Source organism: Pleurodeles waltl, chromosome 2_1, assembly GCF_031143425.1.
Source record: "Pleurodeles waltl isolate 20211129_DDA chromosome 2_1, aPleWal1.hap1.20221129, whole genome shotgun sequence".
In the NCBI taxonomy this organism is placed as follows: Eukaryota; Metazoa; Chordata; class Amphibia; order Caudata; family Salamandridae; genus Pleurodeles; species Pleurodeles waltl.
The window spans coordinates 448,793,390-449,946,822 of NC_090438.1; positions in this window are offsets into that span (position 1 = coordinate 448,793,390).

Consider the following 1,153,433-nt stretch of genomic DNA (forward strand, 5'->3'; position numbering starts at 1 on the left):
TTCACTGAGATCCAGGCACAGCAGGAGGAACGCTACATGGGTTTCAGGGAGGAGCTGAGAATCATCGGGACCGCAATGGGGACCATCGTCCTGGCCCTCCACAGGATAGAGGACGCGTTGCGGGACCATGGTGCACCACACAGGGCCCCTGTCACTAGCCCGGACCAGGAACAGCCTACCACCTCCGCCGGCGCTAGTGGACAGGAGGTCCCAACACCTCGACAGCCCCCCAGAACCCCACCTCCTGCTGAAGAACAACCACCCCGTAAGAGGAGCCTGAGACCAAAGAAAAAGACAGAGTAGGATGTCAAGACCCCCGCCTGCAGGACATACCCCCTCAAGTCTTCCCACTGTCCCACATTGCCACCCTGTCCAACCATGAACTGCCTATGCTCCATCCTTCCACAGGCAAAAGGACAATGCACCTGTGAGATTGAGAACTGGACTCTGCCATGGATATTCCTCCACCCCCACCCATCACCCTAAGAATCACATGTACCGATATCTAGCACTGTAAATAAATCACATTTTGCACACAAATCTGTTTTGAGTCATGCTGTATTATTGACAAATGTATTATATATTACTGTTCGATTTCTGTTCTGTCAATTAGTCATGACAACATACCAATGTCAAAACGCTGTATTTCATGGGCGAACCAAGCAGAAGTCAGGTACTGAGTCAGACAGCACTGAGAAGGGAAGGGAAAGGAAAGGCAAAAATCAATGAAAAACATCTGTGGGGAACTACAGAAAGTACAGATGCAGGAGGCTATAAGCAATTGTGAAATGGCGTGGGTGATTCTTACCTGGGTGTTACTGGAAATACTGTTGTATCACTCTGTCCCTATTGTCTGTGTCGTCCTCTGAGTCTTCCTCCTCTTCACTCTCCACAGGCTCCACGGCTTCTACAACACCACCATCTGGACCATCCTCCTGCAGGAAAGGCACCTGGCGTCGCAAAGCCAGGTTGTGAAGCATACAGCACGCCACGATGATATGGCACACCTTCTTTGGTGAGTACATTAGGGATCCACCTGTCATATGCTGGCACCTAAACCTTGCCTTCAGGAGGCCAAAGGTTCGCTCAATCACCCTCCTAGTACGCCCATGGGCCTCATTGTAGCGTTCCTCTGCCCTTGTCCGGGGATTCCTTACTGGGGTCAGTAGCCACGGCAGGTTGGGGTAACCAGAGTCACCTATTAGCCACACACGTTGTCTCTGTAGCTGCTCCATCACATAGGGGATGCTGCTATTTCGCATCACATACGCGTCATGCACTGACCCTGGGAACTTGGCATTTACATGGGAGATGTACTGGTCAGCCAAACAGACCACCTGGACATTCATCGAATGATAATTTTTTCTGTTTCGGTACACCTGCTCATCGTCTTTTGGGGGTACCAAAGCCACATGGGTCCCATCAATGGCACCAATGATGTTGGGGATATGTCCAAGGGCATAGAAATCACCCTTCACTGTAGGCAAGTCACCCTCCTCGGGGAAAATGATGTAGCTCCGCATGAGTTTCATCAGGGCAGACAACACTCTGCTCAAAATCTTAGAAAACATAGGCTGAGACATTCCAGATGACATGGCCACTGTGGTCTGGAATGACCCACTGGCCAAAAAATGGAGGACTGACAAAACCTGCACCAGAGGGGGAATCCCTGTGGGTTGGCGGATGGGGGACATCAGGGCTGGCTCCAGCTGGGCACAAAGTTCATGGATAGTGGCACGGTCAAGTCTGTATCGAAGTATTATATGGCGTTCTTCCATTGTCGACAGGTCCACCAGCGGTCGGTACACGCGAGGATTCCTCCTTCTCATCGCAAGTCCCAGCGGACGGTGCCTAGGAAGGACAACATGGAGCACAGAGTCAGGCAAACCACAGGTACGTACAGACAGCTTGCACAGTTAAAGAATGGCAATGGGTTGAAAGGCGTGTATGTGTGGCAATGCAAGGCCTAGGCCTGTGTGTCGCAGTCAAAATTAAGCCATGTGGGCCCTTGAAATGGCGGCTGCCTGACCTGTGAAGTGGGACAATGGGATGTGAGGTCAATGCGCTGGCGGGTCACACCGTGGCGGTAGGCGGTCGAAGACCGCGGCGCAAAGCCGCATTGGTTAACATTGAAGCCTATGGGTTTCAGGAGCCAATGACGAAGTGCGCCGGCGGTCGCGGTACGCACCGCCGCGGTACGCACCGCCGCGGGCGTGACCACCATTTTCTATCAGCTTAATCACTCGAGACCTGATCATCCACAGGAGAGGACCTATACTGCAAGTGCTGCTGTGACCTCGGTCTGGAAGATACAATGGCTGCTGCGACTGGGGAAAGGGCCCCTGCCTTCACTTCAGAAGAGTTGGAGAAGCTCGTGGATGGGGTCCTCCCCCAGTATGCGCTACTCTACGGTCCTCCAGACCAACAAGTGAGTACACCGGGTGCTAATGGAATGGGCTATGCCTGTGTGGATTGGGGTGGATGTAAGTTGGTGGGGTGGGGGGCGAATGAGGAGTGCAACGCCCGACAGATGAGAGCATGTGCCATATGGCAAAGTGGGTGGGTGGGGGCCAATTACATCTAACATGCAGGTCATTGATGATTTCCTCCTTTCCACCCTGTACATGTCTAATAGGTCAGCGCCCATCAGAAGATCGAGATTTGGCGTGCCATCGCCAAGGAAGTCCGGACCTTGGGGGTCCACAACAGACGGGGCACCCACTGCCGCAAGAGGTGGGAGGACATCCGCCGCGGAACAAGGAAGACCGCAGAAACACTGCTGGGGATGGCCTCCCAACCTAGGAGGGGTGCCAGTCGCACCATGACCCCCCTGATGTCCCGGATCCTGGCGGTGGCCTACCCTGAATTGGATGGGCGCTTTAAGACATCACAGCAGACACAAGGGGGTGAGTATCAGCACATTCTCCTATCTTTCTGCGCAGTGGAGGCGTCTGGGTGGGGGAGGAGGGCTGTGGGTGACATTAGGCCAGGGCGTTTTCTGTAGTGTAGTCCTCTCCCTTTGGCATGGCCCTGTGCCCCCGGCCCCCACCTCTGTAGGGTGACAAGTACAGCCATTGAAGGTCCAGCATCTCCCATGTGCGCGTTTGACGTCTCTTGGCCTGTTGTCTTAGTCAGTAGTACTGAGTAGTGTACCCCGAATGCGCGGCTTAGTGCATTAGGCACCTGTGTCTGTCCTCTCCGCCAACGGTGTTGACATTGCATGCACTCAACCTGGTCTTCTTTTTTCTCCCCCCACCCTTTCTCTTCATCTTCTTGTGCATGTGTGCATTAGCATCATCAGGCGGAGGAGATATGGCATCGGAGCACGAGGGAGCTGCAGGACACAAGGCCCCGGTGGGCCCAGGAACAGACACCGAGGGCACCAGTGAACCTTGAGGGCGAGGGGAGCACCACGACGGGGACCGCTGGTGAGAGCAGCGAAAGCGACACGTCCTCGGATGGGAGCTCCCTAGGGGTGGCGGCAACATCCGTGCCCTCCGCCTCTACAGGTACAGCCGCCACCCAGCGCACCAGCCCCGCCCTCCCAGCAGCCCCTCAGTCTTCGCTCCGTGCCGGTTCGCCCAGGAAGGCGCGCGTCTCCTTCGCCCCAGGCACCTCAGCCTCTGCCCCTGTTGCCCCTGCTGCCCTCAGTGCGGAGCTCATTGACCTGGTAAGGACGCTCATTGTTGGGCAGACGACCCTTTTGAATGCCATCCAGGGTGTGCAAAGGGAGGTGCAACAGAGCAATGCGTACCTGGAGGGCATTCATTCGGGTCAGGCTGCCCATCAACGAGCGTTCACTGCTCTGGCCTCAGCGCTGACGGCAGCCATTGTCCCTGTTTCCAGCCTCCCTCTTCTGACTGCCTCCAGCCTGTCTCTGTCTCCTGTTCCTCAGCCTATCCCATCCACACCATCAGACCAGCCTGCACACACCTCAACACCCAAGAGCAGCTCATCCAAACACAAGCACCACAGATCCCGCAAACACTCACCCGAGCAACACCCAGATGCAGACATGCCAACAGCCACTGCCACCCCTGTGTCCCCCTCCTCCTCGTCTCCCTCCTCCCTCCCTGTGACGTCTACACTCACACCTGCATGCACCCCAACATCAGCCAGTGCTTCCATCACCACCTCACCCTCCAGTACAGTCCACACTCGTGCAGTCACCACCCCCACTGCCATGTACACGTCCCCTGTGTCCTCTCCCACTGTGTCTGTCACCCCCTCTTCCAAGACACACAAACGCAGGCAGCCACCCACCCAACAGCCATCCACCTCACGACAGCCTACAGCACCAGCACCTTCACCCAATGACAGCACACCTGACTCTCCTACAACCACCTCCTCTACCTCCACTTCCATCTCCACTTCTCCTACCCTTTACCTTGGCCCTAAAAAACTTTTCCTGGCTAACCTTAACCTCTTTCCCCCCGATGACCTCCCCCATCCATCTTCAAAGAGTCCCAAGAGCACCGCAGCCACCACCAGCCCAGCTTCGGGTGTCACTGTTGTGCCTGGGTTCTGGAGCCCACCCTTTGCCAGCAGTGACACATCGATCAGCAGCAAGGACACGTCCAGCCCCCCCCCCCGGCAAGAGGACACGCAAAAACAAGGACCGCCGTGCGAGGACCGACAGGGCTGCCCCCAAGGAGCAATGTGCGGCCACTTCACCACCCACACCATCTAGGGGAGGCAAGGGCCCGAGAGCCCCATCAAAGGAGCGGAAGGGCAGCAGGAGCGCGGAGAAGGTGGACCCCACATGCCACATCCCAGCTGGGAAGGAGGACACTAAGGAGGCCAGGAGTCCGTCCCCGAAGGGTCCAGAAACGTCACGGTCCGAGGGCGACTGAGCAGGGAGTCGAGGCCAGGTCTGGCTCCCTTGATCTGCTGGATGAGCACCGCTGAACAGGGCCCGCGGTGCAGAAGAGCACCGCTGAACAGGGCCCCGCCGTGGAGAAGAGCACCGCTGAACAGGGCCCTGCCGTGGAGAAGAGCACCGCTGAACAGGGCCCGCGGTGCAGAAGAGCACCGCTGAACAGGGCCCCGCCGTGGAGAAGAGCACCGCTGAACAGGGCCCGCGGTGCAGAAGAGCACCGCTGAACAGGGCCCGCGGTGCAGAAGAGCACCGCTGAACAGGGCCCCGCCGTGGAGATAGGCACCGCTGAACAGGGCCCGCGGTGCAGAAGAGCACCGCTGAACAGGGCCCCGCCGTGGAGATAGGCACCGCTGAACAGGGCCCGCGGTGCAGAAGAGCACCGCTGAACAGGGCCCCGCCGTGGAGATAGGCACCGCTGAACCGGGCCCCGCCATGGAGAAGAGCACCGCTGAACAGGGACCCGCCGTGGAGAAGAGCACCGCTGAACAGGGCCCCGCCGTGGAGATAGGCACCGCTGAACAGGGCAAACGGTGCAGAAGAGCACCGCTGAACAGGGCCCGCGGTGCAGAAGAGCACCGCTGAACAGGGCCCGCGGTGCAGAAGAGCACCGCTGAACAGGGCCCGCGGTGCAGAAGAGCACCGCTGAACAGGGCCCCGCCGTGGAGATAGGCACCGCTGAACAGGGCCCGCGGTGCAGAAGAGCACTGCTGAACAGGGCCCGCGGTGCAGAAGAGCACCGCTGAACAGGGCCCCGCCGTGGAGATAGGCACCGCTGAACAGGGCCCGCGGTGCAGAAGAGCAACGCTGAACAGGGCCCCGCCGTGGAGATAGGCACCGCTGAACCGGGCCCCGCCGTGGAGAAGAGCACCGCTGAACAGGGCCCGCCGTCTCAAGCACCGCTCCGCTGGGCCCTTCCTCTGAGGCACCGCTCCGCTGGGCCCTTCCTCTCAAGCACCGCTTTGCTGGGCCCTTCCTCTCAAGCACCGCTCCGCTGGGCCCTTCCTCTCAAGCACCGCCCCGCTGGGCCCCGCCGTCTCAAGCACCGCTCCGCTGGGCACCGCCGTCTCAAGCACCGGTCTGCTGGGCCCTTCCTCTCAAGCACCGCTCCGCTGGGCCCTTCCTCTGAGGCACCGCTCCGCTGGGCCCTTCCTCTGAGGCACCGCTCCGCTGGGCCCTTCCTCTCAAGCACAGCTCCGCTGGGCACCGCCGTCTCAAGCACCGCTCCGCTGGGCCCTTCCTCTCAAGCACCGCTCCGCTGAGCCCTTCCTCTCAAGCACCGCTCCGCTGGGCCCCGCCGTCTCAAGCACCGCTCCGCTGGGCCCTTCCTCTCAAGCACCGCTCCGCTGGGCCCTTCCTCTGAGGCACCGCTCCGCTGGGCCCTTCCTCTGAGGCACCGCTCCGCTGGGCCCTTCCTCTCAAGCACCGCTCCGCTGGGCACCGCCGTCTCAAGCACCGCTCCGCTGGGCCCTTCCTCTCAAGCACCGCTCCGCTGGGCCCTTCCTCTCAAGCACCGCTCCGCTGTGCCCCGCCGTCTCAAGCACCGCTCCGCTGGGCCCTTCCTCTCAAGCACCGCTCCGCTGGGCCCTTCCTCTGAGGCACCGCTCCGCTGGGCCCTTCCTCTGAGGCACCGCTCCGCTGGGCCCTTCCTCTCAAGCACCGCTCCGCTGGGCACCGCCGTCTCAAGCACCTCTCCGCTGGGCACCGCCGTCTCAAGCACCGTTTATGGTTCACTGTGCCCACCATGCCTCCTCCTTGACCAGTGGAGACTGTCATCCACCTGATGGACTGTGGCTTTGCACTCCCCAGGATGGTCCAGTGGGCAGCCCACCCACTGTAGAGACTTGAGAGACTGTGGCTTCGCACTCCCCAGGATGGTCCAGTGGGCAGCCCACCCACTGTAGAGACTTGAGAGACTGTGGCTTTGCACTCCCCAGGATGGTCCAGTGGGCAGCCCACCCACTGTAGAGACTTGAGAGACTGTGGCTTTGCACTCCCTAGGATGGTCCAGTGGGCAGCCCACCCACTGTAGAGACTTTAGAGACTGTGGCTTTGCACTCCCCAGGATGGTCCAGTGGGCAGCCCACCCACTGTAGAGACATTGAGAGACTGTGGCTTTGCACTCCCCAGGATGGTCCAGTGGGCATGGTGGCTCCTCGTGGATCTGGCGTCGTGGACTCATGTGGCTGTGGTGCCCCCCCTTCCCTTCCCCCTGAGGTGCCTGTAGTTTTTACATCTGATGCCCCTGCAGTGTTCTCTCCAAAGGACTCAGGTCTCCTGTGTGGGCTTTGCCCTTGTTTCTCAAGGCTTTGGCCCACGGACATGCTGAATTCGTAGGATGTGCAGGACTTGTTACTTCAGTTATACACTGATGTGTATGTCATTAGTTTTGTTGTGGATATCTTTCATGGTTGTACGCAAATTTTCTGGAGCTTTTTGGTACATAAATATTTATTCCAAATATGATTACGTCCTGGCATTTTTCAGGGGTGTTTGGGTGGTGTCACTGTGACTTGGTGCTCTGCATTGGTGAGTACATAGTTGGGGGGGGGGGTCGCATATGTGTGTGCCCGTGACCTTTCGTCCTCCCCCTCCCGTGTGTCGTAGGTGCAGTACTCACCGTTGTCGTCTGCGCCGGACTTCGTACTCGTGGTAGATGAGAAGGTAGACGAGAGCAGGTAGGATGTTTAATTCGGGTTCCATGCTGTCCTCCTTCCTCCTGGAGTGCGTAGTGGTGAGCGTTTTCCCGTCCGTAGTCTGTTTCCGCCGTGTTTTTATCGGCGGTGCTCCCGCCCCGGAAAAGGTGGCGTATTGGTGAGTTGGAATAGTGTGGGCGGTACATTGTCTCCCGCCTGTCTGTTGGCAGGGACCGCCGCGCTGTTTGTTTGTACCGCCGTGGCGGGCGGAGTGTTAAGGTGGCTGTCTGTGTTGGCGGTTCCCGCCAGGCTCAGAATCCCATTTTTTTTACCGCCAGCCTGTTGGCGGGTTGGCCGCCGCTTTAACACCGACCGCCAGGGTTAGAATCACCCCCATAATCTCTCTCATACAACCCTATATATATAGTCATATATAGTCATACACATAAACCCACACGCGCACACCTCCATACACATCCATTCACACACAGACACACACACCAATACACTGATACACATCCCCCACACTCAGTCACAGATAGTCAAAATACAGGCAAATATACAGACATTCTTGCACATATATGAACATGTAGAGACACTTTGGTAGTTGTATTTTTGAGTGAGAATTTGGGATACAATTTAAATTGTTTTTAAAAAAGTTTGATTGGATCTGTGGATCCACTGCATTACCTTAAATAGCCAGAAACATGTTTATTGGTGGATCTGCTTAATACATTAAAAAAAGAATTTTGAAACAAGAAAATGCTGTTGTTTGTTGATTTGATGGCTTTGAAAACAACTGTTGTGTTAATAATGTGTTGTACACACTTATAGGTGGAACATTCATTGATAATATTAAGGAAAATTCATTTTAATTCTCCTGTGAAATAGACTTCATAATTCTGGCACAATGGGCTAAATGGAGCGCATTTTATGGTCACAGAGAAACGCTCACATTGCTTTGTTGCCATGTCTCCTAGATTTCTTAGTCTTTGGAAAAAAACTAAATGATCACAGAATTTAATTAAATAGAGGTCATGTCCAACAGAGAGATGACTTCACTTTAAAACTTTCACGGACATTCACCTGAGATAAACCTTCATCCAGCAACACCAGGGCTCCCCTGAGCACTCTGGATGCGTCTTTTCTCTGCTCTGTCACTTTGGGGGGTAGGGATAACTTCTACCTGTTCAGAGGCATTGAAGCTGATCATTGAGAAGCACCAGGCTTCTGCCGGGGTACCTTGCAAAGAGGAATGCCTGAGCTCTGAGCCAGGCGGGTTTGCCCCAACTGTGGTGGAGCTGGGGGTCCCATACACCATTAGGGCTCCTGGAGACCATCACAATGGGGTGGGGGCCCCCAACTAAATGGAGATCAGCAGCTCTGCGGTGGCTGAATGTGCTTGCAGACATGAAGCAGGAGCCTACTGATATATTTGAAGGAAACAATAAGATTGGCAACGAGCCCAGTTTGAGCAGAACTAAGCAGAAGACAGGTTGGCCACTGGGGGGGCCTAACCAGGGTCTGACGATTATCATCTTGTGGACACCATCACAACCTGAGGACGCTGGGGGCATGCAATGCATTTTTCACTGGGAGGGATCAGGAACTGCTCCAGCTGGATCATCACTCCAATTGGGCCCTTTTCGAAAAGATTTTGTCACTGTATCCTTCTCCACAGAGAACTCTAAAAGGGCCTGCAGCACTCAGTCTGTGTCTTGTGGAGGGAGCTCATGGCATACCTGTTCCAACTCCTTATAGCACTTCACCGGCACCCACAGCAGTGATCATCCACCCTCAGGGTATTTTGGGCCATTGTCCCACCTGGGAAGTGCCCCTCCTCTACCTGGGCTTTCACTTGATTTAGACCTGACTACAAACATCTTAAAACACTGACTGGAGGAGGGTGGCAACTGGTGGAGGCCCCACTTGTGCCATTGATTTCTGTTGGGGTGCAGGGGCACCAGAGACTGAGCCGTGGCTCCATCATTGTGCTCCCCGGGAGATCACTGGCTATGGGCTTGACTCATTTAACAGGGGGGGGGCAGTGCTCACCGCTCTAGGATGGATATCAACCCCCTACATGATGAGGAACTTGACCCCTGGACAGGGAGGGATAGGTAAGAGAGTGTGCAATCAATGCTGCTCAAATCCAAATTGGACCAATTCCTGGAGGTGATTATCTCCAATAAGGACACCCTGAAGACCAAGCTAGATGAGGTCTCAATAGACTCTAGATTCCTCCATGATGATAGCAATAAATGGCCAGATAAGGTCAAGAAACATTAAATTACCCCGGTAGAAACGTGCCTGGTACTGCACTTCTTCCAGCACCTGATGGAGACACAGATGCACAGGGTGGCCAACTCAGATAGCTGGGCTGAAAAGGCAGAAGGCCACAACAGAAAAAAGAACAATAGGGTAGTGGGCCTTCCTGAGGGGATGGAGAGGGCTGACATGGTGGCTTACCTTTAGAAATGGCTATCCACTGACATTGCTTCCCAAGGGCTTTCCCAATTCTTTGTGGGTCAGTACGCTTCTCTGGGGGCCCGTCCCGACCAGTGGTGGCCTAACTGCTCCATTATCAGGACCCTGACCTGGTCCTGCAGCAAGCTCACAATCCGTACTTACAAATGGACAACTCCCACACAGGAATTTTACCAGACTACACCTTGGAGGTGCAACACACATGAATGTTCTTCCTGGCAGTAAAAAGATAGCTCTGGAACAGGGGGGGTGAAATATATGCTGCTGTTTTCAGCCTGGCTGAAAAGAAAGACAGATGGTGGCTGTCTCTTCTTTGATAGCCCAGAGGCCACAAAGGACTGGTTATAGCAACAAAAGGTGGCCGCAGACATTGTGACTGGGACACAGCCACCACCTCCCAAGATGGAAGTGGCGCACCACAAAAAACACCAGGAAACAGCAGACTGAAAAAGAGAGAGCAGCAGCAATGGAGAAAGTGAACACCTTCTGCTCACTGGCATCCCAGCACCAGAGCACACACTCCTCTGAGGTCTCAAGGAGTGACTTGGATTCAGACACCCTTTTGGAGCAGGGCCAAGGGGCATGGAGCTGACTCCAAGGGCTGTGGACGACCTGTGAAGTGGGTCCCTTTGGATGGCACACCAGGTTTCCCTGATGCCTGTGTTTATGGTAGGCAAATTTCCTTAGGGCATGTACCATGAACTGGGGCAGGGTGAAGCCCTGGAGTAACTCATAGGTATTCAGATCAAGGCTTTGCCACCCCATTTCTCCCATGTTTATATGTGTGATGGTGTAGGAGGCAGGCCTGGCTTATAGTGGGTACCTAGTGGTACTTACACCTTGTGCCAGGTCCAGTTATCCCTTCTTATTAGTAGATTAGAAGTGTTCTAGCAGCTTAGGCTCATAGATGTAGCTGTAGCAGAGCAGCTTAGGCTGAACGAGGAGACATGCAAAGCTCCTACTATACCACTTATATCACTTAGCACTATATCATAAGAAACACAATACTCAAAGTTACTAAAAATGAAGGTACTTTATTTTAATGAAATATGCCAAAAGTAGCTCAGAGGATATACTCCCTTAGGAGGTAAGTAATATACACAAAGTATACACACAAACCAAAATCAGGTAAGTAAAGCACTTAGAAAAGTAGTGCAGACACTGTAGAACACAATAGAATGCAATAGGAGAAAATAGGCCTAGGGGCAACACAAACCATGCAATCAAAAAGTGGAATGCGAACTACGAATGGACCCCAGGCCTAGTGTAGTGTGTAGAGGGTCACTGGAAGTGTAAGAAAACACTAAGGATGTCCAAGATACCCCACCCCAAGACCCTAAAAAGTAGGAGTAAAGTTACCCTACTACCCCAGAAGGACAGTAAAGTCTAGATATGGAATTCTGCAAAGACAACAACTGACTGCAAAGCACTGAAGATGGATTCCTGGACCAGAGGACCTGTAAAGGAAAGGGGTTCAAGTCCGAGAGTCATGCAAGTGTCCGGGGGGGCAGGAGCCTACTAAACCCCGGATGAAGGTGCTAAAGGGCTGCATCCGGGTGGAAGAAGCCAAAGATTCTGCAACAACGGAAGGTGCCAGGAACTTCTCCTGTGGTCAGAAGATGTCCCACGGCGTGCTGGAGGAGGCAGAGTTGTTTCCATGCAGAAAGACCGCAAACAAGCCTTGCTAGCTGCATAAGTCGCGGTTGAGGATTTTGGGTGCTGCCAGGGCCCAGGAAGGACCAGGAGGTTGCCCCTTGGAGGAGGAGACAGAGGGGGTGCTCAGCAACACAGAGACCTCACGCAAAGGCAGGCAGCACCCGCAGAAGTACCTGAACATGCGTTCAGAAGATCTGAGCACAGCGGTAGTCTCAGCACAACAAAAGAGGATCCCATGAAGTCAGAGTCCAACTCAGCGAGTTGGGCAATGTAGGACAGAGTGCTGGAGATCTGGGCTAGGCTGTGCAAAAAGGAAGTCTTGCAAAAGTGCACAGAAGCCCTAGCAGCTGCAGTTCACGCAGTACACGGGATTACTGTCTGGCGTGGGGAGGCAAGGACTTACCTCCACCAAATTTGGACAGAAGGGCCACTGGACTGTCGGGGACACTTGGACCCAGCTCCTGTGTTCCAGGGACCACGCTCTGGAACACAGAGGGGATGAGAGGGGACCAAGAGGACTGGTCATGCAGAAGTTTGGTGCCTGCGTTGGCAGGGGGAAGATTCCGTCGACCCACAGAGATTTCTTCTTGGCTTCCAGTGCAGGGTGAAGGCAGACAGCCCTCAGAGCATGCACCACCAGGAAACAGTCGAGAAAGGTGGCAGGATGAGGTGCTACAATGTAGCTGGTAGCAGAAGTCAAAGAGAGAAGTGCAGAGGAACTCTGGTGAGCTCTTGCATTTGCTATCTGGTGAGATACCCACAGGAGAGACCCTAAATAGCCCTCAGAGGAGGATTGGCTACAGATAAAGGTAAGCACCTATCAGGAGGGGTCTCTGACGTCACCTGCTGGCACTGGCCACTCAGAGGTCTCCATTGTGCCCTCACACCACTGCATTCAAGATGTCAGAGGGCTGGGACACACTGGAGGAGCTCTGGGCACCTCCCCTTGGGAGGTTCTCGTCAGGGGAGTGGTCACTCCCCTTTCCTTAACCCAGCTTCATGCCAGAGCAGGCCTGGGGGGGATCCATGAACTGGTTTAGACTGGCTTATGCAAGGAGGACACAATCTGTGCCCTTCAAAGCATTTCCAGAGGCCAGGAGAGGTTTCTCCTCTCATGCCCTTCACACCTATTTCCAAAGGGAGGGTGTGTAACACCCCTTCTCAGAGGAAATCCTTTGTTCTGCCTTCCTGGGACTGGGCTACCCAGGCCCCAGGGGGGCATAAACCTGTCTGAGGGTTGGCAGCTGCGGTAGCTGCAGAAAAAACCCTAGGAAGTTAGTTTGCCAGTACCCGGGCTCTCTGCTGGAGCCCCGGGGATGCATGGAATTGTCCCGCCAATACCAGAATGGTATTGGGTGACAATTCCATGATCCTAGACATGTTACATGGCCATGTTCAGAGTTACCATTGTGACGCTACATATAGGTATTGACCTATATGTAGTGCACACGTGTAATAGTGTCCCCGCACTCACAAAGACAGGGAAATTAGCCCTGAACAATGTGGGGTCACCTTGGCTAGTGCCAGGGTTCCCTCACACTTAGTAACTTTGCACCTAACCTTCACTAAGTGAGGGTTAGACATATAGGTGACTTATAAATTACTTAAGTGCAGTGAAAATGGCTTTGAAATAACGTGGACGTTATTTCACTCAGGTTGCAGTGGCAGTCCCGTGTAAGAATTGTTTGAGCTCCCTATGGGTGGCAAAAGAAATGCTGCAGCTCATAGGGATCTCCTGGAACCCCAATACCCTGGGTTCCTAGGTACCATATACTAGGGAGTTATATGGGTGTTCCAGTGTGCCAATCAGAATTGGTAAAAATAGTCACTAGTCTGCAGTGACAATTTTAAAAGCAGAGAGAGCATAAACACTGAGGTTCTGATTAGCAGAACCTCAGTGTTACAGTTAGGCACCACACAGAAAACACATACAGGGCACACTTTATGAGCACAGGGGTCCTGGGTAGCAGGATCCCAGTGACACAGGCAAAAACAAACATACATACAGTAAAAATGGGGGTAACATGCCAGGCAAGATGGTACTTCCCTACAGATGGGAGATCAGATAACACATTACACATTAGTTGTTGTTGTTGGATGGATGGCCACTATCTGGTAAGGGTTTTATTGTTTGATTTCTGCCAGCTCCATTCTAGCACTTCCAGAATTATCCACAGTCTGACTGACACACAACCTTAAAGACTGAACAACACACTGGGTGTTGGAGGATGCCTGGAGGACACACAAAGGGGATCAAAGGGACTACTCCTTTTACTACCCTGTCCATGACTTCCACGTGTGTCTGGGTAAAATACTGTGCTCTTGTTGTCACAATAATGAGATCCTGAGCACAGAATACCTTTGCTCACTCTATTGGACCATGACCCGCTACTCCTCAACCTGCGCTGAGGCCGATGAATGGCTTCTATTACAATCTGGAAATTGCCAGTACTCCTCCTGTATTACCTGACATTAAGGACCCATCGGCTGATGTCATCCGCTGCTACTTTAATCACAACAATCTCACCACAGGCTTACGGAGCACTGAATTGGAGGCTCTCAAGGTGTGGATCTGTGGCCACTGCATTAGCCAAACTGTTAGGGGTGAGGAAATCACTGAAAGTAGAACTATTTGCATGCTATAGTGAGGGTGGCATCTCAGCAGCCTGCAGCAGTTGGCCTCTGGGCTGAGAGACAGTAACATGTAACAGTTCAGGAGCACCCTTGTGTTTATTCCTTTTGAGATTGCACAGCGATGACTGATGAGGAGCATGTCAGGGTGGGGGATATTAGCCTGGCTCATATGCGAAGAGGAAAAACACTGCTATTATCAGCATTAGAAATTCAACAGGACTCTCAGCACAGTTCAAATTCAAAATGCTTGAGGAGTTTGTCCACCACTGTGCTTAATTTTACTATATATGTTCCGACTTCGGAACACATCCTTCTTTCCTTTTTGAACAGGTCAGCTTTGCTTACCTGATAGGGCCAGACAGAGAGTGGTCCCATTAGTGAGCACAAAATTAACTGGGCACAGATGGGATACTAACTGAATTTTAACAGCTGAACACTTCCAGTACCAGTAAGCATATAAAAGGGGCACCTTACTTCTGACCACTGTTGTGGTGCTGATAGTCTCCATACTGAAACAGGAGAGAGACACGATAAACACTTTTTCCTACAGACCCCTATTTATAGGAAACTTGGACTATAAAATACTTAGTAGGGTTTTTGCTGACCATCTAGCCCCTACTTGCAAATGCTAGTCCACCCCAATCAAAACAGGTTCATCCCCACACAGAATTATGGATGAGGTGGACCCAGAATGCTGCCCTAAGTCAATGGTACTATTGATAGACTTGCACAATGCATTCAACGCACTGCACTGGGATCATTAATTTGCCTTAATGAAGTGTACAGCCCTCGGGTCGGAATGGATGAAATGGATATCACTCCTATACCCAGAAGCCCAAGCTAGAGGTCAGATGAATGACTGTATCCCTCTCACCCCCGCTTCTCCAGCACACCCCACCAGATGTCCCCCGTATGTGGCTCAAATGGGACCGAGTCGCAGTCAAATACCTTGGCATGTATATATATCATAAAGAGGCAGACGTCTGTGAAGAAAACCTGGGGGACATGCTGAGGGCCCTCATTGGCAATGTGGACTACAGCTCCCAATCATGGTACGGATCAAGCTGCCCAAAATGATAATGCTCCTGCACTTGCTTTATGACTTTGCAAATCTCCCAGTCTGGATTCTCTCTACCTGGATCAGGTCTGCAAACACTGCTGAGAGATCTGATTTAGGACAAAGGCAGACACAAGTTGTTGCTAGCCACCTAACAGTGACCTAATGAAAAGGATGGTCTAGGAGTCCTTGACTTTAAATTAAATTACCTCACTCTCCAACTACAATGGCTGGCCTGATGGCAATATGAGCAGGCCCCAGCAGATCTGGGTCCCTTGTGTAACAAATGCTGGGAGGATGCATTGGTTTCTATGGTGATGTGATCCCAACCCTCCCACCTTGGTGAACATAGCCCTCCTCTGCTGGAAGAGGGCACAATGACCAATGTCCCTATTCCCACAATATACTGTCCATTCCATTGGTGGGCTTTGCCACAAAGAAAGGGAGCGATCTGATGGTCCAATGCATGGGGGAGTGGATGACTGCTGGACTGGCCACTGTGGGGGACTGCTACATGGAGAACATCTTGAGAGACATGCGCTCCCTGATTGATGAGGCTGGCCTTGCAGAGTTGCAATTCTTGGTGTATGGGGCACTGGTAAGTGAACTGGAGACATTCAGGGAGGACTCTCAAGCACAACCAAAGACCCATGCCACCCTAAAGACATTATTCACGTTTAGAACCAGCCACAGACCTGACTTTACAAATCACTCTAGATGACAGCAGCCACATCACTAATGAAACACAGATCCCATTGGGAGGGTACTATGTGCTGTGAGCCACAGGGCAAGGAGAGGAGCTGAGTACTGGTTTACCATAGTGGGGTATCCAGGAACACCAGGCTTTGGATTTAGGAACACCAGGTGTTGCATCAAGGGCATCAGGTGCCCTTGATGTAACACCATGGGCTCAAACATCCTACAAATGACATGGACATGTGTCTCACTAAACGGCTTTAGACAGGAGATTGTGACAGGCCTGGAGAGGTTTGTGGGAGGAATGTATAAACACTGACCATGGAGACTTGTTTGCTGTGCATATACCCCCATCCACAGCTGTGGAAGGTGCAGAATAGGCTTGCGGATCTAGCATGAGTAATGGCCCATCATGCCACAGCGGTGTACTGGAGATCCACGCAGGGACCACCTCATTGTCGATGGAGAGCAGAGGTGATCAAATGGGCTCAGGCCAAAGGTAATGCCCTCCAAATTGAGGAAAGGCAAGGACTCTGCAAACAGACTATAGTGGATCTTTGGATTGACATAGCAGACTCTTTAGAGGGAATTCCTACATATCCTCAGACTGCAACACTGACATAGATATGAAGAAGTTATCACACATTACATTGTTTATACACTGCTGCATGATCAGAGACCTCGAAAATGAGAAATACAATTAGCAATCATCAATGGGGTAACACCTCCGGCCAACTGCAACAAGGCATCTAATGTTGTTTGGGTAGGGACGAGTTGTTGTTCTTGTTTGCTGGTTTTGTTTGCACTTAAACATCAGATATGTAATTACTGCTGCTGCCACTGTATGGACCCCAGTACCTCTGCAACCACCACTACTGAACCTAGCGAACAGCAGGATGCACCCATCCGGCTTTACCTTTGCACTAAATGAGTGTCATGCTCATTATGCTATATGCAACTATTGATAATATACGCATATGTACAAAAGCAAGAAAAATAATTGATAAAACAAGTTTGAGACAATTTCTATCTGATATACTATGTAGGTCTGTCTGTTAAGCTGCAGATTTATGCTTAAAAATACTTAGGCCCTCATTTTGACCCTGGCGGTTAAGGTTAATGTGGAGGTATCACCGGCAACAGGTTGGCGGTGTATACTACCACATTATGAGTGTGGCGGGTGTATACTGCCACATTATGAGTGTGGTGGGTTGGCCGCTGCCAACACACCACATCTCCACTCATACCACCATGGCGGTGTGAACTGCTGAGCCTAGAGATGTGCATCTCCGACCCGGCAGTCTACAGAAGACTGCCGACAATATAATGAGCTGGCCTATTGCCATGGTTTCCACAGCAGGAGCACCGCCACGAAAACCATAGTGGTGGGCTAACGGTGACAGGCAAATCCTTCCCTATCACTGGTAGATGGTTCCCCCAATCTCCCAGCAATCACCTGACCCCCTCACTCCCTGCCTAACACCCATCACCCCACCCACCACATACCTGAACACACACACCCACATGCATCACGCATACACCCATTAATCTCCACTTCCATATACGCATCCACTCACACTCATCCTTACACGCATTCACTCACACGTACTCACACGCATTCAGGCACGCAGCCACACTAACATGCTCACACACATACACACTGACATTTAGACATGCACTCACTGTAACATTCATACACACATTCACTCACATGCATACACCACAATACTCACACACAACACCCGCATCCTCCCAATCCCCTCCCCTGTCGGACTCTCAATGTACCTTGTCCGGTGAGGAGGTAGTCCGGCAGGGAAGGTGTGCTGCTACCGCTGGCAGCGCCCTGCCACCAGGACACCACCAGTTCGTATTACTGGGCTTAATACGGCTTGTGGCATCCTTCTGGTGGGCGGTGCAGGTGGTATCACCGCCCAGGCACCTCCGACTGGCAGCATGGCTACTGCCAGATATTCCCACAAAGTGTGGCAGGAATCCAGCAGTATCAATAATATGGTGGGCAGGAGACCACCAGCACTGGAGATCTTCTGGCACCCGTGGCTTTGGCGATCTCGCATTGAGATCGCCAAAGTCATAATGAGGGCCTTCGTATTTAGTAGGTAATAATGTGTGCTAAGTATAAATGTAGAATTTGAAAACAAATTAGAGTAAATTAATTGTCTGCACTATTCAGATATAAAAGAAAGTGCTACCAGGTTTCAAAATAATAGGTTCTAATGATAAAAATTTGGCAAAGAAATTACACCAGGGCTAAAACGTAATGTACAAAAGGGTTGGACATTTTTTTATGTGATTTGCTTGGAGAGGGAATTAGCCGTTCTGCAAAGAGTTTAATCTGTTCATGGGGAAAACTATATATAGAAGAGGTTTGGAAAACTATATGTGATGTGTGTGGTGGGGAAGAGGCATCTCCATGGTGAGCTCTCATCAAGTAGAAAGCTGCAGGTAAAAGAGGCTTAGCTAAATAGTAGTTGGTGTGTGTACTGGGGGACTAGCGTTTGCATGATGACCTCTGTTTAGAGTGAAAACATTACGTAAAATAAGCTTTCCCAACTAATAGCAGATGTATGTGATGAGGGACTTGCGTCTGAGTGAAGAGGTCTGTTCAGGTTAAAAGCACTTTTTTTAAGAGTCTTGGCTAAGGTGATTTTGAGAGACCTCGGAGGAGCGGTTTGCTTATTACCCTCAACATACCTTTTAATGGACACATAAGTTCTGCAAAAGGGGAGAAGAGTTTATCCAGCTTGGATTTTGGAAATGAGGTTCACTATGAGATGTTTTGCAGTAGGGAAAACAAGATCTGCTATAAAAGTGGGTAAGGTTGCCCCTGGGAACTTTTACCCCATTCGATAGCGAAGGTATAGAGGTTACTCCCAACCCACTAGCTGGTACCAAGCATAAATGTGGCACCCCAAGACACCCTTCTTGGATCTGTGGAAGAACATAAGAGGACTAACCCCTGCTTGCTGTTACCTGAGAGGCGCTCTGAAGGGCTGGACCTACATCCCACTTTTCCCAGGACTAAGAAGTGGATCTCAAGGATCAGTGGGCTGACCTCATGTGTGGCTACAGGGATGAAAGAAGCTGAAAAAGCTCCTTTTCCTGGAAGACCTGTTACCCAGTTCTAACTGAAACTGTCCTGAACCCTGCAAAATGCTGGCAGGATCAGGCCCTAAAAGTCCTAAGCGCGTCCCCTGATGTCTGGGATACTTAGGTGAACTGCTGTGGGAAAAAGAGAATCACCCTTTTAAAAGAAGGGTTTAGAAAATGTTTGGAATTTTAGACCTCCTGAGCACCAGAGCCAACAATGTGGTGGAGACACTACCTCCCTGGGCTGAATAAACAGGTTTGTCCCACTTGAAACGTACCCCTTGTAGTCAGTCGGCTTCAGTGGGACCTCTGCACGAAGGTGACCATGGTATGAAGTTATCTGGTATCAGAGAAACATGCCACCTTGCATTATTTGAGGAACCCAAACTCCGAAAAATAAAACAAGTCCTGATTTAGAAATTAGAACTGGGAAAAGGCCAAATATATCCAGCTGACAAGACTAATTCTATGGGTGTGAAATTAGGACTTTTTCCTCTCAGAGCTTTTCCCAATACAAACAACGACTTCAGCAGGACCTCGCTCACGACATCCAACTTTGGTGACACCTTCTCGATAGAGTCTCTGTCTTGCTAAATCCATAGAATTTGACTTTCACTTTGAAGACTAAGCCAGAAAATAAAATCTTTGACTGGGCCGACCCACTCAGTGTATCCAACCTCAGAGTTCTTGTCAATTGGTCTCAATGTACTTCTACGTCCCGATTTACTGTGACCATAGACTTTATTTTCACTTAAAGGTTTTTGGTGTCATTTTGTTTTTTCATATTTACTCTATTTTTCTACTTCAGTTTGGGAATTTTATTGTTTGGTGTTTTGACTCCATCACGATTTTGGTACTGTATTTGATACTTTACACAGTCCCCTCAGTTAAGCCTGTCTGCTCTGCACATCTCTACCAGTGGATTGAGCTCAGGTTAATTTAGTGACTTTAGAATTCACCCTGACAGGACATGCTATTATTCCTTGAGGTTGATGACTGCCCATTCCAAATAACAACACACTTTTTTACATTAAACAACTGAAAATGTAACAAAACTTGCCTTAATTTGGGAGACATATATTGCTGCTTGTTACTAAGAAGATAAGTGGAGCGAAAGTGCAAATAAAGTATGGTGTGTTTGAATTGGTGTTAGTTGAGAATCTTCTGGATACTGCCTTGATACAAGCTTGTGTGTTGTTAAGAGGATGTAGCCTCATACACACCAAGACAACATTTCTAAATTGTTTACTCACAACTACTCAAATTAATCACAATGATTCCTGATCTCCAAGTTGAGGGGATGAACTCCTGAGTAGTGACCTTCATCTTCAGGACTCAACCCAAGGAGTAACAAGTACAAGGAGAAGGGGCATATTTATTGTGTCACATTTGCACCACACAACATGGTACATGCACAACGCAAACCCCAATTGTGATTTTTGAAGCTATACATTTCCACTTTGGGCTGCCATGAGTGACTTCATATATCTGGAGTTAAGCAAATCACTGGGTTGCCTCACTATGCCCTGTGAAGGTGTTCCATGGGTGCTGCATTGGTGTTCCAATGAAACTTCCATGGATTATGATATATTCTCATATTTCCCAGAACTTGTAAACCTGGGAATGCACCAAAATGCTATGCATTCCCAGGGGAGGTGTAACGAGGAGAAATATGTTTATTTCTCATCGTTACTTCCTTTTTGAATGCGTGATGCATTGTGCAGCATAGATTTGCCCCAGTGGATTGTTAGTGCAGGAAGTTTCCCGTTCCTGCTTAAAAACAATCCTGCGTGCAATGAAGGCACTCTTTCACCATGGTGCAAGGGTGCCTACATTGGTGCTTGGCAGCCAAAAGCGTGCCAGCTCAGGGGAAAAGGCAGGAATGAGCCGTATTGACGTAAATGCAGCACATTCCTAACCTTTCCCTGTCACACAGTGCAGCACACAGTGAGGACACAGTGAGGACACAGTTGCCATTTAACTTTAATTAGGAATCCAAGGGAGGGCTCTCTGATGTGGTTATGGATCCAGAGATGCTCACCCATGTGCCCAGAAGCATTGGCACAATTCTAATGGAGGAGGTTGGAAAACATCTGTCTTGTAGGACTTCAGGGCTAAATGTGCTGTGTCTGTCACAGCATATTCTGATCTGAAAAAATGTTGAAAGAGAAATATCAGTATAAATATAACAAGAGTACTTTGTTGGACTGCCTAGATAATGTAAAACAAAGGAAAACAGTCATGGACCTTGCAGTACAAAGTTAAATATGACATTGTACTCCTGAAATGTGAAAACCTACCACCAGCCATCAGTCGCCTCATAGCTTAGTGATAGAAGAGCAGTAATCCTACACTATAGGCAGGGGTGTTATGGTTCATTTACTAACATAGTAACACAAATCTATCAATCAGTCACTGAGGATTTACACAGCTTGGCTAATCACCTGGATATCGAGGCGCTTGGAGGTCCCAGAGGCTCATTCGAACAGCTAGGTCTTGAGGGTCATTCGGAATTCTAGAACTGAGGTGATGGTCCAGAGGTGAATTGGGGGAGGATGTTCCAGGTTTTTTGCTGTGATGTGAAAGAAGGAGCACCACACCTGAAGCATCCTGAAGTAGTATCAAACCCCAAGGTCACGATACCATAGGGTAGAATAAAGGAATTAAGGAATTATCAACAAGATTCAGCAGATTGTCCACTAGGAATATTCATTCCAATGATCTTAACATGCTTGAAACCCATAATATTTTCAAAGGTTATCTTCTAAACACGTGTAAACAAGTGTAAACAATCTTCCTTATCTTTGTCCAAAATAAAATATGTTTTTCCTGGCAAGATTATTACAACATGCAATTGAGGCTGCTAAACGGTTTGCCTAAAATTGAAAAATTGGTAATTTCACCATTATATAGAATACAATTAATGTTCTGTGAAAACTTACTATTATTAGCAATATAAGACCTTTCAAGTGAAAGGCCACTGGTACTCTTGGCTTACGGCTGGGAATTCAGTAGTGAGCCAAGAGTACTGAAATACTAAGTCAAACCTACTCATAGCAAAGTCTTTGTGACATGGGCTCTCACTTTAGGTTTTCTTCAACAATATATTATGTTGTAATATTATACAACTTACAAACATTTTGTGTTGTTTTCATCTAATTAAATGCAGTCTGAGCATAGAACAACACCTTCTACTTAACAAAAGAAGGACACAATATTCTGCTCTCCTATCTTTTGTCCATGGAATATATTAGTGTATTTGCATATGTAAAATTGGAGAACGACTCAGCAGGGACCATTTGACAAACTGTTCTAGGATTTTTTGCCTATTAGATTGGTGGCATAATCTGTTGGGATCTAGGCATGTGATCTTCATTACCTTCTAATGCTCGCAGTCAGATAGCAGCTTAAACCCCTTAATGTTTTCTCATTTGTGGACATGCCAGAAAGGATGCAATGTACAGCCAAATTGCTTGACAATTATCCAAATTTAATTTCATTTTATGCTGCAGAACTACCAAGGATAACAGGGTATGTTATTGCAATATCAGTTTCCCAAAAATATATTATTGAACTACAGCATCTATACACAGTAATGAATATTTCCTTCACGGATGCATTATGATCATCCTCATATAGCTCACATATTACAGATTATAATGATTAAAACCAAATAGATCACATTTTCTGCTTTTCAGCTGATCACGACTCAGTATTTAACAAATACCTTCACACTTTACGATGCTCTGTGCATTTTTCAAGGAAGCAGGCAGGGGCAAATATGCATTCAATACGTTTTAACAGCTCTATGTGTTATTTGAGTCCATATTGAAAGCAGCATGACTACATGTTATGTCCTTGGCAAGAATGATTCAAGAATGTAAGTGGCAATTATTAGTCTATTCACATGTAGGTTGGAGCCATCTCTTCACTCCTCCTGATGCCTCCAACTGCTTCCAGCAGAACACGGGATGAGTCAGAGATGGAACATTAAATAAGGTTCCATTCCGATTATTACATCACACATATCTCCATAACTTTCCCTCTAGAATAGAAAATTATGGGCCTCATTCCGACCCGGACGGGCGGCGGACGCCGCCCGCCGGGCGGAAACCGCCCAAACACCGCCCCGCGGTCAGAAGACCGCGGGGGCATTTCAACTTTCCCGCTGGGCCGGCGGGCGATCTGCAAAAGATCGCCCGCCGGCCCAGCGGGAAAGCGCCTTCCACGAGGATGCCGGCTCCGAATGGAGCCGGCGGAGCGGAAGGTGTGCGACGGGTGCTGTGGCACCCGTCGCGCTTTTCAGTGTCTGCTAAGCAGACACTGAAAAGCAATGTGGGGCCCTGTTAGGGGGCCCCTGCAGTGCCCATGCCATTGGCATGGGCACTGCAGGGGCCCCCAGGGGCCCCACGACACCCGTTCCCGCCAGCCAAGTTCTGGCGGTGTAAACCGCCAGAACCAGGCTGGCGGGAAGGGGGTCGGAATCCCCATGGCGGCGCAGCTTGCTGCGCCGCCATGGAGGATTCCCATGGGCAGCGGGAAACCGGCGGGAGACCGCTGGTTTCCCGTTTCTGACCGCGGCGGTCAGAATGCCCATGAATGCACCGCCAGCCTGTTGGCGGTGCATTCGCTGCCCTCGGCCCTGGCGGATTCAATCCGCCAGGGTCAGAATGAGGGCCTATATCTTCTTTTTAAAAAAGAAAAACCCATAAAACATGGAGATAGATATCAACTCACATAAAGACTAAAGAAAAAGTAGCACTAAACTCATACTGGAAAAATGTGAACAAATCATAGAACATCCTATGGCGCAAGATACCCATAAAACATGGAGATAGATATCAACTCACATAAAGACTAAAGAAAAAGTAGCACTAAACTCATACTGGAAAAATGTGAAGAAATCATAGAACATCCTATGGCGCAAGATATTAGAGCATGATCATGTCCATAATGTTTACACTATCACATACTACCATAAATCCAAGTGTCTTGTCTTAACTTCCAAGGTACATATCTTTCACAGGTAGATCTATTTAGGCATAACTCAATGGGATCCTTCAGTGATTCCTCTACAGGGCGACCCACAGACTCCACCTTACCTGCTACATGTGTGGAAATCTTCTCTTGGACCTTTGCGATCTTAGCAACATTTTACCAATTACCCCCTTCTACCATTACAGCATTGTCACACATCACACGTTTTCTTTACAAATGTACTATTTTTCACATGTACCTCATCTCTTGGTTGAATATCTAGTTGTTTGGTGGACTCTATTAATATCATATCTATTCTTTATTCTATTTTGTCCCTGCAAAACTCTTTCCAACATGGCTGTGCATCCTATATCCCTCGAGTACTCATTTCTTACAGACCTGGATAACCATGCTGGATAGGAAATGGATGTAGATTAGTGCTTCAAATGGCAGCATTTTAGTTAGCAAATGGGTCGTCGGACAGCAAAACCGAAACATGGATTTTAGTGCTTTTTCTGCACCTGGCCCACATTATGCAGTCCTCTACCACTCTATTCATCCTCTTCACTAAACCATTGCTTTGGGGATAGTAAAGTTTCATACCTGATTATTTCAAGAATCTTTCCATTTCATACTCGACAAATTGTACAGCATTATCAGAAATGATGGACTCTGGGAAACCCTCGCTCATGAAAATGTCTTTCAAAAACTTCACAGCATTGCCAGCAGTAGGTGTGAAAAAAAAAAAACTTCAGGCCATTTCCTATGGTAATAAATAAGTACAAAAGCATAGCATAAGTGGTGAGAAAGGAAGTTAAATAGGTCCACCATGTCAAACTCAACTGTCTCCCAAGGTTTCTCAGGAAGACTTCTTGGTTGTAAGGGGGTGTAGTAACTTTAAAACCCTTCTGTGCTTTTGTACACACAACACATTCTTTTAGCACTGCATCCACTTCCTTAGCCTCAGGAGGCCACCAATAATGTCCACTTAATCTCCTCATTGTCATAGTTGCACCTGGGTGTCCCTCTTGAGCATTGTTGATTAACACAGTACAAATGTCATAATGCGGAATACGTTTATCACACCTCATTACAACTTCATATTCTATTGAAATCTCCTCAGCAATTCTACAATATGGTTGTACTTTGGCATCCAGATTTCTCTCTTTTGGCCAGCAATTTACCACGCGCTCTTTCACCTTTGCAGGCACCACATCATCTTGTTCTGCTTCCTTCCACTCAGCCTCATTACCTGCTTTATTTTCTGATTTATCCATAAGTGCTACAAAACAGTCTTCCTTATCTTTGTCCAAATTTTTCTTGTCAGGTTCATGAATAGGTAATGTTGACAGGAAATCAGCTCTTATGTTACTTTTACCAGGAATATGTTTTATCTCCCTGTCGTACTGCAGCAACTTCCTAGTTAGTAGAGCTATGCCTGATGTGGTTTATCTGACCTTGTTCCCACTTAAAACGTACACATGTGGTTTGTGATTCATACATAACTTCTCAATTTTTAAAATGCCCAATTGCACGCTACTAATTTATTTTCATTGACAGAGTGATTCAACTTCTCCTCACGGAGCACCCTCGACGCATATCTAATGGTAACTTCTCCCTGTGGCGTATTCTGAGTTAAGACAGCTCCCAACCTGTACTTGCTAGCATCCACTGTGATAGTACAAGTCACCTGTGAATCATAGGCACTCAACGCTTTGGCATAAGTCGTTTCTGATTTAACTAAATCAAAAGTGTTTTGGCAACTATTGTCCCAAGCAAATGAACCTTTTTTTTAATATTTCGGTCAAATTTTTCATTTTGGTGGCATATACAGGAAAGAACCTAGCATAGAATTCACATAACCCTAAAAAGGATCATAATTCATCATTTTTGGGACTTGTACACTCTATCACTACCTTGACAAGCCGGTCTAGGATTAATACCATCACTGGATATTAAATGGCCCAAAAATTCAATGTTTAGCTTCCAAAACTTACATTTTTCTTTTTTTCCTTCTACTCCATTCTTCTCACAAATGTGCAGTAGTAAACTAAGTACTTTATTATGGTATTCTAGGTGTTTTGCTAAGATCAATACATCATCCTGGAATACTAGGACCCCTTGATCATTTTTTAATAGCTGATGCACTATACACTGGAAGAGCGAGGCTGCTGATACGAGCCCAAATGGCATTCTGCAAAACTTAAAACTGCCAAAAAGTGAGTTGAATGCGGAATAATGCCTTAATCCTTCATCAAGCATAACCTAATGGTGAGGTGATGCAAGATCAATCTTTGAAAACCATTCAGCACCTCTTAGCTCTTTTAAGAGTTTGCTAATCTTGGGCAGTGGAAACAAATCCACAAAAATCTCCTTATTTAGACTCTACAAGTCAATGCAAAAGCACACATTCCCATTATGCTTGTGTGCTACAATAATGGGCAAAAGTCATTAACTCAATTCAATAGGTTCAATCACTCCTTTCTTTTGTAACTTCTTCAGCTCTTGTTTAAGATCTTCCCTCAGGCTTAATGGTATCAACCTAAGTTTATGTTTAACAGGAATTGCCCTTTGTTTACCTTTTTTTTGTTGGAATCCCACAATGCATCCTAGATCACTCAAAAATACTTTAGGAAATTTGTTCTGTAGTAAGTCAGAGTCAGACATTGACAAATCTTTAACTACCATGACCTGTTTGTTCATTCCTGGTTTGAGCACCATCCCAAAAAGACCCAGATGGAAACATCCTAAAATATTGAGTCCTTTCACCTCCACATATGTTTTACCTTGAATTCTATGTCCTTTGAGTTCTGGTACATCCTTAGTAAATCTTTCCAGTTAAATTCTTCTATCTTCATATGACACCGGAGCCCTATCAGGTGGAAACATGTTCCTGTTGCCCCATGGTTTTCTGAATAATTTTGAAGTCACCATAGTTATATGTTCCCCAGAGTCAACCAGTAAATGTAATGTTTTACCACCTACTACAATATAAAAATAAAGGTCAACACAATCACTCGGCTTACCTTGACCACTGCTTCATCAGACACCACAACAATCATGTCTTGAAATTCTTTCACCATTTGCTGGCCTTTTTGCTCTGTCCATATCTGCGACACTATTGACCTTTGTGTTTCTGCTTTGCCCACTGTGACACACTTTCGCAAAGTGACAACTTTTACCACATTTATAGCAAGCCATCATCCTAGCTGGGCACCCTTTGGTATCACTTCTGTGAGGGACATTGCTGCATCTAAAACATATATTTGTGCATTTAAAAAATTGCTTATCCGTACTTTTGTAATCTTCACACACCAATCGAGTATTGGTTACCACATTAACATTATCGTTTACAGTTGGTTATATAGTGAGTTCCTTTAGGGAAACCTGTGCCAGTTCAATACTCTTTGCCACCCTAATGACTTCTTCAAGAGAGGGATCTCCCATAGTCAGTAATTTTTGTTAAATATGTTTGTCTAAACAACACCCAATGAACTGGTCTCTGACAAGTTGGTCATGAAATGCCCCAAATTTACATAGTAAACACAATTGTCTCAGAGCACTAATATAATGATACATTTTTCACTCTGTGTTGGTATTCTTTTAAAGACTTTATGTTGCAGTACTTCAAAAGTACATGTCTATCACATGAGAGCCTGTACGCCAGAACATTTGTTCATCTTACTGGACAGAAAAGGAACCACATGGGCTCCCCAGGTGGCTCCAGACCCCGTCACCAAATTATGTTATGTCCTCGTCAAGGATGACTCAAGAAGGTAAGTGACAAGTGTGAGTTTATTCACATGTACGTAGGAGCCACCACTTCACTCATACCAATGCCTCCAACTGTCTCCATCAGAACACGGGACAAGTCAGAGTTGGAACTTTAAAATTAAATAAGGTTCCATTCCGATTATTACATCACACGCATTGCCATAACTTTCCCTCTAGAATGCAACACTATTATTGTATGTTTTTTAATATTTTAGTAAGAAGCCTATTTAGCTTACAGAGATTTATTTTATTTTATTTTAATGAAATAAAAACATAATGATCAGAGCAGGAAAAGCAGTACAGTTCACCATGGACATGGCCCAGAAGATAAGAAACAGTACAGATTAGCGAACAAATTACTCATCACATGGTATAAATTGACAAGAAAATAATCCAGTTTTAAATTGGCAGCACTGTTCATATAAGGTATCGAGGGGGTGGGTACTTTATATTTAGAGAGTAAGGCAAAAGAGTACATGAATATTTCTAGTGAGCTCATGTTTGGGAGATGACACTATATCACATCTGAAAGCTGCTAGAAATGCAGAATTACGCAGTGTTAGCATGTAAATATGATTTCAGTGGTGCCCATATGTCCCTGGGTCTGGATGCATGTGGCAAATTGTTGGATCTGACAGCCTTACAATGGTTATTCCCCAACTTTTTGCCTTCCTCCCTCCATTTATCTGACCCTGTGTTTGCTAGTTTAAGTACTTTGCACACTTTACCACTGCTGCACAGTGCTAAAGTGCATATGATCTCTCCCCTAAACATGGTAGCATTGGCTCCTGACCAAGTCGCATATCTAATTTACATTTAAGTCCCTAGTAAAGTGCACTAGAAGTGCCCAGGGCCTGTCAATTAAATGCTACTAGTGTTTCTGCAGCATTGATTGTGCCACTCACATAAGTAGCCCCAAACCATGTCTTAGGCCTCCGATTGCAAGGCCTGTGTGTGCAGTTTCACAGCCACTTCTAATTGGCATTTAAAATGACTTGCCAAGCCTTAAACTCCCCTGTTTCTACCTACAAGTCACCCCTAAGGTAGGCCCTAGGTAAGCCATAGGACAGGATGCTATGTAAGTAAAAAGCAGGAAATGTAGTTATGCGTTTTACATGTCCCAGTAGTGAAAAACTCACAAATTTCACCGGTCCTCTCGTAAGCCAGCATTAGAACTTCCCTTATGTTTAAGTGGTAGATTTGATCTCAAAGGAGTAGCCCTGTCATGTTTAGCATGGCCAGAATGGTAATGGAAAATCCTACTTACGGGTGAAGTTAGATTTTACATTACTATTTCAGAAATACCGCTTTTAGAAAGTAGGCATTTCTCTGCACTTACTGCCACCTGTCCCTTACAGTTTGTCTCAAATACACATCTGGTCTGTGCTGGTTGACAACTCGCCTTGTGCATTCCGCCCAGGCAGCCATAAACACAGGATACTCAGCTGCATCTGCATACAGATGGGTTTCCATGAGCAGGAAGGGTGGAGGGCTCTCTTTTACACTTGAAATGCCAGTGGCCTGCCCTCACAAAAAGAACTGGTAACCCCCCACAGCACTCCTGGCAGACAGGGCTGCTTTGAAAGACGAGCCTGTGCACTTCAACACCACTCTTTTGAGTTTACCCCACTTCAAAGGAACTTTTGGGTATATGTGCTTGATCTCTGACCCCACCAAATAAGACAGTTCTGGATCTACAACTAGACTCTGTTAGAGGGACTGCCTGGCTGGCCAAAGGACTCATCTGGGCTGCTTTGCTGGAAATACTGCTGCCTTGCTAGTTGCCCTGCTGCCTGCTGGTCCTTGTCTCTGGTGTAAGGACTCTGCCTTCCCCACAAGTGCTCTCCAGGGGCTTAGATTGAGCTTCCCTCCTGTTTTGAAGTCTCAAGGCCACAAAGACTTCAACAAAGAGAAGAAAATCCCTGTGCCTCGGAAAATCAACGCAAGCCTAAAGAAATGAATGCATCGCCTAACTTGCAGATGAAAAATTGCCACATTGCCCACCAGATCGACGTAGCACCTGCTCAATCTTACCAATGCATCAAGGATTTTAGAGCATCATCCTTTGACATCAAAATATCCCTGCATCGCATTGAGGAACCAAGGCTGAGCTCTTGGGATCGACGCATCACCCTGCAGCATGGAAAGAAATGACACATCCTCTGTGCCGTGCCAGAAAATATGATACAACACCTTAATTTTCAATGCATCTCCTCCTCTGTGGCCCCTGTGCATCATTATTTTTTACGCATCCCAGATACTGGGTGTTACAAGGATACAACCACTGATTTTTAAGGGTTGAGATGCCTTTAAAGCTTTTAAAAAGTACTATTTTGACATGTGCATATTGGATCTTTGTGGTTTTAATCTTATTTTATCCAGATAAATATTATCTACTATCCTAAACTGGTGTGGAGAACTTTTTGTTGTGTTTTCACTGTCTTACTGTATGTTATATTGACAAAATATGTTATACATTGCCTTCTAAGTTAAGCCTGTCTTCTCTGTGTCAAGCTACCATAGGGTGAGCACACGATAATTGGTAATAACTTACCCTGACTAGAACTGTGGTCCCTACTTGGACAAGGGTGTATCCCTCTGCCAACCCAATTTCGAACACAAATGCTCCTCATAGAGATGGAATTGTGCATTGCGATATGTGAAGAATTTCAACCAGGTCTTAAATTTTGAACTGTGCCTCTTCCCCAATGGCAGTCTCTTGGACAGTAGCAGTTCTAACACAATACATTTTTGTCAGTTGCAAAAATCTCCCAAGACATGGAAGCAGCACAATCAACGGGTCCACTTAGACCACCAATCCAATCATATCGGAAATGGCAAAAATGACCTCAAATCAAGAGCTCTGCAAAGGACCATATGACCAGGCCAGGTGCAGGAAGCCCGTTGCTGGACCACCACATCTTGTGCAACTGATGAAGGGCGGCAGAGCATATGAACACTTGAAAAATATGGCATTAGATCTGTTACATTTCTGGAAGACAAGTTTCATATTTTAGGTTGCAATCAATTTAACTACGCAGTTCAAATTCTAACTCTTCAGCCAGAATGCAGGGCAAGTCCTCGTGGGTGCAGATATTCAGACATATATTCTGCTCTAGTAGCTAAGTGGGAACCACCTGTCACTATAGAGTCCTTGTTAGTCCTCCCCTGACTCACCTCCAACTCATGCTGTCAAAAAAGGTGGCAAACAAAGCACGACACAGACAGAAGCATTTTCCACATCACCAGAGATCCAGGCAAACACTTGAAAAATCTCATTTGTAAGATGAAAGTTTTTCAACTTTTTTTTGAAGATCTGCTGTTTGAAATGTAATTTGTTACATCCGGTGCAGGTGGTATTAACTGAACTAGAGGTAGGGCTCACTTAACTGTTAGTTAACTGATAAAACCATATTTTAATAGCTCTAGACTGGCAATGTATTTTACTACCTGCGATTAGTGAGAAGCCAATTTTTATTCTTACTTGCCTGCTGTCATTTAGACCATGATTGCAGCGTGCTGGTATTTAACATTCACTAAAGGTTAGTGGTCAAGATGATTGCAGTCTCTCTGTGAGTTAGCCATGATTTTTTAATCAATGTCAAAAAAACAAATATATCTACTGATATTTGCACACATCAATGTATAGTTATTTCCTCAAAAAATCTAGAGGCGCAACCAGTGCTTAAATACACTGACTAGAAATGGGCTACAGAAACGAACAAGATCTAAAAGAAGAACTGAAAATAAGATAATGGAATCTAAGGTCAGTAGATAGTAACAAAGTGGAGGCAGTGTGCTCCGAAGCAATTACTTTATCACCAGTCTTACTGGTGTTGTACTGTAAGTTCCCAACACATCAATTAATAAGAAAGTTATGGACACTGTTTTCTGTGAGTTCATTGGAAAATGCTATTATGTTCCAGCAAAAGGGTTTAGATGAAAGATAGAAATAAATGAAGTTTGCTAATTATAAGATGAGGCAAAAGAATAAGACAGGCACTGCCAAGAAAACAACATATTTTAAATGAATTTAATTAGCTTTTGATGTGGAGTTTAATAGCTAATGTTGACAAAGACTATTTGTGCTCATTGGATACTGAATTAGGAAAGAGGTTCCCTTGGTGAATCAAATGATTTTATATTAGCCATGGAGAAGCTAAGTCAAACATGAGATTATTAAAAAGTTGGAGAAAAAGATGTAAGTTCTTATTTATGAGAATCAACATTGTCTTCTAATTTGTGAGGACTTTTATAACAAGTAATTGCATATAAAAAACGATAAACATTGCCTGAAAATTCATGGATAAATAGGTCAGCCTAGGAAAAGGGGCAAACATTTACACTGGCACAGAGGAAGGTATGTTTTTAAATTGCTAGTTAGGTCTAGAGGTAGTTCAGGGAGTAGTAATATGGGCCTGGTACATACACAACATTATTATATAGTATAGGTGTTGATGGGGCAACCTTTGCTGTCTATCTCAATCCCTGCTCTTTTGTCAATGGCTTTACTTCGGGTTTTTATATTTGTCCTGCCCGGAAGCTTATCAATTTCACAGTGCCAACTAAGATCGTGTATCTTTTCACTGGTCACATTAGACCTTGCTTTGCAGTGTCTTGGTAGGATGATTTTCTTTCAAATTTTCACCCTCCTCCCCGAAACATAACTCGACGCACTTCTCCACACTCCTTGTCCTCTCGCCCTTTCCAGACCATTGTTTTTTATTGTTAAAATAATTTTTCTTTATTTTTTCCGCATGCATGTGTGGCAAGCAGTTAGGAGTAAATAAAAGGTGAGCGTGTCAAAGCTCTACACACTACCGTTGTGCGCAGTGTGTTACAGGGGCAGGTAGATGTGAGTGTTTCTGATTTACTGCAACAAGACCCATTCAATAATTGCAAATGTGGATGCGTGCTCACCTATGGAGGCCATTTTTGAATGGGACTGATTAAAAAATATGCCTTAAAAAGATGGCTACTGAGAAAGTAGGGACATAGGAACATCCAAAGAGGTCATCTTTTTTTTTTATTTTAAATGTGTTTTTATTATTTAATATCACACAACAAAGTTACACAAATGAAAACTGTCAATGAGGATAACATTTTGCAACAGGTGCATTCATCACGTCGCCCAAGGCGGCTATTGTACCGTGCCTGAGCTAAGCTGCACTCCACCCGCTCCAGCGCCACTGCCAGGGGGTCCGTGATACCATGAGCCGGGGCAGGGGGGCATGGTCCGGGCCAAGCATCATACTAAAGCATCCTGTTGCACTAAAAAAACAGCTGAGAGGGAAAAACAATGAAAAAATTAAATAAAAAATCTGTGTGGGGGGGATGAGGGCTGGGGGGGCCCGCGGGGCAGGGGAAGCGGGGGCAGAGGAGGATGGGAAGAAACGCGCGGGCGATTGGTCGTGAGCCCATTAGTGTGCTGGTGTTATTACTGGTTGGTAACCCTCTGTTAGGTTATACCAGCTTTGTGCAGTCGCCCCCTGCTCCTGTCCACATTTATATATTTTTTTTTCTTTTTTCTTATCGTTTTTGTTTATTTGTTTATACTTCTGCACCGTTTTGTCCCACTAGGTCTCCTGCCTGTTTAGTTTTTTGTTATTTATACTTGGGTTTGCTTTGTGGTTGGGTTCAGCTATGTTATATTTTGCTTCAAGCCTGATGAGGGGTGGTTGCGCGCTATCCTTGGGGGGATGCAGCTATTTGGGAGTGTACGGTGCAGCTGTAGCTTGGATTTTAGTGTTTGTTGGGGGAGTGTTCAGGGCGGGCTTTCGTCATCTTTTCTTTCTATTATTGCAACAAAAGAGTTCCAGGTGTCAAGACCTTTGACCAGAACGCCTTTTGTTGATAGGAGCTGCAGCGTGCCGGTCTCGGCCCTGGCCCAGCGCTGCAGCTCCGATCGCCATTGTTCGATGCCCGGCGCAACTGGGGCCTTCCAGTGCATGGCTATAAGGCGTCTGTACATCACCAGCGCCAGCGCTATGCATCTTAGAGTTTGTTTACGTTTTTTGAGGCTTGGACCTATACCCAGCAAACACAGCTCCGGGGTGAGGGACAGTACAACACCAAAGAGGTCATCTTAAGCAACATTTGTTTAAATTTTACAAATGCATTTAAACGTGGCTGGCGTGGATGGACATGTATCCACTGCTGCCATCTTTTAATGTATTTAGGTTTGTTTCAAAACACAATACAAAATGGCTGCCACAAATACATGCATAATCACTGTAGCTATCTATGCCAAATAAAGCATTTGAAAGCCAAAAATGTTGGCGTGCCGAAGCTTGTTTATTTGTTTATGCTTGATGGTATCATACCTGTTAGCTCTTAAGGATGTCAGTATTTTAAAAGATGAGAATGAAGGAAGGAAATTTTATAATGAAAATGTCTGCAGAAGCGACCAATACAGCTGATACACAAGTTTTATGTAATGATCTTTGATGCAGCTACCACGTTGTACATATACATGTCTTCAGAAACCATGGTCCTCATTTTTGTGTGACCTAGTAAAACGATGACAACACTGCAGATCGATTTTGACTGAAAGTGAAACTCTGAATTAAAGCAATCAATTACTGGAGAAGTCAGTCCCAGAAATACGGATTGGCCAATAATTCTTCAATTCTCAGATATGCCTCGGGCTCAAACTGGTATCACAGGAATTATGAGCCCTGGGAGAAAGTGGTGGCACCACTATCAAGAGTTTCAGGGATTCTGGAATGATGGAGCATTGGGCCCTATCTCTATTCCTGTGGTCCAACGACCCCTTCTCAGTTCTGAAGGGGTAGAGGGAGACAGTTACTAAATAATTTCAATCAATTTCTGTGCAACCCAAATGTCACAATAATATTCGGAGTCAAATCAGAGATTCATGGGGCTTTATTATAGACTCAAAGTCAACATTACATAAATGAATCTCAATACCATAGTATAGACATATACAAATACCAATGAAGAGTTAAAGCATCTTACAATATTAAATGTAGTCAGCATGTAGAAGAACAAAACTTTGATTGCCCCAATACAGAAAATTAGAAAAAGCATGTTGTTTTTCAACACCAGAACCAAGTTTTCCTGTCTAACCATATAAACTAAACCCTAAACTATTCTAATACTAAAAGAGTGTTTGAGCAAGGGTCTGCAAACAGAAATTCTGTAGAGTGGTGCGGTGGCATAAAGCCACGTAGAAAACATGAGAACTGTACCCCAGAAGGGTCCATTCAGCTCAAAGGGTGAAAAGACTCTGGCCCTCATTACAACCCTGGCTGACGGTGGTATTTGCTCAAGCCAAACTGCCAAAGTACCACTTCGTCCACCAGGGCGGTAACAGCCCCTGGTCTCGAGACTACAGTCTCCAGCCAGGCGGCCGTCACTGTCCCACCCACAGGATTATGACCCCACCTACCGCCATGGTTTTCGTGGCTTCCTTACTGCCACGAAAACCATGGCAGTAGGCACTATCAGTGACAGGGAATCCCTTCCCTATCACTGATAGGGGTATCCACCGCCCCCTCCCCCTCCCAAGAGTCCTTCCCCATCCTTCCCCTCCCACTTCAGACCCCCCAACATACACGCACATACACGCACCATCATACACACGCATACACACACTCATACCCACATTCACCCATGCATGCATACATCCATTCACACATCCATCCACACACACTGACATACATACATGCACTCACGCATTCACACAACACACAATACACGCACTCACACATCCATACATGCACACACATACCACATGCAATGCACACCCCCATTCACGCACACACAAACATACACACACACATGCCCACACACACACACAACACGCCCCCTCCCCTGTCGGAGCACCCGACTTACCTGATTGCAGGGAGTCCTCCAGCAGTAGACGTGACGGGACGCCGCTGCCAGCAGCAGCGTCCGCCAGAAGAACACCGCCAGGCCATATCACGGGTCATGATACGGTCTGCGGCGGTCTGTTGGTGTGGCGCTGCTGCTGACAGCAGCGCCACCTTATCGCCACCTGCTGCCCTGACCGTAGCCCGAATTCCGCCAGCCTTCTTGCAGAATTGCAGCTACAGTCATAATATGGTGGTCTGCTGGTAGCCACAGCGACTGTCTTTTAGCAGCCGTCGCCGTGGCTGTAGGCGGTTTTTACCACCACTGTCATAATGAGGGCCTCTGTCTTCTTTCACTAACTGAACCTTCTTTAAATCAAAGTTTCCCAAGACAATGACATCACAGTCGAAGCTTCTCATTTAAACCCCCAATTGTTTTTAATTAGACGTTACAACTTTCAGAGACCTCGTACTATCTTGATACTCTTTGGTCTCAGCGATTTCAAAAGAATTACGGCTGCCAACTTCTAGACTGATCTTCTTCGTCCTTGCATAGCTTGTCTCAGGCTTTTTTATCTCTCACTTGCAATAAGCTTCTTGTTAACCATGTGTCAGCTCCTAGCACCTACATCTCAAAGAGAAAACATGAAAGTTAGCTATGAAAAGACAATATATATATATATAGATGTAAGACTTCACTCCAGCCACATTAAAAAAACATGAATCTACTTTTCAGAATAAATGATTGTGCAAGATAACACTTTCACAGCATTTGTTTCAAATAGATATGCATGAAACGTTACTTAAATGTTATATGCAGTGGTGCACTCCATTTATATTCTTTGCAGTGCAGTAATTATATAAAAGTACTTCATTAGGTTATGCAAAAAATGACCACTAAATTGTGGCTGCAAAAAGTGACCACCCTTTCTCGTTCTTGTTTCAAAGACGTAGTGGTACAGTCAAACTCCGCTCTTTCAACCCTCCTTCTATTGACTTTCATAGCCATCCCAAATCCCTTTTCATTCTTGAATGAGGCTCTCTATAAAACATAGTTGTTTTGAACAGCTTTCGCCTGGATTCCCCAAAACGCTTCATATCATCGTAATATCTACACTGACTATCTTCCAATTCAACTACTGTTTTTTTTCTCTTTCTGCCTTGTTGAGTCTTTGTTTTCCAGAAAATTTGGTACCCTACAAACAAAACTATGGCCACAGTTAAAAAAATCAACAATGATTTTAATACAAACCCTAATATTCCACTTCCCAGGTTACCAAACCATCTGCCAATAGCAGGGAATTCATTCCCTATCACTTTCTATGCACCTGTCACTTCCAATTCCTTCAAATCTCTTGTCAATTCTGAAATATTTTGATTATACTTCTGCAAATCCTTGCTTTTATCTGGAATAAAAGTGCAGCATTGTTGAACTTTAAACATCCAACAGACTCCGCCCTCTTTTGCAAGTAACATGTCTAACGCACGACAATTTTGCAAAACCAGTGATCTGATCACTAAAATTTCAGTATTGACAAAAAAAGTATGCTCCATCTATACTGTGGCTAGTTTATCAACCATGGTACATAACCTTCTGATTTTCAGATCATTCGAAACTGCCCCCAAAGATGGAATCATAGCAGCAAAAATGACTCCCACTACTTCTCCTGCACTAACTCCTTGCTTAGGTCTAAACCCTTGTGTCCAAACTGGATTATCAAAGTACTCCACATGGCTGTTCCCACCTGATGAGACACAGAAAGCACCACATCAGCTACTTCTTTGCAATAGTCTTGGACCATTGGACCACTTCATCAGTTATATTCACAAGTGCATTTGCAACAGTCGCTGGCAGTCTCATAGCCCTCCAAATCAGGATTTCATAGGGGCACAACCCAATCTTTCGATCAGGCACACTCCAAAGACTCAACAACACAAGGGGCAGAGCATAAGGCAATTGCAGAGTTGTTGAATCACACACCTTTGCCAATCTCAATTTTAGATTGCCAGTCACTTGTTCAACAAGACCCGAAGCCTCAAGTCTAGAGCTGCAGTTCAATCTTTGATCCATCTGTAATGCTGTGCACAGTACCTTTAGGACCTCATTGTTGGAATGAGTTCCTCAATATGATTCCAAAGAGGTTAGGAAGCCAAACCTCGGGATAAGTTCCCTCAATAACAATTTAGCTATAGTGAGACTATCATTTTTCCTAGTTGGGTACACTTCACCCTAATAGGAAAAGATGCATACAATGACAAAAACATACCTCAAACCGTTGCACACAGTCATCTCAATGAAATCAGTCTGAATTCTGTTAAAATGTCCTCATGTTCTCCCTCTGTAGCTCAATGTAACTGCAGTCCTCTTCCCAACATTGTTCTGTTAACACACAACACACTTGTGACACAGCGCTTCAGCCATCACTCTGAATTTAAGATTGAACCAAGTTTATCTGAACAACCCAACCTTACATAGCATCCCTACTATGGAAATGTCGAGCCATAGTGGGAAACTAACTACTTAGCAACCAACACTGGTCTTCCATCCAATGAAGCCCAAATATCATCATCTCTTTTGAGACAACCTGCTCTGACTCAACCTTGCTGTTCCTCCTCAGGCAGCTCTTCTTGTAACCTTTTCACTGGATGGTGCATTCCATTCATATGCTTTGCAGTGCAGTAATTACATTAGGTTAAACAAAAAATGATCAGCAAATTGTGGCTGCCAACAGAGACCACCCTTTCAGTGCACTCCTAAAAGAGTTTCAAGTAATCACAAAATATAATAAGGCACCAGCCAAAATTTCAAACTGGTATTGACTGTTTTTAATAGCATGAGGCATATTTTTGCTTTCATTTTGATTTATTTGCATACATTTTCTTACACAAACAGAAGAGTATCATATTGCTGGGATAAGAATAATGTTTGCCTGGAAGAGCAGAGGGACTGGACAAAGAAAGAAATAACAAGTCCTACTGTCTGGTTGTCTCGTGAACAGTATAGCATGCCAGGGCTGCATCATGACACCATTTTGAACATGTTGGCAGGCACAGAAGGTGCCCATAAGCCCTGTAATGAAGAATATCAAGTGGTTTATACTGAATACACATACACAAAAAATCTACAAGCTACTGCATCAGCTGAAGACAGCACAGGTTTTGTTTCTGAGCTCTGAATCTGACCCAAAGTGTAAGACAATAGCTCAAAATGAATTTTGGAGGAACTTTAAAAGATCACCTGGACTACTCCCTGTAGAACTGTAGGACCACATTGACTATTGTACCTACCTTACAATTCTTCACCATCTTCCATGGTCAAAATCGACTCTCAATGAGGCCTTTAGCACAGAATGCAATGCTGATGAAGACATTTCAAATTGAAAAGAAATATAGAAAAGTTATCAGACCCAAATGTAATATTACATTGTGAGATTGAGCAAACTTTAGGTCCCAAATATGTCCTGCCTTCTGGCAGGGTTCATTTTACAACTGATAAAGATGCAGGGTGTGAATAAATATCAGCAGGTCACTGCTGGGATGTCAGGGGATCTATCCACAAGTTGTAAACTTTTTTGTTGATGACTTCTGAGATCACTGGAATTACTTGTCTGGTGTTAATACAAGGTGCTTCCACAATGACAGGGAACCTCCGGAAAATATGCAAAACGTAATAAATCAGATAGGGTCAGTGCTTTGATTCTATTGCAATAACAAAACACAATTTCACTTCTATTCTCCCAATGTCCGTAACTGTGATTGTGTAACGGCTACAATTGACATGATAGATAATCGTTGAAGATTACTATGAAAAGGTAGGACCACAAGCTAACTCAACTTTACAACATGTATAAGAGGCTCCTGTTAAAGTCTGTGTTTTTTTGTATTTTGAACATAAAATCTGAACGATCAATTGATTCAGTATGAATTGTCAGATAATGATAAACAGGGAAAATGTCACCGCTTTTATAATATTTGTATGTGCCCTATGCCGTATTTGGGCAAATGTAGCACACAATTTTGCATGTGTTCCTTGAGGAACACATCCTTTTCTGTTAATCAACAATGGACAAAGGATACTGTAGTGCACTATGCTGTTGTCGCACAAGAATCTTGACACAAAAATTGCCATGCTAGCAGTAAAGCATATGTGTTGAATCCATTGCTTAAGTGAAGTAACCAGCAAAATGTGCAATGTGGTTTCATTTGTTGAGTATCTGACAAAGGGGAATGTGTCACCATTTGAAAACATGAAGCTGAAATGTAAGTGTCAGTTTTAGCATATAGCTAAGATATTTTCCAATGTAGTTTCTCAACCGGTAAACCCCCTCATGTTTTAGGTGTAAACAGAGATACTTCAGTTAAATGTGATCAAGATGGAAAAATATACATAGAGGATTTTGGGTCAGGCCCCTCAGCAAATGCTGGCAACCATTTTATTGGTCAGAAGTGGTGGAACCATGCAATCAAGGAAGAGTGAAAATTACACTTATAAAATGTAATAATTCAACTCCAATCTTATCCTATGGGAGATAAAGTCCTTGCCGTAGTGAACAAATTAACTTCACTACCAGGAAATGTGAAACATGAAAGTATATGTCCTTCTTCTAAAATACATTGCACCCTGCCCTCTGGGTTGTCCAAGGTCAACCCTAGGAGTGACATATGTATGAAAAATGAAGGTTTAGATCTAACAAAAGGTTTATTTTGCTAGGTCAAAATAGCAGTGTAAACTGTACACACAGGCTGCAGAATGGCAAGCCATAGACATGTTTGAAGCCTAATTAAGTGTCTGGCACAATCGGTGCTGCAGACCCAATAGTTGCATTTAGTTTAGAGGTCCTGAGGACATGTAGTTCACTTTACTAGGGACTTATAAGTAAATTATATATGCCAATTGAGGATACACGAATATTACCATCTTTAGAGGAGAGGGCACAAGCACTTTAACACTGCTTAGTAGTGATAAAGTGCACAAAGTCCTAATGCCAGCAAAAAAGAAAAATGAAGGAGAAAGGCAACAAGTTGGGGGGGAAGACCACTCTAACGCTGACAGATCTAACAGTAAAACAGTGTAAACACCACACAAAGAGCATCCCACTCCAGGTTAGAATGATAAAGTACAATGTAATAAATAAAACAAGACATAAATGACAAAAACCCAATGAGTAGAACTGGAGTTCTGCATTTTAAATGAGTAAAATGTGAAATAGTACCTAAAAGCATAAAGCGTCAAGAGTGCTGAGCCTTACCCAGGATTCAGGACCTGTAAGGCTCTACTTTGGAGTCAGTTACTCACTGCAGCTGGGTCCATGAGCGGTTCAGGAACATTTTTATCACTGTGGTGTAAATCAGGAGGCCTGCAGAGTAGTGCTTTGAGTCACTCTAGGTTTCCTGGGTTCAGGATGAAGTTGCGGGTAGAATTCTTCTCCCCAAGGCAAGGCAGCAGCAGGTCAGAACAACAGGGCAGCAGCTTCTTTAGAGCAGCAGTGCAGCAAAGTGACATCCCTTGTAGCCCCACAAGTCATTCTTCTTGGATGAGAGTCCACAGGTCCAGAAGTATATTGAAGAGTTGGTGTCAGAGGTTCTGATTATATACCCTGGTGCCCTGGTTCTGGAAAGTAGGAGACGCTTCTAGACAGTGGCTTTGAAGTACATGGAATTCCCCGCCTCCTCTACTCTCACTCCAAGCTGGCTGAAGTGACAATGCAGGGTAGTTAGGCCTTTTATGTGAAGGCAGAGCACAGGCTATTGAGTTGTAAGCGGGGTTGTGCTAAGCTCAGCCCCCATCCTACCAGCATAAAGTCCATCTAGGCACACTTAAAACCTCTGTTGTGTGACTGTCTGGGAGACATTCACAAGGTCAGTTGCACCCAGTCATGTGGCCTAGACCAGGCTATAGACACCAAAAGGCTAAGAGAAGAAAAATACCAACTTTCTAAAAGTGGCATGTTTATAATTACAATCAAAACTCTATCTGTACTGCTAAATAGGCTCATCAGCACAGTTTAAAAAACACCAAACATGACATAGCTATCAGCTCCCAATAAAAATCTTATTAAATGTAATAAGTGTAACATTCTCCCCAACCTGAGTAACCACCAATGACTACACCACACACATAGCTGATTATTATACCAGTTGCCAGTCACTTGTTCAACAAGACCCGAAGCCTCAAGTCTAGAGCTGCAGTTCAATCTTTGATCCATCTGTAATGCTGTGCACAGTACCTTTAGGACCTCATTGTTGGAATGAGTTCCTCAATATGATTCCAAAGAGGTTAGGAAGCCAAACCTCGGGATAAGTTCCCTCAATAACAATTTAGCTATAGTGAGACTATCATTTTTCCTAGTTGGGTACACTTCACCCTAATAGGAAAAGATGCATACAATGACAAAAACATACCTCAAACCGTTGCACACAGTCATCTCAATGAAATCAGTCTGAATTCTGTTAAAATGTCCTCATGTTCTCCCTCTGTAGCTCAATGTAACTGCAGTCCTCTTCCCAACATTGTTCTGTTAACACACAACACACTTGTGACACAGCGCTTCAGCCATCACTCTGAATTTAAGATTGAACCAAGTTTATCTGAACAACCCAACCTTACATAGCATCCCTACTATGGAAATGTCGAGCCATAGTGGGAAACTAACTACTTAGCAACCAACACTGGTCTTCCATCCAATGAAGCCCAAATATCATCATCTCTCTTGAGACAACCTGCTCTGACTCAACCTTGCTGTTCCTCCTCAGGCACCTCTTCTTGTAACCTTTTCACTGGATGGTGCATTCCATTCATATGCTTTGCAGTGCAGTAATTACATTAGGTTAAACAAAAAATTATCAGCAAATTGTGGCTGCCAACAGAGACCACCCTTTCAGTGCACTCCTAAGAGTTTCAAGTAATCACAAAATATAATAAGGCACCAGCCAAAATTTCAAACTGGTATTGACTGTTTTTAATAGCATGAGGCATATTTTTGCTTTCATTTTGATTTATTTGCATACATTTTCTTACACAAACAGAAGAGTATCATATTGCTGGGATAAGAATAATGTTTGCCTGGAAGAGCAGAGGGACTGGACAAAGAAAGAAATAACAAGTCCTACTGTCTGGTTGTCTCGTGAACAGTATAGCATGCCAGGGCTGCATCATGACACCATTTTGAACATGTTGGCAGGCACAGAAGGTGCCCATAAGCCCTGTAATGAAGAATATCAAGTGGTTTATACTGAATACACATACACAAAAAATCTACAAGCTACTGCATCAGCTGAAGACAGCACAGGTTTTGTTTCTGAGCTCTGAATCTGACCCAAAGTGTAAGACAATAGCTCAAAATGAATTTTGGAGGAACTTTAAAAGATCACCTGGACTACTCCCTGTAGAACTGTAGGACCACATTGACTATTGTACCTACCTTACAATTCTTCACCATCTTCCATGGTCAAAATCGACTCTCAATGAGGCCTTTAGCACAGAATGCAATGCTGATGAAGACATTTCAAATTGAAAAGAAATATAGAAAAGTTATCAGACCCAAATGTAATATTACATTGTGAGATTGAGCAAACTTTAGGTCCCAAATATGTCCTGCCTTCTGGCAGGGTTCATTTTACAACTGATAAAGATGCAGGGTGTGAATAAATATCAGCAGGTCACTGCTGGGATGTCAGGGGATCTATCCACAAGTTGTAAACTTTTTTGTTGATGACTTCTGAGATCACTGGAATTACTTGTCTGGTGTTAATACAAGGTGCTTTCACAATGACAGGGAACCTCCGGAAAATATGCAAAACGTAATAAATCAGATAGGGTCAGTGCTTTGATTCTATTGCAATAACAAAACACAATTTCACTTCTATTCTCCCAATGTCCGTAACTGTGATTGTGTAACGGCTACAATTGACATGATAGATAATCGTTGAAGATTACTATGAAAAGGTAGGACCACAAGCTAATTCAACTTTACAACATGTATAAGAGGCTCCTGTTAAAGTCTGTGTTTTTTGTATTTTGAACATAAAATCTGAACAATCAATTGATTCAGTATGAATTGTCAGATAATGATAAACAGGGAAAATGTCACTGCTTTTATTATATTTGTATGTGCCCTATGCCGTATTTGGGCAAATGTAGCACACAATTTTGCATGTGTTCCTTGAGGAACACATCCTTTTCTGTTAATCAACAATGGACAAAGGATACTGTAGTGCACTATGCTGTTGTCGCACAAGAATCTTGACACAAAAATTGCCATGCTAGCAGTAAAGCATATGTGTTGAATCCATTGCTTAAGTGAAGTAACCAGCAAAATGTGCAATGTGGTTTCATTTGTTGAGTATCTGACAAAGGGGAATGTGTCACCATTTGAAAACATGAAGCTGAAATTTAAGTGTCAGTTTTAGCATATAGCTAAGATATTTTCCAATGTAGTTTCTCAACCGGTAAACCCCCTCATGTTTTAGGTGTAAACAGAGATACTTCAGTTAAATGTGATCAAGATGGAAAAATATACATAGAGGATTTTGGGTCAGGCCCCTCAGCAAATGCTGGCAACCATTTTATTGGTCAGAAGTGGTGGAACCATGCAATCAAGGAAGAGTGAAAATTACACTTATAAAATGTAATAATTCAACTCCAATCTTATCCTATGGGAGATAAAGTCCTTGCCGTAGTGAACAAATTAACTTCACTACCAGGAAATGTGAAACATGAAAGTATATGTCCTTCTTCTAAAATACATTGCACCCTGCCCTCTGGGTTGTCCAAGGTCAACCCTAGGAGTGACATATGTATGAAAAATGAAGGTTTAGATCTAACAAAAGGTTTATTTTGCTAGGTCAAAATAGCAGTGTAAACTGTACACACAGGCTGCAGAATGGCAAGCCATAGACATGTTTGAAGCCTAATTAAGTGTCTGGCACAATCGGTGCTGCAGACCCAATAGTTGCATTTAGTTTAGAGGTCCTGAGGACATGTAGTTCACTTTACTAGGGACTTATAAGTAAATTATATATGCCAATTGAGGATACACGAATATTACCATCTTTAGAGGAGAGGGCACAAGCACTTTAACACTGCTTAGTAGTGATAAAGTGCACAAAGTCCTAATGCCAGCAAAAAAGAAAAATGAAGGAGAAAGGCAACAAGTTGGGGGAAAGACCACTCTAACGCTGACAGATCTAACAGTAAAACAGTGTAAACACCACACAAAGAGCATCCCACTCCAGGTTAGAATGATAAAGTAAAATGTAATTAATAAAACAAGACATAAATGACAAAAACCCAATGAGTAGAACTGGAGTTCTGCATTTTAAATGAGTAAAATGTGAAATAGTACCTAAAAGCATAAAGCGTCAAGAGTGCTGAGCCTTACCCAGGATTCAGGACCTGTAAGGCTCTACTTTGGAGTCAGTTACTCACTGCAGCTGGGTCCATGAGCGGTTCAGGAACATTTTTATCACTGTGGTGTAAATCAGGAGGCCTGCAGAGTAGTGCTTTGAGTCACTCTAGGTTTCCTGGGTTCAGGATGAAGTTGCGGGTAGAATTCTTCTCCCCAAGGCAAGGCAGCAGCAGGTCAGAACAACAGGGCAGCAGCTTCTTTAGAGCAGCAGTGCAGCAAAGTGACATCCCTTGTAGCCCCACAAGTCATTCTTCTTGGAAGAGAGTCCACAGGTCCAGAAGTATATTGGAGAGTTGGTGTCAGAGGTTCTGATTATATACCCTGGTGCCCTGGTTCTGGAAAGTAGGAGACGCTTCTAGACAGTGGCTTTGAAGTACATGGAATTCCCCGCCTCCTCTACTCTCACTCCAAGCTGGCTGAAGTGACAATGCAGGGTAGTTAGGCCTTTTATGTGAAGGCAGAGCACAGGCTATTGAGTTGTAAGCGGGGTTGTGCTAAGCTCAGCCCCCATCCTACCAGCATAAAGTCCATCTAGGCACACTTAAAACCTCTGTTGTGTGACTGTCTGGGAGACATTCACAAGGTCAGTTGCACCCAGTCATGTGGCCTAGACCAGGCTATAGACACCAAAAGGCTAAGAGAAGAAAAATACCAACTTTCTAAAAGTGGCATGTTTATAATTACAATCAAAACTCTATCTGTACTGCTAAATAGGCTCATCAGCACAGTTTAAAAAACACCAAACATGACATAGCTATCAGCTCCCAATAAAAATCTTATTAAATGTAATAAGTGTAACATTCTCCCCAACCTGAGTAACCACCAATGACTACACCACACACATAGCTGATTATTATACATCTTAATTCTGTGTGTAACTGCAAACTCAACATTCTAAACCAAACTTTCATTGCAATCAGCTCTAACACCTACATCACACTTCTACTGAATCCGTTTGGAGCCAAAAGTGCTCCATCATAAAACTCACAAGACACTTAATTTCCCCCTCTGTTAAATATATATTTTTTTTATAATATCTGTATATAAGCATGCATAACTACATCTCTTCAATCAACAGCATTGGCACTTTGCTAAGTTGACCTGATCTGGTTACTGAAAGCTGGGAGCTATCATCTTCATTGTCAGAGATTCTTGAAGACGGTGAAGAGGTAACAGCAGTCACCGAGTTCTCAGGTTCAGTCTTTCCTTCACCATCTTGATCTAAAGACGGACGAATCAAAGGGCTAAAGTGAGAAGGGTCTCTGGTAATAGAGTTCCCAGGGCGTTGGGCAGTCACTATGTTCACTATGTTTCCTTTGGCAGGCACCTAATGGAAATGTTCAGTATCATATTGAGCATCAGATTTCATTTTTCGTACCTGTCCGGTCATCACTGAATCTCCTCTCTTAAAAAGGATATTCTTCACCTATAACCTCTTTCCATATAGGCTTTCCTTTTCTGCTTGCTAACCATGTTCCTTGTACAAATTGTGTTCTCACTTCTTTCTCTCTTGTTGGTCCATTAGGGTAACTTTATTGGCACTGCTCTCCCAAACATTAAAGTCACAGGACTTTGACTGGTGGTCAAGTGAGGTGTTGAACAATAAGCTCATAGGGTACCATTTAAAACAGTTTTCAAACACACCTTCTCACAAGTTGCCCACTGTACTACTATCTTTAACATACTCATAAAATGCTCAATGAGTCCATTGGCCTGCGGCCACAAAGGTGTACTCTGTTGATGCTTTACATACAGATGTTTCAGAAATTCTTTGAATTTGCAAATGTTAAAGGGTGGGACATTATCTGTTTAGCCATAAAATGGCTAGAATGCCCCATGTCACAAAGATGCCATCTAGTCTCTCCATGACTCGCTCATGAGTTTTGGACGAGAGATTTTTGACTAATAGAAAACAGGAGTCTCCATTCACAATCACCTTCAGGTGACAACGATTATTGAGTGGACCAAGTTATTTTTCAACCCTCTCATCTAAATATGGAAACCAAACTCTTGGACAGCTCTTTTTGTGGCAATGATACCACAATGTCCTTCATGAAACACTTCCATTAATTTATTTTACAGACTCTACGGAATCAGGACTCTTGACCCGCACAGTATAATTCCCTCCTAATTTATGGACAGTTCATCTTTGACATTTCTGTATCTATTCATCAGTATTGGTTTGAGGTTGAGTGTGTTCCATGACTGATGTGTAATTATTTCTTATAACTTCAGCATCATCTTTGACATTTCTCTATTTTTGATATTCATCATTATTGGTGTGAGGTTGAGTGTGTTCCATGACTGATGTGTAATTATTTCTTATAACTTCAGCATGTCACTATCATGTCTTATGGCAGTGATATTCTGGGCTAACACGATAGCAGCTGGCGTATGTGATTTTACAATGAAATTACCATAGGCATCAGCTGTACCTCGACCATGTATGGGCACTTTGGAAAAGTGGTGAGCAGTGTTTTGATCCTTTCCTAGATGATGATGCAATTGTACTCTTGCAATCATAGTCTCAATCGTACAAATGGAGGCGGCATCTTAGCTTTGGATGGCTAAAGATAATCAGTAAAGCTTGATGATCAGTTACCAGCATAAAAGGCTTTTCTTATAGAAATACATGGAAACATTAACGAGCCCACCACATGGCTAAGCATTCTTTCTCAGGTTGTGAGGAAGCATGTTCTGTTTGGGACAAATTTCTAGTAGCATATGCCACAATATTCCTTCAAGCATATGGGTGTCGACTGTGCGATGCACGGTTAGCGCCAAACCTGACTGGGCCATCGTTAACAACAACCTCTGTATGGAGCTTCAGGGTGAAGTATGCCATTTCAGCAGCATTTTCAATAGCTTTTGTGGTTCTCTTGAAACATTGCTTGCATTCTTTTGACTAGTGAAATGAAACATTTTTCTTTGTCAACTCTCAAAATGGAGCACTTACAGTGGAAAAGTCCTGTATGTATCTTGATCAGTAACTGCTCATATCAAGAAATGGATGGAAGCTCTTGTGGGAGACCATATAATTTTTGTTTTGCCTTATGGAACTCACACTTGTTTGTATTCAAAGTCAAACCTGCATCAGTAAGTAAACACCCCTCTCCCAAATGAAAAGCTTTGTTCTGCCTTCCGGGGCTTGTGCTGCTCAAGCAAACAGAGGGCAGAAACCTGTCTGTGAGGTGGCAGTAGTTGGGGCTGGCTAGATAACCTCAGAAGGCTGGTATGGCAGTACTGGAGATCCACTGTGGAGCCCCCAGAGTGCATGGAATTGTACAACCAATACTAGAATCAGTAGTGGGGTGCAATTCCATGTTGTTAAAAATCTTACATGGCCATACTTGGAGTTACCATTGTGCATCTGGACATAGGTATTGCCCTATGTCTAGTGCACTCATACAATGGCATTCCCACACTCACGGAGTCCAGGGTAATGGTCCTGAATGACGTGGGGGCACCTCTGCTAGTGAAGGGATGCCCTCACATACAGGTACTTTGCACCCAGCCTTTAGGGTTGGAAGGTCTGTGACTTCTAAGTGACTTTGTGCAGTCTAAATGACAGTGAAATGGCGCATGCACCATTTCACAAAGGCTGCAATGTCAGTCCTACAGAAGCCTTTGTATGGGCTCCCTATGGGTGGCAAATGTAATGCTGCAGCCCATAGGGTTCCCCTGGAACTCCAATGCCCTGGGTACCTACGTACCATATACTCAGGACTTATAAGGGGTGACCAGAATGCCAATGTGGGATGAAATACTGGATTAGCAGTATGTTGTGACTAAACTGAAGGAGAAAGAGCATAAGCACTGGGGTACTGGTTAGCAGGATCCCAGTGACACAGTCAAACACACTGACATGAGGCAGAAATGAGGGTAACAGCCTAAACAAGGGTACGTTCCTACACAACCCCCCTTCAAATGAGGGACAATAAGGCTAACCTTTCCCAGATGAGTCTTCAGTCTCTAAGTGGAAATATCTGGAGAGTCCAACTGCGTTGGAGTGGTTAATCCCAGGTCTATGTTCTACTGTAAAGTCCATTCCCTGTAGGGAAAGGGACGACCTCAACAATTTAGGGTTTTCTCCTTTCATCTGTTTTAACCATAAGAGAGGTTTGTGGTCTGTCTGAACTATGAAGTGAGTCCCAAATAAGTATCGTCTCGACATCTTCAGTGCCCAGACCACAGCAAGGGCCTCCCTCTCTATGGTTGACCAACGCTTTTCTCCAGGGGTCAAACTTCTACTAATAAAAGCAAGATCCTGGCCCTCTGAACTTAGTTGTGATAGCACAGCCCCAACCCCTACATATGGAGCATCAGTATGGACAATAAACTTCTTTGAACAGTTTGGGCTTTTTAGGACAGGTGCAGTACACATAGCCTGCTTAAGCTTCTCAAACGCTTTCTGGCAGCTAGCTGTCCACAATACCTTTTTAGGCATCTTTTGAGAAGTGAGGTCATTAGGAGGGGCAACAATGGAATCATAATTCTTAATAAGCCTCCTGTGGTTCTTAGTGAGACCAAGAAAGGCTTTGACCCGGGTCTGTGTAGTGGGTGGAGACCAGCCTAAAATAGTCTGAATCTTCCCCTGGAGTGGTTCAATCTGTTGGCCACCAACTAGGTGTCCCAGATAAACCACCTTCCCATGCCCTATCTGGCACTTTGAAGCCTTGACAATGAGGCTTGCCTTTTGAATGGCGTACAAAAGTTTCCATAGGTGGACCAGGTGGTCATCCCAGGTGGAGCTGAATAAAGCAATATCATCTAGCTATGCTGCACTGAAAGCTTCCAGATCTTGGAGGACTGGGCTCACCAGCCTCTGGAAAGTGGCAGGTGCATTATTTAAACCAAAGGGCATAACTCTAAATTGATATTGCCCTCCAATGGTAGAGAAAGCAGTTTTTGGTTTCTGCATCTTCTGATAGCTTGATCTGCCAATACCCTGCAGTCAAGTCAAAAGTGCTGAGATACTTGGCAGATGCCAGTGTATCTATAAGCTCACCTGCCCTGGGTGTAGGGTGAGCATCAGTCTTTGTGACTGTACTGAGCCCTCTATAATCAACACAAAACCTCATCTCCTTTTTACCATTCTGAGAATGATGCTTGGGTACTAGCACCACTGGGTTGGCCGAGGGGCCATCTGAGTGCTCAATCACACCTAAGTCCCTGACATGGTCAGGTTGTCTACAAATATTACCTTTGATAGGTAAACTGTGACCTCACCTTTTTTCTCTACTCTCCGATGTGGGCCACTCCATTTGTCATGGAGTGCTCTTGCTGCCACAGGCTCCAGTACCTACACCTTCTGTCCTGGGTGGTACTCAGTCAGGACAGCCTTCTGGTCATGCCATTGTTTTTGCAACTCTTGACTTGCCTGAAGGTTTTTGGTGGCCTTTTTCATGTGCTTGGCCATTCTAGATCTTAGGCCAAGTACATTATCTACTATATCCTGTGTGGTGGGCTTTAAGGGGTTCTCCCACCCCTCCTTCACAAGTACAAGTGGACCCCTAACAGGGTGACCAAAACGATGTTCAAATGGGCTGTAGCCCACTCCCTTCTGGGGTACCTCCCTGTAGGCAAAAAGGAGGCATGGCAATAGGACATCCCATCTCCTTGTGAACATTTCAGATAGTCCCACGATCACACCTTTGGGAGTTTTGATAAACCTCTCAACCAACCCATTTGTCTGGGGATGGTAAGGTGTGGTGAATGTATAGGTTGCACCACACTCTCTCCACATTGCTTTCAAGTATGCAGATACAAAGTTGATACCTCTGTCTGATACTACCTCTTTTGGAAATCCCACCCTGGAACATATTCCCAGGTGCGCCTTTGCCACTGCAGGTGCTGTAATGACCCTTAGAGGAATTGCTTCTAGATATCTAGTGGCATGGTCCACTATCACCAAGTTAAACCTATTGCCAGAAGCAATAGGACGGTCAAGAGGGCCAACTATGTCAACCCCTACCTTTTCAAAGGGCACCCCAAACACTGACAGGGGAATCAAGGGGGCCCTTGGGCTGCCACCAGTTTTACCACTGGTTTGACAAGTGACACAAGAGCGACAGAACTCTTTTGTGTCTTCTGACATATAAGGCCAGTGAACGTGAGGGACCAGTCTGTCCTAGGTCTTACTTTGCCCCAAATGTCCAGCAAGTTGAATGTCATGTACAATTGTTAGACGAAACTCCCTATACTGCAAGAGAATGACCAGTCTCCTGGTAGCACCAGATTTTGGGCCCCTTGCCTCTGTATAAAGGAGATTATTTTCCCAATACACTTTGTGAGAGCCACTAACATCCCCTGCTTCTTGTATGTCAGCTTGCTGTCTCAAACCCTCTAGTGTGGGACAGGTCTGCTGTGCCACACTCAACTCCTCTCTGGCAGGCCCCCCTACACCCAAAAGCTCAGCTGTGTCAGCTTGAAGCTCCTCTGGCGTAGGTTCTGCACAGGGAAGTGACTCCTCCTCACGAAAAGGGGAATCTTCAGTGAAGGGAGGGATCGTGGATAAGGGTTTACCCTTTAAACCCCTAGTTTTTGGTATCACTTGGTCCATTGTTCCAGGATCCAAGTTTCACTGTCCTCTTTGATTCTTGGCCTGAGCCCTTGTCAGAGCAAAGGTGTGCCCAGGAATGCCCAGAATTGCTGCACGAGCATCCAATTCCACTTCAGCACAAGCTGAAGTCTCCAAATCAGTGCCCAGTAGACACTCTACAGGTAGATCAGGGGTTACCACAACTTTCTTTGGACCAGTAACTCCCCCCCAGTTGAGATTCACAACAACCATGGGGTGGCGAACACTGTTATTCTGGGTGTCAGTCACATGATATTGATGGCAGATAGGTGTTGCTCAGGGGCTCCATCCCCATTGTGACACTGGCACCTGTGTCCCTGTAGGCCTCAACTTGAACACCATTTACTTCGGGTTGTTGCTTATACTTATCCATGTTAAGGGGATAAGCAACAAGGGTGGCAAGGTCAACAGCCTCAGTGGTTTCCCTAACTAAACCAACCCCCACTACATTACCCAAAGAGAGCCCTGCTACACCCTTGGACTAGTTATTTGTAGTATTTTTCCCACCACCACTTCTATTACTATGGACACTAGTGAAAGCAGTGGGGGTTGTGGTGGTGGGAGCTTTGGTGTTTTTCTTGGAACAAGTGGGATCACTTGCCCAGTGGCTTTTGTTCTTACACATGTAACACCAAGGCTTTTTATTCTGTTGGTTGAAAGAGGATTTAGGCCCAGCCCCACAGGATTTATGTGGGCCTGATGAAACTCTTGCTTTAAGTGTTTATCCCCACATTTGTCATGTTACTTACCATCCTTCTTCTTGTCCTTTTCACCCCCTGTATGAGCTTTTCTGCTCACCATTGTTCTGACCCATTTGTCTGCATTCTTTCCCAATTCTTGGGGAGAGGTCAGATCTGAGCCTACCAAGTACAGGTGCAACAAATCAAACACACAATTATTTAGAATATATTCTCTTAGAATCAGACTATGAAGACCCTCATAGTCAGACACTTAACTGCCATGTAACCAACCTTCTAAAGCCTTCAAAGAACAGTCCACAAAGTCTATCCAATCTTTTGCAGACTCTTTTCTAGTCTCTCTGAACTTTATTCTATATTGTTCAGTGGTTAAGCCAAATCCATCCAGGAGTGCTGTCTTCAAAACAATGACATTTTCTGAATCTTCCTCTCTGACAGTGAGGAGTCTATCCCTCCCCTTGCCAGAAAAGGACAACAAGAGAATAGCAGCCCACTGCATCTGAGGGCCCCTCTGTACTTTACAGGCCCTCTCAAGTGCAGCAAACCACTTGTAGATGTAATTCCCCTTGTTGTAAGGCGGAACAATTTAGTGCAAGTTTCTGGAATCAAAAGTATTCTCCCTGACACCATAGTTCCTGAAACCGCTGCTGCCACCATGGGGAACTAACCCCAAACCCTGCCTCTCTCTCTCTACAGCTAAGGCCTCCCTATCTAGGGCTAGCTGTTGCTGCTGCAGCCTCAGCCTGGCCTCCTCCAGCCTTAGGTTCCTGAGCTCCCTATCTATGAAGTCATCACCTGGAGTGGAAGTGTGAGACCCCTCAGAAACTGAGGTGACATGAGAGTGGGCAGAGATAGATCTTTCCCTAACCTTAGTAACCTTACTGACCTGACTAACCTGATTTCTAGGTTTGAAGGGAGCCCTACCAGAGTGACTACCTGTTATACCTGAAAGCCTTAGGGTGGTCACCCCAACGTTTTTGCCTGTCTCCCTCCACTTTTTGACACTCTTTTTGCTTGTTTTGGGTCTCTGCACATTTTACCATTGCTAACCAGTGCTAAAGTGTATATGCTCTCTCCCTTAAAACATGGTGACATTGGCTCATACCCAATTGGCTTATTGATGTTACTTGTAAGTCCCTAGTAAAGTCCACTACATGTGCCCAGGGCCTGTAGATTAAATGCTACTAGTGGGCCTGTAGCACTGATTGTGTCATCCACATAAGTAGCCCCTTAACCATGTCTCAGGCCTGCCATTGCAAGGCCTGTGTGTGCAGTTTCATTGCCAATTCGAATTGGCATTTAAAAGTACTTGCCAAGTCTTAAACTCCCCTTTTTCTACATATGTCACCCCTAAGGTAGGCCATGGGTAACCCACATGACAGGGTGCTATGTAAGTAAAAGGCAGGACATGGAAATGTGTGTTCTCTGTGTCCTGGTATTTTAAAACTCCTAAATTCATTTTACACTGCTGTGAGGCTTAACCCTTTCATAGGCTAGCATTAGGGCTACCCTCATATACTGTTTGAGTGGTAGATTCTGATCTGAAAGGAGTAACAAGGTCATACTTAGTATGGCCGGAATGGTAATACAAAATCCTGCTGACTGGTGAAGTTGGATTTGGTATTACTATTTTAGAAATACCACTTTTCGAAAGTGAGCATTTCTCTGCACTTAAATCCTTCTGTGCCTTACAATCCACGTCTGGCTGGGTTAGTTGACAGCTCCCTTGTGAATTTCACTCAGACAACCCCAAACACAGGATGCTTACTCACACCTACACATATGTGCCTACTGAATGGGTCTTCCTGGGCTAGGAGGGTGGAGGGCCTGACACTTACATGTCAAAGGACAGTGGCCTGCCCTCACACAATGGACTGCCAAACCCCCTACTGGGACCCTGGCAGACAGGATGGAACTGAAAAGGGACCTTGTAGAACTCTAAGCCACTCTTTGAATTCTCACCCACTTCAAAGGCACATTTGGGTATTTAAACCGGGTCCTGGACCCTACCAGGAAAGACACTTCTTGACAAGAAACTTCCTGGGAAAGAATACTCTGTACCAGAACCAGCAACCTGCCAAGAGGAGCTGCTTGGCTGCCAAAAGGACTCACCTGACTGCGTTGCTGTAAAGGACTGCTGCCTTGCTGCCCTCTGGCTCTGCTGAGAAGTTCTCTCCAAGGGCTTTCAATTGAGCTTGCCTCCTGTTTTCTGAAGTCTCAGGACCAAAAAGACTTAATCTGTGCAAAGAACTCCTTTCGACACAAAAATTGACGCACAACCTGCAATAATAGACACACAGCCTGCCCTGTGGTGAGAAAATCACCGCATTGCCGAACCAGAATGACGCAGCCTGGCTCCCCGAGTACAGATCAACTCAGTGCCACTGTTGCGACCGGAACTTCAATGCACAGCCCACTGAATCGTCGCATCATCAAGCCAGAATGACGCAGCCCGACTTCCTGTGAGAGGAATCAATGCAGCACCTGCAGTGGAACAGAAACATCCCCGCATCGGCCTCCGGATCGACGCAGCTTCTGTGACTTCATCCTGTACGCCCAGGATTTCTCCACATTGTGCCCCGGAAGTCCAAATACCCTGCATCCCGAAGAGGATCCAAGCCTGCAGGCCGGAAATTGATGCAAAGCCCTTGATGCATCATCTGTGTGAGCCGAAGAAACGGATGCACACCTCCCCATTTTCCATTCATTTCATCCTCTGCAGTCCTGTGTGGATAATTTAGAAGCAAACCAGTTATTTTGTGCTTGCAAAAGACACTTGTTGCTTTTTAAGAACTAAAGACTCTGTTTATCATTTTAACAGTGATACTTTAACATATACTTATCAAATTTTGATCGTGTTGACCTGCTTTTTTATCAGATAAATACCTTATATTTTCCTAAACCTGTGTGGTGTTTTTTTGTAGTGTTCCACTCTGTTTTTACATGATTTATTGCGCAAATACATTACACATTGCCTTCTAAGTTAAGCTTGATTGCTCTGTGCCAAGCTACCAGAGGGTGGGCACAGGATAATTTGGATTGTATGTGACTTACCCTGACTAGAGTGAGGGTCCTTGCTTGGACAGGGGGTAACCTGACTGCCAACTAAAGACCCCATTTCTAACACTACCCCACCCACTGCCAGCTATGCTAGGTGGGTTGCTAGGTGGAAGATGTTTTGAAAAGCCCTCCCCTGAATCTTCAGGCTGATCCCTTGATTATAAAGGGTTAGAATCTCCCTCCTTCTCCTCCTCCTGGTTACCAGACTGATCCTGTGTAGAAGGATTGCCCGGCTTATAGTGGGTACCTGATGGTACTTACTCCTTGTGCCAGGTCCAGTTATCCCTTATTAGTAGATTAGTATTGCTATAGCAGCTTAGGCTGATAGAGGTAGCTATAGCAGAGCAGCTTAGGCTAAACTAGGAGACATGCAAAGCTCCTACTATACCACTTATATCATATAGCACTATCTCATAAGAATCACAATACTCAGAGTTACTAAAAATAAAGGTACTGTATTTTAGTGACAATGTGCCAAAAATATCTCAGAGGATATACTCCCTTAGCAGGTAAGTAAAATACACAAAATATACACACAAACCAAAATCAGGTAAGTAAACAGTTAGAAAAGTAGTGCAAACACTGTAGGATACAATAAGATGCAGTAAGACTAGGGGCAACACAAACCATATACTCCAAAAGTGGAATGCGAACCACGAATGGACCCCAAGCCTACTGTAGTATGTAGATGGTCACTGGGAGTGTAAGAAAACACTAAGGCCCGTATTTATACTTTTTTAGTGCCGCATTTGCGTCGTTTTTTACGCAAAAACGGCGCAAACTTGCAAAATACCATTGTATTTTGTAGGTTTGCGCCGTTTTGCGTCAAAAAGCGGCGCAAATGCAGCGCTAAAAAAAATTATAAATACGGGCCTAAGGGTGTCCAAGATACCCCACCCCAAGACCCTGAAAAGTAGGAATAAAGTTACCCTACTACCACAGAAACACAGTAAAGTCATGAAAGGAGATTCTGCAAAGACAACAACTGACTGCAAAGCACTGAAAATGCATTTCTGGACCTGAGGACCTGTAAAGGAAGGGGACCAAGTCCAAGAGTCACACAAGTGTCCAGGGGGGCATGAGCCTACTAAACCCCGGATAAAGGTGCAAAAGGGCTGCCTCTGAATGGAAGAAGCTGAAGATTCTGCAACAATGGAAGATGAAAGGAACTTCTCCTTTGCACAGAAGATGTCCCACGGCGTGCTGGAGGATGTAGAGTTTCCGCGCAGAAATACCACAAACAAGCCTTGCTAGCTTCAAGAGTCACGGTTGAAGAAAATGGGTGCTACCCGGGCCCAGGAAGGACCAGGATGTCGTCCCTTGGAGGAGGACACAGAGGGGGCACTCAGGAGCACAGAGAGCCCACACAGAAGCAGGCAGCACCCGCAAAAGCACTTGAACAGGCATTCAAGAAATCCGAGTATGGCGGTCAGCTCAACACTACAAAAGAGGGTCCCACGAAGCCGGTGGTCAACTCAGCGAGTTGAGCAATGCAGGATGGAGTGCTGGGGACCTGGGCTATGCTGTGTATGAAGGATTCCTTGCAAAAATGCACAGCAGCCCTAGCAGCTGCAGTTCATGCAGTACACAGGATTACTGTCTGTTGTGGGAAGGCAAGGACTTACCTCCATCAAATTTGGACAAAAGGACCTCTGGACTGTCGGGGTCACTAGGGTCCAGCTCCTGTGTTACAGGGACCACACTCGTCAGGACGAGAGGGGACCCAGAGGATGGGTGATGCAGAAGTTTGGTGCCTGAATTAGCAGGGGGAAGATTACGTCGACCCACAAGAGATTTCTTCTTGGCTTCCAGTGCAGGGTGAAGGCAGACAGCCCTCAGAGCATGCACCACCAGGAAACAGTTGAGAAAGCCAGCAGGATTAGGCGCTACAATGTTGCTGGTAGTCATCTTGCTACTTTGCTGCGGTTTTGCAGGCGTCCTGGAGCGGTCAGCTGGCGATCCTTGGCAGAAGTTGAAGAGAGAGATGCAGAGGAACTCTGGTGAGCTCTTGCATTCCGTATCTGACAAGAGACCCACAGGAGAGACCCTAAATAGCCCTCAGGGGAGGATTGGCTACCTAACCAGGTAAGAAACTATCAGGAGGGGTCTCTGACATCACCTGCTGGCACTGGCCACTCAGAGGGCTCCATTGTGCCCTCACACCTCTGCATTCAAGATGGCAGAGGTCTGGGACACACTGGAGGAGCTCTGGGCACCACCCCTGGGGAGGTGATGGACAGGGGAGTGGTCACTCCCCTTTCCTTTGTCCACTTTTGCGCCAGAGCAGGGGCTTGGGGATCCCTGAACTGGGGTAGACTGGTTTATGCAAGGAGGGCACCATCTGTGTCCTTCAAAGCATTCCCATAGGCCAGGAGAGGCTACTCCTCTCAGGCCCTTAGCACCTATTTCCAAAGGGAGAGGGTGTAACACCCTCTCTCAGAATTAATCCTTTGTTCTAACTTCCTGAGACTGGGCTGCCCAGACCCCAGGAGGGCAGAAACCTGTCTGAGGGTTGGCAGCAGCGGTAGCTGCAGTGAAAACTCCAGAGAGTTAGTTTGGCAGTACCCGGGGTCCATGCTAGAGCCCCAGGGATGCATGGGATTGGCAACCCAGTACCAGATTTGGCATGAGGGAACATTTCTATGATCTTAGACATGTTACCTGTCCATATTCAGAGTTACCATTGTGAAGCTACATATAGGTATTGACCTATATGCAGTGCACACGTGTAATGGTGTCCCCGCACTCAAAAAGTCTGGGAGGGGAAATTGCCCTGAACAATGATGGGGCACCTTGGATAGTGCCAGGGTGTCCTCACACTTAGTAACTTTGAACCTAACCTTCACTAAGTGAGGGTTAGACATATAGGTGACGTATAAGTTACTTAAGTGCAGTGTAAAATGGCTGTGAAATAACGTGGACGTTATTTCACTCAGGCTGCAGTGGCAGTCCTGTGTAAGAATTGTCTGAGCTCCCTACGGGTGGCAAAAGAAATGCTGCAGCCCATAGGGATCTCCTGGAACCCCAGTACCCTGGGTACCTAGGTACCATATACTAGGGAATTGTTAGTGTGTTCCAGTGTGCCAATTAGAATTGGTGAAAATGGTTACTAGCCTGCATTGACAATTTAAAAGACAGAGAGAGCATAAGAACTGAGTTTCTGGTTAGCAGAGCCTCAGTGACACAGTTAGGCACCACACAGGGAACACATATAGGCCTCAAACTATGAGCACTGGGGTCCTAACAGGATCCCAGTGACACAGGCAAAAACAAACTAACAGACAAGTAAAAATGGGGGTAACATGTTAGGCAAGATGGCACTTTCATAAACAACTCCCCCCCCCCCCCAAACGAGGGACAATAAGGCTAACCTTGCCCAGATGAGTCTTCATTGTCTAAGTGGAAATATCTGGAGAGTCCATCTGCATTGGAGTGGGTAAACCCAGGTCTATGTTCCACTGTATAGTCATTCCCTGTAGGGAGATAGACCACCTCAACAATTTAGCGCTTTCACCTTTCATTTGGTTTAGCCATAATAGAGGTGTGTGGTTTATCTGAACAATAAAGTGAGTACCAAACAGGTATGGTCTCAACTTTTTCAGTGCCTAGACCACAGCAAAGGCCCCCCTCTCTATGGCAGACCAACGCTTTTCTCTAGGGGTCAACCTCCTGCTGATAAAAGCAACAGGTTGATCCTGGCCCTCAGTGTCAAGCTGTGATAGCACTGCCCCAACTCCTAATTCAGAAGCATCAGTCTGGACTATGAACTTCTTGGAGTAGCATTGGCCTTTTAGGACAGGTGTAGAGCACATGGCCTGTTTGAGCTCATCAAAAAGCTTTTGACAGCTAGCTGTTCACAATACCTTTTTAGGCATTTTCTTACTAGTGAGGTCATTAAGAGGAGCTACAATTGAGTCATAGTTCTTAATGAACCTCCTAAAGTACCTTGCGAGGCCTAGAAAGGCTCTCACCTGGTTTTGAGTTGTAGGGGGAGTCCATTCCATAATGGTCTGGATCTTCCCCTGCAGTGGTGCAATCTGTTCCCCGCATACCAGGTGGCCCACATAAACCACTTTCCCCTGCCCTACCTGGCACTTTGAAGCCTTGATAGTGAGGCCTGCCTTTTGCAGGGCGTCCAAAACTTTACACAGGTGGACCAGGTGCTCATCCCAGGTGGAGCTAAAGAGAGCTATATCATCTAGATATACTGCACTAGAAGCTTTCAAACATTGCAGGACTGTGTTCACCAACCTTTGAAAAGTGGCAGGTGCATTTTTCAAACCAAAGGACATCACAGTGAACTGATAGTGCCCTCCAATGGTGGAAAATGCTGTTTTAGGTTTTGCATCTTCTGATAACTTAATCTGCCAGTACCCTGCAGTAAATCAAAAGTGCTTAGATACTTGGCAGAGGCCAGTGTATCTATTAGCTCATGTGCCCTGGGTATAGGGTGAGCATCAGTCTTGGCTACTTGATTGTTAGTTGAAAAGTAGGAGTAAAGTTACACTTCTACCCCAGAAACACACTAAAGTCGTGACAGGAGATTCTGCAAAGGCAACAACTGACTGCAAAGCACTGACGACATATTCCTGGACCTGAGCACCTGTAAAGGAAGGGGACTAAGTCCAAGAGTCACGCAAGTGTCCAGGGGGGGGCAGGAGCCCACTAATCCCCGGATGAAGGTGCAAAATGGCTGCCTCCGGGTGGAAGAAGCTGACGATTCTGCAACAACAGAAGATGCCAGGAGCGTCTCCTTTGCACAAAAGATGTCCCACGGCGTGCTGGAGGATGCAGAGTTGTTTTCATGCAGAAATACCGCAAACAAGCCTTGCTAGCTGCAAGAGTTGCAGTTGAAGAAAATGGGTGCTGCCTAGGCGCAGGAAGGACCAGGAGGTCGCCCCTTGGAGGAGGCAATAGAGGGGGCACTCAGCAGCACAGTGAGCCCATGCAGAAGCAGGCAGTACCCGCAGAAGCACTTGAACAGGCATTCAAGAAATCTGAGCACGGCAGTCCTCTCAACACTACAAAAGAGGGTCCCACGAAGCCGGTGGTCAATTCAGCGAGTTGAGCAGTGCAGGATGGAATGCTGGGGACATGGGCTATCCTGTGCACAAAGAATTCCTTGCAAAAGTGCACAGCAGCCCTAGCAGCTGCAGTTCACACAGTACACAGGATTACTGTCTGGTGTGAGGAGACAAGGTCTTACCTCCACCAAATTTGGACAGAAGGACCTCTGGACTGTTGGGGTAACTTGGAGATATCTGATCCACTGAGATATTTTTGGCACATTGTCACTAAAATAAAATACCTTTATTTTTAGGAACTCTGAGTATTGTGTTTCTTATGATATAGTGCTGTATCATATAAGTGGTATAGTAGGAGCTTTGTATAGCTCCTAGTTCAGCCTAAGCTGCTCTGCTATAGCTACCTCTATCAGCCTAAGCTGCTACAACACTACTAATCTACTAATAAGGGATAACTGGACCTGGCATAAGGTGTAAGTACCATCCTTTTTAATGGTAGTTCTCGAGGAAGAAGCTTTCTGCTAAAATAAACTACTAAAATAAGTCATTAGTGTCATGTTGGGATAAAAGGGCTCTGAGGCCTCTGCCTAAGGCATCAGTCTTCAAGATGACTGGTTTCCTAAAATATGGACTCAAGAGGACAGGCTTCGTAAATAAGGCGTTCAGAAGAGTAAAACTCATCTGTTGTTCTCAAAACCATTGGGTCACATGTGAGGGTTGATTCTTTGTTAAGTAAACCAATGAGCGGAAATGCCAGTTCCAAAAAGTGGGGAATGAAATGCTGATATTAGCTCACTAACCCCAGGAAAGAACAAATGCGTTTCTTATTAGTAGGAGTAGGTATATCTCCAATCGTTTGCAATGTATCTTCTTCATGAAGGATTGTACCAACAGGTTGTTGGCTACCACCTCTCCCCTAGCTGACTTTCCTCCTGTGTACATGTGGCCATTTGGGTCAAAGCTTACCTGCTGTCTGTTGTGCTTCTCTACCTTCTACAGGGTCATATCAGTCAGAAGTCTGATCTTGCCTCGTCTCATAAGCCTGCAGAATTTACTTTGCGCTCCACTCCTTGCACGCCTCTGTCTGCTTACATGTCACACTTGTCTCCTCTCAAACCTCCTCCTTCTCCTGGACGCCACACCCCTGAAGTTTCAGTGGCTGTTGCTTTATTGGTGTAGATGACTGAGCAACTAGGATGCTGTATCCTTCAGCTAAACGGTCATCTGTGGTGGCCATATGTGATGTCTGAACCAACCTAGAATTACACCAACCTTTCTCAACATCTGCATGACCCCTCTAGCTGACATGATCCAGACATGTGAAATCAACCTATGAGAAGCAACGTAAGGTCAACACAGACCAGACTGAAGTGGGAATAGTCAGAAAGGAGAACTCACCATGGGACTCTGGGACTCTGGCTGGTGGCCAACAGATCTCTGACTTTCACCCATTCCCACCCCACAAGCAAGAAACCTCAGAATAATTCTGGACTATGAGCTAAATATGGACTCCAAAGTCAACGCCATCACCACATCCTGATTCCACACCATGAGGATGCTGCTTAAGATCTATAACTGGCTTCTGAATGTCACCAGAAAAACTGTCACTCAAGCCCTCATCGCCAGCAGTCTTCATCGCTAACAGCAACCCATTCGAAGCAGGATTCACTCAAACATTCCTGAACAGACTCAAAACCATGTAGAATGTAACAGTCAGACTGCTCCTAAACCTTCCACCTTGACCCACACACAAAAACAAAATACTTTACAACACAGGTTCAACCTACCTAAACAGTTGCATACATTTCTAGTTACCCTTCAGTCACCTCCGCTAAATTGGACTCACTGGCACAGGCCTCTCGCATACACAATAGCATATCAAGTGGTTGCACCTTCTCGCACATGCCTCCTAAAGTGGGGAACTCAACACATCAGAGCATCCTCATCTCTTCTTGAGTTCTGCCAAAAGCTGAAGAGCTGGCTTTTTGAATAAGGCACCCTGTGGTTCTAAAAATTCTGGACCCATGTAATCTGCTTTGCCACAGCAGTACGATTTTAGTATCAAAAGACCAATAATGACTAGTACACTAAGCATGAGCATTTTCGCTCAATTCCAGCAGCGTTTTCACCTCGAAATCGCCATTTTCGTCCTGCACTCGTGGCTCCCATTTTATACACGACAGCCATTTTAAAAGTTGCCCTCACATAGGCTTATAATACAGTCGGATTTGATTCCAAGGACACGTACACCTTGATTGACTTTTCTCTGACCTGGGCAAGCTGGAACCATTGCCTCAGGCCAAACCTGTTTGGTCAGTCTCTCTCCCAGTGGCCGAATCAGATAGCATCAAGGCACACCATGCCATAAAACCCTTATTATCGCTCACACACCCTGCCTAATCTTGCTCACACCTGCACCTGCTCTTTTCTACTTCTTACTTTACGAGGGGGAGGTGCCCATTTTTATTGGGGGTCCACACTTATCTGATGTGAAATTCTAGGCCTTGCCGGGTAATTTATTATGGGTTGGATGACATGAAATATGAGGTTTCATCATGACACTGTTTTTTCCTTTGTAGTGAAAACATGTGAATGACCAACCAAAATGTCAAGAATGTTTGCCTGAAGCTTAAAAAACTGTATATAAGGAAACCTGATTTTGCATTGACACACAGTCTCCTGAGAACATACAAGTCGTGCTGTTGTACTTCTAGGACGCTTGTCAATTGGTTGCAGCCAATAAATTCGATCTTTGACTTCACCTAGAAGACTCTGAGTTTCTGTAGTCTGAATCAGGAAAGTACCCGAGGTCTTTGGGTGTACCCTGGCACCGCTGGGTTACCGGATCAGTACCGGTTCTGAAAAACCCAGTACCTCAACCCGGAGCTCCCCTACTCACCTGCAAAGTGCCTGGATACTCTCAGAAGAGCTAAGAGTGCTATAAATGCACTCATATCATAACAAATTACATAACGACTTTAATAAAAAAATTATAACTACATAACGTTTTTGCCACTTTCACAATTCGCACTAAAAATCATTTTTGCAGAAGATGTTTTCCTTTTTCTACAAGTCAATGCTTGACTTTGACGAATTAGGCTAGATTTCAAAAAGTCTCTAAAAGTTCGTCATATTTGCCAAATTTTACAGTCCTAGAAAACCCACTTCCAAACATGAGACGCTAATACACTTTCCTATTTCTTAAATCCTTTAAGGACTGTACATATTGTTAGGTGCCATTGTACTGACAGCCGTATATCATAATGTTAAAAAGTAATATTAAAAAATAACAGTTTAAATTGTTTTAAATATCCATTTTGTCACCGTTAATCGCATTTCATATGGTTACTGGAACAAATTAAAATACATTTTCACATCTTCTATAAGTAACTTACTATTCAGTGCAAAGTATGAGATGATTAACATGAAAATCCTGCTCGGCGTTCATGACGTGTTTCCTCACACCTCTTTGCTTTATGAGTCTATGTTTAAGATTGCATCTCTGCGCAAAAAAATGCAAAGAACATTGGGGATATAAGACAGATGGTTGCTTGATAAACTAGTTTGCATTAGTTTCAGATAATTGCTTTGTCAAAATATTCTCACAATGTTCTGCTGTCAATCTTCACAGTTCGTTGAGCTGTTACAAATTATAGCAGGTATGCAGGTCTGGACATATTTATAAATTGAACTGTTTTGCAAGGAGAGGTATATTTTCACTTAGTTTCCGAACAGCCTCTGAAAGAGCCATGAATGATTATTTTAAATCTGACAAAGGACCAGAGGTTTAAACTGTGACACCCATAATAAAGATTAATAAACACAAAAACAAAACACAAACACAGTTCATATTAACCCCTTCGCTGCCAGGCCCTTTCCCCTTCAGGTGCCAAGCTTTTTTTTGGCTATTTGGGGCAGTTCGCGCTTAGGCCCTCATAACTTTTTGTCCACATAAGCTACCCACGCCAAATTTGCGTCCTTCTTTTCCAGCATCCTAGGGTTTCAATAGGTACCCAGAGTTTGTGGGTTCCCCTGGAGGAGACCAATAAATTAGCCAAATACAGCGAAAATGTAGTTTAAAAAAATAAATGGGAAAAGACAGCTGCAGAAGAAGGCTTGTGGGTTTTTCCCTGAAAATGGTATCAACCAAGGGGTTGTCGTGCTAAATTCACCAACTTTCCAGCTTTCATGAATAGGCAGACTTCAATCAGACAATCACATTTTTCAACACAATTTTGGCATTTTGCTGGGACATACCCCATTTTTACTATTTGTTGTGCTTTTAGCCTTCTTGCAGTTAGTGACATTAATGGGTATGAAACCAATGCTGGATCCTGGACAGCTAAACATTTCTGAAAAGTAGACAAAATTCTGAAGTCAGCAAGGGGTCATTTGTGTAGGTTCTAAAAGGTTTTTCTATAAAAAATAACAGCTGAACTGAAAAAATATCGAAATTGTGGTGAAAAAAGCCATTTATCTCCACATTTTACTCTGTAACTTTTTCCTGCGAGGTCAGATTTTTAAAAGTAGTATACTGTTACGTCTGCTGGACTTTTCTGGTTGCTTGTAGGTTCATCAAAAACCCTAGGTAACCAGAGCAATAAAGGAGCGCACGTTGCAATGGGTTTTAATTGTATATCGGGTATACAGCAATTCATTTGGTGAAATATAAAGAGAGAAAAATAGGTATCAAGGAAACCTTTGCATTTTCAAAATGGGCACAAGATAAGGTGTTGAGAAGCAGTGGTTACTTGCATATCTCTGAATTCCGGGGTGCCCATAGTGGCATGTGAATTGCAGGGCATTTCTCAAATAGATGTCTTTTTTATACACTGCCTTACATTTGGAAGGGCAAAATGTAGAGAAAGATAAGGGGCAATAATACTTGTTCTGCTATTCTCAGATCCCCCAAGTCTCCCAATACAAATAGTACCTCACCTGCATGATTAGGCCTAATGCCTGTGACGGGAAACGCAACATGGACACATCACATTTTTACATTGAAATATGATGTGTTTTTTGGAAAGTGCCTAGCTGTGGATTTTGGCCTCTAGCTCAGCCGCCACCTAGGGAATCCTACCAAACCTGTGCATTTTTTAAAACTAGACACCTAGAGGAATCCAGGATGGGGTGATTTGTTGGGCTCAAACCAGGTCCTGTTACCCAGAATTCTTTGCAAACCTCCAAATTTAGCAAAAAACAACACCTTTTCCTCACATTTCGGTGATAGAAAGTTCTGGAATCTGTGAGGAGCAACACGTTTCCTTCCACCCAGCATTCCCCTAAGTCTCCCGATAAAAAATGATACCTCACTTGTGTGGGTAGGCCTAGTGCCTGTAACAGGAAATGCCCCAAAACACAGCATGGACACATCACATTTTCCCCAAGAAAACAGACCTGTTTTTGCAAAGTGCCTACCTATGGATTTTGGCCTCTTGCTCAGCAGGCACTTAGGAAAACCTACCAAACCTGTGCATTTTTAAAAACTAGGCACATAGGGAAATCAAAGATGGGGTGACTTGCGGGGCTCTCACCCGGTTCTGTTACCCAGAATCATTTGCAAACCTCAAACTTTGGCTAAAAAAACCCTTTTCCTCATGTTTCGGTGATTGAAAGTTCTGGAATCTGAGAGGAGCCACAAATTTCCTTCCACACAGCACTCCCCCAAGTCTCCCGATAAAAAATGGTACCTCACTTGTGTGGGTAGGCCCTAGTGCCCACAAAACAAAATGCCCCAAAACACTATGTGGACACATCAAAATTATCAAATACAAAACTACCTGTTTTTGCAGAGGGCACCTACATTTTTGGTCTGGGGCTCAGCAGCCATATAGGGAACCTACCAAACGCATTTGTGAAAACTAGACACCCAAGGGAGTCCAGAGAGGTGTGACTTGCGTAGATCCCCCAGTGTTTTCTTAACCAGAATCCTCAGCAAACCTCAAATTTAGCTAAAGAAAATCACATTTTTCCCACATTTCTTTGTGGGATCACCGCACCAGCACACATTTCCTACCACCCAAAGTTCCCCTCAGTCTCCCAGTAATATGATACCTCACTTGTGTAAGTGAGCCAAGTGCCTGTGAAAGGGAAGAGCCAAAAACATGTTGAAAATGGGGGGAAACGAAAGTGGTTCCAAAAGGGCAGTTTGAAAAACAAAACGTTTTTATGCTGACAAGTGGGGCAGAATTTTTATCGGTGTAGATGCGACAATATTGGATGGTAGGAATTTAGTGGATTCCTTCAGATTCCGGAAGGTTCCATCACAAAAATGTGGGAAAAATGTGTGATTTCCAGCAAAGTTGGAGGTTTGCAGGGCATCATGGGTTAGGAAAATTGTGTGGGGAGCATATGAAGCACACCATCATGGACTCACTCAGATGTTTAGTTTTCAGATGTGTCTAGGTCTCGTAGATTTTTCTACATGGCCGCGTCCCAAAGTCCAAAAAGTGCAGCCCTCACCATTTCAAGTGGGTCGGTTTTGAGAGTTGGACAAGCTCTCATGGCCCAAATGTAAAACTAAAACCCAAAATGATCAAATGTCCTCTTGCTTGCCATGGGATAAGACATTTTAGTGTGCGGGGTGAGAGCTGAAAGCCTGTTACCCCCTTCATTTGGGGTGGGAGCATAACCATGCCCATACTAGTTGGTAGCCACTGCCCCACTATTTTTTTTTTATTTTTATTCCCTGAGTCTAGTAGGCTTTCTGCCCTCCCGGGAGTGGATCGGGAGTAATTGCCCCATCTGCCCACTGGTGGGCAGAACAACTTTGTCCCCATTTATTTGGGTGTGTGTATGGCCATACCCCCACCCTCTTTTTTTTTTTTTTAATCTTCCCTGGTGCCTGGGGGGCAGATGAGCCTTACAAAGATAGGCCGAAATGGCCTAAAATAATATTGACACCCAGGGGAGTGACCCTTGCCTAGTGGTTTCCGTCTCACTTGGGGCAGATGGGTCTAATTAAAATAGGCTAATCTGCTCCCAAAGGGGGCAGAAATGACATTAAATAAACTTGCCTCTCAGGGGAGCGACCCTTGCCTATGGGCCCGCACCTTTTTTAAAATTGTCACAAAACAAATTCCTGGTGTCTAGTGGCCTCCTTCCCCCCTCCCCCCCCTTCGGGGTCAGGTGACCTAATTACAATAGGCCAACCTGTCCCCAGGGGAGTCAGAAATGGCCATAAAATAATTTGGGGAGCGACCTGTGCCCAAGGGGTTGCTCCCCTCATGTCAATAACACACATTAACAAACATAAACAAAAAGTTCCTGGTGTCTAGTGGGAATGTCTGCAGCCCCATTGCATCACGATCAGGCTGCAGAAATGTTCAGAGAGACATCAAAGGAAAGGAAGGGCCTTACATTTCCTTTGATGCCTCTCCCATCCCCAGCACGTGATCGGAAGATAAATGCTTTTGCATTTCTCTTCCGATCACGTGCTGGAGTGAGAAAGTAGCGTCTTTCTAGCATGGTTACCCCCATTATTGGCCTGTTTATCAGTGTGTTTGACTGTATCACTGGGATCATGCTAACCAGGACCCCAGAGCTTATGCTCTCTCTCCTTCAGATTTGTTTGTTGGATACTGCTAACACTGTATTCCACTCATAATTGGCACACTTGGACTTATAAGTCCATAGTATATGGTACCTAGGTACCCAGGGCATTGGGGTTCCAGGGGATCCCTATAGGCTGCAGCATTTCTTTTGCCACCCATAGGGAGCCCATTCAATAGCTTCTACATGAGTGCCATTGCAGCTTGTGTAAAATGGTGCATGCACCCTTTCACTGTGATTTACACTGCACCAGGTCACTTATAAGTCACCCATATGTCAGTCCTTCCAGCCCTGAAGGCTAGGTTCAAAGTACCTGTGTGTGAGGGTGCCCATGCACAAGTAGAGATACCCCCACGTCATCCAGCACCATTTTCCAGGACTTTGTGAGTGCGGGGACGACATTTTACATATGCACTGGACGTAGATCAATACCTATGTCCAGCTACACAAGGGTAACTCCGAATATGGCCATGTAAGGTGTCTAACATCTTGGAAATATACCTCCAATGCTGATTCTAGCATTGGTTGTATAATTCCATGCACTCTGGGGGGCTCCACAGTGGACCCCCAGTACTGCTATATCAATCTTCTAAGGTTTTCCTGGCAGCCCCAACTGCTGTCACCTCACAGACAGGCTACTGCCCTTATGTTGCTCAAGCAGCTCAAGGCCAGGAAGGCAGAACAAAGTATTTCCTTTGGGAGAGGGGTGTTACACCCTCTCCCTTTGGAAATAGCTGTTTCAGGCATGTGAGGAGTAGCCTCCTAGAGCCTCTGGAAATGGTTTGAAGGGCACAGATGTTGCCCTTCTTGCATAAACTATTCTACACCAGTTCAGGCACACCCAGTCTCTGCTCAGCCATGAAACAGGACAAAGGAAAGGGGAGTGACCACTCCCTCTCCATCCCAACCCTACGGGTGGTGCTCAGAGCTCCTCCAGAGTGTCCCTGGGTTTTGCCATCTTGGATTCCAAGGTGGTGGGGCACTCTGGGAGCATCTAAGTGGCCAGTGCCAGCAGGTGCCGTCAGATCGCTCCCCTGATAGGTGCTTAGCTGTGTAGCTGTCCAATCATCCTTTCAGGGCTATGTAGGGTCTCTCCTCTGGGTATTTCCTCAGATTCGGATTGCTAGACTCCAGCAGGAATCCTCTGCATCTTTTATTTCACCTTCTACTGCCGAAACTGCATCTGGACCCACCAGGAAGTCTAAAAACTACAATAAAGAAGCAAAGACAAATTCTGCACCATTGTATCTTCAGCTCCTGCCAGCACCTGAAACTGTTTCCAGGTCATGCATCCTCTGAGGTCTGCCTGTATTCAGCCTGCACCAGAAGAACGAAGGAGTCTCCCTTGAAGTGAAGGAGTCACTTCCCTGCTTCAGCAGGCATCCCTCTGCAGTGATGACCGGTGGCTTGGATCCCCTCTCCTGGAGATGTGCGTGGATCCAGCAACACTGGTGGTAAACTAAAGTGGTCCTGATGTCCTACTGACCAAATTTGGTGGAGTTAAGAGGTTGCCTCCCCACCCAAGACACTACCCCCATGCACTGCTTGTTTTGCAGTTGCCAGGGCTTTTTGGCATCCTTCCACAAAGTTCTTCGTGCACCCTGCAGCTCCGGACCCCAGCACACTATCCTATGATGCACAGCTTCCTGAGTGGTTGTCCGGCGGCGTGTGATCCCTTTGTGTAGTGCTGCCTGGGCCTCCTTTTGCACCTTCTTTGTCCCCATGCTGTGGGACTCCTGTGCACGCTGCCTGGACTTTTGAGGGCTCTCTGAGTTGCTGAGATGCCCCTCTGTCTCCCCCTCCTGGGTAAAGGCCACCAGGTCCCTCCTGGTCCCAGGCAGCTCCATTTTCTGCTAACTGTGTTCTTCGACAGTGCCAAGGCTTGTTGGCAGAATCCAGTTATGCAAACCAGACTGCAATCATCCATCCAGCTTGGGACATCTCCACCAACTAGGAACCCGCATCCATTCTCTTGGGTCATTACTGACTGTTCTTTATCACATGTGGTCCTTCTTTTGCACCTTCATGTGGGTTAGCAGCGGCTCCTGTTCTCCCTTCAGTGCTTCTTGGACTTTCTCCCCTTCTTTCATAGGTTTTCAGGTCCAGGAATCCATCATTGGTGTCTTGCAGTCTCTTCTGGTACTTGCAAAATCTTCTATCATGTGTTCTTGTGTGAACTAGTAAAGATACTCTGCTTTCCTGGGCTCTGGGCTGATTTATATTACTTACCTTTGGTGTTTTCTTACACTCCCTGTGCCTCTCCACACACTACACTTGCCTGGAGGGGGAAACTGACTTTTGCATTCCACTCTTTTAGTATATGGTTTGTGTTCCCCCTAGGCCCATTTCTAACTATTGTGATTTTCACTATTTGTACTGTTTTCTAACTGTTTTTGCAGCTATTTCTGCATTCAAGTGTATATACTGTGTCTATTACTTACCTCCTAAGAGAGTATAGTCTCTAAGGTATTTTTGGCCTTTGTGTCACTGTGGGAAAGTACCACCTTCCTTGGCATGTTACCCCCATATTTACCTGGATGTTAGTATGTTTTTGCCTGTATCACTGGGATCCTGCTGGTCAGGACCCCAGCGCTCAGAATTTATGGCCTAATGTGTGTGCTGTGTAGTGCCTAACTGTGCCACTGAGGCTCTGCTAACCAGAACCTCAGTGCTCTCTCTGCTTTTAAATTTGTCACTGTAGGCCAGTGACTTCATTCACCAATTTAAATTAGCATACTGGACCCCCCTTATACGTCCCTAGTATTGGTACCTAGGCACCCAGGGCATTGGGATTCTAGGATATCCATATGGGCTACAGCTTTCCTTTTGCTACCCATAGGGAGCTCAGACAAACCCTTACACATGACTGCCATTGCAGCCCGTGTGAAATAGTGCACACACTATTTCACAGCCATTGCAAAGTTACTAAGTGTGAGGGCACCCTTTCACTAGCAAAGGTGCCCCCACATAGTTCAGGGCCATTTCCCCGGACTTTGTGAGTGCGGGGACACCATTACACGTGTGCACTACATATAGGTCAATACCTATATGTAGCTTCACAATGGTAACTCTGAATATGGCAATGTAACATGTTTAAGATCATGGAATTGTCCCACCATTCCAAATGTGGTATTGGGGAGCCAATTTCATGCATCCTGTGAGCTCCGCCAGAGATCCCCATAACTGCCAAACCAGCTCTCTGAGGCTTGCACTGCAGCTACAGCTGCTGCCACCTCACAGTCCGGGCTCTGCCCTCCTGGGGTCTGGGCAGCCCAGTCCCAGGAAGGCAGAACAAAGCATTTCCTCTGAGAGCAGGATGTTACACCATCTCCCTTTGCAAATAGGTGTTACAGGCAGGGGAGGGGTAGCCTCCCCCAGCCTCTGGAAATGCTTTGAAGGGCACATATGGTTCCCTCCCTGAATAAACCAGTCTACACCAGATCAGGGACCCCTTCTCCCCTGCTCTGGTGCGAAACTGGACAAGGAAAGGGGAGTAACTGCTCTCCTGTCCATCACCACCTCCAGTGTGTCCCAGACTTCAGTCATCTTGCTTTGCCAAGAGTGGGGGCACTCTGGAGGGCTATGAGTGGTCAGTGCCAGCAGGTGATGTCAGAGACCCCTCCTGATAAGTCCATACCTGATAAGGTAGCCAATCCCCCTCTCAGGGCTATGTAGGGTCTTTCCCGTGGGTTTTCTTCAGATTCTGCTTGCAAGTTTCCTTCAGGAATCATATGCAACAACTTCAGACTCTTCTGACCTCGGATCAACCACAGCCTGCTCCAGGAAACGCTGTAACTGCAACAAATGTCTCCAAGAGACACTTTTCTTCAGCAACCTCAGCTCCAAGTCAGAAACTGCAACAGTTTCCATGGTGTGCATGCTCTGGGGACTCCTTGTCTTCATCCTGCACCAGAAGGACTGAAGAAATCTCCTGTGGAGTGATGGAGTCACTCCTCTGCTCCAAGCAGGCACCTTCTAAGACAACGACCAGTACCTGGGGCTCCTCTCACAGCAAGGAGCGAGCACCTAAGGACACAGAGGTTGGACATCATCGACATAGACTGTCCTGAGGTCCTGCTGATGCAATTTGGAGGAGGTAAAACCTTGCCTTCCCGAGAGCATTGGTACCCCTGTGTACTGTGTCTTCTCCACCTCCTGAGGCCCCTGTGCACTCTTTGCAAAATTAATTTGTGCACATCCTAGCCCAGGACCCCAGCACTCCATCCTTCGACGCTCAACTCTCTCAGTTGTTCTCGGGGGCGTGGGACCTTCTTTTGTTGTGCTGCATCAACCATGTTTTTCACCTCCTTTGCCCCCAGATACTGTGACTCCCTTGGGTGCTGGCTGGCATCCTGAGGGCTCTCTGAAGTGCTGAGAGCCCGCTCTTCCTCCTCACACAGCGTTGAGGCCTCCAGGTCCCTCCTGAGTCCATCCAGTGCCATTTTGACACAAAACACACTTTTGTCATAGCCAAGGCTTGTTGGTGACTTCCAACAAGAAATTTCATCTGCAACGATCTTCACGCCATTGGACATCTTTTGCATCATGCAGGAACCCGCTGGCATCTTTCTAGGGTGCATTTCTGCAGTCTTCGACTAACCAGGGACTCTTCTTATGCACCCTCTTCTGGGTTGGCAGGAACTCCTGGCCTTCCTGGAACTTCTTTCAACTTCTGGGCTGGTCCCCTTCCTTTGCAGGTCTTCTGGTCCAGGAATCCAGCAGTTGTTCTTTGCAGACTTGGTGTTAGGGTTTGTACACAGCAAAGAGCATGTCCCCTCTCACTGCACTAGTGGGTTCTGTAATAGCTCCCTTTTAAACTTACTATTGAAAGCCTTTCTTGTTATCTCACCTTCCCCCCCCCCTAGGCTTCTGTGTATGTTGTTTAATGTGCTGTTTTGTTTACACATTGGACCTTGCTTTTACCAAGGCTTCTTTAAAACACTCCTCTCTAGGCCATGTGTTAATCCAACTCATTTGCATAATAACTGAAACTCTGCACACCTTTCAAGAACATGTGCAGCATGTGAGGACCACACCCAGCTCTTCAAACCACACCCAGCTCTGCACACCTTCCAAGAACATGTGCAGCATGTGAGGACCACACCCAGCCCTTCAAACCACACCCAGCTCTTCGAACCACACCCAGCCCTGTCTATAAAAGGCATCCCCCGAGCCTCACCCAGTGCTTGTGCTCGTCTACCTCCCGCTTACCTGAGAACAGATCCCTCGGCGCTGGCACTCCTGCTCTTTACAGACTTTCATTGCCTTCAATGGGCGCAGCTGCTGGCTCTTCCTTCTTCCGGTTTCCGGTTCCTCCTTGCTTCAGCCTCTCTCCTATGAGTAACCTGCAAAAGAGAAAGAAGACAAGGTTAGACTGATCAGTATCTCTTGCCAGCAACAAGTAAGTGCAAAACTTTGTATTACCTGAGGGAGCTTTGACGGCAATTTCTGGATTCGTGTATAGACAGTTTGAGGCGAAGTGCCTTCCACGAGCATTGTGATTCAGGCTCTTTGTTGCAGGAGTATTTTGCGGAACTTTGTGAAGTGGACATTGTTTTTTTTCATGGAACTTTTGGGAATCGAACAGTGGAAACCATTGACAGCAAGGCAAACAGTAAATCAAGGACTTGCACAAATTACATGCTGTATTTTGATGTAAAAGTACAGTATTTGTTTTATAAAAGATTCTGGAAATATGGGAAAATTGAGTCAGCTATTGGGAATTTAGGCTTTAGTTATATTATGTTGAATGTTTGATATTGGTAATTCTGATAACGGTATTTGTTTAATGTTTTAGAAGCTTTACAGTAATAGAAAACACATCCCAGAGCAGTAACACATTCCAAACCTGGAAACTAGAGACCAGGATCCAAGAGGTACTTTTAGAAGAGAATTTCTAATAAATAAAGGGATAGTCAGGAACCCATTTAGGAATAGGTTTCACTTATCTGTTCTTTGTTTATGTTTCATTAGGCACCAGTTTCTACAGAAGTCAGAAAGGGCCGCAGATTTGTGCAGCACTTCAACAGTGGAAACGCAAGAACGGTGTTGTCTCTCTTTTTTTTATTTTATCCACTTCCCCCCTTCCCTTGAGCTTCTGTTCTTAGTGCACTGTTTTAAAAACTAGTGTGCTGGAACAAGCAGTTTCAGGGTGGGGTCGGATTGTCTTCAACCTCCATCAGAACTGAACAAGAACTCAGGTAAGCTGGGCTTTGACAGAAGCACAAGCCTTAAAAAATGACAGTTCTGGTGGACGATGAATACCGGGGAAGAAATAGAGGGCATTGACGTCACGGATATGGCGCAGGCCCTAAATGAGGACTTGGCTCATAATGAATCAGTGTCTGGCATCTTGCAACATATGCAAGAGGAAATAGAGAGATTAAAGATGGAGAATACCTCTTTAAAACAGGATTTAAGCAGGTATAAATTTAGGGGATCTCAGTGGAACACAGCTTTTACGCCTTTGTTTAAAACCTCCTCAGAGACAGGGGCGCCGTCAAAACATACAACTTTGCCTCCCCCAGTTGAGGTTACTGTTAATGTTCCTAATGTTGTGCCCTTAGCAGCACCTGAACGTTTTCATGGAGATAGTAACAAATTCCATGTTTTTATCAATCAATGTCAATTACACTTCATTTGTAAGCCACAACAGTTCCCTACTGATGATACGAAAGTGGCATTCGTCTTGTCTTATTTGGGTGGCACAGCAGCCAATTGGTCAATTCCTTTCTTGGATAGAGATGATCCCATCCTCCATAATTGGAATCAATTTAAACGGACCATGACCAGCCTTTTTGCAAAACACACTTTCATGCAGGCAAGTGATAATGAGCTTTTAAATCTTAAACAAGGTAACAAGGATTTATTGACCTATCTCACTAGTTTTAATCGTTTACTCACCGAGACACAGTGGCCAGAAGAAAAGCGTGTCTCCCTTTTTTATAAAGGTTTGAGAGACGAGTTAAAAGACGCGCTGGCTTATATCGTTGATTTGCCAAAAGACTATTCGGACTTTGTAGATTTAGTTGTGAAATTAGAACATAGACTAGGAGAAAGAAAGGGAGATAAATACAAACTGGAATCACGGTTAACTTTTATTAGACACGAGAAGAAAGACACAGATAATAAACTCCCTGAACCTGAGCCTATGCAAATAGGGACACTCAGAGGTCCACTCACATCAGAGGAAAAAGAAAGAAGGAGAAAATTTCAATTATGTTTATATTGTGGCAGGGCAGGTCACTTTGCCAGAGAATGTCCAGTAAAGCCTAAAACTCCACGAAAGGGTGCTGTTTCCTCCACCTCCTCAACTGAATCGGGAAACGATTAAGCTCGACAAGGGGAGAGGTTACTTGTTCGAGAAAACATCTTAATCAAACCTCTAATGCTGCAGCCTTCAGGGTACCGCACATACCTAGACATTTCATAATTCAGGTCGTTTTAATTGTTACTACCCAAGTGAGGCATTCTCTCCCTGTCCTACTGGACTCAGGCGCGACAGGAAATTTTGTGGATAATAAGTTAGCTGAAATCTTAGGACTTCCTATGTGCCTAAAGCCTTGTCCAGAAGCAGTATGTGCAGTGGATGGGTCAGAATTGACCTCTGGATTAATCACAAAACAAACAAGTCCACTTGTTATGGTCTGTCAGAACGGGCACACAGAGGTAATTAGCTTTGATCTGATAGATACTCCTAATTTTGGTTTGATTCTCGGGGTACCCTGGTTAACAACTCATAACCCAAAAATTGATTGGGTGAATAGAACTGTTACTTTGGATTCCTCTTTCTGTAGAACCAATTGCTATCAAGAAGCAGGTACAGAACAGAGCACAGTATTACACTGTGCTAGTGTTACACAAGATGAACCAAGTCTCCTTCCTGAATATTCTGACTTTAAAGACGTCTTTGATCCAGTAAAGGCTAGTGTGCTGCCCCCACATCGGTCTTATGACTGCCGTATAGATCTTATCCCAGGGGCCCCTTTACCTAATAACAGAGTATATGCTTTGACTGACGAAGAAACCAAATACTTAAGAACCTACCTAGATGACCTACTACAGTCTGGGTTCATCCGTCATTCCACATCTCCGGTGTCATCTCCACTCTTTTTTATCCCGAAGCCGGATAAATCCCTGCGCGCGTGTATCGATTATAGAGGACTAAATAAGGCTACAATAAAGAATAAATATCCTCTTCCTCTAATACCTGTGTTGTTGGATCAATTAAGACATTCTACTGTATACACTAAACTAGATCTGCGGGGAGCTTACCACCTGGTCCGAGTAAAAGAGGGGGATGAGTGGAAGACAGCTTTCAAGACAAAGTTTGGTTTATTTGAGTACACAGTAATGCCCTTTGGGTTATGTAATGCCCCTGCGGCCTTTCAGTTCTTTATAAATGAGGTCCTACACGAATTCCTGGACGTTTGTGTCATAGTATACATAGACGACATCCTCATTTACTCTAAGAACTCAGAAGAACATACCCAACATGTTCGTGCAGTATTATCAAAGTTAAAAGAAAATCATCTTTTTGCTAAGTTAGAAAAGTGTACTTTTAATGTCAACAAGGTGGACTTTTTAGGATACTGCCTGTCACCTCAAGGAATAACTATGGATGTAAAGAAAATCAGTGCTATTGCTGATTGGCCAGAACCATCCTCTGTAAAAGATATTCAGAAATTTCTGGGTTTCGCCAATTTTTATAGGAGGTTTATTGCACATTTTGCAGATATTGCGGCCCCAATAACTACCTTGTTGCGGAAAGGGCAACGATTTCTTTGGACTGATGAGGCGGCACACGCCTTTCAACTCCTAAAACAAAAGTTCACTTCAGCCCCAATTCTGAAACATCCTGATCCTGACTTGCCCTTTTTTGTTGAAGCGGATGCTTCACAAGTAGCTTTAGGAGGAGTTCTCTCTCAACGAGATGCAGTAGATGGCCAGTTACATCCTATAGCCTTCTATTCCAAAAAGTTATTGCCAGCTGAACAAAATTACACTGTGGCTGAAAGGGAACTACTAGCTATCAAAGTAGCCTTTTCAGAATGGAGGCACCATTTAATGGGAGCCAAGTACCCAGTTACAATCTTTTCTGACCATAAGAACCTACAGTTATTTGGATCACTTAAAGCACTAACACCACGTCAGATGCGCTGGTTAATTGTTTTTAGCACATTTGACTTTGTTATAACCTATAGACCAGGTGCACAACAAATTCAATCTGATGTGTTATCTAGATACGGACATACCTCAGACATGAAACAAGATAAAATAGGAGAACCCATTATTCCTCCCCAAAAGTTGTTGGCACCAGTACAACAGAAGGATTTCATCACAGATCTATATAATGCACACATGCAAATAGCACCTCAGGATTGGTTAAAGGATTCCCATAACACAATACAACGAGGTTTATTGTATCACAACAACATGCTGTTAGTGCCCACCTCTGAATTACAAACACAGGTGATAATTTGGCATCACGCCTCACCGTTGGCAGGTCATCCTGGTTGGGTAAAAACCCTGGAAAATGTGCAAAAACACTTTTGGTGGGACACTATAAGAAAGGACATTAAGCAATTTGTCACTACCTGTCCAATTTGTGCAAGACATAAATCTTCTCATAAGGCTCCTGACGGCTTGTTAATACCAATGCCAACACCCAAACAACCTTGGCACACTGTGAGCGTAGACTTTATTGTAGGTTTACCACCTGTAAAATCCTTCACAACAGTGTTGGTTATAGTGGATTTTTTATCTAAAATGGCACATTTTGTACCATTACGGAAATTACCCACAGCAGCAGAATTTGCTGATATTTTTATAAGGGAAATTGTGCGTTTACATGGTTTGCCAAGCAAAGTGGTGTCAGACCGAGGGAGCCAGTTCAACTCCAGATTTTGGAAAAAATTATGTGAAAAACTAAAAATAGATGTGGCCCTATCCACTGCTTTCCACCCAGAGACAGATGGACAGACTGAACGACTGAACCAAACCTTACTTCAAACGCTACGTTGTTTATTGGCTGATTATTCTAGTGAATGGTTGGAAGCTCTTCCTGTAGCAGAGTTTGTTTATAATAATACTGAGCATTCAGCTCTACTTTGCTCACCATTCTATTTCTTGCAGGGGTATCATCCAAGAGCTATACCCATTTTGTTAGAAGATTCCCTGTTGCCTACAGTAACGGATAGACTAACGAGGTTAGGTGACATACAAGACAAAGCCAGGAAACATTTATTAAAGTACAAGGAAAGCATGAAAAGACAAGCAGACAAACACAGGTCTGAGGCCCCAATGTATAAAATTGGTGACAAGGTATGGCTCTCCACAAAGAACCTAAACATAGAGGGATCCCGAAAGCTGCAACCACGTTTCATTGGACCCTTTAGTATAACTGCCATAGTAAACCAGGTAACAGTAAAATTAGATTTACCAAAAGAATATCCAGTACATACTACATTCCATGTGTCCTTGCTTAAGCCGTACAACTCAAAAACCCGACCTGAACCACCACCTCCACCCATACCAATTAAGGGAAATCTGGAATATGAAGTGAAAAGCATAAAAGACTCAAAAAGAATTAGTGGACGTCTGTTTTATTTAGTAGAATGGAAAGGATATGATGAATCTGAGAATTCATGGGAACCAGCATCATATGTACATGCCCCACAGCTGATTAGACGGTTTTATTTAAAAAATCCAGGAAAACCCCGTCCTGTAGGAGGGCCTTTGAGGGGGGCAACTGTTAGGGTTTCTACACAGCAAAGAGCATGTCCCCTCTCACTGCACGAGTGGGTTCTGTAATAGCTCCCTTTTAAACTTACTATTGAAAGCCTTTCTTGTTATCTCACCTTCCCCCCCCCTAGGCTTCTGTGTATGTTGTTTAATGTGCTGTTTTGTTTACACATTGGGCCTTGCTTTTACCAAGGCTTCTTTAAAACACTCCTCTCTAGGCCATGTGTTAATCCAACTTATTTGCATAATAACTGAAACTCTGCACACCTTTCAAGGTGCAGCATGTGAGGACCACACCCAGCTCTTCAAACCACACCCAGCTCTGCACACCTTCCAAGAACATGTGCAGCATGTGAGGACCACACCCAGCCCTTCAAACCACACCCAGCTCTTCGAACCACACCCAGCCCTGTCTATAAAAGGCATCCCCCGAGCCTCACCCAGTGCTTGTGCTCGTCTACCTCCCGCTTACCTGAGAACAGATCCCTCGGCGCTGGCACTCCTGCTCTTTACAGACTTTCATTGCCTTCAATGGGCGCAGCTGCTGGCTCTTCCTTCTTCCGGTTTCCGGTTCCTCCTTGCTTCAGCCTCTCTCCTATGAGTAACCTGCAAAAGAGAAAGAAGACAAGGTTAGACTGATCAGTATCTCTTGCCAGCAACAAGTAAGTGCAAAACGTTTTATTACCTGAGGGAGCTTTGACGGCAATTTCTGGATTCGTGTATAGACAGTTTGAGGCGAAGTGCCTTCCACGAGCATTGTGATTCAGGCTCTTTGTTGCAGGAGTATTTTGCGGAACTTTGTGAAGTGGACATTGTTTTTTTTCATGGAACTTTTGGGAATCGAACAGTGGAAACCATTGACAGCAAGGCAAACAGTAAATCAAGGACTTGCACAAATTACATGCTGTATTTTGATGTAAAAGTACAGTATTTGTTTTATAAAAGTTTCTGGAAATATGGGAAAAGTGAGTCAGCTATTGGGAATTTAGGCTTTAGTTATATTATGTTGAATGTTTGATATTGGTAATTCTGATAACGGTATTTGTTTAATGTTTTAGAAGCTTTACAGTAATAGAAAACACATCCCAGAGCAGTAACACATTCCAAACCTGGAAACTAGAGACCAGGATCCAAGAGGTACTTTTAGAAGAGAATTTCTAATAAATAAAGGGATAGTCAGGAACCCATTTAGGAATAGGTTTCACTTATCTGTTCTTTGTTTATGTTTCATTAGGCACCAGTTTCTACAGAAGTCAGAAAGGGCCGCAGATTTGTGCAGCACTTCAACAGTGGAAACGCAAGAACGGTGTTGTCTCTCTTTTTTTTATTTTATCCACTTCCCCCCTTCCCTTGAGCTTCTGTTCTTAGTGCACTGTTTTAAAAACTAGTGTGCTGGAACAAGCAGTTTCAGGGTGGGGTCGGATTGTCTTCAACCTCCATCAGAACTGAACAAGAACTCAGGTGAGCTGGGCTTTGACACTTGGTTGTCTGCTGCAAAATGCCACTCATGAGGTGTAGTGTGTCCTAAGGAAACTGGCAGTACTTTACTCCTGCTTTTCTAGGCTCTGGGGTGGGGTAATTTACTTACCTTTACTGTATTCTTACTTTCTCAGTGATTCTGCACACACTACACTTGTCTAGGGGGGAATTCGTGATTCACATTCCACTTTCTTAGTACATGGTTTGTGTTGCCCCTAGACCTATTTTCTCCTACTGCATTCTGTAGGATTCCCTACTGTTTGCATTGTTCAATGACTATTTACTTGTCTAATTTTGGTATCTAGAGTATATATTGTGTATAATACTTACCTCCAGAAGGAGTATTGTCGCTAAGATTTTTTTGGTACTGCGTCACCAAAATAAATACCTTTATTTTTGGAAACACTGAGGGGGGTCATTCTGACCCTGGCGGTAATTACCGCCATGGCGGAGGTCGTCGGTAGCACCGCCAACAGGCTGGCGGTGCACCGCTGGGCATTCTGACCGCGGCGGTTCAGCCGCGGCCAGAAACGGAAAGTCGGCGGTGTACCGCCGACTTCCCGCTGCCCTTGAGAATCCTCCATGGCGGCGGAGCGCGCTCCGCCGCCATGGGGATTCTGACACCCCCTACCGCCATCCTGTTCCTGGTGGGTCTCCCGCCAGGAACAGGATGGCGGTAGGGGGTGCCGCGGGGCCCCTGGGGGCCCCACGAAGAATTTCAGTGTCTGCTTTGCAGACACTGAAATTCGCGACGGGTGCAACTGCACCCGTCGCACCTTCCCACTCCGCCGGCTCCATTCTGAGCCGGCGTCCTCGTGGGAAGGGTGTTTCCCGATGGGCTGGCGGGCGGACTTTCGGCGGTCGCCCGCCAGCCCAGTGCGAAACCCAGAATGACCGCCGCGCGGTCTTCTGGCGGTTCCCGCTTTGCGGGCGGCGGTCCCCCTGAGTATTGTCTTTATTTGTGTTTTAGTATTGTGTAACTATAAGTGGTATTGCATGAGCTTTGCATGTCACCTAGTTCAGCCCAAGCTGCTCTGCTATAGCTACTTCTATCAGCCTAAGCTGTTAGAAAACTACTACCTATCTAATAAGGGATAATGACCTGGTATAAGGTATAAGTACCCAAGGTACCCACTACAAACCAGGCCAGCCTGGTGGTACAGCAGTGGGATAAGTACTTGCAATTGCTTTACCACTTTCTCACCTGTGCGTTTCACAAGATAAGCTTGCTCCAATACTTAGAGCATATATAATATATACCTAGAAACAATTTTCTAACTTTCTTAAAAAATCTTTAAACTTTGCAAAAGTTTTTACAAAGTTCTGAAACATTTTCTTCTTTTCTCTAAAACGTTTGCTCTGTTATTCTACTAACTTTTTACTCACTTTCCTACACTTGTTTTCTTTCAATATGTTTTCTGTAGAAACTACCCCTAGATTTGCCACGACTACCTATGAGAATCTAAACTTTAAAAGTTTGAGGGGTCTCTGTATTGAAAGAAGTATTGGAAGGATTGGAAAGAACCCCAATAAGGATTTCCTCTTAAATCTTCTCCTCCAAGATGACCAGGGACTCAAGCACCGATCCACATCAGACAAGGGAAGAGTTAGAGGATAACTCCAACCAGGAAAGGTCAGAGGAGCAAGATAACAATCCTGGGAAGGGTGCTTCCACAGACCTATCTGTCAACAAGCCCCCTATTATAACTGGTAGTGGTAAGGGTTCACACATAAGTAGGGCTTCCTTCACCCCTAGTGGCCAGGTCACTAGAGTGGCCTCTGTTACAGATAGGTCTGCCTCTGCACGCTCTCATGCTACCTCTGTTTCAAAGGCTTCACATAATTCTAAACCTGAGGACCAGTCCCTAGATAGAGAACTCAGAAAGCTGAGGTTAGAGGAGGCCAGACTGAAGCTAATGCAGCAGCAGTTGGCCTTAGACAGGGAATCCCTGGCTGTGGAGAAAGAGAGGTAGGGTTTGGGGTTAGTTCCCCATGGTGGCAGCAGCAGTTTTAGAAATACAAATGTTAGGGAACCTTCATTTGATTCTACAAATCTGCACAAAGTTGTCCCTACTTACGGGGATGGTGATGACATTAACAAGTGGTTTGCTGCACTTGAGAGGGCCTGTAAAGTTCAGGGGGTCCCTCATGTACAGTGGGCTGCTATCCTTTGGTTTTCCTTCTCTGGCAAGGGGAGAGGCAGACTTCTTATTGTCAGAGAGGATGATGCAGATAATTACCAGGTTCTTAAAAATGCACTCTTGCATGGTCTGGGCTTAACCACTGAACAGCATAGACTTAAGTTCAGAGAGACCAGAAAGGAGTCATCACAGGACTGGACAGATTTTGTAGACTGTTCTGTGAAGGCCCTAGAAGAGAGAGAGAGCACAGCTTGAATAATTGTGTGTCTGACTTGTTACATCAATTTCTTGTGGACTCAGATCTGACCTCTCCCCAAGAATTGGGAAAGAAGGCAGACAAATGGGTCAGAACAAGGGTGAACAGAAAAGTTCATACAGGGGTAACAAGGATGGCAAGAAGAAGGATGGTAAGTCACATCAGGCCCACAAATATCCTCTGTTTTTTTTTGGTCCAAATCCTCTTCTCACAAAGATAAGAAACCTTGGTGTTATTTGTATAGAGTCAAAGTCCATTGGGCAACTGACAGTCATTGCCCAAAGAAAAAAACCTAGGGCCATATTTATACTTTTCGATGCACAACTGCACCAACACAGTTGTGCGTCAAAAAATCTAACGCCATTCTGAAGCGCCATGCGTGCGCCGTATTTATTCAATGACGTTAGCCAGCGTTAGCCGGCGGAGCTGCCTGGTGTGCGTAAAAAAAAATGACTTACACCAGGCAGCGCCGGCGTAGGGGAATATGGAGCTTGGGCGTCAAAAAATGGGGCAAGTCAGGCTGAAGCAAAATTTTCACCTCAACCCAATTTGCGCAATTTTTTTTTACTCCCAACCCCCATTGAAACGACTCCTGTCTTAGCAAAGACAGGAGTCATGCCCCCTTGCCCAATGGCCATGCCCAGGGGACTTATGTCCCCTGGGCATGGTCATTGGGCATAGTGGCATGTAGGGGGGCACAAATCAGGCCCCCCTATGCCACCAAAAAAAAAAAAAAAAAAATACTTACCTGAACTTACCTTAAGTTCCCTGGGATGGGTCCCTCCATCCTTGGGCGTCCTCCTGGGGTGGGCAAGGGTGGCAGGGGGTGTCTCTGGGGGCATGGGAGGGCACCTCTGGGCTCCTTCCGAGCCCACAGGTCCCTTAACGCCTGCCCTGACCAGGCGTTAAAAAACAACGCAAAAGCGGCTGGACGTCATTTGTTTTGACCCGCCCACTCCCGGGCGTCATTTTTGCCCGGGAGTGTAAATACGGCGCACATGCCTCGGAGTCATTTTTTAGAAGGGAACGCGTACCTTGCATATCATTAACGCAAAGTAGGTGTCCACGCTAAAAAATGACGCAAACTCCATGAACTTTGGCGCTAGATGCGTCTAACGCCAGAGTATAAATATGGAGTTCATTTTGCGTCGAATTTGCGTAAAAAAAAACGACGCAAATCCAGCGCAAACAGAGTATAAATATGGCCCCAAACCTCCCATCACCGCAACCCCAACTGCAACCACTAGTGCCCCTAGTAATAGCAGTTGCGGTGGGAAAAACACTACTAATAGCTAATATAAGGGTGTAGCTGGGCTCACCATTGGTAATGTAGTTGGGGTTGGACTACTTAGGGAGATCACAGAGGCTGTTTTAGTCTCTGATGGTGGCATTGACCTAGCCACTTTAGTTGCTTGTCTCCTTAATATGGATAAGTACAAGCAGCTACCCCTGATTAATGGTGTTCAGGTTGAGACCTACAGGGACACAGGTGCCAGTGTCACCATGGTGATGGACAAACTTGTTGTCCCTGAACAACACCTACTTGGTCATCAGAACCAAGTGACAGACACCCATAGCAACACTATAAACCACCCTATGGCTGTTGTGAATCTCAATGGGGGGGGAGGGTTACTGATCCAAAGACATTTGTGGAAGCCACTGATTTACCTGTAGAATGTCTGCTAGGCAATGATTTGGAGACTTCAGCTTGGGCTGAAGTGGAGTTGGAGGCCCAAGCAGCAATGCTGGGCATTCCAGGGCACATCTTTGCTCTTACCAGGGCTCAGGCCAAGAAGCAAAGAGGACAAGGAAACTTGGATCCTGGAACAATGGTCCAATTACTCCCAAAAACTAGGGGTAGGAAGGGCAAACCCTTGTCCACTATCCCTCCCTCCACATATGATTAGCCTTTTGAGGAAGATAAATTCTCTCCCTGTGCAGAACCTACACCAGAGGAGCTGGAAGCTGATACAGCTGAGCTTTTGGGTGCAGAGGGGCCTGCCAGGGAAGAGCTGAGTGTGGCACAGCAGACTTGTCCCACATTGGAGGGCCTCAGACAGCAAGCTGTCAAACAGCAAAAAGGTGAGGTCACTGACACACACAGAGTTTACTTGGAGAATAATTTCCTTTAAACTGAAGCAAGGGACCTTAAACCTGGCGCCACCAGGAGACTGATCACCCCCTTCAGTACAGGGAATTCCTCCTAACTCTGGTTCATGACACCCCTTTAGCTGGGCATTTAGGTCAGAGAAAACATGGACAGACTTGTTCTACATTTTCACTGGCCCCATATGTCAGAAGACACAAAGGAGTTTTGTCGCTCCTGTGTCACCTGCCAAGCCTGTGGCAAAACTGGTGGCACCCCAAAGGCCCCTTTAATTCCACTACCAGTGGTTGGGGTGCCCTTTGAAAGGGTAGGGGTTGATATTGTTGGCCCCCTTGACCCTCCAACAGCTTCTGGCAATAGGTTTATTCTTGTGGTAGTGGACCATGCCACAAGGTACCCAGAAGCTTTCCCCTTAAGGACCACTACAGCTCCTGCAGTGGCAAAGGCCCTCCTAGGAATCTTTTCCAGAGTGGGCTTCTCTAAGGAAGTGGTGTCAGACAGAGGTAGTAACTTCATGTCTGCATACCTAAAAGCAATGTGAAAGGAGTGTGGTGTTACCTACAAGTTCACCACCCCTTATCATCCACAGACTAATGGACTGGTTGAAAGTTTTAATAAAACTCTCAAAGGTATGATTATGGGACTCTCTGAAAAATTTAGAAGGAGATTGGATGTCCTATTACCGTGCCTCCTTTTCGCCTACAAGGTGGTACCCCAGGAAGGAGTGGGCTATAGCCCCTTTGAACTCCTCTTTGGTCACCCTGTTAGGGGTCCCCTTGCTCTTGTTAAGAAGGGTTGGGAACAACTTTAAAAGCTCTAAAACAATACATAGGCCCTCATTACAACACTGGCGGTCGGAGATAAAGCCAACAGACCGGCGGTAACAAAAATGGGATCACGACCACGGCAGAAACTGCCAACATAGACAGCCACTTTAACACCCTGACCGCCAGGGCGGTAGCAAAAAACACTGCAGCGGTCACCGCCAACAGACAGGCTGAAGAAAATGTACCACCCACCGTATTACAAGTTACCAATCCACCAGCTTTTCAGGGGCAGTACCAACGACATCAAAAGCTCAGCGGAAACACTACTCTGAAGGGGATCCACTCACCTTTTGACATTCAACGAAGAACCAGGACCCCATGGAGCCTGAACTGCAGGTCCTCCCCATGCTGGTGTATCTGCTAATACACCAGGAATTTCAAAGAAGGCGGCGGCGATGACCACGGTGAGTACTGCATCTAGGACACAGGGGAGTGGGGGGAAAGAGAGTGACACAAACACGCAACACGCAACACACCCACCCTCACCCACAACACCATACACACAAACACATGCAGCAACATTACAGTTACACCCGTAACACCCTGGAAGAACACCATGACAAAAGGAATTGAGTCAAAACTGTGATATGTGGAAAATGCATAGAAAGTTAACGATTGTAAAAACAGTTTATACAAATATTTACAATATGTACAGAGGGCTGTACACTGTTCATTGCAAATGTCCGTGGACCAGTGGCCCAAAAAATCATGGGCGAAGTGCACACTTGATTCCTGCCTCAAAACAGAGAGAACACTGCAGGGGCATCAGTTTGAAAAAACACAGGCACCTCAGGGGGAAGAGGAGAGGGAGCTCCTCAGCCGGAAGATGGTACTACGCCACTGCTCCTGGAGGGGGCAACATGCCCACAGAGATGCCCTGGGGAGTGCAAAGCCACAGTCTCTCAAGTCTCTCAAGTGGGTGGCTTACCCACTGCTTGGTTCTGGGGAGTGCAAATCCACAGTCTCTCAAGTCTCTCAAGTCTCTCAAGTGGGTGGTTTGCCCACTTCTTGGTTCTGGGGAGTGCAAAGCCACAGTCTCTCTAGTGGGTGACATGTTCCACTGGTTCTGGAGGGGGTATTGTGGCCAGTCTGCTTTATCCTGTCAAGGAAAGTGATAGTGGATGCATATCTCCACTGGTTCTGGAGGGGGCCTTGTGCCCAGTCTGCTTCATCCTGCCAAGGATAGGGGGTGTGGATGCATCTCCCCACTGGTTCTGGAGGGGGCTTTGTGCTCAGTCTGTTTTATCCTGCCAAGGATAGGGGGAGTGGATGCATCTCTCCACTGGTTCTGGAGGGGTTCTGTGCCCAGTCTGCTTTATCCTGCCAAGGTGCGGCTGAGTGGATGCATCTCTCCACTGGTTCTGGAGGGGGCTTTGTGGAGTGCCCAGTCTGCTTCATCCTGCTAAGGATAGGGGGAGTGGATGCATCTCTCTACTGGTTCTGGAGGGGGCCTTGTGCCCAGTCTGCTTTATCCTGCCAAGGATAGGGGGAGTGGATGCATCTCTCCACTGGTACTGAGGGGGCTTTGTGCCCAGTCTGCTTCATCCTGCCACGATGGGGCTAAGTGGATGCATCTCTCCACTGGTTCTGGAGGGAGCCTTGTGCCCAGTGAAGCTGCACCTGGGGTGTGGCAGTTCCCATTCCTTCATCTGGGTGTCTGAGGCACGAGATGTGCAGGGAACAGGTAGCATGACACTCCATGGAGGCAGAGCCAGACTCCATCCTTTAGTGACTTAGGCTGCAAACTGCTGGTACTGCCAGTCCTGGTGGTGGTGCTTCAGGTGGTGGGTGCAGGGTCGAGGCCATCTCCTGCAGCCTCGGATGGCTGTCCATTGGGGATGCTGCTGATGTCCGATGTAGTGGCACCGGCTGGGCATGTGGCGGGGCATGTGGCGGTACAGGTGACGGTGCCTGCGGCGGTGTCTATGGCGGAGATGCTGCCGATGCTGCCCATGATGCAAGTGCTGGTAGTAGTGGAGGGAGACACCAGGCCATCTCCAGCAGCCTCGGACGGCTGCTCACTGGGGATGATGCTTGTGACTGTCGATGTGGCGTCGGCGGTGCAGGGGGAGGTGCAGATGGTGGTGAATGTGGCAGTGCAGATGGCGGTGCAGGTGGCGGTGCTTGTGGCTGTCCTTACCGCAGTACAGGTTGCTGGCCTGTCAGGACTAATGGTGGTCACCAGTCCCTCACCTGGAGGCTCCGAGCCCTACAGTGCCTTGCCTTTGCTTTTTTTTTCCCTTCCCCACCTTGGTAGATGCTGTTGGGACCTTGGCACTGTCCTCTTGCTTTTTGGATGAGGCCTTGCTGGGTGGGTCATGCGTCTTGTCCGTGCTGCATGCTGGCCCCTTCTTAACCTTGGCAGGTGGCAGAATCGGCTGGTCCTTTGCATTGGTCGGTGGCACACTGCCACCCCTGACGGGTGCCCTCTTCGTTCCCCTCTGACTTGCAGGGACCACAGCGGACGCCAACTTCGTGGATGAGGTGCTGGCCTGGGATCTTGACATCCTGGCCCTAGGGCAAGGACGGGAGGGAGTCGGAGAAAAGAGGTCAATGTTAGCCAGGAAACGTTTTTTAGACACACTGGGATGGGAAGACGGAGGGGGTGTGGGAGTGGAGGAAGAGGTAGTGGTTGTAGGAGGTCTATGTCTGCTGAGTTTGGGTGAAGGTGCATGGGCTGGAGGCTGTTGAGTGTGTGCCTGCGTTTGTGTACTTTGGGAGGAGGGCTCACAGACACACTGGGAGAGGACACAGGGAATGTGTGCATGGTTGTGGAGGTGGTGATTGCTTGTGAGGGGTGTGTTGTGATGGGCGTGCTGGTGATGGAGGTAGTGGATGATGATGTAGTACATGCAGGTGTGAGTGTAGACATTACTGGGAGGGAGGTGGATGAAGAGGAGGAGGGGGCACAGTGGAGGAAGTGGATGTTGGTATGTTTGCATGGGTATTGTGCTTGTGTGAGTGCCTGTGTGATGATGTGTGGTGCTTATGTTTTCCTGAGCCACTTTTGTGTGTTGATGTGTGTGCATGCTGGTCTGAAGGTGTGCTACGGATAGGGTGAGGTAGAGGGGATTGGGTCGGGGTAGTGGAAGTTGGAGGGGCGAGGCTGGACACAGGGACAATGGCTGCCATCAGTGCTGAGGCCAGAGCCTGAAATGCTCTCTGTTGGGCTGCTACGCCAGAATGAATGCCCTCCAGGTATGCATTTGTTTGTTGCAAATGCCTCTTGACACCCTGGATGGCATTCAGAATGAGGGCAGCAGGACTGAAAGGGGCAGGGCCTGAGGTGCCTGGGGCGAAGGAAATGCCCACCCTCCTGGGTGAGCGGGCACTGGAAACATGCTGAGGGGCTGCTGGGAGGGCATTGCTGGTAGGGGGTGGCGGCTGTACCTGTTGTTGGGGTGGGCACAGAGGTGTCCGCCACCGCCAGGGAGCTTCCATTGGAGGAGGCAATGCTGTCACTAGTATCCCCTACTGCCCCCATCGTGGAGCTCTTCTCGCCCTCCGTCCCACTGGTGCCTTCACCCTCAGTGGATTCGCTTTCATAGGCCATGTGGGATGCCGCTCCCTTCGTCGCCGGTGCCTCTGCTCCTCTGCCAGATGATGCTAATGCACAAAAGGACAGGGTGACAAAACCAAAAGGGGGGGAGACAGAGGATACACTTGGTCAATGCCAGCAACACCACTATCGTTGGCGTACACAGCACACAGGGATCAGCCCTATGCACTAGTCCATGCCCAACCAGTCACTAAGGTAGTCAGCAGCCCATGGTGTACAATGCCTAACACCAGCATCTGCACACCTGACACCCACAGGACCCTGCCCAGTGATTGTTGGCTTCAGACTCTTCACACAACGGACCTACCCTACCATGATCACCCTGGCCTAGGGGCACCCACAGCCCACATCCCCCACCCAGCTAGCTCCTAAAGCATGCACAGGCATCTTTTGGAATTTGTACTCACCCCCTTGTGGCTGCTCTGATGCCCTCAAGTGCCCATCCAACTCCGGATAGACCACTGCCAGGATGTGGAACATTGGTGGGTCATGGTGCAACTGGCACCCTTTACACTTTGGGAGGCCAGCCCCAGCTGGGCCTCCACCGTCTTCTTGGTCCAGCGGCGCAGGTCCTCCCATCTTTTGCGGCAGTGGGTGTTCCGCCTGTGATAGACCCCCAGGGTCCGCACCTCCCTGGCGATGGCACGCCAAATACCCTTTTTCTGGTGGGAGCTGACCTAGAGGGAAAAGACAGGTGAAAATTTAATTACTCACCCGTCCAGACCGTCATATTCATTACCCACCAGTTCCCACCCATGCCCTGATGCACATACCCTGACCACCTTTCATGCAGTACTCAGGCCAGGACGGCTCTACATTCATGGCCCACGCATCATGCTCACAGTGTACTCACCTGTTTGTCTGGAGGACCATAGAGTAAAGTGTACTGGGGTAGGACCCCATCCACAAGTCTCTCCAACGTCTCCGCAGAGAAGGCAGGGGCCCTTTCCCCAGACACTGTAGCCATAGTTGCATCCAGACTCAGGTCACAGCAGCACTTGCAGTGTAGGTCCTTTCCTGTTGAAGGTCAGGTAGCAAGTGAGTGAATAGCTAGAAAATAGCGTGACGTCCTCGGCGGTGCGTACTGTCACCACCGGCGTAAATCGCCATTGGCTCCTGGGACCCATAGGGCCCAATGATAACCAATGTGAAGATGCGCGGCTGACATCATCCGCCTACCGCAAAGCTGCAGAATGCCAGCGCACTTACCTCATTTCCCCTTGTCCCTCCTCACTGGTCAGTCAGCTGCCATTTCATAGGGGCACATGGCATGGCACGTAACTGCATCACAGCACATATTGTCACATCTACTGACTCTCGACTTCACACACTGCTTCTGTGACATACATTAAAAAACAGTTGTGCCATCTATGCGGAACTATGTCCTTCTGCTCACCGTTCTCCTCCATAGGCTACAACTGCTGAGGCAGATGATGAGATGGCAGCATCCTCCTGTCTACAGACCCCTGGTGGACATGGCGACAATGGGAGGACAGACACATTATCATCACACACAGACTTGATCGTGCCACAATCCAAGAACTGTGTGCCCAATTGGAGCCAGACCTGATATCAGCTATCCGTCAGCCCACAGGAATCCCCCCTCTAGTGCAGGTACTGTAAGTTCTCCATTTCCTCGCAAGTGGTTCCTTTCAAACAACAGTGGCCATGGCATCAGGGATGAATCAGCCAATGTTCTCCAACGTGTTGACCAGAGTGTTGTCTGCCCTGCTGAAACACATGCGCAGCTACATTGTATTCCCCAAGGTGGAGGATTTGGCCACAGTGAAAGTTGACTTCTATGCCCTGGGACATATCCCCACCATCATTGGTTCCATTGATGGTACATATGTGGCATTTGCCCCTCCCCCGCAGAAATGAACAGGTCTACAGGAATAGAAAAAGCTATCTTTCGATGAATGTGCAAATGGTGTGTATGGCAGACCAGTACATCTCCCATGTGAATGCCAAATATCCTGGCTCAGTGCATGACACATATGTCTTGAGGCATAACAGCATCCCTTATGTGATTGGGCAACTCCAGAGGCACTAGGTGTGGCTATTAGGTGAGCCCAAGACCCCACAGTATAAGTTGGGGTCTGAGTATGGAGTGTTCCCTAAGGGTTAGTGTGTGTCTAACAGTTGTCCCTCGAAATTTACAGGTGACTCTGATTACCCCAACCTCTCATGGCTACTGACCCCAGTGAGGAATCCCAGGACAAGGGCAGAGGAACATTACAATGAGGCACATGGAGGATCATTGAGAGGACCTTCGGCTTCCTGAAGGCTAGGTTCCGGTGCCTCCATCTGACTGGTGGATCCCTGTACTACTCTCCCAAGAAGGTGTGCTAGATCATCGTGGCATGCTGTATGTTGCACAACCTGGCCTTGAGACGCCAGGTGCCTTTTCTGCAGGAGGATGAGCCTGGAGATGGTCTTGTGGTAGCGGTGGAGCCTGTGGACAGTGAGGAGGAGAAGGCAGATGAAGAAGATGTGGACAACAGAACAAACATTACACAGCAGTACTCCCAGTGACACACAGGTAAGAGACTGTAACTCAACTTCGCATTTCAGTATACTTTTGGACATTGTACATGGCAGCCTCTTGCCCTCTGTCTATGGACACTGACTGTTCCCTTTGGATTCTCTTTTTTCAGATCTGTGTAGCCCATTCTGGCTCCTGCTATATGTACTGCTGCACACCAACTGTTATCCTGTGGTACAATTCTCTGAACATAGACATTGCAATGCTTTGAGAATGTTGTAAGAATACATCTTTGCAACCATTATAATGACTCCAGTATGGTTTATATTCAAAGGGTGTTTAGTTTTTGTGCTAAATAGTATGGGCGTAAGTGCAAGGGGCTTGGGTGATGGTGGAGGAAGGTCCAGGGTAGAATCCAGTCTCTTGGTATCCCAGGTGCATTGTCCAATGGGGCATAGGAAGGGGATTAATTGCAGTTCAAGGTGGACAGGGTGACAGAGTGGGACAGAAGGGTGACAATCAGGAGAGTCTTATTTCCTGACGGGGGTCTTTGCAATGTTCTCTGTCTTCTGCCTGGATCGCAGGGACCGTTTGTGGGGTGGTTCTCCTTCTGCGGGGGTGGGGTGCTGGTGGCCTGTTGGTCCTGTGGCGAGGCCTCCTGTCCACTAGCGCTGGTGGAGGTGGAAGACTGTTCCTCGGTTTGGTAAGTGTCAGGGTCCCGTTGTTATGCCACTGCCTCCCTCATGGTCTTGCACATGTCAGCCAGCACCCCTGCAATGGTGACAAGGATGATGTAGATTTTTGTGACATCCTCCCTAATCCCCAGGTACTGTGCCTCTTGCAGCCACTGGGTCTCCTGTAACTTGTCCAGTAACGTGCCCATGGTCTCCTAGGAATGGTGGTATGCTTCCATGATGTTTGAGAGTGCTTTGTGGAGGGTCAGTATCCTGGGCCTGTCCTCCCCCTGTCACACAGCAGTCCTCCCAGCTTCCCTGTTGTCCTGTGCCTCTGTCCCCTGAACTGTGTGCCCACTGCCACTGACCCCAGGTCCCTGATCGTCCTGGGTTTGTGGGGTTGCCTGTGGTCCCTGTAGTGGTGGACACACTGCTGATTGATGTGTCCTGGGAACAGAGGTATGGGGCCGCTGGGTGGGTGCTGTGGTGGTGTTTCCTGAGGGGGGAGGCTCTGTGGTGGTTTGGGACTGTGTCAGGGGAACCGACTGTCCAGAGGTCCCTGATGAGCCATGTTGGTCATCGTGATCCAGGCGTGCAGAGCTGCTGTCATCACTGTGGGTCTCTTCTGGAGGGAGCTGGATGTAGCTGGCACCTCCTCTCTGGTGACGTTGGGTAGGGGTCCTGTTGGGATGCACATGCATTGTTACTGTATCTGTGTGTGCCATCTTGTGCAATGGGTGTGTTTCCCTGTATGATTGTGCTTTCCCTGTCGTCTTGACCTTGTGTGAGTGGTGCTTATGTGGGCTTGGTGAGTCTCTCTAGTGTGCATGCTGTGGTGATGGGTGTCCATGCACGTCTGTGATGGGTGTCCATGCATTGTTGATGCATGCAGGGCTTGGTATTGGGATGTGTGGGTTGTGGTAGTGGGGTATCTGTGAGGTGTTGGTGTGATGGGGTGAGGGTAGGGGTAGAGGTATGTGATGGCATGCAGGTAGGGTGTTGGATATAGTAGTAAAGATATGACTTACCAGAGTCCAGTCCTCCTACTACTCCTGCGAGGCCCTCAGGATGCATGATCACCAAGACTTGCTCCTCCCACGTTGTTAAGTGTGGGGTAGGAGGTAGAGGTCCACTGCCAGTCCTCTGTACGGCTACCTGGTGTCTGGATACCACGGAACGTACCATCCCCCGTAGGTTGTTCCACCTCTTCCTGATGTCATCCCGTGTTCTTGGATGCTTTTGACTTTTAACTATCAAATTAAAATAAAAAATGCTCCAAAATCTGGTTGGGAAATAGTATTTTTTAACTCTTAAGATTGCAACAGAGCTGCGGGTCAAAAGTCTCTTATCCTATTGCTGAACCGTAATGTAAACAATTAGATAACTAATTCAGTGGACCTGTCTCTTAGAGTAATAATCTGTTTTCCTGGCTAATGCTGCATTAACAAGTATAGCAGGGTCTATTTAAAACTCTCACAAAACTTTGGGGTTAACTTCAATGCCCCACTGCAAAATTCAGCATTGGCAGCGTTTCCATAAACCACGTAATCTATCAGAATTATATTTGGCATAACCAGATGCACCAGATGACAAGATTATTGACAGTGCTTCTGAAGGTCTAACTCTGGTAAAGGATATGACTTGTATTTAGAATTTTTGTTGCTAAATAACAACGATTTCTGTGTTTACAGAGGTAACCATTGTTATGTAGAAGTCATCTGGCTAATGGTTGCTCAGTGGACTGCTGCACCCACTCGAGGGATTAATTCCAAGGACCTGTGTTGGACCCCATGGTCACAAATGGAAGCAGGTCCACTTAGTCTTTCATTCTTATGAAGTCAATAAAATTAGTACAGCTGAGTGGTAAACAATAAATGCTTGTTCTCTGTCTATCATGCCTGTAGTGTCCTCCCCAGTTTGGTTCTCATTATTGACTATGCCACACACGGAGCTGTAAATTACACTTCTTTATTCTTCTGCATGCACCGGTTGTTGGTCCTGCCCCTTTTTTCAGGGTCATTCCCAAACCTTTTGCCTTCCTCTTCCTGTTTTACTGACCCTGTTTAGTTGACTTTAGGACTATCAGTGCTAAAGTGCATATGCTTTCCCCTCTAAACTTGGTATGATTGGTTTACACCTGTTTGACGCCTTTAATTTACCTATAAGTCACTTACACAGTGGTATCCCTTATACCCAGGGCCTGTAAATTAAATGCTACTAGTGGGCCTGCAGTGCAACTTGTACCAGCCACAGAATTAGCCTTTCAAACCTGTCTCAGGCCGGCTACTGCAAGGCCTGCATGTGCAGTTTACTGCCACATGGGCTTGGCATCCAAAATTACTTGCCAAGCCTAGAACTCCCCTGTTACTACATACATGCCACCCCTAAAGTAGGTCCTAGGTAGCACTATGAGCAGGGTGCTTTGTAGGTAAAAGGTAGGACATGTGCCTTCATTGTGTGGCATGTCCTGGAAGAGACAAACAGCCTATTTGTTTTTTCCCTGCTGTCAGTGCTGCCCCTTTCTTAGGTTGCCATTTAAAATTCCCTTATATATGTCTAAGTAGTAATTTCCAATCCATGAGGAGTAGCGTGGTCATGTGAGAAATCCTGCTTATTGGTGTAGGGGGATTTTTTATTGCTATTGTGGAAATGCCACTTTTAGAAAGTGGACATTTCACTGTAGTTATGACTCTTGTGCTTTACAGACTGACTCCAATCTACGTCTGGGGTTGAGTGACACCTGAACTTTGTGCATACTCGCCAGATAGCCATCACATAGGGAGGGTGGAGGTGTAACAGGATTCCATCTGCATAATGAGTGATCTTCCTGGGCTGAAAGAGTGGGAGGCAGGGTGTACTTACATTTATATAGGCTGTGCCTTGTCCTCATACAAAGGGCTTGTTGATCCCCTACTGATGTCTGGAGCCAGGGCTGGGGTTAAAAGGTGGTGTTGGTCACTTTTAAAGTTCCTTTGAAGTGTCCCCTGGATGAAAGGCATTTTGATAATGGGTACATGTTTTTACACACTGTGTAGACTTGCACCCAGATGCTGCTGAAAGGAACTATCATGCTAAGAGGAACCACCATTAGGAATGTCCTGCTGTTGTGCTGATCTGTGGCCTGCTAGGTCAGAAAAAGGACTGCCGCCTTACCCCAAGAACCCTTATGTGCTAGCCTGTTGCTGGTTCCTTACTTCTGTGGTCTGCAGTTGTTCTCCAGGGGCCAAGTGGTGGGTCCCCCTTCCTGCTGACCTACAAAGTGACCTTTCCAGCATGTGTTTTCCCCCTCCTATCCTAGCACATTGGGACTGCTTTGTTGAGCTGGGGTCTTTATCAAGCAGGTGTTAGAGGCATAGCGCTGAATATTCTGAAGTCTTTTCTAGAGGAAAGATCCACTACAGTAAGCTGCAGGGAGTTTAGAGCACCCGCTTATCAATTACCGTATGGGATCCCTCAAGGCTCTTTGCTTAGCCCCACTCTATTCAATCTATGTGTGGCACCACTGGCCAGACTTATTCGATCTTTTGGTTTTCCAGCCACTTCTTATGCGGATGATACCCAATTAATCATTCCTGTCCATAAGAATTGGGAGGAAGCTGCTGATCGATTTCACTGCTGCATTAGTGAGATTAATGGATGGATGGGTCTGAACTGGTTTAAGATGAATGATGACAAAACAGAGATTTTGCTCTTTGACTCTAGTAGTGGAGGTCAGGCTGGTGGCCATCAGCGTGTGGAGATCTACCTATCCCCATTAGGGGATTATTTTTGACATTGGCCCATCATTTAAGTCTCAAATTAATTCCATTACCAAAGCCTGCTTCTGGACTCAGAAAAGTTTGAAAAAAGTTTTTCCACATCCACAAAAGGAGCTCCTAATTACGGTACCCCTTGCTCTGGTGATTTCCAAAATAGACTATTGTACTGCTTTAAAGCTTAATATTGACAAAACCTTGCTGAGTAAACTTCAATTTATTCAGAGTACAGCAGCCTGTTTAATATTAGATCTTCCCTGTTCAGCTTTGGCCAGTGGAAGACTGAGGCAGTTACATTGGCTACCTGTCAAGAAGCGCATTATTTTTAAGACGATGTGTCTGACACATAAGTCCTTGTTTTTGCGAGGGATCTGAATACCTGTTATCTAAGTTACGCTGTTATTTCCCAAGTCGTCAGCTTAGATCAGCAGGATCCTATCTGGTCCATGTCCCTCGTACTTGTAAGGACTGATGGGGCAATAAAGCATTTATAGTGGCTGCTGCCAAACACTGGAATTTGCTCTCTATGACGATTAGGAAGGAACACAATTTTTTGGCCTTTAGGAAGCGGCTAAACACTTGGGGTTTTTGCTCAGTAATCTTATTCTTTTCTCTTTCTGTCTTTTTCCCTTGTCACTCTACCCACTGTTGCCTGGCGCTTCGATGCCACGGCCGGATTGCGCTTCCCAAATACAAAAATACAAATGCAAAGTTACAAAAACAAAGATCTGAATGGTTGCCAACACTTCAAAAAGGAAGTGTTGGCAGCAATGCTGGGACTCAGCTTCAGCTGAGTCCCAGAAAATTGTGTAAAAAAGCAAAAGGGGCTAAGGTAGAGTCACCCTGACCCTTTAGGTCTGGTGCTGGGGTCCCAGAAGAATCAGCTAAAAATCATTCTGTTAAAAAATGTTGCCGTAATTTGCAGCGGATCCGAGAAACATTTAAAAAAAATTAGACGCAGATTCCCTTGCTTTGTTATTCTCGAGCCCCCGGGACATTGTTAATTTTGATGCAGATGGACCATCCGCTCCCTTCAGCCCCAGGGACCACCACCTCCCTGGGGCTAAAAACATTATAGTCCTCATTATGACCCTGGCAGTCAGCAGCAATATGGTGGAAAGTACTGCCAACAGGCTGGCGGTAGTTTCCATCATATTATGACATTGATGGTTTGGATCAAGCGAAACCGCCAATGTACCACACCGACCGCCAAGGCGGTAACAGCAGCCGGGCTGGAGATATCCATCTCCAGCCCAGTGGCCATCACTGTATCGCCTGCGGGATAATGACCCCGCCTACCGCCATGGTTTTCGAGGCTTCCTTACCACCACGAAAACCATGGCAGTAGGCACTATTAGTGACAGAGAATCCCTTCCCTGTCACTGATAGAGGTCTTTCCCACATGCACCTCCCTCCCCAGATTTCCCCTCACCCCAGCATCCTCTCCAGACCCCCCCTTCATTCACACCCTTCCCTTCACACACACAGACACGCACACACTCATACACACACCCATTCCAACATTCATCCACGCATGCACACACCCATTCACACACACATCTGCACACACTCTCATACATACACACAGACGAGCATTCACAGAAGACAACATATGCACACTCACACATCCATACATGCACACACATTCGACACAGAACACACACCTGCATACATGCACGCACAAACTTTCACGCACACACCCACACATAGCACCCATTACCTCTATTCAGGGGGTCCTCCGGCAGGAGACAGGACAGGGCGCTGCTGCCAGCAGCAGTGTCCGCCAGCAGAACACCACCAGGCCGTATTATTTCCCATAATACAGCTGGCGGCGGTCTACAGGTGTGACGCTGCTGCTGGCAGCAGTGCCAACTTACCACCATCCACTGGCATGGTGGAAATCCGCCTGTGGTCATAATACGGCGGACGACTGGTAGCTGCGGCGATGGTCTTTTGGTGGCCATCACCGAGGCGGTAAGTGTTTTTTTTTACCGCCAATATCAGAATGAGGGCCTATGTGTCTGCTGAGCCATTCTTGTCCCCCGCTGTCCTGGCATCTGTCACCTCCCCAGGGCTATTATTAAATTCAATCCAGGGGGGTGCGTGACCCCCCCTGCAGCCCCTGTGTTATAAATGGGGTTTCTGGTTGGCTGGGGTATGCACCTAAGCGAGGCAGAACCCACCCACTCTAGTCAGAGCAAGGGAGTTACACGTCAAAGATAACCCCTGCTCACCTCTTGGTAGCTTGGCACGAGCAGTCAGGCGTAACCAAGAGGCAATGTGTAAAGCATTTGCACAACACACGCAACACACATGACACACTATCCCCACCACAAAGGAAATAAACACCAAGTTATATATTCAAATATACTGTATTGTACACAACGCAATTACTAGACCAAACATCACATCAGTAGTATCCTGCTACCTTAGCAGTTGTCCGAACGTTACACACTAGATACTCTGCAAACTAGCAGTAGTCACATATAACACACAGGTTACTCCATTTTCTGCAACATAAGCAGTAGTCAGGAAATACGTTATTACACCAAAGCACTTGTCATAAGAATATCATAAACACCCATAGTAGGAACATTAGAAAACGTGTGGCAAGTTATAAAAACATATTAGTATGGTAGGCCCATAAAAGGAACATTTGCATATGCATATGAAAACATAATAAAACAGGTAGGCAACACATAAGCCACTAAAGTCTCTAAGAAGAACTTAGGCCATATATATTGTTCCTTAGGAGTACCTGCTTGTCTGATGAGGCACCTCCAGTGCCAAGGAATGGATATGGGGCCCCAGTGCTCCTCTGCGCAATGTGGGAGCTCCCCTTTACACCCTGGGTAGAGGGAGGCGGCACACACCCCCTTTGTATCCCTCACCAGCCCCTCTGGGGGCCCATGATTGCTGGGGGCCCCCCCAGGCCTCCACCGGCTCTCACGAGAGGGGGCCAAGTTCAGCCAAAACTTCTGCGAAGGAGGGGGCGCCACGCACCTACTCCGCTTTCATGGCGGGCCCCTCCGGGGCCCGTGATCCCTGGGGGCCCCCCGGGTCTCCACCGGCCCTAACAAGAGGGGGCAAAATCAGGGAAATGCTTTGAGAATTGAGGAGCGATCACGCTCCTCACGCAGGGCACAGGGGAGAGGGATTCTCCCTCGCCCCCTTTACCCCACTACCAGAGCGGTCCTGGGATCCAAACGGAGACCTCCGATGAGGTCTTCCTTCCTCTTAGGGCTGCCGGAAGGCACTCGCCCACACCGGTTCTGGTGCACGAGTGTCAGCGGTGTTTGGGCCCAAGTAAGGGCCTCTTGGTGCCTCGGGCGCCCCTCAGAGCGATCCCTACCCCAGGGGCACCGCTAGGAGCACGCTTGCTCCAAGTTACTTCTCTTGCATTTTCCTTGTGCCCCGGGGGCACAACACAGCACGATTTACTCACGCTTGGAACAAAGAACCCGCCCAGGCTGCGGCGGTGAAATTCCTTCAGGGCAAGAGCGCATGGGGCAGTAGAGATAAAGCACTCCTCGATGCTCTAATCAATTAAAAGAAAAGGCGCTCACCAGGCGCTAGGCCAAAGAGGAAGAAGTGCTCCTCATGCGATTATTATTGTTGCTGGGGTCAGGGGCCACAGCCCCTGGGAGACAAAGCTCAGAGAAAAAGCCCACAGGGGAAAGGATCCAACAGCAGGCCAGCGCAAAGAGGATGCAAGCAAGTGGTAATCCTTTACAGTGACCAAGCAGGTCACAGGTCAGCACAGCAGCACCAGTCCATGGCGGCCCCTGGTGAGTCCTTCCAGCATTCTGTGTCCAGTTCCAAGATGATTCAAAGAGTCTCCCAATTGGGAGGAAAGATCCCCTGTAATTATATTTACAGTGTTTTACAATAAAGGGGAAGAGGAGGTTCCAACCAGTTACAACTGGTTCTGGGAATGCCCCCTCTCTCCTCCAGCATCGGCTCCAAACATCTGTGGGGGGTAAACGACCCTATTGTGTGAGGCCAGGGCATAGCCTATACAAATGTAGGTGTGCCCCGCCTCTCCCTTCTCTCAGCCCAAGAAGACTATTCAGTATGCAGATGCACCTTTGTGACACCCTGAGCCTCCCTGTGTACAGGCTGTCTGAAAAGTATGAACAAAGCACCAACTGTCACTCTGCCCAGACATGGATTGGAGCCAAGCTGCAAAACATCAGAGTCATAAGCATAGAGAAATGCACACTTTCTAGAATTGGCATTTCTGTAATAGCAATAAAAAATACACCTACACCAGTAAACAGCATTTATTAGCACCATCACAACCATACTAAACATGCCTACGCTACCCCTCATAAATTAGACAATACCCTTTGCACATACGGCAGGGCGTTTCTAATGCAATCCAATGAGAAGGCAGCACTCACAGCAGTGAGACACCAAGTTAAGCTAGTTGTCACTACCAGGACAGGCCATGCAACCTGGCACATGTCCTGCCTTCTACATACATGGCACCCTGCCCATAGGGCTAGCTAGGGCGTACCTTAGGGGTGACTTACATGTAGTAAAAGGGGAGTTCTGGGCCTGGCAAGTAAATTTAGATGCCAGGTCCCTGTGGCAGAAAATTGCGCACACAGGCTCTGCGCTAGCAGGCCTGAGACAGGTTTGAAAGTATACTTCAGTGGGTGGCACAAGCAGCACTGCAGGCCCACTGGTAGCATTTATTTACAGGCCCTGGGTGTAGAGATACCACTGTACAAGTGACTTATAAGTAAATTAAAAATGCCAATTAGGTATAAGCCAATCATATCAACTTTAGATGGGAGAGCAACTGCACTTTAGCACTGGTCAGCAGTGATAAAGTGCTCAGAGTCCTAGAGCCAACAGCGAGAGGTCAGAAAAAATAAGATGAACAAGGCATAAAGTCAGGGGTGAACCTGCCACAAGGGCCAGGTCCAACACCCAGGGATTACCACCTCCCCGGGGCTTCACAGAAATATGGTGCGGGGGCTGTGCAGCACCCCCGCAGCCTCGGTGACCACCACCCCCGGGGCATAACAGAAATAATATGTAGGGGTCATGTTGCCCCCCCAGAAGCCGCGGGGACCACCATCTTCCTAGGCCTTTGAAAAAAAATGAAGGGGTCCAACCACTACCTCACTGCGGCTGTGTAACATTGAAGGGTGGCTGCGTGGCCAACCTCGAGGAGTCAATATGCCGGCTCCTACTATGTTCCAGTGCGCCCACCCCAAAACACAGCTGTTTGCTTTTGCTTTTTGGAGAGCTGATTGTCCTAACTATAACTACCTATTGGCAGTCACTATATATATATATATATATATATATATATATATATATATATATATATATATATATATAATGTACATGGTTATATATAACCTACTGGTAGTTGCCAGCAGGTAGTCATAGTTTCTTGTCTTGCCTATATCTTTGGCGCCATTTCATCTATCTTCACAACATTTTCCCAAAAAAGTTTGCAGGAGGTTGGCTCTCTATATAGTGTATGGAGGTGCTGTGTACTGTGTAGAGCGTCTAAGAAAAGGAAGAAAAATGGCTCTAATCCACCTGCAGTAAATGCCGTAGCCAATCTCCAGATGGAATCACAGTTGTGACCTGACAATGTCAGTGAACCCACAGAAGCAACATTAATCACTGAGGGAGGGGTAGATCTATCCTGTGCTGCCTGATTCACTAACATGCAAAAATACAGGCAGCACCCTTTGATTAATGGGAAAAAAGCAGACGCCTCAAGGTACACAGGGGGCCACTTTCACCATGGTAACCAAGCATCTGGTCCACTGAAATCAGTACCTATTATGGAAAACCTATCCTGTCATCAATGGTGTCAATATCAGAAAGATCCATCCCATTAGCATAGAGAGGGGAGTAAGGCAGGGTTGTATACTATCTCCCTTTTTGTTTCACTTATCTATAAAAAGATTTGACAGTGTTCTGCAAAGCAGATATAGCGTCCTTCCACAATTTGGCCACCAACCAATCCCAAACCTCCTCTATGCAGATGATGCTCTGTTTATGGCTTGTACCCCTTTGGGTGTGCAACATCTACTTACTGAATTTGTTATGTTCATGCATGATTTGGGATTACAATTAATATAAGTAAAACTTTTACCATGAAGTCTGGGAAAAGATATATGGAGTATCATGATATTGTGATCAAGAGTACTAAGATCTGTTTTACTCCAACTTTTTCATCTTTGGGTATTCTATTTGACATGGAGGGGATATGGACACATTCAGTAAACTCCAGGCGGCCTCGGTTTGTTATGACCATTATGGCCCTGTCAATTTTGCCAAGAAGCTGGATAAGTAGCCCCCTAAAAAAAAATGTTGACTATTTATAAGAGTGTTGAACCACTACTGGGTGGAAGTGGGGGGCCATGAAAATTGTAATTTGCTACAAATTGATGTCCTAAATGCCTGTCCCACCTTTACCTGTCACTCAGAATTGGGGGTAACTTTTATTTGTAGATCTGATTAAGCCACTAGCTTTTTTTTTAAGTGGAATACAATCTGGGTATCTGAGTTTACTGGATTAAATCGGGAAGTTATTAGGGACTGTCTTTAATCCTGTTATGCTCTTAAAATTCCATGGCTTATGTATGTTAAAATATTTTTTAAAGATAGGGGATGTATAGAATGTTTTGATGAATCAGAATCTTTGACTTGTATTGCCAGGAAGTATTTAAACTCAGAGTGCTTGTCCCTGCCTGAGAATGTAATGTTATATGTGGGAATGCTGAAGCCCAGTGTGCTGAGGAATCAACTTATTCTGGTGACATATGATGTGCAACCCTATCTTAAAATAGTACAAAACACTCTTCACAGATTTGTATTAACATATTTTAGGATGAACATATTGTGAGAAAGGGCCTCTTTAGACATGGTATACCTCCACTTTTTTTGCCTGGAAAATTATGTGGTCTCAAACTGTAAATGGCCTGGGTCCCTGCTAAACTGGTTCCCAAGTCCAGATCTGTTTCCCCAAAACCATACTATGTTTGTCCTTTCAGCCACCATTGAAAGTCCTTAGTAAATGGTACCCCTGGTACCTAGGGCATGGGTACTGAAAAGTGCTCCCCCAGAGCTGCAGCACCGATTGTGTCACTGCGAGAGGACCCACACCAGCCTCATGCAGACTGCCATTGCAAGTGCATGACAAGGTGAACCTAAAGTTGCAAATTCAACATGGCACTTACCCAGAGTGCCATGCCCATTAACACTGCATGCATATAGGTATGTAATCCTTCTCGCAGGCCTTACAGTCCTAAGGCAGGGTGCACTATAATGCATGTGAGTGCATATATGTGCATGAGCAATATGCCCTTACTGTTTCTTTGCTAAACCTTAAGATGTGCTGGACACTGGTTATTAAGAGTTCCCCAGCTGCGTAATGACCTCTCTGAACCCTGGGATGTTAGGTATCAAACAACTCAGAATAATAAACCCACACTGATGTCAATGTTGAATTTAATATAAAGTGCACCTAGAGGGCATTTTAGAGGTGCCCCCTACAAAACCTAACAGCCCTGGCATAGTTGTTAACTAGTCTTAACCAGCCTGCCTCCACCAGACATGATTCTGAACTCCTGGAGTGAGAATCTGTTCTCTCAGAAGCCAGAACACAAAGCCTTTCCTGGGTGGAGGTGTTTCACCTGCTCACCCATGCAGGCATCTGCACCAGCAGTCAGCTTCAAAGGCTTTTCCGCCTTTAAAATCTGAACCCCTCCTCTGCATGTGGCCACCCAATGGTTCTGCCCCAATGTTGGGCAGGAAAACTGTTAGGAAAACTAGCAAGGATAGGAGGAGTGGCCATCCCCAGGCTGCACCTCCCCTCTGGTGGATGGCAGGAAATTACCCACTCAGGGTTAGGGATGTGACCCCTTCCCACAGGAAGTGGTCACTTAGTGGGTGTAGCCACCCTAATGTAGGTGGCCCTTGGCTGCTAACAGGTATTCCCCTTAACGACCCCTAAGAGCAGTATTTTGTGGGAATCCCTAGACCAATAGATCAGATTTAACAGACACAAGAAGACCAGGAACAAAGAAGACCCTAGGCATGAGAACAGAAGTCCTGCTGCACAAAGAAAAAGGTGTCAAACCCTGTCTGCTGCTCCAAGGACTCGACAGTCATCACTGAGGTGTCGCCTGCAAACCGGAAGGACACTACAAAACCCCAGAGCACCTTCAGCCTTCTGAAAATTGCCAAGAACATCCCTCAGAGTGAAGGCATTACTCTCCTGCACCCTGCAGGCAAGGAACTAGTGAAGTCCAGTTCACTGACCGGCCACTGACCAATGAACCAGACCCAGCAGCCCAACTAAAATCCACACAAGAGACCCCAAAGGACACAACCTTGCAATGTGCAAAGATTGCTGGCACTGGGATTTTCAGGGCCTGAGATGTACCATTAGCCTCGGTACTGGACTCCCATCTTTGGACACCAAGAAGCAAAGTTCACATTAGCCTCTCAAAATCCCAGAAACAAGCACCAGTCGAGGGACATCAGAACACCCATGAACCACCACCCCCAGAGTGGCCCTGCTGACCTGCAATCCACCCTCCAATTGACCTGCTCCTGTTTCCAAGGACTACAAAATGCAGGACTACTTGCTGATGTATCTGCCCTGCATTCAGCGTCCCTGGCCCGGAACCGACACTCCAGCCCAGCTGTGCTCTAGGGGTCCCTAACCTCTTGTGACCCCCACCCTCCAAGGGGGCCCACTGGACTTACCATTAAGTCTATCTATGCAGTGTGTTTCCAAGTGATCCCCGTCTTCATTGTGCACCAGCTCATAGACTTTCAGCCGCTGCCCCAACTTGAACCGTGAACCGCCTGAACTTCTTCGACTGGCCCACAGGAGAGCTTAACAACCTCAACCTAAAAAAAGGAGATGACACATGTGAGAGCATCGCTGGATTTTATATGCATTTTTTAAAGATTTTCCCATAGATTTCTATGGTGCATAATAAAGCACAGAAACAGAACATTTTCTAAACTTTGAAAAATCTGAATTATTTTTGTAAATTGGTCTTGACTTATTTTTCCGAGTGTGTGTCCACATTTATTTTATACTGTGAGTACAACATATGCGTAGCACATATCCAAGATAAGCCTAACTGCTCACTCACGCTACCACAAAAATAGAGCACTAGGTGGTTCTTTTTTTACCCCTAGATACCAAGGTTCAGTTCTTTGGACTCTCTTCACAGTGCACATCATTTCGTACACTATTTAGAGAACCATCCTCCTAAACATATTTTCATAGTTTTTCAAGAATAAATGATTGGTCACAAACTTTAATGAAATCCTTGTACTTGTGATAATGTATTGAGTCAAAGTACTATGCACACTGTTTTATTCTGTAAATATTATGTTGATCTGAGAAAATGTCTAATCTAGCCATGGCTAAAGTCTTTAAACTTCACACAATGTCGACCAGCCTTCTTGTTTTTGCAATCCCTCCCAAATTTCTATACCTTTGCTGCTATGTCTCACTACGTATGGGCTTTTATTACCCAAAGAAAGCTTTTACAGTCTACCTTATTGCATCTGTAAAGTATTCCTATTTTACACTGTATTCCTATTTTCACATGCTGTTATTGTTTTATGTACACATTCATACAAATTGCATATTTTTAAAACTAGCACAATGTTTTTAATTTTATGTTTTAACACTTTTATGATTTACTATGCAAAATCAAATAAAGCTTTTTTTTACTTGACTTGAGTAGGAATATTGACAAAAGAAGGAAAGCATTGCTTGCAAACTCAACTTATAAAGAATATATTTTCTTTAAAACAAAATCAGCAGCACAGCTAATGTTTGAATTTATCCAACAACAAAAATCCATTGTGTGTCTAAAGCCTACTCTTCAAGAATGTACTTCTTTCAAAGAACAACTGCTACAACTGGAGAAAGAACACAAATATTGGACCTGTCATCAATTGATAAAATGGAACACCAAGGAGTGACAATACTATTGACTGAAAAACTGCAATCAAAACTGAATTATTTGGAGTCTGTTTCCAAAACTGCAGAATTAGTGTTTACGTGTTTATAAGAACTGTAGGATATTTTGCTGTGTAACTCAAATGTTGAGGACATTTTAGTCACTTGAGCCATGTGTAAAATAATTGATTTCATTTTGTATCCAAAGGAAATGAGGTAGAATATCTAGCGATCAAATATGATGAACTTGAAGGTGTAAAGCAATTAAATTTGATTAACTTGAAGTGTAAAGCAGATAGCAAGATCTGTTGCACATTTCTTGCTTGGAAAAGACATATGTTCACAGAAAGTAGTTTTCAATATCTCTAGCATATGCTGTAACAAAACATAGGTCTGGAGGTTTAGGTGTAGATGCACCATTTATTAACATTGATAGCATTGCATTCAAAAAGATATCACATTTGTAGCATTTTCACAGGTTTGAACTTTGTCTGGTTTATATTTGATTGAGTTTGATGACAGTAAAGTAAATGCTGATTCTAGTTGTGTGAGAGCATAATCATTTGAGAAGCCTATATGCCCCTCATTTAGGTCAATACCCAGTTTATAAAAAGCCTAGAGTCTTACAGAAATAAATGATTTCAAAATATAATTGTGACGTTGCTGAGAAAAAGAGGGAAAAAGAGAAGAAAGAACTCTAGGTGATAAAAATATTTAAAATATTTGGTTACCAGTCCTCAAACCTCTCTGGAGTGAACTGCTAAACCAATGTACTTCTCAATGCACTATTCTCTTTACCTCCTCTGGTTTATTGAATTAAACAGAAATAGGATAAAAGATTGTGCTCTGCACTCTTTACTTTGTTACAACGCTTGTGCAGTGATAGAACAAAAACATATTTTGCATCTTGAATTAGAGATCTTGCAGATCTGTGCACTGGATTTGTACACTTCACTCAAAGCACTGAAGAAGATGCACAAGACTTTTTGATGATCCTACTTGGCATCTTAGAAGAAGAGATGGTACCTAATGATTAGCTATTTGGACTAAATTACTCATGACAGCATAATTGTGAAATGTGTTTCTTTTCTTCAAAAACGGAAATAGATTCAGAAAGATGTATCTACTTAACTCTACCAGACTGTAACATTTTCAGTTTTGAGAAATTGTTTAAGGATACATCACAATATACCTCAGATTTTCTATCAACTGTGAACATAAGTAGAAGTGGCAAGTATGCCACTGCGATGCAGGCAGATGGAACTAAACTGGAAACTCAAATTACACATTTTAAGGCTGCACAAATCTTTATTTCTGATAAAATATGTACCAATATAGCCATTATTTTTCTTGAAGGAGTAAATGTTACATCTGGACAGTACATCATCTACTTAAAAAATACAAATAAATGGACAGGGTGTAATGATAGCAACTTGACATTCAAGCTGTATCCTTCAAACTGCCACATTTTTACCTTCTCTTTCCTGAACCAAAATTCTAAGGAGAATTACTACTGAAAAATGTAGTAAGAAACTTCTGGGACTTCTGAAACAACATGTCAAGATATCTTACGGCCTGATAAGGGTGATGTCTTCATAATGTATTCTAAATCTTGAAATGCACTTACTCTTGCAAGAAAAGAGATACCCCTAAATTGCAATCACAGATCACAAACTAAAAGCCAGGACAAAGATCTACCAAAGAGAAACATTTTAAACTGCTAAACCTATGGTTGAAGAACATCTGGAAAAACATGAAAAGAATTACATCACTGATATTCTCTACTCCTGTTTCATGGATTACTAGATTTAATTACATCATGTGGTATACCATGGGTGATGTCTTTATATGCCTTATCGCCCTGCAAATATCATTCATACATATTAATTGTAAAACTATAATATACAATATATAATTTAACAAATATAGTTAAAAGAGTTAAGTAAATATTTGTAGTGAGCGTGATGCATATTAATGTTAATTTGAAATAATGTGCTATGTACTTATGGATTTTTTTATAGTCCATATAACTGTATTCCACGTCCCCCCACTGTTCAGTGATGAGTATCTATACACACTTTAGGCCCGATTCAGAATGTTAAACTTAGACCAAAAGTCTAAGTTCAGAACAAAAGTCTAAGTTTAGACGTAAAGCATAACTTTACATATAGTAAAGTTAGAAGTTTGGTTTAAGTTTAGACTTTTGGTCTGAACTTAGATCAAAAGTCAAACTTAGACCAAAAGTCAAACATTGCGACTAGTAAAGTTATACTTTAGGGCCCAACTCACAAAGGTAAACTTAAACCAAAAGTCTAAGTTTAGACCAAAAGTCTAAGTTTAGACCTGAAGTCCAACTTTACTTATTGTAAATTTAGACTTTTGGTCTAAGTTTAGACCAAAAGTCTAAACTTAGACTAAAAGTCTAACCTTACTCATAATAAAGCTCAACCTTTGTTGTAAGTTTAGACCAAAAGTCTAAACTTTGACCAAAAGTCTAACTTTACCATGAGTAAAGTTAGACTTTGGGGTCATTATGATAATGGCAGGCCACACCGTTACATAATGAACACTATGAGGGCCGCCATCATTTAACCAGGTTACCGACTCGCAAAATCGGAATGAGCATTGCGATGTGCGTTTTGCATGGCACAAACAGTGAAATTTGCTGTTTGCACCATGCAAAAAGCTTCGTACATCTGGCCCAATATGTATAATTAATATACAATGATGTAAATGTCTTGTGTTTTATGATTAGCAATGCTTTTTATATTACAGATTATGAAAGTAGAATAGACAAATCATTAATACAAGTATAATTATAAACTTGAACTTCTATTGATATGTCCTTTCTTTTTGACAGGGAAACAGGCCTATTTATTGCTGTATTATAAGTAACTAAGTACATCTTTTGCCATTCATAAACTATCCTTAAATATTCCCAACTAAACATTGATAAGTATACAGATACACTAATATACACCAATGAAAACACTTATATATCCACATGCATGCTTTTATATACACACCCAGGCACATACTTATGCACAGACTGACACGCCCACACACACTCAACCTTATATGCTAACACACCCCGACGTACATACCAATCTACACACTGACACACCCAGGCACACACTAATCCATACAGTAACTCACCCAGACACACATTAATGCACACGCTAGCAAACACTGATACAAAATGACACACCCAGACATTATTATATACACTGACATACCCAGACAAAAACTGATGCATACACTAACATACCAAGGAAAACGCTAATTCATACGCTGATATACCCAGACATATGCTAATGCATACACTTAGACAGTTAGGTAAGCTCTCATGGATATACTGCTACATCTAATTACACTGATGCATACACTAAAACTCCCAAGCACACACTTATGCATAGACTGACACACCCAGGCACACACTGATACATACACTAACACACAGACACACACTGACGAACACACCCAGGTACACACTGATGCATACACTAAAACACACAATCTCTGATACACATTAACACACCCAGACAGACACTGATGCATACACTCACACACACAGACACATGCTAATGCAAACACTGACACACCCCTTAGAGACTATAATGCACACACTGACATAGCCAGGCAAACACTGACACACACACTAACACACCAGTTACACTCTCATCCATACACTGCTACACCCAAGACTGAATCACACATACAATAACACACCCAAGCACACACTGGTGAATACACCGACACACCTGAACACACACTGATACATGCATTAACACAGATAGACACACACTAATACATATGCAATCACACACAGGGACACACTGATACATACGCTGAAACATCCAGACACACACTGATATATACACTGACACACACAAAAACAGACATGCATATACGGACACAACTTGGTGCACACTAATGTATATACTAACACACCCAGGCACACATTGATTCCTACACTGACATATCCAGACACACACTGATACATACACTGATAGACCCAACCACACACTTATGCCTACACTTACACCACCTGGCACACTCTAACACATCCAGGCACACACAGATGCATACACTGGCACACTCAGTTACACACTAGAGGATACACTAACACACACACGTACAAAGGAACACACCCAGAACCACTCATGCATGCAGTAACACACCTAAACACACAGTCATGCACACACTGACACGCCCAGGCACACACTTATACATACACTGTTACACCTAGATACACTCATCCATACACTAACACACCCAGGCACACTCTGATGCATAGACAAACACACCCAGAAACTCTCTGATACATACGCTGACACATCTGAGCACACATTCATGCATACACTGACACATCCTTGCACACACTGATACATACAATGACACACCAAGGCACACACTGATGCATGGACTAACTCACACAGGCACACACTGATGCATACACTGACACATTCAAGTACACACTGATGCATATGTTGCCACACCAAACACACATTCATGCATACACTGACACACCCAGTCACACATTCAACTGTACACTGACACATCCTTGTATACACTGATGCATACACTCAACCCCACAGGTACATTCTGATTTATAAGCTGACACACCCTGGCACACAGTCATGCATACACTAACACACCCACGGGAACACCGATACCTACACTGTCACACCCAGGTGTGCACTGATGCATGTGCTGACACACCCAGGGACACATTCATGCATACACGTATACACGCAGGCACACACTAAGATACACACTGATGCATACAGGAACGTGCCCAGGCACACACTCATACAAACACCAACACACCTAGACACACCTTGTGCATATACTAACACACCCAGGCACACACGCATTAATATGGTAAGACACACAGGTACACAATCATGCATACAATAGCACCCAGACACACAGTGATACATATGCTGAAAGACCCAGGCACAAACCAATGCACACACTGAGACACCCAAGCACACAGTGATATGTATACCCACACACCCAGGCATGCACTTATGCATACCCTAATACACACACACTGACACATACCCTCACACCCCTAAGCACACACTGATGTATACTCTGACTAATCCAGGCACACAGTCATGCATACACTAACACACTCAGCCACGCACCTATGCATTTAACAAACATATATCAACACACATACTCACAGGTGCATACAATGACATACAAACAAAAACCATCTTGGGTTTTCAGGAACTTCTTTTTTCCTTTTCTAACAGTTTTTAGGGTGCTTTTATTTTATAAAACAAAAACCTCTTTGAAAAAAACTATAAATACAACCTGCACAGAAATAATGCACTCATCGAAAACTAAAAATAATTACATTTATGGCAACACTTTGCTGCTAGGATAGCAGAACAAGATTGCTCCCCAACAGAAATAATTGTATTGCATTTCATGCAAAAAGTACCCATATCCTTCAAATCAGGTATAGCTGCAGGAAAAACTTTAGTTCCAGGGACCACAATAGTGTCCCTCCCCTAAAGCTCTACAGATTTTGGCTGAGAGGCCTCCCCATGCTCCTTCTTAGCTCAGAATGGCTGTCAAGGATGGATGACTTGGGGATGTCTCGACATTGACGTAATGCAGTGACTATATTTTTCATTGTGCCACTAGATAAAATGCTGCTGCACAGCTTGCACTTCACTTGGCATGCCATGCTCTTCTTTTCTGAAGCTGGTATAGGAAAGAATTTCCATGTGATGCTTTCTTTCTTCCTTGGCTGCTCATCTTCAGAATAGGGTGATGACTGTTGCTCTGGCTCTGGAGCCTGTGCAGAGATTGAGCCACCATTCTATAAAACAAAACCACTCAAAACATGTTTCAGAAGGTCTCAAACAGCCTCTCCACCCTAACAGCTAAATGCAAATGGAAAAAATAACTGGTGTGGACTTCCTTTTAACTCATGAAGAGTGTTATACCAAATCAGATCTCTTTATTTCTATGTCACATGATGTGCTCAAAGACATCAGGATCATGTCACAATGTAATTGTGAATATCAAAACAAGTATTAAAATGTGCTTTTAAAGTTAAATTGCTCATGAATATCTATCTAGAAACATTAAAGTATTAAACCTTCCATCTCAAAACGAATTTTAATAATGTGCATACAAAGTGAAATGGTGCATCCACATCCCAAAAATTTTCCAATATGCAAGATTTTATGTAAAAGCTTCAACCCCTTTATTTCATCATCCCAACACAAAGACAGTCTTGATGATGAAACAAAGAATACATTATAGTTAGGAAATAGAATTAAAAAAAACCTTACAAATTCACTAAAAAAACAGAGGTTATAGGAATTTTATAGATAGGAAGCAGAATTAAAGTAATATTATACTAAGGTATAGAATTTACTCACACAAAACCATATAAATTTAGCAGTTATAGTTACCAGGCCTAACTATAGCTTACAACCATGCACTGCACTGCTTATGACCTCACATATTACATCACCCATAACATAATTAGTAGCATCACTGATAACTTCACTGATGACATCTTAAATGATGTCACTGATGACATCATCCACCTTCATACGTTAACACCCCACTCACACACCCATTCAAACCTCTCAAACACCCACTCATATAAGAACTACTCACACACCCATACAAGTACACACGCACACTCATTGTAAAATGCACTCACACACCCATTCACTTTCTCATATAGTCAGTCACACAGCCACCTATTTGGAAATGCAGTTACTTGCATACTGAGTTACACACCCATAAAGCCACTCAGATTGCTACACAGCTAATATCATTTTCATTTATTCTTATATACAGTCACTGACTCAGCCACTTATACACCCATACCTGCACTTATTCACCAAATTACTCAGCGACATAGTGATTCAGACATCCAGTCATTCACATATGCAGCCTCTCAGACAATGAGTCCTTCACCCCTATACCTACTAGTACACCCACTCACTCACCTGTACAACAAATACCACAACCAATAATTCACCCACACGGTTATTCACACACTCACTCACTTAGTCATATAGATACAAACACATATCCTCACTCTCCTCTACAGTCACTGACACAAGGACACCATCACCCATACATTCACTGACATACTCATGTCACTGAAAGACCCATTAACTAGCCCATACAGGTACTGACACAGCCTTTAACTCACTCAAAGAGCCACTGACACAGTCACTCACTCAGCCATAGAGGCACTCAGACCTTCACTGCTGCAACTAGTGAAAAATACGCTCACTCACATTTTGAACTACTCACACATCCACTTGGATACCCATACAGCTACGCAGAAACCCACTCACCCAGTAAAACAGCTATTGTACAATTTGCCAGTCACCTAATTGTACAACCACTCACACAACCATGCTCCATTTCCCTGCCGTTGCTGCCCAGCCCCCAACCCTGTGAAGCGCTTTCCTGCCCTCCTGCCTTCCTGCTGACCAGACCCTCCTACCTCCCTCACCTTTTTAATGGCAGCTGCATCACCAAGAGATCATGGACCTTTCTCCTGCTTCTACTGCCACTTCACCCTATACCAAATGCTGGACCCTCCCACCACTGGACCATCAAACACCCACCCTAAGAGCCTCAACTGCATCCTCCTGAACATATGCTCCTTGCATAAGCACGCTGTAGAAATCTGGGGCCTGCTAGATTCCACCTGCCGAGACACCACCTTTCTCACCGAAATGTGGATGACCCCAGCATCAGCACCGGACATGTGGTCACGTCACCATCACACTCACTGGATACACACTCAACCCCATTTTCTCCACCAGCAACATCATCACCGTCGACAACCCCTCCACGCTCCACTGGACAGACCACCATTGCATTAATTTCTCCATCACACAACCGACCATCCACCCCCACAGACTCCACACCCCTGTAGGAAATGGAACCAGATCACCGAGGAACGACTCACCAAAACTCTCAGCAAGTCACCTCCTCCCCTTGCCACAGATGCAAACATTTCTGCACAGAACTTCCACCAATGGATCTCTGAATGCGCCAACATCTAGCACTGCTCCAAACAACCTCAGCTAAACACAACCTAAAGAATGCCAGCTGGTTCTCCCCTACCCTCCAGGACTCCAGGCGTAGTTGCAGAAATGCTAGAAAAAAGATGGAGAAACAGCGTGTCCCCGGATGACCTCACAGCCTTCAAATCTCCCATCTAACTCCTCCACCACCTCATCAGATCCACCAAGAAAGCTGCCCTGCAGGGCCATATCAGCACCACCGCACACAACACCAAAGAGCTCTTCGCCATGGTTAAAGAGTTCTCCAAACACCAATCGGAAGCGGCAAACATCACTCCATCTCAGGACCCATGGACAGACTAGCCACCTTCTTCCACTATAAAATCAAAGCCATCTACCATAGCTTTGGGCCTCAAACATTTCAGAGCCCACCAACAACCTTCCAACTCAGACCCTCTGAACCTTCACAGACCCTGCACTCCTGGACCACCCTCACCACAGACAAGACCCGCTCCTTCATGAGCAGCATCCACTCTGGAGCCCCCACTGATCCCTGTCCTCACCACATTTTTAAAAAGGCCAGCACCTCCTTCACACCCAAGCTCTGCCACACCCTCCACTGCTCCATGGAGATGGCTACCTTCCCCGAAGACTGGAAGCACGCCGAGATCCACCCACTCATGAAGAAACCCACGGCTGACCCCCTGGACTTCAAGTACTACCATCCCATTTCTCAGCTGTCTTTTCCAACCAAGGTCAATGAAAAGGCTATTAATGCTCAGCTTTGCAAACACATTGAGGATAACAACATCCTGGACATCTCTCAATCAGGTTTCCAAAGTAACCACAGAACAGAGACCACCATCCTCCCCATCACAGATGACATCCGTGTGCTCCTTGACCATGAGGCAAACAGCAACCCCTATCCTACTGGACGTATCGGCTACTTTCGAGATGGTCTCTCATCTCAGCTCCAGACTCCACGTAGCTGGCATCCATGGAAAAGCCCTACAGTGGTTACGCTACTTCCTGACCAGCAGAACACAGGGTCAGACTCCTGCCATACTTGTCAGAACCTATGGAGATCAGCTGTGGCATTCCACAGGGCTCCTCCCTGAGCCCCACACTCTTCAAAATGTACATGGACATGCTCGCATCCATCGTCCGGACGTCCGGAACCCTGGACAGAACATTGTCTGCTATTCAGACGACACCCAGCTGATCATCTCACTGACTGAAAACCCTACAACTGCCAAGAAGAATTTCCACAACGAGATGGAAGCCATCATGGCCTGGAAGAAGGAGAGCTGCCTCAAGCTCAACTCTGACAAGACTGAGATCCTCATCCTGGGACCCTACACATCAGCCTGAGATGACTCCTGTGGCCTGCTACCCTCGGCACCCGCCCACCTCAACAAATCATGCATGCGACCTTGGCTTCATCCTGGATTCATTGCTGACCATTATCCGCTAATCAACTCGGTCACAACATCCTGTTCTCACACACTCTGACTTCTCTGTAAGCTCTTCAAATGGATCCCAAATGACTGCTGCAAAACCATAACCCCTTCCCTGGTCACCAGCAGACTCAATGCCAATGCCCTCTAGGACTGCACTACCCAGAAGAACCTGAAGAAACTATAGCACACCCAAAACATCTCCGTCAGACTCATTTTGGACATCCCTCACCATAAACACATCACCCGACACCTTAGAGACCTCCATTGGCTTCCCGTCAAGAAAAGGATCTACTTCAGACTCCTCGTCCAAGCTTGCAGGGCTCTCCACTACCAAGGACCCACCTACCTGAAGCACGCCTCACCTTCCACTCCGCAGCCAGACCTCTCTGCTCCGCTCAACAGGCACTAGCCTCCAAACCCCACATACAGAAGACCTCATCTGGAGGAAGATCCTTCGTCTACTTTGCGACAAAAAGCTAGAACACCTTGTCTCTTCACCTCAGGAAAATCACCATTGTTACCTCAGCTCAGGAAGGAACTCAAGACCTGGCTCTTCAACTGAAGCACAGAGGACCAACCCTCCACAGCGCCTTGAGACCCTTACGGGTGAGTAGTTGGGCTTTATAAATTTGTGATTGATTGATTGACTACACAGTCACCATGTGTCCCTTAGTAGACACCACTTGGAAAGGTTCAGTCAGATTTTCTTTTTTGCTTCTGTCGGGCAATCACCAAATCAACTCTTTTAAACATGTTGTCCTTTGCATGCTGCCTCTTCTCTGCATAAGCTTTTATTTTCTGCTTGAAAAGCAGGTACCCGATTTACAAGGCGCTAGTGCCACCAGAGCATCACTTTTAGTGATGCTCCTATAGAGTTGTACTGTGCACCACATTTATAAGGTGACACTAAACCACTTTTTGTGGCTTAACGCCTCTTTTTAATTGTGGGCCCCTCCAATGCCGTTTTCTGAATCAGAGGGGTATGCAATGGGTTTTGCTGTGGGCGTTCCAATGCAATACCCATTGCTTTTGACACTTCTACAGATTTACTAGAAGGCGTAAATCTGAGCAGTACCAAAAACTACCGCCACCCCATGGGTGGGGTTAGCATGGCACAATGAAGAGGAATACTTTCATTGCTCCTCATTTTTTGCTTTTTCCATATGCACTGCATTCTGCAGTACATATAGAAAGAGCAAAGGGTCATGAATAGTTGTTTATGGGCAGGAAGGTGTACATTGCTGCACATAAACAGACATTCTGCAGCACACGTAGAAGTACCAAATCGACATAGTATATTGTTTATGTGTAGGAACACCTTCCTGCACATAAACAATCACTCCACTCAAAGCAGGCACCCTTGCACTATGGTGCAAGGATGCCTGGGTTGCTGCAGGCTACTTAATTTAGCACTGGCAGAGGGGGAAATGCAGGGGTGTGCCATATTCTTGTAAATACGGTACATCCCTGCGTTTCAAAACCGGTGCAGTGCAGCACTGCTATTTTTGGTGCAGCACCGTGCTGCACTACTTTCTTGTAGATCCAGCCCCAAGTATTTTGTATGAATCACACTGTGTCATTGCTCTCCTGAACATCAACATCATGGGGCTTTCACCTGTGGTTGAGTGGGGTGTTAAACGATAAGACCTTAGAGTAGAAGTTAGTATTGTACTTCTCGAGAGTTGCATGCTCTACTGATTTATTTAGTGTAGTCATAAAATGCTCAGCAAGTCCATTGGCCTGTGGCCTCAAAGGTGTATTCTTTTGATGCTTTATGTTCAGATGCACCAGGATTTCTTTGAATTCTTTACTTTCAAACAGTGGGTCTTTATCAGACTTCAAAGTGGCTGGAATGACCGTGGTCACAAAAATGCCATCTATTGTTTTTAATGACTCATTTGTGAGTTGTAGATGATAAATCTTCAGCCAGAGGAAAACGTGAGTATTCATCCAGAATCACCATCAAGTGATCTACCTTATCAAGAAAGCCAAAGATGTTGATGGCTATTCTCTCCCATCATGCTTAGGGAGTTCAGACACGGTCAGAGTATGCTGAGTAACATTAGTCGAAAGGCAGTTGCATATATGACAGGCCTTGAGTTCCTTTTTCACTCTTTCATCTAAGTACGGAAACCAAACTTGGTATCGAGGAGTTTTTTATGTGGCAATGATACCACAAGTCCTTTCTGAGCTACTTCAATTACTTTCTGTCACAGACTCTCTGGACTCAAGATTATCAAGCCTCACAGTATAACTTCTTATTGAGTTATGGATAATTTTTCTTTGACATTTCTGTATTTTTGATATTCACCCTCAATGGTAAGAGGTTGAGTGTGTTGATTCCATGACTGATGTGTAATTATGCCTCTCATTATGACATTAGAGGTACGTCCCGCTTACTACCATGCCAACTGCTGCCAAAATACAGCGACCGTGGCGGTATACCGTTACCCATATTATGACACACACATAGCAATCAGTCACTATACGGACACAAACACAAGTCCGCCAGCCCAAAGGTCAGTGATAAAATGGCAGTAGCAAAACCGACACCATTACGCCAACAGAACTATGCCCACAGCATTATGACCCACAAATCATTGCACGTACATTCAACCACGATAAACCATTGGCGGTACATGCCGCTTCGCTCAAAAGACACATACACATACAATACAACACCACATTGGACAATTCAAACTACACACACTGACACTCATACACACACCACACCCACACCACTATAAAACACACACCCACACCACCCACATCCCTTTATGACTCAAATAAATTGACAACTGAGAGAAAGACACACAAATAGCACCCACATAACCAGAGCCACAGAACACCATCACCCATACACCATCCACGCACCTCACAGCACACATCCTAACACATCACCTCACATACCCTCACACACACCACACACACTATACCCATGACACCACAAAGACACCCCAGGTTCTCAGAGGAGGAGCTAAGGGTCATGGTGGAGGAAATCATCTTGGTAGAACCACAGCTATTTGGATCACAGGTGCAGCAGACATCCCTTGCAAGGAAGATGGAGCTATGGTGGAGGATTGTGGACAGGGTCAACGCCGTGGGACAGCACCTAAGAATATGGGATGACATCAAGAAGAGGTAGAATGACCTACGGGGGAAGGTGCATTCTGTGGTTGCAGGACACCAGATAGCTGTACAGAGGACTGGCGGTGGACCCCCACCTTCTCCCCCACAACTAACAACATGGGAGGAGCAGGTCTTGCCAATACTGCATCCTGAGGGCCTGGCAGGAGTAGCAGGAGGGCTGCACTCTGATAACTCAAATCTTTATTACTTTCATCCCCCTCCCTGCATGCCATCACATACCCCCACCCTCACCCTCACTCCCATCGCGTCCCCATCTCCCACACACCCCACCATCACAACCCACGCACCCCAGTACCCAGCGCTGCATGCACCACCATGCATGGGCACCACTCACAGACCTGCTTGGACACCCATCACCACAGCATAAACACTATAGAGAATCACCTAGCCCACAAAATGACTACTAAAACAAGGCAAAGCTCACAGGGCCATCACAACCATACAGGGCAACACACCCATGCACAAGATGTCACACGCAGAAACAATAACACTGCATTTACATCCCCACAGGTCCTACACCCACCGTCACCGGAGAAGAGGTTCCAACAACATCCAGTCCCTCCACAGATGTGACCTGCAGTGATGACAGCAGCTCTGCAAGCCTGGATCTGGATGACCAACCTGGCCCATCAGGGACCTCCGTACAGTCAGTTACCCAGCCACAGTCCCATACCACCACAGAGCCTCCCCTCTCAGGAAACACCAGTACGGCACCCACGTCAATCAGCAGAGTGTCGACCACTACAGGGACCCCAGGACACCCTACAAACACAGGACGATCAGGGACCTGGGGTCAGTGGCAGTGGGCACACGGTTCAGGGGACAGAGGCACAGGACAACAGGGAAGCTGGTAGGACTGCTGTGCAACAAGGGAGGACAGGCCCAGGGAACCGACTCTCCAGGAGGCACTCACCAACATCCTGGGAGCATACCACCATTCCCAGGAGACTAGGGGCCAGATACTGGCCAAGCTGCAGGAGACCCAGCGGCTGCAGGAGGGAAAGTACTTGGGGATCAGAGAGGACCTGAGGGACATCCACACCACCCTGGTCACCATTACAGGGGTGCTGGCAGACATGGCCAATACCATGAGGGAGGCATTGGCACACCAAAGAGCCCCTGACACTAGCCACACCGATGAACGGCCCTCCACCTCCGCTGACGCTAGAGGACAGGAGGCCCGCCACAGGAAAAACAGGCCGCCAGCACCCCTCCCCCTGCAGAAGGGGAACCACCCCCCAAATGGTCCCCGAGGTCCAGGCAGAAGCCAGAGAACATTGCCAAGACCCCCACCAGGAAATAAGACTGTCCTGAATGTCACCGTTGTGTCCCACTCTGTCACCCATGGACAATGCACCTGTGATCCACAAAGTATGGACTCTATCCTGGACATTCCTCCACCATCACTCCAGCACATTGCACATCCCCATTATATTTTCAGCAAGTAAATAAACAGCACTTTGAAAAATGCAAGTATGTAGTATGACAAATGATTTAAGTATGTATTCCTTTTACAATCTGTAGACATTGCAAGTAGACCATGCAGTAATGTATACATAGGTATGACCTGTATTGTGCTGCAGTCAATACACCAGGAGCTAGAGTAGGGCACAAATATATGTCAATAGACATGTCAAAGGGTACAGTAAGTGGCCATAGTAGGGGGAACAGCAGCCTGCCAGTGATAATTTACAGCACAAAACTGCAATGGAAGATGAAGTTACAGTGTCTTACCTGTGTGTCACCGGAAGTACTGTTGAATGATATATGTTCTGTTGTCCATATCCTCATCCTCTGCCTCCTCTTCATCACTGTCCACAGGCTCCACCGCTGCCACACACCCAGCCCAGCCTCATCCTCCTTCAGAAAAGACACCTGGCGTCTCAAGGCAAGGTTGTGCAACATGCAACATGCCATGATGATCTGGCACACCTTCTTGGGTGAGTACACATGGATCCACCTGTTAGATGGAGGCACCCAATCCTGGCCTTCAAGAAGCCTTATAATTCGTCTTGTTCACCCACGTGCCTCATTGTAACGTTCCTCTGCCCTTTTTCTGGGATTCCTCACTGGGGTCAGTAGCCATGAGAGATTGGGGTAACCAGAGTCACCTGTAAATATTGAGGGATACCTGTTAGCCAGACACTCACCCTTAGGGCCAACCCCACACCTATGGACCAACATACACAGGGTGTGGACCACGGGCTCACCTATTAGCCACACCCGGTGCCTCTGGAGTTGAGCCATCACATATGGGATGCTGCTATTCCTCAGGATATAGGCATCATGCACAGACCCAGGATACTTTGCATTCACATGGGAGATGTACTGGTCCACCAGGCACACTATCTTCACATTCATAGAGTGAAAGCTCTTTCGATTTCTGAACACCTGTTCATTTCTCGGGGGGAAACAAAGGCAATATGTGTACCACCAATTGCCCCAATAATGTTGGGGATATGTCCCATTGCATAGAATTCAGCTTTCACTGTTGCCAAATCCTCCACCTGGGGTAAAACAATGTAGCTGTGCATGTGTTTCATCAGGGCGGACACCACTCTGGTCAGCACGTTTGAAAACATTGGCTGGGACATTCCTGCTGCCATGGCCACTGTCACTTGGAAAGAGCCACTGGCCAAGAATTGGAGCACAGATAGGACTTGCACAAGAGGGGTGGTCCCAGTGGGCTGGCGGATAGCTGAGATCAGGGCTGGGTCCAATTGGGCACACAGCTCTTGGATTGTGGCCCTATCAATTCTGTAGGTGAGGATAATGTGCCTGTCCTCCATTGTTGCCAAGTCCACTAGGGGCCTGTACACAGGGGGATGTCTCCATCTCCTATTCATCTTCTGCGGTTGTACTCTAAGGGGCAAAACGATGAGCCTCTGGTCAGTTCTTAACATTTCCTCAATGTACAATGCATTGCATGTTGTGACAGAAACAGTATCTTTATGTTTATTCCCAAAATGTGCTTATTTCAGCTCTGATGCAGTTAGATGTCATGGCCTGCCCCCCCCTGAAATGGCGGATGCCTGTCCTGTGTGGAGATGAGGTAATGCCGCTGACATTGTGCCCTGTTGCGGGAGGCAGTCGAGTACCGCCGTGCAACTCCTCATTGGTTATCATTGGGCCCTATGGGTAACAGTGGCCAATGGTGATGTGTGCCGGTGGTGACAGTATGCACCACCGCTGACGTGACTGCAATTTTGTATCTGTTCACTCACTTGCTACCTGACCTTCAACAGGAGATGACCTACACTGCAATTGCTGCTGTGACCTGTGTCTGGAGTCAACCATGGCTCGAGTCACTGGGGAAAGGGACCCTGCCTTCACCGCTGCGGTGTTGGAGAAACTGGTGGATGGGGTCCTACCCCAGTACTGATTGTTTTATGGGCCTCCAGACCAACAGGTGAGTACACTGTAGGCACGATGCATGGGGCATGAATGCATGGTGTGATGTGTGTGAAGGCCTTGTAAAAGGGGGTGTGGGAGTGGTCATGGGCAGCGTGCAGCATGTATGGTGGTAAATGTATGGCTGTAAGGGGATGGGAGGGATATGGTGGGCCATGGGTGTAACAAGCCAGACGGTATGACTGATCCCTTTTTCCATTTTCATTTTTCTGCAGGTTGGCGCCCATCAGAAAAAGGGTATATGGCGTTCCATCGCCAAGGATGTGCGGACCCTGGGGGTCTACAGAAGGTGGAGCACCCACTGTCAAAAACGGTGGGAGGACCTGAGACGCTGGGCAAGGAAGACGGCGGAGGCCCAGCTGGGGATGGCCTCCCAACGAGGAAGGGGTGCCCGTCGAACCCTGATGCCCCTGATGTTCTGCATACTGGCGTTGGCCTATCCGGAGCTGGATGTGCGCTTGTGGGCATCACAGCAGCCACAAGGGGGTGAGTACAGTTTCAAAATCTGTAAATTGCGCTTGGTGGGACGGTCTCTGGATCAGGGATGTGGGCCTGTGGGTGCCCCTAGGCCAGGCCGGACATTGCAGGGTAGGTTCCATGTTGGGCAGGAGCTGATGCACTCCACCCCCAAACATGCTAGTGGGCATCTACTACTGGGCAGGGATCTGTGGGTCTCAGGTATGCTGCTATTGGCGTTAGGTATTACTGTCCATGGCCTGGTGACTAGCATTGTGTGTGATAGTGCATCTCCTAGTCCATAGGGCTGCCCCCTGTGTGTTGTGTACGCCAACGGTGGTGTTGTTGCTGCTGGCACTGACCAAGTGTATCCTCTGACTCTTTCCCCCTTTTTGTTTTGTCACACTGTCCTTCTGTGCATTAGCATCCACTGGCAGAGGCACCGGTGATGGAGGGAGCTGCATCCCACATGGCCCTCGAGGCCGAATCTACCGACCGTGTGGGCACCAGTGGGACGGAGGGTGAGAGGAGCACCACAGCGGAAACAGGAGGGGTCAGTTCCGCCAGTGATACCTCCTCCTTTGGAAGCTCCCTGCTGGTGACAGACAGCTCTATGACCACCCCAAGTACAGGCACAGCCTCCACCCTCGTACCAGCACCGCCCTCCCAGCAGCCCCTCAGTTAGTGTCCCGTGCCCTGTCACCCAGGAGGGTGGGCATCACCTTCGCCCCAGGCACCTCAGGCCCTGCCCCCGTTAGTCCTGCTGCCCTGAGTGAGGAGGCTATTGACCTCCTGTGATCCATCTCTGTTGGGCAGTCAACCATAGTGAATGCCATCCAGGGACAGGCAGGGCATTTGCAACATACAAATGCATTCCTGGAGGGCATTCACTCTGGCGTGGCGGCCCAACATAGATCATTTTAGGCTCTGGCCTCCTCCATGATGGCAGCTATTGTCCCTGTCTCTAGCCTTCCCCCCTCCAACCTCCTCTACCCAGTCCCATTGCCCTAAACCCCAACCTATCACAAGCACGCAGTCAGACCAGCATGCATCCAAGACAACACACAGGAGTGGCTCAGGCAAACACAAGCATCACTCATCATCTCACAGACACTCACACAAACACCATCCAGATGCAGACACACCAACATCCACTGCATCCATTGTGTCCCCCTCCTCCTCCTCGTCCACCTCCCTCAAGTAGCGTCTCCACTCACACCTGCATGCACTACATCCTCATCCACTACCTCCATCACCAGCACGCCTATCACTACACACCCCTCACTGGCAGTCACCACCCCCACATCCATGCACATGGCCTCTTGTCCTCTCCCACTGTGTCTGTGCCCCCTCCTCCCAAAGTACACAAACGCAGGCACTCAGACACCCAACAGCCATCCACCTCACAACAGCATCCAGCCCATGCACCTTCACCCAAACACAGCAGACAGACACCTCCTACAATAACCCCCTCGTCCTCCACTCCCAAACCTTCACCTTCTTCCTCCTCCGGTGTCCCTAAGAAGCTTTTCCTCTCCACCCTTGACCTCTTCCCTACTCCTCCCCTCCGTCCTTCACTTCGGGCCAGGGTGGGCAGAAACCAGGCAAGCACCTCAGCCTCCCACTCCACAGCCACTGTAGTTTTGGCAGCTACTGCAGGTGTGAGCGGCTCCAAGGGGACACCCATCAGCACTAGAAATGTGCCTACACCAGCTGCCAAGGGCAAGAAGGGACCATCAGCTGCCGAGGCCAAGGATGCACCACCAGCTGCCAAGGGCAAGAAGGCACCAACAGGTGCCAAGGACAAGGAGGCACCACCAGGTGCCAAGGGCAAGGAAGCACCACCAACTGCCAAGGGCAAGGGCAAAGGGCCTGCCCCTGCAGGCAGGAGAGACAGAAGACCTGGTGCTGTGACAAGATCTGAGCCCCCACCACCAACCATGCCGCTTCAGCCATCCACGGCTGTTGGGGAAGGGCCAGAGCCTTCCCCCACCACTGGCAGCACCGCCACCAGCACCGCCACCAACCCCACTGGCAGCAGCAGCCCTAGTGGGCAGCCGTCTTAGGCCGCAGGGGAAGGGCTGGAGCCTCCCCCCACCACTGGCAGCACCGACACCAGCACCAACACTGCCACCACTGTACAGCCGTCACCGCCGGTGGATGGACTGTAGTCCTGCCTCAATGGAGTGTCATACATCCTGGCCACAGCAAATCTCCTGGATCTGACACCCAGGTGAGAGACTGTGAGCTTGCACTCCCCATGTGCTGCATCACAGGGCACAAAGCCCCCTCCAGAACCAGTGGAAAAGCCAGTGGAGAGACTGTGGCCTTGCACTCCCCAGGACCAAGCAGTGGGAATACCACCCACTAGAGAGACTGTGGCCTTGTGCTCCCCAGGACCAAGCTGTGGGCAAACCACCCACTAGAGAGACTGTGGCCTTGCACTCCCCAGGCCATTGCAGAGTGCATGTAGCCCCCTCCAGAAGCAGTGGCGTTGTACCATGTTCCGGCTGAGGTGCCCCACCTTCCCCTTCCCCATGAGGTGCCTGTGTATTTTCGACCTGATGCCCCAGCAGTGTTCTCTCCATATTGAGGCAGGAGTCAAGTGGGGCCTTGGCCTATGTGATATGGCCCTGTGGCCCACTGACATTATGGACTGGCAGCGTCTCCTCATTTGTATATCTGTAAATACTGTTTTGATTTTTGAGGACGTATTTCTAGTATTTTATATTATAACACTCACTTTCTTCCAATCATTTTGTCCTTGCATTATTCCTGAGGAGTGGGGGGTGAATATGTAATGTTATTGCATCTGTTTGTGTGTATGGTGTTGGGGTGGGGGTGGGGCTGGGGGTGTTGTGTGTTGCGTGTGTGTATCACTCTCTTTTTCCTACCCCATCCCCTGTGGGCTAGGCAGCAGTATTCACCATGGTCGTCGTCGCCCACGTTGGTATTCCTGGTGTAGGAGGAGGTAGATCAGCATGGAGAACACCTGCAGTTTGGGCTCCATGGCATCGTGGTTCTTCCTTGAGTCTCCAGAAGTGATTCCTGTGCCTTCTGTGTACTGTTTCCGCTGTGCTTTTGATGGCATTGGTACCACCCCGGAAAGGTGGCGGATTGGTGTGTCATAATACAGTGGGCAGTTACCACGGCGGTGCTTGTTGCTACCGCCGTGGCGGTCGGTGTGTTAAAGTGGCTGTCTGTGTTGGCGGTTACCACCATGGTCATAATTTTTAAAAAAATACCGCCGCTTTATCTCCGACCACCAGGGTTGTGTTGAGGGCCTATATTTTGGATCTAAAGCATGTCACTATCATGGCTCATGGTAGTGATAGTTTGGATTAACGAGATAGCAGCTGGTGTATTTGACTTGATGATTAAATTAATAATGTAGGCTTCAGCATCTTGGATGGAGTAGTGTGACCTTGTATTGGCACTCTCCAAAAGTAGTCAGCAGGATTCTGATTCTTTACTGGATTCTTTACCGGATGTACAATTGTATTCTTGCAATCAGAGTCATGTAATGTATACGCAGCTTTCTTTGAGTTTCAACTTATGATAGCCTTTATTTAATTCAAGGCAAGTAAAGACCTTTGCACCATTCAATTGTATTATCATCTCAGCCATGTACGGACCTAGATGTCATTCTCGTTTAGTTGCCCTGTGTGCCTGACGCAAGTCAAAGCAGATGTGCACAGCTTTTTCACTGTTCCTCCTGGGCACTACTACCATATGAGAAACCCATGGTGTTGGACCAGTGAAACACTCAATTATGTCATGCTTTAGTAACGATTCAAGTTCTTTTTTAACAACTTCTTGTAAATGAAAAACAATTTGTCTCTTTCTCTGAGCAACAGGATGGACATCATCATTAATATGCAGTTTGACTTTCCTAGATTTAAGCTTTCCTAAGCCATAAAACAATTAAAGGAATCGACATACTATCTTGTGATGAGCATTCATGTTGTAATTCACAGAAATCAGTCACATATCAGCAGCTGTGATAAAGCTGAGTAAAAATGCACTTGACACTGTAGATTGAAGCACATAGATCGGTGCCTATACCTTTGTTTTCTTGTGCTTCACTGTCACTACAAATGAACCATGACTCTTTATGTGTGTCAATGAAGCCCATGTATACACTTTGGTTTTCGATGACATAAGCCTTGGTAATGGAGATAGTTTTATTGTATTTCCAATCTGGCATTATGTTTATCAATGCACCACTGCAACTATTTATTCTTTGGACAATGTTTGTATGGCTTTGCTATTTTGGCTTGTCGACTTTGACTGACTAGTCGAAGATGCGCACATTTCTCTGAGGTAAACAGTGAATTGGCCCAATCACTTTCTTCACTTTCTCTTGATATTGAGATGGAAAAACTGTTTGATGATGATTTAGATAATGATCAACTTCCTTTGATATCAATTTGCATCATCTGATATTGCCACTTGGCCTTGTGGATGTTGCTTCTGGAACATTCTGGTGGCCATTTTGTCTTCGCGCCCTGATGTACTTCCTTTTTCCTTCACTTTACACACTGTCACAAAATGACAGGTTTACATATCTGCCCAATGGCAGGACATTTAGCTTTGTGTGGAAACAAAAATCCACATTTAAAACAGAACTTCTTTTTATGTATAGACATCACTTGGTGTCCTTTAGTCTTTTGTTCGACTTATATTTCTGGGCACCTACAGCTTCAATGTCAGCAGCTTGTCTTTCAGCATTCTCCTCAGCTCTGGCAGCCATCAACACTCAACACTCAGAGTTTCCCTCAGCATTCGTTGTCTGAATGAAACTGACAAGCATTCATCAATAACTTTAAGATGCATACCTTCTTCGTCTTTGTATTAGTTGAACTTACAGTGCTTGATAAGTGCACCGTGTCTTTCCAAAAACTCATCAATAGTTTCACCATATGTTTGATGTTCTTGATTGAAAATGTATCATTCACAATCAACATTTGGTAGTGAATTGAACTTGGGATTCAAAGTCTTTTAATATGACTGTACATGACTTCTTCAATTCTTGGCATTTTGTTCTAACTTCTTTCACACCTTAACCAGTCACATTTATGAAATTCTTGATATTCTTGCTGTTATCAGTCTCTTCAAGTGCATCAAAGGTGGTATCAAAAGGTGGTGGTGGTTTCAGGAAAGCAGCAGCATTGTAAGTGAGTTATTGGAGTGGCTGGCACTGAGGGTGGAGCTCTTTCGGATGCTGTCAGCTGTCCATTATAATCTGCCTCATCAGTGAGGCTCTCCAATGGATTGGCCTCCGGGTCACCCAGTGCAGGCTTTGGAGTTTTGAAATTTTTTCTGATCTGCATTGGAGCCCCGTCATTTGTGGGGACCCCTGGAATTGTTCTGAGCCACCACCTGGCAGCTTCTGTGGGGTGCTACTTCAGGTATTGAGTAGCTCAGTAAGCACAACCCCAGTACTTCTTCTTGGGTCTCTCCTCCCACTGCTGATGGTGTAACACTCCACTTATATCAACTCTGCTAAGTGTAACTACATTATGCTTCCCTTCTACTTATTCTATCAGCCAGCACTTCTGTCTGCAACTTTCTTTGGCAAGTTATAATTATATTTGACTGTATTTTGTAAACCTGTTTTACCTTCCTTCAGGGTTAATGCTCCATACAATGTATAACTTTATTTTGTTTGGTAACTTTTTGTTTGACCAATGATGTATACACTACTCAGTGAAGCTGTCTTTAGCTTCAAATGATTCATACTGGCTGGAGCTGCAATTTGACTCCACACACGCCAACCATTGACTCAGATGTTCAGTGAAGGCACACATGGCGTGCACATGCAGTGTGCTTGGACCTCTGCAAATTGTTTGAGAAAGCACTGTCGGGTTAATTATCCCCTAGCTCTTCTCCATTTGTAGTGTCCTCCACAGCCAGTGTATTTGCCATTGACTACACCACACAGGGAGCTGTAAATCACACATCTCTATTCTTTTGTGTATACCTGTGATCTCCAACATTCTAAACCAAGCTTCCATTACATTCTATTCTAACAATTACATCACATGGCTAAGTAGTCCGTTTGGAGACAAAGAGGATCCGCATAAAACTTGCAAGACACAAGAGTGTCAAGACTCTACTCCAGATGAATGTGCACTGTTCAAATATGAATGTTATGCATTTTTATAGCATCCATCATGACCAATAAGTTATTTCATGTGCAGACACATTGTTGCTTTCAACAGGGTCATTAAGAGAGAATTGGACTATCTGAAACATATGAAAACTAAAAGGTTTGTTAACGCGTCCCTTTATGTCAATTTTATACACATTAGGACTCGTTTTAGGCCGATGAATCTTTTGACCCAGTGGTGAGACACCGTAGAACGAGATAACTGATCAATATGTCAAGCAATATATCAATGACGTTATCAATATATATCACCACAATATACTTTACTTTGGATAAAGACATTTATTAAACTGTCGGCGCAACCATGACCTTTTAGCCATGAATAACCACACCTTTATTGGAGTTTTGTGAATTTTATTCCCTATTGATTACAATCTAATAATAAAAGTGTCAATCTCAAAACCAAGAAGCAAAAGAGCAAAGTCACAATATGACAGCTGTGATAAGACTTCAATAATGCAAAGATCACAAACATAAGAGTACCAACATAAGATATGCATAGATCAGAGTTTATAGAATATCATATACGTCTCAGTTCAGCATAGCACAATGTCAGTCACGTCTATTTGCATCAGTCAAAGTGATCACCTAGCCTAACCACTAATTAGCATCAGCATGTTGAACTTCATGCAAAATAATTTTGAACACAAATTTGGAAAACATCTGACTAAGGTCTCTATCCAAAAATACAGCAGTTGGTACGTAGAAAGGAAAAGCAAGCAGACAAGTTACAATAGTATTGTCATAATTACCCTTCTCGGAATAAGTCAGCATACAGGATCAGTCTTCGTCTTCAGGACATCGGTTAGATCGCCGTCAGTCTATTTCATCTAAGGGACAGGGGACACTTCACTCATAAGGAGGAGAAGTGTAAAGGGGCAGTCTATGGATGAGGATAGTTTTATTTAAGTCTCAAATCACCAAACTGAGTGACAGAGTTTCTGGATGCAATCGATATCATTCCCTACCTAATTCTAACAATCCTTCCGTGTCATGAGTTTTTATTCGTTTTTTCACAATACCTTCCCCCAAAATTCTATTGGATATTCACTATACCCCACTATCTTTAGCCTATCAAATTATACATTAGGTAATCCAAATTGTCACCCCACAATAATTTATAACGCATTGATTGGTCTTAATAATTGACGTCTTCGTAGGTGACACATCCGGAGGATGTCATCGCCTTGGCACGTTCTTCAGGTCAAAAGTTCTCTTTTCCATGGTCAAATGTCCTTGAATATTTCTACTTTTGTTTCAAAACATATAAAGTCCATGGTACAATCAGCTAATATGCAGATGGGAAGAAATCGTTATTGCTACACGAAACGAAGAAAAAGAACAAATGCTGGGTCATGGCCCTTTGCGAGTCAGCACACTAGAAAACAGAAAATATGCTTTAATATGAGAGTTACACGGCTAAAACTTCAACTCACGCTAACTTGAGGCCTATAGGATTTTCAATAAAATATTGCAAATTCTAACATAAGTTTGATTAATCATATCATAAACAAATGTACTCATTATTGTCATTAGTTCAGTTTATCATAGTCGTAATTCAAATGTATATTAAGCAAATAACTAAACCATAGTCGTTTTCTATGTGCAATATTGTTAAACATTTCATGCTAGCATATGTAATATTTAAGCTACGCTCTCTCAGGTTGTATTTTCTTGCCAGCATTTAAAAATACAGGCATGAGGGATAGTCCTATTTACAGAGACACATAACAGCAGATCGGTATCCTGTGTTGAGTGTTTCTCTCCCAGACCAGTAGAGCGCTATGGAACACCTTAACATGGAAATCGGACAAATCGCTGCCATAGTAACCATCCACCCAACAGTCCATAGTTCTGCGCCAATTGAATGTTGAGGCCATTTCATCTAATGCCACCACTGCTGTGGTGTTGGCAACTGCTCTCCCTGCTCAATTATAGAACTCAGACAGAAGTAACAGTGTGAATGATTTACAGTACTTCGCGGGGTGTCTTTGGCAGAGTAATTGCGCGTTAACACTATCGCCTTCAGAGGCTTTCTTGGCAAACATGCTAGGTGTGGCTCTCGCTAGCACATGCAAAGTTTTGGTTTCCAAGGCCAAAGAACACGGGAAATAGTTTGTTAACCCAATAAAGTGTTTATGAAATGTTCTCTTACCCTCATCATAATATATTGGATATCATAAAATATTACTATTAGAAAGAGCTAAATGTATGTTTTGCCAAATTATCTCACAAGCTGTATTAATTATTAAAATGGTAGAAAAGTAACATATTCATTCATAGAATTTTGCGTTCTGGTGAACAAAAAGATATGTGAAAAATGGAAACAGATAAGGAGACATATTCATTCTCATCCACTTGCACAATGTACCAAGTAACCTGCCCTACTATATAACTGTATATTTTGTTGTATATTTGTGGAAATAGTAAATATCTGAACGTTCCAAATAATAATATACAGGCTCATAAGAAACATGAACAAACTATCTGAAGGTGCTAATAAAATACACTTTGTTTCATGCAACAAGAAAAACTATCATGTCACTATGAAAATAGTAAAAGCAAGAATGTTTAAAAGAAAAAACCTTACAAAATACATGACATAAAAAGAATTCTAACACTGTGGCAGTTCAATAACGGTAAAGAGCAACCCAGAAACGAGTGTTATGAAATAAAAGTATTTAGCTCTCCGCTGATAAGATGAGATACAGCTTCTGACTGCGTCTTACTTAAGCTAAAGGTACCTGAGAAGCAGTGCTGAATTTGTAAAGGAATTAAACTTAGGGGTCAAAGAGTTGTTCTGAAGTCTGTGGCCAGAGCTGTTGAAGGAGGGGGTGACAAAGGGCTCCACCGCCTAATTTCACCTCATTGTTTTAGAATTAGGGATCCTGGTTTTATGATACTTATTGTTCTAACATTTCTGTAATTATTTATTCATATTTATGTTTTTTGGCCATCTTCTTGGTATTTATCCATATTTATTTTGTGTTTTGAAAATAAATGTATCATAAAATGGTATGTCCACATTTATTTAACCCCTTAGCTGCTGGGCCTTTCCCCCCCCAGTGCTGAGCCCTTTTTTGACTATTTGGGGTAGTTTGCGCTTAGGGCTTCATAAATTTTTGTCCACATAAGCTAACCACGCCAAATTTGCGTCCTTTTTTTCCAACATCCTAGGGATTCTAATGGTACCCAGAGTTGGTGGTTTCCCCTGGAGGAGACCAAGAAAATAGCCAAAATACAGTGAAAATTTTGTTTTTTCCAAAAAAATGGGAAATAAGGGCTGCCGAAGAAGGCTTGTGGTTTTTTCCCTGAAAATGCCATCAACCAAGGGTTTCTGGTGCTGAAATCACTATCTTCCCACCTTTCAGGAACGGGCAGACTTGAATCAGAAAACCGAATTTTTCAACACAAATTTGGCATTTTACTGGGACATACCCCATTTCTACTATATTTGGTGCTTTCAGCCTCCTTCCAGTTAGTGACAGGAATGGGTGTGAAACCAATGCTGGATCCCGGAATGCTAAACATTTCTGAAAACTAGACAAAATTCTGAATTCAGCAAGGGGTCATTTGTGTAGATCCTACAAGGTTTTCCTACAGAAAATAACAGCTGAAATAAAAAAATATTGAAATTGAGCTGAAAACAACAGCCATTTTTCTTTATGTTTTACTCTGTAACTTTTTCCTGCGATGTCAGATTTCTGAAAGCAATATACCGTTACGTCTGCTGGACTCTTCTGGTTGCGGGGATATAAAGGGCTTGTAGGTTCATCAAGAACCCTAGGTACCTAGAGCCAATAAATAAGCTGCACCCTGCAGTTGGTTTTCATTCTATACTGGGAATACAGCAATTCATTTGCTGAAATATGAAGAGTGAAAAAGAGGTATCAAGAAAACCTTTGCATTTCCAAAATGGGATCAAGATAAGGTTTTGAGGAGCAGTGGTTATTTGCACATCGCTGAATTCCGAGGTGCCCATACTAGCATGTGAATTGCAGGGCATTTCTCAAATAGACGTCTTTTTTACACACTCTCTTATATTTGGAAGGAAAAAATGTAGAGAAAGATAAGGGGCAATAACACTTGTTTTGCTATTCTGTGTTCCCCCAAGTCTCCCGATAAAAATGATACCTCACTTGTGTGGGTAGGCCTAGTGCCCGCGACAGGAAATGCCCCAAAACACAACATGGACACATCCTATTTTTTTTATAGAAAACACAGCTGTTTTTTCCAAAGTGCCTACCTGTAGATTTTGGCCTCTAACTCAGCCGGCACATAGGGAAACCTACCAAACCTGTGCATTTCTGAAAACTAGAGACCTAGGGGAATCCAAGGAGGGGTGACTTGCGGGGCTCGGACCAGGTTCTGTTACCCAGAATCCTTTGCAAACCTCAAAAAGTGGCTAAAAAAACAAGTTTTCCTCATATTTCGGTGACAGAAAGTTCTGGAATCTGAGAGGAGCCACAAATTTCCTTCCACCCGGCGTTCCCCCAAGTCTCCCGATAAAAATGATACCTCACTTGTGTGGGTAGGCCTAGCGCCCGCGACAGGAAACGCCCCAAAGCGCAACGTGGACACATCAAAATTTTTGGAAGAAAACAGAGGTGTTTTTTGAGAAGTGCCTACCTGTAGATTTTGGCCTCTAGCTCAGCCGGCACCTAGGGAAACCTACCAAACCTGTGCATTTCTGAAAACTAGAGACCTAGGGCAATACAAGGAGGAGTGACTCGCGGGGCTCGGACCAGGTTCTGTTACCCAGAATCCTTTGCAAACCTCAAAAAGTGGCTAAAAAAACAAGTTTTCCTCAGATTTCGGTGACAGAAAGTTCTGGAATCTGAGAGGAGCCACAAATTTCCTTCCACCCGGCGTTCCCCCAAGCCTCCCTATAAAAATGATACCTCACTTGTGTGGGTAGGCCTAGCGCCCGCGACAGGAAACGCCCCAAAGCGCAACGTGGACACATCCAAATTTTTGGAAGAAAACAGAGGTGTTTTTTGAGAAGTGCCTACCTGTAGATTTTGGCCTCTAGCTCAGCCGGCACATAGGGAAACCTACCAAACCTGTGCATTTCTGAAAACTAGAGACCTAGGGGAATCCAAGGAGGGGTGACTTGCGGGGCTCGGACCAGGTTCTGTTACCCAGAATCCTTTGCAAACCTCAAAAAGTGGCCAAAAAAACAAGTTTTCCTCACATTTCGGTGACAGAAAGTTCTGGAATCTGAGAGGAGCCACAAATTCCCTTCCACCCGGCGTTCCCCTAAGTCTCCCGATAAAAATGATACCTCACTTGTGTGGGTAGGCCTAGCGCCCGCGACAGGAAATGCCCCAAAACAGAACGTGGACACATCACATTTTTTCATAGAAAACAGTGCCTACCTGTGGATTTTGGCCTCTAGCTCAGCCGGCACCTGGGGAAACCTAGCAAACCAGCACATTTTTGTAAACTAGAAACCCAGGGGAATCCAAGATGAGGTGACTTGTGGGGCTCGGACCAGGTTCTGTTACCCAGAATCCTTTGCCAACCTCAAAATGTGGCTAAAATACCACGTTTTCCACACATTTCGGTGACAGAAAGTTCTGGAATCTGAGGGGAGCCACAAATTTCCTTCCACCCAGCGTTCCCCCAAGTCTCCCGATAAATATGATACCTCACTTGTGTGGTTAGGCCTGGTGCCTGCGACAGGAATAGATCACACAACGGTCAATGTTGGTCCTTACGTGAGGCAGCTGTTGACCCTGGGGTGATCCATTCCTGACACAGGCACTAGGTGTAGGCACTCAAGTGGGGTAGTGTTTTTATCAGGACAGGTGAGGAGTCACTGGGTGGTAGGAATGTTGTGGATCCCAGCATATTCCTGTAGTTTGTGTGACAGAAATGCGAGAAAAATAGAGTTTTTTCTCAACATTTCAGCTTTGCAGGGTATTCTGGGTAAGAAAACTTTGGGGAATCCACACAAGTCACACCTCTGTGGACTCCCCCGAATGTCTAGTTTCCAGAAATGTTTGGGTTTAGTGTGTTTCTCTATATGGCCGCCGAATCCAGGACCAAAAACACAGGTGCCTGCCTTACAAAACCAGTTTGTTTTGCCATAGACAATTTTGATGTCTCCACAATATGATTTGGGTGGTGGAATTTGGGGCTGAACTAAATTGGTGAGCTCCCAAGAGAGCACTCTCTCTCTGCTTGTCGCCGCATTCACCTGCTCTCTGGGTTGGCCTAACCCACTATTACCCAGTTGCACGAACAGCTTGCGAAGGGACAGCAGGACTGTCCTCATCACCTCCCTCATAATGTACTGGAAGAGGAGTTTTCGAATGGGACTCCTCTGACTGAAAAATCACTCCCAGAGTCTGCGCCATTGTCCTATCCCTCAGATGCTGTCTCAGTATCTGATGTCTCAGTCTCTGATCCTATGTCAGAGCGGTCCTCTATAACCCGAGTGCAGGCAGCAGTCATCCATCAAGATGCCATCTCTGCTATTGGCTAAACTGTTGCTCTAAAACACTAGCCTACGTAGACAGTCACAAAATCGATGGTGTGTGTGAGATACGTGCAACAGTAGAGGCCACCTTACCTGCGCTTCTTCCCTCAATCAGCACGTACTTTCAAGACACTCAAAAAACACCTTGTCACATACCATTCGTCACAGTCTTTAGCACCTCCTGCGCCCAGTCCAACAATCATTATTGGTGCTCCCACTCCCTCCTCCTCGGATTCCCTCATTACCACCCAGCAAAAGTGCCCTTCATCTCTCCATAGACTTTACTAATGTACTCAGCTATTTACATAAAATACAGATTTGCTCTTTGCAGTAGGCATATAAACCTTCTGCGCTTCTTTATGGCACTAAAACTGCCACTAGACAAGTCGGACCCTTTTCCCCCCCAGGGAAACCACACACATATTGACAAAAGTGATGTATATATGACAGCCAACCACCTGAAACTCAACTCAAGCAAAACCGAAATAATCCTCTTTGGCCCTCACCAAAAAAACCTGGGACCCCCCATGGTGGCCCACCACGCTAGGCCCTGCACCCACCCCCGCCAACTACGCACGCAACCTCAGCATCATCCTAGACTCCTCCCTCTCTATGACCCAACAAATCAACGCTCTTACCTCCTCATGCTTCAACAAACTCCGTATACTGAAAAACATTAAAATGGATCCCCACAGAGACCAGAAAAACTGTCACTCACGCACTCATCAGCAGCAGGCTTCATTACAGAAACGCCCTCTACGCCGGCACCACTCTAAAACTCAAGTGCAAACTACACGCATCCAGAACTCAGCAGCACGACTCATCCTCGACCTCCACCGACACGAACACATCTCTCCACACCTCAAATCCCTCCACTGGCTCCCCATTGACAAAAGGATCACCTTCAAGATCCTCATCCTCACACACAAATCACTCCACAACACAGGCCCTGCCTACCTCAACGAGAGTCACCTTCCACACCCCCACACGAAACGTCCGTTCAGCTGACCTCTCTCTCGCCTCTGACCCCCGCATCAAACACACCACCACCGGGGGCAGATCCTTCTCCTACATTGCACCCAAAACATGGAACGCACTCACAACCCACATTCGCAAGACCCAAAACCTACTTCTTTTCAGGAAGGGCCTCAAAACCTGGCTTTTTGAACAGTGAACCTCCTAGCCCCTTTCCCTCCCCCCCATCCCCCCCCCAGCGCCTTGAGACCCTCACAGGTGAGTAGCGCGCTTTATAAATCTCTTTGATACAGATCTATCTATATATATATATATATCTACATAGATATATCTATAGATATATCCATGTACCTAGATATATCTATCTACATAGATATATATATATAGATATATACATATATTTTTTTTTAGTTGTTGTATGGTTTCCTTGGGGGCCAAAATGGCCCCCAGGGAAACCCTACAACATCTAAAAAAACAATTGCCCCCACAGGGGGTCACCCTGCCCACGGGCGACCCCCTGTCATTTCATTTTTTTTTTTTTTTTTTTTTTTTTGAAGGAAAAAAAAAAAATCCCCTGGGGGGGGGCGCGATCGCGCCCCCCCCCCCTCCCCAGGGGGCACCTACCTTTTTATTTTTTTAGGAAAATTATCCGGGGGGGGGGGGCGGCCCGTTTTCCGGGGGGGGGCTGCCCCCCAAAAGTGAAATCCCTGGTGTCTAGTGGGGTTTCCTGGCCCCCGATCGCAGCTGTGCTGCGATCGGGGGCCAGGAAACCGTTTCAGAAGGCCTCATAAGAAAGGGGAGACTCTCCCCTTTCTTACGAGGCCTTCTGAAACTGTTTCTGGCCCCCGATCGCAGCACAGCTGCGATCGGGGGCCAGAAACAGTTTCAGAAGGCCTCGTAAGAAAGGTGAGAGTCTCCCCTTTCTTACGAGGCCTTTTCAAAATGTTTCCTGACCCCCCCAATCGCAGCTGTGCTGCGATCGGGGGAGCCAGGAAACCTGAAAGTGTTTCCTGGCCCCCGATCACAGCACAGCTGCGACCGGGGGCCAGGAAACACTTTCAGGAAGGCCTCGTAAGAAAGGGGAGTGTCTCCCCTTTCTTACGAGGCCTTCCCGAACGTGAAAAAGGCCGTTATCCCCATGAAAGCAGGAAGCGGCCGCAAGGCTGCTTCCTGCTTTCATGGGGAAAACACCTTTGCAACGTCAGCGCGCCTCGCGGCGCGCTGACGTCACAAAGGGGCGGGTGGGGGGCGGGGGGAGACACGGTAGCTTCTGTGTCTCCCGGGGGGGGGGGAAAAAATAAAAAATAAATCCTCGGGTGCGACGCACCCGAGGATTTATTAATGCCCTTCCTGGTGTCGGCCACTGGTCGTGACCCGCACCAGGGAGGGTGTGTGGGCGTCGGCCAGTGGCCTACGCCCGCATTTAAGAGGTTAACTGATAAATGTGCACTCATACTTTCCTGCCTGCGACATTTTAGCAAATTAAGCAGGCAAATATAGTGAAGCATTACATCCACAGGTAAATATCATCATTATAATTAGGGCTCCAGGTTTTGTAGTATTCATTTTTAACACTTTCTTCTGTATTTATCAACACGTATTTTGTGGCCATCTTGTTGGTACTTATTCATGTGTTTAGTATTTGGTAAATAAATGAAGCCATAACTTTTATTTTGATGCTGGTCGTGTTTAATAAACAGCCAAATATAATAAAACAGTCGGCCTAAGAAAGAATATTAGCATTACAGCACAGCCCTATGTTGAGATAGGAAGTAAGTTAAGCAAATCTCATCCTGTGTTTTTAACTCACTGTCTTGTCAATATGCACAGCTATTGGCCTGGAATTTGTGCATGACAGCATGGGCAGTCACTTAAAAGAAGCCAGAGTTTCTATATTGTTTTGCTTTAAAAAATAAACACAGACAAGAAACACATTGCTTTCTGTCTATATTTATCTAAAAATAGGTAAAAATGAGAAACTGAGAGCCTTAATTTCAATACAAATATATGTCAACATATGCTTGTATTTAGGGAAATCTCAACCTGTGTTTTTTAACTTCCCATGCAATTGGTTCAGGTGTTGTAGGGGTAAACCAGAGGTCGCAACACCCCCCCCCCCGATGGTTCGTTCGGGCCCCCATGTTTACCCTTACTGGAGGGGGGGCCCTCCACTCCTACTGATGTGCGTGTGGAGGCCCATTCATCATATCTTGCAGGAGGCTCACCTCACGTTTTGTTATGTCTCTAAGCTGTTTTTCTGGAAATCACAGACGACAGCATGGAAAGTAACTCTCAAGAAGCACAATTGTCTGTATAATTCCACTTTTAATTGCAACTACACAAAGAAACACATTGTTTTCTGTTTTTATGTATCCATAAATACCAGTAAAAATGAAAAACTGGGAGCCTTATCTATGAATTACCTCCAGACATGCTCTGCCTCTATATCTCACATTTAAAGATGCTTTTGCATCCTTGCTTTCTCCCTTTGTCACTGTTTTTTGATGTTCTATTATTATTATTCTTTACCTTGTTTTGTTTCTCTCTCTTTTTCTCAGGATTAAAAGTCTGATGAGGAAAATAATGCACCGGTCTCCCAAAAAGAGTGCTGATCATCTGCAACCACCTTCTCAAGTTAAGCACTGCGGAGAAATAACCTCTACCTGAGACCATAAATTTCACTCCATGGGCCAGTTCACAAAACATTTCTGACTGGCACTACTAAGGCACTCCTTGCTCAAATTTTGTTTACCTCCCTATTATGAGAACAGGATGATTGAGGTGGTAATGTGTGGGAAGAACATTTCTGTACTGTATGGCATTTTGTTGTGCAGATGTGCTCTGCTTTTTTGTGCTACTGGCTGTTTCTATTGCATTATTGCTGTGCAGCTTTGGTTTGTTGAATTTTTGTGCTGTGTTATCTGTTTTGTTGTGATGTACCATGTTATGTATTAAATGTGGTGTTATGTTGCTTTTTGTATGATATTGAGTTATGTTTAGTTTTTTACTTCAGATATGACAAGCGCTGCTATATTTCGAGCCACAATTATAAGTTCCTGTGACAAACATCTATTTACCACTTTCTAACGTGATAAAATAGCCCTGCTCCAGCTCTTTAACCACTTAAAGCATCAGTCAGACCAAAACTGAGCTCCACACCGATGAGTATGGTGTGAATTCTCCAAAACATCTTCTACAACACGAAATATGCGAAGGATCTTATTGGCTGATTTTTCATTAAAAATGCTTCAGTGCACCAAATGACAATGTTCTATTTCAGCAAAGGCCTCACTCTCTGGCTGTAATACCACATTGCGGAAGAATTCCTAAAGCAGTGGTGCAAAGAGGAGAGCATGCATCTGACATTTGTGCACCAAAGTAAGTGGCAGATGTACACTGTATAAAACAGCGTTAGGGTAACATAGCACAATATTGTCTTCAATGATAAAAGATCAAAATGATATTACTTTCGAATTTTGTCATGAAGGTATCAGTATAGTGAGTTAAACATAGATTTAATTCCTGCAAATGCAAAAAAATAAAATGATCGAAATAAAAGAAAACTAAATAAATAACAGTTGCAGGAACAGTAACAAAGTGTAGTAAAAGTAGCAAACTAGAACTTTTCATGTTCAGAAAACTGCAGAAATGCAAAAACGCTGCTTATAGTAATCTTCGAAAAAGCTCTCGCTGCAGGTTGCTGACAAGACTGGCAGATTGTGATGAGGAATCAATGTCAATCGCCATTGTGAATGTGTTCGCGCTCCAAGGTTATGCACACAGTAGCTCCTGGTGCATCGATATCACCTTATTTAATCTCACAGAGTGTAAATACAAACAGTTGGTAAATAGCAATGCCGTTTTCTCTAGATGGCTTTAATTAAAGGTTTGAAGCATTGCAGTGCTGACACTGAAAGCTGACCACTGAGGCAGTGAAAGACAGACTGTGCTGGAAAACTCCACTGGGGCCGTTACGTGTCTATTGTTTTGTCCTAAAATGAATCTTCAACATCTCAGTCAAAATCAGAGTATTAAACTACCAGATAAAAAAAGTTAAAACAATAAACACATTGTAAAACACACAGACGCTGCCGGGAAAAGCTGATTAAAATAATCATAAGTGACAAAACTGCAATCACTTTTCGCTATGTGTGGTTTTTTTTTATGGGACACTGCTGCGTACATCCAACATATGGTGCAATAATTAGATGCCCAAGGCGCATTCTCCTTTTTGAACTACTAGGTGTAGGTAAATGAACATGACGAGTCTAATTAGTATTCACTCACATATAAGAAAATATGCATTGGTACAATCAATAGGTCTAAGATTTTAATAGTGAAAGTGCAAGAAATGGGTGAGATTGTGTCTCGCTTTATGCACGGGGCAATTACTGGTTGAAAGAATTTGGTGAGTGGTTGAATATGGTTGATAGAGAATAAATGTTTTGGAAAGAGACTGTCAGTTAGAAGCAGTGGAGAATAGCTGTCTGCCACCAAGATGACTCTCACCATCCACACACTCGGGTATTATCTGTAAATAGATGCACATGTTCACTTTGAGACAACAAGGGTCCAGCCTTCTGCTCAAAGTGTGATGGCAACATAACTGTTCCACTGTAGTTTCCCTTCAGGGCTTCTTCTGGAAGGCACTTCCTGCTTTGATGCTACCTAAAGCCATATGTAACATGGCTAATCAAAGGGCTTGGCCTTCCTTCTGGCAAACAAGGACCATGGAGACCTGGAAGTCCGGATCCAGTAACAATCAGAGATTATCAGCTAGGCCTGCAGATGTGTCCTGAAGGACAATATTTATAACTGTACCAGCATTTGAAGTGGGGCAATCTTCTAGGCTACCCGCACATCTGGTTTTAGAAAGTTCATTCCTTGCTCTGCCAAGGCTCCAAGAGGTCTGAGGTGACAAAAGACTAGTTTAGGTGTGCTGAAGGCAAGCCCCTTTGATGTGGGGCAGGAACAGCACCACGCCTGTCTATCCTGTCAAAAAAGGCCAGTCCTGCCCACACCTAACCTCTTTTGTCATACTGCCTGGAAGAAATACTTAGCAGCACTGCTACTAGGCATTACCAGGTATCACATGTTAAGAACAAGGAAATGCCAAATTTAAAAAAGAGACATTTTTTCAGGAGTGTGACCTAAATTACAATTAAAGAGGATTTAAAATTACAGTTCATTTGAGTCCAAACAGTTCTACCTGTTACCAGTCAAAAGTTAGCGCATATTAAATATAGTAAGGTAACTTAATGTTATCCTATAGGAGAGGTAGGCCCCACAGTAGTAAAAATGATTTTAGGAGACTTTTACTAGGAAATGTAAAATTTACAAACACATGTAATACCTTTTAAAAACAGTGCCCTCTTCCTTATGGGCTGGTTAAGGTCTACCCTAGTGGTGATGTATATATATATTAAAAAGGAATGTTTATGCCCGACAAAAGGTTTATTTTGGTTAAAAGTGCTACTTTAATGAATGATACAAGGAGTGCTGCAGGTCAATTAGTAGCAGTTAATTTGCAGGTCCTGGGTACACCAAGTACCAGTTTACTAGGGACTTACAAGTACACTAAATGTACCTACAAGTATAAGCCAGTTTCACAATGTTTATAGGAAAGAACACAAGCGCTGTAGTACTGGTTAGCTGTGGTAAAGAGTCCTAATGCCTCCATTAATAAATTTCAGAAAACAGGAGGGGCGAAGGCAACAAGTGTGTGGGAAAGACCACAACAAGGATGTCAGATGCAACAATATCTTATTTCTGCATTGGTGTAAAGGCCTTCTACCTTTTACTGTCTGAAGGGGGGTACTTATATTCCTCTGATGACGAATGCAGGAAGCCAGAAGTAACTAGTGAGTGTACTTGGATTAAAGTTCAAGACCACTGCTAAACTTGGACAAATGCATCTTTCTAGCTGTCCAGCAGTCTCTGACTCAAAAGACAATTGTCCCCTGTCAGAATAGTTCAAGCAAGTTTGCAATAGTACATGGATTGTACTTAGTCACAGACAACATCTTTTGTTCTTGCCAAAGTAACTAACTATACCACTGGAAATGTAGAACTAAGGACAAAAGAATGGGTTGCAGACAGCAGGTATTATGAAGGTTCACTGTACAAGCTGGCTGACATGTCCAACATACACATTGCCAATCTCCCTACAAGAGCACCTTTCATTTGTTGCAGCATGCTTTCACCGAGTCAGCCATGAACTTCATATTCTTTGTGCATACACACATACAGACATACTCAAGCACACAAGTGCAACCACACACACACCCACACATACACATGCACACTTCTCCTTCACTTATATTCCACATATGAGATATACTTGCACCCACAGTTAAGGGAAAATGAAAACACTAGTATACTGACAATCATATGCTGGTGCCATTTCGTGACCACACATACTTGATTGATAGTTCCTCCTCACAGAGAACTTTCTAAAGTTTGCAAGGACGCAGGTTCATATTCCTATTGAAACCAGAAGCAAGGATAGTGCTAGGTAATGAGCTCATATAGTGGGCTCATTGTTTTCTGCCCCTTTATCTTTATAAAACAGCGAGTGGGTGCTTTGATGCCATTATGTGCGATGTCAGTCCATGACAAGTGATTGATCTTGGTCGTGATGTGGTTGAAGCATCGTCTAATAAAAAGAAAGTTTCCTCATCACCAATGTTCCTTTTAATTGTGTATGCTCATGTCCAGCAACAGACTGTCTGTGTTCATCCTTTATTAGCTAAGTGCAGAAGACCAACAGTGAAGTGAGTGAGCATATGTGAGGGACCATCAAAGAGTTTCATTACATTTTAAAAACAAGAGGTATGTATATAAGTTGCTTTTAAAAAGGAACTAATCTTACTATTTGAACAGGTATTTTGTGCTAAATGACCTGTCCATGAAAGATGTTATAACTGCTGCTTAGCAACACTCCACACAGATCGATCAATGTTATGATGACTATATTGGACGGTTTTTATATGGTGCCAACAACCATAATATTCCTCTATGGTGCAACTGTAAACTCGTGTTGACATTACCTAACTTAATGGTACTAATTTTATCAACTTTGGAGGATAGAGGAGTGAGCCTGCCTTACAGCATGCAAACGTGTCGATAGAAATTAACGAAAACACATTGTGCATGGCTTCCCTAAACAAAAATCCTGGCACATAACAAAAGTGAATTAGTTAATAAAAGTCAGCCAGCTGAGATGATCTGTAGAAACACGAAATGCCCGAGGCAAGATAGCTGCAAATTATCATCACAAGTAGTGAGAAAGACCTGTCCCTACTCTTAGATCTCTGAAAACTGACTAATAAAATGAGACCGGCAGTAGTGAAGGGGTCTTGGAAGGGAAATAGCAATAGATACGGGCTTGGAGATAAGAGGGACAGTGCCATGAACAGCCTTATAGCAAAGTCAAAGCAATATTTTAGTAACTGGGAGCTTGGTCATATTATTTGTGAATAACCAAAGAGGGATGACCAGTATCAAATGAGCATCAGGATTCTGTGCAAACTAAACTCACTGACTGAAATAACTTGACAAGCCCAGACAAAGGGTGTTACAATGGTCAATCCATGCCATGATGATCAAATGGAGGAATGTTTTGTGATAGAGGACAGATGAGGGCTCACTTTCCAAAGACTGTGACAATTATTAGAATAAGAGGCTGCCACCTTAGTTACATTGCTGGTAAAGGTTGAAGAGGTATCATAGATTTTTTCCACAATTACAGCCTGGCATAACAGTCAAGGGGAAGTTACCAAACCAGGAGGCCACCAGGCCAATGCCCAGATAGAGGAAAGACCTCCAAAAATCAGGAATTCAGCATTGTCATTATTCAATTTCAAGAAACCTAGAGCCTCATTTACAAGCCTTTTGCACCGCCACTGCTCTATATCTAGAAACCAATACATTGGGCCCAATGCTTCAGTTTGTGAAGCACTGCATTACATTTATAATGTATGCAGTTTAGACATTCACTCGGAAAAAGGCATGTAGAACTGACGCAGTGAAATTTAATAACTTTTCACTGCGCCATTCTACGACTTCACTGCATAAAAATGTTATCGTCTGCTCAGAGCAGGTGTAAAATTGACACAGGGCTTTTTCCTATAGGACTCTCCTCGCACTGCATTCCTGGAGTTACTTTGGTTTAACTACGCAACTTCAGCAATGCGTTAGTTTAGCGTCAATAAATGCATCTGAATTTCTGACACATCTGTGAAAACGTGCACCATGGAGCTCTGTATAGTAAATACAGCGCATCAATGGCATTGTTAGGACATCAGCGGCAGGGACAAGAAATCTGATGCATTGATGACAAAGCATCATATTCTTGCAAATGAGGCCCTTAGTTCTATCTACTTTGTAACCTTGGACATACATGCTTGCAATTTAACATATGTCTCAGTTAAATTATTAAAGAGTTTAACAAAGTTGTTATGTATCCAGCCCTGAAACCATACTGGGTCTATCTCAGTTTCCTAGAAAATTACAAAGGACATCAAATTTATAACCAATATTTAAATTCTATTAAAGGAGACATGGTTTAATATGGTGCATCAACATCACTTCAGTATGTTGATTTGCACTAGGCTGCAAAGAATGGTGTCCATAACAAGCAGAGGTAGCAGCACCTTAGGTCACTTTCTTTACTTTTTAACAAACAGCATATCCCATGAAGGAGAAAAGATTAAAATGACTGGGAGAGGCCTCTAGTATTGGTCTATGAAAGGCCTTCTGTGGTAATCTAGATGCTTGCAAATTATGGTGTCTTCAGTGATCTGAATAGAAAGCAGGATTTGTTGAGTGCGATCAGCCCAGACAAAATATAATGTTATTTGTACCATATAGACAACCCTGTTCTTGGGGATTGCACTGTGAGCTCTGCACCAACTCTTTGAACGTCCCCAAATTTAATCCCAGCTGAAAAGGCCTAATTTCCAAATATACACATTGCACTGTCACTTTTACTTCGGTTTAGGGAGAAACTGAAATACAGTGTAAGGGAATAGCCCTGATCTTGATCATAACATGAGGCAAAGAGTGGGTCGATTAAGTTGAACCTTGGCAAATCCAAAAGGTGACTCTTTATTGCACTCTGCCAAATAGAGAACGATAGACAATTATGCACTGCATTGTTTACATTGAATATTAAACAGATGTAATTACTAGTTCAGAAGAGATATCTCACTTCAAAGATACCACATGCCCTTTTTAATGTCATTAATAACATATGGGCAAAGCTAAACAAAACTGCTTTGAAATGAACAAAATGCAGGCAGGTTTTCACTGGCAGGGTTTTTTAAATGCCTGGAATAATTCAATTATGTTATTGGTTGCAACAATGTTATCACTGTTAGAAACTGGGTCTCTAGTTGGCAGAGGTATGCACCCTCTCTAAGTAGGGACTCAATGCCTAGTCAGGATAAATCACAACACAACCTAAATTATCCTGTGCTCACCCTCTGGTAGCTTGGTACAGAGTCGGGAGGCTTCACTTGAGTGATGGTTCCAATCTTGGCCTGCAGGGGCTGCACCTTTTCACTACCTATTAGGTGTCTCAAATACACCACAAAACCCTGCCCAATCTAGCACTTGCTGGCCTTGATTGTCAGGCCTGCCTGTTGCAGGGCCTAAAGCACGTCTTGGAGGTGAAGCAGGTGTTCCTCCCAGCTGGCATTGTAGACAGCAATGCTGTCTAAGTAGGCAGCACAGAAAGCCTCCTTGCCAGACAGGACCTGGTTAACCAAACATTCAAAGGTAGCAGGGACATTCTTCAAGCCATGGATTGCTAATGACCCCCAGGGGTTTAGAATGCTAAACTCTCTTTTGCTCCCTCAGTCAAGTTGATCTGCCTGTATCCTGATGTTAAATCAAAAGTACTGAGGATTTTGGCAGGTCCTAGCCTAACACTGAGCTCGTCAACTCTCGAAATAGGGTGTGCGTCAGTCTTGGTGACAGCATTGAGTCCTCTATATTTCATGCAGAACCAAAGTTCTGATTTGGTGCCCAGTGGGCCAGTTTTTGATACCAACACCATGGGGCTGGCCAGGGACTGGGAGAATTTTCAACCCTAAAGATAGCATCTTGGAAACCTCCTTCTGGATGCTGGCTCTCACCATGTCTGACAACCTATACATTTTGTTCTTTGCATGGGGACTGTTTCCCATGTCAATATCATGGACACACAGATGTGTGAGTCTATGGGTGAGTGAGAACAGTGAGGTAAACTGTCCCAGCAACCGGTAGCAGTCACCTTGCTGCTCTGGGGTCAGGGTAGCAGAGAGGTTGACACCCTCCCTTGACCAATTATTTTACTGTGCAGGGATGAGGTCAGGGAGAGGTTCACTCTCTTCCTCCACACCCTCATATGTCACAAGGAGCATGCTCACTTTGGACCTCTCAAAGTGATGCTTGAGTCTGTTGACATGGAGCAACCTTAGGGGTCCCTAGGTGTCTGGAGATCCACTAAGTAAGTAGCCTCCACTTATGCACCTTGAGCTCGTGTGGGCTAATCCAGTGGACCTGGAGAGTTATGGGCTCTGCTGACTCCATGACCCATACTTTTTTGGCCAGGCTGTAACTCTACTAGAGTGGCTTTCTTGTCATATCAGCGTTTCATTACTTCCTGGCTGACCTTGAGGTTGCTCTTGGTCTTTTTCGAAAAGCGGTGCATCTAGTTCTAGAAGGCCAACATGTAGCTGTCCATATCCTGGTGGGGTTTCCTGGGAGTTTTCTCCCACCCCTACTTGACACCTTGACCTCTGACAGGGTAGCCATAGAGGAGTTCAAAGGGACTGAACCCTACTCCTTTCTGTCGCACTTCCCTGAAGGCAAAGAAAAGGGATGGCAAGAGGACATCTCTCGTACGCCTCATGGCCTGAGGTAAGACTGCAATCATATCCTTCAAAGGCTTGTTGAACCTTTCAACTAGACATTGGATTGGGGATGATAGGGTGTGATGAACCTTTAAGTTATACACGTATCCTACCTGGACTTCATGTACGTGGATATGAAGTTAGTTCCATGGTCAGACACTATCTCTTTGAGGAACCCAACACAGGTAAAGATCCCATCAGAGTTGTGGTCACCACAGGTGAAGTCACCGTCCTCAGAGGGATTGCCTCTGGGTAGCATGTGGCATGGTCCACCAAGACCAGGATGAATCTGTTGGCTAGGGCTGTTGTGTGATCCAATGGACCAATGATGGTGATGCCAACCTTTTTAAAAGAGGTGCAAATGCTGGAAGTGGTTTCAGGGGAGCTTTCAGCTATTTCCGTGACTTCACACTGGCCTGGCAGGTGTTACAGGACCTGCAGAAGTTCTTTGAGGGTGTCTTCATTTTAGTCCAATAAAAGTGGGCGGTAAGCCTGGCGATGGTCTTGTCTTGCCCTAAATGTCCTGCCAGGGGTATGTCATGAGCCAAACCTAGTAGGAAGGCCCAGCAATACTGGGCGACCACCAGCACATGGGCTGGCCCAGCACCGGATCCTTAGACTTGCAGAAGAGGAGATCATTTTCCCAGTAGATTAGGTGATCCCCAGAGGCTTCATCTGCTGCATGGGCTGAGGCCTGTAACCTTAAGCCCTCAAGTGTGGCATGCTCTCTGCACTTTGCAGAATTCCTCCCAGGTGGGACCACCCTCACCTTGCTAACCAGCAGGCTCAGGTATATGACCTAGGGTAGCAATGTCCTCTCAGGTTGTCTCAGGTTTCCTTCTCCTCAGGAACCCTGTCAATCTCCACCATGGGAACTTCATGGACCAGTTGCCCAAGCCCCTGGCCCCTCTCCTTGGAACATGTCTGGGCCATTGTTGCAGGCTCCAGATGTCCTTGACTCCCTTCACAAGCAAACATGGACCATGTGGTCATTCAGACTCACTCAGGCAAACCCATCTTCTCCAAATGAGACCTGAACTGTACCTCCCTCTAGGTAGTGTGCTTCAGGTCATTACCTAACAATATACAAGTATAGCAGACCTCACAGCAACTTTGACAGTACTAAAGACCCCACCCCCATTTAAAAGGTAGCAGGTTCACCGGAAGATGGCTATCATGATTGTCACTAGCTATGACTTGGTGGGATGTGTTTGGTAGCACTTACTCTGCTGACACCAGCTGGCACTTGACAGTTGTCATAGGACCTACTCTGCTGACAACCAGCTGACCCTTGTCACTTGACATGCTGTCTTCTGTGTCATACACAGCTTTCACCTGTTTCCCATCAATGGTGACCCACTGCTTATACTTGGATGTATTGGCAGCCATGTAGGCTTGTGGCACCATACCTTTATCCCCCAGGGACACTCTGGAACCTCTGGACCCCCGGGACCTCTGTCTGTTCCGCAAAACAAGCTGGGACTACCTTCTCCATGTGCACTACACTGGTCAACCAAGGTGTCTGCTCACAAATGGGGCCCCTGTCTTATGGTAAAAGAACCCTTTCTTTTTAGGATCAAACTGGGACTGGTTACCATTACTCCCTTGGGAATTATTTTGGGGGCTTTTGGTGAACTCCTTATTTTTACATTTTTTTCCCCCGCTTTCTTCTGGTGGGAACCCTGACCACCTTTGTGGGTGTCCCCACCAGATACCTTTATGGACACTCTGGTGCTAGCCCAGAGGTCTGCATCCTTAGGAAGCCTCCTGGGATCAGTCAGTTTACTGCAAACCAAGTGCTGGCACAGCTCTGTGAAACAGATACTGAACATGTGTTCTCTTAAGGTTAAATTGTACAACCCAACAAAATCATTGACTTTGTTGCCCCACACCCAGCCACTCAGTGCCTTACTGAAAAAAACAATAATGTCTACACAGGACTGGTTGGAGAGCTTCTGGCTGTCTCTGAATTTTTGGCAATACTTCTCAGAGGTCAGTCCAAATTTGGCTGTCAAAATGGCTTTTACAGGAGTGTACTTGATCTGGTCCCCAATCTCTAATGTTAGAAGTGTGTCCCTCCCAAGTGTTGCCATGTGTTTCCACATACTGGCTCCCAGTGTTCTTTAGGAACCCCATGTACCCTAAGTGCAACTTAATAAGCAGCAAAAAATACTTAGCAATGTCAGCTCCCATAACTGGGCACCAAATCCTTGGGTATACGAACCATATATAACTATCAGGTAATATATGTATAATGCTACCATTATTGCTGGAATCTGCCTGCCTGGCCTTGAGTTCCAACTCTTTTAGACTCACTTCATGAGCCAGAAGTAGTTTCTTTTCTGATAAGGCTCTTTTAGCTTCCATTTCACCTCGTTTGCCTTCCCTCTTAGCTTCTATTTAAAATGTTGCCAACTGCAGATGGAATTATCTCTCCTTTCCTATACAATCAAGCCATGGCTAGAGACACTGCTTCCAGCCCTCACAGGTAGTAGAACCCCGGGGTGCCCCTCCTCAACTGCTGCAGGCAGCTCATTGAGAGAGCCATTCATGTGCTCCCCCAACTAATCATCCTCACATGGGTGGGACTCTGCCCAGGCCCTCAGAGCCATTTAAAACTCCACTTTCTTTGTGGCTCCTTGGGCAGAAATCCCCATCCCTTTGCTTTCTGCTTGAATTTTGTGTTTGTGGCAAGTTTTTAAATACCATTTAATACCTGTGTGGGAATCACTTCAGTGTGAGTGCGTGAAAGGCTAATTTTTACAGGTTTCTATGGGCACTTTGCACCTTTCTTTTGTTTCGGGTTCGGGAGAAGCACACTAAGGGCTGCCATTTTTTTGGTGTTGGGCGCCTTAGTACTTTTTCATTTCCTACATAATCCAGCCAATGGTTCAGATTTGACACCCATGTGATATAGGTGCACCAAAGGAAAGTCTGTCTGCACCCATCCACGACTGGTTTGCGACCAGTGCCTGCCACTCTGCTTCTCTGTCACCAGGTATTGTTATGTCTGCTGATTTTTTAAAAGTTTGTAACAAACTTATTTTAAAACGTGACCTACTATTTCACCCTTCACCATTAAAGGCCCCCTTGCAGTGAATGTAAAGCATTCTTTGGAGCCCTTCATTTCCCTAACCCCAAGGTGACGCCAGGCCAAAAACATAGGACAGTTCACAGTGGCCTCATCAATGCCTGCTTCCTAAGTAAGCATTCTCAAGAGGTCGATGAACTGGTATTAGACTCTCAGCTTGACCTTCTGTTTAATTATGGAAACATGGCTAAAAGAATAGAGCAGCCCTGATATTGCTTCGGCTATCCCTCCAGAATACTTAATAATTGCCAATAAAAATCAAGTAGATAGGCGGGGGAGGGCTGGCCATTATACTCAGGGTGAAGTTTCAATGTGTCACATTCTATCTTGCCTCTGTGATTGGAGCTGAATGTCTAGGGTTCCGTATTATGTTTGGCCATTCTCAGTCATTTACAGGCACATTAATTTATTTTTCTCCTGGATCTACTTTCTTGTCCCCTTTGGGAGAGGCACTGTCCCCACTGGTCTTCAGCTCCATTAACTTTACTATCTTAGGCAGTCTCAATTTTCACTCAGAACATTCTGATGATTTTTTTGACACATAACTTTCTTTATATGGTAAGCATTCGAGGACTACACCAGTTGGTCACTGATCCTACATACAATGCAGGTTACACTTTGGACTGTATCTGTTCTGATAACCCCAATATATTAGAAAGAGGCCCCTGTCTCACAAACTTGGTTGGATCATATGTTACTACCATATAAAATCAATATGGAGCAAGGTAACCTTTCGAATTACAGCACAGCTTCAAACACCCCTACTGCCCCTTTCATGGGGGAAGCTGATAAATGATTTGAGATTCCCAATTATCTTAGCAAAGTCCTCTTCTGCCCTGCAAGGACATAGTGCCAAGGATGTGGAATCTTTTAATAGGTAGATTACTGACTCAGCCAACGTATTGGTATTTCTTTAAAAAGAAAAGCAACTGAAGACCTGGATTTTTGGAATTCCCAATAAACTCTGCTATTCTTTGATACTATAAAACTTCTACTGCACATCGGTTAAGATTTTGGCATACTTACGCTACAGCACCAGGATACTCCTCAGAGAGTGACAGTTTGTGCTCTATAAATGCTCAACTCAATTCAGTTCAAAAGCTTAAGGGGCATATTTATATTTTTGGGTGCAAAACTGCACTAATGCAGTTTTGAATCAAAAGCTTTTGCACCAGTTTTCACCATTCTTGAGCGCCAGCTGGGCACCATGTTTATGGAATAGTGAAAGCCGGTGCAAAGGGTAGGCTAGCATAAAAAAGAATGACGTTAACCGGGTGGGGGTATGGGAGAAGGGGGTTTTGCACCAAAAAATGATGTTAGGCAGGTTAGAGTACAAAATAAATAACTCTAACCAGCCTAGGATCATTTTCTGATGCAAAACCATCCATACTACATGACTCCTGTCTTGGAAAAAACAGGAGTCATGCCCATCACCCCAACTGCCATGCCCTGTGCTGACCAGGGTCCCGTGTGCCTGGCCATTGCACCCAGTGCCATTTAGGGTGCCCATTTCAGGGCCCCCAATGTCACTTAAAAAAATCAACTTACCCGTACTTACCTATACTTACCTGGCATGGGGTCCCCCATCCTCCGCTGTACCTCTGATGTGGGTGGGGGTGTCGCTGGGGCAATGGGATGGCACCTGTGAAGTTATTCCATGGTGTTCCTCCATGGAAATAGGCCCACAGGTCCCCTAACGTCTGCCCTGACCCAGGCATTAAATAATGGTGCACAGCAAGCTTTGCACCATTATTTGACCTCTCCTCCTCCCCGTGCGTGAGTTTAGCACGGGGGATAAATGTGGCGCTCAGGCCACGGAGTCATTTTTTGCATGGAAACGCCTACCTTGCATTTCATTGACGCAAGGTAGGTTTCCACGCCCCAAAAAATGACTTTAATTCCATAACTTTGCTGCTAGATAGACCTCGCGCCAAAGTATAAATGTAGAGTTAATTTTGCACTGAGTTTGCGTTAAAAAAATGATGCAAATTCAGTGCATACAGGTATAAATATGCCCCTGAATGTTTACTCTTCCAGCTTAGCCAGCTGAAACGCCATAGCTCGTCTTCTAGAACGAGTCAGAGACATGATGTATAGGACAATTAAAAATGCAAAGCAGGGAGAATTGCAGAAAAGGAAAAAAATCGAATTGGTCTTTAAATGTGGGTAGGTAGTGTTTCCGTAGCTATTGTATGACACTGCACAAACACAAGTCCATTCCTCACTGCTGATCACTAATGTTAGAAATTGGGTCTCTAGATGGCAGAGGTATGTACCCTGTCCAAGTACAGATCACAGTCCTAGTCAGCATAGGTCACAACACAACCTCAATTATCCTGTGCCCACCCTCTGGTAGCTTGGCACAGAGCAGGCAGGCGTATTTTAGAATGCAATATGTAAAATATTTGTGCAATAACTCATACAGTAACACAGTGAAACCACTTCAAAAAGATAGATCATATTTATCGGAATGAAACAAGACCAAAATTAAAAAGAATCCAATATTCACAAGTGAATTTTTTTACTTTTTAGAGGTTTAAGTAAGTCTTAATCCATAGGAATCAGTGGATTTATCATTTTAGCAAAAAGTACCTGGTGTAAGTCAAAAATAACGCCGCAGAGGAGGTGATGCCTTAGAAATTAAAGCAATGCATCAATTTTTCTGGTGCATTGGAGATGATCCATCAATTGTTTCCTTGTGGACGAGGTGATGTGTCAATTTCTGCACATGCAACCTTGGTTCCTTACTGCAGTGCGGAGATATTTTGATGCCTAGGGATGATGTGTGGAAAATCCAAATGCAGTGCGATGATGATATAGGCGCTGCAGTGATTGCTGCATCGGTTTTGCAGGTGTTGCATCAATTTTGCAGGCGTTGCATACATTTTTCTAGCGCAGTGGATTTTCTTCCTCAGGGGAAGTCTTTGATGGCCCTGAGACTTCTTAACAGGAGGCAAGCTCAGTCCAAGCCTTTGGAGATCACTTGTGGGGGAAGGCAAAGTCCTGCCATCAGAGTCAGGAAGCAGAAGGCAGCATGGCAACAAGCAGGAGAGCAGTCATTTTGAAAAAGCATTCCAAATGAGTCCTTTGGGCAGCATGGCTGTCCTTCTGACAGAGCCAGTTGTAGGTACAGAAGTGTCTAATTTGAGGGGGTCACAGACCCAGTTTATATACCCAATTGTGCCTTTGAAGTGGAGGAGACTTCAAAGAGTGTTTTTTGGAGTGCACCATTTCCCCTTTCACCCTTGGCATGTCTGCCAGGAGATATGTGGGGGGTTATCAGTGTTTTGTGTGAGTTCAAGCCACTAGCCTTTGAAGTGTAACTGAGAGTCCCTCGACCTTTCCTGCCCAAGAAGACCCATCCTTATGCAGATGAATGCAGATGCAACTGAGTGTTCTGTGTTTTTCGCTGTCTGGGTGGAATGCACAAGGGGAGCTGTTAGCCAGCACAGACCAGAACTGGATTGGAGACATGCTGTAAGGAACAGAAAGCAGTAAGTGCAGAGAAATGCCTACTTTCCAAAAGTGCCATTTCTAAAATAGTAATGTTAAATCCAAATTCACCAGTCAGCAGGATTTCTCACTACAATTCCAACCATACCAAACATGACAATGTCACTTCTTTCAGATCAGAAATTATCACTTAAGAGTATATAAGGGAATTCCCAATGCTGGCATATGAGAGGAGCAGGCTTCACAATAGTGAAAAACAACTTTGGGAGTCTTTCAGTGCCAGGACACGTAAAATTTACAAGTAAATGTCCTACCTTTTGCTTACCTAGTGCTCTGCTGTATAAGCCACCTAGAGTCTACCTTAGGGGTGGGTGACTTATATGTAATAAAGTGGGAGTTTAAAGCTTGGCAAGTAGTTTTAAATGCCATATTGAGGTGGCAGTGAAACTGTACACATAGGCCTTGCAATGGCAGACCAGACTCATGTGGGTGGCACAATCAGTGCCACAGGCCCACAAGGAGCATTTAATTTACAGGCTCTGTAGTGCACTTTAATGGAGACTTATAGGTAAATTAAGGCCCATATTTATACTTTTTTAGCTCCGCATTTGCTTCATTTTTTTACGCAAAAGCAGAGCAAACTTGCACAAGGGTTTACAAGTTTGCGCCGTTTATGCGTCAAAAAGCGGCACAACTGCGGCGCTAAAAATGTATAAATATGGGCCTAAATATCTCAACTAGTTAGAAGCCAATATTACCATGTTTAGGGAAGAGAGTGGCTGCACTTTAGCACTGGTCAGTAGAGGTAGAGTGTACAGAGTCTTAAATCCGGCTATTGAAAAATGGAGGGGGCAGGCAAAAAGTGTGAGGGAAGACCAGCCTAAGGCTGTCAGGTTGAACAGTTATCATTTGTGAGCTTTAGGAGTTGTGTATTAACATACTGGGTAGGAAAGACTTTGGCCCATATTTATACTTTTTTAGCGCCACATTTCCATAATTTTTTTATACAAAAGCGGCGCAAACTTGCAAAATACAATTGTATTTTGTAAGTGTGCGTCGTTTTTGCATCAAAAAGTGGCGCAAATGCGGCGCTAAAAAAGTATAAATATGGGCCTTTGTTTTTCTGCAGTACAATTGCCCTTGTTATACTTTGGTGCGCTCCGATCTCCACTCACAGGGGAGAGGTTTTATACTGCACTGCTAAGTAGGGATGACTTTAGGTATCCCTTAATCAATGCACTTGCTGTGAATTATTTGTTTACACTGCATGCGCTTAGGCTTCATGCTCAGACCTTAAAGGATTATGGGGGTTATTACAACTTTGGAGGAGGTGTTAATCCGTCCCAAAAGTGACGGTAAAGTGACGGATATACCACCAGCCGTATTACTAGTCCATTATATCCTATGTAACTCGTAATACGGCTGGTGGTATATCCGTCACTTTACCGTCACTTTTGGGACGGATTAAAACCTCCTCCAAAGTTGTAATAACCCCCTATGTAGGCAAAGAGTAGCTCCAAGGCAGAGGAGAAGGCCACCAGGGCCTCACATCACTATTGTTGCACGCCTTTGGATTTTCTTTAGGGGATGAAACTAAACATTTCAGTTTGTCAGTTACGTTAGTACCATGAATGTCGAATGCTTATTCTAAAGGCTGCCATGTTGTCAGCAGGTCAAAGAAAAGGTTGCATGGATGAAAAACAGTGCATTGTTGCCATGTTCGCAAAAACTCACATAGCAAAAACTGGTGACAATCTTGTCCTATAGATGGCAGAAGGTTTTTGAGACAGGTTTGTGAAATAAGTTCACGCAGTTGATTTAGAAGTTCATCTTCTGAAGTTAATTTATGTGCCAAATATTTTGGGGCAATCGTCTAAACAATGGACAAATAATTTATAAATCTATGATTTAAACCCCACCTCCTGCTACGCCATCAGCCTCTCTGTTTCTAGAGTAGAAATAGAAAGAGAGAAGCACTCTCAAAACCCATATTCCCAGCCAGATGCAGGAAAAAAACAAGAAAGTGTTCAGCTCAAATGGATTCACATTGTGTAAATGTGCACACTTAGAGCCTGGAAGTGTGCGGCATAAAGAGGGAATTTGGGCAAACTTGCACATACACAGTTTAGACGGAACATTGCTCACCACACATTTTTTTTATGGAAACAGGGGAAATAGTTCTGCTTCATGTCCTGCTAGACACAGTCACACAGGAGGTATCTAGGTATTTGGAGGAAAGAGATGCAACTGTTCCGGTAGGTGTGACTTACTTGTTGTGTAGTGCCTTGAATGTGTGTGTGAGGAGCTTGAAATTAGCATTTTGTGTCTGGGAGACAGTGGAGGTTCCTAATGTGTGGTGTGATGTGTGGAAGGTTGGGGATGAGTCTGGCTGCGGAGGTCTGAGTGGTTTGTAGTCTTCCAGTGAGTTGATTGGTGTTCCTGTAGTCCAACTTCCTGGTAACTAGGGCAAGAGTGACAGTTTTTCTAATGCTGATTGAGAGCAATTTGGAGATCTTCCTCAGCATTTTTGGGGTATTGAAACACGATGCAGTACCGTTGTTGACTTGTTGAATTATGTCCAGTTTGCTGTCAATGATTAAACTAAGGTTCTTGGCATGGATCAGCTGTGGGTCCAAGCTGAGGGTGTAGGATCAAGTTCAGCTAATCACCAGTTGGAGTCAGGTGGTGAGGTATTCTTGATGATGATCAATACTTCTGGCTTATCAGTGCTGAGCTTCAGAGAGTTGGCTTTTACCTAGTTAGTGACATTAGTCATGCAGGTGGTGAACGTGTTTCTTGTGTTGAAGGTGTTATCTGAGATGAATGGCATGAGTTGCATGTTGACGGCATAGGGGAGGGTGATGTGATTGTTTGTGTGGGTAACATGGGACAGAGAGACATGCATGCTTTGAAGAGGGTGGAGCTGAGCAATGCATTTTGAGACATTCTGCAGATGAGTTGGAAGACTTCTGACGAATAGCATGCCACGTTGGCAGCTTGTGTTCAATACACTGAGAAAGAGGACATCCAGATGAAAGTGGATCCTTGGATGCTAATCTTGTGCAGTCACCTGTTGGAGAATGGGTATGGAACGTGCTAATGCTGCAGAGAGGTCCAAGAGAATAAAGGCTGCTATTTCTCCAGTCAAGGACCATGTGGATGTTGTCTGTGGCAGTGATGAGTGCTGCTTCGGTACTGTGGCCTGGCCTGAATCCGGACTGTATGGCCTTGATGATCAGAAGGTTGCTGAAGTCATTGGTGAGGCATTGGTTGATTAGTTTCTCTAAGAACTTTCCTGGGTATGGTAGGCAGGAAATGTATCTGTAGTTGGAAAGCGGATAGTTTTTTGAGCAGGGGCATGACAGTGGTGTTTCCAGGTGTCTGGGAAAGTTTCTGAGTCAACAAAGGTTTTGAGAATAGGCGGTGATTATGACCCTGGAGGTCACCAGACCGCCAGGGTCATGCTGGTGGTCAGACCACTGCAGTTGTGGTGGTCCGACCGCCAGGCTGCCACCAGTCTGCAGCCTGGCGGTCCTGGTAGTTGTAATCTGCCAGGGCAGCGCTGCCCTGGGAATTACGAGTCTCCATCCACCAGCCTGTCATGGTGGTTTACACAGCCATGGAAAGGCTGATGGAATGCAGCACTTGAGGGGGGTAAACCTGGGGGCCCCTGCACTGCCCATGCACTGGGCATGGGCAGAGCAGGGGCCCCCATGCGAAGCCCCATCACGAATTCCACTGCCCGAATTAGGGGCAGTGGAATATGCGATGGGAGCTACTGCACCTGCTGCGCCACCACATTGCAGCTGGCTCTACCAGGAGCCGGCTGCAATGTTAAGGCCCTGTTCTCCACTGGCCCAGCGGGGAACTTAAAATAGGGTCATCGGGTTTCAGGCCACCCCTGTGGTCTGATGGCAGAAAGACAGTGACAGGTGGCCTCCTCCGCCTGCCAAAGTCATAATGAGGGCCTAGGTATTTGTACTTTGCTCATCAGTAGGAGACCACTGAGTGGATGGTCTTCATGGTAGCAGCAATTCGGATGGTAGTGACAACGAGTGAGAAGGTCAACATATATCCTTTGGCCAAAATGTGAAGTTGAGTTTTGACAGTGATGGAGTCCGGTTGAGGTTCCAAGTTGCTGTACATGTACATGACTTTGTAACAGAAGAATTCCGAAAGCCTGTTACGAGTCTTGTGAGTGGTTGATATTGCTGGTGGCAGCAGTAGGCATGGTGAAGTCTTTGATGAAGGTGAATATTTCCTTGCTACAGTTAATGACAGTGTTGATGCGATGTGCAAGAGCTGTACACTTGTTTTTTTTCATATCTGCTAGGAGCATCATCTTAAGACTGAATTGTGGATGTCTTGATCTGTGGTGTCTTGACAAGCTCTTCATTTGCACTTCAGGTGTTTGTAGTGTCATTTCTTCAGCCTGAGTTCCTCTGTGCACCAACTGGCTGGTGGTTGGGTTTTTGTCATTGAGTTGTGCATGAAGGGAGCCAGGATGCCAGTGCATGCGGTGATCCAGCTGTTGAGGTACTTGATGGCTTTCAAAAAGTTGCTGGTGTGCTTAGGTAGGTGTAGGGAGAGTGGATGCCCACTCCTCTTCTAGCATTGAAGATGAGGGGTGCACAAAGTCCGTGAACTTGGAGTGGGGTTCTAGTGGTCTGTATTTGAGGGTTGTGCCTAGGGAGAAGTTGGCTGTGATGCGTATCTCAAACTTGAGGAGTTCCATGTATCTGGTTGGGGTGTCTGTGTAGGGTGCAGCGGATAGTATCTCTAAATATGAGGGAGACAACCAGTGGGCTTGTGCTGATGGTCTTGCCTCGCAATATTGTAGTCAATGTGGATGGACATAATGATGTCCAGTGCAGAGTTTGGGTTCAGTCAGGAAACCAGTGATATCACTTTCTGTGCAGATGGATGATGGAAAATTCAGTGATATTACTTCCTGTGCAGATGGGTGAGGGGCAATCAAATTCTCTTCTGTGAGAAAGTAGCCTCTTTCTATCATGGTTACCCCCATTTTTGGTCTGTTTGTCAGTGTGTCTTGACTGTGTCACTGGGATCCTGCTAGTAAGGATCCCAGTGCTTATGGTTTGTGGCCTACTTGTCAGTATGTTTCACTGTTTTTGTCAGTATGCTTGACTGTGTCACTGGGATCCTGCTAACCAAGACCCCTGTGTTTATGCTCTCTCAGTTCCCAAATTTGTCCTTACATACTGGTGACCCAATATTTCACTCCAAATTGGCATATACTGATTACCCAGTATTTCACTCCAAATTGGCATACTGGTCACCCCTTATACGTCCCTGGTGATATTGCTGGTGGCAGCAATAGGCATGGTGAAGTCTTTGATGAAGGTGAATAATTCCTTGCTACAGTTAGTGTGCGTTGATGCGATGTGCAAGAGCGGTACACTTGTTTTTTTTTCATATCTGCTAGGAGCATCATCTGAAGACTGAATTGTGGATGTCTTGATCTGTGGTGTCTTGACATGTTGACAGGGGTGGCCCACATCATCCAGGCCCATTTTCCCTGACTTCATGAGTGAGGGGATGCCATTTTAAGTGTGTACTGGACATAGGGCAATACCTATATACAGCTTCACAATGGTAACTCCAAATATGGTCAAGTAAGGTGTGTAACAAGTGGGAAGTGTACCCAAATACTGATTCCAGTATTGGTTTTGCAATCCCATCACTCTGGGGGCTCCACAATAGACCCCCAGTACTACTATATCAGCATTCTGAGGTTTTCCCAGCAGCCCCAGCTGCTGACACCTCAAAGACAAGTTTCTGTCCTTCTGTTGCTTGAGCAGCTCAAGCCCAGGAAGGCAGAACAAAGGATTTCCTTTGGGAGAGGGGTGATACACCCTCTCCCTTTGGGAATAGGTGTCACATGCTTGGGAGGGGTATCCTCCTAGAGCCTCTGGAAATGCTTTGAAGGGCACAGATTGCATAATCCAGTCTACACCAGTTCAGGGACCCCAAGTCCCTGCTCTGGCGTGAAACTGGGCAAAGGAATGGGGAGTGACCACTCCCCTGTCCATCCCCACCCCAGGGGGGATGTCCAGAGCTCCTCCAGAGTGTCCTTGGGTTTTGCCAACTGGGATTCCAAGGTGGTGGGGCACTCTGGGAGCATCTGAGTGGCCAGTGCCAGCTGGTGACGTCAGAGACCCCTCCTGATAGGTGCTTACCTGGTTAGCACCTATCGCTTCAGGGCTATTTAGGGTTGCTTCAGGGATATTTAGGGTCTCTCCTTTGGGTGTTTCATCAGGTTCAGATTACAAGACTCCAGCAGGAACCCTCTACATCCTTTACTTCATCTTCTACCAACGGATCAACTGCTGACTGCTCCAGGAACTCTACAAAACTGCAACAAAGAAGCTAAGACAAGCTCTGCAACATTGTCTCTTCAGCTACTGACAGCAACTACAACAGTTTCCAGGTTGTGCATCCTCCAAGGACTGCCTATCTTTAGTTTGCACCAGAAGAACCGAAGGAAGCTCCAGCATGCACCTCTCCACAGTGACAACCAGTGGCTTGGATCCCCTCTCCAGACGACAGACATGGATCCAGCAACACAGGTGGTGGACTAAAGTGACTCCAACAGTCCCAACGTCCAGCTGTCCAACTTTGATGGAGGTAAGAGCTTTCCTCCCCACGCAAGATAGTACCCCGTGCACCAAGTGACTTACAGTTGCCACCGCTTGTGGGCAACCTTCCAAGATGTTCTTCATGCACAGCACAGCTTAGGCCCCCAGCACTACATTCTGTGATTCACAGCTTCCTGAGTGGTTCTCGGGCAGTTTGGGAATCCTTTGTATTGTGCTGCATGGGCCTCTACCTTTTTTGTCTCTGTGCTGCGGGACTCCTATGCATGCTTCCTGGTCTTCAGAGGGCTCTCTAAGCTGCTGAGAGTCCCCGCTGTCTCTCTCTCTCCTGGGTAGAAGCCACCAGGTCCCTCCTGGTCCTGGGCAGCATCATTTTCCGCTAACTGCGAGCTTTGCATGTGCCAAGGCTTGTTTGTGGTATCCAGTGACACAAACCAGACTGTATTCATCAATCTGGTTTGGGACATCTTCTGAACCAACCAGGAACCTGCATCTGTCTTTGGTGCAATACTGACCTTGTCTTCTCACCGGTGGTTCTCCTTTTGCTCCTTCATCCAGGTTAGAAGGGGCTCCTGTTTTCCCTGCACTCAGTGCTTCTTGGACTTGGTCCCCTTCTTCCACAGGTCTTCAGGTCCAGGAATCTATCGTTGGTGTCTTGCAGTCTCTTCTAGTTCTTGCATTATCTTCTATCACAGCTTCTAGTATGTTTTAGGAAACTTGCTGTATTTTATTCCTGCTTTCCTGGGCTCCGGGGTGGGGTCTATTACTTACCTTTGGTGTTTTCTTGCACTCCCAGTGTCACGTAAGATCTAATTATTCTAATGAGACTATTGGATTTTTGGTGGCAGAATCACTTGCGCTGTGGGGGACTCAGTCTAAACCCACCCCAAGTGACACCTGTCGGCCTAATACGGGTTTTGCTCCGGCTAACTAGCAGTGCCTCGTCTCAACCTAAGAGCAGAGGTGATTGGTCAGCCGAGCGCATGACATAATTGACTCCTCAGGGAAATCGTGGTCACTCAGATCGCATCCGTTTCTCTCAGTTACATTTGTCTTACATATACAAAGACAATCAGAGGCAGTATATATTTCAGTAAGGTTTTAATGAAGCAACTGCAATAAATCATGTACTGCAATAAATAGGAAAATTAAGCATGACAAAATTAAAATTATGAAGAGGAAGGTAAAGCGTAAAAATAATATTGTCACTAGAATCATTGAAATAATTCCTACCTAGGCTACGTTAGAGCACAGCATGTTAAGCTCTAGTTCTGCCCTTCAGGTTCCCCTGGGAAGACATCATCCCTCATCTTGAGCAAGAGGCCTGTAGTCTATGTAAGCAGCTGTAGGAAAGCACTCAGCAATCAGCATACAGTTGTGGTCATCTAGCTGAAATCTCCCTCTAACGTACATGTGTTCAAGTAGTGTTTTTATAATTAAACAGCTGATGTTCCAAGAAAGGATTCCTACATAAGAGTGTGTATGTTTCTATGAACATTAGAGACAAAGCGTTACCATGTTTGCCAGGAACCTATCTTACCGCAGCCTTGAGAAAAGCACAGAGTGAAAATAAATTTCTTGTTTAAGAACACAGCGCTGGCCTAGGCAAAGAACAGCTAGATACAGAGAAATAAAACAATACCGCAAAATGTGGCCATTGTTAAAAATATATACAAAGCTGAATAATACTTGTCTAGGTGAAAGTGCACTGCAGTAGGCCTAGTTCGCAAAAATAACAGGCATGAAGCTATAACTAAAATGGCTACACAACACCCTCCCCTTGCCGGTTCAAAGGTGGTTCAAAGCCTAATTGTGGGTAAAAGCTACTAAAATTCAACCAAAGGCATAGATATAAGAATGTCAATAATGACAAGTTAAAAAGACACTTGAGCATGTGTCAAAAGGGGTAATTTAAAAATGTTAACTGTGGCATAACAAAAGGCTGAATTTCAAGAGTCAGAGTGATTTTGGAAGTTGCCAATTGAATCCAGGATAATTAAGGACAGGAAATCTTCCACTTCGGCAGGTGATAAGATACGAAGTTAATTGCCAAGGAAAATCAAGGAGCATTTGTGTTCCAAAGCCTGAGCTTGAGCTAAGGCAACAACATTCTGTGGTGTGCCCAACACTGAGTTTAGCGATGCATCCTCCACAAAGGGCAACTCAAAAGCAGCTTCCTGTAGCAAATGCACCCTCAATGCACATGTCTGGTAATGAGCCCTTAGCAAAAACATCAACAGATCAGCATCCAATGAAAGCAAGCGCTGCGTAGAAAGACAAACTTTCAGTGCATGTTCGAATGAGCACCAGAGGCACCGAAACACAAGCTGCACACAATGCAAAAATGGTCTGAATGACAGAGACCAGTCACACTCCAATTGCTCCAGGAGTGTTGCTGCAGAGTACTGCATCATGTATTCATGACACAGCTGCACTGGTGGAAGAACTTTCAATTCTCCTTGTTGCGGCGGGACAGCCGTTGCACAAAAAAAAGTAGCAATAGCAAGATGCCACCTATTATAGCCAACATTATCGGAAATCCCACAAAATACTGGAGATTATTGAGTGGATAGCTGATGGTATTAAACCGAATATAAAGGAGAAGATGTGAATGAAACCAGAACCAACAGCCTTAAGGACATTTGAGTAGTACTGGACGCATTAAATATTCGTCCCACCAGCTCACCAAAGTGTCTCAGAAAGTTTGTTCTTAATAGGTACTGTATCTCTGCTGATGACCTTGCAACCTGAAACACGTAGGTCTCACATGTAGATGTGAGTGCTACATGTTTTTGAAACAATAAAGCCTTGAGTCTGCTCAACTTGTCAAAATTCACATTTGAAGTAGCGATATGGTGCGAAATCTCAGCTACTTCCCTCTATGGTGTAGGAGGAAAAAGTAAGTTCCTGCAGCATCTAACAATCTTAGAGACCGAAACAACATAAACTATTCCGGCTCGCATCCCACAACAGTTTTCACTATTGAGGAGGACATAGCTGCCATTTGACAGCACCTGGAATGCAGGTCTAATCAAAGGGACTGGAACTCCCTTCAGATAACAAGCCAAGTTTGCAGCGAAGCGTTGCACGCCCCGTGGAAGAACATCCCAGTCATCAGAAACAACTCTGGATATCATTACATCGTTCATTGAAAGTTTAAACACATAAGGTATTTAAATGACCTCCGTGGGGCCGTTAATATCAAACATGACTTTATCCCAAACAATCCTATCAGGAATTGGTAAAACGGAAATGTTCACGAAAGATAAGTCTCCGTGGACCTTGTGAGAAGTTTTAGGAACTAATCCACCAGTTCAACTGTTGATCTTTCAGGAAGGTAATGACCATGTATCAATAGAAAGAATGTTATGACAAAGCAAATCCAAAGGAGGAAAGCTAATACTGTCAAGGAAAGACACAGGTAATTCCATGGGAGAATAAAGTAATTTGTTTTAAGCTAGTTTATCAGTTTACATGTTTTTGGCAGTTCAGATGTGGGAGAGGGAAATGAGTCAGAGAAAGTGTTGCTGATTTCTGCAAAGTATCCAGAAGCAGTTTGTGCAAAAGCTGGAGCCGTATTTGTAGGAGGAAAGTTGGTAGGTGTCTACTGTGGTGGTTCACAGTAAATGAAGCCTTCCGTCTGTGTTGAAGTTGTGTCAAATCGATCAGTAATTTCTATATCATTTGTTGTGAGAAATGTTAGTGGAACTAATGCAAGATCATTTTCCACCCTCCCCAAGCTCAGAGAGGTGTCAGCGTTGCTGCTCAAAACTTGTAGAGGGACATCTTGATCAGTAGTGAGAGTGATTCTGGAACTACTGGCTGCTCCTCTTGGTCTGATGTGCAAGATCGGCCACATGGTGTAACTTGACATTGTTCATAGATACAAAATGATTTTCTTTAGCACCAGCCAATGGTGGTAGAATGACAGTTCAAGTACTGTGTATTCCCAAGACTGGGACTGGTGCACGATAAGAAGGACCAAACTCCTTTTTCACAGCAACTTTTTCACATACTAGATCCCCAACTACTGGAATCCAGCCAGTGGATGTTATTAGTACAACCTTAATTCCTGCAGAGGCAGCACTGGCAGAAGCATGGTCATCACAGAATTGTTGTAATTCCTGAAAGACAGTGACATGTTCATGTATTTCAAAAGGTGTTTCTGCCACCTCCACGACAGGGCCCTCAAGATCTGGAACATACATTTGAGTTACAAACAGGCACTCGTATCAAGTACGACCCCCCAGGGATCTTCCAGGCAGATTATTAAGGGCTCTCTGGACTCCATACAGGTGATTAAGCCAACTATGACCCATACCTAAGACTCTGGTTGTTAAGGATTGCTTTAAATCATGGTTTCGTCATTCCACAACACTATTTACCTCGGGTTAAAATGGAGACAAGTAATGGAGTTGGACCCATAAAGAAGCCATGCCATCCCTGAATGCCCGTGAGACGAAAGCAGGGCCCTGGTCCGAGTGGAAAGCTGCAACTGCATATGTGCTGATAAAGACTTGCAAATCTTTGATAACAAAAAAAGTGTCGGCCAAGCGTTGTGGCCACATGCATAGAAATCTGGATCAAGAGTCAACAGCGACTAAGATGTATTTGTATGCACTGTCCGGTGTTAGGTGACCACAATGGTCCAAGTACACATATTGTAATGGTTTGTTTGAAATTAGGAGGGGCGTCTGAGGTGGCATTTGATGGTGAAGTCCTTAATTTGTTGGCAGATGTCACAACAAAGGACATAATGCTTGGTCTGTTTTTATAGACCTGGCCGCCAATAACGTGCTTACAATAATGATATTGTAGTCGACACCGTCATGGGCAGATGCAAGCCCCTTATGCACTGCTTTATTTAACTCTGGTCTCATGTCTTTGTTGGGAATTACTCGAACTCCCACACCTGGTATTTTTACTTGGGTGTCAAGGAAGCCTCCCATTCAGTAGGAATATTTTGCATGAAATGCTTTTGGATAGGGTGTGCCTTCAGCCGTAGCTTTCACGGCAGCCCATATGTCACCATCCGGTTTCGTTCCAGAATGAGTTACTGCAGCAACATCAACCGTAGCTACTGCTGATTTGGCTGCTTCATCAGCCAGTGTATTTCCAGCAACGTGTATTCCAATGTGCTGGTGTCCAAGTGTATGCACAACATTGATGTTTGGTAGCGTTTCCTTCAGATCCGCTACTTTTCCCAACAGAAGTCTGTGTTTGATAGTGTTGCCTTTAGAATCTCTGAACCCACTCTGGCGCCAGTAATGCAGGTATTCATTGAAGGACTAGACACAATAGTACGGATCACAGACAATCAGTGTTAGCTGTGCAGGGACCGTATGTTCCAGTCCCTTCACCAGAGCCTTTAGCTCTGCTGGCTGTGCAATCCACTAGGGTTTGAGTGTATGTATGCTGGGGGCAACATTTATTATCCTCCATTTAGCCACTTGCGACTGCGCAAGTGGCGGAGTATTAATGTTTTGTGCCTACTGCAGGTTGTGCTGAGCCATCGGTGTACCTGACTCTTTGATATTGATCAATAGGCAATGTATTTGCTGAAACTGGATATTCTAGTTCATATTGCAAAAATTCTTGAGTTTGTAACTTTGGGTCGAAAATGTAGTCAACATCAGTGGCTGTAAAAGATGTTGCCCATTGAATCCAACGTGGATGTAATGGTTTAGCATTTGGAACGCTGGCTTTGGTAACAGCCTCAATGGCTAGAATTTGAGATACGACAATAATGCGTTTCCCCTGGGCTAGTGGTCATTCTTTAATGACAGCCATATGAACAGCAGTGAGAATGTTCTCAGTGGGAGCAAATCATTGTTTTGCTGCTGAATACAAATGTGATTTGTATGCAATCTGGACTGTCTCACCCTCATTGAAAGTTACATAGGTGAAGCCAATGGCCCTAGAAATGACTCTGACAACCAGATGTTTTTTATGGCCCCTTGTATGTAGGTGTTGTGCTATGTTTGTTTGCAAAGCTCTGAGAATACATGTGTGTTCGACTGTCCAAAATTTACTGGAAAAGTCAGGACGTATTAAGTCGTATAAAGGTTTTACGCTTGATGCGTAATATGGAATGTATTTTCATATTAGAAAACCCAATAGGGATTGAAGTTTTTAAATTGTATTTGGAGGTTGTAATTGTGCGCATTTTTCCAAGATTTGGGCCGCTAGGCTCTTTCCTTCATGTGATAGCCCATATCCCAAAAACAGGACGCTAAGGAAGGCTATTTTTGTTTTTTATCAATTGAATTTGTAGCCGAACTCAGCAAACCCCACAACAATATGGGCAACTCATCTTAGATGTTGCAGTAATTCATCATACATGAGATAAATATCAACTACATAGGACAATGCTTTAGGGTCAATGTCGTGCAATATTGAAGTCACACGAGCTGTGAACAGTCCTGGACAGTTCTTGTACCCTTGGGGTAAACAACATAATTCTTTCTGGGAGCCTAGTGTGCTGAAACTTGTTAAGTCTCTACTCTCAGGAACTATGGCCATGCATACAACCCTGGTGGTCGGTGATAAAGTGGCGGTATTACCAGCCGACAGGCTTACAGTAATTACCACCAAATTGTGAACAGGTGCTACTCACCCAAGAAGGTCTGCCAGATAATCGTGGCATGCTGCATGTTGCACAGCCTTGCCTTGGGATGTCATGTGCCTTTTCTGCAGGAAGAGGAGGCTGGAGATGGCCATGTGACAGCAGTGGACTCTGTGGACAGTGAGGATGAGGAGGCAGGGGATGAGAATGAGGACAACAGAACAGCAGTGATACGACAATACTTTCAATGACACATAGGTAAGACAGTGTTACTTCACATTTCATTGTCAATATTTTGTATATCTTTGGCACTGTCATGCTGTTATTTCCCACTCCTATGCCCACTTACTATACCCTTTGGGAATTCATTTTACAGATGTTGGTGCCCCGCTATCCTCCTGGTGAGATCACTGCAGCCAAATACAGGTCTTTCCTATGTGCACAATTACTGCACAGTTGAATTGCAATGCTTGAACCTGGTTAAGCAAATACACACTTTAAAAATGTAACATACTCCATACTTGGTTTTTTTCTCCAAGGGTGTTTATTTAAGTGCTAAGATATTGAGGGGCAAGTGTAAGGGGATGGGGTAATGATGGTGGAAAGTCCAGGGTATAGTTCCAATATATTTGTAACACAGGTGCATTGTCCAAGGGGACATAGTAAAGGGAGCAATGGCAGTTCAAGGTGACAGGGTGACAGAGTGGGAGACTAGGGTAACACTAGGGAGAGTCTCATTTCCTGGCGGGGGTCTTGGCAATAGTCTCTGGCTTCTGTCTGGATCACAGGGAACGTTTGCAGGTGGGTTCTCCTTTTGCAGGGGGAGGGATGCTGGTGGCCTGTGAGTCCGATGGCGGAGCCTCCTGTCTACTAGCGGCAGTGGAGGTGGAAGTCAGTTCAGATGTCTGGTTAGTGGCAGGGACCCGCTGTTATGAGACTGCCTCCCTCATAATGTTGGCCATGTCTACCAGCATTCATGCAATGGTGACCAGCGTGGTGTTGATGGCCTGCAAGTCCTCCCTGATCCCCTGGTACTGTCCCTCCTGCAACCACCTGTGCTCCTGCACGTTGTCCAGGATCTGGACCATCGTGTCCTGGGAATGTTCATATTCTTCCAATGTCTCGGTGAGTGCTTCCTGGTGAGTTGGTTCCCTGGGCCTGTCCTCCCCCTGGCGCACAGCACTCCTCCCAGTTTCCCTGTTGTCCTGTGTCTCTGTCCCCTGAACCGTGTACCCACTGCCACTGACCCCAGGTCACTGATTGTCTTGGGTATGAGGTGTGCTCTGGGGTCCCTGAAGAGGTGGACACACTGCTGATTGACATGTCCTGGGGACAGAGGTGTGGGTATGCTGGGTGGGCGCTGTGGTTGTGTTTAAAGATGGGGGAGGCTTTGTGGTGGTGTGTGACTGGGCCTGCCTGGGTAACCGACTGTCCAGAGGTCCCTGATGGGCTAGGTTGGGCATGCAGATCCAGGCGACCAGAGTTGCTGTCATCACTGTGGGCCCTTTCAGCTGGGGGACCGGATAATGCTGGGACCTTTTCTCCAGTGACATTGGCTGGGATACCTGCGGGGATGTAAATGAAGTGTTATTGTTTCTGTGTGTGACATATTGTGCATCAGTGGGTTGCCCTATTTGGTTGTATTTGCCCTGGCAGCTTTCACTTGTGGTATTTAGCGGGCTAGCTGATTCTTTCTAGTGTGCATGCTTTGGTGATAGGTGTCCATGCAGGGCTGTGAGTGATGTCCTTGCATTGATAGTGCATGCAGGGCTGTGAGTGATGTCCTTGCATTGATAGTGCATGCAGTGCTTGGCATTGGAATGAGTGGGATGTGATGGTGGGGTGTGTGGGAGGTGGGGAAGTGAGGGGACTGAGGGTGGGGGTATGTGTTGGCACGCAGGTAGGGGGGTAGCAGTAGTATAGAGTTAACTTACCAGAATCCAGTCCTCCTCCTAGTCCCGCCAGGCCCTCAGGATGCATGATTGCCAAGATTTTCTCCTCCCATGTTGTTAGTTGTGGGGGAGGAGATGGGGGTCCACCACCAGTCCTCTGTACAGTGAGTTGGTGTCTTGCTGCAATGGAATGTACCTTCCCCCGTACATCATTCCACCTCTTCCTGATGTCCTCCCTAGTTCTTGGATGCTGTCCCACGGCGTTGACCCTGTCCATGATTCTCCTCCATAGCTCCATCTTCCTAGCTACCGATATCTGCTGTACCTGTGCTCCAAGTAGCTGCAGCTCTACCCTGATGATTTTCTCCATCATGACCCTTAGCTTCTCCTATGAGAATCGGGGGTGTCTTTATGGTGCCATGGTTGTTGTGTAAAGTGTGTAGGTGAGGGTGAGGGTGTGTAGGTCAATGTGTTGGGGTGTGTGTTGGGGTGTGTGATGTGGGGTGTGTGAATGGTGTATAGGTGTGAGTGGTATGTGGCTCTGGTTGTGTGAGTGTGTCTTGATGTCTCTCTTTGGTGGCAATTTAGTCGGAAAGGGTTGTGGGTATTGTGGTGTGTGTTTTATAGTGGTGTGGGTGTGGTGTGTGTATGCATGTCAGGTGTGTGTTATTTAAATTGACCAATGTAATGTTGTTTTGTACGTGTGTGTGTATTTTGACGCGGCTGTATGTACGGCCAATGGTTTACTGTGGTTGAATGTCCGCCATGGTGATTCGTGAGTCATAATGTGATGGGCGCTGTTCTGTTGGCGTAACGGTGTTGGTTTGGATACTGCCAGTTTTTCACTGACCTTTGGTGTGGCAGACTTGTGTCTGTGGCTGAATAGTGACGGATTGGTGTGTGTGTGTGTGTCATTATATGGTGAACGGATATCCTCTGCGGCGGCAATATGTTGGTGGCAGTCAGCATAGCGGTAAGCGGGATTTGCCGCCAATGTCATAATGAGGTCCTATATTTCAGCAGAAGAAACCATTGGAACTATCCACTGTTGTTTTGTATTTTTTGCACACTATGTTATTCATAAGTGCTGTGCTGTGTGAGTTTTGTATAGCATATGTGCGTGTATGACTGTTTAAGTGTCTGTAGTCTAGAACTATTCTATACGAATGGTTTCGGTTTAGCTACTGGCAATAAGGGATTATTCATTGGTGAGACACATGGTTCGATTACACCCTGGTACTCTAACTGTGTGATGGTTTCTCTCACGGGTGCTTTATCATCATGTTTTATTGGATATTGGGGTTGAGATTGGGGTTGCTTTTTTATTGAAATCATAAGATGGGGGAATCGTTATCCCACCCTACATGGTTGTGATATAACCCGGGCACCTGCGCCAATGCCCAATCAATGGCGTAGGACTCTGTGAGCTCATCGGGAACAAGAGGCAAGAAAGAAGGTTTGATAACATCTTCCCCATATAGGTAAATACGCACAAATTCAGATGGCCAATCTCTTTCAGCCAGTAGAATATCATATATGTTTACGACGCGGTCCCAAAAGATTGCGTAGATTGTGCGTTCAGTGTCTCCTTCTTACTGTAACGTTACTTTGTACACCCTATCAGGCGTGGAGACACGAATGTCCACAGTTTCAACTAGTAAGAACTCATCAATTTGCTTTCACCTCCAGGTGCTCTTGAAGATTCCGGGGAACTTTTGTGACCTTTGCCACGCTGTTTAATAGAGCTAATGCCCACTTTTTGTTATTCAATAGAGCCCTCTTCTTGAGTGGCATGACGAATCACAACTGCTGCCACTTTTTACTTTTTAAATTGGGGTTGTTGGGGAAGTTTCTCTTCTTTTTTTAACAGAAACATCTGTAGAGTGTTGTGATTCCTGTCTCGATTTCACGTACTCAGTTCTTCGCTCTGACCACCCACCTGTCTCACTGTGTTTTTCCGGTGAGTCCTGAAAGGAACGAAATTGGCGTTTATCAGTATATCTGTCAGATTATTATTTCTTATTCTGAGATTATATCTATTCTGTGGGGTCTCCATATGCGGAGATTCTCACCTTTCATTCTTAGATGTTTGTTGTTTTTTATCCCAGCGTTTCTTAGAACCCTCAGGAGCTTGCTTGGTAGAGTCTTTATTAGATTTAACCTGAAATTGTGGTTTTGTAGGACTGTCCCCCAGATTATCTCAACCAATACTAGAGTAGGTCTCTGCGATAATCTATGGCAGCTCACGTTCTTGATCCTGTGGAGAACATCCCAGAGCCATATGCACACTGCTAGTGCAACTGCTTCCCCTTTAAGGTTATTTATATAATTGAAGATACTGTGGCAAAATTGTCCATAAGTTACAACCCCAAATCCAGGGCCGGGACAGTCCCGTATTCATCTTGAATTTGTTTTAACACTTCCGGTAGTTTGGCAAATGTCGGTGTACCGTGTGTGGTAGTATAGAGCGTGGCAAATACCATGTCCCAAGTGTTGCAGTTGACAAGCACATAGTTAATATTCAATGTTTATCCTGAGGTCCCGCATGGGGGAAAAACTGCTTCCAGTGCATTTATTTTTTTAAATAACCAAAATGGAATTTCTTCTCGTTTGGCGGATACTTTACCCATGATCGAATTTACAGTCGCAGAATTAATGCCTGGCGTTACTGCATGTGCTGTGTTTGTGGTTAATGTTTGCATTAGAAACTGTACTAATCGTCTATATATTTCCGTCAGCTCAGCATATAAGCGGCAGACTTCAGCAACCGTCAAGCTTGCTGCATCAGGGTGCGGTGTATATGTGGCCAATAAAGGCCAGGTAGGACTGTCATTACTTAGAGGACCTAACCTAACATGAAAGAATTATATGGGGTAGGGCTCCATCAAGCCAAATATTATATTCTTGAAAAGATATAGGTATTTCTAGATATTCATTTGCTCTGTATTGTACAGGTATATGTGCATGTGTTTAGTGATGAAATGTATTTGTGTTCCCATCAGCTGCTGGAAATGTGACCCAAGAATAAAACATTTTTGTTCTATAGGCTGGATGATCCTCAAAAAGAAATGTAACTGGACACCCCTGGGCTGTTAGGCCATGTGCCAATAAATGTGCAGTAAGGGGTGGTCGCAAAATGACTGCAATTTCTACCCGTTGCGGGTTCACCATAAATATTGATACATTTTGTTCAGAGATAAACACACCAAATGGGGATTATCCTTTTAATTGTTCAACCTTGAACAACCTACAGCGTTAGTTAGGTACTTCCTACTTAGCTGAGGAGGAAAATCCTCAATACCACGGATGCCTCCGTATATAGTACTGAGGTGTCTTTGTATATAGTGAGACAGAGATACTCAGGGGGACCCGAAAATAAGAGCCTGACCAAACGTTGGTGGTACCATGTCACTTGCGTCATGGGGAGCTGAGTCTAAACCCATTACAAGTGACACCTATTGGCCTAATCCAGGTTTTGCTCCGGCTAACTAGCAGTGCCTCCTCTCTACCAAGAGCAGGGATATTTGTGCATCCGAGCGCATGACATATTTGACTCCTCAGAGAAATTGTGATCACTCAGATCGCATCTGCTTCTCTCAGTTACATTAGTCTCACATATAGAAAGACAGTCAGAGGCAGTATATATTTCAATAATGTTTTAATGAAGCAACTGTATTTTAGATAATAAAGCATGTACTGCAATAACTAGGACGATGAAGCATGACAAGATTAAAATTGTGACAAGGAGGGTTATGCATAAAATAACTCTACCATATTGTCACTAGAAGCATTAAAATAATTCCTACCTAGGCTACGTTAGAGCACAGCATGTTAAGCTCTAGTTCTGCCCTTCAGGTTCCCCTGGGAAGACATCATCCCTCATACCTGAGCAAGAAGCCTGTAGTCTATGTGAGCAGCTGTAGTGAAGCACTCAGCAATCAGTATACAGTGGTAGTCATCTGAGTGGAATCTCCTTCTAATGTACATGGGTCAAAGTAGTGCTTTTATAATAAAACAGCTGATGTTCCAAGAAAGGATCCCTACGTAAGAGTGTGTTTGTTTCTATGAACACTAGAGACAAAGCGTTGCCGCCTTTGTCGGCGCCCTATCATACTGCAGCCTTGAGAAAAGCACAGGGTGAAAAGAAATGTGTTGTTTAAGAACACAGTGCTGACCTGGGCAAAGAACAGCTAGATAGAGAGAAATAAAACAAGACTGCAAAATGTGGCTATTGTAAAAATAATAAACGAAGCTGAATAAATTATGTCTAGGTGAAAGTGCACAACAGTAGGCCTAGTTCGCTAAAATAACGTGTAAGAAACTATAACTAAAATGGCTACACAACACCAGTGCCCCTCTATACACTACACTTGCCTAGGTGGGAATCTGACTTTCGCATTCCACTACTTTAGAATATGGTTTGTGTTCCCCCAGGCCCATTTCAACGTATTGTGATATTCACTATTTGCACTGTTTTCTTACTGTGTGCTTACCTGTTTTTGGTTACTAGTGTATTTATTGTGTAATTTACTTACCTCCTAAGGGAGTATAGTCTCCAAAGTATGTGTGAGTACTGCGTGTGACTACAGTGGTATTGCAAGAGCTTTGCATGTCTCCTAGTTCAGCCTTGGCTGCTCTGCCTACAGCTACCTCCAGACAGCCTGGCTGCTAGACACAGACTACATTTTTTTAATGAGGGATAACTAGACCTCGTATAAGGTGTAAGTACGTTTGGTACCCACTACAAACCAGAACAGCATCCTACATCTTGCCTGGCTTCTTCATTTAAAAATGGTTTCAGCAGGAAACAAGTGATGTTACTTCCCATGCAGATGGGTGATAGACGATCCATTGTTATCACTTCCTGCACTGATGGGTGATGTGAAATTAAGTCCTCTTGCTTAGTTTGTTCTTAGTTTGTTTTGGTGGGAAACCAATAACACCTCCTGTGCAGATGTTTGATGGAAAATGCAGCAAAGTCAAATGGGCAATGGAATTTCTGTACTCTTGCTTGGATTCTTCTGACCAGACCAGTGCTGTTACTTACAGTGAAGGTGGATGATAAGAAATCCATTTATGACTCTTTCGGTGCAGATGGATGATTTGAGTTCAGTGATGTAATTTCCTATGCTGATGGTTGACAGGAAGTGAAGTCCTCTTGTTTGGCTTCTTTTTTTGAGGACAATTTTGGTGGGAAACCATTGATGCCACTTCCAGTACAGATGGATGATAGGCAATCCAGAAATGTCACTTCCTGTGCAGTTTGGTAATGTAATTTTAATAACATGTATTGTTACATTATTTTTTAATTAAAAATAGGTTAATAAAATATTTCTAATTGAACAATAATTTGGTACTGATTTTATATATTTCTGAACAATAATTCATATTTATTTATATGTTTAACTATTTAAATAATTATTTTAATTTTACGCAATTTCCTATGGTGTTTAATTTTAATTTAACTACCTCCACTATTTTCTATGTGAGGGTGTTGAAGTACCGGTGGTTAGCCATGTGTAGTGGTGACTTACTACAAAAGTGTAGACATTATTGAAGCATGATCTTAGTATAAAATTATCCTTGCCAAAGCCAAGCGTGATTGGGAGGAAAAGAATTGGCAGGATCTACTGAGGACTTTCAAAACAAACAGTGGCCCTGTTCCATTTATGGCTTTGTGGGTGCCACAAATCAGCTTGAATGTGAATGTTCTGGCCACCGATAACCAATGTAGGGCCCCAAGGTAGGAGGGATGTTTGCTTATGGCTTTACATGTAGAAGTAGTCTGGCAGTAGAGTTCTGAGCACACTGTGGTTTTTTCATAGTAGATAGAGATGATCCGTGGTAGAGGCAGTTGGCGTATTCCACCTTAGATACTATTAGAGAGATAGTAGGCTGCATCTTGTGTTGAAAACTGAGGTGGGAGGGAGATGCTTCACAGAGTTTCCATGGTGAAGAAGCTTGAGCTCACTAATATGTCCACTTAGGCATTCATTGTTAACTTGGAGTCCATAGTAATTTAAAAGTTTCTTACATCCTTAGTTACTTTCGTGGGTACACCCAGATCATCCTGCAATTATGCAGAGTGGATCATAATTTTTCCAGTCGCCACATGTGAGTATTTCCATTTTGGAAGCATTCAGTTTGAGATGTCTCAATGTCATCCACTAATCAACGTCTCTTAGGCAACTGAAGATTTGTGAGTTTCTTATGTCTTTGAGGCATTCAAGTTTAAGGAGTATTTGTGTGTCATCTGCAGAGTTGTAGCATTTGAACTGAAACTCATTGCTGGTAATGACATCATGTAGAAGCTGAAAAGCCTGAGTGAGATGATTGAGCGTTGAGGAACCCATGCTTTCGTGGGCAGGGTTTGGCCAAGAAAGGATGAGTATGGATGACAATAGTTGTGTATAGAAAGTAGAATGTGATCCAGTCAAGCGCAGTCTCTTCTATGCCAGTTTCATAGAATCTTTGTATTAGGGTGTCATGGTCAACTGTGTCAAGGCAGCTGAGAGGTCCAGGAGAGGTAGTGCTGCAACTCCACTGCAATTTATTGTGTTTTTAAGATCATCCAGATGGCAATGAGAGCAGATGCAGTGCCTCTTCCTGGATGAAATCCAGTTTGGTAGTCTGAAAGTATGGAGTTATCTTCAATGAATTGTGACATCTGGGCAAAAGCTGCTCTTTCTATCCGTTTGCCCAAGAAAGGTCCATTTGTAATTGGTCTACAGTTGTTAGGGTCGTGGGGGGTCCAGGTTTTTTTTCTTTAATAATGGGTGTTTGTATGATTTTTTAATGTCTTAAGGAAAGATTCTAGTACTTTAAGAAGTATTGATGAGTCTTCTTCCTGGTGTGGCAGCAGAGGTAGATAAAATATATAATGCAAAATGCCCTAAGGCTGCAAGGCATGCTGTAGGGGTGACCCAAAAACACCACAGGCAGTGCTTTACGGCACATGGCACACAGAGTGTGCACCACACCATAGCCCCACCTTTGGAAGCACCCTGTCAAGCAGCCTGTAATGACAGTCTGCATGAGTTTGATGCTGGGTCCCCTAAAGTGGCACAAGGGGCCTGGCCATTTTGGAATCAAGTAACCAGATGTCTTGTGTTGGAGAAAATGATCAATGGCACCGGGGACCTGGCCAGAAGGAACCCAGTCACCTCAGTCAGCTTCATAAAAAAAAAAACAGGCAAAAAGTGGGTGGATACTGCAACCAGACCCCAGCTCCCTATACCTCTGATATACCTAACCCATACCAGAACAAAGGAGTGCATTTGGGATGTCATTTGCACCTCTGTTATACCATTGGGGTTTGCCTGGACTCTTTGCAGTGTACCTTCTTTTTAGTCCACCATATAATATACTATTACTAGACTCAAGTCAGGAAAATCTCCCAGACCCCATCAAACACCGGAAGACATGCACAAGACATGCACTAATCTGAACCACAGATATTCTTGAGAAACTGCGAAACTGGATAGATAATGAACAGGTCCTGTCCCCTCTCCAAGTGGTCTTTCGAGCTAAAACAAGTACCTCTGACCAAGTCTTTAGCTTTGCACTCCTACATTAGGAATATGTATTGCTTAGCACCCAAAAACTATATGTGGCCTTCATAGACTTGTGGGCTGCATTTGATCTTGTTCCCCTTGAGAACTTCTGGAGTTTGCTCGTAGAAATGGAGACCCCTGGTAGCTTGATCAGTCTTATTGCTAGATTACGCAGAGTACTATGCTCAGGTTTGTTGAGGTAGCAGGGGTGAACTGACTAGCCACATTCCCATTCTTCGTTTGGTCCATCAGGGGTGCATCTTCACCCCTACCCTGTTTACCCTATATAACAATGATATGGTGAAGGCACTGATGACATGTAAGAATGATTGTCCATTTTGAATGGGGAAGATTCCTATGCTCCTTTTAGTAAAGAATTTGCTTCTCATCTTAAAAACCCCTATGTGTCTTCAAAAACTCAATTGATAAGTTTCTGGAGTTCTGCACAGCATGGGGTTGAGAACTAAATGTGACAAAAACAAACTATATGGTAAAGTCACAGCTAAAAGTAGCTCTGTAAAGGTTGCCAGCAAACCCCTTAAAAGGGTCTTCTGTTTGATTATTTGGGATTCAAACTGTCTTATAAGCTTAAATGAGGATCCCAAATTGACAAAAGTTTCCTTTTAAAAGTCCATGGTGCTAATGCCATATCCTGACTGCATAAGAGGACATATTCCCACTCAATTGCACCAGCCTTTGAGGCATATTGTGCCAAAAGCCCAAAGCGCAGCACTTTTGGAGCTGACCAGCACCGCTCTGATCCCACTTTCCCATGACTTTTGAAAAAACACATTTTGGATGTGGCACAGCTAAAACCATTAACATACTGAATTTGCTTTTGGTCAACCCCCAATCTTCTAAAGTATAGAGGCTCCCTAAGGGATCTGATGAAAATGGGCAGTCCGTGGCAATGGTTTGTTTTTAGCTGGTGTAAGAAACTTGGCCTACTCAAATTATGGGAGGATCCTGGAAATATTTTCAAGGCAGATATTTCTCTTTTGAAATCAACATACTGGGGCTATGTGTATGGCTCACAAGCTCAAAGAGGGATTATGGGCAGTTGACAGAACAGTTTCTTGACTTTTAACCAAGCCTGCATGTTGAGATATTCATGGGCACCAATACACCACCCCTCACAAAAACCTTATGCGTGCAGTTCCCTCTAGGTAGCTTGTCCTTGAGGACATTTTGAATCAAGTGGAATAAATACCAGGTCTCTGACCTGTATCCAGCCTACAATTTTGCCCCTGAAACAGAGGAACAGGTTCTGTTATTCTGTCTGGGGTATCGTGGCTCACAAAGAAAGTGGATACGCCCATGAGCTTGAACCTGGGGATTATCCGCTAATCGGCAACCCAGTGAATTAAAAAAAATGATACTTCTGGTCCAATTGTATTCTTGGTCAGCCGCTTCCCACTAAATATTTGGTTTCTACGAGTGAAGTTCTTGACTGAACTATACTTTGCACTGGTTGTTAGGATCCTTTTTATATGAAAAAAATTAGATTTTATTACATTTTGTAGATATTCTCTCTCTGTCAACTTTTACACTGTGCAGGCCATATCGTCTACTAAGTTTGGCCCCTGGGATCTGCTGATCTCTTGATATGTTCTCATTTTCGAATTTTGGTTTTACCATTATACACCTTTAAATTAACTCTTTAATCTGATTTTATATTTCCTGAGGATTATTCTGTATATATTCTGTACATGACCACTGGATGTAAGATTTTTCTGTACTGTGCTGATCTGCAACTGTTTTCTGCAAAGCCCTATGTAATAAAATGAGAATCCAAATTTTTAAGGCTATGGCCCTCATTACGACTGCCAACTTACCCCCACAGTGGCGAATATCAGTTCACTATATTATGCAGTTCACTATATTATGACAAACACACCAATCCAACAGAATTCAGCCACATACACAAATCCGCCAGACCAAAGGTCAGTGCAAAAGTGGCAGTCCCAAGACCCATACCATTACGCCAACAAAACAACGCACACCACATTATGACCCATGAATCACCACGGCGGACAGTCAACAGCGGTAAATCATTGGCAATACATACCGCCACGCTCAGAATGAACACCTACATACAAAACAACACCACATTGGCCAATACTAAAAACACACACCTACCACCCATACACACACCACACCCACGCCACTATAAAACACACACCGACGGTACCCACAACCCCTTACAAACAACAATTGCCACCAGGGAACTGAGAAGAAGAGCACAGAGACAACTAGACACACATACCACTTACACCCATACACCCCTCACGCATGCCACACCACACACCCGACCACATTACCCAACACACCTTCACCAACACCCATGGCACCACAAAGGCACTCCCGTTTCACTGAGGAGGAGTCAAGGGTCATGGTGGAGGAAATTGTCAGGGTAGAGCTACAGCTCTTTGGAGCACAGGTACAGCAAATATCCATTGCAAGGAAGATGGAGCTATGGCAGAGAATCGTGGACAGGGTCAATGCCGTGGGACAGCACCCAAGAACAAGGGACGACATCAGGAAGAGGTGGAACGACCCATGGAGGAAGGTATGTTCCATAGCAGCAAGACACCAGCTTGCCATAAAAAGGACTGGAGTGGACCCTTACCTCCTCCCCCACAGTTCACAGCATGGGAGGAGCAGGTACTGGCAATGCTGCGACTCGTTGGAGTAGCTGGAGGACTGGACACTGGTAAGTCAATATTTACTACCCATCACCCTCAATACCTGCATGCCATCTCACACCCACACTCTCACTCCCATCACTGCACTCGATCCCACACACTGCACCTACACATCCCACAGACCCCAATGCCAGGCCCTGCATTCCATACCAATGCATGGACACCCCTCCCAGCCCTGCATGGACACCCACCACTAAAGCATGCACAGCATAGAGAAACTAACAATCCCACAATACATCACCACACACAACCAAAAGCTGGCAAGGTAACACCAACCATAGTGAGGAAACTAGGGAAGTACAAATGTCATACACTTGAAGTATAATACGTCATTTACATCCCCACTGGTACCCCCGCCAATGTCAGTGGACAGGAGGTGCCACCATTATCCAGTCCCCCAACAGAAGAGGTCCCCAGTGATGACAGTAACTCGGGACTTTAGGATCTGGAGGACCTACCTGGCCCATCAGGGACCACTGGACAGTCGGTCACCCAAGCCCACTCACAGACCACCACATGGCTTCCCCCATCAGGAACCAACACCACAGAGCCCACCTAGCGTACCCACACCTCCAACCCCAGGACATATCAATCAGCAGTGTGCCGTCCTGTACAGGGACCCCAGGCCCCACCTCGCCCACAAGACAATCAGGGAGCTGGGGTCAGCGACAGTGGGCACACTGTTCAGGGGACAGAGGCACAGGCCAACAGGGACAATGGTAGGACTGCTGTGCACCAGGGGGAGGACAGGACCAGGGAACTGACTCTCCAGGAGGCACTCTCTGAGATCCTGGGAGCTTACCAACATTCTCAGTACACGATGGCCAGATCCTTGACAACATGCAGGAGAACAGGTGGCTGCAGGAGGGACAGAATCAGGGGATCAGGGAGGACTTGCAGGCCATTAACAACACCCTGATCCCCATAGCAGGGGTGCCGGCAGACATGGACAACATCATGATGGAGGCAACAGCACACCAGCGGGCCCCTACCACTAGCTAGTCAACTGAACAGCCCTCCACTTCCGCTGCCACAAGTGGCCAGGAGGCCCCACCACAGGACCCACAGGCCACCAGCAGAAGGTGAACCACCCCGCAAATGTTCCCTGCGACCCAGACAGAAGCCAGAGACACTTGCCAAGACCACTGCCAGGAAATGAGACTTTCCTGATTGCCCCACTTGTGTCCCACTCACCTTGTCCAACTTGAACTGCCATTGCTCCCCTTCCTATGTCCCCCTTGGACACTCTACTTGTGCTACAAACAGACTGGAACAATACCCTGGAATTTCCTCCATCATCACCCCATTCCATTGCACTTTCCCCTCAATATCTTAGTACTACACTAAACACCCTTGGACAAACTTCGACTACTAGTATTTCATGTATTGCAAATATTGAATTCATTGAAACAGATACACCCATTGCAAATGAACTGTACACAGTGAGAGCATAGAATGAATGATCTGTTGCTGGCTGTTGTGATCACACTGGGACATTGTAGTCATATCACTTACATCTGTGAAATGACAGTCCATAGTTGACAGTAAGTAGAGGAAACAAGTGGGTAATGCCAGCATCCTAATGCCACTCAGAATAAAACAGTAGTCATAGAAATGTGAAGTTGCAGTGTCTCACCTGTGTGTCATTGGAAGCACTTACGGATCACTAATGTTCTGTTGTCCACATCCTCATCCTCTGTCTCCTCATCCTCACTGTCCTCAGGGTCCACTGCTGCCACAGGAGCATCTCCAGTCTCCTCCTCCTGCAGAAAAGGTACATGGCGTCTGAGGGCCAGGTTGTGCAAGATGCAGCATACTACTACTATCTGGCAGACGTTCTCGGGTGAGTAGCTCAGGGATCCACCTGTCAGAATGAGGCACCTGAACCTGGCGTTGAGGAGGCCGAAGGTTCTCTCAATTATACTTCTGGTTCACCCATGTGCCTCATCATAATGTTCTTCATCCTTTGTCCTGGCATTCCTCACAGGGGTCAGCAGCCACAATAGGTTTGGGTAACCAGAGTCACCTGCAAATTTTGAGGGACAACATTTAGCCACACACTATCTGTTGGAAAATGGGTTATTGGTAAGGGCAGGTAGGTACCTACACTTAGCAATAGGCCACTAACCTTTATCTAGGTCCAGTTAGGTCACAGTAAATTAAACCCAGCTCAACCCTTGGTAGCTACAAACAGACTGGAACAATACCCTGGAATTTCCTCCATCATCACCCCATTCCATTGCACTTTCCCCTCAATATCTTAGTACTACACTAAACACCCTTGGACAAACTTCGACTACTAGTATTTCATGTATTGCAAATTTGAATTCCTTGAAACAGCTACATCCATTGCAAATGAACTGTACACAGTGAGAGCATAGAATGAATGATCTGTTGCTGGCTGTTGTGATCACACCAGGACATTGTAGTCATATCACTAACATCTGTAAAATGACAGTCCATAGTTGACAGTAAGTAGAGGAAACAAGTGGGAAATGCCAGCATCCTAATGCCACTCGGAATACAACAGTAGTCATAGAAATGTGAAGTTGCAGTGTCTCACCTGTGTGTCATTGGAAGCACTTACGGATCACTAATGTTCTGTTGTCCACATCCTCATCCTCTGCCTCCTCATCCTCACTGTCCTCAGGGTCCACTGCTGTCACAGGAGCATCTCCAGTCTCCTCCTCCTGCAGAAAAGGTACATGGCATCTGAGGGCCAGGTTGTGCAACATGCAGCATACCACTACTATCTGGCAGACGTTCTCGGGTGGGTAGCGCAGGGATCCACCTGTCAGATGGAGGCACCTGAACCTGGCGTTCAGGAGGCCGAAGGTTCTCTCAATTATACTTCTGGTTCACCCATGTGCCTCATTATAATGTTCTTCATCCCTTGTCCTGGCATTCCTCACAGGGGTCAGCAGCCACAATAGGTTTGGGTAACCAGAGTCACCTGCAAATATTGAGGGACAATTTAGCCACACACTATCTGTTGGAAAATGGGTTATTGGTAAGGGCAGGTAGGTACATACTCTTAGCAATAGGCCACATACCTCCATTTAGGTCCAGTTAGGTCTCAGTAAATTAAACCCAGCTCAACCCTTGGTAGCTTGGCAACGAGCATCAAGGCTTAACTTAGGAGACAGATTGTAAAGCAGTCAAATATCACAAAACAGTCATTAAATAAAACACAGAAAACTGTTTAAAAATCCAAAAACATTTTATGAAAATAGATTATATTTTTATCTTTAAAATGACACAAAAATAAATAAAATCGGATAAGGGGAACCGGAGATATGAATTTTTAAAGAATTATTGTTTTTTAGCGCCCAGAAACAAAAAACGCCAATCGGGTCATCTGGTTGCACCTCGACCGGGGCAAAGTCAAAGTTTCAGGCCGACCGCGATGGAGCCCGGCTCGGCTACCGGCCGCTGGAGGCCTCGGTCAAAAGTTTACCTTCACACTTAGTCGTTTTTCTGAAGATTTTCTTCAGCGGGATGAACCTGCCAGTCCAATCCGACCTCCTCTAGCCCTTCTCCGGATATGCGTCACGGGAATCCTCAGTGGAGATTTTTACCTTCGCACGTAGTCGTTTTTTCGAGGTGAAAATTCTTCGACCGGGTTAAACCTTGATCTTCATCCGACGTCCCTGGAGCCTTCCTCGGATACGCTGGCTGGGAGGTCCCGGTCAACTTTTTACCTTCAGACTTAGTCTCTTTTTTGGAGATTTTCTTTACTGGGACGAACCTGCAAATCAGGCCGTGTCGCAGTTGAGGCAAGCCGGCTAGAGTTGCTGCGGTGGGTCGGTCCCTCTATGGAGCTTTTTTTCAAAAGTTCTCAAAACTTCTCCAAACTTCTTGGGCTTCTCCCAGATGTCCTTTTAAGGTTCTTTTGGGGTCCACAGCTCACCCCAAGGGTCCAGAAGCCCTGAGATGATCCTTGGGGGTGCGGACTACAACTCCCAGAATGCACCTGGCGCAAACTTCTTTTTGGCCACTGGGCAGTGGCCAGCTGGTTGATTTCTTCAGGAGTTGGTACAGGGGATTTTGGTTAGCAATTGTTCACCTGTAGCAAACAGGGAGTCCCTCCTTGAACCAGTTGAAGCCAGGCAAAGTCCTTCTTGTGTTGAAGCCTAAGTGTCCAGCTGGTGCAGTCCTTCTGAGTGCAGGTTCCAGGTGCAGGCCAGTGGTCCAGCAAGGCAGCCCTTCTTCTCCTTTGGTTCTTCCTTGTTGGAATCTGATGGGGATTTGAGGTGTGGGTGCAGGTCTGCCAGTTTTATCCTTGCTCCTGGGTGAAAAGCAGGGGATCATGGTTCTCCAGTCAGGTGCAGGGTCCTTCCCCCTGTGATGACCACTTCCTGGGAAGTGTGGCAAAAATCAATCCCAGGAGGCAACATTCTTAAAAAATCCATCATGGCTGAATCAGAGTTTTGGAGGTTACATCTGGCTGAGCCCACCCACTGGTGTGGCTAAAAATCATAAACACACCCCTCTCCTGCCCTCTCCTAATCTAATCAAGGGGGCACCTAGTTGTATGGGGTTGCAGGATGTGGGGGTGTTGCTGGTTGCTCCAAATGTCCTTCTCTGCCTTTGAAGACCAGTTTGGCAGCCCTCCCCCTTCCTGGCTCACCATCTGCTGAGGGGAGATTCCCTCCCACAGGCACATTCCTTTGTGTGAAACCAGGCAACTTCACACCTCATCAAGCAGCCTGGCCAGGCTGCTAGAGGCTGGCCAATCAGAGCACAGCAGCAAAAACAATGCAGGACTGAAATTTGCAACTTTTCATGTAAAGTTTCAAACTCTTTACCTAAACAACTTATATTAAATCCAACAAATGGAAGTTGTGGGGTTTATTATAACAATTAATTTGATACCAAACTCTTGGTATCTATCATTTAACCCCTTCGCTGCCAGGCCTTTTCCCCCTCCTGTGCCAGGCCTTTTTTTTGCCTATTTGGAATAGTTCTCGCTTAGGCCCTCATACGTTTTTGTCCACATAAGCTACCCACGCCAAATTTGTGTCCTTTTTTTCCAACATACTAGGGATTCTAGAGGTACCCAGACTTTGTGGGTTCCCCTGAAGGAGGCCAAGAAATTACGCCAAAATACAGTGACAATTTAGTTTTTTTCAAAAAAATGGGAAAAAAGGGCTACAGAAGGCAGCTTGTGTTTTTTCCCCTGAAAATGGCATCAACAAAGGGTTTGCGGTGGCAAGATCACCACCTTCCCAGCTTTCAGGAACAGGCAGACTTGAATTGGAAAACCCAATTTTTCAATACAATTTGGACATTTTACTGGGGCATACCCTATTTTTGCTATTTTTTGTGCTTTCAGCCTCCTTCCAGTTAGTGATCAAAATGGGTGAGAAACCAATGCTGGATCCCAGAAAGCTAAACATTTCTGAAAAGTAGACACAATTCTGAATTCAGCAAGGGGTCATTTGTGTAGATCCTACAAGTGTTTTCTACAGAAAATAACAGCTGAAATAAATAAATATTGAAATTGAGGTGAAAAAAACATCCATTTTTCTCCACGTTTTACTCTGTAACTTTTTCCTGCGATGTCAGATTTTTTAAAGTTTTAAAGCAATATACCGCTGCATCAGCTGGACTCTTCTGGTTGCAGGGATATATAGGGCTTATAGGTTCATCAAGAACTCTAGGTACCCAGAGCCAATAAATGAGCTGCACCTTGCAATGGGTTTTTATTCTATACCGGGTATACAGCAATTCATTTGCTGAAATATAAAAAGTGAAAAATAGGTATCAAGAAAACCTTTGTATTTCCAAAATGGCCACAAGATAAGGTGTTGCTAAGCAGTGGTTATTTGCACATCTCTGAATTCCGGGGTGCCCATACTAGCATGTGAATTACAGGGCATTTCTTAAATAGACGTCTTTTTTAAATGTAGAGAAAGACAAGGGGCAATAACACTTGTTTTGCTATTCTGTGTTCCCCCAAGTATCTCAATAAAAATGGTACCTCATTGGGTAGGCCTAGCGCCCACGAAAGGAAACGGCTCAAAACACAACGTGGACACATCACATTTTTTCACAGAAAACAGAGGTGTTTTTTGCAAAGTGCCTACCTGCGGATTTTGTCCTCTAGCTCAGTCGGCACCTGGGGAAACCTAGCAAACTAGCACATTTTTTAAAACTAAACACCTAGGGGATTCCAAGATGGGGTAACTTGTGGGGATCTGACCAGGTTCTGTTAACCAGAATCCTTTGCAAACCTAAAAATTTGACCAAAAAAACACTTTTTCCTCTCAATTCGGTGACAGAAAGTTCTGGAATCTGGGAGGAGCCACACATTTCCTTCCACCCAGCGTTTCCCCAAGTCTCCTGATAAAAATGGTACCTCCTTGTATGGGTAGGCCTAGCGCCCACAAAAGAAAATGGCCCAAAACTCAACGTGGACACATCACATTTTTTCGCAGAAAACAGAGGTGTTTTTTACAAAGTGCCTACCTGTGGATTTTGGCATCTAGCTCAGGGAAAACCTAGCAAACCAGCGCATTTTTGAAAACTAGACACCTAGGGGAATCCGAGATGGGGTGACTTGTGGGGCTCTGACCAGGTTCTGTTACCCAGAATCCTTTGCAAACCTCAAAATTTGACCAAAAAAAACCCTTTTCCTCTCATTTCGGTGACAGAAAGTTCTGGAATCAGAGAGGAGCCACAAATTTCCTTCTACCCAGCGTTCCCCCACGTCTCCCGATAAAAATGGTACCTCACTTGTGTGGGCAGGCCTAGCGCCCACGAAAGGAAATGACCCAAAACACACCGTGGACACATCACATTTTTTCTCAGAAAACAGAGGTGTTTTTTTATAAAGTGCCTACCTGTGGATTTTGGTCTCTAGCTCAGCCGGCACCTGGGGAAACCTAGCAAACCAGTGCATTTTTGAGAACTAGACACCTAGGGGAATTCAAGATGGGGTGATTTGTGGGGCTCTGACCAGGTTCTGTTACCCAGAATCCTTTGCCAACCTCAAAATTTGACAAAAAAAACACCTTTTCCTCTCATTTCGGTGACAGAATGTTCTGGAATCTGAGAGGAGCCACAAAATTTCCTTATACCCAGCGTTCCCCCAAGTCTCCCGATATAAATGGTACCTCCCTTGTGTGGGTACGCCTAGCGCCCACGAAAGGAAATGGCTCAAAACACAACGTGGACACATCAAAATTATCAAATACAAAACTACCTGTTTTTGCAGGGGGGAGCCTGAGTTTTTGGTCCTGGGCTCAGCAGCCTTCTAGGGAAATCTACCAAACCCAGACATTTCTGAAAACTAGACACCCGAGGGAGACCAGTGAGGTGTGACTTGCATGCATCCCCCAATGTTTTCTTACCCAGAATCCTCAGCAAACCTCACATTTAGCTAAAAATTCAAATTGTTCCCACATATCTGTGTGGGATCACCGCACTGGGACACATTTCATACCACCCAATGTTCCCCTCCGTCTCCCGGTAAAAATGATACCTCATTTGTGTAGGTGGGCCAAGTGCTTGTGAAAGGGAAGAGCCAAAAACATGTCGATGTTGAGGGGGAACAAAGGGGTCTAAAAGGGCAGTTTGCAAAAAAAACATTTTTAGGCTGACAAGTGCAGCAGACTTTTTATCGGTATAGATGAGACAATGCTGGATGGTAGGAATTTTGTGGATTTCTGCAGATTCCGGTATGTTCCATCACAAAAAAGTGGGAAAAATGCGTGATTCCAGCAAAGTTGGAGGTTTGCAAGGGATTGTGGGTACAAAAATGGTGCGGGTGCATGTGAAACACACCAGTCTGGAATCACCCAGATGTTTAGTTTTCAGATGTGTCTAGGTCTTGTGGATTTTTCTACATGGCAGCATCCCAAAGTCCATAAAGTGCAGCCCTCACCATTCCAAGTGGGACGATTTTGAGAGTAAGCCAAGTTCTCATGGCCCAAATGTAAAACTAAAACCCAAAATAATCAAATGCCTTCTTGCTTGCTGTGGCATAAGATGTTTTAGAGTGCGGGGAAGAGCTGAAGGACTGTTAACGCTTTCAGTTGAGGTGGGGGCATAACCAGGCCCATACTGGTTGGAAGCCACAACCCCAATATATATATATATATATATATATATTTTTAATTCCCTGGCATCTAGTAGACTTTCTGCCCCCCTGGGGTGTGGATCAGGGGTAATTGCCCCATCTGCCCACTAGTGGCAGAACAACTTTGCCCCATTTATTTGGGGTGGGGGTATGGCCATACCCCCACCCTCTTATTTTTGGGAAAAAAACTTCACTGGCCTCTGGTGGGCTTTCTGCCCCCCCTTTGGGCAGATGGGCCTTCCAAAAATAGGCCCAATGGGGGGCAAATATGGCCAACAGTAATGTGCTCCCATGGGGAGCGACTTTTACACAAGGGGCTACCTCCCTAAAGAAAACACATGTCTACACACACCAATCCCTGGTGCCTAAGTGGTTTCTGCACCCATGGGGGTAGATTGGCCTAACAAAAATTGGCCGATCTGCCCCCAAGGGGGTCAGAAATGGTCTAAATACAATTTGCCCCCCAATGGATCGACCCTTGCCTAATGGGTCGCTCCCCATCTCTAAAAAAACAAACAAACCAAAAAAAAACACAAAAAACATTTGCTCTGACACCTAGAGGTTTCTGCCCCTGGGGGGGCAGAAACGGCCTAAAATAAATTTGCCCCCCCCCGGAGCGACCCTTGCCTACGGGGTTGCTCCCCTTGTGTGACATTGGCGCAAAAAAAAAATCCCCAGTGCCTAGTTGTTTCGGTCCCCCTTGGGGCAGATTGAACTAAAATCGCCCGATCTGCCCCCAAGGGGGGCAGAAATGGTCTAAATACAATTTGCCCCACAGGGGAGTGACCCTTGCCTAATGGGTCGCTCCCCATCTCTAAAAAAACAAACAAACAAAAAAAAAAACACACAAAAAAAAAAAAACTGGCGCCTACAGGTTTAGATCAGCCTAATAACAATAGGCAGATCTGCCCCCAGGGGGGGCAAAAATGGCCTAAAATAAATTTGCCCCCCACCCCAATTCACCCCACCGGGGAGCGACCCTTGCCTATGGGCAAAAAACACCCCAAAAAAATGTGCCCTGGTGCCTAGAAACGGCCTAAAATAAATTCCACCCCCCCTGGGGAGCGACCCTTGCCTACGTGGTCGCTCCCCTTGTGTGACATTGGCGCAAAAAAAAAGATTCCCGGTGCGTAGCGGTTTCTGCTCCCTTTGGGGCCAGATTCACCTAAAATCGGCCTATATGCCCCCAAAAGCGGCAGAAATGGCCTAAATACAATTTGCCCCTCCAGGGGAGCGACCCTTGCCTAAGGGGTCGCTCACCATCTGTTAAACAAGAAAAAAAAATCCCCAGTGCCTAGTAGTTTCTGCCCCCCTTGGGGGCAGATCGGCCTAATTAAAATAGGCTGATCTTCCCCCCCAGGGGGGCAGAAATGGCCTAAAATAAATTTCCCCCCCAGGGGAACAACCCTTGCCTAAGGGGGCGCTCCCCTTGTGTGAAATTCCCGAAGAAAAAAAAACCTCCCTGGTGTCTAGTGGTTTCTGTCCCCCTTGGGGGCAGATTGGCCTCATAAAAATAGCCCAATGTGCCCCCAAGGGGGGGCAGAAATGGCCTAAATATAATTTGCCCCCTAGGGGAGCGACCCTTGCCTAGGGGGTCGCTCCCCACCTCTAAAAAAAAAATAATAATAAAAAAAAAAATAACCCCTTGTGCCTAGAGGTTTCTGCCCCCCCTGGGGGCAGATCGGCCTGATAATAGGCCGATCTGCCGCCGGGGGGCAGAAAAGGCCTTAAAAAAAAAGGCCCCCCCTGGGATCGACCCTTGCCCAAGGGGTCGCTCCCTTATGCCAATTTCCAATGAGAAAATAAATCCCTGGTGTCTAGTGGGCATTTCAAAAGCCGGATTGCTTTACAATCCGGCTTTTGAAACGCCCAGAGAGACTTCAAAGGGATGGAAAGTCATTTCCTTCCCTTAGAAGCCTCTCCGGCCTCCTCCACGTGATCGGAAGAGAAATGCTTTGCATTTCTCTTCCGATCACGCTGGAAGCTCCGGAGGAGGCCTTGTGATTGTCAGCGCGCGATGCGCGCTGACGTCACGGGGGGTCGGGGGTGGAAGGGGAAGGGATTCCCCTTCCATCCACGACCGGGGTGTGTGGGTGGGGGGCTCATGGGGGAGCGCTACGCTCCCCCCCGGTTCCCGGGTGCAGGTCGAGGTGATGTCATCCAAGGCACCCGGGAACTGGTGCCTTGGACGAGATCACTTCGTCCAAGGCACCGTACCAGTTAAGGGGAATTTAAAAATTAAAATAAAGTCTCCCCATTCTTGCCTATGGAGGCCATTCACTACAATGAGGGAGAAACGAATTTGGTTGTTTTTACCTCATCAGGGCTCATAAAACTATTTTTATAAGGTCCCTGCTTATAGTTACATGGCACCCAGCCCTAGGGGCTCATAGGGCACACCTTAGGGTTGACTTATATGTAAAAATAAGGTAGTTTAAGACTTTGGAACTACTTTTCATTCCAAAGTCGAATTTGCATATAACTTTAATTTAAAAGCAGCCAGCAAGGCAGGCCTGCCTTTAAAATGACACTGGGTACCTCCGCAGTGCACCTATGGGTACACCACCTATGCTGTGGTCCCTAAACCTACATGCCCTACCATATACTAGGGACTTATAGGTAGGTTGACTTAGCCAATTATAATTAGCCTAATTTGCATATTGATTTTACACAGAACACATCCCCTGGGACTGGTTAGCAGTACCCAGGGCACCATCAGAGTCAGGAAAACACCAGCAAAAAGTGGAAAATGGGGGCAAAAAGTTAGGGGGCCTCTGCAATCAGCCCTGTTTTCTCACACAAGCCCCCCCAGCCCACACTCCCAGGAGTCTCGGCCCAACACTGGGAAAGTCTTCCTGGCTTGTCAGGCGAGGAAGACAGTGAAGAGAACAGGCTGTCCCTTTGCAGGGCCTACTCTGCCTTACATCCTCCTGCAAGGGTCACTCCCCCTTGGTAGTGAATCCATCCCAACAGTGAAAGGACCCATCTCAAACTGAAACTTCCCTCTTTGGGGGTCTTCCTCCTCTCTCTCTGCCAAATTGGGTAGTGAGGTGCCCACCTCCCCTACTCCTAACTTTGCTAGGGCAGCACCTAGCTTACCCAAAGAGGTCACCCAACACTTGAGCAACCCCACCATGACCAACAGGGTCAGGGGCCCTACTTTGCTTTTGGTCCTGGGGTCTGCCTCCCAAGCCAAGTACAGTTCTGCCAGGAAGGCTAGCACCCGGCAGAGGCTACTGACAGCTGTCAGTACCCAAAACCACACCCTAAGCTTTCCACTGACAGGTGGCTGAGCTGCTTTAAGGGCAACTTTGGGGTCCTGGTACCCCTCGTGCTGTCTAGAGTGGGGGGCTACCACCTCCTGTGGCTGACACCCCCCTTCCACTCTCCCTTCTGTCGATGCAGGGGCAACACCCTGCATCTGGACAGCTACCTGACTACTCAGGACTTCCTTGGGGTCAGGTGAGGCCTCACCAGTGCCAAATCTTTCCCCCCCCTACTGGGCAGAAGGTCTTTGGCTCCCTGGAACTCTCTTTAAGAGTGGCCCACCCTTCCTTTTCTTCCTTTCTTTTCTTGGGGACCCCTGTCTCCTAACTGAAGGGACTGACTCCCCAGGACTTTGGGTTGGGGGTGCGCCCTTGGCAACCGCCCAATCTGGGACCAGACTCACCTCTGGGAGGTCATTGCCCAGGATACAATCTAGGGGGAGGTCAGCACTGACTACCACCCTAAACCAGTCAAGGATACCCTCCCTCTCTAGGGGCCCTATGGCTACAGGTTTGGAGGTGACCTCCCCTGTGGCTATCCTGACTTTCCGGATCTCTCCTAGGACATACATGTCTGGGGTCACTAACCGGTCAATCACTATAGTGTGACTGGCACAGGTGTCTCTCAGGCCAGCGGTAGGGATCCCATTCACCTGAATGGGGTGGAAATGCCTACTCCCACCCTCAGGGATCACCAGCTTACCATCTGGTAATGTCTCCCAGCTCAATGCTAGGAGGACTTCATCATCTGAGGAGTCCTCCTCCATGGCTACACTTGACAGCCCAGTGCTAACCACCTTCTTGGGACAGGCTGCATCTCCTCTGAAATGACCTGTCTGCTGACAGTCAAAGCAAGCCTTACTGTCCAAGAGGTTTTTTAACCCTGGGTGTCCCTGTCTCTGCTTGTCAGAGTGGGAGTGGGATTTACTCTCCTCCTTCTTAGGGTTCTGGGGTACAGAGGGGACCTGACCCCCCCCTTCTTAGAGTCTCCCCCCAGGGACTTGACAACCACCCTGGTTCTCAACCACTCATCAGCTGCCTCCCCTAGCTCTCTAGGGTTGGTCAGCGTGGAGTCCACTAGATGCTGGTGTAACCTGTCTTGGGTACAATTGGTCAAGATGTGCTCTCTCATGATCAGATTGTATAACCCCTCATAAGTATTTACTTTCTTACCAATAATCCAGCCCTCTAGTGCCTTAAGTGAGGTATCTACAAAGTCAACCCAAGAATGGGTACTGACCTTGGGTACAAGGGGGCACCTAGTTGTCTGGGGTTGCAGGATGTGGGGGTGTTGCTGGTTGCTCCAAATGTCCTTCTCTGCCTTTGAAGACCAGTTTGGCAACCCTCCCCCTTCCTGCCTCACCATCTGCTGAGGGGAGATTCCCTCCCACAGGCACATTCCTTTGTGTGAAGCCAGGCCACTTCACACCTCATCAAGGCAGCCTGGCCAGGCTGCTAGAGGCTGGCCAATCAGAGCACAGCAGCAAAAACAATGCAGGGCTGAAATTGGCAACTTTTCAGGTAAAGTTTGAACCTCTTTACCTGAATAAGTTATATTAAATCCAACAACTGGAAGTTGTGGGGCTTATTATAACAATTAATTTGATACCAAACTCTTGATATCCATCATTTAAGGGGAATTTAAACATTAAAATAAAGTCTCCCCATTCTAGCCTATGGAGGCCATTCATTACAATGAGGGAAACACATTTGGCTGTTTTTACCTCACCAGGGCTTATAAAACTATTTTTATAAGGTCCCTGCTAATAGTTACATGGCAGCCAGCCCTAGGGGCACATAGGGCACACCATAGGGGTGACATATATGTAAAAATAAGGTAGTTTAAGACTTTGGATCTACTTTTAATTCCAAAGTCGAATTTGCATATAACTTTCATTTAAAAGCAGCCAGCAAGGCAGGCCTGCCTTTAAAATGACACTGGGTACCTCCGCAGTGCAGCTATGGGTGCACCACCTATACTGTGGTCCCTAAACCTACATGCCCTACCATATACTAGGGACTTATAGGTAGGTTGGCTTAGCCAATTATAATTAGCCTAATTTGCATTTTGATTTTACACAGAGCACAGGCCCTGGGACTGGTTAGCAGTACTCAGGGCACCATCGGAGTCAGGAAAACACCAGCAAAAAGTGGAAAATGGGGGCGAAAAGTTAGGGGGCCTCTGCAATCAGCCCTGTTTTCTCACACTATCCTATTTAGCCAACAGCATAGGCATACATCAACATACACTGGATGGGGACCAAGGCTCACCTTTAAGCCACACCCTGTGCCTCTGTAGTTGGGCCATCACATCTGGGATGCTGCTATTCCTCAGGACAAAGGCATCATGCATCGACTAAGGATACTTAGCATTGACGTTGGCGATGTACTGGTCTGCCAGGCACACCATCTGCACATTCAGTGAGTGGAAACTCTTATGATTCCTGTACACCTGTTCATTCTGCCGGAGGGTGGGGGTAGGGGGGGCGACAAATGCAATATGTGTACCGTCAGTTTCCCCAATTATATTGGGGATATGACCCATTGCATAAAATCTGGCCTTCACAGTGGCCAAATCTTCCACCTGGGGGAAAGCAATGAAGCTTCACATGTGTTTTACCAGGGCGGACAAGAATCTTGCCAGCACTATTGAGAATATGTGCTCTGCCATTCCTGCTGCCGAGCCCACTGTCACTTGGCAAGAACCAGTTGCCAGGAAATGGAGCACTGAGAGAATCTGCACAATGGGGGGATCCCAGTGGGATGACAGATAGCTGATATCAGGTCAGGCTCCAACTGGACACAAAGCTCCGTGATTGTGGCCCTGTCCAGTCTATAGGTGAGTATAATGTGCCTGTCCTCCAGTGTAGCTAAGTCCACTGGGGTATGTCTCCATCTCCTATTCATCCGCAGTGGTAGGTATTTAAGGGACTCAATTTGAACAACTACACCACACAGCAGTCCACATTGTGCAATCATGTTTTCGGACAGTGGAATTTATAAGTATGTGCCTATTTATCCTGTGACACAGCAATTATCAATAGGCCTGTTCCCCCCCACTGAAATGGTGACCGCCTGTCTTGTGTGTAGGGACAGGTAGAAGTGAGGTAATTCTGCAGACGTTGTGCGCCGTGGCGGTAGGAGGTCGTGAGCAGCCATGCAATTCATCATTGGATAACATGGGGCCCTATGGGGTACAGTGGCCAATGGGGATTCACGCCGGCGGTGACAGTATACACTGCCGAGGACGTGACTGCCATTTTATTTTTCAATCATCACTTGTTTCCTGACCTTCCACAGGAGAACACCTACACTGCATGTGCTGCTGTGACCTTTGTCTGGAACCTACCCTGGCTCATGTGACCAGGGAAAGGGCCCCAGCCTTCACTTCTGAGGAGTTGGAGCGACTGGTGGATGGGGTCCTACTCCATTACGGACTGCTGTAAGGGGCCTCCAGACCAACAGGTGAGTACACTGTGGGCGCAATGCATGTGGCATGAAAGCATGGAGATCTGTGTGAAGGCATTGTGTAAGGGTGGGTAAGGGGGTTTCCTCTTGGCAGTGTTCATGTTGTGAGCTGGCCTATGTGTGTTGCAATGGTGATGGGATCGGGTATGGTAGGCCATGCATGTGACAGGCTGGACTGTTTGTTTAATGAACTTCTACTGTATGAATTACCTCTGCAGGTCAGCGCCATTCAAAAGAAGGGATTATGGCATGCCATTGCCAAGAAGGTGCGGACTTTGGGGGTCTATGACAGGCGGAGCACCCACTGTCGCAAACGGTGGGAGAACCTGAGATGCTGGGCACAGAAGAGCATGAAACGCCCAGCTGGGGATGGCCTCACAACATGGAAGGGGTGCCCGTCAGACCCTGACCCCCCTGATGGCCCGCATACTGGCAGTGGCCTACCCTGAGCTGGATGGGCGCTTGAGAGCATCACAGCAGCCACGAGGGGGTGTGTCCAGTGGGTATAATTACAACCTATGGCTGGTGGGGTGGTATCTGGGTGGTGGTTGTGTGTTAGTGGGTGCCCCTAGGCCATGCCAGACAAAGCAGCATAGGTCCTCTGAAGGGTAATGTTTGCATGGCAAATACAGGTATCCTAGCTTGTTAGTATTCACTTTTAAGCAGGGCATCGTGGGTCCCAGGTGTGCTGCAGTTGACGGTGTGTGCTCCTCCTCATGCCTTGGTGACTAGCCATTTCACTAGTAGTGCAATGCATCATGCAAAGGCCTGTTCCCTGTGTCTGAGGGTGCTGTGTACGCCAACAGTGGTGTTGGTGCAGTCATTGACACAGTGTATCCTTTGTCTCTCTCCCCCTTTCTTGTTTTGTCATCCTGTCCTTATGCGCAGTAGCATTATCTGGCGGAGGAGCAGAGGCGCCAGTGACAGAGGGAGCTGCATCCCACAGGACCCTGGAGGCAGAGTCCACCGACGCCGAGTGATCCACTGGGATGGAGGGCGAGGGGAGCACCATGGCGGAGACTGGAGGGGACAACACAGACTCTGATACCTCCTCAGATGGGAGCTCCCTGGTGGTGGCAGACACCTCTGTGACCACCCCAGCTGCAGGCACAGCCGCCACCCCCGTACCAGCACTGCCCACCCAGTAGTCCCTCAGCGAGTTACCCAGGCCTGCTCACCCAGGAGAGTGGGGATCTCGTTTGCCCCAGGCACCTCAGGCCCTGCCCCCGGGAGCCCTGCTGCCCTGAGTGAGGAGGCTATTGACCTCCTGAGAACCATCTCTGTAGGGCAGTCAACTATAATGAATGCCATTCAGGGGCTGGCATCCCAGATGCAGCAACGCAATGCATTCCTGGAGGGCATCCATGGTGGACTGGCGGCCCAACAGAAATCGATTCAGGCTCTGGCCTCCTCTCTGATGGCAGCCATTGTCCCTGTTTCAGCTGTTCCCCTCCAGCTCCCTCTTTCCAGTCCCATTCTCCTCAACCCCAACCCAACCCAAGCACACAAACAGACGAGCATGCCCACAAGGCAACACCCAAGAGTGGCACAGGCAAACACAAGCACCACACTTCATCCCACAAGCACTCACACAAACACCATACCATTGCAGACACAACATCCACAGCCTCGACTGTCTCCCCCTACTCCTCCTCCTCCATCTCCCTCCCAGTTACGTCCACACTCACACCTGCATGCATTATATCAACATCCACTGCCAGCATCACCACACCAAGCAGAACACATACCTCACTGGGTGACACATCCACAACATCCATGCATGCATCCCCTGTGTCCTCTCCCACCACGTGGGATACAATTTTTTAGATTCTGATTTCAAGCTTGTGACCCTTCAGTCGTTCATTAAACTATTCTCTATAATATTTATTTTTAATTTTACTCCAATTAATGTCTTATCTGTCTTCAAATTTGCTTAGTGATTTTAAATTATACAACAGTGAAGTACTGTCCTGTGAAAACACAATATTGTGATACTAAGCAATATTTAAACAAATCATTACTTTGTAGTTTCATAAACAAAATTTTTGTGTTTATAACTTTAACATCTATTTTATTACAACACTTAAAGTAGAGCTTCACCTACAGATTTGAATACAGTGCGTGCGTGTGGTTGTATAAAGAAGCTTTCTGTAATTGGGTATCGCCTTGTTCTCAATGAGTGAGTAAGTTCATTCATTATCTGTGTTCTTCATAAAGTTAAATGCTGCACTTTCACCCCTCTAACTCCATTGAACGGTTGGCTGACTTCTATGTAAGTGTGTTTTAGTCATTGGATGCTTTTGAAAATGTTATAATCAGTGAATCATTGGAAGAGATGGCAGTTATGGACTAATATACATGTATTACTAACAATAAATGTTAAGAATATTGCAATTTGAGTGTAAAAGACACTCCAGTGTGACTGATTACAGTTTAGAACAGTTTGTGCACCTAAATACCTGGTAGAAGGCTGCTACTGGTTCCCGAATGGTTTAATTTCTTCAATTAAGTATGTTTTTGAATACCCAGAGAGTTTTAGTAAATACATTGTGTGTTCTATAGGTAGACCTGTCAACCTCAAAAAATGTCCACCGCACTTATATAAGAGGCCGTTGGAGGGGGCGAGCTCAGACAAGCTGGTGGGTGTTTAGGTGCAGCAGGCCAGAGAAGCCTCTCCGAATCTCCCCCAAAACATACAGGCTTTTGATGTCACCAACCAGGTTTGGGGAATTTGCAAAGTATGTAATGATCTGCGACTACACATATCCACCCCACATTTTCTGGAAACCTAGGGGCATATTTATACTCTGTTTGTGCTGGATTTGCATATTTTTTTATGCAAATCCAGTGCAAACTTAACTCCATATTTATATTTTGATGCTAGACATGTCTAGCACCAAAATATTGGCGTTAAAGCCATTTTTTGCCTGCAGAAAACTACCTTGCATCAACGAGATGCAAGGTAGGCGTTCCTGGGCAAAAAATGACTCAAAGGCCTTAGTGCCTTATTTATCCTCCCCTGCAAAAATCATGCACGGGAGGATGAGGGTCTTAAATAATGGCGCTAACCCTGCTTAGCACCATTATTTAACGCCTGGATCAAGGCAGGCGTTAGGGGACCCTTGGGCCTCTTTCCATGGTCAGAGACCATGGAAACAGCCCACAGGTGCCTTTCCCTGCTCCCAGGGACACCCCCACCCACCTGTACCCACACCTGGAGGACAACTAAGGATGGAGGACCCATCCCAGGTAAGTAGTTTTATTTTTTTTGCAAAGTGCCATAGGGGGGCCTAACGTAGGCCCCACTATTTGGCCATTGGGCTGGGGGGCATTACTTCTGTCTTCACTTAGACAGGAGTCATGTCCATGGGGGTTGTGCATGGAAATAATGATGCTAATCAGGTTAGAGTCATTTTTTTTTTTAATTCTAACCTGACTAGTGTCACTCTTTCACGCACAACCTCCAGTTTCCCCTATACCTCCCCCACCAGTTAGCATCAATAATTTTAACACTAACTGGGCCTTACCGCCGGCTAGCATCTTAGGTTAAATATGATGCTCAGCTGGCGTCCAGGAATGGCGCTAGCCAGCGGTATACTTTTTGATGCAAACCTCCAGTGATATGATATGAAGTGTGTTGGCTGCATTACCTATTGCAGAAGTCGAGTAGAAGGCCATATGCTTGTGGATATGGAGGTGATGCTAAAGAAGACTTCAAGTTGTTCCTTTCTGGTTCGGTCAGACCTTATATGATTTGGAATAGTTGTTTGGGAATAGGGGATGACACAAAATAATATATCCGTGACATTTAGCATCCCAATAATTATTGACATGTGGGGATCTCAGAACACATTTCGAAAGGCGGTTGAAATAAGTTTTACTCCAGCTAATTCATTTTGAATTGGGTTAAACAGCACATTTCAATTCTTGTCTCTTCACCAAGTAGCTTGTGAGCTACTGCTAGCTTCCTGTAAGGACGTCTCCTGTGTGCAGCCAGCCTACTAAATTAGAAGCTTTTTCTTAGTTGAACTAATATGTAAACCAAATTTAAAAGCATGTATTCAAGATGAAAAATGTATATTTTCATAAGTTATGTGCTGATGCTTGGAGAAAATTGGTTAAGTTACCAAAATATATTTAAAGCTGATAATAACATGCTAAATTGTGGAGCATGGCAGAGGCTTATTGCTCCTATTTATTTTTGTCAAGAGCATTCCAGTTGTGGCCGTTATGCGTTACCTATGTAAAGGCATTTGAAATTGACATCTTTCTTAGGTTGAGCGTTAGGGTACGACCTCTAGTATACTTTCAAGTATACTTCTTCTGTGGGCTTCCAGCTAATTTATGTGTTAGTTTCAGTGATACTTAAAAATCCTTGCTTGCTAGTGGTGAGTCATGCCTCATTACCCCTCCTTCTTCTATTTGGGAGCAGGGTCAACTAATGTATAACTACGCTTTGTCCTGTTTATGAGGTCTGTAGGGTACTTTTTTTACTTTGTTTCCTGCTCCTTCCCAGGGAAGGTTCCCTTTTCATTTCCAGAGCATTTGTGCTCTGAATTTAGCTTAATTGTAAACAAGGCTATAAATCAGGCTATTATCTTTGTCACATTTGGTCTTTGTGGGCTCTCCTTACCCTCTCTCAGTTGCCTGGTAGAACCACCTCAGCGCCGCTGATCGCCTAGTGACTACCGGCAGATATCCGACCGCTGGCGGTGCAGATATCTGGTGGCAGTCACAATACAGCTGTCGGTCTTCCGACGGCTGGGGCTGCAACGGTCTTGGGAAAAGACCACAGCAGTCATAATGAGTCCCTATGTCATTTTTCCTTGCACACCCTGCTTGTCATAGGTGCACAACAGCATAACTTTTTTGAGGGATTGTTGCATTTGAGCATGCATCCCTTGCCTGCCAAATGTCTCTTAATTCATAGCACACTAGCATTCATTTTTTAAGGATTATTCACAGCTAACTGCCTGCTTGCCTGCTAAAAGTGTCTCACCCTTGAGGCACATAAAGCAAAGTTTGAAATCTGTATGTTATTATTCTAATTGAAATATTATGTTATGAGTTGGATTGGAATGGATACACTATTTTGGTTAATTATTTGACATGACCTGATTAAGGTCCAGATGTAGGAAGCATTTTATCAGTCAAAAACTGCCCATCGGGCTGTTTGAAAGTGGTAAAATGCATTTTGCCACGTACAAAAGGCAAAATGCAACTTGGTAACTTGTTACCGAATCACATTTTGCTTTTGTGATTCGGTATTAGGAAAGGGCGTGTTTAGGGCGTCCTTTCCTAATAACTAATCTGACTGGTGTGAATGAATGTTTTGCAACTGGAATGCGGACGTAGAACATTCATATTTTACTGACTCGGTAAAGGAGGTGGTAACCCCTTCCCATTTGTAAGTGGGGACACTTACAAGAGTAGGCAGTGGTCCCAGGGACCACTGCCAACTCTTTAAAAATGGAAAGATAACTGTTTGAACAGCATCCCAATTTCCTTTCAGGAAAACAAGCAGCATTTAAAAAACAAAACTGCTTTATTTAATAAGCAGTCGCAGATATGGGGGTCTTATGACCCCAGCTGGCCACTATCCCTGTGAGTACTGATCATTCCCAATGGATCAGATATTGTGACTTGCCTCATGAATAAAAATGAGGCAGGTCCCTAGCGACCCATTTGGGAATCAAAAACAATGTGTCAACACTGTTGTACATCAGTGTTTGCGACTTGCAATGTGGGATTTGCTAAAAATTGCAAATTGTGAGTCATAAACATTGACGGTCATGCATCCGCCCCTAAATCATATTGTATGTTTGAATAATTCAAAGTGCATAAATGCCACATTTTATTGAATGTTTTTCTTGTTTGTTTGCTTTTAAGTGTTCATGAGAAATCAGCTATAATTCTTCCAGACAGAAGGTGGCAAAAAGTGAGACTATACCACCTGAGTCCGCCTCTGCTTTCACTTGTGCAGCTAAATGCCAACTTGAAGATGGTCCCAAACAAAGGTATTCTTGCTAAGAAAATGGCCATGGGGAGGAGAAGGAAAAGCAGATTCCCTAACTTGCATCCGTCCTCCACCTTTTTCAGGGAATGTGGTATGCCTGCTGCACTGACCTCCAGACAGCAAGCTGAGAGCAGCACTCCTGCATCTACAACACCACCCCAACCTAAGCACAAGGCCATGTCTCTAAACGAAGCAGCCACTTTAATAATGGCAAGCAGCAGTAAGTCTGAAGAGGGTTTGTCTCAGCTGCAAATTACATAATTGTCACAGGAAACCGAGCAAAGCGAACAAGAGGATTAGCAGCCTGTAAGAGTTCTTTTTGAAGTATGAGCAGAGCAAGAGGTTGAGCTTCCTGCTGAGCAAGGTGTAGCTCTTGAACCATAGGCTTCTCAATCCCCAGCAAGAAACAAGGGTACTTCACCATCTTCTCCAAGCCCCCTTCTGATGATCTGGTCATGGACTGAACCTCAGCTAATTCTAAGAACCACCAAGAGACAAGGGAAAAGGAAAGTTCCTGAAAGCCTCAAAAATATGGAACGTGACAGTGATGAGGACAAGGTGGTGATTTTCAGTCTGAAAATTGGCTCAGAGGACACCAAGATTGCCCCTCCTATTCAACCTGCTCAGGGGATTGTGACACTGGTTGTACCACCACCAGCTTCCATATTTGTAAGGCCGCAGCTGAGGTTTGCATCTACCAATACTTGAGTGGAAGTGTGCACTGTAGAGAGGCAATCAACACACCCACCTACCTCCAGTTCTTCAGACATTGGAAGTGGCACACTAGAAAGATTCTCCTCCCCAGTTTAGGACTTCTTTATGATTAGCAAGCAAGAGGATATCATTGCAATATATTCCATTTGCCACACAACTCTTTTTCATTTGAGGGAAGTCTGGTTCACACTATGTTACTGGAGGCCAAAACAACCAAATGAAAAAACATCATGCAATCCAATGGGAAAGGCACCTTAAAAGGCTAGTTGCTGGTGGTGATGAGATAGGGGAAGTAGCTCTGATCATGGCGATAGAAAGAGGTGATGAGTTTGACACTTTACACAAAGCAGCCCTTTCCCCTGCAGTGTGCCAGCATCACCTGCATCAGCAAACTCCAAATGGCACAAAACTCAGGTGTAGACACCACCGCATACAGTGACTACCCCAAGACGCACATTGAGTCTACCATCCCTTGATTCTCTCTGGAAGTCACCTGTGTAAGTGCCACCACAAAAGAAACAAATCCAAGCTACTATGATGGGCAGGTTTAGGTAGGAGGAGCCCTACAAATCCAATAGCATATTTGGGCAACAGAAAGCTGGACCTTCTCTCATTGTCTTCTGTGAAAGGACTGGGATTGTTGGGATTTATGGCAGCCATCTTTCTGAAATGGAAGGGGATGCAGCAGAGAAACGCATGACCTTGGAGATGGACAAATGGGAGCTAGTCAAAAGTCTGACACAAATGATACTTTCTTCTAAGGTTTTCACATTTAAAGTTGGCAAGGAGGACAGTACGATAAGCCAAGTAAGCCCATTGTTCCATTTGCTATAGGACCAGTTAAAGATGTGTAGCAAAGGTTCTCCAGTGTGAATGAAATGTTTGATTGTGTTCAGAACTTAGGGCCATATTTATACTTTTTGACGCAAAACTGCGCTAACGCAGTTTTGCGTCAAAAAAATTAGCGCCGGCTAACGCCATTCTGAAGCGCCATGCGGGTGCCGTATTTATTCAATGACATTAGCCAGCGTCTGGTGTGCGTTAAAAAAAATGACGTACACCAGGCAGCGCCGGCGTAGGGGAAAATGGAGCTTGGGTGCCAAAAAATGGGGCAAGTCAGGTTGAGGCAAAATTTGCGCCGCAACCCGATTTGCGCCATTTTGTTTTACTCCCTACCCCCATTGACATGACTCCTGTCTTAGCAAAGACAGGAGTCATGCCCCCTTGCCCAATGGCCATGCCCAGGGGACTTCTGTCCCCTGGGCATGGTCATTGGGCATAGTGGCATGTAGGGGGGCACTAATCAGGCCCCCCTATGCCACAATTTTTTTTTTTTTTTAAACTTACCTGAACTTACCTTAATGTCCCAGGGGCGGGTCCCTCCATCCTTGGGTGTCCTCCTGGGGTGGGCAAGGGTAACAGGGGGGGTCCCTGGGGGCATGGGAGGGTACCTCTGGGCTCCTTCCGAGCCCACAGGTCCCTTAACGCCTGCCCTGGCCAGGCGCTAAAAAACGGCGCAAAGGCGCCTGTACGTCATTTTTTTTGACCCACCCGCTCCCGGGCGTCATTTTTGCCCGGGAGTATGAATACAACGCACATGCCTTGGAGTCAGTTTTTTAGACGGGAACGCCTACCTTGCATATCATTAACGCAAGGTAGGTGTCCACGCAAAAAAATTACGCAAACTCCGAGATCTTTGGCGCTAGATGGGTCTAACGCCAAAGTATAAATATGGAGTTAGTTTTGCGTCGGAATTGCGTAAAAAAAAACGACGCAATTCCGGCGCAAACAGAGTATAAATATGCCCCTTAATCCTTCACTTGGCTGTTAATACAAGGCTACAAAGATAGGTCATGTCCTCAAAGAGTAAATCTGTACCACATTACTTGTTCCACATTACAAAAAATACTGCCCACTTTCATTTCTTTTTCAGAAGGGGATGTTTTACAATACAAGACATGCTTTGTTGAGTAGACAAGAGGCCTAGTAAAAAAATAAGCTAGAAGTGAGAGTGCTGGGTAGATGTTCTGGCATGCAGCCTTAAATCTCCAGAGAGGCAGTGCTGTTTGTCTCACAGTAGCCAACACCAGCAACACCAGCAACAACATCAGTAACAGAAGAGTCAGACCCAACATCTGCAATGGCTTGGTTTCAAGTAGTGGGGCTGAAGCCAAGTGCAGAGGCAAAGGCAAAGTTAAAAGAGTAGTAGCAAGTGGCGGTGCCAATGGCCCTTCAGTTGACATTTCAGGAGCCTCTGGATGAACCTAAAGAGTTCTATATGGATCAAAACCCATTGGTCTATTGGCATGGGGAGATGCGACAATGGTCAGAGCTCAACAAAAAAGTATCTGGTTTGTCCAGTAGCCAGTGTGTCTACTGAGCGTGTTTTCAGTGTAGTGGTGCAATTGTCACAATGAGAAGGACCAGTCTCTGTCCTCAAAATGTGGAGAGATTGACCATGAACATAATGAACCAACACTTCATACCTCACAATTACATTGTTCCTGTAACAGCACATGAGAAGGAGGGGGATGATTGTCAGAATCAAGTGTGTTAGCTGACCAACTTCTGGGCGAACCACCCAAGATAAAGGACACTCTGTACTTCCATGTTTGAGTATGCCACCATACTAATAATGGGGCAAATCAGACATAATGTTCATATTATTATATATATATATATATATATATATATATATATATATATATATATATATATATATATATATCTGTCTGATTTGCCCCATTACTAGTATGGTGGCATTGTGAACATTATGTCTGATTTGCCCCATTATTTTTGATCACATGTATGGCCAGATTGGAGTTAGACCAGTTTCTAATGAAGAAGCCTCCCCATTCCCTTTAGGACATAGATATAATCCTTGCCTTCCTCTCATTCTTATCTTTTTTCCATCACCTAGCAGGTCTGCCCCAGAAGGTCATTGATGGACAAGACTGACAAATTCCAGTGTGTTGCTTGCATCAAAGAGGAGATACAATTGTGTACCACCATGCTTAGATTGGAAGAGGTAACCATTGCACAGAAGAGTGGTGATATATAATTGAGTGATTATGAGTGATGATTGATAATTTATATGGTGGCAGACACTGAAAGAGGGTGTTCAGCTAATTAGTAATCTTGATTTTGATGGTTTGGGGCCTGATCAATCAATCAATCAGGAATTTGTAAAGTGCACAGCTCACCCGTGAGAGTTTCAAGGTGCTGAGGAGTGGAGGGGGAGAAAGAGGAGAGGTGCTGCTGCTGCTCGAACAGCCAGGTCTTGAGAAGTTTCCTGAAGGTAAGGTGGTCTTTGGTCTGGCGCAGGTGGGTGGGAAGAGTGTACCACATTTTAGCAGCGAGGTTTGAGAATGATCTACCGCCGGTTGTAGTTCTGAGGATGTGTGGGACGGTTGCGACGGCAAGGTTGGTGGAGCAGAGATGCTGGGTCAGGGTGTGGAAGGAGGGTTGTCTGTTGAGGTATTCTGCACCGGTGTTGCACAGTGCTTTATGAGCGCGAGTGAGGAGTTTGAATGTGATTCTCTTGTTGACTGGGAGCCAGTGCAGGTTTTTCAGGTGGTTTGTGATGCGGCAGGGGATGTCCAGGATGAGGCGTGCGGAAGCGTTCTGGAGGCGCTGTAGCATCTTCTGGAGCTTGGCCATGGTTCCTGCTTAGAGGGCATTGCAGTAGTCCAGCTTGCTGCTTACAAGGGCTTGGGTGACTGTTCTTTTGGTTTTGGTGGGTATCCATTTATACATCTTTCGGAGCATGCAGAGGGTGTTGAAGCAGGAGGAGGAGATGGCGTTGACTTGCAGGGTCATGGATAGTGAGGGGTCCAAGATGTATCCAAGGTTGTGTGCGTGGTCGGTGGGAGTCGAAGTGGTTCCCAGAGTAGCAGGCCACCACGAGTCATCCCATGTGGAGGGGTGGAGCCAAAGATGAGGGCTTCCGTCTTGTTGGAATTGAGTTTGAGACAGCTGCTCTTCATCCATTCAGCGATGGCCTTCATTCCTTTGTCCAGGTAGGTCTTGGCGGAGTCCTTGTGAAGGAGAGGATCAGCTGGGTGTCGTCGGCGTATGAGATGATGTTGTGGGATCGGGACATGATAGCGAGCGGGGCCATGTAGACATTTCAGAGGGTCGGGCTGCAGGACGAACCCTGGGGTACGCCAGCAGATGATTTTGGTGGCCTCCGAGCGGAATAGGGATAGATAAAAGGGATCCATATATTTTAGATGTAGAAGAACACCATTCATTAACCTCAACATCATCATTCAGGCCTTGTGGTGTGTAAATGCTTAACCTTGTCGACTCCACACTCTGAATACACCTTTTCTGACTAGAGGATTTCATAACTTTAGTTTTCATTAAAATCCATGCTCTCCATTGCTCAGAATAATTTAATATTGCTAGTTTTGTTGTAATATCTGGTATTCTTTGTTGTGTCATGGTGGTAGTAGTCTGGTCTCAGGCTTTCTGAAGCTGTGATGTAAATGCATAACCAATTAAATCTGTGTTTTTCTTTTCAATTTATTTGCCTATGGTGCATAGTCCTTTTGATTATTCCAGCAGATAGAGATCACCAAGTTTCGAGTGCCTGTGATGCCTTCCCTGTTAATGCACTACCACATCAATTATGACAGCACCTTGGGAAACCCTCCAGTGGGGTTTTGGAGGATTAAGCAAGGTAGCAGCCATTGCTTCATCAATTCTGGTAAGAGAACTATGGTATGAAGTGGACTACTTTAGTTGGTAAGTAACTAACTTTTCCTGCTGCTAAGTAACTGTTTATCTAGGTTGCTGTATGCTCTATTGGAAACTGCAGGATACCCCTCTAAAGGTCAATATCACTACAGAGAAGGAAAAGGGTATAACTAACTATAACTAACTGGTGTTCACTTTGAGAAGGGGATTAAAAACTTCTTCAAGCATAATGTATATTATTAAATGACCGCTTTACTCGACAATAAAAAAAAAGTAAACCCACCCTCTCCACCAACAACAGGCCCATCTCTCTCCCCAAATAATATTGCCCGAAACAATGTCCAAAAGTAAACCTCCAAGAAAAAGTCCAAAAGTAATTTACCTGCCTAATTCTTACCCCTTCCATCCCATAACAAAAGTCCATCCCAGCAAAATAAAAAGAAAAAATAACTCAGAACAGGGCATTCTCTATGAAGGTCTGCATTTTTTGTAGCTGGGCCTCGAGACGTGCCATCTGATGACCCATGTGTCCCAGCTCATGCAGCACTCAGTGATGTAACAGACAGTCAGAGGGGAGGGCATCATTGGAGGTACAGGTGGCTGCCAGCTGCTGGCAGTACTAGTGTTGATATAGCCTAGAAGATAGAGGAACTGGTGGCTGATTGGAGGAACTGTGGCACAGGGCAAGGGCATGTGCCTCACCCTCCTCATCCTCCAGCCGCTGATACTCTGCCCTGGGTAGCCTTCAACCTCTGCCATCACAGCAAGGCTGTTATTTCCTGCTGTTTTAGTGGTGGCGGTGGACCAACAGGAGTAGCTATATCAAGAAAGAAAAGACAAATTATAAACAAGATGCACTGTAAACAATGATCTGCGCAAGCACTCCTTTACTGTTATATAGTGGCACAGCATCAGTACATTGCTGGTCCCTTATAGCCACTGGAATTTTTGATGTGATTAGGAGAGTCAGAGGGACATTATTTTACACTCACATGCCTCACATAAAAGCACTGATTGGGTGAAATGAATTAACGCAGCGTAACAGAAGATTAAAACTTACTTTGATTCCAGTGGCCCTGCTATTCTATAAATGTCTTTTAATTATACCCTGACTCCAAAAAGGCATATAAATAATATACATTATACATGTCATGTATAACATGCGGATAATAGATATCCTGTCTGCCGTAAGTAGACAGTGGGAAAAACAAGACACTGCCGTACAGGGAAAGGAACAGGATATATAGATTTTATTGGGCATGTTCCTCACAGAGTAGCCCATCCACAAAACACAAAATCACAGGCACGTAATCCCACTTTACTTCTTGACCTCACCCTCAAATGTAAATTATTTCAAACAAACACATTTGATGGAAAGAAGGAAAGGAAACTTCACTTACTCAACTGCAGGTAAGTTAGAGGGAAAAGGCCGGTTAGGTAGATGCTTTGATGCAGAATAATGGGGTGTCACTGATCATCAAGTGCCCAAGCCTTGGCTTAGTCAGTCACTGTAGTTGAAAGCTGATTAATGTCAAAAGGGAAAAATGTGAATAGACGAAAGTCCTTTATGAAAGCTGTTAAATATAAGACCCCCTTGGGCAGAAAAATGTGGCACATGCTAATAGTAGATGTTTACATTTTTTTTGGTAGGCTGGGACAGAATGTATAAAAGAGTAAAGAAGTGAAGTACTAGGAGGATACTGAATGGCTACTGGGAGGGAAGGGAAACATACCTTGTTTTTGTTTTTGTTTGCAATGCATTGAAAACTTTGTAAATGCAGTGTTGGCTGTGCACTGAAACAGACGCACAGTGCACAGCCAACACTGCAATGCCAAATTGAACCATGATGCAATTAGGTCATGGATCGCAATGTGCCATGGGCAGAGATGTCATGAATGATGACAGGTGGGATCTGTCTTGTTCAATAAATAAAGTGAGTATACTAGTAATTGTAGATAATCATGCGATATGACTTACCACCACCTGTACCTGTCACCACATGGTCTCCCCCTTATCCACCTCTGCACCTGGTGCACTGGCTCTAACAATGAAGGTCAGTGCAGCTAGAAACAATGCACATTTTCGATGACAGATATGCCTATCCTTTTTACGAAAAGCAAAATACAGCCACAATGCATCACTACAGTTTGGTTTGCAATATCTTCTATTCTATTGAAAAAATGTGATTCAATATTACAAATGCCAGGTGGTCAAGCCAACCAAAAACTTTTCATAATGGATGGGCAGAGCTATGATGACAGTGAATCATCTGAAACGCAATGAAGGGGTACAATAAATTGATCAATGAAGGACATATTGGATTTAGTTGGCAAATACAATGGGACTGTCCTCATACCACATTCCTGTAATGCTGCACTTTCATTGAAATAGCTGGTATACTGAATAATACATACTGCAAAACATTGTGGGGGGTCACCATAACCATAGCCACACCTTTGTTTTACAAGCATAGAATAACTTGCTTGGGCAACAAACTCTTCAATCTTCACAGTAGGGTACCTAATCTATTCTCTTAGTCTTATAGTACCAGTTCACCAGATATATGAGGTGGCGGAGAGAGAAAGCCTAATAACAAAGCAGAAGAAAGCTACAGATGAGTACAGTCAGGAGGAGGTCAGCTACATAAACATGAAATATAGAAAAAAGATAATACAGTTATTAACAAACATCACATACAAGGAAAAGGATTTGAAATCAAAACAGTCACAGTATGATAAACATGGAAACGTTATTCTAAATGGGAGGAGGTAAAAGTCAGGGAAATATTAACAGGAGAACTTACAGGGGGCAGCAGAGCCATCATCTGCATCTGTGGTGCTGGTGGTGGTACTTCTACCCATCACAGCACTGATGGTGGCAGCCTCGGCCTGAACTTCCAATACCCTTTTCTTGCCCTTGAGTGCTGATGTAAGAAATAAAGAAGATAAGGAAAATAGATTAGTGGCACAGTTATTTTCCCAGAAAATATTTTGACAGGCAAAGACAAACTCAGTAACATATTGACATTATAATTTTCTATATCAGATCACCTATATTACTTGTATTGAGTTGACCTATTCCTAACTACCTAACCCTAAGCCCTATTTCAAATTTTCTAAACTACATTTGAAACTACTAATGCATTGCAACAAATGATCCTTGCTTCACAACCTCCTTTGATGGGCTGACTCAGTTTCTCTTTTCAATGCATATATGCACAGATGTATATTTAGTAAGGGTAAAAAATGATTGTATAACTAGACTAGTGAGTTTGGAAGAGTCTCAAGAGACTCTAACAGGAGCAGCAATTAAAAAATCGAGAGTTCTAATAGGCACAGAGAGCTTTATTTCCTTGGGCTATCTTATTCCCACAGGAGCCAGACTTCTGTGAACATGAGCACTCTGATTGACTGCCAGCAATATGAGAAAATATTGCTGGCAGCTGTTACAGGACTGAGGGACTTTGTACCTTGTCCTGAGGTTTGATAAAAAGTAACCCTATTACTGACAGGGCGGGGATACCCTGGTACCCAAAGTCCAAAGGGGGCCCAGAGGACCCCCTACCCTTTATTTGTAGAAATGGCCCTTTGGGACTCAGAGAGGGAGAGTCATTGCCCCCCCTCCCTCTTAATAAACAAAATCAAATGGGAGAGGGGGGTGGGGTCCCCAGATCCTTACAAGACTAGGGGTGGGGGTGTGTGGCCTACTCCCCTTTTATCAGATATGTATTGCCCTGGGATGTGGTCCCAATGGCCTAAAGAGGCTCAGGTAGGGGGCTAAGTGGCCCTTCTCCTTCATTTAAATGAGTGCCCCTGGAGGATGGTGCCCCACGGCGTAACAAGGCTCAGGGAGGGGGACTGTATGGCCCTCTTCCACTTTAATTTTAGTAATGGCCCTGTCAGATGGGATCCACAAGACATACCAAGGCTCAGGGAGGAGGACCACACAGCCCCCCTCCCCTTTAATATAAAAAGGGCTCTGGGAAATGGGGTCCAAATGCCAGAATAGTTTCAGGAACAAGGACAACACAGCTCCCCTTTAAAAGAAAAAGGCCCTGATAGGTGGTGTCTCAAGGGCCAGGCCCTGTGGCCAACCCCAGCTGTACAAGAATGAAGGTTCTGCACAGTGTGGGGTTGGGTGCCTTTATGTGGTTTGGACACTGGGAATGTTTGCAGTGACCAGTGTGGGGCTGGCTGCATGTGGGGGGTTGGCTCCAGGGTTTGGCTTCAGGCAAGGTCTTGCAGTCAACCACCCCACTCAACAGAATGCTGAGCACATTAGAGTGTTGGATTTATGTATGATGATTCAATATTCCTTTATGTTAAACAAATCCAGGAAATACACTGAAAAAAAAGTCAAAGTACCAATATAATTAGGTGTGATAAAATGATCTGTTTTTGTTTAAAAAAATCTTAGTAATTCAATGAGAAAATCAAAGGTCAGAGAAACAGTATAGTTAAGTGAATTTTTCAGTTAGAACATTTACGTTTTGAACTACAAAAATCAGCAAATCACCACTTATAGTTAGCAATGCAACTGCTTATGACCCCACATATGAGGTTACCCATGACTTGTTTTATGACATCATTTATTAAATCACTGATGACACACACACACACACACATATATATATATATGTATATATATATATATATGTATATATATATGTGTGTGTGTGACTGTCTGCATTTATAAATTCACTGAAAAAAGAGAGGTTAAAGTGACATTTTATTTAGGTGAAATGTTCACTAACAATGTAACATTCTAAACTCACAAGGGTGACCTGTGAAAAGAGTTATGATTATTTAAGATAATTATAACTGGTGAACTGTGGTTTCTAGTGCTTAAAATATTGCTTTGTTGCTGAACTTTCCACATGACTATAACTTTTGTTTTTTTTCAGTGAACTTCTGGAGATTTTTTTATGTAAAGTAATATTTTTTATCAAATATAAGCCAACCTCACTCACGCACATACCCTTCATGTGAGGTAGAGTGTTGGCCACATGGCCTGCAGGCAGCCAATTCCACATTAGCCTGGCCCCAAATTCCTGTGGCCAAACCCCACGAGCAGCCAATCTTCCCCCTTCCCCCTCCACACCCAACCGTCACCCTATCTATAAAGCAGATCTATAATTTTTCTCCAAAAATTACCAACTATTTTATTCAAATCTATTTTTCAAAAATGACTTAAAAATATTTAATAACGTTTTATTGAACTACATGTCTGTGACTCTTTCTTTGTACATAGTTTTTATTATTACATTTTGAGAGTGAAAAATCTGGAAGTAAACAATCAGAGATATACAGTTTTTTCTTTAAAAATATTAAAACAAATATATTTCTGTTCTGCCTTTTCACATTGTAAACCCCAAAAACTGCATCAAGTTTGGCTTGCGTTTGTGATGTAAGACCCAGTACTTGTAGGTCCACCGGGAAACATATATTTTTAATACATAAAATTCCACCAACCCCTAGATAGCATGGCATTCCCAGATGTAGAACAAAAGCTCCAGCCTAGAAAATACTTTAGAAACAAATATGGTACGTTCACCTAAGGTCATGAGTTCAATGAGCAAGGAGCCATGTTTCTCTAGCATTGCCGGGGGGGTCTACAGATCTCTTTACATTGCCCCACAACATTGGGAAAAAAATGGTAATGTCCCTGCCCCTTCTAGGGGCATCACCAAAAACAAAATCTCCCACAGCATTATAGGGTGATCCTTGAATGAGCAGTGAATATAAAATGAGTGACTGTAACTACTCATTTATTTATTGTTTATTCAGGGTGTTACAGTCCCACCAGGGACACCCATTATTTGTGTATAAGCTGCTGTATGGGGAACCCCAGGGTTCCCACAACCTGCTGGATCCCTGCAAGTGGCCACATTTCATGGGGTCATGCAGGAGCTAGCATTTTTTTTCATGTAAGGAGTGCACTGATGCCCAGCCAGGGCACCCCACAGTTATTGTTTTTTCAGGACTAAGGGTGGAGCCGAAGACCCCCCATGGGGTCACTGGGATTTATTTTTAATTGTAAAGTGGCATGCCCTTGTGCTCTCCCAGAACATGCTACAACTGGTCCAGTTTTCTTTAAATGGGGTGCCCCAGTGCTCACTGGGGCACACCACAATTCATCCCTCATTGAGGGCTCTTGGGGGAGGCCCAGGGCACTGCAGTGCCACCAGCTCCCTTTCTTTGCACCCATTATGGATGCAGCAGGGACCAGAATTGCACCACCCCTGACGGAGCAGTTTTCTTTTTCTTTCTCTGAGTGTAAGCAATCAAATAATTTCCCTGCCTGAGAGCGCGGGTGGGAAATGCTTTATTCTCCTACTGGGTGAAAGAAGCTTTGTGCTCCCAGCTGGTAGGAGAACATTACATTTTCCCTGACAGCACTCATAGACAGGGAAATAGATAGTGTTGGGGGGTTGGGGACCCCACAACACCATCACAGAGCTGACTCTGGGGATGGGGTCACCAGGGACCCTTCTGTCTCAGGGAGGACCCACTCCCCTTCAAACAGCCCTAGGAGATTGGGTCCCCAGGGGCTCTTGGACCCGCCTACTCTTTATTTGAAAGACAGTCCCAGGGGTTGGGGAACCCACGGCCTCTTGGAGACTTGGGGAGGCGGGCCTTGTGGCCCACTCCCCTCTAAGAAATTATCAGCCCTGAGGAATGGTGTTCTGGGGACATTGTGAAGGCTTGGAAAGGGGGAACATGTACCCCCGTCCCTTTAAATAAATGCCACACCTTCGCCCCAGCCCTGGCCCACCCAGGGAGGTTTAAATTGCCCACAAATTCATGGCAAAATCATAATGAAAAAAACGTTTTGAACCTTAATTTTTCCAAAGCTCCTGAATGGATTTACACCAAAACCAAAACACACTCTTACTGGACCAAGATCTAGCTTTCTGCCAGATTTGGTGTAAATGTGAATGCCCCCTTTTCTGAGCCCCAGCTTGACGGACCATCCGGAAGCTTTCTCTTTAGAAACAAGTCAAAGTGTAGCACTTTTTTGGAAAGTTTTGTGGAGATTTGCCAAATGGCATGAAAGACATTTGTAACACATAATTTGTTTCTAATGGAAACATGATCCTAACTATGCCTGACCAGTGGTGACTGCCACTGAATTAAATGTATATGTGTGTATGTATATATTTTTTTCTTGGCCCCCACTTGACGGATCACCCTGACACTTTCCACGGTCAACAATACCCAACTTGTGACTTGTTTTGAGAAAATTTCACGAAGATTTGTCAAACGTGTCAAAGATATAGCCAAGTCAATAAACACTTTTTATATGGAAACTAGGTCCTAACTATAACTACCTACTTTATATATATATATATGAATGTATTTAGTCACTTATGACGCAAGAATATGTTACATTTGGCAAACGTGTACGGCTATCACTGTTCTCAAATGATTGTTTACGTTTTACAGGATGGTGCCTGTGAGTTGCTAAAAGCAGCTGCCCTAAATGGCTTTGCAAAAGATCGCACTCGTGACTAAACCCTTCAAGAAATAATAACCTGAGCAGAATTTTTTTCAAATATTTAGTTGTAACGGAAGAGCATTTAAGAGTAACCTTGATAGGTGTGTATCAGCAGTCGAACAGCTGTGAAATGAATTATTGAATAATCACTCTACTGAGCTAAGTTGAAATCGCCCTATACCTTCTGAAAAGTGGACAGTATGGGTGAAATTCTATTCGCAAATATTAAAATACCCCATGGTCGGAGTATCTGTCAATCAAACTGGTTGTGCAGGATTAATACTAGAAGGATACATATTGCATGCTCATTTGTCAGAAACTGAAAATACGGGTTTTGAATGTGTTGAAATCAAATTAACTCAGCAGAGAATATTGTTTTATATGTTTTTCGACTGAATGGCCTTCTAAAGGGAATGCTTTACATCTCATGGCATGCAGTGCTAATGCATTTCGAAGATAATTTTTATGACTACTTGCAGACGTGGTTACTTTAGAATTCTACTTTTGAGCTGGTCATTTTTATGTGTACTAATGAAAATGCTATTACTGGCAAAAATCTGGCTCATAAAAAGGGTGGAGTAGCAGAAGTTAGAAGGTAGCAAAAAATAACAATAATTTGCAATGAAAAGGGTCTCGCCTTTGCTCGAGTTAAAGCTATTAGCGTTATAAATTCCTAACTGGACCTTTATTGCCACATAAACTTGAAAAGTAAAACAGTTTCACATAAGCAAGCGGACAGCCGCCATGAGCGCAAAGCAAACACACAAAAGGAAACAGAAGTTTGCTCGTAGTGAAAAGTATCGGCAAAAGTGCAATTATCCATGTAACCAGCAAAAGTGCAATTATCCATGTAACCAGCAAAAGTGCAAACAAACATGTAACAGGGTCGATGTCATGCAAAGCGCTCTACTACTGCTCAGCGAGCTCGTGCTGCCTATGAAATAAAGAGAAAAAGTAGTGCAGAAACCACACGGAAAACATGGAGCCTTGTCTGTTTTCAGTAGTTGGCCAATGCGCTCAAGGCGGGCTAAACACCCAAAAGGCATGACATATGCATGCCTTTCACTAATTAAATCAAGCTAATTGTAAAAGACAAACCCACAAACCAACCAAACTGATGGGCTTGACATGGGCAAGGCTTTGCGCTCAACCCTAAAAACATTGTGGAAAGGAGGGAGGCAGAAACTATCAAATTAAGCAGAAAAGTATTATTGCCGTAACAGGGAGTTTTGATGACGCCAACAAAGTCTGATAGATATTGGAATGGAGTCATGAAAAGATATCCAGAAACTGTGAGCCAAATGTATGAGAATTTGGCGCAGGGCAGTGCAGCAAGTCATCTTGCTGCGCCGCCCTTCATCAAAAGAAAAGGGCAAGAATACACTATATCCATAAGATACAGTGCATTCCTGACCGTGCAGGCCCTCTTTTAGGCTTCCTAGTGCCAATGCAGGTATCTGCGTTGTAGGCAGGATTGTTTTTGTGCAGGAAGGAGCACCTTCCTCCTCAAAAAGAATCCCTGAAGGATATTTCATCTGCAGCACACATAGAAAGAGAAATTAAGATGCCTGCAGAGGTATAAGGTTTTGGTGCACCCCCCAGGTTTACAGGCTCTTGTGCATCTGGAGATGCATCAAAATCGTTGGGTGTAGTGTGGGAAACCCCATTGCAACACACATAGTACACCACCATGCCACAGAGTAAGGAAAGGCAGCGATTTGCGCTGCCTCGCCTCACTCTATATCTATGAGGCCATTCAGAGCAATACAAAGTGGCCTTGCGTGGCCTCATAGATATGGTTGAGAGGATTGCACCATACTACATAACTAAAAGTGATGCAACGGCGGTGCAAGCCTCTCATATGCCCCTTAATGTGTCCAGTGGTGAGTGACAAGGTAGGAAAATTGGAACGTGGAGACCAGAAATAGTAGATGCTCAGACATAAAGATCAACATACTTCCCTGATGGGAGACATCAATGCCACGTGTAATCTCATGAAGGTATTTGACAATTGTGTCTGCTGTCCCAACAAGAGCTCCACTGTTTTAGTCAGTGTGACAAAGTCAGAAGTTCTGCATTTGTGCTTGAAATCAACAGAATTTGTTCACGTAAGAGTTAAAATGGCATCACACAACTGTCAGAAGCTCTTGGAACATGATGAACTAAAGGTATGATTGAGAAAAGGGAGATCAACAAATGGGTAACTGAATCACATGGATGTTTTTCACTGAAGGGTTCTGAGTGACATTAAATAGGCAAAGATAGATAAAATCTAGTTGCCTGTAATGCCACTTAAAACTCCAAGTTGAACAATGTCAACCATTATTCACATTTTACCCCTGTACAATTGTATGTTATTTATGCTTTCCCAAATAATCTGCCCTTGCTTTCAGCTGCTATGCAGTAGCACCAGAGTAATGGGGAGCCATGTAGAACAAGGCTTCTCCTCCCTGTCTCAAATGTAAAAATAAGTAGTCACCCAACCTACCACCCTATGTGCTGTCCCATCCTGGCCCTTCTAAAGCTGTGGCCTTTGCCCTCCATCAGAGAAGAGTGTCAGTGTTGTGCTGACAGGCTCAAAGACCACATTGACAGAGCAACATGGCTTTTTTTTATCATGTCAGAACACTATTTGTTACCCATTGCTCCTATGTCATAACAGTAAACAGTTAGATTTAGAATCTGGTGTTCACACTAGTAGGTCACAGTGAGAGATAAACACAACTTTTGAAATTAACAATGGGTAACAGTGAATTGCAGGGATGTTTTTCACCAAAGAGTTCTGAGCGATATCGATAGACAGCATAAAAGCAGTTTGAGTTATCCATGCTGTATGGGGTCACTCGGACCCCAAGATGAAAAACATCCATGTAATTCACTTTTTACCCATCTATGGTTGTATGTATGGCCCTCAAAACTGCCTGACCTTGCTTTCAACTTCTGTGCAGGAGCAGAGGAGTAGTAAAAGGGATATACATACGCTGGCCTCTACTTCCCGGCCCAATTGTAGAAAAATATCTTGCCTTCCAACCTTAAATAACCCCACCACTTTCCCTGCCTATCCTTACCTACTCAGAGCAGGCATTAAAAGGGGGCACGCCATTGGTTACAATTGGCCCCTATGTACTGTTTAGAGTTAGTGCCAAAATGTTGGCGATAACCCTGAACAGTACATCAGTAGAATAAAAAATTCTGATGCTATGGGCCCCTATACTGTGCCATGGTGTGCCGTATTTTAAATACGGCACATGCATGGGGGCGGTAGGTGGATGTTAATGGATGCAATAAAAGTTAGGATGCACAGGGTGCAGCGCCCCTTTTCTTAATTTTGCCCCTTAGAATCTTGAGTAAACGATAAAGGCTTCTGATTGGAAGTCATGCACAGCAAGGCGATTACCAATACATGAGCCTAACTTCGATTAAGTGTATAATAACTAATGACTGGTGACAGGGGTGGCAATTCAAAAAGCAACTGCCAACAAAACTATTACCTACTAACTTTACCATGTGAATAAAATGTTCTCCCCTGAAGGCATCTAACAATACCAAAAAGGTCTCACATCAGTACAAACACCTCTTTTGCATTTACAAGAGAGAGGTCAAAACACCAAGATTGAAAATGGGGTCAAGACACGATTAACAACCAACACATTTTACCCCACTACAGCTAATAACATCCACGTGCAGATAACAAAATAAGAGAACTGGAATACTTTAAACAAACAATAATTTACAAATGTAATTGAAACAAGAGGGTATGGGAAATAAATGCAAAATCTGCAAGGATATGAGTAGAACATCAGACCTTCATGACAACAATATTACCATAGGTGAATGCATTTCTATTTGAAAGCTTGACAGCCAGTGCCAGCTTTAATATATAACATCACATAGCCTGACATGGACTGGCCCTTTGCACTTTTACTGGAGCCGATTCGTAAAATTGGGTAAAAGTAAGTAAAAGAGTACTTCTATTGTACTACTTCACATACTTATAATTATCTTTGTGAACTGGCACCTTCATACACTGCCTGATGGAAAAAAGCGATAGGTCCAGTTGGTGCTGCTTAGATGTCCAAATTACAACCATGGCTTAGATAGCCAAGGTGCAAACCCTGTGCGAACAAGAGCAGTGGACCATAGTTTCATAGAGTGTGTAAAATAATAACACAGAAAAAAGGACTAATAAAGAGATTGTGTGATCAAACGGGTCCCGCAGGCACTCCATAGCATGTCACAACTTGGTTTCAAAGACAAGGCTGTGACTCATATTGTTTGCTGCATGGTGTAAGAGTTGAAAAAAGACACTGTGGCCCTCATTACAACATTGGCGGTAAGCACTGCTTACTGCCATCCTGAGTGCCACCAACACACCGCGTCCGCGGCGGTATACCGCTACCCGTATTATGACCCACACATAGAAATCTGCCACTAAACAGACACACACACAAGTCTGCCAGCCCAAAGGTCAGTGATAAACTGGCGGTACCAAAACCCACACCATTACGCCAACAGAAATACACTCACAGCATCATGACCCACGAATCACCGCGGCGGCCATTCAACCGCAGTAAACCATTGCCGGTACACTCTGCTGCGCTCAAAATACACACACACACTAACAAAACTACACCACATTGGACAATACAAAATACACACATCTGACACTCATACACACACCACACCCCTATAAAACACATACACACACTACCCACAAACCTTGATGACCCAAAGATTTTGTCAAGTGAGAGAGAGACAAGCCAGGAGCACCCACTGAATCTGAGCCACAAAACACCATCACCCACACACCATCCACGCACCTCACAGCACACACCCCGACACATCACCACACACACCTTCACACATACCACTCATACTACACCCATGACACCACAACGACAAACCAGGTTCTCAGAGGAGGAGCTAAGGGTCATGGTGGAGGAAATCATCCAGGTAGAGCCACAGCTATTCGGATCACAGGTGCAGCAGACATCTATTGCAAGGAAGATGGAGCTATGGTGGAGAGTCGTGGACAGGGTCAACGCCGTGGGACAGCACCCCAGTACAAGGGATGACATCAGGAAGAGATTGAACGACCTAGGGGTGAAGGTGCATTCCATGGTTGCAAGACACCCGATAGCTGTACAGAGGACTGGCGGTGGACCCCTACCTCCTCCCACACAACTAACAACATGGGAAAAGCAAGTCTTGACAATCATGCATCCTGAGGGCCTCGCAGGAGTAGAAGGAGGACTGGACTCTGGTAAGTCAAATATTTATTACTAACACCCCCCTACCTGCATGCCATCACAAACTCCTACCCCTACCCCTACCCTCACCCCCATCACTACACCACCTCACATATACCCCACCATCACATCTCACTCATCCCAATACCAAGCCCTGTACGCAACACCAGTGCATGGACTCCCATCACAGACCTGCATGGACACCCATCACTACAGCATGCATACTAGTGGCAATCACTTAGCCAAACCAATAACATCTCACACAACCCAAAGGTGCCTTGCTAATAACAACCATAGAGGGAAACATATCCATGCACAAGATACTACACGCAGAAACAACAACATTGCATTTGCATCCCCACAGGGCCCCTCACTCAACGTCACCGGAGAGGAGGTGCCAGCCACATCCAGTCCCCCCAGTTGAGGCCCACAGTGATGACAGTAGCTCTGCACACCTGGATCACAATGGCAAACTTGGCCCATCAGAGACCTCTGGACAGTCGGTGACCCAGCCACAGTCACATACCACCACAGAGCCTCCCCCCTCAGGAAACACCAGCACAGCACCCACCCAGCAGGCCCATCCCTCTGTCCCAAGGACATGTCAATCAGCAGTGTGTCCACCACTACTGGAATCCCAGGCAACCCCACAAACACAGGATGATCAGGAACCTGGGGTCATTGGCAGTGGGCACACAGGTCAGGGGACAGAGGCACAGGACAAAAGGGAAGCTTGTAGGACTGCTGTGCGACAGGGGGAGGACAGGCCCAGGGAACCAACTCTTCATGAGGCACTCACCAACATCCTGGGAGCATACCACCATTCCCAGGAGACCATGGGCCAGATACTGTCCAAGTTGCAGGAGACCCAGCGGCTGCAGGAGGGACAGTACCTTGGGATCAGGGAGGACCTGAGGGACATCCACACCACCCTGGTCACCATTGCAGGGGTGCTGGCAGACATGGCCAACACCATGAGGGAGGCTGTGGCACACCAACGGGCCCCTGACACTAGCCACACTGAAGAACAGCCCTCCACCTCCACCAACGCTAGTAGACACAAGCCCCCGCCACAGGAACAACAGGCCACCAGCACCCCACCCACTAAAGAAGGAGAACCACCACACAAACGGTCCCTGCGATCCAGACAGAAGCCAGAGAACATTGCCAAGACCCCTGCCAAGAAATACGACTCTCCTGTTTGTCACCCTTGTGTCCCCCTCTGTCACCCTGTACACCTTGAACTGCCATTGCTCCACTTCCTATGCCTCCTTGGACAATGCACCTGTGATAAAAATAGACTGGACTCTATCCTGGACGTCCCTCCATCATCAACCCAGCCCATTGCAATGCCCCTTCCACTTCTCAGCACCCAAATAAACACCCTTGGAACAAAATCAAATATGGAGTCTGTCAATTGTGTCACAAATGTATTAATTACACAAACTGTAAACATTGCAATTCAAATGTACTGTAATATTTACATAGGTATGAGCTGTAGTGGGCAGCAGTAAACACATCAGGAGCCAGAGTGGGGAACAGAGATCTGAAAAAAAAGATGCCAAAGGGTACAGTAAGTGGCCGTAGAAACGGGGAATTCAGGCTGCCATGTTCAATGTCCAACACAAAACTGCAATGGAAGGTGAAGTTACTGTGTCTTACCTGTGTGTCACTGGAAGTACTGTTGAATTAGTGTGATTCTGTTGTCCACATCTTCTTCCTCTGCCTCCTCTTCGTCACTGTCCATATGCTCCACCACTGCCACATGACCATCCCCAGGCTCATCCTCCTGCAGAAAAGGCACCTGGCATCTTAAGGCCAGGTTGTGCAACATGCAACGATGATCTGGCACAGCTTCTTGGGTGAGTAGTACAGGGATCCACCAGTCAGATGGAGGCACCGGAATCTGGTCTTCAGGAGGCCAAAGGTGCGGTCAATGATCTTCCTTGTTTGCCCATGTTCCTCATTATAACTTTCTCTGCCCTTGTCCTGGAATTCCTCACTGGGGTCAGTAGCCATGAGAGGTTGGGGTAACCAGAGTCACCTGCAAAATCGAGGTATACCTGTTAGCTAGACCCTCACCCTTAGGGTCAATCCCACAACCATATACCCACATCAACTGGGTGGGGACCATGGGCTCACCTATTATCCACACCCAGTGCTTCTAGAGTTGAGACATCACATATGGGATGATGTTATTCCTCAAGATAAAGGCATCATGCACAGACCCAGATACTTGGCATTGACATGGGAAATGTACTGGTCTGCCAAACACACCATCTGCACATTCAGAGAGTGAAAGCTTTTTTATTTCTGAACACTTGTTCATTTCTCTGGGTGGGGACAAATGCAATATGTGTACCATCAATGGCAACAATGAGGTTGGGGATATATCCCAGTGCATAGAAGTCAGCCTTCACTGTGGCCAAGTCCTCACATGGGGGAATACGATGTAGCTGCGCATGTGTTTCAGCAGGGCAGACAGCACTCTCGTCAGCACGTTGGAGAACATAGGCTGTGACATTCCTGATGCCATGGCCACTGTCGCTTGGAAGGAACCACTTGCCAGGAAATGGAGCACTGACAGGACCTGCACTAGAGGGGGGATACTTGTGGGGTGGCGGATAGCTGAGATCAGGTCTGGCTCCAATTGGGCACACAGTTCTTGGCCAAGGCCAAGGCCAAGAAGGGTCCGCCACCTAGCAAGGGCAAGAAGGAGACACCAGCCAGCAAGGGAAAGGAGGCACCACCAGCCAGCAAGAAAAAGACACCTGCTGACAGAAGCAAGAAGGCACCACCATCTGCCAGGGGCAGGAAGGGGCTCACAATACCAGCCATGGCACTTCAGCCATCAAAGGCTGAAGGGGAAGGCCTAGCGGCTACAACCACCGCTGGCAGAACCGCCACCTGCACCACGTCCAGCACCACCACCTGCACCGCGTCCAGCACCACCACATGCACTACCACTAACAGCACCACTGCAGCAGCCCCAGTGGGCAGCCGTCCGATGCTGCAGGTGAAGGCCTGGAGGCTACCACCACCACTGGCAGCACCACCACTGGCAGCACCGCCACCTGCACCGCAGCCAGCACACCCACATGCTCCGCCACCAGCAGCTTCACTGCCAGCAGCAGCCCCAGTGGGCAGCCGTCCGAGGCTGCAGGTGAAGGCCTCGAGGATACCACAACCATTGCCTGCAGCGCAACTGGCATCCACTGAGCAGTCATCACCGCCGGTAAGCAGTGTGTAGTGGTGACTACATGGGCTTCAGTGCATCATGGCCCCTGCAACACCTGTCGGTGTGACACACAGGTGAGAGACTTTGACCTTGCCCCATCCAGGATGAAGCACACTGGGCACAAGGCCCCTCCAGAACCAGTGGAAGAAGTGATCCACTCATCCCACCTTGCCAGGATGAAGCACACTGGGCACAGGGCCCCCTCCAGAACCAGTGGAGAGGCCATCCACTTGAGAAACTGTGGCCTTGCACTCCCCAGGACCAAGAAGTGGCCAAACCACCCACTTGAGAGACAGTGGCCTTGCACTACCCAGGACCAAGCAGTGGGCAAACCACCTACTTAAGAGACTGTGGCCTTGCACTCCCCAGGACTAAGCAGTGGGCAAACCACCCACTTGAGATACTGTGGCCTTGCACTCCCCAGGACCAAGCAGTGGGCATGGGGCCCCCTCCAGGCCAGTGGCGTTGTACCATCTTCCGGCTGAGGTGACCCCCCATTCTCCATCCCCCTGAGGTGCCGGTGTGTTTTTGACCTGATGCCCCTGCAGTGTTCTATCCATATTGAGGCAGGAGTCAAGTGTCGACTTGGGCTATGTGTTTTGGCCCAGTGGGCCACAGACATTTTAGAGTGGGCATTGTCCCTCCTTTTGTATATATTGTATGTATTGTACATACTGTTTCTTGATTTAAGTACGTATTTTTCTAAGACTTTACTATTACACTCATTGTACTCCATTCTTTTGTCCTTGTGTTATTCCTGAGGGTTACGGGTTGTATATGTAATGCTGAATCTGTTTGTGTGTATGGTGTTGGGGGTGAGGGTGGGGGTGTAGCATGTTGCGTGTGTGTGTCACTCTCTTTTTCCTATGACCCTCCCTTTTGTGCTAGGTGCAGTACTCACCGTGGTTGTCTTTGCCCGCATTTGTGTTCCTGGTGTATGAGAAGGTACACCAGCATTGGGTACACCTGCAGCTTGGGCTCCATGGCATCGTGGTTCTTCCTTGAGTGTCGAGAGGTGAGTCATTTCCCTTCAGAGTAGTGTTTCCGCCGTGCTTTTGATGGCGTTGGTACCGCCCCGGAAAAGGTGGAGGATAGGCATGTTGTAATGCAGTGGGTGGTACATTGCCTCCCACCTGGCTGTTGGCTGTTACTGCCGCTGTGTTTGTTGCTATGGCTGTGGCAGTCGGCGTGTTAAAGTGGCTGTTTGGGTTGGTGGTTTCCACCGTGGTTATGATCCCAATTTTTTTACCGCCAGCCTGTTGGCAGTGTTACTGCCACTTTATCACCAACCGCAAGGGTTGTAATGAGGGCCTATATTCTATAATGATCAAATTAAAAATGCAAAGCTATTCGATGTGGAGAAGAAACCTATCAAATCAAAACAACGAACTGTAGAAGAAGCTTTCAAACCTTACTCACATTATTGACCTCTTAATTTGATGTTGATCTTAGTCATAAATGTTGAATTCATAAGTAATATAATACAGCCCACTTTACCTCCATATATTCCATTCTTAGAGACCATTAACTGACAGTTGTTATCCTGTGCTTTCCGTATCCAATTTTTTCTATTCCAGTCTTTCTTGTATGTGAGGTATTTTGCGTATACTGAGGAGCCTATTCACAAAGCATTTTTGAATATGGGAAGTAGTGCTCTAGCAGCGTTCCCCTATGTACTCATAAATGCAATTAATGAATGTCTGGCCAGAGTTTGCCACCTCATCTACCGTACCTTTCATGTACAAAGACTACAGAGAGTGCTGAAATCTCTGTACGTAAAGGTCTTTATTCTGTAATAAATGTGGGTGGGATTTTGGGCAGGACATGGGAAATAAAAGTTTAAGGGCCTGATTTAGAGTTTGGAGGAGGAGGTTACTCCATCAAAAATGTGACGGCTATCCTGTTCAGTGAACTATGATCCCATAATAGCCTATTGAGATCACAATACGGTGGATATGAAATCTATCACGTTTGTGACAGAGTAACTCATCCGCCAATCTAAATCAGGCCCAAAGACAATATCTATTTACAAACATATCTACCACAGCACTACTACTGATAAACAGGATTAAATCACAGTCTCATAAAAATCAACAGAGGCAAGAGATAGAATAGGAGAAATAATAAAATAAAAGACAAACATATTTTTTCATTATTGTTATGATTTCTTTTTAAATGTAAAACTAAAGGCAAACATAATTTTAGGTACAAGTAATGTGAAACATGTTGCAACAAGGCTTTCATCATATTGAAAACAGCTGCTATTAAAACTGGAGAAAGAGTTTACACTCAGCACTCACTCACACCCATCAACAGGTGAAATTCACCAAATTCACATACAGCCTATTCACATACAAAAGATTCACACAGGGCAAAGCAACATGTGTACCAACATGTCAGTAAATACCTTTGTCACTTTGCCCTCAACGTGAAAGATAGAGAGCAGAGGGAGAGAGTTTACAGGTAGAGAATCAACATGTATGGCATATTCAGGGAAGCAATCATTGGTAGATATTGCTTCTCACTTGATGTGATCTGTGACATAATTGCGGAATTGGAGAAGAGGCACATTTCAACTACAGACCACTCTAGGCGACCCCTTCACATATCAAAGATCTGTCTTTATTCCATGCCGTGGACACTGTATCTTTCCAGAAGACCAGCAGAGTCAATGTGAGCATGTCACGGGCAAGCTAATGAAAATGTTTGTGAAAGGCATGCATTATCAGCGGAGGGCATCAAATAAATGATATGCCATAGTCACTGGTGGAAAAGTAATAGATGGCAATGGAATGTTATTTTATTTGCCGATTCTATCAGGTATTAGGTGCTATTAGTTGCACATATATGTCACTTGTGCAAAACCAACAGTGTATACTAATTCTGCAATAGACTTCACTGGCATTCTATCAACATGCAATCTGTCTACGATGACAGGGAGTGCTTCACTGGTGTGTTCACTGCCTCTCCCGGGTGAACACAAGGTAGCTATATATTCCACAAGTCACCTTTAGAATGTCAAATGGTTTCTGGGGTTTTGATGACGTGTGACCACTAGGTAAATTAAAGTAATTTACAATGGTGCCACATTACTAACTGGGAAATGTCATTACAATACACCCCTTGATATAAATATCGAATCAAGGTCTGCATAGATTATCCCTACAACATGTCTTTGTGCAGATGGTGCTTGGTATGTCCCTTTTGACATCCAGCCACAGAGTCTGAACAGAGGTACAATGGAGCATTATTAAGTACACTTTTGGAATATTCAAGTTATGCTTCAGATGCTGTGACCAGAAGTGGGGAATCCTATTGTACCGCCTTTAAGCTGTGTGCAAGATTTATTATCATTATATAATAGTTTACTACAGTTTAAAAAAAAACATAAATCAGCATTAAATGAAACAATTGGAACACAGATGAAAACCAACGTACTATAAAACAAATAATGAATCAACAGATGTTCCAGTCTCTTAATTGTATAGCTGCATTAAAAACATTACTGATAGGATAACAAGTCAAAGAGGACTGCATCGCGTATACATGGAAAAAAGGCTGGCCTACTCCTCTAAATGTGATAGCTTGCAGTAGTGAAATTAAATATTTCCTTCTAATATTTGTTTAAAATATTAAGGAGTTTGGATCGATTCGCAGTCACTTGCACATAGAATAGAATGATACAAAATCAGCCATCATCTAGGAAAAGATAAGTTATAAAGTGTGTGCTCCAAGCAAAGCTGTGTCAATAAACAACAATCACACATATCGGTCACAAACAATAAGTGTGTTTCTGTGCATAATATACTTTTTATTTTTAAAAGTGGTGTTGGAGCAGATATGCTAATATGAGAAAATTCTAATGATTTGCGTATAAATACTAACGATAAACATTGATAAAAGAAACTAATATTTGAAAATAACGTGTATTTTAAAATGTGCCCACAGGGAGTGGTCACCATATGTATTAACAAGATGCTAAATAATGAAAATATATATATTAAAATTGTACTAATATGTCATATTTGAATGTATAACCTATGTTTTATGATAACTCATGTTCTTAACTTAGCCGAACTGGAGGCCTGGTCTTCGCTGGGCCTTGCTTGCTTTAACGTGAAAGACGCGAAGAGCTGCTGAGGATGGGAACTGGAGAAAAGGACCTTGAACTGCACAGAGTTGAGAGAGAGCTCTGCTAGAAAATTCTGCAAATGTACCAGTGGGCAAGAGAGGCTAAGGACTAATGGTACAATTATATGTAGTGTAGGTTAAACGTGCTTTCCTAGGACTTGAACAATGGAAGCACTGACTGAAAGATTGCGAGCAACAATTTTGTTACCTGAGGAGCAAGGTGATGTTCTAATCGACAGACAAACCAATCAAACTAATGGAACTTGAATCCTGAACTGACGCAAGTATGTGGTAAACAAAAACTATAGGTTAAAGTCATAACTTCTGATAAGGTTGATCAATTAGCCATTAGTGGGATCGACTAAAAGACCCTAATAAAAAGTCATGACAAGGGAAGGAAATTTAGAGCGGAGAGGTGAAAGTTGATGACGTCAGGAGACGCGCTTCGAAGTGCTGATAATTGTGAGCCTGATACTTTGCTGATGACTGATGACCCGGAGACGAAGACTGACTCGTTGCTGATCTATCTTGGATAGGTAGCTATAAATATGTGACTGATTAATGTGTGCTTTTTTTTCTAGGTACCAACTGTGCTGTTTAAAATGTTTTTTTCTTTTTAGATAGATTTTTTCCAAATTAATGATTTTTGTTTAAATTGTTTTTGCATGAAGACCCACATGCTGGTGCTAATTTGAGTTAGGTAGGTTGACAAGGGTGACTTTAACAGTGACAGCTGACTGTCTGACTTGCATTGCTGAATTATTCCATAAATGTCAAAGGTTTTGCTGACTTATGTTGTTGTTTGATTTTGCTCGAGATTTTCTTGGTGAACAATTGCTTTGTGATGATTAATAAAGTTTGATTAACAATAAAGTTGAATAAAGATTTTTGATTAGAACTGTAACTAATAGGGAATAAAAACAATTAACCTTCTTGAGAGTGATGGTATTTTCTTATTAGATAGGGTTTTTTCTTGATGTTTGTTATTGACTGTAGTGGTTATTAATGGATCATTGGTCTACCACTTAGCTAGGATAATCCATGCGATCCAAAAGGTTAATCGACCTATACGTGTTCCCTTGTAAGTTTACTTACTAAGGACCAGGCCCGCTAGCAGTGGTTTCACAGAGTATTTCTTTATCCCAGAATCAGCTGAAACACTATTACTATGGTAGATATAAATCATGTGAATCTGTGGTTTAGTACCCAAATCAGTGGCAATTTTAAACACACTACCTCTTGTTTAGTGAAATACTGTAACTTTCTAGATCGCATCGGCTGGTTCCAATTTCCAATACTATAGAACATTATTGCCAAACAAGAGAATTCAGTAACCTTCTCCATTCTACATTCATTGACAACAGAGGTTCAGGAATTAGTTGATTTGGGCCTGTAGCCATGGTTAATGTCTTTGAATAATTAGTTTAAAATCCAAATCACTCAAAAATGACATGTAACCTTCAGCTACTGTTTGCAAACTATTTGCAGTTCTGGCCAATAGCACGACCTTGTTTGCATAGAGTAGGACAGGACATTCTTGTGTAACCACACTTGGGATGTCCTGTCTTCGCTTCTTCGAGGCATTTCGAGGGCAATATTTGTACAAAATAAAATTGGAATTAGGACACAACCTTGCTGTACCCCTCATGCTAATGAAAGATTATTGGTGCATTCTCAGTTTTGACCAAATTCAATGCTTCCTGTTGCTGACGCAAATATGCTAATTAGAAATTATTAATAAATGTTTATGTGTTTTGATTAATGAAAAGTTTGTAGAGAAATTAATCATAGAAATATAAAGTGCATGTTTGAAAATGTGACCTCGTCAGCCACTTATACGAAGTTGTGTTAAAATTACTAAAAGATGTGTGAAAGAACAAAAATGTGAAAGAATAATGAAGTAATATGTCATATTAAGATGTATAACCTATGTTTTGCATTAACTCGTAGTGTTAACTTAGCTGAGGTCAAGGCCTAGCCTTTCCAGGCCTCACAAGAGGAGCTGAAATACTAATGCTCTGCAGAGAAGTTGATGCATGACCTGTCTTTGAGCCACCCGATAATGAAGTTGCTTAGCTCAAATTTTCTGCAATGTACCAACGGATAGGAGATGATGAAGAGAATTTGATACAATTATGTGTAGAGTAGGCTAAATGTACTTTCCCAGGACCTGAACAATGAAAGCGCTAACTGAAGACGAACATGCAACATTTTCGAGACCTGAAGAACCGGATGATGAGGACATCGTAAAGTGGACCAATCCGTGTAATGTGAACGGACTAATAGTAAAATTTGAAGATTTGTAAAATGAATATTTTAGGTTAGAGTCATATTTGCGCACTGACTGACCAATTGGGAATTAGGGAGATGGACTGGAAGACCCTAATAACAAGTCATGACAAGGGGCTAAAACTTCAGATGCGGGAGAAAAGGGGTGAGGCGTTGATGACGTCAGGAGACTGGGTTCGCGACTCTGTCATTGGGCTCATACACTTGAGAGCCTGATGCATTGCTGATCTATTGATAACCTGAAGACGAAGACTGACTTTGTTGCTGATCCATTTGGTGGGTAGGTAGCTATGACAAAGTGACTGTTTAACTTGTGCTTTTTCTTGCTTTACCGCTGCGGTCAGAATTGTCCAGGAAGCACTGCCAGCCTGTTGGCGGTGCTTCCGCGGTCGTTGGCCCTGGCGGTCCATGACCGCCAGGGTCAGAATGACCCCCTAAGTATTTTAACTAATAGGGAAATAAAAATTGTTAAAACGCTTAATGGATTTGTGGTTTATTCATGAATTGATGATCACAATTATTTTGAATGTAACGTTAGTAATTGGTTGTGTTGATTGTTGGTGCCATTAGTCACTACATGGCTAGAATATTCCATGCAATCCAAAAGGGTCATCGGCCTATACGTGTCCCCTTGTAAGTTTCTTACTAAGGACCAGGCATGCTAGCACTGTTATATAGAGATTAAAGTGCTGTAAGAAGTCCATCAGATTTTCCACAATATTCAAAAAAGCAACTATGGACCAAAATGTAAGTTTGTAATCACAGTCAAAGATTGACCTGGGATCCATAAATGCTTCATGTAGTGAGCCATCAGGAGATGCCACATACATATTAATAGTTAGATTTAAATTAAGGCAGTGCTCAATGGTACGAGAGCCAGCACTAAACCTGTATTGTGTATCTAAAATATTGTCATTCTCCGTTGGCCAATGTAGAGTCTGTTCCATAGTGACACTGCCAACAATTTACACAATAGATTCTATCAGGGAGATAGGTCAATAGCAGCAGGGATCACACTACCCAACTTCTTAAATATGGGAACTATAACAGAATGTGTCTGAGATTTAGGAATGAAGGTGTTACTGGCTACACTTAACACATTTGTATCAAGGGCAGTTGAAGAACCTTTGTTGTGTTTCTAATGATCCATAGGAATACCATCTGAGCCAGGGCATTTTTTTGACTGATATTTTCAAATGAACCTAAAAGCCTCCTCCAGTTGGAATGTCAACATTGTTGTAGAGTTACCAGCATCAATAGATGAGGTTGGCCTATAAATTCTGCTAAATGTGAAACTCACAAGATTATTGTAGCATGTTGAATATTGCACAACATGCTACGGGGCTTACATGCCTTACACCTGAATCACTGCCCCATCCATATGGCACTGATTCGAAATGCTGCAGCATAACGTGGGATCTAGCCCATGAACCATGGCTGGTCCGCAAGGGATACCCCCTCCATTGTCAGACTGTTAAGCGGCTCTATCGCTAAGGACTCATAACTTGTAATCAGCTTATTCAGCCCCTATCTATCTATACAGATTAAATAGTAAGTACGTTTATCGTAGAGTTTATCGCTACATCTTTAATGGCACTTTTCGGCATTACGGAACCAGACCACTTATGGATAACCTAACTTGTTATCGCCTTAGTCAGCCCCTGTCCATCTATATGGATTAAATAATTACCTCATCTATCACAGAGTCTAACGCTACATCTTTAATTTCACTTTTTAGCATTACAGACCCATGCCACTTATGGATAACCCAACTTCTAATCACCTTAGTCAGCCCCTTTCTACCTATACCGACTAAATAATAAGCACGTTTATCACAGAGTTTAATGCTACATCTTCAATTGCACCATTCAGCATTACGTGATATATATATTACCTCAACTTAAATCGATACACATGTTCTAGTATAATTTAGAACATCAGCTATGCTCAATACAGGTATATTTGTACGTCGGAAAGAGTTCTGCCATGATGAAACTAAAGGTTAATAGCACCAATTCTTGAACAATTGTTTTAATTTAATTCTTTGTATATATAGATTTGACACCTTTGCAACCATTCTACAAAATGTGTTAGCACCTACCTGCTTAAAAATAGAGATACTATAATACGTTGTCTTCATGAAGAGTATCAACATATAATTGTGGCACTATTTATCTACTTATTGTAAATTTACTTTGTAGTACAATTTTGCAAACCAGATTGAATAGACTGACCTGTTAATATGTGTTCCAAACTAAGAACCTACCCTGATGACACTTATTAGGTATGTGTTGACTCATTCGGTCACCTAATGGAATCACAACTAATTAATTCTGTTCACATACAATGATGCTATTAACTATCCAATGCCAACACCTGATTCCACCTCCTAACAGCACACCTATTAATGCATGAATCACCCATAATTAGTAGAGAGAACTAATTGGTTATATAACTTACCATATATAACTTAGGAACAATACCGGTGAACAACCTGCTCTCTATGTTTTTCCTTTTTTATGTTTTCATCTTCATATATCTCTTATCTTAGACTGTACATATACTCATCTTCACAGGATGGTGCCCTCAAAAAATCTTCCCCACTGCTGCACCTGTAAAGGACCCACAAGGCACTTTTTGTCTATATCACAATATGCAAACATCTAACTCGTCTACTCCTATATAACTTTTCTCAAATACTGACCCTTCATTATACATATGTATTTTGCAGCCTTGAAAAAGCCCCAGGTAGAACCACCAAAGGGGGCAAAACATGTGTCGGCTCTCTGGCTCTCTGTCCAAATGTCTATGTACTATGCTAAAATTGGATATCAATATATAACTTTGGGCTCTCTGACTTTCTGGCCAGATGTTCATGAACTTTATCTGAAATGAGCAACAATAAATAATTGTGGCTTTACTATTCTGACTTGATGGAACATTTCTTCAGTATAAACTATTTTTCATCACAAATCCAGAATCCTACACTGGAACAAGAGTTGGTACATATCAACACTCACAACACTCACATGCACTTCTCTGGAGATTTCCTGTTTATGACAAAGCTACCAGGGTTTTCGAAAAAGAGTTGCTAAGAACTATATTTGGCCCAACCAAACTGTAGGATTCAACAGCCCCTAGTGCCACCTTAGTGTTGCCATAGCGTAATTATTTTTACACTAAGGTGGCACTAAAGTGGCACTTTCCTCAGCTCTTTATATATAAGGTGGTGCAATGCGTGCATTGCACCACTCTGTAAACCCTTGCACCACATTATGTCTGCGCCAGTCATAATGTTTGCAAGAAAGCACCCCCCAATAATAGGGCTCAAAAAATGGCGCAAAGAAATCTAAGATATTTCCTTGCACCATTTTTTGCGACACTTTTAACACCTGCTCAGAGCAGCCGTTAAAAGGGTTCATACCATTATATATAATGGGCCCCTATGTACTCTGCAGGAGTCGCACCAACATTTTGGAGCTACTCCTGCAGAGTACATCAATTGCGTAAAAAAAAAGGACGCTATTGCCCCCTACCCTGTACCATGGTGCACCGTATTTTAAATACGGTAACACATGGTGGCAGTAGGGAGGTGCTAAGAGGTACAAAGAAAGTGGTGCTGCACTGGCTGCAGCGCCACCTTCCTTACATCTGCCCCTGTGATTCTTAATCCCTTCGCTTCCTTGCCTTTTCCCCTCCTGTGCCGAGCTTTTTTTTGGCTATTTGGGGCAGTTCGCGCTTAGGCCCTGATAACTTTTTCTCCACATAAGGTACCCATGCCAAATTTGCGTCCTTTTTTTTCCAACATCCTAGGGATTCTAGAGGTACCCAGACTTTGTGGGTTCCCCTGAAGGAGACCAAGAAATTAGCCAAAATACAGCGACAGGAAACACAAAATGGACACATCACATTTTTACATTGGAATCTTACATATTCTTTGCAAAGTGCCTAGCTGTAGATTTTGGCCTCTAGCTCATCCGGCACCTAGGGAAAACTACCAAACCTGCGCTTTTTTTAAAACAAGACACCTAGGGGAATCCAAGATGGGGTGACTTGTGGGCCTTTGACCAGGTTCTGTTACCTAGAATCCTTTGCAAACCTCAAAAGTTGGCCATAAAAACACTTTTTTCTCTCATTTCAGTGACAGAAAGTTCTGGAATCTGAGAGGAGCCACCAATTTCCTTCCACTCTGCATTCCCCAAAGTCCCCGATAAAAATGATACCTCACTTTGTGTGGGTAGGCCTACCGCCCGCAACAGGAAATGCCCCAAAACACAACATGGACACATCACGTTGTGTCAATGAAAACAAGATGTACATCCTGAAAATGGATGTCTGCATAGAAAAGTATTTCTAGATGTAATAGGGATGGGGATCTTGTATGAAATTTAGCAACGATTAGTTGAAGAAGTTGGGCCATGCTTACACCAGTATATGTTCAACTGTGTCCTTTCTTTTGCAGCCTGTGCTAAAAATATTCACATTTTCAGACTTTTAAAAACAGCTCAATCAGCGATGGACAGCTCTGTCCATGATCAGGCAGATGGAGCAGCCACTTAAGGATCCCTACCAAATCGGAGGCTGCCAGGAATCCATGGCTGCTGGTCGATTCCAGGCACAAATACTGCAGATATTCCAAATAGAAATTGAAAGGATATGTACTTTTTAACATACACTGAGATTTACTAACATTCATCATGCTGCACAGCACTGGGCAATGTCAGTGGCGGCCCGTCCTTTAGGGCGAAGGGGCCACGCCCCCCCACCTTTTGCCGCCATGAAGAGTGTCTGTCAGGCTGAACAAAGGTCAGCCTGACAGACACTCTTCATGTTCAGGTCAGGCAGCCAGGAGCAGACATGCGCGATTTATGCCGACTCCTGGCTGCCTGAGCTGATCTTTGCTGGGCTGAGGAGATCAAAGCTCCTATGGGCATGACCTCCTCGGCCCAGCAAAGGTGCCTCGAGGCCCTCCCCTGGGTGACGAGGAAAGCGTCACCCTTTTAAACTCTCCCTGGGCGCTTCAGTTTAAGCCCTGAAGTGCCCAGGGTGAGTGTCAATCAGTGACACTTCGTCACAGAGTGGGGTGGGGTCAGCAGTCTCACTGACCCCATCCCACTCTGTGACGAGGCTGGGACTGCTGCCTTCCCACATTGGCTGACCTAAGGTCAGCCAATGAGGGACGGCAGCAGTCCCAACCCTCCTGGGACCTGGAGGCCGAAGGTAAGTGTGTGTGTGTGTGTGTATGTGTTTGATGTTTCAAATTGAATGTTTGGTGCGTGTGTGCATGTTTGAATGGTATGAATGTTGTTAATGGATGTGCATGCATGCATGTGTGTGTGAAAGAATGAGTGTGTGTGTGTGTGTGTGTGCTTCCCACCCGCCCCCCTCCCTCCTAAAGCTGCCGGCCGCCGCTGGGCAATGTGAACATTTTTGATGTTGCGTTTAATAAATGGTAAAAAAAAACAAGGTATACAGCACCTGATTAACCACGATTTGTGCAAATATGATGTGATTGACTGATTGACGACACATACGTAAAGATGGCCCAACTGAGACTTGCGTGGGATTTAAACTCTAAATAAATCATCAAGTATAAATTTCAATGCGAGCTTACTACTCAAGGTTAGCCCTCATGTACAGTTTCACAGCAGTCACACATCTTACACAAAGGAAGATCACGTTTTTTGCTTGCTCATTAATTGCAAAGGGTTTCTTTCCCATTATGTTGTCGAAGCTAGGTCACACTATTTTTCTTGATCTTGTTTTATGTAAAACACATGAATGATTGCCCTATTACCTCTCTAATACATTCCCTTTTTGTAAAGTGCACAGAGGTTCACACTCCACGTTGCAAAAGGACGATGGTGCTGAAACTTTCAGTGTATAACTGTTTTCCATGCAAAAGTTAATTGGTGCTGCCATTTGCACCACTTTGCTCTGTGAAGCACCACCCTGCACCGTGGAAACTCTTTTAGTAAATTCAGCCATAAACATTTGTCAATCAAAACTAAATTGAATAAATGAATCAGCATTTATAGTGCACAAACAGCTGCTCAAAAAAGAGAGTGCTTGTGCTAGGTACTAGTAAGACGCAACTAGAGGAAGCTAAAATAGGTGGGGGAGACCAGATTAGGTCTCTCTACAATGGTGGGTTTTCCAAGGGCTTGTGTAAAAGAATCCTTTGAGGTAGCACTTCTGATGAAGCAGAAAAAGCACCCGCAATAATAGGGCTCAAAAAATGGCGCAACTAAATCTAAGAAAAAATCATGTAACAAAATCGTATAAGGTAGTGTGAATTCAGCAAAGAAAAATAATGTATGTGGGAAAATGTGCCCATGAGGTAGTTCGCCATTATTATAAACAAGCTTAATTAATCATGAAGAATTGACCAATGTAGTAATCCGTCATAATTGCAAATGTGTTCTATGATTTCCTTGTTGAAACTGTTATATGCTTAGCTTAAATTTTGCAGAGGCTTTGGCCTAGTTGCCTGGTCTCAAATTTAACTGTGTGGTTTTCACTTGTATTAACAAAAACGTATTTTAACTTTAAGGTTGTATTTTTCCAGTAGAAATGACTAATACACTTATCTCAAGGTTGCTAGACAAGTTTTATCCCCTTTGAAGCAAGGTCAGTTTCTGCAGGTGCAGACAATAAAGACACTGATATAGAAATAATTTGCAAACTTTGTTGCAACTTGTGTTCCAAGGCTCCAAGGAAGGCTCCAAGGACACCTTATGCATAAATGAGTACTAAGAGAAAGACACTATTCATTGGTCAAAAGGAAGCCACCCTATGAACCCTCCAATGGAAGACCCTGAAGAATTTGGAACGTTTCTTACTTAAACCCACCGGACAAAGAGAAGTCAGCCATTTTCTTTGATGCCATTTTGAAGCCAGATTCAAGACGCCATTTTAAATGACACTTTGATGCCTTTTCTCTGTCGCAGAGAAAGAGACTTTAAGAATTCTCACCCTAGAGACTTTAACTTTAAATTTGCCCTGTCTTGTCCATGCAGTAACTTTTGCCCCATTTTCCCTGCTGCCTCAAGGAAAACTTGCCTTTAAACTTTGCCCCTTTGAAATCTGCCCCATGCTGATCGAACCGGTACCGGAAGGACGAAGGCTTTTCCTTGAATGCTGATTGTATTTGGTAATTATGAAACGATAATTGTATTATGCATTGTGTTTTCCATCTTAGGTACCAACTGCTTATTTTGACAGAGCCCAAGCTAGAAGTTTTCTAAATTTGTGTTGACTAAATTTGTTTTGCATGAAGCCCCACATGCCAATGCTAATTAGAGGTTAGTTGAGGTATTCATTTGATGCACCATGCTAAAGTGAAATCTTGTTATGCTGACCGATGTATGCAATTAGTCAAATTCAGTTACTTATATTAGTGATTTGTATTGCTATAACCGAGTGTATTATAATCCAGATTTTGCGTAGATTGCGTTTCTTCCGTCGTTATGGACAGCTAGTAATGTTTGTATATGTATACCATTTGATTTTAAGAGTTACTTATATCGTGTTAGCTTTGTTAATATAGGGAAATAAACTCATTAACCTTTAATAAACAGGTGTGGTTATTCATGACTGAAAGGTCATGGTGTGTCTAATTACTGATTTCCTGTTAAATACATTTGTTGTTTGATTATAGATTGAGTATTGGGTATTGATTATAATGATTATTGATTATTGATTTGAGTGATCCGACTATTCTTGGATGAGGAGAACCCAACTCGGTCAAAAGGTTCACCGACCTCCGGCGTGTCCGAGTATAAGTAATTTATAAAGACTGGACGCGCTATCACTTCTAATATGCACAGGTAAAAGATTCGGAGCTTTGGGCTACATAAGAGAAGGAGCACCCACTTGCTCTTGTTTCGTTGATCTTGGTGATGCATAGCAAGTTGTGGTTGGCAGGGCGTAATGTTCTGCGGCAAAGGTATCTTTTAATTTTACTTTGGATATATTTCGGCTCTTTCATTTGAGTGGCCCTAAACATTAGAGCTTTAAACTTTATTCTTTGATTGACGGGAAGCCAGTAAAGGCTTTTAAAGACATTTCAGATTGATTGTTTTTTAATGAATATTCATAACCAGTTCTAAACTCCTTGCATTCTGCTCAGCAATGGTTGGGGAGATCCTAAAAGCAGCATGGTGGCATAGTTGACTCTTGATGTAATCAAGGCATGAATAAGGATTTTTCTGGTATATTCCGGCACATGTGCCAGGAATGTAAAATTGGATTTCCCATCCCTTGTGCAGAAATCCCTGCTATGAGTGCAAAGATCTTTGTGTCTGTAAATCTCTTACAAGAAGTGAGACAGTGGTTGTCCCATGACATTCTTAACCTTGAAACTCTGCGATGGCCCACAGACCTGGGTGTTCTGCTGCATTCACAAGCGCCTCTCATTCACTTTTCGACCTTGCAAATTAGCTGATTTTAATTCCAGCCAAAGACTGGCATAAATTTGTTTCAAGGGCAGGAAGGGGAAATGCCCGTCCCCAGATTTGGTTGGGATGTAGGAGAGATCTTTCTCCAAGAGAAAAAAATATTTCTCCTTGTGGATAAAAAAAATGGCTTTGCTCAGTGAATTCCATTCCTCCACACGAAGTTTTCTGCCACGAGAACTCAGAATAGTTGAATATGATCCCTCTGAGGATGTCACAAGACCTTGCCAAAATTATGTGTGGAAAACTTTGCCTGGTGTGGCTTTCCTTGCAGCCCTGTTATGTTATTTTATAGACACTTGCTATTGCGGATGAGTATTGAGTATTGTGAAGGAGTATCTCGGCACCAGGCACAGCAGGTTAGCAGAGAAGTTATCAAATATTTAAAAGGAAGTATTAAACAGCCACGTTTTTAACAGCTTCTTGAATTTTACGTGAACTTCACATTGTCAAATAGGCAAGGAGGGCTTATTCCAATAAAATGGAGCCAAGTGAGAGAGAGACCTACCATCAAATCTGTCCGTTCGAGCATGAGGAATGTTTAGGTAGGACATGTTGGCAGATCTCAAAATTCAAGATGGCTGGTACACACATAACCTGGAGTGTAGAGATGTGGGTAAAGCCCTACTTAAAGGTTTCTGTGTCAGGCAGCATAACTTAAAGAAAATGTGTTTCTTTATGGGCAGCCAGTGGAGATCCATTAAAATGGGAGCCGTGGAAGTACGACGAGGTAGGTTGCAAATTAGCTGGGCAGCAGTATTCTGTACTATTTGGAGTTTAGCTACTAAGGTGCTTTAGATGCTCTCAGAAATGTGTTACCATAATCCAGGCGAGTGGTGATCAGTGCTTGGACTAAAGGCTTTCTATATCTTGGAGGAAGCAATGGAAAGGTCTTTCTTAGAAGCCGTATAGTGGCATAGCAGGTCCCACAAATAAAATCCACCTGGGCTTTCATTGACAAAGATTGATCAATTTTGACTCCCGGACTTTTAACAACCTGTTTGAGGGATGGGCAGGCCCAAGCTTAGATTGCCACCAGTCGGTGACCATGTTTCAAATACTTTTCCAAAGAGTAAAATCTATGTTTCATCGCCATTTAACTGGAGACAATTATGAGACATCCATGTTGCAACTTCACACATACAAAGGAAGAACTGAGACTGTGCTTTCCAAGGATCCGATCCGAAGGAGATAAACAATTAGAGATCATCCTCATAGGATATGATCGCAAATCCATAGGATCTCACTATTTGTGCTAGTGATGTTATGTAAACATTAAATAGCATTGGGCTCAGGTACTAACCCTGTAAGACTCCTTTATTAATTGTTAAGGTTTTAGACCTAAAGGCATCAAAAAATATATTGTGTGTTTGGTTGAGCCAGAGCAGAGCATTCCTGTATATCCCAGCCTCATACAGTCCATGGATAACAATAGAATGAAAGGCCATATCAAAGGCTGCAGATAGGTCTAGTAGAACCAGCATAGTGTGAGAAAATATTCTCTTTCTTGGCATGTTACCCCCAATTTCTTCCTGTTTGTCAGTGTGTTTCTACTGTCTCACTGGGATCCTGCTAGTCAGGACCCCAGTGCTCATAGTTTGTGGCCTATATGTATTGTCAGTACGCTTGACTGTTTCACTGGAGTTCTGCTAGCCAGAACTCCAGTGCTTATGCTCTCTCTGTGTACCAAATTTGTCACTATAGTTTCGTGACTCCATATTCCAATTCTGATTGGCACACTGGACTCCCCTTAGTCCGTAGTATATGGTACCTAGATACCCAGGGCACTGGGGTTCCAGGAGATTCTTATGGGCTGCAGCATTTCTTTTGCCACCCATAAAGAGCTCATACAAACCTCTCTTCCGGACTGCCACTGCAGCCTGAGTGATATAGTGCACATACTATTTCACAGCCATTTTTTCACTGCACCAGTTAACTTATAAGTCACCTATATGTCTAAACTTCATTTACTGAAGGCTAGGTGCAAAGTTGTTGTGTAAGAGGGCACCCTTGCACTAGCAAAGGTGCCCCCACGTTGTGCAGGGTCAATTCCCCAGACGTCGTGAGTGCGGGGACACCATTATAAGTGTGCACTCCATATATGTCAATACATATATGTAGCTTCACAATGGTAATTCTGAATATTGCCAAGTGAGGTGTCTACGATTGTGGAATTAAACCCCAAGTCTAAATCTGGTATTGGAGCGCCAATTCCATGCACCCTGGGGGCTCCACCAGGAACCCCCAGTGCTTCCAAACCAGCTCTCTGAGATTTCCACTGCAGCCCCAGCTGCTGCCACCTCAGACACAGGTTTCTGCCCTCCTGGGGACTGAGCAGCTCAATCCCAGGAAGGTAGAACAATGCATTTTCATTAGGAGAGGGGTGTTACACCCTCTCCCATTAGAAATAGGTGTCACAGGTATGGGAGGTGTATCCTCCCAAGGCCTCTGGAAATGCTTTGAATGCCACAAATGGTGCCCTCCTTGCATAATCCAGTCTACACCGGTTCAGGGACCCCCAGTGCATTCTCTGGCATGAAACTGGACAAAGGAAAGGGGAGTGACCACTCCCCTATCCATCACCACCCCAGGGGTGGTCCCCTAAGCTCCTCAAGAGTTTACCTGGGTTTTGCTATCTTGGCAGGGCACTCTGGGAGCATCTGAGTGGCTAGTGCCAACAGGTGACATCAGAGCGCTCCCCTGATAAGTGCTTACCTGTTAGCTGACCAAGCCCCCTTTTCAGGGCTATTTAGGGTCTCTCTCTCTGGTGGCTCTTCAGATTCAGATTGGAAGACTCCAGCAGGAATCCTCTACTTTACCTTCTTACCAAAGAAACTGCATCTGGACCCTCCAGGAACTCTACAACTGCAACAAAGAAGCAAATATGACTTCTGCAACATTGTATCTTCAGCTCCTGCCAGCAGCTAGATCTTGGATTCCAAGTTGTGGGGACCCTCTGGGAGCATCTGAGTGACCAGTGCCAGCAGGTGACATCAGAGACCCCTCCTAATAGGAGCATACCTGGGTAGGTAGCCAATCCCCCTCTCAGGACTATTTAGGGTCTCTCCTTTGGGTGTTTCCTCAGATTTGGTATGCAAGATTCCTCCAGGCCTCCTCTGCATCCTCAGCTTCAGCTTCAGCTTCTGACCGTCAGGTCAACCGCAGACTGCAAAAATGTATCCAGGACGACTCCTGTGACTTGCAACTTCAGTTCCATCCAGCATTTGCAACAGTTTCCAAGGTGTGCACGCTCTGAGACCTGTCTGTCTTCACCCTGCACCACAAGAAGCAAAGGAATCTTTTGTGGAGTGACGGAGTCACTTGCCTGCTTCAGCAGGCACCTCTCTGCGATGACAAAGCAGTACTCTGGGACTCCTCTCCTGTTGACGAGCATGATCCCAGGAACACAGGTGGTGGACCGAAGTGACCCTGACTGTCCAAAAGGTCCAGCAGTCCAAAATTGGTGGAGGTAAGAGCTTGCCTCTCCATATAGTGACAGTACACCTGTGCACCGCGTCTTCTGCAGCTCCCTGGGCTTCTGTGCACTTCTTTGAAAAGTTATTCATCCACAGCGAAGCCCAGGTCCCTAGCACTCCATCCTGTGATGCACAGTTGTTTTCCGGTGGCATGGGATCCTCCTGCGTAGTGCTGCAAGGACCCCACTTTGCAACTCCTTTGTCCCCATGTCCTGATGTACTGGGACTCCTGTAGGGGGTGCTTGGTTTTCTGAGGGCTCTCTGAAGTGCTGAGAGCCCCTTGCTGCCTCCTCAGACTGAGTTGAGACCCCCAGGTCCCTCCTGGGTCCGGGCAGCTCCTCTTTGACGCAAACCATACATTTGTGTGAACCAAGGCTTGTTGGCAGAATCCAGCAACACAAACAGCCTGCATCCAACAACTCAATGTGGGACATCTCTTGCACCAATCAAGAATCTGCAGCTATCTTCTTTGGTGTATTTCTGTACTTTTCTTCCAACCGGAGAATCAACTTTTGCACCTTCTTCCAGGTGGGCAGGGGTTCCTGTTCTTCCTGGACTCTTCTTCGACTTCTGGACTTGGTCTCCTCTCTCCACAGGTCTTCAGGTCCAGGAATCCATTGTTGGTTGCTTGCAATCTTGCTTGGTTCTTGCACAATTCTTCATCACAACTTGTAGTGTGTTCTGAGGAAACTTGCTGTACTTTACTCCTGCTTTCCTGGGCTGTGAGGTGGGGTACTTTACTTACCTTTGGTGTTCTCTTACACTCCCAGCACCACTCTACACACAACACTTGCCTAGGGGGGAATTTGACATTCGCATTCCACTATTTTAGTGTATGGTTTGAGTTCCCCTAGGCCTAGTGCATTCTATTGTATTTTTTACTGTTTGCATTATCCTATGACTGTTTACCTACCTGATTTTGGTTCTAGTGTTTATATTGTGTATGATACTTACCTCCAGAAGGAATATTCCCGCTACAATATTTTTGGCCTTGTGTCACTAAAATAAAGTACCTTTATTTTTGGTAACACTGAGTATTGTCTTCTATTGTGTATAAATACAGTGTGACTATAGTGGGATTGCAAGAGCTTTGCATGCCTCCTAGTTCAGCCTTGGTTGCTCTGCTACAGCTACCCCTAGACAGCCTAGGCTACTAGACACTGCCTATATTTCACTGACAAGGGATACTGGACCCGGTATAAGGCGTAAGTACCTTAGGTACCCATGCCCACCTATCAGGCCAACCTCCTACACATACTTGCAGTTCCAACATCTAGAGAAAGTCTGATGTTGTCTGAGACTACCACCAGGGCTGTCTCTGTACTATGGAATGTTCTAAAACCGGACTGTGAGTTGTCTAGGATGTTATGCTCTTCAAGAAAAGATGACAGTTGGGAGTAGACATATCCTTCTATAAGTTTGACAAATAATGGTAACAAAGAGATGGAGCAATAGTTGGAAAGAACCTCTGGGTTGGCTGAAGGATTCTTAAGGATGGGCTGAACCTGTGCACATTTCCAGCTTGCTGGGAGTTTAGCTGTGGTTAGAGATAGATGAAATAACTCCCTTACCATAAGGGCTATTACCAATTTCAAACTAGCAATGATCCTGAGGGATAAGGTTCTATTGGAGAGACGGATTTAGCTAGTGCTAGCATCCTTTTCATCTGCTCCACAGAGCAAAGCTGTCTAAAGTATTGGTGATGTTAGAATTGGCATGATTTATGTCATAATCTATTGAGTGTAATTCCAGAGCTGTTGGAAAATTCTTATAAATAATATTAATTTTCTCCTCAAGGAAATCTACCAGCGAATCATGTAATTTTTGGGAGGCAGGAATGGATTGGGCACATGCACCGGGTTTTATAAAGCTATTCAAAGTTTATATAGTTCTTTGATTGAGCACTGTACATTATCAATAGCAGGCATAAGGTAGTTTCTACGAACTGCCTTTATCTGCTTGTGATAGCCTTTTAATTCCAGCTTAAAGGTTCCTTTGGCAACCAGGGACTTAGTGGTGTGCCACCTGTGCTCCGGGCATTTACAATTAGCTTTAAAATTGTGTATCTGGTTAGTTTACTAATTGGCTCACCCTGCTGCCAGAGGACTACCCTGCTGCTTGAAGCACTGTGAGTTTGTCTGAGAAGGAAGACTGCACCTTCTTACCTTCAAACCAGACTACACATAGTGACTCCAAGGGACAGATGGCTGAACTCCTGTGTGAGCTACAGGGACCCAACAAGCTTCAGATGCCTCCTTACAACTTCCCAGCTGGCCTGCTGGACCTGCTACTGGACCTGCCTGATCTTTGCTGGCTTCTGCTGGAGTAAGTCCATGATCTCCATGAGGTTCCTTCCCAGGTTCGGGACCCTTTTCAGACATACAACTGTTTTTTTTTTTTTTATTCCTGAAAGTTGGAAAAGTATTTGAAGTTGGAGGCAGAGAAGCCCTCCTGAACTTTACTTAGTTTCTTGGTAATTTGGCCCCGTAATAAATGTGGACATTTGAGCAATAAAAAATGATGGTATCCATACAAGTTATTGGCCCTCATTACAACCTTGGTGGTAAAAGCCTCTTACCGCCATGCAGAAGATCGCGAACACACCGCCGCGGAATTCCGCCACAGCTATTATGACCCACATCTCGGAATCCGACAAAATTCAGACACCCACACAAGTCCGCCACACCAAAGGTCAGTGATAAACTGGCAATAACAAAACCTCTACTGTCACGCCAACAGAAAAATGCCCACACTATCACGACCCACGAATCCATGCGGCGGTCTTTCAATCGTGGTATTCCATTGGCGGTACGCACCGCTGTGCTCAAAATACACACACATATATACAAAACACCACCACATTGGACAATTCAAAGTACACTCACCTAATACACATACACACACCACTCCCACACACCCAATACAATATAAAACACACAACACCATCACCCACACAACTTCCACACACAAAACACCACACACCACTACATATCACAACACTTATCACCACACACACCACCCCACACATCACCTACACCACCCCATGGCACGGCAAAGACACCCAAGGTTCGCGGAGGAGGAGCTCAGGGTAATAGTGGAGGAAATCGTCCGGGTAGAGCCACAGCTATTTGGATCACAGGTGCAGCACACCTCAATTGCAGGGAAGATGGAGCTATGGCGAAGAATAGTCGACAGGGTCAACGCAGTGGGACAACACCCAAGAAATCGGGATGACATCAGGAAGAGGTGGAACGACCTACGGGGGAAGGTGCGTTCTGTGGTCTCAAGACACCACCAGGCGGTTCAGCGGACTGGCGGCGGACCCCCACCTCCTCACCCACAACTAACAACATGGGAGGAGCAGGTCTTGGCGATTCTGCATCCTGCGGGCCTCGCAGGAGTCGATGGAGGAATGGACTCTGGTAAGTCAAATATTAAGTAGTACATCCCCCACCCTACCTGAATGCTATCACATACCCCCACCCTCAACCCACCCCTATCACTCCAACTCCGCACAAATGTACATGTACCAATATCACAAACCACACATCAACACCAAGCCCTGCATGCAACAACAACGCATGGACACCCATCACTAAAGCATGCCCACTGCACATACCCATAAACCCCACTAAACCATCATCACACAAGCCCCCACACAGGAATGCCAGCACTGGGGTACACATTCACCCACCCATTGCACACCATGACACACACAGATGCAATAATCATGCCTTTCCACCCCTGCAGGACCACTAACCAACGTCACCTGACAGGAGGGTCCAGACATCTCCACTCCACCCACAGAAGAGGCCCACAGTGATGACAGCACTTCTGTCCACCTGGATCTAGATGACCAGCCCGGACCATCGTGAGCCTCGGGAAAGTCGGTTCCCCTCACACAGGCACAGGCCACCACAGACATTCCCCCCTCTGGAAACACCAGCACAGCACCCACCCAGCGGGCCCATACCTCCGTCCCCAGGACACGTCAATCAGCTGTGTGTCCACCACTACAGGGAACCCAGGATAACCCACCACCCGAACAACAACAGGGACCTGGGGGCAGTGGCAGTGGGCACACGGTCCAGGGGACGGAGGCCCAGGAACACAGGGGAACTGGGAGGGCTGCTGTGCGACAGGGGGCGGACAGGCCAAGGGAACCCACTCTCCACGAGGCCCTCTCCTCCATCATGGGAGCATACCACCACTCCCAGGAAACGATGACAATGGTACTGGCCAAGTTTCAGGATACCCAGCGCCTGCAGGAGGAACAGTATCTGGGGTTCAGGGAGGAACTCAGAACCATCAGCTCCGCCCTTGGCACCATTGTAGGGGTGCTGAAGGAAGTACTCAACACCAGGAGGGACACTGTGGCACTACAAGGGGCCCCTGACACTAGCATGGACGATGAACTGCCCAACACCTCCGCCGGCGTAGTGGACAGGACGCCCTGCCACAGGATCCCCACACCAGCACCCCACCCCCTGCAGAGGGAGAACCTCCCCGCAAACGGTCCCTGAGATCCAGGAACAAGACAGAGCACGATGCCAAGACCCCGCCAAGAAATGAGACCACCCTGATTGTCATCCCACTGTCCCACTTTGTCACCCTGTCCATATTGAAACTGCCCCAGCTCCACTTCCCATGCCCATATGGGCAATGCACCTGTGAGACTAATAGACTGGATTCTGGCATGGACACTCCTTCGCCATCACCCCTCACCATTTAACTTCCCCCTCCAATATTTTGTATTTAAATAAACACACCTAAAGCACCAAAAGATCTGGAGTCTGTCTGTGATTTCGAAATAGTGTATTTGCAATTACAGTGACAAAATGTTCATGAAATAGTAATGTCAACATACCTATGTCACACAGATCTAGTCCATGAGGAATCTAAGCAGATGACACACGTTGGGACCCACACCTGTGAAACCGTAAGGGAAAGTGACAACTCAGTGACCATACACTGGGTGAAATCGACAGACAGGATGGAGGTAGAAGTGGAAAAGTACATGTAGTAGGCAGGAATGTATTCTCACCTGTTTTTCACTGGAAATATTGCTGGATGACTGAGTCCCTGTTCTGCATGTCTTCTTCCTCTGCTTCCTCCTCATCACTGTCCACAGGCTCCACAGCTGCCACAACACCGCCATCTGGACCATCCTCCTGCAGAAAAGGCACCTGACGTCGCAAAGCCAAGTTGTGAAGCATACAGCAGGCCACGATGATCTGGCACACCTTCTTAGGTGAGTAGAATAGGGATCCACCTGTCATATGGAGGCACCTGAACCTGGCCTTCAGGAGGCCGAAGGTCTGCTCGATCACCCTCCTAGTTCGACCATGGGCCTCATTGTAGCGTTCCTCTGCCCTTGTCCTGGGATTCCTCACTGGGGTCAGTAGCCATGACAGGTTGGGGTAACCAGAGTCACCTAATAGCCACACACGGTGCCTATGGAGTAGACCCATCACATAAGGGATGCTGCTATTCCGCATGATGTAGGCGTCATGCACTGAGCCAGGGAACATGGCATTCACATGGGGTTGTACTGGTCTGCCAAACATACTATCTGTACATTCATGGAATGATAACTCTCCGGTTCCTGTACACCTGTTCACTCCGGTGGGTGGGGACCAAAGCCACATGGGTCCCATTAATGGCACCTATGATGTTGGGGATATGTCCAAGGGCATAGAAGTCACCTTTCACTGTAGGAAAATACTCCACCTGAGGGAAAACGATGTAGCTCTGCATGTGTTTCAGCAGGGCAGACAACCCTCTGGACAATCCGTTGGAAAACATAGGCTGGGACATCCCTGATGCCATGGCCAAAGTTGTTTGAAATTACCCACTTGCAAGGAAATGGAGCACTGACAGCACCTGCACTTGAGGGGGGATTCCTGTGGGATGGCGGATTGCAGACATCAGGTCTGGCTCCAACTGGGTACACAGTTCCTGGATTGTGGCACGGTCAAACCTGTAGGTGATAATCAAATTTCTTTCCTCCATTGTCGACAGGTCCACCAGCGGTCGGTACACCGGAGGATTCCGCCATCTCCTCATATGTCCCAGCAGACGGTGCCTATGAAGGACAACAGCGAGCACAGAGTCAAACAACTCAGAGGTATGTACCCACAGTCTACACAGAACCCCATTCATACACAAAATGTGGCCTGTATGTGTGTTGAAATTAGGCCTAGGTATGTGTGACGAACTTGGTAATTAGGCCATGTGGGCCCCTGAAATGGCAGCTGCCTGACCTGTAAAGTGGGACAATGGGATGTGAGGTAACTGCGCTGGAGTTGTACACTGTTGCGGTAGGCGGTCGAAGACCGCGGCGCAATGCTGCATTGGTTAACATTGGACCCTATGGGTCCCAGGAGCCAATGACGATGTACGCCGGCAGTGATGGTACGCACCGCCGCGGACGTGACTGCTGCGGACGTGACTGCCATTTTCTATCTGTTGAATCACTCGATACCTGATCTTCTGACAGGAGAGGACCTACACTGCAAGTGGTGCTGTGACCTTGGTCTGGAAGAGAGAATGGCTCGTGCGTCTTGGGAAATGGTCCCTGCCTTCACATCGGAGGAGTTGGAGAAGCTCGTCGATGGGGTCCTCCCCCAGTACACGCTACTCTACGGTCCTCCAGACCAACAGGTAAGTACACAGGGAGCATGTTGTATGGGCTATGCCTGTGTGGAGAGGGATGGTTGTAAGAAGGAAGGGGGCAGAGTTCTGCGTGCATGAAAGACGGTGGGTGCATGTGCCACATGGCAAGGGTAGGGATGAGGGCCACCCACTTTGACGGCGCAGTTGTTAATGACTTCTCTTCTTCCCCTGTACATTTCATGTAGGTCAGCGCCCACCAGAAGAAGGATATTTGGCGTGCCATCGCCAAGGATGTCCGGACCCTGGGGGTCCACCACAGACGGAGCACCCACTGCCGGAAAAGATGGGAGGTCATTCGCTGTTGGAACCTGAAGACAGCGGAGGCTCAGCTGGGGATGGCCTCCCAACGTGGGAGGGGTGCCCGTCGAACCATGACCCCCCTGATGTTCAGGATCCTGGCGGTGGCCTACCCGGAGTTCGATGGGCGCTTGAGGGCATCACAGCAGATACAAGGGGGTGAGTACACTCTCATTCAGCTGACTTTGCGTGCAGTGGAGGGGTCTGGGTGGGGGAGGAGGGCTCTGGGTTTCCCTAGGCCAGGGCGAGTTCCATAGGCTAGGCCCCTCCGTAAGGCATGGACCTGTGGCCCCCCACCCCACCCCTGTAGAATGCCAAGTACACATAGTCATGCACCTGTGTCATCTATGTGTGCATATGTCGTCCATAGCCTTGTAGGCCATTTCCCAGGAATTGCACTGTAGAGCCCAACAGCGCGACTTAGTGCAGGGGGCTTCTGTGTCTGTCTTGTCTGCCAACGGTAGCTGTAATCCATGCATTCAACATGTCTTTCTTCTGGTACCCCCCCTTTTTTTGCAGTCTCCCTGTTCTTGTGTGCATTAGCATCATCAGGCGGAGGAGCAGTGGCACCGGAGCATGAGGAAGCTGCATCCCACATGGCCATGGAGGGCCACACTACGGACTCAGAATACACCAGTGGGACGGAGGGCGAGGGGAGCACCACAACAGGGACAGGAGCTGAAATCATCAACACAGACTCGTCCTCCGATGGGAGCTCCCTTGTGGTGGAGGCAACGTCTGTGCCCCCCACTTCTACAGGTACAGCCGCCACCCCCCCTATCATCACCGCCCTCCCTGCAGCCCCTCAGCCTTCGCCCCGTGCCCGCTCACCCAGGAGGGTGGGCATCACCTTCGCCCCAGGCACCTCAGCCCCTGCCCCTGTCACCCCTGCTGCCCTCAGTGAGGAGGCCATTGACCTCCTCAGGTCCTTCACTGTTGGGCAGTCTACCATTTTGAATGCCATCCAGGGTGTAGAAAGGGAGTTGCAACAAACCAATGCATTCCTGGAGGGCATTCATTCTGGTCAGGCGGCCCTTCACCGATCCTTTCAAACTCTGGCCTCAGCACTGATGGCAGCCATTGTCCCTGTGTCTAGCCTCCCCCTCCAACTCCCTCCATCCAGACCCAATCCCCTGTACCTCTGCCTATCCCAAGCACACCATCAGATCAGCCTGCACACACCTCACCACACAAGGGAAGCTCAGGCAAACATAAGCACCACACATACCACAGGCACTCACGCAAGCATCACACACATACACCAACACCACACCCCGCTCACGTGCAGTCACCACCCCAACTACCATTCAAACGTCCCCTGTGTCCTCTCCCAGTGTGTCTGTGATGCCCCCTCCGAAGATACACAAACGCCGGGATCACACCCACCCAACATACATCCACCTCACAACAGCCTCCAGCGCATGCACCTGCACCCAAAGCCACTAAACTTACACCTCCTACAATCACCACCTCTTCCTCCACTCCCAAACCCCCTCGAGCTACCCGTCCCAGTGTCTCCAAACAACTTTTCCTGTCCACCCTTAACCTATTTCCCACCACCCCACCCCCATCCAACTCATAGGTCCCGAACTAGCACCTCAGCCACAAAATCTCCGGGACCAGTGGTGCCTGTTGTCAAAGGTATGTGGAGTGCACCGGCCACCAGGACAGCCAGTGTGCCACAGCCAGCTCCCCGCCCCTGTGAAGCACCAGAAGTTGGCCAGTGCCCGGAGGGAGAAGGGGAAGAGTCCAGCCACCCAAGCCGCTCCCAGGGGTACCAGTGGGAGTGTGGACTCAGCTGCGACTCCTCCCAAGGTGGGGAAGGGCCGGAAGAAACCCGGCATGTCTGGGAGGAGCAGCACGGCGGAGAAGACCACCATCATCCCCGCTGCCCAGGAGGGCCCCGCCAGCCCCATCGTCACTGCCCAGGAGGCCACCGCCAGCCCCATCATCGCTGCCCAGGAGGGCCCCTCCAGCCACAGCCCAGCTGCTCAGGAGGTCCCTGCCCACCACAGCACAGCTGCCCAGGAGGGCCCCACCAGCCACAGACCAGCTGCCCAGGAGGGCCCCGGCAGCCACAGCCCAGCTGCCCAGGAGGGCCCCGCCAGCCACAGCCCAGCTGACCAATGAAGGACCGCCAGCCCCAGCCCAGCTGGGCACTGAAGGACCGCCAACTCAAGCACCGCTGAACAGGGCAAGCATCGCTGAACAGGGCAAGGACTGCCAACTCAAGCACCGCTGAACAGGGCAAGGACCGCCAACTCAAGCACCCCTGAACAGGGCAAGGACTACCAACTCAAGCACCGCTGAACAGGGCAAGCACCGCTGAACAGGGCTAGGACCGCCAACTCAAGCACTGCTGAACAAGGCAAGCACCGCTGAACAAGGCAAGGACCGCCAACTCAAGCACCGCTGAACAGGGCAAGCACTGCAAACTCAAGCACCGCTAGCCCATGAGCGGCAGGGGCACTGACGCAACAGGGACCGTCACGGTGTGAGTGATGCACTCTGGGCACCAGTCCCCCTCCAGAACCAGTGGAGACATGCATCCACTACGTCTGTCCTTCCCAGGATGAAGCACTCTGGGCACCAGCCCCCCTCCAGAACCAGTGGAGACATGCATCCACTACGTCTGTCCTTCCCAGGATGAAGCACTCTGGGCACCAGCCCCCCTCCAGAACCAGTGGAGACATGCATCCACTACGTCTGTCCTTCCCAGGATGAAGCACTCTGGGCACCAGCCCCCCTCCAGAACCAGTGGAGACATGCATCCACTACGTCTGTCCTTCCCAGGATGAAGCACTCTGGGCACCAGCCCCCCTCCAGAACCAGTGGAGACATGCATCCACTACGTCTGTCCTTCCCAGGATGAAGCACTCTGGGCACCAGCCCCCCTCCAGAACCAGTGGAGACATGCATCCACTACGTCTGTCCTTGGCAGGATTAAGCACTATGGGCACCAGTCCCCCTCCAGAACCAGTGGAGACATGCATCCACTACGTCTGTCCTTCCCAGGGTGAAGCACTCTGGGCACCAGTCCCCCTCCAGAACCAGTGGAGAAAGACTTCCACTACGTCTGTCCTTCCCAGGATGAAGCACTCTGGGCACCAGTCCCCCTCCAGAACCAGTAGAGACATGCATCCACTACGTCTGTCCTTCCCAGGATGAAGCACTCTGGGCACCAGTCCGCCTCCAGAACCAGTGGAGAAAGACATCCACTACGTCTGTCCTTCCCAGGATGAAGCACTCTGGGCACCAGTCCCCCTCCAGAACCAGTGGAGACATGCATCCACTACGTCTGTCCTTCCCAGGATGAAGCACTCTGGGCACCAGTCTCCCTCCAGAACCAGTGGAGACATGCTTCCACTACGTCTGTCCTTCCCAGGATGAAGCACTCTGGGCACCAGTCCCTCTCCAGAACCAATGGAGAATGTTATCCACTTGAGTGACTGAGGCTTTGCACTCCCCAGAATGCAGCAGTGGGCAACCCACCCACTGTAGAGACTTGAGAGACTGTGGCTTTGCACTCCCCAGGATGCAGCATTGGGCAAACCACCCACTGTAGAGGCTTGAGAGACTGTGGCTTAGCACTCCCCAGGATGCAGCAGTGGGCAAACCACCCACTGTAGAGATTTTAGAGACTGTGGCTTTGCACTCCCCAGGATACATCAATGGGCATGGATGTGGCGTCGTGCACTCATCCGGCTGAGGTGCCCTCCCTTCCCTTCCCCTGAGGTGCCTGTTGTATTTCTATCTGATGCCCCTGCAGTGTTCTCTCTGTTTTGATCTGGTATCATGTGTGAACCTCGCCCACGCATTTTGGGCCCAGTGGTCCATGGACTATGAATGGTGCAATGCCTGGACTACTAATCTTGGTGTATATTTTGTTAATAGTGTATATATGTATATTTTTGCTTACTGAATTTTGATATATTACAATGGTTACACTCATTTCCTTTTGTCTTTGCATTCTTCCGGTGGGGTGTAACTGTAATGTATAGATATGCATTGGTGTGTGTGTTGTAGTGGGTGAGGGTGGGGGTGGGGGTGTTGCGTGCTGCGTGTGGGTGTCCCTGTTTTTTGCCTCCCCCCTCCCCTGTGTCGCAGGTGCAGTACTCACCGTGGTCTTCGCCGCCGGCATTGGTGCTCCTGGTATAGGAGCAGGAAGACTATCGCAGGGAGAATTTGGAGTTCCAGCTCCATGGTGTCCTACTTCCTCGTGGAGTGTGTAGAGGTGAGCGTTTTCCCTTCTAAATTCCTGTTTCCGCCGTGTTTTTATCCGCGGTGTATCCGCCCCGGAAAAGGTGGCGGATTGGCCTGTCATAATAGTGTGGGCGGTACATTGTCCTCCGCCTGTCTGTTGGCGGTGACCGCCGAGCTGTTTGTACCGCTGTGGCGGTCGGAGTGTTAAAGTGGCTGTCTTTGTTGGCGGTTTCCGCCACGGTCGTAATTCCAAAATATTTACCGCCGGCCTCTTGGCGGTCTTACCGCCGCTTTAAGACCGTCAGCCTGGGTTGTAATGACCACCATAGTGCCCTTGTCTTCTTTAGGTCTCTCATAAATAAAAAAAGGATGGAAAGGTTGCTTGTAATCCTAGTTTATGTACCCTGGGTATTCACTCCTACTTCATTAAGGCCGACCCTTCTTCCTGTGTTTGAGAGTTGCAGTTTGTAATCTTTTTTTACCTCTCCAGCACACTGAACATAACTTTGACTGATTGATTCTAGGCTGGGCATAAAGTGATGGTGAATTCTTCCAACGTCCTTAAAGGAGCAGAGGTACTTTTGATTGCTTTACTGTAGTATAAAGTATGGCATATTTCCCTGCTTTTATTTTTGCAGAGAATGATGCATTATAATTATGTTTTAAGCCAAATGTACCCTGTATTGCTGTGTTAACAGGTTAGAGGAATGACTACATAAAAACTACAAATATAGCCTAGTTGTGTGTGCTTTCTAGTAATGTTGCTTAATTTGTGAAAAATAAGATTTGTGAAAAATTGTCTTTTGCCATATACAATATCTGAGATAAAGGTTGACTACTGCTATTATTATCCCTATTCTGATACTATTAGCAGCATTAGGTCAGCAAATGTCCCTAAGAATGGGAAATACACATAGGGGCTTATTCATGAGAGGCTTATGTTGCTGGAGCATCAATTTTTCTGATGGTCCGGAGGCACAAACCTTTCAACCATGTCTATGAGGCCACACAGAGCCACTTTGCGTGGTTTTGAATGGCCTCAAAGATGTGGAGTAAGACAAAGCAGGGCAAGTTGCTGCATTCCCTTACTCTACTCAAGAGAGGCATTCCATGGCCACTGCATTGGGTTTTCCCCTCAACACCCATGGATTTTGATGCTGCCCCGGATTTACTTAATTATGTAAATCTAGGGACGTTCCAAAACCTTACACCTCTCGAAGTGTAAATAGGAGAAATATTTTCATTTCTCATTAGTTTTTTCTGCGCCTTTTGGGTTTGGTTTTGTGCATGAAGTTGCCCCTTTCTGCTAAAAAACAATCATGCATGCAATGCAGACACCCTTGAACTATACGCAGCTTTATCACTATCTTAAAATTAACCAGCTGCTTGACATCTCTCAGTCAGGCTTACAAGGCAATTGGAGCCTTTATACTTCCTTGGAGGTGGCAAGAGATTAAACAAGGGTGATTCTGCTGCTCTGGTGCTTTTATATCTCTACGCAGCTCTTGACACTTCCTTATAATCTAAACTTATTGAATATTTATTAACGTTTGGGGGTCTGTCATCTCAGCCTAAAATGGCTGTCATGCTTTTGAGCTGATAGATGGCAGTCACTATCTCCTGCCCATTTTCCTTCAGCAGCTTTTTCCATAGAGCAAGAGCCTACCTTATTTAATATCTACATGTACTCCCTGACTGATCTGGTCAGTCTTTTCGGTTTGAGATCTTGTCATATGACGTTGACATATAGATGTTTGCCACTGTTTCAGAGTAAGTCACTACCATTCAAGTAAACTTTTGAGAAAGCATGAGTGCACCGCTATTTTCTCCAGTTGAATTTAAATAGAACTGAAGCCTTTGTTCTTGGAAAACAAGACTAGCTATTTGTGTCTTATGGCCCTGAGTGTGACCCATGTCCCTGTGTCCCAATATAGAAATTTGGGAGTCATCATTATTGGCAAATTAGCCATTGCCAATTATGTCAGTAAAGCAGTGGGGACAAACAAGATACAGTAGAAACTTGGCCCTATAATATAAACATTGAGAGTTTCAAACCCCAGTTCAAATATCAAATCATTTTGATTCACCCTGGGCACCAACCTCTCCCTCATGGAACACTCTGCTAAAAATGCAGAGACAGTCTTGTACCAGTACTTTCTTCTGAAAACAGACAAACAATTTCTTACAGAAAACAACTTCAGAACTCATTTTCAAGCCATTAAACTTTGGCAGCTGAATGATGGTAATGCCCTACTCCCTGGCCTCCCAGACAGCATACTGGGACCGCTTAAGGGTATCCTAAACACCTCAGTCCTTCTCATCTAAGGTTGAAGGGACATAATCACTTCACCCCCACCCTGATGGCACTCCATTGGCTCCCTTTACAAGCTCATACTATCTTCAAAACCAGCTGCATTTTACAAAGCCATCACAACCAGCACTTCCCTTATCACGCAGAAAGGCTCACCATCTCTGGTGGTTCTTAGCATACCCATAGACAGAACACCATCAGACTGCATACTAACAAGTTTTAAAAACAAATAAAACAAGAAAACAGGCCTAGGTCACCAATGAACCCAGGATCGGGAACAACATCCCTTTATCCATCAGTACGACCCCAGGGCTGCTCTAATTTAGGAAAGAGTTACAGACTAACCTCTTTAAACAACACTACATCACATAGCATTAACAATTCACAACTCAGCTTCCTCTTTCATTAACCCCTGACAGGAAACTGGCTTTTGATGATGTACAGCACACTGTTTACTTATAGTTTGTGCTAAAGAAATACCATTAAGCTACAAACTTACACATTTACATATATACATTCATATAAACCTGCTTTTCTATCTTAAAATTGCTATAACAAATATAAGGTTCTACTCATGGAGACCAGCAAAGCAATAATGCAAACCCTCATTGCATCTAACTTAAACTATGAAAACTCACTGTAGAAAAGTGCCCATTTATGTATGGTCAACCCCTACTTTTGGTCACCCCCTAAGTTCTGCCCCCAATGCTGATGTGTATGACTCTGTTAGTATATTGGAAGCCTGCTAACCAGGCTCCAGTGCCTCTGCTCTCTCCCTTAAAGTATTGTCTTGGTCTTTTACCACTTGCTTTAAATGCAGCCCCTTGGCTGAGGGACGTAACCAATTCTATCTGCTCATGTAACCATCTTGCAGTGGAACGAAAAGCCTTACTAAAGAACAAATTCAAAGCAAAAGACATACGGACACAGAGACAAGCAGTGATGGCATGCTTCACACCCAGGGACCTGCAGCTGAACTGTGCCTTAATGAAGTTTTTATCATTGTTGACACAAAAGCAACATTTAACAGAATAGCACTATCCTCCCTGTGACTTACACGCTCATACAGAGCGCATATCAAAATGACTGGAGAATGTGCATAACCTTTTGATGACGATTAGCAATACATTTTAAAAGTGTCTGCGTCTTTTTACCTTTGTTATGGTTTTAAGTAACTAATAAAATAAACTTTTACTCTCCCTAAAATTGATTTGTTGAAATGGTGATTCACTGATTGGCTAGATCTTACTCTTTTATAAGCCCTTAGTACATGACACTCAAGGCACCAAAGGCATAGGTGGTAAAGTGATCCCTAGGGCTACAGCATGAGTTTGTGCCACCCTAGGTGATCCACACAAATAGCTCATGGCAGGCCTTCCATTTCAGACTGCCAGAGCAGTGCAAACTGCTTCAGTTTGACTGTGGTCTCACCATGAGTGGCACAGTCCCATGCACTGCCTTACACAGTATCTCCCTCCCCTGGCCCCACTTCCAGAGTTCCGCATGCCCCACTGTGGAGAGTACCCCTATATGTCACACCAGGGGGATAATTGGGCAAACCACCCCCGCATCAACCCAAAGTTTACCCATGAATCGGACAATCCTGCTGAGGGTCTGCACCCTTAGACTGGACCACTGACAGGCAACCCATAACTTTCTGAGGAATTCCTACCTCCTCTCACCCTCCAAGGGAAACACCTTCTTTAGTTGTTGCACAAGAGTCTGTCTGAAGCTGATCTCCTTACCCTTGCCCATCGGGCAGGGCATGGAGCCCCCCCAGACCAGAAGTGGTTTCACCATGGTCATTCCTGGGAAGCTCTGACCTCAAAGCTGACCCCCTGACCCTCCAGATTCTCAACTGGGGCTGCCGCCCCCTCTCATCCCTCTGTAGGCTCTCCTGTTCCCCCCACTTTGAAGTGGTACTGCCAGACACCAGGACTGGTGGTACACTGGTGACAGCTGCCCCCCCAAATTCACCAGACACTATGGGGTCCCGTTCAGCAGATGGCCTCCCGGTACAAGCTAGGCTCCCCCCCTGATGTTCCCTCATGGAACCCCCAAGGCTCTGGGACTTGGTCTCGGGCAACCTGGGCCTCTGCCCACTCCCTCTGTCCTGAGATAGGACATGGGACCCACCCATCCCACTACACGGGACCTACCTGGGACATTGCAAACCTCCCCAACGTCCCTTGGTTGGGGAAAACCTGAGCCACTCCCTTCAGGAGCACCCTTGAATGCCTCTTCAGACTCTCAGGCACTCACCCAGAGGTCTGCCTCCAATGCAAGTTTCCTGGGGTCAGAGAACTCACATTCCATCTGGTGTAGGTGTAGCTCTGGAAAACAAGGACTTATCATATGCTCTCCAGCAATCACATCACACACTCCCTCACATGTGTTAACCAAACTACCATCCACCTCACCATCCAGTGCCTTGAAAAAGTTCCCCACATAACCCTCCCGAGACTGGTGAGACATTATCTGCCTGTCCCTGACACTCAACCCACACTCTTCTGGGGTGTTTCCATACTTCACAACCAGGACTTCTACTGGGGGGAACCCCTCTCCCTGTCACTCTCACTTAGAGCCAGTAGAGTGCCCCTCCCACCACTAGGGAGGTGACTCCCCATTCCAACTCAGGGACCCTGCGCACCACTGGAGCTACCTCAAAAACCTGGACCTCCTGGTCTATGTCATCTCCCTCCTTCAAGCTATGCACCAAGTCTCTGGCATGTGCGCGTCTTCCTCAGCACTAGATGTAACACGTTTGCTGCCACCATCTGAACTGGACTCAGCCCTCATGGATTCCAGCTTCAGCTCTGTAAAGCTCAGTTCATGAGCTATAAATATTTATTTGCTCAGGCTCAGATCTCTTGAGCTCTTGATCCAGCTCACTCAGCATCTGCTCATGAGCTAGAAACCATACCTCTCTCTCTGGTTCCCTCTCAGTGCCATAGCCCACTCTTTCAGAGTAGTCCTCCTCCTCAGGATCATCTGGTAGTGTTGCTTGCCAGCATTGTAGCTCACAACAAAACAGGGCTGACTCCAGGTTCTCCCTTGTGGACCTTCTCTTCACAGCCAGTCCCCTTTCATTGCAGAAAAGTTTTTGCTCCCTCATTGTATAGATGAACAGGTACCAGAAGTTGACTTTCATTCTGCAAGCCCTCACAGGTGCAATCACTAACCAGAGTCCCAAGTATCAACAATAGCTCCATGAGGACAACAGAGTACAAGAGAGAAAAAAACAGCATGTGGTCACATAATGGTCTGTACTGAAAACAGTAGTGTACACCAATCATTGTATGTCAAGTAAAATACAAGTCCTATACCACCGCAGATCAAAAATGTTTGAAATTGGGTCTCTGGTTGGCAGTCAGTTTGCACTCTGTCCGCGCAGGGAGCATCAATCTAGTCAGGGCAATGGAGATACACATTTAAGATAACCCCTGATCACCCCCTTGGTAGCTTGGCACATGCAGTCAGGCATTTCTCAAAGGCAATGTGTAAAGTATGTGTACCAACACACACAGTAATATAGTGAAAACACTACAAAATAAACACCACACCAGTTTAGAAAAATAGCCAATATTTATCCAAATCAATCAAGACCAAAACATACACAAGTAAAGTTTTGAATTTTTAAATTAAAAAGAGTCTTACTCCATAGAAAACAATAAATGTGTTGATATTACACAAAGTAGCTGGTTTGCATCAACAAGAAAGCCGCACGGGTGAACGTGTATCGGAAAAGTCAGTGATGCGCTGATTCTTCACTCGCAAGTGAGGTCTTACTTGTTTCTTCTCTGATTGGGTAGGCGATGCATCATTTTATTCTTCCTCAAGAGAGAGATGCATTGATTTCTGGATGGGCAGCTCAGATCCGGGTAGGTTTACTTTGATTTTAACACCCAGTGATGATGCGTGCAAAATCCGGCTGCACAGTGGTAAGGAACTGTGCTGTGTCAGGGATGTGTCGATTTTAGCAGCTATAAGAGGGTGTTGTGTCGTTTCTCCAGCTGCAATACAGGTAATGCATTGATTTCTCAGCCACGATGCATGTGGTGCATCGTTTTCACAGCCACATTGCAGGTGGTGCATCAATTTTTCCCCTGCATGGCTCCTGTCATGGATTTCCACCTTGGTTATACCTGCTTCACCTTTCAAGGGCACATAGACTGGATAGGGCAGCACTTGGCAGATTAGGACGCTCAGCAGAGTCCTGAAACTTCAAAACAGGAGGCAATCTCAGTCCAAACCCTTGGAGACACTTCACAAGCAGGAATATACCACAAAGTCCAGTCTTTATTCTTTTTCAGGTAGAAGCAGAAACTGCAGGCCAACCCAGTAAAGCGCAGTCACAGGCAAAGTGGAAGTACTCCTCCTACAGCTCTTCAGTTCTTCTCCTTGGCAGAGGTTCCTCATGAGTCCAGAAGTACTCTAAAAATCTGGGGGTTTGGGTCCACTGCTTATACCCCTTTCTGCCTTTGAAGTAGGCAACCTTCAAGGGAAAGTCTGTTGGTGACAAGATCCTGCCTAGTCCAGGCCTGGCCCCCAAACACACATCAGGAGGTTGGAGACTGTGTTGTGTTAGGGAAGGCACAACCCATTCAGGTGTGTCAGCTCCTCACTCCACTCTAGCCCAGATGACCCATCAGGACATGCAGGCTACACCCCAGCCCCCTTTGTGTCACTATCTAGTGGAGATTCAAAAATAGCCGGACTGTCAGTCTGACACACAGAATTCACAGGCAGGCAGAGTCATAGAATGGTTTAAACAAGAAAATGCCCACTTTCTAAAAGTGGTGTTTTCAAACTGACAATCTAAAAACCAACTTCATCAAAAGATGTATTTTTTAATTGTGAGGTCAGAGACAATTACAATTAAAAGATATTTAAAGGCAGCCCACCTGTTAAACTATAAGAGAGAGATAGACCTTGCAACATTGAAAACTGAATTTGGCAGTATTTCACTTTCAGGACATGTAAAATAAATCAGTGCATGTCCTACATTTAACATGCACTGCTCCCTGCCTATGGTGCTACCTAGGGCCTACCCTAGGGAATGTTTGGGCCTGGCAAGTGGTACACTTGCCAATTCGAACTGGCAGTTTAAAACCTCACACACAGACACTGCAGTGGCAGGTCTGGACCATGGTTACGCAGGTGGGGGGCACAATCTGTGCTGCAGGCCCACTAGTAGCATTCGATTTACAGGCCCTAAGCACCTCTAGTGCACTTTACTAGGGACTTAGTAGTACAAAAAAATATGCCAATCATGGAAAAGCCAGTTACTCCTTTATACGGGGAGCATATGCACTTTAGCACTAGTTAGCAGTGATAAAGTGCTCCGAGCCCTAGGGCCAACATAAACTGGTTAGAAAAAATAGGAGGAAGAAGGCAAAACGTTTAGGGATGACCTGACAAAAAGGGCCTGGTCTAACAGTTCATCTGTTTGATACCCTTCTTTGTGCTCTGGCTGGCCAGACCATGCTTTTTCTCTGCACTTGCTGCCATCATGACAGGTTTCTGACTTTTGTGTGGGAAATCCCAGGAATCAGAAACAAAGGCTGAGGCAGAAAGAAGGTCACATCTATTTCCCCTCGGCTGGGCCAGTGATTACAGGCATCAGGGTGGTGAGCTTCAAATGCTTCACAGTCCCTGATTTTCATCTGTGCTGGCCCGCAGTGGAGGAAACAGCCCTCCCCCTACCCCAAGCACATTTACTTGTTGACAGGTGAGAAATTAGGAATGCACAACTGTGCACACCCCCAGCAGACTGAGCATACCCCTAGGGTGAGCAGCCTGGTCTTTGCACTAAATTTTGATTTCTGCCATCTTAGGAGTGGCAGACCAGAGGATTCTGGGTAGCTATAGGTGACTTGCCCCTCTGTATGTGGTCACTTCAGGGGCGGGTTAGCCGTAGAAACTAGCTACGCATTGGCTACTAGTATTTGCACACTTAATTCCCCTAAAACCAGGATTTAAGGGACGCCCCGGACACCAGAACCCCAGTTCTGATTGCCTAATATCAAAGAACGATAAGATCTGCCCACTGCACCAAGGCGAAAGAGAGATAGTCCCTGAGGCAACATACTGGGAACTGCGTGAATGAGCCTCATCCTTGGCTGAAACTTGTCCCCCCTGACTACAGGGACCCTTGTGAAAGCCATAGGCACCCTCAAACTTCTGTGAACTGGTGACACCAGTCCCCTGCAAACTGCAAGTAAAAACACTCGCAAGATCTGAGGTTTCACCTGTCTTCGAGCCCACCATTGGATCATTGAAAACCAGGTGGTCCAGTGTCTTCTGGGAGTTGTAGTTCCAGTTGCCTCCAAGTTTTGGACAGCTACACCACTCCCTTGGACCCCAGGAAGTTTGCTAAGGATTTATGCACCTTTACCACTGCCAAGGCTTGATGGTTGCCAGTCCGGTAAATAACCCCCACAGCTGACACTGCAGGTGCAAGGCACAGCATGCAACCGACATCCCACATCTGTAACCCAGCTCCAACTGAGATTTTGTACCAGTGTGTAAACAATCAATTCAGCACTGGCGCTAGTCTCATTCAGCACCACGGACAGACAGGACAAGTTTGCACATGGACCCCATGGACCAGTTAGAAGTGAAATGACTGCTTTGGTCTAGTCCCAGGACCCGAACAATCTGCAAAGGTTTCCCACAGTTCAACCTACAAATGGTTGTTTGTAACCAGTAGGTCCTGCTATTGAGTTCAATGCAATTTCCGTTCAGCACCACAGACATCCAGGACAACTCTGCACCCAGACACCATATTGCAGGTAAAACTGCACTGGCTGCCATTATCTAGTTGTAGGAATTGCACAACTTTAACCCCAAAAGGATTGTTTTAAGCATGTTTTTGCAGCCAGTGATATTTTCTCCATATACTTCAATGCAAGGTCTAAATGCCAGTTTTGCTGAACTGTAATATTGCTTTTAAAATCTAAAACTCCAGTTGTACTGATTCAATTCTATTTGTTTTGGTGTCTTAATTTCAATAAAAAAATAAGTTCTATTTATATAAATTGGTGTTGGAATTCATCATCCATGCTGGTGCTCTGAAACGTTTAACGCATGTTCCTCTAGGTAAAGCCTGACTGCTCTTTGCCACACTACCAGGACTGAGCAAAGGGTTTACTAGTGTGAATCCAAGGACCATCTTTGGGGCATTGTGAACGCATTACATGGTGAGGACTGACCCTCATACCACATGATACTCCTCTTGCTATATCTCGAAAAGCTTAAGTTCAAAAGGCCACATTGATGCTAATTATTAATCAAGATTGAACCATAAAATAGAATTTTTGTACATCATTACTTGTAAATAGTAATTTAGATGGTGGTAACTTGTTGCTGTAGGAGGCTGGCCTGGCTTATAGTGGGTACCTGATGGTACGTACACCTCCAGTGATCCCTTATTAGTAGATTAGTAGTGTTCTAGCAGCTTAGGCTGATGGAGGTAGCTATAGCAAAGCAGCTTGGGCTGAACTAGGAGACATGCAAAGCTCCTATTATACCACTCATATCATATAGCACTATATCATACAAATAACACTACTCTGAGTTGCTAAAAAAAAGGTACTTTATTTTAATGACAATGTGCCAAAAATATCTCAGAGGATATACTCCCTTAGGAGGTAAGTAAAATACACAAAATACACACAAACCAAAATCAGATAAGTAAACTGTTAGAAAAATAGTGTGAACACTAGAAAACAATAGGATGCAATCGGCCTAGGGGTAACACAAACCATATACTAAGAAAGTGGAATGCAAACCACTTAGGGACCTCTGGCCTAGTGTAGTGTGTAGAGGGTCGCTGGAAGTGTAAGAAAACACTAAGGGGCATATTTATACTCTGTTTGCGCCAGAATTGCGTCGTTTTTTTTTACGCAATTCCGACGCAAAACTAACTCCATATTTATATTTTGCCGTTAGACGCGTCTAGCGCCAAAGTCCATGGAGTTTGCGTCATTTTTTAGCGTGGACACCTACTTTGTGTTAATGATATGCAAGGTAGGCTTTCCCGTCTAAAAAATTGACTCCGAGGCATGTGCGCCGTATTTACACTCCCGGGCAAAATTCACGCCCGGGAGTGGGCAGGTCAAAAAAAATGACGCACGGCCGCTTTTGCGCCGTTTTTTAGCGCCTGGTCAGGGCAGGCGTTAAGGGACCTGTGGGCTCAGAAGGAGCCCAGAGGTGCCCTCCCATGCCCCCAGGACCCCCCCTGTCACCCTTGCCCACCCCAGGAGGACGCCTAAGGATGGAGGGACCCATCCCAGGGACATTAAGGTAAGTTCAGGTAAGTTTTTATTTGTTATTTTTTTGTGGCATAGGGGGGCCTGATTTGTGCCCCCCTACATGCCACTATGCCCAATGACCAGGCCCAGGGGACAGAAGTCCCCTGGGCCTGGCCATTGGGCAAGGGGGCATGACTCCTGTCTTTGCTAAGACCGGAGTCATTTCTATGGGGGTTGGGAGTCGAAAAAAATGGCGCAAATCGGGTTGAGGCGAAAAATTTGCCTCAGCCTGACTTGCCCCATTTTTTGGCGCCCAAGCTCCATATCCCCCTACGCCAGCGCTGCCTGGTGTACGTCATTTTTTTTCACGCACACCAGGCAGCGCCGGCGGCTAACGTCATTGAATAAATAGGGCGCCCGCATGTCGCTTCAGAATGGCGTTAGCCGGCGCTAATTTTTTTGACGCAAAACTGCGTTAGTGCAGTTTTGCGTCAAAAAGTATAAATATGGCCCTGAGGGTGTCCATGATAAAAGTAGGAGTAAAATGACCCTACTTCCCCAGAAACACACTAACGTCGTGATAGGAGATTCTGCAAAGACCACAACAGACTGCAAAGGACTGACAACAGATTCCTGGACCGGAGGACCTGTAAAGGAAGGGGACCAAGTCCAACAGTCATGAAAGTGTCCAGGGGAGGCAGGAGCCCACTAAACCCTGCATGAAGCTGCAAAATGACTCCCTCCGGGTGGAAGAAGCTGAAGATTCTGCAACAATGGAAGGTGTTAGGAATTTCTCCTTTGCACAGAAGATGTCCCACGCAGTGCTGGAGGATGCAGAGTTGTTTCTTTGGAGAAAGAATGCAAACAAGATTGCATTTAAAAAAAAGGGTGCTGCCTGGGACCAGGAAGGACCAGGAGGTCGCCACTTGGAAGAGGAGACAGAGGGGGCCCTCAGCAACACACAGAGTCCATGCACAAGCATCCACAGAAGTACTTGAACATGGGTTCAAGAAAACTGAGCAAGGCGATTGTCTCAACACTACAAAAGAGGGTCCCACAAAGCCAGTGGCCAACTCAGCTGGTTGAGCAATGCAGGACAGAGTGCTGGGGACCAGGGCTAGGTTGTGCATGAAGGAATCCTTGCAAAGGTGCACAGAAGCCCTAGCAGCTGCAGTTCACGCAGTGCACAGGATTACTGTCTGGAGAGTGGAGGCAAGGATTTACCTCCTCCAAATTTGGACTGTTGGACCACTGGACAGTCTGGGTCACTTGGTCCTCCACGTGTGTTCCAGGGCCACGCTCATCAGGATGAGAGTGGTCCCAGAGTACCAGTGATGGTGAAGTTTGGTGGCTGCTGGAGCAGGGAGAAGATCCCATCGACCCACAGGAGATTTCTTCTTGGCTTCCAGTGCAGGGTGAAGGCAGACAGCCCCAAGAGCATGCACCACCAGGAAACAGTTGAGAAAGCCGACAGGATTAGGCACTACAATGTCGCTGGTAGTCTTTTTACTACTTTGTTGCAGTTTTGCAGTCAGTGGTCGATCCTTGGCAGAAGTCGAAGAGGGAGATGCAGAGGAATTCTGGTGAATTCTTTCAAGTCATTATCTGAGGAAAAGCCCACAGGAGAGACCCTATATAGCCCTCAGAGGAGGATTGGCCACCTAGTCAGGTAAGCACCTATCAGGAGGGGTATCTGAAGTCACCTGGTCCCCCACCTGTGTTCCAGGGGCCACGCTCATCAGGATGAGAGGGGTCCCAGAGTACCGGTGATGGTGAAGTGTGGTGCCTGCTTGAGGAGGGAGAAGATTCCGTCGACCCACAGGATATTTCTTCTTGGCTTCCAGTGCAGGGTGAAGGCAGACAGCCCCAGGAGCATGCACCACCAGGAAACAGTCAAGAAAGCCAGCAGGATTTGGCGCTACAATGTCGCTGGTAGTCGTTATCTGAGGAAAAGCCCACAGGAGAGACCCTAAATAGCCACCTAGTCAGGTAAGCAGCTATCAGGAGGGTTCTCTGATGTCACCTGCTGGCACTGGCCACTCAGAGGTCTCCATTGTGCCCTCACACATCTGGGTTCAAGATGGCAGAGATCTGGGACACACTGGGGAGCTCTGGGCACCACCCCTGGGGTGGTGATGGACAAGGGAGTGGTCACTCCCCTTTCCTTTGTCCAGTTTCACGCCAGAGCAGGGACTGGGGGTTCCCTGAACCGGTGTAGACTGGCTTATGCAAGAAGGGCACCATCTTTCCCCAGCCCTTAACACCTATTTCCAAAGGGAGAGGGTGTAACACCCTCTCTCAGAGGAAATTCTTTGTTCTGTCTTCCTGGGACTGGGCTGCCCAGACCTCAGGAGGGCAGAAGCCTGTCTGTGGGTTGGCAGCAGCAGTAGCTGCAGAGAAAACCCCAGAGAGCTGGTTTGGCAGTACCCGGGGTCCATAGTGGAGCCCCGGGAATGAGTACTGCATGGGATTAGCACCCAAATACCAGATATGGCATGGGGGAAAATTCCATGATCTTAGACATGTTACATGGCCATATTCGTAGTTACCATTGTGAAGCTACATATAGGTATTGACCTATATGAAGTGCACACGTGTAATGGTATCCCCGCACTCACAAATCCAGGGAAATTGCCCTGAACTATGTGGGGGCATCTTGGCTAGTGCCAGGGTGCCCTCACGCTTAGTAACTTTGCACCTAACCTTTACTAAGTGAGGGTTAGACATATAGGTGACTTATAAGTTACTTAAGTGCAGTGTAAAATGGCTTTGAAATAACATGTGTGTTATTTTACTCAGGCTGCAGTGGCAGTCCTGTGTAAGATTTGTCTGAGCTCCCTATGGGTGGCAGAAGAAATGCTGCAACCCACAGGGATCTCCTAGAACCCCAATTCCCTGGGTACCTAGGTACGATATACTAGGGAATTATAAGGGTGTTCCAGTGTGCCAATTACAATTGGTGAAAATGGTCACTAGCCTATAGTGACAATTTTAAAGGCAGTGAGAGCATAAGCACTGAGGTTCTGATTTGCAGAGCATCAGTGACACAGTTAGTCACTACAGAGGGACACACATTCAGGCCACAAACTATGATCACTGGGGTCCTGGCTAGCAGGATCCCAGTGAGACAGGCAAAAGCAAACTGTCATACATGTAAAAATTGGGGTAACATGCCAGGCAAGATGGTACTTACCTACAGTTGTCTTCTATCATAGTATTACTGCTATGTACTCTTGCTACAGGCCATTCAATTACTGGTCTTGAAATGTTTTGTGATATGTGCCCAATGTTTGGGTTTGTGTGACCATTTATTGTGACTGTTTGTGAAGAGGTGAGTAGTAGGTTGGGCAGAATGATGCAGTTTCATATTCTGTTCTGTCTGGGTAGTAAATGTATCATGTTCTGTGTTGCTTTCATTTTTTGAACCATTGACAATGTTTCAAAAGTGCAATGTGCCAAATCTGGAGTGGTCTGTCTGTAAATGTCCTAGGTGTGTCAGTTGAAATCACCTTTGGAAGGGCTATGTATTCATAGCTCTTGTTGCAGTAAATATCTGGTACATTTCTGCCCATATTTATACTTTTCTAGCACCACATTTGCGTCATTTTTTTACACAAATGCGGAGCAAACTTACAAAATACAATTGTATTTTGTAAGTTTGCGCCGCTTTTGCATCAAAAACGGGCGCAAATACGGCAAAACAAAAGTATAAATATGGGCCTTAGAGTGCATTAAAGAATTAATCCCTATATTTATACATTTTTAGCGCTGCATTTGTGTCATTTTGTGATGCAAAAGCAGCGCAAACTTACAAAATACCGTTGTATTTTGTAAGTTTGCGCTAATTTTGCTTTAAAAAACGACGCAAATGCGGCGCTAAAAAAGTATAAATATGGGCCTAAATATTTCTCTGAAAGGATGCTAAGAACATTTGGACTACACCTAATCTATGTTACAATGACATATCTCCAGGAACCGTGACCTGAAAATCAGGTATTAACACAGCCGAACTATTATCTATAAGAATATTATTCTATTGTTCATTCTGCAAATTCTTTTTGTCTCTTTAACCTCAAGTCTTGTTCTTCCTTTTTTGTCTTGTGTTTTTATTCAAAACCCATTTTTAAAAACAGTGTATTCAGTGTTTGCTGGCAATATTTTAGAAGCATTGTCCTCTGATTCTTCCAAGTCGATGCTTTCTCAATCCACCCAGAACTATTTATACTCCAGTATTGCTGAAAAAATATATTAAGCAGTAACCATAACTTAGTGATGAGAGACTATCATGAGCCATAAATGCTGTTTCGAAAAAATATGCTACGATTACGACCGCCCCCCCATGCTACGATCATTTAAATGTCATCACAATAGTTTACTACTTAAATAGAACACTTAATCATTTCTAAGCTACGACTTCGGACACATTGTTCAAAAATGAAATGCATTAGGTCGAACATTCTGCCCGATTATTCAATCAAAGAAGGCTGAAAAGATGATTGAATGAAGTCATTATCTCTTTCCCTGCTCAAAAATGTTGAAGATCGTGTCTTATACAGAACACTTTACATCATATTTTATTGTGAATTATATTCCAAAAGGTTGAGCGGCATAAAAGTATAGACGCAATTCTTTTGATTGTCAGCACAATATGAATGGCGTTAAATTCACAAACTGAGCAGGAACCACAATTTAAAGCTTTAGTACTCACAGTCCTTAATTTGAGCCGCAGGTGAGGGCTACAAGCATTTATTTTTGGGGACGGGCACGCATTTTTCAGCCTTATATGTTTTAGGTGCAAAAACACACAAAGTGGAAAGACGGAGAAAAGAACAAAGACAATAAAAACGTCACAAAGTGAGAATGCAGAAACCTGCAAGAGAGAGGTAAAGGAGCAGACAGGGGCTTTCTGGTAGTGAAATAAAGAGACCTGGGGTGGATTTCAGACTGCCAGCCTTGGTAGTCAGCATACTAACACTTAATTACGCCCGCCGCTGGCTCATGAACAGTGTTTCGGGCACAAGTACTATCTCCTTCACAAATTAAGCACTGAGTTAGTCATCCCAAACTTTCAGGCAATCACAAGTAATTCAATAAAATATGAATTATTTCGAAATAAATTGAATATATCGTAACAATGTTAAATAAATATGATCATAATACATACTAAAACAGAATGGGCAAGTTTCGCGTTCTCTAGTTTATAGAGGCACTAGTTAAATCAAAAGTTTTGGTGCAAAATCTTTCTTGAAAAAGTAATGAAATCCAGAAATAAATTCTCTTCTTAATGTAAGAGTTTAGTAAATTGAAGAGTTTGATGAGGAAGGCTAACAAGACGTCCTAAGCCCAGAAAACATTCTACTTTATGTCTAAAATACGGAGTGATTGAAGACCTCGCTCTAAATATAATCTAGAGTACCAGTTATTGTTTGTACAAATGCTAATTCATCTTTTTCTACCTAGATGTAACTATTCCTAATCCAAAAAGAAAATTTATTTTCCAGAGATTTCACTATGAGCTAGGTGTACCACCCATATTCACAAAGCATGGATGTTGAAATTGTGTGCGGACGGGGACGTAGCTTGTAATGCCATCAATGAACTAATAGGCTACATCACACATTGTACATTGGTGAAACAATCTGCTTAATGAATATAAATTGGTAGGTAACATCTTGCGACCCCACCCCCTCCAACTGGCTGTAATTGCAGGAATGGAAACCTTCAAAGGAAAACAGACTGCCATCCCTCCACATGAGGTCCCAATCAGGAAATATAGGGACAGATTTACAAGAAACTGGAGCATCAGCACTGATGTGCCATTTGTTTGCATATCCCCTTCCCCACCTGACACCATGGGTGCGCTGTATTTACAATAGGGCGCACCATGGGGGAAGTTAGCACAATGGCGTCAGAATTTATGACACTATTGTGGCGCTTTGCTGCACTAGTGTAAAAAATGTTTATGTTAGTGCAGCAAAGTGAAGGAAGCCCATTGATTTCAAAGGGTGTATCATTTTCATGCCTGCGTTACAAGTACGGAAATAATGGCTCAGTGAAATCTTGTAGATTTCACTGCACCATATTTTCGGGTCTCCCTCTGCCGTATCACCGCCTTTACTTACATTATGCCTTTCTTTAAGGGGGTGCAAAGTGGTGCACTGCATGCAATGCGCCACTTTGAAAATCTGGCCCACAAAAATGCCTTCCTAATGCCACATTAGCATAAAAAAATGACATTAATGTGGCGCTAGGAGTCACTGGGGGTTGTAAATATGCCCCACAGACTTTCCTTAGAGCATGCCCATTAAAGAGACTGATTTGATTTACAGCAAAAAACATGTTTATGAAAACATTTGCCTGCTCTTCCTGCGGCCACTGACAAGATTTCCAAAGGGAACACTCTCATTGGTGCAGCTTTGTTTTTTCTGAATCAGTAACCGTTCACATCAGAGCTTGGTATATGATCAATGTTTCGAGACTGTAATTGTGATTGCAAATCTTTGTACATACCTTTCTAAATCACAAAAAGAAGGGTGATGCTTCTTTCACAATCACTCCTACTTGCGATTTGGAAAGGGTTGCACATTCGCAAAAGCTCTTTTGTAGGAAAGTACCATCTTGCCTGGCATGTTACCCCCATTTTTTTACTTGTATGTATGTTTGTTTTTGCCTGTGTCACTGGGATCCTGCTAGCCATGACCCCAGTGCTCATAAAGTGTGCCCTGTATGTGTTCCCTGTGTGGTGCCTAACTGTATCACTGAGGCTCTGCTAAACAGAACCTCAGTGTTTATGCTCTCTCGGCTTTTAAAATTGTCACTGCAGGCTAGTGGCTAATTTTACCAATTCTGATTGGCACACTGGAACACCCTTATAATTCCCTAGTATATGGTACCTAGGTACCCAGGGTATTGGGGTTCAAGGCGATACCTATGGGCTGCAGCATTTCTTTTGCAACCCATAGGAAGCTCAGACAATTCTTACACAGGACTGTCACCGCAGCCTGAGTGAAATAACGTCCGCGTTATTTCACAGCCATTTTTCACTGCACTTAAGTAACTTATAAGTCACCTATACCCTAGGTCTAACCCTCACTTAGTGAAGGTTAGGTGCAAAGTTACTAAGTGTGAGGGCACCCCGGCACTAGCCAAGGTGCCTCAACATTGTTCAGGGCAATTTCCCCGGACTTTGTGAGTGCGGGGACACTATTACACGCGTGCACTACATATAGGTCAATACCTATATGTAGCCTCACAATGGTAATTCCGAACATGGTCATGTAACATGTCTAGGATCATGGAATTGTCACCCCAATACAATTCTGGTATTGAGGGGACAATTCCATGCATTCCCGGGCTCCAGCATAGAGCCCTGGTACTGCCAAACCAACTCTCTGGGGTTTTCTCTGCAGCTACCGCTGCTGCCAACGGTCAGACAGGTTTCTGCTCCCCTAGGGCCTGGGCAGTCCAGCCCCAGGAAGGCAGAAGAAAGGATTTAGTCTGAGAGAGGGTGTTACACCCTCTCCCTTTGGAAATAGATGTTAAGGGCCTGAGAGGAGTAGCCTCTCCTGGCCTCTGGAAATGCTTTGAAGGGCACAGATGGTGCCCTCCTTCCATGAGCCAGTCTACACCGGTTCAGGGATCCCCCTGCCCTGCTCTGGCGTGAAACTGGACAAAGGAAAGGGGAGTGACCACTCTCCTGAACAGCACCTCCCAAAGGGTGGTGCCTATAGATCCTCCAGTGTGTCCCAGACCTCTGCCATCTTGAATGCAGAGGTGTGAGGGCACAATGGAGACCTCTAAGTGGCCAGTGCCAGCATGTGACATCAGAGACCCCTCCTGATAGGTGCTTACCTCTCTCTGTAGCCAATTCTCCTGTGAGGGCTATTTAGGGTCTCTCCTGTGGGGTTCTCATCAGATAACGAATGCAAGAGCTCACCAGAGTTCCTCTGCACTTCCATTTTCAACTTCTGCCAAGGATCAACCGCTGACTGCTCCAGGACGCCTGCAAAACTGCAACAAAGTAGCAAGAAGACTACCAGCAACATTGTAGCGCCTCATCCTGCCGGCTTTCTCAACTGTTTCCTGGTGGTGCATACTCTGAGGGCTGTCTGCCTTCACCCTGCACTGGAAGCCAAGAAGAAATCTCCCGTGGGTCGACGGAATCTTCCCCCTGTCAACGCAGGCACCAAACTTCTGCATCACCTGTCCTCTGGGTCCCCACTCATCCTGACGAGCGTGGTCCGTGGAACACAGGAGTGGGTCCAAATGTTCCCGACAGTCCAGTGGCCCTTCTGTCCAAATTTGGTGGAGGTAAGTCCTTGCCTCCCCATGCCACACCGTAATCCTGTGTACTGTATGAACTGCAGCTGCTAGGGCTTCTGTGCACTTTTGCAAGACTTCCTTTGTGCACAGCATAGCCCAGGTCTCCAGCACTCCGTCCGGCATTCCCCAACTCGCTAAGTTGGACTCCGACTTCATGGGACCCTCTTTTGTTGTGCTGAGATGACCGCCGTGCTCAGATCTTCTGAATGCCTGTTCAGGTGCTTCTGTTGGTGCTGCCTGCTTCTGCATGGGCTCTCTCTGTTGCTGAGCACCCCTTCTGACTCCTCCTCCAAGGGACGACCCCCTGGTCCTTCCTGGGCCTTGGCATCACCCAAAATCCTGAAATGCAACTCTTGCAGCTAGCAAGGCTTGTTTGCAGGTTTTCTGCGTGAAAACAACTCTGCATCCTCTAGCACGCCGTGGAACATCTTCTCACCAAAGGAGAAGTTCCTAGCACCTTCTGGTGTTGCAGAATCTTCAGCTTCTTCCACCCAGAGGCAGCCCTTTTGCACCTTCATCCGGGGTTAGTTGGCTACTGCCCCCCCTGGACACTGGCATGACTCTTGGACTTGGTCACCTTCCTTTGCAAATCCTCAGGTCCAAAAATCCATCTTCAGTGCTTTGAAGTCAGTTGCTGTCTTTGCAGAATCCCCTATCTCGACTTTACTGTCTTTCTGGGGTAGTAGGGTAACTTTACTCCTACGTTTCAGTGTCTTGGGGCAGGGTATCTTGGACACCCTTAGTTTTTTCTTACACTCCCATCGACCCCCTACACACTACACTAGGCCTGGGGTCCATTTGTGGTTCGCATTCCATTTTGGAGTATATGGTTTGTGTTGCCCCTAGGCCTATTGCATTTTATTGTGTTCTACAGTGTTTGCACTACTTTTCTAACTGTTTACTTACCTGATTTTGGTTTGTGTGTATATTTTGTGTATATTAGTTACCTCCTAAGGGAGTATATTCTCTGAGATACTTTTGGCATATTTTCACTAAAACAAAGTACCTTTATTTTTAGTAACTCTGAATATTGTGTTTCGCATGATGTCGTGCTAAGGTGATATAAGTGTTATAGTAGGAGCTTTGCGTGTCTCCTAGTTCAGCCTATGCTGCTCTGCTATAGCTACCTCTATCAGCCTAAGCTGCTAGAACACTACTAATCTACTAATAATGGATAACTGGACCTGGCACAAGGTGTAAGTACCACTAGGTACCCACTATAAGCCAGGACAGCCTCCTACACCTTTCAAGAGTGAAAAAATATTTTTCGATTTGCTAAACGGCATTTGTTCTTCATCAAAACCCCTCTGCGTTCATAGACCCTGTGGTGTTTCAGATCACATGGTTTGTGACAGCTATCATTCTTCCTAGGGGCATTGGGTTGGAACATGAAATGAAGATTTGTAGAAAGTATAAATGGCCACACACAATTTTCACTCCTTTGTAAGGGGTTTCCTCTTGCCTATCCACTCTGTGCTTGGGCGTGACTGGTGGTGGGAGGCAGGGACAGGATGATGGAGCTACTGCCTGCCATGTTCTCCTACCTGTTGGCATGAAGGATGGACTGTGCTCATGCACTACGTAATGCATGGAACACAGTATGCCCCCAAACCCCACATTTTGTGGGACCACATGGCCGCCCTAAACCTCCATGGGACTGTCACTCCTGGATCCCCCTGTTTTGGACATTCTTACCTGCCTGACTGCCAAGCTTTCCATGTCGGTGGGATCACCATTGAAAGCTTGGCGGTCCTGCAGATTGTAATGGCCATGGCGGTCCTAATGCCAGGATCTCCAACACTGGCCTGGGCAGTCAGGACTGGTGCAGTCCCTGCCGCACTGACTACTGCGGTACCAGTGGTCTTCTGGCAGCCCGAATGCCAAACTTGTAATCTGGCCAAAGGTGCGGCAGTTGGACTGCCACTGCTACCATGGCGATGCACGGACCACCAAACTCATAATCAGGCCCTTAAACTGCCATTTCAACCTGGAAAAATAAATCTTTTACCAGGCCTAAACATTCTTTTTTAAATCAAATGTCACCCCTGTAGTAGGCCTTAAACTACCCATGGAGCAGGGAGTAGTGTAATTAAAACAAAATGGACAAGCACAATCAGCTTTTACAGTTCCTGAAACTGAAAAACTCTTAAATTCATTTTTCACTACTGCATGGCATTTCTATCCCAAACGAACATTGGGTGATAACTTCAAATTGGGAAACATTTGGAATATTGAGTTTGGTGTCTAAAGAACTGTAATTCAAAACCCTCCTTAATCGTAAAGTTGGATTTTAAGTCACAGTTGTTAGACCTGACAGCCTTAGGGTGGTCCTTCCCCAACTTTTTGCCTGCCTCCCTCCATTTTTCTGACCCTGTTGCTGCTGGTTTGAGGACTCTGCACACTTTACCACTGCTGACCAGGGCTAAAGTGCATGTACTCTCTCCCCTTAACATGGTAACATTGGTTCCTACCCAACTGACATATTTAATTTACTTGTAAGTCCCTAGTAAAGTGCACATGAGGTGCCCAGGGTCTGTAAATTAAATGCTACTAGTGAGCCTGCAGCATTGATTGTGCCACCCATATAAGTTACCCCTTAACCATGTCTCAGGCCTGCCATTGCAAAGTCTGTGTGTGCAGTTGCACTGCCACTTCTACTTGGGTTTAAAACTACTTACCAAGCCTTAAACTACCCTTTTTCTACATGTGTCACCCCTAAGGTAGGCCGTACGTAACCCATAGGGCAGAGTGCTATGTAAGTACAAAGCAGGACATGTATTTATGTGTTTTATATGTCTTAGTCTTGAAAAACTCACAAATTCATTTTCCAGTCCTGTGAGACCTGCTCCTCTCAGAGACCAGCATTAGCACTACCCTCTTATACTTTTAAGTTGTAAATTCTGATCTGAAAGGAGTAGTCTTTTCATGTTTAGTATGGCCAGAATGTGAATGGAAAATCCTGCTTACTGGTGAAGTCAGATATAATATTACTATTTTTTAGATGTGCCACTTTTTGAAAGTGGGCATTTCTCTGCACGTATTGCCATCTGTGCCTTATATCCTGTTTACAATCCATGTTTGGTTTGAGCTGGTTGACACCTCCCCTTGGGCATTCCACCCAGACAGCCATAAACAAAGAACACTCAGTCACATTGGTAGTAATCTGCATAGTGATCTGCATAGTGAATGGGTTTCCCTGGGTAGGAAGGGCGGGGGCGCTCTCTCATGCACTGAGGACTGATAACCTCCCACAGTGATCCTGGCAGACAGAACTGGACTGAAAGGGGAACATGTGCACTTCAGAACCACTCTTTTAAGTTTTCTCCACTTCAAAGGCATTTTTGAGTATATATACTGGGTCTCTGCCCCCACCAAATCTGACACTTCTGGACCTACTCCTGGACTTTTTCAGAAGGAATGCCAGACTTCCCAAAAGACTCATCTACACTGCTTTGCTGGAAGGACTGCTGCCCTGCTTATTGCACCCTGACTCTGCTGAAAGATTCTGCATTCCTCAAAAAGTGCTCTCCAAAGGCTCAGATTGAGCTTGCCTCCGGTTCTGAAGTTTCAGTGCCAATAGAGACTTCATCTACTAGCTTCTAGCCAGTTCATCGACTTAAGAACTGACACCACTATCCAACGTTGCACCGCTGCCTGCTCCGGCTCCGTGGTCCTCGCTGAACCCAATGACAGCAGCCTGCAACACAAGTCCGACATCACTGCAACACCGCTGATGCCCCACGATGTGATTGGGGCACTGAAAATCCAACACATCACGTCTTCACCGACTGGATTCATCAACTCTGCCAGGGCACAAAGAACCAATGTCTTGCCACCCTTGCCTCGCAGTATGAAACTGACACCTCACCTCCCTGGATGCCGCAAGGGACCAATGCTGCACTGGATTCAGCGATGCCTCACCTCCCCGACTCCGTGCAACGTCTTTGTTTCTTTATTTTCAATGGTATTGTGCCTGGGGGTCTGTGCAACTCTGTGACAAGCGCCAGTGTTGTCAGACTATTGGGAACGGCTCCATCAACGAAGTTGTGATAGCCCCAATTTGAGTTATTGTGTTACTAAGTGCTTCATTGGGATTTAATCTTTAAAAATTCATATTTTGGCTTGTGCATATTGGATTTTTTACAGTATTACCTTATATAATTCAGATAAAGATTATATACTGTTCTAAACTTGTGTAGTGTACTTTTGTGGTGTTTTCACAGTGTTACTGTATGAGTTATTGCACAAATAATTTACACATTGCCTTCTAAGTTAAGCCTTCCTGCTCTGTGCCAAGCTACCAGAGTGTGAGCACAGGATAATTTGGAATGTGTTGTGACTTACCCTGACTAAGACTGTGGTCCCTACTTGGACAAGGTTGTATACCTCTGCCAACTAGAGACCCAATTTCTAATAACAGTCACAGTCAAATTTAGAAAGTTGCCATTTTCTTGTCCTAACTATTTGGTGCCTGCAGTCTGTATTCTGGGTCAGATGACTAGGTGTGGCTGGCAGTTGATCTTTGTGTATTGCTCCCTGATATTGAGACAAAGGACAAATAGGTGTTGATTAGAACCTCAGGGACAGAAAAGGCTCCAATCATCCCAAACCAAGCACCTGGACTTTGCCTCTTGTGTGTCTTACACCCCCAAATGGTGCAATCCAACTCATGGACCTTTGGAAGTGGGCCTGAAGGTGCTCTACAAGCCCAAATGTGGTCCCTTGGGCAGAAGCAATGCAGCATGTGCATCTCCTTGTAGCACTGCATTGGAACCGCCAATGCATCCCTGACACAAGAACATGCATTGCAAGCCCTCATGAGCCCCACAGGGGCTCATGTTGCAACTTCCTCATCAGAACTGCCACTGCACAATGAATGCCTGATGCAGGACCCTGCATCACAACCCGAAGTTCCCCAGAACCGCTGGGTGTGACACCTCCTCGACTCGGAATTTTGCAATGCTCCACAACCAGGATTTAAGGTACTTTGTTGTTCAGCTGGCCTAACCTTGTTCCTTTATCTGGCCCATTCTCGATCATTGACAGACTGAACTTTTGACTTTGTCCTGGTGACATGATATCCACAGTTAGTGCTTTGTGTTTTTAAGCACTGTTTTTGCTAAATCTTTAAAATTGCAAATCTCTGGTTCTACTGATTAGATTTTTGCAGTCTTGATCTCAAGTAATGTATTAAATTGTACACTATTTTTGTAAATTGGGGTGCAAGTTTTCTTGCATTTTCTTTTCACCTTATTAGTGTTTGAAGTGCTTTACACATTGCCTTTAAGTTAAATCTGACTGTTTTGTGCCAAGCTACCAGAGGGTCGAGCACAGGTTAATCTGGGGTTTGCTTGTGTCTCCACCTGACATGAATTGTATTTGTTGCCTGAGTAGGGTTTCACCCTCTCAACCTGTAACCAAATTTCCCACACCCTTTTTTCTATTACAAAGATTAGATGGTGGACTTTTGCATCACCCGGTGATTTTAACACAATCAACAGTGCAAGAACTCTTAAACCATGATTGCAAGACAGCATTGTTGGTTCCCAGTTTATTAGAGGCAGTAATTCGTTTCACAATTGTGTGAAAAAAGTTCTGTTCCAGCTCTGCATATTAATTCATTTTCAAACTTTTCAAAGCACACCCATTGCACCGGAATGTTACTCAGGAATGGACTGCATTCCTAAAATGCTACATAATGAATATGAGTGATATGTTTAGCTAATGATGCACATCTTACAATGAAGCACATTTTTTGTTTGCATTTTAAGATTTCATTTACTGGCAATTGATGATAAGTAAAAATACATGCACAAAGAAGATTTGTAGCTGGTTTGTGAGCTCTACTCACAATAGTCACCTGGTTGGTGCTGGACAGTTCGAGAAACTAATCGTGTGTTGTGGTTTAGTATTTTAGTAACTTGAAATGGTTAAAAAAGGTAGGCGATTAAGGGAATCTCATGCTGAGATTATACAAATGGAGACGATGTTGAAGCAACAATTAAGGAACATTAAATGATGCTCTGTACTTCCTCATCCATACGCTGTACATTACCAATTCTGAGATAACTAAAATGTCAATTTATGAAAACATGCACCTATTGTTTGGTGCAAGCACATGATCAGATGATGTGCCAGACCCTTCTATCCCAAAAGGTATGGGTTAACAAGGTCTGACAGACCAAGTAGTAATAAAGGCGGGAACACAATAGTTTAGAAGATGAATAGTGTTTCAAAGATTGTGTGGCTGGGGTGTTGGAACACGCAAATAAGTGAATTAACTCTTTTGAATTGGGGCTATAGTAAAATTCCATGTCAAACCAAGTCACTTCTGATGAGTTTTTTTCCCAGGATACGCTCCTACTGACCTGAGACCTTTGACGGTCATTCTACAATTATTATGATGATACCCAAACTTTTTTCATTTAACATGCAATCTGCAGAAAGATCAGGTCATTCTAAATAATATATTTCTCAAGATTCAAGAATGCATGATTAAGAATTATTTCAATCTTGTGAGAAAGTGGATTATTAGATGGGGTGGATGGTCACCCACAAGTATTAATGGCACTATTCTTGTTCAGTGCAGTAAAGGTATTGGTAAATTAAACCTGACCACATTAGTTGCAACTATGGCAGCTAGGGCAACCCTTGGTAACCATGGCAGAGAGCAGACAAGCTTAACCTAAGAAAATGCGTAAAGCAGAAGTACCAACACAGTTAAAAAGTAAAAAAAAAAAAACTCACATTTATAAAAATACAGATGATTGTAATGAACAAAACTAGACTACATCAACACAATTCAGAACAGAGAACCAAATACATGAGTGTTTAAAGCTTTAGATAAAAATAGCACAGTGAAGCAACAACTACTGGCAACTGGTCACGCTAGACTGGGACAAACATAAGGTTTATTGCTGAATATAATGGAGTGCAGATTGGATAGAGAGACTAGGGGCATAATTATTCAGCTTTCATGCCGCACATCAAACCACCGGTCATCACATGCTACCGGGGACACGCTGTGAAATGCTTCCAGCGCATGGAGGAGAGAGTACTTCTTTTTGGTAAGTCCTTCTCCGTGGGGGAGGGCTGTTGGGGAGAAAACAGATACGGGGGGACAGAAATAGTTTTCCCCCTGTGTCTGTTTTGAATGGATTCCTGTTCCGTGATCACGGGCGAGGCCTGCGATCGTGGAGCAGGAATCCATCCACTAGGCACCAGGGATATTTCTTTGTTTATTTTGGGGAGCGACCCCTTAAGCAAGGGTCGCTCACTGGGAGGTAATGTTAGATCTGTGTTTTGGCCCCTCCGGGTGCATGATCAGCCGTTTTTATCATCGATCTGCCCTCAGTGTGGGTGGCCCAAGTTTGTGACAGGAAAGCACTAAAAATGCGTAGAGATTAAGATTGAGATGATATCACAGCGAGTTGATAAACACAATTTTTTTATATACGTTTTCAGGCTGACTCTGCTTTCGGTACCCACACAAGTAAGGCATAATTTTACTTGGGAGAACGAGAGGAATGCTGGGTGGTAGGAAATTTGTGCCAGAAAAGTGATCCTACACAAAAAAAGTGAGGAAAATGTGCTTTTTATTAGCTAAATTTGAAGTTTGCAAGGGAGTCTGGGTAAGAAAACTTTGGGGGATCCATGCAAGCCACATCTCCCTTCACTCCACCAGGTGTCTAGTTTTCAAAAATGTTTGGGTTTGGTAAGGTTCCATAGATGACCGCCGCTTCAGGGACCAAAAACGCAGGTGTCTTGCATGCAAAAACATGTAGTTTTGTAATAGATAATTTTGATATGTCCATGTTGTGCTTTGGGTCCTACCCTATTGCAGGCTCTAGGTCCACCCACAGAAGTGCGGTACCATTTTTATCTGGAGGCTTGGAGGAATGCTGGGTGGAAGGAAGTTTGTGGCTCCCCTCAGAGTCCAGAACTTTGTAGCACCGACATGTGAGGGAAAAGTGTATGCCAATTTTTTAGGTTAGCAAAGAATTCTTGGTGACAGAACCAAGAGAGATCCCCACAAGTCACCCCATCCTGGATTTTGCTAGGTGTCTAGTTTTTAGAAATGCACAGGTTGCTAGGTTTCCCTAGGTGCCGGCTGAGCTAAAGGCCAAAATCCTCAGCTAGGCACCTTGTAAAAAACATGTCAATTTTCATTAAATTGTGTTTTGGGGCATTTCCTGTTGCATGCACTAGGCCTACCCAAACAAGTAAGGTATCATTTTTATTTATTAAGAGACTTGGAGGAACACAGAATAGAAGAAGTGTTATTGCTGTGCATTTTTTCCTTCCAAATGTACCACAGTGTGTAAGAAAGAAGTAATTTTGAGAAATGACATTTAATTCACATGCTAGTATGGGGAACGCCGGATTCAGAGATGTGCAAATAAGCACTGCTTTTAAATTCCTTATCTTGTGCCGATTTTGGAAATATAAAGGTTTCCTTCATACCATTTTTTTTTATATTTCACCAAATGAATTGCTGTATACCCTGTACACAATGAAAACCCATTGCAAGGTGTAACTCATTTATTGGCTCTGGGTACCTTAGGTTCTTGATGAACCTACAAGCCCTATATATCCCAACAACCAGAAGGGTCCAGCAGATGTAACAGTGTATTGCTTTTAAAAATCTGCCATAGATGGAAAACGTTTTAGAAGAAAACATAGACAAAAGTGGCTGGGTTTTTTTCCAACTCAATTTCAATTTTTTTTTTATTTCAACTGTTAAATAGTAAAAATGGGGTATGTCCCAGTAAAATGCCAAAACTGTTTTGAAAACTTTGGTTTTCTGATTCAAGTCTGCCTGTTCCTGAAAGAAGGGAAGATGGCCATTTTAGCACTGCGATCCCTTTGTTGTTGCCATTCGCAGGGGAAAAAAAACATGTGCTTTCTTATGCAGCACTTTTTTTCCATTTCTTCCCCAAAGAACAAATTGTAACTCTATTTTGTCTAATTTCTTGGTCTCCTCCAGGGGAACCCACAAACTGTGGGTACCTTTAGAATCCTCTGTATGTTGGAGAAAAAGGACACAAATGTGGCATGGATAGCTTATGTGGACAAAACGTTGTGAGGGCCTAAGCATAAACTACCCCAAATAGTCAAACAAAGGCTTGGCACAGGAGAGGAAAAAGGCCTGGCATCTAAGAGGTTAAGGAAAGTATGAAAAATATTACACTTTAGGGGCTCTCCTATTTACTCAAAATACCATGTTACCTAAGGGTTGTGGTGTAATGCAAAAGAAGACTATGCTACTGGTGATTATGATGATGATGATCAAGGCTCTCCATATGCTGTGCACAGCTGCATTCTACATCTTCATCTGCAAACCCTCAGTAATGCTTTGCATACCTGGAGGAAAATGTATATATCTATTTCTGCAAGATACAGATTAAGCCTGCTCTCTGGGATGGTTTGTGATCAACACAGAAAGGCCTTAACAGTAGGTAAGTCTCTTGTATCAGTGTAAAGGCTATGAGCTAACGTTTTATTGTCAGAGTGTGACTACTCAGATGACAGATGTCTGAGTAGGCGACTGAGGGCAATATGAGGCTTCAGTTCATATCAGAGGTCGAAAATGATGCCGAAATGTCCTGTAGATAAGAGCCTAGGGTTAATAGAGTTTTCCATAATACTGCTTGAATCTTGGGGAAATGTTTATGGTCTTGGGTATATGGATGACTGGACCCCAGTCTCTCAAAAGAAGGGTGGGATACTGTGTCACAGGGAAACAACTTTGGGTTTGAGGACTGCATAGGCCAAAACCGTTAGTCCACCTCTCATTATACATGTAGTGATGGACCTTAGCCAAGACGTGTGTGGTGGACTTTAGGGCCCAGTATCTTTTCAGAGTCTACCATTTGCATGAGGTAAAAATCTGTCAGTTCTCTCATTATAGGCTAGAGGTTGTAAATTAGTGAGTTTGTGTCATGTGGTGCAATCATTAGCTTTGTGTGATTATCATTCTTGCAACCACTGTTGTGCTCATTGGTGAATTTCCTGTGCTTCATTTGTCATTTGCTAAATAATGGTGGCCTATTTCATGGTGTTGTTGATCCCCATTAGGTACTTTGTTCCATGTGGAAAGATGAAGGAACATTTTAATATACACCCTGTTTTAGGTGTGTCAATAGGCCTATCTGATAATCCTTCATACTATTAAACAAGCTATTGCTATGTTATGCAGCATCATCTACATCCACTTTATTTATGTTGTTTCCCTTGAATTTATCTCAGCATAGCAAACAAGATAATATATTTAAACAAATCGTAGTGAGTCACCTAGCTGTCTCACTGGTGTAACCCCACTGTTAAAAAATTGCCAATATTTGTATGCAAACAAATTCTTTGCAAAAAACATTATTTTGGATGAGTAGGTAATTATACTTGCATTGGAATATTTCTCTATCAAAGAGAAATCATTTTAGCTAATTTGCACATAAGCCCCCATTGCTTTCACTGTAAAGCAATGATTTTGTTAATGCAGCTCTACATTACTGTGAGAAAGTGGGCTACTCTTTGACTGGGGTGTGAGCCCTTGTAAAGCAATAACCCTAATCCTTGTCAGGGTGAGGCAAAACCCAAACCCAAATTAACCTGTGCTCACCCTCTAGTAGCTTGGCACAGAGCAGTCAGGCTTCATTTGAAGGCAATGTGTAAAGTAACTGTACAGCACTTCAAGCAGTAATAAAGTGAAAAGAAAAACACCAAACAGTAAAGATTGTACAACGAGTAAGAAAAATAGAGCACACATTTTAATAAATAAATCAAGACCAAAATGACAAAAATGCAATCAGTATAACCAGAGCTATGAATTATTTAAACATTTTGAAGAAAATAGCACCAAAAAGCATAAAGCGCCAGTTCAAGATATTTGGTTGCGCCAGAAATGGTGAAAATCTCACTTGCAGGCCAATCAAGATAGAGCTCAGATTGGATGCAGTCACCAGATTGAGGCCGCTGGCATTCACCACCTTACAATCCATGCCAAGAGTCCAATTCATGGTGAAGGGGGCCACGAGGGACAAGGAAAGCATCGCAGGAGGCTTCGGACATAGCAGGGAGATCCTGACGTTGTTCCGGCAAGCGACACTCGAGCTTCTCATTGGCTATCCATCTAGCAGTCAGTGCTGTACTGCGACGAGGAGGCTGCCAGAGCTTAGTGCTGAATTGTACGTGAGTGGCAGTTGTGAAGACCCTAAGAACTTGAATATACAGCTCTCTGAGCCACACCAAGGGTCCAGTAACTGAGGGGCACCCTTTTGGGGTCAGAAACTCACTTCAACTGGTTACATCTGTTAGTGCAGGATGGCATTTATTTCTCTGAGGCTCAGATGAGGAGGCCATCAGACTAGCCCCTTTAGTCCCTCTGGTATCCTGGGTGTAAGTGTAAGTGTAAGTGTGTAGTTGCAAGTCCAGTTCTATTCTCACCCAGGCAAGACAGCAGCAGGCAGAAGGTCAGCATAGCAGTTCCTTCAGAGCAGCAGTCCTTCTTCCTGGCAGAGTAACCACTGGTCCCGATGTTTACTGAAGAGTTGGTGTCTGATGTCCATTATTTATACACAGTTGTGCCTTGAAGTGTGGAGAAGCTTCTAGAGACTGAAGGCACCTCATGTGTTAGACATTGGGCTGTTTGTTGAATGGGGTGTGAGGCCTGGTTAAACAACATCCACAATCCTAGTCAGGGTAAGTGTCAGGCAAACCCCAAATTAACATGTGCTCATCCTCTGGTAGTTTGGCACAGAGCACTCAGGTTGAACTTAGAGGCAATGTGTAAAGTATTTGTACAACACATCAAACACTAAAGCAGTGAAAACACCACACACAAAAATTTCACACCAGGTTAGAACAATATATCTGATTTTAATAAATAAAACAAGATTAAAACAACAAAAATCCAATAAGTAGAACTTGAGGTATGAATTTTTAAAGATTAAACTGTGAAATAGGGCTTAGATACAAGAAGCACCAACCAGGAATATTTGGTGATGGTGGACCGGGACATAGTCAAAATTTCAGGCCCTTCATGATGTAGTGTGGGCCAGCTACAGAGACCTAGTTGGGCCCCCTGAACCAAAGTACCTTAAATCCTTGTAATCGGAGGATTGCCTCAGTTCTGAACCATGCAGTAGAGGGGATGAGTTGAGTTTTTTCTTTGCAACAGAGGAGATTTGTCGGGGCCAAGATGAGGTGCAGCTAGGGTGTGGGTTCCTGCTGTGTTGGGGATCAAGCTACCCGGGTTTGCGAGGTGAAGACAGATGTTGAGGATGCGTTGTGGAGCCAAGGTGATGTGCCATTCCAAGAAGTGCAGAGGCTGCAATGTGGAAATTCAGCGTCTTCATAAAGGCTGCCGTCAATGGGGATGTGAGGACTTTGCACCAGGTTAAGGGCCACAATGTCTGTTTCAAAGGCGATGAAGCAGTTCTGTACCATGCAACATCAGCAATATGTCTATTTTGCCCCGCAGCATAAGACGCATCTGTTCTGCTGGAGAAAACATCATAGGCCCACTTCCAAGGGTCCAGGCGTGGGGTGGCACAACTTCGCAGGGCAGACTCATAGATGATAGCGTCCAGGTGCAGGAGTAGAATGGTTGAAGGTCTTTTTTGCCCCTGAGACTTCAACTCAGGAGGCAAGCCTGTTAGCCCTTGGAGTCACTCTGGCCAATATTTATACTTTTTGATGCACAACTGCGCCAACGCAGTTGTGCGTCAAAAATTTTACCGCCGGCTAACGCCATTCCAAAGCACCATGCGGGCGCCTTATTTATTGAATGACTTTAGCCGGCGCTGCGGTCTGGTGTGCGTCCCAAAAAATGACTCACACCAGGCAGCGCCAGCGTAGGGGAAAATGGAGGTTGGGGGTAAAAAAATGGGGCAAGTCAGGGCTGAGGCAAAATTCAGCCCTCAACCCGATTTGCGCCATTTGTTTTGACGCCCAACCCCCATTGAAATGAATCCTGTCTTAGCAAAGACAGGAGTCATGCCCCCTTGCCCAATGGCCATGCCCAGGGGACTTATGTCCCCTGGGCATGGTCATTGGGCATAGTGGCATGTAGGGGGGCCCAAATCAGACCCCCCTATGCCACAAAAAAAATATGAAAAAAAATACTTACCAGAACTTACCTTTCCTTCCCTGGGATGGGTCCCTCCAACCTTGGGTGTCCTCCTGGGGTAGGCAAGGGTGGCAGGGGGTGGCCCTGGGGGCAGGGGAGGGCACCTCTGGGCTCCTTCTGAGCCCACAGGTCCCTTAACGCCTGCCCTGACCCAGGCGTTAAAAAACGGCGCCCATCAGGCTGGGCGCCGTTTTTTAAGGCCTGCCCCCTCCTGTGCGTCAAAATGACGTCAAAGTATAAATATGGGGCACAGGCCTTAAAGTCATTTTTTGGAAGGGAACGCCTACCTTGCATATCATTAACGCAAGGCTGGTTCCCCCTTCCAAAAAATGACGCACATGGTGGAACTTTGACGCCCGCGGGGTCGGACGTCAAAGTATAAATATGGGGCAGGGTTTGCGCCGATTGTGCGTCAAAAAGTTTGACGCACATTCGGCGCAAACAGAGTATAAATATGCCCCTCTGTGTTTAAGTGATTCAGGCCCAGTGCTTCTCACCCAGGTAGGGGGAACAGCAGGCAGCAGGGCAGCAAAGAAAGGCAGGGGTCCAGCAAAGCAGCAGTCCAGTTGTTTGGCAGTCCTTCAGTAGCACAGCAGTCCTTCTTCCTGGAAGAGTATTCACAGTTCCAGGAATATCCTGAGTTGGTGGTATGAGATATCCAGCAGTTATACCCAGTTGGGCCTTTGATGTGGGGGAGAATTCAAATGCAGAAATTTGAAGTACATAGACTATGTTTTTCAATACCAGGACATGTAAAACTGAAAAGAACATGTCCTGCCTTTTTAATTACATTGAACCCTGCCCTCTGGGTTCTCCAGGGCCCACCTTAGGGGTGACCTATGTAGTCCTTGGCCCTTGATGTAGCTCCTAAAAATATTGTTCAGAAATGTTAATTTTTTATTTGTGTTTTTGTGTCACTAGAGAAGTAATTTAGCTTGGGTAGACATTGCTAATCTGAGTCTATTTTTTTCTGGATGACATTTTTAAAAATAGTGGATGTGTTGCAGAGATGATGTAATATTTCAGGAACCATGAGACCAATATACTTAATTTTGGTATCAAAACAGGTTTTGAAGGTCAAGTAATCTTATACAGAGAAAATAACTCCTCAGAGCTGCATTTCCACTATTTTCTAAAATAGGGCCTCTATAAGGATGTGTTTCAGCCATCACATTGGAAATATATTTTAATATTGTTTTTATTTAAGGTTTTCAGTTGATTCAGAAACATGAGCAAAGCAGGTGGTAGCAGAGGATCTTTACTTCCTGACGGTGTTGCTAACTACAAAATTTGGGAACTCCTTCAACAATGCAAAATGTGGCAAACTAATCCAAAAGAAAAGCTAACACCAACTGCAGCTGGTCAGAAAAGAGTTTGAGATGCTGCAGATATTTGGCAAGACAAAGTTCACAAAAGTTTGAAACTGATGGGTAAAGAGATTCAAATATTATATCATTGTAAGAACCAATGCAACAAGTAGTATACAGTGGAAAAAATTGTGGAAACAAATTGTCAGAAAATAGCAGAAACCAGTGAATCACAAAAAGAATCCGAGTCTTCTGAGAAAGCAACAACAAAACCCATTGTCCATCCACTTAGAAGATTGATGTCTATCTCTCGTCCACCTCCCACAACTGATCAGGAAGCAGAGGAATTCCAAAATGTTTTCTGTGGTTTAGCCAAAGAAATGGTATTTGGCAAAGGCATAGAAGTCTGACTTGATGGCAGAGAGGTCAGCACTTTGGGGAAACCTCACATAGGACTGTAGGTGTCGTACAAATGCATTCAGGAATCTTGACAGTATAATGGCAAATATTGGCTGTGAAAAACCTGCACTCATTTCAAGTGACTTTGGCTGTCACTTGAAATGAACCCATGGCCAGGAAATGGAGTGCAGACAGCACCTGCACTTCAGTAGGGATGGCATGCTGATTACGATCTTCCGGTGTCAGTGCTGGATCCAGTAATGCACAAAGTTAATTAATAGTTGCATGAGTGAGTCTGTAATTGCTAATGATGTGACGCTCCACCATGGTCCACAAATCAACAAGTGGTCTGTACAACGATGGGGCCCTTCCTCACCACAAGGGTCTGTACCTAGGAGGAGTTGAAAACACGTGTGAAGAACACACATACATCTGCACGCATTGTTTTTCATTCAGCACTGCTGGCATGATTGTTGACAACACTAATGCTTAGTGTGTGTGACATTACAGCAACATGACCACAATAATATATCAGGACTGGTCAGATAAGGTAATGTACATAGTTACATGCCTATGGGAGTATAGGGGACAATAGGGCCTGCATTGTGCAAATGAGGGTTTTAAAACTGCGTGGTTAAGGCCAAAATGTCTGCCCCCTGTAATCCAGAAGTCTTGTGGTGGAAGTGACCTCATACCGCTAGCAGTTGACATAATAGCGTAAGGCGGTTTTTACCGCTGTGCGTAAATTCATTGGTTAACATGGTTGTCAATGGGCAATTTTACCGTACCATGATCGCCGCTGGCGGCGACGGTGCACATCGCCGTGGTGCATACGCAAACTTGCGGAGCACCCACTGCAGTAAGAGGTGGGAGGACCTGCAGCGCTGGGCGAGGAAAATCTGTGAGGCCCAGCTGGTAAAGTCCTCCCAACAAGGAAGCGGTGCCCGTCGGGCACTGACCCCCCTTATGCAACGCATCCTGGTGGTGGCGTATCCAGACCTGGATGAGTGTTTGAAGGCTGCACAGAAGTCCAAAGGGGGTGAGTACAAATACCATACTTTGGTTCCTTGATGGATGTGTGTGTGTGCGGTCGTATTTATGCTGTCTAGTGGCAGGCACTCTGACTGATGTCCATCTACATAATGGGCCCCATGGAGACTAGGGGAGTAAGGGTCATGTTTGCAGTACATCAGGTCCTTCAGTTAGTTGGGGAATGGCTGTAGAGCAGGGTTCTAGCCACTAGTCAGGGGCATAGCCATGTGTATCGTGGTATGTGCTGCCTGGTGTAAGGTTTTCTGGGTGGGTGAATGTGTGAACAACCAATGTACCTCCATTCAGCTATTTACAAGTGTCTCTCCTGTACTGTCTCCCCATCCCTGTTCTCTTGTGTTGTCTGTGTACATCAGCATCATTTGGAGAGGGACCGGCGAGTGGGGAGGCAGCGGACCACTGATCCTCGGAGGCAGAGTCATCCGACGCCAAGGGGACCAGTGGGTTGGAGGGCGAGGGGAGTACCACAGGGGAGGCAACTACCACTGGAGGCAGTGACTCCGATATCTCCTCCAATGGGAGCTCCCTGGCAGTGGCGGACCCTAGTGGGCCCACCCCTACTGTATCATCTTCCGCCACCCCATACCATCAATGCCCTCTCATTTGCTCCATACCGAGTTGCCCGTGCCTGCTCACCCAGGAGGGTGGGAGTCTCCTTCGCCCCAGGTACCTCCTACCCTGGCCCAGTCAGCCCTGCTGCCCTCACGGAGGAGGCTATTGACCTCCTGAGGACCATCTCTGTAGGGCAGACAACCATCGTCAATGCCATCCAGGGGCTAGCATCAGAGGTGCATCAGACCAATGCCTATCTGGATGGCATTCACGGAGCTGTGTCTGTCCTACAGAGATCTTTTCAGGCGCTGGCCTCCTCTTGGATGGCAGCTAGTGTCCCTGGTCATTCCGTCCCCCCTCCAACCACCTATACCCTTTCCAGCACCCCACTCCCTTCACCCATCCAAAGCATACATTCTGACATACAGGCACACACCTCAACACACAAGAAGCACACTTCAAGACAGAAGCACCACACCTCCCACCACAAGCATACACACAGCCAACATACACATGCACACACACCAACATCCACTTCCCCCAGTGTGTCCACCTCTTCCGCATCCCTATCTGTCCCCTGTACATGCACACCCTCCGGCACTGCACCCTCATTCAATGTTGCTGACCCTATTCCTACAGTCACCACAATAGCACATATCCATTCATGCACCTCAGACACCACACCTACTCTCACCACAACAACTTTCGTTGACACATGCAGCACACTCACCATACTTGTAGAGACCCAGACAACATCCATTTACACTGGCAGCCTGTCTTGTCCCACTGTGTCCACCCCCCTCCTCCCAAGACACTCAAACACACCAAAACACCCACCCAGCACACATCCACCACACCTCAAAATACTGTCCAGTCACCTGCAGCCACATCATGCACACCTACACCTGTCACGACCACTCCTTCTACCTCCACTCCCACACCTTCCTCCAGGTCCACCCCAATTGCACCTAAGAAACTTCTCCTATCCTGTGTTGACCTATTCCAACCCATTGGCCCACCCCGTCTTATCCCTAAACGTGCTCACCTCCTTGCCCTGTCCACTCCTCCCATGTTACAGCCCACCCCTACGAGTCATTGTTCTGTCAGATGACACAGATGTTATTATTGTGCTACTTATATGTGTTGCAAAGTTCTTAAGTCAAGAATTGTCAGAGATTTGGACAAGTTATGGAACAGACGAGAAAAAGCACTTAATCCCGCTTCACATTCTGTGCAAGAAATTTGACCCAGAGATGTCCAGAGTTCCTAATAAGGAACATATTCGTATGGGTGATGACACTATGAACAATTTGGAACACAGCTTGGAGCTTTAACTGCTAAACCTGCAAAGTTACTAAAAGCATTTGCTGGAAGAGAAGAAGAATGTCATATTAAAGACATAGGAAAATACCTTGTGCATGTGTGGAAAATGAGCTCCGTCACACATTTGATGAACTTCGGTACAGTGAGCTTAAGAGATCAGTCCGATGTGTAAATGTTTTGAATCATGCATATGTAGAGAAAGATGTGTGTGAATTTGGTTGGGAAGCTATTGATGGGGTGCTAAAACCTATGACATTTCTAAAACCTCAAAACTTACACATACCTGTACTTACAAAAACCTGTGCAACAAAATAATGTCCCTGTTTTCATGCTCTTCTCAAATGTTCAACATTCTGCAAATATACCCCAAGTGATTGCCGAAACTAATAAATAAATAAAGTGAACTATGAAAATGTGTGTAAAATAGTAGTGATAAACATTATTTTTTTTCATATTCAGATCATAAACATTGTTTGGTGTATATGTAAAATGAATAAAAACCATTATTATTTCTTTACTTTCTTCATATGTTTTTTTTTCCTCTTTTATAGCCGCCATTTTAGAAAATGGCAGAAGGGTTGCTCTGTGGAGTTATTTTCTGTCTCTATAAGACTACTTGACCCCCAAAATGAAGTATATGGGTCTCATGGTTTCTAGAATATTACATTAGCACTGCAACACATTTGCCATTTTTAAAAATGTCGTCCAGAAAAATTCAGTCCAGATCAGCAATGTCTACCCAAGCTAAGTTACTTCTCTAATGATCCAAAGACACAAATCAACAATGAAAATCTCTGGACAACAATTTTGTTACAGAGGTATATCAGGGTGCTGGGATTAACATGTATGAATAGGGAAGTTTTGAGCTTGACAAAAAAGGGTTATTTTGTCTGGACATGGAAGTGTAAAACTGCACACACAGGCTTTGCAAACTCCTGAGACATGACAAAAGGGCTGTGTTAGTGGGTGGTGCACTTCACCAGGGACCTATAAGTAAATTATGGAGATAAGCCAATATAACCATGTTTAGGGGAGAGAGAACAAGCACTTTAGCACTCATTAGCAGTAGTAAAGTTTACAGAGTCCTAAAGACAGCAACAGGGAGGCCAGAAATGTGGAGGAGGTAGGCAAAAAGCTGGGGGGAAGACCAACCTAAGGCTATGAGGTCTAACAAAATGTCACAAGCAAGAAAATGACAACTTTCTTGAAGTGACATCTACAGAATTGCAACTTAAAATCTGGCTCCACTGTAACTTAGACTTGTTCTACACAATTTCAGAAGCACCAAAGATAAAGGTGTTACCTTTTCCCATTTGGAAATTACACTTATAAAATGTAATAAGGTAACTCCAATGTTATCCTTCAGTTGAGGTAGGTCTTGCAGTAGTTAAAAATGATTTGTTTAACTACCAAGTCAGTAAGTCTTAAGAGTACATGTCCTAATTTTAAATACATTGCACCCAGACCTCAGGCTATCAAGGGCCTACTCTAGGGGGGACTTATATGTATTAAAAAGGAAGGTTTGGGCCTGGTTAAAGGTTTATTTTGCCAGGTTGAAATGGCAGTTCAAAACTGCACACACATCATGGCTTCAATTGCAGGCCCAAGACATGTATAAAGGTATAATTAAATGGGTGGCACAATCACTGCTGCAGGCCCACTAGTAGCATTTCATTTACAGGCCCTGGGCACTGGTAGTGCCTGTTTACTAGGGACTTATAAGTAAATTAAATAAGCCAATTGGGTGCAAGCTAATATTGCCATATTTTAGCGAAAGGACATAGGCACTTTTTGCACTGGTTAGCACTAAAGCCACCAAAAATGATGACAACACAAACAGGAGATCTGAAGGCAAACAGTTAGGTGGAAATCATGCCAAGGATGTCAGGTCTAACAATTGCCATCTGTAAATGGCCAGATTCCAGAGACACAAAACACAAAATGAAACATACCTGCTGGGATGTCTTGGCCACAAGGGCATATGGTTGCCTATTCCAAAACAACTGCAACTAAGCCCAATCATCAGAAGTATGTTTTTTTATTTATTTGTTTTTAGTTTTTTTAATCTTGCCTTTTGTTATCAATGCTCTATTTCTCATTGATGAAGCTATATCCACATATTGTTACCTCTCAGAGGATCTTCATTTATGTCTCAAACCCAGACAGCTGTTTGACAGAGCATGCTATTAATCATTACATTGACGATTTCCACGGACCTAGCCAATTCAATGTTGTTCTTTATTCTAACTCATTTGAACACAAGAACAACCCAAATGTTCACATGAACATGGGTATGAATACTTCAACATGAAACAAACATTCACACAAAACTCATTTGTTCCAAATATATGATCAGGCAGGGAGTACTGCTATTGAATGAATCAAACCAAGCAACAGTTATAGTGCAACAAAAAAGACAGTTTTCAAAGCATATTTGTTATTTTCATATAAGGCCTGTCCTGAGAGTATCTTGTCATCATGACGTTAATTGTCGTTCAAGTGGCACTGGAGTAAGCACACAAAAACATTTTTTCTCATTTTATCTCCCTAAAGAATGGATTTGCATTAGTCTTATGTCCTGTCTACTTTTTAAGACTTCGCCCTCAATTGAATACAGCTATTGAGTTAAGAATAACTCTTCAAAATTTCAGTCATCTGCTCAGGCAATCAATACATATATTCTGAAATCTCATATTCATATCTCTCTTCCATCCATATATCTAATAGCATTGGTATTTATCTTCCAATCACAAACTTTTTCACATTAGTCCCAAAAGTCATCCTATGTCCTGATGAGACCTTTCCATCCTAGATAGGGTTGCAACACCATTGACACTTATAAATACAGGCCCTGCTATTGTTTATCCCACAGGAGTAACTACCCTTTGGACACATTTGTACAACTGTCAGCTGTGGCTGTCTTTCTTTAGGTTTTAGTACACCAACAACTGCGTGTAAACACAAATTCTAATTGTTTGAATTGGTATTCTTTCACTTGGGGTGCACTGTATTCACTATTTAGATTTTTCCACCAATGTAGTTCTGCATGTCTTTTATTTTAGAAATACAAAATATGGACGAATTCCAGGTTACAGTAGCCTATTGTGTCTGGAAATGCACTAATGGCCATCTGGTGTGAATGTCCACTCACATTCTAATTTTACAGAAGTCCTTTCTGTTGTTAAAAATGTGATGCATGGTAATGGTAAATACAGACTTACTTGGAAGTCATCACTCTTGTTTTGGTTATTTCAGTATGGTAAACGTTGTTTCACACATATTAATATGTGTCATACAGGCCTAGCCACATACCTTACATATCTAGACAGTCAATCTGTGAGCGGGATGCAGCATACACTGTTGGCTGGCTAAAGTAGCCAGAGTATGTTATTCCCTGAGAGTGTATTGTGTCCATGTGTCACCCTATGTCAGATATGGCCATATTTACGAGAAACTTGTGTCGCTGGAGCGTCACTTTTTTAATGCTCTGGTGGTGCAAACTGCTCAACCATATTTTTGCATGGCTTTTCATGGTCTCATAGATATGGAGTAAGGCATGGCAGTGCAAGTCTCTGTGTTGCCTTACTGTGTGCTAGGTGGGCGTTCCATGGGTGTTGCAATGGGTTTTCCCATGCAACACACATGGATTTTTTTGTGGCTTCAGTATTGCTGAATGATGTAAACCTGGGGCAGCGTCAAACCCTTACGCCTCGCCAGAGCAGGCGTAATGCGGAGAAATATTTGTTTATCCTTGTTTTTTCCTGTTTCTGAGTGTGCTGCATTTTTCAGCACACATAGAAAGAGGAAAACAGCTCTCTGTATTGTTTTTGTGGAAGAAGGTGGCCTTTCCTTCACAGAACCAATCCTGCATGCAACGCAGACATCCTTGCACCATGATGCAAGGGTGCCTGCTTGGGCACTAGTCTGCAAACTGTGCATTAGCATGGGGGGAAGGGCAAGAATGCACCGTATTTCATAAATACAGTTTATTCCTGCCCTTTAACACTGGCATAGGGCAGCGCAGCAAGAAGACTTGCTGTGCTGCCTAAAGCCAATTGCCCATAAATATGGGCTATAGTATGTTACACCTTTTTGCCATAATCATGGCCTGCAATGCGTATTACATTTCCATGATTCTGCAATATATTAGTACATTAAAAAACTACTGCACAGATATCCACATCCAGCCAGGCATAGCACAAGCTGTAAGACATATAAATGATGTTGATCTCTCAAGAATTCACAATATGTTAGTGTATTTCACATTGACGTGTTGTGTGTCCAAGTGTCCACACATTAATGCAATGAGTCACACATATGTGCACTGTTAACATACACATGCAACACATTCCATGTCGTCAAGCATGTCATAAATTTTAATCCAATTAATTATCCCTGGGAGTGTTGATCTGCATTGCACAATACACCACACTGTACAACATGCAATAGGCTGGTTGCCTGAAAGTAAACAGATGCATTAGCCTTCTGTGGGACACATAACATTTGTTGTGTCATTCAGAAGACACGCAGCCATGCCAGTGCATCAAAAGTACAGCACTGTGCATTGGCATGCGTTGTGTGTAAAGCCCGCATTGCCTAATTTGCCAAAGATGCATCTGAAAAGTGACCAATTTGGAGAAAATGTGATGCATCCACCTAGGAAATGATGCTATGACTCTGCCATGCATCAAACCATGAAGTATGAACTTCTACTTTCCCTTACAGTCTTTTTGTCTCTGCTGGCTGGTGGAGGTGTTTGTTGGTTGCTGAAGGGATTGGTGGTTTTATTTTGATCTTGGTGTCTGTGGTGTTCTTGTTGTGTCCTAAAAGTGTCATGTCTTTTTTAATTGCATTTTGTATTGTTTTGTGCACTGTATTGTTGAGGGTTTGGCTTAATTGCGGGTTTTGGTGTTAATGGTAGAGGAACTTTTAGTTTAAGTTAGGGAGTAGTTAAGGGTGTTTTCTTTGTTGAGGGATATGTTGGGGAGGGGCAGATCTTGAAAACTGTCAGAGGAGGAGTTTGGAGACCTCCTGTGACTCCTAGTACAATACCTTCCCAATATGATTGCCAAAGGGGTAGGGTGAGCCAAGGGGTACCCTACCGGGGAGAGAAAGCAGTTCTGAAAGCAGGTGCGGCTACATCTGAAACAAGTCTTTGGTGTCGAGAGAACAGTCCATCAGCTGAAGCACAGATGGGCATATGTTGTCAGCTGTGGGTAAGACCTAATTGATCATTTCAGCCTGGAAGTTGGTGAGCCTGTTGGTAAGTACACATATAGCATGAGCTTGTAGCTGTGTCTCATTTGCCTAAAACTATAATTGCTTTTATAATTAGAAGGGTCAGATGTGTTTTTGGGTTAGTATGCCATGCTACAGGCCAACTCAGTAATAACAAAAAATGCCACAGGGAGATTTGTACAGTGGCCTAGTGCTAGCCCAAACAGACCATAAAGAGCAGAGGAGGCCCAGGCGTGCTTGTGGACCCATCCAGCAATATGCATGGAGCGTTCTCACTTGGCCTGGCAAGTCATTACTGACTCCAAACTGTGTTGACCACCCTCCATGTATGTTGCAGTGGAGCACACTCACATGTCATCATGTCAGAGGTTGGACAGGTTGTTTTGTGGACCCCTGACAATTTTTTTTTTAAATGATCACTATTCCTTAATGAGCCTGTATAGGGCAATAATGGACAATATGGCCCTCATTATAACCCTGGCGGTCGGTGGCCGCCAGGGCTATAGTGACGGTTGTACTGCCAACAGGCTGGTGGTACTGCCAGCCTTATCATGACCATGGCACTTCTGCCACGGTAATACCACCAGGACCAGCGGTATACCGCCATGGTGGTCCCAGTGGTCGTAAGGGGACTCGGGGTGCCCCTGGGCATTCCTGCACTGCCCATGCACTTGGCATAGGCAGTGCAGGGGCCCCCAGGCACAGTCCCATTGCGCCTTTTTACTGCCCGAATTTCGGGCAGTGAAATGTGCAACGGGTGCTACTGCACCACTGCACATTAGCATTGCCGCCAGCTCTATTAGGAGCCAGCTGCAATGTTGATGTGACTTTTCCACAGGGACAGCGGACGGTAACAATGTTACCGTCCGCTGGCTCAGCGGAAAAGTCGAAATAGGGAGCCAGATATACCGCCAGCACTGGCGGCATACTGGCGCCCACCACCTCGGCGGTCTTTACAAAAGACAGCTGAGGTTGTAATGAGGCCCTAAGTCTTTACTATGCAGTAGTAACATGTAATGATCTACATGAAGCTAGCAAACAAGCATGGCTACTGTATGATGTGTAGGATTGGTCTGAACATATATTGCTTTAGGAAAATGTCTGCAAAATAGTTACCTTGCAGACTGTAGTCTGTCAATTCATTCTGTTAACAAAACCATCAAAGGCAATCACCCTTGCACAATGTAGTGATGAGTGATGGTTTGGAACTTTGTCTGCACTCTCGCAACTAAGTTGTTATGTCCCTATTATTACCTAAAAACACTGCAACATAGCATACCTATGTTCATCATTAAGCCATATTAGCTTTGGCCTAGGCTACACGTCTTATGCGCAGACTTTAAGAGACATTTGTGAAGTAAATGTACAGTGCTTCATAGGTACACAGGGTACGTGTTCTAAAATCATAATGCAATGCACCATGTTTTTGTCTTGTAGATTGACTAGAACCTCACACAGCTGCAGAAGAGGAAACATTCTGGGATCTCAATGCTACCAGAGAGTGTCAGCTGAATGTTTACTGTACTCTGTAAGGATTGTGTGTGATTGTCCATTGCAATCATTTACTTGGATTCCCCTCTTAGAACATATTTATCATGATATGTGGGAACTGTCATCCAGCATCATGGGTACCTGAGCATCCCTCAGATTACTGCACATCAGTGACATTTGAGAAAGGGTGGTAGAGATGCAATGACCAACATGCCATGGTTTGTAAGGGTGTTTGATAGAAAGTCTATGTGAACCAGCCTCTGGACGGGTCAACTTCAAAACGTCTGTCTGATGCATGTTGCTAGTGGAGTTGTACATTGGTCAATGTATGGTATTTTTCTATGGCAGGTCCACAAATTCCTACCTCAGTGCATACACAATAGTTATGCCTAGATATGGCACATATCACCAATCCGCACATGTTAATGCAGTTAAAGGCCTGACTCATCCTCATATCTTTCTGGTATACAGCTCAGTATACAGTCCAACTACTGCTGGCGTTCTCCATACTGGCTCCCCCTTAAAAATGTCATCCTTGATTATATTTAGGCAAATACATGCAAGGTACAGCACAGGATGCTCATACATATGAGAACTACAGCATTCATGCACACATTCATCACATGGATTTTGTTTGAGTTTATGTGAATCATGGTAACATTCCAAACTGACTTGTGTGGGCAAACACTAGGATATGTGATGTGCCACATGGCATTGCTTGAATTTAATTACATGTAGCATGTAATATGGTCCCATGTTTTTCCATGATTCAATATTGGAGACATGTCCAATAGGCCAATATGAGGGGACATAACAAGCCACATTCCATCTATGTTTCAACCCTCTTGCGTGCTGCTTGAAATACCCCAGAGAGTAGATGTTGGAAAGTGGATGATAGGTAAGAGCAGGTAAGTACCTATACTTAGCAATAAACAACAAACCCCTACTAGGTCCATTCAGGGTTTCAACAAATTAATCCCAGCTCAAACCTTGGTAGCTTGGAAACGAGCTGTAAGCTTAACTTAGGAAACAGGTGTGTAAAGCATTTAAAAATCACAAAACAGCAAAAAGGTAAAATACAAAACACAGTAAAAATCCAACACCAATGCATAAAGGTAGATTATATTTTCATCTTTAAAATGACACTAAAATGACAATAACCCAAGAAAGGGAATCAGAGAGATGCAGTTTAAAAACATTTGGGGCTGATTTAAGAGCCCCTAGCACCTCCTTGTACACATTAGCGTCATTTGTTTTACGCTAATGTGGCCCAACGAGGCTAAAATCCCAGTGCCAAATTTACAAAGTTGTGCAATGCATGAATTATTCCAGTTTGTATCCCTTTGCACTACATTATGCCTGCCCCAGGCATAATGTATGCAAAGGGGGCATTCCCCTGTTGTGGGGCTGAAATAACGGTGAAAAGAAATCTAAAAGATTTCTTTGCGTCATTTCTTTTGGCACTTTTAATGCCTGCCCAGAGTAGGCGTAAAAAGGAGGGATGCCGTTGTTTTCAATGGGCCTCAATAGGCTTTGCAGGATCAGCGTAAAAATTTTGCAGGTTGTGGTCAATGTTGGCTGGCTTGACTCACAACATTAGGGCAGTCTACTAATGGGGCAAATTTGCTCCAAACTCCTCCAAATTTCTTGATAGTCTATCAGAAGTACTTTTGTGGTTCTTTTGGTGTCCAAAACTCACCCACATGTTCCAGAAGCTCTGAGGGCTCCTTGGGGGTTAGGACTCCAACTCCCAGAATACACCTGGTTGAAATCCAAAAATGGTCACTGGTTAGCTGGTCAATTCCTTCAGACCTTGATGCATGAGACTCTGGTCAGCTCTTTTCTACCTTTATCCTATAGGGGGTCCCTTCTTACAGTAGTTGAATCCAGGAAAAGTAGTTTTCTTTCTGAAGCCCAAGTGTGCAGCGGGTGCAGTCCTTCTGAGTGCAGTGTCAAGGTGCATGCCAGGGGTCCCACCGGGAAGTCCTTCTCCTCTTGTCCCAGTAGGGTTCTGAGGTTGAGCAGAGCTCTTCCAGTTTTATCCTTGCTCCTGGGGTTGAAAAGCAGGGTGGGGTCTCTGTCCAATCACGTGCAGGTTACCACCCTCTTGAGTGACCACTTCCTGCGAAGTGTGGCAAAAATCAATCCCAGGGTGCAACAGTCTCCTGGTGAAAATTCAATCTCAGAGGATAGGTCTGGCTGAGCCCAACCACTGGTGTGGCTAAGTTTCCTTTGGCACACCCTTTCCAGCGCTCTCTTAATCTCATCAGGGAGCACCTGGCTGTCTGGGTTTTCAGTAAATGGGTGAGGTACAGTTGCTGTCCCAAATGTCCTTCCCTCCTTTGAAGACCAGTTTGGCTGCTCTTCTCCCATCCTGTTCCACTATCTGCTGAGGCAGATCTCCTCCCACCAAATGCTTCCTTTGTGTCAGCCCAGGACACTTCACACCTCATCAAGGCAGCCTGGCTCAGGCTGCCAGCAGCTGACCAATTCCGAGCCCCCAGTCAGGGCCAGTAACCACCAGGATCTGTCCAAAATGTTTGAGGGATTTCCTACAGTAGCTAGGTTGGACGTGTGTACCATTCCGTGTATACATATTACATTTATGAATCTGACTTAGTAATATTATGTGTACACGTGTCTTTGGCCATACACTGCCATTTTATATACCTACAATCCTGACACAAATACCTTTGCATTGTTACATTTGGAGAAGTATATGTTTCTAAAGAGTTTTTGTCAATTCTACATTAGAAAACGAAATTTATTGCCAGGACATGCCACATGTGAGGCTTTGCTGACTTAAGCCTATTTTTGATTACAACATGTAGAGCTTCAGCTTTGCCTGATACACATTTCCATTCTCTCCAACAGACAACATGAAGCCTGCAGATGAAAAGACCTATGGGATCTGTCTTGAGAGGTACCACCACCTTAAACTTGTTTCACAGGCATAGCGTAGGATGAGCTGATGTATGTTAAGGAGAAGGTGGTCAGGAGCTGAAGCTCAGCACCTCAGGGGCACCCAGAAGCAAACAAGTCAGGCACCAGCCAGGAAGCCAATCTGCCCCATTGTGAGAGAGAGGTAGTAGTTCCTAGCCCATCATAAGCACCAACCACACAGGCACCACATGCCAAGATACCAACCCCAGGACAGCCATCTGTGATTGATCAACAGGTACTGATCAACCTTGTGGAACTTAAAAAACATGTTGCGTACACGAAACAGCAGATGGACATGATGATGAGGATGATAATCAGTTTACAACAGTCTGTGGACCGGATTGCTGCCCAGACCTATACCTAATTTTTACATCCTGTCCTTCCCCTGTTTTTATTAAGTAGTTTTATAGACTTGTATACACACCTAGCTTAGCTTAGTTATTAGCATAGGTATAGATTATTTCAGTTTATTAGTAGTAATTTATAAGATTGTATTGCTGTTTTGTTTTTAGGTGGAGATATGGGTGAGTATGTTGTTAACGGAGAGTTGATGTTTAGTATATGTTGAAAAATATTTTTTTGTAAAAACAAAAAAAAGCAACATTGCTTATAAAAACACAAAAAAAATGTTTAGGTTTAAATGTTTAGTTTAAGCTAAAAAATACATTATTCTGTGCACTTCTGCAGCATAAAAGCTAAGCGTAAACATCACAAATACATATAAATAAAATGTACCAAAAAATCTGCCAAATAAAAGTGCACAATATAAAAAATATGCATTGAATATAAAAACTTTAAAAAAGACCATGATAAAAAGTGAGTAGCTTAGTAAAATTCCTACAATAAAGTAGACAGAATTACAATCTGACTTAACCACCTGACAGTTAAACAGACTCCTTTCTAATTGTCAATTCTTGCCAAACACAATTTGCCACTAAGTAGCACATCAAGAGAGACTTCTACTGTATAAATAACAGTGCTGGCTTACACTCATGAAAGTTACATTGTTTGCGAAGTGGAAGCAGTAACTTTTTCCTTATAGTTATATAAAAAGAGCAAAAGAACATGATGTGCTTTATTGACTGGGTGGATTTATCATCACAAGGACAGAGGGTAAGCTCCGAAAGGCAACTGCACTTCACCGGATAGCCCACCATTAATGGAATATAGTTGAAACAAAGTCTGGTGCAGACAAGGTGGTGCTAATGATTCTGAACCATGGACAAGTATGTTTGGACTCTTTCCTGTGGGAATAGCTGCTTATACATATGTACTGTCAATTTCTTACAGTTAAGAGACTTCTCTTGCAAGCATAATTGTCCAATATATTTCTCTTTCAGACTTGATTTAGTACAGCTACTACATGAACTAGTGCTTACAAACAGCTCTGGTAGCCCAGTCTCTTAAAGCGTTGCTTTGCCATACCCAAGCCAATGAATCTCTCAGGCTAATGACAGGTTTAGGCAGTCTTTAATGACCAGACGATTCAATGGTGCAGACTACCTTGCCCAAATGGCCTGCCATAACAGAAGCAGGACTAATTTAATTTCATCTTCTATATAGGGCATGCCAAGCTCCTCGTGGCACAAAGTGGTGGTACATCCCAGCGGGAAGGCTAACACATTCCTAAAGAAGGCATTTTCCACTTCCTCCACTCCACGAGTGTCCACCATTCCCCATATGTCTGCCCCATACATAGCGATCAATACTGATTTGGATAGATAGACAGGACCTCTTTCACGGGGTTTGTATCCCATTTTTTAGAAAAGTTCTGCAGCCCCCATTAGGACTTTTCCATAAGTGCCACTCTGCCACCACTGGCTTCCAAGAGAGTTTATGATTAAAAAGAACTTCATAATAGGAAAAAGTCACCGTATACTCCACTCTAGCACTGTTGATATAAAAGAGAAGGGTTTTTTCTTAGGGTGCATCCCACACCTCATGAGAAATATTTTTTTAGGGTTAACCTGTAGGTCAACGTGTTTCATAAAACTAGTATAATCATCAATGAGGCCCTGTCATGCTTCTGTAGTCCTTGCAACTAAAACGTGTCATCTGTAAAGAGTAGGATCAGAAGAGAATGGATAGCCACATTTTTTCAGTATAAATTGAGAAAAGAAAGGGGGCAAGGATGCAGCCTTGCTTCACCCCCCAATGACAAATGGATCTGTACACCTCCCCATCCCTTCTATAGCAGACTGATTCTTTTGCCTCTGAGTATAGTTGCCTAATAAAAATGATGATATCTTCTGCTATAACCATCTCGGACATGAGTGCCCAAAGCTTAGTGTGTGACACAATCAAAAGCTGCCAATAAGACCATAAAAGCCAGGAATAGAGTACCCTTTTAAACAACAGTGTATTTATGTATATTTAAACTCAGGTTCAAACTCTGATCTATTGTACGAATTCCCTTCTTGAACCCATATTGCATATCTACAAGGGCATTATTGGTGTTTGCCCACTCCTCTAACCTTTGGAGCAAAATGGGTCCTATTATTTTGGCTGTAGAGTCCAGTAGAGATATGAGTCAGTAATTCATGGGGAGGGTCCTAGCACCCTTTTTATAAATGGGAATAGTAACAGACTCTTTCAATGAGAGGGGTCAGCCTACCTTTGCAATTGCATTAAAGACATTGATTAGTAGTTGGCCCCACAAATCCTGACAGTCCAAAAATAGGTCCACAGGGACCCCATCTGGACCTGGAGCCTTTCCTTGGAAGCTCCCCCTCCATGCTGTCATTCCTTCCTCTAATTCAAACATTGGAGGTGGTGGCACACCCAGGTTGGTGACATCACCACTGCTCTCCACAGGCCCTTGATTCCATGAGTATATTTTAATGAAATGCTCAATCCATTGCATCTCCTGCATTTACACTTCGTGAAGTAGTCAGACCGATTTTTAAAATAGGGAGAATTCAGCACCTTCCTGAAGGCGGCACTATCTTTAGTTTGACTCGCCACCCTAGGATCTTCCCATGTCTTTTCCCTGATCTCACTAACCCGCTCTTTCCTTACTTTCTGGTATCTGGTCCTGGCCTTCTTAATCAGGACTTTGTTCTTCAACTCGTAAAGCAAAATGAAGTTTAACGGGGCTTTGGAGCATGGTGAGTTAAACCATCCCCTAGGGTGCGACTTAATTGGATCAGTCAATTTTGTGAGCGCTATGCTAATTGAATCTGTAATATCCCTAAAGGCCTGTTTTATCTCACTGGGAGCTGCTCTCACGTCAAGCCAGAGGGAGAAAGCCTGCTGTTTGTCATAAATTAGGGAGGGCATGAAGTTGACCTTATTCACCTTAGTCCACTTAATCATTAATCCATTTTTCCCACCCAATATGGGGCGATCCCCTAATTTAGTCTGATAATTCTCCACACCCACTCCCTTTAAGCTGTTGCACAGAACTGTATGATCACTGAAACCAGTGAATTTAACCTGAACCCACCCCCCCCCCAAAAAGTCCCTACCAACTCTGAGCTGAAAATATAATCAATAGTGGATTGGCAGATCCTGCCCAAAAAGGTTGTTGCCAGGCTACCCTCTTCCATTCATTCATTCAGAATTTTGAGATTATATTTTAAAACAAAATGGTTGAGGGCATTACCTTACTCACCATGCCTAAAATGCAAAAGTATCTCTTTGCTACTATCTGAGAGGCCACAGCTCGACGTGGGGAGTACTGGCCAGTGGTGACCATTAAAATTGCCAACCCATGAGAATTCCAGTGGTGTCTTGTCACCCTGATTGAACCAGTGAATCACCACCTCTTATGCATCTATAAGATATGGAGCAGACCCATCAAAATAATTATTATAATAATTGAATAAAAGAGATCGAAGTCTCACTCTAAATCCAATAAAATGCACTGAGAAAAGGGAGCCTCACTAAAATGCATAGTAACTTTCCCCTTAAAGGAGTTTGTAATAAACGTGACCAAACGATCCTTGGCCCTGCCCACCTTAGAATGTCTTGCAGGTAAAAAATATGTCTGACACCCATTTATCCCACATGTATCAGTTTCCCAGGCTCTCTTGCAGACAGATAATTTTGCATTTCACCACTAGTTCTATCCACTCATGGTCGCCCAGCTTCTTACTGAGCCCTGTGATGTTCCATGATAAACCCTAAAGGTTTAAAGGTCCCTATCTAATGGAAGGTAATTAATTGTTAAGTGGTCTTGTTGCAACTGCCCCACAACCCTGTGGGGGGCTCACTGGGTGGCCTAATGATCAATCACAGCTCTCCAACCCCTCTAGTGGCTCAAACCTATTAGTAAAGGAAATCTCTGTGTCGTTACTGCAGTGCCCTATTAAATTAGACATGTTATAAATCCCCGTACTCAGCTTACCAGATGGAGATAAGTGATGAAGAAGTTTATAGTAATATCCTAATGCGTGAACAGTGAAAATTGAGGGCTGAAGGAGATGATTGACTGCCTGATTCAATAAATCGGTGACCACCCCTGGGATCTAAAGTTTACCACTATACAGTCCTCAGCGACAGACTTAGGACAGATACCCATCCAGTCCACCCTTCTGGCCATAAGATTTTGGTCTGAAACCATGTGCCCCCAGCCAAAAGACATTACTGAACCAGTGTGAAACTTTGGAAATTAGCTGCTTGGTGGTTTCAGGCTTGTCTGCCTGAGTCGTAGTACCTTTGTTAAAATAAGGACATATGTACACGAGGCTGGGGGAAGGTGTAGCCTTAAATTATCACTACCCCTCCTCGGGCCCGAGCTGATATGGAGTCATTACCCTGATTAACTGGAAAAGTGTTGTTCACCTCCAAAGTTCCATGTTCCATCAGGCTACGCTTTGGTATGTTATGGGATGTGCAAGTTGAATGTTGTGATATTATTAGCAGACAGTACTCTAGGGGCCTTTGAGGCCACCTTCCGTAGTGGAGCATTTGTCCCTAAGTGCTCCACATTCCTTTCACACTTGCAGTAGGTATTGACTAGTGAGAGTTTGCACAAGTGCTTCTATCTTCCAGTCCACCTAGATTAACGCTGGGTTCTACATGCCCTCCCCCAGAGGAACTGTCATGAAGTTTTCACTCGGCTGGGCCACCTCTCCAGGGGCCCAGGGGCTTCCTTCCGCTGGATCTTCAATATCCTCTTAGAAATGGCAGCAGGTCTTTTCCGCATGGCCCTCCCTTTCTCCTTTTGTACTGGTGCTCACTTGAAGATGGCAATGCAGAGTGCCACAGGCTAGAACCAGAGGGAACTACTAGTAAATCAGACACATTGTTGGTCAAAGAGTGCTACTCCTGCTAGCTACCCCCTGTGATTTCATTAGGGGGAGGAATGTCTCGTTCAACCTCCCAAGAAAGGCACCACTCAGCCAGTTCGTTCTCTTTTGAGAGGACTCCAGTAACTCGAGACAGGAAAGAATCTAAAGTGGTAATGGTATCCCCCGCTGAAGAGCCAGTTGTAATCTTTCTGCTCCCCATGTTTCTACCTTGGACCCTCAGGGCCAAGGAATGTCAAGAATGAACTGCGGATGCAGAGGCATAGCCAAGAGCGATGCCCCTTCCAGCTTCCTCCAGCCGCCGATGGGCACAGATAGGCCCGCTCTTGGCCTGGTCTTCGCCGGTACATGTGCCCAGGCATGTCCCATGGAGAAAGAGTACTGTAGCTGTTTAATCCCTGTGCCTCCTGGCACAAACAAGGTGGTGGATTAGCCTTCCCCAAAGCAGTCTTGTTCCTGGAATCCTGCTGGCAGCTGAACAGCGCGTGAATGCTTCCTGCGTGCCTGGAATGATGTGGCTGTTAAATCCCTGCACCTCCTGGTGCAAACATGGTTGTCGGCAGGCTTCCCCCAAGGAAGGCTAGCAGCTGAACAGTGCAGTGTGCTTTCCTGTCACCTCTGGCCTAATGGTTAAGGTCTCGGATCTCACAATGATGATTGAGGGCTCCAGTCTATGCATGTCAAATGTTTAGTTAGTTTGTGTATAGGTGCAGTTTATGTTCTTATTCTGTAAAAACGTGTATTAAATGGCATGGGGGGGGTTGATGTATAGCCTGACTGTTGTGCTATATGTGTAGAGTAGTAGAAGTTATGGTTAGGTAAATTAAAGTAGTTTTTAGTTAAGTTAGTGTATGTTAGTTAGCATAAGTAAGTATAGCAATAATTTAGGTAGGATAGGTAAGCTAAAGTAGTGTAGTTAGGTTAAGACTTTATAGGTTTTATCTAGATGTTAATACATGTTTTCTACTTTCACATCTGCTTCATGATTTACTGCATAGGAGTTGACATATATTGTTATGTTGTGTTAGGCACAAGCTGGGGGTCTCCTTGTAGTGTTTGTTTACACGTCTGATTAGGTGAAACACCTACGGAGAGGACCCTGTCACGTTTGCAATTGATTCAATTAAATGATTCTCAAACCTGCTTGTACAATGTAAGTGGCATTCTTGCTGTAAATGGACGCAAATCCCAAAACAGGGATCCCCATACTGTTGCAGCATGTATGTAAGTTGTGCTACATGTGTTATATGGATGAGCATGTCAAACTATTGTCAGTATTCAAGAAGGTTGTAGCTTACACTGATGCAAGCCACTTACACACTCACCCTTTCACAATTTGTTTGGCACAGCAGTGTTGTTTGCTGGCTAGTATCCATGGATGTGCTCCCCACCTGTGCTGTATCTTCATTCATCCTTGCCATTGATTGAATGCTAATTGTTGCACTTCCTGATTGTGAACTTTAGTAAGTAATTGCTAGTTTAGATGCACATACGGCTCATATAAACTATTCCCCTTGACCTGTGAAGATTTGTCCATGGCTCTATGAAACACAATTCAATTTAGGTAGTAGTTAGTGTCTTTAGAGTCAGAACATCCACCATGGCCTACTTAGTCCAATTCTCAGACATACAACACACAGGTTGAAAGTAGTGCATTTATTTACATGTTTAAATCTGCATTTATTTAGACACAGTGTAAGTTATTTCAGAAACAACCCCAACACTGTTTTAGAGCTAAAGGTTGTCCAGACAGAGTCCATAGGGGATACATGTCAGGAGACATGTGTAGGAGAGGAGCATGATTATGGGGAGATCCAAATTTCCCTTAAAGAAGGGAGGTCACTTTGACTGTCCACAAATGGATAAGAGCAACAGGTGGGCAAACCCAAAGTAGATAGCTCTAGATGAGAAGGGCAGTGGCATGTTACTCAACGACGGTGCAAGAGGAAACTGGCAAAGGGCTGCAGACAAATGTTACTACGAAGATCTCCAGCTGAAAGTGGAGAAATCCACTTTTTGCTGCCCTGATATGTGGTGAGACATACATTGGGGGCTGGAGATGTGGCTCCTCTGTCTCTAGAAGCATTTGCCTGCGCCAACAAGGAAGGCAGCGTAGACAAGGGCCTGTTGTCTTGTCAGCACAGCAACTACCTCACGGTGGAGAACACCCATTGTTGTGTAATACAGGAGTCCTGCTTCTGCTCCATGGATTGTAGGATGTTACATATGGCCCGCAGCTGGGTGGCAACCTCACTAGTGTCACATTGCCAGGGCTGTTTTTGTTGCCTCCGCCTCATGACACCAGTGATGTCAGTTAGGGACTGTTCCACTTTCTGGAGTGGAGTAGAGGTGCCTCTAATTGCATCAGAGGTGCCCTTATTGGGGCCAAGCCAACTACTGACTCCCTCCAGGGTGCTCGCAATGGTCTCCATCCTCACCTGCACCTTATCCAACATATGCCGCTGGACTTCTAGTTCTTGGCTTTGAAATACAGCCTATGGGTCCTCAGAGCATAGAGCTTGCCTGGGAATTGCTGATGGGGTAGGTTGGGTTGTAGGTGGTTCCTCTGGAGACCTCATGATTCTATGAGCCACTCCATCTCTTTAAGAAGGTGAGACAATGTAATCCACGATTTGCTTGAAGGTGTCATCGTCCATTGGGGAAAAGATGTCATTAGCAGCAGGTTGGTCTTCCTGGACAGGCAGCTTATCAGGCGGAGTTGTTTCTCCCTCTGCAATAAAATGGATATATATCAAGTTTGTTCAATGCTAGATGTTGACTGTAGTTATCAGTCTGACATACACTTCAATATTTATGGGCAATTGGCATAGGACATCATAGTAAAGCCATAGGAGGGGGTTCTACGTGGCCCCTTCCTTTTTTTTAATTAAAGCCCCAGAAAGGTGGTGGTCCCTGGGACTCCAACAGCCCAAAGGTAGTGTGGTCTGAGTGCCCCCCCTCCTTAATAATAATAAAGCCCTGGGGAGGTGGTGTTACCCGTGACTCAAAAGAGCCTCAGGAGTGGGGCTCCGTTCACCCCATCTTTATTTGTTATAGATGGGCATGGCCCAGGACCTTGCCCACCGGGGGCTTTGTTGAAATCAAGGGTGGGAGCCTCCAATTGTTGTTTTAAAAAACATTTTGGCACAGATTTATGAATCTGTGATTTCATGGAAACAATTTAGAAAAAACTTTTTTTTATGCCTTGGCAGGGTCCCAGAGGGACCCCAGCATCAAGGCTAAGGGGTTAGGGTTTTCTTACCCTGCCCCTTTTCTTTCCTTTGCCAAGGTTGTGCATGGTGCAGGGTTGACTACTCCATGAGGTGTCCTGTGGCTAAACCCTGCCCTACACGGCTCAAGGCCATGTGTGGCCAATGGCTAGGTGCTTATAGAGGGTTGGCCACAGGGTCTGGCTGCAGGCTAATACCTTTGGCCAACCAAAACAGCGCATGGTATGGTGTTGGGTGCGTATAGGGGTTAGGTTGCAGGGCCTGGCTGCAGGCCGGGTTCTGCCATCACCCCCGTGCAGGATTGGGTGCTTATAGGGGATAGGCTTCAGGGCTTGGCTGCAGGCCGGGCCCTGCAGCCAACCTCTTCTGCACACATCCAAAGGCTGTGTGTGGTGCAGGGTTGGATACTTATAGGGAATAGGCAGAAGGCCCTGCAAGACCCAGAGCTTGCTGCTTAAGGGGTTTTGCTGCAGGGCCAGGCCATGCAGCCACGTCTACGGCCAACTCACGACATGCATGGCCAAAGGCAGTGCATGACTGTGGTTGGATTAACAAAAAAGTAATTAAAATTAACATTTAAAAAAAATAGAAATTCACTCAAAAAGAAAAAAAGGTTTACAGGGACTTTATATTTAGGAAAAAACATAGAAAATCACTTAAAACACAAAGGTTACAGGGCGTTGTAGTTAGTTTCCCAATTTCCTCATACAAACCCATAGAAATTCAGCAGTAACAGTTGTGGTTAGCTCAAGTAACTTGTGCCATAAGGCACTTATAACTCACACCCTCGCCATGTACTGCTAATTACCCCATATATTACATCACTCTTAACATCTTTGATAACATCATTCATAATATCAATGTAATATTGCAGTAAAATTTTTGAAGATAAAACTGTTTATGGCAGTGGTGTATATACAGGCATTCATAGATATTGTTAGAAATGGGGTCTTCGGTTGGCAGTCAGGTTACCCCCTGTCCAAACAAGGACCCTCACTCTGCCAGGGTAAGTTACACACAATCCAAATTATCCTGTGCCCACCCTCTGGTAGCTTGACTTAGAAGACAATGTGTAAAGTATTTGAGCAATAAATCATGCAATAACACAGTAGAACACCACAAAAATACACCACAGTGTTTAGAAAAATATAGGATATTTACATGGTAAGATTCAGTTCAAAATGATTAAGGTGCAATAAGTATATGTTGAAATATCACTGTAAAACGTATATAAAGTGTCTTTAGTCTTTTGAAAGCAACAAATGTCTTTTGCAAGCACAAAGTACCTGGTTTGCGTTCAAATTCTCCACAAGGGACCGCAGAGGCGGAGACGCGTGGGAACAGGGAGGTGTGCAGCGATTTTTCCAGCACACACAGACGATGCGTCGTTGAGTTTCCACGCAGGGCAGGCTTTGCATCGATTTCTGGCACCTAGACTAGAATCCTCTTCAGGTTGCGGGGTTTTCGGACACTCTGGGGACAATGCATTGAAATCCAGTGCTTGCAGCACGAAGTCACAGGGGCTGCCTCGATCCGGTGGACGTTGCATGGACATTTCAACAGCACGCCAGACGCTGCGTCAATACCTCTCAGGAAGTCAGGCTGCCTCGTTCCAGCTCAGCTTTCCGTCGATGCAGTGGGTCGTGCGTTGAATTTCCGGTCGCTACACTGGCGCTGCGTGGATCTTCTCTTTGAGAAGTCAGGCTGAGTCTTTCCTGTTCAGAGTGTGGTGATTTTCTCACCACGATGCAGGCTGTGCATCATTTCTTGCACGCTGTGCGTCAATTTTGGCCGCACAGCGAGTTCTCTTGCAGGAATTATGTCCTTTTGGTCCTGAGACTTCAGGGAACAGGAGGCAAGCTCTATCCAAGCCCTTGGAGAGCACTTCTCAGCATAGACAGAGAGCAGCAAGGCAGCAGGGCAATGGCAAGGCAGCAGTCCTTCTCAGAAAAAGCAATCAGGTGAGTCTTTTGGGCAGCCAGGCAGTTCTTCTTGGCAGGTTGCAGGTTCTGGTTCAAGTTCTTTTCTCCAAGAAGTGTCTGAGTTGGTAGGGACAGAGGCTCGGTTTAAATACCCTAATGTGCCTTTGAAGTGGGGGAGACTTCAAAGAGTGGCTTATAAGTGCACAAGATTCCCTTGCAGTTCCATTCTGTCTGCCAGGGTCCCAGTAGGTGGTGTGGCAGTCCTTTGTGTGAGGGCAGGCTACTGTCCTTTTTACATGTAAGTGTCAGGCCCTCCAACCTCCCAGCTCAGGAAGACCCATTCAATATGCAGATGTATGCAAGTGTGACTGAGCATCCTGTGTTTGGGGTTTGGCTGAGTGAATGCACAAGGGAGCTGTCTACTAAACCTAGCCAGACATGGATTGTAAGGCACAGAAGTATTTAAGTGCAGAGAAATGCTCACTTATTAAAAGTGGCATTTCTAAAATAGTAATATTAAATCCAACTACACCAGTCAGCAAGATTTTGTATTACCATTCTGGCCATACTAAATATGACCTTGTTACTCCTTTCAGATCAGAAGCTACCACTCAAACAGTATATGAGGGTAGCCCTAATGTTAGCCTATGAAAGGAGCAGGTCTCACAGCAGTGTAAAACAAATTTAGGAGTTTTACACTACCAGGACATGTAAACTACACAAGTACGTGTCCTGCCTTTTGTTTACACAGCACCCTGCCCTATGGGTTACCTAAGGCCTACCTTAGGGGTGACTTATATGTAGAAAAAGGGGTGTTTTAGGCTTGGCAAGTACTTTTAAATGCCAAGTTGCATTAGCAGTGAAACTGCACACACACAGGCCTTGCAATGGCAGGCCTGTGACATGGTTAAGGGGTTACTTAAGTGGGTGGCACAATCAGTGCTGCAGGCCCACTAGTAGCATTTAATCTACAGGACCTGGGCACATATAGTACACTTTACAAGGGACTTATAAGTAAATTAAAAAAAGCCAATTGGGTATGATCTAATGTCACCATGTTTTAAGGGAGAGAGCATATGCACTTTAGCACTGGTTAGCCGTGGTAAAGTGCGCAGAGTCCTAAAACCAGCTGAAACAATGTCCAAAAAGTGGAGTGAGGCAGGGAAAAAGTTAGGGGTGACCACCCTAAAAATGTCAGGTCTAACACATATTAAGCCAAAGTTAAGCAAACAATACTGCTTTTCATGAAAGGTAGTTGAACAAGTGAAAGTATGTATCAAAGTGCAGTGTCAGTTTGGGTTTTTGTCATTCCACATTCTTCCACATGCAACAACTGTAGTGGTGGGCCTTAAAGGTCACATCTGTAACCCGGTGAGACAGGCAGTAAAGATTAAAGGGAGGAAATAAAATGGTTGCACTGCAGTAGATGCTTTTGCTGACAAGTTGCAATTATTGTGTGTGTGAGTACTAGTGTGTCAGTGATTTGCTTGCAGTACAGTATAGTAAACGCATATGATGTTCTCTCTGCATTGATCTTGGGTATGCAGCTGGGACACTTGGCAGGGTGTGGGCTACAATCAAAAAATTACAACTTGTTACCCCAGTATCCTTCTTCACTCCTTTCAATTTTAAATCACAATTTTGTCAATAATTTAGCAAAAACCTTTGCACCCCTACATTGTACTTCATCATCAAGGAAAAATATGGGTGATTATCATGAAGCCTCCCTAGAATGCCAAAAACCTCCGAGGTTCTAAAGCATAACATTTATCAACATTTTTAAAAGATCTTGCTATGGACCAAACTAACAATGATGTAAGTGCCGTAATGTTGGAAACTACAGAAATAATAAGAGAAAGTCAAACTTTTGGTACAGAAATATATATTCATAGACTTTTAAACATTAGTCATTGTAATCATTATCTTTTCTCAGATAACCCAAAGTCCATGGCAGAGCTATAATGGCTAGGGATAACATTAAAGAATACCTTTTTGAAATTATGTTTGTTTGTTAGTGTATAGTATAGAATTTGTGAGCCTTCTACCTGAGTTCCACCCCCCACAAAAATTAACGTCCAATGCAAGATAAGCTACAAACAGTTTAGGTGAGTATTCACACCATAGATGTAAATTAGTAAACTTGCAGGGGTAACAGAAATGGAGTCATGTGTAAAATGACCTCCAGAAACATCACATAATTAACCCCACACTCCATGCTTTGCTGGCTAACTAGCAGTATTAACCTCTAATTGATGTATGTGAATAAAAACATTCAATGGATAGTTAACACACTTTATGAAAACTTAGTTACTTAGGACTATTTCCTTGAGACATGAATGCACTGTATCTATGGAACAGTGCACAAAGTCATAAGGCCGAAGCTGTGTCAAAAATGAAATGCATCAAACAAAAAACATGAAGCATTGTGATGTAAGGCAACTGGACCTTACATGACGCAATGCTGATTTGCATGTGGTAAAGCACTTGTAAGGTCCGGAAATCAACATTGCGACACGTAGGAGAGTGTTGCTTCACAGGATGAATTAAAAAACAATGCATTTAAAAAGCTGAACAGCATACCACAACAAAAGTAGAAAATGGAGGCAACAGAATTTACAGGTCAGGATGGCAGCGATCCCAAACCCTGCCAAGATGACCAGACATCAGACCAATGGAGGAGGAGGAAGAATTTCAGTGTGGAGCGGAAACAAATATTAGTAGCTGACGTGACAAAACACCTTCTCTTTGTTATCTCCAAATTGCAATTAGGGAAGAAGGAAGTCATTTGGCAGTCCATAGAGTTGGCCAAGCAAAAAGGACAATCAGAGCTGAAAAAAAGGTTGCATGCCTGTAAGCTTAGGGAAACTGACAAACCGGCCAAGAATATGTGGGCATCCAGGCAGATCGGGGGAGGACCAGAAGACCAGGAGGAGTTGGACCCGTTGGAAGAGCAGGTGGCATCACTCATCTCAAACGATTTGGTGGCAGGAGTTGCTAGACAGGACAGTTCTGGGGTTAAGGACAAGGAAGATCTACAGGGTGTCATCAATGAACAATACGGTTAAACATGTCATGCAGTGCAGTTCAGCAACACCGTTTGCTGTGCTTCACTGCACTGCACGCAAGGGAAAAGACAGAAATGTCTAACATATCAACCAATACATCACATATATGTTCGTTTTTGCCCAGCGACAACTGATACAGGCCAGTACAGCTCTACCAAGTTCCTCTTGTGCATACTTAGGGGCATATTTATACTCTGTTTGCGCCGGAATTGCGTTTTTTTTTTTAGGCAATTCCGACGCAAAACTAACTCCATATACTTTGGCGTTAGACGCGTCTAGCGCCAAAGTCCATGGAGTTTGCGTCATTTTTTTGCGTGGACACCTACTTTGCGTTAATGAGATGCAAGGTTTGCGTTCCCGTCTAAAAAATTGACTCCGAGGCATGTGCGCCGTATTTACACTCCCGGGCAAAATTCACGCCCGGGAGTGGGCGGGTCAAAAAAAATGACATACGGCCGCTTTTGCGCCGTTTTTTAGCTCCTGGACAAGGCAGGCGTTAAGGGACCTGTGGGCTCGGAAGGAGCCCAGAGGTGCCCTCCCATGCCCCCAGGGACACCCCCTGTCACCCTTGCCCACCCCAGGAGGACACCCAAGGCTGGAGGGACCCATCCCAGGGACATTAAGGTAAGTTCCGGTAAGTACTTTAAAAAAAAAAAAATTGTGGTATAGGGGGGCCTGATTTGTGCCCCCCTACATGCCACTATGCCCAATGACCATGCCCAGGGAACAGAAGTCCCCTGGGCATGGCCATTGGGCAAGGGGGCATGACTCCTGTCTTTGCTAAGACAGGAGTCATTTCTATGGGGGTTGGGAGTCGAAAGAAATGGCGCAAATCGGGTTGAGGCGAAAAATTTGCCTCAGCCTGACTTGCCCCATTTTTGGGCGCCCAAGCTCCATATCCCCCTACGCCGCCGCTGCCTGGTGTACGTCGTTTTTTTTCACGCACACCAGGCAGCGCCGGCGGCTAACGCCGGCTAACGTCATTGATTAAATACGGCGCCCGCATGGCGCTTCAGAATGGCGTTAGCCGGCGCTCATTTTTTTGACGCAAAACTGCGTTAGCGCAGTTTTGCGTCAAAAAGTATAAATATGGCCCTTAATGTGTTGCCCCAGCCCAGGTTGTCTTTTGAATAATGCAACTTACGATTGTGATCTAATGTTTAACATAAGTAACCAGGACTACAAGTCCCACAATACAAACAAAAGACCTGGACTGGAGCAGCACATCATGCATGGAGATGAGAAACCTGCCAACCTTACTGTAACAATACAGGTTCCCCATGCACCAGGAGGCTAATGCGTTTGTCTTGGGTTTATGCAATCAAAAGCAGAGTTTGAACTAATGGAATGTAATTGGGTTACAAGACCAAAGGATTTTTCACCAGAGAGGGGCTACAGGACTTGTGTATGTGGAGTACCTCCAAGTAGGATCATGTGAAAGGGCATGTATGCAGTCACATGCATAAAACCACATTCATGCAGCTGACCTGATGGATCAGATCCAATTTTCCCTGTAAAGTGCACACGCAGGCACGCGCACACCCTTCCTTCCCACACCACGCAGGCCATTTTGCCAAGTGCACACTTTTCAGCCACGGCACTGCCTGCATCACGCAAGAGAGTGGAACGGTTTGTCAGCACAGCGTTTAAAAAACAAACAGCACGAAAACACAGTCACTCTCTTCGCGGCAGAACAAGGTGGCAGCACACAGTTCTGGGAAGCAAGGTGGCAGGTATGAGGTGAGTGCGGTACAGGCGTCGCCCTTCCCCCCTCCCCAGTAGTTGTAATAATAAATCTTTAATTGCGGGCACATGCTCCTTCCCCCGGAAGCTTAAATGTATGAAGCAGAAACATCCTCTTTTGACTAAACGTGCAGCGGACGTTTCTGTACAATAATCTATTTATGAGTCCCCCTCGCCCCACACTCTTCCAAGGAGACTAGTCCCAGTCCCACACAACTTGTCTGTCAGCCTTTTACCTCTAGCCCCTGAGACACACAGATGCCTAGTGACCATTGAGACACGAAGGGGCCTTTGCATTTCTCTGGTGCCTCGGACGACCAGCAGGAAGAAACAAGCAATATCTGCACCCGATGAAGTAACCCACTCAGCTAACTACATAAAATTCGAATCTGTGATCTGCATGTGACACGCTGTCCTATGCAGAAGGTACACTAACCCTCAGTGCTATTTTATGACGAGTCAAACATTGATTTGAATGCACACATGTCTCTGCAACAAGTGCATGAACAACCAGAGTTACCTTACTGCTATTATGCCCAGAACCTGATGGGCATACAAAGATCCTTGAATCAGGTAGTTTAAACCAGTAATATATTTTAAATGAAATCTTTTTGTAATTAATTAAGTAAGCTACAACATAGTTACTAGCACGTTTTTCCTTTTCGGCAATTTGTTTTTGGGCTATAATATTAAAAAGTAAATGTATACGTTTATTGTCAGGCTCAACTCTCCATGATGTTGCCCCTCATAACCCCGTCCTCTTTCTGCTGCCACCTCTTAACAGCCACTTATGGGATCCCATAGTAATTCGTTTTTTTTCCATTTCCAGCACTGTATGTCATAATGTATTCTTCATATAACAGCAAATGAAAACACTGACTACCGCCTTTCGCAGATCAGCTCGCACTGTAACACTTTGCCATCCTTGCAGCCATGGCATTGCCATACTGCCACTGTACTATGGGCCCAGACTGAATGCTACGGCTGTGCAATGCAGCAACGTCTTCACACTTCTGCCAACCCAGAGATCAACAACTGAAAACCTCGGCAAAACCTTCCCGCCCTACAAGAGCAAAGAATAGCAAACTTCTACAAGCCTCAAAGCATCCACCAGGTCCACTATGCCACGAAACTGCAAACATCTCAAGCCCTTGTGAGTCCGACATTGCCAAAGTGTCAACCCCTGTGACCTCAGCACTGCCGCACAACTGCAACTATCTGCAAGCTCCTGCCAGCTGTACATTACCACAGAACGGCAAATATCTTCTAGACTGCGAGCCATATGCTGCATCTGCAACTCAATGCCAGCCTTACATTGACACAAAGCTGCAAAGGCTTCTAGCCCATGTGTGTTGTACATTGACACAGAACTGCAAATATCTGCAGGTCTGCGAGCCCCACTATATCAAAGTTTGTCAAACATCTGTGCATCAATTACGTCCTTATACTGACATGAAGCTGGAAAGGCCTGCAAGCCCGTGTTAACACATAACTTAAAATATCTGCAAACTCACGTATCCACTGGTCTGAAAAACAATTACAAGCATCCACCAGTCTCTATGAGCTCTTTTGACCCCCTGCCACAGTAATATGTACCTTCATATGTCTCTGCAAGCCTTGCAATCACAATTACCATAGTGGCAGAACACTGGACCCTTCTGCAAGAGTCTTTCAGCATAGGCCCAAAGCAATGCCGCAGAGCTAAGAAACTTCAGTCAGCACTGCAGAGCTCGGCAACCTGCAGCTACCACTATACCCACAGTACTGCCAGGGCATTACATGCCACTGCCAGCCCTACTGGCCATGATCCTATTTTATTCAGAGAACGCTCAGCAGAATGATGATCATCCTGTACCAGTAAATCTATGGGCTCTGACCTCTGCTAGTGCATGCTTCTATGCATATATTGTACATCTTAATAAAAACATTAGACCTTTTTCCCCTCTGGTCAACCAGTCTCAGCTAATAAACGTACACCTGTTTTTTGTTCTTTTGCATGAGATAGCATTCCCTGGAGGTGTGGTTAGTGAGCTTTAATGGTATAGTTGAGACCACTCATGCTGTTTCGACTTCTGAAATTTAGGACTTATTTATTTTCACGTTTATATGGAGTTATGCAAGTTGTCTGACTCCTTGTGTTGGTCTTCTCTCAAAGTGTAGTTCTGACGTTATGGATGTGATCTCCTATTTGCCCAGCCCCCCTTGATCTGTTTGAACCTATCACTTTCCCTTTGTAATTGCCATTTGGGCTTCTAAAGATGTAGTTATACAAATCTTGCCCGGTTGTCTTGTCGGAGAGCTATGTTTTTTTGTAAAAACACAGTACCGAGCTAAAATTCTCATGTAAATCAACACACTGTAATATGAGTTGACATTAAACTGATGAATCATAAAAAAAAATGAATTCCACTGGCTGCACACAGGTTCCAGAGCAGAGTTTTGTGCACCGGCAAACATTATATTACTGATAAAGGACTGCATGCAGTACTTAGAGGGCCTGCTGCAACAGGCCCAGGAGCAAAACGCGAGCTACTTTAGGTCCTCCTACAAGAAGTGCTCAAAAGTGGACAGCTTTCCTCTGAGCCTAGAATAAGAGATGTCAACAAAAGCACGTCTGCTGGAAACGAGGAAGTCATGATCCCAGATCTTCGCGACACAACGTGTGCATCTTAACAAGAAGCTTAGTTATGCTACGTCATCATGTGTTCCAGCTGTACGTAGGGAAGTGCCGAGCTCCTATAAAATCGCAATAATGTGTTCAACCGAGAAAGAATTAGTTTAGATTAGTTTGATTTCGAACGAGAATATATGTTCAGCACATGGCTGTGAAGCCACTAGACAGGCTGCATGTAGGTGCAACACAAAAACCCACACACATGCGTTAATATATGGCATGGAAAACAAGTGCAGTTAATATCTTGCACAGTGAATAAACTGTGGAGTTTGGATTACAAAGTCTCAAATTTTAATATCGACCTGTTCACTTGATGACGGTGTTAAGATCCTAAAAAAACAGAGAGCAATTGGAAATATGAGAAAAAACTGCCTCTCTGCTGAGACTGCTTGCACCTGAGTGCAGGGATCCTGGAGTCCGGCCTCGGTCGCTTACAGGAGCTACAGTTGCATATGTGCAGAAGTGGGGGGAGGGCACCTTCTTACACCTGGGCAGTAAGCATCAGGCGGGTAACATCTGGGAGCACCCTGATTGGCAGAAACCTCATCTAAACACAGCTGTGCTGCCTTAGAAAGCCCCTGTCAGGCCCACACCCGCCGGCTGTGGCTATGGGAGATAGGACCACCACTCCATCAAGGTAATCACTGTGCCCTTAAAGGATTAAAGCTGGACAACTGAAAGGGGGCTCAGTTTGCACAAGGTTGGGATCTGGACACACGGGTCACAGGAGGCACGGCAGGCGTGTTTGATTAGGGATGCTTCGTATTGTGGGGTCAAATCTGCCATATATATATATATATATATATATATATATATATATATATATATATATATATATATATATACTGCGAGAAGTGCAAAGGTACAAAGCATAGAGTCTTCCTCCTTTGTTTAAAATATAAAATATAAAATTAAGTATCAAAAGGTATAAGGCACTTGGCCAATATGGAAAATAAATCACTAATAATGGCATTTCAAAATAATGCATTATTATATTGCAAATGGATTTCACACAATTTCTTTTTCTCCCCTCCTCCCTCTTCCATGACCGTACAAAATAATTGATATTTATGGGTTTTATAAGTTTTATAAACATTATTCTAAAATTAACAACACACACACACACACACACACACACACACACACACACATATATATATGCATATATATAAATGTTTTTTTCTCCTCCAGTTCAAAAAAGTCTCACACTCATTGAGTTTCCTTCATGCAAATGTATTTATTCTGCCACCAGAACACACAAAAAAGACAAATGTGTTTCGGCACTTGGCCTTTGTCAATGCCTATCAATCACCACCATTTAAACAAACAATTTGTTATAAGTGCAGCTCCCAACAGTACATTAACATACAGAAAGAACACAGGAAAAGCATTGTCATTGATACATTGAAAGAGGGGTGGTCATTTTGAAGTGTCAACAGATATATTAATCATGCTCCAAGCCTCTTAGTTGCTGTAAGGGTTGTTTTCACATCCCCCCAGATACGCCATCTAGGACATTCAGGATGACAGTCGGCCTCTCCCAGTCATACCATTGACATATTATGGGCTTTCAGAGCAAATGTCTGGAGATCTCCATGGACTCTCTGTGCCTGACCTTTGACATACTGAGATTGATGGAAATTAAACATTGAAGTTTGTGGACTGAACATGTATTTGCAAAGAAAAAACCCAAATTACTGTTCATTTACAAAAATAACAGGATTCTATGTATACTGCATTTTAAATTTATAAATCCTTATTTTCAGTAACTTGTAAGGTGATGCTTTGGGATAAATTACTGCTTTTTTTAAATACACTTAAAGCTAACGTTAAAGAGAAGATTGATGCCGGGGTCAGGAGACAGTCCATTGTTTCTGGCCTTTTAAATCTTAGGGCACGTATTGTTATCACTGTTATTTCATAACTTGCTTGGAGGCATTTCATAGTTCAAATAAATAATGGTTTATTTGACATAATTTTTATTGATGACTGAGGTCTTAGAAAAGTGATATTGGTGTGACTGCCCGCGTGTCTCTGACAACTGAATAAAATTCAGCAGTTACAGTTTGACTATTAATATGGACAGCTATATTCCTTCCAACAATAAGTGAAAGATCTTCACATTTCTGTAGTAATACAAAATGTAATATCTATACAACTAACATAAAACCACCTAGTCATTGTGTGCTTTTCGCTTCAAGGAATTGAAGAATGTCCAGCATTTACAACAATAATAATATTCAAGACCATAATAAGCCTTGGAGCAATTTAAAAATGGCTTCAATTTTACTGGGCATTTAAAATACAGGACATTGAAAAGTTGCACATGGATAGGCTTAATCACTAGAGTGCTTTGTTTCTCTGAATCTAACCACTGTTAAAGTGCTTGTGCTAGTGGCATAAAAAACTTGAGGTGGCACCTTACAGAGTACATGGGGGACCCCTCCCACCCCCACTGCTGGTTGTGCTAAGGGGGGGTCCTGGAGCTTGGGCCCCCTCTGCACTGCAGGTGCTGTGGAGGCCAATGCTACACCAATGGCTTGTGCTCTCTCCCTAAAACATGGTTAAACCTGCTCATACTTAATTAGCATATTTAGTTTACTTGTATATCAAGTTAAGAGTTGTACGCCATATACATAGGGTTTGTAGATTAAATGCTACCAATGGGCCTGCTGCATTGATTGTGCCACCCACTTAAGTAGCCCCTTAAACACGTCTCGGGCCTGCCACTGCAAGAACTGTGTGTGCAGCTTCACTGCCACTTCGACTTGGCATTTAAAAGTACTTGCCAAGCCTTAAAATCCCCTTTTTCTACACATGTTACCCCTAAGGTACTTTTTGTTTTATGCTAATTTGCTGCAAACTTAACTCCATATTTATACTTTGGCGCTAGACCCATCTAGCACCAACGTTTTGGAGTTTGCATCGTTTTTTGCTTGAGGAAAACTACCTTGCATCAATCAGATGCAAGGTGGGTGTTCCCAGGCAAAAAACAATGCAAAACACCTTGCACCATACATACAAGACAAAATCAAGATTTAAAGGCTGAATGAACAGAACACTATTTTTTGCCAGCTGGCCAGAACAGGTCAGTAGGTCTAAAAATGCTTACAAAATCCGATTAGTCATGGCGAGTGGGTGAGCAGATAACTAGAGGCCTGTAAAGGCTGCACCATTGAAGGTCTAACGCATGACATTGGTTTCTAAACGGATGATAATATGGAACAAGAGTTCAGCTAAACTGAAACCCCAGGTAACTATTCAATTTCTCTGGAACTGTCATGCATAATGTTTTTTTTAACTCCTATAACCTATTCTAAATATCTTCTTTCCAATTACAGACTTTCAACATTTGGATTTGAACGGGCAGTCGTGATTACCAAGGAAGCTTAGGTAATTCTGTAGACGTTCCAGGTAGGAGTAAGGGTCTCTAGATAAATCACGTTCATGATCCACACCTTAGCTTCTATTACAGGTTTGTCGGACCGAGCACGTTATGGATTTGAATGGACCAACATGCGTAGAAGCATAAGGGCCAGGTAATTATTTGGTACGTACCCCATCTGGGTCACCTGCACATTATAATATGACAACATGCTGTAACCAACTGTTAACCATCTTTTCCTTTGTTGCAGGCATCTCAGACAGTACTGTTCATAGATGAGGACGGGCAGACTTGAGCAGCAGCAGAAAGAGAGGGTTATTATTTGTTAGTTTTTCCTTATGGTGCATCAGAGACATTAAAATGGTCAGGTGCTTTAATCATGTTTTTTTCTTTTACAGGCATCTTAGACCCTGCTACACAGAAATTTGAACAGGCATACATTTTCCAAGAGATAGCTCAGACTTGTCTGGTAGATTGCATTCAGTAGCATAAGAACCAACTTTAAATAATGTTCCTCACTTTAAATAATGTTCCTCTTTTTTTGCTGTTTGTTTTTTTATGCAGGCTTTGCAGTATAGTAGGCTCAGACTGATTGCCACCAAAATGTTCAAGAGCAAAGCTTTGACTTCTGCAGAAAGCAGTGCTTCGCCACAAAGGAAGAAACGCTGTCTTGTGTTTAAAGAAGAATGGCTGAAAGAAATTGTGGGGACTGAGACACAGAAGTCACGGAGCAAGGTTCGCGTACAACTGGGTGAGCTATTTCTATACGATCCAGAAGTAGGCCTGATGTGCAAAGTTGTGCAGAAGCAAAGATTGGAGGAGACTTTTCTACTGGGAAGAAATGGAGTGATGGTTTGAAGCAGAACTACTTGAAATGCCATCTATGTAGCAAAGTTCATGAATCTGCTTTGGTGAACCTAAGAAATAAAAGTGCTGCTTCCAGGCTGGGTTTTGGAGTGCGCACCATGCTGACGGAAACCGCCAGTGACAGAGCAAACTGACTTGAAGTGGTTGAACGGCAAAGATCCATGCCTGAGAAGATAAAGATTCTCATCAACAATGTGTTGCTAGCAGTCAAAAGGAACACGTCAATGTTCTCTGTTCAAGACATTGTATGTGAAGATACCAGACAGCTGGAGGAGCAAGAACTATGCCTTTGAGTTTTTGGAGGCCATCAACAGCGTGATACGCTCTGACTTCATGGCAGAACTTCGCAGTGCTCGGTATCAGACACTGATAATTGATGAGAGCACAGATATTTCAGTTCCAAAAATGCTCATCCCCTACTTCAAATTCTGATCTGTAACATCAACAGAGCACAAAACAGTGTTTGGGGGTATTGTAACTCTGAGTACATGCAATGCGGAGGCTATCACCATAGCTGTAAAAGACTTCTACAATGCCAATAAACTGGACCTTATAAAAATGTTAATGTTTACATCAGATCGTGCATTAGTAATGCTGGGAAAGAATAATGGTGTTGCTATCCACCTCAAACAATCCATTCCCCATCTAGTTGAGCAGCACTGTGTTGCGCGCACAGAAGATTTGGGAGTTGATGATGCCTGGAAAAAAGTGCTAATGATCAGGGAAATGGGAACATTACTGAGGACTATCTACACTGTGTTCTCCTGCTCACCTGTAAGGAAGTCCAAGCTGGATGAAATTGCATTGGTCACTGAATGTGAAGCGGTCTCCTTTCGGCCACTCAATGAAGTGCGGTGGCTTTCAAGGCATTTTGCTGTTGGTGCACTCTTGCATAAGTATGAGGTTGCTCTCAAATACTTTGATCATGAAAGAGTTGAGGAGAATGACCCAATTGCTAAATATTGCTACAAAAACTATCTGACTGAATGAGATTCTGGGTAAACTTGCATCTTTGTGCAAGTTGTTTCAAAAAAGCTCTTTGACCACTGTTGAAGCTGTACAGTATGCAAGAGCAAAAATTGGCCAAATAAAGTAACAGTACTTGGGGAAACAGTCTTTTGGAGCAACACAGTAAGAGATCTGATGGCTTTGTACAGAGAGTACAGAGAGTATGATAGTGAACCGATGTTATCTTTCATTAAACTTCTTTGTGAGCACATGGAAAGAAGGTTCCCAGAAGATGAATTAAAGGAATGGACAAGCTTTAATCTCTATGCAGTAACAACACAATCACAGTTTGATTTTGGGACTGAAAATGTACAAAGACTTGTTGAAAAGTGTAAGAAGGTCTTGGTCCTGGGTGATTGTGACACCCCTGATGATGTTGTTCAGCAATACTGTGATTATAAATATGTGGTGGCAGAACATATAAAAAGCGGATTGTTTAGGACCTTTTAAGTGAATATCAATCTGGGGAATGCTGCACAGTATAGTGTTGTATCTCAGCCTATTGATGTCTGTGCAACTTTCCAGGCTTTAAGTGCAGACTGTGAACGAGGATTCAGCCTCATGAACTCAATCAAGTCCAAATTAAGAAACATATTTGAGGAGAGTCACCTAGATATGTCGATGAGGACAGAGGCCTACCTATCAAATGGGAAAGTTGACTTAGAACAAGTTTATCAGCACTGGAAGAATGGCAAGGACCGGCGAGAAAAACAAACATGTCACACATCTAATGTTGGCACCTGACTTGTCTAAACTCTGATGCACCTTCTCCTACAGTCCATGTGTTGGTTGGGTAAGAACATTTCTCATCCTGTCTCTTGGCAGGGGCATCATGGCATTTATCAGTATTGTGTTCATCAAATTGTAAATGTTAACTAATTGTACAACGTACTCTATTTGATTTGCATGGCCCTCTGCAGCACTCTGAGAGCATTCATTAAAGTTTCACAGTGGTTCAACCTCCTGATTTCTGTTTTCTCTAACTGGGGTGTAGGTGGCACTTAACAGGTCACGTCCTTGGGGTGTGCCACCAGGTCAAAAAACTGCCTTAATGACCTATTATATGGAGCAATGTTTATACAAATATCCCTTTTTTGCTTTAGTGGTAAAACAAAGCTACAGAGAGCCAAATGCCAAAGATCTTGGCAGTTATGCCCTGCACTCACGTGAATGGTCAATTTCTTGGCACACTTATCCTTGGCTGCAGTGCACAGAGACCTCACACTGCTGCACACAGTAGAAAAAAATAGAGGGAACATTGGTCAGATCCCACAGGTTTTGTCTGCCATGTTAGAAACCACATGAATATTGGGCGTTAGGGGTGAATGCAAGTGATGCACACCAGAGGTCCATGAGTGTTTGAAGTATATATAGTATGTGAGCTTGGTATGCCCCTGATAGTGTAGTGTCATGAAGATGTGGTTAAGCCCTTTGAACTGTCAGTGTGTCTGAATGGGGAGCCATTGGATATCAAGGAAGAGAGTGGTGATGTCTGTGCCACAAGGTAGCCTGAGTGTCAGTCAGCACTGCTGCTTTTGGATAGTGTTGCACGTGTGTAGTAGCTGTGAAGGGAAGTGAAGTGTAAGCAGAACAGTTTGATTATGCTACATATGTCAAAGCAGGAGGATGTTAAACAGGGAATTGTTTAGTGACAAGATGAGCAGGGTGTCCAGGATGATGGGAAGGTTTTGGGGAAAGTTGGAGGATGAGGTGCCTGGGCCTAGTTGTGTGGGCTACCAGGGTAGGTACATGTGACAGATTATAATCACTATTCTCTTGTGAGGTTCACCATGAGCCATAGTTCTGCTATACATGAGGGCATGTTGGGCAATTGCATATTGAAAATGTATATAGGTCGTGTTTGTGTCTCCTGAGAGTCAATGTAAGCTCTGGGTGCCATCAGTGTCAGAGAGTAATTCCTGGTCCTGGGTTCAAATGATGATTGATAGAGGAGTCATCTACAGGTACAAGTGAGCAAGCCTGAGTGAAGAGATCTGTAATACTCTGTAGTGGGCCACCTTGGGTAATGACAAAATCAGGTGAGCTTCAGTGCTTGTATATTTACAAGTGTGACAGTGCTTATTTCCTTCGAATATAGTTTACTGTGTCTATTGGTCTAGACTCTGGAGATGACTGTGTGCACACACATCAGTAACCCATGGTAAGTACATGCCCTTACACATTCCTGCAGTGTAGCAAGGCTGCTTGCTGTGTAGAGGTGTGTGGATATGTGTCAAGTATGAGCCCTTGGCCACATAAATGAACAAATTGCATTCAATACAGCACAGCAAGGGAAATGCGTGTGGTGTACTTTGTGCAAGCCAGAGTGATGGGCCTAACCTAATAGATGACCAAACTAACATCACTTTATTAGGAGCTGTGGGCTAAGTAAGTGATTCCCAAACTGTGGTCCGAGGACGCCTGGGGGTCCATGAAACCTCCCTAGTGGGTCTGTGACTGCTTAGAAAATTCAATAATTTTAACAGATGAAGTACCCAGCTTTCAGTAATGACGATTCAATGTGGGTCCCCCTTTTCCAGTATTGATAAAGTGGAGGTCCACAGAAGTCAAAAGGTTGGGAACCATTGGACTGAGGGGGTCATTACAACATCGGCGGTAAAAGTCGCTTACCGCCGTGCAGAAGACCGCCAACGCACCGCTGCGGAATTCCGCCACAGCTAACATGACCCACAGCTCGGAATTCGCCAAAATTTAGACACCAACTCAAGTCCGCCACACCAAAGGTCAATGATAAACTGGTGATAAGAAAACCTCCACGGTCACGCCAACAGGAATACGCCCACACTATCACTACCCATTAATCTACGCGGCAGTCTTTCAACCGCAGTATTCCATTGGCGGTACACACTGCTGCGCTCAAAATACACACACTCTTAAAAAACACATCCACATTGGACAAATTGAAATACACACACCTGATACACATACACACACCATTCCCACGCACTCAATACAATATAAAAAACACACCCACATCACCCTCAAACCCCTATGACCACAATTGCGACTGAAGGCCAGAGAGAGACACCACCAGAAACAACACTAGCATCCACAGGCACTCAACACCATCACACACAAAACATCCACACACCTCACACAACACACCCCTAAATATCACCCCACACATCACAACACACACACCACCCCACACATCACCCACACCACCTCAATGCACTGAAAAGACACCCCAGGTTTTCTGAGGAGGAGCACAGGGTCATGATGGAGGAAATCATCCGGGTAGAGCCACAGTTATTCGGATCACAGGTGCAGCACACCACCATAGCTAGGAAGATGGAGCTGTGGTGTAGAATCGTGGACAGGGTCAACGCTGTGGGACAGCACCAAAGAACTAGGGATGACATCAGGAAGAGGTGGAACGACCTACGGGGGAAGGTGCATTCCGTGGTCTCTAGACACCAGATTGCAGTTCAGAGGACTGGCGGCGGACCCCCACCTCCTCCCCCACAACCAACAACATGGGAGGAGCAGGTCTTGGCTATACTGCACCCTGAGGGCCTCGCAGGCATAGCTGGAGGAATGGACTCTGGTAAGTCAAATCTAACTACTTCATCCCCCACCCTACCTGCATGCTATCACATACACCACCCTCGCCCTTACCCCCATCACTTCAACTCCTCACACATGTCAAAATATCACAAACCACACATCCCAAACCCAAGCCCTGCATGCAACACCAAAGCATGGACACCCATCACCAATGCATGGCCACTGCACATACCCACCCCCCCCCTAAACCGCTGAACAGGACACCGCTGCCACCAGCACCGCAGGCCAATGAGCGCCAAAAGCTCCAATGCTACTGAGGCCGCCACAAGCAGGATGAAGCACTCTGGGCACCAAGCCCCCTCTAGAACCAGTGGAGAAAGGCATCCACTACCTCAGTCCTTGGCAGGATGAAGCACTCTGGGCACCAAGCCCCCTCCAAAACCAGTGGAGTAAGGCATCCACTACCTCAGGCCTTGGCAGGATGAAGCACTCTGGGCACAAAGCCCCCTCCAGAACCAGTGGAGAAAGGCATCCACTACCTCGGTCCTTGGAAGGATGAAGCACTCTGGGCACAAAGCCCACTCCAGAACCAGTGGAGAAAGGCATCCACTAACTCGGTCCTTGGCAGGATGAAGCTCTCTGGGCACAAAGCCCCCTCCAGACCCAGTGGAGAAAAGCATCCACTACCTCGGTCCTTGGCAGGATGAAGCTCTCTGGGCACAAAGCCCCGTCCAGAACCAGTGGAGAAAGGCATCCACTACCTCGGTCCTTGGCAGGATGAAGCTCTCTGGGAACAAAGCCCCCTCCAGAACCAGTGGAGAAAGGCATCCACTACCTCGGTCCTTGGCAGGATGAAGCTCTCTGGGAACAAAGCCCCCTCCAGAACCAGTGGAGAAAGGCATCCACTACCTCGGTCCTTGGCAGAATGAAGCTCTCTGGGCACAAAGCCCCCTCCAGAACCAGTGGAGAAAGGCATCCACTACCTCGGTCCTTGGCAGGATTAAGCTCACTGGGCACAAAGCCCCCTCCAGAACCAGTGGAGAAAGGCATCGACTACCTCGGTCCTTGGCAGGATGAAGCACTCTGGGCACAAAGCCCCCTCCAGAACCAGTGGAGACTGTTATCCACTTGAGAGACTGTGGCTTTGCACTCCCCAGGATACAGCAGTGGGCAAACCACCCACTGGAGAGACTTGAGAGACTGTGCCTTTGCACTCCCCAGGATATAGCAGAGGGCAAACCACCAACTGGAGATACTTGAGAGACTGTGGCTTTGCACTCCCCAGGATACAGCAGTGGGCAAACCACCCACTGGAGAGGCTTGAGAGATTGTGGCTTTGCACTCCCCAGGATACAGCAGTGGGCAAACCACCCACTGGAGAGACTTGAGAGACTGTGGCTTTGCATTCCCCAGGATTCAGCAGTGGGCAAACCACCCACTGGAGAGACTTGAGAGACTGTGGCTTTGCACTCCCCAGGATACAGCAGTGGGCAAACCACCCACTGGAGAGACTTGAGAGACTGTGGCTTTGCACTCCCCAGGATACAGCAGTGGGCATGGAGCCCCCTCGTGGATCTGGCGTCGTGCACTCATCCGGCTGAGGTGCCCCCCTTCCCCCTGAGGTGCCTGTTGTATTTCTATCTGATGCCCCAGCAGTGTTCTTTCCATTTTGATCAGGTATCTAGTGTGGGCCTCGCCCATGCATTTTGGGCCCAGTGGTCCACGGACTTTAATGGTGGAATACCTTGGACTTGTATTCTTGGTGTATATATTTGTTTATAGTATGTATATATTTTTTTTATTACTGTATTTTAATAGATTACAAACGTTCAACTCATTTCCTTTTGTCCTTGCATTCTTCCGGGGGGGTTGGGGGCTGTAAATGTAATGTATCAACATGTACTTGTGTGTGTGTTGTAGTGGGTGAGGGTGGGGGTGGGAGTGTTGTGTGTTGGTGTGTGTGTCACTCTTTTTTCCCTCCCCCCTGCCCTGTGTTGTAGGTGCAGTACTCACCGTAGTCTTCGACGCCATCTTTGATGTTCCTGGTAGAGGAGCAGGAAGACAAAGGCTGGGAGTATCTGGAGCTCGGGTTACATGGCGTCCTGGTTCCTCGTGGGGTGTGTAGAGGTGAGCGTTTTCCCTTCCAAATCATGTCTCCGCCGTGTTTTTGTTTGCAGTGAAACCGCCCTAGAAAAGGTGGTGGATTGGCCTATTGTGATACAGTGGGCGGAACCTTGTCTTCCGCCTGTCTGTTGGCGGTTACCGCCGCGGTGTTAGTTTTTACCGCCATGGCGGTTGGAGTGTTAAAGTGGCTGTCTATGTTGGCGGTTTACGCCACGGTTGTGATTCAATTTTTTTTTACTGTCGGCCTGTTGGCGGTTTTACCGCCGCTTTAACACTGACCGCCAGGGTTGTAATGAGGGCTTAAGTAATGTGTAGAGGAAATGCAGGCACCCTGGTGAAATAGTGCAATGTGTTCAGTAGTAGTGTCAATAAGTGAACTTTACATCAGTATAGCCATGATATGAAAATACGTCCAGGAACATGCTAGATAGGGCACTTACATGCATGAAACCTTTCAGCCAGTATGAGCCAGCAAGCTGTTTAACTGCTTTGTTACTTGTGCTATGACCCAAATTTAGCCCCCTTTTCACAAAGAAGTTTTATGAACAATGTACATATTTTGCCATTTTGGAAGCTAAAATATTGTAACTGCTTCATTTACTGTTAGTAACACATGTTTAACAAATCTATGAGCAACATCAAGTGAAAGAGAATAAAGTCTGTCAGCAAAATTACTATTGGCAACGTCCATCATAGATCATCATCAAAATATTTAAATTTCATTGCAGATGGGCACGTAACACCTCCAGTCCAACAACCTGCCCTGGATGACCAGCCTATTGGTGATGACATCCTGCTCCCCCATAGACGATGACACCTTCCAGCAACTCCTGGACTCCATAGAATCTACTTCTACGGACATGGTAAGGGATGAAAGGGGCACAGGGTCTCCAGAGGAACTGCGACCCACACAACATACCCCATCTGCCAGACCAAGCCTACTTGTGGACTCCGAGGACCCCCAAGTTGTAATGAAATGGTGAGTGGTAGCAGACCAGCTGCCGATGGTTGATGAGGTGTGGGAGGGGATGGGGAGTATAGCGGGTACCCTAGAAAGAGTCCATAGGTGCCTCAGTCCTAATAAGGATACATCTGAGGCAATTACAGGCACCTACACTTGCATCCATGAAACAGGTGAGTCCCTAGCTGATATTGCTCGTGTCATGAGGGAGTGGCAAGAACAACAGGCCTCAACATCTAACACCAGTGAGATTTCTACCAAGCTGGGTACCATCATTTACATCATGTCATCTTTGGAGTACAGATTGGACTCCTACATAGCAACAACAGATGGCCTCCATAGAGACATTGTTTCTTTGCTGAGAAGCCTTAGACCTTTCCTTGCTAGTACAAACAAATGTGTTGAGGGACAGGGAAGCCACATGTTTGGTCTCTTATGTGAGTGTGTCTCAGATGCCTCCCACACAAACACCTCCAACTGAAGGTGAGGCACAATACCCACTAGAAGAGGAAGATGTGGACTTCTCCAATTTGCATTAGAGAACTGCCAAGTGATTTGTCTGCACCCCTTGGATAGATCCCCAATGGTCCTATGCCTATCATTATGCTGCCTCTTTTGTTACCTGGACTGCTACTATTTGTCTATGTGCCTGTACATCTTATCTGCTTGTGGACTGGTGAACTGGCCTACTTTCCCTAATGGCAATTTCTATCTTCTCACTGAAAATCTCATTACCTCCCAAATGGACTCTGGCTGGAAATCCTTTGCTCATGTTTGGTGTTGTTGCTTCACACAATTGAAAAATGCTCATGTTGACCAAGCTACACTTGTAAATAAATTCATGCCTATAAACCTGAGTGTTGTTTGTCTGTCCAAGAAAGGACTACTTATACCATGGTTTATGGTTCACTTCTACGCATCTCAAGGAGATTGAGCTAAAGATAACTATCACCTGCTCTTGTTCTATATACTCAAACATCATGTACATCCACTGCCATAGCATTATGTGGCATGTCTTTTCAACTACTTGAATGTCATGGTGTCACAATAAGGTTCAGTTACTGGATTGGCACAGAGTAAAAAGGCCTTGCTAAACACACATGCCTTCTTGATCAAAATGGGACCTGCAAGGCATTAAAAGACAATAACAATGTTTCACTCACCACATATTTCTAGCTCACTGAACATGATAATGTGATCAAGCACATCTGATAACCTCAATGCTTACACTGAGAGACCCTAAATAACTTAAATAATGCTGCACTGATAATATGCAGATACTCATGCCCAAACTTGTTCGGAATTACCATCAAATCTATGTTGCACAAGGATGTACAAAGGCAGTCCAACCCTTATGATGTCATTATGCATGAAATGCAACTAATTATTTTGGGGGTCCAGTTTCAAAAGATAAATGGTGTTGAAAGGTCCACTGGGATACATAGGGTAAATTTGTTCCTCTGTCCCAGAGGCCTCCCATGTATTGAGTGTGAGTATAACCAACTAGACATAAATTGTCCAACACGCACACATATCACTGATTTGGAGCCAGAGCACAGACCCAGGAACAAAGCAACACCTCCTCAGAGTAAGACACAATGGGAGAGTTATGGATTGCAAACATTTCAAGTAAGTTCACAATGTTACATACACGTTCTCCAGGCATGTGTTGGCCACATTTGTGATTTGTATCTGGCTGACAACAAGGACCTACTTGCACAATGGAACAAGGATGAGTGCGTTAGTGGCAGATACCAGTGTGTGTCCTAGAACAGCCCAGAATCTGTAATCTGCTGTGACTAAGTCACCCAAATTATACACACTGTGTGTCTTTCACACACAGTGCAACAGTAGGTGAATGTCTGTGTTGGGCTGTATGTCAAATGACACTAACACGATCACTTACAATGCATTAAGAATGTCAAATAGTCCTTAAGTCACTCAAGTGTGAGATACACTACCTGTTGACCATAGTCTTCTCACATAACAAAATATACTTTTATAGACTGCAGGACAATGGCTACATCATGTACTCAGCTCAAGATCCTAAATGTTAGAAACTCACAATGATGGAATGATTACAATGTTGTGAAAGTTTTAAAAGTTTTACTAACAACAAATCTATTTAAACAAAATGCAACTACCTATCCTACACTAACTAATCTAAACACTACCTTATACTATCTAAACTTACCCTAAACTACCTACATCTACCTATCCTGAACTAACCTTAACACTACCTGACACTAATTTACCTTATCCTAACCTATCTTAACCCTTTAACTGTTAAGCCTGTTCCCCCTTCAGTGCTAAGTTCTATTTTGGCTACTTAGAGTAGGTTGAACTTAGGCCTCCATAACTTTTTGTACACATGAGTTATCCATGCCAAATGTGTGTCCTTTTTTTCAACATCCTGGGATTTCTAAAAGTACCCAGGGTTTGTGGATTCCCTTGGAGGAGAATGAAAAATTAAGCAAAATATAGCTACATTTTGTTTTTAGGGGGGAAAATGGGAAAACGTTCTGCAAAAAAGTGTCTGTTGTTTTTCCTGCAAATGGCATCAGTGAAAGATTTGTGGTGCTAAAATCGCCATCTTTCCAGCTTTCAGGAACAGGCAGACTTCATTCAGAAAACGAACTTTTTAACACAGTTTTGTCATTTCATTGGAAGATAGCTGATTTTTCCTATTTTTCATGCTTTTAACCTCCTTTCAGTATGTGGTGGAAATGGGTATGAAACCCATGCTGGGTCACAAAAAGCTATACTTTTCTGAAACCTAAACAATATTATGAATTCAGCAAGGGATCATTGTGTAGATCCTTCAAGGTTTTCCAAAAGAAATTGTGTTGAAATAGGAAAAACAAATCGAAACTCAGTAGGAAAAACAGCCATTTGTGATGATGTTTTCATTTGTAACTTCTCATCACAATGGTCGATTTACAAAACCGATATCCATTACATCTGCTAGACCCTTCTGGTTGTGGGGAAATAATTAGGGTTTGTGGGTTTTCCAGCAACTCAGGTACCCACAGTCAATAACTGAGCTGCACCTTGCATATGGTAAAATATAAGTTGTGAAAAATAGTTGTGAAGGAAACCTATCAATAGGAAAGCACACTTTTTGCAGGGTTAGCCCCCCACTTTTTGCTTGGTATCTGATGTAAGTTCAACTGAAAGTGCACTTAGGGTGTTCTAACCAGGTCCCCAGTGCCAGATCTCTTTCCCCAAAACTACACAGTTGTCTCCCCAATTGGCAAAACCTTTAGCACCCTTTGTAAGTTCCTAGTAAATGGGATCCCTGGTACCTAGGGCCTGGGGTACTAAAGAGGGTCCCTTAGGGCTGCAACATTAATTTTGCCACCCTAAGGGACCCCCCCCCAACAAGCACATGACAGGCTGCCATTGTCATGGTGCAGACCAAACTGAAAACACAACATGGCACACAGTCCGTGTGTCCTGTCCCCTAATACTGCAAGCAAAATATGTAAGTCAACCCTCTAGCAGGCCTTACAGCCCTAAGACAGGGTGCATTATATTACATGTGAGGTCATATCTGCATGAGCATATATCTCCCTGCTATGTCTTGTTGATTCTTAGACATCGTGGGTGGCCAAGGAAGCCATTTTAAATACATGGGCTGGACACTGGTCACTATGAGTTCCTTAGCTACATGATGGCTTCACTGAAGATAGGGATGCTTGGAATCAAACATCTTGTATTGGTGAACAGACACTGATCCTGGTGTTGGATTTACCAATACATGCACCCAGAAGACAGCTTAGATGTGCTCCCTGAAAACCTACCCGCTACTAGTGTGTTGACTGACTGGTACTGACCAGTTCAGCTACCATAGCCTTGTTTCTGACCCCACAAGGTAAAAGCCAGCACTCTAGGGGTTCAGAGACAAACGTCTGCATTGGGTGAGAGTGTTAGCACCTCCACCAGGCAGGATGGATATTCCAGAGCAGAAAGTTTAAAAGCCTAGCCACCTTTTTACTGTGACTCAAGACTCTCCAAATGACAGAGATTACCAACCTACCTATCCTGACCCCACATTTGGCAGCAAGACAGGGAGGAATATTAGGCAGATTAGGAGTTGTGCTCACTTCATGCAAGTCCCACCTCTAAGGTGGATGAGCTGAAGAAGACACCACTTTTTAAATTCCTCCTTCTTGGTTTGAAAGGAATTAGGCCACTAGGGTCTGGGTTATGCCCACGTCCCAACAAAGGTGTGCATCACATTAACTGTCAACTGGCACTCCCTGTAATGCCCCTAAATTGAGTACTTAGATGGCACTCCTGAACCCCAGAATTAAGATCCTAATGACCTAAGAAGACAAAGGACTAAGACAAGATGCACCCACAGAAGAGGAGAAGAAGAAGCATACAAGGTTTCCCAGCTGTCCAAAGTCCAAGTCCATTGTGGTTTCACCCCTCTTGGACTCCCTGAAGTCACCTGTAGCCGCTGCACCCAGGACTCCTCTCTTGCAGCCTCTGTGGTGAGAGAAACCCAGTGCCTGAAGCAACCACTGCATCTATCACCCCCGGCCCTAGCTGAAGTGCACACTTGGTGCCAACAACATACCCCAGCTTTCCTGAGCTCGAGTCTACTGTGGTTTACCTCTTTGGACTCCACAATGATGCCTTCAGCCTCAGACCACAGGACCATCCAATCACAAGTGTTCCTGGACAAGCATATCCAATGCTAAAGAACACCCCGGCATCCATCAGCCCTGGGACCTGGAGAAGAGGACTAAAGGTACACCTAAGTCTCCAAGTACCTCACTTTTGTAACCCACTTATTGGCTGTCTTTGACTGGACCCCCAGACGGAGCCTGAAGCCAAAATCCAGAGAAGAGTTCCCCATTGAAATATATTGGCCACTGGATGCTGTACTATACCTCTGCATCTGGTCGTCCCAGTGCCACTCGGAGTGACCTGTTGGTGTGGTCCTGACCCTTGCCTGGTACTCACCTTAGGTCTACAAGATTGGTCCAGTGAGTTATCTTAAAGTGCTTGTTTGCTGAATGCATTTTTCTTTTAAAGGCTAGCATTGAGGAACTCTGAAATTGCACTGTGTTGATTTTTGCAAATGATAATATATATATGTTTCTAAATTGGTCTTGGATTTATTCTTTGAGTGTGTGTCTCATTTATTGCCCTTGTGAATACAAATAATGCTTAGCACTACCCTTTGATAAGCCGAACTGCTCATTCACACTACCATAAAATCGAGTATTAGGGCCAGATGTAGCAAAGTCTGATTTTGCGAATCGCACCGACTCGCAATTTCCGATTCGCAAAATCGGATGCAGTACGGTGTCTCAGACACCGACTGCGAGTCGCTATGGGGTCGCAAAGACCCACCTCATTAATATTAATGAGGTGGGTCGCATTTTGTGACCCCATAGCGAGTCTCTGCACTCACAGGGATGGTGGCCTGCTGAAGTCAGCAGACCTCCATGTCTGTGACTGCTTTTTAAATAAAGCAGTTTTTTATTTTTTTATTTTGCAGCCCGTTTTCCTTAAAGGAAAACGAGTTGCAAAATAAAAAAAATAACAAAACCATTTGGTTTCGGTTTTTCAGAGTAGGCAGTGGTCCAACGGACCACTGCCTGCTCTGAAAAACCCTTTTTGGCAACATTCACAAAGGGGAAGGGGTCCCATGGGGACCCCATCCCTTTTGCGAATGGGTTACCACCAGTGTGACACTGGTGATAACTGCGAATTGCTTTGCGACCGCATTCGCGGTCACAAAGCAATTTAGCATAGCGATGCGAGTCGCAAATAGGAAGACAACACCCCTTCCTATTTGCGAGTCGCATTCACAATTTGCGAGTCGGTACCGACTCGCAAATTGTGAATGTGCATCGCAAAAGGCATTTTGCATGGTGCAAACTGTGATTTTCGCAGTTTGCACCATGCAAAATGCTTTCTACATCTGGCCCTTAGTCCTACCTACATTTGCTTAGGCAAACCAATTGGGGATCCACTGGACTCTCTGTATGGTGTACTTCTCTTTAGTGCACCATGTAGAGAGCCATCTTCCTACATTGCGGGAACAGCAGTCAGGTCTGTGACTTTCCATTTGCTGATACCACTTGGTCAATAAGGGACTACACGAGTAAATGCAAAATTGCTATTACATAAATTGCATTTGGGTACTTTTTACCAAATTCTTAAAAGTAACTTTTAGGGCCCTTGTTAGGTCCCAGTGGCTTAACAGTTTTAAAATATTAAAAACTTACTTTAGTTAGGACTGTAAAATCTGTGTTAGGATTTTTGTCAAGCTCAAAAAGGTCCCAACTTTAGCACAATAATGAGTTACTCACAGCGCATGGATAAGGAGCTTAACCTTACTCCTTACCTCCACATATCTCATAAGCAGTAAAGAGCCCTCTGCAAAGTGTAGAAAATTAGGACAGACTCAAACCCTACCAATGTAAAGCTCCAGAGGCTGTTGTCAGAGTATGGGGCTATTGACTCTGACAATCAGGGCAGATTGAATGAGGAGGAGGAGCTAGACCCTCTACCACTTGAAAGAGAGGAACCTGCACCCCACAGAAAACCCCAGGTGTCTAGAGCACCTTCCTCTAGAGAGGATGGCTCAGGCCCCTCAAGGTCCAGAGTAGAACACTCTGAAGATGAGATTATTTTAAAGAGATTAGCTCGAAGAATTGCCATGGAGGACAGTAGACTGGCCATAGAAAGGGGATGAGCAGATATGGGCTTAGCATGCATGAATGGTGACAGCAGCTTTATATCTAGGGGCAGAGTGAAGGCACTCTGACCGTAAAATCCTCAAAGGGATTGTCCTCAAATTTGATAATGGGGATGAATGGTGGCAGCAGCTTTATATCGAGGGGTGAAGTGAGGGAACTCTGACCCTAAAATCTCCAAAGGAATTGTCCTCAAATTGGAGGATGGTGATGATATCACCAAGTGGTTCACAGCCTTTGAGAGGGCCTGTGTTTCTAGAGAGCTTAGCAAACAGCATTTGGGCCCTCTCCTTTGGGAAATGTAATCAGGAAAGTGCAAGGAGAGACTTCTGACACTGAATGAGGCAGATGTCAGGTTCTATGACCTCATGAAGGACAACATGATTGAGGGCTTTGGACTCACTTCTGAGAAGTACAGAACCAAATTCAGGGAGACACCAAAAACCCAGAATCAGTCCTGGGTAGATTTTGTGGACTTTTCAGGCGATACACTAGGTGGCTGGTTAAAAGGTAACAATATGCATGATTATGAGGGGATTTACAATTTATTGATGAAAGAGCATCTGTTGAGTGATTGTGCTCAGAGACGTTACATCAGTACCTGGTAGACCTGGGTCCACTTTCTCCTCAAGAATTCTGGAAGAAGACAGACTACTGGTTTAAGGGTGTCCAAAATTTCCACTGGAGGAGGAGATCACAAAAAAGAGGCCAACAACCCCTCCCAAGGAAAGAGGGTAACCAGAACAAGAATAAAAGTAAAGAGTTTTCTAAAAGGCCGCAAAAACCTGCACAGGATAGTGGACCCAAGACTTTTCACAATACAAGGGTAGGTACAAATGGAAAAACTTGGATTCCAAAAAGGTTTGGTGCCATGATTGCAAGGCTCTTTGGCACCGAACTGGAGACCCTACCTGTCCCCACAAAAATGATGCCTCCAGTGCACCTGCAATAAATGCAGTGGTACGTCTCCTAATGGGATTCCAGGTAGGCCCGACCATGTCAGTGAGACTACTGAGGCAACTTTAGTCTCACAGGGTGGGGTAGATGTAGCCCTGGCTGTTTGGTCCAGTAATCTGGAGAGATAGAGACAACAGTTACATATTAATGGGATAAAGGTTGAAGCACTGCGAGCCACTGGTGCCAGTGTTACAATGGTGACGGGGCAACTGATGTCTTCAGATCAACATTTGAATGGTGAGACATATGCAGTCCTTAATGCTAATAATCAGACTAAGGTGCATCCTGTGGTGATGGTAGCTTTTGGATGGGGAGTGGTTACTGGGCAGACGCAGGTGGCATCTCTTGCAACACCTGTACAATATCTGATAGTCAATGATCATGAGTTCTCAGCATAGGCTGAGGTTAAAAGAAAGATCCATGTAGCTATGCTGGGTATACCTGACTGGGTGTGAATCAAAATGCAAAGCTCAAGGTGTGTGACAAAGTAGAGTTTGAGTCTTACAGCAATGGCCCAACCTAACAAGAGAAAAGGCAAACATCTGGGAAACTAGCTTCCAAACAGATTCCAGAGCAGGTCCCCTCACCTCAGAGAGAAGACCTGTTAGTCCCAGAGGGAGATGAGACTTAGGAGCTTGTGCCTTACATGGCAAAGATCTTGGGCCCAGGGGGACCCTCTAGGGAGGAACTGTGCCAGGGACAGAGGCCCTGTCCCACTCTTGAAGGCATGAGGTAGCAAGCTGCTGATCAGGAAAAGGGAAATTATTTTCACTAAGGCCAGAGACCAAACCCTGGTGCCACTAGGAGAGTAATAGTGCCTCAGCGGTTTAGAGAGTTTCTTCTAACTTTGGCCCATGATATCTCCCTAGCTGGTCATCTTTGCCAGGCTACAACATGGAGTAGGTTGGTGAACCACATCTACTGACAAAGTATGTTGAAAAAGCTAAAGAAGTTTTGTAACTCCTGTGCCACCTGTCAAGCCAGTGGCAAGACAGGTGGCTACCTAAAGGCCCCCTTAAATTAACTTCCAGTGGTTGGGGTTTCATTTGAAGGGATAGGAATCGACATTGCTGGTCCCCTTGACCCTCTAACTGCATCAGGAAGCAGATTCATAATGATGGTAGTGGATCATTCAACCAGGCATCCTGAATCAGTTCCCCTAAGGACTACTACTGTCCCAGCAGTAGCTAGGGTCCTCATTGGTACCTTTACCAGAATGGGCTTTCCAAAGGTAGTGGTGTCAGAGAGAGGAACCAACTTCATGTCTGACTACCTCAAACACATGTGGGCTGAATGTGGTGTGACCTATAAGTTCACTACCGCTTATCACCAATAAACCAATGGCCGTATTGAGAGATTCAACAAGATAAAGAAAGGTATGATTGATGGAAAACTCAGAAGGAGATGGGGTGTTTTACTTTCATGTCTGCTTTTTGCTTACAGAGTAGTGCCACTGAAGGGAGTAGGATTTTCCCCCTTTGAACTTTCTTTTGGGCATTCTGCAAGGGGACCATTTTGTCTTGTGAAGGAGGGATGGGAGAGACGTCTCAGATAACCTAAACAACATGTTGTGGACTTCTTATTTGGTCTTCGCTCGAGAATGGCTGAGTACATGGAAAAACCATCTGACAACCTAGAGGCCAGCAAAGAGCTACAAAAGCTCTTGCATGACCAGAGCAGTGCCAACCAGAGAAGAAGGTGTGGATGTTGGAGCCAGTGGCTCCTAGGGTCCTCCAGGAAAAATGGAGTGGGTCATCCCCTATTCTAGAGAGAATAGGGGAAGTCACCTACCTGGTGGACTTTGGCTCTTCCTGGAATCCCAAAAGGGTTATCCATGTCAATCGCCTTAAACCCTATCACAACAGGGCTGAGATGACAATGCCCATGGTCACTGATTAGGGGCAAGAAGATGAAAGTGAACATCTCCTTGATCTCCTCTCCAGCAACCCCAATGATGGTTCAGTTGAAGAAATTGTCTTTTTAGACACCCTCACTGACCAACAGCAGACTGACTGCAATCAAGTCTTGCATCAGCATGCTGAGCTCTTTTCATTGACCCCTGATCAGACTACCTGGTGTACACATGATGTGGACACTAGGAATAGCTTGCCTGTCAAGAATAAAATCTATAGACAGTCTGGTCATGTCAAAGAGAGCATCAAAGCTGAGGTAAGCAAGATGATGGAATTGGGAGTCATTGAGCACTCTGAGAGCCCTTGGGCCAGCCCAGTGGTTCTAGTCCCCAAGCCATATTCCCAGAGTGGAAGGAAAGAAAATAGGTTTATGTGTTGATTATAGGGGTCTCAATGCTGTGAGCAAAACAGATGCCCACCCAATTCCAAGGGCTGATAAAATGATTGACAGGATAGGGGCAGACAAAAATCTCTCATGAGGGTACTGGCAGCTAGGTCTGGCCCCAGGAACAAAGGAAAAATCATCATTCTCCACTCCTGATGGACATTATTGGTTTACTTCTATGCCCATTTGGATTGAATAATGCCTCTACCCTCTCCGACAGTTGGTAAATAAAGTACTTTTTGGGTTAGAAGACTTAAGTGCAGCATATCTTGATGATATTGCTGTCTTTAGTTCTACCTGGCAGAATCACATGATGCACCTTGGAAAGGTTCTTGAGGCTGTGAGAAGTGTAGCCCTCACTATCAAGGCAAGCAAGTGCCAGGTCGGACAGGGTCAGGTTGTATACTTGGGACACCTACTAGGTGGAGGCCAAGTTCAACCACTAAAATCTAAGATCCAGACCATTCTGAACTGAGTAGCTCCAACCACCCAGACCCATGTCAGGGCATTCCTTGGCTTGAATGAGTACTACAGAAGATTGGTCAATGGATATGGCACCATTGTGGTACCCCTCGCAGAACTGACCCCCAAAAATATTCCCAAAAATGCAATCTGGACAGTGTGCTGTCAAAAGGCCTTTGACACCCTGAAAGAAGCAATGCCCTCACCACCTGGTCGAAAAGCTCCAAATTACACCTGCAGTTCATAGTGCAGCCAGATGCCTCTGAACATGTGATAGGAGCGGTCTTGGAGTCCATTACACTATGTATTTCCATAATGGGCACAGGATGTGTAGTTTAGAAGCAGGGTTATTTTGCACATTTCAGAATTTGTGGGTACTATTAGAAATGGGGTCTCTGGTTGGCAGTCAGTTTGCACTCTGTCTAATCAGGGACCCTCACTCTAGTCAAGGTAATGGAGGTACACACTTAGGATAACCCTCGTTCACCTCCTTGGTAGCTTGGCACAAGCAGTCAGGCTTATCTTAAAGGCAATGTGTAAAGAATTTGTATCTAAAACACACCACAATACAGTGAAACATTACAATATGGACAAAACACCAGTTAAGAAAAATAGGCAATATTTATCTAAATCAAACAAGACCAAAACGCATAAAATCTAACATACACAAGTAAAGTTCTGAATTTTTAAAATTATAGAATCTTATTCCATAGAAAACAATGGAAATGTTGTGTAGTCTGTGTTCAGTAAGTACAATCACATTGGAAATTATCCCCATAGCTCTTTCAAGCATGCTGTCTATAGTCACTGATGCATGTGAAGCCACAATTACCCCAGCAGTCTTTCATTTCCCCATGGCATGAGTGGAAAATGAGCTCACTTGTGCTAACTGGCGTGAGAAGTGTTGGAAAAAACACCATAGACAGTGTGCCCAGCCCATCCTCTTCTGGCCTCGGATGGGTGCACACCAGCCGGCTCTTGGCCTGGTCTTCACCTGGGGGACATGCCTCGGTGCATCCAATGCTGTGGGAATCCAGTGAGACTTTTCTAGCTCATTGGAGTTCCAAAGATTGAGGTCCCTCCTTTACCTCATGGGAATGCTGGCAGATGAAGTCCCACTTCAGCGGGGCCTCACTAACAGCAAAGATGAGGGCGAAATGAAGAGGGCAGGGAAACTGCTAAGTGTGTGTCCAGAGTTGTGGGAATCGAGTGGCGCTTTTCTAGCACATTGGAGTTCCAAAGTCTGAGGCCCCTCCTTTGCTTCAGGGGCATGCTAGGGGACAAAGTCCCACCCCAGCAGGGCCTCACCGAGAGCAAAAGATTAGGGAAAAATGAAACAAGCAGAGAAACTGACTAAATGTGCACCCCTAATCACTAAATAACTATATACCTAACTATTAAAATAGAAAACTATAAATGTAAAAACAGAGCATTGTCCATTATAATGTTTATATGAGTTGATAGAGCTTTTCCAGGGCCTCCTTTATATTGTCCACTTGGTGCTGGAGGCTGGCCTTCTTCCTCTGAATGCCAACCAGTGTGATGTTCATTTTCTCAACTCCAGTAATATACAGTAATTGTATATGGATTATCTGTGTCTTTTGGCCCATGTGGTTGTTGGCTGTGTGGTGCAGGTGTAGCCAGTGGTTTCCAGGGTTAGGTTGGTTGGTGCTGGCTTGATCATGCTGTGGTTAGGTTTACATATGAAGATGTAGTGGGTTGAGGGACATTCCAGAATCCTGCTGCCTTGGCATGCTCATATACATTTGCCATTTGCTGTAGGCCTTTAGACCTTGTTTGATGTGCCTGTATCCATCCCATCGCATGTCATATGTCCTGTCCTCTTCAGCTCTCAGGTTATGTAATGGAAAAACAATTATAGCACAAGCTGTACATGTGAAAGATTTGTGTGAAAAAAGGGTCACATTGTAGCACAATCTTATGTGCCTGACCAGACCAACTCCAGAAATATAGATGGATGTATGGACAGTATACTACCATTACATAGACATCACCTACTTCAGCAAGGGAAACAGAGTAAGGTGCCACATGTATAGGTGCACAAAATGTAAATGTATTTACAATGAGATCACAACCATACAATATAAAACAATAATTCACATTTGTGATGATGTCCATAGTTTAAATTGGACATAGGGTCCAGATTTTGAAAATGTGGGTTTTGGAATTGCATCATGCAAATGGCTCATTCTTGATCATCAACATACGTGTAAGTGGTGAAGGTGATACAGCCCAGGCAGTGTGGCTCTGCATTTCATACCCCATCTGGAGTCACAAGGCAGCACACATTGCTGACTTCATTTACCCTGTGTCAGGAAGCCAATACATGGATAGGGAATTGTCATTTATGTCCTGCAGAAAATGACTGGGGTACATTACAAATATTTAACCTCAGGAAAATGTACAGAAATGTGACATGTAGCTTCTGGGTCACACTTGTAGCAAAAAAACATGGTGAGCCATACTTAAACATGCTTATGTACACACATCATACTGCACTCAGCTGCACACATTACAAATGTGATAATGCATCTCAGTAGTTTGTGTATGCTTCCACAATATTACTATATCAGATAAACGCAGTCACATTGTACTTATCTAAATCAGATCACCATTGGTACTAGTATCGACTATCGTTGAGTTGGCTATTGTTAGAAATGGGCTCTTTGGTTGGCAGTCAGGTTACCCCCTGTCCCAGCAAGGACCCTCACTCTAGTCAGGGTAAAGCAGAATCACCCTCAGTTAACCCCAACTCACCCCCTTGGTAGCTTGGCACAAGTAGGCAGGCCTAACTTCAGAGTCTAGGTGTACAGTATTTCTATCAACACACACAGTAACTCAGTAAAAACACTACAAAATGACAAAACACAAGTTTAGAAAAATAGGAAATATTTATTTAAACAAAACAAGACCAAAATGCCAAAAATCCAACATACATGAGTCAAGTTCTTAGTTTTAAAAGCAAAAGAGTCTTAAATCCTTGAGAAAACAGAAAAAACACTGTTAGCGTTGAAAAGTACCTGGGTAGCGTCAAAGTAACATGCATGGACGAGTGTGCGTCGAAAAAGGTAAGCAGTGCATCAACTTCTCACCCGTGCGTCGTTTCTCCTTCTCCGGTTGTGGCGTTGTGCGTCGTTTTTCCTCCCCACAGAGGAGCGATGCATCGATCCAGGGAGCACTCGGGTCCAGGTAGGCGTTGCATCGTTTATCAGTGCCCTGCAATGATAGCGTAAAAAATCCTGCCGCACAGTATCAGCAAAGCTGCGCAATGTGGGTTGTGACTTTATCAGCCACCGTCTCCGCGTGTTGTGCGTCGCTCTTCCAGCTACATGTGTAAAACACATATGGTCAATGGATTAGTTGAAACATCATTCATTTCTTTGAAGTTTAACTGATACTGAGATAACCTACACCGTGGAAGAAACTCTCATCCCACACTTAGACACCATGTGCAGTTTAAACTTATATTAAGTTGTCTTGTGAACCACATGATTATTGTAGAAATAATATCCATAGAGGAGTGTATAATAAAGCTTTTTATTAAGTCCAGGATTGATATCTCATCCACGAAGAATGGTCCAACAGCTCTCATCACATCTTCTTCCTTCCATCTCCCCTCCAGTCTGACACTCTAACTAGAATCCCAAGACCCTAACATTCGCTGTGCTAAGAGACATTCCATAACTAGAGATGGAAGGGATGCATACACTGTATATGAAGATACCACACACCTTCCCCCCAAAGAAACAAAGAATACAGAAGAAAAAAAAACATATAAAACTATATATACATAATAATAATAATAGAATAAAGTTAGAATTTAGAAAAGAGAAACAGAACAAAAATAAGAGTTTCACTTGGAATAATCAAACACATTTCTTTTTAGAATTAACAATACGACTTAGATTCCAAATCCTGCCATTGCTAACTTTTACAGCATTCTTGAACAATTTAATTACACTGAACGGGCCCCAAAACTTTCTCCCGCTCTTACCTAAAATGGGTTTCTTGATCAAAACTTTGTCACCAATATCCACCTTCACAGCACATGTACGTTTCGTTTTATTAAAGTATTCTTTCCTCTTTTCCTCAGATTTCTTTCCATACATCCTTCCACACTCATCTTGGGACCAAGAGACAGCTTTATTCTTATCCCCAATGACCCAACCAGGAACAAGCATAGTATTAGCCTTCCTTCCTCTAAACAATTCAAAAGGAACAGCTCCTGTGGATGAATGTGGGGTAAAACGGTAAGCTATCAGAAATTTCTTCAGGCCTTCTTTCCAACATCTTCCTGCCGGCACTTCCAACTGCACACACTCCTTTACACACTTGTTGAATCTCTCAACAATGCCATTCCCTTCAGGATGATACAGCGAGCATAACTTGTGTTTAATCCCCAATTTCTTCAGATAATCTTCCATTTCTTTGGATACAAATTGCGGACCATTGTCTGTTAGGATGGCATTGGGAAAACCTTCTCGAGCAAAAACTTCCTCAAGTAGACTAATTATTCTTTTGGTTTCAACACTATTGACTATACCAATTTCCACCCACCTGGAAAATTGATCAACCAATACTAAGATGTAACTACCCCCTCCTTTACTATAGATCGGTCCCACAATATCCATAGCTACAACTTCCCACGGTCTGTTTGACGGACTCCTGATACATATCGAAGGCACTCTCATTTTATAGATCTTATCACTGTTGCAACAGTCAGGACAATCCCTGACCACCCTTTCTATACTCAAATCCATACCTGGCCACCAATAGTTCATACGAATTCTAGCTTTGGATTTAATTATCCCTTGATGCCCAGTATGTCCCAGTTGAATAACTATCTCAACCAAAGTACTTGGGGGCATATTTATACTTTGTTTGCGCCGATTGTGCGTCAACAATTTTGACGCACAACCAGCGCAAACGTTGCCCCGTATTTAAACTTTGACGCCCGAGCCCGCGGACGACAAAACTCCGCCGTGTGCGTCATTTTTTGGATGCGGCAACCCGCCCTGCATTAATGATATGCAAGGTAGGCGTTCCCGTCCAAAAAATGGCTTAAACGGCCGTGCGTCGTATTTATGCTTTCGGGCAAAAATTACGCACGGCCGGGAGGCGGAGCCAGAAAATGACGTACAGCCCGATTTGTGTCAAAAATTCCCGCCTGGGTCAGGGCAGGCATTAAAATGGGGCAAACACACCTGTATTTAATCAGAACACACAGAACAAACAGCAGAGCAGCAGAGCAGCAACAGGGAGACATGGAGGTCATTCTAATCCAGCGTGCACGCAGACGCAGATCCCAGCAGCAACAACACCAGCTACAACAACATCAGCAGGGACCCCAAAGGCAGTGCAGAAGGCAGGAGAGGATATTCCGCCCAAGAACAACTCTTCAGGGCCTCAGGGAACACAACATCATACAGAGGTACCAGTTGAACTGGCAGGCCATTCAGCAGCTGCTGCGAAACATTGAACAGCAGTTGGCCCCCACTTTAGTGACACCCCGCACCATCCCAACATAAACAAAGCTGCTTGCCGTACTTCACATGCTGGCAAGTGGCTCTTTTCAAACAACTGGTGCCCTGGTTGGCAGAATATCACAACCATCATTCTCTGCATTTCTGCCCAAAGTACTGGATGCCATCATTCGCCTGACACCCGCCACATCCGCATCCCTAACACACTGCAGAACCAGCAGGAAACTAAACAGGGGTTCTACGCAATCAGTGGCTTCCCACACGTCCTTGGTGCAAACGACTGCACACATGTACGCCTTGTGCCACCTGCTGCAACTGAACACCTTTACCGCAACAGGAAGCACACACATTCCATCAACGTGCAGGCCATAGTCGATCACCAAGGAATGTTCACCAACATCGTGGCTAAATATCCTGGGAGTGTACATGACTCATACATCTTCCGTCACTGCACCATCAACCAACACTTCCAGGATGGACGGTATGGCAATGGACTACTTGTTGGTAAGTACAAAAACCTACTTATAGATACACTGCACAGCAACCCTCTAGGACACACAACACATACACCACAACAGCGACATCTAGACAGGAACACACTGAGGTCCTTACATCATTAGCCATGTCTTTTAAGTCACCATTGAACCTGTCACACATCGGAATTAACTGTACAGCCTAATGTGAAGACATTAATGAGTGTGGTTGCCGAAATGTCACCTTGCAAAATGTAAGTGTCCCAATGACCTTTACATTAATACATTGCATAAGTCTAAAGGTATGGGATGTCCAGGGTACGTTGATATGAACGTGTTAACAACACTTTCAATTTAAACTTTACATTGAACTATCATCTCACCCCAAGTGAAGACACAAGGACACCTTTATCACAAGTCACAATGCTAGGGAGGGCACACAGTACTGAAAATACCGAAACATACTGATGACAAACGGTTAGCAGACAAACACCTGCTCAGCCAAGGAAACAACACAATGCAGATGGTATAGCCTACAAGTATAGGATGTCACATCAGTACACAAAAGAGTCACAGACAACACAAGACAACTACTGCCATTAAAGGTCTTTTCAATAGTGCCAGCTACATCAGCATGATCCCATTCTTTTTCTCTTTCAGCTGATCAGGGGTATGGTATCCAGCCATGGATTATGACACCATTTGGCAACCCAAGTACTGCTGCAGAGCGTGCATACAATGAGGCCCATAAGAGGACACGCAGCATTGTCGAGCAGACCTTTGGCATCCTCAAGTCAAGGTTCCGCTGCCTCGACATCACTGGTGGTAGCATACTATATTCCCACGAGATGGTCTGTAAGATCATACTAACATGTTCCATCCTGCACAACATTTGCATCTAAAGGAACATTCCCCTCCTGGAACCAGACCCATACATGCCTGAAGACGAGGAAGAGGAGGATGCTGCCCTGCAACATGAGGGGGAACAACCAAACACGGCTGCTGGAGTGCGTAGGCGCCAACACATTGTGAACTATTTTTTAAAAATATTATCACCATCACCACTTAATGAACTATTGTAAATAAACACTGATAAGAAACACCAGATCATGGTCTTGCTAATCATTTCTGCACACCTTTAGCTCTAAATATCAGAAGAAGAGTGTCGCCTCATGGAGCATTGATGATATAACAATCAGGACACAGAAAATACCACTAAAAAATGTGATGCCTATCATACAACGGTCACATACACACACAATGTAAATGACTGACATCCTGTGCAGTTCACCTTTGAAGGGCAATAGCTGAGGACCACACCTATTACACACATACATGTTGGAAACATGGTTCATCACAGCATATGTCACGCAACTGAAAGACCATCACTCAACTAGGGGAAAACAGGCCTCATACATCAGGCAGTTGACATGCTTTTGCATCAGGAACAGGAATGTATGACCAGACTCTTGGCAGCAGTAATTCCAACTACATACAATCTTTGCAAAGACTATCTGTCACTAGAGTTACACATAAGCAGAACATACACAGGACAAGTGCCACACATATGACAAGCATCCAGCACATCACGTCCCATCTACATGTCAGCCCTTTTCTAAAAATCTGACACACCCATGCGCCTGGTCACACCCCACCTGTCTGAAGAGGTCCCTGGAATACTAATATGTGTACCCTGATATTCCCTCATCTACACACACACACTCACAAGAGTCATCCAGTGTGCCACACCCTTTCCTATGGTATACCATTGTCATAGTACTATCTCACTGCATGGAAGTCAGCTCAAAGAATACACTGACTTGGAGTTTTGAAGGCCTGGTATCACCTGTAGATTGCTTCCCATGTGAAAGGAACTATAGGCCATTTGAAAGCAAATCTCATCCGACAGGACTTGTGAGACACTGATGGAGGCCACACCTGTGATCACCTCCATGCACACCACCCAAATTTAAATGCACCGTCCCTGCTGATGCCTCCTACAGCATAGATGTTGTCATTTTGCAAATTACACCGTTAAGCATTGCTACTAATGTTGCCGTGTAACACTGTATCTGGGTTCATGTGTCACCTTCAAAACAACACAGGACATACAAAGTGTGACATGTCAACTGTCTACTGCTCCCTCTGACCAGTATTAGTCAGACCACTGATCATGTCAATTGTTAAAGAGCTGGATCCTGATTGACCCAGCATCCTGTCAGCCTGACTGGCACCTGTCCGTGGGTCACCCTAAAGATACCCGGTGGCCACATATGGACCACACTTGCTGTTCAAAACATCTCTTTCCTCAGAGGCTAATTTGTCAGTTGCCTCATCAATGTATACACAAATACATTGTATTGCATCATCTGACTTTTATTTGTATCATATTTGTTACAGTGCCCTTGAATAGCTAAATCATGGCCCATCCGTTGTCTGGGCCTCATTAATGCCTAAACTACAAAGTGTGACAATGTACCTGGGCCATAGCCTTTGATGGTGTACGTGGCCTCCAGCAGAACCAGCAACCTCAGATAATGTCCATGAAAAGTCGACACATATGAGGACCCTGACAGTTCACACGCTGAGTAACATTGTTCAAATAATAGAGATGGCTCGAGTGTGGTGAATACCAGCCATATTATTCTGCACAGAGGCTATGATGTTCCCAGATGCATTTCCTTCCACAGAGGCCAACTTGAGTACAAATGTTGCAATGACACATGCCGGATCCAGACACCTGAGACATTCTCCCACTCAGCACACCAAGGTTGCCCAGTTGAAAGTCTCATTACACGTCTTCAGTGACAGGGTGGGACCATCCACGTGTAGGTTACTATGTCCTGAATGACTTTACTCACATTTAGCTCCAAAGGATACTCATTAGATACACTATTAGCTGCCACTAACTCATGATGAGACCTGGACGTAACAGTGACAACATACACCTTAACAGTTGATACAGGATCAACATTGGACCACACACATGTACATGTACCATCCAATCAACAAAGTGGTTGCAAGCAGCCTATCACAGTAGTGTCCCAATTGTAACCTACCATGAAGATTGAAACATGCCACTAAACCAGGTAATGCATAAAGGGCCACATACATCAAAAACCAATTTGCAATTATGCCATAAGGAACTTTGAGAATTTGCTATTAAATCAATGCTAAATGGTATGTCAGAATTCTCTAAAGAAGTAACAGGGCAAACTTCAAATGGGCAAATGGTATTACAGATTTGCAAAAAGAGAATCATACTCAATTTGCATCTATGGGCCTGCTGCGAATGGTTTAGCATTACTGAAACTGGGAAAACCGTTGATTAATTGCAAGTCAGGAACAGCAAATCCCAGGGTGCTGGGGACCTAAGTCCCCTCTGCTGCACCCCAATTAAACACTTTTTACGGACACATGAAGCACACACTTGCTTAAGGGGCATGTGTGCCCTACATGTCTATAGTGAAACATATTTTAGCTACATTAACTTGTAATTAGCACATGGTTACCCCCCAAAATTGTTTAGGCGACAATTGCATTACCTAAATGCCCATTTTGCGATTTGGAATAGCTTGATACATGTGCTCACAAATGATCTAATAAAGGCATCCTGTTAGCTCTTTCATATTTGGAAAGTCGCAATCAGCAATTACCTACATGTGTGCGCAATTATGAGTAATATCCATTTTGGCCAATCCTTACTATTGCACTGTGAATACCTTCTATACATCCTGTAAGGCACATTTGCTTTTGCTAACCCCAGTATTTATCATTTAGCACCGTTTGGTAATGGAAAATTCCATGACTCATTTGGACATATGAAATACATATTTGTCATTATGCGTCATACTTTCACGCATACAGCTTGTGCGTCATATTTGTTGCCGCACAGGAGTGCAAATAATGCTGAGTCAAATTATTTTTAATAATTGGTAAATAATATTTGGATGCGGCTTAATTTTCACCTCTGGAAGTGTAAATTATGCCGCAAACAAATATTATTTGAAATTCTTTATTGTTTATTTGAAATTATTTGTCACAGCACTGATTCTGAGCATATTCTTCCTTCCATGGTTTACAGGTGGACCTGCACCGTACACAGTGGGAGAGGTGGCTCGTTTTGAGGACCCCGACACCTACAGTGAGTGTTGACATGTGTGTTCTGTTTTGCTGGTGATGTGTGATAGACTCCTGTGTGTTGAACACATTGCAAGGTGTGATGCGCTGCCCAATCATTAGTCTTGTTCCATCAGTGGGATTTCAGTTCTTAGAATATTTAGAGTTGACCAATGCTTATCCATTTGTCTGATCTTGGGTTTGTAGGCCATTCATGTAGGGCCCGCTATGAGAACTGGGGTGAGTCATGTGGAATACACTAGCTACAATAAGAGTTGCACTGGGACTCGTCTCGGACTGAGTCTGCATGTCAGACTGACATTCTCCCAGATAGCTTCTGCAAATTGCTTTTCTGAAGACTGCTGCTTCCCTATTAACTGATGTACTGAGTACACTGTAGGTTGGACCTTCTGGGAGCATGCACTTCCACAAGTTGTACTAGAAGTGTGTGGAACTAGAGAGCAACGGCCTAGGTTTGCATGCTATTCATGATCATGGGTGTTCTTGCTCCTCTGTGTCTGTTGAAAATTATGCCTCACTGGAAGTATGTGATGTTGACCTAGGTCAGTACATTTTGACATGTGTGGGCCTTGGATAGGACAAGGATTAGCTTGGTGATAGCCCTTACTGGTGGTGTGTGTGTGGAGCCAAAAACATGTTGAGCTTGCTATACACTCCTGGGTGTGCATGTATTTTGGAATTGTTTGTTGTTCTTCCCCCTCCCCTCAAACACAGGCATGGGTTTGTGAATAGGGTACCTAGGACTTAAGCAACCAGTATGTTACACATACTTGTGACTATTTGAAAAATTGTTTTGAACCTAGTGTACACACTCAGGTATGGCACATGAGTACTATACTAGCAAATCCCATTTCAAATCGCAGATCTTGAAGTTTGTGATTGTTATCACATACACTGACATATGTAGTCCAGGCAATAGGTGGAGGAGGTGCAGCATGATTGTTAGCTGCAACTGTCAGTACTTTGATGACAAGTTATTGCCAGTTGTTACCCATCATGTAGATTTTGTATGTGCTATGTGTGAGATGACCTTTGTAGGCAGGGTTTCCATGTACTTCCTCTGAGACTTTCAATGATCTGTATGGTGATATGACCTGTTACAAGTACAGTAGATGTATTGTCAGATTGACCACTTGTGCTATTCCACACAATGCAGTTCCTATGGTAAATAGTTGCCCTTTGTCTTCACAGCTGCAAACATGACACCCGCCCAGAAGCATGAATTTGAGAGGCGGGCCATGAGGTACAGACACATCCTGCAGGTGCAGTCGGGGTTCCGAAGGATGGCCCGTAACTACCAGTCTGATTGGGCCTCCGGAGCATGGTGGGCTTCACCACAGGGTGGGCCAAGGTTGCCCACTACAGCCACCACCACGACAACCACCGGTTCTCCCCAGGTGGCCCCAGCCACAGCGGGACAGTTGTCCCTACATCTGCAGCACACCCAGGCCCCAGCAGTGTGACAGCTGCAGGACAGTCCAGTGGGCTAGGCTCCACACGCCCACAGAGCACCTCGGCCGGGACACAAACGGCACCAGGACCACAAATCGACCCTGCGGCATTCCTGGCTTTGGAGCGTAAGATGGACAAAGTTCTAAGAAAAGTGAACAATCTTAGCCAGGATGTCAGCTACATCAAGAAGCGGGTCAAGTCTATCAGGCGGACCCTCCGGAGGGCCAACCTCTAGGAATAATCTTTTCTATGAAATAATTCCCTCCCCTCCCTCCCCTTTCCTTGTTATCATGATTAGTGGGCTTGGGGGATTAGTGTTAGGTTAGTATAGGTTGTTAGTTTAGTTAGTGTTAGGGAGGTGAGTGGGGGGTCCTGATTCTTTCTACTTTCCCTTATTAAGTGTGTGGGTGGGTGGGTGGGGGGGAATGTTGGGGTTCCTGTGTGATTGAAAATTTTTTAAAATATATCAAACAAATTTACAAAAAAATATCTGATTGTTTAGGATAGTAAAGTATGTGTGTAGGTTAGTATGTGTTGTCCTCCATGTGTCCTGTCTCATAATGGTGGGTGGGGGGTTGATGTTTAGATCGATTTGTTATATGTGAAGAGTAAGTTTAGCTTAGGTTAGTTAGGGACAGTTGTGGGTAATGAGTAGTCAGGTTAGATTAGGGTAGGTGTTACTTTTCCCTTAGTTGCCTCTGGTGTGATTAGTTTTGAATAAATATATAGATAACCATTTACATTGTGTGTTAACTGCTACTTGATCATGGCCTTGGCATCAGTGTAGATGATTGTTGTTCTATGACATTTGTGTCCTATGCTACACACAAATACAAACTGAGGTGTAAAATGGCAGCTACCCCTGTGCTACCTTGGTAAGACTCCACCATTTGTTAGAACCACCAATCTGAGTTGACATGGATCACAAAGGATTTTTGGTGATGAGTATGTTTTCTATGTCACAAAGTGTGCTTCCAGACTTGGGGGGTCATTCTGAGTCTGGCGGGCGGCGGAGGCCGTCCCCCAGACTTCCCCCCTCCAAAATACCGCTCCGCGGTCGAAAGACCGCTGAGGGTATTTTGGCTTTTGCACTGGGCTGGCGGGCGACCGCCAAAAGGCCGCCCGCCAGCCCAGTGCAAAAGACCCTTCCCACGAGGACGCCGGCTCAGAATTGACGCGGAGTGGGAAGGTGCGACGGGTGCAGTGGCACCCGTCGCGTATTTCAGTGTCTGCAATGCAGACACTGAAATACAAAGTGGGGCCCTCTTACGGGGGCCCCACGACAACCCATACCGCCATCCTGTTCCTGGCGGGAGAACCGCCAGGAACAGGATGGCGGTATGGGCTGTCAGAATCCCCCATGGCGGCGCAGCAAGCTGCGCCGCCATGAGGGATTCCCAGGGCAGCGGAAAACCGGCGGGAGACCGCTGGTTTTCCGCATCTGACCGCGGCCAAACCGCCGCGGTCAGAATGCCCTGCGGGGCACCGCCAGCCTGTTGGCGGTGCTCCCGCCGACCCTGGCCCCGGCGGTCCGTGACCGCCGGGGTCAGAATCACCCCCTTGGTATTGTGGGGATAGTTTTAGGTCGGACTGCAGTGTAATGTTCAGGGACATCTTTGAAGATGAGGTCTTGTTAACACTCTTGTCTTCTTGTATTCATAACTGACATAGATGATTTGTGTCAAAATTCAGCATGATTACCTATTTGGATGTTAACTCAGAAAGATTGAATGATGCTGTATTTTGTAGTGTTTGCTTAAATTAGACTGCACAGTTCAATGTGTTAGTATTGCATGGTGACAACATTTATCAGCCACTATTAGTTGACTTTGATATCTCTTGAGGAAGCATTATTCTGTCCAACACAGCATGATGGTGTGTGGTTTCTCACTTCATCAGTTATTCTCCTCAGGATGGGCAGGCTCTGATGCAATCCTGGCCACTGTGCTGATGGTTCTGACTACATGATGTCAGGACAGTTGTATTGACAAGCTACATGATTGTCACACAGGCACATTTGTGTTATCTACTGCACAGTTGATGTGTCAAATTACACAGAGACATATTTGTTGTGCAAGTGCTATTTATTGATAGGTGCTGTAGTGCAATATGTACATTATCCATGTTTGCTGAGTCCGTACTAGTGAAATCTTACATGGTGATCCTACAGAAGGGGTGTAGGTAATGCTACTGACATACTGGGTTGATGTTACGGACAGTGCAGAGGGACAGGATTTGCCGATTAGTAGGAAAGAGACATTAACTGGGCATGCTGACAAGTTATACAGTGGTTAGCAGAACAGTCATTGAGTAGAGTTGTTGTAAGACTGGCATTTGACAAAACGTAGGACCTTGGTCAAAGTAGGCCATGGTGCAGGAACTAGTGCTTCCGGGTACTCTTCCGTATGAATGTGATCTGTTCAATGTCTTCTTCTTCTGATGTGTGTGTTGCCTGCTTTGCCCTTGTTGTTGTTGGTTGTGAAGGGGCAACACACACCTCAGTGTTAGAAGACGTGGAGTCGGATATCCTGGTCCCTGATCCCTGTGAAGGTCTTAAGGGCAGTACTGCAGCAAGGAGGGTCTGCTGGTTTTTGAGAATAGCAGCCACATTACGATGGTAGGCAGCCAGGTCGGCCCTGAGGGAGTCATGATTGCATTCGTGCATGCAGTGCAAGGTTTGGGGTGCGAGGTGTTGTGGCAACTCCCTCACTGCAGTGGTGAATTCCTTGACAGTTTCTTGTAGTCCTTGCAGTATGGATGTTAGGGCTTGCATAGCTGCTGCCTGATCCGCAGATGACATCATGCACGAATGCACCCCCTCAAGGCTGGCTGCCATAGTTTGCATCCCCACCCGCACCTCCTTGGCCAGCTCCCGCTGTACTCCAACTACAGTTCTCTCAAAGCTGGTGCCAGTGTCGTCTGAGTCCTCAGCTGTATTGGAGCTGGCAGGTCTTGCAATTGGGGTGGTGGGTGTATCCTCTGCGATGCCTGCTTGTTCTGTGCTCCTCCTTGTGACTGAAGGTGGGGTCTGGAGGCTTTCAAGGACCTTTTAGATGGTCACCTGGGGAGTGTTTATGGGCTCGTCATCCATGTCATCAGGGAAATCTGGGACAGGCATATGGGCAGGTGATCCTTCTTCCTCTGCAATAAAACAGGGTACAATTAGTGTGTCTGTGTTGTGACAATTTTGACGTGACGTGCCTGACTTTTGATGAATTCACTTTGTGATCTAGTTTTGTATTAATATCTGCAGTCCATCAGATGTGCATTGTTTCAGGCCTATGGCCCACCTGTGTGTCACATGTATGTTATTGAGTTCTCAGACTTGTCAGCCTCATCGCCTCTAGGTGTTGATTTATGCCAAATAGAGAATAGCCACCTTTTTGTCCAACTCGACCCTCCGTGTATATCCATTCTCATGGTGAGACCTTTCACTGGCTGTGGGTGTTCTGATGGCCCTGGCAGCACACTTAACTCTCAGGACCTGCCCCAATCCCTGATCGTTCACATAGACTTAATTGTAATTGACATGTAGCATATCCTATGCATGGCAATGTTATGATGTGATATGGATGTTGATATTGTTAATGTGTCCTGCTGATGTTGGGTAATGTGTGTTACATTGGATTGCCCTGATAGTCGTATCAGTGTCCTATTTCGTCCTCTGACTGTGCAGGTGTATTTCAGTGACCAGTTCCATGTGTCCCCTCCTCAATGCTGTTGTCTGAGCAGTATGACATTTGTGATGTTGCCTTGTTTGCCAGGCACAGGATGGACCCTGACATATGCAGCCTGGGTGTGTCCTTAGTGCTGTGTCACTCCTATTTTTGTTTACATTGGCTGATGTTTGTGACACCTATGGGCATTTACATTTGAGTGTACTGGGGCCTTTGTCTTGTTTCAGGAGATTGTTGCAGATGTCATCCTCACCCCCTAATTTAGGTATGTATGTTCCATGGGGAGGTTACTGCCATTGGCTACTTAAGCTGCACACAGATCAGAGGTGGTAGTGGCAACTGTTGTTGCAGTTACATTGCAGTTGTTGGTTTGGCTAGAGGATTGCTAATAGGGCCCTAGTTAATGTAGGAGGTATGTTGGCTGACGAGTGCCAGGATGTAAATTTGACGTAGTGGCCTTCCCTCCTGTCGAGGCTTTCCCTTTGATCCATCATTGGCATGCCAGCATGCCCCCATGGGACTGTTGTTGGTGTAGTGTAATGTTGTGCCCCAGCTTATGTTTGTGCAGGCCATGCCCCCCTGCGGTGCCCCTTTACCCATGCCACTCCATCTACATGATGACTTACATGCAATGTGTAGTAGGTATTTCACCCCCGCTTACAGTCAACATTATTGCATTATAATTCCCCATGCGACTTACCCTGCATGTGTGTTGTCTCTTGGTAGTCTGCGCTGTCCTGTCCTTGAATCCCTGTGACAATCTCCTCAGGGATGACGGCTGCGACCATCTCCTCCATGTGGTCCAGGGCCTCCTGGTGTGCTGGACTCCCCCCTCCAGTCTGCAGTGCTACCTTCCTGTTCCTGGCCATCTTTTCCTTGGTTCTGCGTTTGCAGTCATGCCAGCGTTTCTTACACTCGGTGACTGTTCTGCGTACTTCAGCCACACTGTTAATCTTGTCAACAATTTGTTACCATATGGCCTCTCTCCTACTGAGGTGATAAACAGTTGGTGCTGGTGTTCCGTCACCTCTTTAACCAGGATTTCCTGCTCCTCTGCAATGAAGCGACACTTTATTTTCTTTCTATAAGTGTCCTGGCTCTTGTATGGATCGTCCTGGCTGGTTCCTGGTCTGCTGTCATCTTCCTGGGGTCTGTTGTGGCATCTGGGATCCATTTTGGCTCTCCTATGGTGCACTTGCAATGTTCACATTTTTTTTTTACGCTATTGCGTCAAAAAACGACGCATATCCGGGTTGCGGTGTCGTAAATCGACCCACAGTCATTTCCGCCGCGTTAACGTCGTTTTCCTTTACGACTTGACGCCGCGGTGTGCGTCAAAAATAATGACTCCCACCTGTTGATTGCGCCGGCGTGCGTCAAAGTATAAATATGACGCCCGCACGGCACACCAAAATGGCGTTAGCGGGCGGTAACATTTTTTATGCAAAACTGCGCCGGCGCAGTTTTGCGTTAAAAAGTATAAATATGGCCCTTGGTACCACTAACCTTTCACCTCGAAACAATAATTCTTCAGAAACCGACAACTCATCTTTTACCTTCCAAAACCCCTTTAAAACCTCACAATTTCTTAAACTTTCAAAATTCCACTTGTTCTTAAGGAAATTGCATACACTTTGTAGAATGGGATCATTGGCAACTGCACGTACCCACTCATCATGACCTATAACCCCTTCTGTAACACTACACAAACTAAAATTTTCTTCTTGCTTATTACACCTGTCTTCCTCTGAAATCGATGTAAGTCTGGACAAACAATCAGCAGCATTATTGTACGCTCCGGGAACATAAAACATTCTGAAATTGAAATCCAGAAGATTAACCACCCACCTACTTATTCTGGATGAAATTTGGTCGAGACCCTTTTTCATGAAAACTTCAATCAAAGGTTTGTAATCCGTATAGACATGGAAGAGTCTTCCCCACACAAAATTCTTGAATTTGTTAATAGCCCAAGCGACTTCTAGTGCTTCTTTTTCAATTGTAGAGTAATTCACCTCTGAACCCCTCAAAGTTCGAGAGCAGTACACAACTGGCTTCCATTCATGCCCATCTCCTTTCTGTAAGAGGACACCACCCAAACCTCTAGTGCTCGCGTCCGTCATAATAATACACAACTCATTAGGATTGAAATATTTCAAACAACTCACCTTGGATAGTTCATTCTTAACAACATCAAACTCGCTTTCACACACCTCACTCCATATATATTCTACACCCTTTTTCAGCAATTTACGCATGTTTTCTGTTTTGGAAGCAAGATTGGAAAGGAACTTTCCATGAAATTCAACCATACCAAAGAAAGCTTGTAACTCTTATTTGTTCTCAGGCGAGTGTAGTTTCAAAATATTTTCTATCAAGTCCCGTTTAGGGTACAACCCAGAAGAGGTAATTCTATGTCCCAAATATTCTATCCCCTCTTTACCAAACTGACATTTATTAAGTTTCAATGTAAGCACATGATCCCTCAAGATACCCAAAACTTTTTTAACTCTCTTTTCATGTTCCTCTCTAGTACTTCCAAAAACCAGAATATCATCCTGAAAATATCTCACACCTTCCTCAGAACCGAACAAATCATGCATTAATCGTTGAAACACTGACGCAGCTGATACCAGCCAAAAAGGCATCCTTACAAATCTAAATGTCCCAAAAGGTGTAATGAATGCGGTGAGGTCCCTTGAATCTACATGAAGCATCACTTGATGATAGGCCGAAGCCAAATCTAGTGTACTAAAATATTTAGCTCCAGGCAACAAAGTTACCATTTCCGTGATATTAGGCAGAGGAAACAGATCACTCTCAACAGCCTTGTTGAGATTCCTCAAGTCAACACAGAGCCTGATCTCACCAGAGGGTTTGCGTGCCACAACTATAGGAGAGACCCATTCTGAGGCTTCAACCGGTTCTATGATGCCACTCTGACATAACTTGTGCAATTCTTTCTCCACATCGTCTCTCACAGATATAGGTATGGGTCGTACTTTACACGCTACTGGTACTGCATTTTCTTTGAGTTTGATACAATGTACATATTTAGTAAGACACCCCAACGTGTCTTTGAACACATCTTTGAATTCATGCACAAAGTCTGGTACACTTTTTCCATAAATATCAGCAGATATTTCACTCACACCACTAACATTCTTCATAAAATCTTTCCTCAGTAATACAGGTGTTGGATTATTGGGATCCAAAATAACTTTGAGTTCCTTCTGATGCGGCCAGCTTAAAACGCTGTCCCCTTTTACTGGAACATAGATTTTCCCAAAAGTCAAATTAGATTTGAAGATAATCTCAGATTCAAAGTACCCCCTCAACTGTGCAGCTTGACCACCATAAACCCCGGGGATTACATCAGGGTCCTTCAATTTCACACAGTGACTTAAATATTTATCAAACATCTCAAGAAATCAAAGTTAACCATGCTCCTGAGTCAAAGAGAACTTCACATTTAATTCCAGCGATGGTCACAATGTCTTTGGGATATTTCTTCTTTACCCCTTGCTCATCCACCATCAAAATACAGTCTTGTACCATTTTGACCGACATAGAAGGTAAATCCTTTAGTGACCTGCAGCATTTCGCAAAGTGTCCACGTTTGCCACACAATTTACAGACAGCACTGACAGCAGGACACTTCTTATACGATGCAAAATGTCCCAAATTTCCACACCGAAAGCACTTAGTATCTTTATACTTAGATTTCTGAATTTGTGTTAACTTAGTTTCTTCTTTCCCTCCATCAGTTTCCAATGTGCAGTTTTCCTGTAGATCATTCTTTGGAAATATTTTACTTACTGAAGGACATGTGTTTTTTTCTAATTCACCCACACAGGCCAAAGTGTGCTCTACGCCCTTAGCAATTGTCACCACCTCTTGTAGAGAAGGATCATCTTTACTCCAAAGTTCTTGCCTAATTTTGTCACTGGAACACTTCAGCATAAATTGATCCCTTATGCGTTCTTCAAGTGTTAATCCAAATTTGCATGTCGCAGCCAGTTTCCTTAAGGCTGTTATATACTCCTCTATAGATTCATTCTGTCCTTGTTCCCTCATACTAAAATGATAGCGTTCTAAAATTGTACTAATTTTTGGAAGATAATGAAGATCCAGTTTTTTTAAACAAAGTTCAAATTCATTCAAATCTGTCCCATCATCATCCGGTTCAGGTAAAGTTTCAAAAATCTCCAGACCTTCACAACCCAAACAATGCATGAGGAGTGAAACTTTTCTTTCATTAGATAAAGAAGAACCACACACCCTTGTATAATGAAGAAACGATTTCTTCCATTTAGACCATATAATAGGTGCTTCTCCTGGTACAGTCAAGAAAAAAGGAGGTGGTGATATGTTCTGCATTTCTGTCAGTGGAATAGAATATATATACAATAATATGTTAATATTGATTTAATTTATTTTCTATTTTCTTTTGTATTAATAGTATATATCCACTTTCCTTTAAATATCACTTGTTATTTTGTAAATCATGACCATCCTTAGGAAAATGCAAAGCAACAAGGTCGTTTTTTATAGGGAGTTCGCCTTGTTTTATGACACTGTAAAGATTTATTACACAAGCCTGGAGTGAATCTTGGAGGGGTGAATCCGGCGCATAAATATGTCCAAGGCATGCAGAAATGACGCGCTAGGCACCGCGCTGAACACTTCGTGTTAATTAAACATGGTAAGCACACGTTATTTTTATAGAGCGCGTTTAGTTTGTTAAAGCGCTCCGTTCAACTTTCAGAGTGTGAGCTAAGATGTGACGAGCGCTCGCGGCTGCACGCGCTGAGATTCTCTTCCATGCAAGCTGGAGCGCGATGAACGCTCGCGGCAATAAACAAGACAAGTATAAGTTTGAAAATATACAAACGTCGAGTGGCTGCACGCGCTGTGCTTAACTAAATCTAGTATTTTGTTTAGAACTCCTTAAGAACCAAATACAACACACGTTAGAAGTGTGTTATGAAAGTCTCTTCACTTTATATTCCTCATATATATATATATATATATATATATATATATATATATGCATATATATATATATATATTTTGTTTATTTTTTTTTTATTTTTTTTTAAACTCACAGAAAACAGAAGAAAACAACTTACAGTTGTAAATTCTGTTAAGGATTGTGATGAGATTAGAGTAGTTTAAAAGGCTGTAGAAAATCCTTCGCACTTCTTCATGTACCTTTTCATTTTGATTATTTGATCCAAAAGATACACCAAGTCAAAAAGTAGAAAGACCAACCGACATTGGAGCTCCAACATTGCTGACTGTTGTGTTGAGATATGCTAATGAATCCATCCCATCCTCGTCGCCAGTGTAGAAATAATATCCATAGAGGAGTGTATTATAAAGCTTTTTATTAAGTCCAGGATTGATATCTCATCCACAAAGAATGGTCCAACAGCTCTCATCACATCTTCTTCCTTCCATCTCCCCTCCAGTCTGACACTCTAACTAGAATCCCAAGACCCTAACATTCCCTGTGCTAAGAGACATTCCATAATTAGAGATGGAAGGGATGCATACACTGTATATGAAGATACCATAATTATTACCTGGATTTGTTGGTAAGTGTATATGATGTGGGTCAGTCCATTCAGACAGTGTGAAATGACACAATACTACATACAGATGTTCTGCCATTACGGGGTAACTTGGGGTATGGCAGAATGGGAAATCATTGTCTACATATTGCAATAAGTTATTCCCACTATATGCACATGCCACTAGGGGCCAGATATTTGATAAAGTGGCACAATGCAGCACAGCAAGGGACCATGCCTTTCTGCACTCTGTCACTGGGAAATAACACACATTATTTAACCCATACAGTACAATCCTGCCCTTTCATCATGCAGTGGCACACAATATCCTGCCTAGCAGAACCACAGGCACACTTGCTTCATGGTGCAAGTGTGCCTCCGTTGCATGTACAAATATTTAGTGCAGGAAGAGACCCCTTCGGCATATAAACAATCTTTAGAGGCTTGTCCATCGATCTCTGTGTGCCACAGGATACAGCACACATAGTAAACAAAACTGACTTGGACAACTTGCGTCATTCATCCTTGTTACCCATCACCTTGGAATGCATTTTCATTTGATGCATTCCCACTTGTCCCATGCGTGGTATGCATGACATGCATCATCAACCATGGAAGCTCAATAGATACACCCACACAACACCCTGAAACACCTCCATTGTACACAGTAATGCAACACAGCAGTTGTCCCTATTTTGCATAACTACAAATTTAATTGAAAATTCCAAGCCACATAAAGTGGCTTGGTATGTCCTCAATATGCATCATTACCTAAGCCTGAGTTATTGATGCTTAGATGTTTTGGTGCATTTCAGGCTTTGCTTGCCACATCTATATGATGTGGCACACATTGCCAAACCTATAAATATTGCTGTGATAGCTTTGCATGATATTTTATTGGGGAATGACTACTATTCATATTTTGATTTGTGTGTTGTGCAGCTAGTTTAGGCACAGCTGTAGCTCAATGCAAGCCTTAAAATAGATTCATTTGAGCAAATGCATCATCTCATGGATATGGAGTAGTGCTTGCACTGCAGTTGCACCAAATCGTTTGGCACAATGGCAGTGCAAGCCTCTCATAAATATGCCCCTAAGAGAGTAGTTATCCAGCTGAACTAACCAATTACAGACAATCAAACAATACATCAAACGATAATTGCAAGTATGCTATTACTTATGATCAAAATAATTTTAGTTTGTTTAGGAAAGTCAACTTTTCTTATTTTGTTAAATAACAAAATGAACAGTTATTGTGTGTGAAAATCCAAAGGTTTATTGATTGAAGGAATATTCCTATGTTACTGATCACTTAATGCATCTAGTCATCAATGTGTGCTTGTTTAAAATTTATTGTGCAAATAATATTTCAAATCTTATATGAGAGAAATTTAATTTGAAATATTTTACAGCTCTGCTTAAATAGGGGCATATGCTTGTACCTCAGTTTCTGTTAAATTTTCAGATACATTGTTCTTTAGACATAAACAGTACCCCTTTATTAAAGAGACATGTCTAAAAGATTGAGTTTCTGATACTCAATAAATACAAAGACATTTTTGGCAGCACTGTGAAACTATTCACACTTTTATTGATTGAGTGTGATGAGTAAGTTCCTCTCTGTGCTTTTGTAAAGCTGCCATGAGCCCTCATGCACGTAAGGTGACTAGTCTTCTACTCACAGTTTAGTAGTAAAAGACACCTGTAATTGGGGTCCTAAAGACCCTTTGTACCCCTGGGCCACAGTCCTCTCTAAAGTTCCCCTTAAGCTCTTATGGTGTATGCATTTTGTAAACTAACAAATCTATAACATTATCCTGTAATTTTGACCCGAAAAAGAGATCTACATCTTAGCTATTTCTAAGCTTCTCGTTGACCGATTTCAAGAAAATGCAATTCTATTGGATGAAGCCAAAGAAAATTAATGAGAACACATTCAGTGTTATCTGATGTGTCATGTTTACCTGAGGTACTTAAGCAAACAAATGTATACTTAGCTTCAATAATGAAATTCAGGAAGGATAGTTATTCAGTCATTAAAAACCTCTTTCCTTTAAAGACCACAGAAAGGAATAGAGTGACACCTGTTGTAGTGTTATAGACTTTATTGATGAGGGAAACTGTCAGGGCATATTTCTTTGTGGTTGACAATATATTGGGGTGTGATAGCCCAATGTCACCGGCTGCAGTATCTGCAAAAGCAGCTAAGTTGTGGTAGCTCAGCAGACTCAGGAGGGCTAAGCTTTACTTTCACACATAACATTAGTTGCATGTCTGACCACTCCTTTGTCCCCACAGACCTTTCAATGATCAAATACAAATTAACCACTTTAAAAAGATATGACAATTCAGAACTCTTAATTTCCCATTGGACACTTTAGAAACATAAGCAACAAATGACCCTAATGCACTGTTCAACAACCTTTACCTCAATTTAATATTTGTTCTTAAGATGTTTGCTCCTGCCAAACCTAGTAACTCCATGAAGGACTTCAACTTTACCATCAAGTGATTTGTTTGTGACCAGTGGAGCATGTGGAGCATAATTGATACAATTCTCAGACCACTGAAGGCAAAAGAATTCTAGAAATCACAAGGAGAAATGCACAAAACTATAAAAAGAGGCAAAACGGCCCTTTGTGCCCAATACATTCAAGAGACACCTCAGAAAAACAAACACATCTTCAACATCTACCACACATTAATTACCTGCAGCACCTTAATCAGCACTCCAGGATAAATATTGTAGGTGTGCATCCCTTCAGCCTCTCTCTCCTGATCACAACAATCATACTTCCCGTCATTCCAACCCTAATAAATGACTGGGATCCTAAACCTGTCCCTAAGAAGAGAACGCTGGAAATAGTGCACTCATACACCTTTAAACCACATGTCTCAAGTAACTTTTTTCCCTTGATCTGATTAATGCTGTCATAATTTTCAGACCTCCTATTAGATCTTTTCAACCTCCTGAAAACAAATAATCTGCTGACCTGGAAATACTGGACAATTACTTGCCTATTTTCAGCTTCCACTTCTCGATCAGCCTCATGGAAAGTTAAGAGACAAGAGGACAGAGATCTTAATCATCTGCTAAATGACCAGCAGTTCCAATCCTAACCTTGAAGGGGCTCTGAAACTGTCCTTGTCAAATCCACATTGTTTATCTTGACATGTTCATGGCTTATAATACTACCAATCACAGTACACTTCAGAAAAGTTTGAGCTTGGAGCAATATTCTCTGATTTTCAAATTCTCTCTAATCACTGCAAAAATCAAAATCAGATCAAGAAAACCAATGATTTACAGAGTGATAGGCAGGGTTTCTTAATTACTATCCTTCTTATGTGCTTGTTTCTTCATCTACATGGAGTCCTTAACAAACCATCTGGAGAGGTACCAGGTGAACTTCCAACAATTTCTAAAGGGGCACAAAACCACTCACTCCTGAAAAATGGTGCAAATAATTGATGCTACATTACTTTGTTCCTGAACTGTTTGTCACTCCTGATGCAGACAATCATCCTGTGCATGAACTACGCCATGACCCAATGCACTATTGACACACAAACCCCAATACAGCTAACTCTGCGTCTAGAAAATTAAGGACATGTCTCCAACTTCCAACTCTTTTTTCTCCCCTGTAAACCCTGTGACACAGTCTTTGAACTTGCAATACATACTTCTGAGGAAAATTCTCAAACTCCTTGAAACTCAATACAGAATAGATCTCACAAGATCTTATATGCTGACATGCCTAGACTACTGCAGAATTGTCTATGCTAATCTCCCCAAGAAGTCACTGTCAAGCTAAATGAACTTCAGAACCAAGCAGAAAGATGGTCCATAACTTCTGTAAGTGAAGTATATCAAGCTAACCTTAGAGCTCTACATTGCCTCCTGGTAAATGCTAAGAATAGATTCAAAGCACAATCCACAAAACTTAATGGGCCAATTGTCCTTCTTACTTGCAGAATACTCACTACATCCCTGTAAGTGACCTTTGCTCAGGATCTTCCCACTGAATCAACCAAAAACTTTTTAGAACATGAAAAATTATAACCGATATCTGCATGTGGAAAGACAGATTCTGAAACAGTCTTATGCCCAATGTCATGTAGTTGCATTATGTCACACATCTTGTGGAATGCTATTTCTCTGTTTACATATCTCAGCAATGTGTACTACACAGGGAATAGTCACATGTGACATTTTGAGCTTTACTTCCTCAGAGAAGCATATCTCACATTCTTCATTTCTTACTCACTGGCCAGGTGTCCACACATTCGGCAGATGGCCAATGTTGACACGCATGCTTCTCTAAATAGCATCTGTAAAACATGCAGACCTGAGAAAATTGTCTTGTGGTGCACTTCTTTATTATAATTATTACAACTGTGTTCAGTCTCATCCTTAGACTTATTCTCTTGCTCTTACCGCTGCAATGTTAGGTTATATTGATTAGTATGGTGCACAGATCACTGGAGAGGGTATCCAGGTGCTTGGGCATGGTCCCCAAGGTGCTTATATGAAGATCTACATCTTCAGCTTCTTGCAGAACTCAAGAAGTAACAAGCCACAACAGATTACGTAATTTTTTCCATGTTCCAAAAAAGGAAGTACCTCAATATAAATATCAGTTTATTATTCAGTGCTGGTGATAATGCAAAATACTAAGACTTGTTAATACCTTACTATCCATTTTCAAAACTGAATGCAACACACTAGCAACCACAAAATAGAATGTTTCTCTATATGAGACTGTTTTTGAGGGATCAGGAAGTATTGCAAACATATTAGTACCAGTGCTGGATGTGGTTCATGAGGGCAGAGAAAACTGGTTAGTGAGTGGCACAAAGCTTGTGCAGTCTTTGCTATCAAACACTGTTCATTTCATAGTTTGAATCTCTAGGCACTCTGAAGTAATCACATGACCAGGTGATAGAATGTGGGTGTTTGTAGGAGGCTGGCCTGGCTTATAGTGGGTACCTGATGGTACTTACACCTTGTGCCAGGTCCAGTTATCCCTTATTAGTAGATTAGTAGTGTTCTAGCAGCTTAGGCTGATATAGGTAGCTATAGCAGAGCAGCTTAGGTTGAACTAGGTGACATGCAAAGATCCTACTATACCACTTAAATCACATAGGTACTATATCATAAGAAACACAATACTCAGGGTTACTAAAAATAAAGGTACTTTATTTTTGTGACAGTGTGCCAAAAATATCTCAGAGGATATACTCCCTTAGGAGGTAAGTACAATACACAAGATATACACACAAACCAAAATCAGGTAAGTAAAACAGTAAGAAAGTAGTGCAAACACTGTAGAATACAATAGGATGCAATAGGCCTAGGGGCAACACAAACTGTTGGACTTTTTACCTTACGCAGGGTCATCCCCAGTCTTTTTGCCTCCTTCGTCCTGGTTTTTCTGACCTCTCGCTGTTGGCTCTAGGACTCTGAGCACTTTATCACTGCTGACCAGTGCTAAAGTGCAGGTGCTCTCCCATCTAAAGTTGGTATGATTGGCTTATACCTAATTGGCATATTTAATTTACCTATAAGTCCCTTGTACAGTGGTATCTCTATACCCAGGGCCTGCAAATTAAATACTACTAGTGGGCCTGCAGCGCTGCTTGCGCCACCCACTGAAGTAGACTTTCAAACCTGTCTCAGGCCTGCTAGCGTAAGGCCTGTGTGCGCAGTTTTCTGCCACAGGGACCTGGCATCTAAATTTACTTGCCAGGCCCAGAACTCCCCTTTTACTACATGTAAGTCACCCCTAAGGTACGCCGTAGCTAGCCCTCTGGGCAGGGTGCCATGTATGTAGAAAGGCAGGACATGTGCCATATTGCATGGCCTGTCCTAGTAGTGACAAACAGCCTAACTTGGTGTCTCACTGCTGTGAGTGCTGCCTTCTCATAGGATTGCATTAGAAATGCCCTGCCTTATGTGTAAGGGGTATTGTCTGATTTATCAGGGGTAGCGTAGGCGTGTTTGGTATGGTTGTGATAATAAATGCTGCTTACTGGTGTGGGTGTATTTTTTATTACTATCACAGAAATGCCACTTCTAGAAAGTGCACGTTTATCTGTGCTTATGACTCTGGTGTTTTGCAGCTTGACTCCAATCCACGTCTGGGCAGAGTGACAGTTGTGGCTTTGTGCATACTTTTCAGACAGCCTGTACACAGGGAGGGTGGAGGTGTCACAGAGGTGCATCTGCATACTGAATAGTCTTCCTGGGCTGAGAGAAGGGAGAGGCGGTGCACACCTGCATTTGTAAAGACTGTGCCCAGGCCTCACACAATAGGGTTGTTAACCCCCCACTGATGTTTGGAGCCTGTGCTGAAAGGAGAGAGGGGGCACTCCCAGAACCAGTTGTAACTGTCTGGAACCTCCTCTCCCTACCATTGTAAAACACTGTAAGAACTGACTATAAGTACACGGTAATTTTCCCCACAATTTGAACACTCTTGGAAATTGAACCTGGACACAAGACGCTGCTGAATGGACTCACCAGGAAACCGCCTTGGACTGCTGCTGCTGTGCTAACCTGTGACCTGCCTGGTCACTAGGAGGAACTGCCATCATCTGCACCCCTTGTGCTGGCCTGTAGCTGGACCCACCAGCCTTGTGCTCCTTCCTGCTTCATTGTTCCCAGGGGCAGGGTGCCGTGGCCCCTGACCCCTGTAACTTTTCCCTGCACAAGGAGTGCTGTCTTGATATCCCCTTTGCGCTGAGAGAGCGCTCTTCTATGCCCTCAGGCACTTCGAGGCACCTGTTTCATGCTGGAATCACCGCCGCAACCCAGGCTATAAGTATGGCCTTAGCGCTTTGAAAAGCGCTTCCTGGATAGCCCCCAGTAATCATGGTCCCCGGAGGGGCCCGTCAATGGACTAGAGGAGGTGCGTGCCGCCCTCTTCTTCTCAAAAGGAAGTCAGAGGCCACCATTTTGCGCATAGGAGCGCCAGGGGCCCCATTGTTCATCTTCTAGGCACTGGATGTGCCTTCATCAAGCCAGGTACTGTTAAAGGAACAATATATAGAACATAAGTTCTTACTAGAGATTTTGGGGGTTATTCCAACTTTGGAGGAGGTGGTAATCTGTCCCAAATGTGACGGATTTACCACCAGCCATATTACGAGTTCCATAGGATATAATGGACTCGTAATACGGTTGGTGGTATATCCGTCACTTTACCGTCACTTTTGGGACGGATTACCACTTCCTCCAAAGTTGGAATAACACCCTTTGTCTGATTTATATGTTGCCTACCTGTTTTTGATGGTGTTTCATAGGCATATGCAAATGTTACTTTTATGGGCATGACTTGCTAATATGTTTCCCTAACTTGCCATATTTTTTTCTAATGTTCCTACTATGGGCGTTTTATGATATTCTTATGACAAGTGTTCTAATGTGATAACGTGTTTCCAGACTACTGCTTATGTTGCAGAATACTGAGTAACCTGTGTGTTATGTGTGACTACTGCTAATTTGCAGAGTAACTAATGTGTAACGTTCTGACAACTGCTAAGCTAACAGGATAGTACTGATATGTGATGTTTGGTCTGATAATTGCATTGTGTCAAATACAGTATATTTTCATATAATCTGGTGTTGTGTTTCCTTTGTGGTGGGGATATTGCATCACATGTGTGTGTGTGTTGTGCAAACGCTTTACACATTGCCTCCGGGTTAAGCCTGACTGCTCGTGCCAAGCTACCAAGGGGGTGAGCAGGGGTTATCTTGGACGTGTAACTCCCTTGCCCTGACTAGAGTGGGTAAGTTCTGCCTGGTTGAGGTGCATACCCTAGCCAACCAGAAACCCCATTTCTAACATTGGTCGTCAGAGGTGAGGATAGGACTTGCGCTTGAACAATTCCATTGTGACTCATTATTTCACTACAAGGATTGCGTTTATATCATCACTTGTTTGGCTTCTCTTAACTTTCTCTCCTTGGTAATTTTTCCTGTTTTCAGTTCTCACGCTTGGGTATTGTGGTTGTCACATTTGAGTTATTTGTACCTTTTCAAGATGGGGCTTACCTTTGATTTAGAGGACCTGCCGTTTTACACGCAGTAGGAATTAGAGGGGTTCTGTAGAGAGAGAGGGCTGCCTGTAGAAGGGGACCTCAGGAGATTTCTGAATTTCTTTGAAAGGTTTGTGACATATACCCAGGGAGGGAGTGTGCTTAGGGGTTACCCAGAGGATCCTGAGTGTAGCGAGGGTTCCCAATGGGAGGGCTCCCAGACCTCATCCCCAGAGAGTGGTAGAGAGACTGATCAGGAGGGTGAGAATGACCGGGTGGGGACGCCAGTTGACAGGGAAGGCCCCAATGATGGGGAGTCCCTTGCTGGGTCCTGTGTAAGAAGCAGGGCTACCTCTCATTCCTTGACGCCTTGTGAGCTAAGAGATAGGCGGGAAGCGAGGGACCTGAAGTTGCAGTTAGCGCGCCTAGCTGTTGAGGAGAGAAGGGCTGAGGTAGAGAAGGCCTTAGTACAGGAGAGAATGGCAGAGGCAGAGAGGGCCTTTGCCAGAGAAAGACTCGCTCTATAGCGCAGTCTGAAGGTTCTGGACTCACCAGCGCTGCAGGTGGAGTCCAGTGGTGGCAGCAATGTACAGTGCTGTAGCAAAGATGTTCCTCACATACCCATAGATCTGGTACCTAGGTTCCAAGAGGGGGGTGACATACGTCAGTGGTTAAAGGAATATGAGAGGGTTCTGGTAGAGCGCAGGATTCCTGAGAAGGATTGGAGAACTGGCCTAGGGAGCTTTATTCCAGAGGGGTGGAGGGATGCCCTACTGACTCTAGAAGAGAGTTACATGGAGGGGTACTCCACTGTAAAAAATGCACTGATTGTGAAGTATCGTTTTTCCCCTGAGGAATACAGAAAAAGGTTTAGGGGTGGTAAGAAACTGTCCCACAAGTCTTGGGAGGAGTTTGTGGTGGATTGCTGCATTGCACTAGATGGATGGGTGAAAGGTAGCACAGTAAACAATTTTGAAGGGCAGTTTAATCTGATTGTCAGAGAGCACCTGCTTCGTTGTTGTTTTTCAGAGCTACGCCAACACTTGTCAGTGTGTGAGCTCTCTGACCCCAGGGAGCTTGCAAAGGAGGCAGACTTCTGGTTGCGTACCAGAGGGTCTGGTGTGGCATTAGGGGGTGTTCCTAATGAGAGTGGTCTAGGTGTTTCCCAACCAGGTGTGGTGGGAAAGGCTTGTGTCCCAGGTAGGTCCCAGTGTATTGGGGCGGGTAAGGCACCCCATGTCCAGTCTCAGAGGAGAGGGAATGGGGTTGGGCTGAGGCCCAGCGTACCCGAGCTCCAGTCCCAGGTCCTGGAGGGTTCCATGAGTGAACGCCAGGAGGTGAGCCTAGCCTGTGCCATAGGGCCAGCTGTTCAGAAGGATCCCATTTTGTCATTAGGACTTGGGCGGGTGGCTGGTGATATCGTTCCGCCGGCCCTGGTGTCTGTTAGTCTCGCTCTACAGCGGAGGAGGCGGAAATCCAGGCATAGGGTTGAGAGGGGGCTGCGGGCCCCAGTGGAGAACCTGGAGGGTCAGGGGTCAGCTCTGAGAGCAGAGCCCCCCAGGAATGACCTTGGTGAGACCATTTCTGGGCTGGGGGGAATCCAGACTCTGTCAGATGGGCAGAGGTCAGGAGACCTGCGCCAGCCAGACTCTTGTGTGGCCCTTGGGGAAGGTGTTTCCCTGGCCGGGGGTAGGTGTGCCCCCCAGGAAGTCCTGGTGCGCCAGGCAATGATTCAACCGCAGGGTGGTGACTCTGGGTTAGATGATCAGGTTCAGGGGGTAAACTCTGACCTGATGGGAAGTAGGTGTGCTCCCAAGGAAGTCCTGGTGCGCCAGGCAGTGGTTCAACCGCAGGGTAGTGACTCTGGGTTGGATTACCAGATTCAGGGGGTAAGCTCTGATCTGGTAGGGGGTAGGTGTGCTCCCAAGGAAGTCCTGATTCGCTGGGCAATGGTCCAGTCTAAGGGTGTCGTCCCTGGACTAGATAGACAGTTTCAGGAGGTAAACTCTGACGTGGTTGGGGGGGCGGTTAGTGTGCTCACCCCTGTGTGCAACTTCTGGTGGCTTCTCCCGAGGTAGGGAGACGCAGGACTCTGGAAGAGGGGTTCAGGGAGGGGGATGCCCGCCCCAGACCCCGGTGCAACCCAAGGGTGACGTCCCTAGGTTGGGTGGTCAGTCGCCAGGTAGTGATCCTGGGCTGGCGAGAGAGTTGTGCAGGGCTGCTGTACCCAGCACTCTGGCAATTGTGGATTCTGCTGATACCCCTCCTAGGAGAGGAGGGCGGGATCCTAGACGGAGGGGTAGAGGGAGGAGAGCCTCACCTCTAGCCCCTGTAGAACCTATGGGTGCGGATCCTAGGTTGGTGGCTCAGTGGCAGGGTAGAGCCCCTGAACTGATTGGAAGTGGAGTGGAGACAGGTTGCTTTGCACCTGGGGCTACCACCTGCCACTCGTTATGGTTTCAGAGACCAGAGGCTCCTAGATGGCCTGGGGCCTGGTTCTGGCCATTGGCAGCTAGAGAACCCCCGTGGTTTGGTCTAGGCTGCCTGGGAAGCATTGACAGAGAGATCCAAGTGGAGTCAGGAAGGCGTAGAACTAGAACATGCCCCTGCTGTTGTGGGCCTGGGTCCTTGTTCTATTGCCCCAATCAGGGAAGTACATCAAGGTATTGATTGTTCTCCCCTGGCTTTTGGCTGGTAGGGGGTTGAGTTGGACTTTTTGCCTTACGCAGGGTCATCCCCAGTCTTTTTGCCTCCTTCCTCCTGGTTTTTCTGACCTCTCGCTGTTGGCTCTAGGACTCTGAGCACTTTATCACTGCTGACCAGTGCTAAAGTGCAGGTGCTCTCCCATCTAAAGTTGGTATGATTGGCTTATACCTAATTGGCATATTTAATTTACCTATAAGTCCCTTGTACAGTGGTATCTCTATACCCAGGGCCTGCAAATTAAATACTACTAGTGGGCCTGCAGCGCTGCTTGCGCCACCCACTGAAGTAGACTTTAAAACCTGTCTCAGGCCTGCTAGCGCAGGGCCTGTGTGCGCAGTTTTCTGCCACAGGGACCTGGCATCTAAATTTACTTGCCAGGCCCAGAACTCACCTTTTACTACATGTAAGTCACCCCTAAGGTACGCCGTAGCTAACCCTATGGGCAGGGTGCCATGTATGTAGAAAGGCAGGACATGTGCCATATTGCATGGCCTGTCCTAGTAGTGACAAACAGCCTAACTTGGTGTCTCACTGCTGTGAGTGCTGCCTTCTCATAGGATTGCATTAGAAATTCCCTGCCTTATGTGTAAGGGGTATTGTCTGATTTATGAGGGGTAGCGTAGGCGTGTTTGGTATGGTTGTGATGGTGATAAGAAATGCTGCTTACTGGTGTGGGTGTATTTTTTATTACTATCACAGAAATGCCACTTCTAGAAAGTGCGCGTTTATCTGTGCTTATGACTCTGGTGTTTTGCAGCTTGACTCCAATCCACGTCTGGGCAGAGTGACAGTTGTGGATTTGTGCATACTTTTCAGACAGCCTGTACACAGGGAGGGTGGAGGTGTCACAGAGGTGCATCTGCATACTGAATAGTCTTCCTGGGCTGAGAGAAGGGAGAGGCGGTGCACACCTGCATTTGTAAAGACTATGCCCTGGCCTCACACAATAGGGTCGTTAACCCCCCACTGATGTTTGGAGCTTGTGCTGAAAGGAGAGAGGGGGCACTCCCAGAACCAGTTGTAACTGGCTGGAACATCCTCTCCCAACCATTGTAAAACACTGTAAGAACTGACTATAAGTACAGGGGAATTTTCCCCACAATTTGAAAACTCTTGGAAATTGAACCTGGACACAAGACGCTGCTGAATGGACTCACCAGGAAACCGCCTTGGACTGCTGCTGCTGTGCTAACCTGTGACCTGCCTGGTCACTAGGAGGAACTGCCATCATCTGCACCCCTTGTGCTGGCCTGTAGCTGGACCCACCAGCCTTGTGCTCCTTCCTGCTTCATTGTTCCCAGGGGCAGGGTGCCGTGGCCCCTGACCCCTGTAACTTTTCCCTGCACAAGGAGTGATGCCTTGATATCCCCTTTGCGCTGAGAGAGTGCTCTTCTGTGCCTTCAGGCACTTCGAGGCACCTGTTTCATGCTGGAATCACCGCCGCAACCCAGGCTACAAGTATGGCCTTAGCGCTTTGAAAAGCGCTTCCTGGATGGCCCCCAGTAATCACGGTCCCCGGAGGGGCCCGTCAATGGACTAGAGGAGGTGCGTGCCGCCCTCTTCTCCTCAAAAGGATGTCAGAGGCCCCCATTTTGCACATAGGAGCGCCGGGGGGCGCATTGTTCATCTTCTAGTCACTGGAAGTGCCTTCATCAAGCCAGGTACTGTTAAAGGAACAATATATAGAACATAAGTTCTCACTAGAGACTTTGGGGGTGATTCTGACCCCGGCGGTCCTTGACCGCCGGGGCCAGGGTCGGCGGGAGCACCGCCAACAGGCTGGCGGTGGACCGCAGGGCATTCTGACCGCGGCGGTTTGGCCACGGTCAGATGCGGAAAACCAGCGGTCTCCCGCCGGTTTTCCGCTGCCCTGGGAATCCCCCATGGCGGCGCAGCTTGCTGCGCCGCCATGGGGGATTCTGACAGCCCATACCGCCATCCTGTTCCTGCCGGTTCTCCCACCAGGAACAGGATGGCGGTATGGGTTGTCGTGGGGCCCGTGCACTGCAGTGGCCCCCGTAAGAGAGCCCCACTTTGTATTTCAGTGTCTGCATTGCAGACACTGAAATATGCGACGGGTGCCACTGCACCCGTCGCACCTTCCCACTCCGCCAGCTCAATTCTGAGCCGGCGTCCTCGTGGGACCGCCAGCCCAGTGCAAAAGCCAAAATACCCTCAGCGGTCTTTCGACCGCGGAGCGGTATTTTGGAGGGGGGAAGTCTGGCGGGCGGCCTCCGCCGCCCGCCAGACTCAGAATGACCCCCTTTGTCTGATTTATATGTTGCCTACCTGTTTTTGATGGTGTTTCATAGGCATATGCAAATGTTACTTTTATGGGCATGACTTGCTAATATTTTTCCCTAACTTGACATATTTTTTCTAATGTTCCTGCTATGGGCGTTTTATGCTATTCTTATGAAAAGTGTTTTAATGTGATAACGTGTTTCCTGACTACTGCTTATGTTGCAGAATACTGAGTAACCTGTGTGTTATGTGTGACTACTACTAATTTGCAGAGTAACTAATGTGTAACGTTCTGACAACTGCTAAGGTAGCAGGATAGTACTGATATGTGATGTTTGGTCTGATAATTGCGTTGTGTGCTATACAGTATATTTTCATATAATCTGGTGTTGTGTTTCCTTTGTGGTGGGGATATTGCATCACATGTGTGTGTGTGTTGTGCAAACGCTTTACACATTGCCTCCGGGTTAAGCCTGGCTGCTCGTGCCAAGCTACCAAGGGGGTGAGCAGGGGTTATCTTGGACGTGTAACTCCCTTGCCCTGACTAGAGTGGGTAAGTTCTGCCTGGCTGAGGTGCATACCCTAGCCAACCAGAAACCCAATTTCTAACACAAACCATATACTAAGAAAGTGGAATGTGAACCACGAATGGACCCCTAGGCTAGTGTAGTGTATAGAAGGTCATTAGGAGTGTAAGAAAAAACTAAGGGTGTCCTAGATACCCCACCCCAAGACCCTGGAAAGTAGAAGTAAAGTACAACTATTTCCCCAGAGACACACTAAACTTGTGATAGTGGATTTTGCAAAGAACACAACAGACTGCAAAGCACTGAAGATGGATTCCTGGACCTGAGGACCTTCAAAGAAAAGGGACCAAGTCCAAGAGTCATGAAAGTGTCCTGGGGGGGGTCAGGAGCCCACTAAACCCTGGAGGAAGGTGCAAAATGGCTGCCTCTGGATGAAAGGTGCTAGGAACTTCTCTTTTGTACAGATGATGTCCCATGGAGTGCAGAAGGATGAAGAGTTGTTTCCTTGGAGAAAGACTACAAACAAGCCTTGCTAGCTGCAAAGGTCGTGGTTGAAGAAGTTCCTGGGCCCAGGAAGTACCAGGATGTCACCACTTTGGAGAGGAGACAGAGGGGTCCCTCAGCAACACAGAGAGCCCATGCACAAGAAGGCAGCATCCGCAGAAGTCCTTGAACACGGGTTCAAGAAGACTGAGCATGGCGGTCATCTCAACACTACAAAATAGGGTCCCACGAAGCCAGAGGGCAACTCAGCGAGTGCTGGGGACCTGGGCTAGGCTGTGCACGAAAGATTCCTTGCAAAAATGCACAGAAGCCCTAGCAGCTGCAGTTCATGTGGTGCACAGGATTACTGTCTGGTGAGGGAAGGCAAGGTCTTACCTCCTCCAAATTTGGACAGTTGGACCACTGGACAGTCTGGGTCACTTGGGTCCACCACCTGTATTCCAGGGGCCACGCTCATCAGTATGAGGGGGTCCCAGAGTACCGGTGATGCTGAAGTTTGGTGCCTGCTGGAGCAGGGAGAAGATTCCGTCAACCCACAGGAGATTTCATTTTGACATCAAGTGCAGGGCAAAGGCAGACAGCCCTCAGAGCATGTACCACCAGCAAACAGTCGAGAAAGATGGCAGGATTAGGTGCTACAATGTCGCTGGTAGTCTTCTTGCTACTTTGTAGCAGTTTTGCAGGTGTCCTGGAGCAGTCAGCGGTCGATCCTTGGCAGAAGTCGAAGAGACAGGTGCAGAGGAACCCTGGTGAATTCTTGCAAGTCGTTATCTGAAGAAAAGCTCACTGGAGAGACCCTAACTAGCCTTCAGGGGAGGATTGGCTACCTAGTCAGGTAAGCACCTCTCAGGAGGGGTCTCTGACGTCACCTGCTGGCACTGGCCACTCAGAGGCCTCCAGTGTGCTCTGGGAACCACCCCTGGGGTAGTGATGGATAGGGGAGTGGTCATTCCCCTTTCCTTTGTCCAGTTTCATGCCAGAGCAGGGACTGGGGGTTCCCTAAACCGATGTAGACTGCCTTATGCAAGGAGGACACCATCTGTGCCCTTCAAAGCATTTCCAGAGGCTGGGAGAGGCTAGTCCTCCCCAGCCCTTAACACCTATTTCCAAAGGCAGAGGGTGCAACACCCTCTCTCAGAGGAAATCCTTTGTTCTGCCTTCCTGGGACTGCACTGCCCAGACCAAGGGAGGGCAGAACCCTGTCTGTGGGGGGCAGCAGCGGTAGCTGCAGAGAAAACCCCAGAGAGCTGGTTTGGCAGTACCCGGGGTCCATAGTGGAGATTCGGGGCCCAAATAACAGCTTTGGCATGGGGGAACAATTCCATGATCCTAGACATGTTACATGGCCATATTCGGAGTTACCATTGTGAAGCTACATATAGGTATTGACCTATATGAAGTGCACGCCTGTAATGGTGTCCCCGCTCTCACAAAGTCGGGGAAATTGCCCTGAACTATGTGGGGGCACCTTTGCTAGTGGAAGGGTGCCCTCACACTTAGTAACTTTGCACCTAGCCTTCACTAAGTGAAGGTTAGACATTTAGGTGACTTATAAGTTACTTAAGTGCAGTGTAAAATGGCTGTGGGTGCCTTTATTTTACTCAGGCTGCAATGGCAGTCCCGTGCAAGATTTTTCTGAGCTCCCTATGGGTGACAAAAGAAATGCTGCAGCCCATAGGGATCTCCTGGAACACCAATACCCTGGGTACCTAGGTACCACATACTAGGGAATTATAAGGGTGTTCCAGTGTGCCAATTAGAATTGGTGAAAATGGTCATTAGCCTATAGTGACAATTTTAAAGGCAGAGAGAGCATAAGCACTGAGGTTCTGGTTAGCAGAGCCTCAGTGACACAGTCACTACATAGGTACACACATTCAGGCCATAAACTATGAGCACTGGGGTCCTGGCTAGCAAGATCCCAGTGAGACAGGCAAAAACAAAGTGACATACAGGTAAAAATGGAGGTAACATGCCAGGCAATTTGGTACTTTCCAACAGTGTTCTATCTGCTTCTCCTGGTATTGAACCATGGAGTGCCACTCAGAGTGTTAACAGTGCCTAGTTATCACAAATAGGGGGTTATTACAACTTTGGAGGAGGTGTTAATCCGTCCCAAATGTGACGGATATACCACCAGCCGTATTACGAGTTCCATAGGATATAATGGACTCGTAATACGGCTGGTGATATATCCGTCACTTTACCGTCACTTTTGGGACGGATTAACACCTCCTCCAAAGTTGTAATAACCCCAATAGTCTCCTTCTTTTTCCTCAAATGACTAGCAGCATTTGCGCAGTAGGAGTAGTGGTGGCTCGCTCTGTGTAGGTTCAAGTTCCAGGGGAAAGACTAGTTTTGCTGCATCATTCATCAGGTGGCACGTTTTAAACTTTTGACACAAAACAAATTCAAAGTCCAAAAATGAAAAGAAAACACTGCCCCTGACAGCCTCCTCCACTGTGAACTGGACTCTTCGTGCCAGACTTTGAGAAGGTAATTTTTTCAATAGAACTAAACTGATCCTTGAATCTGACCCACATGCCATTGCCGTCAACTTGAACTTTTGTATTTTACCCTTTTCTAGCATGACCAAATGACTACAAGTGGCACTTTGAACTTTTTGTTGCTTTGGTCTCAAATTATTATTTTTTTACTCTATTTTATAAGCTGGTGTAAGATTTTTCTTCTGATGTATTTCCACTTTATTGGCTACATAAATACTTACCATATTGTCTCAAAGTGATGCTTGATGTCTTTTGTGCTAAGCTAACTGAGGGTTAAGCACGGAATCATTTAGTGATTTATTTTTGTGAACCACTCTGATAGGGATTCTGTTTGTTACGTGAGAAGGGTCTTCACCCCCCTCAATCAAAAACTCAATGTCCTTCTGTCTTTATAATGCAATCCTTAAAAATCATAAGCTCAGCTAAAAGCAACTTCACGTTTATCAACTGCCACCGAAAAAATCCAGGGAGTTCAAAATAAGATTCTAATAATTTATTCTAGCCATCACACATAAGACAATCATGTTTCCTTAATTATTAACTGGAAAGAATTACAGAGCTCAATTCAAGGTTTTCATTTGAAAGGTGCAGTAGGCTCTAGCCGCTTTACTTTGCAATGCCATAGATGACAATGACTCCACAATAACAGCGGGCGATTTGACTGCCTCAGCCTGGGGAGGAGGAGGACCCTGCTGTGAATCTCTGAGGAAGCTGGGCCAGCTATATCGATTTTTTCCACGATGTTCCTTAACTATGGGGGTGGTGGCGCCTGCTTGTTCAGGATTTGGGAGTGGATGAGTTGTTTGTGAATATGTAGGTATTCACAACTCACTTTTTAAAGGTCTGCACATCCACTTTTAATTTAGGCATATGTGGGACTGAATAACTTGAGTGTTTCAAATTACACTATTTCCTCTTAAAACGTATTTCTTTAGGAAGTGGGTCAATAATTCAGCTAGGATGGGTATTACATTCTCTTGTCAATGTTAGAGAACTGGTGTAGTGTTTAAGGCTAAAATATAAGCTCTGGAGATCGCTACATTTAAATAGGATAACAGGGGCTTAAATCTTATGTCACTAGCAGGGCTGCAACAAAGTTACATATTTTTAAGTGTACATTGTATAAAACATATTTCTATTAATGTCCAGCTACCTGGTAGGTAGGAAAGTCAACCTTGTGGCATATTACAAATTAAGACAAATAAAAAGCATTAGTTAGCATACATTTGTATTATATATGTTTCAATGTTTGCATGAATAAACTGCTCTATTATATTATTTAAGTCTGTAATTAATATGTTGATATTTTTTCCCAGGCATCAATTAATAGTTGTCTGCCAAAGTAAACTTCTGATACTTTGCTACTTTTATGAGCAGAGATCTCACAGAGCTAAAGGAACCCCTCTCCTATGAAGGAATAACAGATTTACCTAGAAGGGATAGATAGCATTCTGCTGTAATCCAGGAAGAGCTGAGGTAGCTGGGATAGTTGCAGGGTAGCAGACCATTTTACATAACTGGATAACAACATTGTTTATTTAGTTAGGATTCGTAAATTGCCAGTCTAAATAATGATATTTCTCTGAACTGGCAAAAAGGGCATGACTTGCAAGAAGAAATGCTGCCTGCTGGCTGAAGGGCTGATGAGTCAAGGTTCTAGCTCCATCTTCAACCGCTGTCCTAAAAGCCAAAAAGGTCAATAGAGTTAATGCATTATTAGGCCCTTCAGTCTATGGCAGATTGTCAAGAAACTTTGAAGGAAGGTCGGGAACTTTTGCAACACCAGGTAAAGCATATCAAAACTACTGTAAAATCGCAGATTTTTGTATTTTTTTATCAGCCACATTTTACGGATGGATGTTGTGTTTTTCAAAAGCAACTTGATCACTAAGGGGGGTCATTACAACATTGGCGGTAAAAGCCGCTTACCGCCATGCAGAAGACCCCCAATACACCGCCGCGGCTGCAGAATTCCACCACAGCTATTATGACACACATCTCGGAATCCGCCGAAATACAGACACCCACACAAGTCCGCCACACCAAAGGTCAGTGATAAACTGGCGAATACAAATCCTCCACCGTCACGCCAACAGAAACACGCCCATGCTATTACGACCCACGAATCCACGCGACGGTCTTTCAACCGCGGTATTCAATTGACGGTACACACCGCCGCACTCAAAATACACACACATCTCCAAAACACCGCCACATTGGACAATTCAAAATACACACACCTGATACACATACAAGCACCACTCCCACACACCCAACACAATATAAAACACACACCCACATCACCCACAAACCCCTATGACCAAAATTTAGAGACGAAGGCGACAGAGAGAGCACAGCAATAGACAACCCCACCACACAGAGGCACACAACACCATCACCCACACAACATCCACACACATACCACCCCACACCACTACACATCACCACACTCATCACCACATACGCCACCCCACACATCACCTACACCACCCCATGGCACGCCAAAGACACCCCAGGTTTTCGGAGGAGGAGCTCAGGGTCATGGTGGAGGAAATCGTACAGGTAGAGCCACAGCTATTTGGATCACAGGTACAGCACACCTCTATAGCTAGGAAGATGGAGCTATGGCGAAGAATCGTGGACAGGGTCAACGCAGTGGGACAGCACCCAAGAAATAGGGAGGACATCAGGAAGAGGTGGAACGACCTACGGGGGAAGGTGCGTTCCGTGGGCTCCAGGCACAACATCGCGGTTCAGCGGACTGGCGGCGGACCTCCACCTCCTCCCCAACAACTGACAACATGGGAGGAGCAAGTCTTGACCATTATGCATCCTGAGGGCCTCGGAGGAGTCGGTGGAGGAATGGACACTGGTAAGTCAAATCTTAACTATCATATCCCCCACCCTACCTGCATGCTATCGCACACTCCCACCCTCACCCCCTCCCCTATCACTCCAACTCCTCACTAATGTATTAATAACACAAACCACACATCCCAACACCAAGCCCTGCATGACACAACAAAGCATGGACACCCCTCACTAAAGCATGCCCACTGCACATACCCATAACAACCCCTAACCATCATCTCACAAGCCCCCACACAGGAATGCTAGCACTGGGGTACACGGTCACCCACCCATTGCACACCATGACACACACAGATGCAATAATCATGCTTTTATACCCCTGCAGGACCACTACCTAACGTCACCAGACAGGAGGGTCCAGACATCTCTACCCCACCCACAGAAGAGGCCCACAGTGATGACAGCAGCTCTTGCCAACTGGATCCAGATGACCAGCCCGGACCATCGTGGGCCTCGGGACAGTCGGTTCTCCTCGCACAGGCACAGCCCAACACTGACCTTCCACCCTCTGGAAACACCAGTACAGCACCCACCCAGCGGGCCCATACCTCCGTCCCCAGGACACGTCAACCAGCTGTGTGTCCACCACTACAGGGAACGCAGGATAACCCACCACCCCAACCACAACAGGGACCTGGGGTCAGTGGTAGTGGGCACACGGTCCAGGGGACGGAGGCACAGGAACACACGGGAACTGGGAGGGCTGCTGTGCGACAGGGGGCGGACAGGCCAAGGGAACCCACTCTACATGAGGCCCTCTCCTCCATCATGGGAGCATACCACCACTTCCAGGAGACGATGGCTACGGTCCTGGCCAAGTTTCAGGAGACCCAGCGCCTGCAGGAGGAACAGTATTTGGGGTTCAGGGAGGAACTCAGAACCATCAGCTCCGCCCTGGGCACCATCATAGGGGTGCTGAAGGACATACAGAACACCATGAGGGACACCGTGGCACTCCAAGGGGCCCCTGACACTAGCCTGGAGGATGAACTGCCCACCACCTCCGCCGGCGCTAGTGGACAGGACGCCCCGCCATAGGACCACCACATCAGCACCCCACCCCCTGCAGACGGAGAACCACCCCGGAAGCAGTCCCTGAGATCCAGGAACAGGACAGAGCATGATGGCAAGACCCCGGCCAAGAAATTAGACCACCCTGATTGTCATCCCACAGTCCCACTTTGTAAACCTGTCCATATTGGAACTGCCCCAGCTCCACTTCCTATGCCTATATGGGCAGTGCACCTGTGAGACTAATAGACTGGACTCTGCCATGGACATTCCTCCACCATCACCCCTCACCATTTTACCACCCCCTCCAATAATTAGCACTTCAATAAACACCCTTGAACCACAAAACAATCTGGAGTCAGTCTGTGATTTTGAAAATGTGTATTAGCTATGACAATGACAAAATCTGTTTGAAAATGTAATGTCAACATACCTATGTCACACATTACAAGTCCATGAAGGATGCAAGCAGATGACACACGTTGGTAACCACACCTGTGAAACTGTAATGGAAATGTACAACTCAGTTACCAAATACTGCTTGTAATTGACAGACAGGATAGAGGTAGAAGTGTGAAAGTAAATGTATTAGTAAAGAAAGTGCTCTCACCTGTGTGTCACTGGAAATATTGCTGTATGACTGAGTCCCTGTTGTCAATGTCTTCTTCCTCTGCTTCCTCCTCATCACTGTCCACAGGCTCCACAGCTGCCACAACGCCGTCATCTGGACCATCCTCCTGCAGAAAAGGCACCTGGTGTCGCAAAGCAAGATTGTGAAGCATAGAGCAAGCGATGATGATCTGGCACACCTTCCTTGGTGAGTAGAATAGGGAACCACCTGTCATATGGAGGCACCTGAACCTGGCCTTCAGGATGTCCACCCTTGGGCCTCATTGTAGCATTCCTCTGCCCTGGTCCTGGGATTCCTCACTGGGGTCAATAGCCATGACAGGTTGGGGTAACCAGAGTCCTCTAATAGCCACACCCGGTGCCTCTGGAGTTGACCTATCACATAAGGGCTGCTGCTATTCCGCAGGATGTAGGCGTCATGCACTGAGCACTGAGCCAGGGAACTTGGCATTTACCTGCGAGATGTACTGGTCTGCCAAACATACCATCTGTACATTCATTGAATGATAACTCTTCTGGTTCCTGTACACCTGTTCACTCCTGTGGGGGGGGACCAGAGCTACATGGGTCCCATCAATGGCACCTATGATGTTAGGGATATGTCCCAGGGCATAGAAGTCACCTTTAACTGTAGCCAAATCCTCCACCTGAGGGAAAACGATGTAGCTCTGCATGTGTTTCAGCAGGGCAGACAACACTCTGGACAACACGTTGGAAAACATAGGCTGGGACATCCCTGATGCCATGGCCACTGTTGTTTGAAATGACCCACTTGCTAGGAAATGGAGCACTGATAGCACCTGCACTTGAGGGGGGATTCCTGTGGGATGGCGGATTGGTGGCATAAGGTCTGGCTCCAACTGGGTACACAGTTCCTGGATTGTGGCACGGTCAAACCTGTAGGTGATGATTAAATGTCGCTCCTCCATTGTCAACAGGTCCACCAGCGGTCGGTACACCGGAGGATTCCGCCATCTCCTCACATGTCCCAGCTGACGGTGCCTAGGAAGGACAACAGCGACCACAGAGTCAAGCAATTCAGAGGTATGTACCCACAGCTACACAGAACACGAAACAAAATCCAAAAAGTTGTCTGTATGTGTGTTGAGTCCAGGCCTAGGTATGTGTGACGCAGTTGAAAATGAAGCCATTTGGGCCCCTGAAATGGCGGATGCCTGACCTCTAAAGTGGGACAGTGGGATGTGAGGTAACAGCGCTGGCGTTGTGCACCGTCGCGGTAGGCGGTCATAGACCGCCCCGCAATGCTGCATTGGTTAACATTGGACCCTATGGGTCCCAGGAGCCAATCACGAAGTACGCCGGCGGTGATGATACGCACCGCCGCGGACATCACCGCCGCGGACGTGACCGCCATTTTCTATCTGTTGAATCACTCGATACCTGATCTTCGACAGGAGAGGACTACACTGCAAGTGCTGCTGTGACCTCTGTCTGGAAGAGACAATGGCACGTGCGTCTGGGGAAAGGGCCCATGCATTCACTGCACAGGAGTTGGAGAAGCTCGTGGACGGGGTCCTCCCCAGTACATGCTACTCTACGGTCCTCCAGACCAACAGGTGAGTACATAGGGTGCAAGTTGTATGGGCTATGCCTGGGTGGAGAGGGCTGGATGTAAGAATGAAGGGGGCTGAGTTCTGCGAGCATGAAGGAGTGTGAATGCATGTGCCACATGGCAAGGGCAGGGATGTGGGCCACTCACTTCGACGGTGCAGTTTGTAATGACTTCTCTTTTTCCCCTGTACATGTCATGTAGGTCACCGCCCGCCAGAAGAAGGATATTTGGCATGCCATCGCCAAGGACATCTGGACCCTGGGGGTCCACCAGAGACGGAGCACCCACTGCCGTAAAATATGGGAGGACATTCGCTGCTGGAGCAAGAAGACGGCGGAGGCTCAGCTGGGGATGGCCTCCCAACGTGGGAGGTGTGCCCGTTGCACCATGACCCCCCTGATGTTCCGGATCCTGGAGGTGGCCCACCCTGAGTTGGATGGGTGCATGAGGGCATCACAGCAGACACAAGGAGGTGAGTACACTCTCATTCTGCTGACTTAGCGCGCAGTCGAGGGGTCTGGGTGGGGGAGGAGAGCTGTGGGTTTCCCTAGGCCAGGGCGAGTTCCGTAGGCTAGGCCCCTCCGTAATGCAGGCCATGTGCCACTCCACCACACCTCTGTACAGTGCCAAGTACCAGTATACATGCCCCTGTGTCATCTATGTGTGCAGATGTCCACCATAGCCATGTAGGCCATATCCCAGGAACTGCATCTGTAGAGCCCAAAATCGCGGCGAAGTGCAGGGGGCTGCTGTGTCTGTATTGTCCGCCAACGGTAGCGGTAAGCCATGCACTCAACCTGTCTTTCTTCTGTTTCTCCACGCCTTTTTGTGCTCTCCCTGTTCTTTTGTGCATCAGCATCATCAGGCGGAGGTACAGTGGCACCGGAGCACGAGGGGGCTGCATCCCACATGGCCATGGAGGGCCACACCACGGACTCTGAATACACCAGTGGGAAGGAGGGTGAGGCGAGCGTCACGGCGGTCACTGGATCAGCAACCAGCGACACAAGCTCATCCTCCGATCGGAGCTCCCTTGTGGTGGTGGCACCATCTGTGCCCCCCACTTCTACAGGTACAGCCGCCACCCCCCCTACCAGCACCGCCCTCCCAGCAGCCCCTCAGCCTTTGCCCCGTGCCCGCTCACCCAGGAGGGTGGGCATCACCTTCGCCCCAGGCACCTCAGCCCCTGCCCCTGTCACCCCTGCTGCCCTCAGTGAGTAGGCCATTGACCTCCTCAGGTCACTCACTGTTGGGCAGTCTACCATTGTGAATGCCATCCAGGGTGTAGAAAGGGAGTTGCAACACACTAATGCATTCCTGGAGGGCATTCATTCTGGTCAGGCTGCCCATCATCGAACCCTGCAATCTCTGGCCTCAGCACTGATGGAAGCCATTGTCCCTGTGTCTAGCCTCCCCCCTCCAACTTCCTCCACCCAGACCCAATCCCCTGTACCTCTGCCATCCCAAGCACACCATCAGACCAGCCTGCACACACCTCAACACACAAGGGCAGCTCAGGCAAACATAGGCACCACACATCCCACAGGCACTCACACAAGCATCACCCACATACAGACACAGCAACATCCACTGCCTCCACTGTGTCCCCCTCCTCGTCGTCTTCCTCCTCCCTCCCAGTGTCGTCTACACTCTCACCTGCATGCACTACCACTACAGCCACTAGGACTCGCACCAGAACACCCAGCACCACACCCCGCTCACCTCCACTCACTACCATTTACACGTCCCCTGTGTCCTCTCCCAGTGTGTCTGTGACACCCCCTCCCAAAGTACACAAACGCGGGCACACACACACCCAACATCCATCCACCTCACAACAGCCTCCAGAACATGCACCTGCACCCAAATCATCAAAAGTTACACCTCCTACAACCACTTCCTCTTCCTCCACTCCCAGACCCCCTCCAGCTACCCGTCCCAGTGTTCGTCAGAAACTTTTCCTGAGCAACGTTGACCTCTTTTCCACCACCCCCCCTCCAATTCATAGGTCCCGTAGTAGCACCTCAGCCAAACAATGTCTGGTACCAGTGGTGCCTGTTAGAGGTATGTGGAGTGCACCGGGCACCAGGGCAGCCAGTGTGACACGGAGCCAAAGCACAGCCAGCCCCCCCCCCTGTGAAGCACCAGAAGTTGGACAGTGCCCGACGGGAGAGGGTGAAGACTCCTGCCGGCAAAGCCACTCACAAGGGTCCCGGGGGGAGTATCGAGTCAGCTGTGACTCCTCCCAAGGTGGGGAAGGGGCAGAAAAAAGTGCCAAAGTCTGGGAAGAGCAGCACGGCGGAGAAGGCCGCCATCATCCCCGCTGCCCAGGACGCCACCACCAGCCCCATCGGCAGTGGTCAGGAGACCGCCGCCAGAGTCAGTGCCCAGGAGGGCAGCACAATCGTCAGTGGTCAGGAGACCACCGCCAGAGTCAGTGCCCAGGAGGGCAGCCCAATCGTCACTAATCAGGAGACCACCGCCAGAGTCAGTGCCCAGGAGGGCAGCACAATCGTCACCGGTCAGGAGACCACCGCCAGAGTCAGTGCCCAGGAGGGCCCCGGCAGCCACAGCCCCGCTGGGCAATGAGGGACCGCCATGGCACACACCGCTGCACAGGTCAGAGACAGCAAAGTCAAGCACTGCTGAACAGGGCAAAGAACGCCATGGCACACAGCCCTGCACAGGTCAGAGACAGCAAATTCAAGCACCGCTGAACAGGGCAAGCACCGCTGAACAGGGCAAAAACCGCCATGGCAAGCACCGCCAACTCAAGCATCGCTAGCCCATGTGCGGCATGGGCAGTGACGGAACTGGGATCGTCACGGGGAGAGTGATGCACTCTGGGCACCAGTCCCACTCCAGAACCAGTGGAGAACAGGATCCACTACCTGAGTCCTTAACAGGATGAAGCACTCTGGGCGCCAGTCCCCCTCCAGAACCAGTGGAGACTGTTATCCACTTGAGAGTCTGTGGCTTTGCACTCCCCAGGACGGTACAGTGGGCAAACCACCCACTGCAAAGACTTGTGAGACTGTGGCTTTGCACTCCCCAGAATGGTACAGTGGGCAAACCACCCACTGCAAAAACTTGTGAGACTGTGGCTTTGCACTCCCCAGGATACATCAATGGGCATGGAGCCCCGTCGTGGATCTGGCGTGGTGCTGTCATCCGGCTGAGGTGCCCCCCCTTCCCTTCCCCCTGAGGTGCCTGTTGTATTTCTATCTGATGCCCCTGCAGTGTTCTCTCCGTTTCTGGACAGGTATCGTGTGTGGGCCTCACCCATGCATTTTGGGGCCAGTGGTCCACGGACAATGAATGGTGCATACCTGCACTACTAATCGTGATGTATATTTTTGGAATGTGTATATATTTCTGTATATATTAGCTTACTGTATTTTGATACATTACAATGGTTGTACTCATTTCCTTTTGTCTTTGCATTCTTCCCGGGGGGTTCGGGGTTGTTACTGTGATGTTTGGAAATGCATTGGTGTGTGTGTTGTAGTGTGTGAGGGTGGGGGTGGGGGTGGGGGTGTTGCGTGTGTGTGTCCCTGACTTTTGCCTCCCCCCTCCCCTATGTCGTAGGTGCAGTACTCACCGTTGTCTTCGGCGCCGGCGTTGCTGATGTTCGTAGAGGAGCAGGAACACTATTGCAGGGAGTATTTGGAGTTCTGGCTCCATGGTGCCCTCCTTCCTCGTGGAGTGTGTTAAGGTGAGCATTTTCCCATTGAAATGGCTGTTTCCGACGTGTTTTTATCCACGGTGAATCCGCCCCGGAAAAGGTGGCGGATTGGCCTGTTGTAATACTGTGGGCGGAACTTTGTCTTCCGCCTGTCTGTTGGCGGTGACCGCCGTGCTGCTTGTCTGTACCGCCGTGGCGGTCGGAGTGTTAAAGTGGCTGTCTATGTTGGCGTTTTCTGCCACGGTCATAATTCCCTTTTTTTCCGCCGGCCTGTTTGCGGTATTACCGCCGCTTTAACACCGTCCGCCAGGGTTGTAATGACCGCCTAAGTGTTTCAAATTGAAATCATCTCCTGTTCGATTACTTGCCAGTTAGACTTTTCACCCTATATTTGTGCATTTACATTTTATTAAATGTGCTCTTTTAGTTTCGGTGTTAAGCTTAAAGTTTACAGTCACTTGAAGACTTATGCTACTTTAAAAACGAGCATGGGGCAAATTTGTAATTTCAGTTGCTATTGTTTACCTGTTTCTGCACTGGTCCTTTCCAGGATTAGGCTAGCTAGGTGAATTCAATCATGTGTTAGCAAATCTAGAGTTATTTAAACGTAATGATTTTTAAGATTTCCCTGTCAGGTACTGCAATTGATATGAAAATATGTTATAGTACAAAATAGTTTCTTTATTTTATTTCTGTATTTGTTGTGTCAGCTTATAAACATAAGCCATCCAATGTGCAAATAATAAAATTGACGTTCTAATGCATCAATACAATAAAAATGGATAGAAATCATTGAGCTGACCCCAATCACAAGTAGAGACTCAAGAGGCAAAAAATCAGACTGGTCAAATTGCAAACTGTTCCAAAAAGACTGAAGGCCTCATTTACAAAGAATCTGACACCTTGCCATCAATGCCCCGAGGGAGCCAGTAAGTCATTCAGAGTGTTTACCTCCACCTGCTACACCCTTCAACTTCTAAACTCTGGCCCTGGGGATCTTATCAGTGTATTTTGGGGGCCCTGCCCACCATTTTGAATGGTGTTTCAGGGACATCTTCTATTTCTTCTTCAGTGAAATCACTTTTAACATGCATAATTTCAACAGACTGCCATAACTGCTCCCCAGTTTTTATTTTAACACTACAAGCCTAATTGTTAATTCTGGTTAGCTGCTTTCACTTTTTTATTAGATTATTCTCTGAAAATCCGTTGGCCTCACCGAGATTATCATTTTAAAATATTTTGCATGCATATTTTTATACACTCTATCTCCTCTCAACAGATTTTCAAGTAATGGTACCAATTTCTACCTAGTGTGCAAATCATAAAGCCTATCATCTCATATATTTGGCGGTGGCAGATATGAGGCCTTCATAGTGATACTCACCTACATACTAGATATCACTGTGATTGTGAGAATATTCTTAGTAACTTCTTCTACTCATTGAGGAACAATGTTTGACCAGAATCACATAATTAATCTATGGCTCAATTAATTTAATAAATCCATTTGGCATATGGGGGAAACAAGAAAAAATAAGCTCACTGGCTTGAAAACTAAATTCCCTATTGTAGAGGTAGACTGCGCCTCACGAGAAATGGAAGATTCTATTGCCCACAAATCAGACAATGATTCTCAACACCCACTAAATCTGAAAAATTACCACTAGTATCTAACAAGTGACCTAAAGGGACCCTCTTCTCTGGTTAAGTAATCCTCATTATCAATGGAAGTAATACTTGAAGAAATGTGTGCTTTAAAACCTTTCATGGAGAACACAAATGCTACTCTACAACACTTAGATGACAGATGGTCATTTCTAGGTGCAAAAATCTCATTGGTGGAACAAAGGATTGACAGCTTGCAAGATACTCTCTTGCGCATAGCTCATTTAGAATGAGAAATATCAATGCTTAAGAAATATACTGATGACCTTAAAAATCGAAATCAAAGAAATAATTTCTGAATTTATGGTCTTGGAAGGAACTGAAGGGTTCGATCCATTCGCTTATTTTCATACATTCTTTATAAACCTCCAGGATATCTCTTCTACTACAATCCTCAACATTCAAAGGGCTCAGAGACTTGGCCCAAAGATTTTATCCAAACCAAGAGGAGCTATTTTGTTCTTTCTATGATATACTGATCTTTTCAAAGTTATGACAGCTAGAAAGCAAATAATTTGCTAAGGGTGCAAGATCTATTTTTCTCAGGATGCTGAAAAGGTCACTGCAGATGGCAGAAAGCAGTTTTCGGATTTGTGATCTACTCTCACAGCCATGGATGCCAGACTTGTTCTACTTCAGCCATATCTATTCAAGGTGACCTATAAGAACATAACAATTATGTATGACAATCCCGCTGCTCTAAAAAAATGTCTTCAGCAAAAAGAAAGAGAAGACGTGGAGGCCTCAAGAGCCACCTAACTGTTTATCTTCCTGTTTCATGTGTCTTATGTAATGTGTTTCTCACGTTTTCAGTGATTTGTTCTACTTATATTTTCTTTTCTCTTTATTTATTTCATACAGGTTTTAGGTCTTTGGGTCTAGTTCTTACCATGATCCCATGTAGTGTTCTCACTGTCTTCTTACCTACCCTGCCCATCTGTAGGTTGAAGTTGTTGTCACTGTCTTCTTGTGGTGTTGTTACCCACCCTTCATGTCACTGATATATATGTATATATAAATAGGTATTTCTCTCAGTCGTCATTTATTTGAAATGTACTATGTCTTCTTCCTCCTTTTTGTACTATCTCTCGTCCCTATTTATTTCCTTTCCTCATCCTATCACCCTCACTTTATCATCTTTACATCACTTTATCCCTTTTCCTTCTCTTCTTTCTCTCTCCAGTTTAAATTTGTCCAAGCTCAATCCTCATTTATTCCATTGTTTCAAATTCGTATTAGCATTAACTAATGGAGACGTGTATATTGCTCATACTGTGTGTTGGATAAATTCTGGGTTCTTCATGGAATGTTAAGGGGTTGGGTAACCCTATCAAGCAGCTGAGAGTCATTTCCCACTGAGCCAGACGTAAAACTGGTTTGGCACTTTTTTTTTTTTTGACGGGCTACACGCCTGGAGTCTCCCTGTTGCTAGGAGGCCCGGCGCCATAAATGCCCGGGCTGAAGAGGCCACGCAGATATAAGTGAGCGCATTGCTGCGAGTTTGTGATATTTTTACTTATTTAATTTTTTGGAGGCAGTGCTTCTAATTTTTACAGACACGTGGTTGCTGGGGGCCTTAAGCTTTTTGGGAGGGACCTTTTCATGGTATTTTATTGTTGCCATTGAATCTTTTTTAAATTGTTCATTTCCTCCTCCCTTTTTTACTCAGAAGTGAGGGTTTTTCACAGCGGCCTCACTTCCGGTATATTTTGACGGGCTAGACGCCTGAAGTCTCACTGTTGCTAGAAGACCCGAAGGCGCATCTCAGGCAAGCCCGTCTGCGCCAGTCCATGCCCATATGGGGCCAGGGGCCAGGAACTCTGCCCAACCTATTAATGGGGGCCCCTTATCCCGGACAAAGTTGAGATTTCTTGAAGGGCTGCGGGCATCTTATGGCCCCAGATGGTACATCCAGCCGCTTATGTGGGCTTTGTAGCTGTGAACTTCATCCCGCTTTAACCCTGCAGGAAGCTAGAGCTCGATCTGATAGTCCTCATCTCAAATGAAAAGGTCAGGGAACGAAAAGGGCGTTACTATGAATAACCTTCGCTACACTCTAATTAATATCCATTCTCTTCCCAAACACAAATTATAAATTAGAGAGATGATTGAAACTTTTAATCTTGACTGTTTATTTTTAACAGAAACATGGGGAAAGCCTGAATCTGAGCCGGATTGTATAGAAGCTACCCTCATAGGATATACTTACTTTAGGGTAGATAGAACATCCAAAAGAGGAGGCGGATTGGCGCTTATCTGCAGGTCCACATGCATATGTACGTGGAAGAATATGTCATCTGCATCATGTGAAGTTACGGATTTTAGAATGTCTTTCAACAAAGTAACACTTCTGTAAGGCCTTTTAATTTATCGCCCCCCTGGTTCCTGCTCAGGCTTTGTTCAAACCTGGGCGAAACTGATTGAGCCCCTACTGATGTCCCCCAAGGCGATTATCTTGGGGGACTTTAACATTCATTTCGATGAAGTTGACAATCCTGTGGTCAGGGAATTTCTGGTCTCATGTCAACTTTCGACTGAACCCTTAAGGTTACCACAGCCACTCATATAGCTGGTCATTTATTGGATGGGGTTTTTGCCGGTATGCAAGCTCAATTAGAGGTTATCAATAACCTGCAGAGCTGAACTGTCCATAATTTACTTATTTTCCTGGTCACTGGGGACCTCCTTTCTCAAGCTCCTGGACCTAAGAGCAAATCTGTTAGATTGTGGAAACAGGTTAAGCTGACTGAATTGGCTCCCATTCTGGAAGCAGAATGGAATAGGGCCAATGAGAGGTCTTTGCCTTTACTAGAGAGTTTCAATTTAGGAATTGCAATTGCAATGAAGCAACTTGCTCCTACTAAGTGTCTGAGGAACTGTAAAACCAATAAACCAAGCCAACCTTGGTTTACAAAGGAGCTCAAACTCCTCCAGAGAAGGTACCACCAACAGGAGCGGCATTGGAAGCTTAATTCTTCCCTTGTGGGAAAAGATAAAGTGAAGCTAGCACTCAAATCATATAAAACTGCACGCTTTAAAGCTAAATCTGATTTCTATGCTACGAAAATCAAAGAAGTTGCCAATTCGCCCCGAGAGCAATTCAAAGTTGTTAAGGCTCTGTCCTCCTCTCCCACTTCATCGGAATTGGACAATTCTCAAGATTTCTATAATAAAGTCACCACATTTTTCCACAACAAAATTGTAAATATTCACTCCAATTTTATTCCTTCGGGAGGAATGAAGCATCACTCTGTTTTGACTGAGGGAGATCAGTCCATTAAGCCTGATTTAGAATCTAACACTAGCTACTTGATTCTATCTCACTTTTCACTTCTCTCAAAAGATGATATTTAAAAGCTAATTATGGAGACATAGGGCCAGATGTAGGTAGGAAAAAATTAGCGACTCGCAATTTCCGACTCGCTAAATGGTATCCAAGAAGAAAAAGAGACTTCGTTTTGCGACTCACAAATGAAGTCGCACCGCAGATTGCGAGTCCGCTGTTTGCGAGGTCGCTTTTTGCGACCACGCTAAAAACGAACACGCAAATTGTGAGTGGGTGTCGCAAATTGCGATTGTGACGCAAATTGAATGCAGGTGCAGCAGAACACTCTGGAAAACACTTCCTGGCTCTTGATGATGACATCACAACCAGGAAGTTAACTAATACACCTGGGAGGAGGGAGGACCACACCCATTTTAAACTGCTGAACTGCAATCAGGAGGAACAGCAGCAACCATGGCAGACACTCCTAGAAAGCGCAAATTGAAATTTGCAGAAAAAGAACTGGAGGGGCTGACTGAGGAATGCTGCCAGCACCATGAACAACTTTTTGGGAGGGCAGCCCTCAGTGTGCCAGAGGTTGAAAAGAAAAGGATTTGGACTGAAATACAGGACAAGGTCAACTCCATGGGTGTGAGCCACCGGAGTATCGAAGAATGGAAGAAACGGTGGTATGACCTGCGCTCCCGGACCAAGGAGAGGGTGGCAGAGCGGCTCCGGGAGATGAGGGGCACTGGAGGGGGACCATCCACCATACCACCACCCACACCCCTGGACGAAAGAGTGGAGGAGACCTTGGAGCCAGAGGCAGTGTCCGGGATGGGAGAGCTGGACACGTCAGAGCCAGGACCATCAACCGGTGAGTACCATGAGACATGCATGTACACCCATATCTGCCATACCCCCACCCACCTAGTACACAGCAGCATGCACAACCAAAATAGCTCCATTTCAGAGTAGCAACCACCTGCATGGTGAATTATGGGCAATGTAGTCAAGTAGGCAGTTGATAGGCAACAGTTTATTAGGAAGTAGATAACAGATGGTAGAAACTGACAGTGTGTTCCCTATGTCCCACAGGTCTCCCACACGACACCACCTCCAGCCACAGCGTCCAGGGGCCACAGGTCAGCCACCAGCCTGCACAGGACTCAGGACCAGCCACCACAGGGACCTGCACCACCCAAACACAGTCCCCTCCTGATGCACCAGTGTCCATACTGGTGAGTGAGCCAGCACCCGGTCCCAGCCACAGTGCCGGTGTACAGGACACGGAGCCTCCACTGCGTCGCAGGCGACGTCTAAATGTCCTTCCAGTGCTGCAGGCTGAGTCAGGGGATGCCTCCATGTCGGCCGCCGAGGCTGCACTCCTACGTGGTCAGCGTCTGCAGACACGAGAGATAAGGAACATATCAGGGGCCATGCGGAGCATGGAACAGAACCAGAACACAGGGCTGCAACTGGTACACACGGAGCTGCAACAGCTAAATACCCATTTTGGCGACCTTGGACTCTGAATGAGACAAATGGTGTCAGAACTTATCACTGAGAGAGAGGGTGCAAGGCGCCGTGACAGGCAGCTCATCCACCGGCTGGACCGCATGTCTGCCTCCATCGTCAGGCTGGCTGTGAACACCACTGGCCTATCACGGCGCACGGTCAGCCTCCAGGTGGACATGGGACACTTTGCCAGTGATGTGGCACGTGGGCTGGGACATCTCAGCCACACAGTAGATCTCATGGAGGCACGACAGGTGGCTAGGGGCGCGGCAGACACGCCGCAGGACAGCGAGGAGGGCTCCACCGTTAGCAGTGTCTCAGCCAGTGACACCAGGGTGTTGCGCAGTGGTAGCGCAAGGCAGGGCACTGCTGACACACCAGGAATCAGCCATGCTGGGCAAGCCCGGCATAGAGTGTGAGCTACGCACTGTCGTGGAGTAGAGGTACATGAGGTTAATGTGTCCTCATGCCAGGTGGACTTTTACAGCCCCTGAACTGTAGTTTATATACATAGTTTTTTTGGTGCACATTATTAAATTCCTTGTTTGTTCCACTTCACACCTGGACTCTTTGTGTGTGACATTAGTGAGTGTGGTGACAGTAGCATGTACCTTCCAAAGTATTGGTTTGCAATGTGGTCCCGTCTCTGTCTGCCTTGATTTGCAATGCTTCTATCCCCATGATGTCGATGTGGTAGCTCTTGCTCGTCATCCTCCGAATCTGGGTCTTCTGGGGTGAGAGGTAGCCCTGGTGGCAATGTTGTGCAGTATAGCGCATGCGCCAACGATCTTGAAAGCTGTTATTGGGGTATACTGGAGGGCACCTCCACTTCTGTGGAGGCATCTGAATCTTGCCTTCAGCAGTCCAAAGGTCCTCTCTATGATATTTAGGGTCCTCCTATGTGCACTGTTGTATTGCCTCTCTGTCTCATTGCTGGGTGTTAAGTACGGGGTAAGTATCCATGGTCGTAGTGCATATGCACTGTCACCTGTTTGGCACAAAATGTACAATGTTAGCTGGGCATAGATGGGTTCCACATTGACCTGTGTGTATGTCTTCAAGGTGTATTCAGCTATACCTAGGAGGTATCCGTCTCCAAACTCCCCACGTTCTAGGCGTTGGTGTATCCCACTGTGCCTGAAAATGTAGGAGTCATGTGTGCTCCCTGGAAATTTGGCAACCATGTCAGTGATAACATAATGGGCGTCACATACCACCTGGATGTTCAGTGAGTGGGTACACTTCCGGTACAGATATTCCAGATTTGCAGGAGGGCATATTTGTATATGTGTCCCGTCTACACACCCTATGACATGGGGGAAGTTGGCAATCCTGTAGAATTCCAACTTAGTGCTGTTGATTTCTGCCTCATTCCTGGGTAGGTATATGTATCTGGACATGTGTGTGAGTATGGCATCTAGGAATGCTCTGAAGAACCGTGAGAGTGCACTTTGGGATACCCCACCTGCCAAGGCAATGACCCCCTGATAGCTACCCGAGGCCAAGAGGTGCAGTGAGCATAGCACTTGCACATGTGTGGGGATGGCGCAGCCGCACACAGTCTGGATTTGAAGCTGCGGATTAAGTAGATCTATTAAATCTAGTATTGCTGCACTGCTAAGTCTGTATTTATCATATATCTCCTCCTCAGTTTGTTGGAAAAGTGTCTGCCTTTGTTCTGTATATCTTCTCCTGTCTCTGGCTCCTCCTCCCCATCTGCTGTGCGGCGTGGGCTCTCCTCCTCCTTGCTATCACATATATCTCTGCCATCTTGAGTAACCCAGGTGCCTTCTGGGTCTCCTTTTATACTTTGGTTCTGGTTACCACCTGGACTGAGTTAGTGGTAAATTGGAAGTGCAAAATTGGCTTTTTGCGACTAGTCGCAATTTGCGAGTGGCTATTGCATATGGTAGCGACTCGCAAATTGCGACTTCCTATTTGCGGGTCACAAAATGTGGTCGCTAGTTTTGCGAGTCGTAATGGCTCGCGTTGCATTTTGCGAGTCAGAAATGGGATTTTTGTATCCCGTTTCCGATTTTGCGGGGTCCCAAATTGCGATTCGGGCCATTTGCGACTCGCAAAAGTTTGGTACATCCGGCCCTAAGTCAGGCTCTCCTTTAGATCCGGGCCCCCCATCCAGCTTTTAATTAGCCCCTGAAATTTTTTCTCAGGCAATAGCTCCTATTCTATACGAGGTCCTATCATCTGGAAAGTATCCTGCCGTCTGGAAGGAGACAACAGTGATTCCTTTGAAGAAGAAGGCAAATGGCTACCACCTTGATCTGAGCAACTTACGCCCTATCGCCCTTCTCTCCTTTTTGGCTAAAATCTGCGAAAAGCATATAAATAAGGAACTCATGGCTTTTCTAACGACAAAGGGTGCACTAGACCCTTCACAACATGGCTTTAGAAAATCCCACAGCACGGAGTCTGCCCTTATTACATCCTCGGATTCTATACGGAGGATGGTGGATGGTGGGAAAGGGGCTATTCTGATTTTGCTGGATCTATCAGCAGCCTTTGACACCATCTCACCCCAAATTGTATTAACTTAATTATTCTAGGCAGGCATTAGAGATCAAGCATTAACACTACTGGAGTCATTCCTGAAGGACAGATGAACTTCAGTCAGTTGCGGGGATTTTAGATCAGCGGCTTATCTTCTACCGTGTGGGGTCCCCCAGGGCTCTTCTTTAAGTCCTACCTTGTTTAATGCTTATATGTTGCCTTTGGCCACTCTAATACGGTCATTTGGATCTTTGCCAACGTCCTATGCTGATGACACTCAGCTTATTATACCCGTGGACAAGAACTGGGAGGAGGCGGCTGATTGCTGCTAGCCATTAATAATTGGATGGGCAACAACTGGCTAAAATTGAATGGGGCAAAAACCAAAATTATATGTTTCGGATCCGGGATAGAGCAATGGAATTCCCGCTGGTGGCTTGCTGAGTGTGGATCTCTCCCTGTTCCCAGTACCTCCAGCAGAAATTTAGGGATCATCTTTGATGATCATCTATCCTTCAAAGCCCAAGTCACTCAGACTGTTTCGACCTGTCTATGGATATTGAAAATGTTAAGGAAAATGTTCCCCTACTTACAACAGGAGTGAAAAGTTACTGTTACAATAGCTCTGGTTACGTCTAGGCTTGATTACTGTAATGCCCTCCTATCTAATCTTGACAGTGTTTCTATGAAAAAACTCCAACTGATCCAGAATATGGCAGCAACATTTATTCTAAATCTCCCACGCTCTGCCTCAGCTACAGGCAGTCTCAAACTGTGTATCGTATTGGCCCTCGTTATTTGGTCACTCACCTCTGTTGGTATCGGCCCAGGCGAAAATCTAAGGTCCCGTGAAGCCTTTAGGATTCAGGCTCCACGAACTCAGAAAGTCAGATGGGGAGATAAAGCCTTCACTGTGGCCACTGCTAGACATTGGAATGCTCTTCCAATCCACATTAGGAAGGAATCTAACTACTTGAACTTACGAAAACTTATCAAAACTTTTCTCTTTCTGCGCTAATTGATGTCTCATCTACCTGGCCTTCTATTTTATCTTTGTACCTCCTGCATCGCCTTTGTTTCTTTTTTTCTCACCTACTGTCTAGCGCTTCGATGCTCTTTTGAGCCAGAATGCACTCTAAAAATCCTACCTACATACATACACTTATTCAGGAGTCACATTTGTTTGAACTAGAAGCTAATAGATTGAAAAAATGTTAGGTTAGTAATGTCTTTATATCTCTTGCTATGGGAACAAATAATGGTGTATTAATCCTCTGAAATAAAACATTGGGAATTTTAGTTGTTAGCAAAGAGCACAACTCAGATGGCAGATGGATTATAGTTAACTTGCATGTTAGTAACTTTCCAATTCATATTTTTTATGTGTATCAATCAGTTTCCGTTGATAATGCCTTTTGGATCAATATTTCTAACAAATTACATCAGTACAATGATGAATATATTATTCTTGGTGGGAACTGTAGTCAGGTTATGGACCCTATTCTAGATAGAAGTTCTAAGGTCAAATGTTTGCATACTAAGGTGCATACATAATTCAAATCTGAAAATCAACAGTAAACCTCTCATTGAAATATGGAGACAATGGGGGTTATTATGACCCCGCCGGTCGGTGTAAATGTGGCGGTAGTACCACCAACAAGCTGGCGGTACATATCGCCTCATTATGACATTTGCGGGTTGGCTGAAGCCAAACCGCCAATGTACCACACCGACCACTATGGCGGTAGCAGCCGCCGAGATCGAGATAACAATCTCCAACCCAGCGGCCGCTACTGTCCCGCCTGCAGCATTATGACCCTGCCTACTGTCATGGTTTTCGTGGCGTTCATAACTCCATGAAAACCATGGTGGTAGACCCTACCAGTGCTACGGCCAGCAGCGCCTGCCAGCAGAACACCCCCAGGCCGCATTATTTGTCATAATACTTCAGCCGGATTTCCAGCCTTCTTGTGGTGGAAATCCAGCTGTGATCAGATTATGGCAGACGAATGCTAGCCTTGGCGACGTTTTTTTGGCACCCATCGCCTCAGCAGTAGGCAGTAGGCGGTACTTACCGTCAATGTTAAAATGTGGGCTATGTCACCCTGACCTCCAGCAATTCTCTTTTCAATCACCACCATATCATTCACAGTCTCACATTGATTATCTCTTTTTCAGCAAGAATCTTACTCATATCACCTCACACTGTGACATAGGTTCTGTTCTAATCTCCACCCATGCTCCTGTACACATATATTTAGATCTTATTCCTTTTTTTACCACACTCAGGCCGATGTCATTTCAACTACTCATTACTTTCAGATAATCATTTTACCTCACAATTTGAAGAGCAACAGCTCGTGGATTCATCAGAAATTATGTATCACACACAAAGAAACATTACAAAACATTAATAACATTAAGCAACTTTAGCAAAATTTCTATGATTCAAAAAATGAAGTCTCGTGAGAAGAAGCAATTGGCGCTAAGTGAAATTTAATTAGCCTTACCACTAATGCTACTTTTGCTTATTTATTAAAAAACAGTGCACTTTATTGTGGAGGCCAAAATAAGATGGGAGATTTACTTGCCAATTATTTATGAGTCAAAAAAGAACTCTCAAAATTTGAATTTTTAATTGATAACAATGGATATGTTCTTATTAAAGATAAAGATATTCTAAATGTTTTTGCTCAGTTGTATACAAATTTGTATAATCCAGACACTATTCCTTCTCCATTTGACATATCTACTTTCTTTAATACTATCAATTCACCACAATCCTTTCTTGTTGATTTTAATTCTTTAGAGAGGGACATCTTTTTAATTGATGTCACAAAAGTACTCCTACCATTGACTAAAAAAAGGTAAACCACAGGTACCAGTTGGTTTTACCATAGAATACCATGCTCATTTTGCAAAAATCCCTCACCCACACCTTCTACCTTTATGTTTGTTTTCATTATTCAGGATGCTTCTCAAGCGACTTTTCAGGAAGCAATCATCTTCCTATTTCCAAAAGAGAACAGAAATCATAGCTATTGCAAAAACTACTGCCCAATCTCCTTATTTAACACAGATTACAAGACTCTTTCAAAAACACTAGCTTGCGGATGAACCCAATTCTACCAAATCTTATTAGTACGGAGCAGTCTGGGTTTTTCAAAGGCTCGATTGGACTTTGGTGTTGTCCTTTGTCTAATACCCTGAGGTTCTATAGGTGCTCCTCTGAGGTTGTGGGGGCTTTGGAAGTTTACTGGCTACTCAAAGAAGTATAGGAGCTTTTTCAAACCTTTGGCTCCAGAGCATCAAGGGGACTGACTGTGAAAGGTATCCAACCAACTGTTCCCCCTCATTGACTGAAATTCAGGTTTTTCCCATGTGTAGAAGAGATTTTGTTTTCAGAAAAACTCAAAAGTATTTTTTTCAGATTGGGGTTTACAAACTGTTTTTAACTTCCCTAATTTCAACCCCTAGTGGGGCCAAGCAAACTGGTACTCCATCAAATTCAGCCTTGAATCGCTGCAAGGTTCCAGGCTACTGCACTCTTTGACTAAAAGTTGCTCTTTGAGCTTTTTGGCATGCATTTCACTACAATCATCTTCAAATTCATATTGCTGGTTCCCGTTTTTAGATTTTTGCTGTTTTGGTGTTACTTTGCCTACTCAGTGCTCTTCAGTTTCTATCTCCTGCTGTCAGAAACTGGACTTTGTTTGTTTTTGCTTGGTAGAGGCTAGCAGGAGCTGGCCCTGGGGGGTGGCAGTTCCCAGGGCCAACAGTGGCTCCTTGAGGAGGCCATATGGCCCCCTTCAATGAACACAATGCCAGGGAGGTGGTGGTCCGTGTGGCATAGGGGTCCAATAATAGCTTTGGGTGATGGTGGTCCATAGGGAGGCACATGGCCCCCCTACATTAAATTACTTCCCTGGAGCAAACTACCTCAAGGCCACAGGGAGCTGGCGGTCCCCAGGGTGGCAGGGGACTGCACCTCCCCCACATAAAATTACTTTATTGCCCCAGGGAGGCGGCAGTCCCCAGGGTTGTGGGGTGCTGGGTGACCCCTCACACACATAATGTTCTTAGCCCCAGGGAGATGGCAGTCCCTGGACTGTAGGTTGGATGGACAACACCCCGCATTAAAATTAACAATGCTCCCAGGACTTGGCCTTTACTTCTGGGGTGGTCCCTCTGGGACCCCATTACCAGAGCTAAGTGGTCAGGGTGACTCTACCCTGGCCCCTTTTGTTTTATTTTACATTTTTGTCTGGGACTCGGTTGAAGCCGAGTCCCAACATGACTGCCAACACTTCCTTGGTCAAGTGTTGACAGCCAATCAGATCTTAGCACGAGATCAGAAGAGATTTTGAATCCTTTGCTTTCCTATATATAGAAATTTGGATTTTTGTTTATTTCTCTAAAAATACTGAACAGATTTACACAATATAACAAAAAGACCTCTGTTTGGACTAAGAGCTACCTTTCTGTGAAATTTGGTGTAATTTCGTCTAGTTGTTTGAGCGCTATCACTGTTGAAAATCCCTATAGAAAAATGAATGGGGAAAACAAGATGTGGGACTCCCCTTTTTCTCAGCCCCGGTGGACAGAGCACCACAAAACTTTCCAGACAGCAGCTGATGTGAGCATAAAGGTTTTTAGGATAATTCTCTGAAGATTAGTCAACCGGCGCCTAACATATAGATAAATCAAAAACACTTTTTTGATAGAAACTAGGCCCTAACTATAACTACCTAGTTTTGATTGCCACTAGGTAATATATATGTATATATGTAAAGTGTTAAACCAAGTCTGGCATAACCTGGTTACTTCCACCAACAGGGTCGGTGTGAGTCGCGGGTGCAGGCCCTGCTATAAAAGTCCCTGAAAGTGTCAAATAGATTGTCCACACAGACAGTGTGCAGTACAAGACCGTATTCCAAAGTGATGTTTGATACGTCAATATGTGTGTGTGCGTATGTATATATATATATATACACATATATATACATGTGTGTGTGTAGCTATATCTGTATATTAGTGTATATATATATATATATATATTTTTTTTTTCTCCATAATGTAATCCCTCAATTACCTCCCAGTCTTACCCTGGGTCATATCGCAAAGAATAATGATGGCACCACCAGGTCAGAAATTGAAGATTCAATTTATTTTATTTATTCTTTAAAGTGCAAGGTGCTAAACAGAAGCCTTCTACTGGCCAGGTATGATCCTTGCAGTTAATGCACGATACTCACAGCGTTTTCGTGCTCTCTTGGTAAATGCAATTTAGCTTTGCTTTGTTCGGTGTACAAAAACACTTCCGTCGTAAAAAAACACTGCCGTCATAAAAAACATACCGAGGGGATTCTGTATGAAGTATTGAAGGCTATTGGCACTGCGAGGCATGCAGAACAGACTCTGCACAGAAGTCCGCTTTTACAGCACAGCATGTTTTTGTGAATATTTTCAATAGTGTATTGATCTTTAAAAGCAGACACTTATTCTCAAAAACATTATGGCAACCTCAAGAGAACAAAGAAGAAAGGAAACAGCTGATAAACTGTTTATACCCTCAGGAGGTAAATTTAATCTCTCATAAGTGAAAATGAGGAAGTAATAAAGAAAAATTGTGGGACAATTTATGGAAACTCTCCAAACGTGAACCAGCTAAATGCTGGGAGGCTACCACTTTACAAAAATATGTTGATGTGGACTGAGAATTTTTATTTTACAAACTGTATTCAATCCTGACCTGGAAATGATTGAAGAGTGGTTTATGAATAATCATAACTGCTCCATTGGAATATTAAAAATATTGATCAAATATGCCAGAAAGGATGTAGAAAAAGCAACAGCAGAAATATACTAGTGCACTGCAGTATTGAGATAAAAAAGCAGTGAAGACGAATTTAAAAGTGAAATGGACAAAATACAAATCAAATTAGACAAACTAGGAGGTGAAATTATGACCAAGAAACAACGTATGTTTCACAGAGATGAATGTGATTATGAAAACGGCCACATTTTAACTTTTGGACGAAAATATGAGTATTGGAGAAGTAATATTGATAATAAATGTCAGGAATAACAAGCACCAAGTTCAACTAAGATTGGGGCAACATCAGTACCACAAGCTATCAATGACGAGAGGAGTGAGAAACGTGAGAGTGATGTGTCAAACCAATCTGAAGTAGAAGGGGTAAAATCCAAAATTTTAAAGGAATTCAACCTGTTGGCACAAGGAAAAATAAAAGCTCAACGAGGCAGAGGTGCTCAAGGTTTCAAAGCCCCCTTGAAAAGGAGGAAGATGAGATGCAAAAGCAAGTGGACCACGACAAAGAGATATTGAAAGTTCATAGGAGATGCTTATGAGGGGACAAACCAGTCAGAACCCATCAACAGAACAGTGGTAAATTTATCAAACATTACTCTGTCTAAGACACAGGAAGAAGTTTTATCTTTGGGTCTTTCTTTTTGTCCAACAGCATTGTTTGATTATACTACGAGTAGAATAGATTTATTCAATTTTACTGGAAAACTTAAGTTGAAATATTGGTATGCTACTAAAGCACCTTTTGTTCATGATACAAGATTAGGCAAAAAAAAATCTATTCTCTAGATTGGTGATTTAGAAGTACTTCAAACCATGGGGAATTTCATTGAAGATAGCAGTTGGGTAAATTACCCCTTAGAACATCTGGAAAGGGAAGGATTACAAACCAATTTGGACTGTGGGGCAGTAAATGTTTTTATACCTAGATCAACCATCTGTCCCCAAGTATTGACTGGATTGTTTGCTGTATTTGAAAAGTGTATTATCAAGGAACTTCAGAAATTAGAAAGAATAAAGAAGAAACATTGTTATTGAAATTTAAATAAGAAGCAATTGGAAGCAATGATGGAGTTGAAAAATAATGTGAATATAGTCATCAAACAATCGGAAAAGGGTGGTAATGTAGTGATTTGGCCACTAGATAAATACCTGGAGTAAGGTTTGAGACAACTAGGTGATATATTACAAAATATGAAAAAACTACTAATCAAAAATATCTTGCAACTAACATAGAGTATTTGGAGAAATTACATATTTGGTTTGATAAAAAAAATCATTGTGAAAGATGAATATTTATTTTTGAGATGTTATTATCCTAAGCTCCCGGTATTATATATGTTACCTAAATTACATAAAAATTCTGTTAACCCACCAGGTAGACCGATTGTTTCCTCTAGAGGCAGCATGCTTGAGAATACATTAAAATATGTTGATTATTTCCTTCGGCCTTTTGTTGAATCGTTACCATCTTACATTGAGAAGAATACACAATGTCCCATGGGATAAGCAATTTCTATTACTTACCTTAGATGTGGAAAGTTTGTATACATGTATCCCACATGATTTAGGTATTAGAGCATGTAAACACTTTTTCAGAGCAAGATCATTATCATTTGTACAACATACTGATATGGTAATGCAAATGATGAAGAAATGTTTAACTAACAATTTTTTCATTTTTTATAATGAAGTCTTTAGACAAACACAAGGAATTGCGATGAGCACTTGTTTTGCCCCCAGCTATGCAGGACTTTTTCTGGGCTGGTGGAAGGAGCAGGTGGTATACAATACCCGTCTGTTTGATGAGCACGTGGTGTTATGGGTGCGTTATATTGATGACATTTTTTGTATTTGGAATGGAAGTGAAAGTCAGGCTTTGGATTTTGTGAAACAATTGAATATCAACCAGATGAATCTTAGTTTTACAGCACACATACATCATTCTGACATTTATTTTTTAGATCTCAAATTACAGGTCAGAGGCACAAGATTAACAAGGGCCTGTTTCATAAAAAGTCAGGTAGCAGCCTTCTTCATGTGAATGGTTGCCATCCAAAGAATCTAATACAGAGTATATCCTACCGGAAATTATTGAGAACGAAATGGAATTGTAGTGACAGCAATGATTTTCTTTTGGAAGTAGAAACTATGAGGAATAGATTTCTTGAGAGAGGGTATTCACGTAGTCTCATTGATAATACCTGGAATAAAGTGTTGTCAGTAGATCGTGAGAAATTACTGATTTCTCAAAACACAGACAAGGTTCGGGATAATCAAACTTTAAGATTTATTACTACTTTCAACACCCAGGCATGGGAGGTGAGACAGAGTTTGAACAAATATTGGGATATATTAAAAATGGATGAACATCTAGTAGATTTGATTGGACAAAAACCTCAAATTACGTTTAAGAGATGTCCCTGTCTGAAAGATAAACTATGCACAAGTTTGATTCAGCCCATACAAAAGTGTAGAGAACATTCAATTCAGGGCTTTTTTATTTGTGGAAAGTGCAAAGCATGCAAGGGTAGGAAGAACTGCTGGGAGATTCAGTTATCACAAAACACACGTCCATTTTTAATTAAAAAGCACCTAAATTGTAACACAGAATATTGTGTTTATGTCTTGTGGTGTCCATGCAATAAGTGTTGTATTGGCAGCACAATCCAGAAAGCAAAGAAACGAGTGCTTGAACATATGAGGGCTATTACCAAGGAGGATAAAAAATATCCTATTGCCAGATATTTTGCCACTTTTCATCAAAAGAATATTGATTTACTTAAATTTTGTGTTTTAGACAACATCCAAGTACGAGTAAGAGGAGGGAATAGAAAGCAGGAACTTAGGAGGCTAGAGTCCCAGTATATAATAAAATATTCAACAATGTTTCTGGGTGGATTAAACCAGGATGAAGAATTATCAGTTCATATGGGATAATTCCGATGCATAAATAGAAAATTTTGGAATGGTTTATTGGTATGTGTATCAGACATGTCTTGGAGTCAATAATGTTGATTTTGATTATTTGTGTCTGTTTTTTGTTATCAGGTATGATTTTGCAGTAATTGATGCATATTAATAAAATGCACAAGAGCTATTATATCAAGGAAGGGTCAGCCGGATGTACGATGAGTGATGGTCTCATTACATTATTTAAATGAGATAAGTACATGATATAATTTGTTATAATTAATTAGAAGATGTTTTAAATTGTTATCATTTGTTTATTGTTTAAGTAGAATATGTTTATTAGATGAATTACGATGTTTTTCACATAATATTTAGATATTTGGAAGGATATATATAATACAATGTACTATTCCAATATGGCCAACACTTTTATGTACAAAACGAAAGGCTAGCAGTAGTCCGCTGTCTATGTTTATTTGAGAAGGCTGTCATGAGTAGATATTTAACTATTCATTATGCATTACATATGTTTGACCTGTGAGCAAGGAGCGAAGGCTCCGAAATGCGTCAGGGTTCTTGCCTACTGAAAACGAAACACATACGCTGCTGCAAAGAGTCACGGTACATTGTTTTACAACTTCGAGGTTTCTCGAGTGTTTGCTTGCCAACGCGTATCTAGATTTATTAGGGTTCACCACCCTGCCAGTGACTCGCCGCTCTTTAAGAGGCTGGTGTTTAGGCGATTCTTAAATGGTGGTTTTATATATATATTTATGTAATAAATTGTCTATATGCATATTTGCATTGTATATCTCTCAGTGTAATCATATGTATGCCAGCAATTAGGGATACACCTAAGAATACAATGAAAATATTTCAATATCTAATGTTTAAATTATGATATAGTGAAACATATAAGACATGAAATAAAGATTTGAAAAACCCATCTAGCTAATACTATACTATTGTTGTACTGATTTAGGAAATCTTATAGACAGCACTACAGTGCACTATAGTACTGTATTAGTGCCAGACAATTACTTTTGCCACACTAGCTACCAGGTAATATGCATTTGTGATATAAGGCTCTCATGGAGTGCCACTAGTGTGAATGCCAGCTTTGAAACCTCGTTATTCGCTTTAAAGATATAGCAACAATTGAAAACAATAGTTACTATCCATGGTTACTCTGTCAAATGGCCGTGTTGACTGGACATTTGAACAACCTGTCTGCGCAGTGTGAGTTCTCTGAGTTGATGGAGAACAGGCACTACAGCTGCAGAACTGAAGAAGGATGGAAGCCATGGAGGGTTGTGAGTGAGTGACAGGAGGGCATTTCTTTTACATTTAGAACATGGACCAGAGGCCATGTTTTAATTGCTCCTCCATTACTTTCCTGCCCCTGTGTAGCAACTGGAAGCAGAAGCAGATAATTTTAGAACCACGTGCAACATTAAATTAAAAACAGGAATACTAATGGGGATGTTTTCCACTTAGGAGTCCTTAGTAACATCATAAACAACAAGAGGGAGACTTGAGTTTTCTATGATCCTATCTTTGATGTCACCCAGTACCTCTTTATAAAAAAGTCCCTATTGGTCACTGTTACTCATATGTTATTTTATACATTTTCCCATCTTACTTAACCGGATCACTGACAAAATATTGGGCACACAAATATCGTGTGGACAGAATATTGTGTCAAGTATATCGAGGACCAACATTTTGAGAAGGTAAGTGCAAATACGTAAGTATTGATTTACTATTCTCAACTCCAAGTCTACGTACCTTGAAGATAAATACATCGCCAAGGTGCATATATGTGGTTATACATAGTGAAACCTTGCTTGCCTGCAGAAACTTACCTTCACGATATATTTGTCCTCGATATTCTTGACCTGATATTTTGTCTCGTGATATTTTTTTGTTTCCGATATTCTGTGCAAACACCTACTAACCCCAGGTTTGGAGAGTTTGGAGAAATTCTCTCTCTATCTCCTTCTCTGTCTTTCTGTATATGTGATGTTCCCACTGTCTTTCTGTCCTCTGCCATTTTCGTTGGACTAGATTTATCACTGTTTATCTTGCATTACAATTGCCGGTCATATTGCTTTTAAAGAACATAAAAATAATTATGCAGCGTTCAAAAGCACACACTTGGCTCCAATTAAATATGTTTTATGAGGCTGAAATGAAACTAAGAATCATTAAAAAATATATTTTTGAATGTATCGCAAAAATGAAGAAAACTGAAAATTCACTTTATTCTGTTTTTCCTACACTGAACATAGCAGCTGTTAGGGGATTGAAAAAGGTGTGAGAGTTTTTGCCATACCCACGTTTCGAATTTTATCACTCATTTCTGAAGTATTTAGCAACATCAATATTTAGTAAAGGCCAACCAAAGTTATTATAAAGCACACATATTGCAATTGATTACAGTCTCCAATGGTTTTCTAATTCGTTTCTACAAGTCCTTAATCTAAAGTTCCAATTAGTTTGTTGGATAATTGAATTTGAGAAACAAAAACATGCCATCTGTTGGGTAGGGATACTGCATTAGCAATGATAAAACGTACATTATGTAATATGGCTGTGCTGTGCAAATTCCTCCGAGCGTAAGTTTTACTTGTTTTTTTTGTTTGTTACCATTTGTAAGGCTGCTTAATGGATTTGAATGAGCATCCATAACAATTGTTCAAGTGATCATTAGTGTGGGCGTAATTTGTTCTGTCCCAACGGTATAAGAACATTTCTCTGACATATTCAAAAGCTGTTTTATTGCTGTAATATAGAAAATATACCGGCAAGGCAACATAAAAACAGGAGAGAAAAGTTGTGTGTTTCCATTATTATTTTCTTCTAACAATGATCACTCTGGAAATTATTATACCCCACCCTTACTGCGCCTTCGAAAACATCTAAACATATTTAAAGCTACATCAGTCATAAAATTGAGATCATAGTTGTCAGTTACAGAGAAGTGGCAAAAGGATGTCTTGAATTGAAAATTAAAGAATATTTCTATGAACTGGAATGTCAGCTAGCTAAGTGAAATACCCTAAAACCTGTGTGTTAATAAAATAGTATTCTGCACCATCTGATACCACACTATGGGCCTCACTTACTAAGAAGTACTGCAGCGTGACACTGCCAAATTTGGCAGCACTGCACTGAGTTACTTCAGAAACACAGGGATGCACTGCATCTAATACAATAAGGTGCCCTCCTGTGTTTTCCCTAGCACTGGCGCTAAAGGTAGCTGCCTAGTTCCAAAACAGGGACCCTTGCACAGTAGTGCTAGGGTGTCTGCGTTGTAGGAAATGATTGTTTATGTTTAGAACGGTGTGGCTTAATAATGCAACACATATAGGAGTAGCAAATCATCATTTTTTAATGAATGTTTATGTGCAGGAAGGGGCACCTTCCTGCACATAAACAACCATTAATGGTGTTTTGCTCTTCTCTCTAATGTGTGCTGCAGAATTGACGATATCCTAAAACCGGTCCTAGGATGCTTGTTTCTGGTCCAGGGAGGACCTTGCTTGGCAGTTAGGGCTGGACTGTTACCATGGAGAGTAAGGTCAAGACTGATTTGTATATGGTTGGGTCCAAACTGGTGTGATATGGCAAGCTAAATAAGGATGGTTAAACCCAGTTCTGTGACTGCGCGTGAGTGTTTGAAAAGTTTCAACACTCCGTCCATAATTTTATTTTGTGATGTTTTTATTTTGGGTACTTGTACACATATACCAGGAGGAGCGTGATTGTAGTCTCACATGCTTAGCCCATATACATATGCACCTGCAAGTGCTCATGTGTTCATATGTAACCAGCCCAGAGCCTCTAACCCTAGTTGTGCAGCAGCAGCCTTATCTTACAAAGCAGACACTCTCCATCCATTTCAACAGAGTTTGCAGTGAACGAGATTCAGTTCGTAAGACACACTTACAGTAATAATCCAAAATCCAGTAGCCAAAAGTAAAAAATCCCGGCCACATTCACCAACAAGTAATGCCAGAGGGAGAGAATTTTGCTTTGGGCTTTGGACTCAAACCCACCAGTAACTACACTAACTGGAAAAGCAATGTAAATGTATTTGAGAAGTTATCTTAACCATTCCATAAACCACATAACAAATGGCCACAATATGAAATATATGTATGCATATAAAACAATGCAATAAATAATTACATTTTTACGCATTATAGTTTAAAACATCTAGCCAATCCTGCATGCTGTATACTAGTGCTTTGGAGTTGCACTTTTGGATCACAACTTTCAATGCGAAAGTGATTAAACATAAATAATTCACACAATCATAAAGACTTTAAGCAATATTTAGCCACTGAGATAGACGTTTGATTTTAGTTGCTGATCTGTCTAATGGGCCATTACATGTTTTTGGAACTTATATCATAATATTTCTGTCAATGCAATGCAAGGAATTCAGCTTATAGTTTATGCTGATATTCTGAAAGTATTTTGTCCATGGTAGAGCATATTACAGACTTAAAATAGGAGCCTCAATTGTGCTTCAAAGGCCAGGGTTTAGAAAACCGCCCTCACGTCGAGGCTGAAAGCACTACACATGAGGGCTTCATTTCGAGAATTGCTGGGAAAAGTGTTAAAATACCATGAAGCATGAATAGTGTTACAGCAGGTTAGTGTAACAGCCTCATGTAATTTAGCGAGTTAAGCTGAAATGCGGTAGCAGCAGAAAACCACCTTCCAGTCCAATATAGATATATTGATAGCTGAGCTACGCTGCTATGTAAATGCTCTGAGAGTGTGCAAGGTGTGTTTGTGGATAAACTGTACGCAAGTGTATTACAAATATATGCGTGTGCAAAAATATGCCTGGATATTATCGTCATATTTAGAAACACACCTTTGTTCTCCTGTTTAAAATAGTATGAAGTAGGTCAGGAGGAAGTGGAGAGGGAACAGAAAAGTTTAAAAAATGGGGAAAAAAAACAGGTATGGGAAAAAAGGTTCCAACAAAAAGGGGAAAATACACGGATTCTGGGGGAAAACAGAAAATAAACTAGTTGGAAACATGGTGAATGAGAAGGGTAGCGGGCCACCACCTCAAACACCAATATAAAAAAGGGAAAAATAGGCAGCAGATAGAAGGAAGAGGTCCAGGTCCAATCCAATGATCAGCGGTTAAAATAAAAGTGGATTGTCAGTCAAAGAAAGTATGAGTGGAGAGAAAGGAAAAGAAGGGATCTACGCCAACCTTAATAAGAAAAATCTCAGAGAAAATCAATTTTCATTATTAATACAATCCTAAAAACGTGTAAAAGGTGATTCAAAAGAAGATCAATGAATATAATTCTACCAAATGGGAAAGGCCGTTCATCTTGGAAATGTTGGATAAACAGTCGAGGTGAGTAGTCAGAAATTGCATCCCATGAATGTGTGTTTTTTTTATTGTGTCATATCACGTGCAACCACTTGCAACATTTCAGCAAAGCAAGAAAAAAAGGTAACAGAGACAGTGGCAGAGCCAGCCACAATGAGCAGTGAGATTGTGACCTTAAATATTTAATAAGCAATAATCAATCTCTTACAAAATCGATGACCAGCATATCTTTGGAGCAATATTACTGCACCATAGATAAGATGAATGCAGTTGTTCCAGGAACTAGATAAAAATATAGGACAAAAATGGCACCTTATCCTACAACAGTGACAATGGGAGAAAAAGCTCCATACTATGGTGAGCTTTGATTCAGTAAATAAGGCCAGAGCAGAAGGTATAGGCAGAAGGCACAGGAAAAGGAAATGATGCCTGGAATATTTTCTAACACAATAATTTCTAACACAATATACAGAAAAGACTACGCAACATATTATGTTGGTTGGCTGGTGTATTAAGAATCTGAGGAGGTTGTGACGTTTAATGAGTTATAAGCTGTAGCATGAAATGAGAGCTCTGCAATATGAGAGGAGATGGTAGCCTAGTCTCCCTGACATGCGGAGTTAAATCCGCCCCAGGAGTCCCTGCATCCATGTAGAGGTTAGTGCAGAGTCGTGAAATATGGGACAGTCATTAAGTGGCACTCATCACCTTAAGCATGGCACTGGCCGGAATGTGAACTTGTGTTTCAAAAGAACCCAATATGAGCCAGTGTCACCTTATACAGGGTGAGCGTAGGACCACATATCCCAGGTCTCTCCTGGGCCTTTGTGCCCACATGAAAGTAGCATGAAACAGTACTGGCTACTTGTGACAATGAGGCCAACAACCCCTTGTAACAGAGAAGATTCACACTGAGGCACCTTATAAAGAGCACTGCTGGTGACGTGTTTCAACCTACATTTCCCATCTCCCCTAGGGTAATGTGCACATGACTGAGTGCCAGGATAATGGTCTGGGAAAATGGTTCCTGCATTCCTCTGAGTCCACACTTGGACCGGCTCATAAACAATGATTCCCCAGAGTGCCAGCAACATACAGGGGCATGGAGGACAAGAACTATGTACTGTGTGGGGCGTGGACTCTTTCAGAAGTACGTTTCAGGGGGCACTTTAATGTTGGGGAGTTCAGTATATACACAGACTCGAATGTAAATGTATGGTGACTAGTTTTTCAGTGTGTGACTACAGAGCCCACCCACTTCTTTTGACCCTATGGATCCTTGATTATTAACTGGGCAGTGAAGATATAGATACTTAATTAACTTGCTCATAAACATGGTTACACCTCACAGAACACATGAGTGTGGTGTGTTCCAGCACAGAGTGTTGTTTTCCACAGGACTGTGCTTGCAACTTAGAGGGGAGGGATGAAAAAGAGCCATAAGCGTGCCTGACTCTTAATGAGCATAATGATATTCCTGTCCTTTGCCCTGCACTGGAACCTTTTAGGCAGCTTAGTGCCAATGCAGGCACCCTTGAACCATGGGGTAAGGGTGCCTGCATTGCATGCATGATTGTTTTTGTGCAGTAAAGGGACCGTCCTGCACAAAACCAATCCTAAGATACTTTTTCCTCCTTCGATGTGTGCTGCAGAATGCAGCGAACACAGAAATAGGAAAAACGAGGAGAAATAAAGATGTTTTTCATTACACATCTCCTGGGGAGGTGTATCTTTTTGGTGCTTTCCCAGGTTTACAAGTACTTGTAAAATTGTGAATATGTCAAAATCCATGGATGTATTATGAGACCACCCACACAGCACCCTAGGAAATGACTACAAGGTGCAAAGTAATGTAACACAGTGATTTGCACTCTGTTACATTACTCAAGATTTATGAAGCCATGCAGGACCACCAAGGTTGCCTTGCGTAGGTTTATAAATCTTCCAAAAGGTTTGCAACCGCTCTTGCACCATGTTGCATGGTGCAAGTGTGACAAAAACTGGGTCATAAATATGTCCCTGAATGTATAGGTAGTTTTTCTATTCCATCCTGGGGCAAATAGGAAGCATGCTGAGATTGGGAAGCTTTCTTCTAATCTGCCAGCTGGACGGTGTACAAAGCCCACTGGACACCATTGGACACAAGGATTTTTTATTTGGGGAAAGCATAGGGGTATCAGCATCACACCAAGGCATTGGGCCATACTCCCACTGCAAGTAGGCCAAAACACACTTTCTACCCACTTGGAGGGAAGAGAAGGGGTTCTACCCGGTTTGGCCCACAATCAGAAAGTCTGCTTGATGCCAGGGATAACTTTTATTAAAAAACAGGGGTGGGGTTTTGCCTATCCTCAAGCTCAACTCCAACAAAACCGAAATAATCATTTTGGGCCCCAACAAAACCATATGGGATGCCTCCTGGCGGCCACCGCCCTAGGCCCGCACCTACCCCCGCAAACCACGCACGCAACCTTGGAATCATCCTGGACCCCTCCCTCTCCATGACCCAGCAAATCAACGCCGTCACCTCCTCCTGTTTCAACAAACTCCGCACGCTGAAAAAAACTTTCAAATGGATTCCCACAGAGACCACAAAAGACCGTCACCCACGCACTCATCAGCAGCAGGCTAGACTACGGAAACACCCTCTACGCCGGCACCACACTCAAACTCAAACGCAAACTCCAGAGAATCCAGAACACAGCCGCACGCGTCATCCTGGACCTTCCTCGCCATGAACACATCTCATCACACCTCAAATACCTTCGCTGGCTCCCCATCGACAAGAGGATCACCTTCAAAATCCTCATCCACGCTCACAAATCCCTCCACAACACCGCCCCAACCTACCTCAACAAAAGAGTGAACTTCCACATTCCTAACCGCTACCTCCGATCTGCCGACCTCGCACTCGCCACAGTCCCCCGCATCCAACGCACCACCACAGGAGGCAGATCCTTCTCCTACCTCGCCCCCAAGGCCTGGAACTCCCTCCCAACCAACCTTCGCAAGACCCAAGACCTCCTGCTTTTCAGAAAGAACCTCAAGACATGGCTGTTCGAACAGTGACCCTCCTCCCCCCCCCCCCTAGCGCCTTCAGACCCTTACGGGTGAGTAGAGTGCTCTATAATTTTGTTTTTATTTGATTAGATTTTTTATTTGATTTATTTCTTTGCTGAATGGATGCACATTTCGAGCTTGGGTCAACCACCACCTGGGAACCTACCAAACCCATAGATTTCTAACAACTAGATACATGGGGCAGTCCAGAATGGTGTACCACGTACATTTCTCTTACAATGTTTGCCCTGAAAACCTCAAACTGTCACGGCCTGAATGCTTCAAACGGCTGTAATCTGCCAGTCTCTGGGCACCACCAGGTTTCTTGCTTGTTCTGAATTGACCAAGGTAGGGGTGACCCTTTCCAGTAGCGACAGTGCTGCTGATAATAGGACACTAAGCAGGCCCTATCCTCCAGAAGGCGTCTCAGAGGGAAAAAAAAAACTTGGGAAAAACCTCAGATCAAGGAACTCCTGAAAAAGATGAAAAGAAAATGTGAGCCACAAAAGGTCTGGAACAAAAACTGCAGACCAGACAGGGAAAAGCAGGTGAAGTCCAAAATCAAGGATACAGGAGCAAGGAACACAACTGGAACAGAAGTGTTTACAATGAAAGGAGCAGAGGACCAACTGTGCTTATCTAATGACAAATAGGAAGTGACATGCAGGAAGTAATGAAGACACCATCTTGGAATGGGAAAACAGCTGTAGTATAAAAGGTAGGGAGCAAGGCATACATGGAAGGAAACACAGAGTCCTGGGAAAGAGAAAATATGGCCAATAAGAAACAGGTAAGTAACACTAGGGGGTAAAAGGTGGGCACAGCATGAAACAGAGCCCAGAGGGAAAGTTTCAGGTCGCACTATGGCCCAAAAAACAGGTCTCGACCGTAAAAGTGGCCCGCGCCAGGAACAGCCATCCGACTTGCGGATTGCTGATCTGACCGCAGTCCGCAAGTAAGACGCCGCTGGTCTTTGAGGCGTCACACAAACTTTGCCTAAAATCACATATGTCCTTTTCATTTCTTTACCATAAACTTCTGGAATCTGTTTGGATCCTGAAATGTTCTACCATCCAGTATGTACAAACTTCCCCTGATATAAACAAATCCCAACTTTTAAGGGTCGACCGAGTTCCCACGATATACAACCGCCCAAAATATAGCACAGGAAAATTGCCAACACAGTTAGCTTCAATATTTGGGCCTGGGCTCTATAACCACCCAGGAAACTTACCAAACTCAGAATTGGCTGAAAGCCACACACCTGAGAGAGTCTAGGATGGCATGCATCATGCAGATTCCACAAGTTTTCTTAACCACAATGCCCTGGAAACCTCAGATTTTGCCAAAACTCATGAATTTCCCCTGCATTTCTGTAAAATAAACATCTGAAATCCACAGGGTTGCACAAAATTCCAACCACCCCGAATTCCCTCATTTGCCATGATATAAATGCTATCTGCCATGTGTGGCTGAGCCTAGGGCCCACAACAGTCTTGGATCAGAGCAGGAGGAATTTTGTGAATCCCCGTGGATTATGGAAAGTTCCCTCACAGAAATAGGAGGAACATTCAGTTTTAGGCAACGTTTTTGGTTTGCTGTGCAATGTGAGTAAACCTCTTGGGATCCATACAAGTCACACCACTCTAGAATCCACCAGATGACTGTTTTTCTGAAATGTCAGGGTTTGGTAGGTCTTCTCTTGTGGCTCCCAAGCCCGGGCCTAAATACTGCAGATTCCCCCATGCAAATCAGGTCTTTTTTTTTTACTGGGAGTGTTAAGGTCTTTAAAATTGAGTTTTCGGTGCTCCCGATTTTATCAAGAGAAATTGGGGAATGTTTGGAGGTAGGAAATTTAGAGCTCCACAAAGATTACTGAATGTTCCCTCAGACATGTAAACAAAATATGTTTTTTGCCAACGTTAGAGGTTTGCAGGAGCTTCTGGGTAAGAAAACATTATTGGATCCATGCATGTCACACCACCCTGGAAGCCCATAGGTTTCTAGTTTTCAGATATGTATGGGTATGGTAGATTTCCTCTGGTGCAGGCTGAGCTACAGCCCAAAATCAACAGCTTTTCGAAGTGCAAACAAAAGCAAAGGACAATGTGTGCTTTTAGGGTTTGAAAGGGCTTCTGGGTGCTAAAACCTGGAGAGAGTCATACAAGTCGTTCCACCATGGACTCCACCAGGTGCCAAATGTTCATAATAATGTTGTGTATTGGTCTAGTTTCTGTCTTGAACCCTGGGCCCACCAAAACAAGTGATGTACCATTGTTATTGGGATATGCGGGGCAACGGTGAGTGGTAGGATACTTGTGGCTTCCCTTAAATACCAGAATCGTTGTTCACAGAAATGAAAGGAAAATATGTCTTTTTTGCCAAAGTTTGAGGTTTGCAACATCTTCTGGGTAAGAAGTTCTCGTGGGATCCCCACACGTTATTCCACCCTGGACTCCCCTGGGTGTCTAGGTTTCTGAAATATGTGGGTTTTTATGTTTCCCCGAGTGCCAGATGATCTAGGACCCAAAATGGACAGCTACACAAACAGCAAAAAAGGGTTAGTTTTGATCTCTCCATTTTGTGTTTTAGGCCCTTTCCTGTTGTGAGTGCTAAGCCAGCACACACAAGTGAGGTGCCACTTTTATCAATGGACATGGGGAAATGGTGTGTGGTGGGACATTTGTGGTGCCCCACAGCTTCCAGACATTCCCTCACATACGTGTGAGGAAAATGTGCATTTTTAGTCACGATTTGAAAAAATCTGATGAGAGCCATTGCAAGTCCTGCCAACCTAGTAGCCAATCAGCATATCATAGGACCTGACTCACAAAGATAAACTTAACACTTTTGTGAAAGTTTACCTTTGTTTGCTATTCACAAGGGGATTTAGGAGCGGTACCTTTACGAGTGCAGTCTCTGCACATAAAAAGACCTATGTTTTTATCTGCAGAGACATTGCACTCATAAAAATAATACTCATAAATCCCTTCGTGAAAAGCAAACAATTGTAAACTCACCTGAAAGTGTAAGTTTACCTTTTAAATCAGGCCCATAATATTTAGTGACTTTATGGACATATGCTAAATCTATTAGCTTTTTTTACAAGTACAAATTACAGATTAAGGCCCTCATTACAACCCTGGCGGTCAGTGGTAAAGCGGCGGTGAAACTGTCAACGGGCCAGCGGAAAAAAAAATGGAATTATGACCATGGCGGAAACCGCCAACATAGACAGCCACTTTAACACTCCGACCGCCATGGCGGTACAAACAAACAGCATGGCGGTCACCGCCAACAGACAGGCGGAAGATAATGTACCGCCCACTTTTCCGGGCCGGATTCAATGCGAACAAAAACACGGCAGAAACAGGAATTGGAAGGGAAAACACTCACCTCTACACACCCCATGAGGAACCAGGACGCCATGGAGCCTGAACTCCAAATACTCCCTGCGATAGTCTTCCTGCTCCTCTACCTAGAGCACGACCGACGGATGACCACAGTGAGTTCTGCACCTACAACAAAGGGGAGGTGGGAGGGAAAAGAGAGTGACACACACACGCAACACCCCCACCCCCACCCTCACCCACAATAACACACACACCAATACATGCTGAAACATTAAATTTACACCCTCCAACCCCCCCGGAAGAACACAATGACGAAAGGAAATGATTTGAACGATTGTAATCATGTAAAATCCATTAGTCAAAACTTTATATACACTATAAACAAATATGTACACCAAGATTTCAAGTCCAGGTACTGCACCTATATAGTCCGTGGACCACTGGGCCCAAAATGCATGGGCGAGGCCCACACTCGATACCCAATCGAAATGGAGAGAGCACTGCAGGGGCATCAGATCGAAATAAAACAGGCACCTCAGGGGGAAGGGAAGGGGGGCACCTCAGCTGGATGACTGCACGATGCCAGCACCACAAGGTGGCTCCATGCTCACTGATGTATCCTGGGGAGTGCAAAGCCACAGTCTGTCAAGTCTCTCCAGTGGGTGTTTTGCCCACTTCTTTTTCCTGGGGAATGCAAAGCCACAGTCTCTCAAGTCTCTCCAGTGGGTGGTTTGCCCACTACTTTATCCTGGGGAGTGCAAAGCCACAGTCTCTCAAGTCTCTCCAGTGGGTGGTTTGCCCACTGCTTTATCCTGGGGAGTGCAAGCCACGGTCTCTCAGGTGGATAACAGTCTCCACTGGTTCTGGAGGGGGCCTTGTGCCCAGAGTGCTTCATCCTCCCAAGGATTGAGGTAGTGGATGTGAATCTCCACTGCTTCTGGAGGGGGTCTTGTGCCCAGACTGCTTCTTCCTGCCAAGGACTGAGGTAGTGAATTTGAATCTCCACTGGTTCTGGAGGGGGCCTTTTGCCCAGAGTGGTTCATCCTGTCAAGGACTGAGGTAGTGGATGTGAATCTCCACTGGTCCTGGAAAGGGCCTTGTGCCCAGAGTGCTCATCCTGCCAAGGACTAAGGTAGTGGATGTGACACTCCACTGACGGTGGGGCAACATCGAAGCTGCCCAAGTCCCTGGAACTGACCACCAGCTTCGTACGAATGACAACTGGGAATGGCAGCAATGTCTGCGGTGGTGCCACTGGCTCTGGATGTTGCGTGGACGCTGGCGGTGCTTGCGGCTGGGTGAGTAGCGGCGGTGCTTGTGGCAGTCACTGGGGCGGCGGTGCTTGCGGCGGTCATTGGGCCGGCGGTGCTGGTGGCGGCCTCACTGACTGAGGTGCAGGTGACTGGCTCACTGACTGCCGTGCTTATGGCTGGCTCACTGGGTGACGTGCTGGTGGCTGGCTCACTGACTGCTGTGCTGGTGGCTGGCTTACTGACTGCCATGCTGGCGGCGGTGTCAGTAGCGGCGGTGCTAGAGGCAGACTCACAGACTGCGGTGCTGGCAGCGGTGTGAGTAGCCGCGGTGCTGGTGGCGGGCTCACTGACCTTGGTTCTGCTGAAGAGCACAGTGTCTGTGGTGCTGGAGAAGGGCTCAGTATCTTGGGTGCTGGCGGCGGTGTCTGTGGTGGTGGTCTTGTCCGCCGTGCAGGTTGGCAACAACGTTGACTTGCCTTTGTTTTTCAAGCCCTTCCCCACCTTGGATGGTGGCACAGCTGTCTTGCCACTCCCAACTATTGTCTTGGCTGAGCCATTGGTGGCAGGTGTTTTGGCCTTCTCCTTCCGGGATGTGGGCAACTTCTACTGTTTTGGAGGTGGGGGAATGTCCTTGGACTTGCTCCTTGGGACACTGGCAGTCATATTGCTGGCACCACTGTGCCCGGTGATGTGGTGGCTGAGGTGCTGGGTTGGGACCTGGAAAGACAGGCCCTAGGGGACGGACTGGGGGAGGTGTAGGGAAGAGGTCAACATTTGAGAGGAAAAGCTTTCTTGACACACTGGGACGGATAGAATGAGGGGGTTTGAAAGTGGAGGAAGAGGTAGTGGTTGTAGGAAGTGTTGGTATGCTGACTTTGGGTGAAGGTGCATGGGCTGGAGGCTGTCGTGAGGTGGGTGGCTGTTGGGTGGGTATGTGACTGCGTTTTTGTAGTTTGGGAGGAGGGCTCCCAGACACACTGGGAGAGGACACAGGGGATGTGTGAATGGTAGTGGGGTGGTGAGTGCAAGTGAGCGGTGTGTGGTGATGGGTGTACTGGTGATGGAGATAATGGCTGAAGATGTAGTGCATGCAGGAGTGAGTGGAGACCTGACAGGGAGGGAGGGGGGAGACGTGGAGGAGGGGACACAGTGGAGGCAGTGGATGTTGGTATGTGTGCATGGGTATGATGCTTGTGTGAGTGCTTGTGGGATGTGTGGTGCTTATGTTTGCCAGAGCCACCCTTGTGAGTTGAGGTGTGTGCATGCTGGTCTGACGGTGTGCTTGGGATAGGCTGAGGTACTGGGGATTGGGTCTGGGTGGCGGAAGTTGGAGGGGGGAGGCTGGACACAGGGACAATGGCTGCCATCAGTGCTGAGGCCAGAGCCTGAAATGCTCTCTGTTGGGCTGCCTGGCCAGAATGAATGCCCTCCAGGTATGCATGTCTCTGTTGCAACTGCCTCTCTACACCCTGGATGGCATTCAGAATAGTAGACTGCCCAACAGTGGGGGATCTCAGGAGGTCAATAGCCTCCTCAGTGAGGGCAGCAGGGCTGACTGGGGCAGAGCCTGAGGTGCCTGGGACGAAGGAGATGCCCACCCTTCCAGGTGAGCGACCACTGGACACATGCTGAGGGGCTGCTGGGAGGGCGTTGCTGGTAGGGGGGGTGGCAGCTGTCTGCGTAGATGCGGTGGGCACAGAGGGGCCAGCCACCGCAAGGGAGCTACCATCAGAGGAAGAGTCAGTGTCACTGGTCTCAGCTCCTGTCCCCGCCGTTAAGCTCCCCTCGCCCTCCGTTCCACTGGTGACTTCAGACTCTGTTATCTGGCCCTCCAGGGCCATGTGGGATGCAGCTCCCTCCTGCCCCGGTGGCACAGCTCCTCCGCCTGATGATGCTAATGCACACAAGAACAGGGAGACCACAAAAAGAAGGTGGAAGAAAGAAGAAAGACATGTTCAGTGCATACAATACAGCTACCGTCGGCGGACACTACAGACACAGCAGCCCTCTGCACTACGCCATGCACTTAGAGTTCCCTAATTGATCACAGGGACATGGGGTACAGGGCCTATGCCCGATTGCTGCACACATGGAAGTGACAGGAGCCTGACAAGTTGTAGATAGCTCTTCCCACTGGTGGGGATAGGGTGCCACTTTGCCTGCCTCACAAAGGGTCCTTGCCTACAAAGCTCGTCCTAGCCTAGGGGAACCCACTGCCCACCTGCCCCACCCAGACACCTCCAATGCGCGCAGAGTCAGATAGATGTGACGGTACTCACCCCCTTGTGGCTGCTGTGATGCCCTCAAGCGCCCACCCAACTCCAGATACGCCACTGCCACGATCCAGAACATCAGGGGGGTCATGGTGCGACGGGCAGCCTTCCCACGTTGGGAGGCCATACCCAGCTGGGCCTCCGCCGTCTTCTTGCTCCAGCGGCGAAGGGCCTCCCATCAGCATTGGGTGCTCCGTCTGTGGTGGAACCGCAGGGTCCGGACGTCCTTGGCAATGGCACGCCAAATATCCTTCTTCTGGTGGGTTCAGACCTAGAGGAATAGTACAGGGGAAAATGTAAAACTTTTACTGTCCAGACCGTCACAGTCATTGTCCCACGTTCCCACCCTTGCCCTGACGCACATACACTCACCATCCGATCATGCAGGCCTCATCTCCGCCCCCGTAACTTCCATCCACACCACTGCAAACAGGCATTGCCCATACAGCATGCTCACAGTGTACTCACCTGTTTGTCTGGAGGGCCGTAGAGTAGCGTGTACTGGGGAAGGACCCCATCTACTAACTTCTCCAACTCCTCTGATGTAAAGGCAGGGGCCCTTTCCCCAGACACATGAGCCATCATCGCTTCCAGACTGAGGTCACAGCAGCACTTGCAGTGTAGGTCCTCTCCTGTCGAAGATCAGGTATCAAGTGAGTGAACAGATAGAAAATGGCGGTCACGTCCGCCGCGGTGCGTACCGTCACCGTCGGCGTACATCATCATTGGCTCCTGGAACCCATAGGGCACAATGTTAACCAATGCAGGATTGCGCCGCGGTCTTTGACCGCCTACCGCCATGGTGTACAATGCCAGCGCAGTTGCCTCATATTCCCTTGTCCCACATTACAGGTCAGGCAGCCGCCATTTCAGGGGGCCACAAGGCATAAATTTTTTATGCGTCACACATATATAGGAGACATATACATATACACAGAGACAGGCACATGGCGTATTGACAAATGTGTGCAATAAAAATATTTTTTTACTACCTCAGTGTTGGCTGACTCTGTGCTCGCTGTTCTCATCCATAGGGCACGTCCGCTGGGACAGGTGAGGAGATGGCGGCATTCTCCGGTGTACAGACCACTGGTGGGCCTGTCGACAATGGAAGAGAGACATGTAATAGTTACCTACAGACTTGATCGTCCCACAATCCAGGAACTGTGTGCCCAGTTGGAGCCAGACCTGATGTCAGCTATCCGCCTTCCCACAGGAATCCCCCCTCTAGTGCAGGTCCTGTCAGTACTCCATTTCCGGGCAACTGGGTCTTTTCAAACAACAGTGGCCATAGCTTCAGGGATGTCCCAGCCTATGTTCTCCAACGTGTTGTCCAGAGTGTTGTCTGCCCTGCTGAAACACATGCGCAGCTACATCATGTACCCTCAGGTGGAGGATTTGCCTACAGTGAAAGGTGACTTCTATGCCCTGGGACATATCCCCAATGTTCATAGGTGCCATTGATGGGACACATGTGGCCTTAGTCCCCCCCGTAGGAGTGAACAAGTGTTCAGATACAGGAAGAGCTACCATTCAATGAATGTGCAGATAGTGTGTTTGGCCAACCAGTACATCTCCCTTGTGAACGCCAAGTTTCCAGGCTCAGTGCATGATGCTTACATTTTGAGGAATAGCAGCATCCCTTATGTGATGGGGCAAGTCCAGAGGCACCGTATGTGGCTAATAGGTTAGGACAAGGATCCTATACCCTGTGAATAGTTGTCCGGGTCTGGGGTTGTCCCTAAGGGTTAGTGTGTGTCTAACAGATTTCCCTCGACATTTGCAGGTGACTCTGGTTACCCCAACCTGTCATGGCTACTGACCCCAGTGAGAAATCCCAGGACAAGGGCAGAGGAACGCTACAATGAGGCACATGGGCGAACTAGGAGAGTGATAGAAAGGACCTTCGGCCTCCTGAAGGCCAGGTTCCGGTGCCTCCATATGACAGGTGGTTCCCTATATTACTCACCAAAGAAGGTGTGCCAGATCATCATGGCCTGCTGTATGCTGCACAACATGGCTTTGCGATGACAGGTGCCTTTTCTGCAGGAGGATGGTCCAGAAGGAGGTCTTGTGGCAGCTGTGGAGCCTGTGGACAGTGAAGAAGAGGAGGCAGAAGAAGAGGACGTAGACAACAGAAACAACGTGATCCAGCAATACTTCCATTGAGACACAGGTAAGAAGACATCACTGCCTCCCACATCTGATAAAATTGTTAGACCTATCATCTGTCTGTCACTTTCACCCAGTGTATGGATCCTGAATTGTCACTTTGCCTTTCTGTGAGAAAACAGGGCTGATTGCAGAGGCCCCCTAACTTTTTGCCCCCATTTTCCACTTTATGCTGGTGTTTTCCTGACTCTGATGGTGCCCAAGGTACTGGAAGGGTAGGCCACTCTTAAAGAGAGTTCCAGGGAGCCAAAGGCCTTCTGCCCCAGTAGGGGGGGAGCCCAGAATTGGCACTGGTGAGGCCTCACCTGACCCCAAGGAAGTCCTGAGTAGTCAGGCAGCTGTCCAGATGCAGGGTGTTGCCCCTGCACTGACAGAAGGGAGAGTGGAAGGAGGGTGTCTGCCACAGGAGGTGGTAGCCCCCCACTCTAGACAGCAAGAGGGGTGCCAGGACCCCAAAGTTGCCCCTAAAGCAGCTCAGCCACCTGTCAGTGGAGAGCTTAGGGTGTGGTTCTGGGTACTGACAGCTGTCAGTAGCCTCTGCTGGGTGCTAGCCTTCCTGGCAGCACTGTACCTGGCCTGGGAGGCAGACCCCAGGGCCAATAGCAAAGTAGGCCCCCTGACCCTATTGGTCATGGTGGGGTTGCTCAAGTGTTGGGTGACCTCTTTGGGTAAGCTAGGTGTTGCCCTAGCAAAGTTAGGAGTAGGGGAGGTGGGCACCTCACTACCCAAGTTGGCAGAGAGAGAGGAGGAAGACTCCCCTAGAGGGAAGTTTCAGTTTGAGATGGGTCCTTTCACTGTTGGGATGGCTTCACTACCCAGAGGGAGTGACCATGACAGGAGGATGTAAGGCAGAGTAGGCCCTGCAAAGGGACAGACAGTTTTCTTCACTCTCTTCCTCGCCTAACAAGCCAGGAAGACTCTCCCAGGGTTGGGCTGAGTCTCCTGGGCGTGTGGGCTGGGGGGGGCTTGTGTGAGAAAACAGGGCTGATTGCAAAGGCCCCCTAACTTTTTGCCCCCATTTTCCACTTTATGCTGGTGTTTTCCTGACTCTGATGGTGCCCTGGGTACTGCTAACCAGTCCCAGGGCCTCTGCTCTGTGTAAAATGGATATGCAAATTAGGCTAATTATAATTGGCTAAGTTAACCTACCTATAAGTCCCTAGTATATGGTAGGGCATGTAGGTTTAGGGACCACAGCATAGGTGGTGCACACCTAGGTGCACTGCTGAGGTGCCCAGTGTCATTTTAAAGGCAGTCCTGCCTTGCTGGCTGCTTTTAAATTAAAGTTATATGCAAATTCGACTTTGGAATTAAAAGTAGTTCCAAAGTCTTAAACTACCTTATTTTTACATATAAGTCACCCCTAAGGTGTGCCCTATGTGCCTCTAGGGCTGGGTGCCATGTAACTATAAGCAGGGACTTTATAAAAATAGATTTATAAACCCTGGTGAGGTAAAAACAGCCAAATTCGTTTTTCCCTCATTGAAGTAAATGGCCTTCATAGGCTAGAATGGGGAGACTTTATTTTACATTTTAAAGTCTCCTTAAATGTTGCATACCAAGAATTTGGTATCAAATTAATTGTTGTAATAAATCCCACAACTTCCAGTTGTTGGATTTAATATAACTTGATCAGGTAAAGAGTTTTAGACTTTACCTAAAAAGTTGCCAATTTCAGCCCTGCATTGTTTTTGCTGCTGTGCTCTGATTGGCCAGCCTGCAGCAGCTTAGCCAAGCTGCCTTGATGAGGTGTGAAGTGGCCTGGCTTCACACAAAGGAATGTGCGTGTGGGAGAGAATCTCCCCTCAGCAGATGGTGAGGCAGGAAGGGGGAGGGCTGCCAAACTGGTCTTCAAAGGCAGAGAAGGACATTTGCAGCAACCAGCAACACCCCCACATCCTGCAACCCCAGACAACTAGGTGCCCCCTTGATTAGATTAGGAGAGGGCAGGAGAGGGGTGTGTTTATGATTTTTAGCCACACCAGTGGGTGGGCTCAGCCAGATGTAACCTCCAAAAATCAGATTCAGCCATGTTGGATTTTTAGAGAATGTTGCCTTCTGGGATGGATTTTTGCCACACTTCCCAGGAAGTGGTCATCACAGGGGGACGACCCTGTACCTGATTGGAGAACCAGGACCCCCCTGCTTTTCACCAAGGAGCAAGGATAAAACTGGCAGACCTGCACCCACACCTCAGATCCCCACCAGATTTCAACAAGAAAAGAACTAAAGGAGAAGAAGGACTGCCCTGCTGGACCCCTGGCCTGCACCTGGAACCTGCACTCAGAAGGACTCAGAAGCACCAGCTGCACACTTGGGCTTCACCACAAGAAGGACGTTGCCTGGCTTCAACTGGTTCAAGGAGGGACTCCCTGTTTGCTACAGGTGAAAAATTGCTATCCAGAGTCCCCTGCACCAACTCCTGAAGAAAGCGACCAGCTGACCACTGCCCAGTGGCCAAAAAGGAGTTTGCGCCAGGTGCATTCTGGGAGTTGTAGTCCGCACCCCCCAAGGACCATCTCAGAACTTCTGGACCCTTGGGGTGAGCTGTGGACCCCAAAAGAACCTTAAAAGAACATCTGGGTGAAGCCCCAGAAGTTTGGAGAAGATTTGAGAATTTTTGTAAAAAAGCTTCATAGAGGGACCGACCCGCCGCGGAAATTCTAGCCGGCTTGCCTCAACCGCGACCCGGCCTGACTTGGTGGTTCGTACCGGTAAAGAAAAATCTCCGAAAAAGAGACTAAGTCCGAAGGTAAAAAGTTGACCGGGACCTCCCAGCCATCGTATCCGAGAAGGGCTCCATGGACGTCGGATCAAGATCCAGGTTTACCCCGGTCGAAGGATTTTCACCTCGAAAAAACGACTAAGTCCGAAGGTAAAAATCTCCACCGAGGAATCCAGCATCGCGTATCCGGACAAGGGCTCCAGGAGGTCGGATTCGACTGGCAGGTTCGTCCCGCTGAAGAAAATCTTCAAAATAAAGACTAAGTCAGAAGGTAACTTTTTAACCGAGGCCTCCCGCGACTTGTAGCTGAGTAGGGCTCCATCGCGGTCAGCCTGAAACTTTTACTTTGTGAAAGCACAGACTGACTCCAGATTGTTTTGTGATTCAAGGGTGTTTATTTAAGTGATACATAGTGGAGGGGGTTGTAAATTGGTCAGGGGTGATGGTGGAGGAATGTCCATGGCAGAGTCCAGTTATTAGTCTCACAGGTGCATTGTCCAAAGGGGCATAGGAAGTGGAGCTAGGGCAGTTTAAGGGTGGACAGGGTGACAAAGTGGGACAGAAGGATGACATTCAGGGTGGTCTAATTTCTTGGCGGTGGTCTTGGCATTGTTCTTTGTCTTTGTCCTGGATCTCAAGGACCGCCTGTGGGGTGGTTCTCTATCTGCATGGGGTGGGGTGCTGGTGTCGTGGTCCTGTGGTGGTGCCTCCTGTCCACTAGAGCCGGAGGAGGTGGTGGGCAGTTCATCATCCAGGCTAGTGTCAGGGGCCCCTTCTTGTGCCACAGTGTCCCTCCTGGTGTTTACAAGGTCCTTCAGCACCCCTACAATGGTGCCCAGGGTGGTATTGATGGACTTGAGTTCCTCCCTGAACCCCAAATACCGTTCCTCCTGCAGCCGCTGGGTCTCCTGAAACTTGGTCAGTACCGTTGCCATTGTCTCCTGGGAATGATGGTACGCTCCCATGATGTTGGAGAGGGCCTCGTGGAGAGTGGGTTCCCTGGGCCTGTCCTCCCCATGTCGCACAGCAGACCTCCCAGTTCCCTGGTTTTCCTGGGCCTCTGTCCCCTGAACTGTGTGCCCACTGCCACTGCCCCCAGGTCCCTGCTGTTCTTGGGTTTGTGGCTTTGCCTGGGTTCCCTGTAGTGGTGGACACACTGCTACTTGACGTGTCCTGGGGTCAGAGGTATGGGCCCGCTGGGTGGGTGCTATGCTGGTGTTTCCTGAGGGGGGAGGCTCTGTGGTGGTTTGTGCCAGTGCGTGGGGAACCGACTGTCCCGAGGTCCCAGATGGCCCAGGTTGGTCATCTAGATCCAGTTGGATAGAGCTGCTGTCATCACTGTGGGCCTCTTCTGTGGGGGGTGGACATGTCTGGGACCTCCTGTCCGGTGACGTTGGGTAGGGGTCCTGCAGGGGTGTAAAGGCATGATTATTGCATTTGTGTGTGCCATGGAATGCAATGGGTGGATGACCCTGTACCCCAGTGCTTATATTCTTGTGTAGGACCTTGTGTGATAACTGTTTTGGGGTCTGTGTGGGTATGTGTAGTGGACATGCTTTGTTGTTGCATGCAGGGCTTGGTGTTAGGATGTGTGGTTTGTGATAATGGGACATATGTGAGGAGTTGGAGTGATGGGGTGAGGGCGAGGGTGGGGGTATGTGATGGCATGCAGGTAGAGTGGGGGATATGGTAGTTAAAGATTTCACTTACCAGAGTCCATTCCTCCAAGTACTCCTGCGAGGCCCTCAGGATGCAGTATAGCCAAGACCTGCTCTTCCCATGTTGTTAGTTGTGGGGGAGGAGGTGGGGACCCGCCGCCAGTCCTCTGAACTACAATGTGGTGTCTTGAGACCACGGAATGCACCTTCCCCCGTAGTTCATTTCACCTCTTCCTGATGTCATCCCGTGTTCTTGGATGCTGTCCCCCTGCGTTGACCCTGTCCACGATTCTGTGCCATAGCTCCATCTTCCTAGCTATGGAGGTGTTCTGCACCTGTGATCCGAACAGCTGTGGCTCTACTAAGATGATTTCCTCCACCATGACCCTGAGCTCCCCCTCAGAAAACCTGGGGTGTCTTTGCAGTGCCATGGGGTGGTGTGGGTGATGTGTGAGGTGGTGTGTCTTGTGATGTATGAGGGGATGTGTTTGTGTGTGTTGTATGAGGTGCGTGCTTGTTGTTTGGGTGATGGTGTTGAGTGCCTGTGGATGCTAGTTTGTTGATGGTTGTGTCTCTCTCTGTCCTTCTGTCGAAATTCTGGTTGTAAGGGATTGTGGGTGATGTGGGTGTGTGTTTTGTATTGTATTGAGTGTGTGGGAGTGGTGTGTGTATGTGTATCAGTTGTGTGTATTTCGATTTGTTCAATGTGGTTGTGTTTTGTAAATTTGTGTGTATTTTGAGCGCAGCGGTGTGTACTGCCAATGGTTTACCATGGTTGAAAGACCGCTGCGTGGATTCGTGGGTCGTGATAGTGTGGGCGTATTCCTGTTGGCGTGACGGTGGAGGTTTTGTTATCGCCAGTTTATCACTGACCTTTGGTGTGGCGGACTTGTGTAGGTGTTTGGATTTTGGCGGATTCCGAGCTGTGGGCCGTAATAGCTATAGCGGAATTCTGCAGCTGCGGCGGTGTGTTGGCAGTCTTCTGCACAGCGGTAAGCGGTATTTACCGCCAATGTTGTAATGAGGGCCTAACTGCCTATTATAAGATCACAGTGGATTTTTGTAAGTGATTCCATGTGCTCTGACTAAAGTGATAGTGGGACCACTGAACTAAAATGTGTGTGTAGTTTTTAAATATGGTTGAAATGATGAGCTTTTCAAAATCTATGATTTATAATAATTTTTTGTGGTCATAGTTTTTATTTTGTTGTTTTATCAGTGTTAGCATTTCATTGTAAGTAGTTCTGTGTTTGTTAAGTATTTATATTTTCACATTGACTATTTATTAAGTACATTTGACTGAATGATGGGTGTCACACCTTAAAAGTGCCATCTATAATCCTCTATATTGTATTAAGGTTAGTAAATTGCTATTGGTAACATACATAATTTTTCTCTTATTTGTACTGCGGATGTTACATAGTAAAAAGGTGTCTTCGTTGGTGTAAGAAGATTTTGCGTTATGTCAATATCTTCAAACTTCTTAGGTGCTGCTGATATTTCCCTGCTTGTTCTACGTGTTCTGGCAATTAATTTTTAGAGTTGCTATAATAGGGAGTTGGGCATGTTTAGAAATGCTGATATACCATTTTTAATTACCATTCTAGTTGGCTCTTCTGAGCTTGTGCTGGCTTCTTTTAGGTCCTGTAAATATTTCTGACTTCTATGTTAGTAATATGATAGGATGGAAGGCTATTTTACCTAAAACTTTAAACTATTTCCATTTTAGTGGTAGCCCTATCACAGCATGTGGTCAAAACAAGTCCCTTTCAGGGTTAGAGTGAAGCATAAATTATGCAAAAAAGAATAGAGGACTCTGGGTAGTTCCCATGTTTAGGTGGAGAGCAGCTCTAGTAAGGCGCACCCTGCAACACCAGCGACACTCTAGATTTGCTCACCTCAAATGTCTGTTTATCTAGCTTAGTTTTTAAGCATTGGATCAGCACAGTGCTATCCACGCCGAGCTAGATAGTGACAAAGGGGGTCATTATGACCCTGGCGGAAGGCGGAGAAGCGGCGGTAAGACCGCCAACAGGCTGGCGGTCTTTTTTTTTGTATTATGACCATGGCGGTTACCGCCATGGTCATCCGTCGGTTCTCCGTTCCGCCCGCCGGGCTGGAGACCTGGGTCTCCAGCCCGGCAGCTGTCATTATACCGCCGGTGGTATTTTGACCCGGCTTACCGCCGTGGATTTCCTGCGGTTTGAACCGCCATGAAATCCATGGCGGTAAGCACTATCAGTGCCAGGGAATTCCTTCCCTGGCACTGATAGGGGTCTCCCCCACCCCGACTCGCTCCCCTACACCCCCGCCACCCCTGCCACCCCTCAAAGGTGGCAGGGTCCCCCTCCCCACCCCGACCCCCAATATCACATCACCAATACCCACACGACATGCATGCATGCACCACCTACACACATACATGCACACACGCCAACATACATGCCTACATCCACACACACACTCAGACACGAACACCCACATACAAACATACACGCACGCATCCATACAGACATACCCACAGACATACACGCACTCATTCCCAAAACACGCAACACCCCCGCAAGCATAAACGCACTGACACACCCCCTCTACATACAAATACGCACACCCCCCTGCACCCACACAACACACAACACCCCCGCACCCCCCTCCCCTAACGGAAGATCGACTTACCTGTTCCGTTGATCCTCCGGGAGGGGACGGGAGCCATGGGGGCAGCTCCGCCAACACCACACCACCAACAGAACACCGCCACAGCGAATCACAGGACGTGATTCGCTGGCCGGTGTTCTGTTGGCGTGGCGGTGGAGGTGGAGCAACCTCCACTTCCCCGCCTCCCGCCAGTATGGCTGTTGGCGGCTCTCTGTCCGTAAAAGGACGGAGAGCTGCCAACGGTCATAATAGGCCGAGCGGCAAACCGCCACCACTGGCGGTCTTCCGCACGGCGGTCCCTCGGCGGTCTTGTAAAAAGACCGCCGAGGTTGTAATGACCACCAAAGTCTTTTGCCATTTGCACAGCAAAGTCTTTAAGCATAGGTTTGACACAGTGTCAACCTTGCCGAGCTGTAAAATGACAAAAGCTATTTATATACATATATATATATAGAGAGAGAGAGCGAGAGAGAGATTTGTTTTTAAAACAACTATGTGATGCTGTACAATATTTTAACATTTTTACAACTGTAAATGCACATTTAACTTACATTCTGGCAGTCTTTTAAGAGACAAAAGTGTTAGTTTTGCCAGTTTATTTGATAATGTGAAATTTAGGTAGAGGTTTGATACATTTGTTTTTAATTTATTAAACTTTTATGAAGTATTACAATACTTTCCTATGGAGCAGCCAGCACTGGTACCATGCAAACAGCCTTTGGGGCATTATAAATTATGATTCTGGTTGGCAAAGGTGTGCACCCTGTCAAAGTAGGAACCGCAATCCTTGTCAGGGTAAGTCACAAATACATCCTAAATTAACCTGTGCTCATCCCCTGTTAGCCTCGCATAGAGCTGTCAGGCTTAAATTAAGAGGCAATGTTTTAAGTATTTGTGCAACACTTCAAACAGTAAAACCTCATAACACCACACAAACAATGCCACAACTGGTTAGATATATAGAACATTGCAAAAATCCAATAGGTAGAACCGGAGTTCTGAAGAATAAATTGAAAAGTAGTGCTTAAAAGCAAAAAAACACCAATGGGGCTACCTCGTCATGCTAGACTGTGTTAAATATGAAAGTTCAGGCTGACCTTGATGGAACACAGGGCAGAGACAGTGACCAGCCTTGACCGCCTGCAAATAACCTGGTTTGAATCAGCATTAAGAGAGATGCTAGAAGCAGAGTAGATAACGCATTATCGTCCACCCTTGAGGAGATGGGCCAGCTTTGAGCCACAAAAAGTCTCAGATGCATCAGAAATGAAGGCGATTCACCACACTACTGGCGATGCAATGTCTTCTCATTTCTTGCAGCAGCAGTGCTTCATCGGTGTCAATGAAGATGTGCCAGTTCCGAGCAGGGCAACGGCAGCAATGCGTGGATTCTTGGAGGAGCAGCACTTCATGCCCATTTCCAAGGGCCCAGGACTGGATTGGCACCACATGGCAGGGCAATACTCACTGATGGCAGATTCCAGGTAATGTAGGATATGAGTTAGCAGTATTTTATGTCTCTGAGACTTCAGAAGACAGGAGACCAGTCAGCTGTCCCTTCGAGTCACTCTGGGTGTTGGGTTCACATGATGCCGAGTCGTTCTCACCCAGGCAAGGAGGGCAGCAGGTCAGCATGGCAAGAGAGCAGTTCTTAAAGAGCAGCAGTCCAGCAGAGTGGCAGTCATAGTAGCAATACAGCAGTCTTTCTTCCTAGCAGAGTATCCACAGGTCCAGAAATGTGCTGAAGTAGTAGGATCAGAAGTCCAGCTCTTATACCTAGTGGTGCCTTTGAAGTGGGGGAGACTTTGAAGAAGTGCCTTAAAGTGTTTACAAGTCATCCCTTCCTGCCCTGGCTGCAGAATCACTATAGTTAAGCAGTCCTTTGTGTGGGGACAGGGCACATCCTACTCAAGTGTTGTCAGGCTTGCCAACCAGAAGAATTTGGTTCACCTGCTGCGGGGCAGCATGGACTGACTCTCCCTCGGACCCATGCCACTACCATCAGAAGTTACATGCAGTGGAGCCAAAATAATCCCAAGGGTAAGGGGTCTGGGAACAAAAAACAAACTAAAACAAATAACTAAAATAATAAGCTAACATAATAAATTTGTGTGAAGAATTGTTGACCACCTTGACAGTCAGGTGGCCTGCCTCCCGAAAAAGTTAGAGGGAAAAGTCCACTGCGCTAATACTACCCTGGGTAGGCAAAGCCTCCTTGCAACATTAGGGAACCTCCCCTTGGTCTTCTTTACAATGCTGAGGTCCAGCTACATCACCGTGCAAGAAAGCCACAAGTCGATTGTGGCAAGTGACAATAAACCCTGGAACTCTAGAGAGCAAAGGTCCAAACCACATAGCGCATTAAGTCAAACACCCTAACTTAAGATTCTACCAGAGCAGGGCCTGCAAAGAGAAAATTAGTAAAAGTGCATGTCATCACCCTTGTCACTTGGAGAGATAACAGGAAGCTAAGTTTCCTTCAGCAAACACAAAGTTACACTTGTTCTCAACTGGGCGAAGAACAGTTACATTGCTAACTCTACAATGCACATCCCCACCTCCCAAGCGTTCCCCTGGATCTCTGTTCAGGCAAAAACACAACATGACCATCAATGAGAAGCCCTTGGTTCTTATCACCTTTGAGTGGAGACATCTTCCATGTGGAAAACAGCTTCTCAGAGCCAAAGGGAGCCCTTGTTGCGGGAATTCTGTAATGCAAAGCGTGGAAGGTTCTTGAGCTTTTCCTTAAATAGTCTGGCAGCCAAGATGGCTGCAGAGGTTACATCATCTTCTCTGACATTGTGTTACATGCCTTGGTCATGCCGGATAGTACGCCACCTTCAAGTGGACTCCCCGGGGCCTGGCAGATCTTATGAGTAAGGTTTTTGAGGCAACAATACAGTGGTACCAACAAACATTCAAGTGTAAGTACTTAGGATACAAGGCACATTCTTCCATCCACTGATGCAAGCATGTTAGTAACCCCTGAATACAAGTTCCTACTCATTACACTCAAGCCTAAAAATGAATATCTGTTAATATACATCATGTAGGTGTGGGATGTTAGGTAGTCCCCCCTAAAGAATGCAATGTCACCCACCCTCCTCTTTATGGAACAGTATGCGCCAAGGGAACAGTGTCCTGGCACGAAATGGAAGAGTCATGTGCACATGAAAAGGTGCTCTGGGGTTGTTGCAAGCCAACAAGACTGTGGTGACCTGGGAGTTTTAGACAGGTGTAAGTGCGAGGCGGTGGACAGCTCCTCCCTCCCATTCTGCCCAGGACGGCCTATCAGGATGTGAATGGCCCATCAGTTAGACCTAAGCTCCCTTTGGGTGTGGCTGTCTAGAGGGAATGCAAAAAGCTTATCTGTCACCCACCCCAGGCCTGTATTGGAGACAGGCTACAAGCACACAGGGCTAAGAGCAGGAAAATGCCTAAAAGTGTAATTTTAGAAATTGTAGCAATAAATTCGACTTTATCATTAAAGAGGATTTATCATTACAATTTCATGGGTATGAAACATGACAGATCTACCTCCACTCAATCAGGAATTACAGCTTATTAAATGTAATAAGGAATCCCCAATAAAATCCTATGAGAGTGGTAGGCCTAACAGCACTGAAAAACAGATTTGGGATTTTTCACTACCAGGACATTTAAAACTTGAAAATATGTGTCCTTCCTTTTGATTACACAGCACCCTGCCCTATGGGCTACCTAGGGCCTACCTCACGAGCATCTTATGTGTAATAAAAAGGGAGTTGTATGCTTTGGAATGGGTTTTAAATACCAAGTCGACATGGCAGTGGAACACTGATTTCAGGCTGCACTGGAAGGCTTGGGGCATGCTTTAAAGTACTAATTAAGTGGGTAGCACAATCAATGCTGCAGGCCCACTAGTAGCATTTAATTTACATGCCCTGGGCACATGTAGTGCACTTTACTGGGGACTTATAAGTAAATCAAACATACAAATTAGGTATGTGTTAATCAAACCATGTTTTAATGAGAGAGCAAAAGCACTTCAGCACTGGTTAGCAGTGGGCAAACAAAAAAGAAAATTCAGCAAAATTGGAAGCGATCAGGTAAAAGGTTTGGGGAAAGACCACCCTAAGGCTGTCAGATCTAACATAGGATGACATTTCTGCTTAAACCTGCACAGCCACAACACCGGTGGTAGGCCTGTATTCATGTTTTGCATTGTCCTTTTAGTGGTGGCACAATATGTGCTACATTGCACAGTTGTCATTTAACCTACAAACTCTGGGTAAACTTTGTACCATAAACTAGTGACCTATAGGTAAGTTAAATATGCCAACTAGGAGTACAGCCTATTTCAACATGGTTTGAGGGTCAGAGCACATGCATGGGGGTCTGGTTAGGAGAGTCCCTGCACACAGTGTAGAAAACCAGCAGCATCAGTCTAAAAATAAAAATAGGTATGAACATGCAAAAAGAGGTATTTGCTAGCATGCGTAATTATGCAACACGTTGGCAAAAATTACAAGTAAATAAGCAATTTGCAATATCTGGTATTTAGTACTACAATTTAGCGCCTAAAGCATCATCCCGTCCATTTTTGACCCAGGAATTCATTTTGCATAAAAAAATATTGTAGTGAATAAAACAAAAGGACCATAAACTACAGCCACTTGCACCCAGTAATTTGCGTACATTTGCTGTACAGCTTTTACAGTGAATGATGTGTTTTTCAGGTGTTGTTTAAAGCAAATGATGTGTATTTACGCAAGCTGGTGAAATTTGATAATTTGGGGAATTTTGCGTAACCTCTGTAACACAAAATCCCTGAAATTATCGCATTATGCCAGTGTCATTTATATCTTGCACAGGCCTATATACAAACTGTCAGTCACTATTTCCAATGGCAGTGTCAGCTGAAGCTAGACCTCTGGAAATCTTGCATTTTGGACAGCTCTAAGTGTATCAAGCAAAATAAGGTGTTGGACGGAACAACCTTCCCTTGTTGGTGTATACCTCACAACTGCCAAATTGTGGATGACCCTAAGTATTTGCTAGAAAACATACTCCTGCCTCTCCTATACATCCATGACTTCCAGGGTGTTCCCTAAGGTCCAAATCCCTCTCTGATTCATTCTTCCTCAGGGTCCAGTACAGTTTAAATCCAACTGGGCAGCAGTTTCTTTCATGCAGGATGGAAGACTTCTTTAGGTTTTTTCTAGTCCATGATCCTAACAAGAGGACATTCAAATGACCCTTTACGTGCACCTCTGTTGTCTGTGTACCAGTGTAGAACAGGTCACTCCTCGGTCATGTTCACAAGTACGTCCAGATGATCCATCTTTTTTCTAAGTCTTCATCCAATCAAGTTGTGGTCTGCTGAGTGTATGATGTGATGGTATATGTATCATGCACCCTTGCTGGTGACAACTCCTGATTCAATCTTAAAATTATTTCAACACTTATGTCTCTCCTCTTTGCCTTACCAGAAATAGAAAGCCAAATGTCTATTTAAATATTAATTTTCCTACATGCCAAAACAATTTCTTTTTGACATGTGTTTCTCCGGTGTTTTATGCTACTGCCTTTCTGGCCATATGGCATAAAACCACTGGTGAATTTCCTGTGGCAGGATATTGGCCTAGTTACCGATGCAAGGGATGAGTGATCAATTAGGGAACTATTTGGAATAAATCATAGAAAAAATACACAAGCTTTATTGATATCAATGAAGGACCATACAGTGATGTAAGAAACGTGAGCATTATTTGAGGAAGGGGTGACTCTTCTCCTCAAATAATAAATTAAATGCTTTTTTGGGTGAACCACAAAAAGTAAAAAAATAACCCTGGGCTCATTTCTCTGGTATTTATGGAACAGAGTAGAGAAGCTTAACTTAGAGGCATTGTATAGAGAATTTATGCAGTACCAAATAGTAATAAAGCCAATACACACTACAAGAAAAATAGAGTATAGTTAAATAAAAAAAAAACAACAGAAAAATTGCAAATGTTCAATAGGAGTAAATGGTGACATGGATTTTTAAAGTTTACATTTGCTAATAGCACCAAGAAAATTAAGTGACAGTCCCCCGTTAACTGATTGCAGAAGCCCAGGACCTAGGCTCAATTTGAGACCGAGTATGATGGAGTGCTGGTCAGACACACCAATCAGGTTTGACTTAGAATAAGGTTTTACTTTGAGACACAGGGCCAGATTTACTAAGATTGACTAAAATCTTTGATTTCCATTTATCATTCATTCAATAATCATTTCCTCATTCTATCATCATTTGGTGCCGCATAAAAGCCTTGAGTAGAGGAAACAAAATCATCGGCACAGCATCAAAACACCTTGGTCAGATCAGCTATACAGGTTTGTCCTAGTGCTCCAGAGGTCTTTGTAGCCAACAAGTTTCTAACTTCCAGGTTTTCAGGGGTGGCAGGAGATACCCAGCCAGATTCAGCCTAGGGTTCCAGAACCTCAGAAAGAACACTTGATGTTCAGGACTCATTCCAGCAGAGGCCACCAGTGGGGTCCAGAAGTCACACACATGAAAAGGGTCTGCCCTCCTCTCCCAGTACAGGGAAATATTCAAAATAAAATGTATGCCTGTTGGAAAATGGGTTATTGGTAGGGCAGGTAGGTACCTACACCTAGCAACAAGCCACTAACCTCCACATAGGTACAGTTAGGTCTCAGTAAATTAATCCCAGCTCTACCCTTGGTAGCTTGGCATCGAGCGTCAAGGCTTAACTTAGGAGACAAAGTGTAAAGCATTCAAATATCACAAAACAGTAATTAAATAAAACACAGGAAACAGTTTAAAAATCCAAAACCAATTTATAAAAATAGCTTATATTTTTATCTTTCAAATGACACAAAAACGATTAAAATCGGTTCAGGGGAACCGGAGATATGAATTTTTAAAGTATTATTATTTTCTAGCGCTTAGAAACAAAAAGCGCCAATCGGGTCATCTGGTTGCACCAGGACCGGGGCAAAGTCAAACTTTCAGGCCGACCGCGATGGAGCCCTGCTCGGCTACAAGTCGCGGGAGGCCTCGGTTAAAAAGTTACCTTCTGACTTAGTCTCTTTTTTGATGTTTTTCTTCCCCGGGACGAACCTGCCAGTTGAATCCGACCTCCTGGAGCCCTTGTCCGGATACGCGAAGTCGGTTTCCTCGGTGGTGATTTTTACCTTCGGACTTAGTCGTTTTTTCGAGATGAAAATCCTTCGACAGGGGTAAACCTGGATCTTGATCGAACGTCCATGGAGCCCTTCTCGGATACGATGGCTGGGAGGTCCCGGTCAACTTTTTACGTTCGGACTTAGTCTCTTTTTTGGATGTTTTTCTTTACCGGGACGAACCACGAAGTCAGGCCGGGTCGCGGTTGAGGCAAGCCGGCTAGAATTTCCGCGTCGGGTCGGTCACTTTATGGAGCTTTTTTTCAAAAATTCTCCAATCTTTTCCAAACTTCTGGGGCTTCACCCAGATGTTCTTTTAAGGTTCTTTTGGGGTCCACAGCTCACCCCAAGGGTCCAGAAGTTCTGTGATGGTCCTTGGGGGTGCGGACTTCAACTCCCAGAATGCACCTGGCGCAAACTCCTTTTTGGCCACTGGACAGTGGTCAGCTGGTCGCTTTCTTCAGGAGTTGGTGCAGGGGACTCTGGTTTAGCAATTTTTCACCTGTAGCAAACAGGGAGTCCCTCCTTGAACCAGTTGAAGCCAGGCAAAGTCCTTCTTGTGGTGAAGCCCAAGTGTGCAGCTGGTGCAGTCCTTCTGAGTGCAGGGTCCAGGTGCAGGCCAGGGGTCCAGCAGGGCAGTCCTTCTTCTTCTTTAGTTCCTTTCTTGTTGAATTCTGGAGGGGATCTGAGGCGTGGGTGCAGGTCTGCCAGTTTTATCCTTGCTCCTGGGTGAAAAGCAGGGGGGCCCTGGTTCTCCAATCAGGGACAGGGTCGTCCCCCTGTGATGACCACTTCCTGGGAAGTGTGGCAAAAATCCATCCCAGAAGGCAACAGTCTCCAAAAACCCAAAATGGATGAATCTGATTTTTGGAGGAGAGATCTGGCTGAGCCCACCCACTGGTGTGGCTAAAAATCATAAACACACCCCTCTCCTGCCCTCTCCTAATCTAATCAAGGGGGCACCTAGCTGTCTGGGGTTGCAGGATGTGGGGGTGTTGCTGGGTGCTGCAAATGTCCTTCTCTGCCTTTGAAGACCAGTTTGGCAGCCCTCCCCCTTCCTGCCTCACCATCTGCTGAGGGGAGATTCTCTCCCCCAAGCACATTCCTTTGTGTGAAGTCAGGCCACTTCACACCTCATTAAAGTAGCCTGGCAGAAGCTGCTGCAGGCTGGCCAATCAGAGCACAGCAGCAAAAACAATGCAGAGCTGAAATTGGCAACTTTTTAGGTAAAGTCTAAACTTTTTACCTGAACTGGTTATATTAAATCCAACAACTGGAAGTTGTGGGATTTATTATAACAATCAATTTGATACCAAATTCTTGGTATGTAACATTTAAGGAGACTTTAAAATTTAAAATAAAGACTGCCCATTCTCGCCTATGAAGGCCATTTACTTCAATGAGGGAAAAACGAATTTGGCTGTTTTTACCTCACCAGGGTTTATAAATCTATTTTTATAAAGTCCCTGCTTATAGTTACATGGCACCCAGCCCTAGGGGCACATAGGGCACACCTTAGGGGTGACTTATATGTAAAAATAAGGTAGTTTAAGACTTTGGAAGTACCTTTAATTCCAAAGTCGAATTTGCATATAACTTTAATTTAAAAGCAGCCAGCAAGGCAGGCTTGCTTTTAAAATGACACTGGGCACCTCAGCAATGCACCTAGGTGTGCACCACCTATGCTGTGGTCCCTAAACCTACATGCCCTACCATATACTAGGGACTTATAGGTAGGTTAACTTAGCCAATTATAATTAGCCTAATTTGCATATCCATTTTACACAGAGCACAGGCCCTGGGACTGGTTAGCAGTACCCAGGGCACCATCAGAGTCAGGAAAACGCCAGCATAAAGTGGAAAATGGGGGCAAAAAGTTATGGGGCCTCTGCAATCAGCCCCAGTTTCTCACACAACCCCCCCCCATCCCACACGCCCAGGAGACTCAGCCCAACCCTGGGAGAGTCTTCCTGGCTTGTTAGGCGAGGAAGACAGTGAAGAAAACTGGCTGTCCCTTTGCAGGGCCTACTCTGCCTTACATCCTCCTGTCAGGGTCTCTCCCTCTGGGTAGTGAACCCACCCCAACAATGAAAGGACCCATTTCAAACTGAAACTTCCCTCTAGGGGGGTCTTCCTCCTCTCTCTCTGCCAACTTGGGTAGTGAGGTGCCCACCTCCCCTACTCCTAACTTTGCTAGGGCAACACCTAGCTTACCCAAAGAGGTCACCCAACACTTGAGCAACCCCACCATGACCAACAGGGTCAGGGGGCCTACTTTGCTATTGGCCTTGGGGTCTGCCTCCCAGGCCAAGTACAGTGCTGCCTGGAAGGCTAGCACCCAGCAGAGGCTACTGACAGCTGTCAGTACCCAGAACCACACCCTAAGCTCTCCACTGACAGGTGGCAGAGCTGCTTTAGGGGCATCTTTGGGGTCCCGGCACCCCTCTTGCTGTCTAGAGTGGGGGGCTACCACCTCCTGTGGCAGACACCCTCCTTCCACTCTCCCTTCTGTCAGTGCAGGGGCAACACCTTGCATCTGGACAGCTGCCTGACTACTCAGGACTTCCTTGGGGTCAGGTGAGGCCTCACCAGTGCCAACTCTGGGCTCCCCCCCTACTGGGGCAGAAGGCCCTTGGCTCCCTGGAACTCTCTTTAAGAGTGGCCTACCCTTCCTTTTCTTCTTTCCTTTTCTTGGGGACCCCTGTCTCCTAACTGTAGGGACTGACTCCCCAGGACTTTGGGTTGGGGGGGCGCTCTGGGCGACCACCCCATCTGTGACCAGACTCACCTCTGGGAGGTCATTGCCCAGGATACAATCTAGGGGGAGGTCAGCACTGACTACCACCCTAATCCAGTCAAGGATACCCTCCCTCTCTAGGGGCACTATGGCTACAGGTTTGGAGGTGACCTCCCCTGTGGCTATCCTGACTTTCTTTGTCTTTCCTGGGATATACATGTCTGGGGTCACTAACCGGTCACTCACTATAGTGTGACTGGCACCGGTGTCTCTCAGGCCAGTGGTAGGGATCCCATTCACTTGAATGTGGTGGAAGTGCCTACTCCCACCCTCAGGGATCACCAGCTTACCATCTGGTCCTGTCTCCCAGCACAATGCTAGGAGGACTTCATCATCTGAGGAATCCTCCTCTATGGCTACACTGGACAGCCCAGTGCTAACCACCTTCCTTGGACAGGCTGCATCTCCTCTGAAGTGACCTGTCTGCTGACAGTCAAAGCAAGCCCTACTGTCCAAGAGTTTTTTTAACCCTGGGTCTCCCTGTCTCTGCTTGTCAGAGTGGGAGTGGGATTTTCTCTCCTCCTCCTTAGGGTTCTGGGGTACAGAGGGAGTCTCTGTGGTGGGCTTACCACCTCCCTCCTTAGGTTTTTGGGGACCTGACCCCCCCTTCTTGGAGTCTCCCCCCTGGGACTTGACAACCACCCTGGTTCTCAACCACTCATCAGCTGCCTCCCCTAGCTCTCTAGGGTTGGTCTGCTTAGAGTCCACTAGATGCTGGCGTAACCTTTCTTGGATACAATTGGTCAAGATGTGCTCTCTCATGATCAGATTGTATAACCCCTCATAAGTATTTACTTTGTTGCCAATAATCCAGCCCTCTAGTGCCTTTAGTGAAATGTCCACAAAGTCAACCCAAGACTGGGTACTGACCTTCTGGGTGTCCCTGAACTTCATTCTATATTGCTCTGGGGTCAGACCAAACTTCTTGACTAAGCACCTCTTCATACTAGGGTATGAATCTGCCTCCTCCCCCCTTAAGGTCAGAAGTCTATCCCTCCCTGAGTTGGGGACCAACTCCCACAAAAGGGAACCCCAGTATTGAGGCCTAACCCTTCTCATTTGGAGTGCCCTCTCAAAGGCCCCTAGCCACTTATCTATGTCATCCCCCTCTACATAAGCAGGAACCACCCCCTTGGGTAATCTGGGGCAAACTCCCCCACCCATGGACACCTCAGCTTCTTTATCGCTGCTTCCATCTCTTTTCTCTTTGTATGCCCACTTTTTCTTTTCTAGGGCCAGCTTCTCTGCTTCCAAAGCTATGTATGCTAGCTGGGCCTCCAGCTCTCTTTCTCTGATGGATGGGTTCTCTCCTCCTGAAAGGACCCCCTTCCCACCACTAGCTTTGGATCTGCCCCTAGTGACTGTATTTACTGAGGACCGTTCTTCCTCGTCCTCACTTAGGGTCAGATGCCTTCCCTCCCCTGAGTGGTTAGAGCTTGCATCCTCCCTTCTTTCTCCCTCCTCTGGAGCTTCTTCTGACTCTACCTCTTGGGCCTCAGCCCATGCTGTCAGGGATGTGATCAGGATTTGCTTCCTGAGATCAGTGGTTGCAGGCAACCCTCTTTCAATACACAACCCCCTAAGCTGGACTACTGTCAGAGTGGGTAGGCTAGCCAGATCAAGCTCCATGGTTCCCTAGTTTTGTGTCAACAAAAACTTTTTGCAAAAATTGGAAACAAGAATTTAGAAAAATTACACAAATTCAATAATTGAAATTAATCCAAATTAAAAATTAAAAACAATTTTTGCACTAGGACAATTTAAAGGATTTTTAATTTGTTTTACCTAAAACTGTAACGTGATATTGAACACAAGTACAGGATCCCGTCGCTGCTTCCAATTATGTTGGAAAATGGGTTATTGGTAGGGCAGGTAGGTACCTACACCTAGCAACAAGCCACTAACCTCCACATAGGTACAGTTAGGTCTCAGTAAATTAATCCCAGCTCTACCCTTGGTAGCTTGGCATCGAGCGTCAAGGCTTAACTTAGGAGACAAAGTGTAAAGCATTCAAATATCACAAAACAGTAATTAAATAAAACACAGGAAACAGTTTAAAAATCCAAAACCAATTTATAAAAATAGCTTATATTTTTATCTTTAAAATGACACAAAAACAATTAGAATCGGTTCAGGGGAACCGGAGATATGAATTTTTAAAGTATTATTATTTTCTAGCGCTTAGAAACAAAAAGCGCCAATCGGGTCATCTGGTTGCACCAGGACCGGGGCAAAGTCAAACTTTCAGGCCGACCGCGATGGAGCCCTGCTCGGCTACAAGTCGCGGGAGGCCTCGGTTAAAAAGTTACCTTCTGACTTAGTCTCTTTTTTGATGTTTTTCTTCCCCGGGACGAACCTGCCAGTTGAATCCGACCTCCTGGAGCCCTTGTCCGGATACGCGAAGTCGGTTTCCTCAGTGGTGATTTTTACCTTCGGACTTAGTCGTTTTTTCGAGATGAAAATCCTTCGACCGGGGTAAACCTGGATCTTGATCCGACGTCCATGGAGCCCTTCTCGGATACGATGGCTGGGAGGTCCCGGTCAACTTTTTACGTTCGGACTTAGTCTCTTTTTTGGATGTTTTTCTTTACCGGGATGAACCACGAAGTCAGGCCGGGTCGCGGTTGAGGCAAGCCGGCTAGAATTTCCGCGTCGGGTCGGTCACTTTATGGAGCTTTTTTTCAAAAATTCTCCAATCTTTTCCAAACTTCTGGGGCTTCACCCAGATGTTCTTTTAAGGTTCTTTTGGGGTCCACAGCTCACCCCAAGGGTCCAGAAGTTCTGTGATGGTCCTTGGGGGTGCGGACTTCAACTCCCAGAATGCACCTGGCGCAAACTCCTTTTTGGCCACTGGACAGTGGTCAGCTGGTCGCTTTCTTCAGGAGTTGGTGCAGGGGACTCTGGTTTAGCAATTTTTCACCTGTAGCAAACAGGGAGTCCCTCCTTGAACCAGTTGAAGCCAGGCAAAGTCCTTCTTATGGTGAAGCCCAAGTGTGCAGCTGGTGCAGTCCTTCTGAGTGCAGGGTCCAGGTGCAGGCCAGGGGTCCAGCAGGGCAGTCCTTCTTCTTCTTTAGTTCCTTTCTTGTTGAATTCTGGAGGGGATCTGAGGCGTGGGTGCAGGTCTGCCAGTTTTATCCTTGCTCCTGGGTGAAAAGCAGGGGGGCCCTGGTTCTCCAATCAGGGACAGGGTCGTCCCCCTGTGATGACCACTTCCTGGGAAGTGTGGCAAAAATCCATCCCAGAAGGCAACAGTCTCCAAAAATCCAAAATGGATGAATCTGATTTTTGGAGGAGAGATCTGGCTGAGCCCACCCACTGGTGTGGCTAAAAATCATAAACACACCCCTCTCCTGCCCTCTCCTAATCTAATCAAGGGGGCACCTAGCTGTCTGGGGTTGCAGGATGTGGGGGTGTTGCTGGGTGCTGCAAATGTCCTTCTCTGCCTTTGAAGACCAGTTTGGCAGCCCTCCCCCTTCCTGCCTCACCATCTGCTGAGGGGAGATTCTCTCCCCCAAGCACATTCCTTTGTGTGAAGTCAGGCCACTTCACACCTCATTAAAGTAGCCTGGCAGAAGCTGCTGCAGGCTGGCCAATCAGAGCACAGCAGGAAAAACAATGCAGAGCTGAAATTGGCAACTTTTTAGGTAAAGTCTAAACTTTTTACCTGAACTGGTTATATTAAATCCAACAACTGGAAGTTGTGGGATTTATTATAACAATCAATTTGATACCAAATTCTTGGTATGTAACATTTAAGGAGACTTTAAAATTTAAAATAAAGTCTGCCCATTCTAGCCTATGAAGGCCATTTACTTCAATGAGGGAAAAACGAATTTGGCTGTTTTTACCTCACCAGGGCTTATAAATCTATTTTTATAAAGTCCCTGCTTATAGTTACATGGCACCCAGCCCTAGGGGCACATAGGGCACACCTTAGGGGTGACTTATATGTAAAAATAAGGTAGTTTAAGACTTTGGAAGTACCTTTAATTCCAAAGTCGAATTTGCATATAACTTTAATTTAAAAGCAGCCAGCAAGGCAGGCTTGCTTTTAAAATGACACTGGGCACCTCAGCAATGCACCTAGGTGTGCACCACCTATGCTGTGGTCCCTAAACCTACATGCCCTACCATATACTAGGGACTTATAGGTAGGTTAACTTAGCCAATTATAATTAGCCTAATTTGCATATCCATTTTACACAGAGCACAGGCCCTGGGACTGGTTAGCAGTACCCAGGGCACCATCAGAGTCAGGAAAACACCAGCATAAAGTGGAAAATGGGGGCAAAAAGTTATGGGGCCTCTGCAATCAGCCCCAGTTTCTCACAATGCCATACCATAGGAGTAAATTCTTAAAAAGCATTCATGTCACAATGAAAATAATTTCCACTGGGGTTTGAATCAATCAAAAATACATTTATGAAGTGGGTGTGGAAGGATTAGATCAGAGTCGCCGGTAAGAGAATCTTCTTTTATTAGATTGCCAGTACGGTAACAAGGGAACAGGTCCGCTTCCTCGACACATCCAGGCTCAACTGACACAAAGAGGATTCCAGCATCAGGGACGCTAGAATCCTAGTGTGTCACCGGCCTCCACATTCTATAAAGCTAAGAATTAACTCACACACAACACATCCCCTTCCGTAAATTCAAATAAATAACTTGGAACAATAAATTAAAATAGCAACACACAAAACAAACATATAGTGATAAAACATAAGAAGAGGAAATTCCCATTAAAATTGTCCGGAGTCCGTGTATGAGGCAGAAATATACCCTAAAACATAATCCTTCAACCAACTTGGATGGGTTACTTTCCTCTTCTCCTTAGGTCTCACATCTCCATCAAAATCATCATCAGGAAGAGAACAACCTCCTTCCGAAATTCCAAAAGGTGAAGAGGTGTCTAAGCAAACACCCTCTGAAACTTCAGGAGGTGCAGAGGTGTCAATTAACTCATCTTCTAGCCAATCAGACCTTCCTTCCTCATTCCTAAGACCCATCCCATCTTGCCTAACACAATACTTATTATTGAATAAAGCAATACATTTAAGATTCCAGACTCGATCATCACTCAATCTAACCGCATTATGCAACACTTCCCTCACTTGTTCAGGATCAAAATATTGGCTCTCATTCTTTCTTACTTTAAAAGGCTTCCTAACACGTACCCAATCACCCACAACAATTTTGACCGGTTTCACATGATGAGAGTGGTCATAGTACACCTTATTTTTTTCTTGGGATTTGTCCAAATTATTTCTCACAAATTCCAGTGACCAATTCTCCACACCAGCACCAAACAACCACGCAGGATTATGCTTACCCCTGGGTTTTCTACCTCTCATAATGACCAAAGGACTCAAACCTGTTGTTGGATTCTCAGTAATCCTGTAAGCCCACATCGCTTTGAACACAGCTGTGTGCCAATCACAAGTATTCATAGAGCTTTGAATAACACTCTTAATGACCCTATTGAATCTCTCAACCGCACCATTTCCACTGGGGTTGTACAAAGACGTCGTTTTGTGTTTGACGCCCAGTTTTTCAAAATACATCTTAGCAGTACTAGAGACAAATTGCACACCGTTATCACTCAACAATTTCGTAGGAATTCCCTCCAACAGAAACACCTTGTCCATAAATTTCAATACAGAAACTGTGTCTCCCCTCTCTACTATACCAATTTCTGGCCACTTAGAAAATAGGTCAATAAGGACTACCACATACTCTTGCTCATCTCCAACAGGACCAAACAAATCGACAGCCACACATTCCCATGGTTGCTTTGGTAATCATTTTTGATCCATAGGAGGTTTTAAAGTACACAAAGTTTTGTCTGCTGAAGAACACACTTCACATGACCTTACAAACCTTTCAACTGCTTTATCCACCCCCGGCCACCAAAACAAATCTTTAACCACTGACTTAGTGCGAACAACACCAAAATGACCTTCATGGCACAGATCCAAAACAATATTTCTCATACCATGTGGTGGAATTACTTTATTTCCTCTCAGTATGAAATTGTTCTCAACAGAAAGTTCATGCCTAACTTCCCAGAAGTGTCTACTTTGCTCCGTAAGTAGATCTTTCTTAGGCCAACCTTCCAGGACAAACTTCCGCACCATTTGCAAATCTAAATCTTCTTCCATTTCCTTACACCACAAATCCTTATCAAAAGAAGAATTTCCAGTGTCATGTATCAGAGCAACACTATAGTCTTCCCAAGGATCATCCACACAACCTTCTAAAGGGCACGGAAGCCTAGATAAACAATCTGCCATCAGATAGTTTTTTCCAGGAACATACACAATTCGATATAAAAAATCCTTCATACGCATAGATAATCTTAAAATTCTTGCAGAAGCCATTACACTACCTTCTGATGTGAGAAGCTTAATCAGAGGTTTATGATCACACTGGATAGTGATGTTCTTACCCCAAATAAATGTACGAAAGTGTTCTAAAGCCCAAGCACATGCTAACGCCTCCTTTTCAATGACAGAGTACTTCTCCTCTGAAGGCGAGAGTGATCTAGATGCGAATAAAATAATCCTCTCCTTTCCATCTTTCCCTTTCTGGGACAATACAGCGCCTAGACCTTTATTGCTAACATCCGTAGTCACTACAGTATCCAAGTCAGGATCAAAACTCTCTAAATTCATTACCTTGCTCAAATTATCCTTAACACTCAAAAATTCCCTTTCGCATACATCACTCCATATAAATTGAGTATTCTTTTTCAGCAGTAGTCTTAAATTATAAACCTTTCCTGCAAAATTTGAGATAAATTTCGCACAAAATTAAGCCATTCCCAAAAATGATCTTACATCTTCCTTTGAAGTTGGAGTTGCTGCATTAACAATGGCACTAACCAATGATGCTTTCGGTTTCACTCCCTCACCACTGATTTCATGCCCCAAATATTCTACACTTCTCCTGGCAAACTTGCATTTGCTCAATTCGACAGTCAAACCCTTACTTCCCAACACCCCTAAAACATGTTCCAATCGTTCATCATGCATTTTCCGATCACACCCAAACACCAAAATGTCATCCTGGAAACACATAACTCCCAAAGATTTTCCAAATGACTTATACATGAGTCTTTGAAAAACTGCAGCTGCAGACGCTAGTCCAAATGGCATCCTTTTATACTGGTAACAACCGAAAGGTGTGATGAAAGCTGTCAACTTCCTTGATTCAGTTCCCAAGAGAATCTGATGATAGGCGGCTGATAAGTCAATTGTTGAAAACCAACTTGCACCTTTAAGATTTGAAACCATTTCATTAATTTTAGGTAATGGAAAGCGGTCGATGACAATATTGTCATTTAAATATCTTAAATCGACACATAAGCGAATTTTCCCATTGCTGCGTCGAGCAATAACCACTGGTGATAACCATTCTGCACTTTCTATAGGTTCAATCACATCCATCCCTACCAGCTTTTCCAATTCTTTTGCAACTTCATCCCTTATCATCAAGGGCACTGGTCTCACCTTATGGATTTTTGGTACAGCGTCCATTTTTAATACAATTTTATGCTCAAAACCAACCAATTTTCCTAAAAGTTTTCCAAAGACCCTGGGAAATTTTCTCTCCATTTCCGTAGACAGGGTATGCCCATCACTTACTATCAACACTTTTTCCTTGCTGTTGGGATCTAAGATCATGTGAAGCTGTCCTTGATCCTTCCATCCAAGAACTGATGGCCCCCTTTTTGACACATACATTTTTCCTCTGGCACACCTATTTTTAAAAGAAAATTTTAACCATCTAAAACCAACAAGATCAACCTTGTCTCCTGTGTAGCTTTCAGGTCGCACATCAGGTTGCAAAAGCTTCCCACCTAATCTATTCACGAATGTCTTATTCCATATATCCTCATTGACTATAGTGAAAGGTGAGCCAGAGTCTGCGTACATAGTGATTGGAATTCCACCTATTTCCATATCACACATTGGTTTCCCTTCTGTTTCAGCGTCTGTTATGTTCAAAATAACGTTTCCATCTACAGGATCCTCTTTAGATTCAAAGTCATCATATCCTTGGTGTTCAATTCCTACGTGAGCTTTGCCATTTATTATGCATTTAACCATTTTCTTTTTATTCCTACATACCTTCGCAAAATGACCCACAATGCCACATTTACTACATTTCAATTTCAAAGCTGGGCATGATTTAGCATACGCTAAATGTTCCTTGCTGTCACATCTGTAACATCTTTTTTCACCGTCGTTACTTTGTGGTGTTTTCTGTTCCTTCACTGTTCTACGATTATTTATCCTGCAGATGTTGTCAAAGCTCCTCTCAGCCGATTTTAATTCTGAAACACACCGTTCAGAAATCTCCGCTTTCCTTACAATAGCCACAATTTCCTCCAATGAGGAGTCACCATTAATCCATTAACCCTCTTGAATGGATTGATTGTTGTTGTGCATGACCACTTGATCCCTTATCAAATCATCTTGTATTGAACCAAACTTACAATCAAGGGCCAATTTCTTTAAGTCTGCCACATAGTCATCAACAGATTCACCCTTCTCCTGTTTTCTTTGAAAAAAAAATTAGCGAATAATTCCAATGCAAACTTTGGGTGCAAAGTATTTATCCAGGTCTTGCATAGCAACACCAAAAACACAAACATCTCCACTTATAGGGCTCTTTTGCATTTTGTTGTACGTTTTCAAACCCATAGGTCCCAACGAATGTAGTAAGAGTCTTTTCTTTTGTTCTGCAGGCATCCTGTTATCAAGATCTATAGCAACTATATAGTTCAGGAAATAATCTTTCCATTCTGTCCACTTTACAGGTGGATTATTCCCAGCAGCCCAAAATGCTTGTGGCGGAACAATCGTGAAATTGGGCTGCGCCATATCACCCACACTTAGCTATGCGGATTCAACAAAAACTGTTACTAATTTGAGGATCTCCTTGACCTGTTCCCTTGTTTGAAGAAGAAAGAAAGAAAAAAAAAAGTATATATTTCTAATTCTGTTGTTTTTGGAGTATACTTTATTTCTGTTGAGCAAAAAACAGCCGTATCAGCCGCCAAATAACGTTGCACGCAAAAGCGTGTAAAATATGTAAACTGTGTAGAGCGTCTCTGCGATACCTTGAGAGTCTCTGTTGCCAAGTAAACAACGCGCAACTTGAAATTGCACCTGAGCGTATTAACGCGTCTCAGTTGCCTACGAGACGACACGCGAGTGTAAACACGCGCCTGCAGGACGAGCGTATTGACGCGTCTCCGTTGCCTAGGAGACGACGTTCGAGCAGCAACACGCGCTAACAAGTCAATTAACGGTCCGAGCGTGCGCACGCTACCGCCTAGCACGTCTCAACAAAACACAAAAAAAAAAAAAAATGAATACAGACAAAAATAACCTGAGTGACGCCACTCCAATAGTGGTGCTGATCCTGGACTTGATTGAAAATAAGGATCCCAATGGAAAGTGGAAGCTGAAGCAACGCAGTCAGTGCTTTCACCACCCTAGTCGCCAGATTGAAGTGGGTGTGGAAGGATTAGATCAGAGTCGCCGGTAAGAGAATCTTCTTTTATTAGATTGCCAGTACGGTAACAAGGGAACAGGTCCGCTTCCTCGACACATCCAGGCTCAACTGACACAAGGAGGATTCCAGCATCAGGGACGCTAGAATCCTAGTGTGTCACCGGCCTCCACATTCTATAAAGCTAAGAATTAACTCACACACAACAATTTATCAATTAACAATGAGAGCTATTCTGTGTATCCTTAAACTTTCCATCTTTTTTGTAGATCTCTGGTGTACAGACTAAAACAATGAGAAACGTATACCCTAAATAGACATATTCGTCCCATTCAATGTAGCCTCCGAGTTGATGTGGGAATCTCCAGCTCTGCTCTGCTGGTCACCGATGGAATATTGGCACTTTCAGGGTCATTTTGTCCATGGGACCAGAATGTATTACTGCAGTTGGTTTAGGTTCCTCTGTCTTCCTAGACCTGAGGAGTGCTTTAATGAATATGGCTGAAATGTGTCAACCCTAGAAATGGATGATTCCAAAGAAGCGTAATATGGTTTGATTAGAGCAAGGAGAAAAGAAGGGGACTGTTGAACTAGAACTAATTTGATTTGGTGACTACCTCCTAGTGGAATGCAAATTGGACTGAATATGCAACCACTATGCAATTATAATAAAAAGGAAGCAGGGAGGAGAGAAATGGACAACAAACTGATTGATGTCTTGCATTGTATACATTTCTTGTTGTTTTATTCTAAACAACTGGGCAGGTACATTTGGTCTTGGTCAGCTGGGATAATGGAGAAAAGGCCTTTGTAGCATGTTGTACTGCTGCAACTTGAACAGGAGGACATTCTTGTAACTCCTAGAGTTCACTTTTTTGTCCTGGTAACAGGTCTTACACTGAGATAGAAAAATTATTATTTAAAATTGTTTACCATTGTTGCTCTATTGGTTAGTCAGCTTTCCTACAGAGAAATAGCTTTTGGGTGCTAGTCACTGTACGAAAAAGTCAACATTAAGACCTTCATAGAAATTACTAATTCATATTTAAAAGTTCGATTTTGACCTAACAACAGGGTTTATTTTAACAAGGCAAATTGCACGTATTACACTGTTACCCTCAGTCTACAATGGTAGACCTGAAGCAATATTTAGAATGCCATTATAGTGAGAGCACAATAGGTGCTGCAGTCCACTAGTGACATTTGATAAGTGGCCCTAGGTCCTTTTTGTGTCATATACTAGGGACTTATAGGTATGTGAAATATGCCTAATATGTGAATGCCAATCCAACCATGTTACAGCAAAAAACAGACACGGCAAAGAAACTAGGGTTACACCATGCAAACATATGATCATCTCCTACAGTAAGGTTATCACTGTAGTATCTGAGCTGAAATGACTAAGAGTTCTAATGAAAACGAATTTACAATTGGAGCTTCATGAGTTAGGAAAAGAACATAAATAAACTTTTCCCTATTTTACTAGAAACTGATAGAAGTGATGTAACAATATGCATGGAGAGAAAACAGTATAAAACAAGGAGCGTTGAATGACAAACTAAATATATCGGGCCAGAATCACAATGGTGAACTTGCACTTTTGTGGAAGTTTAAGATTGGTTGCAATTCATAAAGATATTTTTCCTGTAGTAGCTTTACAACTGTGGAGTCTACATACATAAAAAGGTAATCCTCTAGTTTTACATGTGGATACTCCACAGTTTTATTGATACTACTAGTAAAATACCTTTGTTAACAGCAAACAATCCGAAACATACATCCAAGTGTAAGTTTACCTTTGTGAATCAGGCCCATCAATAGCAAAGAAATTAGACATGATTCTTCTTAGGGCTGCACCATATTTACAAAGTGGAGCAATGTATACATTGCACCACTTTGTAACCCTTTGCGCTACAATATGCCTGCGCCAGGCATAATGTATGCAAAGGGGGAATTCCCTCATTAGAGGGGCCGGAAATTTGGGGGAAGGAGATTTCCATGCACCATTATTTTTTGGCACTTTTAACACCTGCTCAGGTGTGCCGTATTTTAAATATAAATACAGCGCACACATGAGGGTGTTGGGGGGGCACTAAGGGATGCAAGGAAAGTGCAGCTGCACTGAATGCACAGCCACTTTTCTTAAATCGGCTCCTAAATGTCTATCTAAATTGATTGAAATGGTAATAACAGCCATCTTTTTTAAACCCCAAAAAAGGTCAGTATCTGATCTGATTCTGTAAAACACGTTTCTGCACTTGATTGTGTGCTATGGAACATTTTAAAGGATGCACTCTGGTGCTGAGAATATAAAAATGACGTTGTTAACGTATTATTTGACTGTACCGCTAGATTTTTATCAACGCAAATTTGCTGACAATTATAAACAGGCAAAAGGCGAATTGTTTTTAGCTCTTGTTGAAGGAATATTAGTAGCATTGCACAAGTACAATAGCAGCTGCTTCTTGCTAGCTAAATAAAAACAACAAATTAAAATGAAATTAAAAAAGCTGAAGCGCACTACTCAATTTACGTTTATGATTGTACTAATTACTAAAAAGCACCATTCCAGACACATTTCAAGAAATCAGCAGACGGAGTGTTCCTTTAATTTAGAAAGCAATAAAGGCAAAGGTTCTCAGTGCAATATTTTTTTAGGATGGATGAATAGGAGAAAATGTGAACATAATTCTCAAAAGCCACATTGAGGATATCTCAGAACCTTTAGCGCTGAAATATTTATAATTTGGTCATTTTCTTACTGCTGTATGTACTAGTATGTTATAGTTGTAGAACGTGTATGTGATTGCGTGGAGGTATGCAGGTACATGTATTTATTTAACTTAATGATTATGCTGCTCGGTTGCAGGACTGTCGATTTCAGTCAGCTATATATTTCATCCCTATTATTGTTTTGAAAGCACAACAGGAACATTTGCTTCACCTATATTTTCTCGCTCATTTTGAAATCTGTTCGTTTTTCTTCAAAGATGTTACTTAGAACACAACAGGAGGCCCACAGAGGCCTTTGAAGGGGCCGAGCTATAACCTCTACCCACCCTTCAGCAGGCAGCTGCACTATATTTTTCACTGACTGCCTAAGAAGTGTTCTATTTCTGACGACCCACCAGGGTACATTGATTAGAGATGAATACTGAGCAGGCACCGGAATATTTTGGCTTGTTTCTCATTATTTTTAATCTTCAAAACAAAGTTTCAAAGTTGGAGTTTGTCTGTGCAAAATATAAATGTAATGGTCTTGTGGCCCATTGAGTTTTCTCCCTGAGTTTTGGGGAGCATTCGTTCTCATCACTGTCCAGGAGCACTAGGCATCACATGACAAACTTTGACAGAAACATATGTGCTGAGACAACTGCTATTACCTGGAGGATGTCCAGAAGCATACCATGTTCTGACTCTGTGACAGACAGGTGACCTCCTCTGATTGAACACTGGCAGACGTATTGGATCTCTAAAAAACGCAATCATTGATTCTACTACCATTAAATGAGATAGAATAATCGCAAGCTTAGCAAGACAGGAGAAATGTTTATTTATGATGGTTTGCCCTTCCTGCCAAGCTCTGAACTAACCACTAACACTAAATTCAACGTCATGCTTATCCAAAATTCATGCAATGTAATGGAGCAGGCCACCTTCCTTTTTTTCTTTTAGGTGTAGGGAGCCATCCCTTGGGCACGGGTCGCTCCCTGGGGGGCGAAATTGTTTTAGGCCATTTCTGGCCCCCCCTGGGGACAGATCGGCCTAATATAATTAGGCTGATCTGCCCCCAGTGGGGCAGAAACCAATAGACAATGTTGGAGTGTTTTTTTGTTATTATACTGACACATAAGGGGAGCGGCCCCTTGGGCAAGGGTCGCTCCCCGTGGGGGTCAAAATATTTTTAGGCCATTTCTGCCCCCCCGGGGGCAGATCAGACTAATTTAATTAGGCCAATCTGCCCCCGAAGGGGCAGAAAACCCCTAGACACCAGGGCTACATTTTTTTTGTTTATTCTTTTTTTTTATGTGGAGAGCGACCCCTTAGGCACGAGTTGCTCCCTGGGGGGCCAAATTATTTTTAGGCCATTTCTACCCCTCCTGGGGGCAGAAACCAATAGACACCTGGGATTTTTTATTTTTTTCATACTTACGCATAAGGGGACTGGCCCCTCGGGCAAGGGCCACTCCCTGGGGGGCCAATAAAGTGCACTAGAGGTGCCCTGGCCTGTAATACAAATGCTACTAGTGGGCCTGCAGCAGTGGTTGTGCCACCCACATAAGTAGCTCTGTAATCATGTCTCAGACCTGTCATTGCAGTATCTGTGTGTGCAGTTTTAAGTCTATATTCGACTTGGCAAGTGTACCATCTTGCCAGGCCAAAACCTTCCCTTTTCTTACATGTCAGACACCCCTAAGGTAGACCCTAGGTAGCCCCAAGGGCAGGGTGCAGTGTTTGGTTAAGGTAGGACATGTACTAATGTGTTTAATGTGTCCTGAAAGTGAAATATTGCTAAATTTGTTTTTCACTGTTGTAAGGCCTGTCCCTCTCATAGGTTAACATGGGGGCTACCTTTAAATCTGATTAAAGTGTAGATTCTCTTAGGGAGTAGATAGACATACGGATTTTGGGGTCTCTGAGCTCACAATTTAAAAATACATCTTTTAGTAAAGTTAATTTTAAGATTGTGTGTTTGAAAATACCACTTTTAGATAGTGGGCATTTTCTTGCTTAAACCATTTCTGTGACTCTGCCTGTTTGTGGATTCCCTGTCTGGGTCAGTTTGACAGTTGGGCTGGTTGCACCTCACACTAGACAGTGACACAAAGGGAGCTCGGGTGCAGTCTGCATTTCCTGATGAGCCATCTGTGCTAGGAGGGAGGGGAGGAGTGGTCACATACACCTGAAAGGGCTGTGCCTGTCCTCACACAATGCAGTCTCCAACCCCCTGGTGAGTGTCCGGGGCCTGGCCTGGGCAAGGCAGGATTTCACATTCAAAAGAGACTTTACTTTACAGTAGGCCTACTTCAAAGGAGAAATTGGGTATAAGAAGGGCACCCAAAACCACAGACTTTAGAACACTTCTGGAAACCAAAAGGAACATCTGCCTGGAGAAGAGCTGAAGAGCTGACGAAGAAGAGCTGCCCTGCCTGTGACTGTGCTTTGTGGAGCTATCCTGCAAGTGCTGCTTCTGCCAAAGTAAGAGGGCAAAGACTGGACTTTGAGTGCCTTCCTTCTTGAGAAGAACTCTCCTAGGGCTTGTTTTAGAGCTTGCCTCTTGTTGTTTGAAGTCTCAGGGACAGCAAAGACTTCTCTCTGCCAGCACCTGGAGTCTCTGGAGAGACTCCTACTCTGCCCTGTGGTGCCCATCCAGTTCCTGGGACCCTGAAAGGAGATGCTGGCAGCCTAAGAGGAGGAAATCCACCCACAGAGCGCCATGCAGGGAAAAGATTGACGGAACTCTGATCTGCGGCTGAAGAAATGATGCGCCGCCGGCTACGCAACCGAAGAATCGACGCACAGAGCTGGAGAAATGAAGCGCAGCATCACTGACCGAGGCTGGGAGATTGCAACCTGCGCTGCGTGGTTTTCGGATCATCGTGCGGCTGGTTTTCCGATGCAAGCATCACTGGGTGTGTATAAACAACGCAAGGCCTGCCTGGACCCGAGAGTGCTGACCGGATCAATGCATTGCTCTCCTACGGAGAGAAGGAATGACGTGCCCGACCCGACGAAAGGAGAAATGACGCAAGGTCCCGCTCGTGAGTGGAATTGGCGCATTGCAAGCCCTTTTTGATGCACACTCGCCCGTGCGGGGTTATTTTTGACGCACCCAAGGTACATTTTCACTCTGACAGTGTTAGTGTGTGTTTTAAACTACATAAATACTCTTTTTGCATTTTTATTGATAACTTGACTTGTGTATTGTGGATGTTTGTCGTTTTTGGTCTTGTTTTGTTTAGATAAATATTCTCTATTTTTCTAAACCTGTGTTGTGTCATTTTGCAGTGTTTTCATTACGTTACTGTGTGTGTTGGTACAAATACTTTACACCTAGCACTCTGAAGTTAAGCCTACTGCTCTGCCAAGCTAACCAAGTGGATATGCAAGGGTTAGCTGAGGGTGATTCTCTTTTTCCCTGACTAGAGTGAGGGTCCTTGCTTGAACAGGGGGTAACCTGACTGTCAACCATTTCTAACAGCCCACCTACACAACTGAAGTATAATTTTTACTGGGAGACTGAGGGGAACGTTGGATGGTAGGAAATTTGTCCCGGTGCAGTGATCCGACACAGAAATGTCAGAAAAAAGTGATTTTTTTAGCTAAATTTGGGATTTGCTGAGGATCCGGGGTAAGAAATCATTGGGGGATCTACACAAGTTACACCTCTCTGGACTCCCTCGGGTGTCTAGTTTTCAGAAATGTCTGGGTTTGGTAGGTTTCCCTAGATGGCTGCTGAGCACATGGCCAAAAACGCAGGTGCCCCCGCAAAAACAGGTAGTTTTGTATTTGATAATTTTGATGTGTCCAGATAGAGTTTTGGGGCATTTCCTTTCGTGAGCACTGGGCCTACCCACACCAGTGAGGTACCATTTTTATCGGGAGACTTGGGAAAATGCTGGGAGGAAGGAAATTTGTGGCTCCTCTCAGATTCCAGAACTTTCTGTCACCAAAATTAGAGGAAAAAGTGTTTTTTGGGCCACATTTTGAGGTTTGCAAAGGATTCTGGGTAGCAGGTTTGCTAGGTTTCCCTAGGTGCCGGCTGAGCTAGAGGCCAAAATCTACAGCTAGGCACTTTGCAAAAAAACATGTCAGATTTCAATGTAAAAATGTGATGTGTCCATGTTGTGTTTCCTGTCATGAGCACTAGGCCTACCCGCGCAAGTGAGGTACCATTTTTATCGGGAGACTTGGGAATGGCAAAACAAGTGTTACTGCCCCTTGTCTTTCTCTCTGTTTTTTCCTTCCAAATTTAAGACAGTGTGTAAAAAAGACATCTATTTGAGAAATGCCCTGTAATTCACATGCTAGTATGGGCACCATGGAATTCAGAGATGTGCAAATAACCACTGCTTCTCATCGCCTTATCTTGTGTCCATTTTGGAAATATAAAGGTTTTCTTGATACCTATTTTTCACTTTTTATATTTCAGCAAATGAATTGCTGTATACCCGGTATAGAATGAAAACCCATTCCAAGGTGCAGCTCCTTTATTGTCTCTGGGTACCTAGGGTTGTTGATGAACCTAAAAGCCCTTTATATCCCCGCAACCAGAAGAGTCTAGCAGACGTAATGGTATATTGGTTTAAAAAATCTGACATCGCAGGAAAAGTTACAGAGTAAAACGTGGAAAAAATGGCTGTTTTATTCATCTCAATTTCAATATTGTTTTATTTTATCTGTTATTTTCTGTAGGAAACACTTGTATGATCTTCACAAATTACCCCTTGCTGAATTCAGAATTTTGTCTTTTCTTTCTGGGATCCAGCATTTGTTTCACACCCATTTCTGTCACTAACTGGAAGGAGTCTGAAAGCACAAAAAATAATACAAATAGGGTATGTTCCAGTAAAATGCCAAAATTGTGTTGAAAGATTAGGTTTTTTGATTCAAGCCTGCCTGTTCCCGAAAGCTGGAAAGATGGTGATTTTAGCACCATAAACCCTTTGTTGATGCCATTTTCAGGGTAAAAACCACAAGCCTTCTTCTGCAGCCCTTTTTTCCATTTTTATGTTAAAAAACAACATTTTTGCTGTATTTTGGCTAATTTCCTGGTCTCCTTCAGGGGAACCAACAAAGTCTGGGTACCTCTAGAATCCCTAAGATGTTGGAAAAAAAGTACAACATTTGGTGTGGGTAGCTTATGTAGGCAAAAGGTTATGAGGGCATAAGCGCAAACTGCCACAAATAGCCAAAAAAAGGCTCTGCACAGGAGGGGAAAAGGCCTGGCAGTGAAGGGGTTAAGGGGACTTTATAAATTAAAATAATGAGGGAAAAACTAATTTGGCTGTTTGACCTCACTAGGGCTTATAAAACTATTTGATAAGGTCCCTGCTTATAGTTATGTGGCACCCAACCCTAGGGGCACATAGGGCACACCTTAGGGGTGACATATGTAAAAAGACGGTAGTTTAAGACTTTGGAAGTACTTTTAATTCCAAAGTAGAATTTGCATGTAACTTCAATTTAAAAGAAGCCAGCAAGGCAGGCCTGCCTTTAAAATGACACTGGACCTATGGGTACGCTACCTATGCTGGGGTCCCTAAACCTACATGCCTACCATATACTAGGGACTTATAGGTAGGTTAATTTTTCCAATTATAATTAACCTAATTTGCATATCCACCCACAACTCCACTCATACTTTACTATTTTTAAATAGGTCATTCTCACCTCTGCACATGTGCAACACTTTTTTTCTTACCATGGTCAAATGTTAAAGGCTTACCTATATACCAATTATAGATAGATTATCATATCTGTAATTTACGCATTCACAGGATGACAGGAATGATCAAATGAAAATGTTGTTCAAGTCATCTGCCATGTCCTAGATCCTTTTCACACCTGAAGTAGATGCTGCCCAAGGATTAAAAAGCAGCCTGATAGGTTGTACATATTCCATTTTCCCTTTGCAGGACACTTTGCTAGCTGAGAGATCCTGCTGCATGCTCTAAGACAGTTCACACACACTGTGACATCAGAAGATCTGCATAGATAACTATGAGTTGTTGTGTCAGACCTGTCAGCATTAGGGAAGACTTCCCTACAAACGTGTTACCTTATTACCTCAATTTTTCTGTTGGAATTCATTTTTATTGGCCCCGGGACTCTTTACCCATAGGAAGCTCATAGGCCATGATGCACTGTAATTAAAAGGTTTGACATTTACTTTTAGGTTTTACATGTCCAGGTAGTAAATAACTCCTAAATTAATTTTTTCACTATTTTGAGGCCAAGCTGCTACATGGGGAAAACATTGGATTGCCTTATTACATTTATTAACAATTGATTGTAACCAGGTATGCTTTTCATGTTTGGTATCTATAAAATTGTAGAGGAAAATCCTCTTTATTGGTTAATTCAGATTTAAAATAACAATGTTGAAACTGCCACTTTTAGAAAGTTGACCTCTTCCTACCCTTAGACATTTGGGGGCATATTTATACTCTGTTTGCGCCGGATTTGCGTCGTTTTTTTTTACGCAAATTCGACGCAAAACTAACTCCATATTTATACTCTGGCATTAGACGCATCTAGCGCCAAAGTCCATGGAGTTTGCGTCACTTTTTAGCGTGGACACCTACTTTGCGTTAATGATATGCAAGGTAGGCGTTCCCGTCTAAAAAATTGACTCCGAGGCATGTGCGCCGTATTTACACTCCCGGGCAAAAATCACGCCCGGGAGTGGGCGGGTCAAAAAAAATGACGTCCAGCCGCTTTTGCGTCATTTTTTAGCTCCTGGTCAGGGCAGGCATTAAGGGATCTGTGGGCTCGGAAGGAGCCCAGAGGTGCCCTCCCATGCCCCCAGGGACCCCCCCTGTCACCCTTGCCCACCCCAGGAGGATGCCTAAGGATGGAGGGACCCATCCCAGGGAACGTAAGGTAAGTTCAGGTAAGTAATTTTTTTTTTTTTTTGTGGCATAGGGGGGCCTGATTTGTGCCCACCTACATGCCACTATGCCCAATGACCATGCCCAGGGGACAGAAGTCCCCTGGGCATGGCCATTGGGCAAGGGGGCATGACTCCTGTCTTTGCTAAGACAGGAGTCATTTCAATGGGGGTTGGGAGTCGAAAAAAATGGCGCAAATCGGGTTGAGGCGATAATTTTGCCTCAGCCTGACTTGCCCCATTTTTGGGCGCCCAAGCTCCATATTCCCCTATGCCGGCGCTGCCTGGTGTACGTAATTTTTTTTCACGCACACCAGGCAGCGCCGCCGGCTAACGTCATTGTATAAATACGGCGCCCGCATGGCGCTTCAGAATGGCGTTAGCCGGCGTTAACTTTTTCGACGCACAACTGCGTTGGCGCAGTTGTGCGTCGAAAAGTATAAATATGGCCCTTGGTGCCTGTAGCCTTTCCTGGGTCACATGACTAGGTGTATTGACAGTTAGACTTTGTGAATTCCTACCAGACAATCACACAATAGAAGTATTAGCTGTGCCTGATGTAGGAAACTTGGGGCCAGATGTAGGAAGCCGTTTGCATGGTGCAAACTGTGAAAATCGCAGTTTGCGCCATGCAAACAGCCTTCTGCGATGCACATTCACAATTTGCGAGTCGGTACCGACTCGCAAATTGTGAATGCGACTCGCAAATAGGAAGGGCTGTTCCCTTCCTATTTGCGACTCGCATCGCAATGCAGAATTGCATTGTGACCGCGAATGCGGTCACACAGCAATTCGCAGTTACCACCAGTGTCACACTGGTGGTAACTCATTCGCAAAAGGGAAGGGGTCCCCATGGGACCCCTTCCGCTTTGTGAATGTGGGCAAAAAGGTTTTTTCAGAGCAGGCAGTGGTCCAATGGACCACTGCCTACACTGAAAAAACGAAACCAAATGGTTTCGTTATTTTTTTTATTTTGCAACTCGTTTTCCTTTAAGGAAAATGGGCTGCAAAATAAAAAAAATAAAAGCTTTATTGAAAAAGCAGTCACAGATATGGAGGTCTGCTGACTTCAGCAGGCCACCATCCCTGTGAGTGCAGAGACTCGCTATGGGGTCGCAAAATGCAACCCACCTCATTAATATTTATGAGGTGGGTCTGTGCGACCCCATAGCGAGTCGCAGACGGTGTCTGAGACACCGTTCTGCATCCGAATTTGCGATTCGGAAATTGCGAGTCGCACCGACTCGCAATTTCCAATTCACAAATTCGGACCTTGCTACATCTGGCTCTTGGTTCTTTGTTGCAGTACTGTTAGAAATGGGGTCTTTTGTTGGCAGTCAGGTTACCCCCTGTCCAAGCAAGGACCCTCACTCTAGTCAGGGTAAAGGAGCATCAGCCTCATTTAACCCCGCTCACCCCCTTGGTAGCTATGCACATGCAGGCAGGCTTTACTTCAGAGTCTAGGTGTAAAGTATTTGTACCAATACACACAGTAACTCAGTGAAACCACTACAGAATGACACAACACAGGTTTAGAAAAATAAGAAATATTTATCTAAACAAAACAAGACCAAAACGACAAAAATCCAACATACAGAAGTCAAGTTAATAATTTTAAAAGCAAAAGCGTCTTAAATCTATGAGAAAAGAGTAAAAACACTGTTAGCGCTGAAAAGTACCTGGGTAGTGGCAAAATAACATGCACAGGTGAGTGCGTGTCAGAAAAGGTCAGCGATGCTTCGATTTCTCACCTTCAAGCGTGACCGTGCGTCGTTTCTCCTCCTCCGGTCAGGTCGGCGTGCGTTGTTTTTCCTCTTCAAAGGAGAGTGATGCGTCGATCCAGGTGAACACTCAGGTCCGGGCAGGCTTAGCGTCGTTTTTTCGTGCCCAGCTAGGTTTGTGTAAAAAATGCTGCCGCACGGTATCAGCAAAACCACGATGTGTGGGTTGCGACGTTACCAGCCTCCGTCAGCGAGTGTTACACGTTGTTTCTCCAGCTGCGTGCATCGATCTGGCAGCCGCAATGCCAGTGGAGCGACGATTTCTGCCACGAAGCCGGCGGCGCATCGTTTTTCAGCCGTGTCTCGAAAGGTGCATCGATATTTGCCCCGCACAGCGGTCTTTGCATGGATTTTCAATCTTGGTCTGCCAGCTTCACCTGTCAAGGCCCCAGGAACTGGATAGGGTACCACTGGGCAGGGCAGGAGTCTCAGCAGAGAGTCCAGGTGCTGGCAGGAGAAGTCTTTGATGGCCCTGTGACTTCAACAACAGGCAGCAAGCTCAGGACAAGACCCTGGAGATTTCTTCACAAGCAGGAATGCACACCAAAGTCCAGTCTTTGTCCCCTTGCACAGGCAGAAGCAGCAACTGCAGGATAGCTCCACAGGCAGGGCAGCCCATCTCCTCAGCTCTTCACCAGGAATAGGTTCCTCTTGATGTCCAGAAGTGATCTAAAGTCTGTGGTTTTGGGTGCTCTTCTTCTACCCATTTTGGCCTTTGAAGTAGGCTTACTTCAAAGGAAAGTCTCTCTTGTTTGTTAAATCCTGCCTTGCCCAGGCCAGGCCCCAGACACACACCAGGGGGTTGGAGACTGCACTGTGTGAGGGCAGGCACAGCCCTTTCAGGTGTGAGTGACCACTCCTCCCCTCCCTCCTAGCGCAGATGGCTCATCAGGATATGCAGGTTACACCCCAGCTCCCTTTGTGTCACTGTCTAGAGATAGGTGCAGACAGCCCAACTGTCAAACTAACCCAGACAGGGAATCCACAAACAGGCAGAGTCACAGAATGGTTTAGCAAGAAAAATGCCCACTTTCTAAAAGTGCCATTTTCAAACACACAATCTCAAAATCAACTTTACTAAAAGATGTATTTTTAAATTGTGAGCTCAGAGACCCCAAACTCCACATGTCTATCTGATCCCAAAGGGAATCTACACTTTAATCATTTTTAAAGGCAGCCCCCATGTTAACCTGTGAGAGAGATAGGCCTTGCAACAGTGAAAAACAAATTTGGCAGTATTTCACTGTCAGGACAGATAAACCACATTAATATAGGTCCTACCTTAAACATACACTGCACCCTGCCCTTGGGGCTACCTAGGGCCTACCTTAGGGGTGTCTTACATGTAAGAAAAGGGAAGGTTTAGACCTGGCAAGTGGGTACACTTGCCAAGTCGAATTGGCAGTTTGAAAATGCACACACAGACACTGCAGTGGCAGGTCTGAGACATGATTACAGGGCTACTAATGCGGGTGGCACAACCAGTGTTGCAGGCCCACTAGTAGCATTTGATTTACACTAGTGAACTGTACTAGGGACTTACCAGTAAATCAAATATGCCAATCATGGATAAACTACTCAACAATACAATTTACACAGAAAGCATATACACTTTAGCACTGGTTAGCAGTGGTAAAGTGCTCAGAGTTCAAAAGGCAACAACAACAGGTCAGGGAAAATAGGAAGCAGGAGGCAAAAAAATTGGGGATGACCCTGCATAAGGAAAAAAGTCCAACAAGTACCCTGCACATTTTGCCTGGTATTTGATGCAACTTTGACTGAAGTGCACTATGTCCCTGCCAACGAGGTCCCCAGTGCAAGTGTTCTTTCTCCAGAACTGTACAAGTTGCAAAACCTTTAGCACCTTCTTTAAGTTCCTAGTAAATGGTACCCCTGGTACCTAGGGCCGGAGGTGCTAAAGAGGGTCCCTAAGGGCTGCTGCATGAATTTTGCTACCCTAAGGGACCCCTCACCAAGCACATGACAGAGTGCCATTGCAGGCTGTTTGTCTTGGGGCAGAAAAAAGTGAAAACATGACATGTCACACATTCATGTATGCCATGTCTCCTGACAGTGCATGCAATATTTGTAAGTCACTCCTATAGCAGGCCTGACAGCCTTAAGACAGGGTGCATTATATTGCATGTGAGGGCATATCTGCAAAAGCAGATATGCCCCTGCTATGTATTTGTCAAATTCTAAGGGATAGTAAATGGACAGGGAAGCCATTTTCAATGTATGTGCTGGACACTGGTCAATATGAGTTCCCCAGCCACATGATGGCTTCACTGAAACAAGTGATGTTTGTTATCAAACATCTCGTATTGATAAGCCCACATTCATTCTAGTAATGGATTTATCAATACATGCTGCCCCCGAAACCTGCTTGCTAACTGGTTTCTGCCAGCCTGCACCCTGAGACACAGTTCTGGCTTCCGAGGTTGAGAGCTTTCTGTTCTAAGGAGGTCCAGAGAAAAAGCCTTGGTGGGAAGAGGAGGTAACACCCCCTTCCACAGGATGATCTGCTGATTAGCCTTCCTGAGGCAGCATGCCTTAAAGCCTCAAAGGGCTGTCACCTTTGAAATGTGAATCCGCCGCCCCTAATAGGAGAGGAAGCCACCTCCCTATCCATAGCCCACTTGGCACCTGGACAGGTGGGAAAATTAGCTATTCAGGTCAGTGTGTCATCTCCAGGCTAGTACCAGGCCTAAGTTGGGCTACGATAAGGTAGACATGAAAGTTCAGAGGTAGAAATCTTTGTGGTGACATACCTAGGAATTCTGGGACAAGGTTATGCCCACTCCCCACAGGAAGTGGTCATATGGGCCATAGTGACCCAAGGGTCAGAAGCCCATTGCTACTACACTACACACACTTAACGCCCCTAAATTCAGCATTTATGGAAGCCTGTGGCACCAGAGAAGCAGACTCTGATGACCTAAGAAGACCAAGGACACTGAAGAACCACTAAAGCACTAAGGGAGAAAAGAAGCAGCTGACCTGGTACCAACCCAAACTGCCTGTCTGCATCTCTCTTTTTGGAAATCTGCACCAAAGTCGACTCGTCCTGCAGCTGTGGCTATATCAACCCAGGAGGATTGCCCGCCTTAGGAAAAGACTCAAGGCTTCCAATGGGGATCAGACCTGTTCCCCAGCAAACTCCAAACAAGGGACTCTGAATCCTCGGGGAACTGCTAAAACCTGACACCTGAAGTCACCACTGCTCCCGCTGTCTCTGACCTGAGTTGAGGACAACTGGTGCCAACAAGGTCCCCTAGCCCTCCAGAATCTGAGTCCATTGTGGTTTTACACCTACTGGACACCCTGACAAAGCCTGCAGTCTCTGCAGGCACCCTTCTACCACGTCCGCTCCAGTAAGGAAAACCCAACACCTAAAGACACCTCGGCAACTGTCGCCCAAAGATGCTAAGCTTTTCCCTGAGCATTGGGAGGCCTAAGCCCTACTGTTGGTTCAGCCTGAAAGGCTTCTTGGCCAGAGTCTTCAGCCTCTTTTTGCAGTGAAAAATCTCCACTGAAAAGCATTGGGCACCCGATACTGAAAGGATGTGTGTGGAGCTGGGCACAGACCACTTGTAAGTGAATAGGCTGTGCTTTACCTTCACTGAAAGGGCTTGACACCCTCTCATTGCAACTGCTGCCAGCTTGGAACCAGATCAGGGGAGTCAGGAAATTCCAAGCATTTCAAAGAGAGTTTTCTAGAAACCTCTCCCAACTTCAAAGAAGGTACCTGATATAAAAGTATGCCCCTCAAACCCACTCTTCAGTTACCTTTCTGGACCTGTGGAATGACTCTCAGAAGACTGCCTGCTTCTGTGACCTGCTGTGAACTGTGCATGTCTGCTTTTCTGTACCTGGAAGGACTGCTTCACTGCCTGGAGTCTGTTTTGTACCCTCAGAGGCCAATCCTGCAGTTTGAGAACTGCATCTTCTCCTAAACCCAGGGCTACCAGAGTAGCTCCAAGTGGTAGTTTGCTGACCTCCAGTTCAGAGCCACAAGGACATAAAAGGCTCCCTCCATTTTTTCAACCCACATCTGGATGCAGACTGAGTGAGTCCTGAGAATCCAAGTGGTGTCCCACCAGTCCCGGACCCTTGGTTGTGGTGCCAAAACCCAAAACGTGGATGCAAGAAATCATGCAAAAACAGTGACAACTTCACAAAAATACACCACATAGGTTTAGAATAATCTAAGATATTTATCTGAGTAAATTAAGGTCAAAATGATAAGAAGAGTCTTAAGTCTTTAAGAATCAACAAATGTCTCTTGTGTGCACAAAGTACCTGATATGCATCAAAATGACATACACAAAGTCGGGCTGCGCCATTCTAGCTCGGCAGTGCATAGATCCGCTAGGGCTGTGCCTAAAAATTCTGGTCTCAATGCAGATGCTGTGTCAATCTCCACTCGGGGAGCTGGGCTGCTTCATTCTGGTTCTGCGATGCGGTGGCACTTTCAATGCTTGGAAGGCTGTGTATCGATTCCAGCAGGCTGTGTGCTGCTTTTTGCCGCACATGGAGTTTCCTTGCAGAATAGAAGTAGTTTTGGCCCTGAGACGTCAGGATCAGGAAGCAAGCTCAATCCAAGCCCTTGGAGAGCACTTCTCAGCAGAGCCAGAGGCCAGCAGGGCAGCAGGGCAACAGGAAGGCAGCAGTCCAGGTGAGTCCTTTGGGCAGCCAGGCAGCTCCTCTTGGCAGGTTGCAGGAACTGGTTCTGATGGTCTGTCCCAGGAAATGTCTGAGTTGGTGGGTTCAGGGACCCAGTTTATATACCCAAAAGTAACTTTGAAGTGGGAGAGACTTCAAAGAGTGGTTTTGAAGTGCACAAGGTCCCCTTTCAGTACAGGTCTGTCTGCCAGGGTCCCATTAGGGGGTTTGGCAGTCCATTGCGAGAGGGCAGGCCACTAGCCATTGAAATGTAAGTGTCAGGCCCCTCCACCCTTCCAGCCCAGTAAGACACATTCAGTATGCAGATGAGTGCAAGTGTTACTGAGTATCCTTCATTTGTGGTTGTCTGAGTGGAATGCACAAGGGAGCAGTAAACCAGCCCAGCCAGGATGTGGATAGGAGACAGGCTGTAGGATATATTTTAAGTGGAGAGAAATGCTCACTTTCTAAAAAGTGTCATTTCTACAATAGTAATATAAAATCTAATCTCACCAATAAGAAGGATTTTGTATTACTATTCCAGCCATACTAAATACGACCTGTTTACCCCTTTCTGATCAGGTTTCACCACTCAACCAGTATATGAGGGTAGCCCTAATGTTAGCCTATGAAAGGAGCACGTTTCACTGCAGCTGAAAAAAATTCAGGAGGTTTCCACTACGAGGTCATATAAAACACACAGGTATATGTCCTGCCTTTTACCCACACAGCACCCTGCCCTATGGGTTACCTAGGGCCTACCTTAGGGTTGACTTATATGTAAAAAAAAGGGGAGTTTATGGCTTGGCAAGTACTCTTAAATGGCAAGTCCAAGTGGTAGTGAAACTGCACACACAGGCCTTGCAATGGCAGGCCTGAGACATAGTTAAGGGGCTACTTATGTGGGTGGCACAACCAGTACTACAAGCCTACTAGTAGCATTCAATCTAAAGGTCCTGGGAACATGTAGTGCACTTTACTAGAGACTTACAAGTAGATCAAATATGCCAATTGGGTATGAACCAATGTTACCATATTTTAAGGGACAGGCATATGCACTTTAGCACTGGTTAGCAGTGGTAAAGTGCACCGAGTCCTAAAAGCAGCTAAAACAGTGTCAGAAAAGTGGAGCGAGGCAAGCAAAAAGTTTGGGATGACCAACCTAAGGCTGCCATGTCTAACATTGGGACTTAGAAAATATTTGCCTTAAAACTGCTCTGAGAGCTGAAGAAAGACTGGAATCAATCTGCTCATTGATACAACTAAAGTGTATTGTGGGCGGACCCAACTTCTCAGCTGCTCCAAATATGTTCGCTGCAGCAGCAAATCCTTTTCAGTGGTCTTATACAAAAGGGTTGTCCCACCTCCTGGAATTCTCTTCGGCTACAGCCTCATGCCTCATCCTAAAGGATAATTCAACTTCCAAAAAGTGACTATGTCTAAATCTAGTAACCTTCACCGTGGCTTTGTTCAGAGGCTCCCGGATTATGGCGCTCCCTCCTCAGACACTGCCTTCAGTAAATTCTTCTAAGATCTAAAATCTGAAGGTAAGTGCCGACTGAGCCCATTACACTTCTCGTATATGAATCACAGTCCATCTCGGTCAGACAAATTTTTTGGCTTTGATCCAAGCTCGTGCGACTAGATGTTCATGACTGGCAATTTGATCTTTTAGGCACTTATTTTTCCTAAAAATGTAAAAACTTCATAATTCTGATGCTACTGATTGGATTTTTTTTTGTTTTAGTTTCAAATTATTTATTAAAATATACTATATTTTTCTAAATTGACGTGGGATTTGTAAGTGCGTGAGACCTTATTAAGTAAACTTACAAGGGAGATGTGAATAGGCTGATTAATCTTTTGACTGCGCTTCAAGTTGTTCCCACCATGAACTCCGTACTAGTACAAATCGATAACCATAACAATAAATGACATCAATGATCAATGGGAAACAGTAATTTCCACACACCATGACCTCGTGGCCATGAATAACCACACCTTTAAGTAAAAGTTAGAATGTTTTTTCCCTATTTTAACAATGCTAATGTCACGTAACTTAGGTTCTCATTACAACCTCGACGGACTTCTCAGAAGACCGCTGAGGCAGCGGGCGCCATTTCTGGCTCCCTATTTCGACTTTTCCGACAGTGTTACCATCCACTGGCCCAGAGCAATAGTCCGTCAACATTGCTGCCAGCTCATAATAGAGCAGGCAGCTTTGCTGATGTGGAGTGGGTGCAGTAGCACCCATCGCGCATTTCACTGCCCAAAATTCAGGCAGTGAAATGCGTGATGGGGCTCTGCCTGGGGGCCCCTGCACTGCCCATGCCAAGTGCATGGGTAGTGCAAGGGCCCCTAGGGGCGCCCCAAGTCCCCCTTACCGCCAGCCTTTCCAAGGCGGTGTTTACCGGCGTGGCCAGGCTGGCGGTCGGATACTCATAATCTCCAGAAGGTCTGCCAGATCATCGTAGAATTTTGCATGTTGCACAACCTAGCCTTGAGACTCCAGGATCCTTCTCTGCAGGAGGATGAGGCTGGAGATGGTCATGTGGCAGCGGTGGAGCCTGTAGACAGTGATAAAGAGGAGGCAGAGGAAGAGGATGTAGACAACAGAACAACTATAATACAACAGTACTTCCAGTGACACACAGGTAAGACACCGTAACTTCACCTTCCATTGCTGTTTTGTCAAGTGAATTTTTTCTGGCTGTCTGCTGTTCCCACTACAAAGGCCACTTATTGTACCATTTAACATGTCTAATTGTGCCCTCCTGTGGCTCCTGGTGTATTGACTGCAGCACATTACAGGTCATACCTATGTATACATCACTATACAGTCTATTTGAAATGTCTACAGATTGTTAAACAACTACTTCCTTAAATCATTTGACATACTCCATATTTGTTTTTTCCAAGGGTGTTTATTTCAGTGCTGAGAAGAAAATGGGGATGTGCAATGGGCTTGGGTGATAGTGGAGGAAAGTCCAGGATAGAGTACAGTCTATTGGTATCACAGGTGCATTGTCCAAGGAGGCACAGGAAGGGGAGCAATGTCAGTTCAAGGTGGACAGGGTGACAGAGTGGGACACAAGGGCAACAATCAGGAGAGTCTAATTTCCTGGCGGGGGTCTTGACAATAGACTCTGGCTTCTGCCTGGATCGCAGGAACCATTTGTGGGGTGGTTTTCCTTCTGCAGGGGGTGGGGTGCTGGCGGCCTGTTGTCCCTGTGGCGGGCCTCCTGTCCACTAGCGGCACTGGAGGTGGAAGGCTGGTCATCATTGTGACTAGTGTCATGGGCCCGTTGGTGTGCCACTGCCTCCATCATGTTGTTGGCCATGTCTGTCAGCAGCCCTGCAATGGTGACCAGGGTGGTGTGGATGTCCCTCAGGTCCTCCCTGATCCCCAGTGTTGGAATTTTTTGCTTATGCAGGGTCATCCCCAGTCTTTTTGCCTCCTGCCTCCTATTTTTTCAGACCTGTTGCTGTTGGCTTTTGACCTCTGAGCCCTTTACCACTGCTAACCAATGCTAATGTGCATATGCTCTCTGTGTAAATTGTAATGTTGATTGTTTTATCCATGATTAGCATATTTGATTTACTAGTAAGTCCCTAGTAAGGTGCACTAGAGGTGCCAGGGCCTGTAAATCAAATGTGTAAATTGTATTGTTGAGTAGTTTATCCATGATTGGCACATTTGATTTACTGGTAAGTCCCTAGTACAGTTCACTAGTGTAAATCAAATGCTACTAGTGGGCCTGCAGCACTGGTTGTGCCACCCACATAAGTAGCTCTGTAATCATGTCTCAGACCTGCCACTGCAGTGTATGTGTTGCTGTTTTAACTGTAAATTCGACTTGGCAAGTGTACCCAGTCCTAAACCTTCACTTTTCTTACATGTCAGACACCCCTAAGGTAGGCCCTAGGTAGCCCCAAGGGCAGGGTGCAGTGTATGGTTAAGATAGGACATATAGTAATGTGTTTTATATGTCCTGACAGTGAAATATTGCTAAATTCGTTTTCACTGTTGCAGGGCCTGTCCCTCTCATAGGTTAACATGGGGGATTCCCTTTGGGAGCGAATGGACATGTGGAGTTTGGGGTCTCTGAGGTCACAATTTAAAAATACATCTTTTAGTAAAGTTGATTTTAAGATTGTGTGTTTGAAAATGCCACTTTTAGAAAGTGAACATTTTCTTGCTTATACCATTTCTGTGACTCTGCCTGTTTGTGGATTCCCTGTCTGGGTCAGTTTGACAGTTGGGCTGGTTGCACCTCACACTAGACAGTGACACAAAGTAGCTTGCACATCCTGATGAGCCATCTGTGCTAGGAGGGAGGGGAGGAGTGGTCACTCACACCTGAAAGGGCTGTGCCTGCCCTCACACAATGCAGTCTCCAACCCCCTGGTGAGAGTCTGGGGCTTGGCCTGGGCAAGGCAGGATTTCACATTCCAAAGAGACTTTACTTTGAAGTAGGCCTACTTCAAAGGAAAAATTGGGTATAAAAAGGGCACCCAAAACCACAGACTTTAGAAACACTTCTGGAACCAAGATGAACCTCTGCCTGGAGAAGAGCTGAATAGCTGAGGAAGAAGAGCTGCCCTGCCTGTGACTATGCTTTGTGGAGCTATCCTGCAGTTGCTGCTTCTGCCAGAGTAAGAGGGCAAAGACTGGACTTTGTGTGCCTTCCATCTTGAGAAGAAATCTCCAAGGGCTTTATCTAGAGCTTGCCTCCTGTTGTTTGAAGTCTCAGGGACAGCAAAGACTTCTCTCTGCCAGCACCTGGAGTCTCTGGAGAGACTCCTACTCTGCCCTGTGGTGCCCATCCAGTTCCTGGGACCCTGAAAGGAGAAGCTGGCAGCCTAAAGACAAGAAAGTCCACGAACAGAGCGTCGTGCGGGGAAAAGATTGACTCGAATCCGATCTGCGGCTGAAAAAACTACGCACCCCTGGCTCCGCAGCTGAGAAACAACGCTCACAAGAAACGCGACCGAAGAATCGATGCACGGAGCAGGAGAAATAATGCGCAGCATCGCTGACGGAGGCTGGGAGATCACAACCCGTGCTGTGGGATTTTCGGATCATCGTGCGGCTGGATTTTCGACTGACGTACCGCCGTGCAGAGTTATTTTTGATGCACACCCGTCCGTGCAGGGTTATTTTTTATGCGCACCAGGTACATTTTCACTCTAGCAGCGCTGGTGTGTGTTTAAAACTACGTAAAGACTCTTTTTGCATTTTTATTGATAACTTGACTTGTGTATGGTGGGTTTTTGTCATTTTGGTCTTGTTTTGTTTAGATAAATATTTCCTATTTTTCTAAACTAACTGTTGTGTCATTTTGTAGTGTTTTCATTAAGTTACTGTGTGTGTTGGTACAAATACTTTACACCTAGCACTCTGAAGTTAAGCCTACTGCTCTGCCAAGCTAACCAAGTGGATAAGCAAGGGTTAGCTGAGAGTGATTCTCTTTTTCCCTGACTAGAGTGAGGGTCCTTGCTTGAACAGGGGGTAACCTGACTGTCAACCAAAGACCCCATTTCTAACACCCAGGTACTGTCCCTCCTGCAGCTGCTGGGTCTCCTGCAACTTGGCCAGTATCTGGCCCGTGGTCTCCTGGGAATGGTGGTATGCTCCCAGGATGTTGGTGAGTGCGTCATGGAGAGTCGGTTCCCTGGGCCTGTCCTCCCCATGTCACAGAGCAGTCCTGCCAGCTTTCCTGTTGTCCTGTGCCTCTGTCCCCTGAACTGTGTGCCCACTGCCACTGACCCCAGGTCCCTGATCATCCTGTGTTTGTGGGGTTGCCTAGGGTACCTGCAGTGGTGGGCACACTGCTGATTGACATGTCCTGAAGACAGTGGTATAGGCCCGCTGGGTGGGTGCTGTGCTGGTGTTTCCTGTGTGGGGAGGCTCTATGGTGGGATGGGACTGTGCCTGGGTAACTGACTGTCCAGAGGTCCCTGATAGGCCAGGTTGGTCATCGTGATCCAGGCGTGCAGAGCTGCTTTCATCACTGTGGCCTCTTCTGTGGGGAGACTGGATGTTGCTGGCATCTCCTCTCCAGTGACGTTGTGTGGGGATCCTGTGGGGATGTAAATGCAGTGTTATTGTTTCTGCGTGTGACATCTTGTGCATGGGTATGTTTCCCTCAATGGTTGTTGTTTCCAAGGCATCTTTGGCTTGTGTGAGTTGTTATTTGGTTGGCTTCATGATTGTAAATAGTGTGCATGCTGTGGTGATGAATGTCCATGCAGGGCTGTGAGTGGTGTCCATGCACTGTTGTTACATGCAGTGCTGGGTACTGGGATGGGTGGGTTGTGATGGTGGGGCATATGTGAGGTGGTGGGGTAATGGGGGTATGTGATGGCATGCAGGTAGGGGGGTGAAAGTAGCAACAATTTGACTTGCCAGAGTCCAGTCCTCCTGCTACTCCTGTCAAGCCCTCAGGATGCAATATTGCCAAGATTTGCTCCTCCCATGGTGTTCGTTATGGGGCAGGAGGTGGGGGTCAGTCCTCTGTACAGCTATCTGGTGTCTTGCAACCACAGAATGCACCTTACCCCGTAGGTTGTTCCACCTCTTCCTGATGTCATCCTTGTTCTGGGGTGCTGTCCTATGGCGTTGACACTGTCCACGATCCTCTGCCATAGCTCCAACTTCCTTGCAATGGATGTCTGCTGCACCTGTGATCAGAATAGCTGTGGCTCTACCTGAATGATTTCCTCCACCATGACCCTTAGCTCCTCCTCTGATAACCTGGGGTGTGTATGTGGCGCCATGGTTGTAGAGTGTGTGGTGTGTGAGAGTGTGTGTGGGGTGATGTGTTGGGGTGTGTGCTGTGAGGTGTATGGATGGTGTATGGGTGATGGTGTTCTGTGGCTCTGGTTCTGTGGGTGCTCCTGGTGTGTGTCTCTGTTGTAAATTGTTTGTAGCGGTTAAAGGGCTGGGGGTAATGTATGGCTGTGTTTTATAGTGGTGTGTTGGTGTGGTGTGTATGTGTGTCAGGTGTGTGTAGTTTGAATTGTCCAATGTGGTGTTGTTTTGTTAGTGTGTGTGTATTTTGAGCGTGGTGGTATGTACCGCCAATGGTTTACTTCGGTTGAATGTCCGCTGCGCTGATTCGTGGGTCATAATGTCGTGGGCGTAGTTCTGTTGGCATAACGGTGTGGTTTTTGCTACCTCCAGTTTATCACTAACCTTTGGTCTGGCGGACTTGTGTCTGTATAGTGGTGGATTTCTCTGTTTGGGTCATAATACAGGTAGCAGTATACCACCCCGGTTGCAGTATGTTGGCGGCAGTCATCATGGCGATAAGCGGCACTTACCACCAATGTCATAATGAGGGCCATAATCTTCTAGCAAGCAATTTCTTGTGAGAATGATTTTAAGCTACGAGCACTTGGTCAGTGCAGTGGAATATCACAATTGAATTCTCTGCGCAGCCCTTTTAGATGTAGTTTAAGAAATGCAGCATGACATGAGGGAGTGCAGCGAGGCCCAAGACCTCGCTAAGTTAAGCCCTATGATTTTTAAAGCTAATTCATAATACATAACCCTTAATATGATATACTACTACAATAATAAAACATAAGCTCAACATTTCATATTAATAACCTATAAATAAGTACACTTCGTGAACATAGGCAGCCACTCTGGTGGGCGCACCTTCAAATGTATGCATTATTTTACTCTACGTTAATTCATTTTCTATGCAAATCCAACACTCCGAATACATGAATATTCATAAATATATTTCAGCATTAACAGATTTTTCTTATGTGGTGTTTTCACTTTGTTATTCTTTGTGTGTTGCATAAATGTTTTACACATTGGCTCCTAGATTAGCCTGACTGCTAGCTAGCTAGCGTTAAGCACAGGTTAATTTTGTGGCTTTCTGTAGTTCACCCTGCCAGAGATTGTGGCTGTTGCATGAACAGGGCTCACACCCCAGTCAACCAACAATCCAATTTCTCACATGCTGAATACTGGTTTGGGGTTTTATTCTATAATGCCCTCCTCGAAATTAGGGAGCCACTGTCTTTATTAATAGATATGATTCTGACTTGGCATTCACTTTTTCAACTGTTATTAATGATGTCCTGCATGTCAAATTGCACCTGAGCTGCAATTCATGTAGGCCCTACTGGAGTTAGAGTAGATTGCTTGCTATCATTACCCTTACCAAGACTCAGTGGACAAAGGGAAAAATGTGGTTTAGGAACTTGGGCCCAAGGACTCCAACGGTAAGTAACAAATATCCAAATATATTCTTCAATCACAATCTCTTTTTCCAGAGTGCTGAGAAAAAAACACAGTAATCTTCTGCCTCTTGCCTCTGATCTGCATACATAGGTAGCCCTTAGAACCTGGCTGAGATCCAAACGTGATTCCTATAAAAAGATGATGAGAGGACCCAAAACAAAATGGACAATTCACTGGGGTGGGTAGACAGCACCACTCCACAACTAGATGTAGTCCATAACACTGGGCATCTAATTCCGGCTTTAAGGTTTAATCAACATATTTTGCTAATAAACAATGGTGGGTTTCACAGGGATAACAAGGGAGCCACGCCCTAAGAGTTGATGTGTGGTGTACAGGTTAGAAATTGTAAAAATAATTTTTAATACCACCCTCCCAAAGCAAACACATTGACCCTCATTACAACCCTGGGGTTGGTGATAAAGCAGCAGTAATACCTCCAACAGGCGGGCGTTAAAAAAAAATGGAATCATGACAACAAGGGAAACCGCCAACACATTCAGCCACTTTAACACTCCGACTGCCACGGCGGTAGCAACAAACACCATGGCGGTAACCGCAAACAGCCAGGTGGAAGACAATGTACCACCCACTGCATTACAACCAGCCCATCCGACAGCTTTTCCGGGGAGGTACCAACGCCATCAAAAGCACGGCAGAAACAGAATACCCGTAACAGTATACCGCTGAGGTCATGGTATGTTGGCGGTAGTCAGCATGGCGGTAAACGGCACTTACCGCCAATGTTATAAGAGGGCCATTATGTTAAGTAATATTTTTTTGATCTGGTTATCTATTCCTTTGTTTTGTAAATAATGCAAGTACTTATAATAAGGCAAAATGTTGGCAGTAAGTATATGATAAAAACTTCGAACCAGAGCCCAACAGCCATATGATATTACCCTGGGAGAGACAGTACCCAGTCTCAAGGTCTACTAACTAAATGTGGTTTGGTGGGAGGGTTGCATACCTTAAAACCTGCATTGTAATGTTGGTGCTCCTACCTAACCAGTTTGTTTGATCATGGAGAATTATGTACTCTCATTTCCTGTCATGGTTTCCTTCAATGGAAGACAACTTGATCTGATCATGGTTTCGTACCTAAAGTGAGATATGTGACAAGCAAGAACCACTAAATAACACTTAGGTGTTCTTTATTATCAAACTTACAACACAAGTGATGAGTGTTGGAAAACATATTTAAATAATTACTCCTGCATTTTACTTTTTAGATCTTAAGATCGATAACATTTATTATCTTGTTTATCTAGGATACAATAAGAGGTACTATGAAAGTGTGGTCATCAGGTGCTGAGGCTCCAGATGCTCACATTGCTATATGTTGTTAAAGCAACTGTGTGCAGGGCACCTTCTATGCCACCACTGCTCACATACAGTTACACATACAGTTACTGAATAAACAGTTGTCCACCATACTACTCTGTGTGTACTGTGGGTGGCTGGTTGCCAGCTTGCTGAAATGCGCAGAAGTCCTGCCAAAGCTGCCACTGTGTGGCTAATGCCATAGGAAAAGAAATGTGCAAGCAGACTGCCTAAGCGCAATGTACAGACACATGATAAACAGAGGCTTTTGTTGGTTTGCTCTTCCACTCTCCCTTTGAAAAATCTTGATTTAAAAAGTAAAAAAATTGGGCCTGAGTCAAAAACTGCATTTCTTAGCACATTTACATTTTTGATTATGTTTACAATTTTTCAGTATTCACAAACTGCACTTTTGTCATAACTTACACCTTTGTAGTACTGATTCAAGATGGCGAGTTCCATCATCAAAATTCTTTCACAGTTGCCATAACACTCGAAGTGTACAAAGAAGCATCAATAGCAGAAGATTAAAAAATCAGTTAATATAAATATAAAACAGATAGGCCCTCATTACGATCCTAGCGGTGGGTGATAAAGTGGCGGTAATACCACCAACAGGCTGGCGGTAAGCTCTGCCAAATTATGACCATGGCAGGGTTATCTCCCATAGACAGCCGATGTACCACACCAACTGCCAGGGCAAAAGCAACAGCAACCACAGCGGTAGCCGGCAACAGCCAGTTGGAATACAAAGTACCGCCCACCATATTTTGACCCTGCAAACCGCCACCTTTTCCGGGTAGGTACCAACATCAACAAAAGCCTGGTGGAAGCAGAGCTCAGAGGTGAAAGGACTCACCATTGGAGACACAGGGAAGAACCACACCGCCATGGAACCCAAACTGCAATTTTTCCCAATGATCTTCTATGTTATGCTCCACCTGGAACACCAACGCCGACGAAGATGACGACGGTGAGTACAGCCACCTAGCACACAAGGGAGGGTAGGAGGAAAACGAGAGTGACACACACGCACCACACACACCTGACACACACACATCATACACACAACCAGATGCACTACAAAAACAATTTGTCCCTGAAAGTTGGCAGAATAATGCAAGGACAACAGGAATTGACTAAAGTGAATGTAATCAGATCACCATCAAAATTAATAATTTGATTTGGCAATGAAACAGATATGTGCTCATGTACAAAAAAGGGACACTGCCCAGTCCAAAGTTCAAAGGGCCCACATGGCCACAGGGCACAGTCTAAGGCCCTACTTGAATCCTGAGCACATCCGGATAGAACACTGCAGGGGCATCAGTATGCAAATAGGTCGGCACCTCGGGAAGGGGGCACCTCAGCCGGATGCGGAAACAAGCCCACTGGTTCTGGAGGGGGCAACGTGCCCATTGCTTTGTCCTTGGGAGTGCAAGGCCACAGTCTCTGGAGTGGGTGACTTCCCCACTGGTTCTGGAGGGGGCTCCATGTCCATATCTCTGTGCCTGGGAGTGCAAGGCCACAGTCTCTGGAGTGGGTGACTTCCCCACTGGTTCTGGAGGGGGCTCCATGCCCACATCTCTGTGCTGGGGAGTGCAAGGTCACAGTCTCTGGAGTGGGTGACTTGCCTACTGGTTCTGGTGGGGGCAACATGCCCATTACTTTGTCCTGGGGAGTGCAAGGCCACAGTCTCTGGAGTGGATGACTTGCCCACTGGTTCTCGAGGGGGCTCCATGCCCATATCTCTGTGCTGGGGAGTGCCAGGGCACAGTCTCTGGAGTGGGTGACTTGCCCACTGGCTCTGGAGGGGGCTCCATGTCCATATCTCTGTGCTGGGGAGTGCAAGGTCACAGTCTCTGACGTGGGTGACTTGCCCACTGGTTCTGGTGAGGGCAACATGCCCATTGCTTTGTCCTGGGGAGTGCAAGGCCACAGTCTCTGGAGTGGATGACTTGCCCACTGGTTCTCGAGGGGGCTCCATGCCCATATCTCTGTGCTGGGGAGTGCAAGGCCACAGTCTCTCAGGTGGGTGACTTGCCCACTGGTTCTGAAGGGGGCAACATGCCCATATCCCTATGCTGGGGAGTGCAAGGCCACAGTCTCTGGAGTGGGTGACTTGCCCACTGGTTCTGAAGGGGGCAACATGCCCATTGCTTTGTCCGGGGGAGAGCAAGGCCACAGTCTCTCAGGTGGTTGACTTGCCCACTGGTTCTGGAGGGGGCAGCCTGCACAGTAGCCCCTGGAGGGTGAACTACATGGTGTCCTCTGGTGGTGATGGCTGCATGGTGGTGGTGGTTGGGGTAGGCTCCTGGGCAGCCCCTGCACTCACTGATGGCTGCATGGTGGTGGTGGTTGTGGAAGGCCCCTGGGCAGCACCTGCACTCACTGATGACTGCATGGTGGTGGTGGTTGGGGTAGGCTCCTGGGCAGCCCCTGCACTCACTGATGGCTGCATGGTGGTGGTGGTTGTGGAAGGCCCCTGGGCAGCACCTGCACTCACTGAAGACTGCATGGTGGTGGGGGTTGGGGGTGTCTGCTGGGCAATCCCTGCAATCACTGATGGCTGCACATCCACAGCTGATGGTGGGGGCCCTATGAAAGCTGGTGGTGGTGGCGGTGTTAGCCTGACAGCTTCCACTGGTGTAGAGTGCCTTGTCCCCTCCTGTTCATGGGTCAGAGATCCCTCACCCTTCCTGACAGGGGTGGATGGGCTCTTCCCCTCTCTGCCTGGTGGTGCAGGCTCCTTCCCCTTCCTCACAGCTGGTGCAGGCTCCTTCCCCTTCTTCACATCTGGTGTGGGCTTCTTTCACTTCCTCACAGCTGGTGCAGGCTTCTACCCCTTCCTCACAGCTGGTGTAGGCTCCGTCCCCTTCCTCAAGGCTGGTGTAGGCTCCGTCCTCTGCCTCACAGCTGGTGTAGGACTCTTCCCTTTCATCCCTGGTGGTGCTGGCGCCTTCCCCTTCAGTGTCATAGGTCTTGTCTCCGTACTCCCAAGAGTAGGTGGTGCTCCCACTGCCCCCATGGGCTGTTTGGCTGAGGTGCTGGGCTGTGTTCTTGGTACCCTGCTCATATGTGCTAGGCGTGGGGGTAGGGAAAAGGTCAAGTTGGGAAAGGAAAAGCTTTTTAGGGACGTTGGGGTGGGAGGAGTGAGGAGGGAATGGGAGTGGAGGATGAGGGAGTGGTTGTTGGAGGTTATTGTCTGCTGGATTTGGGTGCAGGTGCATGGGCTGGATGCTGATGTGGGGTGGATGGCTGTTGGGTGTCTGAGTGCTTGCGTTTGTGTACTTTAGGAGGAGGTGACAGACGCGGTGGGAGAGGACACAGGGGATGCGTATCTAAAAAATAAAAATAAAAGGTGGATTAAGTCAGCAGGCCTGTGGCTGGGACAGGGCATGAGAGGATACATGAGCAGGCAGGCATAGTTTCTGCTCAGAGAGTAGGCTCTGTGGTCCAGCTGCTGGGATTTCTGGGTGCAAGGCCTGGCTCAGGCCGGATCCTGCAGACAATCTCCAAGGCAAACATCTATTAGTCTCATTGAAAAAGCTAATCTTGATTGAGCATTTTTTTAATTACTTTAACTAAAATGAATAGGAGACGGCATTGTTAGATTTGCTACCTCCCTGTGCTGCGCTTCCTTGAGTAATATTGACAGACATATTGATCATTGAATATTTGGAGAATTCAAGAGGTTCAAATATGGCAAATTGTCTCTGGAGAGAGTGCTTAGAGAACTACAAGGCCACCTCAATTAAATGCTCCTTCGTGATGTCAAGGAGACCTTCCTTTCAGAGAGACTACTAAACAGGCAAGGATGAAACATCTCCTACTTAGCATCTTCATGTCAGTCCTTCTCTAGGCATTGCTCAGCATGACGGTGTCCTCCATATCAGTCCAAGATTTTCCATGCTAACAACTGGTGACATGGGAGTCCTATGGTTAGAAGAGAGAGCTGAAAATCAGTGATGTCCCAAGTGTAGAACCGCTGAACATTTCTTTTACCTTCGATCCGAGGTTGGCCCGTTCCAATCAGTGCCTTAAAGAAATCTGAAGGGAATTTATGGATGCCTCGGAAAAAGTAATGCAGAAAAGGATTAGGTGGACCAGATGGGATCGGAGAAGCCTAGTCATAGTTGAGAACAGCGTGGAGTGTAGAGAAGCAGGCGGCACCTTCAGACATATACCTGAGGTGGCTAAGTAAAGCTACAACGGACTCGTTCACTGTATAGATGTCCGAGGTTTAAGTGCAGACTAATAAAGTGACTCGGAGAGATGTTTGAAATCGAATATTCCGAGGTTTGTTGAGGTAGGTGATTTGGTTGGTGGTGAAATGCACTGACAGGCTATTGCTGATTGCCTTTTCTTTCCTAAAACCTTAATGGCATGAAAAAAAAAGTTATGTTTCCCATGTTACAACACTAGAATGAAAAAGACTACAGAGCTCCTGTCTAAGGAAAAAGTCTGTCTAAGGAAAAAAGCTTTGTAATTCGTGAGGAAGAACCGCCTGTAATTTCAGTAGTTTCAAGAATAATCAGATTATCGGCACTACGTTTTCTGGGCACTTGTCAAATTGATTATACAGGTTGGAATTACAACCCATCTTGCATAAGTAATTAGTATAAATGACAAGACTATGGCCGAGTAAAACGATCATGAATATTGTCTACTTCTCAAGAAGCTGACTTTTTATCTTGCAGTCATGTAGAGATATATATATCTTATCTCTTAGCATTTGAGTTTGTTTGATGCGCTTTACATCATTTTTATTTTGTGTGTTGTGTGTGTGTAATATTTTTTATTTGATGCAATAGAATGAACATGCACATTTGGTACAGAAGCCTCGTAGCACCTACTAATTTACAAATTTAAAAAACAGCATAGTTTTAGATTCATAGAAACGTAGTAGCTAGAGGCGATTGAAGGTGTAGAGCTACAAGTCTTCAGTGATTTACTCAAAAGCAGCAAGTAGCTAAATGTTTGTGTAGAAAACGAATTGATGCACTTGAGAAGAATTAAGTAGGTTACTGACTTTAACAACAGAAAAGATCACACCGCAGGTTAAAAGCCACTACAAAATCCGCAGATCCTCTGATCTTTGAGAAACTGTGAATGATAACTGAACAGATGCACATGTGGTTCTATTAAAGGAGGATACAGAGGGGTTGTGGCTGATTAGGACATAATGGGAGAAGATAGGTGAATTGGGGGTCTTGTAGTATCTGATCTAGGCGGTAAAAATTACTTCAGACCATGATTTCTAAAGTGCCATTGGGGGTGCTGAAATGGGCCCCGTACATGGCACTGGGTGTAGTGGCCATGCCCAGAGGACCCTGGTCTCCTGTGCTGGCCATCGGGTTGGTGGGCATGACTCCTATCTTTTCTAAGACAGGAGTCATGTGGGATGGATGGTTTTGCATCAGAAAATGACGCTACGTTTGTTAGAGTCATTTTTTTTACTCTAACCTGCCTAACGTCATTCTTTGGTGCAAAACCCCCCTTCTTCCATTCCGCCAGCCCCACCCGGCTAACGTAAGTTTTTTTATGCTAGCCTACCCTTTGCACCTGCTTGTACCATTCCAAATATATGGTGTCCGGCTGGTGTTCAGAAATGTTGCAGGCCGGTGCTAAACTTTTTAGTGCAAAACTGTTAGTGCAGTTTTGCACCACAAAGTATAAATCAGGGCTTTGAGTGCTTAAACTCTGCTCGTGTCTAGAGCGTGGGCTACCAGTATCAGTCATGTTTAGGTGTGCAATGTTAAAATGATTTTTTTGCTATGGATTGTGTGGGTGTTAAACAGTGAAGGAAAAATGGATGGGTTAAGTAGAGTCTGTTATAACAAGGATGCTGAATATTTTCTTTTGACGTACACTGGGTTAGCAACATTGATGCTAGTTTCTTTCACTTTTTTATGTCTGGCCTATGAGACAGGTTAGCTGTTTCACCAGACTATTGTTAAAAAGAAATCATACTTGAGATATATCTACACGCATAGAGGGGACTGTGAACGGGAGCTTCAGCCATTGTGTTACATTGTCATTCACATTTTGCTTCCTATGTAATAGCACACAGTATGAGGCAGCTTGCTTAACCTTCATTCTGAGAAACTACATAAAGCCAGTGCACATTGTTCACATAAGGCTATTATTTGTCCCCTTCTCTTTAGTAGCAAAACTGATTCAAAGTGTGCTTTCTTTCATAATTTTTTATTGGCTTTAAATACTGGTTAGGTTTATTTTCCATCACTTTTTGTGGGTCTGAAGTCAGCCAAGACCTTCTGACTCATTAAGATTATATAAATAATATATCTACTTACAGGGGCTTTCAGTCAGCTCTCTGTCTTTCATATTGTTCTTCCATCCATTACAGAAAACAGGATGGGACTGTATTCTGTCCTTTCACAAGGAGCACAAAGTTCCCTTGATCGCCAGAAAATGTTCTGGCACTGGGTGCTCGTCTCAACACCGATTTCTTGTTATTTATTTATTTACCTTTTAACCTTTTTTTAGATTGTCGAGTCCCAGCACAGGAGCCAAGTTTGTTTAATTATTGGTAGGGCCCAGGTCATTGGAGCAGCTCTACTGCAGTGCGCTGCCAAGTGTGTCCAACTGAATCCCCTCTACATGTGTCTCCCGATCTGTGGAAATGGCCCCAAAACGCATAAATTCCTCCATACAATTCATTTATTCATTTTGTATAGTATCATTCAACAAGTGCTTGAAAAGCAAACTGCCTTCCCTTGACCCCTAAAAGCAGAGCATAGGTCATAAAAAAATGGCAGAACAGAATAAAGAATGTGCAACAATGTTGCTTTATCAGACAAACATCTGTCACAACCTTAACCAACCCTCCTTGGCAGTCATAGCAGAGGTAAAAACTTTGTAATGTATGTTATATACGATTGTAATCTGGTTAACAATATATATGTTCATGTATAAACCACATGAGAGGATTCCAGATGTTTACAACGAATGTTTTTCTGAGGGTTTTGTAGAAGCATTCTGTGGGAGCACTACACAAAACATTAAAATAAACATATGCAATTTATTTTAAATAGCTAAATCGCATTTTATATTCATCATGTTAATGCGTAGTAGACAATGTATATCTCAAAATATTAATTAAAATAAAGAATGGTAAATGTTGTCATTAATTAATGGTGGGGGCTCAAATCCCAAAGTTTCTTAATACCTGGAACCTATGCCAAGTAGCTTCCCAAACAATAAGGTTTTACTAAAACAATAACAAAAGAAAACTATTGACGAAGCCAAAAGGTTGGCAGTTTATGCCAGGCATACTGGTCTTGCCAATGCTTGTTATAGTTGCTCTTATGAAATATTTAAGTGACATTGCAGCTGTCTGCAATATGTATGCTTGGTTAAGTTGTGATCTATTCTCATTTCCTTCACAAAAATCAACAATTATAGAATGCACGTCATAACTGAAACGTCTAATTTTTTCTAATGAAATCATATGATGCCCATGTTTAGGTGGCTGAGGTGTAGAAGGACAAGGTTTCTCAAAATTGTGTCCATCGAAGAACAAAATGTGTTACTTAAAAATCATCATTCAAATAGTCCACAAACTGCGGCTTTTCAACATGTTTCATCATTTGTGGAGCGGGAAAATAATCAAACAAAATGCAAATTAATTTAAAAAGAGATGAAAATTGGGATAGAGTCACAACAAAAGTAGAAAATCTACACTTGTGAATTTATATCTACGCCCGAGTAGATGGTCTGCTTCCTTGCACTCACAAAAACGTCTACGAATCTCTACAGAAAGCTGCACTAGGCACAAGAACATTACAGGGTGTAGTGTACTGAGTACCAGCACTTTTTTATTTTGCGAAAGAGAGTACCGGCATATCTCAAGAAAAACGTAATACTTTTAATTGGAGAGTACCGGCACTCTCAGAAACAAGCAGGTACTCTGGTACAGAGTACCTGCACTTCTATTTTTCCATTTAAAGCACTGGTGTAGACACACTTCCGTGGCTAACCACGCATCGGGGTGCCTATATTCCCACCCTTCAAAATTAGGAATTAATAGAATCGTGCTTACACACAGCAAACATCTCTATATCTGTAAACGGTTTACATAACCCAAAAATCCCTTTGTGAATTTATGGCAGGTGTAAATGGTGTAAATTTGTCAGGAAGTTAGGCTTACAAGTTCATTTATCTTTGCAAGTAGGCTGATAAGCAAATATACCTCCCTTGCTAGCCACAGCACCTAGTCTTTCTCCAAGAGTTGGGTCACGCTCCTCCTACTGCCCAATCCAGAGGTGTGCGAGCCACTTAAAGCTTGAGACAGACTCAAGCCTGAAGTCTGGCACAGGCTCAGAATCTTATTTGAACCTCGAGCCCAGAACGAGATGAGCTTTGATGCAGCTTCTGCCTCCCTCCCTTTACGCTGAGTGTTATGGCCAGAGCTGCCACATATGAAACTCAGGAACCATGTTGGCGTCTCAGCGTCAGCTCAACATCTACAATTCTGGGAAAATCACTTAATCTACCTGTGTCTATAAAGAAAATGCATGTGACACTGTATAATGTAATTGGTGCTCAGGTAAAGCGTTCCAGTCCTTCAGGGGTGAGTTTGCACGGTATTTTAAAGACTGCAGAAGAATGCTCTACATTTACTGGCTGGATTGTGCAGGGTGAAACCAGAAAACCTGGAGAAAATCAGTGCTTCCCTTCTTAAATTGTGTGACGCTAGGCAAATATTTTATTTCACCAAATACATTTTTTCTTCATTATTGCATACGAAAGCACGTTTTGTCGTGTAGGCTCTCATTATTCTAATGAGACTTCTGTATTTGGGTGGCAGAATCACTTGCACTGTGGGGGACTGAGTCTGAACCCACTCCAGGTGACACCTGTCGGCCTAATCCGGGTTCTGTTCTTGCTAACTAGCAGTGCCTCATCTCCACCCATGAGCAGGGATGATTGCGCACCTGAGCGCATGACACAATTGACCCCTCAGGGAAATCGTGGTCACTCAGATCTCGTCCGTTTCTCTCAGTTACATTAGTCTCACATGTACAAGGAAAATCAGAGGCAGAATAGGTTTTATCGAAGTAACTGCATCTTAGATAAAAAAGCATGTAATGCAATAACTAGGACGATGAAGCATGACAGAATTCAAATTGTGACAAGGAAAGTAAAGCATAAAAATAACGCTACCATATTATCTCTAGAGTTGTTAAAATAGTTCCTACCTATGCTATGTTAGAGCATAGCATGTTAAGCTCTAATTCTGCCCTTCAGGTTCCCCTCGGAAGACATCATCCCTCATACCTGAGCAAGAGGCCTATAGTCTACATAAGCAGCTGTAGAGAAGCACTCAGCAATCAGCATACAGTCGTGGTCCTCTGGCTGGAATCTCCCTCTAACGTACATGGGTCAAAGCAGTGTTTTTATAATAAAACAGCTGACGTTCCAAGAAAGGATCCCTATGTGAGAGTGTGTATGTTTCTATGAACACTAGAGACAAAGCGTTATCACATTTGCGGGCAACCTATCTTACTGCAGCCTTCAGAAAAGCACAGAGTGAAAGAAATGTCTTTTTTAAGACCACAGTGCTGGCCTTGGCAAAGAACAGCTAGATAGAAAAATAAAACAAGACCACAAATGTGGCTATTGTTAAAATAATAAACAAAGGTGAATACAATATATCTAGGTTAAAGTGCACAGCGGCAGGCCTAGTTCGTTAAAATAACGTGTATGAAGCTATAACTAAAATGGCTACACACCAGTTTATCTATGTGAGATCAGAACACCAGTTGTACAAAACTATCACTTTAGAAAATAAGCACTTTTCAGTGCGGTGTGATAATGTGTCCTATTAATGTCAAAGCTTCCACATGTTAAACAAATGCATGTTTTGCAACTTTGAAGAAACGTTATTATATTTAATGTGTTTTGGTGTATTATTTACATAACTATTTCAGGGCTTGGCTCGTGCAAGGGCTCTAAGATCAGAGCCAGACCTTTGACTCAGTTGGCTCACCCACCTCAGAGAAGGGGTTGGAACCCAAGTCTGCCATGTGACACATGTCACGCTCATGTGTGTCATACGCCACAACTCTTGTGACATATGCCACAGCATGTCATAGTTTTCTGACATGCTCTTTTGTGAATAATTGCAGATAGCAATAGTGTGTGTCTTCCAAAGGAATCTTTTTATCCTGTGTAAACTTAAATAAAGAAAGAAAAAGGAAAAACAATATAAAACATATTGTTGAGGTGGGGTTAGAACTTAAGCCTACAAGGAACATTTTTATTGATAACAACCACTATACCAAATGTCCTGTAGACACATTTTGTTACCTAAAACATTTTTATCTTAGAAAAGGTGTTGATGTCCTTTTTCTATTTCTATGGCAATTTGTATGTTACATGCCACAAAATCACAGTTGCTTTTCACACTTAATAAACAAATAACCCTTCCTCTCTTTCTCCCAGGCACCGGCCCCATCCATTTATTTTTATTATACAAGCTACCACTATCTCTCATTCCCCAAATTGAGGGATTTCTTTCATCGCAAACCTTGCTTCCCTTCCACATGTCACAGCATGTCACAAATTTCTATCATGCACTGCCATTACTAAATAAACCACAAATTGCCCAGATAGTGTCAGAGGGTGATTTACACGGGGATCTCTTTCATTTGGCTAAATTAAAAACAAAATGATAAACAACTTCAAAAATGAATTTTCTCCAGGTGAGGTTTGAACCCTGGTCAAAAACATTGCTATTCAAAACTGTTAACCACTACACCAAGCCCAAAATGGGCTCGTTGCATTGGCAAAATGCCTTGTATTCAGAGAGACAGTGATGAATTTCTTCCTGTATTTCAATGACAATTTTCAGGTTACATGCCACAAATTCACAGTTGCTTTTCACACTTAATAAACAAAAAACCCTTCCTCTCGTTCATCCTGGCACTGGCCCCATACATATATTTTTATTATGCAAGCTTCCTCTATCTCTTATTCCACAAATTAAGGTATTCCTTTCTTTGTAAACCTTGCTCCCCCTTCCACATGCCACAGCATGTCACAAATTATTAACATTCACTGCCATGACTAAATAGGCCCCACATCGTCGAGACAGTACCAGGAGGGATTTACAATGGGACCTCTCTCATTTGGCTACATTTTTATAAAAATGAAAAACAACCTCAAAACGATTTTTCTCCAGGTGAACCCTGGTCAAAAGCAATTTTAATCAAAACTACTGACCACTGGACCAAACACTGCATGGATGGTTTTGCTTGGTGAAATGCCTTGTAATCAGAGAGACAGTGATAAATTTCTTTTTTTATTTCTTTGTCAATTTGTAGGTTACATGCCACAAATTCACAGTTGCTTTTCACACTTAATGAACATATAACCCTTACTTTCTTTTGCCCTGGCACTGGCCCCATGCATTTATTTTTATTATACAAGCTTCTTCTACTCTCATTCCACAAATGAAGGAATTTCTTTCATTCTAAACCTTGCTCCCCCTTCCACATGCCACAGCATGTCACAAATTATTAACATGCACGGTCATGACTAAATAGGCCACAAATCACCCAGACAGTGCCAGGAGGTGATTTACAATGGGACCTCTTTCATTTGGCCAAACAAAAAGAAAAACAACCTCAAAAGCGATTTTTCTCCAGGTGAGGTTTGATCCCTGGTCAAAAGCAACATTAAACCATACAGCTAGCCACTTGACCAACCACAAAATGCATGGCTTTATATGGCAAAATGCCTTGTAATGTAGATCTGCCTAGTATTTATGATGGAAAGTCTTAATTTTTTTTAAAGACACGGAGGCCAGTATTATGCTAATACTTCTCCTGCTTTAAATAATAGTACCAGTCAAGAAACAGAGCAAACTACAAATCCCATGCGGCTGGGACAAAGGCCAATGATACAACAATAAACAGAATACAGAGATCCAACAGGTCTTATGCCTAACTTGACTGAAAGCAGTCCTCTTTTGTTGAGCGAGAAGTAAGGATAAGTAGAAATCATTGGATAGATTAAACAAATAACAGTCACAGCCAGAATCCAAGTAAAACAATCATGGAGGAGAAGAATCCGGGAAGGAAGAGAGGGATCCTCTTGACAGTTTGGAGGCATGAAGCCGAACGATGCCCACTCAATTGAAGACAAAGTCGTCAGCTGATTGGGAGACACTTTCTTCCTAAGTGGATGATGCAGTTGGTGTAGAAACTGCTGTAGGGCGGGAAAAAAAATAGCATTAGCAAGTTAATGGAGGGATAATACTCACCTCCGTATCTTTAATAAAATTAAGACTTTTTGTCATAAATACTAGGAAAATCTACGTTTTATGGCAAGACTGGAGGCTCATATTATGCTTTTTTTTAAAACATATCAACTACCAGAGATGAAGAAGTTACTACAGGTTTACAATAAAAGGCTCTAAATGTAGAATCATTAGACCAATTTGCAGATTTCAGAACGTCCTCCAAATGGGAGCCTGCCCAAAAGGCTCTGGAAGATATGGCAGCACAAATAGAATGGGCCCCAAAGACAGAGCTGTCAATACCAGCTAAGGACATTACCCATTTGACCCACCAGGCCAATGTCCAGGAGGAGACAGGAGCATGGGGTCTTTGGAAAGATTTTGCAAGGAAGACAGAATTCCCAAAAGCTCCTTACTAGCTCTCCGTAAGGTTTTGATTTGGTTCCCCCTAGGTGGTTTATGTAACGAACTGCTAACAAGTTGCCCATTCTGAGAAGGAAGGAGCATTGTATTCTGTTCTTTGTGAAGCTTTTGGTGGCTAAGGAACCTGCAAGCATCTCTAAACAGTTGATGTGCATAGAGGACTCCAAAGGAGACCATGAACCTCCAGTCAATAACGGACCAAACTGGGCGCCCCAACCTGTCATACTTGCATCAGATTCTAACTCAAGATCGGGGGCAGAAGCAAAGATGGTTCTTCCATTCCAAGCATCTAAATGGTCTAGCCACCATTGTAGTTCTATTTTGGAGTCCTGGTCCAGGGGAACGGAGTCTGAATAGGCAAGACCTTGCGGAGATGATGAATGTTCAGCCTCTGAAGACCTCAATAGTGCAAAGGAGCCAGGAAAATGGCCTGAACTGATGAGGAAGGCAGACAGAGAATTCTTGCATGAGATCTGTGGGAAATACTTGGTAATTTTAGAGTGTGACAGATTTATACTTTTATGGTGATGACTTTGGATTGAGGAAGATGTAAAGTGGTGTCTGTAGAATTTATGAGGAATCTGAGGAATTCTATCTGTTGAATTAGGATTAAGACTGACTTTTCTGTGTTTATATGGAATCCTAGATCCGCTGAGAGAGAGGAGGTGAGAGAAATCTGATCTAGGAGTGATTGAGGATTTTGACACATCAAAAGAATGTAATCCAGGTAAATGCTAAGTCTCAGACCTTGGGCTGTGAGAAAGGATACTATCGGCTTCATAAGCTTGGTGAAGCTCCATGGGGTGGATGATAGCCCAAAAGGAAGGGAAGAAAATTTATCTATTTTCCCTGACTGCTGAAATTGAAGGAATTTCCTGTAATTGTTGTATTTGTTATGGATGGGAACTTCCAAATGTGCCTCCTGAAGATCAAAGCGAACCATCCAATCGTACTGAAGCAAAGAATCCCGCAGATGGTTGCTAGTCTCCATCTTGGAGTGTCTCTAGACAACAAACTGATTGAAGGCTTTGAGATTTATTACTGGTCTGAATTTCTATTTTTTTTTTTTTAACCAAGGGAAGTGTGCTTAAGAAGCCTAAAAGATGGGGCTGAGAGATTTGAATCACTCTTTTCTGTAGAAGAGAGGACATTTCCTGAGAAACTAGAAGAGATATCTCTTTTGAAAATTTGAGGGGAAGAGGAGGCATGGACTGACAAGGAATTTTGTACAGCTCTATAGAATACCCTTGGACGGTGGCTAACACCCAGGGGTCTGATTCAACCGGATGCCATTTGTGTAGGAAGAACTTTAACTGACCCCTTACTGAAGGAGGGCCAGAAAGTGGACTTATCCTGCGGATTGACAGAATCTGGAATATCTCTGCTGATGACCTCAGAAGCCTCTTGAACGTTGTGGATAGAACTGAGGATGGAAGTCCTGGGTTGAGGCTGCAAGGGAACCTTTGAATCCTTCATTTCTGGGATAACAGCCAATACAGTGGTTCCTGCCTCTACAGGCCCTGGTGAAAACCCGGTTGAAAAACACTATTTTGAGTGATTGCTGGGCTTTGTCGAGAAAGACAAAGGCTGCAACATCTTTGCTTAGCTCCTTTATGAAGGTGTCACCGAACAAGAGCCCATTCCCCTTAAGACCAAGATCTAACAAAGACAAGTTAGCTAGTTTGGTTTCCAACTTTAACAGCAAGCCCTTGCAACGCTCAAGAGTAAGCGCGGAATTTCTTTTCCCCAGCAAACAAAAGGCTCTCTAGGTCCACATTGAAAGTTCTTTGGCATAAATATCCACTTTTTCTAACCTTGAGGTTTCTGCAGTGTAAAAAATATGTGACAATGGGCCCACAATATCCAGTAGTTTATCTTGACATGTGGACCAGGCCTTGTCCAAGCCTTTACAAGGGTCCTTTCGAAACTTAGAAAAGAAAGTCAGCATATTGGAATCTATAGAATGAGTAGAAGCAATATGGAAGGGCAGCGAAGATCTGGTACATTCCGATTTAAGCTTTGCCCTGGTCTGTTTATCCAGAGAAAGGCCTATATTCGCTGACATGGTTTGCAGGGATCCACTCTGGAATTCGGGTGACATACAAATTGGGAGTCAAACATGGGATTACCCTTGGAAGCCAAAATAGTCTTGGAGACAGAAGTCTCTTGAGAGGAGAATTTCTGAATCTTTGATTTGGGAACAGACCATAAATCTGAGTCATCCCCAGCATCAGGATCATCATCAGAGTCAACGTCCACCACGTCCTCAACCGTATGATGGATTTTAGTTATCACAATTTTTTCGTGACTGTTTTCTAAATTTTTTGTTTTAGTCTTTGATTTGAAACCAGAGGTAGATGGAGAATTCCCTTCCTTGGAAGGAGGTCTTGGAGGAACGTTGTCCTCTGCCACATGTGAGGCATGCTCACGAATACCAAGCACAGTCTTTTTAGTATTAATATTTTTTGTTGGAAAGGCTTCCAGAGCCATGCACCTTCTGCTTTCCCCTGCAGATAGGGCCATATTGGATTGAAACATCCAGTTCAAAACAGTTGTTTCAAAATGTTTGGTAACCTTGTTCATAGATGCTTACACAGCTTTTGACACAGAAGCTTGGATAAAGTCTTTAAGACTATTTTTAAGCTCCTCATCATTTTTCTCTGAATCCTGGAAAAAAAGAGGATGGATTATGTAACTCCATTAGTCATATATTAATTTAGTATAAAAGTATTTAATGAAGTAAAATAAGAATAAATGAAAGAAATGAAATAGGGCCCTAACGAGAAGAACTCCACAGATTCCGGAAGCCCAATACTGGATGGAAAAAATAGGGTTAAACTTGAGGATGGTTAGCTCCTCCCCAAAAGGGAAATACAAGCTGGGGAGGATGTGTGAGGGTAAAGAGGCCGCGCTCCTAGAAATGCAGATGGGGAAACGAGAAGAGTCATGCTTCGCTTAGGAGGAAAAGGAGACTGAAGTGCCGGGAAGAAGCATTTTCCGATTGTGAGCAGGAAAGAAGAGCCGCGGAAGGCCAAAGGACAATGCTTGTTGGGCAATGAGAAAAATGCTAAAGGGGACGAAAGCGCGCACACACACAATGCAGCACATGTAGAATTGTTCACAAGCTGAACAAATTTATAGTAATGTTAACAAACAATAATCAGTAAATAATTCCTCATTGAAACTTAAAATTGGGTATACATATCATGACTGTGAGCAGCAAAAAAAGACGTCTACTTGCCGTCAAGTTAGGTATAAGACCTGTTGCCTGGTCCCTGATGGGATCTCTGTACGTATTTGTTTGTTGATCCCATTGGTCTTTGTTCCCTACCGCATGGGATGTGTAGTTTGTTCTTTTCCTTGACTTCTGCCACTCATTAAAGCAAGAGAAGAATTAACATAATATGAGCCTCCAGTCCTGCCATAAAATTATAGACAGAGTCATGAAGTCCTACGTTTACTTCAATGGTGATTTTTAGGTTACATGCCACAAATTCACAGTTGCTTTCCACACTTAATAAACAAATAACCCTTCCTCTCTTTCACCCTAGCATTAGCCCTATGCATTTATATTTCTTATACAAGCTTTCTCTATCTCTCATTCCACATATTAAGGGATTTATTTCCCTGCAAACCTTGCTCCCCCTTCCACATGCCACAGCGTGTCACAATTGTCTAACATGCACTGCCATGACTAGCCCACAAATCGCCCAGACAGTGCCAGGGGGTGATTTACAATGGGACCTCTTTTATTTTGCTAACATTTTTTAAAAAATGAAAACAACTTCAAAAACGATTTTTCTCCAGGTGAGGTTTGAACCCTGGTCAAAAGCAACACTAACCCTTTGCAGTTAACCACTAAACCAAACACTGCATGAATAATTTTATCCCTGTAATGGTTACATCCACCGGCACAGTGCTCCTGTGTTGAGGACGTAACCATCACATCCTCGTCCTGGAGCTCGGAGGGAGCACTACCCCCCCAAGGCAGGGATGGAAGGGGAAGCCCTTCCCCTTCCACCCCCCATGACATCAGCGCACTATCGCGCGCTGACATCATTACATGGTGCCGGTCGCGTTGGAAGCCATTTGCTTCCAGCACGATTGAAGGAGAAACAGGTGAGTTTCTCCTCCGGCGGGTGTGGAGTTTGAATCAAAGAGGCATGGGGGAAAAGAAAGGGGTTTCCTTTCCCCCGGTGTCTCTTTGAGCATTGCGATCGGGCAGCTTGAATGCCCACTAGATGGCAGTTTTTTTTTTTTTTTCTTAAATGTTTCTGTGTCGGGGAGTGGCCCCTTGGACAAAGGTCGCTCCCCTTTGGGGGGCATGTGTGCTGTGGCCATTTCTGCCAACGGGGGCAGAAACCACTGGAATGCCAGGGATGTTTATTTATACGTTTATTTATGTGGGGGGATGCCCCCTTGGGCAAGGGGTGTCCCCCCAAGGGAGGCATAGAACTGTTGGTCATTTCTGACCCACTTGGGGGCAGATCAGCCTATTTTTTTTTTAGGCCCATCTGCCCCCAAGTGGGGCAGAAGCCACTTAGGCACCAGGGATAATGTGTGTGTTTAGTGGATGGGGGGCGTCCCCTTGGGCAAGGGTCACTCTCCTTTCGGGGGCATGTGTTTTATGGCGATTTCAGCCCCCTTTGGGAGCAAATCTGCCTATTATTTTTAGGCTGATCTGCCCCTAAGGTGGACAGAAACCACTGGAACACCAGGGACTTTTTTTATTTGTTTACTTATGTGGGGGGTTGCCCCCTTGGGCAAGGGGCGCCCCCCAAGGGGGTCATAAAACTGTTGCCCATTTCTGTCCCCCTTGGGGGCAGATCGGCCTATTTTTTTTAGGCCCATTGCCCCCAAGGGGGGCAGAAGCCACTTAGGCACCAGGGATAGTGTGTGTGTGTGATTTGTTTGGGGGGTGGCCCCTTGGGCAAGGGTCGCTCCCCATGGGAACACATTACTAAAGGTATTTTCTGCCCCCCATAGGGCAGATAGGCCTATTTTTTAGTAGGCCCATCTGCCCCTATGGGGGGCAGAATCCACTTAGGCACCAATTTCTAAATGCTTGATGGTGGGCAGTTTGTCAACTGGCAAAGTATTTGCATTTGTGATAATTTCTTTTCTCCTTTTTGTTCTAGTTCAAAGCTTTTGCTTTCTTTGCTGTGGCTCCTTGGGGTTTTGGCAGTGGTTGACCAGCAATTTGCATAGTTGAATGTTTTAGGTAAGTAAAAACAACTTACACCAAAGGAGTATTGTTGCCATGCATGAATGACATGTTTGTAAGTGGTGCACTAAATTCAGGATTGTGTGTGAAATTGTCCTTAGATTTGTGCACAATGATATTTGTGTTGTCTTATTTCTAATTTGCTTTTCTTTCTTTCTTTTTAGTGGGATATCATTGGTGATTACTGTATCTGTGCAGAGTAGATGCTGGTGAGTCAAGCTTTTTCAGGCAAGTGAGCGGTATAGTTTTTGAGTTTAGAACTCTTACTTATCTTACACAGTGCCGGTTGTTGGTGGTGCATTTATCCAGTTACTTTTCATGGGAAAGATCATAGCTGGCTGCAGGATGACCGCTCAGCAGGTGGTTGGTATGCTTTTTGAGTCATTGTCTGATCATGATTATGAGACGAACTCTGCATCTGAGGCAGAGGAGGAAGTGACAGATTCTGGCAGTGAAGTTTCTTTCAGAGAGGAATCTTCTGATGAGGAAACTACTCTCAGTGCAGATGAAGGGCCTGTTTTAGAGGAGGACACTGATGTGCCATTAATGCAGAAACCTGGGGCTGAAAGGTTTCCCCTTAGAAGACCTGAACTATGGGATTCCCCAAACATGGAGCAGCCAGAGTTGCCTGCCTTTACTAGTCTCCCAGGGTTTAGAGTCAATACAGAGAACTTTTTGCCTCTGGAGTTACCCAGTGGATTCCCACAAATTTGGAGGAGATGAAAAGGTTTTTGGGTTTGACTCTTTTGATGGGGTTGATAAGGAAGCCATCACTGACTTCCTATTGGTCTACTAGTCTTTTGATGTCAACAGCTATATTTCCTGCAACCATGAATCGTGATTGGTATTTGCTTCTTCTTATGATACTGCATTTTGAGGACAATGCATTAGCCTTGCCACGAGATCACCCTGATTCTGACGTCTTTTTAAGATTAGACCTGTCCTTGATCATTTTGTAAAATCATTTTTCAGAGGTCTATGTTCCAGGCAAAGAAATAGCTGTGAACGAGTCTTTGTTCCTCTTCAAGGGTCGTTTGGTTTTTAGGCAGTACATTCCTGGCAAAAGGGCACGATATGGAATTAAATTGTATATGCTGTCAGAAAGTAGTACATGATATGTGTATAGTTTCCGTGTCTACATTGGTAGAGATTCCAGTATTGACCCCCCTGGTTGTCCTCCCACTTTTGGAGTTTCTGAGAAAATTGTGTGGGAACTTGGTAGACGACTGTTCAACAAAGGTCACCATTTGTGTGTAGATAACTTCTACACTGGAGTGCAGTTGTTCAAGGAATTGTTTAGAGTGTACACTGTTGCTGATGGCACAATTCATTGTAACCGGAAAGGCTACCCACGGGAAGTTGTCTGTAAAAAACTTGAGAGGGGAAAGTGCAGTGCCTTGCAGAATGATGAGCTGCTAGCTTTGACATTTTCAGACAGGAGGGATGTCTACATGCTAAGTACCATCCATGATGAGAGTACTTCTCCTGTGACTGTTTGGGGCCAGGTTGCTGAAGTGCGCAAACCTGTGCATTTTAGATTATAATAAGCACATGGGAGGTGTAGATAGAGTTGATCAGAGGTTGGAACCTTATACTGCTATTTGTAAGTCTTATGTTTGGCATAAAAAGTTAGCAATTCACCTCTCCCTCTTGGCAACATTTAATGCTTTTGTGTTTTAAGGATAGGTCTCCAGAGTCAAAGATGACATTTGTGAAATTTCAGGCGTCAGTTGTAGAGAGCCTTATTGTGGTGGAAAAGGCAAGAGTTCCTAGAGAAGCAATAGAGGAGGATGTGGCTAGATTGAAAGATCGCCACTTTGCTGAGCACATTCCCCCCACGGCCCAAAAAAGACTTTCCAGCTAAGAAATGTAGAGTCTGTGCTCGAAAAGGTATCCGGAGGGAGACTCAAATGTACTGCCAAGATTGTCCTTCAAAGCCTGGGCTGTGTGTGGGTGGTTGTTTCAAGAATTACCACACCCAGAAGAATTACTGGGAACTACCATGAGTGTAAATTGCCTGTTTTATATTTTCATATGTTCAGTTTCATGGCTGGCATTTCTGTCATGTACTTAGTTAGAGCTTTTGTGTTTGTAATTTTGTAATCATTTTTAATTAGTTAGTGGTGTCTTTGTTTTTAAAACAAAAAAAAAGTGATGCCATTGTGTGTGGAGTGGCGCTTGGCTGACGGTGTACATATTGACTTGCTGTTGGCTACTGCAACACACTGCCAGCCAAACGCCAGTCCACACACGCCCATCAGCTGGTGTGATTGCTGTATCAGGCATGTGGGCGTATGTAAGTGATGGGCCCTTGAGTGGTGCTTTCTGTCAATGCGAGTGTTGTAATGTGCTGGGCCCGTGGCTGGTGGAGTGAATGGTCTTGTACATTTCATGTACGAAAGGTGTGCGAATGGACTGTAAAGAGGTTGGTGTCTTGTCGTGGCTTTACAGCTCACGAGCTGTGAGTCATTGGTTCAGTATTTTGGCCTTTCAGTTATTACCTGTGCATTTCATTTTTGTGAAATCTCTTGTTAATAAAATTTGATCCACTGAACCATCACTCACCCTTGTGCCAAATCCAACCAGTATGTCTGGTAAAAATGACAAAACCTGCTCCGCTGTAATCAGGCGTCGCAGCACACCTGTGACACGCTAGGTGTCTCAGGTGGGACCCCGATGATGAAGCACGTAACCAACTTGGTTAGTGGGTGAGTGGTCTTTTTAACATAACTTAAGTGTGTTTCTTTTCACAATTTTAGTGTTTGGAACATCACATAAGTATGTGGACACACTAAAATGATCTATTGCAAAACTACCTGTGTTTGGGGGGCACCTATGTTTTTGGTCCTGGGTGCGGCCTTCCCCTTGGGAAACCTACCAAACCCAGGCATGTTTTAAAAATAGATACCACAAGGAGTCCAAGGAGGTGTGGCTTGCCTGTATACCCCAAACTTTACTTACCCAGTCCCCTCTGCAAACCTCAAACTTTGCTTAAAAAAGCCTATTTTCCTCACTTTTCTTTGTAGGATCACTGCTGCAGTACAAATTTCCTACCACCAAGCATGCCCCTCAGTCTCCCAAGTACAATTATACCTCACTTGTGTGGGTCCCCAAAGCAGAGTCAGCCAAAAAGATGTATAAAAGAAAAATATGTGCTTATCAACTCGCTGTGCTAGCCCTTCAATCTCTACAGGTTGTTGCCATTATTCTGTTGCAGGCACCTGGGCCACCCACACAAGGGAGGTATGATTTTTATTGGGGGACATAGGGGAATGCTAGGTGAAAGGAAATTTGTGTCTCCTCTCAGATTCCAGAATTTTCTGTCACTGAAATAAGAGGAAAAAGTGTTTTTGGCCATATTTTGAGGTTTGCAAAGGATTCTGGGTAACAGATCCTGGTCAGAGCCCCACAAGTCACCCCATCTTGGATTCCCCTAGGTGTCTAGTTTTAAAAAATGTGCAGGTTTTCTAGGTTTCCCCAGGTGCTGGCTGGGCTAGAGGCCAAAATCCACATCTAGGTACTTTGTGAAAAACAGCTTTGTTTTCTTTGTGAAATTGTGATGTGTTCACGTTGTATTTTGGGGCATTTTCTGTCGCGGGCGCTAGGCCTACCCACACAAGTGAGGTACCATTTTTATCGGGAGACATGGAGGAACCCTGGGTGGAAGGAAATTTGTTGATCCTCTCCGATTCCAGAACTTTCTGTCACTGAAATGAGAGGAAAAAGTGTTTTTTTGGCCATGTTTTGAGGTTTGCAAAGGATTCTGGGTAACAGATCCTGGTCAGAGCCCCACAAGTCACCCCATCTTGGATTCCCCTAGGTGTCTAGTTTAAAAAAATGTGCAGGTTTGCTAGGTTCCCCCAGGTGATGGCTGAGCTAGAGGCCAAAATCCATATCTAGGTACTTTGTGAAAAACAGCTTTGTTTTCTTTGTGAAAATGTGGTGTGTCCACGTTGTGTTTTGGGGCATTTCCTGTCATGGGCGCTAGGCCTACCTACACAAGTGAGGTACCATTTTTATTGGGAGACTTGGGGGAACACTGGGTGGAAGGAAATTTGTGGCTCCTCTCAGATTCCAGAACTTTCTGTCACCGAAATGAGAGGAAAAAGTGTTTTTTGGCTAGATTTTGAGGTTTACAAAGGATTCTGGGTAATAGAACCCGATCAGAGCCCCACAAGTCACCCCATCTTGGATTCCCCTAGGTGTCTAGTTCTCAAAACTGTGCAGCTCTGTTTTCTTTGTGAAAATGTGATGTGTCCATTTTGTGTTTCCTGTCGCAAGCATCAGGCCTACCCATGCAAGTGAGGTACCATTTTTATCGGGGGACTTGGGGGAACAGAGAATAGTAAAACAAGTGTCATTGCCCCATGGTCTTTCTCTACATTTTTTCCATCCAAATGTAAGACAGTATGTAAAAAAGACCTCTATTTGATAAATGCCCTGTAATTCACATGCTAGTATGGGCTTCCCGGAATTCCGAGATGTGCAAATAACTACTGCTTCTCAACACTTTATCTAGTGCCCATTTTGGAAACACAAAGATTTTCTTGATACCTATTTTTTACTTTTCAGCAAATTAATTTGCTGGATACCCGGTATAGATTGAAAACCCATTGCAAGGTGCAGCTCATTTATTGGTTCTGGGTACCTGGGGTTCTTGATAAACCTACAAGCCCCATATATCCCCACAACCAGAAGAGTCCAGCAGACGTAACGGTATATTGCTTTAAAAAATCGGACATCGCAGGAAAAGGTTACAGAGTAAAACGTGGAGAAAAATGGCTGTTTTTTCACCTCAATTTCAATATTATTTTACTTCAGCTGTTATTTTCTGTAGGAAACACTTGTAGGATCAACACAAATGACCACTTGCTGAATTCAGAATTTTGTCTACGTTTCAGAAATGTTTAGCTTTCTGGAATGCAGCATTGGTTTCTCACCCATTTCTGTCACTAACAGGAAGGAGGCTGAAAGCACAAAAAAATAGTAACATTGGGATATGTCCCAGTAAAATGTAAAAATTGTGTTGAAAAATGGGGTTTTCTAATTCAAGTCTGCCTGTTCCCGAAAGCTGCGAAGATGGTGATTTTAGAACCGCAAACCCTTTGTTGATGCCATTTTCAGGGAAAAAACCATAAGCCTTCTTCTGCAGTCCCTTTTACCCATTGTTTTAAAAAAAAAATGAAATGTTTGCAGTATTTTGGCAAATTTCTTGGTCTCCTTCAGGGGAACCCACAAATTCTGGGTACCCCTAGAATCCCTAGGATGTTGGAAAAAAAGGAAGCAAATATGGCATGGGTAGCTTATGTGGAGAAAAAGTTATGAGGTCCTAAGCGCGAACTGCCCTAAATAGCCAAAAAAAGGCTCGGCACAGGAGGTGAAAAGGCCTGGCAGCGAAGGGGTTAAGCTGGCAAAATGCCTTGTAATCAGATAGATAGTGATTAAGTCCTTCTCCTGCCACATCTGCCACATCTCCTGGTGGGACTCGACGTCCCAGGATTCCGGTCTTTGTTTCGGTGCCGGACCTGAACGCGGGCACTTTAGGGCGCACCGACTAGCCCTGCGGATTGCTGCCACATCTCCTGGTGGGACTAGAGGTCCCAGGATTCTGGTCTTTGTTTCGGGGCCGGACCTGAAAGCGGGCGCTTTGGGGCAAGCTGCATAGTCCCGCGGGTTGCTGCCGCATCTCCTGGTGGGACTCAGGGTCCCAGGATTCCGGTCTTTGTTTCGGGGCTGGACCTGAAAGTGGGCGCTTAGGGGCGCGTCGACTAGCCCCATGGATTGCTGCCACATCTCCTGGTGGGACTCGAGGTCCCAGGATTCCGGTCTTTGTTTCGGGGCCGGACCTGAACACGGGCACATTGGGGCGAGCCGCGTAGCCCCACGGATTGCTGCCACATCTCTTGGTGATACTCGAGGTCCCAGGATTCCGGTCTTTGTTTCGGGGCCAGACCTGAACGCGGGCGCTTTGGGGCACGCCAACTAGCCCCACGGATTGCTGCTACATCTCCTAGTGGAACTCAAGGTCCCAGGATTCCGGTGTTTGTTTCGGGGCCGGACCTGAACGCGGGCGCTTTGGGGCGCGTCGCATAGTCCCGCAGGTTGCTGCCGCCTCTCCTGGTGGGACTCAGGGTCCCAGGATTCCGGTCTTTGTTTCAGGGCCGGACCTGAACGCAGGTGCTTTGGGGCACGCCGCGTGGACCCGTGATTGCTGCCACGTCTCCTGGTGGGACTCGAGGTCCCAGGATGCGGACCTGAACGCAGGCACATTGGGGCGCACCACGTGGCCCTGCGGGTTGCTGCCGCGTCTCCTGGTGGGACTCGGGGTTCCGGTCTTTGTTTCGGGGCCTGAATGCAGGCGCTTTAAAGTGCGCCGTGTAGCCCTGCGGATTGCTGCCACATCTCCTGGTGGGACTTGAGTTCCCAGGATTCCCATCTTTGTTTCGGGGCCAGACCTGAACGTGGCTGCTTTAAAGAGTGCCACATAGCCCCACGGATTGCTGCTGCATCTCCTGGTGGGACTCGAGGTCCCAGGATTCCGTTCTATGTTTCGGGGCCGGAACTGGACGCGGGCACATTGGGGCGAGCCGCGTAGCCCCACGGATTGCTGCCACATCTCCTGGTGATACTCGAGGTCCCAGGATTCCGGTCTTTGTTTTGGGGCCAGACCTGAACGCGGGCGCTTTGGGGCACGCCAACTAGCCCCACGGATTGCTGCTACATCTCCTAGTGGAACTCAAGGTCCCAGGATTCCAGTGTTTGTTTCGGGGCCGGACCTGAACGCGGGCGCTTTGGGGCGCGTCGCATAGTCCCACGGGTTGCTGCCACGTCTCCTGGTGGGACTCAGGGTCCCAGGATTCCGGTCTTTGTTTCATTATGCTAATACTTCTCCTGCTTTAAATAATAGTACCAGTCAAGAAACAGAGCAAACTACAAATCCCATGCGGCTGGGACAAAGGCCAATGATACAACAATAAACAGAATACAGAGATCCAACAGGTCTTATGCCTAACTTGACTGAAAGCAGTCCTCCTTTGTTGAGCGAGAAGTAAGGATAAGTAGAAATCATTGGATAGATTAAACAAATAACAGTCACAGCCAGAATCCAAGTAAAACAATCATGGAGGAGAAGAATCCGGGAAGGAAGAGAGGGATCCTCTTGACAGTTTGGAGGCATGAAGCCGAACGATGCCAACTCAATTGAAGACAAAGTCGTCAGCTGATTGGGAGACACTTTCTTCTTAAGTGGATGATGCAGTTGGTGTAGAAACTGCTGTAGGGCGGGAAAAAAAATAGCATTAGCAAGTTAATGGAGGGATAATACTCACCTCCGTATCTTTAATAAAATTAAGACTTTTCGTCATAAATACTAGGAAAATCTACGTTTTATGGCAAGGCTGGAGGCTCATATTATGCTTTTTTTTAAAACATATCAACTACCAGAGATGAAGCAGTTACTACAGGTTTACAATAAAAGGCTCTAAATGTAGAATCATTAGACCAATTTGCAGATTTCAGAACGTCCTCCAAATGGGAGCCTGCCCAAAAGGCTCTGGAAGATATGGCAGCACAAATAGAATGGGCTCCAAAGACAGAGCTGTCAATACCAGCTAAGGACATTACCCATTTGACCCACCAGGCCAATGTCTAGGAGGAGACAGGAGCATGGGGTCTTTGGAAAGATTTTGCAAGGAAGACAGAATTCCCAAAAGCTCCTTACTAGCTCTCCGTAAGGTTTTGATTTGGTTCCCCCTAGGTGGTTTATGTAACGAACTGCTAACAAGTTGCCCATTCGGAGAAGGATGGAGCATTGTATTCTGTTCTTTGTGAAGCTTTTGGTGGCTAAGGAACCTGCAAGCATCTCTAAACAGTTGATGTGCATAGAGGACTCCAAAGGAGACCATGAACCTCCAGTCAATAACGGACCAAACTGGGCGCCCCAACCTGTCATACTTGCATCAGATTCTAACACAAGATCGGGGGCAGAAGCAAAGATGGTTCTTCCATTCCAAGCATCTAAATGGTCTACCCACCATTGTAGTTCTATTTTGGAGTCCTGGTCCAGGGGAACGGAGTCTGAATGGGCAAGACCCTGCGCAGATGATGAATGTTCAGCCTCTGAAGACCTCAATAGTGCAAAGGAGCCAGGAAAATGGCCTGAACTGATGAGGAAGGCAGACAGAGAATTCTTGCATGAGATCTGTGGGAAATACTTGGTAATTTTAGAGTGTGACAGATTTATACTTTTATGGTGATGACTTTGGATTGAGGAAGATGTAAAGTGGTGTCTGTAGAATTTATGAGGAATCTGAGGAATTCTATCTGTTGAATTAGGATTAAGACTGACTTTTCTGTGTTTATAAGGAACCCTAGATCCGCTGAGAGAGAGGAGGTGAGAGAAATCTGATCTAGGAGTGATTGAGGATTTTGACACATCAAAAGAATGTAATCCAGGTAAATGCTAAGTCTCAGACCTTGGGCTGTGAGAAAGGATACTATCGGCTTCATAAGCTTGGTGAAGCTCCATGGGGTGGATGATAGCCCAAAAGGAAGGGAAGAAAAGTTATCTATTTTCCCTGACTGCCGAAATTGAAGGAATTTCCTGTAATTGTTGTATTTGTTATGGATGGGAACTTAAGATGTGCCTCCTGAAGATCAAAGCGAACCATCCAATCGTACTGAAGCAAAGAATCCCGCAGATGGTTGCTAGTCTCCATCTTGGAGTGTCTCTAGACAACAAACTGATTGAAGGCTTTGAGATTTATTACTGGTCTGAATTTCTTTTTTTTTTTCTTTTTTTTTTTACCATGGGAAGTGTGCTTAAGGAGCCTAAAAGATGGGGCTGAGAGATTTGAATCACTCTTTTCTGTAGAAGAGAGGACATTTCCTGAGAAACTAGAAGAGATATCTCTTTTGAAAATTTGAGGGGAAGAGGAGGCATGGACTGACAAGGAATTTTGTACAGCTCTATAGAATACCCTTGGACGGTGGCTAACACCCAGGGGTCTGATTCAACCGGATGCCATTTGTGTAGGAAGAACTTTAACTGACCCCTTACTGAAGGAGGGCCAGAAAGTGGACTTATCATGCGGATTGACAGAATCTGGAATATCTCTGCTGATGAACTCAGAAGCCTCTTGAACGTTGTGGGTAGAACTTAGGATGGAAGTCCTGGGTTGAGGCTGCAAAGGAACCTTTGAATCCTTGATTTCTGGGATAACAGCCAATACAGTGGTTCCTGCCTCTACAGGCCCTGGTGAAAACCCGGTTGAAAAACACTATTTTGAGTGATTGCTGGGCTTTGTCGAGAAAGACAAAGGCTGCAACATCTTTGCTTAGCTCCTTTATGAAGGTGTCACCGAACAAGAGCCCATTCCCCTTAAGACCAAGATCTAACAAAGACAAGTTAGCTAGTTTGGTTTCCTACTTTAACAGCAAGCCCTTGCAACGCTCAAGAGTAAGGGCGGAATTTCTTTTCCCCCGCAAACAAAAGGCTCTCTAGGTCCACATTGAAAGTTCTTTGGCATAAATATCCACTTTTTCTAACCTTGAGGTTTCTGCAGTGTAAAAAATATGTGACAATGGGCCCACAATATCCAGGAGTTTATCTTGACATGTGGACCAGGCCTTGTCCAAGCCTTTACAAGGGTCCTTTCCAAACTTAGAAAAGAAAGTCAGCATATTGGAATCTATAGAATGAGTAGAAGCAATATGGAAGGGCAGCGAAGGTCTGGTACATTCCGATTTAAGCTTTGCCCTGGTCTGTTTATCCAGAGAAAGGCCTATATTCGCTGACATGGTTTGCAGGGATCCACTCTGGAATTCGGGTGACATACAAATTGGGAGTCAAACATGGGATTACCCTTGGAATCCAAAATAGTCTTGGAGACAGAAGTCTCTTGAGAGGAGAATTTCTGAATCTTTGATTTGGGAACAGACCATAAATCTGAGTCATCCCCAGCATCAGGATCATCATCAGAGTCAACGTCCACCACGTCCTCAACCGTATGATGGATTTTAGTTATCACAATTTTTTCGTGACTGTTTTCTAAATTTTTTGTTTTAGTCTTTGATTTGAAACCAGAGGTAGATGGAGAATTCCCTTCCTTGGAAGGAGGTCTTGGAGGAACGTTGTCCTCTGTCACATGTGAGGCATGCTCACGAATACCAAGCACAGTCTTTTTAGTATTAATATTTTTTGTTGGAAAGGCTTCCAGAGCCATGCACCTTCTGCTTTCCCCTGCAGATAGGGCCATATTGGATTGAAACATCCAGTTCAAAACAGTTGTTTCAAAATGTTTGGTAACCTTGTTCATAGATGCTTACACAGCTTTTGACACAGAAGCTTGGATAAAGTCTGTAAGACTATTTTTAAGCTCCTCATCATTTTTCTCTGAATCCTGGAAAAAAAGAGGATGGATTATGTAACTCCATTAGTCATATATTAATTTAGTGTAAAAGTATTTAATGAAGTAAATAGGAATAAATGAAAGAAATGAAATAGGGCCCTAACGAGAAGAACTCCACAGATTCCGGAAGCCCAATACTGGATGGAAAAAATAGGGTTAAACTTGAGGATGGTTAGCTCCTCCCCAAAAGGGAAATTCAAGCTGGGGAGGATGTGTGAGGGTAAAGAGGCCGCGCTCCTAGAAGTGCAGATGGGGAAACGAGAAGAGTCATGCTTCGCTTAGGAGGAAAAGGAGACTGAAGTGCCGGGAAGAAGCATATTCCAATGGTGAGCAGGAAAGAAGAGCCGCGGAAGGCCAAAGGCCAATGCTTGTTTGGCAATGAGAAAAATGCTAAAGGGGACGAAAGCGCGCACGCACACAATGCAGCACATGTAGAATTGTTCACAAGCTGAACAAATTTATAGTAATGTTAACAAACAATAATCAGTAAATAATTCCTCATTGAAACTTAAAATGGGGTATACATATCATGACTGTGAGCAGCAAGAAAAGACGTCTACTTGCCGTCAAGTTAGGTATAAGACCTGTTGCCTGGTCCCTGATGGGATCTCTGTACGTATTTTTTTGTTGATCCCATTGGTCTTTGTTCCCTGCCGCATGGGATGTGTAGTTTGTTCTTTTCCTTGACTTGTGCCACTCATTAAAGCAAGAGAAGAATTAACATAATATGAGCCTCCAGTCCTGCCATAAAATTATAGACAGAGTCATGAAGTCCTACGTTTACTTCCATGGTGATTTTTAGGTTACATGCCACAAATTCAAAGTTGCTTTCCACACTTAATAAACAAATAACACTTCCTCTATTTCACCCTAGCATTAGCCCTATGCATTTATATTTCTTATACAAGCTTTCTCTATCTCTCATTCCACATATTAAGGGATTTATTTCCCTGCAAACCTTGCTCCCCCTTCCACATGCCACAGCGTGTCACAATTGTCTAACATGCACTGCCATGACTAGCCCACAAATCGACCAGACAGTGCCAGGGGGTGATTTACAATGGGACCTCTTTTATTTTGCTAAAATAAAAAAAAAATGAAAACAACTTCAAAAACGATTTTTCTCCAGGTGAGGTTTGAACCCTGGTCAAAAGCAACACTAACCCTTTGCAGTTAACCACTAAACCAAACACTGCATGAATAATTTTACCCTTTCTGTGCCGGGGGTGTTATGGTTACATCCACCGGCACAGTGCTCCTGTGTTGAGGACGTAACCATCACATCCTCGTCCTGGAGCTCGGAGGGAGCACTACCCCCCCAAGGCAGGGATGGAAGGGGAAGCCCTTCCCCTTCCACCCCTCATGACATCAGCGCACTATCGCGCGCTGACATCATTACATGGTGCCGGTCGCGTTGGAAGCCATTTGTTTCCAGCACGATTGAAGGAGAAGCAGGTGAGTTTCTCCTCCGGCGGGTGTGGAGTTTGAATCAAAGAGGCATTGGTGGAAAAGAAAGGGTTTTCCTTTCCCCCGGTGTCTGTTTAAGCATTTCTGCTGCCCAATTGCATTGCGATCGGGCAGCTTGAATGCCCACTAGATGCCAGTTTTTTTTTTTCTTAAATGTTTCTGTGTCGGGGAGTGGCCCCTTGGACAAAGGTCGCTCCCCTTTGGGGGGCATGTGTGCTGTGGCCATTTCTGCCAACGGGGGCAGAAACCACTGGAATGCCAGGGATGTTTATTTATACGTTTATTTATGTGGGGGGATGCCCCCTTGGGCAAGGGGTGTCCCCCCAAGGGAGGCATAGAACTGTTGGTCATTTCTGACCCACTTGGGGGCAGATCAGCCTATTTTTTTTTTAGGCCCATCTGCCCCCAAGTGGGGCAGAAGCCACTTAGGCACCAGGGATAATGTGTGTGTTTAGTGGATGGGGGGCTTCCCCTTGGGCAAGGGTCACTCCCCTTTCGGGGGCATGTGTTTTATGGTGATTTCAGCCCCCCTTGGGAGCAAATCTGCCTATTATTTTTAGGCTGATCTGCCCCTAAGGTGGACAGAAACCACTGGAACGCCAGGGATTTTTTTAAATTTGTTTACTTATGTGGGGGGTTGCCCCCTTGGGCAAGGGGCGCCCCCCAAGGGGGGCATAAAACTATTGCCCATTTCTGTCCCCCTTGGGGGCAGATCGGCCAATTTATTTTAGGCCCATTGCCCCCAAGCGGGGCAGAAGCCACTTAGGCACCAGGGATAGTGTGTGTGTGTGATTTGTTTGGGGGATGGCCCCTTGGGCAAGGGTCGCTCCCCATGGGAACACATTTCTAAAGGTATTTTCTGACCCCCATAGGGCAGATAGGCCTATTTTTTAGTAGGCCCATCTGCCCCTACGGGGGCAGAATCCACTTAAGCACCAATTTCTAAATGCTTGATGGTGGGTGTTTGTCAACTGGCAAAGTATTTGCATTTGTGATAATTTATTTTCTCCTTTTTGTTCTAGTTCAAAGCTTTTGCTTTCTTTGCTGTGGCTTCTTGGGGTTTTGGCAGTGGTTGACCAGCAATTTGCATAGTTGAATGTTTTAGGTAAGTAAAAACAACTTACACCAAAGGAGTATTGTTGCCATGCATGAATGACATGTTTGTAAGTGGTGTACTAAATTCAGGATTGTGTGTGAAATTGTCCTTAGATTTGTGCACAATGATATTTGTGTTGTCTTATTTCTAATTTGCTTTTCTTTCTTTCTTTTTAGTGATATATCATTGGTGATTACTGTATCTGTGCAGAGTAGTTGCTGGTGAGTCAAGCTTTTTCAGGCAAGTGAGCGGTATAGTTTTTGAGTTTAGAACTCTTACTGATAAAGCTACACTTTATTACTTATCTTACACAGTGCCGGTTGTTGGTGGTGCATTTATCCAGTTACTTTTCATGGGAAAGATCATAGCTGGCTGCAGGATGACCGCTCAGCAGGTGGTTGGTATGCTTTTTGAGTCATTGTCTGATCATGATTATGAGACGAACTCTGCATCTGAGGCAGAGGAGGAAGTGACAGATTCTGGCAGTGAAGTTTCTGTCAGAGAGGAATCTTCTGATGAGGAAGCTACTCTCAGTGCAGATGAAGGGCCTGTTTTAGAGGAGGACACTGATGTGCCATTAATGCAGAAACCTGGGGCTGAAAGGTTTCCCCTTAGAAGACCTGAACTATGGGATTCCCCAAACATGGAGCAGCCAGAGTTGCCTGCCTTTACTGGTCTCCCAGGGTTTAGAGTCAATACAGAGAACTTTTTGCCTCTGGAGTTACCCAGTGGATTCCCACAAATTTGGAAGAGATGAAAAGGTTTTTGGGTTTGACTCTTTTGATGGGGTTGATAAGGAAGCCATCACTGGCTTCCTATTGGTCTACTAGTCTTTTGATGTCAACAGCTATATTTCCTGCAACCATGAGTCGTGATTGGTATTTGCTTCTTCTTATGATACTGCATTTTGAGGACAATGCATTAGCCTTGCCACGAGATCACCCTGATTCTGACGTCTTTTTAAGATTAGACCTGTCCTTGATCATTTTGTAAAATCATTTTTCAGAGGTCTATGTTCCAGGCAAAGAAATAGCTGTGAACGAGTCTTTGGTCCTCTTCAAGGGTCGTTTGGTTTTTAGGCAGTACATTCCTGGCAAAAGGGCACGATATGGAATTAAATTGTATATGCTGTCAGAAAGTAGTACATGATATGTGTATAGTTTCCGTGTCTACATTGGTAGAGATTCCAATATTGACCCCCCTGGTTGTCCTCCCACTTTTGGAGATTCTGAGAAAATTGTGTGGGAACTTGGTAGATGACTGTTCAACAAAGGTCACCATTTGTGTGTAGATAACTTCTACACTGGAGTGCAGTTGTTCAAGGAATTGTTTACAGTGTACACTGTTGCTGATGGCACAATTCATTGTAACCGGAAAGACTACCCACGGGAAGTTGTCTGTAAAAAACTTGAGAGGGGAAAGTGCAGTGCCTTGCAGAATGATGAGCTGCTAGCTTTGACATTTTCAGACAGGAGGGATGTCTACATGCTAAGTACCATCCATGATGAGAGTACTTCCCCTGTGACTGTTTTGGGGCCAGGTTGCTGAAGTGCGTAAACCTGTGCATTTTAGATTATAATAAGCACATGGGAGGTGTAGATAGAGTTGATCAGAGGTTGGAACCTTATACTGCTATTCGTAAGTCTTATGTTTGGCATAAAAAGTTAGCAATTCACCTCTCCCTCTTGGCAACGTTTAATGCTTTTGTGTTTTAAGGATAGGTCTCCAGAGTCAAAGGTGACATTTGTGAAATTTCAGGCGTCAGTTGTAGAGAGCCTTATTGTGGTGGAAAAGGCAAGAGTTCCTAGAGAAGCAATAGTGGAGGATGTGGCTAGATGGAAAGATCGCCACTTTGCTGAGCACATTCCTCCCACGGCCCAAAAAAGACTTTCCAGCTAAGAAATGTAGAGTCTGTGCTCAAAAAGGTATCCGGAGGGAGACTCAAATGTACTGCCAAGATTGTCCTTCAAAGCCTGGGCTGTGTGTGGGTGGTTGTTTCAAGAATTACCACACCCAGAAGAATTACTGGGAACTACCATGAGTGTAAATTGCCTGTTTTATATTTTCATGTGTTCGCTTTCATGGCTGGCATATCTGTCATGTACTTAGTTAGAGCTTTTGTGTTTGTAATTTTGTAATCATTTTTAATTAGTTAGTGGTGTCTTTGTTTTTAAAACAAAAAAAAAGTGATGCCATTGTGTGTGGAGTGGCGCTTGGCTGACGGTGTACATATTGACTTGCTGTTGGCTACTGCAACACACTGCCAGCCAAACGCCAGTCCACACACTCCCATCAGCTGGTGTGATTGCTGTATCAGGCATGTGGGCGTATGTAAGTGATGGGCCCTTGAGTGGTGCTTTCTGTCAATGCGAGTGTTGTAATGTGCTGGGCCCGTGGCTGGTGGAGTGAATGGTCTTGTACATTTCATGTATGAAAGGTGTGCGAATGGACTGTAAAGAGGTTGGTGTCTTGTCGTGGCTTTACAGCTCACGAGCTGTGAGTCATTGGTTCAGTTTTTTGGCCTTTCAGTTATTACCTGTGCATTTCATTTTTGTTAAATCTCTTGTTAATAAAATTTGATCCACTGAACCATCACTCACCCTTGTGCCAAATCCAACCAGTATGTCTGGTAAAAATGACAAAACCTGCTCCGCTGTAATCAGGCGTCGCAGCACACCTGTGACACGCTAGGTGTCTCAGGTGGGACCCCGATGATGAAGCACGTAACCAACTTGGTTAGTGGGTGAGTGGTCTTTTTAACATAACTTAAGTGTGTTTCTTTTCACAATTTTAGTGTTTGGAACATCACATAAGTATGTGGACACACTAAAATGATCTATTGCAAAACTACCTGTGTTTGGGGGGCACCTATGTTTTTGGTCCCGGGTGCGGCCTTCCTCTTGGGAAACCTACCAAACCCAGGCATGTTTTAAAAATAGACACCACAAGGAGTCCAAGGAGGTGTGGCTTGCCTGTATACCCCACAATTTACTTACCCAGTCCCCTCTGCAAACCTCAAACTTTGCTTAAAAAAGCCTATTTTCCTCACTTTTCTTTGTAGGATCACTGCTGCAGTACAAATTTCCTACCACCAAGCATGCCCCTCAGTCTCCCAAGTAAAATTATACCTCACTTGTGTGGGTCCCCAAAGCAGAGTCAGCCAAAAAGATGTATAAAAGAAACATATGTGCTTATCAACTCGCTGTGCTAGCCCTTCAATCTCTACAGGTTGTTGCCATTATTCTGTTGCAGGCACCTGGGCCACCCACACAAGGGAGGTATGATTTTTATTGGGGGACTTAGGGAACGCTAGGTGAAAGGAAATTTGTGTCTCCTCTCAGATTCCAGAATTTTCTGTCACTGAAATGAGAGGAAAAAGTGTTTTGGGCCATATTTTGAGGTTTGCAAAGGTATCTGGGTAACAGATCCTGGTCAGAGCCCCACAAGTCACCCCATCTTGGATTCCCCTAGGTGTCTAGTTTTAAAAAATGTGCAGGTTTGCTAGGTTCCCCCAGGTGATGGCTGAGCTACAGGCCAAAATCCATATCTAGGTACTTTGTGAAAAACAGCTCTGTTTTCTTTGTGAAAATGTGGTGTGTCCACCTTGTGTTTTGGGGCATTTCCTGTCATGGGCGCTAGGCCTACCTACACAAGTGAGGTACCGAAATTAGAGGAAAAAGTGTTTTTTGGCCAGATTTTGAGGTTTACAAAGGATTCTGGGTAATAGAACTCGATCAGAGCCCCACAAGTCACCCCATTTTGGATTCCCCTAGGTATCTAGTTTTCAAAACTGTGCAGCTCTGTTTTCTTTGTGAAAATGTGATGCGTCCATTTTGTGTTTCCTGTCGCAAGCATCAGGCCTACCCATGCAAGTGAGGTACCATTTTTATCGGGGGACTTGGGGGAACAGAGAATAGTAAAACAAGTGTCATTGCCCCATGGTCTTTCTCTACATTTTTTCCTTCCAAATGTAAGACAGTGTGTAAAAAAGACCTCTATTTGAGAAATGCCCTGTAATTCACATGCTAGTATTGGCTTCCCGGAATTCCGAGATGTGCAAATAACCACTGCTTCTCAACACTTTATCTAGTGCCCATTTTGGAAATACAAAGATTTTCTTGATACCTATTTTTTACTTTTTAGCAAATTAATTTGCTGGATACCCGTATAGATTGAAAACCCATTGCAAGGTGCAGCTCATTTATTGGTTCTGGGTACCTGGGGTTCTTGATAAACCTACAAGCCCCATATATCCCCACAACCAGAAGAGTCCAGCAGACGTAACGGTATATTGCTTTAAAAAATCGGACATCGCAGGAAAAGGTTACAGAGTGAAACGTGGAGAAAAATGGCTGTTTTTTCACCTCAATTTCAATATTATTTTACTTCAGCTGTTATTTTCTGTAGGAAACACTTGTAGGATCAACACAAATGACCACTTGCTGAATTCAGAATTTTGTCTACGTTTCAGAAATGTTTAGCTTTCTGGAATCCAGCATTGGTTTCTCACCCTGTCACTAACAGGAAGGAGGCTGAAAGCACAAAAAAATATTAACAATGGGATATGTCCCAGTAAAATGTAAAAATTGTGTTGAAAAATGTAGTTTTCTAATTCAAGTCTGCCTGTTCCTGAAAGCTGCGAAGATGGTGATTTTAGAACCGCAAACCCTTTGTTGATGCCATTTTCACGGAAAAAACCATAAGCCTTCTTCTGCAGTCCTTTTTACCCATTTTTATTTTAAAAAATGAAATGTTTGCTGTATTTTGGCTAATTTCTTGGTCTCCTTCAGGGGAACCCACAAATTCTGGGTACCCCCAGAATCCCTAGGATGTTGGAAAAAAAGGACCCAAATATGGCATGGGTAGCTTATGTGGAGAAAAAGTTATGAGGGCCTAAGCGCGAACTGCCCTAAATAGCCAAAAAATGGCTCGGCACAGGAGGTGAAAAGACCTGGCAGCGAAGGGGTTAAGCTGGCAAAATGCCTTGTAATCAGATAGACAGTGATTAAGTCCTTCTCCTGCCACATCGGCCACATCTCCTGTTGGGTCTCGACGTCCCAGGATTCCGGTCTTTGTTTCGGGGCCGGACCTGAACGCGGGCGCTTTAGGGCGCACCGACTAGCCCCGCGGATTGCTGCCACATCTCCTGGTGGGACTAGAGGTCCCAGGATTCTGGTCTTTGTTTCGGGGCTGGACCTGAAAGCGGGCGCTTTGGGGCGAGCTGCATAGTCCCGCGGGTTGCTGCCGCGTCTCCTGGTGGGACTCAGGGTCCCAGGATTCCGGTCTTTGTTTCGAGGCTGGACCTGAACGTGGGCGCTTAGGGGCGCGCCGACTAGCCCCATGGATTGCTGCTACATCTCCTGGTGGGACTCGAGGTCCCAGGATTCCGGTCTTTGTTTCGGGGCCGGACCTGAACACGGGCACATTGGGGCGAGCCGCGTAGCCCCACGGATTGCTGCCACATCTCCTAGTGGAACTCAAGGTCCCAGGATTCCGGTGTTTGTTTCGGGGCCGGACCTGAACGCGGGCACTTTGGGGCGCGTCGCATAGTCCCGCAGGTTGCTGCCGCGTCTCTTGGTGGGACTCAGGGTCCCAGGATTCCGGTCTTTGTTTCAGGGCCGGACCTGAACGCGGGTGCTTTGGGGCACGCCGCGTGGACCCGTGATTGCTGCCACGTCTCCTGGTGGGACTCGAGGTCCCAGGATGCCGGACCTGAACACAGGCACATTGGGGCGCACCACGTGGCTCTGCGGGTTGCTGCCGCGTCTCCTGGTGGGACTCGGGGTTCCGGTCTTTGTTTCGGGGCCTGAATGCAGGCGCTTTAAAGTGCGCCATGTAGCCCTGCGGATTGCTGCCACATCTCATGGTGGGACTTGAGGTCCCAGGATTCCCGTCTTTGTTTCGCGGCCAGACCTGAACGCGGGTGCTTTAAAGAGTGCCACATAGCCCCACGGATTGCTGCCGCATCTCCTGGTGGGACTCGAGGTCCAAGGATTCCGGTCTATGTTTCGGGGCCGGACCTGAACGCGGGCACATTGGGGCGAGCCGCGTAGCCCCACGGATTGCTGCCACATCTCCTGGTGATACTCGAGGTCCCAGGATTCCGGTCTTTGTTTCAGGGCCAGACCTGAACGTGGGCGCTTTGGGGCACGCCAACTAGCCCCACGGATTGCTGCTACATCTCCTAGTGGAACTCAAGGTCCCAGGATTCCGGTGTTTGTTTCAGGGCCGGACCTGAACGCGGGTGCTTTGGGGCACGCTGCGTGGACCCGTGATTGCTGCCACGTCTCCTGGTGGGACTCGAGGTCCCAGGATGCCGGACCTGAACGCAGGCACATTGGGGCGCACCACGTGGCCCTGCGGGTTGCTGCCGCGTCTCCTGGTGGGACTCGGGGTTCCGGTCTTTGTTTCGGGGCCTGAATGCAGGCGCTTTAAAGTGCGCCGTGTAGCCCTGCGGATTGCTGCCACATCTCCTGGTGGGACTTGAGGTCCCAGGATTCCCGTCTTTTGTTCAGGGCCAGACCTGAACGCGGGTGCTTTAAAGAGTGCCACATAGCCCCAGGGATTGCTGCCGCATCTCCTGGTGGGACTCGAGGTCCCAGGATTCCGGTCTTTGTTTCGGGGCCGGACCTGAACACGGGCTCTTTAAAGTGCGCAGCGTTGCCCCACTGTGTGGGACGCTCACAGGCCACTCCCATGCGAAGCCAGGGCCATGGGCAGGCCCGTAGCGCCGGTCAGAGCCCATTGGAGCCCGGGCCGGGCAAACCCTCTGAGACTTAAGGTAGGATTGCTGAAGTCCTTCGTGCCTACATTGTTTAGTGCCATTTCTTCTGTTGTATGGTTAATTTATACACCTAATGGAGAAGTAAAAGGCAAAAGGAAGTCCTGTTCTGGGCCATGCCCAACCGAAGGTACCTAAGCTTCTTCAACCTTTGCATCCTCTTTCCAACTCATTGATTGAAGAGGTAGAATCCATCTTAAATAAAAAGGAGAAAATCCTTAGGAAAGGTCTCAAGATTGGCACTCTTACACCATTTTCGATTGCCAGACCTCTTCGCTAAAGCAGTATTCAACCTAATAACGTTTGCCAGCAGGGTCTGGTATCTCAGGACGACAGCACAAATGCTGGTCTGCAAGTTTCTCTTTTACCTCATCATAATTTAGAAGCTCTGCTAGAAAGTGTGATCATCCATGATATTCCTTGTTTCAACCGTTTTTCTTCTTTGGAGTATCAGGATTACTCGCATGTCCAAGAAGATTCTAATTCACCTCCGCACCATGCTAGCCAACACCTGCCTGAACCTCTGCCTAAACCTCTGAGCGTCTTGCCTCAGGAGGATTTAATCCCTTTGGTGATTGGTCTGAAAAAGGAAGTGGGAGAGCTGAAAGCACTAATGGCAGAAATGCTTAACACCCTCAGATCTATTGGCCTGAGGAGAGATCTTTTTCATACTTATGAGGGTGAGGTAGTCCCTCCGAATAGCCAACATTCCCCAACTTCCGGAACTGTGTCAAATCCAAGTGGCCTTTGCTATCTTAAAAGGCAAGTTCATGCCAATGGAGTCTTTCTAGCTAAACCTGATAATGTTTCATGTTCCCGGGGGGAAGTTATTGCTTCATCAAGGCACCATCCATGCGTGGAATTGGAGTGGGACTCAGCAACTGCTTATGGTCATCATGCACATTCTAACAATGGCCATTCCATCTACATGTGTAATGTTCCCCCAACACTTGGAAAGACAAATCCTCACTCAGAAATAAGATCTCACATTGATATGCCGTACTAGACAATGTGGCTCTATTATCCACTCGGAAATATTATCGGCTGATCGACTTAGTAGTAATTCTGGCTCCGGGGATGTTATAAAACTTAATCTCGCCAGCCCCCATTTGGTAAAGGGCTTGCTCTCTTTGAAAGTACGTAACCACACAGAGAAGTGAACTGCCATTTTTCTTAGTGGTAGCTGGCCTGTAACCAGCACTCAGGGCTGAATTTTTTGCCTGCCCTGAAGCCTAAGATGCCTAAGATGCCAAGTGAGGGTTTTGGGCGCCTAATTTGTAATGAAGAAATGTCCTGTGCTGCTTTGATTAGGGAAACTGAACCTGCTTTAGAGAAAATCAACTTATGTGAGCTTGATGGTTTGGTGGTTACATCTGATATTGACTGACTGCATTCTCCTATATCTCACAAGGATGACAAGAGTTTCTTTTCAATTGTTCCATCATCTTCAAATGTCCCTCCAATCTCTGAAGCTGTGGTTCCAAGGAGAACTGCATTGCCTCTTAATACCACCACAGTACTTGCAAATCCTGTGGAGTATCTTGCTGAGTCCAATCTCCTCGCTAATCCTTACAAAGGCATTTGCTAAACTGGACTTCCAGTGATGAAGCTCTTGTCTCGGAATGTGGCTGGAATTCGTAGTAAATTAGCTGACGCTGACTGGGGGGCGTGTATAGATTATTTTAATATTTGTATGTTCCAGGAAACTTGGGCCACCCATAATGTTTACAGACAGAGGTTCTGCTCCCTTTCGAAAGAAGCCAAACAGTCTCCTGCTGGTAGAGCAGCAGGGGGCCTCATTACCTGGATAAGAATGTCTGAGGTGGGTGGAGCTAAGGAAATACACGTGGATTCCCCCGACATTCTTGCCATAGCTATAAAGTCTAATCAAGGCCCTCCCATTTTATGTATAAATATTTATAATAAACCAGACCCCCCTACTCAGCTGTCTCCTACTATTCAGATGCTGAATTCTTTGGTATTGGGCTTCCACCCAACGCACTATATCATTATAGCGTCTATTGAGCCCAATCTAGCCTTTTCTGAGGCCACGCAGTCAGAAGATTTTATTTGGAATATTCCCCCCTACTCTTCCTGGATGAAGCCCCCTAAAATTAGCAACAGGGCTCTCCAGATCATTGATCTCATGAAATCTTATGGTCTCCGTCCAGGAAATGGGCGCTTCCCCTCAGACAGCACTGCCAAAGCAACCTTTTTTAGAGGGTCATATAGCAGCATATTGGACCTTGTTCTCATCGACTTGAGGATTTGGCACTTCATAAATGATGTAAGAGTGGGAAACCAATATACTAGCGATCATGCCACTCTTTTAGTAATGTATGATAGACAGCTCTTTTTAAGTACTGAGCTTCCCCCTGATTATGCAGTCTCTGAAGCTTTGGAGGTAGCAACTAATAAGCGTGTGGTGAGATGGAAGTCTTTCAAAAACTCTCATAAATTATAGGGCAAATTGTGTGCCTTAGTTTCCACACATCAGTTATTCACTGGCCCCTCCTTGTATACTCCACATGAGGTTATGAACCTGCATTCCGATTTCCGACCTTAAAGAGTTATTCTTTAAAACTATCCCGGAGAATACATACCCAGGAGCTCATTCTAACCATAAGTGGTTTGATAAGGGATGCAGGAAGGCTAAGAGCTCCCTGATAGAAGCACTAAGATCAAAAGACAAAGGTAAGATAACTCATGCTAGGCGTAATTATGTTTCCATACTTAAGTCCAGTAAAAACAACTGGGAAAAGACATCATGGAAAGAACTAGCCCAGGCTGCCAAGGACTCAGACTCCAAACGTTTCTGGTCCCTGGTGGCCAGCAATGGTCGCAATCAAGTTCTAAGGCCGGAGTGTTACATCCCCCTAGAAATTTGGTCCAGCTATTTTTCGGAGTTGTATGGTTCTGTGCCTGATTGCTTCACTGTAAATTGTGGTGAACACTCATCCCCTTGTTTGATCTTGGGCACTTTGACACCTTTCACATTGAAAGAAACTGACCTTGCCATTAAAGCCCCAAAATTAGGAAATGCCCCTGGGTTAGACGACATTCCCTCTGACATGTTTAAATCGGACCTGAATCATTGGGGCCTTTATGTCAATAGGGTTTCAAATGCTGTCCTGGCAAGCAGAACTTACCCTCGGTCTTGGAAGGGAGCAATCATCCTCCCCATACACAAAAAAGGGAAGAGGGGTATTCCGGGTAACTATAGACCTATCAGTCTTCTGGATAATTTTCAAAAAATCTTTTGTCACCAGAAATTAAATAGGGTAAAAGAGTGGATTGAAGATAACCAAGTGCTTAGTCACTTTCAGGTGGGTTTCAGGAATAAAATAAGTACAATTGACCAGGTATTTCGCTTCCTTACCATCAAATGGAAAACAGTGGATGTGGATGCAGGGAAGCTTTTCGTGGCATTTGTAGACCTAAAATCTGCTTTTGATTTTGTCCCACGCTGTAAGTTATGGGAGGTCATGAGCAAAATAGGGGTGTTGGGCCCCATGTTAAACATAATTAAAGATTTGTATTCCAATAACTTTGCCAGAATCAGATGGGGGCGAAAAGGAGAGTTAACAACTGAGATCCATATACGTCGAGGGGTGAGGCAGGGGTGTGTGCTAGCCCCTACTCTCTTCTTATTATTTATAAACGCATGTATCCCTTACCTCCTGGATTGTTCCAATGATGCTCCTAGATTGGGAGGTCGAAGGACTCCATGTCTATTATTTGCAGATGATACCTTGTTATTATCGCAAATGGCAGTTGGTCTCTCCAATTTGCTCATGAAATTTGTGGGCTTTTGTAAAGACCACGGCCTGGAAATCAACTCAACTAAAACCAAGTACATTGTATTTGGGTATACAAGACATAAAACGAAGAGACGTATATACTTGGAGGGTGTCATGTTGGAGTCGTGATTTTGACTATCTAGGGATCAAATTGGAGGATTCTCACAAATGGCATGCCCATTTGTTAAAATCATCCATGAGTTTAAAACAAAGGTTGGGCACGTTTAGGGAGGGTCAGGGAATATGAGGGAGGGAATTAGGGAGAAAAGTCAACCCACCCACAAAAGAGTACGCTCATTCCTATTCAAGAAATACATTTAGGGCTGAATTTAAGAAAAGTGGTGCTGCATCCAATGCAGTGCCTCTCTTCTTGTGCCCTCATGCTCCCTAATACCGCCATGTGTGCGCAGTATTTAAGAAACGGTGCACCATGGTGGTAGCTAGAACAATAGCGTCAACATTTTTGATGCTACTGTGGTGCTTTGCTACACTAGCGTCAAAATTGTTGATGCTAGTGAAGCAAAGTGCAAGGAGGCCCATTAATTTAAATAGGTGCATCATTTTGATGCCTGCTCTGAGTAGATGTTAAAAATGACAGAAAAAAGTGGCGCAGTGCAATCTTTTAAATTTCGCTGCCACATTTTTTCAGGGCTCCTAATGGGGAAAAGCCCCCCTTGAATACATTGTGCCTGGTGCAGGCATAATGTGGTGCAAGGGGTTACAATGTGATGCAATGTATGTATTGTGCCACTTTGTTAATATGGCATGGGGAAAAAGCCACTTTGGTGCCACCTTAGCATCAACAAAATGGCACTAAGGCAGTGCTAAAGTGGCATAAGGGCCAATTAAATCTGCCCCTTACTTCTATAGTTAGTACAGCCTAAACAGTAGTAAATCAGTTCAGCTCAGAGCTGAATTAAGCCCAGCACCATACATGGCAAACAACTGGTAATGCAATACCCTCCCATTGAAAATAATCACAATGGGGACTTAAAATAAACACCCAATAGGAAATCATCTTACATACAAATAAATTATATTAAAAATTTTAAGAAAAAATTTATATATTTAAATTGTAAAACTAGCATGTAAAATAAGAACTGTTGAATTTAATTCTAAAATTTGCTATTACATTTTTAGCATTTAAACTTTCATGTAGGAATACATTCTCTAAAATATAAGTAAATATATTTGGATTCATTCTGTACATTCTCTTTAAACCCTTCACTACCAGGCCTTTTCCCCCCTTAGTGCCAAGCCTTTTTTTGGCAGTTTGGGGCAGTTTGCACTTAGGCCATCATAACGTTTTGTCCACATGAGCTACCCACACCAAATTTGCTTCCTTTTTTTCCAACATCCTAGGGATTCTAGAGGTACCCAATCTTTGTGAGTTCCCCTGAAGGAGACAAAGAAATTAGCCAAAATACAGGGAAAAAAGGGCTGCAGAAGAAGACTTGTGTTTTTTTTCCCTGAAAATGGCATCAACAAAGGGTTTGTGGTGCTAAAAACACCATCTTCCCAGCTTTCAGGAACAGAAAACCCAATGTTTCAAAACAATTGTGGCATTTTGCTGGGACATTCCCCATTTGTTTGTGTTTTCAGCCTCCTTCCAGTTAGTGACCGAAATTGGTGTGAAATTAATGCTGGATCCCGGAAAGCTAAACATTTATGAAAAGTATACAACATTGTGAATTCAGCAAGGGGTAGTTTGTGTAGATCCTACAAGGGTTTCCTACATAAAATAACAGCTAAAATGAAAATTTAAATTGAATTGAAAAAACAGCAATTTTTCTCCACGTTTTACTCTCTAACTTTTTACAGGGATGTCAGAATTTTTAAAGCAATGTACCATTACATCTGCTAGACTCTTCTGGTTGCAGACATATAGGGCTTGTAGGTTCATCAAGATCTGTAGGTACCGAGAGACAATAAATGAGCTGCACCTTGCAATGGGTTTTCATTCTATACCGGGTATATAGCAATTCATTTGCTGAAATATAGAGAGTGAAAAATAGACATCATGAACATTTTTGTATTTCCAAAATGGGCACAAGATAAGGTGTTGAGAAGCAGTGGTTATTTGCACACTTCTATATTCCTGTGTGCCCATACTAGCACAAGAATTAAAGGGCATTTCTCAAATAAATCTCTTTTTTACACACTGTCTTACATTTGGAAGGAAAAGGCGTAGAGAAAGACAAGGGGCAATGTGAGAAAGTAGCCTCTTTCTAGCCTTGTTACCACCACTTTTGGCCTGTTTGTGAGTATATGTCAGGTGTTTTCACTGTCTCACTGGGATCCTGCTAGCCAGCACCCAGTGCTCATAGTGGAAACCCTATGTTTTCAGTATGTTTGTTATGTGTCACTGGGACCCTGCTAGCCAGGACCCCAGTGCTCATAAGTTTGTGGCCTATATGTATGTGTTCCCTGTGTGATGCCTAACTGTCTCACTGAGGCTCTGCTAACCAGAACCTCAGTGGTTATGCTCTCTCTTTACAAATTGTCACTAACAGGCTAGTGACCAATTTCACCAATTCACATTGGCATACTGGAACACCCTTATAATCCCCTAGTATATGGCACTGAGGTACCCAGGGTATTGGGGTTCCAGGAGATCCCTATGGGATGCAGCATTTCTTTTGCCACCCATAGGGAGCTCTTACAATTCTTACACAGGCCTGCCACTGCAGCCTGAGTGAAATAACGTCCACGTTATTTCACAGCCATTTACCACTGCACTTAAGTAACTTATAAGTCTCCTATATGTCTAACCTTTACCTGGTAAAGTTTGGGTGCTAAGTTACTTAGGCGGTCATTCTGACCCTGGTGGTTGAAAACCGCCAGGGCAGAGTGCCGCGGAAGCACCGCGAACAGGCTGGCCGGTACTTCCGGGGGCATTCTGACCACGGCGGTAAAGCCGCGGTCAGAAAAGGGAAGCCGGCGGTTTCCCGCCGGCTTCCCGCTGCCCCAGGGAATCCTCCACGGCGGCGCTGCAATCAGCGCCACCATGGGGATTCCGACCCCCTTCCCGCCATCGCCTGGCGGGAACGGGTGTCGTGGGGCCCCTGGGCACTGCAGTGGCCCCCTAACAGGGCCCCATTGAGATTTTCAGTGTCTGCTTGGCAGACACTGAAAATCGCGACAGGTGCAACTGCACCCGTCGCACACCATCAACTCCGCCGGCTCCATCCGGAGCCGGCATCCTCGTTACTGGTGCTTTCCCGCTGGGCGGGCGGGCGGCCTTTTGGCGGTCGCCCGCCAGCCCAGCGGGAAAGTCAGAATGACCGCTGCGGTCTTTTGACCGCGGTACGGTCTTCTGGCGGTTTCCTCCAGGCCGGCGGCTTCTGCCGCCGGCAGGGGTCAGAATGACCCCCTTAGTGTGTGGGCAACCTGGCACTAGCCAAGGTGCCCCCACATTATTCAAGGCAAATTCCCAGGACTTTGGGAGTGCGGGGACACCATTACAAGCGTGCACTATACATAGGTCACTATCTATGTATAGCGTCACAATGGTAACTCCGAACATGGCCATGTAACATGTCTAAGATCATGGAATTGTCACCCCAATGCCATTCTGGCATTGGGGAGACAATTCCATGATCCCCCGAGTCTCTAGCACAGACCCGGGTACTGCCAAACTGCCTTTCCCGGGGTTTCACTGCAGCTGCTGCTGCTGCCAACCCCTCAGACAGGTTTCTGCCCTCCTGGGGTCCAGCCAGGCTTGGCCCAGGAAGGCAGAACAAAGGACTTCCTCAGAGAGAGGGTGTTACACCCTCTCCCTTTGGAAAAAGGTGTCAGGGCTGGGGAGGAGTAGCCTCCCCCAGCCTCTCGAAATGCTTTGATGGGCACAAATGGTGCCCATCTCTGCATAAGCCAGTCTACACCAGTTCAGGGATCCCCCAGCCCTGCTCTGGTGCGAAACTGGACAAAGGAAAGGGGAGTGACCACTCCCCTGACCTGCACCTCCCAGGGGAGGTGCCCAGAGCTCCTCCAGTGTGCTCCAGACCTCTGCCATCTTGGAAACAGAGGTGCTGCTGGCACACTGGACTACTCTGAGTGGCCAGTGCCAGCAGGTGACGTCAGAGACTCCTTCGGATAGGCTCTTACCTGTGTTGCTAGCCTATCCTCCTTCCTAGGTAGCCAAACCTCCTTTTCTGGCTATTTAGGGTCTCTGCTTTGGGGAATTCGGTAGATAACGAATGCAAGAGCTCATCAGAGTTCCTCTGCATCTCTCTCTTCACCTTTTGCCAAGGAATCGACCGCTGACTGCTTAGGACGCCTGCAAAACCGCAACAAAGTAGCAAAGACGACTACTGCAACCTTGTATCGCTGATCCTGATGCCTTCTCAACTGTTTTCCTGGTGGTGCATGCTGTGGGGGTAGTCTGCCTCCTCTCTGCACTAGAAGCTCTGAAGAAATCTCCCGTGGGTCGACGGAATCTTCCCCCTGCAACCGCAGGCAACAAAAGACTGCATCACTGGTCCTCTGGGTCCCCTCTCAGCACGACGAGCGTGGTCCCTGGAACTCAACAACTCTGTCCAAGTGACTCCCACAGTCCAGTGACTCTTCAGTCCATGTTTGGTGGAGGTAAGTCCACGCTAGACTGCATTGCTGGGTACCGCGTGATTTGCAGCTGCTCCGGCTCCTGTGCACTCTTCCAGGATTTCCTTTGTGCACAGCCAAGCCTGGGTCCCCGACACTCTAACCTGCAGTGCACAACCTCCTGAGTTGTCCTCCGGCGTCGTGGGATCTCCTTTTGTGACTTCGGGTGAGCTCCGAATCACTCCTCTTCGTAGTGCCTTTTCTGGCACTTCTGCGGGTGCTGCCTGCTTCTGTGAGGGCTCCCTGTCTTGCTGGGTGCCCCCTCTGTCTCCTCACATAATTGGCGACATTCTGGTCCCTCCTGGGCCACAGCAGCATCCAAAAACCCTAACCACAACCCTTGCAGCTAGCAAGGCTTGTTTGCGGTCTTTCTGCATGGGAACACCTCTGCAAGCTTCTTCACCATGTGGGACATGCATCCTCCAAAGGGGAAGTTTCTAGCCCTCTTCGTTCTGGCAGACTCCACAGCTTCTACCATCCGGTGGCAGCTTCTGAGAACCCTCAGCTGGCATTTCCTGGGCATATGCCCAATCCCGACTTTGTCGCGACTCTTGGACTTGGTCCCCTTGTTCCACAGGTACTCTCGTCATAAAATCCACTTTGGTTGCATTGCTGGTGTTGTTCTTCCTTGCAGAAATCCCCTATCACGACTTCTGTGCTCTCTGGGGAATATAGATGCACTTTACACCTACTTTTCAAGGTCTTGGGGTGGGCTATTTTTCTAACCCTCACTGTTTTCTTACAGTCCCAGTGACTCTCTACAAGCTCACATATGTTTGGGGTCCATACGTTATTCGCATTCTACTTTTGGAGTATATGGTTTGTGTTGCCCCTATACCTATGTGCTCCTATTGCAATCTATTGTAACTATACACTGCTTGCATTACTTCCTTTTGCTATTACTGCATATTTTTGGTATTGTGTACATATATCTTGTGTATATTTGCTATCCTCATACTGAGGGTACTCACTGAGATACTTTTGGCATATTGTCATAAAAATAAAGTACCTTTATTTTTAGTATATCTGTGTATTGTGTTTTCTTATGATATTGTGCATATGACACCAGTGGTATAGTAGGAGCTTTGCATGTCTCCTAGTTCAGCCTAAGCTGCTCAGCTATACAGTAGCTACCTTCTATCAGCCTACGCTGCTAGAAACACCTCTTCTACACTAATAAGGGATAACTGGGACTGGTGCAGAGTGTAAGTACCCCTTGGTACCCACTACAAACCAGGCCAGCCTCCTACAGGCAATAACACTTGTTTTTGGTATTCTGTGTTGCCCCAAGTCTCCTGATAAAAATGGTACCTCACTTGTGTGGGTAGGCCTAGCGCTCACAACAGGAAATGCCACAAACACAACATGGACACATCACGTTTTTCCAAAGAAAACAGAGCTGTTTTTAGCAAAGTGCCTAGCTGTGGATTTTGGCCACTAGCTCAACTGGCACCTAGGGAAACCCACCAAACCTGCACATTTTTTAAAACTATACACCTAGGGGAATCCATGATGGGGTGACTTGTGGGGCTCTCACCAGGTTCTGTTACCCAGAATCCTTTGCAAACCTCAACATTTGGAAAAAAAACACTTTTTCCTCATATTTCGGTGACATAACATTCTAGAAACTGAGAGGAGCCACAAATTTCCTTCCGCCCAGCATTCCCCCAGGTCTCCCAATAAAAATGGTACCTCACTTGTGTGGGTAGGCCTAGTGCCCGTGACAGGAAATGTCCCAAGACACAACGTGGACACATCACATTTTCCCAAAGAAAATAGAGCTGTTTTTTGCAAAGTGCCTAGCTGTGGATTTTGGCCTCTAGCTCAGCCGGTACCTAGGGAAACCTACCAAACCTGTGCATTTTTTAAAACTAGACACGTAAGGGAATCCACGATGGGGTGACTTGTGGGGCTCCCACCAGTTTCTGTTACCCAGAATCCTTTGCAAACATCAAAATGTGGCTAAAAAATCACCTTTTCCTCACATTTTGATGACAGAAATTTCAGGAATCTGAGAGGAGCCACACATTTCCTTCCACCCAGCATTCCCACAAGTCTCCCAATAAAAACAGTACCTCACTTGTGTGGCTAGGCCTAGTGACCGTGACAGGAAATGCCTCAAAACACATTGTGGACTCATCACATTTTCCCGAATAAACCAGAGCTGTTTTTTGCAAAGTGCCTAGCTGTGGATTTTGGTCTCTAGCTCAGCTGAAACCTGTGCATTTTTAAAATCTAGACACCTAGTGGAATCCATGATGGGGTGACTTGTGGGGCTCTCACCGGGTTCTGTTACCCAGAATCGTTTGCAAACCTCAAAATTTGGCTAAAAAAACACTTTTTCCTCATATTTCGGTGACAGAAAGTTCTGGAATCTGAGAGGAGCCACAAATTTCCTTCCACCCAGCGTTCCCCCAAGTCTCCTGATAAAAAAAGCGCCTCAGTTGTGTGGGTAGGCCTAGTGCCCGCAACAGGAAATGCCCCAAAACACAAGGTGGACACATCACATTTTACCAAAGAAAACAGCTGTTTTTTGCAAAGTGCCTAGCTGTGGATTTTGGCCTATAGCTTAGCCGGCACCTAGGGAAACCTACCAAACCTGTGCATTTTTGAAAACTAGACCCATAGGGGATCCAAGATGGGGTGACTTGTGGGGCTCTGACTAGGTTCTGTTACCCAGAATCCTTTGCACACCTCAAAATTTGGCTAAAGAAAACTTTTTCTCACATTTCGGTGATAGAAAGCTCTGGAATCTGAGAGGAGACACGAATTTCCTTCCACCCAGCATTCCCCCAAGTCTCCCGATAAAAATGGTACCTCACTTGTGTGGGTAGGCCTAGTGCCCACGACAGGAAATGCCCCAAAACACTTTGTGAACACATCAAAATTATCAAATACAAAACTAACTGTTATGGTGGGGAGCACCTGCGTTTTTGGTCCTGGGCTAAGCAGCCATATGGGAAACCTACCAAACCCAAACATTTATGAAAACTAGACACCCGAGGGAGTCCAGCGAGGTGTGACTTGCATGGATCCCACAGTGTTTTCTTACCCAGAATCCTTTGCAAACCTCAAAATTCTACCAAAAAAAAACACTTTTTTCTCACATTTCGGTGACAGAAAGTTCTGGAATCTGCGAGGACCCACACATTTCCTTCCACCCAGCGTTCCCCCAAGTCTCCCGATAAAAAATGATACCTCACGTGTGTAGGTGGCCCAGGTGCCTGCAACAGAAAAATGCCAATAACCTGTAGATATTGGAGGGTTAGCACAGCGAGTTTATAAGCACATATATTTCTTTTATACATCTTTTAGGCTGACTCTGCTTTGGGGACCCACAGAAGTGTGGTATGATTTTACATTGGAGACTGAGGGGAACACTGGGTGGTAGGATATTTGTGGCGATGCAGTGATCCTACAAAGAATAGTGAGGAAAATATTATTTTTTAAGCAAATTTTGAGGTTTGCAACGGAGTCTGGGAAAAAAAATGTTGGGGGATCCAGGCAAGCCACACCTCCCTGGTCTCCTTGGGGTGTCTAGTTTTAAAACATGTCAGGGTTTGGTAGGTTTCCCTAGATGAAGGCCGCACCCAGGACCAAAAACATAGGTCCCCCCCACCAAACACAGGTAGTTTTGCAATAGATCATTTTGATGTGTCCACGTACTTATGTGATGTTCCAAACACTAAAAATGGTGAAAAGAAACGCACTTAGGTTCTGTTAAAAAGACCCTTCACCCACCAACCAAGTTGGTGACATGCTTCATCATCTGGGTCCCACCCGAGACACCTAGCAGAGCAGGTTTTGTTATTTTTTTACCACACATACTGGTTGGATTTGGCACGAGGGTAGGTGATGATTCAGTAGATCAAATTTTATTAACAAGAGATTTCACAAAAATGAAATGCACTATTAATAACTGAAAGGCCAAAAAACTGAACCAGTAACTCACAGCTCGTGAGCTGTAAAGCCACGACAAGGCCCCAGCCGCTTTACAGTCCATTCACACACATTTCATACATGACATGCACAAGACCATTCACACCACCAGCCACGGGCCCAGCACATTATAACACTTGCATCGACAGACAGTGCCACTCAAGGGCCCATCACTTACATACGTCCTCAACCCTGATACAGAAATCACACCAGCAGATGGTAGTGTGTGGACTCGCGTTTGGCTGGCAGTGTGTTGCAGTAGCCAACAGCAAGTCAATATTTACACCAACAGCCAAGCGCCACTTCACGCACACCGCCAGCCAAATGCCACCCCACTCACGCTGCCAGCCAAGCGCCACCCTACGCACACCACCAGCCAAGTGCCACCCCATGCATACCACCAGCAAAGCTTCACTCCACGCACACCGCTAGTCAAGCGCCACCCTTACACACACCGCCAGCCAAGCACCAGTCCATGCACACCGCCATCACTTTTTTTGGGTTTTTAAACAACAAAGAAGCCACTAATTGTAAATAAGTACAAAACTACAAACACAAAAGCTCTAAATGAATACCTTACAGTAATGCCAACTGTGAAACTGAACATATGAAAAGATAAATCAGCAGTTCACACTCACAGTATTTCCCAATAACTCTTCTATGTGTGGTAGCTGCTGGAACAGCCACCCACAGACAGCCCAGGCTTTGAAGGACAATCAGGGCAGTACATCCTAGTCTCCTTCCTGAGACCTCTTCGAGCACAGACTCTACATCTCTTAGCAGGAAAGTTTATTTGGGCCGTGGGAGGAATGTGCTCAGCAAAGTGATGCTGTTTCAATTTAGCCACATCCTCCACCACTGCTTCTCCAGGAACTCTTGCCTGTTCCACCACAACAAGGCTCGCTATGATAGACTCCTGAAATTTCAAAAATGTCATCCTTGACTCTGGAGAACTATGCTTGAACACAACAAAAGCATCAAAATGTGCCAAGTGGAACAGGTGAACCACTAATTTCTTATACCAAACATAAGACGTAAGGCAGCTGTGTAAGGTTCCAACCTCTAATCTACTCTAACACCACCCATGTGCTTATTGTAGTCTAAAATGCACACAGGTTTGCGCACTTCAGCGACTTGACCCCAAACCGCCACAGGTGAAGTACTCTCATCAGGGATGGTAGCTAGCATGTACACATCCCTCCTGTCTACAAATTTCAGAGCTAGCAACTCATCACTCCGCAAGGCACTGCACTGTCTCTTCTCAAGTTTTTTACAGACAAGCTCTCTTGGATAGCCTTTCAGATTAGAGCAGATTGTGCCACAAGCAACAATGTCCACTCTGAACAACTCCTCGAACAACTGAACTCCAGGGTGGAAGTTATCTAAATATAAATGGTGACCTTTGTTAAACAGTCGTCTACCAAGTTCCCACACAATTTTCTCACTAACTCCAAAAGTGGGTGCACAACCGGGGCGGTTAATAGTGGAATCCCTACCAGTGTAGACCCAGAAATTATAAACATATCCTGTACTACTTTCAGACAGCATATACAATTTAATTCCATACCATGCCCCCTTGCTAGGAATGTACTGCCTAAAAACCAAACAACCCTTGATTAGGACCAAAGACTCATCTACAGATATTTCTTTGCCTGGAACATAGATCTCTGAAAAACGATCTACCAAATGATCAAGGACAGGGCTAATCTCCAAAAGATGGTCAGAATCAGGGTGACCTTGTGGCAAGGCTAAAGCATTATCTACAAAATGCAACATCCGAAGAATAAGCTCATACCTGTTATGAATCATGATTGCAGGAAATATAGCAGTTGCCATCAAGGGACTAGTAGACCAATATGAAGACAGTGATGGCTTCCTTATCAGCCCCATCAAAAAAGTTAAATCCAATAACTTTTTCAACTCTTCCAGATTTGTGTGAATCCACCGGCTAGCTCTAGAGTGTGGCCTAAGTCTGGCAGCATTCCCTCAAATACTGCTCTGCATACAAATTAGTCTGTTCAACAATATCGTCCATAAACAACACAAAGAAGTTGACAGGCAAAAAGTTTTCTGTATTAACTCAACACCCTGGGAAACCAGTAGACATAGGCAACTGTGGCTGCTCCATGTTTTGTGCAACCCACTTGTCAGGTCTTCTAATGGGATGCCTTTCGGCTGCTGGCTGTTGCACCATTGGCACATCAGTGTCCTCCTCTAAAACAGGCCCTTCATCAGCACTGAGAGTGGCTTCAACATCAGATGATTCCTCTCTGACAGAAAATTCACTTCCAGAATCTTGCACTTCCTCATCTGCCTCAGATGCAGAGTCAGTCTCATAATCATAGTCAGAAAATAAGATGACTCAAAAAGTACACCAACAACCTACTGAGTGGTCAGCCTATGCCTAGCCATGATCCTTCCTACAAGAAGTAACTGGCACCACCAACAACCAGCACTGTGTAAGATAAGAAATAAACAAATAGTAGCTTTATAACTAAGAGTTATAAACTCAAAAACTATACTGTTCACTTGCCTGAAAAAGCTTGACTCACCAGCAACTACTCTGCACAGCCACAGCAATCACCAATGATATCCCACTAAAAAGAAAAAAGAAACGTAAATTAGGCATAAGACAACACAAATATCATTGTGCATAAATCTAAGGACACTTTCAAACACAATCCTGTGTTCAGTACACCACCTACAAACATGTAATTCATGAATGGCAACAATAATCCTTTGGAATAAATTTATTTACTTACCTAAAACATGCAACTGCGCAAACCACAGGACAACCACTGCCAAAACCACAACAAGCCACAGCAAAGGAAGCAAAATCTTTGAAATAGAAAAAAAAGGAGGAATAAACTGTTACTATCATAAATGCAAATACTTCGCCAGTTGACAAACACCCCGCCACCAACCATTTATACATTTTCCCTGGTGTCTAGTGTTCTCTGCTTGGGGGCAGATGGTCCTAAAAAAATTGGTCAATCTGCCCCCAAGGGGGGCAGAAATGGCATAGAAAATATTGCCCCGTTTGGGGGGCGAACCTTGCCCAAGAGGCCACCCCCCCACAAAGCACACACAGACACACACATGATCCCTGGCGCTATGTGGATTCTGCCCCCCTTGGGGCAGTTGGGCCTAAAACAAAAATAGGCTGATCTGCCCCCAAGGGGGGCAGAACTGTCCAATAGTGCTTTCTGTCTATTGGGGGTGACCCTTTCCCAAGGGGCGCTCCCAAACACAGAAAAAAACAAAATAAAAAAAACAAAAAATACCTGGCGTCTTTATGGTTTCTGCCCCACTGGGGCAGAAAGGCCTAAAATAAAATAGGTCAATCTGTCCTCAAGGGGGGCAGAAATGGCATAGATTATATTGCCCACATTGGGGGGCGACCCTTGCCCAATGGGCCACCCTCCCAAAACAAAGCACACACACACACATGATCCCTGGCTCTATGTGGATTCTGCCCCCTATGGGGGCAGATGGGCCTAAAACAAATAGGCCGATCTGCCCTCTAGGGGCACAGAAATGCCCAAGACTGCTTTTTGCCCGTTGGGGGTGACCCTTGCCCAAGGGGCCGGCTCCCAACACAAAAAACAGCCACAAAAACAATCCCTGGTTTCTAGTGGCTTTCTGCCCCCCTTTGGGGCAGATCGGCATAAAAATAAAAGGCCAATCTGCCCCGAAGGGGGGCAGAAATGCCAATAAATATAATGGCCCCCCCAAGGGGAGCGACCATTTCCCACACCGTATACGCAAACATACGCACACACACTAATTCCCTGGTGTCTAGTGGGCATTCCTGCTGCCCGATCACATCGTGATCGGGCAGCAGGAATGCTGAAAGAGACATCAAGGGAAAGGAAAACCCTTTCCTTTCCACGATGCCTCTTTTTCTGTAATTCTCGAGCGCCCAGAGATAAAACGTACCTCCTCCTCCGTAGACATGCTGGAAGCAAATGTCTTCCAGCTTGTCATGCACCCTATGATGATGTCAGCGTGCAATCCCCGTCCAACCCTAACCTGGGGGATGAGGGGGTGGCCCTCGTGAGGAGCGCTAGTGCTTCCCCCGAGGGCCGGTACCTGTACGTAATGGATACGTTCGTGGAGCCTGATCGGCCCAGCCACGGACCTAACCATTACGTCCATGGCTTGCAAGGGGTCAATAATTATCTCAGCACAAACATTTCTTCTACTTTAGGTCTAATATCATTTTTTTATTTAAGGATCTGAAAAGTAATTTCAATTAAAAAAATGTATGCACACTAATTAAACCTTTAATTCAGAATTATGTTGATAGCCATAGCATATTTGCCTTTAGTTATACGTTTAAAATATATACTTAAAGTTATTTTTCATTAATATTAAACTTCAAAATATTTTTGAAATGTTTTGTTGGTCCATTTCTGTAAAAGTAAAACATATGAAATTATGTACTAAGTATAGACACTTTATGCAATCAGCCAATTCAGGTTTGTAAAGAGTTATATTAGTGGTTTAAGATGAAGTTAGGATTAAACATGGCTCTCTAGGAGCAGCTAATGTGTTGAACATGGTAAACAAAAGAGAATATGAAGGAAAGAAGGTATGTCCAACCCTTGCTTTCGTGTGGCCCTTAACAAGTAGTGTTTTTAGGAATCTGATAAGGTCCATTGAGCCCGTCCCATGGTCCCTTCCTTCTTCTTGCCTCGATAAAAAGACACATCTTCTCTTTGTTTGTTGATCTTCAGAAAAAACAAGGCCAGGACTCTTAAATCTTTCTAATAGTGTTCCCAACAACTTGGCTTACCAGACGACATGCAAGTACACACCTAAATAACTTAGAAAAAAAACAACAAAGACACATAGGCTGGAGCACATATATAAGTAAGCAGACAAACAAATAAAAGGACACACTCAATATCATACATGCTGACTTGCACTTACTACAGGTGCAGATATTTGTAGACAGGTGAGGCTCTAACTTAGCTTGTAATACTTCAAGACCTACCTCCTGTGCAAAAGTGGTAAGTTCTGGCTCCCAGAGAGTGGTTCTATTTTTCTTTCCCTCTGTACAATTTCAACTCTCAGAGATCCCCTGTTGCATGCTGCAAAGGCAACATGTGACTGGATGAGAAGGCTGTGAGAATTGTGAGATCAACCACATTGTGCTTATCTTCACAAGGTCTCAAGAGAACTGCAGGTCTCTGTCTCCGAAGCCCTACTGAAGATGAACATGGGCAATAAACAGTGAGTCAAGTGAAGCTCAAGGAGGTGCCAGAGTTGGGATGACCTGGAATTGGAGAGCCATAGACTGAGACTGGGCCTTTGAAATATCAAAAGACATCTGAACTTGAGATTATAGAGGAAGGATTCTGGCAGTCGTGAGTATAGGAAAATACAGACATCAGTAGCACCCTCAAACTTTGACCTCCCAGATCCCACTAGCTCATGTCACTGGCTGACAATTTAAAGATAATCATCAACAGATAGAGGGGTGGAGAATAATAAAGGTCCAGCATAAACACTCCCGGTTAACTATTGAAATAATGAGTATACTGGTCCTATTAATTCTCCAGATAAGAACGACTACTGTATCCAGAGAGAGTGAATTTTGGGGGAAATGTTCATATTTTGGAGAAAAAGCCATCATCCACTAAGATTGGTAGCATGCTTCATCATCAGGCAGTTCCGCAATGGGCCAGCACTGCAGTGTCCATCAGTTCCCTCAAGGGTGTCTAATGATGATGAAAGTTATTACTAAAAGTGTAAATCTGTGAATGTTTAAAATTAACGAGGTACTCCCATCTGACTTGTTTATTATTATTGTGATCCTTGTAAAAGGGATAAAAACAAAATGGAACATGACGGAAATTAAATGTCCTTCTTTTCTAAGAACATGGTGAACATGTTTCTTGCTTTTATGTAAAATCAGCAGATCAATGGAAGTTGATTAGAACCTAGAAATTCCAAATCTATTCTACTTTGGCACTCAAATTCACAAATTAAAAAATATCCAAGGAAAAGCAACTACCAAGTGTGTGTGGAAATCAGAATACCTCTAATATATTGTAAAAATACTGCCTCTAAAAGTCTCCGACTGAATCCCTGTTTAGCTTATGAACCTTACGATTTGAGGGATCTCGATAGACTGTTGACTTTGTGTTTTGGACACCTTCACAGGCGATGCTGTTAGACCGACCAAGTCACTGCAATCTTAGTGCTGACAACATAATAAAAGCCCCCAAATAATAGGAGAAAAGATCTGGAGGACTCAGCTAAGCACTTGTCTGTCATACGAGTGAGTTATAGTACAATGTTCCTTATCAGCATCACCATCTAGTATTCAATGGTGTCTTGCACAAATAGATAAAGAGCATGGAATATTGTGGTAGTATTGAAGTCAAACACATACAAAGTATGTGCCTCTCCCATGCTCTGATGCTGTTTAACTTTAAGGATCATCAGTAGGAGGAGCTTAGGCTACTGAAACAGATTGTCATTCTCTTTCTCTTTCCTTCTCCATGAGGGAAGGGAATCACCCACACAAGAGGCATTGATAAGATGTGCCTATTGCAAACAGATTTGTTTTAAATTACATAGCATTGTATAATGCTGGATTTCTTTGTGGGTGGGGTCATGTGGGGAAAGCTGGCTTAAATTTGCCTAAAGGCAAGCCTGAAAGCAAAGGAGATGTCATTGTCAAGAGGCCCCTTTTTCAAGAAAGCCATGCCATGAGGTGAGAAAAATAACACAAGGGCATCATTTAGTAGGTGTGTCACCAAATGTGTTTATAGGCAGTAGGAAATGGAATATAGTTGGTACAGCCATCTTTGTAGTGCAAATATGCAGAAACATACAAGAAATGTTAGAACTGGGTCTTCAGGGAAAGTGTGAGAGAAAGAAGGGTTTAAACATAATAGATGGTAGAGCAAGGACATACCCTAGGATCAGCATAGACAGAAAGAGCAACAATTAAGCTAGCAGCTTTAATACTGCGTTAGATGAAGTCGAAAGTCTTTCAAACAAGATGAAAGAGGCAGGTACTGTGAGAATAGAAGCAAAATTGTGGTGGCTGATAAGCATTTAATAGGCACATTTGGAAGTTTAGAGACCATGGCGGAATAAGAAAGGTCTAAATGGTTCTCATAAAGTGAAGTTGTAAACAGAGCAGATAGGAGAGCAGGCATCATAATCACCCTACGTAAGAAGTTGAGAGAGATAAAAACCCATCAGTGTAAGAATCTAAGACAATGAGGCAAATAAATGATGACGACATAGCACTGCGGGCATATTTATGAGTGGGTTTTGCCATGCTTACACCACGCAATGTGGTACATGGGTGACACAAACCACAAAGTCATGTTTTTGAACCCATGCAACGCTATATTGCCTGATTTTGAATGGCTTCAGAAATATAGAGTAAGGCAATGCAGTGCAAATTGTTGAGGTTTCTTACTCTTCCCTGCAACGGCATTCCCTGCACAGTGTTGTGGGTGTTCCCACACAATTCCCATGGATTTTGACACATTCCCATATTTACAAGGACTTGAAAACTTGAGAACGCACCAAAATCTTATGACTACCCAGAAGAGGTGTAACGCGAAGAAATGTGTTTATTTCTCCTTGTTTTTTCCTCTCTCTGGGTGTTGCACTCTGTAGCACACAAAGAAGAGTGAAATGGCTCTCAGGATTGTTTTTAGGCTGAAAGGTGTACCTTCCTGCACAAAAACAATCCTACCTGCAACAAAGGCATTCTTGCAAGATTGTACAAGGGTGTCTGCCTTGGCGCTAGGTTGCCACAAGGGCACCAGCGCAGGGGAAGGACAGGAGTGTACTGTAGTGGATAAAGGGCAGTGCAGCAAGGTGACCTGGGGTGCTGTGCTGCACCACAATGACCTAAAATATTGGCCAATCTAGGTAGCGTTGTGAATAAAAATAATAGTAGGATTACACAGCCATGGCTGTACTGGCAGTGAATACCGGCAGAGGGTTGATTACAAAGACTAGTTAACCTATAAGTATAGGAATAAAATATGAATGTATGGTACATGAAATAGGGTGACTCAGAAGACACACGAATGAAGGGGAATCAATCAGTAATTCAACCTGAGACTAGAGGTTAAAGGGGCAATATGTGCATAATTTTAGAAAGCAATAGCAGGGAAGAAAGTTGTAAAAAATTAACATTAGGGAAAAGAATAATTGAACTGAGCAGGTGCATCCAACAAGCATATTATTAGGAGGCTGGTCCTAATCCAGCTATATGATGGTTAGCTAGTATCATTAAATATTTAGGCCCTCTTTATGAGTTTGGCGGTAAATCCCACTTACTGCCACGGTGACGGCCGTCATCATACTGCAGCGGCGGCTAATATCTGTTCCCCATATTATGACACACACATACCAATCCAAAAGAATACTGCCACATACACAAATCTGCCAGACCAAAGGTCAGTGCTAAAGTGGTGGTACCATCACCCATACTATTACGCCAACAAAACACGCCCACCACATTATGACCCACAAATCACCACGGCAGACATTCAATGCCGGTAAACCATTGGCAGTACAAACTGCCACGCTCAGAATGGATACCCACATACAAAAAAACACTACATTAGCCAAAACCGAAATCACACTCCTGACACTCATACACATACCACACCCACCCACAGCACCATAAAACACACACCCACATTACCCACAACCCTTTACGAACAACAATTACCGACAGGAGATTGACATGAACAGCACAGAGACAGCTGGACACACACACCACATACACCCATACATCCCTCACGCACCCCACATCACACACCCCACCACATTACTCAACACATTCTCATCAACACACACCACATGAACACCCATGTCCCAACAAAGGCACCCCTGTTTCACTGAGAATGAGTTAAGGGTCATGGTGGAGGAAATTGTCAGGGTGGAACCACAGCTGTTTGGAGCACAGGTAGAGCAAATATCCATTCACAGTAAGATGGAGCTATGGCGTAGAATCAGGGACAGGGTGAACGCCATGGGACAGCCTCCAAGAACAAGGGGCGACATCAGGAAGAGGTGGGACAACCTACGGGGGAAGGTAAGTTCCGTGGCAGTATGGCACCAGCATGCCATACAGAGGACTGGCGGTGGACCCCTACCTCCTCCCCTACAGCTCACAGCATGGCAGGAGGAAGTCATGGCATTACTGCATCCTGAAGGATTTACTGGATTAGCCAGAGGACTGGACACTGGTAAGTCAAGATTTACTAGTTATCACCCCCATACCTGCATGCCATCCCACCCCCTCACCCTCACTTCCATCACTCCACTCCATCCCACACACTGCACCTACACATATGACTAACCCCAGTGCTAAATTCTGCATGCCATACCAATGCATGGACAACCCTCCCAGCCCTGCATGGACACCAATCACTAAAACATGCACAGCATAGGGAAACTAACAATCACACAGTACATCACCATACACAAACAAAGGTGGCAGGGCAACAGCAACAATATAGGGGAAGCCAGGTGTTGGAGTCTGGCCCTTTATGTAGTGCACAAAAACCAGGTACACATGCAGAAGGTCTAATTTTTAAGGTAGCTGGTCGAGCAGTTAGGCTAATCCAGGAGATGTGCTAAGTGTTTGCTGTACTCACAAATCCAATCATGCACCACACACACTCAATGAATATCTCAAGACCAGATGTTATAAAAATACTTCAGACTCTTATGTAATTTTTAAGACCAAAATCTTTAGAATATGTTAAGTACTTTTCTTGTTATGACTTTTTAAAGTTTTAGCAAAGTTAGTCTTTCTGTGCCTAATTACACACCATTGGAATCAATAGGCATTCACTTTTACAAATGCACTAAAAATCGTACAGTTAAGTAACCAATCTCTTCTTTTGCAGGATGGTCGCAGAGATCGATGGGCACCGTGTGCCAGCTGGAGAGCTTTGTGCAGCTCCCGGTTCCGGCGGGAGCAGCGTTGGCAAAGTTCTTGGCACAAGCACAGGGCCACCTGGATGGGCCACTTGGAAAAGGAGCTGCATTGCAAATTCAAAGTGGTGCCTGAGGGTCCACATTGGCTGTCGAGGTCACAATGGGTTGAGGACTCGGGGGCACACAGCAGGACCTGCGATGCAAGGCCCAAGACGGCCAGGTGCAGGGAGTTTTGGCGGTATTGGATGCTGTGCGCAATGGAGTCCTCTGGAGCTGGAGGTAAGTATCTTTGGGGGTCGTTTGCAGGCCAATTGGGGCACCCTGGTCAGATGTCCAGGGTGTTCCTGAAGTCCCTCAACTGTGGCTTCCTCCTTATCATTTGTTAGCTGTGGGGGAGCTAGTTTTCTCCTGGTCCAATGTCAGCTGACCAAGACACAGGGTATTGCTCTATCTTGGCCACCAGGTGTCACAGTGCCACCAAACTTGGTACAGTTGAGGGGCACTTCAGGACTGTCATTGGTGTGTCATTGTGTCCAGTTGTGAATTCCGGTCTTGGAGATATCGGCGATTCAGTGAAGTGTCCTTCACTGGTTTCTTGGTCTTTTGCAGTTTGCTTGCTTTTCTTGAGTGATGCCTTCACTCAAGAGGGATATCTGGGGTGATCCTTGAGGCCTGGAGATCCCCTGGCTTTCTTGGGGTAAGTCCAGTGATCAACTCCTCCGCTCTCATGATCGTCGTGACTCTGATTCAGCAGGCAGCGGTCTTGGAGCCTCTTCTGGTGCAGCAGGTCCTCAGTTCTCATCCTGGCGGTTTCTCTGGGGCTGGTTTTCTTGTCTTCTTGGAATCCTCTTTGAATCCTTTTCAAATCTAAAATCTTGGTCTAGTGGAGCCCACTGAATACTGAATTTAGTGGGCGTTTTAGGGGGGACCTGGTAGTGTCCAATGAGACACTTACCCTTGGATGGCTACACCCACTAAAGTGACCACTTCCTGTGGGAAGGGTGACTTCCCAAACCTCATTGGCTGTTTTCCTCCATTCCAAGATGGAAAAAACTGAATCAGAGGGTACACTTCAAATGCAAGCCCTTAGGGTTGCTGCAGGCTCAGTGAGGCCACTCATCCTACCCTTTGCCTGGTTTCCCACCTTTGCTCCCTCCAAGAGTGGGGGTTTGCAAAGGGGAGGCCATCTGCTACTAGCAGCAGGCGTGGGGGTCGAGTTTCAAGGGCGGTAGTCCTTTGAAGCTCACTGCCAGGGCAGTGCACATTCCTGAGGGAGGGGGGTTAGCTCCTCCACCCAGGTAGGGCTTTGATTCACAAACCAGAGAGGCAGGGCTCTCCCCCAAGGTTTGTGGATTGGCTGTCTGTAGGCAGCAGGCTGGATGGAACCAGTCAGAAACCATACCAGGATAGTTATCTTTTTCCTCTAGGGTGACCCCCTAGGTACTTTTTATAATAAATCCAGTACTGGTACCAGTTTGAATTTATTATTCTGAGTTGTTTGATACCAAACAACCCAGGGTTCAGAGTAGCCATTATGTAGCTGGGAAACTTATATTGACCAGTGTCCAGCACATATATTAAAATGGCTGCACTGTTCCCTCACGATATCCCAGGATTGGCAAGGACACAGTGGGGGCATATTGCTCATGCAATTTTGACCTCACATATAGTACGGTGCACCCTGCCTTAGGGCTGGAAGGCCTGCTAGATGGGTGTGCCATGTTGAGTTTGTATTTTAGGTTTGTACCTGGACATTCAGCCTTCTATGGCAGTGCTGGGTGAACCTGGATGCATAGCCCTGGAGGGTGGCACAATCAGGGCTGTAGCCCTCAGGGGCTTAGCCATAGTACCCCGTGCCCTGGGTACCTAAGTACCTTTTACTAGGGACTTATAGTGGTAGCTGAAGGTTTATCCAATTGCTTTCACCATGTTTTAGGGAAATAACACTGGCACTGGGAACCTGGTTAGCAGGATCCCAGTGCACTTCAGTCCAAGTTGCATTCAGAAACCAGGCAAAAAGTAGGGGTAGACTGCAACAAGGAGCCAGTCTCTCACACCAGGGATGTACAATATGTCACAGACATGAAGTATAATATATCACTTACATCCCCACAGGTACCCCAGCCAATCCCAGCGGAGAGGAGGTGCCATGACTATCCAGTCCCCCAACAGAAAAGGCCCCCAGTGATGACAGTAACTATAGACTTCAGGAATTAGACCATAAACCTGGCCCATCAGGGACCACTGGACAGTCGGTCACCCCAGCCCACTCACAGTCCACCACAGAGCCTCCCCCATCAGTATCTAACACACAGCACCCACCCAGCGTACCCACCCCTATGTCCCCAGGACACGTCAATCAGCAGTGTGCCCACATGCCCAGGGACCCCAATCCACCCCTCATACCAAAGACAATTAGGGACCTGGGGTCAGTGGCAGTTGGCACACCATTCAGGGGACAGAGGCAAAGGCCAAAAGGGACACTGGGAGGACCGCTGAGCACCAGGGGGAGGACATGCCCAGGGAAACGACTCTCCAGGAGGCACTCACTGAGATCCTGGAAACCTACCAACGATGGGCTAGATCCTTGATAACCTGCAGGAGAACAGGCGGCTGCAGGAGGAACAGTATCAGGGGATCAGGGAGGACTTGCTGGCCATTAACACCACCTTGATCTCCATAGCAGGGGTGCTGGCAGAAATGGCCAACATCATGAGGGAGACAACAGCACATCAGCGGGTCCCTACCACTGGCCAGTCCATTGACCAGCCCTCTACTTCCGATGCAGCTAGTGGGCAGGAGGCCCCGCCACAGGACCCACCAGCCACCAGCACCCCTCCCCCTGCAGAAGGTGAACCACCCCGCAAACATTCCCTGCGACCCAAACAGAAGCCAGATGCACTTGCCAAGACCACCCCCTGGAAATTAGACTCTCCTGGTTGTCCTCCTTGTGTCCCACCCTGACACCTTGTCCACTTTCAACTGCCTTTGCTCCCCTTCCTATGGCCACTTGGACACTGGACCTGTGCTACAAACAGACTGGATCAATACCCTGGACTTTCCTCCATCATCACCCCATTCCACTGCACCTTTTCCCTCAGTTTCATAGCACTACAATAAACATGTTTGAACACAACTTGACTGCTAGAATTTTATGTGTTGAAAATTTGCTTTTATGGAAACAGTCACATCTAGTGCAAATGATCTGAACACTGTGTGGGTATAGCAACAAAGGATAATAGCTGTTTGTACTCATCACATCAGTACACAGTTGTTATCTCACCAACATCCGTAAAATGACAAGCCATAGGTGACAGTAAGTTGAGATGCAATGGAAGTTAATGCCATCATGCTACAGCCACACAGAAAACATCAATAATCAGAGGAATAGTCAGTTGCACTGTCTCACCTGTGTGTCATTGAAAGTATTGATGTATAACTGATGTTCAGTTGTCCTCATCCTCTGCCTCCTCACCCTCACTGTCCTCAGGGTCCACTGCTGCCACAGGGGCATCTCCAGTCTCCTCCTCCTGCAGAAAAGGTACATGCCGTCTGAGGGCCAGGTTGTGCAACATGCAGCATGCCAATACTATCTGCAGACCTTCCCAGGTGAGTAGCACAGGGATCCCCCTGTCAGATGCAGGCACCTGAGCCTGGCCTTCAGGAGTCCAAAGGTCCTCTCGATGATCCTTCTGGTTCGCCCATGTGCCTCATTATAATGTTCCCAGCCCCTGTCCTGGCATTCCTCACAGGGGTCAGCAGCCACAATAGGTTTGGGTAGCCAGAGCCCCCTGCAAGTACTAAGGGACAAGATTTTGCCATACACAATGCTATGGGGATGACACCTGAAGGCATACACGGTCATACACTGGGTGGGCACCATGGCTCACCTATTAGACACACCTTGTGCCTCTGTAGTTGGGCCATCACATTTATGATGCTGCTATTCCTCAGAACAAAGGCGTCATGCACCGACCCAGGATACTTAGCAGTGACGTGGGAGATGTACTGGTCCGCCAGGCACACCATTTGCACATTCAGTGAGTGGAAACTCTTCTGATTCCTGAACACCTGCTCATTCTGGCCGGAGAGACTACTGCAATATGTGTCCCCCCAATCACTCCAACAATATTGGGTATATGTCCCATTGCACAGAATCAGGCCTTCACAGTGGCCAGATCTTCCACCTGGGGAAAAGCTATGTAGCTGCACATGTGTTTCACCAGGGAAGACAAACTCTTGCCAGCACGATTGAAAACATTGGCTGTGACATTCCAGCTGCCAAACCCACTGTCCCTTTGAAAGAAACAGTTGCCAGGAAATAGAGCTCTGATAGCACTTGGACAAGAGAGGGGATCCCAGTGAGATGACGGGTAGCTGATATCAGGTCAAGCTCCAATTGGGCACACAGCTCTCTGATTGTGGCCCGGTCCAGTCTATAGGTGTCTGTCCCCCAGTGTAGCCAAATCCACAAGGGGTCTCTACAGGGGGATTTGTCTCCTCCTCCTATTCATCCGCAGTGGTAGGTATCTAAGGGACACAAGAGTGAGTAGGCTGTCACAATTTGAAAAGTGGAACCACAACCTCAGTGTACATAGTGCATTCCTGTGATGGGACAGTGGGATTGGCGAGGTATGTGCTAATCTAGGCTGTGACACAGTTAAGGTTGAAATGACTGTTGACACCACCATGAAATGGCGACCGCCTGTCCTGTATGTAGGGACTGGTGGAAATGAGGTAACTCTGCTGACATTGGGAATTGTGGCGGAAGGCGGTCTTGCACCGCTGTGCAATTCCTCATTGAATAATATGGGGCTCTATGGAGTACAGTAGCAAATGGGGATCAGCGCCGGCGTTGACGGTGTACACCGCCACGGACGTGACTGCCATTTTCTATCTGATTCCTCACTTGTTTCATTACCTTCAACAGGAGAACACCTACACTGCGTGTTCTGCTCTTACCTGTGTTTGGAACCTACCATGGCTTGTGTGACTGTGAAAAGCGCCCCTTCTTTCACTTCGAAGGAGTTGGAATGATTGGTGGATGGGGTCCTACCCCAGTACGGACTGCTGTATGGGTCTCCAGACCAACAGGTTAGTACACCTTGGGCACAATGCATGTGGTAAGGATGCATGGAGATGTGTGTGGAAGCATTTAGGCCCTCATTCCAACCCTGGCTGTCTCTGACCGCCAGGGCGGAGGGCAGCGGAAGCACCGCCAACAGGCTGGTGGTGCTTCCAGGGCTATTCTGACCGCAGCGGTAAAGCCGCGGTCAGAAAAGGGGAACCAGCGGTTTCCCGCTGGTTTTCCCCTGGCCCAGGGAATCCTCCATCCGACCCCCTTCCCGCCAGCCTGTTTCTGGCGGTTTTCACTGCCAGAACCAGGATGGCGGGAACTGGTGTCATGGGGCCCCTAGGGGCCCCTGCACTGCCCATGCCACTGGCATGGGCAGTGCAGGGGCCCCCTAACAGGGCCCCATACAGATTTTCACTGTCTGCTTTGCAGACAGTGAAAATCGCGACGGGTGCCACTGCACCCGTCGCACCCCTGCAACTCCGCCGGCTCCATTCGTAGCCGGCTTCCTCGTTGCAGGGGCTTTCCCGCTGGGCCGGCGGGTGGCCTTTTGGCGATCCCCCGCCGGCCCAGCGGGAAAGCCAGAATGGCCACCACGGTCTCCTGACCGCGGAGCGGCCATTCGGCGGTAACCGCATGGCGGCCGGCGACCGCCACCCGCTGCGGTCAGAATGACCACCTTAGTCATCGGGGGGGATGTAATGAGGTGTTCCCCGGCCGATGTGTGTGCCAATGGTGACGGAAACAGGATTGGTGGGCCATATGTGTTACAGGCTGGAATGTATGTGTAATGGTGTCCTCCTGTCTGTATTACCTCTGCAGGTCTGCGCCCATCACAAGAAGGGATTATGGCGTGCCATCGCCAAGGAAGTGTGGACCGTGGGGGTCTCAACTCTGACAAGATGGAAGTCTTCATCTTCGGCTCCACCCCCTCAGCATGGGATGACTCCTTGTGGCCTGCCACTCTCGGAGCTGATCCGACTACCACCGACCATGCACACAATCTAGGATTCATCTTGGACTCCTCATTATCCAAGACCCAGCAAGTCAATGCAATCTCCTCCTCCTGCTTCAAAACCCTCCGCATGCTCCGAAAGATTTACAAATGGATCCCCACTGAAACCAGAAGAACAGTCTCCCAAGCCCTAGTAAGCAGCAAACTGGACTACAGCAATGCACTCTACGAAGAAACAAAGGCCAAACTCCAGAAGAGGCTGCAACACATCCAGAATGCCTCTGCACCCCTCATCCTGGACACCCCCAGCCACTGCCACATCGAATGTCATCTGGGAGACCTGAACTGGCATCCACTCTACAAGAGAATCACCTTCAAACTCCTCACCCAGCTCACAAAGCACTGCACAACACCAGACCCGAATACCTCAACAGACGGCTCTCCTTCTATACCCTGACCTGTCACCTCCACTCCACTGACCTCGCCCTCATAACCGTCCTAAGCGTCTGCAGAACTACAACCGGTGGCAGATCATTCTCGCACCTTGTCCCCAAGACGTGGAACACTCTTCCCACCCACCTGCATCAGACCAACGACCTCCTTACCTTCAGGAAACTTCTCAAGACCTGGCTGTTCGAGCAGTAGCAGCACCTCCACCCTTGCCCCACCCCCCACCTCAGTGCCTTGAGATCCTCAGGGGAGAGTAGTGCGGTTTACAAATTGCTGATTGATTGATGACAGGAGGAGCACCCACTGTCGGACACGGAGGGACAACATAAGATGCTAGGCACGGAAGTCCACGGAGGCCCAGCTGGGGATGGCCTCCCAGTGAGGAAGGGGTGCCCGTCAGAACCTGACCCCCCTGATGGCCGGCATACTGATGATGGCCTACCCAGAGCTGAATGGGTACTTGAGGGCATCACAGCAGCCACAAGGGGGTGAGTACAGTGGGCATTACTACAATAATTGGCAGGTGGCATGGGATCTGGGTGGTGGATGTGAGGTAGTGGGTGCCCCTTAATACTAGGCCAAACATTGCAGTGTGATCCAGCTCAAGGGTGATGGGTGTATGGCAATGCAGGTAGCCTAGCTTGTTAGCATTCTATGTCAGTCAGGGCTTTTTGGGTACCAGGAGGAGTGCAGTTGGTGGTGTGTGGCCCTCATCTTGCTGTAGCATCTAGCCAAGTCACTGGCAGTGCAATGCATAGTGCTCAGTCCTTATCCCTGTGTGTGACGGTGCTGTGTATGCCAACTGTGGTGTTGTTGCAGTAATTGACCTGTAAGTCACTCTGTAAGTGTTTCCTTTCTCTCTCTCCCCCCCTTTTTTCTTCTGTCATCCTGTCCATGTGTGCATTAGCATCATCTGGCAGAGGAGCAGGGGCACTGGTGACAGAGGGAGCTGCATCCCACAGGACACTGGGGACAGAGTCCACTGATGCTGAGGGAACCAGTGGGACGGAGCGCCACAGCGGAGACAGGAGGTGACAACACAGTCTCAGATACCTCCTCAAATGGAAGCTCCCTGGTGGTGGTGGATACCTCTATGACCAATCTAGCTGCAGATACAGATACTAACCCTGTACCAGCACCGCCCTCCTAGTAGACCCTCAGCAAGTTGCCCCTGCCCGCTCAATCAGAAGGCTGGGCATCTCCTTCACCCCAGGCACCTCAGGCCGTGCCCCAGTTAACCTTGCTGCCCTGAGTGAAGAGGCTATTGACCTCCTGAGATCCATCTCTGTAGGGCAGTCAACAATTGTGAATGCCATCCAGGGTCTGGCATCCCAGATGCAGCAATGCAATGTATTCCTGGAGGGCATCCACAGTGGATTGGCGGCCCAACAGGGATCGATTCAGGCTCTGGCCTCCTTTCTGATGGCAGCCATTGTTCCTGTCTCTACCATCTCCCCTCCAACTACCACTTCCCAGTCACAGTCACAGTCTCCTCAACCCCAACCCATCCCATGCACACAGACAGATGAGCATGCACACAAGACAACACACAAGGGTGGCACAGTCAAGCACATGCACCACACTTCATCCCACAAGCACTCACGCAAATACTAGACAGATGCAGACACAATCACATCCACTTCCTCCACTGTCTCCCCCTCCTCCTCCTCTTCCACCTCCCTCACAGTCACTTCTACACTCCTACCTGCATGCACTGCATCAACATCCACCACCAACATCACCACACCAAACAGGACACGCACCTCACTAGCAGACACCTCCACAATATACATGTGTAGGAGGCTGGCCTGGCTTATAGTGGGTACCATTGGTACTTACACCTTGTGCCAGGTCCAGTTATCCCTTATTAGTAGATACGTAGTGTTTTAGCAGCTTACGCTGATAGAGGTAGCTATAACAGAGCAGCTTAGGCTGAACTAGGAGACATGCAAAGCTCCTACTATACCACTTATATCACATAGGTACTATATCATAAGACAGACAACACTCAGAGTTACTAAAAATAAATGTACTTTATTTTAGTGACAATGTGCCAAACAATATCTCTGAGGATATACTCCCTTAGGAGGTAAGTAAAATGCACAAAATATACACACAAACCAAATCAGGTAAGTAAAACAGTCAGAAAGTAGTGCAAAAACTGTAGAATACAATAGGATGCAATAGGCCTAGGGTCAACACAAACCATATACTAAGAAAGTGGAATGAGAACCACAAATGGACCCCTAGGCTAGTGTAGTGTGCAGAGGGTTGCTGGAAGAGTAAGAAACACTAAAGGTGGCCAAGATACCCCACCCCAAGACCCTGAAAAGTAGGAGTAAAGAACTACTATTTCCCCAGAAACACACTAAAGTTGTGATAAAGGATTCTGCAAAGACCACAACAGACTGCAAAGCACTGAAGACAGATTCCTGGACCTGAGGACCTACAAAGAAAGGGGATCAAGTCCAAGAGTCGCAAAAGTGTCCAGGGCGGGCAGGGGCACACTAAACCCCAGATGAAGTTGCAAAATGGCTGTCTCCAGATGGAAGAAGCTGAAGATTCTGCAACAACAAAAGGTGCTAGGAACTTTTCCTTCATGCAGAAGATGTCCCACGGAGTGATGAAGGATACAGAGTTGTTACCTTGGCAAAATACCGCAAAGAAGCCTTGCTAGCTGGAAGAGTCTTGGTTGAAGGAAAAGGGTGCTGCCCAGGCCCAGGAAGGACCAGGATTTTGCCACTTGGGAGAGGCAACAGAGGGGGCCATCAGCAACGTAGAGAGCATGTGCGCAAGAAGGTAGCACCCACAGAAGTCCTTGAATATTGGTTCAAGAAGTCTGAACATGGCGGTCATCTCAGCACTGCAAAAGAGGGTGCCACAACATCGGAGATCAACTCATGGAGCTGGGCATCGCAGAACAGAGTGCTGGGGATGTGGGCTTGGCTGTGCATGCTGTATTTTGTGGAAATGTGCACGGAAGCCCATGTAGCTGCAGTTCATGCGGTGCACTGGATTACTGACTGGAGAGGGGAGACAAGGACTTACCTCCTCCAAATTTGGACAGTTGGACCACTGGACAGTCTGGGTCACTTAGGTCCATCACCTGTGTACCAGGGGCCACACTCGTCAGGATGAGAGGGGTCCCAGAGTACCGGTGATGCTGAAGTTTGGTGCGTGCTGAAGCAGGGGGAAGAATCCGTCGACCCACTGGAGATTTCTTCATGGCTTTCAGTGCAGGATGAAGGCAGGCAGACCCCAAAGCATGCACCACCAGGAAACAGTCGAGAAAGCCGGCAGGATTAGGCGCTACAATGTCGCTGGTAGTCTTCTTACTACTTTTTTGCAGTTTTGCAGGCATCCTGGAGCAGTCAGCGGTCGATCCTTGGCAGAAGTCAAAGAGAGAGGTGCAGGTGAATTCTTGCATGTCGTTATCTGAGGAAAAGCCCACTGTAGGGACCCTATATAGCCCTCAGAGGAGGACTGGCCACCTAATCAGGTAAGCACCTATCAGGAGGGGTCTCTGACTTCACCTGCTGACACTGGCCACTCAGAGGCCTCCAGAGTGCCCTCACACCTCTGGGGCCAAGATGGCAGAGGTCTGGAACACACTGCAGGAGCTGTAGGCACCACCCCTGGGGTGGTGATGGACAGGGGAGTGGTCACTCCCCTTTCCTTTGTCCAGTTTTGCACCAGAGCAGGGACTGGTAGTTCCATAAACCGGTGTAAACTGGTTTATGCAAGGAGGGCACCATCTGTGCCCTTTAAAACATTTCCAGAACCTGGGAGAAGCTACCCCTCCCCAGCCTTTAACACCTATTTCCAAAGGGAGAGGGTGTAACATCCTTTCTCAGAGGAAATTCTTTGTTCTTCCTTCCTGGGACTGGGCTGCCCAGACAGAACTCTGTCTGTGGGGTGGCAGCAGCGGTAGCTGCAGAGAAACCCCAGAGAGTTGGTTTGGCAGTACCCGGAGTCCATAGTGGAGCCCCGAGGATGCATGGAATTGGCTCCCCAATACCATATTTGGAATGGGAGGAAAATTCAATGATCTTAGACATGTTACATGGCCATATTCGGAGTTACCATTGTGAAGCTACACATAGGTATTGACCTATATGTAGTGCACGCGTGTAATGGTGTCCCCGCACTCACAAAATCTGGGGAAATGTCCCTGAACTATGTGGGGCCACCTTTGCTAGTGAAAGGGTGCCCTCACACTTAGTAACTTTGCACCTAACCTTCAGCAAGTGAATGTTAGACATATAGGTGACTTATATGTTACTTAAGTGCAGTGCAGATGGCTGTGAAATAACTTGGACATTATTTCAATCAGGCTGCAATGGCAGTCCTGTGTAAAGGTTTGCCTGAGCTCCCCATGGGTGGCAAAATAAATGTTGTAGCCCATAGGGATCTCCTGGAACCCCAATACCCTGGGTACCTAGGTAGCATATACTAGGGAATTATAATGGTGTTCAAGTGTGCCAATTGAAATTGGTAAAAGTGGTCACTAGCCTATAGTGACAAATGTAAAGGAAGAGAGAGCATAAGCACTGAGGTTCTGATTAGCAGATCATCAGTGACACAATTAGTCACTACACAGGTATACACATTCAGGCCACAAACTATAAGCACTGGGGTCCTGGCTAGCAGGATACCAGTGAGACAGGCAAAAACAAACTGACATACATGTAAAAATGGGGGTAACATGCCAGGCAAGATGGTCCTTTCCTACACCATGCATGTGTCCCCTGTGTTCTCTCCCACCCTGTCCGTCCCCCCTCCTAAAGGACACAAACGGAAGCACTCACACACCCAACAGTCATACACCTCACATCAGCACACTGCCCATGCATCAGCACCCAAGTCCAGCAGACGTACACCTCCAACAATCACTCTTTCAACCTCCACTCCCATCCCTCCTCCCTCATCCTGCCCTACAGTCCCTAAGAAGCTTTTCCTTGCCCAACTTGACTTCTTTCCTCCCACTCCCCCCGTCCTGCCAAAAAGAGCAGGGTCCCAACAACCCTGCCCAGCACCTCAGCCAAACAGTCCTCGCGGACAGTGGTGGCATCACCTAGTCGGGATGGCAAGTCAGTGAAGGATCCCACTCCACCAGCCGGGAAGGTTAAGGATCCCACACCTCCTGCCATGAAGAGGAAGGAGCCGGCACCTCCTGCCATGAAGGGAAAGAAGCCCTCGACTCCTGCCATGAAGGGGAAGAAGCCCGCAACCTATATGCAAATTCAACGTTAGAATTAAAAGTACTTCCAAAGTCCTAAACTATCTTATTTTGACATATACCCTCACCCCCAAGGTGTGCCCTATGAGCCCCTAGGGTTGGGTGCCATGTAACTATAAGCAGGGACCTCATATAAATTGTTTTATAAGCCCTGGTGAGGTAAAATAGCCACATTTGTTTTTCCCTCTTTTTAGTGAATGGCCTCCGTAGGCTAAAATGGTGAGACTTTATTTTAATTAAGAAGGTCCCCTTAAGTGTCAAATACCTTGAGTTTGGTATCAAATTAATTGCTATAATAAATCCCACAACTTACAATTGTTGGCTTTAATATAACTAGTTTGGATAAAGAGATTAAAACTCTACCTGAAATTTCCAACTTCAGCTCTGTAGTGCCCTTCTCTGATTGGCCAGCCTCTGGCAGTCTGGCCCGGCTGCCTTGATGAGGTGTGAAGTAGCCTGGGCTGAACCCAAAGGATGTGCCTGGGGGAGGAGATCCACCTCAGCAGATGGGGAAACAGGAAGGGGGAAAGCTGTCAAACTGATCTTCAAAGGCTGGGAAGGACATTTGGAGCAACCCAGCACCTCGCTCTTATCCTGTAACGCCAGACAATTAGGTGTCCTCTTGATTAGATTAGGAGAGGACAGGAGAGGGGGGTGCTTAGGATTTTTAGCCACACCAGTGGGTGGGTTCAGCCAGATCTAACCTCCAAAAATCACTTTCAGCCATGTTGGAGTTTTGAGGAATGTTGCTCCGTGGGATTGATTTTTGCCACATTTCCCTGGAAGTGGTCATCAAAGGGGGAATGAGCCTGCCTCTGATTGGATACCCAGACCCCCCAACTCAGGAGCAAGGATAAATTTGGCAGAGCTGCACCCACACCTCAGATCCCTACAAGTAAGAACATCAGAAGAAGAAGTACTGCCCTGCTGGTCCCTTTACCTGCACCTGGCACTGCGCTCTGAAGGACTGCACCGGCTGCACACTTGGGCTTCACCACAAGAAGGACTTTGCCTGGCTTCAACTGGTTCAAGGCGGGACTACCTGTTTGCTACAGGAGAAACATATCTAACCAGAGTCCCCGGCATCAAATCCTGAAGAAACTGACCAGCTGACCGCTGTCCAGTGGCCATTTTGGAGTTTGAGCCCGGCACATTCTGGGAGTTGGAGTCTGCACCCCTTAAGAAGCAACTCAGAGCTTCTAGAACCTTGGGGTGAGCTGTTGACTCCTAAAGGACCTTAAAAGACCTTCTGGACGAAGATCCAGAAGTTTGGATAAGATTGGTGAATTTCTTGGAAAAAGCTCCGTAGATGGACCGACGCAGTGAGCCTAGCCTAGCTGGCTTGCCTCATCCGCAACCCCATCTGACTTGCAGGTTCATCCAGCTGAAGAAAATTTCTGAAAAAGTGACTAAGTCAGAACGTAGAAAGTTGACCAGGACCTCCCTGTGCAGTGTATCTGGACAGGGCTCCAGGGACGTCAGATCAAGATGCCGGTTTGGCCCGGTCAAATAATTTTCATCTTGGAAAATTGTCTAAGTCAGAACGTAGAAATCATCACCGAGGTCTCCTGCGACGCGTATCTGAGGAAGGGCTCCAGGGAGGTCAGATCGGACTGGTGACTCTATCCCACTGAAGAAAATTTTCAAGAAAATGGCTAAGTTTGAAGGTAAACTTTTGATAAGGCTTCCTGCTTACTGTAGCCAAGCAGGGCTCAATTGCAGTCGGCCTGAAACTTTGACTTTGCCCAGATGACCAGATTGGCGCTATTCATTTCTATGTGATAAAAAAACAATAAGGCCCTAATTATAACATTTGCGGTGCATACCGCCATACCGTGACGCCCGTCAACATACTGCCACCTTGGCTACCATCTATCTGCCATATTATGAGCACTGCCTGACGTCTGCCACAATAAGGGCAGAAATCCAGCAGTGCTCATGGTGGTGGACAGTGGTAAGCTGGTGCTGCTACCACCAGCACCGCCATGCCACGCCAGTAGTATGCCGCCAGCCGTATTAAGACCAGTAATACAGCCTGGTGATGTTCTGCTGGTGGGGCACTGCTGGCGCTAGCAATGCCCCTTCACGTTCCCTGCCGGAAGACCTCGCCAAAGGTAAGTCAGGCTTCTGACAGGGGAGAGGGAGGGAGGGTGAGGGTGTTATGTGTGTGTGTCTGAGTTTGTGCATGAATGTCTAAGTGTGTGTGTGAATGTGTCTATGTGTGTTGTATTGTTTGCATGGGTGTATGCATGTGAGTGATTACGGGTAAGAATGGTGAAGTGAGTGCGTGTCTGCACGTCAGTGTGATTCTGTGTAAGAATGTCTGTGTATGTCAGTGTGTGAATGACTGCATGTATGTCAGTGTAAGTGAATGGGTGAATGCCTGGTGCGTGTGGGTGTCTGTGTGCGTTTATGCGGGGAGGAGGGGTGTGGGGTGAGGGGCACTGTGACTGTAGTGGGGGTGGGAGAGGGGAGGTGATGTGTGGATGTGTGGCTGTGGGGGGTGGGGTCAGTTGTGTGGTGTGTGTGTGTATGGGGTGAGTGAGTGGAATCGGAAGGGGTGTGGGGCTAGTTTGTGGATGGGAGGGTGAATTTGGATGGATGGGGGGCATCAGGTGAGTGAGGCTGCAGTGGCAGTCCTGTGAAAGGGTTTGTCTAATCCCTAGGGTGGTGATGGACAGGGAAGTGGTCACTCCCCTTTCCTTTGTCCAGTTTCACACCAGAGCAGGGGACAACGGGTCCCTGAATAAGTGTAGACTGGCTTATGCAAGGAGGGCACCATCTGTGCCCTTGAAAGCATTTCTAGAGGCTGGGGGAAGCTACCCCTCCCCAGCCTGTAACACCTATTTCCAAAGGGACAGGATCTAACACATTTCTCTCAGAGGAAATGCTTTGTTCTGCCTTCCTGGGACTGAGCAGCTCAGACCCCAGGATGGCAGAACCCTGTATGTGAGGTGGCAGCAGCTGTAGCTGCAGTGCAAGGCTCAGAGATGGGGTCGAAGGATGCATGGAATTGACTCCCCAATACCAGATTTGGAATGGAGGGACAATTTCATGATCTTAGACACCTTACATGGCCATATTCAGAGTTACCATTGTGAAGCTACATATAGGTATTTACCTATACGTAGTGCACGCGTGTAATGGTATCCCCGCACATGCAAAGTCCTGGGAAATGGCCCTGAACTATATGGGGGCACCCTTGCTAGTGCAAGGGTGCCCTCACACTTAGTTACTTTGCACCTTACCTTCAGCAAGTGAATTTTAAACATATAGGTGACCAGTTATTTAAGTGCAGTGAAAATGGCTGTGAAATAATGTGTGTGTTATTTCACGCAGGCTACAGTGGCAGTCCTGTGAAAGGGTTTGTCTAAGCTCCTTATGGGTGTCAAAACAAATGCTGCAGCCCATAAGGATCTCCTGGAACCCCAATGCCCTGGGTACCTAGGTACCACATACTAGGGACTTATAAGGGGGGTCCAGTGTGCCAATTGAAATTGGTAAATGAAGTCACTGGCCTACAGTGACAAATTTAAAAGCAGAGAGAGCATAAGAACTGAGGTTCTGGTTAGCAGAGCCTTGGTGACACAGTCAAGCACTACTGACAACACACACATTAGGCCACAAACTATGAGCACTGGGGTCCTGGCTATCAGGATCCCAGTGAGACAGGCAAAACACACTGACATATGTGTTTTTATGTATGAGCACTGGGGTCCTGGCTAGCAGGATCCCAGTGACACAGTAAAAACACAATGCCACACACTCACAAACATGCCAAAAGTGGGGGAAACCGTGCTAGAAAGAGGGTACTTTCTCACAGTGCCTTGCTCAAACACGTGAGCAGCTATGATGCATTTTCCAGGTTGATGATTTGTCCACTGTGAAGGCTGAATTCTATGCAATGGGACGTATACCGCATGTGATTGGGGCCATTGACGGGACCCATTTTGCCTTAGTCCCTCACAGGGCAAATTAACAGTTGTACAGGAATAGTAAGAGTTTCCACTCTCTCAATGTCCAAATGGTGTGCCTTGCTGACCAGTACATCTCCCAGGTCACTTCCAAATGTCCTGGACCTGTGCATGATACCTTTGTCTTGTGGAATAGCAGCATCCCACAGGTAGTGGCATGACTACATAGGCACAGGGTGTGGCTCAAAGGTGAGTTGACTCTCCACCCAAGGTATGTCAGTGTGTGTCTACTGGAGTCATATCCCATGCCATTGTGCATGGCTAATGTGTGTCCCTCACTTCTTCCAGTTGACTCCAGCTACCCAAACCTTTCCTGGTTGTTGACCCTTTTTAGGAACCACAGAACAGGGGCTGAAAATCGGTACAATGACACACCTGGGTGTACCAGGAGGATTGTAGAATGCACTTTCGGTCTCCTGAAAGCCAGGTGCATGTACCTCCATTTGACAGGTGGATCCCTATGCTTCTCTCCTGGGAAGGTCTGCCAGATTGTGGTGGTCTGCTGCATGCTGCACAATTTGGCACCCAGACACCATGTGCCTTATCTGCAGAAGGAGGAGGGTGAAAATGCACCTGTGGCAGCAGTGGACACTGAGAACAGTGAGGAGGAGTAAGAGGAGGAGGATGTGGACAACAGGACGCATATCATTCAGCAGGAATCCCAGTGACACTCAGGTAAGACTGTTGATTTATACATGTCTCCATTTTAATAAAGTGCTGTGTGGCTGTTGTGTTGTGCCAGTCACTACCTTTGCATCACAACTGACTGTCACCTATGCCTTCCCTTATTGCAGATGTTGGTGTGGTCACAACAGTGTACTGATGTGATGTCTACAGACTGCTGTAACACGTTTGCTGGATGGATTAATACATTACAGGACATTTGCACAGGATAATGCTGTTCAATACAGTTCAATACATTGCACATTTCTTACTGATAAAGCACTATTACTCTAGTTGTGTTCAAGAGTGTTTATTTGACTTACAAAAAAAAACAATGGAAAGTGCAAAAGAGTAGGGTGATGGGAGGGAAAATTCCAGTGTAGTGGCCCAGTCTGTTTGTAGCACAGGTCCAGTGTCCATGGGGCCATAGGTATAGGAGCAATGGCAGTCCAAAGTGAAAAAGGAGTCCATGGTGGTATTCAAGGCCTGCAATTGTTGCATGACCTCCTGGAGATGTTCCCCCCACAGCTGCTGGTTCTCCTGCATGATGTTGATCACCTGGCCCATCCCATTCTGGGATTATTCATATGCCCCCAGGACATTTGTGAGTGCCTCCTGGGCAGTCGGTTCCCTGGGCCTGGCTTCTCCCTGGCGCACAGCTGTCCTCTGACTGTGCCTGGCCCCCAGTGCCTGTCTTCCCTGAACGGTGTGCCCATTCCCACTTACACGAGGACCTTCACCGTCTTACCTGTGTGGTGTCGACTCGGGTCCCTTTACAGGTGGGCACACTACTGATTGACGTGTCCTGTGGACAGAGGTTTGGGGGCATTGGCTGGCTGTTGTGGTGATTGAGTCTGAGGGGGGGCGGTCCTGTGGTGGACTGGCTGTGGGATGTGGTAGCCCAGATAGGCCAGGAAGTTCATCCAGATCAGGACCTCCAGAGTTGCTGTCATCACTGAGGGCATCTTCTGGTGGGGACTGGGTTGCCGTAGCACCTCCTCGCCGCCGACATTGGCTGGTGCTCCTGTGGGAATCTAAGTGATTTGTTAGGGTGATTGTCTATCACATATTCTGCATTTCTACCTTTCCCAATGATATTGGTGTTGTCGTCCCATCTTTGGTAGTGTATGGTGATGAATTGTGGGATTGGTTGTTCTAAATGCTGTCCATGCATTGCTGGTGGGAGTGTATGCAGAGCTGAGAGGGATGTGCTTGCGGTGGGTATGGCATGCAGGGGAAGACATTTAGGTGTGGTGATTGGGTGGTGCACTGTGTGGGATGGAGTGGGATGGAATGTGGTGAAGGGAGTCAGGGTGAGGGGTGACATGGCATGCAGGCTGGTGGTAGGTTGGTAATGGTGAGTCACCAGTGTCCAGTCCTCCGGGTACTCCAGTGAGGCCCTCAGGGTGCAATAGTGCCAAGAATTTCTCCTCCCATGCTGTCAACTGTGGGGGAGGAGGTGGGGGCCCACCGCCAGACCTCCTGATGCCGAGCTGGTGCCTTGCCGCAATGGAACCCACCTTCCCCCGTAGGTCATTCCACCTCTTCCTCATGCCGTCTCTTGTGCGTGGGTTTAATCCCACAACATTCACCCTGTCCACGATCCTTTGCCATAGCTCCATCTTTCTGGCAATGGAGAACTGCTGTACCTGTGCTCCAAACAGCTGTGGCTCTACCCTGACTATTTCCTCCACAATCACCTGCAACTCCTCATCACTGAAACGTGGTAGCCTTTGTGGGGACATGGGTGTTGTATGGTGTGTGTGTTGTGCAGAGGGTGATGAGTGATGTGGTGGGGTGTGTGGTGCATGATGGATGAATGGGTAGTTGTGGTGTGTGTGCAGTTATGTCTGGGATTGGCGTGGCAAGGTGTAGCAGTCTTCTTGTGTTTGGAAAGGTTTGTGGGTGATGTGGGGCATTGTTTTATAGTGCTGTTGAAGTGTGTGCGTATTTGTGTCAGGTGTGGGGGTTTTGGACTGGCCAATGTTGCCTTGTTTTGTTTTTGGGTGGCCATTTCCGCCGTTGCAGTGTGCACATCCAATGGTTTACCACCATTGACTGTCCGCTGTGGTGATTCGTGGGTCATTATTTGAAGAGCGTTGTATTTGTGGCGTAATGGTATGGGTGCTGGTTCTGATAGTTTATTGCGTTCATTGGGTCTGTCGGACTTGTGGTTGTGGCTGGTTTCTGTCGGTTTTGTGTGTCTATGTCATAATCTGGCCAACGGATGTTTGCCTCCGTGGCGGTATGTTGGCAGCTGTCACCACAGTGGTATTCGTAATTTACCGCCAATGTCATAATGAGGGCCTTTGTCTCCTAAGTTAAGTTTTGTCACTTGTTGCCAAGCTACCAAAGGTTGAGCTGGGGTTAATTTATTGAGACCTAACTGAAACCTAGAGGGGGGTTAGTGGCCTATTGCTAAGTGTAGGTACGTACCTGCCCTTACCAATAATCCACTTTCCAACAATGTAAAACTAATTAAATACAGAAACTAGAAGAAAAAATGCCACATGACTATGACTACATCACAAATGCGGTCCTATATCTTAAAAGAATTACAAATGCATTATATCATAGCTCAAGCAAGTATGTACAGGAAGCAGTGGATTACCAGAGGTATAGTATTCTCAAATGCAGATAAATTATTGTTTGATTTCTATTAAAGAACTAGAGGCCAGATGAATTATTCATCTGACCACAAAAAAGTGGTCACAATTTGCAGCCAGTATTTTTTCCACTAACGTTATGAACCAAGCAGTGGAATTGGTAAATGTTTACTGGCATCTAAAATTGGATTGGTACATACAGTAGGAAAAGCCAATTTTACAGTTGTAACCTCTTCTATTTTGTGAAACAAAACGTTTGTGGCCTCAAAATAGGTTCTATGCACTAGGCTACTTTTAGCATCCTTCCCAATAGACTTTTTCACAAATCTATAGAATATTCAAAATCCCTTTGTACTGTGTCTGATATGTAACAATATGTGGTCAACAACACCATCAAATCAGTGTACAATTTTAATAATTCATCTCATATTCATTTTTTTTTAAATCACATTTTCAAATTGCAACTGTAGTAAAACTTTAAAACACAATACACCCATTCCTTCTCCTGTGTTGTCAGTTTGGTAAAATGGATTGTGTTCATATTTTGGCCAGATGAAATAATTACCTTATAAAAGTTTGTTGTGAAGTACTATTTGTGGCGGAGGTAGCTGTGGGGATAAGGGAGAGCATTGCTGATGGTCATCTCAGTAGGGCAAAGAGCAGACCAGGAGATGGGGATATTCTTGCTCTAGTGAAAAGAGCTGGACAGGTGTCATGTATGGTCGTTGTTAGAGCTTTACCTTGGCGGTCACGTAAGCTGTCATGATCTTGTATTGACGTTCATCTTTGGCGGTTTCTGTAGCATGAAAAGCAGGTCTTCACTGGATCTTAATATTGGTGGTCATTTTGGGTGGCAGAGTCTTGACGTAAAATACCCAAACTTCAGGATTTTACCTTTTCTTCTTGGGAAAGGCTCCTTTCAAGTGGGAATGGGTTTGAGTACAGCATCTCTCGATCCTCCTGCCAGGAGGGTCTATCCTGTCCACATCGAAGTCCCCTTTGTGTCACACCTGGTGAGAATGCACAAACCCCAATAGAAGAGATATACACAGTCATGTGACCCAGGACACTGGCAGAAGTAATAAGTGGCTAGGACAAGAAAATGCCAGCCTTCTAAAATTGGCATTTTCTTATTTGTCCCTTCAAATATGACTTTAACATCAAAGAGAATTTTAAATTACAATTCACTTGAGTGTGAACAGTGTATTTTGTTCTATTCTCAATCCAAAGTTATTACTTATTAAATGTAATACAGTAACCCAGCGTTAGTCAATGGCAGAGACAGGCCTTACAGCAGTGGATAACAATTTTAGGCATTTTTCACTGCCTGGGTAGGTAACACCTAAATTTACATTCTCTATTCTTTTATTACAATGCACCCTGCCCTGTGAGCTTTTAGAGCCTGTTTTAGGGGTGACTTATACGTGATAAAAATAAAGGATTTTCCTGACAAAAGGTTTATTTTGCCAGTTCGAAATGGCAGGTTAAAACTGTACTGCAGTCAGCAGTGGCAGGCTTGAGACATGGTTTTAAAAAGCTACTCCAATGGCTGGCACAATGAGTGGAGTAGGCTACTTGTAACATTTACTTTACAGTCCATGGGTACATGTAGCACTACTTGCTAGGGACTCAATGTAAATTACAGGTACAAACTAGGTGTAAGCCAATTTTACTGTGTTTGCATGAGAAAGCACAAGCATGCTTGCACTGGTTAGCTTAAGTCCTAATGCCAACAAAAGCAAATTAGGCACAACAGGTAAAGTGAAGGCAATACATTTAGTGGAATACAGCGCCAAGGATGTCAGGTCTAACAGTCAATCATATTACACATGGCACACAAATGATCAAAGCCACTTAAAATGTATTTTGTGAACTGATTCATTTATTTCCGGAGATTGTGAATCAAATTAATTAATAAGATAATGTAGTGATGTTCAATGCTTAAACAAATTAAATATTGGAAAAAAAACAATTCAATTCTTATTTCTTCTTTAAAAATATAACCTCATAAAAACAATTTGAGCTAGGCATGCAGCATTTATATGCCTCTTTTAAAACCTTATGAATGCTCTTGTATGGTGATCAGATGCACCTAAATTGTGTACAGGCCCTGTGCTCAAAATCACACCATGCACGCCCAAAAGCCTTGACCCCAACCCCATGCCACAAATGGAAATGAATATCTTTTCTTTACATTTAAAAAACATAGAAATTCAATGAAAAACGAAAAGTTAAAATGACATCCTAGTTAGGAATTGTAATTACATCTTACATTACTTTTTTTTAAAATTTGAAAATTCACTGGAAAAAACAAAGGTTAAAGGGGTGTTACATTTAGGTGAAAATGTCAGTTAAAACATATCTTTTCAATCACAAAAAATACCCAATAATAGTCACCTCAGTAATTTGTGCACCAAAGTAACTATAACTTGCACCCTTGCCATGCACTGCTAATTACCTCACATATTACATCACATGTTCTATGATATTATTCATAACATCACTGCAGCATCTGAAATTACATTTGTCACAACCCACTCACCTGAATTCTCCAGGCTGCTCCGATGGGGTAACAAATGGACCCAACTCCCTCTGGGGCCTGACTGTGGGTCCAATGATACCAGCAATGCAATGCACTTAGTGAGGTCTCAAGGGGAAGGGGGCTTTGAGGGAGAAAGAGAGAAATCAAGTCCCTCTTGTCTCAGTACACCTTCTTGTCAGGGTCAGGGATTGGGCAGATAGGATGCACTATTACTGGTAATTGGCAATGTTACTGGTAATCGGCCACCTTAGGACTCAACATGGTTTGCAGATCATACAACAGTGAAAGAACAGTAATGCACTGGGTAGAAATCAAGTGTGCTTTAATGAGCTCTCTGAGCAATTGTCATGTCCAATTAGTTTGAAGAAAAGGCTATAGACAGTGTCCAGCTGCCACTTCCTGTCAGTTTTTGAATGCAGTTTTAGAAAAGGCTCTGGAGCACACTTTTCTTACAAACATGAAGTAAGGATTTTAGAAACAAAATGCTGACTAAACAGTATGGACAGTTCTCCTGTCAAAATACGTCTGCATAGTCAATTGCACATATCAGAGCTATTGTTGAGTCACAATAGCTACGGAATGCTGGTTCACCAAAATAAAAAGTTTTATGAATCATATAAAACTCATACTGTAAATTGTTTCAAAGCAGCATTATGTGTAAAAATAAAAGAAAGTGTACCATGTTCCTACTGACTTATTCCAGAAAGACACCTCAAGGCGCAAGTCCATGTGATACTTGCTGTTAATCTTTATCTTAATTGTTTCTTTTGCAGGCTTGCCAAGAGCGTGGCGAGAGAGGTGACTGCTCCGTGAGGGCTGGTTGCCTTTGAGATGAGTCATCCAGGAAGCCACTGGTGACGGGAGATGCATTGCCAGGGACCCTGCCGTTGACAGAGATTGCATTGTCAAGGAAACCAGAAGACACGTCAAGTGGCTGGAGAATAAGGTTAGGAGAAACAACAAGGCCAAGTGTTGAGGGACGAAAGATGCTGGTTTAAATAGCCATGTGGAGGGCATGACTCAACGGGTGTTACTTTTTGTAGGAAAGTACCATCTTGCCTGGCATGTTTTCCCCATTTTTACTTGTGTGTCTATTTGTTTTTGCCTGTGTCACTGGGATCCTGCTAACCAGGACCCCAGTGCTCATAATTTGTTCCCTATATGTGTTCCCTGTGTGGTGCCTAACTGTATCACTGAGGCTCTGCTAACCAGAACCTCAGTGTTTATGCTCTCTCTGCTTTTAAAATTGTCACTGCAGGATAGTGACTAATTTTACCAATTCTGATTAGCACACTGGAACACCCTTATAATTCCCTAGTATATGATACCTAGGTAGCCAGGGTATTGGGGTTCCAGGAGATCCCTATGGGCTGAGGCATTTCTTTCGCCACCCATAGCGAAGTTACAGGTTAAATTTTTTTTCCTCAGGAAAAATGTCAGTAGGTCAGCACAATGGGGCAGCAGTTCTGTTCGAGCAGTAGTCCAGCAGAGTGGCAGTCCTTGTTGTGGCACAGCCATCCTTCCTCTTGGCAGAGTATCCACACTTCGATAGTGTGCTCAAGAACTGGTGTCTGAGGTTAAGTATTTATACATAGTTGTGCCACTGAAGTGGGCAGAAGCTTCTAGAGGCATACATTTGAAGTGCACAGATGCCCTGCATTCCTGATCCAGGCTCTACATCAACTACAGGGGTATGCAACTCTTTGTGTAGAGGTAGGACTGATAGCCCATCCAGTCATGCCTAAGCTCTCATTGTGCGTGGCGGTCTAGGAGGAATACGCAAAGTCCTCACCTAGTCATGTGACCCAGAGACAGGCTGAAGGCACCAAATGGCCAAGGGAAGAAAACGCCAACTTTCTAAAAGTGGCACTTTCAGAATTGTAATTTAAAATCTGACTTTACCATGTTAGGACTTTAAGTTAGGATTCGAGAGGCACTAAACATGAACGCTTTACCTTTTACATTCATAAAATGAACATAGGCAATTTAACTTTTAGCCTTAGGGAGAGGTAGGTCTTGCAGTACTGACAAATTAAGGCCCATATTTATACTTTTTGACGCAAAACTGCGCTAACACAGTTTTGCGTCAAAAAAATTTGCGCCGGCCAACGCCATTCTGAAGCGCCGTATTTATTGAATGACGTTAGCCGGCGTTAGCCGCCGGCACCGTCTGGTGTGCGTTTAAAAAAACGACGTACACCAGGCAGCGCTGGCGTAGGGGGATATGGGGCTTGGGCGTGAAGAAATGGGGCAAGTCAGGTTGAGGCAATTTTTTTGCCTCAACCCGATTTGCGCAATTCTTTTTTCACTCCCAACCCCCATAGAAATGACTCCTGTCTTAGCAAAGACAGGAGTCATGCCCCCTTGCCCAATGGCCATGCCCAGGGGACTTCTGTCCCCTGGGCATGGTCATTGGGCATAGTGGCATGTAGGGGGGCACAAATCAGGCCCCCCTATGCCACAATTTTTTTTTTTTTTAAACTTACCTGAACTTACCTTAATGTCCCTGGGATGGGTCCCTCCAGCCTTGGGTGTCCTCCTGCGGTGGGCAAGGGTGACAGGGGGGGTCCCTGGGGGCATGGGAGGGCACCTCTGGGCTCCTTCAGAGCCCACAGGTCCCTTAACGCCTGCCTTTTGCAGGCGCTAAAAACGGCACAAAAGCGGGCGTACGTCATTTTTTTTGACCCGCCCACTCCCGGGCGTGATTTTTGCCCGGGAGTATAAATCCGACGCACATGCCTCAGAGTCGATTTTTTAGACGGGAACGCCTACCTTGCATATAATTAACGCAAAGTAGGTGTCCACGCTAAAAAATGACACAAACTCCATGGACTTTGGCGCTAGACGCGCCTAACGCCAAAGTATAAACATGGAGTTAGTTTTGCGTCGGAATTGCGTAAAAAAAACCGACGCAATTCCGGCGCAAACGGAGTATAAATATGCCCCTAAGTTTTAAACTAAAGTACATGTTCACCTTTTCAAATACACTGCAACCTGCCCATGGGGCTGTCCACGGCCTACCTTAATGGTTACTTATATGTATTAAAAAGGAAAGTTTGGACCTGGCAAAAGGGGTTACTTATATGTAGTAAAAAGGAAGGTTTGCGCCTGGCAAAGGCAAAAACCCTGGGGATAACCCTTCAGGAAGGACCACGTTCAACAATGGTTATAAAGCAAAAAGGCTAAAAAGGTTTATTTATCAATTTCTAAAGTAGAGAATATCTATCCAAACATGTGCAACTAAATAGTTCACCTAATATAGAAACATCTTGTAAGCCCCAAACGTTACTGATTACAATAGAACCACTCAAAAATAAATTCCTAAAATAAATCTCATATTAAAGCACCCAAGGACAAAAAAAAGCACGTAACCTGTTTAATAATCAGAACACATTTTAAACTGAGTGAATTGAGAATCTACCCAACATTATAAATTTGTAATTTGTAATTTAACTTTTGGTTTCCTGCATTTCCTGCAAGAGTCAGCTTTTTAGGAAAGTTATTTTCTTACTGACACTTCTGGCTCTAAGTCAGGTGATTCAGAGAGCAGTTAGGTTGTTGAATACAATCCTGAATTTAATTGCAGCACCCTCTGCAGTTAAATTAATTGCACTTACCTTTTTCAAGTCCCAGTGAACCCTTTCACACAGTTCCTAATTTGTAAATAAAACCGTGCCGGTGCCCAAAGCCCTCCTCTTAAACACGTGGCTGCTGCATTTAAATGTGTGACAACGGAATAGCGAGGCATCGTAATCCTGAAGCCATCTCGGGCCTCTTCAATCCATTTAAAGCCACTCCCTGCCCCTTCAGCTCACTCTGGCAGCTTTCTGTTTTCTACCTTTATAACGTTTTTCATTTTTCTCTTCCTCCATCTTTCCCATATGTGTCAGGAAGAATAAGCGCCAGCCCTCACAAATAAGTGCTGGTGCTCCAAACCAGAAACAATAAGTACAAATTAAGACTGCTTTCACATATTGAGTAGAAGAACACTGCTTTTGTCTCTCAGTATTTTTCTCTTTGCTTCAATGTAGAAGATTCCTTTATCTATCTTTTTGATTTTCTTTATCCATCCCTTTGTTTATACTTCTTTTGTTTCTCACTGTGTATGTTTTCTTGTTTGTCCCATCATTCGTTCATCTATTCTTTCTATTTCTTTTTCATTCTTTTTTCTTTGCACTTCCTTTCTTCTTCTTTTATTGCATGTTTTGCTATCCACTTTGTTCATCATTGTTCGTCATTTTAATAAAGAAGGTAATTCATTGTGAAAGGTATGGTTTCTTCACAGCTATTACAGTCTTAACCTCCCAACTACTGGAAACTTTGGATCTCATTTATGGAAATTTGGCAGAGGGCAGTGCACCATGTTGCCTTGCTGCTCTACCCTGAGCCAAAGGGGAAGGGCAGGAATGTCATACGTCTATGGAACATCCAGTATTCCTGTCCTTTCCCCCTGCACTGGTGCCTTTTTAGCTGCCTAGTGCAAATTCAGGCATCCTTGCCCCACAGTGCAAGGGTGTTTACATTGCATGCAGGATTGTTTTTGTGCATAAAGGAGCACCTTCCAGCACAACAACAATCCTGGGAGGCGTTTCCCTCTTTCTATCTGTGCTGAAGTATGCAGCACAGATAGAAAGAGGAATAAACAAGGAAGAATATTGATGTTTCTACTCTCTGAGCCTTCCCTGGGAAGGCCTAAGGTTTTGGTACATCCCCAGGTTTACCAGGTCCTGAATATATGTGGATGCATCAAAAGCCATGGATGTTGCATTGGAACACCCACCTCAATGCCCATGGGATGACTCTATAGAGCAGACTAAGGTAACAGAGTGATTTGTGCTGCCTTACCATCATATTTATGAGGCCATTCAAGGCTACGCAAGATGACTTTGCGTGATCTCATAAATATGATTTGAAGGTTTGTACCACCACTGCATCACAAAATGATGCAACAGCAACACAAAGGCCTCACAAATATGGCTACATGTACATTGTTGTAGCATCTCATTCTCACACGGTAGTGAGGCAGAACAGTAAAAGGTCTCCTCAGGGGAGGAAGTGTCGGGCAATTTTTCAGTCAGCAGGTTTGCAGCAAACAAAATCAATGCACCATTGTCTAGTCAGGCAATGCTTTTAGTTAAAAAAAGGAAATGTATGTTATTACATACCCACTATCAATATTGTGGATAGGAGAAAAGTAAGAATTTTATTACAGAAATTGCAAAATCAAGCAGTATACTGTAATTGCATTGAAAGCTCAAATGCAAGTTAATATAGAGTAGTCAAATTCAGAAATTATTTTAAGTCTACACACATGCAAGTCACAATATATTAAATACAGGTCTATTGGGTTTTAAATGGTGTCACCACATTAATAAAAGGAAAAATATTTAATGCTACATCAGGGCAACACAATTAAAATCACTATGACTGGTACCATCTTGCAAGGGCATTCTTTAGGGCATGAATGATTCTCTATTAACACTATGGCCCTCATTACAACCCTGGCGGTAATTCCCGCCAGCATACAGTGGCCACGGCGGAAATCCGCTACAGGTATTATGACCCACATCTAAAAATCCGCCACAATACAGACACACACACAAGTCCTCCACACCAAAGGTCAGTGATAAACTGGCGATAGCAAAACCCACACCTTCACGCCAACAGGAATACGCCCACACTATCACGACCCACGAATCAACAAGGCGGTCTTTCAACCGTGGTAAACCATTGGCGGTACACACCGCCGTACGCAAAATACACACACATTTACAAAACACAACCACATTGGACAATTCAAAATACACGCACCTGACACACATACACACACCACACCCACACACCCAATCCAATATAAAACACACACCCACATTACCCACAACCCCTTAGAATGAAAATTTTGGAAGAAGCAGAGAGAGAGAGAATAGCAAAGACAACACCAGCATCCAGAGGCACACAACACCATCGCTCATACAACATCCACGCACTTCAAAGAAAACACCCCAACACATCACAACACACATCACAACAAACTTCACCTCACATATTACCCACACCACATCATGGCACCTCAAAGACACCCCAGGGTGTCTGAGGAGGAGCTCAGGGTCATGGTGGAGGAAACCATCCGGGTAGTGCCACAGCTATTCGCATCACAGGTGCAGCAGACGTCCATTGCAAGGAAGATGGAGCTATGGCGGAGAATTGTTGACAGGGTCAATGCAGTGGGAGAGCACCCAAGAAAACAGGATGACATCAGGAAGAGGTGGAATGACCTACGGGGGAAGGTGAGTTCCGTGGTATCCAGACACCAGGTAGCTGTACAGAGGACTGGCGGTGGACCCCAACCTCCTCCCCCACAACTAACAACATGGGAGGAGCAAGTCTTGGCGATCATGCATACTGAGGGCCTCGCATGAGTAGCAGGAGGACTTGGTTCTGGTAAGGCAAATCTTTACTACTATATCCCCCATCCTACTTGCATGCCATCACAAAAACCTACCCCTACCCTCACAACCATCACCCCAACATCTCACAGATACCCCACTATCACAACCCAAACATCCCAATACCAAGCCCTGCATGTGACAACAATGCATGGGCACCCATTACAGGCCTGCATGGACACCCATCACCATAGCATGTCCACTGGAGAGACTCAGCTCAGTTTTAAAACTATGCATTTACACCACAACAGGACCCCTACCCAACGTCACCGGACAGGAGATGCCAGACATATCCAGTCCCCCCACAGAAGAGGCCCACAGTGATGACAGCAGCTCTGCACGCCTGTATCAGGATGACAAGCCTGGCCCGTAAGGGACCTCTGGACAGTTGGTTCCCCTGCCACTGTCACAAGCCACCACAGACCCTCCCCCTCAGAAAACACCACCACAGCACCCACCCAGCGGGCCCATCCCTCTGTCCCCAGGACACGTCAATCAGCAGTGTGTCCACCACTACAGGGAATCCAGGCAAACCCACCAACTCAAGAAAATCAGGGACCTAGGGTCAGTGGCAGTGGCAAACGGTTCAGGGGACAGAGGCACAGAATAGCTGGGAGGACTGGTGTGCGACAGGTGGAGGACAGGCCCAGGAAACCAACACTCCACGAGGCACTCTCCAACATCCTGGGAGCATACCACCATTCCCAGGAGACCGTGGGCATGGTACTGGCCAAGTTTCAGGAAACTCAGCGGCTGCAGGAGGAACACTACCTTGGGATCAGGAAGTCCATAAACAACACCCTTGTCACCATTGCAGGGCTGCTGGCAGACCTTGTCAACACCATGAGGGACACAGTGGCACACAAGCGGGTCCCTGACACTAGCCTGGACGATGAACAGCCCTCGACCTCTGCCAGCGCTAGCGGACAGGAGGCACCGCCACAGGACCAACAGGCCACCAGCACTCCACCCTCTGCAGAAGGAGAACCAGCCCGCAAACGGTCCCTGAGATCCAGGAACAAGACAGAGAACATTGCCAAGACCCCCGCCAGGAAATAAGACCCTCCTGAATGTCACCCCTCTGTCCCACTTTGTCACCCTGTCCACCTTAAACTGCCATTGCTCCCCTTCCTATGCCCCATTGGACAATGTACCTGTGAGATCAAGAGACTGGACTCTGCCATGGACATTCATCCACCATCACCCCAGCCCATTGCACAACCCCCTCCACTTATTAGCACAGAAATTAACACCCTTGAATCACAAAACAATCTAGAGTCAGTCTGTGCTTTCACACATGTGTGATTGCAACAACTCTGAAATATAGCAATGCCAATGTACTTGTTCACATACCAATGTTACACAGTTATAGGCCAGCAGTAAACATAGCAGAGGGCACAAAGTGGGACCCAGATCTGTGAAATGGAAATACATACACAGAGGTCAAATGGCAGATTTATGCTAGGTCCTACAATAGTATGAGATGTGGGAAGCAGTTCCATCCTCTTACCCATGTCTCACTGGAAGTACTGCATGATGATGTTGTTTCAGTTGTCTACATCTTCTTCTTCTGCCTCCTCTTCTTCACTGTCCACAGGCTCCGCAGCTGCCACAAGACCACCATCAGGCCCATCCTCCTGCAGAAAAGGCACCTGGCGTCGCAAAGCCAGGTTGTGCAACATACAGCAGGCCACGATGATATGGCACATCTTCTTTGGTGAGTAGTATAGGCATCCACCTGTCAGCTGGAGGCCCTGGAATCTGGCCTTCAGGAGGCCGAAGATGCACTCTATTATCCTCCTAGTTCGCCCATGTGCCTTATTGTAGCGTTCCTCTGCCCTTGTTCTGGGATTCCTCACTGGGGTCAGTAGCCATGACAGGTTGGGGTAACCAGAGTCACCTGCAAATATTGAGGTACAACTGTTAGACATCCTCCAAACATTAGGGAATCTCCCATACCCAGACACCTATTCAAACTGTTTTGGGACCTTGGGATCACCTATTAGCCACACACGGTGCCTCTGGAGTTGCCTCATCACATAAGGGATGCTGTTATTCCTCCATGGACCCCGGGTACTGCCAAACTAGCTCTCTGGGGTTTTCTCTCCAGCTACCGCTGCTGCCAACCCTCAGACAGGTTTCTGCCCTCCTGGGGTCTGGGCAGCCCAGTCCCAGGAAGGCAGAACAAAGGATTTCCTCTGAGAGAGGGTGTTACACCCTTTCCCTTTGGAAATAGTAGCCTCCCCCAGCCTCTGGAAATGCCCTCCTTGCATAAGCCAGTCTACACCAGTTCAGGGAGCACCCAGCCCCCGCTCTGGTGTGAAACTGGACAAAGGAAAGGGGATTGACCACTCCCCTGTCCATCACCACCACAGGGGTGGTGCCCAGAGCTCCTCCAGTGTGTCCCAGACCCCTGCCATCTTGAATGCAGAGGTGTGAGGGCACAATGGAGGCCTCTGAGTGGCCAGTGCCAGCAGGTGACATCAGAGACCCCTCCTGATAAGCTCTTACCTGGTTAGGTAGCCAATCCTCCTCAAACGGCTATTTAGGGTCTCTCCTGTGGGTTTCTCGACAGATAACAAATGCAAGAGCTCACCAGAGTTCCTCTGCACTTCTCTCTTCAACTTCTGCCAAGGATCGACCACTGACTGCTCCAAGACGCCTGCAAAACCGCAACAAAGTAGCAAGAAGACTACCAGCAACATTGTAGCGCCTAATCCTGCCGGCTTTCTCAACTGTTTCCTGGTGGTGCATGTTCTGAGGGCTGTCAGCCTTCCCCCTGCACTGGAAGCTAATAAGAAATCTGCTGTGGGCCGACTTAATCTTCCCCCTGATAAAGCAGGCACCACAAATCTGCATCACTGGTCCTCTGGGTCCCCTCTCATCTTGACGAGCGTGGTCCCTGGAACCAAGGAGCTGGATCCAAGTGACTCCGACAGTCTAGTGGTCCTTCTGTCCAAATTTGGTGGAGGTGAGTCCTTGCCTTCCCACACGAGACAATAATCCTGTGTACTGCGTGACCTGCAGCTGCTAGGGCTTCTGGGCACTCTTGCAAGGATTCCTTTGTGCACAGCCTAGCCCCGGTCCCCAGCACTTTGTCTTGCATCGTTCAACTCGCTGAATTGACCACCGACTTCGTGGGACCCTCTTTTGTTGTGCTGAGATGACCGCCGTGCTCAGATTTCTTGATCACCTGTTTAAGTGCTTCTGCGGGTGCTGTCTGCTTTTGCATGGGCTCTCTCTGTTGCTGAGCGCCCCCTCTGTCTCCTTCTACAAGGGGCGACCTCCTGGTCCTTCCTGGGCCCTGGCAGCACCCAATATCTTCAACAGCAACTGTTACAGCTAGCCAGGCTTGTTTGTGGTCTTTCTGCATGGAAATAACTCTGCATCCTCCAGCATGTCGTGGGACATCTTTTGACCAAAGGAGACGTTCCTAGCACCTTTTGTTGTTGCAGAATCTTCAGCTTCTTCCACCCAGAGGCAGCCCTTTTGCACCTTCATCCGGGTTTAGTGGACTCCTGCCCCCGTGGACACTTGCGTGACTCTTGGACTTGGTCCCCTTCCTTTGCATGTCCTCAGGTCCAGGAATCCATCTTCGGTGCTTTGCAGTCAGTTGCTGTCTTTGTAGAATCCCCTATCTCGACTTTACTGTCTTTCTGGGGTAGTAGGGTAACTTTACTCCTACTTTTCAGGGTCTTGGGGTGGGGTATCTTGGACACTCTTAGTGTTTCTTACACTCCCAGCAACCCTCTACATACTACACTAGGCCTGGGGTCCATTTGTGGTTCGCATTCCACTTTTAGAGTATATGGTTTGTGCTGCCCCTAGACCTATTGTGTCCAATTGCATTCTATTGTGTTCTACAGTGTTTGCAATACTTTTCTAACTGTTTACTTACCTGATTTTGGTTTGTGTGTATATTTTGTGTATATTACTTACCTCCTAAGGGAGTATATCCTCGGAGATACTTTTGGCATATTGTCACTAAAATAAAGTACCTTTATTTTTAGTAACTCTGAGTATTGTGTTTCTTATGATATAGTGCTATATGATGTAAGTGGTATAGTAGGATCTTTGCATGTCTCCTAGTTCACCCTAAGCTGCTCTGCTATAGCTACCTCTATCAGCCTAAGCTGCTAGAACACTCCTAATCTACTAATAAGGGATAACTGGACCTGGCACAAGGTGTAAGTACCATCAGATACCCACTATAAGCAAGGCCAGCCTCCTACAGGGCTCCTGGCAGCCCGCAGACATTTAGAAACAGTTCCCTGACCTACAGAAGTACAGATGAGGGCTAGAGTTTTGGTTTAGGACCTGTGTGGAGACCTGAAGGTTCGGACCTGCTTCGACCTGTACCCAGCTCTAAATGGTGGGCTCCAAGGGTCAGTTGGCTGACCTCCTGTGAGGCTAAAAGGACACAAAAAGCTGCATTAGGGCTTTTTCCTGAGTTACTCAGCTGACCACTGGCAACGTGAACTGAACTGGTACCATCAGCTGGGATGAGTCCTGGCCCTTAAGTGCTGTACCTCAGGTCTCAGGAGCCTTAGATCTGATCAACGGAAAGCTACTCCAGAAACTCACAAAAGTGAAAAATTATTGGACTTCCAAGAACTCAGGAGAATCAGTAGGACCTCCTGATAAATGTTAAAGGCATTCCTTCAGATACAGTTTCAGGTTTACACTGCTGGAAGCTTTTGAGCTCAATAAAACAGTCTGCTGGTAGAAATCTTGACTGGGCAAAGGTGCAAAAAGTATCAACCAGAGGCAAGGACTTAGAAGGCCATTTAATTTGAATATCTACCACTTGGACAGGTTCCTGTCAAAACCAACTGCTTCAGCAAGACCTCTTTCAGCAGCTATCCAGCTTCAAGAGGACTTGCACAAATATAACCTGCAATCCTAACCAGCTTGAGTTTTTTCACTTTCATTTCAGATACTTAGGTAGTCATTCTCATTTTGGCGGTCTTTACTGAAGACCACTGTGTAAGCAGCCGCCGAAAGACCACCAATGATAGCGGTCTGAAGACCGCCCCCTTATGAGTCATCAACACAACTCATCCAAAAAAGTACCCAAAAAACGACATAGTCGGCTGAAACAACGACGTGATAGAGGCGTCTGCACCACCAGCACCGCCACACCGAGAACATCCCGCCCGCCAAATAAGAAATCACTAATCTACTCAACACAGCCCTATTCCTTTGTCGGTCCGAACCACAGCGGGAACAAATGCACCTCCACCAGAACACTGTACCACATTGGACAATACCATTACCCCATACCCGATACACATACACACAACTGACCACAGCACTACAGGATACACCCCCACACATACCCAGAACCCTTTGCACCCACAAACCTTCTTAGAGTGAGGCAAGAGCACACTGAAAGAAGGCACTGCACCTAATTATCACAGGCACCATGACACTGAACACGCATCACACAACACACCACTGCACACAAACACCACAAACCACATGCACATCCCATTACCCAAACTCACACCGACAAATAGCACATCCTGCATTCCTGCACAACACACACCCCCCACCCACAACCCAACCACCATAGCACCCCATTAAAAAAAACAGATTCACAGACGAGGAACTGATGGTAATGGCTGATAAAATTGTCAGAGTGGAGCCACAGTTGTTTGAAGCACAGGTCCAGTAGACATCCATTGCCCGGAAAAATGACTTATGGCACAGAATAGTCATCAGGGTGAACGCTGTGGGGAACCATCCACGCACAAGGGAGAAAATTAGGAAGAGGTGGAATGACCCATGGGGGAAGGTAAGGGCCATGGCCCCCACTGCCTCCCCCAGAATTATCATATTGGGAGGAGAAGGTCTTGGCCATCCTTCACCCAGAAGGGCTGTTGGGAATACCTAGTGGACTAGACACTGGTAAGTCAACTACACACCTCGGCCAACATGTCCCCATGCACAGCACACCCTCTCACCCCATCACACCCTCACACCACCCTAACGTGTACAAACCCACCATGGACCCAAAACCCACCCTTGCATGCCACAGCTCCCTACTGACACCATTCCCTCACAGGCCCACCTAATGCATGGATACCCCATACTGCAGCAAATACTACAACTACCACAATGCAACACTCCCTACTCTTGGATGACTGCTACATCCACTTCACATCTCTGAACTTGCACGTTAAACCATGCCACTCCCCTTCAACAAAAAGTATTTGCAATGCACATCAGCACATGACAATGACAGTAGTAAGACAAATATAAACTATTCCCCAAAATAGGACCATTGCAACATTCCACTTATGTAAACACAAGCAGTGGTCTAGTAACTGTCAATGCTATTACTGCCCTGCATATCCAGTCATTGATGGCATACAACCATATGTATCACTTCTACAATACCATCATGTAACACAATACCTCTCATTGCACAGGTCACCCAAGTACTGCCACACAGCAGAGGAGGCCAGTGACAGAAAGCCCAGGCCTGGAAGCAGATCCAATAGTGGATGTCTGGTTATGGTTGACCAATCTGGCCCATCAGACATAAGTGGTCAGTCCACCACCACCAGCCTCACCCTGCCCACAACTAAACAACCTCCCCTGTGGCATCCACTGCCCAACAGAGCCCACCTTCCCAAACCTGTGTCCCAAGGTCACATCAATCATCAGTTTGCCTCACAGGACAGGGGCAGGAATCAACAGTGCAAACTGAACACAATGACGGTCCTGGTGTCAGTGGGATGGGGCACACAGAACCAGAGTTACAGGCACAGGTGGCAAGGGCCAGTGGGAGGGCAATCGTGGACCAAGGGGTGAGACAGGTACAGGACACAACTGGCCATGTGACTGTCTCCAAAGTCCTGGGAGCCCACCAGCAATCCCAGGAAAAGATGGGCCAGATACTGACTACCTTGCAGGACACCCAAAGGCTGCGAGGGGAATACCACCAGGAGGCCATGCAGCAGTGGCAGGCACCCAATCCCACCATGGTCTCCATATTAGGGGAGTTAAAGGAACTGAACAACATCCTGCAGATATCCTCGACCTAACACCATGACCAATTCAGTAAATCCAGTAGTCAGTCAACACCACTGCCTTCAACACCATCATTTGCTACTGGAATGGAGGTCCAACAGGAGGACCCACAGACCACTAGCACCCCTACCCCTGCAGCTGAGGGACCCCCTTTAAAAGAGGTTAGCCATCCAGACATCCTGTTGGACCTGAGGCGAAGACCAATCCCCCCCACCAGGAAGTGATCCCTTTTCTGAACTATCACCCTTGTGTGCCACGGTTACACCCTATTGGCTGTCCAATAATAAGTTCCAATCATTTCCAGGCAAATGGATACAGGACCTGTGAAACAAACAGCTGTACCACCCACTTTGATCTTCACCTAGACCATTACCCCACTCCTCTTGACTATGATGTTATACACTAAATAGACACCAATTATCACAAGTCATGGTGCATGTTTCTTCATTATTTGTAGTGGCAATTCTGTTTACAAGCAACTAAAATGTACACATGTCAGCACCACAATAATGTTAAAGTGACAGGTGGGATACTCCAGCAGGTGTGAAAATACATCCATATTGTAGTAACATCCAATGTCAACGATGCCAACAGGCAGTTCAGTAAACAGATTGCAAACAGAGATGTAACCTGAAGAGGGAAAATTACATGGGATTAGGCACCATGTTGTAAGGTATGTACTCCACAGTCATACATCAATAGCAGTTGAACACAAACACAAGATGACTGTCACAGCAGCTATGACACCACACATGTAAGGGTCTCCATTGTCACTCATACACATGTGCAGGACAGGAAAGATATCACATAGGTAACATCCTCTACTGTTGACCTCCCTGAGTAGTCAGGAACAGGTAGTTGCCACACAGCAGCTGACAATGCAGCATGACATGCCTACACAGCAGGACAAGACTGACAAGTCCCCCTTACATTACCCAAACAGGCAGACTGAGGACTCAAAACCTTTGGTACAACCATAAGGATGGTCCGTAATGGTACCAGCATTCCACACGTCATTAGCAGCAATGCATTTCCACTACCCCTCATGGTAAGTCAGCTACCTTTCAGGGTCGGAAACCAAGAAGAAAAGCTGTAGTCCCCACACAAAATCTGGATACAGACTGGCTTTAAATAATACATATTCCAAGTGCAGATGACATACAAATCACACATACATGTTCATCATTGAAAGTAGTGATGAATCAGGTCAGTCCTGTTGTTATGTGCCTCATCCTCGTCTGCATCCCCCTCAGCATCAGAGTCACTGGCCCCAAACACTGCTCCAGCATCAATGTCCCCCTCCTTCAACAGTGGGATGTGCCTTCTGAGGGCCAGATTATGGAGCATGCAGCATGCAACAAAGATCTTGCAGACTTTCCCTGGTCGGTATTGTAGGGCACCACAGGACACATGGAGGCAATGAAATCTAGCTATCAAGAGATCGAAACTCCTCTTAATCACTCACCTAGTGCGGTCATGTGCCTCATTGTACCGGTTCTCCCCTCTTGTATTTGGACGTCTAACAGGGGTCAGGAGCCAGGGCAGTTTGGGGTATCCGGAGTCACCTATGTGGAAAAGGGGACATGACTTTAGGTGACAGTGCTAGGCAGAGTGCACACTGTGTAGGGAGGGGTACAAACATCTGACATTGAGAGCAGTACACATACCTATGAGCCAGGCCCTTTCTCCATGTAGGTGTGACATCAATGCAGGGACACTGCTGTTCCTCAGGGCATAGGAATCATGTACTGATCCAGGGAATTTTGAGGTTACATGTGTCATGTACTTATCTGCAAGACACACCACTTGTACATTGAGCAAATATGTACTCTTCCGGTTTCTGTAGACATGTTCATTGGCCCCTGAAGGTACCAAGGCCATGTGAGTCCCATCAATGGCCCTTACTACATGTGGGACATTTGATATATTGTAGAAGGTTGTTTTAACAGTGACCAATTCTGCATTTATGGGAACCTAATGTACCTGTTCACATGCTTTAGTGGGGCATCCAGCACATCCTGCAACACCTTACCGAACTTGGGCTGTGACATCCCTGCAGCCAGTCCCACAGTCACCTGAAAACGGCCACTTGCCAGAAAATGTAGGACTGACAACACCTGGACTGTTGGAGGGATGACATGGGGATTTCTCAAAGCTGGCAGGAGGGCTGGCTTCAACCGGGTGACCAGTTCCCTGATGCACAAACAGTTTGTTGATAGGTCAGGATGATGTGGCACTCTTCCATGGTTTCAAGATCTTCGAGTGGCCGGTAAACTGGTGCATTCATCATCACTCCATTTTGGCAACATCAATGCAAGGAGACAAACAACAATCTGGGAACCTCTCACAATGTTGTGCACCTAGTATGATATACGACAATCACAAAGTATTGGTCATGTAAGTTGGCTGTCATGTTGTGGGAAGATGCATTACTCCATTCCTAACCAGACAATGCCATGTAATCCCCTTGACAATGGACGTGTACAGGACATGTAAACATATACCTTCCAATGTGTTCCACCATACGGATTGTCAATACTGACAAATGTAATGACAAGTGTGGTGATGTCACCTGACACTCACTAAATATGTGATTATCCACAAAGTATAACCTAAATGAATCAATTTGTGACAACATGCAGCTAAAGTCCAGTGTGAACGGACTGATGGAAGTGACCTCATTCCACCAGCGGCAGTCATCATGGCAGAAGGTGGTCAGAACTGCAGTGCAACTCCTCATTGCATAACATTGACATCAATGGGAAACTGGGACCAATGACGATCACCGCCAGTGGTGATGGTCATGACCGCTGCGGTCATAACTGCCATTTTGTATGGGCCAGCTTACTTGACTCCTGGCATTCCGGCAAGGAAGATCTCCACTTCGTGTGCTGCTGTGTCCTGAATCTTGGAGCAACAATGTCACACACTGCGGGAGATAGGGCCCCAATGCTTCACAAGTGAGGAGCTGGAGAGACTGGTAGAAGGGGTCCTACCCCTGTATGGATGGTTGTATGTTGCTCCAGGGAAACAGGTCAGTACAACGTCCTCTGTCCCACATTTCGGGTGGTGTTTGACGATTAATGTGTGTGCACATTGACATGTTATGACTGATTTGGGGTTTTGTATGCACATGATGTGTGTGGTATATTAGCAGTGTGCATGGTTCATATATATTTTGTGTTGCCAAAGGTTGCAGCTGTATTGGTATAATTTACCTCATGTCCCACATTTTCAGAATGTTTCTCGTGCAGGTCAGCACCCACCAGAAAAAAGGGTTATGGAGAGCCATCGCCAAGGAAGTGTGGAACCTGGGGGTCCATAGCTGGCAGAGCACCCACTGCAGGAAGTGGTGGGAGGACCTGAGAAGCTGGGCCTGGAAGACCGCAGAGGCCCAATGTGGAAGGGGTGCCAGTCAGACCCTGACCCCACCAATGGCCGCATACTGGCGGTGGCCTACCCAGAGTTGGTTGGGCGCTTGAGGGCAGCACAGCAGCCACAAGGGGGTAAGTGTAGACTGTTAGGTGACTACTGCATGGTTGTGTACAGCCCTGGTTGTTACACCAATCATGTAGGAGTGTGACACGTTAGCTATGTAGAGCCATGCAGAAACAGAAGTGGTGGTACTGTGACACACATTCAACTGTACATATGGGCCGCTCAAATGTTCTATCATTTCACTGGCTGCATCCTTCATCTCTGCGTGTACTGTAGTACTATAAAGTGATACTATTGGTGCTGTATTTGGGAAATGACAGGTATGTTTTGTTACATTGCAATTGCTTCAATTGCAACATCAAAGGACCTCTATACCAAATGTACTCCACACATTCCTGTCATTTAGTTTGTGTGCACAGCTACTCTGAGGTCAGATTTGTTTCATCCTGTCATGACTGACATGTGGTTGGGTGTGTTGAATCAGTCATTTAGCCAGTTTACAAGCATGTCGGGATTTCAATCAGGTGTAATAGCTGCAGGGATGAGGTAAAAACTAAGTTTGGGTATCGCTTGCATGACTCTTTTGTTCATGACTGCAAAATGGTTTCTTATTTTCCCGGCAGGGGCTAATGTATGCATTGTTTGTATGTGAAGTGGATGTGTGGGTTATCACCATTTCCTCCCTCTCTGTTTCTCCCACCCTCCTTTTCTCTCCACCTCTGCCTATGTGTGCAGTAATATCATCTGGCAAAGGAGGAAGGGCACTGGCGAGTGGGGATGCAGCAGCCCACGGGACCCAGGAGGCTAGCACCAGCGAAGCCGAGAGGACCAGTGTGACGGAGGGCGAGGGGAGCACCACAGGGGAGACTGGAGCAACCATCACATATGATATAGACTCCTCCTATAAAGGCAGCTTCCTGGCAGTGGCAGACCCATCTGGGACCACCCCAGCACCATTGTTGTCCACCACCCCTCTTACAAGCATCACCCTCCCTTTAGCTCCCCACCCAGTTGCCCGTGCCCACTCACTCAGGAGGGTGGAAGTCTCCTTTTCCAGAGGCACCTCTGCCCATGCCCCAGTCAGCCCTGCTACCCTCAATGAGGAGGCCATTGACCTCCTTAGGTCCATCTCTGTGCGGCAGACAACTGTCATGATTGCCATCCAGGGACTGGCATCCCAGATGCAGCAGTCCAATGCGTTCCTGGAAGGCATTCACGGTGCCTTGTCTGGCCTACAGAGATTGTTTCAGGCTCAGGCCTCCCTACCTGTTTCCAATCCACAACCCCTCTCCCTACACCCGTCCAGATCACACCAGCAGACCAGCATACACCCACTACAACAGACAAGGTGTGTAAAGACATAACATAAGTGTAGGAGGCTGACCTAGTTTATATTGGGCATCAAAGGTACTTACACCTTATACCAGGTTCAATGATCCCTTTTTAGTTAAATGTAGTCAGTGTCTAGAAGCCAGGCTGTCTAGGGGTAGCTGTAGCTGAGCAGCCCAGGCTTATCTAGGAGACATGTAAAGCTCATGCAATACCACTGTAGTCACACATTATTTACACACATGAAAGAAAATACTAATTTTTCCAAACATAAAGGTACTTTATTTTTTGTGACACTATGCCAAAAATACCTTAGAGACTTTATTACCTTAGGAGGTAAGTAATATACACAGTATATGCACTAGAATACAGAAATAGCTGTAAAAACAGTTAGAAAACAGTGCAAATAGTGAAAACCACAATAGGTTGCAGAGGGCCTAGGGGGAACACAAACCATGTACTAAAATAGTAGCATGCGAAAGTCCGTTTCCCACCTAGGCAAGTCTCGTGTGGAGAGGGGTGCTGGGAGTGTCAGAAAACACCAAAGATAACTGATAGAACCCACCCCAGAGCTAGTAAAGCAGGAGTAAATCACAGTAAGCTTCTTGGAACACACAAGAACACATGATAGAAGATAATGCAAGAACCAGAAGAGACTGTAAGACACCAACAATGGATTCCTGGACCTGAGGACCAAGCCCAAGAAGCACTGAAGAGTCCAGGGAGAACAGGAGCTCCTGCTAACCCGAATGAAGTTGCAAAATAAAAACCACCAGTGAAAAAGAACAGTCAGTACTGCACCCAAGAAGACGGATATGGGTTCCTGGCTTGTTCAGATGATGTCCCACACCAGATGGATGAATGCAGTCTGGTTTGCGTTGCTGGATTCCGCCATCAAGCCTTGGTACCAACCAAAGCTCACAGTTAGCAGCAAATTGCGCTGCCTGGGACCAGGACGGACCTGGTGGCCTCTACCCAGGAGGAGGAGAAAGAGGAGGCTCTCAGCAACTCAGAGAGCCCTCAGAAGACCAGCCCAGGCAGCATGCATAGAAGTCCCACAGCACGGGGACCAAGAAGGTGCAAATGGAGGCCCACGCAGCACAACACAGAGTGATAACACGCTGCTGGAGAACCACTCAGGAAGCTGTGCATCACAAGAAGGAGAGCTTCATGGAAGGTCGCACATAAGCCTTGGCAACTGCAAATCACAGGGTACACAGGGGTACTGACTTGCGTGGGGAGGCAAGCTCTTACCTCCACCAAAGTTGGACAGCTAGACCTTAGGACCGTCCGGACAACTTCAGTCCATCATCCGTGTTGCTGGATCCACGCACTTCATCAGGAGAGGGGACCCACACCACCAGTCGTCACTGCAGAGGGGTGCCTGCTGAAGCAGGGAAGTGACTCCTTTACTTCAAGGGAGATTCCTTCATTCTTCTGGTGCAGGTTGAAGACTGGCTATCCTCTGAGCATGCACAACCTGGAAACAGTTGCAGTTGCTTGCAGGAGCTGAAGATACAATGTTGCAGAAGTCGTCTTTGCTTCTTTGTTGCAATGTGCAGAGCTCTTGGAGGGTCCAGATGCAGTTCCGTTGTTAGAAGTTGAAGTAAAGGATGCAGAGGATTCCTGCTGGAGTCTTGCAATCCAAATTTGAGGAAACACCTAGGAGAGATACCCTAAATAGCCCTGAACGGGGATTGGCTCGCTACACAGGTAAGCACCTATCAGGGGAGGGTTCTGACGTCACCTGCTGGCACTGGCCACTCAGATGCTCCCAGAGTTCCCCACCACCTTGGAATCCAGGATGGCAAAACCCAGGGACACTCTGGAGGAGCTCTGGGCACCACCCATTGTCCACTGCTCGCGTAAATTGGCATTCCCATACTCACCAAGTCTGGGAAAATGGTCCTGGATGATGTGGGAGCAGCTCTGCTAGTGTAGGGGTGCCCTCACACACAGGTATTTTGCACTTAGCTTTCAGGGTTGGAAGGCCTGACATATAGGTGACTTATAAGTGACCTGGTGCAGTGAATATGACTGTGAAATGGAGCATGCACCATTTCACACAGGCTGTAATAGGAGTCCTGCAGACGCTTTTGCATGGGCTCCCTATGGGTGGCAAAAGTAATGTTGTAGCCCATAGGGATCCCCTGGAACCCCAATGCCCTGGATACCTACGTACCAGATACTAGGGACTTATGAGGGGGCACCAGTATGCCAATTTGGGATGAAATACTGGGTTACCAGTATGTAGTGACAAATTTGGGAAAAGAGAGAGCATAAGCACTGGGGTCCTGGTTAGCAGGATCCCAGTGACATAATCAAGCATATTGACAAACAGTCAAACATACTGACAAACAGGCCCAAAACCATGAACACTGGGGTCCTGGCTAGCAGGCTCCCAGTGACACAGTCAAACACACTGACAAAGAGGCCAAAAATATGGGTAACCATGCTAATAATAGGCTACTTTCTCACATAAACCTCCCCAAATGAAGGACAATAAGACTAACCCTGGCCACTTTATTGTCTAAGTGGTCATAAGTGGAGAGTAGATCTTCAATGGAGTGGTTACTCCCTTTATAATCCACTGTATGGTCCCTTCCCTGTGGGGAAGTGCACCGCCCTGTTTGGAGATTTTTAGCTAGAGAACAGTGCAGGTGCGTACTCTGAGATTCCCTATTTGTAAGGTTAAAAAGTGTTAAATTGGGGCAGTATGACTTTCTCCTGGGATCCTATGTCAAGACAGGGCTGCTGTCCTAAGGATTTCAATGCTAGACAGGGATGCTGTCTTGGCAAGGCCAGAGCAGGGAAAAAGGTTTGTCCCCATGGCTCTAAGACAGGACAGGGTTTCGGTCCCCAAAGGCTCCACTTAAGGACAGGGCTGCTGTCCTGTGTTTTTAGAGGTAGTGCAGGGGTGCTGCACTAATGTTTGTCTGGGAGGGCTGGAGTGTTGCTCCAAATGTACAAAAATAGTGCAGTTATGCTTGTCTGTTTCAGTGTTTTCACAGAAAGGGAATTTTACCTCTGGGACTTTAGCTGTGGTAGCTGTAGACTCCCTTGGTACAGGTTCCACCCTAGGAGAGGTATCTCCCACCACAGGAATGATATCCTTAGTGGTAGGGTGGTGAAGGGATACTTTGATTACCTTATTTTCTGTGGGCTGAGGAATATTCTGACGCTTCAGGGCTCCTTCTTTTCTTTGCTTTTTCATTTCACTTGAAATGAGAGGAAACAATTCCTCAGGGATACCCAGCATGGGTGCATGGGCCCTAAACTCTACATCAGCCTAACCTGAGGCCTCTAAGTCATTACCTAAGAGAAAGTCTACAGGCAAGCTAGGTGACACCACCACCTGCTTTGGGCATGTAACTCCACCCCAACTAAGTTGAACTACACCTAAGGAGAGGGACTGTGTGGAGTTGCTGACAACAGTAACCTGGTACTTCTGTCCAAGGAGGTGTTGTGCAGGTGACACCACATTTTCAGTCACCAAAGTGATACTGCCACCTGTGTCCCTGCAGGCCTGGGCTTCAACACCATTTATTTCAATTGACTGCTTGTACTTATCCATGTTAAGGGGACAAGCAGCCAAGGTGGCAAGGCCATTGCCACCAGGTGAGACAGAAACTGTCTTGGGGGTTTCAACACCTGCCCCAGTTTCTATGATGGACCCAAAAGTGAACCCAACCACACCTTTAGTTTGACTATTGCAAGTGGTCCCACCACTAATACTACTACTACTAGGGTCACTAGAATTTGAAGTGTATGTATTAGTAGCGGTTGGCTCAGTGGCTTTACCTGGGCAGGACTTATCCCCTGGCATGTGGCCTTTACTTCTGCATACAGAGCACCAAGCCTTTTTGTTATGTGTAGAGGAGGAAGAAGACGTTTTATCCCTACCCCCAGAGGAGTGTTGTGGACTTGAAGAGGAATCTTTATGTTTACATTTGTCCCCATGCTTGTACTAAGGTTTCTCACCATCTTTCTTCTTTTCTTTGTCATCGCCTGTATGAGCTTTTCTGCTCACCCTTGTTCTGACCCATTTGTCTGCCTTCTTTCCCAATTCTTGGGGAGAAGTCAGATCTGAGTCTACCAAGTATTGGAGAAACAAATCAGATACACAGCTATTCCAAATGTGCTCTCTCAAGATTAGATTATATAGACCCTCATTGTCATACACTTTGCTGCCATGCAACCAACCTTCTAAAGCTTTGACAGAACAGTCCACAAAGTCAACCCAATCCTGTGAGGATTCATTTTTGCTTTCCCTAAACCTTATTCTGTATTGCTCTTTGGTGAGCCCAAAACCATCTATGAGTGCATGTTTTAGAATATCATAGTTATCCTCCTCCTCCTCCCTGACAGTGAGGAGTCTGTCCCTCTTGTTATCAGAGAAGGACAACCGAAGAATAGCAGACCACCACCTATGATGGACCCTCTGAACTTTATAGGCCCTCTCAAGTGCAGCAAACTACTTTTAAATGTTGCCCACCACCTTGTATGGGGGAACAATTTTATGTACATTTCTAGAATCAATGGTGTCCTCCCTGACCACATAATTCCTGAACCTGCTTCTACCACCATGGGGAACTAACCCCTTCCCCTACCTTTCTCTCTCCACAGCTAAGGCCTCCCTACCTAGGGCTAGCTGTTGCTGCTGCAGTCACAGATTGGCCTCCCCCAACCTCAGCTTTCTGACCTCCCTGTCTATGGAGTCATCCCCTGGATTGGAACTGTGGGACCCATCGGAAACCAAGGTGACATGAGAATTGACAGAGGTGGATCTGTCCCTAGCTTTGCTGACTCTAGTAACCTGACCTCTCGGTGTGATGGGAGCCCTACTTGTGTGTGAACCCCTCCCACTACCAGCTACACTAGTAGGTCTACTAGGTGGAAGATCTTGGGAAGATCCCTCCCCTAAATCTACAGGATGATTCCTTAACTCTAAGGGGTTAGAATATCCCTCTCTTTCCTCCTCCTGGTTATCAGCATGCTCCTGATCATCCTGGAGGAGAAGACTCAACAGAAAATTCTTGTTTGGGTTCTTCCCTACCTCTAAGATTCTCTCTGAGCAAAGCCCTCTTAGCACTTTGAAAGTCATGTTCTCATAGGGAGTTCCCATGATTTCAGGGGTGGCTTCAGAGAAAGATATAGGTGGTCATTATGAACATGGTGGTAAACGCCGCCCCGCCGGCGGTGGCAATCAACAAGCTGGCAGTCCGGACCTCCAGATAATGAAGCACATGAGAAACCAGCAGCAATCCATCCACACATCGCAATCATTGTATTGCCGATGAAGAAGGAGGAGGCCGCCCACAGGCCGGTGGAAAGGAACCACCCACCCACTAAATTATGAAGCACAAGACCGCCGTCAGTTCTGGGGTGAGAACCACTGCCACGCTGACAGAAAAGAACAAATAAATGGAAACCCTCACCAGAAGCACACACACAACGCCGACGCAGACATGGAGAGAGAGTTGGAAATAATGCCAGTGCTGCTCCTTGCCATATACCTCCACGACGTGACCGCTGACGAAGACGATGACCGTAAGTACCACAACCTAGTACACATGGGAAGAAGGAGCACAGTTACACACCCACCCCACCCATCTTGCAACGCACTCCCAACCCCTCCCACATCCCAATACATACATACCAAAACAAGATGTACCTACCGTACACAACGCCACAAAGACCTGCACCAAAGTACACACATGTGCACACCACCCCCCCCCACAGTGAAACACTGAAACAACGTCACCATAATGTGCCAACAGCACAACTGGGCACTGCAATTTATTCACAGTAAAAAACGTACTGTCCAAATAAGGCCATTGGCCAGTCCATTAGACAATCCCAGAAGGGCCAAAATAGGCTGGACTTGACTCCAGCATGTGCACAGGCACTCCACCTGAAGGGGCCATCAATGGGGCAGCCAGGCACCTCAGGAAACAAGGACAGGTGGTTGCGGGTGTAGGGACTTATTTCTGGAAGGGGGGGCTTGGGCTTAGGTATGGAAGGCGGAGGGGGTTTGGGCTCGGCCTTGGAAGGTGGGAGAGTGGGCTTGGACCGGGGGGTGCCAGAGGGACCTGGGGCAACAATGGGCTTTTTCCTCCCTGGGGAAGGGGCACAGGAATGGGAAGGGCGGACCTGGACGTGGAAGGAGTCTACTGGGCAAGGAGATAGGCACATTTAAGTACGAGACGGGTGGGCCAGTGGGTTCAAACAGGTCAACACGGGAGAGGAAAAGTTTCTTAGGGGCAGTTGGGGGGTTTTGGAGGAAGGTCTGGGAGTGGAGGTGGAGGGGGTGTTTGTACCAAGTGTAGGTGTGCCGGGCATGGATGCAGGTGCCTGTAAAGTATGCTGATGTGTGGTGGATGTGTGTTGTGTGGATGTCTGTGAATGCTTGAGTGTTTTGTGAAGAGGGGGGTGGACACAGTGGGACAAGACAGGCTGCCAGTGTACATGGATGTTGTCTGGGTGTCTGCAGGTCTGGTGAGTGTGCTGCAAGTGTCTGACAATGTAGTTGTGGTAAGTGCAGGTGTGGTGTCTGGGGTGCATGTCTGGATGTCAGATGTTGTGGTGACTGCAAGAATGGGGCCAGCAGCAGTGACTGAGGGTGCAATGAGTGTGGGAGTGCATGGTGAGGTGAAAGACAGGGTGGCGGGGGAGGTCGACATACTGGGGGAAGTGGATGTTGTTGTGTGTGCTTTGGTATGTTGAGTGTGTGCATGCCTGTGGTGGGAAGTGCCGAACTTGTGTTTCTCTGTATGCTTCTTGTGTGTTGATCAGTGTGCAGGGCTGTCTGGACGAATGCTTGGGATGGGTGAAGGGAGTGGGGTGCTAAAAGGCGTAGAGGTGATGGGAGGGGGTACGGAAAGACCAGGGATACCTGCTGCCATCAAGCAGGACGCCAGAGCCTAAAAAGATCTCTGTAGGCCAGACATGGCACCGTAAATGCCTTCCAGGTGTGCACTGCATTGCTGCATCTGGGATGCTAGCCCCTGGATGGGATTCACAATGGTTGTCTGCCCTACAGAGATGGTCCTCAGGAGGTCAATAGCCTCCTCTGTGACGGCAGCAGGGCTGACTGGGGCAGGGAATGAGGTGCCTGGGGCGAAGGAGATGCCCACCCTCCTGGGTGAGCGGGCACGGGCAACTGGGTGGGGAGCAACTGGGAGGGTGGTGATGGTATGGAGGGTGGCGGAAGATGACATAGAATGGGTGGGCTCACTAGGGTCCGCCACCACCAGGGATCTGCCATTGGAGGAGGTATCAGAGTCACTACCGCCAGTAGTAGTTGCCTCCCCTCCCCCTCCAACCCACTGGTCCCCTTGGCGTTCGCTGACTGTGCCTCCTTGGAACTGTGGGCCCCTGCAACACACTCGCCAGTGCCACTGCTCCCTCACCTGATGATGATGTACACAAAGGACACAAGAGCACAGGGGTGGAGAGCAAAAACAAGGGAGAACTCTGTAAATACCTGAATGAATGTACATCCCTGGCTCACACACACTCCCATCCAGGTCACACACCTACATGCAGCACAGACAACAATAGTCATGACTGTGCCCCTGACTAGGGGCCACTACCCCAGAATATACCCCATTTCCCACAGGAAACACAGACCTGATAAACTGTGTGGAGTACACACATGGGAGACCATGCCTAGCGAATGCACTCACCAGTCAATGATCCCACAAACCATCCAGGATTACAGAAAGGGGGCCCCACATGGTCCTATTGGGGGTGCCCAAACATGCCCTCACACCATCCCCGGGTCTTTGAGGGGTCAGGACTGCATGAACACACCTGTCCGAGTCCACAGCACTAGACAGCATACATACCACAGCACCCAAACACATCCATCAGAGTATCACAACAGTGTTAGTATTCACCCCCTTGTGGCTACTGTGCTGCCTTCAAGCGCCCATCCAAATCCGGATAGGCCACCGCCAGAATGCAGACCATTATGGGAGTCAAGGTCCGAGGGTTACCCCTTCCTCGTTGGGAGACCTTCCACAGCTGGGCCTCTCCAGTCTTCCTGGCCCAGCGCCTCAGTTCCTCCCTCCACTTCCTGCAGTGGGTGCTGCACCGGTTGTAGACCCCCAGGGTCCGCACCTCCTTGGCGATGGCTTGCCAGAGTCCACTTTTCTGATGGGCGCTGACCTGCATGGGACACACAGAGCAGAAAGCCAGACGTCAGTATGTGTTCTCCTAATACAGATGACATGTCGTCCCCTGTGGAACGGACATTTTTAAAAGCCATGTGAAGGAAAGTACCATTTTGACTGGCATGTTACCCCCATTTTTACTTGTGTGTCAGTTTGTTTTTGCCTGTCTCACTAGGATCCTGGTAGCCAGGACCACAGTGCTCATAGTTGTGGCCTGAATGTGTTCCCTGTGTGGTGCCTAACTGTGTCACTAAGGCTCTGCTAACCAGAACCTCAGTGCTTATGCTCTCTGTCTTTAAAACTGTCACTGCAGGCAAGTGACCATTTTCACCAATTCTGATTGGCACACTGGAACACCCTTATAATTCCCTAGTATATGGTACCTAGGTACCCAGGGTATTGGGGTTTCAGGAGATCCCTATGAGCTGCAGCATTTATTTTGCCATCCATAGGGAGCGAAGACAATTCTTACACAGGACTGCCAATGCAGCCTGATTGAAATAACATCCACGTTATTTCACAGCCATTTTACACTGCACTTAAGTAACTTATAAGTCACCTATATGTCTAACCCTCACTTAGTGAAGGTTAGGTGCAAAATTACTAAGTGTGAGGGCACCCTGGCACTAGCCAAGGTTCCCCCACATAGTTCAGAGCAATTTCCCCGGACTTTGTGAGTGCGGGGACACCATTACACATGTGCACTACATATAGGTCAATACCTATATGTAGCTTCACAATGGTAACTCTGAATATGGCCATGTAACATGTTTAAGATCATGCCAAATCTGGTATTGGGGAGCCAATCCCATGCATCCCCGGGGCTCCAGCATGGACCCCGGGAACTGCCAAACTAGCTCTCTGGGGTTTTCACTGCAGCTACCTCTGCTGCCAACCCACAGACAGGCTTCTGCCCTCCTGGGGTCTGGGCAGCCCAGTCCCAGGGAGACAGAACAAAGAATTTCCTCTGAGAGAGGGTGTTAAACCCTCTCCCTTTAGAAATAGGTGTTAAGGGCTGGGGAGGAAATGGGGAGCCTCTGGAAATGCTTTGAAGGGCACCGATGGTGCCCTCCTTGCATAAGCCAGTCTACACCGGTTCAGGGATCTCCCAGCCCCTGCTCTGGAGCGAAACTGGACAAAGGAAAGGGGAGTGATCACTCCTCTGTCCATCACCACCCCAGGGGTGGTGCCCAGAGCTTCTCCAGTGTGTCCCAAACCTCTGCTATCTTGAGTGCAGAGGTGTGAGGGCACAATGGAGGCCTCTGAGTGGCCAGTGCCAGCAGGTGACATCAGAGACCCTTCCTGATAGGTGCTTACCTGACTAGGTGGCCAATCCTCCTCTGAGGGCTATTTAGGGTCTCTCCTGTGGGCTTCTCTTCAGATAATGTCTAGCAAGAATTCACCAGAGTTCCTCTGCATCTCTCTCTTTGACTTCTGCCAAGGATCAACTGCGGGCTGCTCCAGGTTGCCTGCAAAACTGCAGCAAAGTAGCTAGAAGACTACCAGCAACATTGTAGCGCCTAATCCTGCCGGCTTTCTCGACTGTTTCCTGGTGGTGCATGCTCTGGGGGCTGTCTGCCTTCAGCCTGCACTGGAAGCCAAGAAGAAATCTCCTGTGGGTCGAGGGAATCTTCCCCCTGCTAGCGCAAGCACCAAACTTCTGCTTCACCGGTCATCTGGATCCCCTCTCATCGTGACGAGCATGGTCCCTGGAACACAGGAGCTAGATCCAAGTGGCCCCAACAGTTCAGTGGTCCATCTGTCCAAATTTGGTGGAGGTAAGTCCTTGCCTACCCACGTCAGACAGTAATCCTGTGTACTGTCTGATCTGCAGCTGCTAGGGCTTCTGTGCACAAGGATTCCTTCATGCACAGCACAGCCCAGGTCCCAAGCACTCTGTCCTGCATTACTCAACTCACTGAGTTGACCACCGGCTTCGTGGGCCCCACCTGTGTAGTGTTGAGATGACAGCTGTGTTCAGTTTCCTTGAACCAATGTTCAAGTACTTCTGCGGGTGCTGCCTGCTTCTGTGTGGGCTCTCTGTGTTGCTGAGTGCCCCCTCTGTCTCCTCCTCCAAGGGGCAACCTCCTGGTCCTTCCTGGGCCCAGGCAGCACCTCTTTCCTTTCACTGTGACCTTTGTAGCTAGCAGGGCTTGTTTGCAGTCTTTCTCCGTGGAAACAACTCTGCATCCTCCAGCACGCTGTGAAACTTCTTCTGTGCAAAGGAGAAGTTCCTGACATCTTCTGTTGTTGCAGAATCTTCAGCTTCTTCCACCTCGAGGCAGCCATTTTGCACCTTCAGCTGGGGTTTAGTGGGCTCCTGCCCCCCCTGGACACTTTTGTGACTCTTGTACTTGGTCCCCTTCCTTTACAGGTCCTCAGCTCCAGAAATCCATCTTCTGTGCTTTGCAGTCAGTTGTGGTCTTTGCAGAATCTCCTATCACGACTTTAGTGTGTTTCTAGGGAAGTAGGGTAACTTTATTCCTAGATGTCAGGGACTTCGGGTGGGGTATCTTGGACACCCTTAGTGTTTTCTTACACTCCCAGTGACCCTCTACACACTACACTAGGCCTGGGGTCCCTAAGTCGTTCACATTCCACTTTTAGAGTATATGGTTTATTTTGCCCCTAGACCTACTGTGTCCTATTGCATTCTATTGTGTTCACAGTGTTTGCACTACTTTTCTAACTGTTTACATACCTGATTTTGGTGTGTGTGTATATTTTGTGTATTTTACTTACCTAAGGGAGTATATCCTCTGAGATATTTTTGGCACATTGGCACTAAAATAAAGTACCTTTATTTTTAGTAACTCTGAGTATTGTGATTCTTATGATATAGTGCTGTATGATATAAGTGGTATAGTAGGAGCTTTGCATGTCTCATAGTTCAGCCTAAGCTGCTCTGCTATAGCTAGCTCTATCAGCCTAAGCTGCTAGAACACTACTAATCTACTAATAAGGGATAGCTGGACCTGGCACAAGGTGTAAGTACCATCAGGTACCCACTATTCGTCAGGCCAGCCTCTTACATTGGTGGTGCAGCAGTGGGATAAGTACTTGTAACTGCTTTACCACTTTGTCATTGGTGCTTTACATGAGGAAAACATATTCCAAATAATTACACAGTTAACCTAAACAGTTTAACTTTCTTTCTAGAAACTTTCTGAAAAGTTTCTGAAAATCTTTCAAAGGTTTTGAACAGTTTAAAAAGTTTTTCTCTTTTCTCTAAAAGTTTCTAAAAACTTTTTTTCTCTCTGTCCTAAACCCTTCCTAAACATGTCTGCAGTAGAACTTAATCCCACAGTTGTCCAGGCAACCAATGGTAGTTTAAACTTCAAACGTTTGAGGGGTCTCTGCATAGAAAGAGGTTTAATCATTGGTAAAAACCCTACCAAAGATCTTCCCCTTAGCCTTCTACTAGAAAGTGACCAGAACCAGTCTGGCCCATCCCAGGATCAAGAGGTAGAGGAGGGGGGTACCTAGCAAGAATCAGGGGAGGGGCCTCAGGACTCTGGGGAGGTGTAGCAGTGCGACGCAATGAGGGGAAGTAGCCAGTGGTCAGATGGTATGGTGAAGTTTATTAGCTCTAAGGATTTTTCCACTTATTTCTATTTTTCCTGTATATAAGATGAACGTTCCTTTAATTCTTCTCTTCGTCTTCTCTTTACAGGGATCCCAGGAGGCGCATGTTGGGAAAAGAGCAAAACAGATATAGGTAAGTGGCCTGTTCTTTACTTGGTGCTACTTCTTTCTGTTTTCTCCTCCCTTTCCTCCTCTCTTAGTCTCAGTCTGGGTTTCTCTCGGTTCTTCTGTTGCTGTACTTGTTGACTCCTCCTCTTTCTCTCCTCTTTTGTTCTCCCTTCTTCAGTGTGTGTTTGGTTTCTCTATACAGGTTTCCTGGTCCTCTTTAACTTTTCTTCCCTATTCATAGGCTTCTCTTCTTTAGGGTTTCTGTCTGTTTGCTCGTAGTCCTCCCTTATTCTCCCTTATACATGGGCCACTTTTATCTACTCCTTTGCCGATCTTGTCAATAGTGCTTGGGAAAGTTTTTTTTCTCTGGTCCCTTTTCTGTCCTGGTTCCTTCCCCTGTTCTCTGGGTCAGATGATTTATCCCTACATATACCCTCCGTGTATATCTACATTTCTCACCTGCCTTGGTTTTCTGGATCACAAAACAAATACAACAAAATAGCCAACAAGAGACTGTGACCCTTATACTTCAGTGGTGCTGCTACATCAACCCCAAAACAAAGTAATAAACACCTTCCTTTCCCTCCTCCCCTATTCCCTTACTCCACTGTCATTCTCCCCCCTCCTCAGATTTAGGCCAGCCACGCACCTGAAGGGGCCACGCTTTCCCCCAAGCGTGGCCAGATAGGCTCCTTACTGTCAGAGAAAGTGATGCTAATAATCACAAAGTTTTGAAGGATGCACTCTTAGATGGATTTGGCTTAACCTCTGAACAATACAGGATAAAGTTCAGAGATATCAGAAAAGAGTCCTAATCCTGAGAAAGCATAGTTTGAATTATTGTGTGCCTGACTTGTTGCATCAGTACTTGGTAGACTCAGATCTGACCTCTCCCCAAGAATTGGGAAAGAAGGCAGACAAATTGGCCAGAACAAGAGTGAACAGAAAGGTTCATACAGGTGGTGACAAGGATGGGAAGAAGAAGAATGGTAAGTTTTCTGACAAGGGTGGGGACAAAGATAAAAAACATTCTGAGTCTTCATCAGGCCTACAAAAATCCTCTGGGGGTGGTGGGTCCAAATCCTCTTCCAACAATCAAAAGAAGCCATGGTGTTATTTATATAGGAGTAAAGGCCATTGGGCAAGTGATTCCACGTGTCCAAAGAAAAACACCAGGGCTCCCACCACCACAACCCCAAGTGCATCCTCTAGTGCCCCTAGTATTAGCAGTGGTGGTGGGAAGTCTACTAAACATAACCAATCAAAGGGTGTAGCTGGGCTCACCATTGGTAATGTAGTTGGGGTTGGTCTTGTTAGGGAGACCACAGAGGCTACTTTCGTTTCCGATGGTGGTATTGACTTTGCCACTGTGGTTGCTTGTCCCCTTGATATGAATAAGTACAAGAAACTTCCCCTAATAATTGGTGTTGAGTTTGAGGCCTACAGAGATACAGGAGCCAGTGTAACTCTGGTGATTGAGAAACTGGTTCACCCTGATCATCACCTACTTGGTCAGCAGTACTAAGTGACTGATGCTCATAACAACACTCTTAGCCACCCCAATGGCTGCTGTGAATCACATCTGGGAGGGGTGGTTACTGGTCCAAAGAAAGTTGTGGTAGCCACTGATTTACGTGTAGACTTCTTACTAGGCAATGATTTGGAGATCTCAGCTTGGGCTGAAGTGGAGTGGGAGGCTCATGCAGCAATGCTGGGCATTCCAGGGCATATCTTTGCTTTGGCAAGGGCTCAGGCCAAAAAGCAAAGGGAACAGGGAAGCTTGGATCCTGGAACAATGGACCAATTGCTCCCAAAAGCTAGGGGTAGAAAGGGTAAATCCTTGCCCACTATCCTTCCCACTCCAGAAGATTCCCCTTTTGAGGAAGAGGAATCCTCTCCCTGTGCAGAACCTACACCAGATGAGCTGGCAGCAGACACTGCTGAGCTTTTGGGTGCAGGGGGGCCTGCTAGGGAAGAGCTGAGTGTGGCACAGCAGACCTGTCCCACACTAGAGGGTTTAAGACAGCAAGCTCTCAAACAGCAAAATGGGGATGTCACGGATAGCCATAGGTCTATTGGGAAGATAACCTCGTTTATACTGAGTGAAGGGACCCTAAACCTGGAGCTGCCAGGAGATTTGTTATCCCTTTGCAGTATAGGGAGTTTCTTCTGACCTTGGCACATGACATTCCTTTGGTTGGGGATTTGGACCTGAGCAAAACTTGGAACAGACATGTTCCATTGTTTCACTGGCCTCATATGTCAGTGGACACTAAGGAGTTGTTTCGCTCCTGTATGACCTGCCAAGCCAGTGTCAAAACTGGTGGCACACATAAGGCCCCCTTAATTCCACTTCCAGTGGTTGGGGTGCCCTTTGAAAGCGTAGGGGTTGACATAGATGGCCCCCTTGACCCTCCAACAACTTCAGGCAATAGGTTTATCCTTGTGGTAGTGGACCATGCCACTAGGTATCCTGAAGCAATAACCTTAAGGACCACTACAGCCCCTGCAGTGGCAAAGGACCTCCTGGGAATATTTTCCAGAGTGGGTTTCCCTAAGGAAGTGGTGTCAGACAGAGGCAGTAACTTCATGTCTGCATACCTCTAAGCTATGTGGAAGGAGTGTGGTGTAACTTATAGGTTCACAACTCCTTATCATCCACAGACAAATGGTCTGGTTGAGAGGCTTAATAAAACTCTCAGAGGTATGATTATTGGACTCCCTGAAAAACTCAGAAGGAGATGGGATGTCCTATTGCCATTCCTCCTTTTTGCTTACAGGGAGGTACCCCAAAAAGGAGTCGGCTTTAGCCCCTTTGAACTCCTCTTTCGACACCCTGGAAGAGGTTCCCTTGCACTTGTGAAGGAGGGTTGGAAACAACCTTTAAAAGCTCCAAAGCAAGACATTGTGGATTATGTACTTGCCGTAATATCCAGAATGGCTGAGTACATGAAAAAGGCCAGTAAAAACCTTCAGGCCAGCCAGAAGCTCCAAAAGCAATAGCATGACCAGAAGGCTATCCTGACCCAGTACCACCCAGGACAGAAGGTGTGGGTATTGGAGCCTGTGGCCCCAAGAGCACCCCAGGACAAATGGAGTGGACCCCATCTCATTGTTGAAAAGAAGGGTGATGTTACCTAATTGGTAGACCTGGGCACTGCCAGGAGTCCCCTTAGGGTGCTCCATGTAAATCGCCTAAAAAACCCTACTATGACAGGACTTACTTAACCCTGCTCATGGCAACTGATGAGGGGCAGGAAGAAGAGAGTGACCCTTTCCCTGACCTCTTCTCAATCACTGAAGCTGATGGCTTAGTGGAGGGAGTGGTGCTTGCAGATTGCCTTACTGCTGAGCAGAAGGACAACTGTATAAATCTCCTATGCCAATTTTCTGACCTCTTCTCACTGATACCAGGTACCCCCACCTGGTGTGAGCACACAATCAATACTGGAGACAGTTTACCTGTCAAAAGTAAAGTAAGACTTATAGGCAGCCTGACCATGTCATAGATTGCATAAAACAAGAGGTAGAGAAAATGCTGGACTTAGGAGTGATTGAGCGTTCAGAAAGCCCATGGGCTAGCCCAGTGGTGCTTGTCCCAAAACCTCAAAGTAAAGATGGTAAAAGAGAAATTAGGTTTTGTGTTGACTACAGAGGACTCAATCAAGTAACCAAAACTGATGCTCACCGTATACCCAGGGCAGATGAGCTAATAGATACACTGGCTTCTGCCAAGTATCTAACTACTTTTGATTTAATTGCAGGGTATTGGCAGATTAAATTATCAGAAGATGCTAAACCTAAAACTGCATTTTCCACCATTGGAGGGCACTATCAGTTCACGGTTATGCCCTTTGGCTTGAAGAATGCACCTGCCACTTTTTAGAGGTTGGTGAACACAGTCTTGCAAGGTTTGGAAGCTTTTAGTGCAGCATATCTAGATGATATAGCTGTATTTCGCTCCAACTGGGATGAGCACCTGGTCCACCTATGAAAAGTTTTGGAGTCCCTGCAAAAGACAGTCCTCACTATCAAGGCTTCAAAGTGCCAGATAGGGCAGGGGAAAGTGGTTTATCTGGGCCACCTAGTAGGTGGGGAACAGATTGCATCACTGCAGGGGAAGATCCAGACCATTATGGAATGGGCTCCCCCTACAACTCAAACCCAGGTGAGAGCCTTCCTAGGCCTCACAGGCTACTATAGGAGGTTCATCAAGAGCTATGGCTCCATTGCAGCTCCCCTTAATGACCTCACTAGTAAGAAGATGCCTAAAAAGTGATTGTGGACAGCTAGCTGTCAAAAGCCTTTTGATGAGCTCAAACACGCCATGTGCTCTGCACCTGTCCTAAAAAGTTCTTGTTACTCCAAGAAGTTCATAGTCCAGACTTATGCTTCTGAATTAGGGGTGAGGACAGTGCTATCACAGCTTAACACTGAGGGTCAGGATCAGCCTGTTGCTTTCATCAGCAGGAGATTGACCCCTAGAGAAAAGTGTTGGTCTGCCATAGAGAGGGAGGCCTTTGTTGTGGGTTTAGCACTGAAAAAGTTGAGACCATACCTGTTTGGTACTCACTTTATTGTTCAGACAGACCACAAACCTCTATTATGGCTTAAACAAATAAAAGGTGAAAACCCTAAATTGTTGAGGTGGTCCATCTCCCTACAGAAAATGGACTATAAAGTGGAACATAGACCTGGGAGTACCCACTCCAATGCAGATGGACGCTTAAGACTCATCTGGGCAAGGTTAGTCTTATTATCCCTCGTTTTGGGGGCGGGGTTGTGTAGGAAAGTACCATATTGCCTGGCATGTTACCCCCATTTTTACTTGTGTGTCAGTTTGGTTTTGCCTGTCTCACTGGGATCCTGCTAGCCAGGACCCCAGTGCTCATAGTTGTGGCTTGAATATGTTCCCTGTGTGGTGCCTAACTGTGTCACTGAGGCTCTGCCAACCAGAACCTCAGTGCTTATGATCTCTCTGTCTTTAAAATTGTCACTGCAGTCTGGGGACCATTTTTACCAATTCTAATTGGCACACTGGAACACCCTTATAATTCCCTAGTATATGGTACCTAGGTACTCAGGGTATTGGGGTTCCAGGAGATTCCTATGGGCTGCAGCATTTCTTTTGCCACCCATAGGGAGCTCAGACAATTCTTATACAGGACTGCCACTACAGCCTGAGTGAAATAACGTCCACGTTATTTCACAGCCATTTTACACTGCATTTAAGTAACTTATAAGTCACCCACATGTCTAACCCTCACTTAGTGAAGGTTAGGTACAAAGTTACTAAGTGTGAGGGCACCCTGGCACTAGCCAAGGTGCCCCCACATAGTTCAGGGCAATTTCCCCAGACTTTGTGAGTGCGGGGACACCATTACATGCGTGCACTACATATAGGTCAATACCTATATGTAGCTTCACAATGGTAACTCTGAATATGGCCATGTGTCATGTATAAGATCATGGAATTGTCCCCCCATGCCAAATCTGGTATTGTTTTGCCAATCCCATTCATCCCCGGGGCTCCAGCATCGACCCCGGCTCCTACCAAACTAGCTCTCTTGGGTTTTCACTGCAGCTACCGCTGCTGCCAATCCACAGACAGGCTTCTGCCCTCCTGAGGTCTGGGCAGCCCAGTCGCAAGAAGGCAGAACAAAGAAAGGGTGTTACCCTCTCCCTTTGGAAATAGGTGTTAAAGGCTGGGGAAGAGTAGCCTCCCCCAGCCTCTGGAAATGCTTTGAAGGGCACAGATGGTGCCCTCCTTGCATAAGCCAGTCTACAAAAGTTCAGGGATCCCCCAGCCCCTGCTCTGGTGCCAAACTGGACAAAGGAAAAGGGAGTGAGGGCACAATGGAGGCATCTGAGTGGCCAGTCCCACAGATGACGTCAGAGACCCCTCCTGATAGATGCTTACCAGACTAGGTGGCCAATCCTCCACTGAGGGCTATTTAGGGTCTCTCCTGTGGTCTTCTCTTCAGATAACGACTTGCAAGTATTCACCAGAGTTCCTCTGCATGTCTCTCTTTGACATCTGCCAAGGATCGACTGCTGACTGCTCCAGAATGCCTGCAAAACTGCAACAAAGTAGCAAGAAGCCTACCAGTGACATGGTAGCGCCTAATCCTGCCAGCTTTCTCGACTGTTTCCTGGTGGTGCATGCTCTGGGGGCTGTCTGCCTTCACCCTGCACTGGAAGCCAAGAAGAAATCTCCCGTGGGTCGACATAATCTTCCCTGTGCTAACACAGGCACCAAACTTCTGCTTCACCGGTCCTCTGGGTCTCCTCTCATCATGAAGAGCGTGGTCCCTGGAACACAGGAGCTGGATGCAAGTGACCCCGACTGTCCAGTGGTCCATCTGTCCATATTTGGTGGAGGTAAGTCCGACAGACAGTAATCCAGTGTGCTGCATGAACTGCAGCTGCTAGGGCTTTTGTGCACTTTTGCAAAACATCCTTTGTGCACAGCACAGCCCAGTTCCCCTGCACTCCGTCCTGCCTTGCTCAACTCACTGAGTTGACCACCTGCTTTGTGGTACCCACCTTTGTAGTGTTGAGACGAACGCCATGCTCAGTTTTCTTGAACCCCTGTTCAAGTACTTCTGCAGGTGCTGCCTGCTTCTGCATGGGCTCTCTGTATTGCTGAGCACCCCCTCTCTGTCTCCACCTCCAAGGGGCAACCTCCCGGTCCTTCCTGGGCCCAGACAGCACCCATTTTGTTTAACTGCAACCTTTGTAGCTAGCAAGGCTTGTTTGCAGTCTTTCTGCGTGGAAACAAATCTGCATCCTCCAGCAGGCCGTGTGACATCTTCTTTGCAAAGGAAAAGTTCCTGGCATCTTCTGTTGTTGCCGAATCTTCAGCTTCTTCCACCCAGAGGTAGCCATTTTGCACCTTCATCCGGGGTTTAGTGGGCTCCTGCCCCCCTGGATGCTTTCATGACTCTTGGACTTGTTCCCCTTCCTTTACACATCCTCAGGTCCAGGAATCCATCTTCCGTGCTCTGCAGTCTGTTGTGGTCTTTGCAGAATCTCCTATCACGACTTTAGTGTGTTTCTGGGGAAGTAGGGTAACTTTACACCTACCTTTCAGGGTCTTGGGGTGGGGCATCTTGGACACCTTTAGTGATTTCTCACACTCCCAGTGACCCTCCCACTACACTAGGCCTGGGGTCCCTAAGTGGTTCGCATTCCACTTTCTTAGTATATGGTTTGTTTTGCCCCTAGGCCTATTTTTTTTTTTTTTTTTGTCCTCATAATTATCACCCATGCTTTGGTAGAGGAAAAATGGTACCGGACGGGGGAAACGTAACCCTTGGGTCGTCCCGTTTGGTCTACGTTTTATTATTCTCCCAATCGTATGCCATCAACCAGGATATACTATTTTCTATGAAACCTAGTCATAACCAAAGCATCGCCCAGTATTGGGTAAGGGGAGTACTAATCATTGGACTTAAGTTGCACGAGGAGGAGACCAGACAGCAAAACAGTAATATACTATTGGTAGACATTTTCCCAGTTCATCCAGAAGTTATCCCTTCTAGAAAGGGGACCTCGTTGTTCCATTATGCACATTCGATTTACAGATATTTGCCAATCCTTAGAACGAGGGGGAAAGGGGTCAACCCATTTACGACAATTTTCTCGTCTAGCCAAAAGTATTAATACAAACAACAGGTGTTCCTGATGTGCTGACAATTTTTGATAATTCATACCCTGTTCACTGACCCCAAACACCACCATAGAAAGATCCAATTTTACGTTCACATTAAATATTATCTTTAGAGTGTTTCCTATCTCCTCCCAATATTCCCACAACTTTGAACATTGCCAAAACATGTGTATATTGTTTGCCTTATCGTCACCACACCTCGGACAGTTTTTCTGAGTTTTCCCGATAGCTGTTAATCTGGCCGGCGTCCAGTAAACCCTATGAAGTGTGAACAAATGGTTTTTCTTCAACTCTGCCGGGCTGGTCGTGAACCACAATTCTGAGCAGGACCTATTCCATAAAGATTTCACATCTAGAGTTGGAAAGATCCCCCCCCACTTCAACAAGGGAAGGGATGTCCCATCCCTTGTTGCTTCCAACAGAGCATGGTACCACAGAGCAACTTCTTTATAAATGATTTTCTGGTTTAATTTCCCTTCCCATATATTCCTTCCTATTTCTCCTATTTGTTGCGATTTAACCCAACTAGCTATCTGAAGATACTTGAATTTGGAGACTGTCCCTCCAGTCCCTTCATAAAGTGTCGACCAGCTTAACAGTTCTGGTCCTTCCATTATCTGGCCCCATCTTACAATCCCACTCACTCTCAAAGGAATTGATAATTTATCAGTAAGGCATTCAGGAGTGCCAGGTGAATCCCAAATGGGGGAAGAGCTGCAAAAATAGGGTATCTCTAGCACCTTCCGAAAGTACATCCAAATGTTGCATGCATGTCTGAGTGTCTTCAAGCGTACCTTCTTGAAGTACTTAGGATGGCCGAATTTATATAGAAAATGATCTGCTTTTTCCTCGAGGTGTGCCGTTAAGGCTTTCCACGCCGGATCATATTCTGACTTCTTATTCAATAGGTTTCTAATGTTTTTTAATTGAAATGCCAGATAATACTTGAAGAAATCTGGAGACGCAATGCCCCCCCACTCTTTTTTTCTACTCATCTTTTTCCACGAGATCCTTACTCCTTTAGAGGCCCATACAAACGAGGATAAATCCCCCTGTAGTTTTTTAAACCAGCAGTTCTTAAACTCTAATGGAATAGTGTTGAATAAAAAGGTGAATTTTGGGAGAATGCACATCTTCAAAATGTTGGATCTTCCAATTATGGAAAGAGGGAGAGCGGCCCACGTCTTTAGCAATTTTTTGGTTTCTCTGTATGTTATGTTAAAATTTAGTTTAGGTACCTCATTTAGATCATTTGTTAATCGAATACCCAAATATCTGATCTCTTGTTTGACTAAAGGAGAAGCATAAGTCAAATTCCAACACATTATTTCTGTCTTTTCTGTGTTTACGCTGTAACCCGAAAGTTTACCAAATTGCTCCATCAAAGTATTGAACGCTAGTAGGGTAGAACTAACATCCTTGGTGTATAGCATAAGATCATCCGCATATAATGCTACTTTTTTTTCCCAGTCCCCACTTTGAAATGGAATAATTTCCTTACTTAACCTAAGAGAAATTGCCAGAGGCTCAATATATAAGTTAAAAAGCAAGGGAGACAATGGACATCCCTGTCGCGTACCCCGCCAAATCCTAAATTCTTGTGATAACTGGCCGTTGACCAGAATTCTCGCTGAGGGGCATCTATACAATTCCCTGACTGTCCTAACAAAAGGAAATCCCAAGCCTCCTTTTTCCAGCACTAACCTCAAAAAAGACCAATTGACCCGATCGAAGGCCTTTGCTGCATCAAAAGTCAGGATCGCCAGAGGGGTCTTTTCTTGTTCCGCCAGATCTATTGCAGCAAATAACTCATGTGTTACATCCTGGAGATACCTCCCTTTCATAAAACCCTTTTGATCCGTATGAATCAGATTGCCTATGGCACTCCCTAATCTCCTGGCTAAAATCCCTGTATAAAGTTTGTAGTCGGCATTCAACAGGGAGATGGGTCTGTAAGATGCACAAGACATTGGATCCTTACCTGGCTTTAAAACTAGACAAATTATAGCCTCTCTCCAGGATTTAGGCGTCTGAGCCCCCTCAACCAGCATAGAATTAAATAATTCTAATAAAAATGGACTAATAACTTCCCCCAAGACCTTGTACAATTCATTAGGTAGGTTGTCTGGACCAGCGGCCTTTCCTTTTTTTAACGCTTTTATGCCTTCAATAAGCTCAGCCTCATTTATTTTACAATTTAATAGGGTCTTTTCAGAATCTTCTAGAGCTGGAAGGTGTAGTTTTTCTAGAAAATCACTAATCGACTCGTCTGAATTAACCAGGCTTTCTGAGTATACGTCTTGGAAAAAGGATACAAATGCCCCCTCAATCTCTTCTTGCTCCACACAAATCTGATTTGTGTTGTCCGATTTGACTGCTGAAATATATCTTTTAGAGAGGTCTGACTTAACCTTCCATGCTAGTAGCTTACTGCAACCTTCTCCATATTCATGGTGAGCATATCGGCTAGCTTCCCATTTTAACTTACTGCGATTTTCCAAAAAAGCCTCTAGCTTAGTCCGAACATTAACCTCTTGACATATCAAGTCCTCTAATAAATTGACCTTCTCTTCTGCTCGTGCTTTATGGATTGCAGCTTGCAAGGTTTTTAGAGATAATTCCATATCTCCCAATTTCTCTTTTTCTTCACGATGTTTGTATATTGCCAGGCTCATAAGCCTCCCTCTAATATAAGCCTTAAAGGCGTCCCAAACACACCATAAACTTGCCGTACCTTGGTTCAAAAGAAAAAAATCTCTTGTGTCTTTTTTTAATGCTTCTACTATAGAGTCGTCTAATAGTATAGCGCGATTAATTATACATCTAATACCCTTATTTACGACCCTGATATCCAAGTGTAATTTTACAGCTGAATGATCTGAGAGGTGAGCTGGATTGTGGGCTACCTTTCTGACCTCTGGGCATAAACTTTTGTGTAGTAAAAAAAAATCTATTCTAGATCTATGCCCATATTTTTTATTGTAAAATGTATACCTGTCTCCTTCGCCTCCTCTACAGTGCCATATGTCTACCAATCCTAAATCTTGCATGGCTTGTTTCACCTGTGCCCTCATTTTAGGAGAGTTATCCGTACCTCGAGGGGTTGACTTATCGTGTACAGGGTCTAACAAAATGTTGAAATCTCCGCCTAGTACCACTGGATATCTAGCTAGAAGTAAAATATTGAATAACTCTTGAAATGGTGTGGGATCATCTAGGTTAGGTCCATAATAGCCTGCCACCGTGACCCAATAGCCACATACGCACAGTTCTACCACTACCCATCTCCCTCTAGGGTCAACTTGCACCGATCCTATCCTAAGCTTTATGGATTTTTTGATGAGAACTGCCACGCCTTTTATCACACTAGTTTGGGAGGAGCATACGCTAAGAGAAACCCAATTCAACCGTTTAACCCAGGTCTCCCACTCTGTTTGTTGGAGATGAGTTTCTTGCAATATGATAATCTCCTCTTTCGCCAATCTTAAATATTCAAAAATCTTCCTCCTCCTGCTTACCACTCTTAAACCATTCACATTCCAAGAAAGAAATTTCAATCTTAAATTCCCATACTTAGACATATCTGTCAGGAGAAAAGGAAAACGTCATAAGCACAGCGCACCCCCCTCCTAGGTAAACAACATATGAGGACTTTCTTATTTTTATCCTTTCAACCCACCTAACCCACCTAACCCAACCCAAACCCCCACACCCAGTGCCTTCCACCCCCTCCACCAACACCAACCCCAACTCCCACCCAAACCCAACCCCCCTACCCTGGGGAACCCTCCCTGATTCTAATAGGATAACCATCCTGTTATCCTAAATTCGAACTCCCCATCGGACGAGATACTTCCACTAGATCTTATTGTGACGCCTTAATCTGGTCTATAAATGCGCTAACCTCCCCCGGATCTCTCATGTTATACATTTTGTTCTTCCACATGATCCGGAGTGCTGCCGGAAACCTTAGCTGTACGGTAGCCCCAAGAGAACGAAGCTCACGCATAAAATTTCCCAATTCCCACTGTCTATCTAACGTTGCTTTAGACAAGTCCGATCTTATCCTGAAGGCCCAATCCCCCTTGGAAAAAACACCAACTTTAAGGGCTTCAGACAGAATTTTTTCCTTGATAGAGTACGTATTGAAATTTATCAGAATCCTCCTGGGATTCTTCCTCCCGGGATTTTTCTTGAACGGGTCACGATGGACTCTTTGAATATCCTCTTCCAGGTTAAACACTGCTGTATTTGGGATAACCTCTTTTATCAAAGCAATCACATAGCCCTTAATATCTTCACCTTCCAATCCCTCAGGAACACCCAAAAGCCTGATATTATTTCTCCGCATGTTATTTTCCAAAATCTCTAGTTTGTCCTGTAACAACTTTTCCCCACGTTTTAATTGTGAAATATCCTCAGATTGAGCTGCCACCCGCTCCTCATGGGCCGCCAGCACAGTCTCGAGTTTACCCATCCGATCTGTTAACAAAGTGATTTTATTTTCCAAAGCCTCACATACTTCCCGAATCCTTGTTTGGTTATTTTCTGATGTCTCAAATTTTTCCCTAATCTCTTTAGTAAGAGAGATTAGCAGGGCCTGTACGTCCATACCATAAGACATTGTACCTCTGAGAGGGTTACTCTCCACTTCTAACAAAGCCGATAATTTAGAGGAATCCTCTCCCTGTCCATCTAGATCCTTGTCTAATGGATTTAGGGGCGACCGCCTAGCCAAACGCATAGCTAAATTTGACATTTCTAAATCATCTGAGGTTAGTTGACTATTTGCCATATCCTGCAATGGAAAGGTAGTGGTCCGAAAATATCTTGTGATCAATGATTCACTCCTCCCCAGAGGTTCAGGTTGGCCTTCCCCCAAGAGAGGGATAGGAGGGCCCACAGATGACAAAATTTGATCAGTCCCCTTTAAAGAGACTTCGCCGTGAGTCTTATATCCAGGATTTGTAACTGCTACAGTCTCTGATGAATAAGCCTGGGGCTTATCACTCACACCCAGGGGGCCGGGCTTACAAGTCCTTGCACCAACCAGGTTTTTAACCTCTGTCCGTACAACCCTGGGGCGGCGTTTGATTGGAGACATGCACTGAGAGGCTCTGCTGGTATCACGTTCTCCTCCCACCCTATTCCTGTTCAAATTACTCCTAGTGGAAAGCCCCGGAGTCTCCGGTAAACTCCCACGAAGAGAACAGCGAGAGGTATAAGATCTCCCTCATCGCACACCCCTCACTGCTTCAGCCCAAATACTGGAATTTAAAGCTTGATTCCAGGGGGCCCCCTGACCACCTCTCGCCGAAGCAATTTCGCCCCCCTCCTTGTTCGCCGTGATTTTTAATTAAATCTCCCGACCTGGGGCGGGGAGATCAATATAGACAAGTACACTCCAATAGTAACGTATTCCGAGACTGGATTTTCTAGGATCCTTCCGAGTCCTTCAAATAGCTACTCCAAGCCCGATAGGCAAATGATGCCCAGTGATGCCCAACTCGGTCTAATTCAAGGAGTAGAAGCAACGTTGGAATAACTCTTAAAGCAAAGAGACAATGCTCAAAGTTAATGATAAGAGAGTTTAACATCAAACCTCTGTAGGCCTATTGCATCCTATTGTATTCTACAGTGTTTGCACTACTTTTCTAACTGTTTACTTACCTGATTTTGGTTTGTGTGTATATTTTGTGTATTTTACTTACCTCCTAAGAGAGTATATCCTCTGAGATATTTTTGGCACATTGTCACTAAAATAAAGTACCTTTATTTTTAGTAACTCTGAGTATTGTGATTCTTATGAAATAGTGCTATATGATATAAGTGGGATAGTAGGAGCTTTGCATGTCTCCTAGTTCAGCCTACGCTGCTCTGCTATAGCTACCTCTATCAGCCTAAGCTGCTAGAACACTACTAATCCACTAATAAGGGACAACTGGACCTGGCACAAAGTGTAAGTACCATCAGGTACCCACTATAAGCCAGGCCAACCTCCTACACCATGTCATCAACACACATACAGTACATGCCAGACAGTGTACGGATGGGCAGTCACAAATTGAATACACATGCATACAGGCATCCACCACAATCATACACATCCAAGGATGACAGCCGCCAACTCACCTGCTCCTCTGGTCGCCCATACAACTTGGTATACAACTTGGTATACAGGGGTAGGACCCCGTCTACCAGCTTCTCCAGTTCCTCCGTGGTGAAGGCCGGGGCCCGTTCCCCTGTGACTCTCGCCATCTCAGGGACCAGAGTCAGGACACAGCAACACAGGCATTGGAGTACTGCCCTGCACGGGAATCAGGAGTCAAGTGGCAAGGGTCTGATGACATGGCGTACATTCCGCGTCGGTGTGCACCGTCACCGCCGGCTGCGATCATGATAGGACCAGATTCCCCATTGACAACCATGTAATCCAATGATTGGGTGCATGGCAGTGAACAGCGCCTTTAACACATGATAGCTACTGCCAGCGGAATGATGTCACTTCCACCCCCTCAGACCTGGATGTCAGGGGCTTCCATCTTGCTACCACCACGTTCTCGTAGCCTGGCCAGGGGGCTCATTCAGGCCTCCTAGTATACGACCTTAGTCGCTTTCTGACATGAGTTTCTGTTCCTCACATGCACTCATTTTTGGAAATGTGTCCACACTGGTATGCCATTTAAACAGAGTTGACTCTGCACACATTTGCCTAACGGTGTACTTTATCCTTAGCGTTTGTATCTGTAACCTATGTGTCGCACATTAATTGATACAGGAACTACATGTGTTGCAGGTGTATGAGTGCCCTTCATATGTGTTCTTTCCACCCCTACAGGTACAGACCCATGTGGCGAGGGAGGGCCCCATCTGTGTACAGACTTCTGATTGATTTGGAAACGATGGATAAACGTCACATCATTGTCACCTACGAACTCAATCGTGCTACAATCCATGACCTGTGTGCTTTACTATATCCTGTACTGAGACTGGCTAATCGGAATCAGCATGCCATCCCTACTGAAGTGCAAGTGCTATCTGTACTCCATTTATTTGGTTACAGGCTCATTTCAGGTAACAGTGGGCATGGGTGCAAGGTTCTCACAGCCAATGTTTAGCCTCATCCTGTCCAAATTCCTGGATGCGTTCGTCCAACACCTGCAGACATATGTAAGTTCCCCCAAAGGGCTGAACTGCCTGCCATCAAGTCTGGATTTTATGCCTTTGCTAACATCCCACATGTGATAGGTGCCATTGATGGAACCCAAATATCTCTCATACCCCCAAGAGTGAATGAAAAGGTGTATAGGAATCAAAAGAACTTCCAGTCCTTGAATATACAATTGGTGTGTACTGCCGACCAGTACATATCACATGTAAATGCCAGGTTCCTAGGCTCAGTCCGTGATTCCTTTGTCCTGAGAAACAGCAGTGTACCACACTTGACTGGACAACTAGAAGGGTACAGATGATGGCCCATAGGTGAGTGTGTACGACAATGGTCCTGTACATAGGTGACAGCCAGCCAAATGTATGTGCAGTCAGTTAATTTTGGTCCTGTTTACGTCCACTATTGTAGGTGATTCTGGCTACCCCAACTTACATTGGCTCCTGACACCAGTTAGGAAACCCAGGACAGAAGCAGAGATGAATTATAATGAGGCCCATGAATGTACTAGGAGGGTGCTTGAGCACACTATAGGTCTCCTGAAGGCTAGATTTCGTTGCCTGCATCTCTCAGGGGGATCCCTGTGCTATGTCCCTGACAAGGTGTATAAGATAGTGGTGGCCTGCTGCGTGTTTCACAAATTGGCTGTGAGGAAAGCTATCCCCCTTCTTGAAGAGGAGGGTGCTGTCCAACCAGCCCAGCAACCTCAGAGAGGGGAAGAGAGCATTGGTGAGGAAGAAGAGGGCGAAGATCTTAACTCCAGGACCCAGCTGATCCGCCTATGCTTCCAGTGACCCTGAGGTATTGTTCAATGATGCTGTTGTATTCACTGCATAATTTCAGTCTGCCTCATGGAATCGGTAATGTGGTGTCTATAGTCATTGGCACTGTTTACTGAGTAGTGAAGTGGCATGTGCCAGGGATCTCAATATTGTGTACATTGTGATTTACGTCAGGCACTACAGTGCGTGAGATCCCCTCCTGCAATAAAGGTATGAATATGAAATTGACTGGCTAATGCATACACACACACAATTTAAATTCATAATGATGAGGGACATTCGATTTGGGTGCATATGTGTTTTTATTAAGTGTCGCAAATTTGTTATATCGTTGTACAGTGATAGGGAGTGGGCTCATGGTACATATCCATACTCTGGTGCATGTGCTCAGCTGTTGGTGGCACTGGGATTTGTTCCATGTGTCCATTGGTAAATGGTGTGTTGGTAGTGGCAGGTCTACAAGGTAGCACAGTGGCACACAAGAGAGAAAGTTCAGGGCAGAGTCACTTCTTAGCGGGGTCTTGGTCTTGGTTGGTGTTCCAGTGCCATGTCTGGGTCTGAGGGCACATTTGCGTGACTGGAGCTGGGCTGCAGGGATAGGGGTGCTGGTATCCTGGGTGTCCTCTGGCAGTGACACCAGTCCAGTGGATTCTGCAGATGTGGAAGGCAGGGCAGTGTCCTGGCTAGTGGTAGGGGCTTGCAGGTGGGTGGAGGTCTCAGACTGGCTAGAGAAGTGGTGCTGCAGCACCTCTGCAATGGTGGCCATGGTGGCATTTAGCCATTTCCATTGCTGCATGGCCTCTTGGTGGTGTGCTCTCTGCATCCTTTGATTCTGCTCCAGGGTGGCCAGGATCTTGCTCATCCTGTCCTTGCTATGGTGGTATGCTCCCAGAATCTCAGATATCACCTCCTGGGCTGCAGCATCCATCCTTTGGATTCCCCCCGGGCCACTGATGCCCTCCCACTGGCCCTTGCCCCCTGTGCCTGTGCCCCCCGCACAGGTCTGGCAGTCCCACTTGCACTGGGCCCTTCATTATCCTGCCTGTTGGAGGGTGGAGACTCTGGCCTCTGTGCATGTGGGCTGCTAGTCTGTGGCCGGGAGACACTGGTGTGGGGTTGTGTGGCCATAGTTGATGTCGGTGGCTGGGTGGAAGGGCTGTCATTGGCATCCTGGGTGGGGCTGCTGGAGGGCGACAGTCCAGGACTGTGTGGCGGGCCAGGGTATTCCTCACTTTCCGTACATCCCTCTCCAGTCTCCTGAGTGGGGCCTCTATCTCCGTGTGCGGTGCTGGAGGTGCCTTTGGGGGGGGGTGGACATATATGTATCATGTACTATTTCGACAACTGATGAACAGCTCTGCCCTATTCTGTCCTTTTATTCCCCTGTCGTGTTATGCAGGGTCCTTTTGTGTACTTATCTTTGCATTTGTGTGGGGCATGGAGGTGCATTGTGGGTGCTGTAATGTCACTGAGAATCCTTGCAGGGGTAGTTGACTGTGCACAGGGGGCAGGATGGGGTCCTGTTTGTGGACTTGTGGGAAAGCGGGGTAACTGGATGTTGGTGTTGTGGCCTGGGTGGGTATGGGGTCCTTGTGGTAGTGAGAGGGGTGGGGTGCTGCATTCATTATAGGTGGGATGACTGTTCAGATATTGTACTTGACTTACCTGAGTCCAGTCCTCCAGTGAGTCCAGTGAGGCCCTCCAGGTGCAAGATAGCCAGTACCTTCTCCTCCCAGTCAGTGTAGTCGGGGTGTAGGTGGGGGTCCTCCACCAGTCTTTTGTACGGCGATTTTGTGCCTGGATGCCATAGACCTCACCTTCCTGCGCAGGTTATTCATCTCTTCCGAATGTCGTCCCTTGTGCGTGGATGGTTTCCCACTGCATTGACCTTGTTGACAATTGTCTGCCATAGCTCCATCTTCTTGGTGATGGGTGTCTGCTGCACCTGTGCCCTGAAAAGTTGTGGCTCGACTATCAATATTTCGTCCACTATGGTCCTTAGCTCCCTATCTGTGAAGCGAGGTGCTTAGGGGGTGCCATGGTATATGTTGTGGGTGGTGTGGATATATTGGTGAGGGTGCTGTTGGCTGGTTATGTGTGTGGTCTATGAGGGTGTTTGGGGTTTGTGTGGGTTTTGGTGGTGTTTTTGTGCGTGTGAGTTTTGTCATGTTGTGTTCAGTGTATGCGTGTTGTGTTGTCAATCTCAGTTGTCCTATTGGCGATGCAAAGGATTGTGAGGTATGTCTGTGAGTGTGTTATAGTATTGTGGATGTGTGTCAGGTGTGTGGGTTTCAAAGTTGCCAATGTGTGCATTTGTTGTTGTTGGGTCCCATTGCTGGCCGTGACGGTCCGTACCGCGAATGGTCCTTCAGCATCCACTATCCGCCATACTGATTTGTGCTTCATTGATTGGGGGGTGGAGGATTGGTCTGCATGGCGGTGGCGGGGTGGGGTGTACTGCCTTTCCGCCGTTGTATGCCCTGGAGGTGGGTTGATGTTGCAGGATTTTTGGAGGTTTGGCTTTTTGGCATCATAATTTGGCGGTGTCCAGTCTTCTGTTCACCGTCACCATGGAAGTCGGCGGTGATTACCGCCATGTTCATAATGACCACCATAGTGTAGTGAGTATTAGGGTAGAGTGAAAGGAAAGAAAATACCTACTCTACTTAACCCCCTAGCCTTTTAGAAAGAAATTAAACGAATAGGTCCTGTACTAGATATATATTTGTATAGCTCTAGGTATAGAGTACACTTTCCTGTGGAAAGCACAGGTGACAGAGTGATAAGGCAATTCCAAATACTTAACCCATCACTGCACCAACAATGTTAGAGGCTGGCCTGGTTTGTAGTGGGTACCAAAGGTACTTATACCTTATACCAGGCCCAGCTATCCCTTATTAGTGAAATGTAGTCAGTGTCTAGAAGCCAGGCTGTCTAAGAGTAGCTGTAGCTGAGCAGCCAAGGCTTATCTAGGAGACATGCAAAGCTCATGCAATACCAATGTAGTCACATATTACTTATACTTATGAAAGTAAATAGTCAGTGTTACAAAAATAAAGGTACTTTATTTTTAGTGATACAATGCCAAAAATACCTTAGAGACTATACTCCCTTAGGAGGTAAGTAATATACACAGTATATACACTAGAATGCAGAAATAGCTGTAAAAACATTTAGAAAACAGTGCAAATGGAGAAAAATAACAATAGGTTGCAATGGGCCTGGGGGAACACAAACCATATACTAAAATAGTGGAATACGAAAGTCGGTTTCCCACCTAGGCAAGTGTAGCATGTAGAGGGGCACTGGGAGTGTAAGAAAAAACCAAAGGTAAGTACTAGAACCCACCCCAGAGCCCAGGAAAACAGGAGAAAATCACAATAAGTTTCCTGGAACACTTAAGAACACGTGATAGAAGATAATGCAAGAACCAGAAGAGGCTGCAAGACACCAACAATGGATTCCTGGAGCTGAAGACCTGTGGAAGAAGGAGACCAAGTCCAAGAAGCACTGAAGAGTCCAGAGAAACAGGAGCCCCTGCTAACCCAGATGAAGGTGCACAAGAAGAACCACCGGTGAAAAAGAACAGTCACTACTGCACCCAAGAAGACAGATACGGATTCCTGGTTGGTGCAGATGATGTCCCACGCTGCATGGAGGATTGCAGTCTGGTTTGCATTGCTGGATTCCAGCAACAAGCCTTGGCACATACAAAGCTTACAGTTAGCGGAAAATGGCGCTGCCCGGGACAAGGAGGGACCTGGTGTCCTTTACCCAGGAGGAAGAAACAGAAGGGGGCTCTCAGCTAATCAGAGAGCCCTCAGAAGACCAGGCAGTGCACACAGGAATCCCACAGCAAGGGGACAAAGAAGGTGCAAATGTAGGCCCATGCAGCACGACACAGAGGAATCCCACGCTGACGGAGAACCACTCATGAAGCTGTGCGTCGCAGGAAGGAGTGCTGGGGGCTGGAGCTGTGCTGTGCACCAAGAACTTTGTAGAAGGTCACACACAAGTCCTGGCAACTGCAAATCACATGGTGCACAGGGATAATGTCTTGTGTAGGGAGGTAAACTCTCACCTCCACCAAAGTTGGACAGCTGGACCTTAGGACCGTAGGGACAACTTCAGTCCACCACCAGTGTTGCTGGATCCACGCACTTCATCAGGAGAGGGGACCCATGTCACCGGTCATCGCTGCAGAGGGGTGCCTGCTGAAGCAGGGAAGTAACTCCTTCACTTCAAGGGAGAGTCCTTTATTCTTCTGGTGCTGGCTGACGACAGGCAGTACTCAGAGGATTCACAACCTAGAAACAGATGCAGTTGCTGGCAGGAGCTGAAGATACAATGTTGCAGAAGTCATCTTTGCTTTTTTGTTGCAGTTTGTAGATTTCCTTGAGTGTCCAGATTCAGTTTTGTCAGTAGAAGGTGAAGTAAAGGATGCAGAGGAGTCTTGCAATCTGAATCTGAGGAAACACCCAGGGGAGAGACCCTAAATAGCCCCGAAAGGGGAACTGGTCAGATACACAGGTAAGCAATTATCAGGAGAGGGCTCTGACATCACCTGCTGGCACTGGCCACTAAGATGCTCCCAGAGTTCCCCATGGCCTTGGAATCCAAGATGGCAAAACCCAGGGACACTCTGGAGGAGTTCTGGGCACCGACCCTGGGGTGGTGATGGACAGAGGAGTGGTCACTCCCCTTTCCTTTGTCCAGTTTCGCACCAGATCAGGGACTGGGGGTCCCTGGAGTGGTGTAGACTGGATTATGCAAGGAGGGCACCATGTGTGCCCTTCAGTGCATTTCCAGAGGCTCTGGGAGGCTGCCCCCCCATGCCTGTAACACCTATTTCCAAAGGGAGAGGGTGTAACACCCCTCTCCCAAAGGAAATGCTTTGTTATGCCTTCCTGAGCTCGAGCTGCTTGAGCAACAGGGGGGCATAAACCTGTCTGTGAGGTGGCAGCAGCTGGGGCTGCCTGGAAAACCTCAGAAGGCTGGTATGGCAGTACTGGGGGTCCACTGTGGATCGCCCAGAGTGCATTGAATTGTAAAGCCAATACTAGAATCAGTATTGAGGTACGATTCCCAGGTGTTAAACACCTTACATGACCATATTCAGAGTTACCATTGTGAATCTGGACATAGGTATTGACCTATTGTCAGTGCATGTGTAAAATGGCGTCCCCGCACTCACAAAGTCCGGGAAGATGGGCCTGGATGACGTGGGGGCACCTCTGCTAGTGCAGGGATGCCCTGACATACAAGTACTTTGCAACCAACATTCAGGGTTGGAAGGCCTGACATATAGGTGACTTATAAGTGACCTGGTGCAGTGTATTTTGTGACAAATTTGAGATAAGAGAGAGCATAAGCACTGGGGTACTTGTTAGCAGGATCCCAGTGACACAGTCAAACACACAGGCATGAGGCAGAAATTGGGGTTAACATGCCAAAAAGAGGGTACTTTCCTATAATAAGCACCACAAATGAACCGACAGGCATGCACAGACACAACACATCTGTATACACAACAGACACTTCCCACACTGCCTCCCTCACAGTCACATCACCACTCACACCAGCCAGTACTGCATCATCACACACTGGCCTTCCTAGCATTCCTGTCATTCCCTCAATCACCACAACAGCAGACTCACGACTACCTTCTCTGCCACCTACAGCACATCCACCGCACTTGCACACACCACCCCACCATTTTCTCACACATCTCCCATTCCCTCTCCCTGCATCCCTACCCCCTCCTCCCACTGAATGCACATGCACCCACTCACCCACCCAACATTCACTCACCACAGACAGGCGCACACTGCACACATCTGCATCCACGTACAGCACCAAAATATCAGACAAGCACTCCCTCCACCTCCACTCCCTACCCTCAATCATGTGACAACCACAATGTACCCAAAAATGTCGTTTGTGCCACCCTTGACCTCTTTCCTATTCCTCTCTGTTACAAATGGGGTCTTTGGTTGACAGTCAGGTTACCCCCTGTTCAAGCAAGGACCCTCACTCTAGTCAGGGTAAAAGAGAATCACCCTCAGCTAACCCCTGCTTACCCCCTTGGTAGCTTGGCAGAGCAGTAGGCTTAACTTCAGAGCGCTAGGTGTAAAGTATTTGTACCAACACGCACAGTAACTCAATGAAAACGCTACAAAATGACACAACACCGGTTAAGAAAAATAGGGAATATTTATCTAAACAAAACAAGACCAAAACGACAAAAATCCAACATACTCAAGTCAAGTTATGAATTTTCAAAGATTAAACTAAAAAATAGTGCTTAGAAAAAAAAATGCTTCGATGAGATGTTAACACGGCGTCGTGACTGATTCGTTTCCAACAAGCCGACACCAGCGTTGCCGGACACGGAGTCGTGTAGACCCCCAAGTACAGTACCTTTGTTGAAGAGTGAAAACAAGCCGATGCGCGAAGTCGGGAATCGCGGCGTCTGTGCATAACGTTGAATCCGTGCACTTCGAGCGGCGTCAGTCACGACGTGGTGCGGCGACTTCCACGGAGTTGCGGACTTCAGCGGGGCTGCTGTGGCGTCGGGCCTGTGAAGAGCGTCGCGTTCCAGCGAAGGTCACGGCGTCAGGTGCAGGCGGCGTTACCGGATTCAGCAGCGGCGTCGGTCGGGAGTCGTCCGAAGTCGATTTCTTTGGATTTCCACCAGCTTTCCTTTCAAGGGCCCAGGGACTGGATAGGGCACCACTTGTCAGAGCAGGAGTCTCTCCAGAGACCCCAGGTGCTGGCAGAGAGAAGTCTTTGCTGTCCCTGAGACTTCAAACAACAGGAGGCAAGCTCTAACTCAAGCCCTTGGAGATTTCTTCACAAGATGGAAGACACACAAAGTCCAGTCTTTGCCCTCTTACTCTGGCAGAAGAAGCACTGCAGGAAAGCTCCACAAAGCACAGTCACAGGCAGGGCAGCACGTCTTCCTCAGCTATCAGCTCTTCTCCAGGCAGAGGTTCCTCTTGGTTCCAGAAGTGTTTCTCAAGTCTGTAGATTTGGGTGACCTTCTTATACCCATTTTAGTCTTTGAAGTCACTTTTCTTCAAAGGGGACTCACACCTACTTGTGAAATCCTGCCTTGCCCAGGCAAGGCCTCAGACACACACCAGGGGGTTGGAGCCGGCATTGTCAGAGGCAGGCACAGTCCTTTCAGATGAGAGTGACCACTCCACCCCTCCCTCCTAGCAGAGATGGCTAATCAGGAAATGCAGGTTACACCCCAGCTCCCTTTGTGTCACTGTCTAGTGCGAGGTGAAAAACAACCCAACTGTCAAACTGACCCAGACAGGGAATCCACAAACACGGCAGAGTCACAGAATGCTTTAAGCAAGAAAATGCTCACTTTCTAAAAGTGGCATTTTCAAACGCACAATCTTAAAATCAACTTTACTAAAAGATGTATTTTTTAATTGTGAGTTCAGGGACCCCAAACTCCACATGTCCATCTACTCTCTAGGGGAATCTACACTTTAATCATATTTAAAGGTATCCCCCATATTATCCTATGAGAGAGACAGGCCTTGCAACAGTGAAAAACGAAGTTGGCAGTATTTCACTGTCAGGACATATAAACCACATTACTATATGTCCTACCTTATCCATGCACTGCACCCTGCCCTTGGGGCTACCTAGGGCCTACCTTAGGGGTGCCTTACATGTAAGAAAAGGGAAGGTTTAGGCCTGGCATGTGGGTACACTTGCCAAGTCGAATTTACAGTGTAAAAATACACACACAGACACTGCAGTGGCAGGTCTGGGACATGATTACAGAGCTACTTATGTGGGTGGCACAACCAGTGCTGCAGGACCACTAGTAGCATTTGATTTACAGGCCCTGGCACCTCTAGTGCACCTTACTAGGGACTTACTAGTAAATCAAATATGCCAATCATGGATAAACCAATTACATACAATTTATACGGAGAGCATATGCACTTTAGCACTGGTTAGCAGTGGTAAAGTGCTCAGAGTTGAAAAGCCAACAGCAACAGGTCAGAAAAAAAATAGGAGGCAGGAGGCAAAAAGACTGGGGATGTCCCTGCATAAGCAAAAGTCCAACACGACCCCCTACCAGCCTAAAGCCAGGGGAGAACAATCAATACCTTGATGTACTTCCCTGATTGGGGCGATAGTACAAGGACCCAGGCCCACAACAGCAGGGGCATGTTCCAGTTCTGCGCCTTCCTGACTCCAGTTGGATCCCTCTGTCCATACTCTCAGGGCCCACTAAGCTAACCCATGGGGAACCCTTCTCCACATCTGCAGACACCATCTGTGCAGCACCTAACTTTACTTTGCTCACAGATGTATTTCAATGGGCAGATAGTACCACCAGGGCCAACACAGTGGTGTTGCCCACTCCACCCCTGGGGTGAGACTCTCGTCCCACCCCCAGGGGAAACTCTGTCCACCAGGACAGCAAGCCACAGTGACCCCTGATGACTGTCAGGGATGAGAGCCTGACCTCAGGCCTCTTCACCCACTGTGACTGTGGAGAGTGGGGGGTGGTAGCCCCAGGTGCCTGACACCCTTTGACCACTCTCCCTTCCACCAGGTCAGAGAAGATAACCTGACCCTGGTCCTCCCCTCTGGGGCTCTGTACCCTCCCTCCAGGAGCGGCACCCCCAGAGTAAAAAATTATCAGGGTGCTTGTAGAAGGAGTCCTGCACAATTCTTCCACCAGTGCAGGGATGTTACCCTGCAACTGATCCTCCAACCTGGGGTCTGTACCTTCAGGTTGGACCAGGGCCAGGGGTGAGGCTTCCCTCCCCCTGCCCTCTCTTCTGGGGTCCTGAACCACCCAACTAGGAGTGGCCCCCCCAGAAGACAACATGGTAGGGGCACTGTTAGCAGTAGCCCCTTCCTCCAGGTCAGGGGGGACACCCTGAACCTGGCCTTCCAATCCAGGGTCTGTACCCTTAGATTGCTCTGGGGTCAGGGGTGAGTCTTTCTCTCCCCTTCCCCTACTCTCAGGGTTCTGCACCCACCCCTCAGGGAGAGTACCCCTTGAAATCACACCAGGGAGGGGTGATTGGGCAAACTGCCCCCCCCCTTCAGGTCAGGGTTTATCCCCTGCACCTGATCCTCCAGTCCAGGGTCTGTACCCACAGACTGGACCACTGCCTGGCAACCCAGGAATTCCTGGGGGGCATACCTACCCCCCACCAGGTCAGAGTTTACCCTCTGAACCTGGTCATCCAACCCAGGGTCACCACCCTGCGGTTGAACCACTGCCTGGCACACCAGGACTTCCAGGGGGGCACACTTACCCCCCTCAAGGGACACACTGTCCCCAAAGGCCACACAAGAGTCTGGCTTGCGCAGGTCTCCTGACCTCTGCCCATCTGACAGAGTCTGGATTCCCCCCAACCCAGAAATGGTCTCACCAAGGTCATTCCTGGGGGGCTCTGCTCTCAGAGATTACCCCTGACCCTCCAGGTTCTCCACTGGGGTCCGCAACCCCCTCTCAACCCACTGTCTGGACTTCTGCACCCCCTCACTAGGAGTGGTACTGCCAGACACCAGAACTGGTGGGACGCTGGCTACAGCCACCCCCCCAAGTTCTCCTGACACTGTGGGATCTCCCTCAACAGATGGCCCTATGGTACAGGTTAGGCTCCCCTCCTGGTGTTCCCTCATGGAACCCTCCAGGACCTGGGACCGGATCTCGGGCACCTTGGACCTCAGCCCATCCCCATTTCCTCTCCTCTGAGACTGGACATGGGGTCCCTCACCCATCCCACTACACGGGGACCTACCTGGGACACTACAATCCTTTCCTACCTCACCTGGTTGGGAAATACCTAGACCACTCCTCTCAGGAGCCCCCCCAAATGCCTCTTCAGACTCTCTGGTACTCACCAAGAGGTCTGCCTCCATTGTAAGCTCCCTGGGGTCTGAGAACTCACACTCCACCTGGTGTTGGCATAGCTCTGGAAAATAAGGACTAGACATATGCTCTCCAGCAATTACATCACTCAGCCCCTTACATGAATTAACCAAAGTACCTATCACCCTACCATCCAGTGACTCTGCTTTGAAAAAGCACCCCACATCACCCTCCTGAGACTGGTGAGACAGTACCTGACTGTTCCTGACACTCAACCCACACTCTTCTGGGATGTCTTCACACTCCATAACCAGGGCTTCTACCTGGGGGGAACCCCTCTCCCTGTCACTCTCACCTAGAGTCAGTAGAGTGTCCCTCCCACCAGTAGGAATATGACTCCCCATGCCAGTTCCCCAATCCACCTCAGGGACCCTGTGCATCACTGGAGCTACCTCATACCCCTGAACCTCCTGGTGTGTGTTAACTCCCTCCTTCAAGTAGGGCACCACATCTCTGGGCATGTGCACTTCTTCAGCAGTACTCGATACAAGATTTTTGCTGCCACCATCTGAACTGGACTCAGCCCTCATGGCCTCCAGCTTCAGCTCTTCACAGCTCAGCTCTTGAGCTGTAATCCTTTCTTTTTCCAGGACTAAGGCTCTCTTCTCCTCAGCCCTCTCAAGCTCTGCATCTAGCTCTTCCAGACTCCGGATTCGAGCTAGGAGATAATCATCTCTTTCTGTTCCCTCCTCAGGGCCACTGCCCTCCTCCTCAGAGTAGTCCTCCTCCTCAGAGTAGTTATCCTCCTCAGACTCATTTGGTGGTGTTGCCTGACAACGTTTCAATTCATACTGGAACAGGGCTGACTCAAGATCCTCCCTTCTGGATTTCTTGTTCACAGCCAGTCCCCTTTCCATACAGAATGCTTTAAGCTGCCACTTTTTATACATAAATAGGTGCCAGAAATTGACTTCCATTCTGCAATGGCTTCACAACCAAAAACCAAAGTCCAAAAATATTAGCAATACTTCCAGGAGGACATCAGAGAGTTGGCAGTATTTCACTGTCAGGACATATAAACCACATTACTATGGGGGTCATTCCGACCCCAGCGGGCGGCGGGCGGCGCCCGCCGGGCGGAGACCGCCAAAAGACCGCACCACGGTCGAATTACCGCGGCGGTCATTCTGACTTTCCCGCTGGGCCGGCTGGTGACCGCCAAAAGGCCGCCCGCCGGCCCAGCGGGAAAGACCCAGCAACGATGAAGCCGGCTCCGAATGGAGCCGGCGGAGTTGCTGGGGTGCGACGGGTGCAGTGGCACCCGTCGTGATTTTCAGTGTCTGCAAAGCAGACACTGAAAATCATTATGGGGCCCTGTTAGGGGACCCCTGCACTGCCCATGCCAGTGGCATGGGCAGTGCAGGGGCCCCCAGGGGCCCCACAACACCCGTTCCCACCATCCTGTTCCTGGCGGTAGAAACCGCCAGGAACGGGATGGCGGGAAGGGGGTCGGAATCCCCATGGTGGCGCTGCAAGCAGCGCCGCCATGGCGGATTCCCTGGGCCAGGGGAAAACCGGCGGGAAACCGCTGGTTCCCCTTTTCTGACCGCGGCTTTACCGCCACGGTCAGAATAGCCCAGGAAGCACCGCCAGCCTGTTGGCGGTGCTTCCGCGGTCGTTGGCCCTGGCGGTCGGTGACCGCCAGGGTCAGAATGACCCCCTATATGTCCTACCTTATCCATGCACTGCACCCTGCCCTTGGGGCTACCTAGGGCCTACCTTAGGGGTGCCTTACATGTAAGAAAAGGGAAGGTTTAGGCCTGGCAAGTGGGTACACTTGCCAAGTCGAATTTACAGTGTAAAAATACACACACAGACACTGCAGTGGCAGGTCTGGGACATGATTACAGAGCTACTTATGTGGGTGGCATAACCAGTGGTGCAGGACCACTAGTAGCATTTGATTTACAGGCCCTGGCACCTCTAGTGCACCTTACTAGGGACTTACTAGTAAATCAAATATGCCAATCATGGATAAACCAATTATATACAATTTACACTGAGAGCATATGCACTTTAGCACTGGTTAGCAGTGGTAAAGTGCTCAGAGTTGAAAAGCCAACAGCAACAGGTCAGAAAAAAAATAGGAGGCAGGAGGCAAAAAGACTGGGGATGACCCTGCATAAGCAAAAGTCCAACACTCTCCCACGCCCTGTTACCCCTAAACGTTGTCTACCCTGCCCCTCCCAGGCCCTTCTACCTCCCATTCCTCGGGTGCCCCTCTGTTGATTCCCCTGCTCCACCACCCAGCAGAAAATCCACCCTCCCATAGTCAAAGGTCCCCCTCCCAAGCCCAGACCGAGACATCCCCATTCCAAATCCAAGCCACCCCCACCACCCCAAACCTCTGAGGCACCTGCCTGTCTCATTGATGCCCCTATGACGTGGAGGCCTATTTGCTGTCAGGAGTCAAGTTGGGGCCATGGTATATAGACTGTGTCCTGCATTTCTGGACATTGGACTTGCCATTTAGCAAATTTTCCCTATAGTTTATTTTTTTATTGTGTTTAAAATATACATCTGCCCACATTGCTGTGCTTGGCAAGTTGAGATGTTTGTCCTGGTTTCCTTCTGCATAGTGGAGTGACATCTGTGTGCAATGGTGTGTGTGGTCTGTGAAAGGGTTGTGTCTGTGTTGTTGCATGCGTTGGGTAGATAGGTTGTGCCATGTGTATGTTGTAATGTGTCTGACTGCATGCTTGTGGGATTGTATGGGGTTTTGTGCACATCCATGTGTATGGTGCTGCATCTGTGGATTTCCTTGTATGTTGGTTGTACGTGATGTGTCATTGTTTGGATGTGTGTTCCCTGCTATTGATTGTGTGTCATTGCTACATACAGTTCATGGTGTGTGTGTATGTGTGGTGCTTCACAGCATGCCTGTCTATGCCTGCATTGAGGTGTTTGTGGTCTAGTTGTCGTTGTGTGGTATGGGGTGCTGTGTATGGATGTGTATGACTGAGTTGGTGATGTATGTGTGCATTATACTGTATGTTTTGCACGTATCTGCTTGGCTTTGTGTGTGTATTGGGTACTTGGCTTTGATGTATTTTGTGTGTGCCGGTGTGTACGGAGAATGTGTGTTATATGTGGGAGTGTATAACTGCCATTTGCTCCACTCTGTGCTTGGCGTACTTAATGTTGTCGTCTTAGTCGTTGTCGATGGCCCTGAAGGGGTTTGACGAGGTACAATATTTGGAAGACTAGCAGTTCATTTGCCATGGCGCCGTGGACGTGTCTCTGTGCCTGGAGGTGGGTGTCTTCTTTTGTACTTTCTGTTTCCGCCAGGATTTTTATCATAGCCAGCCTTCCCAAATATCCTGACAGTGTGGTGACTCGGAATGTAGTGGGTGCGACATTGGTTTCTGCCAACCTGAAGTTGCCTACTGCTGCCAGATGCTGCTCATTGGTGGTGGCGGTAATGGCGGTCAGTTGTCTGTGTTGTGTTGGGTTCACTGTCTTACTTGTTATATGGCGGTCTGCATCGCCACCATGGTGCCAGTCACAACACAGCTACTGGCGTGGCGGTCAGCTTACTGCCAAGCTCGGAATGACCACGTAAGTCAGAAGGTAAACTCTAGCTGAAATGAACACAGTTAGTGTATCCAATACACATTTCATCACGATCACCCTGAAATTGAACCTACGTCCGGGTCAACCATGAGTAGTGACTACTGATTGGTAATTTACTTTTTTTTGGTGCTGTTAGAAATTAGGTCTTTGGTTGCCAGTCAGGTTACCCCCTGTCCAAGCAAGGACCCTCACTCTAGTCAGGGTAAAGGAGAATCACCCTCAGCTAACCCCCGCTCACCCACTTGGTAGCTTGGCACGAGCAGGCAGGCTTAACCTCAAAGTCTGGGTGTAAAGTATTTGTACCAACACACACAGTAACTCAGTGAAAACCCTACAAAATGACACAACACATGTTTAGATAAATAGGAAATATTTATATAAACAAAACAAGACCAAAACGCCAAACATCCACCATACACAAGTAAAGTTATGAATTAAAAGGCAAAAAGAGTCTTAAATCCTTGAGAAAACAGTAATAACACTGTTAGAGTTCAAAAGTACCTGAATAGTGTCAAAATAACACTGCACACGCGAGTGTGTGTCAAAAAAGGGCAGCGATGCATCAATTTCTCACCCGCAAGCAAGACTGTGCGTTGTTCCTCCTCCGATGGGGTCGGCATGCATTGTTTCTTCTCTCTGCATTAGAGCGATGTGTCGATCCGGACAAGCACCTCGGGTCAGGGCAGGCTTTGTGTTGTTTTTCTGCACTCAGCAAGGTTTGCGTCGAAAATCCTGAGGCAAGCTCAGAACAAGCCCTTGGAGAGTTCTTCACAAGGAGGAATGCACAACAAAGTCCAGTCTTTGTCCCCTTGCACAGGCAGAAACAGCAACTGCAGGATAGCTCCACAAGCAGCGCAGCACTTCTCCTCAGCTCTTCTGCAGGCATAGGTTCCTCTTGCTGTCCAGAAGTGATCTAATTTTCAGGGGTTTGGGTGCTCTTCTTATACCCATTTTGGCTTTGAAGTAAGCCTACTTCAAAGGAAAGTCTCTCTTGTTTTTTAAATTGTGTGAGGACAGACACAGCCCTTTCAGGTGTAAGTGACCACTCCTCTCCTCCCTCCTAGCACACATGACTCATCAGAATTTTGCAGGCTACACCCCAGCTCCCTTTGTGTCACTGTCTAGAGAGAGGTGCAAACAGCCCAACTGTCAAACTGACCCGGACAGGGAATCCACAAACAGGCAGAGTCACAGAATGGTTTAAGCAATAAACTGCCTACTTTCTAAAAGTAGCATTTTCAAACACACAATCTCAAAACCAACTTTACTAAAAGATGTATTTTTAAATCGTGAGTTCAGAGACCCCACACTCCACATGTCTATCCACTCCCAAAGGGAATCTACGCTTAAATCATGTTTAAAGGCAGCCCCCATGCTAACCTATGAGAGGGACAGGCCTTGCAACACTGAAAACTGAATTTGACAGTATTTCAATGTCAGGACGTATAAAACACATTAGTATATGTCCTACCTTAAACACACACTGCACCCTGCTAAATAGGGCTCCCTAGGGTCTACCTAAGGGGTGTTTTACATGTAAGAAAAGGGAAGGTTTCAGCCTGGCAAGTGGGTACAATTGCCAAGTCGAACTAGCTGTTTGAAACTGCACACACAGACACTTCAGTGGCAGGTCTGAGACATGATTACAGGGCTACTAATGTGGGTGGCACAACAAGTGCTGCAAACCCACTAGTAGCATTTGATTTACAGGCCCTGGGTACCTCTGTTGCACTGTACTAGGAACTTACCAGTAAATCAGATATGGCAGTTATGGAAATCCAGCTACACATACATTTTACATAGGAGCACTTGCACTTTAGCACTGGATGGGAGTAGTAGAGTGCCCAGAGGAACAAAAACAACAAAAACAGAGTCCAGCACACATCAACAACCAGGGAAACTGAGGCAAAAAGTTAGCTGAGAGCACACCAGGGATGCCAAGTCTAACAGGTGCTTTTTCCCTAACTCCTGAAAAAATCATAAATTTGGTTCCCAATGGGTTATTGTTGTGTTGGTGTCATTGTAATCATTAAATATTTCTCTTGTTATATTAATTGTTTGTGGTATTTTAATTGTGTTGCAGATTTTTACTTGTTTTGATTCTGCTAAATACTTTACTCATACCTCTATGGTAAGACTTTATGCTCAGTTCCATAGCTACCAGGGAGTTGAGTCCAGGATTATGTTATGATCTTTGGTCTACCTTAATTAATTTGTAGCTATATTCCTTGTGGGGGACTCTCAACCTCCCTAATTAATAACCCACTTATTTTGCACACAACTTCTGGTTCTGCCCCGTTCTTTACTTTTTTCTGGTATGTCTTGCTCTCTATTTCTGTCCCACTTGCTTTGTTTTTGTCATTCCTCGTTCTTGCCTAAAGTTATAGAAAGACTTATTGGGGACAGTACTCATACTTACAAAAGGCTTTGCATTAGCCCATTGCTTATCATTGGTTATCATTTATCTTGTTCTCTTTTGATTGCTACTTATTTACTGCTTGTCCTCTTTTTATGTTAGTCCTTCTTTTGGAGCATTCCTTCTGTTACATTCTGTTGACTGGATAACTATGGGAATTTGGTGTGTATTATTTGGTATGGCTGTGGAGCCTTACCCTGGACTACATTCTCAAAAATTGTCTTGGGTCCAGTCAGGCTTGTTTCTGCAACATTCAGTTCAACCCTTGGTGGCTGTGGCTTCAAGCAGCAAGGCTTAGAAAGGAACTTAACATTTGACATTGAACAGTACCAAAACAATGGCATAAGAAAGCAACACAATAAGAAAGAGACACAACAACAATTTATAAAAATAGAGTATATTTTTTAATTTTTAGAGTCCTTGATCATTAAATGCCACCAGAGAGCTCTGGAGACATGAATTTCTAACCATGTAATAATGTTTTAATTTAACTGTAAACAAGAATTAGCTAACAAAAAGTTTGGAAACTTATGAAAAGTTTAAAAGATCTCGATCAGCACCTCTGACTGGATGTGGTGACCAATTCTTACAGTTCAGAAATCTAGGAGGCCAGTAAATACACTTTAGATAGTTACCTGATCACCGGACCATTTTTCAGTTCAGTTCCATCATTTACAGGATGACCAGCAAGCCTACAAAGGGGTGGTCCTAATGCTGAGGATACAGGATGAAAAGATCCTCAAGAATGAACCGGTTGAGGTATTGTCAGTGGGTTGCCTTCGAGGTGAGCTCTCAGGTTATGTGTGGTGACTTGTGTAGGAGGCTGGCCTGGCTTGTAGTGGGTACCTGATGGTACTTACACCTTGTGCCAGGTCCCGTTATCCCTTATTAGTAGATTAGTAGTGTTCTAGAAGCTTAGGCTGATAGATGTAACTATTGCAGAGAAGCTTTGGCTGAACTAGGAGACATGCAAAGCACCTACAATACCACTTATATCATATAGGTACTATATCATAAGAAACTCAATACTCATTGTTACCAAAAATAAAGGTACTTTATTTTAGTGACAATGTGCCAAAAATATCTCAGAGGATATACTCTCTTAGGAGGTAAGTACAATACACAAAATATACACACAAACCAAAATCAGGTAAGTAAACAGTTAGAAAAGTAGTACAAACACTGTAGAATACAATACGATGCAAAAGGCCTAGGGGCAACACAAACCATACAATAAGAAAGTGGAATGCGAACCACTTAGGGACCCCTGGCCTAGTCTAGTGTGTAGAGGGTCGCTGGGAGTGTAAGAAAACACTAAGGGTGTCCAAGATACTCCACCCCAAGACCCTGAAAAGTAGGAATAAAGTGATACTACTTTCCCAGAAACACACTAGACTTGTGATAGGAGATTCTGCAAAGACCACAACAGACTGCAAAGCACTGAAGACGGATTCCTGGACCTGAGGACCTGTAAACGAAGGGGACCAAGTCCAAGAATCATGAAAGTGTCCGGGGGGCAGGAGCCCACTAAACCCCGGATGAAGGTGCAAAATGGCTGCCGCTGGATGGAAGAAGTTGAAGATTCAGCAACAACAAAAGGTGCCAGGAACTTCTCCTTTGTGCAGAAGATGTCCCACCGAGTGCTAGAGGACACAGAGCTGTTTCCTTGGAGAAAGACCGCTAACAAGCCTTGCTAGCTGCAAAGGTTGTGGTTAAAAAAAAGGGTACTGCCTGGGCCCAGGAATAACTAGGAGGTCGCCACTTGGAAGAGGAGACAGAGGGGGCCCTCAGCAACACAGAGAGCCCATGCACAAGAAGGCAGCATCCACAGACGTACTTGAACATGGGTTCAAGAAAACTGAGGACGCGGTTGTCTCAACACTACAAAACAGAGTCCCACGAAGCCGGTCATCAACTTAGTGAGTTGAACAATGCAGGACGGAGTGCTGGGGACCTGAGCTATGCAGTGCGCTAAGGATTCCTTGCAAAAGTGCACAGAAGCCCTATCAGCTGCAGTTCATGCAGTACACAGGATTACTATCTGTAGAGGGGAGGCAAGGACCTACCTCATCCAAATTTGGACAGTTGGACCACTAGACAGTCAGGGTCACTTGGGTACAGCACCTGTGTTCCAGGGGCCACGCTCGTCAGGATGAGAGGGGTCCCAGAGTACCGGTGACGCTGAAGTTTGGTGCCTGCTGGAGCAGGGGGAATATTCTGTCAAACCACAGGAGATTTCTTCATGGCCTCCAGTGCAGGGTGAAGGCAGACAGCCCCCAGAGCATGCACCACCAGGAAACAGTTGAGAAGGCCAGCAGGATTAGGCGCTACAATGTCACTGGTAGTCTTCTTGCTACTTTGTTGCAGTATTGCAGGTGTCCTGGAGCAGTCAGTGGTCGATGCTTAGCAGAAGTCGAAGAAGGAGATGCAGAGGAACTCTGGTGAATTCTTACACATTGTCATTTGAGGAAGAGCCCACAGGAGAGACCCTAAATAACCCTCAGAGGAGGATTCGCCACCTAGTCAGGTAAGCACCTATCAGGAGGGGTCTCTGATGTCACCTGCTGGCACTGGCCACTCAGAGGCCTCCATTATGCCCTCAGACCTCTGAATTCAAGATGGCAGAGGTCTGGGACACACTGGAGGAGCTCTGGGCACCACCCCTGGGGTGGTGATGGACAGGGGAGTGGTCACTTCCCCTTCCTTTGTCCAGTTTCACACCAGAGCAGGGACTGGGGGTTCCCTGAAATGGTATAGACTGGCTTATGCAAGGAAGGCACCATCTGTGTCCTTCAAAGCATTTCCAGAGGCTGGGGGAGGCTACTTCTCCCCAGCCCTTAACACCTATTTCCAAAGTGAGAGGGTGTAACCCCCTCTCTCAGAGGCAATTATTTTTTTCTGCCTTCCTGGAACTGGGCTGCCCAGACCCCAGCAGGGCAGAACCCTGTCTGTGGGTTGGCAGCAGCGGTAGGTTTGGCAGTACCCGGGGTCCATAGTGAAACCCCAGGGATGCATGTGATTGGCACCCCAATACCATATTTGGCATGGAGGGGCAATTCCATGATCTTAGACATGTTACATGGCCATATTCGGAGTGAGCCATTGTGAAGCTACATACAGGTATTGACCTATATGCAGTGCACGCATGTAATGGTGTCTCTGCACTCACAAAGTCTGGGGAAATTGCCCCGAACTATGTGGGAGTACCTTGGCTAGTGCCAGGGTGTCCTCACACTTAGTAACTTTGCACCTAACCTTCTCTAAGTGAAGGTTACACATATAGGTGACTTATAAGTGCAGTGTAAAATGGCTGTGAAATAACGTGTGCATTATTTCACTCAGGCTGCAGTGGCGGTAGTGTGCAGGATTTGTCTAAGCTCCCTATGGGTGGCAAAAAAGAAATGCTGCAGCCCATAGGGATCTCCTGCAACCCCAAAACCTTGGGTTCCTAGGTACCATATACTAGGGAATTATAAGGGTGTTCCACACAGCTTTGAGTTGCAGTAGCTAGTCAGTTGATTCTGGGCTACTGGTCTCCTTGCACAGTGGTTGGAATGAAAACCTTTAGTGACAACTAGTGTCCTCCTTGGACAATTAATCCAGACTCTGACTGCACTGCTAAGTCTAGCAGACTTGGGGGCAGCTTTTGGCCATTGAGGATTGTTCATTTTGGTCACCTGGTGGTAGGTAGCAGCTAAGCTTCTTCAGTGGCTACCAACTTACCAGTTTGGGATTTTTCCAGCTTTAATGCACCAGATGCTGTTCCATTGGATCAGCTGACCAGCTGTTGGAGTCACTGCTTCGATCTGGAGCTGAGAAGCAACCTTTCCCAGCCGGTAGCCACAGGCACATCCCAAACTTCAGTAGACCAAAGTACAGCAGGTTCCGTCCTTCCGACTGTGAAGTGTCCATTCATGCAGTTTTAAGGGCAGCAGGACAGTCCTTCTTTGTTTCTTTCTCCAAATCCAGCATGTACCAAGGTCCAAAGTCGCAAGGGTACCATATTTATGCCAGGAAACTGTCTGGCGCGACAATGCAGCCACTATATTATAGGCTTGAATGTTCCCTCCTCTTTGATGACAAAGTTCTAGTGAAGTATGGCATTTCGCAATCCGAGAAAGCAATGTTCTTGCCACTCTCAAGATGTCTGAACCTTCTCATGACTGTGAGGAGCTTCGTAGCCTATCCCAGATGTGTGGTTACCTAAGGGCTACATGCCCATGGGAAAGCCAGTTTGGGGATGATTTTTCTCTCTCTGGTCCTGTCACCAACTTGTCTACCAAGACAAAAGACAGTCCCTCACGAGAGTTAATGTTATCAGTCCATCAAAAGTGTCTTCCCCATTGAAACTTGCCTTTTGAGCTAACACTCTGAGTGGCTTCTTGATAGTGAGTTGGTGACTCCTGTCCCTGCAGCTGGCTGCTATTGTTTCTAAGCCTGGGAGTCATTCATACATCTCCCCAGATGGGTAAAAATCTGGCTGTTGGCAAGAGTGCATCTGAGGCTACTGGACAAGCTGGGGCACAGCGTGGCAACTTTCTAAAATTAATTTTAGTGGTGGCATCAAATTCAACCTGGGCATCAGGTCGGGTTTTATGTCATGATTAATCTGATACCTTACTTTATCAGGTTAGGTAAAGTTAACCATGATGAGGTGCCAGCCAATAATCCTTTACTAGCCAATGTGGCTGCTAACATTTCCACAGCGAAACAATAGCTTGGGAAATGTTGCTGCTGAGACATATGTAAATTCTGTGCCTCACTTGATAATATACAGATCCCTGCCACAGGGCTCTATAGGCATTCCTTAGGGAGACTTACATACATAGATAGGGGAAGGGTGATTTTGGTATTGGTTTAACTAGCAAAGTCAAACTGGCAGTGCCCTTCCAGTCTGCAGTGGCAGGCTGGAAACGTTTTTGTGCTTTGTAACACACAGGGTGACACAATCATTGCTTAGGCCCTGGATGTACGCTGTCTTAAATAACCTGGCTACCCTGGATACTATATACTAGGAACTTATAAGTAATTCTGTACTTGTCAATTGGGAACATACACGTTGAAAGGGTCAGAACACTGGCACCGAGGTCTGGTTGGAAGCCTCAGTGCACTCTCAAAGTCAAAAAACCTACGCTAGTAGTCCAAAAGGAGGCATCAAATCTGGAAAACCCTGTTTCCTTACAACAACCTGTATCCTTTCACCTTTCTTTGCTCACGTTCAGTTTTTGACTTTTCAATCAGCACTCCAAGGCAGTGCCTGTGTCTTTTACTTTCTCTCTTGTGCGCTGTAGGAGGCTGGACTGGCTTGTAGTGAGTACCAAGGGGTACTTGCACCTTGAACCAGGCCCAGTTATCCCTTATTAGTGTATAGGGTGTCTAGCAGCTTAGGCTGATAGATAATGGTAGCTTAGCAGAGCAGCTTAGGCTGAACTAGGAGACGTGTGAAGCTACTACAGTACCACTTAGTGTCATATGCACAATATCATAAGAAAACACAATACACAGTTATACTAAAAATAAAGGTACTTTATTTTTATGACAATATGCCAAAGTATCTTAGAGTGTACCCTCAGTGAGAGGATAGGAAATATACACAAGATATATATACACAATAGCAAAAATATGCAGTATAGTCTTAGAAAACAGTGCAAACAATGTATAGTTACAATAGGATGCAATGGGGAAACATAGGGATAGGGGCAACACAAACCATATACTCCAAAAGTGGAATGCGAACCACGAATGGACCCCAAACCTATGTGACCTTGTAGAGGGTTGCTGGGACTATTAGAAAATAATGAGAGTTAGAAAAATAACCCTCCCCAAGACCCTGAAAAGTGAGTGCAAAGTGCACTAAAGTTCCCCTAAGGACAAAGAAGTCGTGTTAGAGGAATCATGCAGGAAAGACACAAACCAGCAATGCAACAACTGTGGATTTCCAATCTCGGGTACCTGTGGAACAAGGGGACCAAGTCCAAAAGTCACAAGCAAGTCGGAGATGGGCAGATGCCCAGGAAATGCCAGCTGCGGGTGCAAGGAAGCTTCTACTGGACAGAAGAAGCTGAGGTTTCTGCAGGAACAAAAAGGGCTGGAGACTTCCCCTTTGGTGGACGGATCCCTCTCGCCTTGGAGAGTCGTGCAGAAGTATTTTCCCGCTGGAAGGACGCCAACAAGCCTTGCTAGTCGCAAATTGTGCATTTGGCGTTTTTGGACGCTGCTGGGGCTCAGGAGGGACCAGGAGGTCGCAAATTGGACCTAAAGAGAGAGGGGACGTCGAGCAAGACAAAGAGCCCTCACTGAAGCAGGTAGAACCCGGAGAAGTGCCAGAAACAGGCACTACGAGGATGCATGAAACGGTGCTCGCCGAAGTTGCACAAAGGAGTCCCACGTCGCCGGAGACCAACTTAGAAAGTCGTGCAATGCAGGTTAGAGTGCCGTGGACCCAGGCTTGGCTGTGCACAAAGGATTTCCGCCGGAAGTGCACAGGGGCCGGAGTAGCTGCAAAGTCGTGGTTCCCAGCAATGCAGCCCAGCGAGGTGAGGCAAGGACTTACCTCCACCAAACTTGGACTGAAGAGTCACTGGACTGTGGGGGTCACTTGGACAGAGTCGCTGGATTCGAGGGACCTCGCTCGTCGTGCTGAGAGGAGACCCAAGGGACCGGTAATGCAGCTTTTTGGTGCCTGCGGTTGCAGGGGGAAGATTCCGTCGACCCACGGGAGATTTCTTCGGAGCTTCTGGTGCAGAGAGGAGGCAGACTACCCCCACAGCATGCACAAGCAGGAAAACAGTCGAGAAGGCGGCAGGATCAGCGTTACAGAGTTGCAGTAGTCACCTTTGCTACTATGTTGCAGGTTTGCAGGCTTCCAGCGCGGTCAGCAGTCGATTCCTTATCAGAAGGTGAAGAGAGAGATGCAGAGGAACTCGGATGAGCTCTTGCATTCGTTATCTAAAGTTTCCCCAGAGACAGAGACCCTAAATAGCCCGAAAAGAGGGTTTGGCTACCTAGGAGAGAGGATAGGCTAGCAACACCTGAAGGAGCCTATCACAAGGAGTCTCTGACGTCACCTGGTGGCACTGGCCACTCAGAGCAGTCCAGTGTGCCAGCAGCACCTCTGTTTCCAAGATGGCAGAGGTCTGGAGCACACTGGAGGAGCTCTGGACACCTCCCAGGGGAGGTGCAGGTCAGGGGAGTGGTCACTCCCCTTTCCTTTGTCCAGTTTCGCGCCAGAGCAGGGCTAAGGGGTCCCTGAACCGGTGTAGACTGGCTTATGCAGAATTGGGCACATCTGTGCCCAACAAAGCATTTCCAGAGGCTGGGGGAGGCTACTCCTCCCCTGCCTTCACACCATATTCCAAAGGGAGAGGGTGTCACACCCTCTCTCAGAGGAAGTTCTTTGTTCTGCCATCCTGGGCCAGGCCTGGCTGGACCCCAGGAGGGCAGCTGCCTGTCTGAGGGGTTGGCAGCAGCAGCAGCTGCAGTGAAACCCCAGGAAGGGCAGTTTGGCAGTACCAGGGTCTGTGCTACAGACTACTGGGATCATGGGATTGTGCCAACTATGCCAGGATGGCATAGAGGGGGCAATTCCATGATCATAGACATGTTACATGGCCATATTCGGAGTTACCATTGTGAAGCTACATATAGGTAGTGACCTATATGTAGTGCACGCGTGTAATGGTGTCCCCGCACTCACAAAGTTCAGGGAATTGGTTCTGAACAATGTGGGGGCACCTTGGCTAGTGCCAGGGTGCCCTCACACTAAGTAACTTTGCACCTAACCTTTACCAGGTAAAGGTTAGACATATAGGTGACTTATAAGTTACTTAAGTGCAGTGTAAAATGGTTGTGAAATAACGTGGACGTTATTTCACTCAGGCTGCAGTGGCAGGCCTGTGTAAGAATTGTCAGAGCTCCCTATGGGTGGCAAAAGAAATGCTGCAGCCCATAGGGATCTCCTGGAACCCCAATACCCTGGGTACCTCAATACCATATACTAGGGAATTATAAGGGTGTTCCAGTAAGCCAATGTAAATTGGTAAAAATGGTCACTAGCCTGTCAGTGACAATTTGGAAAGACATGAGAGAGCATAACCACTGAGGTTCTGGTTAGCAGAGCCTCAGTGAGACAGTTAGTCACTACACAGGTAACACATTCAGGCACACTTATGAGCACTGGGGCCCTGGGTTACCAGGGTCCCAGTGACACATACAACTAAAACAACATATATACAGTGAAAAATGGGGGTAATATGCCAGGCAAGATGGTACTTTCCTACACAACCCCCCCCCCCAAACGAAGGACAATAAGACTAGCCATGACCTGATGAGTCTTCATTGTCTAAGTGGAAATATCTGGAGAGTCCATCTGCATTGGAGTGGCTACTCCCAGGTCTATGTTCCACTGTATAGTCCATTCCCTGTAGGGATATGGACCACCTCAACAATTTAGGATTTTCACCTTTCATTTGTTTTAGCCAAAGTAGAGGTTTGTGGTCTGTCTGAACAATGAAGTGAGTGCCAAACAGGTATGGCCTCAACTTCTTCAGAGCCCAGACCACAGCAAAGGCCTCCCTCTCAATGGCAGACCAACGCTTTTCTCTAGGGGTCAACCTCCTACTAATAAAAGCAACAGGTTGATCCTGGCCCTCAGAATTAAGTTGTGATAGGACTGCCCCTACTCCTAATTCAGATGCAGCAGTTTGGACATAGAATTTTTTAGAGTAACAAGGGCTTTTCAGGACAGGTGCAGAGCACATGGCCTGCTTCAGCTCCTCAAAAGCTTTCTGACAGTTTGCTGTCCATAATACCTTTTTAGGCATTTTCTTGGATGTGAGGTCATTAAGAGGGGCTGCAATGGAGCCATAGTTCTTAATGAACCTCCTGTAATATCCAGTGAGGCCTAGGAAGGCTCTCACCTGAGTCTGAGTGGTAGGGGGAACCCAATCAATAATAGTTTGGATTTTCCCCTGAAGTGGTGCAATCTGTTCCCCACCAACAAGGTGTCCCAGATAAACCACCTTACCCTGCCCTATCTGGCACTTTGAAGCCTTGATAGTGAGGCCTGCCTTTTGCAGAGCCTCCAAAACGTTCCATAGGTGGACCAGGTGATCATCCCAGCTGGAGCTAAAGACAGCTATATCGTCCAAATATGCTGCACTGAAAGCTTCCAGCCCTTGCAGGACTGTGTTCACCAACCTCTGAAAAGTGGCAGGTGCATTTTTCAAACCAAAAGGCATTACAGTAAACTGGTAATGTCCTCCAATGGTAGAAAATGCAGTCTTAGGTTTAGCATCTTCTGACAATTTGATCTGCCAATACCCTGCAGTCAAATCAAAAGTGCTTAGATACTTGGCAGATGCCAGTGTATCTATGAGCTCATCTGCCCTGGGTATAGGGTGAGCATCAGTTTTGGTTACCAAGTTGAGACCTCTATAGTCTACACAAAACCGCATTTCCTTCTTTCCATCTTTGGAATGGGGTTTTGGTACCAGTACCACAGGAGAAGCCCATGGACTGTCAGAGTGCTCAACCACTCCTAGTTCTAACATTTTCTGGACCTCTTGCTTTATGCAGTCCCTGACATGGTCAGGCTGCCTATAGATCTTACTTTTGACAGGTAAACTGTCTCCAGTATCTATAGTGTGCTCACACCAAGAAGTGGTACCTGGCACAGTAGAGAAGAGTTCAGAGAATTGATCTAGGAGATTTATGCAATTATTTTTCTGCTCAGCAGTGAGACAATCAGCCAAAACTACACCTTCCACAAGAGCATCTTGTTCTGTGGAAGAGAAGAGATCAGGTAGAGGATCACTGTCTTCTTCCTGTCCCTCATCAGTTGCCATGAGCAGGGTGAGATCAGCCCTGTCATAGTAGGGTTTTAGGCGGTTGACATGGAGCACCCTAAGGGGACTCCTGGCAGTGCCTAAGTCAACTAAATAGGTGACTTCTCCCTTTTTTTCAACAATTGTGTGGGGACCACTCCATTTATCATGGAGTGCTCTTGTGGCCACAGGCTCCAAGACCCACACTTTCTGCCCTGGTTGGTACTGAACCAAAACAGCCTTCTGATCATGCCATTGCTTCTGGAGCTCTTGGCTGGCCTGAAGGTTTTTACTGGCCTTTTTCATGTACTCAGCCATCCTTGATCTGAGGCCAAGTACATAATCCACAATATCCTGCTTAGGAGCTTTTAAAGGTTGTTCCCAACCCTCCTTTACAAGTGTGAGTGGACCCCTAACAGGGTGTCCAAAAAGAAGTTCAAAGGGGCTGAAGCCCACTCCTTTCTGGGGTACCTCCCTGTAGGCAAAAAGGAGGCATGGTAGAAGGATATCCCATCTCCTGCGGAGTTTTTCAGGGAGACCCATAATCATGCCTTTGAGAGTTTTATTAAATCTCTCCACCAGTCCATTTGTTTGTGGATGATAGGGTGTTGTGAACTTGTACGTTACACCACACTCCTTCCACATGGCCTTTAAGTATGCAGACATGAAATTGCTTCCTCTGTCTGATACTACTTCCTTTGGGAAGCCCACCCTGGAAAATATTCCCAGGAGGGCCTTTGCCACTGCAGGTGCTGTAGTGGTCCTTAAAGGAATAGCTTCAGGATATCTTGTGGCATGGTCCACTACCACTAAGATAAACCTATTGCCTGAAGCAGTAGGAGGGTCAAGGGGGCCAACTATGTCAACCCCTACCCTTTCAAAGGGAACCCCAACCACAGGCAGTGGGATAAGGGGTGCCTTTGGGGTGCCACCTGTCTTGCCACTGGCTTGACAGGTTTCACAGGACTTACAAAATTCCTTTGTGTCCTCAGACATCCTAGGCCAATGAAACAGGGGAACAAGCCTGTCCCAAGTTTTCATTTGTCCTAGATGCCCAGCTAAGGGAATGTCATGTGCCAGTGTTAGGAGCAACTTTCTGTACTCCTGAGGAATCACTAATCTCCTGGCAGCTCCAGGTTTAGGATCCCTATGCTCAGTGTACAAGAGGTTGTCCTCCCAGTAAACTCTGTGAGAGTCACTGATATCCCCATTAGCCTGTTTGACAGCTTGCTGTCTGAGACCCTCTAATGTGGGACAGGTTTGCTGTGCCACACTCAGCTCCTCTCTGGCAGGCCCCCCTTCACCCAAAAGCTCAGCAGTGTCTGCTTCCAGCTCCTCTGGTGTAGGTTCTGCACAGGGAGGGAATTCTTCTTCCTCAGAAGTAGAATCCACTGTAGAGGGAGGGATAGTAGGAAGTGGTTTGCTTCTACTAGCCCTAGCTTTAGGGAGCACTTGGTCCATTGTTCCAGGATCCAAGCTTCCCTGTCCTTTTTGCTTTTTGGCCTGAGCCCTTGTCAAAGCAAAAATATGCCCTGGGATGCCCAGCATTGCTGCATGGGCCTCCAACTCCACATCTGACCAAGCTGATGTCTCCAAATCATTCCCTAATAGACAGTCTACAGGTAAATCTGAAGCTACCACAACTTTCTTCGGACCAGTAACCCCCCCCCAGTTGAGATTTACAACAGCCATGGGGTGGCTAAGTGTGTTGTTGTGAGCATCGGTTACTTGGTACTGGTGACCAAGTAGGTGTTGTTCAGGGTGGACCAGTTTCTCTATGACCATAGTCACACTGGCACCAGTGTCCCTGTAGGCCTGAACCTCAACACCATTTATTAGGGGTAGCTGCTTGTACTTATCCATATTAAGGGGACAAGCAACTAAGGTGGCTAAATCAATAGCCCCCTCAGAGACTAATACAGCCTCTGTGGCCTCCCTAACAAGGCCAACCCCAACTAAATTACCAAAGGTGAGCCCAGCTACTCCCTTGGATTGGCTATTAGTAGGTTTGCTCCCACCACCACTGCTATTAGTAGGGACACTAGGTGTAGCAGTAGGGGTTGTAGTGGTAGGAGCAGTGGTGCCTTTCTTTGGACAACTGGGATCTGTTGTCCAATGGCCTTTTATTTTACATAAATAGCACCATGGTTTCTTTTCCTTGTTCTGATTAAAGGAGGATTTTGACCCACCACCCCCACCAGAGTGTTTTTGTGGGCCTGATGAAGACTCATTTTTAGATTTGTCCCCACCCTTGTCTGAAGACTTACCATCCTTCTTTTTGTTGCCATCTTTGTCACCCCCTGTATGAACTTTTCTGTTCACTCTTGTTCTGACCCATTTGTCTGCCTTCTTTCCCAATTCTTGGGGAGAGGTCAGATCAGAGTCCACCAAGTACTGGTGCAACAAATCAGACACACAATTATTAAGAATATGCTCTCTCAGGATTAAGTTATACAGGCTGTCATAATCAGTAACTTTACTGCCATGTAACCACCCCTCCAAGGCCTTCACTGAATGGTCAATGAAATCAACCCAGTCTTGTGAAGACTCCTTTTTGGTCTCTCTGAACTTTATCCTGTACTGTTCAGTGGTTAAGCCATAACCATCCAGGAGTGCATTCTTAAGAACTTGGAAATTATTAGCATCATCTTCTTTCACAGTAAGGAGCCTATCCCTACCTTTTCCACTAAATGATAGCCATAGGATAGCAGCCCACTGCCTTTGAGGGACATCCTGTACAACACAGGCCCTCTCAAGTGCAGCAAACCACTTGTTAATGTCATCCCCTCCTTATAAGGGGGAACTATCTTGTGCAGATTCCTGGAATCATGCTCTTTTGCAGGATGACTATGGGGAATACTGCTGCTGCCACCATGGGTTTCTAAACCCAACTTCTGTCTTTCCTTCTCTAGTTCAAAAGACTGTCTATCCAAATCCAGCTGTTGCTTTTTAAGCTTCAGTCTGGTTTGTTCCACCCTCAACTTATTGAGTTCCCTCTCTAACATTCTGTCATCAGGGTTGGTGGGAGGGACATTCCTAGATACAGAGGTATGATGGGAATGAACAGAAGGAGACCTGTCCCTTACAGAAGCCACCCTAACAGCTTGGTTAACAGAAACATTACTACCAGTATGGTGAGAATAAATGCTTTTGCTATGATGTGAGACAACGCTATTTGTATGGTGTGGCTCATCATCATTACCAACTATGCTAGACTGTCTAGTAATGGGCAGGCTAGGAAGTTTCTTTCCTGAATCTTTTCCTGGGGGAGTCCCTGAATCAGATTGAGAACTATTAGGTACTTTTTCAACAGATGAGGCTCCTATGGCCTTATCCTGTTCTCTAAGCATGTTAAGTAACAGTTCCAAGGAAGGATTCTTCCCTACACTCAAACCTCTCTCTATACAGAGACTCCTTGCTCTTTTCCAGCTAAGGTTGTCATAAGCAAGTTTGGACAGATCAACATTTTGGCCTGTGCCAGACATTTTTAGAGAGAGTTAAAGTGATAGTAAAAGATAAAAAGTTTGCCAGAGCTTTTAGAAAGACAGAGAAAAAAAACTTTTTAAACTTTTTAGAACTTTTTAGAAAGTTCGAAGTACTTTTCAGCACTTAGAAAAGAGTGAAAAGAGGAAATGCAAAACTTTTTGGCTATGTGTATATACACTGACCTTGTTTTGTATATTTTTCTCCTATGAAAAGTACAATGACAAGAGTGGTAAGTAGTCTCAAGCACTTATCCCACCACTGCACAACCAATGTAGGAGGCTGGACTGGCTTGTAGTGAGTACCAGTGGGTACTTGCACCTTGCACCAGGCCCAGTTATCCCTTATTAGTGTATAGGGTGTCTAGCAGCTTAGGCTGATAGATAATGGTAGCTTAGCAGAGCAGCTTAGGCTGAACTAGGAGACGTGTGAAGCTACTACAGTACCTACTACAGTACCACTTAGTGTCATATGCACAATATCATAAGAAAACACAATACACAGTTATACTAAAAATAAAGGTACTTTATTTTTATGACAATATGCCAAAGTATCTTAGAGTGTACCCTCAGTGAGAGGATAGGAAATATACACAAGATATATATACACAATAGCAAAAATATGCAGTATAGTCTTAGAAAACAGTGCAAACAATGTATAGTTACAATAGGATGCAATGGGGAAACATAGGGATAGGGGCAACACAAACCATATACTCCAAAAGTGGAATGCGAACCACGAATGGACCCCAAACCTATGTGACCTTGTAGAGGGTGGCTGGGACTATTAGAAAATAATGAGAGTTAGAAAAATAACCCTCCCCAAGACCCTGAAAAGTGAGTGCAAAGTGCACTAAAGTTCCCCTAAGGACAAAGAAGTCGTGTTAGAGGAATCATGCAGGAAAGACACAAACCAGCAATGCAACTACTGTGGATTTCCAATCTCGGGTACCTGTGGAACAAGGGGACCAAGTCCAAAAGTCACAAGCAAGTCGGAGATGGGCAGATGCCCAGGAAATGCCTCCTGCGGGTGCAAGGAAGCTTCTACTGGACAGAAGAAGCTGAGGTTTCTGCAGGAACGAAACGGGCTAGAGACTTCCCCTTTGGTGGACGGATCCCTCTCGCCTTGGAGAGTCGTGCAAAAGTGTTTTCCCGCCAGAAGGACGCCAACAAGCCTTGCTAGTTGCAAATTGTGCATTTGGCGTTTTTGGATGCTGCTGGGGCCCAGGAGAGACCAGGAGGTCGCAAATTGGACCTGAAGAGAGAGGGGATGTCGAGCAAGACAAAGAGCCCTCACTGAAGCAGGTAGCACCCAGAGAAGTGCCAGAAACAGGCACTACAAGGATGCATGAAACGGTGCTCGCCGAAGTTGCACAAGGAGTCCCACGTCGCCGGAGACCAACTTAGAAAGTCGTGCAATGCAGGTTAGAGTGCCGTGGACCCAGGCTTGGCTGTGCACAAAGGATTTCTGCCGGAAGTGCACAGGGGCCGGAGTAGCTGCAAAGTCGCGGTTCCCAGCAATGCAGCCCAGCGAGGTGAGGCAAGGACTTACCTCCACCAAACTTGGACTGAAGAGTCACTGGACTGTGGGGGTCACTTGGACAGAGTCGCTGGATTCGAGGGACCTCGCTCGTCGTGCTGAGAGGAGACCCAAGGGACCGGTAATGCAGCTTTTTGGTGCCTGCGGTTGCAGGGGGAAGATTCCGTCGACCCACGGGAGATTTCTTCGGAGCTTCTGGTGCAGAGAGGAGGCAGAATACCCCCACAGCATGCACAAGCAGGAAAACAGTCGAGAAGGCGGCAGGATCAGCGTTACAGAGTTGCAGTAGTCGTCTTTGCTACTATGTTGCAGGTTTGCAGGCTTCCAGCGCGGTCAGCAGTTGATTCCTTATCAGAAGGTGAAGAGAGAGATGCAGAGGAACTCGGATGAGCTCTTGCATTCGTTATCTAAAGTTTCCCCAGAGACAGAGACCCTAAATAGCCAGAAAAGAGGGTTTGGCTACCTAGGAGAGAGGATAGGCTAGCAACACCTGAAGGAGCCTATCACAAGGAGTCTCTGACGTCACCTGGTGGCACTGGCCACTCAGAGCAGTCCAGTGTGCCAGCAGCACCTCTGTTTCCAAGATGGCAGAGGTCTGGAGCACACTGGAGGAGCTCTGGACACCTCCCAGGGGAGGTGCAGGTCAGGGGAGTGGTCACTCCCCTTTCCTTTGTCCAGTTTCGCGCCAGAGCAGGGCTAAGGGGTCCCTGAACCGGTGTAGACTGGCTTATGCAGAATTGGGCACATCTGTGCCCAACAAAGCATTTCCAGAGGCTGGGGGAGGCTACTCCTCCCCTGCCTTCACACCATTTTCCAAAGGGAGAGGGTGTCACACCCTCTCTCAGAGGAAGTTCTTTGTTCTGCCATCCTGGGCCAGGCCTGGCTGGACCCCAGGAGGGCAGCTGCCTGTCTGAGGGGTTGGCAGCAGCAGCAGCTGCAGTGAAACCCCAGGAAGGGCAGTTTGGCAGTACCAGGGTCTGTGCTGCAGACTACTGGGATCATGGGATTGTGCCAACTATGCCAGGATGGCATAGAGGGGGCAATTCCATGATCATAGACATGTTACATGGCCATATTCGGAGTTACCATTGTGAAGCTACATATAGGTAGTGACCTATATGTAGTGCACGCGTGTAATGGTGTCCCCGCACTCACAAAGTTCAGGGAATTGGTTCTGAACAATGTGGGGGCACCTTGGCTAGTGCCAGAGTGCCCTCACACTAAGTAACTTTGCACCTAACCTTTACCAGGTAAAGGTTAGACATATAGGTGACTTATAAGTTACTTAAGTGCAGTGTAAAATGGTTGTGAAATAACGTGGACGTTATTTCACTCAGGCTGCAGTGGCAGGCCTGTGTAAGAATTGTCAGAGCTCCCTATGGGTGGCAAAAGAAATGCTGCAGCCCATAGGGATTCCCTGGAACCCCAATACCCTGGGTACCTCAATACCATATACTAGGGAATTATAAGGGTGTTCCAGTAAGCCAATGTAAATTGGTAAAAATGGTCACTAGCCTGTCAGTGACAATTTGGAAAGAAATGAGAGAGCTTAACCACTGAGGTTCTGGTTAGCAGAGCCTCAGTGAGACAGTTAGTCACTACACAGGTAACACATTCAGGCACACTTATGAGCACTGGGGCCCTGGGTTACCAGGGTCCCAGTGACACATACAACTAAAACAACTTATATACAGTGAAAAATGGGGGTAACATGCCAGGCAAGATGGTACTTTCCTACATGCGCTGCTTATGTCTTCACAGCCCTGGAAACCTTCGCGTACATACTTTCCATTTTTCTTTTCCTCCCCTGGCTTGTCTGTTGCTTTTCCCATATCACCGCTTCCTACCCCACTTGCTCTGGTTTGATAACATCAACCTCCTCTGCTCCACTGTTTACCCTCTGCCATCTGTAGTCAGATTTTACTTGTTCCTTTCTAGCCTGCACACCTCATTTTCTCCCCATCTCGTGCCAATCACGTTTGTAGTTTTTTTTTTCTTTTTTTTTTAACATTTAGGGGACCAGCAGCTTATTTCGTACTGAACCGAACCTTTTAGCAAGAAGATTTTGCCCACATTTGTTTTTTTTTATTTACCATTCTAAGTTGGGCATTTGCTGTCTTGGAATGATAACTCCAAAAAATGTTATTGCCACCGCATTATGGGGGTCATTCCAACCCTGGCGGTCGGTGTTAAAGCGGCGGCCAACCCGCCAACAGGCAGGCGGTCAAAAAAATTGAATTCTGACCCTGGCGGAAACCGCCAACACAGACCGCCACTTTAACACTCCGACCGCCACGGCGGGACAAACAAACAGCGCGGCGGTCACCGCCAACAGATAGGCGGGAGACAATGTACCGCCCACCCTATCACAACTCACCAATCTGCCACCTTTTCCGGGGCGGGAGCCCCACCGATAAAAACACGGCGGAAACAGTCTACGAACGGGAAAACGCTCACCTCTACACACTCCACGAGGAATCTGGACAGCATGGAACCAGAACTACACATCCTACCAGCTATTGTCTACCTGCTCCTCTACCAGGAGCACGAACGCCGGCGCAGAAGACAACGGTGAGTACTGCACCTACGACACAGGGGAGGGGGGAGGAGAAAAGATTACGGGCACACACATACGCGACACACCCACCCTCACCCACAACTACCTACACATCAATGCAGAGCAACAACTCAGAGTGACACCCCCCAAACCCCCAGGAAGAATGCAAAGACAAAATAAAATGATCATGAAATTCAAATATATTGTAAGGCTACGTAAAAAAAAAATTCAAACATCTATAACTATATACACATATGTAAATTGTCCTGTCCAAATTGGGTTTCAGTCATTGTATGTGGGCCGATGGGCCTCAACACATGGGCAAAGCCCACACAGGAGACCCGAAGCCATTGGAGAGAACACTGCAGGGGCATCAGATAGAAAAACTACAGGCACCTCACGGGGAAGGGAAGGGGAGGCACCTCAGCCACATGAGTCCACAACGCCAGATCCACGAGGGGCCTCCATGCCCACTGTCCCATCCTGGGGAGTGCAAAGCCACAGTCTCACAAGTCTCTACAGTGGGTGGCTTGCCCACTGTTACATCCTGGGGAGTGCAAAGCCACAGTCTCACAAGTCTCTACAGTGGGTGGCTTGCCCACTGTGCCATCCTGGGGAGTGCAAAGCCACAGTCTCTCAAGTGGATTACAGACTCCACTGGTACTGGAGGAGGCATGGTGCCCAGAGTGCATCGTGCAGCCCTGCCCGACACAGATCCGGGCCTGCCCCTTTTGCCAATGGGCCAGCAGTGCTTGAGATGAAGGGCCCAGCGGAGCGTTGCTTGAGACGGCAGTGCCCAGCGGAGCGGTGCTTGAGACAGCGGTGCCCAGTGGAGCGGTGCTTGAGATGAAGGGCCCAGCGGAGCGGTGCTTGAGATGAAGGGCCCAGCGGAGCGGTGCTTGAGATGAAGGGCCCAGCGGAGCGGTGCAGAGATGAAGGGCCCAGTGGAGCGCTGCTTGAAATGAAGGGCCCAGCGGAGTGGTGCTTGAGATGAAGGGCCCAGTGGAGCGGTGCTTGAGATGAAGGGCCCAGTGGAGCGGTGCAGAGATGAAGGGCCCAGCGGAGCGGTGCTTGAGATGAAGGGCCCAGCGGAGCGGTGCTTTAGATGAAGGGCCCAGCGGAGCGGTGCAGAGATGAAGGGCCCAGCGGAGCGGTGCTTGAGATGAAGGGCCCAGCGGAGCGGTGCTTGAGATGAAGGGCCCAGCGGAGCGGTGCTTGAGATGAAGGGCCCAGCGGAGCGGTGCTTGAGATGAAGGGCCCAGCGGAGCGGTGCTTGAGATGAAGGGCCCAGCGGAGCGGTGCAGAGATGAAGGGCCCAGCGGAGCGGTGCAGAGATGAAGGGCCCAGCGGAGCGGTGCTTGAGATGAAGGGCCCAGCGGAGCAGTGCTTGAGATGAAGGGCCCAGTGGAGCGGTGCTTGAGATGAAGGGCCCAGCGGAGCGGTGCTTGAGATGAAGGGCCCAGCGGAGCGGTGCAGAGATGAAGGGCCCAGCGGAGCGGTGCTTGAGAAGAAGGGCCCAGCGGAGCGGTGCTTGAGATGAAGGGCCCAGCGGAGCGGTGCAGAGATGAAGGGCCCAGCAGAGCGGTGCTTGAGATGAAGGACCCAGCGGAGCGGTGCTTGAGATGAAGGGCCCAGCGGAGCGGTGCTTGAGATGAAGGGCCCAGCAGAGCGGTGCAGAGATGAAGGGCCCAGCGGAGCGGTGCAGAGATGAAGGGCCCAGCGGAGCGGTGCTTGAGATGAAGGGCCCAGCGGAGCGGTGCTTGAGATGAAAGGCCCAGCAGAGCGGTGCTTGAGATGAAGGGCCCAGCGGAGCGGTGCTTGAGATGAAGGGCCCAGCGGAGCGGTGCAGAGATGAAGGGGCCAGCGGAGCGGTGCTTGAGATGAATGGCCCAGCGGAGCGGTGCTTGAGATGAAGGGCCCAGCGGAGCGGTGCTTTAGATGAAGGGCCCAGCGGAGCGGTGCTTGAGACGAAGGGCCCAGCGGAGCGGTGCAGAGATGAAGGGCCCAGCGGAGTGGTGCAGAGATGAAGGGCCCAGCGGAGCGGTGCTTGAGATGAAGGGCCCAGCGGAGCGGTGCTTGAGATGAAGGGCCCAGCGGAGCGGTGCTTGAGATGAAGGGCCCAGCGGAGCGGTGCATAGATGAAGGGTCCAGCGGAGCGGTGCTTGAGATGAAGGGCCCAGCGGAGCGGTGCTTGACATGAAGGGCCCAGCGGGGCGGTGCAGAGATGAAGGGCCCAGCGGAGCGGTGCTTGAGATGAAGGGCCCAGCGGAGCGGTGCTTGAGATGAAGGGCCCAGCGGAGCGGTGCAGAGATGAAGGGCCCAGCGGAGCGGTGCCGAGATGAAGGGCCCAGCGGAGCGGTGTTTGAGATGAAGGGCCCAGCGGAGCAGTGCAGAGATGAAGGGCCCAGCGGAGCGGTGCTTGAGATGAAGGGCCCAGTGGAGCGGTGCTTGAGATGAAGGGCCCAGAGGAGCGGTGCAGAGATGAAGGGCCCTGCGGAGCGGTGCCGAGATGAAGGGCCCAGCGGAGCGGTGCTTGAGATGAAGGGCCCAGCGTAGCGGTGCTTGAGATGAAGGTCCCAGCGGAGCGGTGCTTGAGATGAAGGGCCCAGCGGAGCGGTGCAGAGATGAAGGGCCCAGCGGAGCGGTGCTTGAGATGAAGGGCCCAGCGGAGCGGTGCTTGAGATGAAGGGCCCAGCAGAGCGGTGCAGAGATGAAGGGCCCAGCGGAGCGGTGCAGAGATGAAGGGCCCAGCGGAGCGGTGCTTGAGATGAAGGGCCCAGCGGAGCGGTGCTTGAGATGAAGGGCCCAGCGGAGCGGTGCTTGAGATGAAGGGCCCAGCGGAGCGGTGCAGAGATGAAGGGCCCAGCGGAGCGGTGCTTGAGATGAAGGGCCCAGCGGAGCGGTGCTTGAGATGAAGGGCCCAGCAGAGCGGTGCTTGAGATAAAGGGCCCAGCGGAGCGGTGCTTGAGATGAAGGGCCCAGTTGAGCGGTGCATGAGATCAAGGGCCCAGCGGAGCGGTGCAGAGATGAAGGGCCCAGCGGAGCGGTGCTTGTCTTGAAGGGCCCTGTTCAGCGGTGCTTGAGACGGCGGTGCCCTGTTCAGCGGTGCTTGTCTTGAAGGGCCCTGTTCAGCGGTTCTTGAGACGGCGGTGCCCTGTTCAGCGGTGCTTGTCTTGAAGGGCCCTGTTCAGCGGTGCTTGTCTTGAAGGGCCCTGTTCAGCGGTGCTTGTCTTGAAGGGCCCTGTTCAGCGGTGCTTGAGACGGCGGTGCCCTGCTCAGCGGTGCTTGTCTTGAAGGGCCCTGTTCAGCGGTGCTTGTCTTGAAGGGCCCTGTTCAGCGGTGCTTGAGACGGCGGTGCCCTGTTCAGCAGTGCTTGTCTTGAAGGGCCCTGTTCAGAGGTGCTTGAGACGTCGGTGCCCTGTTCAGCGGTGCTTGTCTTGAAGGGCCCTGTTCAGTGGTGCTTGAGACGGCGGTGCCCTGTTCAGCGGTGCTTGTCTTGAAGGGCCCTGTTCAGCGGTGCTTGATACGGCAGTTCCCTGTTCAGCGGTGCTTGTCTCGAAGGTCCCTGTTCAGCGGTGCTTGTCTTGAAGGGCCCTGTTCAGCGGTGCTTGAGACGGCGGTGCCCTGTTCAGCGGTGCTTGTCTTGAAGGGCCCTGTTCAGCGGTGCTTGTCTTGAAGGGCCCTGTTCAGCAGTGCTTAAGACGGTGGTGCCCTGTTCAGCGGTGCTTGTCTTGAAGGGGCCTGTTCAGCGGTGCTTGAGACGGCGGTGCCCTGTTCAGCGGTGCTTGTCTTGAAGGGACCTCTTCAGCGGTGCTTGTCTTGAAGGGCCCTGTTCAGCAGTGCTTGTCTTGAAAGGCCCTGTTTAGCGGTGCTTGTCTTGAAGGGCCCTGTTCAGCAGTGCTTGTCTTGAAGGGCCCTGTTCAGCGGTGCTTGTCTTGAAGGTCCCTGTTCAGCGGTGCTTGAGACGGCGGTGCCCTGTTCAGCGGTGCTTGTCTTGAAGAGCCCTGTTCAGCGGTGCTTGAGACGGCGGTACCCTGTTCAGCGGTGCTTGTCTTGAAGGGCCCTGTTCAGCGGTGCTTGAGACGGCGGTGCCCTGTTCAGCGGTGCTTGTCTTTAAGGGCCCTGTTCAGCGGTGCTTGAGACGGTGGTGCCCTGTTCAGCGGTGCTTGTCTTGAAGGGCCCTGTTCAGCGGTGCTTGAGACGGCGGTGCCCTGTTCAGCGGTGCTTGTCTTTAAGGGCCCTGTTCAGCGGTGCTTGAGACGGTGGTGCCCTGTTCAGCGGTGCTTGTCTTGAAGGGGCCTGTTCAGCGGTGCTTGAGACAGCGGTGCCCTGTTCAGCGGTGCTTGTCTTGAAGGTCCCTCTTCTGCGGTGCTTGTCTTGAAGGGCCCTGTTCAGCAGTGCTTGTCTTGAAGGGCCCTGTTCAGCAGTGCTTGAGACGGCGGTGCCCTGTTCAGCGGTGCTTGTCTTGAAGTGCCCTGTTCAGCGGTGCTTGTCTTGAAGGGCCCTGATCAGCGGTTCTTGAGATGGCGGTGCCCTGTTCAGCGGTTCTTGACATGTGTCTCCAGGGCACCATATCCGGCCAATATATGGAGTTCACTCGCCATCCGACTTCTCGCTTCGGGGCCCTCCTGTGCTGGAGTCCCGGGCCCGTGGGTGTCCTCCTTCACACCCGGAATGGGGCTGGTGGGGCCCTCCTGGGCAGCTCGCCTACTGCCGGACTTGTCAGCCGTGCTGCCCTTGCCATCCTTCCGTGATTCTCTGTGGCCCTTGCCTCCCTTTGTAGATGTGCCAGGTGGCACCCCACTTCCTGACGGTGCCAGGGTAGTGCCTTTGGAGGCTGCCGTCTCTGGCCTCTCGCGTCCGGCCTTGCCTTTCTTGGTTTTCTTCCCGGGGGTGGGCTGGCTGTCCCTTTACTGCTGGCCGATGTTGCTGCCCTTGAAGGTGGTGGACTCCAAAATCCCTGTACTATGGACCTTTAGGTCCAGGGGTTCTGGTGGCTGAGGTGCTGATTGGACTCTTACGAGATGGAGGGGGTGGGTCAGGTGATGGAAAGAGGTTAATTTTGGACAGGAAAAACTTTTTAGGAGCAGTGGGAAGGGTAGGTGCAGTTGGTATGGGAGTGGAGGAAGAGGATGTGGTTGTAGGAGAGTCAAGTGTGGTGTCTTTGGGTGCAGGTGCTCGTGACGGAGGCTGTCGTGAGGTGGATGGCTGTTGGGTGGGTGGCTGCCTGCGTTTGTGTGGTTTGGAAGAGGGGGTGACAGATACACTGGGAGAGGACACAGGGGACGTGTAAATGGCAGTGGGGGTGGTGACTGCACGTGTGCGGAGTGTTCTGGTTGGTGTGCTGGTGATGGACGTAGTGGCTGATGATGTTGTGCATGCAAGTGTGAGTGGAGACGTCACAGGGAGGGAGGAGGGAGACGAGGAGGAGGGGGACACAGAGGAGGCAGTGGCTGTTGGTATGTCTCCATGTGGCTGTTGCTTGGGTGAATGCTTGTGTGATGTGTGGTGCTTATGTCTGGATGAGCTGACCTTGGGTGTTGAGGTGTGTGCAGGCTGGTCTGTAGGTGTGTCTGGGATAGGCAGAGGAACAGGGGAGTGGGACTGGGTGGAGGAAGTTGGAGGAGGGAGGCAGGAGACAGGGATAATGGCTGCCGTCAGTGCTGAGGCCAGAGCGTTGAACGATCGCTGATGGGCAGCCTGACCCGAATGAATGCCCTCCAGGTATGCATTGCTCCGGTGCACCTCCCTTTCTACCCCCTGGATGGCATTCAAAAGGGTTGACTGCCCAACAATGAGCGTCCTGAGGAGGTCAATGACCTCCTCACTGAGGGCAGCAGGGGTAACTGGAGCAGGGCCTGTGTTGCCTGGGGCGAAGGAGATGCCCGCCTTCGTGTGCGAGCGGGCACGGGGCGATCGCAGAGGGGTTGCTGGGAGGGCGGAGCTGGTGCGCTGGGTGGCGGCTGTACCTGTTGTTGCGGTGGGCACAGATGTTGCCGCCACCACAAGGGAGCTCCCTTCCGAGGATGTGTCTGTGTCGCTGATGTCTCCACGTGTCCCCGTTGTGGAGCTCCCCTCGCCCTCCGTCTCACTGGTGAACTCCGAGTCGGTTGTATGGCCCTCCAGGGCCTTGTGAGATGCAGCTCCCTCGTTCTCCGATGCCACTTCTCCTCCGCCTGATGATGCTAATGCACACATGAACAGGAAGAGCAGGGGGGGAAATGAAGACATGTTGAGTGCATCCATTGGCAACACAGTTGGCGGAGAGGACAGACACAGAAGCCCCCTGCACTACGCCGCGCACTTGGGGTACACTACTCAATCATTGGGACTTGGCCTACAAGCCTATGGACGACAACTGCACACATAGGTGACACAGAGCCATGGATAGCTGTACTTGGCACCCTACAGAGGTGGGAGGCGGGGGCACAGGGCCATGCCTTACGGAGGGGCCTAGCCTACAGAAATCGCCCTGGCCTAGGGACACCCACAGCCCTCCTCCCCCACCCAGACACCTCCACTGCGCGCTAAGATAGCAGAATGTGCTGGTACTCACCCCCTTGTGTCTGCTGTGATGTCCTCACGCGCCCATCCAAATCTGGGTAGGCCACCGCCAGGATCCGAGACATCAGGGGGGTCAATTGACGAGTGGCAACCCTCCTACGTTGGGAGGCCATCCCCAGCAGAGCCTCCGCGGTCTTCCTGCTCCCGCGGCGGATGTCCTCCCACCTCTTGCGGCAGTTGGTGCCCCGTCTGTTGTGGACCCCCAGGGTCCGGACGTCCTTGGCGATGGCACGCCAAATGTCGATTTTCTGATGGGCGCTGACCTATGTGACATGTACAGGGGGAGAAATAACATTATTATCATTTTCTGCATGCTCGATGTGAGTGGCCCCCCATCCCCACCCTTGCCATGTGGCACATGCTCTCATCCGTCGTTTGATGCATGCCTCAATCGCTCCCCTCCCCACCATCTTTCATCCACCCGACTAAACACAGGCATTGCCCCCAAAGCATGCTCCCAGTGTACTTACCTGTTGGTCTGGAGGACCGTAGAGTAGCGCATACTGGGGGAGGACCCCATCCACGAGTTTCTCCAATTCTTCAGAAGTGAAGGCAGGGGCCCTTTCCCCAGTCGCAGCAGCCATTGTATCTTCCAGGCCAAGGTCACAGCAGCACTTGCAGTATAGGTCCTCTCCTGTGGATGATCAGGTCTCGAGTGATTAAGCAGATAGTAAATGGCGGTCACGTCCGCGGCGGTGCGTACCGCGGCGGTGCGTCCCGTGACCGCCGGCGCACTTCGTCATTGGCTCCTGAAACGCATAGGGTTCAATGTTAACCAATGCGGCTTTGCGCCGCGGTCTTTGACCGCCTACCGCCACGGTGTGCCACGCCAGAGCATTGACCTCACATCCCATTGTCGCACTTCACAGGTCAGGCAGCCGCCATTTCAAGGGCCCACATGGCTTAATTTCTACTGCGTCACACATGCCTAGGCCTTGCATCGACACTCATACAAGCCATTCAATGCATAGAGAATCGTGTACTGTGCAAGCTGTGGGAACTTACCTGTGGGTTGATTGACTCTGTGCTCGCTGTTGTCCTTCTTAGGCACAGTCCGCTGGGACTTGCGAGGAGATGGAGCAATGTTCCCGTGTACAGACCGCTGGTGGACCCGTCGACAATGGAGGAACGACATGTCATTCTGACATACAGGCTTGACCGAGCCACTATACATGAACTGTGTGCCCAGCTGGAGGCAGACCTGATGTCACCCATCCGCCAACCCACAGGGATCCCCCCTCTAGTGCAGGTGCTGTCAGTACTCCATTTCTTAGCAAGTGGGTCATTTCAAACAACAGTGGCCATTTCATCAGGGATGTCTCAGCCTATGTTTTCCAAGGTGTTGTCCAGAGTGTTGTCTGCCCTGCTCAAACACATGCAGATATACATCGTTTTCCCTGAGGTGGGGGATTTGCCTTCAGTGAAGGGTGATTTCTATGCCCTTGGACATATTCCCAACATCATTGGTGCCATTGATGGGACACATGTGGCTTTGGTACCCCCCAGTGAAAGTGAACAGGTGTACAGGAACAGAAAAAGTTATCATTCCATGAATGTCCAGGTGGTCGGTTTGGCTGACCAGTACATCTCCCATGTAAATGCCAAGTTCCCCGGGTCAGTGCATGACGCGTACATCATGCGAAATAGCAGCATCCCTTATGTGATGGAACAACTACAGAGACACCGTGTGTGGCTAATTGGTGACTCAGGTTACCCCAACCTGTCGTGGTTACTGACCCCAGTGAGGAATCCCAGGACAAGGGCAGAGGAACGCTACAATGAGGCCCATGGGCGAACTAGGAGGATTATAGAAAGAACCTTCAGCCTCCTGAAGGCCAGGTTTAGGTGCCTGCATATGACAGGTGGATCCCTAATGTACTCACCAAAGAAGGTGTGCCAGATCATCGTGGCCTGCTGTATGCTTCACAACCTGGCATTGCGACACCAGGTGCCTTTTCTGCAGGAGTATGGTCTAGATGGTGGTGTTGTAGCAGCTGTGGAGCCTGCGGAGAGTGAAGAGGAGGAAGACGAAGAGGACGACACAGACAACAGGGACACAGTGATACAGCAGTATTTTCAATAACACACAGGTAAGAATCAACACCTGCATTTTACATTTACTTACAGTCTCCTGCCTCTCTATTGTCTGTCCTTTTCACCCAGTGTATGCTAACAGAGTTGTGACTTTCCCTTACAATTTCAGAGATGTGGGCTCCACTGCGTGACCTCTGCTTTGTTTGCCCATGGACTACAGCTGTGTGACAGTGGTATGTTGTCATCACAATGTAACTGGTCATTTTGGCACATTTATGTCTAATACATATTTTCAAAAATACAGGCAGACTCCAGATTATTTGTGTGCAATAAGTGTGTTTATTAAAGTGCTCAATTTTGGGACATGGTTGAAAATCGGTGATGGGTGATGGTGGAGGAATGTCCATGGCAGAGTCCAGATTCTCAGTCTCACAGGTGCATTGTCCATATGCCTGTGGAAGGTGGAGCAGGGGCAGTTTAAGGTTGGACAGGGTGACAATGTGGGACAGTGGGATGACATCAGGGGGTATCCTTTCCTGGCGGGAGTCTTGGCATCCTACTCTGTCTTCTTCCTAGATCTCAGACCCCGCTTGCGGGTGGTTCTTCTTCTGCACGAGGTGGGGTTCTGGTGGCTGGTTGTTGCTGTGTCGGGGCCTCCTGTCCACTAGCGCCGGCGGAGGTGGTAGCCTGTTCCTGGTCCATGCTAGTGACAGGGGCCCTTTGTGGTGCCACATGGTCCCGCAATGTGGTGACAATCTGGTTGAGAGCCACAACGATGGTGCCCATTGCGGAACTAATGTTTATCAGTTCTTCCCTGAACCCCATGTACTGTTCCTCCTGCAGTACCTGGATCTCCTGGAACCTGGCCAGTACCGTAGCCAGAGTCTCCTGGGAGTGGTGGTATGCTCCCATGATGGAGGAGAGGGCCTCGTGGAGAGTGGGTTCCCTGGGCCTGTCCCCCCCCTGTCGCACAGCAGCCCTCCCAGTTCCCCTGTTTCCCTGGGCCTCTGTCCCCTGGACCGTGTGCCCACTACCACTGCCCCCAGGTCCCTGTTGTTGTTGGGGTGGTGGGTTAACCTGGGTGCCCTGTAGTGGTGGACACACCGCTGATTGACGTGTCCTGGAGACAGAGGCATGGGCCCGCTGGGTGGGTGCTGTGCTGGTGTTCCCAGAGGGGGGTAGGTCTGCTGTAGCCTGTGGCTGTCTGAGGGGAACCGACTGAAGTAGTGAAGATGAGACTTACCAGAGTCCATTCCTCCAGATACTCCTGCGAGGCCCTCAGGATGCAGGATGTTCAAGACCTGTTCCTCCTATGTTGTAAATTCTGGGGGTTGAGGTGGGGGTCCGCCGCCAGTCCGCTGCACCGCGATGTTCTGCCTGGATACCATGGAACGCACCTTCCCCCGTAGGTCGTTCCACCGCTTCCTGATGTCGTCCCGATTTTGTGGATGCTGTCCCACAGCGTTGACCCTGTCCACTATTCTTTGCCATAGCTCCATCTTCCTGGCAATGGTGGTGTGCTGCACCTGTGTCCCGAAGAGCTGGGGCTCTACCCGAAATATTTCCTCCACCATGACCCTGAGTTCTGCGTCTGAGAACCTGGGGTGTCTTTGGGGTGCCATGGGGTGGTGTGGATGAGGCGTGGGGTGGTGTTTGCGGTGATGAGTGTGGTGAGTGTAGTGGTGTGTGGTGTTTTGTGCGTGGTTGTTGTGTGGGTGATGGTGTAGTGTGCCTCTGTGTGATGGTGTTCTCTATTCTGTGCTGTCTCTCTCTGGGCTTCTTCTTTGCTTTGTGGTCGTAGGGGTTTGTGGGTGATGTGGGTGTGTGTTTTATAGTTAATTGGGTGTGTGGGAGTGTTGTGTGTATGTGTCTCGGGTGTGTGTATTTCAAATTGTCCAATGTGGCTTTGTTTTGGAGCTGTATGTGTATTTTGAGCGTGGCGGTGTGTACTGCCAATGGAATACCGCGGTTGAAAGACCGCTGCGTGGATTCGTGGGTCGTAATGGCATGGGCGTATTTCTGTTGGCGTGACGGTGGAGGTTTGGTCTTCGCCAGTTTAACGCTGGCCGTTGGTGTGGCGGACTTTTGTTGATGTCGGGTTTTTGGCGGTTTGCCTCTTGAGGGTCAGAATGACCGTGGTGGTTTACCGCGGCGGTGTTGTGGCGGCCTTCTGACCGGCGGTAAGCGCCTTTTACCGCCGAGGTCAGAATGACCCCCTATGTATGTTCACATACATATATGCTGTGCATGCATGCGTTTTCATCGTGAGACTGGGTTTCTTTTTCTGCCCTGTTCTCTCTACTCAACAACTTTGGGCCTGATTCACAAAGGTAAACCTACACTTTTATGTACGTTTCCTACATTTTAAATATGCACAAACTCCTGGTTTAATTTAACTGATAGTAATTTTACCACTGAGGACATTCCACACATAAAAAAGTTTGCACGGGGCTATAGTTTTACTTGCGGAGTATCTACCACTAGTGTGGGGTCTCCCCATTCATAAAATTACAATTAGTAAAATCCCAAAAAAGTAAACACACAAAACTGTAAGTTTATCTTTGTGAATCAGGTTCTTAGTCACAGCTGGCCCATGTTTCTGTGTTTGGTCATGCTGGTCATTGAGAGTGTAATTTGACTGCGTTTCTATGTTCAGAAAGCTGCATCTGTTCAAGGTTGATGGGGCCCTGACCATAAAATTTCCAAAGCAGGAACTGGCGAATTGCTCCAACCTACCTGTGACAACCTCCACTTCAGCTGCCAGAGCGGAGGTTTAATAATGCAAATGACTTGCAAAAAATGGAGACAGTGCCTTGTGTAAAACACTGTTATCCGTTAGTGACGAATCTCTGCTGAAGAGAGCTTCTTGTGCTTCATTTTTACTTTCAGTACCCTATGTAAATTATGGTGGATTGCTCCTTTTCCATTTGCACACCACTTCCTGGAATGCTTATTGACCCACCGTTCTGAAAACCCTCTCCTGCATAATACATTGCTCCTTTGCTGGTATGTTTTTGAAATACAAGCATCCTTCCTTCCTATGTGCATAGTTACATAAAAATAGGTCAACTCAGTAGCAAACATGGACCAGTATGGGCTAAAATTGTTGATTAAAACACACACATACTTCCTCTCTCTCACACACACACACACACACACAACCACTCTTTCACACACAAACATTCTCCCTTTCTCTCTCTATCTTCGGCTTTTGCCATTCTCAGTCCACATAGATATCCGGTCGCTCACTGCAGCACTATAATGAAAAAAATACACACATTTCTGAAAATCCTCCTTTGGAAAATAACGCACATAGAGTAAACCTTTTTCCCTTTTCATTCAAAGTAAAGGCTAGGTACGAACAAAGAACCGAAGGCTGCATATTTCTTGTTTGATATTTCTACCGAGTATCCAAACAAGGTAAAAGTAATGCTCTGCTGCCCTATCAGCGTTTTATCTGCAACTCATTTATTTTTAAACTCGGTGATGGAATGTGTGTGTAATTTTCTAGTTTAGAAAATAATTTAGCGGATAAATTATCCCAGATATTCTGGCCATTCAGCAAAGTAAGCAGCTGTCAAACTCCTTAAAAAGTTGTTTTTAGAATCACTACGTTAAGGTATTAAAAACAAATAGAATTAATTAGAACAAAATTCTAGGCCATGTCATTTCATCTCCTGTATAATTATTGTAGAATATGTATTGCAGACGTTGACATTTCACTGTTCAATGAGTTAATTTCAAGCTTGAAATTAATATAAGCATTTTCCTTGTGAAGATGATTATGCCTTGCCATGAAAAAGTGTGAACCTTATAATTGGAATAGCGTGTGGTAATTATTTAGAATATGTTCATTAAATGTTAGGCCTAATACCGAGAGAATGATTCATGCTGTATCTTGGTCTGTCTGCTAGAAATGTTTGAGAAGCTTGATCACATGCAAGTCCAAAAGAAGAGCAGGGGGCTGTGTGCTAGGTAAACAGTGTATTACAGGAAAGGTCTGAAAGTAATGAAAACACGCCAGTGTGTATCCAATCGACTTCTTTCCAGTTTTTCGAGTTTTCTAAATGCAGAACTCCAGCAGCATTTTTTCCTAACCATAAGCATCCGTCAGTGGTTGTTTTGGACTGGGAAAGGCAGATATTTTTTAACCCGAGAAATAACAAAAATGTAAAATAGCACCCACTTACAGGCAGCAGATGCAGCGTCTAATTACATTATGACAAATTTTCCAAATATTTAAAAAGCAGCCCTTTCTTCCAAAATCTGTGCCCTCTGATATACCTCTGTAAAAAAATATTGTTCAGACATTTTAATTTTTGATTTGTGTTTTGGATCATTAGAGAAGTATTTTAGGTTGGATAGACATTGCTGATCCTGGCCAAATTTTTCTGGACAACATTTTTAAAATTGCAGGATGTATTGCAATGATGATGTAATGTTTCAGGAATCATGAGATATATATACTTCATTTTGGTATCTAAAAATAGGTTTTTCGGGGTCAAGTGGTCTTATAGAGACAGAAAATAACTCCTCAGAACAAGGAAGAGGAAGAAGAGACATATGTAGAAGTGTAAAAAATAATCATGTTTTTTAATCCTTTTATGTTCACACCAAACAATGGTTATGATCTGAATAGGAAAAAAATATTTTTATCACTCCTGTTTTAACACGTTTTCATAGTTCACTGTATTTATTTGTTTTGGCAATCACTTGTGGTACATTTGCAGAAAGTTATATATTTGGGAAGAGCATATTAACAGAGACATCTTTTCAGAGCACAGGTTTTGCTAGTACATGTATTTGCAAGTTCTGTGGGTAGAGGCCTTGTTGGACATGGCCTTTTTTGCAGGGTCATTCTCAAACATTTTGCCTCCTTCAACCTAAGTTCTGTGGGTAGAGGCCTTGTTGGACATGGCCTTTTTTGCAGGGTCATCCTCAAACATTTTTCCTCCTTCATCCTAATTTTCTGACCAGTTTTTGTTGGCTTGAAGACTCTGGGTACTTTACCACTGCTAACCAGTTCTAAAGTGCACATGCTCTCTGTGTAAATTCTATAGTCAATTGGTTTATCCATGATTGGCATATTTGATTTACTAGTAAGTCCCTATTAAAGTGCACTAGAGGTGACCCAGGTCTGTAAATCAAATGGTACTAGTGGGACTGTAGCACTTATTGTGCCACCCACTTGAGTAGCCCTCTAAATACGTCTCAGACCTGCCACTGCAGTGTCTTCGTGTGTGTAGTTTTAAACTACTAATTTGACTTGGCACGTGTGCCCACTTGCCAAGCCCAAACCTTCCTTTCTTCTACATGTAAGGTACCCCTAGGTTAGTCCCTAGGTAACCCCATGCTCAGGGTTCAATGTATGTTAAAGGTAGGACATATAGCAATGTGTTTTTACATGTCCTAACAGTGCAATACTGCCAAATTTGTTTTTCTCTGTTGCAGGGCCTCTCACTCATAGGTTATCATGGGGCTGTCTTTAAATATCCTTGAAGTGCAGATTCCCTTTGAAAAGATAGAAATATGGAGTCTCTGAACTCACAATTTAAAAATACATCTTTTAGTGAAGTTGGTTTTTAGATTGTTAGTTTGAAGATCCCACTTTTAAAAAGTAGGTATTTTCTTGCTTAAACCATTCTGTGACTCTGCCTGTTTGTGGATTCCCTGTCTAGGGCAGACTGACAGATGGGCTGTTTGTGAATCTCCTCTAGACAGTGACACAAAGGGAGCTGGGGTGTAGCCTGCATATCTTGAAGAGCCATCTGACCTAGAGTGGAGGGAGGAGTGGTCACTTACACCTGGATGGGCTGTGCCTGCCCTCACACAATGCAGTCTTCAAACCCCTGGTTTGTGTCTGGGGCCTGGCCGGGGCAAGACAGGATCCTGCAAACAACAGAGATTTTTCTTAGAAGTTGGGCAACTTCAAAGGCAGAAAGGGATATAAGTACTGAACCCAAAACCCCAGACTTTAGATTTCTTCAAGATTTGCTTCTGGAACCAAGAGGAACCTCTGCCAAGGAGAAGAGCTGAAGAGCTGAGAGAAGTGGTGCTCCTGCCTTTGACTGTGCTTTATTGGGCTATCCTGCAGTTGCTGCTTCTGCCTGTGAAAGGGGACAAAAACTGGACTTTGTGGTATACTCCTGCTTGAGAAGAATCCCTAAGGGATTGGACTGAGCTTGCTCTCTGTTTTGAAGTCTCAAGGCCATCAAAGACTTCATCTGCCAGCACCTGGACTCTCTGCTGAGACTCCTGTCCTGCCAAGTGGTGCCCAATCCAGTCCCTGGGCCCTTGGAAGGAGAAGCTGGTGGAAAAACAAGTACACAGACTTCGGACGACTCCGGACTGCCACTGCTGCCAAATCCCGTGACGCCACCTGCAACCTAATCGGTGGTCCTCGCTGGAGTGTGACAACCCCCAACCTTGACGCCTATGCAGCCTGCAAACTCTGTGGAAGTTGCCGCAACCCGTTGTGACCACTGGATACTGACTCTGGCAGAAGTGTGCAGATCCAACACTTTGCACCAAAGCTGCCTCACCTCCACACTCCGCAGCAAGGACCCAACACCTCTTTGTGATGCCTCAGCTCCTCCGCTCTGCAACACTGGAACCGATGCCGCCTCAGATCCAGGGATGCCGCCATCCCCAACTCCATGCACCCTCTTGCTTGCTCATTTTCACAAGGTACTGTACCTGGCGGTCCATGTGACTCCGTGACCAGCACCATTGGCACAGGATTGTTGGGAATGACTCTGTTACGATGCCGTGATATAACCAAATCGAAGCATTTGTGTTTCTAAACGCGATATTGAAGTTTAATCTTTTAAAATTCAGAAATTAGCTTGTGTATGTTGGATTTTTGTAGTTTTGGTCTTCTTTGTTTAGATAAATATTGGCTATGTTTCTAAACCTGCGTGATGTCTGTGAGAAAAAAAGGGCTGATTGCAGAGGCCCCCTAACTTTTTGCCCCATTTTCCACTTTTTGCTGGTGTTTTCCTGACTGATGGTGCCCTGGGTACTGCTAACCAGTCCCAGGGCCTGTGCTCTATGTAAAATGGATATGCAAATTAGGCTAATGATAATTGGCTAAGTTAACCTACCTATAAGTCCCTAGTATATGGTAGGGCATGTAGGTTTAGGGACCACAGCATAGGTAGTGCAGGTGCACTACTGAGGTGCCCAGTGTCATTTTAAAGGCAGGCCTGCCTTGCTGGCTGCTTTCAAATTAAAGTTATATGCAAATTCGACTTTGGAATTAAAAGTAGTTCCAAAGTCTTAAACTACCTTATTTTTACATATAAGTCACCCCTAAGGTGTGCCCTATATGCCCCTAGGGCTGGGTGCCATGTAACTATAAGCAGGGACCTTATAAAAATAGTTTTATAAGCCCTGGTGAGGTAAAAACAGCCAAATTCGTTTTTTCCCTCATTGTAGTAAATGGCCTTCATAGGCTAGAATGGGGAGACTTTATTTTAATTTTTAAAGTCTCCTTAAATGATGCATACCAAGAATTTGGTATCAAATTAATTGTTGTAATAAATCCCACAACTTCCAGTTGTTTAATTTAATATAACTTGTTCAGGTAAAGAGTTTTAAACTTTACCTGAAAAGTTGCCAATTTCAGCCCTGCATTGTTTTTGCTGCTGTGCTCTGATTGGCCAAGCTGCCTTGATGAGGTGTGAAGTGGCCTGGCTTCACACAAAGGAATGTGCCTGTGGGAAGGAATCTCCCCTCAGCAGATGGTGAGGCAGGAAGGGGGAGGGCTGACAAACTGGTCTTCAAAGGCAGAGAAGGACATTTGGAGCAACCAGCAACACCCCCACATCCTGCAACCCCAGACAACTAAGTGCCCCCTTGATTAGATTAGGAGAGGGCAGGAGAGGGGTGTGTTTATGATTTTTAGCCACACCAGTGGGTGGGCTCAGCCAGATGTAACCTCCAAAAATCAGATTCAGCCATGATGGATTTTTAGAGAATGTTGCCTCCTGGGATTGATTTTTGCCACACTTCCCAGGAAGTGGTCATCACTGGGGAAGGACCCTGCACCTGATTGGAGAACCAGGACCCCCCTGCTTTTCACCCAGGAGCAAGGATAAAACTGGCAGACCTGCACACACACCTCAGTTCCTTACCACATCCAACAAGGAAGAACTACAGAAGAAGAAGGACTGCCCTGCTGGACCCCTGGCCTGCACCTGGAACCTGCACTCAGAAGGACTGCACCAGCTGCACACTTGGGCTTCACCACAAGAAGGACTTTGCCTGGCTTCAACTGGTTCAAGGAGGGACTCCCTGTTTGCTACAGGTGAAAAATTGCTAACCAGAGTCCCCTGCACCAACTCCTGAAGAAAGCGACCAGCTGACCACTGTCCAGTGGCCAAAAAGGAGTTTGCGCCAGGTGCATTCTGGGAGTTGTAGTCCACACCCCCAAGGACCATCTCAGAACTTCTGGACCCTTGGGGTGAGCAGTGGACCTCATAAGAGCCTTAAAAGGACATCTGGGAGAAGCCCAAGAAGTTTGGAGAAGTTTGGACAACTTTTGAAAAAAAGCTCCATAGAGGGACCAACCCGCAGCGGCAACTCTAGCCGGCTTGCCTCAACCGCGACCCAGCCTGATTTGCTGGTTGGTCCCAGTAAAGAAAATCTCAGAAAAAGAGACTAAGGCGGTCATTCTGACCGCGGCGGGCGGCGGTCGTCGCCCCCCATGCGGTTACCGCCATTTGGCCTCTCCGCGGTCAAAAGACCGCGGCGGCCATTCTGGCTTTCCCGCTGGCCCGGCGGGCGCCCGCCACAGGAGCGCCCGCCGGCCCAGCGGGAAAGGCCCTGCAACGAGCTATCACGTGTAAAACATTTCCCTAGTACTTGCAAAGTTTTGATTTTTCTTAACATTTTTTGACAAACTCTATGAACTTGGTTTTCTGCTTTTGAACTGAGTGTATTGAACATTGCCTGGCTTTGCATTACTTCTTTTGAATGAAGTGCATCATGTGCCTTGTTCACTTCTAAGTTAAGATATGCAAATCTAATTTGTCATTCTTGTTCCAGAAATCTTTCCATCACACTATTCTATAGCCTCAAATATGATGAGTATAGCTTGTAACAAAAAAAAAAATCTCTTCACAAAAAACAGTATATTAAATTAAAACTCGATATTCATACATTAAAGATCAGGCTTGCGCTTGATGACTTTTTCAGATTTCATTGGATTCTGCCTCTTTGTCAATATTTTTTGCTAGATTTTGAGGGAGGAAAGAAGATTAACAGCTTTGTGATCCCCCTAATGTTGACAGCCACAGCAAGGAAAACATGTTAAGTCTAGTTACGGATCAGCTCCTGAAATGTTATAGCAGCATACTATATGTGTGGGCATAAATGCATGAGCGATATGCCCCCACTGTATCCTTGCCTAACCTGGGACATAGTGAGTGAACAGAGCAGCCATTTTAATATACGTGCTGGACACTGGTCTGTACGAGTTTCCTAGCTACATAATGGCTACTCTGAACCCTGGGTTGTTTGGTATTGTAGGAAGTTGGCTCTGTATGTGCTATTTCAAAGTAAGGAATAGCATGCACAGAGTCCAAGGGTTCCCCTTAGAGGTAAAATAGTGGTAAAAATAGATAATACTAATGCTCTATTTTGTGGTAGTGTGGTCAAGCAGTAGGCTTATCCAAGGAGTAGTGTTAAGCATTTGTTCTACATACACAAAGACAATAAATGAGGTACACACACTCAGAGACAAATCCAGCCAATAGGTTTTGTATAGAAAAATATATTTTCTTAGTTTATTTTAAGAACCACAGGTTCAAATTTAACATGTAATATCTTGTTTGAAAGGTATTGCAGGTAAGTACATTAGGAACTTTGAATCATTTCAATTGCATGTATACTTTTCAAGTTATTCACAAATAGCTATTTTAAAAGTGGACACAGTGCAATTTTCACAGTTCCTGGGGGAGGTAAGTTTTTGTTAGTTTTACCAGGCAAGTAAGACACTTACAGGGTTCGGTTCTTGGTCCAAGGTAGCCCACCGTGGGGGGTTCAGAGCAACCCCAAAGTTACCACACCAGCAGCTCAGGGCCGGTCAGGTGCAGAGTTCAAAGTGGTGCCCAAAACGCATAGGCTTCAATGGAGAGAAGGGGGTGCCCCGGTTCCAGTCTGCCAGCAGGTAAGTACCCGCGTCTTCGGAGGGCAGACCAGGGGGGTTTTGTAGGACACCGGGGGGGACACAAGCCCACACAGAAATTTCACCCTCAGCGGCGCGGGGGCGGCCGGGTGCAGTGTTAGAACAAGCGTCGGGTTCGCAATGGAAGTCAATGAGAGATCAAGGGATCTCTTCAGCGCTGCAGGCAGGCAAGGGGGGGCTTCCTCGGGGAAACCTCCACTTGGGCAAGGGAGAGGGACTCCTGGGGGTCACTTCTGCAGTGAAAGTCCGGTCCTTCAGGTCCTGGGGGCTGCGGGTGCAAGGTCTTTTCCAGGCGTCGGGACTTAGGTTTCAGAGAGTCGCGGTCAGGGGAAGCCTCGGGATTCCCTCTGCAGGCGGCGCTGTGGGGGCTCAGGGGGGACAGGTTTTCGTACTCACAGTCGTAGAGTAGTCCGGGGGTCCTCCCTGAGGTGTTGATTCTCCACCAGCCGAGTCGGGGTCGCCGGGTGCAGTGGTGCAAGTCTCACGCTTCTTGCGGGGAGATTGCAGGGTTCTTTAAAGCTGCTCCTTTGGATAAAGTTGCAGTCTTTTTGGAGCAGGTCAGCTGTCCTCGGGAGTTTCTTGTCGTCGTCGAAGCAGGGCAGTCCTCAGAGGATTCAGAGGTCGCTGGTCCCTTTGGGAGGCGTCGCTGGAGCAGAGTTCTTTGGAAGGCAGGAGACAGGCCGGTGAGTTTCTGGAGCCAAGGCAGTTGTTGTCTTCTGGTCTTCCTCTGCAGGGGTTTTCAGCTAGGCAGTCCTTCTTCTTGTTGTTGCAGGAATCTAATTTCTAGGTTCAGGGAGAGCCCTTAAATACTAAATTTAAGGGCGGGTTTAGGTCTGGGGGGTTAGTAGCCAATGGCTACAAGCCCTGAGGGTGAGTACACCCTCTTTGTGCCTCCTCCCAAGAGGAGGGGGTCACATCCCTAATCCTATTGGGGGAATCCTCCATCTGCAAGATGGAGGATTTCTAAAAGTTAGAGTCAACTCAGCTCAGGACACCTTAGGGGCTGTCCTGACTGGCCAGTGACTCCTCCTTGTTATTCTCATTATTTTCTCCGGCCTTGCCGCCAAAAGTGGGGGCCGGGGCCGGAGGGGGCGGGCAACTCCACTAGCTGGAGTGTCCTGCGGTGCTGTGACAAAGGGGTGAGCCTTTGAGGCTCACCGCCAGGTGTTACAGCTCCTGCCTGGGGGAGGTGTTAGCATCTCCACCCAGTGCTGGCTTTGTTACTGGCCTCAGAGTGACAAAGGCACTCTCCCCATGGGGCCAGCAACATGTCTCTAGTGTGGCAGGCTGCTGGAACCAGTCAGCCTACACAGATAGTCGGTTAAGTTTCAGGGGGCACCTCTAAGGTGCCCTCTGTGGTGTATTTTACAATAAAATGTACACTGGCATCAGTGTGCATTTATTGTGCTGAGAAGTTTGATACCAAACTTCCCAGTTTTCAGTGTAGCCATTATGGTGCTGTGGAGTTCGTGTAAAACAGACTCCCAGACCATATACTCTTATGGCTACCCTGCCCTTACAATGTCTAAGGTTTTGCTTAGACACTGTAGGGGCACAGTGCTCATGCACTGGTACCCTCACCTATGGTATAGTGCACCCTGCCTTAGGGCTGTAAGGCCTGCTAGAGGGGTGTCTTAACTATACTGCATAGGCAGTGAGAGGCTGGCATGGCACCCTGAGGGGAGTGCCATGTCGACTTACTCATTTTGTTCTCACTAGCACACACAAGCTGGTAAGCAGTGTGTCTGTGCTGAGTGAGGGATCTCTTTGGGTGGCATAATACATGCTGCAGCCCTTAGAGACCTTCCCTGGCATCAGGGCCCTTGGTACCAGAGGTACCAGTTACAAGGGACTTATCTGGGTGCCAGGGGGTGCCAATTGTGGAATCAAAAGTACAGGTTAGGGAAAGAACACTGGTGCTGGGGCCTGTTTAGCAGGCCTCAGCACACTTTCAATTCAAAACATAGCATCAGCAAAGGCAAAATGTCAGGGGGTAACCATGCCAAGGAGGCATTTCCTTACACAACCCCCCCCCCAAACGAAAGAGGATGAGACTAACCTTTCCCAAGAGAGTCTTCATTTTCTAAGTGGAAGAACCTGGAAAGGCCATCTGCATTGGCATGGGCAGTCCCAGGTCTGTGTTCCACTACAAAGTCCATTCCCTGTAGGGAGATGGACCACCTCAACAGTTTTGGATTTTCACCTTTTATTTGCATCAGCCATCTGAGAGGTCTGTGGTCAGTCTGAACTAGGAAGTGAGTACCAAAGAGGTATGGTCTCAGCTTCTTCAGGGACCAAACCACAGCAAAGGCCTCCCTCTCAATGGCACTCCAACGCTGCTCCCTGGGGAGTAACCTCCTGCTAATGAAAGCAACAGGCTGGTCTAGGCCATCATCATTTGTTTGGGACAAAACTGCCCCTATCCCATGTTCAGAGGCATCTGTTTGCACAATGAACTGCTTGGAGTAATCTGGAGCTTTTAGAACTGGTGCCGTGCACATAGCTTGTTTCAGGGTGTCAAAGGCCTGTTGGCATTCTACAGTCCAGTTTACTTTCTTGGGCATTTTCTTGGAGGTGAGTTCTGTGAGGGCTGTCACAATGGATCCATATCCCTTCACAAACCTCCTGTAGTACCCAGTCAAGCCAAGGAATGCCCTGACTTGAGTCTGGCTTTTTGGAGCTGCCCAGTCCAGAATAGTCTGGATCTTAGGCTGGAGTGGCTGAACTTGGCCTCCACCTACAAGGTGTCCCAAGTAAACCACAGTTCCCTGCCCTATCTGGCATTTGGATGCCTTGATAGAGAGGCCTGTAGATTGCAGAGCCTTCAAAACCTTCTTCAGGTGGACCAGGTGATCCTGCCAGGTGGAGCTGAAGACAGCAATATCATCAAGATAAGCTGCACTAAAGGATTCCAGCCCAGAAAGGACTTGATTCACCAACCTTTGAAAGGTGGCAGGGGCATTCTTTAAACCAAAGGGCATAACAGTGAACTGATAATGCCCATCAGGTGTGGAGAATGCTGTCTTTTCTTTTGCTCCAGGGGCCATTTTGATTTGCCAGTACCCTGCTGTTAAGTCAAAGGTACTTAAGAATTTGGCAGCCCCTAATTTGTCTATTAGCTCATCAGCTCTAGGAATGGGATGAGCATCTGTCTTGGTGACAGAGTTGAGACCTCTGTAGTCCACACAAAACCTCATCTCTCTCTTTCCTTCTTTGGTGTGAGGTTTGGGGACTAAGACCACTGGGCTAGCCCAGGGGCTGTCAGAGTACTCAATTACTCCCAATTCCAGCATCTTGTGGACTTCCACCTTGATGCTTTCCTTAACTTGGTCAGACTGTCTAAATATTTTGTTTTTGACAGGCATGATGTCTCCTGTGTCCACATCATGGGTACACAGGTGTGTCTGACCAGGGGTTAGGGAAAAGAGTTCAGCAAACTGTTGCAGGACCTTCCTGCAGTCAGACTGCTGCTGGCTAGAGAGGGTGTCTGAGTAGATCACTCCATCTACTGAGCCATCTTTAGGGTCTGATGAGAGGAGATCAGGGAGAGGTTCACTCTCAGCTTCCTGGTCCTCATCTGTTACCATCAACAGATTTACATCAGCCCTGTCATGGAAGAGCTTAAGGCGGTTCACATGGATCACCCTCTTGGGGCTCCTGCTTGTGCCCAGGTCCACCAGGTAGGTGACCTGACTCTTCCTTTCTAGTACTGGGTAAGGGCCACTCCATTTGTCCTGGAGTGCCCTGGGAGCCACAGGCTCCAGAACCCAGACTTTCTGCCCTGGTTGAAATTCAACCAGTGCAGCCTTTTGGTCATACCACAACTTCTGGAGTTGTTGGCTGGCCTCAAGGTTTTTACTTGCCTTTTCCATGTACTCTGCCATCCTTGAGTGAAGGCCAAGTACATAGTCCACTATGTCTTGTTTAGGCTCATGAAGAGGTCTCTCCCAGCCTTCTTTAACAAGAGCAAGTGGTCCCCTTACAGGGTGGCCAAACAGAAGTTCAAAGGGTGAGAATCCTACTCCCTTCTGAGGCACCTCTCTTTAAGCGAAAAGCAGACATGGCAGGAGGACATCCCATCTCCGTTTGAGTTTTTCTGGGAGCCCCATGATCATGCCCTTTAATGTCTTGTTGAATCTCTCAACAAGGCCATTAGTTTGTGGATGATATGGTGTAGTGAATTTATAAGTCACTCCACACTCATTCCACATGTGTTTTAGGTAAGCTGACATGAAGTTGGTACCTCTGTCAGAAACCACCTCCTTAGGGAAACCCACTCTGGTAAAGATACCAATGAGGGCCTTGGCTACTGCAGGGGCAGTAGTCGACCTAAGGGGAATAGCTTCAGGATACCTAGTAGCATGATCCACTACTACTAGGATGTACATATTTCCTGAGGCTGTGGGAGGTTCTAGTGGACCAACTATGTCCACACCCACTCTTTCAAAGGGGACCCCCACCACTGGAAGTGGAATGAGGGGGGCCTTTGGATGCCCACCTGTCTTACCACTGGCTTGACAGGTGGGGCAGGAGAGGCAAAACTCCTTAACCTTCTGGGACATATTGGGCCAGTAGAAGTGGTTGACTAACCTCTCCCACGTCTTGGTTTGTCCCAAATGCCCAGCAAGGGGAATATCATGGGCTAAGGTCAGAATAAACTCTCTGAAACCTTGAGGCACTACCACTCTCCTAGTGGCACCAGGTTTGGGATCTCTTGCCTCAGTGTACAGGAGTCCATCTTCCCAATAGACCCTATGTGTTCCATTTTCCTTGCCTTTGGACTCTTCAGCAGCTTGCTGCCTAAGGCCTTCAAGAGAGGGACAGGTTTCTTGTCCCTTACACAACTCTTCCCTTGAGGGTCCCCCTGGGCCCAAGAGCTCAACCTGATAAGGTTCCAGCTCCATAGGCTCAGTTCCCTCAGAGGGCAGAACTTCTTCCTGAGAAGAGAGGTTCTCTTTTTGGTGTTGTGTTGCAGCTGGTTTCCCAGCTGACTTTCCTTGTCTCTTGGTAGGCTGGGCCATTTTTCCAGACTCCAGCTCTACTTTTTCACCCTGTGCCTTGCACTGTGCCCTAGTCTTGACACACACCAGTTCAGGGATACCCAGCATGGCTGCATGGGTTTTCAGTTCTACCTCAGTCCATGCTGAGGACTCCATGTCATTTCCAAGCAAACAGTCTACTGGGATATTTGAGGAGACCACCACCTGTTTCAGGCCATTGACCCCTCCCCACTCTAAAGTTACCATAGCCATGGGATGTACTTTAGTCTGATTGTCAGCGGTGGTGACTGGATAAGTTTGTCCAGTCAGGTATTGGCCAGGGGAAACCAGTTTCTCTGTCACCATAGTGACACTGGCACCTGTATCCCTCAGTCCCTCTACACTTGTCCCATTAATTAAGAGCTGCTGCCTGTATTTTTGCATGTTAAGGGGCCAGGCAGCCAGTGTGGCTAAATCCACCCCACCCTCAGAGACTAATGTAGCTTCAGTGTGACACCTGATTTGCTCTGGGCACACTGTTGATCCCACTTGGAGACTGGCCATTCCAGTTTTAGCTGGATGGGAGTTAGAAGTGGTATCTTTCTTGGGACAGGCCTTGTCTCCAGTTTGGTGTCCAGACTGACTACAGTTTCGACACCAGGCCTTTTTGGGATCAAAGTTTTTACCCTTGTACCCAGGATTGTTTTGTGAAGAGGCTCTGGGCCCACCCTCCTGTGCAGGTTTTTGGGGGCCTGTAGAAGACTCTTTACTATTTTTATCTTTGGCTGTCTCACCACCTTTCCCCTGGGGAGGTTTTGTGACCCCTTTCTTTTGGTCACCCCCTGTGGAAGTTTTGGACACCCTAGTCTTGACCCAATGGTCCGCCTTCTTTCCCAATTCTTGGGGAGAAATTGGTCCTAGGTCCACCAGATGCTGATGCAGTTTATCATTGAAACAATTACTTAATAGGTGTTCTTTCACAAATAAATTGTACAGCCCATCATAATCATTTACACCATTTCCTTGAATCCAACCATCTAGTGTTTTTACTGAGTAGTCTACAAAGTCAACCCAGGTCTGGCTCGAGGATTTTTGAGCCCCCCTGAATCTAATCCTATACTCCTCAGTGGAGAATCCAAAGCCCTCAATCAGGGTACCCTTCATGAGGTCATAAGATTCTGCATCTTTTTTAGAGAGTGTGAGGAGTCTATCCCTACACTTTCCTGTGAACATTTCCCAAAGGAGAGCACCCCAGTGAGATTTGTTCACTTTTCTGGTTTCACAAGCCCTCTCAAAAGCTGTGAACCATTTGGTGATGTCATCACCATCTTCATATTTAGTTACAATCCCTTTGGGGATTTTCAACATGTCAGGAGAATCTCTGACCCTAGTTATGTTGCTGCCACCATTGATGGGTCCTAGGCCCATCTCTTGTCTTTCCCTTTCTATGGCTAGGATCTGTCTTTCCAAAGCCAATCTTTTGGCCATCCTGGCTAACTGGATGTCCTCTTCACTGGAGTTATCCTCAGTGATTTCAGAGTTGTTGGTCCCTCCTGTGAGGGAACCAGCATCTCTGACTATTATTTGTGGAGTCAGGGCTTGAGAAGCCCTGTTCTCCCTAGATAGGACTGGTGGGGGGGAATCACCCTCCAAGTCACTATCATCATCCTCTGTGTTGCCATCCTCAGAGGGGTTGGCTCTTTCAAACTCTGCCAACAGCTCCTGGAGCTGTAGTTTGGAAGGTCTGGAGCCCATTGCTATTTTCTTTAGTTTACAGAGTGACCTTAGCTCTCTCATCTGTAGATGGAGGTAAGGTCTGGTGTCGAGTTCCACCACATTCACATCTGTATTAGACATTATGCTTCTAAAAGTTGGAATACTTTTTAAGAAACTAAAACTAGTTCTAGAATCTAATTCAAACTTTTACCAAACTTTTAAACTCTAAAAGAAAATGCTAACAGGGACTAACACAAGGCCCTAGCAGGACTTTTAAGAATTTAGAAAACTTTTCAAATTGCAAAAATCAATTTCTAATGACAATTTTGGAATTTGTCGTGTGATCAGGTATTGGCTGAGTAGTCCAGCAAATGCAAAGTCTTGTACCCCACCACTGATCCACCAATGTAGGAAGTTGGCTCTGTATGTGCTATTTCAAAGTAAGGAATAACATGCACAGAGTCCAAGGGTTCCCCTTAGAGGTAAAATAGTGGTAAAAATAGATAATACTAATGCTCTATTTTGTGGTAGTGTGGTCGAGCAGTAGGCTTATCCAAGGAGTAGTGTTAAGCATTTGTTGTACATACACATAGACAATAAATGAGGTACACACACTCAGAGACAAATCCAGCCAATAGGTTTTGTATAGAAAAATATCTTTTCTTAGTTTATTTTAAGAACCACAGGTTCAAATTTAACATGTAATATCTTGTTTGAAAGGTATTGCAGGTAAGTACATTAGGAACTTTGAATCATTTCAATTGCATGTATACTTTTCAAGTTATTCACAAATAGCTATTTTAAAAGTGGACACTGCAATTTTCACAGTTCCTGGGGGAGGTAAGTTTTTGTTAGTTTTACCAGGTAAGTAAGACACTTACAGGGTTCGGTTCTTGGTCCAAGGTAGCCCACCGTGGGGGGTTCAGAGCAACCCCAAAGTTACCACACCAGCAGCTCAGGGCCGGTCAGGTGCAGAGTTCAAAGTGGTGCCCAAAACGCATAGGCTTCAATGGAGAGAAGGGGGTGCCCCGGTTCCAGTCTGCCAGCAGGTAAGTACCCGCGTCTTCGGAGGGCAGACCAGGGGGGTTTGGTAGGACACCGGGGGGGACACAAGCCCACACAGAAATTTCACCCTCAGCGGCGCGGGGGCGGCTGGGTGCAGTGTTAGAACAAGCGTCGGGTTCGCAATGGAAGTCAATGAGAGATCAAGGGATCTCTTCAGCGCTGCAGGCAGGCAAGGGGGGGCTTCCTCGGGGAAACCTCCACTTGGACAAGGGAGAGGGACTCCTGGGGGTCACTTCTGCAGTGAAAGTCCGGTCCTTCAGGTCCTGGGGGCTGCGGGTGCAGGGTCTTTTCCAGGCGTCGGGACTTAGGTTTCAGAGAGTCGCGGTCAGGGGAAGCCTCGGGATTCCCTCTGCAGGCGGCGCTCTGGGGGCTCAGGGGGGACAGGTTTTGGTACTCACAGTCGTAGAGTAGTCCGGGGGTCCTCCCTGAGGTGTTGGTTCTCCACCAGCCGAGTCGGGGTCGCCGGGTGCAGTGGTGCAAGTCTCACGCTTCTTGCGGGGAGATTGCAGGGTTCTTTAAAGCTGCTCCTTTGGATAAAGTTGCAGTCTTTTTGGAGCAGGTCCGCTGTCCTCGGGAGTTTCTTGTCGTCGTCGAAGCAGGGCAGTCCTCAGAGGATTCAGAGGTCGCTGGTCCCTTTGGGAGGCGTCGCCGAAGCAGAGTTCTTTGGAAGGCAGGAGACAGGCCGGTGAGTTTCTGGAGCCAAGGCAGTTGTTGTCTTCTGGTCTTCCTCTGCAGGGGTTTTCAGCTAGGCAGTCCTTCTTCTTGTTGTTGCAGGAATCTAATTTCTAGGTTCAGGGAGAGCCCTTAAATACTAAGTTTAAGGGCGTGTTTAGGTCTGGGGGTTAGTAGCCAATCGCTACTAGCCCTGAGGGTGAGTACACTCTCTTTGTGCCTCCTCCCAAGGGGAGTGGGTCACATCCCTAATCCTATTGGGGGAATCCTCCATCTGCAAGATGGAGGATTTCTAAAAGTTAGAGTCACCTCAGCTCAGGACACCTTAGGGGCTGTCCTGACTGGCCAGTGACTCCTCCTTGTTATTCTCATTATTTTCTCTGGCCTTGCCGCCAAAAGTGGGGGCCGGGGCCGGAGGGGGCGGGCAACTCCACTAGCTGGAGTGTCCTGCGGTGCTGTGACAAAGGGGTGAGCCTTTGAGGCTCCCCGCCAGGTGTTACAGCTCCTGCCTGGGGGAGGTGTTAGCATCTCCAACCAGTGCAGGCTTTGTTACTGGCCTCAGAGTGACAAAGGCACTCTCCCAATGGGGCCAGCAACATGTCTCTAGTGTGGCAGGCTGCTGGAACCAGTCAGCCTACACAGATAGTCGGTTAAGTTTCAGGGGGCACCTCTAAGGTGCCCTCTGTGGTGTATTTTACAATAAAATGTACACTGGCATCAGTGTGCATTTATTGTGCTGAGAAGTTTGATACCAAACTTCCCAGTTTTCAGTGTAGCCATTATGGTGCTGTGGAGTTCGTGTAAAACAGACTCCCAGACCATATACTCTTATGGCTACCCTGCACTTACAATGTCTAAGGTTTTGCTTAGACACTGTAGGGGCACAGTGCTCATGCACTGGTACCCTCACCTATGGTATAGTGCACCCTGCCTTAGGGCTGTAAGGCCTGCTAGAGGGGTGTCTTACCTATACTGCATAGGCAGTGAGAGGCTGGCATGGCACCCTGAGGGGAGTGCCATGTCAACTTACTCATTTTGTTCTCACTAGCACACACAAGCTGGTAAGCAGTGTGTCTGTGCTGAGTGAGGGGTCTCTTAGGGTGGCATAATACATGCTGCAGCCCTTAGAGACCTTCCCTGGCATCAGGGCCCTTGGTACCAGAGGTACCAGTTACAAGGGACTTATCTGGGTGCCAGGGGGTGCCAATTGTGGAATCAAAAGTACAGGTTAGGGAAAGAACACTGGTGCTGGGGCCTGGTTAGCAGGCCTCAGCACACTTTCAATTCAAAACATAGCATCAGCAAAGGCAAAAAGTCAGGGGGTAACCATGCCAAGGAGGCATTTCCTTACAGGTATCAAACAACTCAGAATGATAAATCCAAACTGGTACCACTACTGGATTTGTTATAAAAAGTACCCAGGGGTCATCGTAGAAGTGCCTCCTAAAAAGCGAACTATTCTGACATGGTTGCTGACTGGCTCCAACAAGCCTGCCGCATCCAGACTGCCAATAGATAAACCCTGGGGGAGAGCCCTGTCTCTCTGGTTTGTGAAACAATGTCCTTCCTGTGTGGAGGAGCTAACACCCCCACCCTCAGGAATGTGCACTGTCCTGACAGTGAGCTTCAAAGGGCTACCACCCTTGAAACTCGATACCCAGGTCTGCTGCTAGCAGCGGATGGCTTCCCCCTTTGCAAACTCCCACTTTTGGAGGGAGCAAAGGCGGAACACTACACAAAGGGTAGGAGGAGTGGCCTCACTGAGCATGCACCATGCCTAGGTGCTTACAGGTGAAGTGGACCCTTCACTTCATTTTCCTCCCTGTTGGATGGCAGGAAAATAGCCAATTAGATTTAGGGAAGTGGCCCTTCCCACAGGAATTGGTCACTGTAGTGGGTGTAGCCACGCAAGGGTAAGCGTCCCATTAGACACTACCAGGTTCCCCCTAAAACGCCCACTAAACTCAGTAGTTAGTGGGTTCCCCTAGACCAAGAAATCAGATTAGAAAAGGATTCGAAAAGACAAAGAAGACCAGCACCAACAAACTTGTGAGTGTCACTTCACAGAATGGCTGATATCTCCAAAACCAGAAGACACAGCTCGACCTAATGACACACCGGTGACTGCCTGGATGTGACTTACAAGTGTGCTAAGTTTGGTGGCACTGCGCCCTCTAGTGAACGAGTTATGCCAATACCTTGGGTACTAGTCAGCTGACATCAGACAACCAGAAAAACAGCTCCCCCAGATGGGAAAAAGGATCAGGAGGAAGCCCCAGTTGAGGGACTTCAAGAACACCCTGGACCTCTTAACAAAATGCCCCTGTTGTCCTCTAAGCAGCCTTCAAAGAGACTCACCTCCACCTCCAAAGGACTCAGTTGCGCACAGCTCCTGGACCTCCTGGGCCTTGCATTGGGGGACCTGCTGTCTGCCCCGGGTCCCCAACCCCTTGCAACCTCGACAGCCCAAGGGGACCCCAAGGCACCATCTTTAAATCTGCAAACCAGCTCCTTTTCCAAGTGGCCAATCCAGGTGGCCTGTGCCTGCGCCAAGTGACTTTCCAACGCTGCTCCCACCAAAATAGGGAGCTGACGGAGGCTCCCCAGCTGTCACGAGGTGCCCACCAACTGCTGCGACCATCCTGCAAAAGAAGAGACTGGTAACTCCACTGTGTTATTTTTAATGCATTTTAAAGGTGACTCTGCATTGATTCCAATGGTGTATAGTTACGCAGAGAAAGACTAACTTTACCAAAACCTTAAAAAGTCATATCTCAGAAAGTATTTACCGTATTTTAAAGATCTTGGTATTAAAATTTATATAAAAGTCTAAAGTATTTTTATAAATTATGGTCTCGAGTTATTTATTGAGTGTGTGTGGTGCATGATTGAATTTGTGAGTACATCTCCTGGATAAGCCTAATTGCTCATCCAGCTACCTCAAAAATTTGAGAATTAGGTGGTCTGATTTTTGCCTGGAAACTAATGTGTGGTAACCCTCTGCATAGTGTGCTTGGTTTTGCATACTGCATAGAGGGCCAGCCTCCAACATATACATATCATGAAACATATGTCTCGGATGCACAGCACTGGCTACACCAACAATGTCGAAAACTACAAACTTTCAGTTAAAGAGAATGTTATTATGCACTGCATTCAAAACAATGCATAAGGGCAAATTTTGTGCTAGTATGTTAGACATTGTGCTCCCTCCCCATTTTCCGCCTACTAGCTTGGGTAATGAAACGGGAAAAGAACAAAAATCTAATGAACAAAATATAATAAAAGGGCCGAAGGATCAAGAAATCTCTGAAAAAAGTAAAATCCAAGAAATATGAGCATACTATTATAAGTCCATATTCAATGAAGAACAGTACGCTTACCACTTGCTGGAGGGCAAGATATATTCCTCAATGTAGTAGAATTATAGGTAATGACTCAGGAGGCATCAACTCTGCTTTCTAACCCAATTGCAGAAAAAGAGGTAGAGGCTACAGTCAAACAAGGGCCTAACTTTAAGGCCACAAGGGATGATGGTTTTGATGTAGAATTTTTTTTAACTTTTATTTCAGAATTATTAAAACGGCTAACAGAAATGTTAAATATTGTATTGAAAGAGAATTATTTGATACCATCATTCTTTCTCAAACATTTCTTAAAGCCTGGAAAATCTGCTATAGAACCTTTTTCATATAGATGAAATTGCGGACTATATCATTTTCACAAAATTGTTAAATAATCTGGTTAATTATGTTACTCAACATCTCATCCATAAGGGTCAAAATTGATTTATGAAAGGAGACAATATAAGTCAGCACATCATGTAACAGAGGTTATTGACTTGTGAACAACTGATAAGATCCCGGACATAAAGGATGTTGAAAAGGCTTTTGACCTTGTGAATTATCAATTTATGTTTAGGGCCTGGAAAAATGTCATTTTTGGAAAAGTTTACAAAACCAATTGCTGCTTTATGCCAAAGCACATCCGCTCAGGTCGTAATGACAAACCAATCTACAGTTTATGTATAGCCAAGTAAATGAACACATCAGAGTTGCCCTCTTCCCCGACACTATTTACTCTTTTTATTGAATCCCTTGCTCAATATATCCATTAACAAAGAGAAATAGAAGCTCATTCTTTAGGGATGGCAAAAATAAAGTTATATGCCTATGGGATAAGTATTATTTCAGAGACCAGATAGGAACAAAAAAACATAACTAGGATGCTAGAATTTTTTTAAAGATATTCCACAATGGGGGCTATTACATATATGACACCAAAATAGAAGCTTTACTTTTTAGCACAACTGAGGAGCATTTTTAGAGATGATTAGAACAACGATCCTAGGAGGAGGTCATTACTCATAAAAACAAGAGGATTTATGAACAATTTTGCACCCTTAACTAGAAAGATGCCTGAAGTATTTCTGGCATGGAAACTCCCTTTCATTATGCCAGCAGCCTAACAGCTCTAATTAAAAGTTCATTCTTCCTTTATTTTTATTTTTCGTGGCTAAACCATTTAAATTAGAAAGATCCTTTTGGTAGATGAAAAAGCCATATTAACATTTATCTGGAATAATAAGCACCCAATGGTTATTTTCAATATTTTACAATTAATTAAAACAGATGGTAGCTTGGGTTTGCCAGATCTGCCTTTAGAATTTTAGGCATCTTGTGCGTTATAAGTTTGATTTTTAACAATGCAGTTTTCCCATGTTTGCAACTGCTTAATTTAAATTACGTTCAGGAGATATCAAATCAAGGATAAACCCTGCTGAATTAAACAACTGAAAAAAAAGGTAAGACGTAAAAGTTTAGACTTTTTTGGAGCTATGGAGAAGAAATTGTTCAACTATTTTTACATTCTGGATATACACACAGAAACACCTATACTTCTTTGTAAGCCTCTTTCCTCTAGCATAACCAAAAATTGTATAAACATATTGTCGTCCATGGGCAAAGCTACCATTGGTGATTTTCTTATAGAGCATATGGTTAATATTGGAAATAGAGTTAATGATCTATCCCCATCCCATGTGACACATGGGAGTAGTTATTACTTTTATATTTTGCAGCTGTAATCTGTATTTAGAAAACCCTCTAAAGAACAAATTTAAACATCTGCATATTTAGTAAAGATGATATTTTCTCTGGAAGACCAAACTGTACTCTGAGATGTTGGCATAGTTTATTAAACGCTTATCATGATCAACAGGTCTCAATAATATTAGCTAAATGGCAGGAATTAACAAATTAACAGAGGTACGCCTGGAGAAATGTAACTAGAACCATTACTGTCATTATGAATATTCCTTTTAAGAGGTTCATATTTTTACTACATGACTTTTTATGAGGGGTGAAATGCTGTATCACACTCCTGAAATATTAGATAAAATGATTAATTGAGACACAAACTAATAACTTTGATGTGGAGAAAATAGTAAGTGGACACAAATGTGTTGGTCCTGTAGTAAAGTAACTGAATTTTGGAAGCAGTTTTATGCAGAGATCAGCCACAATGTTAAGGAAATTATTATTCTGACTCAGATATCAACACTATTGGGCTTATATGGCAAAAACCAGTTAGAGAAGAATTATCAAAATCATTTTTTATATCAATTACTATTACCCAGTATCTGATCACTATGTATAAGAAATCTTTCCTAGTTAGTCCCCACTATTAGGAAGCGAAAAGCTAAAATGAGAAAGATTGGTCAACAAACATCATGGTTTTATCTCAGAGTGAACTAAATAAAAGAATCCCAGAAAATTTGAGGAAATTTCTCTCATATTAGGGTAAGAAAGAAATTGCTACCATATTAAACAACTGTTTGGGATTCTAGAGATTTATTTTAGGTTTATCTAAGGAACTAAAAGGAAAATCATACTCTTAGTGAGATTTGAAGTAATTTGCCATAATGAGTCGATGAACTGAATATAATTTTTAAATAAAAGGATTGCTATTTATAAAAATGTAAAGATTTAATTTTGAATGCAATCAAATTACAATTAAAGTTTATCATGGATATGTTTAAAAATACATTTGCTAAAATTGATCTTTCAATAAACATAACAAATGAGGAGTTAGTAAAAAGCTAGTCCAAGCTACACTCATATCTAGAATAAAGTACAGAATATGTTCTTCACAATCCTCCCTAAGACCAGACTTACCTTATCAAAAGCGGTCCTGCACTCCGCTTACTTATGCCTACTACCCCTCCTGTGGTATAGGTATAGGTCTCCACAAGGTCTCCCTAGCCATCTCTGCCCTGGGTTGTTCTGTCAATTTGACTGCAGGTGTAACCCATCTCCTTGCGCTTAACCTTGAGGCCTTGATGCCATGGCCTTCTTATTTTCCTTTTCCCTTGAGGGTTCCAGGTCAGGGCTTGGCGGGTAGTGTTTGATGTGAGCTTGAGGTGGTTGTGACCTATCCAACCCTAGCTTCTTTTCATGATTTCTGCATGAGAAGGTAGTTGAAAAATCTACTGCTGTAGGTCGTTGTTGCTGATAGTGTTTGGCCAGCCCTTCAGGCAGGTGTTTTAGAAGCTCTGGACTTTGTTGATGGTTGTCACTCTCGTCCTCCAAGTTTGTGCTCCATACAAAAGGACCAATTTTATGTTGGTTTTAAATACCCCAATCTTGGTTTCCACTGTTAGGTCCTTGGAACCCCATATCTTTTAGCTGAGTGAAGGCAGCCCTTGCTTTGCTGATTCTTGCCTAGAAATCAGCTTCTGTGCAGCCCTGCTGGTCTATCCAGGTAAGTACAGGCCTCAACCTCTTCTAGTGCATTATCTGCATTGTTTGCAAGAAAGACTGCAGTTATTCTGGCTGTGTTAACCTTCAGGGTCTTGGTTTTTAACACTGTGGATGTTGAGGTCAGGTTGTGCTGATGTGGCTGCCACATTTCTGGTCTTCTCTTTCATCTGCAGTTGGCTATGGGAGAGAAGGAGAGAAGATGCAGGACGTCAGCAAAGTACAGGTCATCATGGTGTGTCTCCAGGCTGTAGATGTCTTTATGATCCAGTCTATGACCAGAAGGAAGAGAAAAGGTGAAGGAAACAGCAGTGGCAGACTTTCCTCCTCACTTCTGGTGACACTTCTGTAGTTGTCCTCCTGATGATTCTTACAAGTTTATACTTGCACACCGTAAAATCAGAGGAGTTTCCAAAGCGTTTCTCTGTCCATGCTGTTGAATGCCTTCTCATAGTGGGTGAAGCTGACTCAGAGGGGGGAATTCCATTCCATCGACTGCTCAGTGATGATGTGCACAGTTGCAATTTGGTCTGTGCAGAGTCTAACTTTGTGGAAACCAGCTTGCTGGTCTCACAAGTGTGTGCCAACTTGTTTCTTCATTCTCTTCAGGATGACTCTGTTGAGCATATTGCCTGGGGCTGATAGAAGACGTAGCCCTTTGTAGTCTGGCAGTTACTCAGCTCACATTTCTTGGAAATCTTGAACAGATATTCCTCTGTCCAGTCTGACAGAACCTTTTCCATTTCCGAGATCCTTCCAAACATAGGGTAGCGCTTGTCTGCAGGGATATTGTCAGGTCCTGCTGCCTTCCCATTTCTCAGATGTTCAATGGCTTGCCGTATTTCTTCCTTGATTGACCTGCAGCATTCAATTGGGAAGTCCTTGTCAGTTGGCTTTATATCTGGTAGAGACTGTGGCATGAGCTAATTCAGCAATTCTTCAAAGTGCTCTACCCATCTACTTTGTTGCCTTTCATTACCCATGATTGTCTTTTCAGCTTTGTCTTTTACAAGTCTTTCTGGCTTGATGTGTCTATATGAGAGTTCACTGGATATGTTGTAGAGTTCTTTCAAGTTTCCATGGCGTGCTGCTGCCTGGGCCTCTGCGGCAAGGCCAACAATGAATATTCACTCATTACCCTTAAGATTATCTTTGCTTGTTGGTTTTGGAGCATTCACCTTTAGATTTCTTTTTTTTCTGCCCTTGTTTGACTAGTGTTGACTGCAGCATTCTTTTCCTTTTTCTCTTGTATTTTGTGAATAGTCTCAGTGGAGATCCATTATATATTCTGGTGTTTCTTAAGGCCCAGTACCTCCGGACAGGTTAATGTCACCGTTTCTTTGATCTTCCTCCACTTACTTTCTACTGAATCACTATTATCTAAATAGTGCTCTACTTCAAGAAGGACTTGAAACTTGTTACTGAGGATGACTAAGTAGTCACTCAGTTTCTGTGCATCATTAAGGAGGGTGGTGTTATATCCCTGGTGTTAGTTTGGCAGTTCCATTCATTCTTTCTTCAGCTGTAGCTTTAACCTGGCCATGAAAAGGTGATGATCTGATACTATGGCCCTGATTCCAACCCTGGCGGGCGGCAGCAGCCGTCCGCCAGGCGGGAACCGGCATTTGGCCGCCATGCGGCCAAAATACCGCTTCCCCCATTCTGACATTCCCGCTGGGCCGGCGGGCGCTAACCAAGTTAGCGCCGGCCGGCCCAACGGGAATGGGGGCCGCAACACAGGAGCCGGCTCCGAATGGAGCCGGCGGTGTTGCGGCGGTGCGACGGGTGCAGTTGCACCCGTCGCGCTTTTCACTGTCTGCTAGGCAGACAGTGAAAAGCTTCATGGGGCCCTGTTAGGGGGCCCCTGCACTGCCCATGCCAGTGGCATGGGAAGTGCAGGGGCCCCCAGGGGCCCCAGGACACCCCTTACCACCAGCCTCTTCCTGGCGGTGAAAACCGCCAGAAACAGGCTGGCGGTAAGCGCTGCCCTGGCGGATTCGCCCAGCCGGGGAAAAAACTACGGGAAACCGCTGGCCCCGGTTTTCCGACCGCGGCTTTACCGCCGCGGTCAGAATGGGCTTGGAAGCACCGCCAGCCTGTTGGCGGTGCTTCCGTCATTCGTGGCCCTGGCAGTCTTGGACCGCCAGGGTCAGAATGACCCCCTATGTCTGCTGCTTTCATTGCTTTCACATCCTACAGAGCCCTCCGTAACCTCTTGGCAATGCAGACATGTTTGATCGGATTTTCTTTTGATTATTCTTGTGACACACACTTTGCTTTGTGTATTCTTTAGTGAGGGAATGCACTACCGCCTATCACCAGACTTTTCAAGGCACAGAGATCTGTAAGCCTTCCACCTTTCTTATTCATCGTTGCCAAGGCCATATTTGCCTATGACTTCTTCATACCCAATGATGACTATTCCAATCTTGGCACTGAGGTCCTTCATCAATATGGCGATGACTCAAAGTATTTCTCCAGGCTGGACAGGACTCCAGGATGGACTGAAGTCTGTAAAACTGTTCTTTCACCTCTTCCTTGCTGCACTCTGCTACTAGCATAATTTGCCCAACAAAGTGGCAAAGTGGTACCTCATAATATTACTGAAGCCGCTTTGACAAAAAACAATAAAAAACTCTGTCATGTCATGATTGCATGGCAGACAAGCGTTGTCTAATAATTTGTCTGAAGACAGACCCTGAATGTTGTGGCTCTGGGAATTTGTTTTGCAGTTTACTTGTTTCTGATAGCCATGTTGCATTGGGCAGGAAAAAAGCTGGTGGACATGGCATTCATTATGCCATGCTTGCTGACAGTGGCACAACAGATCCAACTGGCAGATCTGGAAGGAGCGACCTCCATTGATAAACCGCCATACCACATTCTCAATGGGGCAGTGGATGCACGAGGGGGTGAAGGTGAAACCTACCAACCTTTGGTGGCTGACTCATTACCCCCCCTTTGAATTCAAGGTCCACTTGCAATTCATTAACACTGAATATGAATAATACTTTTTAGACTGCAAACCTGGGAAATATAGATGTTTTAAAAACATTTGGTGCAGTTGAATATGGCTTATTCCGATAGCTCTATGGGAAGAATCGAGTTGATTCAGTATGCCTTGGCTTTAGGACAGAATTTGGAATTGTGCTAGAAGACAAGGTGATAATTTAACAAACAGAAAACCTCAACCTGTTTGTTCCAAATGTGATAATATGGATCTTTATTGGATAAGCAGAAAGTATTTTATAGCAAATGATATATGTAGACTGGAGGCCGGTCAAGTGCATACATAATTAGGGTGATTTCATGCCTGACATTTTAAAATACTCAAAAGGATCTAGAGGTGGATGTACTTGGTGATACTAAACATATGAGGATAGCACTCAATCACAACAATTACAGCATACTTAAGAAAAGAACCACAAAAACGTTTGTAGCAAATAGATTTAGCAGCACATGACTCATTCCTTGCAATAACCAGGGACAGAGACTCCCTTTTAACAAGCTTTGCTGTTTTTAGCTCAAGTATTAACTCAGAGGAATGTAGGTATAGATTTACTGTCCTTAACACAATGGAGCACTACGTAAAACATTGCAGCACTTTGTTGTGTGAAGAATAAAAAAATACTGTAGCACCAGATTCACAAACTGTCACCCCCATTTGGCACTGCTCACCATAAATCTCTTTGTTCCATATGATGTTCTTCCTTGGGTTATGGTACAAAGGTGAGTGACCCTAGATTTTGTCTAATCTTACATTTGTATTTGAAGTACACCCTTTAGCACAAATCCCTACATGGAGATCACGGCAAAGGAGTCAGACATATTGGATTTTTGCTTTTGGGTAAATCACACATTACACATTTGTTAGCAATATACCAGTTGCCCCCTTGCTTGAACAAGATTACACTATGCCTTTCAATTTGGGGAAAAGCCAGATTATGCTTCCTGAGTAAATATTGCTTTGTTTTGATTTGATTTGTTTTTGCTCTGACATGCTCAAGACATGCCGCCACTACATACTCTCTGAAAATGCTCTTTTGCATTGTCACCCCCCAACATTTGGTAGATTTTATTGCTTCTGTGTGGTCTCTGAACTGTGGAGCATTGCCGTCCGCACCCAGTGCATGTACTTTGACACCTAAAATATGTGAACAGTTGGGTAATAGCTGACTTGCATATTTAACTTTCCTGTTAGTCCCTGGTGTATGATATTCAGTGTACCCAGGGCCTGTAAGTTAAATGTCACCAGCAGACTGCATGTCTTAAGGTTATCCCCTGCAGCCTGAGTGTTTGGTTTAACCCAAATTCAACCTGGAAAAATAAGCCTTTTGCCACAGTTAAACCTTCTTTCATATACTAATAATCCACTCCTGAGGTAGGCTCTAAATGTCCATAGAGTAGGGTCAATGATATTTAAAAATAAGGACGTGTTTTCAGTTTTACATTTCCCGGCAGTAAAATGTATCCAAAGTTGTGGCAAGGCTGGCTCGCTCATTGAAAAGCACTGGTCTCTAGAATCATTTTCAGAGTTAATCCCTAGCTATCACCTGACGGCCTGCTGGGAGCTGTGAATGGCTTCGAGGAAAGGGGACAAAAAGCCCTTGGCTGGGAGGAGGAGTAACCTCCTCCTGACAGCATGCCCTGGAGTTGCACCAACAAACTGCAAAAGTTTTAAAGGAATATCCCTTTACACGTGCAGATATAACCGACAGCCATAGCTGCCACTGCTATTGTCCAATGGTGCCAATCCCAGTGGGGTAAAAATGTTCTAGAGCTGGTTTAACGGGGGAGTTCCTCATTTCCCAAGACACACCCCAGGGGTGTGCCCAGAGCTCTGACCAGGGAAGAAAGATTCTGACATGTTGAATTTATTTTGTCAGAGCAGATCACTGTGGGATTGTTTAGGCCAAAAGCCCAGAAAATTATGTCAAAGTAAGTATGGTTGCCCCTGGGAACCATTCCCTATTTAATAGGAAGTTTCATCCACCCAAAAGCTAGCCCCAGGTACACAAGTGGCATCCCTGGATATCTTCTTCATAACACTGCTAGACCTGAGGAAGACAAAAAAAAACTTAATCTGACGAACTTTTTGAAGTTCATAAACAGGACTGCACCTCCTCCAAACTAGGGGAAGAATACCAGAGCGCAACATGTTCCCTTTGAACCCAGGACAGAAGAATGGACTCCCAGGGTTAGTTGACTAACGTTCTGTTAAGCTAGAGGGACTTAAAAAGCTGCAAGAAGGCCATCTCCCTGTAGAGCACAGCTTACCAGTTCTAATTGGACTTGTCCTGGACCCTGTTGGTGTCTTCCCCTGGAGTGAGCGCTGACCCCCTTCCCCCAAAGTGGTGCCCCTAAGGTCCTAGGGACCTTGGATGCTTGTCAGAGTGTACTCCTCCTGACTAACCCTAAAAGCTGGGACTTAGAAATTTACTTTTAAAAACATGTATACGTTTGAAGATAGAAAGGTTCACTGGGTAAAGGTGCCAAAAGTATTTGGCTAGTGGAGGACCTTCCTTGGGCATTAATTTTGAATTGAGATTTCAGACATCAGGGATTCACCTGGACTTCATCTGATGGCTATCCGCCCTTTTGGAACCCATTTCAGACACACCCTGCTGCTTTGCCTCACTGAGGATTTTCGACTCCCATTCCAGACAGAAGGCAAAGCTTTCCACTGAACTGAACCTTGTCCTTTTATCAAACCCACGCTCCATCACGGTTAGCTTTAATTCTTACTTTGATCCAGTCTAGAGTGACCAGATACTTGTGGTTAGCACTTTGCACCTTTTAGCACTGGATACATCTAAAACTTTGAAAATAATTTCTCTGGTACCCTACATCAGATTTTTGTAGCGTTTTTTAAATAAATTGTAGTGGGATTTTATTTTGTTGTGTTTTCTACTTTTTAACTGTTTTGATACTGTTATATTGCTTTTAAGTTAATCGTGTGCACTCTGTGTTATTGCTAGCAAGGTTCAGCTTAGGTTTAACTAATTGAAGACTAATTGGACCCAGTAAGACATACTGCCATTATTATTTGAAGAGGACTGCCAAATGCTTCCACTAATATTATAGTTTCTCACAAATAAATTATTAAGGCGCTGGCCCAATGAGTTTTGGCTGTTTAACATTTGCATGCAAAATAACGTTTGCACATAAAAGAAATCCGTTACTGTTTTGCAAGCACAGACCTTTAGTAAATCTGGGCCCCTGATACAAATGTATGCACTTTAGGAAGTGCAATCATATAAAAGTAAGTGCATAGGTGTGCTCTATGGATGTGCACACATTCATAAAATCTTCTTGCATGTCAAAAGCTCTGCAAATGTAATAATATGTTGTTAAATCCCCTTCCATTTGTACTAGAAAGACTACTTTTAATTGTTTTTACAATTTAGGGGCATATTTAATAGCACCTTGTACTGCCTTAGTGCCTCCTTAGCACAATTTCTTTGATGCTAAGGTGGCGCTAAGGTGGCCATTTCCCCGCGCCATATTTACAAAGTGGTGCAATGCATGCATTGTGCCCCTTTGTAAACCTTGCGCCACATTAATCCTACACCAGGAATAAGGTATGCAAGGGGAGGGGGCGTTCCGGCGCAAGGAGGCGCGCAAAAATTGGTTCAAACAAATTTAACAGATTTCACTGCGCCATTGTTGGCGTCATTTTCAATGCCTGCTCTGAGCAGTCATTAAAATGACGCACCAATAGAAACCTACTGGCCTCCTTGCACTTTGTTACACTAGTGTCAAAATGTTCGACGCTAGTGTAGCAAAGCGACACAATAGCGTCAAAAATGTTGATGTTATTGTGTTAAAGACTGCCATGGTCTGCCGTTTTATAAATACGGTGAAACCATGGTGTCGTTAGATGCCATTGGGGGGGTGCAGAAAAACTGGCGCATTAGCTCTGATGTGCAACTTTTTGATAAATATGGTCCTGGCCATAGACAGTAAGCAATAGACTAATCTCACTAAGAAACAAGCGATAGTTTATAGAATGAGCTGTAACTCGTCAAAATACTATATGAAAAAGCTAAAATATCTTCCGATGAAGTGTATACCAAAGAGATTTATAACAGACAATGTATCAATTACTAAATTAACACATTGGAAAGCACAAAGCAATGTCCATAGAAGGAATTATATTTAATCCAAATTAGAAAAACTTGTTCACCATTGGAACTTTTAACTTATAAACTAATAATGCAAATATTTTTCAACTGAGGTGTTTTTGGAGCTCTTTACCGTGCAAACTAAACCGCTTTATGATGCAAAATTTTAATTAGTGAAGTGATGCGTCCTTCATGATTGCAAGGGCTGAATGTAATAAGTCTCTTTTTTTCAAATGTCACAGTTCTCTGATTCTTTTATGATATACTAAACTATAGTTTTAACTGAGCTGGCCTTCGACAAACAATATAATTGACTGATTCGTTTACCTAAGTGTAAATGAACCCTGACAGTGAAGGTGCCATCTGTGTTTCATTCAATCAGGGGCATGGACAATGTTTTCTCGTTCTGTATCAAACAAACGAATGCTGAGTGGCCGCTAGAGATAATCATGCCTCACGTATCCGTGTTTGCCATTCATAATGTATTTTAAAATGCAACAAACTGAAACGCAATAAGCAATCTCACGCTGTGATAACAAGCTAGCAAATTTATGGAAGCAGAATAGGCTTTACTTCCACCGTATGTATAATATTTTACATTTATACACTCAGGTAGGCTCCCGGGACCCAATAGGCACATACTTATGTCAGTTCATGCTTAGCTGATGCAGAAGGCACGAATCGCTGCACAGGGGGGTAATGCACAGTGCCATGCTGCAGGTGTGTACAGCAGGTGAATTAGTGCATCATCTTAAAGCAAAAAGCTGACCATGTTTACTGCTATTTCTGAGAAGTCTGCTGGGGATTTCTTTTAACATGCCGCTCTTCACTTATGGGAGCATGAGTAACTGACCAGATGTTTACAAAGAATACCAGGACTCAAGTCGCTGTGGTTAATTACTGAGATCTTGCTGTCACTCTAGCCATCACTGAAGCGACCAGCGTGTGCACTATTTGCCTCTACAAAAGACTAATATCACATTGTTCTTGAAAATCTTTCTATTCACCCGTGGACACAGTAAAAAAAAGGTACCCCTTGTTATTACTTTAAGGTCCGGGAGAGAGGAAAAAAACAAAGACAAAAGCAGGTACTCTCGATCGACCCTCCAACCTTCTAAATATTTTTGGGCCTAGCCAACATCACTATCAAACCAATCAAAGAACATATAACGTAAAAACTTCAATTTTTACTCATATACAAATTAGACATACTTCAATATATCTTTCAATGTTGCACATTTATCTACTCCATAATTAATCAAAAAGTCTTTCTCATGTACATTTCTATTGTTTGACTTTGCTCCAAGTATATATATAATCAACACTTGTTAATACATGTACATCTCAAAAATCTATTTTCATATATTTTCTCAGCCTCAGTGTATTGTACAACAATCCATTTAACAAAACAAAATGTACAAATACCAGTAAATCATCTCCATATCCAAATCCACTCACACATTCCACGATACACACCCATTCTCCCTCATTCACTCCTTACAACTCCAGCCATATATTGCATGTGCTTTCAAAAGACAACACAACAGGAGTAGATTCCCAGTGTCTGCCGTTGTTTAGCTGCAGAACGGAGTCTTTCCAATCTGTCAACACGTGCTTCGGTGGGGTAACAACAACAATATTCCAGCTTCTTTAGAAGTATGGCCCTCATTACAACCCTGGCGGTTGGTGATGAAGCGGCAGTAATACCGCCAACAGGCCGGCGGTAAAAAAAATTGAATTATGACCACGGCGGAAACCACCCAGACAGACAGCCACTTTAACACACTGACCGCTACAGTGGTAGCAACAAGCACTGCGGCGGGAACCGCCAACAGCCAGGCAGAAGACAATGTACCACCCACAATATTATAACTAGCCTATCCCCCACCTTTTCCGGGACGGAAACAACACCATCAAAAGCACGGCGGAAACTGTACACAGAAGGCAAAGGACTCACCTCTGGACACCCAAGGAGGAACCACAACGCCATGGAGTCCAAGTTGCACATATTTCCCTTGATTGTATACCTCCTCCTACACCAGGAATACCAATGCTGGCGACGACGACCACGTGAGTACTGCCGCCTAGCACACAGGGGAGGGAAGAGGAAAATAGAGAGTGACACACACAAACAACACCCCCACCCCCAACACCATACACACAAGCAGATGCAATAACATTACATATTCACCCCAACCCCTCAGGAATAATGCAAGGACAAAATAATTTTAAGAAAGTGAGTGTAATAATATAAAATACTAGAAATACATCTCTAGGAGGCTGGCCTGGCTTATAGTGGGTACCTGATGGTACTTACACCTTGTGCCAGGTCCAGTTATCCCTTATTAGTAGATTAGTAGTGTTCTAGCAGCTTAGGCCGATAGAGGTAGCTATAGCAAAGCAGCTTAGGCTGAACTAGGAGACATGCAAAGCTCCGACTATATAACTTATATCATATAGCACTATATCATAAGAATCACAAACCTCAAAGTTACTAAAAATAAAGGTACTTTATTTTAGTGACAATGTGTCAGAAATATCTCAGAGGAAATACTCCTTTAGGAGGTAAGTAAAATACACAAAATATACACTTTTATTTTTTGAACCATATTTTTTTGAGATTTTCGGTGTTTCACTTTATAATTCGACAATGTAACATTATGCAATACACCTTCCTAAATCACACTTAGCAGGTCAGTGGTGCTACATTGTAAACTAACAGGCCTAACAGGTCACATTCAACACATTTCTAAATTATTACTAAGCATTACCCCCCCAAGGTCCCGCCCTGTTCCCCTCCCTTAGTGAGCCCTGTATCATATTATAATTCTGTTCATGGAGTTGCACATGTCGTGACTGTCTGGAGTCTGGCATCTGAGGCTAGGAGTAATGCACTATTTCTTGCTCTATTCTATTGGTCCCATGTTTCAGGCCCCAGGTAGAGGCCCCCATAACCATAAGTTCCTGCATCGTGTAGGCCCCTTGACACGTGGGATCATTAGGGGGGATAGTCAAGTCTGGGTTTCGACTTTAAGAGTATCAAGTAGCATCTCCCAGCCCTCTGCAACTTCTGGGGGTCTAATTCCTCTCCTGGCCTCTCAATGGAGGATGGTCCCCTCGCTACCCACCCACTTAGATAACTCACTTTTCCATTGAGGTGTTCTGGGTCCCCTTGGGTTTTTCCAAGATGATGTGATCTCCGTCTAGCCAAAGAAAAGGCCAAGTCTTGGAATCTGTCAGTGACTTTGTTTTTAGCAGAATGAGGAAACCTGTTCAAAAGGCAGTGGTCCGTGGTACAGGGGATCACCCTATCCAGAAGTTGTGTCAGTGTTTAGCGCACCTCTGTCCAGAATGGCTCTAGCTGGGGACAATCCCAGAACATGTGTCTGAATTCTGCCCCCACCGAACCACATCGCGGGCAGCACTCGGTCACCTTCCCAAAGTATTTTTTGATGCGTATGGGTGTCAGGTATGCCTGGTGGAGCACATAAAAATTTATGAGCTTGGATCTGGCATTTCATGTCGCCTTAGGGAGACCCTTCAGAATACGCCCCCATTCCTCCTCTGGTACATCTCGGTTCAGATCTTTCTCCCAAGTTTGTTTAAGGAGGGTCAGAGGGGTTGTTCTGTCTGCTCGTAACAGGCCGTAAAGGGTTGAGACTGCTTTATGTTTTCCAGTTGCGGAAGACAGATAAGAGCATGCAGCCTGTGTTGGAGGTTCACCTCCCCTCCCCGCCAATGCCTGCTAATACTGGCCGCAAGTGCCCCATGCACTAAAAAGTGCCCCCCTGGAAGACCAAATTCCGTCCTGAGGGCCTCAAAGGACATCAATGTGCCGTCCTTAAATAGCGCACCCACCGTAAGGATTCCGGCCTCCATCCAGGCCATAAGTTCATTCCAAGTACCCCGATGTGGTAAGACCCGTAAAGACAAAAGGGGTAGTTCTGGCGAATAGGGTGCCCCCACTTTGATTTTGTGCAAGAAAGTTTTCCAACACTGAGTCAGGATTTTTAATTCACGAGGGTCTTGTTTCCCGTCCCTGGAGGTTCTTAATAAGACCTCAAACAGTTTGTGCCCTGGCGGGATGAGCGCCTTCACATTCGGTCTCACTTCTATTCTGCTCAACATCCATTGCGCTAACCATTGAAGCTGTGCCACGAAATAGTAGGTTTAGAAGTCGGGGACCGCCAGTCCACCGTCCGTGGACTGTCATTGAAGTTAAGTTAGGGCCACCCTCCTCCGCCCCTCTCCCCTTATAAATGATATTACCATTGTTTCTAGTTCTTTAAAGATGGCTCTAGGAATCCAAATTGGTAACACTGTGAAGTGATATAGCAGTCTTGGGAGCACAATCATTTTGAGGACTGCTATTCGCCCAGCTACTGATAATGGCAATGTCTGCCAAAAATGACATACAGGATTTTAGGGAACGCATGGAGCCACCTATGTTGCCCTCTAGGATGTCTTGGGAATCATGATAAATTTTCATGCCCAGATAAGGGAGCCCGTTCGGGACCCACCTGACCAGGCCCAGGTTCAGCGGAGGCACGCGGGGCTCCCCCAACGGGAACAGGCTGGTTTTGTCCCAGTTCACTTTCAGACCCGAATATCCCTCAAACCGAGAAAGCATTTGTTGCGCTCGGTGTAAATCTCTCTGGTCATCTTCTAGGAATATTAAAAGATCGTCTGCGTAAAGGGCTATTCGATGTCTCTCGCCTCCCGCCAGTATTCCCGGACCCCCCTCTCCTGCTCTGGCTGCAGCTGCTAATGGTTCCATTGCCAAGGCAAATAAAAGTGGAGACAAAGGGCAGCCCTGCCTTGTACCCCGCTCAACCATGTAACCGTTGGATATTGTCTGCCCCGTGGGCACTCTAGCAGTGGGCTTGGTGTATGATAGTTTCACCCAGGAGATGTATTCGGGCCCAAGTCCAAGTCTGGCCATCACCGTATATAGAAATTCCCAGTCCAGGCTGTCAAAAGCTTTCTCTATATCTACCGCCAGGACTCCGGTAGGGGTAGCTGTAGATGCCTGGTCTCGCATGATGGCTATCAGTCTGCGGATGTTCCCAGCGGTGTTTCGTCCAGGAATGAAACCTGCCTGGTCTGGGTGTATCAATGTGGGCATTAGTGGGAGGAGTCTGGTTGCAAAAATCTTACTGAGGATTTTGTAGTCGAGGTTTAGCATGGACAATGGTCTATAGGCCACCACCTCCGTTGAGTTTTTACCAGGTTTGAGGAGAGGGACTATGACCGCCTCCCGGATAGTCGCCGGTAATGCGCCCTGTTTTTTGGCAATTTTATATAGGCCTTCTAATCTCAGGCATAGTATGTCCGTGTAGGTGGCATAAAATTCAATGGGGAGTACGTCCGTCCCCGGGGTTTTCCCCCTAGCCTGGTCTCCCTAATTTTCTGTCTGTGCAATGGGCCCTTCTAGCTGCTCTAGGACCCTAGGTAAAAATGGACTCAACTGCAGTTCGGTTAAGTAAACTTCAGTAGCTTCCCTGACGTAATTGAGTCTTCTCCTATATAAGCGTTCGTAGAAGGTTGTGAAATGTGAGTTGATTTGTTCTTGCCCGTATATGTGAATCCCTTGTTCAGTGGTTAGATACATTATAACAGGGGACCTGAGGGATTGAGACACTACCCATGCAAGTAGCCGGCCCGCTTTGCCCCTCTCTCCATGCACCTGAGTGAGATCATTTCTATAATCAAAGCACCGGAGGCGTCCAGTGCAATCTGCCACTTCCGCTCTAAGCTTCAATATAGAGTTCTGTAGATGTGGGTTCCCAGGTCTGTTTCTCTCAGCCTTCCGCAGCTTGTCCTCGGCCCGTTCTGTGTCCCCCAAGAGGGTCCTACGCACCCCCACTGTCCCCGCTATACATCTCCCTCGCACCACCACCTTAAAGGCATCCCATTCAGTCAAGGTGCTAACAGTGGATGCTTCGTTATCTTCAAAAAACTCAGTGATATGTTGTCGTAATTCAGCACGGAAGAGAGTGTCCTCTAAAATTTAGGGTTTGAGTCTCCAAGTGAGGATGCGGGGGATAGAGGACCCCCACCTCAAAGACAGCAAAAGGGGGTTGTGGTCAGAATATTCCACATCATGTATTTGTGGGTATACATCTGAGGAGCAGAGGAATGCATCCAATCTAACATGTAACTCGTGTAGGTGGGAAAAGAAAGAGTAGTCTCTTTTGGCTAGATGTAATCTGTGCCAGACATCAATCAGCCCCCAGTTCTTTTGCCAGGTCGAGAATTGCCGAGCCACTCTCACTAGGGAAGAGTCATTCAGGGGTGGATGTGATCTATCCATACTGGGATCTCCTACACAGTTGAAGTCACCCCCCAGCACCACTGAAGATTGCAAGTATGGGGCCAATAAACCAGATATACGTGAAAAAACTCTCCCTGGTCCGTGTTGGATGCATACACATTAATCAGCAATAGATCCCTGCCCTCTAACCTGCCCTGGACTGCTACAAACCGGCCCTCTGGGTCTATGAAGTTATCCATCATCTGGAAGGGGACTCGGCCCGGATCCGGACCAGGGCACCCATTGAGTAAGCGGAATGAGAAGTATAGTATGCCTGGCGTCTCCATCTCTTTTGAAGGGCTTTGCCTTCTGCCTGTGTCAAGTGTGTTTCTTGGAGAATTGCTATCTGAATTCCCCTTCGCTGTAAATGTGAAAATATCTTGTATCTCTTAACCATCGAGTGTATGCCCCTTATATTCCATGTTAGGAACTTAATTGATTTTAGCATTGCCATGTCGGGGATTTTCCTCCCACTTTCGGGCAGGTACCGCTTGAATTAAGCCCGCACATACTCCACCCAATTTAGTAGTCTCAAGAGTCAGCTCCATTTTCTCTGTAAGATCTCTTAAAGGCTCATCTATCCCCATATCAGAAACCCAACATTTAACAACCCAACTCCCCATCCCCAGGACAAAAGTAGGAATGTCTCTCATCCAAACTAAAAGAAGTTTAACCAGTGTATCAGAGTAGGGGGTGCTCTTAGGTCGAACCAAAAGTGTACCGTAACACCGTCTCCTCGCCTCATGGGAGCATATTACACTGGGATTTCGTAGCCCCTTTTCTCCTGTAGGCTCAGCCGATCTCTTGTTGCAGGGTTAGCTGGCGGTCTTGCCTCCGACTACTGTTGTAGCTGTAGACATGGCAGTTCTCCATTCAAGAGTTCGGTTTATCCCTATGGGTGGGTCCAGTAGATGTTTTGTCAGATGGTACAGTCCGAAGCACCTGGTGTCACATCGGGCCCGATCCTGTCTGAAGAGTGTGAAAGCTCTGAATCCTGTTCTTCTTGGGCCTGTATAACGGAACCACGGTCAGAGCCGCTCAGGGAGGCAGCTGCTTCCATTGCTTTTTGTCTCTCTTTCAGTATTTCCATAGGGGATGGACTACCCATTCTACCGGCTTTACTGTGTCTGCTTTTTCTCTTTCGTTCCGGGTGAAAGTTCTCAGGTCTGCAATCTCCCTCCTCCGTTTTCTGCATGTCGATCCATTGCCAGGTCTCCTCTGCCATACTGAAAAATTGTATTCCAGTTTTGGTCACCACTCTCAACTTGGCAGGGAACATCATTCCATATTTGATCCCCATCTTGCAGAGTTTTTGTTTGGCGTCCCAGAAAGAGGCTGTCTGCTTCTGTACTTCTTTGGAGACGTCGGGAAAGATACGGATCACATAGTTATCAAGCGTGCAGTCTCCTCTCTTCCTGCTTTGGCTTAGCAGATAGTCTCTATCCCTATAGTGAAGCAGCTTGGCTATTATTGGTCTTGGGGGGGGCAGGAGGAGGAGGGTGAGCCGGGGACCCTGTGTGCTCTTTCAATAGCAAAGAAAGGGGACAGCCCATCCTCAGCCACATCTTCTCTCAGCCAGCGCTCAAGAAACTCTACTAGGTTGGACTTTTCAGTTCGTTCTGGTAGTCCAATCACTCGGCTATTATTTCGCCGCGATCTATTTTTGGCATCTTCTGCTCGCAGTTCTAGTTTTCTGATCCGCTTTTCCATTTGTTGAGTCAACTTAGTATTATCTTTTATTTCAGGCCGCAGTTCCTCCAACTGTTTGCCCGTGGCGGTCACTTTTTCAGCCAGACGGCGTGGTCGTCTCTGAGCACCGTAAGGTCCGTGGCCATCGTGTCAATTTTCCCCTCTAGTGCTACCCGAGAGGCTGTTATGGCCAGCAACACATCTTGAAGGGTAGGATCGCTTCTCCTCTCCTCCCGGGTGGGGTCTGTGGTGTCCCCCAAATCAGACATCTCTCTTACGGAGGGCCCATTTTTTAGATCCGTGTCTCGTCTTCGGCCAGTTTTGCCCATTCTGTGCTCACTGTGGGTGGTCCCACCTCTGTTCACTGGGATTTGCTCAAGCAGTAGGTCAAGATAAGTTACAGAGGGGTCAGACCCCCTTCCCTCGACCAATCTCTCCTCTTCGAGCCAGCCGGGAAGCCCACCAACCGGACCCTGGGTCACCTCTCCGCTTCTGGGTGTTTGTGATTCACATTCCGCACCATCTAGCTCCGACAGTGCCCTCAGTTAGCATGGCGCCAGCTCTATCCCATATCACCAGGAGGGAATCGCCATCCGATGAAAGGAGAAGAGAGGGTGGCTCCCCCACCATCACCTGCAACTCCCAATCCGAGGATGGGGCCCTTAACGCATGGGGGGGCACTCCAGGGCCTTCAGACGATCATAGGTGGGCAAGGAATCCCCCCACTTGGAGCAGTTGTGTGGCTATGGTCTCCCCGGGGGCCCAGCCAGCTCCGCAGTCCAATGCAACCTCCCAGGGCCGAGGATGTACTACCTCTAGACCCGGGGCCTCTCACCTTAGTGTCGGGGGGGTCGGCGTTCTCACAAGGAATCCGGCAGCAATTGTTTTGCTTTTGTAGCGGCGGCCTTCGACCCCAATAATCTGCGGTTTCAAGCTGCCCAGTCCTGCCGCCCCAGCATCAGGCCGCAGGGGAAGAAACTGCTGACGACCCGATCCCTCAACTCCAGCCACCCTACTCCGATGCCCTGAAGGGGCCGGGGACGAGCGAGGACTCTTTTGCCAAGGCGTAGTCAATCTGACCAGGCTCTCCCCAGGCCTCGGTCGCTCTGCGGCCCCCCGTAGCCTCATGGAGCTGGACTCCGCACCCGGCAGCCCCACTGTCTCTTACCGCAGCATCTATCTGGGAAGGCGTCCTCGCATGCTTTCATGGGGCACCAGCACTGTGACCAAGATGGCGGCCGCCATCTTAGATTTGTCGGCGGCTTCGAGCCGTCTGGTTTTTGTGCTTCTGGTGCAGGTCGCAGGGTCTAAAACCACTGAAGGTGTGATCGCCAGTCTATTCACACACTCAGCCCCTAGTTGTCTTAGTTGTGGGGCTACTAGGGTTCAGGATTCCCGGAGACGAGGAGACTAGGATGGGAGCCTCACGGAGAGACTGCTCCCGTCTTGGCGTCTGGACACGCCCCCCAAAATGCACAAAATATACACACAAACCAAAATCAGCTAAGTAAACAGTTAGAAAAGTAGTGCAAACACTGTAGAATACCATAGGATGCAATAGGCCTCGGGGCAACACAAACCATATACTAAGAAAGTGGAATGCGAACCACTTAGGGACCCCAGGCCTAGTGTAGTGTGTAGAGGGTCACTGGGAATGTAAGAAAGCACTAAGGGTGTCCAAGATACCCCACCCAAGACCCTGAAAAGTAGGAGTAAAGTTACCCTACTTCCCCAGAAACACACTAAAGTCGTGATAGGAGATTCTGCAAAGACCACAACTGACTGCAAAGCACCGAAGACAGATTCCTGGACCTGAGGACCTGCAAAGGAAGGGGACCTAGTCCAAGAGTCACAAAAATGTCCGAGGGGGGCTGGAGCCCACCAAACTCCGGATGAAGGTGCAAAATGGCTGCCTCCAGGTGGAAGAAGGTGAAGATTCTGCAACAACGGAAGATGTCAGGAACTTCTCCTTTGCAGAGAAGATGTCCCACAGCGTGCTGGAGGATACAGAGTTGTTTCCATGCAGAAAGACCGCAAAGAAGTCTTGCTAGCTGCAAAAGTCGCAGTTGAAGAAAATGGGTGCTGCTCAGGCCCAGGAAGGACCAGGATGTCGCCCCATGGAGAAAGAGAAAGAAGGGACACTCAGCAATACAGAGAGCCCACGCAGAAGCAGGAAGCACCCGCAGAAGCACATGAACATGGGTTCAAGAAAACTGAGCAGGGCAGTCATCTCAACACTACAAAGGAGGGTCCCATGAAGCCGGTGGTCAACTCAGCGAGTTGAGCAATGCAGGACAGAGTGCTGGGGACCTGGGCTGTGCTGTGCATGAAGGATTCCTTGCAAAAGTGCACGGAAGCCCTAGCAGCTGCAGTTCACGCAGTACACAGGATTACTGTCTGGCGTGGGGAGGCAAGGACTTACCTCCACCAAATTTGGACAGATGGACCACTGGACTGTCGGGGTCACTGGGATCCAGCTCCTGAGTTCCAGGGACCAGGCTCGTCAAGATGAAAGGGGACCCAGACGACCGGTAAAACAGTAGTTTGGTGCTTGCTTTAGCAGGGGGAAGATTCTGTCGACCTACAGGAGATTTCTTCTTGGCTTCCAGTGCAGGGTGAAGGCAGTCAGCCTCCAGAGCATGCTCCACCAGGAAACAGTCAAGAAAGCTGGCAGGATTAGGCGCTACAATGTCACTGGTACTCTTCTTGCTACTTTGTTGCAGTTTTGCAGCAGGCGTCCTGGAGCAGTCAGCGGTCGATCCTTGGCAGAAGTCAAAGAGGGAGATGCAGAGGAACTCTGGTGAGCTCTTACATTCGTTATCTGAAGAGAAGCCCACAGGAGAGACCCTAAATAGCCCTCAGAAGAGGATTGGCCACCTAATCAGGTAAGCACCTATCAGGATGGGTCTCTGACTTCACCTGCTGGTACTGGCCAGTCAGAGGCCTCCATTGTGCCCTCACACCTCTGCATTCAAGATGGCAGAGGTCTGGGACACACTGGAGGAGCTGCAGCACCACCCCTAGGGTGGTGATGGATAGGGGAGTGGTCACTCCCCTTTCCTTTGTCCAGTTTCGTACCAGAGCAGGGGATGGGGGATCCCTGAACTGGTGTAGACTGGTTTATGCAAGGAGGGCACCATCTGTGCCCTTCAAAGCATTCCCAGAGGCCAGGAGAGGCTACTCCTCTCAGGCCCTTAACACCTACTTCCAAAGGGAGAGGGTGTAACACCCTCTCTCAGAGGAAATCCTTTGTTCTGCCTTCCTGGGACTGGGCTGCCCACACCCCAGTAGGGCAGAAGCCTGTCTGTGGGTTGGCAGCAGCGGCAGCTGCAGTGAAAACCCCAGAGCGCTGGTTTGGCATTACCCGGGGTCCATGCTGGAGCCCCGGGGATGCAGGGGATTGGCACCCCAATACCAGATTTGGCATGGGGGGACAATTCCATGATCTTAGACATGCTACATGGCCATATTCGGAGTTACCATTATGAAGCTTCATATAGGTATTGACTTATACGTAGAGCACGCGTGTAGTGGTGTCCCCGCACTCACAAAGTCCGGAAAAACGGCTCTGAACTATGTGGGGTCACCTTGGCTAGTGCCAGGGTGCCCTCAGACTTAGTAACTTTGCATTTAACCTTCACCAAGTGAGGGTTAGACATACAGGTGACTTATAAGTTACTTAAGTGCAGTGTAAAATGGCTGTGAAATAACGTGGACGTTATTTCACTCAGGCTGCAGTGGAAGTCATGTGTAAGAATTGTCTGAGCTCCCTATGGGTGGCAAAAGAAATGCTGCAGCCCATAGGGATCTCGTGGAACCCTAATACCCTGGGTACCCAGGTATCATATACTAGGGAATTATAAGGGTGTTCCAGTGTGCCAATCAGAATTGGTAAAAATGGTCACTGGACTGCAGTGACAATTTTGAAAGACAGAGAGAGCATAAGCACTGAGGTTCTGATTAGCAGAACCTCAGTGACACTGTTAGACACTACACAGGGAACACACATTCAGGCCACAAACTATGAGCACTGGGGTCCTGGCGAGCAGGGTCCAAATGCGACATATAAAACACACTGAAAAATAGGGTTTTCAGTATGAGCACTGGGGTCCTGGCTAGCAGGATCCCAGTGAGACAGTAAAAACACCATGACATATACTCACAAACAGGCCAAAAGTGGGGGTAACAAGGCTAGAAAGAGGCTCCTTCCTACAACATCCTCACAAAACAAAACAGTATTTACAGATATACAAATTAAGGGAAACTGCCCAGTCCATAATGTCCGTGGGCCACAGGGCCATATTACATAGGCCAAGGCCCCACTTGACTCCTGCCTCAATACGGAGAGAACACTGCCTGGGCATCAGGTCAAAAATATAGAGGCACCTCGGGGGGAAATGCAAGAGGGGCCACCTCAGCTAGAAGATGGTACAATGCCACGGTTCCTGGAGGGGGCTACGTGCCCTCTGTGATATCCTGGGAAGTGCAAGGCCACAGTTTCTCAAGTGGGTCGTTTGCCCACTGCTTGGTCCTGGGGAGTGCAAAGCCACAGTCCCTATAGTGGATGGCTTCTCCACTGGTTCTGGAGGGGGCCTTGTGTCCAGAGTGCTTCATCCTGGCAAGCAGTTTGTGAGTGGATGCCTTCTTCCACTGGTTCTGGAGGGGGCCTTGTGCCCAGTGTACTTCATCCTGGCAAGGAGGGGGTGAGTGGATGCCTTCTTCCACTGGTTCTGGAGAGGGCCTTGTGCTCAGTGTGCATCATCCTGGCAAGGAGGGGATGAGTGTATGCCTTCTTCCACTGGTTCTGGAAGGGGCTTTGTGCCCTGTGATGTACCATATGGGGAGTGCAAGGTCACAGACTATCACCTGGGTGTCAGATCCATGAGATTTGCTGTGGGCAGGATGCATGACACTCCATGGAGGCAGGACTACAGTCCATCCGCCGCCGGCGACGGCTGTACAGTGGTGGCAGTGCCCATGCTGGTATTGGTGCTGCCAGTGGTGGGGGGAGGCTCCAGCCCATCCCCTGCAGCCTCGGACGGCTGCCCACTGGGGCTGCTGCCAGTGGTGCTGGTGGCGGTGCTATTGGCGGTGCTGGTGGCGGTGCTGGCAGTGGTGGGAGGAGGCTCCAGCCCTTCCCCTGCAACCTTGGATGGCTGTAGTGTCATGGTTGATAGAGTGGGCTCAGATCCTGTCACAGCACCAGGCCTCCTGTCCCTCCTGCCTGCAGACACAGGCCCTTAGCTCGTGCCCTTGGCAGCTGGTGGTGCCTCCTTGGCATCTGGTGGTGCCTCCTTGCCCTTGGCAGCTGGTGGTGCCTTCTTGCCCTTGGCAGCTGGTGGTGCATCCTTGGCAGCTGGTGGTCGCTTCTTGCCCTTGGCAACTGGTGGTTGCTCCTTGGCCTTGCCCTTGGCAGCTGGTGCAGGCACACTGCCAGTGCTGATGGGTTTCTCCTTGGAGCCTCTCACACCTGCAGTAGCTGCTGAAACTACAGTGGCCGTTGATTGGGTGGCTGAGGTGCTGGCCTGGGTTCTGCCCACCCTAGCCCAAAGTGAAGGACAGGGGAGGGGTACTGAAGAAGACAAGGGTGGAGAGGAAAAGCTTCTTAGGGACACCAGGGCCGGAAGAGGGTGAAGGTTTGGGAGAGGAGGAAGAGGGAGTGGTTGTAGGAGGTGTCTGTCTGCTGTGATTTGGGTGCAGGTACATGGGCTGGATGCTGTTGTGAGTTGGATGGCTGTTGGGTGTCTGAGTGCATGCGTTTGTGTACTTTGGGAGGAGGTGGCACAGACACAGTGGGAGAGGATACAGGGGACGTGTGCATGGATGTGGGGGTGGTGACTGCCAGTGAGGGGTGTGTAGTGATAGGCATGCTGGTGATCGAGGTAGTGGATGAGGATGTAGTACCTGCAGGTGTGAGTGGAGACACTACTGGGAGGGAGGTGGATGAGGAGGAGGAGGGCGACACAGTGGAGGCAGTGGATGTTAGTGTGACTGCTTCTCGATGGTATTTGTGTGAATGCCTGTGGGATGATGTGTGGTGATTTTGTTTGCCTGTGCCACTCCTGTGTGTTGTCTTGGGTGCATGCTGGTCTGATTGTGTGCTTGGGTTAGGTTGGGATTCAGGGGAACGGGACTGGGTAGAGGAGGTTGGAGGGGGGAGGCTAGAGACAGGGACAATGGCTGCCATCAGGGAGGAGGGCAGAGCCTGGAATGATCTCTGTTGGACCGCCACGCAACATTGAATGCCCTCCAGGAATGCATTTGTATGTTGCAAATGCGCTGCCACGCCCTGGATGGCATTCACTATGGTTGACTGCCCAACAGAGAGTGATCGCAGGAGGTCAATAGCCTTCTCACTCAGGGCAGCTGGGCCAACTGGGGCAAGGCCTGAGGTGCCTGGGGCGAAGGAGATGCCCACCCTCCTGGGTGAGCGGGCACGGGAAACTCGCTGAGCGGCTGCTGGGATGGCGTTGCTGATACGGGAGTGGCGGCTGTACCTGTAGTTGGGGTGGCCACAGATGTGTCTGCCACCAGCAGGAAGATTCCATCGGAGGAGGTATCACTGTTAGAACTGTCCCCACCTGTCTCTGCCGTGGTGCTCCCCTCACCCTCTGTCCCACTGGTGCCCTCACGGTCGGTGGATTCGGCCTCCAGGGCCATGTGGGATGCAGCTCCCTCCGTCGCCGGTGCCTCTGCTCCTCGCCAGATGATGCTAATGCACAAAAGGACAGGGTGACAAAACAAAAAGGGCGGGGGAGAGACCGAGGATACACTTGGTCAATGCCAGCAACAACACCACTGTTGGCGTACATGACACACAGGGGACAGGCCTACGTACTAGGCAAAGCACTACCACTCACAATGCTAGTCACCAGGTCATGGACAGTAATACGTAATGCCAATAGCAGTATACCTGAGACCCACAGATCCCTGCCCAGTAGTAAATGCCCACTAGCATGTTTGAGGGTGGAGTGCATCAGCCCCTGCCCATCATAGCACCTACCCTGCAATGTCCGGCCTAGCCTAAGGACATCAACAGGCCCACATTCCCCACACAGAGACCACCCCTCCACATGCAATTTACAGATTTGAAAACTGTACTCACCCCCTTGTGGCTGCTGTGATGCCCTTAAGCACCCATCCAGCTCCGGATAGGCCACCTCCAGTATGCGGAACATCAGGGGGGTCAGGGTTCGACGGCACCCCTTCCTCATTGGGAGGCCATCCCCAGCTAGGCCTCCGCTGTCTTCCTTGCCCAGCGTCTCAAGTCCTCCCACCGTTTGCGACAGTGGGTGCTCCGCCTGCTGTAGACCCCCAGGGTCCGCACTTCCTTGGCGATGGCACATCATATACCCTTTTCTGGTGGGCGCTGACCTGCAGAAAAATTAAAATGGAAAAGGGATCAGTCATACCGTCTGGCCTGTTAAACCCATGGCCCACCATATCCCTTCCATCCCCTTAAGCACATTCATTGCCCACCATACATGCTGCACACTGCCCAGGACCCCTCCACCCACCTTACACGAGGCCTTCACACACATCACACCATGCACTCATGCCCCATGCATCGTGCCTACAGTGTACTCACCTGTTGGTCTGGAGGCCCATAAAGCAATAGGAAAAGGGGTAGGACCCCATCCACCAATTTCTCCAACTCCGCAGCAGTGAAGGCAGGGGCCCTTTCCCCAGTGACTCAAGCCATGGTTACTTCCAGACACAGATCACAGCAGCACTTACAGTGTAGGTCCTCTCTTGTTGAAGATCAGGTAGCAAGTGAGTGAACAGATTGGAAATGGAGGTTACGTCCACGGCGGTGTGTAAGGTCACCTCTGGCGTACTTCACCATTAGTACTCGACCGCCTCCCGCAACGGCACCCAACGTCAGCGGCATTACCTCATTTCCACCTGTCCCTCCACACAGGACAGGCGTCCGCCATTTCAAGGGGGGTCAGGCCATGGCACCTAACTGCGTCACAGCCGACATAAGCACATTTTGGGAATAAACGTCTACATACTGTTTCTGTTACAACATGCAATACATTGTACGATGAGGAAATATTGAAAACTGACCAGATGCTCATCTTTTGCCCCCTAGAGTACAACCGCTGAGGATGAATAGGAGATGGAGACATTCCCCCATGTACATGCCCCTGGTGGACTTGGCAACAATGGAGGACTGGCACATTATCCTCACCTACAGACTTGATAGGGCCACAATCCAAGAGCTGTGTGCCCAATTGGAGCCAGACCTGCTCTCAGCTATCCATCAGCCCACTGGTATCCACCTCTTGTGCAAGTCCTATCTGTGCTACATTTCTTGGCAAGTGGCTCCTTCCAAGTGACAGTGGCCATGGCAGCAGGAATGTTCCAGCAAATGTTCTCAATAGTGCTGACCAGAGTGTTGTCTGCCCTGATGAAACACATGCACAGCTACATTGTTTTCCCCCAGGTGGAGGATTTGGTCACAGTGAAAGCTGACTTCTATGCAATGGGACATATCCCGAGCATTGTTGGGGCAATTGATGGTACACATATTGCCTTTGTCCACCCCCCGGAGAAATGAACAGGTGTTTAGAAATTGAAAGAGCTTTCACTCTATGAACATGCAGATAGTGTGCCTGGTGGACCAGTACATCTCCCATGTGAATGAAAAGTTTCCTGGGTCTGCGCATAATGCCTAGAACCTGAGGAATAGAAGCATCCCATATCTGTTGGCTCAACTTCAAAGGCACAGGGTGTGGCTAATAGGTGAGCCTACAGTCCCCCACCCAATGTATGTTGGCATATGGGTGTGGGTTTGGCCCTAAGGGTGAGTGTCTGGCTAACAGGTATCCATCTATATTTACAGGTGACTCTGGTTACCCCAACCTCTCATCGCTTCTGACCACAGTGAGGAATCCCAGGACAAGCGCAGAGGAACGTTACAATGAGGCACATGGGCAAACAAGACAAATTATAGAGCAAACCTTTGGCCTCGTGAAGGCCAGGTTTCGGTGCCTCCATCTAACAGGTGGATCCCTGTGCTACTCACCCAAGAAGGTATGCCAGATCATCGTGGCATGTTGAATGTTGCACAGCCTGGCTTTGAGACGCCAGGTGCCTTTTCTGCAGGAGGATGAGGCTGGAGATGGGCGTGTGGCAGCGGTGGAGCCTCTGGACAGTGACAAAGAGGAGGCAGAGGTTGAGGATGTGGACAACAGAACATCTATCATTCGACAGTACTTCCTGTGACACACAGGTAATACACTGTCACTTCACTTTCCATTGCAGTTTTGTATTGTAAATGTTCACTGGCAGGCTGCTGTTCCCACTACTATGACCACGTACTGTACCCTTTGACATGTCTATTCACATATTTTTTTGCCCTACTCTGGCTCCTGGTGTATTGACTGCAGTACAATACAGGTCATACCTATATATACATTACTGTTCAGTCTACTTGCAATGTCTACAGATTGTTAAACAAATACATAATTAAATCATTTGACATACTACATACTTGTATTTTTTCAAAGGGTGTTTATTTAATTGCTGAAAATGTAATGGGGATGTTCAGTGGGTTTGGGTGATGGTGGAGGAGAGTCCAGGATAGAGTCCAGTCTCTTTGTCTCACAGGTGCATTGTCTAAGTGGGCATAGGAAGTGGAGCAATAGCAGGTCAAGGTGGACAGGGTGACAGAGTGGGACACAAGGGTGACAATCAGGATAGTCTTATTTCCTGGCGGGGTCTTGGCAATGTTCTCTGGCTTCTGCCTGTATTGCAGGGACCGTTTGCGGGGTGGTTCTCCTTCTGCAGGGTGAGGGATGCTGGTGGCCTGTTGTTCCTGCGGCAGGCCCTCCTGTCCACTAACTTCAGCAGAGGTGGAGGTCTGTTCATTAGTGTGGCTAGTGGCAGGGGCCCGTTGGTGTGACACTGCCTCCCTCATGGTGTTGGCCATGTCTGCCAGCACCCCTGCAATGGTGACCAGTGTGGTGTGGATGCCCCTCAAGTCCTCCCTGATCCCCAGGTACTGTCCATCCTGCAGCCACTGGGTTTTCTGCAACTTGGCCAGTATCTGGCCCATCGGCTCCTGAGAATGGTGGTATGCTCCCAGGATGTTGGTGAGTGCCTCCTGCAGAGTCAGTTCCCTGGGCCTGTCCTCCCCCGTCGTGCAGCAGTCCTCCCAGCTTCCCTGTTGTCTTGTGCCTCTGTCCCCTGAACCGTGTGCCCACTGACTCCAGGTCCCTGATCGTCCTGTGTTTGTGAGGTTGCCTGGGGTCCCTGTAGTGGTGGACACACTGTTGATTGACATGTCCTATGGACAGAGGGATGGGCCCACTGGGTGGGTGCTCTGCTGGTGTTTCTTGAGGGGGGAGGCTCTGTGGTGGTATGGGACTGTGCCTGGTAACCAAATGTCCGCAGGTCCCTGATGGGCCAAGTTGGTCATCCTGATCCAGGTGAGCAGAGCTGCTGTCATCACTGTGGGCCTCTTCTGTGGGGGGAGTGGATGTTTCTGGCACCTCCTCTCCTGTGACATTGTGTGGGGGACCTGTAGGGATGTAAATGCAGTGTTTCTGCATGTGACATCTTGTGCATGGGTGTGTTGGCCTCTCTGGTTGAGAGTGCCCTGTCAGCTTTGCCTTGTGTGATTAGTTTTGGGCTAGGTGATTCTCTCTAGTGTGCATGCTGTGGTGATGGGTGTCCACCCAGGGCTGTAAGTGGTGTCCATGCATTGGTGGTGCATGCAGTGCTGGGTACTGGGATGGGTGGTTTGTGATGTGGGGTGTGTGGGAGGTGGTGGAGCTATCTGGTGTCTTGCAACCACGGAACATACCTTCCCCCGTAGGTCATTTAATTCCTTCCTGATGTCATCCCTTGTTCTGGGGTGCTGTCCCAGGGCATTGACCCTGTCCACAATCCTACGCCATAGCTCCATCTTCCTTGCAATGGATGTCTGCTGCACCTGTGATCTGAATAGTTGTGGCTCTACCCTGATGATTTCCTCCACCATGAACCTTATCTCCTCCTCTGAGAACCTGGGGTGTCTTTGTGGTGCCATAGGTGTCGTGTGAGTGGTGTGTGTGAGGGTGTGTGGGGTGATGTGTTAGGGTGTGTGCTGTGAGGTGCGTGGATGGTGTATGGGTGATGGTGTTCTGTGGCTCTGGTTCTGTGGGTGCTCTTGGTGTGTCTTTCCCTCAGTTGTCAATTTCTTTGAGTCGTAAAGGGTTGTGGGTAGTGTGGGTGGGTGTTTTATAGTGGTGTGGGTGTGTGGGTGTGGTGTGTGTATGCGCGTCAGGTGTGTGTAGTCTGAATTGTCCAATGTAGTATTGTTTTGTTAGGTTGTGTGTATTTTGAGCGTGGCGGTATGTACTGCCAATGGTTTACTACGGTTGAATGTCCGCCACAGTGATTTGTGGGTCATAATGCTGTGGGCGTAGTTCTGTTGGCGTAAGGGTGTGGGTTTTGCTACCACCATTTTATCACTGACCTTTGGGCTGGCGGACTTGTGTGTGTGGCTGTATAGTGACGGATTGCTATGTGTGGGTCATTATGTGGGTAACGGTATATCGCTGCGGTAGCGGTATGTTGGCAGCAGTCGGCATGGCGGTAAGCAGGACTTACCGCCAATGTCATAATGAGGCCTATGTATGTATAGAAGTCAAACCATATGCTGAGTCAGAATATGGGTAAATCTGTGTCCTTTTCAGGTCCAAGACCGATGTCCAATTGCTCAAAATGTCAATCACTATGGGTAGATTTAACCCAACAACAAAATTGTATCATTTTAATGCCTCATTTTTCTGTATGAATGATTTACAACTCCTAGGCACACTTGGTAGCTCCTTCTGTTAATTTGTACAACCCGGACCATTCACCTTCACATCTGAGCGTAGACCATCCCATACTCTATTCCATACTCTATTCCAGACAGTGCATCAGACCTATAAAGTTTCAGGAGACTAGGCTCACGTGTGGAAGAGGCCAGTGGTGACGTTGTGCAAATTATCATTACAAAATCTCTCAACATTCTCCTACAGTGACATGGGAGCCTATGGACAACATGTAGCAAAACAATGTCAAAATCAGTAATCAATATACACTAAAATTTGAATTTTAAAATAGCAATTTGTAGTCATTTGAAATTGAAAATGACCAATTTCTAAATAGCAAATCAGTAGCATTCGTAAAATAATGTTTCACAAGGTACAGACCTGAAATGTGCTAGTTTTTAATTTGTGACCAGTGTGCTGTTGGTCACTAGTGACTTACAACTAGGAAGTGATCAGCTAGTTGCATTTGTGAGATCACAAAGATCAGATAAGAGTAGGCGAGTGGCACAGGAATGAAAAAATATATATCTTGCTTGGCATCCCATAAGCATGAATGTCGAAAAGAGGCAAGAAAACAGAAGCATAAATTCAGAGAACAGAATTTGGTCATTTTAGTGGAGGAGAGTGTTGCACATTAAGATAGTGGACCTTATGATTTCAACGGACAGAAAATCCCGTCCACCAAAGTCCCAATGGGTAGGTTGCTGCCATTGTGACAGCCTCCCTGCCGAGCCCATTAGGAATTTCCTGCGGGCGTAGTGGGCAGAAATCTCAGTTTCCGCTTGCTGGCCAGGCGGGAAACGACCTTCAGCATTGTCTCCGGCTTGTAATAGAGTCAGCTGCAAGGCTGTAGTTCACAGGGTGCACCAGCACTTTCACAATGTTCACTGTCTGCATGGTACTGGCCAGGGGGGGGCCTGCACTGCCCATGCCAAGGGCACCCGTTCTCTGCCTGCCTTTTCATGACGGTGAAACTGCCATGAAAGTGCTGGCGGAGAACAAAGTCGTAATCCCCAGGGCAGCGCTGTTTGCATTTGGTGGCAGTCTGTATGCCACCGCAACTCTGGCGGGCCATTACGTCTGGTAAAAATTTACTCTCTGTGATCAATTTGGTTGTGAACTCAAGAATGTTGAGGGTGTAACATCAAAAAGCAGTGATGGCATGAGAAAACATGATCTACACTTCCACACAGAAGAAAAGATAACAAGCAAGAAAATTGAAGCAAGAAAATTGAAGCAAGTTCCATCCAACCATTATTTGAGCCATCACTCACCCAGGTAGCAGAGGCAACTGTCGTATTGTTGTTCCTAAGAGCATTTCGGGAATATATGAAATTGAGCCTTCCTTGCTAATACAGCCACCGCCAGGTGAGTGTTAATTGTATAAATGTATAAATCTAATTGGTAAGTTATGGTTATATATCAATCGTGTATATTTATATCTAAAATATTATATGATTTTAATTTGTGTGTTAAAATAAATTAAATCATAATGTCACAGTTTAGTTCTACATTTTATTTTGACCAATGTATTGCATTCTTTGATTGACAGTTTGTCGATGAAATAGTTTTCCATTACTTTATTTGTTTTAAATGCCAACATTTGAAACCCTTTACACATTCAATATTAAAAGCAAAACTATATTAAAAATAATTAAAATTAAAATAGGAAATATTTTGTAAACTAAAAACTAACATGTAACATTCCAGTATACATTAACCCCTAGACCTGCAGAGAGGAAAAACTGAAGAAGTTGTAGATGAGAAGAAAAAGAGGTTTCGAGTTCGGAGATTCATTGGGGCACAGGTACACAGTCATCACTAGGACCCTCACTAAAGAGTCAGCAATAAATGACATATGTCCCATTAATAAAAAAGCCACCCACTGAAGCCTACTCAAAGAGAATCGCACACCGATGTACAACTCATTGCAAGATCTCAAGTTCTCTATCAAAGGCTTTTAATAAAGTGTCGGACTTCAGACAATGTTTTTTCATGATGAGGGCAAAAACGTTAAAAATGCAAAGGCATTTCATGTAATAGAGCAACCCATGTTGTCAGTACATCAACAAGTATATGCCCTGCATCCAGTTGCTGACAAGATGGATGGTTTGCACACTCTTCAAGGTGGATTTCCATCAGTGCTGCAAAGCCTTCAAACTTTAACAGAAGCAGTGGTATTATGTGTTTCAAACCATGATGAAAGCCAAATCCAAGAACTGTGGTTTTGTTATTTTTTTTAGTATGGGTGGATGTGCATTTGACAGTTGAAAATAAATTGCCCAATAGTGCCAGTGTTTTTATGAGAGGAAGAGTAATTATAGAAGCAGAAATGGCACAGTTTACCCAGAATATCACCACAGAACTTTCAAAAGTCATACCAGCCTTCGAAGCAACATACACCTTACAAGCATGCACATTAGAGACAGCATGTACATCGCATGAAAGTGAGGATGCATCACGTTTAAGTAATATTTTGGTTTCTGATACCCATCTATTCTGAGTCAGAATAGGTAGAGAGTTGTGAGCGTGAATATGCAGGGGCAATGTCCTCATCAATAGACCCACAGTTACAAGAGGCAGGTAGAAATGCTAATATCATTTACTTTCACCTATTACTTTCCGAAAACATATTAACCTTACTATTTACTAGTTACTAGTTACTGAACGTTATCTTTGAAAAACAGAAACAAATGTATTATTTTTATTGTTTTGCATGGTCTTACTTTGTGGCATCGTTTCCAGGGCAAGGGGAAATATTTTTCGCAAAATTTGAATCATCCTGTTAAGGGTCAAGGGCCTGTCATTTTTTCGGTAGCTACTTAATGCAGCAGAGCACAACCTGCAGTTATTTCTCATAAGGTTTCTCGAGAATATTGCAAAGCACCACTACTTTCGTTAAGACACCTAAATCTGCTTTTAAAAAGTCCAAGGGCCTTATTTATACTTTTTGGTGCACAACTGCACTAAGGCAGTTTTGCCCCAAAAAGTTTTGCACCGGCTTGCACCATTTTTTAGCACCAGCTGGGCACCATATTTATGGAATGGTGCAAGCCAGTGCAAAGGGTAGGCTAGCTTAAAAAAAAATGATGTTAGGCAGTTTTGAGTCAAAATAAATTATTCTGACCAGATTAACATCATTTTGTGACGCTAAGGGGCATATTTATACTCTGTATGCACTGAATTAGCGTATTTTTTTTTTAACTCTAATTCAGTGCAAAACTAACTCCATATTTATCCTTTGGTGCTAGACCCGTCTAGCACCAAATTTATGGAGTTAAAGTCATTTTTTGGAAGTTGAAACCTACCTTGCCTTAATGAGATGCAAGGTAGGCGTTCCCGTGCAAAAAAATGACTCTATGGCCTTAACACCATATTTATACTCCCATGTAAAAATGGTGCAAGGGAGGGAGGAGGGGTCAAAAAATGGGGCAAAGCTTGCTTTGCCCCATTTTTTAAGACCTGGGTCAGGGCAGGTGTTAGGGGACCTGTAGCCCTATTTCCATGGTGGAACACCATGGAATAAGCCCTGAGGTGCCCTCCCTAGGCCCTAGGGGCACCCCCACCCACACTAGAGGGACTGCGAGGATGGGGGACCCCATCCCAGGTAAGTACAGGTAAGTGCCATAGGGGGCCCTGAAATGGGCCTCTATACATGGCACCGGGTGCAATGGCCATGCCCAGGGGACCACTGTCCTCTGTGCTGGCCACTCGGTGGTGGGCATGACTCCTGCCTTTTCTAAGGCAGGAGTCATGTGGCATGGTAGGTTTAGCACCATAAAATGACGCTAATCTGGTTAGAGTCATTTTTTTTTACTCTAACCTGCCTAAAGCCATTTTTTGGTGCTAAACCCTCTTCTTCTATACTGTCAGCCCCACCCGACTAAAGTCATTTTTTAAAACTCTAGCCTACCCTTTGCACCGGCTTGCACCGTTCCATAAATATGGTGCCCGGGTGGTGCACAGAAATGGTGCAAGCCGGTGCTAAACTTTTTGGTGCAAAACTGAGTTAGTGCAGTTTTGCAGCAAAAAGTATAAATAAGGGCCAATATTTTGTAATTTTGCGCCACTTTTGTGTCATGAAATGACGTTAATGCGGTGCAAAAAAAGTTTAAATCAGGGCCTCGGTGCTAGATGGGTCTATCACCAAAGTATAAATATGGAGTTAGTTTTGCACCGAATTAGAGTAAAAAAAAATCACACTAATTCGGTGCAAACAGAGTATAAATATGCCGCAGAGTATAAATATGCCCCTAAATATGGCGTTAAGGCCATAGAGTCATTTTTTGCACGGGAACGCATACCTTGCATCTCATTAAGGCAAAGTAGGTCTCCACTTTCAAAAAATGACTTTAACTCCATAAATTTGGTGCTAGAGGGGTCTAGCACCAAAGTATAAATATGGAGTTAGTTTTGCACCGAATTAGAGTAAAAAAAAAAATGACACTAATTCGGTGCAAACAGAATATAAATATGCCCCCAAAAGTTATTTCAATTACAGACCTTGTACATGTATGTGATTTGTTGTATCTACTTTCACGGTGGCTAGCAACATTCACATAAGGTGTACGCAGTGAAGTAAGAATGTACTGTTATCTACAAAGTCATGTCATAATGGTAAATGTTGTGTACATCTGGGTAACATATATTCTGTATTAAAGTATTAATTGTTTTTACTCAGTGTAACTCCGTCTCCGGATTCTTCCCTAGCTAAACCATTGTAGAGATCACAGTGTCTAAACAAGCAGAACTACAATGGCACAGTGCAACAATGTACGTAATAATACAATCTGCGATGCTTGCAACATGAATAGTTATGGAAGGCGTATGTTGGTTGTGATAAAGAATTTCTGTTGCAGAAGCTGGTGATATTCTATTACCTGAGGGAATTGTGCAATCCTAAAGTGGTCTACCTTGGTTTTATTGAGATGATCTTGGTTTTATTGAGTTGAGTTATTGAGATAACCAATGCTAAAGTGCATTTGCTATCTTCCTTAAAACATTGTAACCTTGGTTCATACACAATTGGTGTGTTTAATATAGTTGTAAGTCCCTAGTCAAATACACTACATGTGCCAGGGCCTTTAGATTGAATGCTACTAGTGGGCCTGCAGCACTGGTTGTGCCACACACATATAAGTAGCCCCTTTACCATGTCTAAGGTCTGCCATTGCAAGGCATGTGTGTGCAGTTTCACTGCCATCTCGACTTGCCATTCAAATGTACTTGCCACGCCTTAAACTCTCCTTTTTCTACATATGTCATCCAAAGGCAGGCCTTAGGTAACATATACCTATGTGTTTTACATGTCCTGGTAGTGGAAAACTCCTAAATTAATTTTCCACCTCTGTGAGGCCTGCTCCTTTCAAAGGCTAACATTAGGGCTACCCTCATATACTGTTTGAGTGGTAGATTCTGATCAGAAAGGGGTACATAGGTCATATTTAGTATGGCCAGAATGGTAATACCCGAATCCTGCTGACTGTTGAGGTTGGATTTTATTTTACTATTTTAGAAATGCCACTTTTAGAAAGTGAGCATTTCTCTGCACTTAAAATCTATCTGTGCCTTACAGCCTGTCTCCAACCCACATCTAGGTGGGCACGTTGACATCTCCCTTGTGTATTTCACCCAGACAACAACAAACACAGGATGCTCACACTTGCACGCATCTGCATACTGAATGGGTCTTCCTGGGCTAGAAGGGTGGAGATTGATTGACACTTATGTTTCAAAGGCTAGTGGCCTGCCCTCACAAAATTGACTGCCCTATTAGGACCCTGGCAAACAGATCTGTACTGAAAGGGGACCTTGTCCATTCTTTGAAGTCTCCCCCACTTCAAAGGCACTTTTGGGTATATAAACTGGGTCCCTGACCCTAACAATTCAGACACTTCCTGGGACAGACACTTCCAGGGACAGACACTCCGAACCAGATCCTGCAACCTGCCAAGAGGAGATGCCTGGCTGCCAAAGGACTCACATGGACTGCTTTGCTAGGAAGGACTGCTGCCTTGCTGTTACCTTGCTGGCTTCTGACTCTGCTGAGAAGTGCTCTCCAAGGGCTTGGATTGAGCTTGCCTCCTGTTTCCTGAAGTCTCAGGGCCAAAAAGACATAGGGGGTCATTCCAACCCTGGCGGTCGGTGTTAAAGCGGCGGCCAACCCGCAAACAGGCAGGCAGCCCAAAAAATGGAATTCTGACCCTGGCGGGAACCGCCAACACAGACCGCCACTTTAACACTCCGACCGCCACGGCGGGACAAACAAACAGCGCGGCGGTCACCGCCAACAGACAGGCGGCAGACAATGTACCGCCCACCCTATCACAACTCACCAATCCGCCACCTTTTCCGGGGCGGGAGCCCCGCCGATAAAAACACGGCGGAAACATACTACGAACGGGAAAACGCTCACCCTACACACTCCACGAGGAATCTGGACAGCATGGAACGAGAACTACACATCCTACCAGCAATTGTCTACCTGCTCCTCTACCAGGAGCACGAACGCCGGCGCAGAAGACAACGGTGAGTACTGCACCTACGACACAGGGGAGGGGGGAGGAAAAAATAATACGGGCTCCCACATACGCGACACCCCCCCCACCCAACTACCTACACACCAATGCAGAGCAACAACTCAGAGTGACACCCCCCAAACCCCCCAGAAGAATGCAAAGACAAAATAATATGTTATTGGAATTCAAATATATTGTAAGGCTAAGTAAATAAGTAAGTCGAACATCCCATAACTATATACACATATGTAAATTGTCCCGTCAAAATTGGCTTTCTGTCATTGTACGTGGGCCAATGGTCCTCAACACATGGGCAAAGCCCACACATGAGACCTGAATCCATTGGAGAGAACACTGCAGGGGCATCAGATAGGAAAACTACAGGCACCTCAGGGGGAAGGGAAGTGGGGCACCTCAGCCACATGAGTCCACGACGCCAGATCCACGAGGGGCCTCCATGGCCACTGTTCAATCCTGGGGAGTGCAAAGCCACAGTCTCACAAGTCTCTACAGTGGGTGGCTTGCCCACTGTGCCATCCTGGGGAGTGCAAAGCAACAGTCTCACAAGTCCCTACAGTGGGTGGCTTGCCCACTGTGCCATCCTGGGGAGTGCAAAGCCACAGTCTCACAAGTCCCTACAGTGGGTGGCTTGCCCACTGTGCCATCCTGGGGAGTGCAAAGCAACAGTCTCACAAATCCCTACAGTGGGTGGCTTGCCCACTGTGCCATCCTGGGGAGTGGAAAGCCACAGTCTCACAAGTCCCTACAGTGGGTGGCTTGCCCACTGTGCCATCCTGGGGAGTGCAAAGCCACAGTCTCACAAGTCCCTACAGTGGGTGGCTTGCCCACTCTGCCATCCTGGGGAGTGCAAAGCCACAGTCTCTCAAGTGGATGACCGACTCCAGCGGTACTGGAGGAGTCTTGGTGCCCAGAGTGTATCATGCAGCCCTGTCCGACACTGATCCGGGCCTGCCCCTTCTGCCAATGTGTCAGCGGTGCTTGAGTTGAAGGGCCCAGCGGAGCGGTGCTTGAGTTGAAGGGCCCAGCGGAGCGGTGCTTGAGTTGAAGGGCCCAGCAGAGCGGTGCTTGAGAGGAAGGGCCCAGCGGAGCGGTGCAGAGACGGCGGTGCCCAGCGGAGCGGTGCTTGAGTTGAAGGGCCCAGCGGAGCGGTGCTGGAGTTGAAGGGCCCAGCGGAGCGGTGCAGAGACGGCGGTGCCCAGCGGAGCGGTGCTTGAGAGGAAGGGCCCAGCGGAGCGGTGCTGGAGTTGAAGGGCCCAGTGGAGCGGTGCCGAGACGGCGGTGCCCAGCGGAGCGGTGCTTGAGAGGAAGGGCCCAGCGGAGCGGTGCTAGAGTTGAAGGGCCCAGCAGAGCGGTGCAGAGACGGCAGTGCCCAGAGGAGCAGTGCTTGAGAGGAAGGGCCCAGCGGAGCAGTGCTTGAGAGGAAGTGCCCAGCGGAGCGGTGCTTGAGTTGAAGGGCCCTGTTCAGCGGTGCTTGTCTTGAAGGGCCCTGTTCAGCGGTGCTTGTCTTGAAGGGCCCTGTTCAGCGGTGCTTGAGACGGCGGTGCCCTGTTCAGCGGTGCTTGTCTTGAAGGGCCCTGTTCAGCGGTGCTTGTCTTGAAGGGCCCTGTTCAGCGGTGCTTGTCTTGAAGGGCCCTGTTCAGCGGTGCTTGAGACGGCGGTGCCCTGTTCAGCGGTGCTTGTCTTGAAGGGCCCTGTTCAGCAGTTCTTGAGACGGCGGTGCCCTGTTCAGCGGTGCTTGAGACGGCGGTGCCCTGTTCAGCGGTGCTTGTCTTGAAGGGCCCTGTTCAGCGGTGCTTGAGACGGCGGTGCCCTGTTCAGCGGTGCTTGACTTGAAGGGCCCTGTTCAGCGGTTCTTGAGACGGCGGTGCCCTGTTCAGCGGTGCTTGAGACGGCGGTGCCCTGTTCAGCGGTGCTTGTCTTGAAGGGCCCTGTTCAGCGGTGCTTGAGACGGCGGTGCCCTGTTCAGCGGTGCTTGTCTTGAAGGGCCCTCTTCAGCGGTTCTTGAGACGGCGGTGCCCTGTTGAGCGGTGCATGTCTTGAAGGGCCCTGTTCAGCGGTTCTTGAGACGGCGGTGCCCTGTTCAGCGGTGCTTGTCTTGAAGGGCCCTGTTCAGCGGTGTTTGTCTTGAAGGGCCCTGTTCAGCGGTTCTTCACATGTGTCTCCAGGGCACCAGATCCGGCCAATATATGGTGTTCACTCGCCATCCGACTTCTCGCTTGCGGGGCCCTCCTGTGCTGGTGTCCTGTGCCCGTGGGTGTACTCCTTCACCCCCGGAATGGGGCAGGTTGGGCCCTCCTGGGCAGCTCGCCTGCTGCCGGACTTGTCGGCCGTGCTGCCCTTGCCATCCTTTCCTGATCCTCTGTGGCCCTTGCCTCCCTTTGGAGATGTGCCAGGTGGCACCCCACTTCCTGACGGTGCCAGGGTGGTGCCTGTGGAGGCTGCCGTCTCTGTCCTCTCGCGCCAGCCCTTGCCTTTTTTGGATTTTTTCCCAGGGGGTGGGCTGGCTGTCCCTTTGCTGCTTGCCGATGTAGCTGCCCTCGAAGGTGGTGGACTCCAATATCCCTGGACTATAGTCCTTGTAGGTCCAGGGGCTGTGGTGGCTGAGGTGCAGATTGGACTTTTACGAGATGGAGGGGTGGGTCAGGTGATGGAAAGAGGTTAATTTTGGAGAGGAAAAACTTTTTAGGAGCAATGGGAAGGGTAGGTGCAGTGGGTATGGGAGTGGAGGAAGAGGATGTGGTTGTAGGAGAGTCAAGTGTGCTGTCTTTGGGTGCAGGTGCTTGTGACGGAGGCTGTCGTGAGGTGGATGGCTGTTGGGTGGGTGGCTGCCTGCGTTTGTGTGGTTTGGAAGAGGGGGTGACAGACACACTGGGAGAGGACACAGGGGACTTTTAAATGGCAGTGGGGGTGGTGACTGCACGTGTGCGGAGTGTTCTGGTGGGTGTGCTGGTGATGGACGTAGTGGCTGATGAAGTGGTGCATGCAAGTGTGAGTGGAGATGTCACAGGGAGGGAGGAGGGAGACGAGGAGGGCGGGGACACAGAGGAGGCAGTGGCTGTTGGCATGTCTGCATGTGGATGTTGCTTGTGTGAATGCTTGTGGGATGTGTGGTGCTTATGTTTGGATGAGCTGACCTTGGGTGTTGAGGTGTGTGCAGGTTGGTCTGTAGGTGTGTCTGGGATAGGCAGAGGAACAGGGGAGTGGGACTGGGTGGAGGGAGTTGGAGGAGGGAGGCAGGAGACAGGGACAATGGCTGCCGTCAGTGCTGAGGCCAGAGCGTTGAACGATCGCTGATGGGCAGCCTGACCCGAATGAATGCCCTCCAGCTATGCATTGCTCCGATGCACCTCCCTTTCCACCCCCTGGATGGCATTCAAAAGGGTAGACTGCCCAACAATGAGCGTCCGGAGGAGGTCAATGACCTCCTCACTGAGGGCAGCAGGGGTAACTGGGGCAGGGCCTGAGGTGCCTGGGGCGAAGGAGATGCCCGCCTTGGTGTGCGAGCGGGCACGGGGCGAACGCTGAGGGGCTGCTTGGAGGGCGGAGCTGGTGCGCTGGGTGGCGGCTGTACCTGTTGTTGCGGTGGGCACGGATGTTGCCGCCACCACAAGGGAGCTCCCTTCCGAGGACGTGTCGGTGTCGCTGATGTCTCCACGTTTCCCCGTTGTGGAGCCCCCCTCGCCCTCCGTCTCACTGGTGAAATCAGAGTCCGTTGCATGGCCCTCCGGGGCCATGTGAGATGCAGCTCCCTCGTGCTCCAATGCCACTTCTCCTCCGCCAGATGATGCTAATGCACACATGAACAGGAAGAGCAGACATAAAAAGGGGGGGGAGAAATAAAGACATGTTGAGTGCATGCATTGGCAACACAGTTGGCGGAGAGGACAGACACAGAAGCCCCCTGCACTACGCCGCACACTTGGGGTACACTACTCAATCAGTGAGACTTGTCCTACAAGCCAATGGACGACATCTGCACATATAGGTGACACAAGGCCATGGATAGCTGTACTTGGCACTCTACAGAGATGGAGGGCGGGGGCACAGGGCCATGCCTTACGGAGGGGACTAGCCTACAGTTTTCGCCCTGGCCTAGGGATACCCACATCCCTCCTCCCCCACCCAGACACCTCCACTGCGTGCTAAGATAGCAGAATGTGCTTGTACTCACCCCCTTGTGTCTGCTGTGATGTCCTCACGCACCCATCCAAATCTGGGTAGGCCACCGCCAGGATCCGAGACATCAGGGGGGTCAATTGACGAGTGGCACCCCTCCTACGTTGGGAGGCCATCCCCAGCAGAGCCTCCGCGGTCTTTCTGCTCCCGCGGCGGATGTCCTCCCACCTCTTGCGGCAGTGGGTGCCCCGTCTGTTGTGGACCCCCAGGGTCCGGACGTCCTTGGCGATGGCACGCCAAATGTCGACTTTCTGATGGGCGCTGACCTATGTGACACGTACAGGGAGAGAAAATAAAATATCATAATTTTCTGCATGCTCGATGTGAGTGTCCCACCATCCCCAACCTTGCCATGTGGCACATGCTCTCATCTGTTGTTTGATGCATGCCTCATATGCTCCCCTCCGCACCATCGTTCATTCACCCCACTCAACCCAGGCATTGCCCACAAAGCATGGTCCCAGTGTACTAACCTGTTGGTCTGGAGGACTGTAGAGTAGCGCATACTGGGGGATGACCCCATCCACAAGTTTCTCCAATTCTTCTGAAGTGAAGGCAGGGCCCCTTTCCCCAGTCTCAGCAGCCATTGTCTCTTCCAGACCGAGGTCACAGCAGCACTTGCAGTATAGGTCCTCTCCTGTGGATGATCAGGTCTCGAATGATTAAGCTGATAGAAAATGGCGGTCACGCCCGCGGCGGTGCGTACCGCAGCGGTGCGTACCGCGACCGCCGGCGCACTTCGTCATTGGCTCCTGAAACCCATAGGGTTCTATGTTAACCAATGCGGCTTTGCACTGCGGTCTTCGACCGCCTACCGCCACGGTGTGCCACGCCAGCGCATTGACCTCACATCCCATTGTCACACTTCACAGGTCAGGCAGCCGCCATTTCAAGGGCCCACATGGCTTAATTTCTACTGCGTCACACAGGCCTACGCCTTGCATTGCCACTCATACAAGCCATTCAATGCATAGCGAATCGTGTACTGTGCAAGCTGTGGGAACATACCTGTGGTTTGCTTGACTCTGTGCTCCATGTTGTTCTTCCTAGGCACCGTCCGATGGGACTTGCGAGGAGATGGAGGAATGTTCCCGTGTACAGACCGCTGGTGGACCTGTCGACAATGGAAGAAAGACATGTCATACTGACATACAGACTTGACCGAGCCACTATACAGGAACTGTGTGCCCAGCTGGAGCCAGACCGGATGTCACCCATTCGCCAACCCACAGGGATTCCCCCTCTGGTGCAGGTTCTGTCAGTACTCAATCTTTTGGCAAGTGGATCATTCCAAACAACAGTGGCCATTTCATCAGGGATGTCTCAGCCTATGTTTTCTAAGGTTTTGTCCAGGGTGTTGTCTGCCCTGATGAAATACATGAGGAGCTACATTGTTTTCCCTGAGGTGGGCGATTTGGCTACAGTGAAGGGTGATTTCTATGCCCTTGGACATATTCCCAACATCATTGGTGCCATTGATGGGACCCATGTGGCTTTGGTTCCCCCCAGTGAAAGTGAACAGGTGTACAGGAACAGAAAAAGTTATCATTCCATGAATGTCCAGGTGGTCTGTTTGGCTGACCAGTACATCTCCCATGTAAATGCCAAGTTCCCTGGGTCAGTGCATGACGCGTACATCATGTGAAATAGCAGCATCCCTTATGTGATGGAACAGCTACCGAGACACCGTGTGTGGCTAATTGGTGACTCTGGTTACCCCAACCTGTCGTGGCTACTGACCCCAGTGAGGAATCCCCGGACCAGGGCAGAGGAACGGTACAATGAGGCCCATGGGCGGACTAGGAGGGTGATCGAGCGGACCTTCGGCCTCCTGAAGGCCAGGTTTAGGTGCATGCATATGACAGGTGGATCCCTAATGTACTCACCGAAGAAGGTGTGCCAGATCATCGTGGCCTGCTGTATGCTTCACAATCTGGCTTTGCGACGCCAGGTGCCTTTCCTGCAGGAGGATGGTCCAGAGGGTGGTGTTGTGGCAGCTGTGGAGCCTGTGGAGAGTGAAGAGGAGGAAGACGACGGGGACGACAGAGACAACAGGGACACAGTGATACAACAGTATTTTCAATAACACACAGGTACGAATCCAAACCGCCATTTTACATGTACTTACAGTCTCCTGCCTCTCTACTGTCTGAGTTTCCCCCCAGTTTATGTTAACTGAGTTGTGACTTTCCCTTCCGTTTTCAGAGATGTGGGCCCCACTGCGTGACCTCTGCTTTGTTTGCCCATGGACTACAGCAGTGTGACAGTGGTATGTTGTCATCACAATGTAACTGAACATTTTGGCACCATTATGTCTAATACATTTGTTCAAAATACAAGCAGACTCCAGATAATTTTAGTGCAATAAGTGATTTTATTTAAGTGCTAAATTTAGGGACATGCTTGAAAATCGGTGATGGGTGATGGTGGAGTAATGTCCATGGCAGAGTCCAGTTCTCAGTCTCACAGGTGCATTGTCCATATGCCTGTGGAAGGATGGAGCAGGGGCAGTTTAAGGTTGGACAGGGTGACAATGTGGGACAGTGGGATGACATCAGGGGGTATCCTTTCCTGGCGGGAGTCTTGGCATCCTACTCTGTCTTCTTCCGAGATCTCAGGCCCCACTTGTGGGGTGGTTCTTCTTCTGCAGGAGGTGGGGTTCTGGTGGCCTGTTGTTGTGTGGGGGCCTCCTGTCCACTAGCGCCGGCGGAGGTGGTAGCCTGTTCTTGGCCCATGCTAGTGACAGGGTCCCTTTGTGGTGCCACATGGTCCCGCAATGTGGTGACAATCTGGTTAAGAGCCACGACAATGGTCCCCATTGCGGAACTAATGTTTCGGAGTTCTTCCCTGAACCCCATGTACTGTTCCTCCTGCAGTACCTGGATCTCCTGGAACCTGGCCAGTACCGTAGCCAGAGTCTCCTGGGAGTGGTGGTATGCTCCCATGATGGAGGAGAGGGCCTCGTGGAGAGTGGGTTCCCTGGGCCTGTCCACCCCCCTGTCACACAGCAGCCCTCCCAGTTCCCCTGTTTCCCTGGCCTCTGTCCCCTGGACCGTGTGCCCACTACCACTGCCCCCAGGTCCCTGCTGTTGTTGGGGTGGTGGGTCAACCTGGGTGCCCTGTAGTGGTGGACACACCGCTGATTGACGTGTCCTGGAGACAGAGGCATGGGCCCGGTGGGTGGGAGCTGTGCTGGTGTTCCCAGAGGGGGGTAGGTCTGCTATGGCCTGTGGCTGTGTGAGGGGAACCGACTGTCCCGAGGTCCCCGATGGGCCGGGCTGGTAATCTGGGTCCAGGGAGACAGAGCTGCTGTCATCACTGGGGGCCTCTTCTGGGGGTGGGATGGACATTTCTGGACCCTCCTGGGCGGTGTGGTGGCGTCCGGGTCCTGCAGGGGTATAAGAGTATGGTTATTGCTTCTGTGTGTGCCATAGTGTGCAATGGGTGGGTGGCCGTGTACCCCAGTGCTGGCATTCCCTTGTGGGGGCTGTTGTGACGGTGGCTTGTGAGGGAGATGGGTATGTGCAGTGGGCATGCTTTGGTGATGGGTGTCCATGCTTTGTGGACGCATGCAGGGCTAGGTGTTGGGATGGGTGGGTTGTGATGGTGAGCCATTTGCAAGGAGTTGGTGTGATGGGGGTGGGGGTGAGGGTGGGGGTATGATTTGGCATGCAGGTGGGGTGGGGGGAATGAAGTAGTGAAGATTTGACTTACCAGAGTCCATTCCTCCAGCTACTCCTGCGAGGCCCTCAGGATGCAGGATGTGTAAGACTTGCTCCTCCCATGCTGTAAATTCTGGGGGAGTAGGTGGGGGTCCGTCGCCAGTCTTCTGCACCGCGATGTTGTGCCTTGATACCATGGAACGCACCTTCCCCCGTAGGTCGTTCCACCGCTTCCTGATGTCGTCCCGATTTTGTGGATGCTGTCCCACAGCGTTGACCCTGTCCACTATTCTTTGCCATAGCTCCATCTTCCTGGCAATGGTGGTGTGCTGCACCTGTGTCCCGAAGAGCTGGGGCTCTACCCGAACTATTTCCTCCACCATGACCCTGAGTTCTGCGTCAGAAAACCTGGGGTGTCTTTGGGGTGCCATGGGGTGGTGTGGATGAGGTGTGGGGTGGTGTATGTGTTGTAGAGTGTGGTGAGTGTGGTGGTGTGTGGTGTTTTGTGCATGGATATTGTGTGGGTGATGTTGGGATTTGCCTCGGTGTGATGGTGTACTCTATTCTGTGCTGTCTCTCTCTGGCCTTCAGATGCAATTGTGGTCGTAAGGGTTTGTGGGTGATGTGGGTGTGTGTTTTATATTGTAATGGGTGTGTGGGAGTGGTGTGTGTATGTGTATCAGGTGTGTGTATTTTGAATTGTCCAATGTGACTGTGTTTTGTAAAGGTGTGTGTATTTTGAGCGCGGCGGTGTGTACCGCCAATGGAATACCGCGGTTGAAAGACCGCTGTGGGGATTTGTGGGTCGGAATGGCATGGGCGTATGTCTGTTGGCGTGACGGTGGAGGTTTGGTCATTGCCAGTTTTTCGCTGACCGTTGGTGTGGCGGACTTTTGTTGTTGTCGGGTTTTTGGCGGTTTGCCAGTTGCGGGTCAGAATGACTGTGGCGGTTTACCGTGACCGCGGCGGGGTTATGGCGGTCTTCTGACCGGCGGTAAGCGCCTTTTACCACCGAGGTCAGAATGACCCCCATATTCTCTTAAAAGGAACTCCTTGTGTGGTGAAAATCGATGCACAGCCTGCCAGAATTGATGCACAGCCTACCTAGCAGTGAAAGAATCACTACATCACCGAGCCGGAATGACACAGCCTGGCTCCCTGAGTGAAGATCGACGCAGCACCAGCATTGCACCAGGAACTTCGACGCACAGCCCACCGGATCGACGCATCGCTGAGCCGGAATGACGCAGCCTGATCTCCTGCATGAGGAATCAAAGCAGGTCCTGCCGTGCAACAGAAACTCCGAAGCATCCCCCACCGGACCGATGCAGCACCTGTGACTTTGCACTACACGGCCAGGATTTCCACTCATCCCCCCTGGGCATCAAAAGACCCCGCATCACAGTGAGGATCCATGACTGTGCGCTGGAAATCAACGCAAAGCCCTTGCAGCAAAGAAAGAATCAACGCATCCTCTGTGCGCATCCAGAAATCTGACGCACACCTTTCTTTTTCCCCACATCTACTCCTCTGTGGTCTCCAATGGTGTAATTTTGATGCATACTAGGTACTTTGTGTACACAAGAGACATTTATTGATTTTTAAAGACATAAGACTATTCTTATCACTGCAAAAGTGATATTTCAACTTGTGTTATCAAATCTCGATCGTTTTGACCTTAATTTACTCGGATAAATATCCTGTATTTTCCTAAATCAGTCTGGTGTATTTTTGTGGTCTTTTCACTATGTTATTGCATGACTTATTGCACAAATACTTTACACATTGCCTTCTAAGTTAAGCCTGACTGCTCAGTACCAAGATACCAGAGGGTGGGCACATGATAATTTGGATTGTGTGTGACTTACCCTGACTAGGATTGTGGTCCCTACTTGGACATGGGTGTATACCTCTGTCAACTAGAGACCACATTTTTAACATTGCCTAACAACTTATTAGGAGCTTTGCACTCCTTAGACTGAAGGTTAGATCAGTATTTCATCCTAGAATCTCCCTCTGGTCCTCAAGGCTCCTCACGCCTCTCTCTTTAACCACTGTGAAGAAGTTTTATTTTAAAATGACTCTGTTATATTACTGTGAGTCATCACTTCTGTAATTTAACCACATTCAATTAGGACTTTACCTTTGTATGACCCATTTTGTACCTTTCCTTCCAGAAAGTTTCATTTTAAAGCTATCCTCTCCATTCTTAAAGTATTTTCTGACTTCCATTCAAATCAGGAGGTTGCGTTCCATGTCTATGTCCTTCTTCTTCCTCAAATAATGTAATTGGCTTACATTCCTAGTGTGCAGAGCTGTCAACATGTATTTGCAATATACAGCTGAATAACATTCATCTAGCTCTGTATTTGTAAATTTTTAATCTGTACAAAATGACATAACCCTCAACTTCCACTATTAACAGACTGGTTCAAACTGCAATGTCTATGTCATAGGAACTGTTTAACCTTCCTCTATCATCTACCATTCTAGGACACCCCACAGGAGGCATGATTGCTCCTTAGGCAGTTGTGGTATGTGGTGGATACAGTGGGGTTTGAAAGGTATATACTTAGCATTGGGTTACAGTGGCTTCATTTCATTATCTTTCTCTGTTAATAGTCACTTTATATCACTCCACCTTTTAAAATTCGCTGTAAACTACAGTCTATTTGAATTTCCTCTGGCTTCTCCTCTACTAAACCTTCCTCTTTATTTTCTTACATGATTTTGCAGTTTCGTAAGATGATTCCTGATGTACCTGCACCTCTGTAAAAACATAGGGGGTTATTACAACTTTGGAGGAGGTGTTAATCCGTCCCAAAAGTGACGGTAAAGTGACGGATATACCACCAGCCGTATTACGAGTCCATTATATCCTATGGAACTCGTAATACGGCTGGTGGTATATCCGTCACTTTACCGTCACTTTTGGGACGGATTAACACCTCCTCCAAAGTTGTAATAACCCCCATAGTCCATTTATCCACTATTTTTGATGTTGGCAAGAGTGATAGGGTGTACCAATAAATATCTGCTCAACAAGAAGGTCCCCCAGGGAACCTACCTGGGTGTCAATGTATGAGAAAGCAGCACACTATAGCTGGCCCTCCTTAAAGGTTGTCTTTCTCAGGGTGTGCACATTCAATGCCCTCAAAGTCACCTGCTGAAAAATGTCACAGTCAGAAAACACAGCTTCCTTTTTTATATCCATTTAACAGCTCACAATGTTTTCTATTAGCACAACCTTAAACAATTTTGCATACCCACAGTTGTTTTACATACACAGGAAAGCATTGAGTTTGCATTTCTGAGTGATTGCCTCTGTCAATACTAACTTACAAGTGGATCACCTTTCTCTGTTCTGAAAACAAAGTCATCCTGTGAGGTTTGTCTGACTTCCTGTAGCTTATACGTTTAACATTTACATAAACAACCTTTACCTTCAATGTGAGTAAGTCATCCTTTTAGCCCTGATCACCCCAAACATTTTGACTGATACTGGTGGTTAATGACTCTGACTGTGCCCTGGGCACTGCTAACTTATCCCAAGGACAGGGCTCTGTGTAAAATGGTATATGCAAATTAGGAATAATTATAGTTGTATCTGACAATTTACCTATAAGTCCCTAGTATATGGTAGGGCATGTTTGTTTAGGGACCCAGTGTAGTTAGGGCACCCCTGGGTGCCCTGCAGTGGTCTCTGGTGCCATTGTGAAAGCAGGCCTGCCTTGCTCGCTGCTCTTAAATTAAAGTTAACCCCAAATTCGACTTTAGATTTAAAAGTATTTCCAAAGTCTCTAACTACCTTATTTTTACATATGTCACCCCTAAGGTCTGCCCTAGGTGCCCGAGGGTTGGGTGCAGTGTAAGTATAAGCAAGGACATTATAAGATGTTTTATAAGCCTTGGTGGGGAAAAAAAACAGCTAAATTAGTTTTCCTATTGTGGTGCATTGTCTCCATGGGCTAACATTGGGAGGCTTTATTTAAAAATCATAGGCGCATTTCCACTACAAGATCTAAATATGGATACCAAATTAACATTTAGAATATATCCAACAGCTTGCCAATTGATTTCTTATAACTAGTACAGAGAAAGAGTGTTAGAAATCTTTCTGGAAGTTACCAGAATCAGTCCTGTTGTGCCATTTCCTGATTGGTCAGTCTCTGGCACCTAGCACCTAGCCAAGCTACTTTAATGAGTTCTGAAGTGGCCTGGGTTAAAATAAAGGAAACATCTTATCCGAGAAATGCTGCAGCAGATAACAGAGCAAGAAGTAGGGTAGAGTGGCCAAACTGGTTTTAAAGGAGGGAAAGTCACCTGGGACAGAAACTATAACTCCCCCATTTCCTGCTCCCCCAGTAAGATGGGAGCTGCAGTAATTAGATTAGGAGAGGGGCTGGAAGGGTTGTGTTAGGGAAACTTAGCCACACCAGTGGGTTGGCCTAGACAGATGTAACCTCCAAGGAAAGATTTTCACCATGTTGGATTTGTAAAGAGTGTTGCTTTCTGGGATTGATTTTTGCCACACTTCGCAGTAAATGGTCACCCCAGAGGGTGGCACCCTGCACCCCATTAGTCAAGGGGTCTCCCACTTCTTGCCAACCCAGAAGCAAGGATACTATTGCAGAGCTGCCTTGCAATTCAGATCCCTGCTGGGAGAGGAAACTGGAGATGAAGGACTACCATACTGAAGCCTTGGTCTGCACCTGAAGGATTGCATCCGCAAGGGCTCCACCAGCAGCAAACTACAGTCTTCACCAAAAAAATAACTTTGACTTGCTTCCACAACTCCAGGAGTGGACTTACCATATGCTACAGGTACAAAGGAGCTAACCAGAGTACCTTCCATAAAGTCCTGCAAGAAGAGCCTAGCTGACCAACGTGGATGTATGATGGAACAACGCATGCGCCAACCATGCATGCCTCAACAAAAGGGTCGGAACAACAATTTTTCGTTGAAAGGCATGCATAGTAAAGGCATGTGTGGAACGGCATGTGTGGTTTTCGCATGACTCCCCCACACCTGCCTTATAAACAAAACTATCCTGACCCCCATCCACCCTAAAACACAAGTACCCCGGCCTCTCACCCACAAAATAAAACCACCCCAACCACCCGTAAAAACTCTCTAATACCCCCACCCACCCTGAGCCCTAAAACCTATCCCAAACTCACACCCACCCTAAAAACAACTGAACCTCACCCGCCCTAAATACAAAATTACCCTGACCCCCTACCCCTGCCCCCTAAAACCCAACCTGCCCCTAAATACAAAATTACTCCAACCCCACACCCCGTCCCTAAAAACCCACACCCCACCTGCCATAAATACAAAATTACTTCAACCCCAAACCCTAAAAACAAAATTACCACGACCCCCCATCCCCACCCCTAAAAACTCAACCCCACTTACCTTTCCGTGTCCTCATCCAATGTGTGGTTAAGGCAGAGAAAAATTGAGTCATTGTTCCGGTAAGCTTGGTGACAACATCACAGTAAATGCATCTCATTGCATTTGCCATGTTGCAAGTGATGTTTCCCGACCAACATCCAGTGATCATTTGAGGATTCTGCCAACGTGCATTCTGGGAAAGGTAGTCCTAACTCCCAAGGAGCAACTCAGAGCTTCTGCAACCTTGGATCAAGTTTGTTGACACTTCAAGGACCCAAAAAGGACTTCTGAAAGAAGGTGCAGAAGTTTGGAGCAACTTTGTGAAAAAGCTCCGTTAGGTGACCCCCATCAACGAGAGTCAAGCCAGTGACTTTGAACCGCAACCTAGCCTGAACTTCAGACTCGACCCACTGAAGCTCTGGAGCTTTTCTCTGTTGATGAGACTCCCAGGAGTTGATCAAGACCTCACACTGAGCCAAGTCAATGGCATTGCATCGCAAGCCGGTCTGAAGAGGAGCATTGACTGATGACGAGAAAAAAAGCTCCAAAAAAAGTGACTAAGGGCCAGATGTATCAAAATGTTTGCATTCACAAACGGTGCGAATCGCAAAAATCGGCCATTTGCAAATGCAAAAATGGCAAATACGATGTATAAAAGACATTCACAGTTCCGAAAATAAGGAATCGCTAAAATAGCGATTTCTTGCGACTGCAACATGATTTTGCGTGTCGCAATCTGCGTATCACAAATAGCAACATGATTTGACGAATCGCTCTCTGAGTTATGCAAATTGCAAAGTATAATTGCGAATCGCAGATAGCGATTCGCAAAATCATGATGCTATTTGCAAGAAGCAGATTGCAACACGCAAATTCCGTTTCGCAATGCGATGCATCAAAAATTAGCAAATAGCGAATATTCGCAGAATGGCCTTTTGCACATGCAATTTACCACGAATTGAAATTAGGTTGTAACCAGGTGCAACCTATAGAAAGAGGCCCAGAATGACTCAGCCTCTTTTTCACAATGGCTGTAGTCTACGTGATGGCGATGAGGATGAGGATCCTGGCAGGAGGAGAGGGAGGAGGAGAGAGGAGCATGTTTTCAGAGTGCGCATAACCCTTTTTGACCAGACAGAGGAGGACATTTATAAGTAGTACAGGTTAAGCTCAGCCATGATACTTGACCTGATAGCTGATCTACAACCCCTACTGCAGTGCACCACACACAAGACCAATAGTATACCCACCCATGTACAGGTATTATGCTCCATGCACCTATTAGCCTCAGGGAGCTATCAAGGGGTCAGAGCAGGAGCAGGAGGGGTCTCACAGAGTGCCCTCTCATGATTTTTCAATGCATTTCTCAATGCCATGCTGAGCAAAATTCAACAGCACATAGGATTCCCCAACACCCAACAGGAATTACTTCAGACAAAATATGATTCCAACCAGATTGCACAATTCCCACATGTCATAGGTGCCATCGATGGGACACATGAAGCAATTTGTCCCTCATCAGCCACCGAGTATGTTTATCGGAACCCTAATAACCATCATTCCAGGAACATACAAGTTATTAGCAATGCCTCCAACATCATAACCGATCTCGTGGCCAGATACCCAGGTAGCACACATGACTCGTACATCTTTCGCCACAGCGGAATTCACACAAGACTACTAGCTGGGGAGTTTGGCAAAGGATATCTACTGGGTAATGTAATAGCTGACAATGTTGCATTGATGTAAATGAGACATCAGATATCACAAGTACTCATTTGACTCTTTTTTCATTCCAGGAGACAGTGCTTCCGCAGTGCGGACCTATATACTGACGTCCTACCTGAGCCCTACACTGCCAGCCGAGAGGAGGTACAATGCTGGACACAGAGCAACCCACAGTGTGGTGGAGAGGACCTTCAGACTGCCACAGAGCCGCTTCAGGTGCATCCATAAGAGCAGAGGTGCACTACAGTACAACCCAGAGATGACATGCAAAATTGTGGCTACATGTGCTATGTTGCACAACATTGCAACAACAAGGGGCATACCTGTGAAACCCACGGAGCCGGACTCAGATGAGGATGGTGATCCCTTACCACCCCTTCACCCAGTAGACATGCGCAGTGCAGCAGAGGGCAGGCAAAGACGTGCTGACATCACGTGCAACCATTTCTGATGTAAGTCATGACAACATCACTTCATTTTTATGTACTTCTGTAGTTAGCATATTTATTACCTTGACTTCAAGTAATATATGTGTCAATAGAACAGAGCTATGCACTGTAGGCAAACATGTGTGAGTAACAGTGTCACACTATTAGCATCATAGTATAACTGTAATGCTACATGTTAAGGTAGTCCCCTGTAGCCATCTACATTACTTCCTACGTCCACACACTCCAGTGGCCTCACTGGCATCTCTTGCAGCGGGTTCCAAGACAGTACTGTGTCTGGTACTGCGATGCCGAGGATCCATCACAGGAGCTGTAAGACTGCTGAGGCTAGAGGGCTCCTCACTATCCCTACCACCAAGTTCGCTATTTTTAGCACTGCGTGCTGTCTGCATTGCATCCAGATCATTGGGTATTTGCACCATTCCCTGTGCAAAGTCCCGACTGCAATGTGCCATCTCCAGCTGTATACCCACAGCACATTGTGAAATCAAGGCAGTTGAGCTAGCGGCCGATTGGCCAGTCTGCAGAACCCATCAAACCTTCCCATAAATTGGTGATGGTGCCTACGGTGACTGACACACTCCTGTTGAATCTCAGTGCAGAGTTTCCTAATGGCGTTTGTCAACTCCTTTGTGTTTTCGGCTGCTGTTTGCTGTCCCTCATTCAGAGACTCCAACTGCTTGTGCATGGATCCCATGGTTTAATTGAGTGCATCCAACCGCTTGTGCAGTACTCCCATATTGTCATTGTGAGACGCAAACTGCCTGTGCATTAACCTCATGTGTTTGCATTGCAGGCGCTGCACTTTCAGAATGGAAGCTTCAAGGCTGCCAAAAATTGATGGGCCCTCTCCTTCATCTGTGCACTGTCTGCCTGCATTGTGACGCCTCCTGACGGGTGTTGACTGACGCTGGGTAAGGGACTGCTGTCTTCCTGTGGATCTAGCCTCGGGGTGGTGTGGGTACTTCATCTGGCATTTCATCTGAGTCCAGGTTATACTCTGGGAGAGGTAACACTCTTGCCCGGCGTCTAGTTGGTGCAATTCTGAAGGACTCACTGGTGTTTGAGTCAGACTGTGGCTGTGTTTCGCCATCCCCCACATTTCCAACTTCTGCTGCGTCAGGGCCCGGGATATCTACAACGACAATGTGCAGCATGTCATTTATGAATATTTCACTAAATGTTGCACAATAATAATGACTGTACACTAACATTGTATCACTGTGAGTTGTTTGTGTTGTTCCTCTGTGTGGCTGTACACTAACTTGCTATATATGTGGGATTAGCACTTTAGGGGTGTGGACTACCACTCCCATAAGGCATTGTTGCGTTGTGTGTAAAATGTGGCATGGACTACTTCACACAATGCATTGAGCTAACAGCTATTTTCTAGGGGGCATTTGGACATGCACATATGGGGATACACATCATTACTGCCCTTACCTTTGTTGTTGCTGTGTGGCCCTGAGGTGTCAATGTCAGTGACACCACTGACAGCTTCATGAAGCAATGTGGACTCCACCATGTCTTTCAATATTGTAGCCGTTGTCTGGGTGGGTGGTCCTCCTCCGGTGCTCCTTGCCTCCTTTAGCCTGCTGGCCACCCTCTCCTTGGCACGGGAACACAAGTCGTACCATCACTTGCGTATCTCCTCAACAGAGCGCTGTGCAACACCCACTGCGCATATTTTTGTCTAGATTTCTGTCCACAGTTTCTTCTTCTCACTTTCAGGTACGTGGAGTGAGTTCTTTCCAAAACGTTTGTTGTGGTCCCTTACGACTTCCTCAGTGAGCACCTCCAATTCCTGCTCACTGAATTTGAGCTTGCGCTTCCTGTCTCCTTTCTCCTTCATACTACCATCACTGGCCATGTTGCTGTGTGGTTCTGGCTGGATCACACAACTGCCTCCCTTGTGCTGGTCTGTGTCTCTCTACCTGCTCCTGTGGGTGTGGCTCCTGGAAACAGCATGGGCTGACTCATTTCCCTGTTGTGATGTCATCTGCATGTTCTGGTTTGCTGTTTTCGCAATCTGCAATTTTCAAATACCGAATGGCACATTTTTTTGCGATTCGGTATTTGCAACTCTCAAATTGCTTTTGCGAATTTTTAGGAAATCGTAATTACTGGCTCGCAGTTTTGATACATCCCATTTGCATTTCTAAAATAGCGATTTCTTAAAATTCGCTATTTAAGAAATGCAAACTGGGAGCTTGAGAGTGAGAAGGTAAAATTTTGACTGAGGCCTACCACTCAGTGTATCTGACTTGGGCTCCATCGCGGTCAGCCTCAACTTTTGATTTTGCCCTGATCAAGCACAGTCAGATGTCCCTGGATGACGCTTTTTGTTTTTGGGCACTAGAAAGCATGTTTTTACATTTCATCTTTAAAAATTCATATCTCCTGCACCCTATATTGGATTTTTGTCATTTTTGTGTCATGTTAAATATAAAAATATTTCCCTTTTTTCATAAATTGGTGCTGGATTTTTGCTGGGTGTTGTGTTTTACTTATTTACTGTTTTGTTGATATTAAATGCTTTACACACCTGTCTACTAAGCTAAGCATAACTGCTCGTGGGCCAGGTTACCAAGAGAAGAACAAGAATTAATATATTGAGCCTGGACCTAGTGTGGGATTGTGGGCTTTTACCAAGTGTAGGTATCTACTTGTCCTTGTTAATAATCCATTTTCCAACATTTTTCAACAGTCACAATACAGGTCCTTCCTTTTTTTTAAATATGTGCAACCTTTCTTTTCATGTTAGGACTAATGTGTTTTTCTTTAATTGCTGCATCCTGTCTTTTCTTTCTTTGATTTATTGATGTGTTAATGAGTGGTTTATCTGTTGGCCTAACTACCTTTCTTTTGTCTTAAAGGCTTCTTGATCACACTATGGGTTTCAAGAATATTGAAGAAGACAAACTATGAACACGTCTCAAATGCTCAAACGGCCGGCTATCGGACAAGTACCACTGTTGTTTCTTTCCAAAATTGCAGAATTTTGTATCTATCTCAATGTCGATTCTTTCCTAATTTGTTCTTTGTCTCTTGCCTTTCAGAAGATGAACTATGAACAAGTTTCAAATCAAAGTGTGGACAAACATCAGATATGTACCAATATCTTTACTTCTCTTAAATGCATACCCTTGTTCCTACCTGAATGTCAATTCTTTTCTGATTTGTTCTGTGTATTTTGTCTCTTCCTCAGGTTCCAGGATGGTGGGGAAAACAGCCTGTCCTTTCTTTTTACTTGTTTTCTTCTTTCCTTGTTATGGTGGTCAGAGCAGGCATTAAAAGTAGGCACACTACTGTATTGTTTGCAATGGGCCTCAATGGCTTAGCAGAACTATCGTCAACATTTTTCACGTTAATCCTGCAAAGCTCCAAACTAGCATCAGCTATTTTGATGCTAGTTCCCTAACTACCGCCATTGTGTGCTATATCTTAGATATGGTGCACACATGGCAGTGTTAGGGGGGCAGTAAGGGGTGCAAGAAAAGTGGCAGCACCACGTTGCTTAAATAAAGCCCTATGTGTCTATTACAAATGTTTATAGAGAAGCAGCTTGATCTTCTCCAAACATTTAAATTAATTATTAGAAACCTCAGGTGCACAAATTTGTAACATGTGTAAAATATTGCTAATTTCTTATTCAAGGTCATGGATGAAGCATTGAATTGAATTGTGTCTGAATCAAAAGTGAATATTATGTTTAAATTCCTCACAGGTTAAGAATGAGACCAGGAAGAGATGTGAAAGGAGAATGCTGGGTTTGTGTACCTCTAACCCTCATTATACCTCAAACTCTCTCCCTCGGTGCAAACATGCCATGTAGATTGGCTGGTATTTTCAGGGATTCTTAGCAAAGGTAGGAACTAATGCCTGTCTTTTACATGTACACCCATTCAAGCTTTATGTTGAATCAGACCATGCTACACATCAGATGACATGCAATAGCTTGAGACTATCAAGTCTGCACTTAACAGGGTGATGATGGGCACATGCTTTGGGTTGAACAGCTCCATTCAGACTGTGTCCCAGCTCAACTTGTAGACTGACTTGGGAAGATGACTAGCAAGGATAGGAAACCCTTGGCACAATTTACTTAGGTGAACTTAGACTTTTGTCTAATCTTTCACACATATAGCTCTTATGGCCTTTGTGAATCTGGCCTAGATATTGCAGTACTGCTTAAGGTTAGGCTGTGTCACTACAGAAGGGTATAGGACCCACAATTGTGACAGATGTCAATGTGTGTGTTATGTCTGAACATCACAGTGATAGTACACATACATTTGGGATCTAAGTCACATGAAATTGGTCAGTGAGATCAAAGAAGAACACAGTCAGTGCTTGTTTCTTGTACTCATGTACCTTGCCCTGAATTGGACACAACTACATAATGTTCTCACGTCTATTTCAGGGTCCCTGGCTGGCCAGGTAGGCCATGGAGAGGACCAGGGATGGACTGTGAGGTCAGCCATTTCTGCTCAGCACTTTTCCTTTGGCCTGTGTTTCTAATGTATGTGTACAACATCATGGTCTATTTTACCTGACACTGGATATAGTAATGTACAACACACATCCTGTCGTCCTCTGTTCAGTAGTTCACTCATTTGTGATCATGGTGGCAAAGTGAAAAGAACATTGTCCTATGATCCCATCATTTGGTCAAGATGAAAAACTAGGCTGATCCCCACCTTTACTGTTTTCGCGTTGTACAGTTCAACCACAAGATGTCTAGGCTTCCCCTCTTCTAAACCCACTTTGCCAGGCACTACCATACTCCCTAAATGCAAGGTATTGGTATCAGTGCACCCCTCATCCACATCTTTACTTTAGCTGTTGTTGTCTGGCATTTTGTCAGCAAGTATCCATGTCATGAACTAAGGGACAGGTTGTGACTCCTACTCCCCATGATGGACTTGGGGACAGATTTATGAGCCCCCTCAAGGCACCGAAGCATGCAAATCTAGCTGCACACAACAGCAAATCATGTCTATGTGGCCACGGCAAGACACTTTGCGTGGTTTAGAATGGCCTCCTGGAGTGTTTCAAGTCTGAAGAAATCATTGTGTTGCCTCACTCTGCACTTTGAGAGTTATTCGATGAACATTGGAAACACCTCATGCCTCCTGAAGTAAGGCATAATGACTTGTAACATATAGACTTGCTGCACTGACCTAAGAAAAATTCAACTATATGAGGGGCAATATGAACACTTAGGGAGGGACTGTACACTTACATTTCTGGTTGACCTATCATTAGTCAACATGTCAGGATGTGGTAGACGGTTATGAGCCATTTATTAGCATATGGGGATGAGTGACAACAGTGACAATGGACATACACCATATACTGCTGACATTTACATCACCGTTTAGGAGAATAAGCATTTAATAAGGTCATTTTTATGTATCCTTACCAGGGTCCAATATCCGCCCAGTGTGTAGTGCCTGACCAGATGTCACACCCATACATGTTGCTGAGGTCACTGCAGGCCTGGTCTTTCTGATCAACGTCACAGGGCCTACAATGATATATGTGTGCTCAGTTAACATTCTAGTTGAAACATGTGATACACAATATTGCCTAGTTCATTTCCCAGGTTTGGCACAGTTTAGAAAATCCATGTGATAAATCTATGAGTCATAGGAATGTAGGAGATAATGCACTCCCTGGCCATATTTAGGTACCAGTTGGTGCTGATGGTATGGGTTATTGTGCTCCGTGATGTTGCCTCCCTGATGGTGCCGAGACGTGCGCTAGTGTGTGATTGGTCTCTGGCTGTATGTGGAAACAAAAGGGAAAGGTCATCAGACACAGCCAAGATATTTGATTATGTCCAGTCTGTCACATAACTACACATTTGCATTTTCCTGCCAACAGCAGAGGTAAATGAATGAGGGACATTATATATAGCCATGTACCAGTGTTAAGTGAAAGAGGCAGCAGTAATGGGCCACTGTTTGGAACTGAGGGTTTATAATTTGCAATTGCCATCACAAAGGATTCTGGTACTTGTAGTGTATTGTAATACCTGAGACACATGAGGGTCTGAGTCACCATGCAGATTGTACTTATTTGGAACTACATTAATGGTCACATTTTTGGGGTATCACAAATATTACCCATTTGGTGTCATTGTTAGTTTGATTGCGTATTAACTGGCACCACATTGAGGTCAACACCCACAGGCAGACCTTAAGCAGGTGGGAGTCTATGGTGGAGAGGACATCCCTGTCAAGTGTGGTGAGTCAGAGGTGGGCTCCAGTTTGCAGAGGTAGAGCTTGCACCACCTCTATCCTGGTGTACTTTTCCTTCACCCTCCTCATCTCATCCTACCACTTCTTCTTGATGTAATTTATTGTCCATATATCCTCTTCTAATGCATTTACTGATGTGACCAACTGCTGCCATAGGGCTGCCTTCTGTAAAAAACTGTTGCTATAGGGTGGGAGACCATGCAGTCTCTTATAGTTTCTAACAATAAATTTCAGAATCATGTTGGTCTCCTTTGTATAGTTTCTTTTCCTCCTAGTGGGCATCATTACTTCAGAATTTGCAGAGCAAATAGGCACAGTGTGGTTGTGGAGAAACTAGATCCTTGCTTGTATGCTGCTTGTATATGGTTTTTGGAACTGGATTTCAAGTGGGATTGATAATGTATAGGTGCATGTAACTACGCTGATTCCGGACCAGGGTCGGATGATCCATCCCGAGTGCAGATAATCCGCATGGAGTGCAGATGATCTGCCCCAAGTGTGGACGTTAAGATACTACTTGTAATTTACTCTTTGTGAATACCTGAAAATCATAAACTTACACATTGGTCTACCTTTTTGAATCAGGTCCAATGTTTCAAATTCATGTTGCTTCTTCTTTCTTCAGCTGACCAGTAAGCCTCTGATGCTCTCATGGGAATGCTTTAACCCCCTGTCTTCTCACAGAAACACAATAAACCTCAGACAGCAACTTCTAAAGCTGCACCTATGTCTTGTGTTACTATATTGTCTAAGTTCTCATGATTTATCCTCCACTTCAAGACTGCAATCTCATGTGTGAACTTTCATATCTATTTGTCTAAATAACAAGTCCATTCATTAGCTAACAGTAGTTGTGTTTAGATGTAGAATCATTTACATAAGCAAGAAGAAAACCATTTTGCACAACTATTCATTTTGAGAAAAACAAGTGTTTCAAAAAGTCAAGATCAAGCCTTGTTGTTTTTCTACAATGTTTTCAGTCTTCTCACAGAAACACAATAAACCTCAGACAGCAACTTCTAAAGCTGCAACTATGTCTTGTGTTACTATATTGTCTAAGTTCTCATGATTTATCCTCCACTTCAAGACTGCAATCTCATGTGTGAACTTTCATATCTATTTGTCTAAATATCAAGTCCATTCATTAGCTAACAGTAGTTGTGTTTAGATGTAGAATCATTTACATAAGCAAGAAGAATACCATTTTGCACAACTATTCATTTTGAGAAAAACAAGTGTTTCAAAAAGTCAAGATCAAGCCTTGTTATTTTTCTACAATGTTTTCAGTCTACTTAACAACAGCATGTCAGTGTATTAGTGTTTCAGGCCTAGCACATTTAAGTATGGTTGGCTAATGCATTTTTTACATTTAATACATGTTTTGCCATCATTAGTTTTGCACATTATTTAGCATTATTTCTTGACATTTTTAAAAGGTGTCCCCAACTGCTTTCAACAAGGTGACTTCTATTTCACTAAAATAGTGTGCTTTTGAACCATAGCTAGGTGTTGACTATGTGATATGCAAGCAACCATACACAATCTGATTGTGTGAATATCACTGTTAGACCTGTCAGCTCTTGGCATGATTTCCAATATCGTTTTTGGCTTCTGACCTCCTGTTTTGATCCTGTGCTGAATTTCATTTTTTTGCTGGATTTAGAACTCTGGGCACATTACCACTGCTACCCAGTGCTAAATTGCAAGTGTTCTATGTCTAAATTGTATTTGTATTTGGTTCCTCCATTAGTGGCATATTTGATATACTACTGAGTCCCTAGTATAGTGCACCAGGTAGGACAATGGCCTGTGAATCAAATGCTACGAGTGGGCCTGCTGCACTGATTGTTTCACCCATATGAGTAGTCCTGTAAACATGTCCCAGACTTGCCACTGCTGTATCTGTGTGTGCAGTTTTAACTGCCATTCTGACCGGCAAGTGCACCTTCTTGCCAGGCCTCAACCTTCCCTTTTACTACATGTAAGTAAAAGGGAATGTCAAAGGCAGCCCCAAGGACAGGATGCAGTGTGTTTTGAAGTAGGACATATAGTCATATGTTTTACATGTCCTGTTAGTGAATAACTGCAAAATTTGTTTTTTACTATCGCAAAGCCTATCCCTCTGATAGGTTAACATGGGGATTGCCTTAGAATATATTTTAAGTGTAATTTCCCCATGAGAGAAGATAGAGATATATGGGTTTGTAGTCTCTGAGTTCACAATTTTAAAATACATATTTTGGTGAAATTTGTTTTTAAATTGTAAGTTTGAAAATGCCATTTCTCTGCATGGCTGTGGAATACACGTCTGGGTCAATATGACAGTTGGTCTGTTTATGAATTCACTCTAAACAGTCACACAAATGGAGCTGAGGTATGCCCTGCATATCCTGATGGGCCTTCCTAGGCTAGTGTGGTGGGAGGAACAGACACTTGCACTGAATAGGGCTGTGCCTGTCTTTACAGAAAGCAGTCCCTAGCCCCCTGGAGTGTGTCTGGGGCCCGGCAGGAAAGGCAGGGTCTTGTGCACTACAAAGACTTTCCTTTAAAGTTTGTCTCCTTCAAAGTCATAAATAAGTTTTAGTACTGGACCTCTGAGGCCACAATTTTCTAATCCCTCTGGACTGAGGACATTCTGTCAGGAGGAAGAGCTAGATGCTATAGGAGGGACTGCCACTCTTCCTGTTGATTTGCTATGCTGCCCTGCTACTTTCTGCTTCTGTCCTGGGGGTAAAAAGACTGGGCTTTGCTTTTTATATCCTGCTTCTAAAGGTTCTACAAGGGCTTGGACTCAGCTTGCCTCCTGTTAGAAGTCTCATTGTCAACAAACACTTCATCTACCAGCTCCTGGACTCTTTTTCTGAGAATCCTGAATCACCACGTGGTGCCAAATCCAGTTCCTGAGCCCTTGTGAGTGTGTTCTGGTACAACCAAGAAGAAACCAAGAACATCAACCTCAGAGCAACTTTGGAACCCGCGCAACTGTTCAACTCCACACTGCTGCCTGCACCAGAGCCATGGTCACTGCTCAGTGCAATGACAGTGACTAATAGCGGAAGCCCAAAGCAGCCACAGCACCTCCAAAGTCCAGCCACAGCATGGTTGGTGAGCGCTGTATCCTCGATGTCTAGGACATGTGACCCTGCTGAAGCACCTGTGGCCCTGTGATGTGATCGTGTCACCTCAGAGTCAGTATCTCACATCTTTACCTGCTGGATTCATCAACCCTACCGGATGGTAAGGAACCAATGCCTCGCCACCAACACGCATAACCTCCCCTGCAACCATAAACAACCAACACCTCACCTCTTCTGCATAGCAGTAAGGAACCGAAGCCTCACCTCCCGGGTGGCAGTAAGGAATCGAGGCTGCACCCGCTCCAGCGAAGCCTCACCTCCCTGACTCTGTGCAACGTCGTTGTTTCCTTATTTACTAAAGGTACTTCACCTGGGGTCTGTGTGACTCCATGACTGGCCCACACTCCTGTGTGAGTTGCGTCAGACTTTTGGGAATGACTCTGTCAAGACTTCATGATAGCCCCAGGTGGAGCTATTCTGTTTCTAAGAGTTTTACAGAGATTTAGGGCCTCATTATGACCCTGGCGGTGAGAGATAAAGTGGTGGCAACGCAGGCTGGCAGTAAGTATCGCCAAATTATGACCATGGCGGTGATAACACACATAGACAGCCAATGTACCACACCAACCGCCAGGGCGGAAACAACACTTACCACGGCAGTAGCTGTCAACAGCCTGACGGGAGACAAAGTACCGCCCACCATATGTTGACCCTGCAATCCGCCACCTTTTCCAGGGCAGTACTAACGCCATCAAAAGCCTGGCAGAAACACATCACAGAAGAGAAAGGACTCTCCTTCCAAGACACAAGGAAGAGCAATGCTGCCATCGAACCCGAACTGCAAGTTTTGCCGATGATCTTCTACGTTATGCTCCACCTGGAACACCAACACCGACGAAGACGATGACAGTGAGTACCGCTGCCTAGCATACAAGGGAGGGAGGGAAATGAGAGTGACACACACACACACACATAACACACACCCGACACAAACACACCTCACACACAACCAGCTGCACACGAAAAACAATTTGTCCCCAAAGAATTGCGGAATAATGCAAGGACAATGGAAATGGACAAAAGTTATTGTAATCAGATCAAATTCAAAATCAATAATTCAATTTGTCAATAAAACAGATATGTACACATGTACACAAAGGGACACTGTCCAGTCCAATGTTCAAAGGTTCCACATGGCCACAGGGCACAGTCTATGTCCGAACTCGAAACCTGACCACATCCAGATAGTCCACTGCAGGGGCATCAGTTTACAAATAGACAGGCACCTCAGGGGGAGGGAGGGCACCTCAGCCGGATGCGGGAAAAAGGCCACTGGTTCTGGAGGGGGCAATATGCCCCTTGCTCTGTCCTAGGGGGTGCAAGGCCACAGTCTCTCAGGTGGGTGACTTTCCCTCTGGTTCTGGAGGGTGCAACATGCCTATTGCTCTGTCCTGGGGAGTGCAAGGCCACAGTCTCTCAGGTGGGTGACTTTCCCACTGGTTCTGGAGGGGGTAACTTGCACAGCAGCCCCGGGAGGGTGGTCTACATGGCATCCGCTGGCGGTGACAGCTGCAATGTGGTGGTGGATGGAGGAGCCTTGTGGGCAGCCTCTGCACTGTCTGATGGCTGCAGTGTGGTGGTGGATGGAGGAGCCTCCTGAGCAGCTTCTGCACTGTATGATGGCTGCAATTCATCAGCTGGCGATGGGGGCCCCATGACAACTGGTGGTGGTGGAGGTGTACCTGACAGCCTCCGCTACAGTAGAGGGCTTCGTCTCCTCCAGTACATGGGGTGTGGATCCCTTACTCTTCCTGGCAGGGGTGGGTGGGCTCTTCCACTTCTGGTGGTGCAGGCTCCTTCCCCTTCATTCCTGGTGGTGCAGGCTCCTTCCCCTTCTTTTCTGGTGGTGCTGGCTGCTACCCCTTCTTGTCTAGTGGACATGGATCCTTCCCTTTCTTCGATGGAGGAGTGGTATCCTTACCACCACGGGTAGGTGGTGCTATCACTGTCCCCGAGGACTGTGTGGCTGAGGTGCTGGGCTGTGTCTGTGGTACTCGGCTCATATGGGCAGGATGGGGGGTGGGTAAGAGGTAAATTTGGGAAAGGAAAAGCTTTTTAAGGACACTGGTGCAGGAGGAGGGATGAGTCATGGGAGTGGAGGTTGGGGGTGTGGTTGTTGGACTTGGGTGAAAGTGCATAGGCAGTACGCTGATGTAAGGTGGATGGCTGTTGGTTGTGTGAGTGCTTGCATTTGTATCCTTTGGGGGGGGACAGAAGGGTGGGAGAGGACAGAGGGGACAAGTGCATGGCTTTTTTGGAGGTGTCTGCCAGTGAGGTCTGTGTCCTGCTTCGTGTGGTGGTGCTGTTAGTGGATGTTGATGTAGTTCATGCAGGTGTGAGTGTGGACATGACTGGGAGGGAGGTGGGAAGACAGTGGAGACAGTGGATGTTGTTGTGTCTGCAATTCTGTGAGTTCTTGTGGGATGAAGTGTGGTGCTTGTGTTTGCCTGTGATACTCTTGGGTGTTGTCTTGTGTGCACGCTCATCTGTATGTGTGCTTGGGAAGGGTTGGGGTTGAGGAGATGGGGACTGGGAAGTCGGAGTTGGAGGGGGGATAGTAGAAACAGGGACAATGGCTACCATTAGGGAGGAGGCCAGAGCCTGAATCAATCTCTGTTGGGCCGCCAATCCACTGCGGATGCCCTCCAGGAATGCATTGCATTGCTGCATCTGGGATGCCAGCCCCTGGATGGAATACACACTGGTTGATCGTCTTACAGAGTTGGCTCTCAGGAGGTCAATATCCTCCTAACTCAGGGCAGCAGGGCTCACTGGGCAAGGGCCTGAGGTGCCTGGGTGAAGGAGATGCAGGGGAAACTCACTGAGGGGCTGCTGGGAGGGCGGTGCTGGTACGGGGGTGGTGGATGTACCTGAAGCTGGGGTGGTCACAGAGGTGTCTGCCACCGCCAGGGAGCTTCCATCGGAGGAGGTATCTGAGTCTGTGTTGTCTCCTCCAGTCTCCGCCGTGGTGCTCCCCTCGCCCTCCGTCGCACTGGTTCCCTCTGCATCTATGGATTCTGCCTCCTGGGTCATGTGGGATGCAGTTCCCTCTGTTGCTGGAGCCCCTGCTCATCTGCCAGATGATACTAATGCACACAAGGACAGGATGACAAAACAAGAAAGGGGGAGAGAGAGAGACAAAGGATACACTGCGTCAATGACTGCACCAACATCACATTTGGCATACATATCACCGTCACACACAGGGAACAGGGTTAAGCAATATGTATTGCACTACCAGGGATATGGCTAGTCACTAAGGCAAAATTAATACAACACACCGCCAACAGCGGCACTCCTGGGACCCACGATGCTCTGCCTGAAATGGACTGCTAACAAGCTAGGTTACCTGTATTTGCCATACACTCATTACCCTTCAGCTACCCCAGGCTGCAAAGTCTGGCCTGGCCTTAGGGGGATCCACAGACACACATCCACCATCCAGATATCATCCCACCAGCCAAAATATGTATTGATACCCACTGTATTCACCCCCTTGTTGCTGCTGTGGTTCCCTCAAGAGCCCATCTAGCTCAGGGTAGGCCACCGCCAGTATGCAGGCCATCAGGGGGGGTCAGAGTCCGATGGGCACCCCTTTCTCATTGGCAGGCCATCCCCAGCTGGACCTCTGCAATCTTCCATGCCCAGTGTCTCAGGTCCTCCCACCGTTTCTGACAGCGGGTGCTCCACCTGCTGTAGACCCCCAGGGTCTGTATATCCTTGGCGATGGCACACCATAATCCCTTCTTTTGATGGGGGCTGACCTGCAGAAGCAATATATGCAGGATAACACCATTAAACAAACAGTCCAGCCTGTCACACAAATGGCCCATCATACCAGTTTCCATCAACGTTGGTGCACACATAGCCCAGCGCACAACATGTACACTGTCAACAGACAATCCCCCCACACCCCACCCACCCTTACACGATGCTTGCACATACATCTCCATGCATCCTTCCTACATGCATCGCAGCCAAAGTGTACTCACCTATTGGTCAGGAGGCGCATACAGCTGTCCGTACTGGTGTAGGATCCCATCCACCAGTCGCTCCAACTCCTCCAAAGTGAAGGCAGGGGCCCTTTCCCCAGTCACACAGGCCATGGTATGTTCCAGACATAGGTCACAGCAGCACACACAGTGTAGGTGTTCTCCTATTGAAGGTCAGAAAACTAGTGAGGATTGAGTTAGAAAATGGCAGTCACATCCGCAGCGGTGTACACCGTCACCACCGGCGTAGATCCCCATTGGCCACTGTACCCCATAGAGCCCCATATTATCCAATGAGGAATTGCATGGCGATGCAAGACCGCCTTCCCCCACGAAGCCCAACGTCGGCGGAGCTACCTTACTTCCACCTGTCCCTCCATCCCGGACAGGCGATCGCCATTTCGGGGGCGGGGGGAGGAAACAGGCATATCGACATTAACTGCGTCACAGCCTAGATTAGCATATACCTCGCCATTCACACTGTCCTAATACGTAAGTGCACCATGTGGACTGATGTTGTGGTTTAGTTGTTCAAATTGTGACAGCCTACTCACTCTTGTGTCTGTTAGATACCTACTGCTGTGGATGAATAGGAGGTGGAGACATACCATGGTGTACAGACCCCCCGTGGACTTAGCTACGCTGGAGGGCAGGCACATTATACTCACCTATAGACTGGACAGGGCCACAATCACAGAGCTGTGTGTCCAGATGGAGCCTGACCTGATCTCATCTATTAGTCATCCGACTGGGATCCCCTCTCTAGTACAAGTGTTAACAGTGCTCCATTTCCTGGTGACAGGTTCTTTCGATGTGACAGTGGGATTGGCAGCAGAAATGTCACAGCCACTGTTCTCAATTGTGCTGGCAAAGTGTTGTCTGCTCTTGTAAAACACATGTTCAGCTACATAGCTTTCCCCCAGGTGGAAGATTTGACCACTGTGAAGGCCGGATTCTATGCAATGGAACATATCCCCAATATTATTGGGCCGATTGATGAAGCACATATTCCGTTTGTCCCCCCGCCAGAATGAACAACTGTACAGGAAATGTAAGAGTTTCCACTCCATGAATGTGCAGATGGTGTGCCTGGCGGACCAGTACATCTCCCACGTCAGTGCTAACTATCCTGGGTCGGTGCATAATGCCTTTGTCCTGAGGAATAGCATCATTCCAAATGTGATGGTCGAACTACAGAGGCACAGGGTGTGCCTAATAGGTGAGCCTTGGTCCTTACCCAGTGTATGTTAGTGTATGCCTCTGGTGTTAACCTCATAGGATAGTGTGTGGCTAAATGATGTCCCTCAATACCTGCAGGTGACTCTGGCTAGCCAAACCTATCTTGGCTCCTGACGCCTGTGAGGATTGCCAGGACAAGGGCTGAAGAATGTTATAATGAGGCACATAGGCGAACCAGACGGATCATCAAGAGAACCAGGTTCAGGTGCCTCCATCTGACAGGAGGATCCCTGTACTACTCACCCGAGAAAGTCTGCCAGATAGTAGTGGCATGCTGCATGTTGCACAACCTGGCCCTCAGACGCCATGTCACTTTTCTGCAGAAGGTGGGGACTGGAGATACCCCTGGGGCTGCAGTAGGCCCTGGTGACAGTGAGGATGAAGAGGCTGAAGATGAGAATAAGGAGAACAGAGCCACAGTTATCCATCAGTACTTCCAATGACACACAGGTGAGACAGTGCAACTTGACATTTCTATGACTATTGTTGTATTCTTTATGGCTGTGGCATGATGGCATTAGCCACTTTTTACCTCCACTTACTGTCACCTACGAATTAGTATTTTACAGATGTTGGTGCAATGGTAACTTTGTACTGATGTGCTGACTACAGCCAGCTACAGGTCATTATTTCTATGCGCTCACACTGTATAGTTCATTTGCAACACATGTAACATTTTACATTAATACACTGACATGAAAGTATTTGAGTTTTGTAGTGCTAAGAAATTGAGGGGAAAGTGCAATAAAATGGGGTGATGGTGGAGGAGAGTCCAGGGTATTGTTCCAGTCTGTTTGTAGCACAGGTGCAGTGTCCAAGTGGTCATAGAAAGGGGAGCAAAGGCAGTTCATGGTGGTCAATATGACAGGGTGGACACAAGGGGGACAGTCAGGAGAGTCTCCTTTCCTGGTGGTGGTCTTGGCAAGTGTCTCTGGCTTCTGTCTGGGTCGCAGGAAATGTTTGCAGGGTGGCTCACCTTCTGCAGGGGGAAGGGTGCTGTGGGTCCTGTGGTTGGGCCTCCTGGCCACTACCAACAATGGAAGTGGAGCACTGTTCAGTTGACTGGCTAGTGGTAGGGGCCTGCTGGTGTGCTGTTGCCTCCCTCATGATGTTGGCCATGTCGGCCAGCAGCCCTGCTATGGAGATCAAGGTGGTGTTGATGGCCTGCAAGTCCTCCATGATCCCCTGATACTGTCCTTCCTGCAGCCGCCTTTTCTACTGCATATTGTCAAGGATCTGGCCCATTGTGTCCTGGGAATGTTGGTAAGCTCCAAGGATCTCTGAGAGTGCCTCCTGGAGAGTCGGTTTCCTGGTCCTGTCCTCCTGATGGGCCAGGTAGGTAATTCAGATCCTGAAGTCCAGAGTTACTGTCATCAATGTGGGCATCTTCTGTTGGGGGATTGGATAGTTGTGGCACCTCCTCTCCACTGACATTGGCTGGGGCACCTGTAGGGATGTAAGTGATGTATTATGCTTCATGTGTGAGACAGTTGTACATTCCTGGCTTCTCCTCTATCATTGGTGTTGCCCTGCCACCGTTTGCTTGTGTATGGTGATGTATTTTGTGATTATTAGTTTTCCTATGCTGTGCATGCTTTAGTTGTGGGTGTCCATGCAGGGCTGGGAGGGGTGTCCATGCATTAGAATAGCATGTAGGGCCTGGCATTGGGGTTAGTCATATGTGTAGGTGCAGTGCGTGGGATGTATTGGACTGATGGGAGTGAGGGGGTTTGATGGCATGCAGGTATGGTGGTGATAAGTGGTAAATGTTGACTTACCAGTGTCCAGTCCTCTAGCTACTCCAGCGAGTCCCTCAGGATGCAGTATTGTCAGAACCTGCTCCTCCCATTCTGTGAGCTGTGGGGGAGGAGGTGGGGATCCACCACCAGTCCTCTGTATGGTGAGCTGGTGCCTTGTTGCTATGGAAAGTACCATCCCCCCCCAGGTCGTGCCACCTCTTCCTGATGTCATCCCTTGTTCTTGGGTGCTGTCCCACAGCATTCACCCTGTCCATGATTCTCCGCCATAGCTCCATCTTCCGGGCAATGGAAATCTGCTGTACCTGTGCTCCAAACAGCTGTGGCTCTACCCTGACAATTTCCTCCACCATGACCCTTAACTCCTCAGTGAAATGGGGGTGCCTTTGTGGTGCCATGGGTGTTTTGTGGTGTGTGTTGGTGAGAGTTTGTTGAGTAATGTGGTGGGGGGGTGATTTGGAGGGCATGAGGGATGTATGGGTGTGAATGGTGTGTGTATCTAGTTGTCTCTGTGCTGTTCGTGTCAATCTCCTGGCAGTAATTGTTGCTGGTAAAGGGTTGTGGGTAATGTGGGTGTGTGTATGAGTGTCAGGTTGTGTTTTTGTTATTGGCCAATGTAGTGTTGTTTTGTATGTGGGTGTCCATTCTGAGCGCGGAGGTATGTACCGCCAATGGTTTATATAATATGTCATAATATGGTGAACGGATAATCGCCACCACAGCGGTATGTTGGCGGCCGTCAGCGTGGTGCTAGGTAGCATTTATCGCCAATGTCATAATTAGGGTCTTAATCTTTAAATATATATCTCTTGTGTATTTAGAATTTTTGTCATTTTGGTCTTGTTTTATTCAGATAAATATTGGCTATTTTTCTAAACTGGCATGGAGTCCTTTTGTAGTGATTTCACTGTATTGCTGTATGTGTGTGTGTGAGCATACAAATACATTACACATTGCCTCTGAGAAAAGCCTGACTGCTCGTGCCAAGCTACCAAGGGGGTAAACAGGGGTTTTATTACCTGTGTGGCTCTGTTAGCCTGAGTAAAGTGAGGGTCTCTACATGGACAGGGTGCAACCCACTGCCAACCTAAGACCCCATTTCTAACAATCGCATCTTGAAGTATGTTTTCAAAGGGAAATATAGTGGCAACATCAGAGTTTTCGTTCCTGCGTGCAATCCTTGTAACTTGAATGCAGTAGCCACATGCAGCACTGGGCATTGCCATGATAATACACCATTAGTCACCCTCTCCTTTCATTGTATGAATATAGGTGACTTAATTACACCTCTTCCACAGTATCTACAGTGTGTATTTCTAGTATTTAAGAAATACACCTTTTAGTTTAAGTGCACCTATTGGTTTATCTTGACAACTACCATTGACCATTGTGAGTATGCTGATGCATGATTATCTTAAATGTTGTTAACCAAAAACCTAGTGCATGGTAGCCAGTTGTGGCATCTTCCTCGTAAGGCCACAGTGACCAGGGTTAAGCCTGCTGTTACACAGCCTCCTGTTGGGCTCAGTCTTGTATCTTTTATTTTATTTTTAAATTACCTATCAGCCCCTTACCCTTCTGTAAAGCATATTAGTCAAGAACCGCAAATATTTAAATTGAAATCTAAATCACACCTCAGAAGAAGAATAGATGCATAAATAAAGACAAAGAAACAAAGACTGAGAAGCAGTGACTCAGAAACAGTGTTCAGAGAGGAGTGAAGGAAGGTGCCAAAACTACCATTGTCTCTGTAGGCTATATTATTGTAAATGCAAAGGCAGCACTGAAATTAAATATGTGAGAAATTATGTTGTTGATTAACAGGAGTCAAGCAGCAACTACAATTCGTGTTAGGGTAAGGCATAAGCAAACTCCATATTAACCTGTGCTCACCCTCTAGTAGCTTGGCAGTGCAGAAGCATTTTCACTAATGTGAATCTTAATGTAATTAACCTGTATGATATGTTGTGTAGGCCTCAACCCAATGCTGCATTAATAAGGCTTTGCACATCAAGCTTTCACAGAGACATGTATTTAACTTTAACCGATGACAAATGCATTTTTCTCTTCCTTTTTCTTCTTCCTTGTTTTGCTCTGATCATAAATGTTAGAGACTGATGACATAAATTTATTTTGAAACAAAAGAATGAATAGAAGACATGTTATGCTTTAAGTTTCTTATCCACTTAGCTTTCATAAGAAAATAATAATGTAAATGTAAGTCTAATCTTAAAAGAATATACTTACCTTGACTTGTTTTGTTTAATTGTAAGAAGCACTGAGAAAATTAACTGAATTGATAGTTGTGTTACCAATTGTGGCATATTATATCTTCTGTTTAGGATGTTCTTTGATGTTTGCTAAATCAACAGAAGCTGTCCTGTTCCCATGAAGACATCACTTTCCAATTGGTCCAGATGCCAAATTATCACCACAGGTTTCCACAAATAGTTGCACTTGACTTATATGTGCCACTCCATAAACCCATGTTCACAGTTTAGAAAGAAGACTTGCTCATACTGTCTCACGTATTCACATTTGTTAGCTTTGTCCTAGACCCGCTTGGGATTCCTTCTTCTCAAACTTATTTCAGATATCTTTGACTCAGATATATTCTGACTCAGACTATTTGCTCATGCATCCCAGATTTGCTCAAGAAAACACAATTAATTTCTCTACTTGAATCTATGTTCTCTTGAGACTCTACTGAGTTTCTTGAACCTCTCTTTAAGGGAAGTTCTGAAAATTATCAAAATATATGCTGAGGACTTTATGCTTTCACCTCTCGAATGTAGAACTCTTCGGGTTCTGTTGATGTTTTTCTTCAATCTTTGTAGCATAAAATAGGGCTAACCTTTATCAAATGCGCTTCATGCTTGGTTTTGTATTGTATGGATATTTTCATTGATTGATTGATGACTTTCAATAAATAAATGATTGCTGAAAGATTTAAGAAAGCTTTGAAAACAATATCAAATATGCATTGTTGACTACCATCAAAAATGAATATTTAAAATGTTGTTACATTGTTGATTGCAGCTCCTAATTAATTTCTTTACTCCTAAGATGTCCAACCTCTTGGGCTCAGTTGTTGCAGGAACTCCATGTTTCTGGTTGAAAATAATCATTAAAGATTAAAGTTCCCAATACGCATCTAGCAGCACAGAGTAGTCAGTCTGAACTTGAAGGCAATGTGTAAAGTATTTTTGCAACACTTCAAACAGTAAAACTGTGAAAACACCACCCACAAATGATTCTATGCCAGATTCGAAAATAGAACTGAATTCAATAAATGAAACATGACCAAAACACTAAATGCAATCAGTAGAACTTGAGCTGTGAAGTTTTAAAGAATAAACTGTTAAGCAGTGCTTAGAAGCCAAAAGCACCAACCTGGGAGATCTGGATGCACCAGACTCAGGCTAAGCCAAAATTTCAGGGTGACCCTGGTGGAGTGTGGGCCGGATATAGGGGCCCGTTGGGTCTGCTGAACAAAAGTACCTTAAATTCCAGTTGCAGAGTGATGTATAGGTTCTGACCATGCAGTAGAGGGGATGTGTCACTTTTTCCCAAGCAACAGCCATGATGCATCTGTTCAGAGATGTGGTGAATCTATGTTGAGAGTTCCTTTTACATCAATGTTGAGGACCTGAGGTGCAGTCAAGGCGATGCGCCGGCTCCAATGAGCGCAGAGTCTGCAATTTGAAGTTTCGTTGTTGAGGCTGCAGTTGACGGGGTCACGAGGACCATGTGCAGAGAAAAGTGCAGCAGTGCTGGTTATAAGGGCGAATCACTAATGTTGAAATGTGAGATAAAGTTGTGATGCTATCCTAGTTGCACTGGTTCCCACCCACACAGCAGAGGTGAAGCGTCCATTGTTTTACATACACTAGCTGCTATGCGCCATTTCTGCTCCCGCAGCAGAGGATGCTTTGCTCCAATAGAGTAACCACTTTAGTCCACTTCCAAGGATCCAGGACTGGTGGCATCACTTTGCAGGTCAGACTCACAGATGGCAGAGTCCAGGTGGAGGAGCAGAGTGGTTGGAAGTCTGTTGTGTCCCTGAGACTTCAGATCAGAAGGCCAGCCGCCTAGACTTTAGAATCACTCTGGGTTTCGAGTCGGAGAGATGTAGGTCCTGTACTTCTCACTCCCAGTCTAGAGCGCAGCAGGCAATGGAAAGCACAGCAAAGCAGGAGTGTAGTAAACATTAGTCCAGCAGAGTGTCAGGTCTTCATCAGAACTGCAGTCCTTCTTCCTATCAGAGTATCCACAGGTACAGAAGCATACTGAAGTGGTTGCGTCAGAGGCCCAGTACTTATACCCAATGGTGCCTTTGAAGTGGATGACTTCAAAGAGATGACTTTGAAGTGCACAGATGTCCTGCTCTTTCTGCCCTGGCTCCAGACTCACTGCAGGGTGTATGCAGCTCTTTGTGTGTTGAGAGTGTATAGCCTTTCAAGTTGTAAGTGAGGCTGCGTCCAGCTCCTTCCTCCCATTCTGCCCAGGATGGCCTATCAGGATACAGATGGCCCATAAAGTCACATTTCGGCTCCCTTTGTGTGTGGCTGTCTAGGGAAAATATGTAAACCCCACCCCAGACATGAGATTTCCAAATGGTCAAGGCAAGAAAGTGCCAACTTTCTATAAGTGGCAATTTCAGAATTGCAATTTAAATTCCGACGTCACCATAAGTTGTGATTTTAAATTGTGACTCCGGAGACATCAAACTCAAAAACTCTATTTCTTCCAGTTTGCAAATTAGAGTCTTTCAGTACCAGTACATGTAAAACTTAATAGTACATGTCCAACTTTTTAAATAAACTGCACCCTGACCTTGGGGCTGTCTAAGGACTACCTTAAGGGTGACTTATATGCATTAAAAGTAAGGTCTGGACCTGACAAAAGGTTCACTTTGCCAGGTTGCCATAGAAGTTAAAAACTGCACACACAGGCTCTGCAGTGGCAGGCCCAAGACTTCTGTAAAGGGTTATTGAATTGGGTGGCACAATCAGTGTTGCAGGACCACTAGTAAACTTTACTTTACAGGCCCTAGACACATGGGGTGCAGTTTACCTGTGACTTATAAGTAAAATGAAAATGCCAGTTGGGAATATGCCAGTTCTATCATGATTAAGACAAGTGCATATGTACTTTTGCACTGTTTAGAAATGGTGAAGAGTCCAGTGTTCTAAAATCATCAAAAAAACAAATTCAGCAAATAGGGGAGGAGGTAGGCAAAAAGTCCGGGGATAACCCTTCAGAAATGGCCATTTCCAACAAAATGCAAAAGTATTCAGGACTACAAATATCTGAGATAAGTCTCCCCTGGTGCCCAACTTTGGTCAGCTCCTAAAGAGGGGCTCCGTGACCAGACAATTGCAGCTCAAGTAACACCTATTGAAGAGGAAAAGGGGAGAAATCCTTCACTAAGAAAAGTTCTTAAAATATGTTGTGAGGAACTTAGTCAATTAGCAAGTTGGTGAGAGAAGAAAAGTATACAATGATTTCAGAACCACACAGAATAACAAAAAAGTGCTGTTGTTACCTTTCAAAGTGCAGTATATTACACAAGATGTTGGAAGCTTTAGACGCTGTACTGTATTTATGAAGATTGACATTCATGCTGCTGTTTGAGTGCCAGGAGGTGTAAATTCCCTCTTCTTCATACCTATACGGCTTTGAGTTATTGTGGGAATGTATTTTTCAATATCGACGTTGTTCATTTTTCGTCTCATAGTGTGATTCATGAGGAGAATAAGCAAAATTGACATTGAAGTGTATGGTTCAGCATTAGTCAAGAAGGATCTCACATGCGTGGTCTAGGATCACAGACTCATTGGCTTTGACTACTCTGCCATTACATTGCACAAAAAATGTACAGGTATTTTTGTTATCCTGGAAATGTTCTATTGAAAGGCAATTGGATTTTACAGGACAGTAATTAATTATTAAGCAGACAATGAGAACAGCCACATCTACAATGAATTTATTGCTTTCAAACCAATGTGATCGGTGAATTTGAAAGATGCTGTGCTATACGAAAGGCATATTTTATTGAGCTATAGGCTACTACTTCTTAATTTTAAGTGTGATTGCACTTGTGCAAGCCAAGGGCACTGGGTGGAGGAGCGAAGTCTCTTGTTAAAAGATTACTCACGATCGTTCATCAGCAGATGGACAAATGCGCTTTGAGTCGAACCACACTTTTTTCCACTGTTGTTATGTTTTCCATGGTTGCCAAGTCTTCTGTCTCTGACGATTTAATCAGCGAGTCAGAAAGCAAATTATGTTGTCATTTAAATCTAAGGTGAGACTATTGTAAAATGGAAAGACTAGCTTTTATAGCATAATCTATGTAAGGGACGATGCTGTACTTTGAGACAGAAAAATCAGTTTCTATCGGATGTCAGCAAAAGGAACAAGCATATATGCAGATGTTTGACGACTATAATTATTTTTTTACTTAAATGGTGTGTGGTTGTGCATGAAAGAGTTTACTTCCATTTATTTCTGGTTGCATGCTTAGACAGAACATACAAACACTTGTTTTAAATTAACAATGACATGTAAGTGATGATGTAATGTGTGTTGCAATAACTTGGATTGTTCGATCTGTGCAAGGTTTAAAACAAACCCTCTTCAATTTGTAGTTTACGGGGGTTAAACAACACCTTTTTCTTTCTACTAATGGGCTAAAAGATATCCCTTCCTGCTGTGTCGGTGACAAGATAGCCCTCGTTGGTGTATAATGGGTTGAAAGACACCACCTTCTCTGGTGTTCCGTCTATGTTCTTTCCTTATTACTTTTTTCTTGTTGGTTGTGTCTTAATTGATATTTGTCGCTGTCATTAGAGATCATTGGCCTGACTAGTTAGTCATTGTGGTATTATGATGCTTCGAATGGATATTTTTGTGTATGTGTGCAGTTATGCTGTTATCCTGCGTGGGGGGGAGTGTGTGGGGGGGTGTTGTTAGTTGTATTGTGGCGTTTGCAAATTGTTTAGTATGGGTTCCTTGGGTGGCAGTGCGTAGAGTGACCAGGGCTAAGCTTGCTGTGCAGTCATTCCTGCATCTATTCCACTATCCTAAACCCTGCCACGGACTATTCTGTGCAATATACTATCCAACACGTGGTTTTCTTGACGTGGGAGCGCGAGGCTTCTATTAGAAATGTAGTACTTTTAAATCAAATAAATGACAAGGATGCATTATAAACCCTCAGGCCCTTATTTACAGAGCTTTGGCTTAGAGCAGCAACTCAAATCATTTTGCTGTGCCGCCCTGTGCCAAAGTGAGAAGGCAGGAATGCACCTTAGTTATACACTACGGTGAATTCCCATCCTTTCCCCTTGTATTGGTGTCATTTTTGCAGCCTAGCACCAACACAGGCACCCTTGCACCGTTGTTCAAGGGTGCCTGAGTTGCATGCAGGAATGTTTATGTGCAGGCACCTTCCTGCACAAAAACAGTTCTGAGACGCATGTTCCTCTTTCTATGTGTGCTCCTGGAAAGAGGAAAAAAAGGAAATAGAGGAAATATTTCTCCTTATTATGGCTTACCTCGTAAGAATTTCGTGCTTCCCCAGGTTTATGTGATTTTGTCAATCTGGGGCAGCATCAAAATCTATGGGTGTTGCGTGGGAAAACCCACTGCATCTCCCCTGGAACACCTCCATGACGGAGAGTAAGGCAACTCAGTGACTTGCTCTCGTTTACCTTACTCCATATCTATGGGGCCATTCAAAGTCACACAAAATGGCTTTGCGTGCCTTCATAGACATGGTTGAGAGGTCTGCGCCAACGGAACGCCAAAAAAAGTGATGCTCAGGTGGCGCAAGCCTCTCATAAATAAGTCCCTGAGTCTCTAGCTAACTAGTATGTTTTAGTGTGTTATGAAGTTGTATTTAATATTTTAATAATAAAAATGTTCACCATCATTGCTATTCATTCTTTAGTAGATGACCCATATTTTTTTAAATCTTCAATTGATATTTATAATTTTTTTTTGATTATCTATAAAAGGATTTTTTTCACTTACTATGGTTGAAACTATTTGTCCTTTGCCTTGTAGAATGTTGGAAAATTCCAAGTGTGAATGTAGGGAGGAAGTTGGTAGAGTAAATGGTGGAAGGAGACTAATGTCAGTGTTCTGAACCTGTCATCCTATGAAGTTCACGTGCTGGGAGAAGGTCCTATTGATAAAGAGAGTGGGTGCTCCAAAGCCATAAATCAAATAAAAAAAAACGGACAAAAAATCAATAAAAAATGAAAAATTGAGTGTTTTGGTCTTGAAATATCTTTGACATTGCATCACTGCACAAAGTCATTCATTTTAAGTATTTCCTTTTAGATCGGTTTGTACTTTGCTATCATGTTTGTCAGTAGGATCGAATAGTAAGCAATAGCAATGACTTTTAAAACAAAGCAGGCACGAAGTCTTTTGGGAGCTAGTACACCAAACACAATGACACTCCTGCAATTACAATGGTGACATAGGACCAGATGTATCATTATTTCAAATAGCAATTACCTATTTGTGATTCTCTGTGAATAGCAATTAGGCAATCGGTAAATGAATGTATGAAACTCCATAGGTTTTATTTAGCGTTTCCTAATGGGTCGGGAATCAACCTACCTCATTAATATTAATGAGGCAAGTTTCAATCTGTCACCCATTAGGAAACAATAAGGGGCATATTTAAGTAAAGTGGTGCTGCACACAGTGCAGCGCCACTTTCCTTGCGCCCCTTAGCATCCCCCTACCGCCATCATGTGTGGAGGCATAGGATAGGGGGCAATAGCATCATTTATATTGACGCTATTGATGTACTCTGCAGGAGTAGAGCCAAAATATTGGTGCTACTACTGCAGAGTACACAGATGCCCATTCTAAATAATGGAAGGCCCCTTTTAATGCCTGCTCTGAGCAGGCATTAAAAGTGCGTAAAAAATGATGCAAGGAAATCTGGGCCCCCCAAACGAGGAAATGCCTACTTTGCATACCTTATGCCTCGCACAGGCATAGTGCAGCGCAAAGGGTTAAAAAGTAGCTCATGCATGCATTGTGCCACTTTTTACATGTGGCACAAGGATTTTGGCGTTATTGGGCCACATTAGCATAAAAAAAGGATGCTAAGGTCGCGCTAGGGCCTCATAAATATGCCCCTAAAGTCACATGGATGGTAGACTGCTGGACTCAGCAGACCACCATGCCTGTGGCTGCTTTTAAATAAAGTTTTTTTTTTTTAATGGAGCCCATTTTCCTTAAAGGAGAACAAGATGCATTTAAGAAAGAAAAATGAAAAGTTTTCTTTTCAGTTTTTTATATTTGGCAGGGGTCCATGGGACTACTGCCTGCTCTTAAAATTAAAAAATGTTTTTAATGTCCCTGGGCCTTTGAAAGGAAAGTTTGTGGAAAATCAAGGAAATCGACTTCGGAGGACTTCGGACTGACGCCGCTGTTGAATCCGATGACGCCACCTGCAACCGACTCCGTGATCTTCGCTGGAACGCGATGACCTTCGCAGGCCTGACGCCACTGCAGCCTCACTGAAGTCCGTGAGTCCATGGAAGTCGCCACATCACGTCGTGACCGACGGCGCTCGAAGTGCGTGGATTCAACATTTCGCACAGACGCCACAATCCCCGACTTCGCGTATCGACTTGTTTTTACTCTTCACCAAAGGTGCTGTACTCGGGGATCTACACGACTCCGTATCCGGCACTGCTGGTGTCGGCTTGTTGGGAACAACTCCGTCACAATGCCGTGTTAACAACTCATCGAAGCATTTTGTGTTTCTAAGCACTATTTTTGAGTTAAATCTTTAAAAATTCATGACTTGTGAATGTCGGATTTTTGTCGTTTTGGTCTTGTTTTGTTTAGATAAATATTTTCTATTTTTCTAAACCGGTATTGTGTCACCTTGTAGTGCTTTCATTAAGTTACTGTGTGTGTTGGTACAAATACTTTACACCTAGCACTCGGAAGTTAAGCCTACTGCTCTGCCAAGCTACCAAGGGCGTAAGCAGGGGTTAGCTGAGGGTGATTCTGTTTTACCCTGACTAGAGTGAGGGTCCTTCCTTTAACAGGGGGTAACCTGACTGTCAACCAAAGACCCCATTTCTAACTATATATATATATATATATATATATATATATATATATATATATATATATTATATATATTTATAACCACCAGAACATATTTAAGTGGTGTAGGAGGCTGCAGGGAGTACAGGAATACTAACAAATCAACTCTATGTTTCTAGGGAGTCTATATAACATAATTCCAGGAAAACTGGATGATACTTTTATGCATTTCCTGAGTAGGAGCTTTTGTTTTTAAGCATGGAATTGTATGGACCCCTTGTGGTTGTCCTTACTGCTGCGTTATGAGACAACAGGAATGTAAAGAGATGTGTCTTACACTTATTTAATGTTGTATTTACTAGAAGTGCTTTATCTGAATGTGCTAGGCATTGCAGGGACCTCTTGACAAAATCTGTATCTGCCTTTTATATGTCAATAGTGACTTATGTTAAAAAAAAAAATCCAAAGATAAAAGTGATAGTATAGATAGGTGACAATGCCAGTGGCAAGATAACATTTTAAATTTAGGAAAATACTAAGGCCCATATTTATACTGTTCTTAACATGGCATTTGTGCCGCTTTTTAATGCAAAAGCAGAGGAAACTTACGAAATACAATTGTATTTTGTAAGTTGCACCGCTTTTGCGTCAAAAAATGACGCAAATGCGGCGCTAAAAAAGTATAAATATGGGCCTAAAGTTCACTAGTTAAAGTTACCAGAAATAACTATAACTCAAACCCTGATTGGAAAATGGGTTATTGGTAAGGGCAAGTAAGTACCTACACTTAGCAATAGGCCACTAACCTCCACTTAGGTCCAGTTCGGTGTCAGTAAATTAAACCCAGCTCAATCCTTGGTGGCTTGGCAACGAGCGACAAAGCTGAACTTAGGAGTCATAGTTTAAAGCATTCAAATATTACAAAACTGTAATTAAAAAAAATACAGGAAACAGTTTAAAACTCCAAATTATGAAAATAGGAAATATTTTTAGCATTAAAATGACACAAAAATGAACAAAATCGGATAAGGGGAACCAGAGATGTGAATATTTTAAGAATTATTGCTTTCTAGTGCATAGAAACAAAAAGTGCCAATCTGACCATCTGGTCGCACCTCAACCAGGGCAAAGTCAAAGTTTAAGGCCAACTGCGAGGGAGCTCGACTCGGCTACAGCCCGCGGGAGGCCTCGGTCAAAAGTTTATCTTAGGACTTAGTAGTTTTTCTGAAGATTTTCTTCAGTGGGACGAACATGTCAGTCCAATCCGACGTCCTGGAACTCTTCCTCGGATACGCGTCACGGGAGCCCTCTGTGGAGATTTTTACCTTAGGACTTAGTTGTTTTTTCGAGGTGAAAATCCTTCGACCGGGGCAAACCTGGATCTTGATCCGACGTCCTTGGAGCCTTCCTCAGATACGCTGGCTGGGAGGTCCCAGTCAACTTCCTACGTTCGGACTTAGTCTCTCTTTTGGAGATTTTCTTCACCGGGACGAACCTGCAAGTCAGGCCTGGTCGCGGTTGAGGCAAGCCGGCTAGAGTTGCCGCGGTGGGTCGGTCCCTCTATGGAGCTTTTTTCAAAAAGTTCTCCAAAGTTCTCCAAACTTCTGGATCTTCTTCCAGATGTTCTTTTAAGGTTCTTTTGGGGTCCACAGCTCACCCCAAGGTTCCAGAAGCTCTGAGATGCTCCTTGGGGGTGTGGAGTACAGTTCCCAGAGTTCACCTGGGGCAAACTCCTTTTTGGCCACTGGACAGTGGTCAGCTGGTTGGTTTCTTCAGGAGTTGGTGCAGGGGACTCTGGTTAGCAATTGTTCACCTGTAGCAAACAGGGAGTCCCTCCTTGAACCAGTTGAAGCTAGGCAAAGTCCTTCTTGTGGTGAAGCCCAAGTGTGCAGCTGGTGCAGTCCTTCAGAGTGCAGGGTCCAGGTGCAGGCCAGGGATCCAGCAGGGAAGTCCTTCTTCTCCTGTAGTTCTTCCTTGTTGGAATCTGATGGGGATCTGAGGTGTGGGTGCAGGAGTGCCAGTTTTATCCTTGCTCCTGGGTGAAAAACAGGGGGGTCCTGATTCTTCAATCAGGGGCAGGATCCTTCCCCCTGTGATGACCACTTACTGGGAAGTGTGGCAAAAATCAATCCCAGGGAGCAACATTCCTCAAAAATCCTTCATGGCTGAAAGTGAGCCCACCCAGTGGCATGGCTAAAGATCCTAAACACACCCCTCTCCTGCCCTCTCCTAATCTAATCAAGGGGGCACCTAATTGTCTGGGTTTGCAGGATGTGAGGGTGTTGCTGGGTTGCTCCAAATGTGCTCTGCCTTTGAAGACCAGTTTGACAGCCCTCTCCTTTCCTGCTTCACCATCTGCTGAGGGGAGATCTCCTCCCCCAGGCACATCTCTTTGTGTGGAGCAAGGCCACTTCACACCTCATCAAGGCAGCCTGGACACTGCAGGGCTGAAGTTGGCAACTTTTCAGGTAAAGTTTAAAACTCTTTACCGGAACAAGTTATATTAAATCCCACAACTGGAAGTTGCTGGATTTATTATAACAATTCATTTGATACCAAACTTCAGGTATATGTTACTTAAGAAGATTTTTAAAATTAAAATAAAGTCTCCCCATTCTAGCCTATGGAGGCCATTCACTACAATGAGGGAAAAACGAAATTGGCTGTTTTACCTCACCAGGGCTTATAAAACAATTTATATAAGGTCCCTGCTTATAGTTACATGGCACCCAGCCCTAGGGGCACATAGGGCACACTTTAGTGGTGACGTATATGTAAAAATAAGGTAGTTTAGACTTTGGAACTATTTTTAATTCCAAAGCTGAATTTTCATGTAACTTTAATTTAAAAGCAGCCTGCAAGGCAGGCCTGCCTTTAAAATAACACTGGGCACCTCAGCAGTGCACCTGTGTGGGCACTACCTAACCTGGGGTCCCTAAACCTCCATGCCCTACCACATACTAGGGACTTATTGGTAGATTAATTTTGCCAATTATAATTAGCCTACTTTGCATATTCACTTTACACAGAGCACTGGCCCTGGGACTGGTAAGCAGTACCCAGGGCACAGTCAAGTGTCAGTAACCACCAGTACCTGTCCAAAACGTTTCGGGGTGACCAGGGCAAAAAGGAGGACTTTCCTACACTGCCCCCCGAGATGAAAGGTGATGGGTACTAACCTACACCCTGGTAGTCCTCATCAGCTAAGTGGAAAAACCTGGAAAGGCCATCTGCATTGGCAAGGGCAGTCCCAGGTCTGTGCTCCATTGTGAAGTCCATCCCCTGAAGGGAAATAGACCACTTAAACAGTTTTGGGTTCTCCTCCCTCATTTGCATCAACCATCTGAGTGGTCTGTGGTCAGTTTGTACACAGAAGTGAGTGCCAAACAGGTATGGCCACAACTTCTTCAGGGACCAGACCACAGGAAAGGCTTCCCTCTCAATGGCATTTCATCTTTTCTCTTTGGGACGTAGTCGCCTGCTGATGAAGGCAACTGGTTGATCCTGGCCCTCTTTGTTAACTTGTGCTAACACTGCCCAATCCCTTCCTCTGAAGCATCTGTTTGCACTATAAACGCTTTGCTATAGTCAGGGGCCAGTAACACTGGTGCTGAACACATAGTCTGTTTTAGGGTGTCAAAAGCTTTCTGACACTCTGAGGTCCAAATGACCTTCTTGGGTTGTTTCTTGGAAGTAAGCTCGATCAGAGGGGCCACTATGGTCCAATAATTCTGAACAAATGTCTTGTAGTACCCAGTCAGGCTAGGAAAGGCCCTGTCCTGAGTCTGGGTTTTAGGAGCCTCCCAATCCAGGATAGTCTGGATCTTGGGCTGGAGAGGTTGTACATGGCCTCCACCCAGGTACACAACTGAGCTCTGCCCTATCTGGCACTTGCTTGCCTTGATAGTCAGGCCTGCTTGAAGCAGGGCCTGAAGCACTTTCCTTCAGGTAGACCAGGTGGTCCTCGCAGGTGGAACTAAATACAGCTATATCATCCAGATAAGCTGCACTGAACGATTCTAACCCAGACAGGACACTATTTACCAACCGTTGGAAGGTGGCAGGAGCATTTTTCAGGCCAAAGGGCATCACTTTGAACTGAAAGTGGCCTTCTGGTGTGGAAAATGTGGACCTCTCCTTAGCTCATGGACTTAAGGCAATCTGCCAGTATCCTGAGGTCAGATCAAATGTGCTCAGGAATTTGGCAGCCCCCAACCTGTCAATGAGCTCATCAGCTCTAGGTATGGGGTGAGCATCAGTCCTAGTGACTGCATTTATACCTCTGTAGTCCACACAGAATCTCAATTCCTTCTTCCCACCTTGGGGATTAGGTTTGGGCACCAGTACCACAGGACTTGACCAAGGACTGTCAGAGGGCTCAATTACCTTGAGCTCCAACATCTTAGCCACTTCAGCTTTGATGTTGGCCATGACCTGGTCAGACAGCCTGTACAGCTTATTTTTGACAGGTAAGCTGTCACCAGTGTCAACGTCATGGACACACCAATTCGTGAGTCTAGGGGTCAGGGAGAACAGGCTAGCAAACTGCTCCAAAACTTTTCTGCAGTCTTTTTGTTGCTGGTCTGTCAACATGGGAGAGAGTACCACTCCCTCCACTGACCCATCTTGTTCATTTGAGGATAGGAGGTCTGGCAGAGGTTCACTCTCCTCCTCCTTTCCTTCATCAGTGACCATCAGCATGGTCATGTCTGCCCTGTCCAGGTGGGGTTTCAATCTGTTGACATGCAGGATCCTATGAGGATTCCTGGGGGTGCCAAGATCCACCAAGTAGGTGACCTCATCCTTTTTCTCCACAATTGAATAGGGCCCAGTCCATTTGGCCTGATAGGCCCTAGGAGCCATGGGCTCCAAAACCCACACCATCTGCCCTGGCTGATAATCAGGCATGGTAGCCTTCTGGTCATGCCAGAGCTTCATGAGCTCTTGGCTGGCCTCCAGGTTTCTGCTTGCCTTCTTCATGTACTCAGACATTTGTGACCGCAGGACCAGCACATAATCCAGCACATTCTCCTTGGACTCTTTGAGAGGCTTCTCCCAAAACTCTCCTAACAAGCACAATGGGCCTCTTACAGGGTGCCCAAACAGTAATTCAAAGGGGCTGAATCCTGTGGCACCTCTCTGTAGGCAAACAGCGGGCATGTGAGGAGAACATCCCATCTCCTCCTGAGTTTGCCAGACAAACCCATGATCATGTCCTTCAGGATCTTATTGAATCTTTCCACCAGCCATTGGTCTGTGGATGATAGAGGGTGGTGAACTTATAAGTAACACCACACTCATCCCACATGGCTTTCAGATAGGCAGACATAATATTTGTGCCCCTATCTGGGACCACCTCCTTTGGGAATCCCACTCTGGTGAAGGCACCAAGTAGGGCCCTAGCCACTGTGGCAGCAGTGACTGTCCGGGGGGTATTGCCTCAGGGTACGTGGTGGCATGGTCCACCACCACCAAAATGTACCTGTTTCCTGAGGCAGTTTGTGTGTCTAGGGGACCAACAACGTCAGTCCCCACCCTCTCAAAGGGAGTCCCAACCACAGGCAGTGGTATCAAGGGAGCCTTTGGCTTGCCCCCTGCCTTGCCACTGGCTTGGCTGCAAAACTCCCTGACATTTCTGACATTTGGGGCCAATAAAAGTGGTTGACCAGCCTGTTCCAGGTCTTAATCTGTCCCAAATGTCCAGCTAAGGGAATATTATGGCTTAAAGTGAGGAGGAATTCTCTATACTTCTGGGGGCAACCACTCTCCTGGTTGCCCCTGGTTTGGGGTCCCTTGCCTCGTTGTAGAGAACTCCATCCTCCCAGTAAACCTTGTGGGTCCCACTGGTATCCCCTTGTTCTTGCCTGGCAGCAGTTTGCCTTAGGCCCTCAAGAGTGGGACACTCTCTTTGTCCCTGGCACAACTCTCCTCTGGTGGGCTCACCTGCTCCTTACAGTTCTGCCAAGTCAGGCAGAGCTTGCAGGGGAAGTGGCCCTCCCTCAGCGGTCAGGTCCTCCCCCTCAGGTTTGGATTCCTCCTGACCCTCTGTACTTGTGGGGGCAGGCAAGCCAGACCCAGTGCCCTTTCTCTTCTTTTTGAAGGCTTCGCCCATTGTTCCAGGGTCCAAGTGCCCAGCACTTCCCTGTTGTACTGCCTGTGACCTGGTCACAGCACACACCCATTCAGGGAGGTCAAGCATCTGTGCATGGACCCTTCTCTCCACCTCTGACCATTCAGACGCTTCAAGATCATTTCCCAGCAGACACTCTACTGGGAGGACAGGAGCTATAGTTACCTTCTTAGGGCCAGTTACACCTCCCCATTCCAGGCTCACCATGGCCTTGGGACGGAGTTTGGTTTTGCTATCGGCATAAGTCACTTGGTGGAAGACACCAGGTAAGACCTGTTCTGGAGAAACCAGCTTCTCTGTGACCATTGTCACACTGGCTCCTGTATCTCTCAGAACTTCCATTGACTTTAGGCCTTTGCCTATACATCTCCATGCTGGGAGGTAAAGTGGCCAAAGTTGCAATGTCCAACTCACCTATGGATACTAAGGTGACCTCTGTGTACCCTGATCCCAGCCCTGGGCCAACTTTCACCCCCATCCCTACACTAGCAATCCCCTGGGATTGCCCACCAGTGGGGGGCTTCTTGGAGCAGATAGCATCTCCTCTTTTGTGTCAAGGTTGATGACACTCAAAGCACTTGCCAGCCTTAGCAAGCTCCTGAAACTTTCCTGCCTTAACAGGATCATAATGCTTCCCCTGATACCCTTTCCCCTTACAGGTGGAATGCCTTGGGGCTCCCCCACCCTGAGATGTGTTTGGGGACTCTTGTGAGGAATCCTTGGGCTTTTTGGCATCTTTCCCTTGGTTCTTCACCTGAGAAGAACCATGTCCTCCCTTTTTTCTGATCACCCCCTAGGGGTTTCTGGTTAACCCTAGTTCTTAACCAGTCATCTGCTGCATCCCCCAGCTCTCTGGGGTTGGTCAACTTAGAATCAACTAGATACTGGTGGAGCTTCTCTTGAACACTATTGGGTAGAAGGTGCTCCCTCATATTCAAAATGTACAGCCCCTCAAAGGTATTTACCTTGTTGCCCTGTATCTAGCCCTCTAGTGCTTTAAATGAGATGTCTACAAAGTCCACCCAGGACTGGGTACTTGTCTTTTGGGTGTCCCTAAACTTGAGCCTATACTGCTCTGGGGTCAGACCAAACTTTTTAGTTAAGCATCTCTTCATACTGGGGTATGAGTCTGCCTCCTCTCCTCTCAAGGTTAGGTGCCTATCCCTCCCAGAGTTGGGGACCAACTCCCAAAGAAGTGAACCCCAGTACCGAGGCTTTACTCTCCTCATCTGGAGGGCCCTCTCAAAGGCCCCCAACCACTTATCTATGTCATCTCCCTCTACATAGGCAGGAACCACCCCCTTGGGTAATCTGGGGCAAAATCCCCCACCCAGGGACACCTCAGCTTCTCTGTTGCTGCCACCATCTCTTTTCTCTTCCCTTGCCCACTTTTCCTCTTCGAGGGCCAGCTTCTGTGCTTCCAAAGCTATAAATGCTATCTGGGCCTCCAGCTCTCTTTCCCTGAGGGACAGGTTCTGTCCTCCTGAAGGGACCCCCTCCCACCAACTAGCTTTGGGTATGCCCCTAGTGACTGTGTGCAGTGAGGACCGGTCTTCCTCCTCCTCACTTAGGCTCAGATGCCCCCCCTCCCCTGAGTGGTTGGAGCTAGCATCCTCCCCTACTTCTTCCTCCTCTGGAGCTTCCTCTGAGCCTACTTCTTGGTCCTCAGCCCATGCTGTCAGGGTTTTAATCAGGACATGCTTCCTGAGGTCAGTGGTTGCAGGCAACCCCCTTGCAGTACACAACCCCCTAAGCTGGACTACTGTCAGTGTGGGTGGGCTAGCCAGATTAAGCTCCATGGTTCCCTAGTTTTGTGTCAACAAAAAACGTTTTGCAAAAATTGGAAACAAGAATTTAGAAAAATCACAAAAATTAAATAATTGAAATTAATCCAAATTAAAGATTAAAACATTTTTGTGCACTAGGACAATTTAAAGGATTTTTAATTTGTTTTACTTATCAGATTATGCACTTTGACTTTCATAGGCTTTGTTCGGGATAGCTATGGACTGATAACATAAATGATCAAGAGCCTTCATTCATCATAACCTTATTAGCTTTGAGTACCTGGAAAATAAATAAGGGTATGCAAACATCCATATGAGAGTTTCTTTTGAATCCAATCTGAGGCTCAGAACCTTGAACTACATCAATTTATTTTTTTGAATAGAAACTGCTTAATATCAGTGATCAATACACATATTAGTATATAATGCATGAATAATCTGCATTAGGTTCCTGAATGACACTGCAAAGACACACTATAACAGTAATCAATGAACACATTGGTTTTTTGGAATAAACTGTGAAAAGCTCATGAATGATACTGCAAGGATGCACTGTGTCTAGATCTTCAAGATGCAATTGCTTAAGAATTATTCTCCACTTTAAATATAAAAAATTTGCATCAAGGTTTCAATGTCTAGAAATGATTGCGCTTTTCGCCGATCTGAAACACAAGGGTTAAATGCCAAGAACGACTTTCACACTCTGTCATTGATTCAACCATCAGGATCTAAATGTCAAAATACGATTGCGCACTCTGCCGATCTGAACTGTGGAAGTTAAATGCCAAGAGTGAATTGCACACACTGCTGTTGATTCAACCACCAAGATTTAAATGCCAGGATACGATTGCGCACTCTGCCAATCTGAACTGTGAAAGTTAAATGCCAAGAATGAATTGCGCACACTGCTGCCGATTCAGCCATCAATGTTTAAATGCCAGGATACGATCGTGCACTCTGCCGATCCGAACTCTGAAAGTTAAATGCCAAGAATGAATTGCGCACACTGCTGCTGATTCTACCATCAATGTTTAAATGCCAGGATACGATCTCACACTCTGCCGATCCGAACTGTGAGAGTTAAAGGCCAAGAATGAATCATGCACACTGCTGCCGATTCTACCATCAAGGTTTAAATGCCAGAATAACATTGCGCACTCTGCCGATCCGAACTGCAGGAATTAAATGCCAAGAAAACCATCGCACATGCGATGTAACCAAAAGGCCCAAAACTCGAGTATTTCTGAAAACGGAGTCGGGGGGCCTAACCCGACATCCACCTAACCCCCCTGCTTGAAGATCACCAAGGAAAGGAAGCCAGGGCCTGGAAATCCTAGGTAGGCGTTAGGAACAGGAACTCAGGAAAATGCTGCTGCTCTGCACCGGGACCTCTGAATAGTGAGCACGTGGAACTGGGCTGGGTCCCTTAAAAAGACCCAGGCCCAGCCCACATGCCACACCCAGCCAAGCTGCTGGAAGGGATTCTAGAAAGGCTTAGAATAGGGACCACACCCTAACCACACCTTGTAATACTACAGCAAAGCCTTGAAAATGAGCAATACATAGTAAACAGCATTAATGATGTTTTAACATGAATCTCTGCAATGCAAAAGGTTAACATACTGCATTAATATATAATGCATGAATTATTACATTTCACAAGAGTCCGTTTATTGCATTACGTCGCCCGTGGAGCGTGCTGTCCTGATGTTGACAGTACTCCCCCTCCCGAACGCGCTCTACGGCCTGGTTTGTCTGGGTTTAGATGATGAAAATGTCGCACTAGTCATGGTGTTGTAATTTAGTAGCGATTATATTAAGCATTAGCAGAAGACATCTTGTATTTAGCAACTATTGTGAACATTTCCATTTGCATTCATGGCAGCCATTTTCTCTGCCACATGCTGCCATGTGCTCGCCATGTGCTCTGTCCTTCCTTCCTGTTAACTACTCTTGAAAATCTGTCTAGTGACAAGTTATATTTAGCATCTCCCACTTTGCACATGCCAAGTAAGGTCTGCAGCTGTTAGTAATTAGTAACCGACAGTAATGTTTCTACTAGTCCTTGAAAACTGTTAGCCCCTCCTACCTGTCGAATGTGCATTTCCATATGACCTTATATGTATATAAGTCTTGCTTCTATAATTGTACCACCTTCTTTTTAGCCCCTGCGTGGGTATAAAAGGATCATGCTCTCTTAGTTCAGTGTACTACTTCAAATATTACCGAAGGGTGCTGTTTGAACTGTAGTACCACCTCATGAGGTTTAATAAACTTTGGTGGTCATTACAACCCTGGCGGTCGGTGTTAAAGCAGCTGTAAGACCGCCAACAGGCCGGCGGGAAAAAAATTTGAATTACGACCATGGCGGAAACCGCCAACAAAGACAGCCACTTTAACACTCCGACCGCCACAGGGGTACAAACAAACAGCGTGGCAGTCACCGCCAACAGACAGGCGGAAGACAATGTACCGCCCACACTATTATGAGAGGCCAATCCGCCACCTTTTCCGGGGCGGATTCACCACGGATAAAAACACGGCGGAAACAGGAATCCCGAAGGGAAAACGCTGACCTCTACACACTCCACGAGGAACGAGGACGCCATGGAACCAGAGCTCCACATTTTCCCACCCTTTATCTTCTTGCTCCTCTACCAGGAGCAAGAACGCAGCCGGCAAAGACCACGGTGAGTAATGCACCTATGACACAGGGGAGGGGGGAGGGAAAAAACAGGGAGAGACAAACGCAACACTCAACAACACACAAACAATGCATATCAATACATCACAGTTACACCCTCCAAACCCCCCGGAAGAATGCAAAGATAATAGAAAATGAGTGTAACCATTGTAATATATTAAAAGCAAGTATGCAGAAATATATATATACACCATGTACATAATATATACCAAGCATAGTAGTCCAGGTAGTGTTCTAAGAAAGTCCGTGAAACACTGGGACCACATGGTATGGGCGAGGCCCACACAAGATCCCCGACCATGACGGAGAGAACACTGCAGGGGCATCAGACAGCAACTAAACAGACACCTCAGGGGGAGGGAAAGGGGGGGCACCTCAGCCGAATGAGTGCAAGAGGCCAAATCCACGAGGGGGCCACATGCCCACAGTTCCATCCTGGGGAGTGCAAAGCCACAGTCTCTCAAGTCTCTACAGTGGGTCGTTTGCCCACTGTTCCATCCTGGGGAGTGCAAAGCCACAGTCTCTCAAGTCTCTACAGTGGGTGGGTTGCCCACTGTTACATCCTGGAGAGTGCAAAGCCACAGTCTCTCAAGTCTCTACAGTGGGTGGGTTGCCCACTGTTCCATCCTGGGGAGTGCAAAGCCACAGTCTCTCAAGTGGATGCCTTCTCCACTGGTTCTGGAGGGGGCTTTGTGCCCAGAGTGCTTCATGCTGCTAATGACAGAGGGAGTGGATGCCTTTCTCCACTGGTTCTGGAGGGGGCTTTGTGCCCAGAGTGCTTCATCCTGCTAAGGACAGAGGGAGTGGATGTATCTCTCCACTGGTTCTGGAGGGGGCTTTGTGCCCAGAGTGCTTCATTCACCCCGTGACGGACTCAGTTGCGTCAGTGCCCTTGCCGCTCATGGGCCAGCGGTGCTTGAGATGGCGGTGCCCTGTGCAGCGGTGCTTGAGATGGCGGTCTCCATTGCAGGGTCTCAGCTGCTGGCGGTCCTTCATGGCCCAACGGGGCCTTTGCTGGCGGTCCTTCTTGCCCCAACGGGGCCTTTGCTGGCTGTCCTTCATGGCCCAACGGGGCCTTTGCTGGCAGTCTTTCATGGCCCAACGGGGCCTTTGCTGGCAGTCCTTCATGCCCCAACGGGGCCTTTGCTGGTGGTCCTTCATGGCCCAACGGGGCCTTTGCTGCAGTCTTGTCCTGGGCAGCTGGGCTTGTGCTGGCGGTGGCCTCCTGGGCAGCTGGGCTTGTGCTGGCGGTGGCCTCCTGGGCAGCTGGGCTGGTGCTGGCGGTGGCCTCCTGGGCAGCTGGGCTGGTGCTGGCGGTGGCCTCCTGGGCAGCTAGGCTGGTGAGGGCGGTAGCCCCCTGGGCAGATGGGCTGGTGCTGGCAGTGGCCTCCTGGGCAGCGGGATGATGACAGTCTTCTCCGCTGTGCTGCTCTTCTGAGACTTGCCGGGTTTCTTGTGGCCCTTCCCCACCTTGGAAGGTGTCAGAGCTGACTCCACACTCCCACCGGGACCCCTGGGAGCGGCTTTGGTGGCTGGAGTCTTCCCCCTCTCCCGCCGGGCACTGGCCAACTTCTGGTGCTTCACAGGTGGTTGACTGTCTGTGTTGTGGCTCCGTGCCACACTGGCTGCCCTGGTGGCCGGTGCACTCCAGATTCCGGTGACTACAGGCACCACTGGTCCCGGAGAGGTTGTGGCTGAGGTGCTAGTTCGGGACTTATGAGACAGACGGGGTGGGGGAGGTGAGGGAAAGAGATCAAGGCTGGCCAGGAAAAGTTTCTTAGGAACACTGGGACGGGTAGATGGAGGGGGTTTTGGAGTGGAGGACGAGGTGGTGGTTGTAGGAGGTGTACGTTTGGTGACTTTGGGTGAAGGTGCATGCGCTGGAGGCTGTTGTGAGGTGGATGCCTGTTGGGTGGGTGTGTGCCTGCATTTGTGTATCTTGGGAGGGGGCATCACAGACACACTGGGAGAGGACACAGGGGACGTGTGAATGGTAGTGGGGGTGGTGACTGCCCGTGAGCGGGGTGTGGTGGTGGATGTGCTGGAGAGGGACGTAGTGGCTGTAGATGTAGTGCATGGAGGTGTGAGTGTAGACGTCACTGGGAGGGAGGAGGGAGACGAGGAGGAGGGGGACACAGTGGAGGCAGTGGATGTTGGTGTGTCTGCATGTGTGTGATGCTTGCGTGAATGCCTGTGGGATGTGTGGTGCTTATGTTTGCCTGAGCTACCCTTGGGTGTTGAGGTTTGTGCATGTTGGTCTGTAGGTGTGTGCATGTTGGTCTGTAGGTGTGCTTGGGATAGGCTGAGGTACAGGGGATTGGGTCGGGTGGAGGAAGTTGGAGGGGGAGGCTAGAGACGGGGACAATGGCTACCATCAGTGCTGAGGCCAGAGTCTGAAAAGCTCGGTGAAGGGCCGGCTGACCAGAATGAATGCCCTCCAGGAATGCATTTGTTTGTTGCAACTGCCTCTCTACACCCTGGATGGCATTCAAAATGGTAGACTGCCCAACAGTGAGGGACCTGAGGAGGTCAATGGCCTCCTCTCTGAGGGCAGCAGGGGTGACTGGGGCAGGGCCTGAGGTGCCTGGGGCGAAGGTGATGCCCACCCTCCTGGGTGAGCAGGCACGGGGCAAAGGCTGAGGGGCTGCTGGGAGGACTGTGCTGGCAGGGGGTTGGCGGCTGTACCTGTAGATGCTGGGGGCACAGATGTTGCCACCACCACAAGGGAGCTCCCATCAGAGGACAAGTCTGTGTCGCTGGTGTCAGCTCCTGTCCCTGCCGTGGAGCTCCCCTCGCCCTCCGTCCCACTGGTGAATTCAGACTCCGTAGTGTCGCCCTCCAGGGCCATGTGGGATGCAGCTCCCTCTTGCACCGGTGCCACTGCTCCTCCGCCTGATGATGCTAATGCACACAAGAACAGGGAGATCATAAAAAGGGGGGAGAAGACAGAAGAAAGACATGTTTAGTGCATGTATTACCACTACCGTTGGCGGACACCACAGACACAGAAGCCCCCTGCACTACGCCGCGCTCTTGGGCTCCACTGTTCATTTCCTGGGAAATGGCCTACAAGGCTATGGACGACATCTGCACACATAGATGACACAGGGGCATGACTGGGTGTACTTAGCACTCTATAGAGCTGGGCTGGGGTGCCACATGGCCTGCTTTACGGGGGGGCCTTGCCTACGGAACTCGCCCTGGCCTAGGGAAACCCACAGCCCACCTCCCCCACCCAGACACCTCCACTGCGCGCAAAGTCAGCAGAATGAGAGTGTACTCACCCCCTTGTGTCTGCTGTGATGCCCTCAAGCACCCATCCAACTCCGGGTAGGCCACTGCCAGGATCCGGAACATCAGGGGGGTCATGGTGTGACTGGCACCCCTCCCACGTTGGGAGGCCATCCCCAGCTGAGCCTCTGCCGTCTTCTTGCTCCAGCGGCGAATGTCCTCCCATCTTTTCTGGCAGTGGGTGCTCAGTCTGTGGTAGACCCACAGGGTCCGGACGTCCTTGGCGGTGGCACGCCAAATATATTTTTTCTGGTGGCTGCTGACCTACATGAAATGTACAGGGGAAAAAGATACGTTATTAACAACTGCACCGTCAAAGTGATTGGCCCCCATCCCTACCCTTGCCATGTGGCACATGCATTCACCGTCTTTCATGCACGCACCACTCTCCCCCCTTCCTTCTTACATCCAGCCCTCTCCACACAGGCATAGCCCATACAACATGCTCCCTGTGTGCATACCTGTTTGTCTGGAGGACTGTAGAGTAGCGTGTACTGGGGGAGTACCCCATCCACAAGCTTCTCCAACTCCTCCGATGTGAAGGCAGGGGCCCTTGCCCCAGACACTCGAGCCATTATCTCTTCCAGACTGAGATCACAGCAGCACTTGCAGTGTAGGTCCTCTCCTGTCGAAGATCAGGTATTGAGTGATTGAACAGATAGAAAATGGCGGTCACGTCCACGGCGGTGCATACCGTCACCGCCGGTGCACATCGTCATTGGCTCCCGGGACCCATAGGGTCCAATGTTAACCAATGCAGCATTGCGCCGCGGTCTTCAACCGCCTACCGCTACGGTGTACAACGCCAGCGCAGTTACCTCACATCCCATTGTCCCACTTTACAGGTCAGGCAGCCGCCATTTCAGGGGCCCACATGGCTTCATTTCCAACTGTGTCACACATACCTAGGCCTAGACTCAACACGCATACAGGCCACCTTTTGTGTATGATTGGTGTTCTGTGTAAACTGTGGGTACGTACCTCTGAGTTGTTTGACTCTGTGCTCGCTGTTGTCCTTCATAGGCACCGTCCGCTGGGACATGTGAGGAGATGGCGGCATCCTCCGGTGTACTGACCGTTGGTGGACCTGTCGACAATGGAGGAGCGACATGTCATAATCACATACAGGCTTGACCGTGCCACAATCCAGGAACTGTGTACCCAGTTGGAGCCAGACCTGATGTCAGCAATCCACCATCCCACAGGAATCCCCCTTCAAGTGTAGGTGCTGTCAGTGCTCCATTTCCTTGCAAGTGGGTCATTTCAAACAACAGTGGCCATAGCATCAGGGATGTCCCAGCCTATGTTTTCCAACGTATTGTCCAGAGTGTTGTCTGCCCTTCTGAAACACATGAGGAGCTACATCGTTTTCCCTCAGGTGGAGGATTTGCCTACAGTGAAAGGTGATTTCTATGCCCTGGGAAATATCCCCAACATCATAGGTGCCATTGATGGTACCCATATGGCTTTGGTCCCCCCCATGCAGGAGTGAACAGGTGTACAGAAACCGAAAGAGTTATCATTCGATGAATGTACAGATGGTATGTTTGGCAGACCGGTACATTTCCCATGTGAATGCTAAGTTCCCTGGCTCAGTGCATGAGCCTACATCCTGCGGAATAGCAACATCCCGTGTGTGATGGGCCAACTCCAGAGGCATGGTGTGTGGCTATTATGTGAGCACCTGGAAGCAAGACAGTGGGAATGGTTGTCTGGGTCTGGGGATATCCCTCCAGGTTAGTGTGTGTCTAATACTTGTCCCTCGCCATTTGCAGGTGACTCTGGTTACCCCAACCTGTCATGGCTACTGACCCCAGTGAGGAATCCCAGGACAAGGGCAGAGGAACGCTACAATGAGGCCCATGGGCGAACTAGGAGGGTGATCGAGCGGACCTTCGGCCTCCTGAAGGCCAGGTTCCAGTGCCTCCATATGACAGGTGGATCCCTATTCTACTCACCAAAGAAGGTGTGCCAGATCATCGTGGCCTGCTGTATGCTTCATAACTTGGCATTGCGACGACAGGTGCCTTTTCTGCAGGAGGATGGTCCAGATGGCGGTGATGTTGCAGCTGTGGAGCCTGTGGATAGTGAAGACGAGGAAGCAGAGGAAGAAGACATGAACAACAGGGACTCAGTGATCCAGCAATATTTCCAGTGAGACACAGGTAAGAGTACAGACCTGCCTACTACATGTACTTAAACACTGCTACCTCTCTACTGTCTGTCCTTTTCCCCCAGTGTATGGTCACTGAGTTGTCACTTTCCCTTACGATTTCACAGATGTGGGTCCCACTGTGTGACATCTGCTTTGATTCCTCATGGACTTGAGCTGTGTGACATAGGTATGTTGACATTACTATTGAAAGAGCATTTTGTCACTGTAATTGCTAATACACTATTTCAAAACCACAGAAAGACTGCAGATTGTTTTGAGTTTTAAGTGTATTTATTTAAGTGCTCAATATTGGAGGGGGTGGTGAAATGGTGAGGAGTGATGGCGGGGGAATGTCCATGGCAGAGTCCAGTCTGTTAGTCTCACAGGTGCATTGCCCAAATGGGCATAGGAAGTGGAGCTGGGGCAGTTTCATTATGGACAGGGTGACAAAGTGGGACAGTAGGATGACAATCAGGGTGGTCTCATTTCTTGGCAGGGGTCTTGGCATCGTGCTCTGTCTTTGTCCTGGATCTCAGGGACCGTTTGCGGGGTGGTTCTCCCTCTGCAGGGGGTGGGGTGCTGGTGTAGTGGTAGTGTGGCGGGGTGTCCTGTCCACTAGCGCCGGCGGAGGTGGTGTGCAGTTCAACGTCCATGCTAGTGTCAGGGGCCCCTTGTAGTGCCACAGTGTCCCTTCTGGTGTTGAGTACTTCCTTCAGCACCCCTACAATGGTGCCCATGGTGGAGCTGATGGTTCTGAGTTTCTCCCTGAAGCCCATATACTGTTCCTCCTGCAGGCGCTGGGTCTCCTGGAACTTGGCCAGTACCGTTGCCATCGTCTCCTGGGAGTGGTGGTAGGCTCCCATGATGGAGGAGAGGGCCTCGTGGAGAGTGGGTTCCCTTGGCCTGTCTGCCCCCTGTCACACAGCAGCCCTCACAGTTCCCTTGTGTTCCTGGGCCTCTGTCCCCTGGACCGTGTGCCACTGCCCCCAGGTCCCTGTTGTTGTTGGGGTGGTGGTTTATCCTGGGTTCCCTGTAGTGGTGGACACACAGCTGATTGATGTGACCTGGGGACGGAGGTATGGGCCCGCTGGGTGGGTGCTGTGCTGGTGTTTCCAGAGGGGGGAAGGTCTGTGATGGCCTTTGCCAGTGTGAGGGGAACCGACTGTCCCGAGGTCCCTGATTGGCCGGACTGGTCATCTAGATCCAGTTGGACAGAGGTGCTGTCATCACTGTGGGCCTCTTATGTTGGTGGTGTGGACATGAGTGGACCCTCCTGTCCGGTGACGTAGGGTAGGGGTCCTTCAGGGGTATAAAAGGATGGTTATTACATCTGTGCATGTCATGGTGTGCAATGGGTGGGTGAGCGTGTAACCCAGTGCTTGCATTCCTGTGTGGGAACTTGTTTGATGGTGGTTTAGGGGGTTGTATGGGTATGTGCAGTGGGCATGCTTTAGTGATGGGTATCCATGCTCTGTTGTTGCATGCAGGGCTTGGTGTTGGGATGGGTGTTTTGTGATGTTGGGACATATGTGAGGATTTGGGGTGCTGGGGGTGAGGGTGGGGGTGTGTGATAGCATGCAGGTAGGGTGGGGGATGTAATAGTTAAGATTTGACTTACCGGAGTCCATTCCTCCGCCTACTCCTGCGAGGCCCTTAGGATGCAGAATCGCCAAGACTTGGTCCTCCCATGTTGTCAGTTGTGGGTGAGGAGGTGGGGGTCCGCCGCCAGTCCGCTGAACCTCCAGGTGGTGTCTTGAGACCACGGAACGCACCCTCCCCCGTAGGTCGTTACACCTCTTCCTGACGTCCTCCCGATTTCTTGGGTGCTGTCCCACTGCATTGACCCTGTCCACTATTCTTCGTCATAGCTCCATCTTCCTTGCAATGGAGGTGTGCTGCACCTGTGCTCCGAATAGCTGTGGCTCTACCCGGACGATTTCCTCCACCATGACCCTGAGCTCCTCCTCTGAGAACCTGGGCTGTCTTTGCTGTGCCATGGGGTGGTGTAGGTGATAAGTGTGCTGATATGCAGTGGTGTGTTGTGTGAGGTGCATGGAAGTTGTGTGGGTGATGGTATTGTGTGCCTGTGGATGCTGTTGTTCTTGCTGGTGGTGTCTCTCTCTGGCCTTCTTTCTGAATTATTTGGTGGTAGAGGTTTGTGGGTGATGTGGGTGTGTGTTTTATATTGTATTGGGTGTGTGGGAGTGGTGTGTGTATGTGTATTAGATGTGTGTATTTCGAATTCTCCAATGTGGTAGTGTTTAGTAAATGTGTGTGTATTTTGAGCGTGGCGGTGTGTACCGCCAATGGAATACCGCGGTTGAAAGACCGCCGTGTGGATTCGTGTGTCGTGATAGTGTGGGTGTATTTCTGTTGGCGTGATGGTGTCAGTTTTGTTTTCGCCAGTTTATCACTGACCTTTGGTGTGGCGGACTTGTGTGGGTGTCTGAATTTTGGCGGATTCCGAAATGTGGGTCAGATTAACTGTGGCAGTTTTCTGCGGCCGCGGCGGTGTGTTGGCGGTCTTCTGCACGGCGGTAAGCGGCTTTTACCGCCAATGTTGTAATGACCGCCTTTGTCTTTTATTTCAGTTTCTGTGCCAACTTCTTCCTATATGGTCTGAGGACTTTGTGCAGAGAAGGGTGAACCCCTTGCACTAGTAGGCCTTGCTGAGGCTTACTTCGACAATGGAGCATGAATATCAGATGCAGCAACCCATGAATTGTCTTCGGGACCGTAACCTTTCCAAGAGATTAGAAAGCAGAGATTACAACCTCTAAGTTTTGAATCCAGAACCTGTTTTACTTCGCATTCCAATTCTCCCTGTACTAGAACTAGAGCTGGTTGTGAGTGAGTTTTTTGGATTGCTCTTTTCAAGACAGAAGTATGAAATACTGCATGAATATGTAGTGATTTTGTTAACTGCATCTTATATGTTACTGGATTGATCTGCTGAATGACTGTGTAAGGACCTATATATTTGGGATTAAACATATGTTTTTTTCTTGAAATCAGTATGGCGTGAGGAAAGCCACACACTGGGGGTCATTCTGACCCTGGCGGTAATTACCGCCATGGCGGAGGTCGGCGGTAGCACCGCCAACAGGCTGGCGGTGCACCGCTGGGCATTCTGACCGCGGCGGTTCAGCCGCGGCCAGAAACGGAAAGTCGGCGGTGTCCCGCCGACTTTCCGCTGCCCTTGAGAATCCTCCATGGCGGCGGAGCGCGCTCCGCCGCCATGGGGATTCTGACACCCCCTACCGCCATCCAGTTCCTGGCGGTTCTCCCGCCGGGAACAGGATGGCGGTAGGGGGTGCCGTGGGGCCCCTGGGGGCCCCTGCAGTGCCCATGCCAATGGCATGGGCACTGCAGGGGCCCCCGTAAGAGGGGCCCAAAAAGAATTTCAGTGTCTGCCTAGCAGACACTGAAATTCGCGACGGGTGCAACTGCACCCGTCGCACCTTCCCACTCCGCCGGCTCAATTCTGTGCCGGCGTCCTCGTGGGAAGGGTGTTTCCCGCTGGGCTGGCGGGCGGACTTTCGGCGGTCGCCCGCCAGCCCAGTGGGAAAGCCAGAATGACCGCCGCGGTCTTTCGGCGGGAACCGCGTGGCTGGCGCGACCGCCGTCCGCCGCGGTCAGAATCACCCCCACTGTCTCCTGGTTTATATTGTAGTCCTTTACAATGTTTTTTGTCATAATATTTTTTAAATGTTTGTTTTGCTTACTCTAGGTGTTGATGGATTTATTTTTGATTTTGATTGAGTTGTCGTATTGTTTCAGACACCGCTGGTGTAAGTGAGCTTTCTTGTGGAATTGTGATTGGCAAAGTAGCAGGATGATAGCCAAATAGGCCAAAAAAAATTGCTGCACCAGTGGAAGTATGATACAAGTTACTGTATGCTAGTTCGGCTAACCAAAGCATTGATTTCCAGGAATGAAGTGCTTTCTCGGCGTAAGCACGTAGATATTGTTTCAATGTCTGATTGAGTCTCTCAGTTTGGCCATCTGTTTGAGGATGATGACTAGTAGATAGTGTAGATGTAACTTGTAGTGTTTTGCACCACGTCTTCCAGGAGTTAGAAGCAAATTGTGAACCTCGATCAGAGAGGATCACTTTTGGTAATCCTTGATAATGGACCACTTGATTTAAAAGTATTGTTGCCAATTCACTGGAGGTACGCAATTTCCTGCAAGCAATGAAATATGTATACTTAGTGAGACTATCTACTACCACCGGGATTACTGAGTGAGATTGAACAACTGGCAGTCCTGTAATAAAGTCTAAGGATATGTGTTCCCATGGTCGGAGTGGAGTTGGGAGAGGATGTAACAACCCTTTTGGTTTTGAGTGACTTGTCTTGATACAAGCACAAACTTCGCAATTATCTACCATTTGTTTGACGTCTTTTGTCAAAGTAGACCACCAAAAGTATTGTTGTATCAGTTCAAGAGTCTTAGGAATACCTGGATGACCTGCCGTAGGTATAACATGTAATCAGTGAAATACTAGTTTGCGTATCTTGGTTGCTGGAACAAATAAACATGTACCATGAAAAGGTAGGCCTTGTTTGAGTGATCTTTTTGGATCTGCTTGTCCCCAGTTCTGATATTTCTCAATGGTGAAAGAGTTACGAATTTCTTCAAAAAAGTCTTCAGTTTTCATGAGACAGAGAATTTTGTTTGGGGCAATGATAGCTCATGGAGACTGGATTGCGGGTAACAGGGTGGAATCTTTTTTTTTTTGTGTTGTAATTTTTTATTGCATTTAACAGCAGATAACATGCCAAGTAAATACAATATGACATAACACAGCCTTACAGGGCAAGAAAATAGTCCACATGAATAAGGCTAGAAAAAAGCAGTTTGTGAACAACATTGTCCAGAGGAAACACATGAGTGTCGCCTGAGATACAGCTGTAGAAAAATGGCACGTACATCAGTATTTGTGGGACCAAACAGTATTGGGGGAAAAAGATAGAGGGAAGTCCAGAGAAACGAATAATGAATGGTAGTGAATAGTAATAATAATGTTAATAGTAATAATGATAATAATAATAATAATAATAGTAATAATAATAATAATAATCATAATGATAATGAGGGGGGCGACCAGCAATAGGTAACGGATCTAGCAATACTAATCAATAATAAGAGGGGGAGGGGAAGCAAATGGGAAGTGGAGGGAGGGGGAAGAGGGTGGGCGGGTGATGCAAACCTTTCAAGTATCTGTTGACGGGGGAGGAGGGGTAGGGGAGATCAACTGTCGGGTTAGGACAATATTCCGAAGTGTATCTGCCACGCGTGAATCCTACGTGTCTATGTATTGTCTTCTCCCTCGTTTATGATTGAGATGAGTAAATAAACATGCAGGCGGAATCCTTCTAATAGCGAGGGCTATCTGCGATTGCATGAGTGGGCATAAGGGAAGCTGCTCCATGATAGTGGGTAATTCAGTAGCAAGGGTTGCGGTGGCAAGGGTGGCAGGAGAGTGGAATATCCAGGTCTTGTAGGGTTAGTCAAGGGGTGGATAGTGAGAAAAGAAGGAGAGAAGAAGAGAAGAAAAGAAGGGCTGGGGGAATGGAAGGGGAGGGATCTAGTGTCAAAGAAAGGAAAAAGAAGAGGAAGAAGACAGCATCAAGGAAGAAATAAATAGACAAGAGGGGAGGGATAGAGAAGAAGTGAGGGGGATTAGAGAAACCAACCGACCAAATGCAATGGTCCCAAGGCACGGGAAACAAAAAAGGGGGGAGGTATGGAATGATAGAAGGGTGGGGGTGTAGGAAGAGTGGGAAGGGAAAGATAGGAGGGGTAGCGGGGGAAAGAAAAGGAGAGTAGGAGGTACGTGAAGTCGGCTGGGGAGCAACAGTGGTGACAATGATGTCGATTAGACATCAGGAAGGAATGGAATGGAGCCCATACCTGAGCAAAGATGGCAGCCTGATCCTGAAGGTTGTAAATGACTCTCTCATGTGTGGCTATGTTAATCATAGCCACAATCCATTCCTCGGGCGTAGGGGGAGTTGCAGATCTCCAGTGTCGTAGAATACATATTTTCACAGTTGCCAACGCTGTATGCAAGAGTCTTTTTTGCGGTCGTGATGAAGCCATGATAGAGGTCATGTCATGCAGCATGAGCAAAGAAGGGGGTAAGGGAGTTGGAAGTAGCATGGAGTCTGCCACGGCATGCTCCACCGCCTTCCATAGAGGCTGCACCGAGGGGCAGCTGAAGTAAATCCCAGCGCGGCTCCGCGCAGTGCCAGCACGATGCATGCGGAAGGAGGCCGATCTTATGTAGCTTCACTGGGATCCAGTACCAATCGTGGAGTATCTTGAAGAGGCAGAACTTTAGGCGAGCCTCGCGAGTCCTTCTGTCCAGCGCTTCTACTGTGTCTGCCCAGTCCTCCTCTTCAAAAGTCAGCTGGAGGTGGGTTTGCCACTGCAGACGTAGCTTATCCAAGACCGGTCGAGAGAATAGATGGCTAATAAGGACTTCGCACAAGCCAGCCATAACACCCTTATGTTTCCCCCATGTCTTCAGGTAGGCTATTATAGGTGAGGATTGTAGTCCTCAATGAATAATGTCAGGATGTTGACGCACATAATGCTGGAGTTGTAAGTATTTCCACTTCTGCGTAGGGTGGAGACGGAATTCCTCTCTCAGACTAGTGAAAGGTTTGAGCATATTGATCTCCAATACCTGATCTAGGCTAGTTATACCGGCACCTCTCCAATGCGGCCAGTTCAGGGCTATATCCCCTATGTGTATACTATCATTGTGCCACAGGGGAGCTTGGGTGTGGAAGGAGGGGTGGACCCCTAAGAGGCGGTGGGCCCTCTGCCATGCTGCACCCATCGCCTTCAGAATCGGATTTGGGTCGTCAGAGGGGACAGCGGTCCTGCCGTACAGTCCGTCAAGGCCTCCTCTATGGGAGAGAAACTCCCTCTCCACTGACACCGATTGTAGTACTTCTGCAGGGCTAGACAATGTGGCAGCCAGTGGTGATAGATGGAGGGCTAGAGCATAATGTTCCACCGAAGGGAGTCCCATTCCGCCATGTGACCTACGTGCTATGAGCTTGGCCGATGCTAGACGGGGCATGTAGATCCCCACACAAAGGCCCTGATTGCAGCGTCCACCGACCTCAACATGGATAGGGGTATCTGGAGGGGGAGAAGTCCCATTACATATGTGAAGCGCGGTACTGTGACCATGCGCACCGCCTGCAGCCTGCCCCACATGGAGAGGCCAAGTTGGGCCCATTTGTCAAAGTCGAGTCTCATACGTGCAGTGAGAGGATCTAGATTGTCCACCATCATTCGTTCCAGGCCACGGTTGACAAGGATCCCCAAGTATTTAAGGTATTTCGGGGTCCAGCGGAATGGGAAGCCCAGAATCACTGACTTTGTCGTCCCTCGTGACAGAGGGAGTGCTTCGCTCTTGTCCAAGTTTACCCGATATCCCGAGAGGGGAGCAAAGCTGCCTATGATTTCATAAGGGCAGACAGTGAGCGGTCTAAGTCAGTTAGAGTAAGTAGGACGTCGTCAGCATACAAGTAGAGTTTAGAGGTGACGCCGCCCGGCAGGGGGATGCCCGCTATTCCAGGGGATAGGCGAAACGAGCCCGCCAGCGGCTCTAGCACCAGCAGAAACAAAAGGGGGTAGAGTGGCCAGCCCTGCCTTGTTCCTCTGCAGATAGGAAAAGGATCCGAGAAGAAGCCTCCACAGTTGACCCGTGCTGTGGGATGGTAATATAGGAGACGAACTTTGGAAATAAATTGGTCGCCCAGGCCATATTTTGTTAGCGTTTCGAAAAGGTATGGCCATTCTATGCGGTTGAGCTCTTTTTCGGTGTCGAAGGACAGTGCTAAGGCAGCCTTAGGGGTATTCCGAACCCCCCAAAGGGCATGGCATAGGGTACGAAGATGATTCCGTGAGCTGCGGCCCAGCACAAAGCCGACCTGCGACTGATGTATAAGGAACGGTATGACCCTGCGCAGACGGGCTACTAGGATGCTGGCCAATATCTTAATATCGCCGTTCAAGAGAGATATGGGCCGGTAACCACCGCAAAGCAGAGGGTCCCGGCCCGGTTTTGGTATGAGAGCGATTACGGCAGAATTGGATATCGCACCCAGCGAACTGGTCTGACAAGCTTCGTCCAGCGCCCATGTAAAACATCAAGGGGGTCATTCCAACCCTGGCGGTCGGTGTAAAAGCGGCGGCCAACCCGCAAACAGGCAGGCGGCCAAAAAAATGGAATTCCGAACCTGGCGGGAACCGCCAACACAGCCCGCCACTTTAACACTCCGGCCGCCACGGCGGTACAGACAAGCAGCGCGGCGGTCACCGCCAACAGACAGGCGGCAGACAATGTACCGCCCACCCTATCATAACTCACCAATCCGCCACCTTTTCCGGGGCGGGAGCCCCGCCGATAAAAGCACGGCGGAAACAGACTTCGAACGGGAAAACGCTCACCTCTACACACTCCACGAGGAATCTGGACAGCATGGAACCCGAACTACACATCCTACCAGCTATTGTCTACCTGCTCCTCTACCAGGAGCACGAACGCCGGCGCAGAAGACAACAGTGAGTACTGCACCTACGACACAGGGGAGGCAAAAAATTACGGGGACACACATACGCCACACACCCACCCCCACCCTCACCAACTACAACACACACATCAATGCAGAGCACCAAGTCAGAGTGACACCCCCCAACCCCCCCGGAAGAAAGCAAAGACACAATAAAATGATCATTAAAAATGAAGTATATTATAGCATAATTGAAGTTAAGTGAAATATGAAATATATAAATAAAATATATTACATCATGAACAATATATACATAGGTCAAAAGTCCGGGCCATATTGGCTATCATCCATTGTTCGTGGGCCAATGGGCCTAAACACATGGGCAAAGCCCACCCACGAGACCCGATTCCATTGGAGAGAACACTGCAGGGGCATCAGATAGTAAAACTACAGGCACCTCAGGGGGAAGGGAAGGGGGGCACCTCAGCCAGTTGAGTCCACGACGCCAGATCCACGAGGGGCCTCCATGGCCACTGTACCATCCTGGGGAGTGCAAAGCCACAGTCTCACAAGTCTCTACAGTGGGTGGGTTGCCCACTGTACCATCCTGGGGAGTGCAAAGCCACAGTCTCTCAAGTCTCTACAGTGGGTGGCTTGCCCACTGATCCATCCTGGGGAGTGCAAAGCCACAGTCCATCAAGTGGATTACAGACTCCACTGGTTCTGGAGGAGGCATGGTGCCCAGAGTGCTTCGTGAAGCCCTGGCCGACACAGATCCGGCCCTGCCAATGGGCCAGCGGTGCTTGACAGGAAGGGCCCAGCGAAGCGGTGCTTGACAGGAAGGGCCCAGCGGAGCGGTGCTTGAGATGAAGGGCCCAGCGGAGCGGTGCTTGACAGGAAGGGCCCAGCGGAGCGGTGCTTGACAGGAAGGGCCCAGCGGAGCGGTGCTTGAGATGAAGGGCCCAGCGGAGCGGTGCTTGACAGGAAGGGCCCAGCGGAGCGGTGCTTGAGATGAAGGGCCCAGCGGAGCGGTGCTTGACAGGAAGGGCCCAGCGGAGCAGTGCTTGACAGGAAGGGCCCAGCGGAGCGGTGCTTGAGATGAAGGGCCCAGCGGAGCGGTGCTTGAGATGAAGGGCCCAGCGGAGCGGTGCTTGACAGGAAGGGCCCAGCGGAGCGGTGCTTGAGATGAAGGGCCCAGCGGAGCGGTGCTTGACAGGAAGGGCCCAACGGAGCGGTGCTTTACAGGAAGGGCCCAGCGGAGCGGTGCTTGACAGGAAGGGCCCAGCGGAGCGGTGCTTGACAGGAAGGGCCCAGCGGAGCGGTGCTTGACAGGAAGGGCCCAGCGGAGCGATGCTTCACAGGAATGACCCAGCGGAGCGGTGCTTGACAGGAAGGGCCCAGCGGAGCGGTGCTTGACAGGAAGGGCCCAGCGGAGCGGTGCTTGACAGGAAGGGCCCAGCGGAGCAGTGCTTGAGATGAAGGGCCCAGCAGAGCGGTGCTTGACAGGAAGGGCCCTGTTCAGCGGTGCTTGTCATGGCGGGGCCCTGTTCGGTGGTGCTTGTCACGGCGGGCCCTGTTTGGCGGTGCTTGTCACGGCGGGGCCCTGTTCGGCGGTGCTTGTCACGGCGGGGCCCTGTTCGGCGGTGCTTGTCACGGCGGGGCCCTGTTCAGCGGTGCTTGACATGTGTTTCCAGGGAACCAGATCGGGCCAATATTTTCCGCTAAGTCGCCATCTGACCTTTCGCTTGCGGGGCCCTCCTGTGCTGGAGTCCTGGGCCCGTGGGTGTCCTCCTTCACACCCGAAATGGGGCTGGTGGGGCCCTCCTGGGCAGCTCGCCTGCTGCCGGAAATGTCCGCCCTGCTGCCCTTGCCCTCCTTCGCCAATTCTCTGGGGCCCTTGCCTCCCTTTGTGGATGTGCCAGGTGACAGTGCCAGGGTAGTGCCTTTGGGGGCTGCCGGCTCTGGCCTCTCGCGCCGGCCCTTCCCTTTTTTAGTTTTTTTCCCAGGGGGTGGGCTGGCTTTCCCCTTGCTGCTGGCCGATGTTGCTGCCCTAGAAGCTGGTGGACTCCAATAGCCCTGGACTATGGTCCTTGTAGGTGCAGGGCTTGTGGTGGCTGAGGTGCTGTTTGGACTCTTACGAGATGGAGGGGGTGGGTCAGGTGACGCAAAGAGGTTCAGTTTGGAGAGGAAAAACTTTTTAGGAGCAGTGGGAAGGGTAGGTGCAGTGTGTATGGGAGTGGAGGAAGAGGATGTGGTTGTAGGAGAGTGAAGTGTGCTGTCTTTGGGTGCAGGTGCTTGTGACGGAGGCTGTCGTGAGGGGGATGGCTGTTGGGTGGGTGGCTGCCTGCGTTTGTGTCGTTTGGGAGAGGGGGTGACAGACACACTGGGAGAGGACACAGGGGACGTGTAAATGGCAGTGGGGGTGGTGACTGCACGTGTGCAGAGTGTTCTGGTGGGTGTGCTGGTGATGGACGTACTGGCTGATGGTGGTGTGCATGCAGGTGTGAGTGGAGACGTCACAGGGAGGGAGGAGGGAGACGAGGAGGAGGGGGACACAGAGGAGGCAGTGGCTGTTGGCATGTCTGCATGTGGATGTTGCATGTGTGAATGCTTGTGTGATCTGTGGTGCTTATGTCTGGATGAGCTGCCCTTGGGTGTTGATGTGTGTGCAGGCTGGTCTGTAGGTGTGGCTGGGATAGGCAGAGGAACAGGGGAGTGGGACTGGGATGAGGAAATTGGAGGGGGGAGGCAGGAGACAGGGACAATGGCTGCCGTCAGTGCAGAGGCCAGAGCGTTGAACGATCGCTGATGGGCAGCCTGACCCGAATGAATGCCCTCCAGGTATGCATTGCTCCGGTGCACCTCCCTTTCTACACCCTGGATGGCATTCAAAAGGGTAGACTGCCGAACAATGAGCGTCTGGAGGAGGTAAATGATCTCCTCACTGAGGGCAGCAGGGGTAACTGGGGCAGGGCCTGAGGTGCCTGGGGCAAAGGAGATGCCCGCCTTCCTGGCCGAGCGGGCACGGGGCGAACGCTGAGGGGCTGCTTGGAGGGCGGAGCTGGTGCGCGGGGTGGCGGCTGTACCTGTTGTAGCGGTGGGCACGCATGTTGCCGCCACCACAAGGGAGCTCCCTTCCGAGGACGTGTCTGTGTCGCTGACGTCTCCACGGGTCTCCGATGTGGAGCTCCCCTCGCCCTCCGTCTCACTGGTGAACTCGGAGTTTGTTGCATGGCCCTCCGGGGCCATGTGAGATGCAGCTCCCTCATGCTCCGATGCCACTTCTCCTCCGCCTGATGATGCTAATGCACACATGAACAGGAAGACCACAAAAAAAGGGGTGGGGAGAAAAAATGACATGTTGAGTGCATGCATTGGTGACACCGTTGGCGGAGAGGACAGACACAGAAGCCCCCTGCACTACGCCGCGCACTCGGTGTACACTACTCAATTATTGTGACTTGGCCTACAAGCCTATGGATGACAACTGCACACATAGGTGACCCAGGGCCATGGATAGCTGTACTTAGCACCCTACAGAGGTGGGGGGCGGGGGCACAGGGCCATGCCTTACGGAGGGGACCAGCCTACAGAAGTCGCCCTGGCCTAGAGATACCCACAGCCCTCCGCCCCCACCCAGACACCTCCACTGTGCGCTAACATAGCAGAATGTGCTGGTACTCAACCCCTTGTGTCTGCTGTGATGTCCTCACGCGCCCATCCAAATCGGGGTAGGCCACCGCCAGGATCCGGGACATCAGGGGGGTCAATTGATGGGAGCCACCCCTCCTACGTTGGGAGGCCATCCCCAGCAGAGCCTCAGCGGTCTTCCTGCTCCCGCGGCGGATGTCCTCCCACCTCTTGCGGCAGTGCGTGCCCCATCTGTTGTGGACCCCCAGGGTCCGGACGTCCTTGGCGATGGCACGCCAAATGTCGATCTTCTGATGGGCGCTGACCTATGTGACATGGACAGGGTGGGAAAATAAATATCATCATTTTCTGCATGGTCGATGTGAGTGGCCCCCCCTCCCCAACCTTGCCATATGGCACATGCTCTCATCTGTCGTGCGATGCATGCCTCATTTGCTCCCCTCCCCACCATCTTTCATCCACCCCACTCAACAAAGGCATTGCCCACAAAGCATGGTCCCAGTGTACTTACCTGTTGGTCTGGAGGACCGTTTGAGTAGCGCATACTGGGGGAGGACCCCATCAACAAGTTTCTCCAATTCCTCAGATGTGAAGGCAGGGGCCCTTTCCCCAGTCGCAGCAGCCATTGTATCTTCCAGACCGAGGTCACAGCAGTACTTGCAGTATAGGTCCTCTCCTGTGGATGGTCAGGTCTCAAGTGATTAAGCAGATAGAAGATGGCGGTCACGCCCGCGGCGGTGCGTACCGCGACCGCCGGCGCACATCGTCATTGGCTCCTGAGACCCATAGGGTTCAATGTTAACCAATGCTGCTTTGCGCCGCGGTCTTCGACCGCCTACCGCCACGGTGTGCCACGCCAGCGCATTGACCTCACATCCCATTGTCACACTTCACAGGTCAGGCAGCCGCCATTTCAAGGGCCCACATGGCTTAATTTGTACTGCGTCACACAGGCCTAGGCCTTGCATTGCCACTCATACAAGCCATTCAATGCATAGCGAATCGTGTTCTGTGCAAGCTGTGGTTACGTACCTGTGGGTTGCTTGACTCTGTGCTCCATGTTGTCCTTCCTAGGCACCGTCCGCTGGGACTTGCAAGGAGATGGAGGAATGTTCCCGTGTACAGACCGCTGGTGGACCTGTCGACAATGGAAGAAAGACATGTCATACTGACATACAGACTTGACCGAGCCACTATACAGGAACTGTGTGCCCAGCTGGAGCCAGACCTGATGGCCCCCATTCGCCAACCCACAGGGATTCCCCCTCTGGTGCAGGTTCTGTCAGTACTCCATTTTTTGGCAAGTGGATCATTCCAAACAACAGTGGCCATATCATCAGGGATGTCTCAGCCTATGTTTTATAAGATTTTGTCCAGAGTGTTGTCTGCCCTGATGAAATACATGCGGAGCTACATTGTTTTCCCGGAGGTGGGCGATTTGGCTACAGTGAAGGGTGATTTCTATGCCCTTGGACATATTCCCAACATCATTGGTGCCATTGATGGGACCCATGTGGCTTTGGTTCCCTCCAGTGAAAGTGAACAGGTGTACAGGAACAGAAAAAGTTATCATTCCATGAATGTCCAGGTGGTCTGTTTGGCTGACCAGTACATCTCCCATGTAAATGCCAAGTTCCCTGGGTCAGTGCATGATGCGTACATCATGCGAAATAGCAGCATCCCTTACGTGATGGAACAGCTACAGAGACACCGTGTGTGGCTAATTGGTGACTCTGGTTACCCCAACCTGTCGTGGCTACTGACCCCAGTGAGGAATCCCAGGACAAGGGCAGAGGAACGGTACAATGAGGCCCATGGGCGTACTAGGAGGGTGATCGAGTGGACCTTCGGCCTCCTGAAGGCCAGGTTTAGGTGCCTGCATATGACAGGTGGATCCCTAATGTACTCACCAAAGAAGGTGTGCCATATCATCGTGGCCTGCTGTATGCTACACAACCTGGCTTTGCGACGCCAGGTGCCTTTCCTGCAGGAGGATGGTCCAGATGGTGGTGTTGTAGCAGCTGTGGAGCCTGTGGAGAGTGAAGAGGAGGAAGACGACGGGGACGACACAGACAACAGGGACACAGTGATACAACAGTATTTTCAGTAGCACATAGGTACGAATCAACCCCGCCATTTTACATTTACTTAAAGTCTCCTGCCTCTCTACTGTCTGTGTTTCCCCCCAGTTCCTGTTAACTGAGTTGTGACTTTCCCTTCCGTTTTCAGAGCTGTGGGCCCTCTGCGTGACCTCTGCTTTGTTTGCCCATGGACTACAGCTGTGTGACAGTGGTATGTTGTCATCACAATGTAACTGAACATTTTGGCAACGTTATGTCTAATACATTTGTTCAAAATACAAGCAGACTCCAGATTTTTTAAGTGCAATAAGTGATTTTATTAAAGTGCTAAATTTAGGGACATGATTGTAAAACGGTGATGGGTGATGGTGGAGTAATGTCCATGGCAGTTTTCAGTCTCACAGGTGCATTGTCCATATGCCTGTGGAAGGATGGAGCAGGGGCAGTTTAAGTTTGGACAGGGTGACAATGTGGGACAGTGGGATGACATCAGGGGGTATCGTTTGCTGGCGGGGGTCTTGGCATCCTACTCTGTCTTCTTGTGAGATCTCAGGTACCGCTTGCGGGGTGGTTCTTCTTCTGCAGGAGGTGGGGTTCTGGTGGCCTGTCGTTGTGTGGGGGCCTCCTGTCCACTAGCGCCGGCGGAGGTCGTAGGCTGTTCCTGGTCCATGCTAGTGACAGGGGCCCTTTGTGGTGCCACATGGTCCCGCAATGTGGTGACTATCTGGTTAAGGGCCACGACGATGGTCCCCATTGCGGAACTAATGTTTCTCAGTTCCTCTCTTAACCCCATGTACTGTTCCTCCTGCAGTACCTGGATCTCCTGGAACCTGGCCAGTACCGTCGCCATCATCTCCTGGGAGTGGTGGTATGCTCCCATGATGGAGGAGAGGGCCTCTTGGAGAGTCGGTTCCCTGGGCCTGTTCCCCCCCCCGTCGCACAGCAGCCCTCCCAGATCCCCTGTTTCCCTGGGCCTCTGTCCCCTGGACCGTGTGCCCACTACCACTGCCCCCAGGTCCCTGTTGTTGTTGGGGTGGTGGGTCAACCTGGGTGCCCTGTAGTGGTGGACACACCGCTGATTGACGTGTCCTGGAGACAGAGGCATGGGCCCGCTGGGTGGGAGCTGTGCTGGTGTTCCCAGAGGGGGTTAGGTCTGCTGTAGCCTGTGGCTGTCTGTGGGGAACCGACTGTCCCGAGGTCCCCGATGGGCCGGGATGGTCATCTGGGTCCAGGGAGACAGAGCTGCTGTCATCACTGGGGGCCTCTTCTGGGGGTGGGATGGACATCTCTGGACCCTCCTGGGCGGAGTGGTGGCGTTCGGTCCTGCAGGGGTATTAGAGTATGGTTATTGCTTCTGTGTGTGACATTTCGTGTAATGGGTGGGTGGCCGTGTACCCCAGTGCTGGCATTCCCTTGTGGGGGCTTTTGTGACAGTGGCTTGTGGGGGAGAAGGGGATGTGCAGTGGGCATGCTTTGGTGATGGGTGTCCATGCTTTGGGGAGGCATGCAGGGCTAGGTTTTGGGATGGGTGGGTTGTGATGGTGAGCCATTTGCAAGGAGTTGGTGTGATGGGGGTGGGGGTGAGGGTGGGTGTTATGATTTGGCATGCAGGTGGGGTGGGGGGAATGAAGTAGTGAAGATTTGACTTACCAGAGTCCATTCCTCCGCCTACTCCTGCGAGGCCCTCAGGATGCAGGATGTGCAAGACTTCCTCCTCCCATGCTGTGAATTCTGGGGGAGTAGGTGGGGGTCCGCCGCCAGTCCGCTGTACGATGTTGTGCCTTGATACCATGGAACGCACCTTCCCTCGTAGGTCGTTCCACCGCTTCCTGATGTCGTCCCGATTTCGTGGATGCTGTCCCACAGCGTTGACCCTGTCCACTATTCTGCTCCATAGCTCCATCTTCCTGGCAATGGTGGTGTGCTGCACCTGTGCCCCGAAGAGCTGGGGCTCTACCCGAACTATTTCCTCCACCATGACCCTGAGTTCTGCGTCAGAGAACCTGGGGTATCTTTGGGGTGCCATGGGGTGGTGTGGATGAGTTGAGGGGTGGTGTATGTGTTGTAGAGTGTGGTGAGTGTGGTGGTGTATGGTGTTTTGTGCGTGGATATTGTGTGGGTGATGTTGTGATTTGCCTCTGTGTGATGGTCTACTCTATGCTGTGCTGTCTCTCTCTGTCCTTCAGTCGCAATTGTGGTCGTAAGGGTTTGTGGGTGATGTGGGTGTGTGTTTTATATTTAATTGGGTGTGTGGGAGCGGTGTGTGTATGTGTCTCAGGTGTGTGTATTTTGAATTGTCCAATGTGGTAGTGTTTTGTAAAGGTGTGTGTATTTTGACCGCGGCGGTGTGTACCGCCAATGGAATACCGCGGTTGAAAGACCGCTGCAGGGATTTGTGGGTTGGAATGGCATGGGCGTATTTCTGTTGGCGTGACGGTGGAGGTTTGGTCATCGCCAGTTTTTCGCTGCCCGTTGCTGTGGCGGACTTTTGTTGATGTTGGGTTTTTGGCGGTTTGCCAGTTGCGGGTCAGAATGACCATGGCGGTTTACCGCGACCGCGGCGGTGTTATGGCGGTCTTCTGACCGGCGGTAAGCACCTTTTACCGCTGAGGTCAGAATGACCCCCCAAGTGTCTCCTCCCCCGCCCATTTATAGAATTCCGCTGGGAATCCGTCTTCTCCTGGTGACTTGTGGTACGGGAGACCAGAGACGACCTGCAGAATTTCCTGGGGGGTGATGTCTCCCCCAACAGTTCTCGGCCTTCATTGGAGAGGGAAGGCAAGGTGACAGTACTGAGAAAAGCCTCTATCTGGACAGGGGAGAACTGTGAGTCTGAGGTATAGAGGCGGCGATAGAAAGTTGCAAATTCATCCACTATGTCCTGCGGGTGCGTGAGGATCTCCCCTGACTGGGCCTTGATAGCCGGCATAGCTAGGGTCGACGCTCTTTGGCGAAGTTGTGCGGATAGTAGATGGCCAGCCTTCTCCCCTTGCTCATAGTGCCGTCCCTACAGGCGTTGCAGCGCATATTCAGCTTGGGAGGTAAAGACTTCGTTCAAAGCCATACGGCTCTCTCCAAGTCCATGCAGGTGGAGAGGGAGGGGCGGACTGTGTGGCACTGCGTCAGGCGTGTGATATCAGTTTATAAGGTCATTTTCCGCTCCGCCCTGTCTTTATTTGCCAGTGCAGCATTGTGCATCATCTGTCCCTGTATCATTGCTTTGGCCGCAGCCCAGGTAATCCTCCTGGATGTCACTGACCCAAGATTGTCCTGGATATATGTGAATGTGTGTGCCCACAGCTGCGCCTTCCCCTGAGGGGTTCGGTAGCAGTGGCAGCGAATTGCCATGGTTTGCGGTCTGGGGACACCATGCCCAGCTGAAGGGCTAATAAGATCGGGGTATGGTCTGACAAGCCCCCACTCAGTATGTGAGATTCCTACATTTGTGCTACAAGGCTGTGTGAAATAAGGAAGTAGTCCAGTCGGGATTGGGTACTGTGGACTGGGGATAAGAAGGTATATTCCCTATCACTCGGGTGCGTCAATCTCCACGGGCCGTTGTCATGCATTTTGTCAGACTGTAAGGCTCTGTCTCCATTATTGATGGTGTCCAAAGGCCCGGTCCTGTCTAATATGGCATCTCGGGCCAGGGTCCAGTCCCCACCCATAATGTACCGGGCAGCTCCAATCTCTGTCAAGAGACGGTTGATGCGGAGACAAAATTGTCTTTTGGGACCTATTGGGGCATAGACGGATCCCACGCATACCGAGGCGCCTCCCAGCTTCAGTTTGGAAAATATGTATCGCCCCTCCGGATCAACCCATGACTTGGTAACTGTAAAGGGCAGGCTCTTTCGCAACAATATCATAGTCCCACATTTCCGCAGCACCGCGCTCTGTTCGTCCAGTGGCAGAGTGCTACAGCTGGAGAGCGCAGTCCCCATCCAGTCCCTATGCAGTTTATCAGATTTGAAACGGGGGTGCAGTGCAGGGCCACCATTGTCCATTGATAATAGTTTCCCATGGGCTCAGCGCCGGGTTCCCCCCCGGGGGGATCATGACATGGTAAAGTGTAATTTGATCTGGTGTCCCCTAACAAGGGGGCAAGGCAGCGCAGCATGACAATAAAACACCTAACATTATGCAGGAATGAAAAGAACTGTACTCAGCCAGTGGATGGGTCAGTGGAGGGTCTGCCGCCCCCAGGCCAAGGAGAGGCCATGGTCGCAAGGTTATCGGTTTCAACTATCCAAGAGGATATGACAGGTTCAAGTGGGCTCCGCTAGAGGCTTTAAGGGGGAGCGAGATTTGTCTCTGTCCGCCACCTGCGTATGAAGCGCCACCGCGTGTAGCACCTGTCCTCTGTCATCGTGGCTGTGGAGGAGTCTCTCCAAATCCTGTCCCTTGGGGCAGGGGAGAGAAAGTTGGTGGGCAGACCCTGACCCTCCTGGGGCACGGTCGTGGGAGGGATTATTCTGATCTGCAACCATTCTGTCTCGGTGTGGAGTTAAGGTGGAAGAATCTGTGAGTGACAAACCATCCAAGAAAGAGCGTAAGTCTTCTGGGTCATAGAAGTCTTTGGATGCGCCGTTTTTTGTTATCCACATTCTCGCCGGATCGAACAGGCCGTAATTCACCTCCAGCTGGCGTAGTCTCGGGCGGAGGGCCAAGAGTGCCCTTCATTGGTTGCTGGTTTCCTTGGAGAATTCTGCAGATATTCGGATTGTGTGTCCATCCAGCTGACAAGGACCTTGTGTATGTGCTTTCTGTATAAGTTGGCTGGCTTGTGTATGGCGAAGAAGGCAGGCTATGATCAGTCAGGGGAGAGTGTCCATACCGGTTCTCCGGGGGCCCAACCTATGAGCTCTTTGGAACTCCAAAGGTGGCTCAAAGGTGATACCAGTCAGCCTAGGCAGTGTGTCTCGCAGGAATCTGTGGAGGTCCTCTCCCTCTATGTTCTCAGGAAATCCTATAAAACCGACATTGTCTCTTTGGCTCCTGTCTTCCAAGTCCGTCAGCTTGCTACGAAGAAAGAGGAGTTCCTGATCTCTATCCTGGAAAAAAGAGCTGTGGACCTCCACTTTTGACACTCGTTGTTCCAATCCCAGGACGCAAATCTGAAAGCTTGCAATTTCCGTACGGATGGATTTTGTTTCCACCACCAATGAAACCATTGCGCTATCCATCCCCTCCAGTCTACGGGCAACTGCCGAAATTTCCTGAAGGATACGATCCATTGTGGATTCCTGGGCTGAGTCCGCCATATTTAGGTGTGTGGCAGATGGCTGTGTCGCCATCGGTGGAGGGACTCCCTTCGCCTGGAGTAAGGCCTCAGAAAAGAGCATCTGCCTTACCGGTTTGCCCGAGTTCTTGTGGGACGACCAGCCGCCTGGCATCTCTGGCCTCCATCGCAGGGCTTGGTAGCGGCTGTGTAGGTAGGGGGACCGGAGGTCTCAGAGTTCCCCTCCCAAGCTGCAGCTGGTCCCACTCTGCGTGGATGGGTAGGAGGGTGGGAGGGGGGAGGAGATAGGCCGGAGGACTCCAGGTCTCACTGTGGCGTGGCCGGTGTGTGGTTCAGTCCCAGCGGGGACCGCTGCATCGTCCGTGCTCTGGTAGTGGAAGGAGATTGCAGTCCGGAGGAGGGAGGTGTCTGTCCGGCACGATGGCACGGGGACAACTGAGCACGATCTGCAGATTCAACGTGCAGGAGCAAAGGTACTCCGGTGGGTAGGGAGTACCGGTTCCTTTATTATCGTGACGTGGGTTGTCTTCCGGAGGCCCCTGCTACAGACGGTGCACAATTACCCACCTCAGCACAGTGAGTCCACCAGGTCGCGTACAAGGTGGCGGAGTGAGGACGAAGTCCAGTTGGCAGCCCAATGAGGGTGTCGTTCAGACCGTGGTGGTAGACGCTGTCTCACGGTCCCTGGTGCTGCTCCCGGCCCCATTGAGAGCTCCTCCAGGGCTCTCATTCATCTCGGGTAGCATAGCATGGGTGGCGGGCGGACTAGATCCAGCAGGAATGGCAGTGTATCCAGCAGTGAGGAGTAAGAAGTAAGAAGGAGGCCAACCTGCCCCTCCGTCTTCCGTCGTGTCTCCTGATGGTTCACGGCCCCCCCTCTTTGTCAGCTGGATGGATGGGGGGGCAGGCAGGCACGGGAGGAGAGTGGATGGGCCCCCACTGAGGAAGGAGGGCAGCACAGTGCAAGTCTCTCAACGGCTCCTGATGTCCCCCCTGGGAGGGCGGCGTCGTGCCCACTGCAAAAAGCTGACCCCAGGTCCCAGGGCATCGCGGCTCAGGGGCTCTGGCCACATGGAGCTCTCTGCCCCTACCACAAGTAGCTCACCAGCGGAAAAGTGGAGTGCCAGTGCAGCATTGTGCATCATCTGTCCCTGTATCATTGCTTTGGCCGCAGCCCAGGTAATCCTCCTGGATGTCACTGACCCAAGATTGTCCTGGATATATGTGAATGTGTGTGCCCGCAGCTGCGCCTTCCCCTGAGGGGTTCGGTAGCAGTGGCAGCGAATTGCCATGGTTTGCGGTCTGGGGACACCATGCCCAGCTGAAGGGCTAATAAGATCGGGGTATGGTCTGACAAGCCCCCACTCAGTATGTGAGATTCCTACATTTGTGCTACAAGGCTGTGTGAAATAAGGAAGTAGTCCAGTCGGGATTGGGTACTGTGGACTGGGGATAAGAAGGTATATTCCCTATCACTCGGGTGCGTCAATCTCCACGGGCCGTTGTCATGCATTTTGTCAGACTGTAAGGCTCTGTCTCCATTATTGATGGTGTCCAAAGGCCCGGTCCTGTCTAATATGGCATCTCGGGCCAGGGTCCAGTCCCCACCCATAATGTACCGGGCAGCTCCAATCTCTGTCAAGAGACGGTTGATGCGGAGACAAAATTGTCTTTTGGGACCTATTGGGGCATAGACGGATCCCACGCATACCGAGGCGCCTCCCAGCTTCAGTTTGGAAAATATGTATCGCCCCTCCGGATCAACCCATGACTTGGTAACTGTAAAGGGCAGGCTCTTTCGCAACAATATCATAGTCCCACATTTCCGCAGCACCGCGCTCTGTTCGTCCAGTGGCAGAGTGCTACAGCTGGAGAGCGCAGTCCCCATCCAGTCCCTATGCAGTTTATCAGATTTGAAACGGGGGTGCAGTGCAGGGCCACCATTGTCCATTGATAATAGTTTCCCATGGGCTCAGCGCCGGGTTCCCCCCCGGGGGGATCATGACATGGTAAAGTGTAATTTGATCTGGTGTCCCCTAACAAGGGGGCAAGGCAGCGCAGCATGACAATAAAACACCTAACATTATGCAGGAATGAAAAGAACTGTACTCAGCCAGTGGATGGGTCAGTGGAGGGTCTGCCGCCCCCAGGCCAAGGAGAGGCCATGGTCGCAAGGTTATCGGTTTCAACTATCCAAGAGGATATGACAGGTTCAAGTGGGCTCCGCTAGAGGCTTTAAGGGGGAGCGAGATTTGTCTCTGTCCGCCACCTGCGTATGAAGCGCCACCGCGTGTAGCACCTGTCCTCTGTCATCGTGGCTGTGGAGGAGTCTCTCCAAATCCTGTCCCTTGGGGCAGGGGAGAGAAAGTTGGTGGGCAGACCCTGACCCTCCTGGGGCACGGTCGTGGGAGGGATTATTCTGATCTGCAACCATTCTGTCTCGGTGTGGAGTTAAGGTGGAAGAATCTGTGAGTGACAAACCATCCAAGAAAGAGCGTAAGTCTTCTGGGTCATAGAAGTCTTTGGATGCGCCGTTTTTTGTTATCCACATTCTCGCCGGATCGAACAGGCCGTAATTCACCTCCAGCTGGCGTAGTCTCGGGCGGAGGGCCAAGAGTGCCCTTCATTGGTTGCTGGTTTCCTTGGAGAATTCTGCAGATATTCGGATTGTGTGTCCATCCAGCTGACAAGGACCTTGTGTATGTGCTTTCTGTATAAGTTGGCTGGCTTGTGTATGGCGAAGAAGGCAGGCTATGATCAGTCAGGGGAGAGTGTCCATACCGGTTCTCCGGGGGCCCAACCTATGAGCTCTTTGGAACTCCAAAGGTGGCTCAAAGGTGATACCAGTCAGCCTAGGCAGTGTGTCTCGCAGGAATCTGTGGAGGTCCTCTCCCTCTATGTTCTCAGGAAATCCTATAAAACCGACATTGTCTCTTTGGCTCCTGTCTTCCAAGTCCGTCAGCTTGCTACGAAGAAAGAGGAGTTCCTGATCTCTATCCTGGAAAAAAGAGCTGTGGACCTCCACTTTTGACACTCGTTGTTCCAATCCCAGGACGCAAATCTGAAAGCTTGCAATTTCCGTACGGATGGATTTTGTTTCCACCACCAATGAAACCATTGCGCTATCCATCCCCTCCAGTCTACGGGCAACTGCCGAAATTTCCTGAAGGATACGATCCATTGTGGATTCCTGGGCTGAGTCCGCCATATTTAGGTGTGTGGCAGATGGCTGTGTCGCCATCGGTGGAGGGACTCCCTTCGCCTGGAGTAAGGCCTCAGAAAAGAGCATCTGCCTTACCGGTTTGCCCGAGTTCTTGTGGGACGACCAGCCGCCTGGCATCTCTGGCCTCCATCGCAGGGCTTGGTAGCGGCTGTGTAGGTAGGGGGACCGGAGGTCTCAGAGTTCCCCTCCCAAGCTGCAGCTGGTCCCACTCTGCGTGGATGGGTAGGAGGGTGGGAGGGGGGAGGAGATAGGCCGGAGGACTCCAGGTCTCACTGTGGCGTGGCCGGTGTGTGGTTCAGTCCCAGCGGGGACCGCTGCATCGTCCGTGCTCTGGTAGTGGAAGGAGATTGCAGTCCGGAGGAGGGAGGTGTCTGTCCGGCACGATGGCACGGGGACAACTGAGCACGATCTGCAGATTCAACGTGCAGGAGCAAAGGTACTCCGGTGGGTAGGGAGTACCGGTTCCTTTATTATCGTGACGTGGGTTGTCTTCCGGAGGCCCCTGCTACAGACGGTGCACAATTACCCACCTCAGCACAGTGAGTCCACCAGGTCGCGTACAAGGTGGCGGAGTGAGGACGAAGTCCAGTTGGCAGCCCAATGAGGGTGTCGTTCAGACCGTGGTGGTAGACGCTGTCTCACGGTCCCTGGTGCTGCTCCCGGCCCCATTGAGAGCTCCTCCAGGGCTCTCATTCATCTCGGGTAGCATAGCATGGGTGGCGGGCGGACTAGATCCAGCAGGAATGGCAGTGTATCCAGCAGTGAGGAGTAAGAAGTAAGAAGGAGGCCAACCTGCCCCTCCGTCTTCCGTCGTGTCTCCTGATGGTTCACGGCCCCCCCTCTTTGTCAGCTGGATGGATGGGGGGGCAGGCAGGCACGGGAGGAGAGTGGATGGGCCCCCACTGAGGAAGGAGGGCAGCACAGTGCAAGTCTCTCAACGGCTCCTGATGTCCCCCCTGGGAGGGCGGCGTCGTGCCCACTGCAAAAAGCTGACCCCAGGTCCCAGGGCATCGCGGCTCAGGGGCTCTGGCCACATGGAGCTCTCTGCCCCTACCACAAGTAGCTCACCAGCGGAAAAGTGGAGAGCTGATTGGCGTGTCAGTGAGGGGTGGGGTCGGCAAAAATTTGGTGCCCAGGAGTGCCCTCTCTGCTCCTGGGACGCTCGGTTGTCCTCGGCGGCGCCGGGCCCTGGTAGGGCCGGAGGCCGTGGCTCCAGGCTCTCTCCCAGGCTGCTTCGTCTTGTGTGGGTTTCTCCGGAGCTCCTGATCCAAGGTGCTCCCGGGAGGCAGCCCCGCCCTCATGGCATCCTGCGATCTTCTTTGTGCCCCCGGTGGGGAGTTTTCGTGCCCCCGCAGCACCCCCATCCCCGGGCCTGGCCCAGCAGCTTCGCGGAGCGCGCAGTTCAGGTGGCCATCGCGCTCCGTGGCCAGACCATGCCCCAACAGGGTGGAATCTTTTCTGGACAAGGCATCCGCTTTACGATTGTCTGTACCGGGACGAAAGGTTACCACAAAATCAAACTCAGCATAAAACAACATCCAACGCAATTGTCGAGGAGTCAAAAGTCTAGCCGAGCTCATGAACTGAAGATTGCGATGATCTGTGTATACTGTGATAGTGTACTTTGCACCTAGCAAATAGTGTCTCCACTCTTTGAAGACATCACGGATTGCTAAAAGCTCTTTCTCGGCGATGACATAGTTTGGTTCAGCTGCGTTTAGTTTTCGAGACATGTAGGCTATGGGGTGTAGTTGACCAGTATCTTTACTGCGTTGTGATAGCACTGCGCCAATTGCCACATCTGAAGCATCTGCTCCCACTATGAATGGACGATCAGTGTCTGGGTGAGTCAAGACTGGGGTGGTGGAGAACGCTTCCTTTAAGGTGGAAAAAGCTTTGTTAGCCTCTGGGGACCATACAAATGATTTTTTTTTTTTTCGTAATAGCTTGGTGATTGGTGCCTCTGTCTGTGAGAAATGATCTATGAACCTGCGATTGAAGTTCACAAAGCCTAAGAAACATTGAACATCTCAAACAGTCTTTGGAATTGGCCAATCAGATACTGCTGGTACTTTTCTTTCTGCCAGGACCATGCCTTTAGGGGTAAGAATGACATCGAAAAATTCAAAGGTGGTAACATGAAATTCGCATTTAGTTAATTTGCAATATAGATTATGTTTTTGAAGAACAGTGAGAATCTTCTTGACATGTTGTACATGCTCGACTTCGTTATCTGAATAGATTAGAATGTCATCAATATAGACTATTGCAAACATATCTAGAAAGTCTCTGAGGACATCATTAAAAAAAAATTGGAACGCTGCTAGTGCATTACAAAGTCCAAAGGGCATGACTGTGTATTCAAATAGACCATATTGAGCTATAAAAGCAGTCTTCCATTCGTCGCCTTCTCTCATTCTGACTAAGTGGTAACCACCTCTTAAGTCTAACTTGGTGTAGATTTTGGCCTTTTTAACTTGATCCAACAAGACAGGAATCAAGGGTAATAGGTATTTGTTTTTTACTGTGATTTTATTCAATCCTCTGTAGTCTATACAGGTCCGAAGTTCCCCATTAGCCTTTAGGACAAAAAAAAAGAGGAGATGCTGCAAGAGACTTAGAGGGACAAATTAATCCATTAGCCATCTAAGTATTTTCTCAGGTGTTGGTTTTCATGTTCTGACAAGGCGTACACACGACAACTAGGGAGTATAGCACCAGGATTCAGATCAATTTGACATTCATAGGGTCTATGAGGTGGCAAGGTTTCTGCTTCTTTTTCATCAAAGACATCTGAAAAAGATGAATACTGCTTGGGTAGCGTTACATTTTTGTCAATGGCTGTAGCTATGTGAGTTTTATGAGGAACTGTGACTCTCGCTTTCTGTAGACACTGTTCTTTAAACATGAGTGAAGAAAACATGATTCTTTTCTCTTGCCAGTCTATCACAGGGTTATGGTGACTTAACCATGGCATGCCAAGGATGATCCCATACTGAGGAGCATGGATGACGTCAAAGATTAGTTTTTCTACGTGTTTGGTATCTTGATTTCCCCCTTTGCATATCACAGATAAAGGGAAGGTCAGTAAAGTCACTGGACCTCCATCTAGGAGCTTTCCATCTACAGCTTGTACTACTTCTGGGGTTTTCTTTTTCTTACATGGGATCCCCATGTTTGAACCAATTGTGCATCGATAAAGTTGCCGTTAGCACCTGAGTCAACTAAGGCTTTCTTTAGATAATTCTTCTTTTTTACTAGCAATTCTAAGTCTGTTTTGAGATGTCTTGACAGTGAAGGGTCCATAGTTACACCCAAGAGCAACCCTTCTTTACACCTTGGGTGTTCTAGTTTTCCCGCTCCATTTGTACTGCCACTTTCTTGTTGGAGATTTGTTTGGCTTTTGGTTTTACTGTACATTCCTTGACAAAGTGACCCTTTCTACCACAGTATAGGCATTGACTGTTCTTTCTACGTAGATCTTTTTCTTCTCTCGTCAAAGGTTGCCTGATGGTTCCAATTTATATTGGTTCATGATTATGCTCTTTCTGAACTCGTGATTCTCAGCATTAGTGAAAATGCCAGGAAGTTTCTCAGTCTTTTTGCATGTCCCTTGTCGTTCAGAAAGACAATGGTCTAGTCTTAAAACAAGATTTATCAAGTCTTGACAATCCATGGGTTGAGGATCGATCTGAGCAAGAATGTCTTTTAACTCATCTTTGAGTCCTTGATAAAACTGGGCTGCTTGTTTTTCTTCAGGCCAAGATGTTTCTGCTATTAAACGATTAAAGCGCCAATCTGGTCATCTGGTCGCACCTTGAATGGGGCAAAGTCAATGTTTAAGGCCGACTGCGAGGGAGCCCGGCTCGGCTACAGCCCGCGGAAGGCCTCAATCAAACATTTATCTTAGGACTCAGTCATTTTTCTGAAGATTTTCTTCAGCGGGACGAACTTGCCAGTCCAATCTGACCTCCTGGAACTCTTCCTCAGATACGCGTGTCGGGAGCCCTCGGTGGAGATTTTTACCTTTGGACTTAGTCGTTTTTTCAAGGTGAAAATCCTTTGACCGGGGCAAACCTGGATCTTGATCCGACGTCCTTGGAGCCCTCCTCGGATACGCTGGCTGGGAGGTCTCGGTCGACTTCCTGGGTTCGGACTTAGGGCTAGATGTACGAAAAAATAGGTTTACGACTCGCAAATTGCGAGTTGCAAACCCGGATGCTGGATGGTGTCCCTGACACCATCTGCAAATCGGAAGGGGGTCGCAAAGACCCACTTCATTAATATTAATGAGGTGGGTCACAATTTGCAACCCCCTTCCGATTCACAGCACTCACAGGGATGGTGGCCTGCTGGAGACAGTAGTCCACCATGTCTGTGACTGCTTGTTAAGAAAGCATTATTATTATTTTTTTTTGGTATTGCAGCCCGTTTTCCTTAAAGGAAAACGAGTTGCAATACACACAAAAAAATGAAACATTTTTGTTTCATTTTTTCAGAGCCATTCAGAGCCTTCCCTTTTGCGAATGGGTTAGCACCCATTTGAAATGGGTGCTAACTGCGAATTGCTTTGCGACCGCATTCGCGGTCACAAAGCAATTCTACATCGTGATGTGAATCACAAATAGGAAGGGGAACACCCCTTCCTATTTGCGAGTCGCATTCCAATTTTGCGAGTCGGTTACCAGGTTACAGACTCGCAAAATGGGAATGAGCATCGCAATGTGTGTTTTGCAAGCGGCAAACAGTGAAATTCGCTGTTTGCACCATGCAAAACGCTTTCTGGCCCTTAGTCTCTTTTTTGGAGATTTTCTTCACCGGGACGAACCTGCAAGTCAGGTCGGGTTGCGGTTGAGGCAAGCCGGCTAGAGTTGCCGCGGCAGCTCGGTCCCTCTATGGAGCTTTTTTCAAAAAGTTCTCCAAAGTTCTCCAAAGTTCTGGATCTTCTTCCAGATGTACTTTTAAGGTTATTTTGGGGTCCACAGCTCACCCCAAGGTTCCAGAAGCTCTGAGATGCTCCTTGGGCGTGTGGACTACAACTCCCAGGGTGCACCTGGCGCAAACTCCTTTTTGGCCACTGGACAGTGGTCAGCTGGTGGGTTTCTTCAGGGGTTGGTGCAGGGGACTCTGGCTAGTCCCTCCTTGATCCAGTTGAAACAGGCAAAGTCCTTCTTGTGGTGAAGCCCAACTGTGCAGCTGATGCAGTCCTTCAGAGTGCAGGGTCCAGGTGCAGGCCAGGGATCCAGCAGGGCAGTCCTTCTTCTCTGGTAGTTCTTCCTTGTTGGAATCTGATGGGGATCTGAGGTGTGGGTGCAGGTCTGCCAGTTTTATCCTTGCTCCTGAGTGAAAAACAGGGGTTCCTGGTTCTCCAATCAGGGGCAGGGTCCTTCCCCCTGTGATGACTACTTCCTGGGAAGTTAAGCAAAAATCAATCCCAGGGAGCAACATTCCTCAAAAATCCATCATGGCTGAAAGTGATTTTTGGAGGTTACATCTGGCTGAGCCCACCCACTGGTGTGGCTAAAAATCCTAAACACACCCCTCTCCTGCCCTCTCCTAATCTAATCAAGGGGGCTCCTAATTGTCTGGGTTTGCAGGATGTGAGGGTGTTGCTAGGTTGCTCCAAATGTCCTTCTCTGCCTTTGAAGACCAGTTTGGCAGTCCTCCCCCTTCCGGCTTCACCATCTGCTGAGGGGAGATCTCCTCCTCCAGGCACATCTATTTGTGTGGAGCCAGGCCACTTCACACCTCATCAAGGCAGCCTGTACAGGCTGCCAGAGGCTGGCCAATCAGAGCACAACAGCAAAAATACTGTAGGGCTGAAGTTGGCAACTTTTCAGGTAAAGTTTAAAACTCTTTACCTGAACAACTGGAAGTTATGGGATTTATTATAACAATTCATTTGATACCAAACTTCATGTATCTGTTACTTAAGGAGATTTTTAAAATTAAAATAAAGTCTCCCCAATCTAGCCTATGGAGACCATTCACTACAGAGAGGGAAAAACGAAATTGGCTGTTTTACCTCACCAGGGCTTATAAAATGATTTTTATAAGGTCCCTGCCTATAGTTACATGGCACCCAACCCTACGGGCACATAGGGCACACCTTAGGGGTGACTTATACGTAAACATAAGGTTGTTTAAGACTTTGGAACTACTTTTAATTCCAAAGTCGAATTTACATGTAACTTTAATTTAAAAGTACCTGTCCAAAACGTTTGGTTGTAACTAGGGCAAAAAGGAAGACTTTCCTACACTGAAGTAATTATAACTCACACCCACAACAGCAACCGCTTATAACCTCCCATACTACTATAAATGATGATGTTTACTAGCTGCATTGATAATATTACTGATGACATCTGATATGACATTTATGTGACAACATGTACTTCTAACACATCTACACTTTGTGGACTATAGGTACAAAGGAGTTTATTGATAAAGGATCTATGTGAAAACCTTTTTTCAAGATTAAGTGCTTGTACACCATAAACATAACCATGACGTAAATTTTAAAAAGTCACTCTTTAAATTGGTTTCTATGTAATGATAAATGCCACTCATCCTTCAAGTTTCCATTAAACATTTTAAGTGAAATGCTATCTCAGTAATAGTATTTCATAAAATTGCTTTTCTATGAACTTGCATCAAACCCCTAAAACATTGTGCAACCTCTTCCCTTTTAATTCACAATCTTGCAATCCCTATGAAATGCTGACATTTTTATATGAAGGTTTGACCAAATTTCGGAATCAGTGTCTCTGGTTACCCATTAAACAAGGAGCCTTGTGCACCAGAGGCTCCAATTATCCCAACTTTCTGGCTGATGTGATCACCAAAGGAACAATCTTATTTGGTAACTATAACTTGATCACACTTCTGGCAGCAGCCCATAAAGCGAGAAAAATCATTTTAAAAAGGTAAAATTTGCAGGAGATCTTGTGTTCTCATCAGAGAACTAAGACTTCTGGGACCCATTACAATCATTAGTCTGAGGATAGTATTCTGCCACACTATGAGTGTTTTGGTGTTTCCAGACTCCAGTTTTCCAGGTTAACAATCACTAGACCTAATTTCACTGAATCTAGAAAACCATGGTTGGAAAGTGGAAAAGAGCCCCCACCATACATTTTCACTGAAAATAATTAATGTAAAGTGTGATATTATTACCATACCTAAATATAATGTAACTATAACCTTTGCATTTTTTCAGTTAATTCCATTTAGTTTTTAATGTACATTAAAATGTTACCACCATAGGTAACTATGGCAAACTCTCACTATTCCCTGCGCCCAAATCCCTGTGGGTGGCCAACCCCACACTCCACATGGCATTTAGAGAGGCCCTGCACCAAGCCCCTCCTCTGTTGCTGGCCATCCCATGCCATGCATGGGTGTCAGCCATGCACATCGTGTGGTTGCCAAGTCAGGTCTGGCGTTTGGCCAGCCAGCCCCACAACCTCAACTGAAACCAACATCCCTTTTTTCAATTGTTTTTCCTGATCTTGTGGGACTTTTGTGGGAGAAAGGGGACTGCACTGACTTCTGTAGGACTGCCGCCTGTGGCCAGGACCTGTGCTAACTCCACCACAGGCAGCTAACCCCCTGATGTGCATGGCCTTCAGCTGTGCTCAGCATGGAGTTGGCCTCAGGGCCTGACCGGCCGGCAAACCCTCCACTAAACCCCAGCCACTGGCTAACCTCCCAACCCAAACAGACACCAACCCCTCTTTTTAATTGTTTTCTCGGTCTAGAGAGACTCTCACAAGGGGTTTGCAATGCCTACTGTGGGACTTCCTTGGGAGTCTAAGGGCCTGCACTGACTTTTTGCAGGTCTCCTGCAGAACTCCAGCCTGACTGTAGTGCCCCAAATATATTTTGTTTATTAAATTGACCCCAGAGTAGGCCTCTCTGAGACTCCACCCACAACATTCATAGTTCAGGGTGCACCTACCCAGCCCTCTTAATCCTTATTTTCTTTCAAATTTCAGCCCACATGGACGTCCCCTAGTCCTTGAATGGCAGTTACAAAATATCAGTTCATGTTGTGGCCAGCCAATCGAAGTTCAAGCTCTGTTGGGACTCATGGGAGATTCTCGTCCCTGTTTGAGAGAGATTAGTCAAAGGGAAATAAAGCACTCTGGTCAATCAGATCACTCTATTATTTGAAGCTGCATCGCCCTTCAATGACATCTGCAAGTTTCCAATGAACCCAACTGTCCAGATATACGTAAATTGTGAACCTTGATTTCACAAAAATTAAAAATAATTGTATATTTCACACAGTGATCTGATTAGCCGACACCACATCAACAAAGATGTGGTGGCAGACATTTTAGTGACTTCAGGGCTCAGTCCTTTGCCTTGAATAAAAAAAAGACAAAACATATATGGGGCACAGTAACAATATCCTCCCCCCTGGTGGGGGGTCCCAGAGGGATCCACCTAGGACCGAAACATACTTTTTTTAAATTGTCAATGAAGACCCTGCCTGAGGGGGTTAATTTTAACATATTGTATTGTGGATGTGGAGTATGCCACACCTCCCTGACATTTTAAATGTCCTGGGGACCCCATCCTATAGTTCCAAGTGTAGCATTTAGGGATGGTGGACAATTGCCCCCATCCCCATGCCTCATTGAGGCCACAGGGACCTCCATCTTCTGGGCTAATTGTTACTTAGTGTCAGGGAATATTTGGTCATCTTCCCCATGCCTCATTGAGGCCCCAGGGGCCCCTTCCCTCAGGGCAGAGTAAAACATTCAGAGGAGGGGGCATGTGGCCTCCTGTGCCTTATTGAGGTCCTGGGGACCCCATCTCCCAGGGCTGATACTCTAAATTAGGGGAGCATGTACTCCTTCCTTGCGCCTCGTTGAGGTCCACTGGACTTCCTCCCTCCATGGCCAAGAGTTCATGTTTGTGAGGGTGTTGTGTTGGCCTCCCTCCCTGAGCTATGCACTGGGAAAATGAAGGCATTCCATGGTCACACTTTGCAGTGCAGGGAAAACAACATTACATCCACCCAGAAAGGAACACACAAAAGAACTGCTTCTTCTTGGGTATGGCAAAGAAAATGAGCTGGTTCTGCACAGCACCACGATGAGTCCTGGATAGGGAGGGGGCAGGGACTATGGGCCTAGGGGCTTCCCTCATGGTCTCCAATGGCTTGGTAGGTTGTAAATGCCCTGTGTTGAAACCAGGCACCAACTTTTTAAAAAAAATTTAAAACACATCAGCATGGGCATTGTGGAACTGTTTTTAGCCCCCAAAGAGTTGGCAGGTTGTGGATGACCTGGGTGGGCACTCACTTTAAAAAAGTGCCAGCAACTGCTGCCACTGATATGAGTGCTGGTTACCTTGCCAGCAGGGGAAGCAGGGACCTTGGGGCTTCCACTGTGGGTACCCCTGGTGGACATCAGGGCACCCATAAAAAAAAGGCACAAAAAGAACAATAAATAAGTGGTAGGAGCCTCTCATTTATTATTTACTGTTCCTGAAAAGAGCACTCCATAAGGCCCTATGACTTTTTTACATTAGAGATTTTTCCCTTTTGGTGCCCCTAGAAGGGGCAGGGCCACCATTGACCTTTATTTTTATGTTGTGGCAGCAGCCTCCAGAATCATAAAAAAAATCAGTAAGTATCCTTGAACATTGAATTTATGTCCCCAGGAAAGCTTACCATGTTTTTAAAGAACTCCAAGCTGGAGCTGGATGCTCCTCGGCTGGAGTGCAAAGACCCATTGTGGTTAGTTTTGCAGCTGCATTTTGTAGTCTGAAAATGTTTTTAAAAAAAGACTCAAAGACTTGCCATTTTTTACAAGACTTTATAAGAAATATTTTATGACAATCACTTTAATTAAATACTGAAAAGTGTGAATTAATGAAATATACATTTGATTGTAGTTATTGGTGACTTTTTAACAAAATATTTTAGGTCTACCTTATATATGTTGATGTGCCCACCTACTGATAACTCCAGTAATCCTGTTTTTTGTATTTTGGTATTCTGACTCTTTCAGAAAGTCAGTGGGGCGGCCTTACTTAGTGAGTTAGAGTTGCTTTAGAGCATGAGTTGTAGTTACATGAGATAATCATAACTTGAATTTCATTGTGTTGGAAAGAGGATTATTGGTAAGGGCAGGTAGGTACCTACACTTAGCAATTGGCCACAAACCCCCACTAGGTCCAGTCAAGGTCTCAATAAGTTAATCCTGGCTCAACCTTTGGTAGCTTGGTCACAAACAGTTAGGCTTAACTTAGGAGACAGGTGTGTAAAGCATTTATTATCAACAAAACAGTAAATATATAAACCACAAAACACAATAAAAATCCAAAACCAATTTATAAAAACAGATTATGGGCCTGATTCTAACTTTGGAGGACGGTGTTAAACCGTCCCAAAAGTGGCGGATATACCACCTACCGTATTACGAGTTCCATAGGATATAATGGACTCGTAATACGGTAGGTGGTATATCCGCCACTTTTGGGACGGTTTAACACCGTCCTCCAAAGTTAGAATCAGGCCCTATATGTTTATCTTTAAAATGACACCACAACAACAAACATCCATTCAAGTGAACTGGAGATAAGAATTTTTGAACGTTAAGGCCCTAATTCTGAGTTTGGTGGGCAAAAAAGGCCACCAGCCAAACTCCAGCGGTCAGGTAACCGCCTATGCAGCAGCACTCCCGTAACACCGATTATGAGTTACCCGCTAGGTCAGCGGGCGAAAACATAGTTTCCACCTACTGGCCCAGTGGGAAATGCACAACATTAACACCAGCTCATAATAGAGCCAGCGGCAATGCTGTTGTGCATCGAGTGCACCAGCACCTATCTCACAAATCACTGTTTGCAAAGTAGACAGTGATTTGCGCGACAGGGATGGCCACAGGAGCACCAGCACTGCCTATGAGAAGTGCATGGGCAGCGCGGGCCCCACTGATTCCCCAGCACCCTCTCTCTGTTAGCCTTTACATGGCGGTTAAACCGCCATGTTAAGGCTGACAGAGAGAAGGATCGTATTCCCAAGGGTATTGCTGCCTGCAGTGGATTGGGGGTGCCGGCACCACCAGGTCATCAGGCGGGCTAAAAGTGGCAGTGCCTACGGTTCGGCCGTGGTGGTAATGCCACGGTCATAATGTCTCAGTAGGAGCACCAATTTTGCTGCAGTCCTGCCAGCCTTGTATTGAGGGCCTAAATGTTTTTGAGCGCCTAAAAATGCAAAAGTGTCACTTGGGACATCTGGTCACACTCAACTGAGGCATAGTCTAAAGTTGAGTAGGACCTCGATGAAACCCTGCTAGGCTACACTGAGCGGGAGGCCTTGGTTAAAGTTTTACCTTCCAACTTAAAACTTTTTCTTGAAGACTTTTCTTCGACTGGGACAAAGTCACTATTTGGGGACGACCTTGCTGGAGCCCTCTTCGGATACACACACAGGAGGCCTTGGTCAAGTGTTCTACATTGGGACTTAGAAGCTTTTTCAGATGGAATACTTCATATGGGACCGAATCGAAAGTTGAGACTGACCATGATGGAGCCCTCCTCAGAAACCCTGCGCAGGAGGCCTTGGTCAAACTTTTACCTTAGAAAATTATTTGGAGCTTTTCTTCCTCAGTGTTGAAGGACCGTCCTCAGCAGGCCCATTTTGATGCAATGTCATCAGATTGCCTTTAAACTAGCCCCCTGTTAAATCCTAGAAGTCTGGGGCTCTGGAGCTTTTCAGCAGGACGAACATGCAAATCAGGTTGGGTCGTGGTCGACGTTGGCTGGATTGACTCACAACGTAAGGTCGGTCCACTTATGGAGTTTTTTTCCAAAGTTTCTCTAAACTTCTCCAAACTTCTGGGTTTTCTTCCAGAAGTACTTTTAAGGTCCTTCAAATGTCATAAAATCACCCCCAGGCTCCAGACGCTCTGGGTTGCTACCTGAGGGTAAGAACATCAACTCCCATAATGTACCTGGTCCAAATCCTAAAATTACCACTAACGAGCTGGGCTGTTTTTGCAGGACTTGATGCAGAGGTCTCTGGTCAGCTACTTTTTACCTGTAGCTTTCAGGGTGTCCTTTCTTAGAGTGGTAAAGGTAAGGCAGAGTCCTTTTCTTGCTGAAGACCAAAGTATGCAGGAGTCCTTCTGAGTGCAGGGACCAGGTGCAGGCCAGGGGTCCAGCAGGGCAGTCCTTCTTTTTCTTTTCTTTTTCCAGTAAGGATTTGAACTGTGGGGCAGCTCTATAATTTTTAGCCTTGCTCTGGGAGTGGGAAACAGGGAGGTGCTCCTGTCCCATCATGTGCAGGCCACCATCCTTTAGAGTGACCACTTCATGGGAAGTGTGGCAGAAATCAATGCCAGGGAGCAACATTCCTCCAAAATCTAAAATGGCAAAAGTTCAGTCTTACAGGTTAGATTTGGCTGAGTCCACCCACGGGTGGCTACGTTTCCCTTAACTCAGACCTTTCCAGGCCTCTCTTAATGTAGTCGGGGCACCTGACTGTCTAGGGCTTCTGGAAATGAGGGAGGTCCAGTTGCTATCCCAAATGTCCTTCCTTCCTTTGAAGTCCAGTTTGGCTGCTCTTCCACTGTCCTGTTCTACCATCTATTGAGGCAGATCTCCTCCCTCCTTTGTTTCAGCCCATGCCACTTCACACCTCATCAAGGCAGCCTGGCTCAGGCTGCCAGAAACTGACCAATCAGAGAAGGGCACTACAGGGTTGAAGTTGGTAACTTTTAGCAGGAGTACTAAAACCCTTTCCCTGTCCAGGTTATATTAAATTCAACAGTGGCAAGTTGTTGTTTTTATTATAACATTTAATGTATTACCAAGTTTGCTATATTTAGCTCCTTTCTATGGAAAATAAGACTTTATTATTTTAAAATAAAGTCTTTCCATGTTAACCTATAGAGCACATTCACTACAATAGGGAAAATCGAACTTGGCTATTTGTCCCCTGACCAGGGCTTATAAAACATCTTTTATAAAGTCCCTGTTTGTAGTTACACTGCACCCAGCCCTGGGGGCACTTAGGGCATATCTTAGGGGTGACTGATATGTAAACATAGGGGCCCTCATTCTGACCTTGGCGGGCGGCGGAGGCCGACCGCCAAAGTCCCGCCGTCAGGTTACCGTTCCGCGGTCGAAAGACCGCGGCGGTAATTCTGACTTTCCCGCTGGGCTGGCGGGTGGTCGCCTTCAGACCGCCAGCCAGCCCAGCGGGAAAGAGGCTTCCACGATGAAGCCGGCTCGGAATCGAGCCGGCGGAGTGGAAGCTGAGCGACGGGTGCAATTGCACCCGTCGCGTATTTCACTGTCTGCACAGCAGACAGTGAAATACATTTAGGGGCCCTCTTACGGGGGCCCCTGCAATGCCCATGCCAGTGGCATGGGCACTGCAGGGGCCCCCAGGGGCCCCGCGACCCCCCCTACCGCCATCCGGATGTCGGCGGTCCGACCGCCGGGATCTGGATGGCGGTAGGGGGGGTCGGAATCCCCGCGGCGGTGCAGCAAGCTGCACCGCCGCGGAGGATTCAATGGGGCCGCGGTACACTGGCGGGACCCCGCCAGTGGTGCCGGTCCGACCGCGGCTTTACCGCCGCGGTCGGAATCCCCATTGGAGCACCGCCGGCCTGTCGGCGGTGCTCCCGCGGTCCTCCGCCCTGGCGGTCAAAGACCGCCAGGGTCAGAATGACCACCAGGGTGTCTTAGGCCTTTGGAAGCACTTTTAATTCCAAAGTCAAATTTGGGGTTAATGTTAACTTAAAAGCAGCCAGCAAGGCAGGCCTGCTTTTAAAATGAAACCAATGAGTGCACTACCTCTGCTGGGACCCCTAAGCCTACATACTCTACCATATACTAGGAACTTATGGGTAGGATGGCACAGCCAATTATAATTAGTCTAATTTATATATACCATTTTAAACAGAGCACAGGCCCTGGGACTGTTTAGCAGTGCCAAGGGTACCATCATACCCAGAAATACCCCAGTATGAGTATAAAATAGGGGCAAAAAGTGAGGGTGCTTCGGCAATCAGCCCAGTTTTCCCACACAGTGGTTTTGTTTGTTTAAAGGGTCAATCAATCAATCAGTATTAGTAAAGCACAGCTAATCACCTGACAGGGTATCCAGACGATTGCAGGTCATGGAGAAGACAGTGAAAATGAGGGAAAAGCTAGGAAAATTCACACAACAAATGGGGTAAAAAGAAAGGAGACAGCAGTGAAAATTAGGGAAAAGCAAGGAGAAAGTACACAAACAATGAGGCAAAAGCAAGGAGAGAGCAGTGAGAATGAGGGAAAAGCAAGGAGAAAGCAATCTAAAAAGGTGGGGAAAAGCAAAGAGAAAGCAGTGAAAACTAGGGAAAAGCAAGGAGAAGGCATACAAAAAAACTGCGAAAAAGCAAGGATAGAGCAATGCGAATGAAGGAAAAGCAAGAAGAAGTCACTCAAAAAACAGTAAAAACAAGGGGAAGACTGGAGTTAGAGAGATTCAGCAGCATGGAGAGAGCTGGCATTGGGACTGGCATTTTCACCTAGCTAGAGCATCCTTTTAACCTTTTGTTTTTTATTCTGTACATTTATATTATAGTACCGTGCTTCCCTGGGAAATTAATATGGTTTTCTAATATTGTTGACGGATTTTGCTGAATCTTTACAAATAAAATCTCATTCAACACAGCTCCTTCCTGGAAAGTTTTGATTGAGAGATCAAGTAGAGATAGAAGAACAGGAAGGGGTCCCAAAACATGCTTTTCCACAATGCAATTGATTAATTGGAAAATTGCACAACAATACTGCAAAAAGAGTTGCACAGAATTACACCACAATGGGCAGAAAGCTATACTTTGATCGTAAGAGCATGCTTTTTAGTGATGTGTTGTGAATCTGTTCTGTTTTTTTTTTTTTAAATTAAGGTTACAAATATATGTATGTGTAGCGATGCAGAGAGTGTGCAGACCAAACAGATCTAATGATAAAATCTGAATGGCTGCCACCACATCAACAAAGATGTACTGGCAGCCCTATTTAGGACTTGTGGACTCAGGCCCTCATTACGACTTTGGCGGTCTTTGTCAAAGACTGCCAAAGCTGCTGCAGTCAACATACCACCAGTGCTGGTGATCGTATGACCACCATATTAGGAGACCTGAAAGGACTTCTGCCCATATACGGGTTGAAATCTGACTCTGCTAGCCTGGACCATGGAGTTGAAGAGGCGTTTCCACCACCAGCACCACCACGGGAACAATACATCACCCGCTATATTACAATACATAATACAGAGTGGTGGAGTCCTATTGACGGTGCGGTGCTGGAGGTGGAAAATGTCACAACCCATCCCCTCCCTGATGACCACCATGCCTGAAAAGGTAAGTTGATTGGCTGAAAGGGGGGGTGGGGTGTTGGGTGCACTTGTGTGGTGTGTGCATGTATGTGTGCCTGATTGGGTGTGTGTACGTAAGTGTGTATGGAGGCTGTGTGTGTCTGCATGTATGTGGAGGTTAGAGGGTGTGTCAGGGTGTGACTCCGTGTGTGTTTGTATGCAGAGGGTGGGGGTATCTGTCTGAGTGTGTGTATGTGTTCAAATGGGGGTATCTGAGTGCATGCTTGTGAGCGAGTAGGGGTGTCTGGATGTATGTGCGTGGTTGGGAGTGTGTGTCTGCATCTATGTGCAGGGGAGGGGAAAGTGTCAGTGTGTGAGTGAGTAGGTGTGTGTATTGGGATGCATGTGAGTGGGGGTGCATGTGTGCAAGTCTGCAAGTGAATGCGGGTGTCTGTGTGCCAGTGTGTGGATGAGGGGGTGGACGTGCGCGGATGAGGGTATCTGTGTGCAAGTGTGCAGACGAAGGGGGTGTGCAAGTGTGCATATGAGGGGATGTGTGCAAGTGCGCATATGCGGAGGGGAGTGTGTGAATATATACTTGTGTGGAGGGGATGGGCGTGTGCAAGAATGTATGGGGGTGTGAATGATTGTGGATGGGGGTGCGTATGTGTGAGTGCAAGTGGAGGTCTTTGTATGTCAGAGAGCGGGTGGGGGTGCTTGTATGGATATGTTTGTGTGGGGACAGGTGGAGGGGTACATTGAGGTGTGTGGACCGGTAAGGGGATGTATGGAGGTGTGGGAATGTGTGGGGCTGTGTGTACCGGAAACAGTAATGGGGATTCCTGTCACCGGGTATGTTTCTGCCAGGGTTGTCATAGCGGGACCACCGCCATGAAAATCATGGCGGTTTGCTGTCTCGTAATGTGGGCGGCAGCCTGAGGCCTACCGCCAGCCAGAGGAGCTCACCGCCAACCACAATGTTAAGACTGCACCAGTGGGTCAGATGGCATTGTGGCGGTTTGGCTTTGGTCAAACCCCACAACTTGTAATGCAGCAGTCTTTACCGCCGGGTCCGTGACGGTAAGACTGCCACCACAAAGCTGGAGGTTTGATGACTGCCAGCCTCATAATGATTGCCTCAGTCTCCAGTCCTCAAAATAGGTAAAGAAAGAAAACATATGGGGCAGGGAAGGGATACGCTTTAGTCCTCATAGTTATGTGCGAGAGAGACCCACTCTGGGACCAGAAATTTAATGTTATGGAGTGGCAGGGTCCCCAGGATACTGTTGCCTTCAGACCCATGAGATGGGGTCCTAGGGGCTACTGGAGGCCCCCCCACAAAAAAGTGTAGTTGTCTTAGTGCGAGTTGGAATCTCATCCTCATAGTCCTTTAAGATGGTTCCACTTAGAGCAGTGGAACTTATTGAGACCGCTTTCCAACCTGAATGTTATGGCACTCAAGCTATGCCTTATTTGGTTCATGGATGAGGTGAGTTATATTACCCACTTCATTATTTCCTATTGTGTGCCTTCCATAATATGTATTAAAGTAGCATTTTGCATATTTCCATTGGCTACTTTCTTTACCTCTGTGCTCTTTCATATAGTTTTAGACAGTGTACGTTTGTAGGGTATCTCTTTTGAAATGTAATGAAAGTGGCCTCACTAAGAATAACAGGATTGGCTTGTCATTGAAAAGGAGCATAATTAGTTTTAGTTTGATCTGTATTGCATGTTTATGTTAAGATATTGCATACATAGGGGTACATTTATCCTTTTGACTTACGTTACAGAGTTCCATTCTTGTTTTGATGTAAAAGGTTTTAGGTTTAGTTCTTTATTTTCTTCTTTGTATGTTTTGAAGTAAGATTGTTGTTCCAGTTTCTGCTGTATAATTATAAAGTCATTTGAGATATCATTAGTGGTGTCATAAATGATGTCATAGAATATGTCACGTGTGATGTAATTTGTAAGGGTGTCCTCCTTGATTTTCTGACCCTTGTTGGCTGACGTTATGACTCTGAGCACTTTTTCACTGCTAATCAGTGCTAAAGTGCATGTGCTCTCCCTTGTAAAATTAGTATGATTGGTTTATACCTAATTGGCATATTTAACTTACCTATGAGTCCCTTGTAAAGTGGTATCCCTATACCCAGGGCCTGTAAATTAAATGCTACTAGTGGGCCTGCAGCGCTGCTTGCACCACCCACTGAAGTAGTCTTTCAAACCTATCTCAGGCCTGCTAGCGCAGGACCTGTGTGCACAGTTTTCTGCCACAGGGACCTGGCATCTAACTTTACTTGCCAGGCCCAGAACTCCCCTTTTACCACATGTACGTCACCCTTAAGGTACCCCCCAAGCTAGCCCTATGGGCAGGGTACCATGTATGTAGTAGCCAGGACATGTGCCAGGTTGAGTGGCCTGCCCTGATAGTGACAAACAGCCTAACTTGGTGTCTCACTGCTGTGAGTGCTGCCTTCTCATAGGACTGCATTAGAAATACCATGCCTTATGTGTAAGGGGTATTGCCTGATTTATGAGGGGTAGCGTAGGCATGTTTCATCTGGTTGTAATGGTGGTAAGAAATGCTGTTTACTGGTGTAGGTGTATTTCTTATTACTATTACAGAAATTCCACCTCTATAAAGTGAGCATTTCGCGGTGCTTATGACTCTGGTGTTTTGCAGCTTGATTCCAATCCACATCTGGGCAGACTGACAGTTGGGCTCTGTGCATACTTTTCAGATAGCCTGTACACAGGGAGGATGGAGGTATCACAGAGGTGCATCTACATATTGTATGGTCTTCCTGGGTTGAGAGAAGGGACAGGCGGGACACACCTGCATTTGTAAAGGCTGTGCCCTGGCCTCACACAATACAGTCATTTACCCCCAGCTGATGTTTGGAGCCTGTGCTGGAGGAGAGAAGGGGGTTTTCCCAGAACCATTTGTAACTGGTTGAAACCCCCTATCCTCCTCATTGTAAAACACACTGTAAACTGATTATAAGTACAGGGGAATTTCCCCCACAATTTAGACATTCTTAGGACTCCAGAAAACTTACTTGAGACAGGACGCTACTGAATGGACTCACCAGGACCACCTTGGACAGCTGCTGCTATGCTGACCTGTGACCTGCCTGGTCACTAGGAGGAACTGCCATCACCTGTTGCAATGACCAGTTGTTGGGCCTGCCAGCCCTGTGCTCCTCCCATTTCTTGTCTCCTGGAGCAGGGTGCTGTGACCCCTTACCCCTGTAAACTTTCCCTCACGAGGAATGCTGCAATTTTCCCCTAAAGCGCCTTCCACTGCTTGTAGGGAGACATAGGAACTTTTGATGAGCGCATTGTAGTGAGGATGAATCACTTCCGCAGCTCGGGCATAGCGCACTGAAGAACGCTGCCTGTGGGGCCCCGGAGTGCTCCGTAGGTGCTTTGCTGAAGACTTCCCCGCCACGACCCGGGCTCATAATTCACCGCCACGACCCAGGTGCTTGATTGTCAATGAGTGCGTTGGCTGAGCACTCCTGCGTGACCCTGGGGCACCACCACAACAGAGATTGGAACCGGCATGCCCCTAGTTGTGCCCCCGGGGGATCTGCTCCCCATAGGCAGCACCCCTGGGGCACACGCCTGCACCTACTGGAAATTAGCATCACCGCAGCAGCCTGAGAAATGCAAGAGTGCGGCTCATGCACCATGTCGAGTGCGGCCACCTCAGAGCAGGAGGGAAGCCTTATCGGAGGCCCCTGCTCCACTCTTTTACTAAGGCAGCCGCACTGAGGATGAGGGTGGCTGCCTCCTACCTTGCACGGCATGGGGCAGAAAGGGAGTTCCTTTCCCCTGGCCACTGCCTTAGGGGTGCAAATGCCCCAGTGACTTCCTTTTGGGCATCTGTTTCAAATGCCCCCTGCAAGAGGGTCAGTTGCGACCCATGGGGGCCCACAGTACGTGTTGGCACCTGATTCAGGCACAGGCCCTAGAGAGATCTTGCCACTCCTTACTGGAGGGGGTGCATACCGTCCCCCTCCCCCCAGAATCAACGCTTGGCCCCCGCTTCGCACCTAGGAGCACCGTGGGCCCCTATCATGACCTTCTTGGCACAGGAAGTGCCATTTTCGCCCTAAACAGGTACTTTTCTTTCACCAGCATAACGTGATTCTTAGTTACCTATACTGGACTGGCTAGAATTGTTATACAAACCTGTTTTTGCTACAATGACACATATGAGTGCTGATGTTACTTTCATGGTCATGACATGATATATGTTTTGCTGACTTGCCATAGGTTCTCCAATGTTCCTTTTATGGATATTAATTAGGTGTTAATAACAAGTACATATATTTCTTTATTGTAATTCCTGACTACTGCTTATGTTGCAGAATCCTGAGTACTTACCTGTTCTACTGTGACAACTGCTTATTCTTGTAGCATATTAGTAACTTGTGTAACATTCAGACAACTGCCAAGGTAGGAGGGTATTACTGATGTGTTATGTTTGGTCTAGTTATGTTTTGTGCAATACAGTTTATTTTTACATAGCTCTGTGTTATGTTTACTTTGTGGTGTATATCTTGCATCACGTGTGTTATGTGTGTTGTGCAAACGCTCTACACATTGCCTCCGTGGTAGGCCTGACTGCTCATGCCAAACTACCAAGGGGGTGAGTAGGGCTTATCTTGAACATGTAACTCTCCTGCCCTGACTAGAATTGGTGGGTTCTGCCTGGCTTAGGTGCATACCCTAGCCAACCAGAAACCCCATTTCTAACAAAGGGCATAAGCATGCATGGCAGGAGTGCAAGGTATATTTAGCTCTGCTAACTCTAACTGGTGAATTATTTTTTTTAGTTCATCGAATTACTAATATTGTCACTAACATTTTGACCTAACTATACTGTTACTTTAACCTTTGTGTTTTCATTCTCTCTCGCGCGCTTTCTCTCTCTCTCTCTCTCTCTTTATATATATATATATATATATATATATATATTTATATATACATATATATATATATATATATATATATATATATATATATATATGTATATAACTATGACTTGAGCTCACACCACGAGCAGTTTTTTATGTGAAAAATGGTACTGCACATATTACAGTGTTATTATCAGTGATGATATCAAAGATGTCATGAGTGCCACAATTTGGGGTAATTAGCAATGGATTGTTTTTATAAGTGAATTTCTATGTTTTTTTAATTCTGTTTCCTAACTATAACATCCCTGTAACCTTTGTCTATCTATCTATCTATCTATCTATCTATCTATCTATCTATCTATCTATCTATCTATCTATCTATATGTGCATATACGTGTTTATATACATATAAATATACCTACTGGCGCTTGACGGTACCTACTCACTCCCCCATGCACCTATTCACATACCCACTCACTCTCTGATACACCTACTCACACATCCACTCACATCCAATGCAGTCACTGAATCACCCACTCACTTACTGATACAGTCACTTACACACACAGTCACTCACCCATACAAGCATGCACACACACACATACTCACCTGCACACCCACTCATACAACCACAAACAACCCATGTAGCCACTCACAAACCCACTCACTCACTGATACAGCTACATACACATCCACTCAGTCTCCCATAAGAACTCAACCACTCAACTCAACTCAACCACTCACTCAACCATACAGCTACTCACAAACTCACTCATTCAATGGCACAGCTACTCACACATCCACTCACTGTCCCATAGGGTCACTGACACACCCACTCACTAATGTATACAGCCGCTCATACACCCAGTCACTCACCCATACACTCACTGACTCATTCACTCACTCATGAAACAGTCACTTACACACCCAGTCACTCACCCATAAGAGCATGCATACACCCACCTGTACAACGACTTACACAACCAATTCAGCCACTCACAAACCCACTTTCTCACTAATACAGCTATTACACATCGTCTTACTATCCATTACAGGAACTGACTCAACCACACACTCACCCATACAGCCTCTCACACAGTCACTTACACGTTCATACAACCACTTAAACTTTCTGGATGATGTCATCAGTGATGTCATCAGTGATGTCACTGACCGTGTCATGAGTGATGTAAGATGTGAGGTCATAAGCAGTGCATTTTTGGGGTGCAAGTTATAGTTAGCTCAGGTAAGTATAACTGTTGATTTTCACTTGTTTTTTATGAGTCAAATGTGAGCCTAACTATTCTGGCCCTGTAAACTTTGTTTTTTTCAGTGAATATATAATTATGTGTATCGGCAGTCACCACTAGGTAGTATTAGTTAGGACCTAGATCCTATATAAAAATTTTTTTTTTACTTGCCTTTATATTTGGCATTGATTGACAAATCTTCATAACATTTTCCCCCAAAATTTGCCCATCACATCAGCTGCTGTCGCAAACGTTTCAGGGTGATCCATCGAGGAGAGGGCGGCTAAGAAAATCAGTGGTTCAAAAACACTTTTTCCCCATTCATTTTTCTATAGGGATTTTGAACGTGAGTAGTGATGGAAACTACTGGGCGTAACTACACCAAATTTGGCAATGATATAGGCCCTGGTCCAGAAAGTGACCTTCTTGTGTTTTGCTGTGAATATTTATAGTGCTTTTTTTGTAATTAATGGGGAAAGATTTGTATATATGAGGACCCGGATCCGTTGCGCATCCACCACAGACCGCCGCAAATCTGCAAGTGACATTTAGGAATGTGATTGGCTGGGTGTAAGCTGTTCACAAAGTTGAGGCTGACATTTTAGCAACCGACAATGGTCCTGGGGGGACGGATTTTCTTTGAGAAATGGGTAGATGGGGTCAGGAAAAGGTACTCTGACACCATGGGGATAAAGTACAGGTTTGTGAGAGATGAACTATGAGTTTAAAAGTTTAAAACCTCCTTTTTTATGATTGTGGGTCCACAACTCTACTGCGATGCTCAGCATGGCCCCACATGTAAGGTCATGACTAATTTGCGAACCCTGCCGATGAAAGAAAAAAATATATAAATTTAAACACATACTGTCACACACACAGTTACACCCTCTCACAGACCCGCTCAGGCACTCACATACCCATTTACAGCCCTAGATACTCACAAACCCACTCATCAACCCACTAGGAACTCACGCACCCACTCACAGACCCACTCAGACACTCATCCATGCAGCTTCCATCCCTAGGCCAATCTCGGCCCTGGGGACCCCATTTCCCAGACCCCAACATAAATGTTTGCATTTTGTGGGGGGAAGGGGGCCATTTGGCACCCCCCAGGCTGATCTCAGCCTTGGGAATCCCATGACTTGACTTCTGCTGGGGGCCCCAGGATGGGGTCTGTGGCCCCCCCCGGCCAACCTTCATGGGGAGCGCAACGGCGCCCCCTGGGTTCTGCTTCGCCGCCGGCTCCCCCATCGACTCCAAACAGGCCAGGCTTCACAGGGCCCCTGTATGGGGTCTGGGGTCTGGGGCCCCTTCCTGTTCCTCCCCTCTCTCCTCTTCCTCCTGGGGCAGCCCCCGGGAACTGGCCCACCCCGGGGGCACAGTCTCGAGCAGCTGCGGAGCCCCACGCGCTTCGTAGCTGCTTCTCCAACGGTCAAAGGTCACCATCATTTTTCCTGGTATATCTCGGGCCCCCAAGGCCCGATTTTCATCATCCTTGTGTCGTTTTGCTCCTGGTGACAAGCCCTTGCCACCAGGAGCACTCTCCCCAGGCCTCCTGGCCCCAAAGGGTCCCCGATCATAGGGAGTCAGTTCCACTGACTCCCTGCGCCAGCCTTTCCTCTGTGTTCCCTCTTTTCTTTCTGGGCAGCGTGGTCTCCTTGCGCTAGCCCAGTCCTTCCCCCAACTAGTCCTCTGGGGGGGTAAGGGAGCCAGCTTGCCTGGCCCTGGCATTCGCCTTGCTGGCCTGGAATCCTTCAGGGTCAGAGTCCATGCCCCAAGGGCAGTCAGGAGGTTCTTCCTTCCAGTTATCCATGACACCCGTCTGCAGTTCCAGTGTCCAGCAGTGAAGCACAGTCAAGAGAGAGAGCTCTCCCCTGTGCAGGACCTTTTAAGTGGGGGTGGAAGTGTCCAGTAAGTCTGCACCTCTGGCCTATCCAGATGTGCCACATCACTTCCTTGCCCCAGTCCCCTCCTTCTTGCACAGTCTTCTGGGATAGCTCAAAATGGCATCCTCCAGGAGTTAGTTGCCACATGTGCTCTGAAAGTCTCAGCCCCTCCTCACTGACATTCCTCACACGGCCTCTCCAGCCTGCTCCTGGCACGGAATGACAGCTGGCTGATTGATGCAAGGTCCTGCTCAAGCAACTGGACAGAGCAGTAATTGGCCCTAATCCTGAGCTGAGTCAGAGAAAGATGGCATCCATGGATGACCCATACATTGTACAACTATGCTCTTGTAACCTACTGCATCATTCTCTTCTTACAGGTTACAATGTACTTTGGTGTGACTCTGGTCTCGGTGGACCCCAGAGAACTGGAGTTGTACCCTAGGCCCTCCTTTCCCATTGACATTTAATGGAGTATCCCTACAATGCAAATACCTTAAGCACACTGACATTGGCATTGAACTGAGTGTCCCTACAGTGAAAAGACAGTAAGCACACTGACTCTCCCTCACATGTGTACACCCCTCTCATGAGACCTAGTCTAGGTCACCACCCACTCTGCATAGTTCCTCCTGCACCAGGCTTACCTAAGTGCAGTTCTTGGACTGCGCACACCAGGAATCCTCCTCCCACAGCCCTCACATGGGTGCACATCCATGTGCACACATGATCACATGTAACCTGCCCGGGTCCTCCTGCCCTTGCTGCGCCACAGCAGCCTTTCCTTAGCACGGCAGCACCGGCTGTAAACATGCGCAGTCCATTTTACCATGTGTTTACTGTGCGTGAGTCCCCTCATAGGAGGCTCCCTCACAGTGCCTGTTGGTCAGAACCGTCCTCTAACACACACACACATAGATATATAGATATATATATATATATATATATATATATATATATATATATATATATACATAGATAGATAGATATATTTGTAGTTAGGTGACTATGTCAGTGACAATATTAACTTTTTGAACTAAAAACCACAGAAATTCATCTGTTATAGTTAGCAGAGCTAACTATAACTTGCACCCCCCACTATACGCTGCTTATGGCCCCACATATTACATCATTCATGACATGTTCTATGACATTATTCATGACATCACACTGATGACATCTCAATATTTTAAGCTTTTATTTTTGGTCATTTTCCGTTCCGTAAATATAGTCGATTATGTATTTGTCTATATTTAGTCATTTATTGAGGACATATCAGTATTTTAAATATTTATTTTAGCATTTAAACAAGCACCATTCAAACTCGAAGTTCTGGTTGTTGATTTTTTTTAGATAACATTTAGGCATGACAATATTTTTCTGTTTGGCATTTCATAACCCAACTCACCTCTGGAACTTTCTTGTAATGAGGGATGCTTCAGGGACTGATACGTCCTAGGATAGAACAAGTTTGCTGACCATTTGACGCGCTAAAGTTTCACCGGTAGAGCAAATTGTCAACATTGCAGACATATGTCCGAACGCTGCATCGTTCTTGAAGATTACTGGTTTTAATGGGAATAGTTTTAATGAAAACAGAATTAAAGTGAACTTATAAAACCTTTGCACTGCCTTTTCATCTGCCGTGTGGTTTTAACATTGCTGGAAAAAAATTATGTTTGCAGGGAAAATAGGGGAGTCAACCCAACAGCACAATTTTAAGGCATGTACTGCAACAAAAGATAAAAAACAGCTTTTTTCATTCTTTAATGTTTTTAAATCTGGAACATGCGTTTTTATATTAAAGCTTCTACTGCTGTGCATATGGCTTGAATCTCCTGTTCTATGCATTATTCTCGCTCAACTCACTGAAATTGAGGTGAAGAATTAACTTAAATGGATATTTCTCATTGGGAATGTAAAACATTTGACTGGCCCTAACAGAAACATATTGTTGGCTCCATTTATGTACACTGAAAAGGTGCTTAAGTTGTTTCCTAAGGAACTGTTACATTTTGCGTAATAACCCTCGGGCCTATTTGTTTATTATCTCAGTTTGTATGGCTTGTTGTGTTTTACGTTTCATATTTTAACTGAACTAGAATTAATGTCCTTTATGTTTTTTGTTTCATTAAATTAATTGTTTTAGTGTCTTTCATTCGTAAAAGTACTTCGCTCACTGTTCTCTTAAATGATGTATTGTTCTAAAAATACCCATGGGAAAAACAGGCTTACTCTTACGGTTTTTTTGCACTGTTAGGGCCCAGTGCCAGTTCACATGAAACGATGAAACGGTGACCTCTCTACTTTATAGTCTGCCAGTCGAAATCGATATAGAAAAATTTAATGGAGGCTGCACTTAAAGCGCCGCCATTTAGTTCTCTTCTTTCCTTCAGAAAAATGTCCCAGAGTAGGTGAATTAAGATAATATATAAGTTATGGTATTTCACTACAAGCCAAATGTCATATTGCTTTTTTCTTTCCCTCGAGATACTCAAGAAACTATAGGGTCATCATCTAATCTAGATGTATTTCTATTCTGCCTGGTCATTGTTAAAAAGCAACACAAGGGTGTAATAGCTATAGGGTTGCCTGTATGACATTTGGTGCCAGAAATCTTTGCCGCTGTATGCCTAAATGACATAAGAGCATAAGTAGTAAAGAAACTTTGTGATGTGCAGAAGGTATTTGTAGGAGGTTGGCTCTGTATACACTATTTCAAAGTAAGAAATAGTGTGCAAAGAATCCAAGGGTTCCCCTTAGAGGTAAGAAAGTGGCAAAAGTAGATAATTCTAATGCTCTATTTTGTGGTAGTGTGGTCGAGCAGTAGGCTTATCAGAGGGTAGTGTTAAGTATTTGTTGTACACACACAGGCAATAAGTGAGGAACACACACTCAAAGACTTACTCCAGGCCAATAGGTTTTTATATTGAAAAATATCTTTTTTTAGTTTATTTTAAGAACCACAGGTTCAAAATTTACTGTTAATACTTTAAATGTAAGGTACTTCACTTAGATACCTTAGGAACTTTGAATGAAAGCAATATCACATACAGTCTTTGTTAAAATGGCAATAAGCTATTGTCAAAGTGGACACAGTGCAAAAATCAACAGTCCCTGGGGGAGGTAAGTAAAGTTTACATTAGGAGGTCCTGTGGAATAGGCAGCCCACTGTTGGGTGTTCAAGTCAACCCCAAAGTTACCACACCAGCAGCTCAGGGCCAGTCAGGTGCAGAAGTCAAAGAAGTGCCCAAAACACATAGGCGCCTATGGAGAGCAGGGGTGCTCCGGTTCCAGTTTGCCAGCAGGTAAGTTCCTGCGTCCTCGGGGGAAGACCAGGGTGGTTTTGTAGAGCACTGGGGGGACACAAGAAGGCACACAAAACACACCCTCAGCGCACAGGGGCAGCCGGGCGCAGTGTGCAAAGCAGGCGTCGGGTTTTGTTTAGGTTTCAATGGAGGGACTAGGTGGTCACTCCAGCGGTGCAGGCAGGCACAGGAGGGGATTCTCAGGACAGCCACCACCTGGGCAAGGCAGATGGTCACCTGGGGGTCAATCCTGCATCGAAGTTCGGTTCTTTCAGGTCCTGGGGGCTGCGAGTGCAGTGTTGGTTCCAGGCGTCAGGTCCCTTGTTACAGGCAGTCGTGGTCAGGGGGAGCCTCTGGATTCTCTCTGCAGGCGTCACTGTGGGGGCTCAGGGGGGTCATCTCTGGTTACTCACGTGCTCACAGTCGCCGGGGAGTCCTCCCCGAGGTGTTAGTTTTCTGCAGGTCGAGCCGGGGGAGTCGGGTGTAGAGTGTAGAGTCTCACGCTTCCGGCGGGAAACGTGAAGTCCTCTGAAGTTGCTTCTTTGTTGCAAAGAAGTAGCTGCTTTTGAACAGGGCCGCTGTTCAGCTGTTCATGGGAGTTTCTTGGTCCTGTAATCCAGGGCAGTGCTCTGACGCTTCAGAGGTTGTTGGTCCCTGTCGGATGCGTTGCTGGGGCAGGTTTTTGAAGTTGGATACCAGCCGGTAGGGCTGGGGCCAAAGCAGTTGTCATCTTCCTCCTTCTCTGCAGACTTGTAGGTCAGCAGTCCTTCTTCTTTCTTCAGGTTGCAGGAATCTAGTTTCCTGGGATCTGGGGAGCCCCTAAATACTGAATTTAGGGGTGTGTTTAGGTCTGGGAGGGCAGTAGCCAATGGCTACTGTCCTTGAGGGTGGCTACACCCTCTTTGTGCCTCCTCCCTGTGGGGAGGGGGGCACATCCCTAATCCTATTGGGGGAATCCTCCAAACTCAAGATGGAGGATTTCTCAAGGCAGGGGTCACCTCAGCTCAGGACACCTTAGGAGATGTCCTGACTGGTGGGTGACTCCTCCTTGTTTTTCTCATTATCTGTATCTCCACTAGCTGGGATGCCCTGGGGCGCTGTAACAGAAGGGGTGAGCATTTGAGGCTCACCTCAAGGTGTTACAGTTCCTGCAGGGGGAGGTGAGAAGCACCTCCACCCAGTACAGGCTTTGTTCCTGGCCACAGAGTGACAAAGGCACTCTCCACATGTGGCCAGCAACATGTCTGGTGTGTGGCAGGCTAGCAGAAACTGGTCAGCCTACACTAGAAGTCAGGTAGGTATTCAGGAGGCATCTCTAAGATACCCTCTGGGTATATGTTATAATAAATTGCACACTGGCATCAGTGTGCATTTATTGTGCTCAGAAGTTTGATACCAAACTTCCCAGTGTTCAGTGTAGCCATTACGGAACTGTGGAGTTTGTGTTTGACAAACTCCCAGACCATATACTCTTATGGCTACCCTGAACTTACAATGTCTAAGGTTTTGCTTAGACACTGTAGGGGCATAGTGCTCATGCACATATGCCCTCGCCTGTGGTATAGTGCACCCTACCTTAGGGCTATAAGGCCTGCTAGTGGGGTGACTTACCTATGCCACAGGCAGTGTGAGGTTAGCATGGCTCTCTGAGGGGAGTGTTATGTAGACTTAGCCATTTTCTCCCCACCAGCACACACAAGCTGTAAGGCAGTGTGCATGGGCTGAGTGAGGGGTCCCTAGGGTGGCATAAGACATGCTGCAGCCCTTAGAGACCTTCCCTGGCATCAGGGCCTTTGGTACCAGGGGTACCAGTTACAAGGGACTTACCTGAGTGCCAGGGTTGCGCCAATTACGGAGACAAAGGTACAGTTTAGAGAAATAACACTGGTGCTGGGGCCTGGTTAGTAGGGTCCCAGCACACTTTCAAATCATAACTTAGCATCAGCAAAGGCAAAAAGATAGGGGGTAACCATACCAAGGAGGCATTTCCTTACAGGATTTGTTGTTTGCATGTGTCATTGCAGCATGAATGACGACACACTAGAGCAGAATAGAAGGTAAACTGGTATGGCAGGATCTGTGTATGTTGGTAAATTTGTATTACATTCTCCTTGTGTTTACTTTACACTATCAGCCTGCACCTAAAGGGCATTGCACAATCAATGCAAGGATTGCTAAACATTGATTTCTGTCTAGCAATTGAGCCTCTGGTAACTTGAATGAAGTACGGTGACTGTCTTGCTCCTCCCAGATATGTTTAAGAGCAATACAAGCCAATTTACATGTGTTTCTATCCGTGCCATTCTACTTACCTCAACCAACAAATAAAGATGGCTCTAAAACTGTAATGTTCCATTCTCTTTGGAGCATTTTGTCTATAGTACTTCTTTCCGTACATCTGACCTTTCAAACTTCTGAAATCCACAATTCATATTACACATTCACCAACTTTTCCATAGAGAATGGTCAATGTTTTTAGGAAGCACATATCTACTTAGCTCACAATACGCTTGTGCAAAATAAAAACTTTTCTTGTGGCAGCCCCCATTTTTCCTGACTCATATTGATGATTTTTGGACTCTGCACACTGGGGCACTGCTGTCCAGGGTAAAATTGGCTAACTCCGATTTGTGATATTTAACGTCCTAGTAAGGCCATAGAATATATCGTAGGAAATACTAGACTGAGAAAGCACGCGTGGATTCAAGCTTGCCAGTGCAGCTTGTTTCCTGACACTTTTAACACTACAGGGAAACCTGTCAAAGTAACCCTTTTTGACATGAATATCCCTGCTGTTACATAATTAGTAGGTCACCTCTAAGTAGCCACTGGAGGCACAAGAAAGAGTGCCTAGTATTTAAAAAAGATACATGCAAAAATGTGACTTTTAAAATGTCACACTTTGTCTGCCTGTTCAGAGATGGTCCTTCCAGTGCTTCCCCTTAATGAGGTTTAAAAACTAGTGCCAGTGAAGAAACAATGGCTTTACATCTTTGGCAGGAAGACCTGAGTGTGATGTACATGAGACATATCAGCTCAGGAAGGGCAGGACTTATTTAACTTTAAAAGGACCAGATTGAGGCCTGCCCATTCATAGTTAAGTGAAAGGAACATTTGGGGATAGAAACCCTTTGTCTCTCGGGCTTTGTGTAGTCATTTTGGCACTAGTGAAGGGGAAGCTGATTCAAGGACTAGTCTAGTGTAACTAAGGCAGTGCAGACTGATTATTTCCCTAAACAAACTTCTGGCTGATAAACAAGTAATTTCATAGGGCTGATATATGATGCCATCTTGCCAGGGCTGCCAGGGTTTGAATGAAAAGTGTGCACTGTAAATTAGTTTGATGTGAGGCAAATAGGATGTGCTGCAAAAAGGTGAAAGTTTGTCCGTGAGAACCTTTTCGCAATTGGTCAAGGAGTGTTCATGAGTCACTCCCATACACTGATGAGTACATCTTACAAAAGTGACACTTCAGCCACAGCTCATCAGAACACATTGGTACCTGCAGGAGAAAAGAGAACTGGGTCTGCTGTTTATAACCTGTGATGAAACCAGAAGGGCTGGACCTGTGCCCACATGTGCTAAGGTCTGATAAGTGAACTGCAAGGATAAGCTGGTTGTTTTGATGTATGGCAAGAGAGACATAACAAGGTTCAAGATTCCTTTTTCCCAAAGTGACTAGTAGACGAGTAATACCTGTGCCTGGTCTGGGCTCTGTTGATGGCCTCTGCTGGAGTGAGTCTTGGTGCCTAATTGTTGTCACTGAGGTCATGGGAAGCCTAAAAGTAACCAAAGAGAAGCTGTTCCAGAAATTCTGAAAGTTTGGACATAGAACATTTTTGGACTTCCAAGACCTCTAAAGTTTCAGTGGATCCTACCTGCAGCTGTAGCCGATTTCACAAGGACTTTGTCAGACACATCTTCAGACTTGCCTTGCTGGAAGATTTCAAGCTTTAAAAAAAGACCAAAGGCCTGATTTAGATCTTGGCGGATGGGGTTACTGATGCCATATTGCGATTCAATCATATCCCATGGAAATTGTAATGGAGCAGACAGAAGAAAACTCACTTTTGGGACAGAGTAACCTATCTGCCAAGATCTAAATCAGGCCCTAAGACTGAAAGTAGAAATCTTGACCAGGTGAAGGCACAAAATGTTGTTTTTGACACAAGGACTTTGGCAGCACAAAATTTACATTTCTTTCGCTCTGAGCTTTTCCCACCAACACTATTGGTTTCAGCAGTGCCTTTTCCCAATAGCCATCTGACTTTGAGAGGACTTCAGTGGATGCAGCTTGCAAACTTTCTCTGATGAAGCATTTAACTTCCATTTCAGAGAAAAAGCCAGAAGGTAACATTTTGGACAGAGACAAACCTGCTTGAGGTAGTTGGCCTGTGCTCCATCGCAGGAGGCCTGAAATTACACCTAGGTCTCAACTGCAAATAGTAACTCATGACTGGTGCTTTACTTTTTCTTGATGTTTTCAGCCTTAAATCTTCAAAAATGCATGTGCTCAGTTTCCTTTATTGAATTTCTGTTGCTTGCCATTCTGTTGATTATTTTTTCTTCCATTTTTGGAAATTGGTTGTTGGATTTTAAATTGTGTTGTGGTTCGACATTTTAACTGATTGAATACTTCTAAATATATTCTAAAGTTAAACTTGACTGTCCTGTGATATAGCTTCCACAGGGATAAGCCCAGGTTTGAATTATTGAAACTGTCTTTTCACCTGGCAGGTTTGTGGTCGTATTTCCTGTGATGAACTCATACTCAATCCAGATAATAGCCCCAGCAGTCTCACAATAAAAACATTATGGAGAATCCTTGCAATATCTGCTGAACAAATATCTACTAGCTAATAGCCTGAATTTCAGTGAATGTCTAGCAGCACTCTCTCCTCAATTTTACCACACTGCACTATTGTTATAGAAATACCACAAATAGTATTTTATACAACACATGAAGCAGAATATCTTTATAACCACGTGTGCAAGGCATGTTACCATACTCATTTAATTGGCAAAGCACTGCCTAGTCACAAAGTTTGGCAATCATCACATCAAAAATGTATCATTACATTCTGGGATTGTTTTGCATAAAAAGAGCCGAAAATCCAGCCGAAAAATGGATAAACATTCAACCAATGAGGGAAACAAAACTGAAAAATATGTTCTGCAGACACAAGTAAATACAAAAGGTACTACAAAGATATTCACGTGGGGAACGCATTTTAATTTCACACTAATCTACACAATTCACTACTAATCTCGACGTTGAACAAACATTGTATTGTCATCACACACTCAAACAACAAACAGTAGTCACAAACGTATCATTACATTTTCGTATCTGAACAAAAGAGCTCCCGGATAGGAAATACACATAGATGTCATAATAATGGCACATAGCACCACGCAAATGCGAATGACGTAACATTACCCAACAGATGATCAGTTCTGTCACTACCTAAGTAACAACTCAGCTTTTTCGATTACTACTGTCTGCGTGTATGTCACTAGTAGGGCCCTCATTACAACCCTGGCGGTCGGTGATAAAGTGGCGGTAAAACCGCCAACAGGCCGGCGGGATAAAAATGGAATCATGACCATGGCGGAAAATGCCAACATAGACAGCCACTTTAACACTCCGACCACCATGGCAGCGTTGTGGTTTAGCAGCGATTAGATTAAGCATTAGCAGAAGACATCTGGTATTTGTAACTATTGTGAACATTTCGCGGAATCCATTTTGTATTCATGGCAGCCATTTTCTCTGCCACATGCTGCCATGTGCTCTGTCCTACCTTTCTGTTAACTACTCTTGAAATCTGCCTAGTGACAAGTTATATTTAGCATCTCCCACTTTCGCACATGTTCAGTAAGGTCTGCAGCTGTTAGTCCTTGAAAACTGTTAGCTCCTCCTACCTGTCGACTGTGCATTTTCCACATGACCTTACAGGTATACAAGTCTTGCTTCTATAATTGTACCACCTCCTTTTAGCCCCTGCGTGGGTATATAAGGACCATGCTCTCTCAGCTCAGTGTGCTACTTCAGACATTACTTAAGGGTGCTGTTTGAACTGTAGTACCACCTCATGAGGTTAATAAACTTTGTCTTTTATTTCAGTTCCTGTGCCAACTTCTTCCTACATGGTCTAAGGACTTTGTGCAGAGAAAGGTGAACCCCTTGCACTAGTAGGCCTTGCTGAGGCTTACTTCAACAGTGGTACAAACATACAGCATGGCGGTCACCACCAACAGACAGGCGGAAGACAATGTACCGCCCACACTATTGTGACAGGCCAATCTGCCACCTTTTCCGGAGTGGATTCAACGCAAACAAAAACATGGCGGAAACAGGACTTGGAAGGGAAAACACTCACCCCTACACACCCCAAGAGGAACCCGGAGACCATGAAGCCTGAACTCCAAATACTCTCTGCAATAGTCTTCCTCTACCAGGAGCACGACCGACAGCGGCGATGACCACGGTGAGTACTGCACCTACAACACAGGGGAGGGGGAGGGAAAAGAGAGTAACACACACGCGCAACACCCCCACCCCCACCCCCACCCTCACCCACAAAAACACACACACCAATACATGCTGAAACATCACATTTACACCCCCCAAACCTCTCCTGGAAGAACGCAATGACAAGAGGAAATGATTTGAAAGATTGTAATCATGTTAAATCCATTAGTCAAAACTTTATATACACTATAAACAAATATGTACACCAAGAATTCAAGTCCAGGTACTGCACCTATATAGTCCGTGGAGCACTGGGCCCAAAATGCTTGGGTGAGGCCCACACTCGATACCCGATCAAAACGGAGAGAACACTGCAGGGGCATCAGTTCGCAATAAAACAGGCACCTCAGGGGGAAGGGAAGGGGGGGCACCTCAGGCGGATGAGGTCACGACGCCAGCACCACGAGGGGGCTCCATGCCCATTGATGTATCCTGGGGAGTTCAAAGCCACAGTCTCTCAAGTCTCTCCAGTGGGTGGGTTGCCCACTGCTTTATCCTGGGGAGTGCAAAGCCACAGTCTCTCAAGTCTCTCCAGTGGGTGGGTTTCCCACTGCTTTATCCTGGGGAGTGCAAAGCCGCAGTCTCTCAAGTCTCTCCAGTGGGTTGGTTGCCCTCTGCTTTATCCTGGGGAGTGCAAAGCCACAGTCTCTCAAGTCTCTCCAGTGGGTGGTTTACCCACTGCTTTATCCTGGGGAGTGCAAAGCCAAGGTCTCTCAGGTGGATGCCTTTCTCCACTGGTTCTGGAGGGGGCTGGGGGCCCAGAGTGCTTCATTCTGCCAAGGACTGAGGTAGTGGATGTGATTCCCCACTGGTTCGCGAGGGGGCCTTGTGCCTAGAGTGCTTCATCCTGCCAAGGACTGAGGTAGTGGATGTGATTCTCCACTGGTTCTGGAGGGGGCCTTGTGCCCAGAGTGCTTCATCCTGCCAAGGACTGAGGTAGTGGATGTGAATCTCCACTGGTTCTGGAGGGGGCTTGGTGCCCAGAGTTCTTCATCCTGCCAAGGACTGAGGTAGTGGATGGGATTCCCCACTGGTTCTGGAGGGGGCCTTGTGCCCAGAGTGCTTCATCCTGCCAAGGACTGAGGTAGTGGATGTGAATCTCCAGTGTTTCTGGAGGGGGCTTGGTGCCCAGAGTGCTTCATCCTGCCAAGGACTGAGGTAGTGGATGTGATTCTCCACTGGTTCTGGAGGGGGCCTTGGGCCCAGAGTGCTTCATCCTGCCAAGGACTGAGGTAGTGGATGTGATTCTCCACAGGTTCTGGAGGGGGCCTTGTGCCCAGAGTGATTCATCCTGCCAAGGACTGAGGTAGTGGATGTGAATCTCCACTGTTTATGGAGGAGGCCTTGTGCCCAGAGTGCTTCATCCTGCCAAGGACTGAGATAGTGGATGTGACACTCCACTGATGGTGGGGCAACATCGAAGTTGCCCAGGCCCCTGGAACTGACCACCAGCCTTGTACTAATTACCACTGGGGATGGCAGCCATGTCTGCGGTGGTGCCACTGGCTCAGGATGTCGCGTGGTCGCTGGCGGTGCTTGCGGCGGGGTCAGTAGTGGGGGTTGTTTTGGGCGGTCATTGGGGCGGATGTGCTTGCGGCAATCATTGGGCCGGCGGTGCTGGTGGCGGCCTCACTGACCAATCTGCCACCTTTTCCGGAGCGGATTCAACGCAAACAAAAACATGGCGGAAACAGGACTTGGAAGGGAAAACACTCACCCCTACACACCCCAAGAGGAACCCGGAGACCATGAAGCCTGAACTCCAAATACTCTCTGCAATAGTCTTCCTCTACCAGGAGCACGACCGACAGCGGCGATGACCACGGTGAGTACTGCACCTACAACACAGGGGAGGGGGAGGGAAAAGAGAGTAACACACACGCGCAACACCCCCACCCCCACCCCCACCCTCACCCACAAAAACACACACACCAATACATGCTGAAACATCACATTTACACCCCCCAAACCTCTCCTGGAAGAACGCAATGACAAGAGGAAATGATTTGAAAGATTGTAATCATGTTAAATCCATTAGTCAAAACTTTATATACACTATAAACAAATATGTACACCAAGAATTCAAGTCCAGGTACTGCACCTATATAGTCCGTGGAGCACTGGGCCCAAAATGCTTGGGTGAGGCCCACACTCGATACCCGATCAAAATGGAGAGAACACTGCAGGGGCATCAGTTCGCAATAAAACAGGCACCTCAGGGGGAAGGGAAGGGGGGGCACCTCAGGCGGATGAGGTCACGACGCCAGCACCACGAGGGGGCTCCATGCCCATTGATGTATCCTGGGGAGTTCAAAGCCACAGTCTCTCAAGTCTCTCCAGTGGGTGGGTTGCCCACTGCTTTATCCTGGGGAGTGCAAAGCCACAGTCTCTCAAGTCTCTCCAGTGGGTGGGTTTCCCACTGCTTTATCCTGAGGAGTGCAAAGCCGCAGTCTCTCAAGTCTCTCCAGTGGGTTGGTTGCCCTCTGCTTTATCCTGGGGAGTGCAAAGCCACAGTCTCTCAAGTCTCTCCAGTGGGTGGTTTACCCACTGCTTTATCCTGGGGAGTGCAAACCCAAGGTCTCTCAGGTGGATGCCTTTCTCCACTGGTTCTGGAGGGGGCTGGGGGCCCAGAGTGCTTCATTCTGCCAAGGACTGAGGTAGTGGATGTGATTCCCCACTGGTTCGCGAGGGGGCCTTGTGCCTAGAGTGCTTCATCCTGCCAAGGACTGAGGTAGTGGATGTGATTCTCCACTGGTTCTGGAGGGGGCCTTGTGCCTAGAGTGCTTCATCCTGCCAAGGACTGAGGTAGTGGATGTGATTCTCCACTGGTTCTGGAGGGGGCCTTGGGCCCAGAGTGCTTCATCCTGCCAAGGACTGAGGTAGTGGATGTGATTCTCCACAGGTTCTGGAGGGGGCCTTGTGCCCAGAGTGCTTCATCCTGCCAAGGACTGAGGTAGTGGATGTGAATCTCCACTGTTTATGGAGGAGGCCTTGTGCCCAGAGTGCTTCATCCTGCCAAGGACTGAGATAGTGGATGTGACACTCCACTGATGGTGGGGCAACATCGAAGTTGCCCAGGCCCCTGGAACTGACCACCAGCCTTGTACTAATTACCACTGGGGATGGCAGCCATGTCTGCGGTGGTGCCACTGGCTCAGGATGTCGCGTGGTCGCTGGCGGTGCTTGCGGCGGGGTCAGTAGTGGGGGTTGTTTTGGGCGGTCATTGGGGCGGATGTGCTTGCGGCAATCATTGGGCCGGCGGTGCTGGTGGCGGCCTCACTGACTGCAGTGCAGGTGGCTGGCTCACTGACTGCCGTGCTGGTGGTTGGTTCACTGACTGCCGTGCTGGCAGCGGTGTCAGTAGCGGCGGTGCTGTTGGCGGGCTCACAGACTGCGGTGCTGGCAGCGGTGTGAGTAGCGGCGGTGCTGGTGGTGGGCTCACTGACCACGGTGCTGCTGAAGGGCACAGTGTCCACTGTGCTGGTGAAGGGCACAGTATCTGAGGTGCTGGCAGCAGTGTCCGTGGTGGTGGTGCATGTGGTGGTGCCGGTGACGGTCTTGTCCGCCGTGCAGGTTGGCGGCGACGTTGACTTGCCTTTCTTTTTCAGGCCCTTCCTCACCTTGGATGGTGGCGCAGCTGTCTTGCCACTCCCAACTATTGTCTTGGCTGAGCCCTTGGTGGCATGTGCTTTGGCCTTCTCCCTCCGAGATGTGGGCAACCTCTTCTGTTTTGGAGGTGGGGGAATGTCCTTGGAGTTGCTCCTTGGGACACTGGCAGCCCTGTTGCTTGGCGCACTCCAGAATCCAGATATTGCTTCCACCACTGTGCCCGGTGATGTGGTGGCTGAGGCGCTGGGTTGGGACCTGGAAAGGCAGGTCCTAGGGTGCGGACGGGGGGAAGGTGTAGGAAAGAGGTCAACATTTGATAGGAAAAGCTTTTTTTACACACTGGGACGGGTAGATGGAGAGGGTTTGGGAGTGGAGGAAGAGATAGTAGTTGTAGGAAGTGTTTGTATGCTGAGTTTGGGTGAAGGTGCATGGGCTGGAGGTTGTCGTGAGGTGGATGGCTGTTGGGTGGGTGTGTGACTGCATTTGTGTAGTTTGGGAGAAGGGCTCACAGACACACTGGGAGAGGACACGGGATGTGTGAATGGTAGTGGGGGTGGTGAGTGCACATGAGCGGTGTGTGGTGATGGGCGTGCTGGTGACGGAGGTAGTGGCTGAAGATGTAGTGCATGCAGGTATAAGTGGAGACATGACAGGGAGGGACGAGGGAGACGTGGAGGAGGGGGTCACAGTGGAGGCAGTGGATGTTGGTATGTGTGCATGGGTATGATGCTTGTGTGAGTGCTTGTGGAATGTGTGGTGCTTATGTTTGCCAGAGCCACCCTTGTGTGTTTAGGTGTGTGCATGCTGGTCTGATGGTGTTCTTAGGATAGGCTGAGGTACTGGGGATTGGGTCTGGGTGGAGGAAGTTGGAGGGGGGAGGCTGGACACAGGAATAATGGCTGCCAACAGTGCAGAGGCCAGAGCCTGAAATGCTCGCTGTTGGGCTGCCTGGCCAGAATGAATGACCTCCAGGTATACATTTGTCTGTTGCAACTGCCTCTCTACACCCTGGATGGCATTCAGAATGGTAGACTTCCCAACAGTGAGGGACCTCAGGAGGTCAATAGCCTCCTCACTGAGGTCAGCAGGGCTGACTGGGGCAGGGGGTGAGGTGCCTGGGGCGAAGGAGATGCCCACCCTCCTGGGTGAGCGGCCACAGGACACATGCTGATTGTTCTGCTGGGAGGGAGGTGCTGGGGGGGGTGGTGGCTGTACCTGTAGATGCAGTGGGCACAGAGGGTCCTGCCACCGCAAGGGAGCTCCCATCAGAGGAAGAGTTGGTGTCACTGGTCTCAGCTCCTGTCCCCGCCGTGGAGCTCCCCTCGCCCTCCGTCCCACTGGTGAATTCAGACTCCGTTGTCTGGCCCTCCAGGGCCATGTGGGATGCAGATCCCTCCTGCTCCGGTGGCACAGCTCCTCCGCCTGATGATGCTAATGCACACAAGAACGGGGAGACTACAAAAAGGGGGGGTGGAAGAAAGAAGAAAGACATGTTCAGTGCCTACAAAACGGCTACCGGCGGTGGACACTACAGCCACAGCAGCCCCCTGCACTACGCCATGCACTTAGAGTTCCCTAACTAATCACAGGGACATAGGGTACATGGCCTATGCCTGATTGCTGCACACATGGAAGTCACAGGAGCCTGACTAGGTGTAGATGGCTCTTACCACTGGTGGGGATGGGGTGCCACTTAGCCTGCCTCACAAAGGGTCTTTGCCTACAAAGCTCACCCTAGCCTAGGGGAACCCACTGCCCACCTCCCCCACCCAGACACCTCCAGTGCATGCAGAGTCAGCTGAATGAGAGTGTACTCACCCCCTTGTGGCTGCTGTGATGCCCTCAAACGCTCATCCAACTCCGCATATGCCACCGCCAGGATCCGGAACATCAGTGGGGTCATGGTGCGACGGGCACCCCTCCCACGTTGGGAGGCCATCCCCAGCTGGGCCTCCGCTGTCTTCTTGCTCCAGTGGCGAAGGTCCTCCATCTTTTACGGCAGTGGGTGCTCCGTCTGTGGTGGACCCCCAGGGTCCGGACGTCCTTGGCGATGGCACGCCAAATATCCTTCTTCTGGTGGGTGATGACCTAGAGGAATAGTACAGGGGAAAATGTAAAACTTTTACCATCCGGACTGTCACAGTCATTGTCCCACGTTCCCACCCTTGCCCTGACGCACATACACTCACCGTCCGATCATGCAGGCCTCATCCCCCCCCCTATCTCCCATCCACAACACTTCAAACAGGCATTGCCCATACAGGATGCTCACAGTGTACTCACCTGTTTGTCTGGAGGGCCGTAGAGTAGTGTGTACTGGGGGGGGGGCATCCACTAGTTTATACAACTCCCCCGATGTGAAAGCAGGGGCCCTTTCCCCAGATACATGAGCCATCGTCGCTTTCAGACTGAGGTCACAGCAGCACTTGCAGTGTAGGTCCTCTCCTGTCGAAGATCAGGTATCAAGTGAGTGAACAGAGAGAAAATGGCAGTCACGTCCGCGGCGGTGCATGCCGTCACCGACGGCGTACATCGTCATTGGCTCCTGGAACCCATAGGGCCCAATGTTAACCAATGCAGGATTGCGCTGCGGTCTTCGACCGCCTACTGCGACAGTGTACAACGCCAGCGCAGTTACCTCCTATCCCCTTGTCCCACATTACAGGTCAGGCAGCCGCCATTTCAGGGGGCCACATGGCATCAATTTTGAATGCGTCACACATATATAGGCCTTGCATATACACAGAGACAGGCACATAGTGTATTGACAAATGTGTGCAATAAATTTATTTTTTCACTACCTCAGTGTTGGCTGACTCTGTGCTTGCTGTTCTCATCCATAGGGCACGTCCACTGGGGCAGGTGAGGAGATGGCGGCATCCTCCGGTGTACAGACCGCTGGTGGACCTGTCAACAATGGAAGAGAGACATGTAATAGTCACCTACAGACTTGATCATGCCACAATCCAGGAACTGTGTGCCCAGTTGGTGCCAGACCTGATGTCAACTATCCGCCATCCCACAGGAATCCTCCCTCTAGTGCAGGTGCTGTCAGTACTCCATTTCCTGGCAAGTGGGTCTTTCAAACAACAGTGGCCATAGCATCAGGGATGTCCCAGCCTATGTTCTCCAACGTGTTGTCCAGAGTGTTATCTGCCCTGCTGAAACACATGCGCAGCTACATTGTGTTCCCTCAGATGGACGATTTGCCTACAGTGAAAGGTGACTTCTATGCCCTGGGGCATATCCCCAACATCATAGGTGCCACTGATGAGACACGTGTGGCCTTGGTCCCCCCCTGCAGGAGTGAACAGGTGTACAGAAACCGGAAGAGCTACCATTCAATGAATGTGCAGATGGTGTGTTTGGCCAACCAGTACATCTCCCATGTGAACGCCAAGTTTCCTGGCTCAGTGCATGACGCTTACGTTCCGAGGAATAGCAGCATCCCTTACCTGATCGGGCAAGTCCAGAGGCACCGTGTGTGTGGCTAATAGGTGAGGACAAGGACCATATACCCTGTGAATAGTTGCCCGGGTCTGGGGTTGTCCGTAAGGGTTAGTGTGTGTCTAACAGATTTCCTTCGACATTTGCAGGTGACTCTGGTTACCCCAACCTGTCATGGCTACTGACCCCAGTGAGAAATCTCAGGACAAGGGCAGAGGAATGCTACAATGAGGCACATGGGCGAACTAGGAAAGTGATAGAAAGGACCTGTTGCCTCCTGAAGGCCAGGTTCCGGTGCCTCCATATGACAGGTGCTTCCCATACTACTCACCAAAGAAGGTGTGCCAGATCATTGTGGCCTGCTGTATGCTGCACAACTTGGCATTGCGACGACAGGTGCCTTTTCTGCAGGAGGATGGCCCAGAAGGAGGTCTTGTAGCAGCTGTGGAGCCTGTGGACAGTGAAGAAGAGGAGATAGAAGAAGAGGACATAGACAACAGAAACAACGTGATCCAGCAATACTTCCAGTGAGACACAGGTAAGAAGGCATCCCTGCCTCCTACATCTGATAAACTTGTTACACCTATCATCTGTCTGTCACTTTCACCCAGTGTATGGAACCTGAATTTTCACTTTGCCTTTTCATTTCACAGATGTTGCTCCGACTGTGTGACCTCTGCTATGTTACCTCATGTACTAGAGCTGTGTGACATTGGTATGTTGACAATAGAATGGACATTGCTATTTTCCACAGTTATTGCAAATACACATTTGTGAAAGCACAGACTGACTCCAGATTGTTTTGTGACTCAAGGGTGTTTATATAAGTGCTAAATAGTGAAGGGGGTTGTAAAATGGTCAGGGGTGATGGTGGAGGAATGTCCATGGCAGAGTCCAGTTATTAGTCTCACAGGTGCATTGTCCAAAGGGGCATAGGAAGTGGAGCTAGGGCAGTTTAAGGATGGACAGGATGACAAAGTGGGACAGAAGGATGACATTCAGGGTGGTCTCATTTCTTGGCAGGGGTCATGGCTTTGTTCTCTGTCTTTGTCCTGGATCTCAGGGACCGCTTGCGGGGTGGTTCTCCATCTGCAGGGGGTGGGGTGCTGGTGTTGTGGTCCTGTGGCGGTACCTCCTGTCCACTAGCACCAGCGGAGGTGGTGGGCACTTCATCGTCCAGGCTAGTGTCAGGGGCCCCTTGTTGTGCCACAGTGTCCCTCCTGGTGTTCACAAGGTCCTTCAGCACCCCTACAATGGTGCCCAGGGTGGTATTGATGGACTTGAGTTCCTCCCTGATCCCCAAATACTGTTCCTCCTGCAGCCGCTGGGTCTCCTGAAACTTGGCCAGTACCGTTGCCATCGTCTCCTGGGAATGATGGTACGCTCCCATGATGTTGGAGAGGGCCTCATGGAGAGTGGGTTCGCTGCTGTCGCACAGCAGGCCTCCCAATTCCCCGGTTTTCCTGGGCCTCTGTCCCCTGAACCGTGTGCCCACTGCCACTGCCCCCAGCTCCCTGCTGTTCTTGGGTTTGTGGGTTTGCCTGTGTTCCCTGTAGTGGTGGACACACTGCTGTGTGATGTGTCCTGGGGACAGAGGTATGGGCCCACTGGGTGGGTGCTGTGCTGGTGTTTCCTGAGGGGGGAGGCTCTGTGGTGGCCTGTGACTGTGTTAGGGGAACCGACTGTCCCGAGGTCCCAGATGGGCCGGGCTGGTCATCTAGATAAAGTTGGACAGAGTTGCTGTCATCAGTGTGGACCTCTTCTGTTGGGGGGGGTGGACATGTCTGGAACCTCCTGTCCGGTGACGTTGGGTAGGAGTCCTGCCAGGGTGTAAAGGAATGATTATTGCATCTGTGTGTGCCATGGTGTGCAATGGGTGGGTGCCCCTGTACTCCAGTGCTTACATTCTTGTATAGGCCTTGTGTGATAATTGTTTTGGGGTCTGTGTGGGTATGTGTAGTGGACATACTTTGGTTATGGGTGTCCATGCTTTGTTGCTGCATGCAGGGCTTGGTGTTGGCATGTGTGGTTTGTGATAATAGGACATATGTGAAGAGATGGAGTGATGGGGGTGAGGGCGAGGGTGGGGGTATGTGTTGGCATGCAGGTAGGGTGGGGGATATGATATGGTAGTTTAAGATTTGACTTACCAGAGTCCATTCCTCCAGCTACTCCTGTGAGGCCCTCAGGATGCAGTATAGCCAAGACCTGCTCCTCCCATGTTGTTAGTTGTGGGGGAGGAGGTGAGGGTCTGCCGCCAGTCCTCTGAACTGCAATGTGGTATCTTGAGACCGCAGAACGCACCTTCCCCTGTAGATCATTCCACCTCTTCCAAATGTCATACCGTGTTCTTGGATGCTGTCCCACTGTGTTGACCCTGTCTACGATTCTGAGCCATAGCTCCATCTTCCTAGCTAAGGAGGTGTGCTACACCTGTGATCCGAATAGCTGTGGCTCTACCTGGATGATTTCCTCCACTATGACCCTGAGCTCCTCCTCAGAAAACCTGGGGTGTCTTTGAGGTGCCATGGGGTGGTGTGGGTGATGTGTGAGGTGGTGTGTGTTGTGATGTTTGAGGGGATGTGTTTGTGTGTGTTGTGTGAGGCGCATGGATGTTGAGTGCCTGTGGATGCTAGTTTGTTGATGGTGGTGTCTCTCTCTGGCCTTCTGTCGCAATTCTGGTCGTAAGGGATTGTGGGTGATGTGGGTGTGTGTTTTATATTGTGTTGGGTGTGTGGGAGTGGTGTGTGTATGTTTATCAGGTGTGTGTATTTGGAATTGTCTAATGTGGTTGTGTTTTGTAAATGTGTGTGTAGTTTGAGCGTGGCGGTGTGTCCTGCCAATGGTTTACTGTGGTTGAAAGACCTCTGTGTGGATTCGTGGGTCGTGATAGTGTGGGCGTACTCCTGTTGGCGTGACGGTGGAGGTTTTTGTTAACGCCAGTTTATTACTGACCTTTGGTGTGGCGGACTTGTGTAGGTGTCTGGATTTTGGTGGATTCCGAGCTGTGGGTCGTAATAGCTGCAGCGGAATTCCGCGGCTGCTGCGGTGTGGTGACGGTCTTCTGCACTGCGGTAAGCGGGATTTACCTCCAATGTTGTAATGAGGGCCTAGGTGTCGAATTTGTAATTCCATTGATCTATAACATGCAAGATGCGATTAAGCAACAAACTAAATGACAATGAACATGTTCTCCTGGTATGCCTCAGAGGTTCCCTCTTTCCTCCATTTCCTTAGTCATCTGTATTATACATGACTGCATGCTTCATTATTATCGTTTGCTATCTTTATTCATGCTGACTTCCTTACATTGTAACTACTACATTCTGTTTTTCACGCTTGCATCTACGTCATCAGATGTATCCAGTTTTCTTTAGTTCATTGCTTTGGTCTTTCCTTCTTCCTCCCTTATTCATTACTTTCGGTCTATATCCTTCACTAATTTTACTTTCTCTCTCATTCTCTCTTTACTTTTCCATTCACTCGCTCTTCCACTACCTCATCTCTTCTTTCTACCTTCTTCCTGTACTGCTTTCTTTGCCCTCCCACCCTCCCTCCTTTCTCTCATTCTTCTTTTCTTGTTTCCTTTCTCGAGTAATTCCACACGTCCTTACATTCTAACTTAATTCCATCCTCCGTTCCCTTCTTTCTGTTATTTCTTGCTTGTCAAGGTGAAACACGCTGTAGGAGGCTGGCCTGGCTTATAGTGGGTACCTTGTTGTACTTACACCCTGTGCCAGGTCCAGTTATCCCTTATGAGTAGAATAGAGGTGTTTCTAGGAGCTTAGGCTGATAGAAGGTAGCTATGGCAAAGCAGCTCAGGCTGAACTAGGAGACATGCAAAGCTCCTACTATACCACTTATATAATATAGCACAATATCATAAGAAAACACAATACACAGAGTTACTAAAAAGAAAGGTACTTTATTTTTATGACAATGTGCCACAAGTATCTCAGTGAGTACCCAGTGTAAGAAGGTAAGTAATATACACAAGTTATATGTACACAAACCCAAAACAGGTAAGTAAGAGTAAGAAAAGTAATGCAAACAGTGTAGAATTACAATAGGATGCAATAGGTGAACATAGGTCTAGGGGCAACACAAACCATATACTCCAAAAGTGGAATGTGAATCACGAATGGACCCCAGACCTATGGGAGCTTATGCAGGGTCGCTGGGACTGTAAGAAACAGTCAGGGTGTCCAAGATACCCCACCCCAAGACCCTGAAAAGTAGGAGTAAAGTACACCTACTACCCCAAAAGGACACAATAGTCGTGATAGGGGGATTCTGCAAGAACCACAAACACCAGCAAAGCATTGAAGATGGATTGCTGGACCTGAGGACTTGCAAAGCAAGGGGACCAAGTCCAAGAGTTGCAATAGTGTCCAGGGGGGGCAGGAGCCCAGGAAACCCTGGATGAAGGTGCAAGGAAGCTGCCTCTGGATGGAAGAAGCTTAGGATTCTGCATAAACGAAGAGAGCTAGGAACTTCTCCTTTGGATGGAAGATGTACCACGGCGTGCTGAAGGTTGCAGAAGTATTCCCATACAGAAATACCACAAACAAGCCTTGCTAGCTGCAAGGGTCGCAGTAGAGGTTTTTGGGTGCTGCTGGGGACCAGGAAGGACCAGGATGTCGCCCTTCGAGGAGGAGACCGAGGGGGCACTCAGCAACTCAGATAGCCCCCACAAAAGCAGGCAGCACCCGCAGAAGTACCCGAACAGTCACTTAGAAGATTTGTGAACTGGAGCTGGCTCAGAGTCACAAAGGACGGTCCCACAACATCGGAGGCCAAGTCAGAGGGTTGAGCACTGTAGGAGTGAGTGCTGGGGTCCCAAGCTAGGCTGTGCATGAAGGAAATCCTGGAGGAGTGCACAGGAGCCGGAGCAGCTGTAAATCAAGCAGTACAACGGTTTGCAGTCTAGCGTGGGGAGGCAAGGACTTACCTCCACCAAACTTGGACTGAAGGATCACTGGACTGTGGGAGTCACTTGGATAGAGTTCCTGTGTTCCAGGGACCATGCTCGTCAGGATGAGAGGGGACCCAGAGGACCGGTGATGCAGTCTTTTGGTGCCTGCATTAGCAGGGGGAAGTTTCCGTCGTCCCACTGGAGATTTCTTCTTGGTTTCCAGTGCAGGGTGAAGGCAGGTGACCCTCAGAGCATGCACCACCAGGAAACAGTTGAGAAAGCTGGCAGGATGAGGCGCTACAATGTTGCTGGTAGTCGTCTTGCTACTTTGTTGCGGTTTTGCAGGTGTCCTGGAGCAGTCAGCGGTCGATCCTTGGCAGAAGTCGAAGAGGGAAGTGCAGTGGAACTCTGGTGAGCTCTTGCATTCATTATCTGAAGAATTCCCCAGAGAAGAGACCCTAAATATCCAGAAAAGGAGGTTTGGCTACCAAGAAAGGAGGATTGGCTACCAAGAAAGGTAAGAGCCTGTCAGAGGGGGTCTCTGACGTCACCTACTGGCACTGGCCACTCAGAGCAGTCCAGTGTGCCCCCAACACGTCTGTTTCCAAGATGGCAGAGGTCTGGGACACACTGGAGGAGCTTTGGGCACCTCCCCTGGGAGGTACTGGTCAGAGGAGTGGTCACTCCCCTTTCCTTTGTCAAGTTTCGCGCCAGAGCAGGGCTGGGGGATCCCTGAACCGGTGTAGACTGGCTTATGCAGAGATGGGCACCATCTGTGCCCATCAAAGCATTTCCAGAGGCTGGGGGAGGCTACTCCTCCCCAGCCCTTCACACCTATTTTCAAAGGGAGAGGGTGTAACACCCTCTCTCAGAGGAAATCCTTTGTTCTGCCTTCCTGGGCCAGGGCTGCCTGGACCCCAGGAGGGCAGAATCCTGTCTGAGGGGTTGGCAGCAGCAGCAGCTGCAGTGGAAACCCCGAAAAGGCAGTTTGGCAGCACCCGGGTTCTGTGCTAGAGACCCTGGGGATCATGGAATTGTCCATGATCTTAGACATGTTGCATGGCCATGTTCAGAGTTACCATTGTGACGCTATACATAGGTAGTGACCTATATATAGTGCACACTTGTAGTGGTGTCCCCGCACTCACAAAGTCCGGGGAATTTGCCCTAAACAATGTGGGGGCACCTTATCTAGTGCCAGGGTGCCCACACACTAAGTAACTTGGCACCCAACCTTCACCAGGTGAAGGTTAGACATATAGGTAACTTATAAGTTACTTATGTGCAGTGAAAAGTGACTGTGAAATAACGTGGACGTTATTTCACTCAGGCTGCAGTGGCAGGCCTGTGTAAGAATTGTCTGAGCTCCCTATGGGTGGCAAAACAAATGCTGCAGCCCATAGGGATCTCCTGGAACCCCAATACCCTGGGTACCTAAGTACCATATACAAGGGAAATATATGGGTGTACCAGTGTGCCAATGAGAATTGGTAAATTTAGTCACTAGCCTGCAGTGACAAATTTAGAAAGCAGAGAGAGCATAAACACTGAGGTTCTGGTTAGCAGAGCCTTAGTGATACAGTTAGGCACCACACAGGGAACCCATACAGGGCACATACTATGAGCACTGGGGTCCTGCCTAGCAGGATCCCAGTGACACAAGGGCTAAAACATACATACATACAGTGAAAATGGGGGTAACATGCAAGGCAAGATGGTACTTTCCTACACACACATGCTTACGTTTTGAGTACCACAAGCAAATAGTTTGTCAGGTAATGACGTATTATTAGAACTTTGGAATGTTGGCAGCTCCATTGAAAATAATGGAGTGCTCCGGGCTTTTACTCACCGGTAAAAGCCCGCAGCGCCAACATTCCAATCTTCTTTGTTCACAGCAGCAGCTGTGAACAAAGCCTTACGGAGCCTGAGAGGATTTTAATCCCCTCTGGTTCTGTGAAGCCTTTGTTTTATTTAGGTGAACATTCTGCCCTCTAATGGCAGAATGTTCTAATAGCCTTAGAAGCCGCTGTGGCGGGCTCTACCGGCTATTAAAGGCCCTCTCCCTTGTTAAAGGCCCTCACCTTCGGCTCGGGCCTTTAACGTGTTAGCGGGCATTCTTTAACGTGGGAGCGGGCCTTTAATAGCCGGCAGAGCCCGCTACGGCAGGTTCTAAGGCTATATTAGAACATTGGAATGTTGGCAGCTCCATTGAAATTAATGGAGTGCTCTGGGCTTTTACTGGCCGGTAAAAGCCCGCAGCGCCAATATTCCAGTCTTCTTTGTTCACAGCAGCACTGTGAACAAAGCCTCACGGAGCCTGAGGGGATTTTAATCCCCTCTGGTTCCGTGAAGCCTTTGTTTTATTTAGGAGAGCATTCTGCCCTCTAATGGCAGAATGTTCTAATAGCCTTAGAAGCCGCTGTAGCGGGCTCTACCGGCTATTAAAAGCCCTCTCCCTTGTTAAAGGCCTTCGGCTCGGGCCTTTAACGTGGGAGCGGGCCTTTAATAGCCGGTACAGCCCGCTACGGCGGGCTCTAAGGCTATATTAGTGCCTTGATATTTAACAACGATCTATTATTTAAATACAGAAACAACCACTGGGGCTATTCTATCCATTTCTGTTCCATGTAGAACACAGAAGGGCACTTTGTACCTAAATAGTTGCTCTCAGCAGTTGACTAAACTAACAGGTGTCTCTTAATTGCATTGTATGCTGTACGTGTTCTGAAGAATGCCATGGGAGTTACAGAGCAATTTACAATATTTCAAATACGGTTACGTCCAAACCTACAGTCTGTGGTGTGTAATGGGGTCTGTGCCTGTGTGGATAATGAAGACAGACACACTGAAACCCGGGGAAATCCGGAGATGAAGATTCTGTATGTGAGCACATGTGCACTGGGATATTAATTCGATTACAAAGGCAGACGTTAAGTCGTTCCAAACTACATCGTAAAGGATCATTAACAGAACAATTAAATCTTTAACAAGCAAATGCGGTCTTGTTAGAGTGTTTGCCTGCTGTGATAAGGTGAAGCAATAGCTGACTAAAATACTGCAGCTGCTACTGTTTTACCCACACGTTCCTCAAGAAAAAACTTTTATGTTAATTCAGAAAAGCCTAACCTGCCCACCTTTGTCTTTTATGGTACATTCAGCGAGTTACCAGTGGGTATATCTATTGCCACTTTGTAAACTGAAGCTTTGTTAGAGTATTTTATTTTCATTGTGTGTCTTCTTCACAAACTGCTGCACGAAGCAAGCCGGTGATCGTCTTTAGCAAGCACATAGTTTTAGCATTGTGATGGCCAATAAACTCTTGAGGTTACAGTACAGAATATCATGGTTTGACTGGACACTTATTACACACAAGAAAACCAGGCACAGGACCCCACTGATGTTGAATACTTATTGTGAAATACAGAAATTGGGTAGAGAGATGCTGTTCTTGTTTTTTAGGGTCGAGCCTGCGTGGCAAGCGCTTGCGCATCGGTATCGATTGCAAGACACTGGAGTAGTTAGAAAAGGGCTCAGAGCCCCACCCATGTCACATCAGTGTCTTTCATTGGTTCGTGGGATTGCCTTTTAAAATCAGCTTGCTTTCATTAGTGGAAGACATGCATACGTCATGCTTTTTCCTGTGGTTAGCCCTCCTCGAGCGCAGCGATCAAGTACTGAAAACATACGAGGCTTGCTGTTTTCCGTTCGGTTTGTGGACTACTTTTTTTTCTTTTTTCACAGCTCTATCTCGCTTGTTTAGAAGCGCGATTGCGCTCGTTTTTTTCCATTTAATGAGGCAAGAAAAGTCCGGTTGGGAGTTTACAACTGCTAATATCTCTAACTTGGAGAAATGTGGGACCTGTTGCATTGCAAATGCTTGTTTCTCCTGGTAGTGGTGATTGACAACATTAACATGACAATAATCAGACACTCTAGGATTTAGCATAGTTATTTTTGCAAAAATCCGCCATTACCTTGACTGTATTCATAACATGACAAAAGTAAGACCTTAAATAGCTATTTTGCAAACTTTTAATGTAGTGTTAGCTAGTTATTAGCTATGAAAGCTATGAAAGCTTTGAAAGTCAGTTTTTAGGGTCGAGCGCACAAGTGCTCCGTCCATGTTGTAATCTCTCTTTGGGCTTTTAGCCACGCCCATGTCACGCATGTCACTTTCGTTGGTTCGTGGGCTGGCCTTTTAAAATACACTTGCTTTCATTAGTGAAAGCCATGCATACGTCATGCCTTTTCCAGTGTTCAGCCCTCCTTGATCGCACTGGCCAACTAATGAAAACATGTGAGGCTCCATGTTTTCAGCCTGATTTCTGCACTACTTTACCTTTTTATTTTCCACGCAGCAAGAACGCGCTGGGTTTTACATAGCGCAATAGCGCTTGTTTTTTTTCTTTCAATTTATGTGGCAAGAAAAGTCTGGTTAGGAGCTTACAACGCTAGTAGCTCTAACTTGAGCAAATGCAAGACCCATTGCAATGCAAATGCTTGTTTTTGTAGTTTTCCGCTTAGTAAGTGTGCCCATAATAGAGCTGCACTTTGTGCAGCAAGTGTTACAACTGGGGACACATGGAAACATTGAAATGATAAACAAAGTAAGTTCCTCTGAAAAAGTGCCCTTTTTCTTTTTTTAGGTTGAGCATAGCAGTGCGCGAGTTCTGCTTTCCTGACATGTTGGTATGTATCTGGGCTTTTAACCACACTCACCACACGTCAATCACTATCATTCTTTCATGGGCTTGCCTTTTAAAAATCTTTTGTTTTTGTTGGTATCTGCTTTACGTTTGTCACTCCTTAGGGCGGTTTTGTTAACCCCTTGGCCATTGGCCCTGATACATGGATAACTGCACTATTGCCAATAACTTTGACTCCGGGCAAAAGTCTTTTTACGGTCAAGCACACAAGCGCTCTGGTCTGTTGTACTCTTTCTGTGGGCTTTTAACCATGCCCATGTCACACCCCTCACTTTCATTAGTTTGTGTTCTTGCCTTTTAAAATTTCCTTGATTTAATTTGTGAAAGGCATGCATATGTCATGCCTTTTTTCCTGTGTTTATCTCACCTCAAGTGCATCAGCCAACTACTGAAAGAATAAGAGTCTCCATGTTTTCCTCATGGTTTCTGGAATACTTTCCCTTTTTATTTCCTACACAGCATGATCTGGCTGGGAAGTAATTTGCATGGCTAACAGTTTACTTCTATTGTTTATCCTAGCGCTCCTTGGTGAATTCAAAGTTTTAAACAGTGTGATCTGGCTCATTAAAAAAAAAATGCATTTGTAATTTTCGCCTTCCATATGCCTACCTCCGCCAGCCTCTCCCCTTGCTCAAAGGTACTAAACTTCTGCAGGGAGAGGGGCTTTTGGAGTTTACAATGCTAATAGCTCTAACCTGATCAAATGTGAGACCCATTGCATCGCAAATGCTTGTTTGTTTTGTCTCTATCCTTTGCGCTCATAGCGGCACTTTGAATCGGCTCGCTTATGTCAACAGTTTTACTTTTTATTTTCAGTTTGTGTGGCAAGAAAGTTCCAACTAGAAATTTACAACGCTAATAGCTCTAACTCGAGCAAACTTGAGACCTATTGCATTGCAAATGCTTGTTTCCTTTGCTCTGTGCACTGAGACACTGCTAACCAGTCCTCTGTGCAGGTGCCCTGGCCCCTAAGATATGATGACATTGGCAAAAAACATATTTGGCATACTCAAATTTACTATAGGGCCATTGTATATTGTTCTCAAAGTACACCCATAACATGTAAAGTTCAATGTCACTGATGGACTACAGCACTACTAGCATCCAGTAGTGTGACAAGGCAAACTTGACTTCAGACTTACCATTTAAGCCTTGCCACAGCAGTTTTAAAGCTGCAACACAACTTGTTAAAATAAATGCTCTTGACATGGTAAAAACGTCCCTTTTTATCACTAAGGGGGTCATTACGAGTTTGGTGGTCTCACAACTGCCATGTTGGCAGTGGCAGTCGTACCGCCAAGAGGCTGGTGGAGAAGACTGCCATATTATGACCATGGCGGTATTCCCACCAGAATACAGCCAATGCACCACCAACACCGCCATTGAGGTCATGCAGGTTGGCGGAGACCATGTTCCCACCAGACAAATTACAAAGCTGCACACCGTCAAGGTTTCTGCCGCGGTCACACCACCACTGATCCCTGGTGGAAACCAACTCTATAAAAGAAGACACTCACCTTCAGGAACATACACCTGTCTGGATCTGCAGTTGAACCTGAACTAAATGTCTTCATGCGGCTCCTGCTCACCAAATGATACACACTTACCTGTCACTGTTGCAAAATGCTAATGTACCTACGCACACACAACATGCACATCCAGAATGGGTGGCAAGGGTACCCTCATACTGACACACACAGTCACAGACAGCCACATACACACACACACATACCTAGTACATACACTACAGCCATCACACACACACATGCCAAAAACACACACCAACCCCCCAGATACACAACACTGGCATGATAAAACACAACAACGCACCTAACCACCACATGACACAGCCATATCACAACTACAACACCTCGAATGCACTGATAAGCATCCACATACACACCTCCACTTGACAAATCATACATACAACACAACGTAACAACACCAGAGAATGAACACACAGAATCACACATTCATACAACGAGGCATAAGTCATACCCCACAAATGCACATCACAATGAATTGGACATACCAATAACCACACACACTCACACACTCAGTAGAACCACACAAGGCACACAATACTGCAAATAAAACATGTCAACACAATCACAACACACAATACCAACACAAATACATGTCCCCAACGTATACATGCCCATCACACAATACACACCCATCACTGTAGGACAAATACAATGCACACACCCAGACATTCTGTTCAGATACATCTGGTAGCACTACCACCACACACAAAACTTACTCACACACAAACAAAAGCACCCAAGACCAAAACAGCCATAAGAAAAGAAAGGCAGGGCAAAGATGTAACCTTCAAACCAGCAACAGGTTGGCCCAAATATATGAAAATTAATAAATACATATAAATACATAATTGTGTACACAGGTTAAAGCCATAGGCCAGTCCAAACACATATGTGAAGCATGCATATACGGCACTTTCAAGTGCCCCCTTGACTCCTGACTGCCATGTAACCAACACAGATAGGGGCATCAAGGGGGCAGGCAGGCACCTCAGGGATTGGGTGGGGAGAAGGGGGTTTGGGCTTAGGTTTGGGAGGGGGATCTTTGGGCTTGGGTTTGGGAGGGGGGCTTAGGTTGAGGCTTAGAGGAAGACAGGGAACTCTTGGGAGAGGTTGAGCATTAAGGAAAAGTGACTTTTAAGAAGTTATCTCTTCCTTATCTCATGCCTTTAAAGCCTGATTTGCGTTTGCATCCAACTGCCACTCAGCTGGAGAAAGAAGTAGATATAATGGCCTGAGTGTGGGGAGGTATTTTGTTCATCTGGCTGGAAGATCATTTAGGCTGTGAACAGTAGCACCAAACCAATTTGGAGACAGCTGCTGCCAGAACAGGTTTGAATTTATTAGGGGACTTTTCATTACCATGGCCAAACCTCTTGGTGGGCACACCGGCGCTGGGTACTTTCTTCAGAACATCCCTGGACTGTGGAAGAACAGAAGAAGGACTGCATCTGCTGTTTGAGTTGTGTGAGGAGACATGAAAGGCTGGAACTGCTCCCACCTGTACCCAGATTAAATATGTGGACATCAGCAATAAATTGTCTACTGCCTGGGTAAGCTACAGGGCCACAACAAACTTCAAGAGGCCTTTCACCTGAAGAGACTAGCTGACTAATTCAAACTGGATCTGACCTGGACCCTGCTGGTAGCATCTGCTATAGTGAATCACCGGCACCTGGGGGCAGAGGAGGAGGCGGCATTGACTCAAGGGGCAGGAGCCCTTTAAACCTTGGAAGCGCTCCCGCCTCGCGGGAAACGCGATCACCGGCACCTGGGGGCAGAGGAGGAGGCGGCATTGACTCAAGGGGCAGGAGCCCTTTAAACCTTGGAAGCTCTCCCGCCTCGCGGGAAACGCGATCACCGGCAAGTGGGGGCAGAGGAGGAGGCGGCATTGACTCAAGGTGCAGGAGCCCTTTAAACCTTGGAAGCGCTCCCGCCTCGCGGGACGTGCGCGGGCGTGCCCGGGCGAAGCGCAGGCCAAGGGCGGGCCCGTCCTGTGCCCGTCTGAGACCGGAGGAGGCTGGGCTGGGCCCCCCTCTTTCACCTGTGTTACAACAACAGTGGGCCTCTTCCATAAGCTTCTACTGGCATCCGGAGGATATCACCCAGAGGGCTGTTCTCAAACAAATCCAAAACAAGCACCCAGCTAACGAGTGAGACGCTGCTATCCCCGGAAGAGGGCTGTCAGGCAGGACCAGTTACTCCAGTGACAGGACACTCAACTCATAAGTAAGGGAGCTGTTTTTTTTTTCTTTTCTTTTACCACTGTACTTTGTATTTATTTTATTTTACGGGCATCTTCTTAACATGGGGAAAAGAAAGGTCTATAGATTTACCAGCGCAATCCAAGGGTACTAAAATCGCAAAAAAAACGCCCAAGTAGACCTTTGAATCTGGGTACACCCAATGGGTCTAACCCATTGGACGAAATAGACCTCCTAGTTAAAGAAGTTAAGTCTATGTTAGGTACACAAACAACTATAGGGGAAAATAATCCAAAGAGAGGCCCCCCTAAGGATAGGAAAATCCCAGAGATATTTAAAAAGAAGGGGACAAGGGATTCTATAGATACTATAACAGGGGTTGATGGGGATAAGGGCCCGCATAACTGTAGGGGCCCCACCCCAAAACCCACTCATAATATAGCGAGTCCTCCAGTATCCCAGTGGGGTCTCCCACATGTACCACACACACCAACTCTCCTACCATTGACCCCGGTGATCAAGGTGGTCCCAAGCTTATTCTGTACTAATCGCTTTGAACCTCTATTAGCAATAGAGGATTCGCCCGTGCCCACGAGTGTGCCCAAGTGCAAGCCAGTAGTTGGAACATCCAACCCTAGTGTTATCCCACCGATCTCCCAGTCCGAGTCGGAAGGCAAAGAATCTGCAGCTATTAGAGATAACCTGGCTACAGTCCTTCAGAGAGTCGATGAAGTCAAGGGATTAGTTCTAGTATTAATAGATCTTAATGAAGAGCAACCGTGCGCACCAGCACGGAAACAACTATACTTGTGCAGGGATTTGTAAAGTTTGTGGGGAGGTCAGAGGGAAAGTAGCTTTCCCATCATCTGCCCCAACAAAGGGGGCGGAGTTAAGGGATAATTCTTGTCTCCCCATTAGAGGGGGGACAGCTCTTCAAGGGAGGGAAGATTACCACTGTGATCCCAACAAAGATAATATGAGGCCCAGAAGGAGGTCTACAAATGTACCTAGACACGGAGATCGTCAAGTTAACTGGTCAAGTAATTTAACTAGTGATAGAGCTAGAGGTAGGACCAGCAGACTTGACCTCCCGGAAACTGTCCAAGAGTCCAGTTTTATACAAACCCCTAACAGGCTACACAAGATCCCCTATAATAACATCACTCTCTCCCGCTACAATATTGAGAGTACAGTTATTAAAGAACAGGACCTGCCTACAAGTCAGGGAACAAACAAAATCTATTTGACTAATGTTCCAAAACTATCGCCAGGGTCAGCTGAGAACCAAGCTTCTTTGATTAACAAAGTCATACATTGGATACGCTCCCGACGAAGTTGTCTCTCTGTTATTCGTTCTGACATAATATCGGCCAGGAGAAGCAGCATCACAGGGACCAATTTTGATACAATAACTATCTACTTTGAAGATAAGTCTATGGTGACACAATTAATGGATTTTGATTCTCGTACCCACGTGGATAGTGCAACAACCAGGGGGGGAATAAGACTCATGTTACACCCACATAATTCTGGACTAGCCATGGGACCGGCAGGATTCAATGGTTTAATTAATCCCCGTGGAGGTGCTGTACGAAAGGAAGCTACCAATCTTGGGCCGCTGCCTAATCCTGTATGACTGACTACTGAATCAGCACCTAATGTGACGGCCCGCTCCAAGGCCTTACATTTGACGGGGGATGATAAAGCACCATCATTAGACATTTGTAGTAATGACCCGAGCGCGGTAGATGCTGGAGGCACAATCATGGTGATAAACCAAGATAAATGTACGTTAGATCTTATGTCATGGAACGTTGCCGGCCTGGCTAAGAAATTAGATGATGGTGAATGGGCCTCTTTTATAAAAAAAATAGATATATGTCTGTTTCAGGAAACTTGGACGGAGGATGCTACCAATATAGATGGATTTCTCTCATTTAGTGCACCTGCTATACCTCCAGAGAAGGAGAGGGGCTGGGCGAAAGGTGGGCTTTTATTACTTGTTAACAAGAATCTGCAGTGCGACTATAAGCTTTTGGAAATTGATTCTGTAGATCTAAAAGCCATGTGTATTACGTTCAACAGAAGATTATCAATTGTTATTGTTAATGCTTATATACGATCGGTCCCATATGGCTCTGAGTCCCATACCCTGGCTATTTTGTCCGAATTTGTAGGAAGCCTCCACCCCTCAACTATCCTAATCATAGCTGGAGATTTTAACTGTACCTTCGAACCTTCTATTCTCATAAGTGGTTTAACTGATGAAGAGGATGAGTAGTGGGGGATCCCACAATTATCCACTACTCGGCCTTGCAAAAAATCTCGGGTGGCCATGCAATTAGCCACATTATGTTTAAACCATGGCCTTAGGGCCTGTAATGGTAGAACTCCATCTGATATGAACAGCGCACCAACTTTCAAAAGGGGCATGTCTATAAGCACTATTGATTACTTCTTGGTCGATGTTAGGTTGTGGCCCCATTTGGTAGACATGAAAGTAGAAGTGAGATGTGATAGTGACCATTTGCCTTTGCTCCTTACCCTTTCTGGAGAAATGTTCAGGAGAACACTTAATAACTATGCTACAATAATTCCGCCACCTTGCAGGAACAACACATTTACTAAGATTACTTGGCCAAAAGTGATGTCCAACCCTCACCATATTAGAGCAATATATCAAATTTTCTTAAATAGTTTGGCTGAGTACGAAGATCAGTCTGTGGGGAATATTCCGATTCTCAAAATACATGACAGCATGACTACTCAGCTACGGGGTTTCTTTTACAAAACAAGGCGGTCAAAGCCATATGAAGGGAAAGGGGCACGTAAGGGATGGTTCGATGAGAGGTGCTCAGAGGCTAAGTCTGGATTAAGAGCAGCAGTAATGTTTGGTTCCCAGGGGGAAATTAAACAAGCTAGGTCCTTATACACAGTAACCTTGTCTAATGCAAAAAAGGGGTGGGAGGATTCCCTGTGGCAGGAATTATTTGATGCTTCCAGAGAGAAGAATAACAAGCGTTTTTGGGAACTCCTGTCTAAAAGAGAAAATGGAGGTAGGAGTTGTCCCAGCAACCATATTCAACCAGAAAGCTGGGTAGAGCATTTTACTACTCTTTATGCCCTACCAGAGGGCCCAATGGACACCAATGTGGTCCACTCTCCAACAAAACTGTTGGATTCAAATTCCAGCATAGCCCTCCAAGTCGAGGCCCAGTGTGTCCCTGAGGGTTACCTCATCTTTAAAGTAGAAGAAACCCTTGAGGCTATAAATAGCCTGAAACCTGGCAAAGCACCTGGACCGGACAAGCTTCCTGGAGATCTCTATAGATCGGAACCATGTATCTGGTCCTGGTATATTAATGCCATCTCAAATAGCATAGCTGCAGGGGAACAAATTCCAGGTACATGGAAGGGGGCAGAGATCATACCCATTTATAAAAAAGGAAATGCTAATCTTCCAGCTAACTATAGGCCAATTAGCCTTATAGACAACTTACAAAAGATCTTTGCTAAACAGATTTTGCAGAGGCTAACCATTTGGGTTGAGGAGTACCAAATCCTTTCCCAATTACAGGCAGGGTTTCGTGCTAAAACTAGCAAGACAGACCAGGTCTTTCGACTGGCCATATTGTATTGGAAATATGTTCTTGTTGCCAAGCAGTGCCTGTATGTAGTATTTATAGACCTGCGATCGGCTTTTGATTTGGTCCCAAGAGCCAAACTGTGGGAAGTGCTGGGTAGATTGGGAGTTCCAGAGGACCCACTACTCCTGTTAAAACGATTACATGAGAACACTTATGCCCAAGTGAGGTGGGGTGAACAAGGCGAATTGACAGAACAGATCCCAATTAGAAGGGGAGTTCGCCAAGGTTGTGTGCTAGCCCCCCTACTATTCACCATATTTATCAATGAAGTAGTAAAAGCTGTGTCCATAGGCCAGAACGATGCCCCCTCCCTGAACTCACAAAAAATCCCCATCCTGCTCTTCGCCGATGATTTGCTTCTCATCTCTATGACACCAATGGGGTTGCAAATCCTCGTTGACCGGTTTAACCAATTTTGTAGCGATCATGGGTTGGAGGTTAATATCAACAAAACCAAACTGATGGTGTTATCCAAGGGACCTAGGAAAAAATGTTCCATTCATATTGAGGGAGTACCCTTGAAGGAAGTAAGCTCTATAGATTACCTGGGAGTCAGGCTAACTAGTAAACTATCATGGGAAGAGCAGATTACAAAAAGTGCAGGGCTCCTACAACACAGAGCCTCATCCATATTGCGTTTTTATCAAAGCACCTCTACAAAAGTTGTTTCCCCAGCAATAAAAATGTATACAGCTAAGGCTCAAGGTGCAGCCCTGTACGGAGCGGAGGTATGGGGTTACGCTAACTGTAACAAGATTAGTGTGGGGGAAAACAATTTTGCAAGGGCTTTAACTGCATGTCCACGCACCACACCCCTGCTTCCATTATTGCTAGATCTGGGGTTAAGCCGAGTAGCAGATCTAGCTACTTTAAGACCTCTCCTTTATTGGATCAGGTTATGGATAACCCCCGAACTAGATATATATAAGATCTCATTACTCGATCTATTAAAATGCCAAAACGCTATCACTCTTCCCTGGATTCGCCATGTGGCCCATTGGCTTCGGCTATTGGGCCTGGGTGATTATTGGGAAAATCCCCATAAACTAGAGAGACGGCATAAAAATGTTTTAAAGTTAACCTATTGGTCTTATGTTAGGGATAACTACATAACGCACAAATCCCATGGTCGCTTAATTAATTCCTTCATTGATATTAAATGGTCCCCAAAGTTTGAAGTCTATCTGGATATTATACCGGATTTGCAGGGCAAGAGCTTATATGAAAGGTTTCGTTTTGGCTCTTTGCCCTTGATGTCATTGATCCATAGGTGGGGATCGATTAATCTTCCCGATATATGCCCTGCCTGTGGCAGTACTTTTGAAACCATTGAGCACTTCATGTTCTTCTGCCCAGCCTATGCGATTCCGCGGTCAAAATGGATTCGCAATATTTGCAGGGCTATGGGATTTAAGAACTGCTCTTTGGCTCTACGGGTTCTAAAAAGCCATAATTCAGCCGACGTAATTCTTTTAGTAAGCAAGTATTTAGTAACAGCTTGGCGCATACAATGCCATCTTCAAAAAGTAATCTAAGGCCCCATTTCTTTTATAGATACGTTTTAGAGTCTTATGTGTAATTCAAGTTATTGTTTTAATGTTTTTATACCAATTTATAGATGTGTATTTATTTATTTACTTAAGTATTACTTATTATCTTTGTTTTTATGTGCTTTTATGGTCATTGATCGAATAAAGCTGATGATGATGAACGTGAACGTGACTGCATCTGCTGTTTGAGTTGTGTGAGGAGACCTGAAAGGCTGGAACTGCTCCCACCTCTACCCAGATTAAATATGTGGACATCAGCAATAAATTGTCTACTGCCTGGGTAAGCTAAAGGGCCACAACAAACTTCAAGAGGCCTTTCACCTGAAGAGACTAGCTGACTAATTCAAACTGGATCTGACCTGGACCCTGCTGGTAGCATCCGCTATAGTGAATCTTGACCCTCAAGTCCTCTTCCTGAGGTTATGGGACACTTGGTTCTGGTGAATTAGGCTTCTCCTAACATCCCACCAAACCTGGGACTGGGACGTTTTTTGGACTTCAGACCTCTGGAGGACTGTGGCAAGCCTGTTAAGATGATCTGACAAAGGAGTGCTGCAGCTAGGCTAAAGAGTCAGGTTTCTCCTACATGTACCTTTTACTGCAGCAGCAAATCTGTTTCAGCAGGCCCTTGTAGAAAAGTTATCTTGGCTCCTGGAGCCCTCTCCGGACACAGCCCATAGACCTGCACCTCTGCAGGATACCCAGTTGCAAAGAAGAGACAAAATACAAAAATGCATATCTTGACCTGACGAAGGAACCAAAAGTAGCTAACAAGCGAGAGGACTTCCGTGGACATTACATTTGAATTTTCCTTTTCTGAGCTTTTCCCACCTAAACCAACAAATTCATCTGGACCTCAAACAATGTCTATCTGACAGTGTGGAGCCCTCTTTGGTTACAGCCTGCTGCCTTCCCCAGCCAAAGAATTTCGATTTACATTTTTGGTACTTACACCCAAGGTGAAATTTCTGACTGGATAGAACATGGTTGGTATTCCTGACCCGTGTCCCAGTAGCAGTCAGCGTGAAATCCCACCTGGGTTCTGCTTCCTGAGACTACTGACTGCAATTGACGCTTTGTGACTTTTGGTAGTATTTTAGTTAAATCTGTAAAAAAAATCAAATCTCCTGTTCCCCTTTTGTATCTTTGTTATTTTGCTGTCATTTTGATCATTAACATTTTCCATATTTGTATAAATTGTGGTGGGATTTGTATTATGTGTGCTCATAACATTTTATTTCCTTCGGTACTTCTAAACTCTTTACATATTTTCTTAACTGTAGCCTTTCTGTTATGTGTCACAGCTACTAGATAGTTAGTTCATGTTTAAATTACTGAAACCTTTAACTGGTCCCAGCAGAAAGTAACCTTATTGCTGGTGGAGGACTACCATCAACCCCAATTAATACTTCACTCTCAAACATTTCAATTCTGTAGATTGCTCTAAACCTGCCTTATGTTCTGCAAGGTTTGAGTTGTTAAAGGTGCATTAGGAGCATGCTACAGTTAGGATTGTAATGAGGCAGAAGTGCCAAATATATATCACAAGCCACTCTGTAATTTCAATGACACCTAGTAAGTAGATGTTGGAAATGTGGTTACTGGTTGAGGGTAGGGACCCTTCAGGCGCAGCTACCACAGTCTCTGTCGGGGGAAGCACAAGCAAACCCCAAATTAACCTGTTTTTAACCCTGTGGTAGCTTGGAACAAAGGAGTCAGGCTTAACTTAGAGGCTATGTGTAAAGTATGTATGCAGTAGTAAAGTGAAAATACATCTCAAAACAATCCCACACCAATCTAAAATAACAGTATAAAATGTAGAGGAACGAAGATATGCAATTTTCAAGATTTTAGTGAAAATACTGCCTAGAAGCACAAAATTCCAACTGTGCTTATCTGGTCATGTCAGATGCGGACAAAGTCACAAGTTCAGGCCGACCACGATGGAGCGTAGGCCAAAAACATGGCAACAGTTAGACCCCCTGAACAAGAGTACCTTAAATCCTGGTTGCACAGCATTGCAAGATTTTAGGAGGATGCATTGCACAGCAGAGGTAATGCAAGGTCCTGGTATGGAAATGGCGATGGTTCGGAAAAGCTGCAAGGCTGCAAAGTGAGGTCTGGCATGGTTGAGGATGCTGTCAATGAGGGGCTTGAGATGTGAAGTCCTGCATCAAAGATACACCATGCATGGTTCTGAAGAAGTTGCAGGGCTTCTGATGCAGAGTCCTGTATTGTCATCTAGGATGCTTTCGACGAGGGGCTTGCGATGCAATGGCCTGCATCAAGGATGCATTTCACAATGGTGGTTCCAATGTGGATTTTTGTGAGGTAATGCATTATGCTTTGTCAGCTCTGCTGGAACGACTGCTGGTGCTGGCAGAGCACCTTCAGGCTTTCTTCCAAGGGACCAGGACTGGGGTGGCACCACCTGGAAGGGCTGGACTCATGGCAGACAGAGTCCAGTTGCTGTGTTCAAGGTGTTTGGAGCCTTCTGTCACTGAGGCTCTGGTCAAGAGGCCAACCAACTAGCCCTTGGAGTCACTCTGCTGGTCCTGGGTTCACAATACAGGTCCAGTCCTTCACTTAGGCGGTAGGGCAGAGGAGCAACACAGTAGAAGTCCTTCTCACTGAGCAGCACAGCAATCTTCCTTCAATCAATCAATCAATACTTCTATAGTGCGGCTTATCACCCAGGGGGTCTTAAGGCATTGTTGCGGACATGCTGCTCAATTGAGTAGCCAGGTCTTGAGGTCCTCCTGAACTGCTTCAGTGGTGTGGTATGTCTGAGTTTGAGGGGTAGAGTGTTCCAGGTCTTGGCTGCAAGGTAGGAGAAGGATCTTTCCCCTAGTTAGCTTTTTCTGATTCTGGGAATGGCTGCAAGGGCAAGCTGGGAAGAACGGAGTTGTCTGTTGGGTGCGTAGAAGATGAGGCGGTGGCTGAGGTAGACCATTCCTATGTTGTATAGTCCCTTGTGGGTGTGTGTCAGAAGCTTGTAGGTGATGTGTTTGTTGCCTGAGAGACAGTGTAGGTCTTTGAGGTGGGAGGAGATGTGGCTGTGTCAGGGGATGTCCAGGATGAACCTGGCTGCTGCATTCTGGATTCTTTGTAGTCTTGATTGCAGTTTCCTAGTGATGCCAGCATAGAATGCATTGCTGTAGTCCAGTTTGCTACTGACATGTGCGTGCGTGACTGTCCTCATCTCAGTGGGGATCCACTTGAAGATCTTTCAAAGAAGTTGAAGGGTGTGGAAGCTTGACGAAAAGATGGCATTGTCTTAGTGGGTTATGGGCAGAGAGGAGTCCAGGATGATGCCCAGATTGCATGCGTGGTCAGTGAGGATGGGGGCAGTTCCCAGGGCAGTAGACTACCAGGAGCCATTCCAGGTGGAGAAGGTGCATCTGAATGAGACGTTTTCTGTCCGTCTTGTCTGAGTTGAGTATGAGGCAGCTGGCTTACATCCAGGAGGCGACTGCTCTCATTCCATTGAGGAAATTTCTCTGGGATTTTGCTGGGTTGTCAGTCAGGAAGAGGATCAATTGGGCATCATAGGCATAGGCCGTATTGTGTGATGATTTTGGTGGTGGGGTCATGTAAAAGTTGGTCAGGATCCTTGAGATACTGCGCAGCATGTTTTTTTGGGTTCCGATGTGAATGATGGTATTCTGACACTCTGTGTTCTTCTGGTAAGGTAGGATCTGATCCATTCCAGTGCTTCATCACGGATGCCTGCATCAGGGAGTTTGGGGCAGAGGGTGGAATGGGAGATGGTGTCAAATGCGGCAGAGAGGTCGAGGAGGATGAGTGCGGCTGTGTCTCTGTGGTCCAATATTGCGCGTATGTTGTTGGTGACTGCTAGGAGTGCTGTTTTGGTACTGTGGTTGCTGACTGCTTCTAGTCAGATGGGAAGGTGGTGGTCTTGAAGGATCGGTTGATAATCCGGCAGAGCTCTGGTGCTACGGTGGCCCTGGTCAGGTTGAAAATGTAATGTGAGCACAGATCCGAGGGTGCTCCCGATTAGATGGAGTTAATGAGTTTCAGAGTTTCCCCTATGGTGATGTGGGCCGAAGAGTTCAAGATCTGGTGCGGCGTGGCGTCTGTGGTGGTATTAGTGGGTGGTGTGGCCAAGTTTTGGTTCTTGAAGCCTTCGTAAATGTCTTGGATTTTCCAGTGGGAGAAGGTGGCGAGGTTGTTGCAGAGGTTTAGAGAGGGATGTATGGCTGAGGTGTCTGTCCTGGGGATCATGAACTCGTTGACTATGGTGAAGAGTTTCTTGCTGTTGTGAGCGCTGGTGCTGAGGTAATCTTGAATGGTAGCTTTCTTAGAGGCTCTGATGTTCTGGTGGTGCCCAGTGACTGCATTCTTGGAGGCTATGAGGCCTTTGGTTGATGCTCCATTTCTGTTTCAGTCATCTGCAGGAGCGTTTGGATTCTTGTAGGTCTGTCATGAACCATCTAGGTGTCTTGCTTAGTTGGTTTCCTGTGGGTTTCCTGAGGGAGGTACACTGTTGGCACTTTCCGAGATCCAGCGGTATAGATTACGTGTGGAGTAATTTATTTTTGCTTTGTCTGGTGGGGAGAAGTGCATCAGTGAGTTGCGCTTCTGTTACTTTGTTACTTTGCTTCAACATCTGTCAGGGGCTGGGAGAATAGTGGCGTGCAGTGTTCTTCGTGAAGGTGAAGTGGATGCACTGATGGTCAGTCCAATGGTGTTTGGAGGTGTGAGAGACAGTGATGTTGTTCCCGGCTGAGACAAAGGGGTTTAGGGTGTGCCCAGCTGGGTGAATGGGGACGTTGACAAGTTGCTTGAGGCTGAGTGTTGGAAGGTTGTCCAAGAGGTTTATGGTGTTTGGGTCATTGTAGATTACAAGGTGGAAGCAGAGGTCGCTGAGTAGGATGTAGTCAGTGGAGGTGAGCACTTCGGGAGTAACGAAGTTTGGCGATGGCTTTGCTGAACTGAGGACGGGCTCTGGGTGGTCTGTAGATGAGTATGCCATGGAGGGAAGAGTTGAGGTTGGTTTGAATCTGGAAGTGTAGGTTTTCATGGGTTGGCTGATTCTGTGACTCATTTGTGGTTGTCACACGGAGGGTATTCTTGTACACTATGGCGATACCTCCTCCTTGACGGTTTGCTCTGTCCATGTTAAGAAAAATGGTTAATGGCTAACAAAGGGGTCAAAAGGACATTGCAGTTTGCAAAGGGTTCTCTGCATCATAAGAAGGCTCTGATGAGTAGAAGAGGGTGTGATGGAGGCTCCAGATAGATTATCTTGTATGGCCCAAAGATACATTTTGTGTGACCCCAAGATCGTTGTACTAACAATCCTTGTGGGTATGTGTGGTTGGATGTAGCAAGTGCATAGTAGTAAGCCTCCTAGTGTGATAAAAATCTAACTACATGGACCTATGGAATGCATTTTGCATGGCACGATGGAGAATAGATACAGCTTCACTACACAGTGGGCATGACTGCATTCCTATGGATAGAGGGTGGATACCCAAATTTGAAGTGAGGGAGAATGGAGAATGTTTACTCAAAAAAATTATGTGAGGGCCTTTTTATCAATGGGTACTGATTAATTCTTCCTGAGTGAGGACATATGGTATATCGTAGGACTAAGGGGTAGCTCATATTTTTCACTTTTTAAGGGTGTCAAAGTTTGTAAGCGGGCATCCCTTTTGTCTACCCCTGATGACTACCTGGAAGAGCTGATAACAGCTTCTGATTGGAGCCACCACTATTGCTACTGTTGTGAGAGCCATCAACTGGGGCTTCTCAAAGTCAAAGTTTATTTATGCATGATTTGAAACTCCAATGAGGTCCACATGAAAAACAGATCCCACATACACAAAAGTAATACCATGAATAGTCACATCATAAAATCATTAAACCCATGAATAAAATCTTTATAAAATCAATAACCCACCATCGTCATGATTTAAGAATATAAGATTATATCCAAAAATTCAATATACCAGCAGATGGATAAAGTCAGTTCCAAAAAAATCAACCAGAATGCACCATAAAAACAGCATTAACTTCATTCAGTACAGAGGCAAAAAAACATTTTAAAAAGTTAAATGCATGGATACAAAACATTTCATTTGGCAGGTTCAGCAATAAATACCAAGCCTCAGCATTTGTATGTTTTGAAAATCTTAAAAGTGGTCTCAATCAGTTGTGACAGTATAATAATAAGGCAGGACAAATAAATAAAACATATTTCAAATCCTGTTATCCATGCTTACAAAGTGACGTGGTTGAAGTACTGTGCCATTTGGATGTTACGAAATTTAATGAAACAATGGTTAACGAAGTTAGTGCCCAGAGGTGTCTGATCCATGAGTATATTCTATGCCACTTACGATTGTGATTTATTCATAATAAAATAATTTATTGCTAATACAAAGTTTGGCTTGCTCTTATAAAAATCCAGATCCAAGCAGAAACGTAACTTAGAAGTGGTTTGCATAGGAAATACTTTGAGTTGTGCCCTAGACATGGATGAAACAATACTTAAATTAGTATCAAATTGGTCTAATGCATACTCAAAATTCCTAAATAATAAGGCGTTGCCGCTTTTCATTTCAAAAGTTGAAAGAAGTTACAATTACTGTTCACAAGGCAATGACCCCATCATACCATTTCCGCCAAATCTTGCACAAATGAGCTTTATAGATTGGAACAAATTCTAATCTTCATGCCGCCTTTGGTGGTAAGGTGTTGACTCTGATAGTAATCTCCTTGAAATTTGACCTTGTCTATAAAGGTCCAGTTTGCCACAGCTATTAATGCCACAGCATAAAGAGGAGCAGGCAGGATTTTAACTCACTGCAAAGACTAAAGGTTGGAAAAATGCCGTCTCCCCATGGCCATATAAAAGGAGCTAAGCCACCTGGCCTGTGAATGCGCTTTATGTACACTATTATGAATATGTTCTGAATCCTTTAGTGAAATGCTCATCACTTTGCCTAGGAATATACCTAGATGCCATTAATAATTAGGATGGGGGGGCACTCTTTTTTCCTGGAAAGGTGCCTAGGCATTGAGGAAAACCTTTGGGGCTTAAATTGCAGATCGCAATGTCATCCGTATATGACAAGCAGGTCACTGAGCATCCAATACTATGAGGAAAGCCCATACATTTTGCTGGAGAACTGGGTAGGTCGAATATAAAAAGGGAAAGGAGTAGTGGCACTAACAGATACCCTTGTTTCAAGATGTTTTTGTAGAAATAACTGTAGATAATCCCCGATACCCACCTAACAACATCTGGCACCAGGTGGGAGAGTGGAGGGCAATTATTAAACACAATAAAGCACTAAGGGCCATATTTATACTTTTCGACGCACAACTGCGCCAACGCAGTTGTGCGTCAAAAAATCTAACGCCGGCTAACGCCATTCTGAAGCGCCATGCGGGCGCCGTATTTATTCAATGACGTTAGCCGGCGTTAGCCGGCGGAGCTGCCTGGTGTGCGTCAAAAAAAATGACGTACACCAGGCAGCGCCGGCGTAGGGGAATATGGAGCTTGGGCGCCAAAAAATGGGGCAAGTCAGGCTGAGGCAAAATTTTCGCCTCAACCCGATTTGCGCCATTTTTTTTGACTCCCAACCCCCATTGAAATGACTCCTGTCTTAGCAAAGACGAGTCATGCCCCCTTGCCCAATGGCCATGCCCAGGGGACTTCTGTCCCCTGGGCATGGTCATTGGGCATAGTGGCATGTAGGGGGGCACAAATCAGGCCCCCCTATGCCACATAAAAAAAAAAAAATTACTTACCTGAACTTACCCTATGTTCCCTGGGATGGGTCCCTCCATCCTTAGGCGTCCTCCTGGGGTGGGCAAGGGTGATGGGGGGGTCCCTGGGGGCATGGGAGGGCACCTCTGGGCTTCTTCCGAGCCCACAGGTCCCTTAACGCCTGCCCTGACCAGGCGCTAAAAATCGACGCAAAAGCGGCTGGACGTCATTTTTTTTGACCCGCCCACTCCCGGGCGTCATTTTTGCCCGGGAGTGTAAATACGGCACACATGCCTCGGAGTCAATTTTTTAGACGGGAACGCCTACCTTGCATATCATTAACGCAAAGTAGGTGTCCACGCTAAAAAATGACGCAAACTCCATGGACTTTGGTGCTAGACGCGTCTAACGCCAGAGTATAAATCTGGAGTTCATTTTGCGTTGAATTTGCCTAAAAAAAACGATGCAAATCCGGCGCAAACGGAGTATAAATATGGCCCTAAGCATTTTATAGTTTTTTCCACACGGTTGGCCAATCAATTTTATCGAAAGGCGTGGAAAAGTCAATAAAAGCAGTTCCTAACAGTCATGCTTTTTTCCTTAATTACTCACAGATCCACAATATTGTCCAGAGAGTCATTACTTTTCCTAAAGCCAGATTGTTCTAGTGAGATAATTATGTTATCCTGAACCCAGGAGTTTAAGCGCTCCAAAACGCATGTGGTAAATACTTTACCCACAGCATCTAGGAGAACAATTTGTCAATATTTAAGGGGAACATTTCAATCACCTTTCTTTAATAAGAGGACAATAACTCTTCTGGCCCAGGAAGGGGGCACCTATGCATTTGTTGAAACAGTACTCATAGACTGGAAAGGGAATCAATGCCCAAAGTTTGATTTCCTTTTTTAAGACTGAGATCGGGACTTCATCAGGACCAACATTGCACCTGAGGACCTCATTGTCCTGAATGAAGTCTCAATCACACTCAAAAAAAGTGGACCCTAACTTGCCAGTGTCATCTTGGAGTCAATGGGGATATCTTCAATACAAAAGCCAACTGCAGGGTCCTTCTCACATAAGGCTTCATTTAGTTTTTGGCAGTAACTGTCCTGACACTGTTTTCTGTCGGTAAACCCATCCACCACCTTGGCAGTCCTACCACCCGATTTAGAGGTTGACGGTCCCAAAGGCGAAAGACCACTGAGTCCCACCGACTCTACCAAGAATCTCCAGCCGCGGACGCATTGGGACTATTAGCTGATGGTGGAACTCCAGCCACCTTTACTGCTGAGCAGATTTGAATGTGCCTTTCCATCAAGCCAACTACAGAGGTCCGATCTCCACACCTGAGTTGGCAGAGTGGGCGGAAATGAGGTACAAACCCACCTTTTTCCCATTTCACTTCTGTACTTGACAGGACATGACTGGACAAGACCTTCATCGCTGCTGCCACTGGACCATGGAGAAAACGTGACACCCCGTTGCCAAACATAAAGGTAGGGAACCTGCATTGGCTGTGTATGTTGCATGGTCACTGCACATGAGCACGGGACCTCTTCAGTCATATACAGGTCACATAATTGTTTTTTAATTCTGTGACATGTATATGCTGTGAAAACAATTGTGTGGGACATGGATGGGGACACATTAGCACATGACACATATCTCACACATACACAACTGTCATTTGAGTGTCAGTATCTATTGCCAAAGGAATGCTGTCACCGCCATGATGGTATTTTCACACCAGGCAACAATGTCCATGTGTTCACATTGCAAAGGGACCTGTACCTGTGATGTAGTGCCTTCAGTTGTGCATGAGTCAGTACACGTGTATGTGTGTGTGAGTGGAATGGATGGCTGTGGTAGAGGGACCTGGAGTGGGTGATGTGGTTGAGTCTCTATGTGTGCCATTTGCATATTGGTTTGATGTTGTTGTGTATGTTTGGTTGTGTGTTGTGTTGTGTGAGATATTCAAGTAAGTGTTGTTGTGTGGTTGTTGTGATGTGTGTAGTTCTACTTGTGTGTGAGTGTGTTTGTGTAGAGGAGTGTTTAGTTGTGTCATTTGATTGTACGACGAAACAACAACTTCAAAAACAACTACTGCCTTAACAATGAGGTCGGACCACCGACCTCGTTGCTACTACTACTGATTTTACCACGAATGCCTTAACAACAATATTTCGTTGTAAAGGCATTCCTGATAAAAGCATTAGCAATAGGCACCATTCACCCTACATCCCTCACCCCACCCCCCCAACCCCACCCCAAAACCTAAAACCCCCTGACCCCACCCCCTCCCCAAAACCAAAAATGCCCCACCCCCCCAACCCCACCCCAAAACCTAAAACCCCCTGACCCCCCACCCCCTCAACAAAACCAAAAACGCCCCACCCCCCCAACCCCACCCCAACACCTAAAACCCCCTGACCCCCCACCCCTTCCCCAAAACCTAAACCCACCACTTACCTTCGCCAACTCCCTTCTTTGTACCTTAACCACGCATGTTCGTTGTTCAGAACATACGTAGTTAAGGCACAAAAAACCAGAGTCGTGGTTAAAAAAAGCGTTGTTGCGCTTTCGTTAACCACGACTTTCGGAAAAAAAAAGTCGTAAAAAAGGATGTTTCCTGTGTCATTTGTGAATTCAGTGTCAATTGTGTGTGTGTGTTGTGTCACGGATTTATGACAATGTGTGTTCTCTACACGAAGGTGTTGTGTGTTGTTCAAATGGCAATAATAGTGTGTCTCTGGTGTGTTGTGTGGTGTGTTGTGCACAGGGACACATGTAGCTAAGGTACAGTGTGTGTGTCAGACTTACCTCTATTCCACAGCCCCTGTCATTTTCTTATGTCCATTGATTCCAATCACAGTCTCCCTCCTTCAGCATTCTGCGGCCCGTACACAGCCTGCAGAACTGTAACATTTAAATATGGTCGGTGGGAACCTGCCAGCCTGACGGCTAGGAAGAGCACTCCGTTGTGGCAGTTGGGGGCTCCGCCGCAATACATTTAAATACGGCAGATGGAACACTGTCGACGGTGTTTTCAGGTACGCTGCCGCAGCGGACTGGCAGTAATACTGGCAAGATCTAAATCACGCCCAGAGATCCCTAATAAAACAGGCCCATATTTCTTCACTTATGGTCAAGGGGTGGGATTTCAATCTAGTTCCACTACAATAAGCAATGACTTCTTGGAGTTTCTGTATGCTTTTTCTAAAGGCGGTTTCTCTTAAATCAATCCACTTGAGATCACAATTTTGTGTTTTTTAAGCCAGTCTTTAAGGGTAGTCTTCTCCTTTTAGCCAAAGATAGTACCCTGACTCTTTCTTTAGAGAAGGAGACACACTGAGGCCATCATTATGATCCTGGTGGTCTGTAGACCACCAGGGTCATGGTCGGACCGTGACATCACGACCGTGGTGTTAGCGCCACAGTCGGACCTCCAGGACCTACACTTTTTGGCCACCCAAGGACCTGGCAGTGCCGGTGGTCCCAGTCCACCAGGGCAGCGCTGCAAGCAGCACTGCCCTAGGGAATACGATCCCTCTCTCCGCTGGCCTTTACATGGTGATTTCACCACCACATAAAGGCTGGGGGAGACGGGGGGCTCCCACACTGCCCATGCACTTGGCACGGGCAGTGTGGGGGCCCGCCTGTGATTTGTGCAATGGGTTCTGGTGCACCTGATGCACAACAGCATTGCCGCCGGTTCTATTACGAGCTGGCATCAATGTTGTTGTGCGTTTCCCACTGGGCCAGCATGCGGAAGTTGTGTTTCCTCCCGCTGACACAGCAGGAAACTCATAATAGGGCTGCTGGGAAGGAGATCGTACTGGCAGTCTCCTGACTGTGGGAGTTTGACAAGTGGCCTTTTCCACCCGCCAAACTCGTAATTAGGGCCTGATTTCGAACTAATTTATTTCTTTCTATGTTCAGGGATAATGATGGCCAGCATTGAGATTTTTGAGGGGCTTTGTTGGTGCTTTAGAAACCAGAGGAAGTAATCAGCTTCATAAATGTACTAATGTGTTCACATATATCTTCCTTTCAAAGGCCTATGGCATCAATTGTCATATTCAATAGCTCTTTCACATTAAATATCCTGGCCAGTGACATTGCGTTCTACCTGTCTTCTTGTTAAACTAAGACCTAGACCCATCAAGTCTCCACTACTGAGGGCATAGTGCAGTCGATGAAGAATAGGGATATTCTGTGATCGCTCAGCAGGTGTCTATTACTTTCAAATCAGAAATGAGATTGCAAGTGGAATATGAGGCAGGAGGAGGCAATCTGATAATCAATTATGGAGAATCTTGTGGGAGATTTGTGACTATATTGGGCTGGTGAGTAAAGAGCAAATCCACCATGTAGCATGAGGCCATCATTCTTCCTTAGCATACTAAGGAGCAAATGGCCTCTCTTAGCTGATTTATTTTTTTGGAGGAAAAGGATGGGGGAATATGGAATGCTTCTTCTTTGTCGACATCTGCAAATATGTTAATGAAATGATTCAAGACTTTACAATTTAAATCTCCCACTAACACATATGGTGATCTTCCTCTTAAAGAAAAACCTCACAAATAAATGAAAAAGATCAGTAAACAGTGTATTGTAGTATTGGTCTGGGGGATATAAATGTTTACTGCCACTATATAATTCTGCCTGCTCTCACTAGGCAAATTGTTATGGCTTGAAAGAGATTAGAGGGAGAAAGCAATTTGGTACAATTCCATTGTAACTTATTGCTTAGCAAAATGACTGGCCCTCGGTTCTCATGCCTTTCCTTGATGGAACTGCATTACAATTTTGAACATAATAGCTCTCAAGAAGAAAGTGAGAGAAATACTGAGATTCCAGGATGCAGATTACATTGGCCTTCAAACTATTTCAAATTTCAAATTTCTCAGGTATATTCAATAGACCTGATGCATTCCAGGAAGCCACTGTTAAGTGATTGTTAACTATGTGGTTGAAACAAAGGACCCACTGCATAGGCAGTGCTTAAGGAACCAGCCAGCCAATCCTATTTGGAACGTTCATCCTCAATTGTCGGAGGTGTAAAATTAAACCCCTAAGTACCATGGTTAACTACTTGCCTCCCTCCATCCCCTACTGAGATCTTCAGCATTAGATTTGTGTTAGATAACCTACTGGTAACCTGATGACACTCTGATGAAGAATAAATCAGGAAGTTGGTTGTAATTTTTACCCACCCCAAAGACAGGTACAACATCAATCCCTTGTCTTATTCCCTGTGAAGAAGTGCAGTAGCCTTACAAGGAATATGTTGCTACTTTAAAGCATCTTTAACTTTTCACTGTCTGCAATACATGATAACAGGGAAGAATTCAAGATCACACCATGATAAAATAGAGCTACAAAGTCTAAAGTCTATATTTACTGGCAGATGATTTTGAGAGACACCATGATAAAATAGAGCTACAACGTCTAATGTCCACGTATTTACTGGCGGACGATTTTGGGAGACACTGAGATCCCTATCCCCCATAGGAATTATATTACACAATGCCCTAAAACTGGTGCCAGGAAGCTTGGTTCTGGTCCAGGGAAGTCTTGGCCTGGCAGTTTGGGCTGGACTGTTTCCATGGGGAACAGGGTTAAGGCTGATTTGCATATGGCTGGGTCCAAACTGGAATGGCATGCCAAGCAAAAAAGCTGACGGATTAAACCCAGATCTGTGACTGAGGGTGAATGTTTGATTTGCTCTGCATTCCGTCCATCATCTGTTGTTTTTGCATACTTTCTAAAAGTGGCATTTTCAAACTAACAATCTAAAAAACAACTTCTTTCAAATATGTTTTTTTTAATTGTGAGTTCAGAGACCCAAAACTCCATATTTTATCTGCTCTCAAATGGAATCTGCACTTCAAAGTTATTTAAAGGAAGCCCCCATGTTAAACTATGCAGGAGATAGGCCTTGCAACATTGGAGACTGAATTTAGCAGTATTTCACTGTTAGAACTTGGAACACACTGCAGTAAATGTCCCACCATTAACATGCATTGCACCTTTCCCATTGTGCTACCTAGGGCCTTCTTTAGGGGTGCCTTACATGTACAAAAAGGGAAGGTTTAGGCCTGGCAAGTGCGTACACTTGCCAAGTCGAATTGCCAGAATAAAACTGCACACACAGACACTGCAGTGGCAGGTCTGAGACATGTTTACAGGGGGCTTCTATTGTGGGTGGCACAACCAGGGCTGCAGGCACATTAGGATTATTTGATTTACAGGCCCTGGGCACCTCTAGTGCACGTTACTAGCAACTTACTAGTCAATCAAATATGCCAATCATGGATAAGCCAATTACACATACATTTTACATAGGAGCACTTGCACTTTAGCACCCGTTTGCAGTGGTTAAGTGTTCAAAATATAAAAAACAGAGTCCAGCACACATCAATATCCTGGGAAGCAGAGGCAAAAAGTTAGGGGAGACCACACCAAGGATGCCAAGTCTAACACCACAAAATGTAGTTCTTCAGCTATTTGCACAGCCACCAGCCAAACAGTGCAGAGTCTCTATTATTTAGAAAGCGGCTGAGTTAATACTGAAGTTTTTCTGGTATTGGCCTGACTGCTGGTCAAACAGTGCAGTATTTCCATTATTTACCCACCGACCTGATAAACAGTGATGTTTCACTGCAAAAGGCTGCCAGCCAAGCAGCAAAAAGTTTTGAATATGTAGTCAGCAGCCAAATAATTAGCAGAACAAATTAACCATTTACCCTTTGGCTGGGTAAATAACTGCTGTCTCATAATTAAGGTTCTCTGCACTTTGGACTTCCAAGGGTTTAAATATAAGGCAATATCATCAGCATGCAGCTTATGTATCTTTTTTGCTTCAATCAAACAGCTATGCAAATGACAGTTATCCTTGTCTTAAATGACAATGGACTCCATTAAGAGTGAAAACAACAAGAGAGATACCAGGAATCCTTGCAACATGCCACAAGTAACAAACATCTCTGCAAAATTCATACACAGTGAACAGGCCCACACTCCAAAGCATAAAGTGAAAATCAACCCGCTGAGCTGAAAAAGTATCCCCATTTTATTGAAAGTCATCCACAAATTCTCAGTTTATCAGGCTGAAGGCTTTGGTGCCAGCTAGGGACGCATTAAACACTTTTACATGATCATTAGTAAAGAAAACATACTTGTTCAACAAAGAAATGTGTCTTACATGACAACATTCTTCACATTGTAAAACCAGCCTGAACCCAACCAACTACATTTCTAACCAAAGAAAAAAGCTACTTGGCTATATTATTTATAAAAACGAGTATGGCAGATTGTATTTTGCCCGTTTGAGCAAAGGATTCTTAAATATTTTTAACAATGTATAATGGGGCCATTCTATAAAACATTCTGGGCACTGACCAGTATTTCAAATATGATTTAAAATCACGTGTAAATGAGGAACAAGTAATTGTGTGTACTTCATTTTCAAACAAATGAGATCTAGGCGATTTACCAACAAATAATTCCTTAAGTGATCAATTCATGTCTGCACTTGCTATGGCGTACCTCAAAAGGGAGGCGTGTTCAAATTTAGCTGTAGTTAGATTTTCCTTATATAGATCAGTAAAAATACAGAAGCTGCAATACCTTGCCCCTGAATTACATTTATTGCATCTCTGCCATTGTTTCTTGTTTTTGGCATGCCAGACAGGCAGAATCCTTCATTTCATGTGCTTCCTCAAATAAGTGATGTGTATAAATAGAAACATACATATAACTAGAAACACGTGTTGCTTGTTCTTTGTAAAATAGCATTTGCTTCTCGGGCTGAATTTTGTCAGCATGGAGATGTATCACTGTATTCCAATCAAGTTAATAGATAGTGTATACATTCCAATGTTTGTGGCTTTCTAAATCCTACCTAGAAGCACAGTGACCAACTAAAACATCATTAATGCCCTACCACTGTTTGGCTTTCATTTCCTTCCTCTCCATCAAAGATTCAGTGCAACCCAAAAGTTGCTCCAAAAAGACCTGAGGTTCCAAAAGAGATCCCCTGAATTGACTTCAAGTTACAGTATTTACAACAGTTATTCACCTCAGTTCTTCTTTAATTGGATCCATAGTGCGACTGGAAACGAAAGGTGATTCAATTGCTATATACTGATTCTGAGTGCCAGCCATAATAGGAAATAAATCATGTGAGGGTTCCGTTGAGTGTCTAGACCTTTTATAAGTATATTGACATTCAAAGGGTATTTTAATTTCCAAAAATCTATTAATTGATATCCAATCATCAACATTTGTAAATTACACTTAACTAACCTATTTGAATATTTAGCCCAATCCCGAGTGCACTGTGGAACTAAGAGAACTGCAAAGGAAAAGGACTGGATGGGCTAAGACCTTGGGAACCAAGAAAAGTCATGATGGCCAAAAGGCAATATTTATGATAAGAAGCACAATAAAACACAAAGGACAAGAATGAGAAGGTTCAAGGATATAACAATTAAGATAGCAGGTAGGTTAGGTCCAGAAAAACTAAGGCTCAAACTATAAGGAACAGGACCAAGAGGATCAGGGACAATGGGCACAGAATCTAAAGAAGGATAGGGACTATAAAAAACAAGAATAGTGTCATCTTGTCCAGGGGTGCCAGGTAGCTAATGTAGTTGAGACCTGGGATACAGTCAACCAGACACAGAGGTTAGGGGACCAGAAAGATCAGGGCAAAGATGATCAGGGCCTTGAGTACCAGGACCAAGATGACCAGGATGAGGAGGATTAGTACCAAGGAGATCAGGACCAGGATGATAATAGCCTGAAAGTCCAGAGGATAGAAACAGGATGCTCAGGAAGATGAGTAAGGTTTCCAGATTTCTGTTTTTACTGATTTGTACAGATAAACACAGTCAGAAAACAATTTTAACTGTCTATTTTTTTTTTTTTAAATGGAGAAATACAGAAAATGGTGCTTCAAGTGAGTGACTCGTCATGCTATCCTTTATGAATTCCAGGCCAATAGCAGAGCAGATGGATAGTATGGGGAGTTCACAAACAAGATGATATTTCCTTAATTACAGGCATATGTTTGCATATAGTTGTATATAATGCTAATATTGTGTGTGGGTGTAGTGTTTTGTTATAGGCTGCTTAATTTGCTAAAACATTTCAGTGCAACAGACATAGAAACATACCATTGTATGGCTCCATTTATTCTCAAAACACAAAATAAATATGTATAACTACAGATAGAAATGTTAAAAAAACAAATACCATAAAAATGGGAACCCTAAGATGAGCAGCAGGATGGCCAGGCCCAGGAAGGCCAGATGAAGGAGGACGAAGATAAGTTTGTATAGAAGCACAAGGACAAGCAGCAGGAAGACCAAGGCCTAGAGGATCAGGACCAGACCCAGGAAGACAAGATCCAGACCAATAGGTCCGGGAGTCTGCAAAAGGAAGGATGATGTGGGGGCAGTATCAAGAAGACAAGGAGTACTAGAGAGCCAGGAGGACCAGGACCAGAACAAGAAAGATTAGATGGATGCACAATAAGAAGACCAGGAGCAGGCCTAGGAATGCAGGGGACCATGACCCTAGGACCAGGGCCCAGAGTAGAAAGACCAAGACCTGGGGGTGGCAGGGCTAGAATGAGGAAGATCAGGAGGACCAAAAAGGCCAGAGCCATGAGGTCTAAGGGGACTACACCTGGATGTCCATGATGACCAGGACCAAAATGATAAGGCTCAAAAGGACTCAAACAAAAAGAACCAGGACCAAGAGGGCCCAGATCATTGGATGCAGTTCAAGAAGGACCATGAGGATAAAGCAAAGGGCCAGGATGGCAATGATGATCCAAAGCTGTAAGACAAGAGCTAAGAGGGCAAGACCTTAGAGGGTCAGGCAACAAAAGGTCAGGAAGAATGATGGGACAAGCAGGACCAAGAACTACTGTATTTAGAATCAGATGAATATAGTGAAAAGGATCAGAAGGACCAAGTTAAATAGACAAGAGTAAAGAAGAACAGGAAAGAAAGAAAATTGAGAGCTGTAAGAAGGGGGCCTGAAATTACTTGGATGTCCAGGAGAGCTAGATTCAAGATAATTAGACAAGAGAGGAAGTGGCGAGAGGAAGTGGCGAGTGGCAGGCGGCAAGGAGCCATAGAAGGAGCTGCACCGGCAATGGGCGAAGAGCAAGGGGAAAAGAACAGTGGGCCCCGGCTGCAGGAGTGGGCAACAAGCGAAGTAAATATCAAAGCAAAGCCTGTGAGTGGACAGAGCAGCAGTGTGCTGCACTGAGTATTGCCTCTGTGCACTATCATTGAGCTGCTGCTGAGTGGCAGCCCTTATCCAGAAGCAGAGGCAACCCTTTGTCTTGCGCTGGCCCCTATGCCCCTAACTCTGTAGCACTAGTGGGGACAGGCTCAGGCATGGGCTCAAGTGCGCAGGACTCTTGGCCTGGGCCTCCCTGTCTGCACCCTGCCTGAGCCTTATATCTTGCATCTTGCTCTTTCTACCTAGTTCCTCCATCTGTCTGCACCAATCGTCCCTCTCCTCTTTGACCCATGGATCTCTTTGAGGCGCGATAACCTTTGAACCTTAAAGAGGCCCCTGGCTTCAGTCGACACCCACACAAGTCGGCTACACCAAAGGTCAGTGATAAACTGGCAATAACAAAACCGACACCGTCACGCCAACAAGAATACGCCCACACTATCACGACCCATGAATCCACGCAGCGGTCTTTCAACCGCGGTATTCCATTGGCGGTACACACCGCCGCCCTCAAAATACACACACATTTACAAAACACTACCACATTGGACAATTCCAAATACACACACCTGATACACATACACACACCACTCCCACACACTCAATACATATAAAACACACACCCACATCACCCACAAACCGCTACGAAAATAATCGAGAAAGAAGGCCAGAGAGAGACTCCACCATCAACAACACTAGCATCCACAGGCACTCAACATTATCACTCACATAACATCCACGCACCTCACACAACACACCTCTAAATATCACCTCACACATCACAACACACACCACCCCACAAATCCCCCACACCACCCCATGGCCCCACAAAGATACCCCAGGTTCTCTGAGGAGGAGCTCAGGGTCATGGTGGAGGAAATCATCTGGGTAGAGCCACAGCTATTCGGATCACAGGTGCAGCACACCTCCATAGCTAGGAAGATGAAGCTATGATGAAGAATCGTAGACAGGGTCAATGCAGTGGGATAGCACCCAAGAAAACGGGATGACATCAGGAAGAGGTGGAACGACCTACGGGGGAAGGTGCATTCCGTGGTCTCAAGACACCACATCGCGGTACAGAGTACTGGAGGCAGACCCCCACCTCCTCCCCCACAACTAACAACATGGGAGGAGCAGGTCTTGGCTATAGTGCATCCTGAGGGCCTCGCAGGAGTAGCTGGAGGAATGGACTCTGGTTAGTCAAATCTTAACTATTACATCCCCCACCCTACCTGCATACCATCACATACCCCCACCCTCACCCTCACCCCATCACTCCAACTCCTCACACATGTCCCAATATCACAAAAAAACACATCCCAAACCCAAGCCCTGCATGCAACACCAAAACATGGACACCCATCACCAATGCATGGCCACTGATCATACCCATACACCCCCCTAAACCATCATCACACAAGGTCCTACACAGGAACGCAAGCACTGGGGTACACGGTCACCCACCCATTGCACACCATGGCACACACAGATGTAATAATCATGCCTTTGCACCCTGGCAGGACCCCTACCCAACATCACTGGACAGGAGGGTCCAGACATGTCCACTCCACCCACAGAAGAGGCCTACGGTGATGACAGCAGCTCTGTCCAACTAGATCTAGATGACCAGCCCGGCCCATCTGGGACAGTCGGTTCCCCTATTACCATTCCCAGGAGACGATGGCAACGGGCACCATTGTAGGGGTGCTGAAGGGACTCGTCAACACCAGGAGGGACACTGTGGCACAACAAGGGTCCCTGACACTAGCCTGGACGATGAACTGCCCACCACCTCCGCCGGCACTAGTGGACAGGAGGCACCATCACAGGACCACCACACCGGCACCCCACACCCTGCAGAGGGAGAACCACCCCGCAAACGGTCCCTGAGATCCAGGACAAAGACAGAGAATGATGCCAAGACCCCCGCCAAGAAATGAGACCACCCTGATTGTCATCCATTTGTCCCACTTTGTCACCCTGTCCATCCTTAAACTGCCCTAGCTCCACTTCCTATGCCCCTTTGGACAATGCACCTGTGAGACTAATAGACTGGACTCTGCCATGGACATTCCTCCACCATCACCCCTGACCAATTTTACAACCCCCTCCAATATTGAGCACTGAAATAAACACCCTTAAAGCACAAAACAATCAGGAGTCTGTCTGTGATTTCAAAATAGTGTATTAGGAATTACAGTGGCTAAATGCTCTTTCAAATGTAATGTCAACATACCTATGTCTCACAGCTCAAGTCGATGCATAGATAAAGCAGATGTCACACAGTGGGACCCAAATCTGTGAAATTGTAAGGGGAAAGTGACAACTCAGTGACCATACAATGGGTGAACATGACAGACGGATGAGAGGTAGTAGATTTAAATTAGATGTAGCTGGCAGTGTTGTCTTCTTACCTGTGTCTCACTGGAAGTATTGCAGGATCACCGTGTTCCTGTTGTCGATGTCCTCTTCTTCTGCTTCCTCTTCTTCACTGTCCACAGGCTCCACAGGCTCCACAGCTGCCACGACACCTCCATCTGGACCATCCTCCTGCAGAAAAGGCACCCGTCGTCGCAAAGCCAAAATGTGAAGCATACGGCAGGCCACGATGATCTGGCATACCTTCTTTGGTGAGTAGAATAGGGAACCACCAGTCATATGCAGGTACCGGAACCTGGCCTTCAGGAGGCCTGAAGGTCCACTCTATAATCCTCCTAATTCGTCCATGGGCCTCGTTGTAACATTCCTCTTCACCTGGCCTGGGATTCCTCACTGGGGTCAGTAGCCATGACAGGTTTGGGTAACCAGAGTCACCTGCAAATGGCGAGGGACAGCTGTTAGACACACACTAACTCATAGGGACATCCACAGAGCCAGACAACTATTCCCACTGTATTGGGTCCATGTGCTCACCTAATAGCCACACTCTGTGCCTCTGGAGTTGCCCCATCACATAAGGGATGCTGCTATTCCGCAGGAGGTAAGCGTCATGCACTGAGCCAGGGAATGTGGCATTAACATGGGAGATGTACTGGTCTACCAAACATACCATCTGCACATTCATCGAATGGTAACTCTTCCGGTTTCTGTACATCTGTTCACTCCTGCGGGGGGACCAAGGCCACATGTGTCCCATCAATGGTACCTATGATGTTGGGGATATGTCCCAGGCCATAGAAATCACATTTCACTGTAGGCAAATCCTCCACCTGAGGGAAAACGATGTATGTTCTCATGTGTTTCAGCAGGGCAGACAACACTCTGGACAACACATTGGAAAACAGAGGCTGGGACATCCCTGATGCTATGGCCATTGCAGTTTGAAAAGACCCACTTGCTAGGAAATGGAGTACTGACAGCACATGCACTTGAGGGGGGATTCCTGTGGGATGGTGGATAGCTGACATCAGGTCTGGCTCCAACTGGGCACACAGTTCTAGGATTGTGGCACAATCAAGCCTGTAGGTGATGATCACATTTCGCTCCTCCATTATCGACAGGTCCACCAGCGGTCTGTACACCGGAGGATGCAGCCATCTCCTCACATGCCCCAGCGAATGGTGCCTATGGAGGAGAACATCGAGCAGAGAGTCACCCAACTCTGAGGTACGTAAACACAGCTTACTCAGAAAATATTAGCAATACGACATTTTCCTGTATGAGTGTTTAAGCAAGGCCTAGGTATGTGTGACGCAGTCAAAAATAATGCGATGTGGGCCCATGAAATGGCGGCTGGCTGACCTGTAAGGTGGGACAATGGGATATGAGGTAACTGTGCTGGCGTTGTACACCGTCGCGGTTGGCGGTCGATGACCGCGGCTCAATTCTGCATTGGTTAACATTGGACCCTATGGGTCCCAGGAGCCAATGACGATGTACGCCGGCGGTGACGGTACGCATCACCACGGACGTGACCGCCATTTTTCTATCTGTTCAATCACTCACACACTGATCTTCGACAGGAGAGGACCTACACTGCAAGTGCTGCTGTGACCTCAGTCTGGAAGAGACAATGGCTTGTGTGTCTGGGGAAAGGGCCCCTTCCTTCAGCACGGAGGAGTTGGAGAAACTCGTGGATGGGGTCCTCCCCCAGTACACGCTACTCTACGGTCCTCCAGACAAACAGGTAAGTACACTGTGAGCATGCTGTATGGGGAATGCCTGTGTGGAGTGGGGTGGATGAAAGATAGGGGGGGGTGAGAATGAGGCATGCATGAAACAACGGTGAGTGCATGTGCGTCATGGCAAGGGTAGGGATGCAGGCCAATGACTGTGACGGTGCAGTTGGTAATTACTTCTCTTTTTCCCCTGTACAATTCCTGTAGGTCAGCGCCCACCAGAAGAAGGACATTTGGTGTGCCATCGCCAAGGTAGTCCGGACCCTGGGGGTCTACCACAGACGGAGCACCCACTGCCGGAAAAGATGGGAGGACATTCGCCGCTGGAGCAAGAAGACTGCGGAGGCCCAGCTGGGGATGGCCTCCCAGCGTGGGAGGGGTGCCCGTCGCACCATGACCCCCCTGATGTTCAGGATCCTGGCGGTGGCGTACCCGGAGTTGGATGGGCACTTGAGGGCATCACAGCAGCAACACGGGGTGAGTACATTCTTATTCTACTGATTCAGCACGCATTGGAGGTGTCTGGGTGGGGGAGGTGGGCTGTGGGTTCCCCTAGGCCAGGGCTAGTTTAGTAGTTAAGTTCCCTTCTTCAGGCAGGCCCTGTGGCACCCCACCCCACCTGTGTACAGTGCCAATTACACCTAGTCAGGCTCCTGTGACATCCATGTGTGCAGAAATCGGCCATAGCCTTGTAAGCTATGTCCCAGGGATTGAATAGTGGACTCCAAGTGCGCGGCGTAGTGCAGGGGGCTTCTGTGTCTGTCGTGTCTGCCAACGGTAGCGGTATTGCATGCACTCAACATGTCTTTCTTCTGTCTCCCCCTCACCCATTTTTGTGGTCTCCCTGTTCTTGTGTACATTAGCATCATCAGGCGGAGGAGTAGTGGCACCGGAACAGGAGGGAGCTGCATCCCACAAGGCCCTGGAGGGTGACACTACGGAGTCTGAAGTCACCAGTGGAACGGAGGGCGAGGGGAGCTCCACGGCGGGGACAGGAGCTGACACCAGCAATACGGACTCCTCCTCTGATGGGAGCTCCCTTGCGGTGGCGGCCCCATCTATGCCCCCTGCATCTACAGGTACTGCCGCCACCCCCCTACCAGCACCACCCTCCCGGCAGCCCCTCAGCGTTTGCCCCGTGCCCGCTCACCCAGGAGGGTGGGCATCACCTTCGCCCTAGGCACCTCAGCCCCTTCCCCAGTCACACCTGCTGCCCTCAGAGAGGAGGCCATTGACCTCCTCAGGTCCCTCACTGTTGGGCAGTCTACCATTTTGAATGCCATCCAGGGTGTAGAGAGGCAGTTGCAACAGACCAATGCATACCTGGAGGGCATTCACTCTGGTCAGGCAGCCCTTCAGCGAGCTTTTCAGACTCTGGCCTCAGCACTGATTGCAGCCATTGTCCCTGTCTCTAGCCTCCCCCCTCCAACTTCCCCCACCCAGACTCACACCCCTGTAGGTCAGCCTATCCCAAGCACACCATCAGACCAGCATGCACACACCTCAACACACAAGGGAAGCTCTGGCAAACATAAGCACCACACATCCCACAGACACTCACGCAAGCATCGCACACATGCAAACACACCAACATCCACTGCCTCCACTGTGTCTCCCTCCTCCTTGTCTCCCTCCTCCCTCCCAGTCTTGTCTCCACTCACACCTGCATGCACTACATCGTCAGCCACTATCTCCATCACCAGCACACCCACCACCACACCCGCTCACGTGCAGTCACCACCCCCACTACCATTCACACATCCCCTGTGTCCTCTCCCAGTGTGCCTGTGAGGCCACCTCCCAAGGTACACAAACGCAGCCACACACCCACCCAACAGCCATCCACCTCACGAAAGCCTACAGTCCACGCACCTTCACCCAAAGTCACCAAACGTACACCTCCTACAACCACTACCTCTTCCTCCACTCCCAAACCCCCTCCAGCTACCCGTCTCAGTGTTCCTAAGAAACTTTTCCTTGCCAGCCTTGACCTCTTTCCAACACCTCCCCCACCCCTTCAGTCTCCTAGGGCCCGACTCTCCAGGTCCCAACCTAGCACCTCAGCCACAACATCGACAGGACCAGTGGTGCCAGTAGTCACCGGATTATGGGGTGCACCAGGCAGCAGGGCAGCCAGTGTGGCAAGGAGCCACAGCACAGACAGTCCCCCACCGGTCAAGCATAAAAAGTTGGAAAGTGCCCGGCGGGAGAGGGGGAAGAAATCAGTCACCAAAGCCGCTCCGAGGGGTACAGTTGGGAGTGTGGAGACAGCTGCAACACCATCCAAGGTGGGGCGGTGAACAGAAGTCCGCCGTTGGTGGTGGATGGAAACCGGCTATATAATGAACGAAAATCCCAACCCCGCCAAAAGTCACCAGACCACCACTCCCCACCCTGACCCTGTCAGCCGGAATCCCGGACCTCCCCACCCCGCCACCCCAGAGCACACCCATACCCCCCCTCCAAACAATGATACACAAATCACGTTGGTGGACAGTGGAGGCTGGACGACCATTGGCGGTTCCGACCACCACGGGCGGCAAGTGGACTTAACAGCAAGAAGTGCACACATTGGATAAGCATGCAACTCACACATGTGACACACATCCATAACCCCATAAAACACCCCTAGACATACCCCACAATCCTTTGCAACGAAACCAGGCCAAGAAGACAGAGAGCACCAGAGGCGGACACTGAACACCACCATACACGAGACGCACATGACCCACAGAAGAGCACCCTTACTGCATTCCCAGTGTCGACACCATTCACCACACACACCATTTCACCCCCTAAACATCCACGCTTCACAGAAAGGGAGTTAAGGACCATGGTTGACGAGATCTTGAAGGTGGAGCCACAAATATTCGGGGCTGAGCTACAGCACATACCCATCACAAGGAAGATGGAGCTATGGCAGAACATTGTTAACAGGGCCAATGCAGTGGGATACCATCCACGCACCAGGGACGAAAAACCGGAAGAGATGGAATGACCTGCGGGGGCAGGTCAGGGGCAAGGCATAAAGGCACCACATTGCAGTCCAGAAGACTGGGGGAGAACCGCCACCAACACCACCAGAATACACAGACTGGGAGGAAAAGGTACTGGCCATCCTGCACCCTGAGGGACTCACTGGAGAAATGGACTCGGGTAAGTCATCAACATATACCCCATATACACCAAACTTGTAATGCATGTACCACCCCACCCTACCCACACCCACTAGGACCAACACCCCACCCAGGCAACAGCCACTAAATCCACTCCCCATGCATGACCACAAACCCACTAACAGGCCCACATCCCTCCCCCTGTCCACAGCCACCTACCCCTGCAAGTACCCACAATGGAAAAACACCCCCCACCACAATGCAACCCCACAGTTGAAGCTAAATGCAGTGTCAACCTCAACCTCACAAAGGCACCACACCCTGTAAGGCCACTGAAAGTAATCCCAGCACAAAATAGCCCAGTCCTGTTCACCCCAAACGTTCATGCAGTTGTAACAGACATGCCTATGTCCCCCAACAGGCACCACCACCCATGTCACCCTAACGGACGGGACAAGGAGTGGCTGCGCCCCCAGGGAGCCAGATGCACCTCACAGGACACTGGTGAAGAATCCCTGGACACTGATGAGCAGGCAGGCCCCTCACATAGTCCTGGACTGTCACCAGGCAGCAGTCCCACCCTGGAAACCACTGTCACCCCTACCACCCAGTCAAGACCAGCAGCCCAGGGCAAGTGTCCCCACACCAGGGTATCCAGGTCACAGACTGGTGGAACACAGGTACAGAGGCCACAGTCTCCCACTCTCAACATGCAAGAAGGCGAAGGCCCCAGTACAAGTGGTACTGCCAGACCTGTGCAGGGGCACAGGGGGCTAGGGCAAGGATGTTAGTGGGCCGGGGCAGGCCCCAGGATGGATGCAGCAGCCCAGGACATTATATCAGAGGTATTGGGGGCCTACCAGCATACCCATGACAGGTTGGCACAGATAGTGTCCACCCCGGAGCATAGTCAGAGGATGCAGCAGGAACACCACCAACAGGCCATTGAGCAGTGGAAAAAGCACAACACCACAATGACCACCATAGCAGGAACACTGCTGCAGCTGGTACAAACCCAGTCTGAGACCCAAACAGGAAAGGAGGCCCCCACTTCAGCGAAGGCCACCCACTATGAGATTACACCATCTGCAGAAACATCCCAGGAACTTCCCTCACAGGAAACCCAAGGGCCTACCATATCATCCCCTGAAGATCAACAGCAGGTGCCCAAAAAGACCCTCAGGCCAAGATATGGCACTAGGACCCCAGCAAAGAACAAGGCTCCCTTCAAGAAGTAACACAGCAACCATCCCACTCAATCAGCCACCACACATTGCTAAGAGGCAATATGAGCTAATGTAAGAAAAGATGGACACATCAATACTACCAACAAGGCTGCCACCATGTTGACTTTGAGGACACCCACCCTTTACGACTTGCCATCACTGTAAATAGGACTATTCACTCCCTGCAGCCAATAAAACACATATCACACCTGTAACACTGTCCCCTGTGTTAAAATGTGAACAAAGTGAAGTATGGATGCAACTGGCCGTTACAAATTTATTGTCAAATCTTTGCATGAAGGGAGTCCTATGTGCCTAAATGTGGGCGATAAGTAAATGCAGAAAATATCAATCTGTACCATGCAGAACTGGACCATGTTTCACCTATCATTATCAACCCACTCTATATGACTGAGCACACTGACAGTATGTGTCACAAACCCCAATGTCAGCCCAAAGTCCCACACAGTTACTGGAAGTAGAGTTGTATCAGTTGGGTCTTAGAATTGACATCTTCCCCTTCCTCATCATCACCATCACTCTCCTCCCCTCTCTGACGTAACTGGTCAGGACATACAGCACCCTCCACCTCCAAGAGGGGGGTAGAATGTCTCACTGCTACGTTGTGCAGCAGGCCACTGCTATTCTACACACCTTTTCAGGCCCACAGGCCGGGGAACCCCCAGAGAAATGTAGACAATGGAATCTAGCCTTCAGGAGACCTATTGTGCGCTCTACCATCCTCCTAACACGTCCATGGGCCTCATTGTAATTCCTCTCTGCATCTGTCCCAGGATTCCTCACTGGTGTCAGGAGCCAACGCAAGTTGGGATAGCCAGAATCACCTAGAAAAAGGTGCAAAACAGAGCAGTCATTGTCAAGCCTCTGAGTCAGACAGCCTGGCTGTCTGCTAGGTGGCAGTTAGTGAGAGAAACACCTACCTATGATCCACCCCCTGTTCCTCACTGGTGTCAGGAGCCAACACAAGTTTGGATAGCCAGAATCACCTAGAAAAAGGTGCAATACAGAGTAACATCACAAAACAAAATAAAATGATGGACAGAGTGTTGAAACTTTTCAAACACTCAGCCCTAGTAACAGATCTGGGTTTCATCCATCGTTATTTTGCTCACCATGTCACCCCAGTTTGGACCCAGCCATATGCAAATCAGTCTTGACCCTGTCCCCCATGGGAACAGTCCAGCTCGAACTGCTAGGCCAGGCCCTCCATGGACAGGAAACAAACATCCTGGGACCGGTTTCAGGGTATTACCCTTCATCATCCAAGCTAGCTTGAATCCAGTGGCGCAGCGAGCAAGAGACCCACGTCTGGGCATACCCATCCCACTTAGGGCAACTTTAGCAACACAAAAGGGTGATGGATGGAGTGTTGATAATGCAAACACTCACCCCTAGTCACAGATCTGGGTTTAATCCATTGTTCTGTGACTGGGGGTGAGTATTTGAATTGTCAACACTCCGTCCATCATCCTTTTGTTTTGCAATACAGAGTAGTCATTGTTAAGCCCCTTAGTCAGACAGCATGGCTGTCTGCTGTGTCAGTTAGTGACAGACACACTTACCTATGATCCACTCTCTGTCCTCTTGGTGTTGTTCCATCCTCTGTGGTACCTATCACATGGGGTATGTTGGAAAGGCATGGAATTCAGACTTGATGGCAGGTAGGTCAGTACTTTGGGGAAAACTCACATAGGACTGCAGGGGTTGTACAAATGCATTCAGAAATCTTGTCAGTATCATGCTGAACATTTTCTGTGAAAATCCAGCACCCATGCCCACTGTCACTTGAAATGAGCCAGTGGCCAGGAAATGAAGTGCAGAGAGCACCCGCACTTCAGTAGGGATGGCATGCTGATTACGATTTCCCAGAGTTAGTGCAGGATCCAGTAAAGCACAAAGTTCCTGAATTGCTGCACGTGTGAGTCTGTAATTGATTATGATCTAACGCTCCACCATGGTCCTCATATCCCCAAGTGGTCTGTACACCGATGGTGCCTTTTCTCACCACAAGGGTCAGTACCTACGAGGGGCATCAAAAAGGTGTGATGAACACACATACATAGGCACACATTGTCATCAATTGTGCACTGCATATTTTATTGTAGAGACTCAACATTAACTGCTTCTTGACAGATCTACACCTCAGTGAGGGAACAGTGTTTTTCATGTGTGGTATATTACGGAATGGTCACATGCATATGTGCTTCATGTGGCTAGTAGGGCCTGCATTGTGCACATTTTTATTTATAGATGCGTAGTTACTGCCAAAATGTCTGCTCACTGTAATCCTGGCCTTTCATTTTGGAAGTGACCTCACATCGCTAGCGGTTGACGTCACAGCGTAAGGCGGTGTTTACCGACGATCGCACCATCATTGATTAACATGGATGCCAATGGGGAATCCTGGCGTATCATGATCGCCGCTGTGGTACGTATGTGATTTCATCATCTATTATTCACTTGACTCCATGATCTCGTGCGGACTGGTACTCCACTGTGTGTACTGCTGTGGCCTGCCTCTGGCAATGGAGGTGGCTCATGTTGCAGGGAAAAGGGCCCCAGCCTTCACCCAGGAGGAACTGGAGAGGCTAGTGGACGGGGTCCTGCCCCTGTACGCAAAACTGCACAGACGGCCAGAGGTACAGGTGAGTCTGGGTTTGGGGGGCACTGTTTGGGTGTGATGGTTGGTGTTAAATGGACATATGTGTACACCTCTGAACCTGCATGCGCCGTGGTGCATAGCATGCTGCATGAGTCTGGCCTGTAAGTCTGAGAGTACTGTCTGTCCCATAGTGGACAATTAGCCAGCTGTACCTATCTTGCAAGTGCCTGACCTCTGTGTTCCATATCTGCGTCACCCATTTAGGTCAGCGCCCACCAGAAGAGGGCACTTTGGAATGCCATCACCAAGGAGGTGCGGACCCTGGGGGTCTACAACCGGCAGAGCACCCACTGCAGAAAGAGGTGGGAGGACCTGCAGCACAGGGCGCGTAAGATCTGTGAAGTCCAGCTGAGGAAGTCCTCCCAACTTGGAAGGGATGACCGTCGGGCACTGACCCCCCTCACGCGACGTATCCTGGTGGTGGCGTACCCAGACCTGGATGGGTGCTTGAAGGCTGCACAGCAGTCACAAGGGGGTGAGTACTCATGTCACAAACTTCAGTCTGGGAGGATGTCTGTGTGTGCATTAGGGTTCATGCTGCTTAGAGGCAGTGACTCTGACTGGTGTCCATGTACATTATGGTCCCCAAAGGGTGTAGTGGTGTCTTTGTCAGGTTTCCCACACGTCACCTCCTTAGGTAGTCCAGGGGATTAGTATTGAGCAGTATTTTGGTCAGTAGTCAGGGGCATGGCCATGGGCATAGTGAACGGTACTGCCTGTTGGGTGTGTCTTCTGGGTGGGTGTATGTCTGGCCATTATGTACCTCCATTTAGCTATTTACAAGTGTCTCTCCTGTTTTGTCTCCCATGCCTGTTCTTTTGTGTTGGTTTGGCATTATCTGGCGAGGGAGCTGAGGCACCGGCAAGTGGGGAAGCAGCAGCCCACGGATCCTCGGAGGCAGAGACATCCGACGCCCAGAGGACCAGTGGGTGGGAGGGCGAGGGGAGTTCCATGGGGAAAGCAACTACCACTGGAGGTAGTGACTCTGAGACCTCCTCTGATGGGGGTGCCCCGGAGATGGCGGTCCCTAGTGGCCACACCACTACAGTGACATCTTCCGCCACCCACATTCCATCACCGCCCTCCCTTCTGCTCCCCACTGAGTTGCCAGTGCCTGCTCACCCAGAAAGGTGGGAGTCTCCTTTGCCCCAGGCAACTCCTCCCCTGCCCCAGTCAGCCCTGCTGCCCTCACAGAGGAGGCTGTTGACCTCTTGAGAACCACCTCTGTAAGGCAGACAACCATTGTCAATGCCATCCAGGGGCTAGCATCATAGGTGCAGCAGACAAATGCCTATCTGGATGGCATTCACAGTGCCGTGTCTGCCCTACAGAGATCTTTTCAGGCTCTGGACTTCTCTTGGATGGCAGCCAGTTTCCTTGGCCATTCCGTCCCCCCTCCAACCTCCTTTACCCCTTCCAGCACCCCAATTCCTTCACCCGTCCAAAGCACACATTCAGACATACAGTCAAGCCCATCAACACACATGAAGCACACTTCTAAATACAAGCACCACACTTCCCACCACAAGCATTCGCACAGCCAACAGACACATGGACACACAACTCCATCTACTTCCCCCAGTGTGCCCACCTCTTCCGCCTCCATGTCTGTCCCCTCTACATCCACACCCTCATGCACTGCTCCTTCAGTCACTGTTGTTGCTCCTCTTACTGCACTCACCACAATAGCAGACATCCATACATGCAGCCCATACACCACACCTGCACTCACTACAACTACTGTAGTTGACACATTCAGCACACTCACCAGACTTGCAGACACCTGCACAACATACATCCACACTAGCTGCCTGTCTTCTCCCACTGTGTCCATCCCCCTCCTCCAAACACATAAACGCACCAAGACACCCACCCATCACACATCCACCACACCACAGCATACTGTCCAGTCACCTGCACCCACTACACGCACCCCTACACCACATACAGCCACGGCCTCTGCCTCCACTCCCACCCCCTCATCCAGGACCACCCCAATTGCTCAAAAAATCTTTTCCTCTCCCTGTTGTAAGTCAGCAGCGATTAGATTAAGCATTAACAGAAGACATCTTGTATTTAGCAACTATTGTGAACATTTCACAGAATCCATTTTGTATTCATGGCAGCCATTTTCTCTGCCAGGTGCTCGCCATGTGCTCTGTCCTACCTTTCTGTTAACTACTCTTGAAAATCTGTCTAGTGACAAGTTATATTTAGCATCTCCCACTTTCGCACATGCCCAGTAAGATCTGCAGCTGTTAGTAATCAGTAACAGACAGTAATGTGTCAACTAGTCCTTGAAAACCTGTTAGCCCCTCCTACCTGTCGACTGTGCATTTCCATATGACCTTATATGTATGTAAGTCTTGCTTCTATTATTGTACCACCTTCTTTTAGCCTGTGCGTAGTTATAAAAGGACCATGCTCTCTTAGTTTAGTGTGCTACTTCAAACATTACCAAAGGGTGCTGTTTGAACTGTAGTACCACCTCATGAGGTTTAATAAACTTTGTCTTTAATTTCAGTTTCTGTGCCAATTTCTTCCTATATGGTCTGAGGTCTTTGTGCAAAGAAGGGCGAACCCCTTACACTAGTAGGCCTTGCTGAGGCTTACTTCGACAAATTGGCGCCCGAACAGGGACTCATCGGCGACTCGGACGTCTGACGGATTGGTCGCGATGAAGGATTGAGATCTTGCTGCGGACGATCAATGCCTGAGGAGACCCGAGTCTTGGCAACCACAGCATTTTTCCCTTCTTTCTGATTTGACCATCCAGGTGGCGCCGGTACTCGACTCAGATCCTTTTTGTTCATTCGCCATGCAGTGACCATTTGGTCCATTTTAGAACTTGCCAGTTGGAACCTGGACGCCCTGTGATTGGTAAGAGCCGTTTTGTGGCACTTGCTGTGGATTTTGATGCCTTTGTTTGGTAATGAAGTTTAGCACCACTTACTGTGGCTCTCGTGTTTTGGGTGACTAGTCAATTTGTGTCCTTTGAATTGATATATAAATTGCAATTTATATAGGCAGGTAATGAGGAGAATTTTCTCCAATTTAATTTTGATTTGAACAGCACCTTAAGTGCTACTTTGATTATAATATTGTATATTCTGCACTATTTTTGGCATGCCTGTTTTTAGCGCACTTCGTAGGATGTGTTGCTTTTGTAATGGTACCAATTTGAGACTGGAAGAATCGCAACCGCCACCCCCAGAGGGGACGCCCAATAGAGATATGTATGTTAAACATGGTCTTTCTTCTATAATTTACAGCACATTATGGAATAAATACACTCATGCGGATCCTGAGTTAAGTTGGACTATGCATGGGCCATTTGATTTGCGAAAGATTGAGTATGTGGAACAATGTATGTGTAAGCGAAGGTCTAGGCAAGATATGTTTGACTGTGTACGAATGTGGGAGAAAGAAGTGCGTGGACGAGTGAAGCATGAGCAAGCCTTGCTTGAGAAAGAGCAGCGGAAGAATGTATGTGTGAAAGCATTGGAAATGAGAAAGAAAGAAAGAAATTACTTAAAGGAGCTAGAAGAGAAAGAACGTAAATTACAGGTAACTGGCAAATACACTGTTAGGCAACCTCTCTCTCCTATCCTTAATAAACCACACAATGATTTTTTGTTACTAGATCGCCCTCCACCTCCGTATGTTGTTCCTTCTGCCCCTCATGAGTTAGCTGAGGTCTCCGGTTCAGAGCAACAGAAGATACGAGACAGTCGCTCTATGTTGCCTGCTGACCGTGCATCTGAGCTTAGATCTATTGCTCGTAAAACAATTCGTAGCGTTGTCTCTGCTTCTGAACTTTTAGACAACATGAAAGGGTGGACGGAAAAGGAGCAGCTATATTTTACTGAGGCATTTGGCACTGAAGTTATTGAACTATTTCGGAAATATTCTGATGAATTAGAGCCCGATGATGTAGCAGCTGATCATAAGCAAATGTGTGATGGTCTTTTTGTTTTCTCCCAGGTGGCTGATGCAATTAGGCGTTTTGTGAAATTATGTGTTGCGGCAGTCCGTTTGCAAGAGTAGAAAAGGGCCGTGGGCGTAGTTGCACGGACATCTCAGACCGGTGGGGTGCAAGCTTCCATCTTCGGAACAGATAAGACTATGATAGTTCACGCGAAACCAATGCATGAGGCCGCGTCTTTGTATGTTCCTCCTAAAGGATTGGGTACAAGTGATGATAAAACTTCTGTTGATGCTAAGGGTTATTTTATTTGTAATTGGGTGTATACTCCATGGAATCGGGCAGATGTAATGGCACTTAAAACAGCATTACCTGACCCGCGGAAAAATCCAGCCGCCTTTTATGAGGAAGTTGAGGGAGCAATTAGTTCTTGTACTATGACTTTGGCTGACATTGATTTATTTTTCGGATTGATATTACCGACAGATATGTCGAGAACTGTTCGTAAAGTTGATGATTGTGTAGTTTTTGGGGCATCATGGAAAGAATTAGAACAGATAGATGGGGATAGGGAACCTGCGAAAAAGCCATATCAGTTGATTCTAGATCTTCCCGCAGCCATATTAGTTAAGTTAAAAATGATTATTCCCCCTAAAAAGATAGATTGGACTGTTTTAGCATCTTGTAAGCAAAAGGCAGATGAATCGGTCTCTGATTTCTTTACACGCTTTTAAGAAGCATTTCATGATTTTAGCGGCCAGTTATTGTCAGATTATACGGGCAGACATTTGTTTGTCGATAAATATGTCGCAAAGCTAGTGAAAGTTCATGGACTACCTCTACTCCGGTTTCTCTTTTGACTATGGCTCAGTATAATGAACGTCAGGAATTAGAAGCAAAAGGTAGCAAGGATAAAAAGATTAAAGAATTAAAGACGAAGGTTATGTTGGCTCAAGCTTATGGTCCGCCTTTTAGAGGTAGTGATAGAGGTGGACGTGGATATTATGGTTCTTCTTACACTCGTTCGAATTTGTCTGTTGATCAGTGTGCGTACTGTAAGAAATTTGGGCATTGGGCTGCTGATTGTCCAGCACTACGTGTTCAGCAGTGTTCACGTGGTCGGGGACAAATAAGAAATCGCTCAGGATATTCAGGGCCTAGAAGAAGCACGAATGATCATGCTAGGGTTGATGCTAATGTACCAGGGCAGGATGGGTTTAACACTTTTGATAGACGGAACCAATACCAGATGTCTAACTATGTGCAGCCTGATTTCTAAGATTCTGCTTATGCATAGGATTGCCTTGGATGGGGTAAGGAATCAGTTGAAGTTCCAGTAGATCAGAGGGGTCCCTATGTTACAGCACATGTTTTGGGTTCTACTGATCAGTTTCTGGTTGATACAGGAGCTACTCGTAGCGCCTTGTCTAAACAATTGATTCCAAGGGCTCCCCTGTTTGGCTTAACCAGTACATTGATAGGTTTCTATGGAACACCTTCCCCTAGCCCATTGTCACAACCACTTGCATTCCATGTTGATAAATTTACTGCTCCATGTCCATTTTTGCTTTCTCCAAATACACCAGACAATATTGTTGGTGCTCAAGTATTTCAGGGCTACAATACGATGCTCTCCTGAAGGGGTGCGTGTTATTTTGAATGATAATCATCCAGTGATGGAAAGAGTTTGTCTTGTTAAAGAGGATATTGCATTAGCTTCACTCCCTAGTACTTTGTGGGCTACTTCAGATACTGATGTGGGAAAAATGATTATTCCACTGGTACATATTAGTGTCAAGGAGGGAGCTGTATTGCCACGTTTGCCTCAATACAAAATTTCATAGGAGGGCGAAGAAGCACTCACACAAATTGTGCATGATCTTATTGTAGTTGGAGTTGTTGAGGAAGTTCCGTATAATGTTTGTAACAGTCTGATTCTTCCTATTCTGAAAAAGGATACTGATACTAGGATTTACCGATTCATTATTGATTTACGAGAAGTCAATAAGATTGTGGTACCACAATATCCTGTGGTTTCTGACATCACAACACTTCTTACTTTTGTTCCCCCGACAGCAACTATGTTCTCTATGATAGACTTGAAGAATGCTTTCTTTTCGATTCCTATTCATCCTGACAGCCGATATTTGTTTGGTTTTACTTTGAATATACGATCATTTAGATTTTGCAGAGTTCCTCAAGGCTTTACTGAGAGTCTTAGTATTTATAGTCAAGCGTTAAAACGACAACTTGATTCTTTTGTTTTGCCTGAAGGTGTGGCTCTCATACAATATGTTGATGATATTTTGTTGGCAGCTGATACCCCTGAGCAATGTGAAAAGTGCACTTTGTCCTTTCTTATCTTGCTTCACACCATCATAAAATGTCACAAAAGAAATTGCAATATTGTAGACCAAAAGTAACCTATTTAGGCCACCTTTTGTCTAAGGAGGGACGTACACTTACATCAGATCGTATTCAAGCAATTTTAGACACACCAGTACCCTCTACTCAGAAAGATGTTCGTGCATTCCTTGGTCTTACTTTTTTTTGTAGGCAATGGATATTAGGGTTTTCACACATTGTCAAACCTTTGCTAGCACTTTTGACTAAAGATACTCCAATGCCCCTCCAATGTTCAGATGATTGTGAGACTGCTTTCCTGCAGTTACGACAAGCCCTTTGTTCAGCATCAGTGTTAGGTACTCCAGATTACACGAAGCCTTTTGCACTTTACGTACATGAGAAAGATAGATGTGCATTGTCAGTTTTAGTACAGACACATGGCGATAAGCAGCGTCCCTGTGCATACTTTTCAGCAGTACTTGATCCTGTCTCTCGAGCGTTGCCTGGGTGTTTTTGTTCAGTTGCCGCAACAGCTGTGTCAATACGTCAGAGTGAAGGGATAGTTTTGTCACATAAACTGTTGATGTTAGTACCCCATGTGGTTGATGCTCTTTTAAATCAAACAAAGACGCAACATTTAATTAGCGCTCGCCTGACAGGATATGAATTGACATTGCTGGCTCCTCACATTACACTGAAGAGATGTGCAACACTAAATCCAGCCACTTTGTTGCCATAACCGGTGACTCAGCCTCAGTCACAAGAATCACATGATTGTATATTCCTTTCCGAAGAACAGACAAAGGGTCGTATTGATTTACAAAATACGCCCCTTCCAGATGCAGACGGGGAATTGTGGGTTGATGGGTCTTGTTTGAAGTTGCCAGATGGTACAACCTCAGCTGCGTATGCAATCACCACAATACACACGGTAGTGGAGACAGCTCGTATACCACAGAAGTCAGCTCAAGCAGCTGAACTAATAGCTTTGACACGAGCATGTGAGTTTAGTACTGACTTATGTGTGAACATTTATACAGACAGCCGCTATGCTTTTGGAGTGGCTCATGATTTTGGTTTGCTTTGGAAGGAGAGAGGCTTTCTCACATCCCACAGGATGCAGATAATGCACAGAGAATTAATGCATAACCTCTTGATCGCATTGACATATCCAAAGAAACTAGCTATTGTGAAATGTAGTGCACACAAGAAAGTGACCGATAAGATAGGGCAAGGTAATGCCCTTGCGGACCGTGTAGCACGTGAGACTGCGATGCAGCGAAGTACTACTTCTATGTATGTAGTGAAGTCACAAGCTGAACGTTGGTATAATGCTAGACAAGACGTATTAGATACACAGAAATCTGCTTCTGTGAAAGAACCTGCGCAATGGTCTGAAGAAGGAGAATTGGATGATGAGGGCTGCTGGCGGAATAAGCAGATGGATAAATGGAAATTACCTATAGCTTTTGTACAACCCATGGTTCAGATGGCACATGGGCTGGCACATGTTGGAGCTTCAACAATAACGAAGTTGCTTACGCAAGTTTGGGAGCATCCAGAAATTTCCAGTACAGCTAACAGAGTAGTACAGTCTTGTTTGATCTGTTTACAATACAATCCTGGAAAAGGGACACAAACTCCTGCGGGAGGGTTTGCTACACCAACTGCACCTTTCGAAGTTCTGCAAATGGATTATATTCAGCTTGAACGCTGCAACAATTGAAAGTATATCTTGGTGGTGGTATGTGCCTTCAGTAAATGGATAGAGGCGTACCCCACAAAGGATAATATTGCCATTATCACAGCGAAGGTGCTTTTGAAAGAATTTTTCCCTAGGTTTGGTGTTTGCAGACTTATATGGAATGATAACGGACCTCATTTCGTTGGGGAAGTTATTAAGTATGTCCTGAAAGGATTAGGGATCAAACAGAAGTTCCATGCGGTTTTCCACCAACAATCAGCAGGGTTGGTGGAAAGGTATAATGCTACTTTGAAGCTGAAGTTAGCGAAGATGCAGGCTTCCACATCCTTAACTTGGCCGGATGCATTACCGTTGGCATTATTGTCTATTAGGTCAGTGCCACACTCTCGAATAGGCCTTACCCCCTATGAAATAGTATTTGGAAGGCCAATGAACATTTGAGGAGTTCCTAAGCCAAATTCTGTATATGATGTACCTTGTGTCCTGATTAATGATTATTTGGCACAGTTAACCGACAATTTGGTTTCTATTTATCAACAGGTTCATGAAGCACTTCCTGACAGATCTACAGGTGAAGGCCATGAACTCCGACCTGGTGACCAGGTGATGATTAAGTAATTTGAAAGATCAAGCAGCTTGGAACCAAGGTGATGAGGCCCAGAGCAGGTGCTCCTTGCGACAAGGACAGCAGTTCGAGTGACAAACCGAAAGAATTGGGTCCATAGTACTCATTGCAAGAGAGTGCTACCTACCTTGGTGGAACCTGATGTGCTGACCGATCATCGAGAGATTTTGACTACGGAGAAAGGCTGTGCTATATCACCTGATTAATCTGCAGAGTTATTCCCGGACCATACGATTTCTGGAGTGTCGCAATATAATTTGAGACCCAGGAAAGACCCCGTAGTGCTGGAGAAAACTAGTTTAGCTACCGCCCTGGGTTAGTGAAACAGAGAGCCAATGTGGCAAGGGCGGGGGATCAGCCATGCATTAGAGTAGTGATACCCATCTTGGCCCGTGGTGAAGAAATCTGCGGCTGCCCAGGGATAAGAGCTCCAACGATTGTTTTTAATTAATTTCTGAAAGGGTTGATTATCACTGTTGCTAAAATGAATAACAAACTGATCATTAGTACTATCAGGTTTGTTGTTGTTTTGGTGGTGATAGCAATAATCACCTGGTTTGTTGAAAAGAAGGCTCCTGCTCGTGAGTTTTTTGTTGCCACTACTCCAGTACCAGAGGATCACTATTACTTTACGCTTCCCTATCAGGAGCAGAAGCACCGTCAATCGTACTTCAATAATACTTTCATTCAGATGTTGCATCATACTCATAATGCTACAAATACTACTAACTGTTAGGTATGTGGAACCTTTCATTCCTCTTCCTTTTTCACACAATGGTTCTTGTCAAGCTTGGTATACGCTTTTGTTTGCATCTGGAAAATGTACAGTGGGCAGATTTCTTTTTCGCCTTAATAAAATATGCTACCAAGACAAAGATGGGTATCCCCAAGCCAAAGGAGCTAAATGGGAATGGGAAGAGTATCAACCGGACAATGTTTCAATACCATATGTCTTCACAAATATAAGAGACTCTGACAAGAAAGAACAATGTGGGATTTATGTTACAAAAACTAAAGCAGATTCATGTATACATAGCATTGGGCGAATTCCAGTGGGGATAAGTGATTGTACCTTGATTTTAACTATTGAGGGTGTAAATAATAGTAGTTTTACAGCTTCACATAATACATATTTTGTTTGTGGTAACTATGGATATTACCAACTACCTGTTGGGTGGTCAGGTGTGTGTTATGTATCTTTTCCATTACCCCCTGTGTTTTGGCCCCTGCATCATATCACCGAGATTTTAAACTGTTCAATGACATCATTAAAAATAGACATAAAAGGACAATAAGTACAAATGAGGTAGACCAAACGGACAATAGCCTGTAACAATATGTTGATTTTAATTTAGGGTTGTTCTCCTTTGTGGGTGCTGCATTAAACAGTAGGAAAGTGAGACGGTTGACTAGGGTTGTGGAAGCTGTTACCAATCAGGCAGCTCTGGCACTTGGGAATATTACAGAGGAGCTCCAAATTGCGAGGATTGTAGCGCTCCAAAATCATATGGTACTAGATGTGATATTAGCTGATCGAGCTGGTGCATGTCACATCATCAGTAGTAGTTGCTACATTTTCATTCCAGATCACTCACCTTCAGTATATGATGCAATATCTAAATTGCATAAAATTGCTGCAGAAATCCACACAGAGACTGGTACTTGGACTTTTTCTGGATGGTTTTGGGCTCTTGTTTGCGCTTGGGGCTGGAAACTACTGACTATCCTGTGTGTAATGATTGCAATATTTTTCACATGCTGTATCTGTATTCAGTGTGGTCCAATGTTCTGTTCCATGTGTATTACTGTTTGTATGCCTACCAAAAGAAATATTACAGAAATAAAAGCACAACACATGTTAGATAAGGAAATAGCTGAAATGATGAGCATAAATATACAAGATGAATATTTAGATTATCCCAGAAAGACGAATGTCTTCAGCTAATGCTGAAAGGATCGTCTGTTGTAAGTCAGTAGCGATTAGATTAAGCATTAGCAGAAGACATCTTGTATTTAGGAACTATTGTGAACATTTCGCGGAATCCATTTTGTATTCATGGCATCCATTTTCTCTGCCATGTGCTCGCCATGTGCTCTGTCCTACCTTTCTGTTAAATACTCTTGAAAATATGTCTAGTGACAAGTTATATTTAGCATTTACCACTTTCGCACATGCCCAGTAAGATCTGCAGCTGTTAGTAATCAGTAACAGACAGTAATGTGTCAACTATTCCTTGAAAACTGTTAGCTCCTCCTACCTGTCGACTGTGCATTTCCATATGACCTTATATGTATGTAAGTCTTGCTTCTATAATTGTACCACCTTCTTTTAGCCCCTGCGTGGATATAAAAGGACCATGCTCTCTTAGTTCAGTGTGCTACTTCAAACATTCCCAAAGGGTGCTGTTTGAACTGTAGTACCACCTCATGAGGTTTAATAAACTTTGGTGGTCATTACAACCCTGGCGGTCGGTGTTAAAGTGGCGGTAAGACCGTCAACAGGCCGGCAGTAAAAAATCTGCAATTACGACTGTGGCGGAAACCGCCAAGAAAGACAGCCACTTGAACACTCCGACCGCCACGGCGGTACAAACAAACAGCGCGGCGGTCACCGCCAACAGACAGGCGGGAGACAATGTACCGCCCACACTATTATGACAGGCCAATCCGCCACCTTTTCCGGGGCGGATTCACCGCAGATAAAAACATGGCGGAAACAGGAATCCCGAAGGGAAAATGCTCACCTCTACACACCCCACGAGGACGCCATGGACCCGGAACTCCACATACTCCCTGATATTGTCTTCCTGCTCCTCTACCAGGAGCACGAACGCCGGCGGCGAAGACCACGGTGAGTACTGCACCTACGACACAGGGGAGGGGGAGGCAAAAAACAGGGACACACACACACAACACCCCCACCCTCACCCTCTACAACACACACACTAATGCATATCAATACATCACAGTTACACCCCCCAAACCACCCGGAAGAATGCAAAGACAATAGAAAATGAGTGTAACCATTGTAATATATTAAAAACAAGTAGGCAGAAATATATATATACACCATGTACAAAATATATAACAAGCATAGTAGTCAGGTAGTGCTCTAATAAAGTCCGTGGAACACTGAGACCACATGGTATGGGCGAGGCCCACACAAGATCCCTGACCATGACGGAGAGAACACTGCAGGGGCATCAGAGAGCAACTATACAGGCATCTCAGGGGGAGGGAAACGGGGGGGCACCCCAGCCGGTTGAGTGCACAACGCCAAATCCACGATGGGGCCACATGCCCACTGTTCCATCCTGGGGAGTACAAAGCAACAGTCTCTCAAGTCTATACAGTGGGTGGGTTGCCCACTGTTTAATCCTAGGGAGTGTAAAGCCACAGTCTCTCAAGTCTCTACAGTGGGTGGGTTGCCCACTGCCATATCCTGGGGAGTGCAAAGCCACAGTCTCTCAAGTCTCTACAGTGGGTGGGTTGCCCACTGTGCAATCCTGGGGAGTGCAAAGCCACAGTCTCTCAAGTCTATACAGTGGGTAGGTTGCCCACTGCCATATCCTGGGGAGTTCAAAGCCACAGTCTCTCAAGTCTATACAGTGGGTGGGTTGCCAACTGCCATATCCTGGGGAGTGCAAAGCCACAGTCTCTCAAGTCTCTATAGTGGGTGGGTTGCCCACTGCCATATCCTGGGGAGTGCAAAGCCACAGTCTCACAAGTCTCTACAGTGGGTGGGTTGCACACTGTTCAATCCTGGGGAGTGCAAAGCCACAGTCTCTCAAGTCTCTACAGTGGTTGGCTCGCCCACTGCCATATCCTGGGGAGTGCAAAGCCACAGTCTCACAAGTGGATAACAGTCTCCACTGGTTCTGGACGGGGCATGGTGCCCAGAGTGCTTCATCCTGCCAAGGATTGGGGTAGTGGATGCTTTTCTCCACTGTTTCTGGAGGGGGAATGGTGCCCAGAGTGCTTCATCCTGCTAAGGACAGAGGTAGTGGATGACAGTCTCCACTGGTTCTGGAGGGGGCATGGTGCCCAGAGTGCTTCATCCTGCCAAGGATTGGGGTAGTGGATGCTTTTCTCCACTGGTTCTGGAGGGGGCATGGTGCCCAGAGTGCTTCATCCTGCTAAGGACAGAGGTATTGGATGACAGTCTCCACTGGTTCTGGAGGGGGCATGGTGCCCAGAGTGCATCATTCACCCCATGACGGACTCAGCTGCGTCAGTGCCCTTGCCGCTCATGGGTCAGCGGTGCTTGAGTTGGGGGGTGCCCTGTTCAGCATTGCTTGAGATGGCGGTGCCCTGTTCAGCGGTGATTAAGTTGGCAGTGCCCTGTTCAGCGGTGCTTGAGACGGCGGTGCCCTGTTCAGCGGTGCTTGAGACGGCCGGCCCCTGTTCAGCAGTGCTTGAGTTGGCGGTGCCCTGTTCAGCTGTGCTTGAGACGGCGGTGCCCTGTTCAGCGGTGCTTGAGTTGGCGGTGCCCTGTTCAGCGGTGCTTGAGACGGCGGTGCCCTGTTCAGCGGTGCTTGAAAAGGGGTGCCCTGTTCAGAGGTGCTTGAGACGGCGGTGCCCTGTTCAGCAGTGCTTGAGTTGGTGGTGCCCTGTTCAGCGGTGCTTTAGATGGCGGTGCCCTGTTCAGCGGTGCTTGAGTTGGCGCTGCCCTGTTCAGCGGTGCTTGAGATGACGGTGCCTTGTTCAGCGGTGCTTGAGATGGCGGTCTCCATTGCAGGGTCTCAGCTGCTGGCGGTCCTTCATGGCCCAGCGGGCCTTGTGCTGGCGGTTCTTCATGGCCCAGCGGGGCTTTTGCTGGCGGTCCTTCATGGCCCAGCGGGGCCTTGTGCTGGCGGTCCGGTCCTTCTTGGCCCAGCGGGCCTTGTGCTGGCGGTCCTTCATGGCCCGGCGGGCCTTGTGCTGGCGGTCCTTCATGGCCCAGCGGGGCTTTTGCTGGCTGTCCTTCATGGCCCAGCAGGGCAGGTGCTGGCGGTCCTTTGTGGCCCAGCGGGGCTTGTGCTGGCGGTCCTTCATGGCCCAGTGGGACTTGTGCTGGCGGTCCTTCAAGGCCCAGCGGGGCTAGTGCTGGCGGTGGCCTCCTGGGCAGCTGGGCTGGTGCTGGAGGTGGCCTCCTGTGCAGGTGCGCTGGTGCTGGCGGTGGCCTCCTGGGTAGCGGGGCTGGTGCTGGCGGTGGCCTCCTGGCCAGCGGGGCTAGTGCTGGTTGTGGCCTCCTGGGCAGCTGGGCTGATGCTGGCGGTGGCCTCCTGGGCAGGTGGGCTGGTGCTGGCGGTCCTGTCCTGGGCAGCTTGGCTTGTGCTGGCGGTCCTGTTGTGGGCAGCTGGGCTTGTGCTGGAGGTGGGCTCCTGGGCATCGGGGATGATGGCGGTCTTCTCCACCATGCTGCTCTTCCCAGGGCCCTTCCCCACCTTGGAAGGCGTCACGGCTGACTCCACACTCCCACCGGCACCCCTGGGAGCGGCTTTGGTGGCTGGAGTCTTCCCCCTCTCCCGCCGGGCACTGGCCAACTTCTGATGCTTCACAGGTGGGGGACTGTCTGTGCTGTGGCTCCGTGCCACACTGGCTGCCCTGGTGGCCGGTGCACTCCAGATTCCGGTGACTACAGGCACCACTGGTCCTGGAGATGTTGTGGCTGAGGTGCTAGTTCTGGACCTAGGAGACAGACCGGGAGGGGGAGGTGTGGGAAAGAGGTCAAGGGTGGACAGGAAAAGTTTTTGGGAGACACTGGGACGGGTAGCTGAAGGGGCTTTGGGAGTGGAGGGAGAGGTGTTGGTTGTAGGAGGTGTACATTTGGTGACTTTGGGTGAAGGTGCATGCGCTGGAGGCTGTTGTGAGGTGGATGGCTGTTGGGTGGGTGTGTGCCTGCGTTTGTGTATCTTGGGAGGGGGCATCACAGACGCGAGGTGTGGTGGTGGGTGTGCCGGAGAGGGACGTAGTGGCTGTAGATGTAGTGCATGCAGGTGTGAGTGTAGACGAGACAGGGAGGGAGGAGGGAGACGAGGAGGAGGGGGACACAGTGGAGGCAGTGGATGTTAGTGTGTCTGCTTGTGTGTGATGCTTGCGTGAGTGCCTGGGGGATGTGTGGTGCTTATGTTTGCCAGAGCTTCCCTTGTGTGTTGACGTGTGTGCATGCTGGTCTCTAGGTGTGCTTGGGATAGGCAGAGGTACAGGGGATTAGGTCTGGGTGGAGGAAGTTGGAGGGGGGAGGCTAGAGACGGGGACAATGGCTGCCATCAGTGCTGAGGCCAGAGTCTGAAAAGCTTGCTGAAGGGCTGCCTGACCAGAATGAATGCTCTCCAGGAATGCATTTGTTTGTTGCAACTGCCTCTCTACACCCAGGGTGGCATTCAAAATGGTAGACTGCCAAACAGTGGGGGACCTGAGGAGGTCAATGGCCTCCTCACTGAGGGCAGCAGGGGTGACTGGGGCAGGGCCTGAGGTGCCTGGGGCGAAGGTGATGTCCACCCTCCTGGGTGAGCGGGCACGGGGCAAAGGCTGAGGGGCTCCTGGGAGGGCGGTGCTGGTAGGGGGGGGTGGCGGCTGTACCTGTAGATGCGGGGGGCACAGATGTTGCCGCCACCACAACGGAGCTCCCATCAGAGGATGAGTCTGTGTTGCTGGTGTCAGCTCCTGTCCCCGCCATGGAGCTCCCCTCGCCCTCTGTCCAACTGGTGAACTCTGAGTCCGTAGTCTCGCCCTCCAGGGCCATGTGGGATGCAGCTCCCTCGTGCTCCGGTGCCACTGCTCCTGTGCCTGACGATGCTAATGCACACAAGAACAGGGAGACCACAAAAAGGGGGGGACGACAGAAGAAAGACATGTTGGGTGCATGAATTACCGCTACTGTTGGCGGACACGACAGACACAGAAGCCCCCTGCACTACGCTGTGCTCTTGAGGTCCACTGTTCAATTCCTGGGACATGGCCTACAAGGCTATGGACGACATCTGCACACATAGTTGACACAGGGGCATGACTAGGTGTACTTGGCACTCTACAGAGGTGGGTGGGGTGCCACATGGCCTGCCTCACGGAGGGGCCTTGCCTAAAGAACTCACCCTGGTCTAGGGAAACCCACAGCCCACCTCCCCCACCCAGACACCTCCACTGCGTGCAAAGTCAGCAGAATGAGAGTGTACTCACCCCCTTGTTGCTGCTGTGATGCCCTCAAGCGCCCATCCAACTCTGGGTAGGCCACTGCCAGGATCCTGAACATCAGGGGGGTCATGGTGCGACGGGCACCCCTCCCAGGTTGGGAGGATATCCCCAGCTGAGCCTCCGCCGTCTTCTTGCTCCAGCGGCGAATGTCCTCCCATCTTTTCCGGCAGTGGGTGCTCTGTCTGTGGTAGACCCCCAGGGTCCGGACATCCTTGGCAATGGCTCGCCAAATATCTTTTTTCTGGTGGGCGCTGACCTACATGAAATGTACAGGGGAAAAAGAGAAGTTATTACCAACTGCACTGTCAAAGTGATTGGCCCCCATCCCTACCCTTGCCATGTGGTACATGCATTCACCGTCTTTCATGCACGCAGCACTCTCCCCCTTCCTTCTTACATCCATCCCTCTCCACACAGGCATAGCCCATACAACATGCTCCCTGTGTACTTACCTTTTTGTCTGGAGGACCGTAGAGTAGCGTGTACTGGGGGAGGACCCCATCCACGAGCTTCTCCAACTCCTCCGATGTGAAGGCAGGGGCCCTTTCCCGAGACACTCGAGCCATTGTCTCTTCCAGACCGAGGTCACAGCAGCACTTGCAGTGTAGGTCCTCTCCTGTCGAAGATCAGGTATTGAGTGATTGAAGAGATAGAAAATGGCGGTCACGTCTGCGGCGGTGCGTACCCTCACCGCCCGCGTACATGGTCATTGCCTCCTGGGACCCATAGGGTCCAATGTTAACCAATGCAACATTGCGCCGTGGTCTTCGACCGCCTACCGCAACGGTGTACAACGCCAGCGCAGTTACCTCACATCCCATTGTCCCACTTTACAGGTCAGGCAGCCGCCATTTCAAGGGCCCACATGGCTTCATTTTCAACTGCCTCACACATACCTAGGCCTAGACTCTACACAGATACAGGCCATCTTTTGTGTAGGAATGGTGTTCTGTGTAAACTGTGGGTACGTACCTCTGAGTTGTTTGACTCTGTGCTCGCTATTGTCCTTCATAGGCACCATCTGCTGGGGCATGTGAGGAGATGGTGGCATCCTCCGGTGTACCAAGCATTGGTGGACCTGTCGACAATGTAGGAAAGACATGTGATAATCACATACAGGCTTGACCGTGCCACAATCCAGGAACTGTGTACCCAGTTGGAGCCAGACCTGATGTCAGCAATCTTCCATCCCACAGGTGCTGTCAGTGCTCCATTTCCTTGCAAGTGGGTCTTTTCAAACAACAGTGGCCATAGCATCAGGGATGTCCCAGCCTATGTTTTCCAACGTATTGTCCAGAGTGTTGTCTGCCCTTCTGAAACACATGCGGAGCTACATCGTTTTCCCTCAGGTGGAGGATTTGCCTACAGTGAAAGGTGATTTCTATGCCCTGGGACACATCCCCAACATCATAAGTGCCATTGATAGGACCCATGAGGCTTTGGTCCCCCCCCACAGGAGTGAACAGGTGTACAGAACCCGGAAGAGTTATCATTCCATAAATGTTCAGATGGTATGTTTGGCAGACCAGTACATCTCCCATGTGAATGCCATGTTCCCGGGCTCAGTGCATGACGCCTACATCCTGCGGAATAGCAGCATCCCTTATGTGATGGGTCAACTCCAGAGGCACCGTGTGTGGCTATTAGGTGAGCACCTGGAAGCAAGTCAGTGGGAATGATCGTCTGGGTCTGGGGATATCCCTCCAGGTTAGTGTATGTCTAACAGTTGTCCCTCACCATTTGCAGGTGACTCTGGTTACCCCAACCTGTCATGGCTACTGACCCCAGTGAGGAATCCCAGGACAAGGGCAGAGGAACGCTACAATGAGGCCAATGGGTGAACGAGGAGGGTGATCGAGCGGATCTTCGGCCTCATGAAGGCCAGGTGCCTCCATATGACAGGTGGATCCCTATTCTACTCACCAAAGAAGGTGTGCCAAATCATCGTAGCCTGCTGTGTGCTTCACAACTTGGCTTTGCAACAACAGGTGCCTTTTCTGCAGGAGGATGGTCCAGATGGCGGTGTTGTGGCAGCTGTGGAGCCTGTGGACAGTGAAGATGAGACACAGGTAAGAGTACAGACCTGCCTACTACATGTACTTTAACACTACTACCTCTCTACTGTCTGTCGTTTTCACCCAGTGTATGGTCAATGAGTTGTCACTTTCCCTTACGATTTCAGAGATGTGGGTCCCACTGTGTGTCATCTGCTTAGATTCCTCATGGACTAGAGCTGTGTGACATAGGTATGTTGAAATTACAATTGAAAGAGCATTTTGTCACTGTAATTGCTAATACACTATATCGAAATCACAGACAGACTACAGATTGTTTTGTGCTTTAAGTGTGTTTATTTAAGTGCTCAATATTGGAGGGGATAGTGAAATGGTGAGGGGTGATGGCAGAGAAATGTCCATGGCAGAGTCCAGTCTATTAGTCTCACAGGTGCATTGCCCATATGGGTATTGGAAGGGGAGCAGGGGCAGTTTAAGTATGGACAAGGTGACAAAGTGGGACAGTAGGATGACAATCAGGGTGGTCTCATTTCTTGGCGGGGGTCTTGGCATTGTGCTCTGTCTTTGTCCTGGATCTCAGGGACCGTTTGCGGGGTGGTTCTCCCTCTGCAGGGGGTGGGGTGCTGGTGTGGTGGTCCTGTGGCGGGGCATCCTGTCCACTAGCGCCGGCGGAGATGGTGGGCAATTCATTGTCCATGCTAGTGTCAGGGGCCCCTTGTAGTGCCACAGTGTCCCTCCTGGTGTTGAGTACTTCCTTCAGCACCCCTACAATGGTGCCCAGGGTGAGAGCTGATGGTTCTGAGTTCCTCCCTGAAGCCCCTATACTGTTCCTCATGCAGGCGCTGGGTCTCCTGAATCTTGGCCAGTACCGTTGCCATTGTCTCCTGGGAGTGGTGGTAAGCTCCCATGATGGAGGAGAGGGCCTCGTGGATAGTGGGTTCCCTTGGCCTGTCCGCCCCCTGTCGAACAGCAGCCCTCCTAGTTCCCCTGTGTTCCTGGGCCTCTGTCCCCTGAACCGTGTGCCCACTGCCACTGCCCCCAGGTCCCTGGTGTTGTTGGGGTGGTGGGTTATCCTGGGTTCCCTGTAGTGGTGGACACACAGCTGATTGACGTGTCCTGGGCACGGAGGTATGGGCCCGCTGGGTGGGTGCTGTGCTGGTGTTTCCAGAGGAGGGTAGGTCTGTGGTGGACTGTGACTGGATGAGGGGAACGGACTGTCCCGAGGTCCCCGATGGGCCGGGCTGGTCATCTAGATCCAGTTGGAGAGAGCTGCTGTCATCACTGTGGGCCTCTTCTGTTGGTGGTGTGGACATGTGTGGACCCTCCTGTCCGGTGACATTGGGTAGGAGTCCTGCAGGGGTGTAAAAGCATGATTATTGCATCTGGGTGTACCATGGTGTGCAATGGGTGGGTGACCGTGTACCCCACATTGCATTCCTGTGTGGGACCTTGTGTGATGATGGTTTAGGGGGTGTATGGGTATGTGCAGTGGCTATGCTTTGGTGATGGGTGTCCATGCTTTGTTGTTGCATGCAGGGCTTGGTGTTAGGATGTGTGGTTTGTGATGTTGGGACATTTGTGAGGAGTTGGAGTTATGGGGGTGAGGGCGAGGGTGGGGGTATGTGATGGCATGCAGGTAGGGTGGGGGATGTATTAGTTAAGATTTGACTTACCAGAGTCCATTCCTCCACCTACTCCTGCAAGGCCCTCAGGATGCAGAATCGCCAAGACCTGCTCCTCCCATGTTGTTAGTTGTGGGGGAGGAGGTGAGGGTCCGCCGCCAGTCCACTGAACCGCCTGGTGGTGTCTTGAGACCACAGAACGCACCTTCCCCCATAGGTCGTTCCACCTCTTCCTGATGTCCTCCCTATTTCTTGGGTGCTGTCCCACTGCGTTGACCCTGTCCACTGTTCTTCGCCATAGCTCCATCTTCCTTGCTATTGAGGTGTGCTGCACCTGTGCTCCGAATAGCTGTGGCTCTACCCGGATGATTTCCTCCACCATGACCCTGAGCTCCTCCTCCGAGAACGTGGGGTGTCTTTGCCCTGCCATGGGGTGGTGTAGGTGATGTGTGGGGTGGAGTGTGTGGTGATAAGTGTGCTGATATGTAGTGGGATGTTGTGTGAGGTGCCTGGAAGTTCTGTGGGTGATGGTGTTGCGTGCCTGTGGATGCTGTTGTTCTTGCTGGTGGTGTCTCTCTCTGGCCTTCTTACGGATTTTTTGTCATGGGGGTTTGTGGGTGATGTGGGTGTGTGTTTTATATTGTAATGGGTGTGTGGTGTGTGTATGTGTATCAGGTGTGTATTTGGAATTGTCCAATGTGGCTGTGTTTTGTAAGAGTGTGTGTATTTTGAGTGCGGCGGTGTGTACTGCCAATGGAATACCGCGGTTGAACGACCGCCGTGTGGATTCGTGTGTCGTGATAGTGTGGGCGTTTTTCTGTTGGCGTGACGGTGTCGGTTTTGTTATCACCAGTTTATCACTGACTTTTGGTGTGGCGGACTTGTGTGGGTGTCTGAATTTTGGAGGATTCCGAAATGTGGGTCACAACAACTGTGGTGGAATTCCACAGCCGCGGCGGTGTGTTGGCGGTCTTCTGCACGGCGGTAAGCAGCTTTTACCGCCGATGTTGTAATGAGGGCCTTTGTCTTTTATTTCAGTTTCTGTGCCAACTTCTTCCTATATGGTCTGAGGACTTTGTGCAGAGAAGGGCGAACCCCTTGCACTAGTAGGCATCGGCATGCTGAGGCTTACTTCGACATCCCGTGCTGACCTCTTCCAACCCACTAGCCCACCACCGTCTTGTCCCTAAGCGTGCTCACCTGCTTGTCCTTTCCACTCCTTCCACTTCACAGCCCACCCCTGTCCGCCCTTCACATTCCTGTGCCCCTTCCCCAGAGAAAAAAAAGGCCCGGGCAGAGCCTAGTCCATCTGGCTCCACCCGCTCAAAACACCCCTACCTTCAAATGACAAGCCCACACCCCCTCCACGTTCCAAACGAAAGTCCAAGGCCCACCCTCATTGCAAATCCCCACCCCCACTACCCCCTGCCCCCATTCCGTGAGGTGCCTGGATGCCCCTTTGTTGCCCTATTAGGTGGAATGCCGTGCACTTTTGAGAGTCAGGTGGGATCCGTTGTGGCCCATTGCACTTGTAGCCATACAGACTGGCCACTGGCCCTGTTTGGAGTATTTGGCTCTGTGAGTTTAATAAAATACTTCTGTGTGGCCTGTGTTTTGGCAGCACACTGTTGAACCCTGGTCCTTTGTTCAATTGTTTACTGGTGTGGGGCATTTGTATGTACAATGGTCAAGTTGGATTTGCCTTGTGTCGGGTAAGTCTCTCTTGCTGTCGGGTGTACGACTTGTGCTGCTGTGAAGGGTTGGGGGCGTTGCTAGGTGGGTGGAGTGGGTGGGTATGTAACTGTGCCCTTTCCTCCCTTGTTTCATAGGTTGCAGAACTTACCATCGTCGTCTTCGTCAGCGGTCTCGGTCGTGGAGGTATGTGGCAAGGAGCAGGGCTGGCATGATCTGCAGCTCTCTATCCATGTCTGCTTCGGCACGTTGTGAGGGCCTCCGGTGAGTGTTTCATTGGATTTGGTTCATTTCCGCCTGGCTTTGCGTGGCAGCGGTTCCTGCCCCGGAACTGGCGGTGGACTGGTGGTTCATTATTTGATGGATGTGTTGGGGCTTTCCGTTGGCCTGTGGGTGGAGTGTGCCACAGTTGTCGGCACTCCTCTACTGGCGGAGGGTGGTTTTCTGGATGCTTGTGTTTCGTTTGGTTCATTATTTGGTGGTCCGGACCACTCCTCCATTGGCGGTTTTTAACACCACCGCCGTGTTCATAGTGAGGGCAAAAGTCTCTTTTAGCACAAAGTACCTGGTTCGCTGTAGGAGGCTGGCCTGGCTTATAGTGGGTACCTTGTCGTACTTACACCTTGTGCCAGGCCCAGTTATCCCTTATCAGTAGATCAGAGGTGTTCTAGCAGCTTAGGCTGATAGAGGTAGCTATAACAGAGCAGCTTAGGCTGAACTAGGAGACAAGCAAAGCTCCTACTATACCACTTATATCACTTAAAACTATATCATAAGAAAACACAATACTCAGAGTTACTAAAAATAAAGGTACTTTATTTTTAGTGACAATATGCCAAAAGTATCTCAGAGGATATACTGCCTTAGGAAGTAAGTAAAATACACAAAATATACATACACAAACCAAATCAGGTAAGTAAACAGTTAGAGAAGTAGTGCAAACACTGTAGAATACAATACAATGCAATAGGGAGATGTAGGCCTAGGGGCAACACAAACCATATACTCCAAAAGTGGAATGCGAACCACAAATGGACCCCAGGGCTAGTGTAGTGAGTAGAGGATCGCTGGGAGTATAAGAAAACACTAATGCTGTCCAAGATACCCCACCGCAAGACCCTGAAAAGTAGGAGTAAAGTTACCCTACTACCCCAGAAAGACAGTAAAGTCGAGATAGGGGATTCTGCAAGGACAACAACTGACTGCAAAGCATTGAAGATGGATTCCTGGACCTGAGAACCTGTAAAGGAACGGGACCAAGTCAAAGAGTCACGAAAGTGTCCAGGGGGAGGCAAGAGCCCACTAAACCCCGGATGAAGGTGCAAAAGAGTTGCCTCCGGGAGGAAGAAGCCAAAGATTCTGCAACAACGGATGGTGCCAGGAACTTATCCTCTGGTCAGAAGATGTCCCACAGCGTGCTGGAGGATGCAGAGTTGTTTCCACGCAGAAGACCGCAAACAAGCCTTGCTATCTGCAAGAGTCGCGGTTAAAGGTTTTGGGTGGTGCCGGGGCCCAGGAAGGACCAGGAGGTCGCCCCTTGGAGGAGGAGACAAAGGGGGCGCTCAGCAACATGAAGAGCCCACAGAAGCACCTGAACAGGTACTTAGAAGATCTGAGGACAGTGGTCGACTCAGCATAACAAAAGGTAGTCCCACGAAGTCTGAGTCCAACTCAGCGAGTTGGGCAATGCAGGATGGAGTGCTGGGGACCTGTGCTAGGTTGTGCAAAAAGGAAGTCTTGCAAGAGTGCACAGAAGCCCTAGCAGCTGCAGTTCACGCAGTACACAGGTTTACTGTCTGGCGTGGGGAGGCAAGGACTTATCTCCACCAAATTTGGACAGAAGGGCCACTGTCGGGGACACTTGGACCCAGCTCCTGTGTTCCAGGGACCAGGCTCGTCAGGATGAGAGGGGATCCAGAGGACCAGCGATGCAGAAGTTTGGTGCCTGCGTTGGCAGAGGTAAGTTTCCGTTGACCCACAGGAGATTTCTTCTTGGCTTCTAGTGCAGGGAGAAGGCAGGCAGCCCTCAGAGCATGAACCACCAGGAAACAGTCGAGAAAGCCGGTGCTACAATATTGCTGGTAGTCTTATTGCTACTTTGTTGTGGTTTTTCAGGCGTCCTGGAGTAGTCAGCAGTTGATCCTTGGCAGAAGTCGAAGAGGGAAGTGCAGAGGAACTCTGGTGAGCTCTTGCGTTCGTTATCTGGTGAGATGTCCACAGGAGAGACCCTAAATAGCCCTCTGAGGAGGATTGGCTACAGGGAAAGGTAAGCACCTATCAGGAGAGGTCTCTGACGTCAGCTGCTGGTACTGGCCACTCAGAGATGTCCACTGTGCCCTCACGCCTCTGCATCCAAGATGGCAGAGGTCTGGGACTCACTGGAGGAGCTCTGGGCACCTCCCCTGGGAGGTGCTGGTCAGGGGACTGGTCACTCCCCTTTCCTTTGTCCAGTTTCATGCCAGAGCAGGGCTGGGGGGGATCCCTGAAACGGTCTAGACTTGCTTATTCAAGGAGGGCACCATCTGTGCCTCTCAAAGCATTTCCAGAGGCCAGGAGAGGTTACTCCTCCCAGGCCCTTCACACATATTTCTAAAGGGAGAGGGTGTAAACCCCTCTCTCAGAGGAAATCCTTTGTTCTGCCTTCCTGGGGCTGGGCTGCCCAGGCTCCGGGGGGGCATAAACCTGTCTGAGGGTTGGCAGCAGCGGTAGCTGCAGAGAAAACCCCAAAAAGTTAGTTTGGCAGTACCCGGGCTCTATGCTGGAGACCCAGGGAAGCATGCAATTGTTACCCCAATACCAGAATGGCCAGGGTGCCCACACACTAAGTAACTTTGCACCTAACCTTCACTAAGTGATGGTTAGACATATAGGTGACTTATAAGATACTTAAGTGCTTTGTAAAATGGCTGTGAAATAACGTGGACGTTATTTCACTCAGGCTGCAGTGGTAGTTCTGTGTAAGAATTGTCTGAGCTCCCTATGGGTGGGAAAAGAAATGCTGCAGCCCATAGGGATCTCCTGGAACCCCAAAACCCTGGGTACCTAGGTACCATATACTAGGGAATTATAAGGGTGTTCCAGTGTGCCAATCAGAATTGGTAAAATTAGTCACTAGCCTGCAGTGACAATTTTAAAAGCAGAGAGAGCATAAACACTGAGGTTCTGGTTAGCAGAGCCTCAGTGATGTAGTTAGGCACCACACAGGGAACACATACAGGGCATACTTTATGAGCATTGGGGTCCTGGCTAGCAGGATCCCAGTGACACAGGCAAAAACAAACATACATACAGTAAAAATGGGGGTAACATGCCAGGCAAGATGGTACTTTCCTACACACAGGAAGAGAAGCGTGGAAACAAAGGAGTGTGCGTTGATTTCTCAGGCCGCACACGGCAATGCATCGTTTAGTGTTCATACAGTGAAGGATGTGCGTTGATTTCCAGTGCTCGTCGTGGATCCTCTGCGGGTTGCAGGGTTTTCAGATGCCCCGGGGACGGTGCGTGGATTTTCTACACTGGCAGGACGAAGTCACAGGAGCTGCATCGATCCGGCTGCCATTGCGTCGAATTTTCTACTGCACTACGTCGATTCCTCTCTGGGAGTTGGGCTGCGTCGTTCCGGCTCAGCTATGCATCGATCCAGTGGCCCGTGAGTCAAAATTTCCAGTCGCTACACTGGCGCTGCGTCGATCTTCTTGTTGCGAAGTCGGGCTTTGTCATTCTGGTTCGGCGTGCAGCATAATTTTCACCCCGGTGCAGAATGTGCGTCATTTCTGGCAGGCTGTGCATCGAATTTCGCTGCACAAGGAGTCTTTCTTGAAGAGATGAAGTCTTTTTGGTCTTGAGACTTCAGGGAATAGGAGGCAAGCTCTGTCCAAGCCCATGGAGAGCACTTCTTCTCCTCAGCAAGAGAGCAGCAAGGCAGCAGGGCAACAGCAAGGGAGCAGTCCTTCACAGAAAGCAGTCAGGTGAGTCCTTTGGGCAGCCAGGCAGTTCTTCTTGACAGGATGCCGGTTCTGATTACAAGTTTCTTCTCTAGAATGTGTCTGAGTTGGAAGGGGCCGAGACCCTGTTCATATACCCACATGTGTCTTTGAAGTTGGGGAGACTTCAAAGAGTGGTTTAGAAGTGCACCAAGTCCTCTTTCAGTTCAATCCTGTCTGCCAGGGTCCCAGTAGGTGGTGTGGCAGTCCTTTATGTGACAGCAGGCCCGCCATCCTCCCTGCCCAGGAAGACCCATTCAAAATACAGATGTATGCAAGTGAGGCTGAGTATCCTGTGTTTGGGGTGTGTCCGAGTGAATGCACAAGGAGCTGTCAACTAAACCCAGCCAGACGTGGATTGTAAGGCACAGAAAGAGTTAAGTGCAGAGAAATGCTCACTTTCTAAAAGTGGCCTTTCTAAAATAGTAAAATCCAACTTCACCAGTCAGCATGATTTTATCTCACCATTCTGGCCATACTAAATATGACCTTCCTACTCCTTTCAGATCAGCAACTACCACTCAAACAATGCACGAGGGCAGCCCCAATGATAGCCTATGAAGGGAGCAGGCCTCAGAGCAGTTTAAAAACAAATTTAGGAGTTTTACACTACCAGGACATGTAAACTACGTAGGTAAATGTCCTGCCTTTTGCCTACACAGCACCCTGCCCTCTGGGTTGCCTGGGACATACCTTAGGGGTGTCTTATTTGTAGAAAAAGGGGAGTTTTAGGCTTGGCAAGTACTTTAAAATGCCAAGTCGAATTGGCAGTGAAACTGCACACACAGGCCTTGCAATGACAGGCCTGAGACAAGGTTAAGGGGCTACTTAAGTGGGTGGCTCAATCAGTGCTGCAGGCCCACTAGTAGCATTTAATCTACAGGTCCTGGGCACATATAGTGCACACTACTAGGGACTTATAAGTAAATTAAATAGTCCAAATGGGTATGATTCAATGTTACCATGTTTAAAGGGAGAGAGCATATGCACTTTAGCACTGGTTAGCAGTGGTAAAGTGTGCAGAGTCTAAAAAACAGTAAAAACAGTGTCTAAAAAGTGGAGGGAGGCAGACAAAAAGTTAGGGGTGACCACCCTAAGGATGTCAGGTTCATTTTACTTTTGTTAACCTAAGTACACCATCTCTGGGTTCTTCAGAGACCAGTCAGTTTATTTACCCAGCAGATTAAGGTAAAACTGCTAATCGCCAAATTATTTTCATTTTATTTTCCTAACAACACTACTGGCCTATCTCTTTTAACTGAAATATATTCAAAACACTATTGACAATGACCAGAAAAAGACGATGGATCAAGAAAAAAGAATCTGCTTCAATGGGAAACAAGAGGACTCAAAGGGGCCTACCACTGCAGACTCAAGAGGTGCGTTGGTTAGGAAAATTCAGATTAGTGGTTCAAATGGCAAAGTCTAATTAATGTATTAACTAGTGGTCTGTTTTACTGCACACAGCAACATGTTACTATTGTTAGAGTAATCAGCTGGGAACAGGAAACTGGTCTGTGATTGTTGATACGTGATTGGTTTTCCTCATGGCACACACCACTCTACTAGCCTATGCCCTCTTGCAGGGAGGAGGTACGGAAGCATAGTTTGCCAGCTCTTCTGAGCAAGGATGGCACAATTTCAGGCAGAATGTGACACCAGCCAGCTGCATGGGAGATGAAGAAACCAGAGAGCTGCAGCTGCGGTTTCCACGAATTCCAGTCCCCCATATCGGCCAACTGGGAAACCAGAAAACGGGGGCGCGGCTAGTTGTCAGGTGGCCAGGAGGCTGTGGATCATGACTTGAGGCCCAGTGCACCCCGCAAACCCTAGGGGAGCCAAAGAGCCTTTCTGACCTCCACTGAGGCTCTGCCAAGTCTCCTGCAACTCCTGTTACCTCACAATTTTCCCCACACTTTCCTCCACACCACAATTGATGTTGCAGACACATTTGGATGTTCAGAGATTCAGACACCCAAACAGCAGTCAGAGCATGTAAGAGGAGGGAAAGTGGAGGGTGGGGAAGGCAGCAACAGAGTCATAGTTGCATTGAGGAATGGCTGACTAGGATCGAGTGTGGCTTGTGGCCTAAAAGTGCTCTCCTGCTCGCCTATTGGAGCCCTCCCTGCACTCATACCCACACCCATAATTTTCTTCATGGTCATTCCCTTCCCCTTACAATTGGTGGACAATTAAAACTCCGGGAAGGTGAGGCGGCTACCACCTAAAATTGCATTGCACTTGACACTGGACAACCCTGTACTGCATTATATGTGAAGAGCACAGAAGTTGGAAGAGAGACTCTGAGCCCTGAAACCTCCTGTTAGCATGCACAATGTTGATTTGGACTCTTATGAGGGATTGATCAGGGCACACCTGGGTGTGCCTGATTTGGACTGGACTGGTGCATTGCAGGCAGCACCTTATGCATTAACCCTAAGCTTCAAGTGGAATAGGTCTAGCGTGACAACTACCTTCTGCTGAAAAACACTCTGATGCACCCATATTAAAAGGAAGTAGTCTCCGAGCAGTGTGCCATAACCCAGATTAGAAAATGGACAGATCCACAACTCACCAGGCTCAAAGCAAAAGCCATTAGTGGGCACATAGTATTGAATATTAGCACTTAGTAGCAAACCTGCTCAGGCAACATCAAGGCCCTAAGGATTCCTCCATTGCGATCCTAGAAATTTTCTTTCAAGATTTCCATACACAGGAGGATATAAATCATGCCTAAAAGGTAGGTACAAAAGGAACAAGAAAATACACAAAAGGGGCCAGGAGAAGGATTCTCACACAAAAAACAGGATAGGTAGAGATTAATCATGCCCCAATCCAAGCAAAGAGGACGGAACCCCAAACAGGAAATGGCACATGTGCCAGCAAAAAGGTAGTCATAGGAATCAGGGTGTGCTTCATGAAGCAGGAGAGGGACAACTGTCACCTAGTTCCTGAATCAGCAGAAAGTGGGGCATTTTCACCATCACAAGCACAACTGCCAGCTGACCAAGTTAAGGGGTTGGACAATCTACTTAGAAGAAGTAGGACAAGCTCATGCCCAAAACTGGGGGATATGAGCTCAATAATCAAGCTGTCTTCAACAAAGCTAGACACCTCATCAATGCAACAATCTGATAGCAATGTTGGTAGCATAACATAGGAGCACGAACATGGGTGTGGGAAAGAGTTGCCCCTCACCAACAATCCAGCGGCACGTACCATTGTGCAGTTCCACCATGAACAAGGGCATGAGATAGAGGCAGACATACAATCCAGCGCAAAGAATCAAACAGACAGCCCCATCATGAACAAGGATGCCTAAAGCCCACAGGGCATCACGGTTAAAACAAAGGACAAGGAAGCACCAAGTTCCGCTGAGCTACCTGAGTTATTACAAAGATCCCCAGCTTATCCTCCTCTGGAACTGCCCTGTACACAGGAAAGCTTGCTAAGATCCTTCAATACCTCATTGACGGCGGCTGCCAATGCCCTGACATGGCAGTCAGTAAAAAATTGAGATACAGATTGAGCCCCTAAAAATAATAGCACTCACAAATGCAGACATTGTAAAGAAAATTGACACCATTAATGAGACCAACACAAGTATGCGTTCAGCACAGGACTCCTCATGCCCAGATATTGTGGACAAATTATCGTCTGTCCTTGCCATACTGGTCACAGAATTGAAAGCCATAAACCATAAACAACATATGCCTTGGCTTGCGATATACTCGGGCAAGCAAAGGGGGCCTCATAATACGTACACCCTGGTGTCCACTAACGGGCACACATACAAAATCTAAAAAACCTTCACAAACAGAGTTTGAGGAGGAGGCCTTGGATCCAAGTGAGGAACCTAGCTCTTGCATTAAACCAAATGAACTGTCCAAGGCAATAAGATAGACAACTTCACAACCAGGAGAGCAAAGAAAAGCTTAAAGAAATGTCTGAAACAAATGAAAACACAAATAATGAAAACATATGCCTTTTAAGCCTGCAACAAAGCTGCAGCAAGAAAATATCCACTGATGATAGGCAAAACCACAACAAAACCCTTATATCCAATCTTCGAAATCGAGTTGCAGCACTTGGCCCAATGCAAATCTCATGATTACAGACAAGCCCACATATGCACAGTTCATGCAGCTCTCTCCTAGAGACAACAACAAATTGATAATCAGCTCAAATATGCTGTTCTCTCAAAGGTAGTCCAAACAGCCTGCAGCACAATTGCAAGAACAACAGCCTTGTAATTCAAGACAGCTAAGCCCTCGTTATGACAGAGGACCCCAAGATACAGGTGTTTCACATGGCAGGAAACCAACTACCATACACCCAACAACGTTCATTTCAAGCCGAGACACAGTACATATAGTTTACAATGGAAGAAAGGCCTCAATCTATAATAAAGAGAACAAGTGTTCAGTAGATCAGGAACAGGGATGTACAATTGGAAAAACCATGGGACCTGCTACACAAGTCATACATGATAGATTGAAGGAAGGCGGGCCTGCATCAGACACAAGTGACATAGTACGAACAACACTGGAAAACCCTCAGTGAAACAAAAGCCCCATGGCTCCAGTAAGGCCTGAAGGTGACATACCCAGCTGGTAGGCACCCAAGTCACCCTGACGAGGGGATCACCACTACCTACACTAAATATTCAGCAACAGAACATCAGAAGGGGGTGGCCCCCACCAAATGATACCCGCAATGTATATCCAAGTGCAAGTCACACACTCTCAATATATAAAACATATCAAAACTTGACAAATCAAGAGAATTGACGATAATAACATGGTGAGATGCCAGCACATTAAAAAAGGTGGTTAACGAAAAAGGCTGGTTCACAGAATAGGGGAATTTAGTAGTCAATGGAAAGAGAACATATCCTGACATTCTACGTCAGGCCTTCAATTACTGCCCAAAGAAAAGTATCTTTATGAGAGCAATGAGAGCCAAAACAAATCTAATTTACATGATCCTCAACAATGAGTATCGGGAAGAAGGCCTGGAAGGACCCGGATGAGTCATCTCCATCTAGACCATTACTCCAGATTTCACAACCGACCTCTCAAATTGGGGAAGGGTTGTGCCAGCCTATCCCAAAGGAGTCTGAGATACTCTTAGCACAAGGCCTATCATGGCCCTGAGCATGAAAAGCCAGTTAAAAACCTTCAACATAATGACCTGGAATGTGGCAGGAATCACCAAGATCATACAGAGTGATGATGCAATAGCATTTCTGGAAAGAGCAGACATCATCTATCTTCAAGAGACATGGGCAATAATGCCCACATTGGTACCTGGGTATGCTGAACATTATAAGAGGGCCAATAAGCTCCACTTGTTTGGGAGACCCTTGGGAGGAATATCAACCTATATTAAGCTCTCATTAAGACTGTCCTTCTGAGAAATAAACAGTAAATTGAAAATGCTTAAAGTAGGCATTATAGAAGGCCTCCATGGACTCAGAGAATCACAGCCAATACTTCACATAAATGTTAATGTTAATGCTTGTGGTGTCAACACATTGAGAAAACTAGAATCCCTGATTGGGCATCAAGAATCTTTAACAGGAACTCTCATGGGCACAGAAATGATTCTTGTGGGAGAAGATGGAACAAGGACTAGTGGACGCTCTGAGACAATTCTGAGGTTTACTTCCTTCTTACAGTCTTATAGATTGGCGTCTGCACAGTGCACAGCAAAACATCACAAAGTATAAGTTAATCACCTGGCGAATCAAAAATCAAAGTACAATTGCCTATGTCTTCCTGAACCAGAAACTAAGTGAAGCCCTCTTGAACTGCAACCTGATCCAAAGTGCTGAGAGTGATCACGCTGCCCTGCTGAATTAGCTGACCTTATCAGCAGGAAATCACGCCCCACTACCCACATTAGGAAGAACAAACAGTGAGGAACACTTCAAACATTTACTCCTCTAAATTTTGTCACTACATACTGGTAACCCAGTATTTCATTCCAAATTGGCATACTGGCTACCCGTTATAACTTCCCAGTATTGGGGACTTAGGCACCCAGGACATTGGATTTCCAGGGGATTCCTATGGACTGCAGAACTACCTTTGCCACCCATAGGGAGCCCATGCAAAGGATTCTACAGGACTGTCATTGCAGCCTGTGTGAAATGGTACATGCACCCTTTCACTGCCATTCACTTCCAGGTCACCTATATGTTGGGCCTTCCAACCCTGAAGGCTAGGTGCAAAGTACCTGTGTGTGAGGGCACCCCTGCACCAGCAGAGGTGCCCCCACGTCATCCAAGACCATTTTCCCGGCCTATATGAGCCAGGATGCCATGTTATGCATGCACTAGACATTGGTCAATACTATGTCCAGCTTCACAATGGCAACTCCGAATATGGCCATGTAAGGTGTCTAGCATCTTGGAATTATATCCCAATGCTGATTCTAGCATTTGGTTCTATGATTCCGTGCACTCTGGGGTCTCCACAGTGGACCCAGAGCACTTCCATACCAGCCTTCTGTGGTTTTCCAGGCAGCACCAGCTGCTACCACCTCACAGAAAGGTTTCTGCCCTCCTGATCCTCAAGCAGCTCGACCTCAGGAAGGCAGAACAAAGCATTTCCTTTGGGAGAGGGGTGTTACATCCTCTCCCTTTGGAAATAGGTGTTACAAGCATGGGAGGGGTAGCCTCCCATAGCCTCTGGAAATGCTTTGAAGGGCACAGATGGTGCCCTCCTGGCATAATCCAGTCTACATCAGTTCAAGGGCCCCCAATCCGCACTCTGGCACGTAATTGGATAAAGGAAAGGGGGGCAATCACTCGCCTGTCCATCACCGACCCAGGGGTGGTGCCCGGAGCGCCTTCAGAGTGTCCCTGGGTTTTGCCATCTTGGATTCCAAGGTGGTGGGGCACTCTGGGAGCATTTGAGTGGCCAGTGCCAGCAGGTGACATCAGAGACCTCACCTCATAGGTGCTTACCTGTGTAGCTGACCAATCCCCCTTTCAGGGAAATTTAGGGTCTCTCCTGTGGGTTTTTCCTCAGGTTTGGATTACAAGACTCCAGCAGAAATCCTCTGCATCCTTTACTCCACCTTCTACTGACTAAACTGCATATAGACCCTTCAGTAACTCTACACACTGCAACAATTAAGCAATGACGACTTCTGCAACAGTGTATCTTCAGCTCCTGCCAGCAACTGCAACTGTTTCCAGGTTGTGCATCTTCTGAGGACTGCCTGCCTTCAGCCTGCACCAGAAGAATGGAGGAATCTCCCTTGAAGTGAAGGAGTCACTTCCCTGCTTCAGCAGGCACTCCTCTGCAGCAACGACTGATGGTTTGGTCCCCTCTCATGAAGAAGTGCGTGGCTCCAGCAACACAGGTGGTATACTGAAGTGGTCCTGACGGTCCTGAAGTCCAGCTGTCCAGCTTTGGTGGAGGTGAGAGCTTGCCTCCCTATGCAAGACACTACCCAGTGCTCCATGTTTTTTGCAATTGCCAAGGCTTGTTGGCACCCTTCCACTAAGTTTTTCATACACCGTGCAGCTCCAGCTTCCAGCACTCCTTCCTGCAATGCACAGCCACCTGTGTGGTTCTCCGGCGACGTGGGATCCCTTTGTGTAGTGCTGCGTGGGCCTCCTTTTGCACCTTCTTTGTCCACGTGCTGTGGAACTCCTGTGCACGCTGCCTAATCCTCTGAGGGCTCTCTCAGTTGCTGAGAGCCCCCTCTGTCTTCCCCTCTTAGGTAGAGGCCAACAGGTCCCTCCTGGTCCCAGGTAGCGCCATTTTCCACTAACTGTTAGCTTTGTGTGTGTCAAGGCTTGTTGGCAGAATCCATTGACGCAAACCAGACTGCAATCATCCATCCTGCGTTGGACATCCTCTGCACCAACCAGGAACCCGCATCCATCGTCTTGGGTGCAGTACTGACTATTCTTCACTGGTGGTTTTTCTTTTGCACCTTTATCCTTGGTTAGCAGGGGCTTCTGTTCTCCCCGGACTCTTCAGTGCTTCTTGGACTTGGTCCCCTTCTTCCACAGGTCTTCAGGTCCAGGAATCCATTGTTGGTGTCTTGCAGTCTCTTCTGGTTCTTGCAAAATCTTCTATCACGTGTTCTTGTGTGCTCTAGGAAACTTACTGTGATTTACTCCTGCTTTCCGGGCTCTGGGTTGGGTCCTATTACTTACCTTTGGTGTTTTCCTACACTCCCAGCACCCCTCCACACACTAAACTTGCCTAGGTGGGAAACCGACTTTTGCATTCCACTATTTTAGTATATAGTTTGTGTTCCCCCAGGCCCATTTCTAACTATTGTGCTTTTCACTATTTGTACTGCTTTCTAACTGTTTTTCTGCATTCTAGTGTAAATTACTCACCTCCTAAAGGAGTATAGTCTCTAAGGTATTTTTGGCATTTGTGTCACCAAAATAAAGTACCGTTATTTTTGTAACACTGAGTATTTTCTTTCATGTGTGTGAGTACTGTGTGATTACAGTGGTATTGCATGAGCTTTGCATGTCTCCTAGTTAGGCCTTGGCTGCTCATCCACGCTACCCTTCTAGGGCCTGGATTCTAGCCACTGACTACATTTCACTAATAAGGGATAACTGGACATGGTGTAAGGTGTAAGTACCTTTGATACCCACTACAAACCAGGCCAGCCTCCTACATTGGTGGTTCAGCGGTGGGATAAATACTTGCAATTTCCTTATCACTTTGTTACACATGCTTTCTACAGGAAAGTCTACTTTGTACCTAGAGCTATCACATATATACCTAGTTTCAGGTTCTAGTCTCTTACCCTCCTTTCTAAGAGACTAGGGGTTAGGTAGAATAGGGTTTTCTTTTCACTTACGCTACTCTAACAGTCACTACATTATGTCTATTGCTGAGCCCAGCTCTGAGGTCATGGGTACTCCCTATGAGGGCATGACCTTCAAACAACTCAAGGGGCTTTGCTAAGAGATGAGCTTAGATGTAGGGAAGACCGTAATAAGAATTTTCTTTTGAGCCTCCTTCTTCAGGATGACCAGGAACAGACTGGTAACCAGGAGGAGGAGGAAGATTCTACAACCTTTGAGTCAGGGAATCATCCTGAAGATTCTGGGGAGGGTTCTTCAAAAGATCTTCCCCCTAGCAAACCATCTAGTGTAGCTGGCAGTGGGAGGGGTAGTCACTCTGGGAGGGCTTCCTTCACACCGAGAGGTCAGGTTACCAGGGTTACTAAGGTTATGGAAAGATCTACCTCTGCGCACTCTTATATCACCTCAGTTTCTGAGGGATCCCATGGTTTAACTCCAGGAAACTGAGACTAGAGGAGGCCAGGCTGAGGCTGCAGCAGTAACAGGTACCCCTAGATAGGGAGGCCTTGGCTTCTGAGAGAGAGAAGCAGGGGTTGGTATTAGTTCCCATGGTGGCATCAGCAGTTTCAGGAATTATTGTATTAGGGAGAATACTTTTGATTCCAGAAATCTGCATAAAATTGTTCCCCCTTCAAAGGAGGCAGATGACATCTATAAGTGGTTTGCTGCACTTGAGAGGGCCTGTCAAATTCTGAGGGTCCCTCAAGGGAAGTGGGAAGCTATTCTGTGTTGTCCTTTTCTGGCAAGTGGAGGGATATACTTCTTACTGTCAGAGAAGAAGACTCAGGCAACTATAGTGTTCTGAAGACAGCACTCTTGGATGGATTTGGCATAACCACTGAACAATATCGAATAAAGCTCAGAGAGACCAGAAAAGAGATTGGATAGACTTTGTGGACTGTTCTGTGAAGGCGTTAGAAGGTTGGTTACATGGCAGCTAAATGTCCAACTATGAGGGTCTTTATAATCTAATTCTGAGAGAGCATATTCTAAATAACTGTGTGTCTGATTTGTTACAGCAGTACTTGCTAGACTCAGATCTGACCTCTACCCAAGAATTGGGAAAGAAGGCAGACAAATGGGTCAGAACAAGGGTGAGCAGGAAAGCTCATACAGGGGATGACAAGGACAGCAAGAAGGATGCTAAGTCTAATGACAAAGGTGGGGAAAAAGATAAAAAGCAAGAGTCTTCATCAGGCCAACAAAAATCCCCAGGGGGTGGGTCTAAATCGTCTTCCAACCAACAGAATAAAAAGCATTGGTGTTACATGTGTAAGAGCAAAGGCCATGGGGCAAGGACTGCACTTGTCCCAAGAAAAATACCAAAGCTTCCACCCCCATAAACCCCACTGCTTTCACTAGTGTCCCTAGTAATAGAGGTGGTGGTGGGAAAAACACTACAAATAACCAGTCCAAGGGTATAGCAGGGATCACTCTTGGTAATGTTGTGGGGATTGGTTTAGTTAGTGAAACCACTGAGGCTGTTGTAGTCTCAGGTGGTGGCATTGGCCTTGCCACCCTTGTTGCTTGTCTCCTTAACATGGATACCTACAAGCAACAACCCCTAATCAATGGTATTCAGGTTGAGGCCTACGGGGACACAGGTGCCAGTGTCACCATGGTGATAGAAAAACTGGTAGCCCCTGAGCAACAGCTACTTGGTCATCAGTACCAAGTGACTGACGCCCACAATAACACTGTTAGAAACCCCATGGATGTTGTGAATCTCAACAGATGGGGGGTCTTCTGGTCCAAACAAAGTTGTGTTATCCACTGATCTACCTGTAGAGTGTTTACTGAGCAATGATTTGGAGTCTTCAGCTTGGGCTGAAGTTGAGTTGGAGGCTCATGCAGCAATGCTGGTAATTCCTGGTCATATATTTGCTTCAGCCAGGACTCGGGCCAAGAAGCAAAGAGGACAAGGAAACTTGAATCCTGGAACAATGGACCAAGTGCTCCCATAAACTAGGGGTAGAAAGGGTAAACCCTTATCCACTATCCCTCCCTCCACTGGAGATTCCCCTTTTAAAGAGGAGGAGTCTACTTCCTGTGCAGAACCTACACCAGAGGAGCTTCAGGCTGACACAACTGAGCTTTTGGGTGCAGGGGGGCCTGCTAGGGAGAAGCTGAGTGTGGCACAGCAGACCTGTCCCACACTAGAGGGTTTGAGACAGCAAGCTGTCAAACAGGAAGCACGGCATGTCAGTGACTCTCACAGAGTGTACTGGGAAAAAATCTCCTTTATACAGAGGCAAGGGACCCAAAACCTGGTGCTACCAGGAGACAGGTCATTCCTTTGCAGTATAGAGAGTTTCTTCTGACATTAGCATATGACATTCCCCTTGCTGGGCAATTGGGGCAAAGCAAGACCTTGGATCAACTGGTCTCTCACTTTCAATCAATCAATCAATCAAAAAAACTTGTAGAGCGTGCTACTCACCCATGAGGGTCTCAAGGCGCTGGGAAAGCAGGGGGGGGGGCAAGGAGGGTCAATGGTCGAACAACCATGTCTTGAGGTTCTTTCTGAAGAGCAGGAGGTCTTTGGTTTTGCGAAGTTTGGTGGGGAGAGAGTTCCAGGTTTTGGGGGCGAGGAAGGAGAAGGACATGCCTCCTGTGGTGGTACATTGGATGCGGAGGACTGCGGCTAGGGCGAGGTCGGCTGATCGGAGGTTGCGGGTGGGAGTGTGGAAGTTCACTCTTTCGTTGAGGTAGGTTGGGCTGGTGTTGTGAAGGGATTTGTGTGCGTGGATGAGGATCTTGAATGTGATTCTCTTGTCTATGGGGAGCCAGTGAAGAGATTTGAGGTGTGGTGAGATTCGTTTGTGGTGGGGGAGGCCAAGGACAAGGCGTGCGGCTGTGTTCTGGATTCTCTGGAGTTTGCGTTTGAGTTTGAGTGTGGTGCCGGCTTAGAGGGCGTTACCATAGTCCAGTCTGCTGCTGAGTGCATGGGTGACTGTCTTCCTGGTTTCTGGGGGAATCCATTTGAAGGATTTTTTTAGAGTGCGGAGTGTGTGGAAGCAGGGGGAGGTTAGAGCATTGATTTGCTGTGTCGTGGAGAGGGAGGGGTCCAGGATGATGCAGAGGTTACGTGCGTGGTTTGCGGGGGTGGGTGCGGGGCCTAGGGCGGTGGGCCACCAGGAGTCATCCCATGTGGTTTTGTTGGGGCCGAAGATGATGATCTCGGTTTTCTTTGAGTTGAGCTTGAGGTGGTTAGTGGTCATCCAGTTGGCGGTTTCGAGGAGAGCAGCGTGTAGGTTGGTTTTGGCGGTGGTGGGGTTGCGGGTGAGGGAGAGGATGAGTTGGGTGTCATCTGCATAGGAGAGGAGAGTGATTCCGTGTGCTCGGAGGATGTTGGCTAGGGGGATCATGTAGATGTTGAAGAGTGTGGGGCTGAGGGAGGACCCTTGGGGGACTCCGCAGGTGATCTTGGTAGTGTTGGAGTGGAAGGGTGGAAGGAGGACTCTCTGGGTCCGGTCGGTGAGGAAGGAGGCCAGTCTAAGGCTTTGTGGTGAATTCCTATGTTGTGGAGGCGTGTGCGGAGTGTGTGGTGGCATACGGTGTCAAAAGCTGCGGAGAGGTCTAGGAGGATGAGTGCGATGGTCTCGCCTTTGTCGACTTTGGTCCTGATGTCGTCAGTGCATGCGATGAGGGCGGTTTCCGTGCTGTGGTTCTTGCGGAACCCGGATTGTGAGGGGTCAAGATTGTTGTTTGCTTGGTGGAAGAGGGATAGGCGGGCGTTGACTAATTTCTCGGCAACCTTGGCGGGGAAAGGGAGGAGGGAGATGGGGCGGTAGTTGGAGAGGATCTCCGGGTCGGCTTGTTGTTTTTTTAGGAGATCAGTGATTTCTGCGTGCTTCCTGGGGTCTGGGTAGGTGGCGGAGTCGAAAGAGGAGTTGATTATGTTGTAGAGTATGGGTGCGATGGTTGGGCTGGCTTTGTGGTAGATGCGATGTGGGCAGGGGTCGGAGGGGGATCCGGAGTGGATGGAGTTCATGTTTTTTTTGGTTTCTTCATGTGTGGTAGGGGTCCAGGTGGAGAGTGTGGTGGGGGGGGTCAAGAGTGGGGGTTGGGTTGGGTGAGTGAGGGGTGTGTGTGGTGGGTGTGTGTGGTATGAAGCTGTTGTGAATGTCCAGGATTTTGTGGAGGAAGTAGTTGGAAAGGGCGTCACATAGGGGCTGTGTGTGTGCGGGGTCACTGGCCTCATATGACAGAAGACACAAAAGAGTTCTGTTGCTCTTGTGTCACTTGCCAAGCCAGTGGTAAGACTTGTGGAACCCCAAAGGCCCTTTTGATCCCACTGCCAGTGGTTGGGAGCCCTTGAAAGGGTAGGGGTTGACATCGTTGGCCCCATTGACCCTCCTACTGCATCTGACAATAGGTTTATCTTAGTGGTAGTGGATCATGCCACTAGAACCCAGAAGCAATTTCTCTGAGGGCCACTACTGCTCCTGCAGTAGCAAAGGCCCTCCTGGGAATATTTTCCAGGGTGGGCTTCACAATAGAGGCAGTGTCAGACAGAGGTAGTAACTCCATGTCTGCATACCTTGAAGCAATGAGGAAAGAGTGTGGTGTAAACTACAAATTCACCGCACTTTACCATCCCCAGACAAATGGGTTGGTTGAGGATTTAATAAAAAACTGCCTGAAAAGCTCAGAAAGAGATGGGATGTCCTATTGCCAGGCCTCATTCTTGCCTACAGGGAGGTACCCCCAAAGGGAGTGGGCTACAGCCCATTTGAACTCCTTTTTGGTCACCCTGTTAGGGGTCCACTAGCTCTTGTAAAGAAGGGGTGGGGGCAACCATTGAAGCCCCCAAAACAGGATATAGTGGATTATGTATTTGTCCTAAGAGCTAGAATGGCTGAGTACATGAAAAATGCCACTAAAAACCTTCATGCAAGCCAAGAGTTGTGAAAACAATGGAATGACCAGAAGGCTGTCCTGACTGAGTACCACCCAGGTGTGGGTACTGGAGCCTGTGGCACCCAGAGCACTCCAAGACAAATGGAGTGGTCCACATCTGATAGTGGAAAAGAAGGGTGAGGCTCTTTATTTAGTTGACCTAGGCACTCCCTGAAGTCCTCTTAGAGAACTTCATGTGAACCGCCTGAAACCCTACTATGATAGGGATGACTTAACCCTTCTCATGGCCACTGATTATGGACAGGAAGATGAAAGTAACCTTCTCCTTGATCTCTTCTCCAACACTGCAGCTGATGGCTCAGTGGAAGGAGCTGTTCTTGCAGATTACCTTTTTGAAGAACAGAAGTAGGATTGCAGGAACCTCCTAGGCCAATTCTCTGAAATGTTCTCTCTGACACCTTGTCAGACCACTTGGTGTGAGCACACCATAGATATCGGAGACAGTTTATCGGTCAAAAGTAAGATTTATAGACAGCCTGACCATGTCAGGAACTGTATTAAGTCTGAGGTTCAGAAGATGTTGGACTTAGGAGTGATTGAGCACTCATATAGCCCATGGGCCAGCGCAGTGGTGCAAGTACCCAACCCTCATTCTCAGAATGGAAAAAAAAGAGATGAGGTTTTGTGTAAATTATAGAGGGCTCAATACAGTCACAACGACTGATGCTCACCCTATTTCCGGGGCATCTGCCAAGTATCACAGCGCTTTTGACTTGACTGCAGGGTAAAGGCAAATCAAGCTATCAGAAGATGTAAAACCTAACACTGCTTTCTCCACCATTGGAGGGCATTATCAGTTCACTATTATGCCCTTTGCTTTGAAGAATGCACCTGCCCTCTGTGGAAATTGAAGGCTGGACTTCAGAGTTTCTGCTCAACCTCAAATTAGCTGTAGTTGTTTTTTTTAGATTAGCTGTTTTACTATTGATCCAGGTCTTGTAAACTAAGACATTCACTGTAGTAAAAGGAATGAAAGTGTCCAGCACTCTTTTGTATTGCGGTTCCAGTATTGTCACACAGATGTAGTACTTCAAGGACACTGTCTCTTTTTGAAGCCTTTGAGTAATGTTCAAGTGAAGGATTAAGCTAGCCACCAAAGAAGATTCTTCTGCATTGACACTGGTGAATGCGTGTTCCACCTTGTTTTAACTGCTCCTGTAGCAGATGAATGACCCTGACCCCTGACCCTTGACCCTCGGGTAGGTCGCTCCCCTGCCGCTGCAGCTCCACCTGCCCAGACCCCTGCCACCTGTGTGTAGGTCCTGACTCTACTCTGCGCTTTGCATCTGATCTGAGGAAATTCGATTTTTAATACGATCGTATCGACCCGCCATTTTGTGGCCCGCCGCCATTTTATGTTGCCTTCACTCAGGCAGCACAGCGAACGAAGTCCATTCTGCCTTTTCTGCTTATTCTGCAACATGGTGTTCAAAACAGCCTTCTGCCTCTATCTTTACAAGGCTGGTATTAAGGTCTGACCGAGTACACTAATCCCTGTCTGGTTTTCTAATCCTTGTTTCAACTATCTGTAGGCTCACACTATTCTCCGCCGATCTTATCTTATCGTCTGGCCTTCGCTGTCCTTTGCTAGTATTCTCTCATTTCACAACTGTCCTCCAAACGCACACAAACTTATCGCACCACATGCAACTTCGTTGTGGATCGGTTAATGAATTAGTTCAAGGGAGGGGTGACAAACACAGCTGGAGGGGAGGCAACCTTAAGTCACTTGATACTTTGTTTTCCAATTCCTTCTATTGGTGCTGTCTTGTTTTCCGACATTTCTATTGGCTCTGTTCTATCTTTACGTTATTCTTACTAGCTCCTTTCTATGTGTTCTGGGAGTGTATGTAGTTAATAAATGGTTTTTATACGGTATATAAGATTGTGCGCCACAAAGTAAAGTGGCAGTCTCCTGAGAACATACCTTGTGTACTTCTTGGACAACTGTACTAGCTGCAGCTAATAAAATCTGATCTTTTACGCCTGACAGAGTGTCCCGTGTCTCTGTTAGTTGAGGCAGGTGAATCCAAGGAGATTTCAGGCGTACCCTGCGCCGCCAGGCCCATAAGGTTCTGGTTCTTCAACTGGCGCCCAACGTGGGGCGGCTTCAGCGGTACCGGTTCTGCCTGAAGGTCGTGAGGAACCCCGCAAGAAAATTCTGGAGGAATCGCGAGCCACGTCAAGCGACCCCTGTATGTCGAAGTGGTCCGAAGGTCTTTTTCAGCGCGGTTACTCCTTCCTGACGGCTACTGACGACTGCTGCCCTGACTGCCGCCCTGCCTTGGCCCTTTCTTTGATGATGTATGGTAAAGCGAGACGATAGACGGGCCTCTGTTGGTGTAAGAAGACATCCTTAGTTAAGTATTTGGTGGGTCGCGCCCACAAATTTTTGGTCTTTGTTTTGTCCTTAGGTCCTTAGATTTGGCCATTGCAGTAGCCAAAGCCGAGGGGTAAGTGCATTTGTGCTGTGTAAACTGAAAGTTTTACCCCCTTGATGTTTGTGAACAGCCAGTAAAAATCGTGAGATGTCTGGTCTGACTAAGTTTGGAAAACTTTGTTGCTTTGGTTGTAATAGGGACTCCCAGCTTGAGGACTCCTGTCCGATTCCTTCGGTTGGAACTCCCACATATGAGCTCTATTCTAAACATGGTGTTGGTCCTATTGCCTTTAATAAGACATGGACCCGATATACAAAGAAAGATGGTGTTTTAAAATGGCCAGAAAATGGTAGTTTCGAAACTGATGTGCTAGATAATTTAGAAGCAACGTTATTTAAAAGAAAAGCCCGGCCGGCAATGTTTGACTCTTTTCGCCTTTGGCGTAAGGAAGCCAAACAGAGAGAAATTAAACAAGCGAAACGAGATAGGAAAACACAGGGAATGACGATTATACAGGCTGCTCAGCAATTCAAAGATGATGAAATAGATAATGCAATGGAAATTTCAGACAGACAGCATCGAATGGCAATAGATAAATGCTATCCGACGTTGCCTATCTCTTCCCTTGATAAGAAAAAAGATTTTGAGGAAGATTCCTTAATGTCCCACTTATTGAAATTGCCTCCGCCCTATGTACAAGGTGCTAATGCACCCCCGATGTTACAGCCTGTTCAGCCGCCAGTTGTGCTTCCGCCTGCTCCAGCTTTTCCACATTTGCCTCCTCAAGTATTGCCTATGCCAGCTTTGCCTTTAACTCCTTTGCCTTCTGCTCCTTTGGCAATTCCTAATGCTCCTTTAGTTAATTCACCTAATACCTTGTCCCCTATCCTTATGTCAAATTCTCCATCTATGCGTAAGCGATTTGCCGATACTGTCTCTGGTCTCTTATCACCTTTCTTTGAAGCTTTAAACGTGTCTCCAGCTTTTTCTCGAAGACAGTCTCGTAGTCAATTCCCAGACTCCGAAGAGCGAGAAAAATTGGACTCACTTGCTTGTAGATGGATCAAGAAGGGTCCCCAATATAGTACGTCTGATATTATGTCCACCTTTCTGCAATGGAATGCACCTACGCAGAGATATGTTTTTAAAGTTATGTGCGATACTCTAGCTAAAGAATGGGAGGATATGAATTTGGGTTCGGTCCCACAGGATCTGTTAGATGTTCAGGCTGACTTTGACAAAGGACTTATTGTGGGTCCTAAGGTTGAAAACGCTGTCAGAACACTTATTTCTTTCAGATCCCTATTGTTCTCACAGACTTTTCCTGATTCTCATCCTTCAGTTAGGACAGCACTGAAAAACTATCCCATGAGAGAGGTTTCTCCAATATGGAAGGAAGAAGTTGCAGCAGCAGGTGCTAATCCAGCTATTCCTGCGCATTTTCAGCGCATATGGATACATGTCCCCTGGAAAAGGTCTGAAGTTTTAGCACTTAAACAGTCACTACCAGATCCACGCAAAAATCCTGCTGGTTACTATAAAGAGTTGTCGCAAACAGTTGATGCATGTACTATGAATCTAGCAGATATTGACATGTTGATGGGAAATGTAGTTCCACAGACAATATGGGCTAAAATTCGTAGAGAGGATCACGCTCAAGAATTAGGCGGCGATTGGAACGCTATTATTGCCGCAGATAGAGGTCAAGTAGGTGGTGCAAAGCCCGACGCTTTGATCTCAGAACTCCCTGGTAGGATTATTACATTAATGAAAACAATGATGCCTGCTTTGAGAGTTAATTGGGATAAGCTAGCAGCATGTAAACAAAAGAAAGATGAAAGTGTTTCCGATTTCTTTACCCGATTCGAGGAGACATTCATTGATCACAGTGGTCAAGATATGGCTACAGAAGGGGGACAGCGATTATTTGTCGATAAGTTCGTATATAACTTGCTTCCTGAACTATCACACAAGCTAAAAGACTCCGAGAGTTCATGGGCAGTTTCTTCTTCCGCCCAGATATTGGCTACTGCACAATATTATGAAAATAGAGACAAAGAAGAAAGGGAAAAACAAGAGAAAAAGACGAAAGAATTAAAAACTAAAGTTCTCTTGCAACAGGCTTATCCTCCTCGTTATGTTCAGCCTCAGTTTCAACAGCCTCCGCAGTTTCAGAGGTTGTATCAAAAGCCTGAACCATTCATTCCAAGACCTTTGCTAGGTCCCAATCAATGTGCTTATTGTAGGGAGGAAGGTCATTTTAAGAACAATTGTCCGGCATTGTTGCAGCGTAATGGAGCAACATCTGCTTCACGAGGTCGTGGTGGTCTTCAGTCAGCAAATAGAGGTAGAGGTCGAGGTGTGTTAACCCAAGAGCAGCGTTCTTTTGTTCCTCCAAATTCCGGAAATTACTTTGACCAGCAAAATGTTAGGTCTACACAGTATTACAGTGAGGATCAGTATATTGAAGGAGGGAATGAAAGTCTTCATTTTGAATAGGACAGCCATGGACAAAGTAAGGGGGTTACGTCAATTCCAGTGGATCAGAATGGACCTTATGTTAATGTCACTACAATGGGTGTTTCAGAGCCATTTCTTTTAGATACTGGTGCCATGAGAAGCTCTATCATTCATTCTAAACTCCCTGGCGCACCTTTGTCTGGCTTAACGAATGTATCTGTAGGATTTTCTGGCGCCCCTGTTCGCAATCCAGTTTCTTGCCCTTTGCCTGTTTCAATAGGCCCTTATGATTTAGAAGCTCCGCTTCTTCTGACGAATGGTTGTGGTGAAAATCTGTTGGGTTTAGATCTATTAAAAAGAATGCATGCTACGATATATTGTTCACCTTCTGGTGTATACCTCACTCTAGGACAGAAAATGACTAGTCCAATGTACTTATCAAAAGATTAATTTCCACCTGAATTGCTTCCTCTTCCCGAAACGCTTTGGGCTACGGGTCCGAATGACGTTGGTTGTCTTGAGATCCCACCTTATGTTGTTACTCTTAAACCCAATGCTGAAATGCCACGTATTCCGCAATACAGAATCTCTACTGAAGGTGAGAAAGCACTTCTGGAAATTGTCCATGATTTGATTCAGAAGGGTGTGGTTGAGGAAACGAGAGGAAATACATGTAACAGTCCTGTTCTTCCGGTTCTTAAACGCACTGATCCTTCTCAGCCTCCTGTTTATCGTTTTGTAATTGATCTTCGGGAGGTAAACAAGATTGTCGTACCGCAGTTTCCTGTAGTCCCAGATATCACTGCTCTGTTGACGATGATACCTTCTACAGCGACTTGGTTTTCAGTTGTTGATTTAAAGAATGCTTTCTTTAGTATTCCCATCGCCGAAGAGAGTAGAGATATTTTTGGTTTTTCCCTCGGAGACCGAAGCTTCCGGTTTAAACGCGCACCTCAAGGTTATTGTGAAAGTCCCTCTATTTACAGTCAAGCTCTAAAATGTCATCTTGATGCCTTTTCCTTACCGTCCGGTGCCGCTCTCATTCAGTACATGGATGACTTATTAGTTGCCGCTGATTCAGAGGAGATTTGCAAAAACGTGACCGTTGCACTGTTGCGTCATTTGTTTGATCTAAATCACAAGGTTTCTCCTTCTAAATTACAATATGTCTGTCGCGAGGTGACTTATTTGGGTCATCTCTTGTCAAAGGAGGGACGACGATTGACCCCCGAACGAATTCAGGCAATTGCACAAATGTCAGTGCCATCCACACAAAGAGAGGTACGTGCCTTTTTGGGCATTACTTCTTATTGTAGACAGTGGATTCCGAGTTTCTCTTTATTGGCTAAACCGCTGTTGGCGCTAACTTTAAAAGATACGCCTCAGCCTCTTCCGTGGACTGACGAGTGTCAGAAGAGTTTTACTGATTTGCGTATTGCTTTGTGTTCTGCTCCTGTATTGGGTACTCCTGATTACAGTAAGCCCTTTACGCTCTATGTCCACGAAAGAGAGGGTTGTGCATTGTCAGTCTTAACGCAGCGTTTTGGAGATCAACAGCGACCATGCGCATATTTCTCAGCTACGTTAGATCCAGTAGCTAAAGCATTGCCTAGTTGTCTTAAGGCGACAGCGGCAGCAGCAATTTCTATTCGACAGTCTTCTGGAGTAGTGCTAGATAATACTCTCATTGTTATGGTGCCACATGCAGTGGATATTTTACTAAATAGGACAAAAACGCAGCATCTTACGAGTGCTCGGTTGTCCGGATATGAGCTGACGCTTTTGGCTAGTCACATACACATCAAACGATGTAATACCCTGAATCCAGCTACTTTGTTGCCTCTTCCAGAAGAGAGAGATGTCTCTGAACAGCATGATTGTTTTCTCCGTACTGAAGAAGAGACTAAGGGTAGAATTGACCTAAAAGACACGCCATTAGTGAATCCAGATGGAACACTATGGGTAGATGGTTCTTGTTTCAAGCTCCCGAATGGAGATACAGTTTCAGCCTACGCTATTACTACTTTGCATACGATTGTAGAGACAGCACGCATTAGACATAATTCAGCTCAGGCAGCTGAATTGATAGCCTTAACTAGAGCGTGTGTGTTATCCAAAGAAAAAAGAGTAAACGTGTACACTGATAGCCAATACGCTTTTGGTGTAGCGTTTAACTTTGGGCGTTTATGGAAGGAAAGAGGATTCTTTACTTCCCATGGTACTAAGATACAACATGGTCCATTAGTGACTGAACTTCTTGAGTCACTTACAATGCCTACTCAGATAGCGATCGTGAAGTGTAGTGCACACAAAAAGATTGTGGACGATGTTGGTCGAGGAAATGCATTTGCAGATGAGGTAGCGAAAAAGACAGCCAGAGACAACACAAGTCGAATGTATGTTGCAGGTCCCGCAAACTGCGTAAGAGAAAAGGGAATGTGTGAAGATACAGTAGAGAGTGTGAAATCAATTCAAGGAGAGGCTACGGAGAATGAGTTGAGAAAGTGGAAGGAAAGTACAGGAATGTTAGATGAGATGGGATGTTGGGTTGAATTATCAGAACATCAACGTTGGCTGTTACCAGATGCTTATGTACTACCTGTAGTTACTATGGCACATGGTCCAGCTCACCTAAGTGCAAAAGGAATATGTAAACTTCTGGCTCCAGTGTGGCAAAATGAGGGGATCCCCAAGTGTGTAAATAATGTAGTAAAACATTGTATTGTTTGCTTGATGTACAATCCGGGAAAGGGAACCCCAACTCCAGCAGGTCATTTTGCTCCTCCAACATATCCATTTGAGGTGTTGCAGATCGATTATATTCACATGGAACGATGCAACAACCTCAAATATGTTCTGGTGGTAGTATGTGCTTTTTCTAGATGGGTAGAAGCCTACCCTCTGAAGGACAATACTGCTTTATCAACTGCTAAAATACTTTTGAAAGAATTCTTCCCTAGGTTTGGTTTGCCGCGCATTGTCTGGAGTGACAATGGGAGCGAATTTGTGGGTCAAGTCATGCAAAAAGTTTGTGCAGGTCTTGGCATAAAACAGAAGTTCCACGCGGCGAATCACCCACAGTCGGCTGGTTTAGTAGAATGCTACAATGGAACCTTGAAGCTTAAAATTGCTAAGGTGCAAGCTAGCACAGGACTTAATTGGCCTGATGCTTTACCATTGGCTCTTCTGTCCACCAGAACAGCAGTACACTCTCGTTTGGGGCTTAGCCCTTACGAAGTGATATTTGGTCGCCCAGCTAATGTATGGGGAGTTCCTCGCCCTAAGAAATACTCAGACTTGCCATACCCGATGTTGATTGACTACTTGCATGACCTTACAACTAAATTGCGTGTTCTTCATCAACAGGTTCAGAGTGCTCTACCAGAGGCTTCCACAGACCCAGGTCATTCCATCCGACCAGGTGACTGGGTCTGCACGAAAAATTTCCAACGACAGAGAAATTTGGAGCCCAGATGGAGAGAGCCACGCCTGGTTCTTTTGACCACAAGAACAGCAGTTAAAGTCGAAGGAAAGAAAAACTGGGTGCATGCCGTGCACTGCAAGAAAGTGCCTTTGCCCTTGCCTTTCGATCAGTGGGTCCGTAGAGGCATCAGTGACTCTGAAAGTGAGAAAGTTCCGCAATTTGTACCATTCAGTGATGCGCGTCTAATTGGAACACTTTCTGAGAAAGAGGACGACGACATCCTTCAAGAAGCAATACCATCGCATCGTCGCTTGAACACGACAAATCCAGGAACATTGTTTCAAAACCAGACTGCCTCTGGACAGGAACGCTATAATTTGAGACCAAGACCAAAGAACTTGTAAATTTCTCTCCTATGTAGTACTCTATCCCGGTTGCAGGGTCACGGTAGGAGTCTTAGTTACGACCTGAGTAAGTGGCAATAGGCCTGCAGGACCTCACAGTGTCATAGGACGGTAGATAATCGTGACTACAGTGATTGAGGAAGATTGCCGTGAGCATCCACTTAGAAAGATGGAGGCTACATTAGATAAAAGAGAAAGTAAAAATGTAAAGAATAATTGTAAAGAAATATATAGTCATTGTAGTATTGCTCTATGCGTCATTATATTGTCGTGTATTCTTTTGGCATCTGTAAACTGGATCATTATTACTCTGCAGCAAAAAGTTGTCTCTTCTCCTACCTCTACATCTTCTTCTACTATCTCTCCGCACCTATTTCACACTCTTCCCCAGCATGAACTCATCAGAAGAACTGAATACTTTAACAATTCCTTCGTCCAGTTGTTACATCAACATCAGTTAGAGATCAATACAACTGACTGTTGGGTGTGTGGACTCATACCACATACGGTAGAAAAAGGAATGCCATATTTAGTTCTTCCATTCTCCTATGAAGGTTCCGCTTGGGCTTATTTTGTCATTTTCAATAATGCATATCAAAGTAAAATTAAACAACCTGTCAGTTCACATAGTGTTGGTTCAGATTTCAGTCATAGTTTATTGATAAAGGGAATGGTAGCTATGGCTAAAATCATGGAAAAAAGTGAAGCTTCCATAGATGAAAGAAAAGCATATACCAATTGGAACATAACTAATTACATTTCCAGCCTCAATGATAAGGTTGAGCAAGGAAAATCTCCTCCGATACGGGTCATACCCCAACAAGGAAATTTCTGTCTGCAAATAAATGGTAGAACTCCAAACACCGGACAAAGAGAAAGTTTATGTTCCCATACATATGTTTATTCAGCCCTGAATTCACTGCCGTTAGTACCATCTCAAGGTACATACTTCGTTTGCCACGATAGGGCTTATACATGGTTGCCAGCTGATTTCTCTGGTACTTGTTATATAGCCTTTCTTCTTCCCCCTACATACACCGCTCCTGCGAACCATCATAAAAATAGATATGGCAGAGGGATTGTGGATTCAAAAGACACAGCAGGACAAGAGGGAGGAGATTTCCTCAAAGGATTTCTTCCCTTCTGGGGTCCAATGGCCAACAGCAGAAATATAAGGCAATTGGTTCGTGTCGTAGAAACCACCATAGACATCACTGTAGGAGCTTTAAGTAACATTACAGCTGAACTACAGGCTGATCGTCTTATGACCTTGCAGAACCGTGTTGCCTTAGACTTTGTTCTTGCGGACCGTGGTGGAGTATGCAAATTGATCGGATCAAGTTGCTGTATTTTCATACCTAATGACGCTCCGACAGTATACCAAGCTATCTCTAAGTTACACATAATCTCCGAGTCGATTCATCAGGACGAAGGAGATTGGTCCTTTTCAGAGTGGTTTTGGGGAATACTGTCCAAATGGGGTTGGAAGGTATTGACATTCTTTGGAGTAATTTTAGCTTTTATATTCTCTTGTTGTCTTTGTATGCACTGCGGTCCTGCCATCTGCAACCTATGTGCTACTGCATGTATTCCCAAACCCAAGTCACAAAGAGCAGAGAATATCAAAATGATGGTACAGCAACAGCTTGATCACCTCATGGCCATAGACATCGACTCAGATTAACATGGGTTTGTGTATCTTGCCTGAGTTCTGGCAAAAGGAGGGTCTGAGGAAATTCGATTTTTAATACGATCGTATCGACCCGCCATTTTGTGGCCCGCCGCCATTTTATGTTGCCTTCACTCAGGCAGCACAGCGAACGAAGTCCATTCTGCCTTTTCTGCTTATTCTGCAACATGGTGTTCAAAACAGCCTTCTGCCTCTATCTTTACAAGGCTGGTATTAAGGTCTGACCGAGTACACTAATCCCTGTCTGGTTTTCTAATCCTTGTTTCAACTATCTGTAGGCTCACACTATTCTCCGCCGATCTTATCTTATCGTCTGGCCTTCGCTGTCCTTTGCTAGTATTCTCTCATTTCACAACTGTCCTCCAAACGCACACAAACTTATCGCACCACATGCAACTTCGTTGTGGATCGGTTAATGAATTAGTTCAAGGGAGGGGTGACAAACACAGCTGGAGGGGAGGCAACCTTAAGTCACTTGATACTTTGTTTTCCAATTCCTTCTATTGGTGCTGTCTTGTTTTCCGACATTTCTATTGGCTCTGTTCTATCTTTACGTTATTCTTACTAGCTCCTTTCTATGTGTTCTGGGAGTGTATGTAGTTAATAAATGGTTTTTATACGGTATATAAGATTGTGCGCCACAAAGTAAAGTGGCAGTCTCCTGAGAACATACCTTGTGTACTTCTTGGACAACTGTACTAGCTGCAGCTAATAAAATCTGATCTTTTACGCCTGACAGAGTGTCCCGTGTCTCTGTTAGTTGAGGCAGGTGAATCCAAGGAGATTTCAGGCGTACCCTGCGCCGCCAGGCCCATAAGGTTCTGGTTCTTCAGATCTGCCGTTCTCTCTCTTGTTGCCTTTTTTCTTCTGTTGCCGTTTTCTCTCTTGTTGCCTTTCTCCATCTCTCTATCTTGTTGCCTTTATCTCTCTTGTTGCCCTCTTCTATCTGGTTGCCTTAATCTCTCTTGTTGCCGATTTCTCTCTTGTTGCCTTTTCTATCTTGTTGCCTTTTCTATCTTGTTGCCTTTTCTCTCTTGTTGCCCCCTTCTATCTTGCTGCTCTCTTGTTGCCGTTTTCTCTCTTGTTGCCTTTTCTATCTTGTTGCCTTTTCTCTCTTGTTGCCCCCTTCTATCTTGCTGCTCTCTTGTTGCTGTTTTCTCTCTTGTTGCCTTTTCTATCTTGTTGCCTTTTCTCTCTTGTTGCCGTTTTCCCTCTAGTTGCCTTTTTCTCTCCTGTTTGCGCTCTCCCGCCTTCCCGCCTCCCAATCTCCCGCCTCCCGCTTTCCCGTCGCTGCCCCCGTGCAGCCCCACCCCCCCTGCTCCCATTCGTTGTCCTTCCTCCCTCCCGCCTCCCAGCTGACCCCTCCTCACCCCTTTCCCTCTTATGGTGGCCTCTGTGCGGCCGCGCTGCTGGCGCGCCGAAGGCACACCAAAGGCGCACCAAAGGCAAGCCCATCTGCGCCCGTCCGCGCCTGGACCGCGCCCAGCGCCAGAACCCCTGGCCCCCACTGCACTCAAAACACCCGTCTAAGATACGACGCCGCCTCCATCAATGCCCCCAACCCCGGACGCACAGCCACTTGCCACCAAGCCAGCCCAAATGCACTCACGGACCCTTAACCTGTCAAGCCTGCAAGTCCACATTCCACTGAGCCTGCGGACCTCCTACCCGCACTTGCACCAACAACCACCTCAAGTGCAGCCTCCTCAAGACACGCTCCATCCACAAGCATGCCATTGAACTATGGACCTCCTGGACATAACAGCACCAGACGTCGCCTTCATCACAGAAACCTGGATGAACGCCTCCTCGGCTCCAGACATCGCTGTAGCAATCCCCGACGGCTATAAGATCGCCCAGAAGGACCGCGCCACCAAATTGGGGGAGGAATCGCCATCATCCACAAGAACTCCATCAACATCACCGAAGACACCCCCCTCGCCGCTGAACACATGCACTTCCAGATCCACACCGACCCCAGAACCACCCTCAGAGGCACTCTCGTCTACAGGCCCACTGGCCCACGCGCCCTATTCAGCGAATCAATCACTGACTTCATCACCCCGCACGCCCTAGCCTCGCCAGACTACATCCTCCTCGGGGACCTGAACTTCCACCTGGAGAAGAACAACAACACCAACACCACCACCCTGCTCGACAACCTCGCCAACCTCGGACTCAAGCAACTGGTAAACACCCCCACCCACACTGCTGTCCACACGCTCGACCCCATCTTTTCCACATATCCTTCAGCCACTCCTCTGAGCTACACTGGACCAACCACAGATGTGTTCACTTCACCTTCAAACGTGAGACCCACCACCTTCGCACACAACAAATCCCCCGCAGACCCCGGAACAAAATCTCCACAGAGCAGCTACTCTCAACTCTAAACCATAACCAACCAGCCATCACCACCGACGCCAACAACGCAGCCCTCAGCCTCACACAGTGGATCACCAACTGTGCCGACAACCTCGCCCCTCTCAGAAGCCACCAAAGAGAGACCAACATCAGGAAACCCTGTGGTTAACGGACGCCCTCAAAGAATCCAAGAAATCCTGCCGTACCCTCAAAAAAACCTGGTGCAAAGAACACACCGCACATAAAATGTCAGCCCTCAAGATCGCCACCCGTAAACACCACCAGCTGATCCGCTCCACCAAAAGGGCATCTTTCAAAGAGAGACTTGACAACAACAACCACAACAGCAAAGAACTCTTCAACATCGTCAAAGAGCTCTCCAACCCCAAAGCCAGCTCCAACACCATCATGCCCTCACAAGAACCCTGCAACTCCCTCGCTACTTTCTTCCATCAAAAGGTCACCGACCTACTCAACAGCTTCGGAGCCCAGACCCCGCCGCCCACCACTGAACCAACAGCCCCAGCCACTACCCTCAACACCTGGACACCCATCAGCTCCGAAGAGACCAGAATCCCCATGAACACCATCCACTCCGGCTTCCCCTCGGACCCGTGCCCCCATCACATTTTCAACAAAGCCGACACCATCATCACCCTCTATCTCCAGAGCATCATCAACAGCTCGTTCGCATCTGCCACCTTTCCCGAGAGCTGAAAACACGTGGAAGTCAACGCTCTCCTGAAAAAACCCACGGCTGACCCCAACGACCTGCCCCATCTCGCTTCTCCCCTTCCCGGCCAAGGTCATCGAGAAGGCCGGCAACAAGCAACTGACCAACTTCCTTGAAGATAACAACCTGCTCGACCCCTCCCAATCAGGTTTCCGTGCCAACCACATCACGGAAACCGCCCTCATCGCAGTCACCGACGACATCAGAACCCTGATGGACAACGGAGAAACAACCGCCCTCATCCTCCTGGACCTCTCGCCGGCCTTCGACACTGTGGTGGTCATTCTGACCCTGGCGGTCTTTGACCGCCAGGGCGGAGGACCGCGGGAGCACCGCCGACAGGCCGGCGGTGCTCCAATGGGGATTCCGACCGCGGCGGTAAAGCCGCGGTCGGACCGGCACCACTGGCGGGGTCCCGCCAGTGTACCGCCGCCCCATTGAATCCTCCGCGGCGGTGCAGCTTGCTGCACCGCCGCGGGGATTCCGACCCCCCCTACCGCCATCCAGATCCCGGCGGTCGGACCGCCGGGATCCGGATGGCGGTAGGGGGGGTCGAGGGGCCCCTGGGGGCCCCTGCAGTGCCCATGCCACTGGCATGGGCATTGCAGGGGCCCCCGTAAGAGGGCCCCTACATGTATTTCACTGTCTGCTGCGCAGACAGTGAAATACGCGACGGGTGCAACTGCACCCGTCGCACAGCTTCCACTCCGCCGGCTCGATTCCGAGCCGGCTTCATCGTGGAAGCCTCTTTCCCGCTGGGCTGGCGGGCGGTCTGAAGGCGACCGCCCGCCAGCCCAGCGGGAAAGTCAGAATTACCGCCGCGGTCTTTCGACCGCGGAACGGTAATCTGACGGCGGGACTTTGGCGGGCGGCCTCCGCCGCCCGCCAAGGTCAGAATTAGGGCCTGTGTGCCACCGCACCCTAATAACCCACCTCCGCTACACTGGAATCCAAGGTCAGGCCTTGGACTGGATCATCTCGTTCCTCTCTGACCGTACCCAAAGAGTCTACCTCCCGCCCTTCCGCTCAGAACCCACTGAGATCATCTGCGGTGTTCCACAAGGCTCTTCGCTCAGCCCTACCCTCTTCAATATCTACATGAGCCCCCTCGCCAACATCGCTCACAAACACAACATCAACATCATCTCCTACGCCGACGACACCCAGCTGATACTCTCCCTCACCAAAGACCCAGCCACCGCCAAAGCCAACCTGCAGGATGGAATGAAAGATGTTGCAGAATGGATGAAGCTCAGCCGCCTGAAGCTGAACTCAGACAAGACGGAGGTCCTAATGCTCGGACACTCCCTGTCCACCTGGAACGACTCTTGGTGGCCTACGACCCTGGGCACCGCACCAACCCCTTCAGACCACGCACGCAACCTCGGTTTCATCCTGGACCCCCTCCTCACCATGACCAAGCAAGTCAACGCCATCTCGTCTTCTTGCTTCCACACCCTTCCCATGCTCTGAAAAATCTTCCGCTGGATCCCGCCAAAACCAGAAAAACTGTCACCCACGCCCTCGTCACAAGCCGCCTGGACTACGGAAACACCCTTTACGCAGGAACCACCGCAAAGCTACAGAATCATCTTCAGCGCATACAGAAGGCCTCCGCACACCTCATTCTCGACATACCACACCACAGCCACATATCCGCCCACCTGAAACACCTGCACTGGCTCCCCGTCAACAAAAAGATCACCTTCAGGCTCCTCACCCACGCACACAAAGCCCTCCACAAAAAGGGCCCCGATTACCTCAACAGACGCCTCTCGTTCTACACGCCCACCCGTCAGCTTCGCTCAGCCAGCCTCGCTCTCGCCACCGTCCCTCGTATCCGCAGAACCACAGCTGGAGGTAAATCCTTCTCCTACCTGGCAGCCAAGACATGGAACTCCCTCCCCGTTTACCTAAGAACTACCCAGGACCACCTCGCCTTCAGAAGGCGCCTCAAGACCTGGCTCTTTGAGCAGCAGTAACCCCCCCTAGTGCCTTGAGACCCTCACGTGTGAGTAGCTTGCTCTATAAATGCCTTGATTGATTGATTGATTGATGAATGGGATTGCTTGGCTCATGTTTCTTATCCGTTGACTTCCCGTACCATAATCTTGAAAGGAAGTAGCATTTATATGAGGCAGTCCACTGCCTTCATATATATACCTCCATTGTCAAGGGTTTTGGCAGTTGCACCCCCTCTTCTTTGAACTACAAAATCATGATTGATGTGTACTGTTTAAGCAGGCGTTCCAGCATGGAACAGGTTGAGTTACAACATGTTGACATCTCTTTTATGAGGGCTTTTACAGGTAGCTCACTGAGGGATCCTCAACTGTTTCAGGGCTTTGAATGAATGAGTGAAATGAGTGCATATTTTTTGACAAGTGACTAATATCTTACTGACGGCCTCTTCTTTATTGAAATGTCCTACACAATTAAATTGGTAACATGCACCATACTTAGGAATCTGAAATATCCACCATTAGCCAGGGCTTTAACTATTTGAGACAATATAAGTGGCAACAAATCCACTTGTAAGACCTCTGTGTTTAAGCCATGTGTGGTTCTTGGTATTAAACTCTTCCAAGATGCTGGTAGCTGTATGCAATTTCTCCATGGCGAACATCTCAACAGTTGCATGCTGCTGAATGACCTGAAAAACATTATCTGCAGTAAGCCCAGCTGATAGCCTTTACCAAACTCCCTGGAGAGAGACACAATATGCAGTGGTGCACATATAATCTGTGGCTTGACAACTAATCCACATGTCTGTTGTGAAATGGATGGATTGAACATCGCTTTGCTTCATAGCGCTGTCAACCAACTGCAGCACTTCATGATGCAGTGCTGTCATAGCCACTTGATCAAAATAGTTCCAGCTAGGAAACTTCCATTTTGGGCAGAGAGCCACCACAAATTCTAGGAAGCGCACTCCTTCCACAAAAGAAAAAAGAGGAACATTTTACCCAGCTTCTGTAGGAAAGTACCATCATGCCTGGCATGTTACCTCCATTTTTACATGTTTGTCAGTTTGTTTTTGCCTGTCTCACTGGGATCCTGATAGCCAGGACCCCAGTGCTCATAGTTTGTGACCTGAATGTGTTCCCTGTGTGGTGCCTAACTGTGTCACTGAGTCTCTGCTAACCACAACCTCAGTGCTTCTGCTCTCTCTGCTTTTAAAATTGTCACTGCAGGCTAGTGACCATTTTTACCAATTCTAATTGGCATACTGGAACATCCTTATAATTCCCTAGTATAGGGTACCGAGGTACCCAGGGTATTGGGGTTCCAGGAGATAACTATACGTTTTGGCATTTCTTTTGCCACCCATAGGGAGCTCAGACAAATTTTTCACAGGACTGCCACTTCAGCCTGAGTGAAATAACGTCCATGTTTTTTCACAGCCATTTTACACTGCAAGTAACATATATGTCTAACCCTCACCTAGTGAAGGTTAGGTGCAGAGTTACTAAGCATGAGGGCACCCTGGCACTAGCCAATGTGCCCCCACATTGTTCAGGGCAATTTCCCCAGACTTTGTGAGTGCAGGAGCACCATTACACGCGTGCACTACATATAGGTCAATACCTATATGTAGCTTCACAATGGTAACTCCGAATATGGCCATGTAACATGTCTAAGATCATGGAATTGTTCCCCCTTGCGAAATCTGGTATTGGGGTGCTGGTTAATGCCAAACTGGGGTTTTCACTGCAGCTACTGCTGCTGCCAACCCACAGACAGGTTTCTGCCCTCCTGGGGTCTGGGCAGCCCAGTCCCAGGAAGTCAGAACAAAGAATTTCCTCTGAGAGAGGGTGTTACACCCTCTCCCTTTGGAAATAGGTGTTAAGGGCTGGGGAGGAGTAGCCTACCCCAGCCTCTGGAGATGCTTTGAAGGGGACTGATGGTGCCCTCCTTGCATAAGCCAGTCTACACCGGTTTAGCGATCCCCCAGCCCCTGCTCTGGCTCATAACTGGACAAAGGAAAGGGTTGTGACCACTCCCCTGTCCATCACCACCCCAGGGGTGGTGCCCAGAGCTCCTCCAGTGTGTCCCAATCCTCTGCCATCTTGAATGCAGAGGTGTGAGGGCACAATGGAGGCCTTTCAGTGGCCAGTGCCAGCAGGTGACGTCAGAGACCCCTCCTGATAGGTGCTTACCTGACTAGGTGGCCAATCCTCCTCTCAGGGCTATTTAGGGTCTCTCCTGTGGGTTTCTCATCAGATAACGAATACAAGAGCTCACCAGAGTTCATCTCAAAGTAGCAAGAAGACTACCTGCAACATTGTAGCGCCTAATCCTATCGGCTTTCTCAACTGTTTCCTGGTGGTGCATGCTCTGAGGGCTGTCTGCCTTCACCCTGCACTGGAAGCCAAGAAGAAATCTCTCGTGGGTCGACGGAATCTTCCCCCTGCTAACGCAGGCACCAACCTTCTGCATCACCGGTCATCTGGGCCCCCTCTCATCTTGACGAGCGTGTCCCTGGAACATAGGAGCTGGATCCAAGTGACCCCGACAGTCCAGTGGTCCATCTGTCCAAATTTGGTGGAGGTATGTCCTTGCCTCTCCACGCCAGACAGTAATCCTGTGAACTGCGTGAACTGCAGCTGCTAGGGCTTCTGTGCACTTTTGCAAGGAATCCTTTGTGCACAGCACAGCACAGGTCCCCAGCAATCCGTTCTGCATTGCTCAACTCGCTGGGTTGACCACCGACTTTGTGGGACCGTGTTGAGATGACTGCTGTGCTCAGTTCTCTTGAACCCCTGTTCAAGTGCTTCTGCAGGTGCTGCCTGCTTCTGCATGGGCACCATGTGCTGCTGAGCGCCCCTCTGTCTCCTCCTCCAAGGGGCGACCTCCTGGTCCTTCCTGGGCCCGAGCAGCACCCATTTTATTCCACTGCAACCTTTGCAGCTAATAAGGCTTGTTTGTGGTCCTTCTGCGTGGAAACAACTCTGCATCCTCCAGCACGCCGTGGGACATCTTCTGTGCAAAGGAGAAGTTCCTGGCATCTTCCATTGTTGCAGAATCTTCAGCTTCTTCCCCCCAGAGACAGCCATTTTGCACCTTCATCTGGGCTTTAGTGGGCTCCTGCCCCCCCGGACACTTTTGTGACTCTTGGACTTGGTCCCCTTCCTTTACAGGTCCTCAGGTCAAGGAATCCATCTTCAGTGCTTTGCATTCAGTTGTGGTCTTTGCAGAATCTCCTATCACGACTTTAGTGTGTTTCTGGGGAAGTAGGGTAACTTCACTCCTACTTTTCAGTAAAGTCTTGGGGTGGGGTATCTTGGACACCCTTCATGTTTTCTTACACTCCCAGCGACCTTCTACACACTACACTAGGCCTGGGGTCACTAAGTGGTTCACATTCCACTTTCTTAGTATATGGTTTGTGTTTCCCCTAGGCCTATTGCATCCTATTGTATTCTACAGTGTTTGCACTACTTTTCTAACTGTTTACTTACCTGATTTTGGTTTGTGTGCATATTTTGTGTATTTTGTGTATTTCACTTACCTCCTAAGTGAATATATCCTCTGAGATATTTTTGGCACATTGTCACTAAAATAAAGTACCTTTATTTTTAGTAACTCTGAGTATTGTGATTCTGATGATATAGTGCTAAGGGACATAAGTGGTATAGTAGGAGCTTTGCATGTCTCCTAGTTCAGCCAAAGCTGCTCTGCTATAGCTACCTCTATCATCCTAAGCTGCTAGAACACTACTGATCTACTAATAAGGGATAACTGGACCTGGCACAAGGTGTAAGTGCCATCAGGTACCCACTATGAGCCAGGCCAGCCTCCTACAGCTTCCCATTGTGGAAATTGGCTTTTTTGTGGTTCTACTGGTACTGATCTTTCTTGGTATATTGGTAACATAGCCTTAATTGTAGGCTGTTTTTCTTGTGAGACTACTGCTTCAAGTGACCTACGTGCAGATAGGGTGACTGCCACTTTTGGGTGGGAGTTGCTGCATTCAGCTGTGGCTTGTGCTATGCAGAGGTTGCTACGGATGAAGATTATATACTAAGGGGGAGGCTTAGACGGCTGCTTTGTGCAATACTGCTGCTGCCATCCTTTTCTTCCTACTCCTTTTGAATGCCTTCTTCCATCACTCCAGATGCTGGTTCTCACACATTCTCGCTTTGAAGGTGCTCTTTCCAGATGATAGTGTGTTACTTTTTTGAATGGGATAGGTGACATCTTGTACTGTAGTACCTACCTGCATTATCACAACAAACGTGCTTGTGTCAAACGGAGCATAATGCAATGTTGTCCACATGTGGGGTAAGCGTAAAGAAATCCTAAACTGGGGACGAGAGCTTTCTCACTGTTTGAAAGCATGAAGCACGAAGAACTGAAGGTAAAGCTATGTGGTGGTGCTTGTGTTGTTTTTTGGCATGCTGTGGCTGTGGAAGGGGTGGTGACAGCTGCCGGTTAACTGGGATTTGCAAATATGGGAGCCTGGGGCGTTGCTGGAGCCACATGAATCTGAGCAGGTTGAATAGAGGTGATCTGTATGTACACTGTGCTACTCTCCACATTGATGATTACCTGCTTGTTGTCATCATCACCACCTTTTACACTTGTGAAGCTTTGTGGAAGTTCCCTTTTACCTTGTCTGTCAGACACAGCCAGGGTCCAAGCCGTGTCCAGACCATCATAGGGGAGTGGCTTCAAGAAGATAAGGGAGTAGTCTTTGGGAAAACATTTTCTTCTCCTTGCTGGGCATTGTAAAGCTGATGAGGGAAGAGCAGTATTTTCAACATTATCTTTCTCAGAAAGAAACTCAACCTCCTGCTCTTCTCTTTTATCCAGAAAATATGTAGGCTCCTTTTGTCTTTGACTTTTCTGTCATGATGAAATTCCAATTCAGATTCACTGCTCTCTATAACTGCAGTCATAGCAGAACTGAGAGACATGGCCTTAGGTTTGGTGGTGGTGATGACGTTGATGTAGAAATATCATCTTCTTTCTACGTACAAGAGACTGCAGTATGTATGTCATGTTTCCTGAAAAGGATGAGGGCTTGATTCTAGTGGTGGCCTGGCAGAACCTCCTTGTCTGGGCCATCTTCTTAACATTAGCACTTAGCACCAGGAGAAGTAATACTTTGCAGTGGAGGACTCTGGTGTCACTGTCAGTTGAATCCTTCAAGAACTTCAGTGCAGTATGCAATGTCTTCTGAAACACCTGCAAGCTAAGCAACAAAAGTGAAACATGAGCAATAACAAGAATCTAGCCAATGTACCACACATGAAGTCGTCATCATCATCGTTCCAAAAGCATAACAGAAGTATACCCAAAACATCCATAAACTATTTTTTCACATGACAACCAAAAACAACATTACGCAGAAAAGATTACTTTGTGTCTATCCAGAGCCATGATGGAAAGTGGAAACCCTGTGGGAGGCAAGAGATACAGAGAACAATACATCAAAGAATTGCTGGTGAGTGATCTACCAGGCCTGTGGCCCTTGTGGACTCAATGGTAGGCAGAGAGAAGCTGGAATCAAATGAAAAAAAAAGATTAAAAATAAACCACACACTGTACTACAATCAGTCATAAGCACAAATAAATATATCAGGAAAAAGCAAAAATAAACAAACATTGCACAGTTCTCTTCCATCAATGGTCGTAAGAAATGACTTTTAAGAGTGTAATAAAGTGATTGAAAAAAGCACACTGACTGCACAAAATGGTGAAAGCTCGCTCATCCACCACATGGTCAGAGAAGAAAAGGGCTTTGAGAACAAAGACAATATGGCCACTAAACATACACACATACTTACGGAACCCAAATAATTGCGGTCACCACATGGTCAGCAAATAAGAAGGCAGCAAGGACAAAGAGAAAATGGCCACCACACACAAACACACACACACACACACTGAATACACAAAATGGCCACCACCACATGGCCAGCAAAGAAAGTGCATGGAGAGCAAAGAACACATGCACACACTGACTACACAAAATTTCACTGCTACATGGCCAGCTAAGAAAGGCCATAAACAACAAAAAAGACAGTTGCCCTATCCTGTGTGGTGCAAATTCCCCCTCAGGGATTAATCTTGTAGCAGTGTAGGGAGGGGATTGCAAAGTTATTAAATAGCAACAGGCACATTCAGAAAACAAATAACCTACTTTTTCATTTAATCCACAGTCATCTACAACCCCCTAAATGCTTTCCAAAAGCATATAGCACTGCAACAGTGAGATGTGAAGCATTGCATACATCCAAAATGCACCCAACCCCTAGTACAGAGCAGACTAGGCCCTAAACATTTAAACAATATCACAGTAGAATGGTAAACAAATCATTATAAAATTAGAAAACACACAACATGGAGAACGATTCTATTTAATTGAATTCTAGGCTCCACTTTCAAAAATGGGCAAACATTTCTATTTCCCTTTAAAAAAAAAAAGCTAAACTCTATTCTGCCCCCTTACTTCAGCACACATCCCAGGCCACTCCCAAATAAATATAAGATTTCAGGTATGCATCAGAAATTCTGATGGATCTCTTGGCGCTAAACTGCCGCATTGCTGGAGTCAATCGTAAGCGTGGTGCAACCCCAACAAGGCGTCAAAACACAGAGGTGAGTCCCATGTTAAAAGCTCTGCCTCAATCCTTATGTCTGCTTTGAGGAGGCATGGGGATTTTGACACAGTCAACTCATAGAGTGAGGCAGTGAAAAGTTGTACATTTCACTGTGCCAGTTCTACGTGGTTTTTAACATGGGAATGCCTACCCAGCATACATTACACATGCCACAACCATAATGTGATGCAGACCTCTACAACCTTACTCATTTGGCCCAATGCATCATTTTGTAAATTTGGAGCAGTGTTGAGCACTGATTGCACCGCTGCTAAGTAAAAAAAAAAAAAAAAAGCGAGGCAGTGGTGGAGCAAAGCTTCTTTCTTGTAAATGAGGCCCTAAGATTTCTATGGTGTGGATATCACAGGGATTGCAGAGAAAAGAGAGAGAATGATGTTTTCCCTCCAAAATCCAAATCAAAAGTGAATAAAGGATAGACGAAGCAGAGAGAGAGGTCTTCAGGATAGGCAGAGGAAGTTGCTACAATATACTCACATTCGCAAGTCTTTACAGCACTTCCTTCATGTTTAAAAAAAGGAGAATTGTGTGCTGAAAAAATAATCAAACTGTCTGTCTGGGGAAAATTTAAACTCCAAAATAAATGTAGTGTTGATTTTCCCTCTGCTTGGGGAGAAGATCTACTTGATATTTTGCACTGTGTCTACCCACATTAAAGTACTGCCACTGAAGCACTCAAAATGACCATTGAACCTTTGTGTTTGCCAACAAATGTGAGCGCTCACACTCCTACACTGTTTCAGTGCATCTCACGGTCACGGTTTCCCCGAACTGGAGAATCGCTTATCTGAAGAGGTATCATGGTACTACAATCGGTAATTTCACATCACAAGAGTAACATTGAATTACTGAATTATGAAAATTACACTGTAGTAGTTTAAATCACTAAAACAACAGATGATGGACGGAATGCAGAGCAAATCAAACATTCACCCCCAGTCATAGATCTGGGTTTAATCCATCAGTTCTTTTGCTTGCCATGCCATTCCAGTTTGGACAAAGCCATATGCAAATCAGTTTTGACCCTGTTCCTCATGGGAACAGTTCAGCCCGAACGGCCAGGCCAGGTCCTCCCTGAACCAGAAACAAGCATCCTGGGACGGCTTTCAGGGTATCCCCCTTCATCAGCCAGGCAAAATTAGTCCCAGGTCTACCAAATAATGAAACAGGGGACCATATTTTCTGTGGTTAGCAAGTCCATTTATGTTCAGTGTCAAAAAATGCATCATTGCCAATGATGGAAGTTTTTTCCATCAAACAGAAAAACACTTCAACACTTCTTTTACCAGGTGTATCTTCATTTGTGTTCTCTCCCTTCTTCTGCCACCCCTTGTGATGCACAACATCCACTTATCAACCCTCAGCACTGCCTCTTCCATTGCTAGAAAACTTTGGCGGGGGCTAGCACTAACCTTAACATCTATCCCTACGTCAAAGTTCATAGAAAAGCATTTTATAAATGAAGGCTCAGGATGACTCTTGATTATTCCTTTCACCTACTGCATTCTTGTCTCTAAGAATAAGGAAACATCTCTGTCCCCAAACATTTCTAGTCCATACATTGATGCAAAATATAGTTTTACTATTTTTGTGCTTAATATTCTGACATCAAATCTTTACAACGGCTTCTTGGGTTACATCTTGGGTTACCGATGGAGCTGATTCAATTTCAAAATCAATTTTTGTACACTTTAATATCTGCTTGTGTGATTTACACTGTATACAATATCCTTGTCCTAACCTTCTCTCAAAGTATTGCTGCTGCATTATAGCATAGCTATGGCCAATAATCATGTAATTTCAGTTGAGAAGACTACTGTTAGAGATGGGGTTTCTGGTTGGCTAGTTTATGTACCTAAGCTGTGCAGAACACACCCACGCTAGTGATGGTGAGGGAGTTACACACCCAAGATAACCCCTGCTCACCCCCTTGGTAGCTTGGCATGAGCAGTCAGGCCTATCCCAGAGGCAATGTGTAAAGCAACTGCATAACGCACACAAAACACGTGATGCCCTATCCCCACCCCATAGGAAACACACCACATTATATAAAAATAAACTGTATTGTACACCACATCATTAGACCAAACAGAACCTGTCAGTAGTACCCTGCTACCCAAGCAGTTGTCAGAACACTACACAGTACTATTACTCTGCAAAGGTCAACAGTAGTCACATAAAACATCTATGTTACTGATTATTCTGCAACATAAGCACTAGTCAGGAAAACATTACTAAAGAAATGCATATGTCATAGTAAACATAAATGCCCATAAAATGAAAATGCATGTCAAGTCATGAAAACATATCACCATAAAGGTATGGGTCATAACGAAACACATGATCACTACTGCCTAATCATCAGAATGAATGCCAAAAAAGTAAGACATCACCAACAATGCACATGTCATTCTAGATGCATGAATGGCCCTGTGTCCTCATGGACCACATTTAGAAGGCTCCAAGTACTCCTGTGCTTATGTTATCTATAGTGTGGTGAGTCCCCTCTCACCAGGCGGAGATTGGGAGCTCCAGCGCTCCTTTTAGGTAAAATGCGGTATCTACCTCTTGAGGGAACGAGGCCTCAGGCGAAGTTTCCGTCCCGTCCTGCACTTGAGGCAGCTGAAATTCCAGAGGTAGGGGGGACCCAGTGAACTCAGCTACACCCAGCAACCATGGTGCCCACCCAAAGGTGTGCCGTTACTGGGGGGGATGAACCCACATGGACCTGGAGAAGGAGGAGACCTCTCGGGGTCTCCTCTGTGCAGGGCACAGCTCTTTCGTGGCCTCTCACCTCTGATGAGAGTGGCTGCTAGTGTGGACGGTGCACTCCTCTTGGAGCTAGATAAGAGACCTCCGGGGCTCTGAAGGGGCACGGACACTCACCTGGTGAGATGGAGCCCTCGATCAGCGGATCCTCCACCCGGTAGAGAGACACACTCGTTGCTTGATCCAGGCCGCTGTGGTGACACACCATAGGAGGTGCATGCTTGTGCCCGGGGTCCCTCCTGGATGCGCTCCCTGCCCCAGGAGCATTAGAAAGAGCGCACTTTGTCCACGCTAGTGCAAGTCTGTCGATGGCTCTGCAGGACTTTGCTCCAACCCCCAGACACACAGAGGAAGCGCTCTCCAGGCACTATACAAATAAAGGACTGAGCGTTCTCCATTGTTTCTGTCCCAGCACAGGCACATCAAACACAGCGCAGTCCTCATGCTGAAAAGCAAATAGTTGCAGCGGGTAGGGGCGACAACACCCAGCCCCAGAAGGACACAAGTGGACCATAGGACGGTAGAGCACACAAAGCAGGCCAGCACAAGAGGTTGCAGTCAGTGGCAGTTTTTCCTAGTGACCCTGCAGGTCACAGGTCAGCACAGCAGCAGCAGTCCAAGGCAGTTCCTGGTGAGTTCCTCGAGCAGCATTCTATGTCCATATTCTTAAGATGTTTCTTGTGCATTTTAATGGGAAAATTCCCTGTACTTATACTCAGTTTAGCAAAGCAATTTTAAAGAGTGGGAGAAGAGGTTCCAACCAGTTACACCTGGTTCTAGGAGTGCCCACTCTCTCCTCCAGCACAGGCTCCAGACATAAGTTGGGGAAAACAACCCCTTTGTGTGAGGCCAGGGCACAGCCTTTACAAATGCAGGTGCGCCTTGTCTCCCCTTTTCTCAGCCCAAGAAGACCATTCAATGTGCAGATGCACCTCCACCCTCCCTGTCTACAGGCTGTCTGAAAAGTATGCACAAAGCCCAGCTGTCACTCTGTCCCAGATGTGGATTGGAGTGAAGCTGCATAACACCAGAGTCATAAGCACAGAGAAGTACTCACTTTCTTGAAGGGGTATTTCTATAATGGTAATAAAAAATCCACCTTCACCAGTGAGCAGCATTTCTCACTACCATTACAGTCATACTAAACATGCCTATGCTACCCCTCATAAATCAGACAATATTCCCTAGACATAAGACAGGGCATTTCCAATTCAATCCTATGAGAAGGCAACACTCACAGTAGTGAGAAATCAAAAAAGGCTGTTTGTCACTACCAGGACAAGCCACACAACTAGGCACATGTCCTAATTTCTACATACATAGCACCCTGCCCATAGGGCTAGCTAGGGCCTACCTTAGGGGTGACTTACATGTAGTAAAAGGGGAGTTCTGGGCATAGCTAGTAAATTTAGATGCCAGGTCTCTGTGACAGTGAACTGCTCATGCAGCCCTGCACTAGCAGGCCTGAGATAGGTTTGAAAGGCTACTTCTCTGGGTGGCGCAATCAGCGCTGCAGACCCACTAGTAGCATTTAATTTACAGGCCCTGGGTACAGGGATACCACTATCCAAGGCAAGGGGCACAAAGGTAAATTAGGTAAAAGCCAATCATAAGAATGTTATCAGGGAGAGCACAGGCACTTTAGCACTGATCAGCAGTGATAAAGTGACCAGAGTCATAACATCAGGAAAAAGGGTCAGAAGAAAATAGGAAGAGAAGTGTAGACGGGTCTCATCGCCCTCGTCTACGGCATCATCGGAATGGCGCCTTTCGTGTACCTCATCCGATTCCCTTACGCGTCTCCATGGAGACCCATGGAGGCCGGACGAACCACCGACACCGGATTTCCAGGTCGCCGAGGTCAAAGGGAGAGAAGAGAGAGCCGCGAGAGAGGAGGAAGGAGCTGCGAGAGAAGAGAGAGCTGCGAGAGAGGAGAGAGCCACGAGAGAGAAGAGGGCCGCGAGGGAGGAAGGAGCCGCGAGAGAAGAGAGAGCCGCGAGAGAGGAGAGAGCCGCGAGAGAGGAGAGAGCCGCGAGAGAGGAGAGAGCCGCGAGAAGGGAGAGAGCCGTGAAGGAAGGAGACAAGCCCCGCCACGACCCAGGAGGGTCGTGGCTTAACAAGGTACGGTCATTGTTGAAGGGACGGCTGTATACCGAGAGCAGCCACAAGGGGAACAAAAGGGAGGGGCTAGGTAGAAAAGAGGCACCGGGGACGGAGCACAGAAACGGGACAGGTGGGGCTGAGCACCAGAAGCCGGGTGGCACCACTCAACCCTAAAACCCTCTGTCACGCCCTCACAAGGGTATAGCTCTATACCTGCAACCCCTAACCCACTGGCCTCAGTAATTTTTCCATTCACTGTCCCTCACTCTTACTAACCTAACCCAAGACCCCACACACACTGCCACTTACCAATTGTCCTGTTCATGTCTTCTTCCTTTTCCGGGATCCCCGCAAGAGAGAGAGAGAGAGACAGAGAGGAAAAGGCGTGCCCAGGAGCCCACCACAACCTAGAAGAGAAGGAACAAGACAGAACATTAAATCAAGAAGACCCTACAGAAACCAACCCCAACACTAAGGATAATTTGTACGGACAGTTCAAATATTCATACGGAACCAATTAAACAACCCTTTTTTTTTCCACCCATAAAACGGGTTCGAGTCCTTTGTACCGCCGAGCCTTCCACAAGAAGGCATAAGGTTTGGAAAAATGACCCGGTAGAAAGGGCCAGGTCCAACGACTACAATACTAGAACACTCTTTGGATGTTACTCTTCGGCTTACACACTTGAGCCTGTTTTGCCATTTGGAAATAGTAAGTGTGTGGCCCCTTTCTGAGCTTGCTTTAGTATTGCAGGAGGGAATGCTGACGATTGATTAGGACCACGTGTAATACAGATTGTGCAGGTACATGTATAGCACCACTGTGATAAGATTGTACACTGAGAGACAGTCCTCAGACACCAGTTCTATGACTTCTCTCCCAGCTGTAATGTTTAATTAAATAAACTATTCCTGTTTTGCCAGACGCCTCTTGTCTTTCGTTTTTTTCACATAAAATCACATTGGAGAAACAATTCTCAGGGGGTGGTCTTTCAGTAGCTTGCTAATGAGGGAAACCCTTTGTGTCTGTGCCCCTGCTGTACTATGGACACCAGCACAGAGGCAGAGATACCATAGGCCAGTGCAGTTACTATGAGCTCCACCACAGAGAATGCGCTCCCTGAGGCCAGTCTCCACAAGTGTGAAGGCGGTCACCCTACAGGCATCCTCTTGCAGATAGTTGCAGTCACTCACTGCAAGCATCTTCTGGTGGATTTCTGCTCCCCTGTAAAAAAAAGGCTGCATGCCTCCTGCACTGTAAAGGTTAGAGCAACTGCTTCAAACATCTGCTCTGCCATTGTCTAGTGTACTGCCCCCAGAGCAAGTTCAAGTTCGTAGCTGTACTCAACACTGTGTTTCATTGGTGAATGCCAGAATTCCGGGTTAAAGATATGCAGTCGTGAAGTACCTACTCAACATTTCACCAGGTTTGGACAAATTGTTCTTGCTGCTATTTCTTATATTTGCTATAAGAATGCAGAGAGAAGTTCTATAAATCAACACTTTGCCTGACAACCAGTCAAGCAGATGTAATTAATTCATTGCTGCCCATCAAAGGAATATACAGGCTTCTACTTTACATTAGAGAAGGGGGTGTGGAGTTAGTGAATAAGCATTTGTATGGGTATGAAAAGTCAATCAACAGGCAATTTCATAATTTTATGTATATTTGACCTACAAAAACTTTGCAAAGTGTGAGATTGCATTTTCTTTTTTTTTTTTTAAAGGGCACTTTAAATAGCTCTTCTCTGCAACATGTAGGGTCTCCAGTTGTGGCAAAGGGAGAGCAGGCAGCAAATAGAATAGTGACTCCAGTTTTAACCCAAGCACAATCCTGCACTGTGCCACTCTGACTGACATAACACACTTTCATTGTACCTGCACATAAATGGTTGGAGAAGGGAACTCAATTTTCTTACACAGGACATATACCATCAAACACCACCAGAAGCATTTTCTCTAATTACATATTGACATAATTAACTTGTGCCATATGTTATGTAGGCCTCAATTAAACATTGATTAAAATGTGGCTTTGCACATTGAGTTTCAATGAAAATGTGAACTCAGCTTAAAACACTGACAGATGCATTTTTCTCTTTCTTTTCAACCATCTTTGCTGTGCTCTGCCATGAAAAACTCCACCAAGCACTGTGTGACAGAATTTTTTCTTGTGTACGCCTTACCACCGGGAGTGCTCGATTTTCTCTTGTGCGCTCACTAACGTTAATTTGGTGAGAGAGAAAATCGAGAGCTAGACTGCCTCCGGGTGAGATTTCTCAATGCGGGCGGTCACAGCACTTATGTTGAGAAAGCTGCCGCTGGAGTAGAAAATCTACCTGAGCAGGAGAAAGATGAAGCACCCTTTGGTGCTCTGAGTGTTACCATTTGAGCTCATCATACAGCGCAGGGCCATCTCCTGGCACTAAACATCAGGGCAAACAGGGCAACATACCAAATTCCAAAACACATGGAACTCCACTGAATCTCGCAGAGTTTTTAGGTAACTCCAGTGAATCCCACCCACCCCTACTCTTGAATTCATGCTGTGCTGAGACTTTACTGAGTTTATTAAACCTCTCTTTAAAGGAAGTTGTGAGAAACCAGTCTCTTTCTAGCATGGTTACCCCCATTTTTGTCCTGTTTGTCAGTGTGTCTTACTGTGTCACTGGGATCCTGCTAGCCAGGACTCCAGTTCTTATGCCCTCTCCGTTCCCAGATTTGTCACTACATACTGGTAACCCAGTATTTCATCCCTAATTGGCACACTGGTGCCCCTTTATAAGTCCCTAGTATATGTTACTTAGGTACCCTGGGCATTGGGGTTCCAGGGGCTCCGTAGAGGCTGCAGCATTATTTTTCCCACTCAAAGGGAGCCCATGCAAAGGCTTCTGCAGGACTGCCATTGCAGACTGTGTGAAATGGTGCATGCACCCCTTCACAGCCATTTTCACTGCTTCAGGTCACTTATAACTCACCTATATGTCAGGCCTTCCAACTCTGAAGGCTGGGTGCAAGGTACCTGTGTGTGAGGACACCCACTACACTAGCTGAGGTGACGCCATTTTATGCGTGCACTGGACATAGGACAATACCTATGTCCAGCTTCACAATGGTAACCCAGAATATGGCCATGCAAGGTGTCTAAAAACTGTGAATTGTACCCCAATACTGATTCCAGTATTGGTTGCACAATCCCATGCAGTCTGGGGGCTCCTCAGTGGACCCTCGGTACTGTCATACCAACCTTCTGAGGTTTTCCAGGCAGCTCCAGCTGCTGCCACCTCACAGACAGGTTTCTGTCCTCCTGTTGCTTGAGTAGCTCACACCCAGGAAGGCAGAACAAATGATTTCATTTGGGAGAGGGGTGTTACACCCTCTCCCTTTGGGCATAGGTGTTACAGGCATGGGAGGGGTAGCCTCCCAGAGCCTCTGGAAATGCTTTGAAGGGCACATTTGGTGCCCTCCTTGCATAATCGAGTCTACACCAGTTCAGGGCCGCCCAGTGCCTGCCCTTGCGTGAAACTGGACAAAGGAAAGGGGAGTGATCACTCCCCTGTTGATTACCACCTCAGGGGTGGTGCCCAGAGCTCCTCCAGAGTGTCCCTGGGATTTGCCATCTTGGATTCCAAGGGGGGGGGCACTCTGAGAGCATCTGAGTGGCTAGTGCCAGCCGGTGACGTCAGAAACCTCCCCTGACCTGCTTCCCTGGTTGGGTGACCGATCCACCTTTCAGGGCTATTGAGGGTCTCTCCTCTGGGTGTTTCTTCGGATTCTTCAGATTCAGATTGCAAGACTCTAGCAGGAATCCTCTGCATCCTTTACTTTCTCTTCTACCAATGGAACCGCAGCTGAGCCATCCAGGAATTCTACAAACTGCAACAAAGAAGCAAAGACGACTTCTGCAACATTGTAGCTTCAGCTCCTGACAGCAACTGTAAAAGTTTCACAGTCGTTCATCCTCCGAGGACTGCCTGTCTTCAGCCTGCACCAGGAGAACCAAAGGAATCTCTCGTGCAGTGAAGGAGTCACTTCCCTGCTTTAGCAGGTACCTCTCTGCAGTGACGACCGGTGACGTGGGTCCCCTCTCCAGATGACGAGCGCGGATCCAGTAACCCGGGTGGTGAACTAAAGTGACCAACTTTGGTGGAGGTAAGAGCTTGTCTCCCCACGCAAGACAGTTCCCCTTTGCTCCACGTGACTTGCTGTTGCCAAGGCTTGTGTGCGACCTTCCAAGAAGTTCTTTGTATACAATACATCTTAGGCCCCCAGCACTCCATTCTGTGATGCACAGCTTCCTGAGTCGTTCTCCAGAAGCGTGGGATCCCTTTGTGTTGTGCTGCATGGGCCTCCATTTGCACTTTATTTGTCCCCATGCTTTGGGACTCCTCTGCATGCTGCCTGATCTTCTGAGGGCTCTCTGAGTTGCTGAGAGCCCCCTCTGTCTCTCCCTCCTGGTTAGAGGTCACCAGGTCCGTCCTGGTCCCAGGCAGCAACATTTTCTGCTAACTGCGAGCTTTGCATGTGCCAAGGCTTGTTGGTGGAATCCAGAAACGTAAACCAGACTGCAATCATCCATCTGGTGTGTGAAATCTTCTGCACCAGCCAGGAACCTGCAGCAGTATTCTTGGGTGCATAACTGACTTTGTCTTCTCACTGTTGGTTCTTCATTTGCACCTTCATCCGGGTTAGCAGGGACTCCGGTTCTCCCTGGACTCTTCAGTGCTTCGTGGACTTGGTCCCCTTCTTCCACAGGTCTTCAGGTCCAGGAATCCATCGCTGGTGTCTTGCAGTCTCTTCTGGTTCTTGCATAATCTTCTATCATGACTTCTTTTGTGTTTCAGGAAATGTACTGTGATTTACTCCTGTTTTCCTGGGGTATGGTGTGGGTTCTATTGCTTACCTTTGGTGTTTTCCTACACTCCCTGTGCCCCTCTACACACTGCACTTGCCTAGGTCGGAAACCGACTTTCGCATTCCACTATTTTAGTAAATGGTTTATGTTCCCCTTGCAACCTATTGTGATTTTCAATATTTGCACTGTTTTTGGATGCTACTGTATATATTTCTTACATCCTAAGGGAGTATAGCCTCTAAGGTATTTTTTGCATTTGTGTCACCAAAAGAAAGTACCTTTATTTCTGTAACACTGAGTATTTTCTTTCACGTGTGTGAGTACTGTGACTACAGTGGTATTGCAAGAGCTTTGCATGTCTCCTAGTTCAACCTTGGCTGCTCTGCTACAGCTACCTCTAGACAGCCTTACCGGTGGACACTGACTACATTTCACTAATTAGGGATAACTGGACCTGGTATAAGGTGTAAGTACCTTTGGTACCCACTACAAACCAGGTCAGGCTCCTACAGAAGTTCTGTTTCAGCTTTTATGTTTTCACTTCTCAATCCTTGAACTCTTTATGGGTTCTACCGATATTTCTTACCACTCTGTTTAGCTTGGAATAAAGATAATCTTTATGGAACGTGCTTCATGCTTTGTTCTGTAATTGTATTGAAAATCTTATGATATGCGAATAAAGAATTCAATTACTAAAAGATTTATCAAAACAATGAAAACTATACTAACAATCTCAACATTGACTCCTACAGAAATGAATGATATTTAAAAATGTGGATAACCTGGTAAGCATCTGATCAATTTCTTCTCTCTTTAAGGTTCCCATCTCTTGCAGCCAGTGCGGTGCAGCAACTTCACGTTTCTGGTTACATTAAATCTCTAACTATTGGAGGTTCCTATAGTCGCCGCTCCACCGCACCTTTGAAAACAATTTTACCTACCAATCAAAATACAGGCAGATGTACAGGTGCCACCTGCCTTCACGTTATGTGGGATATGTTCAAATCAAAACTGAAAATCCTAGAATGCGACCATGCCGGGAAAGTCTGAATATGCTACCCTAGAAAGGAAGCCCTGTAGCAGCAGTTTTGATGCAAACAAATATAGCTAAACTATAGGCCTAAAGAAAATGTTCTGTCTGTACCTTTGAGTGTCATATATACATTTAGGGGGTCATTACAACCCTGGCGGTCAAGACCGCCAGGGCTGTTTTGGCGATTGCACCGCCAACAGGCTGGCGGTGCAATCTTAGGAATTTTGACCGCGGCGGAAGTGCTGCGGTCGCACCGCCGGGGCCGGCGGTTTCCCGCCACATTTGCCCTGGCGGTGATAATCTGCCTGGGCAGCGCTGCTTGCAGCGCTGCCCAGGGGATTACGAGTCGCCGACCGCCAGCCTTTTCCTGGTGGTTTGAACCGCCAGGAAAAGGCTGGCGGTACGGGGAGTCGCTGGCCCCTGACAGGGCCCCATGCAGCTTTTCACTGTCTGCTATGCAGACTGTGAAAAGCACGACGGGTGCAACTGCACACGCCGCGCGGCCACAACACCACCGGCTCCATTTGGAGCCGGCTCCTGTGCTGCGTCCGAGATCCCCGCTGGGCCAGAAACCATGTTCTGCCGGCCCAGCAGGGATCTCATAATGACCGCGGCGGGAGTGCGGCTGCGTTGGCGGCCGCCCGGCGGTCAGATCTTGGCCGGCGGCTGAAGCCGCCCGCCAAGGTCATAATGAGGGCCTTAATCTCCAAATGTCTAAAACAAGTCTAAACAATATTTCCTCATTAACTACCACTACATCAATACTTATGTCTCTGAAAGACTAACAAAAATGGAAATGAGATATTACAGATATGGCTAATTAGAGGCATAAGCTTTTATGGATAACTTCTGAACGTGAACTTTTAGACGTTTTGTAACTCTCAGATTAATTAATATTTCACATTTCAAATGTTTCCCTGAGATGAAATTCAACCTATTACTATCATTTCTATTTAAGGCTGTAATTGTCTTCAATATAATCAGTATATGGCATTGAATTTAAACATTTTAAAATCGTGAGAGTATTTCAGTTTGACAAGCAAGACGTGGTCTAAGTTTTGTATCTCTTCCGTTAACGTCTTAATTTAGAGACCCGTTGGGCAATGAATTTCGTAACCTGAGTAGAATGAAAAGAAAAATTCTGAAAGAAAGCAGCTGTCACATCAGGTAACACATTATTAATGACAGGTCACAGCTAGCCCTTACTGAGCGAATCCTGTGCAAAATGCAAGATGAAAACCAGCTTTTCAACGATTTTGGGGTGATAGCAGTTATTCTTAATTCTCTGACAAGAATTTTTATACCAATTACATTATTTTCTGTTTTCTTCATTATTACATTCTGTAACTTTAACTTTTCATAATAATAATAATAATAATAATAATAATAATAATAATACCATTAATAATAATAATTGCTTTACACTTTACACCTAATCAGTGGTTAGACTAGACTCAAAGTTGATTTTAGACGTTGTGCAACCTTATTGATGAACTTCACAATAATGTCGTCTTTACTGACAGACATCCAAGTTATATATTGCAATTTGTGCATTGTCATTTAAAATAAAAAAGATTCCAGCCTTTTGTAGGCTTTCAATGAGAACCAATAAGCACAGCCATACATAACCCCTTAATGAAACAATACACCTGTGCTTGCCCAAAATCTTGGAAAGAAAGGAGGTTTAGTAAACGTTTAGTAGAGGATAAAGAAAAGACGTGCTTTTATTGTTCATGTCAAAAAGATCAGATATAGTATCTGTTGGAAATGCAAGGTCACCTCCAAACTTTTTGCCTTCCTCCTCCTATTTTTCTGACCTCACTTCTGCTGGCTTTAGGACTCTGCGCACTTTGACACTGCTAATCAATGCTTAAGTGCATATGCTCTCTCCTTAAAATATGGTGGCACTGGCTCATACCCAATTGGCTTGTTTGATTTACTTGTAAGTCCCTAGTCAAGTGCACTACATGTGCCCGGGGCCAGTAAATTGAATGCTACTAGTGGGCTGCAGCACTGGTTGTGCCAACCACATAAGTAGCCCCCTAACCATGTCTCAGACCTGCCTCTGCAGCTCCTGTGTGTGCAGCTTCACTGTCAGTTTGACTTGGCATTTAAAAGTAATTGCCAAGCCCTAAAATCCCCCCTTTCTACATATAAGTCATCCTTAAGGCAGGCCCTAGGTAGCCCATAGGGCAAGGTGCTAAGCAGGTAAAAGGCAGGACATGCACAGGTGTCCTGGTACTGTAAAACTCCTAAATTCGTTTTTCTGCTGATGTGAGGCCTGCTCCTTTCATAGGATAGTATTAGGGCTACCCTCATATACTGTTTGAGTGGTAGATCCTGATCTGAAAGGAGTAGCCAGGTCATATTTAGTATGGCCAGAATGGTGATACAAAGTTCTGCTTAATGGTGATATTGGATTTTATATTACTATTTTACAAATGTTACTTTTAGAAAATGAGCATTTCTCTACACTTAAATCCTTCTGTGTCTTCCAATCCACGTCTGGCTAGGTTTAGTTGACAGCTTCCTTATGGATTCACTTACACAACCCCAAACACAGGATACTCAGTCACACTTGCATACATCTGCATATTGAATCTTCCTGGGCTGGGAGGGTGGAGGGCCTGACACTTGTCAAAGGACAGTACCCTGCCCTCACACACAGGACTGCCACACCCCCTACTGGGACCCTGGCAGAAAGGATAGAACTGAAAGGGGACCTTGTGCACTGCTAAGCCACTCTTTGAAGTCTCCCACACTTCAAAGGCACATTTGGGTATTTAAGCTGGGTCTCTCACCCTACCAACTTAGACACTTCTGGGGTAGACATTTTACCTCACAGACACTTCCTGGGGAGGAGAACCTGAACCAGAACCTGCAACCTGAAAAGAAGAACTGCCTGGCTGCCCAAAGGACTCACCTGACTGATTTCTGTGAAGGACTGCTGCCTGCTGTTGCCCTGCTGCCTTGCTGCTCTTTGGCTGTGCTGAGAAGTGCTCTCCAAGGGCTTCAATTGATCTTGCATTCTGTTCCCTGAAGTCTCAGGACCAAAAAGACTTCATTCCTGCCAGAAACGATGCACAGTCTGCATTGCAGTGAAAAGTTCACCGCACACCGAACTGGAATGACCCAGCCCGACTTCGCAAGGAGAAGATTGACACAGCGCCAGGGTAGCCACTGGAAATTTGATGCACGGGCCACTGGCTCGACGCACAGCCGAGCTGGAATGACACAGCCCGACTACCCGAGAGGAATCAAATCAGTGCCTGCCGTGCGGTAAAAATTTCCATGTAACACCCACCGGATCGACGCAGCCCCTGTGACTTCGTCTTGTCAGCGCCGGATTTCAACGCATCGTCCCCGGTGCGCCCGAAAACCCCGCAACCCAAAGAGGATCCACGACCAAGTGCTGGAAATCAATGCACAGCCATCCCTGTGTGGAAAATAAACGACGCATCGCGTGTGCGGCCTGAAAAATTGATGCACACATCCCTGTTTTCGACACATCGCTTGGACGGGGGTAATCTGACTGCCAACCAAAGACCCCATTTCTAACAGTATCTATACACAATATTATTCTTTCTACCTCAAACATCAGACATCAATTTCATTGTGATTTGGGACAGGCATGTTTGTTGCTTCTGTGTGAACAATTCTTGAAAAATGCTGATGAGCAGCAAAAGAAAATACTACTGACAGCCTAGGGACCCCATTCTGGGGCACTGCACACTATATTGCCCACAATTCCTAGTACCACTCAGAGGAAAAGAAGTGACAGCAACGATGGAGCAGGGGATTTTACCTGACTTACTGCCTGTGGCACAGGACGCACTTTTGGGGCACTGTACACTACATTGCCCAGAATCCTTGGCACTGCTTGGAGACTGGGGAATGATAGAGGCACTAGTGAGGGAGATTTAAACCACATTACTGCCCGTGGCATGGGACGCACACAGGACGTGTCCGGGTGTGCACCAGGGCAACACCGGTCCAAGAGCGGGACGTCTTTGCTCATCATTGCCTAGCCGAGGCTGGGTCAACCCCCTTGATTACTGTTCCTCGTGTGTAGGCAAGTCTTTTTAATTTTCAGGTCAAGCGTTAGCATTTGATGTGTTCTTTACTTTTAAGTATACTATCCTGTGAGTTGCAGCAATTTCATTTGTTGGTTCCAGAGTCCTTTAAAAATCCTTGCTTGCTTGTGGTCAGTTATGCCTCTTTGTCTTGCCTTTTTCTCCTTGGGAGCAGCACAAAGTACTGTAGAATTACGCGATGTCCTGTTTATCTCTTCTGTAAGGGACTTTTTTTTTGTATTTGCCTGTTTGCCTTACACTGTGGGTGTGTATTCAGTCCCTCCTCCCCACTAGCTCCCTCAGTAAACATAAACCAACAGCAGAGGGGGGCTTTTCCAGGGCCAGCTTGCTCTCTTCCTCTTGTTCTTTTCAGTCTGTGTGTCAAGAAAAGTCCAGTCAGTAATTTACACCGCTAAGAGCTCTAACTTGAGCAAACACGAGACCATCGCATTCCAAATGCTTTTTTGTCTTTTGAATCAGCTCGCACTGCCATCCCCCAGCACCTCCTACCCATCCCCGGGTTTCTTGTTTGTGTCTGCCCATCCCCACCACCCTTCCCACAATGTCCTCTGCGGCTGCAATGACTGTCGGGAGAAACAGGAAGGAGGCAGAGTGTAGCCGCTCCTTGCTTCTGCTGCTAAGGAACCACCACGGGTAGAGCTGCCAATCACTGCTGACATCACTGCCTGTGCCAGTCTCTGAGGGGAGGACATGGGAACAGTGGCTGTCCGTCAGCAGTAGATAGTGATAGTCATGTTCAAAGAATTCAGCATTTCTGGTGTATTTGTATAGCGCATGTTAATTCCAAAAGGTATCGCAGCAGTGAAAAATTGGTTCACAGCAATGCAGATTTTATCTACCTCAGGAGGATGAAAAGCTCAATGGATACTTACTTCTGACAGTGATACCAGGAAAAGATTCCTGCAGTGGAAGTATTGGTCACTATGGCCCTATTTCACACACCACACCATCTGCCTTATTACAAGGGTGCTGTGTCCAAATGCATTATATCCTACTAATAATGCACTTGTGATAAAGTGTTTGCGACGGAGCACTCATCCGCCACCTTGTAAATCAAGTTAAGTTACCACCTCCAGCTGGTTAATACATAACTCTTGAACATGGGTATGTGATCATAGATCAACCATACAGAGATAAAAACACTCAGTGACTGTTAAAGGAATATGATATATTGTAAGGGAATATGAAGAACAGAAAAAAAAGATGTCTTGGCCTAAGGTTTTTTCATACAGCTTCTGCAAAAATGCTTAAAGGCTCAGGCTTACCAATGCATAACTCTGGACCTTCGTGTAGGAAGCCATTTTGTATATGCAAACTCTGCGATGTGATGCATTTTTTTCTATTTATTAACCCCGTTTTGCGAGTCAGAAAGGCCTTTATTAATCGCAAAATGGATTTTGCGAACCATTTCAAATCGCAATTAAGAAGGGGTATGAAAGAAGTATACCATTCTAACTGTGAGTTGCAATGGAATGTATGAAAATGGAGGTCACTACTCATTGATCAGTTATAGACACATCAAAAGAAGTGGTATCTTATTTGCAAAAGGGAAGGTGTGACCTTTGGGTCACTTCCCCTTCTTAGGTCGAACATAGCATCGCACAAGGTCTGTTTTTCGCTGTTGGCCTTAACCTCGCTCATCAGTTTCATTCATTCCTGGGCCTGCCTTTCAAAAATACCTTCATTTTGCTGGTATATGCTTTACGACTGTCCCACCTTGAGCGGTTTTGATACGCCTTGCAGTCTGACCCTGTTTCATGGATCAGTGCACTTCTGTCTATTTAATTGGTTTCAGGCACACTACTTTTTTCTTTTGACTCGGCTCACACTGTCATTCCCCAGCACCTTTCACTCATCCCACTGTTTCCTGTTCATGCGTGCCTGTCCCCACTACCCCTCCCATGTTGTTGCTTGTTTTACATAGTACTTAATAATAACAACATTTTGGAGCACCACTGATGGCAGAAGTGCAATGAAGTGAGATAACAAGGATCATAGCGTTTGGCCATTTAAGTAATGCACCAGTTACGTCACATTGTTACCAAATGGGAGTGACCCCAGGAGGACACTGATTAATGCAGTCCAAGTGACCAGCTTCATGGCTCCGTCCAGCTACAAAGTTTTGCAATAGAAACACTTGTCTTCCTGCGGCGTTGCAGGAGGAATCCTCGCACTGCTCTCCAAGCATTAACTTTGGAAGGGGGTTCAGTCGCTAGCTCCCTCGCTGGTGGTCACTGCTTTGGCTGTGCAACCCTATGGCTACGGAGTGCTGAATGGCTGGTTGCCAGTCAGAGTCGGGGCAGGCTCTTTCTTCCCTCAGTTATCCTTTTGCTGTTTATTTTCTCCTGTGTGTCTCTCCCACTCTGGTGCCTGTCAACAGCTGCCCCAGCCTGTGCTAGAATTCCTAAGCAAAGCTGACCAGAAGGAGGAGAGGAGAGGAGAGGAGTGGAGTTAGAGGAAGCCAAAGATTTGCATTTTGGACACTAAGCTGAAGCAACACAGCTGTTTCCATTCCTCTTCCATGCAGACATATCAATGTAAACTAAGCTACTGCACAAAAGGCTATTTCAAGGTATACACATAATAAACATTAATGTACACATAATGAACATTAATATAAGGTAGCCATCTAATCTAGGCAGTACCTCAACTTTTCCCTCTAGCGAATGTCATATATTTTATGGAGCTGAGTAGTATTCCTGCATGAGCCTGTCACATTGTACTAGCAGGTCTTCTTCAGAATGCTCAATATCTGACCATCTGTTTTCTAAAACATGTCGTAGTATATTACAAAAGTGAATTTTAGTCCAGCAAAAATTACATCAAAGTAATTATTATTCCACTGTCTACGCACCAAAGCAAATCTTAATGTCAAGCTATGAAAACAGATGTTGTCAAAATTATATTTAAATTAGGATGCTAAATGGCAACATTTTCGTTTTTTGCTGCAGATAGAGGAAGACGGTAAATGGAAGTGCTTTAGTTATATCCAAGCCCACCGGAATTATGTGGCTGGAAAGGACCAAATTAGAAGGCAGGGTTGACCAATTTATGTGGCAAAAAAGTCCAATTATGCATTTACAACACCAATAGCTCTAACTCCTACAAATGTGAGACCTATTGCATTGCATATGCTTGTTTTTATTAAGGGTGAATAATCTCATTAACTGTCTAGAGCAATACCTACTCAGCCCCAGCACCCCCCCATCCCTGAGAGGTTTTACCATTAATTTGTTTCTGGCTTGAGATGTGGGGGTTGTATCAAACGAAATTGAGCTTACTGAGTGATGGCTTTTCTAAACAGGAGATCCTCAAATCTCTGCCCATGCCATCATCCCAGCAAAACTCCTCACCCACTCATCCAGGTGCCGGAATTATCCCTGTCACTATACATTCTCCCTTGCTAGAATCCTGCCAGTTCGTGGATTCCAAGAAATCCTTTCTATCTCCGGGTGTGATCCCAGTGGCAAAGAGCAGGGAAAAAAACATCAGAATAAGGGAAAAGGTGAACAATATTAGCAGTCAAGCATGTGTTTTACAGTGGACCAATCATAGCCACTATAATACGCTCATTGAATTACTCAGTGCCAAGCTAAGCACCTTTTTAGATCTCAACATCAACACCCCCAAGAACAGGCTGCTAGCCATTGAACTTAGCCTGGAAAAATGAATTGAGTGTTATGCTATGAGGTCTACTGGAAATGCCCTGAGAGAGTCGAGAGAGCTTGTAAATTCAGCCTCCAATGATTGCATTTATGCTAATGATGGTGATTAAATCTTACCTGCTAACCATTGCAATTTCATGAAATACCAAGCAACAGAAAATGCTTGATGGGCGGCTGTGTTGCTTTAGCAAGGGAGGGTTGTGCCTCTGGTAATGGCAGGATTCAGAAAAGAGCTGCATGGGTTCCTCAAACACGGATGCAAGGGATACAAATCCACACCAGCCACTTGCTCCTGATCATATTTGTGTGTAATAACTAATGTCCCAGTACTGACACTAAAGAATGTAGAGACCACATAGCAGTTGAAAAACAACGTTATTGATTGGCTTAGCCACAATGTCATTTTTGTCTCCAGCTCACCTAAAAATATGATATTTGTATGAAGAGCTAGGTGCGTGGGTTCTCACTTAAAATGCTTTGAAGGTGATAGTGTTATTATTAATTTTTATTGACCAAGGATAGTGGATAGTCCGAGCCACCAGGCAGATGTAGGCATGATTAAATCAGAGTTGACTAAGCGTCTACCACTATTCTTCTTTTTTAACCATCTGAATAAAGCCTTGAGTGACCGCACTGTTTGTGAGAGAGGCTCAACAAACACAGCACAAGGTGCAGGGATTTCATTGTCGAACAATTTTTAAGCCCTTTCAAATTTGACAGAGTTAGAGTGACATGTGAAGCCTGTAACGAGCATGGCCATGTTGTGTGTTATATTTCACAATCAGCTTGACCTCGTGGATCAATGCAGGCTCTTACTTTATGTCACCACTAAAATGACCATTCCTTCCACAATTCTTGGGGGAGTGATGAGTGATGTTGATGTAAATTCTGTAAACAATCTCTCGTCAAACACACTGAGTGTTAAAATCCTCAGTTGAAACATAGAGGGTGGTAAAGGCAAGCTGGGGTCACAGGAACGGTTGAACTTTAGCAAGCATTCCGACATTGTCATACTGCAGGACACTTGGGTTCAAGATGATGTATCTTGTGATGGCTTTGTTAGCTACACACAGTATGTCCTTCTTTCTTCTTCAGGGTGGACTAGAGCTGGATGTCTAGTTTGGTTTAAGGTAACCCTAGATTGTGTGGTTACTACAATAGATTCTGGGAATAGGCTATGCCAAGCTTTCCATTTAAATTGGGTGTTGGTTATGGAGTTATTTATAATTCATTTTTATAACAATTACCTCTCTGTCTGTACCAACACTGATCTTAGCTTTCCTTTTTCTTTTATTGATAATTTATGCAGTAGCCCACCTCTTAAGTTTTTTCTTTAACTTGTTTATAGCTGGAGATTTTATTGCCAAGCAGGGCGATAACTCCTTCTTTTTGGGGCTAAACCCTTATCATGTGTTCTGCAGATAGGGGGTCAGCATGAGTTCATCCTGACCCACCTTGATTTCCTTTCAGCATCTCCCTTTCTTTTGAAGAGGTAATTACTGCCTTTGTGATGAGTCCATCTAACAAAGCATCTGGCCCTGATGGTGTGATTTATAAGGGCAATGTTCAACTCTGGGAATCCCATTTAACAAATTTGTTTAACCATTCCTATAAATTTGGTTTTCCTAAGTCCATGAAGACATTGATCCTAGTACCAGTATTTAAGACATGCATATGCAATCCAATAGGTCTTGCATTTTCTTGAGTTAGCGCTATTGGCATTGTAAATTCAGAACTAGACTTTTCTTGCCAGATAAATTGGTCAACCCTGCCTCATAATTTCATCTTTTCCTGCCATGTTTTGGTGGTCACTGTCAGTTACTGACATCAGAAATCACAAGCCCTTGAGGAGAGACTAGAAGACTGGAAAAATATTTTCTTTTTATTTTAACAGAATGAAAAGTCTTGCATTCATTCACACCTTGCATTTCAAGGAGAAGGACAACCTGACAAGATTTCTGGTACAAATAAAAGAGATAAGCAATGCCCTGTGTGCGATGTTGTGAGTGCTGGCAGGGAGGGGCCCTGGAGAGAGAGACTCGAGATGCAATGCAAGGCTTAGCAAGTTTCACATCATTGCTTCTAGGTTTTGCTACATTCTGCCAGAAACGGCATATTTTGGCTTTTGTGAGGAGTGAGCTAAATGACCTGTGTTTCTTTTGCAAGATGAGCTTATTTTAGGAGCCAGAGGTAAATGAGGACAAAACTGGAATAAAGCCAAAACAAATGTCCGTGACATGGGAGGAGATGGAAGGAATGGAATGCTCCAATAAAACGCAGGCAGCTATCAGCGTAAAACTCCCACAGTGAAAGGGGAGCACCAAAGAAATAACAAAAATAGTCATAGCAACAAATAAAGAAATCAAAGTGGAATAATACAGTAGTTGGCCATTTCTCTGAATCAGAAAAGGAGGGAGAAAAGGGCAGAACTGACCATTAGCGAGCAAGAATTTTTAAAGGACCAGCAAATGAAATCGCTTGAAGCTATAAGAAGTATGCTAAATGCTCACCCTAAAAAGGGAACCAACATGACCCATCCTGTTATCATCCTATTTCGCTGTCAGTGAAATTAGTGAAACAAATCTTTTTAGATAGATTGGTAACCTGGATCCCAGACAATAACGTCCTGTCTGAGGTACAGAGCAATTTTCATTCAGGACATGGGACAAAAGAACAAAGGGGGTGATTCTGACCCCGGCGGTCACGGACCGCCGGGGCCAGGGTCGGCGGGAGCACCGCCAACAGGCTGGCAGTGCTCCGCAGGACATTCTGACCGCCGCGGTCAGAACAGGAAAACCGGCGGTCTCCCGCCGGTTTTCCGCTGTCCTGCAGAATCCTCCATGGCGGCGCAGCTTGCTGCGCCGCCATGGGGATTCTGACACCCCATACCGCCATCCTGTTCCTGGCGGTTCGTCCGCCAGGAACAGGATGACGGTATGGGGTGTCGTGGGGCCCCTGGGGGCCCCTGCAGTGCCCATGCCAATGGCATGGGCACTGCAGGGGCCCCCGTAAGAGGGCCCCACAAAGAATTTCAGTGTCTGCTGAGCAGACACTGAAATTCGCGACGGGTGCAACTGCACCCGTCGCACATCCTCCACTCATTCTTCTTTTGTTATCCTCTCAAGCTTGTTTGATGGTGTGAATAGATCAAAGCTTTGGAACTTGTTGCCCTTTTGGGGCTTGAAGAGAGGTAGGTGCACTTCCTGCAGATGTTGCACTTCGATCTTTCTGCCTGGGTGAGGTTTCATGATATGGGAGACTGCACTGATTCCTTTATACTAAAACACGGTGTCCACCAGAGCGATGTCCTGGCTCCTATTCTCTTTGTATTGTATATCAATAAATTAGAAACTGTCCTGGAAGTTGGGAATGATGTCTCAGTATTGAAGTATAGGCCGCTGCCTGCGCTCCTTTATACCGACAATGCAATTTTGTTAGCTAGAACCCCAAATTGGCTTAAGACCCTTGTAGATGGATGTGTGGGTTTGATGGAGAACTTGAATTTAGAGTCCAACAGGTCTAAAACCTTTTAATGGGATGTGGCCATACATACATGCAAACACACTCTCTGTCAATTAAGGGGAAGTGCTTGGAGAGAGCTAACCTTTCCCCCCATATGGGCTTAACAGTTGAACAGAGTAATATCAGGGCTACTTGTTTCTCGAGCAGGAGCGTTTGTTTTTCATGGGATGTTTACTCTATATTCTATTTCTCTTCTAGGATACAAAATAAGCAATTTGCCCACGGTTCTTACATATGGTGCAGGGATTTTGTGCTTCATTATGTTAAAAGAAGAAAACATGGTGCTTAGAAGAGTTTAGAGAACTGCACCAAGTAGTCTCCATTCTTTAGAGCATGAAGAACTAGGCCTGAACTACGCAGAGGATTATGGTAAATTGGAGTAATGATCAAGTCACACTTAATAGGAATATTATTGAGGACTGACTGGCTTGCATGCTTGGCCCCATGATACCCTGGCTCAAATACATTGAGTGTATTCTCCTGAAACTGGCTAGACCCACTACGTTTTCAAATCTGAGTTCCCTTAGAGAGGAGGATAAATCTTGGTCCAAGAATAATATTGTGATGAGCAGGACATGGGATAGGAAACTATCTGAGCCTGCAAAGCATTCCTTTAAGGAGTATGCACTGATCCAAATGAGCCCTGGGTTGGAGCTATATCTGCAATGGGTAAGTCACCCATGAGAAAGAATGTCACTTACTAGTGTAAATTTGGGATCAATTAGATGGAAACTTTGTGCCAGATTTACAAGGCCCTATTGCCACCAGAGCACCACTTTTTGCGACCCTCCGGTGGCACTAACCACTGCTCCATATTTACAAGGAGTTGTAACGCCACTTTTGTGGCGTTACGCCTCCTTGTAAATTTGGGTCCCACCAATGCAGTTTTCTACATCAGAGGGGTGTGAACGGGTGTTGCAGTCGGCGTTCTGTCGCAACACCCATTGTTTTTGATGCTGCCCCATATTTACGAGAAATCGTAAATCCGTGGCAGCGCAAAAAACTAATGCCACACCCCAGATTTACAAGAAATCGTAAATCTGTGGCAGTGCCAAAAACTAATGCCATTGTAGATTGTTTATGTGCAGGAATGAATGCCTTCCTGCACATAAACAATCACTCCCCTCAACGCAGAGACCCTTGCACTATGGTGCAAGGATGCCTGCATCGGTGCAGGCAGCTCAATTTAGCGCTGGAGCAGGTAGAAATGCAGGGCTGTGCTGTGCTCTTGTGTACACAGCGCAGCCCTGCATTTAAAAACAGGTACTGCGCGGCGCAGTTGATTTTGGCGCAGTACCTCTCTGTGCCAGTTTCTTTTAAATATGGCCTTTTGTTTCCCTTTTGGCCAGTATGATGGTGCCTACATATGTTGTTGTCCACCTGACACTATTCCATTTTGTATTTTTTTGTAAATATTACAAACATTTGATGAGAGGTCTCTTCATCCCGATTTTAAAGAAGCTACTATTCACAAAATGCAGAGCAGAATAGATTTATTTGCAGTTTTTATGCCCAGTGGAAGTATGTCTCAGAGTTGCTATTAGACTTCATAGTATTAATGAATGTTGTGGTTGGTGTTTTATCAGATATTATATATCGGATATAATCACAATAGCCCTCATTATTACATTGGCGGTAACAACCGCCTACCAGCACATCAGCGGCTGCCAAAACATCATCGCCGCGGCTACCAGATGTCCACTGTATCATAACCACAGCTGGATTTCCGCCAGAGGGATGGCAGAATCTAGCTGTGGCCATGCATGACATTAATACAGCCTGGTAGTGTTCTGCTGGTGGACGCTGCTGGCTGGGGGCCGGAGGACCCCCTGGATCCAGGTAAGTCAGGTCTCCAACAGGGGAGGGTGTGGTGGGTGTGGTGTGTTTGTGTGTGGGGGTATGTGTATGTCTGTGCATGCGTGTTAAGAGGGTGTGTGTTTCGTGTTATGTGTGTGTGTGCATGTGTGAATGTGTGAATCTGTGTATGTTGAGTTGTGTGAATGTGTGCGTGTGTGTGTATATGTATATGTATCTAAGTGTGTGCGGGTGTTTGTGTGAATGGAAGTATGCATGCGTAGATGAATGTTGGTATGGGTGTGTGTATGTGTGTGTGCGTTTGTGAAGGGAGGGGTGTGTAGGGGTGGAGGGATCTGGAATGAAAGAGGGGTGGGGGGAAACCAGGGGAGGGGGTTGGGGAAGATCCCTATCAGTGACAGGGAAAGGATTCCCTGTCACTGATAGCACCTACTGCCATGGTTTTGTGGCGGTAAGGATGGGGTCATAATCCCACAGGTGGGGTCATAATCCCACAGGTGGGCAACTGACGGGCGCCGGTGCTGGAGAGTTAAGTCTCTAGCCTGGCGGTCGTTACCGCCGTGGCAGTTGGTGTGGTACATTAAGTCATGTTGGCAGTACTTTCCTCCATATTTACGCCGACCTCCAGGGTCATAATGACCCCCAATGTATGGACATTGAATAATTTTATCAAGCATATACATTTGTTGGGTTCCATGATTACTTTTGCGTGTATTAAATATGGGTTTAGGATTTTGTTGATCATTTTTTTCTAGATTTTATCTTGAATAGTCCCATGCTGTGATAGTTTTATATTTTGAGCTTTGTTCTGCATATAGTATTTGAACTGTTTCAGTATATTTCCAATGATTGTTGTCTTTTTTTTTATACATGTGCTTCGGTCTAAACTAACTGAAGTAAAGAAAAAAAAAACTACTAACCCTAAGTCACCAGAAACAGAAATGGCAGTCTAGACAAAAGGGAGAAGATGGATCATGAAACTATACCTAAACAAGGGGTTTGATTAAACTAACTTCACTCTAATGTTGTAGAGCCACATTCACATTAGATTGTCTCACATACGTGAATCTGAGTTCAGAACAATATCTATCTCCAGAGATAACTTGCAGATTCTGATACATAGACTCTGGGTCTGTTGACATTCATGCCTTCATATGGACATTAGTAGCACATAAAATGCAAAAGTATCACATTTTTTCAACTGTACCGACTTAATTTGGAAGCAAGTTGGGAGCAAGTTGTTTCCACAAAAAAGAATAAGGGGTTGTGTGAAAAATTTGCTCTTTTGTGTGCTTACTCCCATTTTGTGCTGTATTGTATTGCTGGTATTTAGACTGTGTGCATTGGGACACTTCTGTGCACTACCCAGTGTATGTGATCTGAGCAATTAAAAATGCCAACATTGGCTAATCCATGATTGACATGTTAAACCCTCTGATAAGTTCAAAGTATATGGTGTGCAAACTACACACACATCATGGAAAGTTGAATGTCACTGTTGACTGCAGCACTTACTAAGCCACCCATTATTGTGGAAAGGAAAATATAGCTTCAGTCCAACCACTGTATCCTGACTGCCACAGTTAAAAACTACAACCCAAGCTGTCAAAGGTACACTTTTGACAGAGGTAAAACCTTCCTTCTAGGTATTACTGAGTCAACCCTGTGTAGACCATGTAACCAAAAGGTAGGGTATAAACTATTTAGAAATGGGATATGTAAAAATGTATTGTCACCATATCTGTGCAGTGACAAGACCTTAATAGCAAAGGCTCTTGCTTTCATAGAAAGAAATTAGAGTTCAGATTAAAATATTAATTCTATTGTCTCCAGTTTGGGACCAGATAGAAAAATAATAAAGCCACTCTTTATGATATTTTGCAAAAAACAACTTCAAGAGTGAATTTATTTTCATAAATATTCCAGAAAAGGAGCCTGTGGCTCCTCGTTGCTAATATTCTTTAGCTCATCATCTGTTCTCCAACAAGTGCATGACCTTAATGAGGTGTATAAACTGCCCCTAGAGGAGACACAATGGCCTGGGTGTGGAGAGGGGTTGAAGACCAGTTGAAGTGGACTCAGAAAGTTAATTAACTTCAAAGAGACCTACCATGTTACAATAAACTGTTAGGTGACATGTGGAGGTGGTCAGACTTTGTCTCCCTACTCAGGCTGGCACCCAACCCAGTGGTAGAAGAGCCACCCCCAGAACTGGTTTTTAGAGACCAGAAACAAGTGGACTGCTCTTTCTCCGGGACAAAATTCTGTATGGGCACACCAACTCTGCACAAGGAGAGACAGTTTTCCCGTCTTCGATTTTTGGGGCAAGGTGTACTGGTGAACTGTTTGGAGTAGACAAAGAGACCCTGCTGCAAAAGAGGGTAGGGTCCCCTTAACTATTGGCTAGTACCAAGTATAAATGTGGCGCTCAAATCACCCTTCTCAGAACATGTTCTAGACCTGTAGTATAACAAATGAAACTGCTCTTTGAGGGCTATGAAGTGTCCTGAAGGGGTGTACCTACTTCCACTTGGACAAGGAGGTGAATTCCAAGGTTCAGTTGGCTAACCTCATATGTGGAGACAGCTTCAATACAAGAGTTACTTATCCTGAAAGGCCCACATGACTAGTAGCAAGTGGACTGGGAGTGGAGTGGACCCTGCTGGTAACCTCTGCTGTAGTAAGTCTTGACCCCAAGTGCTGTTCAGTGGACCAAGACCAAACACCCAAGCCAATCTACCAAAGGCACAACTTTACTGAGCTAGAGAAACATGTATCTCATGTTTGGAGGTTCTCACCAACAGCAAATCCTTTTAAACAGGCCCTCTGCATAAAGGAATTCGGCCTCATGGAATTTAAAGTTGAGTAGAACGTGCAACCTTGTTCTGCTGGACAATTGTGAGATCTGAACAAAAAACTAAGTGTAAGTGTAGAAATCTGAACCTGGCAAAGGTCAGAAAAGTATCCTGGTGATAGGAAGACTTCTCTGGTCATGATATTTTAATTTTCTCTCTCTGGACGTTTCCCAAGCAAACCAACTGCTTCAGTGGAACCTCAGCTAACCCACCTTGTGGAACTATTCTCATATACAGCCAGCAACGCTGCCCTGCTGGCTGATTTAGAGTTACATTTCAAGACCCAATGTGAAATCTATCCAACCAACCCTCGCACTTGGTCTGAAATCACACCTAGGTCCAAGTCAGCTGCAAGAATAAATTTCATGAGGTGTTTTACTTTTTCTTAGTTCTTTTTCATTTAAATATCTATACATTCTCCATTTCCTCTAATTTAATTTTTGTTATTTGTGTGTCATTTTGATAATTATATTTGTCTCAATTTTTGTAATTTGGAGTGAGATTTTTATTACACTGTGTCTTAGAATTTTAACTGATTTGGCACTGCTAAATGCTGTGTACAGTTTCCCTAAATTAATATGCTGTATGCCATAGCTATGAGGGGTTGAGCTCAGGTTTAAATTACAGCAGCAAACCTTTAACTGACCTTAGCTAAATAACGACCTATTCACTTGTGGTGAATAGTCCACTTTAATTAAATGTCACTTTCTTACAGATAGCCATTGTCTATCACCATTATAATTTGTGAGTATTCACATACCTTCCTAGGGTTTCCTAATCCTACATTTACTCTACTATCAGAATCTGTTGGAGTAAGTTGGTGGGTGGTAAAATGTTTTGTAATTAAATAGTGCATATTTTTTATTTTTTATTTTTTTAACTTTACCTTGCATTTATTTATATCTTGGCCATGTTAAATTGTGTAATATAATCTGTTCTTTCCTGTGGGATTTTATCCTACCACCATTATTTTCCATGGAAGGGTGTTGCAGTATCAGTGGCTGACGGTTGCATTCTAACATACACTTCTAAATTTGGCTCCCGACCATTTTCAGGGGTTTCGGACATGTAAATCGACACTTTAAAGTACCAGTGCACCCAGAGTTTTTCAATATCCAAAAGTAGAAAAGTTAGTCAAATGTGTAAGAGTAAATTTATAGGTGTAAATTACTCACAAGTGTAAATTACCTTTGTGAATAGTCTTGAATGTGTTTGTTTCATGCAATGGCATATCTAATTACAATGTTGGCTAGAGCGTGATGAGATTATTCACCGATAAACAAACAATGTTTGGTTAAGTGTTAGTGCCAGGAATAAAATTCAGATCAGCAACTTCTAAATGTTCAAATCACCAAAGAAATCCTTATAGGCCACTGCCAGATTGATGCCTATTTTTATTACATGTTTTAGGAGAACTGACAAACATTATAATAGTTGTGTGACTGGAAGAGTCTGTTGGCTTATGACGTTTTGCATCAACATCCAATGCACATATTTACAGATGAAAACATTGCCATCTATTTCTCTTTATTCTCACATAGTTTCACATTTTTTAATTCAGCAATGAGTTTCTTTAGAATGCCATAATCAATTGCCACAAACTACCCCTTGCTGAATTTACAAATTAGGGACATATTTACTGAGACATGACTTGCAAAAAGTGCTTGCAAATTGAGCAACAACTTTTGAAAATCTAATCTGATCTTGTGAAGTTACCTATGTAGATATAGGTCAGTTTGGAAAAGAATGCATAGCAGGTGGTTACAGAATAATGGGCCAGATGTAGCAAAATAAAAAATTGCGACTCGCATTTTGCGAGTTGATGCGACTCGCAAAATGCGAGTCGCAATATGTAATGCAAGGTAAAAAAAGTTCCGAAATTGCGACTCGCACCCGGACTCGCAACGCAGTGTGCGAGTCCGCAGATTGCGAGGTCGCTTTTTGCGAGTGTGCAAAAAACGAACTCGCAATTAGCGAGTAGGTGTCGCAAATTGCGATTACCTTGAAAATTGCTTACAGGTGCAGCAGAACACTCCAGAAACCACACCAGAACACTCTGGAAACACTTCCTGGCACATGATGATGACATCACAGCCAGGAAGTTTACAAATACACCTGGGAGGAGGGAGGACCACACCCTTTTATAACTGCTGAATTTCACACAGGACAAACAGCAGCTGCCATGGAGGGAACCCCAAGAAAGAGGAAGCTCAAATTTTCTGAGAGGGAGCTGGAGGTGCTGACAGAGGAATGCTGTCAGCACTATGATGACTTGTTTGGGAGAGCAGCCCACAATGTTCCTGAGGCCACAAAAAAACAACTCTGGCAGGACATTCAGGACAAGATCAATTCCCTGGGGGTGAGCCGTAGGACCATCGAGGACATCAAGAAGAGGTGGTATGACCTCCGCTCCCAGACCAAGGAGAGGGTGGCTGAAAGGCTCCGGGAGATGAGAGGCACAGGAGGGGGACCATCGTCTGTGCCACCACCCACACCCCTGGAAGAAAGGGTGGAAGAAATATTGGAGCAGGAGGCAGTGTCTGGATTTGGGGACCTGGACACCTCAGAGCCCAGCACATCAACCGGTGAGTACCATGTGATATGCCTGTACCCCTATCAATGCCATACCTCCACCCACCATGTACACAGGGGCATGCACAACCAAAATAGCTCCATTTCAGGGTAGCAAAAGCCAGAATGATGCATTATGGGAAATGTAGTCAAGTAGCCAGTTCATAGGCAAATGTTTATTAGGAAGTGTGCAATAGATAGTAGACACTGACAGTCTGTTCCCCATGTCCCACAGGTCTCCAGCAAGACACCACCAACACTCCAAGCACCCAGGCCCATGAGGAAACGCCAGGACCCGCCAGCACCCCCACCTGCACGGTCAGCAGCATCCCTGCAGTAGCCACACCTGCTGCAACAATTCCGCAAGAGGCTGCCCCAGCAACAGGCAGGGAGGAGACAGGTGGAAGCACAGGGCAGCCACCGCTGCGCAGGCGTCGCAGGTCAATACCATCTGGGCTGCAGTCTGCATCCGGGCTACTTCCTCCAACCACCAGTGAGGCACATCTGCTGCGTGGTCAGCGCCTGCAGAATAGAATTTTGGGCAGAATTAGTGGTGTGCTGCACCGTTTTGTGCGAAACAACCATGCCAGCATGCAGCACCTCAACACACGGATGGACATGATCTGCAGGAACACTGGGGACCTTGCCCTTGCCATGAGGGAACTGGCGGGAGGACTACTGGCCCAGGCAGAGGGTGGGCGGCGCAGAGATCGGCAGATTATGCACAGACTGGACAGGATGGCAACATCCATCGGCAGGCTCGCCATGAATACCACAGGCCTGTCGAGGAGGACAGTTGGGCTGCAAGTGGAGATGGGCCATTTCGCTGGGGATGTGGCTAGGGGCCTGGGACGTCTCACCCACATTATCGAACTGATGGAGACATGGGAAATGTCGAGGGCCACAGGGGAAACACCCCAGGACAGTCAGGAGGGCTCAACAGTGAGCAGTGTCTCTGCCACTGACAGCAGGGTGCTCAGGAGTGGTAGGCAGAGCACCACAGAAGCAGCAGGGACCAGCCAGGCTGGCAGGAGGGGCAGAAGATCTTAGAGATCACCCTGGACCATTAAATGTGGCACATGACGTTAATGTGCCACATGACTGGTTGGCATTTTCCTGCCCATGGACAATCTATACTTGTAAATAGTTTCTTTAATACACTAATTAAACAGTTATTTTTGTTCCACTTAACAAATGGAGTTTTTGGTTACTAGGTGAGTATGGTGGGAGTTGACACGTACCGTCCAAAATATTGTGTTGCAATGTGGTCCCGTCTCAGTCTGCCTTGATTAGCTATACTCCGATCCCCATGATGGCGATGTGGTTGTTCTTGCTCTTCATCATCAGGATCTGGGTCTGCAGGGGTGAGAGGTTGCCCACGTCGGGTGGCTATGTTGTGGAGGATGGTGCATGCGACCACAATTTTGAATGCAGTAATGGGGGTGTATTGGAGGGCACCTCCACTGCGGTGGAGGCATCTGAATCTTGCCTTCAGGAGTCAGAAGGTGCGCTCGATGAGGTTCCTGGTCCTCTTATGTGCACTGTTGTATTGCCTCTCTGAATCATTGCTGGGTGTTAAAAACGGAGTCATGATCCAAGGCCTGAGAGCATATGCACTGTCACCTGTTGGGCACAAAAGTACACGGTTAGGAAGTCCAGATTGTCGTGCACAGTGACCTGTGTGTATGTCTGCAATTGTCTGTGGCTCTACCTAGGAGGTAACCGTCTCCGAATTCCCCACGTTCCAGGCGTTGATGTATCCCACTATGCCTAAAAATGTATGAGTCATGGGTACTGCCTGGAAACTTAGCTACAATGTCGGTGATGACATAATGGGCGTCACAAACAACCTGAATATTGAGTGAGTGGGTACACTTTCTGTTGCGGAAAATGTGTTCCAGATTTGCAGGGGGGCATATTTGAATGTGTGTCCCATCTACACACCCTATGACATGGGGAAAGTGGGCAATGCGGTAAAAGTCCAGCTTGGTGCTGTTCATTTCTGCCTCATTCCTTGGTAAGTATATGAAGTGAGACATGTGCGTGACTAAGGCATCTAGGAAGGCCCTGAGGAACCTTGACACTGCACTTTGGGATACCCCACCTGCCACAGCAATGACCCCCTGATAGCTCCCTGAGGCCAAGAGGTGCAGTGAGCATAGCACTTGCACATGCGTAGGGATGGCGCAGCCACGCAGAGTCTGGTGTTCTAGCTGTGGTTTGAGTAAATCTATTAATTCTAGTATGGCTGCGCTGCTAAGGCGGTATTTGTCATAGATCTCTTCCTCATTTTGCTGAAAAAGAGTCTGCCTTGTTCTATATATCTTCTCCTGTCTGTGGCCCCTCCTCCTCCTCTGCTGGGCTGCGTGGACTCTCCTCCTCACTGCTATCAGGTATATCGCCGCCATCTTGAGTAACCCAGATGCCTTCTGGGTCTCCTTTTATACTTTGGTAATGGTTACCACCTGCTCTGAGTTAGTGGTAAATGGGACATGCAAACTGGGCTTTTTGCGACTAGTCGCAATTTGCGAGTTGCAATTGCATAAGGTTTGCGACTCGCAAATTGCGACTTGGTATTTGCGGGTCGCAAAATGGGGTCGCAACGGATGCGACTCGCAAACGGGTCCCATCGCTTTTTGCGAGTCGGAAATGGGCTTTTTGCATCCCATTTCCGATTTCGCACTGTCGCAAATAGCGAATCGGCCAGTTTCGACTCGCAAACGTTTGCTACATCTGGCCCAATGTGTCTAATTAATATTCTTTAAGCAGGTTTCTATTTGCGACCCCTGCAACTAGCTTCAATTTCAGGGATGGTTGCCTATAAGGGACTGCAGACCACCATCCGTGTGATTGCGTTTCAAAATGGAAAATAATTTTAACAAGCAGTCCAATTTCATTAAAAGAAACAAGTCTTGTTTTTGTTTCCTTTTTGAAGACTTTTGTCAATTTAGTCGGTGGTCAACCCTGGACCACTACTGACTCCCTCTGAATTTGCCCCAGCCTTCCCATTTGTGATTCAGTAACCATTTGAACTTGGGTGTTGCTAACTCATTAATGGTTTGCAGCCGGAATAACAGTTGAAAACCAATGATTAATACATTACGGACTAGGGAGGTACATCAAAATCGCAGCCCTTTCAAATTGTTATTCCTTATTGATTTCTAAACTCATTTTGCTATTTTTTAATCCTTTTTAGTACTGCAAAATTAGTTTGGGTTTGGAAATATTTGAAAAAGGCATTTAGCAGTCCCAAAATCTGCAATGTCGTGATTTGCAGGGTTTGATGCTTGTACATCGCACAGTATATCTATTTGTTTAGTTCTCAGACATGAAATGATTTTTTGGATCACTCCTGAGTTTCACACGGCTTTTCCCCAGACACTGCTAGTAGATTGAAGCCTTTGAAAATAGGAAATATTGACCAAAATCTGTCGTGGAAAAGATGATTTTATCAACTCTGCTGGTTTCTGAAAGCTGAGAAAAGAGCAATCTTAGCACAGAAAACCTTTTTTGATGCCATTTAAAAGATATATATATATATATATATATATCGTCCACAGAACACTTTCACCATTTTTCGAAAAATAAAAATGCAACATTGTGGCTATTTTCTTCAATGTCTCTGAGAAAAGCCACACACTCGAATGTCTTTAGAATCCCGAAAAAAGAGAGGGGTATATGCCCATATGGGAAGTGGGTCAGCACTAAGGCGAATTCGCAACATGTGAGAGGTTAAATAACTAACTGGTTGCAAATGCCTCCATCAAGTTATGCCTCACTTCACAGTTACGAACGATATACAGTAAATAGGAGGAAAACTCTTACAGGTTGATTGCTTGCACTGTGCCACACAGTAAGCTCTTATAAATTCATATAACACAATAAAGAAGGGGTGCACATATTCTTCTTCGTTATACTTTGACGATAAATAGGTTGAACTCATTAATATAAAACAAATCTGTGAATGGCAATCGAAAGTGTGAGGCTTTTGTCGCACTTAGCATTAAAGATGCAAAATATAAATAAAGGAATGTTTGTGTGTCAAACCATCATTGTTTTAAAATAGTTCGCCTTGTAGCTCTCACTAGAACGCCTGAACTTCCTGCAAATGTGCATGCACATCTTCGTGCCTCACTTCTAAATAAAGAAACTTAATTCCATGCATGTAGGTGTGATCCTGTTCAGATTCTGAGCATGTCACTGCTGGCCTACTCATCTCTCATTTTATTGGACAGGGAACCCTTAATGATGTTGGCTCATAAAAAATAGTTTTATGCATCCTGTCATCGTGTAAGCCATGACTAATCTGCCGCACACAATTTGTGTCAGTGTCATCTTGCAATTACGTTCTTGAGAGAACTTTCCCTTTTTCTGATAAATACAGTCCTCTCCTATGTTCTCCCTGGACCCAACTAATTATACTTTTGGCTTTCGAATTGGCCTGAATTTTCTTTCTTTTTTTAACAAGGTTAGTCTTTAATCAAAAATTTCATCTGCGGTCACCCTTGGAGTCAACCACTTTCCCATTACATCCCTCATCCTGGCACGGGCTTTGCTGAATAAGGTGATCTCTGTTACTTTGATGTGTGATATAATGAACACTAAATAAATGACGCTGACTATAAAATCACTCTTTGGTATTAAGTGCGGATGACTTAATGGTATGAAGCAGCTGTCCATTTTTCTACAAATGTGACATACTTATTCTATGCAAGCATTAGGTTCGTATCACCTTAAAAGATTGTCGTCTTTAGTGGAAATTCTAAACGTTATTGCTTTGACCACATAGATATGACTGTGTCCTGGGAATGGAATTTATCAATGGTAAAATCTGTTGTAGGTATAAGAATGTGTCAGTGCTAAATTTCAGTGTGGCAGCTGTCAGCATGATACTGCACCATATGACATATTATACATTGCTGGCAGTTGCATTTAATCAATGAACAATTTTTGACAACTATTTAAAAAAAACACAAACATCTATGATCCCGCATTTTCAGTTTTATCAATTAATTTCAAAGGTACATGATCTGGCTCAAGGCTGCTAGGTTTCAGATTTTCAATGGTTCTTTCTTGTCCAGCTAGTCTTCGAGTCGCATGAACAGTCATTTGTCATCATTTTAAAGTCTATCAGCGTTAACATCTGCCGTTCCTTTTCGAATCTGTCAGTGGTTATCTGTTGAGGTGCCCCAGCCCCACTTCTGCAAGGCTTCTGACTTTTAGCAGATCTTTTTCTTGCAAAGTGTAGTGTTATGCATGATTTAGAACAGAACATCTCTGACTCCCCAAGGACCCTTAATCCATATGATATAATTGCTAGAAAAGAATGTAATGAACTCCTGTTTTACAATGTTGGAGTTCACAGGTGCACGCAGAGGATTAAAGATGTGGGACTTACAGCTTTGTCTGGGGCCTAGTGGTTCAGTGGGTGCAAGGCTGGGGAAGAAGCCACAACTGGCAGCAAGATAGGGGATAAGTAACCCAAAGAAGAAAGTGCTCTACTGGAGAGTTTGCCATGGTCTAAACAAACTGTTTGTTAATGTCAGGTGTGCTTACGTCTAAGTACTGAGTCGACGATTGGCATATGTGGAGTCACACTGCATCTCCAGCTACTGTACAGTGTGTGAAAGGAAAGAGAGATTCACAGAAAGGTCATAAGAAACTATGACCAAAATACAACAAGAAGGTACAGTGGTGCCATTCAAAATGAAGTTATACAATATATGGAGCATTAACGCTGAAGGCAGATTCAATCAGGTTTGTAAAGCGCAAGTAAAGATAATTATAATTGGCTAAATATCATTACGAACAATAGCACTGCCTGACAGAACAAGGGAAAAGGAAGCATACTGCTATTACTCTCACCTGAAACCTGATAAGTAGAGCATAATGGCCTGGACGGTGAGCCCGAAGAAGAAGCACTGGGGTTGTGCTTACTGGGCTGTTCAAAACCTGAAGTGGCACACCATCAACGCTGCCAGGTGGGGACTCAGAGCAACTCCGGAGGTCTCCGTGAGTGATGGGGCTCCGATGGAGACCAAGACGGTCAAAGCTTCAAAGACTGCCCTGGATGACCCAAAGGCTGGGACTTTGTTGGACCTCAGGGATGATGCAGATTTCCAGGGACAGTCAACAGCATCTGAAAGAGCTTCACCCACATCAGTCACTCCCATAAACAGTTGCAATGCTGCCCCCTTCCTCTAATCACTACCACCCTTCAATACTACCTAAAAGCAAAATATGAGCTGTGATAGAGACTTTTGGAGAGTTCATTGATCCACTTAGTGAGATTGATAACATGAAGATTATCTAATATCTCAAAATTCTTGCTGGGGTTGATATGAAAAAAGTCATAAAGAAAATGTCAAGACCTGGTGGAGAAGTCACATACTGTCAGATTAAGAATGTGTTGAGTCTCATGTTTAACCCAGTACCAAATGTTGATTATGATCAATATGTTTTCAGTTAAGAATGTCAGAGTTGGAGAAACAATTGATGATTTTGTGGAAAGACTTGACACACTGATTAAATATTGTAAGTTCAATGTATTTAAAGATGAAAAATTCATGAAACTTAGAGTGATCATTGGATGCTTGTCTGCTTCATTCAGACGATGAATGCTGAGAGAAACTCTTGGTCTGGAGCGAGTGTTAATGGCTGCTAAAGCTGAGGGACATGCTGAGAGATAACCTGCTGACATGAAGTTCGGTGGTGCCCAGAGTGAGCCAGTCATGAGTGTGAAAATTCAAAACAAAAGACTGAAGGACACAAAGTGATGTCTATATGCAAAAGAAGTTGTGTGTCAGATGTGGATTTGCATTTTCCATACAAAGAAAAGTGTCCCACCATTGGTCAGATATGCAAAGGCTGTGGTAAAGAGAATAATTGTGTTATGATGTGCAGAGCAAAGGAAAAAGTAAGTGTGTCATGGTCCGAAGACAAATTGCTGCCAAAAAGTTCCAAAAGCAACATTTGATGCATGCCACAAAGCCAAGTGGTAACATCAGTTTAGGCAAGTAGATACTAAACAAAGTCGATCGTCACCTAAATCACCGTCAAACAGTTCTTCAGTCTTAATAAGTCTTAATAAGTGAAAATGAAGAAAGTAATTATGCAATGTCAATGCTTACCTCAGAAAAACATGCACATCCTGGCTTGGTTGCTTGTGAGGAGAAAGTCAGTCAAAGAAAATTCGCCATGCCAAAGCAACAAAATCTTACTAACACTGTCCAAAGATTACATTGAAAATAAATGAATGTTCAATACCTTTCATTATTGATAGTGGTGCCTCGATAAGTATAATGCCTGCAGAGAAGTACAATGAAGTGTCTCTGTTATTGCAGCTTACGCCATCAAAGACCAAAATATACACTTGAGCTGGATGGACACCCATGAAGAGGACAGGTTCATTTGTAGCCACAGTCAAACATAAGAAAACAAAAGTAGAAACACTGATCTGTGTACTTTAAGTGCCTGCTTGCTCAGTTGCAATAGGGCTGCTGACATGGGACTGATTTCAATGAATTATAATATGAATGTCTATCATGAAATAGCAAGGATATTTGTTCATTGTTTCATTGTTTAGGAAAGTTAGACTTTGAAAGTAGAACTTCATGTTAATGAGGATGTCAATCCTGTTGTACAGAGACATAGATAAGTTGCTTTTCATTTACAAGAAGCTGTTGAAAAATAAATTGAATCTTTATTTAAGAATGGCATTTTTTAACATTCCACTGGTCCCACGCCATGGGTATCTCTCATAATATTAGTGCCTTTAAAGGACTGTGAAGGAGCTGTGCACATATGCATTGATCTGCCAAGCAAACAATGCGTTTGAACAAGAGTGACATCCAGGGCCGCACAGTGCTGACATGATTACGCAATTGAATGGTGCCAAAATCTTCTCTTTATTTATTTTTTATTTTAGGTATACATATACAAAATAAAACAGAAATTATACATGAGTAGGATTAATCCATAACAATCTATTTTCTTTTGCTGGTAATATCACAATAACATTGTATAGGCCTTGATTCAGAGAAACATTGATTCAAGTCTCTGTCCAAATTGTAATCATCATTGCCCCAAGGTTTCAGTCATCTTGTAAAGTCTATTCATTATTATTATAGTATATAATTGAGCAATATTTTCAGTGGTTCCCAGCTTTCCTTGTTCATGTCTTTCTACTCCTCTAAGTACTGCCATATAGCTGTGAACCTTTTTATACTCTCTACATGTTTTAAGTATGCCTCCTCGATTTCTTAGTTCTTAGCATTTTATTTCACCAGTTCTGCATGGTAGGAATCGTATGAGTCCACCATAATGGAGGTATTAATGATCGAACTACTGCAAAAGCTATTGCTATAAAATATTGCTGATGTTTTGCTAACAGACTGTTTTCTCAGAAGCTCCAAGTAGAGCTAGGCTTAGATTTAACTCAAACCTAGAATTAGAGCTGTGATTTATTACCTTCTCTACTTCGCACCAGAAAGTAGTTAATTTGGGACAATCAAATAAAACATGCAACCAGTTTCCCCGGCTCTCCTGATGGCAGCGGAAGCATTGATCAGCAACTGACGGAAACATTTTATGTATCTTTTCAGGAGTGTAATAAGCCATCCATCTGGAGAGAAAAGACATTCTTTCATAGTTGGCTGCCCTCAAAGATTTATAACCCATTTCCGAAATAATTATCCACTCTTCATTAGATATTACACATTGTGCTGTTATGAAAATATGACCCCTGAATTCTGTAATTATTGCTGAGGTGTATCCATCAACTAGTAATCTGTACCAGTTCCCTGTAGCAAGTACCTTACTTCTAATTAAAGTCCTTCATGTCGGGTGCTCTTGGATATTTTCCCAGGGTATATTAACACTAAGAAAATGGGAGATCTGAAAAAAGCTCAAAAAGAGTCTAGTTGCCATATCTCCGAGTCTAGTTGTGACCTCGTCCCAAGTGATGTATTCATTTCTTAAAATAAAATCCCCCATCTCTTTAAACCCTTTGCTATTCCAATGGGCTATCACCGTTTCTGGAATGTGTAGACCGAAGTATTTACATTCCTGTAATTTTAGATAAATATAACCCAATAGTATTTGATATGTTTTGCTTAGGATCTCTAGTGTTTTACTAAAATCATGAATATATTTATATCAAGTTTTTTTGGGAAGTTTTGTAGTTTTAATGAATGCTGGGAGACTTATTGCTGATTCTACGATCATTCTATTGACCAAAAAGTTTTCCATAATTCCTCCGATGGCCAAGTCATGCCAATATATCCTGCAATGCAGTTTGAAAATAAACTTGAAAATTAGGGAGTGCCAGGCCGCCTTGGTTTCTGTTCAGCTGAATAACTGAAAGTCTTACCCTTGTGGTTTTCTTACTCCATATAAAGCATTGTATCATGCTAGAAGTGGCTCAGAAGGACATCCTTGTATTGTTTCTACAAAGAGAACTCTCAGAGACTGAGCTTGCTTTTCATATGTAGCTGAAAGATTAGAGAAAGAACTCAAGGCCCATCACATATGCAATAGTCTGTCAATCAAAGTCACCCAACATTCATTAAACATGTCAGAAATCCCTAAATATGTCTGGGAGGGAATAGCCATCAATTTCTTTAGTCTGCTTGACAATGGACATCATTTAATGGTAATAATAGATGAATATTCATGTTGGTCAAAGATCTCTCATCCACAACATATGAGTGAGAAATCAAACAATTTGATAGCATCTTTGCAACATGGGGTTTGCCAGCCATTGTGAAGTGTGACAATGGCCCACCTTTCAACAGCAAAGAATTAAAAAACTTCTAGAGCATCTGAACATACAGCATCAAAATTTCACACCTTTGAAGCCACAGGCCAATGGATTTGTTGAGCGTTTTATGAGTAAGCTGAATATTGCAGTACAGTGTGCAACTCTTTAGAAGCTCAGTCTAAAAACAGTACTGAATTCAACTTTACGAGCTTTATTGTTCGACACCCCAATTGACCACAGGTGAAAGTCCTGCAACTTTGATGTTCAGGAAAGGAACAATAGCCAAGATACCCCAATGGACCACAGAAATAATTAGTAATGAAAACCTGATTCATACAAGGACTTGGTTCAAATACAGAAAATGAATGTATATGCAAACAAGAGGCGGCATGCAAAAGAGCTCTCATTCACAAAAGGAGATTTGGGGATTGCTCAACAGTTAACCAGAGACCTTTCTCACTTAAGGCCTGTGTTTCATTGGTGAAAAAAAGACTGATTTCGAAAATTCAATGACTGTTGCTGATTCCTTACCATCACTGGCAATTTCTGAAATTGAATAGGACAGTTTCCAGATTCCAGTAACTAGATTTGGTCCACACGTTGAAGACCCAAGAAGATTGATTGAAGAGATATAGTTGTTCATGTTTTGTGTATGTAGATATTTGTGTATGTCTCATGAGTTTCTATTTCTAAATATATGTAATTTTTCATTTAACAGAGGGGAGATGTAGTGTCTTGCATGAGTTAGAAGGGGGCCTTTCTGAGTATCTGTAGGACATAATCTCTAGAACAGAATGTGAAGAAAGCCTGCTTTAGAATGTTGGAGTTTACAGATACATGCAGAGAAATAAAGGCATGGGATTAACAGCTCCATGTGTGGCCTTTTTTTTCAGCTGGTACCAGGCTAAGGAAGACTACACACAGGATGCAGGGGGTGTTATGTCTTTGCAAATAGCTTCACTTAAACCGTTGTGTTTTTTTTTATTATAGAAAGATGTTGGATTCTTATATCGAGTCTCGCTTGGTTCTAGAATCCTGCTTGAGGCTCAACATAAGAGAACAGTGGGAGGAGCACGGTTGAGACGGCATCGGTGATGGTCACGTCTTCTGGCTGTCCTGTTTCCAACATTTATATAAATTCATTTTTACTTACACCGTCTTTTCACTGGCAACGAGGGTCAACAGGACAGCTTGGGAACCACGTGTGCGCTTTGTTATTGTTTCTTCAACGTATTGCCTCCTTCGGCTCCTGGCGCCTCATTTGACGGATGCCTTCCACCTAAAGAATCGAATCGGCGAACGTTTTTCACCTCGTGAGGAGTGGACTCGTGTGTATCCTGATTTTCGCTGCACTTTAGAGGCACGGGTGAGTGTTGCGGCTCGCGCAGAAGGAGACACGCACACCTCGCACTGCCATTATTTCCTTACATGTAGTGCATGCATACGCGTCTTGCTCCTTGCAAAGGAGACGCCTTGTACGTGTGCATTATTAGTGGATCTCAGCTGACTGTTTCCTGATAACGGGAACGATATCAATACGGCTTCCCAGACGCCTTGTACGCGTGCGTTGCTAGTGATCTTGTCAGCTGACTTCGCTACCTTGACAACGGAAACATTTCTCTGTGGCGTCGCGCCACTGTTCCGCTGGTCCAGATAGAGACCATCACTTCATTTCAGGCGTGATATGCACACCTGCACACTGCGTATCACTCGACTAGTAATTTGGCTTCATTGAATTTAATACTATTTTAGCGGTGATACGCACACCTTTTAGCGTGTCACCAGCAGGCACACCTGCATACTGCACATCACTCAACTAATAAATTGGCTTAATTGAATTTACTACTATGTTAGCGGTGATACGCGCACCTTTTTGTGTGTCATCAGGAGTATTTTGGCAACTTTAACTTCATGACCAATCATTAGTGATACGCACATTTTTGCGTGTCAATGGGATTTGTTCCCTTGTTTATTGAGTGTTTACTGTCACTTTAATGTCATGCATTTATCTGCATTTATGTTGTGAACACTCTTTATATTCAAGTGTCATTATTTTAGAACTATTTTGCTCTTTTAACATTCATTATGCAGCATTCCATTGTTCCTTCCCCTGTGTTTTCTCCTGATCCTGTTTCATCGGAAGCGGACTGGGATTCCTGGAAAGAGGGTTTTGAACCTTATTTGGACGCTCGTGATGGCTACTCTTTAGCACATAAAAAAAAGTTTGCTATTTTACGCCATTATTTAGGTCCAGAAGGTCGCAAAGTTTTAAAACACATTCCCCAGGTTTGTGTTCCTTCGGCTGAGGGCAAAGGGGATGGAGGTATTGATGAATATGCTTCCGCTATAAAATCTCTTGATGTCAGATCCAAAGCAGTAAAAATTTAATTATGGAAAGGCACACATTTTATAAGAGAGTACAAGTTCCAGGGGAACCGATTGCAAACTTTGTGGGGGCTTTGAGAATGTTGGCTGTGTCATATGAATATAAAGCATGTGAGGACGAAATGACATGAGATCAATTGGTTGAGAAAAATAATAAGAAGAAAGTACAAGAGGCTCTCTTGTCGACTACAAACTTAACATTGGAGAAAGCTGTGGATATTGCCACTAGAAATAAGAATACCACTTCTTTCATGGAACAAATTAATATAGCTGGTGAGAAGGACTTGCATCAGAACGTATCAGTAATTAAACAGAAATGTAATAAATCACATGGGAATATCAAAGCAGAAGCACCATTTAGGAAAGAGAATTCTAAAAACATTGAATTTTTTAGGTGTGGTAGTACGTCCCACTTAGGTAATGCGAGTAATTATCCAGCTGTAGGAAAGAAGTGTTCCAAGTGTTCCAAGACAGGGCATTTTGTAAGGGTGTGTAGAGCTGTTAACAAGGTGTTGTCTGGTGCTAGGGATAAGATTCTTAAATTACATGGTGACAGCATGGGTGGTTTGGATCCATCGTCTAGTGAGGAGGATTAAATTCTTACCGTCTTTTGTAACTCCCTATTGAGCAATACTAGTGGTGAAGGTGTATTTTTCAATAAATGTAAGAGGCCTACCTGTAAATTATCTGTTAACGGATTTGAGATAATATAGCCGATTCAGGTTCAGCCTATACCCTTTTGAGTGACAAAGTATGGAAAGAATATTTTGATCTTATTGAACTCAGGAAATCTCATATTAAGCCTGTGGGATATGGTGGTAAAACAGGAGAAATATTGGGTGAGCATGAGGTTGATTTGTGTTTCCAAGGCAATTTATCTGAAAATGTGGTGTATGTGGCTAAAGACGATACCTGTTTGTTGGGTTGGGAAGACCAAAGGAATTTAGGTATTTTTTTGGATCTGAATAACCCTGAGCAGGTCATTTTAAGCAAAAATTACAACCATGTATTGTCTGTAGAATCTAGGTGGAGTGATGCCTCTCCAAGTATCTTTAAGACGAAATTGGTACGTGGAAGGGATTTGCACATAAAATTAAATTGAAGGATAATTCAGTTCCTAAAGTTCATAGGGCACGTAGGGGGCCTTTGGCGTTAAGGGAGGAATTAAAAAAAGAACTAAACAGATTGTGTGAACAACACGTAATAGAGAAGGTGGATGCATCTGATTAGTTGGCTCTCATAGTGATTGCCCGTAAGGCCAATGGTTCGATCCACATGTGTGTCAACTTGCGTGATCTCAATGCACAAATTTGGGTGGATTGTCATCCTTTGCCTAACATTGTTGAAATGTTGTCAACATTAGACAATGCAAGTAAGTTCAGTTTGTTGGACATGACATCAGCTTATCACCAAATTAACTTGCATCCTGATTTTAGACATTTAACAGCCTTTGTTACTCCTGAAGGGTTATTTCAATTTAAACACATGCCATTTGGGTTAGCGTCGGCTTCAGCAGTGTTTCAAAGGGTGGTGGACAGTTTATTTGGAGACATGGAAGGTGTTGTTGCTTTCCAAGATGATATTCTAGTCTTTGGCAAGGATCAAGTACAGCATGACGAGAGAATGAGACAAGTGTTGTCTATGTTGAATGAAAAAGGTATTGTTCTTAGTGTTGATAAGTGTAAGTTCAATACATCATGTATTGACTATCGTGGTTACAAAATATCTGAACATGGGGTGGAACAGAAGGAAAGTTTGCTTAAGGCCATAGAAGATATTCAGTCACCTAGTAACAAGGATCAGATTAGATCTCTCATGGGTCTGATTGAGTTCTTTGCCAGATTTATTCCCAATTGTGCTAGCAAAACACATAATATCAGATTACTTTTAAAAAAGAATGTTAAATTTGATTGGAGCAATCAATGTGAGCAGGAATTTGCAGCTATAAAAAATGAAGTTGCATCAGCCATTCCGTTGAAGATGTTCACCACTAATGATGAAATTATAATTATGACTGATGCTAGTCAACTTGGACTGCAAGCTGTATTGTTGCAGCGGAGGAATGGTAAGGATGAGGTGATAGCTTTTGCTTCACGAAGTTTGAGAGGTGCTGAAACAACGTGCCTAACTATAGAAAGAGAAGCTCTCGCATGTTGGTGGGGAATTGTGCATTTCAAACCTTATCTATGGGGAGTATATTTTACGATCAGAATGGATCAGAAACCATTAGTCCAATTATTTTCCACTTCAGGTGCTCAACTTGCTACTCCTAAAATTGCCAAGTGGCAATATAGATTACAAATGTATAATTTTCATGTTGAGTATGTACCTGGTGCGAGGAATTTAGTTCCGGTCTTCCTTCCTTCCAGAGATGGATTGGGGGAGGATGAGGCAGATGAAGATGATGTTCTGGTTTGCTCAATTGGATGGTGCAGTGATGGAGGATGAATGGAGAGAAGCACGTGGAAATGATGAACAAATGAGGGAAATCATGGAAGGCATAGTGCAAGGATGATCTGTTTGTAAATCTGTAGTGTGAAGCGTACAAACAAGTTTTTGAAGAGCTGTCAGTTGTCAACAATATGTTGATGCGTGTTGGGGTACTGGTTGTGCCGGAGAGTTTGGGGTACAAAATATTAATTTTGAGACACGAAGGACACATCGGAATGCGGGCCATGAAAAGGAGGATAAGGGAGAATTTTTGGTGGCCTGGGTTAGATAGAGATGTGGAACATTTTGTGAGAGATTGTTTGGCGTGTGCTATTAGTGACAAGTCGCAAGTCAATGTTCCTTCTCCGGTTGAAGCAATTGAAGTACCCCAGAAAGCTTGGAGTAAAATTGCTGTGGATCTAATTGGACCAATTAACATGGGGAATGGGCAAGTGGAGTATGGAATAGTGTTGATTGATTTTACAGTCGTTGGCCTGAATTCAAGTTAGTAAAGGTTCCTAATTCCCAAACTGTCATTGAATTTTTAGAGTCTATTTTTGACAGGATAGGTATTCCCGATGAGATACTAACAGATAATGGGAGCCAATTCACATCTACTCAGTTTTCCCATTTTCTGATGTACTTGGGTGTTAAGCACATCAAAACATCATTGTACCACCCTAGGAGTAATGGTTTGGTGGAGCGCTTGAACAGAGTGATCAAGGAGAATTTGCAGCTGGCTAAGGCTGGGGCTTTGAATTGCAAGGAAGAATTGAGAAAGTTGTTGTGGACTGAGCGAACCAATCCTAATGCAGATACTGGTGTGTCCCCTTTTGTGTTATTGAGAGGGAGAGTTCCTGCAACCAAGCTTATAAGAAAGTGGATGGATAGAGTTGGACTTGATCAGGGTTTGATTGAGAAGGTGAATGAGAAGAGAGTATCGGCTCAGAATAAATATAAAGGGGAGCCAAGTAGGACAGTGCATGTTGAGGTGGGTGATTATGTCAAAATTAAGAGCGCTCGAGTTGTTCAGAAAGGTGAATATAAATTTTGGTGTCTGAAAAAAGTCATCAACATTTTTAAAAATGCTGTAAAATTGGAAGATGACAATTGATGGAACAAGGAGATGTTGTCCTTGGCTCGTGAAGTGGAACTGTTGAACAAAACAGGGCCCAGGGAGGCCCAGGAGACAAGAGACATTTTGCGGACGATCTCTCCATGTGATATGAAGGTGTTAAACAAGGAGAGAAAGAGATCAGCCAAGGAGGAGTATGTGGCAAAGAATGTGAAGAGGAAGATTTCGTCTAGAAACAGAATGCTTCCCAGCAAATATGGTGATTTTGTTCTTTCTGTTTAAGTATTTCCTTATTTCCATGTTCTAAATGTGAGTATAAATTTAGTGTAATTTTTATGTGTTAAGGGGAAGGATGTGTTGGGTTCTTATGTCGAGTCTTGCTTGGGTCTAGAATCCTGCTCACGACTCGACATAAGAACCCAACAAAAGACTCCTTCTTCTTGCAGGATGATGTTCAAACAAAGAAGGCAGCAGTTTATGGAAGAGTTTTGGTGTGCTTACTATTAAGCATGTATGGGCTACTTGCAGACTGCAAAAATATTAGGCTATGGGCATTGCCAAGTACTTGGAACCTGCTTCACTTCCACAAGCATGAAGATACAAATGTGAACCAAACAGGCATGTTTGCCAAATTAATCGGAATAAACCCTAAAGTGTGTATTACAGCTGCTTAAGCGTGCATTGAGGGGGGCGTTAGCACATACATCTTTAAATAGCTCGCATGCACGCACAACCAATTATAAATGAATGAGCGGCTAATGATCCAAAGGGCACATTTTGCTAATATGCTACTTCAGTTTGAAAGGAGGGCATTTACATAATACAGACGCATGACTGTCCCTTGTACTTATAATGCATCTGCTCCCTTTCATTTTTGTACAGTGTAGATACATTGAAAAATTCTGCAGCAAGGCCCACAAAATGACGCCATTTGTTAAAAGCCTCTAGACAGCCGTTCATTGTGGACAGGGTAGAGCTGCTTTTCTGTAGCAATCAAATATGTGTTTGCTGTCAACCCCACTTTTATTGCAAGCTGTTTGTCTTCATTGTGTTATTGTATTAGGTGAAATGTGTTTTTTGATATTTTGCCAAATGTCTGATAAATACTTGTTTCTAATATATTTAATATGTCCAACTGGAAACATGTCTTTATGATTCCACCTTTTTTCCTGCCAGAAAACACTAAACAAAAAAATGGTTATGAAGTGAATCACTACATTAGTTTTTAGAAATGCTATTACCGAACGCTCAGACTAGTAAAATAAAATCGAGAAAGGCCATTTGGCACTGGATTTTATTTAACAAAAAAAAAATAGTATTGACATGTGATCCACATTTGATTCCTTTAAATCAGCTAGACCACTTAGGAACATTTACGGAAGGCTCGTATACCTTACCTGCATTATGACTCTATCTTGCCATTTACATTCTAATTTCAGAGCATGCGTTGGTTGCATGACTTTATTGCTGCTCATAAACATTTGAGAAGGTTGTAGATTTTGTCTCTATTTCTTCAGAAAGAACGCACTGCCATCTACAGACAAATTGCATACTTCCCTGAAACAACTGTCCTTTAGAAGTAAACAAATTGTGATCTTATGGAAAAAACACAACATGAATAGTACAAAAAAAAATTCGTAGCTACAAATGTTGGAAATAATTACTTTTGTTGCACAATCGGGTTTATTTTTATAGGATTTACTGAATGTATGTATGCATGTGGAATCTATACAGCATTAACCTTGCTAGCAATAGCAAAACCCTGTTCAGTGTCAAAGGTAAAAATACAGTCTGTGATGTTATTGTGAGGTTGTTGTTAAATGAAGTTCTTTAGAGAGGTTTCATCAGATCTTTCCTAAATTGGAGCAAGATGAGGCAGTCTTGCTGACTGCCTCTGACATGCTTAAGGTCCAGTATGGTTGTATAGTTAAAAAAAGCACCACATGCTCTCTGACAAGGCAAGAAAATAGAGCATAATCTATCACAATCATTTGGCAAGAAAGAGTATCAATTACAAGCCCCACCCTTAGACATGACAAGGAAGCTAAGGCCACTATTGCACTCTGGGGATTATAGCAACAATGACGATGGATGTCCTTTAAAAGTGAACAAATTGTGATCTTGTGGAAAAAACACAACATGAATAGTACAAACAATTTTTCGTCGCTACAAATGTTGGAAATAATTACTTTTGTCGCACAATCAGGTTTATTTTTATAGGATTTACTGAATGTATGTATGCATGTGGAATCTTTACAGCATTAACATTGCAAACAAATAGCAAATAGCAAAACACTGTTTATTGTCAAAGGTAAAAATACAATCTGTGAGTTATTAGTGGGGAAGCTGGGTTATGATGTTATTATGAGGTTGTTGTTATGCAAAGTTCTTTAAAGAGAGGTTTCATCAGATCTTTCCTAAATTGGAGCAAGATGAGACAGTCTTGCTGCCTCTGACATGCTTAAGTTCCAGTCTAGTTCAAAAAAGCCCCACATGCTCTTTGACAAGGCAAGAAGATAGAGCATAATGTATCACCATCATTTGGCAAGACAGAGTATTAATTACAAGCCCCACCCTTAGACATGACAAGGAGGCTAAGGCCACTATTGCACTCTTGGGATTATAGTAACAATGACGATGGAGAACATCAAAAAAATTATAATTAGCTGGTATGAGATAACCACCACACTGATTTAGGTGCTTAGTTCATTGGGTACGATTTTAAAAATGTTTTAAAAGCTAATAAATCTAGACATATGTCAGTGTTGGATGGGGACACACAGAATGAATGGCAATGGGGCACAAACAGGAGCTTCTGAGGCAACGAGGAATAAGGAGGAGCTGCAGGGTCAGGGTAGTGCAGCACTGTTAGACTTGGCACACATAGGGTGGTCTTGCCCTAGAGTTTATGCCTTTCACCTCCTGTTTTCCACTGTATTTTTGTGTTGGCCTATTGACTCTGAGTGTTAAAGTGCATGTGATTCTCCCCTAAACAAGATAACATTGGTGTATCCACAATTGACATATTTAATTTACTCATAAATCCCTTAAAAAGTGGTATACTATGGGTGTCATTACAACATTGGCGGTAAAAGGCGCTTACCGCCGTGCAGAAGACCGCCAACACACCGCCGCGGCCGCTGAATTCGGCCACAGCTATTATGACACACATCTCGGAATCCGCTGAAATTCAGACACCCACACAACTTCTCCACACCAAAGGTCAGTGATAAACTGGCGAAAACAAAACCTCCACCGTCACGCCAACAGGAACACGCCCATGCTATTACGACCCACGAATCCACGCGGCGGTCTTTCAACGGCGGTATTCCATTGGTGGTACACACCGCTGCGCTCAAAATACACACACATCTCCAAAACACAGCCACATTGGACAATTCGAAATACACACACCTGATACACATACAAACACCACTCCCACACACCCAATTCAATATAAAACACACATCCACATCCCCCACAAACCCCTACGACCAATTAATCTGAAAGAAGGCCAGAGAGAGACAACAGCAATAGACAACCCCACCACACAGAGGCAAACAACACCATTACCCATACAACATCCACGCTCAAAACACCCCACACCACCACACATCACCACACTCATCAACACATACACCACCCCACGCATCACCTACACCACCCCATGTCAGGCCAAAGACACCCCAGGTTTTCCGAGGAGGAGCTCAGGGTTATGGTGGAGGAAATCCTACGGGTGGAGCCACAGCTATTTGGAGCACAGGTGCAGCACACCTCCATAGCCAGGAAGATGGAGCTATGGCGAAGAATCGTCGACAGGGTCAACGCTGTGGGACAGCATCCAAGAAATCGGGAGGACATCCGGAAGAGGTGGAACGACCTACGGGGGAAGGTGCGTTCCGTGATATCCAGGCACAACATCGCGATTCAGCGGACTGGCGGCGGACCCCCACCTCCTCCCCCACAGCTAACAACATGGGAGGAGCAGGTCTTGACCATCATGCATCCTGAGGGCCACGGAGGAGTCGGTGGAGGAATGGACACTGGTAAGTCAAATCTAAACTATCATATCCCCCACCCTACCTGCATGCTATCACACCCCCCCACCCTCACCCCCTCCCCTATCACGCCAAATCCTCACTAATGTACTCATAACACAAACCACACATCCCAACACCAAGCCCTGCATGCAACACCAAAGCATGGTCACCCTTCACTAAAGCATGCCCACAGCACATACCCTTAACACCCCCCCAACCATCATCACACAAGCCCCCACACTGGAATGCTAGCACTGGGGTACACGCTCACCCACCCATTGCACACCATGACACACACAAATGCAATAATCATGCTTTTATACCCCTGCAGGACCACTACCCAATGTCACCAGACAGGAGGGTCCAGACATTTCTACCTCACCCAGAGAAGAGGCCCACAGTGATGACAGCAGCTCTGGCCAACTGGATCCAGATGACCAGCACGGACCATCGTGGGCCTCGGGACAGTCGGTTCCCCTTGCACAGGCACAGCCCAACACTGTCCTTCCACCCTCTGGTAACACCAGCACAGCACCCACCCAGCGGGCCCATACCTCCGTACCCAGGACACGTCAATCAGCGGTGTGTCCACCACTACAGGGAACCCCGCATAACCCACCACCCCAACAACAACAGGGACCTGGGGGCAGTGGTAGTGGGTACACGGTCCAGGGGACGGAGGCACAGGAACACAGGGGATCTGGGAGGGCTGCTGTGCGACAGGGGGTGGACAGGCCAAGGGAACCCACTCTCCACGAGGCCCTCTCCTCCATCATGGGAGCATACCACCACTCCCAGGAGACGATGGCGACGGTACTGGCCAAGTTTCAGGAGACCCAGTGCCTGCAGGACAAACAGTATTTGGGGTTTAGGGAGGAGCTTGGAACCATCAGCTCCGCCCTGGGCACCATCGTAGGGGTGCTGAAGGACATACAAAACACCATGAGGGACACCGTGGCACTCCAAGGGGCCCCTGACACTAGCATGGACGATGAACTGCCCACCACCTCCGCTGGCGCTAGTGGACAGGACGCCCCGCCACAGGACCACCACACCAGCACCCCACCCCCTGCAGACGGAGAACCACCCCGCAAGCGGTCCCTGAGATCCCGGAACAGGACAGAGCAAGATGGCAAGACACCCTGATTGTCCTCCCACTGTCCCACTTTGTTACCCTGTCCAGATTGGAATTGCCCCAGCTCCACTTCCTATGCCCATATGGGCAATGCACCTGTGAGACTAATAGACTGGACTCTGCCACGGACATTCTTCCACCATCACCCATCACCATTTTGCCGCCCCCTCCAATAATTAGCACTTCAATAAACACCCTTGAACCACAAAACAATCTGGAGTCAGTCTGTGATTTTGAAAATGTGTATTAACTATGACAATGGCAAAATCCGTTCGAAAATGTAATGTCAACATACCTATGTCACACATCACAAGTCCATAAAGGATGCAAGCAGATGACACACGTTGGTAACCACACCTGTGAAACCGTAATGGAAATGTACAACTCAGTTACCATATACTGCTACTAATTGACGGACAGGATAGAGGTAGAAGTGTGAAAGTGAATGTGATAGTAAAAAAAAATTTCTCACCTGTGTGTCACTGGAAATATTGCTGTATGACTGACTCCCTGTTGTCTATGTCTTCTTCCTCAGCTTCATCCTCATCACTGTCCACAGGCTCCACAGGCTCCACAGCTGCCACAACACCGTCATCTGGACCATCCTCCTGCAGAAAAGGCACCTGTAAATGAATGCCACTAGTGGACCTGCAACACTGATTGTCCTACCCATTCACTTAACCCTGTAAACATGTCTCAGGCCTGCTATTGGAGAGCCTGTGTGTGCAGTTTCACTGCCACTTCGACATGCCATTCAAAACCTCTTGCCAAGTCTTAAACTCCTCTTCTATTACATATTAGTCATCCCTAAGGTAGGCCCAAGGTACCCCATTGGGCAGGGAGGTAGGTAAGTGAAAGGAAGGGCATGTACTTTTCATTAGTGAAAAACTCCCAAAGGTTCCACTACTGTGAGGGCCTACTCTCCTAGGCTAGCATTGGGATTTCCTTAATATATGTTTAAGCTATAATTCCTGATCAGAAAGGAGTACCTGCATAATGTTTCCTATCATTGTGATAGCATTAATAAATTCTCTTCACTGGTGAAATTGAATTTAATATTACTATTTTAGAAATGCCACTTTTAGAAAGTGGACATTACTCTGCACTCACAGCCCTGCGTGCCTGACAGACTGTCTCAAATACACGTCTGGACTGGGATTAGTGACAGCTACATTTGTGGATTCCCTCCAGACTGCCACAATGCAGGACACTCAACGGCATTCATCTGCATACTGATGGGTCTTGCTGGGCAGGAAGGATAGGAGGGGTTTACACTTACACTTCAAAGAGTAGTGGTCTGACTCCACTCACAGGGCTGATTACCCCCAACTGAATGTCTGGAGCCACAGCTGGGATTAATAGGGGACATCTGCACTTTCATGGCCTGTTTTGAAGTCACCCCAACTTCAAAGGCACTGGGGATTATAAGTAATGGTCGCGTACATTGATGGCTTTGTCAAGGGTAGGAGGCCTGCTGGTTATTATAGCATTAGGCTCATTGGGGTAACAAGGTGTTAGTGTTGCATTGACTGGCCCCAGGGGATATTCTCATTGAGACCTTGTAGGTTTGTGCATAACTTAAAAACCCAACATTGTTCTCTTTTGAGCAGGAAGGATTCACTCTTAATCTCTTTGTGATGTTCAAGGATAACCCATCGGTAATCCTCCACTGTGTGTGTAGTGTCAAGGTTATTAGTAGACATTTCTGTGGTTACCCCGATGAGCGTAACGCTATAATAACCAGCAGGCCACCTTTCCTTGACAAGGCCATCAATTTACGCGACCATCCTTTGTTTTACCAGTGACTAGTCTTAAACCTGTAGTCATATAAACCACACTCCCCTGAGAAAGTAGAGCATTTTTTCACCCTTTCATTCCCCTTATTTTTTGGTTTCCGCACCGAAACAGGCACACTTGAGGGACGCCTAAGCAAGAGGTCCTCGCAGCGCTAGCTTGAAACACTAGATACCACCATTTTGGAAGATTAGCGGTCTAGTGCCACACGCGTCAACAAGTTGAAACGCGTCAGCGGCAGCAAGCTTAAAAACTGGACTCCCATGTCAACCATGGTGTTTCAGACGCAGGGGAGGTGAACATTAGGCAGAATGCAAGCTTGTTGCTTTGATGAAGAAAGTGCACTTACCTCTTTTTACAACACACATCAGAATCGGTCATCTGGTGAGTCTAAAATCCTGCGTATATTTTTAGTATATACTACAAGCACACCCCTCTCCTGGAGGTTCTATGATACAAAAGAGTAAAAAATAAAAAGTAGATCATGCATGCACCACAAGTACTTCTTCGAGATGCCTCACATGTTGAAGTGTGTTTATATAGTTTTTCTACGTGTAGTATGTCCTGTATTTGTATATTTTATGTGATTCACAAGTGCCTTTTCCCACGAGTGGGGTGGAGGTTGAAGAGGCACCACAACCAGAAATAATACGAATAGCAACCTTTATTCTTTCATTTCCACAGGTATTCCAGAAGGACATCGATACTATTGGGTACTATTTGACTTTAGTTAGGTGTACCACACCTTACCTCAGAGCATTTAATGTTAGTGCTTTCACTAGTGGTAGTTAATCAAGGAGTGACACTAGGGAGTCCACCTTGGTCCTGAAGAGGAGTCTAGGGGTAGACTCCAAAACATGTAGAACCACCAGGAGGTAAGGAGCAGAATATACCCCACCTCCAGCGCCCTTTTTTCTAACCATACCACCATGTGAGACATATTAAATTAGTAATACCACCCAGAGGCAGGTATTTTTAACTCACTTAAAACCCCACCACTGCTATCCCTCTCAAAATTCACATTGATGAAACTACAACAGTGCTCCCACGTATTCCGTCGGTCGTAGCACGCCCCGTACCGCAGCAGAACGGGAGGAAACCCAATGATGATGTAGGCCACCAAGGGGTAGCCCTGGTAGTTGAGGGGTTTTCACATAAAAAATCCCTTTTTTCCACCCTGTGGAAACTTATTTAGGCTTGGCCTTTTTGTAATGTGGTAAGGAAGTTTCAACAGCGTTGGGGACATTCTCAGACTGCACAGTGTGGCATTACATAGGAAAGGGACTACATAAATGGGTGGCAGGTGACACACCATGGAGCTTCAGGGAGGGGCAGAGGAACACAGAGGGATTGTAGCAAGGAGGTCTTGTTGCACACAGACAAGTTACAGAGATGTTGAAGACCACAGTGGGGCTGGTGGACATGATTGGCACATAGAGGGACCATTATAATACAGTAGAATAAAGAGGGTGAACAAAAGTGGAGGAAAGAAGCACAGAGGCTGCAAATAGCACAGAAGCAAAAACAACAGATGATGGATGGAATGCAGAGCGAATCAAGCATTCACCCCCAGTCACAGATCTGGGTTTAATCCATCAGTTCTTTTGCTTGCCATGCCATTCCAGTTTGGACCCAGCCATGTGCAAATCAGTCTTGACCCATGGGAACAGTCAAACCCAAACTGCCAGGTCAGGTCCTCCCTGGAGCAGAAACAAGTATACTGGGACTGGTTTCAGGGTATCACCCTTCATCAGCCAGGCTAGCTTGAATCTGGTGGCATAGCAAGAACAGAACCCACGTCTGGGCATACCCTTCCCATTTGGGGCGACAAATTCAAAAACATCAGATGATGGACGGAATGCAGAGCAAATCAAGCATTCACCCTCAGTCACAGATCTGGGTTTAATCCATAATTTCTTTTGCTTGCCATGTCATTCCAGTTTGGACCCAGCCATAAGCAAATCAGTCTTGACCCTGTTCTCCATTGTGTTTGTTTGCAAATAGCACAGGGCACACTTAGGATAATATCTGATGTTCTGAGGATACATAGAAAGGATGCAGGGGGCATATTTAGAGGCTGCAGTGGAACTTGCATGCATACTGACAGACTGCAGGAGTTAGGGCAGCAGATAATGAGACTGCAGAGAGATGGTGAGGTATACAAAGGGACAAAAGAACAATATGCAACTAGTTATTGGCCTCTTAGAGTAGGTTGGATGCAGTGACTGATGAAAGTGCTTACTCTGTTGCCAATAATTGATGCCAGAACACAGCAAAGGTTTGCCACCCACAGTATGTTGAATGCAGGGTCTAACCAAAGTCCAGGACCTGGAGCCAAATCCCACTATGATAGTCAAACACCATGTGCAACTGGGGTTACTGCCCATGAGGTGGGTTGGGTGCATTTGGCTGTTTAGGTGCATTGCCTGATTGTACTCATGAACTGTACAGCCAAAGCCTATCTGCAGAAATGGGTTACACACCTGAGATAGGGTGGGAACAGTGATTGATGACAGTCTAGGTCACACAGGGAACTCCCACTGCACATGGTGAAAGGTCGTACACAGCTGGGTTGTCTTCCCATATTGAGGATTCAGCTCCTTCCTATGTGGTTGGCCACAGTCCAGGTCCTGCAACTGACTCCACTCTGCAGCAGTGAGGTTTGGGCACTTGACGTGGGTTGGGCACAGTGACTAGTGAGGCATGTGGTGAAATTTGCATACCACAGCAGATGGTGCTTGGTGGTTTGCTATTCCTCTTCTGGAATTTCTTCAGGCACTCAGTCTCCTGTAGGGATAGCATATGGCCATGGTTGAAGAACATGTACGTGCCTCTTTGGTATCCTACTTCCCCTTCATTTCTTTTCATAAATGAAATGCTGTTGATGATTGTGCATCCATGTACTTCCGAAGCTATATTAGCATTGGTCACCCCTGCTGAGCATCTTTTTGCACTAAATGAAAGTTACATATTTAGCAGTTAATTTGTTTTAACAAATAGAATAGATGAAGACATTCAACATAATGAGTTCTGCAAGTGATCTGCTATCCTCAGTCTCATCAACTTAGAGTACTTCTTGCTTTTCTTAATTTGGAGTTCTTCAGTCCTGGTGTTCTTATTCATAAGCCAATTCTGAAGAACAAAAAAGTTCTGTTTCCATGAAAAAAATGTACACCAAATAAACTGCAGTCTCCTTTGCTGGATGAATACACACTCAGGAACCAATCAAACCTCATCAGTAACTCATAAGGATTTGGAGCCTCCAACAAAGATGGAAACAATAGGTTGAAGTCATCAGACACAGCCTGGTATCAGGATACCAGTACTTTGTACTGCAGAACTTGAATGACGTAAAAATGCTATAACTGAAATATAAGTATAAGATTGTGACTTTTCAACCAGTAAAACAAAATAGATTTTCCTTACGACCTCAGTTTGTCCAAAGTACACATTTTTTGGTATTGCAGTACTTGGTATGGAAATCCGTTCTCAGCGATTGCATCGAAGTCCTGAATTAAAATCTAGTATTGTGAACATTTATGCCATGAAAATGCCAAATTGAAAAACAATCTGCATCTTCATATCAATAGGCATGCTTTCAAACAACACCCAGAACATGATTCCCTATGAAACTTAAGGATTCTGATAAATCAAATGGTTCAAGATTCTGGTGGTCATTCCAACCTCGGCGGTAAAAGGCGCTTACCGCCAGACAGAAGACCGCCATAACACCGCCGCGGTCGCGGTAAACCGCCACGGTCATTCTGACCCACACTAGACAAACCGCCAAAATACTGCCATCCACAAAAGTCCGCCACACCAAAGGTCAGCGATAAACTGGCGATGACCAAACCTCCACGGTCACGCCAACAGAAATACGCCCATGCCATCACGACCCACGAATCCATGCGGTGGTCTTTCAACCGCAGTATTCTATTGGCGGTACACACCGCCGCGGTCGAAATACACATACACCTACAAAGCACTACCACATTGGACAATTCGAAATACACACACCTGATACACATACACACACCACTCCCACACACCCAATACAATATAAAACACACACCCACATCACCCACAAACCCCTACGGCCAAAAATTTCGAACGAAGACCTGAGAGAGACACCACAGTCAACTACCAAGCATCCACAGGCACACAATACCAATACCCACAGAACTTCCACGCACCTCACACAACACACCACTAAATAGCACCGCACCTATCACTACACACTCCACCCCACACATCATCCACACCACCCCATGGCTCCTCAAAGTCACCCCAGGTTCTCAGATGCTGAACTCAGGGTCATGGTGGAGGAAATCCTACGAGTCGAGCCCCAGCTGTTCGGGACACAGGTGCAGCACACCACCATTGCCAGGAAGATGGAGCTATGGAGCAGAATAGTGGACAGGGTCAACGCTGTGGGACAGCACCCAAGAAATCGGGATGACATCAGGAAGAGGTGGAACGAACTACGGGGGAAGGTGCGTTCCATGGTATCAAGGCACAACATCGCGGTACAGCAGACTGGCGGCGGACCCCCACCTCCTCCCCCCGAATTTACAACATGGGAGGAGCAGGTCTTGAACATCCTGCATCCTGAGGACCTCGCTGGAGTATCTGGAGGAATGGACTCTGGTAAGTCTCATCTTCACTACTTCATCCCCCCCACCCCACCTGCATGCCAACTCATACCCCCATCCCTCACCCCCTTCACAACTACACCTTGCAAATGTCTCACCATCACAACCCACCCATCCCAAAACTTAGCCCTGCATGTGGCCCCAAAGCATGGACACCCATCACCAAAGCATGCCCAATGCACATACCCATCACCCCCCCAAAACACCGTCACAACAGCCCCCACAAAGGAATGCCAGCACTGGGGTACACGGGCACCCACCCATTGCACGCCATTGGCACACACAGAAGCAATAACCATACTTTTATACCCCTGCAGGACCCGAACGCCAGGTCACCGCCCAGGAGGGTCCACAAATGTCCCCTCCACCCCCAGAAGAGGCCCACAGTGATGACAGCAGCTCTGTCTCCCTGAATCTAGATGACCAGCCCGGTCCATCGGGGACCTCTGGACAGTCGGTTCCCCTCAGACAGGCACAGGCCACAGCAGACCTACCCCCCTCTGGGGACACCAGCACAGCACCCACCCAGCGGGCCCATACCTCTGTCCCCAGGACACGTCAATCAGCGGTGTGTCCACCACTACAGGGAACCCAGGCTAACCCACCACCCCAACAACAACAGGGACCTGGGGGCAGTGGTAGTGGGCACACGGTCCAGGGGACGGAGGCCCAAGGAAACAGGGGAACTGGGAGGGCAGCTGTGCGACAGGGGGGGGACAGGCCAAGGGAACCCACTCTCCACGAGGCACTCTCTTCCATCATGGGAGCCTACCACCACTCCCAGGAGACGATGGCGACGGTCCTGGCCAGGTTCCAGGAAATCCAGCTTCTGCAGGAACAACAGTATATGCCATGGGTACCATCGTAGTGGCCCTGAATGAGTTAATCTCCACATTGCGGACCACTCTGGCACCTCAAAGGGCCCCTGACACTAGCATGGACCAAGAACTGGCTACCACCTCCGCCGGCGCTAGTGGGCAGGAGGCCCTGACAGAAGACCAACAGGCCACCAGAACCCCACCCCCTGCAGAAGGAGAACCACCCCGCAAGCGGGCCCTGAGATCCAGGAAGAAGACAGAGTAACATGTCAAGACCCCCGCCAGCAAAGGATACCGCCCTGATTGTCATCCCACTGCCCCACATTGTCACCCTGTCCAACCTTAAACTGCCCCTGCTCCACTTCCCACAGGCATTTGGACAATGCACCTGTGAACCTGTTAGTCTGGACTCTGCCATGGACAATCCTCCACCATCACCCCTCACCGATTTGCAACCACCCATCCCAATTAGAGCACTTGAATAAACACACTTATTGCACATAAACAATCTGGAGTCTGTCTATGATTTTAACAAATGTATTAGACATGACAGTGCCAAAACTGTTATGCACATTGTTATGCCAACAAACCGCTGTCACACAGCTGTAGTCCATGGGGAAACTAAGCAGATGTCACGCAGTGGGGCCCACAGCTCTGAAAATGGAAGGGAAAGTCACAACACAGTTACCATACACTGGGGGAAAAAGTCAGACAGTAGAGAGGTAGGAGTCATTAAGTAAATGTAATATGCCTGTGTCTACTCTTACCTGTGTGTCACTGAAAGTATTGCTCTATTACTGTGTTCCTGTTGTCTATGTCGTCCTCTTCGGCTTCCTCTTCTTCACTCTCCACAGGCTCCACAGCTGCTACAACACCACCATCTGGACCATCCTCCTGCAGAAAAGGCACCTGGCGGCGCAAAGCCAGGTTGTGAAGCATACAGCAGGCCACGACGATCTGGCACACCTTCTTTGGTGAGTACATTAGGGATCCACCTGTCATATGGAGGCACCTGAACCTGGCCTTCAGGAGGCCAAAGGTGCGTTCGATCACCCTCCTAGTCCGCCCATGGGCCTCATTGTAGCGTTCCTCTGCCCTGGTCCTGGGATTCCTCACTGGGGTCAATAGCCAAGAAAGGTTGGGGTAACCAGAGTCCCTAATAGCCACACACGGTGCCTCTGGAGTTGACCCATCACATACGGGATGCTGCTATTCCTCAGGATGTAGGCGTCATGCACAGAGCCAGGGAACTTGGCATTAACATGGGAGATGTACTGGTCTGCAAAACAGACCATCTGTACATTCATCGAATGATAACTTTTCCTGTTCCTGTACACCTGTTCACTTTCTCTGGGGGGTACCAAAGCCACATGGGTCCCATCAATGGCACCTATGATGTTGGTGATATGTCCAAGGGCATAGAAGTCACCCTTCACTGTAGGCAAATCCCCCACCTCAGGGAAAACGATGTAGCTCCGCATGTGTTTGAGCAGGGCAGACAACACTCTGGACAACACCTTGAAAAACATAGGTTGAGACATCCCTGATGATATGGCCACTGTTGTTTGAAATGACCCACTTGCTAAGAAATGGAGTACTGACAGCACCTGCACTAGAGGTGGGATCCCTGTGGGTTGGCGGATGGGTGACATCAGGTCTGCCTCCAGCTGGGCACACAGTTCATGTATAGTGGCTCGGTCAAGCCTGTATGTCAGAATGACATGTCGTTCCTCCATTGTCGACAGGTCCACCAGCGGTCTATACACGGGAAGATTCCTCCATCTCCTCGCATTGCCAAGCGGACGGTGCCTAGGAAGGACAACAGCGAGCACAGAGTCAATCAACCCACTGGTACGTTCCCACAGCTTGCACACAACACGATTAACTATGCTTTGAATGGTGTGTATGAGTGTTGAGGAAAGGCCTAGGTATGTGTGACGCTGTAGAAATTAAGCCATGTGGGCCCTTGAAATGGCGGCTGCCTGACCTGTGAAGTGTGACAATGGGATGTGAGGTCAATGCGCTGGCGTGGCACACCGTGGCGGTAGGCGGTCGAAGACCGCGGCGCAAAGCTGCATTGGTTAACATTGAAACCTATGGGTTTCAGGAGCCAATGACGATGTGCGCCGGCCGTCGCGGTACGCACCGCCGCGGTACGCACCACCGCGGGCGTGACCGCCATTTTTTATCAGCTTAATCACTCGATACCTGATCTTCCACAGGAGAGGACCTACACTGCAAGTGCTGCTGTGACCTCGGTCTGGAAGAGACAATGGCTGCTGCGACTGGGGAAAGGGCCCCTGCCTTCACTTCTGAAGAATTGGAGAAACTCGCCGATGGGGTCCTCCCCCAGTATGCGCTACTCTACGGTCCTCCAGACCAACAGGTAAGTACACTGGGAGCATGCTTTGTGGGCAATGCCTGGGTTGAGTCGGGTGGATGAAAGATGGTGGGGAGGGGAGCGATTGAGTCATGCATCAGACGACAGATGAGAGCATGTGCCACATGGCAAGGATGGGGTAGGGGGCCACTCACATCGAGCATGCAGAAGGTGATGACAATTTTTCTCTCCCTGTACATGTCACATAGGTCAGCGCCCACCAGAAAATCGTGATTTGGCGTGCCATCGCCAAGGACGTCCGGACCCTGGGGGTCTACAACAGACGGGGCACCCACTGCCGGAAGAGGTGGGAGGACATCCGCCGCAGGAGCAGGAAGACGGCGGAGGCTCTGCTGGGGATGGCCTCCCAACGTAGGAGGGGTGCCAATCGTCAATTGACCCCCCTGATGTCCCGGATCCTGGCGGTGGCCTACCCCGATTTGGATGGGCGCGTGAGGACATCACAGCAGACACAAGGGGGTGAGTACACTCTCATTCTGGTGACTTTGCGCGCAGTGGAGGTGTCTGGGTGGGGGAGGAGGGCTGTGGGTCTCCCTAGGCCAGGGTGAATTCTGTAGGCTAGGCCCCTCCGTAAGGCATGGCCCTGTGCCCCCGCCCCCACCTCTGTAGGGTGCCAAGTTCAGGTATCCATGGCCCTGTGTCATCTATGTGTGCAGTTGTCGTTGATAGGCTTGTAGGCCATGTCCCACGGATTGCGTAGTGGACTCCAAGTGCGCGGCGTAGTGCAGGGGGCTTCTGTGTCTGTCTTGTCCGCCAACGGTAGCGGTAATCCATGCACTCAACATGTCTTTATTTCTCCCCCCCCTTTTTTGTGGTCTTCCTGTTCATGTGTGTATCAGCATCATCAGGCGGAGGAGACGTGGCATCGGAGCACAAGGGAGCTGCATCTCACATGGCCATGGCGGGCCATGCAACTGACTCGGATTTCACCAGTGAGATGGAGGGCGAGGGGAGCTCCACAGCGGGGACTCGTGCTGATGTGTGTGGCAGCGAATCGTCCTCTGAAGGGAGCTCCCTTGTGGTGGCGGCAACATCCGTGCCCCCTGCAACAACAGGTACAGCCGCCACCCAGCGCACCAGCACCGCCCTCCCAGCAGCCCCTCAGCCTTCGCCCTGTGCCCGCTCACCCAGGAAGGTGGGCATCTCCTTCTCCCCAGGCACCTCAGGCCCTGCCCCTGTCACCCCTGCTGCCCTCAGTGAGGAGGTCAGTGACCTCCTGAGGACCATCATTGTTGGGCAGTCTACCCTTTTGAATGCCATCCAGGGTGTAGAAAGGGAGGTGCACTGGAGTAATGCATACCTGGAGGGCATTCATTCGAGTCAGGCTGCCCATCAGCGATCGTTCAACGCTCTGGCCTCAGCACTGATGGCAGCAATTGTCCCTGTCTCTAGCCTCCCCCCTCCAACTTCCTCCACCCAGACCCAATCCCCAGTACCTCTGCCTATCCCAGACACACCATCAGACCAGCCTGCACACACCTCAACACCCAAGGGAAGCTCATCCAGACATAAGCACCACACATCACACAAGCATTCACACAAGCAACATCCACATGCAGACATACCAACAGCCACTGCCTCCACTGTGTCCCCCTCCTCCTCGTCTCCCTCCTCCCTCCCTGTGACGTCTCCACTCACACTTGCATGCACAACATCTTCAGCCACTACGTCCATCACCAGCACACCCACCAGAATACTCCGCACACGTGCAGTCACCACCCCCACTACCATTTACACGTCCCCTGTGTCCTCTCCCAGTGTGTCTGTCACCCCCTCTTCCAAACCACACAAACGTAAGCAGCCACCCACCCAACAGCCATCCACCTCACAACAGCCTCCAGCCCAAGCACCTGCACCCAAAGACACCAGACTTCACACTCCTACAACCACATCCTCTTCCTCCACTCCCATACCCACTACACCTACCCGTCACTGTCTTTCCAAATTGCTTTTCCTTGCCAACCTTAACCTCTTTCCAACAACTCCCCCACCCCGTCCATCTCATAAGACTGCAATCACCACCTCAGCCACCACCAAACCAGGACCTATCAGGACTGTTGTCCAGGGACTGTGGAGTCCCCCACCCTCAAGGGCAACAACTCCGGCGAGGAGCCAAGGCACGGCCAGCCCACCCCCGGAGAAGCACCCAAAAGTTAGCAGTGCCCGGCGCGAGAGGCCACGGACACCAGGGACCAAATTCCCTACCCTGGCTCCGTCTGGAAGTGGGCTGCCACCTGGCACACCACCAAAGGTGTCAAAGGGCCACAGACGACCAGGGAAGGGTGGGAAGGGCAGCACGCCCGACAAGTCCGGCAGCAGGCCAGCTGCCCAGGAGTGCCCCACCAGCCCCCTCCCAGGTGTGCAGGAGGACACCCACAGGCCCGGTACGGCAGCCCAGGAGAGCCCCGCAAGCCAACGGACAGATGGGCAGGAAGGCCCTGCCAGCCACATGCCAGGTGGCGAGTGACACCCATGCCTGGGCCGGAACCGCTGAACTGAGCCCTTTCAATCAAGCACCGCTGAACTGGGCACTGCCATCTCAAGCACCGCTGAACAGGGCACCGCCGTCTCAAGCACCGCTGAACTGGGCACCGCCGTCTCAAGCACCGCTGAACTGGGCCCTTCATATCAAGCACCGCTCCGCTGGGCCCTTCATCTCAAGCACTGCTCCGCTGGGCACCGCCGTCTCAAGCACTGCTGAACTGGGCCCTTCATCTCAAGCACCGCTCCGCTGGGCCCTTCATTTCAAGCACCACTCCGCTGGGCCCTTCATCTCAAGCACCGCTGATCAGGGCACCGCCGTCTCAAGCACCGCTGAACAGGGCACCGCCGTCTCAAGCACCGCTGAACTGGGCACCGCCGTCTCAAGCACTGCTGAAAAGGGCACCACCGTATCAAGCACCTCTGAACTGGGCACCGCCGTCTCAAGCACCGCTGAACAGGGCACCGCCGTCTCAAGCACAGCTGAACTAGGCACCGCCGTCTCAAGCACCGCTGAACTGGGCACCACCGTCTCAAGCACCGCTGAACTGGGCACCGCCGTCTCAAGCACCGCTGAACTGGGCAACGCCGTCTCAAGCACCGCTGAACAGGGCACCGCCGTCTCAAGCACCGCTGAACTGGGCCCTTCATCTCAAGCACCGCTGAACTGGGCCCTTCATCTCAAGCACCGCTCCGCTGGGCCCTTCATCTCAAGCACCGCTCTGCTGGGCACCGCCGTCTCAAGCACAGCTGAACTGGGCCCTTCATCTCAAGCACCGCTCCGCTGGGCCCTTCATCTCAAGCACCGCTCCGCTGGGCCCTTTATCTCAAGCACCGCTCCGCTGGGCCCTTCATCTCAAGCACCGCTCCGCTGGGCCCTTCATCTCAAGCACCACCCCGCTGGGCTCTTCATCTCAAGCACCGGTCCGCTGGGCACCGCCATCTCAAGCACCGCTGAACTGGGCACCGTCGTCTTAAGCACCGCTGAACAGGGCACCGCCGTCTCAAGCACCGCTGAACAGGGCACCGCCGTCTCAAGCACCGCTGAACTGGACACCGCCGTCTCAAGCACCGCTGAACTGGGCACCGCCGTCTCAAGCACCTCTGAACTGGGCACCGCCGTCTCAAGCACCGCTGAACAGGGCACCGCCGTCTCAAGCACCGCTGAACTGGGCACCGCTGAACTGGGCACCGCCGTCTCAAGCACCGCTGAACTGGGCCCTTCATCTCAAGCAGCGCTGAACTGGGCCCTTCATCTCAAGCACCGCTCCGCTGGGCCCTTCATCTCAAGCACCGCTCCGCTGGGCACCGCCGGGCACCGCCGTCTCAAGCACCGCTGAACTGGGCACCGCCGTCTCAAGCACTGCTGAACTGGGCACCGCCGTCTCAAGCACTGCTGAACAGGGCACCGCCATCTCAAGCAACGCTGAACTGGGCACGGCCGTCTCAAGCACCGCTGAACTGGGCCCTTCATCTCAAGCACCGCTGAACTGGGCCCTTCATCTCAAGCACCGCTCCGCTGCACCCTTCATCTCAAGCACCGCTCCGCTGGGCACCGCCGTCTCAAGCACCGCTGAACTGGGCCCTTCATCTCAAGCACCGCTCCGCTGGGCCCTTCATCTCAAGCACTGCTCCGCTCGGCCCTTCATCTCAAGCACCGCTCCGGTGGGCACCGCCGTCTCAAGCACCGCTGAACAGGGCACCGCCGTCTCAAGCACCGCTGAACTGGGCACCGCCGTCTCAAGCACCGCTGAACAGGGCACGGCCGTCTCAAGCACCGCTGAACTGGGCACTGCCGTCTCAAGCACCTCTGAACAGGGCACGGCCGTCTCAAGCACCGCTGAACTGGGCACCGCCGTCTCAAGCACCGCTGAACTGGCACCGCCATCTCAAGCACCGCTGAAGTAGGCACCGCGGCACCGCCGTCTCAAGCACCGCTGATCTGGGCACCGACGTCTCAAGCACCGCTGAACACGGCACCGCCGTCTCAAGCACCGCTGAACTGGGCACCGCCGTCTCAAGCACCGCTGAACAGGGCACCGCCGTCTCAAGCACCGCTGAACTGGGCCCTTCATCTCAAGCACCGCTCCGCTGGGCCCTTCATCTCAAGCCCCGCTCCGCTGGGCCCTTCATCTCAAGCCGTAGGCTCCGCGGCACCGCCGTCTCAAGCACCGCTGAACTGGGCACCGCCATCTCAAGCACCGCTGAACAGGGCACCGCCATCTCAAGCACCGCTGAACTGGGCACCGCCGTCTCAAGCACCGCTGAACAGGGCACCGCCGTCTCAAGCACCGCTGAACTGGGCACCGCCATCTCAAGCACCGCTGAACTGGGCACCTTCATCTCAAGCACTGCTGAACTGGCCCCTTCATCTCAAGCACTGCTCCGCTGGGCCCTTCATCTCATGCATCGCTCCGCTGGGCCCTTCATCTCAAGCACCGCTCCGCTGGGCCCTTCATCTCAAGCACCGCTCCACTGGGCACCGCCGTCTCAAGCACCGCTGAACTGGGCCCTTCATCTCAAGCATCGCTCCACTGGGTCCTTCATCTCAAGCACCGCTCCGCTGGGCCCTTCATCTCAAGCACCGCTCCGCTGGGCACCGCCGTCTCAAGCACCGCTGAACTGGGCCCTTCATCTCAAGCACCGCTCCGCTGGGCCCTTCATCTCAAGCACCGCTCCGCTGGGCCCTTCATCTCAAGCACTGCTCCGCTTGGTCCTTCATCTCAAGCACCGCTCCGCTGGGCCCTTCATCTCAAGCACCGCTCCGCTGGGCACTGCCGTCTCAAGCACCGCTGAACTGGGCCCTTCATCTCAAGCACCGCTGGCCCATTGGCGTAAGGGGCAGGCCCGCATCTGTGTTGGGCAGGGCTGCATGTAGCACTCTGGGCACTAGTCCCCCTCCTTTACCAGTGGAGACTGTTATCCACTTGAGAGACTGTGGCTTTGCACTCCCCAGGATTGGACAGTGGGCAAGCCACCCACTGTAGAGACTTGAGAGACTATGGCTTTGCACTCCCTAGGATATGGCAGTGGGCAAGCCACACACTGTAGAGACTTGAGAGACTGTGGCTTTGCACTCCCCAGGATATGGCAGTGGGCAAACCACCCACTGTAGAGACTTGTGAGACTGTGGCTTTGCACTCCCCAGGATGGGACAGTGGGAAACCCACCCACTGTAGAGACTTGTGAGACTGTGGCTTTGCACTCCCCAGAATGGGACAGTGGCCATGGAGGCCCCTCGTGGATCTGGCGTTGTGTACTCATGTGGCTGAGGTGCCCCCCCTTCCCTTCCCCCTGAGGTGCCTGTAGTTTTTCTATCTGATGCCCCTGCAGTGTTCTCTCCGTTGGTGTCAGGTATCTTGTGTGTGCCTTGCCCATGTGATTTGGGCCCAGTGGTCCACGGACAATGACAGCTAGAATTATCGGACTTTTAATATTTATGTATATATTAGTTTTAAATGTGTGATTTTTTATAAGGCAATAATCCAATATATTCGACTGTTTATGATCTATTCCTTTTGTCTTTGCATTCTTTCGGGGGGCTTGAGGGTTGTAACAGTGATGTATTGCTATGCATTGATGTGTGTGTTGTAGTGGGTGGGGGTGGGTGTGTCGCGTATGTGTGTCCCCGTAATATTTTCTCCTCCCCCCTCCCCTGTGTCGTAGGTGCAGTACTCACCGTTGTCTTCTGCGCCGGCGTTCGTGCTCCTGGTAGAGGAGCAGGAATACAATAGCTGGTAGGATGTGTAATTCGGGTTCCATGCTGTCCAGATTCCTCGTGGGGTGTATGGAGGTGAGCGTTTTCGGTTTGAATTGTCAGTTTCCGCCACGTTTTTATCGGCGGGGCTACCGCACCGGAAAAGGTGGCGGATTGGTGGGTTGTGATAGGGTGGGCGGTACATTGTCTCCCGCCTGTCTGTTGGCGGTGACCGCGCGCTGTTTGTTTGTCCCGCCGTGGCGGTCGGAGTGTTAAAGTGGCGGTCTCTGTTGGCGGTTTCCGCCAGGGACAGAATTCAATTTTTTGAACCGCCAGCCTGTTGGCGGGTTAGCCGCCGCTTTAACACCGACCGCCAGGGTTGGAATGAGGGCCTCTGTTTCCGGGTTCCATGATACAGGGAATGTAATTCCTGCATTCTTACATCAATGGGATTTGTGAATCCTCAGTGGGTCCTAAATGTAAAAATAAATTGAAAGGTTATTAACACACACTCCTTTGCTCAAAAACAAACCTTGCCCACTACTGAGACACCATTTTGATAATCAGTGTCAGTTTATACACAATGAGAAAATGTTCTACTGCCAATTTTCAAAATGCCTTATAGTCTAATATCCCAGAGGCAAACACCAGAAAAGTCACATACACATTTCAAATTCAGGCTCTGCAAAGTGGAGACCGTGGAACATATGCTTTCAGAAAAAAGATATGATAAAACACCTTTAAGTTATGTACTCCAATGAATACTTAAGAGGAGAGGTGAAGAGTGGCATCATGATCAAAAGAAAGAAAAGACTGTCACTCTGAAGTTACAGTTGAAAGACAAGACTGGAATTAAGTGCAAACATTTGGTATATCCTGGTGAAATTAACAAAAACCTGATCTCAAGATCAATAAATCAACTCTATTTAACTACTGTTGGAGCTGATCCTATCTGTAGGGTCACTGCAAACCTTTTGCCTTTACCCTCCTCTTTTTTGCTCAATTGTTTTTTATTGATGTTAGGACTCTTTGCACTTTACCACTGCTAACCAGTGCTAAATAGTTTGTGCTCATTCACTTAAACATGGTTTAATTGGCGTATACCTGATTGGCATATTTTAGTTACTTATAATGGGTCACATGGCTAGGTGTAACTGACAGACTTTGTGAAGTCCTCCTAGACAGTCACAATAGAGAGATTAGGTGTGCCTGAATGGGCCATCTGCTGGCAGGAGGGGGTGGAGCTGAGCACAGTTCCACTTGCAACTGAATAGACTGTGCTTTGCCTTCACACAAAGGGCTTATCACCTCTACATTGTCACTGCAGCCAGCTTGGAGATAGGGCAGGGGAGTCAGGAAATACCATGCACTTCAAAGTAGAAATCTCTATAAATTTCTCTAGCACTTTCAGATCCACCCTTTAGTTCAATCCTGGACCTCAAGTTGGACTGTCAGAAGACTACCTGCTGCTGTGACTTGCTGTGCACTTTGCACGACTCCTGTGTTGTACCACTGTAGCTTGAAGGACTGCTTTGCTGCCTGGAGCCAGCGTTGGAATCTCAGAGGTCAGCCCTGCTATTTGAGCCCTGCATCTTCACCTGCTTCAGGAGAAGCACTTCATCAGCAGCACCACCCAAACCTAAGCCTAGGACGAGTTTAGGGCTAGTTTGCTGGCCTCCTGTTCAGAGCCGCAGGAACACAATATGAGCCCACTGTCTTGATCCCATTCCTGGACCTAGCTTGAGTGAGTTTTAAATCCTCAAGTAGTGCCCCACCAGTCCTGGACTCTTGGCTGTGGTGGGCAAAATCCAAATCTAAACATTTAGAAATATTTTGGTGAAAAACTTCTCCGAGTTCCAAGGGGAGACATGGACCAACCTGCTCATTTTTCCACCTAAGGTGCATTGCCAGTCAGCCTGACTTTGCGGCTGCTTCTGCTGTATTCTTGTCCACAGCAGCAAATCCTGTTCAGTGGTCCTCCTCCGAAGGGGTATCCAAGACCCAGGAATTGCCTTCAGCTAGTGCCTCCTGCTTCGTCCAACTGGAGATTTTTTACTCCCTAAAAAAAAACTACGTCTGAAAATAGAAATCTTCACTGTGGCTACGACCTAGGGCTCACTGACAATGATGCTCTCCCCTCAGAGGTAGCCTTCAGCCTTACCCAGCTGAACTTTAATTTTTGAGAAATTATGTATTGCAAATACTTCTAAGTCCAAAGGTAAGCGCTGACCAAGCCCAATCGACTTCTTGCATTTGAACCACACTTCATGGCGGTTGGCTGTATGTTTGGACTGTGCCTTTGTCTCACACGACTAGATGTCCATGGTTGGCAATTTAATCTTTCAGGCGCTAGGTTTTACTACAAACTTCACAACTCTTCTTCTACTAATTAGATTTTTGAAGATTTGCTGTCAAAATAATTTCTTAAAATGTACTTTTGTTTTGTAAATTGGTGTGGGAATATTCTTGTGTTGTGTTTTCCTTTAATATTGGTTGGGTGATGCATAAATATTTTACACATTGCCTCTAAGTTAAGCCTGACTTCATTTGTGCCAAGCTACCAAGGGTTAGACAAAGGTTCATTTAGTGACTTTTGGTAGTTCACCCTGCAAGGAACTCTGACTGTTGCTTAACCAGGACTCACACCCCAGTCAACCAACAATCCAATTTCTCACAAGTAAATATTCTTCACCAATTGAAACAAATAATTTTGAAAGTCAAGTTTTCTACAACAGTTTTGTTTAAAAGTTTTTAAAAAATCACAATATTTTGTGAATAATAAATTGTGAGTTTTTGGTATAAAAAGTTCTGCACTTGAACAAAAAGTTCCAAAATAATGTTGCATTGAAATTGGGCACTTCACGCTACATGGAGTAGCTCAGAGTTCCTGATTTCCAATATCGGGCATGAAGCAGAGTTTTTTGTTTCAGTTCACATGTGTGCGCATAGTTGGTGCTCACTGCTAACGAGCGTGTGCAAGATTTTGCGCCCGCTTGAGTGGCTTTCAGCTAGGATGGCGCCAATATAGTGCTACTTGCGAACACAGCTCGAGTAGATTTTCTTCTTGAGAAGCTGTTAAATCAACTCAAAAAGAGGTTTTCGAGTGGATGTTCTTCTCAAATGAACATTTCAAGTTATTTTTCAGTGTGAGAAGCCTGTTTTTCTTTTTTCCCAACAGGAAGGAAGTGCTCCGGAGAATCTAACTGCCAACTCTGGTCCAACAGGCTCCTCCCAGTGCTTTGCCCATCTCCTGGTCACATTTGACTTTTTGGGGAAGAAGGATCATTCTGTTTGTCTGCTGGATATAGCTTTCGATTTAAGGACTTTGTTGTTGTGATATAACACATATAACTTCAAAAATTATCGTATAAGGGTGTTATTTGTTTGAAAGGTCATGCACCCAGTATTTAATTTTTCTTTTATTTGCTTTTTAAATTTCATTTTGGTGGGTGAGCTGAAGTTTAAGTAGGGGTCCTAGTATTTTGTTTTCTTTTTTGCATTTCATTTATTATCTTTTGTGAAGGAGAAAGTGTAGTACAGTTTGGTACCTTTTCCTCATGCTTGTCACATTTGCAATATTCATTTGTTTTACTATGTGGCCCAGACTTCCAATGGGCTAGCTAGCCAGTAGACCCAGTACTAGTCATCAGTGCATGAAAAAAATGTGTTTGTGGTACATGTTTTTAAAACTTAATTTAGGGCAGGGACGGCATTCAATTAAACTTAAAAATGTTGGCTATTGTTTGAATTTCATTTGTTTTCTGCAAAAAAAAGGATGTGTGTGCGTGTAAAATTTTTACAGCTTAGTTCATTTTCGTGCTTTGCATTGCTAAATTAATAGTAGTGTTTTCTTCAGTGTTACCACTGTGTCTTCTTTTTATGGCCAGTGTGTGTGTGTATGAGTTTGTCATGGGTCACCATTTGTCCGTGTTCTCCTTACCATGTGGCCAGGGGGCATTTTGTGTAGTTTGTGTACCTAGGTTTTGTTCTTTGTTCCCCATGCCTCCTTGTTCGCTACTATTGTTTGACCCTGTGGCTGGCAGCCATTTTGTGCATCTGGCCAGTGTGCCATTGCCATGGGCTTGCATGTGTTCATTGTTCCCCATGCCTCATTGCTCGCATTGTTGTTTGACCTTGTGGCTGGCAGATATTTTGTGCATCCAGACAGTGTGCCATTGCCATAGGGTTGCATATGTTATTTGTTCCATGTGCCTCTTTGTTCGCTGTTGTTGTTTGACCATGTAGCTGGTAGCCAATTTGTACATCCAGATAGTGTGCTTTTGCCTTCGGCTTTCATGCATTCTTTGTTCCGTATGCCTCCTTGCTCATTGTTGTTGTTTGGCCATGTTTTTGGCAGACATTTTGTGCATCCAGCCACTGTGGTTTTGCTGTAGGCTTGCCTCCTTGCTCACTATTCCTGTTTGACCAAGTGACTGATGGCCATTTTTTGCATCCAGCCAGTAGGCCTTTGCCATAGGCTTGCATGTTTTATTTGTTCCCCATTCCTCCTTGCTCGCTGTTGCTGTTTGACCATGTGGCTGGTGGCCATTTTGTGCATCCTGTCATTGTGTCTTTCCATAGGCTTGCATGTGTTCTTTGATGCCTTTGCCTCCTTGATCACTGTTGTTGTTTGACCATATGGTTTGCAGCAATTTTGTGCATCCAGTCAGTATGTTTGTGCTGTAGGCTTGCATGTGTTCTTTGTTCCCAATACCTCATTGCTCACTGTTCTTTTTTGACCATGTGAATGATGGCCCTTTTGTGCATCCAGCCAATGTGCCTTTACCAGAGGCTTGCATGGATGGATGTGTTATACATTTACTAATATGCTTGAGGATCATTGTAGTATAGATATATTGTGAATTTGATTTTGATAAACAGTGCTTTTATTACATGCATTTTTTTACATTTTTTATTTAGCACCTCCTTGCCTCACAATAGGTGTTTTCTTACCCTCCCATACAAACAATGGGAACTATTTATGTTTTTTAATTGAAACTTTTTTTTTCATGTTTAATCTTATTTTGTTTTTTTATTTTCCTTTCTTCATTTTATTTTAGATTTTTGTAAATATTTTTATTAGGATTTTTAATGTATTTTTATGTATTTATTTATTTATGTTGCATGTTGCCTCCATCAGTCCATCCACCATAGGTGCACAGCCATGCAACAGCATTCAGATTTTCTTAGATATAATTCCATTTCCTCCTGGACACCCTGCCTGTGGAGTATTGCAGACAGTCAGCGTCATTAATTTTTTTAATTAATTATTCCATGTCCCCCTGGATTTGAACCACATTGCCTGCCATAGGCACAAGGTAACTTTCATTTTTTAAAGAATTATTCCATTCACCCATGCACCTCCCTGACTGCCACAGGGGCCTCCTTCCAAATAGATATAAAGCAAAGAGCTGAATCTGTATGTTGTATTATCCTGATTGGCATTTACATTTTATGATGTGTTTTGACCTTAAAGTGGTTGACTTATTATTACCAAAGTAACCAACCACAATAATACTGCCTTTGTCTACACTTATTGAAAATGCAACAATGCCACATTTCACTCATTTATTCTTTGCTTGTTTGCTTTTAGGTACACAAGAGAAGAAGATACATCACCTGCAGTACGGCTAAAAAGAAGGCCTGTACAGTGATGTAATTTCTCCAATCTCTTCTGCTTGTGCAGCTTAGTTCCAATGTCAGCTGAGAGGCTTAAGATGGCTCCAAAGGAAGCTGCTCCAAAAAACGTGGTCAGTGAGAAGAAGCAGCTTACCACCAGTGGTGTGCGAACCACAACCTTTTTCGGGAGATGTGTGCCTGCGGCACTGACCTCCGTGGGGAACCTGGGAGAAACACTCCTGCATCGACAGCACCACCCCAATCTAAACCTACGACCATGATTGTCAGTGAGGCATCCACTACAATCATGGTGATGCTGACAAGCAGTGATGCTGGATTTTAATTGTCCCTTTCCCAAAGCAGTACACAGTCATTTCTGAAAACAGAGCAAAGTGGGTGGCAGCCACAGCCAGCAGTTGTAGATCTTCCTGATGTTGGATCAGTGCAGGAGGTCCAGCTTCCTGATGAGCAAGAGCCTCTTCTTTTAGAATCATTGGCCCTCAGATTTCCAGCAAGGAAAAGAAAGGGTACAATTCCACCATCTTCTTCAAGCACCACTTCTAATGATAGTGATAGGGACATGGAGACACCAAGGGGCATATTTATACTCCGTTTGCGCCGAATTTGCGTTGTTTTTTTCTACGCAAATTCGGCGCAAAACTAACGCCATATTTATACTTTGGCGTTAGACGCGTCTAGCGCCAAAGTATGAGGAAAGAGCGTCATTTTTTTGCGTGAACGCCTTCCTTGCGTTAATGAGATGCAAGGTAGGCGTTCCCGTCTAAAAAAATGGCTGCGCCGCAAATGCATCGTATTTATACTCCCGGGCAAAAATGACGCCCGGGAGTGGGCGGGGCAAAAAACCCTGCATTTGCGCCGGATTTTAGCGCCTGGGTCAGGGCAGGCGTTAAGGGACCTGTGGGCTCAAAATGAGCCCACAGCTGCCCTCCCATGCCCCCAGGGACCCCCCCTGCCACCCTTGCCCACCCCAAGAGGACACCCAAGGATGGAGGGACCCACCCCAGGGACATTGAGGTAAGTTCAGGTAAGTATAATTTTTTTTTTTTTTTGGCATAGGGGGGCCTGATTTGTGCCCCCCTACATGCCTCAATGCCCAATGACCATGCCCAGGGGACATAAGTCCCCCGGGCATGGCCAATGGGCAAGGGGGCATGACTCCTGTCTTTACTAAGACAGGAGTCATGTAAATGGCGTCTGGGCGTCGTTAAAAATGGCGCTAATCGGGTGGAGGCGATTTTTTGCGTCAACCTGACTTGCACCATTTTTAAGACGCCCTAGCGCCATTTTTCCCAACGCCGGCGCTGCCTGGTGTACGTGGTTTTTTTCCACGCACACCAGGCAGCGCCGGTCTGCTTGCGCCGGCTAACGCCATTCAATAAATACGGCGCCCGCATGGCGCTTCAGAATGGCGTTAGCCGCCGCAACATTTTTTGACGCTAAACTGCGTTAGCACAGTTTAGCGTCAAAAAGTATAAATACGGGCCCAAGAGAGGCAAAGGAAAAGAAAAGCTCCTGAAAGCCTTAGAATTATGGAAGGGGATGATGAAGAGTATGATGATGTTGAGTCTGTCATTGTGGAAGATGTCACAGAGGAGTCCAACATTACTTTTGAAGGGATGTGACACAAGTAGCACCACTAGCTCCCATATTTGTAAGGCCCCAGCTGACACCTGCACCAACCACTACCTCAGCAGAAGTATACACTGCAGATAGGTAATCAATGACACATCAACCTACCTCCAGTTCTTCTCCAGGCATTAGCAGTGGACCAAAAAGAAATTACTCCTCCTCAATTTGGGACTTTTTTATGCTTAGAAAACAGAACAGTGCAACATGCTCCATTTGCCACATGAGTGTTTCATTCACAATATGGTACTGAAGGCCAAACAACCCATATGAAAAAACATCATGCAATCTGGTGAGAGGAGCTACTTAGAAAAATGTCTGAATGTGGTTATGGTGGAGAAGGGGAGGAGAGCCAGGAAACATCAGCCACAAGTCCAATCAAGGTGGGAGGTGATGATGACGAAGAAGAGTGTGACTTCCTCACACAAAGCAGCTCTGTCCCCAGCAGTGCACCAGAATCACCCACCTCAGTGGCTTCTCAGTGGCAGCAGAAGACTCAAAGTCAGATGGCGACACAACAGCATACAGTGACTGCCCCACAACGCACATTGAGTCTACCACCAACTTCTTCTTGGAAGTCGCTTGCATCCGTGGCACCAGAAAAAAAAGAAAATCCAGGCTATTAATATGGGCATGTTTAGGCAGGAGAGGCCGATGCCTGCAATCACCCACTGGCATGCTCGTACAATGGGAAGCTGGCAAAAATGTTAGTGCTAGACCTCCTCTCTTTTTCTTTTGTGGTATCATTAGAATTTGTTGCAGCCATCTGCCCGAAATGGAGGGTTCCATGTTGAACCTATTTTGTGAGAGTTGCTGTTCCAGGGCTGCTTCAAGATAAGCTTCAATTGGCTGTAAATACTTTGAAGAAAAGTGCTGTTCACACTACACACCTGATGACAGAAATGCAGACAAGTTGTCAGGCAACTGATTACATGTGCATCACTGCAAACTGGATCTCTTTTGCAGGGGTAAAACAAAAGCTATCTACAGGTCTTGGCCCTGAAGAAAGTTGTAAGAGGGTTCTGCAGAATGCAACAGTAGCCATGTTTGCCATGGAGAAATCACATACAGCTGCAAACATCTTGGACAAATTTAACAGCAAGGTGTCTGGCTACGATCCAGAGGTCTCAGAATTGGATTCGTTGTCACAGACAGTGGCAGTAACATAGTCAAGGAAATGGCAGACCCTGGCTATTTCAGGGTCATGTGTTTGATGCAGTGCATCAACCTGGTTGTGCAAGAATTTCTCAAAAAAGAGACAGACTCAGCAACATACCGACCATCTGCAAAGAAATCTGCACTCATTTCAGCCATTATGTTAAAACACACAGTTGTGGATTATTCAGATTGCTCATAGGGTGCCAGTTAAAGCACTGGTACAGGCATTGTCAACATGTTGGAACATGACCTATCATATGTTGTGACATCTATTTGAGCAGTACAGACAGATCAATGACATTCAAAGAGGAGGGGATAAAATTGTGAAAGCTATGTCCATGGATGTGAACAAATAGGGACTAGTCAAATGCTTGACACAGATTGTAGGAGGTTGGCCTGGCTTATAGTGGGTACCTTGTAGTACTTACACCTTGTGCCAGGTCCAGGTATCCCTTATTAGTAGATTACTGGTGTTCTAGCAGCTTATGCTGATAGAGGTAGCTATAGCAAAGCAGCTTAGGCTGAACTAGGGACATGCAAAGCTCCTATTATACCACTTAGCACTATATCATAAGAAAACACAATACTCAGAGTTACTAAAAATAAAGGTACTTTATTTTAGTGACAATGTGCCAAAAGTATCTCAGAGGATATACTCCCTTAGGAGGTAAGTAATATACACAAAATATACACACACAGCCAAAATCAGGTAGGTAAACAGTTAGAAAAGTAGTGCAAACACTGTAGAATACAATAGAATGGAATGTGGAAAAATAGGCCTATGGGCAACACATACCATATACTCCAAAAGTGGAATGCGAACCACAAATGGACCCCAGGCCTAGTGTAGTGTGTAGAGGGTTGGTGGTAAGGTGTAAGAAAACACTAATAGTGTCCAAGATACTCCACCCCAAGACCCTGAAAAGTAGGAGTAAAGTTACCCTACTACCCCAGAAAGACACTAAAGTCGAGATAGGGGATTCTGCAAAGACAACAACTGACTGCAAAGCACTCAAGACGGATTCCTGGACCTGAGGACCTGCAAAGGAAGGGGACCTAGTCCAAGAGTCACGCAAGTGTCCAGGGGGGCAGGAGCCCACTAAACCCCAGATGAAGGTGCCAAAGGGCTGCCTCCGGGTGGAAGAAGCTGATGATTCTTCAACAACGGAAGGTGCCAGGAATTTCTCCTTTGGTCAGAAGATGTCCCACGGCGTGCTGGAGGATACAGAGTTGTTTCCATGCAGAAAGACCACAAACAAGCCTTGCTAGCTGCAAGAATTGCAGTTGAAGGTTTTGGGTGCTGCCAGGGCCCAGGAAGAACCAGGAGGTCGCCCCTTGGAGGAGGAGACAGAGGGGCACTCAGCAACACAGACAGCCCACGCAGAAGCAGACAGCACCTGCAGAAGCACCTGAACAGGCTTTCAGAAGATCTGAGCATGATGGTCAACTCAGCACAACAAAAGAGGGTCCCACGAAGTCAGAGTCCAACTCAGTGAGTTGGGCAATGCAGGAAGGAGTGCTGTGGACCTGGGCTAAGCTGTGCACAAAGGAAGTCTTGCAAAAGTGCACAGAAGCCCTAGCAGCTGCAGTTCACGCAGTACACAGGATTACTATCTGGCGTAGGGAGGCAAGGACTTACCTCCACCAAATTTAGACAGAAGGGCCACTGGACTGTCGGGGACACTTGGATCCAGCTCCTGAGTTCCAGGGACAATGCTCATCAGGATGAGAGGGGACCCAGAGGACCAGTGATGCAGAATGTTGGTGCCTGCGTTGGCAGGGGAAAGATTCCGTTGACCCATGGGAGAGTTCTTCTTGGCTTCCAGTGCAGGGTAAAGGCAGACAGCCCTCAGAGCATGCACCACCAGGAAATGGTCGAGAAAGCTGACAGGATGAGGCGCTACAATGTTGCTGGTAGTCTTCTTGCTTTGTTGCGGTTTTGATGGCGTCCTGGAGCAGTCAGCGTTCGATCCTTGGCAGAAGTCGAAGAGGGAAGTGCAGAGGAACTCTGGTGAGCTCTTGCATTCGTTATCTGGTGAGATACCCAGAAGAGAGATACCATAAATAGCCCTTAGAGGAGGATTGGCTACAGAGAAAGGTAAGCACCTATCAGGAGGGGTCACTGACATTACCTTCTGGCACTGGTCACTCAGAGCTGTCCATTGTGCCCTCACTCCTCTGCATCCAAGATGGCAGAGGTCGGGACACACTGGAAGAGCTCTGGGCACCTCTGCTGGGAGGTGCTGGTCAGGGGAGTGGTCACTCCCCTTTCCTTTGTCCAGTTTCGTGCCAGAGCAGGGCTGGGGGATCCCTGAACCGGTGTAGACTGGCTTATGCAAGGAGGGCACCATCTGTGCCCTTCAAAGCATTTCCAGAGGCCAGGAGAGGCTACTCCTCCCAGGCCCTTCACACCTATTACCAAAGGGAGAGGGTGTAACACCCTCTCTCAGAGGAAATCCTTTGTTCTGCCTTCCTGGGACTGGGCTGCTCAGGCCCCAGGGGGACAGAAACCTGTCTGAGGGTTGGCAGCAGCGGTAGTTGCAGAGAAAACCCTGGAAAGTTAGTTTGGCAGTACCCGGGCTCTATGCTGGAGACCCAGGGATGTACGGAATTGTCCCTCCAATACCAGAATGGTATTGGGGTGACAATTCCATGATACTAGACATGTTACATGGCCATGCTCGGAGTTACCATTATGAAGCTACATATAGGTGATGACCTATATGTAGTGCACACGTAATGGTGTCCCGCACTCACAAAGTCTGGGGAAATTACCCAATACAATGTGGGGGCACCTTGGCTAGTGCCAGGGTGCCCACACACTAAGTAACTCTGCACCTAACCTTCACTAAGTGAGGGTTAGACATATAGGTGACTTATAAGTTACTTAAGTGCAGTGTAAAATGGCTGTGAAATAACGTGGACGTTATTTCACTCAGGCTACAGTGCCAGTCTTGTGTAAGAATTGTTTGAGCTCCCTATGGGTGGCAAAAGAAATGCTGCAGCCCATAGAGATCTCCTGGAACCCCAATACCCTGGGTACCTAGGTACCATATACTAGGAAATTATAAGGATGTTCCAGTGTGCAAATCAGAATTGGTAAAATTAGTCACTAGCCTGCAGTGACAATTTTCAAAGCAGAGAGAGCATAAACACTGAGGTTCTGGTTCACAGAGCTTCAGTGATACAGTTAGGCACCACACAGGAAACACATACAGGGCATAATGTATGATCACTGGGGTCCTGGCTAGCTGGATCCCAGTGACACAGGCAAAAACAAACATACATACAGTAAAAATGGGGGTAACATGCCAGGCAAGATGGTACTTTCCTACACAGATGCTACTCCTTTTTTAGGTTTTCATATGGAAAGTTAGCAAGGAGGATAGTACGATGGCCCAAGCTATCCCATTGTTGCATCTCCTACAAGACCAGCTAAAGAAGGTGTCGGAAACATTCACCCTCACAGGTGTGAACAATCATCCAGAAGTGCATGGATTGGTTGAGAGCTTAATCCTTTGCTTGGCCGATAATTCAAGGATGAAAAATGACATCATATCATCCAAAGAGTACATCTGTGCAACCTTATTAGATTCATGGTACAAAACAATTCTATCAACTTTGATTCCTTTTTCTGAAGGGGATGTTTCAAAATCCAAGAGGTAGATTGTTGAGCAAGCCGGACACCAGGAAGAAGAACAGATGGAACTTAGAGTCTCATTCTGCAGTTCTGGGTTGCCACCTCCAACTTCCAGAGCAGGCAGTTTTATCTCATCAAAGCAGCCAAAAGCAGCTACAACAGTAGCAGAAGAATTGGACTCAACCTCTGAATTGGCTTGATTTCAAGTGGAAGCCTTAAGCTCAGTGCAGAGGTGAAAGCAAAAGAGGTCGAGCAAGTGACAGCATGAATGACCATTAGAGGATGTTCCAGGAGTATCTGGATGACCCAAAATAAGTCTATGTGGATCAAAACAGATTGAGGTATTGGGATGGGAAGATCTGCCAATGTCCAGAGCTTAGCATTCTGTCAACAGAGTGTCTGGCTTGTCCTGTAGCCAGTGTGTCTGCGGAGTGTGTATTCGGTGCAACTGGTGAAGTTGTTACAGTGAGAAGGACCATTCTTTCACCTCAAAATGTGGAGAGATTCATCATGATCACAATGAACTAAAAATTCCTACCACACATTTACACCACGTGGATTGGTCAAAATCAAGTGTGTTAGCTGACCAACTTCTGGGTGAAGCAGCCGAGTTTGAAAACCAACTCTGCTTCCTGGAGTACGCCAGTGCCACCATAGAACTTTTTAATTATTTCTCAGTGAAAGTCTTTCTTTGTAAAAAAAAAAAAAAAAAGTAGCTTCTGGAACATTATGTCTATGGCAGATTTCTGCTGCCCCACCATTTTTTAGTCACCTAATTGGCTGGATTGCAGTTGGACCAGTGTTCAGTGAAGAAGCCTCGAGAATTTCTTTACGACATTTAAAACAATGCCTGCTTCCCTCACATTTCTATATTTTTTACATTACTTAGCAGAGCTGACTCAGGAGATCATTGACTTATAAGAGTGACGATACCAAATTCCAATGTGTTGCCTACGTCAAAGGAACAATTGTGTACCTACCTAACCTACCCATGCTTGGATTGGAAGAGGTGACTACAAATATTGCAACAATGAGTGAGTAATTTTGAATGATGAATGATGATTTATGTAGTGACAGACATTGAGGGAGGCTGTTCAATTAATAGTAAACTTGATTTTGATAAACGTCAGTGTTTGGTGTCTGATGTGTGATAATTTTTCCTGAAGGTAATTGGCCTTTACAAACTTACGTAGTAAAAATTTACCTGTATGGTCCACTTGTTTTTTCTAGTTATTCAGAGACCAGACCAGTCACTTTAGTTCACAAACACAAATCTATACAAAATACTGCAGTTTTGTTTCTCTACCTCCACTTCAACAGCAGTGCACTACAGGTCTATTTTGTGCAGGTTGAGGCTGGGACACAGTTACTCAGAGTCAGTATGAAGATTGGAGGACTTAGGGTGGAAAAACCTCCAACAGCTAGAAGAAGGAAGTTATTGTCTTAAAAGGGAAACCATGACTCTGAGGCCTATTACTTACAAACTATGCATTCCTCAACGTCAACATCATCATTCAGACCCTTGTTATGCGCTATTGAAATTCTTAACCTTACAGAGTACTGACTTTGAGTACATTTTTCCTGACTTGCGGTATTTCATAACTTAGGTTTTCAAATTGAATTCCATGTTCACCATTGCTCAGAAGAAATTACTATTGCTAGATTTTGTTATAATATGTGGTATTATTTGATGTATCATGGTGGTAGTAGTCTGTCCCCAGTCTTTCTAAAACTATAATATAAAAGCAGGTATAACCTTGTAACTCAGTTTTTCTTAAAGTTTTGTTGCCTTTGATGCTTATGATTAATCCAAAAATTGGAGATAGCCTAGCCAGGAGTGGGATCTCCCTGTGATGCCTTCCCTGTTAGCACACTACTGTTAGAAATGGGGTCTTTGGTTGGCAGTCAGGTTACCCCCTGTCGAAGCAAGACCCTCACTCTAGTCATGGTAAGTCACACACAATCCAAATTATCCTGTCCCCACCCTCTGGTAGTTTGGCACTAAGCAGTCAGGCTTAGCTTAGAAGGCATTGTGTAAAGTATTTGTGCAATAAATCATACATTAACACACAAAAATACACCACACAGTGTTGAGAAAAATATATAATATATATCTGTATAAATGCAGGTCAAAATGATTAAAATGCAATAAGTATATGTTGAGATATCACTGAAAAGTGATATAAAGTGTCTAAAGTCTTTTTAAAGCAAAGAAAGTCTCTTTCACGCACAAAGTACCTGGTTCACATGAAAAATCTGGAGAAATTGCGTGGAAACAAAGGGTTGTGTGTCGATTTCTCGGGCCGCGCACCGCAATGCATCATTTTGTTTTCACGCAGGGATGGCTGTGTGTTGATTTCCGGTGCTCGGTCGTGGATCCTCTTTAGGCTGCTGGTTTTCAGATGCCCCGGGGACAATGCATGGATTTCCGGCACTGCTAGGATGAAGTCACAGGAGCTGCGTCGATCTGGTAGGCATTGCATCAAATTTTCTACCGCACGGCAGGCACTGCCTCGATTCCTCTCTGGAAGTCCGGCTACATCATTCCGGCTCAGCTGTGTATCGATCTGGTGAGGCCGTGTGTCAAATTTAAGGTCGCTACGCTGGCGCTGCATCGATCTTCTCGTTGTGAAGTCGGGCTTTGTCATTCTGGTTCGGCGTGCGGTGAAATTCTCACCGCAGTACAGGCTGTGTGTAGTTTCTGGCAGGCTGTGCATCGATTTTTGCCGTACAAGGAGTTCTTCTTGCAGAGATGAAGTATTTTTGGTCCTGAGACTTCAGGGAACAGGAGGCAAGCCCTATCCAGGCCCTTGGAGAGAACTCCTTCACCATAGCCAGAGAGCAGCAAGGCAGCAGGACAACAGCAAGGCCGCAGTCCTTCACAGAAAGCAGACAGGTGAGTCCTTTGAGCAGCCAGGCAGGTCTTCTTGGCAGGATGCCGGTTCTGGTTCAAGTTCTCTTCTCCAGAAAGTGTCTGAATTGGTAGGGGCAGAGGCCCTGTTTATATACCCAAATGTGCTTTTGAAGTGGAAGAGACTTCAAAGAGTGGCTTAGAAGTGTACCTGGTCCCCTTTCAGTTCAATCCTGTCTGCCAGGGTCCCAGTAGGGGTTGTGGCAGTCCTTTGTGAGAGAGCAGGATCTCCACCCTCCTAGCCCAGGAAGACCCATTCAAAATCAAGATGTATGCAAGTGAGGCTGGGTATCCTGTGTTTGGGGTGTGTCTGAGTAAATGCACAAGGAGCTGTCAACTAAACCCAGTCAGAAGTAGATTGTAAGGCACAGAAAGATTTAAGTGCAGAGAAATGTTCACTTTCTAAAAGTGGCATTTTTAAAATAGTAAGATTAAATCCAACTTGAGCATACAGCAGGATTTTATATCACCATTCTGGCCATACTAAATATGACCTTCCTACTCCTTTCAGATCAGCAGCTACCACTTAAACAATATATGAGGGCAGCCTCAATGTTAGCCTATGAAGGGAGCAGACCTCACAGCAGTGTAAAAACAAATTTAGGAGTTTTACACTACCAGGACATGTAGACTACATAAGTACATGTCCTGCCTTTTGCCTAAACAGCACCCTGCCCTATGGGTTACCTAGGGGTGTCATATGTAGAAAAAGGAGAGTTTTAGGTTTGGCAAGTACTTTTAAATGCCAAGTTGAATTGGGAGTGAAACTGCACACAGGCCCTGCAATGGCAGGCCTGAGACAAAGTTAAGGGGCTACTGAAGTGGGTGGCACAATCAGTACTGGAGGCCCACTAGTAGCATTTAATCTACTGGCCCTGGGCACATATAGTCCACTCTACTAGGGATTTATAAGTAAATTAAATAGCCCAATTAGGTATCATCCAATGTTTCCATGTTTAAAGGGAGAGAGCATATGCACTTTAGCACTGGTTAGCAGTGGTAAAGTGTGCAGAGTCTAAAAACCAGCAAAAACAGTATCTCAAAAGTGGAGGGAGGCAGGCAAACAGCTAGCGGTGACCACCCTAAGGCTGTCATGTCTAACAACTACCCACTACCATAAAGAAGACCTGAATACCCACCCTCTATACCCACAATAACTCATCTCACTAAAACAAAAAAATTAAAAAGGTCTAGAAGAGGGCATTCTCACTGGGGGTCTCCTGGTGCTGCGCCCGGGCCTTGAGGCATGCCATAGAATGGTAGAAGTGTGTCAACTTATGTAGCACACAGCGATGGTGAATCCAGTCTGAAAGGGATGTGGCACAGGGACAGGCAGCTCCAAGATGCCAGCACAGTGGTGTGGCCTGGAGGCTGGAATTGCAGGTGGTTGGTTGGTGGAACCTGGCCCAGGAGCTGGGGTATGTGCTCTGCCCTCCAAGTCCATCAGTCACTAGTAGTGCGCCCTGGTGGCATCCAGCCTCTGCCTCGGGCTAGGATCTCCTGCCATATCGGTGGTGGTGGTGGACCAGTAGGAGTTACTATATCAAGAAATCAAAAAATAAAAATGACATAGTGTTAAGAATGCTCTGTGCAAACATTTGTGTTTTTTTTTAAATTATAAAGTGGTACAGTAAAGGTACATTGCTGGTCCAATGAGGCCACTGGAATTTTTCAAGTGATTAAGAAAGTCAATCACAGGGACATGATTTTAGCAACAAATGCCTCACATACAAGCACCGACTGGATGAAAGGAGACAGCATAAGATTTTTTTTTTAAACTGAATGAGTAAGGCATCATCCCATATGGAGTAAAAGTATTTTATTCTTATTGTGCTAAATGACTGTATGTATGCTAGCTTGCACACACCAATTACTAACTTGCTACTCACTTCAGTCTGCAGCTGAGGCAGCCGCAATGGACAAAAAGTTATATTTGATTCCAATGGCCCTGCTCTTCTCCAAATGCCTTTCCATTCTACTCTAACTCCAACAAGACAGATGATTAATATGTCACACACGTCATGTATAACATGCACATAATAGATTCCCTGTCTACTGTAAGTAGATGGTGGGCAAAATGAAGCACTGCAGTATAGGGAAGGGAACGGCATACATCGATTTTATAGGGTGCGTTCGTCAGAATATCCCGGCAGCAAAACATAAAATCAGACATTTAATTCCACTTAACTTCCTTGCCTGACCCTCCAACACAAATTATTTAAATCAAATACATTTGCTTGGCAGTAAGGGAAGGAAGCTTAACCTAGGGCCTGATTCAGAGTTTAGTGGACGGGTTACTCTGTCCGAAACATGATGAATATCCTGTCCACCCCATTACGATCACCTTAGGCTATAATGAGATCATATTACAGCAGATGGGATATTTGTCACCTTTGTGATGGAGTAGCCCCTTGTGCCAAACACTAAACCAGGCCCTTATTCTGCTGCAGCAGGTTGAGGTACAGGAAAAAAGCCTGGTAGGTATGGTAGCGGTTTTACCATAGAATAGTGTGGCGTGGGTTCACTGATGATATTGTTAAAAAGCTTAAACTTAGTCAGTATTTGTAGTTGAAACTGAAAGTTGATGAATGTCAATCCATTATGGAAGCCATGTGAACTACTTGTCCCCTAACGTGAAACATACCAAAAATGTTCTTTTTAAATTGTTATTGGTAGGATGGAACAGAACTTGAGAACGAACAAGGGAGTGTGGTACTAGGAGGTGACTGAGTTGTGGTACTAGGAGGTGACTGAGTGGGCTCTGGGAGGAAAGGGAAAGACTCTTTGCTTTTTTTCTTGGTTTGCAGTCCATTGACAGCTTTGAAAATGCCACATTAACAGAAGCAGATGCACATTGCATAGCCAACACTGCAGTGCTAGAATGAGCCATGCTGCACATAGGTGGGGTCATGGCACATGAGTTGCGATCGTGAAGTGCCATGGGTGGGAGGTCATGGATGATGATGGGTAGTATCTGTCTCACTTAACAAATACAGTGGGTATAGAAGTAATTGTCAATAACCAAGCAATGGGACTTACCATTGCCTGTCCCTTCTGCCGCAGAGACTCCCACTTCAGATACAAAAAATACAACTGCAATACATGATTGCAGTTCAGTTTGCAGTATCTTCTCTCCCATCTAAAATATCACTTTATGCATTTTGTTGGTTGATAATGTCAGAAAAGCCAGTAGTCAAGCCAACCATAATGGAAGGACAGAGATATGATGATGATTGAGTAATTTGAAGAGCAATGAACGGGTAGGATAAATTGGTCAATGAATGAAGGACATAAGGTTTTGGATGACAAATGCAATAGGACTGTCCTGGACCTACTTTCCTGCCATGGGGCACTGCCATCAAAACTGCTGGGATACCAAATAATAATATATACAAACAGTATTGGGGAGAGCACCATAACCATGGCCACTCTCATCGTTTGAGCACGAGCAGGAAATAGAAAGCCTTCTCAACAAACAAGTGTAGAAGAGCTTGCTTAGATCTGCAAAGTCTGCAATCTTCAAAGTAGACTAACTAATCTATTTCCTTAGTCTTACAATACCAGTCCACAGGGTATACAAATTAGGGTATAGGGACAGCTTAATAACCAAGCAGAAGAAAGATTAAGTTGCAGATCAGTACAGGAGGAAGTAATGTACAGAAACAATAATTATAGAAAATAGGATAATACAGGGAGGGATGATATGAATAAACATTAAATAGAACAAAGAGGGTTTGAAAACAAAGTCAAAATCTAGAAGAAAGGAGGAAAAAGATTCTAATGGGGAGAGGGAAATGTTAGAGCAATAAATAATATTAAAGACAACTTACAGGGGCCAGCAGACCTGTCTGCCCCAACTTTGGCACTAGTGGTGGCAGTGGAAATTCCACCCGCATTGGCACTGGTGGTGGCATCCTCCTCGGTATGACCCTCTGATGCCCTCTTCTTGCCCTTGGGTACTGATGTAAGAATTAAAGAGTCAACAAAGATTAATGGTACAGTTAATCTCCTAGAAAATATTTTGACAGGTAAAGGCAATGCAAATGCAGTAAAATATTGGCTAACTTTTCTAAATCAGATTGCCTATATTATCAAGTTGACCTATTCCTAATTTCCAAAACCTGACCTAAGCCTTATTCCAAATTGCTTAAACTACATTTAGAAATATTAGTACATTGCAACGAATAATCTTTGCTTCACAAGTAACACCCCCTTTAATGGACCAACTCAGTCAGTTTCCCTTTTCAATGCACAGATGCATATTGCATACTACAGCACTGGAAGATTGCTTGGGGCTGTACAAGCAATGAAAAAAGAACAACACAATGAAACTTACCTCAGTGATATTATGTTACTACTGCTGAGAAAAATACTGCTATCTTAGTGACAAAGAACAGAGGAGTCAGTATAACATCATAAATAATCAGCCCAAGCGAGTGCCTATAGCAACAAGCAGAACTAGGCAGCAGCACTGAGTTCCTGGCTCGCTCAACTTGGATCACATATTATTCATAATGGCATGTTACATGTGCTTAACCTACCTCTCAGTGTGAGCAGCATGCTATTTGAAAAAATAAATTAGCACTATAGGATAGGACACAACAAAATAAGTGGTAATTAGTTATTAGTACTCACCAAGCCCTGCATTCTGAACACCCAGCAGGACAAGAAGGTCCTTCTTCCAGTCCAAGTTATTGTTCCAGCTGTGCATCAGCTGCTGCAGGGTGCACTAAACCCCAATATGCCGATGAACACAATGGCACACCCTCCCACACAGCAGATGATTCTCCCACAGGCCGTACCTGGGCCTGCTCAGTGCTGCTAGAAAGGAGATGAGGTGGTGCTACACAAAAAAGTAAGGGCAGCAACCTCCTCCTCACTAAAAATGGCATGAGGCTGCACTCCCTGTCAGCCCTGGCTGTTCACTGCACTCCCCGCACTGGTGTCACCTCTCCCATGCTCTGCCATCAGAATGAAGGGAAATAAAAAACGACAGTAGGAAGAGAAGGAAAAAAGAGGGAGAAATCAGGAATTTAGGGGAAAACTAATAAAGGGAAACAAAATTCACAGAAAATTAAAAAACAAGACAAAACATAAAATGCACAAATACACACAGTAGGGAAATAAAGTAAAAAGGGGAGGATAAGTAGGATAAAGTAAGGATGGCTAAGATAAAGCAGAGTTTGAAAAGTAGCCCAGCATCATGAACAGAATAGGAAAATCAAGATGGACTCGTGTGCAGGAGGCCACGTGGTGCCGTTTACGTCATTTTGCAAACTAGAGCGTGCTCCTCTCACCAATCAGCATGAGCAGGCGGGTGAGCACAACTCCACCCATTCACGTGGGGTTAGGCAGAGTTCACAGACTTATTTTCAGTGAATTCCATGTAGTATAACTCTGCCCACCCCTTGATTGAACATCTTTATGATGAATTTAGAAATCTCACAAATAAAGCCATGTGGTTAAATTAGAGGGTCTTAACCGTATTGTATCTGATGCATCAGATTTCTTGTACTGCCCTATGCCCCCTCTAACATTGCCCTGGATGCATTGTATTTACAATACAGAGCTCCATGGCGCACGTTATCACAGATGCGCTAGACAATTCTGATGTATCTGTACCTCTAAGCTGAACATTGCTGGACTAGCGTAAAAAGTGATATTACTCCAGCAATGTGAGGAAGGCTCCCATAGAATAAAACCCTGGGTCAGCTAAATGCCTGCTCTGAGCAGGCATTACAATTCTAATGCAGTGAAATTGCAGAACAATGGAGTGATATGTTGTAAATTCTGCATGTCTTTTCCCAAGGGATCACCTATCCTGCATACATTATACCTGGCGCAGATATATTGTGTCCCACGGCTCTACAAACTGATGCATTCGGCCCAATGTATCAGTTTGGAAATATTGAGCAGTGTAAAGAACTGCTAGCACCACCGTTGCAATAAAAAGAAATGGCACAACAGTGGCAAAAAGGCCTTGTAAATGAGGCCCATAATTCCTGTCAGTTGAAAGACTTTGGCGGTCACTATGAACACGGCGGTGAGCACCGCTGACCGCCGTGGCGACGGTGGACAGAAGACGGCCATTGGCGGTGAATAGAAACCCATCATATAATGAACCAAAATTCAGAATCTGCCAAAAATCACCAGTCCACCAGTCACCGCCAGGACCCTGCTGGACCTCCCACCCTGCCACCGTCGAACACACCCACATCCCGCCCTCCAAATAATGATGCACAAATCACCTTGGTCAGTGGAAGCCAAACAACCATTGGCGGTGCAGACCCCCACGGGCGGCAAGTGGACCCAACAGCAAGAAGTGCACACATTGGATAAGCTAGAAATCCACACACCTGACACACATCCACAACACCATAAAACACTCACAGACACACCCCACAATCCTTTGCAATGAAACTAGGCCAACGAAGACAGAGAACACCAGAAGCAGACACCGAACGCCATTATACACGAGACTCACACCGAACTACAGAAGAGCACCCTCACCGCGATTCCAACCCCTACACCATTCATCACACTCACCATGTCACCCCCCAAACATCCACACTTCACAGAAAGGGATCTACGTACCATGGTGGATGAGATCCCGAAAGTGGAGCCACAACTATTCGGGGCTCAGGTGCAGCACACACCCTTCGCCAGGAAGATGGAGCTATTGCAGACCATTGTCAACAGGGTCAATGCAGTGGGACACCATCCACGCACCAAGGACAACATCCGCAAGAGATGGAATGACCTGCAGCGGAAGGTCAGGGCCATGGCATCCAGGCACCATATTGCAGTCCAGAAGACTAGGGGAGGACAACCACCAACACCACCCGAATACACCGACTGGGAGGAAAAGGTACTGGCCATCCTGCACCCTGAGGGACTCACTGAACTCACTGGAGGAATGGACTTGGGTAAGTCAGCTACAATTACCCCATATTCATCACACCTGGAATGCATGCACCACCCCACCCCTCCAACACCCACTAGGACCACTACCCCACCCAGCCGACATTGACAACATCCAGTCACCCTGCATGCCCACAAACCCAGTAGCAGGCCCACATCCCTACCCCTGCGCACAGCCACCTACCCCTGTAAAGGTTCACAATGTCACTACACCACCCACAATGCACCTCCACATCCTAAGGAAAATGCAGTGCAAACCTCACAAAGGCACTCTGCCTGGCTCCAAAGTGTGACACCTGCACAAAACAGCCCAGCCCTGTGCACCCCATCCGATCATGCATTTGTAACAGACATGTCCATTTCCCCCAACAGGCACCACCACCCATGCCACCCTGACGGAAAGGAGTGGGAGTGCCCCCCAGGGAGACAGAGGCACCTCACATGACACTGGGGATGGAACCCTAGATACTGATGAGCAGGCTGGCCCTCACCCACTCCTGGACTGTCACCATCCAGCAGCCCCACCCAGGATACCACTGACACCCCTACCACCCAAGCAACAACAGCAGCCCAGGGCAACCGTCCCCACACATGTGTATCCAGGCCAAAGACTGGTGGAACACAGGTACAGAAGCCACAGTCACCCCCTACAAACAGGCAGGAAGACGATGGCCCCAGTACAAGTGGTAACACCAGGCCTGTGCAGGGGACACAAGCACAGGGGACTAGGCCCAGTGGGAGGGCATCAGTGGGCCAGGGGGGAGGCCACAGGATGGATGCTGTAGCCTCGGACATGATCTCTGAGGTCCTGGGGGCCTACCAGCATACCCATGACAGATTGACCCAGATAGTAGCCACCCTGGAGCATAGTCAAAGGATGCAGCTGGAACACCACCAAGAGGCCATGGAGCAGTGGAAACTGCGCAACGCCACAATGGCCAGCATAGCAGGAGCACTGCTGCAGCTTGTACAAACCCAGTCTGAGACCCACACAGGACAGGAGGCCCCCACTACAGCACAGGAGACAGACTGGACAATGACAGCATCAGCAGCAACATTCCACAAACTACCCTCAGAGGAAACACAAGGAACAACCATGTCATCCCCTATAGGTCAACAGCATGCGCACAAACGGACCCTCAGGCCAAGATATTGGACTGGAGCCCCTACCAATAACAAGGCCCCCTCAAAGAAGTGACTCTGCAACAATCTGCCCACCAATCATCCCACACAATCAACCACCAAACAGTGCTAACAATCAATAAGAACTCATGTAAGCATTGATGGACTCATCAATACTTACAACAAGGCTGCCACCATGTTGGCATTGAGGACAACCACCCATGACAAACTGCCATCACTGTAATTTTCACAATTCAATCCCTGCACCAAATAAAACACATCCGTCTGTGGAGAGAGCCCCATGGGAATCAAATATCAGTAACCGGAACAAACTATTTCTGTAAGCGGTTTGTAGGGCATCTAGCACCTACCCTACTGATAAAGTCCCCGTGCCGTCATACCGCTTACAGAAATTGTTTGTTCCGGTTACTGATATTTGATTCCCATGGGGCTCTATCCACAGTCCGGGGATGGGCGACTTTGACTGACATAAACAACTCCACAGTAAGTGACTGTGTTTTCCTTAAATTTTTGTTCCTAATTGGATTTTTGATTTTTTGGAGAAGTCTTTTATGGTCCTGAAGAAGCGTTGAGGGATCCGTACGGACCACCAGACGCGAAACATGTAGACCCCTTTTTGAGAAGCCACTTTTGGGTCTTTTTCTCAAAACTCATATTTTGTGTGAGAGTAGATGAGCATTATAACTCAACTTTACTCCCTCTTTTGTTTTTAACCTTGGTCTCCGTCACAGTAGTATTGATTAAAACCATGATTACCAAATGTAGACAGATAACCAATTTTACTCTTGTTTTCTCTCCTATATTGCTTGGGTAATCTCTGATACCCTTCCAGACTGATTATTATCTCTAACTATTAGTAGAGCATATACGGTTAAGAGCCCCCTCAGCGGAGCCCGTTAGGCATTGCAGCACCGGCCTAACGAGGAGCCATCCCAATGATGAAATCTTACATCCAATGTGATGCTTGAGGGTTCTCGCTCCTGTAGAAAATAATCCCATTTAGTCATTATTTGGAACAGTGCACCCTTCTTTTCTCACTGTGGTATTGTTAATGGTCACATGCATAAATTTGTTAGGTGAACAATAGGGCCTGTATTGTGCAGGTATCATTTTTATTAATGCGTAGTTAAGGACAACATGCCTGCGCCCTGTAATCCAGAACTGTCGTGGTGGAAGTGACCTCATACCGCTAGCGGTTGACATAACAGCGTAAGGCGTTGTTTATCGCAGTTCGCCCAGTCATTGGTTAACATGGATGCCAATGGGGAATCCAGGCGTATCATGATAGCCGCTGGCGGTGACGGTGCACATTGCTGCGGTACGTACGCAAATTCATCACCCCAACTTCACTTGACTCCCTGATCTTGTGCAAGCAGGTACTGCACTGAGTGTACTGCTATGTCCTGCCTCTGGTCATGGATGTGGCTCGTGTTGCAGGGGAAAGGTTCCCGGCCTTCACCCAGGAGGAACTGGAGAGGCTAGTGGACGGGGTCCTGCCCCTGTACGCCAAGCTCTACAGACATCCAGAGGTACAGGTGAGTCAGGGGATTGGGTGCAATGGTTGTGTGTAATGGATGGTTTTGGAAGTACATATGTGTGCACCTCTGACCCTGCATGGGCCATGGTTCATGACATGCTGCGTGCATGTGTTCTGTAAGTCTGTCAGTACTATCCGTCCCATAGTGGACGTATAGCCAGCTGTACATATTTTCCAAGTGCCTGACCTCTGTGTTACATTTCTGTGTGTCCCTTTTAGGTCAGCGCCCACCAGAAGAGGGTACTTTGGCATGGCATTGCCAAGCAGGCACAGACCCTGGGGGTCTACCACCGGCAGAGCACCCACAGGAGGAAGAGGTGGGAGTACCTGTGGCACTGGGCGTGAAAAATCTGTGAGACCCAGCTGGGGAAGTCCTCTCAACGGGGAAGGGGTGCCTGTTGGGCACTGACCCCCCTCATGCTACGCATCCTGGCGGTGGCTTACCCAGACCTGGATGGGCGCTTGAAGGCTGCACAGCAGTCACAACAGGGTGAGTACGCATATCACAATCTTACCCCTTGATGGATGTCTGTGTGTGCATTAGGGTTTATGATCCTTAGTTGCAGGGCCTCTGTCTGATGTCCATCTACATGATGGCCACCATAGTGTGTAGGGGTGTTTGGTCAGGTCTCCTACACGTCGGTTCTTTAGGTAGTTCAGGGGATGGTGTACATCAGGGTTCTGGTCACTAGTCAGGGCCATGGCAATGGGTATAGTGGAAGGTGCTGCCTGTTGGAGGGTCTTCTGGGTGGGTGTATGTATGACCAGTGTGTCCACTCATTTCAGCTATTTACAAGTGTCTCTCATGTTTTGTCTCCCCATCCCAGTTCTCTTGTGTTGTTTGTGTACATCAGCATCATCTGGCAAGGGAGCTGAGGCACTGGCTTGTGGGGATGCAACGGCCCATGGATCCTCGGAGGCAGAGTCATCCGACGCCAAGGGGACCAGTGGGTTCGAGGGCGAGGGGAGTACCACAGGGGAGGCAACTACCACTGGAGGTAGTGATTCCAATACCTCCACAAATGGGGGCTCCCTGGTGGTGGCGGACCCTAGTGGGCACACCCCTACTGCATCATCTTCTGCCACCCCCATGACATCACCACCCTCCCATTTGCTCCCCACTGAGTTGCCTGTGTGTCCGCTCACCCAGACGGGTGGGTGTCTCCTTCGCCCCAGGCACCTCCTCCCCTGCCCCAGTCAGCCCTGCTGTCCTCACGGAGGAGGCTAATGACCTCCTGAGAACCATCTCTGTAGGGCAGACAACCATCATCAATGCCATCCAGGGGCTAGCATCAAAGATGCAGCAGACCAATGCCTATCTGGATGGCATTCATGGTGCAGTGTCTGGCTTATAGAGATCTTTTCAGGCTCTGGCCTCCTCTTTAATGGCAGTCAGTTTCCCTGGTCATTCCGACCCCCCTCCAACCTCCTCTACCCCTTCCAACACCCCACTACCTTCACCCATCCAAAGCACATAATCTGACACTCAGGAAAGCACCTCAACACACAAGAAGCACACTTCTAAACACCACACCTCCCACCACAAGCATTCACACAGCCAACATACACATGCACACACAGCAACATCCACTTCCCCTAGTGTGCCCACCTCTTCCGCCTCCCTGTCTGTCCTCTCTACATGCACACACCCCAGGCATTGTACCTTCAGTCACTGTTGCTGAGCCTATTCATGCACTCACCACAATAGCAGACATCCAGACATGCACCCCCCATGCACTCACCACAAATAGTCTAGTTGACACATGCAGCACACTCACCAGACTTGCAGACACCCACACAACATACATCCACACTGGCAGCCTGTCTTCTCCCACTGTGTCCACCCCCCTCCTCCAAAAACACACAAACACACCAAGACACCCCCCATCACACATTAACCACACCTCAGCATACTGTCCAGTCACCTGCACCCACAACACACACCACTTACGTCCACACCCTCTGCATCCACTCCCATGCCCTCCTCCAGGCCCAACCCAATTGCTCACAAAAAACTTTTTCTCTCCCGTGCTGACCTCTTCCAACCCAATGTGCACCTCCTTGCCCTTTCCACTCCTTCCACTTCACAATCCGCCCTGTCCGCCCTTCACATTCCCAAGCTCCTTCCCCAGAGAGGAAGAAGCCCCCTGCAGAGCCAATTCCATCTGGTTCCACCCACTCAAAGCACACCCCCCCACCTTCCAAGGCCAAACCCAAACCCCCTCCACCTTCCGAATGCAAGTCCAAGCCCCACCCCCGTCGCAAATCCCCAGCCCCACCACACCCTGCCCCTGTTCTCTGAGGTGCCTGGTTGCCCCATTGTTGCCCCGTAAGGTGGAGTACCGTAGCACTTTTGGGAGTCAGGTTGGGGCCATTGTAGCCCCAAAACATCTGCCACTTTGGACTGGCCATTGGCCTTACTGTGAACAGTTAGCTCTGTGAGCTGCATTAAATGTTTTTGTGTGGCCTGTGTTTTGGTAGCATGCTCTTGAACCCTGGTCTCTCGTTTCATTATCTATGGGTGTGGGGCATTTGTATGTACTATGGTCAAGCTGGATTTGCCTGGGGCTCGGATAAGTACCTCTTGCTGTGGAGTGTATGGGTTGTGCTGCTGTGAAGGGTTGTGGGAGCGTTACAGGGTGGTTGAGTGAGTGGGTATGTAACTGTTCCCTTTCCTCCCTTGTTTTGTAGGTTGCGGTACTTACAGTTGTCATCTTCATTGGCGGTCTCGGTCATGGAGGTACATGGGAAGGAGCAGGGCTGGCAGGATCTGCAGCTCTCTATCCATGTCTGCTTCGGTGTGTTGTGAGAGACTCCGGTGAGTGTTTCCTTACATTGGGTTTGTTTCCGCCTGGCTTTGCATGACAGTGGTTCCAGTCCTGGAACTGACGGTGGTCTAGTGGTTCATTATTTGATGGGCAGGTTGGGCCTTTCCGTCCGCCTGTGGGCAGACTCTGCCGTCATTGTCGGCACTCCTCTACTGGCAGTGGGTGGTTTTCAGGATGCCTGTGTTTCAGTTGGTTCATTATTCGGTGGTCCGGACCACTCCTCTGTTGGTGGATTTTAACGCCGGCAGAGCAGTGTTTCCCGCCGTGTTTTATGTGCCTGTCTGAGGAGGTGAGAGTAGGTGAGCAGGCACTAGCATGCCAGCTCCTGAATGAACTGAAGTCTGTACATCAGATAATAAGGAAATCCAAGCTAAACAGCATTACAGTCATCCAAGGTTGAGCCAATAATGGACCGGGTTATTGTGAAATGAATGTGAGCTGAAAGAAATGGTAAGGTATTCTTAAGGATCGTTAAGTGGAAAAAGCAAGAGGAGGTGACTTTAGAGAGTACCAAGCATCAGTTGACATCCTGTTAAATACTGAAACCCAAAAAGTGAAACAAAGAAACATGACTAGCTCTGGTGTCAAAAGTAGAGAGCCAACATTGTTAAGTCCAAATAGATTATGTTTCCTCACTATCAGAATTTCCATTTTATCTAATTTGAGTTTAAAGGAGCTGTTGTTGATCCACCTAGCAGCTGCCAAAAAGCAGTCAGATAAGTTAGTTTGAGCTGTAGTAAATTCTTAGAAAAAGTCATGTGTTATTTGCTGAAGTATAGTTAAATTGAGATTGAAGGATCTGATCTGTTTGACATGAGATGGAAAATAATTATAAAGAAGGATGCTGAGAGCTGGTCACTGAGTTATACCTCAGTCAAGCGGCTAGTAAGTTGTTTAAAATGGAGAGAGGGTCATTGTCGGGCCACAGCCCTCTAAAATTGAAGTATGTCACCTGTTAGAAATTGGGTCTCTAGTTGGCAGAGGTAAGTACCTCGTCCAAAAGCCCACAATCCTAGTCAGGTAAGTCAGACACATACCCTAAATTAACCTGTGCTCTCTCTCTGGTAGCTCGGGAAAGAGAAGGCAGGGTTAACTTAAGAGGCAATGTGTAACGTATTTGTGCAACACTTAAAGTACAGTAACGCAGTGAAATCACCACAAAAAGACTTCAGTTTAGAAAAATAAAGACAATTTATCTGAGTAGAACAAGACCAAAACAACAAAAATCCAATAAGTAGAATTAAAGATATGAATTTTTGAAGAATAAACTGCAATAGAGTGCTTAGAAATCAAAAGCACAAAAAGGGTTACTTGAGGTTGTGCTAGATCTTCCAAAGTTAAGGCTGACTACAATGGAGGGCAGGTCAACTATAGGACCCATGCAGGGCCTGCTGAAAAGTATTTTGGATTGAGGGCTGCTTCAGCTACCAGGAGACGATGCGAAGGTAAGTTGTCGGTTCCTATCCATCCAGTCAGGGGATGTGTTATGGTCGAGCCATGAAGTCTTCAAAGTGGTGTTGTTAAAGTGCGCATTGAACCCTCTGCAATGGTGTCAAAGCAGAATTGGCAAGCCAAGAAGTGAAGCCGATGCGCTAGAGATAGTGTGGATGCATCAATCCTGAGCAGCGCAGTGGTTGATTCAGAGTCCTCAACCTCAGCGGCAGCAGCAATCTGTCGCCATTGAGGGAAGATGCAGTGGTTCCAATTGCTACAATGGCATTGATGCATCACTTGTTACATGAAAATAGCTGCCTAGTCCCATTTCAAGGCCCAGGACTACATTGGCACCTCTGGGCAGGAGAGAACTCACAGTTGGCAGAGTCCAGCAGCTACAACAGAGTTAGAGGAAGTCTTTGATGGCCCTGCAATTTCAGAGCAGGAGGCAAGCCAGCATGGCCTTGGAGTTGCTTGGTTCTTGTGAGTATATAGAGAGTTAAGTCCAGTCCTTCTTAGTCTCAGGTAAAATGCAGCAGGCCAACACTGCAAAGAAATTTAGCAGAGTGGAAGTTCCTCCTGGCAGCTCTGCAGTCCGTTTTCCTGGCAGAATGTCCTCAGATCCAGAAGTCTACTTGTTTGGTGGGTTAGTTGCCCAGTACTTTTACTCAATTGAGCCATTGAGGTGGGAGGGACTTCAAAGAGAGGCCTTTGAAGTGCACAATGTTCCTACCATTCTTTCCCTGGCTGCAGACACTCTACAGGGGGTTATGCAGCTATTTGTGTGGGGACATGCACAGCTCTATTCAGGTGTATCTGTTAGCTCCTCCCTCCCCTCTAGCCCTGCAAGTACCATCAACTTGGTGATGGGCCATCAGGATGTAAATATCACACCCCAGCTCTCATTGTATGTGACTGTCTAGAGAGAATGCACAAACCCCAGCTGTCACCCATCCAAGACATGTATTCAGAAAGGAAGAGGTACAGAATGGTTAAAGTATGAAAATGCCAACTTTCTAAGCGTGGCATTTCAAACTTACAATTTAAAATCCCACCACCATAAGTTATGACTTTAAATTGTGAGTCCATAGACACCAAACTCCATTTTTTATCTCTTCCGAATTGGAAATTACACACAAAGACAGTTTCAAGGTAATCCTAATGTTGATCTGTGGGAGAGATGGGCCTTGTAGTTATAAAAGCAAATTAAATAGTTTTTCGCAACCAGAACATGGCCCATTTATTTTACCTTATTTTTCCCTTTTAAAGTGCCCAGGGCCTGTAAATTAAATGCTACAAGTGGGTCTGCAGCACTGATTGTGCCACCCACCTAAGGAACCCTTAAACATGTCTCAAGCCTGCTAATGCAGAGCCTGTGCGTGCAGTTTTAACTGCCATGTCAACTTTGAATTTGAAATCCCTTGGCTAAACTCTCCTTTTGTTACATATGTCATTCCTAAGGTAGGCCTTAGGTAGCCAAAAGGGCAGGGTGCTATGTAATTAAAAGGCAGAATACATACCTTTTCAATGTCCTGGTAGTGAACAACTCTCAAATTCTTTCTTTACTACTGTGACGCCTACCCCTCTCATAGGATAACATTAGTGATTCCTTATTACATTTAATAATTTGTAATTCCTGATTCGGAAGGGGTACATCTATTGTGTTTAGTATCATTGCAACTGTAATGATAAATCATGTTCATTGTTAAAGTCAGATTAATTGCCATTTTTAGAAAGTTTGCATTTTTCTGCTTTTAACCATGTGTATCTGCAGCCTATCTTCAATACACTTCTGGATGGGGTGGTAGCTGGGCTTGTGCATCCTCCTAGACAGCCACACACAATGGGAACATAGGCATTACTTGGGCCCTGCTGGGTCATTAATTGGCTTGATGGGGAGGCAGAGCAAAGCACAGCCTCACACTTACAGCTGAATGGACTGTGCCCTGTCAACACACAATAGGCATAACAACCCTGTAATGTCACTCCAGCCAGCTTGGAGCCAAAAAAGGGGAGGGAGGGGAGTCCCTGAACTACAAAGCCAGTGTCTAGAACTTTCTCCCACCTTCCAGAACCAGGGAACCAAAGTATAAATATTGGACCTGAAACAACACCAACCCAGTACACTTCTGGACTTGTACCAGGAAGAAGGAGTGCTGACATGCCACAAGGACTGCTACTCTGCTGGACTAATTTTCCAAAGGAGCTACTGCCTTGCTATATTGACCTTCTGTCCTTCTGCCTTAGTAAAGAAGAACAAGACCTGCTTCTCCATTTTGCTCCCAGGACCCCAAAGTGACTCAAAGGGCTAGTCTGCTGACCTCCTAATCTGAGACTCAGTGACATACACAGGTTTCCCCACAGCCTCTGGACCTCTCCTCAACAGGCTACTAACCCCCAAGAGGCATCCCTCAGGTCCTGAGCACTTGATAGTGGAACTGGGGCTTCTCACGTCAAGCTCATAGGCTCTTCGCACCAGAACCATACCACTTGTCCGAAGAATAAGTGCGGGCCGCTACAAGTTCATCTCTTCACAGAGCAGCATCGCTGTTCGTGACCATGAGGCTCCAGCCTGTCAGTCAGTGACACCAGGCCCACAAACCAATACCAGTGACACTCTCCTTGCTCCTGGTATAATACGTGCCCGCAAATGGAGCTCTTGGTTCAATTTTAAAAAGGTAAAACTTCAGTGGGACTTTTCTGGGGCTGCATCAGGCACCCACTTCATTGTGGTTAGTCTGAACATTTGGATTTACCTGGTCTAATGCAAACTGATAGCCCTTGTTGGTGCATTATGCTTTTCGGCACTACAACTAAGTTTCATCTTTAAGAAATCATATCTAGGCTTCAACTTAGTGGATTTTTGTTACGTTGATCTTGGTTTGCTCATTAAATTAAGCTATATTTTTCTAACCTGATGCGGCAGAAAGGACCAAACTATGTTGCAGGGGTGACCAATTCATGTGGCAAGAAAAGTCCAGTTATGCATTTACAATGTCAATAGCTATATCTCAAGCAAATCTTGACCTATTACATTACAAATGCTTGTTTAGCTCCGGGTTAACTTTGCTCCATGTTGAGGAGCTTTCCAGTGTGATAAGATTTGTTGTAGTGAAAGGTGAAGGGAAGCTTAAGATGAGCTTAAGTTTTTTAATATGTTTGAAAATGTGCATGGGTCAGAGGTTATAACTGTTAGTAGCAGGACAGCAGGATTCAGCGAGGGAATTCTTCCTTTGTTTATCAGCAATATCACTATATTTGGCCTGGCACCAGTGAGACACATGACATTCTCAGTTCTTGCTTTGATTCCAGTATAGTTTATGGCAGAAAACATGTGATCATCCAATCATGAATACCATTGGAAGGAAGAATAGTGTTGTTTGCCGGTAATAAATTGTGGAAAGCGAGTATGATTTGACACACTTCTGTTTGCAGGCTACAGGTACTAGATACTCTTTGTAACTAGTGATCCTTTTTTACACAGCAAAATATTTTTGAAGGGTGGACAGAGTTTCATAAAATAAAGAGCAGTAAGAGTAAGCTAGTCTCTATTTTAATTCTAATCCATGCTTTTGTTATTATACCAGAACACAAGCGGAAGTAACACTGTTGCTTTTTGCTCCAATCGTTATTATGTGCTCTTTACAAGAAAGCAAATGACCTGAACAACTCTTCAGCAGGTTTTTAAAATCTCAGATTTAATCATAGTTGTTTTGCAGAACCTAAGCCATTTTGTTCTTAGATTAAATCTGTGTGGAATCATGGTGTTTACTTGGAATGTCATGGAGTCCCTCCTGGTTGAATAAGTTCATGGAATTCTCTATGCAGAGTTGGAGGAGAAAAGCTAGCATGAAGAGGAAGTGAGTGGTGGCTAAGGTGCTGTTTAACTGCTTCCACTCTGAGAACTGAAATGTTGCATTTTCAGCCCTGGTAGTTGTGTGCTGAGAACGGAATCATTCCATCCACAGCACACAAGCGGAAGATCACTCTGGGACGGACACCAGAGGTATTTCCTTTGGACATTTTTACCATTGGTTGCTGGGAAAGTGCTTCCTCAGCAACCAAGGCTGAAAATATTCCCACCTTGTAATGACGTTCAGAACGCCGTGCATGCCGGCATCATTACAGGGAAAATTAAAGTAAAATGGTGCATTTGCTTTCATTTCCATTGGTGCTCGGGGTCACATTTTCAGCCCGAGCACCGATTTCAATGGGAGAGGTACCGTTGGAAATAGGAAAAACTCCCACTTTCCAATGGTAAATTTTTTAGGAGATCCCTGCTTGGGGAATTTCCCAGGAGGATGATCCCCAAGCAGGGATCCACCACTAGATACCAGGGAAGAGGGAGCAGACATGTGGGTATGCGCATTTGCCCCTACTTAAAAGTTTTTTAATTAATTCAGTCTTTTTGCCCACCCTGAGTGACAGATGGGGACAAAATCCCCTAATTTGCCCCCCCGGAGCAGAATGCCATCTAGGAACCATGGACTGTTATTTCAGTTAGGAAAGGGTGGGGGCGGCCCAGAATGGGCATGTCAATGCCTCCACCCCCCAAAAAAGTATAAGAACAGCCTTTATGCCTCCCCTGGGGAACAGATGGGGTCATTACCCACTTTTGGCCTGGTTTGGGAGGGGGGCAGAAAGCCCACTAGAAACCAGGGATTTCTTTCTTTTTTATAAAAGAGAGGTGGGTGATGCCCACCCCACATAAATTGCAACCAAAGTCTTTTTGCCCCCCCAGGAGCAGATGGGGTAATTACCCAGCTATACCCTCTGGGGGTAAAAAGCCCGCTCGGCACCATTAATTATTTTTTTAGAAAGGACTAGGGGTGAGGGCTGCCTGGAATGGGTGTGGCAATGCCCCACCCCCAAAAAATGGGCCCAGTCTTTCTGCCCCCTGGAAGGCAGATGGGGCAATTACCCCTACTGTGGCCATCAGGGGGCTGAAAGCCCACTGGACACCAGAGAATAATGTTTTAAAAAAGATGGGTGTGGGCTGACTAACATGGGCATTAACATTCGCACACCACATATAAATGGGGGCAAAGATGTTCTGCCCCCCCGTGGCAGATGGGGACATTACCCCATCTGCCCTCTGGGGGGTAGAAAGCCAAGGATTTTTTTGAAGAGGATTGGGGGCTGCCGACTATGGGCATGACTTGCCCTCACCCCAAACACATGGGAACACAGACTCTCTGCCCTCCTGAGGGGCAGATGTCTTGAATTACCCCTGATTACTCCCATGGCAGGGTGTTACAAAGCTCACTAGGTGCCAGAGAATTAAAAAAAAAGAGGTGTGGGGGCTGCGCACTACCATGCACATGGTTACACCACCACCCGAACTGAAGGGGCACAGACTTTCTGCTCCCCCTGAGGACTAAAGTAGCTATTCCCAATGACAAGCAAGATGACATTTGATTCTTTTGGGTGTTGATTTTACATATGGGCCAGGAGAGCTTGCTAGCTGCCAATATCAACCTACTTGCAATGGTGAGCAGCTGCATTGTTTGTGCTTGAGTACTCTGCGATCAGGAAAAACCTACCAGACCCAGACACTTCTGAACACTAAGGGTGGGTGGAGCTCACAGAGTTCTACTCTGCGGAATTCTGTGAAGATGGTTTGAAATTCCATGGAATTCTACTGAGTTTCACTAGAGGCAGAGTGCTGCCTTCCCTAGTGGCACCCTGACCTGAATGCGCCCGATCTTGGAAGCGCTAAGCAGGGTCTGGTCTGGATATCCAGGCCCAACCCTGCTTAGTGCTTCAGAGACTGGGCACATTCAGGCCATGGCCGTACGCAGCGAAAGCTACATTTTCAGGCCTCTTGTGCCTCAGTGTGCACAGAAGAGAGAACGCAAAAACTTAGGACTTACCTGGGTCATCCCAGGGTCCTCGTTGCCAGCGGCCTGGATCTCTGCCTCCTTCTGCCCCCGCTCCCAGGCTGCTGGTGGAGGGAGGCCTGGATCTGTAGTTGGCAGCAACAGCAACTCCATGCCTCCAACGTCAGGCCGAGTGTGCACAGCGGCCCAGTTATTGGCCACATAGCGCAAGCACAAATTGTCTGCGCTTGAGCTGTGTGGCCCATAACTGGGCTGCAGTGCACACACAGTAAGCTCCACTACGATGCTGAGAATAGCAGAGTTTTTGTTTGGAGGGAGAGAGTTTTTTAGGCGTTGATGAATTATATTCTTAGAATTAGGTATTTCAAAACACTAGTGAATAAACAAACACATTCCCAATCAATACTAGGAATTGAACCTCCAGCCTACTGAGTGACAGCAAAATAAGTTGACCATTAGTCAAGAAGTGACTCTGTTCTGCTCTGCATCCAAACGTAAAGAAGGTGCCCGCACCTGAGGCAGTGGATGTCAAAATATGGTGAGACTGTAATATTTGAACAGACCACTCACACAACTCATTGTGAGAGTTGCAATGGCTGCATGGAGCATGTGTGATGAGGGAGGGATGTAATTGGTGATAATGGTCATCATGATTAGCCCAGATATGACAAGCAATGGAAGAATTTGATCCTGCGTAGTACATCCATGGAACTCAGTGCTGCCACTGCCATGGGGTCCAATCCTGACACAGGGTGCACATGACTTCACACTTTGGAGGGACACGTATGTGGAATGCCCACAGAATGGATTGAGAGCATATGCAGCTAGGGCTGCAGGTCCACCACACAAAAAACACTGCTAAATGCATTGACTTTAATATGACTATTGTGTTCAAAACATGATATGGGTGGAATGTAGGCAGAGTGTGTCAATCACAGTGTGTACCAAATATGTACACAAGTCAGGCATATGGGTAGTCCACACACAAGTCCCCATATACTCAAGATTAACACATGGAGACAGTTGTCGGGTAAAATTTCCTAGATAGCATTTATCGGCCATCATAAACAATGCGCAAGCTGTATATGTCGTCTGAAATGTTATGCGCTGGAAGACAACTACACATCACATAAGTAAACACAATTCACAATCACATACCATAACTATACTACTGACTGCCATACTTATGTGGATACACTGTTGTCACACATGCATGACGTGAATACATTTTCATGCTATTGATTCTGTAACACTGGAGGACTGTAGAGTAGCGTGTCCTGGGGAGGACCCCATCCGCGAGTTTCTACAAATCCTCCAATGTGAAGGCAGGGGCCCTTTCCCCAGACGCACGAGCCATTGTCTCTTCCAGACTGAGGTCACAGCAGCACTTCACCGCCGGTGTACATCGTCATTGGCTCCTGGAACCCATAGGGTCCAATGTTAACCAAGGCAGAATTGCGCAGTGGTCTTCAACCGCCTACCGCAACAGTGTACAATGCCAGCGCAGTTACCTCACATCCCATTGTCCCACTTTACAGGTCAGACAGCCGCCATTTCTGGGGCCCACATGGCTTAATTTTTAACTGCGTCACACATACCTAGGCCTTGCCTCAACACTCATACAGGCCAAATTTTGGATTATGATTCGTGTTCTGTGTAAGCTGTGGGTACGTACCTCTGAGTTGGTTGACTCTGTGCTCGCTGTTGTCCTTCATAGGCACTGTCCGCTGGGACATGTGAGGAGATGGCGGCATCCTCCGGTGTACAGACCGCTGGTGGACCTGTCGACAATGGAGGAAAGACATGTGATCATCACCTACAGGCTTGATTGTGCCACAAGCCTGGAACTGTGTGCCCAGCTAGAGCCAGACCTGATGTCAGCTATCTGCCATCCCACAGGAATCCCCCCTCTAGTGCAGGTCCTGTCAGTACTCCATTTCCTTGCAAGTGGGTCATTTCAAACAACAGTGGCCATAGCATCAGGGATGTCCCAGACTATGTTTTCTGGCGTGTTGTCCAGAGAGTTGTCTGCCCTGCTGAAATCGTTTTCCCTCAGGTGAAGGATTTGCCCACAGTGAAAGGTGATTTCTATGCCCTGGGACATATCCTCAACATCATAGGTGCCATTGATGGGACATATGTGGCTTTGGTACCCCCCTGCAGGACTGAACAGGTGTACAGAAACCGGAAGAGTTATCATTCGGTGAATGTGCAGATGGTGTGTTTGGCAGACCAGTACATCTCCCATGTGAATGCCAAATTCCCTGGCTCAGTGCATGACGCTTACATCCTGCGGAATAGCAGCATCCCTTATGTGATGGGTCAACTCCAGAGGCACCGTGTGTGGCTATTAGGTGAGCACCTGGAAGCAAGTCAGTGGGAATGGTTGTCTGGGTCTGGGGATATCCCTACAGGTTAGTGTGTGACTAACAGTTGTCCCTCGCCATTTGCAGGTGACTCTGGTTACCCCAACCTGTCATGGCTACTGACCCCAGTGAGGAATCCCAGGACAAGGGCAGAGGAACACTACAATGAGGCCCATGGGCGAACTAGGAGGATTATAGAGCGGACCTTCGGCCTCCTGAAGGCCAGGTTCAGGTGCCTCCATATGACTGGTGGATCCCTATTCTACTCACCAAAGAAGGTATGCCAGATGATCGTGGCCTGCTGTTTGCTTCACAAGTTAGATTTGTGATGACAGGTGCCTTTTCTGCAGGAGGATGGTCCAGATGGACGTGTTGTGGCAGCTGTGGAGCCTGTGGACAGTGAAGACGAGGAAGCAGAAGAAGAGAACATTGACAAAAGGAACTCGGTTATCGTGCAATACTTCCAGTGAGACACAGGTAAAAATACAAACCTGCCTACTACATGTACTTTAACACTACTACCTCTCTACTATCTGTTGTTTTCACCCCGTGTATGGACACTGAGTTGTCACTTTCCCTTACGATTTCACAGATGTGGGTCCCACTGTGTGATATCTGCTTTGTTTCCTCATGGACTAGAGCTGTATGACATAGGTATGTTGACATTACAATTGAAAGAGCATTTCGACACTGTAATTGCTAATACACTATTTCAAAATCACAGACAGATTCCTGATTGTTTTGTGCTTTAATGGTGTTTATTTCAGTGCTCAATATTGGAGGGGGTTGTAAAATGGTGAGGGGTGATGGTGGAGGAATGTCCATGGCAGATCCCAGTCTATTAGTCTCACAGGTGCATTGCCCAAATGGGCTTAGGAAGTGGAGCTGGGGCAGTTTGAGGATGGACAGGGTGACAAGGTGGGACAGAAGGATGACATTCAGGGTGGTCTCATTTCTTGGCGGGGGTCTTGGCATCATTCTCTGTCTTTGTCCTGGATCTCAGGGACCGTTTGCAGGGTGGTTCTCCCTCTGCAGGGGGTGGGGTGTTGGTGTGGTGGTCCTGTGGCAGTGCCTCCTGTCCACTAGCGCCGGTGGAGGTGGTGGGCAGTTCATCGTCCAGGCTAGTGTCAGGGGCCCCTTGTTGTGCCACAGTGTCCCTCCTGGTGTTGAGGACTTCCTTCAGCACCCCTACGATGGTGCCCAGGGTAGAATTGATGGATCTGAGTTCCTCCCTGAAGCCCAAATACTGTTCCTCCTGCAGGCGCTGGGTCTCCTGAAACTTGGCCAGTACCGTTGCCATCGTCTCCTGGGAATGGTGGTAGGCTCTCATGATTTGGAGAGGGCCTCGTGGAGAGTGGGTTCCCTTGGCCTGTCCTCCCCCTGTCGCACAGCAGCCCTCACAGTTCCCCTGTGTTCCTGGGCCTCCGTGCCCTGGACCATGTGCCCACTGCCACAGCCCCCAGGTCCCTGTTGTTGTTGGAGTGGTGGGTTAGCCTGGGTTCCCTGTAGTGGTGGACACACTGCTGATTGACGTGTCCTGGGGACAGAGGTATGGCCCGCTGGGTGGGTGCTGTGCTGGTGTTTCCAGAGGGGGGAAGCTCTGTGGTGGCCTGTGACTGTGTCAGGGGAACCGACTGTCCAGAGGTCCCCGATGGGCCGGGCTGGTCATCTAGATCCAGTTGGACAGAGCTGCTGTCATCACTGTGGGCCTCTTCTGTTGGTGGTGTGGACATGTGTGGACCCTCCTGTCCCGTGACATTGGGTAGGGGTCATGCAGGGGTATAAAGGGAAGTTTATTACATCTGTGTGTGCCATGGTGTGCAATGGGTGGGTGACTGTATACCCCAGTGCTTGCATTCCTGTGTGGGACCTTGTGTGATGGTGGTTTAGGGGGGTGTATGGGTATGTGCAGTGGCCATGCGTTGGTGATGGGTGTCCATGCTTTGTTGTTTCATGCAGGGCTTGGTGTTAGGATGTGTGGTTTGTGATGTTGGGACATTTGTGAGGAGTTGGAGTGATGGGGGTGAGGGTGAGGGTGGGGGTATGTGATAGCATGCAAGTAGGGTGGGGGATGTAATAGTTAAGGGTTGACTTACCAGAGTCCATTCCTCCATCTACTCCTGCGAGGCCCTCAGGATGCAGAATCGCCAAGACCTGCTCCTCCCATGTTGTTAGTTGTGGGGGAGGAGGTGGGGGTCTGCCGCCAGTCTGCTGAACCGCAAGGTGGTGTCTTGAGACCACGGAACGCACCTTCCCCCGTAGGTCGCTCCACCTCTTCCTGATGTCATTCCTATTTCTTGGGTGCTGTCCCATTGCGTTAACCCTGTCCACTATGCTGTGCCATAGCTCCATCTTCCTAGCTCTGGAGGTGTGCTGCACCTGTGATTCGAATAGCTGTGGCTCTACCCGGACAACTTCCTCCACCATGACCCTGAGCTCCTCTTAAGAGAACCTGGGGTGTCTTTGTCGTGCCATGGGGTGGTGTGAGTGATGTGTGGGGTGGTGTGTGAAGTGATAAGTGAGGTGATATTTAGGGGTGTGTTGTGTGAGGTGCGTGGAAGTTATGTGGGTGATGGTATTGTGTGCCTGTGGATGCTTGGTAGTAGTTTGTAGTGTCTCTCTCTGGCCTTCTCTCAGTAATTTTGTCATAGGGGTTTGTGGGTGATGTGGGTGATGTGGGTGTGTGTTTTATATTGAAATGGGTGTGTGGGAGAGGTGTGTGTATGTGTATCAGGTGTGTGTATTTGGAATTGTCCAATGTGATTGTGTTTTGTATAGGTGTGTGTATTTTGAGCGCAGCGGTGTGTACTGCCAATGGAATACCGCGGTGAAAGACCGCCACGTGGATTCGTGTGTTGTGATAGTGTGGGCGTATTTCTGTTGGCGTGACAGTGGAGGTTTTTCGCCAGTTAATCACTGACCTTTGGTGTGGCGGACTTATGTGGGTGTCTGAATTTTGGCAGATTCCGAGCAGTGGGTCATAATGACCGTGGCGGAATTCCGCTGCCGCAGCGGTGTGTTGGCGGTCTTCTGCACGGCGGTAAACAGCTTTTGCCGCCAATGTTGTAATGAGGTCTATGACTGTTATGAAGACTCATTCAATACTATAAAAGACAGTATTCAGTGTTATATCTTTCTAACATGCTTACAGATGTTGAAAGATGAGATTGAACAGGAAGAAAAATCTCTGCTGAGATAGCCTGGGAGAGTTCACAAAACATCCAAAGTTCTGTTCTAGGAAGTCAAGATCCTCTTGGAGAACCAGTAATACAAAATGAGACAGCTATAGCTATGAATAAGTTGCAGATTGTAATGCAACAGGCAAGGGAGGAAACTGTATTTTGAACAGTTAGTGAGACAGCTGAACAATGAACAGAAATGTATGATGAGGTAAAAAATAAAATAGAGTATGGATTTCTTCACACAAAGAAACAATGGGGGTTATTCTAACTTTGGAGGAGTGTTAATCCGTCCCAAAAGTGACGGTAAAGTGACGGATATACCACCAGCCGTATTACGAGTTCCATAGGATATAATGGACTCGTAATACGGCTGGTGGTAAATCCGTCACTTTTCCGTCACTTTTGGGACGGATTAACACCTCCTCCAAAGTTAGAATAACCCCCAATGTGATTGTTCTTTATATAAACCAATGTGAACATACATCAGTAGACAATCTGGAACTGGCAAAAGCTTTTCAATTGAAGTTCTCACTGGTTATCTAAGAAGGCTGCAGATTCAAATGCGTCATGTGTTGTAACAGCACCAACAGGATTAGCTGCACATAACATTAAAGTAATTCCTCTACATTAACTATAAATGCTACCTGTAGAACATGAAATTAAATTGGTATGTCAGAAATTATCTGGTAACGCTTGCCATGAGGTATCAAGGATATTGAAAAAGCTGAAGCTTCTAATCATTGATCAAGTCAGCATGGTATCAAACATAATGTTTGCCTTCACATAATTAAGGATGCAGCACATTTTAAGAACAAACTATGATGTACTCTTTGGAGGAAAGCATTTAATTGTGTTTGGTGATCTAGTCCAACTTACCCCTGTGAATGGATAACATGTTTTCAAAATACTTTTGCATAATGAAACAAGAAACTCCCTTGGAATTGTTGTCAATGTGAATCTTTGGTTAACTCCTTCGCTGCCAGGCCTTTTCCCCCTCCTTTGCCGAGCCTTTTTTTTTGGCTATTTGGGGCAGTTTGCGCTTAGGCCCTCATAACTTTTTGTTCACATAAGCTACCCAGGCCAAATTTGCGTCCATTTTTTCAAACATCCTAGGGATTCTAGAGGTACCCAGACTTTGTGGGTTCCCCTGAAGGAGACCAAGAAATTAGCCAAAATACAGTGAAAAATGTTTGTTTTTTTTAAATAATGGGAAAAAAGGGCTGCAGAAGGCAGCTCGTGTTTTTTTCCCTGAAAATGGCACCAACAAAGGGTTTGCAGTGGCAAGATCACCATCTTCCCAGCTTTCAGGAAGAGGCAGACTTAAATTGGAAAACTCAATTTTTCAATACAATTTTGACATTTTACTGGGACATACCCTATTTTTACTATTTTTTGTGCTTTCAGCCCCCTTCCAGTTAGTGACCACAATGGGTGAGAAACCAATGCTGGATCCCAGAAAGCTAAACATTCTGAAAAGTAGACACAATTCTGAATTTAGCAAGGGGTCATTTGTGTAGATCTTACAAGTGTTTCCTACAGGAAATAACAGCTGAAATAAAAAAATATTGAAATTGAGGTGAACAAAACAGCAATTTTTCTCCACGTTTTACTCTGCAACTTTTTCCTGCGATGTCAGATTTTTAAAAGCAATATACCGTTACGTCGGCTGGACTCTTCTGGTTATATATAGGGCTTGTAGGTTCATCAAGAACTCTAGGTACCCAGAGCCAATAAATGATCTGCACCTTGCAATGGGTTTTTATTCTATACCGGGTATACAGCAAATCATTTGCTGAAATATAAAAAGTGAAAAATAGGTATCAAGAAAACCTTTTTATTTCCAAAATGGCCACAAGATAAGGTGTTGAGAAGCAGTGGTTATTTGCACATCTCTGAATTCCGGGGTGCCCATACTAGCATGTGAATTACAGGGCATTTCTCAAATAGACGTCTTTTTTACACACTGCCTTACATTTGGAAGGAAAAAATGTAGAGAAAGACAAGGGGAAATAAAACTTGTTTTGCTATTCTGTGTTCCCCCAGTCTCCTGATAAAAATGGTACCTCACTTGTGTGGGTAGGCCTAGCGCCCACGAAAGGAAATGGCCCAAAACACAACGTGGACACATCAATTTTTTGCACAGAAAACAGAGGTGTTTTTTACAAAGTGCCTACCTGTGGATTTTGGCCTCTAGCTCAGCCGGCACCTGGTGAAACCTAGCAAACCAGCACAATTTTGAAAACTGGACACCTAGGGGAATCCAAGATGGGGTGACTTGTGGGCATCTGACCAGGTTCTGTTACCCAGAATCCTTTGCAAACCTCACAATTTGACCAAAAAAACACCTTTTCCTCTCATTTCAGTGGCAGAAAGTTCTGGAATCTGAGAGGAGCCACAAATTTCCTTCCACCCAGCTTTCCCCGAAGTCTCCAGATAAAAATGGTACCTCACTTATGTGGGTAGACCTAGCGTCCACGAAAGGAAATGGCCCAAAACACAACGTGGACACATCACATTTTTTCACAGAAAACAGAGGTGTTTTTTGCAAATGGCCTACCTGTGGATTTTGGCCTCTAGATCAGCCGGCCCCAGGGGGGCCAGAAATGGCCTAAAATTAATTTGCCCCAACCCCCCCCCGGGGAGCGACCTTTGCCTACGGGGTCGCTCCCCCTGCGTGACATTGGCGCAAAAAAAAAGATCCCCGGTGCCTAGTTGTTTTTGTCCCCCTTGGGGGAAGATTGACCTAATATCCGCCGATCTGCCCCCAAGGGGGGCAGAAATGGACTAAATACAATTTGCCCCCGAGGGGAGAGACCCTTGCCTAATGGGTCGCTCCCCATCTCTAAAAAAAAAAACTCCCTGGTGTCTAGTGATTTCTGTTCCCCTTGGGGGCAGATTGGCCTCATAAAAATAGGCCAATCTGCCCTTACCTAAGGGGTCGCTCCCCACCTCAAAAATATAAAACAAAAGAAAAACAAAACAAAACAAAAAAATACTCCCTGGTGCCTAGAGGTTTCTGCCCCCCACCCACCGGGGGCAGATTGGCCTATTTTTATGAGGCCAATCTGCCCCCAAGGGGGCAGAAAAGGCCTTTAAAAAACAATGCCCCCCGGGGTGCGACCATTGCCCAAGGGGTCGCTCCCCTTATGCCAGTTTCATTTTAAAAAAACATCCCTGGTGTCTAGTGGGCGTTTTGACAGCCGGATTGCTTGCAATCCGGCTGCCAAAACGCTGAGAGAGACTACAAAGGGAAGGAAATAACTTTCCTTCCCTTTGAAGTCTCTCGGCCTCCTCCACGTGATCAGAGCACTGTGCCGCAGGGCGTAACCATTACGTCCGCGGCACAGAAGGGGTTAAGCATCGACTACTAAGAATAAGTGAAAAGCATGTGCCAAACATCTAATCTGGAATATGGCGACATACTCAAAGACAGTAGAGTTGGAGTGCTCATAAAAGAGGAAAAATGTGCTTTGCAACATCACCTCGTCAAGATTGTTTTCCCATCTAACATTACATCACCAGAACTAATGTTCAATTTCATTAGAGAAGAGAATTCTATAGTTTTGTTTAATGCCAGCACTTCAAGAGTGCTCCAACTTTAATTAGAAATGACTACAACTGGTGAAAGAAGATTTTTGGCAAATTACATCTATTGATAAAATGCAATCACAGTACTAATGACAGATAAGCTACACTCAAAAATGTTTTTTTAGAGAAATAGGTATCAAAGACAGTCGAATTAGAAAAGCATTTACGTGTTTGTAAAATTTGTCAAGTTATTTTGTGACATAATTTAAATGTTGAGGAAGGCTTCGTAAATGGTGCAGTGGGTAAAGCTATTGATTTCATATATCTGCTGGCAACAGTTCCCACTATCTGTAACCATTCAAAACTCCCAAGGTTTAAGTGTAGATTCATCTTTTTTTAATGTTGGGAGTTCTGTATTCAGAGAAGGAATGTCATATGTAGCATTGTAGCATCTTAGAATATTTTCCGGTTTGTTTTTGATTGACTTTGATGAAAGTTTGTTCTGATGCAAGCTGTGTAAGAAAATAAAATCGGTTAAGAAGTCTATACTCTCCTCATTTATGCCAGTAGCCTATTTAAGAGAAACTGATATTCTGCCTAAAGCGGAAGACTACAAAACAGTTTGCAGACCCTCAATAAACGAAAGCACAGAAGGAGAACACAGACAGTGCTATGAGGAGAAAATTGGAAAATTATGGTGTAATTGTAGGTTACCAGAAGGAAAAGAGTTCAGGTTTCAACTGCTACACAAATATTTTCTTAATGTACATACCATTTACCACATGTACTATATAATTTGCTGCAACTTTTAATGAGAAAGCTTCGCATGCGCATTGAATAATGGTATGGTGTCGCTGGGAAACTCCACTATATCTCTAATGTACACTAGAAGATCGTCTGCATACAAAGAGACCGCATGCTTCCTATCTCCCAGTGGTTTTTCCCAAGATCACCCCGCTCTGCGGAGCGCAACTGCCAGTGGCTCCACCGCTAAAGTGAAAAGTAATGGGGATACTACAGATGGAGGGTGACACTCGGTGTCCCGTTTTAGTATGAGCCGATGGGAGCGAGTAGAGCTATTTCACTAATCATATAAAACGTGGGCCTAAATCATATTTGGGCAAAACTGCAAGAATGTAAGGCCATTCCAGTGAGACAAATGATTTTTCAAGATCTATCACCAGGCAGCCTGCACGTGGCCAATGGATGGGAGCACAGCGCATCACTCGAAAACATTTACAGAGGTTGAGGAATATTGTGCAGCCCAGCACAAAGCCATTCTGATCTTCGTGTACCAATGCAGGCACTAATAGGGCCAGTCGCATAGCAAACAATTTTGGCTAATATTTTATAGTCCCTATTGAAGAGCACCAGTGGCCTATAGGAGTGCAGACTAATAGGGTCCTTATGCGGTTTCAGGAGAGAAACCAATGTAGCCTCTCTCAATGCGTGCGGCAAGTGGGTCTGCGCCAATGCTTCCTCATTTACAGTGAGTAATTTGGGCACTAGTTGGGCCGAGTAGACCTTATAGAAATCAGCCGGCATGTGCATTGACCAAATGTGCTGCATAATTAAGGCACCTTAAGCGTTCAAGAAGTTCCAAATGTGTTTTACGGACAGCTTGTAGTTCCAATAGGGCACCTGGGTTCTGGATCGCTTCTGCCGTAACAGCCGGCGCTCCACAGCTGACAATTCCTGGTCCAACTGCCGGCGTATGCCACAGCCTAATCCCATGCAGTGACCCCGCAGCGTGGCTTTGAATGCGTCCCACTCCATTGAGCGAGACGAGGCCATGTCCACATTGAGTTCAAAGTAACCATTTATCAGCTGGCTAATCGAATCATGAAATGATGGGTCCTCTATTTAGTATTGGCCAATGTAGTGTTGTTTTGTATGTGGGTGTCCATTCTGAACGCAGCGGTATGTCTGCCAATGGTTTACCACCTTTGAATGTCCGCCGTGTTGATTCGTGGATCACCAATTGGTGGACATAGTTTTGTTGGCGTAACAATATGGGCATTGGTACTGCCACTTTAGCAGTGACTTTTGGGCTGGCGGATTTGTGTATGTCGCTGTATTCTGTCAGATTGGTGTGGGTGTGTCATAATATGGCAAACGGATATTCACCGCTGCGGCGACATGTTGGTGGCCGTAATGTGCCGGTAAGTGAGATTTACAGCCAATGTCATAATGAGGGCCTTAATCTCTTCAAGGAAACTCCTTGTGTGCAGAAAATAGATGCACAGCCTGCCACAAACAACGCACAGCCTGTCCTGTGAGAAGAAAATTGCCGCACAGCTGAACCGCAACAACACAGCCCGACTTCCTGAGTGAACATCGACGCAGTGCCTTCGTTACAACCAAAAATTCTATGTACAGACCCACCAGATCGACACACAGCTGAGCCGGAACGATGCAGCCCGACTTCCTCAGTGAAGAATCGACACAGCGCCTGTAACTTCTTCCCGCACACCCAGGATTTTCCCTGCATCGTCCCTGGGTGTCCAAAGATCCCCTCTTTGCAGTGAGGAACCAAGACAGCGTGCTGGAAATCAACGCAAAGCCCCTTCCACTGTGGAAAGAAACAATGCATTGTCTGTGCCACATCGAAATTCCGACACACACCTTATTTTTCCATGCATCTCATCCTCTGCAGTCTCCGTGCATTGTAATTTTGACACAAACCAGGTACTTTGTGCAAACAAGAGACAACTGTTGATTTCCAAGATTTAAGACTCCTTAAACTTGCAAAAGTGATATCTCAACTTGTGCCTATTGAATCTTTATTGTTTTTACGTATTCAACAAGATAAATATCATATATTTCTAAACCTGTTGGTGTATTTTTGTGGTATTTTCTCGGTGTTACTATATGATTTATTGCACAGCACACTTTACACATTGCCTTCTAAGTTAAGTCTGACTGTTCAGTGCCAAGCTACCAGAGGGTGGGCACAGAATATTTAGGACTGTGTGTGGCTTGCCCTGACTAGGATTCTGGTCCCTATTTGGACAAGGGTGTATACCTCTGCCAACTAAAGACCCCATTTCTAACAGTCAGCAAGGGAGTTTGTTAAAAAATGTCATGGAAAAGACTAAAATCTAGATTACAACTTGATCAATTTGATGACATTTCGACATGGTACCAACGAGCATTGGTATTGTTGTCATGGCAAGCTGAAATGCATGTTGAGGAACTTAGGAACACCTACCTAGTTTCTCACACTTAGTTGTGCATAAGATGACCGCCTTGATTTCGTATGAGAAGCAAACTCAAACATAAAAGACATCAATTTGAAGACACCAGAAGAACTCTGCTCATTTGACCCAGAAAACGTTTGCAGATATTTAAACCACAGATTTCAAGCAAGGATGGCTTTCAGCTGCAACAAAAACCAGTCCTCCTCTTGATAAAGTGACTGATTTCTTTTGGCATAAAGAGTGCCAAGCTGGAGGTGTTCCACATATTTACATGCTGTTATTGGTAAAATATGCCCCAAAGTTTGCAACAAACACTGATGTGTATGTCTTGTCTTTCAAAGAACAGTATGTGACGTGCCATTCCAAAAGAAACTGCTGACAAGGGACTGAGACAACAAGCTCCACAATTTAAAAATAATCAGTGTGGTAAATACTGTTGTCAAAAATATAGATCAAAACAAAATCTTTACACAAGATGTTGTTTTGGATTCTCGTGACCTGTCATCTCAGAGGGAAGAGTGAAATTTTGTTTCTCAGCAGTGAGGCACACCTTAACACGAAAATCACAAAAAAAACATACAACCTCAAAAGAACAGAAGCATCAAAATACATAAATGACTACAGCCCTGTTTTTCTGAACATGTGGAATGCAAACATGGATGTATAATTTGTTGGAGATAACTCCATTGCTGTTGCTTGCTATCTTACTTCTTATATCACAAAGTCAGAGATGACAGAGATGAAAGAGGTGTGGGGGGGATATTTCTGCAAAAGAGACTCTTACTAAGAAATTGTACAGTTTCAGTTTGAAAATACTTACCCGTAGGGAAATTCGATCTTATGGATGCGCAGATCGGTTGAGCTCAGCAAGTTTGCTCTCCAAGTCTAGAGGAATTGTGTGGGTAAACCTAGACCTTGCAAGCACTTGTAATAGAGTATTAAAGTATTTCCCAGAAATACAGTAGCTCACAGAAATGAATCCCAAGAGTAGAGATATTCTAAAGACTAACATGTAGGATATATACAACACAAGAAGGAGTCCCCATCTTGAAAACATGAATCTCTATAAAGTACTTCAGCACTATACATATGGAACTAATGCAACTGAAAATATAGGAGAAGGAAGGTTTTCAGTCATTGGATGTGACTGTTTGTTTGATGCGCAGCACAGCAAATTACATCTAATTAACCACAGAAAGTTTAGTTGCCAAACTGCAGAGAGAAGAGGGTTTCACCTACTTGGCACTTTTGCAACTGTTCGAGCCATGGCGTAGTGAATCAGATTTAGCCATAACCATCTGGAGCCGCCATGGAATCTGAACTAGACGTCTTCCCGCTGCTCCCGCTCGCCCAACGGCTCCAGAACCATAGACAATGACATCAGCAGCAACCATGAGTACACACACTTTGTGATGCACACACAACATACACATCTGGTATGGGTAGTGATGGTAACACATACATGTACTCAAACACTGATGTGCACATTCCCACACAGGCACATAAATGCATGCACATACTCAGTACACACCCCCAGGCCAACACACACTACTAAAACACACACTGAGCCATACACACACAGAACCAGCACTGTCAAAGACAACAACACACAACACCAGCTAAGTACACAACTACACAACAATCACAACACCTCATAAGAACCGACAACACTCCACAACCCATACCCCTACCTGACAATACATACAAACACAACGTAACAACACAATTGTACCAATACACACAATTACATAGCTATACAATGAGCCATACATCACACCACACAAACACATTACACAGCAGTTCAGACATACCAATCACCACACACACGCACACACACAGTACAACTACACAAGGGTACCCCACAAACAAATAACAAATGCCAACACTAACAAAACACATAATATCAACATAAATGAATGTCTCAAACACATACATACCCAACACACCATACCCAACCATCATAGCAGGACAAATGCAAAGCACACACCCACACAAACAACCCAGATACATCTGGACCCACAACCGCAACACACAAAACACACTCAGGCACAAAAGAAATCAGGCAAGACCATCACAGGCATAAGGACTGAAAGGCAAGACAAAGGTGTAACTTTGGTTTGGGTTTTGGTTTGGGAGGGTGGTATTTGGGCTTGGGAGGGGGATTTGAATGTAGCTTAGGGGAGGGCTAGGAACACTTTGGAGGGGTCAACTTCTTTGTGGCCGGAGGGGCATGGGCAGTAGCAGGGGTGGCAGGGAAGGACTTGGAGATGGTGGGGGGACTTGGGAAGGGAAACTGATCTTTTGGGGGTCACTGGGTGGGAGAAGAGTAGAGAAAAGGTTCAACTCTGAGAGGAAAAACTTCTTAGATACCCAGGGATGGTAATGGCAAAAGGGTTTGGGAATTGAAAGAGAGGGAGTGCTTTTAGGAGGTGTTTTGGTGGATGTTCTGGGTGCATGTGTGTGAGAGGAATGCTTGTGTCTGTTCAGTAGATGAATGTGGGCATTTATTTGTCTTGGGAGGAGGGGTGGAGTAGGTGAGTGATGCAATGCTGGATGGGTGACTGTTGGGGTGGTTACTCTAGGTATGGTGGATGTGCTACATGTGGGTGGGTCTCTGGTTGTTGTGTCTATGGATGTGGTGATGGGGTGGATGTCTGCGGGACTGCTATTGTGCTGACTGTGGGTAGGAAAGGTGTCCTGGCTGTATCGGTGAATGTGGGTGTGGTGTCTGCAGGTGTGTTGTGTATAGTGGATGTGAAGGTGTTGGTGGTGGGGGAGTCTGTGCAGGTAGTGGCTATTGGTGTGTCTGCAGGTGGGTGTTGTTTGTGTGCATGTCAGTGGTAGGTCTTATGGTTCTTGTGGTGTTTTTCTGCGGAACCCTTGGATGTTGAGGTGGATGCATGCTTGTCTGCCTGTGTGCTCTGGCTAGGACATGGTAGGGGGTGTGGGATAGGGAAGAGGAAGATGAAGGGGGGATGGAAGGCAAAGGGTGACTGGCTGCCATCAGCGCGGAGGCCAGAGCTTGAAAGAATCTCTGTGGGCCAGCCAGTGCACCGTGAATGCCCTCCAGGAACGCATTGCTTTGTTGTAACTGAGTTGCCAGTCCCTGGATGGAATTCACAATGGTTGACTAACCCACAGAGTTTGACCTCAGCAAGTCAAAAGCCTCCCCACTGGGGGCAGCAGGGCTGACTGGGACAGGGGCAGAGGTGCCTGTGGCAAAGGATATGTCCACCCTCCTGGGTGAGCAGACATGGACAACTCGGTGGGGAGCTACAGGGAGGGCGGTGGTAGTAAGGGGGGTGGCAGAGAAAAAAGGTGCTGGGGTGGTCAAAGATGGGTACACCACCACGAGGGATTGTCCACTGGAGGAGGATTCTGAAGATGAAGATGCATAAGATCCAGTCTCCCCTGTGGCATTTCCATCGCCCTCTGGGCCACTGGGTCCCTCGCTGTTGCCTATCACAGCACTCTGGGACCCATGGCCAGCAGCCTCCCCACTCGCCTCTGCCCCATCTCTTGCGCCTGCCTATGCTGATGCACACAAATAGAGAGAGAGTATGGGAGAGACAGAGGGGGGAGAAAAGGTTATCATATTCCTTACATACACACATTTAAACATGCTCAACTGTAGGTAAACATCTTTAGGCTAGGCAATCCCTGTTGGTATTACACATATCCTCCATCATGGCACAACATGTTACAACTACCCACCCCTTTAAGTAAACCCTCACACTAACATCTGATTCCAAGTGGGTTTGCATGACTCGAGTAATCCTATTGAACTCCTGTAAAACCATGTCAGCATGCTACTCATGCCCTGCCACGAGTAGGAATATCAAGCAGATTCCAGATCATAACTCTCCATACACCTACCACCTATTGGAAGAGCAGGTGACTGATCACAACACATCATGCATGTCCTGAGATAACACCTGACCCTTCCTTTCCAGTTAGTTACATCCCTTGATAGTGTAGACTACATTATTCACAGACCACACAGCACCTGTCATACATATCACATGGCTGGCCGACCTCCTATACATATATGGCAACATGGGTACCCGAACTGATGAAGATAGAAAAAGTGGGACTCCCATACAGGTGACAAATGATGAGTAGAATACAAGTCTATAGTACAGGCATGGCATGACATTCACACATTCACAGAGGGAAATCTGCTGGCACAAAACACAGATATACCACATCACTGTCTAAATGCATGTGCAGCAACAATGGCCTACAAAGCACACATGATACATCCATAGGCAATTACTGAGTGCTGTCCCACAACAACTACACTTCAATTGACATCATAGGCCAGCTGACATGCAGTAACAGTTTCAAGACTTCATAACATGAGTAACCCAACATCAATGTACCTAAATGTACCTAAATTCAGTCTACACATATTGCACACTGAAATGACATGTACACATGGACCTACATGACTGCCAGTGCATATACAACATTTCCTATTACAACAAATACCTGCTCAAGTAATAGTAGTTCAAAAATACCATTACATCATGATCACATAAGTAATGCTATATATAATCCTCACCAGACTGGACACATCAGCTAGGGCAAGGGTAGCAAAGTTTGTACCACTTCATATGTTGTGTCCCCAAGTAACCATTGAGATATGATGTAGACAGCATATTACCCAGGTTGCTAAGGAATTGGTATGGCATTGCCATACATTGCATTTACATAGTATATTGTAAAAGGCAACTCAGCTCCTCTAGTACCAACCCATTGGGACAGAAAATAAATGCACACATGTCAATCTCATGGATGAACATAGTGAGTCTAAATACACAAATCAGACGTCCAAAGTAGAACGTCCTATTGTTTACAAGCTTCACATTTTCCATTGAATGGAGATGAACGGGCAATGTGTATACAGCAAAAAACACAGATATGTACTGTCCTATACAGACCATACCTACACCATGCACTACTCACTCACTTACCCATACAGCCACTCATGTACTCAACCACTCACTTATTGTGACATTCTTGCACCAACTTACTCACATATACATGTACTCATGAACTCACTTACTCACCCATACATTCTTTCATACACTGAGTCAATCACTTATACACAGTTCATGCACTCAGTCATTCGCCCATACAGGCACTCATGCAGTCGGTCATTCACCCATAGTGCACTGATGCACTCACTCACTTGCCCGTAGATGTACTCATACACTCAATCCCTAACCCATACATGCATTCATGCACTCACTCACTCCCCCATACATGCACTCACACTGAGTCATTCATCCGTACAACATGCATACACTCACTTGCCCATACATGCACCCAGACTCCCACTCAATCATTCATACACCACTCATGTACTGCTTTACTCACCCATACATGCACTCATACAGTCAGTCAATCATGCATACATGCATTCACTCACTCAACCACATGTGCAGCTATATAGTATCTGTCACCCATGCACCACTCATGCACTCACTTAACCATACAGCTACTCATGTACCCATTCACCTATTGAGCAATTCATGCACCCACTCACTCATACATTAACTCTCTTACTCACCCATACATGCACCATACACTGTCAATCACCCATACATCACTCATGCACTCAGTCACTCACTCTTACATCCGCTCATGCACTCAGTCAATCAACTCTACAGAAATAATGCACTAAGTTCGTCATACATCGACTCACGCACTGTCAATCCCCATACAAGCATTCATGCACTCACCCATTTATGCACTCAGTCAATCACCCATATGGCACTCATGCATTCACTCACCCATTCATGCACTCACACATGCACACACTCATACTCTTTCAGTCACCGATACACCAATTACTCAAACAATCGCTCACTCGCTCACCCATACATGCATTCGTACACTCACTCACTTACTCATACATACAATCATACACTCACTCAATCACCCATACTACTCATGCTCTCACTTACTCACACATACATACTCTCATAAACCTAGTCACCCATATATTACTCATGAACTCCCTCAATCCCCATACACCACTTATGCACTTATTCATATCTGCAGTCTTGCACTCACTCACCTATACATCACTCATGTAATCAGTCGCTCACCCGTACATGCACTCACTCAATCACCCATACAGTACTTATGCGCTCACATGCCCATGCATGCGCTAATGCACCCAATCACTTACCCATACATGCCCTCACTCACCCATACATGCACTCATACACTCTTTGAGTCGCACATGCACCACACACACTCAGTCACTCATACATGCACTCATATACCGACTCATTCACAGAGCCAGTCATGCACTGACTTACTCACTCATACATGCACTCAATCACCTATAAAACACTCATGCACTCTCTCACTCATACTTGCATTCATGCACTCTTTCAGTCACCCATGCACCATACATGCATACACTCACTCACCCATACAGCCACTCATGCACCAACGCACTCATAAATACACCCACTGAGGCATTCATTCATTTACCTGCAAACTCACTCAGTCAGCCATTGACCACCCATCCACTCCCTGAGTCATCCATACACAACTCATGCCCTCATTTACTTTCCCATACACCAGTCATACACTCAGTTACTCACCCATACACCACTCTTGCACTCACTTACTAACCTGTACACAGTCATACACTTATTTAGTCACCCATAGAGGGACTCTTTCTTGGATATACACCCACACATACAGCTTATCTACTTTTAACTATAAAATGGGGTTCTGACAAGAATCTTTTTTTTTAATTATTTTTTGAGCTCTGTTCTTTTAGTTAATTTTTCATTTTCTAACATTTTGAATTTTTCACAAAAAAATGGCAACGAGGGGAACAAATTGTAACAAAAAAAGAAAAACAGCAGAAAGACTGCAGTAAATTATGGGGAAAAACATAAGCAGGTATGTGCATTGTTGTCCCCAAAATAGCATCAACAGACTGCTTACCAGCTGTCAGGGGGGTGTTGCAGTCAAGGCAATAGGTCCCAGTGTGCCTTAACTCAGGTGAAATTTCAGGGTGTCTTTTCACCACATCTGGGGGCACTATCTCTCTCCAGGAGCAGGTAGTGCACACCTGGAAGTGGTTAGTCCCTCTCCACATTTCTCCTTTTATGCCCTCTTCAGGTTCAACTAGTTTTAAGATGGTACAACATACTAGTTGTATCACAAGAATAGTTTTGGGCGCTGCCCCTTGAAGAGGTCTTATTACACAAACTGCATTTCACAAATTTAGCAACTGTTTTGGATTCCCCTGATGGAATTGTAAAGAAATCCCATGCAATACTTTGTCTTTTAGGGCCTGGTCCTTCATCACTGGATTCCTCCTGATGTTCCGCCTGCTCCTCTGGCTGCTGTGGCACCTGCTCCTGCTACTACCTACTGTTGTCATTTTGGATGAGACACAAATAACAAACATTTTTAATCCACTTAAAGTTCTGCACTAGAGGTACAGCACAACTACAATGAATGATCCAAGTATCAGCTGGAAGATTCAAGAAGAACAAAATGGATGGGAACTTCCTTAAAAGACTAATGAAAACTGTCACCTCCAATCATATATCTTTGTTTCAAGGTCACATGATGCATCGCGACTACAGATGTCATTGCGATGACAGCTGACATAGCAATGATGTGAAATATATTTAAAAACTAGTAAATATTAATTAAGACAATACAAGTCAAAAACTCTATATTAGTAAACAGTTGTTGTCAAACATTACTTACAAAATGTTCATATATGTGTTTTACACTTTAAAAAAAACATGATATCTTCACAACTTTTCCTTGAAACCGGAACATACGTCCTACAATAATTTGTGATGAATTTGTGACAAATAAACATTTTAGAAAAGAAAAATATATAGTTATCAACACATCAAAAGAAATGTCAGTGAGACACACAGTCAGTTGTGAAAATAGGTGGTCTATTATACAACTGTTGTCTATAATATACACTAGTGAATTACACAAGGAAAGAGTATTTACTTCTTTGCCAGTTGAAAGTACTGTAGTACGGTAGACATTTTTTAGGCAAAACTGTACACTCTTCTTGAAAAACAAATTAGCTTCCATTATGACCCTAATGCTTATTTTATATCAATTAAACTTTAACGAGAACCGCTTAGAAATATAAACATAGCAGGTGCCCCACGTGAAGCGCCATTTGAGTAAAATGGAAACAATCCTAACTTATTGGCCATGGAGACTGCAAAGCAAATTGTTTTCTCTAATATTGTACATTGAAAATTAATCTAAAATACTTAATAGAATTGAATACATCATTTCTGTATTGGAGCACAATCAGAACTTGGGTGACTATGATTACTGGTTTCTTCACTGGGATATTCTTGTCAGAGTAGAGTGCATGGTTCTCGCTTTTAAATACTCCATGTATGCAAATATGAAAAAATTCATTCCACCACTCAAATAAACAGACACAAGCCCCTATACAGAAACTGACACACCCACCTACAGACCCATAGCAGCACTCACTCAGCCACTCACTTAAAAGTACAACTAATGTTTAAAAGCAAATGGCGCCCAAAGGGTCAAACAAGAGGTCGCTCTGGACAGGGAGAGGACAGTCCAGAGCTCATGCCACCCATGATGGAACATTGTTACACATGCTTTCAGAAGTGTTTCTTGATTAAGGAAAGTGGTCCACAGCATCAGCCAAGGGTTCAGAGGCTCTGGTTTGCCTCTTGGGGTCTGGGGCTACAACTCCCACAATGCACCTCTTCCACCTATGGAGCGTTTTACAATGGTTGCTTCAAATGTCTGGATATTTTTTGGTCCTTGAAGTGTCCACAAACTTGATCCAAAGTTCCAGAAGTTCTGAGTTGCTCTTTAGGATTTGGGACTACTGTTCTCAGAATTCATCTGGTCAGAATCCTCATATGGATACTGGACATTGGTCAGCTTGGCTGTTCTGACAGGACTTGATTCAGGGGATCCTGGTCAGCTCCTTTGTACCTGTAGCTTACAGGGAGTCCACTCCTGGAGTTGCAGAAGCAAGCTAAGGCAAAGTCATTTTCTTGGTGAAGCTTAAAGTGTACAGCTGGTGAAGTCCCCTATCGGTGCAGTCCTTCAGGTGAAGACCAGTGGTTCATCAGGGCAGTCCTTCTTCTCCAGTATCTTCTTCCAGCAGAGATCTGAATTGGAGGGCAGCTTTGCTATATTTAGCCTTGCTCCTGGGTGGGGAAGCGGGGGGTGCTCCTGTCCAGTGGGGTGCACGCCACCATCCCCTAGAGTGACCGCTTCCTGTGAAGTGTTACAAAAATCAATCCCACAAAGCAACATTCTCTAAAAATCCATTATGGAGAAAATTCATCCTTGGAGGTTAGATCTGGCTCAGTTCACCCACTGGCATGGTTATGTCTCCCTTAACACATCATTTCCAGCCCTTCTCCTAATCTAATCATTGGGGCTCCCATCTTTCTGGGGGAGCAGGAAATGGGGGAGACCCAGTTTCTGTCACAAATGAACTGCAACGCATCCAGAAAGCCTCTGCACACCTCATCCTGGATATCCCCCACCATTGCCACATCACAGACCACCTGAAAAACCTGCACTGGCTCCCAGTCAAAAAGAGAATCACCTTCAAACTCCTCACCCATGCTCACAAAGCACTGCACAACACCAGACCAGAATATTTCAACTAATGACTCTCTTTCTACACCCCTGACCCGGCATCTCCGCTCCGCCGACCTCACCCTCGCATCTGTCCCATGTGTCCACAGAACTACAACCGGCGGTAAATCATTCTCGCACTTTGCTGCCAAAACGTGGAACACTCTTCCCACCCAGCTGCGCCAGACCAAAGACCTCCTTACCTTCAGGAAATTTCTCAAGACCTGGCTGTTTGAGCAGTAGCAGCACCTCCCCCCCGCTTTCTCCCCTCTCCCCTCCTCAGTGCCTTGAGACCCTTACAGGTGAGTAGTGTGCTTTTCAAATCCCTGATTGATTGAGTTGGCTTTCCCTCTTTGGAAGACTGGTTTGGCTATGCTCACCCCATCCTGCTCTGTCATCGGCTGCAGCAGTTTGCCTCCCATTAGATGCTTCCTTTGTCTCAGCCCAAGCCACTTCAAACCTCATTGAGGTAGCCTGGCTCAGGCTGCCAGAGGCTCAACAATCAGGAAAGAGCACTACAGGATTAAGGCCCTCATTACGACTTCGGCAGTCTTACTAAAAGACCGCCGAAGCCACGGGCGCCACCATATCACCACTGCTGGCGGTATATGTGGCTCCCTATTATGACTTTTCCACTGGGCCAGGGGATGGTAACAGTGTTTCTGTCTGCTGGCCCAGCGGAAAAGTCACATCAACATTGCCGCCGGCTCATGATAGAGCCAGTGGCAATGTTGATGTGCAGCGGGTGCAGCAGCACCCGTCGCGCATTTCACTGCCCGAAATTTGGGCAGTGAAATGCGCAATGGGGCTGTGCCTGGGGGCCCCTGCACTGCCCATGCCAAGTGCATGGGCAGTGCAGGGGCCCCCAGGGGCACCCCGAGTACCCCTTACTGCCAGCCTTTTGGCCATGGTCAGTCTGGCGGTTGGGGATTATGACCGCCAGGCGGAAGCCTGGCGCTATTCTGGAGGGGTGGGCGGTATGGCCGTGGCTAATGCACCACAATCATAATAAGCTGGTGGTACACCGCCAGCCTGTTGGCGGTGTTACCACCAGTTTACTGCCGGCCACCAGGGTCGTGATGAGGCCCTAAATTTGTTAACTTTCGGAAAGAGGTCTAAAACTCTTTCCCTGTGCTAGTTATATTAAATTCAGCATTGACAAGTAAATGGATTTATAACAACATCTCATTTAGTACCTAACTTCATATATTTAGCTCATCTCTGTTTTAAAATAAAGTCTCCCAATGTTAGCCTATGGAGTCCATTGACTACAATGGAGAAACACAAATTTGGCTGTTTTTCCCTCACCAGGTCTTATAAAAGATATTTTATGAAATCTCTGCTTATATTTACACTGCACCAGCCGTGGGGGGACCTAGGGCAGCCATTAATGATGACTTATATGCAAAAATAGGATAGTATTAGATTTTGGAATCAATTTCAAAGTTGAATATATGGTTAATTTGAACTTAAAAGCAGCCAGTAAGGCAGGCCTGCCTTTACAATGATACTGGACACCACAGCAGTTCACCTATGGGTGCACGAACTATGCAGGGGTCTCTAAACCTACATTACCTACCATGTACTAGGGACTTATAGCTAGGTTGTCAGAGCCAATTATAGGTTGGCCTAATTTGTGTATACCATTTTAAACAGAGCACTGGCACAGGGACCAGTTAGCTGTGCCCAGAGCACAGTCTGAATCAGAACAGACCAGTATCACCTAAAAATGAAGGCTAAAATTGAGGGGGTTTCTGTAGTTAGCCCCATTTCCCACAGAATTTAAAAAAACCTTCAAATTCACTGAAACAACCAAAGGTTACAGGTACGTTATAGTTAGGAAATAGAAATTAAAAAACAAAAAAAACTAGAAATTCACTGATAAAAAATAAAGGCTACAGGGATGTTATAGTTAAGACGTATAATAGTAAGGACATAGAATTAAAAAATGACCTTAGAAATTAAGTGATAAAAAAAACAAATGGTACAGGGACGTTATACTTAGGCTCCTATTTCACTCATACAAAACCAGTTAATCTTTTTTTGGGGATTATGTAATCAGTGATGTCATCAGTAATGTCATTTGAAATGTCATCAGTGATGTCACTGATCATGTCATGAGTGATGTAAAAGGTGAGGTCATAAGGAGTGCATTGCAGGGGTGCAGGTTATAGTTAGCTATGGTAACGATAACTGCTAAATTTCACTGGTTTGTACGTATGAAATGTTAGCCTCGCTATAAACTCTCTGTAACCTTTCATTGTTTCAGTAAATATATATTCCCTAAAAAAACAAAAGTTGCAGGGACATTATAGTTAGGTTCTGAATTTACTTGCACAAAACCTTCAAATTCAGAAGGTATAGTTAGAGTTCCTTCCAGCAACTATAATTTGTGAATCTTCACAACATTTTCAAAACTAATAGTTTGCTAACAGCTTCTGTCTTGAAAGTTTCAGGGTGATCTGTCAAGCAGGGGTCGAGAAAAAGGGAAGGGTCAGAAACATGTTTTCCCCATTCATTTTTCCATAGGACGTTTAGACACTACTACAGCTCAAACCACTAAACTGAATTACATCAAATTTGGCACAAAGCTAGATTCTGTTCCACAGATCAAACGTTTGTGGTTTGGTGTGAATCTCTTCAGTAGTTTTGGAGAAATTTAAGGCCAAAAAATATAGAAGTATAGGGATGCTGATCTTCTGCAGATCCAACTGTCCCTGTGCTAATATCTGATTGGCTCAGAACACTTTAGCAAGGAAGTGTTGGCAGCTATCTTGGGACTCTGCTTCAGCCGAGTCCCAGAAAAAAGACCCAAAAAAAGGGGCCAGGGTCACCCTCGGATCCATTTGTGGATGTTTCCGATGTTTGTAAAAAAAAAAAAAAAAAGGAGGTGTCCTATGCATTTTTCATTTACCCTCGGGTGGGCAATGTCCCCGGGGCATTGTAGTTGAGGAACGCACATAGGCCCCCCCTCCTTGGGCTTTAATAAGCCCCAGGGACTGCCACCTCCCCATGGTGACCGTCCAAATAGGAGCAGGGGCCACAGCCCCCGTGCCCCGTGAACCATCACCCACTGGGGGCAATAATGTTTTTAATTAAGTGGGGGAGGCCCAATGGCCTCCCCCACAGACCTGGGGACCACCACTTCCCCGGGGCTATCAATTTAATTAATGTTGGGGGACTGTGCCCCCCGTGCCCCCCGTTCCCCAAAGAACCACCACCCCTGGGGCTACAGTTTATTTGGAGTGGGGTGCCATGGGGCTCCCCACAGGCCGGGGACCGCAACTTCTGGGGCAAAAAGATATTTGTGTGGCTATCAACTTAATTAATGCGGGGGCCTGTGACTCCTCTACACCCCAAGTAACACTACCCTCCAGGGATACAATTTATTTGGAGCGGGGGGCTGTGCGCCCTCCCCCGCCCGGGGACCACCAACCCCTGGAGCAAATATTTTAAAAAAGTGATAGAGAGAAAGGACTGTGAAACCGAGAAGAAGACTGTTTAGTCGAAACGCGTTGTTTTTGTTTTTTGTTGCACTGAATAAATTAGGAAAATATACAACTAATCTTTAACGGAGTGCGTTGCCATCAAATCTTGGTTTACAATATATATCTATATATATGTATAGCTATAGATATAGGGTTTGTACCAACCTGTACATTATAATAATTATGTATACTTACCAGTAAAATACTTATATTTTCTTTCAAAACCTATACCACACAAATGCCTTTACTATTCATACCTTTACATTTAAATTTTTTGTAAAGTCATGCATGGTAAAGGTATAATCATTGTAAAGTGCTGCGTGATAAAGGTTATATGTGGTAATGGTACTTGCATTGTAACTGCTGCATGTAAAAGCATGTGTGGTTATGGCATGCGTGGCCCATCATACAACCGCCTCCCTGTCCATTTTTTATTTGCACACTGTGCCACCTCAGTTTGGACCCAGTCATATGCTAATCTGTATTGACTGTGCTCCAGTGGGAAAAGTCAAGCCCAAACTGTCAGGCCAGGATTTCCCAGAACCAGAACAGAAGCAACCTAGGTCCGGTTTTGCCCTACTAGGGGCTCATTAGTCAGGTATAGCTTGGTTCCAGTGACTCAGTGTACACAGGACCCACATCTGGGAATACCTATCCCTCCTATTAACAAATAATAGGTAGGCCTCAACAACTTGGTAAACAGTTTTTACGCATTCTGCAAAGGCTTTGGCTTAGAAGTTAATGTTGTCAAAACAAAGCTGATGGTATACATGAAGAGGAGGAGGCTGAATGGAACAGTCACTTTGTGCAATGAGATATTGGAAAGGGTTTCTGAGTTTGGTTATTTAGGAGCCAGATTAGCAGACTCTGGATTCTGGTTACTCCAGATTATTAAATGTTCTCATGCAGTAAACCAAAGAGCAAGGACCCTCATTAAGATGGAGAAAAAGGCCCAGTGGTTTCTTGTCACTCTTGCAATAGAAATATATAAAATGCAGGCACATGGAGTGGCACTTTATGGGGAGGAACTCTGGGGCGACTGCAAATTGTATACTATAGGCATTAAAGAGAACAACTTTTTTAAAGCTATCACAGAGTTGTGAAAGGCGGCTCCCCTATTGCTCCTAACATTACATCTAGAGAATCATCCTGTTTCAGAGCTCGCAGCTTTAAGACCACTGCTGTATTGAGTCCGTATTTGGACAACTAATGAACTCTAAAGATATAGATCTGGTCTTAGTAATGTTATGTGGCTCCAGATATCTGCTCTAAAGATTGAGCGGTTAAAGAAAATGAATAAGCATGGTTTGAGCTGTGCTTCATTAGGTTCTGGGAGGACACTGTCTCTATCCCAGCTAATGCATTTTCAATGGTCAAACATAGGTAGTGGTGGAAGTCAAGTTCTCAAACTGAACAGGCAAGCCAAAAAAGGAACTCTGTCCAGAAGCTTTTTAATGCATGAATCTGAAAATAAAGATGGAGAGTTTCTAGATTATTTCCATCGAGGGCGAGCTCACACTCTGTTCCTTCAGTTTAGCTATAGTATCTTACCAACTGCTGCCTTAACTGCACACTGGATTTACATGACTGACAGGTCTAGAAGTTGACTTTGTTACCCTTCTAATGATGAAACAGAAGCACATCTGCTCTACTTTTTTCCTAAATATGCTGCGTCTAGGCATAGGTATATTGTTTCTTTAAGTAGAAACTTGACAATTACTGATCGAGTTAACGCTTTTAGGATCTGTAAGAGTGACTTCTCCTCTGTGGTAGTGGTTTCAAAATTCCTTTTTTGTATTATGATCAATTAGACAAAAACAGTTAACACAACTGTAGTAAATTAGGAGACAAAGCCATATTTCATGATGTATATGCTGTTTTAACTATTAATGTACAGATTTGTTTTCTGTATCTTATTAATTATCAACTTCCATGTTATGTGATACCACATGATCTTATTATTTGTATTATCTTGATGATGATCCTATGTGGTGTGGATTTTATTGATTATTGTATTGTATTTTTATGACAATGAAAAATATGTTTTGATCTGTCAATAAACTTGACATGACTTGAAATCCAATACCACTTAGGGCAACACACTGAAATACACAAAATGTAATGGATGGAATGCTTTAATTAATTTGGCCACATCGAGGTTCATCATTATTTTGGACACCATGCCACGTCAGTTTAAACCCAGCCATGTCCAACTCATTGTTGACTCTGCCCCAATGGGAAAGTTTAGCCTGAACTGAGAGGTCACGTCCTGCCTGAACCATAACACAAGCAACCTAGGACTAAGTGCAGCATTCCTTTTTCCAGGATATGGACATTTTGTGAATTTTCACCAAATGTTTTTTCATGGACAGACACAGAAACAACAATCAGGAAGTTTAGTTTCTCAGAGAAGAATCATGCACCCTGCTCAGATATGTTATACCCTCTCACAGCCCCAGAGAAATGATATGATTTTCTGGTTCCAGCGGCTTCCCTAAATACTGAGGGGCATATTTATACTCTGTTTGCGCCGGAATTGCGTCGTTTTTTTTGACGCAATTCCGACGCAAATCTAACTCCATATTTATACTTTGGCGTTAGACGCGTCTAGCGCCAAAGTCCATGGAGTTTGCGTCATTTTTTTGCGTGGACACCTACTTTGCGTTAATGATATGCAAGGTAGGCGTTCCCGTCTAAAAAATTGACTCCGAGGCATGTGCGCCGTATTTACACTCCCGGGCAAAATTCACGCCCGGGAGTGAGCGGGTCCAAAAAAATGACGTCCAGCCGCTTTTGCGCCGTTTTTTAGCGCCTGGTCAGGGCAGGCGTTAAGGGACCTGTGGGCTCGGAAGGAGCCCAGAGGTGCCCTCCCATTCCCCCAGGGACCCCCCCTGTCACCCTTGCCCACCCCAGGAGGACACCCAAGGCTGGAGGGACCCATCCCAGGTACATTAAGGTAAGTTCAGGTAAGTATTTTTATTTTATTTTTTTGTGGCATAGGGGGGCCTGATTTGTGCCCCCCTACATGCCACTATGCCCAATGACCATGCCCAGGGGACAGAAGTCCCCTGGGCATGGCCATTGGGCAAGGGGGCATGACTCCTGTCTTTGCTAAGACAGGAGTCATTTCAATGGGGGTTGGGAGTTGAAAGAAATGGCGCAAATCGGGTTGAGGCGAAAAATTTGCCTCAGCCTGACTTGCCCCATTTTTTGTCGCCCAAGCTCCATATCCCCCTACGCCGGCGCTGCCTGGTGTACGTCATTTTTTTTCACGCACACCAGGCAGCGCCGGCAGCTAACGCCGGCTAACGTCATTGAATAAATACAGTGCCCGCATGGCGCTTCAGAATGGCGTTAGCCGACGCTAATTTTTTTGACGCAAAACTGCGTTAGCGCAGTTTTGCGTCAAAAGTATAAATATGGCCCTGAATTTACAGGTGTTAGTGTAATGTAAGGTAAAACCTGTAGGAAGTTGGCTCTGTATCGACTATTTCAAAGTTAGAAATAGTACGCACAGAGTCCAAGGGTTCCCCTTAGAGGTAAGATAGTGGCAAAATTAGATAATTCTAATGCTCTATTTTGGGGTAGTGTGGTTGAGCCGTAGGCTTATCAGAGGGTAGTGTTAAGCATTTGTTTGGCAATAAATGAGGAACACACACTCAAAGACTTACTCCAGGCCAATAGGTTTTTATATTGAAAAATATATTTTCTTAGTTTATTTTAAGAACCACAGGTTCAAGATTTACAGTTAATACTTCACATGTAAGGTACTTCACTTAGATACTTTAGGAACTTTGAATGAAAACAATATCATGTACAGTCTTTGTAAAAATGGCAATAAGCTATTTTCAAAGTGGACACAGTGCAAAAATCAGCAGTTCCTGGGGGAGGTAAGTAAAGGTTAGATTTAGGAGGTAAGTAAAACACTTACAAGTCTCAGTCCTGGGGCATAGGCAGCCCACCGTTGGGGGGTTCAAGTTAACCCCAAAGTTACTCCACCAGCAGCTCAGGGCCGGTCAGTTACAGAGGTCAAAGAGGTGCCCAAAACTCATAGGTGCCTATGGAGAACAGGGGTGCTCCAGTTCCAGTCTGCCAGCAGGTACGTACCTGAGTCCTCGGGGGGCAGACCATTGGGATTTTGTAGAGAACTGGGGGGGATACAAGTAGGCACACAAAACACACCCACAGAGGCACAGGGGTCACCGGGTGCAGTGTGCAAAGCAGGCCTCGGATTTTGTGTAGGTTTCAATGGAGGGACCTGGGTGTAACTCTAGCGATGCAGGCAGGCACAGGGGGGGCTTCTTGGGATAGCCACCACCTGGGCAAGGCAGAGGGTCGCCTGGGGGTCACTCCTGCATCGAAGTTTGGTTCCTTCAGGTCCTGGGGGCTGCGGGTGCAGTGTTGGTTCCAGGCATCGGGTCCCTTGTTACAGGCAGTCGCGGTCAGGGGAAACCTCTGGATTTTCTCTGCAGGCATCACTGTGGGGACTCAGGGGGGTTGTCTCAGGTTACTCACGGGCTCGCAGTTGCTCGGGAGTCCTCCCTGAGGTGTTGGTTTTCTGCAGGTCGAGCCGGGGGCTTCGGGTGCAGAGTGTAGAGTCTCACGCTTCCGGTGGGAAACGTGAAGTCTTTAAAAGTTGCTTCTTTGTTGCAAAGAAGTTGCTGGTTTTGAACAGGGCCGCTGTTCACAGGAGTTTCTTGGTCCTGTAGTCCAGGGCAGTCCTCTGAGGCTTCAGAGGCCGCTGGTCCCAGTCGGATGCGTCGCTGGAGTAGGTTTTCAAAGTTGTTGACAGGCCGGTAGGGCTGGGGCCAAAGCAGTTGTCGTCTTCCTCCTTCTCTGCAGGCTTGTAGGTCAGCAGTCCTTCTTCTTTCTTTAGGTTGCAGGAATCTGATTTCCTGGGATCTGGGGAGCCCCTAAATACTCCATTTAGGGGTGTGTTAAGGTCTGGGAGGGCAGTAGCCAATGGCTACTGTCCTTGAGGGTGGCTACACCCTCTTTGTGCCTCCTCCCTGTGGGGAGGGGGGCACATCCCTAATACTATTGGGTGAATCCTCGAAACTCAAGATGAAGGATTTCTCAAGGCAAGGGTCACCTCAGCTCAGGGCACCTTAGGGGCTGTCCTGACTGGTGGGTGACTCCTCCTTGCCACCAAAAGTGTGGGCAGTGGCGGGAGGGGCGGGCATCTCTACTAGCTGGGTTGCCCTGGGGTGCTGTAACAAAAGGGGTGAACCTTTGAGGCTCACCCCCAGGTGTTACAGTTCCTGCAGGGAGAGGTGAGAAGCACCTCCACCCAGTACAGGCTTTGTTCCTGGCCACAGAGTGACAATGGCACTCTCCCCATGTGGCCAGCAACATGTCTGGTGTGTGGCAGGCTGGCAGAAACTGGTCAGCCTACACTGGAAGTCGGGTAGGTATTCAGGGGGCATCTCTAAGATGCCCTATGGGTGTATGTTACAATAAATTGCACACTGGCATCAGTGTTCAATTATTGTGCTGAGAAGTTTGATACCAAACTTCCCAGTTTTCAGTGTAGCCATTATGGAACTGTGGAGTTCGTGTTCGACGAACTCCCAGACCATATACTCTTATGCCTACCCTGCACTTGCAATGTCTAAGGTTTTGCTTAGACACTGTAGGGGCATAGTGCTCATGCATATATGCCCTCACCTGTGGTATAGTGCACCCTGCCTTAGGGCTGTAAGGCCTGCTAGAGGGGTGACTTACCTATGCCATATTCAATGTGAGGTTGGCATGGCACTCTGAGGGGAGTGGCTTGTTGACTTAGTCATTTTCTCCCCACCAGCACACACAAGCTGTGAGGCAGTGTGCATATGCTGAGTGAGGGGTCCCTAGGGTGGCATAAGACATGCTGCAGCCCTTAGAGACCTTCCCTGGCATCAGGGCCCTTGGTACCAGGGATACCAGTTACAAGGGACTTACCTGAGTGCCAGGGTTGTGCCAATTTTGGAGAAAAAGGTACAGTTTAGGGAAAGAACACTGGTGCTGGGGCCTGGTTAGCAGGGTCCCAGCACACTTTCAAATCATAACTTAGCACCAGTAAAGGCAAACAGTTAGGGGGTAACCATGCCAAGGAGGCATTTCCTTACAGTACCCCTAGGGTCAATATCTCCTCTATATGACCACTTCCTGTGGGAATTGGGCATAACCCTGTCTCAGAGTTACTAGTTTTGTCATCACCCACATGTAATTTTGTGTCCACATCAGGCAGCTCACTTTAGGGGTGGAACTGATCTGAGAGGTGGTCATGCCTTTCTAACTACTAATTTTCCTGCCTTCCAACGTGCCAAATAGGACCTGTGCCAGGAGGGTCAGCATCTGAGGGAAGCCAGATCTGCATATGCAGGGTTGTGGGCTCTTTGATGCCACATGCCTAGGAATACAGATTTTCAGGTCATCCTGTTGGGAGGGGTATGTTCCTGACCATCCAAGAGCGGAGGCTCTCTCCCCTGGGGGACAAAAACATGTCTGTTGGTGGCAGGCTGGCTAAAACCAGTTGGCCAGTACACCAGTAGTTGGTAGGGTTTTTAAGTGTACATCTAAGGTGGCCTATGGGTGCATGTATTCATAAATCCATCACTGGAATCAGTGAAGGTTTATTAATACCAAATGTTTGACACTAAACATCCCTAGTTTCAAGTTTCAGAAAAGCCATTATGTAGCCGGTGAACTCTTGGTGACCACAGTCCAGCACAAGTACTTAAAATGGCTTCACCAATCACTTACTATGAATACTAATGAACATAGACATATCAGGGGCATATCTGCTCTTGCAGATTTGTTCACACATGTAATATATTTCACCCTGTCTTAGGCTGGAACACCTGTTGCAGGGGTGACTTACATATATTGCATGCAGTGCCAGTACACATGGTGCACAGGCTGTGTGCATGTTGTGTTTTTACTTTTATCTGCACCAAGACACGCAGCCTGCAATGGCAGTCTACGTGAGGTAGGTGAGGAGTCCCCGAGAGTGGCACACCACGTGCTGCAGCCTTTGGGAACCCCCTTTGGTAACCATTCCCTAGGTACCTGGGGCACCATCTACTAAGGACTTATAAGGGGGCCAAAGGTGTTGCTGATTGGGGAACTATTGCACAGTTTTAGGGAAAGAGATCTGGCACTGGGGACCTTGTTAGCAGGAACCGGTGCACTTTCTGTCAAAATTGCATTTAACACCAGGAAAAATTGGGGGTGGCCATGTCAAAAAGGGGAACCTTACTACACCCCCACCCCCAAATGAAAGAAAATGAGACTAACCTTATCATACGAGTGGGAAAATCAGGAAAGGTCATCTCCATTGGCGTAGTAAATCTCAGGTCTGTGCTCCACTGTAAAGTCCATTGCAACAGTTTGGGGTTTTCACTTTTCATTTGCATCATCCATCTGAGAAAGCCTATGGTCAGTTTGAACAAGGAAGTGAGAATCAAACAAGTATAATCTCAGCTTTTTCAGTGACCGGATCACAGCGAGGGCTTCCCTCTCAATGGTACTCTAATACTGCTCTCTTGAGGTAATGAAAGCAACAGGTTTGTCATGGCAGTCGTCATTATATTGGGATAGGACCGCTCCTTTCCCATGTTCAGAGGCATGTCTGCACTATGAACTGCTTGGAGTAATCTGGTGCTTTTAGAATGGGTGCTGAGCACATTGCTTCCTTCAGAGTGTCAAAAGCCTTTTGACAGCTCACTGTCCAGTTTACCTTCTTTGGCATTTGTCATGGAGGTGAATCCTGTGGGTGGTGCCACAATGGCATCATACCTGTTCACAATCCTCCTGTGGTACCCAGTCAGGCCAAAAGTACCCTGACATGAGTCTGAGTAGTAGGACCTACCCAGTCCACCATTATTTGAATCTTGGGTTTCAGGTGTTGAACTTGGCTTCAACCTACAAGATGGCCCAAGTATACAACATTGCCCTACTCTGTCTGGCACATGCTTGTCTTGATAGTAAGGCCTACACTTTACAGAGACTCAAGGACCTTTCCAAGGTGGATCAAATTATCCTGCAGAGTGGAGTAAAGACAGCAATGCTGCACTAAAAGCCTCTAACCCATCAAGGACTTTGTTCACCAATCTTTGGAAGATGGCAGGGGCATTCTTTAGGCCAAATGGCATAACAATAAATTGGTATTGTTCATTTGGGGGAGAGATCTTTTTTCTGCTCCAGGCGTCAGTCCAATCTGCCAGTATCCTGATGTTAAATCAAAAGTACTGAGACATTCGACTGCCCCTGACCTGAAGATAAGTTCATCTCCCCTTGGGATATGGTACACATCTGTCTTTGTGACAGCATTCAGACATCTTTGGTCCTCACAAAACCTCTGCTCTGGTTTACCTCCCTTTGAATAAGTTTTGGGTACCAAGACCATTGGGCTGGTGCTGGGGCTGTCAAAGGGCTCAATCACCCCTAACTCTAGCATCTTGCTGTCTTCAGCTCGGATGCTTTCCTTCACTTGGACTGACTGTCTGTACATTTTACACCTCACAGGCATGTTGTCAGCATTGTCCACACAACAATTAGTCTGACCAGGGGTGAGGGAAAAGAGCACAGCACACTGCTCCAGGACCTGCCTGCAATCAGCTTTCTGAAAAGACCACTCCATCAACGGACTCACCTTTGGGGCTGTGTGGGAGGAGCTTAGGGAGAGGATCAGTCTCTTCTTCCTGATCCTCATCAGTGGACCTCCCCTTGGCCACATCAGCCCTGTCATGGAAAGGTTTTAGGCGGTTCAAATGGATGACCCTGTGAGTGTTCTCGGGAGTGCCTAGGTCTACCCGATAGGTAACCTCACCCTTCTTTTCAAGGACAGGTTAAGGGCCATTCCATGTGTCCTGGAATGCCCTGGGAGCCACAGACTCAAGTTCCCACACCTCTGCCCTGTTTAGTACTCCACCAGTGCAGCCTTTTAGTCACACCAGAGGTTCTGGAGCTCTTGGCTGGCCTCAAGGTTTTTGGTTGCTCTCTTCATGTACTCAGCCATCCTGGAATGTAGGCCAGATACAATGTCCACAAAGTCATGCTTAGGCTCTTTGAGAGTTTTCTTCCAGCCTTCAAACACTAGACACAATGGTCTCCTTAGAGCAGCGCCCCCAGTGAAAAAAATAAAAATCATCAGTCCCTCTCAGAATTTTTCACAATTATTCTATTAAGGTGGCAATGTTTAAACATGTCTACACTTATTTAAACATTGCAGTTAAGTAAATTTCACTGACCTTTGCCCAGCGTCCGTTGGTCCCTTCTGCGTGGCCACTGCTATTGCTGCTGCTTGTCTCTTCACAGAGCCTGCCAGCTTTGTGTTCTAGGCCCAACTCCACCCGCAGGCACCCATCTGTGCCTCATCCCTGGTGGCCTAGTGGCCATCTGCATCTGTCAGGTCTGTCTGCCTTTTATCTCTTTTCATTCTTTTTCTGTACGTTTGCCTTTTTTGCCTCTTTCTCTTTCCTTTCACCCTTTTTCTGCTCCTGTGCTTTACCCACTCCCAGCAGCTGCTGCCCCATGCCCTGCCCTCTTACTGCTTCCCGCCCTCCCGTCACCCCGCTGATGGATCCCCCCTTCTTAAGTGTGGCCGCTGCACAGTGAGGGGTGACTTTCACTGACCTTTTGGCCAGCATCCGTTGCTCCCTCCTGCATGGCCACTGCTTCTGCTTGTCTCCTTACAGATCCTGCCAGCTCAGTGTTTGAGGCCCACCTCCACCCACAGGCACCTGCCTGCGCCTCATCCCTGGTGGCCTAGTGGCCATCTGCATCCCTCAGGTCTGGCTCCTTTCATTCATTTTTCTGTACTTTTGCCTTTTTTGTATCTTTCTCTCTCCTTTCACCCTTTTTCTGTGCCCACACTTCCCCACTCCCTGCTGCTGCTGCCCCTGTAGCCCTGCCCTCAAAGCGGCTTCCACCCTCCCACCTCCCAGCTGACCAATCCCCCACCTCCCTCCTCTTCTTTAGGGTGGCCACTGCACAGTGAGGGGTGACTTTCACTTAACATTTGGCCAGTGCCCGTCACTCCCTCCTGCGTGACCACTTCTGCCTGCTCTGTCTTCGAGGCCAGCCTCCACCCACAGGCATCTGCCGGTATTTCCTTCCTGGTGGCCTAGTGGCCATCTGCATCTGTCAGGTCTGTCTGCCTTTTATCTCTTTTCATTCTTTTTTCTGTACTTTTGCCTTTTTTGTCTCTTTCTCTCTCCTTTCACCCTTTTTCTGCTCACACACTTTCCCTGCTCCCTGCTGCTGCCCTCGTGGTCCCGCACCCCGACCCTTGTTTTGCTTCCCACCCTCTCACCTCCCAACTGCACAATCTCCCCCATCCCTCCCCTTCTTAAGGGTGGCCGCTAAGCAGTGAGGTGCAACTTTCACTGACCTTTTGGCCAGCATCTGTCGCTCCCTTCTGTGTGGCCACTACTGTTGCTTGTGTCCTCACAAGCCTGCTGGCTCTGTGTTCGAGGCCCACCTCCACCCACAGGCACCTGCCTGCATCTCATCGCTGGTGGCCTAGTGCCCATCTGCATCTGTCAGGTCTGTATGCTTTTTATCTCTTTACATTCTTTTTCTGTACTTTTGCCTTTTTTTGTCTCTTTCTCTTTCCTTTCACCCTTTTCTCCTCCCACACTTTCCCTGATCACTGCCACTGCTGCCCCCGCCCCCTTCCCCCCTTCTTAAGGTTGGCGGCTGCCTGGCCACTCCAAAGGTGCTCCAAAGGCTAGCCCATCTGTGCCCACCTCTGCCTGGACTGCGCTCAGCGCCACGGACTCTCGATCTACCACCACCCAGCATGGACACACCAGCACACTATGTGCCAGACTCCACAAAGCAAGTATACGCTGCAAGGCCCTCCGATGGTTGCACTCCTTCCTGACAGTAAATACACAGAAAGTCAGGTTCTCACTACACCGCTCAGAACCCACTGAGATCAGCTGTGGAGTTCCCCAAGGGGGATCACTGAGCCCCACGCAGTTCAACATCTACATGATCCCACTCACCCCCATCATCAGGAACTATGGTAGGAATATTGTCTCCTACGCTGATGACATCCAGTTGATCCTCTCTCTGACTGAGAACCCCTCAATAGCCCAGAAGAATTTCAGGGACGGGATGGAAGCAGTTGCCACCTGGATGAGGGAGAGATGCCTGAAGGTGAACTCTGACAAAATCGAGATCCTCATCCTGGCACCCTCCCCATAAGCCTGCGACAACTCCTGGTGGCCCGTAACACTCAGCAGGCTCCCCAACCCCAACTGACCACACACAAAACCTTGGCATCATCATCAACTCAATGCTCACCATGACCAGACAGATCAACTCCGTTGCCTCCACCCACTTCCACACCTTCCGACTCCTACGGAAGGTCTTCAGATGGATACCAACCGACTGCCGGAAAACTGTGACACACGCACTAATTATGAGCAGAGTAGACTACGGCAGCACCCTCTATGCCGGAACTTCCAAGAAGAACCTGAACAAGCTGAAACAAATTCAGAACTCTGCTGCCAGACTCGTCCCAGACATCCCCGCCGAGAACATCTCACAGAACACCTGAAAAACCTCCACTGGCTTACTGTCGAGAAGAGGATCAACTTCAAACTCCTCATATATGCCTACAGAGCCCTCCACAACAGTGAACCGCACTACCTCAACTACTGCATCACAGGGTTCTTCCCTTCCAGATCTCTCTGTTCGTCCCAGCAGTCGCTCACCAACGAACCCCGCATAAAGAAGTCCTGGGATTCAGGAAGATCTTTTTCATGCCTGGCAGCAAAAGGTTGGAACACCTTGCCTCCTCACCCCCAACAGTCGCCATCGCTGCCTCAGTTCAGGAAGGACCTCAAGACCTGGCCCTTCAACTGATCTCTGAGGACCCACCCCTCAGTGCCTTGAGACCCTACGGGTAAGCAGTGTCCTCTAAAATACATGATTGATTGATTGATTGTTATCTTTTTAAAAATGCAATAAATTGTTTTCTGCTTAAATAATGCATCCTTTGGCCAGTGCCTGGTGCCCCCCCCCCCCCCCCCCCCAGGATCACTTGAGACCTGACTTGGGGATCCCACCCCCCAGATTGAAGACCCCTGCCTTAGAGGATGACCAAAGAGTAATTCAAAGGGAGGGAAAACTTACTCCTTTCTGTGGCACTTCTCTATAGGTGAAAATCAAGGGAGGCAAAAGGATTTCAGGAAGTCCTATAGTCATGCATTTGCTGGTTTTGTTAAATCTCTCAACTAAAGCATTAGTTTGTAGATGTTGTAGGGTGGTGAACTTGTAGGTCATCTCAAATTCATTATACATGGCCTTAAGGTGACCTGATACCACCACCCTAAGAAAACCCACTCTTGGGATCACACTGAAGAGAGCCCTGGCAACTGCAGGAGCAGTGACAGTTCTAAGGGGAATAGCTTCAGAGTACTTGGTGTCACAATCCACTATCACCAGTATAAATCTGTTCCCTGTTGCTGTTAGTGGGTTTAGGGGGCCAACAATATCAACCACAATCATATGAAAGGGAACCCCAACCATGGGAATTGGAATTAAGGGGCCCTTTCGGTGGCAACCTGTCTTGCCACTGGCTTGACAGGTAACACAGGGTTTACAAAACCCCTTCACCTTCTGGGACATACCTGGCCAGCAGAAGTGAGGTACTAACCTACTCCAAAATTTGGTCCAGCGAGAATGCCCAGCTAGGGTGATGTCACTTGCTAAGGTGAGCAGGAACTCTCTATACATCTGAGGCACTACCACTCTTCTAGTGGCACCAGGTTTGGTGTTCCTGGCCTTAGTACAGGAGTCCCTCATCCCAATAGGGTTGATGGAAGTGACTGACATCTCCCTTTTCCTGGTCAGCAGCTTGAAATGTCAGGCTTTCAAGAGTGGGAAAGGTCCTCTGTCACAGGCACAGCTCTTTCTTAGATGCCCCCCCTAGGCCTAGGAGCTCTGCTGTGTAAGGCCCAAGTTCCTGGGCCTCAGTTTCCTCAAGGGCAGGGCTGACATGTCTTCTTCCTGAGTAGAGTTGACCTGAGCTTGTGGCTGACCAGACGTTGGCTTTCCACACTTCCTGCCTTTTTTCTTGGAGGGCTGGTCCACTATTCCAAACTCCAGTACCTCTTTTCCACCCAGGGCTTTTCAGTGTGCTTTTGTAGTATACCCAGCATAGCACCATGAGTCTTTCTTTTGACCTCGGTCCAACCTGAGGACTCCAGATCATTTCCTAGAAGACAGGATACAAGAATTGCAGAGAATACCACAGCATTCTAAGGACACCATTGCCATCGGGTAGCCCTTAGTGAGGTTGTCAGCATTAATGACTGTGAATGTTTCACAAGATACTGTTCTGGGGATATCAGTTTTCAGTCACCAGGGTGACACGTGCACCTGTTTCACCCAGTGCTTTACCTCTGGTCCCATTTATGTGAGACTGTTGTCTGTATTTCTAAAGGTTACTGGGTCAGACCACTGGGACAGCCAGAGCAGCTACTTTGCAACTAGATTAACCCCACCCTCAGAGACTGAAGTTGATGTTGTGTGCTCTCTGACATGATCAGGACACACCTTGGATCGCATATGGAGACTACCACTGTAGCGGGAGCTGCAAGTGTACTGGGGGGCTCCTTCTGAGACACACAGGGTCTCCATTTCAGTGCCCATTGGCTTTGCAGTTAAAGCACCAAGCCTTCTTGGGATCCCAGTTTTTACCTTGGTACCTACCGTGGGTGTGTGTCTTGTCTCGAAGCCCAACCTTCTGAATAGGTTTTTGGGGGTCTTTAGAAGACGCTTTGTTTTTATCTTTATACTGGACCCCATCCTTCCCTTGGGTGGGGGGGTGGTTTATTGACACCTTTCTTTATTTTGCTCCCACCGTGAGTTGTCTTGATTACCCTAGTCTTGACCCAGTGGTCTGCTCAATTCTTGGGGAGAAATTGGACCTAGGTCTACAAGGTACTGATGCAATTTTTCTGAAATACTTTTGCTTAACAGATGATCTTTTGTAATAAGATTATAAAGCCCATCATAGTCTTGTACCTCGTTCCATTTTAACCAGCCATTTAGTGTCTTCACTAAAATCTACCTGGGATTGACAAGGTTTTTCAAGTCTCCCTGAACTTGGCCCTGTCCTTCTCAGCGGTGAATCCAAAACCCTCAATCGGGTAGCCTTCATCCAGTCATAGGATTCAGCATCTCAGCATCTACCTCATTCAGTGTTGGAAGCCTATTCCTGCACTTTCCTGAAAACAGCTCCCAGAGGAGAGAGCCCCAATATTTTTGGCTGAGTTTCCTCATTTTACAAGCCCTTTCAAGGCTGTAAACCACTTGGTAATATCATCACCGTCTGAATATTTGGGGACAAACCCTTTGGGGATCTTAGGGTCAAAAGCTTCTTCTTTCTCCTTATTTAAAATGATTCTGCCCCAAAGATGGAATTTAGGCCCATCACAGCTCTTTCCTATTCTATAGCTAAGATTTTATCCTCTAGTTATATCCTCTTAGCTAGTTTCGGAAGATCTGCATCTTCATTATCTCCATCTTCTGGGGTACTGTCAGAAGTGCTCCCTGTAGTGTTACTATCAGAAAGATTGCTGAGGGACTCATCATCCTCTTCAACATCCTCTTCCCCTTTCTCATTATGGGCTTCTTTTCTTGCCAATGCTCTATAATTTTTGTAAGCAAATATTGCAGATGTGCTTTTGTGGATTTACACCCAGTGGGAAGTTTCCATGCTTGGCAGAGGGCTTTAAGTTTGACCAACTTAAGTTTTTTGTAGGGGTTCAGGTTGAGCTCCTGGGATCAACCTGCTTCCTCAGTCATGGTTTTAATGCAGTAGGGACCTTATTAAAAACACAATATAGTATACTTTTAAAAGGGCCTAGATAAGTTGGACTGTTGGACTTAACACAAAGCCCTAGCAGTTCATATTAAACAATTTAGAAAAATCTATATTTGGAAAAAATGTTGGATTCCTTAGAGGAATCACTTATTAACCGAGTGGTACAGTAAATGTCAAGTCTTGCATCCCACCCCTGTACCACCAATGAAAAAAGATGGCTCTTTATATAGTACACCAAAATGAGGTATACTGTGCAAAGAGTCCACGTATTCTCTTATAAGTGGACAGGGGCTTGCTCTAGCAATCCCAATGTTGCTCGAATGAGGATTTAACTTAAAAAAACAAGTGGCAAGAGACTTCTGGAAAAACAGGAAACTGTTCGTTTAATTAAACATTATGGCTGGGAGAGAAGTTACAACACCGGGGTAATTGTAATTGTAATTGTAATCGTATTTATATAGCGCTTACTGCCCCTGACGAGGCGTCGAAGCGCTTTTCGATGAGTAGCACGCTACTCCGGAACCCAACAGAATTAGTGATGGATTAGTATTGTTAAATAATGAGTACAGTTTTAGTATTATTATGAGTTATTTTGAGCCGCGGATATGAGAGTTTGTTAGTTAGACTGGAGTAATGGAGGGGTGGAGGAGGAAATAAATGCAGAGGTGTTAATTGGGAGTATATCCTTCATTTACTCAACCCAAAGGCTTGGGATGAGTAAAGGGGGGTGGAGGGGGAAGAGTATGTGGATGGGTTAGGGAGAGCATAGTAGCAGGGTGAGATGAATGCAGGAGAATTTAGTAGGGTTGTGTGGGAGGTCACAGAGGTAGAGTGAGGTTTGGTGAGTTAGATGTGGAGGGAAGAGCTTAGGCAGATATATTTAGGAGATGAAAGTGGTAGAAGGGATTTGGGATGAGTCAGAGTGAGAATGGAGGATAGTTTGATAGAGACATGACATAAGAGTGATGAGTAGATAAGTGTGATAAGATGAGAGCAGGAATTCATAGATATCTAGTATAACAACCCAAAAAAAAAACAGGAGCCATGCAATGATCCACCAACATGCCAAGCACAGAAACAACATATACACATACACATACATATATATATACATATATATATATATATATATATACACACACACACACACACATATGCACATACAATACATAATTAGAATCATGGGTAAAAAAAATACTTAGTCAGACAGGTTTAAAGAGTGTGTGTGTATTTTATTGTTATGACATAGTAGCAATACATATTTTCCAAAGAAACTATAAATACATAGAAATATACATATAATCTGAAAAAAATATTTATCCACATAGGCATATGCAGTTCATAGTTGTTTGAAAAAGGTGGTTATGAAGGAAAGAGCCAACTCTTGAGTAGTTTTCTGAAGACAAGAAAGTTATCTGTGGCTCTTATAGTTGGGGGTAATGAATTCCATAGTTTGGCTGCTTGGACGGAGAAGGATGTACCACCTATAGTCTTTTTCTTGTATGGTGGTGTTCTAAGGCGGGGTGCCAGTCTTGAGCGGAGGGTTCTTTGTTGGATGTATTTGGTCATTTTCTTTCTGATAAAAAAGCGGTCCTGTTCCATGTATATCTTTGTGGGTGATACAAAGCAGCTTGAAAGTGCATCTTCTGGCAACGGGTAACCAGTGTAGTGCTCTCAAGGCAGGGGAGATGTGGGCTTGCGGCTTTATATGCAGTAGTAGCCTGGCTGTGGAATTCTGGATACGTTGTAGTTTTTTCATAACAGATAGAGATGATCAATGGTAGAGGCTATTGGCATAATCCAGTTTGGATAGTACAAGTGAGATGGTAGCTTGCACCTTGTGTGGAAATCTGAGGTGGGGGAAGATGCGTCGTAAAGTCTTTAAGGTGATGAAGCTTGTGCGTGCTAATTTGTCTACTTGGGCATTCATAGTTAACTTGGAATCCATGTGATTCCTAGGTTTTTAACTTCCTTGGATAATTGAGGAGGTGGTTCGAGATCGTCAGGCCAGACGCACAGAGGGTCATAACTTTTCCAGTCACCACATATGAGTATTTCTGTTTTGGAGGTATTTTAGTTTGAGATGGCTCCAGGCCATCCACTGATCAACGGCTCTGGGGCAACTGAAGATTTGTGAGTTTTCAATGTTTTTGGGGTCTTCTAATTTAAGTAGTATTTGTGTGTCATCTGCATAGTTGTAGCATGTGAGATGGAAATCATTGATCAGTTCTGGTAAAGATATCATGTAGATGTTGAAAAGCAAAGGTGATATGATTGACCCTTGGGGGACCCCTGCTTTTGTGAGGTAGGGTTCGGATGAGAAGGGGGGCGAGTGGATGATATTTGCTCTTTTTTAAAGATAGGAAGTAATCCAGTTGAGAGCAATCCCTTGTATGCCGGCTTCATGGAGTCTTTGAGTTAGGGCGTCATGGTCAACCGTTTCAAAGGCAGCCTGTATTCCTTCTGTTTCTTGTATATGAGACAATTATGTATTAAACTGTGTTGACATGCAGTTAGAAACAAACACATAAGGACCAGTGAGGGTTTAAAAGATTCGCAAGAACAGCAAGATAGCTAGACTTCGGAAGGGGATGTCAAGTGAGACCCTTCACTAGATTTAAGAGCGCTTTTCACTGAGCCGAGTTTAAAAACAACCCTGAATAAAGCAGACTTCATCCAGGGTGTGAAAACATACCAAGGTCTGGCAGAGGCATTGTGCTATAGTTGCATGTATACAGTGCTTCAGGTCCTGTCGAGATTTTGGACTGGTAGCAGGCTATTTTGTGGGATTGTTATGTTTTTATTTTTTTTATTTTTTTCTTTGTTAGTGTTTTATAAAGGGAGAACCTTCTACTCTGTGTCTCCAGTAGCAGAAGATAGAACCCGCTCGTCACAGTCTTATACGGATTACGCTCCAGTACATCATCAATCCACCTCCAGGAAGGATTCTAGATTTTTTTCTGCTATGGAATCTCTGAGCGCAGAGCCTTCCTTTATCTTTGCCAAGCCCAAGAGTTAGGGTGGCTTGTCCTTTCCAGAAGCTGAGCTTCAACTGGGGCACCTGCTACGTTTATATTTGTAAATGCTTCCTGTTGAGGTTCAGTTTCTGTGAAATGAGCATCATGGCCTACCCAACCGGAGTATTTTCTACGAGTAAGTCAGTAAGCGTTTACCTAGCATGTTTTATATGCCCTGTTTATATTGTACACTAAGGCTACGTGATGGGTCATGGGGGAAACGTCTCCAACAACCTTGTGTGCCTTTGGCAATGTGATTGTTACTAGTGCGTCTTTGTGGAGATGTCCTCATGCTTCTGCGCATCAACAACGCACCACCTGAATCGGAGGTAAACGCAGTGGGGTCGTTTTGGAAAGCTGTCCATCATCCTGGTAAAAGACGGGAATTCCTTTGCCTACTACGAGGGTGGACGGGGCGTGGCTCACCGGGCGGAGCTTACAGGTGACTTATAAAGGGAGAACCTTCTACTCTGTTTCTCCAGGAGAGGAAGATAGAACCCGCTATTCAAGTTAGATACAGATTATGCTCCAGTACATCATCAATTCACCTCCAGGAAGGATTCTAGATCTTTTTCTGCTATGGAATCTCTGAGCGCACAGCCTTGCTTTATCTTTGCCAAGCCCAGGAGTTAGGGTGGCTTGTCCTTTCCAGAAGCTGAGCTTCAACTGGGGCACCTGATACGTTTATATTTGTAATTGCTTTCTGTTGAGGTTTAGTTTCTGTAAAATGAGCATCATGGCATACCCAACCGGAGTATTTTCTACCAGTAAGTCAGCAAGCGTTACCTAACATGTTTTATATGCACCGTTTATATTGTACACTAAAGCTACGTGAATGGACCACAGTGAAAACGTCTCCAGCAACCCTGTGTTTCCTTGACAATGTGATTGTTACTAGTGCGTCTTTGTGGAGATGTCCTCATGCTTCTGCGCATCAACAACGCACCACCTGAATCGGAGGTAAACGCAGTGGGGTCGTTTTGGAAAGCTGTCCATCATCCTGGTAAAAGACGGGAATTCCTTTGCCTACTACGAGGGTGGACGGGGCGTGGCTCACCGGGCGGAGCTTACAGGTGACTTATAAAGGGAGAACCTTCTACTCTGTTTCTCCAGGAGAGGAAGATAGAACCCGCTATTCAAGTTAGATACACATTATGCTCCAGTACATCATCAATTCACCTCCAGGAAGGCTTCTAGATCTTTTTCTGCTATGGAATCTCTGAGCGCACAGCCTTGCTTTATCTTTGCCAAGCCCAGGAGTTAGGGTGGCTTGTCCTTTCCAGAAGCTGAGCTTCAACTGGGGCACCTGATACGTTTATATTTGTAAGTGCTTTCTGTTGAGGTTTAGTTTCTGTAAAATGAGCATCATGGCATACCCAACCGGAGTATTTTCTACCAGTAAGTCAGCAAGCGTTACCTAACATGTTTTATATGCACCGTTTATATTGTACACTAAAGCTACGTGAATGGACCACGGTGAAAACGTCTCCAGCAACCCTGTGTGTCCTTGACAATGTGATTGTTACTAGTGCGTCTTTGTAGAGATGCCCTCGTGCTTCTGCGCATCAACAACGCACCACCTGAATCGGCGGTAAACGCAGTGGGGTCGTTTCGGAAAGCTGTCATCATCCTGGTAAAAGCGGGAATTCCTTTGCCTACTTCGAGGGTGGACGGGGTGTGAATCCAGGAGAGGACAATAGCACCCGCGCGTCACAGTCAGATACAGATTACTCTCCAGTACATCATCAATTCCCCCCCCAGGAAGGATTCTAGATCTTTTTCTGCTATGGAATCTCTGAGCGCACAGCCTTGCTTTATCTTTGCCAATCCCAAGAGTTAGGGTTGCTTGTCCTTTCCAGAAGCTGAGCTTCAACTGGGGCACCTGCTACGTTTATATTTGTAAGTGCTTCCTTTGAGGTTTAGTTTCTGTAAAATGAGCATCATGGCCTACCCAACCGGAGTATTTTCTACGAGTAAGTCAGTAAGCGTTACCTAGCATGTTTTTTACACCCTGTTTATATTGTACACTAAGGCTACGTGATGGGTCATGGGGGAAACGTCTCCAACAACCTTGTGTGCCTTTGGCAATGTGATTGTTAATAGTGCGTCTTTGTGGAGATGTCCTCATGCTTCTGCGTATCAACAACGCACCACCTGAATCGGCAGTAAACGCAGTGGGGTCGTTTTGGAAAGCTGTCCATCATCCTGGTAAAAGGCGGGAATTCCTTTGCCTACTTCGAGGCTGGACGGGGCGTGGCTCAGCGGGCGGAGCTTACAGGTGATTTATAAAGGGAGAACCTTCTACTCTGTGTCTCCAGGAGAGGAAGATAGAACCCACTATTCAAGTCAGATACAGATTACGCTCCAGTACATCATCAATTCACCTCCAGGAAGGATTCTAGATCTTTTTCTGCTAAGGAATCTCTGAGCGCACAGCCTTGCTTTATCTTTGCCAAGCCCAGGAGTTAGGGTGGCTTGTCCTTTCCAGAAGCTGAGCTTCAACTGGGGCACCTGCTACGTTTATATTTGTAAGTGCTTCCTGTTGAGGTTTAGTTTCTGTAAAATGAGCATCGTGGCCTACCAGACCGGAGTATTTTCTACCAGTAAGTCAGTAAGCATTACCTAGCATGTTTTATATGCACCGTTTATATTGTACAATAAAGCTACGTGATGGACCACGGTGAAAATGTCTCCAGCAACTTTGTGTGCCTTTGGCAATGTTATTGTTATTAGTGCGTCTTTGTGGAGATGTCCTTGTGCTTCTGCGCATCAACAACGCACCACCTGAATCGGAGGTAAACGCAGTGGGGTCGTTTCGGAAAGCTGTCCATCATCCTGGTAAAAGGCGGGAATTCCTTTGCCTACTTCGAGGGTGGACGGGCGTGGCTCAGCGGGCGGAGCTTACAGGTGACTTATAAAGGGAGAACCTTCTACTCTGTGTCTCCAGGTGAGGAAGATAGAAACCGCGCATCACAGTCAGATACAGATTACGCTCCTGTACATCATCAATTCACCTCCAGGAAGGATTCTAGATCTTTTTCTGCTTTGGAATCTCTGAGCGCACAGCCTTGCTTTATCTTTGCCAAGCCCAAGAGTTAGGGTGGCTTGTCCTTTCCAGAAGCTGAGCTTCAACTGGGGCACCTGCTACGTTTATATTTGTAAGGGCTTCCTGTTGAGGTTCAGTTTCTGTAAAATGAGCATCATGGCCTACCCAACCGGTGTATTTTCTACGAGTAAGTCAGTATGAGGACTGTCTCTCATAGCACATTGAAATGACCCATGTTTTATACAGTTCTCTGGGGGCAATGAACACATAAAACATTATTTTTCTTGTGAAATATGCAAACAGTTGACAAGGTGCCCTAGATACAATTTCCAGATAAGGAATGCAGATGGGCGTCGACCAGGCATGGACACTATGTGGGCCAGCGAGTACATGTACATATGTCCAGCCTGAGGGGCACATGGTTGCCTTGTGTTCTGTGTCCTGATTGGCTAAGGGTACCTAACTACAAGTGGCATCTAACATGATGGTGTTTTGGGAATCCATGTGTCCCTCTGGACATCTGTACTTTGATAGGGCCAATCTCTGGGGACCACTGTAATGTTGCTGCTTATCTGTGGGAACTCATCTAAGCTTGTGTGTTCGGCTGTGGGGCTTAGTGTTACCTCACCTGTGACCTATCAGTCATTAACCATCAGGTCTGGGCCACAGAGCCAACCTGACCACATACCAACATGCAGGGGCTGATGGAGACTTCATGACGGGGGAATCCAAAAGGGGTGATGTGACTTTGTTTGAGTATGAAAAATTATTGTTCAAGTATAAGGGTGTCTTTTTGTCCTGTGCGTTGATTGATCTGATGTTAACATTCCCCTTCTAGTTGCATTTTCAACTACACCATCAAACACAAGTCATGACAGTCAGTGTGTTGGCACTTCCTTGTTTCACCTCCTTCACTACTTGTACCCTACCTAATTTGGGGACTGCATTTTTACAGCAGGAAGCCCCAAATTGTAAGAAACCATACAAAAACGGTAACATGATGAAAAGAGACAACAATGACATGCACAAACCAGTCAGACACAGGCGAACAAGAACCAGTTAATGACCACTGCTGCTCAGGGGGAACCTCACACATGTCTCTCAGCACTCTGTGTAATGCTTGAATCGCAACTGTCCCATTGTCCATATCATTGTCAGTCTTAAAGGTGTCGCAGGATGTGTGATGTTGGCACACACTCAACCCTCCATAGCGGTTATCAAGTCCAAAAGATACTGATGTTGCATCACCATGAGGCGAATGGCTCTTAATTCTCCTTTGATGCATTAAGGCTGAGATCAGTACAATTCATCACTTTGAGCATCTTCCACTGTGTTATCTGCAACCAGCTGCATTTGCTTTTATCTGCAACTGCAAGGTGAAGAAAACCCTCCCACTAATACTTGAGCATCAGTGAACAGTCTAAACTCCTCAGGAATGTCATTGTACTGAGCTCAAACAAAATAATTAGCAGCTTTTCTCCTACGAGCCTGATGCAACAGTGTTGTTTCCTTCCTCAGCAGATGTTGGTACATTTCAGACAGATCTTCTCAGGGGAAGACCAGTGTTTTGGTGTGTATGGTGATGAGGGAGCAGAGGTCATGCCACCCAGGGATGATCTGGATATAAGCAAACTCACTACATTGCCAGTAGGTGTCTAAAAGGCATGGAGGCTCCCCCTTGCAAGTTGAGAATATGCAGTATTGTGCCACAATTCTCGTTCATGCCTAGTGTAATTGTTCCTTCACCTCTGAAGCATAAAGCATACAACGTGAGTTTTCATACAGTTAGAGCTTGCCCATTCCCTCCTATCCATGTGTACATGTCTACCTCAGTGTCACAGAACTTCTGGCACTGGGTTTCTGCACTGTGATTTAAATAATTCCTATGAGGCCCGTTTCCCTTCTTGTCACTGAGGTGAACGGCCCTGCACTGAAACGCCATGTCTGGAGCCATTTGTTGTTAACAGAGACAGCCCCAGACATGCAAAGGGCTACCCTTGGACTGAATATGGAAATAGTGCTGATGTGTTTGTGCACTGGTTAGGTGGTTTAGCTACCTCCAAGAATCCCTCCTCATGAAAATCCCAGGGCCAAGCAGTGTCTTCTCCTATAGCTCGCTTCTGAGTTGTAGAGCCCACACGTTGGTTTCCAGAGGTAAAAATTAGACCATCTAAAGCTCCAATTTTTAAGGTGGCTGGTCGAGCAGTAAGGCTAATCCAGGAGATGTGCTTAGTAGTTGCTGTACTCACAAATCCAATCATGCACCACCCACACTCAATGAATAACTTGAGACCAGAATTTATAAAAATACTTCAGTTTTTCATATAAATGTAAAGGCCAAAATCTTTAACATATGTTAAGTACTGTTTGAATAATGACTTTTCAAAGTTTTGGCAAAGTTAGTCTTTCTGTGTGGAATTATGCACCACTGGAACCAATGCACATTCACCTTTAAAAATGCATTAAAAATCAGACAGTTGAGTTACCAGTCTCTTCTTTTGCAGGATGGTTGCAGCAGTCGGTGGGCACCTTGTGACAGCTTGAAAGCCTCTGAGTTCTGGAGGAGTTCTTCAGGGTCACTTCTAAGGCTGTGGATAACCAAATGTCCTTCCTCTGTGGTCATTCACAACCAGGTCTGGGGTAGCTCGCCATCCACTGGGCTTGCCACCAGTCTGAAGGTCTCATCTTACATTTATTTGTGAAAATACAGGCCCTTTACATGTTAATTAAATTCCTAGGTCTGCCCTCAATGGTGAAAAATACCTCCCCTTTTCTAAAAGTTACTTTTCCTAAATATTTATTAAAGATACATCTTTACCATTAAATGTAATTTTACTAAATATTTAAAACATTTTTGGAATGACTTTTGTAGCTATTACCTGTTACAAGTTAAAGATTACAGTTTATGAACTGTACTTTGGCTTTTTTTAGGATTCAGCTATATACCTCCCAGTGAAAATAGTTTTTGGGGCCTAGTCACTGTAGGATCAAAAAGTGTTAATCTGATCATTTTTACTGCACGTTTTAAGTCTGCTATAGTTAGACTACACATGGTAGACCTGAAGCCATGTTTTGCATGCCAATTCTGTTGTTGGTGGGCGCTGCTGTCTAGTTCAGGCTCAGTTGGCTCTGATTAGATGGGCACTTCAGGACAAAGGCCTCCTGTAGATTTTGGTAGCCCTTAGCAAGGGAAGAGATTAGTCAATTGACTCTAAGTGTCGTTGTCTGAATCCTGGGTACCAGAGAAAACAGGTTCAGTCTTTCCTAGCTCCTTCTCAGGACCACCATTCTCCCACACTACCATAAAGTGTTCTGAAGGTGCCTTGATGTGCCACATTTATGCCTGACACTAACTAGTGGGTGTGGTTGACTTCTTGCCCCTCCATAATCATTTGGGTAACAATTCCAAGCAGTAACCCTACCCACTGCAGCAATTACTGTTTGCCATGCTATAAACAATCCCAAATTGTCCCTTACTCCTAAAATTAACACTTTTTATTTCTACATGTCCTACTTGTAGAAGCCATGCACCCTTTCTGGTGAGCTATAATTTAAGAAAAGGTTTTCTTCTATCAATGAAGGGTTTATTTTGACAAGTCATGCTAACAGGCTACAATGCTAAGCCTGGAGTCATGTTTGCCTATTCACACTAGTGGATGGCATAGTAGTGATATAGTCAATAGGTAGCATTTAACTTTCCATGCCAGGGATGTATTTCGGGCACCATATACTATGCCCACATAGGAAAGTTAAATATGTCAATTAGTAGTTAGACAATTTTGATCAGGGCATATGCACTGGGATCTGGTTAGAAGTTTGCCTGTGCACGGAGTAAAAAATCAGTCCACAAAAATCGTGGGAACCATGTAAAAAGAGGCAACTTCTCTCACATTGATATTTTCTTACATTCAGTTGCAGACATATACAGAAGAGAGAATTGCAGCATGAGGATCAGCGAGACAATAACAAGTTGCATACCTAGGGAAGAACCTAGCATGAACCACCAAAGCCAACATAAAGAGGACTACTTGTATTATCCAGAGAAATTACAAAAGAAGTGAGTGAAAACTGCAGGGATGCTACCCACCAGGACCACTGGCCTCCAGTAGAACAATGCACAAGGCCATAATGTACTAAGGCTGAAGCCAGCAAGTCTACATTTCTGTTCACACAAAAACACAGGAAGCAAAGGACCACCAAATGGATTTTTCTATTGCCCATCCACGTGACATCTCTGGATTTTGCATTCTCATCTGTGCAGGGACTTACATCACTGGTTTCCTGGCAAAACCATCTTTAAAAGAAGGAGCTAAACATGAGGCTTCATTTCCCATTGCCCTTCAGCACAGGAGGGGGCATCTGTGGATTCCCACCCACAAGTGCCCTGTGCTCCTCCCTTCTCCCTGGATATTTTCAATGCAGCAGCAGTGTGAATGTGTGCAGTGGGCATGCTGCCGTCCATGACTGGACCTTGTCCAGTGCCCGGAACCCTAGTTCTCCCCCTAGCCACTGATATTCTGTTGCACTTTACCATGCTCTTAACCCAGGCCACCCCTTATTACACTGCTCCACACTGCATAACAAAACCCAGGAGCATTCACATATGCTTCCTGCGAGTTCGCTTGCACTCTTCCACCCCCTACATCTACCACTCCCACACCAACAGCATCCGACTAGCTCATGCTTACACAAATTAGGATCCCGCTCACACACACCAAACATCATCCAAGCAACACACAGCACTCTTATGTTTGCTCCTCAACAACCGCTCACCCACAATACATGCCGTGGAGATATGAAACCGACACCCCTGGAACTTGCTCTTTCATGTTTCTTGGAAACATGGCTAAATCCATCCTCTGCACAAGGCATCTTGACAGCCTTTCCTGTCGGCTACAACATTGTTAGACAAGACAGTCAGCACAAGACTGGAGTCACCATCATATTTAAAAATACAATGTGCTGAACCACTTACATAAAAAAGATCGTATGATGGACGGAATGCTGAACAACCCAAACATTCACCCCAGTAACAAAGATCTGGGTTTAATCCATCATTTTTTTGCTCACCACTCTGCCCCAGTTTGGACCCAGCCACATGCAAATCAGTCTTGGCCCTGTCCTTCATGGGAACAGTCCAGCCCAACTGCCAAGCCAGGTCCTCACTGAGCCGGAAACAAGCTTCCTAGGACCAGTTTCAGGGTATCACCCTTTATCAGCTAGGATAGCTTGAACCACTTACATGGACACCCCCACCAGATGCATGCAACACCTCACGTTCAAGATATGCATCATTGTCAACTTCTCCCAGGACAAACCCTTCTATACAGACCACCAGGACCCTGTGCCAATTTTGCCAGTGACATTTTTCGGCTTTGTGGCACCCCTCATCATCAATGCCAGTACCTTCATCCTCCTCAGAGACCTTAACTTTCTCCATGAAGATCGCAATGACTCAAACTCTACGACCCTCCTAGAAAATCTTCAAAGTGTGGGCTTACCTGGCATGTTACCAAACCCACCCACCCCCACTGGACACCTACAGGACCCAATTTCCTCTGCCTTCAGCAACATCATCTTCGGCAAGCCAGCATCTATGACCTGGACAGAGTATGCCCCCATTCGTTTCAGAATACCCATTCCACACCATCAAATACGAACCACCTGCTGCAGCTCGATATGCATTTCAGGTGAGCAGTGGTCTTCCATCCAGCTTGAGCACCAGCCTGAGCACACCAGCAGCATGCTGAAAGCCATCAAAAACATCAACATCTAGACCATCACATGTGCCAACACCTTGGCTCACCTCAAGTGCAACCAAGCGGCAAGAGCCCAACCACAGGTCAGCTACTACACAGAGGACCTGATGAAATGCCACTGCAAGCAACTGGAGTGCAAATGGAGAACAAGTCGAGACACTAAGACATCTTCAAAACAGGCCTGAGATGCTACCACCAGCAGACAGAGAACACCAAGGGCAAATATCTTGCAGATCGCATTGACACCAGGCCAAATAGTAGCAAGGAAATCATTGCCATCAGCAAATATTTCACTGCACTTCCTGCTGCCTTCAGCAACATCACTTCCTCAAAAGAACCTTGCAATTAGAGCTCTGCATTCTCCTGTAACAAAATCACCTCCATATACAGCAACACCTATCTGCAACTGTACCCCCTCCCATGGGAACAACTCATTTTCCCCTTTATGGCGATGAACAAATCCTGACCTTGTGGTCTGCCACCACCACTGTCGAAATTGCTGCTACCATGAAGACCATCCACTCAGAAGCTCTATTTGGCCCTTACCTCCACCAAAGGACTCCTACCCATCAGTGAAGTGACAACATTTGCATGATCCTTGCAGAGGAGATATGGCAGCCCTCATTCTCCTTGTCCTCTCTGCAGCATTCAAGATGGTCTCACACCTCATCCTCATCAGATTCATGCACAAGGGTGGCTTCCAAGAACACACTTTCTGCTGGATCTGCTCCTTCTTAATGGAGAGAACCCAAACTATCAGCCTAGCACATTACTCCACAAAACCCTGCAAACTCATCTGGGGACTACATCCAGGCTCATCTCTCAGTCTCACCATATTCAATTCATACATAATCCCTCTGGCCATGCTCAAGGTATCAACATCCTCTCCAGTGTAGACAACATGCAACTTATACGCTCCATCTCAGACATTTCCCCAACACGAGGAACAAGTTATTGCCTGCTTTTCCGAAGTCGCTAACTGGAAGAAAGAAAGCTGTTTGATGCTCAACACAGACACAGCAGAAGTAGTGATATTTGGAAAGGACACCTCCCCATGGGATTCTAACTGGTAGCCAGCGAACTCAAACCTTCACCTACACCCAGAACCCATGCCAGGAACCTCAAAAAAATCATCAACAGCAAAGTGGACGTGACCACACTAGTCAACACTGTCAATGCATCCTGATCCACACCCTGAAGATGCTAAGGAAAATCTTAAAATGGCACCACTGGAAAAACTGTCCCTTGAGCCCTAGTCACCAGAAAGTTGAACTATAGGAACACCTTCTATGTCAGGATCACTAAGCATCTCACTGGAAGACTATAAATCATCCAAACTAGGCTGCCGGACTCATACTCAACCTCCCAGAGACCTCAAGTTACACCACACATCAGGAAAATACACTGGCTCCAGATACACATGTGTGTTCAATTCAACTTCCTCATATACACATTCAAGGCACTTCACCATACAGAGCACAACTACCTGAACAGTCCTGTATCCTTCCACCGACCACCCATAACTTCTACTCACAAACATCTCACGCATATATATAGAACACGATCAAGAGGACAAGTGCACTCTTACAGCACTGCTTAAGCATGAAATAACCTTCAACCCCACATCAGAGCCTCCACCTCTTTTCTTGATTTTTTTGTGAGAAGTTGATGATCTGGCTTTTCACTTGACCAACAGATCAAATGCAGGGCTAAATACACACACCTGCTCAGTGCCAGGGTACCCTAGTGGGTAAAAGTGCTCTTTACAAATAGCCATAAAATGACATGACATGACATAACATAGGAAAAAAGGAGAGAAGATAATTATTTCTGGAATGGTTTGGTCAATCTTGCTTCGTGACTGAGGCAAACCTATTATCTATAAAAATGGGATAAGCATGACGGGCCAATAGACAATACGTCTTAAGGGTGGATAATGTTGGAACTGTTGTAAATACTATGGACAGAGCTAAAATCTACAAGAACGGTGCACTCTCAAAAACTGCGTAAATAGTGAAGAGTGCGTAATGTATCGTAGTTTACTTGAAAAACATGGGACAACGAAATTCAGTAAGAAAATAAAAAAGGACAGAAAAAGCAAACATTAATATTGATCTTTTTTTGGTGAATACACCACTTTAACTAATCTGTTCAAAATTTGCCACATTATCTATTGGCCTAAAATGATACATAGGTTGGAAACCACAAACCAACACAGACACATTAGTCACAATCATTTCTTTCAGCTTCTCACACGGTGATGAATGATGGAATTTCCATTAGGGTTGCTGAATCATGCAGTACACTGTTTGCAATAGAACTCATCCACAGGTATACAGACCTTCACCGTTTTTTGACAGAGAAGGTTATCAATGCATTTATTTCTGCCACTCTTTTTACTCTTCCAAAGCTGGGAATGTTTCCATTTGTTAAGAAGAACGTGCCAGCAATTATATTACTTGATAAGCATGCCACTTGTCACGCTGAGAAGCATAAGAGAATCCGGATCATCAAATTAGCTTCTGTAAGATAAGCATTCCCAACTTAATGTAACATGACAAAGGTAGACCCAACAAAACTCCACGTATCTTCAGACGCCAGTTATCTTTTGTCATTGTGGGGAAGAACAGTGCTTGTCCACTGTTACGAGGGTGACATTCTAATTATATGATTCCTCTTTTATTCTGAACCGACTGTCTACAGTGAATAGATTTAGAGAGCAGCAGTTAAAACATCCACACGAATCCATATGCAATAGGTGAGCATCTGTGTTGTATTTCTTATCTCGACTGTCACCTATTTTCTGCTCTTGCACATCTTTTGTGCCACTTGTGAATGTTATTCTTTACAAGGGGATATGTAAGTAATAGATAATTATTGTGATTCAATTGAAACGGTTTCTGTAACGTGTTTTTTAGAGTTATAATGCATGACTTACTTCTGAGTAAATTAATTCATATTACCTTATATGTGGAATAAAGTATCCCATGTCATGCATTTTAAGGATATTGCAATTCAACAGTGGAGTTTCGTGACCTTATAATCGAAGAAGCCTTTTACTTCACCTTAATTCTTCAAACAAACTACTGAAATCCTTGGCACAGTCTTCTTACACATGAAAGCAACGGGATGTTTGTAAACATGAACAATAACATATCCAGTATAAAATTAAACACAGCAAAAACAATTAGATAGTTGTTGCGCAACATATTAAAATTCGTTCATTGCAAATCAGATTTAAAAAATACTATCTGAGAATATGTAGAAACATACAGATAGATTTTATGTTTCTCACAGTTACCTAAAGTGTATGGCACCTGTCTCCAGGAAAACATAAACTGGTTTTCACACAGGCATTGCAGGTTCCCATGTATTTTATCCCCATTCCTAATCACAGAATGCACCATGATGAGGGTCTAATACATTTGGACTTGGCCTTTTTGGCAGGGTCATTTTCAAATGGTTTGTATTCACCCTCCTGTTTTCTGATCTTGGTTTGCTGGCATTTAAGACTATGCACACTTTACTACTGCTAACCAGTGCTAAACTGCTTGTGCTGTCTCCATAAAACATGGTAACATTGGTTTACACCTGAATGGCACATTCCACTTATTTACAAATCCCTAGTAAAGTGACATTACATGTACCCAGGGCCTGTAAATTAAATTATACTAGTGGACCTGCTGCAGATTGCACATTCACTAAGGTAGCTCTTTATACCTGGCCCAGGCCTGCCATTGCAGTCTGTGTTTGTAGTTTTAAACTGTCATTTCAACCTGCAAAGTAAAACATTTACCAGGACTAAATCTTCCTTTTTAATACTTATAAGTCACTGCTAAGGCAGGTCCTAAACAGCCCAATTCACAGGTCCTACTATATTTAGAAAGTTGGATACGCACTTTTAACTTTTACATGTCCTGGTGGTGAAAAACTGTTAAATTAATTTTTCACTACAGTAAGGTCTACCTCTCCCATTGGATAAATCTGGGTTAAGTGATATATTTCAAGTGGGAGCAAGTAGGAATGTTGAGTATGGTGTCTAAAGAATTGTAATTTAAAACTCTTTTTCATGCTCAACTTGGATTTGAAGTCACAGTTCTGAAAATACCACTTTTAAAAAGTTTCCATTTACTTGTCCTAACCGTTTGGTGCCTGCTGCCAATATACTGGATCACATGGTTAGGCGTAGATGGCAGTTGGGCTTTTTGTATTCCACTCAGACAGTGAGACAAGGAGGGTATAGGTGTTGGCAAGATGGGCTTTCTCTGACTTGATAGGGGGTGGAACTGGTACCTACCATCTTTGCACATCACAAAGACTTTGCCTCAGCACACTCACAAAGGGTTCTACACTAGTCTTTTGTGCCCACACAAGGTTGGGGCAGGGAGCCAGGTAATCCCAGACATCTCTGTAGGAGAAGGGCTCTAGAAGCTTCTTTCACTTCAAAGTGGGCATCAGGTATAAATTGTAAACGCTCAGACCCAAGTCTTCAGTACAAACCTGGTTCTGTGGAGGAATCAGAAGAAGGTTCACTCTGCCCTGCTGCCCTGCTGCACTGCTGCCCTACTGCCCTGCTACCTGAGTGAGAAGGACTGGACCTTCATCTTGAACCTAGGACCACCAGAGTGACTCCAAGTGGTATTTGGCTGGCCTTCTGATCAGAGCCTCAAGGACAAAGAAGGCTCCAACCACCCTACACTGGGTTCTGCCTGCTGTGAGTCCTTTCCCCCAATTGCTACCACCCCAGTTCTGGACCCTTGGAGGTGTCATGCCAGCTCAGATGTGGTCTTTTTGACAGAACTGATGCAGTGTGATGCTTCCTCCCCAAGGAGCCTTCCAATGGTAGTCTGCGCTCAGGAGGCTCCTGTATGAGTTCCTCCCAAGTGTGAGACCGTGTCAAGGGGGCAGCAGTGATAAGACAGGCCCATCAAAAAGAAGAAAAGATTGAGACAGGAGAACATAGAACTGAAAAACAACAAAAATAACACTCCTAACGCCAACATCCCAGGCTAGAAAGGGAACAGCAGCTAGCCTTTAAAACACTGTAAGCAAGGACACAGAACAGCTACAAATGGAGTTGCCTGTGCTTTACTTCCGGATGAAAGGGGGTGCTGTCCATGGCATCAATGCAGCTCATCATGAGCGAAGTGTAGTCCTTCTCTGAGCCCTCTTCCTGTATTAGTGGGCTTCTGACTCAGCCTGTGCATACAAAAATGGGTACTGTCTCAGATTAGGGGACTCTCTCACCCATAGGGGGCACGTCAAAGTATCATATTATCATTTCCATCAATCTGGAGGTCAGGGACGGCCAGTCACCTCCCTCAGTTTCACATGTGTCCGAATTCTCTTCATCAATCAGTGCTATGCTATTCTGCTCTGATTTATCAATCCTTGATGAATGTTGGTCCAGGGCCAAAGCCTCCACCACAGCCTGTGTCCCTATCTCAGCCACCTGTTTGTTTAGGGACCTGGTAGGCCTCTGCCATTGGGTCTCTGTTTAGTCTGTCCCTCAACGGTGCCATATTCTTTCAACCCTGTTTTACTGCAGCCACTGACAGACATTCTGCAAAGTTGGGAATAAAAATGTATCTTTTTCTGTTTGATGTGATAAAAGAGTGTGAATTTCAGTTCCATCGTTTGTAACCGTTTCTTAATTTGTACCTATAAGGTATGCAGATGCTACACCTCCAGTGTGTAGTCTGGGAATATTGTGCCCGGATTACTATTAAGCTGTCAGGGACCACGTATTCACATGAGTTGGATTATGAGGTTGAAGAGGTGAGCTACCACTGGTCATGACATAATATCCAGGGGAGGCAGATACTCCAGAACCAGGGCACTCTATCAGTAGAGAAGAAGCGAGGTGCCTTACCCTCTAGTACTGCATCTAGGATCCACTTCTTCAAGAAGAGATCCATACTGGGAACCTCCATTTTCTCAGGCATGCCAGTGATTTGTATGTTATTGTGACAGGATCACCCTTCTACATCTTGAGGATTTGTACCTCATCCTTGGTGGTTGTTCACTCAGAGTGAAGCTCCCTCACAATCCGATGCATTGCTTCCAGGGTGAGTTCAGCATTGTCCACTCTACTAGTTTCCTCAGGTCAGTCTGCAGGAGGACAACATCTATGGCAACAGCATTTCTCTTTGCATCTAGTAAATGTTTGGAGTCACGGATGACCTGCAATAGGTGGTCATATTTGCTTGTGTGTTCCTCCAGCATTGAGCCCACCTGTGACATGGGGTGCATGGTGCTAAGAGGACTGGTCGTGGTGACAAAGGAACCCTTAGGTGTAAAGGTTTGGCAGTTTTGGGTTTTGCCGTCATTGAAATGGGTAGATCAAGCAGTAGAGATCAGAGCCTCAGAACACTAAGAGTCATTGGGTCCTTAGCTAAAGCAGGACAGTTAACACAGCTCCATGCCTCCCACATACAGTCCAAAACACTGCAAGCAGGGTTAAGTAAGGGAATCTGTCAAATCAAGATTAGTGTACAATCCAGCACCTATGCTGTGCCTACAGTTAGCCACGGTGTGTTGAGTCTATTTGATAGCACCCTATGACAGGTTCACAGTCCTATAGCATTTCATTGACTGCCTTAAGCATATGCAACCCCTGCTAAACCTCCAGGCGAGCCCACTGAAGGACTTCTGTTAATGATCCAGGCCTCAATATGTACTCATTGTAGGGGCTTAGAGGGTGGTAGAAATCAATCCCATCTCTTTTTGAGTACAGGGGCACCCAATTGTAGAGTAGGGCATCCCCACTCACGACAGTGGCCCTCCCTCTAAAAGCAGCAACCTCCTCCATGTTTTTGCAGGTCCCTCCGCCCCATCCTACACAGCAAACTGATCATTGATCCCAGGCCTCTCTCAACTGCCTAGCATCTCAGGGCCTCTTGTCACCAATTGGTCTGCTGACCTGCCGGAGAAAGCCATTGTGTGCAGCTCTTCACTCCTCTGTTGCAAGGTGCCATCTTCCCTGGTCAAAACCACTGCATGGGCCACCCAGCCACATCACAGTTTCCTGGACATTAGTATCTGTTCCAGTACAAGGGACAAAACTGCTGTAAAATCTGTGTGCAGTGGCCCACGATCTCAATGGAGAAGGGCCTCACAAGCAGTCTAGGCCAGGTTACTGCTGCTATTCACTGTTAGTCTTGGAGGCCAGAGGAGCACAATTAATATGCAACTTTCTCCTCAACCATCTTGGCAATGCCTCCCCGCCTGCTGAAGCCTGCCAGAGTTACATCATGATTCAGCAGCTTTTGGTGCTAAAAAACTAGCATAATGCCCAAAAGAGATTCATAACACCTCTGCAAGAATTTGACTGTATCATGTTGAAATCCCCTGCACCTTTTTATAACCTGCTGTGCAGCCAAGATATAGGCCCTCATTCCAACCCTGGCGGTTTGAAACCGCCAGGGCGGAGGGCAGCGGAAGCACCGTCAACAGGCTGGCGGTGCTTCCTGGGCTATTCTGACCGCGGCGGTAAAGCCGCGGTCAGAAAAGGGGAACCGGCGGTTTCCCGCCGGTTTTCCCCTGGCCCAGGGAATCCTCTGTGCCGCCATGGGGATTCCGACCCCCTTCCCGCCAGACAGTTTCTGGCGGTTTTCACCACCAGAACCAGGATGGCGGGAACGGGTGTTGTTGGTCCCCTGGGGGCCCCTGCACTGCCCATGCCACCAGGGGGATTTTAACAGTGTCCTTGATACTACCTTTGATCGTTCCCTTCCCCCACTGCCTTTCATTTCTGCGACTTCCAATGTCCAGGCATTACACATCTGGCTCTGGCAATGGCAGCTGGTCAATGTATGGCACTTTCGTCACCCCGACACAGAAAGAAAGTATTCTTTTTTGTCTGATCTACACCACCTGCATGTCTGCATAGATAGGTTGGTTGGCACATCCTCCTTACTTCCCTCCATCTCACACATGAACTATCTGAGCCAAACAGTCTCCGATTACAATATTCAGAACTTATGTGAGAAAGAAACCACTCTGCCTCCTGTCCCTACCTGGCACCTACAGCCTGAAATGTTGGAAGACCCCCCACCTTCCAAGCCTCATGTGTTGAATATTTTGAACACAATGCCAACACGGCAACCACCAAATTAATAGAATGGGATGCATTCAAGGTGATGACGGGGGGACACTGCCTGGGAACACAGTGGACTATGCTGCAGCTGCCTAATAGAGACACAACTATAGTACACGCTTCTAGCCTGGAGACCCAGCCGGCACAGAGCCCCAGTAACACACATCTATGCTGCTCACTTGCCCCACACACATGCTGTAGCTGATAACTCTGGCTGGCTCCTAGTGTGGTTCATTGATCAGGACCAGCATCAACACCCCATAATGGACTTTCAATCCGATACAGTGTCACTCCTGTACACTCAAAACACCATACATGATGAGCTGGCTCATCACGCAGGGTTATATTAGTATCTAACAAAAACGCAGATGACTTTAACTCCTTTTTCTCCATGCTAACAACAACAACACTATCGCACTACTTGAATTTCAAGATGCAATCCGGGCACTAGTCACTGGCAAATCCTCAGGACCCGACGGTTTGCCAGCAGAGTTCTACAAAACATATGCTCCCCATGGCAATATAAAAAGAGGCCCTCTCCATCAGAATCCTCTCTGTCTCCCAACAAAAGTCAACTGTCATCTCTCTTCCTAAGCCTAACAAAGACCCCTCCTTACTGGGCTCATAGAGACTGCTAGCTCTGCTTAATACCGATTATAAGGTCCTAGCCAAAAAACTTGCAGACCACCTAACACCGGTTGCCCCGACCTTGGCCACTAAGATCAAATCGGGTTCATTCCAGCCCATAACACGTCCCTACGCTGTTTTTTCTGAGTCATGACCTACTCACAGCAGATTTGGTCTCACACTGTATTTATGGTCTTAATCCTGGAAAATGCCTTTAACTCACTTGAGTGGGATTTTCTCTTTAACATGTTGCCTCGCTATGCCTCGCTATGACATTGGTTCTCACTTTCTCCAATTAGTGAAATCATTATACACTTACCCATGAATGAGGGTTTAGATGAGCCCCCTTATCTCAGGGTCAATTGCCATATACAGGGGAACACGGATTAGCTGCCAACGTACTTACTTTTCGCCCTGGCAATCGAACCACTGGTGTTTGCACTGCAAGCTCAAGGTGCACCCTGTGACATACCCTTAGGAGATGGGATGCACATAGTATCCTTATATGCTGACAATATGCTGCTCTACCTATGAGATACACACATCATCCTTGCCACGATTGCCTTAACTCGTGAACACGTTGCATTCCTCTCTGGGTTGAAATAGGATGACATCCTGCCTATTTTCCTTTATCTCTGACATCCCTAATCCACATTTTGTCCTTAATGGGGCCCAAATAGATTGGCAGTCACACACAATTTGATACCTTGGAGTATGGAGTTATCATTCAGCGGTGGATCTTTCTGATGGCAATGTTACCCATGAGGTCGCATCCCTACGATCCCAGGTGTCCTTTTGACACAGTTTACCATTATCTATTGCAGGGTGAGTGGCATTACTAAAAATGATGGTTTTACCTTGCCTTCTGTACTTTTTTTGCTAGTCTCCCTCTTTATATCCAGCTGTGTTCTTTAATTTCATTGATCAATAGTGCAGAAATTCATCTGGCACAAGTCCAGATGCAGGGTGACCCTAATGAATCTCTGCTTACAGACAGATCAGAGCAGACTTGCTGCTCCGTGCTTCGAGCAGTACTACCTTGCCTCTCAAATCCAGTCGATCACTAAATGACCGGCAGGCCTACACCTGTCAGACACAGCCACATCCTCACCTGCCTGGGACTTGCCTGCTCTCATAGGTGCTTCCACCTTGCTTAATTCACAACCCTCTATGCACCAGGGTTAGCATTGCTCCGTATGCCAAGGAGTAGCACATCTACTGTGGGTAGGAAGTTGACTTAGTGGCATGCTGCTTGCCTGCACACGTTGGGTGACCGATATCGGGACAGTGCCTTGGCCCTGGATGAGATGAAGAAGGATGGCTTGACCCTGGGTCATATACTACTTTATAGTTTGAACTGCCCACCCACCTCAAAGTTCAGTATCTCCACGTAATGGGGAAGTGCAGATGCCTTTCAACACTGGTTTGCTGACTCACTCTACATCCACACAGCTCTGCAACTCACAACCCTATGGTGATACTGAGAGACTGATTTGACTCGACCTTGCGCAAATAAGGAATCCACTGCCTTGTCGGAGAGCCCAAGACATATGTCACGAAATGCATGTTTCAAACTCATTCAACTTTACATTGTGCATAGCGCTTTTCTTACCACTGTCAACATGAATCATTATTACAATAGACTAGACATTGCTTGTCCTTGCTGTAATTTGATTAATGCCGATTTACTTCAGATGATATGGGCTTGCCAATGTTTTTATAGCTACTGGTTCAGTATCACATCCAGTTTATCCACATGCACTAGGCCGCCAGATATGCACTGTTGCAAGGGTTGAAGTACTGGTCTCCTATTTTATACCAAGTGACGTATTCTTGAGACATATCTCATAGTCTAGGACTGGTCTTTTGTTTTCATTTTCTTTTTACTGGCTCCTTTGAGGTTGTCTACCAATTCTGCCCAACACCGCTGCTGATACATTTTGTATATCCCAACATCCTTCAATGATTGCATGGCGCTATGCCTTTAAAGGTATACTGTCTTATTCATTGTTTGTATTATCTTTATATTGCAAAATGAAAAAAAAATACACAGATTCAAGCAAAAAAAGGAGTCAATGTTCATTTATAGCCACCATGAAACACAAAAAGACAAAGGCACAAGGAGTCATTCACGTACTTCAAGGCACTGCGTCAAGTGTCTGTTTACTCACTTTTAATATTGCTATTGAAAGGGAACTGATGTCAGTGAACTACGCCATGAATACTCATCATGAAATAGTAAGTGAATTTACTTCATTGTTTCATTATTTGGGAAAGCTTGAGACCATGAAAATGAACCTTCATATCAATGGGGAAGTTCATCATGTTGCTCAAAAGCAGAGACACATTACATTTCATTTATAAGAAGCTGTGTAAAAAGAGTTTTAACATTACTAAAGCATAATATCATTGAGCATTCTACTTTTCCAACTTTGTGGATTTTTCCCATAGTGGTAATATCCAAAATGGACAGTGAAGGAGCTGTTCGCATCTGTGTTGATATGCGTCAAGCTAACAAGACAATTGAAATAGAATAACTTCTGGGTCAGCCCATTGCCGATACGATCACACAGTTAAATAGTGCCAAAGTCTAATCTTGCCTTGACATGTACAAGTATCTTCAATAGGAGCTTGAAGAAAATTACTTGTGAATTACTCATTTTTCTACTAATAGTGGTCTCTTCAGATATAAAAGTTTAAGTTTTGGTGTGTCACCAACTGGGGAACTTCTTCAAGATGTCATTCCATATTGTGCTTTGGAGTACAAATGTGATTTGTCTGCTATGGGTACCATGTCAACCTTGTTTAATGTGACAAATGTGAACCCGATGGCACCAGGAATTATTTGGATGACCATATTTGTTTTGTTGTCACATGTGTGTAAATGTTGTGTTTCTAGGATATTTTGTTGTGAAACCATAAGTATGAGTGTAGGCTCTGGTGTCCAGTGTTTGCTTGGAAAATCCTAGCAAATTAAATCATATATCCAGTATAATATGGAATGTGTGTTCTGCCTAATTTAAGGAAACCTACTAGACTGCAGATTCTTGATAGTGTTTAGAGGTTGAAGTTGAGCACACTTTTCAAGAAAGTGTAGAGCTAGGCTTTTGCCTTCATCAGATAATTTGTATCCTAAAATGGCACACTAGAGAACTGAGAAAAAAAGGCAAAATGACATTATCCCCATATGGGAGCATTCAGAAAAATTTGGATGGCCAATCTTTTTCTGCCAAGAAAATGACATTATTTATTGTAAGTCTTCCTCAGAAGAGTACTTTTGATGGTGCGCTCAATGTCCCCCTCAATTTGTATGCTTAATCTGAAAACCCTGTTGGAAGGGAAAACATGCCTGTTCACTGCCTTGAGTTCAAGGAAGTCGTTAGTCGGTGTCACATCTGGAAGATCTAAAAGACTTTGCCGACCCATTGTGACCTCTGCCATGCTGTCTAGCAGAGTCACTGCAAAGGTCCTGTTCTTCAACAGCGTTCTCAGTTCGAGTGGTATTTTGTATTGAAATTACTGTCACCTTTTACTTTTCAAATTGGGACTTTTGCTGTGGAAGTTTCTCTTCCTTTTTGTGAAAGTCTCTTAAGAGCATTGTGAGTCCTTTTTCAGCTGCATGTAGTCACTTCAGTGTTTTGACTGTCCTCCTCTTTCACTCCATTTATCCAGTGTGACCTGGAAGGAAAGAGATGAGTGACTGTCAGTTATTGATATCTATTGTTTTTTTAAAGTGTGACAGTTTCTAAGGCTGTGTCTTTTTTTCAGAGGTCTCAGGTGGTGGAGATTCTCCTCCTTTTGGTCTTCTATCTTTATTTTTTTTGGTTTATCCCAACGATTTTCAGAGCCACCTTGTGCTAGCTTAGTACGTTTCTTATTGATGGCACTCTGGAGTTGAGGTTAAGTTGATCTGGCCCCTAGATTAATCTGAATCATACTAGTATACATTTTGGAAATAATCTTTGGCAGCTCACGTTTCTGGTCCCACTGAAAAAACATCCCAGAGCCACTGGTGAACTGCCAGTGCTACTGCTTTTCCTTTGATATTGCTTAAAGTTATTGAGGACACTCAGTCAAAATTGTGCATCAGTTTCATCCCTAGGTCCACGACTGGGGCTGCCCCATGTTCATTTTGAATTTGCTTTAACACTTCTGATAGATTTGCTGGTGTCAGTGTAAGATGTGTGATGATATATATTGCGGCAAAGATTGTGCCTAAAATGACGCAGTCATCTATTGAGGGAACCATTCCAAATGGCAAGCACATAAAGAGAATTCTATGCTTGTCTTAGGGTCCCGTATGGGTAAACAATGCTTCCAGCTGGTTTGCTTTTTGCGTGACCCAGAATGGAATCTTTTGTCGTTCAGTGGGCACTGTCTCCATTATTAAATGGACATTTTGTAAATTAATCCCTGCACCCGCCAGTTAATTTATAGCTGGAGCAACCCTCCCTTCCGGTCAGTGTTTGACGTCTGCATTACAAATTGTATTAATTGGTTATATACTGCTACTAGCTCATTGTATAGTGTGCATGCTTCTGCTGCTGGCAGAGCGTGCACATTCAGATGAAATGTGTATATAGACAATGTTGGCCATATTGGAGGTTGTGTTACATGTGGAAGTACGCCATCGAACCAGTCTTGGTGTTCTTGATAATTTAGAGGTATTTCTAAATATTGGTACTGTAATGGTATGCTTTCTATTCCGTATGTATGAAATGTGTAAGAGTCAGCATTTATTTCCAGGAATGTGACCCATGAGTAGAATATTTCTGGTGTGTACTTGTCTTGAGCTTCAACTATGAATGTGACATCCCTGCCCTCATGTGTTAAGTCATTAACTAAAAGGAACTGTTTAACAGGTTGTCTACAGTTCTCTATAATATTTACTGGTTGTGCCATATTAAGGAATTGGTATCAGAGTCTGGAACACCAGTGGGGGAATCCTTTTAAGATTAAAGCTTGAACAACCTACAGCCTAGATAGGTGCTCCCTCTTCCACTGAGGATTTTCCCTAAAACCAAAAAGATGTTCGTAAAATGGTACTCTGTGTACCTTAGTCTGTGTGAGACAGGGATACTCAGGGGATCTGTATAATTATTGCCTAACCATCATTGATGGCACCATGTCATAGGACTCCCTTTGTAAGGATGAGACTGCTGGACTACGGGCAGCAGCACCACCATTTGTGTGTGCATCAATCCCTCAGTGTCTTGGCATCTGTCGGCCCAACCGTTTCAGCTAGCTAGCAGTGCCTCACCAAAACCTGAAAGAAAAGGCGATTGTGGCAGCCTGAAACGTCACAATCTATGGCTTCTCAGGTGAAGTCATGATCAGCAAGTATCATCCCTTTCTCTTGTTAGCAAAAGGTTTTGTACACGCATGTGGCAATGAAGGAAATGCAGGATGGTTTTCAATACCTTGATTGAAAAGACTGTAATCTACAATACAATGTATGAGCTACAATTATTAGGGCAATGAGGCATAACACTATTTTAATGGTGGTGACCAGAAAGAAAAAAATAAACAGGCCCAACATATTGGAATGACATGCAAAAAAGAATCCTACCTAAGTTGTACCTCCTAAGTAAGAGCATAGCAGTGATAGCCCAATCTGTCCATACTTAGGGGGTCATTCCGACCCCGGCGGGCGGCGGGCAAATGACCGTGGGGGTAATTTCAACTTTCCCGCTGGGCCGGCGGGAAAGCCCCTGCAAAGAGGAAGCCGGCTCCGAATGGAGCCGGCGGATTTGCAGGGGTGCGACGGGTGCAGTGGCACCCGTCGCGATTTTCACTGTCTGCTAGGCAGACAGTGAAAATCTTTGTGGGGCCCTGTTAGGGGGCCCCTGCACTGCCCATGCCAGTGGCATGGGCAGGGCATGGGCCCCCAGGGGCCTTACGACACCCGTTCCCGCCAGCCTCTTCCTGGCAGTGTAAACTGCCAGGAACAGGCTGGCGGGAAGGGGGTCGGAATCCCCATGGCGGCGCTGCAAGCAGCGCCGCCATGGAGGATTCCCTGGGCCAGGGGAAAACTGGCAGGAAACCACCGGTTCCCCTTTTCTGACCGCGGCTTTACCGCTGCGGTCAGAATGGCCCGGGAAGCACCGCCAGCCTGTTGGCGGTGCTTCCTCTGCCCTCCACCCTGGCGGTTTGAAACCGCCAGGGTCGGATGAGGGCCTTAGTCCATGAGAGGAGCACCCACCCCCATTATCTGAAGATAGGTGTCTGTGTGTTGTCTCCTACAATTGGCTGTAGAGACATGGCCAAGGTCAGCAATGAAATGGCATGCAGCGTGGGCAAAATCCCTGGCTGGAATGATCTCATTTTTGTATCTTGGCCTACACAGTGTTTTTTAAGGAAACGTATTTTTGTTCCATGAAAAATGCTTGACTTGGGCTAGCGCGCCTAAGTGTCAAACTGCTTGAACTCTTGTGGCAACAACAGCTATCTGGATCACCATGTACTTGGACTCGTCAACCTTGGGCAGGGGCACATGGTGAAATGTCATGCAGAGAATAATAATACCAAAGCTTTCGCAGAATCACAACATTACAGCTGATTAGAAAATAAAACATTCCCGCAGAAAGCAGGATGAGTACACTGATTAAAAGTTAATACATGGAATCAGAGCACTTATGAAGGTAAAAGGACACAGGCAGTAGGCCTAAGCTAAGCTAAAATGTGTATGCCTAAGCAGAGTGTATAATGAACCTCTGACAATACAGCCTATCATGAATGTTTTCAGCTACAGTGATAAAATATTAGTCTTTGGGGAAACACAAAAAGAGCATGATAAAGCCCGTACGCAAGTTGTTGGCCACTTGCTGATGCAAGTCAAACCATGAATGCAGAAAAGTGTGAGTTCCACAAAGCAAAACTGAAATTCCTTGCATATTTTCTGATAGGGGTATGACGCACAATCCAGCTAAAGTACACGCTATGTCAGCCACCAATTCCCCACAAGATGTTAAAATGCTACTTTCATTTCTTGGCGTGGTCAGTTACTGTTCTAGATACATACATTACTTTGCCACAGTAAGTGCTCCTTTCAGACTTAACAAAAAGGAGTGTTCTATTTTACTGGTGACTCGAATGTGAACAAAGTTTGTAGAAAATCAAATATGCAATTGAAAATGCCACTGAAATGGCCTACTTTGATGCAAAGCTTCATACAGAGGTTGTTAATTCAAGCCCGGTCAGGATAAGCATGATCTTTGCCTAACACAATGGACACCCTAATGTTTCAAAGCATATTGAGGAATATGGAAGCAGAAGTTTGTCAAACACTGAATGTGCCTATTCACAACCTGAAAAAAAAGTTTAGTAGTTGTGTGGGCTTTTGGACATTTCCACGTCTTTTTATATGGAAAACATTTTCACTTTTATAACTGATCATCAAGCATTGCTTACCATCTTTTGCAATCCAAAAGCCAAGATGCCCCCCAGAATTGAACGTTGGGGTTTGTGACTATAGAAATATGACTACACTATTGTGTACCGAACAGGGAAAGATCAACAAACTGCTGAATACTTTTCAGTGCCAGTGCACTGTTAGGGTACCTCTTCCAAGGTGGCTGAAGCCTACATTAACTTCATTGTAAAATAAAACACCTCTGCTGCTAGTTTTTTGTAACAAATAATTATTTCAATGAGCAAGACAGTGACATGTTGATACTGAATGCCAATATTGCACATCAGTCCTGGAAACAACACGTTCAGCCTCTCACATGTAACAGTGAATATCAGAAGTCCAAGAATGTAAAAGATGAACTGTCCATTATTTAAGAAGGCTTTGTCTTACTAGGTTCAAGAATTGTCATACAAGAGAGCTTTGGACAACAAGTAATGGATGTAGCCAATGAAGGACATTGTGGAATTGTTGCCTCTAAACGAGCTCTCCAAGACAAGTTTGATTTCCTCATCTTAATGAGAGTGTTGAAAAAGAATAGAAGGCCTGTCATTTGTGCAGTTGCTTATCCCCCAGCATCACTCAACGTATATTGAACATGTTAGATTTAACAAAACATGTATGGGAGAGATTTGCTGACAATGGACATCACTTGATGGTGACTATGGATTAACATTCCTGTTTTCCACTAGTAGAAGAACTCTTGGCTACTATTCAAGAAATATGGAGTGTTCTTATAAGTCTGACAGTTGAGAATGTTGATACTTTCTTACTCCTCTTAATGATAAGCATCAGAAAATCACATCTCTTTTGGGCACAAGCAAATAGTGTTGTTAAACGTTTTATGAGCACACTTAAAAGACTGTTCAGCTTGCTAAATTGGAAAATCTTAATCTGAAGTCAGGTCTCCATGCCACTCTTCAAGCTTGTCATTTGACTCCTCATTCAACAACAGGTGAAAATCCTGACACACTGATGTGTGGGAAAGCCAGTGGACCAACAGAAGATTCACAATAGAAGATGAAATTCACCAAAAACACTTGGGTCATAAACAAAAGATGAAAGCAAATGCTGACAAATGTTGATGTGCCAAGAACATTGCTTTCAATAAAGGAGATTGAGCATTGGTGCAACAACAGAGCATTTCCTAAATGCGAACAAAGCATTTAGGAATTTCTATTGCCATCAGTTCCAAGTTGATGGTAATCATGTGCAATTTTAGTAAATGCATTAAAAATGCAATCCCTACTAGCAATTTCCTAATACCAATTACGATACTGTAGGAATCGCTATTAGGGTATCGCTATTTTGTTACATATCATTTTGCATTCCCTAAATAGCGATTTCTTCAAATTAGCTAGTTAGGGAATGCAAAATGTGATTTTGATACATCTGCCCCCTAGTGATCTTTTTAAACGCTCGTATGGCCTATACGCTGTGTTTTGAACTAATGTATTTATTGCGAGTGTTAGGCTATTAGTTAGCTCAGGGAACTCTTCAGACCCAGGCACCTCCATTATTTATACAAATAATTTAGATCTTCATGACCAGAAGAAGGTGGCTCTCACATTATCCTACTTAACCAAAGAGGCATTGGCTTGGGTGACCAACAATAGAAACAACTACTTAAACTTCTAAATGCTTAGGAAGGGACAAGATAATGTGTATTGTTTATTTGCTTGATTAATAATGATTAATAAAATCTATTGTAAAACATGAATTACAAGCCATATTTGAAGCATATAAGCTAAGCCATAATGCCACAATTGGAATGACAGCGCTTGTACTTGACCCAGAAAAAAGTAACGTGCAGTTGCACCTTGCTTCATAACACTGACAGTACAGTAGAAAACAATGACAGAAAACTTAGCGGCTACACATTTTGAGACCAGTCCAGAGCACTGACAATTTTAATGGGAGATGACCTTTGCGCATTAAATGAGGAGCATACAAGTGATCCTACAATGCAGGAATTTATCACAGTAGAATAAAAGTGCCTTAGTGTCTACCATCCTCCTAACTCAATCATAACAGTTCTAAAAGTGTGCAGTGCTAGATCTTTAGTTATCATTTCAAGGTCAGCGTCTAGTCAATTCATATGTGGCAAAAACCAAGCCTCACAGAATACAGTTTTCCCCACCTTTAGGGAAGAGTGTGAGAATATTTTATTCTAATAGGTGGGGGAGTTTATTTAGCCTTGTCTCATCTTATCGTGTGTCTTGGCTTTAGCTTCTGTTACAGTGTGAAAAACCTTCTTCTCTACCCTCTAAAGATATTTTCGCTCCGAGCAATTCAGCAGGTGATCACTCAGATTTAAGCAGGCTACAACGGCTTCCACTTCTTTTGAATTACCTGCATGGGTGTTACCGACGGGCCTCTAAAGTTGATTTACACAGCCACAGTACATGGACCATATAGGTCTCCTACCCACACAGCCTGCAGCTGCCCTTGCCTTCATGCCTATGCCCTGCTGGTGCATGCATTAGTGCAGGCAGGACTCCCAGACGGAATTTTAGGAGGTTTTCTCTTATTGAGTAATTATAGAGTTCTCCTAGGTAGCACCAGGGCCTAAGCTTTGTGTACTGATTTTGAGTTAGCCAGCCCTGTCTACAGCTGGTTAGGGTGGATTTGTCCACCCAGATTAATAGAGTTCTAATGCATTATTATGTTATTCTTTTGACTTTTCCCTCTCAAGTGGTTGGTTCTAGGTTGAGAAAAGACCCAGATTAGTTATGGATGTTTTTAAATAGGCTCTTACTGGTGATCTACATAATATTTCGAGCCAAAGGTGGTGATTAAAGAGGCCTTACCTGCAAGTTTGAAAATGCAACAGCAGTTCACAAAGGCATCCCACCTAGCCAGTGTTTCTTAATAAGGCCAACTTCCAGTCAAATCTGAGAGGGGTGACCTATATGGTGGCAGTTTATAGTTGTTTCTGTCTATCATCATTATTATTTTGTCCAGAGTTATGCTTGCCCACCCTTTAAGGGCCTCGCTCCCATAGGTTAGAGTGAGGGAGATTTTTGCCTCAGCAACTTGAAGTAGCGGTGTTAAAGTCAGACCCTTCAGTTTTCTATACAAGACTCCCAGACCTGATTTGAGAACCTGCCTTTGAAATGAAAAAAAAAAAAACATGTATTTGGAGTTGCGGACAACCTCCAGCCTTTGAGGCCTAGAGGCCAATTGTGGTGTTAGGGTTGTGGTCATTTTAATATTACTTATCATCTTGTAGCTCTCAGAGTAGGCTAGATTTGCACCCAGAAGCCGTTGTAAGCCCACCTGTTTTCTTCTGATGAACACTAGGTCATCAGGGTAAAGCATGTATGGTTGTAGAATGATACCTACTTTTGGGACATGACTGCTGTTCTTGTTTAGCTCTGGAGAGAGGTCAGAAAGAAAGAAATTAAAAAGGGTGGGCGCAAGCATGCAACCCTGCTTTGTACCTTGCATTGTTTTTATGGCTATCGACAGATAGAATCCGTTCCCCCAGTTTTTATCTGGACCCACGTGTTGCTCTGAAGCCTCTGTATCCCCTTGAACAGGCCTGTTGTGATATTCCATTTTGCTAGTTTGTGCCAAAATGTCTTTAATTTAACCCTGTTGAACTCAGCCTTACAGGCTATAAGGCATAGATGGACTGATTGAATATAGTCTGTCAGCAGGGAGAGGGCTTTTTGTAACTCTGTGGGATTAAAACAGTGTCTCTGACACATGACAAGAGTTCCTCCAGTATGGTCTCAGCAAAATATTTAGCCTCATTGATGATTAAAGCTACCAAGCTGTACTTTTCTGGATTACTCTTGTCTTCTCCTTCATATATTGGTAAAATCATGAATTCCGTTCCATGAGGTAGGAATATTATTACTGCAGATTATGTAATTAAAGAGTGTGGATAGTTTGTTTTCCCAAAAGATGGCCCCTCCTTGTAAATCATTAGGGGTATCCCATTTGGGCACGGAACCCTTCCTGGTATCACTTATATATTTGTCTTGTGATGGCTCCTGGACTGGTGAAAACATTACTGTTGCAAGACATTTGTGTGGCCATAGATTGAATTTTGAAGGTCATAGCAGAGGAATTGTTGCTCTGTTTACTTCATTCAAGCTGAGAAAGTTCTTTGTTCACATTGGCCATATTTTGGAGATCTTTAGCAAAGGGGTTCTAGTTCTGATTTCTCCACTCTGGCTGGTTATGTGTAGGGGAAATCTTTTCCTCTCCTTTAGCTAGTGTTCCTTTAGGTAGTGTGCCCATGTGGAATCTGGAATATTCAAGTGTATTGCTCTAATTGAATGTCTATTGATAAAAGTCACCATCGGCCCAACGGAGATCGGATTCTTCTTCTTAGTGTCCTACAGCAGTTTCACTCAAAAGTTTGTTCTTTCGATTCATGGCAAATTAACACTTTAGTCTTTTTAAGCCTGTGTTCACCTTATATGCTCAGTCATTTCTCCATTCCTCCTCCATCTAACTTGGGCATAGTTATTGTTATGGCGCCTCATTATAATTTGTAATACATTCATCGGCATCCTCATCTTCCCAAACACTGTCCACATTTTTTCACTAGGAATGAGATCGAAGGCATTACATAAGGCCACAAACACTATGTGCCTGATTTAGGGAAAGTAGCGCTGCACCCAGTGCAGCACCACTTTCCTTGCACCCCTTAGCACTCCCTAATGCCACCATTTGTGTGCCAAATCTAAGATATGGTGCACCATGGCAGTAATTAAGGAAACTAGCATCTACATTTTTTAAGTTAGTTCACAGTTTTGCAGGACTAGCGTAAAAAATGTTGATGCTAATCCTGCAAAGCCCATTGAGGCCCATTGAAAACAATGGCATGCCTCCTTTTAATGCCTGCTCTGAGCAGACATTAAAAGTGCTGGAAAAAATGATGCAAAGAAATCTCTTTGATTTCTTTGCCCCATTTTTTTCAGCCCACTTAATGGGGGAACGCCCCCTTTGCATACATTATGTCTGATGTCTGCATAATGTAGTTCAAAGGGTTACAAAGATGCACAATGCATGCAGTGCGCAACTTTGTAAATCTGGCACAGCAATTTTGGGCTCATTCGGCCACATTAGTGTAAACAAAATGACGCTAATGTGGCACAAGGAGGCGCTAGGGGGTTTTAAATCAGCCCCTATGTATATATGTTCCTGCCTAATGACCACATATTTCCAAAGTATCAATAAAAAATAAAATATTTGGTCCACTATGCTCATATTCTCTCTAAAACTTGCTTAGGGTGGGGATAAGACCTGTTCCTCTTCCAGCCAACCTTAGATCCTTTCTAGAAGTTGTCGCAAATTAACTTCTGTGAGATGTCAATCAAGCTAATGGGCCTTTAATTTGCTTGATCCCCCTTGTCACCCTTCTTACAAACTGGCACTAGTTCTGCACTCATCCTGGAATTGGATAAATCTGCCCCCTTTGCTGTACCATTAAAAACTTGGTTATAAATATAGCCCCTTATTGCTGATTTCATGGCAAAGAGATCTCCCAGGACTTTATTGAGGCCTGGTGCTTTGTCCTTTTTTAAAGTATCAAGGCACTCACTCACCATCCCACCTTTATCAATTAGCACTAAATCATTTGCCCCATACCTAAATCAGCATGTTTCAAGTAAAGTGTGCTAAAATGATCAACAAATGTGAGTGGCTGGATGTAAAATTCTTCTTCCTTGACATAAAGGGTGACACAATTTGATATTAAGAGCCTCATTATGACCCTGGCGGCCAGCGGTAAGCTGGCAGTAAAACCGCCAACAGGCTGGCGGTGTTCCGCCAGCTATTATGACCGTGGCGTAATAGCTACGGCCATACCGCCGGCCCCTCCACTATACCGCCAGACTCGGTCATAATCCCCAGGGTAGCGATGCAAGCACTGCTGCCCTGGGGATTATGAGTCCCCGACTGCCAGCCTGGCCATGGTGGTAAACACAGTCACGGAAAGGATGGAGGAAAGGAGGACTTGGGGTGCCCATGGGGGCCCCTGCACTGCCCATGCACTTGGCATGGGCAGTGCAGGGGCCCCCAGACATAGCCCCGTTGCGCATTTCACTGCCCGAAATTCAGGCAGTGAAATGTGCAATGGGTGCTACCATACCCGCTGCACATCAGCATTGCCGCCGGCTCTATTACGAGCCGGCAGCAATGTTGATGTGACTTTTCCGCTGGGCCAGCGGACGGTAACACTGTTACTGTCCGCTGGCCCATCGGAATAGTCGTAACAGGGAGCCAGAAATACCGCCAGCATTGGAAATATTCTGGCTCCAGCAAACTCGGCGGTCTTTTGAAAAGACCGCTGAGGTTGTAATGAGGGCCTAAGTGCCAAAATCACTTGCTATCCTTTTGTGTTTCCATTATAGTCAGGTTTCTCCACAGTCTCTCTTCCAAATTCTTTTTAGCTTTTACTTGGGACACTTTATATTTTTTACTTTTCTCAGGAAAGTTTCCCCTGCTGCCATTTTTACTAGCACTTATCAGCCCTTCTCTGATCACCTTGCCTTGCTGATCATACTATTCTGCTCTGCTGGCACTAATTGACTTACTTGTAAAATAATAATAACAATTTCTACTAGTCCATTGAATTTAGCTCCTCTGTGCTTCTTGTTAATACTTATTGATATCAGATATCACATGCATTATGATTATGTAAATCTGGGATAAAGTGCCTTCATTCCTGTCGATCACAGGCCACTTTGCGATTCTCCTGTTGTTACTGAGTACAACTGGAATAACCTATTTTTGCCCAATTTGGTCACAGGGAAAAATAGGCATTTATCCCAAATCTAGGGCCCAGGCATTGTGATCACTGTCTAACCTTCTGATTATGATCATATATATCAAGTGGGGCCTAAGAGACACATCCAGAAGGATATAACCAATTCTTGTTTTACTATAAGCCCTTCTGAATGTATGACTGGGTCCCCTATCAGATGGAGTGTGTCCATTACATGCTCGGAGGCTGTGCTTAAGTGTGAGGAAAGCAGCCTGTATTGCTACTTTAGTATGTCTAATAAAACCAGTATGACTCACACTGGGAATACCCCTTTCCTCATCCTCTTCCTCAGTCAGGCTTGACATTGCTTCAAGAGGCTCAAATGTAAGCAAATCTCATTCTCAAGCCGCTCCAGATATTCATTTAGAGCAATTAAAGTAGGTGAGTTCTGGTAATGTGAGGTACATCTGTTGTAGATATTAATCAAGAGGATTGGCTAGTTTCCATTATTTGTTTCAAGTCTAAGGCCCAGTACGTCTGTTGATCTAATGTCAAGCTTTTTTGATGGTACAATTCATAGATGCCCTGCTGGGAAAGGAGATGCTTCTATGCTATTTTTCGAAAAAAGCACATTCTACAGACCACTGCAGTGGCCAACGTCTCCTGTAAGAGACAGATGTGAAAGGTATCAATCAAATGTTCCTTTTCCTCACTTTTTAGTTTGAACTTTAGACCTAATATATTTCATGATGACATCTTCAACCTTGTGCTGTCCTCTGTAGCCCTTGGTCTTGGTTGGTTGCTAGGGGTTGCCCCCCCATTTTTCTGATCACACATGGATTAGTGTAAGGTTCTTGGCATTTTTGAGGCACAAAAACCTGAGCCTTCCTCCTCCAAGCTGGAATTCTGAGTTTGGGGTTACAATCCCTCATCCTATCAGACCCTCCCTCCAGAATCAGGTATTCCAAGATACTGATCAGAAGAGTCCCCTGAGCAATTTCTGGTTGGTTAGCCATGGACCTACTATCCCCACTAATTTGCACATTCCTCCCTTCTGGTAGGTTAAACTTGAAGTGAATTTTGGATCCATTGAAAGGTGAAGTACTCTAATTCAGATTCATCATCCATCCCCAAGTTTATCATTAGCTAATTCAAGGGTGATATAGTCATATTCATCATTATAATGATATTGCGTCACTGTTGGAGTATTGGATTGTATAATTGATAAGCAATGTCTAACTTGCCTGACCCAATGTGTGACTTTTTTGGTCAGAGTCTCACTGTTTATTCTTGCTTTGGGGAATACTTTAGGGACACTTGCCTTGCATGTTTTATTATCTATGCTTCCTTGATATATCTTGGGTCCTTTTTGGGTAACCTCTCATGTTGCTAATATCCACCCCTAAATTTTGGCTTCTAGCATGAGTGTTCCTAGGTTTCCAGGCACATGATTGTCATATGTATGTGGTGTTGCCCTTTCCTTCCTATGGTTGGACCTCAAGTCGGAATGTATTAGTGGGTTAAACATGTGGAAATCAGCATTAGCCTGTGTAGGAACACGTAAATGGACCTCCCTGTTTTTAAACTATAGATAATCCTTACTTGCGGAGAATAGCATTCCTTCCTGACACTTTTGCATTACCAACCCTTAATCAACCTGTTGAGACATAAAATTCACAACTATTTTTGAGCCAGTATCAACCCACTTATTAAAATCGATTTTTCTCACAGTTTCTGGCAACCAATTTCTCCACTCCTTTATCTTAGCAATTGCCGTGTATCGACTTTTCCTGAAAGCATTTCGATTTGCACTCTCATTAAAAAAGGTTAATTTGCTAATTGCTTCATGATATCCTTTATCTGGTTTAATTATTTCTGCCAAGTACAGCCAGTGCATGCTTTACTACCTCTGGTCCCAGAAGGGTCCCCTTGTAGAACAGGGCTACACGCATTATCATTCTCTTTTTTCATTAGTAATAGTGGACTATATTGATTCATGCAAACAATCTCAGGGGCTACTGGCACTCCAGAAGGATTCCCACCTGCATGGCTTACTGAACCATTGCTTTATGAGCAGAGTCAATACAACAATACCTATCTCCAGCACCTTCTTTTAGTGCAGAGTCCACAACCTCACATGGCTGTGAAACGGTTGTGCTGGCAAGAATTTTCTTATACTTGATATTTCAGAAGTTTCCTTCTTTTTAAAAATATCAAGTCCTTTTCCACCCAACTCAGTACGATTGGACATGTTCCATCTGTTTATTATTGTCTCCACCTCTTCTATGAGGTTGCCAATATCATCAACCACACAGTGCTTAGTTGCATCAGGGGCAACTTTTTTGGCAATTTTAGCTACCCCATTATGGCTAAATCTTGCCTTTCTGTTGTCTATTATGGAAGAGTCGGCTTACCAAAGAAGTTCTGTGCCACAGCAGATCCAAACAATTTTGCAGTAAGCCCAAGGTTAAAAACAGTAGAGGTTAACAGTGTGGCCCTGCCCTGCCTCTTCCTGTATTAGACGTGCTAAGACAGGCCCTGCAGGAAGACTCCGGCACTTAGCATAGCATCAGGGCGCTTGTGGCCTCTCTTCTCACCTATGCAGGCTGGGGAACGAAGTTCCACCCCAGCTAATGGGTACAGCAAGTGAGAGCAACGGGAAACTGTGTCTCGCACTGCAGGAAGACTCCAGTGCTAAATAGCAAATCAGGAAGTTTGTGGTCCCTCTCTCCTCTGTGCAGGCTGTAGGACAAACCCCACCCAGTTGCAGGGTACAGAAGGTGAGGCAAGTGTGGGCAAAGGGAAACCACCCTCTTTTGTGTCCTTCTTTGCCAATGGATTCTGCCCTGATATACTATGTTCCATAGTTGCTCTTGTGCCAACAGAATATCATTGTTTGCTGATTATCCCATTAGCCACATATTGAAGACTCCAGGGACTATAAATATTGACCTGCAACTCTTGTTCTGTGTTTTAAGGATTTCGTCTACCAGGATCTCCAATACTACAATTCTAAATGTCTTGTTTGAATGAATACATTCACTACAGTAATTGAGAAGAGGCCCTCTAGTGATGCCAGAACCATCTACACAGCTTGAAGACCTTCTTTATTACCTTCAGTCTTTTTACCTTCCATTGTAAGGGTGTTCGATATGTAAATTGTGAGACCCCCATGGCCGTGACCATGTTTGGAAGCCTGAATCACAGTGACAAATAGTGTATGAAGCCCTCTATTGGTATTGAACCTAGTGCCCATGTGTCTTGCAGCAGTACCACTTGGAAGGTTTGCAAATACATTAGAGCCTCAGAATCTCCCCTTTTACCCATTAACATTCCAGGAACACACTCAGATGGTTATGGTCAAAGAGGATACTTTATCTCGATGTTGTTCATCAGAGCTTGCTGGTTGAACGCAGGTAACTGGATAGCCAACCCCAGCCATTTGCAGTACTGTCCCAGAAGTGGGTTTTGCCACTGTTCTCCCCAGCCATATTGTTCTAAATTCTTGGGGACACACTTTGAGCATCCCTCAGCACAAGGTAGGCTTTCATCATCTGACCAGTGGCCTCACCTGCTGCCTTAGAGGCTGCAAGTGGGTACATGTACTCTGTGTCCTTAATGGTGATTAATGTTATTATCCATTGTTTAAAAGTATCTGCCTCATTTAGGACTTTAAGTGTCAAATTGAGGGAGCCCTAAGTGACTTTGGTGGTTTTGTTTCGGTATCATGGACCAGGATCAAAGAACTCAATCAAGACTATTTGTGAGAAAGAAGCCTCTTTCTAGCCTTGTTGCCCCCACTTTTGGCCTGTTTGTGAGTATATGTCAGGGTGTTTTCACTGTCTCACTGGGATCCTGCTAGCCAGGGCCCAGTGCTCATATTGAAAACCCTATGTTGTCAGTATGTTTGTTATGTGTCACTGGGACCCTGCTAGCCAGGGCCCCAGTGCTCATACGTTTGTGGCCTATATGTATGTGTTCCCTGTGCGATGCCTAACTGTCTCACTGAGGCTCTGCTAACCAGAACCTCAGTGGTTATGCTCTCACTGCTTTCCAAATTTGTCACTAACAGGCTAGTGACTAAATTTACCAATTCACATTGGCATACTAGTACACCCATATAATTCCCTAGTATATGGTACTGAGGTACCAGGGTATTGGGGTTCCAGGAGATCCCTATGGGCTGCAGCATTTCTTTTGCACCCATACGGAGCTCTAACAATTCTTACACAGGCCTGCCAGTGCAGCCTGAGTCAAAGAACGTCCACATTATTTCACAGCCATTTACCACTGCACTTAAGTAACTTATAAGTCACCTATATGTCTAACCTTCATCTGGTGAAGGTTGGGAGCAAAGTTACTTAACGTGAGGGCACCCTGGCACTAGCCAAGGTGCACCCACATCGTTCAGGGCAAATTCCCCGGACTTTGGAGTGCGGGGACACCATTACACGCGTACACTGTACATAGGTCACTACCTATGTACAGCGTCACAATGGTAACTCCGAACATGGCCATGTAACATGTCTAAGATCATGGAATTGTCACCCCAATGCCATACTGGCATTGGGGGGACAATTCCATGATCCCCCCGGGTCTCTAGCACAGAACCCGGGTACTGCCAAACTGCCTTTCTGGGGTCTCCACTGCAGCTGCTGCTGCTGCCAACCCCTCAGACAGGTTTCTGCCATCCTGGGGTCCAGGCAGCCCTGGCCCAGGAAGGCAGACAAAGGACTTCCTCTGAGAGAGGGTGTAACACCCTCTCCCTTTAGAAATAGGTGTGAAGGCTGGGGAGGAGTAGCCTCCCCCAACCTCTGGAAATGCATTGATGGGCACAGATGGTGCCCATCGCTGCATAAGCCAGTCTACACCGGTTCAGGGATCCCCCAGCCCTGTTCTGGCGCGAAACTGGACAAAGGAAAGGGGAGTGACCACTCCCCTGACCTGCACTTCCCAGGGGAGGTGCCCAGAGCTCCTTGAGTGTGTCCCAGACCTCTGCCATCTTGGAAACAGCAGTGTTTGTGGCACACTGGACTGCTCTGAGTGGCCAGTGCCAGCAGGTGATGTCAGAGGCTCCTTCTGATAGGCTCTTACCTCTCTTGGTAGCCAATCCTCCTTCCTAGATAGCCAAAAATCGTTTTCTGGATATTTAGGGTCTCTGCTTTGGGGATCTCACCAGATAACAAATGCAAGAGCTCATCAGAGTTCCTCTGCATCTCCCTCTTTACCTTCTGCCAAAGGATCGACCACTGACTGCTCAGGATGCCTGCAAAACTGCAACAAAGTAGCAAGATGACTACTAGCAACCTTGTATCGCTCCATCCTGCCGGCTCTCTCGACTGTTTCCCAGTGGTGCGTGCTCTGGGGGTAGCCTGCCTCCTCTCTGCACCAGGAGCTCTGAAGAAATCTCCTGTTGGTCAATGGAATCTTCCCGTGCAACAGCAGGCAACAAAAGACTGCATCACCGGTCCTCTGTGTTCCCTCTCAGCATGACGAGCGTGCTCCCTGGAACTCAGCAACTCTGTCCAAGGGACACCCACAGTCCAGTGACTCTTCAGTCCAAGTTTGGTGGAGGTAAGTCATTGCCTCCCCACTCTAGACTGCATTGCTGGTTACCTGTTGATTTGCAGCTGCTCCGGCTCCTGTGCACTCTTCCAGGATTTCCTTTGTGCACAGCCAAGCCTGTGTCCCCGACACTCTAACCTGCAGTGCACAACCTTCTGAGTTGTCCTCCGGTGTCGTGGGACTCCCTTTTAGGACTTCGGGTGGACTCCGGTTCACTTTTCACTTTTCTTCTAAGTGCCTGTTCAGGTACTTCTGCAGGTGCTGTCTGCTTCTGTGAGGGCTCCCTACATTGCAGGGCGCCCCTTCTGTCTCCTCACCCAAGTGGCAACATCTTGGTCCCTCCTGAGCCACAGCAGCATCCAGAAACCCTAACCGCAGCCCTTGCAGCTAGCAAGGCCTGTTTGCAGTTTTTCTGCATGGGAATACCTCTGCAAGCTTCTTCACGACGTGGGACATCCATCCTCCAAAGGGGACATTCCTAGTCCTCTTCGTTCTTGCAGAACACCAAGCTTCTTCCAACAGGTGGCAGCTTCCTTGCACCCTCAGCTGGCATTTCCTGGGCTCCTGCCCAGTCTCGACACTGTCGCAAAACTTGGACTTGGTCCCCTTGACTTACAGGTTCTCAGGTCTGGAAATCCACTGTTGTTGCATTGTTGGTGTTTGTTCTTCCTACAGAATCCCCCTATCACGACTTCTGTGCTCTCTGGGGGTTGGAGGTGCACTTTACACCTACTTTTCTGGATCTTGGGGTGGGCTATTTTTCTAACCCTCACTGTTTTCTTACAGTCCCAGCAACCCTCTACAAGCTCACATATGTTTAGGGCCCATTCGTGGTTCGCATTCCACTTTTGGAGTATATGGTTTGTTTTGCCCCTATACCTATGTGCTCTTATTGCAATCTACTGTAACTTTACATTGCTTGCATTACTTCCTTTTGCTATTATCTGCATAATTTTGGTTTGTTTACATATATCTTGTGTATATATCTTATCCTCATACTGAGGGCACTCACTGAGATACTTTTGGCATATTGTCATAAAAATAAAGTACCTTTATTTTTAGTATATCTGTGCATTGTGTTTTCTTATGATATTGTGCATATGACACCAGTGGTATAGTAGGAGCTTTACATGTCTCCTAGTTCAGCCTAAGCTGCTTTGCCATAGCTACCTTGTATCAGCCTAAGCTGCTAGAAACACCTCTTCTACACTAATAAGGGACAACTGGACCTGGCACAAGGTGTAAGTACCTCTGGTACCCACTACAAGCCAGGCCAGCCTCCTACACTATTGACCTCATTGCAAGTCTAGTAGTCTTGAGAACGCCAGACTCATGGTGGCTGTCATACAGCCACACTCCTGGTGGTCCAATTGCCCCATTACAACCTTGGCTGTGGGACACCTAGGGGATTGCTGCGACCACCCGGAACATGGTTCCCGATGGGGTGGCTGCGGTCAGGCTTTTGATGGTGGGGTCCCTGCTATGAAAAGGCTGGCTCCTGAGGAGCTGAGGTCAATGGAGCAGGATGCTTTCCATGGGGCTGACCAGTGGAAGCCTCAGATTTCAAAGGTTTCCACTGGTCAGTCCAGTGGAAACATCATGATAGGGCTGGGGGGCAGCCCACCAGCCTCATGGCTGTCCCCTCCCCACGGGTCTGGCGGCCCAGGTTTTAGAACACCAGACTTGTAATGAGGCCCTACGGCTTTAGTTATAATCCCAGCCAGAGTCGGAGTTAGTGAAATGAGTTTCAGAGTATTGCCTCGGTTCAGGAAATCATTGGGCCCTTTTGAGGTATATTCTGGATGCAGGAGAGTAATGTACCATGTGTTAGGTGTTCTGCTTGTGCTTGGGATTCAGTTTTTCTGTCAACCAAGGCCAGAGTTGATTGTTCTGGATGGATTGATGGTTTGCACAGGCTTCTGGACTTATGAAAACCAGTTGCTCTTTAGACTTTGTAATTGAAGATGTAGTTGTTTTAGGAGTCTTCTTTCATCCATTTTAGCTTACATTTCTAGTCCTACTCTTTGCAGTGATACCTGTTAGTTATTTGGAGGATCCTTTTAACAAAGGCACTGACATTAACAGAAGTGAAGGGTTATCTTTGGGTGATTCAGCCAATCGATCTGCGCACTCAGAATCAACTAACCCGGGTCCTGTCCCAGTTACAGGACTCTTTGTCTTGCTATCTTCCTTCTTGTTTGCTTGAGGTGTCAGATTTGGGATTTCAAGAGGGACCTTTTCTCACCAGATTGAAAATTTCATTGTCAACTAAATTGCCAGTAGGGTGTTTTTTGTTGAGTGATTTTCTTCTCTTACTTCTCATTTTTGGATTTGCCCATGTGCTAAAGAGATCCAGTTTCGGGCTGATATTCATGTCTCTAGCACCTCTGGCTGGTTAATTACCAAATAGATTGATCCAGTTTGTTGTCTATATTACAATTGGTTCTCTCCCTGGATATCTTCTGCAGCAAGGTTGTCAAAGGTTAGCTCCCTTGATTTTCCCAGGGGGCTCTGTTTAAACAGATTGGTGTGCAGTGGAAATAGCTGTGGTGGGCCCTTCTCTGTTAAGTACCTTTTGCCCAAAGGTTTCCATTAAGTCAGTATAAAGCGAGCTTAGGGTCTCAGGAAGAATAACCAGTTTATCCAAAACTAGTGAAGAATTACATGTTGGCCTGATGTCAGATGCATCTGCTTGTGCCCGTTTTATCAAGCTATCAATATTCATATCAAACCCCTACCATAAACATCCAGAGTGTTTAGAAGGCTGATCTGGATGTCCATTTTATTACCTTGATAGTACAAGCTACCATTGATAGTTTGAAAGTATTGAGCACGGATGGCCAGATCCCTCCTATTGATTTCCTCTGGTTACTGCTCTTGGCACCTTAGGTTGTTATCCATGGAGAGATATGTTGGCCAACAGTATGTTGTCTCACTCTTGGGTGCTAAGGAATGAGAGATCTTTTACTGGCTCTAGTGTATAGTTGTTGAGCTCTGTCCCCTCATTTTGTATAGCCTACAGGGCTTGTCTCTTGCTACTTTCTCCTCTAAGGTCCATTCCCTCTATAAGTCTGCCGTTTTTGGGTCGTGCTTGGAGCCCCAGGGCCTCCCAGCTTTGATCTTTGGTTTCCGAGTGACAGCTAGTGTTTACTGTGCTGCCTCCTCTTTCTCCAGCTGGCAAATCAAGAGGATAAGTTGCCTATTCCCAATGAGTAATTGGGAAACAAGGGCTCGCTAGCTCCATTCAGTTCCTTCTGTGGGGACAATTATTGCTTGAGGCTCCGAACTCACTGGTTGCTTCTGGAATAAAATCGTAAGTTTAAGTTGGTAATGGCTGAATTCAATCCAGCCATGCTCCCACTGCCCCCTTCTGAAGCTATTTCCTGTGTCTCAGTTTCATTTTTGAGTTCCTTTGGACTACAGCTTTCCAAGCCCCTCTCCTGTTGGTCATTCAACATTATCCCCTGTAGGTAAGTGACCAAAATGGGGCAGAGCGGAGAGAGAAGGTCTGTGATATCTCTAATGCTTGAGTCTGTTGCTGCCTCACGGCCCTTAAATAATGTGTACTCTGCCGTAATTTTAGGCTCTGAGTGCCTGGATTCTAGTTTGGGCTGGGGTGTTGACTGAAAGCCTACAATGCCTCACTGTTGGAGTAATGGTTTTTGCATTGAGAAAGGCTTCTGCTGTGTTTCCATTACCTGGACCATTTTCCTCCTGCAGCTCAGGGTCATTACTGAATACCTAGTTTAGCCTGATCACATTTTCCCAATATATGGCACATCTGATTCAGGTTAGCTTGTCTTATATCCACTCTAGGTTTTACCATTTATTGAGTTGAAACAGCTGCCCTGAGTATTATTGTCTGAGAACAAGGGTAGTGGGGAGTATAAGTTAAAATATAAACACACTACATCAGGCATATGTAGTTTATATAGTATCTTTGTATTCTAATGCAGCATCTTTGTCTATATACAGTAGTAGAGAATACACACATTAGGTATCACCTCAGTGGAATTACAATCTCAAGCTCCGAAATATTCAATTTAGTTAGAGCCATAGTCATTTAATTTACAAACAAGTATTGAAGTTGCCATTCCATGTTTCAAGGAAAAAAATATCCACTTCTTCAGGGATAAAGACAAAAAGAAAAAAGAAAAAAAAATATATATATATATATATATGCATGCGAAAAATTTTAGAGCTTTTAACATCACATATGGTACAGGAGAAGGTTGTATGCAGGGATACAAAAAATGAAGAAAATATCTTAAGACACTATCCCTTATTGTTAGAAATGGGGTCTTTGGTTGGCAGTCAGTTTACCCCCTGTCTAAGCAAAGACCCTCACTATAGTCAGGGTAAGTCACACACAATCCAAATTATCCTGTGCCCACCCTCTGGTGGCTTGGCACTGAGCAGTAAGGCTTAATTTAGAAGGCAATGTGTAAAGTATTTGTGCAACAAATCATGCCATAACACAGTACAACACGACAAAAATACACCACACAGTAATTAGAAAAATATATGATATTTATCAGAAAAGATGCAGGTCAAAACGATTAAAATGCAATAAGTATATGTTGAGATGTTACTGTAAAAATGATATAAGGTGCCTTTAGTATCTTAAAAGCAATAAACTTATTTTGCAAGCACAAAGTACCTGGTTTGCATTCAAACTCTCCACAAACAACTGCAGAGGAGGAAATGCGTGTAAAACAAGGAGGTGTAGGTCGATTTCTCAGGTCGCACACAGCAATGCGTCATTTATTTTCCATGCAGGAAAGGCTTTGCGTCAATTTCCAGTGCTCGGTCATGGATCCTCTTAGGGTTGCGGGGTTTTTCGATGCCCCAGGGACAATGGTGGTCATTCTGACCCTGGCGGTCTTTGACCGCCAGGGCGGAGGACCGCGGGAGCACCGCCGACAGGCCGGCGGTGCTCCAATGGGGATTCCGACCGCGGCGGTAAAGCCGCGGTCGGACCGGCACCACTGGCGGGGTCCCGCCAGTGTACCGCCGCCCCATTGAATCCACCGCGGCGGCGCAGCTTGCTGCACCGCCGCGGGGATTCCGACCCCCCCTACCGCCATCCAGATCCCGGCGGTCGGACCGCCGAGATCCGGATGGCGGTAGGGGGGGTCGCGGGGCCCCTGGGGGGCCCCGTAAGAGGGCCCCTACATGTATTTCACTGTCTGCTGCGCAGACAGTGAAATACGCGACGGGTGCAACTGCACCCGTCGCACAGCTTCCACTCCGCCGGCTCGATTCCGAGCCGGCTTCATCGTGGAAGCCTCTTTCCCGCTGGGCTGGCTGGCGGTCTGAAGGCGACCGCCCGCCAGCCCAGCGGGAAAGTCAGAATTACCGCCGCGGTCTTTCGACCGCGGAACGGTAACCTGACGGCGGGACTTTGGCGGGCGGCCTCCGCCGCCCGCCAAGGTCAGAATGAGGGCCAATGTGTGGATTTCTGGTGCTAACAGCACAAAGTCACAGGGGCTGCGTTAATCCGGTGGGCGTTGCGTGGAAATTTCTACCACACGGTAGGCGCTGCCTCGATTCCTCTCTGGAAGTGGGGCTCCATCATTCCGGCTTGGCTGTGCGTTGATCCAGTGGGCCGTGGGTCGAATTTCCGGTCACTACGTGGTGCTGCATTGAACTTTTCATTGCGAAGTCGAGCTGCGTCTTTCCGGTTCAGCGTGTGGTGAATTTTTCACCACGATGCAGGCTGTGCGTCATTTCTGGCAGGCTGTGTGTCAATTTTCGCCACACAAGGAGTCCTTCTTGCAGAGATGACGTCCTTTTGGTCCTGAGACTTCAGGGAACAGGAGGCAAGCTCTATCCAAGCCACAGCCAGGGAGCAGCAAGGCAGCAGTCCTTGTCAGAAAAGCAGCCCCAGTGAGTCCTTTGGGCAGCCAGGCAGTTCCTCTTGGCAGGTCCGGTTCAGGGATTCTTCACCAGCAGGTTTCTTGTCAAGAAGTGTCTGTGAGGTAGAGTGTCTACCCCAAAAAGCATCTAAAGTCTGTGGTTTTGGGTCCTCTTCTTATACCCATTTTAGCCTTTGAAGTAGGCTTACTTCAAAGAAATGTCTCACTTGTTTGTAAAATCCTGCCTTGTCCAGGCAAGGCCTCAGACACACACAAGGGGGTTGGAGTCTGCATTGTGTGAAGGCAGGTGCAGCCCTTTCAGGTGCGAGTGACCACGGCACCCCTCCCTCCTATCACAGATGGCTCATCAGAATATGAAGTCTACACCCCAACCCCCTTTGTGTCACTGTCTGGAGAGAGGTGCAAACAGCCCAACTGTCAAACTAACCCAGACAGGGAATCCACAAACAGGCAGTGTCACAAAAATGGTTCAAGCAAGAAAATGCCCACTTTCTAAAAGTGGCATTTTCAAACACACAATCCCAAAACCAACTTTACTAAAAGATGTATTTTTAGATTGTGAGTTCAGAGGTCCCAAACTCCATGTCCATCTACTCCAAAAGGGAAGCTATGCTATAATCATGTTTAAAGGCAGCCCCAGGTTAACCTATGAGAGAGACAGAACTTGCAACAGTGAAAACCGAATTTGGCAGTATTTCACTGTCAGAACACATAAAACACAATATTATGGGGGTCATTACAACATTGGCGGTAAATGCCGCTAAACGCCGTGCAGAAGACCGCCAACACACCGTCGCGGCACCGGAATTCCGCCACAGCTATTACGATCCACAGCTTGGAATCCGGCAAAATCCAGACACCCACACAAGTCCGCCACACCAAAGGTCAGTGCTAAATTGGCGAGAGCAAAACCTCCACTGTCACACAAACAGTAATACGCCCACACTATCATGACCCACGAATCCACACAGCCGTCTTTCAACCACGGTATTCCATTGGCGTACACACCGCCGCGCTCAAAATAAACACACATTTACAAAACCCTACCACATTGGACAATTACAAATACACACACCTGATACACATACACACACCACTCCCACACACTGAATACAATATAAAACAAACACCCACAAACCCTTACAACCAGAAATTTAGACGAAGGCCAGAGAGAAAGCACAGTAAAGACAAACCCATCATACAGAGGCACACAACACCATCACACGTACACATCCATGCACAAAACAGCACATACCCCTAAACATCACCCCACACATCACAACACACACCACCCTACACATCACCCACACCACCCCATGGCACTGCAAAGACACCCCAGGTTTTCTGAGGAGCAGCTCACGGTCATGGTGGAGGAAATCATCCAGGTAGAGCCACAGCTATTCGGATCACAGCTGCAGCACACCACCATAGCTAGGAAGATGGAGCTATGGCGCAGAATCGTGGACAGGGTCAATGCAGTGGGACAGCACCCAAGAACTAGGGATGACATCAGGAAGAGGTGGAACGACCTACGGGGGAAGGTACGTTCTGTGGTCTCAAGACACGACATCGCAGTTCAGAGGACTGGCGACGGACCCCCACCTCCTCCCCCACAACAAACAACATGGGAGGAGCAGGTCTTGGCTATACTGCATCCTGAGGGCCTCACAGGAGTAGCTGGACGTATGGACTCTGGTAAGTCAAATCTTTCACTTCTTCATCCCCCACACTACCTGCATGCTATCACATACTCCCACCCTCGCCCTCGCCCCATCACTCCAACTCCTCACAAATGTCCCACTATCACAACCCACCCATCCCAAAACCAAGCCCTGCATGCAACACCAAAGCATGGACACCCATCACCAATACATGGCCACTGCACATACCCACACACACCCCTTAACAATTATCACACAAGGTTCTATACAAGAATGCAAGCACTGGGGTACAGGGTCACCCACCCATTGCACACCATGGCACACACAGATGCAATAATTATGCCTTTACACCCCTGCAGGACCCCTACCCAACGTCACCGGACAGGAGGTTCCAGACATGTCCACTCCCCCCACAGAAGAGGCCCACAGTGATGACAGCAGCTCTGTCCAACTGGATCTAGATGACCAGCCTGGCCCATCTGGGACCTCAGGACAGTTGGTTCCCCTCACACTTGCACAAGCCACAACAGAACCTCCCCCCTCTGGAAACACCAGCACAGCACCCACGCAGCGGGCTCATACCTCTGTCCCCAGGACATGTCAAGCAGCAGTGTGTCCATCACTACAGGGAACCCAGGCTAACCCATCACCCCAAGAACAGCAGGGACATGGGGGCAGTGGCAGTGGGCACACGGTTCAGGGGACAGAGGCCCAGGAACACAGGGGAACTGGGAGGGCTGCTGTGCGACAGGGGGAGGACAGGCCGAGGGAACCCACTCTCCACAAGGCCCTCTGCAACATCATGGGAGCCTACCACCATTCCCAGGAGATGATGGCAACGGTACTGGCCAAGTTTCAGGAGACCCAGCGGCTGCAGGAGAAACAGTATTTGGGGTTCAGGGAGGAAGTCAAAACCATCAATACCACCCTGGGCACCATTGTAGGGGTGCTGAAGGAACTTGTGAACCCCAGGAGTGACACTGTGGCACAACAAGGGGCCCCTGACACTAGCCTGGATGATGAACTACCCACCACCTCTGCCGGTGCTAGTGGACAGGAGGCACCATCACAGGACCACAACACCAGCACCCCACCCACTGCAGATGGAGAATCACCCCACAAGCGGTCCCTGAGATCCATGACAAAGACAGAGAATAATGCCAAGACCCCCGCCAAGAAATGAGACCACCCTGATTGTCATCCTTTTGTCCCACTTTGTCACCCTGTCCATCCATCAACTGCCCCAGCTCCACTTCCTATGCCCCTTTGGACAATGCACCTGTGAGACTAATAGACTGGACTCTGCCATGGACATTCCTCCACCATAACCCCTGACCATTTTACAACCCCCTCCACTATTTAGCACTTAAATAAACACCCTTCAATCACAAAACTATCTGGAGTCAGTCTGTGCTTTTGAAAATGGGTATTTGCAATAACTGAGGAAAGAAGCAACATCCATTGTATTGTCAACATACCTATGTCACACAGCTCTAGTCCATGAGGAAACAAAGCAGATGTCACACAGTGGGACCCACATCTGTGAACTCGAAAGGGAAAGTGACAACTCAGGGTCCATACACTGGGTGAAAGTGACAGACAGATGAGAGGTAGAACAAGTGTATCAGATATAGCAGGCAGTGATGTCTTCTTACCTGTGTCTCACTGGAAGTATTGATGAATCACCGTGTTTCTGTTGTCGATATCATCTTCTTCTGCTTCCTCTTCTTCACTGTCCACAGGCTCCACACCTGCCACAAGACCTCCATCTGGACTATACTCCTGCAGAAAAGGCACCTGTCGTCGCAAAGCCAAGTTGTGAAACATACAGCAGGCCACGATGATCTGGCACACCTTCTTTGGTGAGTAGAACAGGGAACCACCTGTCATATGGAGGCACCAGAACCTGGCCTTCAGGAGGCCGAAGGTCCTCTCTATAACCCTCTTAGTTCGCCCATGGGCCTCATTGTAACATTCCTCTGCCCTTGTCCTTGGATTTCTCACTGGGGTCAGTAGCCATGACAGGTTGGGGAAGCCAGAGTCACCTGCAAATGTCGAGGGACAACTGTTAGACACACACTAACCCTTAGGGACAACCCCAGACACCTAGTCACACTGTATATGGTCCATGTCCTCACCTAATAGCCACACACGGTACCTCTGGAGTTGCCCCATCACATAAGGGGTTCTGCTATTCCTCAGAATGTAAGTGTCATGCACTGAGCCAGGAAATTTGGCATTCACATGGGAGATGTACTAGTCAGCCAAACACACCATCTGCACATTCATACAATGGTAACTCTTCCGATTTCTGTACACCTGTTCACTCCTGCGGGGGGGACCAAGGCCACATGTGTCCCATCAATGGCACCAATGATGTTGGGGATATGTCCCAGGGCATAGAAGTCAACTTTCACTGTAGGCAAATCCTCCACCTGAGGGAAAACAATGTAGCTGCGCATGTGTTTCAGCAGGGCAGACAACACTCTGGACAACACGTTGGAGAACATAGGCTGGGATATCCCTGATGCTATGGCCACTGTCGTCTGAAAAGACCCACTTTCTAGGAAATGGAGTACTGACAGCACCTGCACTAGAGGGGGAATACATGTGGGATGGTGGATAGCTGACATCAGGTCCGGCTCCAACTGGGCACACAGTTCCTGGATTGTGGCACGGTTCAGTCTGTAGGTGACAATTACATGTCGCTCTTCCATTGTCGACAGGTCCACCAGCGGTCTGTACACAGGAGGATGCCGCCATCTCCTCACCTGCCCCAGCGGACGTGCCCTATGGAGGAGAACAGCTAGCAGAGGGTCAGCCAACACTGAGGTACGAAAACACAACTTTATTGCACACATTTTTCAATCCTCTATGTCCCTGTCTTAATGTGTATGCAAGGCCTAGATATGTGTGACACATTTAAAAATAATGCCATGTGGCCCCCTGAAATGGCAGCTGCCTGACCTGTAATGTGGGACAAGGGGATATGAAGAAACTGCACTGGCGTTGTACAGTGTCTTGGTAGGCGGTCGATGACCGCGGCGCAATCCTGCATTGGTTAACATTGGACCCTATGGGTCCCAGGAGCCAATGACGATTTACGCCAGCGGTGACGGTACGCACCGCCGCGGACGTGACTGCCATCTGTTCACTCACTTGATACCTGATCTTCGACAGGAGAGGACCCACACTGCAAGTGCTGCTGTGACCTCAGCCTGGAAGAGACAATGGCTCATGTGTCTGGGGAAAGGGCCCCTGCCATCACCACGGAGGAGTTGGAGAAACTAGTGGATGGGGTCCTCCCCCAGTACACGCTACTCTACGGTCCTCCAGAGTGGTGTGGATGGAAGATAGGGGGGGAGAATGAGGCGTGCATGAAACGACAGTGAGTGCATGTGCGTCATGGCAAGGGTAGGAACGCGGGCCAATGACTGTGACAGTCCGGACAGTTATAGCTTCTCCTTTTCTCCTCTACTATTCCTGTAGGTCAGCACCCACCAGAAGAAGGAAATTTGGCATGCCATCGCCAAGGAAGTCCGGACCCTGGGTGTCCACCACAGACGGAGCAACCACTGCCGTACAAGATGGGAGGACATTCGCTGCTGGAGCAAGAAGACGGCGGAGGCCTTGCTGGGGATGGCCTTCCAACGTGGCAAGGGGGCCCGTCGCACCATGACCCCCCTGATGTTCCGGATCCTGGTGGTGGCGTATCCGGAGTTGGATGGGCGCTTGAGAGCATCACAGCAGCCACAAGGGGGTGAGTACACTCTCATTCAGCTGAATCAGCGGCATTACGAGGTGTCTGGGTGGGGGAGGTGGGCTGTGGTTTCCCCTAGGCCAGGGCGAGTTTAGTAGGCAAGGTCCTTTCGTAAGGCAGGCCATGTGACACCCCACCCCACCAGTGTTCAGAGCCAACTACACCTAGTCAGGCTCGTGTGACTTCCATTTGTGCAGCAATCGGGCATAGGCCTTGTTCCCCATGTCCCTGTGATTAATTAGGGAACTCTAAGTGCATGGCATAGTGCAGAGGTCTTCTGTATCTGTAGTGTCCTCCAACTGTAGCGGTATTGCATGCACTCAACATGTCTTTCTTCTGTCCCCCCCCCTTTTTTTGGTCTCCATGTTCTTGTGTGTAATAGCATCATCAGGCGGAGGAGCAGTGGCACCGGAGCAGGAGGGAGCTGCTTCCCACATGGCTCTGGAGGGCGAGACAACAAACTCTGAAGGCACCAGATGGACGGAGGTCGAGGGGAGTTCCACGGCGGGGACAGGAGCTGAGACCAGCGACACGGACTCCTCCTCTGATGGGAGCTCCCTTGCGGTGGCAGGCCCCTCTGTGCCCCCCGCATCTACAGTTACAGCTGCCACCCCCCTACCAGCACCGCCCTCCCAGCACCCCCTCAGCGTGTGCCCCGTGGCCGCTCAACCAGGAGGGTGGGCATCTCCTTCGCCCCAGGCACCTCAGCCCCTGCCCCTGTCAGCCCTGCTGCCCTCAGTGAGGAGGCCATTGACCTCCTCAGATCCCTCACTGTTGGGCAGTCTACCATTCTGAATGCCATCCAGGGTGTAGAGAGGCATTTGCAACAGACCAATGCATACCTGGAGGGCATTCATTCTGGTCAGGCAGCCCAACAGTGAGCTTTTCAGACTCTGGCCTCAGCACTGATGGCAGCCATTGTCCCCGTGTCCAGCCTCCCCTCTCCAACTTCCTCCACCCAGACCTAAACCCCTGTACCTCAGCCTATCCCAAGCACACCATCAGACCAGCATGCACACACCTCAACACACAAGGGAAGCTCTGGCAAACAAACCCTCTCAGACATACCAACAGACACTGCCTCCACTGTGTTCCCCTCCTCCTCATCTCCCTCCTCCCTCCCTGTCACGTCTCCACTCACACCTGCATGCACTACATCTTCATCCACTACGTCGATCACCAGCACACCCATCACCACACACCGCTCATGTGCACTCACCACCCCACTACCATTCACACATCCCCTGTGTTCTCTCCCAGTGTGTCTTTGAGCCCACCTCCCAAGGTACATAAACGCAGTCACACACCCACCAAAAAGCCATCCACCTCACAACAGCCTCCAGCCCATGCTCCTTCACCCAAAGTCAGCCAACGTATACCTCCTACAACCACTACCTCTTCCTCCACTCCCAACCCCCCTGCATCTACCCATCCCAGTGTGTCTAAAAAACTTTTCTTGTCCAACCTTGACCTCTTCCACTCACCTCCCCCACCCCTTCAGTACGCTAGGGCACGCCTTTCCAGGTCCCAACCCAGCACCTCAGCCACCACATCATCGGGAACAGTGGTGCCAGCAGTAACCGGCTTCTGGAGTGCGCCATGCAGCAGGGCAGCCAGTGTGCCAAGGAGCCAGACCACGGACAGTCCTCCACCTCAGAAGCAGAAGAAGTTGGCCACTGCCCGAAGGAGAAGGGAAAAACACCTGCCACCAAGGGCTGTCCTAGGACTACAGTTGGAAGTGGGAAGACAGCTGCGCCACCATCCAAGGTGGGGAAGGGGCACAAAAAGAAAGGAAAGTTGTCGCCAACCTGCACGGCGGACAAGACCGTCACAAGCACCGCTGCCAAGGACACCGCCGCCACCAGCACCGCTGCCCAGGACACCGCCGCCAGCAGCACTGCTGCCAAGGACACTGCCACCACCAGCACCGCTGCCCAGGACACCGCCGCCAGCAGCACCGCTGCCAAGGACACCACCGCTGCCAAGGACACCGCCGCCACTAGCACCGCTGCCCAGGACACCGCCGACAGTAGCACCGCTGCCAAGGACACCGCCGCCAGCAGCACCGCTGACAAGAACACTGCCACCAGCAGCACGCTCACTGAGCCACCGACCAGCACCGCAGGCCAATGAGCACCGCCGCTACTGAGGCTGCCACAAGCAGGATGAAGCACTCTGGGAACAAAGCCCCCTGCAGAACCAGTGGAGAAAGGCATCCACTACCTCTGTCCTTGGCAGGATGAATCCCTCTGGGCACAAAGCCCCCTCCAGAACCAGTAGAGAAAGGCATCCACTACCACTGTCCTTGGCAGGATTAAGCACTCTGGGCACAAAGCCCCCTCTAGAACCAGTGGAGTATCACATCCACTACCTCTGTCCTTGGCAGGATGAAGCACTCTGGGCACAAAGCGCCCTCCAGAACCAGTGGAGAAAGGCATCCACTACCTCTGTCCTTGGCAGGATGAAGCACTCTGGGCACAAAGCACCCTCCAGAGCCAGTGGGGAAAGGCATCCGCTACCTCTGTCCTTGGCAGGATGAACCACTCTGGGCACAAAGCCCCCTCCAGAACCAGTGGAGACTGTTATCCACTTGAGAGACTGTGGCTTTGGACTCCCCAGGATAAAGCAGTGGGCCAACCACCCACTGGAGAGACTTGAGAGACTGTGGCTTTGCACTCCCCAGGATAAAGCAGTGGGATAAAGCAGTGGGCAAACCACCCACTGGAGACTCGAGAGACTGTGGCTTTGCACTCCCCAGGATAACGCAGTGGGCAAACCACCCACTGGAGAGACTTGAGAGACTGTGGCTTTGCACTCCCCAGGATAAAGCAGTGGGCAACTCACCCACTGGAGAGACTTGAGAGACTGTGGCTTTGCACTCCCCAGGATAAAGCAGTGGGCAAACCACCCACTGGAGAGACTTGAGAGACTGTGGCTTTGCACTCCCCAGGATACAGCAGTGGGCATGGAGCCCCCTCGTGGATCTGGTGACGTGCACTCATCCGGCTGAGGTGCCCCCTTTCCCTTTCCCCTAAGGTGCCTGTAGTATTTCTATCTGATGCCCCTGCAGTGTTCTCTCCATTTGGATTGGGTATCTTGTGTGGGCTTTGCCCATGCATTTTGGGCCCAGTGGTCAACGGACTATAAATGCTGCAGTACCTGGACTTATATTCTTGGTGTATATATTTGTTAATAGTGTATATATATTTTTGAGTACTGGATTTTATTTGATTACAATCATTACAAACATTTCCTTTTGTCTTTGCATTCTTCCAGGGGGGCTGGGGGAGTGTAACTGTAATGTATCAACATGTATTAGTGTGTGTGTTGTAGTGGGTGAGGGCGGGAGTGGGGGTGTCGTGTGTTGCATGTGTGTGTCACTCTCTTTTCCCTCCCGGCTCCCCTGTGTCGTAGGTGCAGTACTCACTGTGGTCTTTGCCACCGGCATTCGTGCTCCTGGTAGAGGAGCAGGAAGACAAAGGCAGGTAGAATATGGAGTTCTGGCTCCATGGCGTCCTCGTTCCTTGTGAGGTGTGTAGAGGTGAACATTTTCCCTTCCAAGTCCTGTTTCCGCCGTGTTTTTGTTCACGGTGAATCCGCCCCGGAAAAGGTGGTGGATTGGCCTGTTGTAATAGTGTGGGCGGTACATTGTCTTCCGCCTGTCTGTTGGCGGTTACCGCCGCAGTGTTTGCTTGTACCGCCGTGGCGGTCGAAGTGTTAAAGTGGCTGTCTAGGTTGGCGGTTTCCGCCATGGTAGTGATTCCATTTTTTTCCGCCAGCCTGTTGGCTGTTTTACCGCTGCTTTAACACCGACCGCCAGGGTTGTAATGAGGGCTTATATGTCCAACCTTAACCATACACAACACCTTGCCCATGGGGCTACCTAGGACCTACCGTAGGGGTGTTTTATACATAGGAAAAGGGAAGGTTTCGGCCTGGCAAGTGGGTACAATTGTCAAGTGGAATTTACAGTTTAAAAACTGCCCACACAGACACAGCAGTGGCAGGTCTGAGACATGATTACCGTGCTAATTATGTGGGTGGCACAATCAGTGCTGCAGGCTCACTAGTCGCATTTGATTTACAGGCCCTGGGCACCTCTAGTGCACTATACTAGGGATTTACTAGTAAATCAAATATGCCTATCATGGATAAACCGATTAATAGCTCAAATTTACACAGAGAGCATATGCACTTTATCACTGGTTTGGTTAGCAGTGGTACATTTTCTCAGAGTTCAAAAGCCAACAAAAACAGGTCAGGAAAAATAGGAGGAAGGAGGCAAACCGTTTTGGGGATGACCCTGCAAAAAGGGCCAGGTCCAGCACTTATGTACATATTGAGGGCTTTTCTGCAGTAGATACATGCATGAGCATGGACTTCAGTTGCTCCCCTCAGGCCATCTCATTTTTTACATGGATGGCAATACTCTTGGTGTTCTTCCTCTCTTATGTTTTGCTTTACAACTCCTTTTTCATCTGTATATGAAGTAGCTCACACTAGGGTACCAGGTATAATATATAGCATATAAAGCACCCTTGAGGTTGGCACTGTTTCCAGTTATCCACTAATGGTCTATCAAACAAATTAGATGTGTTTACTGTTCAAGCTGCAGTAATTAAAACAGGGTTGCTTGGTGGTGTTACTGTGTATCCACTTGTTTTAGAGAGTATACTTGAGTTGTTGATAGACTATCTCAATCGGTTCCTTTTTCTGTGTACAAATGTAACTAGCTGGATTCAGGAAAGTATGTATCACACGTAATATTTAGTGCAGCCCTTAAATTTATGAGTTTCTGGCAACTTTATATTTTATGTAACCTAGCACAATGGATTGTGCTTACTGGTGCTTGGTTTGTTGTGCACTCAGGAGTTTGAGAATCCACTTTGGTTGTTTTTAGATTATGGTTCATGCTTACGTATTTGGATAGTTTAATACTTTGAGCCATCAGATTCTGTGTTTTACAAAGGGTGCTTTGTACGTACTGTCTGACTGAAAATTGGTAATTGGTAACCTATTTATTCGGGAATTTATCTATACTCATTAATATTGCAGTTCTCAAAACATTAGGAAGGTTCTTTCTAGAGATCATTCTGTGATTTTTGTGACTTGTTTTCAACAACTTCTGTAGCGTGTCTGGGAGTTTGTCCACAATCCAGCATTATATAACATTGGCGGGTTCCTATCCCTTGCCACATGAAGTCTTTCTCTGCTCAACAGTGGTGTATATTTCTTTACAATTATTTTTTTACTATAGATCGACTTCTAATTATTTTCTTTTACACTGAGACTCAGATGTTTGTATGTGAGCAAGCCTGGAGTCCTATTGCTAGTTCCAAGTAGAAGGGCTTTGAGCCATTCGACTCTGTGCCTCAAGGTTTCTTTTCCGGAACGACTTCTTCTTGTATTTTGGTGAGGATTAGTTACATCTGTGTGTTGTATCGTCTGTGTGATTAAACAGGAGTAATTAATTAAGCTTAAGTGGTGTGGCTATACACTTTTTTTTTTTTTTCCTTGGACGCTTGATGTGGAGGTTGGAGCGGGTACGGTTTCAAGAAAGTTTAAGTAAGCGATTGATGTGGAGAATGAGCTATCGGGTGTCGTTCTTTGGATAGTTTTGTGTCTGACATAATGTTGCTTTTACGTTTTCGTTTATATTCAGTCCATTATGAGAGTCTGCGCGAATCGCTATGATGACTGCAAATTCGTTTGAGTGCGCTTAATACGGTGTTTGTTCACCCCCTGCAGATTGCAGGTTGGTGAGTGATGGTGAACGGCGTTTTCCCCCTAATGGCTGCAATGCAGTAACGTTTATTTTTAGATGAGGGCAGTCGTTCCTTCGCATGCTTCTTTTGTACACTAACGGTTTCGTTTTTGTTTTGGGCTATCATAGACTCTATGGGTTCTTTTGGGTATTTGTGAGGTGTTTATAAGCACCATGCTACAATTCCTTTTTGTCTTTTTAACATTATGCAGGATCGTCGCTAAAGATAGCGGGGCTTTTTAAATATTTAGCCCATTGCAGTTGTAAAATTAATCTTGATGTGGGCTGTTAAACTACTAGGTAAGAGGTATTGTGATATTTTCAGCTCTTTGACAAGATTTGTGAGGTATTTTTACTTACCTGCGGTTGGACTAAGTTTCCTGACTAGCGCCTTACAATCAGTTTCTATTTTTCAGGTTTGTGCTCTCCCCTACTTTGGTCTCTTGGTGGGTCTGCTCTGGTTCTTGCTAGTTTCTGTTTCTCTATTTTCCTTCTTCTTTCAAGCTTTTGAATTTTACACTATATTTCCAAATTAGACTACTTAGACACAAGTTTACAAGGTTGTTAAAGTAAAATCGTAAAAAGGAATAGTGTCTCGAGATTTGGGGCCTGATGACGACCTTGGCGGATGGGATTCTCCGTCACAAACATGACGGATCTCCGGTCCGCCGTACTACAAGTTCCAATATATCCTATGTAACTTGTAAAACGGCGGCCTGATATCTGTCACGTTTGTGACGGAGCCAAAGCTGTAATCAGGCCCAAATTTGTCTTCATGTTTTTTGTATCCCTTGCATACAACTTCTTCCATTAGTTTATGTGAGAACGTAAGCTCTACATTTATTTTTATGCATACATTTTGATTTTTTGTATTTTTTATATTTTTGCCTTTAGCCCCGAACATTTGTTTTACACGCTACACGTGTTAGCAACTGTAGTGCCTATTTGTAAAGGAAATTACTATGACTGTATCTGAATTGAATTTTAGAAACTTCAGAGCTCGATCTGGTTATGTGTGATTACCAAGATTGTAATTCCACCAAAGTAATACCTAATCTATGTATTTCTACTTAAAAAAAAAAAAAAAAAAAGATACTGCATTTGAGTACAAAGATGCTATATGAACCATCTATTCATGGTGTACTGTGTGTTTATATTTTAACTGTAGGCCCACTACAATCTAGAAGACATGTAGTTTGTGACCTTGTAGAGTTTTGCAAAAGTGGGCATAGTTTTTGTGTAGGAGGAGCACGTGGTGGCAGGAGGTCAATGTCGAAAGAAAAGAAAAGGGCTTCTCCTGAGAAGGAGCACTTATCCTCAGATGCAGGAGTCTGTCAGAGCTGGGGTATCCCTAACACCTGATGCTGCTAGTAGAGCCCGCTCACACACCCCTCACGCCAAACTCCTTCTGCCTTTCCAGCAGTGTGTCTGTGTAACTGCAAGTAGCATACCTGGTAAGGGTGTTCTGCCCTGATACTGATAAGGCTGCTTCTGTAGGCCAGAAGAGCTGCCTAAATCAGAAGTTACTAAGGCCTCCTGCCTTAACATCACACTATCTTTATGTGAGCCAGCCTAAAGATAGTGCACTGACATTTTACAGGTCTTTATACAGGGTCCTTTGTACCTCTTCTTTTCACAGTAGTTAACCCTGAGTCCATAACAGCACTGTGGCAGTGTGCACATGAGCCTGGGCTCCTGGAATGCAGGTCTGTTGCTGAGCTGCTGGGCAAGTTGTGGCCTGCTGGGCTGTTGGACAGGTCAGTTGAGCAGTAGGGCCAGCTACTCAAAGGACACTGCCCGACTGGCAGAGGGGCTGGGAGTGGGCTGCGGCACCTTGGAGGAGGAGTCTCCTGACAATGGGCTGGGGAGGCTGCAAAAGTTGTGGCAGCTGCAATAGACTGCAAGCTGGAAACAGCTGCACAAACCGCAGAGGTATCAACTGTGGCCCAAAATAGAATACATGCTAGTGCCATAATCCAGCTTGATTCCCATCTCCTGGCCATCCATCGAAGCTGCAACCTAATTCCTCCTCCTCCTCATCCTCCTCCAACCTCCTGGCTGTGCAAGTGAGTCTGCTTGCATCTCTGTGATGTGCTCAATGCGATCAGATCTCTAATCTAAGGAAGTGACTTGGATACATTCCATAGCTACAGGATGTAATTTCAATTTTGGCAAGAACTTGTTTGATCAAGGTTTTGTTTGAGTTTGTTTTGTTCTTTTGTTCAGAGTCCTACAAATATTTCACACAATAAACTATAGAAAGATATATCATTAGACTAACCTACTAAAATACTACACAAATATTTATGGCCTGATTCAATCACACTCCTGATGAAAATTAGTTGTTTCATAAAGGTAGAGCTCCACTGGTTGCATTTATCTCGGCAATGGGAAATTGGGTTGGAGGTTAACTGGGGTGAGAGCCCTGGTCAAAAAGAAACCACAATTCCTTTCAGGGTAAGGCACAACCAAACCCCAAATTAACCTGTGCTCAGCCTCTGGCAGCTTGACACAGAGTAGTCAGGCTTAACTTGAAGGCAATGTGTAAAATATTTGCGCAACACTTCAAACAGTAAAATCATAAAAGCACCACACAAAAGGGTACCATATCATGCCAGATAAATAATGCCTAATTTAATCAATAAAACAAAAGCTAAACAGCAAAAATCCAAACAGTAAAACTTGTTATGAATTTTTGCAGAATAAAAGGTAAAATAGCTCTTAGAAACATAAACCGGTGATATTTGGTCACACTGGACCGGGTCTCTTTTGTTTTCTTATAACTCTTCTTTCGCTTCATTTTGTCCCCATAACGTTTTTCTATTTGAACATACAATCTTTTCTGATTCTTTTCAAATTTTCTTCTCTTAATTATTTTACAAATGTTTTAAATGCCCCATATTCCAATTAGACAAAACACTATAATTGATACCCATTTGATCACTTTCAATACTATTCCTTTTCCCAAGTTGCCGAACTAATTTCCCACTGAACCAATTCCCTTGCCTGCCTTTTCCCAAATAGTAGTTTCAGTTAGTTCTTTTAGTTCAGTTTTATTATCTGTCAGATTATTAATCAAACCTCTAACTAATTTGAATTGTCCGGTATGTATGACCAACAGTGACACGGACCAAGTAATTTGCAAATGCTGCCCTCTTTCCCTAAAAAATGTCTAATGCAAGGCGGTTCTGAAGAGCCATAGCTCTTGTAGCAGCCAATTCAGTCTCTAGGAGTAAGATGGTTCCAGAATAATTTATCAACATGTTATTTATGACTATAGACAACGTCTGTATCTTTATTGAATTGAGAGCACCTCCCACTGAAGGAATTATTACTCCAAAAATGTCTCCCACAATGGTAGAAACTGATTCTCTCCTGTGTCTCATTTGAATCTTAGAAACTTTAGGAAACTTACTCAAGTCTTCCAACTGATATATTTTCAGAAAGACTATTCCTAAATAACATGTGCATACCATCCTCTAGGAAGACGATAATAAGCATTCTTTCCTCAAATATAGTATACACCAGGTATTGGAGGGTCCTGTCCATTCAACATTAAACTCCACTTAATCTGAAACACAAACACATGTCTAAATTCACTCATATCCACGTATACTTTATCAAAATGACTTTGTGGCCTATATATACAAATCTTTCCCACATGTTCTGCATCTAATGTTGGTTTTCCTTGTTTAGTAATGTCAGCATAAGCAGAATCAATCCCAGGTCTACAATTAAGTATTCCCTTATCTATCTTGATTTTAATCTCTCTTCTCCTATCTTCTGTGTTATCTATACATTTCTTCTCTACAGATGTTAGTAAGCAAGTAAGATTGTTTCGGTGGGCCAATGCCGTCCCAAAGGTTAATGTAGGCTCAAAGAAATCTCTCATTAGTACTATGTTCTGAACTTTGGCTATTTTACTCAAATAACAAATAACGGGCACACAAGAATGAACTAAATTGTAGTTTGAGAAAAAGTTTTGTATATATTCTTGGTCATAGAAAAGTTTTAATAGAAGACTGCAACTTATAGCATAAGTCAGAGGCAAGCTATAATGTGTAATTCCTTCCTCCACAGAGGCTGGAATCTGCGTGCAAACATGACAATCTTTTACATCCATCACTTAAACATATTCACGCAATAAGCGATAGAAGACATTAGAAGAAAGCTCTTTCTCTTCGTGTAAATATTTTATATCTATCTTAAACCTATCTGTTGTAGAGAACGTAGTAGTAGTCTCTCAAGATTTATCAGAAGTGTGTAACTCTGTATCTTGGTTGGCTCAATCTCAAAAACAATCACACCTACAAATAGTATTAAAAATATTATAGCACAAATAACCACTAAACCAATACCTACAAATCTACAACGACTATAGTCGCTGTCTATGGTTTAACAAATCATTGAAACTACTCTGCATCTGCACTTGTTCCCTTGAACCTGAACTAATCTGACCTGCCCTTTGTGAATCTCAACCTGGAAAAGTCTGATTTATGTTAGAGCTGATCTATAACGGAATCTCTGTGATGAGACAATCACTGTGAACAGAGCTTTGTGATGCTACAGCTGATAGTGGTGCAGTAGGGCCAGCATTATTAATCCCACTTCCACTAGTCCCTGTATCTTCTTGAGCCATGTATGATGGTGGACAATTTCGCAACATCTCAGACAAATACTCCTCATCGTTTGAATCATAATCATAACTCTTAAGCTCTTTTGATTTCTGTCCCTTGTTTACCGAAGAACTCCCTTTATTCTTCTATGTCATGTTTAACTCACTTTGTCACTTTTTATCAATGCTGGAAACAATCGAACACCCTGTAAGGTATTGATTCACCACTGTCTCTGCTCATCATCCCTTCTAGATTCTGCTAGTGTCTTTTGTACTCTTCTTATCCTCTTTTCAAACTTTAAAGACTGGTGTTGTCTCGCTACTAGTTCCCAAATAGCTAAAGCCTCGAACTGAGCTGGTCTCGGAGGAAGTTTCGGACTGTCCATTCTCTGTCTCAAATTCTCCAAAATCCTCAAATTAAATGTACCATTTTCTGGAAAAGTCAAACAACCCTCTTTCTTTGTGATTTTAATCTAATGCTTCAACCAAAGACATGCTCTGGTACCTTTCTCCTCCATTACAATATAAGCTGGAGTACCTTCTGGCAGTCAAATTTCTCCCTCTCTTGCCATAATGTACTCATCACCTGTAGGAGCACTTTTAAAAGCTTTAAAAAAACGTAATTTTCACTAAATCCGTTCAAAACCAAATAATTGGGAAGTGACTACAGACCCACAATCCTCTTCAATACCCTTCTCGTCCAATCGCAACATGCAATTGTCCACCAATCCATGCACAAGCCCTCTTGTTAAGCAACCTATCACAGCGCAGCACAATCCTATGTCACACCAACTCACACACACCCCTCTGCGCGGCAACTGAAATGATGACAAAGTGTTTTGGCCTATCTTCCAGAAACTCAACACAGACGCTAATGCAATATTAATCCGTGAGCAATACTCAAAAACCAAAAGAAAACAAACTTGTCTATTTACTATAGATAGGGTAACACATGAGCTTTAGGAACCTTCCCAAAAAAATTACTTCAGCTTTCGCATGTACAGCTTTTCTTTTTCACAGTTCCCCATATTTGCAAGCAAAATTTGACCCGCAAATTTCACTCTCAGCTGATCAAAGGATATTGTCCTGGTGCACAGAGAACTCACCAAATCTCAGTCGAAAAATCTCAAACATTACAATTAGCTCACAAACTTGACTTGCCCATCAAGCCAGATTGGTCTACTAAATAGACAAATTACAACATATACCAAGTGTCTCACTACACTTGTCAATATACGCTAGAGTCTGTGACCTCTCTCATTAGGTCCGCCTTACCAGCAACCACGTGGATAATTTTCTGTGCAGTAAGCACCACATTAATGTGAAGTTTCCCGACTTCCCTATTCACATACCTCTATGGAGTGCGCCCACTCCCTATAAACACTACTTCTTCTATTTGAGTATGCCAAACTCCCAATAAACCCACAATCAACCTAATCATCAGCAAACTAGCTAAAGCTGTGCAAGCGCATTTTCCCTAACCACATTTGATCACTCCCTGCCAACCCAGAGCATCTCCAAGGACTGGGGAATGTCACTTAAGGCATCAAGCAACTCATTTTGTCAAGTCTGTAAAACATTTTTGAAAACTAATAATCAAAACTCAATAACATTTTCACCAACTATGACATCATCTAAAAATGAAGTAACTGAACTCTGCTACCAAAAACTGTGAAGGCGCGGAGAAACCTCAGTTATTACCTCAAATCAGATAGTAGGTTTCACGCATCAGGCCAATTGGACCAAACCGACATTGAATAGAGGGGATGTCAATTGCATGACAGCATAATCATCACAACATTATAAAATCAATACAATCTACATTCTCTTAATACTTCAATAACCACACCAGTTTTAGTAAAAAGGTTACCAATTTTATTTCCCTATGTGAACAATGCTAAAGTCACAAAAATAATTCTCAAGTACAAATGATACATGTAGAAATTCAACAAAGACTGATTAAAACGCCTCATGTATTTAAGTTTAACCAAAGCAAATAAGCAAATCAATTCAATGACTATAACACAAGAACATAGCACCAAAATCTGTGCTAAACTAATCAAATACATCAGAACAAATGATAAAACATCCATAACAATTCAAGAACATGTGAATAAAACATTTCCATCTCTATCCACTAATTAGCATCGAACATGTTGGGCTTCATGTAAAAGTTTAAGTAACACAAATTTAGAAAAAAATATCTAACTCTGGTTGTGCCCAAAATCATTAGCATCCGTTGATTCAGTAAGTTGCAGCTGGTACCTGGAAAACACATAACAAGTATATTTCATACATTACCCACTTGTACTACAAAATCAACAAGTTTGTCTGCTTCAGCATCGGAATACAGGATACAGGTTGGGACAGGGTAATGGCTTAGATTTGGATCATAAACTACACTGGACCATTAAAGCATTTGGAACATGAACTCTCAGAGGTTAAACTGCTAAAGCTCTCCAAGTCAGACTCAAACCTCCTAAAGATGGCTAACTAAAAGAAAATGGTGACCAAACATTATATTAAAACTGACAAATGACAATGATTGGACGAAAAATATGGTGAGAAAAGTATGACCGATTAGAATTAAAACAGATATCAAGGAATTACTCATTTAAACGTCATTCACGTTTTTCAATTGGTTGTTGAATCCCTAAGCTAATACATTTGTATCCTAGACTTCCTTCTCTTCCGTCTCGTCTGTGGATCCTTTGTTTCCCCCTCATCAAGAACTCATGCTCAGGATAAGTGATGTAACATTGTTTCTTTCATTTCCACCATCGAGAGAAACACACACGTTAGTAATGTTTCTCAAACAATGACAATATTAAGACTTCGAACAACAATTGAAACATCTCATTAATTACATCATACAGAAACCTTGCTTATGCTTTAGTCCTGTAGATGTCACTTGTTAACACATTTATTGGTTAAGACACGTACTAGAGAAAATATGTGCAGCGTAAATGAAAATAATTCTGTTCATGCTAAGTTATCACAGGCCTCTGTAAGAGGGTGGCCTTTCATAAAACACACTTTTTCATTATTACATTGATTAATCGAAGTTAAACCACACATTGATCTATAAAGTGAGTACATCATCAAATGTAGATTTCTATCACTAAAATCTCTCAATCTACAAATGTCTACAAGGGGTCTCATTCCCTGGGTAAGTATAATTTAGAGCCAATTTCTGCACTACTTGGGCAACCCCTCGGGTGCAGGCATCAGCCACTGGCCGATGCCTGCACTACCTCCCTGGTACAGGTCACAACCAGTGGCCGACACCAGGGAGGGGTGCATCACACCCCAGGATTTTTTTTTTTATTAAAAAAAAACCCTGGGAGACACAGAAGATCTTTCTGTCTCCCCCGCCCCCAACCTGTCCCTTTGTTTTCCCCACCAGAGCAGGAAGCGGCCATAAGGCCATAAGGCGGCTTCTTGCTCTGGTGGGGGAAACGGGCCCAAATGGGCCTCCTCACATTCAGGAACGCCTCGTTGGAAAGGGGAGATTCCCCCTTCAAATGAGCCTTCTTGAAATGGTTTCCTGGCCCTCGATTGCAGCTGTGGAAACTGCCAGGAAACCCCACTAGACACCAGGGGCACATTTGTTTTAAAAAAAGTATGGTTACCACTGGGGAGGCACGATCATGCCCCACTGGGGTTTAAAATTGTATTATATAGAGATATATAGAGATATATAGAGAGATAGATATCTATATAGATATATCTATATAAAGATATGTAGAGAGAGATGTATATATTGTACAAGAGAGATCACTTTTGTCAATGTGTGTGTGGTTTCCCTGGGGGCTGTGATCGGCCCCAAGGAAAACCACACCCACATATAAAAGTGATCTCTTTTTCTCTTTCTCTCTCTTTCTATATATATATATATATATATATATATATATATATATATATATATATATATATCAAGACCGCGTTGGTGTTTGTTGAAGGTATCATTTTGCACATTAAAAAGAAGAATTGACAATCCTGTGAGTGCTGCGTCATTGACCTAGTGTCAAGATTGTGTGATGATATATAAATATATTTACATATATATATTCGCCACCATTTCTCTTGCAGTTGCAGCTTGCATCTTCAAAGCAATGCGCATACTTCAACTGACGCGTTTCAACTGTAGCTTTTAGGCAGAAATAAAAGTCAAGTAAGTCTTATGATTATGTTTCTGATACAAAAGGCTCTGACTTTTGTCTAGTGGTAGTTTTGATGCCATAAAATAGTGCAGAGGTTTTATATGCCTACTGCAAAGGTCAAGGGCCAGATGTATCAAGCTATTTTTCATTCCCAAACGGTGCGAATTGCAAAATTCGTAATTTTTCGAATACAAAAATGCCTTTCAAGATGTATGAAAGGCATTCGCTGTGTAATTTTAAGGAATCACAAAAATAGCAATTCCTTAAAATTGCAACCCCATTTAGAGAATCACAAATTGCGATTCTCTAAACAGGAAATCGCAAATAGGGAATTCCTATTTGCGATTTCCAAAGCACATTTATCAAGCATTTCATAAATGCGAATTAGGCATTTAGGAAATGCAATTACCACCAAATCCAATTTGATGGTGAGCATGTGTAATTTAAAAAAATGCATTATAAATGCATTTTTTAAAATGATGTGTGCTTCACATGTCCACAAATATTTTTTGGGGGTGCATCTGAGGGGGCCCCAGTACCCTGGGGTTTGCATTTCCTAACTTGCGAATTCCTAACTGGAAGTCGCAAATTGGGAAATGCAAAACCATTCGCACTTATTGGCCTACAGGCCCATAGGGATGAATGGAGTTGCATTCTTGAATTGCGATTCGATAATAGCGATTGCGAATTTTAAGAAATCCCTATTACCGAATCCCAAATTTCCTACATCCCATTTTCCATTTCTTAAATAGTGGTTTCTTAAAATTCGCCATTTAAGAAATGCAAAACAGATCTTTGATACATCTGACCCCAAATCTGTATTTTATGTGAATAGCTGAGTGGATTAGTAAAGCCAGCCATTACCCGCACAATAATACAAATGAAATGTATGTACGAGTGGGGCTATGGAGAGATGAAGGGCACTTTTGCTTGGTGGTAGTGAGGGAATCCGAGGAGGAGGTCATGGGAGAGAGAGCACCAAAAATGATTGTTGGACTGGGCGCTAGAGATAGTGATGATTGGTATGTGACAAGGTAAAGAAATAGTGCGTCTTTTTTTTTGTGTCTTGAGAGAACATGCTGATTGAGGGAAGAAGCGAATGTAAGGTGACCTCTGCTGTTGCACGTATCACACACACACCCACCAGCAATTTTGTTACTCTCTACGTAGGCTACTGTTTTAGAGCGACAGTTTATCCATTAGCAGGATCAGAGACTGAGACAGCAGATACAGAGACAGCATCTGAGGGATGAGACAATGGCCCAGACTCCGGAAGTGATTTTTCAGTCCGAGGAGTTCCATTTGATAACTTCTCTTCCAGTGATTCTGAAGGAGGTGATGAGGACAGTCCTCCTGTCCCTTTGCCAGCACAGTCTGTGCAGCTGGACAATAGCGGGTTAGCCCCATCCAGAGATGTGGTGCATGTGGCAGCAAGCACAGAGAGAGTGCTATCTTAGGAACTCCCCATCTTGGTTCAGCTCGAAATTCCACTGCCCAAATTGTATTGTGGAGACATCAAAAGCACCTATCACAAAAAACCTGGTTTTGTAAGGCATCCACCTGCGTTTATGGTTCTGGGTTCAGCAGCCATATAGGGAAACCTACCAAATCCAGACATTTCTGAAAACTAGACAGCTGGAGGAGTCCACAGAGGTGTGACTTGTGTGGATTCCCCAAAGTTTTATTACCCAGAATACCCTGCAAAGGTGAGATGTTGAATAAAAGCTCTTTTTTTTCTTGCATTTCTGTGAAACAAGCTACAGAAATATGCTGTGAACCACAAAATTACTACCACCCAGTGTTTCCCACATGTCCTGCTAAGATGCTACCTCACTTGAGTGCCTGTACCTAGAGCCTGCGCCAGAAATGGATCACCCCAGGGTCAACAGTTGCCATCAATCAAAGGCCAACATTGACCGTTGCGTGATCTATTCCTGACACTGACACTAGGCCTAACCGCACAAGTGAGGGACAAGTTTATTGGGAGACTTGGGGGAATGCTGGGTGGAAGGAAGTTTGTGGCTCCTCTTGGATTCCAGAACTTTGCAGCACCGAAACTGAGGGAAAGTGTTTGTTTTGTCAATTTTTGAGGTTTGCAAAGGACTCTGGATAACAGAACATGGTGAGAGCCCCACAAGTCACACCGTTCTGAATTCCCCTAGGTGTCTAATTTCTAAATATATATAGGTTTGCTAGGTTGCTCTAGGTGCTGGCTGAGCTAGAGGCCAAAATCCACAGCTAGGCACTTCGCAAAAAATAGGTCCCTTTTCTTTGGGAAAATGTGATGTGTCCACGTTTGTGTTTTGGGCATTTCCTGTAGCAGGCACTAGGCCTACCTGCACAAGTGAGGTACAATTTGTATCGAGAGACTTTGGGGGAATGTTGGGTGGAAGGAACTTTGTGGCTCCTCTCAGATTCCAGAACTTTGTAGCACCGAAATCTGAGAGAAAAGTGTATGAAAAGGATTCTGGGTAACAGAACCTGGTGAGTGCCCAACAAGTCATCCCATCCTGGATTCCCCTAGGTGACTACTTTTGAAAAATGCACAGGTTTGGTAGGTTTCCCTACCTGCTGGCTGAGCTAGAGGCCAAAATCCACAGCTAGGCACTTTCCCAAAAAACATGTCAGAATTCAATGTAAAAATGTGATGTGTCCATTTTGGATTTCTTGTCATGGGCAGTAGGCCTACCAATACAAGTGAGGTATCTCTTTCTCTTGGGGAGCACAGAAACGCAGAACACGTGTTATTGCCCTTGTCTTTCTCTAAAAAATTTTCTTTCAAATGTAAGACAGTGTGTAAAAAAAGAAGTCTATTTGAGAAATGCCCTGTAATTCACGTACTGGTATTGGGACCCCAGAATTCAGAGATGTGCAAATAACCACTGCTTCTAAACACCTTATCTTGTGCCTATTTTTGAAATACAAAGGTTTCTTTGATGCCTATTTTTCATTCTTTGTTTCACCAAAGGAATTGCTGTATACCCGGTACACAATAAAAACCCAGCTCAAGGTGCAGTTCATTGGCTCTGGATACCCAGGGTTTTTGGTGAACCTACAAGCCCTATATATCCCTGCAACCAGAAGAGTCAAGCAGACTATATGTTATATTCCATAGCTGGAAAAAGTGAAATAAGAAAACGTGGACAGATGGCTCTTTTTTTCACCTCAATTTCAATATTTGTTTATTTTAGCTTTTACTTTCTGTAGGAAAACCTTGCAAGATCTACACAAATAACCCCTTGCTCAATTCAGAATGTTTTCAGAAATGCTTAGAGACAATATGCAAAATAGTGGTCACATGTGAGATCTTGCACAATATAGCAACCACCATGGGCATACCAGTGGAAATAACAGAGCCAGACTCAGATGAGGATGATGATCCCATACAACCCCTACAGCCAGCAGACCGGACCAGTGCAGCAGGGGGCAGGCAAAGGCGTACAGACATCACGCACATCCATTTCTGGTGTAAGTAATGTGAACACAACCTTGATAAAATGTATTCCTGTAGTCAGCATCTTTATTACCTTGACCTCAGGTACCATGTGACAATAGGACATAGCTATGCACTATAGGCAGACATGAGCGATAAGCAGTGTCACACTATTAACATCATAGTATAACTGTATTGCTACATGTGAAGGTAGCCCCTGAAGCCCTCAATGTCACTTCTTATATCCACTTGAGTGCGCAGTGCCCTCGCTGGCACCTCCTGTAGCGGGGTCAAAGGCAGTACTGTGTCTGGCACTGCGACACCTAGGATCCATCACAGGGACTGTAAGACTGCTGAGGCTAGAGGAAACCTCACTATCCCCAACACCCAGTTCACTGGTTGTAGCACTGCGTGCTGTCTTCATTGCATCCAGAACGTTGGTTATTTGCACCAATCCCTGTACAACATCCCGACTGCAATGTGCCGTCTCCACATGTGTGGCCACAACATGTCGTGAGATCAAGGCAGTTGAACTAGCGAGCTGATTGACGGATCTGCAGAACGCATTTAACATTCCCATAAATTGGTGATGGCGCCTGCGATGCTTGACATGCTCATGCCTCATCTCAGGGCAGAGTTCCTTAACGGCGTATGCAACTCCCTAGTGTTTTCTGCAGCTTTTTGCTGTCCCTCATGCAGAGACTTCAACTGCTTGTGCAGTTCTCCCATATTGTCATTATGACACTCCAACTGCATGAGCATTGTGCCCATGTTATGATCAATTGACACCAACTGTTTGTGCATTAACCTCATGTGTTTGCATTACAGTCGCTGCACTTTCAACATGGACACTTCAAGGCCGCCAAAGATTGATGGGCCCTCTCCTTCATCTCTTCCTGTCTGCCTGCTTCGTGATGCGTCCTGAGGGGAGTTGACTGACACAGGGGCAGGGACTGCTGTCTCCCTGTGGATGTAGCTTCTGAGGGTGGTGTGTGAACGTCATCTGGCATTTTGTCTGTGTCCATGTTCAACTCTGGGAGAGGTAACACCCTTGCCCTACGCCTAGTTAGTGCAATACTCAGTGACTCACTGGTGTTCATGTCGGACTGTGGCTGTGTTTCAACATCCCCCACATTTCCACATTCTGCTGCGGCAGTGCCTGAGACATCTGCAACGACAATGTGCAGCATGTCAATTACGGATGTACCACAAAATGTTGCACAACAGTAATAAATGTTCACTTACATCGTATCACTGTGAGTTGTGTGTGTTGTTCCTCTGTGTGGCTATACACTTACTTGCTATCTATGTGGTATTTGCAGGTTAGGGTTGTAGAATAGCACTCCCATAAGGCATTGGTGCGTTGTATGTAAGAAGTGGCATGGACTACTTATCACATTGCATTGCACTGATACAAATTTCTAAGGGAAATTTGTACATGCATATATGGGGATACACATCATTACTGGCCTTACCTTTGCTGGTGCTGGGTGTGCCTGAGGTGTCAATGTCAGTGACCTCACTGACAGCTTCAGGGAGCAGTGTGGACTCCACCATGTCCGCCAGTGGTTTAAATGGGGGGTGGGTGGTCCTCCTCCGGTGCTCCTTGCTTCCTGTAGCCTGCTGGCTACCCTTTCTTTGGCACGGGAACGCAGGTCATACCACATCTTGCGTGTCTCCTCCACAGTGCACTGCGCAGTAGCCACTGCGCATATTTTTGTCTGGATTTCCAACCAGAGTTTCCTTTTCTCACTTTCTGGCACCTGTATTGAGTTCTTTCCAAACAGTCTGTCATGGTTCCTGACAACCTCTTCAGTAAGCACCTCCAATTCCTGCTCACTAAACTTGATCTTGCGCTTTCTGTCTCCCTTGTCCTTCTCCTTCCCATCATTGGCCATGGTGCAGTTTGATCCTGGCAGGCTCACTAAGCTGGATCTCTGGTGCTGGGCTGTGTCTCTCACCCTGCTCCTGTGGGTGTGGCTCCTGGAAACAACATGGGCTAACTCACTTCCTGGTTGTGATGTCATCGGGCTGTTCCGGTTTGCCATTTTCGCAATTTGCGATTTTCAGATACCGAATCACTATTTATTTTGCGTTTCGGTATTTGGACCTCGCAAATTGCGTTAGCAATTTTAAGAAATCGCTATTTCCGATTCGCAATTATGATACATCTCATTTTGCATGTCGAAAGAAGAGATTTCTTAAAATTCGCTGTTTGTGATGTTCAATCCGAAATCTTGATACATCTGGCCCTATATTCCTGTTAGTTGAGCCCATAGTCATTTCTAACCTTGGTTGTTTTTCATTATCGTCCGGTTAACTCCTACTTCTTTGTTATCACTTCCTTTTCTCTCATTCCCCTCCTCAGTGCTCATTCTCTCTTCTGGAACTTTCCATCTCTTATGCCTTCCTCTATGTACATTTTCTTTCCATCTTTCTATTACTTTCTCTGTAGTGCTCTTCTTTTTATGTTCAACTCTTTTTTTCTTTTTTTTCTTTCACTCCATATCTGGTTATACCCCTATCTCTTTTTCCTTTCTGCTCAAAATATGCATGTTCTCTCTGGCATGCAGCATGCCTTCAACAACTAAAGTGCATTTAGAAGGAGGTGCAGATTCAACTTTGCCAAATGTTGGCAATTACAGAAAGCTAAAAAACCAGGGCATCTGGTCTTGCAACATAGGGTAATTGGACAAACTAGGATTGTTGAATGCACCAAAGATATGCCTATCAATTACTTCCAGCATGGATATAAGCTAAAGGTCATGCTTTAAGAGAATTAGCAGGAATTTGAGAGAGCTATGGGATTAAAGATAGACTTTACTGGCAAAAAATCAATGTAAAAAGATTTTGATCATGATGCTAACATTTCAACCTATATCACACTAATATGTTGTTACAAAATGAAGTTTTTCAGAATTATTATTTTTTTTTGCATAAATATTTTCACCAAAATGAAGCCTAGAGACTAGTATGATATACAGCAACAGTACATAAAGCATTATTCTGGACATACCCCTAGCCATGTGTTGCAAACAAACTAATTGAGTGAGTTTCCGAAAAATATATGGTGGGTTGTGGGAGGTGATGATATTCACCCTCTTTGAAGGGTCAATTTGGAGGTCTGTCACATACATAAAACTTCTTTCTTCTTGCAGAAGATGTCCTTTTGCTTTAAACATCACTCATTTGGGCTTCTCTGAGTAATCCAACATTGATCTGGCACTGTTGAGCTTCTGTTACCTGATTGGTTGAGTTTAGAAAGATTTCCGGTACAATTCAGGTGGGTTGATATTACTTTGTCTTTACAGGAACTGATCAGCAATATTGCAGCTGCATTGTTTCCAACTCAGACGTGCAGAAGCTTCACGACCATCACCTCAAAACGTTAAAGTACACCTGCACCCTGCCCATTATAGATGTATGAATCTGCCAGAGTATCAGCATTCTCACATTTGTTTCTCTAGCTTCACTGCTGTTGCTTTACATCCATGCATGAACTTAGGTAAAGGCATCAGGTTCAGAGTGCATTTTGAACAAAAACACTTGAATAACTGTTCTTGTAATATTATCATGACGCATTTGTGGTATCAAAGATCATTCTCCCTAATTGTTACTTTTCATATTTGTTTGTCCATTGATGGAGGCAAGATATCTAAATACTAGCATAAGATGCTCAAATAAATCTTTACTGTTAAGGGCATCCACTGGCTCCTTTGCACCCCACCTTCAGAAAAATTATGACTTAGTTACTTGTCAGATTTTTCCAGACCAGAAGATTCAACCGAAGGTGTTGTCAAAGTTCCAGGAGGCAAGTAGAGAAAGGCTAGTGTGTCCCTGCAATGTTAGTGTGGTCAGGGACAAAAAGGCTCAAACAGGGATACTGATGAAAATCCTTTGTAAGGAACTGAGTGATGCAGGCAGATGTTGGTGTTTCCCAGTACAGATGTTATGTCCTGCAGTGACACAAGCTTCACAACTACAATGTCTTGTACAGGTCCTCATGCATCCAGGCTGTTCAACTCATTCTAGACAGGCTCTTCTCTGTAAAATGTAGCCCAACATCCCCCATCACTAATAGAAAGGGTGGGGGGTGTCTCCTTGAAAGACTTCCAACAGGATTCTTGTTCCATACTCTGTCCACAATCTGGCAGAAGAGCGGTAGTCAGGGAGCTGCTAGCCTTGAGTTGCAGTTCCTCTCAAGTGTGCGTTCTTTTTCACACATACCCAAATCATATGTAAGTAAATGGTTTAGAGAGATGTGCACAAATACAACATGGGGCAGACATTTTACCTCCACTGAAGAAGACAGGCAAAAAGACGTGCTTTTGGCAGGAAACATGCAATTATTACCACAATGCCACAAAGCCCAAACAGAGAGCACTTTCTTAACTTTAGAGCAATGCTCTGGGATCTACATCTATGCAACATGAAGATATATCAGTGATCTTGATGGATTGTTGACTCACTGGAGGAAAACAAAACAGACTGTGACCGAAAAAACATTGAGGGCAGCACACTCTTCAGAGCCATTCAGGGATGTTTTATCCCAACATGGACTTCCATCTTTAAAGACTTTAAAAAACAAGTATATTTATCAATTCTGTTTGCAACAAAAGTTTGGGATACAGCTTCTCCTGTTGTCAAACAATTTCCTACGGTTGCCCTATTTTATTTTTATACAGCCCTCATGTACCTAGTTAGCTAAAAGTGGTGTCTCTTCATTTTCCCAAGACACCATCTTCTGCTGATGATTGGACCCAACAGATACCTGATTGCTTAGGGTTGCTGCACCTCTATTCTGCTGTGTGACAATGAGGCTCATAGAAGAAAAGTGTCTCTTGATTTTCCAAGATCCTACAATATCAAACCCTGAGTGGATCCTTTATGCAAATGGGATCGCTTGATCTTCTGGTGTAAGTGCGTCTCTGCGCTTGAGTCTACCATGTTAGAATGGTGTCTGTTGATTTTCATTGGATCAAACCTTTTGTAGCCTAGGTTACAAACCTACATCTATTCAGCAAACGCAACCGGAGCAGCTCACTTCTCAGTCACCATACAAATGATGGTAATTGTTGTAGGAGTAGTGTGGGCAGGGCTGACTTTAGTGTTGGTGTTTAGTGCGACAATCTTTGTTAGTTCCCCATCCATGACCTTGTTTGCAGAGTCCGGTGTGCTAGAAATGGGGCCTTTAGTTATCAGTCAGTTTACACCCTGTCCAAGTAGACACCCTCACTCTTGTCAATTTAAGGGCGTTAGACACCTAAGATAACCCCTGCTCTTCCCCTTGGTAGCTTAGCACAAGCAGTCAGGCTTATATCAGAGGCAAGGTGTAAGATATTATTACATACACACTGTAATACAGTGAAAAGACCACAAAAGGATTCTACATCAGTTTAGAACAATAGCCAATTTGTATCAAATCGAACAAGACCAAAATGACAAAAATCCAATATATAAAAGGGAAAAATAACACTTTTTAAAGTTTAAAGAGTCTTAATCCATCAAAGTCAAAGGTTGCATTGTTTTAGCACAAAATACCCGGTAAGTGTAAAAAATAAAGCTGCAAGGGAGGTGGTGCATAAGAAAAGCAAGCAATTTGTAAATTCCTTACTCGCATGTGAGTCTGTGTTTTGATTTTTTTCCCCGCCTGGTAGGCAATACATTGTTTCTTTCCCTGCAGGAGGATGATGCGTTGATTACTAGACAGGCACCCGCGGGTCTGTGTAGTGATATTGAATATTTTGAAGCCCAGAGACAATGTGTGGAAGACCCAGAAGCACAGCAACTATGGATCTGTGCTGGAGCACGCAATGTCTCGATTTAACAGGTACTGGCGCTGCATTGATTTTTCTACTGCAACAGCTTTGATACGTGGACTTTAACACAGGTTACCAGCATCCACTTAAAAGGGCCCAGGGACTGGATTCGGCACCACTTGGCAAGTCAGGACCCTCACAGAACCCCAGGCACTGGCAGATGAAGGTTTTGATGTCCTTGAGACTTCACACTAGGTGGCAAGATCAGTTCAATCCCTTGGAAAACTTTGGAAAGCAAGATGTAGAAAACAAAGTGTAATCTTTACATCTCAGGGCAGAGGCAGAGGCAGAGGCAGCAGCAGCAGGCCAGCACAGCAAAGCACCAGGCAGTGACAGGTCCTCCTCAAGCATCCAACTGTTCACTGACAATGTTCTCAATCTATGAGTGTTCTGAAGTTGTGGGGTCATCAGTCCAATACTTATACTTATGTTTGCATTTGAAGTAGGCAAACTTCAAAGGAAAGTATTTGTAGTGCACAAGAACCTGCCTCTTCCTGTCCTGGCCCCAGACACACTCTAGAGGGGTTGGAGACTGCTTTGTGTAACAACAGGCACAGGCTTATTCAGGTGCAAGTGTCACCTCTTCCCCCTGCTCTTGCCCAGGAAGACTCATCATGATAAGCAGGACATACCTCAGCTCCCTTTGTGTGACTATCTAGAGTGAATTCATGAAAACCCAACTATCAGCTCTCAGTATGACCCCCAACGTGTATTCTATAGCCAGTGAGAGGGACAGAATGGTTAGGCAAGAAAATGGCCACTTTCTAAAAGTGCCATTTTCAAACTTACAATCTAAAAAAACATTTTACCAAAAGATGTATTTTTTAAATTGTGAGTTCAGAGACCCCAAACGTCAAATCTCTATCTGCTCCCAATGGGTAACTGCACTTAAGACATCTGAAGACAATCCCAATGTTATCCTACGAGATAGATATGCCTTGCAATAGTGAAAAACAGCTTTAGCACTATTTCACTATCCGTGCATGTAAAAACACACCAAAGCATGTTTTACCTTTTTTAAATTCCATGTACCCTGCCCATGGGTCTGCCTTGGGCCTACCCTTAGGGGTGACTTGCATGTAGTAAAAGGGAAGGTTTGGGCCTGGCAAGTGGGTACACCTATAAGATAGAAAGGTACACTGTTCCAAAAAAGATATATAGTGTGATAAGAATGTAGGGCCGGAATCAGTCATTGATATCAGGAGAGCCCTCAAGCACCCAATAGGATGACCAGCTTCATCACTGGGCTATCTCCTCGTCAGACCGGTGCTGCAATGTCTGGCGGACCACCTCTAGAATTGGGATGGTGCTAAACCGTAGGTAGTTTGCCAAATTAGGGTCTGAAACGGATACGGACTATGAAAGATATGAGTGGATATCTATAGGAGAGATTGGGAGAGTTAAAATTAGCTCTGAGCCTTAAACATCTCTTCAATGAATCAGTGAAAGGTTCAGGCCAAGATTAAAAATTATAAGGAGTGAATGCGGGGATAAATTCCCGCTACACTCTACACAGGGGAAAAAAAGGTAGTGTACCTAATCCTGTCAAAATATGGTCAACATGTTTCACGTCTTGATGGTCAACGAATGATCCCATGACGCTTCATCAGGACCGTAACTACTACTTGTCCTATTTAAAAAAAAAAAAATGAAACAAAGTGCTAGAATGTCACTTACAGAATGAAGACAAGTTGTCAACATCAGTTGGTAAATCAGTCGCCCTGCATAATAGTGAAAGGAAAAAAGTCCATTAGAGCAAAGATAAAAAGGGATGCACAGTGTGGTGCAATCACAGCAAACAAATCCCCAGAGTGCCACAGACAAAATTAAAAAATTTAAAAATAGGCTTACCATCCCATAGTCGAGAATGAGCTTCCTAGGAACGCGCAAGTCTCAACCAAAGGAAAATTACTAGGCATGAAAACAACATGGTAACGTACAAATGCAATGTGTATTGATATATTCATAGTTTGAAAACAATGGGAGGCAACGCCAAATGCACAATAGCAAGTCTGGTCATGTAACTCGTAGATGGAGTTCAAAACTGTCCAAAAATTCAACATAAATAAATCCAGACCAAAACCTAAGCAAAGGGGCTATTTACTGTCAGAAACCAGTGTAGAAAACAATAGTGATGGCCCAGAGTCGAGTCATTGGACTCTATATACAAAGGAGGACTTACTTCGTTTTTTTATTGGTTACAACAAAAGTTAAGCTCAATAGAAGCTATAAAACTAGGGCTAGAAGTTGGCAAAACATCAGTGGAGTGAGAAACATACAAGTTCTAAAAATGGACCTCATGTTTGTAGGAGATGGATGTGGTGTAGGGGTGATAGAGGACACAAACACTGAGGTTAACTACCCTTTATAGGGGTTTACGTGCTTTTTATTGTTCTTGGCGGTAGATAAGGGGGAGAATAACTCTAGAACAGTCTGTGAGTAACCGGTGTTTCTGAGTTCTGTTTTCCTTTCCTTTTCTCCCTCTCTGGTCTCTATCCGTCTCAGGTGGGTTGCTTATTCTTTTCCCTTCCTTTTTCTTCCGGGTGGCGTGTTCCGGTATCTTGGCGGCAGGTTTCCTCGGAAGAACAAAAACAAGGTGGCAGCCGGTAAGTGTGGAGGGTAAGCACGGTTTTGGTTCTGTGTGGGGGTAGGGGAGAGGAGGTGAACTAAGAAAAGGGGGGGGGGGATAGTGACGGAAGGGTTACTCTAACCTTTTTAGTGGGGAGGTGAAATGGTTTCTTTTCCTAGTGTCAGGCAGCATACGTGGTTGTTAGGGTGCCCAGGGAACTTGCCCCGCTTCAGGCGCTCTCCCCTTAGAGGTAGTCACCCTGTCTCCCTTCCTCCCCTTTCCTCCCCCTTTCAGTCCTCCCCTCTCGTCCTACCCTTCCCCTTCCCTGGGTTCTGCTGTGGCCCTTTACTAAGGCACGTACCTTGTCCAGCCACGACCCTCCTGGGCCGTGGCAGGCTGTCGCGTCCTCCGTCTCCTCTCGGGGTGGCTCTTCCGCCCTTTCTTCCCTCTCTCCTCTCGGGGATTCCGGGTTGACGCTTCTCTCCGTCTCTTCTCGGGCGTCTGGCTCTCCGTTTCTCCTCGTCTCACTCTTTTTCGCCGTCTCTCCCTCGGGGTCCGTTTCGCGTCCGGAAGAGCAGAGCGATCTCGTCCCGCCGTGCCCTTCTTCACTCTCGGCAACCCGGAACTCCGGGGCCGACTTCCGCCTCCTTCCCGATGCGTCTCCATGACGACGGGGTTGCCGATCTGGCGAGGCGTTCGGAGAGCGCCATGATTGGGTTTCCTCCGGCGCTCTCCTACACACCCCTTCCCACGATCGGGACTGGTATAGGCCCGAGGAGTCAGGGCAGCGGGAGAGGAAGTCTGCGGGACATTGGCGAGCCCCAGGGATATGGCGGATCTGAAAAGTAAAGGGTTGCAGTTCAAGGAACCAGCGGAGTACTCTGGAATTGGTGTCTTTATGGGAAGCCAACCATGTCAAAGGTGCATGATCGGTGAAGAGGATGAATGGGCGTCCCAGGAGGTAATACTGCAAACATTCGATTGCCCATTTAATGGCCAAACATTCCTTTTCTATAGTGGGGTAGTTCGTTTCCCTAGGTAATAGCTTCCTACTGATGTAGACTATTGGATGTTCATGTCCCTGGTGGTCAGGTTGTGCCAACACGGCTCCTAACCCGACATTGGATGCGTCCGTTAAAAGATGGAAGGGCCTGGCAAAATCGGGACAACGCAATACTGGTTCGGTTGTAAGGGCTTCCTTGAGCCATTGGAATCCCTGAAGTTGGGAGGGGGAAAAAGGAGGTAGGACCGTCGGATATTGTTTTTTTAGGAGGTCTGTAAGGGGGGCTGTGATAGTAGAGTATTGAGGTATGAACCTTCGATAGTATCCAACTAGCCCCAGAAAGGAGCGAAGTTCCTTCTTGGTGGTAGGGAGGGGAATATGTCGAATGGTGGCTACTTTATCCTTTTGGGGACTCGAGCCCATTCCCAATAACGTAACCTAGGTAGGCTATCTGGGTCTGCCCTAGTATACATTTTTTTGGATTGGCGGTAAGCCCGGCCGCGGATAGGGCGGAGAACACTTTATCCAGGTGAAGTAGGTGGGTAGACCAGGTAGAACTAAAAATAACAATATCATCAAGATATGCGGCTGTAAAATCATGGTAGGGTCTTAGTAGTTGATCCATTAGTCGTTGGAACGTTGCTGGGGCACCATGAAGCCCGAAAGGGAGCACCGTGAATTGATACAGGCCTGAAGGGGATACGAACGCCGTTTTTTCCTTGTCCGAGGGTGCTAAGGGGATCTGCCAATACCCCTTTGTCAGATCAATAGTGGTCATATATCGGGCTTGCCCGATCTTCTCCAGGACTTCATCTACCTGAGGAATGGGGTATGTATCAAAAAGGGATATCTCATTGAGCTTCCGGAAGTCAATGCAGAAGCGGATAGAGCCATCCGGCTTCGGCACTATGACAATCGGAGAACACCATGGGCTGGTAGAGGTTTCAATAACTCCTAAACGCAACATTTTATCGACTTCCTCTTCTATGAGGGTTTTCCTTGCCTCGGGAATTCGATAAGGTCGTTGTCGTACTACTTTTCCTTCCGGGGTTCTAATGTGATGCTGGACCAGTGCTGTTTTCCCCGGTAGTTCAGAAAAAAAATAGGCATGACGGTGGACTAACTCCGTCATTTGTCGGGTCTCTATCTCGGAAAGGGACTCACTGATTTTGGGGAGCTGTTGGGGGTCATACAGTGAGGTGGGGCACAATTCTAACCCTAAAGGTTGAGTTGGCGTGATCAGACACCCCCTCGCTAATGCTAAGTTATTGCTAGCGGGTTCTTCCCATTTCTTTAATAGGTTAATGTGGTAAATCTGGGTTCGCCTTGGATTATCTCTTAATTCTAATAAATAGGTAACGGGGGTAACTCTTTTTATGATTTTGTATGGTCCCTGCCATTTGGCAATTAATTTGTGCTCTGAGGTGGGCCTGAGGATTAACACTTTGTCGTTGGGTTGTAAGATCCTGAGTTTGGTACCCTGGTCATAGTAAGTCTTTTGGTTATTTTGGGCTTCTGTTAGATGCTGCCTTACGTCCTCCCATACTGATTGGAGTTGGGTTTTTAACTTATGGACATAGTCTAGGATAGGACGTTCTTCGTTCTCCTCCTCCTCCCAAAGTTCCACTGCCATATCTAGAAGGTTTCTTGGTTGTCTCCCAAATACCAGTTCAAACGGGCTATGCCCAGTGGAGGATTGTTCATGTGTCCTTATCGCGTACAATACTAGGGGAAGCTTCTGATCATAGGCCTTACCTGTCTCATTCACCACTTTCCTTAAAAGGGTTTTTATGGTGCGATTATACCGTTCGACCAATCCATCCGTTTGGGGATGGTAGACAGATGTTTTTATCTGTTGAACCCCTAGGGATGTACAGATTTGTTTCATCATTCCTGAGATGAATGGGGTTCCCTGGTCCGTAAGGACTTCTTCGGGAAATCCTACCCGGTAAAAGAAAGATATCATAGATTGTGCTACGTTTTTCGTAGTGGTGCTGGAAAGGGGAATGGCCTCGGGGTACCTACTTGCGTAGTCTACGAGCACGAGAATGTGGGTATGCCCTTTTCTAGACGGTAACAGAGGATCAACTATGTCCATACCGACCCGCTTGAAGGGTATATCAATCAGAGGTAGGGGTTGCAACGGTGCTTTACGGAGGGTTCCTGGCTCCACAAGTTGGCACTTAGGACATTGAGCGCAGTACCTTCTGATATGGGCATATACTCCCGGCCAGTAAAACCGCCTGAGTAAGTATTCTTCTGTTTTTTCCCTGCCACAATGTCCTCCCCCTGGTTGGTTGTGGGCTAGGAAGAGTATCTGGGTTCGGTAGGATTCGGGAACGACGAGCTGTCTTTTCTCCCCATTTGTTTTGGTGGTGACCCTATATAACAGATCTTTTGAGGTCAAGAAGTAAGGACCTACCTCTCCAGTTGAGGCGGTTTTAGCATTTTTCCAAGCATGTTTTAAGGTGGGATCCTCGTGTTGACTCATTCTAAACGATGTGGGGGCTGCGTCTAGGAGGGCCATGACCCCTTCTTTGTTTTGTTGGTCCTGTTGCCAGGCGTATCTCTGTTTCTCCGTTCTCCTTTCCTTTCGTGTTAGCTTCCGTCTAGTGGGATGGCTAGGTATAGCATCATCTCGGAATGGCGCATCACCCCACCAGTTGTCCACTGGGTTTTTCTGTCTGGTCCTGTCTAAGAGGTCGTCTAACCTTTGATAGTCCGTTCCTATTACACATTCCTCTATCAGGTTGTCCATAAGTCCCACAGGCAGACTGTCTATATGTCCGTCCCAGCCTATGTTTATGTTGAGAAGCGGATACTGGGCTCGATCTCCATGAACACAGCATATCGTAACCCATTGGTCCTCAGGGGGTGGTATCTGGTGAATCAAACTACGTCGGACTACTGACTGACTACACCCGGAGTCAATTAAGGCCATAACAAGTTTACCGTTGACCATCAGGGGGTACTTAAAGGACACACTACTCTTTCCTAGGCATAAGACTCTGCCTCTAGTCATGCCTATCTCCATTGGTTCTATACCCTCCTGCTTTCTGGGACATCCACGAGCGATATGGCCCCACTCCCTACAGTTAAAACATTGGGGTTGCTGCATCGGACTTCTCTCTGGGTTTCTAGGTAGGCCGGTCTCTTCGGTTGCTCGTCGTGTGTGGAATTGAGTAGGGGTTATTGGAGGTTTCCCCATGGGGCGGACGGGTTGTGGTTTACCCTCTCCTGATCTGTGATAAGCACAAGCTAGATCAACCGCTGTCTCAGTATCTATATTGGGGTGTTGTCGGATCCAGTGTCGGGTATGGGGTGGTAGGGAATCTAGATACTGCTCCAGAATAATCGCCTTAATTATGTCCTCACGTTCCGCTCCTAGTGGTCCCAGCCACTTCAACCCTAGATCCTTCACCCGGTAATAGTATGTCCGAGGGTCTTCATGGGGTCCCCATCTTACTTTCCGGAACCTAGTTCTATAGTATTCGACATCATGTCCGACTCGTTCCAAAATACTCTTCTTTATCTCGGCATATGGGGTGACACCTCCCGGGTTTGCAGCCTGATAAGCGGATTGGAGGGTTCCTGTCAGGAGGGGAGCTATATACTGACCCCACCGCTCTGCCGGCCATTGAGCACTGGAAGCGACTCTCTCAAAGTTTGTAAAAAACGAGTCAGGGTCTTCTCCTTCTTGGTATTTTTGTAGGACTGAACTGGGCACATTGGGATGCACCTTACTTGCGGCTATAGTGTCGGTCAGCTTTTGTATGGCAGTCTCATGAACTAGCTGATTATTGGCCATAATGGTGGCCTGGCTTTTCAATGCCGACTGTAGGGCCTCCCTATCCTCCTTGGCCTCTCGTTGCTGGGCTTCCCAGACTAGCTGGAGATGGCGCTGCCCTTCGGCCAACTGCTTAATCATTTCTTCCATGCTGGACTTGTCCTCCATTATCCCGTATCCGTCCAAAATCCCCCTTCTGACACCACTGTAGGAGATGGATGTGGTGTAGGGGTGATAGAGGACACAAACACTGAGGTTAACTACCCTTTATAGGGGTTTACGTGCTTTTTATTGTTCTTGGCGGTAGATAAGGGGGAGAATAACTCTAGAACAGTCTGTGAGTAACCGGTGTTTCTGAGTTCTGTTTTCCTTTCCTTTTCTCCCTCTCTGGTCTCTATCCGTCTCAGGTGGGTTGCTTATTCTTTTCCCTTCCTTTTTCTTCCGGGTGGCGTGTTCCGGTATCTTGGCGGCAGGTTTCCTCGGAAGAACAAAAACAAGGTGGCAGCCGGTAAGTGTGGAGGGTAAGCACGGT